The 1,153,433-nt window shown below is 37.1% G+C and overlaps 1 protein-coding gene and 3 long non-coding RNA genes across 16 annotated transcripts; all 4 read left to right on the top strand.

The window, feature by feature from the left end:
- Positions 1 to 171,274: 171,274 nt before the first annotated feature.
- Positions 171,275 to 203,023, top strand: LOC112994839 (uncharacterized). Of its 2 annotated transcripts, XR_003262037.2 has the most exons (4): positions 179,293 to 179,339; positions 181,005 to 181,059; positions 197,615 to 197,832; positions 201,377 to 203,023. It is a non-coding gene; the product is annotated as an uncharacterized LOC112994839 (long non-coding RNA). The 2 variants fall into 2 exon arrangements; XR_010391950.1 differs by lacking the exons at positions 179,293 to 179,339; positions 181,005 to 181,059 and adding an exon at positions 171,275 to 171,398.
- Positions 203,024 to 203,158: 135 nt separating this feature from the next.
- Positions 203,159 to 237,861, top strand: LOC135330122 (uncharacterized). The gene is made up of 3 exons (XR_010391934.1): positions 203,159 to 203,477; positions 214,810 to 214,891; positions 237,240 to 237,861. It is a non-coding gene; the product is annotated as an uncharacterized LOC135330122 (long non-coding RNA).
- Positions 237,862 to 388,329: 150,468 nt separating this feature from the next.
- On the top strand, positions 388,330 to 391,177 carry LOC135330117 (uncharacterized). The gene is made up of 3 exons (XR_010391911.1): positions 388,330 to 388,454; positions 389,831 to 389,911; positions 391,116 to 391,177. It is a non-coding gene; the product is annotated as an uncharacterized LOC135330117 (long non-coding RNA).
- A 22,889-nt stretch (positions 391,178 to 414,066) lies between these two features.
- Positions 414,067 to 1,134,393, top strand: GPC5 (glypican 5). 12 transcript variants are annotated; one of them, XM_064504717.1, is made up of 9 exons: positions 436,854 to 436,974; positions 516,477 to 516,571; positions 523,736 to 523,836; positions 541,795 to 542,489; positions 565,058 to 565,191; positions 569,286 to 569,411; positions 669,654 to 669,774; positions 821,207 to 821,369; positions 1,127,963 to 1,134,393. In XM_064504717.1, the coding sequence occupies exons 4-9, from the start codon at positions 541,806 to 541,808 to the stop codon at positions 1,128,121 to 1,128,123; spliced, it is 1,389 nt and encodes a 462-aa protein (XP_064360787.1). In that variant the 5' UTR covers positions 436,854 to 436,974; positions 516,477 to 516,571; positions 523,736 to 523,836; positions 541,795 to 541,805; the 3' UTR covers positions 1,128,124 to 1,134,393. The 12 variants fall into 12 exon arrangements, with proteins under 12 accessions (XP_064360779.1, XP_064360774.1, XP_064360781.1 ...); XM_064504709.1 differs by lacking the exons at positions 516,477 to 516,571; positions 523,736 to 523,836 and adding an exon at positions 414,067 to 414,350 and having other exon boundaries at positions 436,813 to 436,974; positions 1,127,966 to 1,134,393; XM_064504704.1 differs by lacking the exons at positions 516,477 to 516,571; positions 523,736 to 523,836 and adding an exon at positions 414,067 to 414,350 and having other exon boundaries at positions 436,813 to 436,974.
- The last annotated feature ends 19,040 nt before the right edge of the window (positions 1,134,394 to 1,153,433 follow it).

The raw sequence follows: 1,153,433 nt of genomic DNA, 5'->3' as shown, positions 1-1,153,433 counted from the left end.
CTAATGCCTGCATATGCAACCGTGGAAACAGCACTCAAGAGAAGTCTTCTGATAGCACAAAGATGACATAAAGAGTGTTCAGGGGAGAAGGCATGTTACCTGATGCATTTTCCCTTCACTCACCTTGCCAGTTTCTGAGCACTACATTGATCCCACTTCCTCAGTGAACAGAAACCATTATGTCAGTGTTTGATGATCTACAATGATACAAAAATAAGCTTTATTTTAACTTGAAAGTTAGGAAAATACTTGTGTGTGCAAACTTAGCATGAGTTTATATATTGCTAAGGCAACCAATAGTTAATGCCCTCTCCCCAGTTACTGCTCCTGCTCAGGGATGTTAGCTTCAAACTCGTGTGACTGGCTTTGGAGTTCTTACTCAGAAGGCATATTATCATCTGGGCAAGTAATGATAGCTTAAAAAGACATGCAATGGGGTCAATTTTCACATAGAAAAGAGATTTTATTCAAAGCTATAAAGAGATGCATATTGCCTTGAATATCCGTATCCTGCTCAGTTTGACAACATGTTTGCGGTTGGCAGAAGCCCGTACAGGGGTATTGCCCTGATGTAGATGTCAGTGACAGAAAATAGTCAGTGAACTAAGAATCACCAGAATGGTAGAGGTGTACCAGGAATCTGTTATCTGTTCAAGTAGTAGCAGAATAAAAGCAAGAATAAAATGAGAAGAACATGCTCCCTTGGGAAAGGAGAGCTAAAGGATAATTGTCACTAGAAGACAAACATTCTGATGGGGATCGAGAGAATGGGTTCATGCATTGGCATAAAAGAGTGCAAGAGGCGATAACTGGAATGGGTTCAGAAAAGGAAAAATCCTGCCTAAATAAATAACCTATAGATTTTTGGGGAGCTTATAGGCAAGAGTGATAATAATTTACATGGAATTACAGACATACTATCAGCCATTTCTAGATGACTAGTTTAATACCAAAACTTGGAGGTCTCAAACATAACAGTTATAGGATAAAAAGTGCTATATAAGGAGTTAGGAAATAAGTAAAAGGTAGAGGACATTCACGAAATTAGGCATGTAAAACTATAGGGAAAATATTAATAAAATCTCTCAGAAATGATGGATTAAGATTTTGCTACATAAGTAATGTTATTCAAGCTTAAACCCAAACTTCAGAGCTATGGATAAAGACAGTGTAAAATAGTCTTTCTAAATTGTCACTTAGGGAGTGAAAACGAAGTTAGTGAGATGGTGTTGAAGTGCAGAATTTTCATTCTCAATGGACCAGCAATCCTGGTATTTCTTTTTATTTGACACTAGCTAATATAAAACTGGAATCTAACTAGAAATTAAACTTCAACCAAATAGAATTCCGTCCACATTATTAAAATTGTTTGAGAAATAGCCGATGTTAATTTTTGCAATAAAAACAGAGAGTTGAACTTGTCTACTGTGCATAAAAGAATAAAAGCAAGGGAGGATAGGTGCTACTAAGACTTTTAGTTATTTATGAACAAAATTATTATGGGTCTAACTAAGGTGTTTGGAAGCAGCATGCTCTTGTCTATTTGAGGTACCCTCCCATATCCTCCATGGCCCACCTTTGCTGGCCCAGAAACCATAGGTCTGAAGTCTTGCGTTTTATCTCCCACCCTGTTGAAGTATCTCAGGTATGCCAGCGTGCAACAGCGACACTAGATGCCTGTGTTAAAGCAATGGAATCAATCCCTGAATGTTTTCTTTACCAATTAATGATAGAAAAACATGGGAAACCAAGAACGTTATGTCTGACATGCATAATCATTACCAAGATAAAACACTTTAATTGCTTCAGAAAGTGGAAAACTGACCTTTTCACAAAGGTTAAGTGTCATGTCAGAAGTGCCTCTATCATAGCACAGAGTGCTATTGTAAGTCAGCGTTTTAATTATCTGACTGATACACACTTCCAGTTTATTTACCTCTTCTCAACAGCCAACTCATCTTTCATCTTCTGTGTGCAATCACAAGCTGTATGAAATGTTATTAAAACACTCACCATAACTGATAAAGAGGCTCTTTTCCAGCGTGCTTAAATGACTTTCAGTGGGACTTGTTTCCTTAAGCATTTTTTAATCCAAATAATTTGGGATTTTACAAAGCCTGGCATACAAATTCAAGACATTTGTGGTTTGTTATAGAAGATACTGCTTAGTTCTGTGAATTCACACAGAAGATTATGTCTTGAAAAAAAACCTCAGTACATAGGTCAGGAATGCAGTGCAAGAAGGGCCAGGAGGGAGGAAATAGCCTGATACACTTGCATGAAAGGAAAGAGTCACAGTATATACAGAATTATACTCTTACTTTGTATTGTCCTTATTCCTTTGCATTACAGAAAAAGGCAAAAACTGCCTCCTTAATACTTATTCCAGAAGTGAAGCCCTGTTTTGCTCTGTGCACAGATGTCCCTTCTCAATCAGATGTGGTCCATAGCATTTCTTGATTATCTGAGAATGAAAAAAATAAACTTTCTGATCATTCTTCAGCTACTCTAAAATCATTTTCCCCCAATATTCGTGAAAGTAAATTTGATGTTGCCTTTCCGGGTGATTCTCATTTTAGAGAGCAATAAGGTAGACTTAGAACTAAAGGGGTTTGTCTATATGACCTGTTCTGAGCAGTATTTTTCTTTTAGGCAAAACTGAGGTCCTCTTCAAACAACCTACCATCTAATTACAATGCCCTCCATAAGAGATTCTTTTATTCTTATCAGTACAGTTTTATTAAAAGGAAATTACAATCTTCAGCAAACAAGAAACCTTATCTAAACTCTGCCTTCATCACCTAATCAAAGCAGATTTATAGAAAATTGTGCATGTCTAAGGGCCTGAGTATTTTGTTGAAAAGACAGTATTGCAAGGGAATGACATCTACATCATCAAGGACAAAATGTTATTGCATTTATAAGCTGCCAGGCATCATAAAAGAAATTGCTGGTTGAAGCTATGTAGTTTGCCATGTGATGTCACACTGGATATAATGTAACAGGATCTGGCATATCAGTGATATGATTAAAGGATAATATTAGTCCTGTGCCTTTTTAACTAAGCAATAATTCGGTTCCTAGGTGGATAAATGATGAGACTGAAGAGCTAGTAGCTTATCCCCTGAGGTTACTACAAGTAAAAATAGTCCATGACAATCTCTCCTACTCTCACTCTGTAAATGTGCATCAAAAACTGTTTTGATAATTGATGTTTGCACCCATTCCTGAGTTTGAATTATGTGTTCAGAACTTGCTTTTTAATTAGGTGCAATTAAAAAAAATTCATTAAACCTTGAAACATTAATTTTAAGAGAATCTGTGTTTAGACTGTCACTTGAAGAGATGGCACTTCAGTCTCTATTCACTGAAGAAGTCCAGTTATAAAGGAATGATCTGATTATCCATCTGTGTTTCACCTCTCCAAGCCAATATACTTCTCAAATGTTTCTGAAAGCCTCAGTGGTCTTGAAATAAGTCACACTAGCACTGTGATGCTTCTCATAGGTACTTTCTTACTTCCTATAAGGAGGCAGAAAATTTTATAGGAATTCCAAATAGCCATCAACTTTCAGGGAAAAAATTAGACAGCTATGCTAATTTACCAGAGTTTTGTCATAATTCTTACATTTGTGTTAATGAAATTTTCTGATAGCCTAGAGATCTGCAGAGAGATTCAAGACATACTTCTTGCTGCCTGCTGCCTGTAGGGTTTCCTGAACAAATCCTGAATTATAAGCCCTATAGCAAGAGTCTGGCTACCACTTTGGTAGCCTTCAGATATCTGATGTAACCCTAATTCACCAGCTTTGCCTAGACTGATGTCTGACAACAAACAAACTTAAGGTTAGTCTGTTTTAGGAAAGTTCTTAATTGCAGTGCTAAAAGCAAGATTTCAAAGAGTACATCAAGCAAAATTCAGTTCTAGGTACTGTTTAAAATAAAGGTTTCTTCTTAGCTGAGGACTCTAGGGACTGGGAGTGCTGGTCGTACTTCTTTCCCTAATGAAAGGGATCTAATGAAGACTCTCTCTTTGGTCTCTGTAGGTGCATTTTACTAAATATATAGTTTCTAGCACATGCTCAACATTCTTTAGAGACAGTACATGATGCACCAGTAACACAGATAATAGATTTGAAGTGCTTTGTCCAAAGTAGCCTCTTAATTTTGCTAAAAAATAATCTTTTTCACTTCACACATTCTATTGCCAGTCTCTCTGATTCTAGAAATGATTCAATTACAGAAAATCAAATTGAAGTCGTAATATACTCAGTGACAAAATTGTAATTAACTTCAGTGAATCTAGGAATCCACTTTTTGTCTTTTTAGTTTGCGAATGGCTTCTATGAACAATCAGGCCACTGTTCCGAAGAGCTAACTGCATACAGAATCATGTATCAAAATTAAGTTCATTTCAGAAATATGGCATTTTTTTACCTTCCGCTAATAATAAAAACAACTATGTAGTGACATATATATATATAGGAGTGGCTAGTTATGTGCCAGCCTGCTGACAATGGGGAGAGGACTCATAGGGGAATTTGTGTTGGTTCCAGTCAAGGCTGGCACTTCATTCTCCTCAGTGCACACCCAGCATCAAGCTGTGAAAAGACAGCAGCTCCAGCAACAAAAGCAAGGAGACAATAACCACCCTCAAATGGCCGGTGAGTGAGAAGCTGAAGCTAGCTTTTTCATAAGTGACTTAGCTGTCAAATGACTGAGAGTGAATGACACATGGGAGATACGGCACTGTACTGGGATTTAGGGGACCATCACGTGGATTCTTCTTCAGGTGCTGCTTCTGGTCGTAGAAGTGGTGCCTCTGGCAGAAAAATAAACAGCATCAGGGTGCGACTTAGGCACACAATTCTCCTTTCCGATTAACTTGTATGATTTTGTCTTGGAGTAGTAGCATGTTCTCAGACAACGTAAGGGCACAGTTAAAGGAATAGCGTGTGCCAGGGACTGTTGCTAATAAGCAATTTGAGTAGACTCGCCCTAGTCTGATGGAAAAAAAGAGTCTAGAATGGGAGCTGTGCAGTGCTGTTTGGTCTTAGGGCCACAAAAATGCCCTTGGCCCATTTTATTTACCAGTAGAGAAATAGCCAGGAATTTGCTTTAGTTCTCAGAGCTTCAGTTTTGGGATAACATTACTGAAGTCTTTTGTCATCTGCTCAGAGAAAATTCTTGGTTAAAACTAGATTTTTCATTGTTATGTTCTTTCTACCTAACTAACTTTCACTTTGTATTAAGGAAATTCTCACTCTTTCACTATATTAAGATCTTATTCTCATTTTCAAGACCTTTCCCAGTCCTATTCTTCAATATTTCTCTCTTATCACATTGCCATCAATTCAGTCCCTCTGTTCTGCAGATGCCAGCCTCAGCTGTATTTTTCTTACACCCACCCAAAATATCTCTGTGCTTGCTACTGAGACATCCTACTTGTACTGGCAGATTAGTTTACTACTTTCCTGCTTTCAGTCTTTTCTGAAGTACCACTTTTATGTAACTTTTACAGTAAGTCAGTCTATATATGAGTTAGAAGTGGGCAGCTTGGGAGAACTAATATTTATTATGCAATCACTAAATAAAAAATGAAGAAGCACATGAGATGTATGTGATCTTTTCCTCTTTTAAGTTCTCTGCTTGTAGTTTTTTTTTACTTTAAAAAAAATTCTTTGAGACAGGAACCATATTGATCTTTAGGCCATAAGAACCATACCTATTCTATTTTTAAGCTTATAAGCTGATAGGCTCCAAGCAGAGTGGTACCTCTGGACAAGGAAAATAATCATAAATTACTACATGATTACTTACTATGTCTAAATTATTCGCATCCTACCACACCAGTCTGATCCAGTTATAGATAGATAGAATATATATCCTGGTTTTGTTGTCACTTCTGAGAACAGATGTAACTGCAAACCAACAATTATGCAAATATTGTGGCTTTGCCTTTATTCCAGCTTTTCCAACTAGAGCTTGAACATGTTCATAGCAAACTCGTGATGACTAATGCCTTTTACCACTTGAGAAAAGCAACAGGTGTATTTCTGTCTTCTTTTTCCAAGCACTTGCCTGTGCTTTATTTTTAAAGTTGCAATCTGTTTCTCAGTACTTCTCAAACTGTCTTTTAACCTCCCCATTATATTGCTCCAATAGGTCTTCCTCAATACAAATGTTGGTTATTTTTTTCCTCTCAGATGTAATAGATCTCTATTATCTCCATTTCTCTTTCTTCTAACAGATTTTCTTCCCCAACCTTCTGCTTTCTAATCTACAGTACTGTTCTGCTTTGAAGGTTCTCTGGCATTAAGCAAGAAACAGAAAGTTTCATTTTGGGGGCTAAATATTTTCCTACAACTTCATTGATAATCCAATAGTGCCTCTGTTTGTTAGAGAGATTTTTCACAATTTGATCATTCTTTAACACAGGAAGCCATATCTTGTTGGTATCATGACACAACCCTGGAGTCAATCAGCATTTCCCCTCTCTCTCTCTTTATTTCTGCAAAAAAGGAAATATAAGTTCATAGGCTGGGTTGAAGTACTTTGTCCCCATTCCAAATCTGGACATCAGTGGCACGTATCCGCAGATAAAATTAGATGCAGCCTGTGTACTGCTATACCTTACTCTAGTTTACAGACTGTGAGTAGGGCCTTAGTCTCAGTCCCCTCTCCCTTAGTCTGAATCCACCCTCCTCCAGAGCTGGGAGCAGAATAATAGCTGATGCCTCTCTTTCCAGGGGATGCTGTGCTATTATACTATTACAATAAGGGTAGGCAATGGACCTCTCTTAAAATAGAAGAGGAGATGATGTTCTGTTCCTTGAAAAAAAAGGATATCTCTATTGTCATGAGAGAAACCTGGGGTCTGTTGGAAGAACATTTCTGTCCACATCAATCAATAAACATCTAAAGCTATGAGAAAAGATGGGGTTGCAGGAATATTCAATATTCAGTAGTTCTACAGCCTAGCATTAGATAGCCACCTACTCAGGATGTGACTACTGTGTCTAATTGTTTTCCGAGTTTTGCTGTTTGAGTGAAGAAAGTATTTCTTTTTGATTTTTTTAAAAGATAATTCCTTCAGTTCTCTTGAGAATGTAGGTTATATGTCTTGTTTCATAATGAATGATTATATATTCAGTAACAAGCATGGGTTTAATATCTTAAAATAAAGGACTAGAGAATATTTGCTTAGCTGCTTCTTTGTAAGCCAACGACATGGCAGCCAATGTATAAATACATTAAAAGCTGTGAGCCACTCAAGCACCCATGGTCACATATTTGATAGATGTATATTTAAAAGAGCATAATCCTTATGTATGTATTTATCATTGCCATGCATAACCAGAGTACTTTTGAGCCCTTCTACTTCTTCATTAAAGAAATGCAGGCCAGGATCTGGACAACTGGTTTTAGGCATAACAAAAACAAACAAAAATGTGGCGTGTGTAAAATGCACCACATACATTAACTTCTGGAACTTCCAGATCAATGAAGAAAGAGCAAGGTGTAAAAGCATGTTATCAAATATATAAAATGACCCCAAACGAATCCTCAAAGGAGGAAGAAGAAACCGTGAACACCAACATCATATTCCTCCCAGTGAAGGACTTGGGCGCTCACTGTACCCCCTCCTGAACACACCAGTCTGAGACCGTCGACCTTAGCACCCAGAGAGGCAATGGAATCAGGAAAAGGGGTTGATACTAGGAACTTTTTTTTTCTGTAATAAGTATACGTGGAGTAATAATATTCTTGACTTCACAGGAAAGGTGTGCTTCCTTTAAGCCCATATCAAGATTCTGAGTGTAACACTGTCCTGTCCTTGTTCACTGTATTTGGTAAGGACACTGTACACGTCAGCGGTGTTTAGACCTTAGAATTTGAGACTACTGCCTGCTGCAAGTTGGCATACATTGGTGGCTTCAGAGGTGCTGCGCTGAAACTCAGACCTACAATCTAAAACACCCGGTCCTAACAGCAGATGAGTTAGAAGAAAATCCAGTGTAGGTATGCATGGAGAGTTTTCATGACCAAAGACAAAGATAAGCTATTCATGAAATTTGGGAACTGTTCATTTTAAGCACAAACAGAGATTCATTATACATTTCAATTTTTCTATTATTTGAGTAATTCGCATAAGAAATCATGGGAGCAGTAGTCTTTAAAAGTACTGTGAAGGACTTTGAAAAAGGGGACTACTAACTCCAAACTCAATATTAAGTACACCAATGATTCTTCAACTCTAATTTTTGTTGTTGAATGAGAAAATATTAGAAAAATGTACTCAGAAGGATTCAAATCATACCCACCAAGGAAAGACATGGCATTAAAAAAAACCTATGCTTTCATTTATATGCTGTTTTTTACGGGACTGTGTTTCTCTTGCAACTAGATTGATGGCATAGACTTCAAACATTAGAGCTTCTGTTTAAAGCAAATGAACAAACAATTTATCTTTGCCATATGCAGAGAACAATTCAGGCCATTTTTGGAAATGATATATTCAGAGTGATAAAGCAATCGCAAGAGAAAGCAAAGATTTTTATCCCATGCACAAATACTGTATTTAGCATTCTTGCCTAAATCCCAAAGTTCAATTAGACAAAGGACCCCTTTCTTCACCAGTTTCATATAGTTATATCCTAGAATTTAATTAATGAAGTTTTATATAGCTTTCTTTAGGGTGGGGATTATGTACTGTATGAATCTGCTTTAAATTAACACATTTTTGAAGGATTTTGTTTTCTCCTGACACTAATATAGAGGTCTGAGATATTAGGGAAGTAAACACAAAAGTTATGCAGATAAATTATTTCAGTCATCTACCTTTCTGTGTAGATAACCTTTCACTTAATACTGGAAAAATATGAAATGCTGCAAAGTATTAAACCTCACAGAAAATAAGAATGCAGGCTAGTAGTTACTTCCAGCATAGTTAGATACCCTAATCATACTGAATAGTATGCTCTTTTGAGGATAACATCTCTGGAAGAAATATAACTAATTATTTGAGCTAATTGCTGCTCAGTGTGTATAAAACTTCCACAATGTGGTCCCAACTATTCAAAGTATATATTGATTCTACAAAGATTTAATTAAATTTGTCACATTAGAAACATAAAATACTTTGAATACCAAAAAGTTAACTTTAGGAATTGAACTTCTGAAATGAATGTAATTCTCTTTGTTTGCTTTCCTACATACTGTTTATTATCTTCATCTTACAGGAAAAAAGAGAACAGTGAGATCCTTACAGTTAGTTTAGATCATCCTAATAAAGTAAGTATGTTATCAGCACACATCACTTGGGTTAATTTTTTATTGCAAGTACATATCTGTGCAAAAGGATAAGTTCACACTTGTGACAATTTGTTTTTGACAAAAAAGTTTGGACCAGACTGGTATCTAGGTTAATGCAGTCTTTGAAACCTTTTCTGTATGTTTTGGCAGTTTCTGAGGAGAAGGGGAAAAAAAGTCTTTTCTACATAGCCCTAGCCTGGTTTTGTATAAATCCTTTGAGCTGCAATCTGTCTGCTTCATCTAGAGTGCTCTGTCATTTAGTGCTCAAGTTTCCATCCTCCTTGGCTCCATCCTTTGTTAGAAGCAGGACACGTTTTGGCCACTCTAGAAATGTAGAGGAAGAAGCATTTTGCTGTATAAATAGGAGTTATAAATGTGTGGCAGTAAGGACTCACCACCTCTGCTACTGCCAGTCTTTGGAATGGCATTTAAGCGAAAGGCCTTGAATACAATTATCCATCACACCTGATTTCTATGTCTGCATCTATACTACGAATTAAAAAAAGGCCAAGAATTGTTCTTTGTCCCTGAAAGACAGTGACTTGCATCCATGCCTGCTAAATGTTTTGCCCCCGTCCCCTGCCCAAACAGATGGGCCACGTCTCTGCCCATTGGAGCAGCCTTTCGTGTGTCAGCTGTGGGCCAATATTTGACACCATGCTACAGCTCCATTTTATTAACTAACATAGTATATAGCCTTTGGGTATATCTACACTACTAGATAAAAGAGGGAAAAGGAGTGAATGGATCCAGAATTTTCCTCATTGCTTAGCTGCTAGCTTGTTCTCCAGCTCAGTCTTAGACTGCTCCAGTGTGCTCTTCCCAGCGCTCCAGCTCGACTCTTCTGGGCCTCCCTCCAAGCCTGCTGCCCCTCCATCACTGCAGGCAGGACTGCACCAAGCCTGGCTCTTTCCTCCCTACACAGCCTTCTGGCACTGTACCAGGGTCACCTGCATCCACAAACACTCCCCAAGGTTCATGATGTACTCCAGAGCATACAACATATATCCTCACTTTCATGCTGGAAAACCTTTACTCTGGTAAGCTGCAGCATGCCATCACAGTATTTCAGATATTTGCTGAAAAAACATCCAGAAAAATTATGCCCTAGGGTGACTGAGCCCCAAAGGGCATGGAGAAGGAACACAAGGCCAAATAGACACAGCCAGCCTGCTGTAAAATAGGCTAAGCCTATCTAGCCTAAGTGCTGTGTGCACACACTAGTCTCTACTTCTTGACCTCAGGGTCAGGGTACATCCCCAGTGTTCTTTTATTTAGCAGTATATACAAAGCCACTAGATTATATTTTGTATGCATTATACATTTATATTTAATATAAAAAAATCACCATTCTGTGCAGGGAAAGTAAGTCATAAGTGCTACTGTTTGAAACTAAAATGTTGAGGATAATTGTTGATCTATGCCTGGTGCCCCACATGAAACAAAAAATGACAGAAACAGTAAAACATGTAGCATCTTAAGCAGTCACTACTCACTTCATGAGTGTTTCTTCTGTACCAGTATGTTGAGCTCTGTCAATTTTGCAAGGATTGGATTGAGCTTGGGATGATGAAATAAATTGCAAATGAGCTGATGTGCCTAGCACCTCATTTTTTTCAGTGTGTTAGTCTACTAAAAGATGTTATGGATGAGAATCAGCTCTCCTAATTCTAGGTGTACAAGTGAGCTACAGTCAATAGGATCCAAAGCCCTATCATTTGCGTGAACGTCGGTGTACAGAGCTATTTGAAATGCCCCAGGGTACCCTGCTTGTCCCGCAGCTGTCCTTCCAGAATGGCAGAGGTATTCCCTAAATCCTGTGTTGTATCTGCCAGCGTTATGTGGAGGTCTCAGATACTCCAGCACATCTCAAGTGGCACCAGGTACCTATATGTGGGCAACTGAATTAAGTTACTAGTGGATATTAATCAATCAGATCTGGAGAGCTATCTACCTCATCCAAAAGTAGATACTAAGAATACAGTCCTAAGATAGCCCTATCCCTTGTGCCCTCCAGCTGAGGGTGTAGCTCTGCCTCTATCAGGTCCTCTGTCAGAGCTGCCAGTCTCACATGCAAGTCTTGAGCACACCACTGCATGTCAATTAACACTGAATTCCAGTGTTTCTGCAGATTAATTCAGCTGCCTGCACAGCTCTCTACTTCATGGAGGGCTCAGTTAGAGTGCCCTAAACATTTGATTTACCTATACCCCAGGAAATTCTACCAGATGTTCAAGTGCTACTCCAAAAGGACACAGATTTCCTTTGGGTTATGTGTCAAAGCTGCCAATACACATATCTTCGTTGCTTCTTTGTATGATTTCAAAAGCTGAGTCTAATCCTCAGTCTCCACAGACCACAGTGGAAAATTATAGTGATAGCTCACATGGAGTTACATTACAGAGCAGACTCCAGCTCTAAATCTGGAGCCAAAAACCATCTGTGACTGAAGATAAAACATGACAATATTCATAAAAGCTTCCCTTCCACCATATGTAGTACAGAGGAGAACAAATGTGTCTGAAGAAATCAGTGTTGGACCAGAAAGAAATCATCTTTGCAAGATACTATTTCTCTTATTCTTTTCAGCTGCCTCTGCATGCGATAAAATGTTAGCCCTTCTTTTATGTTCTAACTTAGCATGCAAAAACAGGAAAAATCAGGTAGCACTGACAAGCCTCTCCTACCCCGCAAAACAGTATTTTGTTTCAGAAGGATTATGATAGAAGCTCACCACAGAGAATCACAATCTCAGAGCCCACAGGAGCTTTTGTGAAGCAGAGACTCATCTAGTGGATCATCTTCAGAGCTTCACGATTACACCAGTGCTCTGCTGACTCATACAAGCTGACGGCCTGCTCCAATGTGTCTGATGAGAGACAGCTGTAGGGAATTACCCTGTTCCCTAGCTTCACTGCAATACTTTTGTTCTACTATTACTCCTGCCTTGGAGAAGACTGTAGACAATATAGTCAGATATCATAAAGCTCATTAGCCAAGTAACTCTATGCTTTGATGTAGAGAAGAATAGGGTCATAAGTTTTCTTCACTGCTTTGCCAATTTTACTCCTAAACACTTTGTATTAAATAGTCACAATATTTTTTTTAAGTCCTAAAAGAAAATTTTAGCTCAACAGCTTGGAGTATTCTAGTTAATCAATTTTATGCAAAGCTTTTGGTTTTCATATAGTACACAATAGGATAAATCCACTGAGTCCCTTTTGTTATATTCAAAATGCAAATCTCTGGGATAGTATTAATTTTAGGGGAAAATGGAGGGAAATAAGGACTGGAGTTTCAAAATACTCTGGTACTAAAATACTTACCTACAGTAAAACCTAGTTTAAAAACTATATCAAACATTTATGCATGTTATGAGCAAGCTTACTTATGTTTATCTGTAAGGTTCACATTACAATCTGATCAGTTAAATATAAACAATTTTTGATGGAAGCCATAATTTCTGTAAGAGATACATTCATTCTAATGAGTTTGGTATAAGCATAATCTTCTGGGTTCCTTTCTCTTTAAGCCATAGATACCGTTTAATGGGAAAAAATCTTCAGCATGTTTCAGTTCTTCAAAATTTCTAATATTAAAAAAGGAGTTCCCTTTGGTAAGGCACATTACAGCAGTACAAGTATGTGCACTTTTCATAAATGCAAGGTAACTTAGAACACTAGGTAAAAATTGACATCTTTCTGCCTTATTCAGAGTCTTGGGATTCTGAATTGAACCTTCTGATATTTAACTAACTTGCAGGGCACCCAGCACTTGGAAGACATTCTATGAATTCAGAAACAAGGTGATCCAATATTTGGGTTTTATTTCCAGTACTATCTCAGCTAACATTTACAAAGGTTTAGCCTCTAGGAATTATTTAGCACATTATTTAGAATAAAATGTTTTTGTTATCACTGTTTAAAAATGATGCAGTGAAATTTTGAACATTCTGGCCCTGATTCCACAAGATATTTGTTTAACAACAAGTACATTAATTTTCTTAGACACTTCTCATGCTTGAATGTAAGCATCCTACTAAATAATTACTGAAGTAACATTTCAGCGTTCAGCAACATCCAACAATCATAATCCCATTTCTGTTCTTTTCCCTTTTTTATTCTTTGAAGTACAGGATATCATATGTTTATTACTAACTATTTTAATTACTTAATAGCCAGTTTAAGACAGTTTAAGATCTGGGGTTTTTTTCCTCCCTGCATGCATTGTGGAAGAGAGCTATACACTATAAAGCTCTTTTAAATAAGCAAATACCCTTTTTTCTTCCCCATGGCAATTATCATTTATTCATCTGATGTCATTTTGTCCTACTTGTGTAAACCATCTTAAATACGTCTGTTGTATTTTCTGAGTTGGATTACTTTGATGAATGTTCAGTACCAGGATTTTTAGGAGAAATCATTCCTTCCTGCTTTGGCTGTTCTAGGAAGAATTAATTTTATAATAATTACATTGAACTTGGAATAAATTAAATGTGCTTTATTATTGATCTACCCAGTCCTTTCAAGTTATTTGTGTATACTCTATTGTTACAACAGCTGAGAACAATTAATTTAAATAACAAGGCATTTGTTCACATTATATAACAAAATATAAAAGGTTTTGTATAATTCCCAAACCAATAAATTGAGTTAGCTTACAGTTAAGATTGCCACAATAAATGGTGTAGCATTTAGGGAAAACATAAAATAAAGACATAGTCAATACTCTTCAGTATTTCAGCTAGCCTAGGAAGGCGTTCAGATATTTTGGTGATGGCTGTAGTCTTTAAATATATATAGAAAGCCAGATGATTTTGAAAAACAAAGCTGTGAAGATATGAAATAATAAATGAATGTAATTTGTGTGAATATTCAGGAACTGTGACAACTCATACAATGACTTCATTGGAATAAAGACACAATCAAGAACGTTGCATATCTGGTAAAATCAGATTCTCCAGTTTTAAACTTAATGTAGATGCTGTTAGCGTGAGTACTATGGACAGTTGATGATGAGGTTATAAACCAGATCTGGATGCACACATTTAAAACTCTACATTTGTAAGACAGTAAATTAAAAAAAAGGAAAAAAAAAAGCCTGGAGGTCTGAATCTTCATTACATTAGCAAGTCCAGGCACTATAACTGATTACTGTAAGAGTTTACTATTTATTGCAGTCTCACATAAAGACTCAGAAGTCAAGGAAAGGGCACTTGGCATCGTGCACATAATTAAGAGACAGAACTTGGTGAAGAAGTATCAATAGAAATAGCTTGTCTGAATGTTTAGCAAAATTTCATTTAAAATACACTGTTTTTAATAGGAATTCCTTGACTTCTAGTAAAAAAATACCATTATTGTAGTTGCGGGAACTTCTAGACACTCTACTAAACTATACTGTGACACAATGCAATAGCATAGAGCTCTAAGATTAAAACAGTAGGTAAATGGAAGAAAACAGAGATATGTGGATTCAGGAGGAAGAGGGAGGGAAGAAGATGGTAGTGGAGATAGATGTGATAGCACTGGTGACTGCTCTAATGGTCTCAGGATTACTGAGAGCAGTCAATGGCATAACAGCGAGGATACTCAAAAGCTAAAAATTAGAGAAAAGAAAAAATGTGTGTGCAATGTCTAACAGTTTTGCACAGCTGCTGCAAAGTGCTCACTGCTGATTAGAAGAAAACCACAAACAGTGGTTAGGTTGTTTTGCCTTCAACTGCACTGCCACTGAAGCAGGAAACATGCTTTTCTTTCTCAGCTTGCATCATTTACAGTATGCCTTCCCAGTTGGTGGTTGAGATGTATTACTATACTATTTCTCCAAGCTTACCTCTGACCTTTGATGATTTGTATTCTGTTAATTATCTTGTTCTCTCAGTTGAGTCAAGAAATTGTTAACTAAATTGCCTGACTGAAACAAGAAGGGACAAAATTAATATTGGCAAGATGAGTGCTATCAGTTGTTCACTGGGAACTTGCAGGCATTCTACTTGTACCTGCTCCTCCTTTGCTTTGCTGTATGGTTTTTACCCTGATAAAAATGAGAGGTTTTTCGGAGGACAGAATGTCTTATGGCATCCCAGGTACACTTTGCTGCCTTCTAGCTCCACATGAGTAAGTGGCCTAGTAAGGCTGCCTGATAATTGCTGCTAAACTGAAGATTCAAATACTCAACACTTTGCTTGAAAATTGATTCGTTTTCTTTTAAGTAATCTGAAGAGATGTCTAAGAGTACTTAGTAAAATTTTGCTGCTGTTCAATGTCAAACTTTCAATATAGAGTGATCTTTTCCTTGTATACTCACCTGGTTTCTAGTAAGTAGCATGTTAGGGTCTTCCAGAGTTGGAACTTGTATCTCTTGTATCATGGAAAATATGGTGTTAAATCACATAATCAGAACGAATTAACTATATGCACCATTTAGTGGTAAGGCATGTGAGAAATTATAGAAATTAAATATGCAAAGCCATATAATTCTAATTGTCTTGTAATTTATGTAGCCATCCAATAGCTGAGCAAGACGGTACAAAATGTAAGAGTGGAGAACTCTGACTTGCTAGGTCCTTACACCCATTTGTACAGGCGTAAGCAGCAACACAAGATGAAAAGACAGGCTCATCTGAAATAGATTGTGGCTTGATCTGGGCATTTTGATGGTGATTACACGTAGAAATATGTGTGTTTGTACATGCAGCTCGGTAACTTTCTAAGTTCAAGATATGCACTTGCTAAAATGGAGGATGAAGCCATAGACTTAGTCTTTTGCATGTAAATACGTAATAGTAATAAAGTTGCTTTGATGATACTGCCTCATCAAGGATTAAGTGGCAGCTATAATTCTGCATTTCCAAGCTTTTGTAACATTCAATAGCATCTGTGACTGTTTGCTGATTTTCTTTTGTGATGAAAGCTGCATAGAAGGATTATTTATTGCCTCTGAGTTCTGTGCTGTTATCCCTTTTGCTCTTCAAACCTTGCCAGGCCAATTAATATTCCTTATCTCTAAGAAGAGTAGTTCTTCTTATCCCTGAATAAATGTGGTTTTACAGCAGCTTCCAAAACACCAATTATTCTAGAATACCAGTATGATTCCATTGTATTATGGACAAAGTTGACTTTGCTGCACTTATCAGACTCAAAAACTTCAGAACATGTTATATAAAACCACAATAATACTTTACCATTTTGCTTTTTGCTTTCTGCTCCAGTTTTCCTAATCTTATCTTTTTAAGAAAAATGTCTACTCAACACAGCTGAAAGCAAAAAAGAAAAAAAAAGTTTCTGTATTCAGTTATATTTCTACTACACTAGTGTCACGGCCTGAAGGGAGGCGTTCAGGACGACTTCCCTCCCCTTGGGACCAAACGACCAAGTTTGTGATGCCCTTGGACCAAATTAAGGTGAAACGACACCAGCCAACCAGTTTTAAGATTTATTAGCACAAAGATAAGGCATGTGGTCAAATAGGATCAGCTAGCTAGAGAAGTGCCGTGCCACATGTTTCAAACAGATTCAACAAAGAGAGGGAAAAAGAGAGGGGGGAGAGGGAGAGGGAAGAGGGAAGAGGGAAGAGGGAAGAGGGAAGAGGGAGAGGGAAGAGGGAAGAGGGAGAGGGAAGAGGGAGAGGGAACAGGGAGAGGGAAGAGGGAGAGGGAGAGGGAGAGGGAGAGGGAGAGGGAGAGGGAGAGGGAGAGGGAGAAGATACCACCACCCGTGGATCCAGCGTTGTCCCGTTGGTTCTCTTCCTTTGGCAGTCTCAGCGGTGGGGGCGGCGGGGGGGGGGGGGGGCTCCCGTCTGGTGGTAGGTGGGTCCTCTTCACATGGCTCGAGTTGGGTACCTCCGAAGAGGGACCCCGAACAAAGAAATCCCTGGACAATTATACCTTCCAATCTAAGCTCTCCACCCCTCACGCGGTAGTTTGGACCAATAGTAATTTTTTGGGTCTGGGGTCTCCTGCTCCTTATTGGATCTCATCGTTGTTCCTGGGCAGGCTGTTTTTCTGTTGCAGTTTCTGCCTACAGGTGTGTCTTCATTCCTCGGGTCCCGCCATCATCTCTCAAGGTCTTGACAAAGAGGTGGTAACTCCAGCAATTAGCACTGTTTCAGATGCAAATTGCTGGTAACTCCCTTATCGTTCCCGCCTGCACCAGCTCTGGGGCCCTTTCTCACCGAATGCGGCCCAAGGCTCCAGCAAATTTAGCCTCTCATGCCAAGCAAGTTTCACAGAAGTTGCGCTAAAAACAGACAATAATTTACAGTCCAGATCCCAAAGTCTCTGCCCGATTGTGATCTCGTTCAGTGCAGGCTCGGTGTGTCCCGGGTGGTCGCAGGGAGACCATCTCGGGGGTCGCAGCAGCCCAGTCTTGTTTCCACCGGGGACAGATGGCTTGTTTGGGGTTATGGCCTGCCTGCACCCCATGCGCCAAGAAATGTTTAAGGCAAAAAGATTCATTCATCGGTCCGCCACAACCTGCAAGACTGAAATCTAAATATCTAGTCAAACTATAATGAATATATGTATTTTTCAGAAGAGAGATTGGCACTTTCTGTTCACACTTCATGCCAAAATGACGAGAGTTTATTTAGGGAACTAACTGGTGGAGGAAGGGGGGCCTGCAGAGTTCAGATCACAGGAACAGATACTTATCTTTACACAGATGCTGCTCAACCCAATGACCTGGATTTTCAGCAGAAGTCACATGAGTCTTCTAGACCTATTCTAAAATGGGTCTGTATTAATAATTCATTACAGCTTTTCTTCTCCTCTAAACATTACAGCTGTTTATGTAATATTAAGAAACTCCAGTACAATGCTCCTTACGCCACCATCTTCTTACATAAAGGAAAAGACAAAGAAGTGTACATCTACCCCAGCTCTCCTCTCCAGGTCCTACAAATGTGAATGCTTTCCATAAAGCTAAATGACCTTATCTCCTGTCAATACTGATGAGAAATGAGCTTACTTAGCACCAATGGGCAACAGGGGTACTGAACATGGAATAAAACCAAAAATAGATTACGTTACAATAACATAAAGAATTTGATAAAACAGAGTTTGTAAACTATGCGCGATAGGAGACAAAGATAAAAAATATTTCCTACATGGGCACAGCATAACATTTTGCAGAATGTGCTCTATTTCTTTTTTTAGGCCCTGTTTTACAAGTTACTTGTTTGTGTTATTTGTTCAGAAGGCAACGTGGATCTCACTCACACTCCATGCAACCCACATGACGGCGAAAACATGAAGTGCTGAACTAAGCTCACAAAACATACCAATTTACATACAGATACAGTCTGAATTGCAATTTAATGAACATGACTACATATTAAAATTCACATTGGATCAAAAACTCTTAGAAAGTTTCATGTTCATCAAGCTATAACTATATTTTGGAGTTGTTTCTAATAGCACCAGTCATCACAAAAGGTCAGAACATAACATTCATTGCCCAGTTTTCTAGTCCCCAAATGTTTCAAAGTAATTTATGGTTGTGACCTTTTGCATAACTTCAAGTTTTAGGTATGTGTATAACCAATTAAATTTTTAAAAATCCCTGTAAGTGACTTCGTAAGTTTTGCGACTATTAATGACCATGTAATGGGATGGCAGCCCTGGCTCTTCAATAAAATGAATTTAGTTTTGAGAATCAATGACATTGTCATTTTATTATATTTAAAGCTACAGTTATATATTTTCAATACAGTAGTGATTTCCTTAATCAATTTTAAAAAACAAAAAGTGCTTGCTTTCTTTACCTTTCTATCTTTTTTTTCCCCATCACTATAACTTCATCAATGTATTATTTATTCTGTCTTGATAGAAACTGCCCCAAGAATATTTCCTCATAAGAATCACACAAGGTAGGATCAATCTCACTTAATTTTGGCATATAAATTTAGGCCACTAAATTTACTGATTTCATCAGCCTCCATATATATTCAGTGGAGGGAGATAAGTACCTCTGTAGAATAAGACATGACTTTTCCCTGGATGTCTCTGTCACTCCGCCGATTAAAGTGGGTTGGTTAATATGCCCTCTTCAGAATAATAAGTTCCCAGTTTTTAAATAAAATTTTAAATTTTTCATCCAAAAGCATATCTTTGCCATTAGGGCTTTCTTATAAGAATTTCCATTTACTCAAAAATTAATTTTTCCTTTTGAAAGAAACAACTTGAAAACCTTTCTGTACATATACATGTACATGTATATTTTGTGATCAGATCTGAAAGTACTTCAAAAAAGATGAAGGGAGACTACTCTTTGATGGAAGGACCAATTTCTAAAGAAAAATAAAATGGTTTTGTAATTTTCTGTATCTTTAGTTCATGTAATATATGATTACAGAAAAAAATGTATATCTTTATGTGAGGGATATGAAAACTATCAAAGATATGCATCTATTCCCTTTCATTCTCTGTCTCTTCTGAAATGACTTGTATTACGTTTATCTCAAGTCATTCCACTATTTCAAATATCACACCTAAACCAAACAAAGACGCTCCTTATAACTCTGATCTGTGAAATGGAGCTTCTGTATTTACAGCCTAACATGCCTCTGTCTTCCTTTTTCTCATTCTTTGGCACACATCTCCCATTAGTTACCTATAATGTAATTTTTATTTCAACGTTTCAGTTATTATTCAAGACAGTAGATGTGATGTCTCATGGCTCACGCTGCAGAGACTAGTGCCAGCAGCACTGACATTCTGTATGTCAAACAAAGTCCAAATGTCACTTAACAATATGTGGCTGGTAATTTGGGGAACCTTCCCTTTTTAGCCATAGACCAGGGTGTAAGTTAAAGAATTCTCTCCATCCTCATGGCCGTGGTGTTGGTGGGTCTGGTGTTTAGGAAGTGAGGCTCATGGGGATGGTGCTGTAGGCTGACATGTAATCAAAATAGAAGAAAATTAAATTTCAAATTTCCTCTGAAAACTGGCTCTTCAAGCTGAAGCTGAGAAGACTGACGTAAGTAAAGAAAGGACAGAGTTAATTACTACAGGGTTAGGTTTTTGGTTTTTTGAATTTTGAAGGGAGGCACTCTGGTGGCCTTGTAAGTTCTGAGGTTATCTTGAAAGGAGGGAAGGAGGGGTGACTGTGGCCAGCTGAGACAACAAAACTTTTCCAGTACTTTCCAGTAAAGAAGTACAGCCCAGGCATAGTTTTACTTCAGCGTCATCAGCTGCTTTAAGTTGCCAGGTGTTATTTTACAGTTTTCTGTATTTTCCCAACTCTCAGCAGTGCCAGGTTGGATGGCTGGGATAGATACTTTTCATTAATTGTCAGAACATTATGGATCTAGTGGCAACTGAATGAGCCTGGTGGTGCCTGAGTGAGCAAACCTGTAGTGTGGTACCTGCTGCAAAGAGGACTTAAACAGTAGCAGGCACAGCAGCCTGCGGGTTGGCCTACAGCAAATTATTCTAGAAATATGACAAATTCTAGTCAAGAAACATTACACTACCAAATCCAACTCTATCAAAGAGGTCTTAGAAGTAGTAGGAGGATGATTTTTTGATATAAATCCACTGTTTGACTTCTCTAAATTACATTAAAAATTGAAAGAATAAGGAAGAAATGGGCAATTATAATTGGTTCCATGTGTAAGCCTTTTGCTATAAAAGGAGTGAGATGTTTCAGATGAGTTTAAATTTTTATTTTAATTACTTGTTTAGGAATCAAAATAAGGAAAATGTTGTCACTCACGTGACTAGCTGATGTGTTCCAATGGAGGAAAGGCAGTACAACCCACTGAGCAAATTACAGACTTATCATGTGCTGGTTTGTATTTTATGGCAGCCTGTAATGCTTCCATGGGTGATAAAGCCTATTTTTGTAGTTTTGGAGATGTACTGACTTTTCAAAAGGAAGATTATTTATTTGACAGGGTTGTGGTAGATCCTCTCAATTTCTTGTTCTTCTTTGAAGATAAAAGGTCATGATAGAAAGAAGGAATTTTAAGTAGATTTGATTGTTCGTATAGAAAGAAGTACGTTCACTTTGGTTTGAGCCTTATTTCTAAGGAAAACAACATGCGATAAATTAACTTTTTGAGAAGACTGACTACAGAGGGAGAACACGTTATGTAATCCACTCTAGACAGTCATCTATCCTAGCTAGTTTTACTGCTTCCTAAAATGTTGCAGACAAGTCAGGCCTTTATTCTGGGCGATCCTTTCATTATTTTGACTTCTGCCTCCACATACAGAGCCCTAAATTAATCATGGCTTTCAGGTATCATTCTGGTAACCACATACAAATGGCCTCATCTAAACAACTTATAAGGAAAAGCCTTTGGGGCAATATGCTGTCTTTGTGTGGTGACAGCGTTAACCTAAATTGGCTTGAAGTGCAATAGTTCAGCACGAGATGTCAATATATAATATTATGTGCAGAATGCTTGCTTTCACGTGTGTACAGAGTATTTTTCAATGATGCCATGTATATTTTTCTTTACTGGTTCTTGAAGAGTGATATAAAGCAATAGTTTTTGAGTGCAAAGCTGTTATTTATGTGGATAACAAGGCATCTATATATATATTTATGGTTTGCATAAGCAAAGTATATATAACAGATTGCAGTTATTAATTAAGATAGTGGCTTGAAACGGAATTAAATATGAATTACTGAAGAGGTTTTTTCCTTACCAGGGCACACTTTCAAAATAATAATGAAAATATTCTAACTTCCTTTTAAAGGCATTTTTCATCAGCCATGATGATTTGCATCCACTTTTTGCTTTTAAGAACAGCAGAAAGACAGTCATGCTGTCATTTGAAAATGATGGAAGAATTAAGATTGTTTTGAAGCTAGACTTACAACACTTCTCCTTTCTAAGTAAACAATTTGGTATCCAGACATTTCATAAATTCCAAAATACAAATTCGTATTCCAGAATATGAACTTATTTACGGTATTTTAACTTATTCTATGAACAGTGGCAATATCATTACTCTTGCTGTATTTTGTGCAGGTTTTCATAACCTATATTAAATATAAATTTCTTACCAGTGCTGAAGGATGGATATTTCAGAAATTTTTTGACAAAAGAAAAAAAAAGAAAATGAACACACAAGGAAAATGTTTGTGTGAAAAACATCACTAGGTGATCTGGATAGATTAATCAATTTTTATTCATTCACAATAATTAGACACCACAATAAGGAGAATTATTTATCCAAAACTGCAGTTGTTTGTTAATTATGAGCCATTGAAACATTTTGTATTTCAGCATACATTTTTACATTATCTTCAGTTTGCAAGACTAATGCTAATTACTGTACAGATTAATAGCTGTCAAGTATGTCCTACATTCAGTATAAATGAATATAAATTAGTCTTATATTTAGGAAATAAATGAACCACATCATTGTTTATAGAGTGCTTTTAACTCCTACATATATATGCAGTCATGGCACTTAGAGCAGTCATTATAATGTCTTTCTCATTTATAATGCTAAGAAAATACATATCACATAACGTCATATGCAAAGATGAAGTAAAGTAACTGGCTCAAAGCAAAAAAAATACCAAAACAATAAGCCCTATTAGCAGTGGACAGGCTCTTGCTAGTTTGACTGACAGCTGCATGTATACTGTTTATACTGTCAGTGTTTTGACAAGTACTACTGTCATCCTTAGGAGGGCAGATAGAATACTAACTTCAGTACTAAGCAAACTTATTTATATGTAATAAATGCAGATACCATCCTCGTTAATTCTCCTTTGGCTTCTCTCTCTTTCACTGTGAATTAGGATCTTTTTTTTAAAGTATGCAGGTTCCCATCTGTCATTTGCAGGTATGCTTGGGCATGTGGTATCACACTGTAAAAACACCTCGCATTCCTATAGGAGCAGTAATATATACCAGCCGTCTCCCTTTGGATAGCTGACTGTGGCAGTTAGCACCATCCTTGAATATGAGTTTTCTAATCCATAAGGTAAAGGCCATGATGTGTGTTCGCAGGGAGAGGATGAGCAAAAAGAGGGTATGAGAAGGGACAGGTCTGAGAACTGACTTCAGAATAAATAAAAAGGACAGACAGTATATACATGTGAGAGAGAAATCTTTCTTTCTTTCTTTCTTTTTTTTTTTTTTTTTTGTATTTTTGGATAATTTCACTGTGCTTTTTCATGCCTCAATATTTTTGAAATCTTTAAGTACTCTTTTCTCTTGCTGAATCTGGGGATATTTCAACATTATAACAATCATTTTGGAGGGATAGGCTTGGGGTTTTTTGGAAAAATTAATTACATTCTTTGATACGGGCTCTTAAAATCTGTTACAATAAAGATTATTTTCTCTGGATTTTTTTTTTTCAGTCCGTTCTTTCTCTGAGAACACAGAGGAAGGGATTATTCTTTCTCCAGAGCTTTTTTTTTTTTCTCTTTTCCCATTTTTGCCTGACTTGAACATGTTTTTGCTCCTTTGGGCTTCTGTAACAACAAGCTTACAGGCTTGCTACAGAGCACTTAGCCTCTGAATCTGACCTTTCACACATGGGATGAATTTCTCATAAGAACTCTCTCTTCTAACAGGGATAGTCAGAGTTAGTTACAGAGTTAGAACTTATGCTGAAAAAACATTTTTAATCTACCCTTTTTCATAACTAAAGCAGGCTTCTCTCAATGGGGTTTAATATCAGTGGGGAGAATGCGAGTCTTAACATTTGTGCACCACATACAAATAGATCAGTTGATTTAAAAAAAAAAAACGTTGTATCTGGAGTGCAATCAAAGGATGGTTTGAGTTTAGAAAGAATGATAATATTTTATTCCTACTGGGCATTCATGTTACAAAACATCAGCTGTATGCAATCAGCCAAATTCTTATATACTCACTACTACAGTAATATGTCTTAAGCATCTCTGTATTGCTTGTATAATCAGTTCAGTATGTAAAATGTGGGGGGTTTTGTTTGGGTTTGGGAAGAAAACATTTCTTTCCTCTGAGCCGTAGAGAATAGAATCCATATAAATAAAGCAGAATAGGTTTTATTCTTTAGCCATGAGACAAAGTGGTAGGGCACAAACTAGGGACATGTCCCTAAGGCACTTTCTCCCAAACTAAGGTGACCTCACCCAAACTGCATATGGGAAACAATTTCTGAACACTGAAGCTTATGTACATACTGCAAGATTGCTAGCTGGCAGGAAACAAAACTATGCCAGGGAGCTCACTGATGGTTAAAAATATGTACAATCACAGGACCATGCTTGACCCTATGCTTCCGACTTTGCTTCATTTGCCAGGGTGGGTATCATTCATAAAACTATAAACAGACCCAATCAGGTAAATGAAGGCACAGCTAATACTGGAGCATGGTCCCATGTTAGATTTTCTCAATTGTGTTGTTGTAAGAAGGTTCACACCAACAAGTAAGAAATTTTGAGTAATATTACTATGAATCCGCTGGAATGGGAAGGCTTCTCTTTTCCTGAAGGGAAGCAAGGTTGTACAGCACAGCAGACCAGAAGACAGTAAATGGACTTTTACCAAAGTCCATTTGTTAATTTTGTCATGGTCTGCTTCATATGACACAGTGTGTTTGCACCAACCCTGTCAAGACAGTCCATAGCGCTATATTCTTCTTCAACATCTAGGCATACAGCAGTGCATAACAGCTGCTGCCCAAAAATTAGGAGTATCGTTAAGAAATCTGGCATCCTTTCAAGGAATGTCTGGGGCCTTGACATTGCCTGGGGAGGAAAATCCTTAAGGTTTTAACCAAGACAGAGCTACAGCCAATAGGCTACATCTGAGTAGCCTATTGGGAAGAAGAGTATTACTACTGCAGTAACCAGCTCCTTCAGAGAAAGATCTTTGGTTTCTAATAACATAAGGAGAAAGAATCACAGTAACACTACAGGATCTAAACTGAGGGCTGCACCCTAAAGGGGGAATAGTCAACAAGGAGGCCGACTCCATGGTGTAAGGCGTAGGACCATTAGCTAGGAAGACCTAGATTCCAGTTTTTGCTTCCCTGCAATGTCATTAGACAGTTACTGAAGAAAATACAGAATTACATAAGGGCCAGGGAATATCTTCCATTTCATGCCAATGTGCAAAATATAAGGTAATTTAGCTGTAGTCAGTGGATTTACACAAATTACAACTAAAGATGGCAAGATTAGAAGCAGATCTTATGTTTTTGTCAAGTGCATCTTTTTGTTCTCTTCCTCAGATGATATGTTTTCAGAGTATCTTAACAAACTTCTCTTGAAAAAATCAATACACTTGACTGAGTCTGCTGATAGCTTGAGATCTTATACTCTGTTTCTTCCAGAAAATGTAGGTTTATTGGCTTGAGAAATACTTGTTACAAACATTTTTCTCACCGTAAAAGGAGAAAAAGTTGACATTGTTAAAGCAGAAATATACCACAAAACAGCGATGTCACTGTAATTTACCTAGAAAACGTATGATGTGTTATCACATGCTATATCATAAGTTGTATGAGAGAGATATAGGAAAAAAAAGTTTATTAATAGTTATTATATTTTTTCATGTCTATATATGTCATTGGCAAAATGTATGAATATTAATCAAATAGAAACTTATTATTTTCTCTACAAAGGTTTTCCATCTTTAAGGTAGTAATATATTGGTTTCACTTTTAGGTGAGATGTTTCAAGTGATTCAAAGGATCTTTTCCAACTGAAATTTCCACAATTCTGAAAAGTGTGCAGGCTTCTAAATAGGCAATAGAGTAGAACTTCAAACTTGCTTACCCCTTATTAATATTTCTTAATGCTTGAACAACTTCAGAACTTTGAACTTGCATTTAAAAGAGCCAAAAAAGATCCCTTCATGTCTTGAAATGTTGATTCATTCTGCTTGCGACCGACAAGAACACTGAGGTGGAGATTATTCTAAACAGCCACACTGAGAACGTCAAGCACAGTTTAAACACCACTTATTAGATATTTTTTTCTGGCATGGCTGTATGACTGCTTTCACACTGCAGTTCCCAAGGATGTATTATTGGATCCTCAGGTGGCAAAGGCTCCAATGAAATGGAAGAGCTGACTGCTAATGTACAGTAGTTTAAGATATGACAGTCAATCAAAATGCAGAGTTTCTTTACACGAAACCTAAAACATAAGACTTTCTCTGCAAGATATACCAGAGCTCTGGATTTTTCCTTAAAAGCAAATATATGTATTTTGTAGTGGAAATGTGGTTAGTATTTGTGTAATTTGGTTTTTTTTGTGTTTGTGTAGATTAGGATTCCTACTTGACAGTTGATAAGAAAAAAAAATACTGAAGCTGCATCTGTATAATGCTATAAAGTCGAACACATAGCTTGGCACTTTGCAAATTAGAAATATCAAACATTTACAAACAGATAAACTTTAAGAAAGAGATATTCGTAAAGGTACCAGGAGACACTCTCCATTTAGAGTAAAACCTTCTAAATCAGAGAATAAGATTTTATTATAATCTTTTTATTTAATAGGCTAAATAATCCACATTGTCCATATCCTAGGTGAATGCTTTAATGCCCCAGGCTACAATGTATAAAAGCTGCTCCCGCTTCTGTTTTATCTATTACATTGTGTAGATTGAAAAGTTTTACGTGTTATATTATATATTAAAATTCATGTTTATTCTAAAATCACATACCATCCATTCCCATAGACAAGATTTAGGCAGCTGTGGGCAGTTCGCTAAACAATTTCAGCCTTTAGAAACACATCAGCACCTTCAATATTAAAAGAGCAATTGAGTGAGATTTTTGAAAATCAGCACTTTGAATTTCATACCTACAATGACAATTAGGTTCATATCTCCTTTGGGGCCCTCCTCCTTATACTTATCCATTAACAATTACAAAAATCCTTTTTGATTTCACAGGCAGCATGCTATGAATGGAATATTTGTTTAAATATGTAGCTGGGTGTATTTCTTCTCTAAGAGACATTGGTTGACATTAATATTATTTTTCCAAATGTAATCTAAAGAACACTAGGTATCTCTGGTTCATAAAGTGATTTCAATAAGAAGAAAACTATGTTTCTATGCCATATGTTGCTGGGAGAAATCACTATCATTGCACATCATTGCTGTACTTCCCACCTTTTTTCATTCTTTATGAGAGTCTGGTTTTCAGGTATACAATCTTCTCTTTTCCACAGTCTCATGACATTGTGTGACCTCTACGTGAAAATATATTAATCTGCAGTGCAGTTTCTGATTTATTTAAATAAACTCAAGATCCCTTTATGAAGCTGTTACTGTGCCTTCAGTATTTCTTCTCTGCCTTAAAATCACTCAAGAAAAGTTCTATGATCAAGTATGCCAAAGTTCCTGAAAGCTTTTAAAATGAAAGTTAACAGTCCCAACACTGTATTTTTTCCTCTACAGTCAAATGAAATACTTGAGTATCCTTGAGGAGACCACTTCAAATTCAGACTCCCAAAGCCTTCAACATTATTTTTCACCATCTCCTGTTCTAAACTGCTTAGTAAAATTATTTCTACTTGACACTTTCCGCTCTTGGGAATGATACATTTTTATACAGGGTGAGACTGCTATATGTACTCTTCGTATAGAATTTTTCTTGCAAGAATTATGAAGCACTTTGGGTTGATTGTACATGAAATCCAGAAAATACATAGAAGTAAGTGCTTTTTAGGGGTTTGGAGTCAGTGGACTAAGCACCTTAACTATGAAATCAATTGCATGCCTGATACCACTACTATACATCACTCATTGCCAAAATTTCTTCTTCTGTTTCATTAGATTACAAGATTTTTCTACAACAGTAGAGATGTTAAAGAATTTATTATCAGGAGGAAATAGAAGAAGGTGTAATATCTGCATTATGTTAAAGTTACTTTTTAATGGATTCAGATTTCAATAATTTCACCATAGTCATAAACAAAATACTTTAAAATTATTCCAAAATATGCAAGAAAAAAAAGTATTACTATTTGGGAAGAATAAATGTAAAATGAGAACACTCGAGACTCCTTGAGCAATTTCTTAGCCAGAATCTATCACCTTGATCTAAACCTAGATTCTAGACCTAGCAGTGGTGTAAAATTTTACATCAACTAAGTATTGGTGGTCAACAGCAAAACCAACCCTTGGAGTCTTGTTAGCAGTCCCTATTATTACTATTTTCCCTCCAGGATGCATCTGAAAGTAGTATTTTCTGCTTGAAATAAGGAAATGAAGAACTCACATAAGCTTCAAAGGTGACAAAAACTCTGTAACATAAATAATCCAAATTCATATTTAAATATGGGTTGTAACCTCCTATAAGAACAGAGGATATATCATGTACACTATGCCAAAAATATCATTTAAGCAGTTCATGAGTTGGTTGCATAATAAAAGTCTCCTATCATTATATGAAGATCTTCAAACAAAATATAGAAAATGTACAATGAGTACATGCTTATGTTTTTGCATCTGCAGTATATCCTAGTCAGCAGACATCAGCTGCCATCAAAATACATTATCTGTAAAAATGGTTAGACAAATTTGTAATTGGCATCTACATTTTAAAAGAAAACTAAAAAAAAAAAAAAACCCACACTTTTGCTTGACGTAAAGAACTTTGATGTGACTTTTCTCTCTTAGTTAAGTTTGATCATGCATTCTTAAATACCATTATTTTCCAGATGGGTCAGGAATAATATCAAAGATACAGGATGTGAAGCTATTTAGAGAATTCTTTATTGCACCTGAGAAGATGAGAGAGAAGGCAGCTGACATTTCCACTGCCTTGATAACATCTGGCATTTTCCACATTATCACTTGGCTGGGCTTTCATTTTTTTACTCCACTATTACCAACTTCTCAATTCTTTAAAAAGAAGCATCTGTAATACACATGTCCTGCCTGGATTGTCTGATGCTTTCCTCAATTTCGGCAGTAATTTATCCACTAAGCCCTGTCATTTATTAACCTCTTGTTACTGATGCATTTGTTTAGTTTCTACTCTTTCAGAAAATAGTTTCCATTTCTTTCAGTCCTCTACAGGAATGACAATAAGGCTTTTGTTCTTTAAGGTACACTGTTTCAAGCTTCTGTTCTTTAAACTATTTTGTTACCTTTAAATCATACGTTTATTGAGTAAAGGGCAGTACAGTAGGACCCTTTGTTTCTGTAGAGCACAAAGCGATGGAACAAAGTGTTAGATTTCAAAGTCCTGTTGGTCTTTCCCTTCTTCTGTGCAGTTTTTCACCATCTCTGTATCTAGTTTGGAGTCAGATGATGAAACTCTCCTGGGTTTTCTGCTGTAACTCAGCTCTTTGAAAATGATAGACCCTTAGATGAGGATCCATCTCACCCAGCTTTGGGCACCTAACACCTAGACAGTTTGGAGAGGTAGCTTGGGCTGTGCTAATTACTCTACGCCTTATGTTTAATCTGCTCGGGGGGGAATCTTCTCCACTGAGCTACCATGCTGGACATTTATTTGGGGATGAGAAAAACCCTTTCTAAATGTATACCTTTATCCCTCAGCTAAGAAAAGAATCTGGTATTTCTAGCACAAAAGCAAATGTCTAACTCAAGTTGTCTAAATAGATGGATTCTTCCTCTTCCTAATTTAGTTTTATGCTTCTTTCTTTCAATTCTTTGGCTTAATGTTTTGACATTTTATTTTAATTTCTGATACGCAGTTTGTAATTGCACCTGATACATATTATGCATAGTTCAGGTTTCCACATGTAACTTTTAAGAGCCAAACTGGTTAAAACATGTGAGCATACCTTCACTACCAGTTTGATTGAAAAAAAAAAACACCCTCTGTTCAAAAAGAAAACTTGTAAATGTCTGCTGTGTTTCTGAATTTCCTTATGTGAATTATTTTATCTGCTATTTGAAAAAGGATTTCTCAACTGATGTCCAGTTTTCTTTTTCTTTCTTTCTTTTTTTTTGATACTAGCATAAAAGCATTATCTAAGTTAAGAATTAGTGAATTTGTAGTCTTAATCAGATGGATATCCAAAAATAACTTTCTGCAGTAGTCAACATTTTCTAGTCTCATGTTATTTTAAATAACTAATTCCCACAGTTTTCTTATTTATTAATGGGTCTATTATCCTTCCCTAACATATTAACACTCCCAAAGTATCTTCTATCAGAAGGAGCTATCTGAAGCCCTGAAGATCTACAGGGGCCTTAGTCTGCCCACACTCCCCTGTATTACACATCTTTGAAAGCCTAGAGCCAAGCAATAAAAAAGAAAAATGTTAAGCAAGGATTTAGATGAAATTTAGAAGAGCTGAACTGCACCTCTTCATGAATTTCTACTTGCTAACTTGGTGTTGTTTACTCTTTATCTGCCCTGAGATCTCATGCTTCACCTCTCCACAATCTGTTTGTAATAGGGGAACATGGTACAATTATGTAAACTGCCTACTCTGTTTGCTGTCTTTTTCACTTGTTCCTGAAATGTCTTAAGCAGAAAACTAATCCCAGTCAGAGCAGCCTTTGCATTAAAAACCATTTGGAGATGTCCTCCCATCCTTCCAGCAGTTTTTTTGTTTTTTTTTTTTTTGTTTTTTTTTTTTTTTGCTTTGCATTTCAGAAGTAAGTCGGGAGAAGCAAGGTCTGGTAAACTTGTAATTAACAGAAATAACAAGTTGCAAAGTGAGAGAGCTGGAGGAGAGAACAAGCGAGCAAGAAAAGAGTCCAAAATTTTGGACTATTCCTGCTTTTTTAAACAGTTGACTACAAATCTGAAAATGACTAAAATTATTACACAATAAATAAAGATAAGATGTTCTTGTGTGTCTTGGTCTAGATATTTCATTACTATAGAAATAATTAACTAACCTTACCTAGCGTGAGATTCTTTTTCTGTGCCATAAGGGAAATAATTCAGATACATATGCTGGTTATCATTGTTTCCCAGAGTGTGGCTTGGAAAGGATGACTGTTCTCTTGCTTTTAGGAAGAGGTGTTTTTAAAGGGATGAAACAAATGGTCAATCTGTAGAGGCATACTGAATGTGTAGGAGGCAAGTCAGGAATGAAGGACCTAAAATGATCTTTTTAATCAACAAACTAGACCTAATATTCTGAGTTAAAAGTAGTATCTCTTGAATCACTGTTTCTGACTGACAATACTAAACGAGGCTCATTTTGCAACCAACTCATGAACAAAGAACATGAATACATAAAGGTTTTTTTCATTTAGATGTCATAAATAATTTTAATAAGTCTCTCAGTTGTTTATTCAGGTTTTTTCTGATAGTCAAAACAGAGAAAAATTTCATATTTGTCCCTTTAAAATATAAGAAAACAACAAGAACTCGCTGTGCTTACTTAAGTAGTTTTGTCTTGATAACTTCTGATATAGTGAAGCCATAAGACCTACCAGACTAAGAACTGAATCCATAGTTAGCTAGTTTGCCAAAAACGTCTGATCTGTATCATGTATATGGGAAATACAGTAGAAATGGAAACTAAAGAACAGCAGGTGCAAAGATTTTAGACAATGTGATCTTGCAGTGGTTATTGCCCACCTATAAATCGAAACAGTAAAATACAGATTCCATTTTCCCTTTTGGTTTCGAAAAATGCCCCTCTCTACATTTACATGTGGCCATAAAGTAAACTGAGAAAAGAACAATTATATATTATTTTGCAACTGCATGTATGTACATACATATACAGAGAGAGGGAGAGAAAATCAGACCTTGCTGTGATGAGAATATTTAGAAGACTGATAAATCAGGCCACTTGTAATCTTTAAAATAAAACTTTATTAAATTCATTCATTAACAGCACACTTTGCACTAATGCTTAGGTCTTCCACATTATTAATCATCACTATGTATACGGAATGGCGAGTCTTTTAACACCTGCATTCTGTATTTGCTGTGCAAACACAACAGCACCAACCCGATGACATGTAATTAGCAGTGATGACTGCGGTCCATGGCAGTCCTCCATTGCTGAGGTCAAGGGGATCAGGCTCGAGAGCTCTTTGATAGGGGAGGTCAGAAGCAAACAGACTTGTCTTTCTCTATAATTTTCCTCATTTATGCCTAATGGTTTTGTGCTATTTACCCCCCATCTTGAAAGGGGGGATCTCATTTGCTCCTAATACTGCTTCTCTGGGGTGGGAGGAGTTGTCTCTCCAGTTATCCTTGTGCATTCAGTAGGATGCCTTGCGTATTTGCAGTCCTTAGTGCTTACCTTGTCCTCTGCCTTGCATCTTTTTCTTATGTAAATGCCTCCTATATGCAACTTTTCTGCTCCTGTGGTGGTGACAATACTTCCCATACTTATGTAAAATAGTTACGAATTGTTTCTGGCTACACCTTCAAAATGTTACAAAATGCTTATATACTGTTGTTGGTTATGCTATTTCAGTCTGTTTATATTCGTGTTAGTATTAATTATATCCTAATTAATATATTAATAATTTCTAGGTTTCACACAGGCCTTTGCTTTGGCTACAATTAGTTGCACTACACAGTCTGCTTTCCTACTCCAGAATATATAGACTTCTCAACACACACACACACACAAAAAAAGACTCTCCCTTTTAGCATTCTGGCATATCTTGTCATAATTAAGACAGTTTAACAAGGGCTGTTTATATCTATTTCCTACTTGGGCATCTCCTTATGACCAGATTATTTTCAGAATTTTCTCCAGACCAGAGTGGAAATGGTAATGAAGAAAGGATCATGTGGATAGGGTATGTGCAGTTCAGACACATGCAAAGAGCTCTTTGTGCCCCAGGTTCTCTCTTGCCAGGAAAAGTTGTGTTGCTAGCTTGCTGAAACAAATCTCCATTTATGCTATTGTGACTTGCCTCCCATTTCTCTGAAATAAAAAAGCAGATTATAACATGAGGGCCACTTCAGCATCAAGAGACAAGGTTAATGTCTGTAGTGAAGAGGCTTGGTTAAGCAAAGGTGAGTGCAGAGCGAAAGGGAGGTGGATGTTTGAAAATGGAAAGAGACGGAGACGTCTGTGGAAGCAGAACCAGAGCTACAAATTAAATGTGAGATATTGGCATAGAATACTATTGACACTAATTTTGCTTTCAGTTCTTGACATTGAGCCAGCACATAAAATCCATAAAGCAAATCCAATATCTGTAGGAAACATCAGCTAGACTCATTCTCCTCTAGTTTATGGGAAAAAGCACATGAAATTCCATCCCTTAGGGTCATCAGTTGACCTGTTTATATAAACAACTGAGATCTGCTCTAGGTATCCATTACAAGTAAATCAAGCATTTATCTTTTTTTTTTTTTTTTTTTTCCCTAATTATAAAGAGCCACAGAATGATTCTGGTTTCTCCACAAGTGTTGGTCATTCAAAATTATGCACAAAATAGATTGGATAAGCAAAATTCATCTCTGAAATTCTTCACATATTCTTCACTTCAAGTATTTGCAGTCACAATTACATGTTATTGATATGTGATGGCCAAATTACATTCAATTGTTCCTGCTCCTGGCTCTTTTGTCCTTTTTAGGTGTGAAGTAAATAATAACACCACATGAAAAATGCTATGTACACCTTAGAAAGCAATTTTGCACCATAGGAGAGGATCTACAGATCAGAAGACTTAAGGTAAAGCAACGACAGTGACATTATAGGCGGTTCAGGGTTTTTTCTTTAAATTAAATTTAGCCTGTTCCCCTGGACAAATGTCCCCTTCACCCTTATGACTTGAAGATCCACAGCTCCCAATTTAGTTTCCTCCAAAAATGAAAAGTTTATGCTAATCAAAATAACTTTCAAATTGAGTCAATGCTCAGTAAGTGGGGATGGTCTCATTACTCCTCTTGTCAAAAGTGCTGATGTGGACACAGACAATAATAGATGTTCTTCCTTATAAGTGAATAACCTTTGCCTGTAAAGATAAGGTATTAACAAAGAAAACTGTCCCTCAAACATTAGTGGAAACAAACATCATTTATAGGAACCTCACATACTAAAAGCAGCGTGAACCAGGCTGAGCAGAAGATCCACCTAGATTTTTAAACAAATGTTCACAAATAGTTTATTTTTACAGTTCTCCATCAGGTTTTTTTGCAATAAATGTAAGATTATTACTTGTAGTGTACCAACATCTAATTTAACTTCTGCTGATTAAACGCACCTTTATATCTTGTCAGACTTTTTCTATTTTTAAACACATCATTCTGCTTAGTTTCTTTTAACTTGGAAATAATTGGGGCTGTGTTAAAAGAGTCTTTTCTAACATTGCCTAATAATACTTAATATATAATGATTAGTACATGTAGCAGTAATTTAGTCAAAAATTGTAACTATGCCCTGAAAGATTAAACAAATTACCATCAGAGAATGCATTTCTTTTCAACTAGAGCTGTGATTTATTCAGCTAAAGACAGAGATGCATGCTCCTTTGTGCAGTTTCCCAACACTACTAATGAAATGACATTAGAAAAGCATCAACTACTCAACTATAGCACAGGACATATAGCATACATCTACAACAGAATTAATTTCACACCTCCTAAATTGCTTTATATGTCTAAATTAGCTTCCTATGTAAGTAACACTCCAGTAGCATTGCACACAAGCGTTGTTCCACTGATAATCTCTAAATGAATATATTATGCCCCAGCGCTGAAGAAATCCATAAGTGTAAAATTCTCATCAATAAACAAAATTTTATGTTTGGGTGATTTTCTTAAAAATCAATATGAAGTATAACGTGTGTCATAGTGACGGGGTAATGTAAATATTAAAGATAGAGATGCACTTGAAAAACTTGTAATATGGAAGCTTGTTGAAACTATGTATAAAATGCTTTGCTGTATGAATTTGGTTTTTTTATTATTATTATTATTTCACCTACTCGTTATGGTTATGATCCCTTTGTGATTTTTTTTTCCATTTTCTGGCCATAAGGTTTATGTTAATGGAATATTTTCATGACAAATATTTCACTTATGAGGTGTTTCAGCTTAAGTCTAGAAAACGATTTAGTTGCTAGTGATTTCAATGCCTGTGAAAATAATATTGGCAAATATTATGTAGATTTAGAAGCAAGATATACCTCAGACTTTAGAAATACTTATATCTAGGCTTCCTCCCATGCTGAACTGTGTCACGGATCGTTGGTCGCGCTGTTGTGCAGCAACTTCCTGTGAAGCCTACATGGCGCAGGCTGTTACTCACCTCATTTACTCTGCACCCCACCAGCACAGAATCTAATGTGCAGCCTTTATTCGGGCAAAAGGGCCTGGCCCTCAGAGCACAGGACTTCACTGAAAGTAGATGTTTCCTAAACAGTTAGACTTATCTGAATCATCAGAAAGAATGATTTAGAAATATCTGCATGAAATGCATTCACCTGTTAGTACAATGCTAATTTTGACTTTTAAAAAGTTGTGATATTTTTATGTGTTTTCTTGCACGAATTATGCAAGATGTGAAATACTACGTATTTCAAATAAGGGCAAAGGCTTGGGAGTCAAGGTCATGAGTCAGTTCTTTTGTTATTGATTTCCTGTTACTTAGGAAGCTCTTCATTACTCTTTCTCCTCTTTCCATCTCAAAATTAAATCTACTTTATACTGACAAAAAAAAAAAGGGAAGATAAAAAAGTACAGTCTAAATGCACTTCTGCCTTGGAAGTGCAGAAGTATTCATATAGCCCTAAGACACTGCCTGTTATAAAAAGAAGATTAGCACGCTTTCTTTTTCACCCATTATTGGGTTTTGCTTCCTCATGTTCTTCAAGTTTGGGAAAAGAAGTCATGATAGTGTAAAAGCAGTAATGTAGGAAGAGCACTGAATATACAGACATCATGGCTCATCACTCTTCCAGCTGTTCTTGTCTAGCGCTGCCAGCACTTGCTGCCTCTAGAAGCACGGGAAAAAGTGCTAAGTTACCTGTGTCTACCAAATTGCTTCACTTGCAAATTTGGGTGTAAAATCCCTGATCTGAAAGGGAGGAGGGTGTTTGTGAAGGGAAAACACTGTATTTCCTCGAGGACAAAATCAAATGAAATAAATATACTCTGTATCTTCCTCTGTACTGTGAAAGGCTATTTACAGATTACCAAAATTAACAGCTAACTATAACTCAGTAGTAAGTCAGCTGAAGGCATCAGGCAACTTCTTCTGTTTTTGACTATCAATCAAGCTCACCTGCAAGTGATAAGAAGAATCATTCTTCCATTGATTTTTGCCCCATGTCAGGTTCATGCTAAGTTTATCCTTGACTTTCTCATCTGTGTCAGATTTGATGTCAACCCTGTCTTTCTTGTCCTCCAGGATACACTGTCAAGGTGTAAACCAGTCTTGATACTGAGGGGGCAATTCATCCCTCCTAACTGAAGATGTGTAAAAGTTGGACAGTCAATTTAGTATCTCTTCACAGTCAATGGAGAGAGAGCGAGAAAGAAAAAGAGAGAGAGAATAAAGTATCTCCAGTTCATCCTATTTAATACGAGGTGTCTCTGAGAGAAGACACAAATCAGTCTTTGGAAGAGCTCATCTCCACATGCTATCAAGGGAGCCTAGACGATTACATTAGATCAAATGCCTAACTTACAAAGAATTAAAGCAGATCCACTGAAACTGTCTCTTCATGCCAAAGCTGCCATAACTGTCAATCTTTAACCTTCTCTATTTCTTATCCTAACTCCTTCCATGACTCTTCATTATTTATTTCTTTTCATTCTTAAAATTGTCTCCCCTTCAGCTGACTCAGTGTCTTTCCTTCACCAGCCTTCTTCATTTTCCACTGTTCCAAACTATTTGAACAGGTGATTAACACATGCTGATTTTTGTTTCTATCAAAATATCTTTAGTCCTCTGTCCCCTGAAAAGTTTTCCAAATGCTCAAACAGCTACTCTAGTTCTTACTTCCAATTTCATGATCTGATATCACTGTTATAATTATGTATTATAATTCTGTAATTCCTTATTCATATTACATTACTATTGTAACTGGAAAACATTGAGTCTGTCTGGTCTCAGGAGCTCTTCAATTTGACACAATGGCCTGAATACCATATATATACCATATATTGAAGGTAAGCCAGTAAAAGCTATATGTTTATTGAATAGCATTTTCTCTACAACATTTTCAAAATAAATGATAGTATAAATGCATTGACAACAGCCTATCTCAGAGGATGCAGTATGCATCCCTAATAATCTCTTTACTCATGTTAGAGGAGAGTGAATGACAGGAAGTACAAGATCTTATCTAAAAGGCAAAATACATTACAGTGCACAATAATGCACATAACAGGACTGCTCAGATATGAGCTGTGGAAAAATGCAAGAAATCACTGCAATAATATGTTTGAAGACAGAGCCCTTATTCTATTTATGGGTGAGTGTGCTGTTGAGATCAATTAGATCACGCAGCTCCTGCAGACAATGAGAATAGTAGTAATAAAACCTAAAGCAATGAACATATTGCACAGCGTGCTGACAAGGTCAAATTGATAGTAATGATGTGTGATGGCAGCACTGCAATAAGATTGTCTAATAGTGTATGCATCTGATATTGGTTTTCATTACCTATACCCTGGAGTACAGTCAGAAGTTCACTAAAATGATAGTGATTACCCAAAGGGCAAAGGCAAATAAGACAGGTAGTTCAGTACTTGTACATCCCTGCAAACTGCATGAAGGCAGACAAAATTGAACCTGATGCTAGATCTACAATGCTTAGTGCCACTGGGATCAAGTTGAGTTTATACTGCCTTTTATTCATTTTTAAACTGATGTGGTGCTTTAAAGAGTATGCTTAGTGAGTTTATTAAGACAGTTCATCAGAGACCATAAAGGCTCTCTTCAGAGCAAAGCTACAATCAATATTATAAGTATGTACTGTAAATCAGTCTGTAACATGTATCAGACACAAGATATAATGTGGTTCTGGAAGCTCATGTTTCAGGTTAGTACTGGGTGGACACTTCAAAGCTCAGAGTTGTATCCAGTATGGACAGGCCCCAAATATTCAGGTTAGTATCTAATGCTTTTATGATACAGCTTCTTTGTCACTAATTTTCTGTCGTTATGCTTTACATTCCATCCTTCCCCAAATTTCTTCAGTATTCTTCCTTTACTTCTCTTTTACAATAGAATGGATTGAAATATGAGCAGCCATAGTCTCTACCGAATAAGACCTACTCACAGACAGAAAGGGTTAATGAAAAGTAAAGGGAAGGGTATATATAACCGTGCAAAGAAATGCATCCAGGAAGTTACTTCTGACCTGATCCGGTCTCTTTTCAGCTCATGCAGAATTTGAGTAGTAGAATAAAGCTAAGCAGGGAAGTTTTCAATTGGCCACTTCTCTGGCTCATTTGGACATTTAGACAAGTGGTGGATTTTCTAATGTGATCTTGTACCATGGAGTTTTTTTGTCTGATTTTTATTTGTTTTTCCCAAAAATCATCTCCATTCTGAAAACTCCAAGGTGACTTTTGGAAAATGGAAAATGGGAGCTTGTGAACTTGGCTGCTCTTGACTTTCCTCCTCATTCTGACACTAACATGAAAACCTGCTTTTTTCCTTACTACATGAGATTTCCTGTGTATTGTGACTCTTTTCTTTTGCAGTGTTAAGCATATAGGGAATTGAGGCTGGCATAACTGGATTTCAATTAACTTTGTTAATCAGCTAAGTGCACATACTCTGAATCTTCCTCCCTGTGTACACAATGCTGCTTTGGCTTTTTGTGCGGCTTCTCTGACTCAATTCAGAGGATTTTTGTGGCTGTAGCTTTGTGAGAGCAGCACAGCTCTGGAGAGGTTAGGGGGAAAGAGGTGTCAGGTCTGGGAAACCCTTTTGGGGGGAATGGCTGGGCACTGACCCTGTTTCAGATGTGGTGGAGATGGGTAGGGACAGCGGGGAAATGGTGCCCAAGACAGGCAAGTGTCTTGCGTGGGGATAGTTTCCCAAGGGTGGTAATCCTTGCCCAGTAGAGGAGGAGATGCAGCCATCTGACGTGCTCCGTTGCTGCAGAAGAAAGATATAGCAATCTGGCTTCTGCACATCGCAAAACCTAAGTTAATGTTTTAAGTAAAAGCTTCTCTGTCTGTGAGATGGGTGATGCATGTACAGACTGGAGGTTTCTGGAGAGCTGGTCCTTAAAGCATGGCAAACATATGCCACTTCCCTATGTTCAGTGATGGCTTCATTCCTGCCCCTTGGCCATCTCGCATGGCATCAGCGTGGCTGCAACTATAATGCAGTCTCCTGCTGTTATTTTTATAACTGTGTTCCTGTCAATCTCCTATCCCTTGCCTTCTTCAAAACCTTATTTTAAAAGTGTGTGGGCTCTCTCTCTTCAGTCATTACTTAATTGGGGAATTATAGTGTTTGGAGAATCATTACTGGATATACACTTTCAAGAAACACAGTCTCATTGGCATTATATTGCATCTTCTGGCTTATACATGCTTGATATATGCTTTGAATACTGATTAAGTCCAGATCATTCCTGATAATACCCCTTTTCTTCTTCCAAAGGGCTGGGTTTCTCGCAGAACATGTAGGGGATTAAAAAAAAAAAAGTCTTAGAAAATCCCACACTGACTTGTCCCTGTAAATAAGCGCTTAAGAGTTCACTTTCACATCTGCAAACTCTCAGACAAGTTAATGTAAGCTGATAACACTTCTTAAAAAGTGTTCAAACTCATGGGTGCATAAAAACATCTTTAAAAATTGGTAGCACCACTTTGTCAATATTACCTTTTAATCTACGTGTGATTTCTGTAGAAAATGATATATACTGCACTTTTGTTACTAAGCACAACATTTTTGCTGTAGGTTTTCTTTCTAAAAGAAGAAACTTTCTTAATATACCGCTTTTCTATTTTATTCTTTTTCAGCTTTACTGTAAATAGCCAGCATCATTACCTATGCGGACACAACATTTTGGAAGTTTGCTAATATCTGTTAATAATAAATAGAGTAGTATCCTAACATCTTCTCTTATATATATTATGAACCATCAATCAAACAAAGGCAAGCCTAAATAAGATTTTTCAGTGCTTCATTTATGCCATGCATTTTCCTTGTAAGAGGAGATATGATTATGACTAATGTAGCCTGCATCAAGTTAACTTCCCTAAAATGCTGAGATTAAAAAGAAGAAACAAAAACACATCCATTATGTTGCAGTTATGAGTTTTTGTGCTGAATAAGAAAACATATACATGTATAAGCAGTATTACAATGGTTGTAATTAGTTCCACAATAAGAAATGTATTAAAATTTACTGTTCTCTATCTTCTGGGAAACCCTTTCTTCTGAAACACTGTATGTGCTTCTGTGAAGAACAGAGCAAGAGAGACTCCTGCTGGCTCAAACTCTACAGAAATTAACACTTTTTTATTAACTTTCTTTTTTCCATTCTTTAGATACTATTATTCATTTGTTCTGTAATAATACCTTAAGCCTCTGAAAATGACTGAATTTGCTTGGCGCTGCACCTTAACTCAAAAGACCTGACTATTAGAAGTTTTTAAAAATGTCTGAGACAAATAAGTTGAAGGAAGAGGAAGGGAAGAAATTGAGGATACATTCGTACAATCACACAAACTATTTTCCAGTACAGTTTCTGTGGTCTTAAAATGTCTGGAGTGGGCTACGAGGCTGCTTATTCAGTACATGCAGCTACTAGTGTAGCAAATGATTATTTGGTGTAAATATTCTTGTTATCTATCAAAAAAATGCTATGCCAAGATACACTATATCAAATGATCAAGAAATGCAGAGCTCACAAACTGATCTTGCTCAGGTTAATTCTAGCCTCAGGTTAAATTCTAACTTGTTATGAATAAGTATTAGGGATCACAATTATATTTGTGCATGTAGTAATGTGTTGTTGTGCTAATGTGGTGTTTTTCCCACAGGATCTTTGCTTTGCTCTGTGCACAGGATGATGGTCACCTTGCTGAGAATGAGGCAGCAGCTGCTCAATATTCCTTTTTAATCCTCTGCCTTCAGTATGTGCCTACCTGCTATGCAAACCCTGCACTAAGGAATTATTCATTTCCTCTCGGGCTTTTTTATAGTGCTCATCTCTGTATCTGAGGGCTAGATCCTTAAAAGGATTTAAGGGCTAGATACACAAAGGTATTTAAACATCCAGCTCTAACTTTGTGTAGTGGGAGCTAGACACTGAAAAGAAACACTGCTGTATCTTTGAGGATTGCAGGTCATGGGTCTGAACGTCCCCTAGGGCAACCTGTACTGCACATAGAGGCAGTGCGAAGGGACACCTGCAAGCCCCAAACTCAGGTTGATATTTCTAAATCAAGGAGCAAAATGCCATGAAAATATGGTAGTTGCATCCTCCGAAATAGTATAGCACTCCTCCTGAGCAACTAATTCCTAGTTTTCAGGAGGATGAGTAATCCCAGTAACTCCTGTTTTGGGAGTTAATAAGTGTTTCTGTCACCTGCAGTTTTGTGCACTACAAATGTTTCTTTAGACACACCAAGTCTGAAATTCTCAAATCATCTGTTCAGTTCCCATTCAACCCTTGAGTTGCCTAAACTTCACTTGTAGTGTTTTTTTGGGGGTGCTAAAGTATCCGCTTCTGGACATGCATCAAATTATTGTGTTGTGTCAGCACTGAACAGCATTGCCCTTGCCAACTTCTCAGCCACTATTGGGTTAAAATTAAGGTTTTGACCATTATGTAACCAACAGTGAAAAATACAAAAGGTATTCTCAAAGATAGTTAACCTCACAGAAAATACAGCTGGGAGAATAAGAATATCGTCTTTTAACCAATAATTTTGTAGTTAGAGATTCTTTTGGGAAATGGAACATCCTCATTAAAAACCCTTCTATTTAAGGGGACTTCAACACAGATTTTCAGAGCCATTAAGCACTTCTGGCTCCCACTGATGTAAGATTACAGTTGTCAAGATGAAACATTTTTGAAAATAGATTTTATGTACTTCATTTTGAAAAATGCATTTCTGAGTACTTTAAAGTAAAGTGAGAAACGTCAGTGATTTGCCCAGTATCACTCTTTGTGAAAGGGTTTACTGCAAAATCCATTTTGCAGAATATTTCCAGATCTTCCTTGAGTTTTGAAACATCCTCTCTCTTGTTCTCCTTCTTCCACATCTTCTTCTAGAAATAGGATAGTGACTTCCCTATCACATACATGATATAGGCAAAAAGGCAACAAGCAAAAAGGGAAAGAAGACATGATATCATGCAGTTAAAGCTGGGAATAGAGCACATGAGAGTGTATGACTTCAAATGATGTGTGACAGCCATACCACGAGGCAAGTTGTAGACTCAAGAGAGTGAAATGGGGCTCAAGTAGTCCCTGTGGTCATATGCATTTCGTTGAGATGGCTAGACACCCTTCATCTCAACGGGGGACCTCTGGACACCTCCACACTGCTGCCACTGGAGCTCCCTGGCCACTACATGACATGACCTTGTGGGGGGACATGTGCCCATCCCACCATTGTGCACATCAGGGAGCCCCAGGCCACACGGCACAGATCCCCTAGGTGGCAACAAGATCCCAGCCCAGCCACGGTACCTGGTTGCTCCTCAGCTGAGCTGCCTAGCACTACCATCTGACATCCGCCATAATCATGAACTTACCAAGCTGGAGAAGGATAAATTGGAAAAAGATCCCAGGAGAAGGTGAATGTGCTGAAATATCCTGTGCTTGGGGAAGAGGTTTTGCCCATCCTAGAGCTCATTGATCCTGACTGATGATGAAGGCAGTGGGACAATTTTCTTTCAGTCTGTTGCTGCTGACTTTGTTTTTTCCAGCTGTGTTAACCCAATCGGTAATTTTGCTTTGTAGGCACAACTGCATCTCAATTTACTACACTATATTGTTTCTGAATAATTATTGGCTATTCTATTATTTAATATTGCCAGCTCTTTTAGCAATCAGTTAAGTGTTAACTCACACTGTCTTCTGCATACTTGGGCGAGGCTAATTTTCAGCTACTCAATAAATTATAGAAGGCGTGATGGAGGATCTGTGTTTTCTTACTGCTTGACAACTTGTGAAGAGGGAGCCGAAGACTGAGGGAGGCGGAGAACTCCCATAGCAGAAACAGGAAATCACAAACAGTTTCCTCTGAAGTCTAAAACAGTCAAGAATAAGGGTACTTACAATAGACAGTTGGCACTTACTTGAGCACATTTATATTCCCTTGCCCTGCTGACACTGGAGGGGCAAATGGGTTCAGAGAACTCAAGTCTGTATTTAGGTTCTTAAGAGTATGATATTTAGAGCTTCAGCTTAGTATTCAAAGCAGAACTGAAGCTAAGTTAATTTGGCCAGTTAAAAATTAGGTGGGGCTCTGATGTATTAAGTTGAAAACACAGATTCAGGCAGGAAGAGGAACTCATACTGCTCTTGGGAGCCAGGAACAGGGAGGGGGACAGGATGGCGGAGGGGGGGACGGTCCTTTGTTCCTTTCCCATCGTCAAAAGACAAGAAGAAGAGATGTTTGTGGTCCTCTCTCAGTTGTTTCATTCCTCATTTCCCAGAGGAAGCAAAGAGACAGATGAATCTATTCAGCAGTGAGAAGAAAAGGTTTTTGTGATTTCAGTATTGCCATAAATACTTTAGGACTTACAGGAGCACACTGATACTACATTAGCAGGTAGCAAGAAGCACGCTTGACTTTGCTAAGCCAGGTATCAATAAAGAGCTAAGCTGAATTACCTATAAGTAAAAAATCGTTAAAGTTTCAAAAGCACTGTTTACCTTTTCTCAGTTTCTGGAATTTTCTGTAGTTGCACAATGCAGCCAGGTTCATTAAGTAAAAACCAATTGAGTTTATATTTCAAAAGGGTGACTTTATTTATGGTACTTATTCACGTTATGTTACTTACAAATATTTGGCCACAATTAAAAACAGCTATTCTTGTAATATTTTTTAAATTTTGTACAAGTGCAGGTAATAACAGCAAAAGCTATTGTTACCATTGCTAGAGCTGTTTAAATGTGAAAATAAACCTGAACTACATCTTTTATATAAATGGGAACTAACATCTGCTGTCTGAAGATTTAAAAATAAAAAAAAAATACAAGCACATTTTTCTATTGCAACTGCTGGGCCTGATCCTGAGGCTGTTCATTAGAACAAAAAGGTGTGAAATACGTGTTCATAACTCAGCCTGGATACAGCCAATAATGACTTTATTGAAATGTAATGCTGCATGTGTTTATTAGTCTTTGCCTTGCTCTGTATTAGAACTTTGAACTCTATAAAAGTATCAGACTTGCTTTTCAGTCAGCTGTGAAAGGTAGTAAATGCTATTGCTAAAGAAAATGCAATGATGTATTTGTTTCTGTGCCTGGCCTGGGGGTTTCGGCATGAGTTTTCAGATTAATGTTTTTAACATAAATTAATTGTTGCAACCCTTATGCCAGCATAAATATAGTATTCCTTTGTTTCTGCCTAGAATATTCTGGTTGCAGATTTCTTGCTGATGAGTATCATATTGCATAAAATATGTAAAAATTTCAGTGGAGCATCCATTCTTTTCAGCATACTTCCATACAGAAGACAAGCTCTAAATATATAACTTTAGTATTATTAAGAAAGAAATCATGTATGTTGATTATGTCTAAAAAGGTATTATAATTGCTTTGATTTCTAGTTTCTGAACAAAAAGGTATTCCAACATTATTTTCAATGTGGTTGAAAATATGTAACTCTTGAAAGAACTAGATTCTCCACACTCAGTTGCATATTTGTCTACACATAATAAGGCCAACACTGACAGGACAGCTTGGAGAGAACAGTACTACTGAAGATGACTAAAGTGACAGAATCTAGTTCAACAGGATTGTATTTCAATGCACTTGAAGTATTTTTATGCTGAAGCAAGTATATTAAAGTAAAAACTTAGTTGTAATCATTTTTTCTCACCTCAATTGCTAGGATACTGCAAGCTCCATTCATGCACAGAAATGTCTGTAGTACTGATGTATTTTTTATTTAGAAGAGACTGTACTTCCTTCTGCCTCTGCACATTCACAGCTCATGTTCTCCTGCTTAATCCTGTAAAATGCTAAAATAAATAGGAAAACAAAAGGTCTGTAGTGATCTATTCCATTCCATTTCAAGCACAGCATTAAGGATTTTGATCTGAGAAGTAAGAAGAAAAGTTGGAGAAAGAAGTTAATAAAACTTATTCTTCATAAAGCAAAAAATGACTGGTGTAGCTTTTTGAAGAGTCAGCACAGACTAAATACAAATTTTTAGTGTGCTGTGATGAAGGCACTCAAATCAAGAATAACAAATCCAGTTTTATACCAATCGTTTTGGATTATGAACCTTTGAATTTTGTTTGTATTTTGAAAAAAAAAACAGGTGTGGAAAACAGATGATCACATGATCATTTGCTCTTTGTGCAATGCAACTTTTATGGACAGGATATTAAGATAAAATGATTATTAGAGGAAAGTTTCATTCTACTTATTGTACTGTATTGGTGTATACAGTTCCTTAAAAAGACTGCCCACATCCTGTTGCAGATAAAGAACCATTTGATAAATGAGTTTAACACACAAATGTCTGCCTGAGATAAAACTCTGCCTAAATTTCAGGCAGGCATTTGTGTATGAATTCCTTTTATCACATTGTCTAAGTTAGGATGTGACCAGCTCTTGTAACATGGGAAAAGCAGACTTCCCATTAGTCCTTACAACAAACTGTTTGCGAATTACAGAAACAAAAATAAATATAACTAAAGACTTTATGAATAGTAGTGAGAAACCCAGTGATACTTTTAGGATGAGGCTGTTAACTTCAGCACACAGACATATATACATACATACATATGCAGAAAACAGTGCCTTCCTGGCTACCAAACTATTAATCCATCTCTCGTTTCACAGCAGACCAGAAGAAGTGGGTATGTGATTTCTTTTTAAAGCATCGTTCAAAGCCCACTTCTTCAAAAATAAGAACTTCTTAATAGCTACAAACTAGTGTGTTTTCACATGTGCATGTTATCATTTTGAGGGACACCCCGATGTCACTGTTGTCTGAGAGTAATTCAATGACCAAGACTGCTTGGAATTTGCCAAAATGTTGTTTTTCCAGAATTACTTTTCACATGCAATAGTAATGCCATCCATAACTGTATACTGTATTGCATTCTTATCAAAATTCTGGACAGAGACAAGTTCCATGGGGAAAAAAAAGGCTTCCTGTTTTGGAAGTCATTTCTAAAATATGTCACTATATCCCATACTGGACAAGGGAAGGTGAACATGTTTTGCTTCCAACCTTACCCACAAAAGTATTCCAACAGAGCTGATCTCCAAATCTATGAGTAGTTTCTCTGAGCTAAGACAACCTGGGAGAAGAATGTTTTGCATTTTGTGGTTTTCCTTTGTTAAAGAAAGGTTTGCATATTTCCTGCTTATATATGCTTAATGTAACTACCACCATCATCAAGATTTATTCCATTTTTTCAGTTTTGCTATCCTTACCAAAAGAAAGCAATGCAGTACTTCAGACAAGGCTGTGAATAAAGTCTGATATTTTAGCAGTAGTTATTAAAAAAAAAGAAAAAGAAAAAGCATATAGGTGCAAAATCAGAATATCATCTGCCTCTACTATTGCAGGAGAGTGTCAGATACTCTTTTCAACACCAACAGTGAGGGGAGTACAGAATCAGAGATTATAAAAAGAAATGAATATTATATCTCTTGAAATATTTAAAATAGAACAAGACAACACACTAGAATATATGTTTGCAGAATATACATGCAGTAGCTAGAAGCCAACTTGTTTTTAGAAACTCTGTAATTTAATAATTTAATAGCTATTGACTTCTACGCCTCTCAAATGAGTCCATATTCAATATTTTCTATATAATGGCAATTTGTCTTTGATTGCCAGAATTTTTATTATTTGGTTGGCATAAGACTGACATGAGATATCAGTAACTCAATACTCTTTTGGGTAACCCAGATGACTGTTCCTGGCATGTTAATGCCAACAAAGTATCTCTCAAAATACATTGTCTGTGATTTTTTGTGGTTGTATAATGCCAGTCTTTTGAAACTGAAACTTTTGAAAAAGTTTGCAGCATGTTTTAATGTATCTCTGTACACCACTACATAGTGTGATCTGATTGAAAGGCAACTTTCAGTTAATGAACACAATGCCACCACCTTCAGTGGCCTTAGAACCAGTTCATATATCCTTTTGATGAATGGGGAGAAAATGCACCCAGTATAAGCTACAGGCATTCATGATACCCTCACTAAAAACAGACAATGCACAATTTTATCTGTACAATTTCAAATTTTAACTCTTTGGTTTCTGCTTTCCATGGTAAAGCCAATGCTAATAAAAATTTCTGTGCACAGAAGGAAATAAAAGCTGAGAATCTCTGCAACTGAATTAATGTTAATAAATTAAATTCTTACGGAAATTGGCATTCACAGATTCAGAATATATTTCCCTAGGCTCTTACATCAAATTCTCAGAAGGCATGAGCAGGTTTTTAATTCCTACTTCAGATTAATACTGCCTAATATTTTAGTGATGAAAACAAAACTTTGAATGTGAATGGTTTGTGGGTTACTACTGAAAATACCAACTAGAAATGAAAACTATATTTCTGTCTGCTGTTGTCGTTCCAGTTATACACATGCTTCTTAGGGCTACTTTTCTTCAGAACTTTTAAGGACTGGAAAATGTTATTCAGCTATTGCTGTTTCTGCTTTTTTGCTACATACTTTAAAGCATTCCTCAGTGGACTTCCTCTTGCCCTACAGTTTTATCAACTGTTAGGTGTCCTAATTCCTTCATCAGCTGTTCTGATGTGATTACACTTACTATTTATTCTTCTTCCTCCCTTGGGAAATTTATGTCTGTTACTTACAGGTATCCTTCATCACTCTCTTTACACACTGAAGCAAATCCTCTTTTTAAGTGATATCTACCTCTTTTGACAATAAATTACCCTTGCCGTCTTTCAAAGAGTGTGCTGTTTCTCCTGCTGACCTCTTGTTCCTCATATACTTGAACATTTTCTTCTTAATCATAACCTGTTTTGTAATCTTTTTCCACCTTTGCTTTTCTTATCTTCTTTTACACTCAGCTTCATTCTGGGATCCTTTCTTTTCATTATTGTACTTGCTGTTTTATACCACTTATAAAGCTCTGTTTTGCCCTTGATTGTTTTGCCTACATTAAAAGCTCCTGGTGCTTGGGGTGACGTGGGGTGGGAGGCTATTCTTTTTTTTACTCCTAGATAAATTGCATCTATACTGCTTATATTCACATTTTCAAAAGCTTTCCATTTTCTCTGTGCCCTTTATCCATTACTTTACTCTACTCTCTTTTGATGCTTGTTTTGAAGACTGGACACCTAACCGAGATTTTAGAGATGGTATTTCCTTTCACGTCTTTCTTTCACTTTCACTTCTGTCCCTTTCTTTCACCTTTCACTTCTAACCAGAATCATCATTTTGGCAAAGGAGTAACTTCATAGTTTAAGGTGCAATTGTGCTTCCTTCTTTTAAATTAGCAGATTATATCTGGGTAGAAAAATGGTCAGTTTGATTAATAAATGTCCAAATAGTACTTGCAGTAAAGAAGGGAAAGTAGGAAAATTTACCAAAGTTGGTTTCCTGAGTCCTAGCTGCTGAACTCTGGTGCACATTATTCAAAGTCTTATTTCCAGAAGGTTTACGAATTCCAGTTCAGTGATATTTAAACCAGGAGCACCAGAAACCTTAGGAAAAAAAAACTGACTGTTGAGATTGTTTGGGAATTTTCTCTGAAATATAAAGAGTATTCCAGAAATAATATACCTCCTCTGTACTCTTCCATGCTTGGAAATGAACCTGACACATACAGAAATATTCACATAGAAAAAGTATTCTCAACAATACCGTTCTTATCTGCCTCATCGGACTCTCATATAGTTTTGTAGGACCCACAGACACATACACACATTTACTTTAAAAAATAGCAATTTATTTCAAATAAATTACTTTCTTGCTTGACATAAACACCAGGAAAGATCTCTGATTTTCTGTCAAGATATAATGTAAGTTATATGACAGGAATGTTTCCCAAGAGAGATCTATCCTAATCACAGCTGCTTTCATCCACATCAACCTTCAATTTCACATTCTGCAAGAATCGTAACAAGATGAGTTTGTATTATACCCTTAAGCAGGCAACTTTGTACTTTGCCAAGACACTATAAGAAAAAATTGTACTGCTTCCTGGGAATCTCATTTTAGCTTGGACATCTTAAATTTTAGCAATAGCACTTCAACTCTTCTCTGGTTTCAGACTAAAGAACATGTAGGAATTTCTTAACGTAGACAGGAACTATGTGTACTCATTCATATACAATTCATCTATGTTCTGCTAAAGTTCTTCTACTAAAGAGAAAACAAATATGGTTATCTTTCAAAAAAAGTCCATATAATAAAACAGCCACAGAAGTACTAACATAACTTCTTTTAAAAAATGAGCCTTTCTGACTTAAGGTGTGTTATTTTAGTTGATTTTTTCCACTGAAGTACTAGTGGAAATTTCCACCACTTTGTCAAGATATGTGCACTTATGGGAGCTCTAACCTTCCAACATCCTTTTTTTGGCCTTATATGGCTATTGAGTAAGATGATTTCTATGACAGGCTTTGAAAGCAAAGATGCCAATAAAAGAGGCATAAAGCTTTGAACAGAATTAAAATGCTGACACTCAAAATATAGTTACATAAGGATTAATTTCTTCTTTAAAATTAACTTAAGCACCTATGAGGAACTACAGCATATGGAGTTTTTAAGTTAATTCTTCTGAGTATGGTAATAATTCACAAGAGGTGAAAATGCAAGATATATTAGCTATTTTATTTAGATCTTATCTTTATCCATGTTTAGAGTTACTACAGTTTCTAATCCCACAAAACATTATAGTGTCTTTGTTTGGGTGAAGATTAAAATAAACAATTAATTAATTTTAATTCTATAGAAATCTCTAACAACAAATAATTGCCAGTTGATTATGTAAGAAAAAATAGTTAATTCTCAATATAGAAAAGTTGATCTAATTTTCTGGTGACTGAAAAATCATGCTGTACTCAATTCAGAAAGTATAGATCCATAATGCTATAGTAAATGATTGACTGATACTTTTGTATTTAATAATTCTCTGTTTAGAATTAGGACTGCAAGCTGTTCATTTTCCTGTGTTAAATCTAATGGCCTGATCCTGCAAATACTAACAGAACTGAAAAGTTCCACTGAATGTAATGAGAATGCAAATGTAAGTAAAGTTACTTGCCTGAATATATGTTTGCTGAACTGGGCCCTAACATCTCAATATTCAGAGTAGAGTATGTTCAGTTATATATGTGATATATTCTAATAGGAGTCATGCTGCTAAATCTCTATGAATACCCTTGAAAATTAAGGCATGGAAGAAAAGATATTTGAAGCTTTTACTCATAATAGTACCATAGTTATTATGATGGATAAATGGCTTAAGCTATTTGACTTTCTTTATGAGTAGACCTAAACCTACTTTGTCCCTTTCCTACACAAGAAAAATGACAATTTTGCAAAGGACAGGCTGTTCAATTTTCTAGAAATATGTCTTTGTATAGTGCAAATAAAGTTTATATTTTATAAATCTATACCAAAAATTATTTTAATGTGTTTAGGATTCATGTCAGTATTTGCCAGGCTCTGTACTTTATATGGATCATAGAATTTGGCATCTCATTTAAATTAATCCAGTGTTTATGATTATAAATAAAATAACTTTAAAGATAAAGATTAAAGTGATGGCAAACCAATACAAGATAGCATTACTTTGTCTAGGCTTCTCTATATCCTTCTTAAATAATATCAGTCTGTGATTCCTGTTAAATAAATAAGCGATTTTGAGGAAAAGGTGTTTTTTATGTCATTTTCATGTTTGGAATGGACTCTTACAATTCTTTGGCCTTCCAGTTTTTCCAGCCAGATGGCTCAGCTCAAGTCAGCAATGAAAACTTCTAACAATTGTGGAACATTATTTTGTCATATTGCCACAGTTTTGATATCCTGGTATCTAATGCATTGACTTTGAGTAGTCTCAATAACATTGAAACTATAGCAGTTGACATATTTATCTGGTTTCTCCAGCTATCATTAAATATCAATACTATCTGTTATTCTGCACTATTTTTAACACAGATACTTGAAACTGCCTTTTGGGGGCTGTATTCTATGTTTGATATTGGAGATGCAGGCCTCAATAGCAATGCGTTTGCCTTTTCTTCTTGTGGATCTGATGAACTGCAGATTATTTCAGCAATATTTACCACTTGCGCCATTTCCTTAACTACATCTCAGCTGATGTTATCAATCTCCTTATACCTAAAACAACTTGCTTCTTGGTATTTCTGTACACTAGCACCCATATAAAGACAAATTATAACTATTCTCAAAGACATACAAAATGTACATGCAGAAGTCACATTTTCAGGTACATTGACCACGTTTCTCCTCTTACCCCTTTTGCTGTTTTTATTCTCTCCATTTTGATAACACAGTCCCACTGTTGTTGCTGCAGAAATCTCCTCTGTAGATTTCACCCTCTCAAGCAGATTATTTTTATTTCTCACTCTACTTATGTCTTTACTCCATTCATATTTAAAATCCCATATATCTTCCCCCCTTTAATAAATATAGAATAAATATAGGTCAAATGAAACTTACTCTAGAAGTACTTATTTTTGTCCAATAGCAATAAAGTGGGTCTTCAGTGAGTCACTGAGATATGTGTTCCCAAACTGTAGTGCTCTTATTTAGGTAAAATTAACCTCACCCTAGATGTCTTTTTGAATCCAAAACATAAATTCCACAGGAATAAGAGTAAGTCTTGATCAAGATACATAGTAAAATACACTTCATTCCCTTCTCCCTAGCATATTAATAGTTCAGCTCTGTAAGGATTTTGCCTTAGATGAGTTCATCTCTTGATACTAGTGTTCTAGTAAATGATTGGAGTCTGAGAATGTTTCTCAGCATATTAGAAAATACTGCCAAAACATGGATTTTGAACTCAATAGCATGAATATTTACTACAGAAATATAATCCCAGGAGTTTCTTTAGTTAAAGAATTTAGTTAAGTTTCTTTAGTTAAGGAATTCAAAGAATTACATAACTGAAAACTTTCATTTAACTCCAAGGTATTTATTCTCCTGGGTAAAACCCAGAATAGATCAGTCAACAAAGGGCACACATGCAGTCCATGTGTTTCCTGACTATGTGGTGCTCATTGAGCCAGACAAGATCTGCCCTCATCATCACATACAAATACATATGTGAGGATGTAGAAAGGAACACTGGATATATGATTTTCTGCTCTGTTATTCTCCTCAACAAAATTGCAAGTAAAATGAAAATGCGTGAAATAGAGTCAAAATCTTTGACCCTTGCAAAGACTCATCACAGGCAGCTGGTCCATTGGATGAGAGAGCAGCTTTTGTATGTGCAAAGCCAAGGAAGCCCAAAGATTTTCCATAAGGGGAGCAGCCACAAAGGAGAAAGATGTCTTTTGGGTAAGGCCCTATAGTTCAGGAAGAAAAGTGTGCTCTACACTTTCATATTTCCAGGAGACTTCGGAAAATTAAATCTTTAAAATTGCTTACTTGGCTTGCCATCATTCCTTGAGGGCATCATGAATTACTTCTGTTGAATTTCTTTGAATGTGTTTATGCAGTTCCTTTTTCATAGTCACTGCTGATTGAAAATGTGCACTTACATGTTAAGATAGATATTTCTGTTGCTGCTGTTTAGTATTAATAAATTAATTATTACTTTATCACATGTCTATATTACATTCATATATTGAAATGAAATAGCCACATGAAGACATGAATCACTTGTCAAAAAATGCTCCTAGCAAAGTTAAAACCCTAAAAAGAAGCTTTGAGAAATATAGATGTGAGGAGATACACATGACAAATAAATCTGTTTTCTGTGTAACCTATTTCCTTATGTTTCAGAACAATAGTAGAAAGTTTTCTACATAGTTTTCAAATTATTCACATTCCAAAAGAGAGATGCAGAAAAACAAGTGATGAGTGGGTTATTTTTCAAATGAAGAACACCTTCAAATATTTACTGTGCTAAAGTAATCTGTTAGTAAAGTTTTTGTTCTTTAATTAAAATTCTAGAGAGAAATACTGTTGAAAAGAAACTATAACATTCTAGTGACTAAAATGAATATGAGATTCTACATTTACTGTAATATAACTTCCCTATTTTCATTTAATTAGATCACAGTATACCTCTTCAGATCTTCTGAGTATTTAGACCTATAAAAATAATGGGAAGTCCGGTTCAGCATAATAGTCTAAATCCTCTTCTTCTCAGAGTAGTTTCCTGTTCTGACAGCACAATACCTCTTTAGGGAGTAGTTGCTGATGCAAAGTCAGAACTTTGCAAGTCAGCCTTCTAGAAAAAGCAGAAATCAGTAACTCAGAGAATGAACTTATTTTAAGTATAGCTTGTTTTATTTACATCCTGCAAATTGTGAACTGAGGAGATTCCCTTTTTTAAGAAGACCATCAAAGTGACTGCAGAGAAGAAGGATCATCTTTCCTACTGTCTGTACCTTGCCTTTTACACAAAATCTTTTGTGAAAAAAAATGGCTATGACACAAACATTTATTGCAGAGCCTAGAGACGTTTGCTTATGAGATGAAGAATTTAGAAGCTATATGTGTGCTGTTCTACCACTGTTATGCCCCACCGAAATATGCTGGGCTGAGGTGATGACTACTACTTTTAAGCACAAAGACAAATTTGCATATGAAATGATGAAGCATTAGTGATGAGGAGGGGGAATTGACAAATGAAATATCTGACTCATCAGTAAACTTAGCTGCCTTGATTGTTATGATTAATGCGGGTGTGAGAAATATTCCAACCACCATAATTCAAAGGTAGCGGTATTTTTGTATAGGAATTTTTCCAGCATGGATTCATATTAATGTTTATTCATATTGATATTATCTTATACTCTCTTTGGCTGCACAAAGTATATCCAGTATGCCCCTGGACACTTTCCACACGCTTGTTTCTGATGGATTTCCTCTCCAGAGTTCTCCTGTACGTGGTCCTACTTTGACCCTCCTCTGATACCAGGACTGTGCCCATTCCTCCCCTGTACTCTGACTACTCTCATCCAGCATAGGTGTGCATATGCACTTTTTCACATAAACCTTTCTTATTTGCCTCAACCCCAGGACTGCAGCACAACAATAACAATGACAAAAAGCCTTTGGAGAAGGACAAGATAAAAGAACAATATCCTATGATTTGTGCTACGTAACTGAACTTCCAATATCTGTACCATACCTCTTCCATGGAAAAGGAGGTGGAACAAGGTTGATAATTGAACTAAAATTAAAATTTCTCCAACTCAAAAGAGTTCATATGAATTTTTATACTAAAATGCAAATCTTCAAATGTGTTATAATAATCAGACCTTTTATATGTCACTTAATACACAGTAGCCTTTAATGTAACTCACACATTGTTTTTTCCACCAAAAAAACACCTTAGTCTGTTTTACTGTAACTTCCCAAAATACTTGCTCAGTGCTTTTATCTTTATTGGTTTTGCTTTTAAAACCTTGAGCCATGTGATTCAGCATACAATAAATTCTTGAAGCACAGTGAGGAAACAAAGCAAGAAAGCATTTTATTTAACAGTTTTTTTTTTTAAAGAAGTTTTATCTTGCTTGTTAAAGTAAGATGAGAAGTTTTCTATTAACCAGACTGGGAAGCCTTAGGGGCCACTGAAAGCTTTTTAATTGCATATTTAATTAGAAATGTGCTGGAGAGCTGGTGTTCAGCTTCTCTGAAGCTCATGGCTCCTGACAAAATGTCTGCTTTTAAGCCATTTTGTCTCTTGAAATGTTTTCTAAAAAGTGGGTTAAACAGAAAAAGCTTTAATTTTGGCTATTTTCACTTCAAAGGGATTGTATTGTTTTATCAATCCTACTAGGAAACCAAGCTGAAATGACATCTTCCAAAGTAAGCATTTTCAGGTAAAATAAGACCTCTAAAAGAACAGTCTTTAAAGTGTCTAACAATTTATTGTTGTTCTACCTAGCTCACAAGCAATGCTGGAAGATTGAAGAGAAAAGAAAGAGGAGGATTATGTTTGGTCACTGCAGGTACACAGTTTCCAAAATCTACAGTTTATCCAGCAGGCAGTGGCTGGACCTGAAGGGAAATATATGCATAAATATTTCCTTTATATTCAGGGTAGAACAACGTTGACAGCACTGCCTGCTATTTTCAGGAATCCCTGCATTTGCTCTAAACCTGGACAAAATTTGACAAACCCAGTATGTCTTCTTCCCAGTGCTCAGTCGCACCCCTTTTACCAGAAAGTTGTCTGACAGAAGTTTGCTTGAGATTTAGGTTTCCTTGGAAGTGCTAGCTTCCCCTGAGGTAATTTAATGGATAAAGGAGGGCAGCCCCAACAAAAACTGACAGCACATCAACTCCCAGCATTGCAGGTATGAATACACATTAGTTATGGCTGGATAGAAATGCTCCTGAAGCATAGGCCAAACCAGCAAAGCAAACTGCTGATTTTTTAATGAAACATTTGAATAAATGCAGTCGCTTAGAGGAAGAATGGAAAGCCTTTCTGTTGTTTTATGTGACATGCGTTATTTTCAGGGTAATCTGCAATAAATAAAAGGTTAGAAATACATTAACATTAGTTAATTAAAAGTGTGATTTCGTCCACTGCAAAATAAATATATGCTGAAAAAACAACTAAATAATTTAATTACATGTTATATTACTACAGCTAAATGAAGAGAATGTGCAAATGTCTTGATACGCACAAAAGAGAAATCCACCAAACTTGACATAATATATTAATGGTCACAAAGCTTTATGAGAGCATGAAAGAGCTAATGCATTGCTGTCCTTGTTTCACCTTCATTCAGTAACATAGTTAGAGATTCTGGATTCCCAAGAGTATCTCTACTTGGATAGCTGAATCTATGCCATTCATAACTGGTAAAATCAAGCACATAGTTCCTGGACCCTGTATTAACACCAGAACTGGATTTTTTCTACTTTCTGAGTGAGCCACATCCATAGTCTATGACAGTCCACGTGTTTGGTGACAGAATATGGAGATATGTTTGAAGGGTGGGAAATAAAGTGTCAGAAATAACTTGATTTGAGGAAAGAGCAGGCAGAAATGCCACTTAAACCTAGTTCTTATGATACACTGTCATTTCATTTCTGCTGTCTACTATTAATTTGGTCAGAATTATCCAAAACACAATGCTATTAAAAGTTATCTAAACATTAGGTTTGAACGCTCAAGTTTTGGTCTTCTGCTAGTAATAATATTTCTAAATATCTCCTCCTCTGCAATTTTACTTTTCTTTTTTTTGTGTGTGAAGAAGATCTTTAGTAGGTGTTTACACACAAATTTGAACAGTCAGGACTTGGCTATGGAAAAGAAACAACTCAATTTGGTAGATGTCTTCACACAATGGCCAGAAGTGACAGCTGTACCAATGCTAGTATGTGCAACACTATTCACATTTTCAATCATGCTTCACGTAGCCTGAAGTTACAGATTTGACACAGATTTATGGAATTGTAGTGGGGTGGCTTTATTTGCAGCTTTTCTCACTGAATCAGAGGTGTATATGTTGATTCAGCACCTCTCCACTTTTAGGATTAATACAGGTGTAGCCTTGTGTAGCTTTCAGTCTTGTAACTTACTACACAAATCTGGAAAACACAAGTGGGAAAGATGTGAGGTGCAATGATCTCCATCATCATCAGTATTCCAGTGACACTTAGTTCTCCATTTCTACATCAAAACCAAATAGAGCTGATTCTCTAGTAATTCTGTGCCTGGCATGGACAGAGTCCTGGGGGAAAGTGAGCTGATTTAGGCTAAATCGTGATAAGCAGACACCATGCTTGCGGGCAAGAGAAATCCTTTGAAGTAGTGGCTGATGGCCATGATTGCACCTTCTGTTAAAAGCACCTGCCAATGGGTTGCCAAGGTTATGCATAGTCCTAAACTCTTACTGGATTATTGTTGATCTTGGGTGCATAGACAGACACAGTGACTGAAAAAAAATGTAACTCCAAGTAGCCAAGAGTCATTCAAATAATATTTTCAATAATTTGACACACCTTCCTACACTGTTAAGCTTCTCTAATACTATATGGGTAGGATGACCTTTTTAATTATATATTTGCTTATATAGGGATCAGTATGTACTAGATATTATACAGACAGGAATTGAAAGAAGGCCCAGATGCTTAGGTTTGGCTTAGAGTTCACTGGGAGAGAGCAAAAATCATGGTCTTTGTGGTCCTCCAATTAGGGACATCCAGTGCATCTACCGAAAACACACTTGCAAGCATCCCCAAAGACTCATGAGGTAGCTGGGGATAAGGTATGCAACAAAGCCCAAGTTATCATCTGTCTCTACCCCTTTTACTAAAAGCTATAACGAATGGGTTATATTGCAGAAAAAAAGATCCACTGAGTATTCTGTTGCATAAGAACATCAGATTTAAGAGTCTCCCTGTCTTTATCTCCAGTACTTTTAACCTAGATTGGCATTTTAGAGACAAACAAAGGAGGATGAGCTACAGTTGTAAGCATTATGAATAAATGGCAATGTTTTACTTATGTCATGCCAGTTCCACATTCTTAAAGCTTTTCAGTAGCCAAATTAGTTAACACATCCCCACTGATAGCCTTAGTTCATAGACTTATAAGAAATGTCTAAAATAGAGAAGGATTGAAAAACAGGCTGATTGTATGCCATACTGACTTGGACTACTAACATATGGTATCTAGTGCTGCAATGTTCAGTTTCACCAGTTAGAGATGGACAAACATGTCCTTACTAAAAACCACTCTGCCTTCAAATAAGGCCTTGCTTATTTCCAAGATAAAAACTCAAAATGAGGAAAAATTAGCTTAAAGTATTGAATACAGATCTTCTAAGACTTCCCACATTCAGTCCTTCATTTGCCTTAGAAAGAAATATTGTCTTCAAAGAGATAAACTCCTCAGGCAAAAACTCTGCACCATCTTTAGTGGATTTTACTTTCTAGTTTGACTAGCCTATTTACATGCATTGTTTTTATAATAACAAAGACATAACCCTTTCTATTAAACAGGCAGAGCACAAACACTTCCTATTTTTAGTTCTCCCAAACCAGTCTGGATAAAACCAGGTGAGGTTAACTCCATTTTTTTCTACTATCTCTGAAGAGATATGAAGTCTTGCATCATTTTTATGTGGGCCATACATTTGCTCCAGAGCCTGTGGAGAATGCTTCCAGTTTTAAGGGGCCTCAGGGAAGTGGTAGTTGCCTTTGAATGCCTGCTTATTGCTCAAGGAACAATGTCCTAACATCAGCAAGAATAAAAGACGTTAAGAGGATAGTTAGTTTACAGGTGGGTGGATTCTACAGAGGAATAAAGGGCATCAAAAACATGGTAAAAAAGAAGTGAAAAATCTTACTTGTATATTATATTTAGATATATGAAAAATATCTGAAATTTGATGTGAAAGCCTAAAAAAATCTGAAAGGATTCAGCACAGTGGGTGAAGCAAGGTTATATGTCATTTCACCGCATTATCAAACAAAGGTCTGCATTCTCAATGACAATATCAGTATTTTTCCTTGATTTTGCTTTCTGACAGCACCCAGCTTTGCCTCAAGATGAGAAGGGCAGTCTGCTTCACAGAATCTGCAAGAGCTCAGCAAGACTGGGAAGCCTTTCCTTTTCCAAGCATAGACGACTGTCAATATCTAACAAGGCACCTGCTCCTATCTCACGGTTTCTATAAAGCCCCATTTTGCACGGGCTGACAGCTCATGGTATGAAAAGCAGCAGTTTCCCCATATTCAATAGCTCAGCAGGAGTCCGACAAGGTAGGATACTACCATTAGCTGATCACCAGCCAGCAAGTGCTGGGGATGCTGCTTCACACAAAAAGCCTGACATCATTGTCTTTTTGTAAGACAGCAGATCTTGAGCGAACAGCAGCTCCACGGCATATTACCACCTCCCACATTACCTGAGTCGTTAGGATTGCTAGAGACGTTACAGCAAGGCAAGCATATATGTGGATGTATGTATATTTGTGTGTGTGTGTGTATATCTGTATATACACTTGTGCTTCAGGATGTGTTGTCGTTATTGTCTTTTCAAATTTGCTTAAATTATATCAAAGACTCTGGTTGTAATCTAAGTGATCTTGTTGTCTAATGACTTCCTTGTGCCCCAAAACTATATCTGAATTAGCAAGCATTTGCAAGAGGGAACCCAAAGAAGCAGCCAGTGACTCACTCTCTTTTTCCATCAGTGGGGAGTTCTATCAGGGTTGGATTCCTGGTATCTCTGAGACACTGAAGTGCAATACCTGATTTTCAATTCATTTTGTATCTTCCTGATTTAATTAAAAGAGACACCTTTGCCTCATCAAATGTAAATACTGTATTAAGGTCCACATTTGCAGCTGAAATAAAGGTTTTCTGTTTTGCAGCACCACATTCATTTCTTTATTGTGTCCCTCTGGAGGTGTCCAATTTTGTCTTGACATCTCTACATTTCAAATTAGTAACCCTTTCCAGCTGTGCAATCCCACCTTAATGATCTGATTTTATTGAAAAAGTAGTTATACTTTCCTTACTCAGCAATTATACTATGCTTAGATAATGTGCATTATGTATTGATAGATTGCTTTAACTTATTACATATTTTTGTTGGTAGGAGCTGTGACCTTATAATAGAATTTTTGCTAATATATTATTATTTAGAAATAGGAGAGTTAATTTTGAGCTTTAGGAAAACATTGAGTTAATAGACTACAGAGATTGATAATCACGGTAGCATTCTCATGACTGTAGTTTTTCCACTATATGCTTAAAATGCATGGGAGTTACACATACAACACAATACAGCATGTAACTGACATGGGGGTTGATTACGTTAATACAGATCTTAATCATTTAATTTTATTGACTTTTCATTTGCTACTTCTCTCTCCTCCTTTCTCACACCATGTCATTCCTAGTTCTAGTCTTTACAGCATTTGAGACATACAGAGAATGAAATCAAAATTATGTGCCTATACAAATCTCCTCAAATAGTATATACTCATTATTTATTTGAGGGCAAAGAGTTTCTAGAGGGTTTTTTGATGAAGAGCCAGACACTCTCTCTGCAAAACAAATACTGGCTATTTTGGTAGGACATTCCAAAACAGCAGCTAAAGCCCTGGGACACCTGTTCTTTTACTGAACAGCCAAGAACTGCCACAGATAATTCATGACCCCTTGATTGGCCTCAGTGAGCAAGGAGGGATCACACAGGGAACTATCACTCTTAAATATATCAGCTGTTTAAGTAACTGACTTCTGAAATGTAGTTCAAAGGGAAACACTTCTCCCCCTTCCTCCTGTGACTGAAATTTCTGGAGCAAATGATGCCTGAGCAATTTGGCAGGACTAATTAGGGACGTTATAAAAGAATATGACAAATTACTAATCTGACTTCTAGTAGCACTACACAGTGTACCTGATCATGCTATGACATGTTCCACTTGAGGACTTTGATCCTGCCTGAGAATTCATATAGAGAGTAAAAAATATAATTGTACCCTGAAAAGGAAATAGAGTGATTGCTTATGCAAAATAAGCCTATAAATTTGCTACTTTGACAAGTCTAGAAGCTGTGGTATATTTAGTAGCAATAGTGATATGGTCTTCAGACTCCTCTGAATGTACAGTGGGAAGCGACACCAGTCATTCCCCCTACTTCTTCCCACTCTCTCAGCTGACTCCAAAACATGCATCTAATCCATTTACATCATAATTAATCCTGGCCTCTTTTCTATTTGACATCCTCTGACTCCCAGAAACACATATTATGATGCCTCAGAGCACAATATTTTGACTGCCAAAAGATCACACAAATCTTCATCTGGTCTACATATGAACAAGTCTATGGGAAACAGCATGTGTGATGTGTTGTTTATCTTAGGTAAAAAAAAAAGGGATCATCATTTTATTACCAAAACTACTTTATTTCGGGTGAAAGATCTATAAGTATATAACAGCCAAGCAAAAAGCTTGTATCCAAAAGAAAAGATGGTGAAATAATTAAGCAGTGATTATTATTCTTGAATGACATAAGCAAATGGGTTAGAGAAAAAGCACAGAATGTGGATCTAAGCTTACCCAATAAGGTTCTTTAGAAGCTTCTCTACACTGTCACAGTTTTTCTCAATTACTCTTTCAGACACAGCTCTTTTGCATTCTTGGCATCGTAGTGGCCCCTTTCCAACAGAAAGACTGGAGTCTCGCCAGATATTCCCTATTGATGAGAAGACTACTCAGGAAATGAAAATGTGCAGGTTTTAATCCTATAAAGCATACTAGAAAAAGCATAGATACTGACAGCTGCTTTATTTCTGACTGGTATTTCTGAGCATACTCAGTCAATCAGGTACTTCAAAGACCTAGAAAGGAGAGCCCTTACTTTGTGGTTCCCAAACAGGCTTACACGGAACATGTTTGCCTAGCTATCTCCGTCCATTTCAGAAAGAGGTTATGTTTACTGAAAAGTGATATTTTAAGCTTATGAAGAACTTTCCACCAGAAATTTTCTCAGATGTCAGAACAAGCTGCAGAGGGTTTTTTTTGCCTCACCTAAAATCTTCCTGAATTGAAATGTGTGTGTTCAAATACTATTTGGATCTCATCGTAAGTGCTCAAATGTTCTTAAACACTTAAGATTACTTTCTGTATTCACAGAAATTATGTAATTGTGGATGTTTAGACTGGCCACCAGGATCCGCTGATCAGGCTGAGAAAATAGTCCTGACTGGGAAACCATCACAGACTTGTAGGATATCTTCCTTAATATATATATGAATAAAAAATTGCATGTTTTGAAGTCTGCTTTTCTTATTTTGAAGACTATTTAAAATCTGTGCTTATTTATTTGTCTATAATCTCTATTTCAGGTCTTATTTTTATATTTAATGTATTCTTTCTAAGAGAAAGAAAGAAAAGGATTTCTATTCACTGTGTCAGCCATAGGTCACAGACTCTTGTGATATGGATCCTGTGAGTAAAATTTATTCTTTTTATTGCCTCATTTCTTTTGATTTAACATTTAGTACATACATTGATAGTGATTTCACAATGTCACGAACAATGTCAAAGCACTTTCTAAGCTGAAATGTGAATGTTATGCAAAGCCCATATTAGCCCCTATTAAAATTCAGCCATACTAGCATCAGTATTTGGCTGATGTTTAAGAATTTTCAGATTTCTAATTAAGTTTTAATTTATCCACAAAGAATAGTCTGCAATGCACCCATTCAGTACATTAGGTGATGAATTCAATCATCTTTTGTATGTTCAGAAAGGAAGAAACAAAATGTAATATAGCAGGGATATTACTTCAGTAATCTAGAGCTGGTTGCCATATAGAAACAGAATAGTGATTAAAATACGTATTTAAAGTCCACAAATGACTCAAATATTTTAAATTGAAATAAAGGGTAATTTTTCATGCAAATAAAATGTTATTGGGTAGTAGTCAATTATGAAAGGTGCTGGCTGTTTGTGATGAGATGCTGAGAAACCTCACTACCTCCCCTCAAATTCAGTGTGAACTGAAGGCACTCTGAACCTCAAAAGAGCAAGCCAAAAGCAATTACTTAATAAGAAATTTGTCCAGGTGCCTACCAGAGATGATGATGAGAGAGAAGATTTATTTTTGTAGTGTGAAGAATGTACTTTATGCACAGGCAGAACCAAGAAAAATGTTTGTCCTGAGGATCTCACAGGCTACTTACAAAAGGCTTTCAAGGCTGCATCTTCTGTGTAAGCCCCAGGCAACAGAAACCTTTGAACATTAGGGAAGAGTTAGAAAATATATAAACTATGTCATCAAAAAGGTCAAGAACAGAAGTTTATATTGTAAATACTAGAAACCCTTCTGTTCCCGCCTGGGAAAGGTAATTGAAAGTAGGAGAAAAGCAATATAGAACCCGGTATCACAGAAGAGTAAATAAAAATCTCTCATTGCCTTCCTTGAGCTTTGCACAGGGGCTATAGTTACCTGTGTAATAACTCCTTTTGTTAGTGCCTCTGTCCTCTGTGGAACTGGGAGCAGTTCCACATCTATAAGTAGACAACTTCAAGCTCTTTTGCTTGATCAGTACTCTTCTTGGTGCCCTGGAGATTAAAATGAATATTTCTCCTATCTTTGGTGCCAAATGCTATTTGGTACCCTTCTCTCCCTTCTAGAAAAAAGGAGAATCTTGGAGACACAAGAATATATAGGCTTTCATGTGAATGATATTCACCCACATTACTGAAAACTAGCCTCAACGTTCTTGAGCTCATATAAAAATAGGTTCACATTCTGGTTATGTTAAGGAAGGTTAGTGCCTGTAAAACTGCTTGAGGATTTCACTTTGGTCTAGAAAGCTTTAGAAAAAAGTTCAGATCTACTTCTGCATTTTAACATCCTAAATGTTCTTTCCTTTCTACAAAATAAAGAATTTTACCATAATAGCAACAAAAGCAGCTTAGAAATTGCATAAAGAAAATGACCTCAGTAATACTTTACACTTTATTTTAAAAAATGGTGCAATATCTGTAAGCATCTTCATTTTTTTGGACTGAGTAAAAGGTATCCAACGTTTTGCAAGCTGTCTCTGTTGCTGCTTATGACTGTCATGTTTCTTGGGAAGAAGAAGCTGAGATAACATGCATTGTTTTAATATGGATACAATTCTGATGAAAATATTCTGAATAGTTAGACAGAGCATGACTCATTTTTCCCCTTTGATCTAAAGTGAGGAAATTTTAAAAGTTTTCTAGCTGTCAGTTTTCTCCTAGATAAAACCTTGACAGCTGAGTTCTGTACAAAAATGACATCTTTGTAACTGCTTCATATGATCAGCACTTTTTGGTGGAGTGAGGGAATTGAGAAAGTATGTGAAACTTAAAACTAAAACTCAAGGAGGAATATTGTACATCTAGGTTTACATTATCTTTTCAATAGTGTTCTGAACAAAGAGACTAGTGTTTAATTTCAGTCTTAAGACATGAGAAGTATTTCATAGTATCAGCCTACTAAGCTTATGACACTGAGCCTTTCATCTCTTTTTTGTTTGTTTAAACCTCTCAAAACTGAAGAACTGACATTCAACTTTATGTTTTAGATCAGAAGAAAAGTAACAGAAAATTGTTGATGCCAAAAGCCTTGAATATATTATCATGCTACTAGGCAGTGCTCACATGTTCATAATGATGGTGAGGCATTACCAATCAGTTAAGTAGAAGGAAGGAGATTCTCAAACCATAAGACCTTTCCTACAGGAGAGATTTAACATCATTATTTTTGAAATATGACCTTCCCAGCAGCATTTGTAATTATACTTCCAAATTAGAAGTAATACACTCTCAGAACCAGTCTCTCTGTTACTGAGTGCATCAACTCCATTCTACAGAAAAAGTGAGCTTTCAAAATAATATTGGAAACTGTATACTACAGAGAAATACAGATATTCTTGTTTCCTAAATAATATGAAGAACTATCATCTACTTTGTGAGGGAATAGCAATGAATATTAAATACAAATCCATCTTCCTGTCAGACTTGAAAATAAGATGTACAATGTGATCAAAATAAAATTCACTAATATTAGGAGCATTTTTTATTCCTCTTTCTACTTCTGTATATTAGTATAATAAACAGTGAAATAAAAATATCTATGTTGTTCACAAGCTAGCAGACATCTAAAGTTATTTGTTGCTAGATTCTTTTTTGCAGATAATGTAGCCTGTTTAGCGTTACTTTTATAGTATAGAGCTGAATCCTGAATGATAAGTTAATTGAGACCTTATAGTCACGAAAGGATGGACAATACAGTAAAAAGACAGCAGGATATTCTAGAGATCATTACTGAACCTCCTGTCTCTTGTAATAGTGGATCGAGGACTTCAGAGTAGAAGAAAATCAGTTCATGCTGATAGAAAAAATCTACTTTGTGACACTGAAATGATGGATGACTGCAACATAAGAGGATAGGCATTCCTGAGGGAAGCAAAAATAACTTTCCATCTTCTTTAATATTTATTTCACATTATAAGATATCCCTGGATTCTAAACTTCTTTAAGGAAGAGAACCTCTCTGTAAGTTTTCTCAAATGTTTCCACAATTAAAAGAAGAGTAAAAATAATCTAAATTGCTTTCAGACAGAGATTAGAGGTAAGAGATTTCACCTCCTTCCTCTGTGGCTGATCTGATGCTGATCTTCTGAAAAGAACAGCTCACCTGAGTACCTGCTACAGGTATTGCACACCTAAGGCACTCATCTAGTTTCTGGAGCATGTATCATACAACTGTGGTCCATGAAACAGGAAAAGTTAACCAGGCACTCAGACAATAAAAGCCTAATTCTGCCAGATGTGTGTATACACATGAAGTTACATGCAATGGATACAATGACTTTTTGAACAAATGCATGTACGCCTTTCATATGTGATTCCCCAGAGTCATAGTCACTGACTAGAAAGGGAAATAATCCCAGAAGGAGAACTCGAAACCTTTCCCTCTAGTTGTGCCTTAACTGCTAGAAATATAGGGTCAGTATACCTGATCTCTTGCTCTCCTTTTGATCCTATTGTTCTGATATGTGCAACTCTACAATTATTCACTACAGAAAAAAGGGAGGAGACTATTCTGCAGTGCACAAGACTGGTCTTTTAACTGCCAAAGGGCTTTCTGGGAGGTTGTCAATGATTGATGCAGGGATATTGCCAAGCTGTCCGTCTTCCCAGGAAAACATTCTTACCATTTCCAGAGTCACACAGCATTTCATCTTTGTTTTGCACTGACAGCCAATGCAGTGGCTGTGTGCTGAGCTCACTGCTGCCTGTTGTGGGCACATCTGCATTAGCGTTTTAGTTCCCATCAAGATTATTTTGAAAGAGATCTTGTTGCTCCCACTTAATGAACTTTGTTTCGTACTGCAGAAATGAGTTCCTTTGCAAAATGGAATGAGAAGATACACTCCAGAAGAATACCTAATGTGGTCCAGTTGCTAATAGACATTTGGTTCACGGGACCAGACAAGAGCTATTCCAAAGTAAAGCATTCAAAAACTGTGTAGTGTGGGCATCAGGTCCTCAGCACAAACTGTTTTACTCTACAGGGCTACTCCTACTGGACACAGCTTGCTAATGTAGACATAGCCTGTGTGTTTGGGGCAAAGTCTGAGCAATTCCAATTAATTTGGCTGTTTCAGAGGTCTGAATCATGACAGAGCTCAGGCAGCAGCTAGGTACCCCACTGCTCAAACTGGGTAACTTTCACACATGCACAAATTCTTAAGCATAGATGGTTAAGGGATTCTGAGTGGTTACCATTCAGTGGTTAGCCTGGTTACATCTGTGCTAGCAAATAAAACAGGATAACACCATGGTACTGGTACACCGTCATCTGTACTACTTGATTGTTACCACACTCCGACTTTTTGGTCTGCCAGTTTAACAAACTGCTAGGCAATGGCCAGACACAGTTCAGGGGAGAGCACAGGCCAGGGACTCTTCCAAAGATTGCTGAAGGAGGGGAATTTCTGAGGGAAAAGAGTTTACTTTCACATAAGAAGTGTCAAAGAGATGCAATTATCTTTCTCATGTAATAGTGTTGTGATGCAAAACAGTTCCAGCCCACATTAGGTAGCGCTACTCTAGGGTAAAAGGTTGTAGAGAAGTGGGAGACCTCTACAAGTATGGATCTATAAGAAAAGAGTCCATACAGAGTCTTTACTAAATTCCAGTATATACGGTAAAAAAAAAAATGCAATACATACTGTAAAAAAAATAACTGATTATCTATTGAGAAATTTCAACGATACTAAATACTCAGCTACAAGAACAATGGAATCCAAATTAGCTTCCCAGTACTGTTCATCTTAGCACTGACACAGAGTTAACATCTATCTAAAAGCTAGCTTTAAAAAATAAAGCCAAGACAATGCTAAAAGGTAACAGTGCTCTGATATCACCGGTCTAGCAAAGAATATTATATCTATGTGAGGTAAATGAAAAGAAAAAGGGTAGCAGAAAAGAGATGTTTCCTGCTAGGCAAAGATGAGAAGACAATGGGAAACCTGAAAAATGAGTGAATGGGGAAAAAAGCATTCCAGAAAAAAATATAGAGCAGCATAATAAATCTGAACATTCGGTCACTGCATTTATTTGGCATCTGTGAAAGACATTAATAAGAATATTATTAGGCCCAGTGGGTACAATTTCCAAATGCTTAGCTTATCTGGGGCAAGGAACTCAAGTGTGCTTTGGAAGTGCACTTTGTCCTCCATAGCATGTTTTTGAAAAAAATGGGCTCACCACGTCTACAATCACTATATGTAGAACCAGTGCATTTAATAATAGGATCTTGGTAGTATAGCCCTGAATGGAGACTCACTTTCCTTTTAAGCATTATTTGCTGTTGCTTATAGCTTTTCAAAACAAACCACAAACCCCTTGAGCTAAAGTTTATCGTGCTCATTTTCAACTTAAAGGTGAATTTTTTGAAAGTATAGGAAAATATGAGTTAGCTACTCTGAGTTGTCAAAGCATGAAAATGTGTTTTTCACACTTAAATATGATTGCGCAGGTTTTTTTTGCACTCTGATGATTCAAAAATAGTTTAATTTTCAAACTTGTCATACAGCATGTGCAGTCACCTACAAAAAATGTATGCTTTGAAAAACAGAGTAAGAAATTAAAAAGAAATGCATTTAGATATAAATAATAATTGCTAGATGAACAGTGGTCAGTGCCTGAATTTGCTACTGTTCTCCTTCTGCATGGCAGGAATGATCTCTCTAAAATCTTCATAATTGTAAAATCCTAGTTTGGTGCAATTTATCTGTTGACCATGCACATACTTGGAAGTAAAGCAAGCAGAACAACTGCATCTGTTATTTGGTCTGTGCCAAAATGTAATAACACTGGTATATAAACCAAGAGAAAACAGTATGCACGTGGCAATAAACTAAGCTATAACTTTCAGTACCTTGCCTTATGTATATAATTTTATATTGAAATATTTGATTTTGTTGTAGGGATGCTAGACTTTATAAATCATTTTAATTAAGAAATATCTCACAACAAGCAAACTCTTATTTTGAAAAATGGGCTTGTTATGTAAATTATGCAACTGATTTGATGTTTGGACTTGATTATAATCAATAGGTCAAATTTTAGTAGAGGGAATGGTCACTAGCAAATAGCAATATCTAAAGTCACTGTGAAATACTTCGAACAACCTAAGAACGAATCCATACTGTGCAATAGGTCACTCTCTTGGAAGCATGCTGAACCAAGCTGAAGTGTTTGTCTGGCATCAGGTAGCACTATGAGATCTCGGCACAGATCCTGGAAGCTGAATTTGCTGCAGCACCAATGCTTGAGCCTCAATGAAGAATAGGACAGCACTTGGTTGCAGCCTTACGCTCCCACATGTTGTGCTGATTGCTGTGATAGAGATAGTGTCATTGTTGCCTACTGGGAATGAATGCCATGGGGGAATGGGCCACGTACCACACTCCTTTAGATAGATAAAACGGTTGGTTGAAAGACAGGAAACAGAGGATGGGAATAAAAGATTACTTGTCACAGTGGAGGGGAGTCACCAGAAGAATTCCAAAGCTTTTTAAATAAATAAATAAATACACACGTACACACACACACACACACACATATACAACACCAAGAAAGAGAGTAAAGAGAGAAAAATCTGCTCATTATATAAAGTTATTCAAAGGAGTAAGAACAGGGTCAGATTGTGAAGAACTGCAAAAGGACCTTACAAGACTGACTGACAGCCAATAAAATGTAAGATGAAGTTCACTGTAGATTAATGTAAAATATTGTGCACATGGAACTATTCTAGCTTCATACATTAAAAAGCTGGGCTTGGAGATGACCATTACTATTCATATGCAAGAAAGGAAGTTTCACAAAAACATCAGATAGGGCTTGGCAGAAGTCAAAAGAAAATAAGTGAAGTGTGAAGCAGTATTAGGAAAGAAATAAAGTACATAAAACACAACATTATGCCACTGTGCAAACTCAAGGTCTGCCCACACTCCGTGGAGTTCTTGTCCCCTCAACCCAGTAAAGGATATAGAACTGGGAGAGATTCAAAAGGCAACAGGAGCTAACTTAAGGGTATATTATACAAGTTTGCAAAACCATGAGTGGTTATAGGAGCATGGACAAGAATCAGCTGTTATCTGTCTCTTCCCATATAAATTCTAGGAGTAATGAATGAAGTGTCTGAATACTGTAGAAGACATAAAATTGGTTAGATGGATCCTTGATAAAATAGCCTATATTCTATTTTAATGTTCTTACTGAACAGTACAAAGACATTTTAATTTTACCTAGATTAACTAACCATCATCAAACGTAAACAAAGTAGCTAGTTTAGCCACTAAAATGTAAGTTGAGACTCTTTCTACCAAATGACTATCCTAGAAATACAAATGAAAAAATAGAAAGGCTGTTTATATAGCAGGTCTCTTTCTGGTAACAGTCAAACTTTAGTATGGCAAGGGGTAGGGCTCCTGAATAATGAGGATAGTATATAATTAAGTCTACAAACACAATGATCTGAAAGGAGGTATATTGCCATCATGTACCTCAAATTACCAAAGACATCAGTGTACATTTATTTCCTATTTAATATTAGTCATTTTATGTATGTATTACACTGCAGTAAAAGCCTGCTCTTTCAGTGGCATCCACAATAGTCTTCATTTATGTAGCAAGGGCCAAAAAAGAAAAAAGAAAGAAAGAAAGTGGCAGTACCATTTCCCTAGATGAAAAGGCCTCAGTTCCAGTCACGTAGATATCCAAAAATATTTAGCCATTGCAGGTCTTAACACACCAAAGCTCAAGCAATTTAAAAAACAAGGCCACAGACAAATTTAAATGGAATATAGAGACCTATATTGTGATCCTCAAACCCTGTTCTTTATTGCTGCTGAGTCCTTGGGATACTTACATTGCTCAGGTATCCAAAATTCCACTTAACTGTTTGTCTGAAGACACTTTGATCTTGACAGTAATTTACTGCCTTCTAGGTCGAATCTAACCTCCATAAGAATCCACAAAATATATACTTTTTTCTTTTTCACTGTCAGGGTCAGAGGAGTGAGAAAAGCAAAGACAAGTGGGCATTCACATATACCTGATGGATTGAGAACCATAAAAGAACAGTGTTAACTACTGCTTTCCTCAAAAAGAAGGCCAGAGGAGTTGTCAACATCCTTTAGATAAGGATTTAGTGTTTAGGACACTCTTCCAGGATGTGAGGGAGTCTTGGTTTAATTTTCTCCTCTGCGTGAGGAGACTGAAAACCACTTGTTTCTATTTATGCACTTTACATTTCAAATACTTAACGAATCCTTGCAGCTGAATCCAAACCCCAGATGTCCCAGAAGAAAGTCGTGAGCACTAAATTGCAGCTCTTGTTCACTCACTCTTTCTTTATCTGATCTCCTTTTTTCCAGAGCAGTTAGTCCAGAAATGCTTTAGACAAATGGGAAGAACTTCAACCAATCTAAGAAGTCTCAGATTCTCACTCCTCAGTCCTCAGCCTAACCCAGTGATATTCTGCTCTAGAGGTCCAGCCCATCGCTCCAGATGCAGACAGCTGCAACCCACCAGCTCTATATCCACCTGGCCACCCAGTGGCTCAAGGCTTGTTTGGCCTTGCCTTGTGCCAAGCCAGTTTTAGGTTGTTTTCACAACTGTCTAAAGGTCACGTGACTATTGCCTAAGCTTTTTTAGCCTAAGACCTGTGTTATAAATGGTAAAAGCCCAGCACTGCATAGCAACAATAGCCCTTTGTGCCAAGGGAGGATGGGGGAGATTGTCATGTAACTTTGGCGTTTTCTTTGGGAGTCAATGAGAAGTATGTATAGAGAGAAATCCAAGCAGAACCAAGACTGTAGTGGAAGGGGCCCTCAGGACCAGCACTGGGCTCCTCCCAGCAAAGATATTGGGATGCTGATGACCTGCTGTGATATCTCACTTTTCTTCCTGAGGAACACTGCTGCCATTGACTTTAAAACCCCAAGGGTCTTTGGAAGGGTGAGCTTAATCCCAGGGAAAAGAATAGATACAGTAAATCATTCTGTATAACAGTATTAACAATATAAGCCTCATATATTAATTTGGACTGTTAGTGTTATTGTAACTGGATTAGTACAGTGACTGCTGTATTTTTTATTAGACTGCTAAAACATTAATGAGATTGACAATAAATTCTTGTCTCCATGCATATGTTGTGTTCTCTTTCAACCATTGTAAGGTTTTAGTTATAATGAAAGGAATGATTCTTGTCCAATTTTTAAAGAAAGAGCTTAGTTACAAACAATAATGACACGTGGAAGGAAGTGCAATACATCCTATTGGGTAAAATACTTAATCCAAAAAGAAGGACATGTTTTACAAGACACCATGTACTTAATTCTTTGCCTTTGGTTCCCCACGCCAAGCTCTTGTTCCATTTCTGGCCTTTTGCCAGCCTACCATACCTAGTGCACAGAATCATAGAGGATTTGGGGTTGCAAGGAACTTCTGGAGATCATCTGGTGCAAACCCTCTACTCAAGCAGAGTCACCTACAGCAGATTGCCGAGAACCAGGTCCAGTTGAGTTTTGAATAGCTCCAAGGATGGAGACTCCCCAACTTTTCTGGGCAACCTGTCCCATTGTTCAATCATCCTCACAGTGAAGAACTGCTTTTTTGTGTTCAGGTGAAATTTCCTGTGTTTCAGTTTGTTCTCATCCTGTCACTGGGTGCCACTGAGAAGAGTATGGCTCTATCTTTTTTACGTGACTTCTCAGATATTTATACAGAGTGATAAGATCCCCTCTCAGTCTTCCCCTTTCCAGACTGAATATTCCCAGCTCACCCAGCCTCTCCTGGTATGACAGATACTCTTCTCCCTTCTCATGTTTTTGCCTCTTTTCTGGACTCACTCCAATACATCCATGTTTTTATTGTAGTGGGGAGCCCAGCACTGGACCCCGCACTCCAGATGTGGCCTCACTAGGGCTGAGTACAGGGGAAAGATCATCTCCCTCGACCTGCTGGTGATGCTTTTCCTAATGCAGCTCAGGATGCTGCTGATCATCTTTGCCACAACAGTACACTGCTGGCCCACGTTAAATTTGTCCACCAGGACAAGGATCATTCTCTGCAAAACTGTTCTCCAGCTGGTAAGCTGGAGATCATATGCCTGTACAGGTATATGGGATTTTTCCTCCCCAGCTGCGGGACTTTGCACTTCCCTTTGTTGGACTTCATGAGGTTCCTCTCTACCCATTTCTTCACCCTGTCAAGGCCCCTCTGAATAGCAGCACAACCATCTGGTATATCAGCCACTCAGTTTTATGCCAACTGTGAACTTGCTGAGGGTGCACTCGGTCCCACCACCCACATCATTAGTGAAAATGTTAGACAGCGTTGGCTCATTATCAACCCCTGGGGGACACCACTAGTGACTGATCTTCAGCTGGACTTTGCGCTATGGATCACAACCCTCTAAGCCCATCAGTTCAGCCAGTTTTCAATCCAGCTCACCAACCATTCATCTAGCCTGCACATTTTCAGTTGTCTATGAGGACAGTACAGTGTTAAAAGCCTCACTGAAGTCAAGGTAAACAGCATCCACTGTTCTCTCTTCATCCACCAATCTAGTCTCCTTATTATAGAAGGTTATTAGGTTGTTTACATATGATTTCCCCTTCATGAATGCATGCTGACTACTCCCGATCACCTTAATATTCTTCAGGTGTCTGGAAATAGTATCCACAATGAGTTGCTCCGTCACCTTCCCAGGGACTCAGGTCAGACTGACTTCACCTGTCATTTCCCAGGGCTGTAGTTTCCAGAATCCTCCTTCCTGCTCTTCTTGAAGATAGGAGTGAGATTTCTCTGTGAGAAACCCAATCCAGCAGTCAGGCAATTAATACTTAACTGTGATGCTAAACATTAGATTATTTACATTCCTTTGCAGTTTGGACCTCAATTTCACTATCAAAAGTCAGCTAAAAGTCAGCTACAATCCCATTCTAGATAAATGGAGTTAAAGTTAGATTTTTGCAAAGGAACATGAATACGTGAATACTCAGATAGATTAACTATACCTACATCAACAAAGATACTACGTACTGAAGCTGTTCTGAAATTGGTATGAATTCGACACTTAAATACCCAAATGGTACAAGGTGATCTTGAAAAGATTTCCTAAGCAGCATTTAGGCAGCAATGTAAATACTAAAGTGTCTAATCCAAACACATTACATTAGATACTAAATTATCTTATTCACACACGTAGACACGTTTGATTATTTCATTTGGTGTATATTGTCATATTATGCATGAATGCCTTCCATAAACTTGGAGTGATCATTAAAAAAATAACTCATAGTACGGATTGATCTACTGTGTTAAATATCATTTAATTTGCAATTCAATAGCTCTTAACTTACTCAGAAAAAATCAGAAAAATAGCCCATGAATCCTCAAAGTTTAATACATCCTGGACCCAAAAGAAGTGTGTTTATTGGCAAGTCATTGTTTGATATTAATTACTTTTCTCATTAAAATGTTCCAGCCATTTAATCAGGGTGCACAAAAAATACATAAGTGATCAAACATCATGTGAATTCTAAATGGTGGCAAACCTAATTTAATAGTTTGCAAACAATCTCTATATTAGAAATGATTGACCTAGGCTACCCATTGAATATTGAACAGTGGATTCAGAGAAAATTAGAAACAATTTGCAAGAGATTTGCCAAGAAAATGGACTAATTCTGCAGTAAATTTTATTTGCAAAAATTGTTCAGACAGCCTTGGAAAATGATCTCCTATCTTATGGAATGAAAGAACTACTGAAAAGTATATAAGCCAATTTTGATGTTTTCACTGATCTTTCAATACCTGAAGATCACACTGGAGAATGTGCACAGTCTGAAAAATAAACATGCCTCTAGAATTCTCATCAGGTCCTCTGCTACACAAACAAATGCAATTTAATTACCTCATTTTGTAGCCTAAGATTAAAAGTTGGTGATAATAAACGTCAATATAAAGAGAACATTCAGCTACTTAACAAACATGTAAATTAATTAACTATTAGTTCCCCTCTTAAGAAATTGCTTCTCAAAATCTGTTCCTAGCAGTTAACAGCTGGCATATTAGCTAATGGGTGGAAACAGTTCCAAGGACAAAGACAATAATACAAAAAAGCAACTGACTTTAGCAAAGATGGAATTTTCAGAAGACTGTTGATATTATGCAGGGTGGCAATTTTTTCTTAAATAAGAGCATTTTACAGGCAGTATTGCAGTATGACTACATAGCATCATTAAAAAAAAGCTTCTCAGTAATAGAAATACAAAAATTTTACTAGAGTTGATACAAAAATTTATAGTTAAACTTATTGCAGAATTAGGGTCATTATTTTGATTCCAATAATAATATTCAGCTCTTTTACATAAAAAAGACAATTACTAGTTCCTTGAATGGCAAGTAGTAATTGTATTAATATAGACACTGTCAAAAGGTGAATTTACTGCCAGTGTAGTAATTTCAGCAATGAACTCACAGCATGTTGTATTGAATGAAAAGTGAAGCAAAGTGAATTAAAACTTGGTATATTGAATTCACAATTTGGTGCATCTTTGTGGTTATAAGAAAAGCATTTTATTTAGAATCTGAAATGCAGGAACATTTTTTCAATGTTCACATGAAAAGAAAGATTAGTGGAAGTAAACTTTGAGGGTTTTTTTAAAATCTGGTGCTGTTTTTACTTTTTTTGTTTTGTTATTTTCTATTTAAGAAAACCTGCAAACTGAGCTATTTAAAAAATTCAAAAGCTATGGTATTAAAACAATGTAATGTAGGTTTGTTCGATTGTTTAAGAAAATATAGATTTGTATGCAAAAAATAAGCTTTATATTTCTCTTCATCTTTAAAAAATGGCCAAGGGGAAAGAATGTTATAGCACAAATATCTTCTGGGTACTTAATGAAAGAAAAGATAATTGAGATAACCTCAAAATGTTCCTGCCCAAATATGGTTAACTACTAATCAACTCTACCTTGAATTTTACCCATTGTCACTTAATGGGCTTGCAGACTTTCAATGAAACTGTTTGGAGATAGACTTAATCTGTGGGCCATCACCCCAGCTCTTGTTCTTGGTACCTGACGGTGGCCCCTACTTTAAGAATGTAAGCTATTCAGTGAAGAGGAATAGGTCTGCCCAGACGTCTATTCAAGCTTTCATTAGTTTCATCATTTCATTTTATCATTCACTCAAGTAAATGAAATGCATCAGCATTATCTTTCATTGATTTCAAGGGAAACTACTCTCCTAAGTTACTTGCCTACAGTTAGATAACATGAATCTGGGCCTGGGGGTTTGAAAAGTACAAGAAGTAATTTCAAACCAGTCCAGTTTTCCCAAGCTGAACAACTACAGCCTGGAGACAAAACCCTAAGTCCAGAGCTAGACAAAGAACATAAGCATATATACTGTCATTGACATTTTCTGTGTTGTAGGGCAGCAATCTAACCATAATGCCAAACCAGGACCTTAAAAATCCTATCATACTATGTATAAAGAATCTTCACACCAGTGTCAGCATTGTGAATTCCACTAAATTGCAGCACTGAATCTGGACCAAGTTGCTATGTACTTCCTAAGTTCCTGAAAATATTTTGACTTGCATTTCAAATTAGGTACCAGACTCTATGTGGGCATTTGTCATTTCAGATCATCCTTTCTACATGAATGGTGGTAGTAATGATGAGAAGTTGTAGAAGCTTAACTTTGCTCTGTGTGTATTCTTTTTATATAAGATTGCACCAAATGTCTGACAATCACTAGAAACTTTGCTTCAGATTTATAATATGGTTGTATAATTTTGATTTACTCCAGTGGCCTCAATGGAGTTACTACAACCAAGGGATTGGCAAGTTGCTTTCATGAACATTTGGATTTTCTTTGCAAAAAATAAAAAGACAGCAAAATTTGTTACACTGTCTAATAAGCCAATTGATCTGTAGATTTTTGGCTCATATACATAGTTTGAGTAAGAATCTCCAGTCATTTGTGTAAGTATAAAGTTTGCATTGTGTATCACTATATACCATTCTTTTTTATTTATTCATTGAAGGTCTTACTATAGAATGACAAAATGATGTAGAAGTTCCAGCTGAAGAACTTGAAGTGGTTTACAGGTATAATTCTTCAAAACACCATTAAATGGTGAGCATAATCATTAATAATAATTAGTAACAACAGTGTTAAACAAGGCTAGTGAAAGTTTAAATTCATTAACCCAAGTAAGTGTAATAAATAGAATGCTGAGTCAAAGAAAGCTTGAGATACCCAAAAAAACATTCAATAAAGCAAAGAATGCAAACATTTCCATTACTCAATTTTTATTTCCAAGACAATTTCCAAGATCAGGAATGATTTTTTTTTTTAATATTCAGAATATAACAACATTGAGGGAATGGATTTCATCATGTCCTGAAATAAAAGACAAATTTTCACTATTCACTGGTGGTAGTCATTTTGACCCCCATAACCACACATGCTGCTGTTTCAACAGCATGCAAGAAGCCATGAAAACACTGAGTTCCTTAGTGTGACGTGGAGAGAAAGTTCAAGCAAATCATCTCACTTCAGATTTCACAATTAATATCTCCCCAGTTTCTGCTTCTGACTCATTCCTTGACATGCACAAATTATTAAGGAATGCTTTAAAAATAAAAGTCCAGATATACTGATTATTTCCAGAAATGAATATACAGTTTAAGATGCTTGAATTGAAATCTGACACCAATTAATTCAGTATTCCATCTTGTTACTCGTATCTGGACACATCCAAAGTGTTAAAAATTATGATAAATACTGATATTGACTGCTCTACTTTGAATTCCTCATCTGTGCAGAAGAACCCTTATGGCTTACCTAAGAGCATAGAAAAAATAATCATCATATTTCTGTACTGGACTTGGGTGTTTCTTTGTAGCTTTAAGGAACAGCTCAGCTAGGGGTTGTGGAGATCTTCTGTCATCCTGGCACAGACGGTGTCCCACTTGTGGGGAAGCCAAATGTCTCCAGCAGAGACAGTGGCAGTGGAATATTCTGGTTTGCCATAATCTCAGGGAGAAGTTCTTGTATTTCCATTGCAGCCTTCATCATCTACTCCATTACATCACCAGCTATATACATGAGCATTCAAGCAGACCTCTTACTGAATGGATTGGATATTGCCCTCTGAGGATGTTCATCTGTGCAACCATCCTTTGAGTGCTTTTTCTGTATTACTTCAGCAAATCAGACCTCTTGCAAAACATATTGGCAAAAAATACGTATATACTTGCCCCTGTTTCATCATTCATTATAAGAGAGAAACTGTAAGAATTGTTTCTAGTTGTTATCTTTTGTTATTTGTTAGTTAGGTTTAATAGTCTGGAGAGGATTAAAAATGAAGAATTCATTCCCGAGAAGATTTTTGTCTAATTTCCTTCCTCAGTTCACATTCAGATATGAATTCATTACTGCTTGAGTGAAAAATATATACCCAGACATCTCAAAATCAAGTTCTCATGAGCAGATATATATCAATATAGTCATAAATTCAGTGTTCAAAATGATATATAAAACTCATTCTTGAAATAATGCTGTTACACTAAATTATGCTTCCCTGAGAAGCTTATGTCTTCAGAAAAAAACCCAGACATGATCAATCAAAATGGTTAATAACATATTTACATAACTCTCATACACACATGAACTGAATTTCAAATTCTAACCATTATGGGTGGGATTCTGTTCAAGATTAAGACACCTAAGTTTAAGTATCCACATGACAATTATTATAGACATGACAGTTACTACAGTTATTGGAGAAGATGTCAACATAAACTAGTTACTGAAGCCTGAAGAACAGTTTAGCTCACCAAACTGACTGGACTAACTTTCAATTCAGCTGTCTAAACAAGCATCTAGTGCAATCTGAGAGGCATCAGGTAACCCAGGACATCCACAGTCCTCCTTTCTTCTGGAGCAGCAGCTTGAGTTCAGTCAGGATATCCAACAGCACCTAAAATGAGATTAGGGCATGTCTTCTTTAACAGCTAATGTGAACCAAGAGGAATAGATCTGTAGAGTAAAAAAGTTGGTGCTGAAGATCTAATGTCCATATCATACACATTTCAGAGGAGGGTTTGTTAATTTGCTTGTTTCTTTGCAGAACAGTCCACACTTCAAGTGCAAGTGCAACAACTGGAAGGTTCACTTTAATATATGTACCTTATCCAAACTAAAACTTTAATACAGAAACACACCATTTATCTATGTTTGTGCAACTGAATTAAACCAAAGGTGTCTACTTTAGGGTGAGCTGAATCACTATCTAGAGTCCATTTTCCTTGTTGAATTAGGGCTTGCTTCTGTTGCCTATAGCTAGACTTCTAATGCTATTTGAGATACCCTAGAGTATCCAAAACATACACATAGATAGACATGGTAGAGAAGACAGAAGACCTACTGGAGACTTTCAGTCTTCTGAAATAGCAGCTGGAGACGAAGTAGAATAACCTTATGCATATCAACTAGTCACAAACACCTTTAAGTGCCTGAATTGAGCCCTAGATCATCATGAACTATAAAAGGAATTTGTAGACCATATGTACAGGTAGACATGTCATTTAGACGTCTTATTTGCAGCCAAATCCCATCATATCTCTCTTCAGATGCTTAGATATATCACTCTTTTAACCTTTTAAGGAATATTTTAATGTCAAAATGCTGTAAAAATCTCAATTTCTGTTGACATTAAAATGTAACGCTGAGTTACTTGTAGCATCATAATATATCACCTGCCCGTACATCTGTAGTTAGATAACTTTAAAAAAATAGGCCTAAGACTGAAAAAATGTCAAACACATAGTGGCTTTCACTCAAGCGTCTGAAATAAAAACATAAATTTTGCTCTTTTTTTACACATTATCATAACCTATGTTTTTTGATCACAAATTGTTTACAGTACATCTAAATTACTTTTCAAAAGACTAGAGAGAGTTGCGCTATTCCTTCCAGGATAAGATTTACTGAGAATATCATATAGTAATATTCTTTAATGCTAAAGCTAATTTCTATTAGGCAAACCTCCGCTAAAGGAAGATGGAAGAAATAATATAGTGTCTTCAATTTTCTTGTTGTATTTAATTTCTCTGACACTAGAGGTTACTGTCATATCCATTCTACCTTGACAGTGACAATCGGGCACACAGGAGGCATAAGACAACAGAGAGGTAAATTCTGTATCTAATTACTTCTTCTTCTTCCCTTGGTTATCATTGACCTGTTTCTGTTTCACAGGTGCTAAATTCCCTTGCTTTCATGCCATCTAATTGATTAACATAATTACTTAGACACAGGGAATATTTACACTTTATATTTAATAGAAAGTATTTTCTTTATCAGACCTAGTGAAAAGACTACAAGTGAAAAACGTTACTATTCTTTACAGCTAAATCAATAATTTCTTCAAACTTTTATTCTCTTATATCTTTAGACTATCATGGCTACAACAACTCTGCTAGTCATGTCAAGAGGATTAGTAACTTGTCTTTAGTAGATATCAGTCTGAGGAAGATAACACTAGATTGCTTCTTTAGTGACAACTTAGTTATGAGAAGCTCATGATTAAATTAAAGCATTGATCATTCTTCTGCTAGAAGCTACTCACAAATAAAGAAGAACCCATTGTAGATGTGAAGGTCAAGGGCAGACCTGGCTGTGGTGACTGTAAGATTCTGTGAGAAGTGAGCAAGACAATTAGTGGAATCACAACCCAGGACTTCAGAACAGATTTCAGCTTCTTCAGGGAATCTGCATGGCAGAATCCCCTGGGAGAGTGCCTTTGAGAGCAAAGGAGCCCAGGAGAGCTATTTGATCTCCAAAGACAACCTCCTCAAAGCACAAAAATAGTATATTCCTACCGTAGGAAGGCCAGCAGGGATGAAGAGGGAACTTCTGTCTGAGCTCAAATGCAAAAGAGGAAGCATAAAGAAGGTGGCAGCAGAGACGCTACCCCAGGGGAAAACAGAGTTATTGCCCAAGTATGCAGAGATGGCTGTAGGAAAGAAAAACTCAGCTGGAGTTGAAACTAGTAAGAGATGTGAAGGGCAACAAGAATGGCTTCTGTAATTTCATCAGCAGCACAAAAAAAGGCTAAGAAAGTGGGGGTCTGCTGTTTAATGTGGCAAGAGATATAGTGACTAGGGTCATGGAAGAGGTCAAGGTGCTCGATGGCTTCTTTTCTTCAGTTTTCACTGGCAAGATTTGTCTTCAGGTCTTCCAGGTCCCTCAATCTAATATTGGAGTCTGTGGACATGAAGCAGTACCCATAGTAGAGGAAGAAAAAGTTAGGAACCACTTAAGCAAATGGGAGATACATAAGTCAATGGACCAGGTGGGATACATTTGAGGGTGCTGAGAGAGCTAATGCCAATGTGAGGCTGATCTCTAGCTACTTCGAGATGTCATGGAGATTGAGGAAGGTTCCCACTGGCTGGAAAAAGGCAAATGTCACACTGATCTTCAAGAAGGGCAAGGAGGAAGACCCAGCTAACTATGGGCCAGTCAGCCTCACCTCTGTCCCTGAGAAGACTGGAGCAAATCCTCCTGGAAGCCATTTTCAACTAGATGAAGGACAAGGTGACAACTGGGAACAGCCAGCATGGATTTACCAAAGGCAAATTATGCATGACCAAGCTGATAGCTTTCTTTGATGAGGTGATTGGTGCTGTGAATAAGGGGAGGGCAGTGAATGCTGTGTACCTTGACTTCAGCAAGGCCTTTGATACAGCCTCCTAAGGTATCCATATAGTCAAATTGGGAAGATACAGACTGGATTACTGGACTACAAGGTGGGTGAGGAATTGGCTGGACTGTCAGGTACAAAGACTGTGATTAGTGGAACAGAGTCCATCTGGCAGCTATTTACTAGTGTGTGTGTGGGGTTATTAACACCCTGAACACAATGCCGTGTTCTCCCAGCAAGTCCATCAACAAAACCATATTGTGGGGAACCGCTGATTAGCTGATATGCTGGGGTGCAGGACTCCTCGCTTCAGAGGGACTTTGACAAGCTGAAGAAATAGGCTGACAGAAACCTACTTAAGTTCAGCACAAGCAAATAGGAAGTCTTGTACCTGGGGAGAAATAACCCCAGGCAACAACACAGGCCAGAGGCCAACCTGCTAGAAAGCAACTTTGCTGAAAAAAAGCTGGAGGTCCTGGTGGACAACAAGTTGACCATGAGCCAGCAATGCACCTTTGCAGCATAGAAGGCCAACAGCCTCCTGGGTTGAGTTAGGAAAAGCATTACTAGCAGGTCAAGAGAGGTGATCCTTCCCCTCTGTTCAGCTTCTGGGAGCCCAGACCTGGAGTGCTGAGTCCAGGTCTGAGCTCCCCTGTACAAGGGAGACATGGACAAGGGAGACTCCTACTGGAGCAGGTGCAGCACAGGTCCACCAAGATGGTTGGGGCGGGGGGTGGGGCACAGGACATACGAGGAGAGTCTGAAAGTAGTGGGTTTGTTGCTGGAGAAGCCTGGAGAAGACTTCTCTCAGTAGAGACCTTACTGTTGTTTAAAACTACTCAATGAAAGAGTACAGAGAAGACAGAGCCAGATACTTCTCAGAGGTGTAGAGTGATAGGACAAAAGGCAACAGAAACAAGGTAAATTCCAATTAGAAAAAAGAAAACCCTTTTTCTCCATGAGCATGGTCAAACACTAGAACCAGGTGCCCAGAGAGACTGTAGAATCTCCATCCTTGGAGATACTCAAAACTTCCCTTGACAATTTCCTGAGCAACCCACTATAGCAGGATCTCCTTTGACCAGATGACCTCTAGCATTCACTTCTAACATAAATTATTCTGCGCTTCTGTGAAAATTCTGCTCCTGTATGTTAACTTTGCTGAGCATATGTGTAGGTCACCGAGATTTAACTGTGCTAAGGTCAGCAAAAGGTCCTTTTTCATTACTAGGTTAGATCAGACTATACATTGGAAGCATTAGGAAAAAGTCCGTTCCAAAATTCAAAGTGCCCGTCTAATATGTGGGCATTAAAAGGGCATTATTAGCCCCTTTAAGTGAACACGGAGGGAGACAAACTTTTGTTGTCATCATATTTGTGGATGTATAGTGTACTTAGAATATTCTTAGAATACACTGTCATGCTCAGAAAAAATAAGAAAAAAACATTTATGTTGTTCTAACATATAAACAAATGGTGATTGAAAACTGGAAGAAAATTATTTTTTTGAAGAGCATTTTTGCTGGCACAAATCTGATGGATAAGGCTTCACAGGAATGCTAGAGGCAGCAAAGGTATATTTTAAAACCATAAAAAGTGTCCCTAGGCCACTTCAGCAATTACTGAAGCCTTGATGGTATGTATAAGGGAGTGACTATTAACACTCTGACAGTTTTCTCTGCCCTATATTAACAAAGAATTAAGGTCATGTATCTAATTAGCTCATACTGAACATTGGCCTACATTAGTCTCCAAAAATTTGATACATGATTTCTTGAATACTTCAAAGACACAATTTCCTTCATTTCAACTTCATTTCTGTCAGTAATTTTCTTCATTGTATTTTATCCATCATTACGTTTTTCATAATTATACACAGACACACACACACAAAAACAAAATCTCAGTGTCTTTGATGGGGCCAGAAACCTGAGAAAACTTGAAAGTGAAAGTAAATATACTAACGAAAATGGGAAATAGAGCTTCTAAATCTTAAGTCAATTTAAAGCATTTATATTCGGAGCAAAAGTATAGAACATGAACCATTATAATCATTTTTTTTACTCACAGAATGCTAATATTGCCTATGTTTGGGAGTGGGTTATGGTTTTAATTTGTCAGTCTCACCTAAGTGAGTTCTTAATAAAGCTGAAATCAACAGTCCTACTATTTTAGTTCAGTATGTCCTTATTGCATATCTTTCAGTTTATCCTCAGCTTCTAATGACCTTTTAGCATTAAAAAAATATCCTGAAGATATGTATGAATAGCAAAAATGCTCAGAAAATAGAATATTGAAGAATACTGAAGAACATAATATGATAGGCATTTCTTATATTGTTCAGTGGTTCTTTAAACTTTATTAGATTATTTAACAGTATTGTCATTAAAAACAAAAACTTCTAACAATGGCAAAGTACTCAGCACATATGAATATGAAGAGAGGACTATTTTTGCATAATGTACTTTGTTAATGCAAATCCAAGTTTTTTTCATTGTTGGGAATGTTATGTGTTATTTTACGTTAAAAAAATACACAAAACCAAAATAAACTCTCAAATGTCTTTACAACAGTGAAAGAGTGGAATATTTTTGTGGGGACTGTTTTATTTAGAATTGATTTAGACAAAAGAGACAAAGGGAAAGGATAAAGGCAGTATCAATAGATGTATAACCCTGCATGATATAAACATAAATTATTCTTAAGAAGATGGCATTTGTTACTATAGAAAGTGTACTAAGCTACCAATAGCTCTACTATTCAGTAATGAAAAATTTGGAGAAACAATTCCAAAGCCAGTAGTTCATAAGCAGCATCTCTGGCAATTTAACAAAGAATGCTATGACTTCTCCCATCTCCATTGACTGTTGGGACAAATGCCTAGTTTCTCTCCATAGAGAATTGCAAAGATAGATAGATTCCATTGATAATTGAAACTTAACTGGGGAGTGTGTGAGGAGGCCTGAGAATAAATACATTTTCTTTATCGCTTTTACCTTTAAAACAATTGTAAAACAATGAACTTGTATGAATTGCTTCCATTTTGAGACTTTGTACTACAGAACAAGAAAGCATCGGTTTATATGAGTTCATCTATTTGTGCAGAGAAAAATAAAATAAAAAGATAAACAGTGTAATCTTTCCAACATCGGCAAATTAAGAGACTGAGCTCCAGACAGTAATCTTCACTGGGCTAGACATCTATTTCTCTACAAGATTTTCTTAGTATAGGGTGATAATAATGCAATGTAGTTCTATTTTCTGTGTCATTTTCTTATGTTCTTCTTGGATATCTTCTTAGAGAATTTCATCAGTTTTGACAACCAAAATTACAGTGATTAGTTGGGACCAGATGAACATCCTTTGCACAGATGAAATCAGCTTTTCTGATTTGTATTCAAATTACTGGAAATGCTAAGCTTTGCCCAAGGAGTATTTTAAACAGATAGTGCTGAACAACTTGCTTAACATAAATGTATGGGTTTTGCAACATTTGTTTTTCTTTAGCTAAAATATTCCGCTCCAGCATGGAAAACAGTGCACTGGTTTTGTTTACTTCAGCATTTCCCCCCTCTCCATCTTCCCTGTTTTGCCTCAATAAATGCAATATAATCTCATCGTTATTTCCATAGATCTGTCCACGGCAAGATTAACATGTGGCTGGGCAGGAGACATGACTTTCTCTTGAGCCAGCCCAAGTTGGTAGGGCCAGTTCCTTCAGGAACCAAGGATTGTCTCAATTGCCACCATTTTCTATTTCTATTTCATGACAGGCATATGTCTTTGATCTTGCCTTAAGTAGCAAACGGATGTAGCAATAGCAGCTATGAACAGTTCCTGTCTTTTTCCCACTGAGGAGAAAAGGAACCAAGAAAATCACATTTGACAAATACAAATCACAAAATAGACAAGACTTTCTAGGAGGGAGTTATATAACCCTATGAATACAGTTGGATTCTCTTCTAGATTTTATCAGTTTTCCATAAACAGTGGGGTCAGTGCAATGTGCATCTGACTGTGCTATTGAGCATCTGACAAAGCTATTTTTTCCTGAAGATGATGTGCCTTTCTCAAAATGAACTTTTAGCACATTATGTTACTGCAAGTAGCTTTACGCTTGTCTTTAGGAGACATGTGGAAGAGATTCTGATCACCTTTTCCCATTAAAGGCCTCACATTTTCACTTGTGAAGCAGAAAGCAATTTAATTTTCCCATATGACTATAAATTCCAGCTGGATCATTTCTATTTACAACCCATTCTAACCACTTTAGAGACGAAATTACATGTAATATTATCCTTGAATGTCTTAAACTATGTAAATGCAGATCGTGACACAGTTGCTGAGTTCTACACCATGCTGAGCAAAATGACCCCACTTTAGCACTCATCTATCTCACAGGACAGGTATAATCAATTTCTATTTAGAAAGGATTTTGTGATCTTCAAGTGATACCTATCACAAAATTACAAAGTTCCAACTACTGTTTTAACAATATTCAAAATTCTGAAAATGAAATACAGAAGAGGAATTCACAAGGCTGAAAAATATATAAATTGAAAAGAGAAAATGTGTTTGTGTGATGACACAAGTATCATAACATTGACTAGGAAAGAAAAACTCCATGAGGGTCTATAAATTTACTTTTCATTTTGTTCATCTTTTATGTTCATGATTGAATTACCTGGACATTATTCTTCCAGTTAAAATTGTAACCAGGCATCTCGGTGCCAGTAAACACATCGGTGCTTGTGTGTATGAAGATCTGTTTTCCTTTTCTTTCAGATGATAATGATATTGGTGCCATTATAGATAAAAATAGATTAAAGAAATATTTATTCCAAAGAATGCAAAATCTTGTCTGTGTGACACAGGACTATGGAGCTCTAATCTCTCTAACTAGAAAGCCCATTGAAGAGAAGAGTAGGTTTATGATGAAAAGACGAAAGATAGAATGGAATAATCTGGCAATATGACAGCTGTCCATGGAGTCTGTCATTTAGTAAAACATTTTTGCAAACGTGTAAGACATGGTAATATATAAGTATATACATAAACACATATATATTTGTCTACATATTTTTTCAGTCAAGAACAATGATAATTATCTAGTGAAGTTATGATTTGCCAGATTATACAGCTTTTAAAAACATATCAATGAAACGTAAATAAGTATATTTACAATTTAGTTCTGTATGATACATATTTTCAGCTATTTAGGAAAGTGTGTTTCTATATCTCTTTTCATTGAGATACTGATTTTTTTTTCTTTGAACACCTTAGCCATGATGCACATAATAAAAGAGTAAATGATAAAGTATTAAAGCAGCTCACTAAGCATTCTGTTGTGGAACTCAGCTGAAGAAGTTAACATCTATTCCTGATGATGTTGCTGGGTCAGTTTTACATGCAATGTAAATAGATGCTCTCCTTCTGAACACAAAAGAGTTACAGCTGCTTCTATAGGATGATGTCATCACCTTCTCTTGGCAGAATTTTGGCCCAAGTTCAGCTACTGCATACGTTCATATCTGTTATATAACAGAGGTTATGATATCTTGGTCATTTCCTTGAGTTTCTTTGAGATCCATTAAGTATCCCTCTCCAGAGATTACTGGGCAGGATATAAGGACCAATCTGAACTGATTTTGAAGATACATATTCTTTTCTCTTACCAGAAGAAAGCAAATAAACAGAGAGTTTTTAGGACAATGATGTGAACATTTCCAGTTCTAGTTACAATCTAGCTACATGAATATAAATACAGTATTCAAAAGTTAAAGCTAGCAGTTTGATATCATGCCTGGATTTTGTTTATTTTTCCTTCAAGAACTTCACAATTAAATAGATGGCAGCCTTGAAAGCTGAAGAAAATAAAAGAGTAACCTTATATGAAATTCAGATATTAAGAATTTTTTTGTGTATTTCTTCTCTATTGTCTTTCACTGTAAGAATTATTTTGGGAGCATAAATCTCAAGAGGAAAAGATAGTTCCAAATTTTTAATGTCAATTAAGCCTTAAGTGACTCAGTGCTACATGGTCCAACTTCTTAAAATTGGGGCCAAATGCTGGGAACATACTTTGGCATCATGATAGTCAGATCAGCACAGCCTGAAAGTTGGTCCAAGAGAAGATTTCACAAGTTTGAACTGGACCATAAGTTCTCTAAACATGAAATAGGAGATAGTTAGACTACTAATCCAGGACTGGTAACATCCAGTGAGTGACAACTGAGATGCCTAAACCAGGTAAAACTAGGCACTAAGGAGATGTCTCAAAAACTGTCTTTCACGGACTTACGTGCCATGAGCCTACATATAGGCACTTCTGCAAATGGGGATGTAACACCTGAAACTCACATAAAACACCAATCTGTTTTGCCTGAAAGTTCAATGTTGCAGTACTTCCCCCACTGCACATACTAAACATAGTATCATCCTGAGAGAGTTTGAAGGTACTTATTAAATAATGGAGCACTCCCAGTAAAAAAAAAAATCTGCCCCTCTCTCCTGTGCAATTCTGAAATTGGAAAAAAAAACTCAATTGAAAAGTGTGCTTTCATCAGGATCGGGAAAAGACAGGCATTCCTGCATTAGAGATTCTGTTTTATTTTATTTTATTTTTTTTTTTAATGGAGAGGGCGTTGTCCCACTGTGTTAAGTCTGGGAGACTGGGGCATTCTTCAGACAGATGAGAGATGTGATTTCATCCTCTATGGGCAGAAAAGAGACTTGAACTCTGACTCTGCTCTGTCTTTGGGTTAGCAGGAAAAGAGAAAACATTATTATTATCAGCATCTCCTCAGGCTTAGCTTTTAGGAAGGTTATATATAATTTGACCACATTTATGAGCCTATGTCTCAGGACACGTGAGAATACCTTCTGTTCTAAATATGAATGGGCACAAGGTCAACCCCATTGCCACTGGCAGGACTTTGCAATTCTGCCCTTTTCCAATAGCTGTGTAGGGTTGCATGAACTGTATTATTTTTACAATGCAGAAATTATTCAAACATTTGAAAGCTTAACAAAATCCATAACTTTTTTATTGATTTAACCTGTTGATTATAAAACTTCTGTTTACATTTTATGTTCTCCAAATCATAATGGAAGAGAAAGTGTTATACAATAAGAAGAATAGGAAACATTAATTCATAAATATCATTATTTTTATTTATTCTCCTTAATGCTACAAAAAGAAAGTTGCACAGTTATTTCATGAAATAAAAATATAGACATGATAAAAATCAGTCTGATGGTTTTTAAGTCATTTAAACTGCTACAAATAAAAAGCCTTCTTTATTCACCAACGGCAATCAAACTAAATTATTGTACATCAACTGCAGTACACTGATATGAGACTAAAATAATAAATTGGTGAATAACAGCATTTTAGAAGAATTTTATTCAGACAATGTTTTATGGATGCACTAAACTTTGTTTGAAAAACAGAAGTTTATTAATATGCCTAAATAAATACATACTGATATGCCCAACACAGAAGCAGTTAGCATAATAGCATGCCATTTCTTTAGGAAAAAGTTATGAGATATTGCTGAAATAAGATGACAGAAATATGTATGTACAGAATTTCAAAATAAAATTATAGAGGATATTGTTAAGACTTCATATGCAAGATATGGGGATTGAGCAGATAAACTTGCTTTAAAAACTGTCTTTATCATTTCAGTTCTGCTCTTTTCTCATGCCTATTCAAGTTGAGGATTGTTCTTCTAGCATTTTCTATTCTTCCTGTTCCTTTGCTTCAAGTAAAAGATAACCTTTACTTTCCATCTCTTTTATGGTCTTTCCTTTTTTTGATAAACTGATTTACCTACCATTTAGTTCTTAGAGCAGTCAGGCCATGTTTTTACCAGCGGAATATATTATGAATAATAAACTTCAGCTAGACCCTTGAAAAGTACTGAACTCTATTATCAGCTATTTTTAAAGTTATTACTGCTGTATTTATTAATAGGAATTGTATTTATACAGTTAGAAGTATGGATTGGAAAAGGCTACTCATTTTCCTACTAAAATTAATGAGAGTTACAGTAGATACACTATAAAGCGCTGAATGAATCCAACAGGCTGGACAGTAGGCCTTAGCAAGGTATGAGTATGTATGGGAATATAAATGTTTATGTATATCTTAGTGTGTTTTAAAAATTCCTAACTTGGTATTAATCAACATAACATCATTCATATAATTGGCACCAAGCTAGCTTCCTCCATATCTGGCCTATCAAAATCAAAAAACCTGCCAGACATTTTAATTCCAACAACATCACTGAAGCGCTACATCAGTAGATTTGGAGTCCGAAACCATGCTCTCTCTCTAACGAAGGAGTACACATGCATCTATACTGAAAGCTTTCTCATAATGCTCAAAAACCACTACTGGTTTATTTACACTTTCCCCAGGCTTTTACTTTACAAGGAAGTTCTCAAGGAGTCTGGGAAGTTCTCTCAGCATGGCTGGGATATGACCCAATCCTGCCTTAGGAGCCAGAAGTGAACTAGTCACAAGCTGCATGCTGCGCAAAAGTATACATTGGCCAGTCCTGAAGTACAGGAAAAGAAAGGTTAACTTTTTATTATCGTACTCCTTAGATTATACCAAAATAATTCAGAAGGAGTTTCGTTCTTTATGTGAAAACATTATGCATTCAGTTTTACATATTTCCTTCAGAACTAGTTTATTATTCTAAAAATTATAGCATTATGTTGTGGCCTATTTCTCTTAACCTTCCTAAGATTGTGCAAAACATGGTCCTTATATCACTGAACAACCTGAAGGGTTTCCAAATGTCTATGCTTTTATTGTTTTTTTTAGCCCATACAAATTAAGTATGTTAGTAGAGGGTTTAAATTAAAAAAACAGAGGACAAAAGCTGCTGTAGGTGTACTGCTTAACATGGTGTTAACTGAGAAGCAGGTGAAGAAAAATAAATGTCACAAATGTTACGTATAAGGCTGTGGTGGATAAAAGAACAGCATGAATATGGTGTTTAGGCCCGGTGAAACTCAAGATGAGCTAGACTTTTCTTCTCTATCCTGAAAAATTTATAAGGAAGAAGGCAGCCTGCTAGTCTCAAAGCCATTTAGATTTTGTTTACATATAAACATCAGATAACTTTTTTCTTAATTGGAGACATAAAGTAATTTGGGGGGGTTTCTTTTTGCATTGAAAGTTAGTACTTCTTAACAAATGGAGGAAAAATCTCACTTTATATAGTGAATACAGACATGCTATTTCCTAGAGGTATGTAATATTTACAGTCCTACAAGAGATAAGTAACAATTACTCTGTTGGTAATTCCTCTGATGGCAAGAGAAAATTCCTCTGAGACTAAAGGATATTTATGGGTGTAGAATTAATACCTGAAGGCAATGGATGCCTCCTTTTAATGCTATGTGCAATATGCTGAGGTCAAAGCATCATGTTCCTTCCCTCTCAAAGTGACACTGTGTCAATCCTTCTCTAGGCCAGGTTCTACCACTGTCCTCTGCTACGGTCTTTGCCAGCTTGCTGCATTTCTGATTCCCCTCCCACCCTTTTGAGTGTTTTTGTTTGTTTGTTTGTTTTAGAATTAATATAAGGTCTTCAAGGAAAGGAATTGTGTCACCATGTGTTTCTACAGTTCTTGGCAATAATGCAATTATTATATAACATTAAGTGAAACTTAGTGGGGACTTAGCTGAAAGGAATAGAATTAGAATTTCATATGCTGCTCTTCAAAATCTACTGTCATTTTACAGCAGTTTCTTAGAAGATGTCAAATAACACAATAAAACCAAAAAAACAGTTCAGTAATCCTAATAGCACTTCTCCTCCAGCCCAGCTGGATCCAGGATCCTTTATATTTTCTGTTTTTGGCTTCACAAGGTTCAACAGGAAGGATGAAAAATTATCTGGGAAATAATTTAAAGCCTAATTATGACAGCACCACTTTGGAAAATGAGTTCAATCTCCTTAGGTGGGTAATGCCTCAAACAAAGACTTCCCCTTTCCTCTATTAGTTATATAACTACTAACTAAATTATACCTCTAATTTTTTATGCTTTCAATGGAACTTAGCTGACTTTCAGGTGGCCTCTCTACTTACATTTGTTTCATAATAGCGTTAGAGGCAGGAAGATACAAGTACCTTTCTCCTCAGAATAAATACTTCCAAGTATGCCTGGAAGACAATAGTATATCACCTAGTGAGGAGCCAAGAGAAATATTTATAACCTTTTTGTATTGCATTCAGTAACAATATCACTGGGGCTAAAATAACTACTAAAAACATGTAAGTCCCACAGATATCTTGTGTTAATCATACTATGTGCTGATAAATCTGACTTGGTTGAGTGAGCAAGAACCAAATTTATGAGAAAAGGAAGAAGAAATGAAAGTCATGTGAAACACTGCAGTTAAGTCCTGTAAAGGCTATGAAACTCACACATCCTCTTGTGTGAACATTCACACAAGTAACCCATTTGTTGCACCATAAAGCTGCGCATGTTAAGATATTAAAAGCAGCCTAATCTGGAAAGTCCTAGTTTTATAGAACTGAAAAGTATATGAAAAAGACAGTGGAGGGGCTTAGAATAATGGTGTAGATGATCAACTCATATTTTATATTTCAGTTCTTCAGTCTTAAAAAATTTTGTAAGGGAAGACATTTGTAAATCACTGCATTTTATTACACTGTTCTATAAGGATACGTGAAATGTGAGAGCGTCTGCATTATTAAGATTCAGAGCTTTCCAGTGCAAAAGGATAATAAGTAGAGGGCAAAGCCATAAACCAAACACACAGAGACACAAACCTGGCAGACAAGGGATAAAAGGACAATGTCAAAGAGCAAATCCTTCAGTCACTAATTGGTTGGCCATTAAGAAAGTGCAGACCAACCTGGACTTTGTAATTAATAAAGAGGAGGAAACAAGACAAACATAAGGTTTTTCTGATAAAAGAGGGGTCTCTAGGACTATGCAAAACTTTCTAAAGAATTTTTGGAGGAAGTGGATCCATGAGGGAAAAAAGGTAGAATAGAGAGGAGGAACTATAAAAAGAGCTATTCTCATGTAAGCAGTTGCCAGTCAGTACACTCGTGCGACCAAGCCCTGCACCTGACCACCACAGTCAATCCTATCTTCTTATTAAATCCTTTCTTAACTATCTTCTGTGCACCAGAGAGCGTATCAATCTCTGTCCCATGTGTGAGTGCTGTCAGGTCTAGGTGTCAGCAAGTGGAGAGACACGGGTGAGTGAATTTGGACCAGCAACTGGAGTCAGACTTAAGAAGTGGTGGCCCCCATGTTTGTGGTGCCAGCTGCTAGAGCAAGAGCCTTTAGTGCCAGCCACTGGTGCAGGACGTGGGGTCGTAGATCCCGTGTGTCTTGCATGACAACTATTGGAGGCCGAGTGAGTGAAATGAGGGTCTCAGCATCAGCAGCTGGAGGGGGATGCTGGGTCGCAGGCCATGTGCCTTTGCCACAGCTGCCAGGGGCAGCCGAGTGTTTGCATCTCCCCCTCACCTGGTGTGCCTGGGGAAGCCTGGGCGTAATGTGCCAACAAACTTCAGGCTGGACTGGCTGATGAGTAGGTGCCTCCTATAGCAGGCAAGGATCTGAGCAGGGCTATCAGAGGGACAGAGGGGCCGTGCTGTTAGTCGAGGGACCATGAACATATGTGTGCTCGTGAACCAGAGAGCAAGGGCGTCTGCGCTTTCACAGTGGACTTCCGTCTCTGCCAGCTGGAGAGGAGGAGGGGACTCGGCTCCCTGCGTTTGTGTTTATGTGCGGTCTGCTGGTGTGTGTGGGTGTTGCTGAAGGCAACTGCTCGTCTGTGGCAGTCTGTGTATCTGGCCATGTCAGTGTCTTGTGTGTGTGTGTGTGTGTGTGTGTCTGTCTGTCTGTCTGTCTGTCTCTGGGATACCTATTCAGTCTCACTACTGGATGAACCTGCAAACAGGAGAGCAGCAGTCATGTCCATCAGCCTGAGACAGGAAGACCTCCCAGCTGTGGAGCCTGCTGAAGGTGGTGGTCCTTGAAACCTCCCTTAACATGCTCATTACCATCTTGTTGCCTCTGGGATACCTATTCAGTCTCACTACTGGATGAACCTGCAAACAGGAGAGCAGCAGTCATGTCCATCAGCCTGAGACAGGAAGACCTCCCAGCTGTGGAGCCTGCTGAAGGTGGTGGTCCTTGAAACCTCCCTTAACATGCTCATTACCATCTTGTTGCCTTGATGTATTTTGTAAACTTTCTCCCAAACTTCATTCTTGACAGTAAGGAGAGCTCTGAAACCTGGATGAGTATTATCTTCGTGATCCATTATATAAGAACCAACTGATATGAGAAAAAAGCTGTAGAATCAGGTCCTTAGTGTCTGCCAAATTATGATATTATAGAAATAGCATGTGAAGTAAAAGCAAGAGTGAACACTTGACATACATACTTAATCAAGGATTAGAGCCTTGACAAAGTTTTACTATGTTCCTATTAAATTATTCTATTTCACAATGTAGAAGGATCATCTTACAGTGGCTTAAAACATTCTAATTCAGTTAATAGTGACTTCCAACAATTCCCTGGTTTTCACTCTCTCCATCCCTTAACACAAACCATTCAATTCACATATTGCGTATTACAAAATATAAGATATATGTCAGAAGGTTGTTTTAAATGCTCCAAAGTTTGGATTCTAGCCTTTTCCTTTCAGATTTTATGTTTTTTCAAAAAGTTTGGCCAATGCAATCGTGCTTCAAGTATAGCCTGCTGTTCACAGGGAGCTGGTTGGCCACATAGTCCTAACCCTTTCCCTTCTCTCCTCATTAAATTATGTTTGAGACATAGAAAAACAAATTATTTTTTTCTAATATATATAACTATTTAATTTAACCTTTCAATTTTATCCCTGTCCTGAGTATGTAAATATTTTTCTAATACACTCTTGCATATACCAAATTTACCATTGTTACAGTGGAAGCTTCACATAATTGTAAATAAAATTCTGTAAGTCAATATTTTTTAACAAAATACAGTTTATACTACAATGAAGGTTTGAAAACTTCTGTAGTGGGCAATACTACCAAAACCCATCATCCTTAAAATAAAATGTACAGCTACAATTTTAATACACATATTAGATCTTTTCTTTCTGTTTTTCATTAAGCTTTAAAAGGAGTTTCAGTTCCTTGTGCAGCCCCAATGGCCTATAAAGCAGACACTGTGGATTCAAACCCTCTTTGGGATATACACAGTTCTTTGAGTAGAGTGTTTTCCTTAGGCAATAATGCGAGAGGCAGCATGCTTACATGAGTAAGTCTAGGGTTTACGTGGCCCCAGTGTCTACTCCTCTGTTAAACTGATGTCTGATGTTAAACTTGTCAAACTGTGTCTCTTGGCAAGTATTCAGACACCCTAGAAGTTCCTAATATAGGACTAATTATTATTTTCACTGACTGTACAAGCTCGGGCAGAGGATGGTCTCATGTACCCATTTTGAATTTTGATTTTTAATGTCCAGGTTAGGAACCTTCCTCTTAATTTTTGAGATTGGCTGAATCAGAATATACCCTATACTTTGGTATTTCTCCTTCTGTTTATACTCTTGGTTGTTGAGAAATGATTGTTTTCCATTATGTGTATATAAAACTGAGTCATAATGACCAATCTCAGTCTAAATATTCTTAAATATATGCAAGGAAAAATCAACTTACCTGACATTAGGTGATCGTTTCAGATGATTACTCACTGGTGTCCAGTGCCATTGGAGATGCTCTAAGATATATAGTTTGGCATCTAGGATTCTGTCTAGAAAGATGTCGGGTTCCCCAGGGTCCTACATCATATCTGCCAGACTGTGTGGATATTATCACAGTTGACAGAAGTGGCAAATATGACATGCGACTAGACAGCTATAGCACTAGACACCTATTCTTAGGTAGCTGAATAAAACCCTTAGATTGTCTCCTAAATCAGAGAGAAATAGGCACCTCCATCCCAAGATAATTGTCTATATAGATGAAATGATTGACCTTTTAAAGATGACAGACTCTCTCTACATATTAATTATAGAGGACCGGGCAACTTGTTCAAACTTTATGTTTTTACTCTGAACAGCTAAAAGAAAGTGAGATGAACTGAATCTAAAAGACTTTCCACTAATGAGAACTAAAAAAAAAAAAGTCAAAACGAGAAGCAAGGTTAAGAAAATTAATTTAGAACCAACAAGCCTAATCCCCAGCTGCCAAACTAAAAGCTTCTGAAGGCTACAGAAACATGTGACTAAGATCCCACTTTAAACTGCAGCTCTCTCTAATGGTGACCATTCTCCTGATCTAAATAAATAATTCAGATTTCACCTCTCAATGCACTCTGGCAGATATGGCCTGTTGGGTCACTGAATTACTAAAGAGGTTAAAAGTTTCCAGAGAAATAAAATCACAGCACTCACACTCACAACAGACACTCAGCTAACTAAGTCAATTTGATCTGCTCTGAGGATGAAGGTAATGGAATGAGAGGAACTCTGTACTATAGCAACAGCCAGGTGGATACAGAAATGTACATGCACACCTTCTAGAAATCATGTACTGGGCAAACATCACTGTATAAGGAGAGGTAACAGATGACCTTTCAACCCTAGAGTCTACCTTTCTCAGCTCTTAGTGCATTATTTCTCAATAGCATGGAAGCTATATTTTTTAACAAGGCTCTAAATTAATTTATCAAAATTTTAATGTGAGCAAAGTGTAGATTTTTTTTTAATTTCACATAATTACAAACTATTCTTTAAAGCAAACTGTATGTGACTGCTTTATAACAACATATAACTTTTGAAATGCTAATAAGATTGTCTTATGGAGTTTGGTTGGCTGAATAAAATCAACTACAGAGATTTTTCCTTATTTGCCCATTAACAAATCAGGAACTATATTTAAATCACAGATCCAATAAAAGCAGCAAGTCTTCCTTCTCAATTGATGAAACTAATTTATTGGCAGCAGAGAAACAGCTCACCCAATCTGATATTGTTTTAGAAAGCATATTTTATTGATATTGTTTATTGAAGGATGTAGACGAACAACATGCATCAGATTAGGTCATCCAGTAATACCACTGTGTTATTCTTTGCAAATGGCAAAGAATGTCTAAAGAAAAAGGCATTCAGCAATCTGGGGACAGAATCCAATGCTAAGCGGTAATTGAAAATGATGTGTTGCTTGGAAACTGCTGAGAATACTGCTTTGTTTCAGCTGAATAGAAATATAAAGTAGGCATTTAAATAGTAAAACCTTTTGCTTCCTAGATGCAATTGATGTTAGTTTTAAGGAGTACTAACAGAGAACATTGAGTACAGTACTTCAGCTTTCACAAATGCTTCAAGACAACCCACATACATTAGAAGACTTATCCTAAGGTTAGCTAGATAAGATTAGACAATTCAGATGGAGTTATGAAGTTATGGGTGCATGGACTCAGACTCAGATTAACAGTAATGAAATATGCCTACTAAGAATAATGGCCCTTTCAGAAAAGAGTGCATCTAATCAGAGGTGTTATGCACCATTGAGTTTTTGTTCAAGGGGCCTGCTGTTTAATAGCTGTTTGGTGGCATTTGGAATTGGATGCAGTTATTAAACAATGTACAAAACTAATTTGTTTCTTGGCAGGAAGAGTTAGCCCTTTTACTCTCACTCAGATTCAAATACAATGACCCTCAAGTTAAATAACTACAGAGAAGGTAAAGGATAGGCATGTGATATGAAAAAACTGACAGTCTATTATTTACAGGAAAATTCTGAAATCTTGTGTTGGAAGATTTCACTAAAAAAAAAAGGAGATGTATATGAAAGTACTCTGAATCTGAAAGTACTCTGAATAAAATAAGAATGGGGAAAGAATGAAGAATATTGTTTGCAAAAAATAACCAAACCCAAACCTTCTTTATTTCTGTAATGAAAAACTACCACAGTGCAGAACATAATAAAATCATCATATTATATCACAAATGCATAGGAACTACAGGGTGGCAAGATGTCTGTAGCCATGCAACTCATACAAAATCTTTCTGAAATCAGTTTACTGTGATATAGGAACAGCATTCATAAGGAAGTTTAAAACTATTTCATTAATGAATGTGTTCAGCAATTGTAAGATCTACTCTAATTTTAACTTAGGTTTGCTTTACTGAACTACAGTCCAAACTTTAGATACAATGAAGTTAGTAGAATAATTAGCTGCTTCTGGAGATTGAGAAATAATGGAGTTTTTCCTAGTAGATCTTTCATAACATAATGGAACATTACCACAAAAAATCTGATCACTTTTACTTAGAGATAGTCTCTAAAGACAACTTAGAAAGTTAGGATGGGCACCCCCTTACCAGAATGTAGTTCTACAGAGTTTGCACATGAGTTTAAGCTGTTCTCAGTAGTCAAGAGAGAGAAACAGATTTTAACTACTCCCTACAGATACTTGTTTCTCTCTTTCCTTTGACTATGGAAAAAGCCTCAGTGATTGATTTGGACCAGATGCCTAACTTTTTGATGGCTATAATCATCTGAGATTAATTCTCTGCTAATATTTACTACCTTGGTCCTGTATGCAAAAGATATTTTAGATCATAATTAAGGAATTAGGAGATCACAAACAGCAATAGCTGAAAGGAAGTTTAAGAAGCTGCCACCACACAGCAGTTATTTATCACATTGATTTGAGAGAAATTTGGGTTTCATCTGACTAAGTAGATACAGCTGAACAAGTCACTACAGCCATGTATCATTCTAATATAGATTCTAATCCAGTGGCTAAATTACCATTCTAATCTATATAGATCATATAAATTTTGTGCTGGAAAGGCAATATTCAGCTGCCTAACCTTAGGCATCTGATGCCACTTGAGATATACTAAGATGTTCCATTTCATCACCATCTGCTAATTCAAAAGGTCATAGTTTCTGATGGTGCTCCTGTGACAAATCCACCAGCCTGATGCAGATAGACACCAGAAGGCTCTAAAATGGTCCAAGATGCCTATGTTTAGGCAGCTAAATTGAGTCCACAATGCCTATTCATCTCTACTGATTATAAAAAGACTACAACAATTAGCTCTGATGTTGCCATCCATTTTTGGTTAGATGACGCCCACTCACCTGCTGTGACTGAATACATCTGAACCCTCTAAGAGCCAGGTCAAAAATGGGCAGTTTAAATTGCCACAATTCACCTCCTGGATTTTGCCCTGAAATAGACCAAGAAAATTCACACAAGCCTACATTCATTCTACCTAACTGTAGGTACTTAACTAAAGTGACTAAATTACATCCATCTGTTCTCCCTTTGCAGCAGTTTTTCATTGTATGCCAGCCCATCTGAAGTCTGAATTGACAGTGACCAGTCTCTCTCCACTGTAGATGACCTGAATGTATGTAAGTGACTGAAACTGTGTGCAAAGGCTTAGTGCTCACTAATGTGTAAATCTGGATGCACATATAAGCTGTGGCTGAGCTCAAAACAAGATCTTCATCCAACCATTAAGGTTTTCCCTCGTTTCTATGGATACATTTGTAAACTACACAGGGGCAGACCACTGTCTTTATCAGTGGTATATAATCTCCCTACTGTTAAATTCTTTGCATGGTCCTTCGTTCAATTTTAGCCTGTCGTAATTTGCAGTCTTGAGAGATTGCCCAGATAAAATACGTACCAGCATGTACCAGAGACTGTTCTCAATAGGCTGTTTGGGTATGGCCACCCTGATTTTAGAGGAGTTATCAACATAGACACAAGTTGAGCCCCATAACTTGGTCTCAAGGCCAGAGGACTGTCTCTGGCCTGTTTTATTTAGTAGTATAGGCATATTCTGTATAAATAGCACAGTTCCTGACTCACTTTGGACCACTGCAAGTAATTCTCTCAAAAGATAGTATGGATGAGAGTGCATCGAGTTATGCTCCCTCCATCTCTATACTCCTATAACACTATTCCAGCAAGCTTTAGGCTAAGACACAGACTTTCCATTACTACAGACCTTCTCAACTAAAATAAGCAAATGCAATTATGCCACAGGGCCATCGCATGTGTCTCAGAGGAAACCCATAGTCAACTACTGTTACAGGAACATTCGGACTTGGCTTCAGGGTTCGAGAACAGCAACAGGCTCTGTTTTATGTATCTGTCCTACCCAATTTAGTTATCATTCATCTATGTTGAATTATGTTGTTTCAAGGGTGTGGACTGCAACCTCAGTATGCTTGTAAATCATTGTGATGGGCACCATAAAGAACTCCAGCCAATGAAATTTCTCCCATGCTACAAGATTAATATTTTGACATTTCTTCTCCTCCAGAATTTAAAGAGAAGTCAAAATATCAAAACTGCACAAAATGAAAGGTCCCAGAAACATTCTATTGAACAGAGTCAAAACATTCCAATTTAATTTGTTGAATCAAATTTTTTTTTATTTATTTTGAAATTGGGGAAGGCTTCAGTATGTCTTCAAGGAGTTGCAATGAGATATTTTACACAGATTCTCTTTCATGTGTCAAACACTTTAGTTATACTATCTCTAAGATTACTGTAGCATTACATGTCTAATTTCTTTTGCATAAATCACTTGTCACCTGTATGTGGGAAATGCAGTATAACAACCTACTACTGCTATTGGCTTGGTCAATAGTATTTACAGCATGGTATTTTCTTCCAGAACATTTTAATGAATGTCTCCAACTAAAATTCTGTCTGCGATATATTTGGCACAAAGGAGATGACTTCACCGGATGGCTTCCAGCAATCACCACTGAAGAACTGATAAGGAAAATTGCACAACTCTTGACTCAGAAGGCTCTGGATTAATTCCTATCTAAGTCCACAGGTACGGTTTGACCAAAACTTGACATTGAAGAAACCTGTTGGAGAATAAGTGCCTATGCTATTCAAAAGCACTCCTTCATGGACATAAATCAGAAAGGACAGAGAAGTTTGAAAGGACATGCACAGCAACACGTGTCAGAAGAAATGAAGTGTACATAGCATTCCCTCTATGACTCAACAGGATTTGGCATACAGGCTACTTTTTTTTATTTTCTCAGTCCTTCCTTGTTTTATCTACTGCTTTCTTCCACTTACTACACATAAATATTTTTTTTTCCCTTGAAGAAGGTGTTAATCAATCTCAAAAGTTAAGATTTTCAGAAAGTACAAATATTTTGACTCAAAATTTAGTTGAACCTGAAAAGAATTTGGGATCTGCAATATACATAAATGATACATTTTGGCCTAGGAGTAGAAGTTATGTGATTTCACTGTGATCAGTAATTTACAGAGGTCTCTTAACTGAAAAGCAAGCAGATAAAGACCAGAGGCTAACTCAATACTCATTATGTAGAAAACATAAACACTTGGTTTTGAAATATCATAATACTAGAGGAGAAGAATCCTCAAATTTTAAATGTTTTATTTACACTATTCTTCCTGGAAACATTATTTCTCTTCTTCTTGTGAAATATTATTTACATCATGAGGTATAACCAGATTTTACCTACAGGAAAACAAACAAGACATTTCTAAGCTTATCATCTGTATTTCACTACACAAAGGAATAAAATTGTGAATTTAGTTAACCTGGGAAACAAATTTCTTGTATTTCCAAAAAACTCTTACTGAAAAACATTTTATGATTTACTCAAGTATTCACATATGATATTCTCCTCATTCCAAAGTGCAAGCAGTGAATAAGCAGTTTTAGTCACTCTAAATACTGCAGCATATGGAATTAGATTTCACTTTACTTAGTAGAAAATCTGTGTTTTTTACAACATGAACCTATGTGGAAAATAGTTTTTAGTTCTTGAGGCAAGCAACATCATAATGAATTCATCTGACTGGTTCAGGATACTCACAATACTGGATTCCTTTTATAATTATTTCTAAATAATAAATGAAACTTTCACAGTGAAATATGTTATTTGTCAAAATGCAATTTATTGAAACAAAAGAGGTCATTATTTGGAACAAACAAAGAAACAAACATAAATCTGTTAGTCCCATCAACCTGTCATTTTCTGTGGTACCTACCTCAGGAAGCACTGATCTGTGAACATACATACTGTGTAAATTAAAATATTAAATAGATTAGCCAGTTTTAAGATTCTGATACATTTAGTAGGAATTCAGTGTTGGCAAAAAGTGAAAGAATTTGTAATAATTTTCATTTGTCAATTCTAACATTTTTATGATTCCATTTAGGGACCTTCCTGCTAAATTACAATTTCAAATGAAAGCAAATATATTATCTGATAGAAGTCATATTCATTTAACAGATTACATTAAGAAACAAATTGGCACCAAAAATTAATACTGGATACTGGCAGAGCTCAGCAATAACCTGTTTAAAAATTTCATCCAATGCGTATCCCCATAAAATAAATTAATAATTGAGCTTTTAAAGAACATAATCAGAATACACCTGGGAAGAGAGAGATTTTTTTTTCCCCATACATCACAACATTCCAGACTCTGTTACATCAAATAGCACCTAATAACACATCCAGTTAGAAATACTGGTCTTGACTCTGTGTGAATCTGAATTACATTTTTTTCTACCAGCCACAGTCCTGTTGCAATCCAATTACACCTCTGTTATTCTTTTCTAGGTCACTCCCAAAATTAACCACAGACACGGCTTCTTAGGATGCCTATGTTGAATTGCTTACACATGGTATTTAACTGTCAGCTTGCTCTCTGGATCATTTCTGGAGAGGCAGCCAACAGAGACAACAGTTTATGCAGCAGTTTCTAGGCTCTGCTTGGATGCTAGGCCAGAGCCTTCTGGATTGGTTGGGGATTTTGTTGGAGATCATGGGGGAGCTTCTGGAGAACCCTCTGAGGAACTGGAGGTGCCTGCTGTGGACAGTTAAGGAGAGCCAGGGAAGGACAGATCCAGGAGGCCTTGACTTCTCCTGAGAAGCTCCAGCAGCAGCTAATGAGCTGTTGGCTGCCCTTGATCAAAGGATGTTGGGGACTTCATTCCTGCTGATCCCTGATTGGGGAGGGTCAGGCATCCTTCTAGCCAGTGCTGGTGAGAGTCCTATATAAGAGCACAGCTCCAAGAATGAAGCTAACTGAGGCAGCAGTTTGCATAGCATAGCACAAAGAAGGGCCAGGCAACACTGCTCAGTCCAGCACATGTCCTCAGCTATCATGCTATTGAAGCAACTGTCCATGCAGCATCAGGGGCTTCAACCCAGATGGAGCTTCAGAAGGAGGACACAGTGCTGCAAGTCTTGGGCTGCAGGAAGCACCTGGGGCCCCTCTCTGAGGCTGGGCTGATGCACTCTTTGCCTACAGAAGGTGTGTAGTGGTTGAGGAGCAGTGGGAGGAAGACAGCAGACTGTGCAGCACAGTGTTGTGGAGTTCAGGAGAAGGGGCAAAAAGCAGGAGTACAACCCTGAACTTCAGGAAAGCAGCCTTTGGCCTGCTTAGCGACCTGCTTGGAAGAATTTCATGGGATATAGCCCTGGAGGGAAGAGAGCTTCAGGAGAGCGAATCTAGTAGAGAAATTCCAGAGAGAATTCCAGGAGAGGGTTCCAGGCTCCCCAGTAAAAGACAGACATGGCCCAGCTGGAGCAAGTCCAGTGGAGGGCCACAGAGATGATTAAGGGATGGGAGGACATCTCTGGAAGCAGAAGCTGAGAGCTGGCACTGTTCAGCCCAGAGAAGAGAAGGCTCAGGGTGGATCTTATCGGTGTGTATAAATATCTGATGAGTAGGTATAGAGAAGATAGAGCCATACTTTTCCTAGTGGTGCCCAGCGACAAGATGAGAGGAAATGGTCACAAACTGAAACACAGGCAATTCCACCTGAACACAACAAAGCATTTCTTTACTGTGAAGGTGGTTGAACAGTGGACCAGGTTGCCCGAAGAGGTTGTGGAGTCTCCATCCTTGGAGATATTCAAAACTTGACTGGGCATGGTCTGGGCAACCTGCTCCAGGTCACCCTGCTTGAGCAGAGGGTCCAGATGATCTGCAGAGGTCCCTTCCAACCCTTTCTGTGATTTGGTTGTTTGTTTATTTTTACCATCCCGAAGAGCTCTCTTCAAAACAAATATACCATGGAGTAGTCTACTTCTCAGCAGTGTGGATGCAAGCCAGTTTGTTTCATTTGGGTTCAGACCGAGGATCAGTCAATCAGTAGCCCTCTTCTATTTAGCAGTATAATCATAACCTTAGGGTTCTGCTGTCTCTGAGATATACGTAGCATTATGGTGCTTCAGCACATAACCGCCTCCCTCAACACACATATGCACACACACACACCCTCACCCTCACCTCAGTTACTAGAGGGTGACTCAAGAATTTTTATTTCTCATGGTGTTATATGATCAGTTATTTTTCTTTTTAAACAGTGATATGAAAATGGGATTTATCTGATGGCGAGTTACAGCCAGAATCTAGAATAAAGAATACAAAGATGTTGGAACATGGTGCAAAGTCTAGGTGAACCATGTCAAGAAACATTGATTTTTTTTCCCCCAGGTCTTTAATCATTTCTTGCCTCTTTGTGGATATACTGTCTTTTTCAAAGTTGATAATTTATTGAAGCTGCAGATTTGTTCTTCAAGTCTGGTTACCCTGTTAAAGGCTATATTCTGCCAGCATCCTATTCTTCTATTTCTACTGAAAAAAAGGCAAGCTATTTGCAGAGTAAAAGACTCTTAGCATTTGTAAAGGTGATTGACCTTCATGACCTGCAAAACTAACTGATTTAGAATAATAGAGAGTAAGTAATAACAAAAGTCAGGCAAATGCAGGTGTTGGAATGCTGTTTTAACCCAGTCAGAACACTTCAAGGGCACTGGAAAAACCCCTAAGAAGCTGTTACTACTAGAACTTTTCTTTCATAGTGAAAGCTACTTTGTACCTATCCACCACTCTAGTGATGACTTGTCATATTTTGCTACTGTTCTTTTCCAAATTAATCTTGCCTCATGCCTGTTGCCCTTTTATTCCAGTGAAATCATGTTGAATATCGATTAATATAAATCACTGTGGAATTTAAAGCCTAAACAAAGAAGAGGTTTGGGGGGAGGGTTTTCAAGACAAATGTTAAGCCATTTTGAATTTTTCAAACCCAAGGGATAAGGCCAAATGTGGAACTCCATTTTAAGTGATCCCAGTCATGTGATAAGTGCCCTTTCACTGAATGAAGCATTTTTAAATGTGAACTAAAACAATCTACTCCAGCATTTTACTTGTAGTCTGTGTTCATGGTGCTGCAAATGATTAAAAAGCAATAGATAAGGATGTACGCAGTAATAAGGATAAAAACTTTGTTCAAGAATGCTGTAGAACAGACAAAATTTCATCAGACATGTAAGATTAAAGTTTATCATTTCTATTGCATACATACACTTTCTATCGGACATATTCTATATTTAAAAAGAGGCCTGTGAAACTCACTGCTCTTGGAATAGCCTGTTAACGGCAAAATATTACTGACTAGTATACTCAGAATTCAGTTTTGTGCTCGCCTATCCATCAGGCTCCTTTGCAATGGTGTTTCAAAGGCAAAACATTGTCTTTTCTTTGGTGTGCCCTGAATAGCCTCAGTTGTGAAAATCAGTAAACTGGAGATTTCACAAGCCCCCCTCCTTACCCTCCCCCCCGGATCTTTAAAGTATTTTGCAACTTCTAGCAAGTTGTTTCAGGAAGCTGTCAATCTGACAGTGCTTTACTTTTTCCTAATACTAAGTAAGAAAAGTTTTATCTATAGAAGAAAAAGCTGGTAATAATTGTGCACGTGTGTGTGTGTGTGTGTATATATATATATAAAATACACACACAAACACACATGCGCACACACAAATATGAGAGAGGCCATGGGCAAAATTCTCATGGATTATTGAGATAAATGTAACTTTGTTGCTAGTATTATGGGAAAAAAGTCTTAAATATTTCTTGTTTGTTTTTCTGTACGTTCAGTACTTCACATATACATGTGCCCCTAAGTGAGTGCACTAATACACACACAGTATGTAACAGAATACACTGTTTTGGTTAAGACAAAATTTTGCCTCTGGTGAAATTATTTTCATGTCCCAGCAGTATGGTACAGTACTATATTCACTTCAGCTGAATTGACGTTTTTAATGAAAATTTGGATGAGATTTCATTAACATATCAGCTCATTTTGTCATTGCATTGAAGAGATAATCATTCCTGGTTTTTCTATTTAAAAGCACAATATTATAAAGAAGAATTGGCACTGCTGAATGCTTTTTTTTATTCTTACTGAAAGAATAGAAAAAGAAGAATATACTGTTCTATCATACCATGATGCTTTGTTTTAGAACCCTTCTTCCTACATGCAAATGCAGATGCTCACACAAACACACCTACATACAGGCCTCCTACAGGAATACAGAGCTCCACCTTCAGAGAGCAGGCCCCAAAGGCAATGAAGCATTCTTCATGTCCCAACAATCCCATGTGAGTTTGCATAAAAACTAAAAAGAACACCAAAAGTGAATTTTTGCTTGACATTGAATCCTCCTGGACTGACAAAAAAGTTCTAATCCAATGGCCTAAACTGGAGTCCCTGTTACTCATTGTCTTGAAACTGTGCTTTCAATGAATTCATTGGAAAAATCCTGGCCAAAATTAACTATTTTGATCAGTTTCCCATTACTGGCCATTTTTAAATCAAATAAGATTTTAGGGGATGATGATCTCCCCCCACCCTTCTTCGTACACTGCACTTCAAATAAGAATTAGCCTATGACTATCCTGTGACTCAGTCACAGTGCTCTCTTCTGATCTATTGGTTTAGCAGTACACAAATTTAGAGCAGTGTAAGAGAGGTCCTAACTTTACATTGAAGGACCAACCCAATACATATTTCTAACAGCCTCAGGGAAGTCCACAGCATAATGGCTGGACCATATGTGCTCCAAGTTGCAAATCAGGTAAGATCTGACCTTTTAGATAGAAATATTTGAGCTAAATGCCTTAGTAGTGTCCTTTTCATTTGCTCTAGTAACTTCACACTCAGAATACTATAAACGCACTAGAGGAATGAGAGCTGATGGCTGTCACATCTGAGAGGTGGTAATAGCTCTCATTACATCTGTCACTACAACTAAAAATGCAGATTCAGCTGACAATCCATCTAAATTTGGCTTGAGGATGGAAAAGCAACTTGATAGATCAGAAATTAAAAACACCATGATCCTTCACTCTGTTACTTCAACTTTACACAAGTAAGTAAGTGTTGGACTGAATTCAGCAGATGTATACTTGCAGAAAATCATATAACAGAACAGCAAGTCAGACCTACATATTTTATTATGGGAAAAGAGAACCGAACCTATTAAAATATACCTATGATCATTTCACAGAACTGCAGAGAAGATAGAAGTCCCGAAAAGGGAGGTACTTGGGTGACAACTGTGAGAGTGGAAACAAAACAAATGGAAAGGCCAATGGCTGGGCCTAAAATATGGTTGTTTTGATTATATCGTGTTACTATGTTTGAAAGGCAAAGAGTTTGCATTTTTAACAGTGTGTAGAAGCCAGCTTACTCTGCCTAACTGTACTGAGGTGAGTGTTATCCAGCCTTGAAAAACAGCATGTGATATTGAGGTGTAAAAATTCAAGAGGTAGAGAAAGAAGGCAATAGCTTTTCTGTAAGTCTCTTGTAAGATAAGAGAAAATGGAAGAAGCTGATTAAGCATCTCCTTTGAGATGGATGATAGTACTTATTTTCCAATTCTGTGCATATTCTTCTAAACTGATGTAAAAAAAATGTTAGTACATTTTACTGAGTTCTCTAGAGTGGCTGGAAGACTGGTAGTTGATACAGGCATGGCTAGAAGACATAGAAGCAGTGTAAAGGCAGTGGAAGCAGCTAGGAGAGCAGGGAACTTCTAGTAGTAGGCAGAAGAAGCTAAATGAGTAGAGACAGCTAACAAAAGCAATTCACACTAGCAGGCCCTAAGAATCTTAATATGTAAATGAAGGTTACTGCAGAAAGGGTAAGACAACTGGATGGCCAAGCACTTTCCTCTGCAGAGGAAAGGCTATGAAACTGTTATGATTATAACCTAAGAATTAATTATTATTATCCTATTTATTTATAACTTTGTTACAGTTTTCTTGCATCCTTTTAACAAAAATATTGTTTATTAAGCCATTTAATTTATGTTTGCACATGGGAAAATATCCCAAGCGTGTGGATAGAGGTTTGAGCAGTGTTTTAGAAACAATCCGTTAAATATTTTTCTGGCCCTTGTTGCTGCCTATCAAGTCTTGGCAGAAGGGTTACATGATTCCTTTTTCAGAAAAGGGATTATATCAAATTACAAAATGAATCCAATTATCAGATTGATAATATCCTTTCTAAATTAATCCTTTAAGCTCCATGGGACAAATTTGGATTGCAGCAGTTTTGCTTAGCTATCAGTCCTCCAAATAACAAAGTATCTTCAGTGCAGTGAAATGTGATACAGCAAAGTACCAGCCACACAGTTAATGCAGGACGAATCAGGTCACTCTCAGGCTAAAGCTAATGCTAAGACCATCGTTCTGAGGTAGCCTGCCTGAATTATGTTTTGATTAGGGGTGTCAGAGCATAACCCATTTCCCAGCATGGAACTTTCCTAAACATTTCTAATAAGAAAACTTATAATAGGTAATATTTAAATGACAGATATAAACTAAATAGATAATCTAATGGTATAGTCTGATAAATATCTGCCGTTGAAAGTATGGAGACATTACTGAATGTTAATGTCGAACATTTTCAACAGTTAATGTTGAACTGTTTTAGACATTTGAAAAAGTCTTTCTCTATAAAAAATCATGTTAATCTGTGCCAAACACACTTAAAACTCATGTAGCCTGTCAAAGCAGTAAATAATATGGAAGTAGATAAATTTCTGTACGAACAATGCCTGGGAAACAAAACAAATCCAGAAAGTTTGGTTATTTTACAGAATAGTGGTCACAAGTTGGATGGGAGGGGTATTCAATAACTCTCAGGAGTTTGATAATTAAGAACTTTAGTTAACAATTTTAAAGACTCCAGATTTGAATGCTTGAAGAGTATCCTGACTGGTTAGAGGTTACTTGACTGGTGAGAGGTTATTTGCCTGTCTATGTCTAACCATAGATGCTGCTAAACCCACCAATGGCCCATTGACAGTGCAGAAAAATCACGGGTCTTTGTATAAGGTACAGTGACACTGTGAGGCTAGAGAGTGGAAGACATTGCATGGAAAAACAGAAAGCAAACAAGCTGATGGCAAATTGTATCTCATCTTCCATTTTTTAAGACAATGGTTTAGTTTATTACTCTCCTTGATAATTCTTCAAGAGGCATTTAAGGGAGTGGAGGCACTCTTCTCATATTCATAATTTCTCAGAAGAATATCTCATTATTAAAAAAAACAAACAAACTTCCCATTTCCGTCACTTTGTGTGAGAAACTATGTACATCCAAAGCCAGACTCAATAGGTAAATCAGCTGCCAGAAAGATGTTGAAAGTCATAACTATAGGTTAAGGCTTTATTTCCATTTCTGTGAAAGTCCCAATTCAAATTTCAAAATTAAAAACAATTTTAAAAATGCAATGTTAGCAAAAAAGCTGAAACTAGAAGAATACATCAGTTATGCATTCATTCTGCTATACATAAACAGTCTTTCTGTACAAAAAAGTGCTTCTAACTCTCCTTTATGTTTTGAACTGAGCAGTTCAACTTTGAACAGTATGCTTGACATACAAAACCCAGCAGAAATGTTAGATACTAAATAAATCAGTGTGAAAAGCATTTTTCCCCTAGAATTCTATTTTGAGAGCTTAATCTTTATATGCTTATGTGCTTCAAAGGGATGAGAATCATGTCTGTTATATCTCTTGTAAAAATTTATCTGCAGTCCTCACCAGATGGTTCTGGTGAAGTTCTTTTTCATGTCTCAAAACTTTACTGAAAAATAAATTTTAAGATTCCTTCTTCAGTAATTTTTTATCAGACATCATTATGGTTGTGATCCATGAAGCATAATAAACTTTTAATATTCCCAAAAGAGGAAATGCAAAATATGAATCTAAATTGCTACCATGATGAGCATCTATGAATATATAAACATACAAAGCCATAGTGATGTTATATAGAGAAAGATATTTCCCTAGTGTATATGCTGAAATATGGAAGACTGGACAAAAGAGTTATCTCACAGAAAAGAAGGGAATTGTGAATAGCTTTTGAATTAAATACAGTTTCCCTAATCTGCAGCAATCTAAGTTCCCTGATAAAGTCCATTGTCAAAGACAATCTCGTCTCTGCAAAGCCTGCAAGAAGTAAGTCTAGACTGGAAATAACTGAAGTGATATTTCTTCCTTTAGGGAGAAGTTTTGCCCTTTTCATTCTGCTGTCTTCTATACACATTTTGCAGGCAACTTTTCTACTTCCAGTATTCATCCATAACTTGGCCTTGCATAGTTTTGTGTCTAAAATTTTATCCAGACTTCCCTGGCTTCAGAGGTCAAGTTGCAGAGACTTGTTAAATTAATCAGTCCCATGTAAAGAAGCTGCAGTCAATTTGCTAGTGTAACACATTAAAATTTGGGAAGAAAAGAAGGGAATAGCTTGCTTTCTGCACTCCTCACCCTTTCTTCTAGAACCTCTTTTCTCCTTATCCCTCTTTGCAGCATTAATAGTAGCTCTACCTACAAAGGTCTGTGCATATTTACTCCTGTTTATGGAGCCCTTTCATCCTACTCTTTGCACATCTCTGTCTGGAACTACCTGACAAACATTACTCTGTAATGCATCTAACTACACAAAAGTCTGGGTTTCTATCAGGACACTAGAAACAAGATGTTTTCTTAAAAATCTGGGAAATGTGCTTTCAGAATTTCTTATATTTCTTCAAAAGGCATCCCACTTTAGTAAAATGAAAAACAACGTAAAACCATTGTTTAAACTGTTTCTTTTTTTTCACAGTCATCTTTATTTAACATTTTACTAAAGTGGGATGTCTTTGAAGAAATATAAGAAATTCTGAAAGCACGATCATCTTTATTTAACATATACATTGTCAGAAAATATTTGCTTCACCGTATTTTAGAAAACATGACGATGACACTTGTACCTAAAACACTTTTACCAACTTGAAAAATTTTGCTGCTTTAATAAATATTTCCTGTTGCTTAGTTAATGTTGTCTTTGAGAAATTTTTAATGGTCTTTCCTTTTGCTACTAGCCGCAGCTGTGTTATGCAGAAATCTCTTGTGGTGATTAAATGGGATACAAAGCATATGGAGTTTCAAAGTAAAATATAATCAGAAACAGTTACATGTAAGAATAAACAGGTGGCTGACATACTTCAAAGCTAGTATAAGCTCTACCCATTAAGAAAATGCAAGTCAGCAAACATTTAGAGGCAATCTAGTAATTTTATAATATTAAGCTGTTTCTTGTAGGGGCAGACAGTGAGGGATTGGACAAGATAGAGTTAAGGAGCTGAAAGCCTTGGGAGGAATAAATAGCAGTATGTAGATAAGGTAGTAGCCACACGGAATGAGGAGGAGTGATGATGGGAACATGACCTTCGAGAAAGTACCGATCTGGGCTAGAGTTTATATAAAGGGCTTGCTTGCTTGAATAAAGTTGATTCTGATCCAGCACATTGGAGTCTGTGAATCAGACCGCCACAGTTTCTCATAATTAAATATATGTATGTATTTTTATGCAGGCTGGATATGGAGCAGTCTACATGTAACAGACGCATAGTTACTGGCACGGGGTGGGAAGTAATGAAGAGAACTGTAGAGTTCCCTTTCTTCCATCAGTCCTTCCATGTGTGCCACACACTTCATTTCACATGATGGGAAATGCTGTGACACTGCGTGATCCCCATTACCAGGCACTTCTGCCTCTGGCTCTGGCCAAGTTATCCCTGAAGTTCTTCATGAGACTATCAGGAAACACTCTTTTACATTTAATAACTAGAAGTATTATTTTAATTATCTTTTTGTCAAACATTGAAAACTGGACAGAAACTTCCCTAGTTCCTGTACCTAAAAATATGACTAGTTTCAACAGGTTAAGAAGGGGGAAAGACCATAAAGCTATGAACAAAGATCCTTATATAAGATATATTTGGCACATCAATAATAGATAAAGACTGACAACTGTCGTTGAAATCATGCGGAACTGACTTTTGCTCATCACGTCACTTCTCGAGTGCCTGTAAATGGAACTGTAAGATTCTCTGACAAACTAATTGAATGGTGAATTTCAATTGGAGATTTTCTTTCACATGAATAGAAGTCCATACAATTTGCAGTGGAAGAAACCAGAGCCCTTTTCTTTCACTCTTTAGATCAAATATAATTAATAAATTTTTCAATCAAGCATTTTTTTGAAAGATCTGTAAAATCTTATGATTTAAAAAGCTTGAAAATGTTTACAAAAACTCTCTAAAATTATTGAATGATGCACAGTTAATAAGCCTCACAATGCTTTTAAATATAAAAATCACATATTACATAGTTATAGCTTAACTTCTATCAGCCATCACAGAAGAGAAGCGCACATACAACTAGTTCCTGGTTATGGATATAATGTCAAAGTTATGTGACAATGATCACATTTGCAGTTTGCAGCACTGAAGATTTGGAGATGTTCACCTCCTGACATATTTTTTTTTTCTCTTTGATTTTTATATATGTGAGAAGATTATTAATTACTAGTTGTTAAATATGCTGAGCCAGATTCAAGCCTCAGCTTCGTTACATCTCTCATCACTTGTTCAGGGCAGAGGATAGTCCTATATATCTGAAGTTAAGTCTACAGTTATACTCTGGGCAACCATGTTACTAAAAAACCTACACAAAAGGTAGATTAGTGGGGCTTTTTATAAGTTTTCATGTTGTGTAGTGGAACAAGAGTGACTATACTAGGTTTAATAATTACTCTGTTTAGGAACCTTTTATAAGTGAAGCACTTTCTTCTTCAGTAAACTGTTAGGTTCAGAGTCATTTTTAATTAAAAGGATGTGTTTCCTACCATTCTTTCAAATCCTGTCATTATCTTACCAATCAAGCATAAATAGGCTTCCATAATTTACATTTAAAATTATTAGATGATTTCTTTAGAGAAATTCTGTACAGACTTTCATATAATTTAAGGGCAACTAGTTCTATTAAACTATAAAATCTTCACAGAAAAAAAGACCATTTTCTTGATATTCTTTACAGGCAGTGTATAAAGAAATTCTGTAGGATTTTTACTGTATTTTTCTGAAGAAAAGCTCCATCACTGTGGAAGGCACTAAATAAACACTTGCTTATTACTTTAGGTATTGCTTCTACCTGGCAGTGACCATTATGTTTGCTTCAGGGGAAACAGAGAGGAGAATTGCTGGACTACTGATATAAGACTACCATCAAAGTTATGTAACAGGCTATTGTGGTCAGGACAAAATAACATGTAATTGTCCTTAATTCAGTTTTGGTTTTAATACCAGCTGTTCAACAGGCTCAATAGACTGGGCTTTATAGGTACTATTTTCATCAGTCATATTTTTATTTTAGATGATTTGTAACAATCATTTACACTAGCACCTCTTATATCTGAAGGCATGTAAATACCAGGCACTTGGTTGCTTTCAGATGGAAATAGTTGCATCTCCTACCAACAATATTTAGGCACTTGCGTCAGAAAGTCTACATCCATGCTCATGTTCTTTTCCAGCCAAAGCAGATTTTGAATATTGGCTTTCCATGGTCCAGCTGAAGACTAACCAGAAACATTACCTATATTCATTCTCAATTGCTGTTTATTAATGGGCTATAACTAGCTTTGGCTTTCTTAGGGCATTCATATAGTAAAGAGTTCTGTAACATGAGAAATAAACTCTAGTTTGAGAGTCCTACTTTGGGCTCTGGAATTTACACTAAAGTTGAGTCTCAGATAGCAGTCTTAAGAGCTAGATGATTCGTACATGCTCCCTACCACATACCTAAGGGATTGGCATTTGGACATTTAGGGTGGGATTCACCTAAATCCCACCTGAATTTAAATAAATAGAATATACCTGTCTCTATCTGAGCTAAGCATCTAGGTTTCCACTATAATTAATGGAGCTCACCATTCAGTGTAGTCTAAATTCATGATAAAATAGACACCTCTCTAGACTTCATTAACTTAGATTCTCAGCCTCATACACAGACATATTTTAGACACCTTCAGTACTCTAAAAATTGCTGTCTATGCATTTTATGCACCTTATGATATCCTGCCTGGTCCCCAGCTGCCACTCAGAAAGTTGCAAGTCTTCCCCAAATTCTGTGTTTTATCTTCTGAACACCTGTGTCTCAAAAACTATTAGGGAATCTGTAAGTACTAGACAAGATATGCTCAGGCAGGTGAATCCCTCGTGGGGCTATCTGGTTATGAACTCTATTACTCTGGCAGAAATTCCCATTCCCATTTTCATACTGTTTCAAATCAGATACTAAAGCACGAGTAGTACAGCCATACTTCCTCAGCACAAAGGCTGACAAAGCATAGGTTCTGATGACAGATAACAGTGAAGGCTTATAGAATACTATAGAAAAAAACTATATGATGGAAAGAGTAGTGAAATACTGGCAGAGTCTATCTTAGTCCTCTTTCTAGGACATTTTTAAAGGAAAGATTAGTCAAATGTCTCTGATAGTGACTGTATGGATGCAGCATTAATGCAGGGGCTTGGATTAGATGATCCTTTGTGGTACCTTCCTGTCTTGCAGCTGTATGTTGCTCAAATGGTGGCTTACGGGACACCACAAATAAAGGCTATGGGTTTGGATTTGGATTTGTTGTTTCTTTTCTTTACGCCAGAATGGAAAAGGGCTCATAATCTGCAAATCTATACACATCATTCAGAATATTTAACACTCCTGAATAAAACAACAAATCCAGACATTTACACTATTTTGAATAGGGATAAAATCTGTTCTCCAAGCTACCACATATCCTTACAATTCTGGAGAATCAGTGGAGGGTGATTTGTGTCCCATAATAAGTGAAAAACTCTATGGCAACAGATCTAGTGATAAAGATTACACTCATCACTCTTTGAAGAGGACAGGATATTTACTGTAAACTGATAGGTAAATTTTAGTTTGTTTCAAACTGATACTTAGGACAGTTATTTATTTGCTTATGGAGAAGATTTTAAGACAGCAGACAAGCCCTTTTTTTCTTAATCCTATATTTAATTCAGGTTTCACCAGCAGTATAAAACTTATTTGGTCTCTTAGAGACCATATCATCTAAATAAACTGCCCTTCTGTCCTTGTCTCAGGGTGCCCAGCCCAGTTTTGAACACAATTACACTAATCAAATACCAGCTACAAACAAAATGTCTATTGAAGCTATTTTTAAATATGCACAAAATCAGCTTCCTTTTCTTTCGTTTCTGGTCTGGCCAGTATAAGAAAATTACTCTTTTCATCTTGAAAACCATTTATGGGTAAACATGGAAAATACTTACAAAGGACTACTTTCTTTGTAATTTGAATATTGTTTCACCATATAAAAAGACCAGGATGACATTTGTGCAATTGCTCATATAAATAGGAAATCAATTAAATAATGTTTGGCATCATTTTGGTCACAGACCGATTTGAATTTGTAGCCCACTAACTGTACTGAGTTTCCAAAAATCCAGTTATATGCTCTTCGGTGACCTCAGATATAGCATAGCCATCAGACTACCCTCATCACAGCTGCTTTAAAGAGTTAGAGAGTAAGCTATTAGGAGAGAGTACGTGGGCAGAGATTTCTGTAAGGTTCTGGCCATCACTATTGATTTTCTGTACCAGGAAAGGACCAGCATAGTTTCCTTCTTTCATAGAGTCCCTCTCCTTTTTATGAAGATGAATGACAAAGTGCTTCAATCCATCCTTGAAAAAAAAATGTGTTTCTGTATAGGCCCCAGATTTTCACTCAGAAACTCAATGAACATAATCCAACCTTCACCACTGCAAGCTGGGAAGAGTTATGTCGTGTTCTTTAATCACTTTCTAGCTCAAGGTGCTTGACAGAGATCCCCTTTATCTTTACAGTCAGGCAGTATTAACTGCTTTAAGCGAACACATGCGTCTGCAGTATCGCTTCTTCGGTGACTTTCGCTCTGATGTGAAGCTCTATCAGTTAACAGTGCAATTCCCAGTACGATAGACAGCACCAAATACCGGATAGCTGTATAAATTGTTAAATGAATCCAAATTCCAACAGATTCTTTTTTGGCACTGGTTTTGTAAGGGGTTGAGCTTGAAAGTGAGTAAACTGTTTTAAATTATTACAGAAATATCATTGAGTTTTTCTCCTCCTATGAATGCTGGCTTCATACCTGTCAATAAACAGAGGGAAACTAATTCATAGAATTAGAACATAAACAGGACTACCTTCAGTAATTATCTTTTTCATACAAGGCAGATGAGGCAACCGCCATGTCAGATATCTATATACAAGCCAATTTGCATGATTTCACATCTACACCTACCTAGCTGAGCTGATATTTCTATCTGCGAGTCAAGGGGAGGGAGGCTTTCTTTCCAGCTGCTTGGGATACTGAATTGGTTTAATCTAGAAGTCAGATCTGGCAGCACAGGAAACTTCTGTTCTTCTCTGTCTTCCAGTGATACATCCAAGAAGCACTCTGTACAGAAAGCACTGCCTTTTTTTCAGTGAGAAACAGCTGAATTAACTGCCTGGATCTGAGAAGTTAACACATCCAGCTTCTGATTAACATCCTAATCCTCTCTCTCACAGCCCTTTCTGTGGCCTTCCCCCACTCCATCTTCTCCTAGGAGTTCAGGTGTCTGTGTTTGAAGGGTCCAAGGCCCGGCACTGAAATGGCACAGCTGTACCTTGAGTCTGACTTCTGAGGAAGTTGCTAAGATGTGAGAAAAAGCTGTGAGAAAGTCTGCAGAAAGATAAGAAAGGTAAAATTACAGACAGAGCTAGGATTGCTGAGATAGGAATCATTAGTACCTCAAGGATTCAAAAGGAAAAACATCAAAATGGAAAGATGCAAAATCCTAAAGAAAAAAAAACCCACAGGGTTAGTCAATCATTGATCAGTGTCATCAGTATTATCAGGGCCAACAGATTTAGTTGATGATGCCAAATTGGCAACACTAAGGTTCTATCTAGGTAGCAGTGAAACTGCTCTGGACTTGCCTTGGCAGCAAAGGCTCCTGGGTGTCTGATTGGGGTGATGATCACAGAAATGCTTAGCCTGGTAGCTTGTTAAATCCTACCTATTTTTATGTATGTTAATGAATAAATAATTGTTTTATACTTTTAAGCTATCTAAATCCTTTTGTTGCACACAGATAAAAATGCCCGAACAAAATGACCTAAAAAGGGACAGTTACAACGCTAAGCTTTCCTTCTGTTTTTCTTTAAGCTCAGTTTCTATACAGCATTACGCTATCATAGTAAGGAAATGGAGGAAACAAACTATCAGAAAAACAAACAACTATCCTTAAAGACTTCTGTTTCATAGTCTCTGCTCTGTTACAGAGCTTCTATCTGGAGTCCTGCTGACTAACATCCTCCATTTAAGAAAAGTGTTTGTCCTCTAAAACTTCTGACCTCTCATCCCACCCTATTTCTGAGAAGCAGTTTACTACGAAACTATTTTTTGTCTGCCAACTTTTCTTGTTCTTCTGGAAAGGAGAAAATTTCTCAAAATTCTCCTTCCGAAGAAAGATAACTTCTTTTTCTTCTCTACTTAAGTGACCTAAAGGTTCTGTAATGCTTTGATGAAAAGGAGGATGCAGGATGCTTTCTGGCTGAAGGAAGGAACTGTAGTGCTTGGAAATAGAAAAGGAAACTACCAATCAAAGAAAACACTTTTTAAAAAATAAATATTTAATTTGTTATAGGATTAAAAATGGCTAGTAACTAAATCTAAAAAAATGGTGATCACTAAATAGAGATTAAAAGGCAATACACAAAATAAATAAAGCGTAACAATTGGGTTTTTTAGCAGAGCAAATATTAATATAGAGGAAGAATTTCCAAGAATGTAAGAATATTTTTTTCTGCTGTTTTTTTCAGGGAAACCAGCATCCTCCCTGTTGCGAGAATTTTTGTAAAAAAGAGAAAAATCCAGCCCCAAGTCAGCCTATTGCTTACAGAAACGCTGACTGCTGAAAGCTGTAGCCATGTTACAGCTCAGAGAACTAGGCTGACGTTAGGTAATATCACCCTTACACCAGGCAATAATGTAAATGTCAGCTTCATATTTAGTACCACCCAGACAATCAGGCAATATGTGTCTGTTAAAATAACATCCTTGGTCATTTCTTCATTAAGCTTCTTAACCCTTAGTGCAATGAGGATAACTGTACTCCAGCCCACGGAAGACAAGCAGACAGAACATAAATTTGACAACAGCTGGAAATCAAATCCTTGGAAATAATTAAAAAAGAAAAAGCAGGTAGTATTCATTTTGTGACACTGCTTGCAGTGTGACAAATGCACAGTGCAAACATGTGAAGAAGAATCTAATGAGCCAGTTATCTCCAGTCCTAATGGAGATGATTGATCTTCCTGTAGATAACACCGGGGTAACCCACTAAAGTGCATCCTTAGAGCGAGAGTATTTGCCAAAAAGAACAGTAAGGAAACATGGCTCTCACACAGCATGCACTTTGGTAAGACAAATTCAGGTCCCTTTTATGGAGACAGCGAAGAGGGTCTTGAGGCACCGCAAATACTCCTTTCCTTCTTACAGCTTCTTCATTATATACTTCTTAGGAGTAGAACCACCAGTACCTTATAAGCAGGACTTTTTATCCTCTCCTTTATCCATCTGATTCTCCATGTATTTCTTCAAGGAATCTGTAGAAGAATTAGTAAACTGTCTATGAAAACTCTGTCTTTCTTTTGATAAGAGGTTAATGGGAAGAGTTATGCTGGAGAAGACCTTAAGAACACCAAAGTACTTAGATTCAATTCCTTTAGACTTATATCTTCTGGGAAGATCCAGTATAATTAGGAACCAGATGTTCTGTTTTGTCATGGGGAAACTTACATATTTTTCACATGTAAAAATATACAGAGGAAAGACTTGCAAAAGGAATCACATCCCAGTAAGATTTCTTTCAGTACATATTTCTATAGGTATTGCTATGGGGCCTGTATTGTTACTTCCACTGTTTCAATAAAGTGTCTGTTGTAAGAATTAGCAGGAACAAATTTCACTCAATAGGATATCCAAGAATGTTGTTTCTAATTGAATTGAATACTGACTTGTATGCAAGACTAAGTCTTTAAAAGACCATATGGAATTAAAATCAGCAGCTTTCTATTAACACAAGGATATGATCATTAATCTTACAGTGGTCAAATAATATGGAGTACCACAATATAAACTAATAGTTTTAACAACCCACAAGTAAAAGAAAATGTTGCAAATAGAACCCATCAATACAGTATCTATTATAGCAAATTGTGACAGTAGGTAGTTGTAATTGTGCCTTCTAATTTATGGAGCCTATTGTTTTTCAGACAACATAGTTTTATATGGCTGACATGGCAGCATTTTTTTTAGAAATAATTCTTGGGGAATCAGACCTTCAGTTTGAAACAAGAAAATAACTGCCATTTTGCAGCTGTTGTAACTAAAAAGAACCCAAGCAAATCCCACAAACCCACAGCAATTGTGTAGATGATGTTAAGTAATTCTATGGCTATCATCACCAGTGGTAGTTATGATAATAAAATGTTATCCCAAATCATTTTAAAAAGCACTCGATATAATAAAAACTAAAATAATTATTTCACTACCGTAGAAATTTACTTTTTATTCGTGGAATTAAATACTTTCCCATGCAAACACAAGCCATGTTTCATTTGTCTTCATGCAATAGAAAGCACAAGATTTGGACAAAACATTATAATCTAATGGAACACCTGATGCTGCACTACAGTGCAATTCCTACAGGAATGCCTATTGGCAGTATCTGTGTGTGCATCAAATGAGTTCTTCATGATCCATGTCTCTTCAGCAAACACCAATAGAATGAACTACAGTATAAGTAATAATCTGCATAGATGAAAAAACTTTATTGTCTCACTATATTCATGGTGTTCTTCTGGTAAAACAAACATATCTTGAGCACAAAAATAACTTTGTAGCCTAGACTGGTAATCTGCTTAAATTAAATAACGATACGTAATGACTCATTTGCCTTTAATATCCATGTTTTAAGAGAGCTTGTCTTAAAACACTATGTGTCTCTTTGACTAGGATTTGGTATGAGAAACAGTTCTCTGTACTGGGAAAACACAAAGGCCCCTCTGCTGTCATAACCCTAATGTGCAGACACACAAATGCGCGCGTGCGCGCGTGCACACACACACACACACCCCTTGAAGTGTTGCTGAATATGAACTTAGTGGAGATCCACTCATTGAAGAACCCTTCACCTGAAGAAGGCAGCACAGCTGAATGCCAACGGTAGGCTTCACTGCTTAAAAGATTTTGGGCGAGATGTATCAACTTCCATGCACTAACCTCTGTAGGATGGACCAGTCACCCTGAAAAGCCTTGCCTCTAAATGGCTCATGAAGTCTTACAGCTATATTATCCCCTATTTAGGTTATTTAAGTGGGTGCTAACAACAAAGCTCTTTTCCTAATGTTCAGTGTAGCTAATTTCATCATATGGAATTTAATACACTGACTTGATTAACCCAAGCTATGGAACAAAAATGCAAACTATTTAGCTATCTCTATTATCTACTTACTGTTCTTCTTTCAGTCGCTCCATCTGCCTCTCCTCCTTGTGACAACTGAGTGTGACTATTTGACCCAGGGTAGAGATCTGAAAGATATTAAGGTTCTACAAGTGTCATGAATGTAAGTGATAAGGCAGAAGAGAGATGTCCAAAGTAATGAGCCCGCTGAGAGAAAGGCATGAAAAGTTCAGTCATTACCCATTGCATTTGATAGCAGCCAAGTGCCCAAGTAATATACCTTTGTTCCAGCTGCCCAATTAGCACTTGCAAAGCTGCAAGATAACTAGACTGTATACAGCCTTCTGTCCACCCAAGAGAACAAATCTCTAATTAGGGCATGTGGGATACGGGAGGGGAAGAGTGGGCTTGGAAGAGAGTTTATTGTTATTGCAGGGGGAGGATTAGAAGAGAAGTGAGGAACTGGAGGAATGTGATCAAGGATCAATGGGGCCAGATGTGGTCAAGGGAGCCTGAAAGAGTAGGCAGGAAGGAGAAAGCATTCAAGCAAGACAGGGTGGTAATTGCAGACATGGAAAAAGGACTACTACAAACACAGAGGGACCTGAAGATACTAAGATGTTGGTTTCTAGAGGACAAAGAACAGGAATCTGTAAGAAGCCAGGCTCAGTGGGTTATACTGACCATGACATCATTTGCTTTCTGTTTAATACCATACTGCCTTACCTGTTGTGAGGCTTTATAGCAATTATTTCCTGTTGTCTGCATGACAGTATACTAATTACTCCAGGTATCTAGTATTTTTATCGAAGCGAATTATTGTTACTGTCTTTTATTGTTTAAACTACAATCAGAATGAGTACATTTGGACATTTGCTGTGTCAATTTATTCTATTCTTCTTCTATATCTTCTTCTTCAACTTCTTCCTATATCTGTGCTGAATAATGTCTAATATTGAAGGCTAATTTATTTTTGAAAATGTTACCATAAACGGAGAGAAAATTATGAAAATCACAGTCATCAGAGAGAAAAAAACAAACCAAAATACCTAATGTATCACACTGCCAATGTATGATTGTTTTGTTCAGAGTACTTATAACAGTCTTGAGCAAATCAGCTTCTACAGCTGTCTTAGAAAGTTAAGAGTTCTCTGTCAAGAAATGTTTCATAATATTCACTCTAATTTTTTCTTCCCTTAGTTTTGGTGCATTACTCCTAATTAGCCTTTACTTATCACCTTAAATCATTTCACTTTCTCCTTGGAATTTAGTCTCCTAAATATTTGTACTTGCGATTAAATCTTACTCTTTTCTTATAGTTACCTCCTCAGAAGTCACTGCTTCTTGTCTCCTGATAGTGATTGTTTCCTTGTAATCTGAACTCTGTCTAAATTGTCAGGATTATTCTGGAAAGGGGTTCTAAGGACCAAAAGAAAAAAAAGATCTGCTGGAGGAGAAAATTTTAGTTTTATGATAGAAAATTGTACCTTTATAGTAATCCAAAAGCATGCTATCCTTTTTTTATTACAAATGTGCACCTTACTTGTACTTGTAGTTGTATTCTACTGTACACTTTTTCATGCATTTCTTCTTTCCAATTTTTTTCATTTTTATTTTCATACTGAATATTAATGTTTTAGAATACATAATTACATCCTAAATTCTTGTTTTCACTATGAAATCTCATTTGTTACTTTTGTTACTTTATGTTCAAGCTTCTAATCTTCTAGGCCTTTTTTACTGTGTTGTTGTTTCATTGACATTTACAACATTTCTTTAATTATCATCAACACACTTTCATGAGCATGTTCTATTTCATAATTTAAAAGCTGAGCTCCATTTCTCAGCAATGGATCAGGAGATTTCCTGAGAGAGATGTTACAATAGTTCTCCAAGAACTGTCAGTTTAGACCAGAGGAGGGGAAGGTAGCAATGAGTTTTGAGTCATCTTTTGCACACTCCTGATCTTCAGTTGTCCCCGGACCCAAATGCTGAAGTGCATGCAAAGCAGGATTTAAACTTTTTCCTTGGCAGCTCCAAGAAAGAAAATGGTAATAGATCCATAGCATGAGAGCAGAATATGCTTCTTAACAGAAAAATTTGCTACCTTCTTATTTTGTTAAATGTAAATAGCTAGTTGACAGATCTGCCAGTTCTTTGTCCGCTCTCTAACCATTTTCTTGACATTTATAGCAGGGAAAATATTACATATGCTATTTACTGGGTATATATTCAAAAAAAATTAATACTTGACACACTATATTTTGCAAAGAGGCATTCATTCTTATTCTTTGTGATTTGGTACTGAAACTTTTATTTATTTTTATTTCTGCATTCATCTTCCCCACTAGCATATTCTTTAATTTTTTAGGAGTCTTCAGCTTGATACTACTTTTTCTATTGCTGCTGAACTAAATTGGCCTCTGTTGTCCTTTTATCTCCTCAGACTTCTCTGGATACATTTCAGTTAGGCCCTTTCCAGCTAATTCTTGAACACAAGCTTAAGCCTCCTACAAAATTCTGTAACACATTCTATTCACATTGAGCAACAGTTAAAATATTAATCTTTGGAGACTCCTTCATTAAAAACACCTGCATTAAAATGATTTCTTTCCTTTCTAATGGTTTACTTGTTCATCTTTGCAATATGCATTTGTCTGTTCTTTCCCTAGTTTGCAGAAATAAACATCTCTATCACCAGGAATAGAGGTGTTTTCTAGTTCTTGAGTTTTTGTCCCCTACGCATACTGACGCCACAACAGGAAAAGATGTGGGTCCATGCAAGCACCTTCTGGACCCTAGTTTCCACAGAGGGAAACTTGGACACAATGCCTAGAGAGTAATCATAATATGGTCCAATAAATCCTTTATCTCCTCTTCTTTTTCAAGCTGGTCATACTCCTGTAAGTTCTGTGAAATACACGATAATGAATTTATTTCACACTGAGCCCTGGACAGTATTTGACCTTTTCCTCTCTAGTTGACCATAAAAGATATCACCCTTAGTTTTCAGCCATAGGTTATTCCAGATCCAGACTATCTTTATTGTAAATTATTATTCTGTCTTGCCCTCTTCTTCATAATCATTTCTCTCCCATCTCTAATAATTTTTTAGTATGTATTTTTGCAGGCTCTATCCTGATGTCTCCTTCTTCTTTGGGAGCATCAAAAGAAGCTCACATAAACATAGATACATTTGGGTTTTGTAAGGCATTGGTAAGACTTATTACAAAAGAGTCATATTGATTTAAAATCTCTCCCAATATAAAATGTAGTATATATTATATCAAACAGATTATGAATTGGCTACTGTCTCCCAAAGTCATCAATGAAAAATCATCATCAAATAGTTGGTTTCCCCGGGCTCCAGAGAAGTCAGTACATTTTTAGCAGTGGCCAGGAAAAAAATACAGTAACAAAGAATTTCCATGTGGCAAAAGACTGATAGAAAGGTAAACGACAGTGAGAACAGAAAAGTCAGACTGAGCCAATTGGGACAAATTCATCTATTGAAACAAAATTATTTCTAAAACAACCAGATACAAGTCAGTGCATTTAGGAACAACCAGGGCAAGCTAATGGAGGACATGTTCTGGAAATCCCTAATTAGCCATGTAATGGAACATGAGTTCCTACGGCAATGCCACAGCCATGTAAATAAATGTCATATTTACTTTAAAGCAGTGAGAAAGAGTAAGGATTTTAGAATTATATACATAACTGGTGAGATAGTATGGAAATGATGTTCTGGTGTTGCCCTTTTCAAAAGGATGCTAACAGGAAAAGGGGAAGAAAGGATGGGGGAAAGGCTTTATATTGATATGTATAGGAAATCAGTCTTTCTAATCTATCATAAGGTAATTGATATGAGTTTGCTCACATTGTACAAATAGCTAGAAATCTCTAATACTAAAAGGCTTTTGCTCAAAAGGCATAGTGAAAATAGTAAGCAGACGGGGAAGCACAAGTTATCAGTTTGATAATGGGGAAGCACAAGTTATCAGTTTGATAATACAAGAAAAATGAACATGAAAGGCCCTGGGTTTTGTATACCTGCAAAATCATCCTCAAGCTTTGGGAATAGAGTATTGTAAAGGAGAGTTTAACGGTTCCATGCTTCATTTTGGAGAACACTGAAGTAGCTCTCTGGATGTCCAGAGTCTGCTGCTCTCATACTGAATGGGATGACAGGATGAGAAAGCTCACATCCAGCTTTCACAAAAATTGTTACTATTTTGTTTTCCATATCTTTTTGAAAATCTAGTCTGTCTATCAGCCTGGATGGCTTGAAGACTGGCCCCCAATCTTGTCATCTCCTATCTCTCTTACTGTTCTTTCTCCATCTGTTTTACCTGATACCTCTTGATCCATAGAAAATAAGACAGAGGTTTTCTTAGGTGCCCAGGCAGCCCATTATGACTTTTTTTTTCCTCTAAGTCATTCTGCACAGAACTTAAGCTTTTCTTCCAAATATAAGAAACTACTCCATTTCTATAACAGGAATCATATGAACACATGAAGAGGGTTTTTTTTAAAAAAAGAATATTAGTCCTAAAGGTAGAGCTATTTATCTGCTGCCATGCCAATGGTTGAGAATGGAATGTGGAGAATGAAGCTATTTTTGCTCTCTATTGCCTGAACATCACAAGCAGTTGGAGGGTCTGCAAGATAAAGAGCATCACTGGACCTAGCTTTCTGGTTTACATGAAAAAAAGGAAAACAGCAGCCAGAGCTAGGAGCCAAAAATTACACTGCAAGGAAAATAACAGTGATGAATAAAAGAAAAGAACCTTCATAAAAATCACCTACCAGAAACATACAAAGCTGAATTATTATCCTTGTTAACACCCCAATTCAGAAGCTGATGCATTCATTTTTTTGTGTGTTGGGCGTGTTCTCAGCAGCACTGAGAATTTGGTTATAGTGTTTTGCTTAACAGAGGTGAATTTAGTAATGCTTAAAAAGCCATGCTTAAACTGAGGTCTAAGGCTTGATTCACAAGATTTCCCTAGTGTCTGAAGAGTCTATTAAAAATGGTACGCATTACTCTTTCGCAAAGCACAGGGCACAGAATGCATTCAGGAATGTATATGTGAAGAATGAATACTCGAAAGGTGGTGCCCCCAATATTATATACCAAATTTAGATGCTCTAAAATTTTTCCACATTTTCATCTACCCCACCACTAGAGATATCTTTCTGTCTCCATTGATTAAATATGGAATGAAGTCTTCTAAATTGAATTATCTGAATTGCATCTGATAGATTTTACAACTAAAGTAGACAGAGTACATGTATTATATCTATGAGTAAGTTGAACAGGAAAAAAATCTGAATGCTCTGAGGTGAAAAAATATCAAAGCAATAGAGATTGGGTCAAGATAAAATAATTAAAATATTTTTACTGGAATAAAAGAAAAAGGGAGGTTATAAAAGTAAGACTTCCGCTACATAAATCAGTGGAGACTGGCTTGGAGAATATTGGCTTGGAACACTATCTTTCCATTTTTACTGCACAATTCCTTATTAATCCATGAAAGTGGGAAGTTTGGCTTATTCTCTGCCAAGACTATGAAACAAAAAGGAGAGCTTTTATAACCTGACAGCTAAAACTGTGCGAGGTCCTCAGTTAATTTGGGCGAGATGCAAAAGATGGATTCCCAAGGCAAGCAAGTCTGGGAAAACACTGAAGTATTGCTCATGAATCCAAATGTAACTTACCACACGTGCCCCAGCATCTTTGAGTCTAAATTAGATACCCCGATCAAGCAGAATTCCCAGTTGTCTCAAATGAGTACACTATATTATTACTCTTGCTTCCAGAAAGCACTGATAATTCTGTCAGATTCTTCAAACAAACAATCTTCTGGCTGTTAACTGGAATTGGGCAAATAAAGAGAGAGGGGGAACTTTAAAGAAATGGTTTTCTCTCCCGCTCTTTCGGGTTTGATTTCTGCAAGTATTCTAAAGCTCAAATTTCACTAGTAAAAATGTTTACAGACAACGAATTCTTACATGAGGCTTTTCGCAGGAACTTCATTTTAAATTCACATGAACAGTATTTGTGTCAGAAGAGTGTTATGCTTAACCTGCCATGGCACAAAACTATTTAATTTATCTGCTCAATCACAGTTAAGGAATAGAAATTAAGCTTTGAATTATCACAATCAATCAAAAAAGATAAAACACAAAGTGGAGAGTTAGTTCTCTGGCCTTAGATATGCTAGATAAGGAAAAGAATCTGAAAACTATTTGCATCTGTTATTTCTTGTGAATTCTTAGTGCAAATCTATCAGCTTTAAGTCCTTCTCCAGACACAGTTCTTTTTAATCTTTTTTTTTCCTAGTTAGTTAGTTAGCAAAGATATCAGCAATTAAGTTCCAAGCTGAATGTGTCAGCTAATTAGAAATGCCTGAGAATACAACATAAATTAAGACAATATATACTGTGGGGCAAAGATCCTTGTATTTACTGCTCTTCCAATTGTGTTTTATATATTTGCAATACTAGCTTACAACTACAGCAGTATAGAACTCCTGGTAATAAAAACTTTAGGGCTTACAAAATGTCATAAAAAGCTAATGGACTATTTCTAGAAATTTCATGAATTACTTATGAAGTAACTGTCAGAATTAGGTTTTCTGCCCTGTTTCCATTTAAATTATATGTCTCTGGGTCATCAGTTTCATTTCACTTTCTTTTTAACTTACGAGTGATGACCTTTCACTTTTGCACTGGAAAGTAATAAACTTCAGGCACAGGGTCCAATAAAAGGAAGCCAACCATCTATGGCATATATGTAAGATATGCACATTAATTAAACAGACACATCTAAAAAGAGGAAACTCTTAAGTGTCCAGAGCTTCAAGGCAACTGAAAATTTATGAGAGCTTTACAAAATCATTCATTACAGTTTGCCCTAATAATACATTTGAGTAAACAATTTGCAGCTAATCATTTTTTTTCCTGGCAAATTCACTCTCTTCTGTTTGAAAATTGAATAAAACCACATGGGTTTCCTAATAAGAAAACTAGAAGGTTGTGTGCAGCCACTTCCATGACATCAGTACATCAAGAGAAACAGTAAACCAAACTTTGAAGCAGTATCTTTGCTTTTTCACAAGTTTAATTACTCAGTTTACCTCTGATTTTTTAAGGGGAAGCTGGGATCGGACATCATAAAAGGTGAAAAAATCAGGTAAAAACAGACCTTTAAAAATGATAGTAGGGAAGAAGTCACAGGGTTTTAAAATAGGTCCAAGCTGGATCATGGCAGTTTTGAAACCCTTTTAGGGCATAAAGTCTGATCCTCAGGTCAGGGCGTTGCAGTCAGGATGGGTAAGTTCCACAGCAAAGCGCACAGGTTAGGCAACCAGGTGGGTTTAGGTGTGTCTAAGAATTCTGGTTCAGCAAGGGTTTTTTGAGCACATACTTCATAGAGCCATGAAGTTAAACGTGAGACAACACAAAATCCAATACACCACAGAAAGAGAGAAAATTCTACCAGGTATCCACCACTGGGTAGCCATGGCAAAGCTGGAGGATTTCTGGGTTGGCTTTGTCTTGGAAGAATATACAGGTTCCCAATGTAATGTAACTGTAATGATTTATCTATAATCTAACTGTACCTGAATTCCCTGTCAGACCTTTAACACCACTATGTGGTCATAATCATGTTATAATTGAATCTTGGCATGGTAACACTGAAACCTGTGACAAGAAGCTCTTCTTTATTTTGCTGCGGCAAGTTTAAAGTTAAAATGATTTAGAAACATTGGTCAATCTAACAGAGTTGCTTTTGGATATTTGATCTCACAGATCATAGAAACATGTGTCACATACCTTGTCATTAAGTAAAACTGAGTTCAATAATTTTTGCTGTTGAGATTTGATTTCTTTACTGCATTTGCTCATAGGCTGCACTGGCAAACTGAGTCATTCATTGGACCTCTGAAAAGATTAGCACACCACTTGTTGGGGACCAAGATTGAGTGATGCTGTGTAGGACAGCAGAGGATCTCTCAGGCAGAAAGTAATGATCGGGTAACTATGATTTGTGGCCAGAATGTGTGCACGTGAGTTGCCAGTGATCATGTGTCTTCCTGCCTGTGTCAGCAGTCACAGTGTGCCTTCCTGCCTACGTGTCAGCAGCTGCGGTGGGCCTGTCCTGCTGGACAGTCCTGCCCACCTGCTGGGCATCAGAAGACACCTTCTACCTATCACAGGATGCCACAATGCCAAGGAGATACTTGGAGGAGTGGCTGAGCCTGATGACTATATAACCAGCCATTGTGTTTTCAATAAAGGCTTTCTTGCACCATTCTTCTTGTGGTCTGTGTCGTCGAATGCCACACCACTGAGATAATGACACAGCCTACAGCAAACTTGTCTAGACCATCTCTAAAAATATCATTTAAAAAGGACTGAAAAGTTATGGTGCGTCTTGGAAGACCAATCACGTTATCAAGTTTTTAAGGTTTCTATCCTGGATATGCAATGCTGTCTCCCACTGATGCCACTAATATGAGCAGACAGAACTGTGGATTGGTGAATTTCTGAGAGGAACACATTTTCTTCAATTAGCTGCTAATTAATGACAAAGAATAGCTCCTCACTGCAATCTCACTGAGAGCTGATACAGCGAGAAATCATTCTGCACATAAAAAAAGAGCTGAAGACACCAGCTCCAGCACCACCAGTGCTTCTAAGTGTTTGTGAGTTGAAAGAATAAGTCTGGGAGCTTTGCACTGGGAGGAGAAGGAGGGATTCTGTTTGCTTTTATGTATCATATTGTAGACATGTGCATCTAGTATCATCACTCTAGACTCACAATTACAACTTCTAGGGTGCAATTCATCTAAGGGGAAATCTACATTTGGTCAGATGAACCATGCTATGGATACACGTATTTCTCTCTCTTGAACAGAAATAAGTTGCTTAGGGCAACCACCACAGATGTAGATGCTTAACGCTAGGTGAGATGAATCCTGCCTGAGGTCTTTGCCTTTAGAGCTCTCATAAACTCAGGAGTTTGTCTTTCGGGGTTGGATCAAGACCTTTTTCTAATAAAGTCGCCAACAATTGTACATATGTACATATGTACATATGTAGCATATGGTAAGAAATCATCAGTTGCTGACTTCTGTTGAGTCATTGCACATACGAACAACATACTGGAAACATCAATGCCTAAGATCTATTCAAATAATAATAAAAAAAGTTGGTAACAAAACCATGATGTAGTTAAAAAATGTAAATATTACAGAATGCATGTAAAACATTCTGGGTATAACTTAGCTAATGATAAACCCAACTCTTCAGAATTCCATATAGTTCATCTAATATCACTCAAATGTTTTTGGACCCTTAGAACACTCTGACCTATATTTCTCGGTGAGAAAAAATCAGATTATACAGCACAGAATAGAAGGCAGGAGGAAGCTGAATTGTCTAGCTCAAACACTGAATTCTCTCATTTCTAGTTAATGTTGCAGTAATTTACCTAAATCGAGCTAGGCAATGTAAAGCTATTATGAGAAATGGAAAAAATAAACAATGGGAATTAAAAACCTGTTACTAAGCTTACAGTATTCACCTTTCCTGCTGAACACAGGATTAAATTTCTCAAAGCAAAAATGCATTCTTCAACAAGGAAAGTAAGTCAGACCTGGGGAGCTGGAGGAGGGAGAAAACTTTTTGTTTGACAAATATTATACTTAAATGACAAGAAAAGTAAAACTGTTGGTCCTCTGGTTACAGAAAAAAAAAAAAAGGCAATGCAGCTAATTTATAGATTTAATTATTGGCTACATGCTAATTGCATTTAAAATAATGAATTGGTTGTAATTCACATCTCTAGTTATTTCAGTATATATCTGCATGACCATACATATTCCAGATTAAAAGTAAGTCTTTGTACCACACCATTTCTTTACTACTACAAAGGACAGGATAACCAATGTCATAGGCTCTGTTTCAAACTAAGGTTACCTTGATATATTTATATTTTTACTCCTGAAATGGTAGAGCCTAATAGCATACAGAGCAAGGAAGCCACTCCTCCAGGGATCTCAGGCCAACATGAATAATCAGTTCCCAAGAAACAAATCTCAAAAATTGATTCTAACCAGACAGTAAAATCTTTTTCTTATACTCTCCTTAGTTGTTTTTGCCTCAAAACTTTTAGGTAAACAGCCTTCCAGGAAGAACATCGTTCCAAGCTTAATAACTTGCTCATACACACACTAAAAAAGTTACCTATAATAGTGCTAAATGGTGATACCTACTAGAAATTTGTAGACTGACTACAGCTTGCCAATAAACATTCCAAAGTGTTAAACTGCAACGTCCTTTCAGTGTGATTCATAAAAAGGGTTGTTTGGTCATAAAAATGTGGTAGTACATGTACACACTACAGTCCTCCAAGGACCTGCCATCTGCATTATAGAAAACAAGTTCTAAATTTCATATGGCGATATAAATACTATAATTTTGAAGCAAGTTCTACTTTTTTATATGTCTCTCCTCAGAATTGCAAACTATGTTTTTATCTTGCAACGCTGGTGAATTACAAAAACATACTACATCAAGGAATTACAAGAAAAAAACTGTTCGGATTTGATCAATTTTATTTTTAAAAAAAGTTTGGGTTCCCCCTCACCCCCAAATATGTCTGCAGTATTGAGCCCAGAAAATCAGATGAGGAGTCTACATCATTTTGAACTTTGTATAATGCAGGATCTGTCAAGTTTACTTTGCTCTAACACTCTATTTGATATCCACTGCAACTATGAAATCTGAAATCCACAAAGTGCACAAATTTACTCTGCAATTTTGTAACACCATGTAATTACTTTGGACTATGTCATCAATGTCTGCAAATTAGCTGTCCAAAAAAATTCTTTTCTAAGCTCTGGCAGATGCACAGAAGTTTGTTTGTAGTATAGCAGCTTAGGGTTTAGATAGGGTTTTCCAAAATCTGCACACTGAATCACCATTTCTTCATTCTCTGATATACTGCCAAAATTTCTCTCAGACATCGCTGAAGAATTCTAATGACACTGTCAACCTGTTGCATCTAGCTGTCACTTTTAACCTTTATGTTTTGAGAAGCATTCAATAGTTCTTCCCATGCCACTTCCAAATAATATCTATTTTTGTGTTTCTGGATGATGTGTTTCAGACAGCCTCCCGCATGCGAGGTTATTCAAAGCTGCATATAACCCACAGTTACATTGGGAATTATATGATATAGATCTCACCATCTGGCATAGGAACTTGGGTTGCTGGGGTTTTTTTAGATGTTCTAAAATTATTTGTCAGATCAGAATGTTTCATTAAATTGCTGTTATATAGTCATAATACAATAATAACCATATGAAAGTATATAAAAATATCACTGAAGTTCAGGCATGGCTGTGCAACTGGGTGCAAAGACACTTGCAATAGTTCCAAAATACCTAACATATGTGGCAGCTTAGTCCTGTAAACACTGTATCTGTATTTGAGTAAGTGTGCAGAAGTTGGTAAATCCAATCCAGAGGGAAAGCCTACGAGAGTACAGCACAATCTTGTATTCACTTTAACCACAATCATATTGATTTCAGACAGTTGGTGCAGACATTACTGTGCAATGCAACTAATACTTACCAGCTCTTCCCTAGTTCAGAGCTTTTTCTACTATACTTCACTGTGTAGACATGCCCCATGTCATCATTCTGAGTCGACCAGAGGAATTAGGAGTATAATATGGTCTGATATGCTTGTTAAACCAACGTCCTTAGATCATGTAAATAAAAATAGCTCCTTGGATTTCAGCAGAGCTGTATCAAGTTCTGTCTTTCACTGATTGAAAGAGCAATAAAACATATACACTTGGGGTTTACTTTAATCTGCATAACATTAAATGAGGGACTTTCTTCCCTTAGGAATCCAAAATTAGAAACACACTGCCAATGCTTTTCAGTAGCATTATTTGCTTTACCATAAAACATTCTGCAGAACCACAGACTCTGAAATTAGAATATGATAAGTGCTGAAAAGGTTTTGTGTTTCAGGAACTTAATGCAGATTGAAATATAAGAAAAATGGCCTCTAGTAGCAAGTAATCCATGACCAGCTTTCTAAAATATACATGTGAATAAAGTCATAAAGAGGTGCCTAGTAGGATTTTTCAACAGTATAAACCTCCAAACCCCAATGACACTATAGAAAATCTCAGTGGGTGCCCATCTCCTCCTACAGACAGCTTAATTTCTTTTAACCTGGCTGACAGTTCTTATGAACTCTTCAGATCACGCCTAAGCAAATCATTCACAAACTATTTTTAAAAGTAATTTTTTTAGGTATACCTAGATCCATTCTCTTGATTGAGAACTTATTTTAGCTCCATAATAATAAAATTCAACAGATCAGTCAAGTTTCCTGACACTGACAGACTGGTAGTTCTTCTCAGTAACTATACACCAGTGGCTCCTAGTTCTGGGTAACCAGGGAGGAGGTTGAAACACAAGTCATAAAAAACGAGCAGTGTAATGGGGGAAGGAGAGGAAACTTCAGGCAGCAGGCAGAAAGAAAACAAAGCTAAGCGGGAAGTTTCTTTTGTTCTGAGAATCTTGCATGTCTGATGAGCCATGGGTGCTTAAACAGCTCATGACTGCTTGTGTGCAGAGGAAGCCAAGCCGTTTGAATTATGAGTGGGCCTTGTAGGAGGAAAATCTGAAAACTGATATGCTTGGCTGCTTGACTTCCGTGCATTGGAGCTTCTTCAGCTCACTAAGTATGCAGACTGTAAATAAATGGTACTGAATACAAACAAATGTGAGATATTCTTATTAGCACTTCTAACCTGGGTGATTTCTTCAGCTGGCAGAATCATTAGGTTTCGTCAGAGCCTAAGATCTCAGAGGCAAGCACAGCAACTAAGGACATAAAATCAATCCTCACTGCAATTATTAAATTAGCAGGACACTTAGCCACACTGTCATCTCCCTGTCAAATTATGTAAGTAAATAGCTAGGAAAGCGGAAGCAGGGATCCTTCAATTTTCTTCTTTCCCCACCAGCATGCATATCTTATTTCTATCAGATCATTTACAAAACACTTTCTCATTGTCTACAGATAGCTCAAGATTTTATTATGTATCATTAAAGAATCTGATGACCTCTATAGACCTGTGATGGGCAAGTCCCATGGGCTCAGTCAAAACTCCCATCACTACCTACTTTAACTCTATAAGGCACTTGAACTGAATCTGTTATGCCATTGTTTTTTTTACCATCAGGCATTTGACATGCTCAAATGTATGAATGCAGCAGCTATATGCTGCTTATTTTTTTGGCAGTCATTCTCTGCCAGGACATGTATAGTATTTACTGAACCAAAGAAACTACAGATAAAAGTCATAGACTCTGCTTTAAAAAGAGTAAGTATGGTTTCAGTTACAGCATTTCAGTGCAAACTTACTGTCTTTCTATATTCTAAAACCTTTAAAAAGAAAGTTCTCAATGTCCACGCTAAAGTAATTAACATGAGCAACAGTTTCAGCATTTGGTGCTCAATCCGGATGCAATTTCAAACTGTAAATTTTTACTAATGGACTTTTCAAAATCCATTTGATGCAGAAAAAAGAAAATATGGGCAAGGAGCCTGAACTCCTTCTTATGGCAAAAAGCCTAATGAACCCAGTGAAAATGTCCTGAGGAAAAAGTGCAGTGATGCACCTTTTAGCTACATACAATAGAAAACGAAAATAATACTTTTGAAGAATCTCACTATTGATACGGAAAAAGCAAATCACTAAGCTGTTAATTGATGCATTGGTATGTATAACATGTCTACTTTCTATTGGTAGAATTAACCTTATTTGAGTGGGCAGGGGTGTGTGATAATACAATAGCATACCTTTATTTTAGTAGACCAGCCATATTTTATTCAGAGCTTATTTTCCTTAGCTGAGTCACGGCTTTCCCTAGTAACCATGTTATTAGACTACATTTCTTTTCTCAGTTTCAAATATTTTATCCAGCTCACTATAAGACCCCAGGGGAACCTAAAACTTATAGGAGCTTTTGCAAAAACAGATACCTCAAACCAAACAGCACCTCAACAGGTAAGCTGTTTGAAGCTGGTTTGTTTGAAAGAGAAGTTCATCTTTCAAGGAATGTGAGCATTTTAGAAACAAGTTAGGAGTTCATCATCAAACTCAAATTTATAAATTCTCCAACACCTCTCTAAGGCTTGGATAAATTCAACCTCATTTTTACTTTTTTGGTTTTGATCTGAGCACCTTGCAAGTATTTTTTCTTAATACTGATTTTATCCTTTTCCATTTTGCAAATGTAGGTTCTCTTTTCTGCTTATCTAGTAAACCTAAAATGGATGCAATTGTTTTCACTGCATATATTTCAGAAGCACTTCACCGTGACTCAACATCTTTGTTTTCACTCAGCATCACTGAAAATGTCAGCATTTATCCGGGATAATATCAGTCAACTAATACTTCAAGAGCAGAAGAGGGAAAACATGGTATTTTTTGTTGTTGAGCTGGCACAGTAATTTGCAAATGGCATCTTATTACCTCTTACAGAACTAGAGGTTTTATTTTTAAAACTGTAATTACAATCTATAGAATAATTTCCATCAAAACACAGAAAATATCCTGAATGAAAATCTGTATAATTAAGCTTCTTCCTAAGGAAGAGATAATTTAAAACACTTCTGCAGGAAATTTATTCTACTCTTTCATGGTTACATTAGGGCACAGAGCATTATGACTAATAGATAAATGACATGCTGTGTCCTTTTAAATAAATACAAGTATGAGAGAATTTGAACCAAAAGCAGGCACTGAAGAGCAATTCTGTTTCGTACAAAGGGTCAAAGAAACAAAGGGACTGCATGCTTAAAACAGACTCATGCAAAAAAAAAATCTCTCAACTCATCCTCTTGTGAAGAAGACATCTTCGGTTTGTACACAGGCAATCAGGTGAAGTAGAGGAAGTGGCTGGCTATTTTCCTCTGGCTGAGTAACTATGTCATTCAACAGTGGTGGTTTTATTTCTCTAAAATAAGAGAGGCATCAATCTTGCTCAAGTAATCATGGAATGCTTTATTTAATCCACTATTTTGGTGAAAGCTATTATCATTTTCCAAATGTAGAATTCTACATAATAGGGCAAAGAAGGTCCATACATCTAAGATAACATGCTTGTCAAGATCAGAGTAACCTCACCCATATGGCTAAAAAGATCTGTGAAATGAATGTCTTCAAGCAAATCAGATTATTATTAGTTAGTTATTATATCAGATTATTATTAGTATTAGTTAACAGCATTTCATTTTTGTAATTGTTTTGTGGCAAGATGAACTTAAGAAAAATGATTTCTTTTAAACAAAAGAAATAAATGATGACATTTATCTCCTTCAGAATAGAATAACCGCAGCAATTCCATCAGCATTATATATTAAAAAATGTCCTGAATAATTCCAAGGAAAACTATGTTTTGTAAGATATCAGTAATGTACAATGAAACACAGAAAAATAAAGCAAGGGAGACCCCTTGTGGGCTGATTATTTTCTAATAAATATTCTGTTCAGAGATTTTAACGTAGATTATAATATACCTTGGAAAGAATTATTTTTTATAAAAGAAGTGTGATGAATAGCAGTCAAATAATCCTAAATGCTTTGTAAATTCAAAAGTTTTTTGCATAAATCAGCATAATGGTTTTGCTCTTGGGATATATAGAAATGTGTACTTCCCTTCCTTTCAGTCTTTCTTTAAAAACGAAAGCACTATCTTTCAGATAATTTATTTTCTAAAAATGATTACTCACCTTGTTAATCAAAAATGAAACATTCCATTCCACTTCCAAGGTATTTTTGATGACAAATATAGGCTATTTTAGGTGGATTTTAAAACCAAACTGCTGTTTTGAGGCTGTTAAAAATATCTAAATGAAACTTTTCTGCATTAGCAAATTGCCTTGCCTCTTCCAGATAAAACTGTGTGTAAAATTTTGCTCAGATTCCACAATAAACATGGTCCTTCACAAGTTTCTCTTTACAAAATATGCATTAAAATCGAAAAAAGAAAATCAGTTGCCTGACTACTTGTCTGGTGAAGCAGTCTACCAAAATTGCTTTTCTTATGCAACTGAAGTGAGTTTGCTGAAGAGAAGCAGATAGCCCATAAGCATTTAGACAACCTCAGGCAGAAAGCAAGACTTAAAGAGAATGAAGGGAAAGGGAAAGCGTAAGATTAGAAAAGGACTGTCAGGCCCTCAAGACGAATTCATAAGCAATGGGGAAAGGGAATTCATGACTTTACGAGATAAGGAAGTATCTTCTAGATAAAGGAGTAACTATAATCCTATCTCAGGTTGGTGAAAAATTATAAAAGTGTGGTGGCAGTCACAGATAAATGACAGAAGCTGCCTTACCAGTGCTAGAGCTGCTCTGAACTTCTGATCAATGCAATCTTTTCAATGGGGTCACAAGAGGAACGAGCCACTCTGCTCATAGCTAAAATGGTCAGTCTCTGCTTGTCTTTCCCCTGAGCCTTAACCATACTTAATCCGACACAGACGCATGAACAGCAAGTCATAAGACAGAGAGACCTTTCACAGTGCGCAGATCTCTTCTGTCCATGGTGCCACTCACTGCATTAAACATTCCCCTCAAAGGAACTTGAAGCATTTGGGGTATTTTCAAAGCAAAACACCTCAATAAATCATAGGAAATTAGTAAACAAAGAAACAAAAACACACATTGTGCTTTTTTTCTTGGCTTTACCTAAGTATTCTGATAGGAACTTGACTGTTGTTGCCACACTGACCTCAAGAAGAAACATGTAACTTAAACATGCAGCAGCTATGTTATGTCATCACCAAAGTGCTTACATAGTATCTACAAACATGTCATGAACCAGTTCTACCTCAGGTGCAATAGACTGGCTTGCAAGCGTAAGACCAGATGGAAATGCAAAGGTTTTACGCTGCTGCCTAAAATATAAGCTAAAGTTACTATGCTGCGAGAGCTTGGGATAACGTCAACAGTTACTGCAGAAGAGACTGTTGTGATCATTGCAGAGAGGTATGTATCCAACCCCCCCCCCCCCCCCGGGGTTTATTAAGCACTCAGGTAATATGCTATTTCCTGTTTCAAATGGAATGGAATATAAAAAAGAAACTATTTTGAATTTTTTAGTTGCGTGAAGAATTCTTAAGGTGTGGATTGAAGTTAACGACCGTTTAATTGAGAGGTCTGTAAATTCTGAATTCTTTATTTATACCTATGGCTGTTTGTAGCGGATGGCAAATACATACAAATCTCCTCTCTCCTTATCTGTGATGATCATCTAAAAAGTATTTCATCATAATGATTTACATATAAAATGTCAAACTTCCCTGTCATCTGCTTTTCTAGAAGTCATTTGTTTAAGAAGCTGAAAACTGTATCAGTTACATTTCTGCTAGATGACTATGTAGGTCCACAGGTTTTTTCCAACAGATTTACCACCCCTTTTCCTTCTTCATTAATAGCGAGTAATCAGGGAGCTACTTTGGGGTAATGCTCAACTGCGCACAGCAGTGTGCCGGAGCCAGAGCTGGTCACAGGCAGCGCGGCACCGCGACTGCAACGGAGCCACGGTTCTGGTCTCCATCAGGGCCTTGGTACCGGCAACAGGGACCTCACCATATACACGGACCCCAGAATTTACCCTTAGCCCAACTAGTATTTTAAGGGTCAAACAGTCACATTATTACACAAAGGCACATTAACAATACCCTTAAAATTGTTACAGAGAAAAGCCTTCCTAGTATCTACCCCTTTCCTCTAGCGCCACGCTCACCCTCCCAGCATTTCTCTGGGACACCTACTGTCGAGTTTCGGGGCTGGGCAGAGCACGGACCCCACAGCAGGAGCTGCTTCCCCCCCAGCCCGCGCCCGCTCGGGGCTCTGGGGGCCGCTTTTGCCTTCGGCACCGCCCCCGCCCGCCTCCTGGGGACCTGCCCCGCCCCCGCCCCGCCACACAAAGGGCCATTGTTCCCCGCAGGGAGGGTGGTGCTTGCGGGGCCGCTGCCCCTGGCCGGCGGCAGCGCTCTCCAAGCGAGCGGCAGCTCCCGCTGGGTGGGCGGAGTCACGTGAGCACGGGGGAACCGGCTCTGACCAGTCCCGGCCCCCGCCGTCCCGCTGCAGAGGGACCCCGCCCAGGTGCCAGGATGGGGCCAGGGAGGCCCAGCAGGACACATTTTAGAAACGTTATAACATAAATGGTGCTTAAGTACTTGTACCGACTTTTCAGAGCAAAGAAACTATCAAACCTCAGCCCCGTAGTTGAGCTTTTGTCACCACTTCTTTAGGGAGCAGAAATTAATAAAAGGTACCTTGTTTAATTCTTTCTCCTGTGCCAACACCCTCACACTGTTTTTAATGACTTACCCTTTTACCATCTTGATAGGTGGTATCCCAAGTCTAAGCTGCACAGGATAACGAGCATTCAGCAGAGGAAGCAGTGTCTCCAAGAGCCAGCAGCTCTGCCAGCTTTCAGGAGAAGACATCCCTTCTGTGCAGTGGGAACCCACCTAGTAGAGAGGCCCTTTGTATGAGTTTGAACTCATCCAAACTATGTGAGTTTGAACTCATCCATACTTCAAGAGCACAGAGGTACAAAGCAAGGATGGCTGTGTCCCAAATAACAAAATAAAAAACATGTTTTGTGAATAAGGTTTCAAAAAAATGTGCAAAAAGATAATTAGTCTGTCCTCCTTAAACAGTAGGGGTTTTTTTATGGATTAATGTATGCATCTTTCTTCTAGGAATCATGGCATGCATGATTTCTTGTAACTAATTTGTTTAGTCCTATAATTACACTCATAACCATACTGAATCAACTTAACACTGTATCTCCAGAAGTGGCCCTACATGGGCTCCAAAGAAAAATAAGAATTAGATAAATGTGTAGTACTTCTTCCATTACTTTCCCATGCTCAGACTGTTTTCAACTCTAAACACCAGCCATGGCTTGAGGGATGTCTTAGGCCTGTTATAGTTTTTCAGTCAGCTGCATTTGATCAGTCCTTGCACACTTGTGCAGTTTTCTTGAGCCGTTTAAACTTGAATCCTCAATATCCCTGTGCAGAGCTCCACAGGCTGCTGGCTCTATCCTTTGATACTTTTCGAAGACAAGAACTAGAGAAGACAATCAACAATTAGATTTTATTCCACCTTCTTCATGCTACTTCATGCAACTCATGATTTTGTAGACTGTTATCATATACTTCCTATGATGGGCCAGATTTTAAAGCATTAAAAATCTGGGATTTTAGAAACTGTTGTGCAAGTAAATCATGCCTTAGAAATCCCACTAGATACATTACTGGACTTTCAGGGCAACTTGTTCCAGTGTTCAAGCACCGTCACAGCAAAAAAGTGTTCTTTTATGTTCAGACAATATCCCATATTTAAATTTTTGCCCATTGCCTCTTGTCCTCTCACTGGGCACCACTGAAAAGTCTCTGGCTCTGTTCTCTTTACACCCTCTCATGAGATATTTATAAACATTTATAAGACCCCCCTCTCCCAAGCCTTCTCTTCTACGGGCTAAAAAGTACCAGCTCACTCAGCCTCTCTTTGTATGAAAGATGCTCCATGCCCTTAATTATCTTCATGGGCCTTTGTTGGACTCTCTAATAGGTCCATCTTGTACTGGGGAGCTGAGAATTGGATGCAACACTCGAGATGTGGCCTCACCAGGGCTGAGTGGAGGGGAATGATCACCTCCCTCGACCTGCTGGGAATGCTCTTCCTCATGCAGCCGAGGATGCCATCGGCCTTCTTGACCACAAGGGCACATTGCTGGCTCATGGTCATGCTGTGGCTGTGGTGACCCTCAAGGTGCGTGCCCTTGGCAGCACAGGAGGAGCAGAGTAGCAGGTGCCAGGGCCTGGGAAAACAAACAGATTGGTGGCTGTGGCAGCCAGGGCTAGCAGTGATGCCAAGGAGGCAGCTGAGGACAAAGTGATCTGAGCAAGAGGGTACCTGACAGAGGTTCCTGAGCTGGCCTTGAGGCCTTCCTCCCAGAGCCCTTGCAGAGGTGAAGAGCCTGGCCAGGCCTGGCCCAGGCCAAACCTCAACTGCTTGGTGCACCACTTGGCCACTGCCAGCAGGGGCAGTCCTCCTGCCCTGGCAGCTCAGCATCCCCATAGGAAAGGGCCATCCCTTTCCCATTCTTCCTCCCCTGAAGGGCATCCATCCACCTTCCAAAGACCTTCAGAGATTGCAAGAGACTGGGACTTCTCTTCTGCCTCTTCTCTGCCTTGGACATAAAAGCACTGGCTGGCATCACATTGACTGTGCCTCTCGTACAGCTCCGTGAAGGCACTATCTGCCTCTGACAGATGTCACACAGGCAAGCGTGGGAGTCAGGATGGTGCAGCCCATAGAAGAGGGATTTGCTCTGGGGTGCTCCCCAAGAGTTTAGGAACCCCACGTGCACCACAGCCAGAGCCACCACAGTGTGTGGTTGCGGTAGCCCTCCAATGACACCATGAGTGCTGAGCAAACATAGTCAGCAAAGGAGAAGCAGCACTGCAGACTCACACAGTAAGCATCTAGGTACTGTGCAATTTTGCACTGGCTTATCTGTTGACCATCCTGTTGGTATCCATACTGTTAGCAACTGAGGCATCTGTTCTGTTGTGTAACTGTGGTCCAGCATTGATCAATTGGATAATGAACTAAGCCCAGGAAGGATAAAAGCAAGTAAGCCACATTCCTTGGGGTGGACTGGGACTCACCATCAGCTGGCCTGTGGACCTGACAACCCATTCATAAATGGGGATGCCCCTGATGCCAAATGCCAGGGAGAACCTGAATCACCTTGGCATAGCTCAAGCATGGTGAGAGCAATCCGGGGAAAACTATACTGGAAGGGTGGCCCATAAGGACAAGGAAAAGACAAGAACGGTCACTGTACTGCCATGGCTTAACCATAGAGATCTGATATGTGTATTCTGGTTTTAGTTCTATTTCTAGCTTTACTAAACTTTTTAGCTTTGTTATACTTGTAGATTGTCTGGCGTTAATTGTTTAGCTTTGTCCAGCATGTCATATATGTAGAACTGCTCAGCTCTAATAAATTCTTATACTTGACAAATGGTGATCTCTCAAGTTCAGTGTGACTAAACCCGGAATCTGAAAGAATCCTGGGCACCCCTCTATTGGTGCATCACAGCCTCCCATGAAGGTTGTCTGCAGGTGAAGCAAAGGAAGGTCACGAGCCTCCCCTGACCCTAGCATAAAGCAGATGCAGGACATCCCTGCCCTTCTAGCTCCCCCACCCCCGTGTTACAAACTCCTCAGTGAAGCAAGAGACTAGACTAGCAGGATGCCTGAGATCCAGGACTGCCTTGGGAGCCCCACGCAGCCAGTTCTGTGGCCTCTCCAGGTCCCAGGGTCCCTCTCTGCACAGCAGGAAAAATGACCCTGACCTCTGCTCTCAGTGGCCTTGGGAGTTTGGGGAGAAACCAGGAGGGAAGCAGGGTCTCTCTGCCTGAGGGGAGTGTGGGGGGAAGCTGCCTTCAGTCTGAGAAAAGCACTGGGGCAAGTTCTGGGAAGAACCAATCCCTCTGGAGCTCATCACCACCAGCACCCTGCTTCTTGCTATGCAAGTGGAGTTCCTGGGGCCAGGAGCATCCCAGTGTGACGGCCCATAACCTCCTCTCCTCCTGGCAGCCCTCCTACTTGGTGGCAGAGCTTGGTGAGAAAGACCCTGGGCCGGACTTTCTTTTGCTCAAGCCCTTCTTAACTCTCATGGGCACAGGGAAAGGGCAGAAGAGAGCCAACCTGATGGGGACTTGGATCCCTATGGAAGACATTTCCCACAGGAATTTCTCCCTGTCTTTACTCTGGGGGCACTGGAAGTGGAAGAAGCCAGCACAAAGAGCCTGTTGTTGTAAGACAGTCACAACCAGTGTGAGCAGGACACTGCTCCCTGCTGGGCACCTGCCATGCTGAAGGGGTGTGGGAAAAGCCTTGTACCTGGATGCAGCCCCAATGGAACCATGCGTGGGTACATATGGGGCACACCGGAGTGCGGTGGGAGAGCTTTTCCTCCACAGCTCCAGACAAATAATACAGGATGTTTCCCCAGCCTGCTGTGTCTGCACTGTTTGTTCTGGGCAGTGCTCTGGGCAGAAGGTGGAAAATGTGGGCAAGTTCAGGACATGTAGAGTCCTTCCACTTTGTGGACAAGACTACCCCAAAGGGTGTAGAGGCTGGTTGCTTCCCAGGCATGGTGCACATCTCTCTTCCCATCCCTTTCCTCCCCATGGATCTGCCACCTAAGGGTCCCAGTACATTATGGCTGAAAGCAACATCCATCAGAGGTGGGCCGAGATGGGGGCCTTGCCTGCAGAGTGGAGGCTTGACCAAGACATTAGGTTTCTAGGAACTTCCGGGAAGGCATGCCCTCCTCCCAGGGGTCCAAGAACAAGGGACTGCCAGGGCATGGCTAAGGACAGTCACTCACACTGTGCTCCAGCACCTGGAGGGACAAATGGACATCAAGGAGTCCTCCATGCCCTGGCCCTGGCAGGGCTCTTGGAGGGTCAGCACACAGCAGAGCAAACAGCTTCTTTGTCAACTTGGCCAGTGCTGGCATAAGAGTGACGGAGATAAAGGCAGCCCACCACCAGGGTCATCAGCTCTTACCTGTACTGCCCAAAGAACTGAGACACATCTGTCCTTACAGTTGCAGGGGAAATGGAAGCTGTGCTTGCAGCCCTTCTGCCGGCAGGTAACCATGCTCTGCGCCCCCCCACCCCCACCCCAGACATAACAAAGCTGGAAAGACCACAGCAGCCCCCCAGAGACATGCTCAGGGCCCCCAAGGCCTGCTCCACACCTTTGGGAATGGCTCAGGCATCTGGGCATTGCTTGGTCATGTCCTGCAGAGCTATCTCTGGGACTGAGGTGCTGGCTTATGCTGAAGCCTCTCAGCAGCTCAAGGGGCTTGCAGGAGTGTCGCCTGGAGTTGATGGAAAACACAGGAATTTCCTTCCCATGGCACAGGCTGAGCTCACACAATCCCATCCTGGCAAAAGCTTCCCTATGCCCCTATTAGGTCTTCACCTTCTCGGTTCACCGCCCGCCTGATAACCATTCTGTGATTCTGTGAGTACCTTCCTGAGGGTGAGGTTGGAAAGGAACTCTGCAGATCATTAGTCCAACGCCCCTGCTTGAGCAGGGTCACCTAGAGCATGTAGCCCAGGACCCTATCCAGAGAGCTTTTGAGTATCTCCAAGGAAGAAGACTCCACAGCATCTCTGGGCAACTTGCTTCAGTGCTCAGTCACCCTCACAGTAAAAAAAGGTTTTTCCTCATGTTCAGGTGGAACTTCCAGTGTTTGGTCACATCCTTTTGACACCCTCCCTTCAGATATTTCTACACATTGATAAGATCCCCCCCTCAGTCTTCTCTTCTCCAGGCTGAACAGTCCCAGCTCTCTCAGCCTTTCCTCGTAAGAGAGATGCTCCAGGTCCTTAATCATCTTAGTAACCCTTTGCTGGACTCTCTCCAGTAGCTCCATGTCTCTCTTGCACTGAGGAGCTGAGAATTGGATGCAACACTCCAGATGTGGCCTCACCAGGGCTGAGTAGAGAGGAAGGATCACCTCCCTCGACCTGCTGGGAATGCTCTTCCTCATGCAGCCCAGGATGCCATCGGCCTTCTTGGCCACAAGGGCACATTGCTGGCTCATGGTCAACTTGGTGTCCACATGCAGGTCCTTCTCTGCAGAGCTGCTCTCCAGCAGGTCAGCCCCCAGCCTGCACTGGTGCATGGGGTTATTCCTCCCGAGGTGCAGGACGCTGCAATTGCCTTTGTTGCACTTCCTGAGGTTCCCCTCTGCCCATCTCTCCCACCTGTCCAGGTCCTTCTGAACGGCACCATCAGCAAACTTCCTGAGGGCACACTCTGTCCTTTCATCCAGGTCATTGATGAATCAGTTCAACAGCGTTGGACACAGTATTGACCCCTGGGGAACACCGCTAGCTACAAGCCTCCAACTAGACTTTGCGCCACTGAGCACAACCCTCTGAGCTCTGCCGTTCAGCCAGTTCTCCATCCACCTCACTGTCCACTCATCTAGCCTGTCAATGAGGAAGTCATGGGAGACAGTGTCAAAAACCTTACCGAAGTCAAGGTAGATCACATCCACTGCTCTCCCCTCATCTACCCAGCCAGTAATTCCATCGCCGAAGGCTATCATGTTGGTTAAACATGGTGTCCCCTTGGTGAATCCATGCTGACTACTCCTGATCACCTTCTTATCCCTCACATGCTTAGAGATGGCATCCAGGATGAGCTGTTCCACCACCTATCCAGCAATCAAGGTGAGGCTGACTGGCCTGTAGTTTGCTGGGTCCTTCTTCGTGCCCTTTTTGAAGACCGGAGTGACACTTGCTTTCTTTCAGCCCTCAGGTACCTCTCCTGATCACCATGACCTTTCCAAGATGCTGGAGAGTGGCCTAGTAATGGCATCGGCCAGCTCCCTCAGCACTGGTGGGTGCAGCCCATCAGGGCCCAAGGACTTGTGGATGTCAAGTTTGCCTAAATGGTCTCTAACCCGATCCTCCTCCACCAACGGAAAGTCTTCCTGTCTCCAGACTTTCTCCCTGGCCTCCAGGGTCTGGGATTCCTGAGGGATGGTCTTACCAGTAAAGACTGAGGCCAAGGAGGCATTCAGCATCTCTGCCTTTTCTGTATCCTTTGTCACCAGGGCTCCTGCTCCATTCAACAGTGGGCCCGCATTCTCCCTAGTCTTCCTTTTGTTACTGCTGTATTTAAAGAAGCCCTTCTTGCTGTCCTTGACATCCCTTGCCAGATTAAACTCCAAATGGGCCTTGGCCTTCCTGGCCTCATCCCTGCATACTAGGACAACATCCCTGTGTTCCTCTCAAGTGACCTGTCCCTGCTTCCATCTTCTGTACCCTTCCTTCTTCTGAGTTTTGCCAGGAGCTCCTTCTTCATCCATGCAGGTCTCCTACCCCCTCTGCCTGACTTCTTGCTCATAGGGATGCACCGTTCTTGAGCTTGGAGGAGATGATCCTTGAATATCAACCAGCTCTCTTGGACCCCTCTTCCTTCTAGGGCCCTGTCAATCTCCAACCAGCCCTTCCTTGTTTGTTAGTACAAGGTCCAGCAGCACACCTCTTGTTAGCTCCTCCATCACCTGTGTCAGAAGGGCCTCATCAGTGCTCTCCAGGAACCTCCTGGATTGCTTGTGCCTTTTGCTGTGTTGCCCCTCCAGCAGATATCAGGGTGGTTCAAGTCCCCTCCATGAGGACCAGGGCCTGCAAACATAAGGCTACTTTCAGCTGTCTGTAGAAGGCCTCATGTACTTCTTCCTAATCAGATGGCTGCCTACAACAGTGTCACCCATGCTAGTCTGCCTCTTAATCCTTACCCATAAGCTCTCAGCTAGCTCATCGTCCACCCCTAGGCAGAGCTCAGTACATTCCCTCTGCTCTCTCATGTAAAGGGCGACTCCCCCGCTCACCTTCCTGGCCTGTCCTCCCTAAGGAGCCTGTGTCCATCCATGGTACCACTCCAGTCACATGAGCTATCCCACCACGTCTCTGCAATCACAGTGAGATCAATGCCCTGCAACTGCACACAGATTTCTAATTGCTCCTGTTTATTCCCCATGCTGCATGCAATCATGTACAGGCACTTCAGGGAGGTATTTGAGCATGCCATTTTCCCAGGAGGTGTGCAAGAGGTTTCCCTGTAGTCTTGTAGCCACTTCCTTGCCTGCATAGAAGTGCTTGAGGTACCCCCGCTTGAGCCCTCTTTTGCTGCCTGCGTGGTCCCTATAACTCTCCCCTTCCCCCACCTTTCCTAGTTTAAAGTCCTCCTTAACTGGTTGGCCAGCCTGCTGGCAAACACGTGTGCGCCCTGCTTAGTGAGGTGGATCCCTTCTCTCCCAAGTAGATGTCAATCTGCAAACAGGGTCCCATGTTCATGGAAAACAAAACCCTGTTGCCAACACCAGCTGCCCAGCCAGTTGTTAACTTGCAGATCCCTGCTCTCCCAAGCAGATGTCAATCTGCAAACAGGGTCCCATGTTCATGGAAAACAAAACCCTGTTGCCAACACCAGCTGCCCAGCCAGTTGTTAACTTGCAGATCCCTGCTCTCCCAAGCAGATGTCAATCTGCAAACAGGGTCCCATGTTCATGGAAAACAAAACCCTGTTGCCAACACCAGCTGCCCAGCCAGTTGTTAACTTGCAGTCTCCACCTACTCCTCACATCCTTTCCCCTCACTGGCAACATCAATCAGAAACAAAATGGCAACATCAGATCAGACCACCTGGGTCCCCATACCTCTGCCTACTTCCCCCAGAGCTCTGTAATCACAGTTGATACTTTCCGAGTTCCCCTTGGCAGTACCATTGGCGTCCACGTGGAAGAGCAGCAGGGGGTAATAGTCCAAGGGGTGGACAAGCTTTGGCAGTCTCTTCAAAACATCCCAGCCCAGTGCTCTGCAGCATGCCACAACCATATCTGAGGAAGTATATACTACGATGGCTGGAGACAAAGGCACCTTCTTTGCACCCTTCTGCACAAACTGCTGCCTCTGTTCACTGTGTTCTGGGAGTTGTGTATTAGGCCTGGCTCTTATATAGGCCTCTCCCTAGCACTAACAGAGTGCTTGACCCACCCTAATCAAGCCTCAGCTGGAACAAAATCACCCACTCCCTCTGATTAGGGGCAACTGACAGAGCTTGTTAGGAGTAGTCACACCTAGCTAGAGCTTCACAGGAGAAGGCAAGAGTTGGCTCGTCGTCTCCCATCTAATGGGGCGTCTAATAGGGATCCCGCTGTTAAGATACCCAAAAACAGAAAAGTCCCAGAGCTCATGAGGTCAGGGAGGCACAGTGAATTGCTGGTGGATGGATGGTGCTGAGACACTGGCGAGAGACCCGGGGCAGGCTGTGCTCAGTTCTCTGGGGCTGGGCAAGCTGCAATGCTCCTCAGCCTTTGAGCTCGTCTGCAACAAGCAGCACAAAGGCCTGGAAAGGTGGGAGCCCAAGCTCTTCTGTGGGCTAGGAAGGCAGTGGCAGAGTGCCATGGTGAGGAGCTGATGGACACTCCTGCAGGCACTGCTGGCCTGCTAGGATTTGCTGGGCATGATCACATCCATGCTGGGGTGGACAAGGAGATCCCAAGCAGAGCTCGGCAAAGGAACTCATGGAGCTGGAGGTGTGCTGCAGGTGCTTGGAGGAGAAGTCGGCACTCTCAGAGCTGGGATTTCCCGGAGGCACAGACCCAGGCACACCCCCATTGCCTGATCCTGCCTGGCTGGGCATGGACATCACAGGCTGCTGGGCTGGGGCACCAAGGGAAAGCTGGAGGCAGCCCCAGGGAGACTCACCAGGCAATTGTCATAGATATCTGGGTTTGAATCTGCCTGGTGACACAGCACTCATGCTGCATGGTGGGGAGATCAAATGCCACCACTACTGAGCGCCTCACTGGGGCCTGGGAAAGTGTCCTGGAAGGCTTTCCTGGAAGCGGCCTGCTCTGTCCTTGCCTTGCTGGGAGACAGGGCTGGAGTTGCTGGAGGGGTGCTTGATGGCTTTGGAAAAGATGGGGGCATGGCAGGAGTGCATGGCACAGGAGGTGCTGACATGGGGCACAGCAGTACCCAGATGCGTGGTGGGCAGCAGTCTGAGAGCAGCTGGGGAAGGCTGTCGCTGGGTCTCAGAGGCCAGAGCACCTCCCTGCACTGCTTAGGGCTTCACCTGCACACCCCATCCCCATCTGCCCCACGGCATGGCCTACTGCTGCCCAAATGCCCTCCTGGTGTTGATTGCTGCCCCTATGGTCCCTGACTGCCCCACACTGACTCAAAGAAGGCTCCTTGCCTAGCCTCAGGGGCTCCCACATGCAACCTGCCCTCGCCTTCCCCTCGTCTCTCCTGGACCCTTTTGCCCCTTCCTGTGGGCCTCCTTGCCCCTGGCCAGCCCTTGGCAGCCCCAGCCTTTCCTCCCCACACAGCCCTCCCTCCCAGCACATCTCTCTCCATGCCCCCAGCCTCATGCAGAGGAGAGGATGGGCCCTGCCCCAGGGATGCACAGCTCCTATCTCCTCGCCACCACTCACAGCTGCACGCCGGCTGCCCCACAAGCCCTTCGCCCAGCTGTGGGCTGCAGGGAGCTCTGGGCTCACTTTGCTCTCACCCTCCTCCATCAAGTCAGGGGCCTTGAGCTTTATGGCAGACACAATGCAAGTGCTCCAGAAAAGCCCTGGGCTGGGGTTTCCCCTCCAGACACTGCTGCACCAACCCTGGGGGAGCAGCAGGACCAGGGTGACTTTCCATCCCAGCCCCAGGACCCCAAGGTGTATGGGCCTGCTCCTCCACAGCAGCCCCAGGCAAACCCCTTCTTCCTCTGCCCTGCGGCCCTCCTGCCTCCAGCAAAGGCTGTGGGTCTCCATGTCTCCTGCAGGGTCCAAGAATGGGACAGCCCAAGGGCAGCGGGGCCCTGGAGCTCAGCGGGTCTGGAGCAGTGCGCCGTGCCCAGCCCTGCGCAGGGCAGCAGCACCTCCGCTGTCCTCACCTCTCCTGTGCTTGGAGGCTCTGCCTTCTGCCTGGGTCTGCTCATGCCCTGCAGCCCTTTTTGTACCACCTGGGCCAGCCACATCACTGACCGCCACTGTGACATGACACTGCTGCCAGGGTGACACAGACCAACACTGTGACATGCCACTGCCATCACCACCGTCACCATTAGCTATGGCTAATTTGTTTTATTTGTGTGTATTTTTGCATGGTACAGCCACATTTACACCTCTAGCATGATGGTCTGGTATTGGCTTAGTATCTAGGATCAGCCTGGTATGATAGTAGAGACCTTGAGAGGTAGAGACAAAGGCTGTGACAGAGGAGTCCAGGCTTGGGATGATAAGAGGCAGGGCACAGCCTGTCACGGGAGACCCCACCACTATAAACAACTGACCAATGGACAGGTAAAGACATGGAGACCTGGAGCTGGAAAAAAAAATGTTCTCTGGGTTAACAAAGAGAACAAAGAACAAGTATGTGACAGATATAAAATGCACTACAAACAGTCCATGTTGATGTAACGTGGAGTTGCAGGCCAGTGAAGAAAGAGCAAGGTGTAAAAGGGTGTTAGCAAACATATCAAAGTGACCCAAAGTAGATCCTAGCGTGAGGAAGGAACATCATCGTGAACATCGGAGTTCTATGGTCCAAAGGCTGCAGTTGCTGCCAGCTCACTGTAACGCCCTCCTCCCCACTACCTCCAGAATGAAACCTTAGGAGCCAGAGGAGCAGGGGAGGAGTGAGACAGGAAAGGGGAAGAAAGTGAGCACTGTATGTGGACCAATTTTGAGTGGTATGATTATTCTATTGTCATTATTGGTGCTTTGGTCTTGATGGACCAATACTCGGGCACAGAAGGGCTTCATAGTGCAAAATGGGGAGAGCCCTCTTGACCGGACTGGCTGTTGCCCTATCTCCTAACAGCCCTTTCACTCATCTCTTCTTCCTCTTACCATATGTTCAAGCTTCAACTTGACATTTCCAGTTGAACAAGAAACAATTAAAATAACATAGGAGATGATTTGCAATAGGTTATTCATGTAACCAGAACAATGAGGAGACATAATGTCTGAAATACATAAGGTCTGAAATACCTATGCAGATATTTGCAGAAAACATCAACCTGATAATAAATAATTTGAGGTGTGCAGGCTAAAGCTGTACACTCTTTTGGTCAGGGATGATTATTTTTTTCTATGTTCATTCAAGGATTTGTCCTCAGTTGGGATCATATCTGATGGAAAACCAAATATTTCAGCTGCCTGCTTCTCATCAGTAATTTCTTTTCTGACAAAGTGTGAGCAGTAGGCTTGTAAAGCAGCCCCTAGCTGTGTGTTGGATTTTCAGAAACAGGGCAAAGAATGGTTATTTGTCAAACTTCTATGTTAGCAATATATGGACAGGGTTGAACCAAGGGAAGAAGTGACAGGTACCTCCCCGCTGGATAGCCAAGGGCTTTGGTACCTGCCTTTTATCCTGACTGGCAGTGGTGGTGTGTCACAGTGTTGGTCTGTGTCACCCCGGTGATCATGGCATGTCATAGTGTTGGTCTGTGTCACCCTGGTGGTGCTGGCATGTCACAGTGTCAGTGTGTGACACAGCCAGCCCAAGCGGTACAAAAAGGGCTGTGGGATGCAGGCAGGCCAAGGCTCAAGGCTGTACCTCTGAGTACAGGATAGGTGGGGGAACTCTTCAAGTCTCACACTGCAGGGAGTGTCTGGGGCATCTCCTTGAGGCTGGGGCAGATAGTCACCTTTCCTGCAGAAGGTGTGCTGTTGTTGATGAGTTGGATGCCAGGTAAAGGAGTTATGGGAGGAAGTCAGCAGGCTATGTAGAATCAGAGAGGATGAGCAAAAGATAGACAGGATCTTCTCAGAGACCCTACAGCTTCAAGAGCCCCAACGCCCAACAGTGGTAGAGACGCAGGCACTGTCTGTGCCTTGTGGAACAGTAAGTGGTAACTCCAAGGAAGATGAAGGCTGGAAGCTGGTGACTTCTCTTACAAGGAGGAAGGCTCCTGCTCCTCCTGAAGGCTTGTAGCTAATAAACAGGTACTACAAGACTACAGGGAAACCTCTTGCACACCTCCTGGGAAAATGGCATGCTCAAATACCTCCCTGAAGTGCCTGTACATGATTGCATGCAGCATGGGGAATAAACAGGAGCAATTAGAAATCTGTGTGCAGTTGCAGGGCATTGATCTCACTGTGATTGCAGAGACGTGGTGGGATAGCTCATGTGACTGGAGTGGTACCATGGATGGACACAGGCTCCTTAGGGAGGACAGGCCAGGAAGGTGAGCGGGGGAGTCGCCCTTTACATGAGAGAGCAGAGGGAATGTACTGAGCTCTGCCTAGGGGTGGACGATGAGCTAGCTGAGAGCTTATGGGTAAGGATTAAGAGGCAGACTAGCATGGGTGACACTGTTGTAGGCAGCCATCTGATTAGGAAGAAGTACATGAGGCCTTCTACAGACAGCTGAAAGTAGCCTTATGTTTGCAGGCCCTGGTCCTCATGGAGGGGACTTGAACCACCCTGATATCTGCTGGAGGGGCAACACAGCAAAAGGCACAAGCAATCCAGGAGGTTCCTGGAGAGCACTGATGAGGCCCTTCTGACACAGGTGATGGAGGAGCTAACAAGAGGTGTGCTGCTGGACCTTGTACTAACAAACAAGGAAGGGCTGGTTGGAGATTGACAGGGCCCTAGAAGGAAGAGGGGTCCAAGAGAGCTGGTTGATATTCAAGGATCATCTCCTCCAAGCTCAAGAACGGTGCATCCCTATGAGCAAGAAGTCAGGCAGAGGGGGTAGGAGACCTGCATGGATGAAGAAGGAGCTCCTGGCAAAACTCAGAAGAAGGAAGGGTACAGAAGATGGAAGCAGGGACAGGTCACTTGAGAGGAACACAGGGATGTTGTCCTAGTATGCAGGGATGAGGCCAGGAAGGCCAAGGCCCATTTGGAGTTTAATCTGGCAAGGGATGTCAAGGACAGCAAGAAGGGCTTCTTTAAATACAGCAGTAACAAAAGGAAGACTAGGGAGAATGCGGGCCCACTGTTGAATGGAGCAGGAGCCCTGGTGACAAAGGATACAGAAAAGGCAGAGATGCTGAATGCCTCCTTGGCCTCAGTCTTTACTGGTAAGACCATCCCTCAGGAATCCCAGACCCTGGAGGCCAGGGAGAAAGTCTGGAGACAGGAAGACTTTCCGTTGGTGGAGGAGGATCGGGTTAGAGACCATTTAGGCAAACTTGACATCCACAAGTCCTTGGGCCCTGATGGGCTGCACCCACCAGTGCTGAGGGAGCTGGCCGATGCCATTACTAGGCCACTCTCCAGCATCTTGGAAAGGTCATGGTGATCAGGAGAGGTACCTGAGGGCTGAAAGAAAGCAAGTGTCACTCCGGTCTTCAAAAAGGGCACGAAGAAGGACCCAGCAAACTACAGGCCAGTCAGCCTCACCTTGATTGCTGGATAGGTGGTGGAACAGCTCATCCTGGATGCCATCTCTAAGCATGTGAGGGATAAGAAGGTGATCAGGAGTAGTCAGCATGGATTCACCAAGGGGACACCATGTTTAACCAACATGATAGCCTTCGGCGATGGAATTACTGGCTGGGTAGATGAGGGGAGAGCAGTGGATGTGATCTACCTTGACTTCGGTAAGGTTTTTGACACTGTCTCCCATGACTTCCTCATTGACAGGCTAGATGAGTGGACAGTGAGGTGGATGGAGAACTGGCTGAACGGCAGAGCTCAGAGGGTTGTGCTCAGTGGCGCAAAGTCTAGTTGGAGGCTTGTAGCTAGCGGTGTTCCCCAGGGGTCAATACTGTGTCCAACGCTGTTGAACTGATTCATCAATGACCTGGATGAAAGGACAGAGTGTGCCCTCAGGAAGTTTGCTGATGGTGCCGTTCAGAAGGACCTGGACAGGTGGGAGAGATGGGCAGAGGGGAACCTCAGGAAGTGCAACAAAGGCAATTGCAGCGTCCTGCACCTCGGGAGGAATAACCCCATGCACCAGTGCAGGCTGGGGGCTGACCTGCTGGAGAGCAGCTCTGCAGAGAAGGACCTGCATGTGGACACCAAGTTGACCATGAGCCAGCAATGTGCCCTTGTGGCCAAGAAGGCCGATGGCATCCTGGGCTGCATGAGGAAGAGCATTCCCAGCAGGTCGAGGGAGGTGATCCTTCCTCTCTACTCAGCCCTGGTGAGGCCACATCTGGAGTGTTGCATCCAATTCTCAGCTCCTCAGTGCAAGAGAGACATGGAGCTACTGGAGAGAGTCCAGCAAAGGGTTACTAAGATGATTAAGGACCTGGAGCATCTCTCTTACGAGGAAAGGCTGAGAGAGCTGGGACTGTTCAGCCTGGAGAAGAGAAGACTGAGGGGGGGATCTTATCAATGTGTAGAAATATCTGAAGGGAGGGTGTCAAAAGGATGTGACCAAACACTGGAAGTTCCACCTGAACATGAGGAAAAACCTTTTTTTACTGTGAGGGTGACTGAGCACTGAAGCAAGTTGCCCAGAGATGCTGTGGAGTCTTCTTCCTTGGAGATACTCAAAAGCTCTCTGGATAGGGTCCTGGGCTACATGCTCTAGGTGACCCTGCTCAAGCAGGGGCGTTGGACTAATGATCTGCAGAGTTCCTTTCCAACCTCACCCTCAGGAAGGTACTCACAGAATCACAGAATGGTTATCAGGCGGGCGGTGAACCGAGAAGGTGAAGACCTAATAGGGGCATAGGGAAGCTTTTGCCAGGATGGGATTGTGTGAGCTCAGCCTGTGCCATGGGAAGGAAATTCCTGTGTTTTCCATCAACTCCAGGCGACACTCCTGCAAGCCCCTTGAGCTGCTGAGAGGCTTCAGCATAAGCCAGCACCTCAGTCCCAGAGATAGCTCTGCAGGACATGACCAAGCAATGCCCAGATGCCTGAGCCATTCCCAAAGGTGTGGAGCAGGCCTTGGGGGCCCTGAGCATGTCTCTGGGGGGCTGCTGTGGTCTTTCCAGCTTTGTTATGTCTGGGGTGGGGGTGGGGGGGCGCAGAGCATGGTTACCTGCCGGCAGAAGGGCTGCAAGCACAGCTTCCATTTCCCCTGCAACTGTAAGGACAGATGTGTCTCAGTTCTTTGGGCAGTACAGGTAAGAGCTGATGACCCTGGTGGTGGGCTGCCTTTATCTCCGTCACTCTTATGCCAGCACTGGCCAAGTTGACAAAGAAGCTGTTTGCTCTGCTGTGTGCTGACCCTCCAAGAGCCCTGCCAGGGCCAGGGCATGGAGGACTCCTTGATGTCCATTTGTCCCTCCAGGTGCTGGAGCACAGTGTGAGTGACTGTCCTTAGCCATGCCCTGGCAGTCCCTTGTTCTTGGACCCCTGGGAGGAGGGCATGCCTTCCCGGAAGTTCCTAGAAACCTAATGTCTTGGTCAAGCCTCCACTCTGCAGGCAAGGCCCCCATCTCGGCCCACCTCTGATGGATGTTGCTTTCAGCCATAATGTACTGGGACCCTTAGGTGGCAGATCCATGGGGAGGAAAGGGATGGGAAGAGAGATGTGCACCATGCCTGGGAAGCAACCAGCCTCTACACCCTTTGGGGTAGTCTTGTCCACAAAGTGGAAGGACTCTACATGTCCTGAACTTGCCCACATTTTCCACCTTCTGCCCAGAGCACTGCCCAGAACAAACAGTGCAGACACAGCAGGCTGGGGAAACATCCTGTATTATTTGTCTGGAGCTGTGGAGGAAAAGCTCTCCCACCGCACTCCGGTGTGCCCCATATGTACCCACGCATGGTTCCATTGGGGCTGCATCCAGGTACAAGGCTTTTCCCACACCCCTTCAGCATGGCAGGTGCCCAGCAGGGAGCAGTGTCCTGCTCACACTGGTTGTGACTGTCTTACAACAACAGGCTCTTTGTGCTGGCTTCTTCCACTTCCAGTGCCCCCAGAGTAAAGACAGGGAGAAATTCCTGTGGGAAATGTCTTCCATAGGGATCCAAGTCCCCATCAGGTTGGCTCTCTTCTGCCCTTTCCCTGTGCCCATGAGAGTTAAGAAGGGCTTGAGCAAAAGAAAGTCCGGCCCAGGGTCTTTCTCACCAAGCTCTGCCACCAAGTAGGAGGGCTGCCAGGAGGAGAGGAGGTTATGGGCCGTCACACTGGGATGCTCCTGGCCCCAGGAACTCCACTTGCATAGCAAGAAGCAGGGTGCTGGTGGTGATGAGCTCCAGAGGGATTGGTTCTTCCCAGAACTTGCCCCAGTGCTTTTCTCAGACTGAAGGCAGCTTCCCCCCACACTCCCCTCAGGCAGAGAGACCCTGCTTCCCTCCTGGTTTCTCCCCAAACTCCCAAGGCCACTGAGAGCAGAGGTCAGGGTCATTTTTCCTGCTGTGCAGAGAGGGACCCTGGGACCTGGAGAGGCCACAGAACTGGCTGCGTGGGGCTCCCAAGGCAGTCCTGGATCTCAGGCATCCTGCTAGTCTAGTCTCTTGCTTCACTGAGGAGTTTGTAACACGGGGGTGGGGGAGCTAGAAGGGCAGGGATGTCCTGCATCTGCTTTATGCTAGGGTCAGGGGAGGCTCGTGACCTTCCTTTGCTTCACCTGCAGACAACCTTCATGGGAGGCTGTGATGCACCAATAGAGGGGTGCCCAGGATTCTTTCAGATTCCGGGTTTAGTCACACTGAACTTGAGAGATCACCATTTGTCAAGTATAAGAATTTATTAGAGCTGAGCAGTTCTACATATATGACATGCTGGACAAAGCTAAACAATTAACGCCAGACAATCTACAAGTATAACAAAGCTAAAAAGTTTAGTAAAGCTAGAAATAGAACTAAAACCAGAATACACATATCAGATCTCTATGGTTAAGCCATGGCAGTACAGTGACCGTTCTTGTCTTTTCCTTGTCCTTATGGGCCACCCTTCCAGTATAGTTTTCCCCGGATTGCTCTCACCATGCTTGAGCTATGCCAAGGTGATTCAGGTTCTCCCTGGCATTTGGCATCAGGGGCATCCCCATTTATGAATGGGTTGTCAGGTCCACAGGCCAGCTGATGGTGAGTCCCAGTCCACCCCAAGGAATGTGGCTTACTTGCTTTTATCCTTCCTGGGCTTAGTTCATTATCCAATTGATCAATGCTGGACCACAGTTACACAACAGAACAGATGCCTCAGTTGCTAACAGTATGGATACCAACAGGATGGTCAACAGATAAGCCAGTGCAAAATTGCACAGTACCTAGATGCTTACTGTGTGAGTCTGCAGTGCTGCTTCTCCTTTGCTGACTATGTTTGCTCAGCACTCATGGTGTCATTGGAGGGCTACCGCAACCACACACTGTGGTGGCTCTGGCTGTGGTGCACGTGGGGTTCCTAAACTCTTGGGGAGCACCCCAGAGCAAATCCCTCTTCTATGGGCTGCACCATCCTGACTCCCACGCTTGCCTGTGTGACATCTGTCAGAGGCAGATAGTGCCTTCACGGAGCTGTACGAGAGGCACAGTCAATGTGATGCCAGCCAGTGCTTTTATGTCCAAGGCAGAGAAGAGGCAGAAGAGAAGTCCCAGTCTCTTGCAATCTCTGAAGGTCTTTGGAAGGTGGATGGATGCCCTTCAGGGGAGGAAGAATGGGAAAGGGATGGCCCTTTCCTATGGGGATGCTGAGCTGCCAGGGCAGGAGGACTGCCCCTGCTGGCAGTGGCCAAGTGGTGCACCAAGCAGTTGAGGTTTGGCCTGGGCCAGGCCTGGCCAGGCTCTTCACCTCTGCAAGGGCTCTGGGAGGAAGGCCTCAAGGCCAGCTCAGGAACCTCTGTCAGGTACCCTCTTGCTCAGATCACTTTGTCCTCAGCTGCCTCCTTGGCATCACTGCTAGCCCTGGCTGCCACAGCCACCAATCTGTTTGTTTTCCCAGGCCCTGGCACCTGCTACTCTGCTCCTCCTGTGCTGCCAAGGGCACGCACCTTGAGGGTCACCACAGCCACATGGGAGTGTGATGACTTTGCAGGCCTGGGCACTGGTAGAAGAAGAACCTGGGTTCCAACCAGGTCCCTCCGGGCTAGAGCCAGGGCCAGGCAAGGCCTGCCCATAGGTGCTCAGGGTGGGCTTAACAGAGTCTTTCATCTCCCAGGGGGGCAGCATTCTGGCCTCTCGTGCCATGGGGGCATGGGGCTGAACTGAAGACTGTCCCACCTCTCCTTACAGCCTTCAGCACATAGTCAGAGACAGCCATCTCCAGCACCACCTGCCAAGGAGCACTGTCCCCCAGCTCCCCAGTTCCTGCTAACAGGAGCCAGTCAGGCCAGCCTGGGCCAGACTTAAGTCCAGGCCACTCATACAACACCAGTCACAAAATGCTTACGGCCAGCCCTGAAGAGTCAGCCCTGCCCTAGCCCACTCAGGCTGCTTCTCGGCAGCTCTGCAGGTCTTGTGACAGCGCCAAGGGATGTCACCAGTCCCCAGCCCCTGCCAGAGAGAGTCTTATGGTGCCAGCTATGTGTGCCCAGCCTGTGTCCACCAGTGCCACGATGCACTCGAGGGGGATGCTGTCTTCCTGCCACAGAGAACCAAGCTATGTCTGACTAACAGTAAAAAGAACTCTAGTCTTGTGACAAAAGCTGTGGCATTATTGAAGTTACATGGGAGACATAAGGCTAAAAGTCAACTTTGTCCTAGCATGAAGATTGCTGTAGATGCTGGGTACTGAAGGCATGAAAGCCCTTCATTCCTGGGGTGGCCCAGGAAATTGCCAGCTAGTCTCCGTGCTGAGGAGACGGTGGACCATTTGGTGGCAATGCACCAACTGGAGACTAGGTGCCTGACTGCAGAGGCTGAGAGAGATGGGACAGCTTAGCTGGGAGAAGAAAAGGCTCCAGGGGGCTCCCATCAATGCTTCAAAGTATCTGATGGGAGGATGTAAAGAAGACAGAGCCAAACTCTTCTCAGTGGTGCCCCGTGACAGACAAGAGGCAATGGGCACAAACTGACACACAGGAAATTCCATCTGAATCTACAAAAACACTTCTTCACTGTGAAGGTGGTGGAACACTGCCCAGAGAGGTTGTAGAGTTGAGGACACTCAAAAGCCAACTTGCCATGGTCCCAGGCAACCTGCTGTAGCTGACCCTGTTTGAGCAGGGGAGTTGGACCAGAGGATCTCCAGACGTCCCTTCCTACTGCAACTCTTACATGGTTTTGTGAACTCCTAGCCACCAGCACAACAATGCATTTGACTAATTGTCACCAGAGCTCTCCAAGTGGGAATTTTTAATAGTCCAGAAGATTCCCCTGACATCTCCTGCTTTGCCAGGCTTCATCAATCCGTAGGTACAAGCTGTGTGCTTCATTGTGTTGATTAACAGCCTGCATAGAGGCTGTGGCCATGCCAGAAATTGCATGGTCATCCAGTGGTCCAGAGGTCAGATACAGGGGCCTCTCTGTCCAGCTCACAGGACTGGTCTCTTCTTTACATCTGACAGGGTTTGCAAGGGGCCCATCGGTGGCTTCCTTGGACAGGTCAATAGCCCTCGGGCATGTTCCAGCTTCTTTGTCCCCACCAACAACTTTTTGGTGCACCATGCCTGTGAGAACCTGCCACCTCCCAAACATGGTAGGGCTTGTTCAGCAGCCCTGTAAAATGGGCCGCCTTGAGCCTGCCTTGAGAGGTTAGATATCTATAGAATTGCTTTTGGTGGGCTAAATACTGCTATTGCCTTACAGCCAGAAACGGTTCTAGGAAGAAGTCATCAAGCTTTGCAGGCAGCGAGGTGACATCCCTTCCTATGCTCAGAGCACAGTGTCACAGCACTTTCCTTGCACCAGTATACAAGAGAGAGAAAGATATCCTGAGTTTCCTAAGGAAGTGTCAGTACCACAAGACACTTCTGTTTTACATTCATTCAGCTTCTGGACAATCTCGCGGCTTTTCACAGAATGGTTGAGGTTGGAAGGTACCTCTGGAGATCATCTGGTTCAACACCCCTGCTCAAGCAAGATCAGCTAGAGCATGTTGCCCAGGACCCTATCCAGAGGGCTTCTGAATATCTTCAAGGACGAAGGCTCCACAGCCTTTCTGGGCAACCTGCTCTGGTGCTCTGGAAAACCTCACAGTAAAAAAGTTTTTCTTCATGTTCACACAAAACTTCCCATGGTTTAGTTTATGCCTGTTGCCTCTTGTCCTGTCACTGGGCACCACCAGAAAGGGTCTGGCCCATCTTCTTTACATCCTCCCTTCAGATATTTCTACACACTGAAAAGATCCCCCCTCAGTCTTCTCTTCTCCAGGCTGAACAGTCCCAGCTCTCTCAGCCTTTTCTCGTAAGAGAGATGCTCCAGGCCCTTAATCATCTTAGTAACCCTTCACTGGACTCACTCCAGTAGCTCGATGTCTTCTACTGGGGAGTCCAGAACTGGACCCAGTGCTCCAGATGTGGCCTCACCAGTGCTGAGTAAAGAGGAAGGATCACCTCCCTCATCCCACTGGCAACACCCTTCTTACTGCAGTCGAGGATACCATTGGGTTTCTTTGCCATAAGGGCGAACTGCTGACCCATGTTCAACTTGTCCACCAGGATTCCCAGGTCCTTCTCTGCAGAGCTGCTCTCCAGCAGGTCAGCCCCCAGCCTGTACTGGTGCAGGGGATTATTCCATCTGCGAGCTTGCTGAGCATTCACTCAGTCCTGTCACCCACATCAGTAGTAAAGATGTTAAACAGTATTGGCACGGTATCAACCCCTGGGGGACACCACTAGTGACTGGCTTCCAGCTGGACTTCATGCCAACTTTTGAGGTCAGCCATTCAGCCAGTTTTCAGTCAACTTCACTCACCACTTATCTAGCCCATACTTCATCAGCTTGTCTGTGAGGATAGTATGGGAGACAGTGTGAAAAGCCTTACAAAATCAAGATAAACAACATCAACTGCTCTCCCCTCATCCATCTAGTCATCTCATTATAGGAGGCTATCAGATTGTTTAAACATGATTCGCCCTTTATGAATCCATGCTGACTTCTCCCAATCACCTTTCTGTCCTTCAGATGTGTTGAAATAGTGTCCACAATGAGTTGCTCCATCACCATCCCAGGGATCTAAGTGAGACTGACTGGCCTGTAGTTACCTGCATCCTCCTTCTTGCCCTTCTTAAAGATAAGGGTGACATTTGCATTCTTCCAGTCCTTAGGAACCTCTCCCAATCATCATGACATTTCAAAGATGATTGAGAGTAGCCTCGCAGTGACATCAGCCAGCACCCTCAGTGGGTGCATCCCATCAGGGCGCATGGACTTGTGTATGTGCAGTTTCCTAGGTGATCCCTAATGATCCTCTTCTTTGCTCCAGACTTCCCCTCTGGCCTCAGGGGTTTGGGATTCCTGAGGGCTAGTCTTACCAGTAAAGAATGAGGTGAAGAAGGCATTCAGTCCCTCTCCCTTTTCAGTGTCCTTTGTCACCAGGGCCCCTGCCTCATTTAGCAGTGAGTCCATGTTTTCCCCAGCCTTCCTTATTATGCTGAAATACCTGTAGAAGCTCTTCTTGTTGCCCTTCATGTCCTTAGCCAGATTCAATTCCAGGTGGGCTTTAGCTCTCCTAACTTCATTCCTGCATGTTTGGACATGTCTCTGTATTCCTCCTGGGTCACCTTTCCCTGCTTCCACCTCTTCTACACTTCCTTTTTATGTGTGAATTTAGTCAGCAGCTTCTTGTTCATCCATGCAGGCCTCCTGCTGCCTCTGCTTGATTTCCTGTTTGTTGGGATGGACCATTCTTGAGCTTGGAGGAGGTGATACCTGAATATCAGCCAGCTCTCTTGGACCCCTCTTCAGGGCTCTATCCCATGGGACTCTTCCAAGCAGGTCCCTGAAGAGGCCAAAGTCTGTTCTCCTGAAGTCTAGGGTTGTGATCCTGCTCTTTGTCCTACTCCCTGCTGGAAAAATCCTGAACTACACTATCTCATGGTCACTGCAACCAAGTCTGCCCCCAGCCTTCACATCCCAAATCAGTTCTTTTGTGTTTGCAAATATGGGGTCCAGCAGACAGCCTTTACTCATCGGCACCTAGATCACCTGTTTCAGGAAGTTGTCGTGGATGCAATCCAGAATTCTTTTCAGGAGTCAGGATAGCTACTATTTCTGAGCTCCCTTGCACTGTGGATGCATGTTGGCTCTCCATATCATTTACTAATTACATGGATTTGAAAACAAAACAGAACCTGACCACTGGATTCTGTCATGCCTGGGGTTTTATTGTACATTGCCTTTCCAATTTATCTTGTTTTTCAGACTTCTAAAACACTAACAATATGAACATACATAATCATATGGTGAAGAAATAGTGCAAGCCACACTTGAGATGGAGACTTGTCCAAGCATAGACAGTCTCTAATGTTTTATAAGCAAAATTAAAAATATATGTTACTGTATTTTCCAGTGTTTCTTCATCCTACTTTTGCTTGTCTTTTAAATGGGATCAACTTAATACGTTACAGAAAAACAACTTTTTACCTTTTTGTATTTTCAGATCATCTACGAAAAGGAGGTAGCACTTTGAAGTTTTAAGAAAAGGCAAAGCCATATATGGCAGGAACTGTAGGTATGCACAAAACATAATTCCAAAAATGACTGTTTTTTTATACAATTTTTTATACAATTCCATTTTATAATGCACGTTGAGAAAGCTGAAAAACTGTGCTATAGAAGAACAATGTGACTGACCAAATAAACCAGCTACTGTAAGCAGTCTAGGAATTTCAGTGACTGTGGTGCTGTTATAAAATATAAATGTTACTGCTGTTTTGGGAAGTATTTCCTTTTTCGAATTTTGTTTGGACAGATGTTTAGATCTGCATATTGCCAATGCTGAACCAAGACATTAAATTTATTACACATTTCTTTTCAAGAGTTTAATGGCTTTTGAGCCAGAATGTAACACTCTTTGGGGCATTGCATGTCTAGATTCTGTCTTCTGTTTCTTGTATGCTCCTTTGTGGAGTATAAATTAAGGACTTCATATGACCATTCCTTGTTTTCTTGAGAGTATAATGTACCAAGTACTACATTTTCACGCTCCATGCACATTACCTGTTTGAGTCTCATCCACCTTTTTTTCCCAATAAATTTTTTTTCAGTCATTGCTTTTAAGTTTTTAACACCATGCCAAAATAATAGCATCATTCCCAGTAACAGACTAAAGTAGTTGTCACAACATTCCGCACTACTTAGCTGATTGCACACTGCGGTAGCCCATCGATACATTATATTCTATATCAACATATGTGGCAAAACAAATTTTGAGAATCTGTTTAGTGTTTTAACAAGAGCTTGACTGAAGTGAGTGGAATTGTAATTTCCCTAGTTTAACTGGAGAAAAGTATAGTTACATGTATCTGGCTGGTATGATTTACTTTACTTTTTTTCTCCCACGCTCCCCAAGCTGACTTCTCATCCTATGGTCTGTTTTCAATTTCTGCTTCTACTACCCAAAGCTTTTTGTGCTGAAGCACTTAATTCTGAGATGCCCATGGATTTTATTCATGTAAACAAAGATTTCTTTTCAAGGGAAAAATATGTAAATTCCTCTTCTTTGCTATCCTCACAAGGAGAATTGTTTAACTCCCAAGGCATTTCATCTTTATACACAATGTCCTATCCTATGTATAGAAAAATGCAGAAAATAAACAGAAGCTAGAGAAATCTAGAATGGCTGAATGGATAGTTAGGCATGTGTAAAAACTATGCATTTGTCCTATGCATTTGTTATTCATTCTCCTTTCCCCATTGTCTTGCCACATCTTTATTTCAGATACAACCTCTTTGGAACAGATAACAGGATTTTCTAAAGTCATTTTTTTGGTGTCTCAATTCAATGCATGTTCAAGAGGCTCATACTTCAAAAGAAATATGTTCAGTACTCTGTAGAATTCTGGATCTTTTATTTTCTTATATTTGTCAATCAAAAACTTGGAACCCCAGTAGCCAATCAGTAGCAAATCAGTAGCCAATTTAGAAGCCTTGATACAAGGCATTTTTCCACCAGTATAAGCTTACGACAATTTGAGTATTAGCGTTATAATAACAAAAAAGCAGCACACTTTAAGAAAAAATAAATGATTATAATTTTGTGTATATGTGAATGTGTCATCAGTTCAAGGTGCTTTCAATCTCACCTATATTCAGGAACAGTACATTTTATATTTCTTTCTCTCCATATATATTGTTTATCCAGGTATAGAATACTGTCAAAGGCCCAACTCTCTAAATCACAGCAAAATCCAACAAATTCAGTCTCCAATTGAGTTAGGTACATGGGATGAGATTTCTATGCAGACTGAAGGAGCTAAACACTGATTCCCACTGAAGCTGCCCACAGCACATAACTTGTGTGGAATTCACAGTTGCAGGATGTTGTGAACTCTAAAAGTATATATGAGGTCATATACCAGGATGCCAATTCTTATGCTCTTCAGCTTAATAGACAAAAAAAAAAAAAAATCTTTGAGCAATAGGAACATGAACATTCCTGCTGAATTCAATGAGACTACTCAAATATTACAATTTAAGAATGTGCATAAATACTGTATTGAGCATGAGCATTTTCCTCATATGTTTTTGAAGTACAAGTATTTATGTGTTCAAAAGCTAGTATGTGACAACATTTTTAGGACACCGAAACTGTGTCGCACATAGGCGGTGCTTCCCCCATCATTTTTCAAAGAGAAATACTTCGTTTGCTTTTAAATTAATATCAATTGTAAGTGCAGCTCAAATCATAAATTGACTATTGCATGTCTCTTGACAGTGAAAGAGTTTTTCAAGGACTAGTGCTACAGATGGCTGAACTCTGAGTGGTTTGTACCGCTCTGTTGTGGGAATTTCTGAAACAACCATTACTTCCTGTTAACATTCTGTGACAACATTTTAGGCTACCTTCAAGGTAAAGACTTCACTTCTCAGGAGGTCATTGGGTTTCGTTTAGTGATTCATCTCCATATAATATTCCAATAGAAAGCTCCCTTATGAAAAAAATATTTCCATTTTATTACTGCAATGTGCATTTCCCAAGATTATATGCTAGATAATGTCATGTATTCTGTTATTTAAATGGAAAATTATGAACAGACAATATTTTCTGTTCTATTAGCTATTAATAGATCCCTTAAAGCACCATAGAGCTATATGGATTGAAAAAATAACTGAAACATTAAGTTGTAAGTAATAAAAAAGTTGTAAGAATAAAAGATTGCTTGCAACCAGGCTGAAAAATGCATGAAAAAAAAAGCGTGGAAAAAATAAGGAAACAAGATAACTATGATTCTCTCCTATCCTATAGCTAAAAGCTTTATTAAATGCAATTAATATATATGTTATTTACCTTTAACATATGTATGTAATTTCATTTTTTTTTTTTAATTCTGGCATTTTTGATGCTCCTTACTGATGGTTGTACTTACACATAATGAGTAATGATGAAATAGTAAGACAGATTCTTTACATAGACAGTTTCAGATTATTCACATTCAGTAAGAAATGTAGTTGCATACAGAAGGAGTAAAGGCAACTTCAGGAATACCTTTTCTGCCAGTGAATGCAGTCATCAGAAGCTTATTGTCCTTTTTTTTTTTTAAAAAAAGAAACCATTTCTTACCAATACTGTAGAAATTGTTTAGCATTCTAACACAGACCTGGGACTTCTTTATCTATAGATGCATAATTTATTTTTAGCTGATGATGTTAATAAATGAAATGCAAATAGGACTTGTCTTGCATATGAAACATAAGTTGTCCAAGTTGGGCTCAGGGGAATGCTAAGCCGTTTTCCTCATGAACACTACATTTAAAATCAGATACATTCTGGATTTTTGTGATACTCCTGAACAAGCTGTAATTGGTCATATTCTCCAGTTCCAGAATAGTTGAAACAGTAGGTAAAGGAATGTTTTAAGAGTTGGCAGAAATACAATGGTTTATAAATCCAAAAAATACGTAGCTTTGCAACTGTTTTTGGAGTGAGGAGCATTCTTCACAGTAGTTACTTTTTCTCAAAATACAAGGAAAAATCTAATCATGGACGAGAAAATCTACCCTTCACAGGTATCTCATATGTATGGTTCTTTATTATTTCTTGAAAACAGGTTTATCCTTATTTTCTTCTCAATCTGCAATGCTCAGATGTATTCCAGTTGTATTATTTTTCAAAGGGATGATAATATCTTCTCGTGCATCTAATACATAGCTGTAAATATTTGCCTATTGTTTTTAAACAGAATTAATTGTTAACAGTAAATCAACTTACTCCTTTACATTCTTCTTGACTGGAACTGTCGGCATGTGCTCTGCTTACTTGGGCCTACAGTGCTTGTAATTCTTTCTCTTTAACCTCTCCAGGTCTAAATTAAGTTTTTGCTTGAAAATACATGTATTTGGGCTCCTCTCTTCCAGATGTGTTTTTGATTACATCACCTCGACAAAAAAAGGTCCCAAAACAAAGCCTGCCAGAACTTCACTCTTCTAGTCACTTCTCTAGCCAACAACTGTACACTAGGATGTTTACAGTTGCTTACTGTCATAAAAGTGTAACTTTTGTGGTTTTTTCCTTGACCCAGTAGGTCACCTTTATTTTTCCAGAAGAGTCAAAACTTTGAAAAAACTTTCAAGGCATTATGAAATGGAATGTTACATGGGATTTTCATTTTAAGTATTTTTATTTTGATCTCAATAAGAAACACAAACTGCATTTCTTATTATACAGATAATAAATTAAAAATAAAAAAGAAAACTCCATAGCGCAAATATAAGAACATCCATTTCTCAGGTGAATGTCTTGCCTTATGCAAAGGCTTTTTCTTGTGTTCCCTCTTCATGGACCTATGAATTTTGAATGCTCATCTACAACAGGAGAAGTGTAACCAGTCCTCAGTCTGTTCTTCTGTGCTCTTCTCAGTCTAAACAGAGAGACTTTCGACATGCCCTTGAATCCCCCCCATTTACTAATATATAGCGGAAAAGGGCAATTAATCTAGACCTTGCACTTCCTGCGCACATTGGTACTAGAGAATGAGAAAGAATAGAAGCATGTATAGTGAGGCTGCCTTTTCTGAAAGTGGAGAGAAATCTGTTTGATTCTCTACAAGAAAGTTTGCAAGTGCTTATCCTGGAAAAAAATCAGGACTCTGCATCCCAGATATTTAAATGCCTAACCTCTCAGGAGAGAGAGGATTTCAGACAAACCTGCATGCAAAGCATTTCTTCTCAGCAACTCCTTGGCCATCTAATGTCCAGCTAGGTGAGTCATATGGACACGAGTCTGAGACATTTAACCCTACTCATGCACTGAATATGGCAGGTAGTCAGCAGCATTTAGATTCAGGATTTTATATATTCTTGAGGTGTAAAAAGTGAAGCACTGCTTCACCGACTCAGGGATATCAATTGCCTGTATTGAATACAACCTATGATCGGTCATAAATTTTTAGCCAAATTTGTTTAAATGTGTTGAAGAAAACAAACAAAACCTACAATAGCAGTTTGCATTTAGATCGAATCATTGAATGGGATTGGAATAAAAAACAAAAGACATTTTGAGTTAATTGTCATGTTTTTTCATTACCATCTGTATAACCATTTAGTTGCAATATAAATAATATGCCTCTGAAACTAAATATCTGTTTCCAATTTTAAGTAGCATAAAGCAACTCCAGATTTGATTCTTCCAAATACTGCTTTTTGCTCTTTCTTATTTATTTTCTTGTAATAGCCTTTGTCTCACCATGTTTTATTTCCATTTTGAGTTCCTTGCAGCTAATTAAACAAAGTCAGAATTATTTATGGTTGTGAGTGTCACGCAGTCAGTCTATAATCCTTCTAAAAGGATTTCTTTCACCTGTTTTACAGACACAGAAACGTCTGCACTACTAAACAAAAGGGGCTAGGGAGCTAGTATTCAGTCTGGACTTTTTGACTTTGAGGTCAGGGATTGTTCTCTCTTCTATTCACCAACACAGACCTCGCCTTACTGTGTAATATGATATATTGAGATTAGAACAGACTTTTCGGGCTGAAAATCAAGATATTTGCTGTGATTGGATACAAACACAGAAATGCTATTTTCCCTATAGTTCTCTCGAGTAATTATCTGCCTACCGGTTTTAGTCAAATATAATAGTACAAGAGAAAGCTTAATGGAATTGACAGGTACATACATGCACAGAAGCAACAAAACAGCCTATAGCTGAGCTACAGGAAGCAGAATTTCAAACCTACATTCTGAATTAGGCATTAGCAACTTAGAGGGAATCTGTCTGGCTTTGGTTTGAAACCTAATTCTGAATCTGAGAGCAAGTAACATCTATATTTTCATAAATAGCTTTCCTTGTTTTTTAAGTAAACTATAATTCTGATAGTATGGTAGTCATTAAATTGCCTAAGCAGAAAAAATGAATGTGAAAATTAGCAGCTAAAATGAAACCAACAGCATGCTATAGTATTCATTCTGAAAACACCTAAATGTTACAATTTATGTAGGCATTTTTGAACATAACTTCAAGATGTCCTATCCTTCTTCTGGAAGTTTACCAAGTCTAACTCACTATGCCTCCTTGATTTGTTTGTTCTTGTTCCCTGATTGACAACTTAGGGCAGCCACTAGCCATGGCATTCTCACCAGTCTCCAGTGATTCTGTGATTCCTTCACCACCCTAACCTTCCAGAGAGTTTTGTTATGATTCCTGAAATGTACTCATAGGTATAACAGAAGATCTGTCAGTGCTCTGATGTAGTGTCAAGTAGTTGCATAATTTCAATTAGATATTAATATTTCTAAAATAAAGAAATCCATACCTTCACTTGAAATTGACCCAGATCTTCACAGCAAGAAAATGAGAGGAAGAAAAAACAATAAAATCCACAAAATTCTGCTGGATTATTTCCACCAAGTAGCTTGAAGCAATTTATCTTTTCCTTCAGTTGTCTGTGCTGTGCTTGTTCTTTATCTCTCCATTTCAAAAAACATATTTTCCTCTCCAATTTCTCAGTCTGTTGGGTGAATAGGCAGGGCTTTTGTTAGGTTTAACAGCGTAACTTGGGCAATCTTGGAATAAAGCTTTGATTCTTTGATTCTTTTTCAGGTGTTTTTTTTGCAGTGGTTAATGCCAGTAGGAAAAATGGAAACTTAAATCAACAACTGAGATGGGCTTCTATCCAGTTGGATCTCAGATTGACCTGGGACCCTGCCTATCAAAGAAAAGCCTCAAAACTTTGTCTTGTAGCTGTCACAAATCTTCACATTTACAATCAATCCTTGAAGGAGAGACTCTTCCTCTCTCTCTTTTTTTAACCTATTTTCTTCTGGCCTTTCTTGTTAATGTACATTCTCCGATCATAGCTGACTTTTGAAACTGATTTGTAAAAAAAGGGGGGAAAAAGAAAACATTGCTCTTTGAGTGGGTTAGGGACGATTTACTGTAACCCAATTATCATTCCTACCAATGAAGAAATGGCTAAGAGAAAAATTGTAGGTTTGTAATCTGGACATTTCACTCCTCTGGTAAGATTATATACCAAAAAGTTTGTGGGGAATGGTGATGCTGATACCAACTGATACAGAACAAATAGAAAGGCTTGTTGGGCAGATAGTGGGTGATGGAGATGTGTAAGTACTTATTAATATCTAGCTGCAGAGAGCGTAAAATAACATAGGATACAACAGATAGTTTATTTCTGATTTCTACTATATTTTTAGCAATTTTTTTTTACCTGCCCAGCAGTTCAGACCTGTGGACTGAGTTGAAATGCTCTTTAAACTAGAGTTAACCAACTGGTAGTAGTTCAGAGACTACATGCAGCCACAGAAGAAAATTTATCTGGCCTCAAGGAATGTGTGTGTGTCAGTACATGTAGTCAGCCCAATGCTAGCTCCCAAAAATGGGAATATTAAAATTCAGCATGAGAGTATCTGCGTATGACTAGCTATACTTTTTATTTAAAATGATCGTACCAAGAGATGCCAACGGACATACAATCTCCAAAGCTATGAGATACATAATCCAAATATATATTTATAATAACTAAATATATTTTGTAATTACATATATATTATATAATTATAAAATAATGTCTTTTGTTGAATAGAAATATTAAATTAGAACAAGGTGTTGCAGCTGCATATATGTGTATATATACATATATCAGTTAAGGAATTAGAGATGACTCTGATGGAAGTGTTTTGGATACAATAAACCAGGGAAATTTTAAACTTTAAACCTAAACTTTACTAAATTTATCCATTAAAAATACATTTTTTGCTAATGGTTCATTCTCCCACATTATTAGTTGTCATCTCTACATATACAAAATTGTCAGTCTTTAACAATTACTTCTCAAATTAGAGGTAGCTATACAGTACCCCAGAGCTGATGCCATATAGTTGGCATGGATGGCCAACTCAAGGTGTTCAGCCCTGAAAGCTCCTTAATGAGAGAACTGAGAACTGAAAGGGTCTTGTCTTTGCTCTTCTCCAGCTTTCCTGGGTCATCCTTAGTGTTTTATGCTTCTCACTTCCCCACCCTCAAAAAAGGGGAATCTCAACTGCGCATGGTACTGCTTATCTTGATTTTGGTTTTGCTAGTCATCGTTCATGTGTGTGTCCTGTGTATTTGCCATCCCATGTGCTTATAGTGTCTTCTGTCTTGCAACTTCTGTTACTTGAATGCCTCCCACATGCAACTACATGTTGCATCTTTGAGATCACATTGTTTACATACTTATGTAAAATGCTTATACGTTGTGTCTGGCTATGCCATCACAGTGTTAACAAACATACTTTTGGTGGCTACACTGTTTTAGTATGCTTATATTTAGGTTTAAGGCAAACTAAATTATATACTGATTAGCGTACTTTTAATTTGCAGGTGTCAGAGGCTTATGCTTTGGCTACAAAGGAACTCATCAAAACTGAAACAGCTCAGATCTGGATGAGATAAGATAAAAGATTGGAAAAGAAAGTTCCTCCTCCTGCCGACTATGTCTTCTTGGGAGGGATCTTTCCATTCAATACTGTGCTCAGTCCAGCAGTTTCCATGGTTTCTTTAAGGCTGCATAAACCCCACGTAGTCTTCTCTAGGTCCCTGGATCTTTTTTATTGTCATGTTCAAGACACACTTCTTGGCTCTGGGTCTACTTCCTAATGCAAGTAGGCTACTGGTCACTTTCAAGAGCTATCTGGTCCCTTCTTGTGTTGCAAGCTTCTTGCCTGCTGTCTCTTTTATTGCATTTCAATCTGTTCTGAACTTCAGGAGGTTCCACCAGCCTTACATACACAATTGCTCTCAGTTGAACCAGAAGGGGTTCAGTTAGCTGAAAGTGTAGTTTCATAATCAAGCCAAGCAAAGTCTATGCTGCTGTATATTGCTATCTGCCTCCCCTACATTGCCACCAGCAATTACGTAGCCATGAAATCCAGAAGCAGATCTAGCTGCAAACCAGCCCTCCAAAAAGAAAAAAAAAAGTTTATTTTCCATTCCATGATGCAGCTGCTTTGCAACCACAGAAACATTTAGTGCCAAAAGAAGGGAATGTGGGGCTGAGAAAGGGGAAGAGGAAAGAATCACCTTCTTAGCAACATGGGTGCCAAATGATTGTGAAACAAACGCACAGTGTTATTGCAGGTACAGTGAGACAAAACAGACAGCCTTATTCTCCGCTGCCCAGCTAATCCTGCTGTAAGAAAATGTGCTGTACAATGAGCATATAATAAGCCATGAGCAGAGAATAAAACTATTATACCATCCATCACCATATGGAAGACAATTTCATTACATTCCCAGACCCAAAAGAACTGCAGAGTGGGTACAGAGACATCCCAGCACACATAGTCATCTTCGTTTCAGCAGAGCTTATTAGTTCTGCCTCACTCCCAGCTATGAGGCGCTCAGACAGCTTCTTGCAGAGCAACTCAACTGTTTCTCCTAAGCGCCACAGAGCCAGCAGGGCTCATTACGTGGGACATGGCAAAAATACACAGAGCCAGCTCCTGCCTAGTACTGCAACCGACCTAATGAGCTTGCTCAGAACTTGGTGCTCTGGAGGTCGTGGAGCAGCACGGCTGACCCTGAACCACAGCTAATAAGCTGTGCAGCCTTGAGATGTGTTTGGATCTCTCTCTCTGCTGTTCTCCTTTATGATCCTCGTTCTGGGAATGTAGCAGAGTGGTATGAGAGTGGCTTTTAGACCTGAACTATGTTTAGAAGTAATAAAGTTGCATTCCTATTGTGTTGCACCTCCCTTAGTAAACAGGGTCAGCAGTCATTCCTGCCATTTCCAAATGCATAGACACACTGGCAGAAGTGCTACTGGGTTTGGGGGGTTTTATGCTGACTGCTTCTGTGCCCTTACATCATACTCTGCAGTGCTCACAGCTGCAGTTGCACAGTGCAAGGGTACCTGAGCTGCTTCATCATTGTGCAGCTTAGATAAGGCAGGGATTACGGGCTCAGTGCCATGGTATCTATATTTTCCAGTAACAACAACTTCTACTCTCTTTTTTCCCCTTTTCCCTGCCCACAGAGTGTTTTTTGCTGTTGTTCCTCCCACATTGCTGTCGCCTCTCTCATTTGAGAGGACAGAGAAATAGCTGGATTAACTGGCAACAGAAGAAACATAAGAAGCTTTAGAAGACAGAAAGGGAAGAAAATGAAACAAAACAGAAAATTGAGAAGGTAAGGAACTGTATGCAGAGTGAGAAATCTTGAAACTGCCGTGTAACACAAGCATGAATATGCTAAAAAGACAATAATGCCTGAAAGTGAGAGAGAAATTAATCCCATTTAATACCAGTATTTCAACTAATGCAAAAAGTCCTCAGTAAGTAGATAATGCAGTTAACAACTATTACTAAGTGTATGGCTCCTACTTTCTTTCTTTTTCTTTCCTAATTACTTTGCTTCATATAAAAAACTTTTTTAGAAGTTGCACTTCTTTGTTACAAATAATCCTCCTTTTTTCATTCTCAGAGATTTTTTCCTTTGATTTTCCCTGATCTTTTTGACTTCTTTTTAATCATCATTGATCTTCCTTAGAAATACTCTGTTTTCCACATTTTAGCTGTATCTTTTTTTTATTTCATGCTTTTCTATATTAATTTCTTTTCTTTCCTTTTCTTTCTCTCCAGTAACTTCTCCTGTTCATCTGTATCAACCTTTGCCCTGTTCTTCCTTCAATCTTTCCCTTAAAACTTCTTTTCTCCTACTTCTTTTCATATTGGAAAAGGTTCAGGAATGAACTAGAATGCCTAAAAACAAGGGCTTAGCATTATAGATTAAACAACAGATGGTTGAAACTGGTGTAGACTCCTAAAGTTACAAATAGTTTGCCCTAAAACCTGAAGTCAAAATCCTGAGTTAGATGTCTCAGCATTCAGTATGTCACATGAACAAAGTGGCTAAGGATAGATCCTGAGGAACTGGGAGCAGCAAATGCTGTAAACCAGCCCATGGGGGAGTACGGAGGAAAGGAAGTTATGATTATGGCTGTCTCTCTGCTGTCTTTGGCTTCCACCTCTGAGTCACCGGGCATATTCAGATTGTTTACGGTGTGGAAAGGTCCCATCTGAGTGGGGATCACCTCTGTTCTGCTCTCATGGCTTGTCACCAAAGAAGCCAGCTGATGTGCATGTAGGCAGGGTAACCAAGCAGTTAACAAGTTTTCAAGGGTGAAATTCAGAGAGCTGCAACATGTCTTAAATTAGCCAGAAAGCCTGTGCATCTGAACTAAGTTCAATGAGAGTGGATTTTAAATTTAAGGGTGTCAGTGGCATCTTTCAGAATCTATGCCAAGCTGCCTTGTCAAAAATCTCCCCACCGATCTCTGTGGGCTAAAGTCAGGCCTTATGAAAGTCAGTCTACCTAATTTACTGGAAAAGGCTAACAGGAAAATGATTATTCTCTACAAATACATGCATAAGAAAAAGGAATTTGGTATCTGAGCGTTGTCTGGGAAAAAGGAATTTGGTATCTGAGCGTTGTCTGGTCTAGAAGACAAAAGCATAGCAAGATCCTATGGCCAGGTGTCACTATTAAACACATTTGTACTTGGAATGAGATACTTCTGTCTTAATCAAACTTTGGAGCTGGTTCAGAAAAATTTTCTGTCATCTAGGCAGAAGTATCTGAGTATCTTCCTGGGCAGGGGATGTGCTGCACAGAAGCACCTAATAAGAAAGAATGGGAAGAACCAGTGTAACAGGAAGACTTGGTACATCACTATGCACTAGAGGTTACACCACGTGAGCTAAATTCTGGGTGACAGCAAGTACACTGAATACACTGAAAATACACTGACACACCTGGATCCACACCTGAACAGACCTCTGGTGAACCATTAAATTCCAGGAAGTTTTTTTTTTTTATCAAGGAAATAACTCATAGATAGCATCAAATAATGCCCTGCAGTTGTCTCAATCAACAGGATATATTGTCTCCTTTTAGATTATTATATTCTTCTGGTTACAGATAGCAGATAAAAAAGCAAGCCTAAATCAAAGTTGCTAACTAAAACACTCCATGTAGTTTATAAACATCTGATTATGCTGAATTTAAGTTAAATCATTTTCCATTTTCAAAGGCAGTGTGGTAAAACAATTACATTAAAAAAGCATCAACAGTAAGTTCAGAAAAAAGTGGCTTATCATTAGCATACCATTACCCATAACAAAAATATGAGGAAGTAGGAACGTATATGTAACAAAAATTAAAGTATACAATTTAGATCCATGAAGCAATCCAAAATGAGCTCAGGAAAAAAAAAATACCTACAATAAATAATTAACAGTGATATGGTCAAATTAGATAAAGATATCAGCCAGGCTAAAACAGTTCTAGTGAGACTTACAAGGTACTTAAGATGATGTAAAATGATGCCAGGGTCAATGGTATCTGGAGAAGATGTTAAATTGAGTAAAATGAGCCATGAAAGGACATTGTTAACAGCCTGAAAATGAAGGACATTGCAAACATTTTCAAGGGCAATATTGGTAGAGCACTCCCATTTTAATTTAGCATTATTACTAGGAGATAGTAGGTATGGAAGTGAATCTATAACTATACTGTGAAAACTTTTTTTTCAGCACCTCTGTAGGAAAATGAATCAGTGCAGTTTACTGATTACCCTTGCGAAGTATTAAATAGATGATAATACTCAAATTACAAATGTTAATGTAACTGTAAATCTAAAAGGCATTACCCCTACTAACAGGAGAAAAAAATTAGCACATTACAACATAAATACAAAACAAAATAGAAAAATGATAACATCACAAGCTACTAGTTAGAAATATAGGATACACCTTCTCCATCCATAAAATGGGTTAAAGTAATTGTTTTAGAGTGATGTTACAAGGAAAAAAAACAATTGATTTACATCAGAAATGTAAAAAGTGTCCCAGTAAATTATTGCTTCAGCATTACTGACTGTTTGGAACAGTATAAAAATTTTATGTGCTACAATCCATTTCCTAATGATGAATGAAATAATAAAAAGTGGTATGTACAATTTATAGTAATAAGAATGATTGTTCCACAAAAGCCACAATAACTACCAATGTCCTTGCCAGCTAATTTAAAGCAAGGTCAAGTAACTCTATGCTAAGTACATCATCTTAGACGTATCTTAATTCAAAAGGTTTAAATTCTACCTGTGTTGTCTCTGCTAGTGTTTCCTATTAGGAGCTTCCCTTGGTTTTGAGTCCTCCCAGTGGAAATATGAGGAACTGGGTATCTTCATAGACTTTTAGCTCTCTGAACTGACTATACAGGGAACATAGTACATCTACACAAATTTGTGCATTTCAGTCAGATGCTAAAATTTGGTGTCATGAGCCTAATCTTAAGTGTTGAGAACAGTACTGCACTCTGAAAACCATACTTAAATGAAAATATACTTTGTCTAAAGAACCACTACTGAAATCATATCAATTATACCATTTTTTTCAATTACATATGAACTGATGCCATTAAATGCAGCAAGACTGATGAAGTTTGGAGTTCTAAAGATAATGTATAGATTGGTATAAAAGCAAATATATATATATATATCTTTGAAGAGTTCTTATTTTTGGCACTTCAATTTTTAGGTACTCAACCTGAATTTTTCTTAAAGGACATTGAGAAAAGGTTGATAGCTGGCCTTTGCAAATCAGGTTTCCCTGAGGTTAAGTGATTCAGATACTCAAAATCACCAGTGACTTTTGAATATTTTAATCATTGTGTTTATTTCTAAAACAATGGAACAGAAATGTCTAGAATAAAAATCATCTAGATCTACATGCATAAATCTGAAAACTTCAGTCTTTCTTTAGTTTCATATTCTCCTCTTCAATATTCTGAAGAAAACCTGGGTTTTGATTTTTTTTCTGAAATATAACAAGTTACACTTCCTAAGAAGAATGATTTAATATCACTGTCATACTGACCAAAACATAGTCAAAATGCTAGAGATGTTAGGAGATTTTGTATGAGATAATCAGTGCTATTGCAGCAAAAGTTTATATTGATAAATGGTAATTTGAAAAGTATATTCAATATATAATGGCCCAAACAAACTGATCATACAATGTTTTGCTGCCTTTTTTATATGTGGTGTATTCGCCTAGGTGTATGGATATGATGGTTGTACTTGTATTTTTTGTTTGTTTGTTCTTATTTTCACATTCATATATAACTATTGGGTTTTTTTAGTCCATTTATGAGGGCTCCAGAGTCCACACATTTAAACTTAGTTAAGCAAGAAGCATTGGTATTTAATTAAAATAAAATATTCTCTTTTTAACTGTGTTAATAGATATGAGGCGAAAAATCTGAGGAAATGGTGACCTTCACTTCTTGCTCCTGCAGTCCATACAGACAATGGGAATAAAAATATTAATCTTGGCAATTTCATGTAAATGAATACTTACCATAATAATATTTTTCATATTCTACATTTTCATATATAAATGCTTTATACAACTTCTACTTCGGGACACGATAAAATCTACTTTTAACTGATAAACACCAGCAGTGTTTCCTGTTTTTAATGATGACTAGTTTACAGCACATTCATACTTTGTTTAGGCAGATAGAAATTTGTACATGGTAACTGCGTTTTATATACCTTTCTATTACTGAATCTTCTGTCTTGCAAACTTTTTTTCAGGTACTTAATCTTACTACTGAAAGTAAGCTCACTAGGTAGTAAAGATAAGTACACATGGAAGTAACTACGAGACTGAGCTTACTACACAAATTTTATCTTACAGTAGGCAGAAGTTACTTTCTGCTTCCATAATGGTTTATTTATGACAGTTATAATGATGGGTAACAGTAAGATTAGAACAAGTGTACATTTTGTTTCCATTGCCATTGTTTTCTGAAAGAAACCTTAATGGCATTTTTACTGCGTAAAGATTTAGTTAAAATCATTTTATAATGTTGTTATCACTGAATCTTTAACAGCAGAATCAATTTACCAATTACCATGCTTTTTGTTCTGTTTTAAAGAACTACATCTGAGATGACATCCTCAGTTTCTTGTATCAAGCCGACATTGTAAGGAAAGCATCAAATACAGGATTTATAATAGAAATGCTGAAAGACCATTAAATATAGTGGTGCTGTTGGGCATCTCTCTATTTCTCTTAGAGTTTCTCAGTAATCATTTGCCCTGTGCCAAACAGTATTACAATAGAAAATAAATCTATTGAAACTGAAATGTGCCCGTCTCCATTTCAAAAGAGAATTTGATATCAAGACTGCAAGGGGAGCAAATTAAACCAAAAGATAAAATCACATCAAGGTGACTGGTTTGCTATCCCTTCTATTTTTATACTATTTGATGTTATAGATAAGCCCAAAGCAATATTATAAATTGGAACAAACCAAAAACTTTGCAAGTGTTTAGACTCCAGGAGTCATCTCAACAGTCTGCAGTGATTTTGTTTCTCATTTTGAGATCTGAAAGACTTTTGGAGGTAGAAATTCATTATCCAAACCTTCCTTGAATCAGACAGAGCTGGTAAAGATCTGATACTGGAACAGAACAGACAGAAGTCAGAAAGGTCTGAACAGTTTTGTTAGTTCCCAGGGGTCATAGTTTCTTCAGCTGCACCTTCCTAACTGGTAGCTTCTACATATAACTTTGAACCCCTGTTCATAAACTGATGATGTCCCCATAGTGTGTGCTACGGTTCCTCTTCTCCGTTAGCCTGTCATCGCTCCCAGCCTGCTTCACCTGTTCCTGTTTCCCACAGCTGTTTCGAGAAAAGGCTCAAGCTTGAGTTCCTCCAGCCTTTGCATGCATAATGCGCAAAGCACAACATTGTCCTGGGCACCTGTACAGAAACACCAGGCAACTGAAAAACAAACAAGCAAACAATAAACAGGCTGCATCCCCCCCCCCCCCCGCCCTCCCCTTGGGGAGCCATGTAAAGAGCTAGTGCCAGGCTTTCCAATCTCTCATACATAAAACACTATTAGTAGAAACACCCAGAATGGTATACAAACGTTATTCTAGGAGTTTAAGGAATCCTATTGCACATATAAAGGAAAGCTTGGAAATCCTTGTATTAGCTTGTAATTTGGAAGCATTATCCCTGTGAGTGGAAAGCAGGTTATTAGACTTTTTTGACTGAGCCAGTAGGATTTCACTGATTTAAGAGATTTCCTCCATCTCATTCATTTGAAGAATGGTTTCAAAGAACAATTTATTTATTAAATACATTTTTCTTCCTTAATAATGATGGCAAGTAGATAGATAATAGCTTTACACATACAAGAGCAGTCTTACAGCTTTTGCCTATATTGTGAAAAGTCATGTCCTTATTGTGAATCATGCTACATTTAATTTTTTTTCCTAAAGCCCAACCTCCTTGAATTTTAAAAAAATTCAAAATTCTTCCATATTTTTCTTTTCCTTTTTCTAATGGAATATAATGATATGGCATAACTGCAAAGGAAATATCTGGACTGAAAGAACCGTCAAATGCTTCAAGTGTTACCAATTCATACAAATATTTTGAGATCTCACAAACTGGCCTTTCTTACGATTTGATATTTTCAATTGTATGGTTAAATGCATGTCAACTACAAAATCAAAAATTTTATTTTTGTGTTTGTGCAACATCTAGGAATATTTCTGGAAAGTAAAAATTATGGTCACATGTTGTGAAAATATTTAAAACTTATCTTCTGTATTTAACGTAGTTTGACATGTGCAGCATAAAGTCAGTAAATCCCATGTGTATTAACTGCCACTATGAGGTTTATTCTTGAAATAATCTGTGTTGGTTGCTTCCTTACAGATATGTTAGAGGTTAAATATTTCTTTTGAATCTTTAATGAGGGTTTGATTTTAATTATATTCACTTACTATGTAAATTAGTTCTAAATCACTCAGCTTATTAATAACATATCTAGAGTTGCAAAATAAATGCCATTCAAATTTCATTAAACATGCTTACAGTTTTGAGCTCATAAGGAGTATGCATACTTAATTATGTCACAAATTAACAGATTGTTTTACTAGTTAAAACAATGTTTCTCGTTAGCTGATTTAAAGATTGGCAAATGTGGTACAGATGTACGTACTTTTCTTCTCTCAAAGCTAATAGGAAAAAAAACTCTTTATAATGTTCATTTTCATTTCAAAATGCAGATTAGGCTACACTAATTTCCCCCTTGAATTTGAATCTATAATCATATGAAATTAATGCTCTGTTCCTTCATGCTTTTCTGAACTGTGCATTTTCTGATGGAAACTCCTGTTCCTAGTGTATGAATCAACTGTTTCTAATGAAGTTGTATATTAGATTGACTTTTAAGCATAAGATACATAGGATTGTATATTTTCAGCCCTTCAGGATATCTGAGTCACATTTTAATATTTAAAATGAGAATAAATGATACCTACATGATGTAATACATACAATTCAAAAGGAAAAGTGAATTAATGTAATCTTCTGTTTACTTAATGTAATTACGGAAAGAGGTTTTAACAATAATTCTTCCTATTGCTATTGTAGTTTCTTTTTCAAAATCTGAAAATTCTTGTCAAATATTAATTAATTAAACCTTCTGTTTATATTCCCATTTTCTAAAGCCAGAAAAAAGATACTGAGAGAGGTTCAGAAATTTGTTCAAGGGTTTGCAGCCAACGAGCAGCAGAACTGGAAATAAAATATCCAGGGTCTTTATTCATTAGATCATACCAGTGTTCCCCCAAAAAACAATTTGCCACTGGTATATGCAGACAAGACTGCACTTTACATTTTTGGAACAGTCTCAGCAATAAGTCTAAATCTTTTGCATGCTTTCCTCTAACCCTTTTTCTGTAATGTGGAAGGTATTACTCCTGCAAAGATTTCCACAGGATTCTGTACAGCACGAACAGTTGTACGGAAGTTATTGCTGCAAACTGATAAAAAATAAAGCTAAGCATATACATATCTCTTATAAATAAAAAACATAGTTTCTTTTTATATGCTGCAAATGGGTTCTTTGTGGCTTTTTTATAAACAGGTTTTCAGAAATTAACTATACTGTATTGGAAAGGTAATTAATGTTTAATTCATTTCATTTAATTAGGAATTGAAGCAAAAAGTCTATTATACATATCTGCATTAATATCAGGTAAGTTCATAATGATCAGAACTGTTACAGCACCTGACTAATGAAGGCAGAATTAGAAAACAGAATGAAATTTCAGTGAAAATCTATTTCCACTTTCAAAGCAAATGCATTAGGCCTTAGGAAGCTTTTGTATCTCCATTACTAATGTTAGTACAGAACTGATAAGTATTTAGCTATGATTCTGGGGGCAGCAAAGTAACAGAATAAAGCAGCTTTTCTCCTATCTCACAAAATAGTTACCAGTCCCCAGATCTTTCCATTCCTAAAAACTCTCCAGTGCCCTGAAGCATTTGCAATCCTGTATATATAGGAAGGCTCAGGCAGGATGTGGCTGCCCAAAGCTCCTTTGGTGTCAAGCAGCAGTTCAGACTGCCTGCTTCTCCAGGTTAGCAAACCCTGTTAATTCCCCCACCCTGTTTGGCTAAAAGTTAATTGCTGCGAGCGGCCAGGCTTGGACATGCTTGTTCTGAGGAGATGGATGCCTGTCTCTCAGAGGACCATGCTGAAATTCAGGTGTAGAAAGGGAGACACCTGTGTTCGGCGCCGTGTTTTTGCAAAAAAGAGTCTCGTAGTTGGAACGCTGACCCGCAGTATGGGAAAACACAAGATTTCCCCCTCCCTTTGAGAGTGCTTGAAGGCACACACCTGAGCAGTGGCCTGGGGCTCCAGTCAGTGCTTCCTTGAATGCATTTTGCATTACGTGATCACTGAATGAAAAGCAAAAATGTTCTCAGGAGTGAAGCAGAAGCTCTGGCCTCTTTCACCACCCAGAGGAATGACCTACATGCCACAGTGTAATCATGCTCTCCCATACTTTTTTTTTGTTTTGACTCCATGATACCTGCTTACAGCAGAGGTTTTGGTTTACTGTCACGTTGAAAACAATGCAGGGTTCAGTTTTTTCGCTGTCAGGAGGGAAGTTTCAATGAACCGGACTATTACATAAAAGATGATCAATGCTGCCACTATGCTGCTCCATTTGATGCCCCTCCTCAGAGGAGGACTCATTTAAACACATCTGGGGGAACATCCTGACACATCTGTGTTCCCAGTAGTCAGTGGAGAGTGGATGCCTAAGGAGCTGTTCCTCTCTGCTTTTAGAGATACCTTCTTCCTTCCTTGGACATTACAGGGGGTTGAGGTGGTTGTTTTAAGTAGAATGGGTCACCCCCTCTACGCAATGCATCTAACATTTAGTTAGGCAATGTGTACTTAAATAAGTCGCCTAAAACTGGGTTGCAAGATTTCTCCAAATTACAGCACTATAGATCCGGTTATTTTGGGTCTACACCAGAAGGAGTACAGGTTTAGTAAAACTGTGTTTTAACTAGAATCACACTTTAATTATAGCTACTAAATTACTACAAGATTTAAATTTGAAGAGAGAGAAAATACGTGAGCAACCTAAACAATAATTGGAAGATCTGTATACAGATTCAATAGAATTAGTAGAAAAATAATAGTTTTTTATTGAGCTAATTCTGGAAAATATTTGGATCACAGGTAATATTTAATGAAGTAAAACCGAACTTCAAAATATTGATTCATAATGATTGCCCTATTAATCCATGCTTAAAAAGAGTGTGCTCTAGAAAATTCTTTTTTAATTTTTAAAAATATTATTTGTTTTGCCTCTTCTTCAGTATTTTTGTCTATTCATTACAGAATAATAACACCACATTAAAAAGTCCTTGTGTGAAACCTGTAGATGAAACTAAACGTAAGTGTCAACTCCCTGTATTTCTGTCTAGCTATGTGTTTTGTTTGGTTAATATTGCTAAGCATGTTTCAGTTGCCAGGTGACAACATGCTCAGAAATGGCTGCTATTCTTTTCAAAATAAAATTTCACATAAACATGCCTTTGCTAAACATTCTTCTCTGTCAAATAAAATTTTGCTTTTGTCAATTCTATTTTAGGGAGAGCAAGGTCAAAATAAAAAAACAAAAGTATCTTAACAGATGTGAAATTCTTCCATAAAAGGATTCTGCAAAAATATTTTTGGGAAAAAACCAGGATTTCCTATGATCACTCTTGTTTCTTATTAAATTATATTAAATATACGTATTTACATTCGACCATTTTAAAAATAAGAATAAAGGAACTACATATTCAAATGTCAGTGTTTCAAAACTGACATGCCATGGAAAAAAAGATGTTAGAAATCTGTCAGATATCAATATTAAGCAGAGTACCAAAAATACAGATTTAAAATGAACCAGACAGCTTATTTAAGGAATTAAAGGAGCCATGACTGTTAATATTGCTAGAGCTTTCAGTTCTACACCTGAGAATACTTTTCAAGACATCAATAGAAATAACAGAGTTGGGACACAACACATTATTAGGTGGTCCTTCAGTTCCTAATATACTAATTTGCTGTAGATGCTACTTTTGAAAGAAGTAATCTGTCAGAGCTATTTTTTTTTAATTATTTCAAAAAATGTCTGACCTGCATTGTGGTGAATTTTATGGCAGCAGTAGCTTTCTCTTCGTGGTTTGTGTAGGTTATATTCTTTTATTTATTACTTCAAGGTTAAAAAGAAAACAAAAATAATTTACATCAATATGGATTAATGAGCTCAATCATGTAGATGCAGATACTGACAAAAAATTGTAATCAAATATTTACTTGCCAAACCATTATTCGGCAACCACAATAAATGATCTTTCGAACTATCTTATATCTTATATAATTACACTGATATCAAAGGAACACTATATTCAACAAGTGTGAGACCACAGAAGTTTCTGTGCCTTAGACTGTATTTATTAGGCAGGTAATCAAAATAATTATCTCCCATTGAGAACGGATGATCAGAATCAACACAAGAAAATGCCCTCTGTAGAGTGAAATAGAGTTGCTATTTTCACTTCCAAAATTAATCTTGCTCATTGTTAGACTCCTGATGGATGTGCCCTTAATCACTGCCACACAACCCCTGCACAGTTTTATCACTTGGAAGTGTTAGATGAGAAGCAGGAAGAGAACAGATTTCCTTGAAAGGGTGGCACAGCAGTTTCTTCTGAATAAAAATGTGTGATTTCCAAAAGGGCAAAGCTGTGATCTAAAAATAGCATTAGAAGGAATCGCTTCAGGAAACTCATCTATAATGTCTCAAAATGGACAAACCAAAGAAAAGGCTTGAGGGTCTGGATATTCTGTGGCTTCTCTTGCTTCACTAGTTCAAAATAACCATAAGGATCACATAATAAGTCACAGGAGAAATCCTAATGCCTGTGAATTGCTGGATGATGTAGCTGCTCTTACACTCTTCTCCAAAATGGTGGCATAAGAGACAAAGCTAGAGAGTGGGCCTGGGTTTGAATGTAGCTAACTCCGGTTGGTCTATAATGAGTGAGATATAAAATGATCTTTAACTGACCCCAGAAAACTTAAGGTAATTTAAAAGGTAATTTTAAATCCTCCCCCTGCCCACCGCCTTTTTTTTTTAAACAGTTCTGTTCTAGTTACTGTGGAGGCTCTAGCACTTTGAGTACGTGCTTTGTAACTGGTTTAGTGCAGAGATGAAGACACACTTTTTTGTAATAGCTTCAGCACTTATTTCAAAGTGGTCACTTGCTATAACTCTAGCACAGATGCAGGTTGCACAACCTCACCTGAGATACCGTTCTCCACTATTACAGATTATCCAGGCTGTGCCCTTCATATCCTTTTAAATACTTCCTTCCACTCCCTCATTTTCTCTCTTTATTCCAACGCAAAAGCTCAGTTAGCTCCAGGGACTGGTCCTGAAATATAGAATCATTTATTTTCAGATGGCCTTCTTGCTGTTCAGTGATCTGTGTGAAACAAACTAGTGGCTGAAATTCAATTCCTACAGCACAGTTGCTCCACAAAAAGTAAAACTACCATCAATGTCATCAGGGAGATTAGGGATGAGCAGGCATACCCTTACAGCCAGTGCTAGGACTAAGGTATCTTTGTGTTAAGTAACTTGCAGTACAATCCCTTCAATGTAATTGTTCTATAAATACATGCAGCACTGCAGTCATGGATGTTGCCAGTCTGGGAGTCTACAAAAACACTACATGAAATTTTTAATGTCTCATACTGACCAACAGACAATGCCCGATCAACATTTACTTGCATTGAAAGCGAGAGAGGACATCAAGAAATGCCGCTAGGCTCATTTTCTGTATTCTGTCTGTGTACCGACATTACTCTTAATATTATCCCTGGGAACACTAGCTACTGCAGACACAGAACGTGCTCCTTCCTCCAGGCCGGATTATATGCCTGTGAGCACAACCTGGCTGCTGAACCCATCATTGGGGTTTCGATGGGAACTTTGCTTCTCTGGGGACTCTGCCTTGCACAGGCTCCTCTGGCCCAGCAAAGGTTTACAGGGTCCCCACCACGTAGCCAGGCCCTAAGGACACTCCTGGAGTGATTCAGTGGCCTCACCAGAGTATTTGAGGCGTCCAAAGGTATCTGGCTGCCTTGCTAGCTGTTTCTCCAGGAAGAGTGTGGATCTCCTGTAGGCCCATATCTGTGAGCCCCATATGGACTCCTCCAATGCCTTAGACATTTAGACTAGCATTCAGTGTCTGTCTTTAAGTAGTTGACTCCCATCCCATCTGACTCGTTTAGCTGAAGTTTTTGGAAAATGATTTTTATTCAGTGCTTGCTTGCTGTCTCTCGGCTTTTATGTTAATCTTGAAATTAGGTGTTTTCTTTGGGGTTTGGTTTGGTTTTGGTATCTAAATAGTAAACAAAACTGCTTGCAAAGCTAGGGTAAAAAAGGATGAATAATACACTGGGAAGGGACTATGCATGATAATGTCTGAATTTCAGATGTAATCATTCTCTTTAAATTTGTCTTTCTGCCCAGTTTGAAGTTTGTTGTCTGCACACTTCCTGAAGGCTTATATTACTTAATCTAGAAATATATTAACAGTTCAAAGTTTATTTGGCTTCAGTGATGATATATACATATTGAAGGCAATTTATCATATAAAAGCTTAAAAATTTCTAGCTTTTTTTGTTGATAGGTTATAGAGCATAAAACGTGCAATGAAAAATTGCTTCAATGTGACTTTTGAACCATCCTGTCAAAACGCTTTATCACTGAGCTATTGGGACTAGCTTTGCTGGTGTGAATTAGCCCCTCCTTTCTCTCTTCTCAGCCTTAGAGTCTCATGATGTGAAAGGGTGAATGTTGCCACATTAGTCATCATCAAAGAAAGGATCAAAAGCTCAATATAATATATAACAGGAGATACATTAGGGTGCAAAGTGCTATTTTAGCAACATTAGAAGGAAATCATTTTCAATCACTTAAGTACAGGGTAGGAGCTATTTGGTAACTAGATAGCCTGAAAGCACACAGGTTTGACTTCTGTACTTGCCAGTTTCTAAATTTAGTGGTTGTGTTTGATAGACATGAATGCACTTCTATCTCATTCATTAATTGCATATCTATACAACATGAGTTTTTTGTTATGATTCAGAATACAATTTATTATTTTTCATACGTTATTTTTCTCACATTATTTTTCACACCTCTGTGAATATAATTGAAAGCCAGATATTGAAGGCTGTATTCTGCATGGCCCAAGCACTTTGAATGACTTTCTCAGTTCTGTTTCTGCAAACTAAATACTGATACCCTAATGAAAACAAAGTCTTGTGTTTTTCAGCAGCCTTACAAAAAAGTGCACAAGTTAACAAGGTTGCAGAAATATAGCAGGGTTGTAACCAGGCCTCCTGAGCAAAGTATCTACATTCTGTGATTTGAATGTTTAAGAACTTTTGGAGAAACCAGGCGGAATGTAATAACTGCTCTGCATGTAGAAATCTTGGAGATCCAAATCTATGATAGTTTTCCATGTAGAATTCTCTTTGATGTCAATGTGGTTTTGAACCCTGATCAAGAGCCAGAGTAAGCCGCATTCCTTTGCATTCTTCTCCTACGTTATCATTTTCTTTTTCCTTATTTAGAAGTCTTAAGGGAAAGAGAATTTAAAAGACTTGGTTCCTCTGTAAAGTAAATGCAAATATCATTACATCTGAGTAACAAGATCTTTATTTAGAAATCTAAACACAATCAGAGGAGTTATTCAAAACACTTCCTAGAAACTGAAGCATATTGACTAATGTGAGGAGACAGCTTAAGGGAGCACGCATTCACATTACCTCCTAACAAGGATTGCCTGCCACTGAGACTTAAGTAACTCAATGAAGAGAAGCGCTCACAATATTAGCAAAGCAGGCTTTTGAAACACTGTCACTTTTATTAAACCAAAGTATTTAAAATCTTTAATGTGATCAAGATGATGGGGATGTTATGCAACTTCAATATAATTATTTTCTCAAATAGAAGGCAGTCCAGATAGTTCTCAGATAGAAGCAGTCCTAATAGGTGATATGAATGTACCTGCCCTGTTTGGAGAAGGAAATAAAATGTGAACATGATGCATGTGCATAAGCTAAATGGGTACGAGCTACACTGTGTCAGCTGGCCCCAGAACCGGAGAACAATTCCTAGCTCACATTAATCACTAGAATAGACTTAACCTTTGAGTACTACATGCTAGAAATTATAAAGCATTATTTATATTCATTTGAAAAATAAAAATTAGTTGTCACATAATCTATGATAAATTTCCATGTCAGCATTTTATCGATATTTGCATACTAATTCTTTAAACTATGTTAAATCATTTATTATAAAAGATAATGAATAAAAAGAATGAAAACTATACTTGTGGTATTATTCCTTGCAAAGAAACTATTCAATAATTTCATCTCTTTGTTCTCTTATTAATTTGTTTGCAAACAAATCCTGATTTTCATAAATATATTCACAATTCATTTACTGAACAGCCTGGATGAAACAATGTACAATTTATATCATGACTAGTGTAGTACGCATTAGTACATAAAAATATGACTAGTGGTGTGTATAAAAAATAATCAACCATATATTACTAGAGAAAGATTCTTTCCATTAAGCAGGAGTGTCATTGTGGCAATGGTTTACTGCTGCTATGTTGCTGAACGGTATGCTGATACAAATGCAAATGCACTGATGTGCGTTATGAAGGCCATGCCCTTCTGCCCTTCAGTTAAACCTGTGCTCCTCTTTCCAGTTGATAGCTATGAGCTTGAGGTATCACTAATTTCAGACTCTATGGGCTGAATTTAAAATCTCATTGTAGAAGGGATAAAACTCAAAGAGGCTTTTTATATTTGTCCAGTTGTGATAATCTCTTTACTGTCTAATTGTCATAAAGTTTAAACTTGAATTTAAAATAGATGGGGTTGAACTCGAAAGCAGGACTTGAACACAGAAGGATGAAAGTTTCTGTTTTTAACTTGATAGAATATGATTTTGACCCTTCATTCTGTAAGGAGTGAATGCAGTATTTCACTTGTGCATCTTCAGTTAGAATGTTGCTGGTCATTTAAAGATTATTTTCTGATTCAGCTCTCCTAACTTTAATCAACTAATTGGGGTAAGTCAATGGAGAGAGGGGCATTTCTACGGGACAGCTCAGCCAAGGGGCATTCTTAATAAACGTCTTTATGTTGAATTTCCTCTTTATGAAAATGTTCTGGGTAATGGAATAAAAACCAATAGCATTCTGTATGATTTGGTACTAAGAATGTCCTTTTTTTCTCAAATTCTGTGGATACGTTTAGAAAGAACTGTAAAAGTAAAATATCTGTTACATTCTGTAGCACTCCTGTACCAGAAAAATCCTTATTCCAGCAATTTCTAAACAGCAGGTTATTTTACTAAGCCCAAGTGGTTCCTGTTATTTTTCTGTTTTGACGAGACTCACAAATTGATGCTCATTTTATATACATACAAACAAATGCAAACTGTTTGCATTGCAAATAAACTTATTGTTGTACTACTTTCTCAATATTTCAAATTATTTTGGGGAATGTTTTATAAAGTTGGAAAGTTTACAGTAAGGACTTCCTCCAGTCAGTGTCCAAAGGTATGTATAGTAGGAAAGTTGTGGTTTCCATGCCTGGATTCTGACAAACCACTTGCGCTTAAGCTGATGAGCTGCTTCAGTAGGGACTTAAGACCTAGGAGATTAGCTGCAACTGGAAATGTACATCCTCTTGCTTAACTTTATTTACTTTTCTCCAAGGCTTGTTAAGTAGCCTGAGTCCACACTAATCCTTCAGTATCTACTTTTGACAATTCCTGTCAGGGAAAGGATAAGGATGAACATAATCAGTGGTATCACTGGCACCCCCCTCCAAAAACAATCTGTTGCTCCTCTGCTATTCTGTAGATGAACTTGCTGAAAAACTTAATGAAGTCCGTACTAAACAAGTACTTTGTAACTTGCATTCATTTTCCTGCTTTTAGGTACCACATGGTTCCTGTTAGTTTTCTGTCGTGATGAGATTCACAAATTAATGTTCATTTTATATGCATGCAAACAACTTTGAGAAGTGTTTGGATTTTGACTAAAAAAATCATGGCTCGTCTTTCCTAACCAGAAGTTATTATATCATCTTGCATCTGAGAAGAATTATGACCTTTTCAATTACTATTTTCAAAGTAAATTCTACTTTTTATTTTCCTGTGTGGCATTTTCTTCACATATAAAAATATATGTGGAGAGGGGAAATAAATCTTTTCTTGACTCTACAAAGATATATCATTTCAATAGTTTTGAGACTTTTTAATGAAGTCCAAATTCTGCTGGTAAATATTATACAATAGGAACGATAAAGCAAATAAAACAAGGATTCTTTGAAAACAGATGATGGGGCAGCATACAGTGAATAATGTTCATCTTCCACAGAGAATGGAAGTAGTAATAGTTTCAAGATCCTCTTTATTTTGCACTGAACTATGAAGCAGAGAAATTATCACTCTGCTGAAGAAAAACCCACAGAGACCCAAGGAATTTCACAGCTTGAATAAAGTAAGAGGCTGGAAAGAGACTCAGTGCTGTTCTGCCATAATGCTACATTTTCCCCTCAATATAGTCACTCTCTCAAATAGACACTATCATGGAGACTACATAAATATTAGTAAGTTACGTAAAATGAAAATAAACTATATTCATGGAAGTTTTGTGCATGAGTGTGCCTGGGGAGGACATGCAACAGCCTCTATAAGGAGCTAAATTCTTCATTAAAGTGCAGGTATTAATTGCTGCATTATTATAAAATGACATTGAAAAAAGGAGTATAGAATTAGAAGGGGTTTACAGGATTATCAATTCAGAGCTTTTTACTGCAGGCAGTACATCATATGGCCAGTTCTGTAAACATACCCTGCTCCATATTAACAGCCATTAACTTTCCCCAGCTTTTGTCCTTCTCCCATTGCTTTTGGGAGGCTGTTTTAAAAACTGGCTCCTCTATTACCAATCTCTTTTTCTCTCACTCTCATCTTAATATTTGTCACAAGGTGAAACCTACCCAAAAGCACAGCTCGGATGAATGTTATGTAATTTTTGCTAATTTCACACTTTTTGTAACCCATTTGGGGCAGGAGTTCAAGAGGGTGGCAGAAACTCCAGTGACAGCTGCTAATTGGCCTTAGAGATGGAGAAAGCCCAAGATCTTCACCTGAGGCTACACGATCAGTGAGGCCACTGCGAGTTAACCTGAAAATCTAATCTAGAAGCAATAAATAGTTGAAACAACAGCTCCTCGGTATGGGGTGGAGGTCTCGGTACAGGGACATCTTGATGTGATGGAGAGGCAGAGCCGTGGGGCCAGGTCGTGAGGCCGGTTTGTAACCGTCCTTTTTTTGCCAATGTTATCCTTCAGGCTAACTCCCTGGTTATTACCCTCCTATTACATTTACTGGGAGCGTTTGTTTTTCTTGGGAAACTCAGCCAAGCTCTTTCAGTCTTTTCTTGCAGGACGGGCTGCCTGTTTCTCTGATCTTCCTGTTCCCTGTTCAACTTTAATTTAGTCTATTGCGAACACGTGTGATCAGAACGGCAATGCCTCCCGTCGAGGGAATGACCAGTGCTGTTAGACCACGTGGTGCAGGGTAGCTCATGTCCACGTTTCTCAGGCCTAGCCCCTTCTGGAGCTGCTCTAAATGTCCACACTGCACAGCTCTTCATTGCAGCTCTCCTGGTGCTAACACAATTATTACTTTTCACCGGGATGTTTTCAAGTCGGTGTTCAAATAATGTAATGTCCATCAGAGTAATGTTTTCACATCTCAATGCCATGCACAGCTTCTTTTTTTTTTAAGGGAACTTGCTTGCTTATGCAAAAAAAAAAAAAAAAAAAAAAAAAAAAAAAAAAAAAGAGCCAGAAGTGAGCCAACACTTACTGAATGAGGATAATTAAAGGAGCAGAGCCCAGTAAACTGGGGAGCTATTATCTGGCCATGAAGAGGTATCCTCAGGTGGCCAGGGAGCTGGGACCTCTTAGCAGCTTCCCTGCAGCTTTCAGGAAAGATACAAAGAAGGGAGAGATGACAGTGAGGTGGTGCCAGTTACCCAGCATTTTCACAACCACCTACCAAGAAGGTACAATGCATTATGGCCAAATTTTCCAGAAAGCAAGGCATTATATTGTGCATTTGCTGTGTTTTCCCAACTTCATGATTACCATCCATCTCTAATAAAACTGGACTTGTTTATGCACAATTTCAATTTGCTTGTACCTGGAAGAAGTTCAGTCTGCTAAAGATGCTTTACCAATTATGTATAATTTTCTTCAGTTTCTAAATGGGGATCAAGATGCTGTAGCTATTTGTCAAGATGACCCTAGAGCATACTGAGCCAGAGGAGGTTGCTGGTTGCCAGCAAACATATCTTTGTGCTTCAGTCTGAAGGTAATCTTAGACAAGGTTAAAACCGATAGTTGTTTTGTGGATGCACATGGCTTAAATAGTGACAAAACAATTGGAATATTTTAAGGCAAAATGCTGGAGCTACTTGTCCTGGCGTGATCAAACATTTGGGGACAGAACAGGTCAAGTTTTCATGTAGCTAATTCACTCAGCATGGGGCCGATACATAGCATCAGGCCTGTACGAAAGAGTCTGATATGTGGTAAGAAGGGGACAGGGTACTACAGTCTTAATTTGAGAACAGCAACAACAGTACAGCATATACAACAATATCTGCACAGTCCTGTGCAAGCACTTAAAAAGTAGTAAGAGACTTCCTGCAGTGAAGAGAACTGGAAGATCTAAACTGGGTCAAGCAATATCCAGGAAGGGGATCTGAAGGATCAGAGATGCAGTGACTTGTTCCTGGCATTAGATTTCGAAGGAATGGGTAATGCATGGAGCTCACTTGCAGACGATTGGACTGAGCAACACAGACAGTATAGAACAGATTGCTAATTCTCAAGTGGTTTAATTGGACAGTGGGAGATCTCTTTTGTGCTAACAACTGAATGAGAGATGCAGCATAAGGGCACCGTTCCTGCCTCCTTTGCGGTGTTAGGAACTGTCCTAAGTTAGTAGATCTACTAACATTTTTGCTTCGAAAACAAAATAGAGCCTCAAAATTGGACTAAAAATCAAACTTCTGGGCACCTTTCTGCCAGATAGAAGAAAGAACTGTTAACTTAGTATGCCATGAAATAAATGACAGTCAGCTGGCTCAGAAAACCGTAAGAGAAAACTAAACCATCACTTATTTCTAGAGCTGAGCAGTTTGGCACATTCATGGCAAAAAATTCTGCTAGCTAGTCTTCTCCACACTAGTTATCTGGCAGAGGGTTGTTATGAAGAGAGATTCAAGAGAAATTCAAGTTTTGTACAGAAATTTTTGTATGGATTTTTGGGCCCTAATAATTCAGAAACTGCACAAGCCACATGATAAAACTACAGACAAATTGCCTTTGTATCTAGCTTTGTTTGTACTTTACAGTTCCATTGAAACTATGGCTGTTACAGTTTCACTGAAATGACAAAATAGCATATATAACAGCGATATGCTACACTTCAGCAAGCACTTTGTGAGTAAAATGGAGAAACAGAAGGTATACGACCTATCAAGTAAATACAGAAAAACATATACATATTCATATATATGTGCATGAGTTGCAAAGCATTTATAACAATATATATGCACAGGCCCTCACCTGTGTCTCACAAGTCACACAGTAACTCGTAAGACTGTTGACAAATGTACTTAACCTACCAGAGTATTGAAAAATAAAATATTAATCTATTTGCAGATGCCAAGAATATTTGACAGTTGTCCTTGTTTGAGTGACACTTCTTTCTGAGAAAATTCAAAGAATGCTCGTGGCTAATCATATATTTTATCCACAGGTCTTTCTTCCAGAAGAAATTAGTTGGTTGTTTAAAGGATCAAAGAGCAAACACATGTAGGTGTATCCATGAAATTGCTGATATCCATCTTTTTTTCTAATCTCAGTAGAATAGTAAAGCAAATGATTCAATATTTACTCTGACTTGAGGCTATAGAAAGATACTATTAGAAATATTAAGATTATGATGATGGCTTGTGAGAAGTGTTCACAGTTACTTCTCTGTACTGATGCCTTATGGCAGGGGTTCATTTTATTTCTCTCTGTGAATTTTTATATTTTATGTTTTACTCCTTAATTTCTGGGATGTATGCCTTCATCTAAATTATATTGTTTTGGATAATTAATTGTGGAGTATGTCTTGGGAAAAAGACAGTCAGGAGCTAACCAGGCCTCACATCCCCTTTACTCACCATTCCTTTGTGTAAACATTTCACTTTGTAGTGGAAGTCTACCTTCCCCAGCAAATAAAAGTATGACATGCTTTCCTTAGGTTCATTAATATCATTACCGCTCTCTGTGATACGCATGCAAAATGCATCAGCGATACTTGTGCTGTGATCTCAGAAACAGAACAAATCTTCTTCTGGGCCTTTCTGCAAAAGCCTCCCCATCATTTTGTGAATTACAGTCATGAAAAATGAACAGATAAACAGGTATCTGCACTTTCAGGACAACAAGAAAAAAGGCATAAACAGTATTTCCTAATGAGGAATTAAGTTCTAATTTTTAGTAGGACCAATGATGCATACTAACCTGAAATATATGATAACCAGGTAGTATATAACCCCATCAATCTGAAAGAAATGCATGGTGCATTCTAAAGCACAGCAAAAACTCTTATATGGCATCCATCAAAAGTTACTTTTAATTTATTCAGTAGAATGGCATGGTTAATAAAAAACAAATTATTTTTTAATATCCTACAGCTTTGAGATGTGCCTAAAGCCTCAGCAGAGATACTTGCCTGATAATATAAAGTTCATGGTTTATTCAACCACAGCAGCTGTTGTAAACCCTAGGTTGTCATTTATTTTCCAGCTCTTGAAAAAGATTTATAATCTGATTTAAAATGCAACACATATTTAGCCCTCAGATCTGTAGCAGAAATAGTCACACTGACACTTTACTAGCCCCAGAAAAAGAACGGGAAAATATCTTGACGGTAGTAAAGAAACAAACTGAAAATAACTGATTTTTTTTAACTCCTGCTTTGAAATCTTTAGTAAAAAGGAATAAAAGTGTCTTCCCAATTTATTTTTCCCCAACTAAAATAAATTTTTGGCAATCAAAAGCAGGGAAGTAAAATCAGGAAGGCCCAGATGATACACCAACTTGGAAAAAAAAATAGGAAAATATGCTTCATTCTATTAGATTGGATAAGGATACTCTTTTCTTCAAATACTCTGCTCCCAAATATGAAAACTGCTAGCAAGTGTCACCAGATTTAGTCTTTTGCTGGCTCACCATGTGTCCCGATCCAATATCGGGAGGGTTTCATTACGATCCCAAGGACGAGATTAAGACGCTAAAACCGGTCAAATATCGTACAACCTTTTACCTTTATTTTCCACAAAGTGGGGAGAAAAGGTGTGTGTGGGGGGAAGGCGAAGGGGAGGCGAAGGGAAAAAGGGAACAAGAGTAAGGGGAAAAGATAGAGAAAGTTGGAAAACGAGAGAGGGAGCTAGCTACCACCACTCCAAGCCCGATGATGTTCCGCTGACTCCGCTCGAATCACAGCCCAAGCTGGGTGCCTCTGACGAGGGACGAGGGACGAGGGGGAGCGAGAGAGCGAGAGGGACCAAAGAAATCCCTCGGCAATTATAGCTTTTCAGATTAAGTTTTCCCACCCCTCACGTGGTAGTTCAGACCAATAGTAATATTTGGGTCTGGGGTCTCCTGCTCCTTATTGGGTCTCATCACTGTCCCTAGGTAGGCCGTTTACTGTTGCCGTTTCTGCTGACAGGTGTGTCTCCATTCTTGGGTCCAGCCATTAGCTCTCAAGGTCCTGACAAAGAAGGTGGTAACTCCAGCAATTAGCACTGTTTCAGCAGTGCACAGGAATGCAAATTGCTGGTAACTCCCTTATCATTCCCACCTGCAGCAGCTCTGGGCCCTTTCTCACTGTACTAGGGAGCGCGGCCTAAGGCTTCAGCAAATTTAGCCACTCATGCCAAGCAGGTTTTATAGAAGTTGTGCTAAAAATGGACAATAATTTACAGTCCAGATCCCAAAGTCTCTGCCCGATTGTGGTCTCATTCAGTGCAGGCTTGGTGTGTCCTGCATGGTCGCAGGGAGACCATCTTGGGGGGTTGCAGCAGCCCGGTCCTGTTTCCGCCAGGGACAGATGGCTTGTTTGGGGTTATGGCCTGCCTGCACCCCATGCACCAAGAAATGTTTAAGGCAAAAAATTTATTTATCTGTCCGCCACACCATGTCACTCAGTGAAGGGAGTTATGATCATTTTACTGACATCATTTTCTTCAGCCTGTTAATAAATGTGTATCAAAGTCATTGATTTAAAAAAAAAAAAAAGCAAAAAAAACATGGTATCTGAAGCCAATGAACCACAGGCAATCAAAAATATTCTTTTGCTGCAAGTATTTGTGATGAAATTACTTATTTATCTTCATTTGGATAAATTAAACAGATTGATTTTCTGTCCATCTGTATGAAGCAGGTTTTCTAATGTTCAGAATGTCTATTCCAGATTTTTTCATGTATGCCCCCAGAATAGTTACTCTAGAGCTGGAAACAGTGATGGTGATATGCTCCTAGGATTTTTTTCCTCAGCACTGCTTGTTTACACATTTATAGTTACTCAGAGCACCACACTAAGAGTCCAACAGAAAGGTTTCTATTTAGTAAATGTGATTGACATTCTAAGCTTGGACCTTAGAAATTGCAGGTCAGTCTTTAACAAAGAAGATTAAACCATCTTTTAGAAGGTTAGATTAGGTAAGCATAGTGTTTCTGTCTTGTTGCTAAATCTCTAAATGAAGAAAACAAATGAGTCACAGTGAATTAAAATAAGCTCTGATGGAATCCACCTAAGTAGAGCCACTTCTTTCTGTATGAAATAATGAAAATGCGCTATCAGGCTTGTAGAGATGTTAATAAATCACAGAATCACACAATGGTTGAGGCTGGAAGGGACCTCTGGAGCTCATCTAGTCCAACCCCCCCTGCTCAAGCAGGGTCACCTCCAAGGAAGGAGACTCGACAACCTCTCTGGGCAACCTGCTGCAGTACTCATTCACCCTCACAGTAAAGAAGTTTTTCCTCATGTTCAGGTGGAACTGCCTGTGTTTCAGTTTGTGCCTGTTGCCTCTCATCCTATCGCTGGGCACTGCTGAAAAGAGTCAGGCTCTGTTTTCTTTACACCCTCCCTTCAGATATTTATACATGTTGATAAGATCCTCCTTAGTCTTCTCTTCTCCAATCCTGTTCCAAAGATCACTTCAGAAAAGGTGTCAGCATTGGGATTGCAATGCTGGGTTTGTAATCAGTGTATAACATCCATAGGATCTAAGTTTCCACTGAGCCCATGTGGAAGCCTACAAACTTCATGGGGTCTTGATCTATGCACGTTATCAGGATCTAAAATGTTAAAGTTAGCCGCAGACACAATCAGTTGGTACTTTAGAGACGCCACTATTCCGCAGGCTTTTAAAGTGTCAAAGAAGCCTCTTACACTGGGTCATAAGTTTCCCATCCTCTTTCCTGCTGTACAAAATAATGATGGAAGCAACAATCAAATCAGCCACATTCTACAGTAAAAACGTAAGAGGCATTTTCTGATCAAGTCTATCCTCCTAAGACAACCATGGCCTTAGCTGTTCTGGTAGTTTGAAATCAATATCAAAGCCTAGTGCATATGAGTATCAATTCTTATCTCTTGCTTGTCTGGTTTTGATTATATGACAGTGCTGCACAATACTGTCTTTTTGCTGCCATAATCGGTACAAACCTGTAGTTGGTTTTAGTGCCATCTTTTGTCTTTGACATTTTTCTCTCAAGAGGGCTATTCTACTTTTCTCACACTTTTTTCTGAAGCCTTTTGGATTATCCTCCCATTGTACATATGATCTCCCTCATTTTCAGATGAGTATTTTTAAGTCCATTTTTCCTGACTTCTTTTCCTGCAAACTTGTTACTTCTCTTTTTATATCTGAGTTATACGTTTACTTTTAAGACCCTATCTCCTTTTTTTTCTTCCCCTACAGCACCAAAAGTATTTCTATACTTTTGAAAACTTGCTGAATTTTTCTCAGAATTAATATTTCTTGGCTGCAAGTAAAAAGTTAAATGTAAATGAAAAATTCCAACCTTAAGTTAGTCTTTACATTTCCACTAGATTTTCTCCTCCCATTCCTTTTATAAAAGTCACAATGATAATAGAAATAGACATGTGACACTTGTATTCATCTACCTCATCATTAAAACATTTTTTGATCTTCCTGAATAAAAATTTTAAAAATGGCATGTCAATTAGTTGTAGTATTTACAGTGCCATATGCACAAATTACGATGCTATGTCTGATTATTGTTCCATGTATTATAGACCACTTAGAGAAGATCCACCCAGAATTATAACTGTAAATGTAAAAGAGAGCACCAGTCAGCTTTGTTACCACAGGCAAGGTCTCTTTTTCCCTTGTAATCACTATAAAGTAGCTCATTTCCTTTCTTTTTCATTTTAGATTGGTTCTCGCCTTGCCTTACCTGGCTTTACTCTGTATAAACTTTCTTAGCATACAGTAAAGTCAGTGTTGGTTAACACCTATAGAAATGAGAACTGAAACAAAAACCTGGATACATAAAAGCCTTCTAATTCAGAGTATTTTTTTTATCAGTGAGTTCTTAAAGCCAATGGTGATTTCAGTGTTTAATTATTCACTTTACTGCATAAATAGACAAACACTGATCTTAGCAAGAAAGGGATAGGAAAGTCCATTGATTTTTTTATCTTTAGTAAAAAGATTTTAGATCAGCTTATCTATACAATAATGTATAGTCATGCTTTATGATTGGAGAAATATTTTTAATAATATTTTTCAGAGAAGAAAAAAGAAATTAAGAGAAAGCAATGACCTTTTTTGCTTCTATGTTACCTGTTACATTTTACGTGTAACTTGTGAGATCTAAGCAAGTGCAAGAAATATCTCAGTGCTCAAAAAGGGAACAGCTTAGATGAGATTCTTCATGAGACCAAGGATCCTGACAGAGGACCATAACAAATATTTCAAAGAAACCTGCAAAAAAGCCTTCAATAATCCATTATTGGGTAATATACTCCCATGGAAAAGATTCTGAACGTCTACTGCTACATCAAGGTGCATAGAGGAGTATTTCTTCAGAAATATTAATTTGGTTGCCTTTTTTACTGTTTTTTTACTGTGATTATTTTCATTATCTGTACAATTGCCTAGTTACTATAGAAATTTACTGAACTTTTTGTCTTAGTAATAGTAGAATATACTACAGTCCATGAATACAAAAATATTCTTGTATTGATTTCAAATTTTTCATTTTCAACTTATTTAATTTTCCCTTCCTATTATGAAAAAGGGTGAACAAAATGTCTGGTCTAACTTCTGTATCTGTCCTATGTGATGTAACAACCTGAATCTTTTCCAGTTTTTTGACATAAGAAATTTACCATGCCCCTAATAATTCTCATCTCTAGTATTTTAAGTCTTCTACCTCATATAGTCTATGAGATGTGGTGGACCAAGGACAGGGAGAGATACATTCCTTTCTGCTGCCAAATATTGAGTGTCATTTCTTTTTCTAACCTATTTTTAAAATACAACATCTGAAAAAAACTATATTCCATGTGGGACATTAATTGAAAATATGTATTGTTCTTTTAACATTGTCTCCATTTTTATACTCCATTACTTTTTGATCCCAACATTTTAGTGTCTTTCTTTAATGACTCCTGTGCATTAAAATAGAGATTATCTTTGGGCATGTCTAGTTTGTCAAATAAGTTTGCTCCCTGTTTATTTCAGAATCCTGATCCTCTGGATTGTCATCCCACAATTTTCTATGCTAAAGATTGACCAACTGCCAGCGCCTCTTTTGGAGTAAACTAGTTCCTTCAGAGGTGAAACTAAAGCACATTTTGAAGGAGAATTCACTCTTGAGAATTTTCAATAGGAAGAAGAATAGATGTGGACAAAACTACAGACAATTTCTAACTCTTCATCTCAAACAATCCTAAAAAAAGGTGAGTATGTAAAGAAGACTTGGCATCCTCAGATATCCCCACCTATCCCTTACGCCACACTTCTGCATATGCAAGGAATGCCTTCAGTTTCGTATTGTAAAAATGCAATTTTGATAGGCCAAAAGATAGTCCTACATCATCTCAAACACTTTAGACTGAGAAAAATCATAAACACACACACTGATAATTATGACCTAAGGCCAGAAGGGCACCACATAGAGCCCAGACAAGACCCAGGACCAAATGACGAATCTGGTCTAGACTGTGCTAGCCCTATACAGGGAGTGGGTGAGCCACACTGAACAAATTGGCTTCTGGTAGTTGAAGTCAAAAGTTTCTGAAGTCATGCCCAAGTTCCTTTTGCCCTTAGGAAATCCTATTAATTTGACACTAAGTGACTAGCAAGGTGACTAGGCATTCCCTTCTGTTATTGTTAAGTTGAACTGGGCAACAATGACATTCGCAAATGTTGAAAAATGCTTGCAATGAATAACGAATATGTAGAGGGTGCTTTTGCTTGAGAACTTGTAGTAACTAGCTTAGTAGGATAACTCCAGGAGACAGGATGCGCACTCTTCCAGATGAGATGCAAAACCCAAATTCTTGATATTAGTAAGTTTAATTTCATCAGCCGTTATAGGTACAATTCTGCTCCAGATTATGGGCACCTGAAATTGAATACCCATAGATAGTCAGTTAAATACCTCTCTCAATTTCATCAACAGTATTGACTAGGAACTTGATTTATTTCCTCTCACATGACATTTAGTGCCTGCATATATACTCTGAGGAACTAAAGAAATTTACAGATACAAGCCAGGACCAAGAGAAGACTTACGCTGTTATGCCTATCTGAGTTAGAGAAGGAGTAGAATACCTTGGGGCTTTTCAAACCATATTAGATGCCTAAGTCTGGGAAAGTGAATTAAGCCCTTGATTTCCAATAACTATAAGAACTTAGATACCAAACTCACAAATAGATGCCTGTATACAGTCACCTGAATTAGGTATCTTAATGTGGAACTGAATCTCACTCTGGCCACCTACAATCTGGAACTGAGCTGAAACTCTTAGGGCTTGTTCCAGTTGTGTAAACATAGGCATCTAGATTCATTTTGGATGCCCAAGGTATTGAAGACATCCACACAAGCCCAGCAGGTATGATGTAGGACCTATAGGAGACCAAGGCCCTTCTGGACCAGCAGATAAGCAAGGATGAGTAAGATAGCACCAGACACCTGAATTGCGTTGATTGCCACAATGAGATTTTATAAAAAGTGCTATTATTAGCATAATTGCATTGCTAATAACACCTGGCAGGATTCACCTAAATTTTGGGCAGCTTAAATTCAGTCAATGAACGTTATCCTGGGCGACTGTCACAGATTCTGTAGTGTTTTTCGAGCAATGGCATTGAGCTAACTAAATCCTAATTCAAACAATTGCAACCTATATACAACTAAATTCCCTCTGGGGGTTCTATTAGATGTCACTGTTCTTCAGTTCCTTCCCTGAATTATTAAATAATTATGCTGCTGGCCTTATTTAGTCAGCTGTAGTTATCACATTGCTGAAGGCTGAATTTCAGTAATCAACATTATTTCTACACATTCTTTCTGTATCCCAAAGGGATATCATGAAACATAATCCATGCTTATGAAAAATTTGAAAAAAATCAAATGGAAAACTAGAAAATTTTAAAAGGTTGAGAAGAATAATAGGATATAAAGTGTAACAGATTGGCATGAGTACAGTGGAATAAACAGTCCTACTGTAGATAAGTAGCTTTACCGACTGGAACAACTGTCCAGGTAGACACTTGTTGAAAAGAAGGTTTTATTTTCATTTCATTTAGATTAGGTTAGGAATATGTTTAAGCTAAATGCAGAAAAGGCATTTGTAATTAGAACTGGTGGTGTTCATAAAGTAGTTTCCATCAGTGTAACTAAACTGGTTTTAAAACTCGTCTATGGGAAGCCAGTGTAAATTCCATGTGCAAATAGAGGTCCACAATGTACCACTTCTGAATTGAAAACTATTATGCTCTTTCCATCTTCTTCCATAACTTCCATGTTTCATTATTGCTTTCAATGATATCAAAGCATCATTTTTTAAATTCAATTTTAATTTAATTTGTAAAATTTGAAGTCTAGCAATATTTAATGCCAGTGGAAATGGATGACATTACCAAGTCAAAATAAGATGTCAAAATCAACAGAAAGTACTGAGTGGTTAGAGATACATGCACATAATTAGAATTCCTCACATCCATGTGAGGTTTCAGAATATGCAAGGCTGTAAGAATGAGGGCAAAGAAAGACAGAAGCATTACTATAAGAAGTTAAAGTACTCCCTGACTATTTGAATGACATTGAGAAATCCTTTCTCTTGTAATCCTTTGGATTTCAGAAGCCTGCAGAATTCTAGGGTAAAGTTAACAATACATAGCACCAGAAAACTGTGCAAATAAACACACTGCGGTACAGTGAAAATCAACAAGGGGTGAAAAGCAGTAAATTCTAAACCTGATGCTGGTCTTCATCCATTGCTTTTCCACTTTTGCCTTCCTTCTCTGTAAAATGGATTCTCTTCCTTAGTCTGTTTTCTTCTGTTTCTTTCCTCTCTAATGCCTATCCAAGATGTTTCTCACCACTTAGGTTTGTTCTATATTAATTTTGCCTCGGCTTTGTGCCCAGCCTGTACCACACAGCCTTTGTCCAACTCTCTCAAGGGCTTTCCTCCTATACGCAGATTTGCTTCCATGGATTTCTCTTCCATTTGTTTATCTCCATGGGGATGCTATTGTCATCTAGAACAAGTGGAAATAATAAGAAAGAACAGGAAATTTCTCAGAAAAATGAAAATGGCTCCTTTCTATATCCTCAGTCTATACAGAAAAAGATTCTCAGTACTATAAGATGTCTGAGTGAAAATGAAGCAGAAGTGATACTTGACAGTGTAACTCTTTTAATCAAGGATCTGAGGTACATTATCTATTTTAATTTAAGTGTATAAATTTGCAAAATAACTAATCACTATAGAAGAAAATTTTAAGGAATAGAAAATAAGACTTTGAATGGACCTGTAGCTTTAGCTACCATGGAGTCATGAATAACACCAAATTTCTCCAAAATACTTCATTTCACCACGTTCAAAACATACTGAAGAGTTTTAGGCTCCTATGGGGCTTTTATGTTGTTTGCTTTTTAATATTCTTACTGATTTGACCTTACTGATGCTCTCAAAAGGAAACTTCTTTTTCAGCAGTCATCTTGGAAGTATTTCACTGTAACCGTCGATGTCATTGTTAGAATGTTTTAACTTGCTCTAAGATAAATTCTTTAACAATCATCTTAAAAGCAGGTTTCCATGGCTTCCACTTTCCCAAAACAAAAACAGTTAGTCAAATACCATTCAAAGAGCACTCTCTCTCAAAAATAATTGTTAAGGTGGAAAATTGCTTTCAATAGTTCTAAGCCTCACACTACTGATAAATTCACAAGTATTCTCACATTTAAGTTTGTATTTATTGTTTTTCCTGTAGGCTTAAAGCAAAATGCCAAGAAAAATCAATGGGACAAAATCAATTTAAAGATGCAGATGGACAATTTCTATTGCAGCAAGAAGGCATACGTGCATAGCTGAGAATGAAATTTGAGTCACTGAGAAAACCATTATGAGGTTGCATGGGCAATAGAAAGTAAAGCAGAAGTTCTCATTCCTTTTCCGTATTCTACTCTTAAGGTAATATTCCTAACAAGAGCGCTGTAATAAAATTAACATTTCACAGTAAATACCATATTGCTATACTCTTCCCTAAGCATCTCTTGCTGTCGATTGTCAGAGAGCTAGATAAACTAAGCAGACGTTCGGTCTGAAATAGTAAGGCAATCCTTCTTATAGCTAAGTACTCAGAAGCCAAGAAGTGCACTCCAGTTACTGTGCCACCAGCTTTCATGTTTGAAATGGAAGTGCATTGGCAGATGTTATTATACCAGATTGATGAGGGAATTCATGAGAAAAGTACAAGATATTCTATTGCATTTAAAAGGCAAACAGCATAGAGTATTATTTCTGCTCAAAATAGATATACTGTATTCTGCTATGAATATTAAAAATGGCATAGAATTTTATTAATCCAAGCCACAGACTACACAAAGCAAATATGATTGTTTATAAAGTGCTTTAATTTCTCTGATATCTCATCTACCTTTTCCTTACACTTTGCCATACTTAAGTCTCTACTTACAGACCTCTGGTGTACTTTTCCAGTGAATGATCCTCAACATTATTCCTTTGCTCTATAATTAACCTTTTGTTTAGTAAGAGCAATTACAATTAAATTAGTATGCTGAACTATACAATATTTCATGCTAAGCCTGCAGCTGTTGACTTCATTTCAGTTCAAATATAGCCAAGGTACTGAAATAGATTTTTTCCCATATCACCTTATTAAGGTAATTATAGGAGTCTTTAAAGAAGTACAGTCTTAATAGAACTTAAATTAACTTTTAATTTGGACAACAGATTTTTTGTCAATAACATATTACAGATGTTGCAGCTTGCCATGAAATAGCAAACATTTATGGAATTAAATGGAACATAGTTTTAATTCCTACATACCTAAATGATATGCAATTGATTCTGCTTTAAAACATCTGTAAAATATGGTGTTTACTCAAACTTTTTTTTATCTATCTAATCCCTTATAATTTTTTTTCTCCATCCTGGGCTTCCTGACACTCACCTTTTTGCACAGAATCATTCAAGTGACTATTATTAAGACTGTGTCACTTAACTGTCCAGAAAATTTATCTCGTGAATATTTTGTTCTGCTGCATTATATAACAGTTTTTGCTCTTTACGGGAATCTTTAGTTCCAATCTATTCATTTGTTTTATTTTATGGCACCTCAGCTGCCAGTCACACTCCATATATGATTTCAGCTTCTATCCTCCAGGGTCATCTGCTTCTACCTACAACCTTTTCCTTTTTCAGTTTTATGAATGATGCATCTGGCTTGAATTAGCCCATTAATTCATTCTCAACTGTGTTTATTTTATTTTATTTTATTTTATATCCCACCCACAGGGGGATACCATAATCCTTTCAGGAATCACTCTGGCTGTCACATAACAGGAAACGTTGAAATATATAGGCTTAATGCTAATTATTAAATATGTATTCACAAATGAAACCTTCTGATGTGTAATAATGTTGTCATTTTTTTGGTTCTCCAAGCCAATCCAAGTTATCCAGTCCCACAGTTACCTAGTTTGTTCTTTAAGCCAGGATAAATTTCTTATACTTAAGCTTCTTGCTTAGCTGAACCCTTACTGAATCCAGTCCTCACTTACTGACACAAAGCATGGAATTCATCTGACTAAATGAAAAGAAATGGGTGATTTTGAAAGGGTGATTCATCTCATCTTAATATAGAAATCTAAAACAGGTCAGATGACTCGCATCCTATTTCTTCTGTGGAATACAAAGGGCCTGAGGAGTCCCCGCTCTGATGTAGGCATATCACATACAGATGTCCACAGCTAAATGGCATGAATCTCACTCAAAGCGAAGGAAGATGTATAAAACAGGAGCAACAGCAAACATCTTGGTGGCAGCATATGGAATACTAGATCTATGGGGTAAGTTGGTTTTGAATGAGGAAGGGGATAAGCAAAATGGAAAAAAAATGAATGAGAATGAAATTGAGGAGGATAAGAAACTGGAAAGCAGGTCAAAGATACTGAGAGAAAGTAAGAAGAAAATGTGAGGGAAGTAAAAAAAGAAATGGATCAAACAGCTGATCAAGATGAGCTAATCTAGCATAGACTATACATATTCCTCGAATGTCCAAAGTAACCTATTTTGGCTAATTTTATTTATCTGCTGGAATCTTTTCCACAGCCATCTCCAGCAAACATCACAATTGGCTCTTGTTTCCAGTCACAGTAGTTTACACTGTAGGGAAGGGGATGGAGGGAAGTATTACCCTACAAAGTAGCATTCTGGGTCCATGGGGAAAGCAGGGAACAAGTTTTGCCCTGTCCGTGCCATGTTGTATGCCCTCTCCCACTTCTTTGCTTGAACCTGCCTCTAATAGCAAGAACGGTGTTTTTAAGCGAGGTAGCTATCCTTCTAATCTCTCTACCCCTCCCTGCATCAAACACATCAAAGGCAGTAATGACTAACCAGTTTTGCTACTGAAAAACAAAGCAAGCCTTTAATGCTTCAAATAGAAACAGTCATTACACATTTCTTTTTTAACTTGGCATGCTTTCTATATAAACTCAGCTATAAACTTGGTACAGTTTTATGACTGAGTTATCAACTTTGTAAATTAAGCAGATATAACAGCATGTTCTCTGCCTATAGATGAAACTTTTCAGACTTGTGCTTTCTCTCTCTTTTTTCTGTTCACTGCTCTATGAAGCTGCTCACCAAAGCAGCTGTGCTCCAAAAACAAATCTCTAGTACCAGCGCACGCAAACTGATACTATGCTCCACCGTATTTTTCCAAGAAAAATATAGTCTACTTTGGAGCATGGGAACAGTAGCACTTATTGCATAACACCAAACAGAGCTCTATAACTCCCTGTTCTAGCGCTAAACCTTCAGTGGGATTTGATGGCTAGCCTAGAATCAATGAATTGAAAATGCTTTGCCGGTAGGTGTTCTAGCTCTCTGTGAAAGTTTTAGATCTGTCTGCTTTGGATACAAATCACCTCTTTTTAAGATTTCTTTGGATATATTATCACATGCTGTACTTTTTTTGACTGGTGGACTCTGGAACGTTCAGGTTAGATATTCAGGCTGTGCATCCCATGCGTGAAGAAGGTTAAATGATTAAGGAAGGAATTAACAATAGCCTGCACGCTACGAGAGAGTTGCCTAAAGTGGACAGTGGGGACAGAATTCATCTGCCTTTTTTCAGAGCTAGCTACTGACCCACTGTAATCACTACAGAGAAATAGATATGTTCAGAGGTTAATTCACCTGTCCTATCTCAGGTGTTTATCTTATGAGGCAATGAATCACTTCCTAAAGGTGGCTCTTCCTCTCTTCTGAATACAAACGGGGGAGCTAGAATAATTAGCTAACTTTTAGACACCAGATCAGAATAGGGGACTCTTGCGCTTAACCATATACCTTACAGCACATTCTGTCTGTACTCAGAATTTACAGATTTGAGAAAAGTACCATGCAATTAATATCTCAGTGCCTTCTTTTGTAGTACAAAAGGTGACTTATTTCTTCTAAAATATTGCAGGAGCAGCTAGAAGTAAGATTTTAATTCCAGTCTTTGGTCCTATAAATAGCTTTGTCTTTTTATTTACATAGATAGATAGATAGACACATATATGCACACACACAGAGACACACGTGAACACACACACTCACACACACACATACAGTGATCTTTGATTAAATGTGTAATTTATCATTGATGCAAGGACGCAAAGTGAAGAAATCAGACTGCAATTGCTTCACAAAAAGTAAAACAACTTTGGATTATAATAAAACTATAACAGAATATCCTATAACAATGCACAGAGCACTTCATGGGATAAAGTAGTTCAAACAACCATAGTCCCAACAGGAGACTGGGCTCCAACCTCTGCAATTATTAGTCCAAGTATTCCTTTAGCTATAGCATATTTTGAATGAAACCACTGGCCTATAGTTAAGTCAGAATTTGAATGTGAAAAAGAATGTTTTGAATGCTTCTGTAGCTGCTCATATTACCGGCGTCTCCACTTGGCTCTTTTCACTGGCTCTCTTTCATCAAGAATCCATTTTATTAGGATCTGAGAACACTGAGCTCTGACTTGGCAGACAAGATATACAAAGGAACAGGCTGTAGATAGTACAGTCGAGGCAGATGTATTCTGCATTGCTAAAGGTAAAGTGTTTCTGGCACACAAAGCTTCTGATATTAAAGGTACCTTTGTTCTGAAACAATAAACATTTTCAGTTAGTCAGCATCTAATGTGGCTTTGGATGCAGGCGACAGTAATTTTGGACCAGAAAACCCCGTAGAGACAGTTACATGCTTAAATCTCATTCAAGTCCTTCTGTGGATCTTGCCAGTAGGCTTTTTTTTTAAGATTTAAAACATAGAGGCAATCGGTTTTGGTCTGTATTGACTAACAGTTTATCCATTTCCATCTGAAACATTCTACAGAAGGACTAATTCCTACTGAAATATAATTCAACAGACAAGCGTGAATTACCATTCTGCCAAACTTCGACTGACAGCCACGTTGATGAGGGTCAATTTCCAAGGCCTCTTTCTATAAACATTTAAACAACTCAAGCCTCCACCTAGACATCTAGGAAATTATCAACATGAGTACACAGTCATGTTAGCACAGAAACCTTGGTTGGGAATTATGCTTCATGCATCAAACACTTGAGGAAACTGGAATATTCTGGTTCAAAGCAAAAGCAGATCTTGGAGCTGATGGACGACAGCATGGCATTTTCCCTGCTTACTCCCTTCCCTCCTCACATAGCAGAGTCATTACCTCGGGGGTGTAAGGAGGTGTTCTTCATCCCTGCATCCAAAGACATCACTGGTGAGCCCCTCACAGACAGACCCATACCTTCTAGGCATCATATCATGGGATTTACTTATATCTCACTGAAATACTTTTTGCTACCACTTCTTTCGGTTAATCTGTTCATTAATGCATAACAATGTCATCCTTAAGTCAAACAGATTGCTTCAAATAGACTATTAATTTGCATTTAGAAGTACTATACAGTGGTTCTGTAACTCCAGTGGCTTGATGTAGTTATGTTGTTATACCTGATTTACATCAGAATGACTGCTATCAGAGTCAGTCTAGGGTATACTGTCAGAGTCCACTGTACAGGCCAGGAGGACAAAACCCTGGCGTAAGGAAGTTCTTGAAAAGTCAAATGAACAATATTGTTTAAGGGAAATTCTCTTACTGGCTAGTTTTAGGAATAATTAGGTAATATAAATAATTAGGACTGCTCTTTGCATAAATAATTGAGATTGGTTTAAAATAACATTTCTAATTAATTATCTGTAGTTCAAGCTAAGAAGGATCTTGGAAAAGAAAGTGGGTTAGATTTTTAGCTGGTATAAGTCATCACGGTCCATTAACGTCAGTACAGCTAATGCTGTATAGATTTCCAGATTTATACCAGCTAAGAATTTTAATTCTTTGTTTTATTCATTTACTTTTGCTTCCCTAAGGTGGATGGGTAGTTTGGATAGATTTGAGGTCACTACCTTGAATTGCCTTGTTTTCTCTCTGAAGATGAGTTGCACTATGCAATGAAATTATGCTGATAAAGAAGAGACATCAGATAGTCCTTTGGAAAATTTTTTTGTCATGTCACCCAGCTTTAATTAGACAAAGCTAGAAGAGAAGAGAAAAAAAGAAAACTTAGCTGACATTGAAAACTATTCTTGTATTTTTAAGATTAGAATCCCATGTGACTTGCTACTGAAAAAAATAGGGAATTCATTTTATACATGAATATAAAAAAAAAAATGTTTTCTTAAAATTGAATCTGTGTAATTAACTGAATAATAAAATATATATGAATCAATCCCTTGTGAAAGTTTTTTTGCAACTCTCCTATGAGTCAGACTCTTCTGGTTTTGCAGTATATTTTAGCAGCTGTATTTATCCTTAAGATTATAGTTGGTACATAAAGCATCTGTAGAGATAGTTAGTGTCCTTTTTTGCCCTTATGGAAACAAGGATGTCACTGAGAACGTTATCTCAGTTCAGAACATTTGCACTTGTACTTAACTTTACACTCAGATTGAATTCACATACTTGCACTGAAATTCAGTGTAGATGAACATGTAGTGATGATAGCTATATGCAAAAAATCTTAACTTTACCTATACAATGATGGGCTTTAAATTGGTGATTGCCATTCAGGAACAAAACCCCAGGATTTTAAAGCACAGTTCTCTGAAAAGATCAGCCCAGTGTTCAGTAGTAGTCAAAAATTTAATTGTGTTTTAGGAGTTATTAAGAAAGACACAGCAGATAACAAAGAAAAAAAATGCCACTACAAATTCATGGTGCACATTGATCTTTAATCATAAAGCTCTTGTCCTTCCATTTCAAAAAAAGGATACAGTAAAATGAAAAATGTTCAGAGAGGGACCATAGGATGATCAAAGAAAAATTGGAGGAATGTGGAAATAAGATTCTTTAGACTGGAAAAATGAAAGATAAAGAGAAGGAGAGAGAGACAGAGATGATGAGGGAATCTGTAGTCATGAATGGCAGAAAGACAGTGAAAAATGAGTGTTTGGTCATTATCTTTACACTTCAAGAACTGGAGGCACCTTTGATCTGACTTTGCTATTTTTATGTTCTCGTGCAGAATCTTCAGCCTTTGCACATTAAAAAAGTGCAGGAAAATTATTTCCAAGAAAGCGATCATAATTTCTAAATTGTATCTTCATAAAACACTAGATGATAGCACTCTAGGCACAAGTAATTCTCACAGCAGAGCCACTGGCCTAGTAAATAATGAAATATGACTTTTTTTGAGATGTATGGTTCCCCACCTCTTTCAAACACCTGTGAGAGTCTGACCTTTCCTTAGGAGCCTATGGAATCCAAATCAGAGATTTCAGATAGTACAGGAAAGATGAAAATCTGATACTCTAGGATTAAGTTTTGGTAGAAATTCTTTGCAGGGTACTTATTCTCTACAATCTCTTCCCACACTTCTGAAGGAAAACACATAGTCCTTTTTCACTCAAACATTGTGAATGTAATAAAATTTCTAAATATCTGATTTGGCATTACGTGCCAGGGGTAAGGATATACTAGAAGAATAGTGAGGTAAGGGGCACCCTGTGAGGGTAAACTCTGGAAAAGACATAATGGGATTGTAAGCATGTTTCCTAAAAACACCATTTTTCTTGTATTATTCCTTTTCCAGCAGTACTTGGTGTCATGATTATGATTCCCAGGTCAGTCATCCATGCCACTGTGCCAGATGCTGAGAGTTCAATTTTACTTAAATCACAATAATGTCACAGTTTCATTTTTCAATACTAAAATGTCATTTCAAGAATATGATATATTTCACTTTATATGGCTGCTATATGAGCTGTGAGGCCTTTGAGAAAAGATAATTTTGTTTCATTTAAGTATTTTCAACATGGAAAAAACTAATGAAATAAGACTTACTAATCTAAGTCATTAAACTGAATGGTTTCTACCATAAGCTACAGTAGCTGCTAGACTGATAATGCAGTAACAACTGTTCTCTCAGCTTCAAAATTACCAGTTAAACATTTTGTAGAGGGTTTCCATTACAGAAATTCCCTCACCATGGATGTTCAAACACTCTTGTGCTTTTTTCTGTCAGAGCAAATCGTCTGTGCTGGATATCCCATAGACATAGCATAAATAAATCAAGTTCCTGGATAGCCAAATTGTCATTTAAAATAATATTATTTAAGAATACACCCTTCATCATTTTTCAGTGTAATTTGTTATAATTTCTTTAAAGTCCTATGGGAAACATTTCTTATAGCTAAGCTAAATATGACCATTTTACTTAGCTATTTTTTCTGTTTTATTACATCTTCTTACAGAGAAAAGGCAATAAGGGATGATGAATGGTATGTAAACAATCTATATGTGTTAATTTATACAACAATGTGCATCAACTTTTTAAAAAATGATACCCATATAACAACAGGAGTTTGGCCATTTTTATCACTAAACTACCAATGTTGCTTAATGAATCATTTCTGTTGCTTTTAAAACCTACAGGAATTTAGTAATTTTGCAACTGAACAATGCTGGCCTGAGACTTGCTAAAGTAGGTGGCTCTTCTATAAGCTTTCCTTGCACGTTTTGCCAATACACATCAGTTCAGAGTGGCAGCCCCAAAGACGTTTTTGTTTGTGTACTCAGATCCTAGGCTGTCCTCTCTATTTAAAAACAAAAGCAAGTCAGAGATTTAGACAAAGGCATAGCAAAGAATCTTGTTGACTTGATGTGCCGTTTGAAGGTAAATGCATAATTTGCAGGAATGAGTCATGTGTCAGTTTAACTAAATTTCATTAATCAGGCTTATAGGATAAATTGTATAATGCAATTTTGAATAAAGTCTGTAAAAATCCTTTGTGGCTGAATAGTGACATGTTGTTTTTGAGCTCTTTTGGCATTCTTAGTAGGCTTAGAGATTGATAAAACTTCAGTATTGGGCAATCCAAGGGTCTGTCTCCCAGGTTTATCTCCCTCTGCCCTCCACAGCTCTCCAATGCTATTCCAGAAAGCTTGGTGCCTGCAAATAGCCTGTGTACCTTTATGCCATATTAGATAGCAACATTTAGCAACTGAACCCAGCCCTTCCTAAGTTTGGGGGTAGGATTCAGCTCTCTTAAATGTAGGTAGTTATACTCCTACTATACTCAGTGCATATCTAATAAGTACAGTCAATGGAATTAAGACAGGTATTTATCACATCCTGAAGTCCTGATAGTTGACCACATATAAATCCTTGAAGTCTATATCACAGTCTAAATTAGCTATGAGGTATACATAGCTGTGAGTATACATAGGTACAAAAATAGCATTTCAGTCAATAGAATTAAAGCTATAAAAAATCCGGAAAACTGTTGTACTATCCCCATATTAATATACCAGATTCTCAGACAGAATGTTCAATGGAAGGTCAAAGAGGTTTGCTGAATGTAAGAATAATTTAAGAAATATATAACCAAGATTCCCTGCACATTTATTTTCCATGAACATTAAAGTTACTACAAATTTCAGAGAGAACAAAAAGTAGGTTTTAGACAAAGGTAACTGGAAGCTCCCTAATACAAAAAAAAAAAAAAAAATCTACCCAAGAACAGACTTACAGTGTTCATATGCTTGTGTTAACATAGTATTCAAATTCTAAAGACATTCCTGAGGTGGTGAATGAGTAATTCTATGAGAGCCAAAAAAAATAAATCTTGCTTAGGTGCTCGCAGACATGACAGAGTTAAGCAAGAAGCAATGAATTACAGATTTGACAGAAATACCCACTGTGCATATCTGGAGATAATTTATGTTTTAGAGAATAAATTAGATGAATTTGAAAGGATCTGGAAACCATTTCTAAACAACATGGGAAGGGAGTCACTTAATTCTAGATCCAACTCTTAACTGCTAGCATATGGCTTAACAGCTTGTGTAATATATATGGGTGCTGATTGTCTGAGATACAGCAATTTTTTGAATATTCATCCATTTATGACTTATCATTTCTATTACTTTTCAACATGTATATGGAAAAATGTTTAGCAGAATCCAAAAAAGATAACAATAAAAATTATGACTCTTACCCTGCTAAGACTTACTCATGCAAGTATTTTGTTAGTTTCTAGCTAGACAAAATAAGTACTGAGAACCTGACTTTATAAATTGGAAGTTTAAAAAATTTGGCTTTAGCATGAACTGTTATGGCAGCTATGACTTTATCTGAGCTACAGAACCATTACTTTTATTAGCGCCCTTTGTTTGTGAAAATACTAGTGTAAGTTTTAATAGTGAACATTTTCTATGTTTCTTTCTGTTTGGGAAATGCTGAGGTCATACATTGTCAATTTAATCCATAATGCATGCGCCCACTAACTCTGGAGCACTTGAACTTGATACAGGATTGTATGCATTTTACTTTTACATATTTTGCATTTCATTCAGTAATACTCTTTCATGCTACCTGAAATCATTCTGACATTTCAAAAACTGTCTGGAATGTTAGTTTGAAAAAAATAATCGTGCCATTTGGGCAGAATCACATGCAGCTGCACTGCGCATAGGAAAGCACTGTGCACTTGTGTTATTGTGTCTCATCAGGAGCACAGTCTCTTCCTAGGTCTTATAAGGGAGGGACCCCATTAAATGCGGGGAGGGACTGTAGCTTGTCTTAGTTTTGCTTACTCTTCCATTGCTCTCTTCTATTAGAACTACATAGGCTCTTAAATGCATAAGATTACTTGTGTTTGCTGGAATGAACCATTGTAAAATATGGCAATAGTGAATAAAGATTCAAGCCTTAATCAGTGAGCTGGGAGCTGTGCCAATGAATAATTCTAACTAAACTCTAACTCTTTAGGTAAGGACAAATGAAGTTTGGGCAGTCTCAGCTACTTGGTGGTTAGTGTCTACCAGAACCTGCCTTTTCACATATTAACTCTTTTTATTTCAATTAAATTGATCAAACATAACCCATGTTTTTCCTGTCACCAATGGTAGGGTATTCAATAAGATACTCATTTTAAAAAGGAAGTGAAAACTTAGTTTTCCAGACCTTGGTAGTGCAATGGAAAAGGTTTGTATTGTCAATATTTTTATTTACTTGTCTTCTGCATCTCTTCCATCAACCTGAGTACAGTTTCTCTGATTTTATCAGGTTAACAAGTGATAGATTTTTATATCCCAGAAAACAAACGTTTCTCTTCAGAAACAGCATGTAGTTTAGCTGGGAGCAAAAGTTCAGGATCTGCTGTCTCTTTGAAAAAGCCTCCCTTGAGCTGCTTAAAGTCCCTCCTCCAGCTTTGTGTCCTGAGGTTAAGATCTGCAAAGGAAAAAAAAAAAAACATTTCACCGAAATATTTCTCGCTCACTTCTGACTGCCTCTAAAGCCTCCTGTGGCACTAGTATTGATTAGTGTGTCAATAAATATTTCATTTGAGTACTATTTGCAGCCTAACTGCAGTGATGGCATGTGAAAGCATTTTACAGAGCAAAATAGAATTTCTTCTATATTTATACTTACTTATGAGTATGACATTTCTCTTCATAAGCTGTTGTGTGACCCTAACAATATCAGAAGATTTCTCATGAGCTCAAACTACAAAGATTTGGTGGGTGAAGCCTTACATCCAAATCGTTCAGCTAGCAATTACAGGATATCATTTATAGTAGCATTTTCAGCTAGGAGGAATTAATACATTCAGGAGAAGAAAAAGAAAAAAGAAAAAACCCACAGAATTCTAGCACAGAACCAAATAAATTTTGAACTTATTATAGATGTAAAATCATCACTTTTACTATAGGAATATGGATAAATATTACAGTAATAACTCATATCTGAAATCTAGATTTGATTTTTGAAATCTGAATGGAGTTCTTGTTATGACTTAGTTTCTCTTTACTAACCTAATAGAAATAAACAATCAATCCTTTTGCCACCAGGTTTTACTGGATTTAAAGCATATTTCTAGCACTTTTTCAGCTTTCATGTTTATTGTGTATTACATTTCCAGGTGAGATATTTTTTAAATTATGACATTTTGAGGATTTGAGGGTACCTCTCAAAAACCAGGCTAGAGCTGTAAACCTCAAACTCACTATCACACAAAGATTGTTCGGTTATTGTAGTCTCTAGTTTTGATCAAGAGCTAATAAGGAGGCATTTGAATTAATAACTTTTATATCTTGTAAAATATATGGTAATCAATGAATCAATATAAAGATTTCATGTATAAAGTATGTAAACATCATAAACTGGCAGGAGAGCTTTCCCCTTCCCACCCTGACACTACACTTTATTTACAACGTAATAGCATTTGTTGTAGCCAAGTCAACTACAAGGACAATTATCAACAATTTTTGTCTACAATCTAGATGGCAGATGGATCTACTTACTTATGCCTAAGTGCCATTTACAGTAAAGTGATAATCACAGAATCACAGGAAGTTTGAGGTGGGAAGAGACCTCTGGAGATCATCTAATCAACCCCCCCTGCTCAAATAGGGTCATCTACAGCAAGTTGCCCAGAACCATGTCCAGATGGCTTTTGAATATCTCCGAGGATGGAGACTCCACTTTCTTATGTTCAGATGAAACTGTGTTTCAGTTTTTACCCATTGCCACTTGTCCCGGCACTGGGCACCATCTGGCCTCATCTTCTTTACACCCTCCCTTCAGATATTTCTACACGTTGATAAGATCCCCCCTCAGCCTGCTCTTCTCCAGGCTGAACAGCCCCAGTTCTCTCAGCCTTTCCTCACAGGAGAGATGCTCCAGGCCCTTAATCATCTTAATAGTCTTTCGATGGATTCGTTCTGGTAGCCCGATGTCTCTCTTGTATTGGGGAGCCCAGAACTGGACCCAGTCCTCCAGGTGTGGCCTCACCAGTGCTGAGTAGAGGAGAACTATCACCTCCCTCAACCTGCTGATAATGCTCTTCCTCATGTAGCCCATTAGGCCGTTGAGCTTCTTTGCCACAAGGGTGCACTGCTGGCTCATGGCCAACTTGGTGTCCACCGAGACCCTCAGGGCCTTCTCTGCAGAGTTGCTCACTAGCTGGTCAGCCCTCAGCCTGTCCTGGTGCATGGGGTTATTCCTCCAGGGGCAGGACTTTGCATTTCCCTTTGTTGAACTTCATGAGGTTCCTCTCTGCCCATTTCTCCAGACTGTCGAGGTCCCACTGAATGTCAGCATAGACCTCTGGTGTATTAGCCACTCCTCCCACTTTTGTTTCATCAGCAAACTTGCTGAGGGTGCACTCTGTCCCTTCATCCAGGTCATCAGTGAAGATGCCAAACAGTATTGGCCCAGTATCCACCCCCCGGGGAAACTGATATGGTTTGACTGGGCTTTGTGCTGCTGATCACCGCCCTCTGAACCACTTCAGCCAGTTCTCAATCTACCTCATTGACCACTTACCCGGCTTGTACTTCGCCAGGGTGTCTGTGAGAATGGTATGGGAGATACAGTCAAAAGAGAATGTCACTTCTAAGAGGTAAGCATTGGTTGTCAATAATCTTTCAGAAAGACTGCTAGAGCGAATACTCTGGTTTAGTTATGGAAAGCTGTGGAAACAAGCTTTGAATCTGAGTACGTCCTAAAAATCAAAATAGCATAGAATTATTCATACCATGATACATGAATCTTCAATCAAGATCTTAGTGAAATAGTACTTAAGACAGATTTAAGATTTTTCTTTTTTTATAGGGACTAGGTGCGAGACTCAAGTTTTTGTCATCATTGTGACTGCTTGCTAGCTGAATGAATTTGGAGCTGATATAAGACACAGGTAGCTATAAACTTGAGTCTACTCTGTTCACATCTCTAAATCAGTGACTGTTTTGTTTACACGTAGAATATAGAATGAATTTTTTTCTTTATTTGTACTCATGTTTGTCTGATGCAGAGCATAACTTAAGGTTAAAATAACAAAAAAGTGATACCTTCCATTCCTAAATGTGGAAAAATTCTTAAAAAACAGGCTCTACATCATCTTTTTGGTGCTGAGAACCCACAGTAATCATTAATTATCATTTTTTTGTTCTCCTCTGATAATCACCATGGACTATTTTGTGAGGTACGAATGTAGCATGCTGCTGTTAAAGAGATTTCTCTCAGTGACTAAATTTAAATATAGACTTCTTAACATGTATCTGGACACTACAGAGTATGTCTGAACCTTAAGATTGCCCAGGGAGTTTGTAATATTGGTCCCAAATGAAAAAACACAAAGCTTTTTCTACTGTTTTCTTTAGGAGAGATAGCATTTCTGGAGATTTTTTTTTCTTTTTAAACTGTCAGCTTTGGCAATTTATCCTGGTATATAAAGTTAAAATGGGTTTCTTGTTTTATATGTGACACTACCATTCTTTCATACTGATTTTTCCCTCTTGCTTGTGGAATGTAGTTTGGTAAAAGGCTCTATTGCTAACTTCACTGTGTTGGATTTACCACCATAGCCTAGTGAGTGTACAGTGATGACAAAAATTGCTGAGCATAGCAAAACATTCAAGTATATGTTTCATATTTTGCCAGCACCTGCAACCTGTCCATTCTGTTGGGTTTTTTTTTCCTTTGAACCCTAGATCTTAGTGAGCTGCAAAAATGTAGCCTAGTACTAAACAGCCAAGTTCATTTGTGAATTTAATCATGCTACAGGGCTTCTTTGAACACAACAGAGTAAATGTGGCTGACAATATTTTAAGATACAATGAGTCCTCTCTGAAATTTCTCTGTGATCTTCTGCCTGTATTAGGCTTTAGTGTTTCAGAAACATCATCACCACTGTAGAGTTACACATGTAGTAGTTTTCCTTTTGTCTATATCTGCAGAAATGGATAATTTTCCCATCCATTTATTTTTAAATACTATAATAGTCATCATATTTTGTGTAGCCTTGCAAAGAAAACTGCTTGAATAGCTCATGCAATTTGTCATCTAAAATGATGCCTCTGTGACTGAATTTATGCCATTTAAAGTGCCACGGTTATAAGCTTTTCAACGTACTAGTGCATATGACACAGACAGTACCTTTTAAAGCCCATGTAGGAATATTTGTGGACAGACATACCACACTAACCTTAAAACATGAAAAAACTCAAGTTCAAGGAAACATGATGATTTTACACAAAGATATTTGTTAGAAGTTATGTGATTTTTTTTTTTTTTTTTGTACATCATCCATTACTTAATGTGCCATTACACGTTTGTATATTCAGAACAGTCTGCAGGTTCTTTGTTTACATTATTTGGTGTACCTGATGTTTGGGATAGGCATCGCTTTATGATTTTATGAATTTTAAGAATAAAGTATGCAGCGTTCACTTTGTGCAAAGGGAGCAAAATTTACCCGATTGCGCAAAAGAGATGCTGATAAGACATCATGCTTAGTGAAGTAGATTATTCAGCCACCTATGGGAGGTAATCTGAGAGCATTGATTTATGTTACCGCACACATTTTTCAAGCAAAGGCTTTTGCAAAGCCTTTAAAGACAGCAATACCCAATTAAAGACCTCCAAGTTAGGTGTTTTTTTTCTTTAGTGCAGACTGTCCAACCAATTTGTACATTTTTAAAGGTTTGAAGAAACAAATTTAGATTTCAAGAGAGAGAGATCAGAAATTTCTCTCTGAATTGCCTTTCTGTGAAATCTGAACAAAACATGTCTTTCGTGGCAACATACAACTCCTTTTTTCAGATATACTAAAGAACAAATGATTTACAAGAAAATTTAGTACAGAATGAATGAATTAAATTACTTGTGTACAGGGCACAAAATATTAAAGAGCTTAAAGTAGCTTTGACAATAGTTTCATAATAATCAGGAAATATAGAAGAAAAAGAAAAACATATTAATGAACTTTTAATTGACTGAAAGTAGATGATTAGTGGATATTTTTAAATCAGAAATAATTAAAATATATTGCTACAGATACATCAAAATCTACGGTCCTGTTGGACAGCTAGGACACTGACAAATGTCACAATCTCACTGAGAAAAGTTTCATCATAGATATCAAAATCAGAACAGGAATGTGAACATAAGGTATAAATTTTAGTTCTTTAAACTTGTTATCAGAAACTATAATCTGGGATGGAGGTCAGCTCCAAATTTAAGACATCCACATCAGGTTTCTAAAGGGTAGAGCTGAATCCCATCTTCAGGGTCTTCATTCAAACACAGCTTGACTGGAAGTTTTACTTCAGGAAAGAGAGAGAAAGGAAAGATTTAAGTCAATATTCGAATTACAAGAGGCATAGATAAGCCTCTCAGTCTTCTATAATTTCCACTTAGCATGTACTTTGTCTGTCCTGTTCACATTACTTACATTAAAAAAAGCAGCTCTTTAGGACCTGAAGTTGACAGACGGACTCTTCTGGTCAGCAGGCAGAACTTCATGATTTTAGTTTTTAAAAATTCTAAATAAGTCAATGCTGGCGATACAATTTCAAGTCTTGGATGATACCCAAAGGGGCTTCAGCTGCTGAGGCAAGTTCCCTTTCTTCAGATATAGATGTAGAATTTTTATTTGTATACCTCTCTATAGCTCATCAGAAGGTATGGCTGCAGATCTGATTTCAATCATATGGTTCTTTAGTTTGTGTGACAGAAACCCGTGCTCCCATTTCTGGAAGTCTCCAGCTCAGATTCCCAGTGTCTGAAAAGCTGAAGGCTGATATGTATAAACCTGTGCAGTGAGTGCATATATAAATGTATATGTATACTCTGGCTTTGCAAATATATGAGGTGGCATTCTCTCAGCAAAGCTGAAAAGGTGGGACTGAAGGGAAACAACCTAATCTGGTTTCTATCATGACTGGGAAAGTACTCAAAATCTTTTTCACCAAGATACAGAATTTACTGCCACTTTACCTAATAGCTTTAATCTAGTAAATTAGTTTAAGGAGATAGTATTATTAGAAACAGAGACCAGCATGTCTACAGAAATGACATTCATCCACAGCTGCAGCTTCTCTGCACCCCTGCAAATGAAAGCTTCTATGCAGTTTCATGACATCAAACCAAAACCTCCCTCACCTTCCTAAAACATCCTTGAAAACACCTGCCAGAAACTCCTCTTTCAGAATGGAGGATTGCTAGCTTTCCTAGCTCCACTGATTGATTACAGTAATCTGCTACAGGCTGAGAGCTGTTAGTACATCTCAAGTCATTGACTGAAAAATTATGTTTTATTTATCATGTGGTCTGAATTTTATTTTTGCATTTCTTCTTAGCCATAAACTCATTTGTCAATTTCACCACAAATAAAGAAATGGAGAGTGGGTCAAAAAACATCTGTAGCTTATCTATTGGGAATACATTAAATGAAACATATACTTAGTGTAATTGTAGTTGCAGTAATCTTGGCTAGGCATTCATCAAATTCAAGGAACATCAAGTTCTTAGCTACCCAAAACATTACATGGAGAAGCTGGAACATGCAAACTGCAATTTAAACATATAATTTATTAAACATACTGAAGTGTAATGGTCCTGTTATAAGTCACACAACTGAAGCATGATTTGGATACCTTCATTTTCTTTACATATGTCTTCACTCCATAAATGTCAGTCCAATCAGTGGTATAATGACCTATCAGAACAAGATTATTCAGAAAGTATGGACTCAGCATTAGCAGCCCCTTGACAGATGTAAATGTATATGGCAATGCAAACCCAAGTTACATAGATTTAGAAAATATCCAGTGAAGAGACAGTCCAACAGTATCAAATTTAATTTGATCCCTAATATCTGTGCAGCTTGTGTAAGACTATCAGCATCACTCTGCAGTCTCTTCAGTCCATATTGTACTTGATATGCGTAGTCTGAGTACATCCCAATATAATCATAATGGGATGAGGCTCGGTGTTTATAAGTGGAATGATGACAAAGCTTAATTCATGATAAGTTCTCAAAGTATTAACAAGAAATAATAAAGAGAAATACACAGTTCACAGAAAACTGCTTTTTTCTGCCTACATGTTTTACATTATTTATATTAGACAAAATATGTTTCATTTCAGTAATTTTCCCTTCTTAGCCTAGGATAGACCATCTTGTCCTTGAGATGCCCTCTATTTTAGGTTATTTTTCTCAGCGTGTGCATGTGGAACTCAGATGGAATTTGCTTGAGACACCTAAACATAAATAGCTACATAAAGATATCTAAATATAAGCACTCACCGCGGTCAGTGGAAATCTGTGACTCAATTCAGTTGTTCAGACACAGACCCCTGGCTGTACCTGAGATACCCTGAAACATCCGAGATGTCTGCATGGGCCTGGTGGACACGACAGAGGACTCACAGGAGCTCCCAGCCTGTGCGTCTGCATAGCAGCTGGAGGCCAGGAGGGGTACTTTCTGCATCTCAAATGGCACTAGGTACCTATGTGTAGGCAGCCAAATCCCATCCCCAAAGCAGTTAAAGGGAAGCTGATGGGAGTAACCATTTTGAGAGAAAGGGTCCAAACCAGCTGTGTAAGCTTAGGCCTTCAGTGTCATCTGGAATAATGTAGGGTCCCCTCCTGATTACTGCTTCAGATGAACACAAGTCACCCATAGAGACTTTGTCACATGAAAGCCCCCATGTGTACGTCCCGAAAATTTAGATACCAGTGTGAGACATGGGCATGCACCTCTATTCCTTGCTTTCATAGGAGGGAAACCTGAGCATGCAGAGCAGAGGGAAGCCCAGCATAGTCCTCATGCTGGGATCCTGGGTAGGGTCGGGGGCTAGAGCTTGTCACTCACTCCGGCTAGCACATGCAGACACATCTGAGGCGCTGATAATTTACTGCAGAGAAGCTCCACGTTCCTCATACGCATTTTCTATAGTGTTGGCTATAGTATTTACATGTAAACATAATATGTTCTATAGATTATGAATACAATTTTTACAGACTATTGCTATGAGAGCATTCACAGTACAATTCTAAAATGATCTCCTCACATTTATCCAGGAGAAAAATTAGTTATTTACTGACAATCAGAATGAGACCTAACATATGATGCTGATTTCCACTAAATTTGTATATAACATGAACCACCTTTTTTTGTAAATTCACATGGTGGACATTAGGGAATGACTGCATTCCTGACTAGTGCAGACAGCAGACTGAGCAATAATGTTAAATTCCAGATATGAAATGAAAGCATATGTGTGAAGAATCAAGCAGGATATAAGTAACAAGCTGTTCAAAGTTGTAAGATTTTATATACAAGCAGGAACATGTTGACAGCATGCTCAGAAACAATGATTTTTCTGCCTGACAAAGACATTGTAGAAGGCATTTGTAATGGAAATATTGTTTAAAAAAATTACTTAAGCGTCTGAACATCTAGACTATAGCTGCTATGCAGTGAAAGAGTGAGGAGATAAAACAACAGATAACAAAAGGGATTCAATAGTTCTTAGTAAACACATTTTTGTGTTTAAATGTTGATCTGAGCCTCTTATGAATAATACGAGCATAACCCAAGAGTAACATAAATATCCTTAGTGGAACAATCACTGAAATTACAATTTTTCTTAACTACTTCTCAGCAAAACAGAATTTTCTTCAATATTTTTTTCTTCCTAGCATAGCACAGATCATAACATTCTGTGTTGCCATTAAGAATGAATGGAATAAATACATAATTTGGGCAAACAAGCTAGTGTGGTGTTTAAGTTCTCTATTTTTAGACTCAGTAAGGTAATATATTTGTTTATGATACAGAAAAAAAACCTGTTTAATCATTTCTAAGTTCTGAATGTATGCTTTAAAAAAAAAAGCACAAGTACCCTGTTCTTTCCATATAATCTATAGAGAAACATTGCAGAGACATAATTCAAAGTCTGAATCATTTTGTTCAAAATTATCTTTTTGTAAATTTTAATTCAGTCTTCTAAATAAATAAAGTTTATGGGTTTTTTTTTTCCTTGATAGCTCCGAAATAATGATCAAAGACCATTTTTTCTTCCTTGCACTGTAGCTGGATTGATGGCTTTGCTTTCTATAATTTGTCCAAGTAGAGGTGATCCCATGAAACTCTGCGAAGCTTTCAAACACCATTTAAATTTCCAGTGATTTTCAAAGATTATCTAATATTCAAAACTTTGGAGTTTTGTATTAAACTGTCTGCTGGGAAACTCACCTCAAAGTAACAATCTAGAATTATACAGTTCTCTTTCAATTTTTGTCATTGGTTCACACATATCTGCAAATCTTATTTGAATAAATCTGCAAGCAAGAAAGCTGTAGTCAGTTAAATACATTGTGAATCTAACAGATTAAGCACTGAAATGAAAGAGACAGAGAAAAAAAATTTTTCAAAAATATACACATTTCTTCCTTCCCTATTACTAGGTTTAGTCCAACATCCCCTGAAACCAGAGTAAAATTTTCCATGTCTTCAGAGTCTTTGCAACAAAGCTTATCATGTCTAGCTTTGATATTTACAATAGTCCTATCATGCTAGTATCCAGGACTGACATTTTCATAATCGCATGGAATCTAATTCCATCCTCTACTTTTGAAACCAAGGGAACTAATTAGAAGATGCAGTTGCTTATGAGCACGGATATCAGAGTCTTGTCTGTGGTGCTTTATAATTTAAAACCCTAGAGTTTTTGGTATTTTTTAAATTCTCCTGTGAATAAAACGGAAGAGGGTCTGAGGGTCCCTATTACTTGTAGTAGACAGACAACCATTTATAGCCTGTTCAAAATCTAAGAATGTGAAAATAATGCATAAAATTGTAAACCATCAAAACTAGCTATTTTCTACAGCTAATGTGAACTTGACAAGAACAGAACAGTACTCTATTAGATGAGCGGAACGTTAAACAATATTTAATTCAGACTTTTGCATTAAGAGAAAATAGTTAACTTTTTTTGTCCTTTCATGAACTTCGTATTGCTCTACAAAAATAACCTTCTGCTAAAAATGCTATTTACCTTTTTTAACAATGCGTACTTGTATCAAATTTTAAAGACTTGGGTAGTTCAAACAGTGAATTTTCAGAAGAAAACAGCATAGCGGTTTTATGTGTATTAACTTACTAACATATGTTTACTCTCTCTCATTAGCACTGCTTCTACCAAAGAAGCAAAATGTCAATTAGGCGTTGAGCGCTTACCAATAATGCTAACTTGAGAAAGGAACTAAAATCAAGAATGAAACCAATTTGCCATTTAAATTTCCCATTGCAATGAGATGTAGGGCTCAGAAAAGCTGGGCCACTAATTCGCTCATCTTCTACCCTGTTACTTGCTTGTTAACTAATTGCTCTGAACAACTCTGCTACTGGTAAATGTTAATTACATAATGATGGCTCCATAACTTACTTCCAGCACTAAATACATATTAAAATCCCCACTCTCATGAATATCTCCTGAATCCATTTTTTCAAGAAAATGTATTGCCAGTCCAGTTCATTCTTCTTAACCCATAGATAGACTGCAGTCGTGGGAGTTCTGTGTGCTTTACTGAATTTTAGCTTTAAATGAGTGTTCCACAAATATTAACTAGTTAATCATCATAGGCTTCACATTCTTCAACATGAAGAAACAGTGGAGGCTGTCTTTTGGCTTTCTTTTTGTTTACTCCCTGAAATAATGATGTTCCAGTCTGTAGTGTTACTGTCCATACCCACAAAAGGACTTAGGAGCCTAAACTTTTGGTATGTTTAGCCCCTAGAAATGTATTTAAGTAAGATCATAATGTGATCATAGTGTGATTAAAATTCCCAAGAATCTAGGAAAACCTTCAGGCAGCTAATTCTTCTATATTGAAGATATCAACAACCAAATCTTGTTTCTCTGCAAGCTCACAGTCTTGACATCTGTTTCTTGTCTAAGTTCTGTGATTCTCCACAAATTCAGCCTACTTCTGTTTCCCCAAGAAGCTCAGTCTGGAAGGCTTTCTAAACACCCAATGACCAGATCAGACTCCATCAATAACAAAGATGCCTATCACTTTCCCTTGCCAGAGAAGAAGCTGCTGCCAACCTCTGGTAGCTCAGTGATTCAAATCCAGCATGCAGGGGACAGAGTTTAAGTTGTTTTACCACATCACAGGATTGATGGTTGTGCTTCCCATTTCCTAGGGGCGTATCCTATCAGCCATTCTTGCTTAGCATTATAGCTGATTCAGTCTGAGTAAAAGTGATGATTTACTGAGCTAAAAGAAGACAGAAAGGATATACAAGACTGATAACTTTCACCAACAGCATGGACTATGTGCTTGAGTGGAAAAGTCTGTCCCTTCTCCCAGGACTCTCTATGAAGTCTATGGCCTGAAGTGTTTAGAAGTGGAGAGCTCACTTTTTGTCCTTCTTGCCAAATGGGTAGCAGAATGGAACAGAAGTCCTTAAAGACTCCAGAAAAGAAGGAGCCCTTTGTGAGAACTATTGACTGGATACGTCAGATTGACTGTATATCTGGTCTGTTACAGTTTGGGAGAAACATTTTTAAACTGTAGTGAAGAAAGCAATTGTTTATGTTTGATAGTGGACATCAGAAGAGAATGTGAGGAAGGAAAGATTGCCTTAAATAGTGCCAAAACCTCCAGTGAGGTGTTACAAGTGCCAGAAAGAAAAAATAGAAAGTGTCTCCACCAAATGTCTCTGTTTAGTAATAAAGAGTGAGCTGGGAACTTGCACAGTACTTGTTCCACTCTAGAGAGCTGACACACAACAAATACTCTTTAGGTGGCCATCAGATGAACAGACAAAGGCACGTCGATCTTAGTAACCTAAACAGAATAAGGGACCATTCCTTGGCCCTGAGGCTGTGTGGTGTGGCATAGCTACCTCTGCACAGCATAGCACTTGGCTGCAGATCTGTTCTAGGCCTTATGTGGTGCATTTCTGGCAACAAGACCTGGCTGTTAATTCTTTTCTATTGTTTTCCAGTTCAAAGTCTCTGCAACAATTCTAAAACAGAGGCTATATGATACTGAAGCTCTGCAGCATGGCGTAAAATTATGGGAGGGAGGGGAGGATGGTGTAGTTTGAGGCTGCAAAGTCTGCTGAGATAGTGCTGTAGGACTAAAGAGAGCAGAGGGATCCAAACATGCAGCAGTCTTGTCCATAACGCCTTTTGGGAGGATTCCTTGGCCTCTGCCCTCTCAAGCTGTGCTCAGAAATTTGGAACGATGCTTATTAGTGCTGAAGACCATGCCCTTGTCCTATTTTATTTATTAACATAGACACAGCCATCAAGTGTTTTGTTGAAGCCACAAGAAGCTGGTGAGAACCACCCTATTTCAGGTAAGAAAGACAGCAGAGCCCTTATGCCATTTCCTCTTAAAGCTAAAAAAAAAAAAGAAAAAAAAAGAAAAGAAAAAAGAAATCTTGCCATTCTAGGAAAGATTTCAGGCTAAATCAAAAGTTTGATATTATCTGTGGGACATAATCACAAGGACAGACTGGATACATGGAGGTGGCTGGTGTAGGCACCAGCACTCATGGCTTACAGCATGTAAGCACACAGATGCTTTTGCACTAAGAGGTAATAGAGATCCAAGACAGGTCCAGACTCTTTCCCTTACTCTGAGGAGGATATCCTCAGTCTTGCACCCCTGCATTTATACAGTCTTTATATGAAAGAGTTTGGTCTGGATCACAGGCTTATACCTACCCTCTATAAACATGGTAAACTTAGCCCCTATAGATTGACTGTTTCCATGCAGCAATGAAACAAAACTAAGGCACAGTCTGCAGTCAGACGATAAGCTCCATCTAGATTTAAAATAGCTATGGAGGTTAGCTGGACATTCCCTCTGCTATGAGCCAGGTGGATAGAACTGGATATACCCTCTCTACAGGTTCTAACATGTAGAGTCTGCAAAGACAATAGATCTGAGATTTTATAGCTTTTAGCACTGACAGAACAAATCCAGAAAAAGCTGATCCACACCTCTAATATACGTTGATTCATCAAAAGCTAAGCTGACAGCTGCAGTAGAAACAACCTTTGATTTTAGTTGTGTAGTCGGGTTTTTTGAAAGCAGAGATCTGCTGACACATAGTATCATTACTTAGCTACAAGTCTTTTACCCCTCTTAAAAGTTCACCCTTATTTTTCAAATCTACAGATTCCAACAACATGTAAGAGTCTCAGATTAAAATATCAGAAAATCCTATCTTGAAAATTCAAAGAATTTGGGATTGAAATTCATAGTTTTTGGAAATGTAGTTTTTTATCTATTATCTGCTAACTAGTTGTGGTGATTACCTTCAAGATTAATAAAGCAGTCATTTTTTTTCAGATGACCTTTCTGTGTTATTGTAACTGTGTTTTTACTTTTGCAAGCAATTTTAACCATGCTGATTGTCCTTTCCGTAGAGCTTGTATAAAATACCTTCAGATTTTTCAGATAAGTGGCTTATATGTAGAGAAAAAACAAGATTAAAAAAAGAAAACCCAAGGCCAAGAAAAAGGAATGCATATGCAGTGGCCTTGCATCACACAAGGGAAAGATGAAATCTCCAAAGCTTGCAGTGCAATACTTAAGAGGAATAATAAGGCAAACAATGGTAGGGTGCATAAAGTACATACATATATACAAATAAAGAGAAATTAATAATATAGTCTTCTAAAAGAGGCTGAATCACAAGTGCTATTCATATTTCTAGTAATTTCTGAAGAAAGTTTACTAGAAAGAAAAAGTAACAGTAGGGAACACAAAGGGTAATATAAAAACTCAGAGTCTTATAATAACTATTCTGAAAATTAAGAGAACAGTCTGTATAGGCACATAATGTTGGGTTGGCCTGCTCTAATCCCAGCAAAATTCTGAAAACAATTGAAATTACTCATAATTTTAGTCAGGGCTACTATATACTAACACCAGAAGTAGTTACAGAGAAAACATCTTAAATGTTATAAGATGTTTTCAAAATATTTACACTTATGTTTGAACAACCATTCTGTGATTCTGTGAAATATTTATGGATTTCCCATCACAGAGGAATAAACTGAGGTTTTAGTGTATAGATGCATACAACATACATATTCCTGCCTTCAGATGCATCACATTTCTAGGAGTCCACTTTTAAAAGAGAGAGCTGCTATGTAAAATCTTAAAGAGAAGATACAGAGAATAAGTCCATACTGTATTACATGCATTTGCCTGCCTGCTTGTTTCCCAAACTCAAACTCATTCAATCTCAGGCCCTAAGCAAGCTGTAAGGAGTAGGGTGGGTGACGAGGTGACGAGATACTTGCCCTCAGCTCAGATACCCATTAACTTACAGAATAGAGAAGACAGACTCAGTTATGTCCATGTTGCCCCATGGAGTCCTTCACTGCAAGATGCCTACTGGCCTGTCCTTGTGTCATCCCCTTAGCGCTGGGGAGGCAAGCCAAACAAGCCTTTTCCTGGAAGACCCTCCAGCAGAATGAGATTTGTAAGAAGCAGTGTTTTATGTGAGGATATAAGCACTATATCTACAGTGATAAATAATAAAAGGCCCTAAGCCTGGTGGCACCAGCTGATATCCACATTGCTTAGTTTTAGCTCCCTGTAGACCAGTTCTGTCCTGGAGAGAGCTAGCTGGAGCAGCCCCGAGCAGAGCCAGGGAGCGAGCTAACTTTTATGCTGTAAGGGCAGTCAGGGGTCCACTCCCTGACCCCCTTTTTTTTTAGTAGCATTCACATGTACTGTGGAGGGCAGGTCAGAGAGCTGGCCATTTGCCTTATTTACAGTTCATGCATTTGAAGAGAACTTGTAAACAACTACTTTAATATTTCAGCTGTGTGTTGCAGAAAAGGACCTGGGACTCCTAGCAGATACCAAGTTGACCATGAGCCAGCAATATGTCCTTGTGACCAAGAAGGCCAACAGCCTCTTGGCCTGCATGAGGAAGGGCATTGCCAGCAGGGCAAAGGAGGTGATCCCTCCCCTCTACTCAGCCCTGGTAAGGCCACATCTGGAGTGCTTGGGTCCAGTTCTGGGCTCCCCAATACAAGAGAGACATGGAGCTACCAGAATGAATCCATCGAAAGACTATTAAGATGATTAAGGGCCCGGAGCATCTCTCCTATGAGGAAAAGCTGAGAGAGCTGGGACTGTTCAGCCTGGAGAAGAGAAGGCTGAGGGGGGATCTTATCAATATGTAGAAGTATCTGAAGGGAGGGTGTCAAGAAGATGAGGCCAGATTCTTTTCAGTGGTGCCCAGTGACAGGACAAGAGTGACAGCACTGGAGCAGGTTGCCCAGAGAGGTTGTGGGGACTCCACCCACGGAGATATTCAGAACCCGACTGTACATGGTTCTGGGCAATCTGCTGTGTGTGATCAGCCTTGATCGGGGGGTGGACTAGAAAATCTCCCAAGGTCCCTTCCAACCTCAAATCTTCTGTGACTCTGTGTTTTTGTGCTGTAACACAATGCTTTTCTCTCCTCTTAAAACCACAGGCCTACAACAGCTTTTCTTTTTTGAATTAAACCGTGTGCTTTTCTTCACTTTCTATCTACATCAACAGTTTGCAAGACCAGTTTTCCAGACATGTATCACCTCAGTGAGTTTTTAACTAGCAGAAAAGGAGACCAGAGGAGCTATGTTTGAAGATACTGAAAATTAACTTGATTCAAAATAGAGGAAGATGGAGAACTGGATACACTTAGCATGCTTAATAAGTCAATATGGTCAATATTTAAACAGATTGTTTATTTTTGTGTTATTCTAGGAAAACCCTTTTTGATTTTAACTGTAATTCATTGATATTCTAGACAAAAATATAATTTGAGCTCAGAATCCCCTCTCTATATGTACTTGTGTATATATATATATATATATGTATATATGTATATACTATATATATATACAGAATCCTCTCTATACTGATATATACTTGTGTATTTAGTGGAAAGGGGCTTTTATCTCAAGTCTTTTCTAAGTTCCAATTCTTTTTAATACATGATCACTGATCTAAAGTACTGACCAAGATTCAGAGTTTTGTTTCATAAATTCAACTTGAATATTTTTACATAACACTGCTTATATTTCCAGCACTCAGTAAAAAAGAAATGATGAATTATTAATAATTATTATGAAGACATTATCTTACAAAATTATTTATTTTCCATGAGATTTAACTGTAGTCCCAATTACTGTAGTTAATCACTTCACTGTTGATTGTAGGCAAGCTTGTAATTTTACTCACAGGAATGATCTCATGAACTTCAAAAAGATTATTCTTGTATATAAAAGTATGCATAGGCTTAAGTGCTTTTAGGATGGAAGACTGAGTCTACAGTTTTTCAGTAACGATTCTCCTTTTCTTTTTATTTTACTGTTTGCTTTTTTGCAGCTACTAATCTGATGTTTTAAATGATATCTTTATTAAGCCATATAGCTGCAAAAATAAAAAAGCCAATTTTTCACAGTAACTTGATAAGAAAATGGAATTTCATAATGTCTTAAAAATATCTTGGATTTTACTAGCTATGTGTGGAAAATAAGAAAGAAGCACAATTCAGTTGCATCTCTATCCCAGATGAAAGTTGGGGAAGGGGAGAAGAATGCCATACACATTATTAAATAGATTTCATCACTTCAGATTTAATGAAAGATGGACTACATTGAACCTTGGCATTTCATTACTTACAAAAAAACCCACATGCTTACATGAGGGAAATCAATGAGAGTGAGGCAGCCAATAGCACTGCAGCTTTAAGAAGTCTACAGGAGTAAAATTATTTTCTTTCACTTTAGTCATATGTACACAATAGTGGCTTTTAGAATATTTTATTAAGCTATACTTTAAAAAAGTTAATTTCCCAAAGTGATAAGGATGATACTTGTTTTCTATTAAGAGCAAAAACACAATAAAATGGGAGAGAAGTGCACAGACCAAAAAAGCATCAAAAACCTCAGCTAGTACTCAAAGAACTTACTGCTCAAGAAAGTATATCATTTTCTTGGCTGCAAAGAAGCTTTCTTGAACAGAAAATTCAGTGAAGTATATCTATGAGAGAAGGATTGGATGAGATTTCTCTGTCATGAGGCATCTCATTGTTCTTTTATTCCAAGCCAATATGTAGAAGATAGGACTCTGTCTGTGTTCTATATTCTTTAACAGAGTATTTGGCAAGATTTTTATTATTTCAAATAAAACAATTCACTTTCCATCTGAGGGCTTGAAACTGTTGTTGTCCTCTATGCTTTAGTTGGCTTCTTCTGTAGTAAATATTAACTGATCAATAGAAGACATGTTTTTAAGTTGTTATACAAATCTGTTGAAAATTACATGCCAGGAAAACAATGTGTAGTTAAAATGTTGACACTTAACTAAAACCAAATGCACACATCCAGAGCACAGTAGATCATCAATATTCAAAGAGACAACAGCAATGCTATCATTGATGTATAACAGTATTGGAGAGACATTTAATCTCTTCACATCTGTGCATAAGATATCTAGTATGAATATTCTCAGGGTAACTAACATATAGCACTTACTAAAGGTGCAACACTAATAAAAAAAATAAAACCAACTGAGAGAGCTGAAATGGTGGCAGGACAGAAAAAAAAAAAAGAGGTAAGGTGATTAAATTTAGTGATTTTTCAAGACAGCAACATGAACCATGGCATATCCAAACTAGACTTGCATGGACTACAAAAATACTAGATTGTGCTGGATTGCATTGGCTTATGATTACAAATTATAAATCAAACATTTGAACAGGATTGGTAAATGAATGATAAATTTTATGTAGCTATGGTGAAATAGTAATAAAAATCAAATTTTGGATTAGTGATTTTTGTCAAAACACCTGGAAAGTTGAGGTGTGGCAACCAAATATGCAGTGTAGTTTTTGTCATGGCTGTTACAGAACCTTTTCTTTGGTGAAGTACATCCTCACAAAACATTCATTCAATAACTTGAGAATGAAGATATATAAGAAAATGAGATTCAGGACAAGTACAAGCTAGATATCCATTTGAATAAGCTTAGAAGGAGACTGGTGAACAGTTTTATTACTTCTAAATCTTATCTTGCCCTCAGGGAATCAATAGTATCAGGATTATTGTCACTAAAGCTTTTTAATTACCCTAGGTCACTGAAAGTCTTAACTTACAGTTCTGGCTCAAGTACAACTTGTGTCAGATTAAATATGCCAGATCATATTCTTGTTCAGCAACCTCATTTTTTCACTCTTCTGATTCAAATGCAGAATACAGAATAAATAACTAAAAATAAAAAGAAAGTCTTATGCTGGCTATCTGAAAATTTTATTCCTATTTTCCAACCCTCTGGATTCGTTGTTACACTTGATAATGTATCTGGCTTGACAGTCCAGCCATAGATAATCTGAAGTAAACTGATGAAAGTAGTGAGGACATTCTCTTGTCTTTTGGGAACATGAGAGCACACTCATGCTCAGTTGCACTTTTTCTATCAAAATTATACATGGTGGTTTCGACATAGCGATTCAATTGCAAGATCCCCAGCAACCCTAAAGCTTCCTCCTAAACTACCAGTAGAAGAGAGCATAGGAGTTTGTCCCCTTCTCATTTGCAGTTTCTATAGCCAGAGAACCCACTGCATTTCTATGCATTTTATTCCATGAACCTATGACCTATCCTTCATTATCCCTTGCTTTTTCCTCTCACCTACTCTCTTTCTGGCCTTATCAGTCCTGAATTGTGTTTTGCACAATGTTTCAGCTCATCTGAGATGGCTCCATCCACAGTAATTTCTAACCTAGTACTCAATGCACTGTTAGGAAAGATGTGTCTTCAGATAATTTCATGCTGAGGAGGGCGCTGAATTCAAATCTCCAGTTTTCACCTTTTCCAAATTTCTGACTAAATGGTGTAATTTGGACCATTATAGAACAGCTAACTAAGAACACCATCAGAAACATGTCTTAAAACAGAAGGGTGAATTTATTACTCAGATTCAAAGGAATATGTCCTTGAGTACAACAGACAGTTCCAGATGTGAATCCAGTCTCACATGGTTCTCAGTTCAGCAGTATCTGAAAGAGAGAGATGTTTTTAAATAAGCCTTTATCTTCACTTTCTTGTTGGATGGCATAGCAATCTCTTTTCTATATCCTCTGTCAAAAGGTCAGGAAGGGTGCAGCTGAACATCTATGTTCTTAACTGGGTCCAGGTCTTGAACTTTCTGTTTAAGATGAAGATATCTATTCTTCTGCCTTTTATTTTTCTCATTTATATCCAAAAGTCCTTTAGGGCATGATCTGTTTCTTTAAAAAACACAAAGCTTAGTGAGAACCACAACAACCACCAGGGCTTCTATGTGCTGTTATTCACCATTTACTTAACATTAATTGTAATCAGTAATAGTCCATGAGACACAAGCATTGATTCATGAAAGGAATGGTCTGTTGCTGCTTGGTGCTAAGTGAAGAGGTAAGATTCATATAGCTTTCCAACTACAAAACTAATTAATCATAGAACATGGCTGCATTGTTTTGACATGTTTGACACAAATGAATTGTTGACAGGGAAATGCAGAAATGTAAGGGATGGCTTTTAATATGCATCTCTACATGAAGAATGTCCAGGGTACCTGAAGAGGAGTAATTTGGTCTCTTTCCCGCTTCCACCAAATCCCTTTTTAGCAATGGTTCTTGAAGATAGCTCACTAAACTGATTTCTCAGCTGTGCATCTTCTCTCATCTCCTCCTCTGGTCTCCATTTTGGCAGAGAAATGGCCACAATTTTTCTGGGTGCAGCTCTCCACTCCCTCAGAGATAGGCAGCGGCAGTGCAGTTAACTACAACACTTACTGTACAAATCAAATACATTTCTTATGAAACAAAGAACATTCCTTATTCCCTGATAAAATAATAAAATTGGTAAGAACAAAATGTCTCATTCTCTTAACAGGAAACTAGTATTACTAATATTTCTAATTTGCTCTTTTAAAAAAAAAACATACACAATATCTCAGCTTTCTTCAAGGGTAGGCACTTGCCTGCTTCTTTTACCCTTAGAGTCATACAAGAAGGAAAGACTTTCTGTGTCCACTGGTATTGAAGTTAAACAAATCATACAACCCAGCTGTTAATTTAACCAAGGTCCTCTTAGAAGTAGCCAAGCTTTTGGCTCCTAATACTTTTATTAGAAGGCTATTCCAGCACTTCATTCTTCTCGACTTTTAATTAAAATCTTATCAATCTCCAGTCTAAATATATTAATTGGCAGTTATCAGCTCTGTTCTTGAGCCATTGTATATCTTTAAGTAGGTTTTCTCCTTCCTCAGTAAGCCTCTGATACCTATAAGACAGTAGTCAGCTGTCTTCTCAATCTACGCTAAAAAAGATACGTTCTTTAAATTACTTCTTCAAAGATGAGCTCTTGATTCTCCTCACCATTCTAGTAATCCTTCCCTCCATACCTTCCAGTTTTAATTCAGCTTTCCTAAGTCTTCATGACCAGACTTGTGTAGGTATAATTGAATACTGTTCTCCAAACTTGTTTAGAAATATCATTAATACATCAATTCTATTGGCAATTTTTTCCTGATGGCATTTAGCTCTCCTACAAATGTTAGCATGTTGATAATTGGTCTGACTATTTCTAGACTGTAGATGAGCTCTGGCATCTCCTGTAGTCTTGGATCTCCAAATACAGGGATCGAAGAATCTTTGGGAAAATACCATGGCCCTAATTTGGACTTTGCGGGTAAACTAGTTCATAGATGAGGAGTCATTTTCTGATAATAAATCAGAATATATCTCAGCACATACCAGTATGCAGATTATGTTAAATGCTGGTCTGGACGAACAATAGATATCAAATGATAAACCTAGATCTTTTTCTTTTTTTCTGTTGACAGCTGTGGTCAAACAAAGGATAAACCTGAGTCATGAGTCAGATGAGTCTCTGAAAAGCCAAATGAGATCTTAGGACACGTGAAGAAAAATTTCTAAATAAAGACTGAAAAATTGATGTCATATGACAATGATAAAGTCAATTTGTCAAGGCCCATAAAACTAGTTACTGACAAGGTATTCTGAGTGTTTTCCAAGTGTACTGATATCTGGCAAGGGATTGAAATGCAAAGTTGTAAAGAGTAAAGAACTCTCCAGTAGAGTAAAAGGAATCAGAAAGAGTCTCAGCAACAGTATGAAAAGGCAGCAAAAGTATAATACATATCCTTCTTGTATAGGACGATCCCCATTTCCTGGAAAGATCATATAGGATCACAGCATTAACTAGTGAAGTTAAAGCAATCTTAACTGTTCATACAGTGAGAGTTAACAACATTGCTAAGTTTTTATTGGATATTTCTGGAATTTCTTTTTGAAATTGAAACCATTTCAGGAAAACGTTACTAAACATAAACATGTTTGAATACATTGATGGGTTTTGTTTTCAAAGTTCAGTGAACACAGTTAAAGAAGTAATTATTTCTGCCTAACTCCCTGTCTCCTCAGCATGAACAGTTGGTGGCATTGATTATTTAGTGACTTTCACATTTTTACCTGAGAAAAGATTCCCCGTCTTGATCAAGAAGCAGTCTTGATGGATTGAGCAAGAAGCATGTACACTATAATTTTTTACTGTATTACAATAAAATAAATGTTTTTTTAAATGTCACAGTTTAAATTTCATGGGGCATGAAATCTACTTTTGAAATGAAATTTAAAGCCCTTTTCCAAATAAGAAGTCTAATCTTATAGTCAAAAACACTTTATATTTCCTGACATTATTAACCTTGGAGTGCTGCCTGCAAGATGATAACACTATCTGACATATTAAAACTGAATTTGCTTTTATATAATTATGTTACAGAATATTTAAAATAGATAAGATTCCAAGAAAAATATTAATGTGCACATTTAGCAGTATTTTCATTTACTAATAATAAATCTAACTGCCCTTCATTTTAACATGTTAACACAAATACTAACAGATTACTTCTAAAGAAAACTATTTTTGGACTAATCATGGTGCTTAATGTCAAAAATGAGAACACTTCACAGTAATCTCAAGAAAGCTCAACATTAAGTATACTCACTCTGTTTTGAATCTGTAATATATGTTGCATCTTCTGTTTGCAAAAGATAAGGAGAACAAAGATTTTTATCACATTCTAAATAGCTGTAATATCTGTGATGTTTATATAACAATCCATAATTAATTTATTCATAATTGTTACACTTAAAAACAGGCTTCTTATACAGGCATTTTAAAAGGAACACATAAACAGAACTGAAGATTTCCACAGGCTTCAATCATGAGTTTTTAAAATCCAGACTAGGGGAAAAAAAAAAAAGAAAGAAAGAAAAACAGAAACCCATATACACATACTAAAAAGCTACCTCTCTTTCGAGGCTATTGGATCTGGATAAGAATAAAAAATTATTTTGCCTTTTCTCTATTTTCTACTTTTGAACATCAAACTCAGTGCTATTTCCAACAGTCCGTTGTATAAGCAGAGCATTGAGATAGACAGATTTATAAAAATAAAGATTACTTTTTTTGTCAGCATAGCATTCTCCCTTGATGCAGAACAACTAGTAAAGCCTTTGATCCCATGTTATTTAATGTCTGACTTTACCATAAAGCAGCCATATATTCAAGGATAAGACAACTGGAAAAAAACATGAAACATCAATTGTGTTCACAGTTTTTTCTTAAATGGCAAAGTATTGGAAAGTTACCAACTTTGCTCATTGTTACCAATAAAATATAATTCCAGCTGCAGAAAACAGATGCTTAATTGGAAAGGAAGAATAAGTCTTACAGTTTAGACATTAAGCTGGAATTTAGAAAATGTGGATTTAATTTCTGAATTCAGTTCTGCTCATAGACTTGTTAATTTAATCGTGATCTAGTCTCCAGTGAATTCTGCAAGAGTATTCGAAGAATAAACCCTGGATCAGGTCCTTTATAGTCCAGCTGACATAACATTGCTTCGCTTGTCCTTTTAAATTGCAAACCCTGAGGCCGTGCACCCTTGCTTGTAGGTAATGCATCTACCACAGTGATGTCCAGGATAAAGTTGTAACCAAGTCAGTATTTTGGGAACAGCTGTAGCACTTAAAAATGCTGCCCCAATCATTTGTCAGTCAGGGCAGCTCTTATCTTGGGAGTAGTGGGAGCCATCCCCACCAGAAGTTGAAAACCTTCAGTAAAATCTTTCTAAGTTTCATTTCTTGTGCTGAGAGCAGACGGCACATGCCCGCACCAGCCCCCACAGCACGACTTGTCAGGGCAGGATGCACAGCAGCACAGGGTGCGCAGACCTCCACGGGAATTTCCCTGGCTATCCCCAGAGTTGCAGAGGTGGGTATGAGGCAGCTCAGGCCAAGCATGACAAACAGGGTGTGAAAGAAAGTCGCATGGTCCCAATACCCCAGTTGTCCTGTGATTTCATGCGTGAGGTGCATGGTGAGAATTTAGTCTGTAACTCTGTGCTCTGATCCTCCTTTCTATGATGAAGCTGAATGACATAGATTTCTGGTGCTAAAAAACAAGTTCAGTAAACGCCCTACAGAGCTGTCATGCTTTCGTGCACCTCGCTGTAGACCACAGTGCTGCCTGGTGCTGGCTATCCTCAAGTCTGCAGAAACAGGCATGTGGCAACTAGCTGAGCACAAAAAGAGGCAAGTAGGCAAAAGTAACAAAGTCCTTTAACTTTGATCATGGCCTTTTTGTTGTTGTCTTCCAACATATCACAAATAAGTGTTCACCTTCTGTTAGTATTATCATGATAACTTATGTAAGTTACACTGTTCTTGTTTTGTAAGATGCTATTCTCTTAAATTTCCACTGTGTTATACTCGCACACACACTTCTTTCACAAAATTTTCTTTTGACAACATCTCTAGCTAACAAGCACTAAAGGCATCACCACTTGCACTCACCCATTTGCAGACAGCCCTACAAGAGATGTGGTGAGAGCTCACTCTGAGATCTCCATATCCCACTTCAGCAAAAAAAAATAATAATAACCACAGCAGCAAATCATCCCCATCAACAGTTAAAACTCAGCTGTCTGTGATGTGAGGTAGTCAAGGAGTGTTCACATGATCCCTTGTACCACCTTGAGTTTCTGGTGTCTTCAGCTAGCTAAATCTAGAAGTGCTCCAGGACAGGTTCAGCATAACTGACTCTAGACTTCTAAAAGTTAGACATTGAGGTCTAATGCCAGGGGCTCCCTTTCTGGAAGAAAGACACACATCAAGGTAATTCTTTAAACACTCCTGAGAATGGGATGAATCACCCTTAGGAGGCACCTATCTTCCTTATTTGGCTGTCAGGGGAATCTAGGGTGACAGCTCAGATTTAAGAATCTTTCAGATGCTTCAGTTAAGACAGATGAAGCCAATGCTGTCTGTAGCTTTAATTGACACTATGAATTGCTGCAGTAGAAACAGCTAAGAACAGTGTCATGGAAGAAGCATTATTTTCCTGTCATTAAGAATCTTAGAGGCAAGGGTGATAACATGCTTAAATAATCATTTTATCCAATATCCTCCAAGGTTTATTTTCTGAATCTAAGATTTAAAACCTGTTATATATACAAACACAGAATATCCTTTTCAACTGCCAGATAAAGTGATAAAAGACAGCAAGGCATATGATAAAGCATAATATCTGCCTGAATGCTGTAAAACCTGCAGAAAATATAAAGCTTTTGTGCTTATGATATATACCAAAAATGCATGTGGCATGCTCCAGGATATCTGTAAAGTATGGTAGCTAAATTGCATTGAAGATGTCAGACTGAGAGAAGTACCTTCCCATGTTATCAGAAGCATTTTCAAATTACAGTGCTGAGTTTTCACATAGGGCAGAAAAAAGTATTCATTTGAGCAGCAGTGACTTTTATAATATTTATTACCTGTTGTCTTTTCTACTGCAATCAATAAGGTGAACATCTATGAAAATGAAACATCTGAATGCTGAGTTGAGACATGTATCTTGCTGGCAGTCGGTATACAAGCTTTACCCACACAATCCAGGCTGCAGCATCCTTCTGTTAAAATGAGAGTGTCTCTCAAACTCTTGCTTTTCCACACCATGTTGTTAAATAAAGAAGATGAAAACAACCTGTACTTTGCTGTAGTGCAGAAAATGATCTGAATTTAATCTCAGGAATAATTATTTCTAACCCTATATAAATATAATCACTAAAAACTGCATTTGCTCATTTTCAGAGGTCCGGTGGAAGTGAAAAGAAAAGCAAAGGGATGCAGGCATTGCAAAGGAAGCAGATGAACACCAGATCAAAACTGAGGTTTCTTTAAATCTTCAGAGAAGACTTCTTGAGAAACAGAGAAATGAAACATTTCTTCATTTATGTCTAATAGGACATGGCTCCATTTCCTCTCTCGTATTACAAGGAGGCAGAATAACAACTTATTTAGATCTTCATGACCAATCTGTGATGAAAGATCCTGCTTCCATTAGGCATGGTTTACATTTAGAATCTTAAGTTAGTACTGCTTGATACTACGCTTCTGAGTATAGGTTACTGTATAGGTATTGATATTAGAGGTTTAATCATTTTTTCCATGTTCTTACTTTGTGAACATGAAGACCTGACAAAAGCCACTGACTTGCTAAATAAACATACTGAGCTGGATCCTCCACTGGCTTACTCAGTTCCAATAAATTCATATTACATCACTTCAGGATCTAATCAGAACATTTCAAGACAGATGGTCTTACAGGGTGATGCTTGTCTTTCTTTAGCATCTGATCAATACTTTGACTATTGGAAATTGTTAGATCTTCTACAAGTGGACCATTATAATTTTCAAAATAAAATTATACTACTTTATTTATTTATTTATTTATTTTGGTAAGTAAAACAGTAAAGATGTTAATAGCTATCCCCTATATTCTGGAACAATGCAGAAAAGACAAAATTCTACTGAAGCTGGAGTGACTTGCATTTTTTAAATCATATCCTCAGTCAACTTAAAAAAAAAGAACTAATTTTGTATTACTCAAAAGGCTCCCTCTGCTATTGAGATCAGGCCCGCAATTGTGTTCTATACTCCACATCTGTTTACACCTAAAGAGAGGCATAGTCGGTTGCTGTGTGTTTTTGTAGTACCTGGCAAAATGAGACTATGAGCTCAGCTGGGGACTCCAAATGTTCTTGAAATGTTCAACATATCGTTGACCATAATCATCGACGACAAAAATAATAAACAATAATTGATGCCAATGAGATCTCTAGATACAGAACAACTCAGTAAAGCATTACATCCCATTCTCATAATTAATAATAGTCACATAAAAGTAATAATAACAGCAACAACAACCACAAAGGTGTCTCTGGATGCCACACTTAAAAACCCTATAAATATGTTTTCTGTGACTCAGAATAAAACTGTTTTTAAACCCCAAATAGTTGGACCTAGTGCCTGAGAAGATCTGTGCACCCTAATGTCTGCAGCAGATGCTTAAAAATGAAGGGATGCAAATATCAACAATTAAAGGGTCCTCTTACTGCTATTGCCATAAATTACACAGCAATTGACGGAAAATAGCTGTCTCCTGAAAACTATTATAGAGTACCATTACGGCTTCCAAACTGAAGAATACTCTGCAGTCATAAATATATAGAGCTTTTCCAACTTGTATTTTGCAGTCAGTTGCATCTTGTGCCAAAAGAAACTGATGGCCGCTTCTCTGCAATATTGGGACTTCACTCAGGCATGTTTCTCCCATCTTCGATAAAGTCTGGAATTTAGAACAAATGCATTGAAATTCTAGCTTTACATACCTGCCAAAAGCATAGAAACACTTTTGGTTACTAAGAGAGGCTGCTGCTTCTAGTAATGATGAACCTGGTGTGAGAGCATCAGCAGTCTATAGAAGTTAGCTAAGAGCACTGAGTAAAAGAACTGACTTCTTTCTTTCTCAGACTGTTTTCTCACCTCTGTCTTAGTGGATTAAGGTCTGGTCAAACTAAGACTCAAACCACAACTGGAGGAGTGTTTTGTAACAGTCATGGTTAAAAAAAAAAAAAGAAAGTGTTAATATGTTTGGCTCAGATTCCTTCCACCTAACCTCAGGCTTCTAAATTTAAGTGGGTGATCATTCCACATTTCTTCTATTGTCAGTGGGGAGATATTTCTGTAGGCCAACTCAGATTTTAGTTGTGCTGAGCTGTTCTCTGAAAATGCCTCCCCCTAGAGGGATTATGCACCCCTGATACCCAGAAGTTAGTAGGCTGAACTGGGTCTTATTGAACATAGTTTTCTTAATTAAAGCTTTCCTGTGCCTACTTTTAAACAAACAGGTATCTAGAATACTAAATATACTCACAGGCAAGTAAAAAAAACAACTTCTTAAAATATATTTGCCAAATCCTTGGTGACTCTTAAGTACTCATTTTGATAATTAAGACCTGATTTTCGAAGAGAGTGAAAACCAGTCGAAAGCCCAGGCCAGTCGAGAAGAAATGCTGACAAAAGGGAAGAATCCCCTTTCTCTCCCAGACTGCGCTCCTATTTCTGTTCATGCATTTATCCACTAACTCTTTAATTCAAAGAATATAAAAAGTGCCCAGAACAATACCAGAGCTAGAGCCCAGCTCACCTATCCCAGCAGAGAAAACGGTAACCGTTCAACTACAGGACCACAGCCCTTCTTGCATTCTCTCTGTGTGGCCCATGGTCCACATTTTTTTTCTATTACTGGAATAGCTTCCACCAGGACAGGGAAAAATATCCCCATCTCATCCTTGTGGCATGTTGCATTTTCTACTATGTTTTGAAAAATGTAAGACTCTATCAATCTCTGCATGCGTTCTTCCATTTTTAGAACAGCATTTTTCTCTCAGGGGTTCTGAAAGTCTTCACTGTCCTATCCCCGCTTCTTCCCACCTCCTCCACAGACAAACTTTCAGTAAAACACTTTTACTGTTCATATAGCATTGGAAAGAGTTATCTTCAAAATGTATCTTCATTTTCTATTCTTTTTAGTATAATTATCTTTCACTGCTTCAACCAACCTTTAGTCAAGCATATTTTGTCTTTCTTTAGGTTTTAAAAAATAATGTGTCTTTTTGCAAATACACAAGGCAGGGCTATGACTCAGGCTGGTGGAGAGCTCTTGGGGCTTGCTTGGACTGTGTTTGAATTTGAACTACCCTTGAATTCACTTCACATCCACAACATGTCAGTGCAAGGCCACAGTCCTCTGTGAACTGCAGAGAAACCAAGGAGCTGGGCAATTCGGGCTTACCTGGCCCTCAAATGAAAGTCAAAGACTATTTTTACCTGCAAATTTAGATACCTATATTCAGTCAGATTAGTTGATCATATTGAGTAGACATCTACATTGCAGACACTGAAATCTGGGTGTCTTATTCTACGACCTAACTCCCAGAACTTAACTAAAGACAGTTATAGGGATTCAATTTCTGATGCAATCTTACGTGGTTATTATAAATCTGTTCTTCAGTGTGACTTCCAACAGGCTGATTTACAGAAGAGACACTCTATCTACGGTTTCTCTTACTAGAATAAGATATAGCACAATTTCTAAGAGTATTTGGCTTCACAGCAAACTGGATATTTTCTTCATTCTACAGTAGGGAAATCAAGACACAAATCAAGTCTACTGAGTCTCAAGCTAATATTCCAGCATCATTCTCTTTGACCTATTTTTTTCAATTGGAGGAAATAAATTAAAAAGATAAAAATGCCACAATTGAGTAAGTATTCAAAGCAGAACCTTACATACTGGGAATTTCAGGCATATGTATCAGGATATTCCCTCTGGGTACAGGAGAGATGATGACACAGGAACTATAACCTTCAAATCACAAAGCAGCTCTGAGATGTCTCGAGCAGAAGCCATATATTGCTAACATACTCCAATATTTCAACCACTTGGCTATAAATCGAGAGATCTAGAATCAGATTCTCAGCTGATGGAATACAGTGAAGCTGCAGTGATTTACAATTAAGCACCTAGCCCTTCAGATTTTTCCTAGTTTATTCCTGATAAAATAGACTTAGAGCCTTATGCAGCAGATAATATCAAGTAATAAAGCAACTCTGAGAAGTAAAAGAATTTAAGGTAAGATATGTTTGTCCTCAGTTTGTATGTACACTGAATGTGACCTGTGAACAGACTTAGGTAAAATTTAGACATGAAGCTCTCATGCTGTTGCTATGTCCAACTATTCTGAGCTTGTTCTGAACGCCTAAAAAATTTATAACAATTTTAGATTTCAGTGCCAGATAATCTATTGTTAAAATAATCTACTCTCACTTCCCACGTAGCATGGGCAACAACTTTGCCCAGTTATTCCTAGATATTCCTGGTGTTTTCTAGATGAGCTAGAATACATCTTTAAAGTATCTGAATAGCACATGCAAATTAAGGCATTTATGGAGTGAGGGAGACAGAAAAGTAAGTTTTTGATGTATTGAAGCTATGACTGTCAGAATCACAGGCTACTGTGCCATAGGCCTCTGAACCATAGGACTGTTACATTATTTTCATTCCATACAACAGTCTGGTGATAAAGAATGGGATAAATACAGCAATACGTGATCAACAATGGATGATTTTGCATAAGTTTTGGAGTGAAGAGATAACAGCTAATATCCTACATTAGCGGTTGCCTCTGAAAGTGTATTTAAATATTATCAAACCTAAAGCTAAGACAGCAGGCATATGTTTAGCAAAGCTTTTCACCATAAGATCACTTGTGTTTCTGGTGCAAGTATTAACCGTCCTGCCTGGCAAAACAGTGATGCAAAATATGTATTTACAAAATAAACTTATGTATTTAAAAAATAAACTTATGTAAACATCTGAAGCACTTCCAAAGACCTAATTCAGAATAACAGCCAAAGATGCTTTCAGATTCACAAGACAATTATCTTCTTGCTTGAGGGATGACCATGAACAAAACACATTCATGAATTGAAATACAGTGAGCAAGATTAAATTAGCATTACTCTGTACAGTCACACAGAGATTTCAAACCAAATGGACTAGATCCACAGGAACCTGGATGTTTAATTTAAAATAAATCACATACTTTCAGTTTACTCTAACAATCTTATATTAATGTTGGCAGTAATATTTTAATATATGATACAAATAGTAATGAACACAGGTCCTAACTGGAGTCAGGAAAAATAAAAAATGAGACACCGTTGCAGAGTAACCCAAAGCAAAAAAATTAGAATGCAGTTTTAAATAATGAACCACAATTTTACCATGTATTTTGCCATGTAAATAAAAATAAATCCAGTCCAAGAACTAGGTCAAAACTCTTTCTCTTTGGGGGCAACCATAAATGTATTTGCCATTAGCTGGCCATGAGAAATTTTCCCTGTCTATGACGCATACAGAAACTGAGGTAACTAAAATCTGCAGCCAGTTTTGAAAATGCTGTTATTAACTTTTTCCCCCATATTTTGACTCATCACTGCTGAAAATTGTTAATGACTGAAGACTATATTCAGTTAGCTTAGGGAGAAACCAGAGTAAGTTTCAGTTTTAGTGAAACCTAGAATTCAGAATTCAAAAATCAAGAAAAGCTTTTAAATAAATATTTATTAGTTCTACCCTTTTTCAAGAGAAATCTAAAGCCAACTACTTACAAGTCTCATAAAAGATAATGAGATGGAAATGGTGACTACAATTATTATTTTATTTTCTTATCAAGGCCATTTTATGTATTACAGAAAAGGATCTAGTTATTCCACTACTGCTCATGGAAATTTTTATCTTGTAAAGACTCCAGTACCTGAAAGAGTCAGCAGAGGTGCAAAGAAACAGAGATGAGAGGCAATCTCTCAGCCTTAGTGGCCCATGAAGGAAGTAGGTTTAACATTACTACAGACATCGTTTCCACTATGTGTGTTTCTTTCTGTTCCCTGGATGAATGGAAAGGCAGGATTGCAGTACTTTTGTAGTAATTAAATTTAAAATATGCTTTAAAAGCTATAAATCCCTAACCCAGCCTTCACAGGGCATAAAGACAAGATCATTTGACATTCAGAATGTAACCTTTATTATTCTTTATGCGAATCCACTTCTTGCATCTTATTTTATACACTGATTGGAAGCTCTGAGATGGATTTTTGTTCTGTGTTTTACAGTACGGTGCAGAATGGGAATAGTGGGACTGTGGTGCTTAGTTTCTATGATAATACAAATGATTATCAGTGAGAAAAACAGAAAACAAAAAACCTTGATTTAGCTGTTCCATTTTTCTTAAGAGGGGCAAACAAAAGACTTGTTTCTTTGTTCGTTAGCTGAAGAAACATAATTGGATTGCAAAATGGCCACTAATGGAAATAAGACGTACAAGTAATCACAGAATTTGCTGTTTGTCTATACTTGCTATCGTAAAACATTGGTAATTGATGGATAAGTACATGCAACTAATATTAACTATTATTATCAAAAGTCAAATCAAATGGAATCATTTCTGTTTTGGGAAGGAGGCATGGTGAGGAAACAAATCTATAGAGAGAGGGGAAATGTATTCTTTTTTAATTTTTATTTAATCAGAGTATTACAAGAAACAATTTCAGATACAACCCAGCATTACTATTTTAACAAAATTTGTTGGTTGCAAGAGGAGAGTTCTCATCCATTCCATTCACAGTGGTAATAGTTATATAAAGTGACCAGGCTGTTAGCTAAACAAGAAGAATTTATCATGCGTACATATTTCAGTATACATCCTTGATTCCCAGCAACAGCAATCACACAAATATGTATTGCCCTTGGCTAGTGTGACAATATAACAATCTGATTAGCAAGGACAGAAGGAATGATGAAAGAAAAAAAGACAACAGGATGCATTTTCAAGGTAACATACTCGCTTGTTGCAGTAGAATTTTAAAGAATTCTGTTAAGAATACTGGCACAGCAAGACTGCAACAATTAATGGAATATAAATTGTACAGAGAACGGTATAAAATTTCCTTCCAATTCCCATTATATCCTTACTGATTCTATTGCAAGCTTATTAAATAAGCATGCATGACTTCTGTAATCACATGCATGAGTTAAAATTCCAATAAACATGTTCTCATGAAACAATAGCCCTTCACCTTTTTGCAGCAAAAGCAAATGTACAAAAAACAGACCTAACAGAAAACGAGAATGTCCTACCCTACCACAGGAATTAAAGAATCATCAAATTGCTCTAATTACAAGGCATATTTCTTGGAGTGTGCCCTCTCTAGCACATATCACTGTGTGTCTGTGCATTGTTTTAATTGCCAAAAGAAACTCTCTCACACACACTTGTCTCCTTGGGAGAAGCTGACAGTACAAATATGCAGTGGATGTTAATTATTCAATGCACTACTATAAGGCGCTTAGGTATTATGATGATAAGCCCAGTGTAAGAGCATATATAAAAAATAACAGAGCAACCCACACTGCAAGAGTCTGACAAAGCTGGAATAAATTAAAAGCGGCAGCAGCCAAACGTTAATATATTTACATGAAAATGTTCTTTAACAGAATTAGAAAATCTAATGTCCATACCTCTTGCCTGCCATTCATATTAGCACAAGCCTTTTTTTTTTTTTTTTTTTTGAGTGATTCAATTTTTCTTGTGCTTTTAGCAAGAGCATGTAAGAATTAATGCCTCTATGATGTCCTCCATGGCTCAGCAAGACACCTTCAGGGTCTGCCATAGCTCCATTAGCTATCAGTGAAAATACCTTTGTAATACTTTAATCTATTCTTTAACATTCTTCCCTTGTAACTCTGTTTTGATCAATAGATGTTCTGTAATGTTTTATATAAAGCTACCAGAAGAAATTAAACCAGGTTCAAATAACCTCTTCCATGCTAGATCTAGCATATTGCTTGTTGTATATGAAAGCAACTATTCTTTTACAGAAACGTTTTTGCTCTTGTTTAACTCCAGGAAAATGAAAACATAAGAAACAAACAGGTTTGACTTCAAGGTTAATGCAGCAGAAATGATTTAGTTCCAATCCATTCTCATTCTAACCTGAGCTTTATTATTCTTATTCAGCATTGTAATAGTGTAGTGGTACTTAAAACAGAGCTGTTTAAGAAGAAATAAGATTTTTAACATGCAGATGCTCCTAAACACTAATATAGATTTTTAGAAAATAGGATAACCCTCCTGTTTAGATTTTAACAAAATTAAATTATAAAGGAATGTATAGTCTATGTCTGCCATCTACTGTAAGAAGAAAATACTGCAGAGCTTCTACTTGGACAAAAATTGAAACAAAAAAATATTATCCTGCTTGCATTACTAAATTGTCTTTATCAGTCAGACCCACTTCTGCAATCAGATCACATTTACTTCAATACATATGGATAAAAGAGGGGAAAATGTGAGCCTGGATATAGTTAAAAAATATCTTCAAATCCATTGTTTGAAAAACAGACCAAATTTTCAATTCAGTCATAAATGAATAAATGGAGATTCAAACAGCACAAATAAAATAAGCTTATTGTTTGAAAGTTTTTGGCACTGCTGAGATACCGTGTGAGTAACCACTAGAAGAATCATAAGGAAAGTATGTACCATTGCACCTTTTCTTCAATGCTTGCATACTTCTCTTATTATATACAGTGGTAGCCTGAAACCCCATTAGTACATCCACCTCCCAGAAAGAGTGGGTTAAGATAACCTAAACTTTCTGAGCTGTTTGGTTGTTGGGCAGCCCCAATACATACGTCCGCACTGGAAGGTCCAAGGAGAGGTCTCAGGGACTGATTTCCTTATCATCCACACCACTTCTTAGCTTTCTCCCTGGATCTATGGTGGATCCGTCCAGCTATGTCTCTGCAAGACAGCGGGTTGGCACAGTCCTGAGGCTAGTGTCTTCCAGGAACTTCTCCAAATCAGTTGAGTGGACAAGACGGTGTTTAGTTTGGCTTCTTCATCTTCTATTGCTATCCAAAATTATCCTACTAGGTTTTTCATCCCCAAATACCCTCTGTGTCCCTTTATGCCACACCTTATGAGTGCATTACATTTATCTACTTTTTTGCCATACAGTCTCAGGGAGATACATGCAACACAGCTTTTGCTTTGCTGCAAACACTATGACCTGAAAAAATACAATGGTAATAATAATAACAAAAATAATAATGTCATTATGCACCGCATGATGGCGCTCTACTGGAAGATATCAACAGCCAGGCTCTGTATGCTGTGGATATGGACAGATTGCATTAGAGGGGTTGGCCCAGGCAGTGTGGAGCCAAGCAGGTCTGTAGGCCTTGAGGTTGTGGATCTGGCTCTGACCCTCTTATTTAGCAGTAGAGACACAGCTTGTGTGAATGAAACTGCTCCTAGCATGAACTACCTGCAGTGGCATGCAGTTATCCGCTTCTTTCACCCGGGCAGTCCAGTCATAGCACCAGCGAGGAAAGGAGATGGTGTCAAAGGTGCCTGTGTGCCATGGTATTAGCAGAAGTTTCTTCTGAGCACAAACAAAATTTTAGTGCCCACTTCAGGCAGATCTGGGGCTGTTCCCTGTTGCTTACCCATCAAGGGACACAGATCCTGATCAGTGAAGAAGCACCTTCACAAGTTAGCTCCTCCTGATGATTTCTCTCTGTTGCTTTTGGAGAAAACCAAGATGACTTTCTTAGGCTTCAAAGGCCAATTTTTAGAATCCAACCTGAAGCAGAGCATCAAAATGAAATCAAGTCAACCTGGAATAAGACTGTGACAAGCCCTCTCAGGGATATTACTTCAGTTTCACTTCTCTGAAGCATTCAAAGGTCGACATCTTCATCTTACCACACAACACAAATTTTAAAGCTAGCCTTTCACAGACTGAAAAAGAGCATCTGCTAGTTGAATCAAACTTATTCCAGATTACAGATAATCATAAAATTTAACGAAAACACACAAAAGACACTTCTAATCTACTTCTACCTCAAAGGATATTTTGCATTTTCAAGGTGTATTTCTTATGTAAATAATAATTGCAAGTAATCTGTGGTCTTGAATCTTTTATATTATTCTTTGTGTACACGGATGTCTCATAAATGCTTGGTGAAAAATGAGCCCTTTATCCTGAAAAAGATAATGTGTTTATAAAAAAAGAGCAACTTTTTCCATGGAAGACGTTTCATTTGAAAAATTTCAGCTGTTTCAAGCATATATATAGAATATATATATTTATATATGAGCATTTCAGTTTTATGCTCCTTTTTTTCTTTTTTTAAATATTGCTCAGAAGTGCTTCTAAATGGTGAACATACAATGTGCCAGCTGGGGGGATTACATCAAGCAAAATGTAGTCAGTTCTTTTCCTCTTCTGTTCTTGGTTAAATTTCAGTTCCCACCCTCCAAGTCCAACTATCATGCTGGTCCTTTTTCAGGAAGCAATAAGACCTTCACTAAAACATCAAAATGAACAAAGTTGCTTTCATTATTTACTTCAGTTCACCTGGGAAGGCAAGCGACATTAAAGATTTTACTTATGCTAGCACTATTGGCAACAAGGCAGACCAACGTGACAGGCTGCTTCCAAGGTTATCTGCTGGCACTCCATCCTCCGAGGCCCTTGTTTTCCGCTCATTTGGATCAGGGAGATGCTGCCACTCCTTCCTGGCTTAGATAACCATCCTTTTCTGTTCCATGAAGATTAAGGAACAGGGCAGCAGGGCCTGAGGTGCACAGCACATCATGCCTTCATACAAAGTCAAGACATAGGAGAGGCAGTGACCTGTATTCAAAAAGTAGTCTCAGGCCTGGCAATGCATGTCTGTCCCACTTGCTGCTTCTTCTCAGGTACTCAGTGAAATCCTAACCCTCTTACACCCCACTGCACTCATTTCTGCTGAAAAAAGCTGTGCAGAAAAAAAATCATACTGACGTAAAAAGACCCATCTTTTGCTCAAAGACCCAATATGAGCGGAGAGGCTGAATTAATTTTGCATGTCAAGAATCCTTCCCAAATATGACAGGAAGCTACATTACCCAAATAATTAGGATTCCAGCTGAGGTAAGCCAGGGGAATGCATAGACTAATATATGCATATACAATGCCTCATTTAATATCTATAACATACAGACATGCCCAAGAAGGCTCAGTGTTAATCCAAGTACATTAGAAGATTTTGAAAATATTCATAATTCAATCCTATTTTGCAACAGGCATACCTGTCCTAAAAATCCCCTGTAGACTCAGGGGGATTTACTGTATATTTCTGGGCAGGAGAGCAAGCACAGCATGGTTTATAAAGATTTGCCACCATAAAAATGCAGAAGGCAGTGACCTGTATAACTACATATGAGGCTGTTATCCAAGCTTTGCATTCACAGGAATTTCTTTCTCTCTCCCTCTCTCACTGGGGAATGGCATTTGACTTGCAGATAGCATAACTCATCATAATGGAACACCACTAACGACCTGCGTATTTAAAGTAGTAGACACTAATTTCAACAGAAAACTACTCTACCAGAAGATGTAACACCTAAAAAATATCCCCTCGGTTTTCCTTACTAGGAGTTTGTTTCTATCTGCTCTTTGTATCTCAGAAGAAAACCTTTCTACAGTCTAACCTCTCTTCTAGAACAAGCCTTTAATACTTACAGAGAGCTTTAATACTTACAGAGAGGGTTGCTTTGAAAATCACAGCTGAATGCAGTCGAAACACCTGGTGTCATGGACAAGCAGTTCCTCACACTGTTACTAATGCAAGTGAAGGGAGCATATGGGAGGAATTGCATATGTCCAGACTTTTTCCTCCCTTCACGTACACAAAAACTGAAAAGACATTTGACAACATGAAGTTTTTCACTGCCAGTGTTCTGTGTACAGTGTACCCCTCGTTTTTTCCTCCAAAAAACAGTCCCCTCCCCCCAAAAATAGTTAAAATTGCCAGACTACACAAGGTAACTGAATTTTCTACTGTATTTAGTGCTATAAAGTGACAAGGACTTTGGGGTATTCAGTAGCACAGCTCAGTCTGAATCCCACTTACCATTTGTTTTTTGTATTTGTTGGTCTGCACGGTGTCCCCTTAAAGCAGCCAGCTAGCAGCACTAACTTGCTAACCTAGCTGCTAAAATTCTCAACAACTGAAAGAGTTCAATACTAAAAACACGGACAAATTGATGTACATCTCATAAAATGGAGTGTGGTTTGCTACTTATTTCAATAACTGGCAAAGAGTTCAAAAATATAGAGATAGTTTTAAAAATATAAAAAATGCTATATTTAAGAAATATTCATGAAGTCATAGAAACATAACCCTCATTACATCTATAGCAGGAGGTTGAGAGCTAGCTCTACTTTTTCTTTTCCCGATATTGATGCAGGTCTTGAATTCTCTATTTCTGACACAGAGCTCCAATTGGTATCTTATGTGCATATATAAATTAGACTGTATTCAATCTGGCTATCACCTTCATCCCAGAGATCTATTCTTTATCACAAAAGGGCTAAATTTGGTCCAGTACTCTGTTCCAAATCATGACAATTATTTTCAGAATAGCTGGTAAGCTTGTTGGTGTCTCTGTTCTTGGGGCTTTTCCTTTGGGTTACCACAGCTTTAAAATTGAACATAAAACAAGTTACCTATGCAAGAGAAATAGTACATTATAAATAAATAAGACATGAGAAAATTGATCAGGTCTTTAAAGCCTCACTCCCCGACTGACTTTGATTTTAATATGTCAGTTAAGTTAACCTACAGCTGAGGAAATCACGATAAATATATCAACCCACTGAGTGTCATGGCCTCACAAAGACAGGACTATGTTATGAAAGGACTCTTTGCTAATAAATTATCAGGTCTCAGGGTTACCACTGGGGAATGTAACAAACACACAGATCCCTTGGAAATAAAAATGCCCATTGTAACAATCACAAAGAATAGACTATTTCCCTCCACTCTCCCTTCTCTAGGCCTTGGTCAGTGAAACATTCTTGCTCCTAGTTACAAGGGCAATATAGCAGGATCATTCACCTCATGGTGTAGTATGAGACTATAAAAAAGAAGTTAAAAAGCTGGATGCTTTACTTTATTTTTCACATCTATTGATAAAACAAGCCACATTGGTGTTTTCCCCTAGAATCCATATGTGTATTTTATCATCAGGAGTAAAGGAATTATTCCAGGCAAAACACAGACACACACGAATCACAGTTTCCATCCTGCAAAAAAATAAAGCCAATCTGTGTTACTCCTGTGGAGCAAAATAGATCTTACCAGCCCCTTAAGGATCCCCCCTTCAATAGGAACTGCATGGGTGGCATACACCTACCACCATTACGTTACTCCGGTACCGCAAAACCACCCTCTCTTCTGGCAAGGACAGCACTGTGGGAAGAACCCAGCTGTTTATACATGCTTATTTTAAAACACGAACATTCTCAAAGAGAAGGCTGGTCCTCAAAAGACTGACAGACTCTCACCATCTGGGATGTACTTGCTGTGTTACTAAAGGTTCACATTACTTAAATGGGAAATTTACTGTGAAAATGCACAGTATAGGAAAAACAGAAGAATGTCATTTAAATACTATAGGGCAGGTTTTCCTGAACTCCCCTGAATCTTAAAGCATTTTCATCTGTGAAATATGGATATCAAACACTACCCACTTAGGACCAAGGCCATCTAAAATATGGCCCCAGCGCTTATTTCTGTTAATAACTATCAACCAACAGAGGGGGCAAGACTAGGAAGGGACATTCGAATAAAGACAATTAGTGTGCATTTTTATTTTTTAGGGATGAAAACAACACTGCAGAACTTTTTAAAAATAAGATTGTAAAACTAATTAGTTCATACAACCAATGGAGTCTTCTCCATATACCATTCTGATATACATATGACTTCAAGTTTGCTGTTCTGGACAAGAATATACGCTACTTTCATTGCAAAAAAAGGAGACTAGAGGTGATGGATTCTGCTCTAGATCCAGAAATCCACCACATGAACAAACCAAATTGATAATGGTGTATTAAAAAGAGTTATGCAGTTATATGCAGTCATTTACATGCATTAAAAACCTTTGAAGGATTCTACTTTGCTTGAAGTGATCTTTTTCAGTTGTTTCTACTTTAATGATGAGGATTATGGCATGAAAGAGTATTATTAGTACTAAAATGAACAGCAAGATGATGTTGCTGGATAGAAATACTATGTAAATGGTTCTCTGTTGTAATCAGCAATTCCAAAGGCCAACTCCTTGCATATTGTCATTACTGATTAAAAGTCAGTGATGCAACACCAGCATGTTTTGCTGCCCCACAGAGGCTGTGGCAGGTGAGCATAGATGTAAAAAGCTACACATAAAGAAAATGGTTTTATTTTACTCCACAAATGCAAGAGCAAATCAGTGCAGCTGAAGGACACTCTATGCAGCCTGCAGCAATGGCAACAAATCACAAAGGAAACCATATTTATTACTATTACATATAGTGCTACAACACTGCAGCTACCTCACCCCACCTTACTGAGAGCTGGCCATTCTGCACCTTATGCTCCAGTGTGTGCCAGCACCTAGGATGGGGTTCACCTAACCGGTGAAGCTGGAGAAGCATGAGCCGGGCACTCTGGGCTCCCTATGTAATAATATAGGGAAATATAATATATCCCTATATAATAATCCAGAGAGACAAATAGGCAGTGCCAGAACACAAGCAGGCCATCTGACCTCAAAACTAGGACCTACAAATTAGGACAAGATGAACTGCACTCTAGAGAGGGACTGAGGGTGACTAGATCAGACACAGAAGTCTGCATGTGGTAAATGACTCCCACCCACGCTGTCTGCTCCGGAGGCCTGTCGTCTCGACAGACGAGGCAGGCAAAGGGCGAGAGCTGAAGCACGGACACATTACAGCAGGTCCAGGAATAGATCTGTGGGCTTATGGCTCGCTGCTCTGTATGCTTGTAACACTGGGTGTTTGGGATTTTTTAGTGCCCATAGTGTCCTGCTTATTTTAAGTTAAAGGATTCCAACTTCAATGAGTGAGTTTGTCCCAGCTCCGAAAGTAAAAAAAGAAAACCTAATAAACTGGTATTATCGCTACAACTGTCCTGTGCTCTAAAGCTGTCTTTATGCTTCATCGAAGAGCCTCTGCCTCGAATTTTGCTCCAAGCTGGCTTGTTTCCTGCTGTAGAGACAGATTACAAATATGCTCACAATTTGTACTATCATTACCTCTCTAAAACCGGAACATTAAGGTTGCAATTTATCTGCTATTGTGAGACTCAGAACATCTCAGGAACTATTTCTGAAAACTGCCTTAATCATGAAAGTGATAGAGTGATAACAAATGAAAAAGTCTGGGATTTGGGGATTCTGATGGTCATTTTGAACTCAAACGAAATCAGAGCATGATAGACAGGCAGGGTTAGAGTGCATGGAAGAAAGATATCTATTCCCGTGATTGCAAAATATAGAGCTGCATTCTACACTGAAGGCTTTTTGGAGGATCAGAAGTTATATTTGTTGGTAATGTTGAGATAGTAGTTTTGTTCCAGACAAGTGGAACAGACAGACCCAGTTTTTAATAGGGATTCTGTGGGGGGAATAGAATAGCAGGGTGTATCCTATGTATTTTGCTGACGGCTTCTTCTTTTTTTCCTATTGGTTTTAGAATTTTATTCCATTTTAGACAGTTTATTCCATTTTAATAAGGCTATTTCAAAAGCAGTGGCTAATGTACTTATTAGAAGCAGTAGGTACTATTGCTGTAGGATTGCTTTTTTATGATGATATTAAATAAAACAACATTCCTCTGAGAGCAAAACAGAACACTGTTGCTTTCTATACAATCTTCAGCAGCAAAGTCATTACTGGTATTTTTAACCACATATAAAATGCATATCTGCCTATACAGTATTTTATATTTAGTGCTCCTATGTTCACCACTTTGGGGATGCAGAGGATAGAGGAGTTTTGGTCCAGTACTGAGAAAAGCAAATGAGTCAGGATTGTTGTTGACATGACACGTATCATATAGCAATCAAATTATTTTCTCAGGTCTGCATGATTCAAATACTATGTTTCAATAGTGCTCTAAAGCTGCACAGTGGCGTAAAAGAGGTTAATTAAATAACAAGTCTCTGCAAAAGCAGCTCATATACTAAGGTTCTGATTCACCAGGGAATTTTAGCAAGCAGCTAACTTTAGGCACACACTCTTCAATTTCGGTGGGACTGTTTGTGCATGTTTGAAATAATGTATCTCCTTCAGTATCCTAATGAACTGGGACCTAAATGAATAAAAGGTTATTATACAACTGAATGTGCCAAGGTTATTATGCATTCTCACAGAATTGTTTGGAGTTTTGAAGAAGGGAAATACTGTGCTTTCTCTAAGATCAATTTAGTGGATGTTGCATTCACAAAATAAAAGTGGAACATTACAGTGGAACATTACTCTTCTAAAAAAATCTAGAATCAGAGTTGCTCTAAGGATAGCAATATCCTGTAGTTGAACTTTCACGAGGAAAACTAAATTTTCAGTTTTTCAAACTGTATTCTTAAACTGGTATGTCAGGAGATTTTAGCTTTAATGTACAGCACAGGTATATCAGTATGCATAATGGACAGAATTAACTTTACTGTAAAAGGCTACTTATTTAAATTAGGACAATTGCACTTTAGACATATGTCTATAGACACATGCAACTAGGGCTTTCCTTAGACAAAAACTCAACACTAAGTAAGTTCCTCAGACAACGCACACTGATATAGTATACTAGTACAGTCCAGTAGCTCACATATAAACTCTGGTTTTGTGATACCAGCCATCCCACTGTTAACATGAGTTATTCTGGTACTGTTTTAATATCAGAAAATCCTCACAATAAGCATCAAAGAATTAAGTTAGGTATTCATGGCTTCAAAAACCTATAATCTTACTTTCTGAACTCCTTACCCAGGCCCTACAAAAGCATGTCAGGTTGACCCATAGTAGTCAATTCTTATTGCCCTTATCTAAAAGGATTCCCTGCTGCAGAGCAGTCATGTGCTGCAATGGGAATGGCAGAAAACTGAAAACAGACTCTTTTATAACAACAGGAGCTTCATTTATAGTGCATGCATACTGTAAGAGCAGTCCTGGGTTTTCTATCAGCATGCCTGAGCCTAATTACACCTGCTGCAGTCTTGAATCACCGGCCAAAGGCCTGGAGTAGTACTTCAGTGCCTTGCTGAATTCAAAGAATAGCTGAGATGGAGCCTGCAGACAACTAATGTGCTCTAAGAACAATATGACAGTCATTTCATGGGGCGAACTGAGGGATTTCGAGAGAGCTGCCGCAGAGACTACCCATTGTTGCAGAGCGAGAGGTACTGTTTTGTGTACTGCTCTTCACTCTAACACTCGCACTTGAAAACTAAGCCATTCAAACCTGAATAAAACGCCAAGTCTTTTGGACTAATTTTTAACACCAGGGGGTTGGTTTGTTTGTTTTTCCAGAGGCTGGATTTTTTCTGTATATACATCCATCACTTTTATAGCCTGTAAATAACAGTCTCTTTCAAATTTCTGCTTCTTTCTTTATTTTACTATGTTTTCTTCGCCTTTCTTGTGTTTGTTATGATTCCTAACACACTGCTCTCAGCCCGAGTTGTTCCTGCACAGCGCAAGTGAGAATTGACTGCAGCCCTCTGGTTTGGCCTCCAGAGCTGTTTCCGAAGCATCCGTTTCTTTTGCATCTCACCTTTCTCATAATGCAAGGGTGGAGAGTCTCTGGCCTCTAAGCATCTTCTGACTTTTGGGATGTTCAAGTCACAAGGAAAGTTACTGGCACAAGCCACGTGTCTGCATGGGGGCAGTGACGGCCAGGATCCTCATCTGGCCCAAACATGGGCCAGAGCAGATCCCTTCCTTCAGGTACCTGTCATCGTCTCCGCAGTCCCTCCAGCTCCGTTCAGCACCTGGAATGTGTTTTCAGACTGTCAGCCAAATACAAATATTCCTCTTGGTATTCAGAAGGCTGCAAAATCCTGTTCTGATATATCCTTTTTACAATTCTCCCTTTCAACTGTATTCTAAAGTAAGTAGGATCAGACACATGGATCAAACAAATGATTCATTTCATTCACAGCTTCATTTATATGGTCTGTTAAACTTCTTCCCCACCTTTGTTCTGCATAAAACAACCATAACTATTGACTGAAATCTTTCTTCCACTGAACAAAAAAACTATTGAAAATGCAAGAGGTTAGAAAAAGAGACCACAGTGAAAGTTACTGACAAGCTATGCACAATTCCTGTTCTCACATGCTATTATAGGCAAACTGTAAGGTACTCCAGCCCGTACAGAATATTTCACGTCTGCAAGGCACAGAAAAGAGAGCAGATAGCATGCTAAATAAATTTACAAGGCTTTGCTGGGACAGCAGACTAATAAAATTAAACTTTTGTATTCCAGAGAAGAAGAGACAATGAAGGAGTATGGCTTAGTGGGGAATCCATATAAAAGGATTTAAAAAATCTAGGGCAAAGGATCTCTGAACTAAGCAAAAGACTTGTCCTAGCTCTGAATGTGCTGTGCTAGAGTCATACTGAAGAGATACTATGTTCTTGGGCTGCACATCAGCATTTAAACAAGAGCTGTTCTTTACCATCACTAGCATTTCTTCATTTCTCCCAGAAACTCATGTGCTTCACACCCGCTAGGGAAGGGATAGGGGATGGGAAGGAATTTCCCCTCACAGCACACAAACAGATCCCAAAATGCTTACAGATCAACAAAGCAGTGAAGGTGAGAATCCCATCTCTGTGCTTGCCAATTTCAGAGCGAAGTTGAAAGGAGCTTAATAGCATGATCAGATACTGGTTTGGGCACAAAACTTGCCAGGTGCTGATTTACCAACAGACAGTAAAGGACAAAGGCAACAGCTCAAGCAGTCCATATTCTCCCGTGTAATGTGTTGCTGCAGCTACACAAGGGACCTCTCTGCCAGGATTAGGCAGCATCCTGTTACATCTTCCAGATAACTTCAAAGCAGCACGCAGACTTGAAACAACTTTCAAATAATAACATGCCTTCATGAATAATAGCATGTCCAGCCATCCTTCACTAAACTTAAAAAACTTAAACACAGGGAAAAAACTTATAGACTTCAGAAAAAATTAAGTCCATCTTTTTTTAAGTTACCTTCCCCAGAAATCTGAACAGGACCCATGTTATTACCTTAGTGGGAAAACAAGGCTTCATTTTGTCTATGCCTATAAAATCCCACTAAATAAAAACACACAAGGAAAGGTGTTTGAGCAATGGTCCACTGATCATCTAAACCACTTAACTCGTAGCTATTGGGGGTCGGTTTGGACTATGCCAAGTAGTAGTCGCTGGGACAATGCCTGGGCACAGTTCAGGGCATAGCACATGCCGTCTGCCAGTCCCAATATGTCATCTGAACGAGACTGCTCCAGGTTTGGCTCCTTTCACACCCCAACACTATCTCAACAGGATTTGCAGCCTCAAGCATCCCTGCTGGCCCTCTTGCCACATCCCGGGGCTTGGAAAAGACATTCTGGGTTTTATGCTATGAAAATACCAATCCAGTGGGCTGCCCTGATATTGTTTCAAACACTTTGAACTGAAAAAAAATACACACAAAATGATAACTATGTTCTAGGGATAAAAAAGCATGGCCAGAAGCCCAGAGGAGACCCAGAGCCAAGTGACGTTTAGTTGCAGCCAAGATGTAATACTTGGCCTCAAGGCCAGAGAATAGTCCTTTGCATGTTTTATTCAGCAGTAGAGATGCAGTTATTGCATCCATCTAGCCTGTCATCTTTTCCTCAACAGTAGCCAGTAACAGATGCTTAGGGGAGCAGTGTATGGAAAGCTTCCACAAACATATCCTCCCAGTTTGTGGTAATCCTGTTTTAAGTTTTCCAAGTCCAGATCCAGATCACTATGCTTGATAGCTGAATTTGTTCAGTGCTTTTTTGGACTAACACACACCTTTGGCTTCCAGAATGATTCATCACAGAATGATTCATAGAAAAAAAGGTATCTTTTTACTTGTTTTAACTCTACCGTGCATGGGGTGACACTCTGTATTTTCTTTTCATGAAAGGGACTTTATCTACATAGCTTCTTCTCTCTTTGAAACCCTTCCATACCTTGGACCATACTTCATAATATCTCTTATCTTCACTGTTTCTATTGTGTCATTTTTAAATCCTGGGGACCTTAACTTCCTAACTTCATGCATTTATCAAGGTTTGGGTGCACCATGAATGCAACAAAACACAAGAGTGTTCTCTATTCCTTCTTAATAATTCTAATAATTCCTAACATTGCATTTGCCTTTTTGACTGCTATTGAGCATTGAGTTGATAGTGTCAGAGAACTATCCATAACATCTCCAAGAATTCTTCTGGGAGGTAGTAGCTAAATTATAAGGTCATCCACTGTATACATACTGAAGGGCTTTTTTTTTTTTTTTTTTTTTTTTGTACGTGCACTGCTTTGCATTTATTAACATTTCATTTTATTTTTCATTTATCACTCAGTAGCTCAAGATCCTTCTGAAAGTATTTTATTTTTGAGTATTCTGAATAGTTTTATATCAACAGACTGTCACCTGCTTTTTCTGACCATTTTTCAATAACCTGAATGGCACAGGCCCAGGAAACTAATTATTAGGTTAAATGGAATCTCGAGGTACAAGGAGATTATATACTTATCTCAAAAATATTGATTTTTCTCATCCTACTAACTTCATTTAACAAATACTCGTCTATTAGGAATACAACATGCAGTTTAGTTCATTAAGCAATTGTGCTTCTAACCCTTTCAAGTCTATGATCCCATGTTGCACTGATGCCTCAGCATTGATTCTGCACTATTTTCACCTTCTATAAATCAGAAGCAGATTAACTTAAGGGTGTAAGACTGGTCAGCACAACATACAAGCTTCTAGTTACATGGTACAATGGCAGCTATGTAGAAGCATAATTCTCCATCATTAGTAGTGCAGCTGCAGCTGCACCTGTTTACTTCTCTATATTACTCATAACAAAACAGTAGCATTTTCTTTCCCCTTTGCACTCATGCAAATGACTTCATAAGCAACAAGATAACGATGAAACGCTCCTTTTCTCATTCACTCTTCCTGTATTTCCCCTGGGACTGTTCCAGACAAGCCTTTTGTCACACATAACTTGTTTTTAGATGTCTAAAACCAGCAATATTAACATATTAACATAAAAATAAATATCATATATTAAAGGAGATTGTGTGGAGCAAAGATTTTCATTTTAAACAGGTAGGAACAAAAAAAGAACTGTTGTGTCATTTAATCAGCATCCCCTGGCTTCTTCTTGTTACTTTTCTTTGACTTAGATGTTCATGTAAAAACACTAGTTCAACAGCAGAAAAATAACAAAGTAGTTATGTGTGATGATTTCCCAGACAAAGGACCAAAGAAGTTTCTAAGAACCCCTACAGTGCATTCCTGAGAGACATCAGTACTATAAGATGTACTTAAAGCACCTGAACAGAGAGAACATCCAACTATTACTCAAAACAAATTCATAGTATATTTAATTATTCATTAAATCATTTCCTAATCAAACTTCTATTCTCAACCTATAATTCAAATGTAAAACACGATGAAACTTTTCTAAAAAAAATCATAATTCAGCTTTCATTTTATTTCTTTTCTACTGAATTACATTCCATCAAGCAATAACTATCTTTATCTGTACTTAATAACTCATTTTTCATACTACACAAGTGCTTTCAGGGCCTGTATATTGTGTTTCTGGGGGTTGATTTTATCCAGTTCTAACATAACCATTTTGCATAGTGTCCAAAGACTAATTCAGACATTGAGTTGACACAAAAACGTGGCTAGCATTGAAAAGAGCTGATTTTTGGAGAGGGGGCCACTCTCTGAGATGTGAAAGTTACCATTATCCTTATGGGTTCGATCCAGCTTAAAACTTATAAAATTAGTTAGGCACTTTAAAAGGCCTTACAAAGAACAGAGGGAAGAGTATTTGGAGCTTTCAGAAAATATAGGTGGCATTAACATGAAAAAATACCCACACCTTTCCATAAATTTGTTTCAGCACATTACCATTGTGAAATTAGAATGATTAGTTTCTTTTTAAGAGTAAATTAACACTGTATAAGATCAGGTAGTCAAAGTAACAGCTTTCTATGATTTTCCATGTGACTCTATTAGGCATGAAGATTCTTTCTCAAAAGAGAAAAGATCTAGGCAAAAAAGTTTTTGTAGTTTAGTCTTTCCCCACTCTTGTTTGTATTATACAAAAGGGCTCGTCACTGTCAGTCAGGACCAGTGCTAACTCTTGCAATGCAATGCATAGACTTTTCATTTCTTTATATTTAAAAGAAAATCTATGAAATGGATCAAGGCATAGTGGAATTCAAGTGCTGAGGTCAACCCAGATGTGTCCAATGCATGCTAGGTTTAATTTTAGTTCGCAAAATAGGAGAAAGGAGAAAACTGGAGGTGGAAGTGGAAATTACTTTTCTCTTAAGAAAGACAAAAGAAAAGCTAACATTTGGACTGAAGAGGAAATTTATGGTGGAAGTGCGAAAAGGGATCCAACGTGAAGGATAAAAAGAAGCATGAAGGAGTAGTGCAGGAACTGTGAAGGAGAGGAACACAGGGAGAGACCTGGACAAGCTCCACAAGCAGGCCACAATGTCCAGGTGTTAAATTGTAAAATTATATCCTGCTGACACTCAGGATTAAAAACGTCCACAGCAGAACCCACATACTGGACAGGCCCTGCTGCTCTTGGTGGCTGTTGCAGAGGCTCCTGCTGTTCCTAGGGAGGAAGGTAACTACGGGAGCCCAGCAAGGGCAGCATCTACCTATAGCAGCGAATACGGGTTGTCGGGTCCTAAGGCAGACCATTTCTAAAAAGCCAGTGTGTGTCCTCCTCTGAAGGGAAGATGAGTGCATACATGAGCGCACCATCACAGCCACACAGGCAATGCAGAGCCTGGAGCCTGGGCTGCCACTGTGGACTACGTGTGGAGACTTCCAGGATCCTCAGCTTCTCATCTGGAATAGGAGTTACATGCCGTTGGGTACATGCTATCGCTAGGCTTATGCCAGTTGGATGGAAAGAAAAGTTGCAGTGAATTAAAATTCAGGTTTTTAGCTGATCAGAAAACTTACTTTTTCTTGCCATATGTAACACTGTAAATCTAATTAAGGCAGAATCATGACAGTGAAGTTAAGCAACACAAAGTTCACAAGGTACATAAGAGGAACTTTTCAGCCTGATGATGCATAAGCTATGACAATGCAACATACACCACTACTTGCATTGCCTGCAATGCATTACATGGCTTGGTTGGAAACAAAAAAATAAAATACTTCACACTAGTATTCTCTATATATTTGGCAGATAGAGACCTAATCTAAAGTTCATTAAAACCAGTGGGACGTCCTCCTATTAAGTTCAGCATCCCCTGAGCTTTTCAATCAGTGAAAAGTTACCACTGAGACTGCAGCGATCATGTGCCATGTAGTTAAGAATTAAGATTGATTCTTTAGCTTTGCTACTAGGCTAAATTAAAGGCCTCTTACCAATGTATATTTAAATGTTTTATAGAAAAACATTATACAATGTTCTATACAGTCTCTTCATAAGAGGAAAGACTGTCAGGTGCCATCAGCATTCACCTTCCTTTTCCTTCTAAACACACATACACATCTCTCTAGGATGGTAAATCACACACTGCCTGAGAGATGCAGGCTCAAATCTAAGATCAGGAAGAAACTGACTCTAGTTTGCTACTACCTTGTCATGTAAAGGACACCACATTCTTCTTCATTTGCTGAATCAAGTCCTAAATTTCACAGTTATCCCCAGCTGAAATGATTGAATCATTTGATCCCAGTTTGCAAATTTAGTATTTACATACTGACACCAGGCTTTTCAAGGCCAAAACAGTAATAGCCAGAAAGACTTCTTAGGCATAATTAGTATATTAAAAGACAGCAGGTAACAAGTTTTTCGAGGCATTTGTACTTAGAACTCAGCATAGGGTAAAATTAATTTCTCAATCATCTTTAGTCAACTTGTTATTATAACACATATCTGAGTCACAGGCAAACTTATCAACATCATCGGCTTTTCACTAGATTTACTGCATTTTTTCTATCCCCAAAATGTTAGCTAGGCCTACTGGGGAGCACTAATCGCAGTTAACAATGTGCACTTGTTCAAAGTATACTTTTTCAAAGCCAAACTGTATTACTCAGTAGCAGGAGTGAGAAAATGTATTGAGAGAGTTTTTTTGTAATTTCTTTTCCTCACTCCCTCCTTCTCTCTTCTCCCACTCTCCTATCCAACCCTTCCCCTCCTCTTCCTCCAGGAAAGAATCACTTGCAAAACTCTACATATTCTTAATTAAATGGAATTTTGATTGTTCAAAACTGATGTGAAAATTTATAATTACTGGTAAACTTTCAGACAAATAAATACACCTACTTATGCATTTAGACATTTCTGAAGTTGGTCATTTAAATTTTTCAGAACAAAACCATCCCAGAAGGCAAGATGGCTGAGGTAGTACTCAGTATGTTGGTGACTTATTCAGCCCCTTGTTCATGGTAGTATACTTAATTAGTATTCTTTACAGGATAATGAGTATGGTCAAATGAGCAACTTAAGAGTTGAACCATCCAGTACTTGCTTTGCAATATCTAGAAGTGTAAAACATCTGAACATCTGAACTTGTTACTTTCTGTTTTAGATAAGCAGACTGATGAAGATAATCGTTAAATTAAGCTGGCTTTGCCAATCTTTATTTATGAAGAATTCCCATCCAGTTCATTAGCAGCTGTGTGACCAGTAAAAGCCACAGAAAGAGGTGGAAGAAAACAAACCAAAGTAATCCAAAGAAAAGTATTTTCAGAGTCAACTGTGGGCTGTAGCCTTATGATTTTGCCTAGGATTAAGATTTCAAGTTGTCTACTTTAGCTGTGATATAAAGTCAACTTGCTATCCATAACCATAACAGCATTAAACACTGCAATTTGCAGGTTATTAATAATGAAATCGCTATTAACATCTTATACAGAAAGACAGCAGAAGAGGAACAAATTCACCTCTGGAAGGAATTAACCATTTCTGAAGAAGATTAAAGAAGTTGATGTGAAGCTTTTTATTAAAAATGTTGAGACTGAAGTTTCAATTAATGAAGTACAACTCATGGTTATTAGCTTGACTGATAAAGTCTGTAACTGAACAAAAAAGGTTGCAGTAATGAAGACAAAGTAAAGCTCAAAAACAGGTTGCCAGTAGTAGAAAAGAACATACCAATGTATGTTGTACATTCAATTGGAAATTTAGGGAAGTAGAACATCAATAAAAGCCCTGAAACAATTAGCATTTTCCCCATTTTATTTACTAAAGGTTTTTTTTTTCTTTTCCCTGATCAAGTGTGAAGGCCACCATCTTACTGGCATTTAGTGATGAGAGAGGCAGAAGTAGTTAAGACATGAAACCAGTCCAGTTACTGAACTTAAGCGGGTGAACTCCTGACTCCACTGTAATTCTGCCATTGACAACAGCGACAACACCTGAACACCCTAGTGTGCTGCAGGCGCAGGAGCAGGGCCCAGCGTGATCTTTGACTTGCATGATCTATCTCCACATACGCAGTTCTACAATGCCCATAGGCCAGGAAAGTCCCACATTACTCTCAGCAAAATTCATCTTCTAAGATATATCACCTTAAAAAAATATCTTACGAAAGTAATGTGAAAAAAATGCTGTTAGCTGCTATTACTATAACTCTGTACTGACTGAAACTCCTCTCATGAAAGGCCTCCTTTTTGTGAGACAAAGCAATTGGAGAGAAGATTTTTAAAGTGCTTTGCTAAGGAAGGGTGGCCTATCAGCTTTCACTGTTTTCAAAGCAAAACTTTGTGTTGGGATTCAGGCTGGAAAAGTTTAGATGCTGCTGCTTCAGGAAAATCAAGGAAGGAGGATTTGCAAAAATGGTTTAATGTTAGTTTCATCCTTCAATAAAGACTGAGGTTTGTCTTCTCATTTTACTATTGTGAGGCCTCAGCTGCCTCTCATTCTCCCTGTTAATCTGACCTAGGGTGCTCAGACTAAATATATTTACACATATTAGGATGGGGGAAGGATCAGCGGATTTTCAGAGAAGCTGTGATTTCTCTGAAGGATTTTGCCAGCATTGCTGCCTGCAGTGCAAAGAGGCATTGGTCAAGGTCCAGCAACGGGATGTGGGTGAGACCTCAGACCTAAGTGACCATGTGCATAGCTTCGTGTGACCACATACATAGCTTCTTCATTGCAAAAGCTGGCTCCGCCTTACTTCACCCCTGAGGGCTAGTTCATCCCATATCTCTTGTTGTTGCACAGGGAAAGTGAAACATGACAGGAGAATTCTGGAGTCCTGACACACTTGCAGAGCCAGAGGGCATCAGGGCATGGAGGTTCCAGCAGATACAAATGTGCCTGGAAGTCGGCAGGTGGCAGTTTCCACTCTGCAGGACTTCCAGCAAGGTGTGAATACCAGTGGGGTGGCACAGATGTACGGGCCCACATGGGCTGGCATAGGGACTCCCAAGCCATTGCCAGAAATTTGCTGCTCTCAGCCAGTACTTTGTCTATGCCTTGAGCTGGCACTGGAAGTCTCCTAATTGCAATGAAGACTGTAAATGATTCAGATTAGAGAGCAACACTCTTCTGCCAGTTTTTCCACTTGTCTTAGAGCAATAAGGTTAACATTTTTTTAGCATACCTTTAGCATGTATAATACAAAGGTTATGTCATCCTCTGATAAAACACTTTGAGATGTACTAATGCAAGCAACTATATAAATACATAATGATACGATTTAGGTTAAGTTTAGCAGCACATATCTCAGAGATGTCACTGAGGAAATAAAAGTGCACACAGCACTGAAAATAGTACAGTCTGCCACAGCTGCTACCAATGAGCCTTTGCTATTTTATATTTTAAATTTCCACAGTTATGCAGAGAATAATGGGAGATCCAACAGTCTTTCAACTGAATAGAAATATTACTATTTAACTCTTTTCAACTTGCAAAACTTTAGGTCTGATACAGTATTTTTCTTCACATTGCTGAGGTGTGCATCTTACCATTTAATCATCACATGGTTACCTATATAAAGAAAAAAATCTGTCACTCCTCTTTTTATAGAGTTCTTCCATACATAAACACCTGCATGCATACATACAAACAGCATAAGAGGACACAGTACCACACTCCAAAAAGAAGAAACAAACTGGAGTTATAAAACAGATATCAACTTTGGTTATTCAGGGCATATTCAGGACTGAGGAGAAACTTATGCACACTGTAACTGGTGACTGAAAGATTTCCTGCATCTTCACCTAAGTATCTGGCCAGCTTTCATGGCAGAATAATGACTATATCACAAGTACAACTAAATATGACACTTCCTATGACCCTAATTCTACATCTGGGTAAGGAAGATTTAAATATGGGCAGTTAAGGGGAAGTAACTGATTGGTTTCTTCTGCACATACCAAAGGGCACTCAAGTGGAGCTGAGAAACAGCTGTGTCTTGTAAAATAACGTCCTTCAAAATACCAAAATTGTGTACTGGTGTGATTGGTTTTGATAAAAAAAACAAAAATCACTCCATGGTCTGTCTGTGACAGAAAGTTTATGTAAGTGAGAATAAGATGTTATAGATTCTATTTCACTGCTGCTGTTTATCGAACAAAATGTTCGTCTTACCATGATTTTATTTCTTGTGTGTTGTATTAAATATCCCTTGAAGAAGTTCTAAATTTGTAAATTGTCAATGATATCTTACCGTGGCATTAGTTTCAGGAGAGTTTATCTACATAATAATCTATAGTTATCACTTGGAACTAAGTAAAATGTTAATTCTATGGACACCTTTTTATTTTCTTTTTCTCGTACTCACAAGACTGGAGAGCAAGTATCTGAGTTAAGCTATAAGTGAGAAAAGTTACTTCCCTGCACAATTAATCTCCTAATAATTTTTAGGGTTCTCAAGATTAATTAAATGAAGTAAGGTAATAAACCATGTAAGTGTACATTAGAGAAGTAAAACATTTTAAAAATTAGAAAAGAGACTGGAAATTAAATGAAATTAACAATTTCTATCAAATATAATAAGAGACAGGTGTTTAGCAATTAAAAGGGATGATTGTTGTAACTGGAGCAGCTGAAAATGGTAAGAGAACAGCTGGTCCTTAGCATTACTTCTATATTAGTTCTATGTTAACAGAGAATGCTTGTTTTTCATTTGCTTTCCTGAAAATATTACATTACTGCTAACTCATGAAAGAAATCAGAAACTACTGATAATACTTTAATTAGCATGTCCATGATACTACAAAAATTGTACAATAAAAATAATTTCTGAACATTTGTGCACTGGTTTGAAGCATCAAATGGGTGGCTATAGCCTAGTTATTTACTAGACTGACTGAACATTAAACAATGCTTCTCAGCTCTAACTTCTTAAGAAATCATCATATCATGAAGGAAACAAAAAAGGCCTCCTAGAGAATCAGCTGTAGACTTAACGCATATGCTTTCTTTCCTTTTTCTTTTTGGTCTAAGCAAGCCTTAAAGACACAACATCTCACTTAGTATTATTCTCTCTTTCCAGAAAATATTTTAATGATCTGTTATTTTACATTATTTTCCAACTGGTGAAACATTTAGAAAAACTGTATTGCCACTCTGGCATTCTCATGTTTCGTAGCATTAGACTTATAAGGATGATTCCCATCTTATAAGGGTAGTTTCAGAAAAGTTATCTAATGACTGATGCTGGCATTACATACATTCAAACCTATAGCAGATATAAGGTTAGTTTTTCAGCCTTAGCTTCCTGTTTTTGCAAAGGTCATCTTGCTCACACAGTTTGATTGAAATGCCATTTTTTGTGCCCTTGATTGACCACCCTATCACCAACGAACCTGATCTGAAAAGAAGGACCTCCCATCTCTGTCAAAAGAAAGGTTGACTTATGTCTACATGCAGAATTCATATTGTAGATAATATAGGTATAGATCATGTAGTCTATTTTAAAAAAGAGGTGGAATGTAATGATGAAACATATGCACAAAATAAAATATTCACCTGAAACTTATCTGTACTTTACGAGAATTTCTTTTTTTTTTCTTTTTGTAACCTAATTCTCTTCTGTCTTTCGTGTCCCTGCCCAATCTGCTTTTCAAAAAATGCGTGAACTAGAGTGGTATGATTGAACGGACTGTGAAAAGACCTGTGCTATTCTGTGATAACATGATCTAACACCCAAACATTAAGTGAGAAAGTACAGCTGTCAGCTGTTGATTGCATTGGTAGCTCCAAATAAAAGGCTTCAGGTGGGATTGTAACAGCCACTCATTGTCTCTTCTCTGGGCTGATGTTGCCAAAAGTACACCCCTTAGCAGGACAATACTCACTACCAAATTTCTAGCAACAATTTGCCTCTACACACTGCTCTAGGTGTTCTTATTTGCACCACTGTTGAGAAGTACGAGCATTATTAATGTTATTCTCTCTTTATATAGATACCAATCTAGTCTTTATGCTCTGCTAATGAAGAAGTTGATATTCTTCTCCTCAGAGCTCACTCAACATACTGTAACACTTACTTTTAACAACTGGATCATTTTTATGTTAGTTTCTTGATTTCGAATCAAGATTATTTTCTTAGTTACTGATTTTATGCCTCTTTTGAGCAGCTATTCAGAAATTTAAGAGAAATGTCAGAAAATGGTATCTAGATTTATTTATTTATTTATTTTCATGCAATTGTGGTTTATCATCTGTCAGCCAGTTTGAGAAAAAGAGTACTATTCTTTTTACACAGCATATGAAACATAAAATGTTCAAAAGTAAAATGTCCGCATCTAGTCAGGTCATTGAAGGGGCCTTAAACCAAGTTGAGTTCTGAGACTCTTCTGTCTTCAATGCTAGTAGCTAGATCTAATACAATATCTGGGTGCCTAAAAATCAGAGATTATAAGGCTAAATCTAGGTGCCTCAGGGACAGTTTAAGCTAATATACCACACTAGGAAATTATTGGGTCAAAGAAAATAACTCTTGCATGAATGCTGATTTGTTTTATTTTTTAATTTCCTGAAATGATAAGTTCAATCAACAAATAGTGCCAAACCAACAGTTTCTAGTGTCACTTCTTGGATGGGAGTTAAAAGACAATGATAAGGTAATGGAAGAGAAGAGAAATGCAAGAGAGAGTTCTGAAGCTCTACCAGTTATGAACAACTTAAGGCAGCAAATAAATTTGTCTAATGACTGAAGTGAAACTTTAAAGTCGAACGGCTTTCTCAGTCTGATTAGATGAACATGGTCAAAAAAATGCATAATAAAATTAAGCAGCCTCTTTGCTTTCAATAGTTGATTTAGCTAATACTGAGTTATTCAGAAATGGTTATTTAAAGAGAAACAGCAGTACTGTTTACATCATAATTAACAATCCGAGCTGGGACACCCCTAAATGTGCACAACTTTTTCCAATAGTACTAAAAGTCTTCTGGTATGAAAAGTAGCTTGTCATTGAGATTAAATAGCACTATTGTGTAAGATTTCTATCTTAATAGTGTGACCTAAAAAGAGATAGAGTAGTATATTCCAGGGGTTCTAAACAACGTATGAATGGCAGAACCAGTTTATTTATATGACCATATCTAATGTGTTTAGCATTGTTCTTATAACTGATAATATATTTGAACTTAAAAGGCCTTTCATGTACACTCCAGTGTACTTTGCATTTGTTGATAAAAACAAACTTCATGAAATTATATGAAGGTAGAAATATCCTGAGATTAAACTGTTGTTTCTACTGAATAGTGATTTTTCTGTATATTTACCACTGACTTAATTAGGGACAAGATTTGGCATCTGCTATAATCCATACTTAGGGAATTACAATTTATTCTTATTCAAACTGGATGCCTATCACAGAACCAGGAATTAGTGTGAGCTTTCCCCAAACTATTTTTAAGACATTTTAAAGTCTGAATGCGAAGAGAACAAAGCTTTTTAGCAACCGTATTTCAGCATGGTGAGTTAAATGTTTTAATGATTTCATACTGTTACTTTCTTGCAGTGTACAAAATAAAAGTGAGTATATGCCAGAGCAATATTTATTTTGATCCACCAAGAGCCATTCACTTAACAGCAGGAGAGATGCCTATATGAGGTATTTGGAACAAAACTTACCTCTAGGGTTATGCTTTGTATGGGGAATATCTTAATTAAGTTCCACTGCAATATTGAAACTTGAGAATGAGGTCGTAGCCTGCTGTAGCATGAAAGCCTTTAATCTGCACACTTCTGTTCTATTGAATAATCAAGGAAAGTTTAATTGAGCACTCTAGAGCCCTGGGTGTTCAGAGTTTCTACGTACTTATACCGTGTTCTCTGCTCTATGGTTTAACTCCATATAGTTATTTAGGAGCTCATTTAAGGCAATTAAAATCTACAGCTGGGGTTTTGTTGGACTGGCCGTGCTCAACCTGGCTGAATAATTAGACTCAAATGGATACCTTGCACCCACTTCAGCCTCAGACTGGCAGTGCTTTGTGTGTCAAACAGAAATGCATTTTTTAGTGGTTTGAGTTTTTATTCTTAGAGAACAATCAACTACAACATGTGCTTTACACTAGAGTCAGAAAAAATATTTCCTTGCTGCTGATAGCAATTCACACTAAGGTAACATTTTAAAAAGCACCCAAGGTAGCATATATTCAAAATATTTTGGCATCTCTAGGGATTTTTTAGTAGCAGCCTAAATCCCATTTTAGATTCTTTGAAAAGCTTACTAGCCTCAGACTGCAGTAATTTGAAATGGTATCTGGGGCTCATAAAGCCACATAAGTGTCATTTCTCTGGCAGTAGTTGCCTAGGTCTAAAAGGTTGGTCCTCAGGAGCCCATCTCAGCTGCTGGGCATCCACATCCACGGCACTCTTGCGTTTCTCATGCAAACAGCTTCTGCAAAGCAGGTAGGCTGGCAGTGGTGGGTCTGCTCCTAGGTGTGCCCACAAACACCTAGGCAACAAACGGCTCCTGGTTATTATCCTAGGTCCTGTAGGGATTTACAGACTAGATACTGCTCCTCCTCAGGGGAGTGGGCAGGCACAAGCAGGGAGGCGCTCCAGGGACATCTGTGCTGCCACGCAGGGGGCCGGCTCAAGCATTGCGCCCCAGGGCATCCTGACTGCCTGTTAGCTTACCCTCTGGCCTCTGACCATCCCGCCTAACCACCTTCAGGATAAATCTGCCCTTGCTAGCCTGGAGGCAGTCAGTGCCATCTGTCCTGTAAATCAGAGGTGAATTCTTGACTCAGCATTGACTAGCCATAGCCAGTGAGACCAAATCTATTCTGGGGTTTAACTCCCAGCTCTATCTGAAGAGATACAGAGTGTCCTAAACCCACAGATACAGGTTATTTTAAGGCAGGAATATACAGTCCATCTTGAAATTGCTTGTTAGGAAAAAAAAATAAAGATTCATCCAACAACAAAAAAAGGAAAAGGAAACGTGAAACTGGTTTTACAGTCTTGCAGTTTGTCCTTGAATTGACAAGCTTCAGCTGGAATGTAGGAGAGAGGGCTCAAATCATGTTGTGCTGATACTACGTATTTTATATAAAGTGGAATAAATTTCTTCCAGGGCATGTACTAAGAATAAGCTGCCCCAGAACACCTGATAGCCCAGCAATTGAGGAGCAGTTTTGGAAGGCTGGAGTTGGGGTTCAAGAACCTAATCCAAAAGAGTGAGAACAAAGACTGAAAACCAATTTTCTGATCTTCCAATCTGACTAAACTGGCTAAATACTGTTTGCTGCTGCTTCACTGAGGAAAAGACTGAGGGATGTATCCTTTTCTTTAATATTTTCTGTTGATTAATTTATATCTCTTCCTTCTCACTAGGATGACCTTTGCTAAGCCTGTCCTCATAGTCTGCCTTTCCCCAGGCCTACTCCCAGCCAAATATATACCTCAGAGACTGCAAATGGCAGAGAACCTGCTTCAGTGATTCAATGCACCGCCATGCCTAGCTAAGCTGAGTGCTGGAAGTAAAACTTTTTGTTTTCCATTTGGATTCATAGTTTTCTTCACAGGGTTGGTTAGCCTGCACTATCCACTGCAGCAATGTGACTACACTACTTCTTGAGTAGAGCTCCTTGTGTATCTTTCCATAGCATTGCTATATGTAGAAATTCCTAAAAATAAGGCACCACAATGTCTATATCCTACTGGGGCTTCTATCTTTAGCTTTCCAAAGAGCGTAAATTTAGATCTAATAAATGACTTAGATGCCTATGTACAGCCAGGCAAAGAGCCAAATGTTCAAAGAGATGACAAGGAGAAATACAGTACGAGCAACAGAGGAAGAATCTACTCCTATTTGCAGATCTGATATGTCACGAAGAGAAAGAAGTATTGGGAAGCTGGAGGGAAGGACAAGGCAGTTACAATATTAGGATAGAAAGGGAGAACCTATGCAAAGAATACAGGAGAAGATGCATGAGAGTTCCCATAATTTTTTTTTCCTGAAGTACTGCAGTTATGACTTGCATCAGTAAGAGAATTGACTATTAAAGCTTATTTGCTTTATTGAAGAGGTTGAAACTTTCTGCTCCATTTAGTTTCTCTTTATGATGCCAAACTCTGAAAGAAGAGAGCTCAAACTGATATCCTATTATGCAAGATAATATATGAACAGTACATATCTCCAATAGGAAACTATAATTAAAAAAGCAAATATTTTTAAACATTTCCACTCTGATTTGAAGGAAATACAATGAATTTATTTTTCATCAAATGCACAGAACCAATCCAAGTCCAGTCATATAACTAAGAATGTAGTTTTGATTAATCCTTCTCTTGATGCTTTTTCCAGCTTTCCTTTAAGAGATGGTACAAGTTGCACTGGTTTTGCTTCTTACAGAAAATCAAAGAAAATTGTGATTATAGCTGTCATTTTCATGTTAACAGGTCAAAATGAAGAGAGTTCTGAGTGGAGGATAAATGGGACGTGTATGTATATGTGTGCACATTCATCATTGGGCAGTCAAATAAAAAGGAAACTGTGACCTACTTAGCTATATCAATAGGTCAGAATGTTGCAATAAAGCTGAGGTAACCCTAAAAATCCTCCCAGATAGACTTCAGTAGCAAACATAATTCCTATTACTTCCCTTTATTGTGGAGATGCCTCCTCCAACATCACACAAGTCACTCAGTTTCTTTATTAATTTCACACTTGAATAGCATCAGATGTTTAAGCATTTACTGAAGACAATTGTGGGAGTGCAACTGGAAGTATACACAACCTCTTGGATTTAGTGACAACCAAAGAAAAGGCAATAAGAAACAGAAGATTTCTATGGAAAGTTATCACCAAAGGAAGTGTGACCTTCAGGCCAGCAGATTTGTCATTCAGCAGCATAATAGGACAATGTGCATTTTTTTAATTGACTTCTGATTCATTTCCAATTTCCTGAAATTATTTTGATTGAGACAGTTAAGACAATAATCAAGTTTGCAATAGTAGCTGATAAATGACCTGCACTATTAATATACAACTTTAGGATTAAAATCTTAATTAAACAGACACAATTAAAAGATAGTTCCTGTATGCCCCAGTGTTCCACCAATGAAAAAGGAATTTACCAAATGTGTTCAGTGAAGGAGAACTTGTTTTGAGAAAAGACAATTAGTTCAGAACTTAATTGATACTCTCTACAGTCTAAATTTTTGGGTCTTGCAACTGGGTAAGGTAAAAACCTTAGTGGATTATGGATTCAAAGTCCCTTTAACTAGTAGGTGACTTACTTTTCATTCATGCCTTTCCCCTACACAGTTTAACAGCTCCATTATTTATTCTTGCTCACTTTAGGACCATACTCAGAAATGAACTGCCCATTAAATAAACCTGGGTGTTTTTTTTCATATTTAAGAAAAAATAAGCACTCTATATATTCAGTTGTGCAGCTGTTATACTGGTACAGAATTCATCGATGTGTATTATTTGGTGCACAATGGGGCAACTGGATTGATATACTAAAAACTAAAGCGAAAGCAAGTGTAAACTGCTCAGTTTTATAAAATAAAGTATTTGAGAATACTAGTTCCCATCCAAGTAACTGACATGTTCAGGACAGCAATCAGAGAATTCTTACATGCCGTATAGTGAGTGCTTAGTAGGAACCTAAAAATCAGTGCAAAACTGGACACCAGGGTAATAGCCTTCAGGTTTGCTACTTTTCACATTGTGCTACGATGGCAGTTAGTCCCCATTCCTGCCTCAGCCCTGTGACATCCACTGGTCTGCATTCCCATCCTATCCTTCACTCCCTGTCAGTAGCATTAACTTCAGCAAGGAAATGCAAAAGTGTGACGGTTAATTCAAAAGGTTTAATCTTTCACAGAAGAGTTCAGCACCAACATCATTTTATGGTTTTGAAGGAACCACAGAGTGAAATCCTATGACCTGCTCTGTGCAAGGAGTCAGGGTAGCTGGCCTTAAAATCTATTATTCCTATGAATCTTCTTATCAGGATACATTTGAGACATCATGCACAGTGCAGAGGTCAGATTTTTTTTTTTTTTTATGATCACAGCTTTTCTTTCCTTGAGCAAGAAGAACGTGTTCAGCTGTCATGAGTCAAGTTTTGTACAAGTACAACGTATTTCCAGACTTGTTCACCAAAAGGCCAAAACAGCACAAAGTCCCTAGCTTATCTTGCAAACCTGTTATTTCATAGACTCGAGGGAGCAGAGGGCCAGCCACCTCATGATGTTGTTGGTATATCTACAGGACACACGGCAGTGTGAGATAACCCATCTGTGCAGTGTGCCAGGCGCAGATGTACGGCAGCGCTACCCAAGCTCTGAGCCGATCTGCACTTATTCTTCCCCATTTCCAAACATGTGTGAAGTGAGGCAGCCCCAGTCCAGAGGACCGCGTTAGCAGAAGGCTTATATATGCTGCTTTTCCGGGTGGGATATCAGTGTTGCTGATGTCAGGCTTTTGGTCATCTCAGAATAACCCCGCATCCTCCCCAAACGCACAGCCAGCCTATGTCTGCCCCTCACATGCTACATCACACCTCACCCTGCAGAGTGACTGTGCTGTCCTGAAAGGCTGTATCCTTATTCACTATTTTGAACTACTTTTTTTGGCTACCTAGGGAACGTTGTAATGAATTTCAGCTAATACCGAGAATAATTCTCATGTGTCTGGCCTCATCAATTGCATATGTAAGAAATGCCACAATTAGAAACCTGCAGAATTGGACCAGTACTCATAGGAGGTTGGAATGGTTTAACTGGAAGAAGGATATACAATCAGGAAATAAAGAAAGAAGCAAAGCTTTGAGGTGAATATATAGAAAAAGTCTCTTTGAGGAAGTAAAATATCTAAAAATGAATGAGGAAAAGCCCAAAAATATAGGCAGCAATGCATATTTCTGTAGAGGTACCACAACCTTACAGTAGTAGACTTATTCTTGCCAGGACAGTAGGATTTTTCAAGTTACAGGGGAAAAAAGAATGGGCCCAAATAAGTCAAAAATATAAAGAAAATAGATGCAAATATCTCAGAAGGGTCTGAAACTCACTAGCTGAATAACAATCAAAAGTAATTACTAAAAAATAGAAAAGAAATTTCTACTTAATGCACTATAGCTAAGGGCTGTGAAAGAGAGAGAAAGACTGAACTGCAATCTTCAGATTTTGAAATATAGAGGAAAACAAATTTACATTTTAAAAATATTCCCCAATCATGAGCATAATTCCTATTCCATGTTTTTGTATAATAGTAATGATTACTAAGAAAGTCATAACCCAAAAGAGATACAGTATTTAAGAAGCACATTTTTCAGCTGGTATTGTCTTCTGGAAAGGAACAAGAAAAAGAGCAGTCTTTAGGGAATGACAAAATACAGGGCTCCCTGTGTTTTGTTATGATGAGCAGTCATCAATATTCAGATCTCTAATTACATATGTGACTATGGATGAATATACTGTATTCTTTGACAAGACTAGAGAATGTCAGAAACAATTGCTAAGATGGGAAAAAAGAAGTTAGTGGCTAGCAGCTTTAAATTTTAAGTACAAATATGGGGAAGAAGGCTAAGAAGTAGGATTAGGATGATATGTAGGTATTTAAATTGCTTTATTCTAATAATTTCCTAGGATGCTTCTTTCTGCCTTATGTCTATCGTTTATCTGTCAAAACTTCCTGTGATTTCCACTTTGCCTTTAGAGGACTTTGAGCAGGGGCAGCTCTGAAGTTCAAGCTGGGCATATCAATGCTTGGTTTTCTTCAGCAGTATATTAACAGCTGGAGTATAGAGATGACTCCCCAGAAATAGCAAATCACCAAGGTTTAAATGGCTTTGTTTTTTGGTTTTTTTTTTTTTTCCAAATTGTAAATGAGTTCATGGTGCTCCTTGGAGATGACTGAATTTCTCATCCCAATCTATCGATTCTTACACTTTTCAAATTATTTTTTTAATTTCTGAGATTATTAACCTCTGTCAGATGCCTCTCTGATTAAACATTGCCATAGGGAGAAGATGAGAAATTTGGGAACAGGGTTAGGGAGGGATGGGAGAACAGAAGAGTAACAATCAAAAGCCGGCTTGTACTGCCTGCAAACATCTAGAATGATATCTTTGTTACGATGGTATCTTATCTTATGTGCAATCTGACTGGTTTCCAAGGGCCATACTATGAAAGACTCACTCGACTAGTTCTACTGATCAGCATGTAACTTTTTGCCTATTAAAGTAAAATGAAAGAAACGTTAACAAACTCTTCCTTTGCTTAGCAAGGTTCTCTCTACAATATGGCCCTAAATTAAGATCATCCTCTGGATCTTTCAGTGCTTCCTATCTTCTCTGTGCATTTCTAGCTGTGTGCTGCTCAGCAGGCGGCCCATATTGGACTAGGCGTACTGATCCACTTTGACCAGAAATACTTTAGAGAAGAAACTCTAGTAAAAACCCTGGACCAGCCCTGTAAAACAAATCAAAATAGGTTTTATAAAATGTTATGATTGGGATCATCTGGTAATCTTCTGCGTAATTTGGAGATAGGTGCTTGGTTGCACCCAGGTTTTTATATGCAAGAAGGTTGCAAGAATAGGCAGTGTATATGTAGTTTAACATAGTAGGCTTTCTTTGAAATGGTTCCACTGAAAACTCCTGGTTTTGCATGTTCATATTTAATGCAGTCATAAAGTATATCTAATAAGACCCCACTGTTCAAAAAGAAACTATACTTCATAAGCACTTTGGGGTTCAATGAATAATGCAAATGTATTACCAAAGTGGAAGCTGTATATACTTTCCCCAAACACTATATCTAGAAGAGTAAGAATCACTTGATGTTACCATGTGACATGAGAAATTAAGACTCACTGTCTTTTTTTCAGTCTGTGTAAGGTTCTGTTATACCTCTGCTTAAAGATATTATGATTCTCAGGCTTCTCTACCCCAGTCTCCACTATGCACAACAGTGGACTGCAGAGAAATTGGTTACAAATTACTGACTCTGGAAGCAACCAGTCACTCTGCTCCCTGTGTTCTCCACTGCTTCACTCTTGACGCTCATCTTTAGAGCAGCCTGGGACTGTTCCTATTGTATTCTCACTGGAGCAGCCCCTGTGGAGTTGTGTTGCGTGCTAGCTAGGAGTCTCCATAAATAGTTGAGTCAAGTTGAATGCTAGCATTCAGAGTAATTTTAAAAAGGCACTGATTTAATGAGGTTTGTATCCTGGGATTCATTTTCAGAAAAGGCAAATTTTCTCCAGATTATTTAAAATGGGGTAGAACATACTTACTATAATAGCGCAAAGGAGAAATAGCTGGATTAAGCTTATAGTGCTTAGTAAGACAGTTTTATGTCTGGAAGAAGAGCTGCAGTATTTCATGTCATTGATATATTTCTGTGATCCATGGAGCGAACAATTTATAGCTAAGACATTGAAATACATAGTATAGTTATTTAAAATGTTTAAGAAGACAAGGATTGTGAATAAAGACTATTTTGAATAATATTGCATAGTAGAATGTATTTTTCTGACTGCAAATATGCCTAAACATCATGAAAACAATAAAGCATAATTCCTTTGATTTAGAGTATCAATAACCTGATTCATCAAGTGTATCTAATAGTATGTCTCCTCTCAATTATCACTGCAATTAAGTAAAGATTAAGGGCTCCCTAAAGGTACACAATGTGATAAACTACAATAATTCCTCTAAAATGCATGATCTGGAAATAACCCACTGAACTATGGATAATGATTTATGGTCTGTTGGTAAGAGATGCAATTTAATTGCACTTCAGAACATTCTTAAAGCAACAATCTTCATGTCACATAGTACCTGCAAAATGTCAAACTCTAATTATTTCCATGACAATGTTTCTCAGATTTGACTTTAGTAATCCTTCACCCTGAAGGCTTATTCACAAAAATGAAATGCTCAGCTGTCATCTTTACCATGTGCCGTTTTGTCTAAATTTTGCTTGAAAATAAGGAGGCAACCTGATTTATTATAGTGCTAATCCTAATTCGCTTCATGCCTTTGTAGATTCAGGTAGTTTAGAAAAATGTGCTTGGTAATGGATAGGTAGATAAATAGATAGATATTATATTTATTACAGGAAAACAATGAACTGCTAAACTTCGGCTCTGTGTTCAGATTCCAAGCGAAGTGACTTCCAGTATTTTGGCACCAATGAAATGGTAGTGTTTTTAATAGAAGTAATCCAAGTTTACACCTATGTAAATCAGATCAGAATGAGGTCTACCTTTCTTGATTTCAGCAGAGAAAAGGGTAGGAAACACTGAATCAGCTACTCTGGATTTCTCATCTTCCAATTTCAAAGTCTAAATGTACAAACAAATGAATTCAGTCTATCCTCTTCAAGCAGATTCACTGACTCTCTCCAGGTGCTTCTCTAATGCTTTTGGTGAAGGTGCTTCTGATGCTTTTTTTTTTCCTCTTTGGACATGCCCCTGAGACTCCCCCATACCTGCACCTCACAGTGCTCAGGATCAGCTCTTCATACAGTGCTGAAGGCCCAGGCTGTGATATCTGTGGACACATTGGTCCCATGATATCCATATGGAGATTGTTCTTGCCTGCACTGGAGGCATGTTACTCACACCAGTGCAATTCAGACAGAAGCCTGAAGGTAGATCTTAGAATCAAGAATGACAACCCTGAAAGTCCTACAATCAGAAGAAAAAGTGGAAAATAGGAAATACTGTTTGAAGGTCAGTGATAAAAAGCTGTGGAAGAGAAGTGCTAGGCCTTTGATGAAAGTGATGTTATTTTATGTCTGAACAGTGCAAAGCAGTGCAAAAGTCTCTCAGATCAGACACTGTCCCTGCACATGCATTTTACCCAGGAGTGACTTAAGCATGGATCTCAAAGGAAACACAGAATCAGGCCCCTTCTGTAAAACCCATGACAAGGATGTGTAATTCAGGATTGTAGACTATCTGAATATTACATGAAGAACTGGTGGAAATTAAGATATCTTTACTGTAGAGACATATGCTTACAAATATATAAATTCATATAATTATATATATAATTATAAACATACTTGAAGATCTCCAAGAAATTCCAGAGATGAGTTATGCTGTATTTCTCATTGGATATAATATGACTTCACTGCAAAAGCTTCAAAGCTATTTTACGCATGAAGTCTTTCCAATCAAAGATTAGAAAAATATTCTCTTTGTTCTCTTTTAAGGATCTAAGGCTCAGGTGCCCTTCTACAGTGTAGGACTGCATGGTATAGAAACTTAAGTCAGGCACCCAGATTCTTTGCACAAGGTAGGGATAAGTTAAGTTCTTGAAAATGGGTTCCACAAGATTCATCTTCTGCAGTTCATTCCTTTGGAGAGGAAATGCTGGGGAGAGATGCAGTTCACACTGAGGGAGGTTCCTCACTTCACTAAGGTTTCACAACCATAAGCTCTCTCCTAGAGAGAGAAAGAGGGTGGTAGCAGTAGTGGTGGACACAGGAGATGCAGGCTGAGATCCATACCATGGTCTGTGGGAATGAATTGGCCCTGGACTCTCTATGAAAATGCCTTCAGTACTGACATCACAGAAAAATTTCAACAGGGTCATTCAAAATGGGAAAACCTTATCTCAGAATACCCATACTCAACATGCACAGGTACTCCGGTCTGTGGCTTCAGGTCAGTGCTCCAATTCAGCCACAGAAAAAGAGGAAAGAGGATATTTAACAGATCTCTCACATCAGTTTTTCATGCTCTACCACTGGAAAACTGTGAAGACATGAGGGAGGAAGAACTGGTTTCACTCCAAATTTATCTGAGGGGTGTGTCGAGAATGACCCCAGACTGGGCCTTACAGGTGAGAAGAGTGCAGAAAGTGTCCTGTTGCTGCATCCCACAGTGGTTTAGGCACCGCACTGATCAGTACTGGGTTATGGCTGCACAGCAATAGAAATGCAGGAGCACAGAGAATTTTACTGCTGAGTGCATAGTAGGTTGAATGGGAATTTTGAGAACCTACATTTTGGACATAAGTTGCCTAATTCTCTTCATGGCTCTATCCCTTATTTCTTACTTATGGAACTGTACAATGATTTGTTCTTACTTCCTATATGTTTATGTACAAGGAGAGGGAAAGCAAGTCAACATTATCAGCTATATTAAACAAATTCCTTTCTTATTATCTTATGGACAAGCTACCATTATTACAATTAAAAACAGCTTGAGACAACAGAGGTACGTTGCAAGACAAGAGGATACATCATTTAAAGTGTCCTGTAATGTAATATTAAGCTGCACAATTTATGGCTGTTTTCTTCCTTGTGGTGCTTTTCAATACATTTTATTACAGGCTCCAAATTATACTTTCACAGAAAAGGTCTCTCCTTAAACCTTTAGGTCAGAATTGTTCAGATCTTTTCACACTGAATCAGTCAGTTTTAAAGCTGGCAAAATCCTTGGCAGGCTTGTAAATCTTTCAAAAGATGTTATCCAATTACCCTTCATGGTCCACAGGCTTCTACAGCGTGACTGTTTCCTTCTATGTGAAGAATTAAGTGCTCATGAAAAGTTAGGAACCAATGGAGTAGAAAAGTAAGCCGGCACATTTTTCTGCAGTTCAGATACTACGGCTATTTCTACAGAGATGGTGTAGAGATCTATAAAGAAATTCAGTCTTGACCAAGAACACTGACAGTCCTTTGAGACCTGAAGAACAGGAATACTCAGGAATTTTAGTTTATTTGTTTAAATACAACAATCAGCTATGTTAAAACTGGAAACTTCTGCATATACATCCCAGGTCTTAAATATTGCCTAAGACCACAAGATGTGTTTCATTTTCTCTCTGCCCATCAAACCTTAGGCTTTGTTATATGTAATATATATACTTCTTCAGTAAAGGTGGCAAGAGGTCATGGAGGTCCTAGGGTTTTTAAAAGGAAAAGGAATATGGTGAGGAGTGATCTCTGAAGAAGAAAGTACTTTTCATTTTTTTGGTTATTTTATATACCAGTTTAACAACTTTATTAACTAAGGGAATACAAAAGATAAGTATTTACTAAGGTGTTTACTAGCATCAGAAATAGTTATAGATCTCAGCAGTTTTTAAACTGCAGTATTTATTCCACTGACATATGCACTGCAATTACCAGACTATATCAGAAAAGGAAGAAAATTACTAAATCAGTTTCACATGTAGCACAAAAATATTATTTCATCTCACTTTGTTGGTCATGAATACTTGAAAAATGCCCCTTCAAAAACATTACATGGGTAATAAAATCACAGTTGAGAACAAATGAAAAATGCATGCTCTCTCTTTGAGGGAGAGTTTTAAAAAATTCTTTTATTTGTAATGCAAAAAAGGAGGTTTCAGTGAGAGAAATCCAGCTGCATCTTGCACCTCTGGTACTGACCTGTAACTAAAATTTGACATGCTATGATTTCTCAGATTTATATATACATATATATATGAAAATATGTATAATAATTCTCTTTGTAAAGGTATGTATTTATTATGTTCATTTTGTTTACACTTAATGGTGAGAAGAACTTCCATTTCTCAGCTGAAGATTTGAAGAATTACATAGCAATCAGTACTCCAAGCCCTTTATAGGTCTGATTCTCAACTGTATGTTTTGTAATTGTTCATTTATGTTGGTGCAGGACTGAAGAGTCTTGAAATGTGAAACTTCACACAGTAGAGCTACCTGAAAAGCAATCAAGTCAAGCAGAATTAGGTCCTTGCTTGTTTGGTTATTTCTAATACACTTTAATTCTGAACAGGGAAATGAAACTAAAAGGAATTTTCATGTGCAGCTATTGAAAGCCTTTGATTTTACAGCTTATGCGCTTTATTGTATTGTTACCTCAGCAGAACTTGCACTCATTTCAGATAACAATGTGAAATGGATGAAATTAAAGTTTAATGTGACCCCCAAATCCATAATTGGAGGCTTTATGTGTATAAGGAAAATGGTGTTAGTCATTAAAAATGATTGAGGTGGTGTAGGTTTCTACAGAGCTCAGCCTTTTGGTGACTTTCACAGTTATAGACAAAAGCATTATTTTGTTTAGTGAATTTTTTTCCAGTTCAGATTCCAGAGAGCTTATCGATGTCATGTCTCCCAAGACTAAATTGCATTTATAAAGTCATCTGTCAAATAAATAAAAGGTCACTGCTTAGTTTCCAGCAAGAAATTGCATATTATTTAAAAGGGAGTTTCCAGGTCTAGTGGGAGAATAATGCTGCATTCTGAACAGAGGAGAGTGCATTACTAATTCTGTTGCTCTTGCTTATTTCACAAAATTACAAATTGTGACACACAGCTAGCATGAAGCCGGTAAGATCTTTTTATTTATCTTTATATTGTTGCATTTCTTTACACTTGGAGTAGCCACTGTGAGTTGCTGACACCTGCACAAAAAAGTTTTTTGCATATGGTGTTTAATCATTAACCTTGGAACTTTTCATCCTGACCAAACCAGGGCAAAAACATTAAAAGAAAATGGAATAAAGAAATATGCATGGGAATACTAGGCATAGATTACAAATTCAGTGCTTATCTGCTAGATGAGATATCTAAAACTTCTGGGAAGGACTTCAGCTTCAATGAAATCATTTGCACAAGGATTTCACCTCAATTAGTGATGAATGTTACAGCAGCATCAAGCAGTGTGTGTATGAAAAAAATAATCAAAGCGTGGTAAGATTTGGGATTTGTTAAAAAAAATTTTAAATCATTTTATGAATTCAAGAAGGAACACACTTTTAAAGAAGAAACAAAAATGGAAATATTTCAACTAAGAGAATACATGGATGCTTTTCTTCCTTATTTCCATTACTCCTTTTTCATTAAAAAGAAAAAATAAATCAATACTAGCAAGTGTGTTCTGCAGACATTTCCCCAATATTTTTCATGATTTTGATTTTTGACAGCAGACTATTTGAATGACCATTATTTAGCAGAAGTGATTCAAGTACAAATAATCAGTCTGATTTTATGTGCTGCACACATTATTTCAAAGTATAATATTTTTTCCATCTCCTGTGTTGTGCAGGCCAAATGAAACCACTGTTGTCTCCAGCCTGGCCAGAAATCCTGAGTAATATGAGACAAACAACTTTGTCGAACACTATAACAGAAAGAACCATTCCCATGAATCTGAGATTGGGTCTCTTGCTCTAGTCACTCACTTTACTGTCTACCTTCTTACTGACTCTCTTATTGCTTTTTCAAATTTAGTTGACTTTATCACCAAATTTGAGCAGATCTTTAACTTTTTAGGTAGGCTTTGAACATTATGCTTGAAATCTAAACCAGTGTCACAGGGAAAACTATCAGAATGAAGAGAGCAACAGGAATTTCTAGCCCACATATTTTGCTTTCCAAATTCTCAGATTCTTACCCAACTGATCTGAGTAAATATGGAAACCTCAAGTGTGAAGAAAGCTTAGATTTACATCTTGTCTCCACAGTCCTTCTAGCCTCCCCTTAAAATTGCCTACTACATTTGGACAATTACAATGCTCAGTTGTCTGACTATAGCTAGGCAGATGGCAACATAAAATTATCATATCTTAGATACAGTTTGGGGTAATAGTTTTTATTGTTAGTTCATAGATTTTCCTTGACTTGGTTGGGCATTGTACATTTACTATATGTGCATTTACTACATATATTGCCCGTTCTGGAATGGAGAAAGGTCATTCAGTCTTAAATCACTAATGCTTGCTGTAAGATCATGAGGCTGTTCCAAGGATTAAATAGGTAGGTCAGCTGTAAAAACAGAAGGTGTCTGCTCTTACTGTTAGCTTTTGCAGATTCTGTAGTCATTCAGTAGCTCCTTTTTCTATACCACTGTGGGTTGACAGTCATTGCTGGTTTACATATATATACTGCCAACTCAAGCTACACGCATGAAATGCATGTCATTGGAAATGCTCCACATCTTGAAGGATTAGTCATTATCAGGAAGACATGCACAAAACAAGCAGAGGCAGTACTGGCCAAGCGACCGAGAGTTATTGCAGTCCCCAGGATAATTCAGAATGGTTTATGAGTACTCCAGTCTGTGAGTCATTACTTATGGCTCAACGGGAGCATTCAGCCATTTCTGGGTTTTGGAAAGACCCTCTGTTCAATAATCCCTGGCCCAGAGGAAACAGGAGAGTTTCATTCTTGAATGATTTCTGCAGTGTGAACACTCACTCTGAAAATGAACTGAGATGGTCAGGTTATTTCCCAGATACTGCTTAGGAGGTACGAAAACATTTTATTCACATCTTCTACAATTTCAAATGGAGCTCCTGTCATTTTTTATTGTTAAGTTTGAATGAAATTCAAGTTAAAAAGAACATTCCATATTTTGCTTCTTTTATTTCACAATGCCAAAGTTATGATTGACTTCAGTAATTACTCTGTTGGTTTGTATTGTTTAATTTTGTCTGTCTTTTTGATTTATTAAACTGTGACTAGTAAGAATAGAATAAAATTTATAAAATGTCAAACAGCTTTTAAATAAGATCATTCAGTTAAGTTCAAAATCATTCATCTATTCAGTTCTTCAGAAAACCTGAGCTAACTTATTTTTCATTTAAAAGTGTTCATTTCTTGTGAAGCCCTGTCATTCTATTTGTCATGCTTTTCAGCATATACCATTTCAGTTGCACAGGGTTCCTGTGAGTGAAGAAGAATGTTCACCTCTGTCTCACAGAATCACAGCATAGTTGAGGTTGGAAAGGACCTCTGGAGATTGTCTAGTCCAATATTCTTGCTCAAAGCATGGTCAGCTAAAGCAGATCACTCAGGACCATGTCCAGTCAGATTTTGAAGCTCTTCAAGGATGGAGACTCCACATCTCTAGGCAACCTGCTCCAGAGTTTGACCATCCTCTCAGTAAATATGTTTTTTCTTATATTTAAATATTCTTATACTTAAATGGAATTTCCTGTATTTCAGTTTGCATCCATCACCCCTCATCCTCTCACAGGAGTCTGTCTCCATTGTCTTTACCTCCCCCATCAGATATTTATACACATTGATAAGATTCCCCCTGAGCTTTCTCTTCTCCAGGGTAAACAGTCCCAGCTCTCTCAACCTCTCTTTGTACAAGATGCTCCAATGCCATCATCATCTTCATGGCCCTTCACTGGACTTGCTCCAGCATGTCAATGTTTCTTTCTTGTACTGGAGAGCCCAGGAGTGGACACAGTACTCACCAGTGCTCAGTAGAGGGGAAGGACCACCTCCCTCGACCTGCTGGCAATAATCTTCCTAATGCAGCCCAGGATACCACTGGTCTTCTTTGCCACAAGGGCACATTGCTGGCCCATGTTCACCTTCTTGTCCACCAGGACCCTCAGGTCCCTTTCTGCAGAGCTGCCTTGCAGCTGGTCAGCCCCCAGTATGTACTGGTGCATGGGGTTATTCCTCCCCAAGTGCAGGACTTGGCATTTGCCTTTGTTGAACTTCATAAAATGCCTGTTGGCCCATTTCTCCAGCCTGTGAAAGTCCCTCTGGATGGCAGTACACTCATGTGGTGTATCAAATACTCCTCCTAGTTTTGCATCATCTGTGAACTTGCTGAGGATTCATTTGGGCCCATCATCCAGTCATTAATCAAGACGTTAAAGAGTATTGGCTCCAGTATCAGTCCTTGGAGGACACCAGTAGTGACTGGCCTCCAGCTGGACTTCATGCTGCTGGTCACAACATTTTGAGCATTTCAGTCAGTTTTCAATCCACCTCACTGTACACTTATCTAACCTGTACTTGGTTTGTCAGTAAGGACTAAAGTCAAGAAAAACAACATCCACGTCTCTTCCCTCATCCACCAAGCCAGTTATCTCATCATAGTAGGCTATCAGGTTGGTCAGGCATAATTTCTGCTTAGTGAATTCTTGCTGACTACTCCCAAACAACTTCCTGTCCTTCAGGTGTCTGGAAATAGTATCCAGGATAAGTTGCTCCATCACCTTCCCAGAAATCAAGGTGAGGCTGACCAGTCTATAATTCCCCAGATCCTACTCCTTGCCCTTCTTGAAGATAGGGGTAGCATTTGTTCTCTTCCACTCCTCAGATACCTCCCTTGATCACCACGACCTTTCAAAGATGATCGAGAGTGGCCTTGCAATGACATCAGTCATCTCTGCTGGCACTTCTCACTGCACCCCATCAGGGCCCATGGACTTGTATATGTTCAGTTTGTTTAAATATTCCCTAAACTGATTCTGTTCCACTGAGGGTAAGTCTTCATTGCTCCAGATTTCCCTTCTGGTCTCAGGGGCCTGGGATTTCTGAAGGCTGGTCTTACTCATAAAGACCGAGGAAAAGGCATTGAGTATCTCAGCCTTTTCCATGTCCTTTGTTACCACGTCCCCTGCCCATTCAGCAGTGGGCCTACATTTTCCCTAGTCTTCCTTTTGTTGCTGAAATACCTGTAGATGTCCTTCTTGATGCCCTTCACATTCCTTGCCAGTATCAAGTCCAAGTGGGCTTTGGCTTTTCTAACCCCAACCCTGCATAATCAAAGTGTTTCTCTATTCCTCCTGGACCATCTGACCCTGCTTCCACCTCTTGGATGCTTCCTTTTAGTGTTTGAGTTTTGTCAGCAACTCCTTGTTCATCCATGCAGGCCTCCTGCCACTTCTGCTTGATTTCCTGCTTGTTGGGATGGACCATTCTTGATCTTAGAGGAGATAATCCTTGAAAATCAACCAGCTCTCCTGGACCTCTCTTCTCCCCAGGGCCATAAAAGTATGTCCCAGGCCAAAGTCTGCTCTCCTGAAGTCCAGGGTTGTGATCATGTATTTGTCTCATTCCCTCCTTGCAAGATCCTGATCTCCCCCATGGTCACTGCAGACATGGCTGCCCTCATCATTCACATTCTCAATCAGCTCTTCCTTGTTTGTAAGTATGAGGTGCAGCAGAGAACCTCTCCTCATTGGTTTCTCAATCACCTCTGTAAGAAATTTATCATCAATGAACTCCAGAAAAACTTGCTTGTGCCCTGCTGCGCTGTCCCTTCAGCAGATATTAGGGTGGTTCAAATCCCCCATGAGGGTCAGAGCCTGCAAGTATGAGGCTTCTTCCAGTTGTATGAAGAAGGTCTCAACTACTTCTTCCTCATCAGGTGATCTCTAGCAGACACCCACCATAAAATCACCCACATTGGTCTGCCCTCTAATCCTGATCCATAAGCTCTCAAGTGGCTCATTACCCATTCCTAGACAGAGCTCCATCCACTGGTCTCCAGTCGCTCTCACATAAAGGACAACTCCTCCTTCTTGCCTGCCCTTCCTAAAGAGCTTGCATCCATCCACTATAGCACTCCAGTCATGTGAGCTATCCCTCCACATCTCCATGATTCCAACGAGACCATAACCCTGCAACTGTATGCATACCTCTAATTCCTCTTGCTGGTTCCCCGTGCTGTCTGCATTAGCATACAGGCACTTCAGAGAGGCATCTTGTCATGTTGATTTCCCAGAAAAGGTATGAAAGTTTCCCCCATTGTGCTGTCTTGGAGGCACTTCCTTATTTATTTGCATACGCTTGAAGTGGGCACTGTTCAACCCTGTTTTATTGATCACAAGGTCTCTCTTGTCCACATCACCCTTCATCCTTTGGTAGCCAGCCAGATCCACCACTTCCTCATTTGACTGTGGGTTGTCATCTGCCACCTGCATTGTTCCTAGTTTAAAGCTCTCCTCACCAGATTGACCAGCTTGTTGGCAAAGATGCCTTTGCCCAATCTGGTCAGGTGGGTCCTGTCCTTCCAAAAACCAAATTCCTGTTGTTGCCATACACTGTGCAACCAGCTGTTGACCCACAGGATCCATCCAGTCCTCCTCAAACCTTTCCCCCTCACTGGCAGGATGGAGAAAAACACTGAACTTCCAATTAGCAAATAAAGCACTACTAATATAAAAAGGGCAGAGATTCTAATCTGAGTTGCAAAGCTGTAAATCTAATTTTAATGGAAATGCTTTTGAAATATACTGCTGTAAAGCAGAAATCTGCCCCATGAACTGTTACAGAAAACAAATCAAATAGAATTTCTATTTTTCTATATCTCAGCCTTTTCTTGTGCACTTTCTTCTTGGACTGTGAGCTTGCTATTGATTTTTAACTATCTACACCATTCATTCAATAAACTTATCACTGAACTCAGCCCTAAAAGATGCTCTAAGCAAATGAGAAAGTCCAGGATCTGTTCTTCAGTAATGACTAAATTCTCCTTCATTTCAGACGAGTCCTTATGGAACAAGTCAGACTCTAGTAAAAAGTAAGAAGATCAATTTAAGATTCTTGTTCACTGGCACTAGCAGATTGAAATATAATAATAGTTTGATAATTAAGGTTTAAAGGTTCCCTGAAAGGTTTAAAAGCTGGAAATGCTGGAAATCTCTATCAAATTAAGTGGGCAGATTCTTTATCTCATGAGATAGGTTGGAATCATCCCTTTTTAAATTAAACAACAAAAAAATCTAGAGAAAGACCAAGATCACCTCACAGGGATCCTCTAGAATCACTTGGAATGGGAGATGATATACTGTCTCCTATATTTAAAAAAAAAAAAAAAAGCACACAGGGATGACCCTCACCACTGTCATGATGTGTCACTTCTACTACTTCTTTCTGATAAAGCTAACAACTTTGCCCGAATAGGGCTAAGAATAGGAAAGCATGCTTTTCCTGAAGTTAAGACAGAATTACATGATTGTGCTCCATAACATCTGGGAAACTACAGTTTGATTCCTTGTTTAACAAACACTTTTCATAGTACTATAGGCATCTGGAAACTTTTTGTGTGAATAGAGAAATTTCTTATAAGGAGCAGGAGAAACAGCAGATATTCTAGGTTTGAAATTTGTTTCATGGTAATGTCTTTTAAGTAACTGGTGTGTGGCTTTGAAACGTAGATACTCCTAAACCAATCCTTTTTCTTTTAGAAAGATAATGCAACTGATGAAAAAAAATCCATTTTTGTGTACAAAAGATTTTTTTTTTTAATGGAAAATTTCCATTGTGTAACTGATTGTGTAACCAATTCATACTATAGTATTTTTCAGTGTCTGTAGGATAGCTGAAACAGAATACACTCCAAATTACCTTTCTACATGTCTTGTAATCACCATACAGCCAACTTTTTGGTTTCTTATCTCCAAAATGATACATTTTTAAAATAGCATCTTAAATTGCAAATATACAGTAATATATTGCAAGCCAAAAGTCTAAAAGTACTCTACATAACAGAAAACAAATAGCATTAAAAAGATACCCCTCCAAAATCTAACATCTTTAAAGATTTTTACAAATGAAAATACTGGCAAAAATATCAATATGCTAAAATCTATCTCTGTGATCACTTTCAGATATTTGACAGTGTTATAGAGAACAAGTGAGTGATCTATGTTACTTCATAAGTGAATTATCTATGACTCAGTTTATCTATTTGACAAATTGCACTTTGACTGAAAGGAGCTGTTAAGAAAGAAGCAAGCTGGAAAGAAAACCATGTCAGAGCTGAAAGCCGAGGGGCCCAAGAGCCCATAAGGGATGTAAAGGGTGAAAAATCCTTATTTGAGTTTTGTTAGTAGGATGTTCAACTTATGTTTCCAAAGCCAAAGACTAATACTAGAAAATGAGCCATCAAACAAAAACCATAGTAAGCAGCTAAAATCTCCAGCTCACAAGTAAGAACAAGAGCAGATTTTGAGAAAGAGGTATTGATAAACACAGAGCAAGAAGCAGAGGTGTGGGTGCAATGAGCCACCTGAGACAGTGAGGTCCACCTTCTCTCAGAGCGCTGAGATGAGATGTATGGATGAGATACCCACAGCGTAGACATGGCAGAGATGTTTGTATAAGTCTAGATCACTGGCTGCCGTATCCGCTTTGGGTGAGTGAACAATCAATTTGGAACAAACTATTCTGAATCACTTTTAATCATCTCTTAGGCTTCAGCAGAGAAGTGTCTTAAAGATGATAATTACTGTTAGTAAGCAGATATGGCTATTATCTGAAAAGAGGAGGGTGGCAACGGGATATCTGGCCTTCTTGCCCTGTGACCATGACAAGGCAGCAAAATTAGTGGGTTTGCAGAGATGTGCTCCAGCTTTGACTGACCTACAAAATGTGCAGGAGGAGACTGCGACTTGGAGCAAGAATTCAGGGGAAACTAGACAGAGTTCACATAAGAAGTTTTAAGGTAGGCTGTTACACACACTTAAAAATGTCTTATTTATCTCAGTTTCTAAAAAGCTTTAGAACTCTAAGAATCAGTTCTTGGATATGCTTGATGAAAAGCCTTTCTTATGCAGGCCTTTTTAGAAACTTCTTCCTATTAAATAGCTTTTGGGTTTAATAAAGCATTGAACCTGCAACAAACCCTCTACAGGCAGATTCTATGGGTTTTGCCTATGCTGGGCTTGTTGCAAGATTGATTCTGGCTCCTTTCTGTAACCATTCCTTCAGTTTTTGAACATACCTTTATTCCTAGACACTATCTGATAAAAAAATTAATACTCTCAAAAAATATTTCTCTTTTATTCCCAGGAGCTGAAGGGAAACTCGCTGACAGTTTTAATGCTTGTTTTCATGACATTTAGACTTGGAATTCTTTATGAGTTGTTTATTCTGAGGCTCCTCCTCACAACTTCCTTTCTATCCAGTCTTTACTTCTGGATACAAAGAAAGGGTTTAGACTTGCATATGTATATGTGCACATTTATATAACCAAACTGAAAAAATATGCATTATTAAAACCAGACAGAAGATTATAATTTTGAAGAATTTAGGGAGGCTTTTCTACATAGTACCTGTATTTATTTGATACCATTCTACACATATGCTTCAGTATCAGAAACAGCAAATGTATTAATCCAAAATACTGGTGCAATAAGTTCCTTGATGCTGCAAAGGAGAATCCACATTAGAGGAGTTAAAAACTGCTGCAAAGCTGAAAAGTCCAATAGGGGCAGGTGTTTAGGTAATCATTACTATACCCCACACCTTCACAACTTCCAAAGAGAACTTCTGTAAAATTTAGATAGGAATCTTTTGTGCCATGTGATTCTTTTGACTTCCTCATGTGTAGATACAGCAATTTAAAGAGTTACAGATATATGACCCTCAACCTTTCAGGACTAGCCCTAATTTGACCAGTCCACCACCCAAAAAGAGTAACTCAGAAAAATAGCTCCAGCACATACTCACAGCACAAGTTTAGGGGCTGATCTTAAGATGTGTTAAGGTGCAGAAGCTCCAGCTGAATAACATGGAAGACAGGTGATCAATACCTTTGGAGATAAGGCTATTAGCAGGGCAAATGCTGGCCTATAATCTACTTCTTATTAGTGATTTGCAGCTCTCTCAGTGTTCAGAGATGCACACATGTGAGTATAGATTTGTGCAGGATCAGTTAAACCCTCCAGAAAAGGCAGGGAAATGAAGCAGAGTCAATATTTTTTGTGATATTACAAGCTTTCCGATGGCTATACTTCTGAGTACATAATTAATTATTTGTATTATTGTAGTGTCTAAAATTTCTCTAAGGGGTTATGAAGGATGGAGTCCATTGTGTCAGCAGCAGTCAAATTCAAAACAAATACAAATACCACTCCAGAGAATTTTACACTACAGAGATTAGATTGATAAACTTTAATCTGCTTCTGTTACCTTAATAACTGTTCAAAAATATAGTAAGAGGAACTATGCACTTACAGTACCAGAATTAAACCAGCTGAGCAAAAGTATCCCGTGACATGCCAATCATTTTCTCCCAAAAAAGAAATAACCCACTGCTGGAGTGTCATCTATAAGTCAGGAAACTACTATCAAAAGTTGAAGAACTGAACATAATACATCACAGAGGACAGAAGTTATCCAGAAAAGGATAGCTAAGAAAATGCAGGTGAAGCTCACCAGAGATCATCACCTTCACCTGTTCTGCTGCACTTTCCTCCTCAACCCATTTTAGTCTTGGATAACTTGTTTCATTCCCCACTGGGGATAAAAGAGATCTAGCTGGTGTTAAAAGAGAAATGTGGATTGTTCAGTTACTTGAAAGTTCTGAGGCGACAATGGTCACTTTGGGTGATAAGCAGAAAAAACTTTTTTTCACTGACTACTGCAGTAGGGGACATTTTCCTGTAGGTCTTTCAAGCTCCATCAGCAAACAAAATGTAAACTCTCTGAACTGCTACTTTATACAAACTTTTTCGGATCACCTGAGATCTTCCCTGAACAGTGCAAGACAATAGCCACTACATGCTATATCCTCTTTTTCAGGACAAGGCATAATTACAGCTTAGGTTATTTGGTATTAATTAGCTCTTGTAGTTATTTGTACTTAAGAACATGGCATAAAGTGTGGTAACAGTATTTTACTTGCTTCCTTTGCTTTTTTACTTAGGTCAGCCTAGGCTTTCTCTTAAGGATGCTTGCATTTTCTGACTCGGCATAGGACGCAGGTGAGCTGGAACACTTTCAGATTCACAGCAATAGGTAAATTCCGAGATTTTCAAGAAGGCTATAAAAGTCATATGCAAATTTCATTGAAGTTGACAAGAGTCTTCCATTGACCTTAATGGAAATAGATTAAGCAGAGGAGCAGGTTATTCAGATTAGCAAGACAGATCATATCCTTTCCACACAGGTAAAATAGCACTATTCTGGAGAAATTATTGAAATCTAGAAGATACATGAAATGGGAATGCATTCGACTTTTCAGAGAGAAGCAGTGGCAGAGGCAGTTCATGTATGGTCAAGTATAATCCAGACTTAAATCTCTGGTTACCCCTCACAGCATAATTCTTTTTGCCCATCATTCCTGTGGTAATCCACCCTTACTTCCATTTATGTGACTATTTCAATGCTCCTTAAACATTTTGATTTATCAGAATTGGGTATTGAAAGATTAATGGATTTTAAGCCCATACATTGATGACTTGATACAGCTTTGATCTTAACCATAGACCGCTAATTTTCACATAGTTATTATTGATCCTAATAACTTGTCTTCATTATACCACTTCCTTAGAAGTTTATTCTAGTATTCATCCTCCCTTGCTATTTAAAATCTTCTGCCTGCCCTTTCATTCGAATTCTCCTGGTCATCTCCAGGAAGCAACTGCAGAGTATGGGCTGCCTCGCTTCATGTGCCTGGGTGAACAGTTCCAAGCACGAGCACAGTCAGCGCTGCCAGGGGTCTACTATCACTAATAGTAAAAAGAAAAGCACTCTCTGAGTGTGTGGGCTACTTCCAATATCAGCACCGCAGTCCTTCTGAGGGTTAACAAGAGCCAAAGGCACCTAATTTAAGTCAACAAAATAGTGGATGTGCTCGTTTCACAGTGCCGAGCACCCTCGCTCAGGATATTTCTCTGAAGGCAGGGGTCTGCTCAGGGCTTCGTGTGATCAGGATGGTTGCAGAGAGGTCACGCTCTCCGCTGCCGCATCAGTCTTTCAAATTGAAAGTGCAGGCGAATCCACAGGGAGCTGAGCCTGTCCCACAGCAAAGAAGGCAAGGAGGCCTTTGCTCTTTTTGTGCTACCATTTGAATATCGTCGCTTTTCTTCCTGTGTCAGGATGCCTGGTCCTATACACCTTCCCAAAGGAAAGCAGTTTGAAGTCAAAGAACTTTTTGCTCTTCAGGACCGACAAGTTTGAGCCCAGTCTTTCTTAGTGGAGTGAATAAAATGATCTTGCTTTGCTACACAGTGTGCTGTCTTCTATATCAGAATGTAGTTTTATTTTACTTTCCTTGAGATAATATTAAGGCAGTACTTAAGGAAGAGGTAGAATGACCCAAAATTGTTTGGGTAAGAAGTAGATTCATTTCTTTCAGGAAATGTATGCACCAATAAATATAAAATAGAACAGATTTAAAAATCTTATGTATGCTGACATGTTATAAAAGCATTTTATTGAGTGACAGTCCTTGAACTCAGACTTATTTCTCATTTACTGGAGTTAAATCTTCTGTTACATGTGTAACAACTGACAATAAACACACAATATCTTATCTGATATTTTAAAAAGGATAGTCCTATAGGAAACTAGTAAACTAAATGACAGTGAACCGAACTAATAAACCATATTAAGTGAGAGTGATTCAAAAAGCTAGTTGCAAAATTCCTGTTGATTCGCTGGAAATCCTGAAGATTTTTACTTTTTAGGTTGAACTTCTAAAAAAGGTTATATTCCTCAAGAAAAAAAAATTACATAGAGGGAAGTGGAGGTTATTTTAGAGTAGATCTGAAAATGTTTCATCTACAAAATGAAAAGTTTGCCCTGTGCCTGGAAACAAAGCACCAGTATGGCAGTTCTTGTGTTCCTAAATGTAATGCAAAGAGATTGATAGTAACATTAATGTAATTCAGAAGAGGCAGTATGAATAGAAATGAGAATTAAAAAATGGAAATGTATTCTACCTAAAAGCACTAATAATATGTTTTTGCTTTTAGAATTCTGCTTTGGAGAAGATTAAGAGCATAATTCACTTCTGTTCCTGAGCAGAACTCCATACAGAAAGCAAGGCGAAAATACAAAAGTGAATATATTGCTCGACTATGGAGGCAGTGCTGGAGGCTGAGGAGAGTATTTCAGGACTGTGGGCACTGGGACCGCTCTGGCATACAGAAATAAGTAGGAGATAGGACACCCGAGGAAGTCAGCAAGGCAGTTTCCGAACCTTTTTGTCTTGCTCCTCAATATGGGAGAGTTTCAAAGGAAGCCGCCAGCACAAGCCCTGTTTCCAAAATCAACATGAGAGGGCCACACCATATGGACCCCAAGAGTAAGAGATTTTAGTCTGAGTTGTATGTATGTGAGCCACCAGTACATATCTGGAATTAGATAACTGCACCTGAAAAACCTGGTTGTCACATTTTTAGCAAGTTATAAGCTACCAAGTCCTTAAAAAAAATCACATTGCTTTTGGCCTGAAGTAAATGCATCTTGAAAATGAACTTGATCTTTGAAGAACACAGAAGACCCAATTAGTAAGGTATAAGCAACCTGTTTTTACATGGAAATTTTAAAGTTAAACTTTTACTTCTCAGTTTGTCACCACATGCACCCCTTTTAGCAAATGAGAGAAATAAGCACTTTCTGGATGCATCTGATTTTAAGACAGGTGTGTAAGATAGAAGTGCTGCCTTTTGGAGGTGATTTTTTTCTCTCCATTGATCACTAAGGTAACCTAGGATGAGCTAGCTCAAATTTTGATGTCTGTTTTGTAGACAAGTTGAGAAGAACTGTTTCTCAAGTTAGGTTTTTGCTATTTCTTTCTGAAATAAAGTGTTCTAGTCCCTCCGTTCACAGAGAAGTCATCAGAAATATTTTTCTCTAAGACTTACATCTCTCTTTCCTGGCAATATTTTTACCTGCGCAGTTGTCCTTTAAGAATCAAATTATATAAATTACAAAAATATAATGAAATTGCTTAAAATAATTAAAAATAAAGATGCAACTTTCATCCAAAGATCACAATGTTCTTAGCAATGTTAACAAGCCTTAGCCTATCTTTTTTTCCACAAGCATGTAATTGTTTCAGAAGACCAACCATGATAGGGTCCCAACAGATTGCATTTGTTTTCATCATTCATTTGAGAAAATGTAAATGATTTTTTTCATTATGCTGTAAGTGTCCTCATTTTCTCAAAACATTTAAAAGATAGCAAGTGCCATTGAATAGGTCATTCATTTAAAACTATGGATTAACTAAAAAATCAATTTTTTAGTAAAGAAAAGTATCATTTCCAAAACAAAGAAAATTGAATGTAGAATACACACTATATGCATAAATTTTCCTCCCCTGATTTATTTTCTAAAAAGGTGGTGAAATAGAGCCAAGGGATCTTATTGTTTTTTCTCTTAAATTGCCGAGAGAGAAACTGTAGAAACGAAGTTAATAACCTCCACTGATTTTTCCATGTTAGCATAATCGTTTGTGTAGCCCTGTATGCAACACAGTGGCTTTGATCACATTTTAGGTTTTTCTCCCCTCTGGATTGCATTGTCTTTCTTGTTCTACAAGCAAAGATGAAATGAAAACTAGGTGCAGAATACAATTCTTAATTTTTTTGTTGAAAATGAGACTTTCAGATTCATCCTATCTCTTGTCTGAGACTGCTTCTTTTGAAGCCCTAGCAGCCGGCGCTAGAGCAACTCGCAACCAAGTAAACCATCCATCAGAAAGTCTGAGGAGTTTTTGACCATCTCTTTCAAAACTAATTTTTAGTGACTGAATCTCACAGGCACTTCAAAGTTAAGTGAACTAAAAAGTCACTTTCAGTGCATATAGCACAAACTTACCACTAACTGGGACTACAAAGCCACTTTCCAACATAGTTTTATGCTCTGGAAAGAGGTGCACTAAAAATCAAAACAAAATAAAATAAAGAACCTCATTACCTATCATTATATGAAGAATATGAGCACTTCTTTCCAGAGGCAGACTACCAGACCTCATTCAGTTCCTCTGTGTTCTTTGCTTTCATCCATACCTGACATCTCCATGACAAGTTGTAAGTGACAATGGTGGGAAATCTTCATGGATAACACTGGAAACTTATGGTGTAAATGGTTCACTGGCATAAACTGTCTTATCTATACAATAAGTAAAAAAAACAGTGAGAGTTTACCACTGCAGAAGAGCTGCTTCAAGTAAATATATTGGTAGTGTGGTTGAACCCTGTGTTTCCTTATTCTTCTGAATGGATAGGTTTTCCACTCATTTGAATAATTCATACAGGCCTTTAGGAAGAGAAATGGGTCCTGTCAAGCCCAAAACCCGTGTGGTAGGACTTCAACATGCTTTGGGAGGCTTTAACAACAAAACACATTTCTATGATAAGATTAATGAGATTAATTAATTCTGGAGAACTAAAGAATGTAGCTGGCTGCTTTTTATTTCTTGACTTGGAAGGCTCTTTTAAACATATTTAGTACAGAAGAGTACTTTCTATTCTGATAGATGAAATATCCCGAGGGAAAAAAATGTTAAATGTTTCTCTTCCCTTAGAGGGCTCTAGTATCAGCCAGATGCCTGTGGCATACACCTAATCAGGACTTCTTTTTTAAGAAAATAAAATGAAAAGTCTATTAGTCTGGAGAAGTCTATGCAATTCCTAGTAGTTAATGACATTCAAGTACATTTAAATTACAGGAAATTTTCTTGGCATGACAAGTTATGCAAATATTGCCAAGTGTAAAAAAAAAAACCCAACTCTATATTTGATGGGTGTCTATCTTGACTTTGCATAATCTATTGTGACTGTTCTTTTCAGTGATAGATCATTTATTACTATAATTTTTCTTATGAGTAACTTTGCTTGAATGTTTTCAATTTAATAGTCCAAAACTCTTAACGTTTTTTACTCTAAGAAAGATTGGTGTTCTCCAAAGATTAGCCACTTTTTTAGTGAATTATGATGTAGCAAATGCAGACAAGTTCTTAGATTGACTAAGAGAAGGGAAAAAAATTAAGAAATGGGGGAGTCAGTAGGATGAAAGAAAGGCCTCAATCCTTTTTTTTTTTTTTTTTCTTTCACTGCACTTTCTACCTTTTACTTAGCCAAAGACTAAATAGAGGCAGGTGGTATAAGCAATTAAATGGGTTGTCTTCCTCTTCACAAAGTAATCAAAATTGAATGAAAATGTTAATACTGAATTTAAATTTTAGAATTTAGGTATAAAAGGTGGGGTTCATTAATCTAAATGTGGTAATTTGCCTTGTGGCTATCTATATCTGAGTTAGTCATCTAAAGTCAAAGAAGAGAAATGAGGACTTCTAGACACCATCCTAAGATGATTAACCAAGACATTTACACTGTGGACATCTACATTTAGTCAGAAGAACCCCACAGAGTCAAGAACTGAAACGCCCATATGTTTTAAGACAACATTGATTTGGTTACACAGTGAAGTTATTCGTTTTCTGCTATATACTTCCAATCTATTGTCATGTTTAATGGAGAAAGCTTTACTGCAGTCTTTGGCATTTATAACATAGCTGTTCTAGCAGTTTCTGTTTTAAAATGTTCTACCTCATTTCTGGAATCTAGAGTATTTGCTTTCTCGATGTTTCATAATGTTGCCCTTTTACATAATTCCCTTTTGATCACCATGAAGAGTACTCAAATATTTTCTCCGGAGATACCAATTTTTTTCTACAGTGGTGAATGATCTGGTTCCTTTGAAATCCACAGTCTGAGCCAAAGACAAAATTAATTAAGAAAAATTTTGTCTTCCTGGTAGCAGCCAACTTTCATCATCCTTATAGTTTAACATGACCTCTGACCCAAGATAAAAATCCCTTTCCAGAAGTATCACTGTAACATCCTGACAGCGAAGTCATTGTGAATCCTGATATCAGGGTTATAACATTTTTGGACTTTTCAGCCTGCGTAAAGCAGAAAGAAACAATAAACCAGCCTAATAGAAAACCTTTTACTTTTAACATTAAGAAAAAATCAATGGATTAATAATATGAACCCATTAGAAAATAAATTGTAATCAAAGAATTTAAGAGATGTGGCGAAATTTGATTATTTGCTATTTGCTATCACATTTTTAAAAATGTAAAATAATTCACTGAAAAAATAAGAATATTAAAGCTCAATCACATTGAGATCTAAACATTAAAAATCTACTTTTTATTTTCTAAAATGGTTATTGTGTTTGATTATAACAAATCAGATGAGATGGTGATGTGCTTTTGCCTCGTGCCTCATTAAACAGCTAAGGTGAGCATTAATCTGCACTACCTGATGGTCCCCTGGCCTTGCCCTGATTACTTAAATGAAGGTTTATTAGGGGAACTATAATAATAAAGATTAAACTACATCTGTGAAGCAGTGCGGCAATGGATAACAATACAGGAAGAGGATCTCAGGGTTTTTTATGTGTGATTTCTGTTAGTACTGTAAAAAGATAAGTACAAAATTGATAAAACAGTTACATTTAAAATAAGATATAAATGAATGTGTAGAAATACACAATGCCTTAAAGCTTCCAGCAGTGTTGCAGAGGTACTCTTATGTGAACAGTGCCATCTAATGCTTATTTTGAGATCAACTGGCACAAGCATTTATAAAACTGTCTGTGGAGCATTTTCATTTTGTGGCAGAGCAGCTGTCTGATCATTATTAAGAAGATTGACATTACACTTACTGGTAGAATCCTGCATTGTCATAATTCAGAGAAATTACATTTTTGGTACAATCTTATCCTTTCAAGATCTGTTCATGTTTTTATGTTGAGATTTAAACTTGATTTGTACATGAAACAATCCCATGGAGATATTTGTTTCAAAAATAAATTGCAAGCAATTCAGTACTAAAAGAATAAAATTGTTAAAAATAGTAAAAATATTTTTGATCTCGTAATCAAGAAATAAAATGGAATAGAAGAACGGAGGAGATATGGACAAAGCAGGAAAATGGAAGACTGCTGAATTACAGTGTTTAATCCCATTCTCAGCTAAATGTAAAAACTGAACCATAATAACTGAAGAACTGGTATTTGTTCCCTACTCCCCTCAGTCTCTAGCTTCTTCTTCTGTTTTCCCTTAACATACACATATGCACCAACATTTTCACGATAGTGATTTTCATGGAATTTAATATAGAAAAATAACCTTTATATACAGCACGAAATCAACTGCAGGAATACATCTCTGTTGCACTGTATATGATTGTCAAAAATAAACAGGACAAGAAGCTTCCTTTAAAGTTTTAAGCCATCTTGCAGAATGAAGTATTCCTGCTATTGAACTGTATAAAAACCTATAGGGATGGTAAGATTCTCTTAAACTGCATACCTTTTTTTTCCATAGGGAAAAATAAACTGTAGTCACAAAGAAAACCAAGGATGATCACTGTAATAAAGCTACAGGCCATGTTTTATGAAGCTATAAACACCTGCTTCAGCCTCTAAACAAGCTAGCTGTCTTTAGCCTACCCAACATGCATGTATATTTCCAGGCCCCATAAAATATCTCTGAGCTTCTAATTATTATAATTCCATGCTGTAACCTCTGCGGTTTGCATAATTCAGTGAGTGTCTAATACTGATAGCTACTCAATGCTACTGGTACATATGTTGCAATATCTAGAGGAACTTACACAGCATCTAATGCCTTGAAATTATGGATATCTTGCACTTGAGAGCTTGAGCTGTGCATGCACTGTAAGACAAAATTCCATCATAGGATTTGTATTAAAGGATCTCCAGAGCTCTGCTCTCCTTATCTTTGCAGAACTCCCACTGATGGTTGTGGAATATGAACAAAATATATACATATAAAAAAAGATAGATGTGGTTCAAATCTGTCATATCATAGAAATGAAAGTCTGGAAGACATTTCAAGAGACCAGAGAATTTAAAGGTAAACTTTTCTCTAAACTTATGATAAAAAAAAAATCAGTGAGTTACATTCTACAGCCTCCTCAACATCCTTTTCCAATGTCACACTGTTATTAAAATTAGAAAGATATAGCTAATATTAAATATCAAGTTGCCTTTTCTTTCAATTTAAACTAGTGTCATACTGTTCTTCCCTACACCTACCTACTAAATACAGGGGACAACTGATCTTTTCTTGACTATGACATTCTTAAACATCTCCAAGATCAAATCATGAAAGCCATGCTTTTCCCCACAGTTAATGCTTTCCAAACCTTTTAGTACTTTTTTTTTCCTGTCTTCTGGTTTCTCTCTAAACTGCCCATGTCTTTTTTAATATAGGGTGCCCAAAATGGAAAAAATACTCCATCTGAAGCCTCTCCCATTCTGACTAAAGTGTGATCATGAATTTCTTCCCATGGTTCATGTGCAATATTTCTGCTAATGCAGAATGAGAATTCTCAGAATGAAAATTGCCTATTTTGTGGCACACTCTATTGATGAGTCATTTCTAATTTGTGTTCAAGCATAATTTCAAAATCATTCTCTCTAGTACTGCTTCTGAGCCTGGTTTTTCTCATTCTTTTATTTTTGTATTTGATTTCTTTACTAAAGGTCATTACCGAACTTCACCTTACTCAAATCAAAGTACTCCTCTCCTTATGGTGATCACTTGGACTTCTAATATGACTCTCCAAAGCTTTCTATATCTTGTAGCCTCACAACTTTTAGAAGAGTATTTTTTATTCCATCATCCAAGTTACTAACTAAATCGCTATGGTGGCAACCAGTGGGGCCAGGTGGAGGCATGGCCACGGCGTGGCTTAGGGCCTTGGCTCTGGTGCAGGTCCCATGCGAAGAGGGAGAGCCACCCCTCTCCCTGCTCTGTCACCCCTGTTGTCCCAGTGGTCTGGTCTGAGGCCACAGAAGCACACCACAGCAGAGCTGGCCACCAGCACCAGCCAGAGACCCCTTTCAGGGGAGAAGGGCTCCAGGAGGGCCCCAAGGCAACGTTGACCAGAACTAGGGTCTAGGACATGTTCCGCTGGGATCTGACCTAAACTCTATTCCCAGTTTGACCATAGGTGACCTGAAACTTCTCTCTGTGTATGATTTTTACTACCAAGTTATATACTAACTTTATAATGATTTCATCCAAAAGGTATTCCCTTTTTTGTTGTTGTTGAGAAGAAACAATACAAAGAGCCTTACTAGGTCAAGATAAGCATATTTATTACTTTTCCCTTGTTGAATGACTACTATCACAAAGAAGGTTACACTTGTTTGCTCTCAGAAATTCATGGGGTTTTGATCAGTTTACTGCGCTTTAGTTGCTCAGCAATTAACTGCTTACTGGGTTGTTCCAATGTCTTGCTGGGAAATGAAATCTGATGAAGTTTTATAATTGGTACGTAATTAGGTGGATCTATGGGCATAAGTTTCTTCTGAAGCAAGTTTTGGAAAGATTTGGGAGTGACTCAGCTGGGTAAGTTGTTTTGCCATCAGGCGTCATCATCTCATGAGTCAAGCAAATAAATTGTAATGACTCAGTTTGAAAACCCAGGCACTGGGCAACTACTGCGTAGCTTATGATTTAATCATTGCCAATTATGGAAAAAATATAAAGTTTGAATTCAGAAAAGACTAATAAAGGTTACACAAAGTTGTTTAAAAAGTAGTAAGTAGTAAGTCACTGAAGGTGAGTCAGTTCAGTGATCAGTAGCTCAATAATTCAAATACCAAGTAAGTGAAATCTGCTTTTGTATCCAAATCCTTTACTCAAAACCCTATAATCTCCCATTTTTTTCGCAATCTCCACTGTTTACCTGACATTCCCTGTGACCTCCCCAACTTTATCTCTCATTTTTAAATTTGCACATCCTTTATTCGTTCCACCTCCTGTATCAGGATTTCACCCCTTTTTCTCTCCTTACTCTCACAGTTTTCCATTTACCACCATAACAGAAGTATTTTTTGCCCTTGTCTGCATCCCTTACATGAACAGACACTATTTTATAAAGTCATGCACCCTGGAACCTCCACACCTTATTTACAATAAATATTTAATCTGAATTCTCCTTCAGAATGGCAAAACAAAGCCAATAAATAAATGTTTCACACAATATGCTGGAGGTCTTTTTTTCCTTTGTAAAATGCCATAATGTAATGCAGTCTTGAATATCTTGATTAATGCTGCCATCTAATGTTCACTGGAGAAATTCAAAAAAGTTTCATTTAAATACATCCAGTCTTCCAACCACCTAACACAGAAAGGCCTATTTAACTTTTTCCTAGACTGAATTACTCCAGTGCAGACATTCAGTGAAGTGTGTAAGGAGTTAGCTCCAAAACTCTTATTTAACATTATAGTCTAGTTTCATGACTTTAGTTTTTGTGCCAAATAATAAAATTACTAGAAATATTTGGTTTTTCTCCCATAAAGTAATATATAGATAAAATGAAAATAATAGAAATTAACACTTAGCTATGAAATAGGAATGTGAATGTTTATCCTAATATTTTGTATATACTTGGTTTTCTTGAATATCTGTCCTTCCCACCAACAGTTTATGCAAGAAAGGATTTTTTCTTACAGGCTGTGAAAAGAAATAAAATTACAGACAAATAAATACCATTGATTTCAGGGAACTGACACCAGACTCATCTCAAAAGCTACAAAATTATTCAATTAATGTGTTTTGATTTTAGAATAAATCTAAGTGTTCCAACCTTTTCATGGTAAGTAATCTGTCTTAAAAATTCATGAATCACATTCAAGAGAATAAATCTCCCAGGATTACTTTGTGTGTGTCTACACTCAGAATACTGAATGATACGGATCACTGATCTAATGCAATATTGTAATTCCTGAATTTACTTTGCCCAAATATCTCTCAGGAGTCTTTCAGTGGCATCTGTATTTCTCCACTGATTTTATAGATACTTAGGTATCGGTACTGCATAGGTACTCTAAAAGAACTTGTCCTAAAACTCAAAACACCTTAATCAGGCAGACTGAATTTCCCTACCAATCAGTGGTGCACTGCTTGCATATGCTTTATGTCAGCACATGGGTTGGCAGGCTAAAAGTTTGGTGGAATGAAGAGAGACGGAACTGCTGAACCTCTTCTTGTGCATAAACTGCCTGAGAGACGATAAAAAAAAATATATCACTACATTAATATGAAAAGCCTGAGCAGAATATACTTATTATCCTCCTAAAGAGGTTATAATTTGTTTATTCCAAAACTTTCTCAGCACTAAGGACATTATTGGTCTTCCCCCTATATTTCAGTGATGACTTCCCTAGAAATCCAATCTTTACTCTAGTCACTATATTAGTAAACATAAATGTTGCCAGTGCAGCTGCTTGCCATCAAAAAGTCATCTGTCTCACATGTAATTCATATATGTTTGGAATGTAAAGGGGATTTATTTTCCAAAAGCCTTGATTTCATACACATCTGTAATGTCAATGAAACAGTTTTATAGAGCTATACTATGGGTTAATTTAGCTGTAAGCTTAACTATATTAGATACTTCTAGAGCTATTCACAATACTGTGAATCATTATTACTGTGCTAAACGTCTCCTAGAAAACATAGAGGGTAAAATAGTTCATTACATTTAATAAGAAGGCTTTCATTAAGATATATTGTTTTATTCCTTCCTTCCAGACAACTATCAAAATAAAAGTAGCATCAGGAAAAGATCATAGAAAAGATCTGATGGGGAAAATGGTTGTTTCTGCACTTAATTCCTCTGTTTTAAGTGAAGTAATGAAAATCAGCTGCCAAATGGGAAAATCATGACAAGCTCAGACAGAGGACTGGATGAAAGGGAGGAAATAGATCTCGTCCATCTCAAATTTGATAAAACATTTGATGTGGTGCCACAGTGAAAAATTTATTCATTTGACTAGAAGAGGCTGAGATTAGTAAATGAATTAGTAAATGATTTGAGCTTAATAAATAAGTTAGTTTGTAAATTAACTAAGGGACTGGCAAAAGGGGAGGTAGCAACAGGTTATACAGAAGGGGAAGCTTCCCCCACCAGGCTGAAAATAGGTGACGAATAGATTCCTCCAGATCAATGCTGAGACTTATCTCATTTAATAGTTTAATTTTAAGAGCTTCACACAAAAAGTTGGGCACTACTGGTGGAAGCTGATCATGCTGCAACGGCTACAGGTATTACTGAAACAGAGGCTTTTAAAGGCTGGACTAGTGAAATGGGAAGGAATATAAAAGTAAAAAGTGTTACATAATGGATTTAGAGACCAGTAAAGGAATTTATATTGTGAACTGAAAATTTAGCAGCCTAAAATGACAGAGGAGGAAAAAAACAATTAGATGTTCCTGGATGCTATGAATTGCCAATGTAGTATAGCCAAGGCAAATGTAATCCTTTTCAGCTAGGAAACTATTAGTTCTGCTGTCCGGCTGAGAACTAATTTGGAGTATTGTACGTAAGTCTCATCATCCTGTTGAAGACAGAGGAACAAAAATTCAGACAGATACAGAGGAGATCATCTGTGCTTGGGAAGACAAAGACGACCAAAAGAGCAGGGCTTGCCTAGTTTAGTGAAACAGAGGCTTAGAAAAGATGTAAAGTGTGGTCCTTTACTTCTTCTACTGGCAGAAACAGTGAGCAATGGGAACTGACTCGTGTTAAGTGTCATTCCTTGTGATTAAAACCAGATTTATATTATCTATTCTACATTGTTATCTTCTCCTGGAGAGCAAGTTCAAGGAGAAAAGAAGAAGTAAAAGGCTAGTGATTTTGGCCTGACAGGATGATGCCTCAGCAATTGTTCCAGCTGGCATCACTTTAAAACTAATTGTAGCTTTTCTGTAAAGCCACTTTTTGTGCTGTACTACCAGGATCTTTGGGCTTTCACTCTTCAGTTGTGCCTACCACGAGCTGAATCACAATGCAAATGCCTAATTATATCAACCTATGTCACACGTTCAGATTGCAGGTATCTGAGCTAGACACCTAAGGCCTCCTTTATAGTCAACAGAAAGAAACAGGACTTATAGGCATGATTTATCTGCCTTTCCTTAAATGTCTACTGCAGTAACAGATGAATGGCATCCCAGAAGTGCATATTGAATGATTAGCTGAGAAACAGACTTCTAAAATTTGGTAGGTGAGATGAATCTCCCTCTATGTTTCTAACATACACATGTTAAAATAGAGCTTATGTGGGGTTCTGTAATCCCTGGGTCCAACAAACTCGGGAGAAAATTAAAGGCAATCTGTGGCAGAGATGCAGAATGAACTCCAAACAGCTGTGGTTTGAGCCATTTATTTAGTATGTATTATAGTAAGTACTGCAAATGCTATCTGCAATTCCCATAGGGAAAAAAAAGGAAAAAAAAAAAAAAAAAACCTCCAGAATGAGTGCAAGGACTGAAATTATTCAGGGAGTCCTGTTGTCATCATAAGTTATCATCCTGAGAATACAACTGAAATCACACTTTATATGAATCAGCAAATCCAAAGTAATGAATGTAGCTAGGCATGCACTTTGGGACCATATCATGCCTTTTATAAGTTTTGTTTACAGCTTGGCTTCTGAAGCACCATATAAAACCAATGGCCTTCACCATTCTCTGTACAGGGCTCTGAAATGCCGTGAAACAGTATGAAGAGTGAGAGTGAATACTGCACAATTAACTCCATTGATAGACACATTCTGTCCTTGCAGTCCCATTACATACTGATTGTGCTTTTGTTATTTTCCTTCTTAAAGACTGCAAAGGAATGAACATTCTTCTGGGCATGTAGTTGTGATTGTAAATTATTTTAACCTCCTGTTTGCTGAATGTAAACAACAATGCTAATGGCTGTGGGTTGACAGATGAGGAAATAAATGAAAACTTTTCCTCTGCTATTAAGACCTGTTTCATCAAATCTAAGATGGAAAAAAAAAAGAAAAATCCTGAAAAATATAGCCAGTGTATATTCTACAAACTATCCACAACTAGCAATTGTCTGTTATGCATTTATAGTATGTAGGACACTGGAACTCTTGAACTACTGGAACTCTTGGAATTTTACTTTGATAGTTGAATTCAGTATAAAACAAATAATCACCATTATAACTACAGAATAAGCATATCCAACAAAATATACCCGTAGACAAAACTGATGAAGTGGTTATCTCCCCATTATCTAAGTGTTTTAAGAATTTTTTTCAGATGTAAAGCCAGCTTTTCTAGACCTTGAGTCTTTACCCTCTATTATGAGTGGCACATGGGTATGCCACAGAGGCTTTATTTTGCTGAGTTAATTTCTTGTAATGTCCAGTGCATCTCAGAAAAAACAGTCATTGCTTTGTGGACAATGTTGTATTATGTTGTGGGCGTTGTTGTGTTAAGATGCTGGATGACAGGTTTGGGCAGCTTTTGCTTTTTAATTTTTAAGAGGAATACCATTTTGAGTGTGGGTGGGAGGTTTCCAATAAAATATTTGCTGGTTAATGGAAAGAAATTTAGGAAAATTTTCAATAACCCTCTAATTCTTTTATTAAACAGTAAATAATTCAAGACCCCTATCATTACAGAAAATAAAAACTGAGAAACTTAGATGTCGATGTCCTAAAGTGGCTGTATGAAAGCTATAGACATATCTTAAATCTAATTTTTTCTATTATGCTAATTAATAAAACTGCAATTCATGTAAAAGGTAATGTATTATCTAACTTCCAACATTACTCTGTTGCTTTTGTACTGATGCTGCAAGTTATAATAGTAGGGCAATTCTAAAAAAGAATGAGAAGAAAAAGAAATAAACCATGGATCAAATCAGTTGCTCTCATACTTCCTATGAGAGCAGAACTGAAGCCTAAGCTGAATCCTCTTTGATCTCCTTTCTTGCCCAGGTTGCCCTGTCTAGAAACTACGTAGTTAGGAACAAATACAAGTCAGTGATGTGGCTGATCAAAGAGTATGAGCCATGAGTTAACGTGATTATAAGCAACTTGTGTGAACTTTTTCAGTACTTGGTTTGGAAAAGAGGAAAGACTTGATTTCCTTCCTTTTCTCAGCTGCTTTTCAGTTCTTATTTACAGCTTGCAACAGCTGGAAATTAGGTTTAACACATTCAACTATAACCATCCAATTCAAGCATTAAATTATTGTACTAACCTTTCACACCTGGAAATGTGATTTTAAAGTCCTCTGAGATAAAACATGAAATTGAATTGGTAGATGGATCCAATGTCTATTTTTAGCCACAGCACAAAATCATCTAGCTTTTAAGTATAACTGGGAGTTTTATTAAGCCTGGTGTCAGGAATAAAATAGCAGAATTCAGTGCTCTCAGGACTGTCAGTACACAGTGCCTGCTTACAGCAGAAATGACCATACGCATGAGGACTCTACGGTTTATCTCATGTGAATTAGTTGTTTCTCCTTACAAGATCTGTAATAATATTGTCGAAAGAATATAAAATGTTAAAGAGAAAAGTACTAAGAGGAGAATTGTGCTCCAAAATATTTTTTTCCAATTTCTACCTATTACACTTAGTATCCATATAGAATTATGATAACAGAAAATGCTCAGTGCATAGAATCCATAACCAGCTCCTCTGCTGCTCTGAATAGCGTAAATTCCCTGGCCGGCTGTTAAAAAAATGGACAGTTTATAAAGAAAACAATGTGTTCCTTTTAATTCTCCCAGGAATTTAAACTAACTGCAGGGACTTTGCTCTTTGTACAGAGACCAAGAATGGAAAACTTCAGCTCCGAAGGTAAAGGTGTCAGAAAGTTGTGAGAACGCTGGGATATCATGGAAATTGTTTCCCGACCTTCACAGCAGTGGAGACAAGTAACAGCTGCTGCAATTAAGGAGTCCAGTGGAAGAAAGTGACAAAAATCAAACCGTGTATCCCTTTTGATCTCTGCACAGTTCTGATGTAGAGATAATAAGCATGTGGATTAAATTCTATCACTGTGATGCTGAGTTTTAGGAAGAAACTCTCATCATACATATCTGAAAGAAGATAATTAATGCTGTGGGTCACATTGCCACCATCAGTTCTGACTTTATTTAAGATAACCATTTGGCCCATTACTGTGTGTGTGATGTATCATGTTAACTTCCAAGAAAATGGATTTGTACATTGACAAATCTCTGCACATCAAACTCCCATTTCTGTTAGTTGTTTTAGTTGTATTCTAAACAACATTGAAGGCATCCTTTTGCTTTTTACAAGAGTATATAAATGACATTTTGTTAAAAATTTGCTGGTTAGAAAAACTTTGACAAGTCAGAAAAACATGAAATAGAGTGTAGAAGAGACACAAATTCTAAACAGTTATTTCAGCTTCTGCTTACTAATTATAAACATCCTCTACCTTCAAGTGTCTGACCTGTTCTCTTGATTTGACTTTCAGTAATTTTGATAATTAGGTTCCTTTAATTGATAAAGAATTTAAAATTGAACTATGGCTATATTTTTCAATTCTGTTTAAACTGAATCCTGAGATAACTCCACCTAATGCTTTTTTCTTTAACAAAATCTTTGGTGTTTTTCCTACTACACTTAATGTTTGTTATTTTTTAGTGAAGAAATTTGGCAAGTAACACCTCCAACATAATCAGATCTATCCAGAAGTATTAGGTGTTTTTATTCTTTGAATGATAGCTGGAAAGCTAATATCTCCCTTAACCACATAATTGTCAGTACTGTTCAGCCATCTATCAAAACTAATACCTCTATTGCTATTTAAATATGACCCTGTGACCAACAGCTGAGACTATGCGAGCAGCCTGAATTGCGGTTATTATTGCCATTGTTAATTTCTGACGTGCATCTCCTGATGGAGCCAAGCACACCTCAATAATTCTAGAAAATTGGATCCCTTACCGCATTTTGTAAATACGTCTTTCAAAAAAATCTAAAGACTTGATCTGACAAATCGACTTATCATTAGTGATATTCCAGGATCGACGCCTAAATTTAAAGTCAGGAAAAGGAATGCACCTAACCTGTCTTGAAATATGAAAACTTCAGCAGTTACCCATTTGACATAACAGATTACGTTATTGTGCAATTCGGTGTATTTTCCCTCTGTCTCACTAGGTGGCAGACTCATGTGGCTCTAGTTTGAAAGGCTCCCCATTTCAGGAGTCAGAAAGTTTCATTATTACATACAATATTGTTCAAATACCCAAATGTAAATGATTTTTTAAGACATCTACTTAAGCTGAACCAATTCATGAATACTCAGCCTCAGGTTACTGTGAATTATTCAACAGAGTAACTTCCCAAGACAGTTCCTTACATCTGGTGGATTTTTGGCGTGTGTCCACTTCACAAATCCTGTGCAAAAAGACACATGCTCTACTATGTCTTACACAAAATATTCAGTCTTACCCTTAGAAAGACTGAAGGTACTTTCAGAATTGCGTTAACGGTTTTCAATCTCACGTGTAGAAAGACTGGCCTTGAATGGCACTGAAAGAATAAAACTAACTGTGGCTACTTTCTTAGCTGGAAAAACAAAACAGACCAAACCAGAGCAAAACTTTTTTTGCCCTAATATTATATCCATTTCTAAAACGTTTTCCAGGATTAAAAAATCCTGAAAAGAAAATGCATTCTGGAGTTAAAACAAAAAAAGCACTAATAAATTGTTTCCCTGCAAACACTGTGGGTCTGAAAAGATGTTGTGTTAATTTAGTGCTCCCAGGCTTCCACTCTGGGCCTACAACCATTATCTGATAAACAGATTTTAAACTGAGCGTTTTGTAAGTTGTGAATGTGCCCAAACTCCCACTATTACTAATGGAAGCTACCTACACAGTCCCTAGCTATTTTTTTTATTTCCTTGAAAAGTACATTATCTAAAGCACTTAGCACTGTGGTAGCTAATAGCAAACATGATTTAAACAGAGAAGCACTAATAATGTCTAAAAGGGATCTTAGCCTGTCTGCTCTACGTGATTCCAAACTTCCATCTTCTTCTCATTTTTTTCCATGATGTGAAACATTTTAATTTACACTGAATATATAAATGAATAAGCATCTCAGATACAAAAAGGCAAAATTACCATGAGAGATAGCTTATTGCTCAGTTGAGGAAAAGGACAAAGATTTATGGCCATGCCTCAGATGTTTCATGTTGCCCATTTTAAAAATTATGTAGCTCCACTGATAGCAGAAATTACTTTTGATTTAAAACATTATCAGTGAGATGGGAGTTGACCCAATATGTTTAAGTAGAAAAGAACTGTCCCATCAGTCTCAGCCAGTGTGGTCCAAGCAGCTCTATCCATATGGGAAATATACATGCGTATGCTCCTAGTAATACAGGGAGTTACCCACAAATCTTGTTTAGGACTTTTTTCAGCCAAGCTGCATGACTGGAACTGGGTGAAAAATCTGTGTCATTAACAGGATAATATGCCCAGGTTATGCTTCATCTTTTTATTGAATTGAAGGGAGGACTAGCTTGTTTGGTGTGTACATACATGTAGACATAACAGCAGAGGTGACAAACTGCCACAAGCATCACCCACAAGTGGCCATACCTTCAGAAAACCACATGTCTTCCAGCACTTCTGTGTGAAAATACGTAGTTTACCTCTCTTTACTTCACTCTTTCTATTGCCCAGTTTTATGTCTGATTCTCCCCTTTTCTGAGAGCAGGTAGGAGTCAGCAGTCCCTCCTCCCTAGGTCATCACTAGTGGTCCTTGCATGGCTCAGTGGAAATGGTAAACTTTTATTGTGTGTCATCTTCTCATGTAAATCTTTGTAAGAACTGCAGACAAGCTGGACTGGCATGCTCATATCCCCTCAAAAGGACTATGTCTATCTCTTTAAAGAAGCATGATGTGGAATCTGTATCAGAGTGGAAAGGAAGAAGGTACAGAGACAAAAGACTGTTTATTCAAAGGAATTGTTTATTCCTATATGACAGTCAAGAACATGCTATGATTGAAAGTGCAATGATTAAACATGTGTTGTTTAACATAAATTATTTTCAAGTCATGTTTGTGAAAAGTGCTCTTTTGCATCTTGACTCAAATGTGAGTGGATAATCTCAAGACATGCAAAGCTATTTACAAAGATAACATCTCGGCCAAGCTGCTGTTGTGGCTGGAAATGAACCAATTTTAATTGCCTTGCCAGGCTGTTCCCAACAAAAAAAAATGGGAGAAATGGACAATCTTACTTCAGGTATCTCTTTAGTGCAACTCTGTTTATTTGCAAAGGAAGATTACAGAGTCTCCTTTCTTCAAACAGAATAAACAATAGGAGGCCATCTCTTTATTCAGAAACCCAAGTCTGTTTTTCCAGTCAGTTCTGTGCCTAAAAGAAGCTCTCTCTGTCTCTCTTCTGGCTTCCTCCCAGAGCGACACTCACACTGTTTCCCTCACTGTTGGGTTGTTTTCAGACCCACATAAATATTCCCTGGCTTCATACTTGCTTACACATAGATATGGATGTGTGAGCATGTACATTGCTTTTTCCCTTTGAATTCAAATATTGCAGTTATCATCTTCATATTTGCAAACGGTCACCAGGAAACCTCTTCAGCTACTCAGGTCAGGTTCTGTTCACAACTTCCTATGCTAATCTATGTCAGAACACAAACGTCCTTGCATTTCAGGCACCAGGAAAGAAAGGGCATTTAATTGCACCTTCATATAGTTTGAATAAAACAGGGATTAACAATTTATTCCATGCATGAGACTGGCCGCAGAATCTTTTAACACCATGATTTCCATCTTTCTGTTTACAGGAGACTCTCTCTACAATATCTGTCTGAAGCCATGTATTTAAAATCTTTTATTTATTTTGCAAGGTGCATCAACTGCCTCTGTGTGAAAAGTGTGAAATGCAACCAGCATATAATAAAATAGTTCATCTGATTTTTATCTCATTACTACATTGAAAGGAAAGGAGACCTACTGAAAAAGACAAAGAGGTATTTTCTTGAAAAAAAAAAACCTGTCTTTAAGTTTTGTCTTCTTCATTACTTTCGTGTAATAAAGGTGGAAAGAAGAGTCATAAGGAGTTTGTTACATTGATTAGCTCTCACTTAGTCCTAGTCTTAGTCTTTTATTATGAATTAGTTATTTGCTATGATGATGTGTATGTGTGCCTGGAATGGGACATGGTTCTGGGGGCACCTCTCCCCTGTCCCATCCCTGTTTTCTCCAGCTTCTTTTCAAATGTGGCTGTCATGGTGTCATCTTCATCCCACCTCTAAAGGCCCTGCACCTGCTCAGAAGGCAGTCTCTGGATCTGGGCATATCTGCTGATTTTGGGGTGTTTCTCTCAGCCCAGGTCGGCTGGAGTACTGTCTTTATGATGCTGTATACACTTTTATGCCTTCTGAGGAAGAAAGCGTCTCCATATGGAATAATCTTCTGAGTTGTAGATTAAGGTGGATTGAGACATAGACCCACAAGGGGAAAAAGATAATTTAATGCTATCAATGGGAAAAGGAAAATGGGGAAGAGAGGGAAGAAAAAAAGAGAATACTATTAACTAGAGCCTGAAATTACATAGGCTCTTTTACCTTTTAGGGCTATTTGAATTTTTTTACTCTTCTAAGCCTTTTATCAGCACTCAGTCTTGGTTACAGCATTAAACTATTTCCTTACCAGTGTTCTAGCTCTAGCCCTCTATTTTGATGTTGGTTTTGATTCATGATCAGAGGGTCTGACAACAGTGGAGTTTTCAGATGACCTTCAAGATTCTCTAGCTCAGATGGTACAAACATTGTCTTGGACATCAAACTCCAGAAAATCTCCCTCCCTATACCAAAACTTTCTTATTGCAAAATGCTGTGGGACTCACAGCAAGAGATACAGGTACCTTTTGTTATACCCACTTTCTCATCACACATTTTTCTTCCAATGTTTCACTAGTGCATGCTCAGCTCTCCTCTCCAGGATGTCCGTGAGCACAGCCTCAGATCTATTACCCTACAGTTAAGAACTGTGAAAAATAGTTTAGAGGACATGGATGAGGATTGTGCTATGTCTAGAAGAAGCAACCTGGCAGGGAAAAAAAAAAAGATAAGATAATTGGCAGGTAATCAAGAAGGAGATAGTAATCAGCAACTTGTTTTTATCCTTTTCTGAGCCTTGCGGTATCCTGAAAACATGTGATGTATCGATTTTCCATTCTCAGCAAGTAGACTGCAACACAACACACTTTTGTAATCTATCTACAGGTAATACTATACTTCCTGTGACATCTTGGGCTTCAGAAATTCTAGAAAAATAAGTTCTCTTTCTCAGTGATGGCACCAGCCAAGATCTTTTGGTTACCTCAGGTGACAACAACTTCCTGCTGGAAAGAGAACTCATAGCAATCATTCCTTACAATAGGTTATCTGGCAAGGACCACACTAAATACCTTTATTTTTGTGACCACTGTTGATGTTTATTACATTATCTATAGTATCACTCTGCTGGGGAAATCTAACCAAAGATGAGCACAAATGTAATCTTTCAAACAACTGTTACCATGCAATTTTGAGATCTTAAAATAATTTGTCTTCCAGTTCTTTGAAAATGGCTGTTATTTTACTTTAGTTGTCTTTGAAATCCTTCTTTCTCTTTTTTTAAACATCATTGTAGCCAAAAAAGTCAGTTTGCGAAGTCTACTAATTCATTCAGTTTCCAAGGTCCATCCAGTAATTACCAGATGTCTGGACACGACACCCAGATTTGCACCTGTACTATGTGGTCCTGAGGAGCAGTCCATCTGGGCCCCGAGCTGTTTAGACACCAGTGCACCTGGGCTGCGCATATACAGACATATATTTTCACACATGCTAGTCCCCTGTTAACCCAAAAAGCAGCCGTGGGCATGGGGCCTGTTAGAGCAGCCTTCAGTTCACCTGGAAGGGGGGAATAGTAGGGCAGCGTACATGCAAGACTGAGCCCCACAGAGTACCCTGTACCAACTTGCACACTCAGATTGAGAAAATCAAAAGTGCTCTTGGATTCCTCAGTTTAGAAGTTCAGCCTGCTATGGCCATAGTTTTTATTGTAAGAGTTTTAAAATGAATTATTAACAGAGAATTTAATTGTGAAATAGGTTATCATGAGAGTTAATGAAACCCTTCACATTAAACTGTTAGCCTGTTTCTCAAATACACTTTTCCTAACTGAGTTCCTCTGAAGTGTGTGGCTTTATTGACTTTTCCTATCTAAAATTTCTCATTACAGTAGCCTTTCAGTGCTCCTTTCAGTTTATTTTTACTTCTTATTCTTCTTACTTAAAATATATTTTTCCTGTCTTCCAGAAGCTAGCACTGCTGTTGGAGGATAAGGAATTTCACGAGCAGATCTTCAGAAAATAGGACAGAGCCAGTAAGATAAAAAACACAAATAGTTATTTAACAGAACGTCTAATAGTTGATACTAATTCTATGATGATTATAGTACTCAAGTCACTGAAGACTGTCACATCAGTTCAGGTAATTTTAGCGTGTGAACATTTGGTCCAATTTTCAGTAAAGAAAATTTAAATCCTTCTCTTTACTGGGAATTAGAATTGGCCTACAGATGCATTTTTGGTTAAGAATATTCTGATCTTGCCTTGTCAATCATTTTGTGCATCCTTGGATACATCATTGTGTTCATATATACAGAGAGAGAGTTTCTTCTTTCACTGTGTAGAATAGGAGAAGTAATACCTTCTTAACTCCTGTGCTACTGGGAATTTAGGGCTGCCTCTGTATTTTTATTTTGATTTGAGAGCCACAGACTCCAGAAAAGTAAATGAAATTATTGTGAGCAGCCCTTGTCAACGAGGTCCTTATACTGCTGTCATCAGCCTTTTACCAGTGACATATATATATATATGCACATACATAAAATATGTCTGTCTATAAATAAAAATACATACACAGATGACATGAAGTAGTTTAAAAAACTCCAGCATCTTATTCAGGCTCCCTAGTGTTTTTTAGAACATACAATTGTACTTGTTTTTACAAGTTAAGCTTCTCTTTCTGTTTCTGAACCAACAGCAGTAAGTTATGAAATTTTTCATAGGCTGTCAAAAATTAGCCATTAATTTAGTTTCTTTAACTGTTGGATGCCATATTCATCAAGCGTAATCACTATCTGTTATCCATACTACACTAGTTAATTTTATAGAGTTAGACTAAATATGGTATTGTTTCCTTTCCTATTAACTAAATATACAGGATGTATGAGTTACTCATTTTATAAAAGGAATGAGGAATGCTGGACAAACTAATAATGGCTTGTGCAGTCTTGCTTCATTTTATGCACAGTTAATACAGCACACAGTTCTTAAAAAGTTGCTGGCTAGGTAGTTGCTAGCCACACATGATGACTCAAGTAGAAAAAATTGCTCTTTTGGTTTACTGGGAAAGCAGAGTTCGCTATTCCATTTGGGACTTGTCAACAGAAGGAAAGAAAGAAAAGAGAGTCTCTAAATTCTCCTTAGATTTGTTCAGTTTTTCTTTTAATTTTGCTTTGGCAAAGTTATAGCTAAATTCTTCATTTACGGGATTTTTAAAATCAAATCTTTTTTTTACATTTTGGAAATTTCCAGAGTAAGATTATTTCAATGGAAAAGAATTGAAGTGCTTATTGAAAGAATGTCAAAACAAAACATTTCTTTCTTAATTTAATAGCTCGTGATTTCTTTTTACTTAATGTATCAGTAGAAAGTTCACACTTATGGTCTAATTTTCAAAATACAACAAGAGATACAAAAGGAACATGATATTGGATACTACCCAGAGCCCCCACTTCATTATCATTAACTAATTTGCTTAGCAAAAAAAAACTTCCTAAACTTCTTTCTCTTCATTTTTCTAACTTACAGACTTAAAATATTCTCTCATCTTTCAAGAGATTGTACATATGAACTAACGGCTGTACTTAAAAATACAAATTATTTTTGGTTTGCTGATAGATAATATATAGTTTAGAAAACTAATAATAATCTAATATAGTCTATTCATTCATTCAGCATCTAGAGGTCCACAGACATACACCAGCAGTGGTTTGGAGCATTATAGTAGTAAATTAGTCTTCACAAAATAAGAAAAGTATGATTCTTCAGGATCTGTGCAGCTCAGTGAATGTCTCTGGGAAATTCATTTTGTGTTTCTAGGTGGTTGTCCATACCTCAGTTCCTCCAGCATTAGAAATCAAACAGTGGTTGCTGCTGTGCTATGCTCAGCTCTAAGTTAAAAATCCCAGTTTCTCAAACATTTTCATCACTAGTACTATATTAAAATTTAATTAAGTGACTAAAGTATCTGTCTGTAGGTTGTAAAAGGTTCCTTTCTGAGTCAGTGAGATATGACTTGTATGGAGTACAGTGGAGCTAGAACAACCTGTTCCTGTGGAGACAATGACCATCAGGAATCGGGTGCAGTGGTAATGATCATCTTCTGGTTGTGACTGATATGCCCCCTTCCACATACTCTAATGTTCCCAGGTTATAAAATTGCTTGGTTTTGAGGGTTTCTTTGCTCATTTATTTTATATTACATAGTATATCATATAGGGGGATATATAGTTAAAGTGAAAACATGCGGTATGTAGTATATCATACAAGGGGAGACTGCATATGTCCCCTCCTTCAATTAGGAAATTAAGGCAACAGTCCTATATGTTTAGTTTAGTTGGAGGTGCTAAAGAGACTGTTATTAGCATGACCATAATTAAGAGGACCAAGCAGTTTATGTATACATAAATATATATGCTATATATATGAAATTCAAAAGCAATCTAAACATTGTTGTGGTACCAATAGAGAGGACATGTTTAACAAGACCAATCCAGTATGCTTAGCTTTCATTTATTAAGGAGAATGGAGAGCAGCCCATTAGTGGTTTTTCAACTAGTTCTAATTATACCAACTTGGGGTGGGAGGGGTAGAGAGAAAGAAAGGTAGGAATATAAAGTCTCCGAGGACAGACAGGGAAGTACACCCACTCTTATGGGCAAGTAAACTGATGGAAAACAATACCAAATTGGAAATGAACCGATTTGTTTCATTACAGTCAGTAAACATAACAGCTAAAGGTTCCCATAGTGCTGTTAACTCACCAAATGCACAGACTATTCACCAAAGTACACAGTAGTCCAGTCGACAGTTGCAAACACTGCAGATTTACAATGCTGCTATACTACTATTGCTATGGAAACCTTAATTTGCATTCTCCATTTACTTTTATTTTAGGTTTGCAATGTAAATAGCCTACAATATCATTTTCTACTTCACCTTTCCCTCCCACAAAATAACTTCAATGGAAAAAGAAAAAAATATTAAAAGGTGAAATTTTGGTTCAGTACAGAAAACTGTGCACGTATTGAGTTCCCAAATGCTTTTCTTCTGCAGCCCACAAAATATCTGCTTTTCTCTTCTTTTTGGATCCAATTCTCCCTTTTAAAATGAATGTATTTCTCCTACTTAAAATAAAAAAAGGCAAGATTTAGAAAAAGGGAGGAAATGGGAGGTATTTTTCTAAATGCGAAAGAATCACAGGCCCATGCACATACAACAAATGGTCAGCTGGACTACTAAGAGAGGCCAGAGAAAACCCAACTAGGCCACTCTACCTGAAAGGTAGAAAGATGGGCATGATAGGACTCCAGAGCCAGTGAAGAATGCAAATTTCTGAGATTAGTTACTGCAGATCTTCCCTATGATCTTATTTAGGAAGATTTTGAGGACTTTTTATATTTGAATAGGATTCCAGATATGTTGCAGGAAATGCACAGTAGCTCCAACAGGATATGGCAGACCCAAATGTTTCTAGCAGAGAAGTGTCTCCACTATACAGATCCTCAAAGAATCAAATTTGCTGTGCAGGGGAGTAGGTATACATTACACATTTATTATTACATATATATGGAGGGTCTGATGCTCCAAGGAAGTTCTGAATTAAACTTGTTTTTGAGTAGTTCACAGGTTGTCCATGTATGTACTGGAAGTTCAGCACTTCCAAGAGGTACTGGGTCTACCAGCCCCAAAGAGATGCACCCCTGCGGTGCATATATGCTACCATACATTGAATTAACACTGTCTATAGCTTTCAAACTTATTGCACATGAACTTTATAAAGCATTCACACTATTCCCCTCTTGGAAATCTCACAGGAAATGTTCTAGCCTTAGTCTGTGGCACTCTGTCCTACTCATGGAAACCAAAGTCTATTAAATTATGCACCTGTGGGGACAAATACAGCACTTCTCTGAACTTCCTATATCTCATTAATTAGGGCATATCTTGAATGCATGCTAAAACTCAATGCATCTCATAAGTTGGTAAAATCTGATTTCTTAATTCACTACAGCATAGCACCTTGCCACTACGGCTCAGCTTGAGCCCAAAGCAAAACAAAAAAAAAAAAAAATCAGGTGTCTCTAGTCCCTGTTCCCCAGCACTTTTGGTTTTAGGTTGAGCATAGACAGAGCTTGCACTGGTTTCTCTGGCTCAGTCAGTAATATCTTTTCATTCACTGTCAATTGGTTTCATTGTGTTTAGGTTAACTCATCATTAGTATATGAAGAACAAGTAAATCTACCACCACTACAGAATGACTAAATTAAATCAAGGAATTAAATCCAAAAGTCTTGTGTGAATATACCCTTGTAGGAAAAGGTTTCTTTGTTCCGTTAAATCAAGAGATACCACAATTACAAAACTCTTATTTTATTGCAGCATTTCTTTTTGCAGCCAAACCCAAGAAATACACAATTTGTGAAAGAGAAACTAAAATATTACTAGACTTTTGGTATTTTTGCTTTCTTTATTCTCATTACAACTCACAGCTCAGTAGAATTCAGTTCCCCCTAACTGCCTGTTATTTCTTCTAACCTTTTCACAAGTTTCCTTAACCTGGAATATCATAAACAGGAAATGCCTTGCCACTCTCAGCTAGATGTGTTATCTTATCTGGAGGCAGTGATGTTAGCAGATAATACATCAGAGCAGATGGCAGTTGGTGTTCAGTGCAAACCACAGGTCAATGTGCTATACTGTTAGTAGCAATAATAAATCATTAAGAGGAACTACCTACGACACTTCCAGCATGTGGGTTAGCCCTATATGGAAATTTTATATCACAGTCCATAGGCAACTAATTCTTAATTATGTGCAAAACAACAAAATCTTAAGCATTAGTCTATAGCTGTTTGGATTTTAACTACAAATTAATGAAGGAACAAAAAAGAAAGGCCAGGGGTTTTTTTGGACATTTTAACCTTTCAGGCTGAAACACTTAACGTAGGTGATTAAATTAAACTAACAAAATGAGTTCTTGCTTTATGTGTGAGACATGCTTTCCATCTCTTTATTTCTGCACAAAAACTAATTACAAGCAAATCAATAAGCAAATTGCCAGTAATTCATGTAAAAATCTTGTGTATAAGTTCTTCCAAAGCTGCCATCACATTTCTGATGGAATTAAAAGGGTCTTCTAACACCAGAAAAAGGCATCCCTAGATCTAATATTGTAAGACAAAGCAAAACATATTCAGACATGATATTCTTATGAAATAAAGCTTTGGTTGAGCAGGAGCAAACATTTTGTAGGTTCCAAGACTCTGCACAGCCTAACTTTACCATTGATGCCACACAAAACAGCCGCTATTTCCCCAAGAAAAAGGGCTGCCCAGATACACAGCCACGTGCTGACTCTAGCATTTGGACCCTCTGGCAACATCCCACCTGACTGCTCTGGTCACCCCAGGTGGACTGCATTTGCTCCATGAGGGGCAGGCTGAATCTGTGTGCCTTAAGGGGGCCGACCACTTCCATAAGTTTTGGCCTGAGCTAAAAATTGACTGAATATTTTTGAAAACCAGACAATAGACAGGAGACAGTTTATATTTAGCCTTGGTACTTGCCAGGGCCCCACTGGGCTGGGGTGGCCGCTGCCCCAGCGTGGGGATGGGGTGCTGCAGGCCCCATGCTGGCCACAGCCTCCTCTGGGTTGCCACCTGGGCCCCTGGCAGCAGTTGTGGGAGCCGGGACCAGGCATGGGCCCTCCACCCGCAGCAGCACAGGCCCAGGGTGGGTGCCCTGGGCAGAGCTGGGAGGGGGCTTCCAGGGCCTATGTGGGGCTACAGAGGCGGCGAAGCACCAAGAGTGCTAAGCATTCACAGTTCAAATACTGTGATCAATATCCGAGGTAATATGACTTTTCTGACGTATAAATGAAAAGGCTTGCATGCGTTATAAACAGGCACTATTAGTGCTACCTGATTGAGCATTAAGAAAAAAACAGGAAAGAAAAAAAAACAAAAATGGTTAGAACAGACTGGAAATCTCTATATTTACATCTATATACATCTACATCCACATCTACATCTAGCTATCTTTTTTCTTTCTTTCTTTTTATTTATTTATTTATTTATTTATTTATTTGCAAGCATGAAGTAAGTACTGTGGAATAATGCAGGTTGGAAGGGAGCTCAGGAGATCATTTAGTCTAATGCCCTGCTTCAGACAAGGCTGTTTAGGGCTTTATCCAGTTGGGTCTTGAAAACCCTCAAAGATGGAGATTCTGCAGCCTCTCTGAACAGCCTGTCCCAGTGCTTAATCATCCTCAGAGTGAAAAGGTTTTTTTTTTTTTTTTCCTTATGCCCAGTGGGTGTGTCCCCTATTTCAGTTTTTGACAGCTGTCTCTCCTTTCCCCCCCCTATCCCACTGTGAAGAGCCTGGCTCCATCTCCTTGATGGCATCTCCATAGGTATTGTGGCTGCTGTTACATCCCTTCAGCTGTCTCTTCTCCAGGCTGAACAAGCCCTCGTCCCTCAGCCTCTCCTCAGAGGACAAGTGCTCCAGCCCCAACCATCCTGCTGGCCCTCCACTGGACTCACTCCAGTTTGTCAATGACTTTGTTGAACTGTGGGAGGAATTGCATGCAGCATTTTGTATGCGGCCTGAAAAGGGGAAGGCAAAGGGAAATATTCAGTCTCCTGGCTGCAGTCCTGTTAATACATGCCAGTATGCTGTTCACTTTCACTAGTGCCTGGGCATGCTGCTGGCTCATATTTAGCCTACTGTCCAACAGGACACTCAGAGCTTCCATAGGAACTCACTCCATGATTTTCCCAGAGACCAAAGGGAGGCTGACCAGCCTTTAGCTCCCCAGACTGTCCTTCTTTCTCTTTTTCAAGGTGGGTGAAACAGTTGCCTTTTTCCAGTCATTGGGGACCTGCCCTCATCTCCACATCTTTCAGTGATAACTGAGTGGCCTTACAATGACTTCAGTCAGCTCTCTCAGTGCCCTTGGATACATCCCGTCTGGACCCAAGGGTTTGTGTGGGTCAAGATTCCTCAGGAGATCCCAGACTCAATCCTCCTCCACTAGTGCTAGCTCCTCTCCTACTCAACCCTACTTAAGCAGGCACAGAGCCCTGGAAGACCTTGTCAGTGAAGACTAAGGCAAGGAAGGGACTGAGTACCTCAGCCTCATCTGTGTTCATGGACACTAAATCACCCTGTTTATTCTTTTTATTTCTTACGTGATTATATTATCTTTTATGTTCCTTTGTTCATTCTTTTACTGCTCATGTAGAGGTACAAGCTCTTCTTGTCCTTGATGTCTCTTGCCAGTCTCAACTCTATTTGAACTTTGGCTTTCCTAACACGCCAGGGCAATGTTTCTATATCCTCTCCTGTAACCTGCCCACGTCTCCATCTCCCTATATATCCTTTTTGCACTGAATCTCAGTGATAAGTTCCCTGTTCAGTGCCAAGCCAGCAGTAGGGGAAGAGGATTGAATCTGGGATCTCTTGAGAAATCTTGACCCATTCAAGCCTGTCCATTGGTAAGTCTACTTACTGGAGTATCAGGATGGACTATATATCTCCCTGGACGAGGGATTGTCCTTAAAGATGTGCCAGCTCTCCTGAGCAGCCTTACTCCTCAGAGCTGGTAATCCCTCTATCAGTTGCCTGAATAAGCGGAAGTCTCCTTGCATAAAGTCCAGGGTCTGTACTCCACTACTGTACTCCATCCTTGCTCCCCTCAGATCTCCACTATTTTATGGTCATTGTGTACCTGCACAGAGATCGGTCTGCTTTCAATCTGTTTAATCCTTCCCAAGGGCTCCCTCATTCTAGTCTCCCTACACAGTGTACTTACCACCCTTGACCTCCCTTCCCTCACTTAGTCGTAAACTGTTATCAACATCCCCCAACACAGCTAGTTTAAAGCCCTCCTCACCAGGCTGTCCAACCTGTCAGAAAACTTTATCAAATGGATCCTGTCTCTCACTAGCAATCCTTATTCCTTAAAGAGGGCCCCATGGTCATAAAAGCCATTTTTATGACCCATGGTCATAAAAGCCAAAGCGGTGCCTGGGACACCAGCCATGCAGACTGTTAACTCACAGGAGGCACCCACTCTTCCTTAGGCTTTTCCTCTTTGCCTTAAGAAGGAAGGCAGTATCACTGGGGCTCCCATATCCACCCACATGCTCCATAGTCTCTCCTAGCTTGCTCCAGGCCTCCTTGGCAGCATCAGTAGTGGCCACATGGGTAAGCAACAAGGGCTTGTCCAAGGACTGGACAAGCCTTGGCAGTCTTTTCACAACATCACAGATGTTGTGAAGCCACAAACCTTCAACCTCTCCAACCTCTGTCACTCACCACTTCCTCTTGGAGCTCATGCTCTCAGGCTATCTTGAAAATCCTAACCAATGTGTTAAATCTCTGCATAGAACTTCTTTAAAAGCCTTGAGCTATGGCTTATCAATGCTGCTTTTAAAATCAAATTACAAAACCTACATTGACTACATGGAAAACAGAGTTCGATCAAAACTAGGAGCCCTTTGCAAATTCCACCCTGCATGTGCAAGCCTGTTTTATCACATGAGAAAAATAGTTAACAACCACTTCAAAAAAATTACTATTATAATTTTGTTAGAAAAGTGTTAACTAATTCTCTCTTCAAAGATTTCACTGTAAAAAATGTAAAAATCCCATTTCCCTGCTGTTTGCGAATGCCTGTGTGTTGTGACTAACTAATGTTTCTCCATGTGTTTCATTTTCAAGTAATTTTGAGTCCATAATGATTAGCTTTTCAGACTGCTCTTCTCTCATATTATTGTGATCTATAACTTTTACCGAAAAACCTGTCAGGCTCATAACTTCAATGCACCACAAATTTTCACTTTATGTTCCCCACAACTGGTGCTGAATGGCTTGACTTCAATGGTCTATAGAATCAGCTTGAATTCTCTGTTGGGGAATATAGTATCAATCAAATGCAAACACTTTATCTGCACAGGTTTTCCTAGTGAGGAAATACTGAGCCTATTCACATTATTAAAGGAATTTATCCACAGACCCCGATATAAAACAGAAAACATCTATTTGTATATATTGTACTCTTGTCACATTCTATAAATGCATCATCTAATAATAAATGATACCTATTAATTACTTGGCTGTATTTAAATTATTCCCTCTTTTTTCCACAAATTTTTACATTCAACCCATGCCTATAAATCTCTTAAATTATGAAAGTCTGGTTTTCCTACCCAATGACTGTAAGTTCAGCCATATTACCTATACCTTTCTAAACATCTAGGGCTACATTTTATCTAAATTGTAGGATCTTCAAAATAGAAATTTCCTTCACCGTGTTCATACAGAAGGCCTTACAAATGACTGCCCTAAAAATAGTCTTAATTTCCTCCCCGCTCAAAGAAATCTTCCTGAAAATGAATTCATCCTGCAGATAATGACAGGATATATTTTGTCTTCAGTTTTTACATTTATTGCTCTTTCTTCAAAATAGTATGATACAAATATATTTAAATTGGAGGCAAAGAAAATGTTCCTAAGAGAAACCAATCTTCTTGGCTCTATAAGGAAGCAATTGCACCAGCAAATAAAATAAGCATAAAAAATGCCACAAATTTCAGAACAGTGAAGAAAGATATAACATATAATGCATTTCTTCTTGGTGATAGTTATACAAAGTATTAAAAATGTATATATCCAGAGATGCAGACAGATTAAAAAGTATTCTGAAAAAACAAAGTATGGTAGTTACAATTTTTCTACTTCTTAGCCTTCTCAAGATACCTAGATATATATCATGTGAACTCAATATAGAGTGAATTGAATTGTTCTTCCAAATTAAGATTTTTTCCATTACTTCAGAGATTTTCAGAGATAACCGTATTTCTAAGGTCACACTGTAACATACAACGAGAATTTAAATGGTTTGTCCTTTACTATTTTTATATATCCCATATTACATTTAATACTTGACCTTCAGATCAAGAATTATATTTCTGAGACTTATACCACTTCTGCAGATGTTGTCTCCTGAAACATAAGAGAATATGTCAAAAGGAAATGTGTATTATGTTAAATATCACATAAAAGATCATATTTCCTATTCAATAATTTATCAGCTAGGTAAATTTCATCAGCTAAGTAATGTACTTCCCATTTTAAAATTTTCACTTTCTCTTTCCTAACTATCACAGTTGATGCTAATGATCTGTTACATGCACAAGCTTATCCAGACATTCATATGGAATCTAAATTGACTGTGTATACACCACAAAAAAAATACTACTTTGACACTTCCCTGGAAATCATCATTACTCTTTTGCATCTTACTATTTTATTATTGTGACCCCATACATTTACCTAATGTTTGCTAATAGATATGAAATAAAGCTCTTTGGAAATAAATTTTTAATTATATTTGCCTTTAGCTTAATTTTCTTCAGATGTGAAGTACAGATCTGAAAAGGATAATGACGTAAAAATTACAGTTCTTTCAGAACCGTATGGAATAAGCCCGCGCCGTACCTTCAGTGATTTTAGTCTTTTGTGACTCACAGGGACAGAAGACTCACACAATGCCTGCAGCTAGTGACTGATCGAAGTCCCAAACACATTGTGTTCCTGCAAAGACAGAAATATGTTCTGTATTCCTAGTCACTCCGAGGATAATAAGCACAATAGGACTACTCATGTAGGTTAATACAAGCATTTGCAGAGTTTCTCAGTGCTCTCTCATTATATTAACCCTAACAGCATATTCCTTTATTTTACAGGACTACTTTTGCTGCTCATCCTTGTGACATTCAGATTAGGAATATGGAGCTTTGAGACTGAGTTTGTACACACTTTAGCAAACCTCTAAATCTAGCAAAGAAACCTCACTGATGTCCATGGGCTTTGGATCAGGCCCCTTACTCCCAATCCCACCTAAATTTGGTATCATACACAGCACATTCTTTCCCTGGAATATCCCTGTCCAGTCAGTAAATGCTAGATGCGGTGTTAGACAATGGTATATTTTAACTGAAGGGGTTTTGTTTCTTACTCCATAAGATGGGTTTAAACAAATAAATAAAAAGGACTTGTGCTGAAGAGGCTTTTCAATTTGCTTCAGTTTAGCTGAAGTGGCAGATGGCAGCTATCTCTGTTCTTCTCCCAGCCCTGCTCTCTGTATAGCTTCTCTCTGCTGTTCAAAGGAACTCTACACTCTATAGAAATTATTTCAGAAAAAGGCATATTAAGGTGCTAGCTGAAAGAAGTGCTTTCATGAAAAGCAGGAAGCTGCTTTGAGGAGAAAAAACAAGCTCTTTGTTGACAGAGCAGGATGGGGCAGGGGGCAGAGCAGTGCTGCTCTGAGTGGCAACAGAATGCACCAGAATTTTAATATGACCCTAGAGCACTCATCAGGATTTTGCACTAAAATATTGCAATGCAAATTCAGGCAAACATTTATTAAGTCTTTTACTACATTAAGAACAATTGCTTACCTCACCAAGTGTTTTGATGAAAAGAAATTCAGCACGTTCATTTCTCAGGCACGACTGTATATTAATTTTTGTGCATGTCTATTTGATAAGAAAAAAAATAAGTTCCATGTGCTTCTTTAGTTCTCTGCAATTAGCATCATATATCCCAACTGATGGCATTTCTTTTAAAGCAAGGGTAAAACTTTGATATAAAAATGTGGTGACTTGAAATACTAATGCCTCCAAATTTTTTTAGGTAAAAAAAGATATTTCTATAACTATAATTTATTTCAAGTATTACAGAACTTTTTATATGGACAGTTTCATACATTTTAAATACATAGCTTCCACATTATTATTTCTATCAATTTTGGTCCTCTAGAGAATAATTAAAGATTGTACTTCCTATTGGTGCTTCATTTATTAATTGCTCTCGTCTGGCATAGCCAAGGTTCAAATCATCATCTAGATTCCACTGTGCTGGGTGCTGTATGTATACAATAATAAGACTTCCTGAACTATGATGCTTACACTAAACACAGAAAAAAAGTTAAGAGCAAAATGGGAAAAGATATTTTTCATTTGCAAGGTAATATGGCTGAATAGGAATGATACAAAATGAATTTGTGAAAAATTATGATGTAAGCATGATTTTATTTTTTTTTTAATTTTGAAACAATAGGAGAATGCTTAAAAGGGGATTTCTTTTCTTCCATGTACACTTTCACTTTTCCATTATGAAACTATAAGACAAGTTTAATAAAAATAAAATTAGAGAAAGCAAAACAAAAAAGCTGTAATTACCCATTCCCTTTTTGCTCACTGAAAAAAAAAAAAAGAGAGAGAGAGAGAGAGAGAAAAGTACAAAGCCCAAAGAACAAGGACAAGAACTAAAAGGATGGAAATGGGATTTGAAATGAATATTTTTGAATCAGTTTTCCAGAGTATAGAGAGGAAGATTAAAACATGGAAAGAAGAAGTAAGGGAACATCTAAAATCTCCAATTGTTTCTGTTACTTTCTCCCACAAACACAGCTTCTTCTCTAAGATAACGAAAAATAACCACAAGATACAAAGGAATCAATAGAAAGGGGACAGAGAAGCCCTGAAAACTTACAAGAAATTTCTGATTTAAAAAACAAATACATTTTTAATTCTGTTTCAAAAATGTTGTTTATTTTACCATCTAAACAAAAAAAAATTAAAATTGAAGTTCTGACTGGAATATACTGATGTGATTTACCTTTCTCATCCAGTTTATACTGCTGTACTCATTCCAATACCATTCATCACTGTGACTGGTCAGAATGTATGTATCTGAAGGAACAAACAAAACTGCTTTACCATATAATTAGAAGAACCAGAGGAAAAAAAAAGTATAGAGCTTATTTTATATACTTTTCCCCATATGACATTTGCTGAAATGTAATTTTCAGGAGGCTCTTGATAACAGGGATCAGACAAACAAATTCTGAAATATCAGAGCATCTGTTTTTTTGAAGAAGTTGTCTTATGAAGATAAGTATTATTAGCAGGATCTGAGTCCAAAGCTTTGGCCATAACAAATATTCATCCTTTTTATTACCCAAGATATTAGACAATACCAGGAGTTTTACATGTCTTCTAGCAGAAGAACACGATATTTTTGTGATACAATATTCTTTATTTCTAAATTATCTAAATTATCACTCATTTATCTACATATCAACAGTATAAAACAAGCACCAATGCTTATAATCCCAAATCTCATTTTTGCTAGCACTCTAGTCTCTCGTAGCTAAGCAGTGGGTCAGAGGATGGGGGCTTATGTGTCTGTCTAGTTTCTCATACACATAGCTCCAGCAACTATTGAGACAGTGCCCCATTTGAATCTGTATCTTAAGGAAAACCCTTCTGACAGCACAATTTAATTCCATCTCTGGCAGCTGGTCTGTATTTTGAGTGGCTGTTCCTATTCTTCCATTTATCTAATCCACAAACCAATATATTTACCTTTTACATGTATCCTGAATATATGACAGAAGTTATGTCCGTAAGCTTCTAAAATGTCTCTATTGCCCCTGAGGAAAAACATCAAGTAGAACATATCTCAGGATGTTGTTTCACATTTTGGCCTGAACTGAACTGCCTTTTGGTTCTCAAAAGGGAAATTTTTTGCTTTTCCTTTCTATTTCTACTACTGCACACTCCTACAGCTTACTTTGAACAGACACTGGTGTTAATATGATCACAAAATAAACTGATTCATTCATTAACATGGCAGCAAACTAACTTTGCAGAAAAGACTAGGTATCAGGGTTTGTGGCATGGAGGTTGGCAAGATTTATTGAGTTTAATCTGCTGTAATCATGCAAAATGCTAAAGCAGGCACAAGGGAGGAGTAAATAATGAAGCTGAGAGCAGGAACAAATAAAAGAATGTACCAAATAAAAGATGAACGAAACAAACTGTTAAAAAAGGAAAGAGCTTTTTTTTTATTATTCTATTTTCTTTTTCTGCTGCTGATAGCCACTAATTCAGCACAAACCTAAAGAGAAACCAGTACAGTTTAAACACCTGAGGAAGTATTGTCAACTCATATTTAACTTTGAAGTCCGTTGCTTCTATACCAGAATTAAGAAGGGCTTCTATGCACTTTTTCCAACCATACTGGCTAGTCTAAGAAAATATATTGCCTCTACCCACAAACCTCATCTTTTCCCAGTACAACAGACTGTCTGTTCTGGTAAATATGACAGGACTCCTAAGGCTTCCTGTAATACACCAATGTATGGTTAAGATACTAAAATTTTTAATCTTTGTTGATGCTAATAATAGAGTTTCAACTGAAGGCATTAAGACAGTGGCAGCTATGCCCTCCTTCTTACCAGAAGCAGTTAAACAGGTACCGCTTATGGCTTCCCTCTGAAGTTATGCATGTTGCATTATCCCTGTGTTAGAAAACTCCAGACCGACTGTAGATTGTTAAAAATCCTGTAAGCAAGCTTCGACCCTACCTGAAGTGTAGAAGAGGACATTTTGGGGACGACTAAGAAAAAACAGGCATAAAAAGGTTGACGATGCAATTGAGGTATGGGGTACATTGCAAACAGGGAGCTAGCTGGCAAGCTGCAAAAGTATGTCAAACAATTGCATATGCCTTGGTTAGCTGACAAAGAGCTGCCAGATGAGATCACAGCAGGGCATCTGTTGGTGGTTTTCCATGGGAGAATGTCAGAAAAACTGGGTCTTGGTGAGAGGGAAAAGAAACTGATGGCTGTCCTCTCATGGACAGGGACATAAGCCTCACTGTCGAGAAACAGTGACAGTTTCAAGCCATACCTAAAATTAAATCAAGAAAGAGTACTAACTATTCAACTTATTTATGTAGCAACCCAGCCACAAGAAATCTGTGGCATTGCCCAAAGACTATCTATGTTTTGCTGCCTCTTGGGAGTAGTATGTATCCTGACTCAGTGAAATGAGATTCAACACGGAGAGACTTGTAGGATGACAAGATCGCAGTAAAGGTAGCCAACTTCATTTGATATATCCTGTTGAGGAATGGTCACACAGAAGAGTGTGCTGAAGATAAATCCCATTGCTCTGCCTATGGCATGAGACAAAAAAAAAAGTTGCAGGGTCTTGACTATGAGAATGCCAAGGGTCAGTCTTTGAAATGCATGTTTGAGAAGTGTTTCATAAACGGATTCTCAAAATATCACAGGGACAAGCTCAGGAGAGCAGAAGGAAACCGCAAGGTTGTGGATCTGGGAAAACAAACAAAAAAAAATGATCTGTTCTATGACCCAGAGGGATTGAAAGAAGCAAAACACTGACAGACTCTGCAAGTTTTTTCACATGTATAAAAAGGGTTCTTTGCTTCATTTGATCAGGTGAATTCTGTCTGTGCTGTTTCAAAACCACAGAACTCATCATTGTAGTCTCAGGATTGCATTATTTGCTCTTGGTTGAGCAACAGATATATGCTGGTGCCAGTGTTAACAGAAACCAAATTTCTCAAGCTTATGATATAGCATTTTGGGTGACAGTTATGTAGTCTTTCTGCTTGCCAAAGCAGTATTGTTTGCTATTAACATCTACTAGTATTTGCCAAATCTACTTTTAAATACACCCATGCATTTGAGTTTTCACTGCTTCCCCTGAGAGACTGTTCCACAGTCTACTACATTTAGCTGTCAAGAAGTTAAAGACTAATTTTGAGTATTTTCAGTTTCAAGCTGAATCTTTTGTACAGCTCTGCCTACATTCATACTCAAGCCTACATTAGCTACTTATTATCCTGCAAATTTGTTTCAGAGTTTTGCTATACTAGCATTGAACATCTTAAATAATACATGACTAACCCACATCAGGGACCAACTGGAAGTACTAAGGCTGGAACTGCTGACTGTTTCTAAATATTGTATAATCTTGAGAGAATGAGAGGAAACACATTTTCTTTCAAAGGCCTCTGTGGAGGGAGACCTCTTAGTATGTGTCAGATTACATCTCTGACATCCCTCTGGGTGAGCCTCAACACTGTTTAACTTCCTTCCAGAGCAGTATGTAGTTTGATGTAGATGTTTACCTTTTTTTAATCTGTGTGCACTGTGCATTTTTTTCATAAAATTGTGTACTTTTTTCATAAATTTTGCCATGCTACCTTTTCAGTCTGTTATGTTTTATATACTTATATTTGTTGAGAGTTCTTTGGAAATGAAGACCAGCAAACTTGAATGAATCACAATTTCATAATTTATTTCTCACAGTTATCAAAGTTAATAACCACAACTTTATATTTTCAACACAATTCTCCTTAAGTCATCCTTTAAATCATCCTTTAAGTCATCTTTTAAACTGATGAAATACAGTTAGAATATTTTTTCTCTTTTGTTTTTGATTTATTTTAAATAACTTTGTTCATTCAGTCCATGTTTAATTTGAACTGTCTTGCTTTTTGCAATTTGGCATCACCTTTACTGCCTATCCCTAATCTGATATTCTACCTTAAAACTTCATTCTTTTAATGGAACTTTTTTTAGTACACAGGCAAAAAAGTAAACAAATTACTCTATCATGTGATCCTTTTGACAAGTAAAAACAAGATCATCAGGAAGTAAAGGGAATGATTTGTACCATCTAATTTCTGTATTGCCTTTAGAACTCATGGTTACTACAATCTGAAAATAAAACAGAGGGCTACCTGACACAAAGTACCGATAAAGTACTCCGTCACAGCCAGCTCACTGGAGCCTTGGTGGTATAAGAAGGTTCAAATCTGTGATTTCCTAGCAGCTCATATCTAAAAATGAATACATCCCAGCAGATCAGACTCAGAGTTTCAATTCATCCAATTCTAGAAATAAAGGTCTGCCATGAAGTTCAACTTTGGGTTACCTGAAAGAAGGAGTTGATCCATGAAGTTCAACTTCGGATTACCTGAAAGGAGGAGTTGATCCAAAGAGGAGTATCAGCTGATTAGAGGCCTTTGTTAAATATTTGTTGAACTCTGGTCATTGTCAGTTCAGTAAAGTCATTTTTTTGGTCCCTTTCTTGTAAGGTTCACCGAATGCTCTTTACTTAAAAATTACTATAATATATTTTCTGTGGGTAGTGAGATACCAGTTCTCATACTTCAACAATTTAGAGTGATTTTAAAAAGCTTGAAATGTTAATATTACATAAATCCTTTCAAGGACTTCTATCTTGTTCTAAATTCAGAGAAGATTTTCTTATTACTCTTTGTCGCGACTGAGCTGAACTTGTACCTTCCCAAATCTGTGGGCTTGGACCTATATCTCAGTATTAAATGTAACTGGAATAAACCTAAAATATTCCTGTAGAATAATCTGTCCTAGTACCCTGTGAACAATGGTGATTTAAACTGTTGCCAATAGCTGATATTAAGGTTAACCACCTCCTCAGGAATTACACTAAGCTTGTGGTTAATGGATATAACCAAAACCAATTTGAGTAAAGTAATTTAACAGGCAGCAGATGATATGCACAGATGGGATTTCCCAATTGTATCACTTTGGGGATAGCGCTCGTGTTATGAAAAAAATAAATCATACTATTTCATAGATGCTTTCCATAGGAACTTCCCTAAAGGACACTGGAACTGACAAGAGTTTTGTTTCAATATATTTAATCAATGCTTTTTGACCTGCGGGGAAAAAAAGGTAGAGAACCTTTCCAAACAAATCAGCATTTAATCCAACTTAATTTATACCTTTACTTTTGGACAGTAATAAGTCCAAACTACAGATAAGCAGAGAAAATGCATTGATTTACTTGCCTTCTTTAATTATTTTTTTCAATCAACTTGTTCACCCTTGCCTCACACACTAATGAGCAACTGTTCTACTTAAACTCTTAGCAAATCAGCTAAGTAAAATTAACATCTAAAATTACATAGGTTAGATATAACAATAGAACAATTCTGTTCAAAATACAAACCCACACTTTATTCTAGGTGTATATACATACATGTAGAAAAGTCATACAATTCTTGTTGACTTTCAGTGTTCCTTTTACGTAAGGATGTGAGTGTAAATATAAACTGAGAAGTTACATCATCGAAAGCAAAACAGTACATACTGAAATAAATAAAATTGCTTAAATGAGGTAGTAACAAAAGATCAGTGTCCCACTGTGTTTAGTATTCAATAAATATAGAAGAAAACACAAGGCATATCCTCATTCCCCAGAAGCAAGCACCAGGGCACTCCTCCCAGCTTCCCCATTTTAAGCATTTACAGTTTTGTCAGCAACAGTATTTTTTTAAATCACAAACAAATATAAGACAAAGATCTTGAGAGAGTATAACATTATAATACACTCTAATAGAACGACAGACCACATCCTTATTTAACCTGCTAGCCTGAAGCCTCATGTGAGCTCCTACTGCCAGGAATTTACAGTTTAGGGTTTGTCCACAGGTTGTGCTTGACCAGAGGTCTCACATCAGATGTTCCAGAGAATATGGCTGGAACCCACTTCAAGCCATAGTTGAGATTTACATTGAAAACAGATTACTGTTTTGTTAGCAACAATTTTTTTTTAATCATAAACGCACTGCAATTGACAACAATAATATTGAGAAAACAAATCATGGGAAAACTAGCTTACCATTAGCTTACCATTACATTCAGCCATCTATGGGCAGAAATAGACTTTTCATAACTTTTTAAGGCACTGTTCTTTTGTTAGTATTTCAGATAGAGTCACATTATTGCACCTGATTCGACTGTAAAATTCTACTGCAAGAGTGTATTTTCTCTCTATCTGAAATATACTCAAATGGTGAGACTGCTTTAAAGTCATGTAGTTGTTCTTTTAACATCCTAAAAACTTTACCACCCTATAAAATGTAGTTTGCTTTTCCCCACTTCCATACTCTGTACAGCAAGACAAGTCTTTGAATTTTTCAGTGACAGGATATATTGAGCTTGATTTGCAACTGAATTTCCTCAATTTTATGACAAATAAGGCTTCACTGAAATCAATGAGATCCAACTGCAACTCAAGATTGCTCTTTGCTGGCAGAATGCCAGCTGGAAAACAGAGGTATAAGAAGTAAACGACCCACTCCTAACCATGCTCACCTATGAGGGGAAACAATATGGCTAAATTGTGCCCCCTGAGTGTACATAATTGTGAACTTGAACTGAAAATGGTGTGTTTTATGTTTTACATGCCTGATTGTAAACTGCACCTGCTCAGGAACAACTGCAATTCTGTTTAGTACGATGCCATGAGAATGGCAGACTCTGGGAAAAATGAGTGGGTTACACCCAGCCCAGCTACATCCACCCCCATATTTGAGTCACTGTCCTAGCAGTTACAGCTATGTCTCTAGAACTCAAATTAAATCCCTTCTATTCTCATTTTCTTGCATGGAGCCAGAGGCTTCTTTTTTAAAAGCCTTAATATGCAGATTACCATTCAGTTTAATGACTAAAGTAGAAATCTATCACGGTAAATGTTGGTGCGTGGAGTGTGTAATTGGAGGGTAATGTCTATAAACACTTCTTTTTATCACATTGAATCTTATTATGTTTAAGGTATAAAATGGAGAGGAAAATAGAAAAAGAGTTAAATATGAAAGAAAAAAAGGATGAAAGTGATAATTAAGCACAATAGAAGGACAATGAATTAATAAATGCTCTCACTGTACTGTCTTTATAACAAAGAGAGAAGACGTCCATTTGAGTGAGGGCTTAATTTTGCAGACCAAATGATGCTAGGAATATTCAGTAACCTTTTTGCGCAATGTCATTTAAACTGTCACTAGTAATAGACAGTGCTGCACTGTGCCATTGCAGCTGGGTATGAACCCAAGTGCTAGCTTTTTAAAACTCTAACAAAGCTTCTTTTGGACTCTTTACATTTCAATTTCACTGAATTGAAGTACTGACACATTCCAGTTTATATGCCATCCTTTCTGCCAATGCAGAAGCTTTAACAATAATGGTTATTGCATTTTCCCTGAGTAGTCACTTAGAAAACATTAACATTTTCACTAATTTTGGTCTTTAATAACTACCGTATCAACCAAATATGTTAGAATCAAGCACTGCTTTAAAGAAAATGCAAGTGAAATTCTATGTCTACTAAACACATAAAGAAACAATGATGCTAGAAAATTTCCTCTGCCCCTTAGGTATTTCATAAAGAATTTAATATATACACAAACTGGAAAATTGTTCCTCTGTTCATTTTTCCCAAGATACCAATAAAAAAATAACACAATCTTGTACAAAGACGCTATGGAAAGGACACACATTAAGGACAAGATAGCAACATCCTTACTCGCACTGAATAGTAATGTTCAAGTACAATAGTACTGGTTCCACTGTAATCAAAGAGATTGCTTACAAAAAAGGCAGTTCTTATCTGAGGAAGAATTATCTAGATCTAGGAAAGTAATAAGATTATGTGAGTGAATAAAATACACAAGATAAATACCACAGTGACATTTACTATTCCCTACAACTTGAATCATAAAAAGTTCTTTCTATAAGCAACCAAAAAATATTGTGACCAAAGCAGATATTGAGAGTATATTCATCATTGACAATAGAAAAGCTTTATTTTGCTTTGTAGCATCACAAGAAAAGCACCAAAGTATAACCACAATATGGGGAGAAAAACCCAAAACACAGACGCATGGCCTTAATCTTTTAGTTACAGTAGCCTCCTCATGGCATCTCTTACAAGTCAGCTTGTGTTCATTCTCAAGCTGATGAAAGTCTAAGACTTTGCTCAAACATGATTCCCTCTTGGACTACTCTGTGTCTGGTGCATCCTTAACAGTAAGATGCTGTAATCAAAAAGCTGACAGTAAGTTAGTGCAAAGTCAGTTCTTCTGCAGTGGGAAACTGTAATTCCTGACTACAGATGCAAATGCTCCATTCCCTGAAGTAGCTATACTGATGGTAGCGATTGGCTGTACCCTGACCAGTAGTTACAGATGTTTTTCACTTCCTCACTCTGAACCTAATTCTAGAAATAAATCAGAAAACATTAATTCTATTTTTTGTTTTTATATTTTTATAATTATTTCTTGCCTCTTAAAATGATCTAGAGTTTTCTAGCACTTCGTGACTTCTTGGCACCTTCCTGTAACTGCCTCAGGAGCTGTCATGACCTACTGTTTGAGAAACACTGCCCTTGCTGATCTACAAACAAAAAGAGAAGAACCAACCTAATAAATTCCAGTCTAAACTGCTCACAAATCTGTACTGTCTTGCTGTCAGGATATTTTGCACCACTCGTCAATAACAATCATAAAACATTAAAATCTTCATGGAGTCATTCCTTGACAATGGACTAAGAAGCCCTCCTTGCAACAAGTCCATATGATATGCTTATCAATTTCTGAACAACTATTGACAGAGACAGACTTTTTTTGTTTTTAAGAAAGCCTGTCCTATCTTAGCTAATCTCAGTTCTGTAGCTATGTTTTCAGTCATGCTGACAATCAGTCATTCAGATGGTTCTTATAGATCTGCAGAGTTAGACTCAAGATCCAATCAGTTCTTGTAACATCACTTTACATACTCAGATAGGTAGTGTTTATAGTCCCTTCCAAAGTTTGTTCAGTTAATGGCTGGACTGTCTCCTGTTTTTAAACTTTCTCGTTATCTCTCTCTGAAAGTTTTCCATTATCTTTCTTTAATAGATGAATGGCAATCCCTGGCAAAAGCATGAACTTTTCCAACTGTAAATAGGAGGTTCTTCCAAAGTCCAGATTTCTTTGATCCCTTCAGTACCTCCAGACAGCAGAGTTGACGGGTTTCTTTACTCAAACCTGTGGACTGGCAGTGGAGTCCTACACACTTGGTTTTTTGCTGACTGTATTCTAGAAACACAATGGAAAGGAATGCAGCATGCTGGTCCTAAAACCTTCTGCTGTCTCCAGGAGAAAGGGGTAACCTCAACCCTCCACATCCTGCTGAGCCTTTTTGACCACCATCACACTGTAATGCCAAAATCTCTTCCTGTGACAAAAACCCTAGGGATTTCTAGGTGACTATTTACGAAAACACCTTCAACCACATACAGTTTTGCTAGCAAAGCCCTGCCTTTGGTAAGTGTTAATTGCTCTGAACACCATTGCTGCAACCAGTAAGGTAAACCAGGAAATTTTTAAATTCTGAAATTTTAAGACGAGATCTTTACTGTATCTGAGTAAATATCTCTTTCAGCCTTTTCTTTATCTGAGTAAATATCTCTTTCAGCCTTTTTTTAATCTGCTTTTCTTGCTTATGGCATTATAATTAGTGTCCCAACAATGTTAGCCTTACATCAGGCTTTATGTAATTTTTTTAATCATTAAACTGTATTTTTTCCAGTTTCTTCATGAGCTGCCCTTCTCCTTATTTCTGTATTTAAAGACCCATGCTGAGATGCACAGTTTCCCCTGACCACAAGCTTCCTCTCATGCAGACAGTGAAAACAGTGTTCCTCAGCTTTCAGACCTGCTGAGAACTCTATCTCATAGCATAATAATTTATTTTAGGAGAATTCAGAATTTTGCTATAAAAATTCATCGTTCTTGCAAGTACTCTCAAACCTTAAGTAATAATATGTGTTACCAATACAAATGGCTTCCCACAACACAGGCAAGAGTACTAATGACAGCCTTTTGAAATCTAAAAATGTTACCTTAATCTTTTAAAGGCGTTGTCTCCCACCCACAGGAGACCAACCTATGCAGTAGTTTTGTAACACGGACAAATGCACACAGTCCATTTCCATAACAAGTTCTGCAAAACTCTTCATAACTAGAGTAACTGAGAGTCTTCTTGTTCTGCCCAACCTCCATCTTTTTTTTTTCATGTGTGTCAGTGAAAAAAGACTTTCTCGTGGATTATTCCTCTTCCTGCAGCAGCTTACACTTTGAGGTTTAGCTCCAGGTTAGAAAACTGTCTGTGATTAACAGTAGGGTACTAAAGTGGGCTGCTACTAGCAGTTCTTTTCCCAAATGATCTGATAGGTTGCAACCAATGTTCTTTCTTTAAATAACTGCAACTTGTGAAAATAGTCAGACAAACTAAGAGTTTAACTTTTTCCCCATTTTAGATCTGTTAAGGCTTTGGCAGTTCAGATTCTCAAAGGTTCTTTAAAAAGAAGTTCCTTAAACTAGAATTTCATCATTCCATATACAGAATATATGGTAGCTTCGGTTATCCTGGAGTCAATATAGAAGGGTGGGAGAGTATATATTTCACTTTTTCAACAAAAAAAATTGCTTACTGAACAGTTAAGTTTAGGAGATAACTCTTGCTACTTAAAAGAGAGAAAGAAAGAGTGAAAGAAGCGAAAAAGGGGAGGGAGGAAGGAAGAAAAATAGAGAAGGAAGGAAAAGAAAGGAAAAGAAGGAAGGAAAAGAAAGGAAAAGAAGGAAGGAATGACTGAATTAATGAACGAAAAGAATGTGAGGAGGGAAGGAAGGAAGAAAAGAAAGAAGGAAGGAATGACTGAATTAATGAACGAAAAGAACGTGAGGAGGGAAGGAAGGAAGAAAAGAAAGAGAGATTTACATATCTCCGAAAGGGAAAAGGATCACCTTGACCCACAGTACTCCAGCCTGGACATGGTAAAGAGGCAAACTAGTCTTTCTGCTCAACCAGAGCAATTTCTTTGACAGAATATAAAATGCACATCAAGAAAACAAATAAAGCAGATACCATCCATCACGCTGTTCCAGCAAAGACTTTACTGCACCTTTTCTTGCAATTTTTGGAAAAACTGCCAGATGTACCTTTAATTCATTTTGGTCTCCATTTTGGATATTGTTTTAGCTTCTTTTGCCTGTCTTACCTTTCCCCGAACATTTCCCCTGAATCACCTATCCATCTTGGTTCAGCAGAACTTGCTTCCAGGTCTTCTTTTTTAAAATGAAGTCCAATCTGTGACACTGTTGTTATCACCTCTGTGAACTAAATAGATAGCAAAAATTCACAAAACATAAGCTGTTTCCTTTCAGAAAAGAAACTGATGGTAGAATCAGTCACTTCTTTGCTGTAATCCTATCATTTTCTTATAGGATGTACCAAGTCTTGTTTCCTAGATCACAGGACAAATCAGCTAAGGAGAAAGTTGAGTTGGAAGGTTGGAAATATTAGCATTCAACATAAAAGCGCTCTTTTTTTAGCTTTTGCTCAACGTCAGTTACATTATCAAGGGTTTTATGTCATGCTTTGTTACTTACTTCTTCTTTGGGGATTCTCTCTTTCTAAGGGTGCAGTTCAGTGACAGAGCTGAGCCAGTTGGTGCTAAAGGCGGTGGCTGTGGACAAGTCTTTCTCCTCTACTTCTGCCTGCATATCCAGCTGTGAAGTTTGCATCTCTCTTTTGCCATGTCTCTGGCTCTTCCTGGAAGTGCTCTCTTAGCTGATTCCAGCCTCTAAAGAGCTGAACACTGCTCCCTTTTTTATCCTGTTAATTTTCTGTTAATTTATCAGATTGAATCTGTTCAGCAGAAGGTTTGATAAGTGCTAGAGTGGATTCAGGGTAACCAGTGAGGTAGGAGGAGCAGAACTATTCCATTTTGGTGGAAGCTGGATATTACATTAGCCATACTGTTGAAGTGCATCTGCGCACATGCAGAACTTTCCACTAAAACAATATTCAAAGTCTCTATGTCTGCCTTGTTCGTATTTCTGCAAGTTACTCACATTTGTGTCTGCTCTGGATGCGGACATGCAGATATATTTTAACTGAGGGCTCTTTCTGCTTTATTATCCAGAAGTAATTTATGAGAGATTTAACTGGCTCTTAAAGCTCTGTTAAATGAAGGACAATGGCTTCACGCACACGTCATTCAGTGCAGGTTAACATATTCAAAATTAACTGTGCTCAGATTCATCAGGCCACAAGCAGGAATACCTTACAAATCTTTGCTGATAATTTCCCATTAAAAACGAGTGTAATGGTCAAGGAAAGGAATGCTCTATAAGGAATAGAAAAAAGGTTAAAATAGTACCCCAAGAAAAAGTATGGGAAGAAATATACAATGCCTAAAAAGGGTTAAAAGTAAACAGACAAAGTAGTTTTTGGTGGCAGCACAAAGCATGATCTCTAAAATTCTCATTTGGCCATGTATGAGATATACTGCCTCTCCTGTTTACTTCCACGGGGAATATTTTATCTTTAAGCACATTTTATAACCTATTCTATGTTTTTGGATGTGGTCCCTTCTCTTTTATTCATTTTTGGACCATATTACCCCCTCCTTGTTATTTCTTTGAATACTATTGTTTTTGTTCTTCTGCAGGGCTTAGCTCCTGCTTGCTGCTGAAATTTCACTGTTTGGTTCTTTTTATTTACCAATAAAATTCAGCATTTAGCTAATGTGTTTGTGCCAGACATAGGTGGAATAAGGTAGCTGCAAGCTGCTTTTTGGTTCCCTGAACTTTTGACAAACCACGGGCTCATCTGTGCACTTTTGAACTGTGAGGTGGTACGCCATTATGTATAAAACAATACCAAAAGGAATTTTGGCACAATTTCATGCACTGCTTATATTCTGTCTGGTTCTGTTAATATTTTTACTGGTTTCCTTTGTCGTGAACAGGACAACACTATAAAAATAAAGTAGATCCTCAATAACAGCAAAGACAACGTTATCTTTTCAAATTTTTTTTTCATTCTGTTTTTTTTCTAGTTTTTGTCTCTTGCAAGCAGGTGGAACAGTAAGACTTGTTGCTAATGCTGCTTTATTCTCCTTTAGTAGGTGATATCTTTCAAGAAATAGATTTAGGCAACTAAATGAGGCACCATGTTAGGAATACAATCAAACTAATACACATAGTAGAGAGGAATAGGCAGTTTTAAAGGGTGATTCAGCCCATTTACAATCACCCTTGTCCTGAGGAGATGTTTACTTCTCTTGATTGGGTACCGAGGGAGCTCTGAACAATTACACTCTCAATTAGTGTAGTCTTCTCTTAAATTTAGGTGGGTCAATATGTATTCAAGCAATGTTAGAAACAAAATGTCTGTTTCTTTGCTAATCCAACTAAAACCCTTATTTTACAACTGTGTGTTCAAATCTTGTCCTGCGATGGTCTGCTCTAATAGAAAACATCAGATTTGTCTATTGTGTTCTAAAAGAAAAATCCCTTCTCAACATATTTAGGAAGATTTTTCCTTCACAACAATCACAAATCAGGTAGTTTCTGTTCCACATCAGAAACATTCTATTCCATTTTCTGTTAATGTAATTAGTTTCCATGACCTACACAGTTTCAGTAATTCTGAATTTGCTTTCACTTTCAAAGAGTGATTGATACTTACATATTTGGCAGTAGTGTACTCAATTCTTTGGAGCATTATTCATGTAGCTATACCTTAAAGAATTTTCCATCTATGCATTTCAATGTATTTCTTAAATAGTAATTATTTAAACCTCCTTTTACCTCTGTGAAAAATTATTCTCATTTTACAGCTGAGGAAACTCAAGCCCAGATCCTTGCAAGAAAGTTACAGAAACAAATTCAAGTATCCTAAGTGTGTGTGTTAGAAATAACAGAATTTTATTTTTTTCTCCATTAAGAATGAAAGCAGCATCTGATAGCATTTCAGCAAAAATAAATTGAACTATTCCAATACATTTTATTTATTGTCTCTGTGTGATTGTAGAATAATTTGTATCTTGTTATCTGGCCCTTAGTATTGGAAACAGAACACTTACTTTGACAAATGGTTTCCTAAAAAATATCTGAAGTTATAACATTTTCCATCACTCCTTATAGACAGCCCTAATGATCTGTCATACATAATTACCCTAGCAAAGTAACAGCACTAACCAATATTAGTAGACAGACAGAAGCCCAAATGGGAAAACAGAGGCAGAGGACGCTGTCTGACCCACTGGGTTTGTTCTTTTCTTGAAATTAAAGGTATATTCTCAGAATGTTTCATTAACTGATCTGTCTTCCTTTTAAATGTGTGAATGGACCTTATTCTGAAAGTTTTAACACTTTTTTTCCCACAGGGATTTTCAGTAATATGATGAGAAGAACACATTGGCTATGTGAAACTTTGAACTAAGTTCAGTTCTTTAGAAGAACTAAAGACACAGTTACTTTAATCTAACAAAAGATGACTTTGCTGATGAGAAGGTAGTCCTTCCCTCACTCCTGCTGTCTTCCTTGTGCATACATAAGGATTCATGCAGCTGACAAACTGACAAACTGACAAACTGACAAACTGACAAACTCGGACTGCCAAACTCTTTTACTGTGGTGTTGATTCTCAGCCAGAATACTTGCCTGATCTGATAATGGTCCTGCAAACGTTCGTACCAGGAAAAGCAAGTAGAAGAAAATGTGGCTCAAGCAGGAAAGGACAGACATTAGTTTGGGGGGAGGAAAGCTGTCATGATTAATCACATTTTCACATGAAATATATTAAAGAAGAAATCATTCACAATTCAGCCTAATACTTGCACAAAACAAATTTTAGATTTAAGCATCCAGAACACACACACTTAGCATAAGCTGGGCCACACTGTACCCTATCTGTAATCCTCTGCATCAAAAGCTGGTATGATCTGAAATATTTCAGATAGGAACATTATTCCCCCAGGCTCTCCCTGTGTTTAGTGAAGGGTCTAGGCAAGTTTGTCCCTTCTCAGTTAAGTGACAAGGTCGAATGAGCCTATACCTAAAGTACAGAAGGAAAGGCCTCCTCTTTCCAACCTGGTATTGCAGAAAGCTGTCCATGGATTTTAAGCATTGGTTTGAATCCACAGATGAATATCAGCACAGGGCACAATCCTAATGGCAGCCACCTTCCACAGCATCTGCTCCCCAAAAGCTATACGGAGTTTTGGCTGTTATTTTGTCCTTACTTTACTGTTGCTCTAAATGCTCTGGCATCCATCTTGCTTTCATTTTAAATGAATTAAAGATATTTTGCACTTTTTAGAAACTGTAACAGGTCCCTAAATATGTATAGATGAGGTATAAATATGTATATATGGGATCTTTAAAAATATAAATAAGAGATTCTGAATTTCAAGAATGATACATGCCCTGTTACATCGGCCAGAGGTGAAACAAGAAACATAACAGTACTTGAGAGGGAATCTACAGGATATCATAAAGAGAAAGGATTGTTTCGAGGGGAAAAGAAGGAAGAGACAAGTTTCTCGGGGAATAAGCTCATGATAACTGTTTTAGCACCACATCAAAAATCAGATTTCTTAAAGAACAGTTTATACAAATAGTGTCTTTTCCTCTGAATGTGGAGTACAGAACCAATTCTTTAATGAATTAAATTTTGTACAACCAGTTGCAGATGAATAGTACAAGGTGAGAGCAAGGTAACATCACTATTGTAATCTTTCTTGCCTTTTGCCTAATTTATTACTCCTGTTTGAAACAAGCATTAAGTGAGTAGATACTGCTGTTTTACAGCATTTTACATTCAAACTTAGCACAGATGGAAATGAGTTTAAAAGCTGCAAGGCAGCAGAGTATTATTTTCACCGCATCTAAGGGTCTGTCTTCATTAGAGAAATTTGCATATGAAAGTGCCTACCAAATTCAGTTGCCTTAGTACAAACCCCAATTTATAACAGGTTAGCAGGTATGTATTAAGAACTTGTGCTATTAAAAGTGAAATAGGATGACTTTATGTAACGTGGCAAACATTACAACAACATTGCAAGCCAGCTCTCCCCGCCATTAAACTGCTGTAATTCTGGTGTAAATTCATTACAGTGTTAATAAAAGTCCTTATGTAGAGAGATCTTTGAGTAGTTAGAATTTTGCTTGACGTCACATACCACGTCAGAGTTGGGGTGTTCAGAGCTGACACTGAGTGAAAATCACCTCACCTAACTTTAGACATCTAAAACTAAGCCAGTCAGTGGAGAGAAATGGTCACTTCCAGAAGATGATTCATCAAATCTATCCTAAATGCTTATTTTAGGATGAGATGAATAATTTCTGAAGCTACCTATTTTTCCCTAGTTACTACCAAACAAGTCTGAGGTAAGTAGTTCAGATGACAGATGACTAACTCTTAGAAATCTAGTTTGTCTAGATGAATCCCAATCATTATTTCTATTGCAGCCATCTCTGATTTATAGCTAAATTTTTAAGAATATATATTTTTATAAATACAGATTAACACTTTGGCATAATAGTTCCCTGGTCTAACCCCATTATGCAGCACAAATCCCAAAGATGGGGGTGGCAAAGAGCGTTTCATGCTTTTGTTGCACAGCTCACTAATTCCAGAGACAGAGAAAGGTGTTTGGCTGTCAGTAAGCTCGGAAACGCCTGAGATTTGTAAGTTATCCTACAAGGCTGACCCAGTAGCCAGAGATCACCAAAGCATAGCAGGACTCCAAATACATTTCACTTGGGCTAGAAATGAAGAAAGGCTATGCTGTAAGAGCTCTATCACACCTCAGTATTTGTATTGCACTAAGCCCTGAAGAAAGCAGTCTCTTGAGTCACAAGAGTAAGAAAGAAGCCAGCAGGAAGAACAGGCATCCAGTAGTTACATATTTCTATTCCAGCCCATGGGTTGGACATTTCCTTACTCCTAGCCTTTTTTACCCTCAGCGTCCCTCTCCAATAATATTACACCACCAGAAGTCTTCACCAGATGGATGCTACAGGGCAGAGGCAGAGTGTATGACGTGCCTATACTATTGCAGCCTTGGAGTCATACAAAGAGTGTTATTGTTCTGCCTGTAAATGTGCATCTTTCACCATCATCAAAGATTTGATTAAAAGGCAGATTTGATTAACAAGGGTTAGATCTTAGTTCCTATGAGCAACAGTGAGAACATAGCATTGGCTCCTAATGGCAAGTGCGGTGTTGCTAAAGTTACCCTAGAGTTTTGAGGAGTTTAAGAAAGGACAACTATTGCATGAAGCACATTCAGCTTGCTGGCCAAACTGCCCCCCACCAAGGATGCAACACTGCACCAATGTCACATCACTTTTCATTCCATAGCCCGGTAAGGGTTTCACCACAGAGCTTAGCTCCAGTATTGCCCACACTTGCAATAGTTTGCTGTTGGATACCTCAAACTGGCTTCAGAAGTCTGAGTACACCACACTAACTCATTATATTCCACAGTTCCTCAAACTGCCACCATTCAAAAGTTCTCCATCCTATTTAGCTAAGAGGGAACCTGTAGTTCTGCCCTTTTCAGTTCGTCCAGCACTAACTCCCCTGTTTCTCCACCAGTGTTTTTTTTTCCAGAGAAAGATGTATAACGCTCCCTATGCTACTTATGTTTCATCCTCAACAGCTCAGCCCCTTCACTAATCTTTTAACCTTCAGCTTTTTATCTCAAAGAAACCAGCTAGAAAACTCCTCTACTGCACTCTTAGCTTTCACCTACCTGCAGCTTTTATGTTTGTGACAGTGAAATCAGCTAGCATTTTTTCTACTCTTTTCCTTCCTTAGTCATCTTGAAATCTGGAGAGTGAACAGCCAGGTCCTCACTATCCTTTCGCCATCCCAAAGGAAATACCCACAGCTTTTTCAGTAGCAGTATCCTACCAATGCCCAGCTGTCTCTATCTGTGCCTTCCCTTTCTGTATTTATTAGCCTCAAGTACCAGTCATTTCCCCTAATGAGATCTAACAGGCAAACAATACCTGTTCAGCATAAAGGTTTTAGATGCATCCTTTTCAAGAGGACAGTCATACTGCAATTAGAAATCTAGTCCTAAACCCATATAATTTTCCTGAGGCAAAGTATATGACGAACTTGCATAATTTGCAGACACACTGCCATAAAACTGGTTATTTCATCCACCAGTTCTCGCCCCCTCCTGTTCGTTCTTATTGCCATACTTCACAGCTGGGTAATCTTTCTAACTGCAGAGCTTATCCTTAGTGTCCTCATTATGATCACACTACAACCTGATCTGTTCATTTACCAAAAGTGACAGTTGACATCCATGCTCCCAGTGCAAGAGAAAACATTTCTCTTGAGTAATTCCTCAGGAATTCTCACCAGAAGTTTCAGCGGAAGATAAACTGTGAATAAATCTTCTGAGCTGATTTACTGCTCTGTCCGATTCTACTGAGAAGAGTGAAGGCGAAAATCTTTCAGATAAAGCATCAGTGTTTATTTTTCTTTTTACGGAGAAAAAAACAAACAAACTCGTGCATATAAAGAAAGGATACATCAAATGGATTGGTACAGGTGAATCTAAATGATGTCTCAGTTCACTTCTTTTTCAGTAGGTGCACACACTATTTTCTAAAAGCATACATATAAATATATAAGCTCCAGATCTCTATACAATGATGCATCACTATCATGAAAGCTCTTGAAAAGGTTAAATAGAAACTTCATTATATTATGCTAGACCCGAAAAAGAAATAGTCAGGATTAAAAATGTATGGATAAGGGGAAAGTACAAAATTAATGTTTATGATGAAGACCTGAGGTACCGTAAAACATGTCTATTTTAATTCCCTGCTTATGTCAATTGGTATAAAAAAGATACTATCTCCCCTGATAGATTAGGCCTTGCTATATTCTTTAATCATCGGATCTACAACATCATTACCTATAATTTATTGTGTGACATTTTCCATATAAGTATTGATCACATTTTTTGGAATACTGTGTTGCTATATTGTATTTTATCGGGTCAGTATGAAATTCTGAAGTCTCCATACAGAAATGTAAAAGGGTCATTTCTTACAGCAATGTATATGAAAAATACTGATATGCTTGGGAAATACTTATATGGGATACCTCAGTATAAAAAGTCCATGTGACCATTGGTTTTAGGTAAGTATTTAAGTATTGTAAGTACTATGACTGATGTTTTTATTTAATTTATTTACTTTTTTCTATCTTGTTCATTATTTATTGTGCTATACTTATCAGCCCTCAAAAAATTTTAAGGGAAAACAAAAAGTAGTTTCACTTTAAATACCTTCTTAAGACTGTCAAATTCAATGTTTAAAACTGCTGCAAACAGATTGACAATATTTCTTGCAATATATTGCCATCTAGAGGAAAAAATGTATGTTGCTGCAAAATATATATGAGGGTTTAGGTGTTATTTATAATTCCTGTAGATTTTACACTGAAAAACATTCATTGTATTTCCTAGACAATGTGATGTGCTATATTCACAAAATCAACTGGAAATAAAAAGCCTAAATGTGTAAGCACAAAACAGTGCAATAACACATATGCATGCATATGTTAAATACTGTGTACAACCCAGAATCAGCCAAACAAATGTTATTGGAATTCTCAGTCTCTTGCAAGATATAAAGGAAAAGGGTTTCAAAATAATTCATTTTGTGCATCCAGAAATTAAAACTGAACTTCTAATTTAGGCTAAGTAGCATTCTTTTCAGATAGTGGCACCAATAAATATTAAACTTACTGATTAGAAGAATGGAAATAGGATAGGATAGCTGTATAGTTACAAAGTTGATTATATACAGAAGTAAATAGGCTATACAAGTCTAATCCAGATACCTGAACGTATTAAGTATGAGTATTCTGACTTTCATATAGCATATAGAAGTAATACACACTTGTCTATAGTATTGAAGCAGTTTAGACACGGAATTCATCGGGACTATCAAGGCCTCATAACTAAGTTATGTATTTAAGTATTTTGCTGAGTTGGGACCTCAATTTCCATTGTTGTTCTTGATCATAGATGTGATTACTTGAAGTATATTTAGATATGAACTAATGGTAAACGAATTTTTCTGTGTTTAATTTACAATTTCTTTTGTATTAAAGGTTTCTAGGTACTGTTTTAAATGACTGAAAAATACATTCAGGTATAATAGAATATGTTGAGAAAATATCAAACTTAGTGTAAGAAACCCTAAACCAGCATGAGGTCAATTATTGCAACCTAACTCACTCTGTTCTAAATATTCTTTAATGCAGATTCCTGAAGTACAAGTAAGTACAGGCTGATCTGTATAGGCAAAGCAGTGATCTCATTTTTCCAACACATATTCAAAAATAAAGCAAAAAGTAAGAGTATTAACTATTTCAAAAAAGCAAGAATTTGTATTACTTCTGTACCAATAAAAAATACAGACACTAATATATGAGTACAGACAGCGAGTATTCTGCCACTTCAAGGGGTAAAAAATTACATTGACAACTGCTGCAGACAGCTGGGGAAACCTCTGCCTTCATTGCTTTTTATTATTGTCTTAGTATGTCTCTCAGAGGAGATGGAGAGCTCATTAATTTTCACTCCTGGTCCCCTTTTGAGACATACCTTACAAATTTATGAAATTCTTTTCCACCGAGGCAAAGCAATACAAGCATATGATTTTATATTTTGTCATGAAACAGAGAAAATTATGCATTCACAGCAAGGAGTCTGGTCAGAGGTCATTTTGCTCCTGAAAAACAAAGTAATCAGAACTGGTGTCTTTTCTGGAGTGTTTCCTTGCATTTGAAGCTATTGGACTTCCAAAATTAAAAAAACAGGCCACACAGGAGAGTGGATCTGCGTAGTTTAACAGGAGCTTAACTGAATGATTTTTGAATTAAAACACTTAGAATTATGGGAAAAAAAGACTTTCCTTTGCAAACAGGAGTATAACATTTGGATGGTCTCTGGAAACTAAATTATTCCAATTATACTTTGTTCACTTTTCCTACATTTGCTAAGATATTCCTTACATTTTCCTAAGATATTCGGTATAACTTTGGTAAATTATATAACAATGATATCCATTTTTGACAAATTTTGCCAGTATCTTTCTGTAGTAAATATTAATTTTAATAACGTAAGGGAATTTAATCATAAAGATCTCATCATGTTCTGCTTCTACTTTTAATTAAGTCAGTTAAAACCAAATCTTAAGTTTAATTGTCTTAAAATATCTCAAAAAATAACACTTAATGAGAGTTTTCAGTGAGTGAAAATTGCTGCTAGTAGTATAGCTAGCTGAAAGAACAGAAAAAAAAAGAAAAAAATAAATCAAATAAAAAGTCTACATTTTATTTAGTTCTTGTATTATTAAAGTAAGTGTTGTAAAGTAATTAAGTATAAGACAGAAAAAATAAAATAATACACTTCTAGAAAAATCATAAATATTAACAAATCAGAAGAACTTTTACAAAATTGGAAAACTATTTTTGGACAATATGCACATACTTACTGACTGGTCATTAATATGTATATTAATATTAACAGGCAGGTAAGACTAAGAAAAAGCACTATGTGTTTGAAATATATTCTTCTAACTGTAAGCATTTGCACATATTTAGATATATTGGCTACAGCTTCTGCTACTGTTCTGTGGACATGAATGGACATAGTACGCACCTAAACAGAAGGACAAAAAAATGCATTTTTGTAAATGGTCAGTATTGGTTTGTTATCTTACCTGTATGTGCTTGGACATTGCTAGGAGTTAGCTTAAGCATGCAAAACAGCAGTTCTGAAAATGCTAGAATTGCCATACTTTGTGATTCTTTAAAATTTCCAGTAATATTATGTCCTTGTTTAGAAAATACATATCACATATACTGTGCTGAATCTGAATATTTTATCTGTTCTTGTGGTTGTTATTGCCATATAGCAGTTATATAGTTACATCTAAACTGATGGGCAAGTGCACTCATAATGTGCTCTACTGTCCTGACCTGTCCAGGCCAGGAGGTCTGCTGCAGCATGCTTTCACCCATGTAGTTCTTTCAGGGGTGCTCAGAAGAGAAGCCAGGGGCAATGTACACTCAAGTCCTAGCTGTACACACCATCAACCCACCGAGACTGCTTAACACCAACACAGGATCTGTTGTTTTAATTTGTACACATGAAGAGAAACATGAAGAAAAAAAAATAATTTATATTCCAACAGTGAGTGATGCTAAGAGCAAAGATAGGGTATTGTTTGGTATTTTCCCCAAATTTAATACCACTGATGTTTTATAAAAATCAAATCATAGCCATTCAAAGCTTAACTTAGCTTAAGTTTTTCAGAAGTGATTTTTGGCTGTAGTGACTTGGCTGTTCAATATTGAAACTGAGATGCTGTGACAGGAGCTAATTGACAGAGAATTAATTTTGAAAATCAGGATACTGCCTACAGGCAGGTAACCAAATTTGAGAAAAAAAATCAGTTCACAAGCACTCTGAAAGCACCTCCTACTTCCTCACTGTTTGTTTTAGTAGTCTGAAATAATGTGAGAACTAGCATGTTTTACATCATAAAAAACCCATGCACTGTATTTTATATATTTCTTCTTTCATCATACCACATCTAGATTAGGATGGAGGTAATGTCTTTTTTAAACTCAGCATAAATTATAAGAGTAATTAACCACATGATAATGAATAACTGACTTTCATATAGGGCTCCAAAGAAAGAGGTGGAAGCCAAGAACTTCAGATATTTTCCTAACCCCAGCTGTCTTTCCAAGAGTCCCAAGTAACTCATGAGGTCTTATTCCCTCATAGTCCTGCATGATACTACAAGCAATCTTCCCCTTCTTGCTGTCCCTGAAAGATTTTCTTCAACGTGCTTCATGGCAAACTGTATTTTGTTCTCTGACTTCTTCTCTGTATCCTTCTTACGTTATTCATGCCACCTCCTCTTTGCACCATCAGTCTTCCCCTATGACTATTTGCTGGGAAATTCCAGCTGTCTTGCTCCTTCACTACCCTCACTGTACCTCTGTAATGATGGACAGCCTGTAGCAAACTTACTGGAAACAATTTACTGTAGTGGCCATTTTTCATAATAGAAACCCAAGTTGCTGCTTCTTTGAAGTGGGAAAAAGGTGTCAGTTTTATCTGAAACCTAGTTTCAGTGCAATTGAAGACACTGCAAAAGTACCTGTTTTAGTAAAGGCACACAGGAGAGATCCTGTCACTTCTGTTGCTACAATCAAGTTAAAGAAAAAAAAGCACACACACAAAAACCTTACATAAAACCATGTCACTCACAATAACACCGAAGTGTTGGCTACTTTTCACCTATATTTTATTCTTCTGCTACTGATATTATAAGCATAAGTACTGACAGCATCAGAAAAAATCCACTAAATTTCATACTGAATATGAAAAGACAATTAGAAACATTTCCTAGGTAGACATATATATATTTGAAACTGCTCATTATATTTTTACTGGTGTTTTATTTAATACTATGCCATTTTAACTGCAGTTTTTAAATGAACAATGCAAATTGATTTAAATACTAGAACTGAGCTCATCCCCACTGTTGCTTCAGTAGTTAACTATTATATTTGTATATACCATGAGAAGAACTGGAAGCTGACCAGTGTCATTGTGATGCCACTCAATCATCTTTGAAAGGTCATGGCAAGCAGGAGAGATTTCAGAAGACTGGAAGAAAGCAAATAACACCCTATCTTCAAGAAGGGTAAGGAGGAGGATGTGAGAAACTATAGGCTGGTCTGCCTCACCTCAATCTCTGGCAAGGTGATGAAGCAGCTAATCTTGGATACTATTTCCAGACAACTGAAGAACAGAAGGTTGCTTGGGAGGAGCCAGTATGGATTCACAAAGCAAAAATAACCAATCCTATAGCCTTCTACAATGAGATGACTGGCTTGGTGGATGAGGGGAGAAACATGGATGGATCTCGACTCTAGAGATACACTGACATTTTCACTCATACCATCTTCATAGACAAGCTGATGAAGTATGGGCTAGATAAGTGGACAGTGAAATGGATTGAAAACTGGCTGAACTGGGCTCAGAGGGTTGTGATCAGTGGCACAAAGTCCAGCTGGAGGCCAGCCACTAATGGTGTCCCCCATTATCCGGGTGTTGGATACTGGGTCCAGTACTTTTTAGCATCTTCTTTAATGATTGGGTGGTGGGACCGAATGCACTCTCAGCAAATTTGTCGGTGATACAGAACTGTGAGGAGTGGCTCTGCTGCCTTTCAGAGCAACCTCGACAGGCTGCAGAAATGGGCACACAAGAACTTCACAAAGTTCAACAAAGGGAAGTGCAAAGTCCTGTACCTGGCGTGGAATAACCCCATGCACAGGACACCCACACAAAGGGCCAACCAGCTGTAGAGGAGTTTTGCAGAGAAGGCCCTGGAGGTCCTGGCGGAAAACAAACTGGATATGGGTAAGAAATGTGTCTTCATAGCAAAGAAAGCTAACAGCCTTCTGGGCTACATTAGGAATAGTGTTGCCAGCAGGTCAAGGGAGATGATCCTTCCTCTCTACTCAGCACTGGCAAGGCCACACCTGGAGTGCTGGGTCCAGTTCTGGGTTCTCCAGTACGAGAAAGACACACACCTGCTGGAGCGAGTCCAGCGAAGGTCCACAAAGATGATTAAGGGACTGGAGCATCTGCCATGCAAGGAGAGGCTCAGTTCAGCCTGCAGAAAAGAAGGCTTGAGGGGGATATCATCACTGTGTACAAATATCTGATGGGAGGGTGCAAACAGGACAGGGTCAGACCGCTCTCAGTGGTGCCCAGTGACAGGACAAGAGACAATGAACACAAACTGAAACACTAGCAAGACTAGATTTCCTATGTTTAATAGTTACATATTAAAAAAAAAAAAAAAAGAAGAAGAAAAAAAAAAAAACAGTCCATGACAGGGATGACAGAAAACAGATTCAAAGACACGAAACCAAAAATGACAGTCAACACCTTCCCTTCGAACAAGTTTTAGTAAGTTACACTTCGTGGAAGCTCTTGAGACCTTAAGGAAAATCTAATTTGCCACTTGAAATAGTTTAAGCAGGCCTTCTTTGTCCATAGTTAGTGTATCTGAACACGTGGTCATATGTTCAAGGAAAACTCAGTAAATAGTATGGTAAAACAAATAATTAATATTCTTTTAAGTGTTAAAGTAGTCAAGAGCATTGAGGAATGCAATCCTGTAAATTCTGTAGAAACTTAACCTTAGCTCTTCCAATCCAAAACTCTTCCAGATTGTTATCCAGATCCCAGGTTCCCTGACCTGCACAAGTTAAATGAAATAGCAACAGTGACCAAACCTCAGTAGCTTCTATCCTTATTCCTTTTTGGTCAAGATTAAAATTAGCATATAGGAGAATGAACTGCTGCAGCTGTATAGTACAGATGTTGAGAGACCCAGTCCTTCATGCTTATATTTTTGAGCATTTTACACAAATATAGTGGAGGAAAAGGAGTGCTCTGACATCTTTTTTTTTTTTTAATAATTTCAGGTAAGTCTCAGAAGAATGTATGTTTCTTTACAGCAAAACTCTGTAGTTTAAAGAGTATTAATACCTTACACATCCCTGCATATACATATAGCATGCACAGCTTGGAGACAGCATGCAATCTAACAAACTTTTAAGCCACCAGCAGTGGAGAGTGAAGGATATAGATATGTGTTCCTTTCCCATCTCATACACTTCCTGTATATCTTCCAAAAAAGATTTTGCCTGAAAGAAATGAGCAAAATCAAAATTGACCTTTAAACTTAAGGCAATATTACAGTTTTGACATAGCTGCCATTCTTTAAAATAGCTGCAGAAGACATACTTTCTAAGGGAACTGGAAAACTTTAGGGAAATGATTATGGTCCCAACCTTAAATAGAACCAATCTCCTGGTTTGGAAAAGAATGCACTTTTCTAATATTTGTTTTCATTCCTAACCTGGGTAAGACCAAACTTCTCCAAATTTCCAGTGAACTGAGAATTTGGGGAAAGGGGAGAAGAAGGGGAAGGACAGCTTTTTCCTAAATGTCCATGGCCTCTGGAGAGTCTGCATAGTTTCACTGTCCTGGAGGCATAAGTAAACTGGGACAGCACCATAAAGATCATTTTGTAGGACACTTCAACTGTTGCTTCTTCAGGTCTTAGTCAAACTTAAAGTCCTATGACTCGGGATCCCAAATCTGTCCAGATTTAAATAAAAATTGCCAAAGAGCTGAAAAAGCCAATTTTTAACTATTAGATACTCTGAAAAAAAAATCCAAATGGTAGGACATCTGCGATGCAATTACTTACCATAGCAGATCAAATTTACTTTTATCTTGATTATATTCAGATCAAGAGGTAGAACCCACCCTCCTTTTTCTTCTGGTTTCCTGCTATTGTTGCTGCAGCAGTATATTTCTTCTTCCATTTCACTTTGTGTTTTCAATAAAGAGCTAAGTTGCAGGTCTTGGCTTAAAATTGTGTTAAAATTGCGAATGTTGGATTTGAATGACTTTACTACTTGAAGAACATTGTCAAAGTGACTGTTTCTTCTTAAGAATGGAGGTAAGAATATATCTGTTCTACCTACATCATGTTCAGCTTCTTGAGGTTCCAGGAATTTCTCTTCAATTTGACACATTCATTTTGGAGTGATTGATAAAAAATAAGCTTTACCCACAATTTTTAAAACACCTCTTTTCAAAGTTTTCAGGTTATTATTAGTGCAAGTTAAAGCCTCCTTCAGATTCCTCCTTCTTTCTGATCTTATTGTAGATCCATGAAAATGTGATAGGTTGCTAATATCCATAGAAGATTGCTCTTATTTCTAGCACATTTTACTGGCATTTTTCTTGCAGATAAAAAAAGTTAGCTTTAATGCAAACAAAACATACATGCATAATCTTTTTTTGATATAGTTTTACAAGAAAAAATGGTTATATTTCCCTCTAGATTATTCTTTTTTACTGTATTCTAGATATTTTCATATTCTTCAGATTACAATGCAGATGACTAGAATAGCCAGCAATTTAGAAACATTTTCTCCTTTCACAACATAAATGACATGTCTTTCAGTTGCCACAGTTATAGCGTATATCTGCGAGCACACATGCATGCACAAATACACATGTACATTACACAAATGAAAAGAAATCCTTTTCACAGTAAAAGTTATCATTATGGAAAAGGATTTCTTTCTCTTTTTCTAACCTTTTTGTTTTAATCATTTTCTTCGAGTATTGTCATACATAGAGCTTTTTGTTTACTGTTCTCAAATCAAATTGAAGTCATTTGCTATGGAATAAAACTTCCAGACTGATGACTGGTTGAGAATAGTTTCAAAACAGAAGAAGTATAACTAGATATTTCCTCAATGGTCAGAAATATGGGATCAGAGCAGCAGTAACATTTGGAGTGTAGAGAAAAAAATGTACAGCCTCCTGCTTGCTTACAGTTGAGAACTCTAAATTATTTTTCTCATTCCTTCCACATTTCTAACTTTGTTTCCTTTTGAGATTATTCATCTGAAGGGAAAAATGTTACTCTTTTTAAATGTAATGACTGCTTGGTCTCCTACTTTACGTTCTATCAAGCATACTATGACTTCCCCTAAAGAAGCGAAATCCACTGAAATCCCCATCCCTCTTGTCATTTAACATTAGTCTGGGTCTACATTAACAAGTGTACTGTGAGAAGAAATTTTTTTCTCTCTTAATACTTATTAAAATATTCCAAAATTCAAATTCCACTAATGTGAACCTCAAGTGCAATTTTATGATGAGACTGTTGTGTATAATAACTGTGCAGCTGATATTTTGTTAGATGCATTATCTATGGTACCTATATTTGATACTGACAGAGCTAAGTACAGTATTAAGAATACTGAGCTAGGAGAGGATCTAAATAGGTGGTTCTCTGAGAGGCAGCTGCCACAGGATCAAGTTCAAACTTGCTCATCTAGGCTCTTAATATTCGCTTTGCAGGACAGAAAAGGCAGCCACCTAAACTCAGCCACCTGATTCTTAGCACATAAATTAGAAGTCTATATTCTGTATATAATCAGTAGCAAAAAAACAACATAACTGGTTCCTAAAGAGCTTTGCTTGAAATTTACCACCCACTAGAATAATCTATAACAAATTCTCTGTTGTTTCTTAATGTTAGAAGCCAAGATGATTGAGGCATCCTTCTCCTTCCCTCACAAGCCATTTTTCCTGAACGTTTTTCTCCTACCTGCTGTTCTATGAAACACTCACCAGAGTGCAAAACATTAATTCAAACTTCTTACTCGTCTACCAGTGAAGGAAAATCTACAGACTCCTCTTAAGACATCTCTGAGATCCTACAAAGAGTAATTCAGAGCTCTAAGTTAGGAGAGGGTCTCTCTCTACTCAGCCTTGATGTTTCTGCAGAGTGATACAGTGCTGTCACACTGCACAGTGACTTCCCCAAAACAGGCCAAGAGGAAAGATTAGGAACAGAAGCACAGCTGAGAAAGATCCTGACTCAAGGCTTCCCAGTGCCTCTCTTCACTCAGATGGCAAAACCCACCTCCCAGGAAGGAAAAATCCTCTTTCCCTCTGTAGGAAGACCAGGAGCATGGGTGCTTGCAGCCCTCTCAGGTAGAGCATGTACCCAGGAACAGGGGACCTGGGATGCTGCCAGCCCTACTCAGGGGATGTTTCGGCCAACAACTCTGTTTTCCTGGAAGACACCCTAACAGCACATACGGAAAAGGCTGTGGGGCTGCCACACAGGAAATAGTACAGTAAGCTATAGAGAAAAAGCAAGCAAGAAGGAGCCTCTTTCTTTGGTCTAGTGCTACTCTGTGGGAAAGCGGAAGTCTTGAGGTCTGGTCACAATAACTGAAAACAGCAAGTAGCTTGTGACTTGTAATAAAAACATGATAACTGGCAGCGATGGTAGCTGGTGTGAGAAACGTGAGCTGGTGCAATCAGGGAGGATAGGGCAGATGACAATTCTGATTACAGAGCTTCAGAAGCAGGAGCAGAAGGAAAGTTGGGGCTTCTCTGGGTTACCAGGTGGTGACAGAGCACTGTTTTGCACAAGAAAAAGGATGTTAAGCTGTGTCCCATGGCCAGTGAAAGTTGTGTGAATTCCTGTATCCTGGAGAAGGACTCTGGGAAGAGAAAGGTCAATAGGTTGTTTAGTAGTACATCAGCAACCTACCGAAGCTAACATGGGAAATAAAATAGAGCATGCTGAGCCTTTACTGCATTCATTTTTTTAGGGTTTATGGACAAAAGGGGAAACACGACCCCTAAATCTGTGCATACACACAAGCTAGATTCAGACCAAAATTACACATTTTGCTTATTTTGTTAAAAACTAGCTTTTTCCCTAAATTGCATATATACATTTCTGGATTAAAACCAGATATAAGTGAGTGTAGGTAGTAGGGCAAATCTATGGCTTCCCTATTACAGAGGAATAAGGTATCATAAAACACCTCCTACTCGCCTGCTGGGAGAACAAGAACATGCGAGGCAATTTTCCCCTTTTCCATGCATGTGGGCAGGGGGTGGGTTGGCATAGGGAAAAAATAGGAGAAAGACTGATTGATACATTAGTGAAAAGGCAAGATAGACTAAATAGGGCCGAAAAAACCCAAATTAGACCGATGGTAAAGATAGACCAGTCTGTCTAGTGTACATGATCAGGCATATATAGGAAGAATAGAGATGATCCATTGGCTAATTCTTATCATATAGTCATCACATGCTTTATTTAAAACTTGTGTTTGTTAAATGGTACAAAAACTTCCATCTATTTGAAAACAGTAAATATTTGTTAATAATTATTTGTTACTCAGCCACTCCAAAACTAAAAATGTTTAATAACTGAAGCAATATACCAGATGTGGAGAAATCTGCTCTTGCAAACTTCCTTAAAAATCATTTCAGTGTGCAAAAATAAGGTTAATTTGAGTAAAGTACTATATGATAACACCAATGTTAGGCAGGATCTGTGTTGACTGATTTATGCCATCTGTTCATGACTCAGATGTCTCTTTCTCTAGCTTTCAGACTGGGAAAACAAAAACAAAAATTGCACTTCCCAATCTCGATTAAGTTATTTATTGAACTTATTTGAATTTTCAATATTTACTGAACTGTTTTTTTAAATAGCACTGATATCATAATGTCCAGTTACAGTTAACCAAAAAGCACACTCTGCAAGATACTAACATTTTAACAGAGAATGAAGGAATAAGTATTGCAATTAGCAAATGTTTTCCTAACAGCTAAAAAGCATACATCCATCCTGTAGACTTGCAGGAATATAAACTGCTTTTTTCCCTACATCTGGTATCCATAAAAAATGGGACCTGGCAACCAAACTTTACATATAGCATTTTAAAGAGGCAGTACGCAATAAATTGCACCCCGTTTTTTTAAATAATGGGGGTGGGCTTTTTCTGAAATAAATAAATAAAATAAAATTAATAGACCAGCACTTTCCTCAGTATCAGCCAATTTAGACATAAAACCACTATAGATTTTTATTGTGCTGTCAGTGGTTTGAGTTCTTTTTATCAATAGTCACAATTTGCAGACAAAACTTCTTTTCGGCGTAATTCTTCTGTTTTATTCACGCCCTCCGCTTTTTCTTTCTTTTTTTTTCTTTTTTTTCTTTTGAGAAAAGCCCAGCATCATTTTAGCATTTCACTCGCCGGGGCCGGGGCCGGGGCCGGGGCCGGGGCGGGGAGGTCGGGAGGTCGGGGGGGGGGGGGCCGATTTACTGTTGCATCCCTTAAAACACATTTTAATGTCGCAAGTAGGAGCGCCTGGTCGTTAGGGCACGGAGTAACGGCGCGGATAACGCGCCTAACGGTCGCCCCTCGGTTCGGCGACGAAGCAAGGGGCGCGGACACCGCTCCTAACGCCCTCCCCTCGCGCCGGTCTGGGCAGCTCCCGCTGCGGCCGCGGCAGCCGGCGACGGGGCCGCAGCACCGCCCGGCCTGGCGGGCACCGGCGGCTGCGGCAGGGCGGCGGCGGGCCGCTGGGGGGCAGCACAGGGCGCGGCGCGGCCGGCGCGTGGCCTGGCAGGGCGGCGGGGGAGGCCGGGGCGAGCGGCGGGAGAGGCTTCGGCAGTGGCGGGGGAGGCCGGGGCGAGCGGCGGGAGAGGCTTCGGCAGTGGCGGGAGAGGCCTCGGCGGGAGGCGGCAGCTCCCGGGGGGGCTGGGGACTGCCATTTCACACCCCCTGGGCACGGCACTGATGCTTGTCTCGTCTCATGGAGGTAACAGCGTGCCCTTACGGGGCACTGCTTCATCGCGCCGTCAAAAAGGAGCAAAAGCTGCCGCAGTGCGCTGGTGGGTCTGTTAGGCATACAGAAAAAAACTTGTGCGAGGTCAGCAGTGGGCAGTGTTTTCCAAGTTGTAGCAGGTTAGCTCCTTATGTAAGTGGAAAGTAATTCCTACATCTGCTTCATGATGAAGAGCCTAGGAAATCTGTAAAAATACTACTTGTTGATGCACACCAGTATCCTGACATCATACTACTTTCTTTTTTAAGAACAAAGAACTCTTACTTTCAGACAATAAAAATCATTTAAACATTTTCCATCTGGTAATGCCGCCGGAATAATTAATTCTCCTGTGTTAGGTCATGAACCAGAAAACTTCCAAGAGTGGTGGCGCTGGCAGAAACCTGCGCCTTGGTACGGAAGAGTGCTGCAGTAGGGCCCTGAGATGGTTCAGTCCTCGCCCTGCTGGAAAGCACTGGGGTGTTACAGTGAGTGCCAGGGTGAACATGAGCCAAGCATGTGCTTTCCTTGCGCAGGAGGCAAGCCAGGTGACAATACGAGGCGCATGGCCAACAAATTGAGGGAAGGTGCTATTCCCTTCTACTTGCCTCGGGTAGGCAGCACTTAGAGTACTACCTTCAGTGTTGGGGCCCCTCAGTTAAAGAAGGACAAGGAGAAACTGCTTTAGTGATGGGCTACCAAGATGGTCAGGGGCCTAAATATACCCTCTAAAACAGGGATTGAGGGAGCTGGGCTTTGGTCTGGTGAAGGAGGCTGAGGAGTGACCTAATAGTCGTCTGTGACTACCTGAAGTGCAGTTACAAAGAGGACCACAGTGCCAGATGATATAATGACTGGCAGTGTGCTACAGATTACATCTTGGGAGGTTCAGGTTGGATATTAGGGGGAAAAAATCTTCAGGAAAAAAAATCATAAGGAATAGAAGAGGTTGCTCAGAGAGATCAAGGAATCTGTCCTTGGAGGTTTTCAAACCTCAAAGCCCCAGCTGACCCGAGAGTGGAGTGACAGTCCCATTTCAAGTAGGTGGTTGGTACAGTTGGTCTCCAGGAACCTCTTCCTACTAACATTTCTATTAATCAGTGAATCTATGATTTTTATGCTTTTCATCTTTAACAATTCTGGCTTTCTACACAAAATTGTAGGGGAAAACTGGATTTCACCAATAATTTTTGTGTTTTTCTAGTACAAAGCGTATGTATGGTACTAGGCTTGGTTCATTACTGTTGCATAGTACAGCTTTATGTTACTGCATTTATAAAGCATTTTTAGCTGGGTGAATGAGATTAAGCATTCATTTGTTTCTATGATGGAAGAAAATTCCTTTGGGATAAACCTTGACACAGGAGTTATTGGCTCATAAGCATCCCTTTCCTGCAACTACTTATGAAGTAAATTAGTTGACCTATTTTGAATCTCTTGGCTCGATAGGCATGGGTAGGATTTTTAAAGCACTTTAAATCTTAGCATTAAAAAGATCATAACTTTGCCTCAGACACCACATGCTGTTAAAAGAATAATTCTGTGAAGTAGGTGTTACGTTATGCCTCCTGGCTTCAAGATGTAGATCTCTGAATACAAAATATACTGGGAGTATTCAAATGGCAAATCTGAATCTAGACTACAAGGAGATTTTGCCTCAGTATCACCAAGGGCCAGCAATACCATTGAAAACTGTAACTTAACTCCTAACAGAGCCTAACTTACCAAGATGTCATATAAATCATGAAATCAACTCCATCTGTGATAATACAATTGACTATATTCAAAACGGCCACCTCCAGAAGCAGACATGAGTCTTGAACAAAAAAAAATTAATCTAGAAAATTCCAGCCTAGTCCTGAAAGGCTTTTTTATATACTTCTTCATCTTATGATGCAAAAATGAGTATCAGCTTCCTCAGAAACTATAACCTTCATGAGCAGTAGAAATTTGAAGCTTTACTGGGATGATAAACATGGCAGCTATAATGAAAAATACCCAACTGCAATATTTAACAAGGAGGGAAAGAGTAAGTGCTGAAATCTTACATTTCTGCAACCAGAACGTTAATCACAAATGATTACAGCTCAATAAGGTAATGAAAGGAGCATCCCAGGTTTGCTTCATTTTAGCCAAGGAGAAAGGTATTTTCTGTAAGTTCCAAAAGTGTAAAAGAGTTTATGATTGAAGTAACAAAGATTTGATCTGAAAAGTTATTTCTTTATAATTCAACAGTCATGGATTAAATATACTTTTCAAGAACTTAATAAAAAACCTTATAAATTAAATTTACACCTCAGAATATATTTTTCTCATTCTTCAGAAATCCCATATATATGCGTGATGTAACACAGCTTGCAATACTTGTTTCTTCAACATCAAGATACCCCCTGAAATTTTTAGGATTAGTTTCTCTGCGTCAGTTGAAATGACTGGAAGTAAGAATGAACTCATCCTACATCAGATCTCATGCCAAACATGTAGTGTTTACTATTGCATTCTACATCTTCTCTGTGCTCCAAGCTAGCAGCTGTTTTCCATTATGAGTGCCATGACTTAGTCTATCAGCTTCATCCATGAAAGACCGTGAACATGAAGTTTTCCTTAGAAAGCAAATGTTACCTACGCAACCTCCTTTTTCAATGATGTAACATAGCCAAGCAAGGAACATGTACTAACAGATTTCTGTAAGGTGAAAAATGACCTAAGAGAATTCCTTCCCCATGGAGGTGATGGGAATTCTTAGTCCTCTCTGAAAGCAAAGTAGTAACAGAAAAAAATAGTATGAGTGACAGTTTTCTTCACCTTAATGCTCTTACTACTGTTCTATAGTCCTGTACTGAAGTGTAAAAAATACCTATGAAATTTATTCAAGTGTTATTGGTGACATTAAGTATTTTTGAGGAAGACAGAAGACAAAACTGTTCACATCCCTGACATATATGGAGGTATATGGAAATATTTAAGACCACAGTGCCTGCTGGAGTAGCATCAGAGAAGTACAGGGGGAAGAAAGGTTGTGGCCTCATCCATACTACTTCTGGATTGAACCAGGAGGTGTTTTTAACCTTGGGGATAGTGGGATCATCCACATGAGACCTTCATAAACCTTGGTAAATCTTTCGGAGTCTTATCTTCCTCTTGTGCTAAGTGCAGACAGTGCACATGCTAGGAAGAAGCCCAGCACAGCAACACCAGAATGGGATATATACACCAAAATGCGTGTGTACTGAGTTGTAGTCCTCAGCAGAGGTTTCACTGGCTAGATCCAAAGTCACAGAGACAAGCATGTGGCAACTCAGGCTAAGCATGAAAAGGGGAGCATAGGAGAAAGTTGCAAGGCCCACTACAGGATGAAGGCCATTTTTTATGTTTTCCAACATAAAAATCATCTTGTTAGTATTATCGTGATGATGAATAACCAGTACTGTTAGTGCTTTGTACAGTGTTGTTCTCTTAAATCTCTGTTGTGTGATATGCACGTACATACACAGAAAGTGCCTCATCACTTGAAAAACATTAGAATTGCCACAAGGGGAACTATCCCCAAAACTGTACCTGGTTTTACTTCAGAAGAAACTAGATTTGGGGGGGGGATTTTGAGAGGGGGAGGAGCAAAAGAAAGCCCATAATTGAACTAACATTTACACTTTTTTAATGATAAGGAGATCAGGCCTCAGGAGTGAACTGGGGAGCTATGCCATTTGACAGTGTAGATGTACCTTTTGAGATTTTTAAGATTTCCACAAATATCTGAAATCAAAGTTAAATAAGTTTAATGGTTTATGAGATTTTTGCCAGCTTTTCAGAATGCTAAGAAAACACCACCACATGAATGATCAAGTTAACACTTTTATAATGGAGTATGGACCTGAGCACTTACAGAATTAGATGTAACTGACTTCTGAGTAGCATAGACCAGTGCTTAGCATAGACCAGTGCTTTTAATGACACCTTGACTGAGATCACTTTCACAGTTTCTTCAAATGGGAAGTTTTGCTATTAATAATGTTTGATTCTACTTGTTTTTATGAGAATGTACTTTTGAAGTAAAGTCCATAAAAATATGCAGAGTAGTTTTATCTTAGACATGTTTCAATGATTACTTAATAATTGCAATATCCAGTCATACATTAAACTTGGAACAATTTTCCGATGATCGGAAGGGTTACTTTTCATACTTCAGAATATGCCAAAGGCCTGTTCTGCCAAAGTACCATTTTAGAAGTTTACTAAAAGAAAATATCTACATATAAAGATGCAAGAAATTAGGTTTAATGAAAAGTAAAATATTAGTTTGGATCTTTTTAGAACATAAAGAGAATTATAATAATTTTAAATAGTAGAAATAATTTTCCAGACTATGTTATATATGTCGTTCTTGTGAAAATGAACCAAACAGTCCTTATCCATTATGTGGACAAAGTGGTAATTAAGAAAGGAGTTTTGAAGAAGACACATTTGGAGAAATTGTTCCAGCTAAATTTAACATTGCATTGTTAATGTCTGTGTAAATAAAACAAAGCTAATACTCCCACTTTATCCCAGCCTCACAGAGAGCGTGGTTGCGCTCCATACATTATATGCATTACTTTTAAGACCCAGCTGGAAATAGCATCAGTTCACATTGCTTTTTAAAATTAAAACTGGAACACAAACTATTATTTCCATGAATAGATTACTTTGCATGTTAAATTAATCTCTGAATTAATGATTAAAAGGTTTGAAATTTTTTACACTCAAAACTTCTGTGTATACACAGTAGATGAAGCTTAGTTCCACAGTGACTTTTATGGCAGACTCTAGGCATCAGCTGTGTAATCAATTACATCTGAGCTAGTCATCTTAGGCCCTCTTTACAATCAAAAGAGAGAAGTACTTTTGGGGTACAATTCATCTGACTAGCTTTAGATTTCTTCATTAATATGTGATGAATTACGCCAAAGGAACACCTGTTGCTTTCCACTGATTGCCAAGGGAATGACTAGCACAGATCCCAGCCTTTGTCACGCTAACCGTCCTTCAGATCTTTGTCTTGTATTTAAGTATGATCAGTGGAGTAGATCTTGCCTGCATTCCTAGAAATCTAGGTTTATTGAATTACACATTTTTTAAGTGTCATAGCTTCATCATCATTTGAGTTAAGTCTATCAGAGCCTAAATTATATTCACTGTGAAAATATTCCAGCATTAATTTAATCTACAGTACCATGGATTATTGAATACTAGCCTTTCTAGTATTTCTCTAAATTTTCCTTGATTTGAGTTTTTTCCTCTCTGTGATATTTTACCAGTTGGTTTGTAACATTTACAGATACTGTAAAACCATTTCTATGTCTCTGTCTGTATGTCTCAAATGGAGATCTTCATCAGTTCAAAAGAGTGAATGCATACATGGAAAGCAAAATCCACACAGAGTTAGCTGAACAGGAAGATCTGTGTGTATATAACTGGCATTGTGCTAAGTGAATAAGCATTCGAGTCTGTGTTGTACTGAATATTGGGTTTGGGAAGGTCATAGTGTAATAAGGTAGTGTTCCAAGACTCGATTTACCTAGGGTACCGTAGTGCTTCGAAAATGTCTTCACTACCTCAAAAACATGTATAAAAACAGTACAACACTCACTGTTTGTAGCTGTAAAGTACACACACAGCAGTTTATAGAACATTATTTTATAACTCTATCTTGTAGCCAAAGCTAGAAAATATGAGCCAAGCTATTTCAGACTGTTAAGGTAAAGGGGAGTTAGATATACTTATCAGAGCTTTTGTGAAGAATCGACATTACCTTGTACATCAGCGAAATCTCATTTCTTCTAGAAAAAGAAGCCTGAAGATTAAAAATGTGATAGAAGATGGTTTCTATTTTGTATTAAAATTTTGTATTAAAAAATCTACCAGAAATGGTAGATTAATGTCACTATGGTTAATGTCACTTGACTTTCTTTCTAACCTGACTCATTTTGAACAGATCCTACAGACCCATTTCTGTGTTTCTAGAGCAGTATCAAGGGAATAGAGGAATCCTCAGCAGAGTAAATCTGACTTACAAACTAAACATCCATCTGCCTGATGACAAAGGAAACTCACATTATTCCCTTCCCTGCTCTCCTTCTTCCCTGCTATATCCATGCAGATTCTGGCTGCATTCCCTTTTGCTGCTCTTCTGTTTTATCAGCTTTACATCAGAATTATTTCTACAGAATCTCTATGCCAAGTTTCCAGGCACAAAAGGTTCAGATTAGCATTCATCTTTTGAATGATTTTTCTGGCCCTTCAAATTTGTGGGAGACTCACTGATCATGTTTAACTACCTACTAATCAGCATGAGAAGCTGGTTTGGTCTTCATTTTATAATACATCACATATATTCTATTAATATTTTCCCTAGTGGGAAACCTGCAATATTGGGTCATTATTGACTGAAATCTACTGTAGAGATGGTCATAACAGGTGTGGATCAAATATCAATTTGAAACAATGATTGATACATTATTTATGTCTTCCTCGATAAATAAATACATCTTCCCAAGGCTGAATATTTAATTTCCCATTCTAGTAGTTTTAAAATTCTCAGTAGCGCTATCATCTTCCCTTGACATCTTTATCAAAATATTGCCAATAGAAACTTTCAAAAAATTATTATTTGACTTGCCAGATTTTCTAATTTTAGAAAGTAAAATAATAGAACCATCCAAGTATGTGCAGTACCTGTTTGGAAAAGTCATTTCAGTCTGGCTACGTTTGCACCAACATCATTTACCTTCAGATTTCTTCTTTCTTAAAAAAAATGCTTGTCCAGAAACCAAAAACTAGCTGGATTGGTTTTACTACATTTTAGGCAGCTTGAAATTTACACAGTGACGTAAGAGTTGCTGCTGTTAAGCAGTTGGCTGAGGAGCTGAACTGCCTAATATCACATGCATCTATTAAGGATGTTTGAATTTATTAAAGAAAGTATTGTGTATATGACACTGCAGACAAAGCTTTGCTGTCCAAACTAAATTCCAGTTAGATTGTTTGTTAGCTGTTCCTTTCCAATGAGTAAAAGAGCAATCCCAGATATTACAGACTGACAAAGCTACTAAATGTTTATATAAGTTAATAAGCTGAAACCGTGCTTTGAGCGTTAGTAGAATCTCTCCCTTCAGACAGCATTGACAGTGGCAGCTCATCTGAAGCAGATTCTCTGGAAACCTATGAGGAGCTAAAACTTTTCATTTTTGTTTTGCAGCCAAAAACTGCACTACTGAAAATATATTGTTGAAAACATTGGTCCACTTCCAAACATGTCTGATCTTCTGTGTATTTCATTACTTTTTTCCTCAAGTATAGAATTTGATGAAGGCACCTATTTGTGAATAATGCTACTTTAAAATATTTTATAAATTTTGCAACAAACTCTAGACAAGTAGTATGTTGTACATCAGTAACAAAAGTAATTGATCACTCTGAATAGCTTAAGGAAATAATTCTCTGTAATATAATATAATTTAATGTGTTTTTGAACAATAGTTAATAAAGCTGGTCATATTTTTTTTTAATTTTTTGGGGTGGAAATGCAAGCACTTTCTACATAACTCCATTGCTGTTCTTCTTTGGGGTTTGTTTTATGTGGCTCTAGTCTTAAAGGTCACTGTTATCCTTCATTTTATTTTCTACTATGCCTTTGGAGGAAGGAGATGGAGGAAAAAACAGGGTTGGGAGGAGGGGGTTATTGTTACTTTTTCTTTAGCTCTACTTTTCAGCTTCTAGTAATAAGAAGTTCTATTATACAACAAATAAAAATGCTACAACAACTTAAGGAACAAGAATTGTTAAAAATGCCCTTCCCTGATTCATATCTGGACCCTGCTGCTATGTCTATTAATATTAAACAGGTTGAGGGCACATAGCATATGCTCAAGTGTTACTAACATGATCGCTGATGCAAATTAGTTGCTAGCACCTAACTTCACATGGTTTTGGTCTTTCTTAACTAACGCTCTAACGCTTAACTAACTTTCTTAACTCTAACGCCACTGGACAGACTGTTCTCTCCTAGGCAGTAAGGATGATGCCATTCTGTGTTAGAATGAGAAAAGATTTTAGCTTTATGAGTGTGAACTGTGTTGCCACTGCCATCAGGGCCAGCGGACTGGCCCTGGTCCTTTAATCGTATAGGCATAGCCTCAGGGTGTGCCCTACATTATTGGTAGCCAGACGGTAGCTGCATAAAGCAGCATTGCTTTACTGGGAACGCTTGTGACTTGTGTTTGTTACCTGAGATTCTTCTTAATGCTATAGACAAGCTTAAGGGAGAAAACAAGTTTGTCCTAACAAAGAGAAAGGATAAAGTTCTCAGTAACAGAGTTGGAAACAAAGTTATAAAAAAATAATAAGAACAGTAAAAGGCAAATTTAGACTATGCCTTAAATAACACCTTAAAGTCTTCTCTTGGCTGTTAGTAAAGAATTCCATAATGTGTATCTTACCCATAAAAACTGAGGAGACAATTCAGATACAGTCCATCCAGGAGTATTGCCTTTTAGAATCAATTCCAAACCTGCTTAGGGACTGGGAAAACACTCCCATTTCTCCCAAGCCTCCACAGCGCTGCAGCCTTGAGCAATTTTACTGCCCTTTGCTCCAAATGTATCCTCTCTCTTTTCATCTGCTTTTATTCTCAGCTCGACTCATCCTACTATTCAGAGCTAATTCATCAAATAGACCGTCTTACTTTCAGGGAGGTAGTTTGATTCCCATTGTAATATTTATTAGCACATCATTACCAGCTTAAATGACCTTCTAGTTAACATGTTTTCAAAACTCTTATGTTTTATGAATATATTTGAAGTATTATGTCTATATATATGTCTTACGAAACTCACATTCTTTACCTTTCATTTAAATCCTCACAGCTTAAACTATGAAGTGTGCAAAGCAAGGGTCTTCTGGAATATACCGTAGCTGCTTCCCTACTGCTGCACCCAGATTTTCTTCTGGAGAGCTCTAATTGCTGTCATGCAATTAGGAAGCAGCTGGATTATACACCTGGATCTACTAGCTGGGAAATGTTCCCACGTTTCTCAGTTTAGACAAGTTCATAATGTTAATAATATAGAAGATGTTAATAATATGGGTAAAAAACTGGACACTTAGAATGCTTTGTCTCCTCCAGAATGCTTTTTGTTAGTTTTTGATCTTCTGCCATCATGATAACACATGCTAAAAGGTGACCGTATCAACATAAATTTTAATATCAAATACTACAATTTAATAGCTCTACTGATATTAAAGTTGCTCACTAAGCCCCAGAACTAGTGAAATCTGAAAGAGAACTCTGTCTACCTTTATTAACACACCTTACACCTAAGTTTCATGTGTTTGTTGAAGTCTCAAAACAGGTGCCTAAGTTTCCTGGATAGTCAGTAGTAAGAGTTTGTTTCTTTTGAAGGCCTCAAGAGGGTGATCCTGCCTGCTTAACTTTAACAGCCAAAGTTAGGCTAATTGGATATCCTTATGGATACCTTCAAAAACACCTAGCCTTCCTCATTGACTGTACAAGTAACTCAGGTGCCCTGAGAACAGTTCATTAGCTTATAGGATGGGATTAATTGTACCTAATTTAAGCTGTTTAAAAGCTGATTGTCCAGTCTAAACTTACTGCCTAGATTTCAACTATAATCAACGGTACAGGTAAGTCTTTCCAGAGGATAACTCATCTGATCCTCTGGAGAAGCCCATTAGCTCCACTGACTGTAGGTACCCTGCTGTCAAATAAAAGATGGTCAAGGAAGGAGCTCAGACACTGGATACCTATTTTGTTCATGCTACTTAATTGCTAACTCTCTCTCTAACTGTGCTTCGGATTGCCACATCTTGTTTTCTCCCAGCCAAATCCACTGTGCAAGAGGTTAGCACCAAAGAGTATGGGTGCAGTTAATGATATTAAAGTTTTTTAGTAAGTACTAGAACTAATAAAATCCAAAGTAGAACTCATTCCACCTTTAGTAGACACGTTACACCTAAGTTTCGTGTTTTTCTAGAAGCTGTCCTTCTAAAACAAACACCTCAGTTTCCTGGCTAGTCTATAGTGCCAATTGCTGCTATTCAGCACTGTTCAGTTTCAGAGCCAGGGGCTTGTCCTTATCCCTGTTTCATTTAGCAGTATAGGCAAAACCTATATGACTAGTTTGGGCTAAATAACTAACTTTCAAATAGCTAATGCTGGTGAGGTAATTCTTATCTACGTTGCAGGTGGAAATAAGATGTCTAAGTTAGGTAAATTGAGTCCTGTTACAGATCTTCAGATAATTAACAATCTGTTACAGATAATTTGTGCCTGGCAGTGAATTGGGAGCCCTTGCTGAAGTTTTTTCAGTGTTGCATACATGTCCAATCGTACACCTCTTTCCCCTGTACATTCCCTGGCCTCTGTGAACGGCTGAGTTCATGCTGAAGCCACTTTTTTAATAAGACTAATATGGTCTCTTTCTTCTCCCCAAGTACCTATTTTTATGGAACTCGTAAGAACTTAAGTATTTTTGACACTTCCAGCTCTCTGTCAGACATGACTGAAATTAAGTAGTGGATTTGGAAGTCAGCAGCGTGCACACTACCATACCCACACAGTGAATGTGATCACCTAAGTCTTATTTCCTTAGGAAATCATCTAAAGACTCTTTACGAATAATCAGTAAAGGCAATGGCAATGCTAACTATTGCAACTGTTTAATGTGATGGTATAAATACTCTTGTTCACTTTGGAAATTTAAAAAAATGTTACAGATGTAACTATTAATTGACCATAATTAAGAATTTATGGCCTTTTGTCAACTTTCTTTCTGGCATTGTCTGTTTATTGACAGTATGTTTCAGGTATTTGTGGAGAAACAGTGTTCTTTCAAGATGCCTCCAGGTTTTATGAGAATGAATACACGGTTGGTCTGATATTTGTTACCCTGTGCCATGATCATTTACTTATACCAGCATTTTTATAAACTGGGTTTATTAATAAAGAATTGAAAGAGTAAAATGATTGGAAGAATAAGGCATATAAAAAATACAGAAAGGTATCAAACAAAATGTAATTTGCCAAAAGTGATCATCAGCTATCTCTGCCCTTAGAGTCATAGGACTGGAAAGGTTTTCTACATATATTCATTTAGGCCAAGTATTTGCAAACTAGTGCAAGTGAGAGCCCAACAGGATGATAATTGACCCAAACAGCAGTAAAATTCTTTCAAGTGTTACAGCAAAATGGGAGCTTCAGCTGTAGTTATTTCACATATCACAAAACACACAAAAGCCCTAAAATGTGCTTTTCTCTCAGCTTATCATGCTGTGAGGTTACTGACTCTCTTTGAGACCTTTCAACTTCGGCTAGTTCATTTTTACCATTTCATAAGACCAAAGGCCAAAAATGTTGTAACCAGTGATATCCTAACATAAGCAGAATGGAAAAGAATTTGTTTGTTTCCATTCCCTCCACATAAAACTTCTGTCTGAAACAATTCACTTTGTCCTTCTCTTACCTTCAATTTCATGGTTTCTTCTATGCTGTCCTTTATGTTTGGAAAAAGTGAATATATATCACTGGAACATTTCTTTAACACAAACTTTTCATGCCTTTCAGCAGAAATCCATGCTAGAAACACATCTAAAATACGATATGCACACCAGTTTTAAATTTGGCCTTAACTGGACAGCTGGGAAATTTTCTGTTTGGACTGCATTATCTGTCTAATTGAACTGCTTTCTGAGCAATGCAGATTGTGGTGAAAGGTGCCATCTAGCAAGATCACATTTCTAATTGACTGATTTGAATTGTAGCATTGTTGCTGTCTTTCACTTGATTGGGACATGGTATGTCCATCATGATGTTTACGATCTTTAGGAAGGGTGGTTCACCTCCCTAAAGTTAGGATGTTATGAATTATGAGTTACCAAATTATCATTTACATAAAAACAACCACCAGCTGAATGTCTTCCTGACATGGTTTGTAACTATGAAGACATAAGAGATCCTTTTTAAAGTCACATGTGCAAGCTGCCTGGAGACTATGATCAGGTCGAATAATCAGGTGGCATTACAAATTTGGGCTGTTTTATGGTACATTGAGTCCGCTGCCTTATATTCAACTCAAATATTTTTTACTTATTAAGGAAATAAGACTTCCTTTCTCTTCACTTGCATTTAAATTCAGTGAAGCTGAAAAAGTGGGCATACAGTTGCCCTAAACTCATGTCAGTATGTACAAACCTTAAGACAAACCCTTGTAACTAGAGGCTCTAAAAACATACTCTATCTGTTCTTTTTTCGGAGTCTTGAATAAAGATAGAATGAAGCCTATATTGCTAATGGTTTGTTGGTCTGTGGCTCATTGGCTGGTTCTCCCTCTCCAAAATACTGCTTGCATATTTTGTAGTCCATGATTATGCAGAAGCAAAACCACAGATGTTTATATTACTGAGGTTTTCCTCTTCTAACTACATAGTCTTTTAAGCATGTCCCGCGAAAAATCCTTGTCTCACCCATTCATTTCAAAATCATGGTGGGGATATTCTGAAAGAAGAATTTTATGGGCTTTTTGTGATTCTTCTCAATCTCTTGGTCTTCTGTCCTTCATTTCTTTCTTTCCTTCACTTTTCCTATCTCATTGGCATGTCTGATTGCTGGCAGCACTGTCAAGTCATCCATCCTCCTCTGTTGCTGTGCTTCTAGTTCATTGTCTAGTCACTGTAACTGAGTGCATTATCCAGTCACTGCAACTGAGTGATGATCCAGTGGCCTAACCTTCACTCTGTGTTCCTCACAATGTCAAACTTGTTCCTGATGGCAGGGCCATACCAATGGTAGGTGCTTCAGAACAAAAGAATTTTATTGTCATTCTCCAGAAACAATATGAAGACATAGGAAATTTATTTTACCTTCCATCTATCCAAAATATTTCTGGAGGGAAAGGAGGTTGGGAAGGATAACCAATGGGAGTCTAAATTCTGAGGATGGAATTAGCATAAACCAACTGCAGCAGTCTAAATATGTAGCTGGCCTATACTAGTCATCTAGGCCTGTAAGTGTACAGACACAGGAACATGTAGAGGTGCTGCATGCCAGCTATCCTAAACAGCTGTCTTAGAAGGCAGGAATCATCCATTTGAGAAACCACACATAATATAGAGGCTATATAAAGACTATAAAGGAAACCTAGGTAACTAGTTTTTAGTTCTAGTTGCATCTGCAACCTTAACATGATGTTCTGCTTCAAGAACCAGCAGAAGAAAGGTTCTGGACATCTTCTATGAGTCTTGGGAAAAATAAGTAACAGGCAAGGATTTCAAGCAAAAGGAAGCTTGTTTTACAAAATAATCCCAGGCCTCCTGGATCTCTTACTGAGTTAAAACCATATTTAATTACCATCCAGAAACTGGCCAAAGTGAGAACAAAGAGCGACTGCTATGCTGATGAGAGACTGCTCTGTTATTCAGGTGGCCTGACATAACAGTTTATTTAACCACACTTTTCTTGTAATTTATTGTTTGCTAAGGACATAGCCATATACCCTTTAATTTTTATATAAACATTGTTGCTCTTTCCATTAATGTGTTATTGTTGTCTTCAGTTTCAAAGCAGTCTTCAAATACATTTTTCTTTCTCTAGCCAGAACAGTATGGCTGAAAGAAAGAGAAATGAAAGGAAGCAGAAATGGGGCGGGGAGGAGAAGGATAAGCTTGTTGGTACCACCTCCACCTTCATCTGATGTTAAGATTGCAGGTTAATAATATGCCATTTTTTTTCATAATACTCTTCATGATAATTATAAAGCAAATAGCTTCTTTTTATGAGGATGAGATTCCAAGCCTTGGCTTCTTTTTCACTTTGAACAATTTCTATGAAATTAGGTTGTACTGCATCTTCACAGTCATACAAGTTACAAAGTTATATATTTACTAGCATTATCACTTTAAATGGAGTTCTCTGCTCACATCAGTATACAGAACGTACTCCACAACTGATTGTAAAACTAACAGGGGTAGGGCACCAGATCAGTATTTCCATCTTTGCTCCTTTCTGGTAACATACCTTCAGTTTCTTTATCTTTTTTTTTTCTACAGTAAATCCTGTGTATCTAATCCTAGAATGAAATCCTGAGACTGATCTGCTAAGGTATACTTTGACACAATTCAATATTCCTCTTTGAACTTTTAAAGCTGTACAGTTTTCTAACTTCATTTTGAAGTTCTTCAGACAGCTGACACACCAGTGTAGAGGTAATAATCCTGTTGTTTCAAACTCTGGAGACATAAAACCTGAAGAAAAATCGGGCAAAACAGGAATGTAAACACTAAGAAAAGTTTGGAAGTTGGATCATATTTAGTCACAGTTCAGGTCGCATACAGTGTATTAGATGGTAAAGCATAAAAGGATGTTGTTGAATAAATATGTGGAAGGAGTTTGAAGATCCACGATCTCAATTATTAATGCCTCTATACAGTGTTAACCTTTTGGGAGCAAAGTGTGATAAAAGCTACTTGTGGTTGCAGGGCTGAAAGCTACTTTTTGTTAGATTAGATCTTGGTTGCTGATATGCAGATATATGAACACATATTATTTTTAGTGGAAAACATAACTGAGCATCATGCCAGGATGTGCTAAAGACATCTCATGTAGCTTTAGATATCTACAGTATCTAAACCTGAGCTAGTCAGCATTGACTTCCTTTCTAATCAAAGGAGAGGAATAGGCATTTTTAGGATTTTTTTTTAATCTACTTTAGGATGTAGAAAGTCTACTCTGGAAGAAACTGTTGTTCTCTACTGTCTAAAAGGGAGCCTAGATGACGAGCTCAGGTGTAGACACCTACAGTTTATGTATACATTTAATAAAGTGAATCCCAACAACAGTGTTGGACCTAAGTTCACCTATGGCCAGCAAAAGTATTGACTTATCTTATATTGGTTGACTACTTGATAGTAACTAAACATTGGAATTGTTTCGCAGTTAGTGACTGATGAAGAAATGACCTGGATTTCTCATTAACTCTTTGATTACTTTTTGGTACAGGAGACATCTAGCAATTCTTTTGTCCTAGTTTGCAGTATGAACGTGGGTAGAAAGTCCTTGCAAAAAACCCAGCAAAGCTGGCATCTATACAGCAAATTAACTTCACAATAAGATTAGAGATAAGTTAGAAATAAACTTCATAGGCTTTAGGGAAAACTTCAGGTGAATTCTGCTTAGGGTGGAACAACACCAAGACAAAAAATACGGGAATTTCCCAAAGATTCAGTATGCATTAATCACCTGAAAACAAACCACAGAAATCCACAAACTAGTTCCCAATTTGTGTGGTGAGATAAAACATAAGCAGTGTAGCATTCACTGATTCTATGTCCAAAATGTAACTTTATATGGCAAAACTTAACATCTTCATGTCTAACTTTTGGCTGTGTGGAATAGAATTAACATACCACACTAAGCTGCCTCGATGTTAGGCTCCTAAGACTGACCTCAACTATCAAGCACACTGAGGGGACATTTTGATGAAAGAGGTGGAGGTGTTTCATGCCAGTTCCCTGGTTCAGTTCCAGTATTCAGTTACCTGGTAGTTCTTTTACTTTTTTTTTCTTTTTCTTTTTTCCTCTGTCTCTCCAAAGAGTGGAGGGTTACATTCTTATTAGGCTTAACAAGGAAAATGAACTCAAGTCTCTCTTCCCTAGCTAGTGGTATTATAACTTAGCATTTGCAAAAGGCAGGAACCAGCAACCATTTTGAATGACAGAAGTCATGGCTGCAATGATTAATGTTAAATCAAATGTCATCCACTTAGGTATTCTTCTGGCACATAGCTGTGGAGACACTTTGTCTTAAATAGCTACAGACAAGATAGGTGACTAAATGATCTACCCTGAACTAAAGGTTTTTCAGGCTTCACAACTTCAGCTATATGAGCATGCCTAATAAGAAAAATGAAGACGCATTCTTGGATCTCACCTTTATTGCTGATGGTACTTGCAAGAGCTCTCTTTTACTGTATCTTGTTCCAAGTGAATAAAGGTACAGTCTTCATACTGGCATCTCCAGATTCCCGTCTTTGAAGCTTGGCCGTGAGATGCCCCTTGCTGTCTCTTGTACCAAAAGAAAATGCAGCACTCTGAAAGCTAACCTTGCTAACAGTGCCTGAAAGTAGATTGCACTATCATTTTTTGTTTGTCCAGTTATTTCTCCACAAGTACAGATGACTCTGGTGCTCTTATTTTCAGCTTTTGTTGAACAAATGTTGAACAAATGTCAAGAGAATACAATACATGCTTTGTAAGTGCCATTCTACAATTAAAATGCTACATATGGATTAGAATCTGTTTTGGTTCTTTTATCAAGCACTTTAATAATGATGACTACCTATTAGACAAGGTAAATGTGGACTTATGCTTGCAGATCTAAACTTCTATTTCATATCAAATAATAAAAACAATTAAAATAGTTTTGTCTTTTATTTTCCAGAAAATATACACAAGCAAATGTTTTGAGAGTATTTTTCCTCTATTTTCCACATGGATTCTTTCACCTCTTTTCACTCATATGTTGGCATCTACATTATCTATTTGTAACTACAAAAAAGTCATCTCCATATTCTCAGAGTGAATCAAAGTATTTGATACAGCTTGTTTGGCAATGGCAATAACTTTTTTATGATTAATATCAGTTAATAGCACATGCCTCTCCAGAAATAAAGATAGATTTACATGCATGTATATGCATGAAATAAAATAAAATGAATATCTATGAAATATAACCAAAATTTCCTCTCTATCTGAGCTTACCTGATGCTCAGGTATTGTTAGTATTAATGCATAAGCCATTTTTCTTCTACTTCATCCATACCAAAAGAGGACTCTTTCTAAACATTCCCAGAGTCATCCAGGAGCAACTTTGAGAATTGCATATATTTTCTTATTATATCAGCATCAGTGCATCTAAATTATGCCTTCAGTTTCTCAAACAGCTCTTCATAGCTGAAGATGTGAATCTTACTACTTGCATTTCATCTTCATTGGATATATTTGCACAGTAACAATGTCTGATTGCCAGTTGGGATGCCTATGTTAATAGAACCAATTTTGCTGCATAATCTGACATTGTAAGGATTTGTACGTAGCATCCAAAATCTGATGGCACTCAATGCCTGAAGTGATTGAGGGTGATTTTTTTATTTGCTATCCTGTTCCAGCTAGGGATGCATAAGGACAGAGTATTAAAGCAGCCTGTCCAGCATGTCTGAGAAGCTCAATCCTTAATGACACAGTCCCCAGTATCATCAGTATCAGCCTTCTCCTTCCCCCCTCCCCCATTTTCAGGGTTTATAAAAGTTTTGAGCTATTGTCAAGTTAGATATGCATACCTATTTTTCTTGTCACTTAAATCATCATTTAGCAGAGATGAGACATGAATGTAAATACTAAATAAAAGATACAAGCTCACAGAATTGCAAAGGATAAAACATGAGTCAAAACCTGAAATAATACTGAAAGCCCAAATTGTTAAAAAATTAAAAATCAATTCCCTAAAGAAAACCCACTGATACAAAGTAATAAAAACTATTATTTTCTTATTTACCTTCAGTTCTATAGCCTGTTGGGTTTTAAGTTTTACTGTATATCCAAGAAAGTTAAAACTTTTTAAAATGAAACTTGAGCCATCATCTGACTGAAGAGGCTCCTAAAAAGAACTCCCACAAAAATTGACTGCATTTTGTAAGACTGGGAATCAAATAATGAGATAGGACACTATATAAATTTCATATTAAGCTTTATTTAGTAGCAATTGATAATTTGAAAACTGCTAATTCTCAAAAACATGATCTGAAAACAAAGTCAATCCAGAGACATGCCATAAGCAACAGCTTACATACAGCAATTTCCATACATTTCAGGGAGATACGTTGATGATTATGGAAAAGAAGATGCAAGAACAAAGAAAGCAGATCTTACACTTAGGAAATTAAAATATAGATTTGAAAATTTTGTGTTGAAAAACTTGAAAAGTACAGAGGTGTTCATACTGAAAAATTTGAAGATATCAAAATATGCAAGATGAAGGTATCAGGAAAGGTAGCAGCATCGACAAGAAACACTAAGGAAGATGATACACTAAATGCTTTTTGTTGACATGAGGAAAGATGACAAAAATAACAGACTATAATAGATAACTGTTTACTGACTCTTAAGGTCTGGAACTTGTTTTTAACCTCTGTGCTTGCAATAAATGTAGCACTAATTTGTTCTGTAGAAGATTTGTTATAAAACAATGGGAAAGCAGATGCTGGTTTTGAACTCAAGTGGAATATCAAGCCAGAATGTCAGGAAAATAGGCTTTGTAAAGGTCAGAAAATTTGAATTAAAAAGAAAAAATTATGATTAACTATTTGAATATTAACTTCATTTACAGAAGTTTGTATCAATATATATATGTGGAAGGAATAAAATACTATTAGTACTTTCTAGGGTACAATAACATTAAAGCCAACACTGTCATAATATACTGTCTAATATCTTTAAATCTAAACATATGCATGTGTATGCACATACATAATTTCCTGAATTGATTATATTTTGGGATTTTGGCTTCCATAAACTTACAACATAGTCATTTGAAAAAAATTCTATCCAAATATCACCTTTTTTCAGAGAAGAATGGTAGAGATTAATGTCCTAGTATATGTAAAAGTCTATGTTTGTTGTTAATTTTAATTGTATATATTTGTGTTAGAGATCCATAAATGCTGTCATTCTAGATCATCTGGCTCACCTAGCCCCATCTATTTTCCTTCAATAGCTGACAACAGATGTTGTTACCTCTTGTAACAGATGTTGTATTTCTTATACATTAAAGTACAAGTGGCACTGAAGAAATCATCAAAACAGAAGGAGAAGATAGAGTCTGTCACTCCCAAAGATTTTTTCTTGAGATCCACAGGTATATAACAGTGTAAGGTAACAGCAAATGCCAAGCAAACTGTTTAGCTTTCTGTTGTGGATCTTTATATAACAGAGTCCGCATTTCAGTTCTCGTTTGAGGTTTTTATCTTAGCTTCCTACCTGCTATGCTATTTTAATTATATTGTCCATAGGTGGGTATTTTTGAGGTCATAGATACCATCCTACTCCTTTGTTTTACTACATTCTAATCAGAATCAAAGATTCACTAATGTAATGAAACTTCTGGAAAATCCAGTTTAATTAATTTATTGACCTTCTGCTGAAGTTGGAGGTTTGTGAGTTTTTTTGCTTTCATATGTATAAAGACAAATAATTAATTTTTTTTTAAAAAAGTCTGTAATTAAGGGGGAAATTTCTAGAAGACAGATTTCAAGAGAGTTTTCCAAAGAGCTGTCTCCTCATTCCTCTTCTCCCCCCAAAATCAGCATATTGGAAGTATGCATTTGTTCTGTAGTAATGAGAAGTTAATTTACAGTTTCTTCACTCCTTATTTGGAAAAATCCATATGAAGAGAGGAAACTATTTTTGGTCTAGGAACATATGGAAAGAAATGGGAGAACTTACATCTCACATTAACCACCATCTTCTAAATCAGAGTAAAGACAAAGATATTAAAGATGAACTAACGGAATGTCCTTGTATCTTTTCAAAGTATACTTAAATGTTGTCACATTTCTCCTATTGTTCTCTCTAATTCTCCTTATATTCTGATTGAACCTACAACATTCTCTTATGTTGTTTGTGAGTTGATTCCCCAGTCTGATAGAGCATAAGGACTAGGGTTATAATTCACTTTATATTGTCAATATCAGTTTGACTACACCCTTTCCTACATTCTGCAAAGAATTTGTTTTTCTCTTCAGTCTTGCATTTGTTGGATCAAGTTGTTAGCTACCATAAGGTGACACAAGTCTACTAAATTTATGCTATTGATAAATCTGTCCCATGGTTACTGGCCAGAAAAAGCTATTGAGAAGAATGAGTGTTATATCAAATACTTTGTTTAGATATTGGACTATGGCAAAAAAATACAAGGCTGTGCAACTTTTTTGGTAAAGCGGTATCTTAAAATGGTTTAGATTTTCAACATCAAAAAATTTTGATCATTAGTCTTGGCAGTGACATCTTGTACGAAATCATATTTCATTGTGCTTACGCTACTTATTCACTACAAGAGTTTGAGCCTCAAGTTCTCAGTTCAGAGGTCTGAAAAACTGCTTGTGCACTATGATAAAAAGTAAACTTTCAGGATCTTTGCAGCTGCCACAATGGAACATGTAAACTTCAAAAAACAAATACATCCACTTTGTCCAATACCAAAACCAAGAGTTTAAACTGAATTAACTTTTAAGCTGTAAACATAGCTTCTCGACTCACCAGATACACTTGTCTGGTGATGGCAGTTGTCTAGTGTAACTGACCAAAGCTGAACTCACTTTTTTAGAATAAAAAAGTATGGATATTTTTGTGTGCTGCATTCATCGGGGAAAAAAAGAGACAATCTCTAAAGAAATATTTAGCCTCCTAACCACAGTTATCACTGCAGATCTGTTGTCATGAATATTGCTTAATCAATAGCATGTAACAGGTGCATATGCACATTGTTAAAATAAATTTTTGTATTATTCATTTTGATATTACATTGAAACATCATTTTTGGTCATCAAGATAATATACAATAAGATAAACTGATCATATGATGATATCAGTGTGCAAATAAAACTATATGATAAATATTCTAAGTATATTTCTGACATAGTATGCCATGGTCAAAATGTGCTCGGTAGTAGGATTTATTCTCATTTGGGTGCACTGGGAGGCAATGAGTGTATTTACATCCGTGTGAGCAATCAGGAGCAGGGTGCTCAGCATTTTGCAAGTTACTAGTGTTCAGCACTTTTGAAAAAAATGTGCCTTGCAAGTGTGTCCACAGAGTACTACAATGCAGTGTGATGCTGTGATACCTAAATTAGCTGTTAGTGAGCTTAGTTTATGCACCAGAAACAGTATCATCTTGTTCATTATGCTTGGGCTAATTATAGGGCTATAGCAGAAAAATCTTTTTGAGGAAAACCTAGGGAGTGTGATGCAGATGGAATGAGAGAAGATGATGGAATGAAATAAAATGAGAGAATATTTTGAGAATAAGTAAAGGAAGTATATATTTGAAACTTTTCTTGAAAATGTGTTTTCTGAAATATTTTATCTTACAAGATGAAACAAGACTTACTCGATTAATGTTTTCAAAAAAAAGGATAATTTGGGGCAATTAGCCTTCCATCAGAGTTCATAAAATAGAATAAAATATTGTTTTGCTTATGTTTTGGATCAGTGCAGCTGAGGTCAAAAATAGCTTAACCATTGCTCTAAAATGAACATAACTAAGCCTAATTAATGTAGAATTGTGCAAACTATTTTTATTAAATGTATATCTAACAGTCATAACTGGTACGTGACTTACTGACTACAACAATTTCCTTAGAGAAGGATGAGCTGTTTTTCTTTCTTCTGTTCTTTTTTTTCTCATAAAAAATCTATTTTTGCCCCGCATTTGTCTAGTATTTGTTCTAATTAAATCATAATGTTATGTTAAAATCAAAGTATTTCAAATTATTTGGGCTAAGGCACATTCTTAACTTTTAGTACATCTTCTCATGAGAAAGAGAAAGAGATGTCAGATTTCTTCACTGTCTAATGTCTATAGGGTTTTTTCATTCTAATATTCCTGAATGATCATATTCTACTAATCAAACAACATTATTGTCAGATGTTTTGGCATTATAAAAATGAGCATAAAAACTAATCGAAACTTCAACAGTTCATTCATTTTAAAGCCTCTGCATCTTTCTTTTTATTTCCAAACATACATAATGCTGGTGGTTCGTCACTATTGGCTTTAATTTTTAACTTGTCAGTTAAGATTAACAGTTAAAACACATAAATGTCGTGCAAGTCTCTAACTTTATTCATATACTTCCTTTCATTAAGGCAAATTCATTACTTAAAATATAGGTAGCTGAATTTTGTTAAATGAACAGATCAGCATATCAAATATAATTGGTTGCAGAAGAGATTTTTTTAAATTTTTTTATTATCAACTTATAAATGCAGCCTTATCTTAAGGTAGTGGATTCCGAATGTTGTTAGTTTATGCCTCTGGAGAAGCAAGCAATTTCAACAAAAATAGGGAAAAATACACCACGGTCTTTCTTCGTCCCTCATTGTTTTTGCAGATCTAATGAGTAACTATTATATCAAATATAAATAATGAGTAAACATTATTTTATATAACTGATATATCAATTATATATCTATATCATTGATTATATATCAATATAATGGTAAATTATATCATTATATTTTGTTAATCAAGTGAGTAGATATAATGCAGATTATATGCAGGGAGCAGATCTACTGAATAAGCAGATTCTGTTTTTATAGTAACACGTCACACTATAAAATACCTTGGTCAAATTCAATCCTATTGTAATACGAAGAACTCCCTAAGCTTTAACAGAGTTTTGTTTCCTTCTACTAAACCAAACTACAGACTCTCATTTTCTTTGGAGCCAAGAGTATCATGTCCAAAAGCTAAATTTTAAGCCTATGTTAAAAAGATAAAGTATTTGCCATAGAATTTGAATGAGTCTTTTGAATGAAAATGGTTAACAGTATGCTTGAATAAATGAAAGAATTTTTAAAATAATCAAGTTTTACTATAGCATTTAATAAAGATACCTCTCCTCTTCATGAGTATGAAACTCGTGATTTTTTCAATTTTAATATTTGTTGGATCCTTCATAACAGCATTTGTTTGTAGCATTATTACATCTGTATTTTCATTCACTCAAGAAATTCATATTTATAATTGTTCCTATACTGTGTTATTTTCAGATAAATTTATGAGATGAAAAAATGTGGTTTTATTTTGTTCTGAAAAACCAATAAGATCCAGATTCTTTTTTTTTTTCAAATTTACTCTGATGATAAACACCATATGTAAAGGGAGTGAAAGTGACTTGTAGTATCTGAAAGCTTGTGGAACGTGACATTTGTTTTGCTATAGTTTAATATTTTAAGTTCCACACAACTATTTGGCACAGCCCTTGGAACACAAATATTATATTCAGTTAAAATGATCTCTGTTCAACAAAGAAGCTGGACTAGCTTCAGAGTAGCTCAATGCAGACTGTATTGCAAAACTGTAATTGAGATACAACAGTGACATGCACAACTGGAGAGAGTTTGCTGACAAAAGGTGATATAATTTGCCTAATTTTAGTTGAAAATATATATTGATCTGTTTCTATTACTTATGGGTCTGTCTGCATGAGTAGCCTTAGATTTAACTGCATGTCTAAAATACGTGTCTGTCACAAATGGTAGTCAAACTCATTAATCAAAGGTACTGACACAGTACCATTTTTTTCTCTTTTTTCCCTATTCTACTACTGCTCTGTTAGCCAACCAGATAGCTCTCATCCAAGCCTCAGTCTCTAGCAGTTACTGAATGATGTTTTCTACTGGAGCAATATGAATCATAGAAAAGGAGACATGGAGAATGGATAGTTGTATATTGTCAGCACAAGTGACAGCATCTGGTCCAATATCTCACTTTTAAACCTCTAAGTGGTTGCCATAACAAGAAAGGAATCATCATAGAATTAGGCAAATAGTTGTCCACTTTTACTTGCTACACATTCACCCACAAATACAAGTTCACCCTCTGCCAGGCTCTGCCTTTTACGCTTACTGAGGACCATGGGCTTCTTAAGAATACCTTGCAAACAGCAGAGTACTTGTCAACTAAAGTTAGCTGAACAATATGCAAGAGCAATACAGACAACTTCTTTTTATCAACAGCTAGTGAAAATCATCATTCGAATCACAAAAAAAATGTTAGTTGGTACCCGAAGCCATCTAAAATGGGAGCAAGGCAGAAGAGTTTCTTCTTTTAAAAGGTCCTGTTGCTGTACTTTTCTAGAATCAGTTTGTTCAACACAGCTTGCAACAGTCATAAATTCTCGCAAGTTGCTGATTCAACACAGGATATTCATCTACCTGCACAGATGTCAGCAAGAACTATTAGTCTTATTGACACAAAACTACAGAGAAATCTAAAAACTTAGCCAAATATTCTATGGTAGACTAGGATAACCTGAGTGCTTATGCCATCACTAATAAAAACCACTGTTTTTATTGGTGTATACATGCCTGTAAACATGTGAGTGGTATTTTAAGCACACTCCTACAATGATGAGCAGAGTCACTGTGGTCTCCACTGTATTGATATGAGTAGCCATCCACTTGAATCTACCGAACCACTTTTCATGCTAACAAGAGAAAGTGCTTTTTAAAAGCCTGTACACAGCTAGCACAGCTGCCCAGGGTGACACTGAAAAGGATGAAATTATTATCTTTTTTTATGATAAAGTAGGAAGGTTGAGCATAAGGTTTAATGCTATACAATAACATTAAAAGGGGAGGAAATAAAATACCTGAAGTTTGTTCCCACTTTGACCAATGACATTAATTTTCAAAGGTTTTAGAATGAGAAGAAAATATCATCCTTATCTACATCCTTCTCATAGTTCCCTGCTTGTTACCTAGCAAGGTTTTGTAGCAGCTGAGGATGGCACTGCAGAGGACAAGAAGGACTGAGTGCTCGCAGAAGTGCGAAGTAAGGGCATGGGGTGCGTGAGGCAGAGCCCGCAGCTTGCAGAGACTGAACAGCTTTGTTCTCCCTTGGCATGAGGACATCGTGTATCTGCCCAGCTGCTGAGGCTTCACTGAGGAGATGTCAGAAGGATGCCTTAGATACATGTTTACAAAAGCTGGCAGTAAGCGCAGGTATAGCATTTATTATTGCATATCTTCCACGAACGGGTGTTTCTCAAGTCATTTGGGTCCGTTGTGCAGCCCAAATATTTGGGCCTCTGGTTGGGCAGCAGGGTTATGTTTGGCCAACAAACTTGACAGTGCTTCAAAAAACGTTAACATTGGCTGCTCTGAGACTTGACTTCGGCCCTGGCGCCGTGCTGGTGCTTTATACATTGACTAATTTCAGGATCAAAGGCCCCAGCAGAGCAAGGATCTCAAAACAAGATCTGAGGTACAGCTTAACATTAGTCCTGCGGATTCAGGGGACAGCCCTTGAGGTTACCACAGGTGCAAAATTCTCAAATACAAATATCAAGAGTTTATAGATATTATTACAGGTGTTATTCTAAAAATCAAAAGATCTCACTATGCTTTGCCTTAGAGCTATTGCTCTCACATGAACATACAGAGCCTCTCCAATTCTCATTTTTTTCTGCACTCATAATTTCCTCTTCCCTCTATCTGTTATACAGCAGTATCCTCTTACACACAAATTTTCTCCCTCCGTCCATTAATCATCCTGCTCCCAAATCCCTGCAGTACATTTGTTGTCCTCTGTCCATCCATCTACCATTGTCATCCTTTTGCACTCTTTCATTGTCCATCTTCATTGTCAAGCTAACCCAGGAGATGGGTAGTTGTTATAAAACACTTGCATTAGCTAACCCAGGTACCGGAATCGCTACATGATAACCATGACTCTACAACTGCATCTATTTCCGTAATCATTTTCATGTCCTTGTGAAGGTATATTACATAATTATTTGTGGTCATGTTCCAGGATTCATTTCTATACAACAGTGGAATAAACTGTATCCCAAGAAGTGTGGAGAAGGGATTTTGGGGAAGGCATTTTAAGACTATCAGTACTCCAGTGATTTTATTTTATTTCTCACGGCATGTTCTGGGATTTAGCCTGAATAAAGCATTGCTAGGCTGGAAACCATGCTCTCAGTCATGCAAATGTTCACAAAGCAGAAATAAGTGTATATTTTTTGCATGGATGCAATGGGGAACAGAAGGCAAGAATTACATCTACCAGTACCTAGAAAGACTAAAGTATAGACAGATTTTGCTGGACATTTGTTTAAAGAGTACCTGGACACAACTTTATTCTGGAGAGATTCTGACCCTATCTCTCTCCAGTTTTCCCTCTCCTTTTTTTCAGGGCTTCTTCTTTAGCATCTTGTTCTTACTTTTGAAATCCCTTCTTTTTAAAGACCATTCTTTTACCTGTACTCTTCCCCCCCCCCCCCCACAGTTTTATATCTGCTTGCCCAAAAGTAAATCCTGTGGCTTCTCCTATTTTCCAGCTGTTCAATGCTTTTCCCTGCCATCTCTCTCCAGACTGCCTAGTTAAGAGAGCCCCAGGAAGATGCTTCAGAACTGAGAAAAGGAAAGGCAGCGAGTGACTTGAACAGTATGAAGTGAGAGAGTTTCAACAGCCAAGAAAGTAAAACTGTGAGACAGAGGACAGAACAGCTGAAGATTAGGCAGCTATGACTAACAGTCCTCCTTTTCCCTGCAACATGTCTGCTTCCTGGAGCTGAATTTAGACCACACTAATAGTAACAGCTCTCCAAAGTATTTTAGAATAGCCCAACATCTTAACAAGAAGGCATATTTCCAGCTTCCCATTAGCATTCTTGAGAAGCTCAAGGCTCACCTTGCAGCAAAACTTGGCTCTATAAAAATCACAGAAGCGGACAATTTGGCCAGCCTGACCGAGTGGGGGTAAGATTCCTCCTGCCTATTCCCAGCCACCCCGGCTCAGCGCATGCAAATCTTCAGCCCGGGAGGAGGACAGAGACAATGGAAACAGTGCTTCGGATGTAACACTCGCCAGTTATAAATGTTCCCTCTTTCCATGCTGTTTCAGCTGTTAAGTTTTCATGGGTCCACAGATGCTGAAAATGAACCCTAGCCACTAATTAAAGACTTCTGTACCTCTAATGACACTAGCATCTGAAGGGGAACATTTTTACAAGTGAAATTAATGTCGAGTCTATACCAACAGTGATTTGCAGATAGGATACAAATATGATAACATCATAAACACTGGGAAATAAAATTAATGGCTGACTGATAACAGCACTAAACCCCAAGAATAATCAGATAGAGATGTTTAACTGTCTGTGACTGAGGGTTCCTACATCTTGTTATAACTCACCTCCTTACAGAGTATGTGACTCTTTCTAAATATAAATATTTGAAATTATGATTCATGTGTACTTCGGTATGACAAAATGCATAGGAATTAAAGGCTTGAGTCTAAAAAAATTCTAAAAAAGTATATTTTAGTCCTAAAGCCAGAAAAGCCTCTTTACACCTATTTTGTTTGCTGTTCAGTCAGTTTTAGTTAGTGCTCTCAAAACTCTGAGTGGAATAACAAGTATTAGCTCTGAAAAAACAATGAGCAATTCCAAAACATTTAACTTTAGGCAAGTTCATTTTTGAGTTTTAGCTGACTCATGCATTAGTAGTGATAGGTAAATACAAAAAGGTACTTTTTGATTTTTTTCTCCTTTCATTTTTCTGACAGAAATCCACTAAATTTGTAATCTCTGCAGATTGCAGGTTAATACAGATACAAAAAGATAAACAGTTTGAAAAGTTTGGAAAAATCATATTAATCCAAAAAAGGTGAGTTTTAAAAGTTGGAAGTACAATAGCAAACAAGCGCACCTTCCCTGAGTGTGTCAGTACTTGGTTCATTTATTTTTATTAGAAGCAAATAACGCTAAAATCACCAAAAGGAATGTTGCAAACTTTTTTTGAATAGCTCCCACTTTCTCTAGTTAAGGAACTGCAATTTGACAAGGAAGTGGCATCAGTACCAAACTTTTAATAAGGATGTGTTTGCTGAACCAAGTTATAAATGTTTCAGATTTTTCACTTCACAGATTATAGATATTATATATATATGTGTGTGTATATATATTTAGGGGTAGTGGGTGTTTGCTAAATTCACTGTTTCCTGAGATTTCTTAGTAGTGCGTATTACTTAATATGTTACCTCTAATCTTTTGTGGTGTATAAAGGATACTGATTTATTCTATATTCTTTATATTGATTAAAACAGATAAACTTGTCCATCATTAAGGTGCTAGCCCTGGTTTTAGGTGAGGAAAGTTCTGTTCTTTATTCTGTCAGATTCTTCATCTGTAATATAAGAATAGTAATTGCTGTGTCACAATGTGTTGTGAAGGTAAATATTATGATAAATGTGATGTGCTCAGCTACTATAGTAAGGGAAAAGAAAGATGGGGAGCACTCCATAAAGGACAAAAAGATGAGTTAGTACATGTTAAAAGAAACCCTAGGACCTTCATTTTTGAGCATTTTCTGCAGAAAAAACCCCCAGAACTCTGCTGTTTAACAAATATTTCCACTTTAAGGGATTTCTTAAGTCTTGTCAGTTTTCCTCTGAGGAAACCCATTATAATAGATTCTACTCAAAAGCTACATTCAAAGAAAGTTATGGGTAGAGAAACCACTAGAACTAGGAAACATAAAATAAAAGAGCACATGTGCTGGTGGATGATCTGTGTGCTCAGGAACTTTAAGGAGATCATTCCGCTGGTTTCAGTGGGAGCTGGATTGGATCCCACAGGCATAAACATTTGGATCAGTGAAGTAAGGCATTTCTGTGAGTTCATCAAAGGCATGTTTCTTCCAGGTGTGGTGACAGGGACACAGAAATCTAGTTCCTGAATTCAGTATATCCCCTCTGTTGCAAATGCAGGAACTGCAGAAACCGAAAAAATCTGTCTTGTATTCATCTAATTTTGTGGGTTCTTTTTACCCAGTGGACAGTAAGCTATAATGTGACTTTAACTACGTTATCAGTTCATTTACTTTAGAATCTGAGATGAGACTTGCCCAGCTTCGCAAAAGTGATCCAGAAATCTTTAGATAAAAGATATGGACTGTAATGCTACCTATTCCAATGAGCAGGAATACTGCCACTAACTTTGATAAGGCCTGGATTTCATCCAAAGCAGTAAGAACAAAAATATGTTTATATTTGCATTTGACTGATTACGTTTTGTTGGTCTTTCTGCTAAAAGTAATAGGGGGACAGAAAAAGAAAGGAGCAAGAAAAAAGGGATGATAAAGAAACAAAGGAGATGAGGGGAAGAGTAGGGTTAAGGAGTGGGAAAGGAGCCTGGACATCTCAGCTGGGAAGGAGAGCCACATCAATATCACTAAAATACAATACAAAAACAACTACATTTTATATCATTCTGGTTTTAAAAATCTGCCATGGTTTTCAGTTGAAATGGTCCTTTATCAAATACAATCTTCTAAAATGAATTTGTGTGTGTATCCGTAAATATGTATTTAAGCTAAAAAGATCAGCTGAAGAGCGTGGATGAAAAAACCCCACAGCTAACTTCTCTGATGTTCGACATCCCATATGAACGCTAAAAACATACCCTCTCAATGCTTACTGCTTTCTAAAGGCTCAAACACAGTAAAGCTATCTAAAATATAATGTTGTAGCTTTTATAAAATGTACTAACTAGTCTAGAAACTACACGCGTCCTGTTCTGAACAACTACAAAACTAGACAAAGTGAGCATGAGCACCCTTTTCCTAACATATACTGAAGATAACTAGAAAAAGTGATTAAAATAATTATGTTATTGTCTGTGGAAATCATTGTAGCAGTGTATCAAGCAAATAAACTCAGTGTATTTTGGGAATGGCAAATTTGGTCTACAATTTTCTGAGCTTTTTATTTGGAAGCTAAAGTGATTTCTCCATCTATCTGTAACAACTAGTACGAGGATTTTACTTTAGAATTGTCCGTCTATAGAATGTTTCTTCAGTGTAAAATATGCATAAAGAAACTAAAGGCATTTTGACCTTCTAAAACACTGAACACAACTTGGTAAAATGAGGCAGCGGCTGTGCCATGAAAAAGTATGTTGACCACTGGCCATGATTTTTTTTACCTTGGGTCCACGAGGCTGCTCATGAAAGCAGTGATGGTACAGGGCCACGGGAAAACTTGATGCATTTTTAAAATGCATGCTGGTTTTGAGCACTTTTGCAAGCCACCACGGAGCTCTGCCACAAAGAGCATCCCCGCCAGCCCCGGGCGCTTGGGCTCACACCGCGTAGGGGCGAGAGGCGAGCGGTTTCTACGATTCCCGGCCTCGGGTCCGAGTGTGTGTGTGTGTGTGTGTGTGTGTGTGTGTGTGTGTGTGTGTGTGTGTGTGTGAGTTGGGGGGGACTTCGCCGCTAACGGTGGCTGCAGGAAGAGGTCCAGCTGCGCAGCGGGGCGCGGAGCCGGGGCGGGGGGGCGACCCCAAGCAGCACCGGACACACCGAGTTTCCCATCCCCATCCTTGCTCCCCACCCCCCCCACAAAAAAAAGACCCTTTTCGGGTGCAACGCCAGTGCGGGACAAGTGCAGCCGAGGCGGGACGCCGTTGGGGGGGGGGGGGGGTCCGCGCCGGCCACCCCGCGCCCTCCCGCCCCATGGAGGCCGCCACCCCCACGGCGGGAGGGGGCTCGGCGGCGCAGGGCCACCACACGCGCCCCCCCCTCCGCCCTCGCCGCCACCACCGGCCGCCCCTGCCCTCCCCTTCCCCACCGCCTGCGCAGGCAGGATGCGCGCAGCACCGCCATCCCCCAGCGGGAGCCTTGCGCGGCGCGGCGGGCATCGCGCGCCCGTCCCGTCCCGGCCCCCCCCGCGCATCGCGGCGCGGCTAAAGTTTGTATCGGCGGTGGGGCGGGCGGTGGGGCAGGCCGGGCGGCGGGCGGCCGCCTCGCGGGGCGCCTGGTGTGTGGCTAGCCGGCGGGCGGGGGCGGGGGCTGCGGCGGCGATTGGGCGGCGCGGCGCTCGGAAGCACTTTGTTTTCTATTCTAATGAGGGCGGAGCGGCGCTTGTGGATATTTACGTTGAGGCGGGAGCCGCCGCCCTTCATTCACCCACATGGTCCCCGAGCCCCGCCGCCGCTGGGACCTGCCTTCGCGCCACTTCCCCCCCCCCCCCCCCACTCCCGCCCCAACCGCCGGGCAGCGGCGCGGCGCGGCTCCCCTCCGCCCGCCGCGCGTAGGGCGCCGCGGGAGGAGGGAAGATGGTGGCGGCGGCCGCCTACGGGTGAGTGTCTGACTGCGCGCGCGGCGCCGAGGGGAGACCTGTTGTGAGCGCGGCGCCGGGGCCGCGGGACCCCGGCGCGGGGGGCGGCCGGCGGGCCGCTGTGAGTGGCCGGGGCGGCGGGAGGGGGTGTGGGTGGGTGGCGGGGAGGGGGGGAGCGGGAGCAGGGCGCATGGCAGCCACCGCCGCGGCGGCGGCGCCTCCCGAGCTCGCACACGGGGCGGGAGGGGCCGGAATGAGGGAGATTTGAAAAGCGTGTGCGCTGCTCGCTGCTGCAGTGAGTCCCGCCGCCCCCTTCCCCCCCCTCAACCCCCCGCCCCGCTGCCTCGGCCCGGGCCCGCGCCGACCCGCCGGGCCGCCACGGGGAGCGGCCGTTGGCGGCCTCGAGCCTCCCCCCCCCCCCCCCCCAACCCGGGGCGGGCAGCGCGGCGCGCGGCACAATGGCAGCTGCTGGGGGCTGGGGGTGGGAGCGGGCGGGCGGCCGTTGGTGCCCCCGCGGCCCGCCGAGGAAGGCCCGTCCGGGAAAGTTTGTGCCGCGCCGTGCCCGCCGCGGCGCGGCTCGGCTGAGCGCGGCGCCGGGGGGGTGGGGGGGAGTTGGCGGCACCAGAACAAAGCAGCACATGGGGCAGAGGCCGCGGCGGCTCGGGGGCTCTGCTCGCCGCCCACGCCCAGCGCGGGGAACGGCGGCAGCGGTAAAAGAGGAGGCGGCGGCGGCCGGGGGGGGGACGCTCGGGGAGTTCCCGGCGGAGGCGCTTTGTGCGCGGCCGCACCCCCGCGGGAGGGGGCGCGGGGCCCCGGGGAGGGGGCAGCGCGGCGGCCGCGAACGCGCCCCGGGCCGCTCCGCATGGGCTTTTGTTCGCAGGAGGGGCGGGGGCGGCGGGTCCTCCTCTTCCTCCCCCTGCGGGGCGCGCGCGGTGGGGCGGGGGCGGCGGGCGTCGGCGCTCCCGCCTCGCGCGCCCGGGCGGGCGGGCCCCGCGCTGCCGCCGCCGCTCGGGAGCCGCTGGCTTCATTACGAAATCGGCGCGGCGGCAGCTGCGGGGCCTCGGCGGCGCCATGTTGCTGGGGAGGGGGGAGGAGGCGGGGGACATGGCGGCGGCTGCGTGCTGGGGCCGATTGTTCCCTGTTAGGCCTGGAGCCGCGTGTGGGCAGCGGCGGCGCGGGGAGTCGCTCGCCCTCTCCCCCACCGCCCCCTCCCCGGCCCGGCGACCCTCCGGAGCCGGCCGCCCCGGCCCTCTACCCTGCCGCCGGGGCCGCGGGGCTCGGCGGGCCCGGCCGCGGGGGGGGCGTCACGCCGTAGCCGGGCTGTGACCTCGGCGCTGGTGGTGGTGGCGGCGGCGGCTCCCCCTGGCGGGCGCAGGGCGCGCGGCCGCCCCTGTGTTCTCGCCGGAGCACGTGCTGCTCCATGAGGGGCGCGGGCTCGGCCCGGCGCGGCCCGCGGCACATGGCCCCGCCGCCGGCGCCCTCCGCGGGGCCGCCGGGGCCCTGGCGCGGGCCGGGGGGCGCCTCGCGGCCGTACGGCGGGGGTCCGCGGCGCTGCGCGCCAGCCGCGCGGGCGAGGCGGGGACGGGGGAGCCGCGCGGGTTGGGAACTCGGCTGGCGACTTTGTTCGCTCCGCGGGAGCAGAAAGCGAGTAACTTGGTGATGTTTTCACAGTACCGAGGCGTCCGGCGGAAAACAGCGAAGCTTTCTGTGGATGCTGCGGCAGAATGTTGGTGGAGAAAGCTGCTCTTTATGGTAAGTTTTTTTTCTCTTTTTTTGTTTTTCTTCTTTCCATTCTTGAATTGGGGCAGAGACTGGCCTTTGCTTAGGAGCACAAAATTCCGAAGAGTTTCTTGGGTTTGGAGGCGCGTTTAGCTGTCCACAATTCGACCCATTTGTAGGAGAATAATCAAGTTTTTTCAAGCACTTATTTGTCTAAAGGAGCTGGAAAGTGTGTGGGGAGAGCGTCCCATATGAAACAGTGAAGTAACCTTTGAGGGAGTCTTAGAAATGTTTAAATTGCGTTTCTGAGATTATTTCCTCACCTTCCCCCTTTTTTCTTTTTTTGAGCAAAACTCCTTTTTCAGCCTAACTGAAGTTTCACTTTTCCTGTACTTTCCAAGTATTTTATTTAGCTTGTTGTATGTATTGAGTGAGCTAGACTTTACACTTATATGTTCCTTTAAGATGACATTCATATGAAAGAAGCAATAAAATGTGCTTTCTGATGCTGAATATAGCACTTACTGCATTATTGAACTTTGAGTCTGTAATAAATAGCTATAATTTTGTTGTAGTATGTTCTACAACTGTCATTAGAAACTCCTTTTCATTACAAGATAGGCCAATCTAAATGCAATGAGAGGAACTTTTTTTTTTTTTTTGAGACAGGATGTTTGTTGCAGCAGCAGTGTTACAGTCCGCTACCAATGCGAGTGATGGGAAAACCTAACAAAGCACCTGGCATGTCATAAGATGCTTTCCAGACTTACAAAAAAAAAAAAAAACCCTGATGGTATAATCTGTTGAATGTAACTTTTAAATTTCTAATTATCTTGTATTGAGCTTAAACTGATACCGTTCTTATGTATTTGCCTTCTTTCTGATTGAGAATAGAGGGTGGAAGTTCTTCCCCATCCTACATCAGATTGATCTTTGAAAACTAACAGTTATTTTTACTTGCATAAGTTGTGATGGCATTATGAGAATGATATGGAAGAAGTATTTGACTGATTCTTGTAACTGGGCTTTTTTTGCTGTCATCTTGTCATCAGCATTGATTTAGGTACTCCTAAGACCGTGTGTGAGAGTCCTGCATTGGGCACATGCACTTCTTCACATTATGCTGAAGGAGGTCTTTAGCTTGAAAACAAAGTGTGGATACTTGTACTACAGCAGGGCTGTCAAATGTGTGCAATTCAAAAACTGATCAAATACTCACTTTGTTCTTTTCTTTCAGCAGGTACAAAGTGGACAACGTATCTTGAATTACTAAAAATGCTGTTTGCGTCAGAGTAATGTCAAAGTGCTTACAGTGCAGGTAGTGATATATTGAACCTACTGCAGTGAAGGCACTTGTAGCATTATGTTGACAACTGCCTCAGGAGATGTTGCAGGACTTCAGAAACTGGCAAGGTACAGTGTGGTGGTATCAAGTGCTTTTTGTACTAAGGTGCATCTAGTGCAGATAGTGAAGTAGATTAGCATCTACTGCCCTAAGTGCTCCTTCTGGCATAAGAAGTTATGTCTTCATCCAGTCACTCAGGTTAAGACTATAGATGATCCAGTAGTTTTCTGCTTTGCAGTCTTCTGTTAGTTTTGCATAGTTGCACTACAAGAAGAATGTAGTTGTGCAAATCTATGCAAAACTGATGGTGGCCTGTTATGATCTACATCAAGGAGTTTGAATGCTTTCTGCTGGTTATGGTCTTGTGATCTTTTCTATTTTAACAGCAGTCTAGTGAATGACAGCTCATGTAGCACTAAAGTGCTTATAGTGCAGGTAGTGTTCACTAATCTACTGCATTATGAGCACTTAAAGTACTGCTAGCTGTAGAACTACATATTCAGCATGTCTTATCAATTTATTTGTTGTTTAATTGAACACTGTTCTCTGGTTAGTTTTGCAGGTTTGCATCCAGCTGTATGATACTCCGCTGTGCAAATCCATGCAAAACTGACTGTGGCAGTGACAAGTCAGTCAGTAAGTGTGGAAAATTGTACCCCTTTCTACACAGGTTGGGATCAGTTGCAATGCTGTGTGTGTGTCTGTGGTATTGCACTTGTCCCGGCCTGTTGAGGTTGGTGGGGATAGAGGCTGAAACACCTTCAGTAGTTTTAAGGAATTTATCCTTCACTGATCCAGGAAACTTTTAAGTGTTAATAGGTTTCTTCTTGAAAAATGTCATGTAATTTTATGTATAACTAGACTTTCATTTTCTGTATCTGCTTTATTTTTATGTACTGGATGTTGTTGCTCATAATGTGTTTTTACTGAAATCTTGAGTCTTTTTTGGCTTTTTAAGGATATTCTCTTTAATTTCTATTAAACTGGGGTGAATATTTGCTTGCAATTTCTCCTCCATTAGCTTTGTTGAAGAAATGGGTCAAATGTTGCGTGTCAAATTCTAATTAACTTTGTCACTTGTTCAACTTAAGTTTGCATCTCAGATTACATGAGGGATTCTGCAGCTTTCTTTTATAATGGTTTTTGATTATCTTCAAACTTTGCAATGTTTAATTGGTAATAGAACTAGTCTAATCCTAATTCTTGTGTGCAGAATTCCTCAAACTTGAGTAGTAAATGAGGTTACATGCAGGGCTTTAATCATTTGTCAGCTGTGGAATCTTTAATACTAGTTAGATGTACACTTGTAGAAAATGCAAGAACTTCTTGTAAATTCATGGTGTGTGTAACACTGGTCTACTCAAAAGCTTTGGAGTGGGTCACTTAACACAGCATATGATGTACAGCCATGAAAGTTATTTAGATGGCTCAAGAAATGTAAGTATCTGGGGAAAAGCTCATGCATTTAACTGCCTCAAAAGAAGCTAAGGTTAGTTTGGTAAAACATGGTAACTGGCTTCACAGAAAAATGCAAATGTAAGATCTGCAAGTGGAGTATTCAGCACTTTTTTTTTTTTTTAATTGACTGTTTTTTTAGTAAACCACACCACTTGTGATTCAAACATCAATAGCTTTATGTTGTAAGACATGCTTCCTATGGACTAATGCTGCCAAATTAAAAAAAAAAAAAGTATTTACTTTGTCAGGTATAGCTTCCTACTTTATATCATAGTTTAAAATACCTATGTAGTAGTAAAACTAAGAGCATTTGGGTCAGTGCTGTTCTTGGTGGTCTAAATTGAGCTAAGTGTGCCTTTGTTCCCAGGACTGTTGAACAGTGGTTTTTCAAGTCAATCAATGCATATAGTGATGCTATCTCAGAATGTTATTCTGTCCTCTAGCAAATGAAAGAAATTTTTGAGCTGGATTTAGTATCTCTTTAGGTTGCTTTTCAAAGTAGCCAGAACAACTCTTACTTTTACTGTGTGCTGCTTGATTTCTGTCCCTTTTTTCGTTCTGCTACTCCTCTAAAACGTATTGCTCAGATAGGATTCTTAGCCAAAGTATTCTTTCTCAAGCTCAAAACTTTATTTTTGATCCTCCTTATGAGAAGTATCTTGTCCTTGGAGTCATCAGGTGCAGAGGACAGGTGTTTCTCTGTCCTGGTTTGTGTACAATAAACTTCTGCAATAATCTGCAAATGATAGCAGGTAGACTCCATTTCTGCATAAAAAATCCATGCTCTCAGAAGGTTGAGATGCAGGAAGTGTTTAAATGTGTGATCATGTTTATACTGCCATATAAGGATCACACTTCAAAATACCTGTAAATATGTCTTCCATTATAAAATGAAGCTTGTTCAAGTGAGTGCTTGCGGAAGTGGTTTTTATACCCATGGGGTCCTAAATTGTACATCAGGTATGTTGGAGAGCAACTGGTCTTACAACTTTTGTGTAAAACTGAACTGTATCACAATTATTAGTGTTTGTATTAGCTTCTTGATTGCCCAGACTTAATTAAAAAAAAAAAAAAAAAGACTTGTGGGTTTTTGAGAAGTAATTTTACAACTGTCATACAGCTTTTCAAACACATGGTAAGCTGCACTTTATCAAGGGTCAGTTACAAGTGTGCCTATGTCAACTGTAATAGTAATATTATTCTTTAGATGTGCTCAGTACAGACTTGGCTTTTTAACTGTGTAACTTGCCTTGTCAGAAGTTTCAAGCTAATCAAGCCTACTCTTGCTTTTTGAAAAATTCTGTAATACTTTTAAACAGTTGGTTTGAGCTCATTCTTGCCTGGCAGTAGCTTTCTCAAAGCTGCATGATATGCGGATGTAGTCTTGCCTTGTACATGAAGTTATGTGTAAATAGGTGTATTCTTCTAGTCATTCAGTGTCTTCTAAGAAATTGTCTTTAATTATTCATATGTTAGTTTCAGTGAAGTCAAGACAATGACCTCTAGCTGACAGAAGACAGTAGGGAGAGAAATAATGCTGCTGCTAAGTTCACCTGGTTTTACTGATGTTGGTTGAGCTCTGTCACTGATGTGTTTGTAGTGGTTGACCAAAGAGCGGCTAGATAGCTGAAACAAGTGCCAGTGTAAGAATGCTGCAAAAATACTACGGAGCACTTTCTGCTGATGTGTTCGGCTGTGCCTGTTAAAGCACTCCGGTGTAGATGAGAAGCTGATTTCTGACTGCTGGTTCTGATACAGGTAATCATTTTTCAAGTGAACTCCTGTTATGAATTAGTCTAAACCATATGAACTTGAATGAGCTTAGCAGTAATGAAGGTAAGCTTGCACAGACTTTTAGTAATGATGTCTGAAAGGAGATACTTTTAAATTTATATTATGTAGGAAGAGCATAACTTAGTTCTTTCTAAACAAAAAGCAAGAAATTTCAAGCGGTAGTAATATTTGTCTGATGTTCTAGTATAGCGCAGTTAACCTTATAAGGAAAACCTTGTCTGTTAACCATAGAAAACTTTTCTTTTTATACTCCTAGCATCAGAAAGCGTGCCGGGAAATTGTGCAGTTTTTCACTGATTTGTCACTGGATGATACTGAAGAAACAGCTCAATTCTTTAGAATTGACTTTCTTATGTTGACTTTAAAATATCAAAGCAACTAGTGAGATGACTGTCAGGAGCAGACATTTTGAGTAATAGCTAGTTCATAGGCGTCAAATGAACAGAAAGCTGGAAAGGGACATCCCCTGCTGTGGAAGCACAGAGCTGTATCTCTTGCATAGCTGACAAGTTATCATGAGAAACTCAATGCAACACTTCATGTTCTGCTTTTTGCTACTTCTCATCTTTAAAGTACATCCCTTCTGCTTGCTTAGCTTATAACTGGTCATGTCTCCAAAATCATGTTTAATGACATGCATTTTTTTCAGATTTGGGACTTGTGTTCATTTCTACACCACCATCCTTCCCACCCCCAACAGTGCTGTTAGACTGCAGTCTAATTCCCTACTGCTTTCTCTTCCTTAAATATTTGGTTTTAGAATAAATGATGCAAATACTATTCGGTGTATAAAAGACAAAAATGTCATAGAAACAATTTTTTATACCTATATATGCATACATGTGTTTACATATTTACATTCATTTTGATCAAAGGAGATAAAGCAACTGATCATAAAGTGGTGGACTGCATCATGTCTTGACTTTTCAGCACAGCCTTGCTATAAAGTCTCCAGTTCTATTCTCAGAGAATCTTCATTTCTGGTCATTGGCCTTCCTGTTGCCACCTTTTTTCTTTTTTGATGAGGTGTAGACAAGAAGATAATGAAAAGAATTAAAAATATCGGTGGGATTCTGCTGTAAGCTGTTCACGTATTATTCTCCTTTCCTGATGGATTATCTACTATACTTGTTTCTTCTACTTCTGTGCAGCAGTTCGCAACTGTCTTTCAGTTGGTCTGATCAACAGAAGAGTTGAGATTGTTACTTTTTATCATCATGCATCAGAATTGTCAGTCCAGAAATGGTAAGGCTGAAATGTGTTCCCACTCTAGCATCATTTCATGCTGCCAGTTCTACCAGTTCTTAAAGATGCTTTGAAATGTAGAGGGCAAAGAAAAAATGGTATGTAGGATGTGTAAACTGAGTGAGTTAGGATTTTACCAGCAGATTTAATGTAAGGATGTTAATTGCTACAACCAGTAGGATTCCTGATTGGAGGGAAACTAGTAGCCTTGTAACTAGAGACTGAGATTTGTAAAATGGATCTTCCCTCAGTTACTCTAGATTTTCCACCTTTCTAAGAAAACTGCAGTGTTTCATTCTTACTGTTATGTAAAACTTACAGCTTTGCTGCGTAGCTTCTCAAAAGAGACTTCATGGATGAGCAACTTTGAGCTTATTCTTGTTTCAGTCTCAACTGTGTTTTGTTTTTTGTTTTGTTTGGTTAGCTTTAACTTGCTGACTTACTCCAGAAATATCTTGTCCCTGCATTGCTGAGGGGTACATGACACATGGATAATTCAAGTGTTTGAATACAAATACTTGGTTACAGCCATATACTAACTTCTTAAGGCTTTCTAGAAACTGGATCAAGTTATGTAAATCAGTAGCAAGCTGTATGGAAAAAGCTGTAGGGGTAAATACCTATTATCTGGGTAGCCCCAGATGGATTTTGATTTGAGATTAGCATCTGTTTGTTACTGAGATCACCCCCCCCCCCTCCCCCCAGTATCACAAACTATTGGATTTGGGACCCGACTGAAATTGAAAAGCTGCTACTGTTGAAGGAAGGTATCTCTGTAGTTTAAAAATAATTTTTGTAGCGACTTTCATATATGCTCAACATCCTATGTGTGAAATAGGATTATTGGACAATTGAGAAAACGCTTTTTTGGTTATTTTGGGGGGGGGGGGGATGACAAATGATTTGGTGCTAGTGTTTGTATATTGTAGTCATTGTAAAGTATGTCCTTGCTCTCGAGTTCTGTTGAACAGAGAAGCATGTTTCATGGAATCTGTTCTGCAGATAAGTGCTGGCTGGTCATGTCCTGCTAACTGTAGAAATCTACAGGACTGTTTCCTGCTGGAAAATGTGTGGATACTCCCTGGGAGAAGGAAGGAAATGAAGAATGTACTGAAGGTGGTGAGATCACAGGGTAAAAGATGTGTGCAAGAATAGATGGGGAGAAAGAAAAGAGGAGAAGGCTCAGTTAAGGCAGGAAACTAGTACAGCTTAGATTATTAGATTATTTCATTTGTATTTTCTATGCCTTGTACATTGCTGTGACTGACAAGAATGTTAGAGCAATTGTCCTGCTGCGGGGCATGTCATCAGTTTGGATAGGAATGGTCTGGAATTTACAAATGGACAAGACATATAACAATAAGAACTCCTTTGGGTGACGTTACAGAATTGTTAAGATTCTAGAAACCCATATTTAAATGTGTTTATGGGCAGTACTTTCCTGTTACAGAACAAATATAACTAGTTCCTGCTTAACATGCTCAGCACAGAAGGAAAGCTGTTTCTACTGTTGTAGAGGACTGACACTCTTCTAGTCACTTCTTTAGTTCTTTAACTGTCCTCTCTGCAAAGATGTAAAATATGAGCACTTAGGAAGCACTGAGTCACAGAGTTAAAGTTGTGTCTTGATATTTGTTTTTTGTTTGTTTTTTTTCCACAGTATGTTGGCAAAGGCCCATACTTTATGTGGGAAACCAACCTTAACTCTGTAGCTCTAAAATAGTGCTGTAATACTTAGGAAAGATATGACTGCTTCAACTTAAAATGTCTTTACATTGTAAGCCCTGAAAACCTCTGTAAGCTTAAGTTTTTTTTTGTGTGCTTCTTTTTTTTTGTAAAAAGAAGAAAAATGTCTTGAAAAGAGGCTTCTTTTAAGTATATGGTTCTTTACAGTACACTTGTAGAACTTGGCATTACTGGGTGGCTGATCAGATTTTTTTAATCACTACTCAATTAAAACATTCAAGTGAAGAGTTTCAGAATGAAACGACTAGCTTAGGAGCAACTTTCAAATTGTGAAAGAAAAGATAAAGAACATAGTTAATGGAGTAATGGAATATCAGTGTGTTTAAGTCACTAGTGGGTAGGATGATAACCTTTGCTTTAGGTAAAAACTGTAATTCTCATTTAGTAAAGGCTTTTGAAAACTACAGTGTTTGTAACAGTAATTGATAGTAAAAATTGTGTTACTAGTGGTTAATATATCTGAGGTGGAACTGTGTAGTAGTTTTGCATCAGTATTAGCAAAGGAAAGCCAAGCAAATCATGAGTATGTGTCTGTGTGTCTATCAGGACAGCTGTTCTGCAAGTCGTGTAATCTCTTCAAAATTACACTATGCTATGTTCTCAAGGTCTATGGCAAGCAATGTTCTCTCTTACACAGCACTTTCTTCAAGTGTCAAAAAATGCCCCCTTTCAACCATCCCATAGAAATTCTGCAAGTCCTTACTGTATTGTGATATTACACAGGATGGCTATCTTTCATGAGCAAGCTTTGTCCTCTGACCTGTTGAGATAAGTTGGTTCCACTATGAAGGTCATACAACTATTTTTTTTTTTAGCATTCTTCTGTACATCACCAAATACATGCTCCTTGTATTTGTCAGCATCTTCTAGTAAAGGTTTGGCCCTGATCTTGCAGTAACAGATCACTAGTGTTTTCAAAAGTGCTGAACAGGATTTCTCTACAGACGACTGCAGTGTAGGAACTGTCTAGGTGTTGGAAGGCCCAAATACGCTTATTGACATAGTTGCAATAATGAACACTTGAGTGTATTATGTAGTCACAAGTTACAAACATACCAGAGGTTACTGGAGTATTTTCAACAGTCAAACTGTAAGCTAGGAACACTCCTGACCTTGTGGGGAAACTGGGACTGGAGATAATGATGAAAACTTTAGTGTCTGCAGTTTTACTTTCGTTGTACTTTTAATATCTGAGTGGCTGGGAAAGTCAGGGGAGGTAGTTCTTTCCATTTCTCTCCATTGGATATGTCTGTTTATGTGGGATCACTGGGTCTTCTGCAAAATCGAATGATTGAATTATGAGCACATTCTAGTGGGCAGCATTTGAGAAGCTGCTTTAGCAGGATGGTGAAAGCAATTTTTGTTCAGTGAGACTGGATGAGCAATCTTTAATACGGGTTATCTACACAGATCAATGCAAACAAAAGTGAGGATGTGCTTTCACCAGGCCTGAGTCAGCTCCTGTTTGAAGCTGTATTCTGAATTAGGATGTTTTTTACCTCTGTTTCCTCGCAGCTTATGTCTAAGGATTGTACTGATTGCTTTGACAACAAATGTTAACTTCTTGTTTATATCTACTGTTCAAGTTATTCATGTTCCTTTTTAAGGTCTCTTTTTTTCCCTTAATCAGCTGATAGCTCTGTACCTGGTCAGTAGAAAGCTATTGCTGTACATTGCCTCAAATATATACTGCCCATGTGATTTGGACAGGTTTTGTATTCATACCATACTTGTATGAGTGAAGCATTTCTAAACATGAGAGAAGGTTGAGATGGATGGAGGTTATGAAATTTGCAGCTAGAGCAGGGGAAGGAAGAGGAGAAAAATAATTACTGGAATAGGAGCTTGTTTATGGGGAGGTTACAACTAGGCTTTCTGTAATGTCCAAGTCTGTCAAGCTAGACTGTACTTGGAGTGATAAGCAGTGTTTTGCTGCATTGGGTCATAGTACTGCAACAGTGATAGAGATATATAGATAGAGATATATAGATAGAGATATATAGATAGAGATATATAGATAGAGATATATAGATAGAGATATATAGATAGAGATATATAGATAGAGATATATAGATAGAGATATATAGATATTGCAAGACTATTTGCACTGAGGAAAAAGTGAACTCTGCCCACCTCCCCCCCCCTTTTTTTTACCCTTTCCACTCTCCTCCTCTCCCTTCTCCTCTTCATCAGAAAGCCTACAGAGCTTGATTTGCTGGACCAATGGACTATTCTCAATACTTTACCCATTTTGATATCTCAACATGGATATTGAATGTGCCCCAAAGTATTCTGAATTTAAGGTATCCAGTCCTGCTGTGGTGATATATTATGCATTGAGTGACATAGTACTATTCATTTCAAACTTACAGGAGAAAATATGGAAGTGTTCCTCTTTTGAACTGGAATAGCGAAAAGAGAAAAGTGAGAAGTTCCACTTTCATGTGACATGAGCTGGTTCTACTTTCTTGGATACTGAGAGTCCTTATAGACCATTACTTCAAATTAATGGGCCTTTAAAAACAATACAAAAACCCCAAACCAACAAAAAAAAAATTTTCAGGAGGTCAAAGTATCAATCTTGATAATTTTTCCTTGTGAGGGTGGAGAATAGTGGTTAAAAAGGTCAAAGCTGCATAATGATAATCCATTATGTGGTATCATATAATGATGCATTTAAAACTCCTGGATTCCTGCTGAAGATGCCTTTCCCCCTCCCCTTTTGTGTTAAGACTTCTTCCTCTTTCTCTCTGAATTTAAGGCTTCCTGCCAGTGTAGCTTGGTGTGTCAAAAGGTAACCCTTCATACTGATAGGATGCTATTCTGGATTGCTTTCATGTGGAGATTGTCAAATAGCATGTCTGGATGCAGCCTGGAATTTGAACTATACGCTTCACCTACGAATATAATTCCCATCCAGACTCGAGCAGTATCATTGGCCTTGACAGAAATATTTCTTGTTCTGACATGTGAGTGGTTACCTGGGGAAATGGTTCTTGTCAACAGAACTGTATAGACTGAGGCATCTAGTATTGACAGTTGTAAATGGTATCAGTGTCTTGGTGCCACAGTTGGTTATCAGGCAACTGCATGGAGTTACACTTGAAAATAATCCACTCCTGCTGTGCATATATGTAACTTCACTAGGTAAGTGTCTCTAGTACTAAACCAGAGTTCAAAGTCTAGAGTATGTGTATATATACTGATTTTTTTTAGTCCCTTTCTCTGGGGACAAGGAAGCTACAGCACAGTCGGAATCAGCTACTTCTAGAAGTCTGTAGATTGAGAGGATGTTTAAACAACAACAAAAAAACCCTGTCTAGTATTGAAAAAAGACTTAAAGGATATGCTTTATTCATGAAACATATGGACCATATCTCTAAGAGATATGGTAGTGATAAACTGAGTCTTCCTTCTATAGCCTGAAGGAGTTTGGAAAATCTGCCCTAAATAACAAACATGCCGGGGGGGGGGGGGGGGGGCGGGGAATTGTTTGCCAGTGATCCCCTAGAGAGGTTCTGGAAAAAGTGCAGTGGAACAAAATCTAGATCAAAGCCATACAAAAACGTCTGTATTTAGCCGTCTGCTGAGAGATAGGGAGAGAAGTAAAGACTAAGGGCTAGATGCTGTAGCAGGGCCTACCAGTGTAGTGATGAAGACAGTCTCCCAGCTGGTCTGTGCAGAGCCCAACTCCTGTGTGTGTGTGTGTTTTAAAGGACTCTTCTTGGTAAAGATGAGATTTTGAGAACAGCAAGTGACCTTGAAAATTTGAAAGGAGAAAACTCTTTTAAGAGTTGATGAAATTAAGCTGGGAGTGAAAAAACTGAGGAGGGGCAAATATTTTATATTGGCCTCAAGCAGTGAGCAACAGTGAGGAACCTGGTAAGTTTTGCTTTGTGCCCAGGAAAGAAAACTCTGGATTAATTGTCCTTATAAGATGCCTTTGTTATGGCTTCTACTAGGTTACACTTGTGGCTGACAGTTTTAGATTGGGACAGGTGTTACTGTGGCAGCAACCCTCTTTGGGATTAAGTGGTCCTTGCCATTGTGATAAGACTAGCCCAGTGTCTGGAAGTATGACCTTTCAAATTCTACTGCTCACTGTGATTGTGAACTTCTTGTTTGTAGATGACCATTTTGGCCTGATATCCGAGTTGACTGGTATTCAGAGAGATAAAGGCATTGCTTCAGTATGCGAGAACATGAGGTGGTGTGCAGTGTGTTCAGGATACCTGAGTGCCGCTTCCATAGGGCGGGATCACCACCTTGTATTCTGCTGACAGGCAAGGGCACGTGAGGTGTGCTTTCATGTGGTAGCTCTAACCTGTAGAACTGGTGCATTAATCATTAGATTAACTTTCCATATGATTTGAACATGGTGTGAGAGCAACAGCTAGCTGCTTACTCTTCATTCACTAATGGGAGATGTATCCTGACTTTTCTGAGGGGGGTAATGGACATCCTAACCTATTGGCTTTTGATGGTCCAAACAAAGTCAGAACTTACCCAGTTCCAGGTCTCTCTGGTGTGCTGATCCATAGTTGGGAAGTCAGTATATAACCTTATTCTGAAAGTCTCCTAAATAGTATGGAGGTAGAAATTGGTGATCCTGATTGACCTAGTCAGTCTATTCTAGTATCAGAGTTATGCCTGTGTTTTGCTAAGAGTTCTCAGACTCTTCATTCTTAGATTTGCCAAGTGTGAAAGCACAGTGTTGCTTCACTTCATTCTTTGTTCAGTTTTGTAGTCCACAGAGGCACGTAATGTGAAAAAGACTTTTTGCCTAAAATACTAGAACATTAAACATACTTGGGCAAATGTGAAGGGAAATTAGGGTTTCTTTTTTTGGGGGGGGGGGCGGTGGTTTTGCTTTCTGAAAGTGCTACAGAGTGCTGTAGTGCTGCTGTAAAGACAATTAAAAAAAAAAAAAAAAAAGAAGAAGAATGTGGCAGAGGATCTAGGAAAACACTAATCCAGAAGTTCATAGTTTTCAGCGATGTGGAACTTGGAGGCAATGTGTTAAGCAAGGGGCTGTTGGTAAAGGAGGATATCCAGCCCATTTCAGATCTTGCTGGATAACTTACAGCAAAATGTGCCTATAATGGCAAGATTCCTTCCTTTAGGCAGCCTAATAAACTAGTGCTATGACAGCAGTCTGGTACCATCCACATGTCACTTCAACCCCTGTGCCCTTAGAGCTTGCAGTCTTCCCAACTAATTTGTCCAAAGGGATGGAAGAAATGCAGTATTTAATATGAACTGTCATTTAATTATTTCAATTAAAACACTCAAAATTTTAACAAAACAGATGCCTTTGTTGTGTAGCTAAATAAAACACACCCTGATCCTGATGTGTCATGAAGATGAACCAAAAGCAATGAAAATAGTGTTCATTGTATAGACCTGCTTTTGTTTAATGGAACTCAGTTACGCTGAAGCTGTGAAGAGGCTAATACAGATCATCCTTATTCAGCAACATCTGCCAAATCAGTTAAATTCTAATCAAAGGTGGTCCAGTACTTTGAACAGGTTATTTTGTATTGATCTGTAGAATTAACAGGAGTTAAACTTTTAAGGTTGTAGATTGGAAGACCTTATATCTAGTTCTGGGAGGTGTTGACTACTCTAGTTTTCGGCAATGGTATGTGTCTCTCTCCAGAGTTTGTGACTTTAGGATTCCAGACTTGGGGTTGGGTGTACGTGAGAAATTTTCTCTCTGACATCCTGCTGCTGTTGACAGATACTGGGGATCCTGTTTTTAAATTTGAATACAATGTTGGAAGATCACTTTATCTCTAAGTCAAGTAAAATACTGGATCTAGGCAGTACCAACTTTTCATGCCATGTTTTTGTTCTTCTGATCATACCATGATCACGCTTCTCCAGAGTTAGAATTTGTCTTTGCGAGAAGCAACTAAGTGCTGAAGTTCCCTTTGCCTGCAGTTAACACAGCCTGCTGTTCATGAAAAAATACTTAAGAACCTTTTATACCATTACTTAAAAATTTTTTGTATTTAAGTTTTAACTTGCTGTGTGTTACTTAGAATTTTAATAACTACATGTTACATAAGTTCACATAACTGTGGTTATTCTAGAGAAAATTTTGGGAGGTATTTAAGAAAGCTACAGATATTTACAGTTTCTCTGATAGTCCTGACTTTTTTCAGGGCTAGCCTTTCCCTGAGTGTACAAGGGCAACAACCAACTACATTTACAAATGATGTTACAGCTTTGTCCTTGAGGGGGCTGAAAAATGTGTTATAAACAAACCAAGAGCCTTCCTAGTTTCTTAACTTCAGGAAGTGTTCTTTCTTCACAGCTGCTTCTTGTTTCACTAGTCAGCAGCTTTTCTCTCATACTATGTGTGTAGAGATGTATAGATTATATGTATACACATTCTATATTTGTGTATATGTGCATATGGGAATGCTACTGCTATACAAAAGAGGTGCAAACAGTTATGCCTGTCAATTGGTAGTGAAATGACCTCATCAGTACTCTGGGTTCTGTGTAATACCTGCTAGGAATGATCAGAAAATGGAGAAGGAATCCCTGTAGCCTGACAAAATACCTGTATGTCATGTGTACTCCCTTGTTCTCATTGGTGGTGTCTAGGGAATTGAACTTCTTCAGGAGAAACTGCTTGTTTGTGGGGACAGAGAAACTGTTTTTTGCTTGGGTGTGTTTTTTTGATGATTGAAATCAGCTGTGGATAGAGCAGGTGCTGAACCTGGAGGGTACATAGAGGGTTTTTGCCTTTTTTTTGAAATTGCTTAACCATTGGCAGGCAGAGCTTTCTGCCTAAGTGGGAGTGCAAGCATTGAAAGAAGTGCAGTGGTGTTTGGTGGGGGGCAGGCAGTGCAATTGGATGAACTTGATGAAAAAGAGTCCCTTAAGGGATATTTAAAAAAAAAAAAAAAAAGTGGTTGTTCTGAAATCACAGATAATTAGAAGGACATAGAAGGGAAATACTATGCTATTTCCTAGAGATCCGCTATGGGAGATGGGATACTGAGTGAATAGAGGTGTGGTATGACCCTGGTGCAGACATTGTTATATTTTCACGGGTGAGTGTTATGTTCTCCATCAGGGAATATAGTGATACATTAGTAGTAGAGCTAGGATGGCTTAAATATCTGAAGAAAGGTTTGTGTCCTGAAATTTTTCTATTGATCTAATAAGGTATTACCTCTCCCTGTGAATTCTGCCTCAACTGACATGCAGAATGACACACAGAGAACTGGAAGAGCTTCTGAGTTCTCAAGTTCATGTTGTGTTAATGCAGGTAGCAGTATAGTCATTTGAAATGAATATACTGTTTTCTGTGATCAGATACAAAGTTATCAGAATTTTAATAGGATAAGTATCTTAATATTGTGTTTTAAGTAATGAAGGAAACTCGATGATGACAGAAGTTACTTTGCATGTTGTGTTTTGTATAAACTACACTGGAATAGAAATTAGTTAGCTGTTGCCATGTTTGAACAGTTGGTGGCTCCACTGCTTTGCAGCTGTCACTACACATAATGCCAAAGCAAGTTAATTCAGTTCTAGCTGAATTGAACTAGTCAGAAATTTAAAATCAGAATCACAAACCTATGTAAATAGCCAAACACTCCCAACTAGCATTTTTAGCCACTATGTAAATCACTATCTTGGTATTTAAATAAGTATAAACTTCAATATATTCCTGTCAAGCTTAAGACAAAATACATAGGGCTACTTGCAAAATAGTATTTTAGAATCAGCAATATTCCTAAAACAAGCATACCTCACAGCTTCTTGCTCCATATTGCAGGATTATACAGGCAAGACTGATGACAACTATCCTGACTAAAGGGAGGGAATGGGGGAAAGCAATCAGTTTCAGGGAAAGAGGCAGAGAGGTGAGTGAATACCATGAAGATTATCTTTAAACTGAGAGCTGACTGCTTATATGCTAAAATGGGAAGTGCTTTGGTTTAGACTTTGAAGTAAAGGGTTAGCGGGCAATGGAACTTGGCAAAGTAAGATTATTACTGTTTAACAAAAGAGCAGATGCTGATTAACTGTCAATTTTGGTCACTGCAAGAACATATAAACAGAACTTCAATAAAGTGGACAATTTTGTAGAAGGGGTTAGTCTTAGAAGCCTGGAGAAAGCCTTGGATAAAACTAGAAATGAGACTGGAGATTTTCACTGATATTATTGTCAGTTTTAAACTTTCCGGACCTAGAAAATACAATTGGAGAGATGGAACATTGCTCCCTGAGTTGTCCATGTTCTGGGAAAATGAAAATATAGAATTATTTCTTTCCCGTATTAAAAAAATTCAGTTTGTCTATTTTAACTGAAATATTTCTGTATTATGACAATCTGAACTAATATGGTACCCTGTGTTCCTGTTTTCCTTTGTGCCTTGCTCCTCATCTGGATTGTATTACTGTGTTTCCTTATTCAGACTTCTGTAGCTTATCATGGAAACTGCACTGCAGGACAAAATCATGGAGGACGTAACCTTGCAAATACAGCTTAGCCCTCAGAACTAGTATGAGGCAGAGAGCAGATTGAGAAGACACAGGCCAATGAAATCATGTAGTGACCCAGAACTATATGAGTGCAGTCTGTCATACACTGATCAGATTTTCTTTTGGGAAAGAAAGAAAAACCTTTGCCATGGCAAACAAAATTCCTTGTGAAGGCTCTTCGTTTTCTGTTTCCTCTTTCCTCCTGGAAGAGACAAAATAGCATTGATGAGAATCTGTATACCAGTTTTGGTTGCTGTATATCATCATGCTATCTTTGCAGTACTCCATCAAACAGTACATTCCAGCAAAATAAAGAAAAACATCATTCCAACACCCTCACATACATCTTGATTTTAAAAATCTTGAGATTTTTTTAACTGATTTTTATACTGAAGTAATCTAAGAATGTCATTGGAAGACAAGAAGGGTGGAATGCAATTAGAAATACAGTATTTACAGGAATCTGAAGGAGAGCTGCTTTATCTTCTGGGCTTATAAAACACTTCGAAGATGTTCTTTGTTCATTTTTTGTCTAGTTATTTCTGTACTTTAAGATACTGAATACTCACAAATCCTGCTGAAATCAAAGATTAGGTTTATGTGCTTGTATTGTCTTTACAGTGCTCTGGAACTGTCAGTAGATCACAGCAGGCTGGCCTCTCAGATGTTTACATGCCATAATATCTATTTCTCATGCCTTAGGTGGACTTCTAAGCCCCAAAGTTGGTATTCTCCCTCCCAGTGATACATAGTTTCCATGAAATGCATGCTAATGTTACTGTCAAGCTAGAAAAAAATGCACAGTTCACAAGTCCTCTTCCAAGGTATGCTTTGAACTAGAACTAGTCAGCTTGTTGCTGGGAGCAGTTCCAGATTGTAAAAGACTTTGTTTGGATGTAAAAGCATATAAAGGTTTCTCTGGGTGGCAGTAAGGTGTGGTATGAAAATCAGTAGTGCCTAAGTATCTCCTTAAGCACAAGTGTTTGTGTATGTGTGTACCAGGGCCTAACTACTAAACAAGTAAATGAAATTAATGTATGGAAATAAAGTGAGGAAGTAAAGCTGAAATACAGCTTAACAAGTAGTTCATGAGCAGCAGAATTCATGAAACCTTGCTGTCTTGTGATTGGCTTTGGTATTCAAAATGATCCAAGTTTCAGTCAAGCTTTTCCTGTGACTGGGCCATTTCTGATCTCTTCTATCTCTAACCTTAGAGAAATGCCCATTAAGGAGTTACTCAGGCAGATGAGCATTTACATCACTTCACAGTGTGCTTTTATGAAACATAAGGTTGCAAATTGACTTTTAATACTGTGGATCTCATTAGCAGGTTCATAAAGGATTTGTGTACTGCTGCAAATTGCATCTTGCTGAGTATACAGTGATCTATAAAGAGAGCAACTGATGTAGTTAGAGAGGCTCCAGAGTCTTTCAAGAGGAGGTTACAGCTCTATATTCTGTGTAGTTATAATACAGAAAAAGATCTGTGTTAGCATGTTAAGATGAAACACTTATACATCAGTAGAGAAAGAGCTAGGAGCCCAGTACCCTTTCTAGTACTCCAGTGCGGTAGACTGAAGTTCTGCTCTCCTCCAGACCAGTTGCTACAACTATCATAATACATGTTGGGATAACCTCAAAAAGAGACTGTGTGTAGCTCTACTTTCAAAATACATGAGTATCTCACATGTTCAGCTGAGAGGGGCATAGACGGTTTGACTCTATATCAAGCAGACAAACATATCCAGTCTCTTGAATCCTGAATGTGTTAATGGTATTAAAAATGATTACACTCAATTTCTTCTGATCCTTAGCTACACAAGATGTGACCAAATTATTGAGCCTATTTGTAAATACCTTTTAGATTTTTTTTTTCTAGATTTGGTAGGCATACTTTTACTTGGTTTGTGGATTCAGGTGGGACCTAGCAGTGAAGTGATGCTCACCTGCTCAACAGTGTTACCATTTAGCTGCTGCTGATCTGCTTCTAAACAAAAGTGCCCGAGAGTTGCTACTGATGGAAACTGAAGCCCTTACTGAGTTTAAGCAATGCCCACATTTGCCTTGATTTTGAAGGATTAAATTTTGGATTTAGTATCAGTCAACCACTCTAATTAGAGTGCCTTGATGAAATCTCATGAGTCTGGAACCAGGGCTCAATGGAGAAAAGTTAGGAAAAAATAAAGAATTGATCCTTAAGGGAAAAACTCACTGCAAGATTAAACTTGAGGGCCATGACTGGATCACTTTCAGTTCTGTTTTATAGATAATAAACCACACTTCCTTTTTTTTTTTAAAAAAAAAAAAAAGCTGTATGTAAAATAACAATTAAGGATTGTACCTCTTTGGGTAATCTTTTTTTTTTTTTTTTTTTTTTTTTGAGGGCTGGAATGTCACTATAGGCAAACACTGTCTTTGAACTTGGCTACTTGGGGTAGCAGTATACTAAGCTGCAGAGACTTGCACAAAAGGAGAAAGAACATAAATACTTTTTTTGAGTGTCAGTTTGCAAGACTATTCTATGTGATTAGTGAATGTGGCAGACTTACTGTGAAAATTGTCTCCTTCACACCTTCAGACCCTGTAAGCTGGGGTTTATTACATTGCAGGAGTATTCTGAGAAGCATTTCTTTTACTTATGTTCACTGCTGTTTTAAGTAGAATGAAACTCCAGCTTGTTATTTTGGAGCTTGTGTAGGTAAGAGATTCACCCATGTGATTGCAAGGCTAAACTGAGACATTTATGAGATTTATAGTTGTTAAACTTAGTAAACCAATAAAGGTTTGTTTTCTGTTTTGGGGCTTGTTTTTGGATGTCTTTCCCCTTTTTGGGTGAATTGAAAATTTTAGTACACTTATAAAGACTTTGGTCCCAGCTGGAGAAAGCTGAAATAATCTAGTACATTCCATTCAGATGCTAGGCATCTGGCTTGTACATCTTAGAAAGAATCCTTGTGTGTTCTGCCCACCATCAGAAACTGTTGTTAGAATAGATGCTTCACAAGTTGTGAGGGCATAAGGAATAGTAAATAACAAACAGAAGTTGTGAGTAATACCCACCTACGGTAAGAGCATTTATACATATGCATGTTGACTTATCTGCTGATTTGTTCGTATGGCACCTGGTTCTCCTCTCATACAGAGAGCTTCTGATTGCCAGTTCTCCTGGAACATCCTGGAACATGTTTTGATGAAGTGAAAAAATTTTTGTAAACATCAGATACAGAGTAAAGGAAACCACTTTCTAAGCAGGATTAAACTTCAGTATCACTTTATAAAATACGGGCAAATTAACTCTATGGCATGTAGGGAAAGGAAGAGGGACTCATGTATTGTGTTTAGCGATGACCAAAATATTGCATTAACCTTATTGTTTGAAACATCAGCTTATCTAAATATCAACAGAGGCCTGTATGTTGTTTGTGCTTTTTAATACTGATGGTGCTAAACTGAAACAGTGACACTGAATGTGCTGCCCCCCGCCCCCCCCCCCCCCCCCCCCATACTAGGATCAGGTTGAGGAAGTGTGGTTGCTCCCAACTATATGACAGGCTCTTTGTGCTGCATCCTAGTATTTTGTATAAATTGCAGCCTTACTTTGCAGTCCCCTTTACCAGATTCTCCCTCTTAGGGCATCCCTTTGGATGTTCTTGGCTGATGATGTCCTATTTGTACAGGCCTGAGTTAAATACCTTGAAAGCAAGACAAGTGATACTAATTGAAAGGAAACAAGAGATTAAGAATGTTCACACTAGACTACCTGAGAAAGTCTCCATGGAAACAGCATACCTAGCAGTAAGGAAAAGTACTTTTCAGAAAGTAAATTGACTACTAAACTACACTTCAAGTATAAATTATTTAATAAGTAAAACCTTTTATGGAGAAAATGCATACAATTATGTACAGGATACAATATTCCTAAGTGAATGCTTGAACTTAGAAATAAAGAACTAAAGCTCATTTTACATAAGCAGGTCTCAATCTATGCATTTTTTTAAAGCATTTTCCCTTTTAGTTTAAGGAAAAGGGTAGTAGTGATACAGAGCTTTGAGCAATATAAATTTAGAAATGGAGAGGGGGGAAAAAACTCCCTCACTTGAGCAGAGTTATTGTCTGTCTGTCCTGAAGTTTGGTAGAATATTTGCTTTGGTCTGTCCAATCGGCTGATTTCAGGGAACTGTGTACATAAATTTAGATTAAAGGAAAAGAAGGGGGAGGGGGACAGGTTGTGCCTGACAGCCCCATCTCCCGTCGGTGGAGCCACGCGGGGTGCGCGGCGGCGCGCGGCCGGCAGGGGGCAGCAGAGGGCAGGGCGCGGGGAGGCTCAGCCCGCCCGCCGTGGGCGCAAGTGGTGGGGCTGGCTGCTGCGGGTGATGAGTTGGGGAGCAATCCCTGTTTCGGCAGGGCAGCGGGTCTTTTAACAGCGTGCGGAGCGAGCAGTAAGATTTCTTTAGTTCTGCCAGCCGTTTCTGGCAGATAACGGCTTGCTGATTTCTCGAGGAATATGAAGAATGTGAAAGCACTTATACAGCAATGGGGAAATAGGACACAGGATGCTAGGGACATAATGCACCAGGGGTAAGCAGTGATTAAAGTTTAGGTTGCAATACAGAATAATGGTAGAATAGAATTTGTTACATAATGGAGGGGGGAGCAGGACATACTGATATTCTACAAGGCCACTTTGTGGCCTGCTAATAGCTATCACCCCAGCTTTCTTAATATTTTTTACCAAACCCTTGCAGAGATCTCAGCTGGTAATTCTATGTAGTTGCAAACATTAACAAAAAAATTCTCACTAAGATTTTCATAAATATTTGGGGTTAAAATGCAGTTCTTTTCGAAAAGGAAAGAATTTTGTACTCTTTTAGAACTTGTCTCCAAATACAGGTCAGACTTTCATAATGCTAGTATGAACTCTTTTCCAGTGCTGCAGTTAATGGACCATTAGACAAGATGAGCTTAGAGATGTGTATGAAGTTTTATTTTGGTCTCTGTAAATTTATGGGGTTGTTGATAGCAAGGCATGAGAGCAGTATAAATCCAAATGCTGCACAGATTTTAGTCCTAGTTTACCAGCCTAAGTAAAACCTAAAACAGAGAACATCTTTACTTACTATAATAGATATGGAATAGTTCTGTGTAACTGAAGTAGTTTGGGTTTGTTTCTTCTGCTATTGCTGTAACTGCGAGGAACTCCAAGTGCTAGGATCTATACTCTGTTCGATGTTACATAGAAAGCAAAAGGATAGCATCAGAATTCAAGAGCTTACAATAGATGTATTAGACTAGAAATGGATGGAACTTGCCACAGGGAGTTGATGTGACTATACTAGCCAGCATAGCAGTCTGTGGTCCTAATGAAAAAATTACTTAATTGCTGTGATAGATTAAAAAAAAGTGTCACAATAAAGTGCTTTAAAGAATGACTTAAAAGAGTGAGGCAGCTTGATGGATGTTCACAAGGAACTACTTTCAGGCACAAGAAAGAAAATAGGAGATGGCATGGAAGTATTTGGTAATTACAGAAGCTGGTGATGGAAGGAGGTGCTGCAGTCCACTGGAAGTAGAAACTCATTTTCATCCTGAATGAGATGGAAACTGTAAAAGGACTGGCAACTGAAGCGAAGTGACTTGTGTTTGACATGGCCAAGAATGAAGTGGGGGTGGGGAGTGGATTTGGTCAAAGTGGCCACAAAAATGATTTTTGTAGCATCTCTCTACAGGGATTTGGACAGTGAAGACCATGTTTATCCAGTTAAATAAAGGATCTTCAGTAGTTGCAAATAAGATGATAGTCTGAAGGAGAACTTTAGCTATGTAGATTAGCAGAAAACTTAGTGATACATGTCAAAAATAGTAAAGTTTTATTTTAGCTTGATGTGATTTAGAAGAGAGATCAGTTGAAGGTGGAAACTGTTCTGGCATTAGGCCAGAGTTTCAGGTACTATAGTAGTATTGTCCATGCTGATTTGAAAAAAAGGCAAAGGGAAAATCTGTGGATGTGGTATTCTTAAGTCATCTTGAACTGACAGCTAGACATCCATAAGAGGACACCAGAGACAGGTCAAGACAAAAGGCACCTCTGTTGGCAATGTTAATGTTTTCTCTCACAGAGTTCATCTATATTTTCTACCTTAAAATAAGAGAAATTTCCCTTTTTTCCTGCATATAGCTGCAAATATGCAGAAAGCTTCTCCAGAATACTCCTGATTTGGAAAACTTGGGAGCTAGAATATACTTTCTTTTACACTGACATCAGGGAAGCTTCAAAGCATAAAACCTGAAAGAAAATTAAATTCAGTCTGTTAATTAAGCCGAAGTTAGTAATTTTCCCATCCCAGTTCCTAAGCTAAAGTTACAATTTTTTTATCAGAATCTTCATCTTGAAAGAGTTAGTTAAAGTATGTACATTTAATGGTTCACTAAAAAACTTCCAGTTTTCCCTTGACCTGTAGAGTTGGAGAGTAGAGATTTCTCTGAATTGTTACTAGTAGAAGATGGATGAAGTTTTGATTGAACTTAAAGCCTTGGAACTCTAGAATTTTTTCAAGGTAATGTTCTGTTTGCAAACTTCTGTATGGTTGTCAGATAAACAGGAACTTGCTTTTTTTTAAGTAGGAATATATTTTTTGCATTCCCACAGTTCATTAGAGTTTTTCCCTGTCATCTAATAATTTATTTTTTCATATGTTTACTGTGAGTGCCGCATGTGTCTTGTACTTTTATTGCTTGAAGTTAGTATTTCATGATTCCCAAAACTTCTGTGCCATCTTCAAGTTGCTGAATAAGATCTTACATTTCTGGCTCACATATTGGTATAATTTCCCCAGTGATATTTTTTACTAGTTAAGAATGAGTGTTTCACAAACTGACAAGGAGTTTGCTGTCTATTAACAATTTCCAGACAAGGCATTGTATTTTTAATTATTTCCAATACTAGTTTTTTGAACTAATATATTTTTATTTGCAATGGGACTTTGTACCCCCTTTTCCTCCTCTGTTTCCTCATGAAAGGCCTAAGATCCTTTTTGCTTTAGTTTGCTTTATCAGAAAAGATTTGAATGTGCCATCTGTGTTCACTCTTTTATATAAATTTCATGATTTTGTTTACCAGTAGTGTAACAACAGTAGAAAACATACTTCGTTTGAAGGACATTTCAAATAACGTATGTTGGAACTTGCTGACAGAAGGAAATTGCCAAATTGTGGAGTACAGATGATTCCAAAAAGGAAATACAGAGAAGTGAGAGAACCAGAAACACAGCACTTGTTGCAAATTGAGTTGTCACTCAGTAGACTGGGTGATACTAATATAATGCCATTCCTTTACTGCTTTGCTCAGCAGTAAAATAGTTGATTTCTAATGCAGGTTTTAATAACTGACTTGTCAGTTTGTTACCCTTATTCAAATGGCTGCATAGAATAATTCACACTTCTTAGAACTATTTTCACAGTCTTGTGTTGAAATTGCTGCCATAGATAAAAGTGGATTTTTAAGTGCAAGCTGGGCTAGACTAATACTGTGAATTGCTGAACGACCACATACCAACATATTCAAAACCTGCTTTGCAGAATTTCCAACTGTAGGGGTTAGGGTGTGCCATTTAAATTTGTGCACAGAGGGGATTTTTAACTCTGGTGTCAAGGAGGCTATATAAAAGATAACATAGTGAATCCACGTTGCCACCATGGCTGTCCTGACAGACGCAACTGGACTTTGGTTTCTACGAATCAGCGTTTTGCAAGCCAGCCCTTTGTCACTTTTCGGTATGAAAACGGAAAATTTGTGAAGGTAACTTGTTATCTGGGTTTTTGGAGACCAAGCAAAAGCAAGGCAAGCAAAAGATTGGCATTTGAAGTCAAACCCACCAAATCCAACTGTGGACGTTACTGCCAGTTTTTAAGCCTGTTGTGAACAGTCTTCTCAGAGTACCCCGAATTATTTCAAGTCTTTTCATGCTGATTTGAGATTATTCCTTACCTAGTAGTTTATTACTTAAAGGTTTGTTTCCTGCGTGTTGTTGTTTTTTTTTTTTTTTCTTTTCCTTTTTGGCGGCGTGGAGGGGAGGTGCCCTCTCCTCCCGGAGAGCGGGCGGCGGCGGCGGGCGGCGCTCGCAGCCCCCCCGCGGCGGCGGCGGCGGGCGCGGCCCCGGAGGCGGCTCGGCGGCGGCTCGGCCGCGATCCCTGCGGCAGCGGGCGGCGGGCGCTGCCGGCGGGCCATGGGGACGAGGAGCCTCTGCCTCGGCGCCCTGGTGCTGCTGCTGCTGGCGGCGGCGGGGGCCGGGGAGCTGCGGAGCTGCGAGGATGCCCGGAAAGTTTTCCAGCTGCGGCAGCTCGGCCCCGTCAGGGGCTTCCCGCAGACTCCGCGGGCAGGTAAGGGCGGGCCGCGCTCCGCCGGGCGTCCTTCCGCCGGCGGGCGGTGGAGCGTGCGTGTCTCCGCCGGCGCGGAGGCTGCGTCGCTTCCCGTGGGCAGAGCGGGGCGCAGGGAGCAGGCGGAGGAGGGCGCCCCCCCCCCCCCCCCCCCCCCCCCCCCCCCCGGGGACGGGACGGGACGGGGCAGCCACCCGAGGCGCGCCGGCCCCGCTCGCTCCCCATCTGCTGCCTGGGCAGGGCGCGCTCGCCTCGCCGGTTGTGCTTCACCAAGCCGGGGCCGGGGAGACGAGGGTTTCTCGTGTGTGTCCGCTTAGTCCAGCTGCAACTTCGCTGGACAGCTAATATGAACTTTTTTTTCTTTTTTTTCCCCCTCCTCCTTCCCTCTTAATACTGTGCGCGGTTGTTTTGGAAGGGGAGCGTATAGAAAAACGCACAGTAGTTGCTTCGGGGATTTGTGGACTAGTTGTCCGGGTGCGGGGGGGGCAGTTAAGTTCTGGCCCCTTCCTCAGGAGAGAAGATACTCTCCGTGGGGAATAGCCTCAGCAAAAGATTAGAGTTCAACTCTTGCCCCTCGCACCTTCTTCTGTGCCGTGCTGCTCTTGAAATAGATGGAAGGCAGCAGCTTGAACTGGGAGTTCATCCTAGTTTCAGCTGTCAGTGAACAGATGTAGATATATTGGTGCCAGTGCAAACCCTGGATGTAGATAAAAGGGGAAACTCACGGAACTGTGTCTTGGACGGGTGGAATTACTCTTGTATGAAATGAAAATGATTTACACCAGTGCAAATGGAAGATGTGCACGTTTTCCGTAATGGGTGTCTGCCTATATCTGTAATTAAATAAAACTCCCAGGGAAGTAATGTCTTCATTAATGGGATTTCTGTAATTCTGAGTTCATCCAGGGTTTATATTAACAATGAAACTTTTTCTTAAGTGGATATCAAATGATGTGGTAAATCACATATGTAAATGATGCATCCTTTTTTGTTTTCAGTCTCGTGAGTACTGCAGTTGATTTCAGTGGTGCTACTCCCAAAATTAAAATGCAGTGTATCCCAATATTTCCATGGTTAGAGACCCAGTTTAAAATATCAATTGCCTCTTTTCTTTTTTAAGATCTGTGTATTTTTTTTTAAACTCCAGAAGTTGAGGTAAGACAGACTGTGTTTTTTCCTAAATTAATGCTTCAAAATTTAACATTTTAGTGAAACTGATTTGTAAATTGTGTACTGTAATATTAAGTGTGCTAAGTTTATGATAGCTGTTATGTTTAAAATTAAAGTACTATATTTAGGTTAACAGTACATTTAATGGCATTCATTATATATTGTCCTTACCTAAAGATTTTATTATAATCTTTAATAAAAAGAAAACAAACATGATACTTTGAAGGCCTGATTAAATAGGGTACTATGGAAATTTATTTTGTCTGCAAATTTAGATCTAGGTCAAAGCCTTGTCAGTAGCTTCAATTTTTGGTGTTGATTATTTGTGTGAATAACATCATTTGGAATGAGAGCACATCAGTTGTAGCTATGCTCTTCTCATTCTACCACCAAGTGGAACTTTCTTTGCTATTGGAATTTACTGTGACACCATACAGTCACTTGTGTAATGAGGAGGGGAGGAAACATACTGCTTCAAGAGGAAACAGCTAGTGTTTTGATGTAGGTGTTTCTTCTTCTCCACTGCTGATTTCCCCCCTTCACCTATAATGTTTTTATAACACCACTCTGATTTTCTTCTTTTGACTTTTCTGTATTTCCTGTTCCTGAAGCCCAAGTTGGTTTCAAGTTATAAGGATAATAAAAGAATTCCTTTCTCTGCTGCTGCCCCCACAAACAGGGGTCAGCAGGAGGTGTGTGTTACAGCTGAATGGTCTTCACTCTTCCTAGGAACTGCCTTGCTGTGGGCAGGCCAGAAATCAGCAGCCTGCGATGGGCTGGGTACGGCGTGCCAAAGTTTTCACTTTGAGTATCTTTGCTCTCAGAGGTACATGAAAGAAATAATTGCGAACAGTAAAATCTCTTCAGAATTGGAGATGACAAGAAAATGGGGTTTAAATGAATATTTTAGAAGATTCAGGTGTGATTAAAGATACTCATAGGCTGGAAACATAATATGAAGAGGAAAGAAATGTCACCTTCACTCTTTTCCTATTGAACTTCTATATTAAGCCTTCTTTTGAGGCAAGAAGTGGAAAATGTTTTAAAACCTTTTCTGATGACATCTAGAAGTGTGTGTGTGTGTGTGTGTGTGTGTGTATATATATATATATATATATGTTTTATATATATAAAAACAAACACTTCATATAGGTGTCTACATGTTAAATGGGTGTCAAAGCTGCCTTTATAGGGCTTAATTCAGTTGCCTAAATATCAGAGTCTGGCATAATTTGAGATTTCCTAGAGTCTCTGGGATATCTGACTGGGGCTGGCAGGTACAATGCCAGGCCTCAGGGAGACCTGCATCTTTCTGGAGTGGCAGCAGGATACCAGGCAGGAGATCTTGGCATCTTGGACGCTCAGTGTGGGCAATTGAACTGAGTGATCAGTACAGATGGGGATGCCTAGAAGCTATTCAGCTGATTGAACATCAAGTGTCAACTTCAGAGTGGGCTGAGCCCCTCTTTCACCACTACTGTATTACCTTCATTTCATTTATTGTAGTGGGAGCTAAGAGACCTACCTTGTGTATGGACACTTTCATTTAAATGTCTTGAGCTGAATTACAGAATCACAGCTGTCATGTGGAGGGGAAAGAGGACGGGAATAGTAGTTTGGATTTCTGTGCAGTGGAAGGCTGCCTCTATAGTCAATAAAATTACAGGGAGGAAGTTGGCTTATTTTGTTCTTTTCATTGTGCACATTCAAATGAAAGACTGTAGGATTCTTTTGTATTTTTTCCCTCTCTTTTTAGTGGTAATAAAAACTAAGCAGCATTATATCTACAAATCATGCAAATTGTAATTCTGTTCTATTCAGGGACTGCTACTTGTCCATATTTTGAATATATGCTATCTTGAAAAACTATGTATTATATTTTAATTATTAGTTTTGCAGCCATTGTATAGAATTCCTGTGTCTGTAAAGGAACAAAAATATCTGTATACAAAAATACATGCTCAAGGAAAAGACAGTCCTGAGGGTTACTGGAACCACACATTTGAGTTTGTATTAAATTATCATTCACGTAACACAGGATATTGTGGTATTGGAATTTGCAGTAGATAAATTTCCGTCTCTTTGATTTACAAAAATAAGATTTTTATTGCTTCTGTAGAGAAAAAAACCCACAAATAATGCAAATCTTGACCAAGTGTGCTCAATCTTTTGTAATGATGATTTGTTAATTGTAGTATGTGCCTGTGTTCAGCCATCACATTATGTTGAAATATTTGTAACTTACATCGTGATTTTAAATGATCATTGTCAGAACACTTTTTTTTTTTTCCCCCGTCTGGTTCTGTGCCAGAAGATTTTAGGATTATGCCTAATTTTCTTGGTGGTGGGATTCTACAGGAAACTCAGTAATGATAAATTCCTAAAAGACCCTTGTCATTGTAATGAAGGACCTAGAAATGTATACAGCACAAAATTAAATATAAAAAGATCTCAAAACTAAAAAAGCAGTGATATAGTACTGTCTGACTTTAAAAATACTGTTTGGTTTTTTTTTAATACTTTTTTCCACAAAACACTTACTTCTTGGGCTATATTCCTCTAAGCCATTTCAAGATTTCCACCCTTTTGCCTCGAATAGGCTCATAAAATTAGAACTTTTAGCTGATTTTAGTAGCTTATTTTTTCAGACAAATTAAAAGGGAAGCTCGTGTCTCAGCTCTATTGCAAATAAGATTTCTTCTCTGATTTTCTTCTCTTGGACTCCATGGAACAGTGGAGTGGGATGAATTATAAACTTGTCACCTCACCTTGTTGAGGAAGAGCTCCCAGTAGATACACCAGTGAAAAAATTGTCAGGCTTTTGTTTACACCAAAAAGCTGAATTGCATGGTTTGTTGAGAAATGTCACATTTCCTGGACTTGTGGAATCCATCAGTTCCTGATCAAAAAGAAGATTAAGTGCTGGAGATACTTGTCAAAGTTCAGCAGATTTTTTTTCAGGAATTGTTGTCTTGGCTTATTTTCAGCAACCTTTGGGAGGTCATTTATGCAGTCCTAAGAACAAGCGTAGTAAGAAATGTGAAGACTCTGTGATGAGTATAAACTTTATTGCAAAGCCTTTTTGGATAGAGAACTGTTATGCCTGTGAAATCGGATAAATGAGACAAAAATCTGTACTTGAAGGATGAGATAACCTCTTAAGAAGTTGGTGTGTAATACTCTTTTGCTAATTCAAGTTAAAATATTGTTGCTAATTTAGGTTAAACAATAGAAATTAATTTAGAATCCTTGCCAGATTAATGCAACTCCAAACTCTTCCTTAGATTTCAATTTGAATTTGTAAACTGATTTGAATTCTGATTTTTTAAATTTATTTATTTTTAATTTCAAGTCAAATCAGGTAATTCAGGTAAGGTAAGAATGCAGAACTCATATAAGAATCAAATCTCCAGAAAAAGATTTAACCAGAGGTAGGAGGTGAGTTGCTCTGTTGTATCACTTATTGATGTTCGTTTTATCACATCTGTTTTGTAAGGATTGTTGCCTACTACCTCGTTCATATTATATATGTGTGTTTGTGTGTGTATATTTTGGTTCCTGAATACAAGGAGAATTTCACTTCTGGATTCATGAAACAGAGTGGAAGAAACAATTCTTAAAATATTTTAGTATTTAAAAAAAAGAGAAAAAAATAGTGTGATTAGCTGTGTAGCAACTTCTCCATATCTGCCAACAAGCCTTCCAGATCTTCTAGGAAGTCAGTAGTGCCCAGTAGCTTTAGGACCTGACCAAGCTAGGATGCCCTTATAGGGCTATGTCCATACTGCTCAGTAAGGATAGGGGTCGAATCCCTAGTTCTTGTGCTGCATGGAATAGATTGACTTATGTCTACATTGCTTAAGGCTAGTATCCAGTAGAACGGAATGTGTCCACACTACCTGGGTTTTGCCCCTTAGTCTCCTCCAGATCAGTGGATCTAGAGCAGTAGATCAAGAGCATCTGTGATGTTCTTGTAATGCTATGGCACACCTCTTTTTTTTTTGTTTGTTTCCTTCTCCAACTCGTTTCAAGCAGTCAGGGGGGCTGTTTTGCAGATGGCCAGTGTGGTGGCTTTACAGTGTAAGGTGAAAGCATGTTTTGTGGGCCTTGAGGTGTGGCGTGAGGGCATGTAGAGGTCTATACCCTGTTAGGGTGCCTGTGAGTAGGAGGGGAGTATTGGATGACATTAGGAAGGAGCCAAACCTAATGTAGTCTTGTGTATGGTGTCTTTTGAAAGCAGTGCCTGAAATGTACCATCTCCAGGAGTGCAGCTGGGTACTGTATTGAGAGAAACCGTGGAGCCATCTAAACAGAGCATCAGAAAGAAGTAACAGTGTGGACAGTCAGGGTCAAGTACTTGAGTTTGAGCCCTACCTATCTTTTATTTAGCAGTGCAGACACAGCAGTCTTTTTTATGGTGATTAATCATAAGTCTGGAGTGACAGCTTGTAACAAAGGTGAGTTAAGAAATAGGTATTAAAGGGAAAGCTTGAGAAGGACTCATATCTGATACAGCTTGCAAATCCATTCTGCAATAAACAACTGGTTTGAACAATTGCTTCCAGGACCTGTGGCATTTCAGTGCTGGGTTTTAAAAGGCTAGGCATCTTAACAATCCTAGGTCTGTTTAGGGATTTTTCAGATTCTGGATTTGATCTCATAAAACTATTTGTCTAATAGTGACTGATATTTTCTCTTCCTGTCAGCTAATGTCCTCATCCTGTCAGCACTTGTTTATCTAGAGTTATTGGAAGTACAGGCTTGTAGGACTTAGACCATGAATGAAAAGTCTGGAATCGGTTCCAGATTTTCTGCAATTAACTAAGCCTATACCTCAGAATAATTACATTTTATTCTTGCTGAACTCTTCTTCTACAACCATCTAGATGGTTTTCCATTGCAGAACTTTTCCTAGGCTACAGCTGCATATGTTAGTATGTATTTATTGCAGGCCAAGTCGTTTCAGTTTTTTCTTGTGTTCTTGTAAAAAAAAGAAAAAAAAAAGTTGCAGTGCAAAGCCTTCAGAACTCGGTACTGAAAAGAGCCAATGTTCCTCCTGGAGCTGAAAATGTTTTCCCACAATATTTCAATATAATTGGCTATTGACAAAATTTATTCTTGTGGAGAGTAGGAAGATTTTGAGATGTGAAAACACTGAAAATAAGTTTGTTTTTTTTAATGTTAGTTGTACAGAAATGGAATGACCTGTTGCACATATGCTCTTCTAAAACATTGTCCATAAACTGCTGCTTGTTCTGCAGCACTATAGAGGAACAAGTGCAAAGCCCTGCTGTGGATTTTGAGCAACCACTCCATTTTTAGTCAGTTGGGTTCTTTTACATGTTGCATTCAGTTACTTTTCCCCGACCATTGAAAGCAGCTGTATTTAATGAGCTGGAACAGAAGTAGGTCAATAAAATGTACTTTATATGTACGTGATTAGCAGTCTTAAAGTAAAAACAGTGTTCTCATAGGATTGGGAATGATATCCATGTTAAAAAGATGCTACCTAAAAAAAAAAAAAAAAAGGAATAAGAGAATATTGAAGAGTCAGCTGAAACCATAAACAAATATTTGCTATTATTTTAGAGTTTTGCTGAAAGTCTAAATACTTTCTTGACACTATGCAAGAGCCTGTAACAAGTTTACATAAAATTTTTGATTAGCTCCTGCTTTACCAGAGGGAAAGTGGCTAAGGCTTTGAAAGCTGACTAGAGCCTAACATCTGTTTAAAATATTAAGCACAGTTTGGATAATACAATTAATCTTTGGGTTATTGAAATTTAATACTGAATAAGTATTTTGCATGTGCACACACAACTGCATGTGAGCAGATGCTCTGTACATTACATTTTAGTTATTAACAAATAATACTTGTGAGGTGGGTACTTTACAAATTGGAAAAATAGGACGCAAAGAGGCACAAAAATCCATTGTGCAAGATTTTTTTCCTGAACCTCATAGGAAAAAGGAAATGAATGAAAACTGTGGGTAGTCATTGCTTCTGAAAAATCAGGCTACTGTTTACATGTACAAGAGCTGCATATCAGGTCAGTAGCAGAACCAGGAATAGTGCAAATTCTAATTCTGGCTTGGTTTGACAGCTCAGTTATACACTTCTGATCTCAAAATTATGATGTATTATACAATAATGCTATTGACTAAAACAGTGCTATATGCAACACTTAATGTTGTTTGAGTTCAAGGCAACCTGATAATAGCTTTGTTGAGTTTTCTCTCTCTCTTTGTATTTTCAGTTCCAAGCAGAGAGAGGTCATTTAGATGTAGTTATTACCTGCCAAGATTTGGAGAGTAAGGCAGATCACATACAGGACTGAATAACAGTGAGTGGTATCCTGAAAAATACAATTCACATAACCTGTCATATCTTTTAAAGATATGCAATAGTGGATTTTTAAAAAATATTTTAAGTACTTTGGAGGAGGAAAAAAAAAGACAACTGTATTTTTCACTGGGAATAGTTCCAAATCCCCTGATGACATTCGGGCCGGTATACAATATACATAGTATACATATACTATGCCGAAGTCTGAATATTGAACAGTTATACTGGAGAGACTGCTGTAATGGACAGTATTGGCTTTCTAATGAGTCACTCCTCGGAAAATAGTAAAATTATAGTGACATGAAAAAAGGCATCTAGTATCTAGTTGTGAGTTTCCTTTTCTGGCCTTGTCAGAGCTATTTCTGAAATGATTTAGGATCCAGATTCTGAAATAAAGTTTTGTTGAGGAATTTAGTACTCATCCACTCTATCGTGTGGACTAGCATGGAGTAGAAAAACTATGCTGTGTTGTATAAGGCAAGATTTCCAAACCTAGCTGAATAACTGGCCATATAAAAGTCTAGCAGACCTGCTGTACAGGCACCAGAGCAAGACTGACTGGTCTGTAATTCCCTCAAACATCCTCTTTGCCCTTTTGAAGATAGGTGCAACATTTACTTCATTGGGGACCTCCCCTGTGTCCACAGCCTTTCAAAGATAATAATGGCCTTGCAATGACTTCAGTCAGCTCTCTCAGCACCCTCAGATTCATCCCAGCTGGTTCCATGAGCTGTTTTTTGTCGATTCTTCAAGAAATCCCAGACTCAATCCTATTCCGCTATTGCTGGCTCCTCTCCCTACTTAACCCATCTCTGAGCATGGAGGCCTAGTAGACCTTGTTGGCGAAGACCAAGGCAACAAAGAGATTGAATGCCTCAGCCTTATCTGCATCCATGGTCACTAAATCACTCGCTGCTTTCAGCAGCAAACCCACTATTCCCTTTTTTATTCTTTCACTGTTCACTGCGAATGTACAAACTCTTCTTGTCCTTGATGTCTCTTGTCAGTTTCGACTCCAGTTGAGCTTTGCCTTTGCTAACATCATTCCTGCATGCTTGGGCAACGTTTCTGTATTCTACCTTGTAACCTGCCCATGCCTCTGCTTCCCCTATACATTCTTTTTGCACTGAAGCTCAGTCATGATTTCCCAGTTTATTAAAGGCTGTCTATTGAGAAGTGTACTCATTGGAGCATCAGGATCTGACTGCTTGGATGAGGAATTGTCTTTAAAGACTTGCCAGCTCTCCTGAGCAACCTTATCCTTCAAAGCTGCCTCCCAGATGATCCTGTCTGCCAGTTCCCAGAATAAGTGGAATTTTGCTTGTATGAAGACCAGGATCTGTACTCTGCTACGATCCCTCTTTGTTCCCCTTGGGAATTTGATCTCCACTGTTTCATGGTCAGTACACCCAATGCTGGTATTCATTACAGCCTCCATGACTAGGTCTTCTTTCTCTGTCAATATCAATCCAGAAGAGCACCATACCTACTTGGCACATTTACCATCTGTGATACTTTCAAGAAACCTCCTGGATTGCTTGCATTCCCCCGCCAACTGTCATGGGGATTAAAATCTCCCATAAAAACCAGGGCCTTGCTTAAAGAAGACCCCATCCACTTCCTCATCCTGACCTCATCATGTAACAATTTGCCACCATGCTGTCACCCTCAGTGGTCTCTCCTCTGATCTTGGGCCACTACAAGCTCTTAACTGGCTTATTGTCTGCTCTGTATCTTTAAAGGGCAATCCCTATTTTTTCCTGCCTGTCTTTCCTGATGAGTCTATGTGAGTCCATCAGAGCACTCGAGTCACTCTAGCTGTCCCCCCATGTCTCAGGTATTCCAACAGTGTCACAGTTCTGTGTGCACATGCAGACCTCCAGCTCCTCCTGTTTGTTTCCCAGTGTTAAGGAAGTTAGGAGAGTTGCCAAATCTGGTGGACTCCAGCACCTGGGGACTCTTCCTTCACAGCTTCTGAAGCCCAGCTGGGTGCACTCTCAGATGCCAGAGGTCTGGCTGTCCCAGGCTGATGGATGCAGTTGATGCTGTTCCCATTTGCAGGTTCAGCCAGTAACAAGCATAATCATGTATCCCAGAGGCACACACACATATATGCATACAGAGGACATTAATATGGCTGGATGCACAGACTGCCACAGACTGAGTGCTGCTGTTAGCAGCACCCACATACATCACTACCAGAACCCACTTAGAACATAGGTACAGATAGCCCAGTCTAGTTTTTCCTCTCTGGCTGATCAGGGTTAAAGTTCACTAGTGAAGACACAAAATCCCTCACTGTGAAGATTCACAAGTACATTCACAGATCTGTCAAATATCAACACGACCTCCCAGTTTGTCTAATATCCTTGTCTGGTCCCCTTACCCAGCGTGCTGGTCTCTTCCTACTTGCTGGCTAGTCCAGCTTGATGTTCGCCAGCAAACAGATGCGTGCTCTCACACATTCATCTCACAAACATCCCCCCAGTTGCAGATCACTTGAATATTAGCATAAACTCTCAGTCTGCCTGATTTCCACACTCAGACCCTTGGCCCCTCACCCATCACTGGCTCAGACCTTGAGTCTTTCCAGATGCAGGTCTCCTGCTACTTGCTGGCTAGTCCAGCTTCAAGTTTGCTAGTGAATTACACATACACAGAGGATTAAATTCACCAGGAAAATATAAACACACCAAGGTTTTTCCAGTTGCTGCTGTCTCAGTCTCTCACACTTAATACATACACCCTGATCTCTCCGGTTGCTCGCACACAGACACATGGGCCTCATGACCCATGGCTCTTTCTCCAGTTGCAGCACACACAAATAGAAAAGAGAGTGAGATTACACACAAGAAAAATTGAAGAAAAAAAGATCTAATAAGAAGATAGGATAGACTGTGGTGATCAGGCACAGGGTTTGGTCAGACAGCCCTCTTTACATGTCTTACATGTTACCTCCCTTTTATCTCCTGTTCTCTCTATTTTCCCATGCTTATTCCTCCCTGATCCACCCCAGTCCCTCCCTGTCTCTGCCTTTAGCTCTTTCTCTAAACATTTCCTAATAAGTTTTACATAAGGGCCACAAGCCCCTTCTGATATCCAACAATAAGTTTCACGCAGTCCCGCAAGCCCCTTCAAGTATCCCATACTGCTCGTGTTAGTCTTGTTTCCCCCCTCATTATCAGTTACAAAGTTCAGGTTGACCCTCTCCAAGGCTTTGCTTGTGTCGTTCCTTAATAGCTCGTCAGTCAGAGGCCGAAAAGTTCTGGTCCTCATTACTGTCTTTTATCACTTGCCTGTTAGGTTATGTCTGTTTGTGTTTAATTTATCATTTTCCTTGTTATTTGTTACTTCTTTTATACTGAATAGTCCTTAACCAGCTAACATAATGGACTATGGACTGTTCTTGCACATGGGCTCATGGACTCACACCGGGGATGGGCTCACCTGCGGGGCGTTGTGGGGGACGGGCTGCTTCTGGTGCCCCGTGGGAAGATGGCACTGCCCAGACAGGGCATGGAGGCCACAGGGCCAGCAGCCGCAGACCTGCTGGGATGGCGGTGCCTTCTGCATTGGGGCCTCCTGCTGGTCTAGTACAGCCCCCTTCTCTCATGTCCTTGTGTTGCCCCTGCTGCTTGGCAGTCGCTGTGGATGTGCTCCGGCCCTCCCTGGCAGAGGCTGTAGTGCTCGTGTGTGAGCATCACGGGGAAGTGTCCAACGGCCAGGTGAGCCATGCCGTCTTTCTGTAGCCCCCTGGACCTGGGCTCCCTGTGACCTCCCATGGCCCGACAGCTGGTCAGCAGAAGGGCGCTGTTGTCCCCACAAAAGGGAGTTTTGGGCCACTCTTGCCCCCCGCTTTCCTTTGGTGCTGATGCTCAGTGCCGGCCCAGCTGCTCTGAAATGTGCCATGCTGGAGCTCGTTCCCCTCCCTTGCTGTCAGGGTGCTCTACCAGATAGATAAATGGGGATCTACTCTTAAATAAGAGATGACCAGGCATTGATCCTGGCTCTGAGGCTAAATGACACAAACTGGTCCATACTGCCCAGGGCCAGCACTTTTGAGCTGACTGTTGTTATCTGTGCATGGGTCAAAGCCATGCGCAAAGCATGCCAAGAGTGAAGCTGTACGGATAATCATGGAATCGCCTATTCCCTGGTCTGATTTGTTTAGCTATACAGATTCAGTGTCAAGTGCCAAACATTCATGTCACGGTATTTAGTTTCTCAAAATTGGGTGTAAAGATATTTTGGGAAATCACTTTGCCATTATCCATCAGTGCTAGATCACTGAGTCTTGAGTTTCATTTAGTATGAGATGCATATTCCTAACTTGTCCAAGCTGCTGAGGAGAAACATGTAAATACCACAGCTGTGCTTGGAGAGTCACAGTTGCTTGTCGGTAGACCTAGAGTGTTTTCTGTCTTTAAATCTTGAGTACGTTTCATTGCAGCGTCAGAACTGTCATTCTCTACGTGGGCAATACAAAATTTTTCTAGCGTGTTTCAAACCCAGGTGCTCAGATACGACATCATGACCAAATAGAAGGAACTTTATTTAAAAAATGTGTGCTTCTTAACTGAGATCGAATATGCTAACTACTGGAACTGTTGCAGTGTAATGCTGTTTCTTAATCACTGTAGAAGAAAGTTTCCACCAAAACATCCATGTCAGGAGTCTAGTAAGGAAAAGTTATTTTTGAGTTGAAAGGCTTTCTTCTTTTATTGAGAATAAATACTTATTGACTGGCCAGAGAGAGTTTTATGCTGTTATAGTGTGATAGATTCTTTGAACAAAGTTTGGATCATCTGGATGTTTCATTATGGAATGTAACCTAGCTATTGGTCCTAACTTAAATTTTATTTCAAGGTCAAATAAATTATAATAAATTAAATATTCCCCATTCTTGAAATGGTATCAGAAATCCCTATGACAGCTACCCTCTTGCCATAACTGGTTCAGAAGTTTTGTCTGCCAGCCATATAGGATAAAACTTGTTTATCCTTGTAGTCAGTGGTGGCAACTTAATTTTGGTATTTTTTTGTTTTCAAGAAGTAGGTCCGATACTGATTTGCAGATTTGTGTTTTTGCTTGTGATGGGTAAGAGTATTAATCACAGCTTGAATCTTTGTTCCTAACAGGGTTCCTAACACCTGAACTGCTATATATGATATTGGGAAGTTTGTGAACTCTTCAGCAGAGATAGTGCTAAATAGAAAATGGCCAACAAGTGGCACTGGACTGCTGATTGTTCACACAGCTTAATTACTTAATTGCTACCTGTTTTAAGCATCTCCAACTAACTTTCTTCAAGGCAAACCTGCTAAAAGGGGAACAAACCCCAAGCAGTGTGGATGTGAGCTTAATATGTGTCATTTGGCTTTCAAGCCACAGGTCACTCCCTGTTAGAAGCATTGACATACCTCATGCATTTTGCCATCATCACAGTTTGCTAAATAAAGTATTTATAGCTAATCAATTTTGTCACATTTATATAGATTTTTTTTTATAACTTATGTAAATTCAGAAAATTATTGTAAAAGGCATCACTAACAAAGCTCCATATTTCTCATTACAAAAACCTGAAGTTAAAGGAGGCAGCTATCCTTAATCTTCTTATATACCAGTTATTTACAAAAGCCATGTAAAAGAATTTATTCCATGGAGGAATTGTGAAAGGAAACAAGTAAATTTACAAGAAAAAAAATTAAACCCAATAAGCACTTTGAAGTAGTTATATATGGAAATGTTAGTAATATGGAATTAGTGTGGAGGAAGGGCTGAAAGGCCACTACAATGCTACAGCAAGTGATCACTATCCCTTATTAAGAGGATGAGAAATACTGAAAGAAAAACAGACTAATATGCCACAGTGTTGTAAAATTACATTGATACAGCATTTGGTATAAAAATAAGAGGGAATAATGAAGTCTGAGAAGCAGAAAAAGGAACAGTATCTTCATTTAAAAAAACTTCTGGTCTTCTCTTAGAAAAAAGTTCTAATTGCCACTCACTTTTTTTTGATGATCTTAAAATACAGTGATTTGCTAAAATTAACTGTACCACTTAGAGTTCATGAAAGAGCAGCCACAGAATTTATTTTATTTCTAAGTGGCTGCAAAAAGCAAGTATCTGTAGATTGTGGTTATCAAAAATGAAATGTCTAAGAGGACTTAAGAAGAAGTGAATGGTTTATTGCATTTTGAAATTAATAAACAGATTGTAGGAATAAGAATAAATGAAATCAGTTTTAAATAATTTTAAAATACAATAACTTAAATGAGAGCACATCACATATTGCCTGATTTCTGCACTGCTTGTTCTCTTTTATGTGAGATTTGAGAAAACCTTAGTTTCAACTAATTTGTATGGTTTAATTAAAAGAAAAAAAACCTCTAAAAGTTAACAACTCTGATTCTGCCCTGCAAAATGTGAATGCTTTTCTTTATGTTGCTAGTAAAATAGATTGGTTTATATTATAACTGACGATAGTGTCAGGAAAATATGTCATTTTTTATTTCTCATTTTATTCTGCACCAAGAATAGAACTGAGTTAAAAGTAATGACGTTGCTTTGATAAAAGTAATGTTATTTCAAATGAAGGTTAAAGAGAATTAGAATTAGTTCTGTTAGGAAATCTGGACCCTAAAGCCAAACAAGAGGATATACTCTTTAACATTTAGGGGATGTTAACAGGTTAGGGAAGGGGGAAAAGCATATCTCTGTGTATATTTAATTGTTACTGACTTTAATCAGTGCTGGAAGCTAATGAACTATAGCACTCATCCCTTTTAACATCAGGAAATTAATCTTCGCAACAATAATAACTAAACCAAAGTGTGTAAAATTCCTCAAGTAATACATGGAGAGAGGGGAGATAAGGAGGCTATATGAAACTTGCATGGCAAGATGCTGTAGTCCTGTTCTCCAGGTCACCCACTGGTGAGTGGTCTACCACAGTGCCCTTTTGGCCAGTGTGGCTCAGTCTTCCCTCCACTGGCACCAGAGGAGAGAGCTAAGTGCCCAGGTCTTGCCTCAGTGTGGAGCTGAAACACGGCCAACAGGCATCCGAGGATCCCATGCCTGGGAAGTGCTGCTGCGTCCCACAGGTAAGATATGCCTAGGCCCAGATACAGCATATAGCAGTAATTACATGAGATAACTCTAGTCATACAGCTGAAGAAATCAGGAATGAAATTTTCATGAGATCGCATAACTGTGGCACTGACAAGGGTAAAATTGAGGAATTCCTTTTCTCCGCAGATGTGCTCTGATTACTCTGATTGCCCTTCTGCACACAACTCAGAGCAGAAAAGAAAAAGGCAGCAGGAACATGGCAAGTTTATGAATTACCAGCTTTCAAACGAGTACACTGCATACTTTGGAGAGCTGCTGCCTTGGCTGGGCTTTTGTTATGTTGCCTTTCTTGCCTTGTGGCTGCTACTTGCCCTCAGGCATAGCTGCAGCAATTTAGCTAATTGCCAATCTCATATAGCTGATTTTCCCAGTATGATCAGAAAAAAAAAAAAAAAGAAAAAAAGAACTCCCACAAAACATTTACATATGTCATGGATAATAACACAGAAAAAGAGAAGCCAGGATAAAACCATTTTCTGTGCTCCATTTGGATCAAACTTACTCAGACCACTTACAAACTTTGCTTCTTCAGCTCACAAACCAAATTCTGTCAGCAGATTCAATGGCATATGTTATAAAGAAAGACTGGGTGTTTGCAATACTTAGTCTGAATACCACAGAAGCAGTTATGTTACACTATAAAAAAGATGCACTTGAGTGTATTTCAGACTAGCTTTTAAGAGCATAGACCTACTTCAAAAATATAGTCAGTAAAGGCTGTGATTGATCTCTATGTATGTGCCCCTGGAGAATATCTAGAAAATCTATATTCTTTTCAATGGTGATAGTAGAAAGATGTCTAATTTTTAATTTTTTTAATTACTCGTCTGATTTCTTAATGCTTTGCACTTCAACTACACTAAAACAGCTTGTCTTGCCTTAAAAAATGTAGACTTGAAATGTATTAATTATGTTCCACCTGCAAATTAGTAGTTGAACCTTCAGTGTTTTTCTGCTGTTAAAACTTTATATGCTTCATTAATTCATTAATTGTATTTTTGGCATTGAAAATTTATTCTGTATGGATATACTCATTTTTTTCTTTGAGTGCATCTGAGTAGGGAAATTGTGTCTATCTGATGCTGCATCACTGTGGAGAAAGAAGTTAGGAAAAACATAGTAGAGTGCATGAGTCTTTAGTTTGGTAGTACATAGTTTTGCTACATCTTTTTGTTATTATATTCTCAGCTTGTGAAGAAAAACACAGGAAAGTCCTAGTGTAGACAATGCTTAGTAAAATTAATTTAGATTAATTTCTCCTCTTCTTTATTGTTTAATTCTTGTTCAAGCAACTGCTGTATTTCTTCTGACAAATTTGGCAGACTCATAATCATACTTTAAATATTCTGTATTTCAAAGGGAAATAAAGATAGTTATAAATATTAAACTTCAAAAGTATGAAGTTAAGAAATGTGAAAGTTACTGAGAATTGTTTTAAAGGGCTAGAAAAATCAATATTTATGAAAGAAAGGTAAATGACATGAGTAGACCAGAGTTACTACTCAGTCTGCTTTGTGAATCTGAAGTGAGAAGAATACATTGAGAGTGATTGCTTCCTGCAGCTGATAAAATAGCACATTTTGGAAGTCTAAGCCATTATGAGGAATCTCAGGTCTCATGATAAGCTGGAGGACCCAACTGCTGAGAGAATGGAGACACCTTTCTTAGATCAGTGTAGGAGTAGTAGGTTATCTTCTGTGTATCTAGAAAAAAAATACTTGTTTAGCATTTTTGTCCCCATAAAGTTGGTGCAGCTTCAAGGGAAATCCAAGCTCCAGGCTGTTCTGAGTTGGCTTCTGCGTCAGTCTCTTAAGTAAGTGCTAAGCATATTTCCTGACAAAGACAGATGCCTTATCTGCAGGCTTTGGACAAGGTCGCACATGAATTTAACTCACATTGCATTCTATAATTTCTAATAGCCATAAGTATTTCAGCAACGTAGGGGGTCATAATTTGATCCAGATGTTATTCTGATCAGGTCAATTGATGAAATGATAAATTTGTGCCTGACTTTTCAGCTTTTATTTCTTGGGTCCATCTTGGACAAAAATATTCTTTTAATAGGGTGTTTCCATTGTCAAGTCCTGGTCCAGCTGTACTTAAATAAATGGGTATATTAATTATTAAATATGAGTTTTAGTAGCATTATTATTATTATTATTATTATTATTATTTTATTATGAAGGAAGACTCTTTCCTAGAACAGCAGAAATGGAGTTTTAAGAAAAACCAAATGCTACAAAGTTTTGCAGTAAAATTGCATGGTTTGTCAACAGAAGACCAATAGACCAACACTAATCAATCAGGTTACATGACTTGCTCTTTTTTTTTTGAGCTCTGTGCTCTTTATGTGCAGCTTGGGATAGAGAAAATCTGCACAAATAAAAAAGAATTTTAAATGCAGAATCCATTTCTAAATAAGCAAACATAAATAAAACCCTTCCTTTTTAGAAAAGAACCTAAAGAGCACATATTGGGGAATAAATAAAGAATATAGAAAGTCTGGAATTGTTATGGCATTGAAATGTGTCCAGGCAACTTAATAAAATTTTTCCTGAAGCTCAATTTTCAGGGAGTGTCAGTCACATGATTATGTAACTGTTTGACTTTTTTCAACAATGGTGACTTGTTTTTTGTTACAAACAGAAGATAATATTCAGTAACCAGAAAGAAAAAAAGACTGTTGTAATGTAATAGTGTGAATATTGCTATCAGTATAAACATTCTTTCTCTTGATGTTTGTCAGGTGTATTGCTGCTGGCGTAATGCAGAGTATACCTTGACTTGTCTCCTACTGTGATGTGCACTGTGTGATAATTTCTTTGGGAATAAAAAAATGAAATTGGAGAGAGTGAACTGTGTGTCATACCTGTAGATAGACCTTTCTAGTATGATTAGTAAATATTGCTTCAGGCTTATTATCATTCCTTTAATTTGTTTGCAGGTGGGTGGTATATTAGTCCAGTTTGTTGCTGCAATTTCCACAGTATGTTATTTTAAAATTCTCACTTAACATAGTTAATATTTAAATTAATTAGTATTCAGTATGACAGTAAATGTATCTAATCATAAGCAAGATGTTTTAAAAGGATTATCAGAAATTTGCACTGTTTTATTTCCATAAACAATGTCAACTTAGACATGTTTTGCATAGGGGTTATCGCACATGAAATTATGTATGTTTTATATGCATGCAGCATAACAAAACTCATTTGTGGAAGAGTTTGTGTTAACATAGCTGTAATCCATGAATTTCTTGATTTCCATCATGCATCACTTAACTGTTCTCTTGACCCATTTCCTTGGATAATCTTCTGTCTCTTTCCAGGACTAAAGTTTACTGAAACCATCACCACCACTGTGGTAAAAAAAAAAACAAAAAAACACAGCTTTTTAAGTGGTACCATTTATTTAGAAAGAGTTACAACTATAGGTGAAGAAAAACAGACTTGCCTGCAGTTGAAGTTTCAGCTTTGTCTGCTTTATTTTAAATCCTAGGTGTGGCTAGCCTTAAGCACAAGCATCTCAAGTTGTTGCTTGGGATCCCATGAGTTGGTCCATTCCTGCTGCTTCTCCTTCTTCCACTTTCCATGGAGTTTTAGCTGCTCTGTGGCAATTGGCATCTGGAGAAAGGCCTGTACCCAGAGCAGCTAACTCGCGGCATAGTGTTCGTATATGATGCTGCAGTTGCTACATCTGCTTTGCTGTATCCTGTGCTGGGGCTTGGCCTAGGAGGGAGAACGATATGTGAGGAGAGGAGTCTCCAGTAGTTGTGGGGTGGTCTAGGCATGGGGAGGTGTAGATGCTGTAGGAGGACAGTGGTGATAAGCAGCGTAGGGGACTCAGTTTGGCGAGCTGGAATGGATTAAGAGGTTGAAGTCAGTGGGCTCACAGGGTTGAAAACTAGTTCGGGATGTGAAGGTGTGGGGCACAAAGTAGGAGACGGAGGAGAGGGAGGCTGTATATAGGTAGTTATATGGATTCTGAGGTTGTAGAGCAGGACACTGGTAAATTAGCTTTTTAGTACTTGTAGTAAAAATTATTTTAAGATCCTCTTTAGTGTTGCTGGGGGGCAACTTTGTTTAAGGCTGACTCTGACCCTAACTGTTTTCTTTGGCATGCAGAGCATAGATACTAGAGTAGCTAATAAATAACATAATTTAATAGACCACCTTGATTTCTGCATTTTTATTTTCATTCTTTTGCTGAATTGGAGTGTCTGAAGATGGGATACTTAAGTTTTCACAAGGCAAGAGATTTGTAGAGGCAGCTGCTCAGGAGGACTTACGTAGTTAATAAATTGTAAAAACTTACATACTCAATCATATCTCAGAGTATGGAAATTAGATGTTTAAAATAAATGCTGAAGATAAACAGCCATCCCAAACATGAAAGGATATTGTGGAAAAGATACCTTGTACCAATACTAGAACACTTCAGAAATAATATTTCTTAATATTTGCAGAAGTTCAGGGATTCGTATCTGCATTAGAATAAAATTTTACCTTTTTCTTGTGATAATGAAGGTTTCCAGCTTCTTGGACTGTGGTTTGTGGGTGTACTAATCACTGTGTGTTAACCTTTCACTGAAAACCACTTCAAAGAGATTTACAGGGATGTCATTTGCCTTAGTCTCTTTTCGCACCCAGAGGTAACATTCTTACATTTGCATGCTACCATGAAGGGACTCTCAGATGTGTGAAATCTGTATGAGAGCAGGATTTCTTACAGTATTCAGTGCTCTTCCTATGGCATAATGAGATTTACTTCTGATTATGTCTGTGAAATAGATTTACTTCAAGGCACATTTTATTGCCATGGGCAGCAAACTGTTCTTGTATATATGGAGTCAAACATTTGTCTTCGTAAAGTTATATCAGATTATCAATTTCTGAACAGCAGTCCTCACTAAAGCGAATTAGTTTTGCCTAAAAACTCACATCATATGACCAAAGGCTTGAAGAAGAGTAGATTCTTTATGAATGAAGAGAAACCCTACATTCAATACTGTAGGTTAAAGTGTATCCTCCTTCCACACCTGCATTGGGATGGACAAACAAGGATTTGTAATGATGGAGACTACCCATGCCACAAGGAAATATGCAGCAAATCTGAGATCTGTCTTCCCACATTGTCTGCAATTAACAAAGGAAGTTTATATATTTGTCATGGGAATCAAATTACCTCTGGGTAGTATTGTAGAGACAAGTGTTCATCTAGGACTTTGGATAAACTACTTCTGGTTTATGCCCTATCCTATTTACCTATTTCGTTCAGGCATTGTGCTTTTCTAAATGTAACTTCTGAGGGATTTTATGGAGCTTTATGACCTGTCTAAATATAATGCAAGTGATTCCTGTTTCGGGATTGGCATTGTTGTGTGTAAACAGTAGGAATTTTTCAGTGTAGCTGAAGTGAAAACCCCGGGGCCAGGGAATCCTTCATTAAGGCTGCTTCAGCCAATGCATGGATAAGGAGACAAACCTTGCTTGTCAAGTCTTTTCTACATAGCCTGCACTTTTTGTGTGTGTATGAAATCACTGTAACGGTGATGGAAGCAGATCTGCTTGAGGCTTCACCGTGCTGCACAGTCTCTGCTGTTGGCTTCTGTCTTTCTGGTAGGCATATAGATATGGTGCGGGGGAGGTTATCAGTGAAAGTTTAAACAGGAGGAGTGACGAGCTGTTTGGGAACCAGAAATTATCATGGGTTACTCTGCAGTAGGTGTTTACAGGTGATCCAAAGGTAGCCAGGTTAGACAAGAAGGGTGTTTTTTGTATGCTGAGTGACTGTGAGAAACTGTATGTGTGTAGGCTGTGCTTTAGGAACAACCAAAATTCTGCTCTTCCAGTTAGGAAATAGTTTGGTAATGACATAAGTTGGATCTGATTCATCCTGGAAAAGATACACTTTCTTAGTTTTGAGAGCCCGAATATCTTCAGTTTACTGTTGTAGTGTATTTGACAGGCAGAGAAACAAACAAAATTGTCCTTTGCACCTAGCTGGAACTGTAGTCATGGAAGCTGGTGAATTCTGGTATTACAGGTTTTCCCACATGGATAACATCCATCTTTCTTCTTAGGGGGAATTAAAATAGTTAAGATCCTTTTTTGCATATATCTTTCATCCAGTGTAGTATTGATTTGTGCTAGGGAAGGGGGATAAGAAAACTGGTTTGATTCCATAATATTCAGGGAATGTTTTAATATATGTTGATGCCTACTTAGTTTAAAGCACAGAGGTGCTTTAAAGATGTTGGGTAAAATTTGTTGTTCCACTAATGCACATCCAAAATAAACCTAATGATTTCAGAAGACTTGTTCCTTGATTCATTCTGGTGTAAAGGGAGTACATTTGATATAATGAATTTTAACACTTTTCCATCCTTCCAGAATACTCTCATCCAGTCCTCTGTAACTTAATTTTTCTTTCTCAGCTTTTTGGAACATATTATTTAAAACACTGAATTTACATAAGATAACTAATGGAATATTCAGACAAAATGTGCAAGGCCTCCTTTTCCCCCTAGCTATCTTCATACTACCTTAGAATGATCTATCAGAAGTTTAGAAAAAATGATTTAAAAGGTAGGTAGGAATGTTTAATCTTGTAGACTTAGTGCTAGGGAAATAAAAGGTAAAAATGAGGAGATGGGGTAGTAGCTGAAAGTGAGTATAAGAGCTGAGGGTGAGGCAGATGTAAGTTTTTTCTTCAGAACTTCTTACTTTTTTTCTTGCTGTCATGATCTTCTTTTTTACCTATTAAGAAGAAAGAACCATGTATTATGCACACAGCCACACAATTAGAATTTTGTCCACAGAACAGATAAAAAAATTTCTTACGCTATCTGCTTGTTATTTTCTGACACTCATCAGTGAAACAGTATATCTGAGAACAGAATTCCGACTGCATAGTTAAATTTTAGTATTAATGTGATTTGAATTCTGACTACTTCTTTCTTGCAGTGTTTGTTTCTTCATTTTAGAAAGCAATGTTTAGATATGCTACAAAGAAGATTTTAAACACTACATGATAAAAAGAGGTGGGAAATAAGGTATTTTCATACTTGATTATACTTCAGTTATAAAAAATGAAATTGATAGTTGTCATAACAATCGTGAATTGCCCCTCTTGACTTGTAGCATGCCAAAATTTTGAATAAATGTTCATTTCTATGAATATTTCCCAACCTGTTAGTGACGCAGTGAATCGGCATGTCATCTGATCTATATAGACCTGATCTGATCTGTATAGACAGATGTCTGATCTGTATAGACCTTAGAGAAGGAAACAGTAAGTGGTCATAAAAGAGAGATTAGACACAAATTTAGGGCATATAAAAGTTAATATGAGAGTATTCATTATTACCTATCAGGACTAGGCTTTCCACTATTGTATTTGCAATTTTACATTTTGCAGTAGTTAATTCCATTCAGTCCAAGATTTATAGAGAAATGAGCATGCCAGTCATGAACTAGCCCAGCAGTTCAGTATTCTAGATGATGTACAATATATATCCAATGTATTTTACCCCTATTAGTTAGCAATATTTCCAGTTGGAATGAGATTACAGTGTCAGGAAAATGATATTATATGACACCAATTAACTGTAATAAATTTACTCTTCTCACAGAATTTCAGTTACTACCCCCATCTATTTTTTGTGTAACAAGACAAGATGTCTTGAAAGCTTTGGGTAATTCTTTTATGGATATATACCTATGTGAAAAAAAGGATTCAGCTATTTTATATGTCTTAGTACATTATGTATTTCTATTTTCCTGTTGTAATCATTATAATTTTTCTTTTCTCTAGGGGTTGATCTCCAGGTTTGTTCTTCTAAAAACCCAACATGCTGTACCAAAAAGATGGAAGAAAGATATCAGACCGCAGCAAAGCAGGATATACAGCAAGTCCTGCAAACATCAAGCGCTACATTAAAATTTTTAATATCTCGTAATGCAGCTGCTTTTCAAGGTAAGTCTTTTGCTTTTATTTCAAATTTGTTTATACTTTTCTTAATTTTCATCTTTGATCAGTTTGAGCATGTAATAAAGCTATCTCTTAATTTTTAGTTCCTCCTGATGCTTTTATGCTTTCAAAGAAAGAGTATTAAATCGTGGTTAGTGATTGGCAGCTGAAGTCTTTAGGTCTTGTCATTTGTCCATTAATGTATATTTATGGCCTTAATGATTGCTTAGTTGGGTAGGAAGGGATGTTAACTTCCCCTTACAGACTTAGGACGTTGTCCTTCTGATGGCTCCCTTGTTTTTTAAACTGTGAAGCTCAAATGATTAACTATGAACAACTGTCTAGGGTCATAAAATGGGTAGTGAAGTTGACTCTGAGGTCCTAAACCCCTATGATTCCTCTTTTGAAATTTAGGCTCTGTATTATGCTAAAAACAAGTTTCTCTCTACCTGCTCGGAGAGCTGTGTAGCCTGCCTAACATAGCTGTGAATGAGTGTCGTGGTCAGGAGATCATTGGTAAAATGTGCAAAGCAAGCTCTCCCTCCCTCTTTTCTGCCTCTCTTCCTCCCAATTTATGTATATTAGCTCTCTCTTTTGCACTGTGTTGGTCTAGTATGCTATATTGCTTTGCTGACCTGGAGTTGTAGACTCTGTAGAGCTCAGGAACCAGCTGTACTTGCCTTATGTGAGGGCTGTATTCTCTGCCCTAGGATTTTATCACCTCTTCCTTCCCCTCACCTCCAGAAAAAAAGAAAGGGGGGAAAAAAACCCCTCAGGTATCTAGCTAGTATACTTCTTGAATCCCCAGCATTTTCAGTCTTGATAAGAACTGGACTTAAGCTATGGTTAAGTGAAACCAGGACCCCAAAACTATGTGTTTTCTGTGCTTTTATCATCTGAGGGGCTCAATCTATTGGTTATTTTCAGAGTGTGTGCTTCATGTATACCTACCCCTCTAGGTGGGTTGTTTATGAAAGACAGTGATATGTGTGACTTGAGGAGAAACGCTTATGTGCCTCCTTATGTACAGTCTTAGCAGCTATTAAGGATGTGGTTGAGCTGGGTTCTAGGTCCTTCTTAGCTTATAAAAATTCAGACTGTATCTGCTATCAGTCCAAGAGGATGCCCTGATCACCAAGGTGTTGGCTAACATGGGGAGAATGCACTCTTTACCCTCCCTGTAAAGCCATTTCACAGTGAAGAAGCACTGACCCAAAGAAAGGACCTGACCCTATAGCCTAGTGATTATAGAGCCTCCCAACAGAGGGATGGTTCAAGGAATGCTTAAAGATTACATTTTTTAGTATTTTCAGTGCAACATACATAAACAGTCCTTGGTGCAGGAACCCAAGCTCTCCTTCCCGGATATGTAGCCTAACCTCAAATTACAAATTGCACTGGCTTTCTCTCATCATGTCCCTTTAAACAAATATTTTTCAAAGGATGTACTTTTAAAGTATATATACTTTATATATGCTATATATTTGACATACTTTTAAAGTATATGCTTTAGTACTTGTATCTTGAATTTCCTTTTATCTAAGGAAGGATAACTGAGAGAGAATATTCTGTGGTTTCTGATATTATTTAAAATTAGATTTAAAAGATTACTTGATTAGATGTAAAACTTTACTTGACCTTGAAGTAGTAATATTTGGAAAACATGGCATTAAGCATACCATTCATTTTTGAAGAATTAAGACCATTGCTGACTAAAATTTAAGCTAAGTCATTTCAGATTCAGAAATCATGAAAAGATGTTGCTGGTGTTTGTTTGGGTTTTGAAATCTAGCAACATAGCAGGACATTACATTTCTGACTGGACAAGGCCCTGAGCAACCTGGTCTGAATTCAGTTTTGACCCTGCTGTGAACAGGAGTTTGCTCTAGAGACCTCCTAAGGTCCTTTATAACCTGAATTACTTTATGACTATATGATTATCTCAGCATTCACCACTTAAAGATGAAATCTTTTGGCATTCCCCTTTCACCGTGATGAAGCTGGGCTGTGCGGCCAGGGGTACAATTGCCTCAAAGTGAAAACTTAACCCGGCTCTCCTGCTACTCTAGCAACTGTTCAGGTTTCTCAGCAGTTAGGCAAAAAGTGTGAAGGGGATTGACAGGGTGTGTAGAGAGGGTATCAAATGTCATGGACTCCACACTGCCACTGGACTGCCACTGTTGTCACCTTTTGCTTTTTGAAGTCTGTTGCTGTTGGATGCCTTGGCCTAAAAGAGGAACCAGTGGACTGGATCCAAATGGAGCAAATAGCTAATGTTTTCTCTCAGTTCCTTACAGTAGAGAGAAATAGGCATTAGTCATCTGTCTCTCTCTCTGGAGATCTTCAGAGGTGCTTGTTCTTCCTGTATTAAATTAAGTCTAGAGATCCTAAGTACTTCAGGAAGACTGCATTTGTTCATGTGATGAAGCATCTCTCTATCTCTCTATCTGTGTGTGCATGTGTGTGTGCGTGTGTATGTGTATATTCTTATGTTTATGTCACCTGTATTAGTCATGTGTGTCTGGGCCTCAATGCTTTATGAAGTCATATTCATTTGAAATTAGAGTCTTTGTAACAACTGTTGTTTTATATTCATTATAAAAGCTGCCCCTACTTAATAATTTTATGATTTTAAAAGTTCATGCAAATTGGTCACACTGTGTGCTCTACAAACTGAAGAGCTCTTCCTTTAAAGAGCAATTCATCATGGACAGCAGCCATGTAGAATTACTTAATGCTCTGTGACAGCTGGCCACTCATATAAAGAAAAAGCAACCAAAGAAAAATTTTTATGACTTTTTTGCTATAGTTTTGCTTAGTCCTTCCATATAACAGTGGTAATGACAGCTCTTGCTTGTAAAATACAGGCAGTATAAATCCGCAGTTGTATTAGAGGCAAGTGGAATATTTGTTAGGAAATTGTGGTTGTCCACTAAATATTTTTCAAACTATTTCAGGTAGAAAATCTAAATCACTTTGGTTTAATGCTTGGTCTAAAGAATGCATGATCTAATACTAAAGCATCTTCTTATATTATACTTCAAAATGAGCTCCTTTTCCAAGTTCTGGTATTTAAATAAAGCCATGTTTTTAAATCTGAGCACCCATCATGCGCTTCTGTCCTACCCCCAGTACATGTTATGGTAATAGGCATCATTTCTAGCCTTATGGGGTGCTTTTGTTGTAGGCCTGTGTTCTCTCCAAAAGAGGGAGGAAATACTTGTCCACAGTTGAGCTAAAGAGATGGAAAAAGTTCATGGTTGGTAGCATTTTAATGTTTGTTCGTTATAATCCTGTGGTTCTATACTGTGGTAAGTGTTGCCTGGTAATAAAAATGTTTACTGATAATTTTCAAATGTTGCAAAAAATTTGGAATCTTTTAGAACATGTCGAGTTAAATAGTACAAATCGCACCACTTGTGTACTGCTTCCTAGCAGGTATTCTTATAATGTTTTCCTTACCTTTTAGGGCATAGCAGAGTGTCTTTTTCACTGTGAATCTTGATTCAACACCTTTGAGGAGTGATGAGGCAACAGAAGGCTAGGAGGCAGTGAGATTAAATGAGAACAGGATAACATATAGCAACCTAGATATTAATCTGGTGAGTGGGAGATACATTATGGGGAGCAAGAAATGATTCTTCCCTTGGAGAAGGTGGCTAGAGAACTTAAGCTGTATGATAGTGTTGTTTCAAGTTATTTTGGTAGGATGGCATTCATGCACATCTCTGAATTTTTAGGCTTTTTTAATGTTAATAATGAGTGAGAAAAGTTCTGTGGATGCTGTACAAGGATTGACATAGCATCTCCATTCTAGTGGAAACCATAAGTACAAATAATTGCTTTCTCTAACATTTGTTTTATATGCTCTAGGCTTACGTATGTATACATTGGTTTTGCACAATTCTTAAATGTTAGAAGAGATTCACCTTGATCCGTGTCTATCCCTCCAAAAAGAAGAGGACAAAGAATCTCCGAGGATCAGCTGTCATAGACTGGCTTGTCTGTCCTGCTGAGAACTTGCTGCTGTAAGACAGGTTGCAGCCACACTATGTATTGTGTTGTAGCACTTGGCCAGAGATTTCCTTTGAGCCATGACTTCTTAGTTTCCTCTGGGACAAGTTTTGTGCAGGCAGGTTTTTTACCTTTCTCATTTTTCCATTCAAAGTGTCTATAGCAATGTAAAGCAATATGAAGACTGCCCACCAAAATGGTGCAGAACGAGGTCTTGTGTGGCACACCTGTGAATGTATAAGAGGGAGTATAGACACACCGTAGCTATGCCTGCTGAGATTGTGTGGGATGGAGGGATTCAAAGCTGGAATCGTTGATGCTGTCTTTTGGGGAAAGATCCTGGAACGAACTGTCCCCCTCCAGATGTCTTGGCTTTGTTAAGGCTGAGTGCGACATGGATGTAGCCCAGGCAGGGGAAGACTGTTAGCAAACAGTCACCGTTTGCAGGGTTGCAGATGTATTTTGCATTAAAGAGTTGTTGGATAAACAGTGCTGCAGTTTGGGGCCTAAGAGTGATTTCAGCCACTGCTCTGTTAGAAGTTTCTTGTTGGCTGGTCTCACTATTGCCTGCCATTAACATGAGGGCTATTGAGAGACCTGCCTTCATTCCTTGTAAGGGAAACAGAAGTCTTGAACACAGATTTGTGAATTAGATTTCAGTAATCAGGTACCTAACACTATAGTGGATCCAATCTGAAACTTTCAGTTATTTTATTAGGAACAACCTTTCCATTCCTATAAAGATCAAAGTACTGATTTATTAGTGCTTTCTTCTAATACAACTTGTGTGTGATTTTCTTTTTCTGTATAAGCTTTTCACTGTTACATATTGCAATAGCAAATAGTTCATGAAATAGTGGGAACTAAAGTTAATTTACAAAAAGGTCACTAGTGACCCATAACAGAAAAATTGTTTACTCTGAGAGCAAAGCAAAGATTTTGGAAAATTTTGATTGTCCTGTTTCAGGCCAAATATGTTTTGCAGAATAGAATAGCTTGTGAGGACTAAAATGGGATTTATAGGACAGTTTTGTCAAGGAAACCATCAACTTGAGGCTTCAGAAAGAAAGGTAATCCTTTCTTTTTTCCAGTAAGCCCATTAAAATGAGTATTAAACAATTGACAAACAGTAGTGATGTAATTTCATTATTAGACTAAATAATGAATAGACATATTTATGTGCTTAGTTCATAAAATATATGGCCTAGCCATTGTAAAAACAAACAAAAAAAATTAAAAAAATCCCTTATTTCATGTGAAAATTACTTTCTTCAAGACTTGAGCAGTTCTAGTATTTAAAAGATTTGGGAGTGGAATTTGAATTTTAGCACTGAAGTAGTTCTTAAGGAAGTTAAGAACCTTTTTATTGTTGTGAGGAAAATGCATTTTAATTTCATAATGGTAAGGCTTTAATAAGAGTTCTTTGCATATGAGCACTTGGTTTGAAATACTGGTCTTTGAGAAATACTGGTTACCAAGTGCTAGTAAACTGCAGTGAGTATCACCGAGTCCTCTAAGAGTGATTTCTGAATTACTCTAGGATGACTTTCTGCTATTTTTGACAGCAGGGGAAGGCAGTAAAAGATGTAAATTCCCTGTATTTCAAGCTTTTTTTAATGAGGCAAGGAAAATATCCTGTCCCCCAAATGATACTTACAAATGAGTTCACTGGGGCTTGATTCTAAACAATATTACGAATAGGAAACAGAAACTTAATGTTTCCGTGCTTGATGGTATATCACAGATAAAAACAGGGTCTCATATAATAAAACGCTTTATTGCATAACACCAATGCACACCTAGTAACATTTGAAATAAAAGAGCAGAAGCGACAATTAAAGATAACTGGAAAGAACTTAGGCCAGTGAAAAGGGCTTCCTCTTGATACCCGCCATAGCACATCAGGGACCTACAGCCCTTGTATGGTCACAGTGCAGTGCCAGTTTATGGGCAGGAAAAGAATCCGAAAGGTTTGTAACAACTTGGAAGAAAACTGAATAAGCATCTAGGAAGCTGGTGATTCAGAGTGGGATAGAGGTCCATGTAACAGGATAGTAGATCTTGAGTCACGTCGCTGTTTTTTTTCACACAGGTAGTGCATAACTCTTTTAAAATGGCAATAGATGACATAAAACAAGATAGCAGCTTGTCTTGTTTGAATGGGAAATTTAGAGATAGTGAGAATTATGTTGGAGAGTCTGAAAGCAAATGGACTTTGCTTTGTGCTACTGTATTTGCCAACTCCACTATTGTAAAATTGATTTAAAAAATGGATCTCGGTATGACTTACGAACGTGGCAGCCTGACACCAAATCAGTGGACTTGGCAAGTATGCCTGTGTAAGAAGGCAGTAATAAATCACATTCTTGAATGCAGCATTTCCTGAGACTTTTACTATTATGTATGAAAACTCTAATGCTATTGTGATGTAAGTTCTGGAATTTATTGAAACATGCTGTCCTAATGCAACTTCATGATTTGCTGTAAAGTTATTTCTACACAGTAGATCAATGTCCATTTTAATCTAGACCAGAATTGATTAAGCAAAGTCAGATTGTTACATAATATTGTTTGAGGTCACGGTACAACTACCACATTTAAATATGAAAAAGTTGTAATCAGCAGCTAAAATAAATTATGTGAACTAGAAAATGTGTTGAAATCTTCTGAGCTGCTTTCTCTAGTGGCATACTAAGCCATAACAAATAATGGAATATTTGTTCATCCTTGTAAAACTAAATCTGCTCTGGCACTGATTCAATTGTTTTCCATTTGTGAGGTTTTCTGAAGAGTGATTTGAAGATCAGAAACCTCTTTCAGCAGGAGCTGCTGTATCTCACTTATGGTTTCAAATGATACATTGCCCTCTAGATAATTTGCAATGCAAAGAACTCCTTTGAAGTTCCATCATTTTTTTCTCTCTCTGCTCTGTAATCCTTTATATTTAAGATGTGATATAAATAAGCTGAAATCCAAGTACGTGTGAATCCCAACTTTTGTTAATTAAATGAATGTGAATGATTCCATTAAGAGTCATAACACTGGAAAGACTGAGAGACCAAACTGTCAGTCACTCAGTTATTGTACTGAGGGATGAGGGTCTCAGAAATGTCTTTGGCTCACCAAAGCTATGCTGCTTATTTTCTGTTACTGTGCAGAGACCTCCCCCACAGTTACGATTATGTTCCCCTATGGGCTCTGGAAGTAGGAAATTTTAATAATGCAGTAAACTGATTATACCCACTGGTTGGTCTAGGAAGCAAGGCTGTTACAGATACCTTATTAACTTCAGAAATCCTCTATTCAGATGGTATTTTGATTCTTTTATAGTGCAAAAGCAGCATAAGCAGTATGTTAGTGTAAATTAGAACTGGACGCAGTATGTCTATGTAGACATAAAACAACATTAAGGGACTGTTGTAAGTGCAGAAATCTGGAGATTTAGATTAATACTTAAAATTTCATTATTAATCCTCAGTTTTATTTCTGCATTGCATAGAAGTCTTTTATCATTCTAGAGGGATATACTTCCATTGTATCTCATTCTTATCTTTTAGATACCTATTTGCATAGGTATGTGCTGTGCTACAGGCATTTCTGGAGTATATATAAACAGGGACTAATGGACTTTTATAATAACAATTTTTACTAGGTCAGTCTTTTATTAAATTCAGCCTTTTTTGGTGTGTAATCACACTTGCTGACGCTTATGTCTAAAGCTCTAGTTACTTACAGTCCCTTAATTGTTTATCCTAGTTGCAGTAATACCTGAGTTACAATTAAGCTGACACTGGTACCTATGTTGTCTTGTCATTGTGAAGTGTCTGCCTCAGATACTGGGTAAATTCTAAGATGAACCATATTCTTGTTCATACCCAGCTAACAAGTATTTTGGTTTAAGTCCACGTAACGCAGAGGTCAGTGTAGACATATGCTAATTTAGAATTTTTATACTTTATGTAGTGCTCATTAGAAAAAAACTGTGTGAGTACAAATATAAAGTGTCATTCCTTTCTGAACAATGGCTATATGAAGTTTGTATTTTCACAAAACTGTGGTTGTTTGCTTCCTGCTTATGCTGAAAATTTTAGGAAGCTGTTTTGATGGTAAAATGTAGGAGAGTTTGAAGGAAGACCAAACTCCAACAGAAGAAGGCAGTATGAAGTTGGTAGTTTAGAAACAGATGCTTAGTGTTTTAGAGACAGCATTTTCTGCAGCCTTCTAGATTTGCAAGACAGTAGATCAGATGTGGAAAAATTAAGTTTTCTTTTAGTATTTCTTCTGTTTCTGTTAAGAAACTGAAAATGAAAAAAAGTGGCATTAAGTCAAGTATTGCGGAAGACAATTCAAAATGATCTTGACTAGTTTGAGACAAGGTCTGAAACACATGGTGTTAGTTCAGTGGGAACAAATGCAAGGCACTACACTTAACTAGGGAAAAATACAGTATAGGGAATAACTTGCTATGAATCTGTTTTGCAGGAAAAGATCTGTGAGTAATGACAGATCAAAAGCTGACAAAAGTCAGCAGTTTCATGTTGTTGTGGGAAAGGCAACTATCATCTTAGGATTCTTAAACAGAAAGATAGCGGACAAGATTTGTGAACTAAAACTTCTTTGTTTGGCACTGATAAGATTTCAGCTGGAGTACTGTGTTCATTTTGGGGTAGTTTACTTAAAGAAAAACGTGGACCAATTGGAAAAAAGAGAGCAAAAATATGTTTTTGAGATCTAAAAATATAATTTACAAGATAGACAACACTAATTACTTTAAAATGAGAAACCTGGGGAAGAATTATGCTATGCCTTCAAAACTGCAGGTGATAAGTACATAGAAGAAAGGAATTATCTGTACTCTGTAATACAGTAGATAAAAAGCAGTGGTTTCATACTGTAGTTTCATGCTGTAACAAAGGAATTTTAGGGTTAATATGAGGAAATATTTTCCAATGACAAAAAAAAATTCTTTTGCTTAAACTGTTTGGAGGGGCTCCATATTTGAAGGTCTTTGAAACAAGCTGGACAAGACAACATCTGTCAAGAATTATGCTGTAGATATGAGTGATCCTGCTTTGGGGCAGGAGGATGATCTAGACCATTTGACAGGCTTCTCAGCCTTACAATAGATGTTAGAATATGATTTACAAAGAAATTTGAAAGGAATTGAATGTTTTAACTAGCTTTAAGCTTAGTCAGTGATGCTATGCTCTAACAAAAAAAGTGTTCATTAATTTCTCTGTTAGATGGCAACACTGTTCTCTACCATAACATAATCAGATGGACTGCTTCAGATATAAAGATGCTTGCTTAATTTGAATTTAAATTTAGAATACTAAAATTTACGATAATAAAATTTAAATTTAGAACTCTATATTTCAGTATTAAAAGAACATGATTTTTTTCCAAAATTTACACACAAAAATAATTTCATTATTTCTTATTCTTACAGTGGAACTGTCGTACATAGAACACAGACCAGGAGCTACTAAGTCTATACGGTGTCACTTGAATAGATAGTGAGTAATCATACTATTATGAATTTCGTACTCCACACAGGAAATTTAAGGATTTTTTCAGTTTCTGTAATGTAGGCGGTCTTACTTTTATCCTCAATTTTTCCAAATTGCATTTCAGTGAACCTGGCATACTGCTTAGGAAAAATGGAATCATGTACTGCTTTTTTCAAAGCTCTGTGAGAGTTAAAAACAGTTTTCTCTCACTAGAAAACTAAACTAAAATTGGCTGGTTTTGATGGAATTTTTAGTGAAAAATGATTTTACATCTAAAGCAGATAAATTTAATGATATTTCAAGTGACATCTCTAATTAGAAAGCTATTTTGTCAAAGCAGAAAAAAGAAAAAAGGAAAAAAATGAAGAGTAGAACTGCATCAAATTGGAATTCATCAAATAAATGTTAAAATACATTATTACAAAATTTAAAAGTAATTATTGACTTTATCCTGTAACTAACTGCGTTTGTACTTTAAAATTTACATCATGAGTAATACAGAATTCAACTTGAAAATAAAAAGAACTGAACAACAAATATAAACCTGAGTGGAGAATTTTGCTGCTGTGAAAAAAAAATTGGCTCAAAAAAAATCAGAGTTACTGCTAGATACAATAGGACATTCAGATGGCACTAGAAACCTATGGCTGGTCAACTGAACTCAGCCCTGTGTCACCCTGGACTGTAATGCAAGCTTGGAGACTTAGTTACATATAAGATATTTAGATAAGTACACTGAGATATTTGGAGCTGCACCCCAGTGTTTGTATTGCTTATACTCCAAGATAAGAGCCCTCAGAACTTCCCTTTTTGACTTTTTGAGATCTTACGGACATCTGTCTGTTGTAGCTCAAGGACATGATTGGGGTCTGGGAACGCAAGCAGGTTACTGAGGAATAAGCTAATATTTAATTTTACAGCCTATCAACTACTTTGCTTTTATCCTGAAGTAAATGAAAGGTGGCTTACTGCTCATAGGGTGAACTGTATCTCTTCTGCTGGAGAGGCAAAAATGTGCACCGAGACCATATACCTGGAATATAAAATCTATTGTTCACTGCTTTGCTTATCATCTGGTAACTTGCTTATATGCAAAATAGAAAGTGATTATCTATGTTTATTTCTGCTCTTTTTCTGGAACAAAGCAGGAAGGCATGTCCATCCCATGTAATGAAGGAGGTGGCACAGAGATTTTAACAGTGGTAATGAAGCAAGGCCTTACTAATATTAGACAGTTATTTGTCAGCAGGCCTAGGAAGCTTTACTTGAAGTCTGAAAGGATCTATTGATACAAGTAGTGTCATTTTTTAACAAATCTACAATACACTGTTTGGATTAAGGGCTTGAATTCAGTTTGCACTGACTAGCAGGGTACCATAATAGAGTTCTGCTGCTTTTGAAGGTCCAAAAGAGGACATTTTATATTCACTCTATAAGTGCATTTAAATTGCACAGGCCTAACAGGTCATGGGCCAGAATGGTACAGATTTAGTTTACATGAGCTGCATAACTGTTCAGCAGATGTACTGTAGCCACATCCTGGGATTTTTTGGATAATGTCTAAAAATACAGCAGACTACTGAGGAGAGCAGGCTATTTTCTGGGTTATCATTACACAGAGCAGAACGGCTGCAGCAGGAAAGTCTAAGAGTTGTCCACCACTGAAATCTTACTCTGTGGTGCATGTGTCTTAGACTTTCCTGTTGCAGCTGTTCTGTTCTGTATAACTAGTTAATATTGGGACTAGTTAAATACTGGGACAGAAGCAAAGGGAATAATTAACTCTGTAGTTCAGTGGTTATGGTACTCATCTGTGACACAGGAAAGTTGTGTGCCCCTGCTCCAGTGAATATTTTTAATTATTTATACAATCTATGAATACAGGCTGTACTGGCATGGTTTCATCTGCCAGGCCTGCATCACCTTAGAACAAGAGTTTTTCAAGGCATGTATGAACTCTGGGCTGAATATACTTCTGGTTGTCCAGATCTCATAAATTTTGTTGTTCAGCTTTTCAATGGATTATGCACCATCATCAGGACTTTGGAAAGAAGGAATTATGCTGTGAGTGGGAGCCAGTTAACTAACTTCTCTTCAGGAATGCAGTTAAATTCCAGATGGTCATTCTGTGATAATTGTGCCTGACTGCCTCGTTTGGATGAGATAAACATATGCCAAGTGTAACACAGATGTTCTGCAAGATTATGTTTAGGTGGCTGAAGAAACTCCATTCAAATCAAATTAATTTGTTATTTTTATATTGGAATATACCATGTCCGTGTTCTTTGTTTATGTAAAAATGAGTTACATGTGTATAAATATATTTAATTATTGTTAGATATCTAAAAAATAATTAAACATTGTAATTATTCCGTGTTCTTTATATTGCACTTAAAATGTGTGCAGTCTCTGTGATTCTGAAAATAGGAAAATATCTTCTTATAATTTCCAAAGTTTTGTATATGTACAGAGAAGAGATGGAAATTTTAAGTTATAACATGTCTTTGCCTTGTGCTCCTATTTTATTGGGGCAATTTTAAATTTACTTAGTTTTCTTGCTTTTGCCTTGCTCACATTTTTTTAAACAAAGTGCTGGCAAACATAAAATATCTGATTATCACCAGTGAGTATTTAGTTCCGTCACTCCTGATATATCATTAAAAAGCAGCAAGCAAGAATTCTGTAAGTAAGGTAAGGCCTAGTTTGACCATATTAAATTCTATTTACATTTTAATTTGCTTTCTGCTGTGTGACTGTGTTAGACCAAAGCTATTACCTGGCTCAATGGTCCCCACAGACAATTTCCCTTTCTCATTCTGATTTTATTGTAAATGATTGTGAATGTAGTAGAGAAGACTGCAAATGCAATTTTGATCAGTCCCGTGAGGGACTTGATTCTTCATGACTTATTCTTGTTGTTTTAAAAATAAACTGAAACAGCCATCTAATTTAAGCGTTTCCTTTAGAGTAAAGGATTAAGATCTGTAATTTCTTTCATTTAAGGGCTTTTCCTTTACTATGCTGTTAGGTAGAGGCTAATATTGAAGGAAATTTTCCAGTGATTACCCCTTTGGGAAAGATTTAGTTCTTTGTTTAATATTTCCATTTTATATTTAATAGTGCACTAATCTGGGTTTTTCCCTTCTTCTACACTTAGTGATCATGAGCCTGCTGTTTTCTTTTAAAGATAATGTTTTCTTGGTTATTTATTATAATTTAAGTTTAAGGTTTAAATATAGCCCTTCCTTCGCTCACTGCACTTAGTCCTCACTGTGAAATAGATTAACGATCCCTTTAGTTTAAAGGGCTTTAATTTTCTTTCCTCTCAATTGTTTGCTTTGCTTTGTCATAGAAACTTTCAATGTTTTTTGAATGATGGTTCAAAAACTTAAAGGCAGACTTCCAATGGATGATACTGCGTTATCCAGACTTGCTTTTTGGATTCTGTTCCTGAGTTGCCAGATGTGTGAACAAATAGAAATAATACGATTTCCTCTCCTTTGTGGAGCAGGGTCTTCGCTATAACCCCAGCCCTCTTTATGCTATGTTATTGTGAGAAGAAATGGCCAAAAATGTTCAAGAAGAAAGAAACTTAGAAGGGCCTCCCAGAGACAAAGATGTCAACAACAAATCATTGGGATGAGAGTCAGGCCTTGATTCAGTTGCATTAGCAGGTATCTAGTATTATTTTAGATGTCCTAGGGCCTACTGTCTGTCCTCCTGACCTACCTCTCCAGAAAGATGCTGGCCACCTGTTTGTCCTCTGTCACATCTGCTGATCCTATGGGGGACATCCTGCATAACCTAGGGAATAGCAAATGATACTATTTGCCTGTTCTGGGCAACACATTCAAACCCAGTATTTCAGACTGTATGTGTCCACATCAGGTGTCTATGTGTGAGCTCCCATTATAGTCAAAGGAAGTAAGATCAAATATGTCTGTTTTAAAGGGAGTTAAATAGCTCTATGGACTTCCCTGACTGCAATTGCATTATCTTGATGCTTAGTGTAGTTGCCTGAATTTAGGTATCTTAATCTGAAGCTGAATTTTTCAGTTTTGTAGTGCTGTATTTTGAAAATTGTTTTTGTAAATACTGGGAAACCATCTCTACTAGAACGTTTTTAAATACTGGTAGTAGCTTATGCTTAGTCAGTAAACAGTCTGTCAGAGAAGGCCAGTGCATATTTACATTTTTAGAAGTAAGGGACTCAGTTATATTAGTGCCTTTGACAATGTCAATAATATAGAAAAATCATTGGAGCCTGAGGGGAAAAAGGAAAAAAATTGTCATTCAGATTGCTGCTCATCAGGAACATCCTGCTTTTTTAACTAGATCCAGAACAGACGAGGTAGTAGGGGAAAAAAACATAATCTTAAGTTTGTTCTTACTTCTAACTACAGGTGTGCTTCCGGAGCTGAAATAGTTCTTTGAAACTTAGCTTTCTGCTCTGCAGTTGCTATAGTACCTAATGCAACTGGAACAGAACCATACTGTCAGACAGATTTGGGAAGATGCACCCTGGCTGAAGCTTTTTGTTTCTGTTCTCAAAACTCAGCTCATCTCATAAAACCAATCAAGAGCATTTACACTAGTAACATAAATAATTAAAAATATCCATGTCAATTAAAGATCATTGAAAATATGCAGGCATCAGCCTATGTCAGTGCACCGATCAAGGCAATCAGCCAGGGAACAAATTAAGAAAAAATCAAACCAGAAGTGAGTAAATCCTGTAAACCAAAACCTTATGGAAATGATGAGAGATGTATAGAATTAGGACATCAGGAAGAAAGGAGGAGAACAGGGAAAGGGGGAAGATAGATGTGGTCAGTTTCATTTTTTTCTTTTCTGTAGATCTTTACAGCCTCAGTTCCCTCATGCTGTGCAGTGTACAACCGTAACAAACGGGCCTTTCTTGAAGAGATTATAGCCTAAATTGACTCTAAGTAGCAGAAAGGAAGGAGAAAGTAAAAGACAGTATTAAGAATTCAGTATATTGATTTAATGAGCTGGTTGTCATAGAGAATCCAGAAAGTTTCCCTTCCACCCTTCACATGGTGACATTACTACTTAAATAACTTGAAGAAAATCTGACTGTATTTTAGAGCCTGGGAATCCTGCCTTCTGTGAGTCATCTAGCTTTTAATCCTAGTGAAACACATCATCACTGAAAGCTGCAAGGAATAGTTCCCTGACTTGGGCCATTTATATGTAAATATCCTCTGTAACAGCCAAAGAAGGACAGCTATGGCATCTTCCCCACCGTGGGTGCTGAGGATTCAGAACAGCTGATAGTTTTTGACTTATCATTTGTCTCATACAGTGTGAGAACAGAATTACAGAATTTTCCTGAGAAATTGAAATCAAAATTCATAAGACCAAGAAAATCTAATCTGCTGTTCTAGCAAAATGACACTCTGAATAGACCATGCCAAGTCTAATTCAAGGTCTAAATAATTTCTCCAGAAAGCTGCAAACCTCCTTCTGTTCCCATAAAGGTGAGAGAAGTTACCCAGAGAAAAGGAGGAGAGGTTAATCTGTTTCAAAACTTTACAACACTTATACAAATTCTGGGAAGATATATATTGTTTTGCTGTACAGCACTACACCTGGATTTTCCATTATCTTAAACTTTTGAAGTCCTTAATATCTATTTAATACAGAGATGCAGTGTTAGTGACATTCTTTTGCTCTCACCGTGTGTCTACTTTTCACAGGGTAAATAGTGTTATCTAAAGGACTCAGTTAGCATGTGAAACCTGTTAACATGTGCTATTAAGTATACCTACACTGTTAAATGCATCTTCTCTGGCATAGAGGAGGCACCCAGACAGGTCAAGGTGGCTTGCATATGAAATATGCAGGCTTGTCCTCCTACAGTAGACTAGTCTCATCCATGTGGAGCCCTGGATCTTCTCTGGACTATGTGCTGCCCCTTTGTGACATAACTACTATTTTTGCAGGTTTTCTGTTTGACTTGAGAACGTCTGAAATAGTAGTATTAGACTATCAGAACAGAGTTTTTGTACCATGATGTGATATTTACGTGTTGCGTGCCCTTGGGTGTGGTGCTGGGGAAGATGGTCGTGCTTGAGTGGCAAAGGCTGCTGGAATAATGATGAACTGGGGAGCTAACTTACTTGACAGTATAGGCATAGCTATAGTCTAGTTTTCCAGGAAACTTTTGACTAGGTTCCTCAACAAAGGTGTTTAGTAGACAAGATAAAAGAGAAAGTCCTTGTATGAGTAAATAATGGTTAAAAGAAAGAACAAGTTGATAAAAGAGGATAGGCGGAAATGGTTCGTTCTCACAGTGGAGGAAGATCACCAGAGGTGTTCTTCAAGGATATATGCTATTCAACATATAACAAAAATAACCTTGAAAAGGGAATGAAAACTAAAGTAGTGCTGATGATCATAAGTTTTACAGGGTAATATAGATGAATGCCAATTATGAAAAATTGCAGAAAGGCTTTATGAGACTGCTTACCACTATACTGTTTGAGTTTATAAAAAGTTACTACCTCTATCTACAAACCCTTGCCTTGTCTATGTTGTTAGGTCATCAGAGTTATAAGAACAGTACCACATTAGATAGAGTACTTTGTATATATGAAAATTAATCTGAAGACAAAGTCCTAGTATTCAATACTGTCTCAATTAGTTCTACCTCAGGAGTTTCTTCAAAGAGAGTCTTTGTTTGTCCACTCTCAAATCTATTTCAGTACTGGTATCTAGAAGCCCAATCAAGACCAAGACCTGTTCTACTCTAGTTGCTGTTATCCACATAGTAAAATTGTATCTCTGAGGACCTTTGAGATACGAATTAAGTGAAGAGACTAGCATTTTTACTTGTTATTTACTTTTTTGTCTTGTCGCTTTGATAATTTTTTAAAAAGTTAGATGTGGCAGCTGCTTCTAATTGTATACCTGGTGAGAGCAAATGCAAAAAAATCTTGTTTGGACTTGGAACATGAGGTGGTGGGGTATTTGATGATGCTTTGTTTAATTATGCTACCTCTATGCAAACACACACTTCATCTCTTTGCATTCAAGGAGGGAAAAGGCACCTACCCAGAAATGGGCAGGAGTGGGGCTTGGACCCTGCTCTCTGTAGTATTTATGTATTTTATTTTAGACAGCAACTGAATTCAAAGCAACAGTAGAAACAGGAATGCTTCCAACACTGACATGGCATCCTTGCTCTGTGTCTTGGAGGCAGGGACTAAAACAGTAGGTGTTTCTGCTCTTAACCGAGTTTCTCATCATTAAGCTAGAGCTAGGTTTCTTCTGCCTGCTCTCTTTCTGGCCACAAGAATCTTACATTCCAGGCCAGAGAGTAGCTGAGCCTTCCACCACGGGAGACATGTAAGGTATTTTCTCCGGTAGTGCTTGATAGCCCACATAGGAGCCCCATCTGTCTCTCTCCAAATAGGAGAGAATTTGTGTGTTTTCAGGCTGAATCCAGTGAGAGGAACTTAATTTTTGGATTTATATATGTCAGTATATGTATATTGAGTAGTTTCACCTATTTATATTTATTGCTTATAAGTATATAATAGCTACATAAGCTTAATGCAGTGCAGTTTTTTAAAATTAGCTTGGTGTGGAGATGTGAGACTTGTTCTTTTAAAATTATACCCTATCAGACCAACAACTGTCTTTCAGGATGGTGCTTAAGAACTGGGCCAGTGTCCAATTCTTAATGTTACCCTAGATTTCTGATATAAACTAAGTGATTTAGAGTAACCTTGGGGAAATGCAGTCTGTGCAAGGTCTACCTAAACTTTGAGTTAAGCAACTAAAAGTGTACCTGGATTCCAGGCAGTGATACAGACCATCTACTTTTCAGCACTACTTTAGTGGGTAGGAGCCTAAGCTGATTACGTGTGTCAGTTCTTGTGTTTCTGCTTAGAGAGAAGGAAAGAAAGTAAAGCTGGCTTGATGGAGTAGAGGACAGGAGAACTCAGACAGTGTGCTCTTTAGTCATCTATGGGTGCATTTACATTAGCATTTTAGTTTGGATTAAGAGAACTCTTTTAAAGTGACTCTCCCACTTGTCCTCACAGACCCCACTTTGGATCACATTACAGAGCAATTGTTGCACGGTTCACAAACTTGATGCCTTCCTGATGATTCTAAACAAAAAGATGTGCTTCATCTAGTTTGCTCCAGCCACTAGTGGGCGTGGGACCTGTGGGATCAGGCTAGAACGTTTCTGAAGTAAAACACTCCAAAATTCAAGCAGTGTGAACACTGGATCATCAGCACCAACTGTTTCAATCTATAGCTCCATCTCTGTTTTGCACAGGGCTTGTTATGTGACCTGTGTGAGCCTATGTGACCTTGAGTAGATTACTTATATCCCCATCCAGCAAGCAATTGGCCATCCTTAAAAGTCGAACATGGGCCAGCAATGCGCCCTCCTAGCAAAGGGGGCCAGCAGCCCCCTGGGCTGCATCAGGCAAAGCATTGCCAGCAGCTTCAGGGAGGTGATCCTTCCCCTCTTCTCAGCACTGGTGAGGCCACACCTGGAGTGCTGGGTCCAGTTCTGAGCTCCCCAGTACTGGGGAGACATAGACATGCTGGAGCAAATCCAGTGAAGGGCCACAAAAGTGATTAAGGGACAGGAGCATCTGTCATAGGAGGAGAGTTTGAGAGATCTGGAACTGTTTAGCTTGGAGAAGAGAAGGGGCAGGGGCAATCTTATCAGTTTGTATAAATTTCTGAAAGAAGGGTGTAAAGACGACAGGGCCACACTCTTCTCAGTGGTGCCCAGTGACAGGACGAGAGGCAATGGGCCTACACTGAAACACAGAAAGTTCTATCTGAATCTAAGGAAAAACTTTTTTACTCCGAGGGTAAGAGAGCACTGGAGCATGTTGCCCAGAGAGATTGCGGCGTCTCCATCCTTGGAGATATTCAGAAGCCATCTGGATATGGTCCTGGGCAGTCTGCTGTAGGTGACCCTGCTTAAGCAGCTAGATGATCTCCAGAGGTCCCTTCCAACCCCAACTATTCTGTGATTGTGTGAGTTTTCTTTTAAGAAAAGTGTTGTCTCTGTGTGGGATGGAATCTACCTTTTTACTAGTTTATATGTAACGTTTATTTTGCTAAAATAATATGTGTGACTGACTTGGTTTCTTAAAAACTGTAGGTTGTAAGAAAAATCCATCTGTTGCTTATAACACTACAAGCTATTTTCCTCACTTTTTATGTCATTTCAAATATTAGAGAATTTCATAGCATTTAAATTATTGTATTCTGTTTATTATTTAAAAAGTATTGAAGGTCCTTTTTCATTATTCCTATTATGCAGCCAAATTTTGCAGGCATCTGCAAAAGCCTAATGCAAAGGCAGACAATCAAGCATTTCTTCTAACAGTGTAAAGAAACATTTTAGCAAGGTCTCTGCATATCCCTGTTCTGTGTTAGAGCAGCTCCCACTCCAATTTGTTTGTTGAATTCTACCTGAATCATGGTCTTCTCATCTTCTATTTTAATACAGATATGAACTGACTAATTATAGTGGTTCTGTTTCAGTGGAGGACAGACAGTTAGTTGATGGGAAGCACATTGCCTAGGGAGTGCAGACTTTCATATAAATGGACCGCATATATTGCAACCTCAGTAATCTTCTTCCGAAACTAATACTCCTGTGGTGTTATGTACTTTTAATGATTGAGAATTGGAAGAGGTGAATCCTTTCCATAAAATCATTGCTGATTGTACAAAATCTGAGTGTGCTAGCACACCTAAGCCTAAGGGTGGGATTCAGTTGTCTGAATATTGGTCTCTTGTGTCACTCTCTCTCTGTAACCCACTCGGTAACCTTCTCCACTGCGCATGGGTTCAGCAGGCTGTGCTCTGAGGATCTTCCCCTATGGCACAGCTGCACGTAGCCTTGGCTCTGAATCTTGAGGAAATTTGCTGTGCTGGCAACGGCATCCTGGGGTGCATCGCTGCTGTCGTTGTGCTGGCTCCCCCAGTCCCATGCAGCCTCTTGGCCCCTGTGAGCCCCCTTCCCTACCAGCTGCTGCATGAACTGCCAGATCTGTGTATGGCCAAAGCTCCTGATATCTGGTTCTCCCTAGACATTCATGAAATGGGAAACCAGACACAAGCCTGTTCTCCCTGCCCTGATGAGATTACCAGCCCAGCGGGCAATTTCTTGTACCATATTGTGCCTCCTAACCCAGCTATGATAGACCCACTGTGCGAGTCCCTAGTAGGCCTTATGTTCCTTCACCTTGCCTTGCACAGCCCTGTCTGAGCTCACAGAAAACATGCAGGTCTTCTTAGCTGGGATTCCCTTCAGAATAGGTGTTTCATTTAAGCATAAGGGAGAGACTGGTGGGGTTTTTTGCTTTTGATGCTTGAGAAGTGTCTATCTTTTAAGCACTGTTATAGTTCGACAGTAGTTAGCTGGTGAAGCAGAGCCAGACGTGCATGACTTGGTCTATCCTTATGGTTGAGCCGTCTTCTGACGGACTTTAATATATGGAGGATTTGCAAAATCTAGCAATTCAGCATGGTGAAAAAAGGTAGGTAATGGATTTCAATGATAAGTAAAGTTACTATCTCCATTAAAAAAGAAACAAAATCAGAAATTGACTGTAGTAGTGCTGGAAGAAAGTTATCCTACTGGATTGCCTTTTGAGCACGGATGGTTTCTTAACATGGTGCGTGTGTATGCAAGTCCCTTTAAAAGCAGACCAGCATATTCCTGATCCAAGCACTAGCTCTTCAGAACAGACTTGCAACTAAGTATAGGTTGGGCCTAGTTTAGCGTAAAATAAAGGAATCTTGTAAAATGTAGTTAGTGAGAGAACTTAAGTAATATAAGCTTCAGAAGGCACAGCACAGAGAGCCATAACAACTGCCATTTTGGGAGAACACAAATGTGATGGTGGGTTACTATATCAAAGGTGATAAGAAAAAGGCGTGTGAGGCCTACAGACAGGTGGAAACCTATCAAGGAAGAATAATGTATGAGAAAGAGGTGGCAATAGTCAAAGAAACTGTAAAATACCTACAAGGGGAACAGAGCACTCATCGTTTATTTTGGTTTTCTGAAAAATAAGTTTTTTTAAATCGACGCTATATATGCTTTAATCTTTTTTTATTGCTCTTCTTCTATTTGAGTGATGTGTGCAAAGGGTTAGTTCAGTACCGTTGTTTTTAATATGTCTTCAAGCAAACAGGCAATATTTTAGGTATTTGCTATTTTTGCAATGTGGAGCTCCAGATCTGTTGTTCCTTATTTTCTATCTAAGCACAGCACAAGCATCATTTTCTCCCCTGCCTGAGGAGGCCACAGACAATTGTCTTGGCTAAGGACAAAGCCAGGCCCCTACAAATTGGAGAGCTTGAACAGAGAGCAAAGAAGTAATGGAACAGCCTGTTGCTAAGCTGGAGGGAGAGATATGGTTTGCAGAGAAGGAAATTAAATTTCATTTGCAAATACTGTACTAGGAAGCTTCAGCATATCTAACTCTGTAGAAGAATGCTACAGTGTATGTACAGACCTTTTGTTTTAATAATTTTCCTTTGCATCTATGGATACCATTCTTTTTAAAGAGATTTTGCTCTGTCTGCATCGTCTTTAAACCAATTTCAGAAAGTAAATCTATTGCAGAGATGAACCCTGTTATATTGCCAGAGACATGTTGTAGTCCCTCTCAGGTTAGAGTGAATCCTTGTTGTCCCCTTTGGTAAGATGTGCTGAGTTCCTCACTTGAAAAAATGCCTGCTAAAGGACTCAGGTTCAAAGACATAGCCGATCATGAAGAGATAACAGGTTCATAACCAGCTTATAGAGTGTGAGTCTTAGGTCCTTTTCTTTTCTTTTTTTGGCTTTTTTTTGTATCAGTCAAGCATTTCTTCAAGTTGAATACTTCATTCTCTTGTTCATGAATGTACATTTCCTGTCTGATTTATGTGGTGTGCCTTTTTACAGTCATAATTTTATTTTAATGTTTTTTGTAATTCTTGGTCATTTCTATTTAATACTTTCATTTGACTCTGAGATTAAAATCAATAGTTCTAAAAGCAAAACTATTCCATTCCTGTATATTAGACAAATAAAACATTTGTTGGGATTTAGTTTCCTAAACACAAGCCTCTAATATCATATTTGGTGACGGGAAACATCTTAACTGGGCTCGATAGCTGCTCTGGAAAAGTGAAGGTCTGCCATTGATCCTGTGCCATGTCTTCCTGGCTATTCAGCTACCCTGCAGCTTTTCCAGTGGCACTGTATGTCTGTGTTTGTGTAACTGAATCCCACTCAGAATCCGCTTTAGAGCAGATTCTGTTGACAATAGTTTTGATGGTGGTGGAACTGACAGACAATAACATTGTTAATATTGTTAGTTAAGAATTACATGAAGGCAATGAGACTGGGAAAATAAGCCATTCTCAATTGAGCAGAAATGAAAAGCTTACAATATGCCTATAGTTCACTGGAATGCATGCAGGAGTTTGGCTTCCCATGTAACAGCAAGCAGATATTTGATACAATGGCATCGTTTTAGGGTGTTTGCTGAAATTACACAGCTCTTTGACAGGATAAGAGGCTACCAATCAAAGGCCCGTAATCACCAGAGAGTGTCTTGATTCCTACAAATCTCCATTTGGCATCAGAGGTGGGGCAAAAAAAAAAAAAAAAGAGTGACCTCTGAGTGATGGACTTACGCAGAGCTTGTCAGATGTTTTTAGGAACTTCAATTTTCCTTTTCCGTTTCCAGATACCATTGGTCATTAAAATACTTATGGAACCCAATTCAGACCCTGTCCAGGGTAGTGTTGGACAGTGCTTTGACATGGATCACAGCTTAAAACTTTTAATTCTATTTGACATGCCCTATATAGTGATAGAATCAGATGCTTAATGTTAAGATATGTAAATTTAAAGTATCAGAAACACAAGATAGCACAAGTGTGCATTCTGTGTTTCGGTGTACTCTTGTCTAACTTTATGCTGTTTTGTTACATTGTTTAGACTGATGTGATAGACATACCTATGGTTGCCTTGTTCCTGCAACCTCTCCCCAAAAGTTTTAGAAGTCAAAACAAATAGGATTGTTTTATGAGACTCCCAGACTCTTTAAGGAAAATAAACAGGTCTCTTTTTAGACAGTGACAGCATTTCAGTCAAAACTAACTGGATCAAACATAACAGATGATTGAGATTTTAACTGAGCTTTCAGAAGGCAGCTTTGTAGATAATGTGAAAGTTAAGCAATTAGTTTGCTTTCCAAACTTCTCAGCCATTATTCACAAGGAAGGGATTGTGAGAAAACCTGCCCTTGCCTTTGACCCTTTCCTTCACGCTTATAAATACATGGAAGTGAAAACTGGTGTTCTCTGTTATGTATTAATTTTTCACTTAAAGCTCACTTAACAATAACCATGAAAGATTGCATTTAATGGTTTATTAATATATTTTCTCTAATGCTTTTCTTTTGAGAAGAATAAACAAACATTATGGTTACATTTTGCTTCAAAAGTTAAAAATATTTGCATTGAATGCCTGCAATAATATAAATCTGAAGGAAAAGTAGTATCAGGAGGAATTAATAGCTAAACACTTTTTCTTACTGTAGCTCTGAAACCTACAAGAACCTTGCTACCCAGCAAGTTTTGATTTATGTAGTCTTCCTCAGAACAGAAAAAACAGGAATTTTTACAGCATGCATGATTGTGTTCAGTTTATATTTATATATGTATATGTGTGTGTGTGTATCTTTTTTTAAAAATGTTGAAAGAAAAATAGATATTTATCCCACTTCCATGTTTGTACACTGAATGTGTAAAAACTTTGAAGTCCAGAATTTGTATTGTTTTAGCTGAAAGGTAGAAAGTGAAGGGTACAACTCACTCACATTAGCTTGATAGCATGACATGAAATTGAGTCCCTCAAGACAGCTTAGTGATGGAACCACTGACATATGCTTAAATGCTTTTCTGTGACAAGTCATCTGGCTTTGCTGTTTGAAGGTACCTGTTTCTTACTATTGTCTGTGAGGTAGCTTCCTTCACTTAATGATCTAATTTTTAGAAAGTTAGCTAAAAGCAATTCTGCCCTAAATTAGGTGCATAAGCTCCCTGTGTAGTCTGCAGAGAGAAAGGATAATACAGTGCACCAAAATCAGACTCCTGCTTGTATCAGTTTCTGGAGGTACCTTTCTCCATTAACCACAGAAGGAGCCTAGGACTGCAAGACTCCATGCTTAAATGTCTGTGGTTAAGCAGAGTGCATTTGAGCTGCGAGCCTGAATTCCGCACAGGCTTCAAAACTCAACTTTTTTCCACTTAACTGAGACACCTGAGTTTGGAGTCTATTTTTTCTGTGCGCCTTTTTTTTCAACAGTAAAAGGGATCTGCAGAGGAAGGTTTAGCTTGCTTCTCCTTCTCCATAGACTGCATACTTGGATGCCTCAGTTGACACCTGAAGTTAGACAAGACGAATTGAGGTAATAGGCATCAAGTCCTGTTGATTTCAATAGGAGCTGGTTGCCATTGTCAGTTCAGGTACTAAGAAGGTGTATGTACTCTCTAAATATTTTGGTTTCTTATATCTGTGTTTGGACTGCCTGTGTAAATAGGGGTTCAAATACTTCAATTAGGGATCTGCTTTTCTCTATTGACTATGTGGGGCGCCTTACGTTGCCAACTTACTCATTCAATAGAGCTTCCTACAGTTGGTCAATGTGAGTATCATCATTTTGTGAGCTTGCCTTTAAAATATTTTCAGTTTCCATGCTTGTACCTCCTTACTTCATGAGTACGTGTGGTACTGGAAGGATAAAATACTTTCAAAGGCTTGTGAGGCACTGAAGTAGTGGGGGTGCTCTTAAGAAAAGTAGATAGATTTGTCTGGTTTGACTTACGCCACTCTATTTTCCTTGATTCCTGTCAGAAACTTTTATGTTGAGGAACAGTATTCCATAAAGGCAAGATGGGATAGCTCTGATTGACATTTTTTAGTAAAGTACCAGTTTTATTGCAAAAGCTCTTTTTAGTTAACTGATTAGTTAATTGATTTTTAATATCAATATGAACTTTAAGGTATTCCTCTTCCTTGCTTCTCTGTCCTGCCTCTTTGACATCCTGTGCTGTCTCCTCCACTGGTGACAGCCTAACTGTTTTTGTGGCTGCTTTATGAGTGAGATTGAGAAACTGACGCTAGATAATTTTTTCTTCTAGATTGTTTTTAAATTGGATGCTTTCCCTGATCTGCTTCATGGAGCATCTGCACAAACAGTTGCGTCTGGTACTGCAGCCAAAGATTTGTGAAACTGTAGCCTAAGACACAATGCTTTTGAGCTGCTTCCACTGCTTATAATTAAAAGGCAGCTATGATTACATGCTTGTCATAATTTCTGTTTTCACAGTCTCTCTTAATATATAATATAGCAAGAACAGATATGTTCACCCAGAGATCTAATTATTAATGGGGTTAGTTTTACTGTAAATCAGATGGGTATGTTAAGTTCAAGGAAGGGAAGTAGTGGGTAGTCTTGCCACTTCATGTGCTTTGCGTAACTCACTCTAAAATGTATTTAATTGAAAATTTTAAATAATTCATCCATAATACAGTTTAATTCCTATTGTATGTTTATAATGTAGTAAACGTAAAGTGAAATGCATCAGAAACAGCGTTCTCCTTCATAAGGGTTTCATTGCACATTTATTGCATGAGTTCGGTATGGTAGAGAAGATATATTAATTGAATATGTAAACTTCTTTCAAGACACAGACAGCAACAAGTGAAAATACGCTTTTTTTGACTAGGGATTTCTAGAATAAAATGCAAGTGATCCAAAAATTAGATTGTTAAAAAGCGATATATAGGAAAAAAAAACTAGTCAGTTGCATAAAAGTGGTAGAGGAAAGTGGGTTACAGAGTTTAGATCCTGACTGTCACAGTCATTGTGCAACAGAGGTTTCACAGAATGTGAATCTGGCATGCCCCCCACGAACTGTGCCCAAAAAAATTTGTAACTTAATAATAGAAGCTACAATTAAAATGTACTGCAGAAAGAAAAAAGGAGAGATCAGGAGTTGCCAGTGTATTTGGTTTCTTGCAGCAGCAGGAAAGGCATTTGGTAAAATTTCCATAATGAAGGAGAAGCAAATCGCTGTCCTCATCACAAACAGCAGGGAAAAAGATACCCGTAGGAAGACAGAACAGTCATGACAATCTGACTAAGTGTGAAATACTCTCCTGACCCCAAATGTAGTGATTAGTCTAAACATGAACATTCATAAAAAATACCAGCAAAGCACAGGCAATAATTTAACATGCTTAGGCCTTCATACTCTACATCTTCTTCTCTTTAGCCAAAATCCCATGTTTTGGAGACTGGAGAGGAAGGTGATGAACAGTAAATAATTCAGAAAAGTTATTAATTACAGGAAAAAGCAAATGGTTGCCTTACTCCTTATTACTTTACTTACTATCCATTCTATTTTGTTTAGGCTCTGACTACAAGCTTCTTGGTAATGTCCTACCCTAAGTCTGCTGGGCTTTAGTATCATTTTTTTCATACGGTTGCAAGTCTAATAAATAGTGAGTATGAAAAATGCCTTTTTTTGGCAAGGGAGCAAGTATCTCAACAAATTGTGGGGTAGGCAAACCCTTTTCTAGAGAGATTTTCAAAGAGAAGCAGGTAGGGCAATGTTTTCATTCACTGGTGTCATAAACATTCTCTTTGATCCAGATGTGGCACATCCTCCTAGACATCTTTTGTCCCAGCCAGCAAAAGCCCCTCTTGCTTATAAATAAACCAGTTCTCAGCTGTTTACCAAGACTATAGCAACTGAATAAGACTGGAAATCTACAAGCTCTAAAAATTAAAAAGAAGCATAATTACTCTAGAGAGCACAGGGGTAGGCTTATATTGACAGCTGTCAGTAAGAGAGAGATGTGACTTGAACATGTAGTCACAGAAGTGAAGTCACAGAAATGTGACTCCATACCATGGCCATAACTTCAGCATCTGTGTACTCTCACCCAGGGTGAAAATATGATCTTAGGCTCATATTCTTTCTCCCAACTTTAGGCAACTTTGAGGCTCTCTGTACCGATAACTAACACACAGCCTGGGAGAAAGATTCAAACTATTATTCACCTGTATTGCCTAAGTGTTAGCATGTTCTCTAGCAAGATTTTAGCTTCTGCCAACTTGTACTCTCTGAAACAGTTCATGTCATGGACTAATCCCTAAAGGCAGTTTGGATGAGACTGCAATAAGTTTTGCTGTCTTCACCCTACAAAGTCCTCAGGCATTATTGTCACAAAAGAGATACCCTCTGTTTTATGCCAGGCAAAGCCACTGCCACTGGCTGTAACACACCTTCAGATGCTTTGAGCAGAAAAAAAAGAAAATGAGTTGTTAACGCCATAGAATTTCACAGCTAGTTGGTGGGCAGAGCTTGCCCCTTGGGCACTGGTGCAGGACACCAGAGGGCTGACTTGCTTTCCAAGGTGCCTCTCTCCCTTCATTGATGGCAAGGGCAGCCTGGAGTGGTGATGGTCTTAATTTAGGTACCCCAACCAAGCATCTGGCGTGAGATGAGCTTAGTGTGGATTTTATTATGTCTGAACTTGTTGAGCTCTATGAATACCTTCCTGAGTATACAAAAAGTAGAAGATCAAATGATACTGGCAGGTTTTCCATGTCTGTACTTTCACTCTACCGTGTAAAAGAACTTTTTGGCTTTGCACAGAGGTCTGGACTTCAGGTATCAACTGAAGCAGTGAAAGTATCTTATCATGAATATCTCTGTTTTTCAGGATCTGTGCATGAGACAGTAACAACTGGAACTTGCCAAACACATTAGTTTGACTTCAACAGCAATTATTTACATTTCCAAAAAACAAAAAAGGCTGGGTTCTCTCACCTGCGGTAGAGGTGAGCTAAGGTGCATGCTTATTTCTCTCCTTTGATTCTAAAGGAAGTCTAAAATTACTAGCTTGGATATAGTTGTCTGCATTCAAGGCATCTAAAATCAGGTGAGAGGGATCTCACATGATATGCCTTGACATAAGTTCTTGACATCTCATTGGACATATTGCTGCCAATGTGAGAGAAAAATATTCCATTGTGGATAAGAGGAATTTGCTGTAGTGATTGCAGTTATTATGAGGTTAAATAACTTAGCAATACAGTTGGAAATAGTTATATATTATTTGTCTTTAACTTTGCAGATCAAATCTACTCAAGGGACTCTACATAGCAGCAATGATATGTGGTCTCATAAGTTAATAAATAAATACCCAATTCATGGCAATCTCTGTGCTCTTAAAAAATATAAACACATTGCAAAGTATTGGTAAACCCAGAGCAGTAATGCTGGTGAGGATAAAAGAAAAAAGTAATCAGTGGTAGATATCAGAAACTGTGGGGACCTAGAAATTGCTCGTACACGGTAGTGATGAATATGAATAAATACAGAACCTGATCCAATTGTTTTTATGCTTGCTGCATTTTGTGGCTGGTGTATTCTGAAGTATTCCTTTAAATATGATTTTTTAAAATCAGGATAATACAGCCCCTTGCAGTTGCTATGTACTGTCCTTTTCCCCTTCCATACAGCCATACCAAAAGGAATATATTTTATTTTTGTTTCAGTTAAAGGTGTTTTTTCCCCTATTCAGTTAGCTATATGCAGTCTTTGGTAATGCACATTAAAAATGTGAAATCTAGAATACTAACCTTGGTAGTCTTACTATGTAGTAGGCATATTCACACACACATTGCAGAAATTGATTTTAAATCTGCCCTTCAAATCACAGATTATTCCTAGAATAGTTAAAAATACACCCTCCCTCTTTTTCTTGTGTTAAAATCCTGTAGAAAAAATAAATGAGCCAGTGTTCCAGAGAATGAAATATCAATATATGAGAAAATCAACTTTAAAAGGAACATTATGAGATGGATTAAATGTAATAAGAAGGAGGAAGCACATTTCCTTTTTTTTTTTGTGATAACTGCAGGTGTTCACTCACTTACAGCTGTACTGTTAATATACAACTTCTAGATTGTGAATTTGAAAGGTCGTGCATGATAAATGAGGTCAAGCCTGCAAGGCTGAAGTTGCTCATTTAGTGCTCATTACTGTTTCTACAGAAATCCAGATGTTTTCAGATGCACATTGAAACTGCTCTTTATAAGTCAGTTTGGTTGTATTCCTCCACTACAATACTAGTGCATAAGTCTGCTATGTGTAGCCAATTTTTACTTTTTGATGACCACCTTTAGGTTTAGGACAATCACCATCACTTTCACCAGCTGCATATGAGAAAAAATTATTAGTCTTTCACTGACCTGTTTGTATATATTCCTTACTTGTAGTTTTTGACAGCTGGAGCCCTCTCTGACTTGTCATAAGATCTTTGGCTGAGGGGTATCGGTAGATCATCTAGTCAAACTGTGTATATTTACCTCTATATTTAGCATAATAACTAAAATTCGTCTAAAACCATTTTCCAGAGAGGTATCCAGTTTTGTTTTGAAGACATCAGGAGGAGATGATGAACCTACTGATTTTTTTGATAATTTCACTTCATGTCAACATCTTTTCCAACATCCAGACACTGGCTCTTACTATATTTTTTTATACTAGATTAAAGAGCCCTTTAATATCCAAAATTTTCTCCATATGAATCTAATGAAATGGTAATTGTTTTAGGAAGCTCAGGAATTCTTTAAGTGCCTCACTGTAAAACATTTTATCCAGTCCTCAGATAGTTTTGCTGGGTCTTTCCTTCAATATCTCTAGTTTTAGAATTTAAGAAAAAATTGTTAAAAACTAGATACGTTATTCTGGAATCAGTCACCTTAGTGCCATACATAGAGGTAAGATTATCTCTGTACTTCTACTGCATACTAATTAATACCTGTTTGTATAAGTTTGTACCTCTTTGTAAGCTATGGGATCACCTCCGCTCTTCCTGGTCAAAGATTCATACTGGGAGCTTATGTGTATTGCTTTTCCACTGTTATTGCTACCTGTTTTTTAGCTGCATCCAAAGATCAGCTACATTTAAAGTGAAACTTTTATGCTAGGTTAAATCTGGGAGATAAAAGCCCAGTCACAAGTTTCTTTTATCATCCTATGTGGTCTTTGCTTTCTTTTTTTTCAATTTTGTACTTTGGTAAGAAATATTCCCTTCTGATGGAATAGCTCAATATGGACAGAAAGAACCTGGGCTTTCTCCTGAACCTGCGTGTAATACTTGTTATTATATCTTATATTGCAACTTTTCCTATCAGAATTGGCAGAGTGTGATGAGGCATTACTGTACCTCTTCCTCCACAGAGTTACCTATGGTGTTTTTGTCTCAAAGACTTAAAGCTTTCACCTCCTACCAAGTGAAGCTTCTAGAGAAATTATGAGGAATAATGATCTGAAAAACCTGCAATCTACAGATAATGTCACTCTGCTCCATACCACATTAAAACCGATTCTGAAACCATGCAAGGTAGAATTGATACGGATAGAAAGTCAGAGGAGGAAAGTAGTCTAAAAACTCAGCCTGTCTGAATTATGTATATAAATAAAATGGTCATCATCAGTCCAATACAGACACCTGAAAAAAGGAGACTGTGGGTTTATGGAAAACTGGTCATGAGCTTTGTGTGTTCAGGGTGAGTGCAAGGTGGGATAACAGTGTCTTCTCACTGCCACTGGGCATGATGATTCCCATCATCCCTCCCTGCTGTAAGAAATGAGGAAGCCTGTGCTTGCATTACATCCATCATCTTCTGATGGCAAGAGAGTGAGGAGAATTCCCTCTTTTATTCCAGGATTTCCAGCTTCTTTGAAGAGGAAATATCAGGCCCACATTCTCTTTTCTAATGGGCTTGAGGAGAGAATAATGCCTCCCTATCCCCTGCACAATCAAGAGAGGAAGACAGAGAATGTCTCTGGGATTTTTTGCCTGGAAAATATGAAACAGAATTCTGGCACCTCTGAGATGTAAAGGAAATGTTGGTATCCATATTCCTCTTTTCTTCAGCAAAGATAGTAGGGAGACGGGAAGAAACACCCCTTGTTTTTTACATTTCATTCAAGCAGTGGAGAAGAATATAAACTAGTCTCTGCCACAGGAATTTTGGGAGGAATCTAGTTGGAATCAAGAACTTTGAAATAAAGAAAAAATAGGGCGTGCAGGGAAGGGTGGCCCTGGTGAAAGGCTGTGCAAGCAGTTGCACAACTTTTAGATTGAAGCTAGTTCATGTTGTATATATGTGGGCTCAGTCTGTAAGCAAAGCAAGCTCAGATTGCCCTGCAGGATACTGTGTGGATGTATCCTTTTGCTCAGATTCATTACTCCCAAGTCTAGTCGTGTAAATTTTAAGTACAATCACAGTGACGTTCCTTTTGTAGTCAACAGAGAGAAATACCCAGAAGGAGATACAGCTTATGTAATTGCTTTATTTTTTTTAACTCAGTTGCCGCTATCTCAGTTGACTCTCTAGGGAGCCTATGACAATTGTACTCCTCACGTGCCTGAATTTAGGATGAATTGGGTCCTGTAGTCTGTTAGGGCTGCAGGAAAATAACTAGGCAAAAGACTAGGCCCTGGCCTGAGATTAAGCTAGTCAAACAGTATGTGAGAAACTACTGGACATGACATGAAAAATTGCCGGTTGTGACAAGTAACAGTGTGAGAAGCGGACAAAAATTACACCTGGTGCCATGAAGGATGCCTGGGTTTCTTAGGCAGTTAAGGGGGAGTTATGTGAGAAATGGCTGAACTTTACAGATAATTGGAGGGGAGTATTGGAGACCTTTAGGAGTGTAGAGTCTTGCAAGGCCAGCAATGCATAGGTAACTATATCAGTCAAGATTACCCAGGTAATGATACCAGAAATACCAAATTTGGGTACGGATGTAGCAAAACTGGGACTGAAGGGGAAAAAAATGATTAAGGGTGCGTTGTTTATTTGGGAGGAGAATGAGATGGACAAAGGGAGGTCTAAGGGTGGGAAAAAGAAGGATCAAGGAATGGGAAAAGGGTTAAGAATTTATGCAATTAAGGTGATGGCTGCTGGCCAGCACACCTGTGGGGCAGCCCTGTGCCTGGTCATCACAGCTGGCACAATAAACCAAACCCCTGTCCTCACCATACTGCACAGGGGAAATCTTCTGTGGTAATGAGTGGCCGGGGTGCTTTCCTTGCGTCTGACAGGAGACCATCTGGATGGACAGATCAAGCATTTTAGTATCACCATGTCAGTACTTGTTCCAGACCTGACCGTTTTGGCAGTGACCCACCACTTTCATAGCACAGGTCCATGAAGGGTCTGGTAGCTGTGTTCACGGTATACCTAGTGCAAACTAGCAACACTGAGGACAGCCCAAAATACAGAGAGTGCTTAACTAAAATAATGTTAATGCTTCTGTCATCTAAAGTAGCTGCCCAGGAAGAGACAAATTGTGTTCCGGACGCTCCTAAGCTTGCAGGAGGTTATGCCAAACGTTACATAAAAGGTTGTGAGAGTAGGAAAATGCAGCCTGTAGCATTTTGGATATGACTGGGCCACAGTGCGGAAAATAATGTAAGATGCATAGTTCCAGAAAGGGATCAAGCACAAGAAAACCTGATTATGTAGGACAACACTTCAAATACTTAACCAGGAGCAGAATTCCAGCTCCAGGAGAGTGGACTCCAAGCAGAAGATCCAGAGTTGTTTCCTACATAGCCCTGCCCCCAGTGTTCTCAGCATCAGCTGGAATTCAAACATATGTGTCTGCTTAATATCTTTTGTCTAGCTATAACATACAGATATCTTGGATTGCCTTTTGGAGGCGTGCTTATACATCCCGGAAAGGAAGCCTGAAATCTCACATCTGTCTTTTGATCCTAATCTACAGACTATGTACCCAAATTATAAATGTCACCTTACAAGATGTAAATTGTAAGTATTTGCATCCATTTCTAGACCTGGCCAAATGTTTCACAGATCAGTCAATTTCAACATCTCCAAAGCAAGCAGAACAGTTACTGGCTGCTTATACCTCAGCTTTTTTTAAATAAAGAATTCTACTCAAATACAGCTGTACATAGGAAGGGAATTGAGTACTTGGCAATAATTACAGGGAAGCTTGTAGTCTGCCCCTAAAATGTGCATAACAGGGGGTATATTAAGATTTGTAGAAAGACAATGGAGGAAAAAAGGAAGGATTTAGTCCTGCAGAAATGCGAAATATGAGTTTGCTTGAAAATACGAATTGGCAGTCATGTTACTGTTACCTAGTATTTTTATTGATCAGTTGATCTTCATTATGATCTGGTATAGTTTGTCGTGAGTGACAACATGAACATATTTCTTGGGAAAAGGTTGATATTACTCATGAGGCAGAAAATTAGGGGATTACATCTAGACTAGAAATAAAATGGGGAAGGGCCATTTCTCTGAGGGCAAATGCCACAGCACAGCTTAGAGCCATATGTCTCAGCTCTCCTCCCACAAAACAAGGTAGCCTTACCCCTAGTGTCATCTTGGTACAGTCCTTAGACCATGCTCAAACATTCTCTGGGAGAATAATAGTTTGGCAAGGACAAAAACTGTGCAAAGAATTGTACTCACAGTCAAATGTTATGGACAGTCTTTTTCCAGTTCTTGAGTCTAAGTCTGAGCTTGTTTAATTTGCTAATTTTTTGATAGAGACAGAATGCCTAGAAATAAATTATTTTCAGGTTTGTTGCACCTGAGATTGAGGAATTTGCTGATTCATAATTAAAAAAGTTTTCATTTCTATTTTCTTAAGGTATTACTGCCCCTTGGCAAGTGTTACCTGAATGGTGTGTGCAAAAGGTGTGATGTATCACTGGTTCACTGTGTCAATTTACAGTGGTGGCTTTATAGCCACTGGTATAGTCTCTTCTCTGTAATCATAATTCCCAAATGAATTATCTTGATCCTCATGTGCAGTGAACGCTTCTGAATGCACCATGGAATCACTGCAGCTGACTTCATGCAACCCAGCTCTGCTTTGTCAGAGTACAGTCCTAGGTGATGAACTATACTGTTCCTGGACACAGGCTGACCTTGTGCATTTATGCAGCACTGCCCTAGGGATGGGAAAGATTTTCTGAAACTGGCACATCAAATATCATGGTGTGGAGGCACACAACATAGTGCTCTGTGTATTTGTTTGGGTTCAGAAGCAGGAAAGCTGTGCTTTTCCTCTATGTGGACCACTCCCATTGCTCTAGACAGTAGGGTTATTTGGCTTCCTCCTCTGCTCAGTGACCATAAAGATTTTTATTTACTCAAGGGACACAAGGTAATCAGTCAAATTCTGATCTTGTGTTATATTTCAAATGTGTTATAGCAGTTTTACAGGAGCATAATCAAGGGCAGAATTAGAAACTCCAGTTCCAGGTTCAATTTGTTCATCATTGTTAAAATGCTGAGATATGTTAAGAAAAGTTATTCATTTTTGCGTGACAACAATATGAGCATTAGCCAGTTTTTACAGAAGTGCATTTTAACACTCCTGATGATTTTTTTATTTTGAGAAATTTCATTTTAAGCCAAATCTAGTCATATTCTTTTCCTATATGCTTTTGCTTTATAGTTGCCCATTGATTCCGTTGTGTGACTTGTTTCTAGTAAGTGGGATATGCTATAAAATATGGAACTAATGCCTCTGGACACTTTCTAGCTAAGCTAATGTTTGATTCACGTTATTCTGACTGTTCCTTATCTACTGCCCTTTACATTTTATTGATACGTTAGTATTTTTGACATCATTTACTCCTTGCAGATCAATTGCTTTACATAGGCCAGAAATTACTGATTTATATCCTTTAATTTTTATTTCTCACAAATCTTTCTTAGTGTTTGCAGTCTTTTTATTGATAATTTCCTTCTCTGACTTTGGCACACTGAAATCTGATTTATTCTGTGACTAGAAGTTGTCTGCCCCTGTTAGGACAATTATGAATCTATTGATGTTGCATGGCCATATGTCACTAAGAGCTCTCTTTTTTTGATCTCTATTACAAGTTTTTCTCCAAAGAATGTATTCTATCTTCAACTTCATCTAATACCTTTTTCTAGTTCCCATCTATTTATACTTTGTTTTCATTTGAAAGTACAGCCTTCGCCCTTAACTATTGCTTATCTTCCTTTTAACAATCTGAATAAAAGGCATTTATGCATACATCGTAGTAAAATAAGAAGCCTTTCCTTTGTAGGGGAATGTTAATGTCTTCTATTTATTAATTTACAAAGCTATTCTAATTCCTTTGGGAAAATATAATCTTTTATTTTTATTACAGTCATGCTAGATCAGTTTCTTTTCTGACAGCTTAAACCTCCAAGGAGAGTATTGTATAACAAGCTTACAATTGTCTGTAAAACATTGTCATATCATTTCCTTCTGGATTTTCTAATATTCTATATTCATTTGTCAGTTGCAAGATGGTTTAGAAGCAATTTTAATCATAAGCTAATTGATATCTCTGATAGCTTACTTATTTTTAAGTGTTTTTTACATTTTAGGTTATTTACAGCAAACTAATTGCTTGCACCTCCAAGAATCCTATTCATACAAAGAATAATGGTTTTGCAAGGATCATATGTTAAACAGTGCATTCATGCTTGTGCCTTGAATAACTCAGGAGGAATCTTTAGATATTCAAAGCCATAGACCTTTTATCATTACAAAAGTTAATGAATACTTGTTAATAACTTACAAAATCTTTCTCTAGCATCTAGCGTCTTTCTCTTCCTTCTGAAATACTATGTATGCTTGAAATGACTGTTGTTTGGCTTTTCATGGACGTTTCTTTCATTTGTCAGTTTAAAGTAAACTCAGAGAATAATGATAATTGTTAAAGCTCAACAGGAGGGAAGAATCTAGTCTTACACAGGATATATACGTACAGGATATATGTGTACCCAAACAAGACCTTGCTTGGATTTGGTACATATATATTCTGTAAGTATATATCTTGTTGGATTTGGATACACATAGTGTTGGCAGGTAATAAAAAAGACTGCTTATACAGAAATCTTGACTCTTTACCTTATATCTTTTTTACAAGGTAGAATCTTCAGTATTTCTGTAGATGGATATTTATTATTTTCTCCCTTTCAACAAGTAAAGACTAAGCAAAGTATGCTTTAGCCCAAAGTTTCAGTGTTCATAGAAAACGTTTTTCCTGAGAAGTAAGACAAATTTTATATAATTTCTCACTCTTTTAAAAGAAGTATTTGTGCAAAGTGAAAGAATAGAGTGCTTGAAGCATGGCAAGAAATGTTGCTAGTGGCAATTGGGAATGATCGTTAGTTCAAAATTCATCTGTGCTTGTCCTACTTTTCCTATAGCATAAAGGACCATCGTTCATCTGGAAGTATCATACTATGAATTTTCCTGTTTATAACAGATGATATAAATATGAGTTATGCTGCATCTTGATGAAAATCTACTCAGTGAAGTCTGGCAAATTACAATTATTATAATATTTTCCAATACTGAAGGGATGACTTCGGACAGAAAGACAGGATTTCTGAAACCAGTGGTAGCGTGCCCCAGTTGTCAACATGAGACAGAATATGAGGTAGCTTCCCAGAGGCTATTGCAGAGGGATGTGATGGAGGGAGACAGGTTTTAGCTGAAGATACAGTATGAACTTTGATAAAACATACTGTGATGTTTAGTGTTGAATCAGAACAAAAGGGAACTTTGTTCTTCTGTTAGGGTGTCATCAGGAAGTTACTGTGAGGAATTGTAAAAAAATCTGTGTGAGAACTGAAAACTCTTGTTGATTTCTGTTTTTAATCTTCAACTCACTTGGCTTCTGTTGGATATCCACTGCAATGTTTTTCAGTGATTTATAGGATATTCTTTTTCTGGAAAGCTGGCTGCTATTACCAGTTAATGAAAGTATGATCAAGTGCTGACATATATTTTAGAACTACGTAAAATGACATGTGAAAAATTGTCCGTGTCTTTGTACTGAACCAAGTACTATGATTTTCTGACAAAACTACTGCTGAGAATGTTAGTTTAAAAGATAGAGAGAATACTGAAATTTAAAATCACTGGAGGTTTTTCAGTGTAATATACCATTTTGCTTATAGATTGATTTGCTATTTCAGCCTCTTAGCTTAAGAAGTTTGTCTGTTCTTTTAATAAGAAGGCACAGGTTATAGCTGCCCTAAGGGAATTCATTAAGGGCAACTTATATAACCAGCCTTGCATCAAACAGTGTATAGTGTTATCAGCGCAATGCAGAACACTTTCAAGAAACAAACAGTTTACATCAAAGTGTAAAGAGAATCCTGGATATTTTCAGAGAAAAGCTTGGCACTGTGCTACTACAATGAGTAGCCCACACTACATTTTAATACTTCATGGCTTCCACAGGTTGCTTTTTTTAACAAATAAATACAAGAAGAATGTGTGTCCTTGAATTAATGTGTTATAAATATTTTATATAGTTGTATGAAGGGTACATATAAGAACACGTTGGCTCTATAACAAGGTTTTACTCACACTTTCGGTTTTCAGCTTGTTCTGTATGCCACCAGGGTTAGTATCATTTTTCTTACACAGCAAATCAAGAATCATACTACTGAGCTCTGAAGGTTGTCTGTGTAGTGTTTAGAGACTTCCACAGTCTTTTCCAGTCAGCTGAGGGTTTGCAGATATTTTCCATCTGAGAAAGGATTTTCTGGTCAAATTGGTAGGTGCTGTAATAAAGAATAAAGTTAGTGGATACATGGCTAAGTAAGTAAAACATGCTGGGGAAGAGTCAACGTGGATTTGTAAGGCAAAGTCATTCTTCACGTTTACTGCAGTTTTTGGAAGGAATCAACAAGTAATTGGATAAAGGAGATCTAGTGGATATAATCTCCTTGCATTTCAAAAAGTCTTTTGACAAAGTAACTCAGCCATAAGATGAGGGGCAGGTTCTCATATGGATAAATAATTTGTTAATAGATAAGCAATAGAGGATAAAAGTAAATATTCTATTCTCAGAGTGGAAGGACCTCACTAGTGTTGTTCCACATGAATATGTTTGGGGATCTATACAGTTCATCATATTTATGAATAATCTAGAAGGGGAATAGCAAAGCGATAGAGTTTGCTTATGATACTAAGTGTTTCAGAGTAGTGAAAATAAGGAACAACCATGTAGAGCCGCAGAAAGATCTTACGAGAGGCTGAGCAACAGCAAGTTAGAAAGCCAAAAGACATTCAATGTAAATTTAGTGATATTCATGGAAAAAGGAAAAAAAAAAAACAATTTTATATATAAAATGGTGGCTTTGACTTAACTGTTACCACTCAGAAAAAAGACACTGGGTTTATGATAGATACTTCTACAAATGTCAGTCCAATGCTCAGTAGCAGTTAAAATAGCATGCTAGGAATTAGGAAAAAAATAGAAAAGAAAACAAAGAATATTAGAATACCAGTATAGAAACCCATTGTGGGCTTGCATTTTGAAAGCTGTGCAGTTCTTTTCCATCCAAAGAGGTACTGTAGAGTGGAAAACTGGAAAGGTTCAGAAAAGGGAAACAAGGTGATCACAAGGTAGAGAAAGGATTCTATATGAGAAATGACAAAACAGTCCTGGAATAGTCTTTAATAATATCTCTTTGGCCTGGAAAATGGATTACCGAGGAAGAAAATGATAGAGAGCTCTAAAATCCTGACTGGCATGGAGAAGATGAACAGAGATCCGTTCTTTACTCTCTCTTCTGGTGGAAGAACTGGTGGGCATCAAATGGACTTACTAGAAAGTAGGTCTCACCACACATAATTAAGCTGTGACACTAATTACATGGAGTGGCTGAAAAATTTTACAACAGTTCAAGTTCACAGAGTAGTCCACTAGTGAATGCAAAATTACCAGCTCTGGCTAAGGAATTCTCCAAGTCTCAAATGATTGGAAGGTGGGAATATATTATGCAAGATGTTTGCTCTATTTTTATACTTTTCAGTATGCATTTATTGTACCACTTCAGGATATTGATTTAGATGGATCTTTGTTCTGATCTGGTATACCTGTCCATGTAGTATTATAAGCTAATGTCGTTATTTTCTTTATTTGGTAAGGATCATAAAATAACACAAAGTTTAAGTAGATTAAAGGTAATATTAAGGTAGTGACATCATAATTTTAAACTCCACTATTTAAAGACAGAAAAATAAAAGAAAATCCTAATTTATATTAATACATCACAGTTATTCTTTGCTTTTGCATTTACTACTATTTATCAAAATTTACTGATGCTTTTTATTTTTTGCTATTATATTAGAGATTCTACTTTTTTGTTTAGTCATTTTGGATAAAAATTTAATTGTCATTAAGTACAAAAGTAAACTTTGTATATTTATTTTCCAATCCTTTACTGGCTGTAAAAACTGTGTATTTTACGGCAGGGCTTTATAATCTTTATACCCAACAGAATAACCTTTTTTTAGTTATCAGCACCATTGCTTTTTCTCCAAAACCAGATATTTTTGTTGCTTTCTGTTTTGAAAGACAAGTACACAAAATTGTCTAACCTCTAGCCTGGTCTGGTCTATTCCAGTAACAAGGTATGTAACATCTTGCAGAGGCATGTTGCCAGTATCTGTTAAAAAGAACTGGTTCTATAATGTGTGAAATATATTTTATATCCTTACAGTTCCTATGTCCTGACTAGAAATTTGGATGTTTTCAGAATGGTAGTGCCTCTTTGTGCTCAATTATGTTCAATTTAATATAGTTAAAATAATTATTTTGAGCCATATCATCCTATTGCATTCAAAAATACCTGTATAAATTCAAGATCACTTGGAAGAAGGTACTTAGGGTAGTTATGGCATGCATACAGGGAGACTGAGTCATGCCATTTTAATGTGAATTAGTTCAGCTGCTGCTGATTTATGCTAATATATTCCAAAAGGATTCTGTTCTGTAGTGAGAAAGATCAAACTTTTGACAATGTCCAAGATTTGAGTCTACTAATTCTATAGTAGTCCTATATTCTGTAGAAATTTTGAAACTCTCCACCATATATCTTGAAATTTTTATACAGTTTTGTAGAAAATTATAAAACTAAGCATAGGTGTCACAGTATGAAAAGTCCTTTCTGTAAAAGAAATAGAATTGTTCTACCTGCACAGACATGGTTATAAGTTACTGAGCTCTAAGTGTTGGCTTGGTATGGGATCAAGCAACATAAGTCACATCTGGACCTCCTTCTTCATCACCCTGTAAGACCACTAAGATGGCAGTTTGGAATTGTAACTCATTCACTTGCCTCATCCAGATGGGAGTTTATTCCTTGCAAGCACTTTCATGCAAGTCTTATTTGTTCTGGGCTTGGGAAACAGGGCTAGTGCTGTTTGCAATCACTGTCATTCCCTGCCTGTAACGGCTCATTGCTGATATTCGTGTAAGAAAAACATCAGAAAATAACTATGCTTTTGCTATTAGTGTTGCCACTTTGTAGCGTGTGAGGCCCCTGGCCTTGAATCTGCATCTAGTATTTGTAGAGGGACAGACATCAAGTACTAACTGCAAGTTTCAAATGAACTAGAGATCCTAAAACATAGAAGTTTGTGTAGTCATTTTTTTGAGTTTGAGTACAGCCTAATGTGTTCGTACAACTCTAGACATTAAGTTTATTTTTAATACATACTCAGAGCATTTGCAGGTATACCTTTCAACAACAAATATTAAATAGCTACAAATCTGATATAATTAATATTAATATATTAACAATAAAGCTGACATTTTCATGTTGGCTGAAGAGTTGCATATTCCAGTGTTTTCTTGCTCACAGCAAACATAAAGAGTATGACCCAATTCCTATTTAAATCAATAAGATTTTCATAGATTGTTGCTTCTGAATCTTAATAGATAGATTTAAGACACTATCATCGCCTTCAGCTGTCAGTTCAGCCTTTTGCTAAAGATTACTATCCTTAATAGCAGAAGAGAAAAAAAAATGGATGTTTGACCTTCAACCACATTGTTTGACAGCCTGATTTCTTAAAGGAAACCAATCTTCAGCAGTTTAAGCTAATGCTCAAGTCTATGAAAGGGGTAGCATGCAGCAGAAGAATGAGATGAACTGCTGGGATTTCTAACATCTTTAATTGCTCCCAAGCTTGAACAGACCATGTATGTTAGAGCCTTTGGTCACTAAGTCACTCTGTTTGCCCGGAAGCAGATCTCTACTGAGCCGTAACAGTTTGGAGTCAGAGCCACAGTAACTCCAGATATGAAGATATTTGGTATTTATTGTTATTTCCATTTTAGTGCAAGGGTGAAACTCCTTGTCATGCATGAATAACATAAACTCCATCAACTTGCAACACACTGAAATTTTAGTAAATTATAGTCATGATATGAAGGATTTGCTAATACTTATTTTGCATGGACATGATTTAATACTACTGAATTTTCATATGAAAATGTTGATTGAGGTATGAGTTGTAGAAAAATTAATTTAAATTTGTGGAGTCAGATCAAATACTATGTGCAGTACCTACTCGCAAATCAGGTACTGCAGTTCATAAATTTTTCATCTCTGGTCCTTAAAGTAGACTCTTACATGAAGATTGCTTTAGGGGTCTGAGAAGGTTAATTCTGAAAGTGCATGTACAGTCTGGGGGCTGCCTGGTATTTTTTACTGTGATGGGTGTAAGATACCAAAAATACAAAAGAGGTATAGCTGATCCCCTGCTCTTTCATAGTGTGTTTGCTAGAGTCAAAGCAGAAAGGAGAAGTTTCAGTCTACTCAAAATATAGTTTAGACTTATCTCTTGACAGTGGGAATGTTTATCTTGTTTTTTTAAAAAAACTCATTATTCTTTTTAAAGAACAATAAAAAAAATTGAGGGAGGGAGACTCAGTACTCTGGTTTATGGCTGAGTGCCCTAACCATTAGACAGCAGATCTCCCTTATATTTTTACTTTTTGGTCCGTGAGACTCTCATTCCTTTCTGAAGCTCCATCCAAAAAGGTGAAGTGCTTTTCACTTTTCCCCCTCACCTTTTCCTTCCCCCCAATAAAGGAAAGTTAGGCATGAGAAATTACTGTAGATTTTGTCATCAGCTTTAGTGGGATGAAGATTGTAACTGGTGTATCAAATATAATGTGGCTTTCTAATAGACTTGTTGAGAATCAAAAAGCAGTAGCTTCATAAGCTGGGGCTGGCCTTTCATCATAATGTGACTTTTAGCTTATACATTGAAATACAGTGGTTTTAAATATCAACGCTATTAACTGCTTTTCTGCTGATGGTTTTAACAGGGATAACGTGTTTTCAAAATCATGTAGGAATCTTTTTGATCCATATCCTTGCCTTAAATTACTGTAAAGTAGCCAGCCTGATATAGATCTCATATATATTTTTCTTGCTAAACAAAACTTAATAAACAAAAGTCCCCATTAGCTTCTTGCTGGGAAGTGTTAATTTATTCTTGGAGAAGGATCATTCTTGTCAGCACAGATTTATGGGAAGGATCACATGCCAGATGTTGAGCTTATTCTTGGTGATCTGGGCAATATCCTTTAAAGCTCATAAAACTCTTTCCTTGGAAAACCTGGATAGTCTAATTATTCTATTTGACCTCTACAGCAGCAGCAAGGGGAGCATTTCAACAAAGCTTTTTGCTCAGCGAAAAAGCACATGCCAGAGCACAAAGCAGAGTCAGAGCACAAAGTCCCCACCAGCATCTTTGTATGAGTATCTTAAGATGGAAAAACATTTTAGCGGCAAATGTACAAAAGAGAAAGAAAGACAGAAGTGTTGCATTTTTATTAGTAAATTAGGTATTCCACAATCCCCTTGATTATGATAGAAAAGTACTGGAGCCAGCCAGACTGTTATGAGATGAAATAGAGTCAAGATGCCATTTATGGTACTCTGAATGGAAAAATCTTTTTTTTTTTTCGTTAACTGTCACACTTGTGAGAACTGCGCTGAAAAATGCTTAATGCTGCTGTGTTCTGTTGGGGAATAATTTCGCGAATTCACGTGGAACTTGATAGAGTGGACATTTGCCATAATTTATACTTCATACATTACACTGAAGATTTTAAAAGCCAAATATGGTAGTGATAAGTCATGTTGCTAAGACTTTGGATTTACAAATATAGTATGAGAACTTTACCTTTTATTATTAATACTTAAAACCAAATTCCAGTTTTCAAAAATTTTCAAAGGACAATTGTGATGAATTATACTTGCTGTGACATTTATGTGCTAGTTTGAACAGTTCTAGGTATTCGTAACTAGTAAGGTAGATATTATTGTGAGTTATGAAGATGCTGTTTTGTAACACAATCTGTCAAAGCATGACTTCTCTCTTTATTGCATCAGAGGTTCTGTCTTTATTATATCAGAGGCCAGTGGATGCCTATTAATGAAAAAAAAAACAAATTGGCAAATTAGAATGCATCTGGATTGTTAATCTCATTTTTTAGCCTTATTATTTCCTTATTTTTTATTTACTAAATGAATTGTGTTTTACCTTACTGCCAATATCCTGCGTGTGTACTGTGAATAACTCATTTTCTTGAGTTGAACACAGGTGTTTTATTTTATTCTTAGTGATATGCAGCGACCTGCTTCTTTTTTGGTAAATTTCAATTATTTTATTAAAAGTTAACCTCTATGCTTTAAGCTTCAAACTTCTCTGAAATGAAGCTTAGAAATATAACACGTCTCTCAAATAAGAAATGGCCAGTCATCACAAATTTAATTTGTTTTCGTGTTAAAACTTTCTCCTTTTTCCTTGAAAATTAAAGCTAAGAATTTGAAGACATAAGCTTTTTACTTTCTTGAGCACAGGGAGTAAATGCCATGTGGTGTCTTTCCTAAAAAACACAAAAGTGTTGTACACTGCCACAGCCAGCACTAGTGACCTTTCAAGGCTTAGTCCGTTTGATTTAGACTTTCAGAAAGTGATTTTTGATTATGGACCACAAGAAAGTGCACACAGTTAATATTAAGTCCTGAGTCAGGCATCTGAACTCCACAGAAGGATGGGAATGCAGAAATACTTTTGCTTTCAGGATTTTCCAGTGTTTACTGAAGGTAGCTCATCACTTTTTGTGGGTCACCCAACAGATGAACCCATATAATCATTGCTATTTTCCCTTCAGAAGTGTACACCTAACCTGCTGTTTGTGTGGACTCTTAGACACCTAATTCTGTTTCCATGTGACTCACCTTTCCAAAGTCAGGGACCTAACTTATAAGTATTGTGTGGTCTAAGTTAAAGATGTCAGAGTGGTTTCTTTGGATTCTTCATCACTGTATATTTACCACCTGTTTTCTAGTTGTGTCCTGTTCTCCATCAAAGTCCCAACTAAGAGTTTTAAAGTCTTTGAATGAAGCAGTGTTTTTGTGAATTAATCCAAGAATGTCAGGGCACATGCCTATGTGCCAGAACAGATTGTCTGTGCTGTTCAGTTGTCAGAACAGTCCTTTGATTGCTTGTGAGTCACATCACCTAGCACACTAGGAAAAATTTCCTGTGCATAGTTCTGCAATTAATATGGGTCAAGAACATTCCCTGCTTTGGGATGGGTGTGGGTCATTCCATGAAAATTGGCTTCAGTGGCAAAGGACAGTCACAGCCACGTTTAATTTATTTGGGCAGATGCAACTAAAGTGACACAGATACCTGTAGATGGTGAATATAGACCTCAAGTTCTGGCAATTACTCTTGCATCTGATCAGTGTGTTCATAGTCTGCTTTTAATAAAATACTGTTATGCCAGCACATAATAATTAAAATTCTTAGAAAGTTTAACTATAAGCATTTGCATTTTGGGGTTTTTTTTTGAACCACAGGAGATTTGAAGTCATATTTTAATATTGTGCTGAACTATGCTTTCTTCTTCCCTGTGATATATAAAGCAAAAAGCTTTCATGTGGGATTTTTTTATCAGAACCTGCATCTGATTAGCAATTGTGCTAATGTGAATTTCAGATTAGATCTTTTCTTCATCGCCCTTGCTCCCGTGACTCACTGTGGTAGAAATTAACTACAGTGATGAAATACTATAGTTTTAATCTTCCTGGTAAAAAATCTAACTATGAAACTGCTACCAAGCCATATCTTGGTCTGTTGAAGCAATCTCCTAGACTTTGCAAAAGAATGTTCTCAGCAAACATGAAGGGTTCACAAAGTTATTTAACAGCAAACTCCTTGCAGAGTTGTTCATTATTGTTTGAAGGAATCACTGCTGAAATATAGTGGATCATATGCTTGTTATTTCCTAAAGGCTTTTGAAATTATCCTCCATCCAAAAGTGAATCTGACGTTGTTCGGAAAAGATTTGCCAAGTAGTGTGTGATAAACCATAGCACAGAGTTGATATAACTTAAGTAGAATCCTCCTATCATTTCTAACATAAAAGCAGCTAAGTCTTAAACTTAACCCTAATAAAAAAGTAGTGTACTAGACTGTATATGCTTCAGAAGTGAAAAGTCAGTCGTGACTGAGAAAAGTAGAGGGACATTTGGCATGTTTTTTTGGTAAGTTCTTGGAAGTCCACTAGCTTGATTTATTTAATAAATAATTATTAAATTATTATTAATTATTTAATTGTTTCTTGATGATTAAATGATGACGTAGGTGACATGAGCCTCCTGAGAAGCCGGTATCTGTATAATGATAAAGAAGTTACTCTGCAGTCTTGCCGCACAGCTGGAAAAATCAGAAGTATGAGAGGTCCTTGGCTTTCCATCACTTCTATAATGTGCATAAAGAGAAAGCATATATCAGTGTATAGTGAGTCTTCTAAAGTTTAGCATACATAGGATCCACAATGGTTGCTTTTGCATATATTCATTGAAGTTAGTTGATGCACCGGAAATGACTGAAGTAAGATAAAACTCTACATTTTATTTAAAATCAAAATATATGATCTCTGAAATACTTCCCTAGAACAAAGAAAACTGTGGAACTGAAAATATTTGCACTCACATGAGAGATTCTTAAAATGTCTCATGGAATGTTAATAACTTGTCTAAATGTATAATAAGAACAAGTACTTTATGCATTCTTATATATATTCATATATATATTATATATAATGTATAACTAGTCTCAAGAATGCCTGAAGTACGAATGCCTAAAGTACTTGTTCTTATTATAAAATTTATTGCCTGTAAGGCCTAGCTGATTTGGTCTTTCTGTTTATTAGCTTCTTTATAACATACTTTCTTTGTTGCATCCGAACATCTGAACTTTTACATTTCATTAGCAATATTTCTACGTAATTTACAATTAATATTAGAATATGAAGTATAGTGCTCAGAAAATACACTCTGACCAACTAGTAAAAGGTCAAGCCAAATCGGTTATGTTCGTAAAACAATAGCTACACCCACAAATTGATCCTGATTATCTCACTTACTGAATAAAAACTGACTTTTCAGGAGATTTTCATAAAGTTTGTTTTTATGGGATATATTTACACTGTTGAAAAAAATCAACCCTGCTGTTAAATTAACAGTTTGGCAATAATAAAAAGTAGAGAGAAAATAATCTTGTTTCTTTAACCTGGGAAGAGATTAGAAAGAAAAAAGTATGAATAAAATTAGATTAATCAGGTATTATTACCTCAGTCCTTGCATGCCTGTCAATACTACATGTAGAAAGAGTGATGACTTAAAATGTCTTGATTGTTTTCTTTGTACTTGAGATATTGAGATGATGTGTTACTGTCATCTTCACAGAGTAATCTCTGCCCGATTGATCTCTTGTCTTATTTCTGTATGTCTTTGACAACGGTGGCCACAGAGGTTGCTGTCACTGTTAAACACTGCAAAGAAAATACGGAACTTTGCAGGAGGGAACGTCAGAGACCTCAATTATACCTATTTCACCTCTCAACCTTGAACCGACAATTTATTTGTAAGCTTTGTGATTACTCGCACAACTTTAAGTACCCAATATCAGGATATATGTGATTCATTGCATTGTAAATGACATTTCCGGAATTGATGATTTAGGTTACCTAACTGTACTCATTTTATCGTGACAGGTCTATTCTTGTGTTTGCATATAAAATCTCTCATAGGTTACCAACATTATATACAGCCTCTAAGAGATGACATTTCACAAATTATTTTGGCAGGTGTTACTATACTTGTCATTGTCCTTATACAGGAAGAGTCATGTTTTTTCCTTCCTCTCATTTTCTTACAAAGAATCATTACTCTCTTTGCTTGGGAGAAAGTGAGTTTCTCTTTGTGTCATAGCCTCATTCATATCACTATTCAGAACTCCCAAATTCTTATTTTTCCAATCTCATGGCAAACATATAGCACAAAACTAGAAACAGAAATAAGACACAAATGCACCTACTAGCATGATACAGTCTTCTTGTATTAAAAAGTAATCCTCCTCCTCCATTTAAAACACCTGTTGTTTTTACCTTCTGCTTTTTCTTCAGTCTCATTTAAAAATCTTCTTTTCACAGAAATTGCTCCATGTAAGGGATTGTCTTAAGATTCCGAAAGTTGGCTCATATTTGCATAATTGTTTAATTAGTTTTCTGCATGTGTTATAGTATCCATTTCCTGCAATAAGTGGCTAGAGTATGTATTTGATATTTCTGCTTTCCTTTCATATGTTACTCTGCTCTTCAGTATTAAGTTTGATAAGAGTTTATGCCCGCAATACTGTTGGTTTAGGTACTTCCTGTTGTTTGTTATAGAGGGGTTTAAAAATCTTCAAGAGCTAGGCTAATTCTGGTTGGCAGAATAAGATTTTTGGTAATGTTACAACCGTTACCACAACCAATTAACTATGAGCATATGACAACAATAGTCCCTTTTTATGTTTTGTGAAAAGCAATCAATCAGCCACAGTTACATACAAGAGTGTATAAATACTCAAATAGATTTAAAATACTATAGCAAAATTTTAAAAAGAGGATGAAGAATGATTGATTCTACTTTGATATTACTTAATCTAAAGGATTTATACATAAAGATTTTAAAAGTCGGTGGTCACCTAGTGTTAATAGCTGCATTATACTTGGCATCAAATTTCTCCTGGTAATTTTTGCATATCTTATATGATAATAATAATCTACAGCATACCGTACAAAGAAATTTCCTTTCTTGAGAAAAGAAGTTCTAGTGATGAAGTATAGCATTCTTTAGGTGAGCTACTCCAGTGATTAATATCCTCAGTAGTGAAAAATGTTACCTTACTTCTAATGAACAAAATGAAACTAACACTGAACCTTCTAATCTACAGTAGCCAAGTATTAGCGTCTATTCACTTGATCTTGTTATGTTGCTACTTACTGCCAGGCATTTCTTACCTGTGCAGGTTGTAGTATCAGATATCCGGGGCATATTTTTGCCGGAAATTTTGTGCAAACAGTTTTCAGTATGCTGTACTGAAAACTGTACCACAGTTTTCAGGTGTCTGGAATTCTGTAACACGTCCATTATGCAAGAACAAAAAACTATTTGTAATGTTCTGGCAGTGAATGTGTTTACTCTGTAATGGATTACTGTGACAACTTATTACAAATGTCCTGCACATGACGTGTATGCTCATTAAATCTGATGAATTCAGGAGGCATAGGAGTAACTAACTATTCATGTGCAGATAAATGTGCAAAAATATGGAAACTCCTATGGAAATATATCACTCATGATCATGTTTTTTCTTCTCTTTCTTAATTTAGGCTGAGCTTTTTAAATATCTCAGTATAAAGCATGGGTTGTGGATCTGATTTTATCTTGTTGCTCTTTTCTGAATCCTTTCTAACTTTCTTGAAATCCTTTCAAACCTCTTTAAAAAAGAGACACATGGTTTTAATACTCGTTTAACTGATTTTATGTATGGGTGCATCAATTCTGACTTGATGTATTAGCAAGCTCTGTGTTGTCCCTTGTAATTGCACTGTCATAAAAGGAATCTAAGTTCAAATCACTGTGTGCCAGTATTCCTAGGTCCTTCTCAGTGTATTCCAAGATGCTCATTACTTCTCTTGCAAACCTATGGCCTTGCATTTGGCACCTATATTTTGTCTTAGGTTGCGCAAATAGCTGTGTATTATCAAATGATCCAGATTTAGCTGCGTGATTGGCCTGACCACATCATCATTGTATTTCCACCAATTTTATGTAATCTGCAAATTATGTCAGCAATGATTTTATATATTTTTTCTAATAAACAGTCACAATGCAGGATCCTAGAGGACCTCACAGCTAATTTTAGTAATCCAGCAACGACATTTATTTTGTTTTGACTTTAAATAGTACTGTTTTTTGTCTGAATTAATAATGTAAAGAATTTTAGGTTGTCATCTCATTTACCATTATCAACTAAAAGGTCATCTGATCTCATTAAAAAATAGCAAGCTTTCCCAAAAGACATATTTTCCACAAAGTCATGCTGACTGGGATTAATTAGGGTTTTATTCTATACATTTTCAAAACATTCTAAATCTGCTTTTTCCAGAAGTACTGCATCATTTTGCCTGGAATCAATATCAAGGTAGCATAACTTATATGACTGAGCTATTTATCTTTTTTCATTATTTTTATTATCACAGTATTAGTTTTTTCAATCTTTCAGAAATTCTCCAGAATCAAATATTTTTAAAAATCAAACTAATTTGGTCCACGGGCAGTTTAGAATAACCTTGGATGAATACTGTGTAGTTCTGTTTATTTAATAAAATGTAATGTTGCTACTCAGCATAGCTATCATATAGAATAAAATGTCTTTATCACAATAGGGTTTTAATTTCTAGCTCTATAACAGAACTTTTCCTTTCAGTTTTTCTGGAAGGTTTTCAGTATTGTTCTTTAACTGATGAAGGTAAACCAGTTTGGTGTTCCTCCCACAGAGGGTCAGACCATCACAATGGGTCTGAGTTGGGTGGGATTTAATTTTGTCCAAATTTGGATATCAGCAATTCACAGGTCTGCATCTAAGCTAGGTGTCCTAACTTCATATAAAGTCACTGGAGAAAAAGAGGCGCTTACACAGCATTATTCAGATGATATGCTTTGATATATATTTTAAGGGGAGATTGTGCTTTAAAATGTTGAATTCTCCATATTGATTCTACAAGGATAATCTAGTATGATTAGTTCAGATGTAGACATTTACGTCAGGACAGGTAAATCTTACCACCTCTCACAGTTTCCATATTTCTGGTGAAGGCTCTTTTTGGACTTATGAAATAACTAGAGCTCTCCAATAAGCAAATCGTTTAATCTATTTAGATATTTCTGTCAGGACTGAATGAAATGTCTTCTGGAGGTATCTCTTTCCCTTTATTTACTGTAAGGGGAATGTACACGACCATTTTAGTTTGAAATAACTTCAGATGTACGAAACAAGATGAGATGAAAATCATCCTGACCCTCTGATTTCCATCAAGGTTGGACATAGTTTGTGCATTCTTTGCTTAAGAAAGAGCTACTTCAAATGCGTGGAATGCAGGTTCTTCTTCCTCAAAAACCTAAGAATCCCACCCTGTTCAACTAAAATTACATCTAATGGTAAAATGCAGCACACCACACTACAGCATCCAGATCCAGAGATGCCAGAAAGAGGAGAAATAAGTGAACAGCATCCTGCAAGTTGCTATCACAGTTCATGCTGTGGGATACAAGAATATCATTCTCTTCACTGATGTTTAAGCTTAAAGACTACTATTTTCTGTAATCAGGTGTTTTTTATTACACTCTTTTAATCAAAACACTCAAAGGTAACAGGGATAAGGTAGAAGAAATCATCAGAGAGGGGCAGAAGTTGTCTGGAACATCATTACAAGTAACTATGACAAGTAACTTCTTATGTGCGGTGGTTGAAAGATAGTGATATGGTTGTTACAAAGAGGAGAACCACACAGTTTCACTTATCTAGCATACATGAAAAGATACAAACATCCACAGGAGATACTGCGTAGGATTCAGTAGCAAGCACAGGCATACTGCCATTTGGAAGGTCCCACAGTGTTCTGTCTGGCTGCTAGTTGCTAGTCCAGAAAGGCATGGCTCTCCTATCGGTCGTGTCATATGTGGCAGTCCCAGGTGGCAGCCTTGAATACTCTAGAGCACATTTTAGAGGTGAATCCCATCTTAGGCTTCAAGGGGCTAGAGTTCTTTTACCAAAGAGTTAACAAAGTGCTAAATCCACTGAAATGAATGGAGTCATGATTCATTTAACGAGTCATGCTTCAAACCTAGGGAGTTGTATACTATCTCAATACTGGAGACTGAACGAGAGCTAATTTCAGCAGATACAGAATGCACCATCTGCCATGCAACTGCTCGAAGCCAGGGAATAAGATTCACTCCTAAAACAACTTCTGGTGTCACTTCTGATACTTTAGAGAATTGTACATGTCATCTTGGGACATTTGTTAGACATGCAGTTTCTTTTCCGCAGGACAGAGTCAAATTCAGCTGAAATAAATCCAGAGGTTGGCATGTAACTACACAGCTTGGTAGACTTCACTTGTGGGTGCTGTAGTTCTGGTCTCACTTATTTTCCCTTTCTGTGGAAGAGTTGAACTCCAGATCTGGTATCCTTGGGATCCCTAGCATGGGATGACCATGATAACTCTTTATCTACTAGAAAAATAAATTTCTGAACAGTCTATCAGTCACCTGTTAGGAATGGCTATTGCATCTGTCCTTCATGGCATAGTAAGCAAAACTACTTAAGTGGTGGATGCCTATTAAGGATCGTGATACCATATTTCAGAGACTGGTTAGGGGTGGGAAATGAAACTGTTTATTGATTACACTGCTTTGCAAGGTGATATTGATAATTAAAAGTTAGAATAAAAATTAATCTTACTATTTCCTACTTTTCATGATTGTTTCTGCTAGCTTTTTGGGACCTAAATTTGCAAAACATCATTTGATAGACAAAACAGTTATTTCTGGCAGGATGTTAATTTGTTTGGTATCATGGACAGAAATTTCTATGTCAGTCAAGACAGTCATAACAAACAGAAAAAAATCACTGACCAGAATAACTCACTTTTCCAACTAGAAGTCTCCAAATAATTCGCCAGGCTGGATCTGGACTGGATGCTGTCATTGCTGCCAAAGATCCATGAAGTTCTTTCTTCACTTAAAACAGGCCTGACTCTTCATTAAGTACTGATAAATTTCTTCCTGTGTGCCATTTACGCTTCTAGTTTGAAGTATACCATTTTTTATTTATTAGAGAATGTATGTGGGTGTCTTGGAGAAATAATAATCTTAATAGCTTATTAGAAGTAATCACTAACTTCTCATTAAATTAATATGTTCTTTACTAAAAAATCCTATGTTCAAAATCTGCTATTGTATGTGATTTAAATCATCACCTCTAATACAAAGCTGTGAAAAAATTCTGTGTTACTTTGTGAAGAGTGGAAATATGAAAAGTGCATTGGCAGTATGCAATAGCTGTGAGATTTAACCCTGGAGTGTTTAAGTGACATTCATCTCACTGTATTTCTTTAATCAGACCTGAGACATGTTGGCAATGTAGCATGCCTAGATTTTAAAAAAACGGAATATACTCTAGCAAGAACCGATTCTTACATCTTAAAGATACCTTTACCTGCTTCGTAATGCACTATTTGAGGTAGGAGACTACTTAGGATTTAGATTAAAAGGGAATGGACTTTTCCCAAGGCACTTTAATCAGTCCACAAATGGATCTTCTGTCTCATTCTTACTAATTAATCTAAAAACTCATTTCTTTGTTCAATTTTGAAATGTGTCAAAAATTTTGAGAGAAGGTAATTTCAGGTGAGAAATTTGCAGGTCCTTTGGCTTCCACATTAAGTTTCAGGTTCTTGACACCAATGGTGTTTTGTCTTTTCTTATCTAATGATACTGAAGTTTTCTAAAGGATTCTTACATTCTATGTGCAAATCAGAGTCCACTTTTGCAGGAAATCTTGATATGAATATTCATGAGGTTTATAGCTCATTACATTGTTTGCAATATTCCATGTATCATTTCACAGTTTTCTTAACTGGCACTACTTCAACCAAAGATTAGAGGCACTGAGATCTGCCCTACACAAAAGTTCACATAGATGAGAGAGTGCTGACAACTAATCTAAAATTAATTGCCAAAATAGTCTCCAAGTTTCATCTGAAGCATTGCGTTTCTGTACGTTGTTTCTGAAGCTATGCTGTCTGTGTAGACAGAAGTTGTTTGTCCTGGTAATTTATAGATTTTTATGGTACAAGGTCAAAGGATCCAAACTGTTCAATAGTTCATACTCCAGATTTTAGCTGTAGGTTGACATTTTGAAGGTCAGATCATTGCACTGCAGATTGCGAAAGCGGCAATTACAGTATAACTTACAATGTAGCTTATCTTGCTTGCTCTCTTCCCTCAAGTAGGAACTCAGATTGGACTCAACTGTGATGTCAATTGCGAGTGTAAAAACTCTGTAAAGAAATCTGAAATTTACTGTTCAAACTGCTGCAGCTTCATTTTATTGTTTAACGGGTATGATCTGCCAATAGCTTACAGTCAATTTACACTTTCTGAGTACATCCCAAAGAAAATAAAATTATCACCTATTCTGTCACAATGCGGATCCTCTGTTCATGTTTTTCAATGATGTCCATCATTACCAGGACTTTGAATAGTGAAATAGCTAAGGGACAGTCATAATTAATCTGTTCTGTATGCCTTCACACAGGCGCACGAGGATGCAAAAAGTGCATGCGTGTTACCAAGAGACACTGCTATTCAGAAAACTCTGATCATGTTATTTAGAATCCACATGAGATGGTAAATAATAATTTATCAGAACAGTGACTCCCTATAGGCATAATTAGTGTTGAGATCACAGTAAATCAATTGCTGTCAGCTGCTGACAAAGATAATTGCTCTCAACTGGAAGCTCAGGGAAAATGTTTACTGTATTTACATGCTCTTGCCGTACTTCTTGGTGTTAAAGGGACCTCTGCTGCATGTTCATTGACTTAAGAAATATTAAGGACTCTGTTTTCACCTGGTAGCTATAAATAGAGGTAATTATACTAAAGCTCTGGCTGAGAACCTGGCTCATGCAGTTCTTTAGAAAACTAACTTACCTTAGAAAGCATACATATGGAAAAGATAAGTAACATCGCTTTTTACTTGGTAAGAATTAGTCAACAAAGTCACCTTTTAATTCACATTGTTGGTCTTATCCTCTCATTTGTGTAATGAAGTAAGGTTTTCCAGTGCTATATGGAGGTAAATAAACACAAGGATTTGACCTGGAGAAGATAAAAGTTCAAATGAACTCAAAATCAAGTAATTAAAGGAATTTATAGTGTTTCATGTCACTCTTATCTGACTACAATTCATTCGCAGATAGCAAAAACAAACTTTGAAACTAATGAGATTTTTTAGTGGAGACTGCAAAAAACCAAAAGTACATCTTATAGGAACTTTGATTTTATAGATATTTGTAGTACAGAATATCTAGGAAATGCTTTGATCCACTTAAAAAAAAATCTTATGAGAGTTAAGAACACTAAATATCACTCAGATATGTGTTGTCATTTCATTCCCCTATGCTTTTTTTTCTTTGTTACAGATGGTTTACGAATTTTGCAATGTGGGAGTTTTAGGATATCCACATAAAATAAAACTCCTGCATATATCAAATGATTAAAATGAGAAAAAATCCAAACTGAGAATATCATTTCTTTTACTCCTCATTCCTTTATTCATTTCAATAGAAAGGTAAAAGAAAGTAAAAGAAAAAAGAATGATTTCAAACAAAAGTAGCAAACTATTACATCTTTGAAACTATTTAAAATTTGTATTTAAAATTTGTATTTGACGTTACTTCAAGTTTGCTTTGTTTTTGTGATCCTCAAAACTTTCAGTGAATGTCAAATGCATTATTTTCAATAGAATTGTAGTGCCCCAGTATATTTATGGGTTTAAATTATGCAGTAGCATACCTACTGGTTTAGTTTTGGCTTTCTCATTTGGCTTTGGAGAAATACTTTATGAACATGACTGTCGCAAGCATGAATTAAAATCTTGTTTGACTAAAACTCATCATTTGTTAACATGTATTGTAATTTTTATTAGTTCTAGTGATTAGCTTGAGATAGTATTAATTTATTATAGAGTTTCTTATTGTCATAATAGGACTATGCTGTGTTGTGTAACTTTGAGGAGAATCCAAATTTTTAAGATCCTTCCCTAAATTTTTTGAGGTCAGCGTGTGTTTGTCTGCTTAATAGGGCTTAATTCAGATTTGTAGAAGATACTCTGTTTGCTCTTTAGAAAACTAAAGAGAACAGAAACCTTTTAACTATTTGAGCTTTTTTTTTTTTTTTTTAACCAACAATCCATTTAAGCCCAATTTGATTGCGCTTCTTTCCTTCCTAAGTCATATTACAAAATAAAATAAAAGAATTTCTGAGTGCTTTGTATCAGGTCAGGCTGAATCTCCTGGAACATGCTTGGAGATTACTCCTGCCCTGAGAGCAACTGAGCATATCAACTGGGGCAGTTTTCCAGGATACAGGAGAGGCCAGGCTGCAAAGAAGATACTTAGAAAGCAATGAATATTCAGAAAGCATAGGATGAGGAGACTTGCAGAAGCGAGGAGTGGAGACCTAGCTGAAAAAAAAGATGAAAAGACACTTTTATTGAGGAATCATAGGGGCAGCATTTTTTTTACAAATCCTTTCTTGCCCTTCAAGTTTGTTTGAAAAAGTTTGTTTGAAAAAGCTCTCTTTTAATAAAACAGAGGTATTGAGATTTTAATGTCTTTGGGGTTTGCTTTATGGAAAAAGGGCAGGCAGTTCCCTCGCAAAACTTTTGCTAACCATGGGTCATCTCACTTCCTTAGAAATCAAGTAGAATTTGCCTAGTGGGGGACGGGGAACTAGATTATCCCACATTGGGTCACTTGTCTCCCTCTAAAAGAAAAGTTCTTGGTCAATAGAGAGGCTTATGCTATGTTGTTGCAAAATTGGTTGTTGTCCCTACTGAATTTTCATCTATCAGTTATGAGCTAGATTAGATATGCAGTACTAAATTTGACAGTAGAATAATGTCAGTATCTTTCTTTGTCCAAATTTGTAGCCTTGTTATGTGTGTGTTCTCTGGCTTCCCTGTTTTCAAATTTAATTCTTACTGTCTGCCTTCTGTCATCTCCCATGTCACTCTTAGAGAAGGTAGGGGTTAATTCAAGATTTTAAAAGGCTGCTTGCTGGTTGTACTCTGACCTGTGTAGCAAGAACTTTTACAGATATAGTGTGTTTTTGTAAAACAAAATAAAAGCAAATGTTAAAATCTCTATGTTTACCTTATTTATGTAGTCTTTAGCTTTGCTAGGAAAAGATGTGGTATTTGCCTAATGTTCTTCTCCTGCTAACACTGAATTATTGAACTATTGGTTCACTCCTAGGATAATAAAATGAGCTTGAATCCCTTCAACTCCTATAAGGCCAACCAGCACACAGCTTGAAGTTTTAATTAATAAAATAACCTTGTGGAAAAGAAAAGAAAAAAGGTCACAAAAGAAATATAGATTGGAATACAGTTTGCCTAATTTAAGATACTAATCCAGGCATTGTCTCACCTCATGTTTAGGCTACTGGGCCCTAGGGACAGGATAATCCAGTCTGTTGTGCAAAATTGTGTATGTTTCCTATACAGTTAATGGAGACGGTGGCCTTGGGCAAACAGTCCAATCTGCCTCATTTAGGTTCTTTCTTTGACCAAAAATAGTAGGTTCCTCTAAGTGTTCAGGGTCCAAAAAGATTCCGTTTCCTTCAGTCTGTATAGCAGTTAGATCCTATTTCTGACCTCAAAAATACTACGCAAAATGTAGGTAATAGCAGTACCCATCCTGCTGCAGATGGCTTAAATGTTTTGGATTTCCCTAGGGAAATCCAAGGGATCTTTGGATCCCTAGGGATCTTAGGCATAGTTCAGATGCCTACATGTTGAAAAGTCCTTCTAGGTAAGAGACAAGCACAAATCTGTCTGGAACGAGCAAGTGCAGCTGATTGCAATTAAATGGCAAATGAATTTCCAGAGCAAAGAGGAAGTCCCATGAATTAGGCACCCACAAAGTTAAGCAGACCTAGAAATTCTCCTAGAAAAGGGATGAATCAGTGTCCTGGGACATTTTTAGTAACTTTGTAGAAACATAAACATCCCCATTTTCTACCATAAAATGAAAGAAAAATTTTTACAAAAACAGTGAATGAATCCACATATTGTGAGCTTTTTGCTCTCATTTCAGGACTGGTCACTTGGCTGATGTAAGCAATAGTTGGTATTCATGGCCATCCTTTTAGTAAGTGACAATGTTTTAGTTTCCAAAGACGACAGTACCGTGGAAAACAACATCCCTCACACTCTTTTTGCCCTCCATCCTCCTTTCCAATTTTTCAAGTATTGAAAATGTATCAAGCAGCAAACAATAAATTCTGCTATGGAGAGAATTTGATGAAAAATTCCTTATAATGAGAACAAGCTACAATTTCCGTTTTTGTTACTCAGACTGATCTGCAGTTTTCTGTGGCAACCATTATGCTTCATCATCACTTGGCTCACAATGCTCTTACAATAAAAGTTTACAGTGCCAGTATTTATATTTCCTGTACCCTGCCTAAAGCTAAATGTAACGGAGAGAAAAGCCACGATTATATTAGAATGATCTATGTAAAGGATTTCCCTTCTTGGTAGAGTTTCATATATATCTTTTTAAAAGTTTTTGATGATAAATCTTGTTTTATTTAGTAGCACTTTCACTCAGTTTTCATTTTTCAGTATGCAATGTGCCGTTTTTTAAGTTACAACGAGTACACTCCAAATGTCAGTGATGACAAAAGGCTTTCAACTTGCTGCATTGTAAAAATAGTTGGTTAGGCAGCAATATAAATACTGTGCTCTCAGAATTTGGTACCAGCTCATAGGTTTACTTGTTTGTTATTAACAGGCCTAATATTTTTGTATCACTTTCTTGCTGACCTCAGACCCCATCGAAGCTGAAGGTTGTCAGGTTTTGTGACTAATGCCACTGGAAGACATTAATATAAAGTTTCCTTAATCCTAGAAACTGAAAACATCTGCTTGAATTCTGCAGCATACCATCTGTGTTCAGCATCAAGGCAGCTTTCAAAGGATCAACTGATTCTGCTCCCAGCGGTGGGTTTTGCTTCAACCAGTGGGAAGTTATTTCAGAAGGATTTAGATGGTGCAGAAATAATTTGTTTAATAAAAAAATAAGGATAAAGTCAAAAAAGTCTAGTACTTTTTCACCGAAGTAGTATACCACTTCTTACATCTAGTGTTTGTTAATAGGCAACTATCTCCCCTTATTTCTTCCTATTTTCTGCTAATTTAATGGCAGCAATAAAGAAGGAAATAATATGGATTGAATCATAATAGGCCTTTCAGTTATTACAATATCATAATTTTGATAACATTTTTACCGGTGCACATTCTATACTATTTTCTTGGTCATTAATTTCACAATAAGAAAGACTGTTTCACCTTTCCGTTTCCCCTATCCTTCTGCAAAAGGAAAGTACATAATTTATTTATTTATTTTTATTTTGTGGGAAATTGGTCTTAAGAAGTGTTTTTAAAACTTTTTAAACTGTTTGAAAAAATGAGATTATAATAAAAGCATAATATTCTAGAATAAAAACTTGAAAATACAATATGCTGGTGAGACAAAGAGACATGGACATATGTATGAGCAATAAGGACAGTAGTAGCAGCTGCTTTAGTTAAGGAGAAGTTGCGGCTCTCCATGTGTAATTTCAAACAAAAATCTCTGGACAAAAATTCCTCATGTCTAAATTTACGGGTTAATTCTTTAAGATGAGAAACAGCCTGTTAATCCATTTTTATATATGTGAGAATACAAAAGATGTATTTTCTGCATTTATTCCAATTGGGAATTTCAGGTTTAAAAACATTTGATGTTTTAATGTTCATGTTCCTAGTCTTGTTCATCTGGAATTCTTACAAAGGAAAAACTGAAGAGATGATTATAAATTTCTCCAGAATAGTATTGGAACTTTCATAGAGCTGGGAAGCTGCAGTCAGTATCTCAACTCAGGACAGACGTGCTTGTCCATGGCTCCTTTCTTGCCTGTGTGCTAGTGATTTCTTGCAGTGGAAACCAGGCAGTGGCAGTGAGGGCAGCCAGGGAGTGCACATCCAGCTCTCATCACAACATGCACCGAGGACGCAGCCAGAGCACACATCACTGGAGAGCTGGGTATGCTCTTGGGTTTACCCACAGTTTACCCATAGCTATAGAGTCTGATATCACTGTCTTCTAAACAGCATCTTCTCTATTTCCCGAGTGGCCCACATGCTATTAACATGTACATAATTGAGTTTTGATTTGAAAACTTTGACTGATTTCAGCTGTTCTTCCAAAAAGGCACATTATGAGCTGTTCAGTCACTGTTTGATCAGAAGGACATAGGAAATTGAATAGTTCATATTTTATCGCTGAATAAATTCTAACCAGTTGCCAGATGTATTTTGTGTTAGTATACATATATGAGTGTGTGTATGTATATATGTTATGCTCCTGAGATGGTTTTTTACTGATATAACACTTTGAAATAAAAAAAACCTTATTGCATCCAAATTGAGATGTGTTTTCACTGCAGTGTCAGTTATACTGAACAACAAGTTAATTTCTGCTTTAATATTTGTGGCAATTTGCAAAGTTCTTCAGGAAATTATTCTCTCCAATGTGGATGCCAAGCCTTGTGGCATATTCGTGGAATATATAAAAAGTGTACTGCTTTGTGGAAGGGATATAATATAGCCTTTTCCAATCATGAATGATTAAGGCATGCAGATATTTGTAGCTGGCTTCCAGTATTAATTGAACCTTCTCTTTCTTTAATTAGCCATCTAAAAGTTAGTGTATTATGTGGATAAAAGCAATAATAACGTTTTGTTTCAAAGTAGCTTCCTAGGACTGTTAAATGGACTATGCACATCTGTCTGCTACTTACTATGGAAGTATTGTTTGTTGTCTGGGGTTGGTGTAAGGATCATTTTTGGTGTGTAGAACAGTCACTGCAGTGCACTACAGATGGCGTGACAGCAGTGGTTCCTCGTCAGGCTGCTTGCTTTAGCTTTCTTTTTGTGAAAAATAACTATTTCATTAATTTCTATAATAATACTATAATAAAAAATTATGGTAATTTGGCCTTAAAGAAAATTAAGAATGGGATCCCTGACATTTGTGTAAGAATGTTAATGTGTATCCATAGTATATGGATTTATCGCTCCGTCATATACATTACTCTAAGTATATTTCATCAAACTTGATGGTCTTGTTTCATTGACCAGGAATGTCGTAAGAGAAGCTTAGAGCTTGACTAGGCCTGTTACTTTTGTTTCCTGTGTGCTAGGTTCAAAGTGGGTCATCATTATAAGGAAAAGTGGCTACAAACCAAATACAAACAAACAAAACAGTGAAACTTGTTTCTGTTGTCATATCCATTTTCTACTCAGTGCTCTGCCATTATCTCTAAGGATTAGCTCTAGAGGATGGGTTGGAATGGAAGACACCCTAAAGGCAAATTCACTTCTGATGGTGACTCCATAGTCAGGTATTTGACCTTCATGTAACAGACTCTTCTTACCTGAGTCACACTTGTTTCATTTTTAGAGCTGTTACAGGAAAGCACAAAGTGACAGGAGCTATTGTTTAAGATGAGTCAATTATAATAGGAAATGAAATAAAATGACAGCAGAATGTAAAATATGGATAATATAATGGATAAAAAATTACACACATCTACATAATTATGCTTTGCCTATCAAAACTAGGCTATTGTAATTCTTATCCCACCAGCAATAACCTTTAGGTTCTTTTCCATTTTCAAGAATTTTTGTTTGACTTTGGCATTTTTTTCACCCTATATTCATTAATGGTATTTCTTGATTGCAAGGTGTGCCTTATCCTTATATCTTTAATTTTGAATATGAGCAAGCAAGTATGATAGACACGCGTTACCTCACAAAAGCTTAGCAGTATCATGCTCAGGAGCTCATCTGTGACACTGCAAGGGATGTGCATCAGTATTCTACTTTTTCTCATTTCATGGACAGTTTCATTTCCTGCACAATATTCAATACAATGATTCACAATCATTCTAATTGGCTTTATTTAACCCTTTTGTGACAAAAATTACAGAATATCTTAATAGCCCATCCCATGATCCTGCAGTAAATGAGATTTACAACAATAAAGCTCATAACAGTCACAGAAAGCCTAGTTTTCAGTTCCACAGATGCAGATCCTTTATTTTAGGTGTAAATGTATTCAGTTTATTTAAATATATAGACTAAATGCTTGAATAACAGTAGAGTAATGTGCAGTCTATTAACTGTACAGAAAGTTCTGTGATAGCAGGATTTTCCAGGTTTTTAAGAAGACTTGCTAGTAGGACTCTGAAATACAACATTCCACAAGATTCAGGTATATTCCAGTTTGCCTATACCTTGTTTATCTGGGACTTCAGCACCTAAACTCTTCTTAAATCCCACATGGCAGTTCAGTCTGCCTACTTTCCAACATTATGTAACTTGACCAATTCACTAGGTACCTTTTGATTGAGCCTGAAAATCACCTGGTAGCTTAAATTTAGTCTGTTACTTAATAAGTGACTGTTCCCGGGAAAGAAGGCACCTGTCTTGTTCCCTAGAACAGGCACTGTTCAAGTGCCCCACTATTACTGTCTTTTTGTGCAGCCTGAGGCAGAGACATATGAATTCTACCAATTCTTATCTGAGAAGGCTAGAAGTTAGATGAAGTCAAGCATATCAACATTTTCAGTTTATTATCTTTACATCCTAGAAGAGTTCTCTGACCCCAGGTCTGCCTTACACTGAAGGGAGTGTTTTTCATCCTTTGCCATGAAGCTGGGCTATTATCCAGCCAGGCGTACAAATCTCATGGGACCAAATGTGGTATAGATAGGTGAGAATCTGATTTTACTGTAAATACATGTGTTTTGTTTGGAAAGGGAAGCATAGGGTTCTGCTCCAAGTAATACTTCTGTTTTCACTCAAAGTGTATGCATTCAAAGAGCAAAAATGCAAACCCAGCTCTGTTCTGTCTTGAACGCTCTAAACTTGAAATTATTGTGCAAAAGAAGTGCTTTGGATTATGAAAAAATTATTATGAGGGAAATATTATTATTACTATGCAAAAGATGTCTATGTCCCTTTTTCCCTAACCTCCCATAAGGATGAGGGGGAGACAGATTTTGCCGCAAGAGAATGAGGGTGTACGATGTTTCCTGTTTGTTCCCTATAGTCTTAGTGGAACAAGTAACACCTCACTTAAGCAGAGTGATTGATCTCTTGGCAGTAAGCAGAGGGAGGGAATTCAGGAGGAAAGGAGATGGGCACAGATGTCACCTCTGTACTGCAGAAAAACATCTGAAGGCACCAGGATACAGGACACCACTGGGACAATGCCTCTCCAATTTGTGGCAGTTGTGTAGAGTGGATCCTGGGGAAATACGTATCACAGCGTGCCTTATATATGCTTGTTTTGGGGAAATTTCTGCTTAATGTATTCCAGGAAGAGAAGGTGAGTATTTAAAATACTGCAAAACCCGTAAATTGTGCTAAAAAGTATGAGAACTTCTGAAGAGACAATTTCTCTGTATTATTCACTTAGCTCTTTTAGCAATATCTGGATTATGTTTTTCATGGCAATTTCTATCTAATCATTGTGGAAAGAGGCAAAATAGTGCATTTAATATGTGACTTAGCGAGGTAAATGGAGATGGGCTACATTTGCTGCTAGTTTGGGAGCATTTGTTTGACTTGGTTTTCTTCTAAGCATTTTTTTTATAGTCAAACAGACAATGATATTACTAAACAAATAAAAGATGTCAAAAAAAGCCACCAGTGATACTGTGGATTTATCACTGTGTTTTTGAATCTTTTTAGGCTAAGTCCTGAAGAGGGCTAAACTGTGAAAGGAGAGAGCCTCTTGGTTTGGATGGAGAGCTGCACATTTACATGTTTTTGTCCTGATAGAGCTTTGCAAAATCTGACACTTAGTTAACTTCTTTAGAACATTATATCTTCTTGATTGGGAAAGCTAAACAACCAGTGATACTAATGCAACAATTTGTTAGCATATGTGACTTTGGAAATATATAGAAGAGCTTGTAGCATAAAAATGACACAATAGTTTGGGCTTGTAAAGATTATAGCATGACACACCAACCACTTAACCATGTGCTTAAATCCATTCCTGGGAAGCAATATATACAAACCTGTATTTAAATGCTCAGTTGAATTGTAGCCTAAATTTTACAAACTCAATGACCTTAGTAGGCTAATGTAAGACTTAATGCAAGAAAGAAAGCTAATAGAGCTAATGTACCTGAGCATTATTAAAGGAAGTTTCTACACACAGTTCAGAAAGTCCTGAGTATCAGTGATCTTCAAAGTGTGATTCTGCTCTCTGTTCTGACTGGGGATATGGTTAATGAGCCTCCTTTGCCTGGTATCTCTCAATCACTTTTAAGTCAAATTGTTCAACAAAATAAAGTAAAAGGACTATATTTTTAACTACTGTCAGTTAAAACCAGTGGACTTCTAACACCAGCTGAAGACCAGCTTAGCATGTGTCTAATTCACTTTTTCTCTTTGTTTTCTGTTGCTTTATTTGGTTTCATCCAAGTCACTATCAGACATAGTAGGATCTTAAGCACAGTGAACCAAATTAAAAATGACTGTATTATCAAACTAGACATGATATTTTATAGTTATCTCAAATATAAACTGTTCCTTTCAAGGTTTCCAGGATGATAAATGGTAGAGCTTCAGCAATTTCTTTTCTGAGATTGAAACGAACCTTTTTTTCTAAAGCATTGAATATTTGAGGAAACTGAAAATAGCAGCATTAAACTTTGTAAAGGAAAAATCTTAATTTTATATATGCAGATTTTAATTTTTGGCTCTAAGATGGACTTGGCCTTCCTTACTTAGCTTTTAGCAATATATCATATATAACATGAACTTTCACAGCAATATACAAGGTGTAACAGAATGTTATGTTTTAAAAATATATTGTTAGACTATAGTTTGCATGAGTTTTCTTTGATATTTTTTGAAACATTCTTTAAATACTGGGGGTTCAGTTGCCAACCATCATCTATCTTTATCTGAATTAGATACATCATTTTGCATTTACATATGATTTGTTTTATTCTGTATATGCTAAAAAGATAAATCAGTATTTTCCTTCCCTCCTCCAGCAAATTTTAAGCGGCTACAAATACACTTTGTGCAAGTTGTAACTTTTAACTTACAGAGGCTTTGTTTATTAAATTTGTTTCAGCTTTTGTCATGAACAATCATTAACTTCTATAATAATATGCAATTAACTTTAATTGGAAATGAAAATGTGAAAATCTAAAATTTAAAACTGCTGCCAAAAAAAAGAGAAAGAACATTTAAGATATGGATTACTGTTAACTACCTTTTATTCCAGTCTCTATGGAAGAATTAGTGTAGTAATAGCTTGCAAAATACTTTTATATCATGCAGTCAGAAAAGAAATGAAGACAGAGGCAGAACAAGCAAGTAAGTTCCTGACTCATGCCTATGCATCAGTTTCTTTCCATGGCATGCACAGGTGTTTTACATCTATCTTTGGACAGAAGGTAACCCAGAGTTCTAGTTTTCTCCCTTTCACCTTAGTGCCCGAACTGCAAAGCTATTGTCAGATTTCCTTTTTCTTGCTCTCCTTTGCCACAATGATTCTTGCATTTCTGCCTTTACTTCCAATGTCAAAATGAGGGTTGAAGATTCGTCTTAATCAGTATCATGTGTGAATCAGCAGTTAGGTCATCCACCTGCTATGGAAAGTGTTCATTCAAACTTTATCAAGCTGAGGATTTAGATTACAGTTGTCTTACTTCTGGAAAAATGGTCTAACAACTTTCCTGTTATTCAAAATGATGTCTATCTCGCCTGTCCTTGCAGGTGATGTATGCAGGCAGTGGTGGTCAAGACCACCTTTAACTTTTGGTGTTCTTTCAGGCTTTTAGGTGGAAGGAGAGAGTCATTTGAATTGTCGTTAGATTATGCTGGAGTTTAAGAGAGAAATAGCTAACTGTGATCTTGGCTCAAGACACTTCTGACTTAGAATATGTGAATATCAAAATTTGCTATCCAGAAAACTTTTAGGACAACCAAAGAAGCACCTAAAAGAGTATGTGGACCTGTAAGATTAGGCAGTGCTGGAAGATAAATGGCATGGCTCGTTACGAAGGACTAAAATGGGTACTGAGTCACTTGGAAGTAAACTTTTCTCAAAGACTCCTCTGCTTCTGGTTCTGTACTGACAAGTAATAAGGAAAGTTTCAAACATAAAAGGTTCACAATGTAAATAAACAAGAAAGAAGCAGAAACACAAAGCAGTAAAGTGATTTCCTTAAAGTCCCACACATTGTCAGTGGGCAAATTAAAGAACAAAACCCATCTTTTTTCTGAATTTTTAATGTCCATTCCTTAGATTTCATTGCATATACTGTGTTGTTATTATTCTGTTCTACAGCTCATATTATTAAAGAACAATGTAATATTGCAAGAAATGCAGTAGAGTTCCCCCCTAGTGATACTGAGTCATTTACTTCCTTTGAAATGTGATTGCATGCATATTAAAAGGTGATGTTGTAATAGCAGCATAGCTTGGTATTTTGCATGTCTTTGTGGTAGGATTTTTGCTAATCTTTCCTGTCGAAGCTAGGATTATACCTGTCACGCTTCATGTAGATCAGCAAAGACATCCTTGTAATATTGCAGAATCCCTGAGCATTTCTTTCCATCTTTTGAACTGTGTCAGGCTGGGTTTTTTTATTCTTTTGTTCTTGAGACTTTCTATTTAGCATGGAATTCCTTGAGTAAGCAAGAACTTTTGTTCAATACCCAGGAATAGTAGAAAAATACACATCACCATAAGTAATCGTGAGAATTTCCAGTAACAGTTTGTGACTAGGTCAGTACAAAAAAATCTTGCTGTGAAATGGTGGTATTAGCAACTTGTAAAACAAGAGGCTTATTACAAAGTTGTCCTTTACGTCCTGACACAGCGCATATCCTTCTTTCATTGGAAGGGAACCTGCAGTGCTGGCCAGTCCTGTCTCCTGCAAGACAGCAGACTTTCACCCACTGAGACTGCAAAGTTACAGAAATTCAGATTAAAGCAAAAATATAGTTAAAAAAATTATTTAACCAGGTATGAATTGATAGACTGTAAGATCTAGCTGACTTATCTAGACTGCTATAGGCTATTTGCATTTGACAAACAAAGGAAATACACTGTGACCATGAAAATAATTAGCTTTTTACCTGTTTTCAGTTTTTATTTTTAATGTGCAAGTAGATTGCTGGAAATAAAATTTCATGGAGTTTTCATAATAGAAATATGAGGGAAGAATAGCATCATTTGTCACTTGCTGGTAAAATTTTGGGTGTGTGTGTTACAAAACTATTATCCCTCTTCTGCTGTTGAATTCTCATCAGCCATGAAATATCAGTAATCTAGTATTGAAACTGAAATTAAAGTAGATGTTAGAATGAATTGCAAAAAATATTTGAAGTGATAAAGAAATCATGTCAAGACTGTTCTAGAGAGTCTGACCAAAAATACAGTGAGCCCTGTAACCTGTCTCTGTTCCTGTATGCTTGGGAAAAGAGTATGAGAAGCAAAATTATTCTACAGTCTTCTCATATTGTAGCCTCAGGCCATCTGGTAAATGAGTCAAAGGCAGCATTCAGAGATTTCCACTGCTGGACCTATCCTCCCTGAATTTGTCTAACAGCTTGGGAAGCATGGGACAGCATCAGTTATTCCTGAAATATTTATGTGAACGTAGGATGGCTGTTGTTCTTCATTGCTGTTTTGGTTTTCTGTCAGTTGTTAGAAGAGATTAACAACAGTCTCATTGTTATGAGTTTAATTGCTGATCTCACTGCAGTCAAGTTTCAAGTCCAAATTTCAGGCCAAGATTGCGTGCAGCACCAAAATGTCTCTCCCTTCCCTTTCACATTAGGCAGGCTCTGTCTATTGAAGACGACTGTGTTTTTCACAATGCTGTTATGATAGTCCTGTTTCTAGAAATTAGAATCATTTTTTCTAGTAGGATTATTTTTTAGAAGAGCTGTAATTTCAGAAGCTGTATGTGAATCTTTTATGCCCCTGTTTCTGCACGTAAAATGTCATGTTCTTTTTTGCTCTTTTCTTGTTCAAGGTTTACATGGCAGTATTATTCTGGGGTTGTCCCAGGTGAGGGCCATTGGGAACCATAAGGCCTGATGATGCACTCAGGGATGACATAAAGATCCTGAAACAGTTTAAAATGAAGATAATGTGAATATATTGAATGAAATTAATGTGAATGTGTGTACATAAATATTTATATGTGTGTGTTTGTGTATACATATAATTTCAAAACAAAACTAACCCAATAAACTGAGCAGGACTTTCAATTAAGTGCTTTTTGCGCCTTAATGCATTTAAAGTTCAATGCTGAGGTCTTTTTTTCAAAGAGAAAATAGTGATTTATTGTCTTATTTGTATGAAAGCAATCTTTTGCGAGAATGCCTTGAAGAAAAAAATATTTGGGGGAAGAAAAAAAATGTAATCTTACATGAAAATGTGGATTCAGTGCCCAAAATATTCTAGATGTAAGAATACACTTCAAAGAACTACTGTGGAAATTGTATCTTAATTCCTAGAACCAGCATACTTTTACACCTGCAGAGCTGAAATCTGCATGAATTTAATGTTACTTTTCATCATTTTTATAGTTTATTGTACCTGTGAGGTTTTAAAAATCACAATGATTTCACATTTTGTATGTTAAAAGATGTTACCTGTTCATTTATAGCTTGCTTGAAGGATGAGGCATAATTGAATCAGGAGTGAAACTGCAGTAACTGAACGCATCTTTCGTTGATTCAGTTGTGTATGTCTCAGCCTTAATTAATCTTAATTTTTTAAAAATTCTACTTCTCCAAAACAAGCTTGTTGAACATAATCCTTTTTATCTCCTATATCTGCTGTTTTCAGCCAGCCAGGCTGCAGGTAGGTCAGCAGTCACCTTGTTGGGTGGATAATGGGGTTTGGTGCAGAATGTGTATAACACTACAATAATTATAATGCAGTCTTTCGCCCTTTTACATAACATGGAAGCATGAGTCTATGCAAAAAGAAATGGCATTTGCTTATTCCAATCACTTGCTTGGGGTACCTCTGAATGGACCAGTCAGCCTCAAATACTCATTAGCTAGAATAATGTTCTTCTGAGATGTAATGAAGTTATTCCTAGCTGGTTCTGTAGTTAGCCAGATGTGCTTTTCTGGCCAATGATAATACCCAGACTAAGCCAACTGCTTACACTGGTTTTACTGATGCTTGCTCTGGCTTACAGGTCTTACATTATCACTGGGTTGTCTGAGTGGGAAAGACAGTTAAACAATTCTGCCCTTCCTGATGACCCTGAAGTCGGTGGAATTACCTTAGATTTTTAATGAAAGTTTTGAGAATATAACATGGACCCTGTATTCCCGTGGCGTGATATTAGTGTGATATTGTCTATTATGACTGTCCTGTAGCATATGAACATCTTGTTCTTTTCTCAAAACTTTTGTTTTCTTTTTTAACTGTCACATTGAAAAATTTTTTGCAACTTTTTACCATATCCTCTAACAGGAGTGTCTCTTTTTCTTTTCTTTTCTGTTTTTCTTCATAGTATATTTATTTGTAATTTCAGGGATAAAGTAATATTTTATTGTTTACAAAAGAAAGGTGAACAAACTAGTGAGATTTCATAACATATGTGGATATAGGATCATGTAAAATTCAGGGAGAAGGTAAGGGTAACAAAACATGAGAGTAAATGTCAATCAAAGCATTAGGGTCAATAAAAAAAGATTTTTGCAAGAATATCAAGGGAAAATGAAGGACTTGAGAGCAAGTAAGCTTATTAATAAATGAGAAGGTAGATTAAATTAATTATTTATGGCTCTAAATGGCCAAGTGCCTAAGTGATTTTTAAAAATCCATCTTGGGAAAAAAAAAGAAAGAGTCAGAAGCCAACAGGAGCAGGTTGTTTCACTGGAATCCACTGAGTCTTAGGCGTGACACAGTTGTACCATCCCAGGTCAAAAGCAGGTACCAAATTGGAAGGTTGAGATCACAGTTTGGCCTTTGCTTTCTTTTTGTTCTTAAATCATTCTCTCGTGGTTTATTTCCCAGTCCACACTGTTTTAGCTGCACTGTTTTGCACCCTGGGTAGCTGATGAGGAACTGGTGGCTCAGAGGCAACAGACTGCAGTTGGATACCTGTTTGTCCGTGATCAGGAGAACTTACCCTGCTTTACTCCCTGATATAGCCAGGATTGTGATCTGGCCATTAGTAAATAGGAGGGATAAACAATAGTTGGATTTAAAGCAAGTCAGACGAAAAGAAATTTGCAAATTGTCTAAATATAAAAGGCCCCTGTGCATTTATACACAGTTGATTACAAGTATAATTTATTCTAAAAAGTAAAGACCTCTGAAGGTCCCCAGAGGATTAAGACAGAAAGCTAAGGTGGCTTCAAAAAGAGAAGGAGGTAGAGGGGAAATGATCTTCATAAATCCTGCCTTGTCAGTCTAAATTAAAACAGTAAGGAGAGGAAAAAAACCTTTAAAAAGCAAATGCTAAATTGAAAGTGTGGTGTGCACCTCGTTTAAAAAAGATGCGTGTGCAGTAAGTAGCGTGATATTATAAGTAATGAATCATGCTCCCTGAATGTTATTGCTATCAGTGTTTAAAAAGGAAGAGACTTAAGAGGGAGAGGAGAGTTTGGGTATAATGTACTTTTACAATTCTTTTCACTCTTCGATGGCATACATAGGACTGCTCATTCCCTTCAAAGTCCTAAGCAGTCCATAACCAAATAACCAGAAGACATCTCTCACCCTGTAGTCAGTCAAAGCAGTTCTTTTCAATACTAGTAAGTTTTGCATATATGTATATATATATATTTGCATTTACATATATAAGATATATCTGTATATTTATATTTTTTTCTCTTTGCCTCTGTATGTGTATGTATGTGTGTATATATATCTTTTCTTCAAAATATTTCCCAAGCTATGCCATTGAAATGACACAGTCAGACTGGTAGGTGTTACTAAGAGGTAATAAATAACCTACTCATGTAGTGAGGAAGAGGACTGGATAAGAGAAATGGGTTTGTGTTAGGTCAAGTTTTATCTGACATATTTAATAATATTTAGGATCAGAGTGTGTTAGGATTGTAATAGTGCAGTGGGACTAAAAGAGATTATTTTGGAAAGATAGAAAAGAAAAAATCTTAAACACAGCAGGAGTGAGAAAACTGGAAAGCAAAATAGTTTTTTTGGAATTGGCATAGGAACTGTGCCTTTCCTTCAACATAAACTCCTCTACAGTTATGTCATATGATTTGGTGTTTTAAAAAACTTAAACTTTTCTTTCTATAATGTTTTCACTGCTCTTTAAAAATGTTTAAATGGACACTACTTTTCTAGCAAATTCTGTTAAAGGACATCTCTTTGCAGACTTCATTAATATTGAGGAATGTTTATAGGAGTGGCAAATATACCGGAAATCAGTGTTATAAATTCAAATGTCAGTCTGAAATTTCCAGAATGCTTTGCAGTGCCAAGTTTTACAAGAATGCACTGCTAGTTTTCTAGCTGAGCCAGCCAAACATATGACACACTAGAGAAAATGCTAACTACAGTAACTAGCCAGTCACTTAAGGGTCAGTCCTGCTGTATGAATAATACTATTTTTCTTTGTGTTTTGTCTTTGAATAGCAAAGATAAAAGTAGAAATTAGACTTACACTATCCAGTTACTTCCTTTGCTTTTTGTGGGAAGTTCTCTCATAATAAATAGCAAGTGCGTGTACTAATGAAGCTAGCAGTATTATAGACTTACTTCGCCTCAAAGTACAACATAATATACTTAGTGCTTAGACTATTATAAATATGTACTTAATGACTGAAAAGCCTTCAGGCACTTTGTTCTTGTTACCTTTCTTAATTACTATCAGTTTGCTATATCTGTAGTTACTTCTGTGTTTTACTTGGTGGTCTATGGTCACTACCTTATAATATGCATTCCCAGTGATTTAAAAATGAAAATAGAGAACAAGCATCAGAGGTTAAAATAAACAGGCTTTGTATTTAATGTACTTAAAACGCAATTTTTAGAAACTGCAGTAATTGGGTAATTAGCTGTTAAAGAAGCACAATGAAGTAACCTTAAATTAGATAATTAGGTATCAAAGAAGCACAATGAAGTAACTTCAGAAAGAATATACCATTTGTTTTCCATACTGAAAACTGCTTCTAGATACTAATTTTCCTGTAAACCAGTAATCAGTAAATTCAGTAATCAGAATGAGTAAAAAAAAATGTTTTTCCATAAAACCCAGTGTTCTTTGAGAAAAGGCATGCTGGGATACCAGGTTGAGGTAGAGTTTATGCAGATATTCTACAAATCGCAGTCTGGCCAGTGTAGGATATTATAAACATAAACACTACTGTGTTAAAACTTTTCCCTATGCTATCGTATTAATTTATTGTACTGAGCAGGAAGTATGTAATTTAGATCAGCTATTGCTCTAGACATCTTACAGTTCTCAAACAGAGGAAAAAAAGGATACTCTAAGAATTGGTGGTATTTCTTTTCCCATTACTCACTGTACATTCTGTCTTTTTTTTTCACAAATGTAAATCACATTACATTTATATAAAGCTCCCCATCACTCTGTCCCATTTTGCTGGGCCCAGTGAGTTCAGAGTTTCTTACACTTTGGGGCCATAGCAAGGAATGCCCATCTGGTTCAGCGCTGTACTTAAAACAGGAACATCCAGGGTCATGCTCAATTTCACTGGCTACATGGAGGACTTGGACACCTGGCTCATTATGTAGGCACCTACAGGCAGACACATAAATTTAGCTGTCGAGATCCTGGAGCAGAATTGTGAGGATACAATTTCATTTTCCACAAAAAATCTGAAAAGAAGCTTCTGATGTTTCTTCTTTTAGTTTCTGTTTGTGGCTGCCATTGAGAAGTAGTAATAGGATACAGCTAGTGGAAAACCATAGCTCGCTCTTCTAGAGATGTGTTATTAAAGTGGAGAAGAGCAAGGAGGATAGAAACCTAAGACAGTGTTGAATTGCTTAACCACAGGCATCCATATTGTTTCAGATGATAGTTCAGGCATCCATGTGGGATGACAAGTATAATACCAAACCTAGGGAAGCTGTTTGTCTTTCTGAAGAGTAGAAATTCAGAGCTTTTTATATCCGATGTGATAAGAGGGGAAACAATGAAGTTATTGTATTCTTAACTCCAGTGGTTCAAAAAGCATAAGCAAAAGACCCTAATACTATGTGACTCTTTAGTTATATCTATAGTACAGATATACTATCTATAAAGATTACCTAAAATAAATATGATGTTTAACATAAATATATATAGTGTCTATAGACCCTTGTGAAATAACCTTAATATTCCTCGTAATTTAAAACTACATTCTATCCATATTTTCACACGAATCTAGGTTTCTGCATATCAAAACATATACAGCAAACACATGCTTTATATATATAGCATGAACATGCATATATACCATATACATGCTATAATGGGAATATTAACAGCAACTTCCATTGGGGCCAATAAACAAAGAAAATTAACTGTAATGAAATGTTGTAAGTATATTATAATACCATTATCTTCATACAAACAACTTCTTTCATGGTAATTGATAACATTTTCCAAAAGTAATTAGTTTCTTACCTTTAACTTTTATCTTAATATATTATTAAGTATGTTTTACTTTATGAATTAAGTTTACTTTGCTTAAAGTCCATGAACTCCATTCAGAACACACAAATTCTATGTTTATGTGCCATTGACTTCAATGAGGTTTTGTAGAGAAGCATAGAATTGCTTGATACATTTAGATTGTATAGCGCACAATATTTGGGCAATGAACCGTATCTAATGTATATTTAGTATTGCTTAGCACGGTAAGACTCTTGTTCTGATTGGAATGAATGAGTGCTATTGTAATTGAATAAAATAAGATTTACTTAGTTAGGAGAAGATTACCAATGATATGAATTTTGAGTGAGAAAGATGAACTATGTTTAATCTTGAATATTGAAGAAGAAAATAAATTGATATAACAGAAGTAAAAATCAATTTTTTGTTTCAAATTGTGCCTCAATGCTCTTATTAAATCACAGTTGTCAAAGCTTGAAGTTCATATTCTTTTTAATAAACTTTAGCCTATTCATGTTAATGGATTTAAACTCGTTTACATTATAATAATGTTATTAAGTTTATTATAAAGCTGCTAATTATCTTAAGTTATTACAGGTATTTCTTTAGAGCTATTGTATACAAAAATATCACTAAGTCAGTATGTCTGATTTATTTGCTGCATGTTACTGGAATTTAAAATGAAAAATTGAAGAAACCTGCCTGTATAATTTTTATTTCTGTTTATAAGTTTGTTTGCTAAATTTCGGTCTCCAAAAGATTTTTTATGGATCATATTTGGGGGAAGCGGACATTATGCAATTTTGCCATAACATTACAATCAACATCAGAAGACAAACCTTCAGAAATCAAGTTGCAAAACGTGACAAAATAAGTTTTTCTACTCTTTAAAATATAATGTACTTTCAATATATAATTTTGTAAGTATCAGCGTCACTTTTAGGGGTCGCTCTGTAGGCAACAAAATAATTTTATTTTCCCTGTTAATTAAAGGAGTGAACAACTCTTGAGTTTATGCATCATACATGTGCTATATAAATCTTGCAGGACCCTAGTTTATGAGAGAAACTTCATAGAACATACAAAAATTCAAGAGACTCATTTTTGCACTGGAAGATAAACTAAACTCTCTTTTACTTGCTCAAACATCTGAATCTTTTTAGACCTAACACTCACTTAATTCTTCTCTGAGAAAATCTGTGTTGGCCTAAGTAACTAGAAAAAGATGTAAAACAACTTCAAGCTAAAGCACAATGAAAATAATTTCATTTTCTTCAGTAAAATAACTTCTTTTACATTTTGACTTTTCAGTCTGTAAGTTAGGTTACTATAGCCTTCTTGAGTAGCAGCTTGAAAGAGCGCAAGTAAATCCAGGGAGCTATGGACCTAATGGAGCCTCTTGTATATATTTGCATTTATTTGAATTTTGTCCCAGCTCTCTATCCAAAACAGTTCAAATGCTAAATCTGAAGCACTACCTAAGTAATGTAATGTTAAACAAAAAGGGCTGCAACAACAATATAATCTAGAAAGTTATACAGCTAAAGGCGATGCAGTAGTCTAAATACAGAACAATAGAGGTGAGGTATTTAAACCTTTTCCATAAAAAGATAGCTATCAAGTGAACTTGAGAAGTATAGTCCCATGCAGAAGCAAAGAATCTGAATCTATACTTAGAGTTATATATTACTTTTTCATCTTTTAAGCTTCTAATCTTGCAATAAATTCATGCAAAGAACTGTGCTGAAGTTAATAGTATGACTCAAGTATGTTCAGGATTGGGCCCATAATCAGCATTTTCCTGCTTTCCCACTCTTGCAGCATGCATACAGCTAATGGGTGTTTCAGTTGAGTCAACAAAAGAATGGTGGCACCAATGAATCAAAGGAAATTGTTCTCATTAGAATGTGAAGCTAGAAAAGTACCGCTTTCCAGAACAAATATTATTCTGAAAAAATATTCTCATTAAAACAAATTGCCCTCTATGGAATAATAAAATTCTTGTAAAGAGAAACATCTGGCAGGATCATATAACTTAGTGTAGCGTAACATTTGGAATGAATTAATTTACTTTATTGTCACCAACTGCTTTTAGGGCTTCTCCACATTTTACCCACATTTAAATTTATCAGTATCTCAGTGTATGTCATTTACTCATACTTTACATGAATTTCCTTTAAAGTCATTTTGTTCTACACATAACAAACCCTGGAAGGTGGAATATGTTGGAATTTCAGAAAGTTCAGATTAGACTTGTGGAACTTTGTGTACGGTAGCACATTTCATCTCCAAGTGTTCTACAAACCTTCCAACATACGGAGGCACTAAAGTGCAGTTGTTTGAGTGTGGAGAAGAAAGTTTGCCTTAGAGCAAGCAATAGGAAGAATAATGCTCAAGAACTTAATCTAGAATTTCTCACATCTAGCTTTTCCTGCTTGTAAAGTAAACAGCTACATTTGAGTTAGTAGTCCCAGCTCCTTCTGTAGTTAATGGGAAAAATAAGGCATGTTATTGGCATACTCCATTTGAACTTCTTTAGATGCTACTGTAAGAAAAATCTAGAATTGGTAGCTTGGATACAGGTGTCTACACTGCAGATGTCTCTGTTTGCTTAGATTAATCCCACCGTGAGTGGTATACTTTGAATTTGATAAAGACATGACATTGATTTTTAACATTGTTGAGAAATGCGCTCAAAATGCTCACAAATTTGGTGTCATGTGCCTACAGATACTGGCCATCTAAAAATACTTGGCTCCTATGGATTTTAAGATATCAGAACATACTCTGAGTAGAGATCTGAAGTACTTACACGCTATAAATAATATGGAACATGAATAATGTAGAATAATGTGGATACCACAGAGGTGCTAGATTGACCCACTGAATTTTATACCTGATCTTCTCAGTATTACAAACTTGAGACTGCAATGATCAGGCTACCCCTTTAGTAGCAGGGGATTAGGACATACATTGTTTGTCCATCTGCAGTGTGTGAGCCATTGGTTTTATGAATTAAGACATTTGGGGCTATGATACTGTATACTGATAGAAGAAATTCTGTTTGGTTAAAAGAAAGATTGATGGGGTTTTAAACAAAGGAGAGAAATCAAGAAAGTTTTCAATTAAAGATAAACTAGAAAGCTGAACAAAGAAACACCATCTAAACCCACCCCCTCAAAACCCAAAGGCTAGAAATGTTAGCTGCCTCTGTTAACTAGAGGTGAATGGGAATTATTCAGAGCAATAGCATTGCAAGCTAATAGAATTTCTCAGTATGAAAAATACATTATGCATAGTGAAGCCTTTCATATAAGCATTTATAACATGGAAATGAAAAAGTTGGCATATACCAAGACATTCCTCAAACGAAAATTAATTTCAGTTCTCTGAAACTCTTGAATATGTTTTTAGTTTTTGCCTCATAGCTTCTTTTTCTAGACTATTTGAAACCTGAAACCACTGTTGAAAGTGTGAACAAAATATTAAGATTCACAAAAATATATTCTTAACTATACTTTGTAAAAGTTAATGTGCTCATCACATTGATGGTGCTTTAGTTCAGTTAATAAAGTATTACAAAATGTGTTTCCACTGAGTTTGTGTACAGTAATATCTCCAGTTGTACAAGTTAGACTTACAAAACTATTTCTTGGGAGGAAGGAAAGGGAGTAAAATAACATTATTACACTATATGAAATAGAACTCTTTATTTCTTGCACTTTCTAACAATCAAAGTAAGAGCAGACAGTCCACCACTTATCTTCTCTATTAAATTGGTCATCTATTTTCAAGTATGTTAAATAAAATCCCTTCCTTGTGAACAAATCTTCAAGAAGCTTAAAAAGTTTCTTGTCATTCAAAAGATTCATATAACAAACCATTTCCTCAAAATAATCATACATGCCCAGATTCTAAATTACTTTTCATCTGATAAATCCCTTTTGCTTGCTGCAGCTAGGTGAGAAGAAAGTGAATGTATATTTTCTCATAGTTGCTGTCTGTCAGGCTGCTCTGGGCTCTTCAGCCAGTCATGCAAGAAAATGAATAAGCATGACTTTGATGAAGCAGCTGTGATATGTGAATTTAAGGGTAAAAGAATCTTTGCTACATGACTCACATAGTGAAGACATTTCCAGTGATAACATGGTTCAAGGACATGTCAGTAGTGTAAATCTTAAATTATGTATTTTTATGTTTCTTTCCTGAACATGAAAATGAGTTTAATGCATGAAATTTCTGCTTTGCACTTGGAAAAGGATTTAGAAGTATGTTCTTAAAAGAAAATTCAGTCTTCTAGTAGTATTCCTCAATGTGATATATACATATTATATATTCAGTGTATATACGAGCAGTTTTAACGGCTGATCCAAAGTCCGTTTAGGTCAGTAGAAAAACTGCCATTAACTTTCTTCGTCTCCAGAGGCAGATCTTCCTGCACATATGTTTTGTAAGCTGACTATCTAGCCTACAGGAACCCTACTCAGATCATTCTTCCTAGCGAACATGAGTTATTTCCCTAGGGATTTGTGCAGGGCTTTTGTCAATTCATAATAATCTGACCTTAAAATCCGATACAATATGCATCCCATTCCCCATCTTGGAAGACCTAAGGAATGTTTTGAAGCAGCTGGAAGTAGTGTGAGTACCTCTGTTATTGGCATCTTTGGTAACTGTAAATGAGTCTGGCAGTATTGGGTTTTAGGTTCAAGCACATTATATCAACTAATGGAATTATATGCAAGTTTGAAAGAAAACATTTTAATGGATGTTACTTCTGAAGCAAATTGGAATCCGTGAGACACATACACATTTACAAAGTCAGGTTATGATGTTTTTAATAGTTTGTTATATTATTCTTACTTGTGAGTACTTGTTATATCTTGGCATCAAGAACATGATAGCATGACACACAGAAATAAAGGATTTTTCAATATGAGAAAAATCTGAGTATGATGTCACAAATGTTATCTAAAAACAGCAGCTATGCTTTATGCCTGTTGTATAGAAGTTCTAGGAGTACAATTTTGTGAATCCAAGATGTTTCCTTTCAAAATGTAGAGCAGTGATTTCACATGAAAGATATTGTCTTGGATTTTTAAAGTACAAGGTAAGTAATAAATAGAAAATGTCTAGTTAAAAATGTAAATAAATATGGCTGAGGGTCTTCAGAAACAATGCTGATAATTGCTTTTGACATTTTCTGACAAGAAAAAGGAACAGGTGTAGAAGAACTGTAGAAATCGAGCATTACAAAATAGTTGCCACCCATTGATTAACTGTTTACACACATGACTGATTCTACAAAGCACAGCAGAGCAGTACTTCAACATGACAATAATAAAACAAACAACATAATGTTATTATTTAATGAGAGGATTTTCAATCTAGTATTGAAATAACAAATGCATGAGGGAGCACTGACAGCTGCTGTTAGAATGCAAAACAGAACAGCTTCTGAAGCATGATCTACTTACTGTCATTAGGCTTTTTTTTTTTTTGCAATATGCAGAAGTTGTGCTGTACTCTAGACATCTCAGAGGGATTCATTTTTTGGCAATGTGAATGAAAACGGATTGTACTGGATGACAAATGGCTTGTATGATGAGGAGTAGCATTAAAAAAATTTACAAATCAACTTTTGTAATATGAATTGTGGATATCTAAGGCTGAAGGCAAGCACTTGTTTGAGCAAAAATGGCCTCCAAAAGATCGGTATGGACTCTGATGAAGGTAGCAGTGCAGTTATCCCTAGTATTCACTAGTCTATGGACAATACTGAACAAAAAATGTTTTTCTTACTGTCACAGTTTGCTTTCCTTTTCAAAGAAGGGGAGAATAGAGCTGAGGAATTAGTGATTTTTATAATTATTCAGGACATATGCTAATAGGTGAAAGTGATTTATGTTCAAAAGCAGTACTTTATGACCTTCCTATTAAATATCGTGTTCTTATATAATGTATTTAATTTGTGCTGCACTTGTTTCTAGGGGGTCCACAGTTCTAATCTTTGGACAAACATTACAGAACATGATCTGTAGTGTAAAAAGAAGAAACAATACCTACAAGAAGGAGTTTATTTTAAAACAGGGAAAACAAAACCAAAAGAAACAAAGCATTGTTACAGGTTCTTTCATAACAGCTCCATTCAAAACATTTAACCAAATAGTTATGTTTATTTAAGGAATAGAGAGGAAATGCATAAATATAAGCTTGCTAAGTTGAAAAAAGCAATGGCACAGTAGATGATGGTTTCATCTGCAATTTTAGCAGCTATCAGTGGAAAGACCTTACAGGCTCTGGGTCTATGTTCCCCAGGCCCTGCCCATTCCTTGCATGAAGCTCATCATCATTCCATGGGAGTGCAAACACTCATTCTCAGATGTGTAAAGTATATTTAGTTTAGTAGTTATCTAGACACACCTATTTGATTGGTTTTAGAGTCAAATTTCAAAATGCCATTATTGTATTAAATTTGACATCATCTTCAATTCATTCATTAGCATTTTTGCTAATGCCAGAAATAGTTTGTATACACGAACCTGTATGTTCTGTTTATGTGTGCGTGCACACACATGCCCCACTGTTATCCATTTATCAGGACATGTTAGAAAGGAGATGACCTTGTCTTTCCCTGAGTGACTTTGAATAAATATTTTGTCTGTTCAGACCATTGATATTTTTCTCAGCCCTAGTCATTTAATTGGTCTGTGTTCACATGTTTCCCAATCTTAAATATACCCAATTTAATAGAATAATCATCACATAGAGCATATGTTCAGTTGTTTGTTATAGCTTGTCTTTTCTATCTTTTCCTATAATTTTTCTCAGCTATATCATGTTTTTACAATTATGAACTGTGGTTGCACAATTAAGAGGAAAATATATGTTCTTTGTCCTCATCATTGCAAAGGTGTCTCAGAATTTGTACTATATACATGTACTAATGCTACATAATGTGCTAATGATCAGAACTCATGAAGACTTATAAATAGTGTTGATTAATATTTCTTACTATTAAAAAGTTATTAATACTTACCTCATTATGTCTATAAAACTGAGATTGTGACTGTGACTGAAAATTTATCTGTTATTTTCAGCTGGCCTAATAGAAGATACTAACTGTCTGTACAAACCTTGCTGTCATAAGTTTTTTGCACCCAAAGATATTTACATATCTAGCTGCAAAGTACAAGTAAGTATACACATTTTAGACAGAAAATTCACACATAGTACGGAAGACCAGATGGAGATGACTTTGAAAATATTGCCACTAATATCTGCTCTTAAACTTTAAAGTAAGCCGAAGAGACAAAACGTCTCAAACACTTGCTTATTAACTTATTTGAAACTTTTCATTGAATCCATGTTGCGTGAAATATGCTATATTCCCTTTTCAAGAGGTGCACAATAGTTTCATGTTTCTTTAGATTCTCTTACTATGAAAAAACTGTGTATGAAGTCAGGTTTATCTTAATACTTCTTTCTTATTGTAATTCTGCAGGTTTAGTGAAAAACGATTAAACAGTTTGAAGACACAGGAAACTTAATAGTGTTCTTAGTTATTGAAATGATGAATAAAAAGAACAGGGTATATTTCTTCTTCATACCAAAACTAGCAAGTTCATCTGTACTAAAATTGCATTCTGCCTTTATTACCCATTTACTTACTCCAGTAAGTCTTCTTTTTCTGTTGAAGTTTTGTTAAATGAGTAATTCTGAATGTTTAGAGATCACACTCCTCACGTGTTTCTGAGGTCCAGCTTAGCCACTACAGGGAGGTGTTTTATGCTTGACTGTAAAATGCCCGCTGTGGCTGTTCTGCAACCCTGAAGGAATCAAGGTCTGGAGCAAAAGTCTCTATCCTGTTCTTGCTGATAGCAAGCTCAGGAAGTCAGAACACCATAGAATCCAGGAAGCAAAAACTGAGTGATATTTTCAAGACAGAATTTTTCAGAATTTCAGTGGCAACAGAAAACAAGAGACAAAAATAGACAGCTTTTGTCTAACTTATTTGTTAAAATCCTCGCTGATGGATACTCTGCAACCTCATAAGGCAATCTGTTTCAGAGCTTAGACATCACTTTTAGTAAGCTTATTTTTATGTCTAAATTAATCTCCTTTGCCACAGTTAAAGCTTGTTATTACTTGTCCTATCCACAGTGGACATGAAGAATACTTTATTCTATTCCTCTCTGCAGTTACCTTTTATCATGTCTTTCCACATGAATTCAACATAGGCTGGATTCAACAATCCAGTTACTTGCATTTTTCATAGCAAGTCATGTTTAAATCATCATCTCTGATGATTTTTGTTGCTCTGTCCTCTACTCCTTCTAGATAACCCACATCCCTTTTCAATTCTGGTGCTCAAAATCAAATATAATATTCCAACCAAAGACTTCTTAGAGCCAGCTACAGCAGAAGGATAATTCACATATTTTTATAGGCTACACTCTTTTTTTATACATCATAGTATACTCTTTGCCTTTCCTACATGACATGACAGACTTGTGCTCAGCTTGATATGCAGTAAAGCCCCCAGATTTTTTTTCCAGCAGATTGTTATTCCAGAGCTTGTATTTATCCCATCGATTACTTTTGCCTGACTGTAGTATTTTTCACTTCTCTTTCTTGAATTTCATCCTGCTTTTAATGAGTATGTATTCAATATACTGAGGTCACTGTGAATTTTAGTTCTGTCAGTAACATTGCTTACAGCTATCTCTAGCTCAGCAACACCTTGAGTTTTCATAAGCATACTTCTATTTTGTCTTACTATTCATTAAGGAAAATATTGATTAGTACTAGGCCCACAATAGATCCTCAGGGAGCTCAAATCAGTATATTCTTCTTGTTTGGCCTATAAGAGTAAGTTAATTTAGACCATCTTCCTAATCAATTTACGCGAATGTTATATTAATATCAGATACTTCACTACGGGCCTTTATATATGAGATCTTCAGCCTTCACAAATCTTGTTACACTAGCTCTCTCACACACACCCCAAACTGACACAGATTTTTCTTGAAAATTTGTTCAGGCTCTTAGTCATCATGTCTTTTGCTGAGGGTTGCTGGCTTTTCATTTGATAATATGTTACAGTATTTTTCTGGAAACAAGTATTAGTGTCAGGGTCCCAAGCGTGCCGCCAGTGCCCCCATCCCTGCCCACCCCTGGGCTTCCCCTGTGCAGCCCTGACCCCTGCCCTGCTGCGGGACCCCCAGTCCTGGCCCCAGGGAGCCCCCGCCCCCTGCGGCACTGTGACAGTTAGCCTGACTGGTATATAATTGTCCAGCTCCTTTTATTTTCTGTTGTAGGGATAGATAGGTTTGATTTTTTTCCAGTCTTCTGAAATCTCATTCGTCATCCATGAGTTTTCAAAGTGCTTCTGAAATTGCTTCAGCAAATTCTCTAAAACTATCTGAATTTCATCAAGCCTGTCTGATGTAAAATAACTGCCTTGCATTTGTAATCTCTAACCTGTTTCCTTTTTCTATCTTAAATTCATACTGCTTTATTGCTCATGTTAATTGCATTATCTGCCTGATTGCATCTAACCTTTTTAGTGAAGACTGAAGCAGAAAATGCATTAAACATTTAGGTTTTTGTTGGTGCCATCTTATGATAGTTTGTTTCTCTGTTGAGTAGTGGACCAGCTCTTTCCTTTGTCTTCCTCTTGCAACTTGTGCTTAATGATTTTTTTTTATCTTGCATGTTCCTTGCTTGTTATTTCACATTTTGTGCCTCCACTTTTCTGATTTTGTCTTTACATGTTCTTAGTACTTGTTATTTTGCCCTTCATTTCTCATTTTAGTGATTTGGTTAGTACTCATTTTCTTTACATGTTCTTATTGTGTATGAAATAATTCAAGACTTTGATTTTACAAGTTGGAAGTTTACATCTTCTGGCTCTCCTGTTAGGTAATTTACAATCACATTATTAATACAATTTTTTTAAGGAAGTTCTTTGTAGAATGTTTTCCCAGGGGACTTTACTTGTCATTTCAGAGTTTCCTGAGGTCTCTTGTTTTTCTGAATTTATTTTATTGTTCTTCCTCCTTCCCATTCTAAGAATTGGAAATATTACGATTGCAGGGATGTTGACCTGAATCTCTTGCTATCTTTTTTCTTTCCTAAGGCTTAGGTCCTTCTTCTTGCTTTGTCTTTTGTGTAACAAATCATAATCAGCATATCCCAAGAAATTGTTGGATAGTCTGTACTTCACTATCTTCCTTTCCCAAATGATGTTTAGTTATTTTCAGTTTTGAATTATCTGTGTTCCTGTGTTTCAGGCAGTTTCTCTTAGATGCTCACAAGAAGTAGCACTATCTCTTCAGTGTTTTCAGTTTGGCACTAGTGCAATAGCCCTCCCCCCCCCCCCCTTCCTTTCCTCATTATCGTAGGAGATAACAGATAGTAGAATAATCAGTCAATAACAGCAAATGTAATAATAACATATGAAAGGTCATATACCTTTATTGTGCAATATGAAAACAAAGTTGTAATATCAGTGATGTTTCAAACAGACTTAGTGGCCTAGTATAATCTCAGTAATGGCTGGAATATTTATAGTATTTAAGGTATGGAACGTGATCATCAAATAATAAATAATTCTCATAGCATCCTTCTCATGCAGGTACATATATCATTCCAACATTATGGAGGAGAAGGAATGGAGGGAGTTAGAGGACTTGTCCAAGTCTTTACAGCCAGTCCTCCAATCCGTTTTGACTGCCTGGAATTTGAGACTTCCTGATTCACAATATTATTTATCAGTCCAAACTACCCTGCAGGTTACTGTGGAAAATATTTGGTATTTTATTTTATTTCCATATCCTCATCTGGTTCTGTATGGCCCTCAATGCTCATTCCTAAATGACGTATCATACATTGCAATCTATTATCTCAGAAGTTTGCTTCCCACTATAACTCAATTATTTTGCAGAACTCTTAAACAGATTCTTTACAATATTCTGTCATAAGAGCATATATGATATGAATATCTACTAGTTTTGTACAGAATCTGCTAGTATTTCTGATATTTAAACTCATTTGAAACGTACAGTAAAACTTTACCTTGTAACAAAACCAGTTTTACATGATCCAGAAGCCTCCCTGTTTTGTTGTAGATACTTTTTACAAAGTACCGTTAACTGCTGTTAACCCAAATAAGGGTTCATTAGTTCAGTCTTACACGGGATAGCTTTTAATAATATAAGCATTCTAACTTGTTAACTCAATAAAATACACAGTTCAAAGTGCCATTTAATAACTCACTATGTAACTATGTAACTATGAATGACAAGTGATTGATGTATTGGATTGTTTATTATCCCGAAGTAAGAAAAATGGAATTTCAAATAGAGTTTTTGTTCCGATTTGACCTCAGATTTTAGTACTTGACATTCAGTGAAAGTAAGACCTCTAAGTCTGTAAATCATATTTAAAAATTGGGGTCAGGACATTAAGTCCAGAGAAGCAAGTAAACACCAAACATAGCAGCTAAAAAATAGCAGCTAAAAATCCACCTCTCTGGGTTCACGCATCTTTCCCATATTAAGATCAGATGCACAAATTTCAGTGTGATGTGTGTCAGTCTAGTAAAGCTTATATTCTGTATTAACCTTTAAACTGGCAAACATTCTTGATACAAGCACATGAATTGGATTAATGCATACAGCTGATAACTACTTTTATGTGATGCCAGGAATAAATCAAGTCATATTGAAGAGTAACATTTTTGGATGACTCATTCACGAGCTTATCTTTGACCGATAGTGAATAGCAGAAGCTAGACAAAATTTGGTTATCTACATCCAGAACCGTAATCTGAAAAACTCCCATTTAGCTGGCAGCTAACTCTGAAGGTGCTGCAGTTTCTAAATTTCTGAAGGTGCTCAGAAAGTCTACTTCTGAAAATATGTAGAAACACCTAATTTCTAACAAGTTTTAAAAGCTTTTAGCCTTGTTTGTGCCCAGCTCTAGTGTCATATAGAAATTAGGGGTTCCCATGCCTAAATCACCCCAGATACTGGATCTCATAGGTGTTCACAGAGTGTGCAGGATTAGGCTCACTACAAAACACTGTAGCAACCTTGGGGTTTTTTGGAGGCCCCTACAGTACTTGCAGTCCATTGTATGCAGTAATCTATAATACTGCACAACATATAGGAGGTCCGTGTACAGTTGCTTTCTGCCTGAGGGAATTAAAAACATTCCTTACACTATTTTTGACTAATCCAGTATGAAAATTCAGGCTGAATCTCGAACAGCTTTGAAAAGTTTTCAAACTCCACTCTCTGAAATAGGTTTCTTTCCTGCCTGCTAAGTAAGAGAACAACAATGTATTCACTATTAATCCAAATAATTGTTGCTTCCTTCAAGGAAACATTTAAACACATTCTTTGAAAATGCAATAGTTTTGCTTGTCAGCATTTGGTCCAAGATCTCTCCAGCTACCATCCCATCTTTAGTTTTTCATTCCTGGGCAGAACAATTGAGGAGGAAGTAATCCCTGGCTTCCGACAACATACAGCAGGAATGAATTTCCTGTGTGTTTCAAGGATCAGACCGCAGCACAGCACAAAGAAAGAGCAAGGGCCAGTAGCATCAATAAATAATGATTTCATTATCAATATGAACAGTATGTGATTTCCAAGTTTGTTCTCCCCTACGGCCTTTGAGATCAAGGATCAGAAAGTGACTACATGATGAAGCAGAAATAGATGCCCTAACCCAACTGTGGCTTGCAAAATTTTTCTCCAGATGAACTCAGAAACTGTTACTGGGTAATTTTTCTTCTGGGTGAAGACCATTATCTGTGGAGCGCTACTGGAACCAGGCTATCTATCCTGTCCCACGCTGTGTAGGAGACCACTGTGTGAGATAAATGGATGCCACAACCTTGGCTACACTTGCACATGAACGATACATTATATTGTGCCTTACTGTCAACTGAGGCAACATAACTAACTGTCAGAATATCTTTGGGATATTGGCTTTTAAATAAAAAAAGTTCACTCAAGCAAGTGATGATCAGAAAAGGAAATGCTTTGAAGAATTAGACGAGCTGTTTTTTTCCATCTTCCAAGGAAGATAAAAGCCTCTGCTGGCCAAAGTATTAGTAAAACTTGCAATCTTCTTGCAAAGTTAGAAGAAGCAGATAGCATCAGTTTACAAAAAAAGGCTTTCTTTCACCTTCTAGGACACTGTTTAGAAATCTGTCTGTATAGCCAGCTCTCTCAGCATACAAACATCCCTGAAAAATTGAGGTGTTACTATTTAATAATCAGTGGCTGCTACCTTCATGTCTTGATCCCGCGGATGTTATGATCATGGATATTGTTAGAGACATGAATTTAAGTTTATTTTCTGGGATAGGGAATTTCTACATGCCTGGATTTTGTCCCACACAGATTTAGGATATGAGCAGGTGTAATAAGGCCACACAGCCAGACCCAAGGGAAAGTACTTTTGCATCTGTAATATACATGGAGACAAAATCTAGTCAGAATGCTTTATTTGGGGTGTTTTTTTAGAAGCAAAACATAGTTCAGAAAGTCATTTCATACTGGACTGCAATGGAAATGATTGATTACTGGAAAAATTAGTTTAAATAAAGTGAGCACAGTACAGACTGTTGCCACTGAAGTATTTGTTTTCCAGTTACTGAGTGCTTTGGGATGAACTGGAGAAAATCATATCATTATGGTACAAGTATTCTTTAGGAAAAAATAAAATAACAATATGTTCTGCATCTTTACCTTTGGGATTGAAAATGGGTATTTTAAAATCACTTCTGAAATAAACAATAACTGATATGTATATCAAGCAACACAGTCACTGAAGTTAGATATAAATATATTAATGATAAATATATACTAAATGATTACAAAATTCCAAACCTTTATTTGATAGTATATCACTGACTTAATAGGATACATTTAATAGGATATCCATAAAAGCTTCCTCCAATGGTATCCAGTGTTTCAGAATTTGACTGAACAAAATTATCAGTGGCAGGCCATCTCATTAGTGCTTGACAAAATCAGTGCAGCCAGTAGGAGCAGATTTTATCAGGGTTTTTTCCACAGGATTCCTGAATTTTGGGAACCTTTGCTGCAAGATATTCCATATTTTTATTTCATTTATAAATTTAAAGAAAATCCCTTTGAAGCAATTTGAAAACCCACGAGGTAGGTAAACTTAGTATTAAATTTACCTAGCACTAAACATGATTGAATTTACATGCCCTGTGAGTGGGATTCATATTTTCTAATTTTAGCTACCTAAAAGTTGTTAAATTTGCATCTGATCTATCTTCTCATTTAGGTTCATCTATGGTCTTGTATCTTAGGTTCATCTTCATCTATGAAGAAAGAAAAGCAACTCTGGAGTGTAATTCACCCCATCTGAATGTGGATGACTGCCATAATCTGGATGAATTGCCCTTTGAAGGTGTCTGTCTGAGTGGGAACTGTGGCTTGTTCAGCTAAAGCATCTTTTTAATTAATCAGTGATCCTAGATTTGCTTCATGGATAAAATCTGAGGAGGTGGCTATCTGAACCCACTGATTATCCAAATAGCTAGGGTAGACTAAGCATTTAATTTTTAGATGGCTAAAGTTAGGTGAAATGAATCCTGATTTAGAAAAGATGACACTGTGGCAGAATTTGTCTCATTACTATAATACAATAAATTGTTATTCTTAAGCAAATAGAAAAGACAAAATATTATCCACTTTATTTTTTCCCTCTATCTCAAAACATCATTAGTGGAAAATTCAGATTGCAGCATTGTCTTACATACTTATATAAACTAAGTCATCCAGCAGAAATTTAAAACTGAGACTTTTTTTTTTATGGAAGACTACAGATTTTATTGGATTGTAGCAGCAAGTTATTAATGATGCATGAAATACAAAGTACTGCATCAACAGCTAAAAGACACAATGAAGTCAGGACTTTTCAATTTTTAAATTGTGTTGTTATTGGTTGTAAATTTAGAAAAGATAAAACCAGCAAAGCCTAACAAGCAGCAAACATTCTGTGTGGAAGAAAAAATAAAAATACATCATTGCTTTTTGTATAGTTTTTTTAACCTTTTTTTCATTATTCCTCTGAGTCCTTTTTTGTGTGTGCCATCTATAAAGACATATGACTATAATACAAGTGTTCACAGACCTGTGTCTGCTTAGTGGAATGGTTTATGTTATGGTTCATTTTTCCACAAAAAGTAGTTATGGGTGTCATTTTTTCTCTCTGTAGATGAAAATTTTCTAAGTCCCATTTTTCCAGTTGATCCATGATGGTTCATGCAATGATACTTTTTTCTGTGATTCCTAAACAACCAATGATTATTGCTCATGCCGTACAGAAAGTCAATTAATTTATACAGCTGAAACAAACAATGCAGAAAGATGTCAAGTAAAAAATAAAATAAAAAGAAATCCTTATGATAGGAATAAGTCATAAAATCCAAGAATTAGTCGTTTAAAGAACAGTCTGATACTACAGCTTCAGAAGCACACTTCAATAGCTGCTTATTGCACACATACTCTGTTCTTGAACTTCCTCGCATGTGACTGGCCACGTATTTATTATAGAATAGCATTATGTATATTAATTTGTATTAGCTGCCAGCTAGAGCAGAAAGGAGTCTTTTCCATGTCATTTGCCCCCTAGTCAAATGACAGCTTCTGGACACAGATCCCTTCCTCAAGGAGAGTCCTGCACCAGCAATGATGGTGGCCTGGGGCTCTTCTTGTACTGATAACAGCACACAGGAATCTTAAGAAAGAGGAAGATGTTCCTGTATCTAAACCATAAATGTCATCCCAATAAGGTCCACAAATGAAGGGAGAAAGAAAATTATTTCTCACAAGAAAATTATTTCTCACAGCAGAACATTCCTGTAACATTTAATATGCACAGACTTCTGATATGACCTTCTGCTCACAGAATAGAAGGGAGTGAGTGCCCCTAAGAGTGATGCAAGTGCCCCTGTGAGTCTCAAGAGAATAAGTTTCCAAGACAGAGTGTCACTGCAGACTGAGAAGTTGCCTGGTTGTTCCCCTTTTCTTGTTTTTGCTGTACTTTATTTGCTACTTTGGTAACAAACAGTTTCAGCATACTTGGGATATGAGGAGAGAGGGTTTTTTTTTTTTGTTTTCTAGACATGGCATGGAGCGGGCTTCTACGTCTTTTGAACGTCCTTTGTTCAGAGTAGCATTCTGTGTTCAAGAGCTGCAGTTATCACTGATACCTTAGGATTAAAGTAGGACTAATTTATGTGACCTTCGTATAAGAAACATACCATTGGAACTGAAACAGAATGTTTCTTTTCTTGGATGGTCACAGCAGATTAGTGGGTTTAGTTTTCTTTTTTTTCCCCTCTTGTTCTCAGTGGACTACATTCTGGAGAAGAGTTGTGGTCACATCCATTTTGTAACTGCTAGACAAGTGCCCAGTTCAGGAAATAGGTTAATATGTGATCTTGTCCTTGAGAAACTGTACCTGGCAGTGAGTTAAAAGACATCTGCTAACTTAAGTGGAGAATAGAGCTGCCACTCTTAATGGCTTGTAGAGGACATGCAACCTTTGTTACTTTTCCACCCTGTACCTCTTTATGTTCTTGATCTCCATTCAGAGAGGGTAAGGGAGCCCCATCAGTGGTTCTGAAACCAAGCAGAAAACTTAGAAGTGAGAGGAAAGGAGCAAAAGGGGGACAGAGCATCACCGCACTATCACCCAAATTACAGAAGGAAAGTTGACCAGAACTGGACATATTAGCTATACTGGCATTGCTAACCGTAGAGGTCTAGGGAGGCAATATCAGTCCGTAGGCCAAATAGTACAGTATGGCTCATGTCCACATCACTTTGGGCTAGCTCCTTCTAGAGCAGACTGGCCACATCCTTATCATGTGGCATGTGGCTCTGCATCTGCTCTTGATACTTTTAAAATACTTTTTAATGCTTATTTATGCTTTGTTTTAGTCTGAAATAATATGAAGGATGCACTGCACCCACCAAAATTTTGTTCTTAATGCCATGAAGCTAAGGTTATACGCTATATACCCAGTGGTGTGTCAGAAGGCTGTAGGTGATGGAGAGCTTCCTGGAGCAATATTGGAAGACTATGGAGGGAGCCAAAATTTGTGCAGTTTCATATATGCTGTGTTTTAGGAGTGGTCTCTGTAATGACCCAGCTGTGGAACCACACAGGTTTTCTTGGAAAGAGCTAGTAGAAGTGATCCAAAAAGCGAGCCTGGGAGTAAGCTATCAGTTATGGCTCCAGTGGTCAAATTCTTTCCCTGGACCTATTTTCTTCAGTGGTCTTGTTATCCGTTATTATTGGGTAGCTTTATGAGTGTGTTAAATGCTAATAGTGCAGTTTATTTGAATCATACAAATACTTTGCCTTTCTTCAGTGTCTCAGAAAATACAGTTTTTTTCAAGGAGAGAGATTCTGCATGCATCTTCTGCAACTACTTCCAGCATGTGATCCTTTCAGGATTCTGGCTCAGTTGTTTCTTCATCTTATTATTGCATTCATGTATTGACATTTAGAATATGTAATTAATACATGTGCATTTTGTGGTGTTGTTCTGGAAGACAGTCATACTCAGAGATGAGAGTGCATAGAAGATAGATTTCAAAAAAGGAGACTACATTTTGAAGACTCATTTTATGTAGGAAGAGTGGTTGAAAATATGGGATTCTCTCCTGGTTGAGTCACTGATATTCAGAAGACATTGAAATTCATCCATCTACAAAGGCAAAAAAATAGCCTCCATTATGTCTTACACCCCTTTTCATTTGATATTTTTCAGTTACTAACGCAGAATCAAAATAGTTTGACAGAGACACAAATGAAAGGTTAAAAAAAATTTGTTCACTACATTTTTTCAATATGGAATAGCATATAAGTATTTCAGGTATATAAGCCTTTGTATGTAAAATATGTATATATAAAAGGAGATGCACACATATTTTTGTGGCTATTTGGCCAACATTAAACTGACTGTAGACATAATAAAGAAGTGGAACATCAGTTCCAATTTTCTGACGTATTTTGTTCAGCTCCTGTACAGGACGTATATTTTTTGTAAGAGTTCATTCCTATCATCAGAAGTTTGTTCTATGTTAACTCACATTGCATTCATGCAATTGAAGTTAGATGAATATAACATTTTAAAAGCAGATATAATTACAAGGGAGTAATCTCGGCACAAATAAATCTCTGGAGGAGACAGAGTTCAATCTCATATTCTATAGTGCAAATTGAGATACAGATATTACAGGTCAGTAACACAGACATTATAGGTAAATATGTAACTAAGGTAACCAAGCTCAGGTGAAAAAGTGAAACTAATGATGATTGGAATAATAGAGTAGATTGCTGAGCTAGTCACCATCATCTCCCTTTATTGTAAATGAAGTGAGAGAGACACTTTTTTGGCGTGATTCATCTCTTTATAAGCATCTAAAACAGGTCACATGAATCATGCTGTAAAAGTCCCTATTACTTTTTACTGTTAAAAATGAGAGAATATGATATTTAGCTGAGGTGGTAGCTGAGATGAATCCTGTATGCTTGTTTGATAGAGCAATGTGATGTTTTGCTCCCCTCTTCCTTGTGGGTTTTGGGTTTGGCATTGTCATCATTTCTGAACATCACTGTTTTCATTAGTATTGGCATGCATACAGTCAAGATGATATATGTATTAAACAGTATAAAGTGGATGTCACTATTATGAGCCTTATACTTGGTACTGCAGAGACAAAATATGTAGTAATATGTAATATGTAGTATGTAGTATGTAATATGTAGTAATATGTAATATGTACCTGACATCACAATATATGTTACTCTAGAATTTTAATAATATAAATCAGATTCTGAGGCAGAGTCATTCAAAAATGTAGACAAGAACAAAATGTTCTCACATATCCTTCCAGATTCCAGTGGAAATAGTTACCTCTGCACAAGCCCAAATATCACCAATGTTGATCAGACTATGAATAGATGGAGGACGTCTTTGCAGAGCTGTGATCTTCATTTCCAAATTATTTCTGTTGTCTGCAGTGTCTTTGCTGGTTGCTGTCTTTGTCAATTTACATTCTCTGAAGTGCTTTTAGTAGTTGTCTTTGAATATATGAGGTAGCAAATGACAGAAAAGTACTGCTGTTTTTTTAAACAGAAAAGGGGCAAGGTAGAGCATTTTAGACCGGTGAGTTTACCTTTAGTTCTGGGGGAAAAAAGGCTGAAATACATAGAAACCACATACAAGGACACATCAGGATGGTAGGTAACAATGAAACGATATTTACTGAGGACAAGTTGGGTCAAGCTGCTCTAATTTCTCTGTATGTCAGGTAATCAAACTGTGGGTGTGGAAGGAGTGTAGCTATTAGGTAACTTTTCTTCACTAAGCCTTTTTACGCTAATCTCATATGTAAGTAGTAATTGATTAAATTATCACTAGCCAGATGCAAAACTTTTTGGAAACCTGCATTTGATTAGTTAGCCAGAGTTCACAGTCCAAATAGGCACTTTAACTGGTGTTCCTGGGTAAGTATACAGGCACTGTGTTCATTATTGTGTTGAATGATGAAATAAACAGTGCACTCCCAGCAAATGAGAGAGGGCAATAAGGGCCAGTGTGCAGGCTAGAAAATAGAACAAGAATTCAAAATAATGGGATGCCATTTGATGAGGACTTGTGAAGATTCTACAATTAGGTAGAAATAACCAACTGCAGAGTTTAAGACTGGAGGAGGACTGTCTCAGTAGTGTTTCTGTTGAAATGATGTAGAGACCTTAATGCTTACCAAGGTGAACATGAGTTAGAAAAGCCATGCTATTACAAAATAGGTTAAAAAAAACATTTTGAACTACCTAGTCAGTAGAGCTATATGTGAATTTGGGACCCCTGAGCAGATACCATATTCATGTAAGCACAAAATTTAGACAATTCAGGCAATTTAGACTTCCCTTTGGAAGTGGTTAAAATTAACTTTGACTACATATAGGCAGATTGGACCCTATTTACAATTGAAGGGAGTGGAAATATTCATTTTAAAAAAGGAGGGAAAGGAAATTTTAACAGTTTTCATGAGTGGGATTCATTGCCTAACTTTACATATCTTCTCTGAGGTAATCACCCTCTTCCCCTCTATGATTAGAGGAGAGAAGCAGTATAATTCATCTTATTCCATGTGTACATCTTAATGAGGTCAGGTGAATCATCCCCATTCCTCTCCACTGATTAGCTGAGGTGCAGACATCTGCTTAGGAGTTGCATTTGGGCTTTGGAGATGTCTACAGTCAGGTGAGCAGGATCCCATCTGAAATACCTGAAGGAAGGAAGAAGTAAATAAATTTTCCTCCTTATGAGGCTAGAAAAACACTGGAACCATTTTCCTGGAAGTTGCAGTCCGTCTATTATTTTTTTTTAAGAATAGGTTAGACAAAACTTATATTGAAATATGAGATCATAGACATAGTTGAAACTGCTCTAGATGTAAAGGATGGACTAGAGGACATCTCAAATCCCTCCTAGCCCTGTGTTTCTATATAATTTCATTATTTAGTGAGAGATATTGCAGTGCTACATAATCTGGGATGCACAGCTGTAATGAAAGTGGGCAGGAAACCACGCAGTTTTGAGTCATGCAAGAGAAGCATACTCCTGTCACATTGCATGATGGGGCAGAATCACATGATGGGATGATAATAACTATGAGGTTATCGTTTGGAAGAGGCACACGTTCCCAGCAGCGATTATCTCCAGTTCCTTCCTGGAAACCATGACATGCCTTGAGAATATACGAGTTGAGAGTGCTGCAGCAGGAGCTGTGAAACAAGGATGTAGCAGGGCATCTGCAAATAGTCATAGGGTGAAAGTCTGAGTTTCTCCAGTAAATCTGTATAGTAAAATTAGATAATGTATTGTTATACAGATGATCTCTCTAAATATAAAAAATGTAGCATTTGAAAAAAAGAGAAATTACCTTTTGTATATTTAGAAACAATTTGATGAAGGTTAAGGAACATTAAGATAAAAAGCTCAATGTAATAATTTCATAAACCCATATTTTATATAATTATTTACACTTTGGTAAACAGAATTGATTTGCATTTATATTTAACATCTCTTGTTCTTGGGTCCATCAAATGAGCTCTAAATAAACTTTAATAATCATTAAAAAGCATTTTGCCAAACATCAGATAATAATTCATGAGGTAATCTCATGGAAATTGATACTAAAGAGGATTGCTACTAAAAAGGAGGCCTTCCTAAATTTTCATAGGATAGACTGCATCTTGACCAGATACATGAACTGCATGCAGAAATCTGGATCTTGACTCCTTGTCCTCTGGTGCCATGATGCCAGAGAGCTGGTCTGAAAAGTCAGCTGGGGATTTTCCCGTGGCCATGACCATTCCAGCTGATGCGAGTTAGAAGATGCTTGGAAATGCAGTAGGGTCTTAACTCACTCCTTGCTCCCACAGAAGGTATAGGGAGAAACATCCCTTTGCCAGCTTTTTTTTGACTTCTGCAGGTATGCTCAGTAATCTTAATGGACTGCATGGGAACATCACAGTAGAAGGTTATGTAGTGTGTTTTTACCTTTTTTCATGGTAAAAGGCATTCTGTTTAAATAGCTTCAACATTATGGACCATATCCAGAACTTACAGTTCTTCACCTCAAGGGCTTCTGTTGCAGGCCTGAATAACTGCACCAAAAAAACATAGAAAAGTGTCAGTAGTAGGGAACAAACAGAATGCAAGTGAAGGGGATTCATCTGTTTTTGTCCTCAGCTGCATCTACCTTCAAAGCATATATGAATTTAAAGTAGAGCAAGTGCCAAAACTACTAGCAACCAAGGATCATCTAAAATGTATTGTTTAGTTTCTAAAGAACAGATTTTGAGTTACTGTGGAAATGAGTTTTGTTTAAATCAGGAGTAGTACTTGGTAAAAAACAGTAAGTCAAAGTAGAATGGACTATTCAAATCCATATAAATATTTGCTCCTAAGTTCTTATCATGAAGGACAGCTACACAAAGTTTTCTGTGCAAATGAGATAATAAAGCCCTTCTGCAAACAGTTTCTCTTTCCTGAGAGTTCCTTAGTGTTGAAATGTTCTTCTTAACTTCACTTAAATCTGATAAAATTATATAATAAAACTGAATTTTTTGTATGTCTTTTTCTAACCAGTTTAGAGAATAGAGGTTTTTTTCTTTTTGCTGACAAGTGCTATTTTTCTCTTGTAATTGGGAAAGGGAGTATTTGTCTTCTTGATTATCCACCTCCTGAGAGGTTCTGACTTGTCAAGTTAGAAATCACATTTATTAACCTGTCTGAAACTTGAAAGCGCATATTTCAAATGCATTTCTTACTGTTCACAGCATTCTGTAAAGCAGATACTGAAATATATGGCATAAAACAAAATGCTTTTGCCATCATCTACACTAAGCAGAATTTTGCACATATCACTCATAATAATGTTTATACCAGAGCTGATTTTTCTTCTTTATGTCTAGTAGTTAAATAGGAACATAAGACTAATGTCAACATGTTATTATAATACAGATCCAGAATTAAACTTCCTTGTTCCTATATCTTCCAGGGAAAACATGAAAGCTTTGAATAATAAATTACTTTCTTGCTTTTTTCTCAGTAAAAATGAAGTGACCTGAAAGATAGTAAATGCATCTAATCTTTTGCCAAACTGTTTTGGAGGCTCTTTGAAATCCATGACATCTGGTCATATTTTGAGTAACAAAACTCCTCAGATTTCTTTGGCTAATGTGACAGTTGTTAGTATCATCTTGGAATTCCTCAGCTTCTCAGATGCAGAAGTTCATACTTAAAAGGAAAGCTGTCAAAATAAATTTTCAGTGATACAAAATGAATATATTTACTTGTTTGATGTACAAGAAATATCGATCATTAATGTTGCATCTGATAGAACCTGATTATCATTTCACTTGTACCGGTTTAAATCAAAAAACAGTTGACTGAAGTTGAGCATAAAATTGGGATAAGTGAGAGAAAAGTCAGGTTCTAAGCTTTCAAGTATAAAGGCCTATCTTCATCTGATGTTAATGATCATAGTTTTATGGTAATCTTCCTAAGTTGTTCTTTCTTTTCATGTGTGATTCCTCTGTGATTCCCTGATAATTACTTTTTAAAAGGCTATCATGCAAAGTCCTGATGCTCCTGCGATCCTCTAGAACCAAGGATATACTTTATTTCATTCTAAGGAAAATATGTTCCCAGCCGTGCAGAAGGAAAGAAGGTTTGCATAAATATATCAGATGTTTGTCATTTTATCTGCCATTAAGATTATTTTGTAAAAGCATGATCATCTTGGCTCTTTATTCATATAAATCACAGTATCATACTATGTTTGATGACACTTTTTCTTAATACTTATTCCTTATAAAAATCTCAGTGATTCACCCTAACTAAATGTAGATGTCTACATCTGAGCTATTCGTTCTAACATCCCTTTGTAGTCAAGGGAGAGGAACAGGCACTGCCAGAGAACAATTCATCTCAACCAAAAGTAGACATCTAAAGTCAGACAGATGAATCACGCCTCAGAAGTGCTTATTTCTCTCCTTTCACTTAAAGGGAGCTTTGGGTGACTAACTCAGATATAGATGTCTAAAGTTATGTGAGATGAATTTTACCCTACTAATTCACTCATTTTATGGCCTTCCTATCTCAACATCATCTTGCTCTACATTCAAAGTTTCCCTTTCAAAAAATGCCCTCCTTGTGAGATAACCTGCTTTCTCTATTTACTACTTTCTCTATTTGTTACAGCAAATGTGTAAAAATCGATATCATAAATCATTATCAATTTAACAATCTTTTGTAAATGATGCACAACATTTTATGTCTAGAGATTTTCAAACAACTTCATTATGTGATGTTGTTTTTAAAGAAAGCTGAAGTAACATTTTAAACTTTGTTACCATAATTCCTTCATGAATTCATTAGGTATTTAAAAAAACAGCTTCGTCCACTAGTTTCAGTTATGTTAGTAAAAGTAGTAAGATGTTGATAAATATTTCAATTTTCTTAGGAGCTATTTTTCTCTACTGGGATTTTTCAATAAACTGTATTTAATCTTCAGACCCAGAGGAAAAAATTGCCTGGGGTACTTTTTCATGATAAAATAATATAAAGAATATAGACGTGGTATTTAGCTGATCGGTGCATTGCCAAATTTTGGCCAGTTGCTGTTGGAGGTTCAATTTCTTTTCTTATTTTGTGAAATGCAAACATGCAAGTATAAGAAAGTTATCAGGAACAGTTCAAATAAAAAAAGGAGGTCAGATATGTGATTCCCTGGAGTGTTCTGCTTGCTTCTCCAAGCATATTTCACATCCTGCTAATACATGATATATACAGAATTTAGAAACATTTTACTCACAAAAGAAAGATTTGCCTATATAGTAGAGAGAGTGATATGAAATCAGAGAGAAGCTAAGCAGAATCCCAGAGGACAAAAAGGTTTTGGTAGAGCTCTAAGTGTATGGGCACAGACAGACAGGGTATCACTATGAAAGAGAATTTCAGAAGGAATATGAGAAACCTAAATGTTTCCAATTATGCACAGATTTGCATTGTGGAAACTTCAGCAAATGATCATGAAATACCTCACAGCTTACAAACAACTTTCTGGAAGGATATGTGAAAGGAGAGCTGGGTGGACATAAAAATTCTTCCCCTACTGAAAATGAAGTCAGACAAAAAAATAATAATAATATTGAAAATAAGCTATTGGCTAAGGAAGTGGTATGAAATAGAGGGGTTTGTTTCTTGTGTGGAGAAGAAAACCAGAAGAATAGAAATGGTAATTTGGAAGTGTTTAAAAAAATACTGCTGTTTTTTCCTGGCCCTGGCACCATACAAAACCTGTCCACTCTTGTCGTTTTCAAAAATGGCAAGATCCATGCTTCCACAGTCATCACTATTGAAAGGAAAACAACAAAGACCAAAGAAAAAGCCCCAAAACTAGCTTGGAAAAGTAGTGGAATCACTGATTTTAACTATATAAAATAGTAACTATGTGATATTGCCATTCAATATGAAAATATCATCTATTAAGGTTTGATTAATTACTTCAAAATCCAGTTACAACTTAAAAGCATGTTAAATAGCATTTTCTATACCTACATATTTTAAAATACACAGTGATGAATAAGCTTCACTGAAGGGTTCAAAAAGAAATGCCTGAATTTTCTGAGCCATTGGTGATGATTTTTACCAAGTTATAAATTTAGTGAAGTTCTGGAGAATTAGAAAAAGATAATCCTATTCTAACATTTAAAAAAGAAATCAATATAGGACTTGGGATTTCACAGTGCCAGATCAGCTGAATATGAATCCTGTGGCAGAGTGGGTCTGTTGTTGATATATAAATAGGAAGATGGAGAAGAAATAGAAAAATTAGATTTGTTTGCTTGGAAAACAAATTCTGCATGGTGAAATAGCTATCTCAGTCTAAGTTACTAAGAAAAGGTTAGCTGTCAGGGATAATATTAAGTAGATTATGAAATAAGAATGAGAAATATGATTCTTGATTCAGACTCGTGAAAATATACAATGCAATCATGAGTGGAATTCATCTCACCTGAGTTTGGGACATGTAAGTTTGAGCTAGGCATACTAAAGCTGTCCATTTATTGTGAATGGAGGAAAACAGACCTCTTCATTCATATGTCATACCTTCTGCTAGGATGCAGGTGATCAGCCCTGATTTAGAGTTTTAACTTTCAAAAGCATATTAAATTTGCAAAAAAAAGTTATATGATTTTTTTAAAAGAAACACTCTAGTTCAAACAGGAACGAGTTATGAGTTCATTCAATCTCAGTGTGGGTAAAAAGAGGAACACACCTTACATATGGATTCAAGGGAATTTACTGTTTGTGTGATTAATATTTAACAGCCTAATCAAAGTACAAAATTTATTTTTAGCCTAATTACAATGACACTAATGCTTATAGCCCAAATTACCTGATTATTGCTAATCCCCGTTAATATTACAACTGAAACTGGCATGCACCAACTTCCTAGTATCTTATCGATCCTATGCACTTGTATGATGAATCATCTGTGCCCTAAGTTCTTCACTGGGAGTAGTATGAGTAGTATGATGTTGATGGTGGAGGATCATTGGGCCCTCTTGGGGTTAATTTTACATATTTTTTATACATATATATGTATATGTATGTCAGTCCTGTATTTGTTAATGGGGTACACTCTTACCTCTCCTCTTGGTCCATGGGCTTCATTACATCATGATTGCTTAGGTCTGTGGGTACTCCTTGTAGTATTTTTAAGGGGTAGAGCCACAAAAGTACACAAAGCTAAACAAAAGCTTAAAAAAAGTTAGATGATAATATAACTAACTGAAAATCACAGAATAAGTAAGAAACTCCTGAAAACTGGGTAATTTGCCATTGGAGGCAGGACAAGCTAGGCAACGGTCAACTAATCCTAATGCTAGTTTCTTAAATAATACTGGAATTAAACAGAGCAAAAATGAAGCTAAAATAAATTCAGGAACAGACAAGTCCAGGCAAGACCTGACAAATTCTGTAGTTGGTTATGAGTAATTATGGCTGTAAATCCTGAGGCATATCCCTACCACTTGGCAACGCAAAATTCGTTGGGCCACACAGGGCTGCAAGTTTGGTCTATTCTACCTATTGTCATACTGACTTCAGTGGTGACTGTATAATCGATTAATCTGTGAGGTGGATTAATTTGAAATATGTGTTAATGAGGAGTAGTTTTAGAGAGCTTCAAATATTTTCTGCCGGCACTTATCGTTTAGATCTGTCTCCCATATAACCTTCACAGACGATGCCGTAGTGAGTTCATCACTTATCATTCATTTATATGTCTCGGAGACTTGATTCTTCCAGCTCATTTTTGCTGCTATGATAAATGATCAGGGGATTTTACAGTCTATCTGGTATTCTGTACTATTCTGTGTACCCCAAGTTTCCCACCTTTATTTATTTCTTTATTGTATATATTTTAAATAGATAAAATTGGACAGACTGATTTATTTTAGCATTTTTTGCAATTTTGGAATGACTTTTGTTTTCTAGGCTGTAAACTTGACCTGAGACCTGTACTTTAAAAATTCCCTTTGACTACAGTAGGACTCTGCATATGCAAGAAACACTTGATTGGACTATAAATCTTTAGGAGAGAGTTTGATGCTTCAGGATTGTTTGGGCTGCCCATAAACAGGAGGAAAACATATTAGGTCATCAAACAGCAACAGCAACTGGCAACAGGCGAAGGCCAGCCTAGTACAATTCTGTAGGATTTTTCAAATTGGAATTAAATTCCTAATATTATTTAGGTTTTTCAGTTTTTGCTTGAATTTAGTCATTTGGTTTGTTGTTTCTTATAGGCTGATACCTTTGGTAATTCTGACTGGTCATTTCTGGATTCACTGTGGAGTGTGAAGTGTTCTTGTAAAATATGTTCTTTCTTCCAGGAGGGATTTTAAGCTGTCTGGTTATAATGTATTAAAGTTCTGTATCTTAGTCTGACTAATTGTGAATTAATTCATTATACATAATACAGGCTGTTGAATTGCTGCTGAATTATAAGACTTCGCAACTTGTTAGCCCACTAGTAATACTGTAATTTTAATATATTAGACTATCTTTGTGGTAAGTAGTATAAATGTTTCAAAAGTTAATAATAGTTAATAAGTTAATTTACACCATACAACTTCTCATGTAGTAGCTTCTACAGTGCATTTATCTGTGGGAAGAGTAAACTTCAGAAAACACAGTCAGTTTTATGACAATATGATTCCATAGAAATTTGTTTTAAATTAACGCTCTAAGATGAATTAGAAATATACTAGAAAGATAAGCTATATTAGAAAGATACTTCCCCAAAAGTATTAAGGATGAGAATTCCAGGGCTGGTTTAAAATCCAATCCAGATTCCATTTCACTCAGTATAAGATTTCCCTCAAATTTGCTTAGTATCCAGGAATAAATCAGAGACATCTTTATGCTCTCTTTGTAAGTTATTACTGTAAACAAGACATGTGTGTAGTTACGTACCCACTTTTAAAGCCAATAAACCACTGGGCTGATAACTACATTATGGTATCTATATAACTTTAGAATGATCCATGGCTCTCAGCAATATAAAGATTAAGGGAAGTAAATGAAAGATTGCAATTCTTTTAAAACAATACCCTGATAATTATTTTACATCTCTTCATGATCACTTTTTTAAATGTATTGTTATCAACAAAAAAGGATTAATATGAAGAATCAGCTGAGTAAATACAACATGTAATAAAATAAAGAAGTGCTCATATATATTTTTTTCTAGACTTGTGTTTTGATGCTTCTTAGCATCAGCAAGAAAGATTACTGTTCTTTAAAAAAATCAGTTAATATGTTGACAGCTCTGATTTTTGACTTAGGAGTGTGCAAATCATAATTTTAAGTACAGCCAAAGAAAAATAATGTTGACATGTCACCGACAATAAACGCTTGTCTTTACCCACAGTAGTGCTGCAAAAGATATTCCTAGGATTCTGTATATTTCTTACCACACAAATCTCATGAAAGATGGAGATAATAGGCACTGAGCATCTGTGTGCATGCAAATTAAAATATCAGTTAAAAAACAAGTGGCCATTTGAAAACAATAAAAAGAGCTTGTCGGGCTCATCGTTGTTGTATTTAAAATGTCTTTGGTGTGTACTGGATTTATACTGATTGAAAACTCACGATTTATTTTATGCGGTTGAATAATTTAAGATTGGTGCTGTTAGGGCCTATGGCCTTATAAGATACAGAAATCCCATGTTAAACCTATGATGTGCTCCCAGTATTGAACCAGCATCACTTGATTTGTCACTGAAGTTGCTGAAAGTGTTGTAAATGACAGATAGATTGCCGTTGTAAGATGTTCACAGGAGCTGTTCAATATTCCAAGTAAACATAGGTCTGCTTTGCTGCCTGTCATTCCTCAAGCTGTCTGAGGGCAAAACAAATCTCTGAGATAGTTTTGGTAGTAATTAGCAACAAAGGTGCCAGTAGAATAAACCTGATTAGCAAATTAGATTTTGTAAAAAATCCTACATTGACAGTTAAACAGCGTGACGCAGAGTTACAAGCACTAGTGCCCAATATTATCATATGCTGTTTAGAAAAGCACAAATAGTCAATAAATCATGCAGTGGATTATTGTACTCATTCATCTGTGGGTTGCTGGGCACCAGCAACGTAATTCAATCTTGAAGGTTTCTTATTGTTTAGACTCCATTGTAAAATCTATTGATTATCCATGTGCAGCATGATTTGTTCTTTCATCTAATATTTGCGCTCCTGGTAATAGGATACTGCAGCCATGGATTGTAACAGAATTTTAGATCACATACTTTATTGTTATTATCTATGAAAAAGTAATAATAAAAAATTGTAAGGGGTCATAAACCTCCTATTTGTGTCATTCTAAAGAGATTATTATAACATCATTGTTTTACTAACATTGCCTACTTTAATAAATTTCATCTGAAGCATTCACAAAATTCCATGTAAAGAATGGAAACTACAGTTTTAAAAATAATCACTTTCCTAGAAGGCTTTAAAATTTTTGCACTTTATTATTTTAAACCATCTAATACAAGAATCAATTTAGCTTTTTTTTTGTTTTGTTTTGTTTTTTTGTTATTCTGGCTGTTCCAAGCTTTAAAATGAAGGGTTATTTAGTCAGTGATAAGTGTTCATATCTAGGATTTGATTCAGTTTTCTAAACACAGTCACCTAGTACCATTTGCAATGCAAAACATCCACATGAAGCTGACAGATGTGACACAGGTCCTGCAGGATACCCATACCCTTCTGGACAGGCAGCTAAATGGCATCTAAAATGGTACTAAACACTGGTGAGGCAACTAGATCAAGCTCCTACAGCAGATTGTGCTTTCTTTGCATTCCTTGTTTCCTCTAACAAAAATGAGACACGTTCTTATAATTTACAGTAAGATATTAAAAGCTGAATTTTAGCTGTCTGCATGTTGGTGTCTCCATGTGAGCTAGTGTCCAAACTGCCATTTCAGCCAGTGGAGATCTCAGCCCGGTTTAGCTGCCTTAATGTGGGCATCTTGGCCAATCAGATATGTGCTATCTCATCTACAGCTCCAGAAAGACACGGGTCTCCTGTACACATCTGCACACCTGCAAACATGGGATGCTGTGCAGATGGCTCAGATCTGAGGAGGCATCTCAAACAGCATGAGGTGCTGAGGTTCAGACAACTGACAGAGCCAACGCAGGCAGTTGTAGCCTACAGAACTCGTCCACTGGCATGTCTATGGGTCAACTTACAGGATAAACTGAGCACCCTTTATAGTATCAGTTAGGTCTCTGTTGAGTAAGATCGGAGCCTAGTTCTACGCAGAATCCTAACTTTAGGAATCTGGCTTTTGAAACAAATCAAATCATTTGCTGAATCACTATGGTGCTGAGCACATATGAATGCTGTAGTGAAATTCATTTTAAGAGTGGTGTGCATTTGTATCTACCAGAATAAATGGAAAAAAAAAGTCAGACTGATTGCACTTTTCTTTGCTGTAAGCAGTCAACAGACTCTTTTTTATTTATGTGAATAATAGGAGAATGAAAAAGAGAAAGATAGGAAAATCCTTCCACAGTCTTCAGGGTGATGTGAAATATGAACCTTAGAGTTAGTAGATAATAGATAACAGAGAAATAGAGGCAGTGACATAATCTCACTCTGAATTATAAGCATGTGTCTCATTTTATTGGAGGAAACAAAGCCGTAGAAAGTATAAGATCAGTTTAGTATGTCTTTGTGATCTTTTCACAAAAGTGCAATTTCAAACTGACCAAAGTCAGTGAGAATCATTTCACTGACCTTAACAAGCTTTTTATCACAATATAAGACATCTATTCTTATGCATAGATATATATGAAAGATGTGGTTGTCAGTCTTGCTCATTAGATGAAAATAATTCCGAGTGTTCTGCTATTCCTTGCAGTTAGTGAGTTAATATCTGACTTCAAATTGCTTCAATAATCGGCCGACATAGATTAACACAATTTGATTCTTGCTGTTTTTACCAATGATATTTGGACAATATTGACTGCTTCAGGCTTTCCTTTGCTTTACTGTTAGAGAGAGTCCTGTTTAAAAAACAAATGTGAAAAATAAATAAATGAGGACTTGCAAAAACTACAGGACAGCAGATGTATTAAGTTGCCTTCTTTTTGTTTTTATGTAGAGTTTTAAAACAAAGACATTAGCTTTCATATTGCATGAATAAAAGAAAGTTACCAAATCATGGTCGTCCAGTGAGTAAAATGGGTTAATATGTTTAAAATGTGTTTCTCTGCATTTTCATTGTCAGTTCCTTTTGATCTATATGTTGCTGCTTTGCCTTCCCTGGTGTGCAAGCTTCTCAGGCAGATCTAGGAAATACTTCAATGCAGAGAATTTTGTTCTGTTTTGAACATCAGCATTTTTTCTTACCTGTAAATAGCAGATCAGTCAGGACAGAATACTTCACCAGTATATTTAAAATCATGATAAAAGCTACTTAGTGTACTTAAGCATTGCTTAAACATTGCCTGACACATAAAACTACATATAAGCCTGTCCATTCAGTCTTTACAGGTAATTCAGATGTTGAGGCTTGGAGAGGGTGTATCCAAGCACAGTGCTTGATGAGAGCAGTTCTACAAGTCCCATCACTTTGACCATAGCAATTGCCAGTGTAACCAACATCATTTAAAAGCAAGTTCCCACCTGTGTTTAATACATCTCTTTCCTTTGGAAGACAAGAAGACAAACTGCTCTTTAAAAGTTCAGGTTTAATGAAACAGAAGAGTTGTTTCAGCTGTTTAACGTCATTTTTACCCATCCATTTAAGGTGGTAAGAGAGAAAAGGAATGAGTTGAAGTAGAGTGACTATGAGCATGTCACTTTTTATTATGAGCTGCAAAATGAGTTAAGAGATGAGAGCTAATGTGTATATGTATATACAGGTACAGCTACAAACAGGTACAGTAAAGATCTGTTATTTTGTAACTTAATGGCGTACAATTCATTTCCTTTTATATTACCAAGAAAATACGTGGATTATTAATTGTCTTGTAACATAACTTGTAAGGTATTAGATATTGTCTCCATAAGAAAGACAATTGTTGCAGTTTGTGACTACTTTATCGCTTCATACATTCCAAGTAATAATCCTTGCAAAAATGCATTCAGGATAAATGTAAGATATCCTTATATGATTGGTTTAAATTCTTACTCTAATTTCTAATGGTTTTAATCTTAAAAATAATGAACTTCTTTTTTATTACAGAAATCTTTGAAATGCTTATCAAACTGGCTGAGAATTACACAAGCACACTTTTCTGCAACACGTATAGAAACATGGCTATTGACGCTGCTACACATGTTCAGGAGTTTTTCACTGATGTTGGGCTTTTCATATTTGGCACAGACATTAGCACAGAGGAATTTGTCAACAGATTTTTTGACACCCTGTTCCCAATAGTCTACAGTCACATGATTAACCCCGGTCTGACGGACGTTTCACTGGAGTATGCCGAGTGCCTCCGAATGGCAACAAGAGAGATCAGGCCCTTTGGTAGCGTTCCCAAAATAGTCACAAGACAAATGGGAAGATCCCTTTTGCCCAGCCGGACTTTCTTGCAGGCTCTGAATTTGGGGATCGAAGTGATCAATACAACAGATCATCTGCATTTCTCTAAAGACTGCAGCAGAGCTCTGTTACGGATGCAGTACTGCCCCCATTGCCAAGGGCTGACTCTAAGTAAGCCGTGTATGGGCTACTGCCTTAACGTCGTCCGAGGCTGCTTGGCTAACATGGCAGAAGTCGATCTGCACTGGCAGGGATATATTCAGTCCCTGGAGGAGCTCTCAAGTGCCATGCATGGGACATATGACATTGAGCATGTGCTTTTAAACTTTCATTCACTTGTTAATGACGCTCTCATACAAGCCCATATCAATGGACCAGAATTATCTGAGCAGGTAAGAAACTATTTTTAATCTGTGCTCGGTGCAAGCATGTAACACTAGAAGAGTAACAGTGATAACTAATACCAGTTGTTTGGCTGTTTCTATGCTGATGAACGCATTTGTGTTCAGCTGCATTTAGCAATGCATTTCTCCAGCATAGTCAGTTTTTATTTTAATCATGCACATGAATTGCTAATTTTTCATATTCTATTCACAAGTTTAACAACAAGTGGGGAGTCAACATTCTGGTAGCATTTGCAGAAAAGGCATTTCAAAATGAAAAGCTATTTTTCATGTGTGTAAATTTTTTATGTGAATCATCTAAACATTTGAAGTAACATTGAAAAATGTTTCCTATTTGACATGAAACCACAGCTTTTTCAAAATTTTGATGAGTGAAAATTTTGTTGCACAAACCAATGGAGACTTCTGCTCCTTCACCCTTTTGGTTTACAAGTTTAGAGTTGCTACTTTTAAGTTTTATTGAATAAGAGCAGTGAACAGTGGAATGTGTCAGTAAGTTTGGAAGTTTAAAATATTAACAAGAGGAAAGTAAATTTTCTGGTGAAAAACTAGTTCCACAAGTATTCTTTAAAAACAGAACAATAGTCAGAGGTTTAGGTAAATGTGAGTGCTAAGTCTAATACTCAAATTCAAAATTAATATCTGTTTAGAGATTGGAAACTTCTTATATGACATATTGGGTATAACTTTTAGAAGCATACAAGTCTGATTTGCATGAACTCCTCATAGGAAAATTGTTTAATCATTTAATTGTTATCTTATATGCACCTAAAGATAACAAGTCATAGGCAAGCCTCTTTTTGATACCAATGGGCTGCTTTAAAGGATGTGCAGCTTTAGGTATATTATTTGAATAATTTTGTAGGTTTCAGAGGAAGTGTTGTACATTTCATTTGCAACATGAAGCGGATCTTTTCTTATCCACACTTCAGGGAAAAAACAAGTCTTGTGAGAGCTAGCTATCTTAGCTGTGAATGCATGAAGTGAAGAATTTTTAGATACAGTTTGGGAAAATACACATGGTGTTTAGCTACACATTAGAAAGAAAGCTAGTATATCTGCAAATTTATGAAGGTTGTGTAAGTGGCAAGATTTGAATTCTTCCTATGTTATATTTAATCCACAGTGTGTTTTGCAAGTATGTTTTTCTCTGTATTCTTATATGCAGACTTCACTGACAGTGACATATTCTGCACTTAAAGCTGGGTCAGATATATATGGTCTAAGGAGATGCCTTTATATTTAGAGGGTGCACAGGTCAGTTTGTGGCTGGGTATCACTGTGGTGTGGCATTACCGGACGTTCCAGCAACACTTTAGGAGCTCCACAGCTTTCCTCTTTACTTAGCTGCAGCTAAAATAGCTTCTGTAAGCACCTGATAGGACCTCTGATGATAAACAGCCTAACCTAATATAATAAATAGAGAATTATTCATTTCTTACTGTGCTAAGACCCATAGTCCACTAAAATGAGTTCTTCTTGCTGCCTGTAGTCAGTCAGTAATAGGGAAATTGCCCCTTTCCATGAAATTCCTGTTTCATCTGCTTTATACCAGTCAGTTGGTTTAACCAGAATCTCCTGCTGCTGAGTATTCCTGAGAAAAAATGTGATTTTTTTTAAAACAGTTTTTCGACTAACAGTTTGGCTCAAAGGTGTCTCACAGATGTCTGTCCAATTCCTAATGTATTTTTCAGAGTCCCATACTCTCTGACCAGGTTCTTTTAGATATTCCACATATGAAGGGTGCACTAGCTAATATCAAAATTTACTTCTTTGGAGACATTTGATGTTATATGGGATTTTTGATTTAGCAGTGTGATACAGCAGTATACTGAAATCACAATATAAGTATATACACTTAGCAAAATATAGCAATGGCAATATACAGTTCAATCACAATACCAGTATGATTGCCATTGCTGGTCTCTATAACATGCTTGCTGTCACAATGCTGGGCGTCCCCATTCGCTGGGAAGGAGTATGTGGGTTGAAGCCACCTCAAGCCCGTTGCTCTCTTTGAAATTCTTTTCTTCGTTGTTCAGTTTTTATACTCTGTGTTGGGCTGAACCATGTATACACTCCCTACATGTTGGTCTGGCTAACTCAGGGAGATATTCACACTCTTTTGATGAACTCAGGGAGAAACATTTACACACACATAGCTGATCCACTCAACTGGGGTGTAGTCAGCTGATCCTCTCAGCTGACATAGCTGTTTATCTAAAACAAAGGCCACCCTCTGGTCACCTCTGTGTTGAGATAAAGTCAGCTTTCTGTGCAACAGCTGAGGTCAGTCACACCCTAGGTTTTTCCTGAGCTTCACAGGACACCTCGCCCTTGACCATCTCCTCTGAGCCTTCTTCCATTGTTGGTGTTTAGTGGTCGGTCACAGTGTTCCAGAGCTACATTTGCCTTTTAGAGATATTCCCTCTTCCTTCTCAGATTTTTTTGGTCATTTCCCCTATGGTTTTCTGGAACAAGCTAGGATAAGCAAGTAAAGGCATAAGGAAGGGCCTTCTGTTTCATCCTGGATCACCTGGTGTGAAAAGAGATCCCCTCCCAAGTTCTAGACCTTTGGACTTTGAAGAGTGTACAGGCATTGCCCCAGGCATCCAGTCTCTCAGTCTCTCATTTTGGTGTTTTCAAAACAAAAAATTGTATTTTCCGACATAGTATCTTTCATTCAATTTTAACAAAAAGTTAAATGAGTGAAGAAGACTCCCCTCCCCATCATTTTAGTTTAATAAAAATTTTAGATTGATTTAGATTGATTTGACTGATGCTTTATTTTGATATTCCTGAAAACTCTTTGCCTTTGTTCGCCGCCTCCCTCAATTTTTTAGATTATGTAACAAAAAACCGCAGTTTTTTTCTAACCTTGTACACAATGCCACTGAATATGCTTACCCTCATTTTCATGAATGTAAAAGAAGTTTTGAAAATGTGATTTGAGGATAGCTTTCGAAGTTGAAAATAAAGATATGAAGAACACTAAATTTTTTTATCTGTGATATTTGGAGCAAATATGTTTGTTTTAAGATCAAGTGTTTACAATACTCCTTTGGGGTTAAGATCTTCTCATATAGAAACACTTTCAAACCATAAAAGTTAACAAGAAAATTTCATTCTCCACTGAATCTAAGTCAGGCCTATGTATTTAGGATGTTCATTAACCCTATGGCATATTTCACATAATCTCTGTGTTATAGCCGATCAGTCTTTTTTCTCTTTGATCTGTAATTCTGTCAGATAAGACAATGATGCATTGATCCCTTGAAATATAGTGATCTAGTTGGTCAGTTCTGATCTGCTGAGTGTGGCTTGAGTGCGTTTCAAATTTGCCAAGATATTTGATATCAAGAGTTAATTCTGACATGCAATAAGTAGTCTTTCAGCTTTTAGAGGAAGAGGACCTGAATTCTCTTGAAATTGGCTCATTAATATTTCTTTATTTTATCTTCAGAGTGACTCATGAACTGTTTTAAATTTTGATAAGCAATTAGTGCATCAGTGATTCTAACAGATATAGAAGAAATGATTATGAGCCAGCAAATAATGGCTCTCTTAGCCACTAAGCAATCTCTGCAGTTTTAAAACTGAATTTCATCATGGTAATTACTGGAGTTTTAAAGAAGCAGACAGAGAAAAAAAATCTTAAGATGTATGGAAATACGCATATGCAAATGTTCACGTAGAAGTCAACTGTGTATCCTTCTTAACGGTATATATATTTGTATATGTCTCTCTATAATATGTATGTTTGCATATAGAAGTATACTTAAAGGATCTTGTCTAATATGTTGTTGGGATATCTATATTCAAATTTAATATATATTAACACATTAGGCTGATCTGTATGGTGTGGAAAGATCACCAATGCCTACATAACATGATTTCCCAGTACAAGACTCTTTTCCCAGTAAGTTACAACTTGTTCACTTTACTCTAGCTCCTTGGGTCAACAGAGCAGTTCCTCACTGTCTCAAGTTGCAATTTCTCTTTGCCTTTGTTCTTGATGTTTCAGATTCACCCCCTTTAATTCCTACCTACCATGACTCCATTGACTGACTGATAAGCGTAGCACCAGTTCTCATCTCTATACCAGGATGTTATTCTGCACTATTCTGCAGAATTTACTGGAGATACGTGGGTTGTGCAACTATTCACATATTTATATACATCCACAAATATATATGTAGACATACATGCCAGCTCTGTTCTGTGCTCCTGAACTTTGTATATGTCCATTTATGTATCTTCTGTGCTCAGTGCAGTAGCAGGCCTGATACTTTTTTAGAAATCAAAAGAGAAGATTTTTTAGCAGACTTCCATGTGTGTGCTCATTCATTTGTAATACAGTAGAGGCTTAAGAGAACAGCATCGTACAAAACAAGAACAGTATAAGCTATTGATAATTAAGATAATCCAAAGAAGATTAGATTATGTAATTGATATGCATTGGATAACAGGTAAAAATGCCCATTACTTTGTAAAAGACCTTGTAACTCCATCCTATGTTTCTCTTTGCACTCAGCCTGTATTGCCACGTGCCCATCGCTCCGAGCTTCATATAGCAAGGAAACTCTCCACTGAGGGCTACTATGCAGGCTAATGAATGCACAAAAATGTTGTAACATTTTTGAAAAAAAGCAAATATGGTGACTTTTGACAAGTGGTAATAAATTGTTACCTGTTACCTCCATTGCGTCGTGCTGCCACTGCTTGACAGTAATAAGACGGAAGGACAAGGAAAGATTTTAGCAAGATTTATAAAGCTCTGGTGTGGATGAACCCTACAATCCCCAGTGTAGGAGTATTTTTTTGTTCCCTTTAAGCGTGGGTGAATGGCAGGGTCCTGTGCCCCAGCAGGGCAAACTCCTGTGTCACTCAACGTGGTTTGGTGATGGCTCACACCCGTCTCAGACAGGGTTGCCCAAGTCCTGCTCTGGGACCACCCTTAGCTGCATGTGTCCACCCCTTTCCTGGTGTGACCACTGCATCCTGGTGTGAATGGGACGCTGGCTCAGGGAGCTGCTTGGAGGGAGCCTCTTTTAGTTGTGTTTTTTCTCGGCATGTGAAGACTTACTGCTTTGGGCAGTGTAACGTTGAGAGGTCTGGAGTGGAGGACATGAGTGGAGGTGAGATGGGCCCCAGGCAGGAGCTGAGGAAAAACAGGGAAGAGAATAGGAAAGAAAAGAAAGGGCAAAGGTTTTGTAATTAAAATCTTCCTTCCAGACTTTACATGGAGCTATTGTTCTTGAATCACAGAAGATCAGTGGTGTTTGCGATTAATACTGAATAAAAGACAGGAAAAGGAATATTGATTAGTTGCTCATTGTATATTCTGGGCACTGATGATTTGGAGATCTGGATGAAAAAGGAGTATGTGACCACGATATTAAAAGCTATGTATGTCTATAAACATACTGGAATTAGAAACACAACAAAAAAGGATTAAAATTGCTCAGACAAATTCTGGCATTTCCTAATTTTGTTAAGAAGTGATGCATTTTATTACCGTATGAATTTTTGCAACTAATATAATCATGCAGTAATTTGGAATGGGATATTCAGAAACACTGTCTTAATTATGTTCTAACTCATGCTCATTTTAATTGAATCAGTTTTCCAAACAGTTGGAGATACTGAAAATATCAAACTTCTGGAAGTTCTCAAGTGCTTTCACTGATTTTAGCCTAATCCTGGAAGAAGATCTAAGCTGTGCATCTTCTATAAAAATATGCTTAATTATATTGTATGGAAAGAGAATTTTGCCTTGCTGTTTTTCTTAACTGTCATTAATATTTGAAAAAAACAGCATCTTTCTTGTGCTGTAGAATGCTAGCAGTGAGGAGGAGTTAATGGGCTATACTTAAAGCTCTATTTCCTTCTTGATTATTTTTGCATGAAAGGACTAGCTATAAACACTTAAATAGTTTGAACTGCTGTAATACAATGACTTGTAAACTTTAATATTTACATAAAGGGTCATAAATAATACACAATATTCACACAGAGATAATGTTATAAATAGAATATTCTGTTATTTTGTTTACTCTTTTTGGGATCTCTTTTGTGCAGTTACTTTTTATTGGGGCTTCTCTAGCTTAAAATCACACAGCCCTTATAGATATTCTATGCCATTTCAGAAAGCGAAGTGTAATAGAAGTCCATTAAACCAAGTAATTCTCTACACAGAAAGAGATATGGAAAGAAGGTGATGAAAAACATATTTTGAGTATCCCAAATATTTCATATACCTGCAAGCTATGGTAGAATGGCATTTTTATTTTGAGGAAGGAGGATTGTCAACAGAAGGCCAGATAGGCAGTATTTCTAATTGTAGAGAGTGCCATGCCAAGATATTTAGCAACTTCCATAGCGTTATAGGTTGAGGCACTTAAAGAGATCTGAGAGACCAGCATCCTTTGAAGAAAGTATCCTGTGAGCCCAATTCCATAGTGTCTAAAATATGTTTTGTTTCCATCCATGATTATATGTCTATAAATAACTGCTTCATAACTACTGCTTTTTGTTTACTTGCTTTTGAGTGGATTAGTCAGTTGTGTGAAGTAAATTCACAAGCTATTTGAACTAATCTTAAAAAAAAGTCTCTGTCATTCTGTTTTAAAGAAATTTTAATATTAGAAAATGCTAACTATAAATCTTTTGGATAAATCAGGTGATAAACGAGATCTGAAATTGAGCACTTAAAAGCATAGTTATCCTATCACATATAGTTGTATTCAGACCAGTTGCTGTGATACCTAAAGTGGACTTCTGTGTCTGGTGCCTGGAAGAATATACAATGTAGTGTTTATCAAAAATGATTTTTGATTTGAAAAATAATAAGGAACATACAATTTTTAATTACAATGTTTTTTCTATGAGGAAACTATTAGACTGAACTTCCAAGCAGTATTTATAATGCCTGCCCTGACTTTGCTTGAAAAACTTGGGAGTTCTCCATCTAAAATAAAACATTCAGGAAAACAGAAGAAAGGAAGAAAAAATCAGCATTTTCATTAAAACAAATCAGGCTTTCTAAACAACAATGGCATGTGAATGTCTTCTAAATTTATTGCCATGTGCTTCAGTGCACCTAACACACTGTACACAGACGAGACATATATTTAGTATCAAATTTAGTGACAATTTTACTAATCTATTTTTCCTCACCACTGGAGGAACCTTCCATCAGTGCCTCATTTTGAGGACTATGTACAAGAATGCTGCATATCCTTTAGCAAAATGGATAAGGTCTTTAACCTTAATTTTGCTTCTTTGGATTTTGCTTCATAGTTCTAGCATCATTCAAACCCTCCCTACTTTTGGATTTTCAAATTTTTACAATGGAATAATGTACATTTTTCCTTGCCACCTCAATTTTCTAATGGATTTAACCAGAATGACAGGAGAAACATATCATCTGGAAATGATATATTTAAGATTTTGCTATTTGTTAAAGTAAATATTGAATAAATATTGTTCAAACACTTACCTGAAATGGCACAGACTGAAAATCAATCACCTGGTTAAAAAAAAACAAAAGCTGTGCACAAAAGAAAAATTAATTATGTAAAAGCATAATTTCACAACCTAATTTCTTGTGTATACTAAACTGGTCATTATTGTACATTAAGCTGATCACTTATTATTTTACAAATTAAGCAGATTATACAGCATTTCAAAATTTATGACTGCTTTGGTTTATGATCCAATATTGTTTGCATTTAAACACCACAGTAAATTCCTCTATTGCACATATTCTAGGTGTGCTTTATCTGATTGAAAATAGATTAATTTAGACAAATATCTAACTAGCTCTTCCAAATAGCTGGCTGCATTTATTTGTAACTCATCTGCTGCTATGTAGACATCCCATTCCAGCATTTGCACAATAGGAGACATGCAGACAACTTTGTTCTGATTGAGTTTTCCAATGCTGTAGCAAAAGACAGATGGGTTGAGGGCAAGGTAAGCTTACCATATTAAGATCCCACATCTAATGCAAGGCTCCAATTGCCTTTGGCATGGACAGAAAGGTGCAGTGTTGTCAGTGCTGGAAGCAGAGGCACAGTTTTGTATCTCAGGGTGGCTTCACTAAGGACAACTGGCATAGATCACTATTATTCTCCCAAACTTCTGTCCTATTGCCACTAGCAGTCAGGGAGACATCAGAGAAACAGGATGATCAGCAACACACTCACCTTTGGCACTAGACAGCCAAACTATGCTCTGTATATATAAATATGGATGTATGACTATGTAGTATGTAGCCATCCTATATATATAGTCGGTTGCTACTTCTTGCTGAAAAGAAAAACAAGCACATTTAACCCCAAAGAAGGATTTTCTCAGAAATTAGATACAGGAACTGGGGAGAAGGGGCATATGGGTAGGGGTAAGGGAAAAGGGTATGGAGAAGATATGCAGGTCCCCCACATCCTGTCAACAGGCTTTGGTTACAGCAAAGGCACAGGAGCCAGGGCAGTGCCAGGTTTCACTCTCAACAACTCACAATGTATTGAGGATGCACTGCACAATGCAACTGGGGGAAGTTATAGCTGTTCTTAAGGACCTCACTGACATCAGCCAAGGAGAATCTGCCACTGGCAAGATGGCTTTTGACTTCTCTCTCTGCCTGTGCTGTTTCCTTCAAAAGCAGTCATCTTCTGGTTGTTTTCATGTCCAGTTTCCATGACAAAGTGTGTGACACTGTTCTCATCCAGCGTACCAGCTTTTGAGTAGCGCTGGGTTGCTGTTACTACCAGTGCTGCAGGATCTATTAGGGCTGGCAGGAACAAATGTCACTATTCAACCTATCCTGGGTCTTACTCCATTCTCTCTGTCCTTTTTCACCTAGGGGCTCTTTCTCTAGAGATAATGCTTCTTCCTTTTCTTGCTGGGACCAGATGTGCAGGATGCTTAACCACTGAAGATGCCATTGTGCCTTTCCAGAGCATTTTTCAGGGCACTACCAGACTGATGGACCCAGTGTCACTGTATTCTCAGGGTGCCAAAGGTCTTCATTATTATGGGGATGAGTGGGCAAGGTCGTCATCTCGTTTTGCACTGGGCAAAGAGGGTGAAAAATCTCTGCTGGAGGGAATAGATGCAATCTCCTATGGGGAGAAGAAAAGAAGAAAAAATATGAGAGAACTTGTCTATAGAGGGCACTGTATCCTGACAGAGGTAGTGAAGGTAGGTGTGCTGCCTGGCAGTCTGTTTTTGCTGCGAACGTTGATTTGGAAGGGGCATTTACAAGTGGGGTGCATCAGGGGAATATGGCCAAGGAACTGGCTATCTCTGAATCAGTAGCTGAAGTGGGATAGGAACTACATAGCAGCATCATGGACGAGGCAAGCACCTATTGTGTTCATGGCGTTGTTCTTCTAGTGGGGGATATAGGCAGTGGCTTCATCTGGTGGCTGATGAATATTGCCATGCAAGGTGTCCTCTACCACAGTGTTCTGGGAAAACTGACTCTGCAGAAGACAGTATATCCTTATTCTCAAGCGAAGTGGAGGTATTGGTGATCAGCTCTGGAGGGGAAATAAGCCTTGTTTCAGAGACTGCACAGTTACAACCTAAACTTGATGTTACGGCAAAATTAATTATATTATTCCATGTCAAAATGAATTACATTATTCCTATTATCGAACTGTCTAAATGTACACCATTAAATGTAAGCAAGTGTATATTCCCAAAACCAGTTTGTAAAACAGTTCCCAAGTAAGCTACATACCATATAGTTCTTTCATACTTCTTGAAAAAACAGTAAAAAAATGAAATACATGATTGTCAGCAGAGCAGACTGGAATAAAACTTTAGAGTTCTGCTTGAAGCCTATGGCATATGTCTTTGCTGTCATTACTTTGTTGAATTTAAATTACTTGATAAATTGATGAATTTAAATTACTTCAGAAGATCAATATAAACTGATTTGTGGAAGCTGCTAAACAGTAAGTGGATTTAAAGTCCTCTTCTTATGCACTGTTATATTCTAATCTCATTGTGTTGTAAAAGAAGGTTTGATAGCTAACATAATATGCAGTTGAACACCCTCACTTCCCGGTTCCCTCCTCCTTTCCATTCACAGATGCACATCCAACTGTAGTTGCAAAAAAACCTGTGGTGCTTATAATAAAGTACGGCATCTTTTTATACATCAGTCATTTTTTGAATGTAGCATGGAGTAAGTGCACTGTGGTCATGCCCTCTATCTAATTCACATTCTAGTGATGTTATATTTCATTTCTCTATTTTTTCAAATTGTAAAAGCTCCTTGCTTCTGTGAAAAAGTTTCCTTCTGAGGCTAAACTGTGTTTCAATCATCAGAAAAGAGAATGGAAAATTTTGAAAACAAAGAGAAAATCAGCAAAGTGAAGGTTTATGGCCTGTTTGTAGCTAGTGAAAAGTTGTTTCCATTAAAGAGTAGGTTTATCTTCTCACCTAACCCTACCTAGTGGTTTGACCGCTCTTCCCATCTTTCCCGTTTTGATCTGTCATTGCCGTGTATTTCACTGGCCTGCACTTGCTGAGGTCTGAAGTCCAAGCACATGGAAAAGGGGCAAGGACAGTGTTTGGCGTTTATGAAATTAGATGCTCCAGCTAGCGCCCCAGACAAGGTCACTCATCGTTATGCTCCATTTCAGTCTGGAGGAAATGGAGGTTTAATTTACAGGAGAGAGCAAAAGCAGTAACTAAGCACACCCCTTACATCGTATCGGGAAACCTCTGACTCTCACATCTGATCTATCCCCTGCACTGCTTGTTCACAAGGACTGATGTAGGCAGCTATGGCTTTGCCCCAGAGTCTCTAAGGCAGGGTGATATTTCACAGCTCAGTCAGCAAACAGCCCCAAAACATGAGAAACAGGGAGTTACTGGGAATACGGGCTGTGTGCTGAGAAACATGGTGGAGTCGCTGCAGCAGCTCCATGCCTTCCTGTGATTTTTGGAGAGATTAAGTCCCATTACCACACACCCAAACAGAAGAAGGCACAACAGGGTGCTGTAAAGAAGCTCATATTCGTGAGCATCATGGAGGTTTAGCGAGATTAGCAGAGGATGCGAAGGGCAGGCGCACTGGCAGCACCAGTGCTGCAGAGAGCCCCAGCTGCTGCCGCCGCCGCTGCAGCTCGCAGGCAGCCGGTGAGCAGCACGGGGTGGGGTTTAAGTGATGTTTCATGTTTGACATAAAAGCAGGGGAAGTCATCAGCCAGCCGAGTGATCACAGGCTTTATTTCTCACCATTGCGTTCACAGTGGTGCTTGAAGTACATAAACTCTTTTCAACTAGCCCCAGATGAAGAGAATTTTGAAGCAAGTTTTGAAGCATATTGAATTTTCCTGGGAAAGAAAGGGAATAAAACTTGTGATCAGGATTCCAGCTGAATATTAAAAAAAGAAAAACCCATGAAGCAGCAGAGGAGTGTGTCAACTGATCTTAAGAAAAATGGTCTCATATTTGATTTTGAAACTTCGTGAATTGGTTTGCATGCTGCTTTGTAAATACTTAGTGTGCACAGGTTTCCCATTAAAAGTCTCTGTCTTCCCAGGCAATATCGTGACCTGGCACTGTTCATCACCGAACACCACAGTCAGCTTCTGCAGGTATGAAGGAAAATTAATACAGTTACAACATGGATACGTCTGATAGGAATGTTACAGAAAATCAGTGTTTAAGAGGAAAATAAATTACAAGCAAAGAAACACAAGCCTCTTCAGGGTGGCAGTCTTTGACAGACATTTTTGCAGAAAATGTAAGGATTATGGAAAATTATGTAGGTTAATAATATATACATATATATATATTTAATAAATCTGTGTATGGAAAAATATAAGTAGTCCGGTTACTATACACAAATAAATTGATTGCAGCAGCATTAGGGATTGCTATATTGAAACATAATATGCTTGAAAAGGACTCGTATTTTATTTTTGATGCTCTGGATAGCTTATAGTCACCTAACAAATCAGTTGATTATGTGTCAAGAAATCAGCTCCTGAAAGTCCTTTTCAAGCATGTTATGTTCCAATATAGCAATCAGTTTTTATACCAATGAGACTGTCAGTATTACCGATTTACACAACACCTTTACATGCCTCCACACTGACTTCCAGCTTTTAACTTGTATTATATTTTTGATGCTCTGGATAGCTTATGGACACCTAACAAATCAGTTGGTTATATGTCAAGAAATCAGCTCCTGAAAAAGCTGGAAGTCAGTGTGAAGGCATATAAAGGTGTTGTGTAAACGTGTAATACTGAGAGTCTAATTGGTATAAAAACTGATTTACAGGGCTTTTCCACTTCTAAAGTGAAATACAGAGGAAACCAGAGTTACGTTCTAATACCTCTAATGCTCTGTTGTCTAACATAAGACATTTTAAAGGTATACTCTAAAGTTTATTCTTTGATCATATGAAATGATTAACAAGAAGTTGTATGTCAGACATTAATTGAAAGATTTTTGTATAAAGTTGAGTAACCCAGTAGATTCATGCAATTTCATTTTACAGGGAAAGTAATTCCCAGAGACTCTGTCCACTTCCCCATTTGCTCTTTCTTGCCGTATCACCCTTATTTCTGTAGCCTTACCCTCTGCATAATACACTACATACATACTACCACTATAAATGTCCATGCTGTTTTACAGATTTTGTTGTTCTTCTGTTAGCAATTGTTAACAGTGTTAACACTGTTAACAGTTGTAACAATTCTAGTTACAAAATCTGTAAAACAGCAGACATTTATAGTGCTATAATATTTAATAATAAAATAGTAATAAATATATCCTTCAACATCTCAAGTATGTCAGAATCCCTGTTGTATGTTCTGCCCTGTAAAATTCTCCTTAAAATATGTGTTCTTTTTCAGTGTAATTGGTTTATTTGATTTTGATATGTAGAAAAAAGTATTCAAAGCATGGATGGAATATTAACAGAGGCCTTAAGTATGCAGATGTCCTGGAAAGATATAAGTGTGTGATTTGGTCCTTTCATTTAGCAGGACGTTACCTCTCAAGTGCACATTGGAAAGAAAAAAAAAAAACCTGATGACTGTTGCTGGCCATCTCCTTATTAACACTCTGTTAGTTTCTTTATTGTGAGGTTTACGATACAGTGACAGATTTTTTGCCTCAGACAGCAGAGACACTAATTTCTGCCAAGAACATCTTAAGTATAATAGTAGGACATGAAGCTCCATGTCTATCTTAAATAAAGTTTATTAATGCATTCCTTTCTCAGCATCTCAGTATTTCAAAGAATGGTGGCACAAGTGTTCAGCACCCATTTCAAGATACATCATTTCCAGTTCCTCTTCTTCTTTCAGCCAATTTCCCTTTCATTTGTGCAAATAAGAGAGGACATATTTCTCACCTGTGGTGAGAAGCAGTTCAAATTCAAGTCAATGTCCCACACCTTTCTGAATTCTAAGCACACTGCTTTTTTCAATTCAATCGTCTCATTGCCCAGGTTCCTCTCTTAAAACTCTGACAATGGAGCTGCTTGTCAACCAGACATTGCTTTGGCAATGTGTGGTCTGTGTAAGGTAAGTTCTATTTAGACTGCCAAGTAAATAAGGTAGGAATGTATCACAGTGTGCATTATGCGATCCTATTCAATGTGTTTAAAGCAAATCCACTTCACAATTTGAAATAAGCTGAATTTCTCTTAAGCCTTGCAGTTTGACACACTTTCTTCCCAAAATTGAGGTCTGTTTTGTCAGGAAAGAGAACAGAGTCTTTAAAACACCTTCCTAAATTTTTTTTTGCAATGAACAGAATTGTTGTAGGCAAAATACACAGATCCAAATGGCCACCTTCTTGCCATTGACTGCATAAGGACTCCAAGGTCTGATAAATTTGGTATAAGCAGTCTGGGCTGCCATCACATCCTGGATTTAGATGACATACTAGATGTCTAATTCTGCTTTGGCACTGTGGCAGACTGTCTGAATGTGTCCACTGGGGAACTGAGCTGAAGGTAAGGAAGATGCTCCAAGAGACTGAAAATGGTGCGGTCTGATTCTGCGTATTTACAGAAGGAGAAGAAAGGAGGCTTTGCACACATTCCCGGCAGCCAAGTAAGGAGGAACAAACAAGTGTAATGGAAAAAGACAGCTGAGATTCCTTTCTGTAGTCTGTGTCTGCATATTCTTTTTTCTTTGCTCCTTGTTTTTCCTTGTGAAACAGCAAGAGAGAGAGCAACAGAGCTAAGCAGACTTCTGATGTCTCAGCCAGCCCTTAAATCACTAACAACCCTTTGTACTGGAAGTGAAGAACTAGGTGAGGGCAAATACAGAAGTCTTGAAGCAAATGAGTTTTTCAGATTATTTTCTTCCCTGAAATGATAGATACCTATGAATAAGTGACTGTCTTGTACATTGCAGATCTTCATAGAAAACTAGTTTGTCTGGGTTCAACTAAGAAGAGAGACACTAAAAGAATTTGCATACAGATGCACGAAGCAAAAATACCAGTCTCATAAGATGTAGTCTGGAATGGGGAAGAAAATTCCACGTTCTCTGAAGTGTTGGCTATCTAGATAGTGGCTTTTTTCCTCATCTTTTTTTTTTTTTCCAGATGGTTTTCAATTCTTTATTATCATGAAAAGTTGACCCTCCAGTTATCTAAAGAGTTGTTGACAGTGTCCTACAGTAAATGAAATAATGCATTATGACCGTCAATGTAAGTGGGCATGATTTTATTGACTTACATGCTTTCAGCACAGTCCTTGCCTACAAAACTGCTGTCTCCTTCACAGTTTTGGAACATAAATTGCAGGCTGCCAGAAAGTGTAAGCATGTCATGCAGATATGCTGACACAGTCAACCTATTTTGCTTCTACAAACTCTATTGATTGTAACTTACGGTAAGTTCCATGTTTTAAGTGGGTAACATACATGCCTGATAAAGATTATATAGCGCTGTTTCTGCTTTCATTGGCAGTCACACAACCCTACTGAATTTCATTTGGTTTACACAGGTGATGCTGGATAGACTTATATTTAGATTTAATGAGCAATTCTGCCAGTGGCAGACAAGAAGGCATAATGTTAGCCCTCTAACTCAGAGCTGCACTTGCAGGGCACACAGAAGTAAGAAGCAGTAAAGTATATTTTAACCACTAGAGAGCATAGCTACATCAGTCCAGCTATACAGAGGGAGATGATCTTTGGAATAGGAATGCTGCCGGTTTTATATAATTGCTTTTCAAAGTAGAACCACAGAGTGTTTTCACTGAACATAAATGAAACACCTTGGCATCCACTGAAGCAGATTAGGATTGGGAGAGCTGGCAGCCTCTCACAAGAAGCAGTTTTGTTGAGCTGCCTTTGAAGAGTTTGAACTGGCAGTGCTGTATTCTGGCTGCAGGGTGACTTGGCCGAGAACGCTAGGATTTCCCCTAACATAAAGTCATTAAAAAAAAAATTGTTTCCTTCCTTCCCACCCCCATTCAGAAGAAGAAACTAGTTTTACTGCCAGACTTGCAGAGTGTTAGTGCCTCCTGAAAGGAGCAGCAGAATTAAAAACATTGAAGATTTTGGTAATTAAAGAGCAGAAGACACAAAATTATATTAAGTAACTCATATTTAATGGGCTATTAGGTTTTATTTTACAAGCAGAATGAGCAGAACGATGAAGGAAATCAGAGATAATTAGATTGACAAGATAAGAGAACGGTCTCAAGAACTCAGGCTGGAGCCCTGGCTTTGGTAGATATAAGGGAAGGAATAGGATCTGGGTCTCAGTGACATCACAGTCGTGGACAGTGGCTCCCAGAATACAAGGGCTTGGATGCTGTGCTTTGCAAACCCTCCTCAAAAATACTTTGGTTAAAAAAACTTTGTTTTGCAGCCTCTTAGTATTTTTCGTCTTGGGTCCTAAGTCTCGACTGTAGGTTGGTCCCCCAAAAGGTACCTGGCAGTCTGATGCCTCACTAGTGCCAAGCAGAGTGGAATAATTAATTTAAGTATCTCCAGTATGGTGCTTTTCTTTATACATCACAGAAAAGGATTTGCTTTTCTTTGCAACATTCTTTTTTTCTGATGAGGCTACGCCTGCATTTCTGGCAGGTCTTCCTTTTGTACTTTTTCATTGTGCATTTATCTTTGTTGAATTTCATCTGTTTGGGTGTGGGAAAATTTATTAAATGTAATAAGATTGTTTTGAATTCAATCAGTTCTCCCATATGCTTGAAACTGCTTCCAGCTCCATCCCACGTGAAAAATTTATAAATGTACTTTTCAATGTATCAGCCAAGCTTTTAATTATAATTTTGAAAAAAAAATGGGTTGGAGTGATCATTATTTGGCAACTCAGTTTAAGATTTGTCTTGCAGGTGATTATAAATAGTGTTAAATAATTTGTGCAAATATCATCCTAAGTAGCAACCTTAGTCTGTAAATCTCTAGGCTGCTGTTTTACAATCTTTTTCCCTTTTCAAGTTGTCTTGGACTTCTAAGTTTTGTAAAATGATGAAACCTATGTATGAAACTTGTAAAATTATATTCTGCTATTGCTATAGAACTTCGAGTTCTGGAAATCTAAAGCTTATTGCCAGGAATCGTGAGACAACAGTGGAGAAAAAGAAACAGCTAGTTTAGCAACAATAAAGCACATGACATTTACAAAGGAAACAAAGACAATACACTGTTTTTGCACTACTCCCCTGTGCTGTCAGCATTGGTGATACTCCATTGTTCTTTCATAAAACAATCCCATTCCCCTATCTTCTTTCCAAAGAAGAAACAGCACATTGCAGCAAATTCTTGTCCCTGTATTCAAAAACTTGAATTTTGTCTCATTCTAAGTTCTTCTGTCTTTCATACACATGTGCATACTCTCACATATCAGAATACATTTTGATTTTCAACGAAAGTTTCATATTAAATATTCTGTTATAAGCAACAAACTACAGAAGCCCGCTCAAGTACTTGGAAATGATACTGAAATGTTGGTGCTCCCTCTTGTGGTTTGACGGAAGAAAAAAAGTCAGCTGAACCAGAGCTAAGTGTGGGGATGTATTGCCTTCTGTAGCAGTAGTGCAGCTGGAGATTATTAGAAGGTAAAAAGAGAAGCAAATCTTACTTTGAGAAATCTTCATTTTCACCTGCTTAGATAATCAAAAACTGCCAAGACCCTATGATGCCTGGTAACGGAGAAATGATGCTTTCCTGTGCTACTCTCAAAGATTGCCTGTTAGAATAAAGTGCTGAAAAGAGTGTGGTGTATTTCTCTTTTTCTCCTCTGTTCGACACACTCCCATCTACCTGAAAATATTAAATATCCACTTGCAAGGATTATATATGTATCAAGGAAACATTCATAAACATTTAATACACTGTTTTTCTGGATAAATATTTTGTGTTGTTTGGTTAGTAACTCATTACTGGAAATACTTGTAGCTAACGAAGAATACATCTCTTGAAGAAAATACTCATTTTTTGTATTCCTAGAAAGCCAAATAAAATTCACTTATTCACAAATTTACATATATATATATATAATGTGTGCTCCCCTGCCATCGCTAGTCTTGTTTTAGAACTGCTGGACTTCAGCTGTCCAGTTGTTCATAAATATTTGAATATTTGAGGGGCTTTGGAGATGCTGAAAAATTTGTGATGCGATTGCTGGAACCGAGGGCCACCAAACTAAACACTAAATGAAAGCCTGCATTAAATAAAAACAGTTTTAAACGCTTATATAGACTGATGTCTGTCACACTGATGTCTTGCAGGTTTGAGACACGGTGTCCTAATCTAGCAAATACTTGCATATATTCTATTTATGGGAGAGCTGAGAGACGCAAGTGTCAACAACTTCCAAAGCTTACTAAGCTCATGAAAAAAAGCATGAACAATTAAAATTCAGGAATGTTTAATTAAGAAATGGCAGTGTGTGGAATTCAGGTTCTGGTTCCTCGCTTGGGCTGAGTCTAAGCCCAAGAGTTTTTGTTTTCAGACCACTGTTTCTTTCCACATTATTGTAAGTATGGAAACAAGAGCAGTGAAAGGTGACTACAAACATACTGCAAGACTAGGAGATGTTCATTTTTTCAGTGTAGTTCCCAACAGCTCACGACCCAAACCGGAGCAGTGAGTCTTGGGATTCCTGAGATTCATTTCTGGCACAGTGGCAGAGTTTAAAGATAACGGCATAGTTAATCACAGAGACTTGGCGAATCTAGTTTGAAGTGTGCCGTAGCACAGTGCATCCAGTTTGCTTCAATCGTTTTCCAACCAGGCTTCTCAGCTTCACTAAAGTTAGTCTAAACTCTCGAGGTATGGGGTGAGACCGCTTCTGGTACGTGACCTAGACTGCTTGTAGCTCCTTTGTGTATCTCTATGCTGTAGATACGAACCTAACCAGTGGAAAAGATGTATTTCTGTGAACATATGTCTCTTCATACATACATACACACACATAAATACACATGCATGTATATCAATGTATGTGCACCTGTATATATGTATATTTTTTCTTCTGTTCTTGCCTTCTTAAAGAAGAAATGCCACTTTTATTTTCATTCTTTAAATTAAATGTAGGAGTGATCATCATAGTTCAGAATGGAAAAAATGTTCAGAATGGAAATGATCTTTCATTTCAGTGCTAACGCTGAGGTCAGAAAGAACCATTTCTGTAGCAGGAAAAAATACCATAAAATGTAACAGATTTTTCCTATTGAACATATGAACTTAGAGGATAATATCCCACCATTATTGATGTGATGCTTACATCATTATCCAGCCCTCTGTAAATGTAAAGGTTTATGATGCTCCAGTTTTCCAAACTGTAAGTAACCATAGACATTCAATAGAATTGCACCAAGCAAAATCAAACTACCATAAAGTTCATGTGTGGCACTAATTGCAATTTAAGTGCATGGTTATTACAAGAGATTTTAATTAACCCAGTCATCATACTGTGGCATACAAATTGTGCGTAATAACAGCATGCTGAGTATAATGACAATAGGTTTGTCTGAACTGTGGAAATGAAGAGTTTTATCGTTTTCTGAGGTTTCCCTTTATGCCCCTAAATATTGGGTAGTATTTGTTTAAGAACAGTCAGTCAGGAAAACACTAGCAAGTTTCTTAGGCTTGTCTGTTTTAAAACTTTATAGTCATCTCTAACTCTTCCTGAGATCTAATTCTCTCCTATATAATTTTTTGGTGATTTTTCAGTCTCTCTTTTTTCAGGGAATTTTCAGTCCCCTTAAAGCATCATTTTGTACTCTCTTTTAGGGTTTTATGTTTGAGGCCAATAAAAATGCTCTGTTTGTGAAAACGTTCAGTGGGAATACCCTTTCAGTGTAACTGGAGGAGGGTAAGAATGCATTATGATTGGAAATTATGGCAAAATGATCAATTGTCAGCTCATAAGCATAGTGAGAGTATTCCCCTTCTTTCAAAGTTATCATACCAGTCTACATCTCTGAAGACTGATACTGATAGCTCTGACTGAATTTTTACTAGGAAGGCTGAATTTGCAGCCCACAGGCTAAAAATAAAGAAACAATGTGGCTAATGAATGTTATAGTCCTTATGAAAACATTGGAAGTTCAGCTAAGTGACATTACATTTATGCCATATACTTATTCCCAGAGACCTAAATAGTTTATCAGAAAAGCAGAAGCTTTTAGGGAAAAGTGTGTTTGTCTATTTTTTAGAACATAGCCAGCTCTGTCCTGGAAAGTGAAATTCAGACATTTTGCCTTTAAAATGATTTTGCTCACAGGCAGAACAGGCACCTGAGGCAAGATAAGACTATATGACCTTTTTATGTGCACAACAGTTTAATGGCAAAACTGGGTGACAATGAAGACTGAGCCAGTGAGGGAGGCCTTTGACATACATATACATTTAATGATTTAAACATGACATAAAAGTGATGGCCACCAGTGAACTGTTGAAAAAATGGACAGACTGGGTTCAGCTGGGTGAATGACAGAAGTGTGATGTATCAAAACATAAAAAGAACTAGCATCACACAAAGCCAGTCAGTCAAATAGTGGTCCCAGGATTTTAAATATAAGAGAGTTGAGAAAGGACAGAGATGAAGATGCCATCAGAGTGCATGCTTGTATGTGCTGAAGTAGCTCATCCTGCAGAAACCATGTCTGAAGAAGTAAGTGACTTTGCTAAAGGTTAGTGAGCTTACTTTCAGCTGTGAGAGCTGAAAGCACTCACATATCATTAATATATCACATCTCACATATATCATTAATAGAACTGAGTTCTCAGCCATATAATTGCTATCAGGTACTTCATTATGGGGATGACAGACGTGTACATGGTGCTGTACAGACACCTTTTATGGTTTACCTGTTGTGGGTTTCAGCAGCTCTGCTTTAAGAATTTTCTATAGATGGCTTTTAAAAGAAAGATAGTTCTTAAAAAGATATTTTAGATAATGAGCAGATTCTCATGGTATTTATTTATGTAAAATTTATCTGAGATTATGTTTAAAGAAAAAAATTGTACTTGAAACAAAGGTTTCCTTCTAAAAGTGTCACTGAATGCAAAATTCCCAATATTGCATACTGCCTTTCCTGACACTTTCACTCAAATAAAATAAACAGATGAAAAAGGGCATTAGACAGTAATTTTGAAACAAATATGTAATATATAGAATAAAACTTTCCATACTTCAAACCATGATGCCTGTAAAAGTTACTGATTTCCTTTGTTTTTTCCTTCTAGCCAAAGTAAAATATACTGAGATTTTATTGTAAATTCAAGAAGTATAGATAGCTGTCAATACTACTGCATTGTTAGTAGATCTAAATATATATGTTTTTTCAGTTTATTATAACCGGCGCCAAATCTTTCTCTCTTTTTTTTTTCCCTTATTTCTTTTCCTGACCCAAAGGACTGGTATTCATCTGCTTAGGGCAGAGTAAGGCTGTATTAGCTAGTGAAGCATCTGCATCATGTTGATCCATCTCTCACGGTCTCCTACTCTGCAGTCAATCCCTGAGAGTGCTTGGACAAGGCACATAAGTCTTTACAGTCTATACAACTAACCCATGTCTGCCATGAGACAAAGATCCTCCTTCCCAAACATCTGGATCTGACTGTCACTGTCTATTAAATCCTTATTTTTAATCATGACAAGACAAAGACTAACCCCCTATGGCAAGCCCGAATGAAAGCAACCTAACCTTCCTTGTCATTAAAGCTGATCATATGTGTCATGCTCCCAGTGTTGCTTGTTCTGTATGAACTAAAAATGCTGATCCTTTCTTCCTTCATCCAGCCTAAGTGAGCGCATTGAACAAGTTTTTGGTTACCACCACTTACACCACCGTGCATACCAACAAAAAAAGTCATCGAATTGGATATATTCCTTTTATCTTATATTTGAAATGCATTTCTGAGCCAACACTATAGCATTTCTAGGTATATTGTCTAAGACTTTAATGTGAGTGATGATAAGCTGAAACTGATTTATTTGCTTTCTCTGTTCTTCTATATGAGGACGTAAAAAGCAACGGGAAACAATAATCTTTGTTGCAAAACACACATACCCTTTCCTCTTTTTTCATGGGAGCATTTTGAACATGTCTCTGCTTCAAAAATTGGATCCCTGTCTTGGTTCCAATATGTAGTCTTAAAAGTAAAAGGGAGAGAGAAGAGCATTTTTGGCTCTAAGTTTTAATAATTCACATACAGTAGTAGTTTTTCAGTAATGCACGTGTACTAGCTTATACAAGGTATATGCTGTTCGCTCTGCTTAATATCTGGTCAGACATGATCCTTAGCAAGAAGTATCTGTTATTTAATAAATATGTATGGCTTTAATTATTTTTATTCAGTGACTGGGAAGAATAATGAGCTATGATCATGAATTGATATCCTCTATAGTATAAAATGTGATACTGAGCATTTTGTAAAGAAGAAAATGGGAGCTCACGTGAATTCTTATCTATTGATACTGAGATCAGAAAGCCAGACATATAAAATCCCTTGGTATTTTCAACATCTATGGTCTGAATCATTAAACTTACATCTTGGATCATTAAATTTACATCTTGCAAAGTTGTAATGCAAGTTTCTACCATGCTAAGTGTTCACTATACGCTCTGGGTAACTATGCTGAACATGCCATAATAATTCATCAACCCTGAAAGAAATCAGAAAGTTCAATGCATATTAAAAATGTGATTGGGGTACATTACAGAAAAATGGAAATAAGCTGTTATTCACAACACTTTCGGATCTCTGAGGTTGCTGTTACTGTCTGCATAATAATACAGTTTCCTGGTAGGAAGAAAAATATGCATCATCAATAAAATACATGTTGTGGCTTATACACTTTGTATTTCTTTAAAGCAGGAGGTATTTTTCATTGTTTGTTTCTTCTGTATAAAGACTAATTATGTGTTTAATGCATTCATTGTGGACATCAGTGTTGACAAATATCATACTTAATGAAACTTTTTAAAGCTAATCTTCATGTTGTGTCCACAGGCTTCCTTTCTTATTAAAGCGCACTTAAACTGAATTGAGAACTAGAGAATTATGTCTTGTTTTCCTTTTAGGTTAACAAGATATGTGGTCCTCCTGTAAGAAGGCCTACACGGTCACCAGGTTGCTCCTTTGATCAGAACAAAGATAATCGAGGATTGAAGATGGTCTCAAGAGACAGTGAAGAAACCCTTGCCGACAGAAGAAAGTAAGACATTAGTTTTACAACCAGAAAGAAAGAATAAAGTAAGCCATTAATTTTACAACAGAATAGATTATATTCAATGCAATGGCATGCATTAGTGGAGAATAAATAGAGACTGAAAGGAATAAAGCATTTCAACAACAAAATCTATTCTATTACATTTCTGAAAGAGTCGTTTTATGACTAGATTAAGTTTTCTGAAATAATGGACCCATGAGCAGGGTCATTTAGTGTGGTTTAAAAAGAGTGGATAATGTTGCTAAAATATGAATGTTAGCTGTATCTGTGTGTGTTAGTCTTCAGATTATACTTTAATCAGCATGTCAGTAGGCTCTGTTAGATCTGTCAAGAAGTGATTGCCACTGTTATCAGAAGACTATTTGTACAAATTGATCAGACATAAAAGAATGAATGATTTTGTTCTTATATACTCACCTTTCTGTTGAAAATGAGACAACTAAGTATTTAGGGCTAAATCTTGAAATCCTGCTTCAAGCAGGTCCTTTTGATTTGTCACTGGTTCTTTTGACAATATGTTTAATTCAGGTGACAGCAAAGATTTTGGGATTTGATTTATACGTGGTTCAGCATCACAAGATAAAATTTGCCTAAAGATGCAGATGCCTGCATATGATCTGGGTGTTTAAGCTGCGTTGTAGTCAATGGAGAGGAAGACTCAGTTCAGCTGCCCATACAGAAGCAAGCATTCAGGGCTATTTGGAGACATCCTAGTGTCCCCAACTGATCTGCTGCTGCTAGGCAGGATGCATTTGTCCTGTAAGTTGTATTTTGCGCTTTGGCATTGGGCAGACATCCTGGATACCTGAGAGCATCTCAAAGGGCACCAGATATCTACGTTTAGGAAAATGAATCAAGTCTTTAATGACTGTTAGGAGTAATTGGCCTGTAAGGTGTAAGGATAGTATTACAGTTGAGACTAAAGGCACTAATTATTATTGTTATCATTTGCTAAAATATAGAGAGGGTCTCTGTCCTGTTTTTCCTTTCACTTCAGTTTGTAATGCAGAAGGAAGTATAAGTCAGACAATTGCAGGGAATAATTGCTCAGCACTGATTTTTGGAGAAGAGTGCCCATATGCTTAAAGGCCAGACCAATCTAGCTAGTGCAAGGTCCTTCATATTCCAAACAGCCGTGAAAGAAAGAGGATTTAGAGGAACATTGTGGGGAGGGAAAGATGCAAAACAGGAGTCTGTTTTAGCCAGCACAGACGCTCATCAGGCAACATCCATTAAACAGACACAATTTCCTCTATCCATTTTGTGCAAGTAATTTCTTGATGTCCTCCTCTTGCCAAGACTCTGCAAATATAGAACCATATTCTAAAATCTCTCTTAATCCAGGACTGTAGCATGATTCCAAATAATTGGTGCACAGATTGACTTCGCCAGTGCTCAGAGAGACCTCAGGAGACCTGGCAGCTGGTGGCAGCACAAAGCAGTTGTTTTTGTCCCTTTGCCTGAGGTGCTGGGACCACCTTATGGCGTATGGCAGGCCCTATACCAAAGGGATGGGGTGAGGAAGAGTTTGAGATCCCCTGGCACAGATTTCATTTTCGCAACTTTATTGTTCACACCATCTTTGTGTTCATTACCTCCTGGATCACCTCCTTCCCTTTTAGTCACAATCACTTTCTATTCTGCCATTCCCATGGCAACCGTAACAATTCCTCAGATGGAAGAGTAACTTCAAGAAATGGTTATAGCCTGCTTTTAAGGAAGCGCTAGTCTCTGAGTGAAACTCCATGTTATTTATCGCCCGTGGACTTCTGGCAGCAGCTGGTTCTTGGCAACTTTCATGAGCTTTAGCAGAAAAGAGGAGGCTTCTCCCAAACTGTGTAGGACTTGATCAATGGCACTTATCCTTAAAAAACATTGCATACCTGACTCTTAAGAGTTCCATAATTTCCTGATTTTTTTCAAATGTATCTGCAGTTGAAATCTTACATTTTATAGTACATGTTGGACTACTTATGCCTAAGCTTTTCCTAAATTATTTTCACAATCAGCTTAAACAGTGCTGCCCTAGGCTGTTGTTTTCTAGTGCCATGTGGCACAAGAAGAAAAGGAAATGTCACTATACTTTTGAAACTAAAGTTTGTGAGATGAATTAAAAAAAATGCTAACTAGAACCTTCCACAATAGTATACAATCTTAAAAAATTATAATGTTTTTTCATCCAGAACTGAACATTGCAGAAAGCTTTCCGCAAGTAGAATAAAATTGTAAAAAGCGAACATTTCCAAATAAGCAGATAAGAAATATCTGTAGCTTCTGCTGACTGTAATTGCACATTTGTGCTCAGCTGCCTATAATTATATGCTATTTGGTCTAGAAGATGATGATGTGAAAATTGACATTCAAACCATCTGCCCTTTTAACTACTTTGGTCAGATATCTACAGGGGTTGAAATCAGTTATTACTTCTATATTAACTTCTGCTTTGCCTCAGGATATATTTACTAATAAACTGAATGACTGACCTTTCTGTTATAATGTAGTTTGTCACAAGATATTACAGAAGCTGTATTTATTTCCATTTCTGTGTTATGCACGGATTGATTGTGCGAAAGAAGAAATTCCTGCTATTTACTATGAGAAGAGCCTCTAATCACTAGTTTTCATCCACTATGTAAACCCAAAGGATATCAGGCACAGTCAAAATAAAATCAGTCCCACTTGATGGGAAATGGAGGAAAATTGCAAACATACTGTGCACACTGGATGCAGTTTGGGGCTGGAATAATACAGGATTCATGGCTGGAAGATTGCATATGTATCATACTCGTGTATTTAAAATATATTGTGCATATGCAATATATGACACTACTTGAGATTTTCAGAACTACTGTTTTAGATTTAGTAGTGCATTCATATCACATTTAATAGCTTTTAATAGGCATAGTAAATCTAAATCACTGTACTTTGTGCAAAAATATTTGCTCTAGAATACCAAGAAACAACATGTGGATTTTAAATAACAGACTGTATATAGTTACTCATATTTTTTCTGTTCTAATTTCAAGTCAACAATACTTAATTTAATTTCTTGTGCTACCTCAGACTAATGTTAACCACACATTGGGAAATGGATAGAATATTTGTAGCATATTTTTTCCAATTCTAGACACTAGACAAGAAGTTAAACATAACATGAAGCCTTCTGGCTTACAGAGCAATGACTACACCGTTTGCTGATATCTTTCTTCTTTGTGCCTGTGGGTCATAGATAACTCAGTATAATGTGATGTTTTAGACCAGAATAAATAAATATATATATTTTTCACAGCAGGAATGGGTCTCTCAGGATTTTCAATACATTAGCAAACAGTTTATAAAACATAATTATCGCAGTCCAGTTAAAAACATACTAATTGAAAATGCATTCATTTCTTTTGATTTAAATATAAAAATTTATCATTAGCTCTGGGCACCTTAAGACTTATTTAAAATAGCAACATATAAATAAAAGTATACCCTACCAGCACAGCACATGATAAAATTGATGTCATTTTTCAGATGGTAATTTAAATATCCATTAAATATTTAGCATCTACACCTTAAACCATCCTACCTAAATCTTGAATTGTTCCATAACTCTAACAAATACTCCTTGTAGTATTCGTAACACTCTGCAGGGATCTAGTTGATAGCACTTTTGAAAAACAGACAACTTACTGTATACCTAATTACTGGCATATGAAGCCTCTTTTCGTAATTGCTATGCTTTATTTGGAAATACTGGTATATTTGTACAAAAGTAGCGTTGCAAGCTATATCAGAACTAAGCAAGAAAATTTCAGGGTGGAGGAAAACAATTCCTCTTCCAGAGCATGAGTAAATTATTTTGTTTGACTTTGACCAAGGATAGTATCAGGTTCATAAACTCCTGAAATATATCTGAGAGAATCAAGTTGATCTAAACGCAAAATTGACAAACTGATGAATAAATTCATTGGAACCGATAGTGAATATTAGAAATGGCACATTCTTTATCTTCTTGTAGCAACGCATGGCAGCTGTACTTCTTAATGTTATTGACTGACACTGTCAATTATTTCCTGTGTTCCTCTGTACAGAGAATTTATCAGCCACCTCCGGCTCTACAGAGCTTTTTATGGTGGCCTGGCTGATCAGCTGTGTGCCAATGAGTTAGCAGCCGCTGATGGACTCCCATGCTGGAATGGAGAAGATATTGTAAGAAGGTACCTTTTTCCACTCCTTTTTATGTTTTTTCTTGTCTTCCTTGTTTCTTAAAAATGACTTTTTACCTATAAGCAATAAAAAAAAAATCTCCCTGTATCTCTCTTCCTCAGAGATTCCTCCTTTAAACTTACGAAGCTTAACCGTGCATTGGTTAGGGAAAAAAGCAAGTTTGACATTTACAAAATATGGTTGAAAAAGGAGAATGTGGGTTTTTGTTCAAATTTGGTATTTGTAAAAATGCTTCTTTTAATACAAACTGTGTGATAACAAACTCAAGGTTTTTGCTTGAAACTTTCTCTGGCTCTGAAGAGTGAACTAATCTCTTAAAATATATGGTTTCTCAGGGGAGGGCTAAAAGTTAAAACATGAAGATAAACTGCTTTAAAGGTGAAACAAATGTATTTTATGTATGCAGTGGTTTGGGAGCCATCATTCAGTAGCACTGGCAAAGTGGTGATTATTATAAACTGCCATGCTCCTGGATGTGTATCTCTGGAATCAATATACTTCATAGTTTACAAAACACTAGCATTTCTTGATGTCAGAAAGACTTTCAGAGAGCGGATACCTGTATTTCTTGTTTTATTGTTCTCATCACCAAAGCAAATATTTGAACAGGAAGTCCTCGTGATGAGAGAGACTGAAATATTAAGAGGTTCATTTTAATTATTTTTTTTTATGAAGATAATGCTGTTAATACCAAGCTTAGGTAGAGAAGGTGGCTAAAGGCTGTAAGGTGAGCAGGAGATAGCTGGTACTCTGTAGAAGGTAGGGTGACAACCTGCATTCTCAGGTGTCCCTACATATGCTATATATGAATTAATTCATCGATAATGATATTTAAAGAAATGTTAATAAATGCCCATTCAGCAAGCATCTGCAGGCCTGCTTTTCTCTATGTGCCTGGGTAGTCCAATGCTTTGGCAGCACTGAGGCCCAACGAGCAGTTGACTCACTTAATAGAGTCAATGGGAAATTTTGTCCCGAGTTTTCAACAGTCTTCTCAAGATGATATGTCTTTAGGTATCCATATTTCACATTTCATCTCACCCTTGCCTCCTACCTTTTGTTTTCCTGCCAATCCCCAGATGAGTTACAAGTTACTCCTGCCAATATTTCACTAAGAATTTGAAATAAGATATCTTATAATTATGGACTTCCTAAGAGTGAATTTCTTGTATCATTACTTTTGACTGCTTACTTTCTTACTATCAATAGGTTACATCTTCTCAAAACTATATTCTTACACTATATGATACTATTGTATTTTAGTTATATTATAGTACTATGCTTTACTATTATAGTACTATGTGATCATATTACAGTACTATTACTATTATAATAGTGTAGTCCTATGCTATAATAATAGTATATTTTAAGAAAAAATATGATTAGAAGCTTAAGTCCTGATACAGCAATGGAATGTTCTACTAAATTCTAGACCATGGTGTTTTTGAAAAATAATATAATTTGACTAACAGTGTTTAATTAGTGCAATTTATTTATTTTGGGCTCAACCTAAAGATATAAATGGTGACAAAAGTTCCATATCTTAAATATAGGATCTCTTTGATGTTAATTTAATGTCTAAACTTCCTTATTAAACTATTTTATTTTTAAATTAAGTTTGTAAGTTTTAGTTTAACTTTCTGGAAAAAAAATAGACAGTACTATGTAGATAATATAATATCTAGAAATACAAAGAGTGGTGATTAAAAACTGAGGAGCAGGGTATTTTGAGTCGCTCTAGTTTATCGCCTGCAGCTGAGATGTGTGGTTAATTCTTACATCTTAATACCTCTGTTTGTACATGAAATACGTCTTGGTGCATATCCTCTTACTTCAGTAGCTGTGTGCATGTGCTCACATCTATTCTCTCCTTCCTTTTCATTTTGTCTTTTTACTCAGTCAAAATGTCCTTTGCTCATTTTTATTCTTTGACGTTTGCTCTTTTGTAACTTTAAATCGCTGAATAGGAAAAGTTGCTTCCTGCACTTGGACTAAAATCAGTTACTTTTTTACTCCTTAAAAATTGTTAAGCTAAGAAAAAATGGGCATGTTTTTCTTTTTGTGCTTAGGAGCCTGTGTGTGCCTGCTCTGAAAGTAAGGCATGGGTGACACAAGAATGCAGGCCAGGAACGCACACATTGGTTGTGTGGTGCCTGGAGCCTGGTTTCAGATTATGAAAAGTCAGACTCAGTCACAGAAACACATATACAGATTCTGAAAATTTAAAAACAAGAAGATTATGTTTGAGCAAGAAAATCTACTGATCAGTCAACTAGAAAGGAGATCTCTCTAGTTGAAAAACTAAATTAGATCTCATTTAGATTTAATCTAAGTTTAGAACTAAATTAGATCTAGTTTTTCAAATAGAAAAGAGACCTAATGGGAGACGAGTAGCCTCAGAGTTGATTGTGTTTGGGGATGTTTTGAAAGGGCAATCAAGATATCAAGCTTTGGGAATGTGGACTGGAGGGATGATCCTAACCACTCTGCAGACAAACCAAGTTAAAAGGGACTGGAAATGTGCAAAAAGTATGATAAATGGTTCAAAATTATCTTGACAGAACTCAGACTGAACCCACTTTTAAGCATTTTCAAGAAAAATGTGGCAAACTTGAAGAGTATTCCCAGAATAATAATGAAATCAGGAAACAAAAAAGGACTGAAATAACTGGAATTGCTTAACTTAAAGAAGGATGACTGAGGGAAGAGAAGGATAACAGTCTTCTGAAGTTCAAACAGGCTGTTGCTAAAGGGAAGGAAAGCATCACCTATCTGTGTCTATAATGGCTAACATATGTAGTAAACATTTACGTAAGATTCTGATTAAACATTAGGGAGAGCTTTCTAGTGGTTAAGACAGTAAAGAACTGCAATAGATAGTCTGGGGGCCTGACATGTTCCTGCTGGAAGATGTTTGAGAACAGGCAAGGTAACTCCCTGGGAGAAAGGATGTAGCAAAAACTGATCTTACCTGAAGACACAGAGATGACCTGGGTGATTTGTTAAGATCTCCTCCAGCCCTCTGATTTCAAATCTAGGATTTTCTACATTCTGTGTTGCTCAGCCTGTATTGTCATGATCCCAGGATACTGTAGCATTTTAGAAACAAGTAATCAACATTTTAGAAACAAGTAATTTGAAGATAAATGGATTTTATCCAGTTCGAGATTCTTCACCATCTCTCTCTCTTTCTGCCTTCTGTTTAAAAACAATATGCCCTAGCTGTCTGTAACTGTAATTTTGGGCCTGACATGGGAGAGAGTGCTGAAAGCAATACCATAAGCTACATAATGCTGGTGCAGGTATACCAGGGCCTGAAGAGATTGATGTTTGCTGTGTCTCTATTTCAAGCTGAAAGCAGCAATACACCCTAGAGACAGAAGATAGATACATTTTAAAAAAATCTTCTCTGTTCTGCTTTCTCCTTTTCTGCGCATTTTTCTTAAAGGAGGTAGTTTAAGGCTTTAACAGCAGTAATACCATGTATCATATACATCCTATAGTCTCTGCCATCTTTAATACCACCTGAAAGATTATCAGCCCTGGATGGGAAAAGGTCAGAAAAAGAGAAAAGAGGATGTTTTTGAAATGAAATCTTACTTAATTGTTTATATTTCACATGCTTCATCTTCAACTGTTTCCTTTCTGGCTTAAAAGTTTTGGCTTTGCTTTTTTTTTCTTTTTTTAAGCATACTGACATGGCAATACAGTCCTTGCTTCTGAAACTAGTATTGTTTTGAACCTAGCCTGTTATATGGTGTAGGCTCACACTTCATTTTATCAACACTAAGACATGAATCCCTGAATTATTGTATTCATGTGAGACAAGATTTGTAGGAGGCAGGACTTGCAGGAGCCAGATCACCCTCCCAAGGTCCACATCACTGTAGAATGAGGCAGAGGATGTCTTAAAGGGGGAGATACCTTCTACCTTCAGCCCTTCCAACTATTTTGCCCAGTTGGCAGACTACAGGGGCTGAACATTAAATTAAAACTTTAGTTTTAAAGGCATAATTGAAAGTCATAATGAAGGACCCAGACTTTAGTGTTATAGGATTTATTAGGCTCATAGGAAAAAGAGGAATTGCAATTAATCGGCAATGCACTATCAGAGCATTAGGAAAAAAATTGCATGCAGCAGTTCAGAATTTCAGTAGTATCTTAACATTAAAGCTAAAATAACAAGAATGGTGCAAATAGAATGAAACGTTCTCATGCATTAACATAAAGTGGTTTAATCAACATTTATACAGATTTGGTAGTCCAAAGCACATGACTGGAATGTGAAGAGAGATGGATTAAAAATCCACAGAGGAGAGCAGAATGTGTACTCCACATCTTGAGACCAGTGATTCCACTGAAATAAAAATAGATGTGAGAGAAGGAAATGGTAAAATTGTATGTTGAAGGATTCAAAAGTAATGGGGATTATTAAAGGCAGCTAATCAAGTTTGGAAGGAAGAATTTCTTACGAAACACATATCAAAAGTATCCAAATTAAGAGGAATTAAACAGCATGATTGATTTTAATTGCTGAGCAAGCTGTTAGAAAGTGATTATAATAAGCATCTATCATCAAATAAATGCTTAGCTTTAGTACAGCTCTTAAGGTAGGAAAGGAATTTTTCTCTTTTGATTCTTAAATATTTTGGACCAGGAGTACAATCCTGAATCGGTTCTTAACCGACAAAAGAAGATAAATAGTAATATAAGGAGATACAATGAATTCCTCTCAGTTTTCTTCTGTTTGAGCTAATCCTCACTTTATAATGACACAGAGCTTAAACTGTCTTCAAAGGCACCGCTTTCCACCTATGCAATAGATTTACCTGAGCAGCTTAAAATGTAAGAATAGCCCATTCTGGCTGTTAGTGCTTTGCCCAATATGCTGTTGCCAGCAAGGACCAACAACAGATGCTTGGAGAAGAGCAATCGTAAACACATTTCCTCACAATAATCTGTGTCCGGTAATTCACAAATTAGGAAATTCCTGAGACCAAACTGCAATCTTTACAGTTAGTAGTCCTCAAAGGGTTTATCTTCCATGAATGCTCAGTCTTCCCTTGAACTCATAAAATTTTAGCACCCATAACATTCTGCAGCAAACTAACGAGAAGCTTTAAATGTTGGATAAAGATATTTGCAGGCTTATATTTTGCTAAGAAAATGAAACTTAAATTACTAAAAAGTTTCTACATATAGATCAATTTACTTTTCAAGATTTTTTATAATAAAATGGTGTGTGAAAACAATCCACTGTCCAGAGTTTGTTTTGATCTTCCATTAAAAAAAATTAAGTGCCTGAAATCTGAAATATTTCTGTTTTGAACTGCTGCTGCCTCTTTAGGGGTGCTTGGAAAAGAGGTCACCTGCATATGGCACCTGGACCATAATGAAGAATCAGGACATCTGAGCTACAGGAGCATTTGGCTCCAGAAGTCATCTCTGAATGCAGGAGGATTTTTCATTAAAATTTATACACTTTCATGTAGAAAAATGCTGATGTCAGAATACATTCAATGGCCAGTTGGCACCACTATTAGTTTTATCTGAAAAAAAATTAACTTCAAATAAATTGGTATTGATCCTAGTCTGGTTGTCAGAAACATGGGAGAGGCATATGATAGATGTTTCTGTGTTAATGTATAAAACAAAAGGCATTTTTACTTCCGTCATCATAATACACTTCAATAATAAAAAACAGTGATATTGATCTAGTTCCTACTTTTTTGGAAGTAATTTTCTATCATCTTTTATTTTTATTTTCAGAAATACTAGACATTATTTTTTGTTAGGTTAATGAATTTGGGAACTATATTGGGGGACATCATCCAAAGAATTTATTCCAGAGGAAGACAAAAATTAGAAGGAAGAAAAATACCAGGCTGAAGATAGATTGCATAAAAAATGTGCAGTATATAAAAGCTCTGGCTTTCCTTTTGATTGTTTGAGCATATGTATAATTTCCTGTAGTGTTTGTCCTTTTGTAATGTTTATTCTTTCATTTTACACAACCATAGAAAAATAATTTTGCTCTAGAATTTACTGCTAATGATCTGATGACTCTTAAAAGTTTTCCAAAGGAATTCAGGTCCATTTTGCCATAGCTGATGACATGAAACAAAATGGAGGCAAAAAATAATCTGTTGTCTGCTTCTTACATAGTAAGGTTTCACATTAGAACCAAAGAAAACTCAGGCAAGAGAACTTGCTGCATAGTTCAAAAACAAGCTTAACATAAAATAAATAACTATGAATCATCACAGATTGTACTAGACAGAAGATCTGTGTATTTGTGCCTCACTGAAGTTCTTATAAAATAAATAAGACCTAATCAGATTCAGCTTTGATATACAGGATACCTGTCAAATAATGTGTTTCCTAATATTTTACAGTGAGACTCCTTGCACACAGTGCGGTTCTGAAACATTTCACATTTCTAAAAGAAAAATATTTATCACCTCCAGCCACAGAAATTTAATACACAGGCTCTCAGTAAATTATTTAAACAATATTTGGGGTTGTAAAAGTCCTTCTCAGGGGTCCTCTTTCTCTGTAATGTTCACAGCAGTCCTGTATAAGCACTGCAAGCTTATCAGCCCTGACAGGAAACTTCTGCGTTCTGATAATTGCACAGATGTTCAGCACTGCAGCATTTACAAGCATTTACATCCCTTCGTATTGCCACATTACATCTGCTGAAGATTTGGCTCTTGACAGAAGTATCGGTCAGATTTTCACTGAGCTTCTTGTAATGACTAGATCTATAGTAGTGAATTTCACGTTCTGCTGGGAAGTTGTTTTGTTTCTGCATCTTCCCAACAAGCTCAGATACTTCCATTACACTCAAGTATGTTTTTAGAGATCTGGAAATGGGTTGGGAGTCTTATGTGCAAGCCACCAATTTTCCTGCGGTTCTGATTGTGAAAGTTTGCGGTAAGTTGTTCTTTATATAGGAACAATTTGCTTTTATGTAGTCCTGTTGTGGTGGATATTCTGCTAATTATTATGTGTACAGTATAGTAGTCTGATTTTGTTAAAGTGGTTTCTGTAATACAGCTGATGAATTGTTATTCATATATATTATTAATGTATTCAAAGAATGACAGTTCACTCATTTTTCTAGAAATCACTGTTATTCTTTCCAATTATATCAAGTTCTTCTTGCTTCCCTTGTAGTTAAAACAATGATTATTTCATCTTTAATGAAGTAAAACTAATCTGTCATTCACAGGTTGTGAATCTACTGGCATCTACTTCAAAATACAGTATCGTCTGTTCTTTTTAATAAAAGTAGGAGTTTCTTATCTTTTTTGGCAGCTCAGCTTCTTCTTACATTCCTTTAGAGTTATATAATGGGAGGCACACATTGGCTTATATTCGTTAAAATGATTGCTTTGTTCTAACTGCTCCTATTCTAACATTACATTCACAAGGTCCAAATTTTTTAGCACTTAGCCACATGAGGGCACTCAGGAAAATTAGACTGAATTAACGAAGACTGTGAATGTAGAAATTAGTAATGTTAGTTCATTTTGACTTAGCTGAATGAATGAATGAATGAATGAAGTAAATTGAAGTCACTTTAATTCAGAAAATTTTAATTATGAGAATATGATATCCCACACAAATTTAATGGTGTTTTGCTAGCCCACTTAATACAATTATGTCTTTAGTATCTTCTAACTGACTTTTTGAGTTAGCCCATGTAGACAAGTTTATATCTGCTAAGAGTGCTTCGGTGAGAACTATTTCTGAAAAAGACTCAGTAAAGGAGCCTAAACATGAATGAACATGCTTAGATATGCTGAACTGCAGGTTTAGTAACTGACCCAGTCAAGCACTAGTGTAAATAGTTATGTCCAAATCTGAAAGGTGTTCCTCACACGTTCAGCTAGCACCTAAGATGCCATATGAAATGTTATTGTGAAGAACAAAGCAAGTAGCAGAATTAAAGTGTTACACTCGTGCAACAGGAGAATGTGTAGATTCTTCCCAAATACAGATTTGGTAGCCATAAGGCAAAGAAAGAAAATAGGAAGCATAAAACACAGTCCATACTCAGAACACATTGTATTTCCATAGTAACAGAGGTGAGTTTGAGAGTTGTCTCTCTTGCGTGGTTTGCAATAGGCAACAGTACCAGCAAGCCCTTCCTTCAGATTTTTAGGAATTGTTATGTGTATTTGAGGAAAGCCCATGCCTAATCTTTCAGGAGAAAGGATTGCATTATACGTAGCATCCTGCTATGTAATAAGATCTGTCAAAGGAGTCTGAGACTTGGATCTCTTTCATGTTAGTTTTCAAACACATGCTTTGTCAATATTAACGTAGTAAGAGCTTACAGTACTGAAACTTGAGATAGTCTTCATCTTACCTACCTGCACATTTCTGTGTGAAGAAATGCATGTCTGAGCTTGGCCTCTTTTTCAGTGAAGGAGGTAAATGGGCCCTTGTAGGGTGCAACTCATCCAATCCTAAAGTACTTGGACTTTTCTAGGACAACTTGTTTCTCTCTCCTTTGGCTGTAGAGAGCATCAATGCAGATGTCTAAAGGTAGTGGTAGAATTTATCTTCTCTCTAGAAACTCTGATGTATTTAAACAACCACACCAGGGTATTTACACTGATATTAAAAACCAAAATGCCCAAAACACTAAGTATTAAACCTGAGAGATTGATCCAAAAACCTTATGCCTAAGTGTCTGAGTCATTTCACCAGAAAACTACTTGAGCATGTTGATTCATATGCTAGAAGTAATATCAGATAGCAGTGCTGATCAATTTTTTACTAGTGGTGGTCTTCTTGTCGAAGTGATGTATGAAGGTAAACATGGGATAAATGGTATAAAGGACCATGCAGGACCAGCTACCACTTTAGCACTTCCTGAGTGTCTTTGGTCAAAGATAGAATGTATTCTTGAATAAGGTATTAAAGTTTGTTTTGCATAGTTTCTTAAAGATGGTTATAAAAGTTAGATAAAATTGGGAATGGATCTGAAGAGACTTAGGGTTGTTATGGGAAGAATATGAAGTTTTCCTTTAATTTCCCATCTTTTTCCTGAGTTTATTTTCACTGTAAGAGAGGCTATTACATCTAAAACTCTAGGTATTAAATCCCGAGGTCTTACAGAGTGTTGTAAAAATCGGTGTGTTTGCATTCTTTTTGCAAATTTGATAACAAAATTTAAGGGAAACTTATGTTCCTGTGCACAAGTATGTTCCTACTCATCCTCCTTTGACTATGCCTCAATTTTATATCCTGATGTCTTTAAAACCTTCTCTGAATCACACATAAGGATAGCAGTAATAGAGGAAGTAATAAGCTCATCCTATGTTACTGTCTAATAAAACTGCTTTTTTTAATGAAATACTTCTGGAAGCTGCAAAGATAGCGTGGCAAATACTTAAGATTATTGCTTTCAGTTCAGCAAAAACATCAAAGCGATATACTGTATTCTACTTAGGGGAGAAGAATATCTATATTATTAGTGCCTACTGAAGTCCTTGTACAGAGGCTGTTTAAAATAAATAAACAATAATTAAACCATCCTAACAGAGAAACATTTTGATATAAAGATGTTTTGGTTTTGGTTGAAAAGTACTGGAAATGTGGTCAGTTAACATGCTGCAGTATTGAATGGTAGATGGGTTGTAGGGGGCAACTACAGGAAAAAGACTGCATAAACCATTATAATTATTTTGTGAACAAAGGTCTCTTGCATTCACAGATTATCACTTCATTTTCCTCAGCTCCTTGAATAGGAGTCCCAAGATCAGGGCAACTGGCTTTTGACTGCATATATATATGTAGCACAGGAAAGATTTGACTGTGGTCCAAACCAATGAAAGCTCATTCTGGAGTACTGCCCTTCAGCCTTTCGACAGCACAGATTGTATTTACAGAGATCTTGGCAGTAATCATTTCATTTCAAGCCCATATTTTTGTGTCTAGAGAATTAGTTATTCAAAGAAGAATTTTTACCAGCCAGTTCAAGAATTGATAGCTATACTCTGCCACCGCTTCTGCACTTTTAGATTCTTAGTAAGCTAGTTCATCTGAAAAAAAAAAAAAAAAAAAAAAAAAAAACAAACCCTGGTAGAACAGCCAAAAGTTGTTTGCTTAGACACCTGTGAAAGATTTTAAATAAAAATTAATTTCAGCTTATGTTTCAGTCAACACTGTTGATTCTTTTGGATTCATGTATTTATAATGCCATATGTGAGTCTACAAGGAAGACTTCATCTGAGGCGGAGATTCAATTGACCTATCTTTAGCTATACAGAGCTTAGGCATCTAGTCTGTACTACTTGAGTCTGTATAGTTGATGGAGAGTGACACATCCTAGTTAGTGCTGGCAGACTTGCTGTTTCTATCCGCTGATTATGGAGTAAGCCAAGATGAGAAGTGCCATATAAATGCCTAGCTTAAATGATCTGAATTTTACCCTCAAGGAAGTGCACGTATGCTGGAAGAAGATTTGCACCCTACGAGGACAAGTACAAGACAATTCCAAAAATATGCCACGACTATTTTAAAGAGAGTAAAGAAATGTCCCACCTATCTCCTGTGCCTCAGGGAGCTGTAGTCACAGTGCACCACTCTGCACCATCCATAGGTAACTGTCACTAGAAGACAACCACTGAAGACTGAAGAAAAATGAGTTTTCTGAACATCAGCTGAAGCTCACTGAATTGCACTTCCCTGCTTCCTTCTTTCAGATTCCTCTAGACTTTGAACTCTGCTGTAGAGAGAGAGCCTACATGGCAGATGCTTCAACACTGCCCTTGGAACAGTTCGGTGGTAGATACAGCACATATCTAGATTGAAGATGCTCATGACTGGAAAATTTCTCATCTCAGTTGTGTACACAAATTGTAGTGGGGTACAGGAAGAGAAGCCATATGTAAAAAGATCCTACAGTTGCTGTTCAGATGAGCGGTTTTTCTCTAATACCTCCATCACCTCCAGAAAGCATGTAACAAATTTTAAACTCTTTAGGCTTTACATTGCTCATTTTACTTTTTGCATGAACAGGAAAAGTACCTTGAAAGTAGAAGAGTTAGCATTTAACATTGTTGTGCATAAGCAAGATTATCATTTTGCAGGGAGAGAACAAATTCTCTCTCTAGGGACAGGAAAATGATTTCCTAGGAAATTTCATCCTCTGATAAATAGGCAGTGTAATAATGTACCATATTCACTTTTCTTATTTATATGTGCATATAAAATAGTCCTGAGCTTATGCATTTAAACCTGTGGGCATTTGGAAGTAATGCAACTTCACTTTCACCTGTCTGCTTGCAACCAAGAGTTTCATATACATGCTGCAGTCAGGTTATTTTCTGTCAGGTAGGTGTTGAACATAGTTAAATGCACCCCCTACAGAGGAGCTTTTTCACAGATGTCTTATTAGGCCACCTGTGAAGCTAGAGCAGAATGAATTCCCAAAGTTTAGAATATGGGAGCTGAGAGACAATTTAGTGCCCTAATTGAATTAATTATTGAGAGATTGCAGGAAACCTTGGAGACAAGTGAAATTTGTCAACTGAAATCCACTGAGATAGTGGGGAAGTCAAGCCTGAGGATAGACACTGTCAAATCAATAGATCCCAGCTATGGAAAATTGTGTTAAAAGTCTTGAGGTCAGTTGGTAATTGAAGGGATCAGAGAAGTACTTGGAAAGTAATCCAGAATTCCTGTAAGGCACAATATTTTTATTACCCACATTGTTATCTAAATATAATTGCTGTTCTATAAAACTTCACATTTAATAAAATTAAAATGCATTTTTACTACCTTAATATTTGTCTTGACTTAAAATTAACTATAATACTTGATAATGTCAGAAATCTTAGGGAAAAGCTAAACTTTCTGCTGTAACATTTTTTCTCAAAAAAAAAAAAAAAAAATTCAGCACCAGAATAATCAGAATGAAAATAACCCATGACAAATCCACATTACAAAGTGTTATGTTATATCACGTTAAAACTGTCATTTCTATTGTCCTGGGACACTTTTTTCATCTCCGCAAAATGGTATAGCAAGAGAACAGAGACAATGATATGTGCTGCTGTGACTATGGTTTTCTGTTTAAACGAGATGTCACTTTCCTGGAACAGCTGGAGATCTAATACCAAAAAAGATTTCCAGCTCATAAGCAGGAGAAAGTGAATTGGCAATAATCATTTACAATTACCAACAATAAAAGATTTCTGGCTAGCTAACTAAGAGAAATAAAAGTACTTATTCACATGGTGTATAATTAAATCACTATCCCAAGATGTTGTGGAAGCCAGAAGTATACCTACGTTCAAAGACTGGCTGGACAAATTCATGGAAGAATTCATCAAAGATGCTCAATAGTCAGGATATAATTCTGCCTTCTGTAATTTGACAGAAAGTGGTGGACTGTACCTGAGGAAGAGAAAGGAGAATGTATAGTATTGCATGCTTTTCCAAGTCCCTGCTGGCTAACCCTAGAGAGTAGTTGCTGATATTGGATTGGTGCTTACTGAGTGGAGACATTTCTCTGTGAATTAGTGTCACTTCTTGTCCATGATACTGGACGTGGTGTTTCTGAACCATTTTCTTCTCACAGAAAGAAAAAGAGATCTTGATGGACACCCAAATAAACAGAAAACAGGTATAATCTAATGATCACTCACGCTGGCAGGTTAACTTCTAGGCCTCTGTACTAGGGATCCCAGATGTCCTACTTTTCAGTCATCACTTACAATTAGGAGGTGAGAGCCAGAGATTATAGCAGGAATGCTTTGAAATCTTATGGGCTTGTCCAGTGTATGAATAGATTAGATTTTCTTCTTATTTTATTCAGTATGAAGAGTTCTAAGTTGTAAATAATTTCCTGCTGTTTCTCTGGAAAAAAATACTAGTGTGATCTTTTTTTCTCTCCTATAATATGATAACTTCCTCTCTTTTTTCCTGACTTTTTTCAGTTTACCTCATTTTTGCACATCTTTCCCATCCAATAGTTTTTACACCTTTTTTTTTCCTGTTGTTTTCCATATTCTCTTTTCTCTTTTCCCTCTCACTTCAAGCCTTTCCTCTTTGCACTTCATTTCTTTATTTTCACTTCATTGGAGCCCCATTAATCATAATACAACAATGACAAAATGGAATTTGTCATTTTATTAAGCCTGATTTTTTTGTTCTGGTAGCCTCAGAATAACTTAAGTGTGTCTATTTACAAGTATTCTGGAAAAGAGCCTTCTTGTTTTAGTAAATGTTGAAAAGGAAAGTGCAGTCTGCATTTTAAACAAATCAGACACCTAAGTTTTTATTTTTCCTTTTCAGATCTTATATTTTATTAATATAAATTCAAATGACTGTTAAAATTATTCCTTCTGAAAAATAGCAGAACTTTTGTCATGATGCATGCAAGAAAACACTTATCTGAAAACACCATTAGTTTCAAACATTTCTCACTGCAACTGTGGTTCATGTTTCATGGTCCTATTAAGAAAGATTGAAGAAAAACAGTTAAACAAAAATGGGATTTCTTTAGGGCTCTGTTAATACTTGTTTGAAGAACATCCAATCTGATTAGACCATAATTATTCACCTTGCTTCCAAGTTTCTTTTTTTCCTCATGTTCATAATTACAACAATTACAACACCAGCAGAAGCAAAAACTTTAGGTAAACATTAACAGTGAAGGATTCCTTTATTTTGTGGTGGCTCTCTGGAGAAGCTGTTCCCTCTGTTGCTGCATCCTAGGTTGCCACCCAGTGGAGAAGACTATAAATTCTAGCTGTTGCATACTCGAAAAGAGAAGCCTTGTCACTCACCAGCAGGCAGCACTTTATTTTACAAGGTAAAACCTGTGGGTGGCCTTTTTGTAAATACAGTGCTCACTTTGATTGTTTTCATTAGCTTTAATTCAGATTAAAATGATCAACTAGCAGTAGTACAGAATCTTAAAGTATAAGCTTCTGGGGTTTACCCGTATTCTCTAGAAGGTTATCGTTTTTGACCAGTGTTATATGACATAGAAAAGTCTAATGTAACAGTGTAACTCCATTTTATTTTATTATTAAAACTGATTAATGTGGCAGCGAATCAGAACTGTGATTTGCAATAGTGTCTTGAATTCTACAAAAAGATTATGTTAATATTGACCTCTGATTAGTTATGGCATGTGCTGTTAAAATCACTTTAGCACAAATGCTAAGTGATCTTAGCTATGTTTAAAGAAGCAGTTCACAGCTTTGAGGAAAAAAAAATAGTTTCCAGTTGATATTACTGAATTATCTGACTGATCCTATACTTATTTTATCTATGTATTTGCAATAGCTATAGAAAGCTAATGTAGACAAAGTGTTGGCAATCTCTTTCTTCTGGAAGTCTCTGGTAGGTCCTTGTCTTTACCAAAACCAAGTTCCAAGGCATGATCTCAAAGAACTTTTTCTTTCTTTAGAAAGATTAAAAGCAAAAGGGAATCAAACTCTCTTCAAGTTTTTCCTCACAGATTTGCAGCTGAAAGGCAGCCTCCTTTTCTAGTATGTCACCAGACGGCGGGTATTTCCGTTTTTCCAGTTCTTCCACCAAATTCTTCCTCTTTGTTGGGAGGGAGAAGGAGAGAAGGGCAAGGCTGATTCAGACTGAAATGGCTTGTGTTGGGTTTCCAAATTGTCCTAAGAGGTTTTGTTTCTTTAAAGCCTTTGGTATACTTTTGAATCTTACTGCTGGAACTCAGGTACAGTAGATAAAGTAGAAAATTTGGAGGAAATAAGCTCTGTGCTTCAGTATCATTCTCACTGTTCGCAGTGTGTCCCAAAAAATACATACTGCTATTTAGCCTTTTTAAAATAAAAACACGCATGAACTGAAGCAGTCTTGGATTCTGAAGGAAAAAAAAAGTCTTTTTCACCTTGTATGTAGAGCTTCTGTTGTTATTCAGGACTTAGAATCACAGAAAAGTCTGGGTTAGGAAGGGACCTCTGGAGCCAATCTTCAGTTGAAGACAGGGAGTTGGTCAAGCTGAGTCTTGAATATTTTCAGTGGGGCAGATTCCACCACTTCTCTGGGCAACTTATTCCAATGCTTGACTGTTCTCATGGTGAAGAATTTCTTCTTATCACCAGATACTATTTCCTCTAAGTAACTTGTGTCCATTGCCTTTTGTCCTGTGTCTGTGCATCCTAGTAAAGAGAGTATCCCCACCTTCTTTGTAACGACCATTTAGGTCCAGAAGATTGTGATAAAACACCTTCCCTCCCCCCGCCGCCCCCAGCAGCCTTTCTTCTTCAGCTAGGCTGAACAAACACAGTCCTTTGGCCTTTCTTCATATGTCAAGTTCTCCAACTCTCTAATCATCTTGGTGGCATCTTGATGTGATCGCCTTGCTTTTCAGGCCTGTAAAGGTCTGCATGGTACGATGGCTTTTGCAATTAGTCTGTTGTCCTTAGATGTGCTAACTATTTTGAGAGTAATTTGAGAAAGCTGACAAAAGTACATTCTGAAACCTTTAACATGACCTCTATTTCAGGTTGGCCATAGATCCAGATATTTTTGTAAGACTTTTTATTAGTCTATTTTATAAATTGTCAGAAGTATTTATCTCATTATTCAGCCTTCAGACAAATTTTTTTCATATATGTTCTTGAAAGTTGTAATACAAGACAAGATAGCAGGATTTGGACTTAGTATTTTGTTTTGTTTTTCCCCTGCATGCTTATAATCACATCTATGTGAAGTGCAGGCAGATATTACCAAGTTTGATATATAAAATGTATATAGTAAATCATTAGTAGGATGCAACAGAGAAATTAAACAGTCAACAGCTAAGAGGTGGGAGAGTTCTAAAAAACCCTCCCATCTCATATCCTGCCCAGATGTGCAGAAACTGGTGAGGAATTCTTTCCTCCTAAATTATGGAGAAGTTACCAACCTGCTTTCTACTTGAAGATGCAGATACGGGTGTAGCTCCACTAGCATTTTTGTTTGGAGCAGGACTGTGCTTTTGAAGCAAATCTCTCAATCATCCCCAGTTGCCACACTTCAGCTCATGCTGTGGAGCTGTCTTAGAACAAATAAACTGCATTTATTTCAGATGAAATTAGACTGGAAGACGTGGCTGAGGATTGCACCCAACACACCCTAACTACTAATGGACTTCCTAGTCCCCAGAAAACCCTTCCCTCCAAATACATGTTGTGTAGATATCGGGTCCTGAGCTCCAAGTTTTTCCTTCTCTAAATATGTCTCTGTGAACTTAACTATCTTGTCATAACTGACCACGCAGGGTAGTGCATGTGTGTGGCAGGGGGAATTGCCAGTAGAATGAATTAGATGGAAGGTAGAATTGTACTAGTTCCACAGGAGGAAACTGCTGTGCAAAACCTGGACAACCCAGGCACGTGGCTGGATTTAGTTAAAGAAAAATGGGAAATATCTGTCCTAAATATGTTTGTATTTGGAATATTGACTGTTCATTACCTTAAGAATCATTATTTGAATGGATTATATATAACAATTAACATTTTTTAGCATCTTGATATTCCAATTGAAAAAGGAATTGTTAAATTATGTACTTAATATAAAGACTTGGGATTGTTTGAAATAATCATGTGTATAGCAACAGAAGCCTTTTAATGGGACATGATAAACTGGGACATGTACTTCAATGGAGGAAAATAAAGTGAAACAGTTTTTCTCCAAATTGAATACATGATCTCTTGTTTCAGTGGGACAATCATCATGTACAAACCACTGTATTGGGATGTTTTTCAGCCTTAATTGCCCTGTCAGTTACAATTAGAGGTGTTAATGTAAATGTGAAATGCTACAAATTACTTGTGGCTTTTGCTCCTTGCTTATTCTCAGCCTGTCTTGCACAGAAAGATATCAGGATGACTGAGATTTCTTGCTGAGTCTGTTATTAAGGTTTACTTGTTATACTCCCCGGGTACACTTATTCACTCAGTGTGGATTCGGTATTACGGGTGTAAAGATTCCTGCAGCAGAAGGGTTTATTCCTTTAAACTATAGTGGAAAAGTCTTCCTATATTAAGCATCTTCTCTGAAATAGCTGCAGCCATAATGGGTGCTATATTGGTACAGTTGTACTGGTTAAAAAAAATTACTGTTATTACCAAAGTTGTTACTAGTATGAAAACCTGTGGTTTTTACAATCTTATCAGTGCTTACCACTGTCTAGAGGTTTGCCCTTGTTTTTTCTACTACAATAAAAGAGCTGAGATTTTTTGAAATCCTACCACTATGATCATCTAGAACAAACAGATCATCCTAGCAGAGGGACAGACAAACTCTTGACTGGAATTGGAGGAAACATGAACTTGAAAGTGGGACACTGAGGATAGTAATTTCTAGTCCTTTCATTTCACTAAATGGTATCAAAAGGTTGCCTGGTTTAATAAAAATAAATAAACAACTAATAAATATATAATAATATACAAATAAATAAAAGGAGAAAAAGCAGCTGAACAAATAAACATGATGATGCTATACTCTGTTACAGATTGATAAAAAGATGAAATGCAGGAGATTTACAGAAGGGTGGCCAAATGGGCCATATGGGCTATGTGGGTAGGTTAGATCTGGCTTTCTGCCACTACCGAAAAGACACTTATTGCAGTCGTTCAGTTGACAAATAAACTTAGCCTTGTTTTGAAGCAGCTGTTCTGCATTTCTGCAGACTTACTGATTACATTGCTCTTTGAAAGGGAAAACCTCTCTGACTGTGGATTAAACTCTACAGTGTTTGCTTCAGCGCTGAAAAAAAACCTCAGCCTGTGGGACAGCTTTGTCCAGTTGCCCCCAGTCTTAGAGCAGTAAATAAGTTGTATGCCGTGAGGGGCACTTTGGTAAAATCTCCAAGTAACAGACTACTAGAAGTATCACTGTTCATTCAGTTTCAAACTACATAAATTTCTTAGTGAAGCAATGTAAAGCATCAGTCACTGTTGTGATTGTTTTTTTTTTCTTTGAATTAACAACCGATCACTAAAAGCCATCATTCATGAGGCTACATTTTCAATGGGATTAATATGAATTGAGCAGTTTCTCCTTTAGATCTTTTTTATTTTACTTGTTCAGTGCAAGTATCTTGCTAAAATAAATGCAAATTTAATGACTGTAAAGCCTGAGCAATAAGATCCTTTCTTTCAGGCTGTGCTTGCAAGGGGAAGATGTCAAGGTTTGAAAATAATTTGAAAACATGAAAAAAGAAATGAATTGGTAGGTAGTTTTCAAAGAGGTAAAAAAATTCTAATTTTAAAGGCAAGTGCATTTGTGTATGGGGATTTTTTTGTTGAGATAAAAATATGTAAGACACAAAAAGTGAGTAATAATCAAATTTATGTCATTATTATAAAATTGTTAAGACAAAAAATGTGTAAAACAGTTATTTAAACCATAAGAAGTATGCAGTAAAGACTATAAAGTGTTTGTTTTTTAATAACAAAAAATATGCACTATTTTAGAGCTGGAATGACACTGAGGTATGTACATGTATTCTTTGTGTGCCTTTTGACACATCAGAGGTAGGAAATAAGAAAAGGCTGGAAACAGAAAGCATTAATATGTTTACCAAGTAGACTAAAAGGAAGATTACATCATGGGTATCTGGCATAGTATATAAATGAGATCTAACATGACACTTACCAACAAAAACCTTACTAGATGAATATTACATCTGCATATGTGTGTGTGTGTCTACTTAGGATAGTACTAAAGACTAAGTAGTAAATTTGCCTGTCCCACGATATGCAGGAACTACAATTGCCTAACACTGTAACTTTTAAAAATTAATAGTTTGATTTGCAATATTTCTTAGATATAGAAAGTGTTTTGAGAGCTAGACTGCACCAATAATAGCATCACTGTAAATATATATTACAACTTCTGAAAGAATGAAAGAATGAACTCTCATTCTGAAAGAAAGCATTTCACCATCTAGCATTTCTCCATGCCCAGCCTAGAGAGAAAAAGAAAGCAGACCTCTTTTTCTTTTTTTTTTCTTTTTTCTTTTCAGATATCTTGGGGTGAATTTTTTTTTGTATTTGCTTCTCTAAGATAGTACATCTCTAGTCTAGTCAGTGAAGTTAACTAAGAGTCTGAAAAGCAACATTTTTAGAGCTGCCACAATGTGGTTGTTTACGTGCTTCAGTTCCTAGCCTGCAAACGCTGGGGAGAACAGTTTCAGCCTGTGCTTTAGGTCTCCAGCTTTGGTGTGGTTCCTTGGCTATTCCTCTTCAGCTCCCTGAATAGCAAATGAAGCTGGACAGACCCTTCTGGAAGGAAATTAGGAAACCCTGAGTTGAGCTTTTTCTCTAAACGGCTCTTTTGATGAAGCACCTACCTCTCTGTCATGATAATAGTAGGAAGCCTTGCCCAAATCCCCCTGTTTTGCCTTTCTCGCCTCGCAGGCTTCCTTTCCCTTGACTTTGGCATCTGCTTAAACTCGAGGACCATGAAAAGTCATTTTGGAAGGTAAATGCAGTCAGGGGAATACTGCTGAAATCAAAGGAACTACTTATGTGTGTAAGCACATACAGAAAATACTTGCAAAGCTGGGGTGGTAGATAATGAAGTCTTTGAGGAAGAAGCTCTCTGTTTGGCAGAGTTATCTGTTAAATAAATAGTAACTAGCAGGCTCTACTTTTGCAATCAATAACTGTAGTATTTCTTTTCATGTTTATGTTTAGATAAAAATGTATTTATGCTGAAGCTCTTCCAAAGATGGATTGAAATTTTAAAAGCGACACAGTGACTCAAATATTTTACATGTGCTTTCCACCAGAGGATTATGGTTTTACTTTTGTGCAAAGGGTCTTATGATAAATAGAGAAATATGCTACTGCATTTCATAGATACAGCTGTATCTGTAAAGAATTTTCAACTATATTGCCACATCCACATGCATATAGCTAGAGACATTATTTCTGTTTTTTAACTGTACTCTTTCAGATATTGGACAGTTACGCTTGACCTATTTCTGATCTCTAGAGCAGAAGGTGAATAACTGCAGGTTTTGCCCTCCTTCTTGCTTATGGATGTCTAGAAGAAAGCTATAAAAAGGCCTATTCAAGAGAGAGAGAGAAGGTCAGGCACTCAATCAGAATGTACGAGCTGGGATTACTGTCAAACTGGAAAATCTTTTCTATAAAATAATAGTTGTTTTTATTATAGTTTTCCTGTTATTCAGGTAAAATTAGCATAGGTTCGGTTCTGTGCCTTTGTTTTTTTTTTTCTCTTTTGAATGTGTAACTTGGCTATTAACCTGCTGACAGAAACCACAGGTTAAGCTGTATAATAACTAATGGTCAATGGCACCCTGGAACAGGATAGCACTGGCACATTTCTGGGCAAGAGCCCTGTGTCAAAACTTGCCTTCTATGGAGGTTTTGCTAGTGCAAGGACTGTAGAAGTGGATCCATGCAAAAAAACCCCCAAAATTATATATATATATATTTAACAGTTGTACTTTCTTATTCCAGACTGATTTACTTACTCTTCAATGTGTTAGATGTGCTCATTGGAACCAGTGGGTGCTGCAAGCAGGCTGTAAAACAACTGAGAATTAAATCTTAATGTGACACGATACAAAAGTATTTTCCCCTTGAAAAGTAGAGAGAAAGAAAATGGTTTATTGTTAATGCATTTTTTTTTTCTAAATACTTTTACTTTCCTGAAGTGAAATGAGTAGTCACAAAAGGAGCCATATTCATAACCCTGGGGACTGAAGTTCTGGTATTTACCCACAAAATGCATACAGAAATTCATTCTCTATCCCGTGCTATTGGTGTGTGCTTCATCCAGGAAGCTGAATTTAGGATTGAGATTTTCTAGGCCTAGTCAATATTTGGGTTGTTTGTTGAGGCAAAAGATAGGAAGAAAAATCTAAGTCATCATAGTGAAATAGGAAGTCTATGGAGACCTGGACTGCATGCACTTTTATTTCTCAAAAATAACATGTATTACATCAATTAATGACTGTTGGTCACAATACAAATCAAACAGATAATATAGAATGACATCCTTTCGCAGTCCCAATTACTACACTCTGAGCCATTCTTTCTTTCACCTGATCTCATCTCTCTCTTCAGATGGGAATTTAATAGCTAGTATCTTCTTACTTTATTTTTCATATGCTACTTTCTTCACAGGTAAGGTGGTGTCTCCAAATCTTCAGGCTTTATTTGATGCAGCTAATTTTTTTCTGGTATTAACTTGCAGTGTCCATACTTTGGATAATTGTATAGGATCCATACTAGCCCATGCAGTAGAGAACAGGGCTAGAACTCAAAATTGTTTTTGACATACTGGAGAAATAGTCTGTAAATAAAGGATGAAATTTAATAGAGAAAAGTCCAAGGAACTGTAAGTAGGCAGAAATCAACAACTGTGCATTTACAGGATGAATAGCTTTTTACTAGGAAAAGTAAAGAGGTTTCATTGTATCAGTCAAAATAAGTGTCAACAGTGGCATGCTGTTGTGAAAAATGGCAAGCATATCAGTATGATAAATACTATTGTATGCTCCTCCCTATTCAGCATTAGGTTGTGTGGCCAGCCTTAGGTACTGGATTTTAAGCCTAAAGGAGAGAAGACTGGGCAACATAAAAACAACCATTTAGAATGGGGAAGGAAATTGCTCTCTGTGTCAGTGGTAAATAGAGCAGGAAGCTTAAACTCTAAAAAGAAAAGTGAGTTCCTGTTGAAATCCAGAAGAAGTAGTGTTTGTACAACAATGGCAAGATGTGGCATGCTGATAGAGATTTGGGTCTGCTTAATATTCAGTTAGGTCTCTTATGTCATTTCATTATGATATTGCCACTGTAGATACTAACAACAAGCTAAACAGGGAAGGGAAAGAGTGGGAAAGATACAGGAATAAATAACATTAGTTATTTCTTAGATAGATAATACCAGTTATGTCTGAGAAAAAATAGTGATTTATGGAGGCTTCAGATATCTTAGTTTCATGTTTGTTTGTTTGTTTTGCAGCATTTCATAGTAAATTAAGTCTCTATAATAGAACCAATAGGTATAATGCCACTCTAAATAAGTAAGAAATCTTTTCTGAGCTGTCTGGTGTTCAAAACATTAGAGGTACAATTTGCCCTCTTCTGGAAGTCAGTTATTATTCCACAGGCATTTGGGCAGGTCAGAAAGGTCTTTAGCTAATTTAGGATGAAAATCATTGTTCTGTTTCTTCACATTTTCCTTGCAACAGAAAGTGTATTTCTTTTAGAGGGATTAGTGTTACTGTTCAGAAATAATATGGAGCCAGCAGGAACCCTGCACTGTCAGCAGCTCCTGGGGAGGTGACCAAGAAGTTCTTTGGCATCTGGAATGACTCATGGAGCTCACAGCATGGTTTGCACCTTGGGATGGTCACAGAATCACAGAACAGTGGAGGTGGGAAGGGACCTCTGGAGATCATCTAGTCCAACTGCCTTGCTCACACAGGGTCAGGTAGAGTAGGTTCCTCAGGACTGTGTCAAGTCCAAGTTCCGATTATCTCCAAGGACAGTCTCCACGATCTCCCTGGTGAACATGTTCCAGTGTTTGCCCACCCTCACAGCGAAAATGTTTTTTCTTATTTTTAAATGTATTTTAGTTTGCACCCATTGCCTCTTGTCTTGTCACTGGGCACCACTGAGAAGAGCCTGCCTCTGTTGTCTTTACTGCTTCCCGTCAGGTATTTATACATTCTGATAAGATCCCTCCTGAGCCTTCTATTCTCCAGGCTGAACAGTCCCTCTCAGCCTCTCCTGCTATGAGAGATGCTTCAGTCCCTTCCTTGTGGCCTTTCGATGCACTCATTCCAGTATTTCCATGTCTCCCTTTTACTGGAGAGCCCAGTGCTGGACACAATACTCCAGGTGTGGCCTCACCAGTGCTGAGTAGAGAGAAAGGATCATTTCCCCTGCTGGAAATGCTCTCCTAACACAGCCCGGGGGTCTGTTGGCCGTCTTTGCTGCAAGGGGACATTGCTGGCTGATATCCAACTTTTTGTCCACCAGGAGCACCAGGGCCTTCTCTGAACAGCTGCTCTCCAGCAGGTCAGCCCCCAGCCTGTCCTGGTGCATGGGGTTATTCCTCCCCAGGAAGGAGAGAAAGCAGGACTTTGCACTTCCCTTTCTTGAACTTAATGAAGTTCTTGTTAGCCCGAAGTCCAAGGTGGCATTTCTGCCCTGCGCTGTTTGGAGACATCAGTCTCTGGAAGCTCCCTTTATACAGTATTCCTCTTAAATTAAGTCATGCCTAGCAGTGTTCTATCTACTGTTATGTCTGAAGATCATATTTTCCTGGTCATGACATTTTGTAGTTTATAGTGATGGTGTGCTCAAGTACACTTGATAGGGACCTAAATAGAATATTATTAAGAATATTGTTAAGTACATGAGCCTAATTTTGGGAAAAATAGAAATAACATCAAATATAATGATGCGGAGCTACATTACTCAATTGCTGACACCTTCTACTCTACCCATATTAATCACCTGTGATTATCTCTGGTAGAAATATCTGACACAGTACAGGCAAACTAGGTAGAATAAAACTAATGTTTATTTTTCCAATATGAAATAATATTTATGTGACATGATCTGATTGAGATTATGTAAGTAAATACCTGTCTGGCTTTCTGTCAAAACAATTTTAGACCACTTCAAAGATTTTTGTTTATATTGTAGATTAAATATCCCTTGAAGGACTCCAGTACCCATTTATTCCTCACAAACTCTTTAACTACAATGCAAATTCATTTCACAAGAGCAATTACTTTTTATTATATTGATACACTTGTCATATGTAAAATTGAGATCAGAATTTTGTTCTGAAAGCATGTCCTCTATATTTTGTAAGGCATGTAGGAGATAGATAGCTGATATTTGGAAGTGATGAAAGTGATAAAGGACCAACAACTTTTTTTTTTTTTTTCCATAGGAGAATGAATATCTTTCTCTTAAGATTCTTTGCTATTTATTCCTGGCATCACAGAAAGCAACGTGAGTTTTTCTCACCACCTTTACTGGTAGTCGGATGAGTTCCATGTAGTAAAGAATGTTTCACTTGACTTTTGGAATTAGTTTGCTAAAAAAATATTAAGAGACCAAGCATCTTTGAAGACAAATGAAGTCAACACAAAAAATTATGGAATTAAAATGTCATTCTCCTTTAGAATGAAACACTAAAGATACTAACTCATGTGAAGATGAAGTTACACTCTTGAAGTGGTTCTAAGTACTTGTTATGCAGTTACAGGGATTGAGGTTTGCAGAGTAGAAAAGCAATACCTGACAAATTGCTAGCAGTGGGAAATTATACTCAAACCCACATGCTTCAGAATATTAATATTCAAGAGGATGATTTGTCAACCAATGGACAACAGTTTTTATTTAAAATTTTCTGCATGAGTTATTAAAATGTGCTCAAAGGATTACTATTAAAATATTTTGTGTGTTCAAAATCTTTAGTGGCTTTGAAAATTTTAAACTCTGTTGTTCAGTATATATATTTTTATGTGTTTAAAGTCTTTTTGTGCTGAGTTGCAGTACATTGCTTTTTATATTTTGCCATTAAGTTTTCAGCTATAGGTTTGCCTTCATTCTAGGAAGAAATATCAAACACTAATTTAATAAAGCCAGCTAAGGCAAACATTAAGTCATAAATTCAGTTCTTAAACCCGTTTCCCTTCTCTTCATCCCATTCTTCTTGCCAATTGAATCTATCCCTTACCTAGAGAAAAGTATGTACTAATATTTCCTGTTTGTTTACCAAAAAATGCTAATTATTGTTTCAAATAATAAAGAACAGAAAATTTTAAAAATCAAAATAGAATCAAACACCTGCAAATTATAAATCTCTACAATGTTGATACTTGTATTCAAGTGTGTAAGAACATTATGAGTGTATGTAAGAGCATTAAGAAACAGTGTTTACAGCTGAAATAGCTGAGCATGTAAATTTAATTGTTTATGCAAAAATGTAATTATTTATGCATTTATACCTGTATGTAAATTATCTACATAGTCTTTTTAGTTAAGCTCATAATTGTCAAACATGCAGAATGGGGACCTATAGTGGGTTGCCTAAGTTATTGGATGAACTCTGGTTTAAATTAATCAATTGAAACAATAAATGAATAAAAATGTCTTCTAGGTCCACATGTAGACATCAGCTGTTTCCTACCTGCTTGACAATAAAATGCCATAAAGTGCCAATATAATTACCCGTGCTGTATAGCTGTAGCACAGCACAGCAACAAAACTATCCTTGTATCTATCTACAGTAATTCAGGCCTTGAATCATTGAAGTTTTTTGGACAGAGTACAGCTAGACATTTCATCACATGAGTTTATTCAAATTGTGTTTATATGTACAATCTTTAATTACTCTTACAGAAATCTCCATAATTGCTGAATATCTTACTTTCTGATTATCTTACCAGACGCTACATCTTTTTGGAAAAGTCTGATACAAAACAAGCTGTTAAAAATGGACTGAACAAATCTAGGCTTTTCCTCATAAGAGCAATGGATAGAGAATATCAGATTATGTCAGAGGGAAAGAGTCAGGTGGTGACTGATCATCAATCATTCCATGTAAATGCACAACTGAAAAGAAACTGGAATTACCTTGGTTAATCTATAATATGTCATAGATCCTTGAAGATCTTTTTACCTCTTTTTAAGTGTTTTCTTTACTGGGCCTAGGAAAGGATTGCAGTTAGAGGAACACAGTGAATGGTATATAATCAGACCCTGACTATATGGTCTTGTGTCCTGTCTGTGCAGAAACATCACCAGACGGAAGAATGTCTTAGCACGCTGTTAAGGAATCATTTGTCTGGAGTCCCTGTAAGAGGCTGTTTTATGTTCAGATTTGCTTTTTAGGCACAAACCTTCTCATTTGTGTTTACTATTATAATTTTGGGTGTTTGTGGGACATCACGAAACAATGCTGATTAGTGGAAGGTTAAGTAATAATCCCACGAGATTTACAAACTGACAGTGTAAAAGAGAGATGAAATTGATAGCTATCTATGTGTGAGTAACCAGAAGAAATATCTGAACTCAGACACCGCTGGTTCACTGCCAAAATCCTTGGCATGGGGTCAGGTGCACAATGCAGTACAGTTGCCTGATAAAATCCCAGCCCAGCAAAGGAATCCAGCACCCAGGATCTGATCAGTGGGATCAGCCGTGATCCATCCTAGCTCGAGGCATTGGATGGAAATGGAAAAAAGCATCATCTGATACTCAGGTTGTATGGGATAATTACAGATCAGGAGTTTTAGCAAAGAAAAACTGAAGATTATGGTCATGTTGTAGCAGGCGGGAAAAATACCACGTCTTTTTTTTCACTGCAGCTCTAATAGGGGTACAAAACATAAAAGTTACAGTGAGGCGAACTGTTAAAAGGGCAGATGGTTAAACCATATGGAATGTGGAAAGAGAAGGAGAGCAAGTGAATTTGAAAAGGGCCCAGAAAGTCAGCCTGTGTGTTGATGGCCACTATATAGCCATAGTGGCAACAATTCTTGAAATCAGTTGAGTTTTATAAATATGGCATTCTTTCACAGTTGTAACTGGCCTGAAACATGAAACAAGAGATCACATCCATGTTTTTAAGATTACAGCAGGCTCTAAGAAATTGTCAATTTTTAACATCTGGTAGACTTACAAATACATAATTTATATGTTATTGCTTCCCAGTGGGTATCACAGAAAAAAGAAATGCAGAAAATGCAGAGGTTCTTGAGCAAACTCCCTGAATGACCATTCAGTGGTGCCTATAATGTACAGACAACCAAATACATACACCTTTCCTTAAATGTTTGCATGAGCTAATATTTCATAACTATTGTTTTTATTTCTTGCTGTGATCAGACAGAGTCATAAAAAGCAGGAACATATGTCTCAGAATATATTTAAATATGCATTTAGTACCTTAACTGTTTTATGTTAGGTCAGTGAATGCAGACTTGTGCATTATTTTCAAATATGAGGGCGTTCGTTTGCTTACTGACTTCAGTTTTATTAATTTCTATGCCAGTTTATATATTTAAGAAGTTGCCTTCCTGACAGTCATACCAGCATTGTATGTGCCTGTCTGTTTCACTTGGTAGCATCCTTTTTTATCCTAGACCTTCGTGAATACTTGAGGATAATCTTTCAATCAGCTTTTAAAAACATATATTGTCAGAAGTTTTTAAGGACATATATATTAAGCAGTTCTGACTATTGCACCAAATACAGCAAGACACATTCTGTAGAGCAGTTTAAATGACAATGGGTTAAAACACGTTTTTTGTGGATTTTCGGAGATGGATTTAGGACACATTCTTGGTACATTTTTCATAAACAGCTGTTGATCGCTAGAATGCTTAAGGAAGTCTGTGCTTGTTAAAAAAAAAAAGTATTGGAAGCCCAGTTTTTAGTGCATGTCTACCCACTTGAGTAGGTAGGTAGTCTCGAAGTTTATCTTCACTGATTTGTTTGTCAGTTCCTTCAAAAGACTTAGAACATCTAGTTCTTTCCACAACACATTAATTTTTTTTGTGTTGTTTGGGTTTTTGCTAAGCATAATTTTTTTACTTTTATAAAAAAATCATTTTTTTTTCTCTTGTATTATTTTTCACTTGTTACCTGAAAGGTACCACCATGTGAATATTAATTCTTATAATATACTACACATGTGGTGGAAGTACACTTTTGGGGAAATACGCATACTGAACAGATGATGTGCAGCTGTCCCAGTGAGACAGAGGCTGACTTCAGCCCTGGATATCAAATTTAGTCTTATCTCATTTTGTTTTGATTTGAAGCAGTCTTTGATAATCCCAGTAAAGAGATGGTAGGAGGAAAAGAAAAAGATACAATCCTGGAAAGGGAAAATTAATTTCATGATTTGTATTTTTTCATCTGTACAAGAACTTTGTTTTCCTATAAGACCCTTCTCTAATATTTCTTTCATATCTGAAGTAATATGTTAATGATGATGCCCTAAATTGCAATGTGGATATCTCGAGTATGTAATCTCAGAAGAGTCCACCTTTTCCCTCTCTCTGTACTGTAACAAATGCCCAAGAGAATTGGAACAAGGTTCTCAGAACCTGTCTCAGCTTTCAGTAACATTATCTCCAAGGTGCTTTTATTAGTAATGTAGTGTAGTTACACGGATCAGTGTTTTTATGGTTTGTTTTCAAACAAATCTGGCTATTTCTATCACACCTGTCATTCTGCTCTCCAATTACTGAACAGTATTGAATACTACCAGGTCACAGTGAAAGCAGAATTTTCATCTTTTCTTCCTTCTTCATAAACAGGGAATGGTTGTGCCTATAGTTTGCTTAGTCTCATTTTTTAAAATAGCAGCATTACTCTCAGAGAGGAAAGCTGGCTTGAAAAAGTTTGTTAAGGATATATAGTTAGGCCATTCTCAATGAGGATTTAGTGGGGAAAAGTATGGTGCAACAGGCCTTTCTATGAACCTAGATATTTCTCAGCCTTCCCTTTACCCAAGAAGAGAACTCATTAGTTTACTGAGAAAAGTTGCAGTTTGCTGATGTCTTCTCTACAGTGTAGATCATTTATAGAAGCATGGCAAGTAAATCTGAATAGCGAGAGTTCAGTGTCAGCCTTCCCGGAAGGGATGAATGAGTAGGTACTGTGAAATTCTTGGGAATTTTGATGTAGCAATGCCTCGAAACTAAGTAACTTCCTATTTTCTTCCAGTGAATTCAATATGTATAAGTTAATAACAAGTAAACACTATGCAAAAATACAAAACCAAAACCAAAAAAGGTAAAATTTCTTAAAAAACTTCTGGGAACCCTTTAATCGTGTAGACAGTGGTTTTAAGTCACCTTTTTTTCTTGTCCCAGTTCATGAAATCAAGTGATTAAAACTGAAGCTGGCACGCCTCTGGTTTCATAGCTACCTGTAATCCACATGTGCTATTTAATCATGCTGGATCATCCCTAAGGTTTCTGTCAGTCAGCTTTGACTGTGGTTACTTTAGGGTGGTAGGGTACTACTCGTATGTCATGTGTGATTCTTAAAGAAATGAAAATGTTTAAAGTTATCATCCATATTAACACATAATAACATCATGAGATTCGTCAAAATGTTGTGTATTTCATAAAATAATATTTGGGACCTGCCTTTCAAAACTGAATGTGATTTTTTCCTAACATCTAAAATAATATTTCTTGTAATCAAAGTACAGCCCCACACTATTATTATTAATGAGCACACTCACACACATCTATATAGAAATGCAATCGTAACAGTAAATATTTTAGACAGAGTTAAAAAATAAATGTATCAACACTTAGAATGAGGTAAAAGGGTTTGATTTAAAAATTATTTGTGACTTGTTATGGTTTCACAGACACATGAAAAGATAAATTGATGAAAGAGAATAGGCTTGCAGTAGCAGAAAACTAATCAAGATAACCTACTAAAGTCTTTATTTATTATATTGCTTTTTATTTTTTTCTTTTGAGCTATCCATCCTCTCTCTTAAAATAAAACATTTGGTTTGAATATTAAGTGATACTTGTATTCATTTCTTCAGAGTTGCTTGCAAAATAAATGTACTAAATCATTTTTATCTCAAAGGCTGTCAAATTAAAATCTACATTAAAAAAATTCATTGCACAAAGAAAAGTGTTTGAGATACACTGCAATTTACACGTTTCCCAGTTAAGATTCTGTTATAGTGGAGATCTGTGCAAAAATGCTTTTGTAGTTAAGTTATTTACCTTTCTGGTTGTCAAGTACCAGTCAGTTTTATGATAACCTTTCCACAGTTAATCTTCTGTGATCACAGTGGCATCTGGAATTGTTTTCCTACGTTTTCAGCTGTCCATCCTAAAATGTGTACTAGAATTTTCTGTTCATTATATAGTTCCTTATCAAAACACTCAAGAATTACAGTATTTCATGCATGTGAAAGCCTTAATTAGAGAATTTTTTATTACAAAAAGACGGTGAGCCCCTGCAGTCTGTGTAGTGGTCCAGGGAAAGCTTCTCCCCCGACTCATGGTGGCGGGTGTCCCCCTGGCCCACGGGGCTGATGCCCTCCTGGGACCGCCTTTGTGGGGGGGCAGCGCAGGGGCTAGTGCCTCTGGCCGGGTTTTGGGGTCCCCCTGCCTCCCGCTGTGCCTCTGTGCTCCTTTGCGTTGGTGGAGATGAACCTTTAATCACATAAGCTAACATGAACCATGGAACTTTCCTTGCGTTTTCTTAAATTTGTACTGCTGGGCTCTAGTCTCAGAATTTATAGTTTGTAGGATTTTTGTTCTGCCTCACTTTCATGTCCTAAAATAGTGGGGATGGGGTGGAGGCTTTGTATACAGAAGTATAACACTTGCAGCGCTTACTCAGATTCAATGCTTTTTTTTAGCTTCAGAAATTTGAGCCCTATTTTTTCTACATTACAAGGAGAGTTACCCTAAATCAGCAGGCTGGAGATTTACTAGATTACAAATACTGTCCATCCTTGTGTTGTGCACAAAAAACAAAACAAAGCAAAGCAAAACAATACAAACAAACAAAACAGAAAAAAAAAAAAAACGGAAGAGATGGAGGAAATCACCATAACTGTATTATAGGTATGTTCGTTTAGGAATGGGGGGACAAGGACCCTGCCATTTTGGCTTATTTTTTGTTTGGTTTCTTGTTTTAACAAATAGCTGTTATTGTAGAATGCCTACGGAGTGATCTCTTAGCTGGCATTCAGCTGCTTTTTCTGTTTGCTTGTTCATCTGACTTCAGGTGCATTAATTTCACTGTGCCTCAGGAATGCTCTGCAGAAATGGGTAGTTTAGGGGCTTTGAGGTTTCGCTGTTGACTTGCTGGCTCTTGGTGGGGGCAAAGCACTGCTGAGGCAGTTCTGGCCACCCTCAGAAGCACACCCCTTGTAGTCTTTGAGGTCAAATACCATATTAGAGGTACTTTATTAGAGCCTCAGAGAGGACTTCTCACATAAGAAAAACAAAACAAAACACCCTCCCCCCCCAAAAAAAATACCACTATAAGGAGCTAGTGGTGTTAAGCAGAATAAAATAATCTCTTGAAAATAAAAACACAACCTTCCAAAAACTGCTCCTTTTTCCAAAAAAGGAAAGCAGAAAAGAGCATAAACTCAGGCAAGCTAAACGTGAAACTTTAATATGGCAGGCTAAAGCCAGGTGTTGAGGAGCAATTTGCAAAGAACAAGAGAGATATTAATAAAACGTCTTTCAAAAACTTCAGGAGATATGAAATGTTGAGAGAAACAGGAGGGCACAAAAGTTACCACCCTCTGAAGAAGCTCCCAAGAAAATTAGAGAAAGAGCAGAAAATCTGAATTTTTCCTTTGTGTTGGTGTTCCTTATGGAGCAGCCCAGGCAGACAGCATCTACTCAGACCTTCTAATGAAACTCCAGTATGAAACTGCTGAGTTGCTCATGGTGAGATATTACCTGTTGCTTAAATCTGTCTTTGTGCCAGATGAATGGAATGTGGCAAATGTAGGTTTAAAAATGCCTGTAAGGAGGATCCAGGGCCACTTCTGTGAGAAGTGAATGCAAGTCTGTACAAATAGCTCTGTACAAATAATGGAAAACAAATGTCATACTACAGTTATGCCTTGCAGAGAAGCACGGAGTTTCTCAGTCTTTTGTAACCTGTTGAGATTTATCTACAAATTGTTGACATTCATCTGCCGTTAGTAGCAGAAATTTATCTCTCTATTTATTTATAGATCTGTAAATTTATTTATTTCTATATCTACTTAGCTATTGAAGCCAATGGGGAAACTGTTTTTCTCAGTTCAACAAACACCTTTCTGTTCGGAGGCAAGATCTATGTTTCTGTGTAGTAAGTTTTATTATGTTGTAAATGACATATCTTTGATTTCAAAATAAATAAAATCTGTTAGAACTGACACTAAGGGTAGGATTAATCTCATGTAACTTTAGACCCATACAGTGTGTGTCTCAGGCCAGTACTGACTAGGGTCCCTTAAGAGTCAGTGGAGAAAAATGGATATTATTGTACTTGATTCACCATATCTGCTTTAGAGGTGGGATTTACTTCCCTAAATATAGACATCTAGTGTGCCATTTTAGATGCCCAAGGTGTCTTGCTTGGCTTCCTAGGTGCTGCTCAGGTGTTTCATTACTTCTGTGTAATGTTAGCCAGTCCCGTGACAGTATTTCAGATACTGTATGGCATCTGGAATGGCTTCATAAATACTTTTGTTTAGGGAACTGAATCCTGTCCTAGGTATCAGTTTCAGGATAAACAGCACCCTTTAAGTTCCCCTCGCTATTAAGAAAGTCTAGGCGACCAGTTTACTTGTAGATGTCCAAATGGTAGACACCTGGATGTGGTAAGATGAATCTGTTTTTAAAACAATCATTTCTACAACTGTCTTTCTTTGCTAGTAATTCCTGAATTTTTTGACCACCTCTTGTGCATAAAATGTGGGATGGGATTAAATTCTGATATAAATGCATTCATGGTTCAGCTCTGCTGAATTTGTATTTCTTTATAGAGGCTAACTATCATTTTTATTCCAGACTGTCATTTTCTACTTACCCAACTGGTGCATTCAGTAAGACATACTTTCAGTGGTTTTGTAGTATGTAAGTCCAATACTACAGAGAAGCAATTATCCTTTTTGTTATTGCATCTGAATCACACCTCTTTTTATCTATTTATTTATTTATGTGTATAAAGATGAGGATGTTGAATAAGAAAAATATAGGAAGTTAATATTCAAAAACTGGTTAATGATACCATAAGGTATATTCTGAAATCAGCTTTGAAGTGTATTCAGACTTTTACTGACATGAGCTTTACATTTCCAAAAGTTAATACTGAGAAGCTCAACACTCCTAGAGGCCAGAAAGAAAAATATCAGTACTGATATTTAATCTTATACTTTTTTGGTTAAATATTCTAAAAATGGAAAGGTACCGTTATGTTTTAAATAGCCTGTTGTTATTAAAATATCATCTTAAAATTAAAAACCTATACCATAGTATCATTAAGACAGTTCAGGGCATTTTTAACGGGTTATTTAAACCATCCTTGGATGGTTGAAGGCAGCTGTTTTGTTGCCTTACGCCTCTGAACCTACCCAAGGCATATATTAATGGACTAACATAACATGCCCTGAGGCATCCTAAAGAATATATAAATGGCATATTAAACTGTTGTTCGGGGAACAAATGCAATATTGAGTCTCAATCCAGATGCTGCTCAGAAATTTGTGTTGTTTCCTCATAGTCCAACATGTGCTGATCAGTGCTGATGGAGCCATATTTACTCTGTAGGAAATGGATGTGACAGTGCACATGCATGATAGGAAACGTTCATCTATGTGAACTTTCCTCACTAGGTAATGTAATTTGCTGCACGAAAAATACCTGATATGACTTGCCCTTATATGAGTTCCCCAGCAAACAACTATTATGTTACTTTTTATCAGTTTCCAAAAACTTCATGTTCCTCCTATAATATGATATATAGTTCAGCAAACTCGGGTGACTAGAAGTATAGAAAATACTTATTTTGGAGAGGATATATTTTTACTTTGAGGGATCAGGGGAAATAGAAGCTATGTTTATCCTATGCTGTTCATATTGAATTTTACCAAATTATTTTTATTGGTGAAAGCTGTTATTTATTTGACATAGCATAACTGAAATCAGGAAGCAGGATGTGGAATTCCAATTAATTTCATTTGGTCACTTTAAATCCACATTCTGTTTGTAAAAATGTAAACTTCCAGTGAAGAAAGAGTTTGTGAAGGCTTTGGTGGAAAAATGTGAGGACTGAACAGAAATATTCCAAAGACACCTCCAAACCTGAAGATGCCCAAAACTGATACATCTCAAAAAGTAACACAAGGCTATAAACTTAGATTTTTCATTACCCCATACATAATGCAGTACAAGACAGAAGTAAAATAAATGCACAGAATGAGTAACAGAAGAAAGTCAAGCTTTAATTTGCTTATATTCATAAACAGAGTCTAATTTTATACAGTTTTTTGATACCTTCAGCTTCAGGTAAGTCAGTGGAAGTTTCATATGATCGGTACCACTGCAGAGCAGACATTGAAAGTCAGGTGGTGAAGTTCTTGAAATGTGAATTTTATCCATGAGCAGATAATTTTGAAGTCAATTGGAATTAAACCTCTAAGTGCATTTGAAGTCAGGTGAATCCACAATGGGGAAAAATCACAGAGACTGAGAAGAATCTAAACTAACTAAGAAAATCAGAGCTAGAGACTTTTTAAGAAAAGGTAGGAAAAGGAAAAATCACAAAGGAGGAAAAAAAAGTCCGAGGTAACCACTGTACGATATGTAATGAGATGGATGAGCTGAAATTTATAAGAGCTGAGCATATGAGAACAGAGAATAACGCTACAAAATAAACATAGAGAAGAAAAGGCTAATCTGTTAAAAAGAGCAAACATTAGATGTCCTACAAGTGACAGTTTTTTGCTATTTGGAAAATAATATTTCTCTACATTAACCAGAAGACAGTTTGCTCCAATACACCTCTCCGCTGGCCCTACTAGTATCCGCAAACATATACAGACATCTCAGCCTTGCTAATTCTGCTGAAAACGTTTTTCACAGTTCAGGCAAGGATGTCATTTCTATCCCCCTGCCAGCTGGCCCTCTGCTGATATATTGAAATAACCTGTCATCTGAATGACAGCTGGCAGTAAGAGGACTTCTGGTGATGGAGTTGATTACTAAGCTTCATTGACAGAAATAAGTGTTTTTGCTCAGTCTTTCTCCAGCTTCCCTTCTGGGCAGGAGAACAAAGATAAATATTCATTGACAGATTTTCAGTTTAATGAGAATACTCAGCCATGTAGGGTATTTCCTTTCTTCCCTTCTCCTCTCTCATTCATCATTTTTTATTGGGGGGATTTTGGGGCACAGCCATTAAATGCGTTAGAGAGATTTCCTCTGATGCTGTTTTTGTGCTATTATTAGTATGATATAATCAAGGTTCTCTCCTCTTTTTCTCTGTGATATTTAGAATTTTTTTCCATAATGTCTGAACTTTAAAGACACAAACAAATTCTGAACTGATTTTTTTTCTTCTTTTCAGAAAAAAGGAATGCTAAGTTATACAAACTAAAATACAAGGTACATTCACAACCTTTGAAGGCATGAAGTGACAATGGAAAATTAAAAGAAATGATCCACTCTTTGCCACTGAAAGATAGTCTCAAAAATATTGTGAATGCAGAGTGCTTAATAATGAAGTGTGTGGCTTTAAGAGTGTGTAGGACTTTAAAAAAGTTAGATGCTCTTTCTTCAGTGACTTCAGTAACTGATCTTGGATAAGGAAATCCACAATACGTAGATAATAATTTAAAAACTCAGGAAGGCTGCATGTACCTTTGGCTAAATATCATATTGGCAACCATTAAATCCCAAAAGATTATTAATACATAATTCTGAGGGGTTTCTTCCTCTAAAGCAATGTCCAATACATTTTTTTAAAGCTGATTCTCTCTCACATTCTCCTCTTCCTTCAAAAAATTATTTTTTTTGTCCTTTTAGCTATACTAAGTTTTCTTAAAGATCTTTCTAAAAGAAGCGACCAACAAATTCTTCTAAATGAAGCAGGAGGGAGATGGGCCTATGTCCCTTAAATCATGCTGGTTTGCAGAGTGAGCAAGGAACACACTGCAACACAGAGGACAACAGTTCTCTATAAAGCTTAACTCCAAGGCAGTGCATATTTTGTCTGTGTGGAATAATTTAAACTGAATTGAATAGTAGTCTGTTACTGCATCTGTGTAGTCTGTACTGTACTGACAGCTGGATGTTTCTTATTCATATTTTTAAATGGATCTGACAGGCTTGGACACATTTAAGGAAGAGTTAATGTTTTAGGATCTCAGATGTCATTTCCAGTATAAAATACAACATAATAACAAAAATAGAAGAAAAAGAGACATCTTGTTACCATACTCTTACTAATGGCATTTTCAGTCTTTGAAAGGACGTGAGCAGATTCAGTAACAATAGCTGAGCTTTTGGTACCCAAAACGCTCTCAGAATGAGAAGTCAGAGAAACTGACTTAGAAGATCAATGTTATTAATTAAACTAATAACCAATAATACCAATAAATAATACCAGTAAACCAATGGTATTCATTTAACTGTCTTTTTTAGAGAGAGTTATTTGAGATACTTGATGATAGGATGGAGTGTATTTTTTTAAGTTGCCAGTGAGCCTTTAAAAGGTGTATCAAAAGCTGTAGTTCATGCCCAATTTTTTGTTGACTGATATGGATTGTAGAACTAAATATGAACAAAAGGGTACCATGATCTCAGCAATAATGCTTATATGCTTATGCGTTGTGTAAATATTATTCCTAATTTTGAAAGGCTTTAATACAAAAGAATTGTATTACATTATAAAAGAGCCAGAAGGTCAAATTTACTGTTCTGCATAATTTCATTAATGTGCAAAAAGTTAATAGCATAAATAACAAAAGTAAATTTGCTTTGTAAAATTATTTTCATGTTAATAAAATGGTATTAAAAGGTTATGAATTAAAAATGTGATTGACTAAGGAATGTGGGAGGAAGTAAAATCTAGAAAAATGGGCATAGGACTATGTCAAGAAAACCCTAACCTTAATCTTGACTTAACATTAATTCATTATACAGCCTTTTGCAAGTCATTTTGCCTTTCTCCATTTCCCTAAATAGGGATAATAACACTTACCTATCTGCCTCATAGGGTTATAATGAATATTAATTAAATCATGTTTGCAGAGTATTCTGACAAACTATTAATACTGTTATAATTATCACAAAGACAATCAAAGCTGTGTGATCAAAATTTTATAGAACACTGACAACTGATATAAGAAAAGACAGGATAAAGTCTGTCATTGAATCCTTAACTTCATACCCTTGTCAGATTTTGCAAGCAGACTCAGAATAACGTGAAATATTTCTTATCTGGACATAGCAAGCTGAATAAAGAACAGATTGTCAGCCTAATACATATCACAGCGGCCCCAGGCCAGAGCAGATCTTTATGGTCAATTTATGAGTGCTTGAAAAATTTAACTAGGAATAAAATAATGCAAACTGGCAACCTTAACTGTATTGTAATTTGCCAATTTAAAAAATTCCTTGCTTGAATGAATCAATTCAGCAATAGTGGCACAGAATTAGCTGTATTCCTAAACCCACAAAACGTTCATCACTTTTGCAGTTAACAGTGAAGGAACTTTTAATGTGTTTATCCTAGTAGTTCATTTCAACAATTACTTATATTGAATGAACAATGAATCTGTATTGTCTTCAAGCACCCTCAGGGAATATTTGAATCTAGATCCATGGTCCAACTTTAAATTAAACAAGCTTGTGCACACACACACACACACTACAACAAATAATCTCAATGGATTTACCCTTAAGCTTCTCAAAGAAATACCTTACTGTAACAAGATAATTGTTTTTAAGAGAATTTAATGATCAATGACATGTAATTCAAAGTAATATATTTATCTTGCCTAGCAGATTGTTTCAGAGGAAAAAGCAGTTGTGTTTACTGTCTTTAAAATATCTACAATTTCTCTTCTTATCACTCCATGAATTTATGTAAAAAATGAAAAGCTTTTCTGTTAGGCATATATACCTTTTGCCTTGGTCAGTACTGTATTAATTATATTTCTTTATTTAGAGCTGTATCGTGTATTATAAAGAAATCATCATCTTACAGGGTATAAAGAGACATTAAGCTTCCTGAAGTTAATAAGGTTAAGTTCCTGAAATTAATATTGAAAAAAGGCCCGTTAGTATGTTACATCAGCCTGTAATCTTTCCTGGTGGGAGAGGTGGCTATTGATGCCAAAGTGGGGAATTCATGCATGTAACAACTGGAAATTCATTGGAAATCTCTCTCCTTCCTTCAACATATTCTCAGATTGGCCACATTGTGGAGCTACAACTAAATGAGTCAGAAACTTTTAGAGACACCTTGCCAGGTTCACTGAAAAAGCAGCATCTGAACCAGTGCATGAAATAGTGTGATGCCTGCGCAAATGCATTTTAGACTGATTAGGAGAGCTTTTGTTTCTTTAAAACCATACGATAATATAAACATCATCTATTTATTCTGAATATACAAAACTGTGAGAATGTTTCCTCCTGAAAAATAAGGTCCCCTACAACTTCTCTCCTGACATGCAGTAGTAACAGAGAGGTCAAGCATAATGCATGTTGCCTTGAGCAGACAGTATTATAATACCAGAGAAAATCTTCCTTTTCGTCATCAGTTTATGTCCAGAGAAGCAGAATTAACAGCCTTTGTCATAATTGCTATAGGTATTGGAACTGCAGCTGCTGCTCTTAGTCTTATTTAGAGAAGAATTAGGAAATTTTTCTGAGATAATGTCTTAGACAATGTTCCAGAATCACTTGCTTTTTTTGTTGCTTGAACTTCATTTCAATATATGGGCATTATTGATTTTTGTAGTATGTACTTAGGGTCCTTAAACATCTGCTTCAGTTTCCAATAAAAGCCACTTTAACCTGAGAGGCCCTGGCTCAGTGGGCAGGTTGTTGGCTGAAGGGGTAGAAGCTTGGAGAAAATCAGGTCTTTCAATAAATGCCAGGTGTTTGTTTTCAGAAGGTTCTGGGTTTTGACTGCAGGAGAAAAAACAATTTTGACTTATCTGACAGGTTTTCTCAAGTCTTTGCCATACAAACTGGTTTCTCCCTAGGCTGACCACTTCAAACCAGCCTGTTGCCTAAGCAAGCCCCGCTTGGCTTGAAGTCACCTATTTTTTAAAAGTTGCTACTGATGTAACGCTCCCAAAGTACACAGGTTATATATTTTCCATTGAAATAAATAAGAGGGCATACTTTTTTTTTCTGTGATAGGGCACAGTAACTTCTTTATGCTTTTTCTCTCCTCCGGGAGTCTAGATTCTTCTCAGAAGTGAGCAAAGCGGTTAAAAGCTGTGAAAACAAAGGGGGGAGCTCTTGCTGCACCAGCTGTGCCGCAGAGGCGGCTGTGGGATAGATACCTTGTGCTGCTTATTTAAGTCATCCAGCTGGGAGAGGGGTGGAATTTAGGAAGGGTGCCACTTCTGTTCTAATCCTTGCTTTGCCCGTGCGACTCTTGGTGAAGTTACGAGGAGATTCATACTCGAAAAGACATTTTAGACCAGAGTGAAGCACGCCATACAGAATTGAGTTTTCTCTCTGCACTGAGTTCCTTCCTTCGTCTCACTAGTTGTATAAATATCATATAAAACATACCTATGTGCACAGAACTGAAAGCACTGGTTTTGATTTTGTTTCTGATTTGTCATTTCCTTTTCAAAATGATAAACTGGGCTAGCATCGTAAACCTTGAGACATGTTGTTGTTTTCGGTATAGCATTTTTTGTACAAAATACAGTATATGTAATACAAACTCAGTTTCTTAAGCACATTCAAGTCTGGATCTCTTATGTTAACAAACTAAAAAATATAAAATCATCATGAAAAATCAATTCACAGCTGGATGGAAATTCGTAATATTTTAAGGTAATTTTTCTGAACAGAACATGGGAAAATTCAAAAATACAATACATTACATAAGCATGTGTTGTGTCCAATTCCTTTTGTGTCTGCAGGTGAAGATATACCCCCCTTTCATAAGACCAGACTGTGAAACAGATAAATGTCTGCGGTCTCGGAGGCATTTACACTGCGTGGCACAGAATGCCATCCATGTTTGTATGTTTACTTTTCAGGCCTGACAGGATCTTAAATGTTTAATTTGAGAGGTATTTCTTCTGCCCTTAGAAAAAAATTCACGTTGCATCCTTTACCAGTTTCTTTAACAGCAGCCACCTCCTGAGCATTGGGAAGGCCTTTCTTATTTTAAAATACATATACAGCATTGGTAAACCTGGCTTCTAGTTGGAAAAAAGGCTTTTTTTATTGGTGTTGTTTTCCATCTTACTTAGATGCTCTGGTTATGATTCCGCTGACAACCCTGTCACTTTCTGCAGCTCCAGGAAGAGCCTTGTACCTTTGAAATTTTCATTAGTTTTTGTCTGGCTGCCAGGATTTCTGCCACTGTAGTCTGGTGATGCTAAAGCAGTATCTTGTACGGCCAGCTCTGAGACTCCAGATCACAGGGAGAGAAGCTCCAGAACGGAGCAACGATATCAGCACTCTTTAAGTATATTTCCCCTGGTTGATTGGTCTTAGGAGCTAGTGGCAGAGTGGGAACTAATGGGTTATTATAGGAGTAGAGCTAGCTACCAAACCACTCCCCCACCCCCCCAAGCCCCATTGGATTTAACAGTGACTGAAACCATTTTTATTCTATCAGAGGTCAAAGGAGGGCAAAAGTGGAAGGGATTATGTCCAAAAATAGGGAAGGATGCGGTATATAGCACTGAATTAGTTTTATATTTAAACATCTTCTTGAAATGGATGAATGAATAATGCCAATAAGGTTATTAAGGAGTATATCTATCTTGCAATGAAAGATATGACTGCAATTCAGAATATACATATGCATATATATATATATATATGTATGTATGTAGGTAGGTAGGTAGGTATATATACTGAACTAGTATAAAACTACATAGCATGGAGTCCTAGCTGCATAGCTATATTCCTGTCAGGATCTCAGTCATCTTAGTCTGTATGAGCTCTGGGCGTGTCTTTGCTTACACTGAAGAAGTGTCATTAGATTAGATAGTTACCTGCTAAAAAACAACACATGCAGGTTTCCCTCCCTCTAACCTCATTAACTAGTTGTTTGGGGGTACTCTGTCATTCAGAGCAAACACAACCACCCTTCAGAGCAGAGCTGTGTTCCTGCTTGAACAGGACAGCATGTACAAGAGGAAATGAAGTGTGCAAGGCCAGTGTCTTCATCTCTAGATTAGAAGGATTAACAATATTGATAATAATTACCTTGCATATGGTATATACAGTGCAAACTTGGGGAAATGGCTGTTATTAAGAACGCTATCAAGAAAGGCATCTTTATTTTTCTGCATTTTTTAAAAACTTTTTATTTTTTAGTTTTTAAAATTCATCTCTAAAGATTGCCAGTCCAGGGCTTTGTGTATGTCCATTTTCAAAACACAAGAAAAAGCAGGTACAAAACAAAATTGATCAAGCCAGCAGCTTTCTGATTGCCTTCCAGTCACAGAAGGTGCTCATCAGCTGTCTTTAAAAAACTCCTCTTGCATCCCTTCTTTTTTACCCAAAAGGAATTTCATCCCTGTGCTGGCTTGAGAATATGGACTGTGCGGCATGTTTGAAAGATTACAGAGTGGATTAAAGGGATAATTTTAAAGGGAAGGGGATCTTGTGTAAGATGCTGCCTAATCTTTTACATATACAGGGAGTCTGTTATGTCCATTGCTTAGCATAACAGTACTGCCTTAAGAGGGGAGAAGTGCAGTCTGTCAGGTAAATTGCAGGCCATTAGGAGATCTACAGATCAAAAATGAAATTCTGTGTTCTACCTCAAAATGCAACTAGTGTACGTCTAAATATTCTCATAGAAGATGATATGAACCTCCTCTGTAGATAGTTCTTTCCTTTATTCCCAGTGATTGCTCATTTGGTATTTAAAATCCAGAAACAAAAGAGTTTAAATTATTGTTATGTTCTATACCAGGCACTCAGTTCTACAAGCAGATGAACTATGCTTCTATAATGAGTGTTTCTAGTTAAAAGGCAGGCTATACCTGCATCCATTCCTTGTTGTCCTACTTCTGCACTGGGAATTCCCAGTGCAGTCTGAGAGGAGAAGGCAGGTAAAGGTCTAAGCATTAGAATCTGGAGCACAATAATGTTTTAAAGATTTTCTCTGGGTTTCCTGGACAATGAGGAGCCAAGCAGAATTTTTTGTCACACAGGCAATGCCAGGAAAGCAAATAGTGTTTGAGAATGTTCCTGGGCATTGAAATGTGATTATCTCTCCTGTCGAGTTGTTAGAACAGTTCCTGGAAGCGTTTTGCTTTTTGTTAGCTGGCACTTTCCCAAACAATTCCCAGGCATAATTTGGAAGTTAGAAGGTTCTAGGCACTGTCCCCAGTAAGCAATATGCTGCGTCTACCCTGTTTTGAAGGCTAAGAGATTTTACTAGCACAGGTAAGGGCTGCTCCACACCTGTTGATCTTGATGCTAGGGAACATTCATAGCACACAAATGTCAATTAATATTATAGAGATAGATCAGGTATGCAGGACAATGGCTTGAAATATTCAGGTTCTGTGTGGACTAGATATTGAGCATTTAAGAATAATTCACTTTCCTTCAGTTGTCTCCATCTCCCGAACTCACATTGCCTTCACTCATACCATGGTAATTTAGCATTTAGATATCCTGGTTTTTGCATTAAATTATTGCAATGCATTCCAAATAGAAAATTCAGACATGGCCACACTGTGTTGTAACAGCAACTGTGGCATTAGAAAAGACAAAATCTTTATATTTCTTTGCTTTTATTTTATGACACAGAATACAATCGCATGCTAACAAATTTACGTATTATGTTTAGAATAATAAGCAACTTCTACTTTCAGAGTTTTTATATGGCACCCATTGTTTCAGCTGCTGAGCTACATTGACCTGCAGAATAATTGTTCACATCTGGAATTTGCTGGAAAATGCCATGGCTGCTATCTCGGGGCATGTTCCTGCTTTGGGAATGATCAGGCAGGGGATCAAGAAGGTGGACAACGTGCACTTTTGTCTTCCCTTGTAAACATTTGTGATCCAGGCAAATACTCAACTGCACTCAAGAATTTACCAGTGTTCATGGCTTTTGTGGTCAGTCTAAGTGTACTTGGACAGCCATATATCCACCAGCTGATTTGTCTCGCCAACATTTCAGTAAGAGAAATAGCAATATTACTGCCATTCTACTGATGCAAAACAAACATCAAGAACTGAAGACGTTTTCCCAAATCCATACAGCTGTGCTATACATGAGAATATGCTTCTGGAATTTTAACGAGAATTTAAATGAAAGTGTCTGGTATGTAAATTCTCTTCAATTACAAAATCCCCATCCTCCATCCAAATATTAAGCTCTGGTCTAACGCCCTGCTTGAGCCTCAGCTGCACCTGTGTTGGCACATCTTGCAGTACAATCTTAGTGGATTTAGGGCAGGTACTCAGTGCGGACTATTTGCAGTGGAGGCACACAGCTGAGCCTTGCATTTATAGTCCTACTCCTTAATCGGATATTCTTGACTTTCAACTCCTCAGTTTCCTCTTTTAGTTTTTTCTCTAAATTCTTTCTCTGTTGTCTTTAACAGATTAATCAAACTGTCCTAATCGAATTTGCCATAAACTCTATGCTGCAACAACCTTAATATCCAGCTGAGATGGCTTCAGTTTAGTGCTGTCCAGGCAGATTATAAATGCCTTACCTGTTTCTCTTGATGTTTCTTCATCCGTAAGTTTCCTGCTTCCACGGACACTATTCCCTCTGGATAACCCATTCTCCTAACCTATCTTTCAGGAACAAAAATGTCACGTTTTCTTCTAGCTAGTGAGTGGTCACTCTCATACATAGGTTGTGGTCCTCAGCTATACCTACAGTCTCAAAAAAACACTCTATAACATGTACCAAAATTCCTTAAACTCCTGCTAACCTTCTTCCACAGACTCTGCCTTGCAATCTGAATGACCTAGGCTGCCCACATTTTCCATCAGTTTTGTAAACCTCAAGTCTTTGGGTCTCATTTATTTGGACATCAGTCACAATGAAATCCAGTGTCACTGATGTTTGACATTTTTAAATCTGGGTCCTTCAGTGTTACATTTTCATAACACACAGGCAGCTTGAATATTCAAGGTTGTGTTGAGGTATATCATCACTGAAAGGATTCCATGGAAATTTACTTTTCGATCCCCATTTCAATGTAACGAGCAAATGTTTGACATGAATATTTACAGGCCAGATTTTCAAGATGTCTAAGATGAAGCAAAGTATCTGTTAGGGCTGCAGGCAGTTGACTGGGCTCGTCTCAGGGCAGTGGCCTGGGGTTTGGCTAACTGAACAGGACATGGAAAACTGCTGGACATGACATTGAAATTACTGGATGTGGCAGAAAACAGTGTGAGAAGCTGATGAATATATAGATTGCATCATGAGGAGTGGTTGTTTCTCACAGGTGGTTATGGGGGAGTTACGTGAGAAATGGTCAAACTTCACAGAGAGTTGGTGTGGATAATTGGGGCTGTTTAGGGGAGCAGCATCTTGCAAGGACAGCAGTGCCTAGGTAATAGTATCAGTAATACCATATAAAACCTAGATTACCTAGATAAAGGTGTGAGAAATACTAAATGGGGGTACAGATGTAGCAAAACTGGGACTAACCGGGGAAAAGTAATTATGGATGAGGATGACTGAGCACTGGAACAGATTGTCAAGAGAGTCTGTGGAGTCTCCGTCCTTGGAGATATTCAAAAGCCGTCTGGACAGGGTCCTGGGCAATGTGCTTTTGGTGACCCCACTTGAGCAGGGGGGGTTGGACTAGATGATCTCCAGAGGTCCCTTCCAACCTTAACCCTTCTGTGATTCTGTGATGCACAGTGATTGTCCTGGCTAGCAAGTGAGCACCTGAGACAGACTGATCCAGCGTCCTGGTATCACAGTGCTGGTGCCTGGCTTCTTTCCAAACACTTACTGATAGCACCTAGTAAGGATACCCAGAAGTTTTAAACATCTTATTTGTTACTACTTATTGAATTCAAATCAGGGGACTAAAAATCTATGGAAAAACCCCAATAGTATTTGTCTCTGATTTTAGAAGTCAGATTCACCTGACATTGGATGTCTACCATGTAAAAGTTACATGAGGAGACTAGTTCATATGTAGGTGTTTTATAGTCACTGAAAAGATATAGGCATTTCTAGACTGCATATATACTGAAAAATACAGATGCTACTATAGAGCTGAATTTTTTTTGTTTTTACTGTTAAATTATGGAACAGTCCTTGGCACACTTTTGAGCTGTGCGTCTCACCAGTGTCCCAAGCCATGGTCGGGTGTAGTTCTGATAGCTTGGAGTTAGCATGGGTGGAAAGACGATTCAGAATAGACAGTTTCATTCATTCAATAGACATTTTCATTCAGAATGACCACTCTTGTTTTGGAGGTTAAAATAACTTGATTGTATGGATATAAGTGGTTCCATGCTAGAGAGCTATTTTGATAGTCTCAGCGCTTCCCAAGAATGTTTAATGTTCTTGTATGGATGCAATTCTGCAGTACCGTTAGAAGTACCTATTTGAGATGTCTATCTTAGGCTAAGTTAAATTGTGCTTTAAAACTACATATATTTAAATACTTTGCTGATGTGAGGTCACATATATCATCTTTGAAAAAGTTATATGAATGCAAAACTATATAATATACAATGTCCTTGAATTTATTAAGAAGGAAATATTTAATGCTTAAATTTACCCTGAAATATATAATGTAGAAGTAGATTAAACACTTTTATTTCATGAATTCACTTGTGTTGCATGTTTTTTGGATGGTAGTTAGGACAGTGTCTCTTCATACTCGTGCTAATTTTTCTTCAGAGTATGCCAATATTTTCTCAGTATTTTAGGTACTCCTGATAACACTGATTGAGTCATCAGGATTAATATTTTGTATTATAGAACAATATTTGTGTAGTAATCAGCCATTAGTTTGATTTTCTTGCTCCTGGAGTTTAGAAAGCTAAAGTTTGGATGATTTTTTAGAGACTGGATTCAAAATCATGTGACTACTATTTGAATTTTTACCTGCAATTATATGCAGGAAACATTTTATCTATAAATGATAAATAAAACCATTGACAATCTTACTAAATTGGTGCTAAGGTTGTATTGCATGAGATTTATAGAATGTTCCTAAGCTTATCAATATGGTTGCATAAAAATAAATGAGGATAATATGAGTTAAGATTATTTTTTCCAAGGACAGAAATTACTAAGGCCATTAGTGGGCACTAATGTATGTTTATGTTTATAAATATAAAACTTTTCTCTCAGAAATCATCTTAGCAAATTGCAATTTATCTGTAGATGACTTTAGAAAGAATGGTTAAGGGAATTATTTTATTTTATTTTATTTCAAATAATAGTTTTAGGGGGTACACAAAAAGTTTTTAAAAGCATATTTCTTCCACTATTTTACAAATCTGAAATCCTATTGAAGCTCTTTGGTTTCTAAAGAGTTTACAACCAAGAAATTGAACAGAGAATTTGGTAAATACTTGTTGAACTTTTAGCATTTTATTCCGTGTTCTTCCGAATGGCTTAAAATGACTTTCAGACCCTGGTAGTGTTTGCATGATTTTTCTAAACATTATTCAGTCTCTATAACATCCAGCTTCAAGACGTTGCTGAATCATGTTTGCTAAAGATTGAAAATAGCTGGTGCCAAAGCTGTACTTATGCAAGTAATCTCTTAAAGAATTTTAAATATAATTGAATGTTTAGAGTAAAAGGATCCCATATAATAACATGGTTGTGAGAAGTCCAACTTTAGAGATATGTCTTCCATTTGAATGTATAAATATTTTGATTTTGATAGAATATGCTGGTTATGGTCAATTCTTGGCAGGCATATATATATCTGTGGTTATTTAGAGATTTGTGAATTACTCAATTGCTGTAGACTTTTTCAATTCATCATCTGTTCTTGTAACATACATGCTTTTCTGTACTTCCAGCTCTTCTGCTGTATCTTTTTCTTTCTTTAGCAAATTAGTTGTCAGACAAATTTGAATAGAAAATTTTCTCAGTCACCTTTCATAATTAACTGATCAAGGAAGTTTCTGCCTAAAAGAAGGTGATCCTAGTCACTGGTTTCAATATTATATAGCAATTTTGATCATTTGAGTTTCATAAATCATACTTGCTTCTGCTTGCAGATTTTTGCTTGAATATTGCATGAATATTCAGAATATTGCTTGACCAATTGAAGTGTCAGTTTGAAATCTGGGTCTATCCAATTTAGTAACTTCAACCTTTCACTTCATAGTTCTGGAGGTCACAAGATTATGTTGCCCGTTTGTCCAGTTCTTAAATCGAAAGCTGACTCCTTTTTAAGTTCAGCCATGGTTTCTTGGATTCTTTTCCTTTTTACAGACTTCACGATACGAATGGGAACTTCAGTGTTCTCCTGTTAATATGTTTCCCTACCAAGATTTTGTCCGAAATGCCCAATTAAAAATAATAATTTTTGTATGCTTTTTAGTAAACTGACTAGCTGGTGTATTTAGGAGTTATTTTTCTTTTTTGAATGTGCAGTTAATGAAACCAGCCACCTGACATTTGTGCGATACTAAATTTTTATACACACATGCACCAGCTGAGCCTCCCTGTCTGTCTCAGCAAAAAACATCCTAGCTGCTTTGAATCATATGAACTGGAGCTCTGCACTTTTTCTCTCTGCTGCTTGTTTGTCTGCAGTTTTGCACCTGACAGCTATGTTCACACCTTCTTTCACAGTGTAAAGTTTACATATACTAGTACCTTTTATACACACACACACACACACACACACACACACACACACACACACATATATATTCCAATTGCATATACACATCTACTCAGAAAATCTTCACCAAAAGCTATTCAAACTGGGAAAATTTCACTATTTTTTTCTTTGCTCTGCCAAAGGAAAGAAAAGTCTTGTTTCATATCTCAATCATTAAGCAGCTATAAAAGAGAGGTGCATTAAGAAAGCATTATGTTTTCATAATAGCATGATATACAGCATTAGGATAATATTAATTTGCTTCATAACAGTCTAAGTATTGACTCTTTCACTTAGTTACCCTTAAAGATGAGGGCTGCAAGAACTTTTTTCCTTTCCAACAATTCCTGACAAAGTATTTGTCATCATCATCACCCTGTGAGGGAGCACAGGGCAGAGGTGGAACAGCTAGTGCCTCTAGCAATGGTGAGACGTAGATAGCTCCTACCTTAGACTGGACCTGTAGGTACAAATTGTTTGTGTTCTATAAAGTTTATTTAAAGAAAAGCATTACCTTCACCTACTTATTAGTTGTGGACATTTCTCTCTAATTCCTTATATTCCTTCTCTTTTAAAGGCTTTTTTTGTTTAAGAAAATTCTTGCTCTGCCTCACAGATTCCATCCTTAGATCTCACTGCATAGTGGTTGAGGTTTGTAAGAGCCTTTAATAATTCCTAAAAAACACATCCTTGCAAAGCCAATCTGTGTATGTGGTTCTGTTCCAGGGAGGACTCCTCAGCCAGGTGTAGCAATGGTAACCCTTCTGCCTTTTTGAAGAAATAGAATAAAATAAGGGTTCAGTTTTGGAGCCATTGTGACAAGCCAAAATAAGAAGCATAGGACTAGAAGAGATCATTTGGACCACATTAACTATGATTTTTTTTTCACAATATCTAATTGTAATTTCCTTCATTGGAATTTATGCTTGTTGCCTGTTGGCCTTAAACTGTGCAGTTTGCAGAAGAGACTGAATTTGTCTTCTCTACACTCTCCCATTAGGTAGCTGTAGACAGCAATAAAATCCCTTGAAGTTCTTCTTGGATCCAGAAGATCCCTCCATTTCTTCTCCAGGCTGAACAAACCCAGCCCTCTCAGCCTCTCCTCGTACGTGCTGTGCCCCAACCATCTTGGTGGCCCTCTGCTGGATTCGCTACAGTATGTCCTTGTCTCTCTTGTACTGAGGAGCCCCAAACTGGATGCAGCACTCTAGATGTGATCTTGCAACTGCTGAATAGAGAGGATCAGTCACTTTCCTTGCTGTAGTGATTATAGTCTCGCCAACACAGCCCAGGATACTGCTGGCCTTTTTTACTGTAAAGGCACACTGCTGGCTCATGTTCAGGTTGTTGATTTTGTCCACCAGGACCCACAGGTCCTTTTCTGTAAAGCCGCTTTGGAACCAGTTGTCCACCAGCCTGTATTGTTACATGGGGTTGTTCCATCCCAGGTGCAGGACTTTGCATTTGCCTTTCTTGAACTTCAAGAGGTTCCTGTCAGTCCATTTCTCCAGCCTGTCAAGATACCTCTGAATAACAGCCCTGCTCCCCAGCAGACTGACTGCTCTCCCACAGTTTTGCATGATTTTGGCAATAAGGATAGCCAAGAGACACCATTTCAAAGGCTTTGCTAAAGTCAAGGTGTACAACATTCACTGCTCTCCCCTCATCCACAGATCCAGTCATCTCATCTTGGATGACTAACAGGATGGTCAGGCACAGTCTGCCCTTGGTACATCCGTGCTGACTGTTCCCAGTGCTGCTGCTTCTTTCTCATGTTTCTACCCATGCAGAAAGAGAGGTTGTGAATACAAGGACTTCTGAAGATTTGGCTTGGTTTAAACAGCTCATATCATGATTAGTAATAAAGAATGCCAAGTTTACTTATAATCTTTTATTTAAGAATGCACAGTCTTAAAGGAAACACTGCAGTTATGTTCATACCATCCTTTCAGATATCTCAGCTAGACACTCCCTCTGCCATCTGACACTGTACAATAGACAGTGCATTTCCAATGCAAAGTTCACTAAAAATGCAAATAAAGAATATCTGCTGAGAACAAACTGCTGGCTATGTCTGTATTCAGGATGATATTTCCAGAAACAAACAGTAGCAGTTTTTGCAGTACAAAGTATATCTTGAACAAAACGTTAGTGACAGGTGAGCACATAATTCTCCAAAGGATGTAATGAAGGCTAAGAGGGCCTTACTTATTCTCCGTTTGAGCAATATAAAGGAAAAGAAAAAGCAGTAAAACAAAATCCAAACCAGATCAAACTGCCTTTGTTTAATCTTAAAATAGAGATAAGTGAGTGTTAGGGGAACCTTTCAAAGGGCTGGATGATCCATGAATATGAAAGAAAGGCAGGGCCATGCCCTAGGGTAGACATTACAATGCTAGTCTTTTCTTGGAACTTGTCAGGTAACACTGTTTTGTTGGGATAATTGCAAGTAAGTGACAGTTTGCTGAAATGATATATAAGATGTAACAGAATAGTTTACCCTGCAGAAGGCTTTGGTCAGTCTGTCAGAATCAAATGAAATGAAACATCTGCACATGAGGGAACAATTTGTCTTCTGCAGTATAATTAGAGGAAATAACTTGTTTTTTGCAGAGGATGGGGGTGTTATTGTACAGTTGAAGTACTGATTCAGGGCCTGATTCAGGTTCAGCTGAAGTGGTGAGAGCCTTTTATGTGATTTCATTCAAGGTGGATCTGATCTCCAGTGGCTAAGCTGTTAATATGCTAGTCATAGGCAGTGAAATAAACATATTAATTAATATTCAGGAGAGAAGCTTCATGGATTGAATTGGATACATTTAGGAATGCTCTTACTCATGTCTGTAGATGGCGCCAGTGTACTGTATGCAAGGCAAAAATAATTAATTATGCTGATAAATCTTGCTTTCCTGACTTCTGTTACCAAGTAATCAACCTGAAGAGTTGAGAAAGTGCTCTAGCATCCAGGGTACCAATTTTCTGAAACTGAATGCAAAGCAACAGGAAAAATAATGTTTTTTTCTTCCTTTTTCTTATAGATAAACATTGACTCCCTCCATATTGTTGGTGTCAGCATTTTTCATAAATGTTGTCTAGCAAGCACCCAGAGAGAGAAGTTTAATATTTATTGATTTTTTCGTGTTGGGTTATAGTAGTAAATTCTTCCTGGACTCTGATTTACAAAAGCTGAAAGTGGACTTATTGCTCTAAACTAGAAACTATACAAGTGTGTTTATAAATTCAAAGGGAAGAAGAAATGTTGCTCTTGCTCTTCTCACCCTCCCCAAAGTGAACATCTTTTAAAATGAGTAAAATACCAGTGAATAATATTTTTAAATGACATTTTTAAGAGTAGAGGTTATGTGGTAGTGCAGCCTATAGTACCCATCTAAGTGGGCTCCAGGCATTAGTCTTTTTCAGTGGTAGGTGTGAAATCTCTTATGGAATGCAAGCTATAGCTTCCCACCAGGTGGGAACTAGTGACCAGTCAGGCTCCACTTTTGACCTGCAGTGCAACAACAAAAAGATTAGCAAGCTTTAAAATATGCTGAAACATGCTGCTTAACCTCTTAAGGGCATTGAACATGACCCCTAAAATTGTATGTGGAAAAAATATACACAGATGTGCAGCTTGTCTTAAATACTTCTCACAGCATGGTAGACATAGTGAGACATACAGTCCCATTTTTCTTAGGAAAATAAGGTATTTTTGAGAATCTGGGAATCGTTTTTCTTAAGAACAGAAGTTTGCTGTTCTCTTTAACCCATATAGCTAATGGACAAGAAGGAATTGTTAGCAATCTGTTGTATGTTGGGATGAGCAAGGACTTGGGAGAGGACAGGTACTGCAAAATGCTGGAAGAAATTATCAGTCCCTTTATACTGATTGGCGTATTTGAAGAGTCTTCTTAAACAATGCTTTTCAGATCGGAATTCACAGTATCATCATTATTCTGTATTAGACTGAATACACTTAAAGCACACACAATTTTAATAGGTAGGATCAAGGCCATTTCCAGGCTAGTATAGCATGCTACTTCCACCTAGTTTAGCAATAGCAAGGGGCCAAGAAGTGCCAAGAGAAATTCTCTGAACTCTGTGCCAGCACTGCCAGCCTGTTACTCCTTTCCCTCTTTTCCATTGGCCCTGGCCCTTCCTTGGTGCAGTAATGATTAGAGTTCCCATGCTGAACCAATGGTATGCATGGGGAGGGTGAGCAGAAGCTGCCCTTTGGTTCGGGTTTGCTACATACCCAACCAGGACACATCTTTACCAGGCAACTGTGCAGGGCAGGTGCACTGGCATACGATCCTTATTACTGCTTAACTTTTAGCAGGAGAGAGATAGACAAGATGACTGGAGCTTCTGTATGCCATGAACAGCATCAAGGAGCATGTACTTTCCTCTTAAATCCTTTAAAGTCATTCAGTAAGTCAAGCTGCTGTAATTAGGATAAAGTCTAAAAGGTACAAAGGTAGGTATCTTTAATAAGACTAAACTCTTGGTTGTTTAGGCAGCTTAATCAGACCCCTACTAGCCAGACATGCAAACATAGGATTGAAAGAGGTCCACTCTGTAATGAACCTCAGTGAGCTCTGCGCTGTCACACAGAGCAAAATCATGTAATCACTGTTGTATGTTTATCAAGCTCTGTGTTATGGGTGGATAGGCTGCTTATTCCCTCTGCACTCTTGAGAAATATTTTTCTTTTTATTTTCTCAGTGAAGTTTTTACAAAGAATTTACCCTCAGCCCACCCAATATACTAAAACACACCATGACTGATGTTCATTTGACTGATCAGAAGTACTCACATTTATAGCTTTTCTTGCTTCTTGGACACTAAGCTTTCCTAGGCACCCACCATTTTGATTAACCTCCTTTGCAAACATGGACTTTACAGTTTCTCTGCAATAATGAATAGTCAGTGTTGTAGTATGACACAAGTCATAAAAATGCCTTTAGTTTATGTGGCATCACTCATTCTCAATAGGTTAAGATGACATTTTGTGCTATTTCAGCTGGTGATATTTAAAATAGCTCCCTCAAGTAGTAGACCCATAACTTCTGCTAGGCTTACCATTTCTTGGTATACTGGATGGTGTTAGTTCCTTTTTCTATCCCAAGATGGACAATATTGTCTAGTGCCAGAATTTCCTATTTATACTTTCATATAGTTTTTACCATCCTGAAATGCCTGGATTGCTGGGGCAACTTTAATCTGCTTTTGCTTTTCCCTTACCTGACAGTTAAGATAAATGGCTATAATCTATCAGGGGCATAGTAGAAGGTAAATTAATTCCTAATAGTCAGCATTTGCTGATTGAAATGAGGTGGTGTAGACTTTATTTATTTTTTCATTGTACCTTGCAGATGTTTTAGGAGTTTTTGAAAATAAATACCATACCACTTGCTCTTGAGAACTGTAACTATATCTGTTCAGTGTAGTGTCAACAAAAGCCCAGTGGCTTATATAGAACACCAGCTGTGCTATATAAATTTATAGCAAGTAATTGGGACAAAGATTGCCGCAATCTTTACAGAAAAAAACAAACAGCTTCTGTATAATCCCTGTACACACTCCAGCATAATGGAAACACAAGTATTCTAGTCACAAGTTTCAGAACATTAGGAGGAAAAATAAATTACATAAGTGTGTTAATTTCTTTTCTTTTACGGTTTGTCTCAGCCTTAACCTCCTAGCCACTATCAAAATACTGCTCTCCTAGAAGCTGCCTGCTTTATTCAATACACTCAGGATTTTAAGAATGTCACCGGTACAGAGAAAGAGGGCTTTCAGTCACACCTGCCAGTCGTGAAGCTCATAGGGGATTTCCTAATGCGCTACTTCCACATTTTCCATGTAGCACTCTTTTGCTCAGGTTTCCATTTAGCAGCTTTATTCACATCACACACTTCTTTTCTATATCCTGAGAGAAAGGATTGTTTTCACAGGAAAATAGCCAAGGTCATAGATCTTCTTTTTCTTGTTAATAAATGGAATAGAATACACTCAGTAGAACAAACTGGGTTAGCTAAGTAGAAAGGTTTTGCTTTAACTAGTGGACCAAGTTCTCATCTGGCATAAACTGGCAATGTGAATTTACAGCAGGTAAAAAACTGGCCTAAGTACTGCAAGATTCTCTCTCTCTCTCTCAAAAAAAAAAAAAAAAAAAAAAAAAAAAAAAGAAAGAAAGAAAGAAAAAAAGCTCCAGAGTGATAATGACACACTCAAATTAATAAAATAGCTACACTAACTAGGGCCACTGGGCTGACAAGACTAATTTTGCCTCAGTCATTCATTCTGAAAAGTCTGATCATTTTCTTAGTTCATTCATTTGGCCTGGTCACTCTCTCTTGGTCCTCTGCCTTGGCGTCGGATCCACCGTCTCCATCATATCTCAGATAATACGTGTGTTCATTAGTGCTGCTGTGGAATTTTGTAGCAATATAGAACATGCCAATTTCAGCAGAATACCAAAATATTTAAATAAAACATATCTGGCAAGCTGCTTGAAATAATCTAAGCTTCCAAGGTACCTCTCTTGATTGTCCATGGCACTGTTGGTTTTGACCATAGCAATGGTGCAGAATGCCTTTGGGTGCCCTTGCTGTCACTGCTGGCACCACTTGTCTCCTGGGCTCAGGTGCACATTGAGGCTGCATCCTGATTCAGTCTTGTGAGAGACACCAATGCAACCAGTTCTCCCAGAAATTAAACCTGGGGTTGCTACCCAATTAGGCACAGTGGTATGCTTTATCACATAGGTGATCTGGATAGCCAGTGCCCTGGACAGCAGATAGCAGGTAGGTATAGACACATCCTCGTGTAGTTATCTGGGGGGGCTCTAAGATAACCTGAGTAACTTGACTTTATTAGATTTATGTGCAGTCTCAGAGTGAAGCAAAAAAGGATTAGAATTAGGATTAAGGACCCTTATGACTCACTCACTGTTTGAAGCCCGTGCTGCTGGCCCCCATTGGTGTGGTCTTGCTATGCCCAAGTCATGTAGCAGAAACACAGCAGTTCTGTTGCCATCCACTTTCTTTCTGGTTGTAGGACTAAGGGAAACAGCATTTAATTTTGCTTGCGTCTTGATTGCTCGTGCTTTAAAATCCACATTCATATTGACTTGTATGCATTTGGGGTTTTTTCTTCAGCTCTGTCTCTATCATTTTGTAATATTGATGACATGACTCTGTTTTAAGAAAAAAGTATGAGTGGATCTAAAAAGTGGGTACTATGAATATTTGAGTGTTTGTCATTAGCAGTGAATGGATTGTTTGGGCTCTGTAGAAAAACTCTGTATTTAGGTGCACTGTTTTAATAAGGCTCTATGATGAGTTAATGTTTTATCTTAAAAATGACAGGGAAAAAAATCTCTATTTTTTCATCTATTATTCTAAAGTAAATATTTTTTCTGGTTTCTGAGCAGTTTTGCTTTGATTTATCGAAGTAGGTCAAAAGCTATAAAGATAATGCTAAACGGAAGATATCAGAGTTATTTAGCAAACAGACAAATTGCACCTGTTCATTTTTTACTCAGCAATATTTGCAATATATAATGGATTTTTTAGCCCTGCTTCAAGTTGCCAGTAAAGATAATTTTGAGACATGAAAAAGGTCCGGATCAATCTCACTGTACATGTTTCAGCTTCTTCATGCTTTTTCACACTTTTGAAAATTTAGTCAAGGGAAACCTGGAGTAAAATATAAAAGTATCAAAGTGGATCAAACTAGTGAATTCTCTATTCAAAACTGACTGAGGCTACTAAAGTATGAATTTGCAAAGGTCTTCAGGCAGCTTCTCTTAAGCATTCCTGGTCATTTTCCAAACTAGGATTTATGGTTGTGTGTCACTTAGGCACGTCTGAAAATTATTCTTGAATTTCCATGTCTCCTGGGGTTTTTTTGTTTGTTTTTTACAAAACTTTCTGTCCTAGCTTTTGTTCTCTCAGTTCAACAATCAGGTCTCTAAGGAATGAGCAAGGCATACAAATGTGTGCACATGCATATACCTTGCTTGGAGCTGTGATTTAGAAAGGAGACCAAAGCTGAGGCCTACCCTACCAATGACAAAAAAATGACTTCATAATTTACATTGATTTATTTATTTATGTTTATATTTTTATATATTACTCCATTGAATAACTGATGTGATTATTCTTAACTGTCAGCATCCTCTTTCAGTAATAAGTTAATTTTTTTTTTTCAGTCTTCAGATGTTGAGCTTAACTGATTTAAGAAAATATGGCAAGGTAATGATAACATAAGAAAGTTCTCGAGTGTACCAGTCTGGTTTAGCTAGTATTGTGGTTAGTATGATCTATTATCAGGCTGTTTTCTCTTCTGAGATACTTGCTACAGGACTGGATCAAGTTAAAAAAAAAAAATTGGTGTTAATGCTAGGTACTGATGAAACGTAATCTTGTTGCATTTTGAGAAAAGAAGAAGCTTTACAGGTATGCCTGTCAGGAAGGCACTCATCCTTTGAACATCTTCCCTGGCATGAACAGCTTTTTAATTTAATTGACAGATCAAACTGCAGATTTACCAGTGGAAAAGGTTACTGTACATCATATAAATTAGAGGCCATCTAGCAACTGGTTTAAGGGTGAAGTTTGATACTGAGTTTGTATAGGATTTTGAAAATTAATTGTTTCATCTGACCTTAATGTTTCAGCTATACGTAAATTTTGCATTAGAATGTAACTGCAGAACAGGGAGACATCAACTCTTCAATTTTAGCTGAACATAAATTACATTTGCACTCACTTTAAGTCCCCTTAACCCTGCCAGAAATGTGTAAATGGCCTTCAGTGTAAATGAGAAACAGGCTCACTATAGAATTTTGTCCTAAGGAAGTCAAAGCTTTGCTTTTTTTTTTTTTTTTTTTTTTTTAGTTTAGAACCTTAAAGGTAAATATTTCAAATTAGGATCTGCATGTACAAACACTGTTACTTCTTAAGAGGGAGTTCTGCTTACACACAGTAAAGATATTTTAAAAATCCTTTAAATGTTGTTTTTCACTGATAACAAAATCCTTTCCCTTTCCCTTTCCCTCTCCCTCTCCCCTTTGCTATCCATTTCCTTTTTCCTTTCCCTTTTTCTTTTTCTCTTGTTAAATTATGAAATTTAATGTTATTACGGAAAGAGTATTTTAAGAAAGTCTTTCTCTTCTGTGGACCTCATATTATACAGTACTCTGAAGATGTTTGTTTGGAAACTGAGAAAGCCAAACTGAGTAATACTGTACTGCATTATAATATGTAATAATGAAATATGAAACTTCCTGTGTACTCTATCAAGCCATTATTGAAATCTGTTAATAGTTATTTTTCTTATGCAGTTTTAATGGATGAGAATGCAAAGATTAGAGCAATTTAAAGTCTGTTTGGTTCAGGTTTGTGCTCTAGGGACCACGATCTTTGTTTCGTTTCTTTTTTCTACAATGCAGATTATGAAATGGCAGAGTAAATTGTGAGGAACTTTCTATGTAGGAAAAAGGTTACTAAGAAATACATCTATTTGTTATATAACTTCAAGAGAAAAAGTGTTTCTGTTGGCCTCTGGGGTAAAAAGACTCAGAGAATTCATCTTAATAATTGCAGTCCATGTACTGTAATAGAATAAATATATGCACTCAGAAGAAGGCCAAATGTTTCAGAAACTCTCGTCAGAGTTGTGTGTGAACCAGAACCTACTGGGCTAATAATTTAAAATGACTGTTCTAGGGAGACTCTAGTTTGGCTGACTCTTCTTTTTAGTGTCAATCAGAAGATTTAAGGTTTAATGCTCACTATACTGCATACGGCATCTTACAAATTAAAACTATCCTCTCACATGAACAGGTAAAAATATCATTCAAGATAATTCTAAGACAAAGTTTGTGGACAGAAATAATATGCTTTATTAAATCAAATTATATCCTGGGAAACACAGACAGGTTTTTTGGCATAGATCTGAAACAGCAGGTCAAATAGAAATTGTGACTTCTCTCACAGAACAAATATGGCTGATACTCCTCTGGCTGTTTTGGCCTTTGCCAGGCTACTACTGCAATATGGAAGATATGATCTATTTTTTTTCAAGTGTGTACACTACCCAACCTGTGAAAACACTCTCCTAGATAAAATAAAGTACTCAGTGTTAAATCTTCAATGATCACCCATTGTATATATATAAAAATTTTAATAGTCTTTTATTTTTAAGAGTTACTTGTGTTGCAAAACAGCCAGCAATACTCTGAAAGTGCACAAAATTTTCTCCAAAATGTCAACAAAATTCTTGATATAGTTATATTGCCAGCACTTTCTCTTTCCAACTTTTGGTGCAGTAGGAATGGATTTAACACTTGGAGACAAATACTGTGAAATAACTGCACATATTTAAAATAGGTGCACACGCCATACTTCTTTTAAGTCAAATACTCACACATTTTTATTTTTTATTGTGGCTACTTTTGTAAGAAAAATGAACAACATGGAATTCATCACCTGCTAGCAGGGGAACTAAAAAATATTTCAATTTTCCAGCTAGGTTTGAGGAACATGATTATGCATGCAGAATGATCCATACAGGTAGTCTGAACCAACATATGCATGGGACTTCTCACAGAAATAGATGAATTAAAATACTGTTTGACAGGATTGTTGCTATACTTTTGATCAGAAAAGTGGATTTTTACTGAAGAGTTGGAAAATACATATTTTTTAAAATCACAAATTAGGCTGTAGATTTCAATGAATCTTGTAATAAATTGCATGCAAAGCACATCTAACCATGCCTTGCAATAGGTGAAATGGAAATATGGTTCTGCAACAGTAAGCAGAGTAGGTAAAGAAAAATGTGTTATATTTAGCAGAGAGGACTTTGGAATTCATATAGAAAATTCAATGGATATGTTACACTCTGCTGTAAGTGTCATGAAATTTAATTCATTAATACTGCACAAAAGCTTTTAGATCCTGAACTGGAGGGAACTATGTGGCATGTTTACATTACATGTATGGACATACTTGGTTCTTGGTTCTGCCAGGTAAAACCAATAAAAAGAAGTACTTGGGACCCCTGAGGTTACAGGTACTGCCAAAAAACCCCATGTTAAGTACTTCAGATCTAACGTGCTCCCAATGGCATTATCTTTTGCCATAACTAGTTTAAAACCTTATTAGCTGACTGGCAGCAGCATATTGCTCCGAGCATATCTGTACAAGACAAACAGAAGAGGAAGTGTACTTTTATAACAGTCCAGTGGGTGAAGCCCATGTGAAGTGGAAGATCTTCACCATCTTGTATGAGTTTGATTCCAGTGCTCACACTTCCCAGGAAAGTACAGCAAAAACAAGCCATGCGATTATTTTGTCAACTGATGTTAGGAGGGCAAGTTTCCTACTGAAGCTGGACCATGGGGAAAAGGGAGTGTTACCCAGAGAACAAGAGAAAAAGCAAGCAAGAAACAGCCCTGATGTGTAACCAGCGCAACAAGGGTTGTCCTATGGAAGGGAGTCTAAAACCTTTCTTGTATTTTGACTGAAGAGCTTTCCTTCTCATCAGTTGTTCTTATATATTACATTTTGGGGTGTATGGCTTTTCTGTAGCTGACTAAATGGTGATCCAGCTGAAAGAGAAATGGTGTTTCACACTTTCCTGGAGTCCTTTGCATTCTCTAGGTAAGATATGCTCTGAGATCTGTGGGTTCAAGTCCCTTATGTTGAAACAAGACCAGAAATCTGGTTTCCCATAACATGAATAAGGGATCTGACACATCTGCTATTTAATGTTTGGCAGACACCATGATATATTTTCCTCCACTGCCTATTTTTAACTGAATGCACTGAAGCGTGAATGAATACAATTGCTCATAATTACACTTAAATTTGGGGTTACTTACTGTTGTTTAGAAACCCCTACAAATATTGCAGAAGCAGAAGAGATCCAGCACAAAGAGAGAGGATGATTAATTTAGGAACTTTTAGAATGGCAAAAGATACTGTGTGAAATGTCGATGTCTAATGTCTGCCTAAACTGGGACTTCGGCAGAATTTAGATGGGGAAAATGTCTTAGTCAAGGCTGTAGGCTAAAGTAATGTCATACAAATTTAAGAAAAGGAGTCTCCTAATCCCCATAGAATAACGGGCTGGAAAGGACCTCTGGAGGTCACCTAAACCAGACTACTCCTCACAGCACAGCCAGCTCCAGAGTTAGATTAGGTTGCTCGGGGCCTTGCTCAGGTGAGTTTTGAAAGTCACCAAGGATGGACATTTTCCAGTCTCTCTGACAACCTGTTCCAATACTTAACTATTCTCATTGTAATTATCTTTTTTTCCTTTATATCCAATTGGAAGTTCCCTTGTTTGCTGTAGGGACTCTTAAGAGTGCAGTCATTGGGTATTAACAGAAGCCTTTGAAGTACAGTCACGTGATGATAACAACTGTGCAAATGCCAGTCACAAATAGTCCATTACTGGTCACTAAGCAAAAGCAGCCTCGCAAACTGGGCGGAACCAGTTTTAAGGCATAGTAAAGAACATGTATCCAAGATATATAAAAAAATCTTATGTATGGTAAAAATGCAAAGCAGATAAAAGAAATTAGAAAACATAGCTTGCCTTCAAGAATGAGAACAAAGGAAGAACAGAAGAAAAGGGTTTGTTCCAGCAGTGTCTTCTCTGGCTAAGGATAACAATCCTGTTCAATGCTTCTACTTCAGCACAGCATATCCTTCCTCACCTTTGGTGGAGAAAAGCACTGCTTTTTGAGTTACCTTTCACCACAATTTACTACTCAGCAATTGCATGCAAAATGTTATCTTTTATTATTTAATTGGGTTAAGAAAACTGGAGTTATAAGGAATGGTCTATGTATGTCTGTGTCTTCTGCTCCAACCTTTCCAAATGAGTGATACCACAGTACCAAGCCAGAGGAAATGCAGATACAGCAGATGTGGGTGTGACTGCTACCTCTTGTGTTTCCACTGTGCACCTCTGAGAATGGCCTGGCTCCGTCTTCGCTATAACTCCCCTTTAGGCAGTGGAAGTGGCACTGTACTTACAGAATGGCAGTAACAATGAGGTTAAGACAGCTAAGCGATTTAATCCTGGGCTAGTGAACAGGATGCCTATATTTCATCAAAAGCTAACAGGTGTATCCACCAGAAACATATGGTACTTTATGGAGAAGGGTATACAAGTGAGGGATGTTTAAATATGCTACTTCAAGATAAACAACATGAGCTGCATGTATGGTGTTACTACTCAAGGTTGTGGCATACTTAAATTTGTGGATAATTTAACTAATCAATTGGAAAATGATTGACTTTCAAATGAGCATAATAACCAATAAAATACTATAAGGAACTGATTACATATATATATAAAGAATAGCCATATATTAGTTTCTTTGCTTTGAGGTTTTCTCTCACCACCTACCCTTTGCATTTTAGTACACAGTGGTGTGCTTGCTATCTTCCACGTGGCCCTAAATAAGGAATTTTGTGGCTGGGGTGCCATTTGATATGACACTTAATTTAGGTGTCTATATACATGTGTCTGTATAAATTCAGGACCTGGACTTTTGTTGTAGTTAATGGATTGTCAGCCCAGTCAGTGGTACCTAGATTCAGCTGGTCAGACACTCATCGCTCTGCTGAGTTGTCCAAGCAGAGAAGTTTTGTGCTGTTGGAGGTATCATCAGGTTTCCTGCCTAGCCCCTAGGTTTCATTTAGGTTCTGGGTCACATTTGCTAGTAGATGTATTGGATATTCTAGGTATCAGACGATACTCAGTGCTTTTATTTAGGCAAATGAATAGAGCTCCCATTATCTATAACATACCTTAGATATAGACAATTAAATTTAGGTGTCCTAATCTGAGGCTGAATCCTACTCTTGTGACAGATCTAATGAGTTATGTTCCTGAGCTAAGTGAATCTGCTCCCTAAAAGTGGTGGGATTAAAAATATGCATCGGAGCAGTTAGTGTTGAAAATGGCTAAAAAGGCACATCCTGGAGTACAAACGTGGCACTGCTCACAGAGTCAGTAGGCCCTGTAGTGCTGATAGTGTCTGACAATCAACATATCCCTCAGAGAGCTGGAAAAATCAAGATCTTGGAATTTAGGTTTTAATAGCAAGTCAACAAAGAGTGTTATTAAATCTAATCAGTAGATCATTCAGAGATATGCTTATCATACAGTAATTCATTTTCATTTATTCAGCAGAGGTTCAACCTTTAAAAATATCCTTAAGAAGTCTTTCATACACCACATATACACATGCACAGCTTTGGTGGTCAAGTAAGACTCCAGATTCTGAACTATGAAGAATTTTGTCTTTTAGTTAGAATAGAACTGTCTCAGAAAAGTCTGATTTTCTTCAAAATTAAACATCATTTATCTATATTGATTTCAAATGAGGTTGTTCAATGCCTCATTTCTCTCACTACTGAGGGCATGATCCTGCTTTCCTTAGGAGGACACCTTGCTATTGATTTAATAGAACAAGACAGTCTTGCCTTTACTTTGAATTGAATCTAATATAAGTTTAAAGATTACAACCTATAGCTATATTTAAAAGGTATTAATGTATTTATGTTCTTTCATTCATTCATTCATTCGTTCATTCTTCTTTACCTGTGTAGCAAACATAATGCAGGCTGGAATTTAAATCCATGTTTTTCCATAATGCAGAATGACCTTGCTGGGTTTTGATGACCACAGTTTTTACGTGGAAGTGGAGAGATAAAAATCATATTCTATTGGATTACAAGAATTATATTCGTGACGGAGAGCAAATTTTTTTTTGGATGTGGGAAAATATGTCAAGACCAATGTGCACATGTATCCTGTATAAACAGAATGATTTAATACTGTATGTATTCACAAAAAACTTTTCATTTGTAAATATAAAATGATGAACACATCACATATAACGAGTTTGCATTGTAAAGAGTTATAATTAATTCATGTATATTTAAACTCTATAGATATGCATATCATGGCTCATGGAAAGTAATATGCAATAGATCATTACTAATGAAGTCAAATTTTCTTTACAAGTTTATTTCATTTTAAACTACCAATCTTTTTTTTGAAAATTGAAACCTTCCTCAGGAACTCACCATTTCTTGCCAAATTCAATTAAAAGTGCTAAAATGTTTTTATAAATAAGAAAATTTATTTTTTTTATTTACAGAAAGGAGTAGCTTTTATTTTCATTTTAAAGTGACTTTTTGTTTTAAATTTTAAAACTTGTTTCTTATTTTTCTTACTGCTTATTTGTTTTTCTTTAGTTGTAGTTTTTCTTATTGCTTATTACAAAATTAAATAGAGCAAAATAGAACAAAGCTTATAATGGCCTTACTTCTGTTTCATGATCTATAGTATCTTGATTTTCAGCTGGCTGTTCATTTATTGTGGTGATTTTATTTGCAGCCCACAGTGCAATAAACACTACTGTATTTCATGGTTTGTATGTAGAATATAAATCCTACATTTATTGATTATGTAAGATATTATGCAGGGCCTAAAGCTGTGTCCCAGAATGCTCAGAAAAATAAAAACATAACCATTGTTCCACAAAGCTTAAATTTTAAAAGTTGTATATTGTATAACGAATACTCTTTTTAAACTCTAGGTGGAATCTGGGGTGACAAAGGATCATAATCAGAAAGAGGCAGTTCTGTGTTTCTGTGGCTTTGATGATAAGAATGATATTTTAGGTAGAAGGTACTTTTATGCATATAAAATTATGGTGATAAAACTATCACTCAACATTCTTCAAAGAATATATATTTTTTATAAGCAGAATAATGCAAAAGGTTCGCAAGGCAAAGATCGGTAGCAGAATGTGGGGCCTTAAGGTTTAGGAATATAATAGAGAAAAATGAAGTTCAGAGAGATCATTCAACTACAATAGGGATATAAAGAAAACCTTAGGGGAGGGGGTTGAAAATGGATCATCTAGGCAGGAAACTACTGTTATCCTCTATGACCATATTTCTTTCCCATGTGGTCAGAAATTCAGAAGGAGTTCCAAAGGCTGCTTGTGTGATATCTCATTTAATGAATAGGTCAGAGAAGGACAGAAGAAGCCTTTACAATTCTGCACCTCATTGTAGTCAATGCACCATCAAAGACTCCTGATGAAAGACAGAAAGTTTCAATTGTTCTCTAAAGACTAAAAAAGGTCTCTGCAGGCATTTGAAATGAATAGAACTAGGGAAAATTAGAAGTCTGCTAAAGAGAAGATTGCAAACTCAAGGTCCTTGCTAAGGAACAGTTCAAAATGTGATTTGACCCTGCAGGATATAAATATTCTCTTTTCTGTTACATTTCCTACCTAGCTAATTATGCATTTGCTTGCAGTTTGACATGGCAGGTGGAAAAATCTATTGTGATTGTCTAAAATGCACATGAAGAGAATATGATCATCAGGCAGACAGGTTGCACCCCTCTTTATAAAATCTAGTGATATTGTGTTCAGTTTGCAATGCTCAGACACCGGAAAGATCTGACCAATGTACAGGAAATTCAATGTAGTTTTCACTAATTGGATGTGATAACAAATTTTTTGTATCTAAAGATAAAAGATTTTTTTTTCAGTGTATTGCAAGAAATATAAAGGTGATGAAATTAAGAAAATGAAATATATCCCTATTGGAGAGATATATCTTGTTATAATTTATAACAAAACTGAGAAATTTCATCAAGTACTATACTATTAACTAGAGTCAAAACAGAAGAAGAAACTGTATAAAAGAGAGTGTTCTTACAATAAATAGGAAATAAACTGAATGTTATGGTAGACCTAGCCTGTTGGTTGCACTTTGATTCCCTTTTTCTCTTTAAACATGATTTTGTGTTTTGTTTTTAAAAAATTATTTATTTCAGGTCAAGTTAATCCACAAAGGTTCTTTCAGCTAAGATTTATTAAACCAGAGCTGGTGTAATTCATTATGAACTTGGCTCTAAACAGCTGCCCATTTAGATTTCTGCTTGAGTTATGAATGCAGAATAAAAGATGAGGCAAAAGCCAAATACCTGCATAACCAAAAAAGAGCATGGCCTCTTTTAAGAAAACATACTTTCTTCTGAGTATCTAAATGGAAAGCATGTGATAAATGTCATTCAGGTAAAGATACAGTTGCTTTACAAATGAGGCATTTTAAGAGAGAGGTACTACCTTTAGTTCTGGCAATGCTCCAAACAGTTGTTTCAGCTCTTAAAGATTTTATTGCCAGTTGGATTCATTTTGTTAATCTTTCAAGTACTGGAAATAAAGAGCAGATGACTCCATGATGTGCCCAATTATCTACCGCCTTAAATAGCTCTATTAGTTGAAATAATAGCAAGAATACTAGATGGCTGTTCTGTGGAAATTGTTGTTTTATGAGGAAAAGGTGGCACATTAGGTAGGACAAATTCTCTTTCTCAAATGTATTTCCCAAACTTAAATTTGGGTGTAAAGGGATATCCAGTTGCTATGGCTTTTGCATAATAAAGAGGATAACATGGGCCTTTTGATTATATTGGATGAAACAACAGTAATTTTTTCTTCCCAAAATGTAAGAATTTAAGATAAGATAAACACTTTAAACTTCTGTCCCATGCATAAATGTACATGTTGCCATGGTTCCTATGTGAAATTCAACTACAAACAAAAAAATGACGCAAAGTTATTGTTGGCAACTTGTATGACTTTACAGTGGCAAAATAATGCCAAAAAACCCTCCATAGAGTGTTTAGTACTAAATTGGCTACCAGATTGGAAATTATTATGGAAATTACTAAACAAGTATCATGGAAAATGGAATTCTTAAAGGCTGGCACTCTTTTTCAAAAATACTTGTTAACAGATGAGTCTGCAAAATTCATATTATCACTTTTGTTCTGTAAAATGGCAAAATAGCAGCAGCAAAAGAAGCAGATGTAAGAAGAGCAACAACAGCACGAGGCATCATAAAAGCACCAGTTTAGGGGGTGTTTTACACCATGCGTATAGGCTCCAACCATTAGTAACTGCAGTGAGGACCTGAAAGGAGAACATGAGCTTGAGAAGAGCAACAGGAAACACGAAATCATGACTGTCTGTGGAGATGTTTTGAAATGACAGGTGATGCAGAAACACCGTTTTATAATTATCTTCCTAGGTGTCTATTCTTAGCCTTATCTTTTCACAACATATCTTAACTGTTCTTGGTTTGCACTGTAAGGCTGGTGTATATGCAAATGAAGCCTTATTGTAATTAGAAGTCATAATTATTTGGAGCAAGGAAATCTCCACAATTCATGATTAAGTTTGGAACTCAGGGAATCCATATGTACCTTGTAGCCTATTAATTCTGGAAATAGAGATATCCTTGCATCATATAGGACGTGCTGTTCTTTTGGCTTAAAAACAAAAATAAGGATGATTTGTAGGATGTTGGGTTTGTGCTTGCATATGATGGTACCTTTCCTTACCTCGCCTTTGTTTTACTTTACTTTTTTTAAACATAGAACGCATTACAAGATAGAGATAGTAGCAAGAGCTTACTACCTTAATGTATTATACTAGAGAATACTGAAGATAAGCTTTCTTAGTTAGCCAGTGTTTGCTTTTAGGGACACTGCCATCTGGGAGAGCTGTGAGGATGAGTCTAGGTGGCTGCCAGGCCTGCTCAGGTTTGCCATCTTCACAGAAAAGCCTGCATCAAAAAGTACTGGCTTAGGATCAATGTCATCCACTAGATACAAGCTTTCTATGGAAAAGCTTGGTCTCAGCTTAGATGACCTAGCTATCCTCTAAGGACCTTCTCTTTGAAGTTTCTTTCAAAACTTGACTGCTCAGACCCTAGAGTCAGCCCAACTGCAACGTCAAGGATTCTGGGAAGATGTGTAGAGCCATTCTGTACCTGCATGGAGATCTTAATGATGATGATGATGATGGTAAAATAATGTGAGGCTGAACTGGACAATGAGAGAATTCTGCAGGAGAGGCAGAATTCACAGAATAGGAACAGCTGACAAGGCATACGCAAATACTAAAAAGTTGTCCCATAACACCTCCACCTCATCAGCTTACAGGAGATCTATACAGTAAATTGTTCTGTCTAATGTCTTGGTCTGAGGTAAGCACCTTATGACCTCCATCTTCTTCCTTCTAATGCTCATACCTGCCTTAAAGAAAAAAGAGCATTTATTCTTGTAGATACTATGCTCTACTAACAGAACTGACAGAAAAATTGCCTCCTATTTTTGTCTGTATTTCTCTTCTCTCTTAATGAAGGATACTGCCTGTCCCTTCTGCCCTGCTTACCACCCTCTTCAAAGTGCACCCAGATCATTGCCAAAACCCATGCCACTCAGGTTAGCCATGTGGGCACACCACAATGATGCAGATGTCTGAGCTTCTCAAACTCTGCTGGCAGTACCTCTACTGGTCCTTGAGTGTTCTGCAATATAATTTAAAAAATGTCAACCGTACTTATGGGTCAGGTTGTATCACACAGCCTTCTGCTTCAGAAGTATGTAAGGTCCTAAGGAGGGTCCTGCTAGGAGGAGGAAGTGATGATAAGATGAAGGATGGGAAGACCATTTGGACTATGCATACAGTGCAAGGAAAGGACCCACATATATTGGAGACTGCATCTCAGACAGATGAGAGGAAAACACCATAGAAAGCAGTCAGCTTGACTAATTGGAAAAACATGTCAAAATACTTGTTTCCATGTCCTGAAGTCAAATAATCTTCTGGCACATTGCTAAAGTATAAGGTTCAATAGGCCTTTAGATAACATGCAAATATAATTTCATTATTGCAAACAGCAAGAAAAGAAAGAAGGGTGAAAAGCAAAAATATACAAACAGACAGACTGAGCTATGTTATAGCCTGAAATGTTCATCTGAAGGAAATAAGGAAGAATAAACAAATCAGACTAGAAAGTTACAGGAGTATCTGCCTTTTTTGGCAGCCAGTACTTCTACTGAGGGATGTGGAGGTAGTAAATGAGAAGCAAACCAGATTCACTCACCAATAGATCCATGCTTGGGCACCAGCAATTTCTTCTAGCTGTTATATGGCTGTAGAGAGAGAGGTGGAGTGTGAGGTATCTGGGAACAGTCTGATAAATGCATTTTTCTAAAAATACTAGAAGAAATAAGAAAAAATAATTGTCAAGTCTTCTTATAGATGGGCACTTTACTGGAGAAGTAGCTTACAAAACCATTTATCTAGTCTGGGCATGGATGTAACCTGGGAACCAATCTTCAAATGGCTGCAGAACAGAGATATTCATGTGAATATAGGTTGTGGGGATGGCACAAGTGATGGGAGAGAGTGAAGGAATATGCGGGAGAATTGCCATGCCTTATGACCCTGAGCTGGTTTTGATTGTGAAATTTAGGCAGAATCAGGCCAAACAGAATAGCAGGTCATGATGGGGATTCACATATTCCATTTACGCAAACCTACTTTTGTCAATTCAGACAAAAACATGTATAGAAGAAGGAAAACAACAGTTCTGGGGTTTCTGATCTCCAGTTCATTTTTTTCCACACAGGAAATGAGGAGTGCAATCCTGAATGCTTGACCACCGTTCTGTGCTTTATCAAACAGGTGAGCAGCCTGAGGTGGAGTACTGCTCCTTTACCTGTTTAACTATTCTTTACAAATATCCCATGAAAGTCTTCCTTGTCCCGCAGTGTCATGTGCAGCCTCCCTGGATACAAGGGGCACTGTTTGGACTGACCATGAAAAGAAAAAGGCAACTGAGTAATTTGCAAACCATTGACTGGACTGACTTAGGAGTGCTTTTTTCTGGGCCCAAGCCAAACATCCCATTTCAAAGCATCCATCCTAATGATGTTTATGCTCTATAAACAATTTTATTCTCTTCTTTATTATACACTTATTTTGTTCTTGGTGTCATTAAAGCAAGTTTTACGCAATGAAAAGAGACTCTCTAACTTCAATAGGCTTTGGTTCACCTCCAATGGTGAAAGAGCACAGGAAACAGAAAATGAGGTAAAGTCACATTCTTGGATTTACCAGAGCAGTCATGAGGTTTCTCAGTAGAGTAATCCATGCCATAGTGCTCGGAATTTGCATTGACCCATTCATTAGATCTAAGATCCAAGACCAAGCATTTGCTTGAAAATCAATAATCTTCTCATTTAGTCTGAATTTGAAGTAAGGTTGAGTAATACCTAAGATACCTTATCCCATATTTTTGCAATCACTTTTATGTTTTTAATATATAAAATAATTTTTATCACTACCAAATAATATATTTTATAATGACTCAAAAACAATTAAACTTGTAGTAAATTTAAATGGAAAAATGACATCTTATTTATTTATACTTGAACTAAATAATATGCTTTTGTTCAGCAGGAATGAATGTATTATGTAGAACTTTGTTCTTTGGAGCTGTGGACATTGCATTCACAGTGTGTCCCACTAGTCAGAATGAGCTACAATACAGCTCTGACATACACTGATTTTTTTACAGCAACAGCTGAGATAGAGTAGGCCATTTTTGCTTGTGAATTTAACTGATATGCCTCTGAATAGAAGTGGTTGTTCCCCTCCCGCCACTTGTTGGCTTGAAGTTAATTACTGGCATGGTGACATGTATGAATAGGCTGTGACAGCCAATAATGTCTTCAACCACTAATGAATGAACAGAAGAGTTTAGTTAGGTACTTTTTTTAAAGAGTTTTACATGGCATTCAAGTGCCTTTTAACAAAATACAATTTTCCTTGAAATATCACTCTTCTCTTTCGCCTTTGTAATGTCTGTGCTCTTCAGCCTACAATATTTTATGGATTTTTTTTTATATTTAACATTTTATGTTATATGAGTTTTATAATTCTCTGGAATACATTTCAAATGGTCAGTATTCAGCTGATCCATGTTGGAGTCAAACACATTAAGATGTTCAAAGGCCTCAGCTGTAGAGAGCTATTTCTAGGTCATAACACTTTATTGTGTACAATCAGAAAATGTGGTGTAGTTGGCAAACCCTACATTAGTTTTTGAAATTACTGTGCTACCAGTACGTTCCAATCAATGAGAACCTCTGAGCCATGAACTTTTATTGATTTGTATTCTCCTGGGTAACATAAGTGGCCTTCCTTAAGTCTTCCAATTTCACTATCATGATTTTTTTTCTGAAAACACAGCTGAAAAGAATGACAGGTTTATTTATGCAGTTGCTTTGCTGTCCAACTCTTCTAGAGCCTGAAACAAAAGTAGATGCTACAGTAGGAAAAGAAATGCTATGATAATCTTATTCTTTATTTTAAGACCTTTGATTAGGACACCCATGCAATAGTGTCTTACTTCTGAAAATCTGCAATTTCTCATTAAATCTGTTCAGCTTTTTTTGAAATGTTTAATTTGTCATTCTTTCAATTGCAATGTAACAGTTTTCATTACTTTAAATGGTAGAAGTGACAAAATCAAATTGTAGTCATACTACTGCATTAATTTTATTAAAAGATATTAGAACAGCAGCTTGACAGATCAATCCTATTCAGTTACGCTAAAGACCACAGGAGCCATGGCTATCTACTACGGGAACAAACAACCTACTTTTTTGATGCATGAGATTCAGTGAAGGTATCATCCAATATCCCATTTGCTAGACATCATACTTAAAATGCTGAAGTTACTGCTCTGTAAAAAGTAAAATATAACAGGAAAGACCATCTGGATTGTGTTTCTGAATCAGAACGATGGAAGTTTCTTCAAATAATTATTTGGTTCATGTTGAGCAGAAAAGAAGCTAATTGAATAGCTTCTTTTTTTCATATGCATTGAGAAAGATCTCATAGCTACCGGAATTTAATTATTTTAGGTATTTTCACTCCTGCAATCTGGCTGATAAGGAAATTTTGGAAGAGAAATGGAGCGAATTAGCTTCCACAGGGCTTTGCGCTTCACAGGTTTGTCTGTGTGTATGTAACTGCACTGCCTCAGAGGTTCACACTTACTCATTTAAAAGAAAGCTGGATATTTCAACACAAATAACTAGGTGTATCCAACAGGACTTCGTCAAGGTCACAGAAAGTCTGTGCCAGAGCAGGGAATCAAACCAAGCATTCCCTTAATTCCAGATCAGGTCTGTAAGCGTGGACTACCTTTGCCTCCAGATACCCAGTCAATCCCGATTTGCTGCATCACAGGTCTGTTAATAAATTTGGCTCTGCTCCACAAAAGAATTTATAGGCACAGATAAGAAACTGTAATCATCAAAATACTTACCTTGGCACCGACAGTCATCAGAAAATTTAAATAGGATCCTGAAGTTCTGCTTCTATACCTAGGCAAAATTATCTTGGGCAATTTCAGGCTGAGCAGCAAAGTGATTATGTCATGTCAAATCCTGACAATGATCCTTAAATTAGGTTTTTCTTCTTACTAAATCCTCTAATGGCCCTATCTGAAGGCATGTTCTCAACACCTCTATCAGACACTTTCTGGATGAGATCCATATCTAACATAATAGTAATAGTCACTTTTATTTTTAAAAATGGCGGTAACTGCCACTTCCCTGGTTAATTTTGTTCTCTAAAATAGTTGCTGAATAGCTTAGCACTGTACTGAAAACCCCATTTCTAGTTCAGGAATAAAAGTTATTGTATTTTACCTACAATTTTTGGTGATGGCTTAGAGCATCTTTAAGCAAAGTTTATTCTTGCTTTATTTTTGTTAGATGTTGTATTTAACAGAACAAAGATCCAATTTACATTGAATTATTTATGGTATTCTAAGTGGTTTGCTGGAACAAATTATGATAGTCTGAAAATATCTGGAATATATGTATTATGTCATCGGGGGAAGCCCCAAATGAGAAAAAGAGACTTTTTTTTTTCCCACTTAGACTTTTTAGACTTCATTTACTGTTTACTAAAAGATGTTCATACATATAACATCATACAGTTCCAAAATATGGCAGTGTACCCAGTGCAGAGGAAGATATCCATTTGGAAAAATACTGCTAAATATGTAATTTTGCCATACTCTTTCCTAAATGAATGTACTGTACTGAACAAATCTGGATACACATAGGTCCCTGAAAACGTATTAGGCACCATGCTAACTCGAAATACAGTGACCTTGATTTCCTGAATGTCTCATTTGATCCTCTTTCATCTAAACTCAATTAAGAATCTTACCTGTCTCTCAAAATAGGGATTTGATCAATTGTCATACTTGCACTTTGTCAGACATAGGTGTGTGTTTTTTAGTATATGTATTCCCTGAATATGTACATGTTCACCCTGTGTGTATGTGTTGATGAATTTTTGTATATGCTAGATAGTGAAAATATCATAAGATATCACAAGATATCACAAGCTTCACTGTGCAAAGTAAGAGTAACAAAAGGCATTTTAGTATCTCCCTGTATATTTGTATTTTATATCTCACCTGTTAGAATAGACACACGTCTTAGTTCACTATATTTTCTGGGATTATTCATTTAAGGGATTTTTTTTTTTTTTTTTTTTTTTTTTGCCTTCTAAGTATTAGGCAGTTGATTGGCATAAGCTTACATAATTTTGTTGTAAATATAAGGAGCTCTACTTAACTGGTTTGTGAGAATATAAAAGCCAGAAGTGCTGTAATTAGTGAAAAGTAAATACAGTTGATGATTGTTTATCATGTTCTTTGCCATTATTACAGTGAGTTGTGGCAGAAGTAGCTCATAATATTTTCTACACAGATAAATTTTGAAATACCTTTTCAAAACTCTCTTATCTCAGGCTAGTTTTGTTCTTGTTGCTTAAAAGAAGTATAAGAAAGAACACAGTTTGAGGGCACATTTTTTAGAACTTTTATTTTTCCTTCTCTGCTATAAGGAAAAAAAATCTTGTGTCATTTATTTCTACTACCCACACACATATACTGTCAAACCAACAGCGAAGAGCAAAACTGCCGTTCTCTGTGTTACCCAAGTGTCAGCATCAATAGAAGTAATATTGATGAAGTTTTGGGCTGATTCAGATTAGTTTAGCTAGAACTGAAAACTTTTGCTGGATTCATCATTTTATCAGTCACTCTAAAATTACTGCAAGAAATCACAGGTTCCTTTTTTCAGAAATCAGAAGTCATGAGTTAACACTATTTTATTTACGCTGTCAAACTGGTATCTTCCATCAAAGAACAATTAACAGCAATGGACAAAAACCTCTCCAGTCCTGTTATTTATGCTTATACTCAACATCTTGTTTTCTCCTTTAATGTAGTTTGACAAACTGTGTTGTCATGATGGTAATAAATAAAATTTCTAAGAACTTCCCATGCCATATTTTATCTGCTGAAATTTTTTTCACTTGCCAAATATTTGTAAACCATATTGTTACTACATTAGAGTACATTTACTACATTCTCCTTAGTTACACGGGTCACTCATTGATATTTTTTGTCAAATCTGTATAAAATTTTGTCTAATCCCATTGCATCATTATTTCAATTTAACTAAATGGCATATCAAAATGCCAGCTTTCAAAATAGTCCGGAAGTCAGGTCTACATGTTTTAATAGCAAGCATTTTTATCTTTGTACCTTATCCCCAGTAAACATCCCCCATCTCTCTGAGTGAAAAAGCTATATGTATAATTCTTATACCTATACCAAATAGACCATTTCTAGTTTCCTAGATCTCACAGGGACTTAATTTTTCCTTCTTGCGTTTCTGTAAAGTTAAAAGTTTTATCATGCCAAAACAAAACTCTCTGGATTTACACCATGTTTATTCAAACATTAGCCATAGATGTTTTGGGAAAGTTTGCCCCTCAACACCTGGCTATGCCGATTAGCTGATCATTCTATGAAGTGCTGGGAATCTGCTTTATTGCAAGTCACAGCATATTTTCCTGGTCTTGCGCAGACAAACCTACACTCATTTTACGTGTGCTCAGAGCTGGCTAAAAGCCAGCAAGCTTCAATCCAAAAGCTGTGCATCTTTGTTAGCATGATACTGTGCTCTCATTAGGATTACTATATTAGCTTGAGCTCATAACCTTCAGATCAGGGCTGGCTGGCAAACCTCCAACTTGGAGCACAGGCAAAGAAGGTGCGAAAGACCCAGAATGTAATATTTAAAATTAGTGAAGTTCACATATGGAGTTTACACAGGCATTAAAACCCAAATCCGAGGGTTAAATTTATGCCTCTTCGCCTCATATTGTTATGAGTGTGACCTTTATTTAAGTAAATAGGTAAAAATCAACTACCTGTTCAATACAGATGTTAAAAACAGCTGAATGAAGTAATGTTAATATTAGTTTATAACTATGATTAAGTATGTTAGCTTTCCCAACTATAGTTCAGGGATTTATAATACCGGCTTTTAGTTTAGTAAGACACAATGCTTCTAGTGTGCCATTTGATATATCCCAGAGTATCTAAGAGATGGGAGATTTGCACAGTTCTGGAGCAGCAGCTGTTGACCAGGTGTGATACCTGATGGCATCTCAAATAGCACTAGACAACTATGTTTAGACAATTCAATCAAGTCCCTAATCAATACAATTAATGATGTTTACAAAGTGACTCAGCTGATAAAATGTAGTTTTCTGCTTTTCAGACTCCACTGACAGTGTCACTAGATCTGCAGAGTGTGATTCAGTTCCCCAACGATATGATACTGGAGATATGCACAGGCTACCACATATGGCACTGGAGCTACAGGGTACTTGTATGTGCCTGGAGCAGCAGCTGGGAGATATTATACATATCTAAATTTGGGTGTTTTAAGGGCTGACTCTACCCAAATATTTTAAAATTGCATTTTAACCATTATATTAGCAAATAATGCTTAGTTCATACAGATATTTTATATTATAACCTATGTTTTCAGTGCAAATCCTTTGGTCCTAGTTCAAAAGGGTAACTAAACTGATTATCTGAGGAAAATTTTGGATTAACTTGAAATGAACTGACTTCTTTGGCTCACTGCTATATGTTAGGTCAGCTCACCTTCAGGCACTTCAATGTAAGTGTGTGGAGGGCAGGAGTTCAGTTCAGACATGTGTGTATGGCACAGCACCTGCACAGTATTAAAGTAAGGTGCCTGGTGCCTTTTGTGATACCTTCTAGAAGTCAAATATCTGCCCAGCTGTGGCACAGGAGCCAGGGGAGACCTATGCCCATCTGGAGTGGCTTTTGGAGGCCAGGTGGGATACCTACAACATCTCAAATGGCACTAGATGCCTATCTTTAGGCAAGTGAATGAAGCCTCTGATGTCTAAATCTGAGGTGGTCATCAAAGCTCCTATTACAGTCAGGGGAGACCTGATCTACAGAGCTGTTTGTCTCTAATCTAAGCTTTAGAGAGCTGTTTCTCTCATCCTAATGTAGACACCTCCATATGGCCAGCTGAATAGTACATTAGACTTCATTGTCTATATTGGCGAGAGCTACATGGCTTGCACGAGGCAGGGGTTGCTTGAGGAGCCTAACCATTGGTGCCTAGTACCACTGGGGACACACTGGGTATCCTGCCTCCATGTGTCATGCCAGAAGGGTGCAGATTGGAATGTGTCCTGTCTATCTAAGTTATCCTAAGCTTTTAAATAACACTAGGCACTTATGTATGAGGATTTGAACTGTACCCTAGATATACGCCTACTCACCCTAAGTCACTCTGGATTGTCCCTATAGCTGAGGAAGAGAAATAACACTTCTGGACATAGTCGATCTCTTTCTTAATAAAGAAGTGCCTCTTCCTCTCTTTTGATTACAAAAGAAGGCTAAACAATTAGCTCAGGTATGGTTAAGTGAAAAGATCTAAAGGCTTTTCAGAAGGAATTTAGCTGTTTAGATGCCAGTCCGGTGTGCAGCCAAGATTATGACTGAATGGCCCTGCTATTTACAAGCTAAACTTATGAGTGTAAACTTTGAAGAGACTGTGTAGCTATCAATACTTTTCCATTACTTTTTATTTCCCATAGATCTCAGTGTGGGCTGTAATAGCATAAGGCAACACAGGTGGCAGAAACCATTCCAGAAGCAATTAAAAACTAATTAATAACCACAGATTAGAGAAATGCAAGTGGAAGTCCACAATCAGTGGCTGGGAAGAAAGGTTTATGCTAGTAAGCACTTTATCATTACAGGTTTCTCAAGTCAGTCCCTCAATAAACAAACTTTTCAAAATACACTTCTCAGAGAGAAATACAGTCAATCTGACCTCGCCATGCTATCAGTTTCCATCTTTCTAGATATTTGCTCCCAAGGCAGATCTCCTTCACATACAAACCTTGCTGTTGTGGTGACCCTTCACAATTTTGCAAAAAAATTTCTCCCACTACTATTTATTGATCACAGTTTATGATTTGTAGCTAACTAGAAGGAGGCCCAAACTGAAAAAAGATCAAAATATCATGCCAAGTATGAAGTATAAATTACATTCATTAAGCAGATGTCTTCCCCACGAGGAGAGAACCAACAAAGAAAAATTAATATATATTTGACATATTATATATATGAAGTATTCCTGCAATTTAATACATAACTTGACCTAGTTAAAATGTATTTAGAAATTGTGCCAGAAATTGCAGCCAAGAAACATTGTTAAAATCTTGATTCATGGTTTTTATTTTCTCAGAGATTAATTACATTACCTTCAGGTTAAAAACGAGAAAGAAATGACAAAGTTCCTTGAAGACAGAAGAAAGAAAGCTTGGAGACCCATTTATTGGTGATAGATTCTGTTTTCATTTACAAAAATAAAGTCAGATCCAAGCGAAAAGTAAATTTAGTGTAGCTATAACAGAGAACAAAATCTTGACCATATACCTAACTTTTATTGAGGATTCAGTTTTATCTGAATGTTTGATAAATATTTGTTGTAATTTTTTTTTGAGGGGGGAGTTCCTGTTGATGTTCATGTTTCTGTCATCTCATATCAGTTTAAAAATTACAATTGCACTTTTTCCTCTAGAGAAAAACATTAAATTTGATTGAATTGGTGCACTAACAAATGATAGTTTTAATCTTATTTATTTATTGATTTATTCAATAGTTTAATGAAAATACACATAAAAAAGGGAATAATGGTCCGATGATTAGGTGACAGTTTCAGAACTGAGAAATTTGGCTTCAATTCTTTGCTTCATACAGACTCCCTTTGTTGCATTGGAAATATTTGTTCAGAAAAAAAGAAATTTTTTTGTTTCTGAAAAAATATTACCAAAGTGATCCAGAGTGTTCAAAGATGTTGATAATACCCTTTCTACCTGCCACTCCTAAAAGGTAGTAAAGTTCTTGGAAACATAGTTCAGGTAGAACATCTAAACCAAGATGTCCAGAGCAGTCTGAAAAAACTGCTTGTCATCTGAACAATGGTTTTGATTTCAAAAACCTGAGTTGATAGAAATGAACCTAAGAAAAGGAAGCGGGAACTTGGGGTCCTAGGCAGGACATACATATACCTATCTTTGTAAGCAAGACACTCATTTATACTATGAGACTGCTTAGACAATCTCTGCTATATCTTCTTTTTTATAATGTTGCTGTTATATTTTAAAAACACTCCAACAAATCAATGAAAAATCAGGATATATCTGGCACATGTTTATTTGAATATTTGTCTAAGATCTCCAAAGCAATGATATTGAAAAAAGAGTCTCATTTGCAACAGAGACCTGCATTTTCCACTGTCTGCATGGAGAGGGCCGTCTTTGAACAGACTCATTGAAAGATCTGGGCCTTAAAGTGAACATACCTTTGAATGAGGAGCACAAGACTGGGTCTTGATTGTGTCAGAAAATATAGATTGCATTAATACTGATCTCTGTGAGAGCTACAATCTGAGAAATTATTCAGTGCCATTTGGTTGCTCACTTCCATTCTGAAAACAAAGTATCAGAATCAAAGAGCTGAATAATGAATATTCCTGGGATGTGTCCTGAATACTTTGACCTTAGTTGTTCTTTCTGTGAAATATTCACTGTGTTCCTTCTACATTGATTGAAAAGATAGATAGTGCAAGAAATATATCCTAACAGTCACTGAAAATTATTTATGAAGTGGTCAGAAAGGTCAAAATAATAAACCGCATTACTGTAATTCTTATAATATGGGGCACAGTAGAATTTTGCCTTGTTGTCCTTAACTAGAGTTCAGTAGCCATGCATTCAGATGAAATTGCTGCTTGCAGGCCTTGTAGCAGCATCTATTGCAGACCCATCGCAGTACAAGACTGCAAGCAAAAAATCACAGATGGGAACTCCACAACTTTTCCAGAACCTATTCCAGTGCTTCACAGTACTTGTTATAACAGGTCCCTAGTGACTCATGTTGGTGTTGGAATCAGCGGAATCAGTGGAATCAGGTCTTACACTACAAGGAAGATGCTCATGAAAAACACCTTATTTCTTCATTTGCGTACACACATTTTTAAATGGTCTGAATACTGTTGTTTCAACAGGCATTTTACTGGCAAAGGAAAAGGAAGGGAAGGAAAGGGTAGGAAAAGGAAAAGGAAAATATAAATGAAATGGAGAAACCTCAAAGTCTGAAAATGGCCTTAAGATTGTGGAACTAAGAGCATATTATCCTACAATGGTTCTAGTCTTGAGAGAGAGGAGAAAATTTTCGGTAGTACTGCATCAAAAAAGGAAAGCACATCAGTAGATGGATGTAATCAGACAGATAAAAGGACATCCGAAACAGAAGAATAAGCTTGGAAACCTAACCCAGTAATCTAAAAAAAAAAGCAAAAAAAAAAAAAAAGCTCCACTTTCTTTCCTTCTCATGTGCCATGACTACAGTATGGCCCTTGCCTGAAAAGCCTACATTGGTGCAGATGTACAAGTGGGTAGTGGGCCGAAGTTACGAGAGAGGAAAAGAAATGACAGATAAACTATCAGTCTGCAGAGGCCACCAGAAAAATAAGCAGGAGTACATTTACACCATTAAGTAAAAGATGTCTAGGCAGCAAGCTTGGGTACTCTCCGCTTTTCATTCATTTTCATTTTCATTGTCACTGGTTATTTGTTTAGCCCACTGTCTGACTTTATTTTGAACCACTCAATGCTAGGCACAGTTTGTGACAAAATTCACTCCAGGAACTATTTCCAAAAGATAATATGTCTCACTGTGTCCGTACTACACACCCCTCCAGAATTATCTCAGGAAGCGCTGCATCTTTAAATGCCTCCGTATCCCCTCATGGTCCATCCCAGTGCACACCTTCAGTTTCATGCCATAAAAACACGTCTCTGCCAGGTTACCACCTAGCTCTCACAGTATTTCAGTCTTATTTCAAAAATCATATAAAATTATAATTATACCTGAGGACCACAGGACCTTAACAGGGCAAAATGAGACTCCAGGATCAAGTTCAGTGTAATGTGGACCTAGCCAACCTGCACTACAGAGAGTTAGTCTTTAGCACTGTGGTCACAAATCTAGTAAGTGCCATTGGGCTCACGGCCATCAATGAGTCCTGACCTTCTTTTATTTAGCAAGATGAGACAGCCAACTAAACTCCTGAAGGAGTCAGAAGAAATGCCCTCTGGGTATAAGAAAAGGCTAAAAGGCTAGTTTTCTTTGAGTACATCAACCAAAAGGAAAAGTGTACCATCAGTTTGGGAAAGAACAATGCTAGCAGGACTTTCAGTAAAGAGCGAAAATCTGATCTCAGAAGTGAAAGCCTTCCGTGAGCTTTCAGGACTACAGGTAGGAATTTTGGCAACAAGGTTAGATTTTTCCTTCGGTTACTACTAGGAACTAAAAATAAGACAAGATTGCTATCATGATTTTTGGCTGTCTGTGGAGATACAAGTGTTACCATGCTATTCAGAAAATATGAGAAAATATCTCATGGGAAGATTTCAAGGCTATGCCAGTAAGATTGGTAAATATTCACACACTGAAAGAAAAACCAGGTGGCCTGAAATAAACAAAAAATAACTATTTCCAAGGATGAGAATACAGAACACACTCATGAGCAGGAATGAGGATAACATGCTTGTAAAAAAGTGGAGTTAGACACATGGGACAAATTAACAAAAGACTGAACAGAACTAGCAATTACAATTCAGATCTCTATGAAGCATATTCAAAAGTATCAAAAATAAGTAATAACCAGAACTTTTGGGAGATTTTTGAGGAAGAAATATAGAATTCAAGGCTATGCTTTTTCTGAGGGACACATTTTCTTTCTGAAGCAGTCTTGAAGTCCCAGTGACTTTCAGAGAATGAATCAGAAATGAGCCTTTCTTATTCTATATTTACCTTCTGAAAATTATTGCATCAATATTATGAAATTTTCTGACAAGCTATTAGTCACTCTGAAAGTTATTCAGAAGATTTATTTACAGTGAGTACCTTGAATACAAGTAGAAATTATTCACTGTTAACTTATTTTCTTGGGAAAATATTAATGGGTTTGAGACAGGGACCATTTTACTAACACACACATGTGGATATTTTCCCCAAAATATGCACTCTGCAGTTCTGAGAACAAGCTTGAGATTAAAGGATTCCAGCGGTTCTGAAAAGAAATCTCATTTGAATATGATTTTTTAGTGAATTTATTCTAATTCACTCTCTGCAGTAGCTATAAAGTTATATCCTCAGGATATTGACAAAGCAACCTGTAATGTATCAGGGATACTTTGGGGTTCTGAGATTTTTTTTGTCTTGTGTATACAGCACTTGCTGTCAGTCTCTATTGCCACCAGGGAAGCTGCTTTCAGCTTGGATGGACTGAATCAAGCCTCCTGTCTGCTGTGCTGGAGGACTTAGAGTAGTTTTTCACAGCATAAAGGAAAACTTAAGATAATTTAAGGAGAATTTAAGACTTATGCTTAACATTGAGCTTCAGGTGTTTGAATATGTGGTTAACCTGCAGCCACAGAAACTATTCTTATTTCATCCACAAGGTCTGACCCACTTAATAGCCAACTTTGGAGGCATACTGGAGAGGTGGCACTATAATTTTCTCCTCTCTGTGACCTATCCACCAAGATCTTCATGCACCTAAATTATTATCCATAATCTGTTTGGTTTTGTTATAAATAGATATGTAGATGTGAACAAAAGTTGCATGATGAAATAGTTTTCTATAGGAAATAGATGGTTTGACAGAAATTAAACATTCACAGGATCCTATGTCTCATATATATCATATATTTCTATATGCTGTAGTCCATTGGAAACTCGGTTGCCCTGCACAGCTTTCTGCTGTCTCTTACAATTCATGGGGCTGTGGGTTGTTCTTCTTAGTAGCTACGTGACTTGATTGGCCATTTTTCTAGGCTGTTGACCTCCCATCTACAAAGAAGTCGTCACTCTACTCCAGCAGGGAAGTCACTCTATGAAGCAATTCAGTCAGTTGTAGGGAGGTCCAGAAATATTTTCTAACAACAAGGCATGTATTCCTGAATATTTGTATATTCTAAACAGATTCTGAAGTGCTGCTGAAAGCACCGGTGGTAAATCTAGGTTATTAAAACATACTGAATGTCTGCCTTAGCGTTTCTTGTTTATCTTAGTGGCTTCTCTAGACAACTGATTTACTCATGTCAAACTGTTTCAAAAAAATGAAGATAGAGTGCTTCTTGAGATTATTATCATTTAGATTCATAGACAAATGATATCAAGTTCATTTTAAGCATCATAAAAATAGAAATAGAGAAATGCGACGTTTAAATTGTGGTGACGTGTTATTTGAAAAGGGTTGAGTGGTACTTAACAAAATTCTAGAACAATAACGTCATCTCCTTTAGCAATCTTATTTTTACTATCAAAACAATTGCTTCTGAGTCACATGCTACCACTGAGCCAAATGTGGCTTCTGAATCAACAACTGGATGGAACTACTTATCTAATAGTGTAAGATGCAAGAGACGAGGAGGGGTGGAAAAGGTACTTGCTACGAATATAAACAAAATTGTGCTTTGATAACCTAAATGCCTTACATTAAGGACTCAGTGGAGTCACATCCTTTTACTTTTACTCTTTAGATCCAGCTCCATGCTGTTAGGATGTACTATCCTATTTTTCAAAATTTTCCATGAACTTTGTCTCACTTCTTTGATACAACCTGATTGTTCAGAGTTACTCTGTTCTCTCCCTCAGTTTCCATCCATCCATGTATTCAATCCTCCATCCATGAGAGGTTTGCACTGCTATCTGTGCTGCTCCATCTCTCTGTTGTTTGCACCACTTCCTCTTTAAATTATTTGCCAAATTGAGTTTCCTTCTTGGCTATTAAAAACCTGTTTTAGGGCAGAGTGTGGAACAACCCAATTCCAGCTCAAGGCTCACAACTTAGAAGTCTCTGTCTTTGTCTTATGTGCAATATGCACTTTGTTAAGTATTATCAGATCACATGTTCTGGGATGCGTCGGGATGCATTAAAAAAATCCAGAGGAGGATTTGGCACTGTTAAAAAGTGAGTTCCCTCTCCCTTTAATTTAAGAGTTAAAAGCATGCCACCAAGGTAGGCAACACTGGTCAGCTCTAGTCTCTGAGGGGTCAGGCCCACTGCTGTTGTCTCAAAATCTACTGGGCTATGGGCCATTCTGGGAGTCAGAAAAGGTAGCTCTCACTTTGTCCTATTGCAGTTTCTCCTGTTCGCGTGGAATTATTTCAGATTCATGGGCCGAAAAAACATTGCAGGAGTGACTATGGGCTTCTAACCTAATGATTAGAAAGACTTTCTAGGAATAGACATCAAAGTCACAGTTTGTGATATCACAAATAATTAATCGTTTTATCCAGTAACTGTATAACATACATAAATACATGCATATAAAGATATGGAAATCTTTATTGTTCTCCATTTCCTCCCTAACTATTAACAATAAAACCATGGTCCTTTTTCTTTCTGGCCAAATTAGTCTGTATATGAATAACCTACTGATGTGACTCACTGTCTTACCTTCTGTCAACAGAAGGTAGTTTCTTGTGTTCAGCTGTTTCTAGTGTTGGAATGTGCATGGAATAAATCAGAGGCACATCAATCACCTGAATCATCATGTTTAACCATCTCAGTAGACTGTAAAGTACAGAGTAAATTCCATAGAATCAATAAAATTTATATAAAAAACTCACCGAATCGAAATAATCCTTAGATAGTTTGAAATTTGTAACTGTAAAGATAAAATGATGTTCAGCTCAAGATACTTATTAATTCCTGTTTACCCAAACTGACTGAAATTAGGCTGTGGCTTTCCTGATGTCAGCCAATGACCTAAAAGCTATGGCTGAAATACCACTGCAACAGTTTTGTGGTGTTGAGGACCTAGTTTCCAGTTGATTGGTCAATGTTAAACCAAGAATATGTACAGACACAAGGGAAAGCCTGCTTTCTAAAGTCCCATGGTATTGAACTATGTTTTTTCTCTCAGTGAATGTCTTTTCATTATCACAATGTTTTTGAAATCTAGCTGTTGTTCATAAACACTTTGATGATTTCATTAGGGTCTGTGATACTGGACAGAGATAGTGAAATCTAACAGTTGTAGATCATAACAAAAATGTTTGTGTGTCTGTACATATATATACTCATACATACATATATGTGTAAATATATATATATAGAGAGAGGAATTATATATTTTTGCAACACGAAATGCATTAAATATTTTCAGACATGTAATACTTGCTGCAGGGTGCTTCTCCCTGAAGCAAGAACTGTTTTGGCAAACTTTGACCCCATTTTCTTCTCTTCTTTTGACAGCTTTTCCCATAGGGAAGAAGGACTGTTTGACTTACATTATCCTTGAACCACTTGTTACTTAATTGACATTAATTTCTATAACCAAGGCAATATCACAAGTGAAGTCAAAAATCAAATCTCTGAGAACAGCATTGTCTAGATTGATTCACCCTTTAGACTGCATACTAAGCAGTCACACAGAGCTTCACTGCAGACGTTTCCAAACTTACTATAGAATACAGACTTCCCCTTCTTTTGATCCTAAAGGATGAAGGTGGAACCTTTCTTTTATTAGGAAGAGTTTTTGCTTCCAACAGTCCATTATAATCTGCATAAATTGCTCATAAGTTTTCTCCTTCAATTCATCAGTATCTACCAAATATTTCAGTAACTGAAATACTTTGAGCTTCTTTTGGAACAAAAAGAAAGATAAACTTGTCATTAGCTACACTGTTTTCTAGCATGCACTGAACTGCATGTTCCAGAAAAAATTCAAAGTTCTTTGACATGCAACTGATGTTCAGCTAAATAGTTTCCACTGTGATAATATCTAGATGCATTATAATATTTAACTTGTCTTTTCACTGTACTTGCTGTGATGTAGGCATGTAACAGTTATGATTTTACAAACAGATAACTGAAAGAGAGAATAATAGGCTTGTTGCAGTGATCTCATGGCTTGAATGTGAGTCCCCCAAGACTAATCCAATTTCCTTTCAGTGTAGTAATTTAAAAGTTTGGTATCATGTCTAGCCTAGTTGTCTAGGTTCTTTCTATAGTTGGTGAAGATGGAGAGCCATCATTTCATCCTGCAGTAGAGGCTGAATTTCTCTCAAGAGGCTCTTGTTTCTCTGAGTTGACTGTAGGGAAAACTTAGGCAACAGACTCCTTATTTTTAAATAGCTAAAGATAGGTCAGAAGAATCCCAGTGATAATCATTTTATCATCTTTCTTCTCCTGAAAGGGGGAATTCTCAGGGGAAAGCTAAGTCACATTTGTCTAAAGTCTCTGTTTTGTTAAACTTTGGGGGAACACGAAGGGGAGGGTGAAACTGAGTCACTGCCACATTTTCATTTTAATATCATTGCAGCAGAGTGAAACAAAGAACAATTAATGAGGTTAATATGACATTCAAACTGAATCATTGTTTTTATTAGGAGTTGGAGATGTGATCTTCTTTGTTCTTCTGTACAAATTACTTTTACTACTGTTGTCCACTAAGTTTTTATCCACTGAAAAGAAAATGCATTCAACTACAGTCACTCACATCTAAAAGAAAATAATAACTCCATGTGTTGAGTGAAATGTATAAAGAAAAAGACATGAAAAGTGGAGGCTGTGAAGAAAGGGAAGACAAAAATTTTATTAAAGCTCTTAAGCCTCCCATATAATCCTTATCTTTAAAGAATGTAATATTAGCTATGAAAGAATTCTTAGCTCATACTTATGTTAATTATGTCTACAAAAGGCAAAGAATGAGTTATCCGTTTTAAGAAACATTAAAAGATGGTACCACAATACACACATGTGCAAGAACAATGTGCCCTGTTGGCTGGAAATATTGCAGGAAACACTCAAAGATTCTCAAATGTTTTTTTATGCCTTCTTACGTCCCCTGTACTGTGATGCACTGTGTACATAGTGGCTACATCTTTCCTATGCTGACTGATACTGAGAAAATATAATCTAAAAATATGTTTTCCCCATGCATGTTTAATAAAATTTGAGATGAAAGATACATGTCTTAATAGGCCAGTTCAAATACCTTGGTACTGACTTCACACACAACCCTTCAGCCTCCTCCAGACACCTCAGCTGATTACTCTGCTGTGAGTGGCTTCTGAAATTAGAGCTCTTCATATGTACGCCACTATCCTTGAGAATAACTTTATTCAAAGTGCTTATTCTTTGTGTCCAGTTCTGAAACACTTTAAAAATTAACTATCATGCCTATCAGGTAGGGTGGAAAGTGTCAAAAGTTAAGGCAGCCATATTTGTGTTTTGTATAAGGCTAGTTAAGGATCAGTACAGAGTAGAACATTCACACAAATGTAATTAATAAAATATGCTAAAAAGTGCTTAATTCCCCATAAAGGTTAAGTAACACTAACACATAACTGGCATTATACTGTAATGCTCTTCTTCCTGTTATTTGCTAGAGTACAGACTGCTGTAGAGTTTCTGACCCATAACTCCATATTTGTTCTTCACACGTGCTACCTACCCTGCTCTGCGAAGTGGTAACGCAGCACTTGTTATGCAAATGCAATCTGTGGAGGTGTGGTGAATAACAAAGCTATGAAACCAGAAAACAGTTAAAGGTTGGTATCTGAACAAATCTGTATTTGCTGAGAAAACTCTTTTTCAGCAAAATGCCTGGTATCCACTCAGAAAAATAAAGCTGACCCAAACTGTGAAATAATATAGCTGGGGACTGATTTTCCTGCCATATACATGTACATGAAGTCAGCATGCTTACATACGTGTAAAACTGGTTTAAATGAGAACCCTGTATCTCCTGAAGATGACGTTACATTCTGTGGGATTTTAAAGTATGGAAAGCGGATATAGTTCAGATAAAAATGTTTTATTTATAAAAAAATCATATTAAGAATTAATATTAGTTATCATAAGCATTCATATCAATTCATATTCAAAATTCATATTAAGCACATAGGAATCATAAAATATTTTAGACCAAAAGAATTATGTGTTGGATATATTTCATCAGCTCCCAGTTTGCAGCATCTTCATTCATGTGCATTTAAATAAACTAGTATGATACAATGAATCAAATGCCATAGGGATGAATGGGCCACTTATTAATTAATTAATGTATTTATTTTTAATCCACCAATCTCTTGCTAACTCTGAGTGTTACCGAAAGGGTCAGTAAAAAGCAGCTTCACCACCATGGGGAATTTCACTGCTGAGAATAAACAAGAAAAGGTTTACGAAATGGCTCATGTCAGTGCGTTTGCTGAAATTGCATTTCACACTTGGCATTACACAGCAACTTAGACCGATTCCTTCATTTGACCTTTATTTGCTGAATGACCTTCTTTTCTTTTGTGGGTAATGATATTCAAGTTTATTATCTGCTTGATAGTCCTTCACCATAACTTAACTGTCATTTTGTGCTAATTTTCCATAAATTATCTCAGAAAAAACAAACCACTCAATAACAAAGAATGGTTTGCGAGAGTGCACCTTTGACATGTGATTTGAAAGGCGGTAGCTCCCACATGGCTGCGAGACAAATATTGACCATGTCAGCACTGTGCCAGGCTTCAGTCCCCAGGCTATCAGGTAAATTCCAAGTCTACAGGGGATACCTTACCTTGGATTATAGGCTGAAGCCTCAGGCTGGAAAAAATATGAAATGTCAGACGTCTGTCTCCAAGGTTTGGTGTCCTAAATAGTGCCATAGTTACCTAAGACTTTGGCCAATTTCAAGCAGAAATATTTTAGTGTCCGATACGGGATGCAGATTTCTCTATTCGAAACTAATTAGGCTTGACAGCTTTGTATTTTCAAGTTGTTTGTGTTGTTTCCAAGACAATTCCTTTTGTTTTGCCAGCTATCTCCAATAAACATTTATGTGCTTGTTTATGATAGCTAATATCTCTCATTTCATTGCTCCATTAAATAGAGGTACAGTAGAATTGTTAGGGCTGTAGGAAGATTTCAAGAATACTGCAAGAAGAAGGAAATGTTGTTGTCCTTAGTTATCTAGATTTAGTGCACTTGCATTTGTTTGTGGTTTAGTTTTTTTCTAATGTAATAAGAATTTATTTTCTCAATTTTAAACATGACTTACCCAAGGCACCTAGTTTAAATGAAATATTTGTCTCAAAGCTCACCTTCAGTTCTTTTCTCTTCAGTGGAGCTTGCAATTACTAGAGCACATTTATTTGTTAAGGAGCATTGCAGATTGATAGCAGTTCCCTCTCTGATGCCTTTTCTCTTGCCTCTGTGGAGAACTGGGAGATTGGAGTGAGGCAGTCTCCCATTTTCCTACAGTGATTTTGGGTGTGTGCTGCTTGACAAACTCTGTTTTCTTAGTTTAAGTCTTTGTTTGGCAGAATATTGCTGCTATTTGGGGTGTTTTGTCTTGCTCCTTGTGGAGTTCCTTTTGATTCATGTATAAAGAATAGTATCTCTGCCCAAAATTTAGAAACATAATGCTGAGAGATGTAGACAGAGATAACTAATAAATTATTATAGTCATTATCATTAATTGACATGATGCCTATTTATCATGGTATCTTTCCAGTGAGAATCCTTCCAGTTATTGGACTTTTGAAACAGTGTAAAGATTAAATTTGGAAACAACAACAACAAAAAATCCCTGAGATTGAAAACATTATACAGATATTGTTTTTACAACTGGAAATAACAGCAGCTATAATGAAATATATTTAAGCTTTCTTAGTATTTGGGCAGAATTATTCAAGAATTCTTTGAGTTAATGTGGACTACTTCATTCAGATGATGTCCAAGAAAAGGAGGAAGGAAAATCATCAGTAAAGGATACTATTTTTAAAACATTTTATATACACTTAGTTTGAAATAGATTACCTTAACGAGTTGTGCAGATCCAGTCAAATTTGGTATATTTGAAAAGTGTCACAACTGTGATACTGCATCAATATTAAATGTGATCAGAATTTGTTTATTGTGCTAAAAGAAAGCCTCAAAACATGAATTTTCAGTGTGTGGAATATATTATTCTGATGAAGAAAATTTAGCTTTAGTAGTTTCTGCTTTAATAGAAGTTGCATAGTCTTTCTGAGAAGGATGCAGTCTTACCTAATTTAGACACACAACTTGCACTGAATTTCAGGTGCCTAGTAAAACACTCCTTTTAAACACATATTCCGTATATAATGACAGGAGAAAAACTGGTGCTTTTGGGATTCTCCAAGTGGAGACCAGTGTGCCTAATGAAGCCCTCAGCGGCATCTATTTATGTCCATTAGCACTTATTATTGACTATTAAGAATTTATTTTTAGAGGACACAACTAAGCATCCAAATTATGATGAACTGGCTTCTAATCACTAAAAATCTCAGAAATTTTTGGTGGTTAAGCTCAGGTAGGGATTTTTTTTTCTGAACCCTTAGAAGAACAAATCTAGGATTAGAACAGAAAGGAAATTACATGCAGTGCAAAAAAAAAAAAAATCATGCAGTACAAAATACTAAGGTCTAGATTATGCTTGGAAATTCATTAAGAGACATATTCTGAAAGATTCTGCAAGTTACTTTATTATATTTCCTGGTGTGATTTCTCTTATTCCGGTTCCAAATAAACAAGTTTTTAATAAAATATAGATTTTAAAAGGAGTATTCCAAAGACACAACACTTAGTTTTCAAGTACAGACAAGCTTTAGGGCTGACCCACATTCTTTCCTTTAACAAGGCAGTTATAGTCACTGAAAAAAAATGCATAGATGCCTTTTAAAAGACACATTTTAACCCAAAAGATTACAAGAAAATATTTCTTGTCTAAAGTACAAATAAGATAATTTTTAGTAAGTTGTTTTGCATATTTAATATTTTCTGTAAATTTAATGTGTGTATGCAATCTTTTTTTAAAATATCTGCCAAATTTCAGATCTAAAAAAAATGCTCATTCAAAAATGCAAAGCCATTTTATTTTATTTTAAAACTGAAAAAGTATTTGAAATGTTTATTTCTGTGCTAAATGGAATCTGTGTTAGAAATAGTACAATTACTCTGGTAAATAAGTGTAAAATATTTTTGATGGAGTTTAGAATTTTATTTATTTTATTTAGGCTTATTTTGCAATTGTATCTACTCTTATGGATCTTAGTCTATATACTAAACAGAAACAGCCAACACCCTTGTCCAGATTGCAAGTGTTTTTGATGATTGCAGTGATTCTTTGATTTGTTCAGCTCTGTTAGTTAAAATTTGCTCCATTAAACACCCTGACTCATTTGTTGCTGCACATATTTACTTTGTACCAGTATTCAGGTAATTGTGAATTTCTTAATTGACAGTTACTTGGATTTTTAAAGTGTCCAGCAGTAATGAAGATGCTAGCAATAGCAGGTGTGAAACAGCAGTTATCAGCAATCATAAAGCAAACAGTATGGGAAACAGTTATTAAAAAAAATCCCAACTTTGAAATAAAGTAAAATGAAGTAGGAACACTGCTATCATACCATTCTTAAGCACAGTGCAAATATATACATGCAGGTGTTTGCTTGTACCTTGTGAGTGCCAGCAGTCTAAGCTGTGAAGTAATTGAGAATTCAATTAAATTGAGAAGCTGAACAAAATAAGTCCCTTAGCAATGCTTGTACATGAATGCCTGGTTTTCTAAACTAGAATATGAAAGCAAAAAAAATCCCATTCATGAAGGAGCACATTGCAAAAGTTGTATGTTGGTTACTGTATCAGTGCCAGTAAAGGAGACAAGATAAGAGCAATAAAAGTTTTTACCATGAGGGCAAATACACTAAATACATTATTTTTAAAATTGCATTGTTTGATCTCTTGCATATTATATTCTCTCTGACTGGAACTTTCAAAAGAACCCACAAGAGATAAGCAACTAATTCCAAACAGCTTCACTAGGATTTCAGTGCTTACCTAATTTTTTCTCCTGCTTGATTTTTCAATGAAGGTAGTGCCAAATGGTTAGCTGATGAATATCAGCATTGCTCCATTTACACGAAATTAATTCCAAATGCAGAAAATCAAGTCAATGGAGAGATTTCTGCATTGTCAGCAGACAAAGATTTAGTGTTTGGTGTCTGCTTGTTGTCATGGAGTTGACTGTAATGTGATCAGTCCAGATTTCACTTTGAGATGAAATATTGCAAATGGAGGTGAGAATCCTGTTGCCACAAAATGACCAAAAAACCCTCCCGTTCCTCAAACAGTGTCTCTGTACAGTCATGGCAGCTATGAGATACCTAAGTTGCCCAATGCTCCTTCTTATATCAATTTTGATGTATATCAATGTCAATATATTGAGATGATTGCTCAGGTTCTGAAGGGCTTACCACTGGGTTGCATTGCCTTACATCTGATATGCTCATGTGTAAGAGGTCACTGCTGTAGGAGATTCAGGTTGCTTTTGATTCAGTAGCTTTTGATAAGGTCAACCAGGCCAAGCATTGTCCAAGCCCAAGAAGGAGGTGGTAGAGGTGATGGTAACAGCTGGTAGAGAGACTTCAGGATGAGGGGAACAGCTGAACTTTCTTAAGTGCAGAAGATCACCAGTTTTCTCAGGAAATGCTTGACTGCCAAGATACTTGGGACTGTGCTGGAGAATAGCAGTGATAACACACCTTTTGCTACCTTAATGTCTCTTGGAATGTGTTCCAAATGTCTAAAAGAAGCTCACCATCATTTCTTCCAAACAGTGGAGGAAGCAGCAAGTTTGAATCCTACTCTGTATCCTCAGGTCTTCTTTTGCTGGACTTGCTTGCTTGGGTGTCCCTGAGCCCATGCTCAGGGAACCCAAGAACATTAAAGGCAGAGCTAGCCCATCTGTCGTTCAGTTCTTCTTCAGCATCATCAGGAAGAATGCAGTTCTCACCTGCTTCTTTGTGCAGGGTTTCAAGCTTGGATGTATAAAAAATGAATTTTATTATTATAAACTGATTTTCTTAAATTGATCTTCTGCCAGTAAGTGGAAAAAACTGACTCTCTTAACCAATGCCTACATTTTTGACTGGAGATTCCCAGGAGTATGAGCACATGCAGAAACGCAATTTTCTGGAAAGGTAGGTAGGTATTTCCCAAGTTCTCCTGCAGTCTGATTAAGAGAAACTTCAAGTCTGTGTTGGATCTGAGCTTGGTTGTTTGTATTAAAATAAATCATTTTCACTAAAAAAGAAAATAGGAAACCACGGAGTTTGGTGGTATGCAGTTCCCTGCAAACATCATTGATAGCACTCTGTCTTTCTCCTGGTGAAGCTGGGCCCTTGTACAAAGAGGAATATGAAAGACACAGAATAGGAAATTTAGACAAAGAAGAGCTTGAGTGCTAGGGCCTCGTTCAGATTCTATAAAACCATGTCAGCATAGTGAGAGACTTCTGAATTTCAAAGACTGAACTTCCCAACTTTTGGAACTGCCTAGAGAGTATTTCTCTTTTTTTGGATAGGCTCTGTAGGTTTGTTCTGTAGGTTTAAATCCTCTCAAACCTACAGACAATCAGCATAACGAGACAGTCCTGAGAAAGAAAATAAACTTGATATTCAAACTTTTTACATATATACATCTGAATGCAATTTTTACCAATAAAACTGTGCCTTGTATTCCAGCCAAAGTCAAAACATTTTCCTTTAAATGCTTCAGTGCTGTGAATATTCTTCACGATTATTTGAGTATCTTGGTCCTCATTACCATGCCTAGACAGTCCTTACTATTCTGTACTAACAATATATATTTGTCATCAACATTTGGAAGGTATTTATCAGTTTAAGATTTTCCTGTATTTTAAAGATGCAACTTTTCCATAGTGGAGAGGGTCCTGCTGCTGCAATTATTAGGAAGTATCAAACTGTCTGAGACATCGTCTGGGCTTGTTCGTGACTGTGTAATCTTTTTCTTGACACTAAGAACATATAGGTCACCATCATGAGTTCTTATTACGTAGGAGAAGGAAAATCACAAGATTCGCATTTAAGGATTGGTTTAGGTTTTCTTTAGTCAGGTTTTCTTTGTTTTAGAACACTGAGGTACACATTTACTTTATGTCACATTCTTAGAAATCAGTGTATCTTAACTGTATCCCCCCTCCCTTTACTGACATCTCTGCTTTCCATCCCTAGTGAATTACTGCACTGTCTGAATGTCCCTAACACTCAGTTAAGTCTAAGGGCTGTGTGACCTCATTTTACTTGTATACTACAGTGGCTGGGCTATGCTGTGCTGCTGTGATCCAGGAGCCGTGTTGCTGTGGCTCTACAACCAAATTGGAAAGCCCAGCTCCTTGCTTCAGTATTTATCTTCAGGTTGTAATCAGACAAAAAAACGCAACAAATCAATAAAACAAACCAAAAAAAGGACACAGTTTAGGAAAAAGAGTTCAGAATCCCAGAAGGAGTACTTGGGATTGGATGTTTAAGATATCTCCACTGGTGGTGCACAATGAACTATCTGCACTGCACATCTGGGTCATGCCAGTCCTGGGCCCATCCTCACCACCTATTAAAACTATTGACTCTCCAAGCTCAGGCTAGGGTCTTGAAACATCTAGAGAGCTCAGTCAGCACCCGTTCCTAGTAGGTCCAGCTCTAGGTGGTTCCACAGGCAACAAGTACACATCTGTGATCGCTTTTCTAAAGCATTTCCTTTTTCTGCGTAGAAGAATTGCTCAGGATTTAGAAGGATTTTTCTTCTAGGGTCAGCCAGACTGTTTCTTGACATTGTAAGGTCTAAGTATATAGTCTGGATCCTTGTCTTAGATACTTTGCAATTTTTTAGAAGGATTATATGTCTGGATTTTCTATAGCTTGAGTAGCTCCCCTTCTGTGGGTAAAGGAAGGATGGTTCTAAAGCTGGAAATCTGCCTTTGCAGCAGTCATTCACTGACATTTTTGATAGAAGATATTATCTGTTATTATTAAATGTTTGAAGATACACATATTCAACAGCAACCAAATGATTCTTTGTCTTTAATTTTTCCTAAAATGTTTGGCGTTGCAAGGCAGCCTTATGCTGCCTACATCCTCCACCAGTCTGTCACAGTGCGGCCATGGAGCTGGACCACAAGGACCGATCTGCAGCTCTCCCTACCTTCAGTGCCTTCTGCCCGCACACCATGTACCAGATTTCATTATGGGGGGCTGTGATAGTTTATCACTTAATGTGAGTGTGATTATGGCAGGGAAATAGATGAGCCCATGCTTAATTCAAATACTTATTTTATTATCTAAGATTAATAAGGTAATAATAACTAAAAACATCAAAGCAATACTACTGAGCAGAACACTAAACTGGAACAATGACAAATGATAACATTTACGACACACACCTCACTCACACGTGACCTGCCTGCACTGGGGCTGCCCAGGGGAGACTTGCTCCCACGCCCCCGTCCCGACGGGTGGCTGGGGAGGTACCTGTGTTGGCTCAGATCGCTGGCAAGGATGGGGTCCGCTTGCCACGATCCAGGGCAGGGCACATCGTGTAGCTCTGTTCCAGGTTCAGCAACAAGGCAAAGGCTCCAGTGCTTCCCTCTGTGAAGCCCCAATGCTGCTGCACAGCAGTTGAAGCTGCTGGTGGCTGTTCCTCCAGGTCTTCAGAGGAACCCCTCCCACCACATGCATATCTCATATGCATCTCACTCACCTCCCCACCACCAAGTGTGCCTTACCAGTCCAGGTTTAATACTGCCAATTTTATGGTCTGAGCATTACAGAGGTTGCCTAATCAAGTAATACTTTAGATGATGTCATCTAAACATTACTTCTTTTTTCTACTCTTCTTGGTTACTTGTTTATGTTACTTTTGGCTACTGATCTCCAGACAGGTTTGTTTACTTTTTCATGTTGTTTTCAGGACAGTACCGTCACTAATCTCCAGGCAAACACTGTTTACTTCTTTCTACCAGACACACCTAGTTCCCCTTTCCTACATCAAAAAGCTATAAACATTACTAATACACATTTGTCTCTGGCAAGTCCTGGTGCCGAGGAAGGGCCATGCAAACTCTTTCACACTTGGGAGTACTTATTTTGAAATATTTTGTGTTTTTTGTTTATTTGCCTTTCCATGCTGAACTATTAGTACAATGAGATTCAATTGAAATGATTATACTGTTCCTAAGTATTAGTACGGGTGAAGCTCAGAAATTTAATGTATTTCCATTTCTGCTTGAGCTCTGGTTCTAATGCACATCTGTATAGCAGAGTTCCACTTTCATAAATAAAACCACAAATTTCTATCTGAAAGCCTCAAAATCTGTCCTGATTTCCATAATTCCTATATTCCTTCCTTTCATAGTTACATAACTGTTTTTTTGAAAGACTCCTTTATTATCTCTACCTATGGAAAGGTTGCCCTAAATAAAGCTGGCTTTACTTGAAACTTTTGTTACTAAAGTACTACTAAAGTAATGTGGAGATATGTAGTGCCAAATTTAAAGAGTGACAGGTCTGAAGCAAAACACTACCACCACTGGGAGTTGAACACTGGATCCGGATCAAAACTTTTTGGGTCAGACCCATTTTTAACATTGATTTTATACTCTACTATGTCCCCACTGTATCCATTCTACATTGATATAACTCCATGAATCTAGCATAAAGGAGTGGAAAATCATGCTCAGTTGTTGACGATAAATATGATGTATCAGTATCTTGCTGTCTTCACAATATAACATAGATTATTAATGTTGAAGTGGTATAGAGACACAGATCTGCCTTAAGCGCTATATCAAAAAATGGCTGATTCTTAAGAGAATTCATATATTTATTACTTCTAATAGCTTTTCAAATTGCATGAACCAAGAAATCAGCGATCGCCAGTAGAATATGACCTTCTCTTTTAACGGAGATATTGATACAATAGAATGAAAATACCAACTGTGTTCACAGATACAATAGAAAATAATAATAAGTTTATATGAATATTCATATATTGAACTCAGAGAATAGGAAACTTGTTAATCATCATTTAAAACATGTTTATAGAATACAAATATATCAGTGCTTGCTCTTTTTCCAGTGTTGATGAAAATGAATAGTACTTGGGGACCAAGACTGACTATTAAAGTGATGTGATACATTACCATGCTTGCACAGAAGAAATGAGCACAGATGGCGGGTCTATTACTTCTCTAACAAGAAATTTGTCATCCCCCCCCCCCCGGATTCAAATCTGAGCAACACTTGCTCAAGTCAGCCTACCTCTGTGGGGATCCTTAAAATGTTTTTTCCATTACTTGTACATTAGGAGTAAAAGAAGCAGAAAGTGATTAATGCTCTATTAAAACTTTATAATGAACGAAGTCTCTCAAACCACAGGTCTGAGATTTTTACATTTTTCCACAACTTAGAGGAAACATATTTTGCATATAAATGAAAGTCTACAGGGATGAAGTTTTATGTATCATGCTCAGATTCCCAATAGCTCATTTAATTCTGACAGATCATTTAGTCCACATTAGAATGTCTTAAGATGTTATATTTATAGACATTTCTTAATTAAACACAATGAAATTTGGAAAATAAAAGAACAACATATAAGTAAGGTTAGAATTTTTGTATGCAAAAAAATTACCTTATTTCAATCAGCAGAGAAATAGATTAAGCAGGAAGAGTTAACTTTCATAAACTTATTTTTATGGTAAGAATCAATAACACAATGCTTCATAAGGCTTTGTGAATGCCTTATTTATACACCTGAAGAAAAAAACAAGTGTTTTCAACCTGCCTGGTGACTTGTCAGCACCTATAATTACAAAAGACTCAAAATTAAATGACAGTTTTTAATGTAAATTGCTCAAAGTCAGAGCACTTTTCAGTGAAAGCAAATTTAATATGAGTTAGGATTTCTAATGCCAGGAAAAAATGCAATCAGGTGTGTTCATCTACTGCAGTATGTTGAATGTATTAACAACTGCAGTATGTTGAATGTATTAACACTTGGGGGTTCTATACCGAGACCTGTATCATTTAGCAATGCAGCATTGCATGAAAAGGGTTGTTCAAAATCTATGCTGTGAACTGATACACAAAATCAGTATTTTGAAATTTGAGGAAAAGCATTTTTGCTTCCAAATTCCAATGCAATTGTATTGCATTCCTTTTCTTTCCGCATGCAAATGAGTGTTAGGTTTTATTTGTCATTTACCCTTTCACTTTCCATATGTGATGCTTTATAAGAGATGCTCCTGAGAGAAAACTGGCATCCAGAACCTAGAGAATTAATTCCAAGGTCAGATGCTCCCTGACACAAAATTAAACTCTTGAAGGAGTAAAAGTCTTGCAAAGCTTAAATAATCCAGTACCTGAAAAGCATGAGGATTTTGTTTAAACTGGAGAAAGACATAATAACGACTGTAAGAGTCAAGCTTGGAAACCAGAAATGATTGTATCAATCCTGGACCCAAAGCTTTCTCTACTATGGACGCAGTCTTGTGTGTCATTTGGGGTCTGCAGGGGCCCAATGAAGAAAAATGTCAGGAGGACAGACTGAAATGCATCATCATAAAAGTTTGAGCTGTTTTGGGGGTAGCCAGTCCACTTGTGAAGGTTTGGGGTGGGGGGAGCAGTGTTTTCCCGAATTGTTCACACTCAAGGCAGCAGACCACAGAAAGCCATGGGGAATCACTGATTTGCTTCTCCGTCTCAGAGATGGAAAGGATCACCCCAGCTGTGGGTGAGAGATGGGCCAGGAGCAAGAGAGAGAGTGGAAAGGGGCTATGCAGTGCAGAGCAAGTAAGACCAAATAATAAGAAGGCTGTTTTACCACCTGTACCTATGATCTACGCATTCTTCAGTGCTGATGCACTTAAAGTTGTGGTGTTATCCAGCATTAGTACATTGCTTGTCACTGCTTCATTGCACTTGCCATCTTGACTTCAGCTTCTTCCCCTTCCCTGCTCTCAATGGGAAAAAGCCAACCCCACCTCTGAGCAATCAGCGAGGGTGCAATTTGAGTAACTAATGTGAGTAGCTTCTGTGATGGACAAGTGACTGAGTGGATTTCCTTCCTGACAGGAAGGAAAACTAGCCTGGCAGTGACTGTAAAAGAAGAAAACGTTACTAAACCTTTGTTTTCTTTAGAAAGCTGTGAGGGCAGTTAGAATGGGAGAAAGGACGGGGATAGTCCCAGACTCTACTATAGAGCAGAGTCCCTAGACTCTATTTGCACTTACCATGTGGAAATAACTGAGAAAGGGAATGATGACCAACCTTGAATGAGTGCCAGCCAGTTCCCCAATGAGTTAAATTAATAAAATTGTGGCCTAGTTAAATCTCAAATTTTAAATTTTGTATGATTTACTTTTGTATGGTTTATTGCTTCCAGCATGGTTAGAGAAATGGTTATGGTCAACTGAATCACAAAAAGAAAAATGGTATTATTTTCCAAAGAGTTCTGCAGATCACGGGCAAGTGTGCAAAAGCTGGTTTTGCAGCATTTGAGAAAAGATATTAATCTAGGAGTTCTGAGTGACAGGAAGTGAGAATATTGGTTTTACATGCTATGAAATAGAAAGTGGGAGAAGTGTATGCAATGAACATCCATAATCTTTTAAGATTTCTTTTATATTGTTGTGGTATGAAGAGGAATTGCTGTATGAAACCATACCAGTCATCTTTCTAGTGCTGTATTCTTCATCTGAAAAGGGTAAGGAAAGAAGGAATTCCGTATCAAATTATCTATTTTGATTTAGACAAATGACTGTGAAAGATGGATTTTTGGGGAAAAGTGCTGGGGAAAGGTTTTTTTTTTTTTCCTTAGAAGCTATCAGAAGATTTGTTGATTCTACTGAAATAGCTTTGTTAAATGTTCTCTTAAGTCTAGCAGATAGGCTGCAGATTTTGCACACACCCCAACAAAAGGTTTTATTCCCTCACTGACATGGGCACAAAAAGCTGTCTGATATAAACCACAATACCTCTTTGTGGAGTGCATCAACTGTTCATGTATTCAGTATATTCAATACTGCTATGAAGATTCTTTCTAAAATCATTTCAGCTGCCACATTCTAATGAACTACATTAACTACATTAAGCTTTGCTTTCCTGATTGTGCAGCATGAACATCTATTTCAAGAAATAGTATGGCTAGTGAATCAGTAATGGGCTCAGTAATGGCCTTAGTAATAGGCTTATTATTTTTAGTATTTACCTTTAGCTGATATAGTGTGTCCTGAATATTGAATACAGCTGACAATATATTTTCTCTAATGAAGAATGAATAAAGCTTGGGCCTTTCAACTTTAACTTGTGACTATTCCTAGGTGATCACTGCTGCAATATCTTGATACATAATTGAGTTTAAATTTGATATTTTATTTACTTCCAGTGAACTTGTCTGAGTGCAGAAGGAATAGAGAGTGCAGCTGCCCTAAATAGTCTAGAGTTTTAGTACTTTCTGTGCAAAATGGAATGTTTAAAAGACCTAAGCAATGAAAGACTGTTGGATTTTTATCTGTTTAAAGTCAGCAAAAGCCTTGCTGGGCCTTAGAATTAGTTCACTTTTTAAGCATTTTGTAAAACTTGTAGTCAAAATGAAGTATCTTATTATAATGCCTAAAGAAGCTAATAATTTTTGTCACATGTGTAGAAGGCAAGTTGTAATTTCTGAGACCTACAAAGAACTTAGAGTCATTTTGTATGAAGGAGTTAATATCTTTCTATGAAGATGGCCAATGTCATTTTAGGAATGGTATCTGGGTCCTTGTATGCATCCTTTGGAAGATCCTCAATATTACTTAAGTCAAGGTGATACTTAAGCAGATATTAAAGATAATATGTTGTTGCTATGAGGCAACATCTGTTTAATGAATTTCGTTATTGTTAAGTATTCTCTTAAGTACTATGAAGTGGGGAAAACATGTTCATTCTTTTCTAATGCTATTTCTCCTTTTTTTCTTTTTTTCTATCCTTTTTTTCCTTTCTTTTCTTCTTTTCTGTCTTTGTATGTTTTTTCTGATTTTCTCTCTGTACTTCTTTCTTGATGCTAATTCCCACCAGCTGTAATTCTTCTCATTGACCCCTCCCTCTTTTTCCCTATTCCACCTGCCAGAAGGATCAGTGATAAAATAAGCAATGTTGTCATTAAAGTATCCTCTTTAGCATTTGATATATGATGGCCTAAGGAAGAGGAGTCCGTGCCCCTTAGAGACATTTTTTCCAGGTGTCTGCAAATGCAGGAAGCAAACAACATTAATTTTCTTCTGGTTGTTTCACGCACGGAAGGTTTTCTGTGGTGCTAAGAGGACTAGCAAAATTTTTCTTAAAACTCAGATTCTGCAGAATTTCGAACATGCCATGTTGCCTGTGCACATAGAAACATCTCATAGGCAGGAATTAGACATTTCTGTACTCCATTCTCGATATGGTTCTTTCTTTCTTTTCTTTTTCTTACAGAGCAACAGCTGGCAAAATATTTTTGAGACAGAGATATATAGAGCTATCCTCTTGTAAAGTACGTGGACAAAACCTAACATATGGAGGGTATTTGCATAACGTATAGTATCTGTGATGAGCGTGTAGACATCCCAATTTTCTTGCATAACTTGAGTGTTACATATAAGATAGGAAGGTGAATAAAGAATTACATTTTAATAAACCACAGAATTCTGCGAAGTGGTTAGTTTTAGTCTCGGTATTTCAAGCTTTGATAGAGTAGCATGTTAGGAGTAATGTTCTACTTACTCCTTCAGTCCTCTCTTGAGCAAGCATATATCTGGTTTCTATTAATTCTTTTCCAAAATTCTGTCTATTAAATTAATTTTGGTCTGCTCTGTACTTATATCAGCCATGTAATGCCAAATAATCTATGCACGGTTTTACTGTTGTCCTGCAATAATTATTCTATTTGCATGTACATTCACAAAAAATGTGAAGAAATTTCAGATCTTGTTCTGAACATACAGTGTTTGTAGAATCTGGAGTTTGTTTTTAAAATCTAAAATGTCATACATTTAGGCAATCACTGTGCAGTTTGTATTTATCAAAGATAACCTTCACACAAAAAGTATAGAGCATAGAGCTAAATGTTTATCCCTTCAAAATTTATATACCTACTTTCTTGTTAAATTTTGTAGTAAACTTAAAGCTACAATAAATAATACTACCTCATGGAATATACTAATTATACTGTGCTATAATTCTTTTCTATTAAAAATACATGCACAAAATGAATGTATCTCATTAAAATGGAATGTTTGTGCCATGAGGGTTGAATTAATTCAAACTAGAAGATGATTCTTTGAGAGCAGAATAATCATTTGATAAACCATTTTTGTGTGTGTTTGTGTGTTAAACTAGCTACACTCATCGTGTGGTTGGCAGTGGAATCAAAGCTCAGTCTGGGAATCCAGAAGTAAAAGTGAAAGGAACAGATCCTCTAATAAGTCAGATTATTGACAAGCTGAAACATATTATTCAGGTAAGCTGCTTCTACCTATGGATATATGCTATTTACTATAGTTATAGCACTAAAGACCAACCTGGTAGTGAAAGTATGAATTTACTGTTCATTAAAGGTTAATTGTTAATTCAAATTATTGTTCAATGCATTCTCACACCAAAAAACTATTATTTTCTGCAAAAAATATTCCAGCTCCAATTATTAATAATGATTTAGTTAAAACATTTGTGTACGTTAGATGAATGTTGGAAGTAAGTCTCTGGCAGCTGGGCCATCTGTACCTGTGAGTACAGCTCAGCATTGCAATAAGTGGAAGTGCAATCAGTATAATTTAGGGGTGTTAACATGGTGTGTATGTTTGCAAACAGATAAAACGTAATTTTCCCCCATGCCTTTTTGCTAAATCTGGCTTCTTTCTAAACAAGACTTGCAGTGAAAGGTTTGTTGTATAGATGACAAGCAGAAATACTAGAAAGTCTGAACAAGAGCAGCATGCTTGCTATACAAGTTGGTGTGCCTGACTTGATGTATTTGTGTGTGATGTACTAAATTTACGGCTTGCAAGGCAGCCGGTTCCAATATGTTTCTACATAACTGTAGTATTGTAATATATCTAAGGGGTGTTACAACTACCTTTTGCTGTATAGTTAAAGTGTATGGTAGTGTATATGTGTAGGTAGCCAGAACTCCAGGACAAAAACGTGACCCTATTGAAATCAGCAGGAGTTTTGCTGGTAATTCCATATTTCAGTCAGAAAATACAGGTTTATACTTTGATCTGAAGACTCAGCTGCCTTAAGGATATAAGAAATGCTCTAATGGCATTGATCTACTTGGCAATAATCCCTCTAGCCCCATATCTTGTATTGAGCACTGGTAAAAGGAAAGGCTATTTAGGAAGGGCATGCAAGCTTGGCAGCTTTCTCCTCTCTACCACATTCCCCAGCCTTGAGAATTAGGGATATTAGAGGGTTATTCCTTCCTTAGTTCACTTAGTTCCATTTGAGGACCTACTTTAATTTTATTTTTCCATCTTCTTGACAGCTTTTAAATGCACTTTCCCAAGCAGCTTCTGGAGTTGAAATAAGAAAGTCATTCTAACAGTAATGATAGCTTCATGTTGGTTCTCTGTTGGTTCTTATTTCTCTGTTTTTGAAAAATAAGTTTTCTCTGACAACAAAAGAAAGAATGAAGTAGGCAAGACAGAGAATTTTTTTTTCCTTTAGTCAGGGTGTTTTCTAGGAGAAGTGGCATCCAGATTTGAACTCAAAAGCAATCATTCTTTCTTCCAGTTAGAAACAAACATCTTTTCTCAGCCTTCCAATTTCAGCATGCTTCTGTCTCTACTTTCTTAAAATGATATGTGAGTGAGCACAGTTTTGCCTCCAAAGGGATGCTAGGGCTTAATTAAGAACTACAAATTATTCTCCAAAGGGGAAAGAAAAAGCCTGCAAATCCTGGTGGGTAATCCTCAAGGTCTTTCATCTGTCAGGAATGCCATGCTTTGATATTAAAACTGCATTGTATAGTTTATTGTGTTGTTTTCCCCCAGAGACTGGGAGTTGTGCTGTTTCCTCCTCAGGTGAGGATCTAAAAGAGTGCAACAGAACAACTCCATTATAAGGTATTCCATTTTGAGAGCTTATTCACCTTGTCCCAAAAGACTAGACCAAATCTTGGTCAGAAGGACTTAAAAATTACATACTGCAAGTCTTACTAACCTGCAAATATAATATCTTTCTATGAGATAGTTTCCTTTCTTTCAGATCTGAGTATTGAAATAGGGTTAGAGAATAAAGAGAGTGTCAAATACCTTAGAGACTTAATATATAAACATTTTTTATCAGATAAAAAGGCTGATGAAATGGCAGAAAAAGCTTTTTTCTCTACCATTTACTGCTTGGAGAAGGAGTCTGGGGAGGGTAAATTAGAGATTCAAATTCAAAAGATCACCTTTTTGTCCTTTGTGATACGAAAAGGATGAATCACATGTTAAGCTTACCATGGACCAGCCTGAGAGATTAAATAAAGGAAGTTTAATGTATTGTGGATCCCTCACAGGTAGAAGTCATATCTCTACAAATTGAAGGCCAGCACTCTAGGCAAGCAGTATTAATGCATTGCAAGAGTCTAAATAGCTGATTTAGTAGCAAAATTATATTTGCTATGATTTTCAGAACTAATCATTCATGAAATCTATGGAGGTTTTTATGCTTTAATCAAGTTTTAAGGTAACACAAATTAGCAGTGGTATGTAACCTGCCATTTTTGTAGGCAACTGTATATTTCACAGAATCAAAGAATCACAAAATTGGTGAGGATGTTAGGACCTTTGGAGATCATCTAATCCAACACCTCTGCTCAAGCAGGGTCATGTACAGCAGGCTGCCCGGGACCATGTCCAGATGGCTTTTGAATATCTCCAAGGATGGAGACTCCACAATCTTTCTGGGCAACCTGCTCCAGTGCTTGACCATCCTCACAGTTTTTCCTTATATTCAGACAGAACTTCCTGTGGTTCAGTTTGTGCCTGTTGCCTCTCGTCCTGTCACTGGGCACCACTGAGAAGAGTCTGGCCCTGTCCTCTTTACACCCTCCCTTGAGATATTTGTGCACACTGATAAGATCCCCCCTTAGTCTTCTCTTCTCCAGGCTGAACAGCCCCAGCTCTCTCAGCCTTTCCTCATGTGACAGACGATTTGTACTATTTTTATGTAAACTCCATGTATATGTAATTGCTGTAACCTTGCTTGCAAAACAAGTTAATTTATGTTATTTAGTTGTGTTTCATATGGAGCATGGAACACTGCCACTTGCTCTGTGTTAGCAGAAAGGAAGAGAGTGATGATTCAGGTTTATGTGACTTTTCACATCAGCCTTTAAACATTTGAAGATACAGAGTGTTGAAGCAGCATTGCTTTCTCTGTCATGATGCCATCATAGGATATAGCCCTTCCTTCTCAACCACACCAGAGCTCTGAATCAGCAGTAAGTATAGCCTGATTTTCTTTTGCTTGTGTAGCCTGTCATTGTACTAAGGTCTTCCAGACTGAAGTGTGCGTACCACTTAAAAACATCCTACCACAGAATCAGAAACTTTTTTTCTGGCTCCCCTGACAAAAAACACCATGAAAAGCACTGAAATGTAATGTAATCAATGATAAGCTTGTGATATTTGTTTACTGTAGGGGTGGGAATCATTTCTGTATTCAGACACCTTCAGGTAGACATTTAAGCTTCCCTTATATGTCAATCTAGTCCATGGAGCCTAGACAGCTGTTCATTTGACAAAATGTAAGCGCCTGCTTCAGGATGGGAAGAGTAGTTCTTTAGGCACACAGAATATAAAGGGAGCTGATGATATATTGCCCACATGCTGGCATCTACATTGTAGACCCCTGCAGTGAGGTGTCTGAACTGAAGGATTTCACCCTTGTGTCATTTTCTAAAGAGAAATATATAGCAGATATACTGGATCTTCTCATACTGCTACCTTCTGCTTTTTCAAAGAGTTAGGTTGGATCATAGGATCATCAAACCATAAGCAAAACTGAAGTCTCTACTTTAAAATGAAGCTTTTTCCTTTTGCAGGTATCTGAGCTGGGCTGAAATACATAGAATTTTTTTTTGTTTTTTATTTCTTTGAAATTACCCTTTCCATTTCAGAGATCTTGAGTATAGTTCAGACAGCCAGGAATTTGTAAAGACTCATCCAAATATTTGGGGAGCTTTTAAAAAAATTCTCATTTCGTAGTTAAATGTTTCTTTCCAGCGATTAAAAAAAAAGATGGTCAAGCTATAAAAGGATGAGTCCAATGTGGATGACCAGTCTGGCATTGAGACTACAGAAATGTTGTCAGACAGAAATATGTCCTGATTAAATTTTGCTTTTCCAGAATAGAAATAATAATTATCTCTACTATGTCCAGAGCTAGAAAAGCTAGAAAGTTAGAAAGCTTCTTTATTCTCTAAAACTTTCCTTTCCCTTTGTCCTCTAATGGAGATATCTTTTATCACTTTTCTCACCAACTGCAATAAATTTTACTTCTTACTTTCAAGAATTCAGGCAGGAGGGCAGGAAAATGAATATGCTGAGATAAAAGGGAGGGCCCATTTAACCCTAGTGAGCTCCCAGAAAATCAGACTGCACATATTTATTGTACACGTGACTAAATATCATCAAGTAGCAAAAGACAGATGCATTAAAAATCCATTTTTGGTTATCTTTAATGTGCACATGAGAAAATGGAATAGAGACTCTTCTGCCTGCAGAAAAGAACAGGTCTCTGAGCATTTCCTCTTTTCTTGCTAGGTATGTAAAGATGCATAAAGATCTCTAGCAAAGAATCTGCTCTAAAATATTTAAACATACAATGTTTAAACATATTCTTAATTTTCTAGGTTCTAGTCTATAAAAACTTTAAACCACTGAAATAAAACTTGTTGCATAATGAAAAGTGTCTCTTCCCACTAGGCTGTGTTTTCTGGGCTATTGTGCTAGGGTTAAGCTAGCACAATAGTTCACGGACTTTACAAGAGAGACTTTTTTATTATATGCCTCAGTGGCCCATATGACACTTCTCCTTTTTGAGAGCCTCACAGTAATCCTTCTTTTTCTGTAAGTAGTGGATTTACCAAAAATCAATAGAACTTTCTGATTCTGTTGGACCCTGACTGCTATAATCTGTGCTGTTGACTCCACAGGTTCGTATTCCCAGCAACAGAATGCAATTAGAGGAACTAACCTGAACTCTGCTGAATGGCAGTCAGTGGTGAAAATGGGTTGACAAAGTCACCTTCTTTTGTAAAAAATCCTTACTTGTACAGACTGGTGTTTTGGAGAGCTTTTTAAATGGTGGGCTCTTCCTCATTCATTTATCTTCACGGTAGGCAAATAACAGTTTCAGTGCATATTCTCATATGTACTCTAATCTGCAACTGTCACTCTTGTTTAATAGGCAATCATGATAAGCAAAGTCAGTTGCATATGGCAACAATAATAATGGTAATTATTTTTCCTTCTTCCCTAATAATTTAAAAACATGATTCATTTATCATTCCGGCAAGTACAGATACTAAGGTTATGAAGTAAATATGAATTTTTGGTACTGTGATTACAGGAGATGTAGAGCTTGATCCTTTCAATGTATTTCAGAAGACAATCCCAAAGAATGCTTTTGAAAATAATAGACATTTCTTGGAGCTGGAATTTATAGGTGAAGTAAAGTCTTCTTCATTTTAGAAAATCCTGCCATAGTAGAAAATTCCTCTATGTCTCTCTGTTTAAATTAGTCAGACAGAATCTCCCTCTGGAGATCTCCAGAGGCACCTGCCACTCTTCACTGACCATATGGGAAACTTAAACTATCAGGATAAGCAATTTCCTAGTTCTAGGTGCAACAGAAGATGTGCCTGAACTTATCTGGAAGAGCTCCCATCCTATACTGCTATGTCTCTGGTCTGGTATTTGGCATAGTATTTGTTTTCACTGCAAAGGGCTGAAAAATGTCACTAATGGAAATGCTATCTAATTATAATTAGTCAGATCTATATCAAAATGAGAATCCAATATAATATTTTTGTTATTGATACAAATTCTGAAAGCCAAAGATAAACTAAAACCAGTATCCAACTGCTAATTTATAACTGTATAAAAGCTGAATGTGTTTATGGAACGATTTATGCCAGATTAAAGAATTTTTAAAATTACGTTTCAGTAATTGAACCCTAAGTTTTGGGTCAATTTCAGGTCATAATTTGCTGTGCCAAATGGATAAGTATTGCAGCATGGAATTATAAGAATATACACTTTTTATGTGGATCAGATCTATGGACAATTAAGCCTAATATCATGTTCAGTTGGTACCTATTGTCAGAGGGTTTCTAGGTACATCTCAGAAATTTTGAGTGACAGAGATGAGGTTAATTTGCCCTCCTTAAATAATTTTGTCCATTTTTTCCACTATGTGTCTTAACATTTGTTAAGTTTCTTCTGACTACATGCGCACATTAAGCATGAGTCTTGGCTGAACAAAGTGATGTCTAAATCCTTTAACTGAATAGATGCCATTAATTCATAAAACGTTTCATGTGGGTGACAAACTAATTTTTCCTTTTCTAGTGTTCATTACTACAGCACTTTAAGTACTGTGTTTCACCATACCATCATTTGCCCATTTGCCTATCTCAAAAAGGTTACAAAACTAGTGAGAGGGGATTTTGTTTTGACACTCATTTGTCATACTACAAACTAGACTTCCCAGCTGTGCTTTTAAAAGCTTCTATCAATGCACCACAGCATAGGCAAATTAATGCATATTTTCATAAGAGCTGTTCAAGTACATATTGGAGCTGGTGATGGAATACATTACTTGAGTTCTCAACTGCACATACAAAGAACTGTGTTCTTAAATTATTCATATGCAAGATGTTGTACTTGCAGTTGCATTTTCCTTTGATCACTGATATCATGTTTGTGCCTTCTTTAGTGTTATGAGAATTATCTAATACCTAAAATCTTTCTTCTTCTCGTAAGAGTTCAAACTGCTGTATAAATTTAAGAAATTATACATTCTGATGACTCTATTTATGATTGAAATGCAGTTCTTTCTATTGGAACGGGTGGATTCTTAAGAGTACGGCATTTAACAGTCTCAGACACATAGGGCCTTAGTTTGATACTGCCTTCAGTAACAGGGACAAGCTGCTGAGACTCACTTTGAAAAAGTTTTTTTCTTTCTGTTCTCAAATGTATTTTGTTGATATACTGTATCCGGCACTTTGCCGCAGTTAAATAACAGGTCCCCCATAGAGGTAATTGGGAAGTAAAATTCCAGTGCATATTGTGCAACAGCCATTCAACGTTCACCTGTGTTAGATTTCCTATCAGCTGTGTTTGCTCCTAAACCACCTATTTATTATTTCTGTTTATTTTTAAATAGGAAAGACTGTCTCACAAGTTTTGGAGGTTTTTTAATGTATTATAAATGTATATCTATCAATGTTAATTTTACTTCATTTTTTTCTTTTCTTTTTTTTTTTTTTTTTTTTTGACTGTCTGTCTTTTTCACTTACTTTCCTCTGGAAGTAGATTAAACAATCCTGCAGATAAAGGACAGCTCCATATCTTAATTATGTTAAACTGTTTCCAGTGATTTGTTGGCTCTACCTTTCATTTTTGATTCATTGGCTCCTCCTTTTGTTTTACTTCCAGAATTAACACAATGCCATTGTCATTTTGAACTCCAATCCTGGGACAAATTCCGTGCATGAAAGGCATAATAGCAGAGTATTCTAGTCACTTTGAGGACATTCCTCCTTGACAGACAAGTCTATCTTATATTTGTTGTGTGAGCTATTCCTCTTTTTAGGTACACATGTGGACAACTGGCTTATCACACAGTATTGACCTCAGCTCCTGATTGCTAGCTAGTGCCGAAGATATGTTAAACACTTTGAGTGCTAGTATTGTATGTAAGATAATGATGTAATTTCTGTAGAGATATTAAACAGCTAGGAATGAGAGGGGAAATTCTTTTCTGAGCTTCATTCTCCACATCCTACACTTCCAGCCTCAAAAATACAGATCAGAATGCAGCATTGCTGATTCTTTTGTATCTCTCTGGAGTGAAAAGGTTTTCTTAACGGTTCTGTGATGATAATGAAGGTATATGCCCTTTTCGTTGCTCACAGAGGTGGTCTTTCTCTGCTTGAAAGTCAAAACAGTGAAAGTTATATGAACTTTCTGAAATGACTGTATGTCCTGGAAGAGTTATGTGTAAACTCAAACCTATGTGGTCTGCAGGGGGAAGGCAGAGGAGGAACAAATTTAAGCCCGTTGTGTCCCTGTGTTCATCTTCCTTAGGAGGTATATTGAGCACAGCAGGTTGCCAGACGCATAGTCCTTTTTGTCAGTATCTTTAATGAAATCCCAGTAGTCTTTGTTCTGTTTGGTTTTGCTTTTCACTAACTAGTTATCAAAGTTATTAAAGGTCAATCAGAGTCCCAGGCATTAGCGCAAATGATCCTTACTTTGTGTAATATTTTTTAAATAGTATTTATGCTTAAATGAAAAGCTTTTGATTTCTCTAAATCTGAATAAGAAAAGAAAAACTCTTTACTTTATATAGAGCTATCTGGACCTAAGGCTAAGGTCCAAACTTGACTAAAACTCTAAATGATGAGCTAATTACCAAAAGAGATTAACATTTGTATTTTTCCTTCCCCCCCACCCCTTCTTCTTCCTTCAGTTATAAAACAGCACACAGTTCATATTGAGAAAGCATACACATTGATGTGACAGGGAGATACTACCAATTTTTATCAACTTAGTGCAGACAACAGCAATACAGAAAACAAGACAGCCTTTTCTAGCTACTTAGGTGGATAGTGGCACTAACCAAACTATTCATTATGGTGCAGATGCTCTTTGCACAAGCCTATTTTGTACCTGAATTGCTTGCTGCTATAGTTGGTGCAAAATGCTTGTGTTAGGGCTTGTCAGCGAACGAGAAACATTGTTGTAGCTTCTCATTTTTAAGTACTGTATTAAATGAAGGAAGGGTTTTGAGATTTCAGATGAGTTATGGCTATGACAGTATAATCTGGAACACAGTTTTTTTGATGCCTACTTTAGAAAATCTGAGCTACTTTATTATTTGCACTACTATGGAAGCTATGGAGAGGAAATTATTTTTCTTATCTATAGTTTATTATTTATGTTCCTTGGCTTTCTTAAAAATGGATTTTTGATACTTTTTCTTTCAAACTTCCCATAACTGTGGCCATAGATCTATCATTCTATTTTAAGAGAGCAAGAAGAGGTTTCTCTCCCTACCTCATGGAAAGTAGTGGCAACTCTGAAAGTGAAAAGGAGCATCTGGTGCCCTTAATTCCCAATCCCAATTTAGGAAAGAAGGGAATATATAGATATAGATATAGATATATAATTGAGACAGAATGGAGAGTTCAAAAGTGCCTCAGAGCCCTGATCTGGTAGTCACAATGATATTCATTCAAACTCGCCTTAATTTTGATGGAGCTCCCCAGAAGCTTAGGGGTCAGTCTGTGAGGGGTGGAGATTTCTGCTTCCTTCTATAATTTCATCAGAGAATAGGAAAGCCCTTCTTTTGGCAAGGAAGCAGAACCCCATTAGTTGTACAAATGGATGTGACTTATACTGCATAATGTATGACAGTGGTTACATTGCCAGATTTTTAACTAGCTACTTGGATTGGGAGAATCTGTCATCCAAAACATCATGGGATTTCTTTTGGCACGTGTGCTTTCCATAGATATAAAAAAGGCAAAAACCTCCTTAAATTTCTTGTCTATTTAAATCATCTTACAGGTTAAAGAAGCTGTTACTGCCTAATTTCATATTTTAATTGGATAATATCTTGTATTTAACCTTGGTGATGTCTTGTGAGGAGGAGAAGGCAAAGTAGTATAGGAAATGCACTTAATTTTGAGTGAAAGCCAATCTAACAATTGACTCGTCTCAGAACACTTTCAATAGAAGGTTGTTTTAGGGAGCATGCGGTATTGTGGATTACTTTTGCTGCTGGCCTTTCCATTTAGAGAATCAATTGTCATGCAAAGCCAACCATGCCAATCAGCATATAATCAACTGGAAATGAATTTAGGAATTTAGCTTGAAAGTGACCTGACTAATGGGATCTGGATTTGTGTAAAGAGTCTTTCTTCTTATGACTGAAGAACCATATCTGTTTTTTCTCATGTGGAACACTAATTGGACTTTACAGAGATACATACACACCTCAGCTGCATACAGGGCAAACAACGTTATGCATTCTGTCTTCTGCATTCACAGATCAGGTTGACAATGAACCAAAATGTAAGTGATATAACAATAAAGCAAGAAAAAACATATCCTATTAATAGGGTTTTTTTGATATTCATATTCACTGGTATTATCACATTAGCAGTGATAAGAATATCATTAATCTAATAAGGCTTAAATATGGTACAGTGAATATCACTTAAACAAGCAAGTTTTGGGACTGCCCTAGCTCATTTTGCCACAAACTGCTAACTATACTGGAATACATACATGTCCAGTAAAGGTGAATATCTGTTTGGCTATTACATTGTATTCATACTGGCTTGTGTTAGTCCTCTAAAACAGTAGATTACTATTTAGTTAGTTTCTGTATAAAATGTATTTTGCAGGGGGATGCAATTTGCTATAAAATGCATTTATCCTAAATATCTTCTGAAGTATTACACAAGTTTGTTTTGGAAATATTTTATATGAAGTTTTGAATAAGCTTGATTACTATTAAAAAGGTTGGATTAATCTTATGATGATTTTACGCATAAGATTTCAATCAGTCCTTGCATTTGAAATGGTATTTTAGATTTGCATTGCAAATTATTTTCTTAACAGTAGTGTTTTTAGCGGAAGCTGAATTAAATGAAGCTGTTATTTGCATCCAAGCAAAGACCATTACAGTATCTACTTCTGAAAACCAATAATTACAGTTATTATGTTAAAGTAATAAAAGATGGAGGAATTTTCCCAAACTGACATATTCAGAACAACATATGTGGTAGAAATGGAAGAGATGTGCAGACTTCAGCATGTGGACTTTGATATCAAAAGAGACTTGAAAAGATTTAAGTAAAGCAAGAAATCAACTCTCTAATCAGGATTAAAAATTATATTGGGGGTTCTAATTTACTGAAATCTGACACAAAATGATCATATGATTCATTGACAGTCTCTTCTGAGTAGAGGCCCAGATATTAAATACCGCATCAGGACGGAGGAGTATCAACAAAAATTTGAGAAGCTTAATTTCAGGCATATAAGCCTGTAAATATCATAAAAACATTAACAGAATACTCTGTATGCAAACAAACTTACTAAAAAGGAAAAAAGAGTGGAGCAGTAACTGGAAGGTACCATGGTACAGTAGGTACCATTAAGACTTAGAAATGCTGGTCTCACCAGCACTGTGGGAATTCCTGAGTGAGCGGTTCCTCTTGGCTGATGTAGTAAAGGAATAAGCAAGAAAACTATGCTCTGTGTACATTTGTACGTTAGTGCTTGTTGATCTGTACCTTCCCCACTTTAATTTACTCAGTGCGGATTCTGTATAGCAGCAAAGATCATTTCAAAGATAATCAAATTTCTGTAAGTGTTGATAAAATGGAAATATATTACCTCTTGTCTGTCTAGGTGCCACAGCTGAGGAAAATGCTACTGTGTGAACTCCTACTTTATTAACAACAGATAACACACATGGGAACAGTCCTCATAAATACTGTGACCATGAGCAAAGGTTGTCATCAACTGCAAAACAGAAAGCAGTAGGAATCAGGCTTCTTTATCATCAGTGCTCATAAAACTATTTTTTGAAATATGTATAATGCTCACTGGGGAAAACTATGACATCTAAAACAAAACAGGTACCACTGCAGTGCAAAAGACTGCAAAAAGGAATTGCAGCAGTATGTCATCCTGTAGTCAACTGCTGTGAGAGAAAAGTTGATATCCCCAGACTTTCTGGCCTGAAAAGTAATACATCCTTTTTGTGCACATTGAATGTATCCTGTCTGAGCCAGGTAATTTCCTTCTGATCAGCTCTGGGAGATCCTCTGAGTAAGTGGAGTGTGGAGAGCAATACAGAGCAAGTCATTAGCTGTAGGCATCATGATAATTTGGTCTCCTTGTCAGTCTTGCTTTCTGTAGGAACAAGAAATATCAGTCTGGAAAACAATCCGTTGGCCTGAAATCATGTAAATGAATACCCTGTGTTATCTATGAGGGCTGCTTTTTGCCCCACAGAACTCACCTGCCCAGTTCTTTTCTCTCTGTCACTGCAAGAAACTACAGAAAATAGCAGTATAGTAAATACTAGGGTGGATTAAACTGCGTTTCACTCCTATAGTGTGCATTTAAAATCTACATGGATAATACAATCCATATATGAAACTGTAGCACATATTTTAAGGGTACACTTTTTGCTTATCACAACCCTGGTGTTATCTTGAGGGAGCTGGCCAGCAAGTGGTTGAAGGTTTGAAGCCAACGTGAAGTACTTGCACTAAGTCTTGGCAAAATTATTCAGCATCAGTTATGGATTAAAGTGAAATGTCAGAAACAAGCTGTGCTATGCAATTTTGTTGGTGGTGTTGTTTGTTTTAAGAGTTAATACAGGAGAATACAAATATTTCCTGGCAAAGCAGGGATATTTTTTAGGTTTGTGGTGAAACAACTATAAGAAGCTCCCTGTAGTAACACTGCTTTTTATTTGACTGATACACAATTAAAAAAAAAAAAAAGTACTAAACATGCTGATTCAAAGTTTCTTCTAAAATGAGCACATGAAAATAATAAAAAAATCCATTCACAGAGGAAAACTAGTCCAGATTCATTACTTATATGACAAATCATGACTTTGATAGTAACATGATTGAAAAGACCTTTATTTATTTCTTTACATGACAGGTTAGTTACTACTTTTGAAAGATCTTTTTCAAATTTTATGTCTGAAAACATTTTATCAAATGAGCCCTGATACACTTTATTAAACAGATCTCATATAATTTTACTTTGATGCATACATAGCTTTAAGTGAGTTTCCAAGACCTTACATCCTAAGTTAATTTTAACTTACTTGTTGGCATGAAGACAGCTTGTTTGGCAGTTCCTTAATGTTCATAAATTTTCCTATCTTTTACCCTGCTTGACCTTTGCCTGTTGCTGGTGGGCCTTTTCTTTACAAGCAGAAAGATGTAAGGTCTTGGAGTGATCTAGTCATTCTCATGCTGCCAAGGAACCACCTTCATTTGTTTGCAAGGTTTGTTATCTCCCTCCCTGTAGGTCACACTTTCTAGAGAATATGGATGCAGCTCTTCCTCCTTCCTTCCCTCCAGCTGTTCTGGTAGTGGGACACTATGCTGATGAGACACCTTTTCTTCCTCTTTTCCCTCAACATTTTTTTTTTGTCTTGGGGAGCAGTTCAGCTTGATCTGTGGACTACGTCACTGCACTGACTTAAAAAGCTGTAGGAAAAACCCATGAAGTGGATTTGTAAAACACTTATACAGAAAGCCTAAGACACTGCTGTTATCTATCATTTCTGAAACACAATACATAGAGTGCAGTTTTGTACGTATGATAATGTTTAGGTCAGAAGTTTCACTTTCTGTCACATGTGACTTCAATAGACTAAAATAGTTAAAAGTAATCACTGTCCATATCTAGTGTTACTTAACATCTGATTACTGTATAATTCTGCTCATATATATACTGGCCCCATGGTCCAGGCTGTGCAAATCAAAGTTTTGTGTGGTTTAAAGGCTTTTACAGCTACAAATACTTTAAGTTAATTTTAGATAAGAGTCTTTCTTTCCTCTCTTTTCAACCTGTCCCTGGGATGTATGATAGGAATAAAGAGTGAAGTGCCCTGTCCTTCCTCCATATTCCTTAAAGTATTATTTTCCTAGGACCAGTCTCCCCTTGTTCAGCTTCTTGTTTCCTGACCCTCTTAACTGCCCTCCCAGTTCCTCATCCTGACTTTCTAAAGGATTTCATGGTTTTCACCCCATTCCGTATCACGTTTCATTATCTTACTCAGCATGTCTTTTAATGGATTTCTGCCCTTCTGTGTTTCCCATTGGTACAAAGGTCGGGACAGTGACTGCTCAGCTTGGACACAGAAATGTTGCTTCCGAGTCAGTCATGGCTATAACAGAAAGAACTAGGATTAAATATCTGACTTAAGGTGTTGCTGTCAGACAATAACTATTCATATATGAACATAAGAAAGAAAGTGTGTTACAGTCTCTGTCAAAACTTCTGTTTTAATTGTGGTGAGAGATGTGGAGGCATTTTAAAGTGCAAATAATGAATGACTACGATAAAAACATAGTGGTAAGGCTGAAAGAGATCTAAGTTCAAATTCCTGCTACTAGCATTCTAGCTAGCTTCTAGCAAGATCTTTTGCTGTTTGAATACGTGGAATCTCACCCTAAAGACATAGACAGATAAACTGTCATTTCCTTGTTAACTTAGCTGTTTTGCTCTGACTTAGTCTTGCCATAGAACTATTTGCTAAAATCTATGCTAAATTTGTTCTGAACTTTAATGTCAAAGCACACAGATCTGTGCAAACACAAAAATTGCAGCACAATATAGATATACCTAACAATGTTACTTTTCAATGAAAATTTACAAGCTGCCATGTCAGACCTGAAATGCAGTAGCCTGTTCAAAATAGTAGCCATCACTACTTTCTTCACTTCTTCATCGTCTGATTTTAGACCCTTGTAATAGGCAGCGAGGTAGTAATCTGCTTTCCAAATAAGTCTCGTGATGATCTTGAGTAGTGAGGTATTGGCATAACCTTGGAATGTGACATTCGATATTGATTCAGAAAATGCTTTTATGCATTAGAATAATTCAATCCATTCTGTCTGTTCTTCTCCACTTTCTGTTTGACTGTTGCCATCCTCTATCTTATCCTTCACTAGAGGTCCTCCTCTCTGTCTCTCTTTTCCACTCTCAGACACTTTGCATCGACTATATACTTTATCCCAGCTGTCAGCTTTACCCTGTTCTGTTAAGAACTCCTTTACAACCTATTTGAAGTCCTGTTTGAAGTGCCAGCCATCTGGTTCCCTCACGGTTCAGTTGCAGTTAGTCCCTACTGTACCTGCTCTCTTTATTTCTGAAGTGTCTCCTGTTCTTGATTAATCTGTTTTTTTTTTGAATTGCACTTTTTTTTTCAACTGTGGATTAAAGCTTTGCCTCTCTACTTGTGTGATACAAGAAGTATGTCAGTAAATGCTGTTGTGGAGGGCCTGGTCTTTAACTTTCATCCTAACAGCCTAACTGTTGTCCCCAGAGCCTTTATTTCTTTTTTGTATCTACATGGACCATTTATACCAATTCCCCTCCAGAAATTTTCAGACATCTTGTCTAGGCATCAGGTCCAGAAAATCCATAGGGTTCACCGCAACCAGGTAATTTTACTGGAAGTTCTTCTCTAGCATCACATGCTGACCTGTCTGTCTGCCCACCGTTTCAGCTTACATGTAGTTGCAGTAGGAATCCCTTCTCTCAGGGAGAGAATCAATGTGAGAGGATGAGTGTCTGTCACTGGGATTATTTCTGCCTTTAACAGTTCATTGCCTTCCTAGCTGATTTTTGGGGCTGCTAGCTCAGAGATGAGATTGCTGCACCTAGGTCTCCACTATGGATCTCCTATAAGACCCTGCCCCTCAACAGCACTGGAGATGCTACCTTGAATATTCAAAGAGTGCTCTTGATTAACCTCTCTGTCTTCCTGAAATACTTCAGTTCAGAATCTTGGTTTCTGGAGTCAAAACTTTGTCTATTAGGGTTATGGGCTGCTTATGCAATGCATATGCAGCTGGTACCTGCCCCAAAGCAGGTAATCAGATTGAGAAATGATGTTGTATTAATAAACATAGTAAAAAATAAAAATAACAGTTTTGGGATATTTTGAGGAAGCTCTTATTGAGAAGTTTTCAAAAGAGAAAGATATTGATCTTAAATGAGACTTCCAATTGAAAAGATTTTTTTTCACATAATCAATTTTCCACTACCTTCTTTTGTTTCCTATTTCATTCCCTTCCTTATTTTCTCCAACACTGTTTTTCAACAGGGAGGAAAAAAACCCTGGAAGATAAATGATTGAATTGAAAGAAAAAGTATATTTAATATTTTTCTTGAAAAAAATTGTAAGTGAATATGTTAATAATTGAAAAATTCAAACAAATAAGAAGTTGTGAATAATTACAATTCTATTTTAACTTTTATTTGATGTTTGTATAACAGGTTCTCTTCAAAATTTTTTTCTGTCAGACATTCTTTTGATCTTTGATTCAGTATCCAGTTTTAAAAGGGACTTTAATTGAAGATTCTTAATTTTTACACATTTGCATATCTAGGCCCCATCTTATGATAAATTGCATGTGGGTGTCATTCTTTATTTTTCTGTGTTTTGGTCGTTACTTTCAAAATAACAGTCACTTACAATTTCTTGAATATTCCAGAATTTTCACTTGAAGAAAATGTGAAAAAAAGCTTTCTATAACTTTTCCAGGAAAGATTTCGAGTATTTGTATTATTTTGTTGTAGCTAACATTTACGAGAAAAATACTACTGCTCCCTACTGTGACACTGTATTTGATGCTGAGACTATACTAACGCATTGTGTGCAGTTCACAGAATGTCTGTCAGGTATCTTCTGGCGCTTTTGAAATTCTGATTTCTACTTTTATGTGCTGTGAATTATTCATTTCCAATTTTTTTTTCAGTTTGTGCATAGCTTAATGATCCGTCTTTTGTGTTCTGCCAATTTGTCTATCTATTCCATTCCTCCTCAAAATTTTCTAAACTGCCCAGCCTGCAGAGATGCCAGTATGTTATACTACATACTACAGTATGTTAACCATGCTTTCCAGGTCCCTCGAATGTAGCAATGTTTACTCCTCTCTTTATGCCCCAGATATAAAATCTTCCACCTTAAGCTTTAGCTCAGTCTACTGTGAAAACTGATAGCATTACCTCCTGGGGAGATTCCTTATACTTTTTTACTGCTTCATCAGCTCTCGCAAATGCTATTCAGAATTTGTTCCAAATCCTCTGCACACCAGTTGTCACCAGGTTCTTCAGTACCGCCAGTTACTCTCCCTTCCTTTCCATAGGCTTTTGTGGGAAGAGCATAATCAGCAGGACGAAATGCGGTGGGAGGAAACACAGCTTTCCCCATGGTACTGACAGGCATCTCCTACAGAGCATTCTCCTGGCTGAGCTAATTTTGCAATTGCAGGGGATGGAGAAGAAAGGGGACAGAAGTGTTTCTCTTAAGAACCTAGAGGGAATGTGTCTGGGTGCAAAGGGCTGTGAAATTTAAAAAGGAAAAAAACAAAAGTTGAGAAAGTGGAATATATTCTTTTTCATCCATAGTGGTCTAGATATTATTTGTAACAAAAGCCCTCAAATAATTTTCAGAAAATGTTTTAGTAGTTTTAAATTGCTGATGTTCCATGCTGGGCCAAAAAGAAGTTGTTCATTTTTGTCACTCTTGTTGCTACTAAATAAGTTACTGTTTAATTTTGCTGTCCTTTGTCCAAATGAACCTGGCTGTAAATATTCTGAGATAATGGAAGAGTCCTTTTTCAAGACCAAAGTTCATGGGAGTGTGTATATTTTGTGGATTCTGATTGCAGTCATGAGATTTAGAGCATGGGTCTTGTAATACATTTTTAAAATGTTTTAGACAGTTTTTCTAATATAGAGGTCTTGAGTCTGTTTATAGGAATCAATACCACAAATCACAGGAAATTATTTTCATTACTATAATTTATTTCTAGAATTTATAGCTAAAAACTCATCTGATTACATTCAAGGCTACTGTCCATAAGACATTCCAGTTTTGTAGAACATATAATGTCATCTGTGAACCCCAAGATCGTTTTCTTTACCTCTGTATTTCTGTACTGTACAGGGATGGTGTACAGGCTCAGGTGAAAGGCTGAAGTTTATGAAATTCTTTTTAATGCTGCTCAACTTCTCTCCCTCTTCCTCTCTCTTTTGTCTGCCAATGCAGTTAATGTAATAAAAAAATTCATGCACTACAATAATTATTTTTGAGTCCTACCTTTATTGCCTTCTAGCTTGTATGACAGTTCCATTATTCAGGATGTGAAATATGCAAGTTCTCAAGGATAGGAAAATAGGATATTTGTTTTGTGTGTATTTCTAGAAGAAAAAAATGTCATGAGTAGATATTCCTTTGATATTGAAAGCAATGATCTAGCCTGGGCTCAAACCATCTTGAGTCATATAATAGAGTGCTGAGACTTTCCCTATAAGACTCCTGAGAGTTTACCTGTAACAAAGGGGAATTGCCTCTAGAGGCAATTCAGACTTGAGACAGCCTGACTCACACTCTAGGATATCTTGGTTTTCTTTTTTGAGATTCTAGAATAACCATAGTCCGAACTTAGACATCAGGATTTATTTTACCAAAGAAATACAATTGGTAGCACAAATCTCACTTGCTGCGGACAATGCCAAATTCTGTTTGCATCTCATTTAGGTGGACCTTAGGCAGCTATCTTGTAAGAACAGATTGACCACTTACTTTTCCACATAAACCTTGTAGGTTCTAAAAACCTATCAGCAGCTCTGCAGGCACCTAAACTTCATTAAAGCCCCCTGAAGGGCTGATTCCTTAGGAGTAATTTGAGAGTACTTAATTAATGCAGGATATATTTTCATGACACAAAGCTTCAGCAGAAATACTAGTCTAAGGAGTACCATCTGCCAGACACCTCAGTGCTCTTTTTTTCTCATTCTTATATGGAGAGTTTTTTAGTTAGATTTTTTATGAATTTTGGTAGGAGGATAGGGAGGAGAGGATTGCTTTTACCTAGCTGTGCTCTGCTGCACAGTAGAGCTCCCCAAACAGTTATTGCAGGACTGCCAAGATGAGGACACATTTATTTTAAGCCAATCATGTTGCATATTATGTCCTGTGATTGCACTGAAGTAATTCCAAAGCAAAGAAGAGGAGAAGGAATTGAGATCACATTAGATGGCTTGCCAATAATTTAGTAGCTGTAGTGCTTGCCCAGGAAGTGTAAAACCTCAGTTCTAGGCTATTGTAAAATAGAGAAAGAATGAACCCCAACCTAAATCCATAAAGGCTTGGGATTCTGTAATTCCCAAGTGGAATTGATGGAAAGACTGAGTTATAAAAAAATTATAAAATGTATAGCAACAGAAGTTTACAATAGCAGTCCAATAATGTATTTATTCCTTATTTAGAGTTGGATGTGTCATCTATTTCTCAGGAAAAATACTTTCACTATAGACAGTGAGTAAGCAAAGGGAAAATATTGCCTTACTCTCCTAAGATTTCTGTACAATCTAAACCTTATTCACCTAAAGAGATGGCACTCTAAATGGACTCTTCTTTGTTAGAAGGGACTAAATGTAGTCCTGTGTGCTTTGCTGGCAATGACATCAGGTGATCGTTTCCCATGTTACTGAAGTGCTTTAGTCATCTTAAGCTTTCTGACATTTTAAATTAACATACTGCTAAAAAGATAGGAGACATTCATGGACAAAGGCTTTGCAGCTAACATTCTTCTATCTCAAAGGGCAAACTTGGAAAAACTAGGGGATATGAAAGCAACTGTTCTGAGAAGTTCATGATTTTGAACACAGAATGTATCAAAATCATAGCAACTATCTCTAATTGGAATGTCAAAAAACAGGAGGAAAAATAAAATAACAGAGTGGGTATTCAAATCCAAATGGATAAATGAAAATGCAGAAGTCTGTACGAAACAAGGTTTGGGAAGGAAGACTGAAGACAAGAAAAACATGCATCTTTTTTTGTTAGAAAATGCAGGGATGACATGGAATTGCCAAAAGTCAAGCTGACTTAAACTTGCAGAATGTAGTAAATAACTAGTAAATAATAGTAGAATAGCCACAAATAGTGACTAAAGTCTTCAGCAAGATTAATAAAAAGCAAATTAGAGAGAACTGAACTTCTCTACAAACAATAATAAAGGTGATGCTGAATAAGGAATGCAAGGGAGGGTGAATTATGGGAATGAGGTCATGGAAATAACTTCTGGATAATCAAGGTGAAAGGAAAAAATTTAAGTTTCAATTCAGACTTCTATGCACCTAGTAAACTGACCACAATAATATAAATCAATTTAGGGAAAAAATGGGAGGGAAGGGAGAAAACAGAAAAAGTGTTAAGAGACAACATGAATTTACAGAGCATTCATTGTGACAGAGCAATGTAATATCTTGTCAATATTCCAAGCAAACAAAATGCAGAAGCTTTGCTTGACATAGCATAAAATAAATGCTTATCTGTGTGTCAGTAAGACAGTTGTTATAGTGTTATATGAAATACATTTGATGGGCATGGAAGGATAGGGATTAAAGAGCTTGTAGTTAATGAATTATCTCAAAAGAAAAAAGTCACCAGTGTGTGTTTAAAGAGCAGTTATTAGGCTGGAGGAAGACTACTAACAGAGTTCTTCAAAGAGTGATGCTGCAACCACTCATATTACATACTTTGACCAAGTACTTTTAAGCCAATGACCTGGGCTTAAAAACATAATGTGTTAAATATTTGGAAATGATATGAAGATGGGAGATATGGTAATAAGAAACAAGTCAGATCATACAGGAGCAACAAAGTCACTGTGAGGCTTGCACCAATAGAAATGGGATGAAATATAAAATGTGAAACCTAAACTTGTGCATAAGGGAGAGCCTTCCAGTTAGTAGTAAGAATTTCTACGAGGCTGAAGCTCATCTGCTGGAAAAAAATGAGAAAGATAAGACCTGGGTCTGGTAACTAATCACAAAATGAATTATAGCCACCTACACTCCCCAGTAATTGGGATTCATGGGAGGCTTATTATTGTTGGTACAGCTATAGATCCAGGTGATTGTTACCATGCGTTCATTTCCTTCCCAGTTATTTTCTATACACTATTCAAATATGATGACATATGCGCTTAAGGTAAGCAGTGGCTTTTTGATTTGGAGAATAACTAAAATAACTAGATAGAAGTAACATCACTGCTGTTTCTAAAGCTACTGCAAGCTTAAATAGTCCAATAGAATTACAAATCATATAAAAATCAAATTTCCTAAATTTTCTCTGCAAATTCAATATGCTATTCTCTATTGCTTTTTATTTTTATAATTTATTTTATAAATATTTAGATAGCATTATTATTGATATGGTAGGGTCTACCAGTGTGACAGGTGAACCTTCAGATAAAAATGTTAGCTCTGATTGTATCATGAACCCAGCTGAACTAAAGAACTCCTTTCAGTTGTTCCTAATTGTTTTTCAGATTCCATGTTTAATTTTAGTGATTCATATTATTAAGAGGAAAAGATGCTGGTGTAAATTTATACATTCACATTTTTGAGTTTCACTTAAATATGTAAGCAATTCTAATCAACATATAAATACTAAACTGTTTGGTCTGTTCAAAAGTTGGTTGTGATAGCCTGCTTCCTGAAAGCTGGGGATTACAAATCTTTTATGTGCTTTCCAGTACTAATGATGAAAAAAAATTCTTGCTTATTTTTTGCAGCTCAGGAAATGATGGTTGTGTTATTTTGAGGGGCTTTTCACGAAATCAAAATGATAATAATGGTTGGGACTTAAAAAAAAATCAATGATAACTACTTTAAAAAATTACTGTAATAGTATCTTCCTCATTCTACTGAATGTTTTTGAAATGCTATTGATGAACTGATTTTATTTCAGAGTTTATTGCCTTGACAGAGTCAATAATCATATTACTAGTAAATTCAGTAAAATACAAATCCCCAAACTCTCCCCCAAGATATTAGAAAAATCTTTATGAAAACTCAGTATCTGCTGTTCCTTCAGTACATGTGTAGATTCATTTCAATCATTTTCCACATAATTATCAACTGTCTGTGTTATTCATCAGAATAATCAGAAACACTTTAGAGATGTAATTTCACAATTATATTGGTAAAGAAAAATAGGATTAAACTATAATTGGTCTTCTATCTCCATTGAACTTCTCACTGGTAAATTTTTCAATCAAAACCTCTTATCAAAGATTTTTGCATACATACCATTTCTTTTGCTATATTGATGGGCACGAACATTTTAAGCTATAGAAGCGGTGAATTTTGAGCCATGTTTCCTGTAAAAGTCTTATAAATCATATGAGACTTTGCAAAATGGCAAAAATTTCATCTTGCTTTTGCACCATTTCTTGGTAAGCCTATATGCAGTTTTTCCTAACTGAATACTGTTTAAAAGCTTCAAATAAAAATCCTATTTTTCTTCTCAGAAATACAATGATGATCCAAAAAAATCATGTAAAACTCCCAAAGCACTTTCCAGCACTTAGTTGTGTGATTAAGCAGTTTTGGATGGAAAAAAGTGCAAACAGGCATTCAATAAGATGATGAAGTGTTAATTTCTCTCTTGTGCCTTTTGCATTCAAATCAGACCTGATCAGAGAGTTGCATTTCTCTCCCCTTCTTAAGTGTAAAACTTGGTAAGAATGGAAAGAATTAATTATATCTACTTAGCTAGGGCACTCAATGATTGTTTTATTTTTCAAAGGAGTATGCTTAATGTAAATCTGTTTCAATTATTTTTTTCCAAAAGCCTGGATAGCTCTACTAAATATGAATTTACTTCTACTGACAATAATATATAAATAAATACTGAAACTGGAATTCTGAAATAATTGTTTTGGGTGATGGATTTTTCAACTGTTGGAGGTTCATTCAAATACTCTTATGAATACTGGAATTAAAAGTATTGATTTTGTAGTACTCACTCCTTAGGGACAGATTTACACAATATGGAATATCAGCAGTCATTGAATGCCAACCGTTCCTACTAAAACTAATTTTCATTGTTTCTCTTTTTTTCCTTTTTCAAACTGCTGGTGATGTTTTGGTTATAAAATTTATGTGAACTTCATTTAGAAATCTCTTTGCCACTGAGGGTCTCCAAACTACTGCGTGGTAAAATCGGCATGGTTGAAAATGGCTGGGTTTGCAAGCTATTTTCAAGAATGCCCCTAAATGAAATAAAAGAAGGAAAGTCAAAAACTCTTTCTTTCTGTAATATTTATTTTAATAAGTGCAGACCATCTTGTGTATATTTGCATCATCCATGTGGAATTAAGAATGATTCATATGGATAAATCTAATCACCGTACCTTCATCAGATTTTTTGTTCTCTTGAGAAATAATACTTGAACTGATAGTTCACTTTAACAGAAGTCATTTATTATTAGAAAGTTCAGTGCTTTTAATGATTGTTTTCATTTTTATAAACAGGAGCAGAAACCCATTATTTATGAAAAGGTGTGCAATTTCTTGCCTCTTTATCACAATTAGGTGTTTGTTGTCAAGAACAGATTCAGTGACTGTCTTGCTTTTCAGACTTTAATGGAAGTTTGAGGTCAAATGTATTCAGTAAGACAAGGTGATGTGGATGTGATGAAAAGAGGCTATTAAAGGACAGTAGTCTTAAGAAGGTTTGGAAGACAGGGGAACTTATGGGTTCTTAATGGCTTCTGGAATCTTCTGCGTGTAGCATTTTGATCTCTTTTGCCATATGTTTTCATTTCAGTTTAGTTGTGTATGACCTAAATGTATGCAGCCTTTACTTCAAAATGATTTATATTAACATTTCTTTCATGTTCTTTTCGTTGGTTTGTTGTTGTGTTTTTTGTATTAAATCTCTTTGGACGATGGATTATGTGTTTCTGCAGTTTGAATTTCTGCTGGGGTTTTGGATAGTATTACAGTTTGGAAAACAATTACTTCATTAACGTATGAGCAAAGGAAGTGAGGCAAATGTTGATTGGAAGAGAGACAAACCTTGACTTGTGTTTAAGGTGGGCATGTGCACACTAATGAGATTGTATTAGACAAGACTCAGAAAAGTAACAAGAAAGGACAACATACTACAAAATAAGTGAAATGCTAAAAATGTGCTCTTAGATACAACCACCATCCTTCAAACTGCATAGCAGTGTGCAATATGCACAATGCTAGTGGAACTTAGATTAAAAAAAAATTGGGACCTGAAGACAAATTATCATTGACTACAGTCCTCAGCTAGTGTGGGTCTCCCCTTGCTCTAATGAAACCCCTCTGCTTAAGTGTAAAATGTTCTCACCAAAAATCATTGACTTTTACTATTGCCTTTCTTAGATATTTTCGGGACTGTAACTTTCGCACATGTTTTGGAGCAGTGTGTTGCTGTAAGTTCAGCGAGTTCATCCAGTCATTTTTTGGAAACATATTTAATTGCACTTCATTATCAGAAAAGCATCCATATACTTAGATAGACAATAAGTACATATACTTTAACATCGACTATAAGTCAAGTAAGAATATACATTAAAATGTTTTGGAAATGGTGAACATAGATGTTGCACCTTTAAAGAAGAAAATATCTAGGTCAGTCTTCAATCCTTTGAGCTCCAAAACTAATAACAGCAGTTCAGAACAATTGGAGCTGCACCTCTCCAACCCACTGCCCCCCTATCTCTCTGAGAAAAAAAAAAAACCCCAAAACTATCTTTCTTCCAGTGCAGCAGTAATAGAAAATACTGAGAAGTGTCCTTAAGAAGTGTTTAGTAAAACAGTTGTCTCTGTGATATGCTGTCAGGCATGAAGAGGGAAAAAATGCATGCCCAAGTGTTTATAACATAGCTATTTCCTAGAAATAACCAGATAAAATTATAACCTTAAGAAGACCTTTATTAGAAGGGTCACCAAGAACAGCCTTTTGTTACCAAGAAAAAAAAAAGTCAGAATAAATTGAAGAGTAGAAAACAAACAAGAGAGCAGAGCTACTTTTACAAAGATCTTTGAAAGTATTCCATCTGAAAAATCGCTAATTCAATACCTTGTGTATCTAGAAAAATGTTCATAAAATGTAGGTCTGCTTCAGCAAAAAAGGTATTTGCTTCTGGTCATGCCAACTTTCTATGATTATAGCACTGTTTTTATGCTTTTTTGATAACATATCTGAAAGCACTTTCCCAAAATATCAGTTTCATTTTTCACATCTTGCTCTTTGGGAAACTAAGCTACAGTGAACATTGAGGTGGTACCTAAGCAAAGCAAGACATAATTATCAGCGGCAGATTGGAGAGCCGTCTGCAAGGACAAGCCATGACTTTCCCAATGCAGCCTGCTCTCTGCAAAGCGCTGCACAGCACAACGTCACGTCCTGGGGAACAGAGGTGACAGAATACTGAGAAGTGGGAAAAGGACTCCTGTCCAAACAGCGTGCTCCGATGTTTCCCAACAACACACTTTGATCTATGGTTTGGAAGATCTCCTAAATGTTGAAGGACTGTTTCTCAGCAGTCATACTCAGCATACTCTGACAGAGTAGCAGGGATCTGCAGGTAGATGGAGGGAAACCTGCTGGATGCTTAAATCACTCCTCTGCCTCATCCAGGAGCTCTTGATTGCCACTTTATATTGCCACTCATAATGTAGCTGATATATAATTTTTCCTAACTAGCTCAGCTGACTAAAACAAGAGCTGTAAGACACACTGACAGCATAGAAAGAACCATACCATAGTCCTCATGTAGACCTTGACTTTATTTGAGAAAATAGTTACAATAATTTTATTGCTGGATATATCTGTATTCCAGTGCATTTAGAAACACAGACTGATCTAAGATTTATCTTAGTGTTTTGTAATAATTAATACTGTCTCTTATGTTACCTTTCAGGAAAACAAATATATTGACACTTTTTAAATAGAACTTTTAAAGATTTCTCTTTTTTATATGCATCTGCAAGTGATTCTCTTGTATTAACCCACTACTCCTTTTATATTGGTCAGCTGTGCTGCCAAATATAAGTAATGCTAATCCAGAAGATAAAATCAGCAATTATTTAACATACAGAAAAATATCAGGGGAAAAATGAATCATTATCATTTTCATTTGTGCGATTACTTACAAGAATACTTTCTTTTAGAGCGTGAAGAATTGCACAGGATTTTTTTTGTTTCTTCCTGCAGTCTTCCCATGATAATTATTGAGAGTGCTATTCATGATTTTTCCCATCTTTGGAACACAGGAAACAGCATTATGCAGTCCAGCAAATACTTATGCCAATGTTTCTTTTGCTTGTGTATGAACTCTGTATATCTGCCTTGTTTCATATATATCCAGCTGATCTGGAAGGCGTCAGCCAACATAAACAAGTTGACTTCCTCTCAGCAGCCTAACCACGATTTTTTTTAATAGAAAGTAGTAAATAAAACTTGCAGTAACTATACAGTAATCTGGAAAAACAAAACAAAACAAAAAATTCCAAACAACCCCCCTCCCCCAGAGGAAATATTTACTCCATCCATCACAACAAAAGAAAGAGTTTTATCATCCATCTTTCTTGCTATTTTACTCTGTGGCTGAACTATCCCCATTACAATATAGACACAATGGGTGGTTTCTCTATGCGATGCAGGCTGTTTGTCAGGATCAAGTTTTCTGTTCAGATGATCTGATGTCACCATATCACAACAGCTCCAGATCTTGATGCTGTATTTTACTGTTTTTCTTAGGATATGTTGGTTTAAAGGAGACTGACCTCTAAAAGGGCCTGGCTGTTAATCACCAACTCCTGGAAACAGAGCTTTTGCAATTTCTGTACAAATATCACTCATACATTGCAAACTACAGTGGGTTTGTCTGATACTTTGCAAATATGTGCACATACATGCACACAATATGTGCAGGTACACGCACACATACATATATACTTGAATAAGTATATATCTAGTCAAATCACGCATGCTAAGTGCATGCTTGAAGTTGATTAAGCCTAATCATTGCCAGAAAGAAAGAATATACTTTGCCTGAATCTCAGGGTCTCATGGTTCGCACAGTGCTTCCCTCATACCCTTAAAAAAATTGCCCCCAAATTACTTATGGAACCTTTGAACAATTTAAATTCAGTTGAGAGTTTTTCTTGTTTCTTATTACTTAGACTGTTGTCACTACATTCTCCATGTATGTGTTCTGCACTGTTCTTTTTTATCATGTAGTTTGTTTAGTGAAATTCAAATTCCCCTATTGTAATTTGCTATTATTCTTTTACTCTGAAATATTAGCAGTTATGCCTAATAAATCCCTATAATAATCTACTTATTAAAATAATATCATTTCCCTGATTTAATAATATAACTCAAGTTCTTCTAATTAGAAGGGAATGTATGCAAAGAACTAGTACAAATGCACTAAATGTGGGGTACAAATAACTTGTCTTTCTTAATCCTTTTTTGTGACAAAGAATCTTTTGTCATGCTATTTTTTTTCTGATAGTGCACATATGTAAATAACAGTATTCTGAAATACCACAGTTTGAAGGCCATACGTTCAAGAGTTATTACAATATGTGCTATTATTAAGCATGTCTTGCGACACAAAATTTGTTGTATGGTTGTTATATTTTCTTTCATTTAAACTAGTTTCACAAACGCTTTTATGGTACCAGAATGTGTGGCAGTGTATGAATGCATAAAAAAATCCTAGTTAATGTCTGTTTCTGTAAAGGTTATCTTCCTATCAAGTTACATCTTTTTATCAAGTTATGTATATTTAGCCATAGCTATAATTTTCTTTAAATATGAGAAGAAAGAAAAGAAAAGAACCCCTCTTCTTCTTATTTGCTTTGCCACCAAAATTTAGAAGAATGCCTCAGGACTTCAGCGAGTTTCTGCAATTGCTTATCGCGGGTTGGGTTGCTGCAGCTCTCCTTTGAAACAGCCAATGCTGATTTTTAGTGGGTGCATAACGTTGTATTCGATAGACCATGTCTCTGGTCCACCATATTAATTTCTACATTAATCTCAGCAAGTATTTCTGTTAGTAAGTAGCAGAAACTGTTTTATGAGAAACTGAGAAAAAAAGATTAAATAGTTCTAATCAATGATAAATCAGTGAATGAGTCAGCAGCAAAGTGGAGTGTGCCATCTGAAGTATCCTCCCGCTACTTCTGCCTGTATTCCTGCCTATGACTTTGAGGGCTTGACAAACAGTGCTACACCGAAGGAAATGGTGAAGTACATTCTACAATGTATTTTATTAAAAGTAAAAAGAAAGACTTTAAAACGTTGTTCTAACAAAATTTTCCCTCAGATTTTGAGAAGAAAGCAGTGGAAGGCTGGGGGATAACTACAGTTGCATCACTTCTTTATCTCTCACCACCAAAATCTCTGTGCTGCTTCCTTATACATTACTTAAATTAGAAGCTACTGGTTAGAGGGATAAGAGTCCACCCTTCCAGCTCTGTATTTAGTAATGATAATAGTAAGATGGAAATTAGTTCACTTTTATGGTATGCGCGCTCTCTCTCTCACTCTCTCTGTGGGTGTGCACATGTATGTATAGTATATACTATGTGTGTATACATATACATATGGATGTATAGGTGTTTATAGATGTATGTATGTATATCAATATTTACCCATACACATACATATATAATATACAGTCTGTCTCCCTTTTTGGCTATAGATATTTAGCTATGGTGGTATCGTCCTCTGCTCAAAGGTAGCAGATAACAGGCCTCTCTATTTCGAAGGAAAGAGAAATCAGCATTATTTGTAGTACTTATATAGGCTGCTCTCCTGTGACAGAGCTAATCAAATAAAATAAGAGGGAAATTGTTTTCAGGAATTTTGGTCTAAAACCAGTATCCAGTTCCTATAGTTCAACTTTTCCTGAATAATTAATTCTAATAAGAAGAGATGAAGAAAAAACCTCTTTGTCTATTTGTTCTGCTCAGCATCCAACAACCTCTGTTTCAGCCATAGGTTTGCTTAGCAAGCCTAATACCAATATTTTGTGTCTTGCCAAGATAGCATTTATCTACATCAGGAGGAAAAAAAGAAACTCAAATGCCAATATGGAACAACTTTATATGGTGATTCTTGTCAAAATAGTATTATGTACCCTGGATGTGTGTTACTTGTTAGAATGCCTGTCACAATTCCTCAATACATTTCTTTATGTATTGCCTCCTAACAATTCTTTCTCTCTCTGTAGGTTGATTTCTGAATCTATTCTGCCTCTTTTCTGAGCTTTTTTGCTGAGATGGAAAATGTTTCCATTTCTGGTGCATATACAGGTGCCTGCAGACTTTCAGAGTAGGTTTGATTATTGCATTTAATTTCAGGAAGGCTTTAATTCTTGAGAGATGGCCTCCCTTTTCAGTCACTCTCAGTTACAGTCATTTAATCATTCACCTCAGTGCAAACAGTCCATCAGGTCTTTAACAACAGAACAATGACAAAAAAAAATGGAAATCCATATTATGAAAGAGGTCCTAAATCAACCCTTACTGATTAATTCCCCCTTTATTCACAAAGTCTAACTCATCCTGCCTGAATCAATCAAAAAGCTATTACCTTCATACTTGCAAGTGTTGCTTTTGAAATCAATAAAAACTGAGTTCATTTTTAAGATGCAATATATTACCAAAATAAAAGTTCCCATTTACTTGGGCTAGAGATTTATCAAAAAGTGTTGTAGCTGGCAAAATCCTGTTTGTTGACCCTGTATATTTTTTTAGTGTTTTGTAATTTTCAACTTTGTCCCCTCTTTTTTTCCCAGTTTCATTTGCTTCAATAACTGGATTACTATTAGTTCTGTGAATGTGCTTTTCTATTCCTGTAGCTGAGAGAACTTCCTTTATGACTGATGTTTTTACAGAAACTCTTTCTGCCCCATATGCCATGTTTTCATTCATTTTTTTTAACAAAGCCATAGTAAAGGTGGTCAGACTTGAGGACTGCTGAGGAAAGACAGGCTCCACCTGACAAAGTGGGGCAAGAGCATCTTTGTCAACAAGATAGCCAACCCGGTGAGGAGAGCTTTAAACGAGGAACTATGGAGGAGGGAGATTACAGCCCACAGTTAAGTATGGAAGCAGTGGACAGGGGTTGGAAGCAAAAGGTGCAGGGCAACTGGAACGAGCGACACCTCAGGAATTACAGAACAGGGCAAAAAGAGGCCCTTCTCAAAAATGTATTCGGCCTGGGAAACAACCAGGAGGAATTAGAGCTCTACATGCAGATACAGAACTGTGGCACTGTTGGAACAACTGAGATGTGGTGGGACCACTCACCCAACTGGAGTGCTGCAATGTATGGATATGGGCTCTTCAGGAAAAACAGGCAGGGAATAAATGGAGGAGAAGTTGTCATTTATGTGGAGGAGCAGCTTGCAAGTATGGAGCTCATGTATGCAGCAAACAAGCTGATTGGGTGCTTGTGGTGACCCAGTATTAGGGAAGAGGCCAGTGAGAGTGACATCATGGTGGGAAATTGTTACAGGCCACCTGATGAGGGTCAAGAAGCAGACAAATTCTTCTTTAAATAAGTAGAGCAAGTCTATCACAGACCCAGGCTCTTATGAGGGACTTTAGACTCCCTGCCAGCTACTGAAAGGGCAACATGGCAAGACACAAACAGTAAAAAAGATTTATAGAGGGTGTTAGGGATAACTTCTTCATACAGGTGTATTGAGCAACTAGGTGTGACTCACAGCTAGATCTGATATTCACTAACAAGAACTGTCTGGGGTTATGGCAATCAGTGGTAGCCTTGCCTGCAGTCACCATGAAATAGTGGAGTTCAGGATCCTGAGAGGAGTAAGGAAGGAAAGTAGCAGACCCCAGACTTCAAGCAAGCAAACTTCTGCTTATTCAGGAAACTGTTCGGTGGGATCCCATGGGAGGCAGCTCTGAAGGGCAAAGAAGCTCAGGAACGCTGGCAGGTGTTTAAGGACAGGATCCTCTTAGCACAAAAACAGTTCATAATGATACTCAGGAAAACAAATAGAAAAATCAGGAGATTGTATTGGCTATCCTAAACAGGAGACTCATGACAGTGCTCCAATGAAGAAAGACAGCATAGAGGGGGTGGGAACAAGCACAAGCCAAAAGGAGGAATTATTCAGAAACATTACCCTTAGGAAAGCCAAAGCTCCACTGGAGTTGAGCCTTGAAAGGGATATCAAGGACAACGGGAGAAGTTTCTACTGCTACATTATTAGTAAAAGGCTGAACAAGTAAAATCTGGGGCCAGTGCTGAATGGGGAAGGTGATTTAGTGACAGCAGACACAGATAAGACTGAGCTACTCAATGCCTTCCCTGCCTTAACTTTCACTGAAAAGGTCTCCCAGGCATTGAAGGAGGAGCACTATGCACAGAGGACGAGGACTGGTATTACTTGAGAGAACATGATCCATTCAGGTCTGTGGGATGTGATGGGCTGCACACAAGAGTGTTGAGAGAGTTGGCTGATGTCCTTGCAGGGCTGCTCTCTAACATCTTTGGATGGTTGGGGATATCAGAACATGTACACAGTAACTGTAAAAAAAAAAAAAAAAAAAAAAAAAAAAGACAAAAGCTCAACTCAAGGAACTACAGGTTGGTCAACTTCACTTCAGTCTCTGGGAAAATCATGGAACAAGTCATCTTTACCGAGGGTAAACCATGCCTGAAAAACCTGACTGCCTTCTATAATAAAATAACTGGGTATGAGAGCAGTGGATGTCATTTACCTTGACTTTAGCAAAGCTTTTAACACTGTCTCCCATAATACTCTTGTATCCAAGTTAAGATGATACAGTCTGGATGAGTAGATGAGTAAAAAACTGGTTGGATACTATAAAATATTAGATAGGCTTCATAGGTATTGTTCTGGGCTGAAATAAAAAAGAAGTATCAGGGAATACTAGAACTGAAAAAAAAAACTTGAAACAAAATGTTTAGATGTTACATTTATATGCAGCCACAATTATATATATATATTTTTTTTTTGCAAAAAGTGCTGTTTATTTTTTCTCCAATGTTAATGGCAAAAACATTCACAGAATAGAAGAACTTCCTGCTGAGGAGAAGCTTTATACTTTTAGCAGTTTTAATCTAAGTTCAGGATTCTAATTATTTTATCCTTAACTTACTAGTCGCATTTAAAAACATCCACAAATCTAGTCCCTTGACTTCCAGGCCACTAATTTTAAAAACAGATTTGTTTTTTGTTTTCCTGCCTTATCATATCTGTGTCATTCCCTACATGTAGCCTCATGTATAATGTTCTCCATATGATATTCTGACTTTCTTACGACACATGGAAACTCTGGATTGCAGAGAGTCAAGGTAGCGGTTGCTATTTTCTCCACTGAAAAAATCAGAAGAGATGGAAATTTATTTGGTAGTTCAACAGCAATAGAATTCATTATAAAACAGAGAAGGATTTGACTGGTTTGAGGTGAAAAATGTGTTCATTTTAGAAGTGTTCCAGTTTGTCCCTGTAGTGAGTTTGACCTACAGTCTTTAATACTACAGTATATTAGAGCATTCCTCAAGTGAGACACTGTAATGCAGATGTCTGTGTCCTAAATTCATGTGTATATGTGGCATAGCATATTACATGATCCCACATGTAAGATTATGAGCTATTATGATTTCATGAGGAATTAAAATTCTATATTCAGTCATAAATTGTTTACATAATTTGAATGTCATATTTTACAATCTTATTATTGCATTAGCATTAATATATTTTACTTGTTTATTATGATTCTTTACAAGGAAAAAGCTAAGAATTAAAAGTAAAACCCAGGATATTTTCTATTAGCTTACTGCTGGATTTACTAGCACAGTAGCACAGTTTAGAGATATCCTGAAGTCCCAGAGATATTTTTTTTTCAAGTATATTCTCTTTTCTCTCACAGTAATACTGAAAGCAATGCTTTACTCTTACATTATTTCAGGAGGATATGGGGACAAGCAATCCAGAGTAGAATATGAGGAGAGCCTATCATAAGGATCATCTCATTGCTAGCCCCATGTAAGCCCCATGTAAGCCCCATGCTTTCTGTTGGGCTAAGATAAGGTGTTATAGACTACTTTTTCCACCAAATACACATATAGAGGTAATTACTGTCCTCATAGGCCTATACTGCTGTTAAAGTTGGAATACTCTAGAGTACTCTGGCCTAATGATATGTGACTATTTAACAATACTTACAATACTATGTTTTGCCTTATATTATGGTAATAATTTATTTTTAGGGTAAAATTAATGTCTTGGCTTTTTCAGGGAATGCATATACGTTTTCTACTTGTCTACTGTGAACACTTCAGATCTCTAGTCATATTGCTTACAAATGGCCAGGAAATGTCAGTTTCAAATAAAATGAAATTCCTCTCCCCAGGATGTAAACGGATCACTTCTGCTGTGTTTCTAGGCCTTTCTAGTTTGAGGAACGAGAAATACAGTTTAGCATCCAAAATTAGTTTTCCTGCAGTGTGCTATGAAATGAAACCACAATTAATGGATCCTGCACATTTAAAAAAAAATCTCTCAGTGAAGGTGGTAGGGGATTTCAGTGTATGTTTTTTGTCACAAAGACATCAAAAAGGCTAGAAAGCCAAAATCTGTATCTTTTGACCAGTTCTAAAAGGACATGTTTAGAAAACTTTTCTTTTAATGACGGTAAAAATTCTTTTGTAGCTGATTGTTAATATTTCTTTTAACTGGAATTTTGAAATGCATGGCCTTACCAAAGTTTCAGAAATCACTGGGTGCAATTGTATGGACCTTGTATCTTCTTATTTCTCTTTTTCTACAAAAAATGAGCAAAAAGCATACAATGAAAGTATAGTTCTGACTGTTGTCTTTATTCCTTAGACAGCAACTGGATTCTGTTTCTTCTATTTCTATCCTCATGGAATCTTAGGACTCTTAAATTTGTTTAGAAAAGAAAATAGCTGCTTTCCAGTATTCAGGAACTACTATCCTTGAACACTCCTGTGGGTTTATTGGGAATGACTGAGGAAGAGAGAGTATGACAAATGTGTTCTATTTTCTTAAATGGTACTATGTATTTCTTTCTCTCTCTATGTATATGTGTATATAAGTATACATATAGGTAGGTATATATATCTTTATGTCTCTATATACGTGCACCCCAACTACCTTTTCCCATATTTGAAACAGCAAAAATTTATGTCTCCATCATGATAAGCAGTAAACCATACCAGAAGTTATGGTATTATCAACAGCATTATTAGCCTGTAAGAACCTGCTTCTACACACAGCCTTTTTCCAGCACAGTAATCCTATAAAGCTAAAATGTGAAGGCCTTACTTAATTCTCAGTCAATAAAACTTGCATTAAAATCAGTTGGAGTCTGCCCAGTACAAACTGATAAGAACCTAAGAATCTTTTGACCTATGATAAGAGCATTTGCAAGATCAGAGATTTGTGCAAATAGATGCAAAGTTAATTCCCTATTTATTGGCTGGTGCAATGAAGGTATGTAGGAAGGAACACTTGTTTGCTTTTTCCTCTTTTCATTTTCACTTTCATTTTGTATTATCAATTGTAATTGTAATTCCAAAAAAGTACATTTATTTTTCGGTCAATATGTTCAAATACAGATGAATCACAGGAGCACTGTCAGCGTTATACATGAGCTTGCTGTCTTCTGCATCCAAATGACTTTATATAGCTTATGCAATACAGAAACCATGTAGAGGAGAAACAAATCTGTAACCTAGGAACAAGTGTATGTGCTATTGATGACACAGCTTATTGTAGTGTTAAAGGAGGAAGTGACAGAAATATATTCCAGATGTCCCTTTGCTCTGTGAGGGCACAAATGAATCCTATGTTGCAGCAATTAGTCTGTCACCTAGCTGCACTCCTGAATACAATTGATGAGCAAGACCATACCTCCTATGTTTTCAAAACACTTCAGGAAAGTGCTATTCAGGTAAACAAAACTATCTATTCTGTTCACTGAGTGAAAAGCATGTCTGTTTTCCAAATTCCAGGCAGCTCAAAACCCAGATTTTTTTATGTACCTTTGTTCAAACATCTCTACATTTTCTACCAAACAGTTCCCTTCCTGCATGTAGTATGGTAGATTTGTAAAGTTATCAGTATTATTATTGCTTTTGCAATTGTGCACATTCAAATTAAAAAAGAGGAAAATGAAGAAAAGAGGGGTAATTTAGATAGAATTTTGCTTTTTTCACACAGCCAATAGTATTGTGTGGTGTGATGGTGCTAAGCATGGAGTAATGCTTTATTAGAAGGGGTTCCGGGAATCGTCTGCAGCATGGGGTGGTAAAAAGTGCTATGATAGCAGAGCATTTATGGCATTCTGGGAATGAAGGACTGTGGGTAATGTACCTGGTAACATGTGGTCCACAAAAAAGTATTTAAAAACTCTATTAATTTCCTCAGAAAGGAGGCAAAAAATAAAGAGAAGGAAACAATCTTACTGCCTTAAACTGTGGAAAAAACAAGCAGGAAATATTTTACCATTTGCTTTCCAAGAATGAAAATATTTGAAGGGTTTTTCTTTGTTTTTTAAATCTTTTAGCTTAATAAGATTTGTGAAGCATTATAACCTCTGTACATTCCAGCTTATTGATGTTTCCTGAAGGAGCCTCTGTCAGATGGCAGAATTTATAATCTTCCTTTGGAATGTCACCATTTCAATGAAATGTTGTTATTTCAAAAACACCTTGCTTGAGTTGATGCCTGATACAGTACCTTTCCATATTGTTTCAAGTGTATATAAAAAATGTGAGCTATCACACAATGGTTAATACAGATGTTCCATATGATTACTATGCTTTAAAGAGAAAATATCTCCAAAATTCAGTGCAGAATTTCTCCATGAGAATTTTTTCTTATTAAGAATATTTGCCAAGGGGCTTCTGAAAAGTTTCTTACCAAGAAAATATTTTTCTCTGAGAAATATATTCTCCTTACAAAATTTTCCATACCCCCCTAACTGTTCTGTGCTTATTCCTAACAAAGCAGACTTTAGACTACTGATCTCTCACATTTCTACAATGATATATATCCCCAAATTGAATTACATAATAAAAGTGTTTTTTTAACAAATTCAAGAGAAAGCTATCTTGGATATTATGTTTTCCACATGGCCCTCAAGAGAAAATATTGTGCCAATAGAGAAAAAAAAAAAGTTTCATTTTTCCATACATCCAAACCAAAAGCATTTTTGGCGAGCTCTCCATAGCCTTCATGGAACAATTAACAGGATTTTTTTTTTTTTTTACAGTCATTGGAGACTCCTAGTCAAAGTAAAGTTTAGCCAGAACTTTGGAGGATACATGTAGTATATGTTTGTGGAATAATTATATCTTTTTCCTGAAGAAGAAATTGGCTTACTTTAACGTACCCCATTTTTAAAAAGAGTAGTACAGTCTTGTGTGTTTGTGTATGTGTCTGAGGCACTTTATGAATCTGCTATATCTTTTCAGCTAACACAGCTTCTTTTAGCTTTGGCAGTAGAGTTCTTTCCAGTGTGCTAAACCCAAGCTTTTTAGATTTAGCTCTGCACATCCAACATCCTCAGCTAACATTGTAAAAAATCACAGCTAGCTGGTTTTATTGCCAGAGTGTGGGGAAGGACAATTATAAGAAAACAGTGTCTCTCTCTTTCTTTGAAAAGATCACTTCTAGGGTAAGTGAAAGAAATTACTGTGATGAAAGCACTGAAATAGAGCAAACTGCTGTAGAACCTGAATTTCAAACTCATCAGGCACAGATCAACTGATGCTGTTGTTCCCTCCTTTTTGAGTAGCAGACACTGGTGTGGTTCTCTCTCCTGCTACACTGGACTTGGTCATTGCCACTCCCAGATGCTGGTGATATCACCTGGCAGGTGTTTAGAAATTCGTATATAGGTCTAGATTTTCAACTATCCCTCTCAACTGGTATTGTTCCAGTGAGGATGGCAGTTTCTCTCCCCTATCCACAAGATATTGTATAGAATTATTCCCCACAGGAAGGAACCTGGAGGCCTCACAGCTGCTTCTCCATTTATTCCAAGGTTCATTGTGTAGCACTGAGCAGAGCATTCGCTACAGGTTTGGCAGTGCCATAAAGGCATCTGTGTTCACATCTGCATTCATACTCAAGGCAGCAGCAATACAGGTAGCACTTAACGCACGTTTTGAAGGAAACTTTTTATTTTAAATAGGATGTATAGAATTTGGTGGAGTTATTCATGCTTATTCAGGAAAGCTACCCAGAATACTTTTTCTTATTTATTTTGCACAATGTTCCGCCTCCCAGTCTCTTATACCTCTAGTTCTTTGTCTTTCCCAGTTTCTTGTTTATTATGACTGCTTTATACCTCCCACTACATTTTTTTCAGTCAAGATTTCACTGTATGTAGAGGGAATATAGAAGATGATATGGTGACAGTATACAGAGATAAGCATTCAGGTCAGCTGCGTAAGAAAAACTGGGCGAAAATCAGAGCTGCTTTAGAGAACAATGCTGTTCTCATATTAGTGTGTCTGCTATTACTGTGGAAACTTTTAATTTCAGAAAAAAATTACAGACAGACCGTATTCAATTTATTTTCATGCTGGGTGTCTTTTGAAAGGCAGCATTGTAGTGGAGCTACTTCTGAGAGGAATTAAATGGATGTTGCTATTAAGTAGAGGAAATCTCATCCCATCCCAAGAGTGCGCCGGTTAACTTTAGTAAACTATGCTGGCATGGTTTACTGATCCTGCCTCAACAGAGACTGCTCATTGCTTTGCAGACCTTTGGTATACTTCAGGTAGCATTATTCTAACGGTAATATATTAGTGTCTATTATCAATATTATATCATGTTTATCAACATTATACCACCATCCCTAAAACAGATTTGCATTTATATCAAGAGTCAACAAAGTTTTGGTCACATTTTATCAAAGGAATGAGTTTCGGCTATAAAATGACATTGGCCACCCCTATGTACAATAATGTTTGAGTTTCTTGGCTCCTGTTACAAGCCTCTGCACAAGAATTATGGCATATGCAACAAGCAGATATATTCTCAGATAGTCATATGTTTCTACCAATGAATTAGCAGAAGCAAAAACATACATTTAGTTTGTGCATAAGGGATTTTAGCCAGAGTAAATGAATCAGAGTTTTAATTCACTTGGGTTCAAATTCATTTAGACCTGTCATATTGAACAAAAGAAAATTGTCAACCATAAAGGAGCAGTCAGGCATGATATTAAACAGCTGAACTTGCCAAAATAATCAGCATGTAGTTATGAAGTTGCATTCAGTACATAACTGCTTTACAGTTATTGCTATTATGTTTGATTTTTATATGCTTTAGATAAATTGATGTAGGCTGTTTTGTTTTGTTTTACCTTTAGTTGTACAATCATCATGAAATGTAACCTTTACTTAGACAGCTTTTGCCAAGCAAGTTAGAGTATTGTTAATTGTTTGAAATTTTTCCTGTTTTAATAGTTCCCCCTTTTCCCCCAAAGGCATACTGATAGAAGGATGCCCTTTTGTTATTTTTTGATGAATAAGGCCAGTAGATAACATGTTTATAACCACTTTTTCTGGGCTTTGCACTTGCTTGTCATAAAGCTGTATTTCTTTGTTGAATTTTCCAACAAACTAAAATGTACAAGTCCTACAAGTGCATGTGCAACTCAAAATGAGCACAGTATTCTATGTAGCTGTATCAAAAAGAGTTCAGTTCTAGGTTGTTTATTACTGTTCTTTTTTGATCTTAGTGCCCTGCTAAAACCTTAACCTTAGAGTTTTCATTTTAGTATCATACTGAGAATTCCATGAACAGGCAAATATTAATAGTAGATTACTTCATGAATGGTGAAAGACTTCAGTTCCAGGCCATGTATCTTCCTGTCAATACTGTTTACAGCATGTTGTGCTCTGCCTCATCAGAATAAAGGACAGCTTATGTAATATTAATAAGCAGCCCATTTATAGATAGGAAGTTGGTAATCTTTGAATATTAATTGGAATCATTCTAAAGGAACAGTTATAAAACAGACAAATAGAAAAGATTCCTTCCTGAGTGTGTTGAATAGCACATTATTTTTGGACTATAAATTATTTACATAGAATTGCTACTTAGAACCCAGGAATCTTTTATCTTTCAGTCCTTGTTTTAAACCTAATCCACAAAATGACATCTAACTTCACATTTTCCCTGGAGCTTGACAGTCATGAAAGCACAGCCATTTTTAGGCAGATGTTTGCAGCTGATAAGATGCGTTACAGCATGGACCATTAGCTGAACTGTTGTGTAAGTCGTTAAAGATTCGGGTTGTTTAACAAATTGATATCTATGCAGAAAACAAAATACAGAGAAGGTCTATGGAATGCTGCAGTAGTTCTTATTGACAGTCTCAGAGATCAAAAAGAAGCGGTACACTGGGCAGGGTATGAACAGAATGACAATGGGGCATGTTTCAAACTGAGCTTGAAACTGAATGAAGTAGATCATACATTCGAGTAATACACCCCCCACTACAACTCCCAAGTATGCTGAAGCTGAATTTTTTCTGCCCTGTCTCATCTATTGCTGTCATATTTAAATGAATTAAAGTGTAACTTAAGCTTTGCAGGGAAGCCTGTTCTAAAATCATCATGTGATCCTTGTGTGTGTGTGTTACAGGTAATTCACAACCACCCAGGAAGAACTGCATGACTCAAAAAAAAAAAGAAAAAAAGCCTTAAATATAACTATTACAAGTGGAAGGATGGATAAAAATAATTAAAGAACTAAGCGGAGGAGAAAGACAGAGAATAGAGGGTCCGGAAAAATAAAAAGATGAACAGAGGTGAAAAAGATTCAGTAAAACATAGATAAAAAGTGTGGCAAGACAGAACAGAAGATCTAAAGAAAAGAGCAAGGGAAATATGAAATAAATGCTAGTAAATATTTAATGGGATAAACAAACAGGAAGAAAAAAATGGAAGATACTATATGCCTCAGAAAGAAAGAAAGAAAGGGATGGGGCTCAAAAAGAAACTGTCAAGAGAGGAAGGAAATAAAACAAAGGAATACATAATACGTTTGTGTGTGTGCATGCCTAAAGAGATGAGAAATTTCCTAGTAAAATGCAGGCTGTGCATATGCATATCACTTCATGCCCTCAGCTGTGCCTGTATATAGTTTTAAGCTTTTAATGTCCTCATTCGTGCGTCTATCAGACCTCAGCGATAAATTTGTTCTGCCAAATGTTTTGCCAGATCAAGTTCTCTTCCGATACTGGCATTTTTAGATTAGCAATGGTATTGAAAAGTATATCTTAAAGTATAGTTGCAAGATGACACGTGTATGTATATACATATTTTCAATAGCAATCAAACTTGTGCAGAATGTGACTGGTTAGGAAATTAAAAAATAGCAGCATTTGGACAAGGGAACAAATGGAAATTATTTCCTTGCAATTGTAGATTAGTGAGGTCATTATGGAAGTCATTCAAAGCTCAGCAAAATCAATCTGAACCTTCCTGTTTATTCTTCCGGGCTTTGGACTGGAGCCTGTGTCTGGTAAATAATATATGTTAGCTCTGGACTTACTCTTTTCTTATCTTTTAACATTGTATAGTTTTGCTTCCTTGTCTTTTTGCTACTAGAGTCAATTATTATAGATAAGGGCATAGATATATACCTTATATTACCTTATGTTGGTTAAACATTCTTTAATGCTGACAGCATTCATTAAAAACACTGCAAATTTTACTACTACTTTCCATGGGAGCAGAACTAAACCCTTATGCTAGTGCTATGAAGACTATTTACTGTAAAAGAAAAGTATTTTTTAAATGATATATGTTTAGCAGGTTGTTTTGTTGTTACTTAGAAGCAATCAAAATACTAATTCTAGAGAGCAAACATGAGTAACGCACAGGCAGGTGTGGGGCTAAGGACAGAGTTCAGTTCAGGGTTGCAGAACAGTATTAATTTTTTTCCCTGTCTTTTCAAAACTGGCTATTCTGACTGGTGCAAACATATAAGTTTCATCCAACCTTACATTCTCCTCCTCCCCACACTGTTTTTATTCTACATGACATGGCAAACCTCCTTTAGGCTGCCTTCTGGCTGCCTGCCTGCCTCACTATCTTTTCTGAGGGAATTCTTCCTCAGTTAAAAATGATACTCACATTTTATACCCTTCACATTGCTGCAGTTCATTTACCCAACATAAAAGTTTATCAGTCAGGCAATCTAGTTAAAGAAGTGTGCTGTGTTTGCTGATTCTCTCCTAGCTCCCAGATTTCTCCGAACGTCTTTTCTGGCTTTCACTGATGTCAAAGGCAAAACTATTAATCTCAGTCATGCAACACTCAGTTCTAAATAACTGCATTAATGAGTAATTAAGTGGTTGGGGAAGTTCCCTATACATTTTTAAAGATTTTTAATATAATTTGCTGTTTTAAAGTAATTTGGTAGCTCAAATAGCTTTCAAACAAGTGGTCGTGTTAGACAGCTAATTTCTGTAGCAAGCCTCTTAAGGAAGTGCACACATGAACTTTTCGTCTAAAACATCATTCTTCTTGAAAATTTCAAAAGAAGAAAATGAAGCATCATTATCAGATGCAGAGTAATATAGTTGTGAATGCAGTTCATAAAAACTGCCTTTCACTAGATAATACATAAGCCTATATGGCTGCATTAATTTTATTTGCATTTAAAAAAACTTACACAAGTTTTAGTATATTTTCCTACAGATTTCAAGATTGATGACTGAGCATTTCATTGTGTAACTGACAGGGGCTGTACACTAGAGGCTATATGTCAGGAATTAATTGTCACTTTGCAAGCAAATGAGATAACAGTCGGGCTTGCACAAAAATTACACTGTCTTAAAAAAATAAATGATTCCTTGGAAAGCAGAAATGAACTGATAACCAGGCAGCTAGACATTAGTGTAAAGAAATAAGCTTCTTGAAATCTCTCTGCACACCCAAAGAGAATTTTAATAAGATATCACTAGGTTCAGTAACAGAAAATCAGCCACCAAAAGAATATAATCTGCCAGGGTGATCATCTTAGTCCTGATCATGTCTAGAGAAAAGCTGTGGGAATTTTTCACAGCTTTTCTTGTCCCCTCTTTTAAAAACATAATTGAAAAGAGAGTATGTCGCTTAGCTATACTAGAGCAAGACTATTTACAAGTTTCCATTCATTGGAATTTTTATCACTCTAGCAAAGGGGATACTGGCAAAAAGTCACAAGCATTGCTAGTAGTAGGAAAACGGATCTTTCAGAAGAAAGTTAGAAATGTTTGAAAAAAGGTTGTTTGTAGATAAAAGAAAATTTGCTTTGGTTAACATCTGCAATGTCAGCATGTAAACCAGCTTAGAAATCAGTATGACTCCATGACTACAGGAGCTATTATGGGCCAGAGTTAGTCTCACTGGTTGTGGAAATATAAACCTTTCCCCTTATTTGATATAGTTTTAAGAAGACCTTCAGCTAGTTGTACAGCTAGTTGACTGAAACAATAGCAGCCTTTCCCTCAAACCCAGGATGGTGTCACCAACCAAAATAAAGGCATATGCTTGCACTTGTGGAGGAAAATTTTCATTGACCATTGTTTTATGAAACTTAATATTTCCCATGAAAGAACAAAAGGACTGCAGAAAAGGAGAGAAAAGGTAGTGAGACGGTAATACAGAGAAAGCTCGAGAAGAAAGATTTTGGACCAAGTGTTCGCTGAAAGAGATTTGATACTAAATAGAGAGATTGTCTCCTTTCGGTCCTGTTTTGTCCAGGGAAAAAGAGCTCTGTATATTCTTTGTAAATAAATGTGTTTCAATAGGAACGATTTGACTCCACACAGTCCCAAACTTTGGCTAATCAGTTAGGTCAAAAAGGAGAGTGCTGATGACGACATTAGGATTCAGTTTCCACAAAGACAGTGCATGAACTTATACATTCCTGACCACAGTGAAACAGAAAATGGAGATGCTCACAGAATTCACATATGTTCAATAAAATCTAAATAAGACTTAAAGTGAGCAGGAGGTCTTAAAAAAGGAATTTAAACAGGATCTGGATATTTTCCAAGAAGGCGGCAATGACTCCCAACAAACTCTTGCTTGTCATGCTGGTGCAATTTAAGAGGTTATTTCTCCCATCTCTCCTCTTCTTTTTCCAGAAATTACCACACTGAAACCAGAGTTGCCAGAAGCAAATGTGTGCCAGCAACTGCCAGTTTATGGCCTGCTATATATATTTAAAGTAAAATCAGTGGCATAAGAAATGAATGGGGCAGGCTATGAATTTGAATGGCTGAGGAACCAGCACATGCTCCTCTGCTATCCGTAAGTTAGGAGTGGTAATCTCTTGTACAAGAATAGACAGGAACTGGAAAGAAGCTTCCCCAATCTAATAAATCAAAACTGACTGGAAGCATTCTAGTAGATCACTTATAGTCAGAGATTAAATCTTTGTTGAGGTAGCAGTTATGAAATTCTAGATGTTTATGGACATTCCAGCTGCAACAATTTCAGTATAAAATAACAAGAAAATTGAAGAGGTTATCAATATCTAGACTGCCATGAATCTGAACACTTCCATATAGTAAAGGAAGCCAAGGAACTATTGGGTATTTGTAGCAGGGACTTACAGAACTGAGAAATCATGCAGAAAAGAAAACCTAGAGTCAAAGGCCAACATGGAAGTCAGCTTTTAAGACGAGAAGTTGAGTCAGATAGAAGATCTGGGTAGGAGGACTATTTACAGCAATTTGTTATCTTCATAGTCCTAGAAAGAGATTGGCCTAATCCCCTAACTTTTGAGAGAGAAAAAAATCAAATACTTGGAATATTTCATTGATAAAACCCAAAACTGATAAAATGAGGGTTTCATGTTCCATGAAGCAAGCTTTTTGTGTTGTAGACATTACCCTAAAAAAACAGACTGAGCTAGCTTGTTCACACATAGGTTCTTGAAATATGATATTGAGCTAACCATCAATCTGAGCTGCTTAATGCACTGATGACTGGTAGAGAAAAGGTAGGAAAAAAGAATCTTGAATTGTGGAGGCCTATATTACTCATACATCCTGATAATAATGGGGTCTTATTAGCTATAGACAGTTAACTGACCTTGGATATACAGTCTAAGATAATGAAAGAAATATCAAGAATGCTGCAAGTTTTTTGTCGCATACAGAACGAGCAACAAAGCAGCAATGAATGAAGAATATGAAAACTGATGTCCAAGAATTTTATGGGTACAGCTGTGAGTCTGATATTATGGAAGAGGAGGAAGCCATTTACATTGTTCCAAGCTATCCTAAGGACAAGTAATACATTTAATTTATGAAATAAGGGAAATAGGCATTAATCCAAATGCTGACAAGCTGTTCAGTAATTGAACTGAAAATTCAGCAATTCAATTGATACTGTGAGAAGAATTCCACAGAAAGCAGGACCACTGTGAGTACAAGACTGCTCAGTTAGCAGAGATTAATGACAATTCCTCTCCTACCATGAAAAAAACAGGAGAAGGAAAGCCAAAGGGGCAACCTTGGTGGTTGTAGAATAAGTTTCAGAGCTCTTGTAATGATCAACAGGATTAAGGAGCAATAAAGGCAATTTTGCTTTTGAATATGTAAAGTAATGCTGGAATTGGTTCGAACGTAAGTCATTTGAATAGCTATGCTGCAAAAAGAAGGGATCAAGAGATCACAAACTGAATCACTCATCTGATACACAACATAAACAATGACTGGAGAAATTTTGCTCACCCTAAAATTAAAAAATACATGTTGGACCTCTGACATTTCAGTAAGAAATCAAATAGCTGAAACAGTTGTATACAAAGTCAAAATTGGCCCTGAGTTTTGGCTAACAAATTGAATCAAAAAAGTGCTTAGCAGAAAGCAAATATATTCTAATTAAACGAGATGATAGTATTTTCACAAATCATTCAGGCTACAGCCAAATTGTCTGGAATCAACAGTGGGATTCACCTCCAGATTCAGATATCTATGTGTGAGTATCTACACTGAAGGTGTCTATGTGTAGGATAAATACTGAAGCTCATATTATAGTCAATGGAAATGTAGTTAGTACAGGCAGTGGAATCTAGGAAGCGGGTCATCACATCCTAAAGTAGATACCTATATTTGTTCAATGAAACAGCTTTTTTGACTGCAATGGGCAGGATGGAGTTACCTGAAAATACATACCTACTGATGTTTTGAATGCCTTCGTTATATGATATCGACATGGAGCTGACACACCTTGCAAAAGGAGAACCTACAAGAGATTCTTACCCTTCTATAATGGCAGCTGGAGCCTGCATAATCTGGAGCAGCTAAGGAGGCAGTGGACACCAACGTTTAGGCCTTGAGTGGGGCTTGAGTAAGCCCTAAGTCCCTAAAGTTCAATTCAGTTTACTGCATATGGTCTTGTGCCATCTGAAAGGCCTGGCTTCTAGCTACCACAGAAGCAGCTCATGGGTCTGTCATATATGCCACAGCATGTCTGCCAGCTCTGTACAGATGTCATCACATCCTAGGGCATTCTTGGCTGTCCTAGGGCATCTGAGAAACTCAGATACTTTCTCAGTAACTTCCATTGTAACAGTGCATGGTGTTATCATTCATTGCAATTTAGCAATAAATAAATAAATAAATGTGTTACATAACTTAGTATATTTTGTGTTCCTTTCTCAAGAGCTAAACATGACATTTATGTTAAATTTCCATTTCTTCCCACATATTCTTAAATATATTCTTAATGCTTCAATTTGGGTAATGCTGAATATTCAAACCTAATTCAAACAAACTCCCCACCACCCTGTTAGAATGCATATAACAATGTATAGCTTATTTTATTGGTATCAGTAGAAATACAACTGCTTACGTTTCAAAAATTGAGTTTCTAAATTCTTTCCAGACTCTGCCTCTGCTTTTATAAGGTCAAATATGAAATTAGAAAAAATTACTAACCTCTAATTGTTAGTGCAATTTATACTAAAATCCAGCTTTTGCATGAAAAAAATACAGTTTCAGAGGTCCCAAAGTCAAAACACTCCCATATTTATTCTAATTCCATTTTGCAGTTGGAACAGTGAGGCACAGAGCTAATAATTAGAAGACTCAAATATATATAACCAAAAATAAAACTGACTAGTTTAGTTTATTTTCATTGTCAGAAATAAGTGAATCACAAATTGCATTAACACTGAAAAAATGAATAAGGCTTCTGAAGTTCTTTAAGCTTTAATAATCTAAAGTGCCTATTATACTGTTTTGTTTTTTTATGTTAGATTTTGTAAAATAAAATGAATTTTTATTTTATTTCTAATGGATGTTTGGGAGAGCAGATAAAGTTAGTCCTGTTAAGCTGTTTTTAGAAGTAGAGGTTGAATACTCAAAGCACAACTAAAACTTAGATGCTTAAAGTCATGAAATTTATAACAGGAGGCTGCTTTTCCAAAACGCTCCAAATGAAAATTTGTTCTCATTTTTTATATCTTTCACTTAGAAGAAATTTTTTCTTAATTTACCCAAGCTTCTCAACTGTTAATGCTTAACAGCTGCCTCATATAGTGTGTACATTATAATTGACAACAGCTAAATAGCTAATAAAATACTTCTGTATGTTCCAAACCATACTGCACAGAGTAAAACTAATTGAACTACCTGATTTACTTAACTGAATAGTTACCACTGCAAAGACACACAATTTTGATAGTGACGTAAGTTAGTCTTGTCTTTTGTTATGACTACTTAACTGCCCATAGTGACTATTTCTGCATCCTAAATACATTATTAGCATGCTAAGAGAATGCTCAGACTAAATAGAGGCAAATATGAATAGCATCACTGACCTTGCTTTCTAAGGCTATGTCTAAATAAAGGTACTTAGAAAATGTTTCAGTTTCATACCTCAGAAGTATGTGTTGGGACGGTAACCTGAATACAAATCATTCTCTTTGTCTTCCAGCCCCTGATTCCATGGCAGTACTTGATAATGGAAGAACTGCGCTGTGTCCCAAAATCTTCTGGTCTGGATGACTGGGGAGGGGAGAGGAAAAGAGTGAGGAGAGGCTGGAAATCTGGGTGTGCCATGCGATTCACCCACTTCACAGTTTAAATGCTCACTGAAGGGTTGATTCAGTTGCCCACACACAGGCTTCTGAGATGACTTAGAATATCTCAGACACCTGCATGTGGTGGGCAGATACGACACAGGACCTATGAGTTTTATAACAACGCAACAGCTGGGGGCCAGGCAGGACACACTTTGCCATCTCAAATGACAGTAGATCCATACCTGCGGTCAACTGAACTGAGACCCTTGTCAGAACAGACAGTACTGTCTAGGGAAGTAGCTGATCAAATGTCAGTGTCTGGTTTTACACTGACACAAATCTCTCTTTAGACTCTATTGACTATATTGAATGGATCTTCATTGTCTAAAATGATAGTCTAGGTACTTAGCTCAGAGGTAAACATGTGCTTGTAGACACATCAATTTAGGTATTTCTAGCTGGATCTGAAATCTCCTACAATTGAATTTCCTTATGTGGATAATGGAGTGAAGAATAACTGCTCTAGCTGGGGGAATGCATTGGTCTCTCATGTCAGTCCATATCTCTTGCTCTCATGCTGTAGCACAAGCAGGGCTTCTTTTTAAAATAGAGTTTTACAAATTCTCAGTGGCACCCAAATCTTGTAGATCAAGTTGAGTGCCCTGAGAAAAATTCTGATTTCTGACCTGGGAGAGGGAATGGTGCTGTGGCAAGGAACTGGGAGATGCAGATTAATAGTTCCTTCCATCTCTTCCTTCTCCTTCCTTTGCCTAGGAAACACAGACAGAAAATCTTTGCATACTAATTTGCAAGTAGGGTTTTTGTTTGTCTTTTAAATGCCATAGTGACCTAAGCGATAGTTTATCCAGCCACCAATACCCTCAAACTTACTGAACCAAAGCATTAAATTCAGCTTCTTAAACTCACCTGCAAAAAGGTTAGTTATTAGGCCATTAGCCTTAAATCATGTGCCTTTATGTATTACTGCTACAGGTATCCATAAATGAAAATGGAATTCAGTCTTGCAACTAGCTGAAGTTGATTTATTCATTGCTAACATGCAGAAAACTCCAAAACTGTTCCCTGGTGTGTCTTAATTTCAGTGATATGAAACAAATGATAAGCCAGTGTCTCATTTTGGTGTTACCTAAACATTATAAAAAAATAGAGCTAAACATAAAGCTATATGTGTATGTTCACAGAATGTAGACCATGTTCAGAGAACAGATAATTGTGCTTTTTTGAGTGGTACCCCTGAAAAATGTTTAAAAGTCTTAGATTACAAATAACTGTACAAGAGCTCTCAGAGTGATGCTGTGAACAGGTTTAATGCCATTCTTGAAAGAATACACAAAAGCATGTGTAGTATAGATAGGAAACAGTGTCTTCATCTTAATGTGGCATTAAAGAGACCAATTCTACAATGCAAAGCTGAAGTCAGCATTTAAAAGGAGCATTGAAGAGTACAGAAAAATACAGAATAAATCATTATGTTTAGAAAAGATCACCCTCATCGAGAGACCTATATATTGAATCTACTATTTAAAACAAGTAGAGATGAGGATAGTTTGGAATTGACTCATTCACAATTATTTTCGGAAGGAAAACCTGAAAATTAATCTTTAGTCTAGAAATTTCTGAAAAAAAGAAAGTGTAAAAAAATAGAGCTAGAAAAGTTTGAGGGGAAAATGCTTATTAGTGAAGGTGACTGACCAATGCAATAAAGTGAAAGTTAATTCTTCATCCTGTAAGATTGGCAAGTCAAGAGGAAATGCCTTTCTGCACTGTATGCTTAAGTCACACCATGGATTCAGTTCAAGCTTAAGTGGTTGCACTTGAAAGCCTGATGAGATCAAGCTTTTTATCTACCAACCTATGCATTACAATGCTGTAACGACTGGTTGCCAGATACTGTGGAGATGACAGTGTAAAATAACTTCTCCAGAGAGATCTGCTCTATCTTGGTTTTACTAAAGTTTTCTGTTCTTGGAATTTTATTCTTTCCAGCAGTGTTGGTTCACTATCCAACAGCCTTCTTTGTCCTATTGAGAAAACATTCAGAGTTCTTAAACTTTTAAATGGAATCGTTCATTCTGAGATCAGTGATCCCTGAGTTGGAGCTTACTCATGTATTTCTCTGTATTTAGCTGAGGAATAAAAAATGTGGGATGTGAAAGGTTAATCTAATAGCCCAGGCAGAGGAGATCAGTAGTATTGCTATCTGAGCTCTAAGTCACTATTATTTTTATCCCCAAACTTTTTCACAACCCTTTCCTGCTTCTGAAAACTGTTTATTGTGCTTAATTTTAAATATGAAACACTTTTTTTCCCCAAAAAAGTGCATCACAGAACTCTATAAAATGAAATTAGCATTGGCAGAACCTCTGAAAAATTTTGTAGTAATTCTCTTTTTGGTAATTTCAGAGATCAGCAATTGTTTTGCCTATAATTACCATAATATGTAATTTTTTCAAGGTCTATGTTTTCTACTTTCTAAGTTACCTTCTTTAAACTAACTAGATTTTTTTTTTCCACTCCTACCTCATAGCCATCTTACTTTGGAATGGTTTACCTATTTTCTTTGCAGGTTTATATGCAAAGAGGTACATCTCTGAAACACCACTATTGATAAATCTGAGACTTCTAGCATTCCCATATCTCTTAGACATTGCAATTTTTTCACATATTCAGTTTCACTGAAATACGTGAAATACGTGAGCTTGCACTTATACTCAGATAGGGTGGCCAGAATGAGTGTCTTTCAAATGTCTACTGTCTTCTCTTCTTCCCTGCAAGTCTGCAAAATGCACTATAAGAATTCTGTCTTGAAAATTATTAAAAAATAGAGGTGAAAAAATAATAAGAGTACATGGAAAAAATATTTAAACTTGCAAAAGTAATTTAAACGAGGTAGAGCTGTGCTTGCTCCAGGAGACACTGAAAACATATGAAAACTTAAGTCATAGAAACAGCTATGGAAAATCCAAGGACCAGGCAACTTTACAAAACACCACCTGTGTATTCAGCAAGCACAGAAGATTAAATTTGATCAGATCAGAAAGTGTGCTCAGGATGACACATGGGCGATGCCCTCATGAGTTCACTCTGGATACAAGAGAAAAGGGTTTTCATTAGAGCTAATGTTTGCAAAGCTAAGTGCACACCACGACAAAAACAGTCGCTGAGTTCTGACATAGAGCTAGATAATGCATTTTACTAAAATAGTCATATCAAGCCATTTGATTTTTTTAAAGGATCTCCTGATTTTTGAAAAACTATGGAATTAGGTAAATGAAAGAGAGAGAGAGGAACATTCCAGGTGGATGGTGTCTGTTACCTTTTGAAGATGACTGACACTCTTAAGTTCAAAGTTATTTTCGTGAACTCTACAATATATTAGATTATATTGTATTTTATTAAAATGGTTTCAATCAACTAAAGTGCATACTTGTTTTAATTTTACTCTTTTCTATTATGTAATCCATTGCATTCTGATTGCAAAGTCTGTTTGGTAATTTATCATTCATCCAGTGTACCGACTGTTTTTAACCTAACTAAAGCAGACAGATCTTTGTAATTGTTATATGAGTGTTTATTATTTGTACTTGAACTTGTTAATTCTTCTACTATAGTTATTCAAAATAAAATCTTTTTCTGGAAGAAGAGAGATTTTTTTTTGAGGAAATCTTTCTTTTTCCACTCACAGCTATCAAGTTACTTGCTAAATACAAAGAGCTAGTTTTACATGCCCTTTTCTGCCAAGCGTAAAAAGCAAAATCTTCCAATTTTTCATTGCTTAATCAAATTCAGCTTACAGTTAAAGAAGAAGTGACTAAATCCCACAAGAACAGAAGTTGTAGAGATAGGTTAAATTCTCTAGACAATTGATTTTGATAGAGTTTGGACATTTTCCACCAGTTAAATTTCTACCCTTCTTTTCCCCCTTCTTTATCATGTTAACCATGATTGATTTTACCTAATTTTTCAGGTTGTTTTATTGATCTACAGGTCTGCGATTCCTCTAGACCCCTCAGAGTAAATGTATGCCTAAGGAGCCAGATTAAAAGGAACATGCTGTTTTCCTTTGCTATTACTATATGTATTATGCATTCTGGCTGGCCTAACTATGTATATATAGTTAGCTTAATCGGGTGGTTTCAGCCTGTACAACATAAAACACAGCGAGAGGGTTCATAAATTACTAAAATGAATGCACCTCAATACACTATACAAGCAATAAAAGTACATTTTTATTCATTTTTTTCCTATTAGGAGTATGAAATTATGAGAAAAGTTAAATTTCTTATGCTACAGACCAGATTTAATAGAAATAGTCCTGTGGAGTTCACTAGGACCTAGATCAGGGCATTTGGGAATATATGAACATGTGTATTGTGTTTGTGTAATATGCATTCTGAACTTAATAGAAAGTTTTATTCTATATTATATCATCTATCAGCTCTTATTTATCCATCCAAGTATTACAGGGAAATTATTCCCTTCCATGTTATAACCTTGGGGAATTTCTAGTTGTAAAATAAGTGGGAATTTTTTTGTAAAGTAAATTGAACCAGAACATCGTAGTGTTTTATTTTAAATTACAGTGATTTAATAAACATCCCTTGGTGATCCAGCACAAAAGACATCTGAAAATTTCCTTTCTCATTCACTATGATTCAATATAAAAACAGAAGTAAACACAGTAATTGCTTTTGAGTGATGTACTTTCATTTTTTGTACCTTGTCTTATGGGGCAAATTATGGCTTAGAGATCAGGCACCTGTTAGAGGAAATTTCAGCTTTATTATGGGATACAAGACATTTTCCCTCTGTGGAAATGAAAGAATGGGAGGAGACAGTGACAGAGAAGGAAGGCAGAATAGTCTGGATCTCATTTTGACATGAGTCAGGATGCAGTCTAAATCTTTACTCTTATTTAAGATACTGGGAAAAAAAGTTCAGATTAATTCTATCACCAGGTTTGTGTGGTATATATGCATATGCACTATCACATCACCTCATTTACCTTTATACAGCTACATCTCAGCTAATTACTCTAAGACTGCTTTACAGTCAATGGGAAGAAATAGCCGTATTTTAGGACATAACTCATCTGACTTCTCTAGCATTAGCTAAAACAGATGCCCAAAGAAGAGTAAGAAAAAGAGAGAGACACTCCTTTAACACTCATTCAACTGTAATTTTTTAAAAAATGTATTCAGTAACCATTAACTCCATTAACTGGTCAAGTCTCCCCCTGTAAACCCATGTAACTTTTAGCATTCACAACATCATATGTCAAGTAGCCCTACAGGTCTCTCCTTCATTCTTGGAAGTGCTTTCCTTTGCTTGTTAGGAATCTAGCTCCACCTAACTTAATTTGATAGTCCCGATTCTGGCTTTGGAAGAGATGATGAAGAGTCATTTCTATCACATCTCCTATACCAGACATCTAAGTCTCTATTCTATCTCTTCCCCTGCCAGTATTTCTTTACCTTCTTGAAAACGTCTAGTTTAAGTAATCATCCATAGTACTGAAGTCTTTCTGTACTTTTGATCATGCCATTACCCTCTACGAATCTCTTACAGTTCTAGTTTTTTCTTTTTTGAGTTGGAGTTACAAGAACTGCATGCAGCATTCAAGATGAGTGACTCATGAATTCGTAAGCGTTGAACAATATTTTTAAGGCTTTTTTTGTTTTTTAAGCCTTTCCTAATGATTTCTAGCATTTGATTTGTACTTTTAATTTATACTACTTACTGATCTGATGTTCTGATGGAACTATTTATCATAATTCTAAAATCCTGAGTGGAAATGATCCTGTTGTCTTATATGTGCCTATTATCCTATACGTTGCTAGGATTCTTTTTTCTATCCTATGAATCAATTTACATCTGTCCACACTAAGTGCCACCTTTCATTCTATTGCCAAATCACTCACAAGATACTTATATAGATCATCATAGCTGACCCTTGACCTTATTACTCTGAATAACTTCTTAACATACATTATCCTTTTTTCATTGCTTGTACCCTTTTCATGGTACGTTTTCATGAATACACTGAAAAGTATAAGTCACAGAATCATAATGTAGATTGGAAGAGACCTCCAGAGGTCATCTAGTCCAACTGCCTGCTCAAAGAGGGTCTAATTAGATCAGTTTGTTCAGGGGCATGGTCTTGAACACCTCCAAGGATGGACACACCCCAACCTTTATGGGCAGCCTACACCAGTATCTCACCACACTTATGATAATTTTTTTTTCTAATTTCTGAGTAAAATTTCCCATGTTCCAACTTGTGACTGGTGCCTCTTAACCTATCACCGTGCTCTCCTGAGAAAAGTCTGGCTCCACTTTCTCTGTATCCTCTGATCAGGTATTTCTAAATAGCAGTAAGATTTCCCTAAGCCTTCTCTTCTCCGGGCTGAACAGGCCCAGCTCTCTCAGCTTTTTCTCATATGTCATGTGCTGTAGCCCCTTAACCATGTTAGTGGTCCTCTGGTGGACTTACTCCAGTATATCCATGTCCTTCCTGTATTCCATAGCCCAAAACTGGACACAGCATTCCAGACACAGTCTGACAAGTGCTGAATAAAGTGGAATTATCACCTCCCTGGACCTGCTGGCTACACTCTCACTAATACCGCTCGGGATGCATTTAGCCTTGTTTTCTGCAAGGGAGCACTGTTGAGTCCCAACAAGTCCCCCCCCAAGTCCTTTTCTGCATATTGCCTCCTAGAGCCTCCCACCAGCCTGCACTGTTGCATGGGTTTACTCCATTCCACATGCAAGAACTTGTACTTGCTTTTGTTGAACTTCATGAGACTCCCATCGACCAATTTCTCCAGCCTGTTGAGGTCACTCTGAATAGCTGCCCTGTCCTCTAGCATTTTGTCTGCTTCCACCAATTTGGGATCAACCGCAAACTTGCTGAGAGTAGACTCCACCCCAACTTCCAGGTCATTAAAGCAGACATTAAACAGTAATGGCCCCCATTACTGATCCATGAGGGACCTCACTTGTTACTGGCTGCCACCTGGACTTTGCACCTCTGGTTGGTCACAACTCTTTGAACCTGGCAGTCCAGCCAAATTTACGCCCACTTATTGTCCATTCACCCAGCCCATATCTCACAAATTTGATGAGGAGGAGACTCTGAGAGACTGTGTCAAAGGTCTTGCTAACCTCAAGGTATACAACATTCACTGCCCTTCCCTTGTCTACAGGTCTAGCCATCTTATCATAAAAAGTAATGAGGCTGGTCAGGCATGACTTGCTCTTGATAAACCCATGCTGGCTGCTCCCAATCACCTTCTTGTCTTCCAGGTGTTTTGAAATGGCTTCTAAGCCAGCTTTGTATTTGCTGCAGCCTAGGCTACCCTTGACTTTGACCTTCACATCTTCAGTCAGTTCTTCCTTGTTTGTGGTTAGCAGGTCCAGCTGAGCATCTCGCCTAGTTGGTTCGTTGATCACCTGCATCAAGAAATTGTCTTCAGTATGTTTTACCCCATATTACCTTTCCAGTGGTTAATGCCACCCATGAGTATCAGGGCTTGTGACCAGGAGGCTTTCTTCATCTGTCTAAGGAAGGGTTCATCTGCCTCCTCCCCTTAATCAGGTCTGCAGCAGACACCTACTAGCAGATATCACCTGGGCTGGTCTGCCCTCTAATCCTTACCAGTAGACTCTCAACTGCTTTGTCACCTGCCCTGAAGCAAAGGTCCATGCATTCAAGCCACCCCCTTGCATAAAGTACAACCCTTTGACCCCACCTGCCCACCCTAAAGAGCCTAAAGCTCCACTGCAACACACCAGTCATGGGACCTCTACCCCTGTGCCTCCGTAATATTGATGAGGTCACAGCACTGTGACTGTGCATAGCCTGGACTTCCGATTTCTCAAGTGTGTTCCCCACGCTACGTGCATTGTGTACAGGCATTTGAGATGGGCGCCAGATCGTACTACTTTTCCTGTAAAAATGCCATGTAAAAGTGCCCCAGACACATCTACGCTGCCCCTTGTGCTCTCATTTCCCCTCAGGTTATGGTTTAAAGCCCTCCTCACTAGACTAGCAAACCTGTTTGAAAAGACAGTCTTGCCCGTGTCAGATGTTTCCCATCCCTGCTCAGTATCCCCTGTTCCTCAAAGAGGATTCCATCATCATAGAAGCCGAAGCCCTGCCTGCAAAACAACCACACAGCCAGGTGCTGACTGGCTGCATTAGTCCACTTCTGCTCAAGACTTTCCCCCTCACTGGGAGGTTTGAGACCACCACCTGGGCCCTTTCATCCTCACCACTAGCTATCTGTAGTCACTCCAGGTTATCCCCAGCAGTATTGTTGGTGCCAGTGATAAGCAAAGGGTGATAGTCCAAGGGCCTGATAAGCCTTGGCAGTCCCTCTGCTACATCACGGATCCTGGCAAGCAACAAACATTTCTCACAACATCATATCAGATTAGCAGACTAGTGCCTCTGTCCCCTGGAGGAGGGAGTCTCCAGTAACTACTGCTCACCTTTTCTTTTTTGTGCGGACATGAGGTTTGGCTCAGCTGTCTCTGAAGAATCCTGTGACAGCTCATTTGTCCTCCCCAGTGCTCAGAGCACTGAACATATTTTTCAGTTGCAGATCTGCAGGTGGAGTAGCAACATTCATCCTCTTGCCAGAAGTCACAAGCCTTCCCCATCCTGACAGCCATTCTCTACCACCTGTGTGACCATGGCCTCCAGCTGCCCTCTCCCCCTGCTTTGTGTGGCTGGGGCTTTTGCCTCTGCAGGTTTTCTGCAAGGATCTTGTCAGTTTTCTTTTCAGTTTCCCTCAGGGTGTGCAGCCTGCTCATCTCTTCCTCACCTCCTTCACCTGGTATCTCAGCTCCTCTGTTGGAGCACATCTTTCACAGCAGAAGCCACTGCTTCAGAGAGAGGCACCAGGCCCTTTCTGTAGTCCCAGACAGCGGTCATCTCCCCTGGAGCTATGTCAGGCCACTCTTGACGGCTGTGCGTGTGCCTGCTCGCTGTGCGCCTGACCCTCCCCAGGAGCAGCTGGTATCCGGAGACACCAGCAGCAGCTCACAGGAGAACCAGGAGTAAAGCCCAAGGCTACTTACTGCACACAGCAAGAACAAATAGCAACCACCAACCCCTCCGCCAATGGCCGAGCGCCTGTTTGAACTGCCCCGCCAACGGCTGCCCTGCGTCTCCTCTCGCGAAAGGACGCGCCCGCCAAAACGCCTCGCGGGCCGGTTCACAGGAGCGGCGGTGGCAGTGAGGGTTCACTGCTTCCCTGTCTTGTAACGTGCTCTTTCTCAGGACGTGGCTAGCATACCTGTTGTCCCATTACTGCTGAATTTCCTTAAAAGCCTTTGGGAAATCAGCGTTATCTACATGCTTGTTGACCCCTTTGAAGTGAACTCTAGTAAGGTTTAAGATATAACTTCCATGTAAAAAAGCCAAAGTGACTGCTCTGTGTAGATTATTCTTATCCGGCTACCTACCAACTCATTTCTGTTTTATGGTTTCCACAGGCTGGAGAAAAATCAGAATTACAGGCCGCAAGTTCCCAGGCACCCCCAGAGTCTTGTTTTCTCAACATTAGCATCACACTTGCCACCCTACAGTCCTCAGGTACTGGGGCTGTTTTAGGTAACAGATTACATATGATTGTTGTTAATTCAACCGTATTACCCTTGTATTCTTCTAGATCTCTTCAGTAAATACCATCTGGTGCTGGCGGTTTGCTCCTGTGCCCTAAAGGCACCTCTTTTTCTTCACTCAAATATAAAGACAACTTTGATGTCTAGCAGAGGTGTCGATGAACATTCAGTCAGATCAGTCTGTCCTGGTGTTTTTAACTCAGTTTGCTGTATAATGTAAATACAGTTTATTGCAGAATACAATTTCAGCTGTGTAGTTAAATTTGCTTTTTGAAAGCTCTAGTTTTGGTGGTCCTGGTCTTGACATAGTTATACAATTTAATGAGTGTAGTTTAAGGAGTAAATCATGAGATATTTCAACACTATTATGCATGCATGTAAGTATAAGCTCTAGCACTCTGTAGACATCGTCATTTACTGTAGTAAAACTATTGTGATCCAGAAATAGACCACTTCAAAGTTCATGGAGAAAGTGTGCATGTTTGAGTAAAAAGGAATGAAATAAAGACTTTTTTTGCTTCTTTTTTTACAAAAAGGTTTCTGACATGTTTCAACTACAGCTTATGGTTATTTATTGATTTTTACAGTACTATTCCTCAGTAGAACAAATGCTTTATAATATACTAGCACAAACAATGTGTATTAAATGAACACAGCATAAACACATCTAATAAGGAAAAGAACAACTGATAACCTGTCATAAACAGGTTTTGAACTGAAATCTGGAGAAAAAAAGATCTTGCTCTATGTTTGCTAGCCAGGTGATAGTTTCTATCTAATACGGAGCTGTTGATTCTGGCATAGACAGAAAAAGCATCTGTTGTTGACACTTTAAGGATTGTGAGAATGGGGAAAAAAGTCTGCCGAAGACATGGCAGAAATGTCATAGATGAACAGTACAGGTAGAACAGTATACTCAGTAAAATAGGAAATTTAAACACAATATTTTTCTTTGGTTCCCATCCTAATATGTGGGTGTTTTCTCTTTTGGAAGTGTTCATAATAACCCCATTTAAATAACCAAATAAAAACAGCTGAAGGAACAAGTTCAAAGAATATTTGGATGCTCGTTTGAGAATTATGATCACATGATTACATAAAGCTTGAATCAGATCATTTCAGGATAATTTGTATTTGTCCAATGCCCTAGAAGCAGTCATGATTTACTAAGGGCTTCATTGGCTATATAAAAGAGAGATGTGTGCTATAACACATTAACCTATCATGAAAGTTAAAAAGAAAATGGCTAAAATAAAGGAGAATGGCTAGGATGAAGTCAGTCATGTATCAAGAGCTAATATGGTCTTGACCATTAAATAAATTAGCATTTGAAACAAAAATCATGGTTAGTTTTATCCCATTTAAACAGATTCAGAAAAGTCTGTGCTATCGGGCTTCTCCCTTGAGTATGTTAATCACTGGGAAACAGTCATGGTCATTTTAGGGGGTGTGCACGCGCGTGCGTGTGTGATGAACTTCAACCGCGGAAGCACAAACTACCTTTCCCCAGCCTCCCCCACCTCAAATACTTACACCTGATAATTACAGCATCATTAGAAGAAATTTGGAATTAAAACCCTGAGGTGGGGGGGAACTGAGTCAACATTTCACACAGGATGGAGGAGTTCTTTAATCACGTAACTTCTGGATTTAGGATAAAAATTGGCAGTGGAATTTCATACAAGCAATCATCCTGTGTTATCAGTTTGCTCTGGATGCAAAGAACATTTCTTTTAGTTTTGTGAAATAAAAGGCTTAACCTAAATCCATCTAAGGTCTTTGGATTGAATCCTTCATGTAGGAAAAGAGCATCTTCTGGAGCCTTGGGGAATAGGCCTTTGTTCAAGGACAATACTGAAGATGAGCAAGAGGTCAGGATGAGTGAGCCAGAGAGTTTTAAGATAAGAAATTGTGTTCTCTGGTGTTGCAGGATACAGAATAGGAAACCTGTATAGTGAGGGTATCTTCTTGCCTATGCAATGGGCTTTCATTTTAATTTTGGTAAGATGATCATAATGTGTGCTAAGAAACTGAATTAATTCAACATGACAGCCTTAATTCTGGTTGATTTTGCAACTGTAACATTTAAATAAGGTTTCTGATATGTAATTTTATATACAAGACTGGTTATAAGAGAAGGTGAAATACCTGGCTGCTAATTCCGGAGAGGAGCTAGGTAGTAAAAATGTTAATTTGTAAATGTGAAATATTTATTAAACTCTGCAGTGGAGGCAGTCTTGAAAGAACTGATGAATTGGCAAGAGTGATGCATCAAATTCTCTTAGTATTTTCCTGAGGAGTTTGGAAGTTTTCCAGGAGAAAAGCTGAGAAGTATTAATTCCTCTCTCAAAAATAGGCTAAAAATGTGTATATATATTGCAACAATAGGTACACTGTGCTCTGCAAATGTATTAGAAAACACAGACTTCACCTGAATGAGTTGACATAAATTATATGGAGGCCAAGAGCCTGGCTATCGTTTTTCATTGAAACTTTTTGAAATGAAAAATAACCTTTTTCAAAAATGAACTTTTCTGGGGGGTTTTTTATTATTTTTTTTATCTTCTGGTTTTCATGTTTAAATTCCACTTGATGGAAAACAGTTCTTGTGCTACTGAAAGCCAAGGCCAGTGCTTGGAGGCTAGAGTAATAGTAAAAAAGGCTCTCCAATGCAGTATATTTTGCAATATAGAATGATGTGGTGTGTATTGATAGAGGTGCCCTTGGCAAGTGTATATTGTGTCTGAGAGATTAGACTATTGGAATTCTGCCCTTGTTCCTTCCACAGATTAATTTTATTTTAAACTGGTGTCATCTCACCAATAAAAAATTATTGTTTTGATGGGCCAAGCCTGTCCATTACAAGTATAACATTTATTACAGACTATTAAAAGGATTTAAAGTATAATTAACTTTAAATTAATTTGATATTTAAGATAACTTTAAATTCAAATTACATTTTACAAATAGCATGATTTGCTACAAAAACAGTTATTTACAGCTATTTACAAATAGCATTGATTTCAGCAGTAGAAAACATCCTGTTTTCAAGGTTTTTTCCCTCTTAATTTTGGGCTGACATCAAAGTAGACTGTAGAACACTATCTCCTTGCTTAGTAAAGCTGTTGGAGTTGCATCAGAATTGAGTATGATCCAAAGAATTTAATACTTAGATGCTAATGCAGTCACAGTATCTTAATAGCTGTGTCAGGCAGAGATATCATCATTGTCTATCAAGGAATGCTCAGCATTGCATGTTCATAAACACAAACTGAAGTGTAACAAACTCTAAGAAGGCATGCTTGGTTAAAATACTCTCACTACAGATTTCAATCAATCAGCTGTTATCTTTCCTGAGAGTAAGTTCTTTTCCAAACAGCATGACTGACTGTATATACAAAACATCGTCTGAAGAGGTGATTGTGAAGTGCAAGATGGTTTCAGTAATTGCCTCATTGTTCCGTCTGTGTCACAAAATTATGCTAATTGTGCACAATAGGAGTTTCTGTGCGTATCGTGTGTGCACAACACTTCGGTATTTTATTCTTTATTTCTGACACTGAATTATGACACTGAATATATTTTTAAAGGCAGATTGGTGAAACAGGTTTTTTAATATGCAAAAGAGTCATCTGGGATAAAACAGTGACTGGAAGAACACTGCTGAAATGATAACAGCTTAGTTTGGGTATAGGGCCAGAAAAGTGGGATGCTGTTTCATATCAGCCTGTCACTGTATCGACTCACCTCTGGTTTTCCCAGAAAAGAAGGTATATAGGTAATAACTAGTTGTGCTTCAAAAATTGTTAGTTTCCACAACAGCATCTAGGGAATTATTATTGGGGGTGGTAAATCTGAAGACCTTTAGCTTCTCAAGTTGACGCTAGGCTGAACTGACTTCAGGTAGCCTCAGAATTTAGGGGAACATAAGCATACTTTAAATCCATTTATTCCCTTGGATGTGCCAAGTGGAATAAGTCACTTTTGTTTTTTCCGATTCCCTCCCTATCATTCTCTACATCATAGCACAATAGAGACCATGCTGTATGGGCTACTACACTATAAATAGTAAAAAAAGGACTGGGTGAAGTCCTTCACTACTGACAAACTACTGACTGTTTTGTGGCTTGTCCTTGTCTTGCTGCTTTTCGTTCTGTTCTGTATTATAAGACTTCAAAGACAAAGCAGTTATTGAAGAAAACAATCCAGGATATCTGATAGTGGCCTGGATCATTCATAATATCTTCTTGTGCATGTAGTTTGGAAGTTCTGGTCATCTTTGCTTAACACTTTGATATATGATTGTTGTGGACAGCAGCAGTGTGGGGATAGTTTAGATGCTCTTATGGCATCTTCTGGATTTAACCTCTAGTTCATTCTCGGTTTCAGAGAACTGCTGATGTTTGTTCCGGACAGACTCAGCTCAAATAAAAGTGGGCAGAACTGTACAACTTTGTGGCTGTGCCTAGGACGGGTGCTGTTTGGACAGCAGAGCAGCAGGTGCTACAGGGTAACATGACCAATAGGGTATCCTCTTCCCACTTTCCCCAAAATTTGTATTTGACGCCTTCCTGTCTTACATTGCTAAGTAAAAGCAGAACAGAATTCTCAGTTTAGCAGCCCATTTTGTGTTGTAGAATCCTATTTTTAAGTTGAGCATTTCAAGTTAGGTGGTCATACTCTGTTCCAGAACTATATAGCTCTTTAACTTTTATGCCTCTGTTGGTCAATACAAATCCAACTAGGTTTAGTGTGGGCCGTGTTATTTAACATTAGGCTACTGAAACTGTGAGCAATGTCCAGAAATCCAGAAATATTAATAGTAATTCTTCAAGCAGAAGAAGTGTTAATTGTGCAGTGCAAATTAAGGAAACATGTTCCCATCAGTTATTTCACCTCCTGATAGTCATCTCTCAGCTGCACCTGGAAACCAATCAAAATGTTCTACCAGAATTTCAGCTCACTTTAATCTCAGATTTATCAGCCCCCCACGTTTTGACTACCACTTAAGGATTCCATACCAGAAAGAAGTTTTTTTCCATCTGTTTTTTTCCTCCTTGTAAATCTTGCTTTTGGGATTTCAAACACTGTATCTGGATATCTATTCTGGGTCCAGCTGGCTAATTCCTAGTCTGCTATGACATTTTGATTTATGAAATAAAAGTATATAGAAGTGCTCAATTATCATTTAATGTATTAATTAACTAGGCTGCATAAGGGTTAATCTTTTCAAGTGTTAGTGAGCTTCTGGTTAGGGAACTATTTTTATCATATAAGATATTATAACTTTATTTTGTGGATTAAGTTACAAAATTTTCATTATAAAGAGAAATTGAATAATACTGTCTAATGAAGCATTAACCATACTTTAAGAATTTATGTCATTATCTACTTCCGAAGAATATAAATGTACCAAGGTATATTTATACTTAAAATGCTGGACTATTCTAAGCAAATGTACCTGCCAAATCATAGGCACTGACTTTCTCATATATGTAATGCGTGTTTAGTCTTGCCCTCATTCAGTAAATATAATTTCTGTAACCACAGTTCATTTCTGTAATGGGCTGTCTTTCACTTTCGTGTGCACTCTCTCTATTTTTCTTTCAACATGAGAAAGCAAAGGCCCCTTTTCCTATAATCAGGTTGTTAATGGGTTTGCAGTTGTGGTCAACTGAAATCAATAAAACAAATGTGTTTAAGTCTCTTTTTGCCCTTGTATTCCCAGACTCCCTGCTATCCCTCACTTCTACCTGAAATCGATGACACATTTCCCATTGATTTGCTATAATAGGTAAAAGATCTAGCTGCCTGTTAACAAACTGTGGCATAATGAAACTAAGGGGAATGAGAGACACTATCCGAAACAATGTTTGTTTTTTTTTTTTTCCTGACACATTTTTATTAAGGAAAATAATTATCATCATAGTTTTATGTCTGTATCAAAATACTTTTTTTTCTAAATTTTTGAATGTTTTGAGAAAAATGTGATATGTTGCCTGGGCTCTTATCCATGGTCTCATTCAAGCTCGCTCAGATCAGTTAAGTTTTTCTTTTTGGTTTTAATGGTTCCAGATCAATCAAACTCATGGAGTTTTAAGAGATTGTTAAAAGCCTTGTAAATACCAGAAGGAATATACAAAGGAAGAGGGTGATATTTTCAAAATAACAGTCTTGATTTGCATAATTTAAGACAGTACCTGCTGAATGCCTGCTGTAAGCCACACTATAGCTAGCTGTGCTCAGTGAGGTGAGCCCAAAATCAGAATACAATGACATGATTAAGTAGCATCTCCATTAAATGGTGTCATTGCTTGAGTTACTGATAAACCATTGAGGTTAGTCTTGCATGCGTATTTCTTGTCTTCGTATTTTCAAGGTGAATTGGAAATAGTATATGCATTCAAAATGAAAAATGAATCATTAATGGATAAAGTGGTTGAATGCAATATGCAAGTGAATAAAATATTACATTATTTAACATAAATATTATAGTCCTTAATTAGGCTGATTTTTCCTTCTATCAGTAGAAAGAAATGACAAATTCATAGTGTACAATGCCACAATGAATTTCCATTGTTATTCACAATTGTTTATATTCAAAAAAGGGGGGGGGGGGGCAGGGAGTAAAAGCAGCCCTGAAAAGGTATAGTCGTTTCACAAATCATTTTACATTCTATGTATTGAAAATACAAATTCCCTTTTCCAGTAAAGATCTTTTATCACTTACTATGCTAGCAATGAAGATTTGTTTTTCCTTGTAACATGATAATTATGAACATTTACTTATAGGTGAGGAGAATTCCCTTGAGAATATATAAATATTTTTATTGCATTACCCCTTCCTAGTGTCTGTCCACAGTCAGTACAATACAGAAATTGTGCTGGAGTGTGGACCATTTACCATATTTACAATTTTATGGATTTATGATGCTTTTATTCCCTGTCATTGGCCTACCAGCTTTTCCTCCATTCTTCTGAAAAAGAATAAAAAAGATGTGGGAGAAAAGAATGTTTTTGTCATATGTGAAAAAATTACAAATTATTACATTTTGAAGTTGTTTGGTATACCAAGCTAAGAGTTTGAGTTCTTTATATCAAGTCCTAATAATATTTTGGGCAAAACTTAGAGGTTTCTGATATTTTGATGATGATAGACTATTGTAATATGACCATTTTTATTATATATTTTGACTGCCGTGTTTTGTAACTGCTATGTTTTTGGAGAAACTGCTATGTGGGCTTCTTATAATGATACAGCATTGCTGTTTCAGGAATATTGGCATTAAACTGTGTCATTTCATTTCAAGTCTTTGGTATTCCATATCCCTTCACAATATGAAACAGATTTGCAAAAGCTGAACTGACATTATCAAAATCACCTTTTTACAACAGTGTCTTTATCAAATCAAATTAAGTAGCTCTGCCTATGAAATTATGTGCAGAAACAAAATCCACTGATACAGTCACTAGGATTTTAATTATCTCCTTTATAAATCTTATATAAATGAACATTTTAATAAGCCATCTAATTGTTTCTTACAATATGATATTCCTAAGGATAAACTCTTGTTCTCTGCCTTCTCACCTGGATGCCTGATGATCTGACTTCATGCTAAAGAAATACAGACATAGCAAAGATATAGAAAAGAGATAAGGGGCCAGGCAAAATAATCTGCAGATGACACAAATGGGAAGAATCAGTAAGTACATACAGTACCTTATGCTGTATATAAGTGAAACTGAAGCCAGAAGCTAGTATCTTTTTCCTTATGTTTTCTGAGGACCTAATATAGTAGGAATGCTAAAATACACCTAACATACACATACCTAGCCCCTCCCCCAAGCTTTTTCCATCGTTTATTTTTAATGATGAAGAGTATTGCCCATATTATCATAACTATCAAAGGGCTTCACAGACTGATGAAGAGGGAGGTCATCAATTCAGTTTTTCCTCTGTCTGAAGAAGTTCAAAACCACCTATTTCATCAATCACTAGATTAAGGAAAAGTCTCAGGGTTAGGGCTGAGGGAGGGAAAGCCTTGAGCTGCAGTTCAAGTGGGCTAGATAGCTGGAAAGAGGCAAGTGTAGGCTGACAAGAGGACTCTGTTGTGAGAAGGTTTTCCTCTGAGCACTGGCTAGGAGGCCTTGTCAAGGGATTAGTCTGTTTCTTAATGCAGTCATTTGATTTTAGTGATCTCTGACTATATTGTTTAGTGTCCTGCAAAAAAGAGTAATACAAAATGACTGGCTGAGCAAAAGAGAGCATCTTTCTTTCTCCTAATGTTTTTACCTAGAAATGGATATGGCTTGGTTCCTGTCCCAGTTTCCATTTCAGTTTCGTTTTATGTTAGATATCTTTTTGATAGTATAATGACTCCTCCATTTGAAAGTGGTTCTACACATCTGACTCTGAGTTGGATGGCTCCATCTTTTTGCAGCTCCAAATTATATATGCAGGGTGACTTTGAAGGGAAAGCAACACATTTTGAATAGGGGAAGTAAAGCATTTGTACTTCTTCAAAGTTTGCAGTTAGCTGAGGACTTTGACTCAGGGTTTGTTAGCAGTCCAAATAACATATTCAGTTATGCCTAAGATATGAGTTAAAAAATAAAACAGAATCCTCTGTCCTCTAACACCCAACATTATCCCAATACTAAGCCTTGTGAAATCCCATGCTTTCATATAAATCTCAGCACATCTATACTATGTTGTATAAGAACAAATGTGCTAGGTTGTTTAATAATAACAGCTATTAAAATAGCTTAAAAATTCTTAAAATGTCTCAGGCCTAGAAAGGGTGATCACGGGTTCTCAGTTGCTGCAGCTCAGCAACTCACAGCTGCAAGAATCTCCTTTTACATCTGCAGAAGCTGGTGCTGACTCATGTGAGCAATGCAGCTGGAAATGAAAATGAAAATGAAATACAAGTACTGGCACATTTTGTTGCATGTGTGGAACAGGAATGTATCGTGCATGGCATGCAGAAGGCACTGGGGAGCTTGTAGATGAGTAGGTATGAAGGTCTGTAAGATGGATGTGGTATGAAGCCAAGAATAATTCCAAGTCCTAGAGTGAGTCTAGTCAGTCTACCCTAGGGAAGTCTAACAGTGGGTAGTATGGAAGCAGTCTGTACCAAACGAACTGGAAAGATGAGATCGTTCTATGGAGATCACAATGAAAATAGAGATAGAGTCAAAGAAGCTAAAAATTAGCGCAAGCCAAAAACAAAATTAATATTTATTTAAGCAAAGTGAGTTTAATAAAGATTTTCTGAAGTTCTACTTAACCAGATACTTGGGAATTTCATCTTACCTCTAATGATACTGACAGGAAGAGGAGGAATTTACTTCTCACCCATTTAATAGTGGACAGACCTAAAGAGAGTTTATTAGACTAAATAGGCCTATTCTATAAATTTAAGCACTACTCTATATTACTGAATGAGTTGAAGAACTGAACTTGTTTTTTATTCAGTCTTAATAAGAAGTTTCAAAATATATGGCATGTGAGATTAACCTTTAACATGTTTGATTGAAAAAATGCTTTGAACTCTGTCAGTCCTCTGTCAGTCCTCTGTCAGTCCTTGACATCTTAGCCTTTCCTCCAAAAATTGTGAAGCAGAATACTGAGGTGTGGATTGCAGGGGGGGCAACTCCACTATGCATGACTTGGTATGTTGTTCAGTAGACGCATTTACTTTGTTAGTCGTATTGTGAAGGGCTGTAGGAGTAATCTCTACCTTTTATCTAAAAAAGATAAAATTTGAAATCCATGTACATGGTATGAATAAGCCTTTCTGCTTTCTATAAATATCTGTTGGCTGTAAAGGGAAAATTGGAAAAGATTATCTGTCCTCTTGCTATTATGAGTGAGTGTAATCTCATTAAGGGCCTTCAAAGATCAGTTTCTCAACTCCATAAAAAAAGTTTAAATTGCCTTTTGAGACTTAGACTGTTCCATTATGCAAGACACTTGTTCAGAGGTGAGCAAACTACAGCACTCCACATGGTATTTGCAGGCATAAAAAGAACCTTGCAATGTATGTGACTGCAGTTTTTTGCAGGCTTGTGTCATATTGCTACATTTGTCCTCAGGTACATCACAAACTTTAAATATGGATTTATACTTTATGCTTTCTAAATATTGGCTTTTTTAAAAGTTGAACAACTAGTGAACCAAAACCTATTAAGAGCATATAATAGTAAAGATCACTAAATCAATCTCTACATTTTTTCAGCTGTGTTCCCTCTCAACCTCCAAACTTTATTGATCAAATCTTGTTCTGAATGAAACAGTGATTTAATACCTACTTTAATGAGACCTGATTTTGGGGTCTATGTGAGATGTTAGGTAAGGAGGAAAAATAAGCAAGTTAACTTTCCTCTTAATTCCATATGCAAATAGTAAGTAATCTGAAGGAATGTTGCAAATATTTAAGTAATCCATTGATTAATCCCTTTTTTCAAATCATTTCTTCAAAAGCCTGAATTGAAGGAATTTAGAATCTTCCTTCTTATTGCATTAACTTACCCGTGGAGAATCTCTGCTTGGTGAGTCACCGTATGTCTATTTCCCCTGGGCTGATAATCTTTCTTCTTATCTTGTGAAGAGTTTTAATTCACATATTTCATATTTTAAAAATCAGACCTAAAGCAGTTACCAGCTGTCACAAATGACGGTGGAATTTCTGTGGCAATTATGATGATCACTTTGTTCCCCCAGAGGAAGGGTGGGGGAGGGAAAATAGAATTCTTCAAAAAGTTTCCTCACTTTCTTTTGCATTCTTCTAGGGTAACAGTTGGAAGAACCAGCATGCCTGTATATACAATGTATACCTGTATCTTTTGAGCATTCAGTTCTGCAAACCTTGTCTATGCTTCTATTGTCTTCCAGTCAAACTAAGTTAGCTAGATGCTTCATACAATCTGGAAGGTTTTCACCTGTGTGTACAGTGTTGATGTTTATTCCCTGTTCCTGCTTCACCTGGGCGTGCACCGGTAATTACCATAATAGCTGCAGTGCTGGCTATTTAGCAGATAAGTCAGGTCTGGCCTTTACAGAGATGTCTTGAAGTTATGTGTTGCTAGCAGCAAACAGCTAAAGCATAAATTTATCATTTATCAGTGTATGTTATTGTTTTATGAAAGCAAATAGGAAAAAGATGGAAACAAAAGCCAGTAACCCCTTTCCCTCCCAGGAAAGGAGAAAAGCTCCACTTAACCATCACAAAGAAAGTTTTTTCTTGGTCCTGTTAGACAGCTGAGACACTTTCCCCCTTAAGAGATCAACATAAGCATTGTAATAATATATTGGTTTTTTTGAACTGATGGCTCATAGATTTTAAGACCACAAAAGAATGATGATAATTTAGTCTAACCTGTGTATTAGATAGTCATGCAAGGCTGAAATGAATGACAGGTAGTTTACTAAATATCTTTAAAGCCTAAGTGGTTTATTCTATGGAAGTCTGCTTATTTTACTAGTAAAGTTATCTTTATCTTGTAAGATGATTATGCATATAAATATATGCACCTATTAGATGATCATGCATGCATAAATACATCGCTGCATATACATGCATATATGTGTAAGTCTTACCTGACAAGAATTCTTCCTTATAGAAACCATCCTCAATTGGTAGTGACTGTACTGCCATCTGGTAAGTATTTATAGATTATATCCCATATCAAAATTTTGTTTATTTTTATAAGATTGATGTGAGGCTAAAAGACCCACTTATTGCCTTAGTCAACCAGTTTGCTGTTTAAAATGTTGGGGAGAATGTTAACTTCTTCAGATTCCCCAGACTTTACACTGTAGTCTGAAGTTTGTTTAAAAAAATCAACACCAGTCATCCAAATTGCTCTTTTAGTGTTCTTGCCTGCAAGTTATTCTGATTAGCCTATGTGTGTGTGTGTATTTTATATATATATATATACATACATATATAATACACACACATATATACTTACCTATACAGTTTTTCAATTTATTCTGTGGTGAAATTCAGTGCCTATATTTTAAAAATAGGATCCAAACTGGATTTAAAACATTTAACAGCTGTAGTTTAACATTTTATTTAGTGATGGGATAGAAAGTATTTTCTTATCATTTTAAGGCAGGAAGACTGCACCTGGCTTTGTTCCAAACACAGAAATAATGGTATACTGTTTCAACATGTGGCATTAAGACTGACTGGTGACACTTTGCTGTCAGCTTCTCCTTTTTTTCATTGATGATGTATGTTGTTGGCAGTTCCTTGTCATTAAGCTAACACTGACTGCAACTTCTGGACAAATATTTATTGTGTATTTCTCTGATCATGTCTTCCCTACAGAAATCCTGGGCAACAAATATTTGTTCCTTTCTCTCTATGGTTTTGATAACTTACCAGGTTTCCATAAAAACAAAGTATTGGAGTGCATGAATGGCTTGCATGCTGAAGGAACTTGCAAAATAGTTGGAAGCAGGATTGGTGTGGAAAATTTTGGGTTTAGAGAGCAATGTAGTAATTCATCTTCTCCTGCCTGCTAAGCTATCACTATTCTACATTTTTATAGTTTCTTTTTCATTGTGATCCCTTGAATGTTTTTATAGAAAGAGGTAAGATAAAATCGGATATTTTTGTTATTATTACATTTAGAACTGTTGTTGCTGTGGCAAGTGTATGCAATGAATAGTGAACTATAAAAAAAGATTACTTGTGATCTCATAACCTAAGTTAAATTCTACTGCCAATATAGACTAATGTACAATTTCCCAATTAATTATCTCTACACAATTTTATGAGAGAAAATTGGATTAGATACTTGTATGCCTACTTATTCCAGACAGAACTTGACTCTGGAAGAATTTCCACTGAAATACATGGGCAAAAAGATGCAAATAATGCAAAAGGTTGCTACTAAATTATGATTGCTCATATTGCAGTCTTGTTTTTTTTGTTTCAATTTGCTCATTTTTATGAAAGAAATCACTTTAAAATACAGTTAAACTTGTCAAAATATTATGAGAACTCTTCAGATTTAAGTGTCTTACAATGTCATTAGTTTATTCTATATTCATACATCTATAAGGAGATTTAAACTGAATGTGATAATTAGATATGAATCATAGATATTAAAATTATGATCTAATTTGTCTAATATTTGTGATAGGAAAAGAGGGAGCAAAAAAAATCTGGATCCAGTCATGCTAGAGTTTTGTGTACTGAACTTGTATTGAACTAAATGTAAGCTCAGCATGAGAGTTTGAAGAATTAACGGAAGCTCTAGCTGTTAGGAATAGCATGCATTGCTATTATTTATTTATTTGAATGTTTGTCCCATTGATTAGTGATGGATTCCTATAATTTGGCTGGGTTTTTTTGGTAACAAGTAAAAAAGTTCAATAGCCAGACAGCATCATATTATTGCCTGAGAATTAGTTTGTTATTGTTCTTTCCATTTGAAATCATAGTTGTGCCATAAATCATGGAGAGCAAAGCAGTTTAGAATGAGTTAGCAAACAAAGTGGGAAATGAACAGGGCAAATTAAGAATTTAAAATATTTCTGAATTCTGGAATACTACCAGAAGTATTTTAGACAATGTAAAGCACATTAGCAGTGCAAAAACAATTGCAGTAGTAGCAGTGGATATAGAATGGAAAGGCAATGGATTTTAACATATTTTCTTGTAAATGAAGTGTTATATTCTGCTCAGTGATGTTCTCCATTGGGATTGATTTGGTTGCCCTAACAAAGACATCCAGTGCCATCTGGGATACTTCAGAGTACTCTACTTGGCCTCCATCTACAATAGGGTTAAAGTCTCCTGTGGCTTCTGTGTCACAGCTGCCATCTCAAGGTATATGTCTTGGATACACTGGGACTTCTTGAATAGCACTGGTCACTTACTTACATTTGGATAGCTGAACTGAGCCCAAAGTGCTGGACTGGACAACACAACTGGTTTATACCTTTTTAGAGATTTTTTTTAATGAAAGATGTTATTCAAAAAGGACTAAAAATTTTTCCAAGAGATTAACCATCACATTTTATGGAAAAAACTAATAGTACAACGGAAGTTGTATTCTTTTCCTCCCCTCCTATTGTGTATAGATGTATGAAACATTTTAAAATGTTTAATTCCATGTGTACAAGCATCTGTCACAGTCTACTCTCTGTTGTCATTCTTCTGAGGTAAAATAACCACTTTCAGCATCACAACTTGAGTCCTGAAGCTCTTATATGCTAATTATAATTTGCTTTCAATTTATCCAGTAGCAAGAGGGTTCTGCATAGGAATACTTGCTTGTCCCTGAAACTTGAGACTGTTCCTTTGTAAAAATACTGTTCTTTGCTGTTATAAACTATACTTTGTTCCTGCGTATGCTGAAAGTGCAATTGCTAGTAAGGGCCAGGGCTGTGGTTTTTTTCCCCAGTCACAACAGCACAACTATACACAGCCACTCCAGAGGCGAATCCTCTTCTGTGATACTTAGGCCCAGTCAGAACTACAGTTAGATTCTGCTCTGTGTTTTTCCCCTTATCCCTTGGCTTGCTTGAGCTCCCAGTTGCAGTCCTGCCTCTTCTTGAGCCCCAGCTCATCACCTTGTGCTAGGGCCAGTTCTGCTTGCAATTCTAATAACGGAAACTGATATTTTGCAAACTGAATGATAACATTTGTGCAATGTTGTTTCAAGATCTCTGACTTAGCTGGTAAATCTATATAGCAGGGGGCTGTGCAGAGTCCCATAGAAATTCTAGGTTAGATCCCCAAATCAGTATATCTATATTGATAGTTAATAGCATGCCAAATAACTGAGTCAAAGCTTATATAAAACATAGATAAGCCCACAGTAGCATTCTCGGTCTGTACATTTTCTTAGATTCCTTATTAGTGGGGTTTAATCCAGTAGGAATTCTGAAAGCAAAGAATGATTTCTTTTCATGCTTGGCCAGAAATTATGTGAGTACATTTATGTGTATGTAATGTATGTGATATATGTAATGTCCTGTTTACATACATTGGGTCAGAGAGGGAGAAAAAGATTCTGGCATGCTGAAGTTAGATGATTTGCCTAGCCAGTGTGCAAATCAACTGTGTGTCCCTCTTCCAGCAGAGGCAGGAAACATTGAAAAGAAAAGACAGAGCTCAATGACTAAGGGTCTAGGCTATTCTTCTGGAGATGGAAAATACTGGTTCATATTCTTGGTTCAATTTAAACAGAAAGGGTATATCCAAACAGGCATTTTGAAAGAAAGGATTCACTTTCTTTTTGTTTGGGAGAGGCATCCTGAGGTGATGCTGCAACTCGTAAATTTTACATCATGGGACAAAATATATTGCCCATGATAGTTAAGTGTGTCCGAATAAGCTCTTTCATGTGCAGCATAGAGACAGCAGAACTGCCACAAACTACCTAGATTAGAACATGTGGGCTGACAGAACTGTGGTTTCAGTCTGCTCTTTTGCACAGTCTGGGGATCCATATTCACAGTTTCAAAATCTGCCCTGGAGATGATGTTTATCCTGTCTTTCAGGTCAAGAAAGAGAAATGGTCCTTCCTTTCTTTTAAAGGACAGCTCATCCTCTGCACAGCTCACCTATGGGGTTCTGTAGGCAAAGTTCTTATTCAGTCCTCTGGTTCACAAAGCTCACTGCAGTCTGCAAAGATGAAAAGTTACATTTTGCTTTATCTGCATTTTAATCAGCTGTGTTTTGGTGGAATTACTCATTTTTGCATGCTGCGGCATGCAGACTCCAGTCTGTAACTGTACTTTGACTGTACTTCTGCAGCTGTGAATATTCTTTTGTCCAGAGAAATGTGTATTCTTTTCAGAGCTAGTGGGTAATAAATAACTATTGAAGCTTCTTTATATCTTGAGTCCTAGAGTTTTTCAGAATTTCAAGACATAGGAACTCCTGATACGTAAAGGTGGTCTTGAGAAGTATTCTTTGTACCCTTCATGACTAAGTTTGCAAGAAGTTGGTATTTAAGTTCCTAAAAAATAGTTAAATTATACATGAACTACCAAAACTTCATGATACAACCTCAGCATTATTGTATACTTTTCTACAGTAACTGTGAAATACTATGGGAAGTAAGATCCCTAAACAAAAGTAAAGCCAATGCATATATAGCTGATCTGAAAATGAATGATGATGGATGTCAGTACATGGCTGTAACTAAATCTAAAATATGTTGTGACTCGGAATATAAATTTCACTTGCCATAGTTATGAGATGATATATTTCTGATATAGACCAGTTAATTAAGTGACATTTGTCAGGAATGGATGTTGTCCTCTTTCGTAAATCTTCTCTGGGTTCTGTTACGTAGCTTTTGGACAGCTTTCAACTCTCTGGCTAGAATCTTAGTTTCAGTGAAGGCATTAATTCACCATTACTGTGGAAGAATATTATTCGAGAATAGGAGTATTTAATATTTTGAATGTTGTGGAAGGTGGGGACTCTGGAAACTTCTGGTAAAGCAAATATCTTTCTCTGAACCAGAAGATATTTTGGTATCATAGAAACATAGCAAGCCTTACTGTTTTCTTGCTTCTCCTATTTGGAATCCCACAAATGTTCTTCAAGTGAAGATTTCTTTTTTTTTTTTTTTTAATTCCTAATTATGGAAGGGCTGATAATATTTGGGATATTAAAGATGCTCAGTAATGTGGGAGATGTACTTATTACTTACTAGGGTTCAGTTCCAAGTAATAGGAGCCCTTTAGTTTTATCAGCCTTGTCTGATATTTTAAAACATACCTCATGAGAGTGAGATGTAGCCTATTGTGGTAGGAGATTTAATTTGCTGAGAAAATGAGGAGTATTCTTAAAAAGAAGTTTTAACACTCATTCAGTTGTGCTGCTAGCTCTATTTGATAACACTATTTTCAGAATTCTCGACCTGAAAGACAATAAATGAGCATTGCCATTCAGTGTCCTGGTTAATGAAGAAAAAGAGATCCTTGATATTTTATACAGGGTAAGGGAAAAGTGTACTCTGCAGTTTGCTTTCTTTGTTGGTTTGCTTTAATTTCGCATACTTTTTTCCATGTTAGGAATATAAGCGATATAAATGTTGTTGTTTTATTTTTAGTAGCATGTAATTTTGTAGCACTGTTTTTCCTTGTAGCACTGTTTCCTAGTGCATTTCAACCTTAAATTTAAGCTCTAAATTTACCTTAAACACTTCAAACAACTGAATGCTTTAGGTCATTAAACAAGAGCAAAAGGAATGACAGCCCTGAGGGTTCTGTTTCCAGACATTGTAAGAAAATGAGCCAGGTAGCAGGAGTGGGAGGCCAGAATGAGAGGTGTCCTGCCAATAAGAGAAAGATAATATCTGGCCAGTCAATCAAACTCTCTTCAGAGATGTTGCAATTATCTTTATCTCTTCATGTCACTGTGAGTACAGCCCTCATTCTGGCCTACTATTTCACAATAGCTTTCACAAACTACTAGGGCTATAGGTCTTGTTTTCAGGTGGCAGAATGGATTTCTTCCAATGCATATAGAGCCTTCATTTTGAGTAGCGAATTAAGCTCAGGAAGGAAAAATGGAGCCTTATTTGGTTCTGCTCTGATTCAGTGAAAACTGTTCCACTGAGACAGTTGCAAGTCTGATCAGGTGTATAAGAAACTCTTTTCAGCAGGAAGAGAAGTCTCGAATGTAATCTGTTTTGTTTTTCACTTAAATATCTGGATTAACACTCTGGCTGCCTTATTGCCTTTTATTCAAAGAATCGTAGAATGGTTGAGATGAAGAGATACCTGTGGAAGTCATCTAGTCCAACACTCCTGCTCAAAGCAGAATCAACTAGAGCAGGTTGCCCAGGACTGGTATTCCACAACCTCTCTGGGCAACCTGTTCCAGTGTTTGACCACCGTCACTGTAAAAAAGTTTTATTTATTTATTTATTTTTTTTAAGTCTAAGTGGAATTTCTTGTATTTCAGTCTGTGCCTATTGCCTCTTGTCCTTCTCTTAAGTGGGAAACATTTAAAATGTTTTCCCTCTTTGGATGTAGCTATTGAAAGCTTATGCATAAGAACTTTCATGCCCTCCCAGAACCTCATTTACTGTATTCTCCTTGGCATAATTCACATTCTAGTACTCAACGAGGACCTTCTCTAATTCTGCAGTAGTGCCGTATTTTCCCAAATAAAGAAGTGTCTGTCATTTATTTAAACAGTTTAAGGCTGGTCCCATGTTATATTGCAAGTGCATGATTTGATATTGAATTCCTACCTTACTTCACAAGAATTAACCTTATACCTTGTGCATATATTATGAATTTGCTGCAACAGAGGAGAAGTTAATGCCTTTATATATTTCATGTCTGTGGGTGTAAAAAGTACAACTGCACACATTAGCATTTAATTTTCTCCAAATGTCTGCCAGTTAAAGATCCCTGAGGATTTTGTTTAATTTGTAAGTGAAAGCTGGAAGCCATTCTGCTTTCCCATGTCTGTCCTCCACACCAGAGTTCAATTAAACATCTCCCCTATGGTTTTCTTCACCAGCAAAAACAAAGCAAATGTACTAACAGAAAAAGGGCATGCATCTGAATTAGACAGGCGCATGTCAGCTAGATGGATATATATGCAAGTGGATAGCCAAACTGTCATTCCTCACCCTTGCCTCCAGTGCAGATGAATCTCCTTTATTTACTTTCACTCATTGAATCATCCAAAATGGCATTATTCTGTTGATTAAAACAGCTAAATCTTTCCTCTTTGAGTGCTGGAAGGTCATGACCAGTTTTTTTTTTCTTTTGTGTTTGTCAACTGCTTTATTAATCAATAGAAAAACAGGCATTTTCAGCAAGAAAATACAGCATTTTCATGGATTAGCCTTTTGTCTTCTCCGATATTGAGACACAAGTTAAAGTTGGTATGACAAATGACAAGGGAGAAGACAAAAAATATATACCACAAAAATTTAAGTGCTTTAAGAGTGCCAAGAATGATGATCAAAATTGAGCAAGGAAAGATATATCATGAAAATATTTTAAAATTAAGTTAAGAAAGCTTTATTATGTAACAGCAAATCTCAGTTCTGCAGGTAAGAAAGCTTCTTCAGCTAAAAAGTGACTCTAAGCCAGTAAGAAGCAAAAATAAAAAATTGTAAGATGATCACAAATAGATTTATATGATCTAATGTGCCATGTAGCCCTGCAGTTATGTACACTGACATATTGCCATAAAATGATGCAGAATTGCTGACTATCTCAACTGGTTTTCCTTGTGTTAGTACTACTATCTGTCATACCCAACATTTAAAAGTTTGAGTTCAACAGCTCTGTATGTGTGTACAAGAACAGACGTATGTGTGTAGATGTAGACAGGACGAAAGGGAGAAAGGAATGGAAATTGTGAGTTGAAAAGTATGGTTAATGAGGCTGGATGTTCTTAAGAAAGATGCAGTCAGTATGATGAGATGTAAGAAGAAGGCACTCTGAAACAGCAAAAGGAAGAAAGGAATATTAATGGCATACCTTTTGTATTAGAAGAGGATGGTACATTGATAATGTTGTACCAATATTTTTCAAAAACATAAATTAGATGATATAGGCAACTGTCTGGTTACTGAGCTTGGACAAAAAACTTGAAAGACTGAAATCAGAAACAGTAAAAAATTAATGAGTGATTTTAATTATTTATACCAATTAGTAGGGATTGAGTAAAAATTGGTCTTCCAAAGATGCTTGACCTATATTAGAAGATCAGTATCATTGCTGAAGAAGGTAACTATGGTACATATCCCAAAGATTGCTTTCTGGTACTAGGTTAGGGTGGTGATACTCTTTCACAAGAATTTTCAGAAGTGTGGCCTGAGCAAAGACCATTTCCCAGATTCTCAGAGATGGAGATGGTATCCAAAATATGTGAGGGCAAAACAAAAGGAATCCAAGGCAAAGAGCAAATTTTCCTTCTGCTGATTGTTCATTCCTCACTGCTAAACGGATACCTTATTACAGCGCTCACCTTCCTGACCAGTCTTACTGTCTCAACCCTTCAGCTTTCCCTAGCCACCCCTGCTTTTCTTTTGGGTATCAGAATCACAAGCAGATTCTTATTTGGACTGAAAGAAGAGGAAAAGATGCCATCTCTTTCCTGTCTTTTTATTTTCCAGCAAACAAGTGCTTCAAAGGATCTTAGCCTCAACTATTATTTGTTTGCTATATCCCTACAAAGCCAGATAATCCTGTGCCAAATAATTGAGTCTTCCCACCAGTTTGGCTTCGGTCATTTGTATGTTTGATGGAGATTTACTATCAAGTTTGCTGACCAGCCTTGACTAGAGGTGCTAGATCTGTTTCTTCACCTCCGATCCAAAGGATGAAGGGATCTCATGCAGATCCCTTTGCAGCTTCTTTTGTGATCTTTTGCATAAGAATCTGGTAAGACCATTCAGAAAGCGATGTGATCAGCTCTAGCATTACTGACCTATTCTAGCATTACTCATCAACTGTGGGTATTACTGACCTCAGCGTGAGCTCCTTTCAGTGTTGTGCTGTTTCCTTACTAACAGTGCCCCATGACAATTTCCTGCTTTTTATGCATTATAATTTTCCTTGCTAACTCAGGCACATGTTAGCAATCAGCATTGGATATATCCCCAAAGCTGGGTCTGTTTGTATCTGAGGGGAGGAATCAGACTGTCCAGTACAAATAAGGTATGTCCTCTATAGAGAAATTAATTAAGTGGCACCACAAATTCACTTGCTTATTTCTCCTACTTGAAAAATTCATCAGTTTCAAATCCTGCTATGGAGAAAATGAAATACTTTCTAACAGAAAAAAGTCCTATCAAAAGAGGCATCCAATACCCTCTAAAATATAATAGATGCACACTGGGAAGTAAGGCAAGATTCAGCCAGAATGTGGATGTAGGTCTGCATAATCACAGAATAAGGATCAGGAGATATTATCTAGAGCATGCACAACTCACTCAGTATTAGCAGAGGAGATTGGAGGAGGGCAAGATTTCAGCTTGATTTCCTGACAGATATGTTCCTGAGGAGAAATTATGCGTATCTTTTAGCTTTAAGCCTGACAAAAATATCTATTGTCTTGCTTTTTATTCACATTTGCATCCAAACAAACTGGCATGTTAAATCCCATGTTTGCAGACACCAATTTTTACTACAGCACTTGGGCAGGCTATGTTGCTGTCAATTAAGGTGTCAGTCTTAAATCTGACTTCTCTTGCCTTTTCAGTTCTTGACAAAGTGTTTTGTAGCATGGTTATTTTCAAAAAAAGAAAATAGAATCATACAGCTTGATTTGCTGTCTCTTTAGCAATGTCCTAAGTTTAACAACATTGGATTCTCTCAGCCTACATTACTGAGCTCTGTCATGCAGTGCACTGAGTAGGTGACAGCAATAGGCTATCCTCTTCTCTGTAGCGCACCTGCGTTTAAGACAGGCTTTGCTAAACGATTTCACAGATAATGAGTGAGCTGGCAAGTTATGGCCAGGAATCCTGCTTTCAGTTGAGGTTTGTGGGGGAGAAACAGGGTCTCAGATACTGCAGCTTGGGAAGAGGAAGCTGTGTAGTTGCATGGTTGCAAGTGTATCTATGCCTATGATAGAAGTATGGCTGCTCTAGGTCCCTCTTTACTCAGGACAAATATGGAACTGATCAGAGCCTCAAATGCATCCAGTCATCAAATTTCAGTTGAATTTAGAAATTTGAACATGATCTTTAGACTGTCAGGAGGAAACCGTCTTTGAACTGCCTTTCTTTTTTAACCTCACAGAAAGGAACAGGCATCCTGTAAAGTGAAACTCTTCTTTTGGGAACCATACAGCTTTTGGACAAGGAGGTATGCAGGCTGAGCAACTGAAAACCATTTTCTTAGAAAAAGAGCAGCAGCAAGGTCCCAGCATAGCAGTATGGCTCTTCCTCTTATCCTGACCATCTTTTGAAAAAGGATTCAATTACTTGATGTTCTTTCCACCTTCCTCTTTTTTGTCCTAATCACCAACCTGTCATTTGTACCATGGGAGAATGAAGAAACCTTCTGAGCTGTGGAAAGAGAGGAAGTATGAAGAAAGGCCAGGAGAAGACGTAATGCTGAATGGGATGTAGGATTTATAAAATCGGTGAACTGATGGACGCCCTATTCATGTATCATGGAAGAGGTTGCAGAATGAATTGACAGGGAAGAGCAGAAGAAAATACTACATTATTCATTCTCATGTGGCAGAAGTACATGGGAGAGTGAGCTGAAAATAAGAAGACGGATGAATATTCATGATTTAAACTTTAAAATAGCTCAAGTTTTGTAAGCATTACTATGATATGCTGAGATTTAACTTGGGCATTTTTTATGATAGGCATTGACAATATTGTGTCTAGTCTGGGAATTTTTAGTCTGAAGGATTAATATTTGCCAAAGTTATGGCCACTGGAAAAACATGATATAAAACCAAACAGGAGCATCTGATGAGGTGAAATCTTACTTTGATAATATAGAATAGGTGTAATCCAGATACCTAAACAGAAAAATTCTTTGGTTGTGGGAATAGTTAGCCTGTATTGAATACAACATATATGCCCACTGCATACATATTTGCCTGCTGCTTTGAAGACCATTCATTCTGTCCAGCTAAATGAGAAACATAGGTTTTACACTGCAGACACATCTGCTTATTTCCTTCAGGAGAATCCTGCTCAAACAGGATGGTTTACCCACTCTGAAGACCTAACCCAGGAAGTGAAATCTCAGTAAATAAGTATTTGTCTGCCAACACCCTAATGAAATTGAGAAGGAGCTAAATAGGATTATTGAATTAATGTGCAAATGCTACACAAGGTAAATAAGAATGGGAGGATTTTTGTTTTCTTTTTTTACTGTATCAAACATATAAAGGTGCTATATGTGACAAATGCCATACTAGAAAGGGATCCAAGCCTCCAATACTAAAGAGCCAAAGTTGAGAAAACTGCAGCACTTTTCTGATGGGATACCTATCACTTTTGGATTTCTCACAGTTCTTTATTTTGACACTTAATGCAAGCTTTCAGCATCTTGCCTAAGTTTGCCAGTTGGAAAAGTTCTTTGTGTAGCATGCGTTAGTTGTCTACACTCCTGCAATAATTAGTGGGGAGACACAGGCATCTTCAGGGGACTGTTTTTTGTTCTGAAATAGATGTGATGAGCTGCCTCTGGCAAAGCCTTTTTTCTGCTGAGATGATGACGCAAAATTGGGAGGAGTGGCTGATACACCATACGGTTGTGCTGCCATTCAGAGGGGCCTCAGCAGACTGAAGAAAAGGCCATCAGGAATCTCATGAAGTTCAAGAAAGGCAGATGCAAACTCCTGCATCCGGGGAACAAGTAACACCACACACCAGTACAGGCTTGAGACTAAGGGCCTGGAAAGCAGCTCTGCAGAGAAGGAGCTGGGAGGTCAACAGCAAGTTGACCATGAGCCAGCAATGTGCCCTTGCAGCAAAGGTGGCAGCAGCATCCTGGGCTGCATTAGGAAATCGTTGTCAGAAGTTTGAGGGAGGTGATCCTTCCCCTCCACTCAGCCCCGGTGAGACCACACCTGGAATACCTGAATATACTGTAGCGAGCCCAGCGAAAAACTGTGAAGATGGTTAAGGGATTGGAGCATCTCTCATATGAGGAGAGGCTGAGAGAGCTAGGATTGTTTAGCCTGGAGAAGAGAGAACTCAGGGGGGACCTTGCTGGTTTGTATAAATCCCTGGTGGAATGGAGTAAAGAAGATGGAAACAGACTCATCTCATTGGTATTCAGTGGAAAGACAAGAGATAATAGGCACAAATTAAAATACAAGAAATTCTATCAAAACATAAGAAAAACAATTTCATGGTGAAAGTGATCAAACAGTGGAGCAGGTTGCCCAGAGAGGTTGTGGAGTCTCCATCCTTGGATATATTCAAAACCAGAATGGACATGGTCCAGAGCAACCTGCTCCAGTTGAACCTGCTTTGAGGAGGGACTAAAAGATTCCCAGATCTTCCAACATGAACAAAAATTAAGTGCTTTTTAATAGCAAACATGAGATAAACTCCTCCTTCAAAGGCTGAGTTATGGAATTTATGTGAAAAAATATAATCAATAAGTAAAACAAAATATATTCATTTTATGATGATTTAGGTAAATCGTACATATATATATACAATCTCTATATAAAATTTTGTTTGATTTGTTTATAAAATTATATTTTATTTAATAAATGAAAAATTATTATTTAAATAATACTTACAGATAATTAATACTCTCCCAAATTATTCTCATTTCTTATGGAAAAAAATGTAATGTTTCATTAAAACATGTCCTTGAGTCAAAGCTCATGTCTGGGCCAAGAGTTTTACAGGAACTGTAACATGCCCCATACTGGCAGGATTTCTTGCCGCTTCTCCAAGGCTGTTATGAGTGGAGATTTCGCTGGACTCTCGTGGCTCTCATTTGAATAGGAGTGAAAGTCTTGTGAGATTTTAAATGCCTATAGTAAATAACCCAATTCAGCTTTCAGAAAGCCATGAAAGCTAGCCTTTTGTGACACTGGTACACGTATGACTTGTCAAGGCATATTTCATTCTGTCTTTACTACTGACACAGCAGTAGACATGATAAGTTGTCAGCAGCATGAGTCACAGCATAGCAAAACGTTTTGTACTTTCCCCCGTTTTGGCAAAATATAAAAATGGAAAATCTTTGTACTTTAATTGTACACTTCAGAAAAAAAGATTCTTAAGGTATTTAGTAAACTGATTTTCATGGATAACTTTTCTTTAAAATATGGTATCCTTTATTTGTCAAGATTAAAATTAATAATGATAACTGTCAATAAATGTTTATACCTGTTATTTTGGAAGAGATTTTACTGCTGTCAAAGAGGAACAAAATAGATCTTTGTCTTTCAATTTCCAAATCAGTATTTTTCCTATGATAATAAATAGGTAAGTAGAGTGATAAATTCATACCTATGATTACCTCCTCAGAAAATAATGTTTTTTTATGGCTCACTAGTTCAAAAAAACTACAATGAATCATAAATCAACAATAGAGATATAGGTATATTTGGAAAGGACAAGGGCCAGCTGGTTAAACAATATTTAGTGCGTGGAGCTCAGTAATTGGACTTAATGATGTCTATTCAGAGAAGTCATTTATATTTACAATATAGAATTTCTGTTTGCCTAAAAGCCTCATGTAAAATTCCCAAACACTAAAAATCAGTATAGAATGCCCCTTGGGCATAATTTTATTTTACATAATTTTACTATGGTAGTTCTAAGCGAATATTTCCATAAACATTAATATATTCATTGCCTTTTACTTGTAGTATCCTTTCAATGTGAAGTTTCATCTTGATGCACATTGCCTTTACAGTGACCTCTTAACTGTACAACAACATAAAGGGAGTATATTGCAAAAATAGCAAGGGGAAAATCAGAAAGTCTTATTTACGTAGATCCTGTAGCTCCTCATCATTCTGAATTTATGCAAAGGATTTTCTAGCTCAAACTCTCACATAAATATTGATAAGGCTTCAGCTGGAGTATCGTGACAAGTTTTGAGTACCACACTGCAAAGTACACATCAAAAAGAGTATGCAGAGTTCATGAAAATGCAATCTAAAGATGAAGTGGATGTGTTTGGATTAAACAAGGGAAAGTGAAGGGGAATAAAACAGTCTTCAATTTATAGAAAGATTATTGTAAAGTGGAAGGGAGTAATTTGGTCTTTATTGCCCTGATGGATAGAAAAAGAAATAATAATTTAAAATTCTTACAAAGAAGGTTCATATTACACATTAGGAAAAAGATCTTAATGGTGAAGATAATCAAGTTCTGGAACTGATTGCCTGAAAGAGCTGGAGGTCTATATGGTTAAACAGCTCACAATAGTAAATTCCATGTGTATAATCATATTGCAGTGTCATTATACCCAACACACAGATCTTCACAGGGGACAGTAAAACATTACAAATTGGAACACTGTTAAAAATCCTCCTCTTGCATATATTGACATTCTAATAAAAAATTGCATGCATTTTAGAAGACTACTATGTTTTTCAGAAGAAAATGCTTAAAAATGAAGCTGTCTGGAACTTACATGAGGTTTGTATTAGAATAATTCAATAATTTCTCATTATTTTATATTAAAAATAAAACTTGCATTCCAGAACTGGACAGTGTACAATAGATAGTTTAGCTCCAAATCATGTGAAAAATCATGAATTGTAGTATGCAACAAATATATCAACAAGCTTGTCACCAGGCTGATCACTTCACACAGTTTCAGGTTCCTCATTGTATTCCTTTCTTTTTCAAGGTAAATATATTCTCTCCCTTTTCAGTAATTCCTTTAAGAGAGGAGAAGGCAGGGCACAAATCACCAGCTGACTGGGCAGCACAGATATGTCACTGAGAAGGGCTTACTTAATTAGGAGGACACGCTGTCTGACATAAATACAGAACTACAGCTCCTATAAAATAGCAACACTCCTATGCTTTCCTACTGCTTCTTGCCTCTATGCATGAGTCAAAAGGAAATGAGAATTGGAGAGTTAATTAAAAAGTGTGTTGTAACTGTAAACTATAAAATGAAGTATGTACATAATGTCAATCTGTATGTTGTCCTTTCGAATAGGAAGTTAGCTGGAGCTGAGGAAACATCTTAAGCTCTGTCATAAACTCTGTCATACATATGTGACGTATTTTGTTTTCCATTCTGCTTTTTAGATTTTGAATTTAATCCTTTATCATCTTGAAGGCAGTGAAATCTCATTTCAGAGGCAAAATGTTCATGTTTCCAACTTACTCATTTCAAATTTAAGTAGACAGAAAAAGAACTCATCAGGAGCTCTGAATTTTGCTCACTGTCTTCATGTTAATGATTTAGCAGTTATAATTCTCCAGTAGCATTTTCTTAATTGGTTAATATGTTAATTTCAAAAACTACAACACTCATGGCAATTTCTCTTATCCCCAAAAAATTATTTTGCTTTCTTGAAACTCTCTTTTCAACCAGAGAAATTAATTAGGGCCTGATCCAGCACCCACTGAGTTCACTAGTCACTGCTGCAATCAGCCATTTAATAGTCATTTGATATTGTTGAAAAATACTCTGTGCAGCATTGATGAAAAACAAGTTTGAATGAACACAGATCCTGGGTGGGGTTAATATGAAAGATTTGTCATAGAACTAAGATACCGAATTTATAAAGCCTTCACTAGATAATTTCAATGTTAAAATGTCAGGATTATAGAATTGTTACAGAATCAAACTGAGGGATTTTAATCACATCTAACTACCATTTTGTGTGCTGGAATTGTCTCCTACCTGAGCAGTTTGAATTAATTTTATCTTAACTTTTTAGTAAGTCTAAAGATCGGATCAGATTATTTCCTGCTTCTCATTGTGTGGCTTCTGGTAAGGTCTTGAAAGATTAAGGGAGGTGGTACTTCCTTTGAAAACTTCAAGATCTGGTGTCACAAGAGTGCTGCACTTCTGCACTGGTAGAAAAACAGGTAGCATTGAAATTATTAGAACACCCTTAAAATCTTACATACTGTTCTGTATTTTACCTAGTAATAGTTTAAGGTCCTAGCAAACCTAACTGCAAGATCAACCTAAGAGACTATTTTAATGGCAAATACAGAACTCAGCTGTTTTCTTGGATTTGTGTAGGAGGGAAAAAAAAAGAATTAGATTTCTCTTCAGCTTGATTTTATCTTATAGATTTAGTGGTGCTTCTTATAGTCCTGGTTGTTTGAACTCACTCTAGGCTTTGTTTGAAAGGAAACACAGACATGCAGGAGAAATGTGTGTAGCCCAGTCTCTCCAAAAGCATTATCTCTGGGAATAAAACTTCAGGGAGCACCATGTAGCAGATAATCTACTTGTCCTGTAATGTAGACTGTCGTGATTAGATTTTTTGAATGCCTAAAAAAAAAAAGGAAAAATACAGTTCTGTTTTGATTGACTTCTCATATAATTTTTCAGAGTTTTCCTTGATCTGCTCAGAAGTATTTGTTGATAATGCAAATACAGTGCGTAGTAATTATATCTCATAATCATCATTTTAACATCAGCTCTACTGTGCAGGCATCATATGGAAAAATTGCCCCGGAAGAACAGTGCTGAGTTTCCATCTGTTAGACTGGGTGTTTTTTGGTGTCTTGTAAGCTTTGACTATGTTTAAGAGAGGCTAAGCCATCCATTAGATATTAATTGCACTTATTCTGCCTATTTCTTTAGATGACTGAAGGAATCGTTTACTTCTATTGGATTGTTTTGACTTTTGCTTTTTTTCAATGTTACTTTTCCACTTGAATTTAGGAATTGATTATTCTCACATGGGGTTCTAATATTGCAGACCCTTTTCTCTGTCGGCATCATAAGCTGAAAGCAGAGAGAAATGTGGATATGGTCACTCCACTGTGTAGATGTGGCCGATAATTAACCATCTGTGTTTAACCCCAAAATGTCAAACTCTGCCTTAGTTTATCTGCGAAACAATTTTGCTAATGTTTTTCAATATCAATGAGCAAAATGAAAAAAAAATGTCAATTTTGATAAGGTTGATCTAAATCTAAACCTCCTGTTTTGTCAAAAGAACTGAAAATATTCTGCCATTTACAGGAAACTTTGTATTTTAAGGTACAAATTGACAGATAAACACTGCTAATACTTACTAGTTTCTCTATTTGGTAGATTTCTTTCCCATCTGGTCACCAAAAGAATCAAGAATCACAGATGATTCTCTTTGTTTTTCTGCTCAGAGAAATAAACTGCCCTGTCAGGTTTTCTAACTGTCTCCTCAGTTGGACATGACTTTAAGAAATAAATAAAAATAGGGCAAAATTAGCATTTAATTAAATGACAGTAAGAGACTCCTCCAAGCAGATTTATAATTATGTAAGAGCAGAAGAACTGACCTGATGACAGGAGGTCCTTTCCCGTCTAGTGTTTTGTGTTCCCATGATTTAAGTGGACTTGATTTGATTTTTCCACTGAGCTCTTACGACATATGTCATATCATGTCATTGTGCTTTGAATTCTTTGTGTCTTTTGTGCAATCTAACCTTTTTGTTTAATTATATCACTTCTGAATTCTTCACATCTTTTGTGCAAGCTAATCTTCTTGTTTAATTGTATCACTTCTGATACATCGTACTGCTCTGATTGTACCACCATACTGTATCACAGGGTCCTATGACTTAGATGTATTGTGAAATAAATGGTTTTGTCAGCGTGCAGAACTTACAGAGGTAAGTGGGGTGAGGAATACCTGAACAACAATTTCCACTGGCCACTGAGAAGACCAGAAAGATAATTTTGACAATGAACTGAACAATGAACATGGGGTGCTACTCAACTTGAGATTAAACTGATTAATTCAGATTTCTACAGATAAACTAGGTATCTAAGTTCCTATTATAGTCAGTGGTGATCTAGGACTTAATGCAGTTACTCACACATAAGCACCTAGTGCTACCTGAGACACTCCAGTGTATCCAAGACATCTACGCAGGCCTGGCAGATATGGTACAAGTTCTGTGAAAGCCTGGTATTATTCCGTAGCCTCAGCTGGAGGCCAGAGGGATACTCTCAAGCAGCAAAACGAGCATTAAGCTTTTACAATGTATGAGGAACTAAATGAAGCCCCTAATCAAAGCAGTCAGTGGAATAAAGAGGGAGAGTCAGATGTCATTAAAGGCTTATTTTAAATGAGGTCCTAAATCTCTGTTCAGGGTAATGGGAGCACAGTCACAAAGCTCACATGTTGACAACAGATTTCACTACTGTGGGGCGGAAAATAATTAAAAATTTTCTTGTTACAAAAATTAATCCCTGGTTATAAGATTATTTAATTCAGAATGATAAAAAGGAAAATTTTAGCACTGCGTGCCTGACGGTTCTGTATCAAAAGAGTACGTGCCTGATTTTTTGAGGTACCACAGCTCCTACTGACTCCTGTGGGAGATGTAATCACCTAGTCCTTCAAATCTGTCCAGTGACTACTTGCAATTTTTCCCACAGTATAAGATGTTTTAAAGTACTTTTTAAAGGGATTTTTTGATTCCTTTGAGATTTATCTAGTCTTGTAGGACTTTTGGATGGGAGAGTGCAGTGAGAGAGATCATTTGTCTGTTCTGGGGAAGATGAATGCTCTCTGGACTCCACTGTACTGATGCACTGATTAAGAGTTCAGACCAGCTGCTTAAGTGTAGGCATTCAATGCCATTTGAGATGTTCTAGGGTACAAGTTCTAGTTTATGGTTGCTGAGGAAGAAGTGCAGGGCCCTTTTGTCCTGTGTTATATTTTAAGCCCTACGTGGATGTCCTAATTGAGGGTATTTCAGATACCATATTCACAAAGATTACATGCTGACACCTGAATTTGAGTGTCTTAATCTGCCCCAAATGGTTGATTCAGTTGCCTAAAAATAAGCATCTTTCTTCCTCTCAGATGCCCTAGGGTATTCTTCCTCATCTCCAACTGCCTCTTCAGAAAGTCTTGAGTCTCTAGGGTATCAGCCACTCCTACTAATTTTGCGCCATCAGCTTGCTGAGGGTGCACTCTATCCCTTCATCCAGGTCATTGATGAATCAATTGAACAGCATTGGACAAAGTATTGACCCCTGGGAGAGACCGCTAGCTACAGGCCTCCCACTAGACTTTGCGCCACTGAGCACAGCCCTCTGAGCTCTGCTATTCGGCTAGTTTCAGTCTACCTCACTGTCCGCTCATTTAACCTGCACTTCCTGAGCTTGCCTATGAGGATGTTATGGGAGACAGTGTCAAAAGCCCTGCTGAAGTCAAGGTAGACAACATCCACTGCTCTCCGCTCATCTACCCAGCCAGTCATTCCATCATAGAGGCCTAGGTTGGCTAAGCGTGATTTCCCCTTTGTGACTCCATGCTGACTACTCCTGATCATCTTCTCATTCATGTGCTTGGAAATGATTTCCAGGATGAGCTGTTCCACCACCTTCCCAGGGATCAAGGTGAGGCTAACTGGCCTGTAGTTCCCTGGATCTTCCTTCTTACCCTTTCGCATATAGAAGCACAATTTTTAAGCATTAGTAATAATACTAAATGCCCTTCTTCTGTCTGTACAAGTTTAGCCAAGGAGCAGTTGCATATTTAAAAAATTATTAATAATTTGAATTGAGCAAAGATTATTCTTTCTCTTTTCTTTTTGGGTAAACATTGAATTTTAAAAACTCCAGACATCCCTACATTTCAAAGAAGGAAAACTCCATTATTCTTCCAAGTACAAAAATAGAATCAGCTAAATCCTGAATGCTTAGGCAACATCCACTTGCGCTACCTTTTGTATATTAAGAAAATAATCAGTACTGTGGATTTTTTTTGTTTATTTTTAATCCAGACTTGAATAATAGTTGAATTTGCTAATGAGGTCTGCTGTTATCTAATTAAATGCAATAGAGTTAACTGATTTCATAGCATTTATTTTAATTTCTTCTCCTAGCACAGATGGAATTTATTCCCAACAATCACATTTAACAGAGCGATTCTATGGATTATTGCAATTTTCTTTTTAATTCTGAGATACAGTTATTATAGGGACATGGTATGAGAAGAAGGTAAAAGTAAGTAGGATAATCAGTACACAGTTAAAGTAATTTGGGAATTCAGGAAGGGTGGGTCACCAAAGTTAAAATTTGCATTGAAAATGGACAGAAGAGATTAAAAATAACTTAGATGCAGTTTAGACACCTAAATCTATGTATTTATTCCTCAAATCCATGTCTAACCTAAACTACTTTTTCTGTCAATGCCAAAACTATATAGATTTTAGATGGACTGGCAGAAGCCTCATGCTAAATGCCTCAATATGCTCTTGTGATAATTATCCTTAGAACATGCCTGTCATGTATGTACAGGTCTGAGTTCAGCAGGAAGCTGGTTATATGGTCTTTGGAGGAAGCAAATAGCCTACTCCCTGAGCACAGAATAAACCCAAGCCTTCTTTTACACAGCTGAGAGCTTCTGTCAGTGTATTATAGTGTAAAATAACCATATCCACTAAAAGAAAGGAATGACTTGATCCAGAATATAGCTCCAGGCTTTCAAGTTAAAGCATCACTGAGTACCACACATTGTATGTGCCACGGATGAAATTGAAAATCTGTATTTCAGAATACTTCTTATCTACCTGGTCTCTACCACTTTCTGTAATGCCTCACACTGGGGTGAGTGAATTTTAATTACACTAATAGGAATTCAGAGCATGCTTTAAAGAGTCTGCTTATTGTGTGTTATGTTAATCAGGACAGTTTTATTTATTTTTCTGAGGGGGGAAAAATAGAAGCAGATTATTGTGTAATTGCAAGGAGGTACTTCAGAGGGTGTTTTGTGTTGCTGTTAATGAGTATTTCAAGGTTGAAGCTTGACCCTGTGCCTCATCAGGCAGCCAAAAAGTGTAATAGTGACCTCTTAAACTATGCTCTGTTATGCTTTCTGTATAATAAGTTTTAAGACCCAAGTCTACATTTTGTTCTTTGTATTCTAATGAAAACTGTGATTTCCTTTTAAAGTGTGGATACTTTTTTTTAGTCTGGACTTTATAGACAATGAAACACAGCACCCAATTAAGCACATTTGTAATGTGTTTTTCTTCTATTTTTTCTTTCATGGTATCACAGTCTTCAAGAGGAAAAAACATTAGAGTGTTTTGCTATAAATTCTAGTTATATGCTGAGGCCTCTAAAAGGAGCATGCTGTGTAGAAGAGGTCTCTGCAGAAAACTGAAATACCCTGAGGTTAGAACATGAATCATTAGAAGATATGGTATGATTCATTGACATTTCTATGAGATGGATTTACAGGAGTATCATCCTGTCTCTGAGTTTACAGGGACTGCTACAATTCATAGACAGAAAAAAAACCCCATGAAGTTACTTACGGATCTCAGGAGCGAAAGAGGTACCCTGCACATTGTATAACTGTCCTTTTAAAAAGATTGACTTTTCGTTCTCTCTGGCCAGGAAGGAGAGAGTAGTGCTTCTTTCCCCAGCCTCATTTACCTTCAGGAAATGATATGGTGATTGCAGGTCTGTTTTAGCAACATGCATGGAGATCATCTGCAGGAACTGTCTTTCATATCCTTAAAATATGTTATATATTTATGAAACCTGGGTTTTCCTTTTTCTTTTTAAGTAATTTCAATAAATGCAGAATATGAAAATCTGAAATAAAACAAGAACACTGCCTTTTACTGATAAAGGCGAGGTTTAAATTTGCTTTAGGACTATGAACATTTTTGCTGTTGATCAACAACTGCAGCATATTGAATGGTGAGAGTGCTGGCCAAAACTCCTTTATATGTTCAATTTCACAAGCTGTTGGTAACAGCAGGTGATATATGTATTGCTGTGGAATAAGAGCCCTAATGTTTTTTTGTTACGCAGCAAGTCAGTGAAAAAGAGGAAATAGCTCTTGTTATGGGCCACCTAGATATATAGCTGTAACTAGTATTTTGTGAGAATTTACTCTGTACTTATGAAACTGTGCACCTTCATTATGGAGCTCGGAAACAAAACATATGTTGAATAAACCTTTTCTTTAACTTTCTTTGAAGATAGAAACTGCATTTCTGTTACAGTTTGCTAATATAAAATTTACTTTTTGATGGAAAGTGGTGGAGAAGGGCTGGAAATGTTTGTGGTCACTGAATTTCCAAGCTAACTAAATAAAAACTATCCAGTTTGACAGATGAAGATACCTGACCTAAATTTACTTTACTTTCAGAAGGATGTTAAAATTCGAAAGGACTGTCTTTTTTATATACACAAATCAGTTGCAACTTTTATAAGAGAAAAGTTGAACTAAATGCTGTTTGAATTGGCTCTCTTTGGAGTGATAACTTTGAGTATAATGTGAATATAATCTTTTGGAGTTTAGGTCATAGATGAAAACTCAATTTAAGCAACTGGATTTTAGGATTTGGGGTGTGTGCAGTGTAAAAGTAAATGTTTAAAAATACCATTCATGACTGAATTTTGCTTTAGTCTGGAGTGAATGCACTATATTAGTGTGGAGATAAAAATACAATGCCACAAATCCATAATCTAGATTATTTTTCATTTCTCAAGTGAGCTTTTTCTACAATTCACTGTGGAAAAGTATAGATATGGCAGAAGACATATTACAGGAACACAGTTCCCACAGGACTGGAGAAGACTTACTAAAATCTGGGTGACTAAAAAGCTCAGGTCCCATTGACTTCCAGTGGGACTTAAAGTCCTGTAGGCTGACTTAAAGTCCTGTAGGCTGATTTTGAAAACTCCATTTACTATCTATTTTTGTAAGTTTGTCAAAATTAGTCATTTTAGGGTGAAACAGGCAAAACCACTTATTGGGAGATTCGCTACTGACTTCAGGAGAGGGGAAGAATTAGATGAACTACCTTTGAAAAATCCACTTTTAAACTATTTTAGTTATCTTTCTAGTTGTTCCTCTTGTACCTCTTTTAAAAGATTTTTTATGAAGTACATTAAGTATATTAATCTGGTAATAGCAAGAAAGTAGTTGTAGGTCACAATCAAATAAAAACGTGTCTCTGAAGTGTTTTTCAGTATTTTTTCTACTGTAGTAGACAGTTTATTGGTTTTGCCAAACTTAACACTTCCTTTTTTCTTAATTGCAATACAGGAACTAGAATCCTGAACTGATGTAAGTTAGGTAAACTCCCTACAGTCAAGAAACAGTGATTTTACAGCAACTCAAACTTTCTTCTTGAGGCAGAGGAATGTTTATATGACAAGTCTTCCTATATAATGTGTAGGCATCACTTTAATTTGAAATCATCTCATATATTGAGAGGTTGCTCTCTTACTGTTAGCATCCTTGTGTGAGATGGAGCTTTAGACAAAATTATTTCCTCATTAGGACAAGTAACAACCCTTGGAGGTAACAGAAATATTATTCAGGGCTCAGTTTGTATCTTTTGCTTTTGGCCTCTGAACAATCCTGGGCCTGCAGAGGATGTCTTATATATCTGTCTTATGATCAGTGCAGTGGTTGCATGTCTGCTATCCTCATCTGCTCAGATCTACCATGGCATTTCCTCATTCCCAGGACATCCAAAGAAAATAGCTGATGATATCTGGCAGATCACTGTGGCTTCAGGCTGGCAACAGGATGGCAAGCTGTGCTGTAGAGGCTTCTGCTGATACAGAGTTTGAATGTACGCGGAACATGATCCTGGACCTAGGAACTCAAGAGTTTCCTTCTGTACATGCAACCTGCATGGGTCTAGGGTCTTTGGTGTAACAAATTTTCGAAGCCTCTTGCTATTTGTGGAGTAGACGGAATTGTTTCAGCTGAAGATGTTTTTAAAAGGCCTCCAAAGAGCAGAGCTGGCTGCTGGGTCTGATATATATCTTACAACTCAAGTAAAGATATGTTTTTTTAAGGAAATCAAAGGTGGACTTACAGGATAAACAGAAGAGGGGGTATGCTGTATCACACTGTGCAAAAGCTTAGCAATATCTAAGTTTTACATGAAATTGGCTGCTCTGCTGGAAGCCATCCAGTCTTATTAGCATGATGCTCTGTCTCAGCCAATATACTGTTTCTTAACAGTACTATTTATATTGCATAAAGCACTATGCTAGCATAACTGTTTTGCTTTCAGCACCAGAGACAACAGGTACCTATGCATTCTATCATACAGGACCTGCATAAGATTGTTGTATATTCTAAGGCCTATTCCACTTACCCTTGAATAATTAACCAAAACACCTAAATTAGAAATGTTCCTATACAAGCTCCCTAGGTAGGCAAATATAGTTGCCTATACAGAGAGACAGACCTCTTCAGAAGGCAGTTCAGTACGCCATCTTGATTTGCTTTTGAACGTTTCTCACCTGTGATTGATTTTTGAGGGAAACCATGATAAAGGTCACCTCAGCTGGATCCTTTGTGTTAACTAGTGGTTCAGGTTAATGAACCTGACATAATGGCCAAAGGGCTTCTTACCACTGTCATAAGGATGGGATCAAGAAATATGAAAGATAAAGCGGGGATCTTACCCAATGAGCTCCCTTAAAATATCTCTGTGTCTCCCATTTTTTAAGAGGTACTTTTTCTTGACATCTCTTGGCGCTCTCGGCCTCTTTTTGAGAGCTTGGCATGGCTCTGTTAGAAATACAGAGGTAACTGTTCCTTATTCCTAAATAACCCATGATCTGGCTTCTTGTTAGTACCTTAGTTAGGTTTTTTTCTCTAGTCAAATGGGACATAGTGTTGTAGAAGCATGTATTTATTTCTTCCACATACACAAAACTAAATAACTCTTAAGTATTATCTCTTCTGGACAGTCTTTTATGCCTGAAAATTTGCTAGGGGTAGCTGGGGATCTCTTCTTGTAATCATTTAAAAAGCTCTTATATGCTACTTTAATTTCTTTCTTATAAGTAAAGCTGATTTGTGCAAATAGCTACTGAAAGTGAATTGGGCAGATGATTGTTTTTCATGATGTCTAACATTGTTAGTGTTGATGATAACCTCTTTAGTGTACTGACTTTAAAACATCCCTCTAACAGCTAAGGATAAATATGTATCTTTTGCCTCTGAATAAAAGCAATTACTTTTAATTGTGGGATGTCTTTTTTAATGTGTTTTACATGACATTTGCTAATTTATTAATTAAAACTGCAGAGCCTGAGTCTCAGCTGTCTTTAGCTAAGGGGTTGTTACAGCTAACTGCTTCACTGCACAAATTGTTTTTAAGGGAAATGTTTTGTAAAGATTTATTAGTTGTTAACTATCATTTAAAGAAAGTACAAAAATGTTTTGTAACCTAAAGAAAAAACTGAGATTTCTGTGGTATTTTTGCTTTTGTTTTCCAAATTGAGACTTTAGTCAAGTCTAAGTCAAGGGAAGAGGATTCTGCATTAGAAATAAGTGTCAGTTTATCCTTCAACATACATCTAACATATAAACCCTATTTAGCTTGCAAGGTATCCTACAGGTCAGCTTCGACCTCTAGTGCCTTCCATGCGATGGCCTCTGACTATCTTTCCTTTCATCACAGATGCAAAGCCCATGGAGACTATGAGTACCAGTGTGTGGTATTCTAAACTGAACTTTAAACCACTAGGAAGTCTTTGAGAATAAAGCACAGAACCATAGTGAAGTTAGAAAATAATTAGTGAAGAGACAAGAGTAAGAATTCAGCAGCTTAGCTGTGACATTTCTCTTTGGCCCCAAGCAAACCCATTGCTGCTCTGTAATGTCAGTCTGCTTTTAGCTTCTTTGTGATTAAGGAATTTTACATTTTTCATACGTTTAGGCTGATATATTGTAGGCCAGTTTTGAAGGCTGAGGGTTATAAGTGCTCTGTTCAAATTATGCTATAAGTAACTAGCTTTCATCTTGAAAAGTCACATCATCAATTGCTAGATGCTTCCCTAGGTTTTCCTTTTTTCTCATTGAAAAGAGAGTTGTAATATTGGTCTGAAATTTGGCATTATGGAAATAAAACTTAGTATAAAAATCATTATTAATAGCTATAAACCAAGTAAGTGATACTTACAATTTATCAGTTTAGCTTCATTTTCCTATTATTCAGTATAGCTTTCATTAACCTATTGCATGTAAATAGAACTTTACTTCATTGAGTACACAGTGCTTCATGCTTGCACTTAAAGATGTTTAGATAGTGAATATTTATTCGTTATTTTAATTTAATTAATGGTCATTCCCTGGTTTGGTAACAGATGACAAGTGAAATGTAGCCCTAATTTATTAAGAATTTATTTCTCCTTGTAAAGCCAAATGTATGTTTTTAGAGTAGCAGTGGATTCAGACAAAGATCAAGAACGGAATTGGTTATTATTCATGATGATGTCTAAATTGAGGGCAGGGTATTCCTTACAGAGTGGCCAATAGTACTAGTAATAAAGTTATGCACACCATGGCTCCCTTCTAGCCAGTCTCCCTGGGTTTCATGTTGAAGGAAATGAGAGTGTACAGGTGTATGTTTCACATGCAGATACAGTTAGCACATACAGTTTAGATACACCCACAAAGTCCTCAAAAATTTCTGTTATGGCTTTGTTCTGATTTGCCCAGTGGACAATAAGGTAAATTTATTTTTTCTTAAACATATTGGACTTTTTGATCTGCATAGTTCAGTCTCTCTTTTGGATTTGGTTAGCCAAACCCTTCATGTGGAATTCCATGAGATTGTTTTTCCAAAAGCATATCAAGCGGACATCAAAAAGCATGCATCCTTCCCTTTAAAGATAGTGTGTATTAGATCACAAAATAATTTACTGAAAAAGTAAGTCTTACATCTACTTGAGAAAGATTTAATCAGAATACCTACCCACACCTACCATTGCCTTGCATGGGGAACCTTTTTGTTTAACCTTGCCTTCCAAGTCCTTGTGTGTTACTTCAGCTGCTGGTGTTTTCTTGCATTGCAACATCCTATAATACAAATTTCCTTGAACTTTCTCTGCCAGTAATTCCACTTCTGGTTGCATTTCCTTGACAGTACCTGTATTTTCAGTTGCAAGCTCGCTTCTGTAATTGAATTGTTAGGAGAAATGTGACTTGGCACTCACAACTGTGAATGCCAAGAACACCACTTCAGTTCCCCTGTGGAGGCCTCTGTGTTAGACTTCTCAGAGTTTACTCGTCAAGAAAATAAAGCTTGCCTTTCTATCTCTTTTTCTTTGCCAGAACAAATATTAAATATATTGCCTTTTTTAAATTGAAAATGTGGACTCACTGATGTCACATGAATGTCTATTAGACATCAGGGCTTAACTAACAGAGTTATAAATAAATGTGTAAATCAACTTCTGTATCCTACTTTCATGTCTCATAGTCAAATTTTTACAGTGTTTTTCAAATAAAGCTGAGCTGATATGAATACCTCCAATTACTTCATCAGAAGGACTGTGATTCCTTATAAGTGTTACATTTTAATTGTTGTGTCCATTCACATTGAATTATATTTATTATTTTGTTCATTATGACTATGTCTCTAATAGAAATCATTTTTGTATACTAATGTAGATGAAAATTGGGTATTCTATTAAATGATGCAGCAGCGCTGACTTCTAATTTTCTTTCAGTGTTCCAGAAACCATAATGCAAAATATGTGATTAAGTATCTTTATAGACCTTTACATTAATCTCTTTGTGGTGGTAAAAGGCCAGTAATAAGGAAAAAAACTGATGGAAAGAATTTGTTATGAGATGTTTGATTTCATCTCTTGTGACAAGCATCTAAAACTTCTGTATTGCACATATATAACACAAAGGCTGACAGAACAGATGTACTATTTCTTTATTCACAAGTGACTCTTTCTCATATGTGCTCATTTAAAGTGTTTCATATCTTTCCAGTGTGAACTTTATGCCATTCCCTATTGATAGCCAAATTTACATAAATTGCATCTTTTTGGCAGGAACAGAAACTTCAGTGCTATTACTTACAAATGATATTTGCACAATATTTGAATGTGTGAGTATATTTCATCCACCACATCCAAATTGTGGATGAAGACATAGGATGGGAAGGAATTACATTGATCAGAGTCCTGTTCTCCAACCATGCAACAGATACCTGCATTAGAAGGATCTCACAGAGCACCTGTTCCACCCGCCACAGAACAGCAACACCCTGTATGAATATTTTCTTCCCTAAAACTCTGAGGAGAGCTATTATTATTATATCATTAAAAACAAAAACCTATTTCTGGCACCTGGAAGTGGAAGTGGGTTTCTTATGATTGACTGAAAACTTCTAGCATCTCAGGAAATTTACTTTTCAGCTCTTGTGATGCTTGTCTTCCTTATCATTAACTGTGTAACTATGTGTAATATAAAACATACAGCTTTATGCTATACAGGAATTGTTAGCACAAATGTCATACCCCAATAATACCAATGGTGGGGTATACCAAAATGGCTTTAACAAAGCGTTTTTCAAAGTGTTTTTTTCCTTTTTTTCATTTTCAAAGAGGAATTTAATAAAAGCTAAGTAGAAATTTCTAGCTTCCACTCTGAGTATGTGAGTCCGTGGATTTTTTGCCGAAGTTTTTTACGATCTGAAATATTCAATATGTTTAGTAGTGATCTTTTCAGGCAACAGCTGGTAATATCTGTCATTTAATATATTTTTCTTCACTTGACATCATTATCAGAAGTTTGGAGACTGAGAATTTGATACTAAATACAATACTAACATACTGAATGCTCTGAAATGAGACTTCGTAAAAAGATTATATTTTTTATTATATTATTTATTTATTATATTTATAGTTATCTTTCAAGTTGGAAATTCCTTCAATCATTTTCAGTAACGTGTTTGAGCGGATTTCCTACTAATTGCCATAATAGGAATATTTGAAATCAGAAGATCACTTCAACCCCAAGGTTTTAGTGGTTTCCTTTCGTTGTTACCAATGAATCTGTTGTCATACTGTTGCTGCATGCCTTTTGGCACCAGGCTTTTAGAAAGTCATCACTCCGGTGGTGTAGGCAAGGAGTTTTAAGTTGCAGTACATTAGCTAAAAACTCTTTAATAATGCATGAATTTCACTAACAATAGGAAATTCAAAGAATAAGAAACTATTTTGTATCAGATAAGAATATCAAGAGACATCTGGAAAATGAAGTTCATTTGGATGAGATGTGTTGCATGTCTAGGATGTGTCATGGAAGGGGCTGCACTAATGTCTGCCTCATGATTTTGAACATGTCCTGGCACTCAGTGTCAGGTATGATAGAAATTTTATTTATCTTTTCAAACATTTTTGGACCCCTGAGTCCACACACATCATGTTATTCAAGTAGCAATATTAAAGCAACCTGTTTCCTCTCTTCTTTTTTTTTCTCCATTCACTACTTGGAATCAGAAGCTTTTAAGATTTCACCCATCCTCATGAGCCAAATAGACATGCTGAATGACATCTGTAAAGTTCATTGTCATCCTGAGATCTTCCTATTCTATCTCTTGATTTCTCTCTAGTTTCCCCCCTTCCACTGTAATTGCAAGATTTACTGTACCAGTATAAATTCAGAACCTCAGAAAAATTGCCCATATTTGTAGCTAATGCTATTTCAAAATCTCTGAAATTGAGCATTCTGTATAAGGTTGTTCTCTGCTTTATTTTATTTTCTATCTTCATGTGTCTAGTCGGTTGCCCCTTTCAGTATAATCGTACCGTTTATGGAAAATTACTGATTCACTTTTTGGTATATAAATAAGTTCATCACTTGGAACACAGTGTATACTGACACTTTACATCTCAGTTTTACTGACATCTTTCTTTCACAGAGGATTGAGGTGTACAAAATTGTCATTTGTACTTAATGGCTTCATTACAGCAGACTATTAAAAGCAAATGCAATTTTTGTACCAAACTTTTTCTGATAAAATATAAAAAGTTATCAGTAGTCAGTTTCATGAATTTTACCAAACTTCTATTTTTTTCATTCTATGATGACTTTATTTTCCAGATTACCAAAAAAAGCACATTAAAAATTTTACCCAGCTCTATAGATTATATTTCTGTAAAATTATATATAACATATTTCCACAAAAAAAAGAGCTTCACAGCTACACAGTGAGTGCTTCTTTTCTGTGAACTTACTATCTGAGGATCTGATTCATTAGACTTGTCTGCACACTAGAACATGCACTGATTTCAAATGAGAGCTATGTGTGAACTGTTTAAAGGCAAGGTCTTCTGGTAGACATTTCGCCATACAAGAAAGTGTATTTGAAAGGATGCAGAATTGCATTTGGTGGATGTTGGATGAAAAAGTTATTGAGAGAACTTCCAGAAGAAATGATTTCAAGAAGGGATTGAGAGCTTTTTAGTTATATTTTACAACAAAATATTGCCAGTCATCTGTAGAAAATCTAATTTTACCACAAAAAAGCAGGAGGAAGGGTAGTATTCTAAACATCTTTTTGTTGCTGTTACTGTCAAAGCCCAGTGTTTCAAAATCTGAGTCAGTGGAGCAAAAGCAGTCAAATGAGTATAAAAGGTTGTCTGCCTTCCATCACCATTTCAAGTAGCATCTTGTCAGTATAGTTTAGAGGTTTTCCAACGCCCATAACACCCTTTATTACATACTCAGTGAATGAAGTAACACACACTTGAGCTTATTAATATTACTGTGATGTCAGAGCAATCAAGTATTATTTTCAGCAGACTGTACATCTTTTCACACTTGAAATTTATACTTGCCACTTCCTGTCTTGGCCCTTCTCTTGTAATGAGATGCAGCTATCTAGCCCCATTTTCCTAAACCCTCTGGATGTGGATCCTTCCACTTGGTCTTTAAAAGTACTTGGATAGTACTCTTCTTATCCTACCTTTCATTGGGTTGTCACATTTTAAGTCAATATGAACTGACATAGCTTCTGAAGGGGACAATTCTTCCTTTCCCTTGCCCAACATAGCTGCATGTTTCGTATCAGCATATACATTTGTATGGCCATGCAGTGAGCTTAATCAGGCAACTGATGCAAGTTAAAACTGACATATTTGGAGGGTTTCCTTTAGTGCTAGTTAATTTTCAGATTCATCTCTCTGCCTGGCTGCACAAGCTTTTGTGAGGGCAAAAAAGTGGGCACAGGGACAAAGGAAAGACAACTCTGCATCTTTTAGTAGCAGTGCAAGTTAATAATGCTTCAGGTGTTTGTGAAACTGGTATCAGCATGAAAACCTACAAGATCTCGATTAATCTTGCCTTCCTTCCTCCTGCATTTACTGATCAGAGTAGAGAATTATATCAATTTGTATAGGGACAGAATCAACAGGAAGTAGGTGAAACAAGTAGCCAAAAGCATACAGAAAGGCTCTGACAGGTTCTGTTGGATGAGCCGATTGAGTTAATTTACTCTTCAGCTTCATGGTAGCTAGATCTGACACAGGATGGCAGTGGGAACCTGCATGAGAGGAGTGGATGGGAGGAGGGGCTCCCCTTTTGGCCACAGCACTTAGTGTAGCTTGAAGATCAATCTCCTGAGAGCTCAATTCTTTGGCAGCTCTAAATCCAACCTGCCAGAATCCCACCTACCCTTCTCAAAGCGCATCCCATGTCATCATTTTTGCCATGCTAGTGTGTGTTCAGCCATGAACGTATTTTGAAATATGATTAGATTTTGTGAAGAGGTCAACCAAACTTGTAATTTCTTCCCAGAAAGGAAGAAGAAAAGAATCACAGTGTGATTTTGTCGTTGAAATACCACCTGGATTCTTCAGTTCTAAAAGGCTGAGAATTGCCATAATATCACAAGAAAGAAGGAAGTAAAAAATGATGTCAGGAGCAATAAGCATCTGTTTTTTTAACAATAAAATGAAAATTATAATAATGATATGGAAAGTAAAGGATTTTATTTGTTTAAAGTCCTATATATGAATATACTTTAACCTCCAGTATGTGCAATCTGTTTCAGTACATATTTGCTCTTTGCTATTTGAGATTTTTAACATCTCCTGTAGACAAGAGAAAAAAAATCATGTAATTTTCTTTAAGTTATATCAGAATTTTAACACGCTATATGTTTGGTCTCATTATGATCAGAAAGGAATTTCGAAGTTGTCACGTGACGTTGTACTATCACAACCAAGAGACTGACTTTGTGTTGTGATCAGTCATACAAAAAGAGACTGTTTCTCATTTTTCACACGTTTGAAGAATACATGAAAACGAGCACAGCAAATCAAAATCAACCTCTTCTCATACTAATAATGAAACAGCTGAGTATGGTGTCAGTTATCAAACTGCACGTGTAGCTTTTATTCTGTGCTGAATAAAGCAGTGGTAGGGCTTGAAGCTATCCAGTATGAAACAAAACTGACCCATCCAAGTTTGTTTGTAAAAAACTTGGTAATCATAGCACAGAAATATAATTAGTACATTTTGTAAAGAACTGATAAAAATCTTAAAAAGAGCTATAGTTAGACTTTAGTAGTTTCATTTTTATTGAGGTAGAATAGCCAGTATCTTTGTTTCATACAAACATTTGATTGATAGGCATATCTGTAGCACTATGACAACACAGCATCTTTCTGTGTTACTTTAATTACACCTATCCACATGCAGTGAATGCATACAAAAAATCTTAGGTTAATGGTTGTTAAATTCCAAAGTAGAAGTTTTATCTATTTTGTAGAGAAAACCTAAATGACTTATCAGTTACTTGCCATGTACGGCTTCAGGGATTTTGACAGAATGACTTTTTATATGGTGTCTGCTTATGGTTGCTATTGAATTCTGCTCTTGAGGTAGCATACAAGATCTTGGTGAAGAAAACCTATTGCTTTGGGGATGTGATTTCTCTGAGAAATGGGTGATAAATAATAATTATAGAAAGCAAAGAAGGCTGCAGCATATAGGCTGTATGATCATAATCCCCAGTGCAGCATGGCCCTATTGCATTTGTGAGATTAGAACTGGTCTGGTTTTATTGTAAAGAGTGCAATAAATCAATTTTGAAAATGTCAGGCCAAATCATCTGTGCCAACTATTAAACATCAATTACTTTGCAAAGAACCAGAACCAGAATTACAATATTTATTTTAGACACCGTCATTTGAAACTTCATAAAAAAGAAAAAAGAACCAGCAATAAGTTCAGAAGATCTAGCTATACTGGAAAAGAAGAAGAGTGTGAATGAGAAGGAAAGATAAAGCTGCACTGAATAATACCTTTTTTTCTGTTAGTCATCACAGCTCAGGGAATTTGGGGGGACAGACTTAGCTGAAGTCCTAAATATGGGCTTTTCCCATCATCTTTCCAGTATATTTTCAGGTTAAGTGGTTGATGATTTGATTGAGTATATTGATAATATAAAGCTGGGTCATCTTCTGTGTTACCTTTTGATGTGGGGCTCAAACCATTCGCTCTACAGATATTTTAGTTTTCTTCCCTGGCTCCAGTTTGGAGTGGTTCTTTAATTCCCCTGGGAAGAAAACCTGAGCACAGAAGAAAACTTAGTTCACTCAATAGTGTCATGCTTGGGAGAAACTACTGGAAGCCAGAAGGGACCAAGGCACTGATTTCTGCTCGATGAAATCTCACCCTTTCCCAATCTTCATGGCATGGGAATTTTCCTGGCAGCCAGTAGCTCAGCCGTGATGGTCATTATCCAAATGATGAGCTGGTGCACTTCCAATCTATAAAAAAGTTGAAGGCTGCAGAAAAAAAGTCTCTAAAACATTCCCATTTGGGAATATAGGTTTATATGCTATATCAAGCATATATACATGCTAGGTATATATGCTATGAAGCTATACCAGATATTTGACTGTAAAATCATTGCCAAGACCCTAGCAAGGCCTACAGATCAACAGTTTTCATATCAGGCTGCCCTGAACCACCTAATCTTGATGGATCAACCTCTGGGAGCAGTGCAGAGGGGTAATAATATTGCCCTTTTCAAATAAGAACATTAGCTAAACGTAAAAGACAGACAGTGCTTATGAGGTTTTTAGTGTTTGGGAGAGGGCCCAGCTTACACTGCACATGTTTGGGGGGATTACAGGGACCTTGCTTATATCATCTGTCTATGTACATGCACATGTGTGCATTGATGAAAAACTACCTTATGGCAATTTTGGAGATGTGGGGCCCTGTTAATAGATAGCCTGTTTTTTTCTGTGTAAGTGGGAAAAGCAGGGAGGACCTTCTGTTCTGGGGAAGCAGGGCAGAAGATAAAGTGTGAGGGCTATTGGTGGTAGCTGTAGTGGTGCTGTCTCCAGACTATGTGTGCACATGCACTTGTTACATGGTGTCATTCACCTGTCTTCCTTCATGAATACCAGGGTCACTGGCAGCAGTTGCCCTGAGCTTTATTCCAATGAGCTTGAAGTTTCGATTTCATGCAGTCCTGCCTATGGTATGGTTCTCCAGACTCCTCTCACAAAAAATGCATGGTGCAATAAGCCACGATGTTGGTTACAGGGATATAGGCATCTTAAGTCTTCCTGAGACTCCTTCAGTGTCCAGTCCATTGCCTGAAGGCCTACATTCATTTTCAGCTTTACATGAGTTTAGTGCTGGCTGAAAACTGCAGGTATCCAGACACATCTGTATGCACAGAACAGCAGGAAGATATTGTTGACAATGTGCACTGGTACTCTGATAACACGGAGGCTGATGTTTTTTGAGGGAAATGGAAGCTAATGTGTCTCTGCTAGAAGACCCAGGAGTTGAAAGAAACTCAGGTATCTTGAATCTGGTAGTAGATGGTGTCCATTATGCAAATTGATTTGAGTGTCCTACCTGGAGTTTTGGAATTCCATCTGAGTTGAGGCCTCCCTGATGCTGCTGGGGATGTGATTGATGCAGACCATGTAAGTATAAAGGCATGAAGACCAATGTTTTTAGACTTCAGGCACCACCAGGACCAGGTTGAATTTGGTCACCCCAAAAGGCTGTTCATTGAGTGCTAAGAATCAAAGTTTGACAGATTGTAATAGTGGCATCATTTTCTCAATAGACAAGGGTTTCTGGAAAGCAGAAAGTTCAGGCTGAAGAGTGTGGTCCAAGAAAAGGACCTTGAATGTTGCCATTTCTGTAACTGTAATTACGGAATTGTTATGTCTTGTAATTACCGCTGTTCTTCTCAGCTGTGCAGAATAAGATCCTGCATATAGGTACAGATCACCCTTGCACCAAATGTCATGTCAATCATAGAGGGACTCCCTCATCAGGAAGGTAATGTGAAATGTCCCCAGCAGATATTCCTTTATTTCTTGTCAGGTCTTAGAGCACTTGTTGCTTCAGGATGCAAGATCCATCCTTTCTGTGAAGGCTTGTCCTGGACTGCTACTATTGGAAGCTCTGGTTCCATGGCAAACATAAATATGAATAGTAGAAAACAGCAGAAAAAGCGGAGCAGAAATAGCAAGATGTGTTCAGAGTGTGTATTGAACAGCAGCATTGTATGATGCATGCGGTTGAGATCATATGTGTGTGAAGTAGATGAATAATGACATTGTGATATAGTAGAAATGCCTATGCTATGTCAGTGTGAAGTGTTACTAGATTCTTTGTTGTGCCAGCATGTGCCCAATGCCTACTCTCCAAAATACAGTATGGATATAGAGAGGCCAGGTCTGTGGAACCAGTCTTAGATGGCCTCTAGGCTTGGGGGCGAAGGCATGCTCCCTAGCACAAATAATGAAGCCAGTATAAATGTAGCATTTCTCTGTTCTGGGGACCATAACCATCTATCTCTCATTTCAAATGTGGGGTCTCCTTCATCCAGGTATTATGGGACTATGCCTCCTGCGAGGTGAAGACTCTATATAAAAAAGTACTGCTACATTTGTAGCTGCATGCCAAGTGTCAACTGATCTTCAAAGACCACAAGATATCTATTCTGCACACTGTAGCTCATAGATATCAGCTGCCCTGCGTTTCTCTTTTCCATAGACTATTGCTGACCAAGAGTGCAGCTACCACAGGTTTCAGGCTCAGTCTAGCAACCAAACTACTCACCTGTGCAAAAGGGAATCTTGTGCCTTGCTCTTTCTCAGGGAAAGCTTGGGATGTAGATGACATGAGTTTAGGAGATGGATGTGAGGTAGGACAGTGGAGGTGGTAGGGTAGACATCAAGCTTTATTATGTTTTGGTAAAATAATGATAGGTGAAAATGGGAGAGACAATGTGAGGATCCAGATGGGGTTTAGATGTGGGGTTTTAGATTTTGAAAGGAAAAGGGGAAGATAAGTATTTCAGAAGGAAAAATGTAGAGCTTCATGTCAGTCTTGTGTGTGGTCTCACGTTGTCTAATGTTTGTCCTGAACATCATGGTCATTTTTCCTGTTTATGTGGCCCAGAGTACTTTTTCTGCAGGAGGCTATCATCATATGTCATCAGGAGTGTCATTTTTCTTTTTTATAGACCACAGAGGGAAAAAAAATTAAACATTTCAGATTTGAGACTATAGACTCATATCATTTTATCAGAGTGGGATCTATTAATGTCAGGAAAATCATATTTATTTTTGGAAGCAGAGTTTCAAAAACCCTGGTGTGATAGAATAAACTGTATCAATAACAAAATGTTAGTTGTTTCAAACATAAAACATTTTAAGATCATTATTTGTTCTTTACAAACAATTGTGCCTCTGTTGTGTTTCTTTGAGATGATTACATGGTGATTTTTTTAGATCAGACCTGCAGTTTCATTTTGCTTCATGTTGAGAGGTTGAAATCAAACATATAATATGTATGTTCAGGTGATCCAGCAAACTGAATTATTTTACTCTGTTATTTACTCGTGTTTTGTGGTTAAATTGAAGCCCTAATTATTTGGTAAGATAATCATTTCAAAGCTTTCCTCAGGATTTATGTCTGTTGCCAGTAATCTTCACTTGATGAATTGATAAGCAGTGGTTAAAACAAATATCTTCAGCTCTAAAATTATTTAATAATAATTTATATTATATTTAGAAATCTATATTTATTCAGTTATTTATTTTTATGCACAGTGAGCTAGTAAGAAAGGTGTTCTTAGAACTGTCATCACAAAAAATTACTTTTTCAAGATTAGTAAAAGGAACTGAAGGGCGAACATAACTTTAATTTGCTGAATAATGATCTTGGGATACAATAATGTCTTCCCTTTGCTGTTCTGGTAACATGAATGGGAGTTATTTACATGTATTTGGAGGCCTATTTTCCCCAACCAGATCGAACATTTTGTATTCGTTTCTGCTTAAATAGGCATCTTAGAATAGTGCCTTTTCCTTATTTAGATATGGGAAGGCAGAGAGGAGAATTAATTTCAGATGGCTTTAAGCAAATGTTAGAAAGGTTAACATTCACAGACTTCCAAATATATTTTGGGCAGCTGACATTTCCAAATACTAAGCTTTTTACTTTAGTTGAATTACAGTGCTGGGCAGAAAGCAAGGGATGGATGAAATGAAATATGCCATTCAGATACAGAAAAGAAGGGGAAACCTGCTTGTAACTATTACAGAGAATAAAAGGTAAAATTGAAAGCCTCTGCTACAAGCTGAATGTTCTGTTTGAGACATTTCACATGGACCTGATATATTTTATGTATGAGAAATGCTTGGAAACTTTTTCTCTCACCAGAATATCTCCAAGAATAATTTATTTTCAGATGAAGAAACTGCCTATTTAAATGACAGAAAGATGTAGGTTAAACTTCCACAAAACCATGTTGCAAGCTGAACCCGAACAGCAGGCAGTGTTAATAACTGGACTAACATGTCTGAGTACCACTTTGGAATTAAGTTAGAGCCAATCTGTTAATTTTTTTGTTTTAATATGGATATGCCTGTATCATGCATACCTATTGTGTGGAAAGTGAGTATGCATCACCTACATGCATATGATACATGTGGGTATATATAAGATAAATATGGTAATGGCTGAGATACAAAAAATTAGCAGATATTTCTCACTACAGTACAGATACATGTCAATCTTTGACCTAATTAAATACAATGTAATGAAGAGTTCCTCAGCAGAACTGCATCTAAATGTGTAAATAAGTTCATTTTTACAACAAAAGGTAGATTTTGCCTGAATAAATGTGTATTACAAATGTTGATTCCTTCAGTAACATGGATTTGCTAATCAGTCATGACCAATGTTTTTGGCCTTCTAAGAAACTGGAGCTTATGCAGTGACACTGTATGTCTGCCAGTACTTTGGATAACTCCTGACCTATTAGCCTTCTTCAATCATATTTAATAAAGGAATAGATGTCATTCAGCCATGGGACATTGTGAAGATTATTTTACTTATGTACCAAAAAGAAAGAGAGGGAGTTAGAGGTATTGAAGCAGGAGGACCTACTGCTATAGGGAGCTGGTGGTATTGTAAGGAGGATTTGATGATGGAAAAGTACTACAGTTATGTCAAGCAGGAGATGGGGATATGGGGAGAACCTGACATTATTGTTGTGAGATGGGGAACTGGCAGAGGGGACTAGAAGAGTTGAAGTGTGGTTGGATAAGGATAGGGTGGAGGGAAAATCTGGTTTTACTCCAGTGAACACTAGCAAATAGGAAGGTGGACATAAGTTCATGGAAGACCAGGCTTGCTTAGTTTAATGGACCAACGTAGAAGCCTTTCATTTGTAAGATAGAGATAACAATGGCATGAGCAGTAAAATTTCCAGCATTAAGATACTGCCTTCTACAAACAAAATTAAAGAGTGCTTCTGTCCTACATTCATAGAATTTGGCTATGAGTTTGGGGGGGTGGGTCAAGCCTAAGAACCATGGACAGTTGCATCATATCACAAGGCACTTAAATAATTCAACATTTCAAAATACAAATATTTGGCATTTTCTTTCAGGAATAATTAGTCTTTGTTTAAACATCACTGCATAAGAATATATAAGCAGCCCATGAACCAAGAACTCATGTGAGGTATCTGCTTAGCCAAGTAACGGCTGAAACCACTCGGCTACCAAAGCAACCTTCTCATGTGTTTACTATCCCCATTCCTATGAATCTTACATTCTTTGCTGAGCTGTGAAAAAAGTTCAAAAAGTAGAATGAAGAGTACTGTGCAAATATAATGTGATACAGTAGTCAGAGTCCTACGAGTGAGTGCATGTTTTAATTAACTGTTTATCTGGAGGAATACTGATAGGTTTATAAAAGGTGATTCCTGGTGATAGAATCTCCAGTGGACAATTAAACTTTGGAGAAAATGATGGGATTTTACACTCCCTTTCTCTACACAACATTTCCTATGAACTATTCTAGACAGCTGTAAGCTTAGTATACTGATACCAAATTATTGCCGTGTGCTGCCTACAGAGCTCAGTTACCTAACTTTGTTCTGCTGGAGGTGGGTTCTGGCTTTAAGGGACCTGCATTTGGTTTGGCCCTGTATGTCTTTTGCAGAACTCCACTTATGGTACAATCAGAAGAACGCTATGAGAAGAATATTGTTCTCTTATTAATTCACAAATGCTTCCAATTACTTTTTACAGGAAGCTGTTTAGACTGTTAAGCTTATGGAACCAGAGACTTCTTCCTTCCTTCTTTCCTTGCTATATGTGTCACAACGAAAGATAAATCTTGGAATGTATAGGCATAAATGGAATACAATTAGTAGTTCTCCAGCTTAATCTTCACTAGTTTTTACATCCATTCTTCTTATGGCTGATTGAGATTCAGGGTTTGTCTTTTTTGAGATAAAAAAATCCAGATTTTGGCGGTAATGTTGCAGTGTGTCAGCTAGTATTTCCTTGCATGCTTTGTTTTCAGCAGTGCTGAGAGCACAAGATTTGATGAATACGTTTGTTTAAACAAACATATTTCTTATAAAAGGTGAAAAATACTGTCCATATAAAAGCCGAGAAATACTCTAAAGCTCAGATCTTCTAAGGTAGTTAAGTACATAATTCATAGAGATAGATTTGAAGCATAGGCTTAAATATTTTGTTGAATTATGGTCTAAATACGGCTGAACATATGTCTGCTTCTTAGGAGCAGGAGCACTACAGAATGGTAGAGAGGGCTAGGCTAACGGTTGGGTGCTAACTTTCTGAACAGCATAGCTCAAAGAGAACAACATACATGTAATATCAAAGCAGGGTGGAAACTTGTGACAAGAGCCTCCAAGCCCACTGTTGGGGACTGAAAAAGAGAAGTCATTCTGCAGTATATTTTTGCTTCTATGGCAAATGGAGGCGTTGTTGTACTACTGAAGTTTAAATATTTAATGAAGACATGTCCAAGATGTGAGCGAAGGTTACTATCAGCTTACTCTTCAGTAAAAAATAATCATGGGTACAACCTCTGTCTGCATTCTTTCTAAATACCGTAATTAGCAGCGCGTTGACTTTTATAACATACATTCTGAAATTCCACAATGAAACGTTAAGGACATCATTGCTGTAAATGATATGCTTATTTTCCTTTTTCAAAAAGGTACTTACTTGATACAACAATGAACAAAAGGAGTTGCCAGTTAAGTGTCATGTTCTTTTTTGGCTCAGTTGTGTGATAAGACTTCATTTTCACTTCTGGTCTCAGTTGTTGCTGATGAAATAGGGTGTGAATGATGGTCTTGGCTATTTCCATTTGGGAAATGAGATTTATGCCAGATGATGGAAATAAGAGCAATCAAACTATATTTCTGATAAGACAATGCAATGGTGTAATCAAACTGAAATGTTTAAATTCTTCATTTTGGTTGATGTTCTTTGTCTTCTACATGAAAATCTTTTTTTCTTTGAAAATCTTTTAGTCAAAATACAATTTTCTGTTAAACTGTGTATTGAAAGAAAAATCCGAAGATAAGAAACAGGAGCAGAATGAGATGTGAAATGACATAAAAACACAGGAGAGATTAAGATCATCTAAAATGGACACTTGTATAATATACTATTTTATATATAGTATATATGTAATATATTCATAACATGTATATATATACATTTATATATACATGTATACTATTCAAGTCATGAATCTTATCTGATCAAAAGGATCAGTTTTGCTCTTTAGGAAATAGATTATGCCATGTTAATGTTATGTATTGTTACAGCTGGCCATTGGGAGAAAGCTGTAGATTCATCTTCCTGAAAGAAATCTTAAAGCAAGCTAGCGACAGCTACCTTGTGAAAGGGCTGATGAAAGAAATAGCTATTCTCTAGTCCCTGCTATCCAGGTTTGCTTATGCAGGTAAGTATATACAGTGAGGGCCTGAAGCAGGCATATGACCACTGAAAGCAAACTGTCAATTTATGTTTGTTCCTTTATGATCTTTTTACCGGATATTTATCTTGGTTGTTATAGAGAGAGCTAATACCATGTGCAATGTGTCAGTAACATTATAAAGTATTAATTAACATAAGTATCTTCTACAGTGAATGAAGCTTGTGACTATAAGCTTTCCCTCCAAAGCACAATACACAAACATTGATACGAAAAGGAGAGGGAAGGTATACATGAGAGATAAAGCTGATATAGAAAATGGGGAAAGGAAGGATGGCAGGAAGGAAGGAAGAATGGGGAGTCAAATGGGAGATCAAAAAGAGAAAAAATGCAGAAAAGTACAAATAGGAAAAGAGGAGAAGAACAGAAGATGCCAAAGACTTAGGAACGTTAGAAGGCTTCAGGGTGACTGGACTGTTCTGGTTGGTACTTTAGGAAAGAAGAGTGCTAAGGAGCCAGAGGAAAGGAAATGAATGAGCGTTGATGTCCAGTTGGAGCATATGTATGTTCTTGTGCAGGCTAAGGGCAAGAGAAAGCACTAAGAGCAAGTTACTCTTGCCAAAATGTTTTATTCTGGTGTTAGTAAATGCACGTTTACTAACTGTTGGGGAGTTACAGTGAGGTCACGAGCCGCACTTAGTAATGTTAATTAGGATGGGGAAAGATGGCAAGGAGCACTACAGTTCTGTGAAATCCTCTAATAAATCAGGTTGCCTCATTTTAGTAGTTATTTTGTCCCACTATCTTTATATTGAAAAACATTAGAAGGTTTGTTACTAATTTTATTATGAAGAGTTGTATGTACAGTTTATAAAGTTCAAGGATAGGAAAGTGTTTGTTGATGGGGGAAGACTAAGTTTTTGAACTTACTGGCTGAGGCTTGAGAGCAGGGAGCTGCCAATTTTTCCTGGTCCAACAGTTGCATTTTTGTTTCTGTTTTTTTGAAATTTTCCTTTCCCTCTTTCCTTTTGCACAGCTATTTGTTTGCTTGGATTTCCTGAACTACAGTGACCTTACTTTATGCCTCAGAGCATCCCCTATGTTCAGTGGTACTTGTACTTTGTCAGACCTGCTCTGTTCATCTGTAATACTTGAAAACATTGTATAAGGAAACATGGGGCTTGACTCTGCAGCACTCATGTTTCTAAAATTCTTTCTGCACAGAGAATGCAGCCTTGGAGAGAAAAGAAAAAGACTTTCACTCTGCACTTTCGGTAAAGCTGTTCCACTACTGCTGTAGCAATGCTAAGATTCTGGTGATTCCTGTGCCTCTTTGGTCTGTTCTGTTCTTCTAGCAAGAATGCACTTTGACTACATATATGAGATCAATTAATCATTATGAAAGATATTCTGCATAGTTTTAGGACCAGACTTCTTGTTTTTACACTTTCTGTTCTGCACATATCTGCCTTACATAACGCTTCAAAAGGCTTGTTCTTGTGCAATACTTGCTGGAGTCTGCTTACAGCTTAGTAGGATCCTATCATGCTCCAGATCTTACCCCTACATTTTACTGCTACCTTTGCCAAAGGCACTGTGGAAATGCTGGAATTTTATGAGACTAAGGGAGTAGGAGTTCTCTTCAGAACTAGGCTTTATTTTTTGAAACATTTACTGTATAAAATTGATAAAAGCCCTGTCTGATAAGAATCCTCTAGATGAATCTATTAAGGCATTGATGTGCAGTGGATATTCTTTAATATTAACATTTGAATTGTGGTGCATTATTAAAAGAAATGTAACTCTCAATTGATTAAGCATCTGATACAGGATTTGTTCCTGTCAGGTTTTACTTTGTTCACTTTTCAGAATTTTATGTTCTACTTGAGCTGTTGCAGCAAGTTTACACAGCCTAAGTCTTTTCTTGCTTCTTGCCATTCCTGTTGCTGTTTAGAGTACTCAATTTGTGTGTGTTGTCTGTAACAGCCTGGAGTGACTAGAAGAATTGAGACACTAAGAACCAAGGAAGACCATTGAGTTTTATTTTTATTACAGAATGCAATATGCAAAAATATACATTATTTTAGCAAAAGGACTGACTCTGAATAGGTTGTCTTTAAGAATATCCAAAATCATTTTATTCCATTATAATCTGTACTTTCATACTTCGCTCAGTCATTAAATATTGGTCTGATGTTTGCCAGGCAGGATATGAATGGCCTTAATTATTGGACTATTTCATGATTGTAGGATGCCTGGAATGTAACTGGCTTCCTAAACACTTTGAACTGTCACAAGGTATATATGTCTAAAATGCTGTGTGTTTGTGTGTGTGTGTAAAATTTATCTGTGAGAGGAAGAAAGAAGAAATGACATTAATGGTTTGAGTGGGATTAGAACCCTTTTGTTCTAGAACATGAATTGTTGATTATGTGCCTATACTAGCTGCCATTCAAGTCAATAAATAATGTTCAAAGAGATTTGAGTTTGGCTCTAATTGCTGCTTAGGGATAGGCTAACAAAACTACTACCTACGTTCTCAGTATAATGTTGTGACTTCATTTTACACAGTCCGCTGCAGTGTATCTTATGTTATTACAGAAGGACATTAAGTTATGTCTGAGCTAACGTGTGTGTGCTGGTTTATTCACCAAATGTGTTTGGCACGTCTATTTCAACCCTCACCAAAGAAAATTTCTTTGCTCCTGGCCTAGGGCTATAAGGAAACTTCTGTGGTCACATTTTTTGTATTGTTGTCCTTTGGAGAGAAATGCTTAGCGCTTCTGCGAATATGATATCCAGTTTTTTGAACCACCAGCCTGGTCAGAATCCTGTGAGCCCTGATCATGGTTGCTGTCATTTGGTTTAGAGTTCGAAGTTGGGAGTTGACAGATTTGTTTGCTGTGGTTATGTATGCTGTTGTGAGCATTCTCCTACGTCACTGATTTAGGTAGGATCATGTTTTTAATTTTTAGCAGTGTTTGCACTTATGTTGACCACAGGCTTGTACATTTGGAGATTATACATGACAGTAATTCACTCCTTTTCTCTTTAGGTATATAAGCACTGACTGCACAGATTTGCGATGTCTCATTTTTTTTTCCTTTTTGATTTCCAGTACGTGGCATCCATGCATAATAAAGCTCTGCGAGTCTTTTCTAGTCGGAGTGGTTTTATATTTCATTCAAGAGAAAATGGTATCTCAGTACTAATCTAGATTATTAAATAAAAAAAATGATAATATTTTGAATTCCAGCTGCTCAATATACTTCTTATATTCCTCTTCCTTCTAGCATCTGACAATCTTTTAACAAAGCAATTTAAAAAAATCCCTATAATTTTTCTGGATTTGTAGAAACCGATTTGCCCATTCTCAAAGTATATTTGAGCTCTCACTTCACATTTTCCAGGTCTTATACTAGACACTAAATTTGAAGGAGAAAGCAAAACAAAATGGATAGAGGTAAACAAATTTGTAGTTTCTAGTTTGAAATTAAAGTTATCGAAGGAATAAAATAGATTAATTAGTATATCTAGTTTGTTAGGCTGGCTAAAGTTTCTAACTATTTCTAGACATTTAATTTGGTCCATGAGAACTTTTTACCGTTAATGCAGACAAGTTCTAATCCATGACCATCACGAGCCTGTTAATAGTGTGTAGTGCAAATCACAGTACCTGTCCTCTGAACACTCCCACTCCTCTCAGCTCACTCCTGTGTTGTTAAGTGTCAGCTTCCCCAGCTGACTAGCTGACTGCAGCCAAACAAAACTAAACTCTCCTTTCTGCCTTTTGGAATGTCCTTCTCAGTCACCGGTTTCCAAAGACTTCCACAGAAATGTAGCAAAGGTTAAACTCCCGTGTCTCTATCAAATTTCTCTGAAACTCACAGTTGCGTTTAAAATTATTGGGGGAGTACTGGCAGACAGATAATGAGACTGCAAGATCTTCTTTTTTGCTCCTGAAAAGGACAGCAATTTTCTAGCTCTCATGTCTTTGAAGAAAAGTTGAAATGTGCAAGTGCAATATCAACCCCCCCATTAAAAAACTTGTTATTTTCACTACTCTTATCCAGCCCTGAGTCTCAAAGATAATCTCCTGATTACGTTTGGGAGTTCTGGGGCATGACAGGCACGTACACCAGCACTGATTTATAAATCATTTGTGAAAGGTTTGGTGACCATATGGACTACTCAGCCCATTTTTGCCCTGACATGGTGTATTACAAGAAACATGTCCACATGACCCCATTGCCTATGTAAAGAAGCTCAGCTGAGTTGCAGGGTCGATCCCATAGATAATAGAGAGGCTGGTGGTCAATAACTGCCTTTGTGGAGATCTTAAACCTGAAGCTCTGAGGCTCAGTGACCTAGGAGTAATAACTGACTGGGTGTAGGTGATGACTTTAGCTGTAAGATTAGGTACCTTTCCATACATGAGTATAACTGATTAGTGACAAGGATGTAGGTAGGAAGTTAATGGGATGAAGAGGGTACCAATTTGAAGAAATGGGTGGAAAAACTGGGGCTCTGGGTTTAAACTCCTACTGCACACTTGAGGAATATAAAATGGAGGCATGGGTAGGGTCCCAGTGTAGGAATGGGAGTGCACAGGGTAGGAAGGTGAAGGTTTCCTTGTGTGTGTGCGGAGGCACAGATCTGGGACTCACGCACTCCATTCCTGCCAGTACCAACAGCTGTTAGCATCAGTATGACCTAGTAATAGTGTGTCTAGTTTGGTTTTATAATTTAGAGGAAAGCTTGAAAACATTCATTGAAATTATTTAATCTAACAAGCTCTGTTTTTTATCATTTTTCTGATTACCTCATGGACTGGCATCAGAAATAATTTTGACATGCTGAAATTTGAGCCTTTCAGTTTTCAGTTTTGCTAACGAAGGAGAATAAGCTAAATGTATGTAAAGCTGCTGGTTACTTGATAAAAGCTATTTTAAAATCAACTATTTCAAATGCTATTCATGGAATAAGCGGAAGTTTAGGAAAACTGTGCTAGTGGTAGGTAGACTAGCACAGGCTGTTTCTTGTCCTGAATCAAGAGTAATGCAGCAAAGATGTCATAGGGAGTAAGATTCAGTATATGACATGAACAAAGGATTTCAAAGGGTGTTATTATATTCCCATATGTATATGCAGTGTACTGTGCAACTACCTTGTAAATTGTGAGTGCTTACAAGATAAATTACTGTTGAACAATGAAAATCCAACCTCAGCTGCATGCAAAGTATAGAGGGCAATTAGGAATAGTGCTGCACTGGTCAGTGAATAAGCTAAAATAAGTACATAAAAAAGAAAAAAATGATGGGTAGACATTGTATTATATATGTAATGCAGAAGCTAGCAGAAAAGGCACAATAATTCTGCCTACTCCCCTTATGTGACAATGATTCCATTTCAAAATCAGTCAAATGGGTAAATGCAAAGTGAATATGATAATCCAGAGATTAATTACATTATTCAGAGAAAAAGGTGTAAGCAGGGGAGCTTCAGTGAAGAATCTACTCATTCTCTTCTCTCTCCTTCAACAGGAAGGGATTTCAGTTTCTATTTCATATTTTATATTTTAGTTTTATCATTTTGTTCAAGAGGAGTTGTAACCATGCTTTAATTTAGAAATGCAGAAGTGCTGGTGCTGCTGGGGAAAGGTTCCAGAGCTCAACTGCTGCTGTCTCAGAGCACTGATTGATTGATTGCTCTTTGAAATACCAGTATAATAGTGTTAGTCTTCAGGTAGTACAGCAGACTAAATCAATTAAAATTCACAGGAGTGCTGTCAGTTGCACATGGCAGTTTTCTGCATAAGCTGAACTAACAGTCCAGACCTGTTCTTCCATGTCTTTGAAGTCACTGGTATTAAAATAATAATAAAAAAAATCTACCTATTTTGGTGCAGAAAAGGTTATGGTAGTGGTTAATGGATCATTTTAGAGTTTTTAAGATGTTAGGCTTACTGGTTTTCTGAACGGTGAGCAACATATGATCATATTAAGGTCTTTATTGAGCTATAATTTATAAACCTGGAGAACCCCAAGGAAGAAATATACAATCAGAGACGCATTGTCAGAAGTCAGTGGTTTAATCATAGGGATTATCTGAAGTTTAAAATGAGCTGTAATATATAAAAATAAAATCTCGATATATGGTTGCTTGGCAGATCCCTGAACAAAATCCACATACCATGAGGATTAAATTTGTAATCTGCCAATGAAATACGGAAACTGTTCTCATCTGAAATTGATTATGTATGCAGTTTCAAGAAGGGTATCTGGAAGAAATAGTTAGGATATTAAAGTAAATGCATGTTCAATACAATTTCTGAATATACCTTGCTAAAATTTTGACATTTAGAAGGCTATAAGCACACGTGAGTACACTGAAACCAAGTCCAAGTGTATTGTTATTATGTACAAACAGCAGCAGTATCAGCTGTATCAAGTCAGAGTCTGGTGTCTAAAGCCAAAATAAAATTAAGGCTATAGCTACATTTATATTTTGAGACAAGCTCAAGCAGGCCAGGTCTTTGTTATCAGATGGTCCCAACTGAGAGCCTTTTGGAAAATAGCACAGGTCAATCTGGACTGTATGCCTGCATTTGTTTTCTTTGAAAAGGTTTTCCCTCGTATGTGGCCCTTTTTCATCCCCAAGGATGGAGCCAGTATGGCCAATGTTAATGCCTAAATCCAGGAAATCAGAAGTGCTCCCATGTTATATAATCTAGATGTCTGTGGAATATGCTGAGGAGATAAGATAACATAAACAAAACAATTTTACTCTTCAATTTACTTGTCCGGTAAGTGTAAGGGATTAAAAAAATGAGTTACAGGGTTGAACTGTCAAGATAGTGCATCATGTTATTTCTTAAAGATGAGTATATATGACATGTGGATGTGCTTTAATTTTTGCATATAAACAAGCATCTGAACCTCCTTGTTGGAATCAGCTGTGCAGCATTGTTAAGACACAGTCATGCAATAACCATAATTCTGTCAGTGGTTTTAACACGGCTTAGTTGTTGCTCCATTAGTTTTAGTATGAGGGTATACCTCAGAGCATGCTCCTGTACTCCCACTTCAGAGATCACTTCTCTGTGCTTTGATGTCAGAAGTGTGTCCTTTTTATCCCCAGCGTGGGATGCGTGGCAACCCCTTAGCTTTCCTCAAAGCTGTTGTAAGGCGCTTTCATGCTCGCTATGTGTCTCCCAGGGTGGTTCCTCCTCTTTGGTTGCCTTTCACCTGTTGCTTTCTTCACCTCCAACTTCTGCTCACTACTCAGTTCCCTTTTTGGCGAACAGAAACATCACTTACCACCACTCTCAGGTTGTGGGTAGAGGAGTCAAAAGAAAATTATTTTTTCCCCATTGCTGCTCTCCCTTTTTTAGATGAAAAAGAAAAAAAAAAAAAAAACAGTTGACTCAGGAGAACCATAAAATCACCCCTGCTAAACATGATAATTGTGATGATTATGGAACTCAGTTCTACATACTAACAGATCTGCCTCAAGACTTTATTTGCACCTTCCATCAGCTCATTTAAGATTTTATGTAGCACTTTATTTATAAAGAACAGAATACTTTCCTAACTGTAATGATAGCATTGCACATAAAGGTACTTTGTCCTTTTTTCTTTCATGGGTTAGAGATTTTGGCTCCAAGTCTGCTACAATTCTATTATGGCAGGTGCCAGCAAGGGCTTTTAATAAATTACACCGCAAAAGAGTCTGTCCTTGAACTCTTCAGGAGGGGACTGCAATGGGGGCAGCATGCTTTTCCTGGTTAGACCACAGGTTGCATGAGTATATTCTCTGTTTACCTTGATGCCAGAAGATGCTGAGTTATGTATGGCTTTAGAAGAAAACACGTTCTCTTTAATGTTTTGAACGGGTAAAGTATCCAAACCACTCTAACTAGCTGCTCTTTCTCCCAGGCTTGTGAACTCAAATAGCTAAATCAATGACAGTGAGGTTTTAGGCTTTCCTTTACACATTCTTTCTAGCTCTTCTCTTTGCCAACATAGTATTTTCGTTTTATTGATCATCTAATTTTCATCATTGTTTTCACATAAGAAAGTAGCCTATTTAGAAAAAAAAAAGAGGGTCAATTCTCAGATCCCCAAAGCTGAGAGAGAATGAAGATGAAAGTTGTATTAAAATTACTAGTATTATTTATATAGTAGAAGTGCCTACATTTTTACTTGGTCATTTCTATATGTACAGCAAGGACAGCTGCGGTTCTTAAAAGTATTGAAATCTACAGATACAACTAAGACACCAAATTAATACATTAGGCAGAAAGTGGGAGCAAAAATTTATAACTAAGATAACAAAAATGAATCGCTCTGTGTTAATCAGCCACCCACTGACCCTCTGTTTTGTAGGTTTCACATCAAAGTGAGCTTTAAGAATAAATTTACAGATTTTAAAGACTGCTCACAGAGGTAGTGATATAAGGAAAATGTTGAAATGCTGTATTTTCTCTGGGTTATAGTTCTTGATTTTGTTTTTCCCGTGTTCATTTTATAAATTACTATAAAGCAGTATGTGATGAAAATAGAGAAATAGAAAGAATTTTAAATCTGTGTTTGACTATACGAAGTTTTAGTGTTCTCCTTTTGGATGAATTTTCTATTTTAGAGCATTAGTTTGTTCTCTGAGAGATAATTGGTATAAGAGCTTTATGTGGGGTTTTGTGGTGGAACTGGAACTGATGTCACATTAAGCTTTCTCTCAAATTGCATACTGAAATGCAGAATTTGAACCACATTCAAGTGTTTTGTTTAATCATAAGCTTTTGGAATTTTCAAAGCTTACACATCCAGTATTGGATACCATTAATTAGGATTTTGCTTGCATTCTTGTATTTGATCACAGTAAATGAGATTCTCTGTTTGAAGTGTATGTTCATGATACCTAGGGGGGAACGTGTTATCCCATAATTGCTAACACAAATCAAGAAACACTTTTCTTTTCCTTTAGTCTAAACAACAATAATTATTGCAAACTAAATGTTAAATTTGTTTATTAAGCTAATTTTTGGAATTCTCATTACTGAAAACCACTACAGGTGCCATACATAAAGTAATCCAGTCATTTACCCAGACCCAGGAGCACAGCTGGTGACACAGAACATTCCTGTGCCTTCGTACCCATCTGGCAGTGAAATAAATCAGATAAATTGGTCATGAATCAATTCAGTCAAACTAGAATAATTTAAAGCATGGCATGACTCTAAAAGTAGTTTTTTAGAATGTCGGTAGAGGCCAGTTCATATATTTAATCAGAAAACAAGAAAGAAAGAAATTCAGAAGGGATTATATTCTCAGCTGTGGCTGCTGCACATGATTTATTTTAGTGCTTAAGTAATATCATTTTCAAATCCCTTTGATTTTCATATCCTGTTAACTCATTGAATGTCTTCAAATCTCTGAGACATTTTGGAAATAGTTAAACTATTTTTTCTTGATTTTACTACATGATAAGATTAACAGCATCTAATAGCTCAATTTTAAATAATTGAGATACCCTGTACACTGTAAGTGAATGAAATATTATCACAAAGCAGTTTGTAACCTTGACCTTGTTAAGTACTTTGTGAATAATCTTTCTGCTTTCTTAGAGAGAAAATAATAATTGAATGGTTGCACTTCTTCCATGTCTTGTGTTTAGACAGTTTTAGGGCCCTGTTTCTTCAACTGCTGTAAATCTGCGTAGTCACAATAAAGCCACACAGTAATAGCAATTTACACTTATGGAGGATCAGGGTCAAAATGTTTAGACTATTCATTACACTAAATGATTGTCCAGTGTTCAAAATGTTCAACACGCTCTTTTCTCTCCTTAAAGAATTTGAATTATCCCATTAATTTTAATGGAATATTCAAAAATTAACATATGTTTTTTAGGTGTTTTGCTATAGTAGGATATATATTTGGCATGTTCAAAATCAAGTCATTATAAGATTTATAGCATGTGTCTGATTTCTTCTGGACTTGTTTCTTTTTCTGCCTGGAAGGAAGGGTTTTGGCCTTTTGGTTGTGTTGTAACTACAGCAAAGTATCACATTAGACCATTTATTTATTTAAATTAAAGACTCTTACTGGATGAATGACTTCTGTGCTAAATTCTGCATAAGCTACTACTACATTTGTACTACTGCGTTAGTACCTGAATGTTGTATGACCCAAGTTATATTAAGAATTAAAGCTTACAGTACAAACACATTTTAATGGAAGCATTTTCCCTCAGATGGCCATTTCATTGTGTGGTTTCTGTCAAAATGAAATTAGGTCATAGGTCTTTTTCATAAAAACTACTATGCATGAAGAACTTCGTTTAATTTAAGGTGACTCAAGGTAAATGGGCTCATCATACTACACAGAAATATGGCCTTTTTTCTGTGACTGAGGGCCCCATTTATTCATCATTAAAAACACTGAGAGCTTTGTCATAGAATTCAGAACATCATTTATTTGGATTGTTCTGGAGAAAAGCAGGTGTTTGTTCTTAATGTTTTTTTTCTTTATAATAGTAGCATTACTAGTCCCACTACTACTACCACTGCAATGTTACCAGTATGGTATTTATTAGGCAATATATGCTCATTTATAAATGCTATACATTTTTTTAGAGAAAACAAAAATCTATTTTCTGCCTCGCATATCAGGTGCTATAGCCAAGCAGACGATTTGAAATGTCTGCTTGAACTTAGAACAGTACTTCAGCATAAACAGTAACAATGTGGTCTATTTTCATGTTTAATATTACTATCAATATCAGAGGTTATCTTCTGCCTTTAAAAAGACTTTAATCAGCCCTTAAAGATACCACCATAGTGGATATAAGTCTTAGACTGCAAAGGTTTTGGTTTTATATGTTGTTCTGTGAGTAGCTGTATGTTTACTGTTATCTGAAGACAGTGAGCAGAGGCAAGCTAAGAGATGCCAAGGTCAAGGTTTAAAATATTTCCAACCATATTGTTAGCTTTTAATTTTGTTGAAGCATATCTATGCTGCACTTAGGAAGAGTAAAACACAGGACTGGCTGTAGTGTGCTTGGCCTTGCAGCCAAAAGCCTGACTCATCCAGAGGAAGGAGTGTGTTGTAGCATGTTGTGCTTGAATCTTCGTTATGCCAAATACAAGGGAAGGGAGAAAATGGTAATTCCTGATTACTGTGCCATGACAACTGTTTCTATATGGGAAAATTCTTGCAGGGATTTTCTATTATTCATTGTTGTATTATATAAATTCATGGCATATCTATGGGAGAATAAGAATTTTTTTTGAGTTTAAGTAGTCAGATATTCTGTAGAATAATACTACGGAATCTGGCCCTATTTAAAAATTACAGGCAGTTTGAACTTTATCTTGTTACTTCTTTTGGCCTTTAATTCAGACTTTTTGTGTGATGTAAATGTCCAAAGAGGTAAATGAATGGTGCTTTCTTAAAGACATTTCTGCTAATTAGTGTAGTTGTGACTGGTGTACAGTAATGACATTACTTTTTTTTATATCAGATTAAAAACTGGAGATGATAGAAAAATTAGTGCGAGGAAAAACGTGAAGGATTCACAGAAAGGAATTCTGGAGATCTGATCTTTTCTTTCAATCTTCTCAAGAGCAAATGTCTTAAGTGTGAATTATGCTTGCAATTCACAAATGTTAGGGTTATGCATCTCAGGACACATTGCTCTAAAACAGCTGCCTCTGATCTAATCTACCTTCATCCCTCCCACTCAGTTTTTGTTCTTAATCCAGAGTCTCAAAAGATGATTCAAATGCAAATGTTCTAATTGAGTCACTTCTATGTAAATGTTTGTCCTATACAGGTGTCCCCATCTGCCTTAATTCAAATGTCTGCAGTTCAGTAACATGCTTATGCATAAGGATATCTATGTCATCAGATGTTCTTTGCATTTGGAGAAACACAGTATAGCAAGGATGTTTATGTCCGTACTCCCAGGCTGGGAACCAGGATGAGATGTTACTCAGTCATAGACAAATTACACTGACAACTTTCAAATATGAAAATATATGAAAATATATGAAAATATACGAAAATATATGAAAATATAGCATCACCTGTATTCTCACCCTCAACCAGAGCTGCTCTTTTGCCTTTCAGTGATTATCTTGTCCACTTTTTTTCTGCCACAAGGTAATATATTGTTAATTCATCCTATGTATAGGATTTTCTATTCTGTCACTTTCCTCCAAATGGCTATTGCTTCAATGTCAAATGATTAAGAACATAACAAATATCTTTCCATTCAGACCAGTGGTCCACTGAGTCGAGTACTCTCTCCCTGACAGTAGCAACAGGAGATGCTATTTAGGGAGAATATGATCCTGGTCACTGCCAGTGCTCCACTCGTCTTGTACTCTTCCAACATCCACAGCTGTTTTACCAGAGCTGTTAGAAGATAAATTCCTGCCTGTTCCTTTTTGTTTGTGTTCATGGACATGCTGTCCATTTCATGTCATCCATGAATTTATCTAATTCCTCTGTGAAGCCTTCATGATCTCCTATGGCAAAAAGTTCCACAAATTCAGTACCTGCTGTAGGCAAAGTACTTTCTTTTATTTGTCTGAAATTATCTCTTATTCATTCCTTTGATTGCATTTTTGCGCAACTTCAGTGTTGCAGGATTTGGTGAGTAACATCTCAGCATTCAGCTTATCTACCTCCCTTATGTTTCTGTCACCTCAGTACACCTCAATCATGTCCCTGCTCAGCCTTCTTTCTGAACTGTAGAGCACCAGCCTATTCAGTGTCTCCTGATGTGGCAGTTGCCCTTCTCTGTACCTTCTTTAACTCTATAACTTTTTTCTAGAGATACGGAGACCAGAACTGCACACATACAAGATGTCAGAGAGCCAAATTTGATATAGCAACAACATGTCTCCTTGGTCTCAAGACCTTTCCTAATGACATTCAATTCTGCTTGCGTTTCTGAGGCAGCAGGTCTTCAAGAATTGTCAATATTAACTTCAAAATCTTCTTCCTGAATAGTAACTACCAGTTCTGAGTATCATGTAGGCTACATTTAGATGATTCTTTTCTAGAGACATTACTTCCTTTTACCCACATTAAATCTCCTATGCCACTCACTCAGTCTTGTAAAGCCATTCTGGAGTGCCTTGCTATTGACGCTGCATTTGAATACCAGAAAGAGCTTATTATTGTCTACAGACTTGGAGATTAAGTAGCCCTTACGTTATTTGTTTTTTCTAGGTATCAACTGAATGAAAAAACAAACCTCCAAAATCCTGTTTTTCTGTAGTAAGATGACACCTGTAAAGTTTCATGCTTTGTTGAAGCAATATGATTCTTAAATACATAAATGCTGGATTCTGTTTCATTTTACATGCTGGCAAATCTCAAATGCACACTTCTGGCTTTTTATTTCAGGCATGAGTATATACTTCCAATGAGTTGTTATGGCACTTGGTGAATTTTAATTTTGAAAGGACCATATTCTTTAGCAGTTTTCACAAGGATTGTTGTAGCTAGGATTCTGATTGCATTTTCCTTCAAAAATACTTTTTTAGGATTTTTTTCATATTATTTCAATTATTTCATATTATTTCAATTTATTTCATATTATGCCTGCTGGGTACGATAAAAAATAGGACAGTTCTCCTGTCATAAATGAATCCTCACAAGATGTACAATCATCTCAGTTCAGTTCTCATACACAATGAATAGCAGCTGTTTTATTCTCCACTCAAAGCATTCATGATCTGTAGAAACTGAGAAGTCAAAAGATACTCTTTCTTATTAAAAAATGATGTAGCATAGTATGTTATGTATATCCCATGTACGAGTGTGCTGCCTAATAAGACCAAATCCTGTTAATTGCTATACCGAGCTAGGCAGCCGAGTGTACTAAAGTTTACACTGATTTATTATTATAGTTGTCTATGAGGACTGCTAATCATAGCAAATACGTGTGTAGATGACATTTGTGTGAATGATTAATTCACTCTAGGGAGTGCAATATTTAGGTAGTACTGATCGTTCACTGCAGTCTGCCTCCTTGGGCCTCTGCAGTCCTTCAGCAATGCCTCAGCAGTCTTTGCACCCTCCAACACCAGCTCATACTCACATGCCACAGCCAGAAGCTTGCCACACATATTCTCTCTTAAATGCATTAAAAACAAACCTGATGGGCTACCACAACTCCCTCCCTTCATGTTATTCTAGATGCTGACTAAAATGAAGTCCCATGAAAGAACTGTTATGTCTTGGGATGAAAGGTGAGCTTGCTGAAAGCCATGTGAAGCTCAGAGGAAAGATTGGCGCTTGGTCCTCATTTATTTAGCAGTAACGTGGACACAGACAAATCCCTTTTAAGATTATTTTCCAGACTGTTCCATCTCCATGGGAGATTCCTTCTCCTTTCATCTTTTTACATGTCATACGGAAGGACATACCTCAGCGTAATCTCAAGTGAAATGCGGAAGTGCTCTCAGTCTTGTCTCTTGATACAATAAAATAGGATAGAAAGGGAGAGCATTGTAGCTGAGATGCCAGCAAGGCAAGTTATCTCATGAGAGTTGCCCACATTGTACTTCACTGTCTGTGCCATATGGCCACCTGAGCCAAGGCAATTCAGAATGGGGGAAAGAAAGTGATTCTGTTTGCCTTGACAAACAGCCTCTGCCTTCTACTCATGCCATTGGTATTATACAGTCATTTTAGCTAGGGATTCCTGAAGCATGGTAAACCAAGAAATGGTAAAAGTAGCAGTGACAGAGGTTAAGTTAAAGGTTTGCCTCTTCATTAAACCATAGTGTTAATTGCCAGATCTGTTTCCCAGGGTTTTTATTCTGAATATGTCTGAGGACACTCAGATAATTGTTTGAGGTCCCAGCATGTGAATTTGTGTGTGATCACTTTGAAACATGCACATATATACACATTGTAAAAAAGTTTTAGATTGCAGAATGTTTTCTGTCATTCCCCCACACACCCAAATGCTACCAGACATGTAGAAAAAAATGAATATCTTGGAAGGCAATCCAGAATATTCGGAGCTCTGGAGGAATAACCATAGAGCCTGTTCTCACATTTTAAATGTTTGCCTCTTTGCACTCAGCAGGCAAATTGCCATTGGAACATATGTTTCTCCTCTAAATGTTTTTCCAGTAGTAACATCACCAGTTGTCCATACTTCTTCCTTAACTGAAGCAGATGGTTTAAAGGCCCTGGCATTAGCTGCATTGATTAAAATAAATAAATAAATGCATTCTACTCTGCTGATCTCTTTGGCTTCGTGCCTATAGGCAATAATGGCTCATTAGGAATATTGCCCTGAGAACAATATGAATCATGAATTCCAAGCTGAGTTTGTGTTCTAGCTTACCTAGAGCTCGAACAATGAATTTGAAAATGGAAAAAAAAAAAATGATTGCCTAGCTATCACTGGCATTTCCTTGTGTTTTGCATAAAAAAGTTTCACATAATTCAGTTTTCAACTCCTCTTCATGGAGACTGTTGCATATTTTTAATATAATGTACGTCAGAAACTGGAATGTCTGTCTGTGGTTCCTCTGTGATCTATTGATTTTTATTTCTGACAATAACTTCTAGTTTGAGTCCTGCATGCTAAATTGTTCATTTGCCTTTATTGTTTCAAGCCTCCAGATAGACTTAAAACAATTATGTTTTTCTACTTATAACTCTGTCAGACTACACCTATTTCACACTTTTGGAGTCTGATTCATAAGCTTCTCTAATCAGCTAAATTCTTTTCATTGATTTCAACAAGCTTTGTATCAAGCGTTTTGCTTGTAATGTTTTGGGATTAAATCCTCAATGAGACTTAAATATTGCAGTGAAGACCAGCAAGGTTTACAAGTGTAGACTTTGCTAATCAGTTTTACCAAATCCTCTTTTGTATGAATTTGAGGTTTGATACTTTTGGGGATCTAATCCTGGATATCTACAGCTACGTGATACTGATTGACTATCTCATGCTCCTGTTTGTCAGTATCCTTTTTGTGATATAGTACTTCATGTTGAAAAATGAAATATTGAAATTTTAATAAAGCAAAAACTATGATTTTGTTTTTATTAAAGTTGCACTCTAAAACTGCATATGCTGTTACTAATTCCATGCTTTTGCCATACTGCTACCATACCTGCCTGTGTCATGCTTAAGTCTTTCTCAGTATCTGTATATATATGTTTATGTAGAGAAATGTTGCATTTACTAGGAATTAGGTTAGCTAATTCTGATCTCTGGGAAGCTGTATTTTTATCATTAAAGGGCAATGCTAATATACCCTTGAAGTATTAAAGCATGCAGCCTTGATCAATCAAATGAAAATTAAATACAATAGTTATCGACATTAAAAGTGATGGCTCTCTTTCTTTACAGTAATGACTTCTAAGGTCTCACCAGAATTAAAAGCATAGCTGTGCAATAAGAAATGAAAACAATAGTAATAATAATAATAATAATAATAATAATAATGCTCTATTTGCCTGTGCTCCTCTCAAGACCAAACGTGCCAAAAGCTCATGTGAAACCCTGGAGAAAGATGGGTAGAAACAAGCTTGCTCTGTGTATGACTGCTCTGAACATCACCTTGCTAAACTGGATGACTATATCTATGCTAGGAGTTTGCAGAGGGCCAGCCTCTGGCGTAAGATCAGCCATCGTGTTTAAATGAGAACATGCTCTTTGGAAGTTATTGTCCTTGCCAACTGATACTGTCTGAAGGACAGTGAAGGTAGAGGTATGTCCCTACAAGCAGCATTCTGGAGGGAGAGAAGAAGATCATGGCTGCAAACCCAGTGATAGCTATGGCCCGTGTAATTAACTGTTACAGACACTGTTGCATGGACTCTTTAAAATACACAAATACATCTTTGCAAGACAGTGACTTGAAAGAACGTCCCTAAACTCAGAAGTGAAATAAATGTCAAACCAACAGCTATTTTCCAGTCTTCCAAATATTTCTTTGTTAAATCACAGAAGTTCTTCATGTTTTACTGAAATCAGGAACCCATATCTTCTTTATAAGTGCTTGGCAGTCTTCGAAAGTGTTCTGATTATTATCCATTCCAGCTAATACCTGTGTCCTCTTATGTGTAGACTATTTAATATATCCTTGATACAGCTAAAATTCAGCTTTGTGTGTATGTGGAGACTTTTATTCTATATGTAGAATAACAAATAGTGTACTTGCTTAGTATCAGTTATCAAATACTAACTTTTCATAACATTCTAGACATGCTATCATTTTCTGCATCTCCTACTTTTGTCTCATACAAAAATTTGATAACTCCCTTGCATGCCCTGCATTCAAAACAGAGAAAATAAAGTGACTCAGACTTTGGCCGCAGTCTGTAATGATTTCCCATGATTTCCAGTGACAGCGAAACAGTAAAATTAGTCATGTACTTATTGTTTTCAGTGACTCTTTCAGCATGCTAATTGTTTTGCAGAAAGACTTTGAAGTGAGTGTGGGTCATTTTCCAGAACAGTGAGGTTACGCTGTAGAGTTTAAATGTGAAGGTAAAGATTTTTGGTAAAATCTAAAAACTGTTCTTAGTTTATGCATTTCATTTGTTTTCTGGAGTTTATGAACTGTGAAACTGCCTGGAAGGAATGCAGCCAGCTGTTTTGTCTTCTGTGTTGTTTGCCAAGATTTTATTCTGTTGTTAAACCAGGACTTCTGAAATAAACAGAGCATCCCAAAGAGGTATTCGCAAGGGTTAAGCCAAGGTTCTCTGTATGTTTGGTTCTAATAGCATGTTACACTGGTATACCTGGCTTTGTTTTATAATCCTTATGTTGCAGGAGGAGAAATCTGAATTGCATGGTAGTAATTTGGCATAGAGATATTACAGAAGAAAATTGATGGTATTTTAAAATTAGATAATTAACTAGAAATACTTGAATATAATTAAAATATATATTTGTCCATGTTTTGGACGGCATTTGCCCTTTTAATAATAGTATTGCTGCTGAAAGAATTACTCCACTGATGACTTTGGCTGCTATTTAGGCTTTTTTCCTGTTTGCTTAGATTTCCTTTTGTTTTGCTTTGAATGCTGAAGATTAACAATTCAGAGCTAATATGCTAGACCTATTTCTGCTAATCTATTCATGTCAGGGGACATTTTGTTGTCCTTACTGATGAAAGGTGGCTCTGATTTCACGCTGCAACCCTGGGGAGGTAACTAATTGTCCTTTCTATATCTATTGTGCTTGAAAGTAAATGTACGTAATTTCTGTATCTTTCTCTCAATTGTCCACATCTATTGTGGACTCCTAGGGTACTAGTATGCATTTATTACTCTTCCTAAAGCACTCTCCAGCAATCATTTAATGAAGCAGCCAAACAAACTGCTGTGTAATCTGTTAATATCGGCATTTACAATGTAATTAAGATAAAGTGTTTGAAAATGAATGTCTTATAGTTTTATGTCTAATTAGTTTCTGCTGATTACCACAAAACACTTAAAACTGTAATAGCTAAACAGAATAATTAAAATCATAAAATGAAGCCCTGGTGTCTAAACTACATAGGTGAAATTATGTCCTCCCAGATCATCCGTCGCTCTGAGGTCTCTTGATAGAAAATACGTCTGCTGTAATATCTGGCCTTCATTTTGATTTTCCTGACTTCTGCTACTTGCAGGTTGTGAATCAGAGAAAAATGGTCTGATAAAAGAAAACAAGGCTATGACTCAATTAAATAATAGAAGTGATAATATTGTAGAAGCAGATGTTTTTTATTATGCCAGAATAAATTGTATCTCAAATTTGGTGGGCTGCTGCAAGCTGCATTCTTTGCCACATGTCTGATTACTTTATTGGAGCTGAGTATTTAAAACACTTTGCTTGAGTATTTTATCATATGTATCCTTATTGTCTTCTGTGACTGCAGATTGGAAAGTAAAGGCTTTTTGTTTGAAAAAAAACAAAAAAAGAAGAGTAAATAAAATTTCATTCCTTCCATTCTGTACCTTTTTTTTTGGAAGATAGGTAAGAGTTGGAAAATTGTATTGTCATGTCATTCTCCTCCTCCTCTTGCCTTCCTCATCATCATTCAGTCAATATTACAATACCACCCTCTTCCAGCATGGATAGCCTTCTGTAAAAATCTACAAATATCTATTTGATAGCTCCTACTGTTATTTTTACAAACAGGCGTACACTCAGTGCTATAGTAAGTCTTTTAGAAGTGAGTGTTTTACATTGGTGTTTTAGTTGACATCAGGAGTGCACTTAATTGTCACCTCTTGTTGTGCTCAATCTCATACTGCAGAGCGGTCTTGGAACATATGAACTTGATTCCTTTTAGATGAAATAAAACTGAAAAACAGACGTCTGGAGCAAACCTAATGCACTGCCACCATAAGGGGATACGTAGTTGAAGGGACTACACTGGGGCAGAAAACAAAAATTATAGAGTGAGGATCGGGTCCTCTGCACTAAATGTTTTGCTATATAGGTCTAGTTCTGTTGATGCACACAACTTGCTAATGTAGACATAGCCTTACAGCAGCATCTGGAATCAAAGTTAGGGACCTAGGGCTCAAACACAGGAACAAATTGCTATATGTCAGCTGAACTAGTTACTGTATACAGTGACTATCAGCATACACACTCTTGATTCATGGCAAGAGGAAGATAAAATGTGTTGGTATAGCCATGAGTGATATAAAGCTAATGTAAGTCAAGTAATATTCTTCTGGCTAAAATCATTCACATAGACACTTACCACAGATCTGCTGATAGTTAGGGTGGGATTCATCTCAATTCACTACATTGCAGTTTTTCTAAGATGGAGGCCTTGATTACAGCAGCAGTTACCATTTCAGAAAAACAGATGCAATCTCTACATTTGCTGCAGCTCATGGTCTACTACTGCTATAATGTGCGTAATAAGGATACAAATCTACAAAATTCAGGTATTACCACTTTGCTGATCTCAATATGATAATTGCTCATTTTCCCCCCCTCTATTATTGCACCTGTGATAAGAAGGATAACTTTAAGAAGCTGTTTTATTATGTATGTGCTTGTTTATCAGGAAGTAAGCTGACATTAACTCAGTCTAAGGAAAGTGGGATTTAATGTTGTTTATTCTTACTATATTGATGACATTTGAAATGAAAGAAGCTTGTGAGCAGCTTAAAGAGATCTTGTGTTAATATTGAAACCTGGGGAGGTAGGTCAGAGTTTTCAAATCTAAGAAACTTTTGGGAAGAGGATGCTGTCATCTGAGTTCTGCAGAAGAGAAGCTGGCGGGAAAGGCACTCAGGCTGTATCTATACCAATAAAATAAACATGCGTGGGCCTGTTCTCTGGTGCTGAGGCTAACTGCCATGGAACAACTTGGTTTCACACAGATATTCTTGCACTCCCAAAACAAGGAAGCTGCACCCAAACTGACTATTGGGATTTGGCTTCTGACTTTTTTTAACTTCTGAATCCACCTCCGGGTTGATTCAAGCTCTTACCAGAAAGGATATTTGGTAATTTCATGGGCCAAATCAATGCTAACAATTAGTATATATAAGATGATTGCATTCCAGTGCCTAGGAATGTGTCCTGGACTGATAAAGTTGTATACTTAGATGTATACTACAGATGACCACTAGCAGAGGTGAAGCCTTAGTGTTGCACTATTTACTTCTACTGGATACTGGTTGTAAATTCAAAATGTGTTGTAGGTTACTGGCAGTCAGTGATTATATATTAATACCTCAAACTGCTTAGACTTAATGTCAAAGGAATTCCCTCCATATATAATGCCAAGCCTGAATCATCTGTGAGGACATTAGATGTAGAATTAGATTCCTTAATGGTCGCAAAATAGTTTGTGTAAAAGGAGAGGAGTTGCAATGATGTTAATAGAAAGAGATGTATGAGTAGCAGAGAGTTTAGGTCAGGTAGTGTTTTTAGCTTTGCTCTGTTTTTAAGGCCCACTTAATAGGCAAATTCCCTGTTTCCATATGTGTTCATGTAACAAAGAGTATTTGACTGAGTCCAAATACTTCCCCGTGTGATAGACGTGACTGTAGAGTACAGGTGAACCACAGCTAATTGAGAGTTTGGAGCTGGCGTCTGATGCTGATGTAGAATTATTGAAAAAATCTGGCTTGCTAGAAAAGAAAAAAATTGCTAGCACCTGAAATATCTAAAATGTTGCAGTAGGTGCACAACAGAATCCTGACATGTCTGGTGACTATCTTGCTTTCTGAAAAGAGACTTTATTGCAAAGTTTCCACATTACTTGGCCGATGAAGATGCTTTGGGTTATTAATAATTATGATGATCAGAGTAACGTTCTAGGAATCCACAGAGAAAGATACTCTTCTGTAGAGCATTAGGCCTATGATCTCTCTCCGTATTTTGCAGGTTTCTGTAGCCTTGAAGTGCTGCCTGATAACTTCTTTGGCCCCTGCTCCCTATGCAGGATAACAAATGCAGGCTTACCTGGATTCTTCTCTGGCAGGCATTCAGCTGACTAGTGTAGTGGACTCTTTCACGTTACAAAAGCCTCTAGGAAGAGGACTGATTTGGACTCTAATAAGGAACATTTGTTGGATAAGAGGCCTTTATTAAATAATTTAAAAAAATGTATTAGTGAGGTACTAAGAATATGGCTTTTTGAAACTGATTTATACCTTCAGATCTAGAGAAGGCTTTCTAGATTCACCCATCACATTCACATTCTTGATATCCATGGACCACATTTCAGGATGAAACTTGGGTGCTCAACTTCTTCTTATATGTCTTCCCTGCATTCTGATTTCAGTTCTGAAAAAACTTTGCCATATAGGCAGAGGAGAGACTGTGGTGCACCGTGTTGTTGCCCTGACCTGGACAATCATGGCTCCAGGACTGTAAAATGCATCGTGAAGTATGTTTACCTTGCAGATTAGAAGCAGCTCCTGGGATGAAAGTCCTGCTTTACTTGCAGTAGTAACGTGTCTTTCAGAGCTTGTGAGAGTTTATAAGGTGTTGTCAACATTTGTTAGAATCCATTGTGTGATGCTACTGCCCTTCTAAATTAAAAAAAAAAAAAAAAAAAAAAAAAACCTGACTCAGGTCTACTCTGTGAAATACCTTTTCTCCATATGTCTTTAGGTTTGAAAATTTACCATGCCCTTTATCCATTTATTGGCATCTACAGAGTCCTTTTTTCAATGTCTTACTGATGATTAAGGGAAAGTAGCATTATTTTAAGCTTTCTAATGCTTTATTAAAAATAAGTTTATTACTAAATCACATCTTAGTGTAGTCATTATTTTAATGTTGATATTATTTATTTTTTGTTTACTTGTTCAAGAAACAAAGTCTGGGTATTTATGTAAGGGATGGATGAAAGGTAGGTTATGGAGCCTGTTAGTTGGATGGTTGTTAAAAAGATGTGGTGGTGAAATGAGAATTTTGCTGTTTAGGCTTCTTCCCTTTGCAGACTTTGTCTTTATTTGGAGGAATCTGTCTTTTTATGTCAGGATCCACTGCTATTAATTCTTCATATTTGTATAATCAAAGAACTCTCCAAAGCAGAAGCAACACCAAATTACTGTATATTAAATTACTTCAGATTACTAATATAGAACAGTGACTGAACTGAACTATAGACACTAGCAAAATCATAGGACTAGAAAGCTTCTGCTGAGCAATGCTGCTTCACATCTCAATATGTCCTTTTATAATTAATTAGACAGCAAATACAAATACATTGCCTCTGGAGCCCTTGGTAATTGTTTTGCTTTTCATTTTCTTGATTTAGAAATTGAATACATATTTCAGTCATGGGCAGTGAAGTGAATCTGTGCACTTCACTATGTCATCTCTAAATCTCTAAATTAAAATGTGTACCATTTTATCGAACCAGGGCTTTCTTTGATCACACCAGTAACTATTATTTAATGACTTTTTATTGTATATGTGCCATTATGTATGAAAGAACTTACCATTTAATACTTTGATAAATGCATTTTATTTTCTTTATTGCAAATTTATGATTTAACTATCAAACTTATGAAATATATTTAAAGCTATAACTTACAGTTAATTGATGGGCAAGCTTTTAAGACCTGTGAGCACTCCAGAGGTTTAGGAAACATTTACCTTAAGCTACATCTGTTAAATCCCTGTGTGGGAGGGAAGGAAAAGAATTTGTGGTAGTTGTTAGGAACCCAACTGTGAGGCAAATTGTCCAATTTGTAGACAGAAGAATAGAAGTGTAGCTACTACGCACAAAGAAGAATGTGGAGTAGACTTTATTGTATAATACCATATTTCCAAAATTGTCTGAGTACATCTTGGTGCTTAAAGAAATTGCTCAAACTATTTAGGAATCGTGCAGCAGAAACTGTAAGTGTATCCTGTCACATAGCTTTTCCTGGGAGTAGTGTAATACACTTGGGGAGGGGATTGCATGCCCGTAGCAACAATGGGTTAATGGTCTGCCCTGAAGACAGGGACCGCCTTACTTTACAACCTCTGCCAGAAATATTTAACCTGGAGGATGCCCTCCAGCTAAAATGAATACAAAGAAAAGTAAAGTGAAAAGGGTACAGCATTCTTCTTCCAGCTGTTGATGGGGCTGGAATCATGACACTCATAGCAGAAAAGTAGAGGATCCATTAGAAAAGCCGGGAAGGGCGAAAGTTATACCTTTAGAAGCATGTAAAATCTGTTATCTTTAGCTTTTATGCCAGTGATGGGCTGATTCTGGAGCTACTGTCCATATTTTCTCAGGAAAGGAATGTGAAGAGCTAGATATGGAAGAAAAGGATTTAACGTCCCCCCCCCTTTATCTGAACACTGTCATCCACTACTTAATGAGAGCTCAGTTTCATTAATACTGGAGGGGGATGATAATGAAATCCTACTTCACAAAGAACTGTATCTTTTTTTTATTTTATTCCAGTTGCTAACTGCTGGCTTTCTACGGAAGTCACACCCTCACAGGAATTTTGTACAAGCAAAGTTAAGCTTACAGAACTGATTTTTCTTACATAAGGAAGAAATCTGCCAGGCTGCTTATGCCAAGAATATTTTGCAGCAAACCAGAGAAATGAGATTTTAAACAAAAATCCATTATACACCAAATTTTGATAACTATGACTTGGCCTATACAGCCAGAAACAGAGGTGTGATACTATGTCAAGTTTAAGTTACATTCTTTCTGGAAAGTATAGCTAGGCAAATACTTTAAGATATTTTGTGAATCTTCATTTGAAATATTTGAATGAATTTGTGCTGAATATGTGTAGGCATGTCTGTCTTGTATTTGTTTTGGTAAGACTCTGTCCAGTAAACTTACTGAAAAGAATGTTAGGAATAACAGAAAACTATTGCTATATTTTCATTTCATTTCCATTCTATCGCATTGAGAATCACACAGTTGTTCTGGTCTATGCATCATGAAGGAGAGTGTCTCAAATTAGCTGGCTAAGGCAAATGAACTTGGATGTTCTATTAGCCTTCATCACTAGCAATACTGTAAATGGACCAATGTGACATTAAGGTAAAGATCTTCAGAGTTAAATATCATTATGTATATAACAACTCTCTGATCTCATGATTAGTTCAGCTGTCTTCAGGTATTTTAAAGTTTATGATGAAATGATTTGTGAAGCTGGTCCAAATCTATACATAAATGATAACTGACAACAACGTTATATCTTTGGGCAACAATATTTTATCTTTGCTGTAAATGAGTGCTAGGGGAATAGCCCTTTTGCAAAATCATAGATCAAGGTTTGATTTCAATTTGATTATACAGAGTTTATTTTTTCCCCATAATTAACAGCTCATTTTTAGTGAAGAATAGATTAGCTGGATGTTCTACAGTACAGAATACAGACAAAAATCAGGAAATTCTCAGTAATAAAATTGATTGTTTAAGATTAAAAAGAGCTATGAGAAGTTGAACTTCAAATAATTAAGGCTGAAATTCAGACATGTCCTTGGGACCTGTGTAGTAAATATAGTCAGTTCCGCCAATATTTACATTTTTAAGTTTAATTAGAAATATACCCAATAAATTATTAATTCTAGGTCTTAATTGGCCACAGACTAACCCTAATTTGTGTTGAGCTAGTGATCTGTACCAAATAGCATGTAGTCTAGATATTGCTTGGGAACTAGGAAGGAAATGCTGAGCATATGCCCAGGCAAAAGGAAACAGAAAAACTCTTTTAAAACTACAGCATTACTTTATGCTGTATGTTTCGGTGTTCTTTATATAAAGAGGGGGTAACGATGCCCTTATACACTGAGTTACAGTATGAGTGTGATGGCTTATATCAGAACTGATTTAAACCAGTAAAGCAATATCAAAGTATATGGGGGGCCAGCCAACATGTTGCCGTTGACATACAATGGACTAGCTAACACTTTGTATGAACCCTTCAGAAATACACTTTTGCATGCAGATTTCATCTTGAGGTTGATGTGTTTATATTATGTGTTTATATTAATTGAAAAAAAGGAGGAAAACTTTCAGAATTTGAATTTCAGCATGGACTTTGATATGCCAGACTACAATATAATAAAAAGATGAAAAAGTGGTTGTTCTGTGGAACCAGTTCTGACAAAACCTTTAGAGGTCAAGCCAGGGGAAAGTTTAGGTTTGAATGGCTATGTTTTTGAGGTTGATTTTGTACAGTCACGTTATGCTCAGACCTACACGAGGCTCTAATAGAATCACAGAACTTGCATCGTCTGCTGATCAAATAAGTGTATCTGCTGTGGTCAGGGTTCTGCTCGTCATTGGTAGGTGGTAGACCCAAAAAAGAGTGAAACAGGAGATAGCAATCAATATAAAACATTTTCCCCATATTCAGTTCCTGTTTGCCTCAGAAGCACCTAGGCTGTGTTGACACTTCAAAGTTCCCCAGGTTTCCAAGATTATTTTTTAGGCATTTTTGAAATTGCCTTGCTCTAAAGAACTTTGTGGCTACTGCAGCTCTAATTTTGCTATGGATGAGGATACAGAAACAAGACTCTATTCTGCACGACTGTCCTGGAAAGCTAAATTTAAAAAGCATTCTCAGAGATTACTGAACACAAACAGACTGAGAGTCGGGTGCCCTGAAGAACATGAATGCGGCTGCTGCATGTCAGAGGTTGCTGAATCTGGTAGTCCAACAGAGGTGAGGTGGCTGCAGCTGCATGTCCCCGGGTCCAGCCAGTAGCAAGGCTGAGGGTGTATTGCCAGTAAACCAATATGTGCATGTATATACAGTACGTATACCATAACACAGATACCACAGATACTGGCTGACCCTGGATCTTTGGTCTCCCAGTTGCTGGCATTTGGGCATGTGAGTCCCCCAGGCCCATAGTCACACTCCAATTGCTAGCACAGACCTCCTTTGCCCACACGAGCACGCGCGCACTGACACACACCCTGTGGATCCCTCTGGGCTCTCCAGTGTCCAGCCTAGTCTTATGGCTGCTTTGATAACTGGCTCCCAAGCTTCACGTCTGCCTCACTGGCTAGTCTGGTTCGGTGTTCGCTGGCAATCACACGCTGACAGGCGTACCCACACAATACTCAAGGATGCCTGTCTCCTGCTGTGGGCACTACAGACCCACATGCCACTACGACTCAGGGCCCCACTCCAGTGCATGGCACTTAGATCTCTATGCACACACACGTATGCAGGGTAGAGTCCCCTCACCGAGGAAGATGGTTACATGTGCAGTTTAGTGAGAAGACAGGACAGACTGCATGGTTCAGGCACAGGGCATGACCAGACAACCATACTGACCAGCAACCTGTTTACGTGTGACCGGCCCCTTTTATGCCTTTTTGCCTCTATTTTCCAACTCTTGTTCACCCCCAAACTCTTGATCCTTCCTTTCCTTTTCTTTAGTCCTTCTCATGAACATTCCCTAGTAAGGCTTGTATGATCCCCAAATGTCCTTCCTCTGTATCCCATAGTCTGCCCCATACCCCCATGCAGTAGCCCCCCTCAGTCTGTGAGGTGCCGCAGGGAGACCCTCTCCGTCTGACTCAGGGTGCTGGGTGCCAGCCTGGTGAGTGCTCCCAGTGCTGCACAACAGAGTACTAGCTCAAATGAGAGCTGTTTGGTTTCTTTTCATTGTAATTTATGGACTGGTGTAACCCTGCACTGGATGTAAAAGAACAATACAATAAAACCCATAAAAAGATCAAATTTTACTATATCTGATGGGTCAGGTGATCTATTAGTGAGTTTTAGTTTATAAATGCAAATGTATTCTGTGCTAACATTTATAGTTTGCGCATCCAAGTGTTGTATTATTAAAATGATTGTGTGTATTAATGAACTGACTTGAACAGCTTTTAGGCTTATAATTTATTAAACATTCTATTTTTAAGATATTTTTAAGATATAAAGAGAAATGGGAACACTGAACTCTAGAAACTAAACTCCAGAGTTAACCTATATATTTTAGACTCATACTGTATCAAACGTATTCCATATTTTCCTGTGGACTTGATCTCTTAATGATTCTCATTTCTATAGAAATTTACACTTCAGAACTATGCTGAAATGAATACATTGCAATAATGAAATCCTCAGCAGGTTAAATGCAAAATATAAATTCTACCAGCATTTGAAACAAAATTCCATTTGTCATATATTATCCCCAGAGCAGCTACGACATGCACATATGTAATTGGATTATGACAAACTGAAAAAAAAACCAAAATGCCTTACAGAAAGTCCTATTATATTTCTTCTAGGCTTTAACAATATTTTCTTAATTTTGTATTAAAGTCTAATGCTAGAAATTCATACTTCCAATAAAAAGGAAAAATATGTAACTACATTAAATAGGAGTTTCTAGTATTTTCCACATTAGATGCTGTATGTGAGAGAAAATATAATGCAATAAACATAGCTCATCTCAAAGGAATTAAAGATTTTTATGTTTCATAAAAGCTTTAGAATGCTGACTCATCTATTTCTGATCTTTACTTGTTAGCATGCTTTGTGTGAAATATTTCCCAGATGAGGAAAAGAGTTCAAACCTTACTGTTGCTGTGCTAGTGCAATGCATAAAACTTGCTATAAAAATCTATTTTAATTGTTAGGCAAATGAATAAAATAAATTCTTTTATAATTTACACTCAGATAGAACCTTTAAACCATTTTTTTCTCCAGCTTTGAGACTGTAGGAAGTCTGCTATCATAAGGCTGACATTTTCTTTCCTTCCTTCCTGACTGATCCCTTCAGCAGACTTTCAAAGAAGAAAGTATTCCACTCGGCTGGAATTAGTATTCTATCATTCTGTGATTATAGCTGTTCTAGAAAAGTGCTAGGGTTTCTCATTTTGGCTTTCTTATTTGAAATGGTCAATTCTCCCTCTCCCATTCTCTCTCCCTCCCTCCCCCCACGTTTTTCAAGAGAGAGTCACTTTTGGCAGAATAAGCTTCTAGTGTAAGAATTCAGGAAACAAATTAATCCTCTTTGGAATACATAGCTAATATTCTTCCAAAATCAGTAATATGTATGTCCACACTTTTTAATTGGAGCTTATTTTAGGATGAGATTGATTTTCTTCTGAAGATGCTGGTTGCTTCCCATTGACTATAAAAGGTCTAGTGACTCTTCAAGGTGACTAGTACACACTTAACTAACCTGCAGATGTCTAAACTGGGTAGACAAATTCTACAGTGACGAAATGTTAGATCTCATTCCTGCACAAATGCTTGTTTTTGCAAAACTGAGGATAGAGCAGGGAATCTGACTGTTAGCTTTGGTAAACATCTTTTTAGTATACTTTAGGTTGAGGTGAATTACTCCCTTGAGGGGCCTGTCTTTCTGCAAAGACAGATACCTAAGTTTGGACTGCTAAAGTTACATGAAGTGACACACACCCTAACAGATGAAAGAATACTTCAACAGTTTTTGTGGCTTGTGAGGCCGCCTCAAAAACTTTATCTTTTAGTTTAAGCCTACCCTAGGACAACTTCGAAAAACTCAGGTACAACTTTTGAATCAATTACTTAATATGGAACTTTTGTAAATGTTGCCCATTTGTTAGTTGGTTTTTTTAATGCACAAATAAAATAACCAACTGTATTATACTATATATATAAAAAATATATACTATATTATATATATATTATATATGTACTATATAACTATATGCTATATGTATACTATATAACTTACTATATATGGCTTAAACTAGGATTTTTAAGTTCTAACAAAAGAAGAACCAGTGCATTAAATATGTATGTCAATTAACAGTGTTGCTGGATTTATCCTATTTGCTTTCTGAACTGTACTTGGACATAGAAAGGTTTCTGGTGATGTCACCTGTATAGGTGATCAGTGAAGCCAGGGCTAATTAAGAATAAACAGCACAATGGAAATAGTTAATAACTGAGTGCACATGGGCTAACGCAATACAATGTACTACTGAAAAAGTTCTCTGATTTCCAAAGTAATCAAAACTGTCTGTAATCTACATACTGTTCATTTCACTCTTAAAAAGGAGGCAGTCCTTTTAGAGACTTCAAATAATCTAAACAATAAAATGGTTATGATAACCGAAATCCTGAGCTTGCATGTGTGTATAAAAAGGATTCAGAAAAGACAGACTAATATACCTGGGATTTTGTGTGTGCTAGCTATAGTAATACATATGACCTTATAAATATTTATGCGAGGTTCAAAGCCATCTGTCAACAATTAAAGTATATGTCACATTTAATAACATAGTCTGCATAGATTAAGATTACTATAATTAGAGTATTGCTCACATATTACAGCTGCAGGGTGGATGATCCAGGCTTTCTCAGGATTTTCAAAAAAGGCTTCTTCTATTTGATAATATTCTGCATGATATTTGATTGCATCTGAATAAGTAATGTTGCAGACAAATAGCATAGACTGCTACTTGAACTAGAAGCCAGCTTCTCTGAGAAAAGTTATAATCTTATCGCACGTCGAAAGGGCCTATGTGATCTAAAGAATAGTTCTATCAAACCATTCTGAGAAGGCTATGATTGTAAATGGTCCACTTCTTTATATACAAAAAAACCTGTTCTCAACGAATATACAATGTCCCCTCCTCCACACCTTCCATACTTGAAGAATACCTTAGTTCTCTTGAAGTTTTTGAAAAACAGGCATGATGTGACTTGCAACTAGGCAATTGCAACTATTTTAAGAATAGTTTAGAGGCAAAGAGGATTTAAAAATATAGCCTTTCATACATGATAAGTCTCAATTTATGCAAAGCAGCCTTACTACACAATGAACATAACCAGCAGAGTATAGTCATGCAGAAGACAGGAAAATTAATGGCAGCTCAAGAAGAGGGGAGGTAAACTCTGTGACAGAAAGGCCTTGTTGAGAATTCTCCCACCTTCTGAAGAAGGCCAGCACAGGATCTTTGCAACTCACGCACCTTCAGTGTAAGATTTAAGTGCGACAAAAGTGATGTACTAGATTTTGTACTAATTTTCTATCTAAAAGATATATCCTGGAAATGGAAAGATAATATATAGGATCTTAAGAAAAACTTGGTAAATAATGCAGATCTCTTTTTGCTATGGCGTTGTATGGAAGACAAATGCTGCACTCTTATCATAAGGCTGGGCCAGACCCAGTCACAGATAAATGCTGGTGGTACGCTTTTATAATTGATACCTGATCTCAGTAACCTAAGGAGGTTGCTGCTTATTAATTATTTTATAGTTCTGCTTGATTTCCTTTGTATTAGAGGGGGAAATTACATTTGTATAGACAATAGCTCCCCACCAGAACAGTATTATTGTTAACCTTGTTATAGTTCATTGTGAGATAAATGAATATTAAAGGGTTTTGTTCCATAGTAATTGAGTTCCATGTTAAATTTTATAGGTGTGTACTCCCACATCATCCTGTAGATCAATTTAAAATGCTTCCACCTAAAGAAAAAAGCACATGTGCAGCTGCTGATAAGGGAAATTTATTTTTAATGCTTACCTTTTGTTAAGTCTGAATGACCATTTTTAATGTATATTATCTAAAAAGCAATATCTAATGCAAAAGGATGGTTTCCTTCTGTTTCCTTCTCCTTTTTTATTTTGATGTTTAACTTAGTTTCATATATTTCTGGGAATCTACCAATTATATAAAGGTACAAAGTTTGAAATATTTATTTTTTTCTTCTTGATGAAAGACTATCACCATTTTCTTAGAAATCTATAAAATTCTGTAATAATGGGATGAGATGAAGTTGTGTGTTTGTTGTTACTAGTTCGGTGGTAAGTGTCCATAGGAATCTCTCTGTTCTCTTGAGTTCATAAATCACTCACGATAACACTGACTGTTGTCTATACATGCCTCAATTTCACTGGAGATAGCGGAAGTCAACGTAACCCTTTATCATTCTGGAATCCCTCTTCTAGACGTAGAGACTGCAAAGATCAATGCTTCACATGCATATAGGTTAGAAAAATCCTGTATTCCTAATTGAGTGCAGGCCACAAGTCCTTTTTGGACCTCCTGGCCTGCAGCACTTGCTTGTTGGTAGAAGTCTTTCAGGCACACAGTGTCATTTGTGCAGAGATTTCTGAAATGTTAAGAAACTCTACAAAGAAGGCTTATGGCCCAGCTCATTGTCATTCTGAGCTACTCACTTTCACTGTTCTACTGAGGATATCAGTGGTAGGTAGGTATATGAAGTATGCCTTCCATATGTCACTTGCCATGGTTACTTATTTCCAATTTGCGTTACCCAGGGCTAGAAGAAAGATACTTTACTCTCCTTGAGGAATGAAAAAGATTTACTGATGTTCCTTTTGACCATAATTTGTTGACTACTCTGCATTATATGGTACAAACGGCACAAATGACAATGGTTCTTATCATCTGTCATGCTGATAAACCAGGGATAAATTATTTCATGATGTCATCATCAGCTGGCAGAGAGCAGCTATATGACCATTCATTAGCTTCATGGCTTTTTCTTAGAACTGAACTGTGGCACACAGAATCCCCGTCAGAGTAACTCACCTGCATACAGCCTGCATATTGGCATGATATTAGTTTGGTACGATACATCAACAGAAGCAAACTTCTTTACTACTTTCTGACTTTCTTTTTTCCTTCTACAGTATTATTTTAGTAGTCTTGTTTTCAGAAAGTTTTTAATAGTTGGAGAGATACAAAGTGGACATGATTGCCCTGTGAGGTCCTCCTATTTGACTGATACAGGATTATGGAGTCTTTTCCTGAACTGTTTCTTAGGAGGAGTTAGTGTTCCTCATGCCTGTGTCCTTCATATTCTGTTCTGTTAACGGTCAGGGTTCCAGTGAAAACATCCACATTTTAGCATCAGAGAAGTTGCTTTCAGATGACTGATCTTATTCTGTTACTGGAGGATCAGCTTCCATTTCTTTTAGACAAAAATATTTGTTTCCCTTGCTTCTTGATTTCCTATTTCTGTCACAAAAATCTGGATAATTTTTATCTCTGAAGATATCTCATAAAACTATAGAAAGAACCTCTACTTTGGAAAGTGGCAAAATCCATCCTGTGACTGCCTCCTTAACATAATTGTATTATTTTCCAGGTTTTGCTTCTCTTTCCAGGCTCCAAGTGGCTTCATCACTGCTGTGTGCTAAACACAGAGAGTGTCTCAGCAGAGTGGAACATACCTTTGGTCTGTCTCAAGAGCCTATTCACTTTATAAAATAGTGAATGTGAAGGTCAATTATAATGTCAAAATAGATAGAAATGACTTAATCCCCCAAGCTATATACAATAATTAAGTAGAATTTAATAAGTTAGTCAATGGCCTAAATTAAGGTGCAAAGCCCTCAATTTGACTGAAATTCAGTCAGTTCTTTGAGGGAAACTGAATAATTCTGTTGCCCTACATTTATTTGCACATTTATCATATAACCAAATAATGGTACAGAAAGAACAGATTCTTGAGGATTTTTTGCTCCAAGGCAAAGTTCTATGCAGTGCAGCAGAAAGAGGGAAGAGCTAAGTCGGTGCATAGGACTTTCAATGAGTTTCTAAAGCCAGGAACAAAAGAATAGTACCTCATGACCAAGTTCAATGTCTTTGACTCTCCAAGTCAAACGATCAGAACTAATTTCCAGCTAGATCAGCTGTGGCCAGCTTTTGGCATGATTCTACAGAAAGGCAGAATCCTTTGTGAGATGCTTTGATTGCACTGCACCTCTTCTCAGCAGTGTTCAGTTTTAGGATTTAGGTAGCCAAACATAGACTTTTAAATTTGAACTAGTCTTTCTAACCAAAGGAGAGAATACAAAGTTCTAGGATGCACTCTGTCTCATCTGAAGGATAGCCTAAAGCAAGTCAAAGAAGAGGGACCCTAAAGATTTGTATTTATCTCTGCTGGCTACAGGGGATATCTGGTTGAGTAGCTCAGTTACAAATATCTAAAATTTGCTTGACATGAATGCTACTCTAACTATCACTAAGTTCTTTTCATCTCTAAATTTGTATTTGGATGATAGAGCAGAAATAGTTAGAGACATGGTTATTAACATTCTGACATCTCCTTAAATGCAATATTAGCTCTGCTTGCAACTTACTTTTCATGGATTTAAAACATCAGCTATTGTTTCTCCTTATTTGTTGCAAAATCCACTCACATGGGGGTTGGAAATGTTGTCAAGAGAGAGAATAAAGTAGCTTTCATCATGCTGCTGGTGGATAAAAGCAGTGTGTGAATCAGTACCACTGATTAGCCACCTCTACTGATCGATCCCTCAGGTGACATTTTACATAGACTGTGGTCTTTCAATGCTTTGTTGCCTTGAAGAAAAAAAGTAACTATGGCATCATAAAGAAAGTGGGTTAAAATACATTCTGCAGATTCTTCTGAACAAGTGATGGATTTGGCTAATATCAGAACCAATAATGTGTACTAGATTAGTTAGCTTACATCTCTCTTCATTTGTGTATTATTATTTTCGTATTTATGTATTTTTATCATGCACATAAAAAACACTAGGAGTAATCAGACAGACTCTGAAGCCAGAAAGTAGAAAAGAAAGAAGAATAATGAGGATGCAGGTGCTGGAAAGTGAGGAGCAGGAATGAAGGAAGATTGAGATAGTGGGATAAATAAAGTGCTACAGTGGAATAGAACAAGGATCAATAGTGTTATCAGACTGTTTGAAAAACTTCAGATATAATTTGAAAGCTTTGAATATGTTGATAGCCTATAAAGTAAATCTTTTGCTCTAATTGATGGTGATAAGGTTTCAGGTGGAGTACTGTCTCCAATTTTGGACAGCACACTTCATGAAAGATGCAAACTAGTGATGAACGCCTGAAAGAAAACAGCAAATAGTCTGCAGTTCTAAAATGTGGTCTAGAAAAGGAATCATGAAGAAAAAATGGATGATTTGAGAATCTAGTCCTATCTCGATGAAGACATTTCAACTGCCTTCTAGTACATAAAAGATGGCTTTAAAGTGGAAAATAATAAATTCCATGTTTGCTATACACTGAACAAGAAATAAATGAAGTCATTCATTTCAGAAAAAAAAAAATTAGAGTAAATCTTGAAATGAAATCTTTCTAACTAAAAAAAGTTAAGTTTTGAAATGGGATGGCTAAGCTGGATTTGGAATATGCAGCACTGGAGAATCTTAAGGAAAAGTTAAAAACTGACAAAGAAAAAAAATCTTAGGAAATGGAAGTATGTTAAGGATTCAGTGAATTCCACTCACTGAAATCAGTTCTTTAGACAAATCATCAGTTTCCTCACTCATAATAGGGTAGCAATAGGGAATGTAATGAGAATGCAGATCCATTGCTCCTCTAATAATCTGGTAATAATTTCGCTCATGATGGCACCTCTCATTTTTGTAATACTGTTTTTTTTTTTTTTTTTAGAATATATTCTGAATTGCTTTCCAGATAAAATATCAAGTAATATGTTATTCTTTTAAAGTGCAAAGCAATCCAGAAGGTATTGATATTTTTTAAATTCTTCCTGGCTTAATTCTTAACTGGCTTAATATCATGCCCTTTCACCTGAAGCTCTATGAATTATTCGGAGAAGTAAGACACCAAAATAGTTTGTCTGCAATTTTCATTATCTCTTATGAAGTTTAATTCACTTCAGCTGTGACTTTAGCCTTATGCTTTCACCAAGTGATACTGAGAGGAATTTACAGATCATTAACTCTTCTTAAGTAACAATCCATGTCATAAAGGTGAGGGAGCTTCTGCTTTAGTGGGTATAACCTTTCTCAGAGTTGCCAAAAGGTGAGAATACAAAGATGGACAAGTGGTTTAGCATGGATAATTTGTTGTAGAACCCCATTCTAACTTATTTTGCAGTAACATACTTATATAACCATGCCTGGTAAAGCATTAAATGCATATTTTATTCTTGACAGCATAAAATAAATATTTATCGTCTTTTTCCTGTCATGACTTTTATTTCTAAGAAACAGCCAAACTGATATTAATATCAATCAACATGTGATCATGAAATAATGTTCATGTACTTATATTAATACATATATTCTTGCAGGCTTGTAAGTTCTTTTCCATTCTGCAGGTTTCTTTATATGCTTTGGTTTCTTATTTGAAACAGTATCCTGTGTAATGTGAGTCATCAGATTAATTGAAAGTGTCTGACTTCAATATTTGTAATTGTGATTAATTCTCCATTAGGTTCCATAAATTCTAGTAGTTAGCAATAAAGATGTTTGGTCTGAAACTTGTTTTAAGATCTCCAGAAAATTTTATACTTATGTCTTAATTAGCATTTGTTCTCACAATTAATTTGAACTTTATTATTGTTAGCAGAATATAGTGAACAAGAGAAAAAGGCATATAGAAAAGAAAGAACACTTCCATTTTATAGCTGTAGTCACTACTTAGTGGTTGGAGTCCAATTGTGCTTTTGTCCGCTTGGCCCTATTGTACAAGACGCTGTCTTGTTATGAAAAAACAAACAAAAAACATGATACCTGGCTAAAAGAACTAAGAATTCACTTGGAAAACATTTTTGAAATCTATTTATTTGCTGTAAATCTCATTTTAGATACCTAAAGAGCTCCCTCCTTTCTATTGACTGTGTTGACAAGATTATGGTTCTGTTGCCTGCACATAGATATTTGAAGCCATTTCATTTGCCCAGTGTCCGTTGGCCTCCAGCTGCTGCTCCAGAAGGTCTCCTAGAGATTCTGATCTCTCAGCCTGTATAATGTCCCAGATAACCTAGGCCATCTCAAGTGGCCATAGACACATAGTCTACACAACTGGATCAAACTTCTAATATCCAATTCATCCTGACTGTTGAGCACCTTGGACACTTCACTTACAGGTGGCCACCCGAAGTTTAGATATCTGCATTGAGGTGTCTGAACCTGGAGATGAAAGCTCCCCAAAATGCTGGGAGAGCTTGTTCAACTGAGCTTTGTCTGATCACACTAAGTATGTCCTGTTGTTTAAATCAATTCTTTTTTTTTTTTTTTTTTTTTTTTTGTTAGAACTAAATTTTTCATTAAACCATTTGATATTAGGCTTTCTAGTGTTTCGCATAATTACTTCTGGAAAGACAGAAATTCACCTTCTGAAGAGAGATGCTACTGTAATCTACTATTATGTTTGAAGAAAATATTCTAATACATGTCTTGTCTATTAGTATCCACTCTTGTCAAGGGAGCAAGGTCTAAAGACCTTACATAAGGTTAAGGTAAAGGATGAAATCTGACAACCAAAATTATTTGGAATGTCTAATGGGGGGTATGCCAGTAACTTCAGAGGAAAACAGTGAAAACAGATGAACAGAAATGAACAATGAAGTAAAGAATCCAAGTGGATCTATGTCCATACAGAACAGATACTAAATATGCTCATAGTATAGCTTCAGAAATATTTTAAATGAAATTTTGCTGATGATGCTTTTTGCATTGAAATTTGTATGTTTCTCTTTCATTATTGATATTTTATCATCTTTTCTTTTGCAGGTAGCTATGCTCTCTTCATGAATGCATAAAATGGGCAAAGAATATTAATTTCTAAACATTAATCGTATATAATGTCACTGTGTTCTGTTATTTCACTTACCTAGACAGAAAGAGGAGTACAAGTTATTATTCTGGGGTTTAATTCTGCTCTCATTTGTTATCACAGAAATGCCTGACATTTACTTCATTTTTCTAAGCATGATTTAAATCTACAATGTGATGTTAGCAGAACAGGCATTTTTTTTAAGAAAAAAAATTAAATATTCTGTGAGCAATTCAAGTTAACAGCATGCATAACTGTGTTTGTGGGGATTGTACCAAGGGACAAGAGCCAAGCTTTTGCTTCTCTACTCAGAATCAGTAATGACTGGGAAGACAAGACCGCTTATGACAGAACTGATCTGAGAACACGAGTTGAGGATTTTTTGCTGTAGAATGTACTCCCAGATATGAGGCAAGATTTTTATACTAGAGAAGATTTTGCTGTTAATAATGTAACAAAAAAGTGAAAGAGTATTTTGCTGAGGGACAGATACTTATATGGGCTGTATCGTATTGCTAAATAAGAAGAGGATCAAGGATGAGAGCACACACTGCCTGATGTCCACATTGCTTATAATTAGCTGCTTTAATAACAGATTTACCTTAGGGAGAGCTGATTGGAATAATCTAAAATGGATATCGAGATATAGGTGTAGAGATACAGGTCTAGAGATTGAGAAATGTAGATATTCAGTGTCTCATGCTGTATGATGTAGCTCATTCCCTAGCCCTCTTTTATTTAGCACTGTAGACATACCCTAAAGTTGTCTCTCTTGTAAGAAAAAAAATGGGATCAGGGTCTGTAGCTGGCCTACTTCCCAGACTGCTGATTGGGAAGAGTCCCTAGCTCATGCTAATACTCAAACTGGGGTCAAGGAGAGTGCTGTTTGGGCCAATACAAATCTGTGGTAGCCAGGAAGCATGGGGCTAATTAAGCAATATGGACAAGTGTATGCCAATGCTTGGGCTCTGCTGAACTTCAGAGAAAATCATTAGTCATTTTTACCTAATTCACTAGTTAGCTTTCCATTAAAATTTTGTTTGCTTATTAAGTGGTTTTGAATGGTATATAAATAACTACTTAGAAGAAATTTCTGGATTGTGGAGTAGAAATTAAAAAAGAAGTAGCCAGACAAATAAAGCTGGGGTTATTCCTATTCCTGCTGTGCTAGCAGCAACTGTTCTGATGCTGTGGTAATAAAGGTATAACCACAAAGAGTAAGAGAGAACTGTGTGATGCAGCCCAGGCTCACAACCATTTCGTAGATTCTTGCTTATATTCAGAATGAATGCCGATTTCTTTTTGTGTTCAGGTGGGCTGACTTAGTCTGGAGAGAAGAGTTGTTTCCCTTCCCTCAGAACTGCAAATTGCTGGTGATTTTCTGGAGTGGAATGAAACTGCAGGTTTAAAACCCAGAGTTTTAGCCATGGATCCAGAGAGAGAAAGCAGTGGGTTTGACACAGCATTTGTGTATTATTGGTACTTTCTATGTCAAGAAATGTCATTTTCCCTTTGAAAATTTGAGCGAAAAAGCAGAAGAGAAAGAAGTCACTGCTGTACTTTCACAAAACTTCACCTTTTTATTTAAAAAACAGAAAATGCTATAATGAGGTCCTAGAAGAGTTGTAATACTAGTTATCTAAATATCAGTCTTCAGTATAAGGTGGACTTTTAATTTAGAATACATATTTTTGTTGAAGGATGTGATGCATTATTGGAGTTGAAACCCTGCAGGAGACTGGCTTATAGAGGCATGAGTAGTCTAAGTATTTTTTTAATGAGACCACTAAAGTGAAATGCTCTCCTTTTAGGTATTCAGGAATGTAATGCTAGGCAGAGGAATAAATTTAAGCATGGTTTATTCTTCTGGTGTGAAAGGGTTCTAAAGAGTGGTACTCTTAGATATGAATGTTTTAAGTTTGATTTGATTAGGTAAATTGGATTCACTGCTGGGCTCCTTGGGGATTCCTTCCGCAAATACTTGTGATACGCACATAAATGAAAGAGAGGAAATATTATGACTCTGAGCTTAGTTCACATTGCCTGTGACAGAGGATCATCAAGATATTATTATTGAAAAAGAATAAAATAGAAGTTATAAAAAATCAATGTTTCCCCTGAAGGTATATGAAGTGTAAGATAAGTAAATGGGATATTAGAGTTTTGCTGAAAAGGAACAAATAACACATCCGTTTCAACAGTGTAAACCTAAGTTCTTTCGCCTTTCAGTGTTCATCACTCATGAGGGATGAAATCATTTTTATCTTTCTGCAAGCACAGAAGTTGAAAAGAATCCCATTTTCTCATTTAAACCCAATTTACTTACACGGATTCATAGGTTTTTTAGAGCCAGAAGGGACCATTTTGATCATTTAGTCTGATCTCCTGCATATGATGGCCTTGAACCTATAAATTAATTTCTGCTTTAAGACCAAAAACTATGATGGAACAAGAACATTTAATTTGTTTTTTTTAAAGAATATGACCACAGCTATTAATAAATTATTATCGATACAGAAAAACCCTTCCTATTTTTTTTCTGTTGTTTTAATGTGTGATCTTGATAACATGGATTTGTGTGATGTGTAAATGAGTAAATCAAAATGTGTAAATCAAAAATGTTAATTCATTTTGTTTTTCATATGCCTTTGTCTGTTACACAGATCTATCAAATCTCTCTTTTCCATGTAATCAGTTACAGAACTAGTTAAATAGTATCTTGAGGGTTTTTTCAGTATGCTAAAGGATGAACTCCTTGGTTTAAAACAAGAGTATAGTCTTACTTTTTAACCACTCTAATAGAACTACTTCTGTGCACTCCATCCTTTCTGAACTGAGGGAACAAGAAGTAGACTTGGGAGTAATATAACTTGGGAGTAATACAGTATTTCTGTTTCTCTCTCCAAAAATTTCCCATTAAAATCTTTTGCCAGAACACTAGTCTTGATAATTCATAGTCTGCTGGCTATCCAGGACACCCACGATTATTTTACAGAATAGAATATTTTATCTTCTAATACACATGTAATGCAATATTTAGACTTGCAAATTTATATTTGTCTGTATTTTATTACAGTATGTGCTTAAAAATTAATTCTGTTGTCTGGCTCACCAGATAAGGTATCTTATTAGACAGCTTGTCTATCCTCTTTGTTACTTAGTAGTTCTCCAATTCTTGTAGCAGTGGAAGGTTTATCACAACTGTTTTATATTGCTTTCCAGGTCATTGATGAAAATCTTAAATAGTCTGGAGACAATTACCAGTTTTTATAGGACTGTACAAGACACACATGGTCTTAGTGATTATTTTCCTAATTATACTTACACTGAGCTTTTTCAGATTTCAAATCCTCCTATAGATGCCTATGTAGCTGCCATAAACAGTTCTTGCTTTTTAACTGACATAGTGCCAAGTCATAAATTGACAGAATCCTTTAATAAGTACTTGATTACAGCAACGTAATTTTTATCAGTCAAACCTCTACTTTCATCCTAAAAGGTGAAATTTGACAAGTTATTAATGTTACTGTTCAGTACTGTAGCCTTTTTTTCAGAATTCCTGTTCATATTAAAGAAAACATTTCGCTAGACCATCAGTGAGAATCCCAAACTGCTTTTAGGCATTTAGGCAATGAGAAATTTAAGCTGCAGGCCCAGCTTCCTTGGGCTTTGTAGACAGGTAACAGAATAGGATCCCTATGAGGACCTTTCCATTCATTTTTGACCAGATCATTCACATGTATATATGCTCAACTTAAAAAAAAAATACATTAGTGGTAAGAAGACATAACATTTTCTCCAGAAACAAAATGCCACCGGAAGAAAATGTATTTTTGATGCTGAAATATTAGTTCAACAAACTTTCACTGTAGTTAAGGAAAAGATCCAGCAAATCTAGGCTGGATTTCCAGCATGTCTACTGCATTCCTGAACACTGGAGCTGCACCCCCTGCTATAACTCAGGGAAACTAACATGGTTGTCAATAATATTATTGCAGTTGCCATTGAAACTGGATGACAGCAGTTCTTTTAGCATGATTAAACCTGCAACTTTTCTTTTTTTAAGAAGACATTTTATAGAACCAAAAATCTTTTTGGACAGCTGAAAGAAAGAGAGATTGTTTTATCCTGCAATATGAAGGAAAGAGTGTTTCTTGTGTGAACTTTTCTGGTACACAGTATTGAGATAATAATCCTCCTTATCCAGCTAGAATGTGTATGCAACAAAAAATCTCCAGGAGTAACCTTTATTTCCTCTCCTCTTAAATAAAAGCTTAATAAAATTTGCAACAACACAAGAGAATAATCATTTAAAATACCTCTTGTCTTTGTTTCTAGTCTGAATCAATCTAGATTTGACAAATTACCCAGATTGTGTAAATTTAATAAAGAATTTATATAAGAGCTAAGCCATACTTTGTAGTGAACCAACGGTGAGATTTGTGAACTTATATGCAGATAGTATCTCTTTTTCTTGTACAATTCAGGAGACTTGAAAAGAATAACAAAACCCAAATTACAAAAGAATTTATTCATTTTTTAATATTTACTCTTTCAAGTAAAATGAAGTCAAAAATTTGAAGGACACTTTTCAGTGCTGAACCTACATTTAAAGCAATTTAATGGGAGCTCCTGAGTTTTTAGGCTTCTAATCATAACCGAATACTGCAAAAGAGGTGGAAAGGAGAAAAAAGGAAAAGAGGAATGAAGAGGTAACTCATTTGGGCTAATATTTAGGGAAGAAGCAAAATACAAAGAACTTATTAAATCAGTACATTTTTAAATCAGTACATTTTAAAGACTAAGGCAGAGATACAGGATGTAAAGGGGGATGCATGTTCTTAAGCTGGAAAAATGTATTTGTATATAAATGGCTCCATACTAAGGAAACTTTGGCAGCAACACTTGTGTAAAAACTCTTGCCTCACTAGAGAGTCACTTCCACACTTATGCCTCTGAGCTCAGGGATAGAGGATACCCTAGCACACAGTTAATTGTGGGGCTGCATTGTGATTTGAACTGGGCAAAAAAAAGAAAATGATTCTATTTAATTGGTTGTAGTTCATTAAACTGGCTATATTTTTTTCTCCACAAGTACTGTGTTGGCAGAAGTATGGCATGGATAAGACTATGAGCAGGTAATAGGAGAACTATACAAAGGAACTTTTTCTCTTAGGTAGGTTGTCTTTCAGGTGGCCTAAAACACAGTGTAGAAAAGAACCAGGGCCAGTTGCTATGTAGCATGGATGCAGTCTGTCTGCTCTAAAGGGGACTGGTCCTAAGCAGGAAATGTCTCAATCCATGGCGCTTGGTCTCTGGGCCAGGAATTGGTGCTTGGTCTTCTTTTATTTAGCCGTATAAACATGGTAATTATGTATTTTTTTTTAAATTAAAAATTAAGTATATGTCTCCATGCACCACTCCTTTTGCTAATACTGGTAAACTGATCATTGCTAGAAATACAAGCAAAAAAAATCTTCAGATATCTGAAAAAAAAATCAGAATTCTCTTTCTCTGGATCCTTAAGATTTCCTTTTAAATCAGATAAGTACTAAAGAGACATATATGAAATTGCAAGTGTTCAATGAAGTTCTCCCATCTGTATTGCTAACTTGCATAACATACCTTATCTTCAGCTGTTGCAGGGAAAATCATTTCCTAAATATGATAAATGGGATCTACGACAAACAGGCAGTGGTGGAAGTGTGGATGAACAGATCAGTGGAGATTGTGATGATGAAGATGGCTGCGAAGGATCAGGAAGTGGAGAAGTAAAAAGAGTCCTGAAAATTACAGACTGTAAGTCCATGATTCTATTTCCTTCATGCGTTTAAGAGTGAATTGTCATATTTTCCATTAAGAAATAACACTGAATTTTCTTGGAAAAGATGTGGAAAAGCTGTCTGTCTAATATTTCCAAGATTTACAGGAATAGGACTGCAATAGTAGGATTTCTATGAATATGGTATGGTATTAACATTGACACATGTTAATACATATTTGGCATATTGTAGACTGACCTCAACACAGTATTTCAATCAATTAAAAGATAACACAGGGACAATACCATGTCCCTGTGAGTTACTGGTTTAACATGAGAGCTAATGTTTGGCAGTTAGGCAGAGAAATTGTTTCTGATTTGTGATGTAACTATGGGAAAAATGTAGCGTTAAGTTGTGGTAGCTGAATTTGGTAAAGAGCAATTGGAACCAATGTACTGTAACCCACTAAGCATTAATGCCACTATTACTTGCTATATTTCCTTCTGTTTTTCTTAGCATTTTTTTTTCCTGAAGTCACCACTGAAGCATGTTTGTAGGGATTTCCTTCAAAAAACCCTTTGTTTATGCACTTCAGTGACATGGAACTGTGAGCATGAGCAATTGGATTGAAGCACAAGTAATTTCCCTGCTTCTCTGAATCAGGACATCATTCTGCCTCTCTTACTTCTCTTCCCAGTGTAGAATAAAAGGCAGAGATCATAAGAACAGAGATACTTGGTATCACCAAAATTACATTTCTAAACATTCAGTGCTGATAGAAAAGAAGTCATGGTTGGTGTTAATCCCTGAATTTACTTATATTTACTGACTTATGGTGTGCTACAAGTTTCCAAGCATAGCTGAGCACCCCAGATCCATCTTGACTAGATAGTGAAGAGGCAACCTAGAAATTTGACCATACAGAAACTGTAGTACGTGGTTACACAGTTCCTATGTAAACAATTGGAGGATTGAGACCCTGAGCATGCTGAGACATGCCTTAGCAGGTCGGTTTGGATGCAACCTGAGATGCTGTTGTGCTGCTGCCTAGTCTATACATTTTCAAGTCTGGTTGTAGCTTACTTAAATGAGATATTAAAAGACTGAGATCTGCAAAGACATTTGGACACTTATTTCCTGAGAGCGCATTTGGACATTTAACCTTGAAAAAAGAAACTGGAGATCAAATATTTAAAAAGAGAAGTACTTTGGAATATTGGACATATTATATCTAGGCCATAATGACAATCTATGGTATGGAGAGACTGTAAAATAGTCTTAGGAAATGACTAAAACTATTAAGCAAGTATTAAATGATAAAGGAATTGTGAGAATAATAGATTTTGTTTTACCCTCTTCCACTGCATTAGATTTTTCTTCATACTGATATATTTAGTGTAATCTTTCTAGACTGTCAAAAAGATAGCTAATTAGCCTTCATATTCTCTTTATACTGCATCTATTATAAATCTCTAGGATTACGAGCTATGTATTAAGCATATTGAAGTTTCCACATAATGCTGTTTCTTTCAAACCTTTTCCAAGATACTACTGAACAAAAGTCTGAGTCTAGACTGTTCAGTATTATGTCTTGTATATATGTCTTACTACTACCTTGGGTGATCTGTAGTGATTTTATGGATTGATGGTGGCATGTTTGTAATATCTAGAATGCATCTTAAAATGCATCTTAAGCATATCCCAGCAGTCCTAAACTTAAAGTGTGTGCAACAGGAGCTTGAGCAATTCTTTTGCATCTGTTCAATATACAAGCAGAGCTTTAAGAACAAAGTGTCACCCATTTCCCTGAAAGTACAAATATCTATTATATATATATATATTATTATTACAGAAACAGATCTTAAAAATTATGATTTTACATGAGGAACTAAATTAAACATTAAAAAATCAATATCATCCTAATCTAAGCTGGTGAAATTTTAGCTTCAGGTGATTGGTACCAATTACAAGCTAATTCAGATCCTGAATTCAGCATTGAAATTGCCTCATATTTCTTACTAAAAGAAGAAAATCTACAGGATCTATTTGTAAACTGAAATACTGGATTTACTCTGGTGATGTTTCTTACTGCCCTTTGAAAAGGATGACTGAACATCAGCCATAGCCTGGAAATTGACTGCAGTCTGTTTGGTACTCATTATAGCTTCATATTTCTGAGGGTTTTATGCACATGCCAACTTCTTTAAAATAGCATACAGATAGCTAGAAATGTTATCTGACCACTCTTCAAACTGTGCTTAGACCTAGTTTGGGTTTTATCACGTATGTCATGGAAAGCCAGTCAGATTTGATATTTGATATAGCAAAGTGCATTGGTAGTCCTAAGTTAACTAATACAAAAAGAAGAAAATCACACTTGCAATGTGGACAGGACTGAAATTTAGACTTGTTCATATCCAGCCCTTTCTGAGCTTCAGATCTGCAAACCACTGCAATCTCACTCTGAAGTCAAACTCAAGAATCACTGGACATCTGTATAATATTACTCTGTTCCTTCTGGTGTATAACAGATCCTTGTTTAGATTTTCACTTGTTCACTATTATGTGCTGCTTGTATGTATTATAAAACATGAGCTTATCGGTGTAACATGACCATATTTTCAAACAGAAAAAAGCAGACCTCAGCTGTGGTAGAATCAGGCAGGTGGAAAAAGAACTAATTGAATTCGACATTGTCCACACAGCAATTTAGGAATCACAGCAAAATATAAGAAAAATGACATATATTAGAAATATCCATGGCCTACTTATTAGCTATCTGGTGTTTCATTGTTGTTAACTTTTAATTTGTGAAAAAAAGTAAGGAAGCCACAAAGGCAGAACACAGATATGATGTAGGACAAACAAAATGTAAGTGTGGATCACATTCCTCTTTCTCTTCTCTCATTCCTCTTCTTTTTCTCTTTTTATAGTACAGAGATGTAGTCTTCATCTATGTTGATAAATGAGTGAAAGTAACTAGATATTTAAAAGATTTAAATGACACCAAGATTGAACTGAAGCCCCAAATAGTTTGAATATAAGAATATGAAGTCAACCTTTACTGTTGCAGTTTTAAGCACATGCTCTTGTTACAGATTCATTTTGTCTAAAAAGAACTTAATAAACTCCAGGAACTAGAAACTCATTTTCTTGCCATAGATAAGCATTGTTATAAGACCTTACAATGCTTTTATGATTTTTGAAGCTTGAAAAAAACTATGATGTAAATTGAAGAGGTTATTTCATACTTATTTCCTTTAAATGTGTCATATTAAAATGGGTGGAAAAGATTATTTACAGGATTTAGTAATATACACGTTTTAACTGGATTCATTATGCACGTGATCAGTTCACATTACGTTATATTCTTTTGATACATGGAGGCATACAGACAGCATTATTTTCTCCTCACCAAAGAAACTTTTTACGGTCTTTTTTCTGGGCAACTTTCTCTTCTCTCATAACCAGCCAGGAAAGGAAGGGGAATTGCTACCTACTTTGTATTGTAGTAGGGTCTGAAGTCCTAACCAAAACCAAGGCTGCTTTTTTAATAGCTATTCTGCATACATACTGTAAGGAAATGGTCCTGCTCCCAGCAAGTTTGTAATCTAAAAAAGACTGGTGAAGTGTGAGGACAAAGAATTATCCCTTTTGAACACATTGCTTTGTATAAAAATAAAAAATATAAAGACACATCTCTTTCTTCTGACACCATGTCACTTTCTTCTGAGCAGGTGTATGATCCTGAGGCCTGGAAGGAACAGAGGGGAAGGAAGGAGCTATGTTTCTTCCAAGATAAAACTCTAGCAATTTTCTGTGAACATATAGCCTCAGAATCTGGAGTTGGCTTATTTTTCCACTCAACGTTACAGATGTAAGAAGTGTTTTCACTAAGTGTTGGAGATAACAAACGTGTGGTGACAGGCTTTAGGCTTTGCAAAGCCAATGAAGAGATTCAGAGGAAGAAGAAGGGTATTTCTGACTCAGAAATGAGGACACTAACATTACACTAGTGCTTGCAATATTTAGTATTCTGAAAAATTCTTCTTAAGTTTTCATATTAAACATTCAATCCTTAAATTACATTTAGTGTTTCTAAGTCCTACAATTGTTCTGACAGCCTTGCTCTTCATAAGTACCTTTAAAATATAGCAAATTGATACAGTTCTTTCAAGGAATGATACTAGAAAGGATAGTATAGTTTAAATGTATAAAATAAACAGTAGTATAAAGTCTTGACACTTCATTTTCTAGTTTTATTCAACACTAGGCCAGCAGTTCCCACAGGGCTATTTCATGCATCACAATGAATTACTGCCTCAAAAAAAAAAAAAAAAAAAAAAAAAAAACTTGGAGAATTCAAGAGGTAATAAAAACAAATACTTATCACCTATATATTGATTTGAATCTGTTTTCAAATAGCTGTGCAAGGAAGAGCTAATCCTGATATCAGTCCTCTGAGGTACTTAATGCCATCTATTAAAATTCTCATAAGACTTTTAGCAGGATCACAAATTTTCTGAAAAGTACTGTACCCACTGCTTTGTCTGTCTTTTGCTTTTCTCGTGTTATCATGCAGTGCAGATGTCTCTTTACTATAGATCTAGTTCGGGGCTCACATATGTAGAATTATCAAGGACGTCTTTGTGCTTATGGTATGTACAGGCAAACCCTGTCTCTCACTTGTTTGTTTAATTGTTATCTCACCTGATCTTCACCCTTTCTGAAGGAAAAAAGTCTCCAAAGTGTTTTATTTCTAGGATGACTTAACATCTGCATGTTATTACTTTCCTGTTTGGACTATGTAGTAGTAGGTGAATAATTTGGAAAAGGCTTCTTATTGTCACTGCCATATAAAAAGAAGATACTATGATTCAGATAAACTGTAGTCTGTGTGTCTTACTTACCTCATTTTATGCTGCATTCACAAGTCCCAAACTTCCTCTCGCTTCTTTCTGTTCCTTCACCCACTTCAGTATGTATGCTTTTTTCTGCTTTTTTATAAATCTCATTCTAATGGCATCTTCAGTGAAAAACGTGATTCATCCTCATCTTCAAAACTACTTAGCACGCATGTGAAGCATCATTTGCATTAACACAAGGAAAACAAAATTCAGTAACTATATTATATTTTGAAATGTGCAAACTCCATAGAGGCTTTGCCATTTTGCATCTTACCATTGGCAAGCCTTCGCAGGGCAGGGCACAATCTTTTCCTAAATCAGAGTAAGAATGGTAATATCAGTTCATGATAGAAAGTAGAGTTGGAAGAAAATGTAATGGCAACAGGCATCGTGGTATCACTGGTTTGTACAGCTGCTTCTCTCAGTTTTTGGATCAGCCATTCCTACCCTAGAAATATTGGAACTGAACAATTGCTGTTCACTGAAAAAAGTAACCAGGCTGAGTATAAATCTTAGCTACATTATAACACACAACTTCACTGAAGTAATGTTCATTCAAAAAAAAAAAAAGAAAAAAAAAAGAAAAGAAAAGAAAAGAAAAGTATTTGACTGGGAAACAAGAGGAAAGACTGTTTGAGGCAGTAAAAAGTAAATATAACAAAATGACTGCACTTATCTTGAATTGGGTTTATTTTATAAATTCCATCTACCATTAACTGGGTAGGATTTTAACGAAGGATCACAAGACTGAATTGAGATAGATTCCCTAAAGGAGCTGAATATGAAGAACAAGGATTTACAGTTGGAATTGGAATTGATATACAACCTCATAGAATGTCAATAATAGAAATAAAATAGACTAAAACAGGATTAGCGGTAATTGTAATGATCTGATATTCTCCAAAAGTATTTTTTAGATTTTTCTGCTTGCAAAGTCCAGTCTGGATCTGCTAACTTTAAAATGTTTCAGTGCTTCTACCATAGCTGTTTAATAGCAGACTTCTTACTGACTGTATCTTTATCCCAGTGTAGCAGAGAGCAATATCTTTGTCTCAGAAAATATATTAAATTAAAGTAGTAGAAATATGGACCACGACTAGAGTCTTCTCGACAGTTCACAGCCTCTTTCCTTAAATGTCTGCAGTCTAATTAAACATTGAATACAAAGACTAATAGGTAGACAAATATGAAAGTAACTCTTTCAGTCTTATAAATTATGACTTGGTTTCAGTTAACACATCTAATCCATTCCCTAGTTCTCTGGGCAATACTATTTCTACTCTGTTGACTTTGCCATTCTCAACTCCAAAATGAAAGCAGGAGTGCAGCAGTGAAGGGCTTCTCAGTAGATTACTGCTATCTGTGTGTATCTTGGGATTCAAAGACTTCAGAAGACTAGTGGAACATGCCAGAAGATAGTGAAGGCATGAAGATCTCTGTTACAGAGATAGTGTTTGTCATATTTTATATTATCTTACGCTCTAATCTGCATTCTATTTTTCCTTAGTAAAGGGAGAAATCCCTTGCATCTGACTAGTATTTCAGGTTTTATTTATTTACATTCAACAGTATTCTTCTTTATCCCCCATTGCTAATGACATAAAGTGACTTTCAAAGGGTTACATGTATTCACCATTTATATGTTCACTAAGCTCAGAATGTCTCAATCTTACTAAAAATAAGTAAAAATATAGATGTTCTTGCTGTGAAACCAAAACTTGGTCTAAAGATTGACAATTCACTTTTAACACTTGCTTTTACACTCAGATTTCATACTGGATTTTGTGGAATGAACACCATTAGCCATTTATAGTTCAGCTAGAAGAAGCTCCTGAAGAACTCTAACCTTCAAAAGAGAATCCATGACAAAGAAAGGTCCCGACCAAAGTGTATCCATTGTGCTGTAGTTCAGGACGCATAAAGCAGTAAGCAGGGGTTTTTTGGAAAGTTGCTAAAAATTGAGGTGGTGTACACTAAGACTTCTGTAAGAACAGCATTTGCCTACTTCCTTTCTGCTGCTCTGGAAATAAGAAAGCTCTCAAGCCATTCTTGGTCCATATGAATAGCTATAGTATCTATTGTATCTATATAGTATCTATATAGTATCTATATAGTATCCATTCATTTTCCTCAGAAAATCTAAAAAAAGAATGAAGAGCATACATTGCTGTTTTGCTGAAAAGTTTCTCTCTTCACTGGTATGGTAATATTTAGGCACTGGTTGCAATGAAATAGTATATATAGTAAAAAGCTTCAGCTGTTTGGTAACTTCAGAATTAGTGGTGTTATTATAAGATAATTCCCATTAATACTTAAACCTCATATTATTAATTAAGGTAATTTGTAATAATTACACTGGTCTGCTACGCTGTGTTTTAGGCCAATGAGAATGCTTGTTAAAACTTTTGAAGAGTAATTGTGCTTTTTTGTTTGCCTCCATGGTAGAATCTATCATAGCTCAAGCTACATGTTGCCTGTAGCACACGTTAAAAATAAGTGGCAGCGTACTGTTGAAACGTACAATATTTTACATTAGCTGACTTTATTTCTGCCTCTGAACTAAATCCCTCAGCACATTCTATGTCAACCTTATTTGTTTTTAAATTAATGCTCCAACCTGAGAGAACAGCTTTAATCCATTACTCAAGCTAAATACATTACTCACGAACTACAAATGTTGACTCCTGACAAGAGATTGTGTTCAAGAAGGCAAATGGCTACTATTTAAATAGGAAACTGAGCTAAAAATTAAAATGTCATCGTTAATTTTTCCCAATGTATAATATGAATATGCAAGTCCAACCTTTCTTCTAAAATAAGATACCAGCCAACTTTGAAAATGCACTAAGTTTTTACTTATCACTTCAGTAATTTCTATCCATATGTATTTCTGTACCAACACTTGATCATGCTTACAGAAAAATCTTTGAACTTCATATGTGTTGACAATATGTATCCACTTTATAAAAGAAAATGCTGATTTATTGAAATGTAAATTTTCCACAGAAAAGTGCTGATTACAGTAAATCTTTCTCTTCAAAAGATTTTCAGTTCCCAAAAAGACAAGAGGAAGGAGAGAGAAGAGCTTAGATTTATGACGTTTCCTGTGGAAAGGAAGAGTGGGATAAATGTAGCCTCCCAATTAGTATTAGCCTATGAGGACTTTATTGATATGTTATGCAGTTTAAGCATGATCACAGTTGTGTGGTTTACTAGTCCAAACTTTTCAAATAAGCGAATGGGAAATTGGTTAGGTTACTCCTTCAAAAAGCATCAGATTATGCCCAAATACCTTGCTTTCCATCTTTACTTATCATAATAAGTCAGTCTCTCTCTGGTCCAATGAGCCTTTAACTATTTGGATGGAGTAGTAAAAAGTAGAGGGAGATAATAATCAGGCAAAATCTCCAGCGCTGTGCTTAAGCCATTTGGCTAGTATGTAGGGGAAGAACAGAACCTACGTGAGTAGCTACTTAACTGGTGTTTGACATGAATTTATGTCTTTGCTTTTTTTTTCCAAATGCAACTTTTAAAAAGTTTATATTTCATCCCAATAAGAAATAAGAATTTTTAAAATTTTATCAAAAGAATAGAAAAAGTCTTGTCCAACTGTTTAAAAAAAAGTGCACCTTTATGCATTTTTGCATGCAAAATATAAAAAAAATCCTCATCTTCCAAGGCTAAATTATGTACTATTTATTTTTGCATGTGCATCTAAAATATGCAAAAACAAGTCAAAATACACTGTTTGCTCATGTGAAGTCTGCCTAATTGCAAAATATTATGGTATTAAAGCTAAAAAAATGTTATATTTTAAATGAGTTGTGATGAAATTCTTTCTGAAGTCAGTAGGCATCCTTTCATTGAATTAATGGGAGTTTGGTTTTCCTTGGGAGAATACATAATGACTTTAGTAGGAGTTACAAAGCTCTAATAATTTTTCAATGAATGAATGCTTGTCATTATTTTTAACCTGTTGTTTAAAATGTGTTTTATAATAAAATATTTGGGATCTGGAAAGAAGATTTTTTTATAATTCCTTATAATTCCTTCCATGAATTCAATGAAGAAAAATTTATTTTGCTTTCCTTTATACAAAAGAACAATGAGCACAAACTTTCCCACAAAAATGTGTTCCTTTCAGGCAGTTGTATTTAAATCAGACCCTTTCTCTGAGTGGTGATGTCTTATCCACAAAAGGCTATGAGGTTTTCCTTTAGATAAGCATCTGAAAGTCAAGGTGTTTCTGAAGAAGTGACCTGCTGAAGAGTCACTCTGATCTCTAGTCACCCTCTTGTGTGATTATATCATTTCTAAGAAATCTTCCTTAAATTCACAGTTTTGAATTTTATCTTTAAAGACTACCACAATTGATCTTTAAACTCTTATTCATGGTTCAGAGAGACTGAGATTGGACAGAAAATTAGCAAAGATCTGAACATTTGCTTTGGGAGGTTTGCTGTTCTGTAGTTTTATTCTATAGTTTAATTTAATTTTATTTGAAAATAAACTGAGCAGTGTCCCACAGCTGATGTCACATTTCTCATATTTTACGTGATAGCTTTTATGATCCATTTTTGATCTCACTATTCTAGTGTCTCTCTCCTGTACAGCCTCAAAGAAAATATATCCAGAAAAAAGGGGGGTTGTTTTGTAGATGACTCCCCTTATTAGTTTGAAGAAAAAAAATAAAAAGCTATCCTCTGTGCAGTTTGAAAGGGTCATCATATTCTAGCAACATTTCCCTAAACTGTGGAGGTTAGCTATTTTAATGTTACAATAAAAACCTAACATTTTCACCTCTTGAAATCTAAATATAAATGTTGGAAGATAGCTACACACTACTGCTCATTTCTCTATTTTCCTCAGAGTGTAATTTACTTTAATAGCTATAGATGATAGGGACAGGATTTTTCTTACTTTGTGTCAGGCATTTATAACATAAACACCCGTGCCTGAACTAATAAATTTAGGCTCCTTTTATAGTCATTGGAAAGAAATAAACTCAATGAGGACACAATTCATTAGGACTATATTAAGCCACTCTGTTAGGATGAGCAGAACTGCACTGTAGAATCCTTATTTCTCTTGACTGTAAAAGGACTCAAGCTTCACCAGTGCAAGTGCAGATATCTAAACTTAACAGACAAGTCTTTCCCAAAGTTATGTTATTTTTCTTTTGCTTTGGTTTTGATTTGTTTTTGCTTGCTTTTAGGTAAAGATTCAATATTTTTCAGTATATTTTACAGGCTTATCATTAAGGTTACTAATGATTTGTTACAACAATGTAAAATAATAGAGTTACTTGAAAACACAGTCAATAAAGTCTGTAAAATGGAATTCACACTATCTGAAAAGCCTCGTTTGTTATGAGAATAAACTAATCCATTTTCCATCATCTGGAGTGGAGAAAATGGTTACTGGTGCAAAAGGATGTAGAAGTGGTTGCGAATCCTGTAGTGTGTTTTGTAATCAGACTCTCTTCATAGCTGTTTTATCAGTTACTGTTTTTAGATTAGGAACACAGAAAAAAAAAAGTTAAAACTACACCAACCCAAAACTTTCATGACTGCTATATTTAAAAGGAATGATTTCACTGAATTAAAAAGGAAGCGTAAAATATTTTTTATCAGCTTATGAAACAGTCTGTGTTTTTCTCAAAACTGTGAACGGTATCAGATCTTTATCTTTGAGTCTATTCTCTTTTAAAACAGATTATGACTGTGATCAACGTCACATTTCTGTATACTCAAAGGTGGTTTATACTCAAAGATATTTCCTCTACCTGCCTTGTATGTCTCCAGTCTTTATTGTATCTTTTAAAAAATCATCTCTTTGGAGTTCCCTTTGCAAGCTGTGCAGAGACTAGATTAATTTCACATTCATGTCTTCCACTATTAATGATTTTAATTGTAATACCTTGAATAATCTCCTTCTTGGTAATTCATATCCAGATTATTTTTCAGCTTTTTAAATAAAACAGAATCAACCAATTTCTGTTTATTACAGAAATTTACTACTTTTTTTCTAGAAAATAATCTGTGTGGGAGCTGTGAGTATGCAAGAGCTATTTCTTAAGATCTGTTAGAAGTGTGTCATTATCAAACAAAAATTCTGCAAAAGATCCCCAAAGGAGGGTGAACCTACTCTGAAATATTCATTTATAACTTATATGCTCTGAAACAAGGCATCTGCAGGGCAGCAACTGAGTTTTCCTCTCCCACTGTTGTTCTAAGGGGAAGTGGTTAGATGTCTGCATAATTCAAATCTGGCCTGCAATTTTGGGCTGCTTGCTATAATTAGCCTGGTTTTAGGCAGGAGTATGATTTTGTGCTTTCTGGAAGATACGCATAGCAAAGAGTGCATGGGAAAAGGGATTCTCTATCCGTTGGTCTTCTTAGAAGGATCAGACATCTAATTGTATGGGTCGGACTCAGTTGCCTAAACATGCTGTCATTTCAGAGGATCATTTTAGGAGTCTGTTTTAGTGTGTGCTGAATAGCTCTCTAGTTTCTTTTGACTGTACTAACTGTATCTCTGGTGATTATAACAGGAGCTAGTTCACATTAAAGATTTTATTGGAGGCACCTACATTTAGATACTTCAATCTGGAGCTAAATTACACTCCTTGTGTTTTCAAAGTAGTTGGCTAACTAGAACAACCCTTTGCCAGATATTGGCCAGTAGCAGTGAGATTACGGCTGTTGAATGTGAGCCATTTCTCTTGCTTCATGCCTTAATATATGGAATCTGCTCAGGGCCGATAGTGATGACTAAAGAAGGGAAAACCTCCTGCTTTGTTGTGATGTAGCCAGTTGCAGGCATAGAAGGTTATGCAATAGCAGAATAGACACAGACTTCATCAAAGTCATCTTTTGTGGCACCGTATAATCAGTAGTGCTTTTAATGCTGAATCCATTAGTTCCCTGTGACATTGATCTTTTCTCCCATTTGGCTTCCTTTCTCCAGTATATGCTGTATGCAGTCATCCCCAGGTAACTGCTTTTACTGTGCAGCCTTAATCTAGAGGTAAAGTCTTGCTTTGGCTCCCTAAGCAGCTGGTATATTTTTCATTCAGACATATGATTTGGACTTGTTGTTGCAAATATTCTAAACATGGATGGAACATGTAAAAAGGTGTGCCAGGCTTCAGGGAAGGACATGAAGCCCTTGGCTTTATTTTATAATTAATAGTGAATAAATATTTTTGCGTTGGAAAGATTATTCACCTGAGAGTCCTACAGCAAATGAAAAATATACTAATTTTTTCTTAGTTCAAATATTAGAATCTCTATAGCAGCTGGCTACTTTAGGAGCAGTAATAACAATAACAAATAAAAATAAAAGATAAAAATACATTGAATGTGCTTGTAAAATAATTTCAGTCATGAAATGAAAAACAATACTAGTTCATTCTTTTGCTGGGATGAATGCTTACAATTAAAAAGGAAAACTACAATATAACTTTGAAAAGTTTTGCTTTTATTAAAAAGCTCTTCATTATTTCAATAAATACTGTTGATGTTATTAACCTTGATCTGATGATTAGACAAAAATCACATTTTCTTAAGTCAGGGCTACTAATACCACACTACTGTAGAGAGAACAGTTAAGAATTTATTCACATTTTACAGAATGCATAGTTTTAGCATAAACGTATGGACGGGTTTAATTCATATCATCATGTTTTTCTGTGAGAACACTAGCGGGAAATCCAAAACAAAGACTGGAGATGTATTTCTCTAGCTGGTTGCTAGGTAGAAGAACGCCAATGAACCCTGATTCTCCAGATAGCTGGAGAGTGAGCTGTTAGCTCACTCCCTGGTTTTACTTGAAAGAACAGCTCTACCTCCCTCCCTCAAAATCAGTGTACTGCAGAGGTAGTTAGCCCAAATCATTATGGACCTAAGTCAGTCAGTGCCATTTTAATTCAGAAAATGTCTCTGAGATCAAACCTGGAGGAGGGGAAGTATGGCCTGGATAAAAGGTGGTAGACTGAAATGAAATGCCTAAGAACAAGAAATTGGGCCTGAGAAATGGAATTTTTTTGAGGGACAGGTCTAACTGGGACGTCTGAATGGGAAAAAGTCTGAATAGAGGGAGGTATATGAGAAATAGGCAGGCACTTAATATCAGGCCAAAATTTCCGTGTTCATGACATTTATTGTGTCTGTTCCACCATTTCCATAACTCTTAAGAGAAGTTTATAGGCCTCACTAGTGTATTACATTCCAGTTACCGGACCAAAGGGTGAATCCTTTAGGCTGTGAGACACCCAGTATGTGAAACTTACACAGGACATAGCGGTATAGAAAGTGTAACACCCTGAGGACTGTCTTATGGGTTATAAGAATGACATTTGGAAAATATGCCCGTCTTTACACAGAATGGAGACAGCTGGTTGTTTTCTGTCTTAGATACCAGGAAGTAAAATCAGAATATGACAGTTGTTCTTAAAGTAAGAAGTTAAGAACAATTTAAATAATTGCAAAATAATCACTATTGTGTGATATATGTGCCTATTGTGTTGATACCTTATCTAGAAAAATTGAGTCATTACCAAAATAAGAAGCAGTTACTAATTAAGGTGAAGGGTTTTTTTTCCAGCAAAAGCTAGATATGGGCAAAACTTGATCATACATTGCAAAAGTATTTGAGATTTATTAAAGTATTTAATTTGTGTTAGATGTTGGCTAGTTAAAAGTGTACAGCAGGAAATTTATATTCCATAATTAAACATATGTTTCTATATTTAAATGAAGATAATAAGAAACATTAATAGGTTTCCAGTTTACAATGCATTAGTCTCTGATCCTGCAGAGATTTAGTCACGTAGGACACTTTAACATAAACTGAACTTGATTCTGGTATATGTTAATATAGCACATTAGGCACTGGTGGGTCATGAGACTCTTCTGTCCTTATGCCACATGAGACTACTCTGTCTTTGTCAAGAGGGAATCACATTTGGAAGTGGGGCCAAGAACACAGTTTGAGGAAGTACTGAGTTCCTCACTCAGTGCTTAATTCAACTGTATTCCCGAGCCAACACTGAATAGTCCTGTGGACTCAAATGCAAGTCTGCGCTTGCATTCATATTGCGTAAAGGCAACATTTTGAAGATTGGCATGTCAGATGGCAAAATCTGTTAACGTTTTGAGAGGCCTTTCACTAACTGTCTGTAGTAAGTTAATGGCTATATTGGTCCATGAATTTTAATTTATTTTGAATTTGGTCAGATTTTTAGAAGTAGAAATCAGAGAGAACGTTTTACTCGTAGCTCATCTTATGTACAGTCAGGGCTTCAGCTGCTCCTGTTCCTATGTGAACTGTTTTTGACAAGTTCAGGCAGAACTGGTTCTCTTGAGACAGTCCTCAACTACTACAACCACTAGTTTCACATTGTGAAAAATGGTCCCATAATTGATGCCTTTTTTAACAACTTCCACGGGAAGGGCAAAAATTCAATAGAAGCTAGACTGAAATACATGGTAAGTTCTCTTGACCTATGCTGAGGAGCAATGGTTCATAATTGTGCTCCCACTGATCTCACTTTAAAGCCTTATTCAGTGGGCTGAGGAATTTAGTACTTCTGCTTCTCACGATTCACTTGTTAATTGAAAACAGTGAGCAAAATGTGCGATGTGTAATGTCATAGTATATTTTATAAAAAAAGAAATGTGTGATTAAAGGCATTGTGATAAAATCTGTGAACTCAATAACATTTTAATGAAGATATAAAGCACTTTTCTAGTAAAATATCAGATATAATATTCAGTTCATTAACAACTCTCATTAACTTTATCCCCAGATCCATAAACATTAACAATGTGCAGCAATTTCTATGAAATGTAAGTCATAAAATGTAAAAAAAAAGTGTTTAGAGAGATGCATTCAAAAAAAAGAGTAATCAGATTTTTTTCTCTTTTAGTCAGTCCCATTCATTCATTGCCTTTTTTTCCTCCTTTTTTTTGCGACTCCTTTTCTAATTAACTACCATTTCTCATCTTATGTCAACTCATACAATTATAAGTTATTGTTTAGAATACTAAAATCCTCAGTAGCTGTCACCTCACACATTTCAGTTCCTTAAGCTTGTTTTTTAGCTCACCCATTTAATGGCAATGTTCTTTCACAGTGTGAAGGTAATTAATTCTTCTGTATGCCAGAAGATGCCACTGTAGCACTCGCTGACAAACAGCAAAGACTGATGGCAGGTGAAGGGGTACGAAGATTATTAGATATAGCATCTGATTGATTACTCCTGAGCAGGTATTACTGTGAGTATCCTAAAAGTAAAGACTTTTAATTTTGTAAGAGGATGAGACTCTGAAGTACTTTTAATTTTTGCAAAAAAGAAATAAAAGCAACTGGATATTGAGAATTAAAGGAAATAATTATTTTATGGCATAATTTCATTAGCAAAAATCCTAGTACAGTATTTGCTAACTTGGATATTTATGGGAACAACACTGCAGGAAACATCAATATGAGTACATATTCTGTCCCAGAAGGGTTTTTCTGGAAAGGATTTCCCTACTGTTTAATATACTGTATAAATCACTTAAAAAAATACTCTCCTTAGGTTACTATTTCATTTTCTTCTACATACCGTTAGTCACAGAGAGGTCTAACATCATCTATCTATCTACTGCAGTGTCATGGTTTCTTTTTTTTTTTTCTTTAAAAAACATACTGGTGGTGAGCAGTCCATCACTGGCTTTAGAAACTAGGCTTTTCCCCAGGTAATAAAGAAACAGGACATCCAAAAATTATTTCCTCCAAAAATCTATCTAAAAAGATGCTTTATTATATTTTATTATGGGAACAAGTTGAACATTTTACCTCTTGGCAGCAATGTTACTTGCTGGTGATGGGAGAAGAGAGAGGAAGGTGACTCTGGAGCCTCATTGACAGTCAAAAAAGCTCAAATTGATTATCCATAAAGAAATACAATGGGAGGAAGAAGCCTCTTTAAAAGCACATCCTTTCAACAAGCTCTCTATTAATTAATCACTTGTCCTAAAAAATAAAGTGACGCCTAAATAAGAAGGAAAGCAAATATTTTCAAGACTAAAAGTGTATGTACATATGTGCATGCGTATGTGTATGTGTATGACATCTGCTTGGGAGAGACGGGAGGCACCTCACTAAGTGGAGTAAAAGTATTTTTGCTAAAAGGTTGGCCAACCTGGTAAGGAAGGTTTAAACTGGGAACAACAGGGGAGAGAGAGAGTTACCAGTGGCCATGTGAGGGAGCAATGGATAGGGTTGACAAGCAAAAACCCCGGAGTGATGTGAACAAAAGGAAACACATAATCAACAGAACAAGGCTTAAGTGGGGACATTTGAAGCATTTGCATGTAAGCAAGGAAGTGCCTACAAGGCAGCATTATGGGGAAACCTCTCACATCCTTTGTGGGAAATCAGCATGCTCGGGTGCCTTTCTGAAGTGCCTGTACACTGATGCACCTGACATGGGGAATAAACAGGAAAATATATAGATCTGTGAGTAGTTGCGGACCTGTGATCTCATTGTGATTACGGAGACATGGTGAGATAGCTCACATGACTGGAGTGCTGCAAGAGAGGCCCTTTAGGAAGGGCAGGCCAGGAAGGTGAGGAGGGGGAGTTACCCTTTATATCAGAGAGCAACTGGAATGTATGAAGCTCTGCCTCGGGGTGGACAATGAACCAGCTGAGAGCTTATGGGTAAGGAGTAAGGGGCAGACCCATGTAGGTGACATTGTTGTGAGTGTTTGCTATAGGCTGCCTGGTCAGGAAGAAGAAGTATATGAGGTCTTCTACAGACAGCTGGAAGTAGCCTCATATTTGCAGGTCCTGGTCCTCATGGGAGACTTCAACCACCCTGATACCTGCTGGAGGAACAACACAGCATGACACAAGCAATCCAGGAGGTTCCTGTAGAGCGTCAATGACAACTTCGTGATACAGGTGATTGAGGAACCAGCGAGAGAAGATGCTCTGCTGGACCTTATACTTATGAATAAGGAAGGGCTGGTTGGGGACATGAAGGTCAGGCTCAGCCTCAGGATCTTGAGAGGAGGGAGCAGGGCAAAAAGCAGAATCACATCCCTGGACTTCAGGAGAGCAGACTTTGGCTTCTTCAGGGATCTGCTTGAAAGAATCCCATGAGATGGGGCCCTGGAGGGAAGAGGAGTTCAAGAAAGCTGGTCGATATTCAAGAATCACCCCCTCCAAGCTCAAGAATGGTCCATCCCAATGAGCAGGAAGTCTAGCAAGGGTGGCTGGAGACCTGCATGGATGAACAAGGAGCCCTTGGCAAAAGTCAGACATGAAAAGCAAGTATATAGAAGGTGGAAAGAGGGAAAGGTAACCTTGGAGAAATATAGGGACTTTGTCCAAGCATGCAGGGGTGGGGACAGGAAAACCAAAGCCTATCTGGAGTTTAATCTGGTGACGGATGTCAAGGACAACAAGAAGGGCTTCTTTAAGTACATCAGCAGCAAAAGGAAGACTAGGGGAAATGTGGGCCTGCTGCAGGGGCCCTGGTGACAAAGGACATGGAAGAGGCAGAGGTACTGAATGCCTTTTTCATCTCAGTCTTTACTTGTGAGATGGCCCTTCTGCAATTGCAGGTGCTGGAGACAGGGAGAAAGTCCGGAGAAAGGAAGACCTTCCTTTGCTAGAGCAGGATCAGGTTAGGGAACATTTAAACAAACTGGACATATACAAGTCCATGGGCCCTAACAGAATTCAGCCACGAGTGCTGAGGGAACTAACTGATATCACTGCCAGGCCACTCTCAATCATCTTTGAAAGGACATGGAGAACAGGAGAGGTGCCGGAGGACTGGACGAAAGCAGATGTCACTCCAGTGTTCAAAAGGGTGAGAAGGAGGAACCAGGGAACCACAGGCTGGTCAGCCTCATCTCAATCCCTGAGAAGGTGATGGAACAGCTAATCCTGGAAATCATTTCCAGACACATGAAGGACAAGAAGGTGATCAGGAGTAGTCAGCATGGATTCACAAAGCATAAATCATGCTTAAACAACCTGATAGGCTTATATGATGAAATGACTGTCTTGGTAGGTGAAGAGGCAGCAGTGAATGTTGTCTACCTTAGCTTAGTAAGACTTCTGACACTGTGTCCCATAACATCTTCATAGACAAGCTGATGAAGTATGGGCTAGATGAGCAGACAGTAAGGTGAATTGAAAACTGGTTGAATGGTAGAGCTCAGAAGGTTGTGCTCAGTGGCACAAAGTCTAGTCGGAGGACAGCCAATGGTGGTGTCCTTCAGAGGTCAATATTGGGTCCAGTACTGTTGAACTTTTTCATTCATGACTGGATGATGGGACAGAGTGTACCCTTGGCAAGTCTGCTGATGATACAAAACTGGGAAGAGTGAAGAGTGGCTGATACATGAGAGAGTTGTGCTGCCATTTGGAGGGACCTCGACAGCCTGGAGAAATGGGCAGAGAGGAACCTGACAAACTCCAACAAAGGGAAATGCCAAGTCTTGCACCTGGGGAAGAATAAATCCATGCACCAGTGTGTGCTGGAGGCTGACCTGCTGGAGAGCAGCTTTGCAGAAAAGGACCTGGGGGTTCTGGTGGACTGCAGGCTGATCATGAGCCAGCAACGTGCCCTCTTGGCAAAGGCGGCCAGTGGTATCCTGGGCTGCATTAGGTAGAGGATTGCCAGCAGATTGAGGGAGGAGTTCTCGTCTTTACAATACAAGACAGAGAGGGAGCTACTGGAGTGAGTCCAGGGAAGGGATATTAAGATGGTTACAGGATTAGAGTATCTCTCATATGAAAAAAGGGACTGTTTAGCCTGGAGAAGAAAAGGCTCAGGGGCGATCTTATCAATGCGTATAAATATCTGAAGGGAAGATGTAAAGAAGACAGAGCCAGCCTCTTTTTGGTGGTGCCCAGTAAAATGGTTGAGAGGTGATGGGCATAAACTGAAACTCAGGAAGTTCAGTCTAAACCTAAGAAAAAACTTTTTTACTTTGGGAGTGATAGAGCACTAGAGCAGGTTGCCCAGAGAGGTGGTAGAGTCTCCACCCTTGGAGATACTCAAAAGCCATCTAGATATGGTCCTGGGCAATGTGCTCTGGGCAGGCGACCCTGCTGGAGCAGGGTGGTTGGACTAGATAATCTTCAGAGGTGCTTTCTAACCTCGACCATTCTGTGATTCAGTGATTCTATATATTTTCCATTGTGTCACTGTGTCACTAAATGGGCTACCAAAATGAATTCTTAAAATTTATTTTGTGCAGGCTTTTCTGCTATGAAATGTTTAAAAAATAGTCACAAAAAGTTATTAATCACAAGCAGCATGTAATACAAATTCTATGTCTTCATGTATTATCAGGGAGAAAGATGTCTTCTTCAGTTATTATGTGTAGACTTTATGTCTTGAGGTTAAACAAGTTTGTCTGCTAAAGTTTAGTGTTTATTATGCTTCTGCCTGATTAGAGGTAGTCACAAATTAGCTCCTAGGGTTAGGGAAAGAGGAAGGGTTGCTTTCAGTCAGTTGATTCAGTCATCTTTCACCTCGTTAGCTGTAAAAGTAAAATTTGTCGTCAGAAATCAGAAGCTACCATGTGGAATAAAAGCCTGGTCATTGTGCCATGGTTTTGAAAGGCACACTGAGCACTATCAGGTATTGTGCAAATTGGGGGTGCCTTTCACATGATTGAAAATTATGCCTTCTTAGCTGGTCTTCATAAAACACTAGCTGATGACTCTATACTTTCTTGCAAATTAGTGTGGTAGTAAGTAGGGAGGAACCAGAAAAAATATTTAATCAACTGAGAGAATATTGAACAGTTGATTAATATGAAACACAACTACAATTCACGTATTATGTGCCCATTATAATTTTGATAAAATATTCTTATACCCAGTATTTTTGGTGGAACAGTCAAATAGCAATACTTGAATACATTATGGAACTGGTCTAGTAGAAAATGGTCTTATATGTTGGCAGTCCTACCGGACTCAACCTCAGCCGCCTTATTAGACTCACTATGTTGTACAGTAATTACACGCTGAGATTTTTTATTCTGCTTGCTAGCTGGGTAACTCTCTTTTTTACCTGTCCGTAGCCTCTCCTCTTCAGTTTTTTGGGGTGTTTGTCATAAAAGTGACTTCTAAGCACATACTTCTGAAGCTAAAGCTATAAAATATAGTTACAGAATTAAATTATATTTATATATAAAAGGCAAAAATTATGGCTTAAATGCACCAGCAGAAATTAGTTTTGATGCACAAACTTTAGTTCATCCCAATTTCTGTGCATTTTGGCAAAGATGATACAGTAAATAAATCACACAACCCATCCGTTCCAAAAATAGGGTCCTTTTACCAGTATCTGCAACAACTTTGTCTGTAAAACAGGATTAATTTGAAAGATATCTACGTTATATACAGCTAATATTGTATAGAAACAAGGGTAGAAACTTTGGAAATACAATAGAAACCAAAGTGAATCTTGATGCTAATAACACATAACACCAAGTGTTTCCATCTTAGTATATGGTTCCGTGTTCATTGGTGTTCAGTGTTCAATGAAATGTGATCCATATATTATGCAGAAATACCCAATGTTAGGCACCTATAAGTCAGAGTACTGTGTGGCTGAGGAATTTAGCATGCAACAGATAATTTTTTCATGGTCCACATGAAGGGCAAGTGAGATGGCCAGTGAGTATTATGCTGCTATGCACATCAATTTTGCGATGATAAACTGCCTATTTCTACTTTTGCTGCATGGTTTTCATCTTTATGCTTATTATCCATAAAAAAAGTACAATGGAACCAGAATCATTTGTGATGAAGTGTTTAGTCATAATTGTGCCCATTTCCCAATCTTTTTTTGTTCTGGAAAACGGCACTACTAGGTATTCTGAGAAAACATTGGAAGCAATTAAAAATGAAACACTTTGATGGATCACTTCAGAATATTCCTTTTTAAGAAATTATCCACACTTCACTAGCATCAGTATTTCATTAAATTTCAATAGAGATACAAAGCAGAAAGAAAAAGAACATACATGCATAAATATAATTATATATTTAGTTCATTTTCCAATTTGAGTATTTCCTATCACAGTTTTTGATTTTGATGGTTTTTAGAGGTCATTCAAGCCGCTGAGAGAGGGAAAAAGAAAGAGTCAAAAGTGGCATAGAAAGTAGAACACCTGAAGACCCAGGAAGTGAGGTTAATGTGGTTGAATACTTGCAGCAAAGAAAAGATAATTTGCCTTATTTTATCAAACCTTCATGCATTCTTATTCCAAATTACAGCTATTCCCTCATGAAAGGTAATAGAGATGCAGGAAATAGGAAGCAGGTTATTGTCGTGACCTCTTCAACTTCCAGGTGTAGCTAGGTGTTCTGTTTTTAAACAAGTAGCTACATTAATCTAATCACAGTTCCCAAAGGCATAGAGTAATACAAATGAACAGTCTTTTTTGCACATTCTTTTTTTCACTCATTCGATTTTTTGCCAAAATGCTTTGGAATCAAACTACAACCTATAACACTCATATAAGACATTTAACAGCTAAACCAGTAGCTTACGTAGAGGTTGCATACTGAAAGATATACCTATTATATTCTCTGGAGAACAGTTTTTCAACACATCAGTAAGACAGTCACATAAAGAGAAAAGAAGCATATAGCCTATTTTCTTAAGGTTGTGTGTAGTCAATATTTCATGGCATTACCTAGGAAACCATACTGTTTGTTCAGGTTGTGTCCCTGTTCTTTCTTTTGACTGTTGGTTTCTAAAGGGTTAAGTTCTCACCAAGAATGTCCTTTTCCTTGCAAAACAATCTGATTTGCTTTTTTATGGAAAGATATCCTACTCACATATCCTGAGATTGAATCCAGTATTCTGAACTGGAACAAACTAGAGCGACATTAAGAATCATAAATATCACAGGAGTGAATAAATAGTACATTTAGCATACTAGCAGATTTAGTAATTAGTAAGTCATGTGATCTTCAGTCTTAAGAATGGCTATTTTTATATTAAAATATGCAAAAATATGCTTTCCCTAGTTCTCTATCCTTGCCTGTAATGTTGATCTTTTATGTTTTTCTCTAACTGTGGAAAACTGGAAAATTTTGTCTTGAAAATTTTGACTTGTTGATTTTCATTTTCTGTTCTGTGCTTCATTTCTCACTGGGACCTACATGTTTAGTGATTTGTCAGATTTGTGTTAGTTCATTTTCATTAGGAAGACAAACTGATATTGCTATCAACTCTTTTTTTTTGTGATTAGCAGAACTATATATATCCTATTGTTTCCCTGAATATAGTAGGAACCAAATAGCAGATTTATTTGTTTGCTTTGTTCATAGTTTGCTGTGCTCTACCTCTTGGCTCTTTTTCTGGAACATATTAGCATTATTTTTTCTAACCTTATCTTTTGCTTTCCTGCTGCCTTCCTTGACGATTCTTATCACAGAACGTTTCAGTTTCACTAATCTGTGGCCAGCTACTAGCTTTCCTTTGCTTCAGACATGATCTCTCTGGTCTCCTGTTTAGAACAAGAGCTCTTTTTTATTTATTTGCTGCAGTCCAGGTTTATTATTTCTGTATGTTTTTTCTAATTAAAGGGAGGCTCTCATGTTGCTTTAACAAGGTTTTACTGAATACCCATTGCAAAAGTGAACAGCTTAAAATTGAACTTCTAAGGTTTGAATTTCCTTCTTAAGTTTTATACCAGTTATACTGCCTGACAACAACTTTTTAGGAGTTATTAGTAACTTTAACTCCTTTTGCCTGATGGTATTTGGCGCAATAGTAAGACTGCTGTTATAAATTTGGTCATTTCCACTTGTAAGAATAAATTTGTGGCATAGGAACGACTTTTGTCTCCATTCTGCTACTGAGTCTAGTTTCTCCTTACTACCACAAAGTATAGCTTTTTACAAAATTACCCTTTCAGGGGGTTTCCTCCTTGTGCTCACATAAGGTCAGTGCCAAGCATTTAGATATCATGTTAGTCTGCAAAGATGCTATGATTTTTTTTAATTGGAATATTTTAATGCATTTTGTTTCTTTTTATTCCCCTATTATTGTTTTAATTTATTAATTTTTCCACATTTTCTCCACAGTTGAGAGGAATGTTAAAAATGTATTAAAGGCCATTTTCGTGTAATCCCATGACTCATGGAGCTTTGTCTTTAACAAGGCAACAAGCACCCAGAAACTGCGGTAAAAAACAGACAGCTGAAACAACCTCACCTACCCTAATTCTTTGAACAGATTTCAAGCTTTGGAATCATAGAAAAATATAGTCCTTGACATAATCCTCACTTTATTTCATCCCATTTGCTGGCTTTCTTTTACAAGATGTGAGAAGATGGGCAAGAAAAGAGGAAGGGGAAATCACATACTTCTATGTCGTATCAGGAGGTGTCATTAGCATGCACTAGGTTCTGGAAAAGAAGTCCCATTCCTTCCTCAGCCAAGGAGACCACTCGCAGCTTCAGTAAACATTGGTTTAAAGAGTTCAGTTGTGTTGATTATATTGATGAATTCAGTGACTATACAACACACAAATCCACTCTCTTCCTTCTCTTCATGTATTTAAACGAAATAACAGGTAGCTGTCAAGAGATCAAGAAATGAAGAAACAGCAAATGGTCTGTTAGTCCTTTTTTTGATACTGTGTTGAGGCATTGAAGAGGGAAAGAGGAGTCAGAGGTCTGACTCCATCTTTGTAAAGACAGACAGTTCTTGTCATTCCCTGTTATTATTAGAGTATTTGGCTCTGAGCCATATAATATGGAGAAAGAACACAGTAACTTTAGCTCATTTGGTCTGAATACTCTTAGTTATATAAAAAGCAACCCAATGAAGTTTTTTAGCATACTTAATACCAAATACTGATTTCTGCATTAAATTTATTCCGGCTACCAGGTTTTGGTTCTTTAATAACAAAGCCCAGTAAAAATATAACTAAGCTACTAAAGAATTTATTGAATAAACTGTATTTATTGGAATTATTTTATTTTTACATCAAAATTTATGTCCTATTTATAGTAGTGTTTTTGACTTGGGGCATTTACAGCATATATGCAATAGCATACACTGACAAACCATATACACCCTTCTTTTTGCTTTATTTAGCTTAGGTAAACATACAGAGGCAATTGGTATGATATTAACTATATATGCGTAAGATATATTATGAAATATAATATCTGTAATGGAAAGCAGTCAAAGGTTGAAAATGACAGTTTCTTATTCTGTACTGAAAAATACTAAATGCATTAGATTTGACAGCCTAGGATTGCAGTGTCTCAAGGATCTGTATGAGAGGAAACTGACTCTAAAGACAGATAAATGGCAGTTCTGTTCTACTAGCTGATCATAGAAAGGAGACCTTGCTATGATTTTCTGTTCTACAAAGATTTCTACATCATAGTTATTACCACATGATCACTAGTTATGTGAAGCAACATGGGTAGTAGTGAGTCACATCATGTTTGTTTTTACCTCCTCTCCTCGTGGAAGAGGAAGTATGTGTGGTGGAATTTTTAATTTTCTACAAATCAAGGTCAAAAAATTATATCCCATACCTGAAGTTCAGGAAGCTGTGTTTCTGATGATCTTTATCTGGTTTGGCTAAGGACTTCAGTAATGTCCGTGCTGCTCAAGGATCAAACTAAAACTATGTATTTCTCTCTAATATCTCGTGCCTCTGACCAAAATAAAAGATATTACCTATATAAATTCTTACCTGTTTACTCATTTAGTGAATATAATGATCTCCTTTTATTTTCCACAGTTAGTTACAGAATTTATATGGGTAATTTGAAAGCATAAAGATTCATAAGAATGAAGGCCTGCTTTGTAATTTTCTTTCAAAACCTGGGCTGTCATTAAAGAGAACTTCCAGTATCCATTGAAGAGAATGGAAAGGTGTGCTTAATCCAGGTCTCTCCAATGGAGATAAAATTGTACTTCTCCTCAGTGCAGGTATGTGGCCCTTAAAATATATATGTTTGAAGTATACTAAGGCATGCTATCCACCAGCTCTTCACAAAAAGCCGAGTATTTGGTTTTGCTTCCAAACAGAAGGTGCCCATATGTTTTTAAGCTCTCCCATGGCAGAAAGATGATTAGAGAAAAAATGGCATTTAGATGAGATCATTAGAAATGGAGAGGGGTAAAAATGGGCATGAGGAAATAGTAAGGCCATACCATTTTTTATTTTAATGAAATGACTGTTTCTGCCACGGAGTTTCCTACTCCAAACCAAACCAAACCAAAACACTCAAATGCAGACTGGTATGTACTTGTCTAACTTACGTATTTGAAGAACAGTTTTGAATAATATATTTTACATTTATTTTTATCGTTTCTGTGCAGATCTGGAGAGGTTTTTGAATCCTCACTTGCTCAAATGTTAGCTTAACATTCATTGCATATAAAATTAAGAACTGATCTTTCCTTAGTGAATAATTTAAATAAAATGCTTATTAAGGAGAATGCAGAAACAGAAGAGGTTAATTAAACAAGCTAATACTCAGTGGATTTTTACCTAATCACTGTACATCTTTTCCTTTACTGGAGATTGTAAGCCACATAATTGAATTCTGGGAGCTTGACAAGTTATCACTTCTCAATTGAGTCGCAGTAGTTACTTGTTAGTTTGGGCTCTAAGCCTTTCCTAATTACAAGATATTACAACTTGGTTTGAACCTGCCTTATTCTCTCAGAATACTAGATGCTAAATAATAAATCATAAATAAATAATAAATAACAAATAATAAAACTTCTTTTCTCTGGCATATCACCTTCTATCAGTCAAGAAGTCATCCAGTTGGATCTGCTACCAGTGATGATTGGTTCCAAAGACTAGAAATTCCAGCTTTTCAGGAGGAATAGGCAATCTTTACTTTTTCTAGAGAGGGCAATAACCTCTCTCTGCTCCCCCACATAAGAAGGTGCCTCCAGAAATAAACCAACCAGTGTCATCAGATCTCTTAGTCTTTCTTTCAGTTTCACTTATTTATTGCTTTTATTTGTTTATTTATTCCATCTTTTGTAGTTCATTTTTTTACCTCAGTTTTTGCAACAATGAAAAGCTGTCACTAGTGAAAGTGAAGTGATACACTTCAGCCATGTGTCAACATCCTAGTAAGAACAGAGGGTGTTGCCACTACTACATCACTTCTGCAGATCTCACCCTCTCGTTTGTCCTTCCAGTATTCCTGAATATAATCACATTGGTCCTTCAGAGATGGTTAGAGACTGTTGTGCATAATCCTATGAACACAGTCACACTAAAAATGAAGAAAAATAACTTCTTTCTCTCTTATCTTGTCTTTTCAAGTACAATAAATCAGTGTGAGCTTTGTACTCTCACTGTATTAAATTGTATTTTCTACATTAAACTTGTGTATCATCTAATCCTTCAAACTCCTGCATCTTTTACATTGTCTTACTCTGCCTTATCCTTAATCAATTATTCTCTGTTCTTCCAAACTTTTTCCTTATCTATCTTCCTTGTCTGTAAACCTCCTTTTCTATGTCAAAGTTTACTCTTAACAAAACAGTCCTTATTCTTAAATCCAACTGAAAGACTTTTCCTGAATCTAAATTCCTAGTCGTTTCATCCATGGCTTCTCTCTTGGACTGAAGCTGACTAGTGTGCTTTTGGCTTTCTATCATTTGTATTTTGCTAAAGCATGGCTAATTAAAGAACTCTAAGAAGGAAGTAAACTTTTACTGATGAATCAGAAGTAACATCTAAAGGAATGGACACACTGCTAAGAAACATCCTGTCTTTCAAATTTACCTGATCAGTTAAACTGACTTGTAACACTCTGAAAGAAACATATGGTGAATTTAAATAGTATCAGTACACTTCTGTAAATCTCTAAAGTATAGATATAACATTGTTGTACCTCCTTAAAGTGCTTCATAGTCTAAAAGTGTAAAGATGGTTGTTTCACAGAAGCTTATAGAAAGTGTATTTGGCAACAAAGATCAAGTGAGTTTAAAAATGTATTTTTCCCTATACCAGACCTTTGGAATTATTTCTCAAATATTCAGCAGGTGTAGGATTGACTATCCTTTTCTATGATGGTAAAGTCCTCTTGCCCATCACCAAGCAAATGGGGTATTAAACAGAAAGATCATTTTGAGAGGCAGCAGAAGCCTCCTAAATATGTATAGTTACATGGGTGAAAAAGAATTCCATTTCTCCTATTTTTGTATATTTCTTTATAGCTTTATCCCTGAAGAAATTTTACTATATATCCATATCACCTCAGATATATGAAGTTATTGAAGTCCTGAATTATATCCTGGACTAGACAGTGTCACTGACATGTCTTTCTAAAGTAATGGAACTTCAGAGAAAAAACATATACATTGGCATCTGTACTAAGAAGTATGAAAACTTATTTTTAGAAAGAAATAATTGACCCCAGATAAGCTGAAAGGACTCATGAAGTCCTATGGATATGAAACAACTTACATCAGTTGAAAATAACCTTCATTACTTTTGGAATCAGACATAATAGTCCAATTGCTCACTATATAACTTTAAAACCAGAGCTATATACTCCATCTTCCTCTCTCTCTCTCTCTCTCTTTTTTTTAATTGAGCATAGAATTACATCAGAAAAAAGCAGGAGAGAAAACCATGAATAAACAAATTCTTTTAAATTATAAAAGTATAAAAATAAGTACATAGAAATCTATAAATAAACATATAAATATAAATATATAAGGATTTGGTATCTGGTTATCAAAAAGAAAAATTTGTCATTGGTAAATTTGTTTATTTTCTTTTACAGATTTAATTTTTCCTATCCTATTTTTTAGATGCAGTGTATTACATTATAAAATGTGGTGTGTCAAATGCCACTCTCAACCTCTTGTTTTTGTACAAGGCTGTATAAAGTCTGTGTTTTAGTCCTAAACCTCTCAGCACAAGCAAAAGTTTTATAGGCTTTTTGGAGAAATGCCATCTTCTTCTTTATATTTGTTCACATTCTGCCTGGAGAATAGCATAATGTGTATGCAGCTTTGCTACTTCAAAGGAAATGTTATATAATAACAAACTTGGAAATGTTCGATAAACTGTATGAAGTCAATGTATGAATCATATTTTCACTTAAAAGTTTGGTATAGTAAATTGCTTGTCTTTTGGACTCATGCTGATCTGACTTAGTAGATTTAAGGACAGTAATGTAACAAGTAATTTGCAGACATTAAATAAGAAGTTAATTTTGATTCCTCAGTGGTTGTTATGAACCCATATAATTTAAATATGAATGAGATGGAGCATTTGCTATAGAACATTTTGGAGCCTGGAAGGACAGATCTCAGCTTAATATACGTCATTTAATATCTGAAAGTGTTCAGCTTGGAAAATTCCTTTCTTTCTATTTTATCCCTTAAAAGAGTAAATGGATAGGTTATTCAATCACTAGTACAGTAATTGTATCAGATTCTATTATAGGAAGTTTTCTATTTGCTATTTAACATCTATCAGGTTTCTTTTCTAAATCCTTGTCTTTGAAAAAAGTTTTGGCTTGGAGTTGAAAGGTAATGGTGAAATTTTCTGAAGGATTTACCAAACTTGTAAAGCACCATTAGCTTGCAAAAAAGCCAAAATAATGTTAATATATTTGAAATTCTACTTGCTATATATAGGAAACATAGCTACATAAAATAAAAATAAATTCCTCCTAGAAGAATAGAATTTTCTGACTGTCAAATATCTTCAAATCTGCCATTGCATTCTATTCGTCCTCCTTGAAGCCATTGCAGATTAGTTTCTGTCGTTTGTGTTAATAATGAGTGGTGCTGCTTTGAACTCGAAGTGAGAAAACATAATTATACTGATTAGATACTCACCTAGACTTTTGTTGAGATATTTGTCGAGATTCTTGTCAAAGAAGAAAATGTGGTGTTAGAGCAGTGTAAAGCTATAGACTGGTTAGAAAGCTCATGAAGGATATGATAGACAAAACCAAAAACCACGAATCAGAAAGTGGTCTTTAAAAACTGCACGTACAAAGGGACCCCCGAATCTGTTTTTATGTTAAATGTGGCCAATCCTATGGAAGTTATGAATAAGAATGTGATTTCTCTTATCACTAGAAGGTATAGAATCTATCCAAAATATTTCTAAATTCTTTCCTGAAAAGCTGTGTGGTATTAAATACTTTTATAGTAGCTATTTTGATAGTAATGAAAATACTCATTTGCAACTATTCATTTATATTTTAGTTTTGATTACCAAATATGTACCTATGCATTCTAAGTATTTTCTAAGGAAACTAGGTGTGTGGTTGATAGTAAAATATAATGCAGTGTGCTTAATTTGAAATACTATCTATACAAACTCGAATACTTCCAAGAACTATATTAGTTATAACTAAAAGAAGAATCTATTATGACAATTGGAAAAGATAGCCAAGTCATCAGAGGGAGGAAAAAGTAAGAAGGGAGGGAGGAAGGAAGGAAGGAGAAAGAGAAGCTCAGGCAAGGAATATGGTGTTAGGGATCTGCTGCCTCCCAGGCGAGGGGCTGCCACAGCGGGACCCGGTTGCCTAATTCCTATGCTCCCCACACTCTGGAGAAGGAAGAGGCAACCTGGCTAGACAGCATTTTAAATGCTAGGGTTGTGGGATTCATTTCACTTCACTTTAAACTTTCATTGAAGCTAGTTACCTGCAACATCTATAGGGTCTGTGGAGAGAAAGATGCACTTACAGAATGTGATTCATCTGAGCAAATGTAGATATTGTCTCTGTTTTTAAGAAGGGAGGGAGGAAGGAAGGAAGGAGAAAGAGAAGCTCAGGCAAGGAGTATGGTGTTAGGGATCTGCTGCCTCCCAGGCGAGGGGCTGCCACAGCGGGACCCGGTTGCCTAATTCCTATGCTCCCCACACTCTGGAGAAGGAAGAGGCAACCTGACTAGACAGCATTTTAAATGCTAGGGTTGTGGGATTCATTTCACTTCACTTTAAACTTTCATTGAAGCTAGTTACCTGCAACATCTATAGGGTCTGTGGAGAGAAAGATGCACTTACAGAATGTGATTCATCTGAGCAAATGTAGATATTGTCTCTGTTTTTAAGAGGACATGAATTGCCCTCTGAAAGTGCCTATTGCTTTTTGTCAAATACAAAAGGAATTCAGGGTGACTCGCTTGGATGTAATTGTACGTTACAGCCATCTACATTTGCTCAGATTAATACAACTCATGGCATAAATGATCAATAAATCTATCCACTCTTAAATCTGTACCAAATGTACATCTCAGAAACGTACACTTCAGTAACATTGTTACAGCAGCATTCTTCTTATCTTTAAGATCATATCTGTGCATATTGTAAAATAGGAGATGCAAGGACCTTCATCAAATCCAATTTTTCTCATGACACAAACAACCATATCATAGTATGCTAAAGTGTCTTAAAATACATTACTTTAAAAGTGAATGTGATTTTACTTTATCGCTGGATGGAATTAACTGAATTTTAGAATTGCATATTTTGAATATGACATCATTTGATATGTGAGAGATAGTGGTTGCAAAAAACTAATTTTTCAGCAAATAAAATCACAAAGGAAAAGAAATTGCTGCATTTTTTACCCAAGTTAATGTGTTAACAAGAAAGTATATATTTTGCCAAAATTCCATTTTCCAGTGGGAAATTGTTTTGATATAAATTTCATATGCTTAGCCCAAGCATGTATATGCCCATTTATACATATATATACGTATATACACAGTACGTATATATGCATACTATACATAAATAATGCATATTTAATATAGAAAAACCAATCTGATGGTATTTCTGATCAAAAATTTTTTTAGCTAATATTTATCTCACAAACGCGGTTTTCCCACAAGAAAGCCACAGAAATTCTGACCTGCTTTGCATAAAACCTCAACACACGGCATTATTTTTAGTATTAAGAAAGAAGCATGAGTTATTTAAGAGTGGCGTAAGATCCTATCTAATGTTATGCTATGGCCTTGGGTACATGAAAAAGATAAATTTTTTGCAGTTTTTATTTGGTTTACTAAAAAAAGTAAATAAGGCAGTGTGCTATATTATTTTTGCAGTTAATTCTCAGTGTATCCACAGAAGGGGATGACAATTTAAGAGACTATGCCCTTATGAATAAGTATACAAAACAGAAGAAACCTTTTCCTTGTGGGGTAGAAATAATGTCCATAGTGGCGACACATCCCACTGTAAACAATCCGAAGTATTTATGCTCAGAGATAAATTTGAATTATTTCATTTACCAACCTTTTCTGTTATTGTTTTCCCAAAGAAGTAGTTGAAATATATCCTCTAAGTCTTATTGTTAATCAGCTTATATATAATTAACCTTCAGCTCAAGTATGAAAGATTTACAGATATAACTTTTTTATACTATTCATGTTCGAACAATGAATGTAAGTGATAAAAAGTAGGATTTGTCTCACTTTAAGGGTTAGCTCTTAAATCCAAAGCCATCGATATTCACTTTATATTCTATCAGGAGAATGGGGCAACCCCAGATTAAGTTTTCTTGATCATAAGCTAGGTAATAAAGACAGCTGGGATGAATTGCCCTGCATATGTAGCTATCAGTCTATGATGACAAGAGAGAGAATCTAGATGGTTTAGACAGATAAATTTGGTCAGATGAATCTCCAGTCTCAAGAATAAACCTAATTTCAAAAAACTTAAGAACTTTAACCAAAGTTCTCTTGATTCCTAAGTGCCCAAGTTACTTTTTTTTTTGATGGAAATTAGGGTTCTTACAGCCCACATCCTCAAAAGATAATTATGTGCCTAAAAGACATTTACCTTTCGGGACTGGAATTAAACTTATTTCTGAAATCTTTTATATGAATCAACACATAGTGTATAGTGAAACAACAGAAAGCAAGAGAATTTTTTTCTTTTAATTTCTGATGAAAATCAAAAGGAGTCTAGAAAGAATCTAATAAAAGTTTAGGAGGGAAAAAGGCTGTGTGCAAAAGAGCATGCACAGCAATTAACAGTGATTAGAGATATATCACATAGAAAAGCGTTTTTAGAAAAGACTTGGGAAATTTGGACTTCTGAATGTATGATGAGGTTAACTATATATATATATGACTCTTTTTTCTCCTGTGTTTAATCAAAGGAGTTTGTGCTAGTGAAAGCTACCTGTGTTTACTGCACTATGTACTATATCTGTAAAGATGGTAAGGCTAGTAATAGCCTATACTTTTTGGTCTAAGGCCTTTTTTTTTTTTTAAAATAATGACTCATACTTTGCATGCAGTGCATCATATAACTTTGCACATAGCTTTTCATTTTGTATTTCTTTTTGAAAACAACTCTATATGTATTTAATTTACCAAACTGTGGTAGTAGCTATGCTTGCCAAGTTCTCATTATTAATATCTGAGAATTCCCTTGAGAACCCACTCTTTATATAAATTCTCATAGCAAAACTGGAGAGTTGATTCTCTGGTATATTCATGATGAAAATTCTAAGAGCCTAAGTAAACAGATGGAAAATTATTAATATCTGGAGACTGTCTCATGTAATACAATAATTAATGCATGTCATTTTCTTCATACTTTTAGTATAAATTTTCATAACTGAATTTACAGCCTCAAGTTGCATAGACTCTGTCTGTTCCAGTAAGTACAACTATTACAAGAACCTAATAAATCAAGTTAAGTGTGTTCCATTTCTTATTCTGGACAATGCCAGTCCATGCTCAGCGCTCAAAGTATTTGCATAATTGATCCAAAATGAGATTTCTAATTTAAATAGGAAAGATACTCTTTGTTTCTTTGCAAGCATAAACTAGGCATTGATACTACAAATACAGAAGGATGTTTTCAACCTCTGAGGGGCTCCCATACAATTGACCTGTCAATTACCTGCAGGCTATTTACTATCTAAAACAGTTCCTCAAAGAAAACAGTTGTCTGATACGTAAGAGTTAGGATGCCTAAGGGAGACAATGAAAAGAAACTTCCATCTTGTGAGTAAAATGAATTGATTGATCTATGAAAGAAATAATAAATTAAAACACATTTATTTTCCCATAGTATTTAGTTTACTTCCATATATACTTTAACTTAATTTTTGTTGAATGCAGAACTTGGCCTGTAGTGAAATTCTGTTCCTCTGGTTACATAGACACAATAAACTCTTAGCATCTAGATAAAATTTCGTATTAACAACTAGTTTTGCAAAGTAGCACTGTATTTTGCTTTTCTGTTTAGATATGACTTTCCTGTTGAAACCTCTACATAAGGGCAGCATCTCAGAGAATAATTTCTTTTGATGACAGCAGGAAATAGAGACCATGTATGGGTGTGATTTATGCTATAGTCAGATTTCTGTTCTGTAACCAGCAGTTACACTCTCAGTTTAGAAAAAGAGAGTGTCTGTATGGATGTAAACATTAATATTATTGTATTTTTAAAGGCTTGTTATATTTTCTTTATCTGGATGGGCAAAGCATACACTTTTATAAGCCACTGCTTGGAGGGTATTGTTCTAAGGCCTTTGTTCTTTTGTATTTTTTTTCTATTCAAGAGTAAGTGAAGTCAGAGCGTATAACCTATTCCCCTGCTGTCCTTGTAACCAAGATTTTCAGATCCTGAAACAGCAGTTTTTGCACGTTAACTCAAAGGGTTTTGAAGTATTGGGAAGACTGGAACAACGTCATTACAGGATAAATATTGTATTTGCTGATATAGTGGGCTACCTCTTATTGTTAACCTCTGTAAACAGGTAGCATTAAGCAAAATTCATTAACTTGGCAAGAGGTTATTCATGGAAACCTTTTATTTTTGTGTCATTCTCTAGATAGTTGAAACTAATAGGCTTTTGGAAAAACCTGAAATTGCTGGAAAAGTTCCAACAGCCGACCTACCAGGTTTACTGACAGCTCGCCTGCCTGGGTCCTTGGCAGCTGAGCTGTACAAGGTAGCCTGTCCCAGCGCCAGACACGCGTATCCGCAGAGCTGGGGGATAGGCAGGTGCACCCTGATAATGGCTAGCTGTTTGCCAGGCAGGCTAAGACATGAAAATGTCCTTGGCACCTTCCTTTTGTGTTCTACCACTGTGTTTAAAGTAAAGTGTGGGCTAAGATGCTATTTAACGTCAGAGCACTTGCCAGAGGAGTCCTTCAACCCCAGCTCCCTGGGAACAGTCACAGAATTCCTTGATAATCCTATTGAACAGCTAAAGGCATAAAGCCTGTCATCCCTCCTGTGTGACTCTATAGCATTGCTACAGGTCAAAATATCTTCAGTTACTGGCAACCCACAGGAAGTTGATAAGTTTTTATATAAAGGATGTGCAGAGAGAGAGAGTATTACAACTCTGTGATGTGTATTGTGGAGTGAAGCACTCCTGCTGTTGTTTTTAAGTCTAGCCAGCAATCAGCCTGGGTATCTACTTCTTTATCCTGAATAATATTTTCTAGCCACCTATAAAAAGAAAGCTCATTAACTTAAGAAAAAAATATATATTATTTGGAATTTTAAGTGTTTTCTTCATAAAACTCTGTTTGGATTTATTGATGTGATTCCACCTCTAGAATCCACGTTGCTCCTCTTGAAACCTTTTCTAGCTAGCAGATTGTTGGTATATCATTCTAAGGACAAGGTTGATAACATCTAATGAAGTTCTAAAATTCTGATAATGTTTTAAGTGTATTAATCTATGGGTCTGTTCAACCAAAAAGGAATGTGCAAGTTTCCAACAGTGTCCTATAGTAGAGATATTTATTACTAGAGGTATTAATGCTCTATACAAGTGTCAAGAAAGTATTAAGAGCACACCCTTTTAGCTTGGCACCTGGTTGGTGCAGTGCCTCTGCTTCTGTATTCCTGTATTAGCATTTGCTCTGTTCTGCTGCTTCTGATTCTGACAAGTTAGCTATGCTTTGCTACCAATTTGTAAACAGCTTTGATCTCTCTGCGCAATACTTCTGTACTCACGCTGCACTCCAGCAGCATTGGTCTGCTTTGTTTGTGCTTTCCGTTTTGTAGCCAAGTGCACCTGCTGCCAAGAGCTCTCACTACTCTGTTGTCGTGCTGTCATCTTTCCTGCTCCTTGTAGTGAATGCCTTAATTTGTCAGTGGAGAAAGGAATGTTTAATACTATAGTAGCTTGATATTCTGGACAATGGTATGTGAGGCATTTGTTGGTTGCTATAATGGATGTTAGTTACTGTCCTTGGGACACTCCTTAAGCACTGGAAGTAATCTCTTTTTTTTTTTTATTAAGATAGTGCCACCTACATCATCATCATCATCATCATCATAATAACACTAGTAAACTACTAATAATAATTAGCCAGCTAGGAACAAGACTTCCTTCAGCCCCAGATGTATTTCTTATAACTGGAACAGATAGTCTAGAGTGAATGTATAGTCCTTAATCCAGGGTTTCAAAACTATCTGGAGACCTCCAGCTGCTGTGTGAAAAAGCAAGAGTTCTTTTTCTTTAATAGCCCTGCTGAGATGGAAAATTTGGCAATTTGAGTTATTTTGTCATTACTAAATGCATAACTGGTTCTCGTTCGGTATGGATATGTGTCCTGTAATCAGTGTTTGCTTAGCATCACTCCAAAGTTCAGTGCTTTACAGAACTGTGGCTCTGCTATCACTTATTAATTATATCATTAATTTTTTTTAGCGCCATCTTTCTTTCTTTATTTTGATGGGGCTGGCTGTGAGCTGATTCACATGCTATCAGATGCAGGTATGGAGGCTGCACTGCAAAGAAACTGACCTTTGCCAACAGACAACACGAATGGTGAAAATTAAATTACCTTTTCCTTTTTCAGCCTTATAAATCTAATGTTATTAGTAGCAAAGGAAATGACATCCACTTTAAAAATATGACATTTATTCTGCCAGTGTCCTTTTAACTTTGTATTTTACAACTTCTTTTGTCTGTGTTGCCACCTGAAAGGAAGTCTTGTGGCATTTCTTTTTGGTGACTTTTGGACAGTTAGTTTAATGCAGTATTTTGCACAGAAACTTACAAAGTAGCCTTAAATTAAAAGTACCTCTAAGCAATGTCTCTTCTTCTACATTTGTGAGGTGCTTAAAATATTCTTTGCTCTTATACTATGAATAAAATAAAATTGAAAGGAGCCAAGTTATAATTGTGAAGCCCCATATTTCTTTGGAGACAGAATTATACATTTTGATTTGGCAGATTATGTCCTTTGCCACATATAAATTCCCTTAACAGTAGTTGTCAAAGAGCATGGCATAGAAGCAGGCCCTTTATCTTCACCTCCTGCCCAGTGGAGGACTTGTACTGCAGTCAAGTCAGCCACTCCTTGTACTCGGTGAGTGTTCAAGGCCACATCTTATTCTTTTTAAGGTAATTAGTCACTTTATTTATGTTGAATTCTCATCTGTATTTTGATAGATGGTATGGTTATTATCTGGTGAAGGTGGAGCAGCTCTGTGAGGATCAATATGGCGAAACAATAGTATTCATTTTGAAAGGCCATTATTTCTTCTATACAGAATTACATCTTTATCTTTGCCTTTACTTACTGTTATTCATCTTATTTCATGGATAGCTGAACAAACAATACAATAGAGACTTCAAGCTGCTGTATTCAACCTTGACAAAATAACATTTGTACACATGGGCATTTATTTGTATGCAAAAAATCACTGCAAAATATTTGCTGACACAAACGAATGGACATGTATGAATACTCACAGTACTTCTGAAAATTTTCAGAATACAGACAGTACATCATGATGAACATATTTTCATTAAAAAACAGGAAAAAAACACAGAAAACAGACCCACTGAAGTTTAAGTTATCTTTTGGTTTTAAAAGTACCAAATAATGTTGACATTATTATATTTATTCTAACTCCTCTTCTTTCAAAACTTGCAACTGAACAAACATATATTTCTTCATACTTAAACTAGTGTTTACATGACTGAACTTTGGTATGCCAACTTCCAGTCTGGAGTACATATTTACCATAGAGTTATGAACCCTCGATACCAAGGGTTACAGTAAAATTGTTGATGCAACCTTGACTACAGCAGAGTGAACAATTTCATTGTAATGGTATTCATGATAAAAATCCTTTAAAAGAATTCCTAAGACATTTGTAAAGGTAATAGACCAAGGATTGTGGGCCAAGGCTATGAATTTATACTCTTGCAAACTTCAAGGTGATGACCTTCCTTATATTGTTTTCTAATAATTACTTTTCCTAATCATTAACCTTCTTCTATGTTTTTGCCATAAATAAATTGCTATCCTATATAAAGTATTTTCTCAGAAGTCCTTAAATTTGCTTGCTTGGTCAGAACAACACAGCATATGTTGGCAGTTCTTGTTTCTCTGGGACATACAAAAAAAAAGTTTCATACCTAGTGACTTGGCTAATTCAAGGCATCTATGTCGTAGTAGGAAAGAATATCAGCATGATACATGCACTTAAATCATCCTGGATGACCTATTATCCAAATTTGACTGATCTTTTTATTTGGAAAAAGGGTGAAAAAGAAAACATGACAAGGAAGGGGTGATTTGTATTCTCAATGCCTAAATGCACAAGGCTATCCTATCACCACCTCTGCTTAGTACTTCAGGATTATACAAATCATTTTATTAAGTTACAGAGTTAATCATCTGTTTGAGTTCTAGAGCATGGTACATACGATTTATACACTGTCAGATGTCTCCAACCCTACTTCTGTCCTAACTACTCTGACTCTTGTTTCCTCCTAAATATCTTACTGGTTTTATTTCTCTTACTGTTTCTGGAAGGCACGTTCTTATATTAATCAATCTGTACTCATTCAAAATAGGTACTCTAAGGGCAAATAAAGCTAAAATTAGGAAGAAAAGAAAACCGAAAATAATATTTGTTCTGGAGGGACCTGTGTGGTTGGTAAGGTGTTTGACTGGGGAGGAAAGGAAGATGAGAAGAAATGAGACGTAAAGACACAAATGTGTCTCAATATATCCTATTAATCAGTATTAGAAGTAAAAACAGAACTAATTTCCTTTAATTTTTCCGTATCTCCATACCATATGCATATCAGTAAAAGCACTGGGTCTGGGAAACCTCACTGCTGGCGGGCGATCTGAGCCTACTGCGATATAAACGTTCAGGGCCATACAGAGCTGGTGTGGCACATACACTCCTCTCAGTAATACTTCAGTACCTTTCCTGGCCACATATTTCAAAGTACAATCCAAGGGACACTGATAATCAGTGACAATACACAAAGATATGGGTGTGTAGAAAAAGATGCATATAAGTTATAGATAATAAACATCTGTTTAGTGACTCCCCTTGCATTTTTGAACCTTGACTTCTCCCCAGTTTCTGCCTTGCTTCTGCAAAGTTCTTTTTTTCCTTTTACTTATCCTTCATCTTGCCAGGGTGGTAGCTCTATCTTGTTTATTCCCAAATACATGTATCTGTTTCTTGTCCGTACTTTTTGCTGGACGTCTGTTGTTGATTTCCCTTCCCTTGTTTCTGCTTTCCTCATGTAACTTATCCTACTCTTTGCTGAGGTTATTTGGCTGCCTCCTTCCCCTCATAACCACTGTGCTCTCTTCAAAGGTTTTTACTTACCCTAAAATAAATTACTAAATGCTGTGAGTTTCCCATACCTGTAGGCTGTTCACTTTAGGCTTTTCACTCCTGTGCTTAGAACAGACATCTCATTAAAAGAAAACTTAGTTTTACTTTACCACCATTGTGAACTAGGGAAGTAGCAAAGGAAGGGAAACAACTAGTGGGAATGCTCTGACTCCTCTAAATTCCACACTGGAGGAAGAATTTCAGTGGAATAATCTGATACTGATACACAGTCAAGAAGGAAAGTGATTGTATGCTTGGTTTGTCTTGCAAACCTTCGATCTGGACAGCGGATGCGCTCCGTGTCAGGATACAAATACTTTGAACAGTAAATTAAAACAATGCACATCAACCCAGCCTAGAAAGGAACTTGGAACTATTTTTTTCATTCTGATTCACTGGTGTCTATGCCAGCCATTATGACTGGAAACCTGTTTTCTAAATAATTGCTTCTTTTTCTTTTCCAGGCCCTCATTTAAAAAGAAAATCAGAAAAAGCCTAATATTATTCTATCTGCAATCTGTTGCTATGCTTTTCTTTTTCAAACTAAATTAAACAAACTGTCCCTAAAATACTTTTGCATAGGGTAATGAACTACAAATAAGTGCAAAATAGCTTAAATTGTACTTTATCATATCAGTATTTCAACAGTAAAATTAAATGCTCCGTGCTTATTAGAAGCACAATCACTCATAATTGTAAACATGAAATTTAGGGATTTAATTAAAACTGAAAATTTCTATCAAGTTTATTGAAATTAAAGTTAATTTAACAAGCAAGTCAAGTTTATTAAACAATTTTTTTCTTATCAAAAGCTTCTTACTTTAAAAATGGATTTGATGGAGCATGGTCTGTTTTTTCTGGAAATTCTTGTAGTCTACTTTTAATGCAATGTTAAAACCAGCAAAGTTAATTTTGAAGATAGTCTCTAAACACATATACGTCAGTAAAACAACTATTAGCTTTTCTTTGTATTGCAGCCTCAGAAATAGATTAATTAACCTTACGAAAAAAAACCCACTAAAATTGTGATAAACCTTTACTGGTGCAGTCAGGGCCTCTCTATGCATAGGCATAATGTTCTCAAGCTTATACAGGAAAAGGTGGATCCGGGTAAAGGTAGCAATGACCCTAATGCGTGTTTTGGTGACTTTGTCCAAAGGGATGCGGAAAGAGCGTTCATTGTCCAAAAACAAGACCTGCACCTTCTATGTGCACAGTTAAACAGATGGGTGGTTGGTGACTGATTGTTGCTACTACCATGACAGTTTCTCAGCCCCATATGGGTTTTGTAGATGATTCCACAAGGTCTTTGATCCAGGCTATTCTTCCTTCTCATTTCCGTGAGTGAATAGCCTGAAACCAGATCCTTCCTCTGTGTTGACCCCATTTGAGAAGCTGTGTGCCAGAAAACTGAATATTGTCGATAAAGACTATTGGGTGGAGGAGGAGGGCAGCTTTTGGAGAAGAGCAGACACTTCTGTAAGGCAGTGGATCTCAGGAGAAGGCATGAGAATCACATACCTCAGAGGGCAGTAGGAGATGGAAAAAATCTTGGGAGGATGGCAGCCTGGGGAAAGAGCTCTTATAGCCTGAGATCTGACTAGTTGAGGCTGGTATTTGTAAGAAATAGATTGAGAGAGAAAGAGTGCATCTGCAGCACCTCTGAAACAGCCACATGATATCCAACTTGCTTCAAGCAAGGCTTAATGGAAAGTGGGAAGTGCAATCAGCAGAAGCTACAGTGGATGGCAGAGCTCTTAGAAAGGAGCTGCAAAAATAAATAGAAAACAAAAAAGAAATAGAAAAAATAAAAAGAAACAAGAAGAGAAAAATGAAAGCCAGAAAAAGAAATCTAAAATATGAGTATAAATAAAGATCAGTGAGAATAAAATCAATAAATGCAGGGGCTGTAAAAAGAAAGGAAGAGGTCTCTAAAGAAGGTCAGAGATTCAAGCAGGTGCACAAATCCTGTTTGCATAAAAAAAAAAAAAATTGCCGTGTATGTTTGAGACCCAAGTTCTTCCATGCAAATGAGGTAATTGCATACTCAAGAGGGTGTTTATGTGGTAATGACTGATTTGCATGCAGTAACAGTGATTCTGAACACATACCAGGTGGCATACGCTTGTTATTATAGGCTATATTTTACCTATATTACTAGCTGGATTAAATACTGACTCTTCAGTTTTTCCAAAGATTTCCCTTTTTTTGCAAGAGGAAGTGATTACATACATTGTGTTTTATATCTGCATTAAACTAATCTCCTTTAGTTAGATATAATTATTTCAATTGTTTGGAAAACAGAGCTGGAACAAGGTGAATATAGGAAATGAAACAAAAAGAAAAACTGATTTGAGCATCTTTGTGCTTCTTCGCTGTCACATCATTTATCGAAGAAACGTCTGCCATGAAATGTGCCAGTCCTGCTAGCTCCTCATAGACACATATTCCACTTCTTCAGTCATACTCTTGAACTCTGCTATAAGTAATAAATGCCCTTTGGTTCATAGTAGTTCCAGAAATGCTGCCCTTCAACACTGATTTACATTTAAGTGTAGTTTAAGTAGGTTGTTATAGATTATGCAGGTTTTAACACATTACGTTAGCTACACCCAGAGATACAAAAGCATAAGTCACAAAGACTAATAAACTGATTTGGACAACGACAACAAAAATTCCAAAACAAAACAAAAGCAGTAGCATAAAGGAAAAATAAGGGAGAAAATACAAGAATGCAGGAATTTTAGGTTACCTAGGTTTGTACACTTACTATTTGCACATATCTTGGTTGCAACATGTATTTTATTCTGTCTTTTAACCATAAACATGAAGAAATATGAATGAAATCAGGAAGCACAGACAGTTTGGTAGAACAGTTATAGTTTCAAAGGTCTCTACAATGTTCTTGGTGTACACTTACAATGCTTTACTTGTTCTCCTAAAGAATCTTACAGAGAGCGTTTTAAATAACTTTTGAATGCTGTAATATTTCAGTGAGAAATATGTATATATTCATATTCCAGAGGCGGGTAAGTTATAAGGAAATGCAAATTACTGAACAATGAAAATATTCATAGTGGATGGGTTATCAAGTTATTTCTTTTGGTATTTCTTTACAGGTGTGAAGTATTAGGGAAATTCACGTTGTTCAGTGTCTCAAATGTCTCATTTTCAGTGTACAATAAGGTGGTATAATTGCTTTTCCCAAAATAAATCACAGTATAACTTTCCTCTTCGTATTTTTTCCCCATCATATGTTCCATGGTTTTATCCTCCTCCCCTCCCCCTAAAAGAAAACCCTACTTAAAACTAAAAGGATAACCCTTATAAATAAATAAGTTTACGGTATGAGACAATAATTTTAATATATTCCAGTGACGGAAAGAATTATACTTCCTTTGGTATGAAAATAAAATTGAACAGCAATACTTTTGACAAGGATCAAGTTAAAAGTTTTACATTAATTAGACAGTGGAAAAATGCATAGTTTTAAGTTATATTCTCTGTCCCCATGCCAATATGGTAGTGTTTCTTAAGGTATATATTAAATGATAAATCCTGTTTAGCTTTAAGTAACGTTAATAGTGGATCTCCTATACCTCGTCAGGGATAACAGCACAGCACAGGAAATCTCATAGGACCTAATTCTGTCAGTTTTACCCTGAACAGTCATCTAATCCTCCATATTCCCATGGAAATCAGTTTAAGGATTTCCAGAGGAAGGTGTTACTCAAAAAAAAAAATCTCTTCCATAGAAACAAGTTGTGATCATTGTTTTTAACTTTCTAAACCATTTGTTGCTCCTAATGTATACTCTTAATTCAGAACTTACTTGGGGGGTAAAAGGGAAGGATGAAGGTTTATTAACCTTTAAAGTTTACAGATCTTCCATAATCTTCACTTGAGCAAATTGTAGGTAATCAAGGTTATGTAATAATTTCTCTTATAAATCATTGTTCATATCAGCTTTTAACTTTGCCAGACCTTTTACTTCTCTAATTGAGGTTTATTTTTTCTGTGTGTGAAAATTTTAAGGAAGAGGAAAAACCCCTTCTCAGCCATTTCCAAGAAAGTAAAAATAACTGAGATGAATTTTCCCTCATTTATTCCTTAAAGAGGTCTTTGAAGACTCTCCGCAATTTGGAGCAGCTCATGTGTTGATTATCAGAAGATTCTGTTTGTCAACTCATCCAGACCAGACTTACTTAAAATCTTAAACTCTTAAAGCTTGTTAAGTCCTTCACAGTGCATTTACACACATTAGCTGTAGTTTTCTGGTGGCTTCTTGCTAAAATATATGTAGACACAAAGCTAACTGTCCACACAGGGCATAATGAAACATGAGTAGAAATACTTTTTATATATTTTGGCCTGGGAAATATTTGTTGGATTATAAGCAGGAGACTGGAACAGGGCAGAAGATTAGAAAATTATATTCACATTTCTCCCTTTTACTACTCATCAAGATCTCATCTTCTCTCATTTTAAGAGGCAGGCAAGTAGCAGTCTCCCATTTTATAGATTGTCAGAGATGGCAGAAAGTAATTTCTGGCAGAATAGAAATAGAACCCTATTTCTAATGCAGTAGAGACAATCATTTATTTAGCCATACTGCCTTTAAAATGAAGATACCAGTTCAGGAACTTCTACAGTAGTAAATATAACCCAGCTAACACCTGATCACATTAGTAACAAAAAATATTCTTGAATATTTTTCAAGGATTTTTTTCCTCCTAGAGTTTTTTGGTCCCAGATGATAACCTACTTACAGAGCTGTCATTCAGACTTTACTGAAGGAAAACATACCTCTCTAGGTATAGTTTTGTGACAACTGTGATGATCTGTGGACTTGTGGGAATGACTTGTGGGTAGATATAATGTCTTTAATTAGACCTTTTTTGTAGGATATGAATTAGTTTGGATATGGGTGATAACATAAAAGCAAGGACTTGCTGAACTAGTGACCTACTGTGTTTCTAGGGAGTAGCACTATCAGATCTGTTGAAGCTAATATGTAGGCAGACCTTGGTGCTGTCCCTTCTTTGGCATACCTGCAGTGACATAAGGGTCCATCTTCATAAATTCTAGCTGTAGATTTAGTTTGCTCAGCTTGCGAGAGCCTATCTTGCATTAAGATACCAGGGTGAGCAAAGTGAGGACAGCATGGTGAACATGTGGGTCTAGTAAAAACCTTATTTTGCTCATTGGTCCACCTGTGCTGGATCAGTGTCCATCAAGGACTCCTGTTATTATTGTGTTTTCTCTCAGAGAAACAGCTAATTGCTGAAACTGTGTCTAAAAAGCTTGCTAGTCTACCACTGATGAAGACCTGTCATTGTTTTTTATTTTATCTCGCAGTTTTTTGGTGCTTTCTTAGTGTCCATCTGCTAAGGATACTTGGGAACCTCAGTTTTCATTTAAAGCAAGAGGGAAGTAAAGCTTTAACGTTTATGAGGAAAACCGAGAAAAATTAATCCTTTAAGTATTAAAAATAGAAGACAGCTAATAAAGGAAACATTATTTAATTCAAATTTCAAGATTTTTGAATGCTTGCCAGATTATTCTATCAATTAAATTGTTCATTAATACTGGGCTTCTTTGAGTAATAGGATAAGCTGTCCCAGATGCTCTAATGAAAAAAGAAACATTTAAACTAAACTACTTCCACTGTTACTTGTGAAGAGTGCCTAGGAGCAAACAAGTTGCAGGGATGTAGTTATTAACTCCTTTCTGATCCAGTTATTTGCTCCAAAATGTATTGTATACAAAAAGACATTAAAAGAATTTAATTTAGCTTTGCAAAGTCAAGCATCTGGAAGTTTGGAAACAGATTTTAAGTTATATGTGAACCTATTTTTCCCTGGTGCTTGAATGACCTTGAATGTTCTGGGATCCTGTGGAAGTGCTCATAAAATGGAAGCTTACTACGCTGTACTGCATGGCTCTTATAACAGTATATTTTTAAGACAATATCTTAACACTTATACTTTCAGGAAAAAAAGTAATCATTTCCTACCTGTAATTTAAGTAGCCCCTTGCCCTCCACACAACAGTAGCTTTTGCATATAAAACAGTAATATGGCATCTACCATTTGAGTATCAGAACCAAGTGAATATCTAAGCACCAAGGTGGCCAAAAGAAAGTTTTGGTCTGGCAGTTCCTTCTCTGCTCTTGGATTTAGAGCTCTAGCTTCCCCAGATCCAGAGGTTAGGCTTATTGCTGTTCATGGGGAAAGCAAATTCTGGTCCTGCCTACAATGTCTGGCAAGAACATGGTTTTCCTTTTTCACCGTGCTATCCTCCCTCTCAGTTTCTACTATATGAGGCTCTGCTGCTGTTGTTATAATGGAAAAACAAACTGAACCCCCACATCTTAACATATGTTGTTGTTTTCTGGCAAACAGATAGCTTTTTCTAATGGAACAAGGATTAGGAAATAAAACAGCAATTTACTGTTTACATCTTAGTAGGAGTTAAACATAACATCGTGGAGGAAAAGGCACCTCTGTAACCTAAGAGGCCCTTCATGCAAAACATGCAAGACTTTTACAGTAGAGATGTGAGATGCTCTTGAACAAAGAAAAGTCACAAAAGTTTTTTGTAGTGAGAAGTGTTTGTAACCCTAAATAGACGGCTTACTGCTATTTCCCTGAGCAACGCTGCAGCAAACTGAAGATAACGTTGCTATGTTCTTATTTCTTTTTTACTTTTCCCTGGAAGGAAACCGCAAAATAAGCTCCATCATTAAAAAGAGTGAAAAAGAGAGAGAGAAGGATCTTTTATTCTTATTCCTGCTGGTAGATACACTTGAAAACATTTATGTGTTTGGTTTCTCTAGAATGCTTCTTAGACATAAAACTGTAAAACTTTTACTTTATCTGGACAGTGAGATTTTTACATTATTTACTCATTGACTTCTACTCTGTTTAACTATGTTAAATTTATACTTCGGGAAGTAGGACAGTTGACACTATATGTCCTAAGTACCTTAATTAAGAGCCTAGTTTTCTTATAATGTAGATGGAGCTTTCAGGTGTTTCCAGTTGTGACTCTTCATTAATTTCTTCCGGTGACTGTGTCATGTTGTGAATGCCCATCCTCCCCCAGCTGCTTGCTCCTGCCCCTGCACCAGTTCTGTGATAGCACAGGCGTTTTCGCATCTATGCAGAGGTATAGATTTGGAAACTGATCTAGCTGAAATGAAAACCCTGCAAAAAATGAATTTTCTATGCAGTCACGTGAACATCTGTTCCAGGTGAACACAGGGGATTCCACCCAAGTAAATAGATGGGTGTAGAGGAAGGACTATTTAAATGGACACTGAATGTAAATCTACCTCTTTGGAGCCTCTAAGATACTTCTAGAGACTTCTAAATTCCTAGATTTGTAAAGTTAGAATGTGCCAATAACCTGATAAGTGTTTGTAATTAGCACTTACTGTATACATCATTGTTCCTTTTCATATCACTTCTATAAGTTCAGTAGTCTGTTAAATTTTTTACACCAGCAGAAAGTTTGGATTACTTGTATTTTTGTTAGCTCCTAGTAGGACATATTGCATAAATCTTCATTCATTTCAGAAATCTAAAAAATACTAATTTGTCTTCTTAAATTGAGATCAACATTTTGTTGTTACATACAGTCTTTAAACTCCCTTAAACAATTTTTTGTTAATTGTTCAGAAAATGCTAATTTATATAACCTCTAGTTAGAAAAAGCTATTTTTGACCACATTTCAAGTTTATTACATTAGTTTTTATCACTGATTTTTAAATTAAATCATCTTAATTGTAGGAGATTTGGTACACTAATTCTTATCTTTTCATTAACTGTCAACACTAAAATTCTTAAATTGGCTGGTGTATAGTTTATTCTCTGTGATAATGGTCTGATGTGAGTATCTTTTTTGTAAGTATATTTTACTGAATAGAAATTAAATTGTCTTGCTTCAGTTTAATTCATATGTATCAAGAATATTTAAAACAGTAATACTTGTGATTTTTCATGGTAGATATATATCAATGCAACCAGCACAACAAATATAATTATCTCTGAGCTATATATGTTCTTGCCTCTGTGCTCTAATTTTATGATTAGTAAAAAAAAAAGCATACCTGTTCAATGATTACTTTAAGGATCTCAGAAATTCACTTAAACAATAAGGTGTTATGAGGAAGGATAAAAAGACATATCTTTCTTATTTGGGTTTGAATTACTTTGCTGTTACTAAGAAAAACTGCGTTGTACAAAGAAGCAAAAATAATAAGGTAAATATTACTGTACATCCTGGAAAAGAAATTGAAATAAGTAGCAATTCAGAATGTTAAATATCATTAGCAGTTTATATTTATTGCTATTACCTATTAGAAACAGGTCAGAATATTTATCAAGCCAAACACCACTAAAGCAATGTGTTTCAGTTTATAAAATGTTGTTGCATTCTGTATAGACAGCTATATGCAGATGAGATCATTGAAAATCTAGTCCAGCTGTTATAAATGTCCAATTCAAATGCATATAGTTCTATCTATTATATTACACTGTATTGAGATACTTTGTGTAACTTTCAGGTTCTAGAGAACATGAGATCAGTGTGTTTAGTACCCTGAAAATATAAATGTACAGACACAGAGAGGGAAACAGGTAAAGGGAAGGAAATTCAATATTTTATTACTATAATACGTGCATCTTTTTCTAGTGATACCATTTAAAAAAATATATATATAAAAGGGGTAATAAAAGTACTCCAAAGTTTCTAGATTGTAGCCTGTGATCTGCAGTCGATACTGTATAATTAAACTTTAACTCAGAAAATAGCTCCTGATTAAATGGATTTAAGCCTTGAAATGGTATATTCTGCTCTCGCGCTTCTTTGGCTGTATGAAACTGTACCTTTCAAAAATAATCTTCTCTGTGTTGATGCAGCAAACTAATAAAAACAAATAAAAGTGTGACTAGTTCTGTTTATGAAGGCATATGGCAATCCTTTTTTTTTTAAGTTAACAAAACTTGCTAGGAGGCTCATATATAAATAAAAACTTAATTCCAAGAAAAGATGAACATTTGAGCAGAAATAAAATGTGGAACAGTTTAGATTTATAAAATCTGATAAAGTATTATCTATATTGAAAATGTGGAAATGGAAACTATCTCCCTTCCTTCCTTCTTGATTCATACACATTTATACGTTCCTGAATAAATGATGAGCATATATTTTGTAATAACTGCTCACTTATTAATAAGCCAGATATACTGTGCAAGTTGAAATTAGAAAAAATTATTTTCCATCACACTGAATCTTTTTATACATTTCCATTAAATTAATGAGGCATATTAGCCCTCAAATACTGGAAAATAGAAATTGGATAAGCAAAAGCTAGGAAGAAAAAAGAGCTGCTGAGATTAAATGCAACATAAATCTTAGCACATATTTCTGTCCACCTGTGCAATATTGATGATTTAGTTTAAAGAACAAGCAAAACTCACATACCTAATGGTGCAAATGCCAGCATTAAATGGTGTGTTCGTTAGTATGATTTCATAGCATATTCAGCTTCAATTCTGCAAGCTGACTTTACTTGCTCAACAGACGCCAGTGACTATTTTGGCACAGAAGAGTGTAGTACAGGAATAAGATAGGCCAGTGAAATTTCAGGATTACAACCTGTATTTAAAGTTTTGATATATCCCTTACAGATTTTAGTAAAAATATACCACCATTAATGTCTCTTCTTGAAAAAACAATGAAAATCAGTAACCATCATGCTTCCAGGAGATTTACAGAAGCATTTAACTTTGTTTATCTTAGCTTACTCAAAAAAAAAACCCAATTATTTTAGTTGTGAGATTTATTTTGATTAAACCACATGGAGGCCCACATAAATCATTGCGTATTAAAAATTTATATTTAGTAGTAGAAGTGACTTGCCTTCATGTATGGAAAAGATGGTTCAGGTTTTTTGGTACATTAGCAATACCGGATGGACTTTTGATATTCCAGTTATTTGGAACTTAGATGCTCTTGCAAAAATCTGTGTGATTTAGATATGAAGATAGCCTAGACATCTACTCTGTAGTGTAATATTATCATAGATTCTGGCTATTTATGTATTGTACTACTTTATTTCTATCTGAAAGTATGTAAGTGATTTTTTGAGTAGGGAGATCTAAAGCGAATCTGTTGTCTCGCGAATCAGGAAGTTGACGTGGTTGGTTTTTGCCTGAATGGATGATGAGTTAAGCTTTTATCTTCTCTGCAGAATTTGAGCTCATTTTAGAGCCATCTACTTTCAAAGAAGGTGCAAATCAGTAGGGCTGCTGGCAGCTGCTGACAGTCTTCCTATGTGTTTTTGAGAGTCCTCCTCTACTCTTCTCCTGTAGGATAGACAGTTTATCTTGCAAGTAATCTTTCTGTCTGGGGAGAAAAATCCTGGAAAATCTTAGAAGAAACAACCATGGGTTATACTCCCTAAACACACATACAAACTCTGAAATAATATATATTCAGGGAGTATATCAATATTGCTAAAACAGGGCTGGTAAGCAAGCCGTAAGGCCCATAGGCCATGTGAACAATACACAGTATGGGCAAGACTGGCAGGACCGTCTGGGAGCCTGGCTTCATCCTACTCAGTTGCTTAATCCTATGCCAGCAGGCTTTGCGCCTTGAAGCATCCCTACAAGTGTTCATGCATATTGTGGTTCTTGCTATGAAAAAACTATGCTGATAGGCCTCAACACAGCCTTCAAATTATTTCTGTCAATTGAGAGAAAGTCATAATTATGTAATAAATCCAATGGGGACACACAGGACAGAGAGGATCAAGCAGTGTACAGTGTGGACATGGCCTGATTACATCCTTCAGTTTCAGAGCTAGAAAACAGACCATGTCCCTGTTTCACTTAGCAATATAAGCATAGCCAGTAAGATGGGTAAGGTTTTTGCAGTACCTCACGTTCAAGGTAGCCCAGCTAGGTAGATGGGCAGAAGTAACCTCAGTTGACCTGAGAGAGAATGAGCTAATTCAGGAAGCATGTTACAGAATTTAGAACCGGAAAACTATTGTTTTTTTAGGAGGGAAAGCACATATGAAAATATTAAACATTACAAAAATGTTAGGAGAAAAAATGACAGTGAAAAAATGGATAAAAATAAATATCAGCACATTTACTTTAATGGCTAAAAGTTAGAAACAACTCATCCTGTGAATTTTTTTTTCAATAGACGTCTATTACAAAATTCATTCACATTAATTTCTTTATAGCAGTCACAGGTGTGATTTACAGTATTTTGAAAATAAATTCAATTTGTCATGTTCTTCTACTAGAATAGTAACACTGCGGTATGGATTTACCCATATATTCTTAAGTTATTGATGCTGCAAAATGTGGTGGGGTATGGAATGGAAGGAAGGATATCAAACATACTTTATGCATCATTTTTCGGCTTGCATTTTATCTAAGTCAGTTTGTTCATTATTTCACACTACTTTTAATAGGGATCTTTATTATTTTCAGCCTCTCAAATGATTATTGGGAGCACTTGCCCTTGGCAGAAAAAGGGCAAACAATAACGCAGGTAGAATTCATAGGCTGCAATAAATTAAAGGGAGATTTGTTCTTTGCTTTACAACAGTAGTAACCTCATCTATAATAGAAGAAGCTGAAGTAGTTCGTGTTCTCTGGAATGGGAAGTTCATCACAACTGAGTGATTTCTGCACTGTTCAACCTGTATTCCTTAAATAAGAGCTCCCTTTAAAATCCACTGTCAACTGAGCTTCACAATGTCTGACTACCACATTAAAGTGTGGATGGATGTATCCCAGTCTTGTGTCCAGCATGGGTCTGGTGACAGAGGAACACAGGTTATTATATTTTCCTTTTCAATGTTAACGGCCCATCAGCCCGTATCACTCATAGGCTTTCCTGACTTACCAGATACATATGGTTAATTGTCTGGTCTGATCTCTCCAGCATCTTCATCTAAACTGTCTCAGCAGTTTTTATCACATGAAATTAACACTTTAACTAAAATTTAATATGAAGCAACTTCATATTATATTTAACAATAGCAATATTGTAAAATTGAAGGTATAGACAGAGAAATGATCTCTGGCTGAGCTCTGCACTGTGCCTACCATTTACTTTTTGCACATTTCTTGGTAAAATCTTGGGTGATCTTGTCACGTTAGTATGTGACACATTCCAGGTGATCTGAGGATGCTCTTCATAGTTATACAAACAGAACAGAACCTGGATCTTGCTTTAGACTAAGCTGCAAATCTGCAGAAGCTCTGATGCAACAAGAATCTGCAAACACATTCAGGCCCTCCTGTTTCCTATATACCAGCATTCCTCAGCTTTGCCTCATTCACTCTGCTACAGAATCATTAATTCCTGGGACCTAGTTTAGACATCTGTATAAGAACTGTGCTCCAGCAATACCTGTTTCTGCCCAGGAACTGTAAAGGGGACTGTCTCAAAGTGTGGTCATTTTTGCTCAGATGAAGCATGTTCAAAGTGATGACATAAAAAATGGGACTGCTCTTCCACCCATTTTTAATTAGAATAGATTAATAATTATAGATCAGATTTTATTCTCTTCCTTTATCATATATTTTCTATGAAAAGCTGCAGTTCATCTTTTTCTTATTTATGGCTGAGAATTTTTTTGTACCAGAAGTTTCTGGAGCGAGTACAAAGACAGAATTGCATTATTTAAGAGAATTTTGTTTATTGGTGCTGTTTGCATCATCTTATCCAGATATATAGCTTCCTCAGAGTTGATGTGTCCATATATGTGTATGTATCAGCAGTATATGTTTTTTCTCTTTACATTGGGAAAAATATCGCCTTCATTTCTTGTTGGAAGTTTTCCAATTGAGGCATTGGAGGAAAAAAAAAACCCCAAAACTTGGAAAGAGGCCGAATGCACGTTAGCAGTAGCCTCACTCTCTTTCCTTCCCCATTGAAAAATGTAAGGTACAAAATCCAGAATATGAATAAGTGATAGGTGTATTATGAACAAATCTGAACAAATCTGAACAAAACAAACAAATAAGATGAACAAATAATAGGTAGTGCAGGATGTGAAGCTTATTTTAACAAAACAAAAATAGCCTGTGAGTTTTATGAGACAATAAACATCCCATTCATTAAAAAAGTAGGACTGGAAGGATCTCTATTGCATCCTAAAAAATATTTTAAACCATGGTTAGATGATTAACGAAAGGTCTACAGCAGAGATATTATCAGTTATTTAATTAGTGATAAATGAGTGATAATATAACTGAATGTATCCCTGAAAGTCAGCAGCTGTGTGTGATTCCTAATGTATCCACGTAAGTTACTGCTGACCATTATGTACAGTACATCGCTGCTTCTTTATTAAACATGGGAGTCGCACAAAGTTGATAAAATGCAATATATTTTGTCTAGAAGAATCTGTTGTCGAAATACCCTTGGGAAAAACTCAACAGCATATTTTTCAGTACATTTTACAGAACTATAAACCAGATGACCAACTACAAGCAGGTCTCTGAAAAGTACTGAAATTATGCCAAGGAGGATACATGTATGGTTTCAGGAACTGCTTGGGGAATATCCGACTGTTAACTGGACAGTTAACTCAAATCAAAATAAGATGGAAACCTTTGACTAAATAAAACTCACTACCTAAGAAAATAGATTATAATTTAATATCTCTAAGCTAATACTTGCAATATAGATATCTACATTTTAAGCAAATCACCCTCAACTCTCTTTGCAATCTGTAGACATAAATAAGCAATTTTAAAGAATGATTCCTCTGACCTATTTAACATCTTGAGAGAAAGACAGAGTTTTAGATATAACTTGAAAACATACAAGTTCCAAAATTCTCTTCATCACCTCCTATACACACTATGTGTGATACAGGACAAATTAATTGATTAACCTTAGTTTGTCTCCTGCAAAATATAGTATGTATCACTACTTGCCATTTAATATTTTTGCAAAGTGTGGTATGTATTACAATTTACCATTTAATGCTTTAGAAAAATACAGGCTTGTTATTAGGATTAGTTTTTAAAATGCCACTGTTTATCATAATCTTGAATTTATATTTACTTTCTGTTCACCTTGCTTTGTCAGCACCTTTGTATGGGCTTTGTAGAAAATATTTAGCTTACAAAACTGTTCAGCTATGACACCATTCAGCTTCAATTCAACTATAATGCTAGTGTCTGTGATCTGAATAACAGAGAAGTGTTAACGATGAAAATAAATATTCAAACCACCCCCCCTTCCCCACACTATTGATCTGTTCATTACAAAGTAGATTTTCTACATGTGCAGTTCCACAAACTGTCCCAACTGAATTAAAAACTATCAGATACTTTATCTTTCAGATTTTGTAATTTACTATTGTTATTAACTGGTAGCTTTGGATAAAAATGTTAAGTTTGCCCAACTTAGCTACTCCTCTTAAAGTTTTCCTGTAATTATGCTTATGCATATAGTAATGCAAGTATTAATGATATATTCTGAACTTTTGTATATAATTGCCTGAGAAAACAAGTGAGAAAAGAGGAAGATTCCTCTGACATTCAAAGTTAACAAATTAATTAAAAAGGAAATGTTATGGCTGATCTTCTTTGATTGTTGCTGTATTATATCCAGTGTTGCAGAAAAGCTCCTGAAGAGGTTGGCTATAAAAGTTAACATGTTATTGAACAGCCACATTCTACTGTTTAATGAACTGTTAAAACCCAAGGAACTGGTACCGATAGAATGGAAACTAACCCCTGAGCATTGTGGCATTGCCTGCCCTTATGCAATTTCAGATAAAAACAATATCAGGTTCAGAATCAGAGAAGCTCATGTCTAGTCCCTTGATTGTCTGTGCTTCTAAAATCTGCAGCTGTGACTAGAAGCTAATCTGTTTTGGAATTGTGTGGCAGCTGAATGGTTCTCTTTTGTAAATGTTGTCTGTGACTGAAGAGCTTAAAAGAAATCACTGCAGAGGGCACAATTTTTATGGTAACACCAAAATAACGTGAAATTTAATTTAATTTCTGAATGAATATTAATAACATTGTTAGCTAGAACACTTCTGACAAACACCTTTAAAAAAGAGTATCCCTGGGGTCCAACACAATTATAAATTCCTCTTGTAGCTATAGTTTACTCAAAACATAACTCTTAGACATTTAGACAATTCTTAGACAATTCTAAACATTTATTTGAATTGACTACTATTTCAGAACTAGAAAAGATATCATTTTGGTTTTCTTTCTCCAAAGCTTAATTATTACTACACTGTCTTTTGCCTCAATGGGAGATAGTTTGTTTAATGTTTGAAATTATATATACATTAAAATGTTAAAACTTTATATATATTTTAAGAAAATATTTATGAATTACTTTTGATTTTGAAGTATGAACTTCTCCTATTTTGAAGAAAGATAGGCTACTGATATTTTTTCAATGGCTGATAATTGAAAATAATTTGTTTTGTTCCAATAAAAATGTTTTCACTGTATTTAAATGTTTATTAGGTAAATCTACAGGTATTTTGTTTTCTGAAAGAAGAAACAACAAAAGTGATGGAACAATTTTGTGTTTTCTTCAATAGAGCTGAAAAGTTCAAATGGAATTCTTTGTATAGACATGAAGTATTTGCATCATATGCAACAATATAGGCCTTCATAGCCATTTTACTGACATGAACCATTTAGCTGGATTTCATTTTTTAGAAATTGTATTTGACAGGTACTACTGATGCACAGGATGTTGTGTATTCCAACTGTATGTTTGCACAGAATGTGCCAGAATGACACTTTTAAATATTAATTAGTTGTTCAAACATGTTGTGTATCAAAGCACATCTGGCCTGTGGCAAAATGTGAAAACAAATGGCACATCAGCTGATAAGATAGGTTGATAGGGTCACACAGATCAGCTTGCTCTTATCTCCACTCTGGGAGTTTCATCAGCATCTCATGTTTTAAGACATAATTTGCATTTTAGGAGCTATAACGTATGCTGACATACCAAAACTTTCTGAAGAAACAGTTGTTGTTTGAACGGTGGAGTGAAGCTTCAGGACTGGCATATCGGGAACCTTCTTCTTATCCTCAGGGAGTTTAAACTCACGTTCTCTCAAGAATCTGACAGCAGTCAAGGTGCAGACTACACGGGTATGTGGCATCTTTCTGTTAAAGTCATGTCACAGCCAATAATGATAGGCAGAGGGGGCCAAAGGGTAATCAAGAAATGCAAGGCCTGACAGTTCACCCAGCTAAGGTAGGTGTTCCTATTAGAGAAGGAAAAGCTAGGATTTTGTCCTGTTCCGTGGACAACTTCTTCGTCTTACTCATCAAAAGGCTCCCCAATAAAACAAAAGCAAATGTAGACACCTTGATTGCAGACCTTAGTATCTAATGACATCCTCATGGTCTGAGAGGTTAGATGAAGCTGAAGAATGACACTCTTGGAGTCTACTCTAATGCATTTTACACAAACTCATTTTCAATTTAAGACCATGGTGCCCTTTAGGTCCTTTAGAGCCAAATCAATTTTCATAATCCTCTAACTTCCTTAGGTCTTGGATAAAATTCAGGATAGAAAAACTTCTACTCCTGAGTGAAGTCAGAGATTTTCATGTAAGGTGGAATTGCTGTTTTGTAGTGATTTTTTCAATTCAGGAAATCCCACTATGATACTGAACTTCACACCTCATACAACTTGAGTAAAGACATGTTTCAAATAAATGTATTTTCCTGCTTTTTGAGTGCACTAAAGTTCTGCTTCTTCATCTATAACCAGTCAATGTATAAATCAAATAAATCAAATAAAAAGAAAAAAAAATATGTGAAGGGAGGAGTATACCTACTAGGGTAAGCACTGATGGACAATTTTTATACATTCTTCTGTCTTTTTATAAATTCTTCTCTCTATAAGAAATAGTAACAACGATGTCTATGCAGGACAACCTGAAGTTTTCACTGATTCCTATGCAATGTCCTTCCCCAAATCTGTGAAAACTTCATGTGTACTTGGAAACAAATGGCTAAATACTTGATAAAATTTTTATTAAAACCTTTGAGAATACTGTTCTTAATACATTTCCTTCATTAGAAGGATACTTTGAAATGAATCCCACTTCTTTTTTATAGTACTATAATTTTCTTTCCAGTGAATTCTAAGAAATTCTAGTCAGACTTCATGGTTTTTGAAGCTAAGATCAGTCTTCAGTCAAGTAATTGATTAAGTGATGCCACAAGTAAGACTCAATTCCAGGTAGTAAGACACTTACCATCAGGTATCTAAATGTGGGGCCTTGATCTGGTTGTCCCAAGATAATCATGTTGTGGCCACACATAGTGTCTGAGTGTGGTCAACAGAACTGAGCTTTGGGGATCCACTGACTGTAACAGAAGTACCTAACTCACCTGTAGACAGCTAGGACGTTGGTTCAACTGCCATAATTAAGTGTCTAATGCATTTTGAAATACCTCTGGGTTTCCTGGGGTATCTCCAGCTGCTGGTCCAGAGGTAGATATTGTAAGACTTATGCAATATTTGCCAACCCCAATGGATGCTTCTAGGCTTCTCAAATGACGCTAGGTGCTTGTGTCTAGGCAACTGAATTGTGTCTACAAATGAATTAGGTTTATAAACTTTGATGAACATCAATGGAGATGAAGAGCTTAGTCCACCCACCAGCTTGGAATGAATTTTGCCCCTAAAATTAGGATATTAATGTAGTACCATATTAGCTTTCAGATTTTAAGGCTTTTCGGGTAGGTGATAGATAAGTTTTGAAGCTTATGCTTGCTTGTCATCTTTTCTAAAAAAAATTGAATGTGGTCAGTGAACAAGCAGTCTGTTATCCTTGGGCAAGCAACCTCCCAACAGGCATCTTTTTATTTTCTAATGGATTTCTCAGAGCTTCCACCATCATATGCCTGAATCTATAGCTGACATTAGAAGAAAAGAGATATACTTGGCAGTTGGGAGCAGGCTGTTGCCAACTGAGCAATTTATATGGTCTGTATGCCATTTGTATGAGGAACTGTAAAAGAAACCTTCACCTCCATGCACAGGTGATGGGCCCCACATAGGTCGCACACTACTAATTTCCTGATGTACTAATTTACTAATATACTTTTTCTTTGGGTGTGCCTTTCTGCAAAGACCGTTTTTTTCCTTGTCTGTAACCTCATTTTTCTTTCCATTACTGAAAGGTATGGCAATGGGTAGTGAAAAATAGCAGCTCAGTATGTCTAAAATGATTTGACAAAGGCAACATGTTTTGGGGAGATACAAAATAATGATACAAATACTTATTCTGATAATCATTTAAAAGATGTTTAGAACTATAACAATTTGTCAGTTCAGGTGAAATCTTTGAGAATTGATCAGGACAGATGATTTAGTTTCAGTAGCCCAGCAGTTTTATTAACTGTATACATTTTGTGCCACTTCTGGGGGTCATGTGCTTACAAACAGAGAAAGTAATATTCAGAGTGGTAATTTACTATTACAGCAGTATAATAACTCCTATTTGAGGAAGGTTATTTTTGATTATTAAAAGTCTGAATGCAGTGCAATACAGCCGAGTATAAAAGCTAGTTATGGTGTTGTTACTCTAAGGAACTGATTTAATTCATCAGTCACATTTCTCAGTGATGGTAAATCACTCTTGTATTTTTTTGAAAACAGATGTAGTGACACATTTATTTTATTAACTGCTTTTTTAATGAATAAGCTCCCTTTTTAAAAAAGTAAGTTATTCTTAGCACACTTTCTGAATGGCTACAAATTGCACTTAGAGTATGACACTCAAATGATTCATGCAATATTTTCTGCATATTTTCACTAAATATTTTGAAATGGGTGTTCCCAGTGAGAAATGTGAAAGAAAAACACATTTACACTACCAGACAGAACTTCAGAGCTCGTTCCAAGGCTGAGAAACTGAAGAGCACTGTGAGTTTCTTTAAGGCATTAGTATATTTTCTGTTCCCACAAGGAATAATATTTTGAGGGCAGGTAGTAACTTTAAAAGAATTTTTTGACGTCTACTATGCTGAATGTTCCAAAAACAGTCTAGGTACTTTCTGAACAAAAATATTTAATATTCCATATTATTTCCCACTTACCTTGGTGTTAATGCTTCCCCCCGCCCCCCTTAGCTGTTTGGTTTGAGGAACTATGGTTGAAATGAATAGTTTTTCTTCTCACTTTTTTCTACTTTTTTCTTCTACTCGAGCAACTATGTTGCAATATATCACAGCTGTCATTATGATGAGAGAAAACATCATGATGCAGCAGAACTTAGTCAATTCAATTATATAGAAGATACAGTGAAATTATTTTTGATAGAAATGCACCTGCTGAGGCTGCCTGCTAGGCTAGTCCACAATTAGGTACTGTGTAAAAAGTTATTAAAAAGTTCATTTAAACAATTTCTCTCTCAAGTGTGGCAGGAAAATATTTCCCTGAAGGAAGGGTCAAAACTTTGGAGAAACACTAACTTCAAAAGTAAGGCAGATTATGCAGCCATATCCTAGTAAAGGTCAAGTAAAGACTGACTGTCTTTAAAGAAAATTGAAAGGTCTAAAAGCTTTCATAGATGGTGTAGGATCAAACCACCAATGAACTGTATGATCCTCAGGAGCACAAAGGTCCAAGGCCAACAAAAAAACATGATGGTCTCTTGAAGAAGGAAAACAGTTCAAATATCGGAGTCTCTGTCATTAGCACTCCACTGCCACTGGATCCCTACCAGAGGTAGCAATAACACGATAATGAAAAGCAGAGGAAGCTGCCTGCAGCAGCTGCCCCAGAAAAACAAGCAGTGTCTGCCTTCTGTGAAAAGCCATACTGCATGCGTTTGAAGAAAACTTGTCCACCCTAATCCAAGCAGGAGGAATAATATATTTTACCAGATGAATGACCATCTGATAGAGATCCTGAATACCTCTAGCTACTCCTGGTTGTTTCTGTCACATCCAGCAGTTGAGGCAAGAGCTTATTGGGCGGGCATGAAATAAAAGCTTCCCATAAAAATATTCATATACAAAATTAGTTTATTACATGTTACCCATTCACTCTCCAAGGAGGCAAATAACTTGCTTCTGGAGTTCAAATCTTCCTGATTTCTACAGTCATTATTGTGTGATTTTTTTTACAGCTTATTTTGCTTTTGAGGTATGATACTTTCATGTCATTTTTCTCATAAATGAGAATGATTACTGTAGTTGTACTGTAACTGTGTGCAGTTCATAGTTTGAGAACTGCTTGATTAGTTTAACCATTAGTTTGTAAAACTGCTCTTTTATGTCGTTCTGTCTGTGGAGATTTTGCTTCAGTTGTGGTTTTCTGTACTGTGAGAGAGATACACAAGCCATTCTCTCTAGCATGTTATTTTCAACTGCATGTCTTAAGTTGATTTGAATATGTATATCATTGTAAAAGTGTATTGTGGCTCTGGGGGTTGTTTTAAGTTTTTGAGAGCATTTGTCCGTGATTAGTGATATATCAAAAAAAGAGTGATATCTTCTTAGTATTGAAGAATGACAATTCAGTTCTTAAAGCTGGACAGCAGATGGCCAGCATGCCATTGGTATTATTCATCTATAAAAGCATCTGTAAAAAAAGTAGTAAAAAATACGTGTTATGTAGGATTCTTCAGGAACTTCCTAAAAATGATTATACTAGTCAGGTTCTCATAGAAGATTTTCTAAATGACCTTTTTTCATCAATTTATTGAATGAACAAATAAGAATGTTTATTAACGTATTTAAGGTATACATTTAGAAAACTCTTATTTTCTGTATATGGTTTACATGAGATTTATTTCAATATGATACCTCGAAAAAGGCACCTGATAACTCATATTAATATGTTCTCTGCAGAAATCATAGACTCCTATGGTATGTGGTCAAAAAATTAAAAGAATATTCCTGAAGCGATTCATTTAGAGAATCTGATTTGGAGTATCTGAGTAGAAGATGGAGTCTGGGTTCATAAACTCTCGGTTCTGAATGGCTTCCCAGAATAATTTTGATACCATTTCAAGCCAAACATGGCAGCTATTTGACCCCCCACCCCCGCTTTTTTTCCAGCTGTTGACACAAAGTGCTGTTCGTCTTGCAAAAACCAATGAACTTTTGAGATATCCATCTTCTGGGACTGAGGCTGTATAAGAAAATATCACAGTTTTTGGCATCTTAGCATGCCTCTCTGATATATGATCAGTTTCAGACATTAGCTGAGATTTGCAGTTAATTCATATCTGCAAATATCATTCTGGCCTGTTTTCATATATACAGTACGTTGAATTTTTTTGAATCTTCTTTAGCACTGTTTCATAACAAATATAAAGGTGTGCATAATTGATAAGATGCAAATTATGCGACTGATAGGCAGGAAAGCCCTATTTGCTTATAGAAAAAACAGCGGCATTTATATTTGTGAAATTTATATTTGCAGAATATGTATATGGAAAAGATTTGAATAATTCTTTGTGCATACATACAGATCAAAGTTTTTCCTTCAAAATAATGAGGGAATCTCAAATTGGCCAGTGAAAATAATTATGTAAATATTATTAATGATTAAGTCATAGTTTATTCAGTATAACATATATATTTTCATGGCATTATTTCTAGTGCAATATATATGCCCTTGTATTCCTGAATAAATAGCGTTAGCAAAACAATAAGAGCAGTAACAAAAAACAACAAAGAAAGACAAATAAACCTGTAATATATATTGGTTAACTCCTGAAAAGGTTAAGAACATCAAATTTTCAAATATCATGACCTGACTGTAATGACCCAGTAATAGGCTGACATTTGCAGTATTGTTTTTATGTAATAACACATCACATGCAAAGATCAGCAAGTGCAATGTAACTGGTTATCTCAAAGGAGAAAAATAAGTAATAATGGTACAAGAGAGGTTAATAACAGGTACAGGTCCAGCCTGGCTTTTATCAGTCTCTTTAGTAAATGAACTGGGAATCTCTGTCAATTTGACTGGAAAATGGAGAGGGGAAATAGATACATATGGGAGACATCAGTCAGAGTGGAGAGGACTGGTCTGTGTAAAGGTTCTTTGCAAGGTTACCTGCTCTGACGCAATGTAAAGCTGGAATTTGCATCTCAAAGCTTTGTTCCTTTCTCAGCGTAGTGTCACATAAATTGTTGGCCCTGAGGTTTTAATTTCACAGATGTCTAAGCTCATTTAGAAATTAAAGCGCAATAATCTGTGATCCACACTGTATCTCATCATTCTGATTTTTCTGAGCAAATGCTACATGGTGATTGTTTTGTTTACACATCAAAAATTTTGCTCAAAGTTTAGGGTTTTCTGTTAGTACATCTGTGCATTCATGTGAAGGTTAGAATGTTGTCTATTTTTTTTTCTCTAAAGTTTCTATTTTATTTTTAGAAGTGAACTTATGATTTTCTTATTCTTATAATCTGTGGTCTTTTTTAATCCCTAGTCAATATAGCTGGCTGACATATTCTTTGTAAAGATTTTAATTATCTTTCCTTTTTTTCTTAACAGAGCTATTATCCCCTAAGGTACTAGGTCTCTGTGAAAAAAAATTGTTTTACCATTCAAGAGGCATTTCAGTGCTTTACATTGCCACGTGAATCCTCATAAAATAGGGTATTATTGATTTAATAGAATAATTTTTTTCATGAATTTCATGAATTTTTTTCATGAATAATATCGTGTTTAGATTTACATAAATATATAAACTCACTTGTTCTGGACTTTGATTGGCAGGACTGAATATAGTAACAGCAAGAAATTCATCAGTGATATTTGATTCAGGGTTAGCATGCAAGAATATTATGTCAACCAAGAAAAGATTAGAGGGAAAATTTAAAAAATATTTATAGTCTTTATTCGTGGATGCCCCAGTTCCATTAAGTCCAAAGAAGTAAATGGGCTTTGGAAATTTCTTCTGAAAGTACCTTGATTCTGTACTTGTGGATTAAATAGAACAGTACTGGAGCTCCAGAAACTCTCGTACCAAACATCAGCCTCACTATGTTTAAACCTAGCTTGAAAACCTTATCTCTTGCAGCTGCAGCAACATTTCATGGAGCAGGAATGACCTGTCCAGTAAACTACCCTGCCATTCAAACTTTGCAACATGAAATTATATCCAAAAACATAATACAGATTATGGAACTCCATTACAGTGCTCAGTTGACATGCTTCAGTTTCTGAAGTGCGTGTATTGTGGATTTCTATATTGTACAGCTGCACAGACATAGCTGACAAACATACCACTCCTGGCCACCCTCTACTGTTTTTCTATACACCAGGGCCACTTTTTATATTATTATATTATCTTAAAAATAGTAGAAAGCCAAAAATTCCTCCATTATCTGCAAGTACCATAATTAGCCCCATCAAACTGGGAGTATTTGAATTAATTTCCTTTTTTCCTCCTGTCTATATTGTTTGTTGCTGGGCAGTCAGATAATCTTATTAGATCATCAGAATTGCATTAAAATACAGTATTGATTCAAAGGAACAGTGAGAAGCATTGTATTTGCTGCTGATTTGCAGTTAAAGTAAAGAAGGGAAGGAAGAGGGAGCAAAACAAGAAGGCATCTTCTGACTGAAATTTTTCTAGCTTTGTTATTGTTAATAAAACATTTGCTCCATTCTTGCATGTCTGCAAATACAGTTTACATAAGGAAGCCCTTAAAAAAGAAAAAAAAAATGGTAGTTACATGTCTTATAGTATCTTTATCATAAAAATATACCATCTCAGAAGCAAATTACCCCAAAAACAATTTATTCAGACTACCCATGATTTTCTCAATATAAAGACTTGGAGGTTCTGCAGTTTCATTCTCCAGGGTGTAGCTGTAGCCAAGGTAAAAGAGTAATACTGGAGGTGTTCCTACACCTATTTTGGTCAAAATTTTTCAAAGTAGTATCTGACTATCACCAAGAGTAGCACTTAATGTCACTTAATTACGGACATCTGTGTCTGATCTAGTCACCCTTGAATATCTTTGCTGAAGGGAAGGAATAGGCCTTTCTAGGATACTATATATCTTCTTCTGACATAGACATCTAGGACTCAGTTCGGTTGCCTAAATACAAGGACTTAATACCATTTGAGACGCTTTAAGATTTCCGAAATCTGGGGGCTCACAGATGTGTGAAACAGCTTTCCTGACATTGGAAAAAAATATGATATTCTATGATCTTTGATGGACTTGTGCCTTTCTGCTGCATCAGCAGCAGAAGGCCAGGTGGGATACCCCAGATCACCTCAAATGTCACTGTGTAGACAACTTACGTGAGTCCCTGCCATTAAGTGAGATGAATCATTCCCTGGGAGGGCCAGTTTCTCTTCATTGTCTGTAAAAAGATTTTCAGCTCAGATGTACATTTGATCAGATGAATCCTTCCTCAAAGTTACAAAATGTCCTTCCTCACCTCTGTAAAACCTGAGTTATTGCCAAACTGGAAAATGCAGCCTCTCAATTATATGCCTTGTAGTCCTCAGAGTTACCATGGTATTTCTCCCTGACAGATGAGCTGGACTGTAAGAATACCAGTAGCTGGTCTATAAGGGGAACCTGATGAGAACCAAGTACAAGAAGACATCTTCAGTGATGACATGGCTGTTGATCAGAAGGATAGTGACAGGGACGGGGGTAGAAAATGATGATCTTATTCTATGTAAAAGATAACATGTGAGGGCCCAGTCTGATAACAAATGCATTGAAGACTTTATTTTGAACACCTCAGGTTTTTCTTGACTGTACTGAGAGCTGTAAGACTACCCAGCGCACAGTGTTGCATTGAGCAGGCCTTTAATGAGCACTACAGCAATGGCAATGATTCCTGCAAGCTGTAGTGCTCCTGACTACCACTGGAGTTAGTGAAAGCAGAAGGTCTCTCTGTTCTGTGAGAAACGAGCCTAACATATCGTAGGATCCTCCTACAAGCTGAAGGATCATTCTTCTATTTTCTTCCAAAGGATTTATGGCATTTTAAAAAGGAGGATGTGTGGGTATTAACGAAATATTAAGTTGGATTTTTGTGTACTAGAGGTTTTTAATTTATAGGGAATAAAAATAATGAAATCTACAGTAAAGTGAATAATTTAAAAAAAAAAAAGAAAGATGGGATCACATGTATAGCATAGGAAAATACTGAAAATTTGCTTCCATTCTTACTGATTTCAGCAGGAATTGGATAAAGATCCAACACAGCATGCTGGTATATATATTTTTTATACATTTTATTCAGTAAATGAACAAGCAGACATTACTGTGACAGAAATGTACGCACTATGGCACCACAGTTAAAATAGATACATTCACCGTAAATATCTGATGGTTGAATGAAGAATTTGCTAGGCTGCCCATGGAGTTAAACAATGATTGTTTTTCATATTTTTGAAGAATTACTGAAATGAATGTAAAAAAAAAATTTGAAAATAAAAACATGCACGCACATATACACACATATATATACGTGCTTCAGAGATAGCTCCAGCCATGGAGCTGATACTAGGGGAACATTTGTCTATGTTTGCAATGGATAAAACTTGCATAAACCAAAGAAGACTTTCTCTTTAAAGTGAAGCATTCCCTTGTATCTGCATGCATGTGTGCGCATCAGCTCTTGTCCCCACACGCTGTTCTAGGACAGATCCCAGCAGCATGACAAGTTTTCTAGTTTGTTAACAGGAGTTCTTTGTTAGTAAGGAAAACAAGCATGGAAAGTGCTAATTATAATTATCTGCATATTTCCGTATGCTCTACTCTTTCCTGGTCTCCAGATTTAAATTAATATATGAGAGCATAAAAACTTTCTCCAAATACATTATGTTGGCAATGTTCCCTTCTTTTCTTTGCATACACTGAAATAGACATCTCTGCAAAGATACATTTTAAATGATAAATATCAGCACTTCAAAGCCATCTATAGCATGGTAAACTTACATTTAGCTTAATCAATGCTTGATGTAAAGAAAATCTCTTGACAGAAGTGGATATGCTTAGAAATAAGTCTCTGATGCTTTATTATGTATTCACAGAAAGGTGAAATGTGTGGTGATTATCCACACCTCTGAAATGTGTCTCGTTGGATTAGCAGCTAAAATTAGCATTCACATTTATGAAAGTCAACTTAATAATATTACTTCTTCTACCAAAGATAATACTCTTATTGTTAATAATATTCTATTCCATGAGCAAAAGTGAAGAAAATACTATTATTGTGCAGAATAGCAATTACTATACTTTATTTACCACTGATTGTAAAAGTCAGGTTTCTCGATCAGTCTGGAAGCCTTTGATGAGCTAAATTATCTATGTATAGAAACACTATTACTTTCCCCACCACCATCCCTAAAATGTTAGGGAAGCAATTTTGAAGAGAGACTCCCTAAACAGGCCCTGGAATTAGGGACAGTCACAGTAAATTTCCCTCACCAAATCTGAAATAGTGTGTACTTCACATTATTTTAGCTAACAAAAGAAACTCTACCCATGATAAACTTCAAGTAATGACTACTGAAGAGCACAGGTCAAATGTCTATGTAATGCATTCAGGAGGCCTGCAGTGGCATAACATTACTTCACCCTGGTGTGGATTTGATGTTATTGTAATGGCTGGAGATCACAGATGCCATTTGAAAGTAATTCAGTAGTGAAGTATTTTCTTTGATAAACATCTGTATAAATAAACTATGTCTGTGTGGCCTATTGTAGCACTTTTTTAAAAGGCATGAAAGACAGTAAAAAATAGTAATGCTTAATTCCTTGTATAAAACTATAAGACTTTTGTCCAAGATGATTTGTTTGTATACAAACTGTATAGGGTATGTACACATATATAAACATATACACTTTTAAACATTTGTAATCGCTGTGGATTATTCCATACAGAGGATTTTTCAGGTGATTTGGCTAACCTAGAATACTTTCTTGTTCTTGGTCACTTAGGTAGCTAGCAATTTTTGATTTTCACAGTCTCTAAGGAGATGTGATCTAGAAAATAGATATGTTTCTGCTGCTAATAGTTATATAAGAAAGTTACTGGAAAAGTGGATAAAAACAAAGCTTTACATTTATTTCAGATTTTTTTTTTAACAAATCAAGTTATTTTATTGTAACAGTGCTATACTTAAGTCTAAGAAAAAAAATCCTTTCCTTAAATTATTTTTTCACATACTCACAGTTTTGCTGAAAATGATCTCCAACCCTTTCAGGGAAAACTGATGTCATGCTTGGCTTTAATTTGAAAATTACTGTTTGACAAATCTGCCAGATTCTTACTTTGGCTACTCTAAGTTACCAAAAATAAGATAAAAAATGTTCTATATCTTAAAAAAAAACCCTTTCATTTGGTCGTAAGCCACTCATGAGTCAGGTAAAGATATTTTGAAGATATAGATCCATAAATTTAGTGGTTTATATATGCAAATACTGTGTGTTTTGGCTTGTTTTGCTATCATATTAAAGCCTGGAAGTTTCATGAATGAAATGGTTTAACTGAAAGGCTTAACTGAAAAGATTTTATAAGAGTTTCTTAACAGATATATAGGGTCTTACAATCCCTGTACTGAGAAGGTCACTGATGGACTAACACCTCCTTTCTGTGTAGCAGTGCTAGCTACAAACCTTGCTGTCTCTACTCGTTGCGTCTACGTTAGTACAATAAATGGAGTCAAAGCTCAGGTCTGGGCACTGACACTAGACTGTCTATAATATTAAATTGCTAGCATGGGGCTGGCACACTTTTGGCCTGAGCCAGATAATACTCTCCCAAACAACACTTGGGCATGATTTTGGTGTTAGCACAGATGCAGAGTAACCAAATAGGCTGCCTGCACGTAAGCATTTTATTTACTACCAAACACATAAGTAGGGTTTCAGTTCAAGATGCTGGGGGAAGTCACAAACTAATTCTACTCATGATATGTTGGCTTGATAATGCAACTTTGCCTCCGCCATCTGTAGCGGAAGGCGATAGCCGCATTTTTTTCATTGCTAGAAGCCTTCAATTACCAGACTAAATAGACTTATGGTCAGTTACGACTGACCTGTTCTTGTAAGAAGGTGTTTTTCAGCTTAACTAGACCTTTGCCTTTACTTGTTTTTATCCACTAGATGTATTTACAGAAAACAATGATATTTCATATAAGCCTGTCTGTTACCTGACTAAAGAAGCCAAACTCTTTTAAACTCTTTACGTAAAATAAGCTCTTTAATTCTCTCCTCAATGAAGTACTTTTTCCTTACCAAGCCCAGTCTGAAGTAACGAGTTTTAGATTGCCAGATGTGGTTTTACAGAAGCCCTGTACAACTGTACTAAAAATACCTCATGTGATGCATACAGATTAATGCTTGCTATTCTCCACAGTTGCCTTATGCTGGTGGATCACAGTCATCTTGCAATTAACTAATACATGCAGGGATTTTTTTATGGTTTCTTTTCAATCCCTAAGTATTTCAGTCAGTCTATACTGACTGATGATTTTCATCCAATTACTGTTTTTCAGTCCTGAGAAACATCCAGTTATTCCTGTAAGATGTTCCAATCCTTCTCTGTACTGATGAGAAGAATGTCATCAGCAGATTTCAGGAATACGTTCCTACACTTTGTGCCAAAGTCATTTAATCAGAAATGCTTAATATCTTTAATCCTAAGAATGATTGCTGAGAAATATAACCAAACACTCCCCTTACGGGCAAAGTTTTGCATACATAAAACACCCAGTTGTCTTCATGATGTGTTTAGACAGATGAGATGGAGAGAAGATAAACAAAACTGATATGGACTCATACTATATTTGTAATAAGCCATGGATAATGGAGTTTTAATTAACTTCAGCTAGAGGATGAAAATTGGAGGCTGTAGTAAAGATGCACTTTAAAGAGCATATTTTAGGATCAAAAGCTCAGTGTGTCACAAACAGGAGATGAAAACTCAGAGAAACGCTGGAGTGCCGCATATAGATGTTTCTACCTCTATTGTTGGAATATAGTGGGGAACCAGAAGTTCAGATATAGAGCACTTAATTGCTGTCACAAATAAGCTGTGTGATTATTATAGCTTAGTATTAGCCACATTCATTTCAATGTGAAAAGAGTTTACTGTCTTTCTCCAGTGATCTCATCAAATAAGTTTATAAGCAAGTCAACACCCTGAGAATGTTTCATAAAATTTTGACTGTTCTGATTCATGTTTGACCCCTTACCAAAGTCTTTGCTAAAATAAAGGTGAATTACATCTATTGTGGTACTTTTAGTTTAATCTTTCTTGTGCGGCACTGTCATAAAAACTCCATCAGAACGGTTTTTCCTACTCCCCCTTTAGGCTTTCCTCTTCTAGGAGATCTTATTCCTAATATAATTTTATAATGTTGTTTCAACAATTAGCACCTTTTTGTTCTTTTTTTTTTAATATTGTGTTTTGGCCTTTTTTTTGGCAATGATATAAAAGCCAGAGGATTTGTTACTTCCCACAAAAATATTTGCAGGATTTTTGTATAAATGCCACTGAGCTCAGTGAGTTTCCTACTATTTATCTTTAATACATCCTGTATTGTTCTGTCTATAAGTCAGATATCACTCCAATGTACTGTGTTTTGGCCTACAATTGCATCACCTGTGTTTAATGTAATAGTCATTGTATATGGATACATAGCTAATATGTAAGCAGTTTAAAAGTCAGCACCAAAAAAACAGTCTTGAAAGGGTAAACTTGTTGTGAAATAGCATATTTGTGACGGTGTTTGTCACATTAGCTCAAAATATAAAGATGCCCATGCTCTGTGAACCATAAAACACTTACAGATGTTTAATCATACTGAACTGGGAAAGACTACTCTCTCTCTTCGTAAGGAGTTTCTGGCTCCATGGGAACACCATGTTCTAGCGAGGTGTATTTGGATTGTTACCGTATGGAAAAGCTCAACTCTCATGATCTCTGTGAACTGCTTGTGGTACTCATCTCATTAGAAGCAAACTATTCCAAGATGGCTGATTTGTGAAAACACTGGTTATAGTTTTAGGACCAGTTAAAGTGGGATCTGAATTGCAGTGCTTAATTCTTGCTATTGCTTATTTAATTTCAATGTCTTCATAAAGTGGCCATAGGCTAAGGAGTAGGTTTAAGTTTTTTATCTTGCATCATTTGGAATCCATTAATATAATATGCTAGATAATTAGATGACCATCTCATATAACAGCTTCTCTTTGCACCACACACATGCATGTTCAATTAAAATAATTGAGCTACTGGAAATACATTGAGCTCACATTAATCTCAGTGCAGTAAAAATTGTGAAATCTGTATGGTATTTTCATTTTTCAGAGTACAAAATGTCCTGTTTTCTGCATTTTTGCATTCTTAACACATTAATTTGCACATTTTTTGCTGTCTTCAGGAATGCTTCCATGATATTTTTTTCTCCCTCTAATATAATTTATTTCATTTACTCTTGTAAGTATCCAGTAATTTACTGGCATGACAGAAGATCTGGGCTGCCCCTTGTTGTCAGTTCCTTCCAAACGCCTCTTTAGTAGCAATGACTATAATATGATTTCACATTCTCCTCACATGGCTTTAGGAGTTTCAGAAATCATACCCCCATCAGTCACATCTGGCAATTGAAAATACTTGACCTGCTTGACTTCAGAAGATCATTGAGCTTGGAAGTCAGTGAACTCCTTCTAGCTAGTGCATCCTACCAATATATATACTTTTTCATTTTATGTACAACTTATTCATTAATGTCTATCAGGACTTATTTCCAATTAAAAGGTAAAATGAAATCTACTGAAAGTGTGAACTGAATGTCCATCTTTTTCTTCTTTCTTTTTTAAATCCTGGCATATCTTTTACTGTTACTTTCTCGTACAAAACAAGTTATGGTGAAATTGACTTTCTGTCAGCTTAATAAATATTGATGTATTGGATGCAGCCAAGCATTACCTTGCATGATCCATCTTTAAAGGTAAAGTCATTTTGCAGGAAGGTCACAATTTATTTATTGTACATACGTTCTTTCATCTTTGGAGAGGAATCATTATGTAAATATTGAGCACATTCATGAACTGATAAAAACAAAAAAAATGTTGTGGGTTCTCTCCTTACAAGCTTAAAGTGGTAAAATCCATAAAGCTGCCAGCAATATTGTGAGGCAAATTTTTTCATATTTTCTCTCTAGTAATTGATACTTTATAATATTTCTTTCAGCACTGCAGTGATTCAATTCCATTAAATGAATCTGGAGCATCTAATGATGTGCTTATTGAAATCTTTATCTTTTTTTGTAACAATTCTATTTAATATCTGTAGATATGCACCAGTGTAAAAGTGGTCTGAGATCTATTCTGGAGCAACACTATTAAATTGTCAATGTAGTAATATTTTTAAGAATGATTCAGTTATAAATTCTCAACATTTTGGAGCATTTTAAGAAACAAAACCTTCAGTAGGCCTTCAAGCTGAATGGAAGCCAAATATATTCCAAATATATTCCAATATATACCAAAGTAAGGTTCATTCACCTTTGCGCTCTTCATAGGTCTGGTGAAGTCTAAGTGATGGAAGAAGAATGACTATGACAGAAGATGTTTATAATATACTCTTTAATTTAATTTTTCAAGTGCCTACATTAATCCAAATCAGAATTAATCAAAATCAAGTTAATCCAAAGAGTCAGAAACAAACATCAAATTGGAAAAAAAAAAATCATATTGCCTTTGGCCAGCAGCCTTTAAATAAAATTTCCTGCAAGCTTGTATTAAAAATGACCACTATAGCTTAAATTTTTTGTTTTGATTTAATCATAAGCTATCAGTATTCTAGGATGCAAACATATGTAAAATTGTTTGAGAAGAGTAAAAAGTCTAATTCACCCTTGCTGAGCTGAGTTGAGCTATTTTCATTAGTTGACTAGTTTGGGGCAAATAATTACAATTTGTGTTTACATCTTTCCACCAAGAACATGGTGGTATACTTTTCTATTTTCGGCATTCAGAATGCAGTAATTTTGTATATCTGGTTTTAAATCCATCTCAGTTTTCCAATGCAGCTCAAGTTATTGTAGACTTAATGGGTCATTTATTTTAGCTAGTATACAAGAAGTTTATTTAAAAGTGCTTTGCAGTAGCAAACAGATTTTTCAAATTAAAAATTTTATACAAAACTAGAGTTCCTTTAAGTCCCATTTAATAACCAAGGAGAATCTTCACACAATTTAGAGATGTATTTTCGCCACTGAAATAACTTCCTGGGAATGGCCAGCAATAACTACCTTAGAAAGAAACACTTATCCTCTATCTGGTCTCACATCTCTGTCTTTGAATGGTATGTGCCTACTCTGGATCAAAGTTTAACTGATAGAAAATCACTTTCACCCACTCATGCAAACTAAAATGGTGCAGCAGTTACAGTTTAGCTTGTGTCCTTGGAAATTGTTAGAATAAGATTAGCAGTATCCAGTAGTGACCAGTGAGCTGCTGAGACTAGTTTAATAGAAATGGTGAGGATGATGACAGAGGTGTTTGCAGCACCTCTCCAAGGATCTGAGTCAGCAAAGGACATTTAACCATTATTCCTTGCCTTAACTTAAGTGTCTGAGCCCTTTCAGAGGAGGAGAGCAACGTTTTATTTAAACAGAGACCCTCAAAAGAGTAGGTGAAGGAGGCAGCAGTCGAAGCACCCTTGTAGACAAGGCAGGCACTAAGCTGTGAGACACCAAGGGCGCTACAGCTATGTCTTCCAGCTTTCAGGATAATGTGCTAACCGCAGTCTTTTGCCCTTTCTATTCTGCTTTCATTAGTTTTAACTAAGAAATTTCCTCCCAGGCCTTAGAAACCCAGCCCTCTCCTTCTAGAGGCAGATTTGTTGGATATTCCCAACCAGCTCTTCTTACTAGGATGTTTCTTATACTGACCACTGTCTATTTTTCTTTCTCTGAGAAATAGGACTTCAGTATTTACAGCTGAGTTTAAAAAGCAAATATTCCATAAAACCTTGATTTTCTCATTAAATGCCAAGATGTATGATTTAATAGCTTTTTAGTATTTTTAGGACTTTTTTTCTTAGTTGCCTCAGTAAAAAGAAATGGTCCACAACAGTTCGATTAGGCAGACTTTTTCCAGTAATCGTTGTTCACTGTAATTCATTATAGTATATCAGTGCATGTGTAAAAAACTAAGTGAAAAAAGTTTGATTATAATATCTTATTTTGATTGGTTTAAACCTAGTTTCTGACTTGCTCTATGCAAAGCTAGGCTGCAGAAGCCAGAGGTGGAAAAGAGATCTAATCCTAATTAATCCATCATTTACCAGAGAAAAATTGGTACCCATTCAATTTTCTCAAGTTGACAAGTTGGCCAAGCTAAAATTTTTCAGATTTTGCATTGTGCAAAAATCTACTTTTTAATACTTCATACAATGTAGCCATTTGTTGCAAATTCATGTGGTAATTGCTATTCGTTATCATATCTGGATTTCTTAGCATATATAGCCTCACTATAACTTAATTTTTTTCCTTGAATATTTAGTCTTATTTTGCAAATATTGTGTGCTGAATTTCTTCAGGGTTTTTTTTCTTTCTAATACAGAGAGATTTTCTGCCAACATGTTAATCTGTTAAATTTTATTGTAGCTTTCTTTCCTTTTGAGAATTTTCAATTTAGCAAGGTATGACTTCCATAACCTCACCATTTACTTCCATTTGCAGATAGCTTTAGCATGCCAGAAATAGTAAAAATAAAGTCCCAGAAATTCAACCAAATTAGATTTCTGTTAAAATCCACAGATTTTGGACACTGTTTCAGTTCATGAAATTAGGCTTCATTTTGAAAGGGCGGGCAGGAATAATATTTCTCATCTTTTAGTTTGTAGACTTAGAACATCTGTAGATTCTACTAAAAATTATCAAACTTAAAGAAAAAGTAGTATGTGTGTGTGTTTATGTGAAAGAAAGAGAACATACACCACTTAACAATGTTTGAACAAACACACCAGTTTAAATGTGAATTCAGAGTAAATCACTAAAATGAAATCTGGGGAAGTGATAAATTTATAAACAGTTTCTTTTTTTTCTTAAATAGTGATTTAAAAAAAATATTATGTGGAAGTTCAAGTATAGACTTTCTTAAATGTATGAAGTTAAAATATTTTGGAAAGAAATTCCATTCAACCTGAAGTCTAACTAGATATTTATAACTTGCCAACTAAATGGCCAGAAAAAATTGTTTCTTCTCAAGGCCTTTCCTCCTTTTTTATTGTCTGATTTACCTTTATTTTATATTCCAAATAATGAAATAGTATATTATACATGGTGAAAGAATGGCAAAGATTCCCACATCACAATATCCTTTACATGAGATACAGTTCCCCTGTGGGTTAAGACCAAATACATAATAAACAAATTAAAGGCATTATGTCCTTAGTTAAAATTGCAAGATATCTGTTAAGGGTACTCTTTGCTAAACTATCATTGTAAAAAAGGGGGTTTCTCTTCTCATTTAACAATCTTTCCACATCTTTACAGACATCACAACAATTAACAATGTCCTGCATATAACTAATGTAGATTCTCTTTGGTTTTCCTACTTTTTGAAACCCTATGAATGCTTATAGATCAATATTGCTCATTTTGCCCTAAAATAATCTTTTTCAAGTTCAGAGCAATGTTTGTGTTCTGTGTAGTTGCGTAATGAGATATTAAGGATTACCCTTCTTAAAATGAATGTCCATGTATTAAAAGGTGACCCTAGCTGCCTCTAGATGTTTTGCTGTCCAGCCCAGAGTACCATACCTGCTCCATTTTACTTACCCTGCCAGTTTCTCTCACATTAATTTGAGTTACAGTTCTCCTCTAGCAGATGAGAACACACAGCTTTCATTCCAATCTAATTAGCTGTGTTCTGCTCTTCAGGAGAAAAACATTCCTCCAAGACAAGATTGCAGAGACTGAGTGAATTTGATTATACATAGATTAGAGTCAGAATCATTTAGACTTTCCTTTGCTGGGACTCAAAGTGATTACTTTCAGGTATGCGGTAAATGCAAAGCTGACATGTCATGGTATTATTTTCTTTCTTCATACTGCTAACAGGAAAAGAGCTTTTAAAGACCTTCTTTTCTAATACAGTGAGCAATTTAACATGTTTCTCTTCTATGTAGTTTCTATGGAAGAAGAAATATTTATTGGTATATGGAAAGCCCCAAATACATAAACTAAGTATGATCATGCCGCTAATTATGTTACTTGTCCAAGCTCACATTTTAGTTCCCTGAATCTTTGTGGATATGCTTCCAATACAGGTAAATTTTATATATGTAGTTTTCCCAGCTAATTTTCCTTCTTTAATATTTCTTCCATATTATTTTTAAATTGTACTGCTTGTGTTAGTTTAGTTATTGAAAAGACTATGGAACTATAGTCTTTATTTGAATATATTTCTTTCCTCATAAGTATTTTATTAGAGTTGTAATGAGTTCCAGCTTGAGTGCCATAAGGAGCCTTTTTCTCATATATTGACCCCTGACATGCACAAAACCACATTGTCTTGAATCTCTCTTTAATCAGAGCAGAGGCCTCCTCATTCAGTTATTCGCCAAATAATTGTATGTGATCAGCAGCCAGATCAGCCTGAAGCCAGTGAATTAGACAGATTCTCTTAAATGTTTGACCCCCATCAAAGAACTTACTACTCACCAAAAAATAAAAAAAAAAATTTAAAAAAGCCCCAAACCAGCCAGAATTAATTTTAAGTGTTGAAAATAAAGTGAGAAATTTAAGTTGTGGGATGTTCTCATTGTTTACAGGAAGGAAGGACTAAATCTGATTCTCTTAAATCCTGCCTAAATTGTACACTGGGTAGCTAAGTTTCCATCCAAGTCGCAGACACTGCTTCATCCTATTTACTTTCCAGCAACTATGCCCTTTTACCTGCAGATCGAGAGGCACATACTTTGTTGGCCTGGAAGTTTTCTAGGAACCAATTTCTAAACACTACCTGGAATCTCAGTTGTAACCTGGTCCTTTGCAACCCATGTTTAGGCAAGGGTCAACCTATACTATATTTTAGTCTCTGCAAAACACATGGAAATGCTACTTGTCTGCCCCGGTGGAAGCCTGTGTGTATAGTCTGCCTGCCTTCTACATGACCACCTCCTGGCAAGAGAGCTCAGGCAGAAAGTCAAAGAACAGGGTTTTAAGAATAAGTGCCTCCAGTGGGCCAAGATAGCTATTACTGTAATTACAGCTGTGACAAGAGTCCATGGCTTGAGTGGCTGGAATATGAATGAGCGCAAAGAAGCCTGGCTCAAATCAGCAATTTCCTTCTCCCAGGATCACATCCACATTCTAGGACTGGAAGGACCAGAATAACACTTCTGTCCATTCCCTTGTAAAAACTCACAAATGCCTTTTCATTTCTCTGCTTCTGGTCCCTTGACTGGCCATGTTAACAAGAGCAGTGTGAGGAGAGCGCCCCTTGGCAGGAGTTTCTTCAGAGGTCAGTTGCAGCTTCATGAGGGTAAGGAGGACCTGGTGGTCTTCTACTTCTAGAGTGAATGTGTTGACTAATAAATATTTGTGCAACTGTGGTGGAGAGGGAACATTGCTGCTCTCTCCTCTTTCTAAAGGAAAACCCTGATTAAATTGGTTGCCTATTCTCAGTTAAAGATTTAAATTTTGAGCAAAGGTACACATTTCCTATTGTTACTTATACATCTAATAGGAAGAGGTACATTCTGAACTTAAGCTGACTGTATTGTCCTCCAGAGATCTAAGTGGCTCTTTCTCTTTACTAACTGTACAGAAAATTGAGATCCTCACTATAGTGAGATTTCTTATGCTCACAATGGGCCAACATCAATAATTTAGGCACATCTTAAGTTAGAATTCTAAGTTGGTGAAAATGAATCTGGGCAGGTGTCAGACCATGCTCTTAGTTCTTTTTTATGACAGCTCATTGCTAGTGCACTAATTTGTATCTCTATTTAATATGTTGGTGTTTGCTAAAACCATTTATGCTGCTATATTCAGGCACTGCACTTCAGCTATGAGTTGATAACTAATAGCTGAGAGGCAGTGAGGAACTTTTTCTGAAAACATCTCTCCTCTGTAGCTGTCTGTATGAGCTCTTCTTGTTCATGTGAAAGCAAAATTGATTTAGCTGGTTTAAATGAATGTACTTTTTTTAATCCTGCAGCACAAATTAAAAGTACTTACGTAGCCATTTACCTCCTCTAGACCGAGAGACTGTAACTAACAGCAGCTCTCATGCCCAGAGAAGAGCTTTTTATCTATTTCCCAGATAAGTCAAATAGGGTTAACCTAAATATTCTTTTGCTATAGCTGGTTTTGCCCTGACACAGGCTGGCGACACTCAAATATCCCGGTTTCAAATTTCTGCTGGGGAAGAATAAATGCAGCTAAACATTGGGCTTTAAGTGACCACTTATAGGACTAGGGCTTGGTTTTCTGCTATTTTTCCTATGCTAAAGGTTTGGGCTTCTCATGTGCTAAAGCAATGAACTTTTAGGTGGAAGGTGTCATAAGCATTCATCTACTTTAAGGTTTTAGTTTGTATCAGGAATGCACTTTTAAAACATATCTCCTAATTGCCCCAGTCACTGCTGTTTTTTTCATATGGTGGAGCTGTTTTAGAGGACAAAATCTCCTCTCATCCTTTCAAATGAAATTGAATTGAAAGTTGTTCTTCAGGAGCACAACTAGCACACTTCAGCAGCTATTGAGAAAACAGGACAAACCAGACCTACTCCAAAATAAAACATTCTAAAATATGTTTGCTGTGGACTTTGGATACACAGCACCAGTTCTTCAAACCTACACTCTAGAAATCCCACTCCTAATGGGCTACACTGTTTGCTAATGTTGATTTGCCTTAAAATGTTATCCTGGGTTTGATATTCTGCTAAACTGACAATGTAAATATAACCAGGGAACACCTTAAATCAGCATATGTGTTCTTATAAATCCACCTGACAATTATGATAGTTTAGATCACAAAGGGCTCCGTGATCTCCTTCATACCTTGCTGTCAGTAACCAAGCTCAATATTTTATTATTAGCTGAAGTGACACCATAAGACACAGCTATGCCTTCTGTTATTGCAATGTGGTTCATATACTTAGAATAAATGTATGGTAATTTATGGTGATTTCAGTTGATCATTTTCTGCTTTGATTATATCAGTATAACACCATAAGAGCAACTATGTAGTAAATGATACTTCAAATCCCTTCTAGCAGACTATTAGTGCCTGGAGATGGAGAGCAAATCTGGTTTGTGGGTGTTTGTTTCAGCGCTACATAGCTTACAATTCACACCAAACTAAATGATAATTGAACATAGATAGTTAAACAAGAAGGGCTGAAACCAGTGAATTATGCCTGCTTAGGGTACTTGTAGCTACCTTTAAAAGATTCTGTAATGGATAAGCAGGTTTCTTATTCTTGAGTTCTTTAAAAAAAAGATAGAAGCAGTATCCCAAACAAAATTAGTACCTTCAGCAAAAAATCCAATAAAGTACTCAAGTGCCTTTTCTTCTCTTACAGTAATAAATTGCTCAATGCTGACGATAACTTGCTATCTAATTCTCTAGTGCAACAGGAATTTTTTAAAACACATTTTATGCTAGCTCCACTGTCCTCTTTGAAATCAGCATTTTTTCCTGTAACACTACTTCCTGTGCCTTAAGTATTTCTCATGAAAATTCTGTTGAGTTCATCATTGTTTTGGGATACCGTGTAATTTCAGTTCCATTAATATACCCTGATTCAAGGCTATAGTTTCAGTAAATAGTGATTGATGCATAAGACATTTCAGCAAAAAGTGAGCTCTTCCCATTGTAGCTATTATACCATTTTAAAAAGCTCTTCGATCCTGTTCCTACAAAGTGCTGAAACTCTACAAATTTACTGATATTATCATTCCCTAACAAGGGAAAATGGAACCTTCCACTCTTGTACCATGAGCTAACTGCATTAGGGGACTGATTTTCAAAATCTATAGCTTGGGGCTGGAGGCCTAATTTGTCAGTAACAGGATAGACAGGTGGGTGTGGGTATGTTCAGATGGCTGCTATGACAATAATTGATGCTTTGATGCTATAGGCACATCACTAAAATGCTTGAATTTAAGCAATCTGAGTCAGCAGACGAGTTGCATTGATGCACTGAATGACAGTCCATTCATAATTATTCTTATTAAAGGAACCAATACTTATTATTGCACTTATCTATAAAACGGTTTACAACTATATATTACTATTTACATTTCACATCTAAATCTAGTAGGGAGTCAAATAATTAAGTATAATTTGCTGACCAGGTATTCTGCACTGATTAACTTGCAGATAAAGAATTGGAACAACAGCCTGCTATCACATAGAAAGAAAATGCTTCTTATTTCTAAAGAACACTATTTATTGAATTACATTTATTTATTGAGAAACCCACATGACATTTTAAAATGGATTGTGTATTTGAACTACATATGAGTGCCATATATTGGATAAGTATTTTTGCAGTACAGCTATTGTGCTTGTACCTTCTGTCCATTTTGCAAAACTGTGACTTAATCTAGTATTATTTAGATTCTCTCCAATACAGTAACTCCTATGGCGATAGGCAAGTCAACGTTAATGTGCAGAGATACTGCTCTGTCTTTGCACATTAGCTGCCACACACACAATCATGCACATTTGAAGCAAGAATATGAAGTGGTGATTTCTGAGAAATTTCCATTAACAAATTTGAACTAGCTACACATATAGATATATAAGCATACTCAATATTGGGGATTTTTTAAGGGTTGGCAGTACTCAATTGTTTTTATTTTGGAGAAATAGAAATGTGAAAAGAATTGTTTCTGTACTACTTTTTAGTTATATATATATTATGCAACAGTTTGCATAATACAAGAGAGTGTTTATTAGATATAGAAATTGATATTGGAGGTGGAAGTCCTAGGTTGTCGAAGTTGCTAAAAATCAACAGATTCACATTTCATTACATATGTGCTACTCTGAGCAACAAAGTTATATGAAAAAATGATAGCAACAGCTAATAGTCTCTATTAGCAGAAAAATATGGCATGCTGAGGAAGCAAGGCACACTGAAATAGTGCTGCTTAAAAAAATAGAATTTCTTCTTGACATTTTTGTTTGAAAAAGTCTTCTAGTTTTATTAAAAGAAATTGAAATATAACATTTTTAACTATCTTTAAAACAATTTCTCATTGTGGCAGAGTGTATCTCTGCATTTGCATCTTCAGCAAAAAAAATATGCAGTACTACTACACCTTTGCTAAAAACAAACAGCATTATTTTCTGCAGAGTCAACCTATTTAAAGACAAGTTATATTTTAGATTTTCCACTCTGTATTGTGAAAAGGTGTATCTGAAGCAGACAGTGCTCTATCTGTATTTTTTTGCAGCCTTTTATTTTGTTGTTTCTCTTCTTCAGTTTAAAAAGAAAAATACATTTCAAAATCTGATCGAAGGGGTAAGTTTCATGAGCAATGTGTTTGCTTGTAAAAGGCATTTTATTCTCCTTTTTTTTTTTCTTTTAGTCTCTTTAGATTAGTATTTTAGACATGTCTGTACTAAATAAAAAAGCTCAGGAGACAATATTAAGAGGTGAAGCCCTGATCATCTTCATTGCTTAATTGTTAGGTTATTCCCTGATGCTGTTTTGAGCAGCTTCAGTGGCTCCCTAGAAGGGACTAGCTGCAAAGGCTAACTCTGAACAGTTTGGACACCAGCCAGTTCATGCCATTCTGTCTAAGGGTCAGATACAGACCTTACTATGGACGTAGCTATAATAGAGCACGCCTGTCTGCTTTCTGATTATTTACTCTTCTTCTTTATGATATGTGCTTCTTTAGTTAATTCTTACAATGTTTAGGATTTTGTTTCTCACTAGTCTACACAATGCAATCTTTTATGTATTTTTACTTCATTTTGGGGGGTTCAGTCTTTCTATGTATTTTTTTCTGAGAACTTTATTTTATGGGAGAATTAATGTAATGAAATACTCTGAAGTGATTCTAACTAGATTCTAGACTCTAACTTCTTCCTTTTCAAGCTGTGGAAACGTTATAACCCTTTCAAAGTCTAAGTAAAGAGTAATATATGATTTTCACTGATGATAGAAGTCTACTAAAACTGCTATTCACACTACAAAAATGAATATTCAGCAAAGAAGTGAAATAATACTTGTCTTTACTAATGAGACAGGAATGTTAATTGCCAAGCTGTTTGGCTTGTTAGCCAAATGGTCATTGAGAAAGAGTAAAGCAGTCAAATATTTTTTTGTTTTCAAAATTGTAAATAGTTTGGATATTCAAAAATGATTTGGGAGTGAGTTTTAGGGACTAAAACAGTGGAACTTCTGTAAAGCAGTCTTTGGTTAGGATCTCAGACCTTTAGTCATCTTTGAACATTTAATCCATTTTTTTTCCCCAACCCATTAATGTTGGCCTTATTTGGATAATCTTTGTTGACTGTGACTGTATTAACCCTTAGAATTAGTAAGCAGATAACTAGTGTAAAGTAACATGCTGGATAGCTTTTTGGCAAGAGTTCTTAAACAGCTGCATTTGGGGATTGTTTCCATTCCATGTGGGTTTTGGACCTGTACACAGTGCTGGCTATTTCACCAACTCTCTTGGCTTGATTTTATTTAAAATGGATCTCCTTTGGAGCATTGCTCTGTGATACTTGATTTCAGTAGGAATCCAGACTCACTAGGTGGGCAGAGAGATACGCAGCCTGAGAGTGTAAATGTGTCACATAAGAATATATGGTTTGTAAGGTTCGGTTGTGAATGGCTACTCACACCAGGGCAAGAGGCATGAGAAGTAATAAATTAAGCACACAGATACACAAATGTAAGAAACAGGAGATAAGGGAGACAAAACCAAAGGCCAGAGCTCTGAGGTCACTGACCAATGGTCCTCTGAAGAAACTACTCAAAGCCCTCAGGATGTTCAGCCAGAACTTTGTAACTGATAGAAAGGGGGAAACAACATAATTGTGCATCTCTTTGGAAAGGTCAAGTTTATGATGAGATATTTGAAGGACCTGTTGGTTTGTGAAAGACTTATTATGGGATGTTTAGCAGAATGACCAAAGGCAGGGAAAGGGAGAGATGAGTTTAGACTAGTGAGGAACGAATGTAGGGAGATAGAGAGGAGAAGGGTAAAGGGGACTGGTTGCCTGTAATAATTGATGATCACAGTATGTCAAGGAACCAGCTACTGGAGAGACTATAGGTCTGGAGGCCAGCTACCAGAGAAATGGGGTCTGAGAGCTGGCTACTGGGGAGACCATAGGTCTGGTCCCATTTGTGTTTGTGTGTGAATGGGTGTGAGATCTGCTAGCAAGCTTTGAGCCTCATTAGAGAGCAAGTAAGAACAGGATCAGGCCATATGTATTCCTCATGCTGGTGAGTGTGGGTTTTGTATATACAGTACTTGTAAAGGCACCATTCTCATATTTGTGTCGATCTGTTGACCACGGTTGGCCATGTCTGCATATTGTTTGTGTGTGTATATGTGCATGTATTACAGATACCACCTCAGCCTTCATGTTGGCTGGACCTAGGGCTGGGCGACGGCAGCAGCCTGGCTGTAGCACGCTGGGAAGGAGAACAGCCCTGGGTCCCAAAGCTCACCATACTCAACTTCCCTTTAACTGGGAGTTTAAGAAAAGCCTCTTTTTTATTTGCTGTTATTTCTGTCAAATGCCAAGGAATCTATGCCAGTCTTGAGTAACCTTGATTTTTTTACAGATCTTTAAGCTATGATGGGTAAATGAAGTCTCAAAAAATAACTTACCCAGTCCGTGAGAGTGCTGCATGTGAATCTTCTTGAAAGTAAAGCCTTTAGTATGTACTTTCTTAAAGTGTCTGTTAGGAAAGCTGAGTCTAGCACAGGGTAAGACAGAGTAATGGTTCTTTTTTATGAATGGATCTAATTTATGAAATACTTTCTAATATGCCCAGCACCATTTATACTACAGGAGCAATTTCTCAGATTCACTATGGATTGGATTAGTCTCTTGGAATGTAAGGTACTTAAAGTGTAGACATCTACACTTGACAGAAGGGACTTGGGCTTCCTTTCCAGGCAATGACTTTTTAAAGCATCTGATCTTTTTAGGTACCTCCATTATAAGAAGAAGCACTCTTTGGAAGGCCTTGTCTCTTCTAGGGACTAGAAAGGAAACCTAGCTCAGATAGTGATCCACAATATAAAATCTTCGTTTGAGCAGATAAATCGCCGGGAAGTTTACAACCCAAAGATGTCTATTCATATGCAATTACATTTATTTATTGCCCCATCTTCCTCCTACTACATGATCCAATTTTATTAGTGTTTAGGTTTTCTTTTGTATGCCAAGACTTTTAGTGCACAAACTGTTCTTTTTTTGTACAACACTTAGCACTTCATCACACAATGTAACCATGCTCTGCTCTAAAACTGCTCTTATCATGGTTTTGGCAAATGGGAGTGAAGCACTCAATATGCTTCTTGAGTCAGATCTCATTATCTCTTCAGAATAATTGAGATAATTATTTGATGGAAGGAGTCTCAAAATTATTTCTAAAGCTGGGCAGTGATCAGAATGATTTTTTGTATGGCTTAATTCTCAAGAACATTAAAAACCCTTTACACTGTTTTAATACCTGTAAGAGAAACAGGCCTGTCGTGCCTGGAACTGTTTCACAAGAATGTCAATTCCTTTCCTCCCCCTTCTGATTGCCTTCCTTTTGTGATATCTAAATCTAGATAAAACTCCGATATTTGGCTCTCATAGTGAAAATTATGAAGTGAAGTTAAAACGTTATAATAAATTCAACATATAGAATGGAATCAGGCCACTTGAGTATCAGAGAGTGGTATTCATAACACTCAACACACAGAGCTAGCGTGCAAAAGGGACTGAAGGGAGGAGTATTTCTGAAACTGTGGCTAGCCTGGACTCAGCCTCTGAACTTGCAAGTGCAAATATGTGAAACACACTCCTATATTCAGACAACCATACTCTCTATTTACCATTTCTGACATATTATTTCTCTTTGAAAATGCAGCTTGTGGTCTTGATGCTGTCAAAATGTTGTGGAGTAGCTTTGTGGCTAGAGATTTTCTCAGGAGCAGAGACCTGGGTTTTGGCTCTCCTTAGCCTAAATCAGGATCGAGTCCACAACTCCTGGTATAGATTAGGATGCAGTGGATGGGAGTAGTCTCTGTATTTCCTGTTGAAGGCAGACCTCTTTGCATCCAGGAATTTCAGATTTACAAAATCATGGAGAAATCTCCATGAAGCAGCATGTTTCAATAACTAGTAAATAGGACTCTTAGCTGAGACAGACAGGATCCCACATTTTCACCACTATTCTTCTGTTTATGCATTTATGTAATTTTCATATTGAGTGAAAGATCAGTATGTAAAACCCAGAAATAATCCTGGGTCATGAATTTAGGGCCATGATCCCTACTTGAGGCTTTTCTATAACGTTAATGAAAAATAAAAAGATAAAAACATAGTGCATGGATAGAACAACTTGCAATAATTATCAACTCTGTCTGGGTGAATGATGATAACACATCTCATTAACATCCAGTACATTTCAGCATAATACTAAGCTAAAGAATGCAGTACATCTTAAGCTGAATTCCAGAAGGGATAAATATATGTAATATATTATCAAGCACAGCAAGGGAAAGTTAGCAAGGTAAAAATAATAATTGCTTTCTGTGCAGAGATGGGGAATGAGTCTTTTTCTTAGCTTTACAATTAGACACAGTTTGCAAAATCCCACTTCTTACTTCACTTGTGCAGTTTGTCCTGCCAGCCAAATAAAAAAAAAAAAAATGCCTAAGGAAACATGTAAACTATTTCATGAAAAAATGCATTGTTCTGAAGAATCCTCTTTGCTATTCAATTCCCTTTTATTGTGGTAACCTCAAGGTCTTTGGACCTATACATCAGTGAATATTTCAAGTCCTTAGGGTTAAAATAAGCCCATTAGCTGCACATTTTGGTTTTTAAAATGGTCATTCTGAATTAAATTGAAAATATCTCTTGATACTGTGAATTGTAGAAGTAAAATAATCCTTTCTTTTTGCAAAGGACTTATACTCTTTCCCTGTTAAAGTACCTGAAGAATATCAAAGGCTAGATGCAGCCACAAAGATGAACTTTGCAGCAATCTCCTGTATAATCCTAAGCACTGTAAGGAAAAGTAGAGTGGAGGACTGCCAGTCTGTGTGCCACCTGCCTTCTTCGCCTTCAGTCCCACAGTAAATCCCCTGTTCTTGCAGTGTTTTTAGCTTCCCACTATTAGAGACACCACTAAATGGAGCAACCCTGAAAACTAATCTCAGGTCTAGGCAGTCATCATGCACCTTCATGGCACATTGCATTTGTCATTTAATATCTTATAATACCATTCTTTTGCCTGACAGTGCTTCATGATAGCTCACTTATGAGTGTCCCACTAACCCTTCTTTACACAGGTCATGAAATCTTTCAACTCCTTCATTCTTCACAATTAGCATGAGACTAAGTGAGACTTAATCTTTTGGTGTGCACAGCTTACTATTCTCATTTTCTTCTTCTCTTTGGAACCGAAAACATCACTTCTACCAGTACAAGAAAAATTCCTGCAGAACTCCTCAGAGTGGGACTCCACTCCTACCAGCCTCACAAACACCATGAGTGCTAGACTCTGTCCAAAAGACTTTGTTCAAGTCCTTTTTTTTTTGTAAAATAAATTTTTCAAAACATACCATTCTTTACAGTTATCCATTTTGGGTGTTATATTTGAGTAAAAAAAAAAAAAAAAACCATAGGCACATACCTGTTAATATTCATTGCCTGTGGATGGCCTATTCTAAAACTGCAATTCTCCCAGCTCTGCAGGGCCCTCCAAAGGACTGGGAAAAGACTGATCATCACAGAGATGATCAACAATGCACTGGTAAATGGAGGTAAATCTATTCCACTGGAGTTTCATCCTAAGACATGATGCCACTAGCATTGCTTAAGAGAGGAAAATGATGACAAGACAAAAAACAGATTCAGAAAGTGGTTTTTTTTATGTTCCCCTATTTTGCAGATTTTTTAGAATTAGTTCTGGGAGTCTTTCTTGAGATTTAGCAAAAGCACTTGCCATAGGACACAGATTCTCCCTTATGGCACAGAGAGAGAAAGTCTCATATTGTATTTATTCCAATAGACAGAACAAGATTGTGACAATGATGATGATAGAAATCTGACATCATTCATTTTTCACCCAAAACTGGGGACACACTTTTTTTCTGATTTTCTGAGAATAAAGAGGAAAACACAAATGAGATGATAACAGGAATGCTTAGGAGGCTGAACACTTAAATGAAGCATTTGCTGCAGTTACTTGTTCCTTGAAAGTAATCTTGCTATGAATGAAAAGTGTGATATTTGTAATTTAGTTATCACCTAGAAAGAATAATGAGGTACATTTTTTGAATAAAAGGAACTATATATACTGTATATACAAGAACTTCAGTATGATTTTTTATTTAGAGGATAAATTTCTTTTATGTTGACATAAAACTTAAAGAGATTAAATAAGAGGAGGTAAAATGATCAAAAAAATGGTCAATGTATTTTTAGTTCTAAATCAAAGTAGAGTTCATAGTAACCACTAGACTGCAAGTACAAAGGGAACTCATCTTTCTAGAATAAAACCTGAAAAATTCTCTCTTTTATAATTGTTATAAAGTGGATTGACCGCATAACGTTAAGCCCTAGTCGTAAACCTGAATGTATACCTAAATACCAGACATTCAGAAAGTATTATAAAATAATTATAAAACATATAATAAAAGTTAAAGAGTTTACTTACAAGCCATGGCATTTTTTATATATATATGTGTATGTGTGTGTGTGTGTGTGTACATGTATGTACGTAGGTGTACTATAAGACCTTAAGAATTTTGGACATATAGTAACTTAATATTGTTAAATTTATCATAAAACATGAATTTTGAAGTCAAGTTCCTTAATTTGCAATACACTGTAGTCATGGAAAACATTCTAAAAGATTAAGAAGAAGAAGTAAAAATATATTTTGAACCACTATTTTAAAATGTACAGACATAGAGAAATGTGGGTGGTCTTGTTTGTTTTTTTCTTCTCTAGACACTTACATTTGTGTACAAGTTTCACAAGTGTTTTGCATTCTTTAGAGACCAAGAAGACATAATCTCACTAGAAGATTACACAGTCAGTTTTAGAAGTGACACCATAAAAATGGGCAAGAGACAATTGGAAATATAAGACATACTTTGTGATTTATCTTTGGAATGTGTACAATTATCCCACATATTTTCTGTCACGTATGCCAGAAATGAGAGTTTGGAAGGGATGTGAACTCTGAAAGAGGAATGTCTTCATCAATAAATACATGAGAGAAAGAGTAGGAGAAAGCCTGAAGTTCTAAATCTAGGAGGTGGAAACTTAGTGTACAGTTGAGCAAGCTGGGGAGCACGATAAATCAGAGATGTAAATGAGATGAGGTAGTAAAATATTGAAAGCTTTGATTATATTCTGTATTTGAGACATAGAGATGTGAGATGTTACTGAATCTTGAGATGTAGAATAGTATAAAAGAGGGGCTCAGATGGATTTCAGTAGTAGAGATGACATCAAAATGCAGGAAAAAAATATCTTCCAAATTTCTAATTATGTTTGCTGTTTAATATGACTGACAGAAGAGATTTGCAATAAAAGGAATTTGTGAAAGTTTTATAGCTAAAGTCTTCAGATTAAATTAGTGTAGACACAAAATATTGTTTCATTGATACCTGTGAAAAAGATGAATTTTTTTCATTTTTCACTGATGCTATCACCATGTGACTGTGTAGAGTATGTGGAGTCACATTCAGCTACATATAGAATTCTTGCATAATTAGTCTGTGCATTTTAAATTTTGCTCAGGCCATATAATTCATTATTATTTCAGCTTTGACCTGTATTCTATACAGCACCTTGTCATGTAGAAACAGCGTGTCATAAATGAGATAAGTCTCTCAATGGGAAAACACTAGGGGTCTTCCTATAATGTTTACTTTAGCTTGTTTTAAAATAAAAGGTTCTCTGGGGTAAATTGGATCACTATATTTTCACAGATGAGTTCAAGTGTATGCTCAAGTAATTGGTATGGTTAAAAATACCCCATATGAAAATAAATAGATGCATGATAATCTTATTATGAAATGACTATCTGTTTCCAAAGGAAACATATTATTTATTTACAAAATATGTAAAATTGTATTAGATGATCTTTTGAATTATCATGGTTTAAAAGGAATAGAATCAGGAATAGAGGCCAGCAATGGGAAAACGTACCGTCACTGTGTAGGGCTCTGCATGAAATCAAGTCCAGGGCAGCAGTGCTTATGAATGTAAATTTATGTAAAAAGAGAATGAACTTCAACCTTCAATTCTCAAATTGAAATATAAAGCATGTTTATTTAGGAGCTCTTACAAAGCGGGCAAATAACCTGCCCTTTTATTCTCAGATGATTGAGAGTCATGAGCCATCTAACCTTTCCTCTGAGCCCAGCAGCAACAACTCATTTGACCTTTGTGGAGAACGGAGGCTACGTAGTGAGAAACGTGGCCTCATAAGGGGAGATTTGTAGAGGGAAACACTGCATTCTGAGGACTCAACAGTGCCTGTGTTTGTGGGGCTTTTGTGCCATCTGGTTCCAGTCTGGTCCTGCAGGTTGTATGCCCACTAGCAGCTGGAGTGCATTAGGTGCACTCCTGGAGTGAGTCTTCCAGCTTAGTTTCATCCAAAAAAGTTTGTTTTTCTGTTCTCCAAAACTGTTCTGCCATGGAAACTAAACCATGGCAATGATTGGCAAATATGGTTTTTGCTTGGCAGAAGTGCATTCCAGGTTTGGAATAAATTGCTAATGGAGATCTACCCTTCCACTCCCTAGGGTATCATCTCACCCACCAAAAAAGGAAGAATGAGAAGGAAGAATTGCATTCTAAAACAGTATTGACTAGAAGTCAAAACTTTTCTGCTAACCCTTAACTGGAAGGAGTAGGAAGACTAGCCAATTTCTGAAAAAGCAGTGGTAAAAATGGATAGATCTGAATAAGAGGAAGACTTCTAAATGCACTTTGTGATCTGAGCACCCTGTATTCTTGCCAAACACACTTGCATCAATAGAAAAATTAATGGACTGGAATAGGGCTGAGCAGAACACGGCTATCAGCTGAGTGGAGAGAGGTAAATGAATATAAGCAGAGTTCTCCCACTTCTAGACTGGACAGCATTATTTTACTGACTTTTCATTACTCCATGTGGAATAGGAAAGTGGTGAGTTTATTCACATCAATTTTTTTTATTTACTGTTGCACTGATGAAGAAGAACCCACTAATCAGCTGCTCAGCCTTGGTATATTCAGGAACTGAGATGGATAGTCATCCAGATTTCTAGGCCCTGAGATGACTGTACCTCCCAGTTTTTTTATTGAGGTGCACTTCTCAGGAGTAGTGACAACTGTTTTATAGTTGATGCTGAGTAAGTTAACTGCCTTAATACATATGCCTAGTGGACAGAATTCCGTAAATAAGTGTGCCAAGATGAATGATCCATCATTTAGTATATTGATTAATTAATATTACTTTTTCGGCAGTTTTAAGAAAAGGCCTAAACCTGGTATTCTTCAGTCAGGTTTAGGACCTGCTGCTGAATGGTAAATGAGAAAAAAAAGCATTATAGGTATGCCAGCCTTCATTCCCATTTTGCATATTATCTTTTAGATAACTAATATCTTCAAATTTTCCAGGAGGATACTTCTCAAGTACACTGTTTTGTTTAAATACAGTAGAAATCACCAGGATGGTTAAATTGAACTTTTCTTGTCTCTAAACTGGATAATACAAAACTAACTAGGAGAAAATGCTTCATATCATGCAGCTCACTGATGTCCAATAACATACAGGATATATTCTGAGTTTATTGAGTTAGGTGATAAAACTTGTAAGTCATTGCAACTGAGGGAATATTTTTATTCATCTTGTTTGAATCTGATCAGCAGAATATCTGCCAGATATTGGAAGAATTGTTTCTAAAATAGCAGAAGTAAAAGACTGTCTAATCCTTAAGGTGCTGTAAAAAGAGTTCTGAATGCATCTGTAAATGTTCTGGACACATAATACAAAGGGGATTACTTTTTCTATGGCATAATAAAAAAGAGAAGAGAAATAGAATGAAATGAGAAAGAAACAGGTGAGGTAATAAAATGAAGATACACAAAATTATTTTCATACCTCTGGGGAAAGCACTAGAACCCCAAAGAATTCCAGTATTATTGTGTAACAACAGTGTATTTTGATTCCGTACATATTTTCCATATGTACTCTCCAAAATAGAAGAGAAATTACTTTGAAAAGGTCTCCTTTTGTAATCTATGATTTTTAAATGCATATTATTTTTAAAAATATGTTGGTAAATGAAGAAATGTTTATTGAGGACATATTTTATTGCCTGAAAATTATATATTTGCTGCAACTTATTACTGTTAAAAATATTTTGTCTAAACTAAATGAATAAGTTGAAAAAAGAAAAAAACACTAGAGAGGGGAAAAGAGAATGAAATTTAATAGAATTAGTATGCATAATCTCTAACGTTTTAATAATTTTAGTATTTCCTTAATAATGTAACAAGTATCTTTCAGTCAGTCAGTCATTCCTTTTCTGTACTGGTGAGAAGTTCTGATATGAATCTGTCAGAATATGAAATTAAATACAAGAGTGTATTGGCTTTTTTAAACTATAGTCTAGCCATTTTTGTGAAATCAAATCTTTGCTTGCTTATGAATGCTTAGAATTAAAAAAAAAAAAAAAGCCAGTTTGAGCTTAGTAGGTCAAAGTAATGGGAAGAAAATTGCCTTATTGTATTTTCCTATTCTTTGGTTTGAAGTGTCCTCTGATAGAGTGCTTAATAGTGAAAATGAAATAATATGCACACAGCTTTTTCTTCTGTGGACTAAGAACTAAATCTTCCCCATTTCTTTTGGTAATGTGTTTCACATATTTATAATTACTTTCTCTTAATAAGCTTCCGTCTTGTGCCCTCTTATTTCTTATGTTAAAAACTCATATAAAGCGTTTGTTAAACACATTAAAATGTAATTTATATTACAGCTGCATGAAGGTTTGTGGAAAAAATAAAAAAGGTCCAAATGAAGAAAAGATGTATGGTACTTTAATTAAAAAACAACTAATTCTGATATGTGATGATTTTAGGAGCATTCATTGGATAGCAAAGTTTTTGAACAATAAGAAATCCTCTGAATATTGAAGATACAGATATAATTTTGTGTGAGATGGTATCTTAATACCATGAATTTGACTTTATATTTCCTACCAAATGATAGACAGATGAGTAGATTCTGCCCGATCCTGCTATTTTTGTTTTTTTCAGTGTTTTATGCAAAGCAATTTCAGCTTTCCTAATGCTTCTATATTGATCATACTGTTATTGAGGATGGAGGTGGGACTGTCCTGGAAGATTGTATCAGAACCTTTTGAACACTGGGAAGATCAAGACTCTGATTTAAACTTAGTAACTCAGGCATTTTTTACTTAAGTGTGAATTAACTGAAATAAGACATGCAAAAATGAGTTGCATGGTGCATTGCCTGTAATAAGTTCAAATGCTTACAGAATCAGAACTGCAAAATCTGTTGTTCCAGAGCAATATAAGAAATTCTGTGGGGAAAAAGAAAAAAAAAAAGATATCTTGCTCAGAGAAACACATCTATAAACTCAGTGTTCAGGTCTGTCAAAATAGTAATAAGAAAGTCACAAAGATCTCTGAACTAAAAGCTATATTCTACCCTATGTCTACAGAGAAAAGCATATAGGTGTTACTAATACAGGTGGTAAAATTAAAAGTTAGCCAGCTTTGCAAAAACAATTTGGTTTGTTTAAAATGCTCGAATAAAATGAGCTCAGTTGTACTCAAAAGCACTCAGCGCTCTGCAACACCTGTCATTTATGAAGGGGAAAGCTGACTGCTGAATGCTCTTGTTTATGGGTTGAATATTTCTCACATGACTTTAATAATCGGAAAGCTCAGCTACTTGTGTAGGTCCCTGTATAATCAATGAGAGGAACAGACAAATCTTAGGAGAGGATGAACTGGTCTCTGAATTGTTTCTCTCTGTCTTATTATGGAGAAGTCTATGCAGCTAAAGCTGAGTTGATTCCCCTATAATCAGGCACTTTAATAAAGTACCTGACAAATAGCAGGTACTCAGCACATTGAAAATTAAAGTACTTACAGGGAATGATTTTAGTGACGTCTGTATGATCAGGCTTTTTCTATTTAGTGCTTGTTATATGTGTGTTGTGTAAACAAACAGCTGGGATCGAATACTGCTTTGTTGCCAGGGGACACTAAATGTGCCCCATCAGGATGCTCAAAGTACATCATCAATATCCCAGGCAAAACAGACCAGGAGATTTACCTTAGTAGCTGTCCTCAAGACAACAGCTTGCTATGCAAAATGTGGGATGCATATCATGATAGACAGAGTCTGTTAAGTCAGATAGCTGGGGCCAGCTGTTTTGGGGAGCTGTTGCCTTACAACTTCTGCAGTTGATGGGGTTATTACTACACAGAATAACTAGTGGTTTTTTACAGTCTATTAGTTACAGAAATTCACCAAAGTTCTTGTAGCAAAAAACGTTACACCACATAATCGCAGAAAGCTAAGGTAAAGCTAAACCAGGTTCAGTAATAGTCGTCTTTGCCAGTTCTTCAAGTAGACCAAGAAAAGCCCAGACAAAGCCCAGGAAGTCTGGAGTCCTAGCTATTCACAATGACAAGACCATATTTCCCAGACTACAGGGCTACAGAGTCTTGTATTATCAGAAGGCTGAGTTACATGTTTTGCTTGGCTCCTGGCTCTACAGTCAGAAGCAAGGAAAAAGTCACAGGATGTTTTCCCCTCTGGTTAATCATTGTAACATGTATCTATAAAACTACACTATATTTCTTAAAATTTTGAAGTACAAAATCTTGCAAAATGCAGTTTAAAATTTCTCATGTTATATATCATATACCTCATAAAAAATTTAAATATAATAATGAATAGATTTTAGTCTAGTAAACTAAAACACTTACTTTCTGGCTTACTTATGAGGGAGAAAAAATTGGTTAATTTTAATAAAATGACAGTCTGGCAGAAAACTCCTTTTCTTCCCACCTCCCCCTCCATTTGATGAAAAGGGCAGAGTGTTGAAATACCACTCAGATGTCTCTTGCCAAGTGATGCTTTACTAACGTTTTGATCAATATGTCTGCCTCTTCATCCCAGGAGCCATGGAAGGTAGGAAATTGCTAATTGGTGATGCAGTTCAGAAGATCACATGAAATTCTCTGCTGTAGGGAAATGAGCACTCTGTGTTTCATTATTGGTGTGGACTTGAGAATTGCTTTCTCAAACTAGACGGTAAAAGGATTTCTTTTTATTTCTAATTCTAGCTAGAAGTTTTTCATGTGCTTGTCCTTTCTTTCTGTTGTTCTGTCTGTGATACAAAGGAAAGCTTGTTTTTCTGGCCCTGCCACGTGAGAAGCTGGATGTTTTTCTGATACTGAAGCTCCATGGCTACACATTAATCCATAGATCTTAATTTACAGGCATTTTCCTTAGAAGTGCTGCTGTTTTTTATTTGTTAGTGACACAGCATAGCTGGTTTTGTTATAAACAATTAATATAGCAAATGTTCAAGTACTGCACATATTTTTTCAGTTATTTCTTTCTTCTCTTAGATTTCACATTTTCCTTTAATACTATTGTTCTTATAGAGGCCCTATGTAGGCTTATATTTTATTGCTGTGTTGTATTCAACACAAACGGTACTTTTAAAAATTAAATTTGGAGATGTCTGGTGACCTGAAATATTGTCACAAAAATTACATTAAATTGTGATGTATGAAACAATCATTTTTATTTATTATAACGATATATCAAAATATATCAAATCCAGTGAAAAGCACATTGTTTCTCAGTTTTAGATCATATTTCATTGGTTTTTAAATTATGTTTCTGAGATTTCCTGAAAATCAACTCTGAAAATGAAAACTGAAAATCAGCCTGCCCAATTTTATCTGAGTTTGCACAGAGACAATCAAATTATTGGATGATCTGAATACTTCATTGTCCACTGAGTAAAAGAAGGTTTCACTGTGATAAGTAAATTGATTCAGCTATTTCTCCAGCGCTTATCCCAGAGCTCTGTCTTGATGCACAGTGGCTACAATTCAGATCTGAACCAGAAACACTGGGCTGAATCTGGATCTCTTTTCTTGTGCAAGTAATGCAGGGAATTCATTAGGCTAAATAAAATCAATAAAAATAGACCTGTACATGAAAATGCTTTTTCTAAACTCCTGTGTGCAGAGTGAATAAGACTACAGAATCAAGTAAAATCATGTAAATTTACCTGTCATTAATGTTATGAATTTTTCGCTCTCTTTACATTGCTGTGTGATCTAGCTCCTAGGTGGATGCCACACTACATAAGCTTAAACTTATGACCTAGTCATGCTTCTCTTAGACAAGCAATTTTCCTTAACCCATAACTAAATACTGACTTCATGCTTTCTCCTCTTGTTTAGCGATTTTCCTAAGTATGAGGATTATAGATATAGCACTTAGCCTGCTTTGTTACTCTTAATGTTTTGTCCTATTGCCTGGAATTAAAAATAGATAGTAAATCCTTCATTAATTAGCATGATTTCCCAGCCCTGATTATATAAACAGCCCTGACTATATAGACTTATACAATTCTGAGACTTCATTTTGCATTACAGTCAGCTGACTAATTACAGAAATTAGTTTAGCTAATGTTCATTTTAAAATGAATCAGAAGAATAGTTAGTTCAGATTTCTAAGAAAAACTAAGAAAGTTAGTTCAGATTTCTTTAGAGACTGGGTGGTGGTGGTGGTGGGTGTTTTAGCAAATGTCTTAGGCTTCAAAAATCTAGTACAGAAGGTGTTCACATGAACAGCTTTCTAATATTCAGGTCCCAGTTCAAGAAAATATTGAATTGGGTCTTGAATACTGAGTGAGTGTATATGTAAAATTACATATTTACCAAAACACGAGAAACAGAATGAAAAGCCTTACATGCCTATACTTATATCTACACCTGTACTTATTCCTAGGCCTATATATATTTTAACCTGGAAAATTACATAACTGATTAATTTTTCACTGTTTTGTTTGGAAAGTATAATAAAGAAGAACTGATTTAATGCTCCTTAAGTAACTGAAAGATAACGTCAATGTAGGTAATAATTGACTCAAATTCCTTAGAATTCTGCACCACCGATATGTTGTCTTATTCTATTCACTTTTTCTCAGAGCCAAAAGAAAAAAGGTGTGTTTCAATCCAGTTAAGCTCAGATTGTTATAGACTTAGGGGAGGAGAAAATTGATACGTGACAAGAACATCTTACTGTTGTTCCTCTTCACACACTAGTTAGACTTCAGCTGTGTATTCTGGAAGAGGAACCAGTCCCCTATGTATTTAGGTCCTAACAAGTGTGATTTGGTATAACCATATTTTGAAATTAATTCGAGACCATCATTGGTTTTAATATTTTCACATCAGGAAACATAACCTCAGAACTGAGACACCAAAAGCAGTAGTGGCTTTGCCTACAGAAGAAACCTGGATGACTAATTTAGAGAAGATGCTTTAATCTTGACACAAAACCCGTGTAGTGCTGCTCAGGTATTTCAGCATCTTCTGCATGGAGTTATGTCTTATTGTTGTACTTGGGTGTAAATGGCTAGCATTTCTTTCTCTAATTGTAAGCATTTAAAAGCTGAGCATCTTATCTAAAGTGGTCATACAGGTTTGCTATATAGCAACTGAGAGAGAAATAGATCCTTTCAGAGGCTGATTCATCTCTTTCAGATGTCTATCTTCAGATGGGATGGATCGCCCTCTGGAGGTGCTTCCTTTTTTATAAAAGAAAAAAATAGTATGTTTAGAGTATATTACTAACTTCAGCAGCTAAATATAGGTGAGATTAATCCCACCCAAGGTGAAATAGGCCTGGATCAGGGTCAATATCGAAAATCTGGATGCAAACTTCTTGTTACATGTAGATGGAAAAGACTACTTGGGTTGCCACATGACAGTCAGAAGCCAAAATGGATTCACATGTTGCAACAATGTGTTAAAAAACTCATACGTATCAATGAATGTTTTTCTTAAACTTGAGGTCGTAATTAAAACATACAGCTTTTGCCAGCTTCATCAGGTGAAAAGATGTAGTTGGTATCTTTCTGTTAAGAATGGAAGATAAATTCCTTGCTAAGAAGCATAAAGTATTGCTTCAAAAATACTGTATTTAGTTGCAAATTGTATTGTATCACAGAATCCTATAATGACACTGTCTGATTCCTTTTGATTTCCAATTTCTCATCTTGTCACAACAGCTTTATAGTAGTCTTAAAAATTTACAGTCACCAGTTATTGCTTGAGATCTGTCAAAAAGTGGCAAAAGCTGTAGTTTCATGACCCAGGCCTCTTCATTGCAGCATTTATAAGCTTTTGAGTATTCATTGTGTGCATATTGCTTTTGCTTCATTCTCCTATGAATTACATGTTTATTTTTTCTTATGTACTTTTTCTTTTAACATGAAACAAGAATGTTTATATCCTGACATTTCTCTGTGTAACAGTGAGAATATTGAAGTATGTATATATGCCTTTAAAAGTACATGGTAAAACCCAGACATGTTGGGGAAACGCCCCTCAAGTTTCCTAACCCGTGTAGTTCTGCTTGATCATTTACCTATTTACTGTAGACTAGAATGCATGTTAGGCCATCTGAGAGCTTTGTCACAAAACTAAGATATGAGATAGAAGGTGAGCTGAAATCACATTGCCACCTTCTTCAGGAAATTAATATGCAAAAACATGGCATTTAGTTTAGATTAAACAACTACTTAGTTTAAAGTAGTTCCTGGAGGTTGAGGGGGTCCTTACCAAGAAAAAAAATGTAAAAGGCATCCAAAAGAGACAGAAATGTAAGCTGTTCTCTCAAAGAGCTAATTGTATGAATTTTGAAAGCCATATATGATGCAGAGTTTGAATTTGATTGAGATCCTCATCAGTCAGTTAGTCTCCTTCAGCTGGAAACACTCGCATTTTCTACTGAGGCTACAAGGAACCTAAGATGAGTGCTGAAGCAATGACTAACTTTTTAGACAGCTAAAGTTAGCTGAGATGAGCCCCACCAAAGATAGGTAACTTCCAATGTGTTCTGGAGGTGAAAAGAACTAATAAATGTGTTCATATGTTTCACTTATATATAAATAATGACTTTCTCTTCCCACTTCATCCTCTTCTTCACTTCAGTATCACTGCTCATTTTTTAAAATCTCTTGGAATGTCTCAGGAAGACTAAATTTTGATTAATGGCTCTGTGACATGGTTTTCTTACATCCACCATTGAAATGGAGCAGTTCAGATTTGCTCAGCAAGCTCTTGTCTCTCATCTTTAACCAGATAAAAGAGCAAGATAATTTGGAGTAGTGTCATGAATGTCCCATGTCCAGAGTCAAAGAAAAGTACCATGAGACAAGGATATAAAAGTTGCTAGATAAATGGGTTAAATCCTTAACATTTTTCATTCTTGTTATGGTCTTTACAACAGGTCTTTTTAACAAGGCTTCCTTTTGCATAGAGTACTCATGCTATTAGAGTTACAAGGACAAATAAAGGTTGTGTTTTTCTCTGTTCGTATTGAAGTCATTTTTTTGTCAGCAGTACAGATCAGTTTGTGCCATTTGTCAGTCTAACTGTACTCTTAGCCGTATGATAAAATTCAGTTTTTACAGTACAGAAAAACGACACAGAAGAATCTGAAGTTTTCTGATAACAGAATGTTTCTCTCCTGAGAATCTCTTTTTCTTCCCAGTTATCTCACTCCTGTTTGCAGTGTGAACAATTATGTAATTGTATCTGCTATGGCCACACTCTGACAAAGACCTGGAATTAAAGGACTTACTTCCCTTTTAAAATTTAATGTTGATTATTATTCTTTTGATCTAGTAATCAGAAACTGATGATGTGTACGGCAGATGCAGCTTTCTTGTCTCTCTCTTCCCAACTCACTTGGCTAGTTTACTCAGTTTTTCAGTCTTATCATTTTACTCATTTACTGCATATATGGATATCTTTAATTAGGACAGATTACTGCTAAGACAGCTAAATGTTTATTTCTCTCTCTTCTTTTTTTTTCCTCTGATGAAAGCACCAGTAAAAACATATTTTAAATAGATTTCATTTGATATGGACTGGAGAAGCATCAGAGAAACATTTCTCCTACTGACACAGTACATATCACCATTTTTTTTCCAAAGAGGTCCACAGTTCAGTTTTCTTTACCAAAACTTAGTGAAATTTCTTACTTAGTAAGAGCTGAAAAAAAATTAGATTATATGGGAGGAATTTAGCTCCAGATATTTGACATCGGCTTTTGTCTGATCTTCTGCTATGGTAAATGATCAAAACAGTAGGATGGTATTATTTAGCTGCCTAAATGTAGGTGCTCAGTGCCATATGAGACATCCTCAGGCATCCTGCCAAGGCTCCAGCTGTCTCTCCAGGATAGAGGCATCCCACACCTTCTGTGTCCTATCTGTCACACCCTTCTCTACTTAACCCTTCTCCCTCTCCTCAGGGCTTTTTGTATAGCCAGAGTAAATAGTACCAGATGGAATGAGCAGAGCTTGGAGAGTTTTCATCCAACCCTATGTCCCGATCCAATATCAGGAGGGTTTCGTTACGATCCCAAGGACGAGATTAAGACGCTAAAACCGGTCAAATATCGTACAACCTTTTAACTTTATTTTCCACGAAGTGAGGAGAAAAGGTGGGGAAAGGCGGGGGGGGGGAGGGGGGAGAGAGGGGGAGAGAGGGAGGGAGGGAGGGAGGGAGGGAGAGAGAGAGATCACCACCCGTGGATCCAGCGGCGTCCCGTTGGCCCTCTTCACCCTGGGTGTAAATTTTAGTGATGCGCGTGCAGTAATTACAACTCGAGAAGGGTCCGATCCTAGGTTCCCGCTGAAAAGTTCGGAGTCAAATCAAGGCAAATTAAATAAATAGATTGTAATGACACGCGTGCAGTAGTTACAGCTCAAGCTGGGTGCCTCTGAAGAGGGACCCTGAACAAAGAAAACCCCTGGGCAATTATAGCTTTTTCAAATTAAGTTTCCCACCCCTCACATGGTAGTTCAGACCAATAGTAATACTTAGGTCTGGGGTCTCCCACTCCTTATTGGGTCTCATCGCTGTCCCTAGGTAGGCTGCTTGTTGTTGCGGTTTCTGCTGACAGGTGTGTCTCCATTCCTCGGGTCCCGCCATCGTCTCTCAAGGTCCTGACAAAGAGGTGGTAACTCCAGCAATTAACACTGTTTCGGCAGTGCACAGGAATGCAAACTGCTGGTAACTCCCTTATCATTCCAGTTTGAACCAGCTCTCAGGTCCCTTTTCTTACTAAACTAGGTAAAAGTTCATTATTTTATCTAACTGCGGCCTAAGGCTTCAACAAATTTAGCTACTCATGCTAAGCAAGTTTTATAAAAGCTGTGCTAAGCGGCAATAATTTGCAGTCCAGGTCCCAAAGTCTCTGCCCGATCGTGATCTGGTTCAGCGCAGGCTCGGTGTGTCCTGGGTGGTCGCAGGGAGACCATTTCGGGGGTCACAGCAGCTTAGTCCTGTTTCCGCCGGGGACAGATGGCTTGTTTGGGGTTATGGTTTGCTTGCACCTTATGTACCAAGAAATGTTCAAGGCAAAAGTTCACTCATCTGTCAGCCACATCCTAGGATGGAAACCTACATGTGGTCACCTGAATAACGGAGTCTTTGGAATCCATTGAGCCACTGAGCTGGAATATTGTTGTCCAGTGCCTCATATTAGATTTGAAACAGAAGCTATAGTGAATGGTGGCCAAGTATCTCAAATTACACTGTATGCCTATATTTAAGAAATCTTTTGATTGTAATAGATGCATAGATAATTTGCATGTAGTCAATCTCCAAACATTTAAGACAGCTAAAATAGAATAGAATCTCACCCTGTATGTCATTGTCATTCATTGTCAAAGCCTTAGAATAGGCTTTGTATTGCTTTTATTAATATAATAATATTTTTATGGAGGCAACAGGTAGAATTCGTAGTAAGGTCTAAAATCTACTTTGCTAAGGCCTTTACAAGCAGAACCCTGTATGGCACTTTCTTTCTTGATTACAAGCTGATAGATGACAATATTTGCAGGACAATAAATTAGAGAAAAAAGCTGCAGAGACATAATAACCACACATATATTATGTGCATTAACTATGCCTGTTCTCTGTGCTGCAGAGTGGTATTAAATTAACATGTTATGTTTTACTAATAAGATTAAAAATGGAAGAATATCCAAGACATCTACCCTCTTTTTATCTGTGCGCTAAAATCTATTAATTTAATACATGTGAACAAGATAAAAAGTCTTAGAAAGGGAGGTGAGAAGCAGTGGCATCAGTAATAGGTGAAGGGTTATAATGGGAATGTAAATTTGCTGGATATATTCATGACCTTTTCCTAGAGAAAGTCAACGATAAATGTATAGGCAGGACAATATAACAACAGGCAATGCTATCAGAGAAGGTGAGGAAGTGGTTAGAGGGAATAAACTCAGTCATGAAATGATCACAGTCATATACTTTAATAAAGAGTGAAAAAGTGGCTGTTTTGTCACATGGCAGAGTTAGCTCATTTCTTCAAGCCAAATAAAGCAAGTGAGAGTGAGACGGCAGGAGCCTAAAGCTTTTTTGTCACCTAATTAGTCCAGTCTGTACATAGCTAGTATGATGGTGACATCCTTAAACCTCTTTTAACCTAGGCTAAAGGTGACAAGAACTAACTAAGACGTGGGTTTATCATCTATTAAATAGCAGGCTGGAGAAATCACCATGAAAATGAAATGCATTAAAAAGGGCACATGGTTTGGACACAGATTAGCCAGGAAGGAGGAGGAAGAGAGTGTTGCTGATAAGGTTCTACAGAAGAAAAGTTAAAGCTCAGATGAAGAGTGAAGTGGTATGATAGATAACAGAAAGTGAAGTAAGCTGTACAGCACATGAGTGTGTACATATTAAATGTACATGTTAATTACCAGAGGAACAATGAGTTAATGAAAAAAGCAGAAATTAAGAAGTTAATAACTGCATATGCAGGAGAGTGAATTGGGCAAGCAACTAACCAGGGAGATCGGTTGTGGAAACAGAAGCAAAAGCACAAGAGAGCAATTATGTGTCTGTTATTACCCAGCTGAATGAATAGATGGGCTCCCACACACACTTGCCTGTGGGACAGATTTGCTGCTATGGAGTCTGTTCACAGACTGGACTCTGATGTGCTGCATTGTGGATAAGACCTTGCTCTCTTGGTCTGTGCAGGCAAGTGGAGCCATATGCTTAACCCTGAAGCTGGACTTCAAAGAGAAAAATGTGACTGGCCTTAAAGACAAAAATCACAAGCAGGAAGCAAAATGATACTAAAATGACTTCTGCTTGTTTAGAATGCTTTCTTTTGCCATGACTTGCAAAAATTTAAATAGTATCTTTTCTGTTTTGTTTTTTTTTTTCTGAAAAATGAAGCAGAATTCATTATCATGTTCATCCATAATGTAATTACCGACTTTCTGGAATATAGACTTTGTCATAGGAGGGACAAAGTTTCTGTGATTAAAAAATGCTTCAATTTGGTTAATGTGTGGTAGCATCTTGCCATCTGTAATTCTGTGTTCAGTATGTATAACTTTTTGACCTTTGAAAATGTAGCTAATAACATATTGCAAAATCTCTTGCAATAATTCAAATATTTTTGTTACATTAGAGTTTCTTTGCTGTGTCCCTGGGTGCATTGATAAATGTTAAAGTGTCTTGTTATAAGGATAGTGCTCAGATTTTATTCTCTGAAGTGTCTGAACAGATAGACGCTGCATTATAGTGCTACTGCTGACATTTCAATTCAGAGCCAAGGCCACCAACATTTACAGCTACTGCTGTTCTATTAAATATTTGTCCGCGAAAGAGACAGAGGATTGCTTCTTTCATATTTCTTGTACATGCTGAGCTACACCAAAGATGAAATGTCAGGTAAAAATCAGCACAGACTTTCTTTCCGGTACCAAAACTCTTAGCTTGCATATACAGACTGGCCTTTCAAGAATATGCTATCATGACACATACTGTGATCCTTTAATCGAAAAGCAGTGTAGGTAGATAATTGTGTAGATTAGAGACATATCCATGATGTGTGCCAATTACTTATGGAAAATATGGAGACTTCATATGATGGGGGGGGGGGGTAAAATCAGTCTGATAAAATGAGAGTAGACTCGAACTTTCCCCCTAACTGCCACATGAAATCAGAACTTGTAACTTTTAAGTGACGCTGCGGGGGTTGGTTTATTGCTAATGCTTTGGAATAGGCCCTGCAGGGCTTGTTCCCTTTTAGTTTCTTGATAACTACTTTGTGCATAAATGGAGCTAAAATGAATGGGCACAATGGACTCTCATTTCTGTAACACCTGTAAATTTCCATCGCAGTCATCCTATGCTCTGTCTTATCCCTTCACTTGATTGCACTGTGCATGACAGTGTAAAATTCAAATACAGGGTTTAAATTTGTTTATTTCTTCTAAAATGTGGAGGGATGAGGAGAAAGGGAGTTTCAGAAAATAAGTTATTTGTAAGTGGTAACCATAATCTGCGCAGTGTACTGATAGCCTTCTAGTGAATAGCTCTGCTTTCACCTGTGCAGAACATTTCAACTAATGCTGAGTGCTATAATCACTGCAGTCAGCCATAAAAATCAAGCTCCAAGACAGTTAAGTTTATCATCTGTGGTATTGATGGTTTGTGCCACGACTAATACTGGTGTTTTTTCTAGACATAAATTATTATTTTTATATTATTTTCATTTTTAACTTATTTTATATTTTGCATTCTTTTCTAAAACAGCTTTTTCTCTCTCCACCTCCCATTCAAATATGTTTTTTCCTCTGTCTTAGGGAGAGAAGTCTGAATTTTAGTGTCTTCTCTGTCAGGGAAGGATTGAGTGAGAAGGAAGTTAAGAGTCTCACTGGGACAATTGGGGAAGAAGCTGTGTGCAAAATAAGTTTGGGTGGATTTGGAACTCTGGAGAGGCTAAGAGATTTGTTACATTTCTCTGTCAGTACAGTTTTCAGTGTGTAGTGCTCTGACTAGATGGGTAAAAAATAATTTTGCTCTTAACCTTATGCTATAATGTTTGGGAGAAAGTTGGAGAGTTTTCAGAAGCCAACAGCTGTAAATTTTGGAATACTCTGAATTTGTCTTTACCATTAATCATAGAGAACCTGAGATATGGACTTGTAGCTCTGTGAAAGTTCCTACTCTGTGATTCAAGCTTCTGCAGAATGCTTATTACATAGTATGAGATATTTTGCGTTAGGGGGCCATATAGAGCTGGGATATCCTTTAGAAGATTAATGCTAATTTAACACCATGGAATATGAAGTTTTGTTAAAGTTATTAATATGGTAACTTCATAATTTGAAATAATATTTACAATATACAGTGTATGTTGTAAGTCGTTGACATAAATACAACCACTGCAACAGAGAACTAAGGCAATGACTGAGTGATTACAAATAATGAGGAATATTTTGCAAAAAACCTACTACATAAAATATTTTTATTTTCCATATAAAAAGACTTTGAAAAGTTATTAGAAATAAGTTAAGATGTTTTTGTGTGGATCCAAAGCAACTGAAATGTGGTATGAAATTACAATTTTTGAAATCTAACAGAATGTGACTAATACTTGTATCATGCTGTCATTCATGTGACTTTCATTTATGCCCATCAGCAGATTATCTACCCTTTCTTCATGAAAAAAGAGTTAATTTATTATTCACATGTAAAATTCTGCAAATCATGTAGGCTTAGTTTCATCTCAGCTAGCTTCAGATAGTGATGAGGCAATAGTTATATCAAAAGAAAATAGCCTGGCTTCCTACTCTTCTTGGTTGCTCTCTCCTGTCCCACACTCTACCATGTGTTTCAATGACATAGTCAGATCAAAGAACCAATCCAGTTCAAAACCTTGTTGTGCTGGGCTTTTCTTGTCTGTTTTGGTGGGGTTAGTTGTAGCATGGATCAGTTCTGCAGAGAACTCAGGGTGGGCCCAGAGATCAGATTTTATATGTATCAGGAATATTTATCCTCAAAGGATCTTGTCTGTACATATGTCTTATTAAAAAAGAAAAAAAAAAAGATCTTTTTAAAAGTAGATTATTGTACATTTTTCACAGCCCATAAATCACATCTATATGCTACAAAGCACATTAACCAGCCGTGTGGGATTCTAGTAGGAGCTTGCTACCAAAGGTGAAGCTGCTGCAGTATTGCATTTTCTGTTAATGCTCTGACTGTGTGATTTCAGTGCCTAGGATTAGAAATATCAACCTCTGTAATATAGACTAAACCACAACAGAACCTGATAGAACAAAAATAACTTACAAACACTTTGTGTATATACACTGTATATTGTTTGGAATTCACCCATGAAAAACCTCAATGGACCACATCACCAAATGAATTGTATGTTATTGCAATTTGTCAAGTAAGAGCAGGCTTTAGGGTTTTAATCTAGACATTTTGCTTTGTTTTTACAACAATACACAGGGGTTTACTAGCTTATCTATAAGATGGGCATCTATTCCCATGTTTATTTATGCTAGCCATCCAATTTTTACATGTACTGGAGAACACTGGGGAAAAGTATTTGGAAAGAACAAAGAAAGATATGCAAGATCCACTAATCTTAGTAATTTTTAATGGAGGCAAGAACTTATTTTCTGTCCCATGCATTGCAAAATTTGTAGAGAAGATACTGTAGTGATCTCTTATGAAGCACAGTAGGAAGTACTGAAAAATAGTTGTCAACATAAAAATATAAGATTTTCTTTTGTTTTTAATGTTGACATTCAGTCTGTGTAAAAATTCAGTAGCATGCTATGATGTTCTAATTATTATTTATTTTAAATTCTTCTGTATATTTTTTACAGCTTATTCACATTCATTGTCCTGGCTTTGTGCTTATATACATAATGTTTATTAAGACATGTACACAGAGCCTCTTGTGGTATCTTGCCATTGTAAGTGGATGAGTTGTTAAATAAATAAATGGCAAAAAAGGCTCCAAACACACATACAATTTTTACGTTAACGGCAACCTTAAAATTCAATGTAGGTAGAAAACTGACATATCAAAAATACATGTTCTTCTTTGTATACATGCATAATTCCCCAAAATTTTGTGCTTAAAGATTGAGTGGCCTATACGTGCATCTGTGATTCAAGATTTCGGTGGTTTTGCTGCTGTTAGTAATTCAGGCACAGTCACATACATGCAAGCACAGACACACGTATACATGAACAAAAATGACAGGACCAGCCACATTTACTTTTTTGCTTGAAAACATGAATTGTAGTATTTGTTCTTTATTTTATGTATTATTTACTGTATTATGTCTTATGTCCTGTCTTAAATGACAGTATTTTACTCTGCTTTAGTATATTTTACTCTCATTTCTCCAACTTATAAACTACAGGTATGAAACAAACATGTAATTAAAGCATATTTGCCAGAGGATTGTGATAGCCCTTGGCTCCTGTTCACATACATCGTTTATCACTCATTTCCATCAGAGGTAGTTATTTCAAATGAATAGACATAATTAATTATTGCCTAGCAGGGGGAATTTTTTTCATATAGTGCACCACACTGTTCTGTACACAGGCCTTCATTTAAACAGACATTATGAGATTTTAATGTGTCTTCTGAGAACTGAAATAATACACATTAGTAGGTAGCAGCACAATAGCAGCACCTGAATCAAAAGCTGATTGCCATATTTCTAGTCAGTGAACTAAATATTTTTAGATATTTTCTAATTACTTCATAAATAATCTTTAGAAGATTTACCTCATTTTCAGTATTTAAGTGGCATAACTGTTTTCACAATGAAGGGCAATTTCAACTGCAGAATATATAGATAGGAAAAATGCATGAAAACCTCTGACCGTTTACCAACTATTTCACCCCAGACTCTTCCCATTCTGCTCTCAGGGATTGTTTCCATTATACTCAGTGCTGTGACTACATACAGTGCATTAACACTAGTTTTAAATGAGGCACCTTACAGACTAGTATTCATGTGGCTGTGGTGCAATAGGACCAGACTGAAGCTGAAAAATCCAACCAGAAGCATAATAAACATCAAAGTGGAATACGAAATCTCACATAATGTGGTTTTGGACTATCATTATTCTCTTTTATCAGAATTATAGGATAATTCTGGTTGGAAGGACCGCAGGGGGTCTCTAGTCCAACTGCTCAAAGCAGGGCCAGCCGTGAGGTCAGACCAGGTTGCTCAGGGCTTTGCGTTTGGCATCTAGATGAAGACAAAAGGTCAAAGTCTCTCTGCAATCAATGAAGAAAGGTAGGCTACTCCACAAAGAAATCCAGATATTACTTAAATGTTCAAGATTTGGTTGGATAAACTTCAGATATTGGCACACTTTGAATTACTGGCTTAAAGCACTAGCAAAGTTGCTCTCATACTGTAAATTTGTCTGCTTGCTTACAAAACACTCATCTGTCAGTGTAAAACCTGCTTCAGCAGTTATCAGGAATCTTAAGAAAAAAAAGATTTGGTCTTCAGGATTTTTTTTTTACTGAGTTTGAAAATTAGCTAAATATGTTGCTGCTTTATTGAGCACATCACATCTCAGTGTTCTACTGTATTCTGTACTATTTTCTGTTTGATCTCATCAAGTTGTAGCACTGTTCAAAGTTATAATGATGTGTAGCAGAATTACTGTAATCTCTGAGGAAAAATCATGAAGGTGAAAAATTGACTTCCCACTCCCACACCATAACCAATCAAATTTTAATTAGAATTGTTTTAAATTAATTGGCTTCCAGTAACATCTTTAAAATCTCATTTGAATTAAAAAAATCTCATACATCTGTGTCATAGATCTGTGAATTAAAGATGGTCTTGTGTTGTAGTCACAAATAATACTTTCAAAATACAGTAAAAGCTCTGTTTTTATCAATTTATTTTCTACTGCCATGGGTAGAAAGAAGTATTTCTGTGAAGATGCTCATTAGTCTGAATGCAGTGAAAAATTCCTGTGGGAAATTGTTTTTGAACTGTAATGCGTCTGTTGTCAGAAATCACACATTCACAATTTATCTTTGATAAATAAATATTTACTTAATTCAGATAAGTAGGCCTGTCAAATTCTGCAATTCTAAGGGCTAACACTTCTGAAAATTGGCTGATGCATATACAGGTTTACTGGAGACTGCACGTTCTTTTTTCCATTACGTTATTAAAAATAGCAACGTTTGACACATTTGTGCATAGAGATTTATATGTACCCCAGCAAGATAAAAGAGCTGACACATATTTGCTGCTGGAATCTAGTCTCAGCTTTGCTCACAGTGTGAAAGGGGCAAAATGACTAGAAAAGTCATTTTTACAACAATAAACAGAAGTGAGGAGGTTCTTCCTATTACCTTGAGGAGCCTGAATATTAAAACAGCACCAGAACAGTTTTTTAGCTGAAATAAAAATATCTTTATCATGGTTGGAAAATATATACATATTTACATATTTAGAGAATATACTACACAAGAAGGAAAAGTAACAGTGATATTGAAAGAAAGCATCCTGTTTACCCAAGTGAAGCTTATTCAGAATAGAATTTTCGATGTTTTGACCTATATCAGCTCTTGTTCACACTGAGCAGGACCCGATGTGGGTCACAATGTCACAGGGCCTGCTCTGATGTTTTATTTTCTTTGAATACTCCTGTGAATTTTCCTGTCTAGGAATGTGCTCTTAATGCATTTTTGACTGATTTCAGCTTGGAATGTTCTTTGGGGATGCATATGATATGTTGAGAGGTACATTTTCTTCCTCTCCACCAAAACTCTTTGAATCACAAAATGCTGGTTTGTGTGTACTGGACCAGAATGTTAACAAAACAGGGGAAACCCTTCACATAGTTCAGTAGAAAATGTCCCATTTTAAACTTTTATAATACAAGTACATACCTTATGAAACATTTATATTATTTCAGGTTGCCAATATCTTACATTTGTTTTGTAAAAAAATAATTCTGACCCTCATTTTCGTATTTTTTTTAATCTGTTCTGAACGAAGCAAAATTCACTTACTTACAAATTCAATTACAAAATTCACTTGTGAATAACTTTTGGTTACTCTAATTACATCTGAAAGTCTTTAGGATCAATATACAATTAAAATACGAAGGAGCACTCAGATAATCCAAGGCCATAGCAGAAAAAATGTATGTTATTTTTCTATCTTTGTTCAGCACAAAGCAGCTTGGGGAGAGTCCCCAGATGAGAACCTTTCTTAATGTGGAAAGCATTAGAGATTCTTTGAAATTGAAAAATATTGCCAGAAGACATTGCAGAACAGATCAACAAAAAGCGCTAGAACAAATTACTAGGACCACATGGTACTCACCTAAGAGTTTTTAAGCATTTCAAGGATGAAATAGGCATGGACACTTTTGCTGAAGTCTGTCTTGGCAGTAAAGACAAAGGTGGCAAATGTGATGCCAATTTGTAAAGAGAGTTTCAAAGCATATCCAGAGACCTACAAGCAAAAAGGCCTGACACCTGCGATGACAAACATGCAGAAAGTGTTCAGAAGAATGGATGAGCTAGCACATGGACTGATGTGATACATTGGAAATTGTAAATATAATGTACAATTGCTTTTGTAAAAGGAAGCAATGACTCACAACATCTATCAAGCTCTTTGAGGGCGTCAACAGCTCTGTGCTCTTGGATTTTCAAACACACTTGACCATGTCTCCAGTAAATACTTGTAAAAAATATAAGAGTGATGATACAAGAATAAAAATAATAAAAAAGAGGAAATAAATGTTTAGTTCTTCAAGAGGAGGAGGAGGTCATTAGGGATCTGGTCTATATATCTTGTGTTGTTCATTCATAAAAGTTTTGGAGAAAATGCATGGGTTTTAAAGTGAGCAGATTTATTAATAACACAATATTATTCTCACATCTGAGAGATGCAAAAGGACCACACGATATTAAATGACTGGTGAAAATGTGGTGGATGATATCACTCAGCAATTACATTTTAGGATTTTAATATATGGTTCTGGGACACTAGCAATGCTTGGTTGCAATGAACAAAAAGTAAACCAAGTGCTAAGAATAATTAGGAAATGAATGGAGAACAAAGCAGAAAAATTCCTGAAAGTTATTGTATAAACCCACTGGCATCTTGATTACTGAGTGCAGTTATAGAGCTTCTCCCCACCTTCCCATTGCAAAAAGACTAGAACAGGCAGTTAGCACAACGCTACAGTGTGCCTTCTGCACAGGCGATCAGTAAATGAACTAGAATTTTCAGCCGGAAAAGGAGGGGAGGGAGGGGAGAGAAAAAGAAGACTAAAATAGATCTCTAAAATCATGAGTAGTACTGAAAATAGGGGAAGAGAATGACTGCTCATTTTCTCTTCTAAAATAAGAAATAGGAGACATCTAATGAAACTAGCAGAAATCAGGTTTAAAACCAAAAAGACGATCTTTCTTCACACAATATTCTGTGGAATTCCTCACCACAGGATACAATAAATGATAGTAAGTTCACATGAGTTTATAAAGCAGCTAGGCAAATCCCATGGAAGAAAATAATCACTTAGGATGTTAAATGCAAAGACAGTATCTCCAACACAGTAATGCACTGAATTACGATTCTAGAGACTACGAGACAGTTCTGAAGTGTTATTTTATGCTAGTCTTGTTCTTGTACTCTCTCCCCCACATATGTTCCCAGGCAAGGTACTGGAATAAGCTGGTCTGTATGAATACTCTAATGTTCAAGTTTGTCTACCAAAAGTTTTGAACTGTAATTTGCATATAAAAATTATGAATGACACTCAATACTGCATGGTAGCAAGGTTGGAAAATATTCATGGTATCACAGGATACTCAAAGATTCATAGTTTTTCAATATATTGAGTTCTGGAATTTCCTTCTCTTATATATACAATGTATATTAACTGTTAACTATTACCAGTAATTAACATACGAGCTATTGCCTGTATTTGACTAAGACATACATTCCAAGAAGGCTTGAAATCATAATCTGAAGATTTCAAGGAAAGGAGAATCTACTAGTTCTCTTCATAGTTTGTGCTAATAGTTAATCACCAACACGTTAAAAACGATACTTGTCTCTCCTTGATCAAATAATCTTTTACCACTTGTTACTTTCTCTATGTGAAGTACCTATGCATTATCAAGTTCTCTTTTTGGCAAGTTTTTTGGCATGATTCCCCATGAGACTGTTACCTTATGCCGAGACTCCAATAAATTGGTTTTCCTCTTTAGCAAAAACTTTAAATGTGGGCACCCAAAGTTGATTGCAGTATCCCAAAATTATTCTGTGCTGCTACAAACTTTTTATTTAGTGGCAATCCTAAATTTAGATATCTTTAAATCTTGTGTCTGATTATTGTCCCTTGAGTTTTGCAGTGCAATCATTTCTACAATCACATGGTAACTAAGTCAGGGAGATGATCTTTTTTAGAAAGAACTCTGCTAAAATGCTTATTTTAATATGATTATTTTATAGATTTAGTTTATAGAATGGACTCAAAAGCCACTTCACTAGCATTACCAAATGGACAGACTGCAACGTGGGAGAGTGTAGAAGTGGTTGGAGGCAGAAGAAACATGAACTTCTTAAGCTGACTTTACCACCAAAATAATCTCCCCTTCTCTTTTTCCTTTCCCTTCCTCTTCCCCTTCATCTTCCCCATCATCTTCCCCTTCCTTGTACCTCTTCCTGTTCCTTTCCCTTATCCTTCCCCTTTAATATATTTATTACAAACCAATCATAGATCATAAAGTAAAGAAAATCTTCGTCCTGAATGCTTCATTTAATGAGGTTGGGCCTCAGACAGAAATTGGGAGACAGCAACCTAAAGACTGAAATTACTTTTAATTTCTAAAACTCTTCTGATTCTATTTCTCTGAAGTATGATGAAAGACTATAAAGCAAGACCATAAAGACTACCATTATGAATATATTGTGTCCATTGCATACTCTGTAATATTGTTGACAGGCCTGTGGGAGTTTATCTGAAACTGGTATTTTTCTTCTTTTAGCAGAAACATATCAGAGATAAAACATGTAGCTGACCTATAGTAAAACTAAGGGTTTCTCAGTGGGAAAATGTGCTATGTATGCCTTAAAGCTAGTTCCTTTGCTCTTCTTTTCCAAGTATGACAGCTATTATTTTGCAGCGTGTGCTTTCCTCTGTGATGCCAACATTCTGTAAGGAATCAGTTTTAAAGACTCAAGTGATAAATATGACTCTTGCTTACACAGCTAATGAAATAATTTCAGCTAATAAGCTTGTTCATTTGTGGAAGGTCACTTTTCTTAGCTTCTTATTAAGCTCCGAAGAGATCTCAACCTAGATCTTAGCATTTACGCAAATAATGTCCTTGGTCCTAAGTCCTAGATTGTCAAAGGCTTGATTGGCTAAATCTATCCAAAAGCAAAACAGTTGATGAGCCAGCTCCTATACTTGAAAGTAAAAAGATTTGTGCCAAATGTTTTTGACTTGATTTTTTTCTTCTTGCATAATTTTATGTCGGTTCCAAGTTGGAATATAAAACCTCTCAATATAGTTTCAGAATAGCTGTCTCACAGTCCTTTCAGGGCTTTGTCAGATCATTTTGTTTTAAGGGAAGGCTAAAACATTATCAGAAGGTAAACATTAAGTATAAAATAATTACTAAATAACATAGCTTACGTATGAACCGCATTAGTTCTTGAATTATTGCCTACTTTGGTTCTTTTACTTCATTGTCATGTACTAAATTTCTCTAATGACAACTGTGCACAGTTGTAGCCTTTCAGAGTTTCAGCCTTTGTCTTCATGAATGCAAAGTACAAATGGTACAGGCACCAAAGCCAACCTTTTCCTCAGTTATATTTCCTCATTCCACATATGAAGGATATTAACAGTTTTGTGAAAAGATTAACCCTCCAGAAATCACATAGTAACAGTTAGAAAAATGATAGCATTGATAACAATATGAGAAACAAGAAGTAGAAATTCAGGAATCTTCAAGTAACTTCATGAGTAGATGGACAGGAAACTGACCTTTAACAAAGCCGTGCTTCAACTCAGACTCGAGGATATTAAAACCTGAGAGAATTTTAACAAAAGTCTCCTTCCTGTAGTCATAACTAGTTTAATACAGGAAATGTTTTTAAAGAATTCAATACACAGCTTTTTCATTCAGTATAAATCAATGGAATGTGAGCACCTTAAGATATTCACCTTAAGACCTTAATAACAAAGAGCCTGTGCTTTTCTAAATAAGGCGGCTAATGATTTACTACTCACAGAGTACTCTCAGCTAGAAAAAGCATGAACGTAAAAGTTAAGAAAAACCTCAAAAAAGATATCTTCTGCTTACGATATAGTCTGTAGCTGATAACTATATCAACTAGTAGATGATGGAATCTGTTAAAAGGACATAAAAACTTACATTCATCCAAACTTTCTGCACATTTACTTCAATATACAGAAATATTATCCTTTGGTGCTGCCAAGACTGGGATTTTACTGTTATTCATTTTAGTAATTGAAGTCAAATGGAAGATTTGACTTTCAATCAGACATTACATGATTTAGATTTACATGATTTAGATTCACTAGAACTGAAAAGTCTGGCCTCTGATGATATGGGGTGTTTGGCTAAAAACATAGCACTTACCTAACGGTTGTGAGTCTGTGTGACTTACAGCCCAGCTTTGTGTTTCCTTGCTTGTTGGTCGAGACTAGTTTTGTACCTTATGCTTGCTTAAGGCTCTTGCTAGACCTGAAGTGCTACGTTTGTAAAACGGTAGGTTCATATATCAGGAAATCATACGGCTGTGTCGTGCTGAGCCTTCTTACATGGAAAGAAAGGCAAAATATTTACCTCAGAATCATTCCTGTGCAAACATTGCGTCTGTTGTATAGTAGATGTGAATGATGATCCCCAACTGGCCAAATATATATGTCTACAAAGTAGTCATTTACCTGTGAGCTAATCATCCAGACAACCTTTACAGTCAATGAAAAGAAACAGGTTCTTTAGGGCATGATTCATCTTATTCTAAAGCAGACTTCTTAAAAGTCTGAGGGTAGATATATGAGAGGTATCTTAATCAAGCTTATTACAGGAAATTGCCTAGTACACTTTAACACTGTAAGATAACTACAATTAAATTACTATAATTGCTGGAGAATATGTCAAACTTCTTGCCAAGAGCTATTAAACTTCAAATGATCTTAAATTTAGCAGCAGTCCAGTTGTTGCAAGGGTGGAAAGAGCCATTTTGTCTGTTCAGTGCCTTTCCTAAGATTTTTCTGAGGCAGTTTTAGAACTCACTCCGTCAGCCTGTATTCAAAGGGCTGATTCTGCATCCGCAGTAATCACCAATATTACTATAACTATTTAAAGTTGAAATTAGCTTTGTGGTATGCAATAGTACCTGTTGTCCCAGGTGGAATAAGAAACATATTCTGTTCCCCAGAAAAGTTAGAATACAAAGTTATTCCAAGTCAAGTGAAAGCAGGGAAGGCCATCAAGGAAACGGAGTCATTCATTTCAGATTTACATGCATGTAAATCGAGGATGCCAAATTGTATAAAGCTGAAATTTACTGGGAGGAAAAGGAAAGGATTTTAGCGTTCCTTCTGATCCTTTGCACTGAACAGTGATGATCTCCTGTATTTATGTATGTATGTGTGTGTGTGTATATATATATATAAAGCAGAGTCATACAAAGCAATCACATATAAAAAAAGCAGAGATGTGGAGCCCCTTCTTCAATCCTTACTTATATTGGGGTTGCATTCTCCTTTAGAAAATAGGCTTTTGCTATGAAGTGAAGATATAAAGTGTAATTTTAAGAATAAGGCTGTGGACACTTCTTCAATGTATTCTTTAAAAGGTGTTAAGCTAAACATCTCAAAATCATAGCTCCCAAATATCTTAAATTATTTCGGAAATTTAGGCCATAAGGATCTTAAATAATAATAATAATGATTTCCTAAGGGCCCTTCATTATCATTTGGCAATTTGTAATGCTTGAGTACCCTTGCTACATTTTATGCTTGAGAGCGAATTCTGAAACAACCACTTTTTATTGCAGCACTGGATGCAGTTTAGATGCAAGTCAAACTGATCTTCTCATGAAGTTTGCAGTTCTTCACCTTGCCTACCTCATATCCGTTCTCTGTAGCTGCTTCCTCCTTCTAAGAACATTACCTATCAGATATCTCACTCTTTGAATACACTATGGAGTTTTTCAGAACGAAAGGAGCAGGAGAGAATTGTTCTGTTCTTATTTCTCAGATTTCTTTTTCTCATCCCAGTACGTCAGCCTGGTGTATCCCAATTTTAAGTGTTTTCTTTTTTCCTAATGAAACTAGGTCCCTTCCCGGTTCCTTATATCTCTCAGAATCCTGCATGTGTCTGTGTGCTACTTGTTCTTGCTGGCATCACAGGACAACACTGTGATTGTAAATGGTTATAAACAAAATTAAATCACTGAGGAAGGAACAGAGCAGTTGTCAAGTATTTCTGTTACAAGGGAGATATGCACAAATAAATAAATAAACCTGACTTAATTAACTTGTATAGAGGAGAAAAAGGATTAAACAGTGTCAGCCAAGTAGTCACCATAGCAATAAACTACAATTTAAAAATTACGATTCATACTAACATAGTTTAATACTTCTTGTCAGAGACAGGTGATGCCATTGTATGTTCTATAGGTATGTATTTTCTTGTGCCAGCCTTGTTAGTAAGGTCAACTGTAGTTCTGCCTTTTTGTAGAAATGCAGCTTTCTCCCTCTCATAATGTCTTTGGATCCAAAAAGTTTATCTTACCTTGCTGTAAAATCTTTTTTTGATTATGTGTATAAAAACAGGTTTCAGGATAAAATCTCTATCTTGGCAAGTACATACACTGAAGTTTTGTGTGGTCTATTTTCAGAATGATTAAAAAGACAATTTGAAGACCATTAATGTTGCATTTTCTTGGGGGAATTTTTTTTTTCTTATCCCATCCTTCCAGAATAATTTATACCTCCTATTTATTCAAGTACTGTCCAATCCTGTAGTCCTTACACAGCAAAACTCCTATTGACTGTTCAAAACTTTAATGTGAGTGAGAACTGTAGATCTGGTACTCGCAGAATTTACAAGCTGTTTGACATTGTCTTATAATAATTAAATTAGTGTTGGCTTTTTTATAAACACAATTAACCTCTTTCAAAATGTAATGGGTTTGGTGTGGGGGAGGGGTTAGAAGGTGAGTGTGCTTTCACTTCTTGATTAATTGGTGTCATTACTGGTTAACTGCCCTGATTAAATATCTATTTAAATACTTCATTTTAGAGCTGGAATATCTTTTCTTTTTATATACCAGGCTAACTATTTGACTTGCTCACTCCACAGTGCCATAGCTTAAATTTGCACATTACTTTAAGTGGACAGTCTTTAGTGCAAAAGTCATTTTTGCAGGCTATATTAAAGACAAATCTATATTTTAAATAAGCATGTGTCTCTCTGCATCATGATACCCAGAGCACAGACTTATTCCGTCTCACTTGAGGCACTAAATAGAAGAAACCTATGTGTGTTTGTACCTTCCTTATACTTCTGAACCTTTCAGAGGGGTGTTCATTTTTATCAAGAGTGCCTGTCTCCAAAAAGAAAGCTTAGATAACTTGTCTCCTCAAATAGTCATCTGAATCATATACCTAAAAGTAGGAAGAATGATTCTGGGCCTAATGCCTATCAAAATATAACCCCTCTTCTGTGGGATTCAGCTCCAGATTGAGACATGTAAATGTCTTGACAACACTTCGAAGTATTCATGGTTCTTCCACAGGTTCCTGTTGTATCTAAGGGTACCTATTTGTGACCATTGTATAGAGTTTGATCTTAGCTCAGTGCTGTATTTTTAATGATTTGTTATTGTTTGTAACCAAGTGCTGTGAGTTTTTTGAATTCATTTCACTTCAAAAAGGGCAAATTTGCAACATGACTTTAACGATGGTATTCAATCTATTTTGGAAAGTAGTCACTGGTGCAAAGCAGCCCCTTCTACATGAACTCCAACACCTGAGCAGCATTTCCAAGTCAAAAGGCACAGATTAAGGAGCTCAAAATATAATGGATGCAGGAAATCTCTAAGGGGAAAAAAAAGCATCCATCACCTCTATTAAATTACAAATTGCTTAGGGAATAGATAAGTGCTGAAAAGAAGTCCTCAAGTTTTGGAAAGGCTGGGAATACAGATGGGATTTTGACAGGCATAGACATACAAATGTATAAGAAGATCAGAGTCATTAGGAAGAGAGGGTTATAAAAACAACTGAAGGGCACTGGAACACAGTGAGCTGGTCTATAATGAACCAGCAAAAGGGTAGAATGAGGAAGGCTGACAGTCTGAGGAGGTTCCTGTGCCTTTCGCAAAGTATATGACTGTTAATGAACCTTCTGGGTCTGTTGCAGGCTAAATTATCTAGTTACACTAATGTATGTCACAATGAACATTGACTTCTAACTGATCATTACAGAAAATGCATATGATCTGTCCAGCCACAGAAAAAGCAAAAGCTTAAAAAAAAATGATTCATTGAATACTAAAGCCATTTATAAGTCAGCTAAAATCAAGTAATTTGTTCAGCTTTGAACATGGGGTGAGGGGGAAGAATGCAAAAGGTTGTGCTTTTCCTCCAAATACCCTCAGGCTATGTTAAAATTTCTTCCTGATAATCTTTTAGTCAAGCCTCTTGATAATGGAAAAAGCTAAAATACGCTACACACATTTTACTGTGGCAAGTAACGCACATTATCAACCCCTATCATCTGATTTTCTTTTCACAGTGAAAGTCTTGTTTATAAATGCAGTAGAAGTGAGAGATTATCTTGGTATATATTTCTGGATGAAATGATACATATTTCAAGCAAGATAAGCGTTTTCTAATCAACATCTTGACAGTGAACTACCAAATATATCAAGTGCTGAGCAGCAAGTTCCATGAACAATGTGAAATATTTTTGTAGTCTGTTCCTTGCTATATACTTTCTGTGGTGAAGCTTAATGTGAAGGACAGGGAACACTATAAAAACACCATCCAAAAATGGCAATGTTGTTCTGAAATGCACTAAAGGGTAGTTATGCATATAAATTGTTGTGATTAATTCAGTTTGTGAAAACAATACAATTTCCCCCTCCTGGAACACCAGAGGTCAAGAGAATTGTATTTATTAAAGTAAATTGGTCTTTTCTATCAGAAAAAAGCTCACAGTTAAGAGCAAAGTAAAGGGGAGCAGTAGTTTTGTTCGGTGGGGAAATGTCCTGATCACCAATGTGGGTCTTGCATAATTTCTGCTATTATAAGTTCCCTCATGTGTTTAATTTCCTCCTCTATTTTTTACAGTTTTTATACAATCTTATAAATTATTATCATTTTGGCAAATAAAATAAATATCTGAAAGGTTGGAGAGGTACCTGCATGTCATTTATGAACTTTATATGTTTAGTTATTCTTCTGTTAATGCTTTTTTGGACAACTTACACTACTTCTGAAAACACCCAGATCTAATCTACAATGTGCTGTTACCTAAGACGATGCAGGAACATACCAATCTCTTTACATTGGTGATGTATTGGAGCACTTTTTGCTGGCATCTCTTAACCTTATGCAAAGTGTATTTTACCTGTCTTTTAGAATGTCCCTCTTCTGATACCAGAGACGTATAAAAAATATGTTTCATTGTTTCATTCTTTTTCCTCAGTTCCCGAAGAAGTGGTAAAATGGGGTGTCATGATCCTGGGGAATTGCTTCTAGGAGCTCTGCAGTTATTTTGCTTTTCTATAACCATGAAATTATTTTCAGTGCGAACATGCCCTTATTTCAAAAAGATTGTATCATCTCTCAAGATGGTATGAATGTATTTAGCCCCAAATGAAAAGAAATGAAATAACTTGATTTTATTTTTAAAGTATAAGATATACTCGCTATTCTAAATACATATCCTTTTTTCTTAATCCTATTTTCCAAGAACCCTATTTCTTTCTCAGTATTTCTCATATATATGTGAGAAATGAAATTGTATCATCCTTTGGTGTTAGATTCTTTTTGTTGTATTAATTCACACCTCAAGGTTCCTGTCTCATATAGGGCCAAATGCACTTCTTATGTAATCCCTATATAGGTTAAACTTCTATGGCCTTTGCTGAGAATATCTGTTTGACTATTATTAAATGATTTTGTCCTAGCGGAATGTTTCCTCTACTAAAAAAAAAAATAAATCTTGGAGTCAGTAGCCTTCATTTACACCCTTCTAATGTTGCTTTGCTCTTGTTTCTAGAAGAGTTAACTATGAATTGCTTATACGTCTGATTTTAACATTCTATTTGTATTTTAAAAAGGTGAATATAACTTTAAACTAAGATAATCTGCCCATCTTTCTAAGAACATGTACTTGAAAATAGGTTCTTCAGTAGCCCAGACAAAATCAGATGGTGAGAGTTACTGGAGTACACAGGATGAAAAGGTACTAAGACAGGGATACACACAGGGAACGAATGCTGTGGAGAGCAGAGGTAATAATGCTAAGTGGGAAAGAAAGCTCTTCAAGTAATATTCCCTTCTATAATCAAACATAAAATAACCCACCCTGCTGTTAAATCTCATTTTTATTACATAAAACTTGGGAGCCAAATGCATGAGGAGATAATACTTAAATTGAAAATAATGCTAGAAGCTCTTAATTTATTTGTTTTTTATTGGAAGAAACTTAAGACAGTAGAAAGTGATTCCAGAATCTGCGCCTTGATCCACATTTTTGTGCTATTTTTTGCTTCACTCACCAGAGCCTGATCATAGCAGTGGAGAAGGGTATGCGCAAAAATTAAAATGACAGATTGCCTGCTTTAAGTGTGTAAGGAGACAGAGATCACCTGTGCTACTTGGTATCCCACTACCCTCCCACTCCCTGCTAACAAAGCACATTTACCTAACACCACAGAAATTAACCACTGATTTTTATCTCTTGCTAACATGTTTTTCTGCTGCATTGGTGAAGAGGAAGTTGGGTAAGCAAGGTGACAGGTACTGCTGCAAGACATAGTCCCTCAAGCAGCATGCCCCATTGTTCAGGTCTCTGTTACATTTATCTAACTTTATTTAACTTAAGAGAACTTCCTTCTTTTCCATTATTTGTCCATGAAGTGTCCTGACAATAAGTGCTTCTTCTTTCCTGTCCAAGGAGCTCACATAGGTGAATGGGGGCTACTGTGGGGTAGAAGGAGAGTGATGGGAAAGGAAACGTCTTATTAAAAGGTGTATGGGATGAGGTAACCCTTCAGGACTGGGATGGGGAGTCATTCCAATACCTACAGAGTGAGCTGGTGAAAGGCATGTTGAGGAAGGGTAGGTTGAAGGAGATGCACATCCAGAGTCCCCAAGAAGCAGGTGTTATTCCACGATTACAATAATGTATCCCAGTCCCCTATTTCTACTCTTCCCGAACTCTGCTAGCATCGTACAACTTCTTCCCCCACTGAAGGCCCCCATACTCTTTTCCAGCTCTCCAAAACTTCTCACTGCATCCCCATCCTCAACCCCTCAAAGGAGTCGTATATGCCTCCTATTTCTCCTATTCATTTCCAGCCTACTTCGCTTTTGATGTTTCTCGTGATGTTCCTGACCTTCCTTACTGACTTCGTTCACTTAGCACCCCATTGATCATTCCTACATCCATCCGTATTACCAGAACCTAATCTTCCAGTTTAAAAGAACTGATTTTAATCAATGTGACTGAGGAACTCTAAGCTATTTTGGTCAATCCAGATACGCAGTCCACATTTTTCCATTTAGAGGATAAAAATAAATATTAGGCTTTGTAAGGCTTGTCACTGACACTAAGGATTTATCATGGATACTCCACACACTTTAACCTACTGGTAGTATTATTTCATTTTCCACTCCTGTCTTGTTATTTCTGCAACAAATTGACGTGAACATGACTAGAGAAAATTATGCAATGAAACAAAACAATGATTCGATTCTACATGAAGGCACCTGATTGGCTATACTTGACCATGAGAGTCATTTATGTTCAAGTTCTGCTCCAGATTATGAATACATGTGCATCTCAGCCCAAAGTTTGAGCAAAAGTAGAAGTTATTCACTTCATCCTGGAGTAGACACCTAGATTCTGTCAGCTGAATACCTTACCGGGCTCCATTGACCTCCTTGGCTAAATCTCTGTTTATTGGAATGGAAGATTGGACATCTAGTCCACACGAAAACCCTGCATGTGAACTTGAACTGAAGTGTTCAAAATATGGGACTGAATTCCACCCCTGTGTTCTCTAGCGTATAGAAAGATATAAGCAATTTGTCTTAGCCAACACAGGGTATCTGAGAGGTGTCAGGTAAGTGGAGCTCTAAAATGCATGCTTCCCTCATAGAAAAGGCTTCTTACGGAACTAGCTCAGGTACAAACACTCTCCCTGATGATGAGATGAATTGAATGGCTGTTGTTTGATACTTAGATGGAATCATGTAACTGGTGATTGACCAGGAAGCACATACTATATAAAATATACTTGTCAGTGCTTAAAGTGTGATATTATGACTAGACAAAGAAAAAACAATCAAGGAAAAGAAACACCTGCAGTGTATGATAGACTCCAATCATTCAATTTCTGAAATAAATACACTTCAGGATAAATATTTACATCAGAAAATAATTTTTCAAGCTATTGTTCAGAGAGTGCAATGTATCAAATATTGTTAAGAATTAAAGAAAGTAAAAATTGAAAGTAATTTATGTGTACTATTGTTAGTAGATGCTAACACCTGTGGACATTATCTTTTCTTTCAGAGTAATGTGTTTCATATTATTTCTGCTATTTCCTTTTAAAACGTTTCATCTAAACTGAGCGCTTATCGCTATATGGCTATTTGTGCTACCCAAGGTCAAACCTAGAAATAGGTCTTTGCAAGATTTGGCTTAGTGTCTGAAATTCTCTCCTCCTTGTATCAGCAAAGGATAACTGTCTTTGATGTTCTTCTTTACACCCACCAAACTGGCTCCATTTTTCCTATATGCTTGGTTGTTTATGCTTTCTCTCCTCCTCTTTTCTTCCTTCCCTCATGCTCTCCCCCGGTCAGTGCCTCAAATCCTTCAGGATTCTCCACTTCTCATTTATGCAATTTCATTTTTTTCTTATCATTTTGGTGACTCTTGGATCTGTTAAACACTGTGTAACCTGGAAATCAATGCCCAGTTTTTTCCGCCTCAGATTTGTCCCAGTTCTCAATAAGGAATTGGTATTACATGTGGGGGACAAAGGCAGTAAAACTAAGAGGAATACATTTATGCAATCAAAAACTACTGCTACCAACACAGAAATAAAACTAAGAGTCCAGTGCGCTAAAAGAGATGAAAATGAATAATGTCTTACTGAGCACTCTGAAACAACTGGCATTGGACATTGAAAGGAGTTTGAATATATGTTTTAAAAATCTGGGGTATTATATGTCTGCAGTATAGTAAATGTTTAAGAAGCTTGGATAGAACATCCAGGCAAGCTCTCTAGGATGTCCCTCATAAGCTTTAGATTGCTTCAGGAAAGACAAAATAATCAAAGACCTGTAAACAAAAAAAAGGATAAAATACTGCCTTGGTTTACCAAAGAAAAATAATTCCAGAATAATCTAATGCTTTTCTTTGATAAGTCAGTGGACTCTCTGGAGCAAGAAACCAAACTTAATCTTCTGGATTTCAGCAAAGATTTGGTGCCACATGAGAATTCATACCTCAAGGTGGAAAAATGGGGATTAATTTAAGTATTATAAAATGGGCGAAGAGTTGATAAAATGGGCGATAACAACTTGTCCAGCAGGAGAAATACTGGGCTGGAAAGCTGGTGGTGTTTCTTATGATTAGTATTGGGACTAATCTTACTTAGTATTTTCAATAAGAATTTAAACACAAGAAATGGGGGGAGCGGGGGGGGGAGGAAAGAAATTTGCTGATGACCAAATTGGAAGCATCATTTATATAGGAGGCAATAGGAGTATCACAGTCCTTGAGGACTATACAGTGGCAACGTTATGAAAACTAATGATGTTGAACATAGAACTAAGACTTATCTACTAACAAGATGGTCTGTTATAAGCTGAGAGTTTGTCAACTGGAAATGACAGAATCAGAGAAAGATTTGATATGATGATTAATCTGAGGTTTATGACCAATATGATGCATGTGAGGAAAAGCAAAGTCCAGTCCTAAAGGTAGTAGATGACGTGTTTGCACCAGAAACATCAATGTTGTGATACAAGGCATTGTACTAATAAGACCTCATCTGGAGTCCCGTGTCTACGTCTGGTCATTCACCTTCAAAAAAGGTTGATTTAAGAAGGAATAGATGCAAAAAATGACTCTTAACCCAACCATGAAGAGCATTTTATTTTATGGGCAGAGCACAAAAGAATTTAATTTACTTAGCCTACCGAAATTAAGGTAAGAAGAGGAGATATAGTTACATTATAAAGACATCAGGGGAGTAAACACTGGGGAGAGAAGAATGTGTTAAGCTGAAGGATGGTGTTGAATGAGAAGAAGCATTTATAACTAGTCATGAATAAATTTAGCCTGGAATTTAAGATGTTTTGTCAGTGGTGTGTAAGTAAAATTCTGGTATTATGTCCTTCCAATAGAAACAGTAGCAACCAGAAATCTAATCTGTTTTTCATGTAAGGTTTGGAAAATTTATGATAGGGGACCTGTGACACAGAGAGATTGGATTCAGTAATTCGTGAGATCGTTTAAAATCCTACGATCATAATTTTATATCATATTTCCTTAAAAGTGTAGTCTAATAAACATGGATGTTAGTAGTACCACAATGATTTGACCACAATTCAGATACTGGAAGATAAAACATTTGCTGAGTGCAGTGTTGCATTTTGACCCAAATAATGACCATTTTAATCTTTTATGAAAGCTTCTTTGATTTCTTATTCTAAGAAGATAGTAAACCTTAATATTTATTTTATAATATTCCAGTATCTTTTCAGTTCTTGCCTCATCAACATTTAAATTAACGTGGATTATGCTAAAATGTTCTTAATATATGCTGCTTATGGGAATTTAGCTTTTCAGAGTGAAGGGTTAATTTTTAAATACTGATTATTGTCATGAGCCCTGTAAACTGATTTTCTTAACTAAATTGCCAAGGTTGCTCTTTGAAGGCCGAGTCACAAAACTATATTGATAGTAAACTGTGAATGAAAAATAATTTCATGCAGTGCTGTGGAAAAAGAATCTGGTATTCATTATTCTGTGGGCAGAGGAAATTGGGAAGGACAAATGAATGTGTTAAATACAATACCAGTTGGCAGAAAAGGATATATTCACCTATTCAAAGCAAATCTGTACTAATATTAAACTCATTTACAGTCAAATTATTCTGGAAATTGTTATGAATATATTCTTTCATTATGCAAGTTGAACATTTATAACTGATATTTGCTGCTTCTTTTCTTCCATACTTAAAAGAATGGTTTCATTTTGCACAAGACAACAAAAAGGAGTTTTTGAGTTATTTGCTTTTGTCAAAACAAAATTACCAGTTTCTGGTGATGAAGGGGCTACTTAAAAACATATCAAAGTCAGGAGGTCTCTACTGCTTGACATACATGACGTTCAGTTCATCCTATCCAGCTTTTGATCCTTTAGTGACCACCTGCTTTAGGAGCTCAGACTCCTTCTGTGCTATCCATATTTGACAGAAAGAGAATTAAGCTTACTCAAAGTCAGAATCACCTTATTATTTCTTTCCTTGAAGTGCCAAAAGAATAATGGGAAAAATTCAGACTTTAGGCCTCGATTCAGCAAAGCACTGAAGTACATCCTTAAACGCTTTACCAAGTAAGGCCTAGATGCCTGAAATCACTCAGGACCCTATATGCCCTTAAAATCGCTGGGAATTACACAGTCACATTCCTTTATGGACCTCAGCACTATGACAGATCTTACAAGGAGATAAAGTACTTTAACAGAAGGCTGAAGTGCCTTAGAGTTATGTGGCTCCCTAATGGAGCAGGTCTATAAAGCTTCTTAACACAGATGGGTTAAGAACATTGCTGAATGAACTTCTTTTACATAAAAAACTAAGGATGCAGGAACACCCAGGGAGCTAGGCAGGTCCTGTGGATTTCTTAATAGTATTTAGACACCTGAAAAATATTAAATGCCTTTGCAGATGCAATCCTTAGAGCTGAGAGCACACATTTTAAAGCATTTTGAAGACTACCTTTTGTAATCAGTTAAGCCTCAGACTTCTGAGCATGCATCTAATATATTTTTTGCAATATAGTTTTAAGCAAAAAGAACCATATTCAGTAAACCAACTTGGAAATCTTTAACCAAGAGACTAGGCCGCTGTTACCCAACCATAATTTAATGAACTCCTTTCATAGTTATACTTAGTAATGACACCCAGCATGTGTAACAGAAGTATAAATACTGTTAATAAAATCAGTTTAGAGCAGAGCTGATAGCTGGAAGCAGCTGCTTTTTACCAGCTGCAATATTATTTTTAATTATACTTGAGAAGTAGTTGTGTTATTTTCTGGTTTCTAAGAACAGGTAAGTCATAAGAAAAAAATCAAAATGTAATTAAATAAAATACTAAACTAACCCAGCTTTTCAGTATTGAGAACAGACATAATTGTATATTAAATATATGGAAAACCTGAAAACACAATTCAGACTTTCTATAAAACAAAATATTGAAAGCTGATCAAACAGCAGATGAAGTAGATCTAAACACTGATATAAAGTAGCATTAGACATATTATTTTAGGATATGTGGTACTGTAAGGAGAATATCCGTCAACCAACTGACCATTCAATATTTTGGTCAGGCATCCGTTCCAAAAGAAACATCTTTCTTTTAGTTGCTGAAAGGCAGCATTATATGCATATGTAGTACATTAAGAACAAAGCCAATCAGTTTTATAGCATGAAGTGGCAAGGTGAGATAGATGCCACAACTTCATATAATGCCTGTGAATAGTAGACATAGTTTTGTGGGAGCAATTATACTCAGATTTGCCTTGTAAAGGGATAAGGCTAGTCTCTTTATGTTTTTTCCTATTGTTCCTCCCACTGGAATATTTCATTGTTTGATATCTGCACACACCCAGAATGAGGTAAAACAGAGTGGGACTGAAAACTATTGGATGCTTTCCATTTGTATTATTCAGTCTTGGAAGTCCAATGTACTGATTGCTTTAAACCAAAGAAAATTTACTGCTCAAGGAATTGTCATAGATATTCCCTTATTCCTGTGGCAATGCCCAGAAGGAGCCAAATGGGACTGAATCTCCAGTTTACATCCTAATGTATGTGCTTCCCTAGCTTACGCTGTGGTCGGATTACTACTTACTGTTGTGTTAATAAGATTTAATACCATCATCTGTTTATTACTATTCCTGAAAGCACAGTAATGGAATATGGGCTTCTTACTGGTCTATTGCTTTGCAAAGCAAAATGCATTTATTCAAACTACCTTGGTAGTGCTCTGATCATGCCTTAGCCTTATTCTAAACTACACAGAGAAGAGCAGTCTCACTGATAATATTCTAAAGATCACTTTCTGTTGTGACAGCAAGGCTACTGAAAAATTCATGGGGGATTCAGACCAGGTTTGAGGTATAAGCCATTACCTCTTTGGATAACTTGCATGTATTCATTTGCATCTTAACACAGAGAAGTGTACCCATCGTCTGAGCTGCTCACCCTGAAAGCATTTTTGCTACATTGCCTGCCACACGGACCCCAATCATGGTATACAAAATATTTCCTAATCTCAAAGAAAGAGGATAAAATCCAGAAATCCAGTCTTGCTTTGAAAGTGCATTCTTTAAAAGGTTTCTCATTTTTCTTTTTGGAGAACCATCTTTCTTAATGCTTTTTTTGCAAAGTGGTATAATCTTTTGGTCAGAAGAAAAAGAATGCCAGTTCTCACCTTACAAACAGAAAAAAATACTTAAAGCATTGTATACAAGGTATAAAAAAGTTGAAATAGCTAAAATTATCTCTGAGTTTTTCTCTGAAATGTAAAGTGTGTTCTGCAAAGTAGTTCAATTCAAAACCTGCATTTGTATTCAGCAGTAAGATGCACATTGTTCTGCAAAATAGCATAGAAGAGGAAAAGCATTGGGATTTTGCTGCCAGATCAGATATATCTGTTTCTACAAATGGAGATAGAATTAATCTGTCCTAATTTAGGCATCCAAAAGTTAGATCTCAAAATCTGAGTCTTCAAAAATATCTTTATATGCTCAGTATAAAGATAAAGCCATTTCCAGGATATATTTTCCCTTATTCCAAAGTAGATCAGATGAGTCATCTGCTGCAGATTCCTCTCCATTCTTAACTAGCTCAGACTTAGACATCTAACTACTAGACATCTAATAGTTAGCAAATTTCTAATAGATATAAATATAATTCTTCTATTAAAAAAAACAAATAAACTTTCTTTATGGAAGAAAACAACAGAAGACTATTGCAAATGTGATTTCTTAAGTCTCTTTTCTTTAACAAAGATCGAATTTAGCTGTCTGGGAATATAAACTGTTGGATCAAAAACCACCTTAAGGAGATAAGTATGAAAGATTCTGGGAAGCAAGAGTGCTGGTGGCTATTCCAAAGGTTTTTCCATTAAAATGTTCTCTCCTTTTTCTATTAGAAGGCATATGGTGCTACACACATTCCAAATAATCAGCTATGTTGCATTAATGACACACAGCAATATTAAAAGTATTTCTGCTTGGACTAAACATCTAAGAAAAGATGAATACATCTGACACTGACTTCCTTTATAACAAAGAAAATGTTGTTCTGCTTTTCAAGTTGTGGAAACTCTTGATGAGCTGTAAATAAGGTTGCATAATTATCACTTCATGCCATAGAGTGTTGCTTGAAATGGCAACTAAAAAGGGAGTCTGCAAGGAAATTTATGAGGATAGTCTTACCAGGAAGACATTGGGCTGGGACTTAGAGTCTTTGGTTCAGTTCCAGGGTCTTATGTAGCCTCAACTGTGTGGTCTTTGGCCACATCTGTAGAAATGGAGATGATACCTTCCTGTCTCCATGGGAATTTGTAATAATAAATGGGCTAATGTTTGTGAAGCATGGAAACACTGCATTGATGGTGACCACGCAAGCTACTAAATGGAATTTCAGAGTTAGTTGGAAAGTGATTCAGCTCTATTCAAAATAAATATCCAGGTGAAGGCCAGGAAGTAAAAATTCAAAGTGTTTTGTGTATGTTCTAAAGAATACAGACAATATATGTGCAGATAATCTGGTTTTATATTGTTATCACATATTCTATAGCTATTACTATCTTTTGTTATATCTATTTCCTCTTTCCAATAAGCCTGAACAGACTTCTGTTTCATACACCCTTCTACTCTCTTTGAAGACTACATGGAGCAGGGACTGAAAATTTAATATAAGAGGGCTTGTTTGAAGGAGAACTATGGAACATAGCTCCATCCAGAAAGCTGGTTGTATAACTGACCAACACAACGAAATGGAGTTAAATGGAACAAGTGGATTAAACTTGATTTCATTCCTGTAGTAGGAATGGAAATATGGAGTATGGAAATATACTTATCTATGACCTTGAATTTTTCTGCAGGAAGAGTTGAGTCTAGAGATAGATTTTAATCACATTTATTAAAAAATCAACTCAAAAATCTACTTGGTTCAGCTGATATTGTGTTATTGATGGATAAAATTGATCTTAAGCTTTGTAACAGTTACAAAGACTATAAGGGATACAGTTGATTGATAGTATTTAAAGCACAGATGTTTATTACATTTACTGCAGTGGTGGACTGCATATTGCAGATATTTACTCTGTTTCACCACTCATTACTTAGATGAAGATCCTTCTTTTCAAGAGGAGAGCTGTGATTCCTAAATCAAATGTTCCAATAAATAGACGTCAGTTCTTCAGCGAAAGACAAGTTCTAGAGCAATGCAATTCTATGCAAGAAGGACGGAGTGTTTACAAGCATCTGTTGACATTGCTGAAACTACAGCGGTCATATGTTTGTCACAGATGCCTGTCAATGAGACAAGAATTTCCTGCAGGTTCATAATTCCCAGGAAGGAATATGCCACTTGTGTCCACACAAACTTTCTTTTTCTTTTTGACTTCAGCTCTCAAGAAGATAGGCAAGCAAAATGTAAGACTTCCTCCTCACTGTACACCAATACTAGAAAAGATTCATGATGATATATTGTAAATGTTTGTGGGCAAAAGAGGATTAGGAGTGAGCTCTCTGAGGAAGTGCACATCTGGAGTTCCACATACAGATTCTGCTGGTTTGGCTCTTGTCCTGATATTTAGTTCTCTCCCTGGTGAATATAGTTAGGTTTTATTACTGTCAAAGTGAGGTTTTGACAGGAATATTTGACCCTAGAACTAGGGTTTGGTCCACATAATTTAAGCAGAGTATAAAGTGGAAGAATAGCAGACAGTTCAAAAGTGAGATTTCAAAAGTGTTCTTCATTCTCTGAATCTAACAAACTTTGCTAAATTCTAATTAACTCTGGTGGGAAGAGAGGTGGTGAAATGCCAAAGACATAAAATGTTGTGTTAAAAATGCATTAACACTGTTTTCAGTGTTTTTTCCATATTTCCATTTCTGCTAGGGGAACAAGAGTATAGGTCTATGGTAGGAAAGCCAGTTTTTTTCCTCAGCAAACCATTAAACTCCTTCTCAAAAAAAAAAAAAAAGTGAAAATGAAAATGAAATGTTTTAATACCCATGAAAATAAGGAAAATATTTCTTTATCTGGACTGGGCTATAGATCGTCACAGCCCAGTTCTCACCAAATTTTTATAGTTAACCTTGAGAAAAAGACAGGAAATGTGTCTGAATAAATCATGATGCATTCATTTCACTCAAAGGACAGTGCGAAAGCTGAGTTAGGAAAAGCATGGGGAATAGAAATCCTAACTAATTTTATAGAAAGCCTCTATGATGATACTGTTTGTTACTAAAAGGAGAAAGCATTTGCCAAGGCCACGTATTTTAGAGGTAGCTTTTCCACCTACAGTTATACTTTGTGATTGTCCAGCTTGTTTGCATTGTTTTCTTAATGAATTCAAACAACTTGTGTGGCCCTAGGCTAAGTATAGTTAAGCATCAATAAATTCCAATGCAGTTCATGGGATGTGATTTTTTGGCCTAGGTAATATCTCCCCCCAAAAAAGCTATAGATGTATCTAGCCTTTTTAACATAGTTTTCTCTGTGTTACTTGTGTCTGCAAATTAATTGCTCTTTTCATTTTCTGTAATACTCCCCCCAGGTTTTTTGTTTAGACTAATCTATTGATGGTGTGTGAGAAGGGTGTGGATGCTTTTATAAAGACTGACCTTAGAAAGGGATGGTATTTTGGATCAAATTTACAATCACAAATATGTACCTTAAAGTTCTAACTGTCCCCTGTACAGGAACACTGTCACACTGCAGGCACTGGAGGCAAGTCAAATATTGTCACTACTTACAAATCCATGGTTCTTATAAGATGATAAAATGTACCTCAATACAGAAGCAGAATTACATTTCTTTTCACTGATCGTGCATGAAATTTAAACACTTACTTTAATAATTGTCCTCAATAGATGCCTAAAATTAAAACACAAGTTAGGCAGCATCCTACTCTCATTGCTGCATCTCAATGGAACCCATTCAAGGCTTTTAAATTTGCACAGATCAAGGCATGTTCAGAAGCATAGCTCCAAGTTTCTGAGGAAATTAAGTGATACAGGGAGGTATTTAGTAAGTAGAGAGGTTTCCATGTGATTTGGTTTTGGATACAGTTTTGGACTTTAGTTTTGGACTTAATTTTCTTCAAGTCCTTTATTAACTCTATCTCCTTGTTCCCTCAATGCACTATACAGGGAGTCTAGTGCAGGATTCTGATTTTAGGCACAGATATCCATGACAGGCTCTACTTGAAGTATCAGGAGACTGATATGAAAAGTCTTAGCCAGTAAGGAAAAAAAATAAGACTATTATGTACAAGTGAAACAGGGGGCTTGTATAAAAGATGAGCTTTAACTATTTTTTTAATTAGCACATTATCTAGGGTGTTTTGTCCTCTAAAAATGCAAGAAAAGGTGTCATTTTGTTTCTCTGGCAATCATTCAAGGGTTTGATGATATGACAGTCGTTGGTTACACATAAGCTGCTTTTAGACTCAGTTGCTTTTTGGGGTACCAGGACTCAGAGTGAATTATAGTTGTCAGAAGCCGAATGCTCACCGTGGCAGTCTGTGTCTGTGGTCATATGCCTTGGCATTACTGTGTTGTGTGTATACCCTTTTGCAACAAGCTGAACCCTACATAATTTCTCTGCATGTTGTATTTTAATAATCATTATAAACTGAGTGTACTGAATATACTTGAGGCTGCTATTGGTGAAAGTTGGCTATTTCTGCAGTAAAATGTACCATGTGGAGCAGCTGATGATCAATTAATATTATCTGTGTATATTAGAACCTCCCAACTACTCTAGATTACTAAAGCAAGCCTTGGCTTGTTTCATTTTACTCTGCAAACAGTGCATCTCATTTTCTAAAATGCCAACCACAATCTTACAAAAGCTGGGAAAGAAACCATTTTCCCAACTTGGAAGTGTATTAAAATAATACACTGGACTCTTTTTGGTTTTGGGTCATGTTTAGAATTTTTTTTCTCCAAGTAATTTTGTTGTTAGATGGCTCTTTGTAGTAGTCTATCCCTTTCGTAAGGAGTCCCATACCTTAGATCCACCTACTTTTCTCTGAACTCTTCAACAACACAAAATTGATACATTAACTTTGCCTACATGTTGGCCTATAATTCCTTGTGTACCCTTGAGGAAATATCTTTTCTGGTGGCAAGAATGAAAACTGCAACTTCTAAAACAGCCAGACCTAAGCATCTGTCCAAGTAATAGGAAATTATCTGTCTCATCTTGTTTTGCGTAGCTCTGGGTAAATTCCTAAGATGAATTTTCCCTCTAACACCTGGAGTGAATTTGTAACATTAGATATGGCTCTGTTCCAACAGTACAACTACATCATCTTAGAGAAGTTCATGCAGCTAAATGTAACTGCTTCTGATAATAAAAAAATGCCTTCACATTTTTATTGGAACCATTTGTGTATACAACATTCAATTCTGTTGATGTTCAGATTAACTATACCATTATTTAGAAGCCTTGGAAATGTTTCCATTCACACTGTGTAATAACATTTTGGTTGATTTGGCCCCAATGGAAGATATAGCCCAAAGTGTATATTTGGAAAAGATAACATCTGTGCCTGTAAAAACCTTGCAGAATTACTTTGAGAAAAAGGCAATTAAATAATGTGGAACATTTGTGACTATGTAAATTCCATGAGGGATTCCTGACAGAATCGGGACCTTTGTGACATAATGTTAATGGCCATATATATCCTTTAACCAGCAATTTCACTAAAGAGCATGAGTCTCAGTAAAGAGGGAACACTTCAAAGGAGCATTCATCCAAACAACTAGAATGTTAGAGGACTGTTTAGTTAGAGAAATAAGTAAGAATTTAAATAACATTGTAGGAAGAGAGATTATTATTCATTTTACATCATAAAAATAGTACATGATGCTTTACAAAGAACATCAGATCCTCCTGACAAACCAATACGTGAGTGTCTAAATTATTAAGAAACTGATATATGTCTTTAAACTATGGAGAAAATTTAAAAATGTCTTAGCTTTTAAGCTTACTTCACATAATTACAGAACATACAAAATTAAAATTTATGTTAAGGAATAGAAGAGGAGACTGTTTTTGCCTCATGTGGAATTTATACTGATACTCAGTTGCTAACATGAGTTAAATTTTAGTATATCAGAAAGGACTTTGACCCCTATCGTTTAACATGATGACATTTATACAAAAAATGGCCTTTAAGAGCTATGGTTCAAGCTGATAGTTTCCTTATCCTAATTTAGATATGAGCAAAACAGAGTCTGAGATGATAGTGCCTATTAGCCAAGATCTTGATCTTGCAAAGTAATGCACACATGATTAGCTTCAAGTATATAAATACTCAGTTCACATATAAATACACAAATGTGTGTACGTGGGATCAAGACCTAAATCAGTACAGGGGCCAGATTCAGAACTATAAATCGTCACAAGAAATATGTACATATTTTTATATTTTTATATACTTGTATGTGCATATATTTACACATTATTATATATACATATATATTTATATCTATTCACAAAACTATGTCTTTAGCTGACAGTTTTCCCAGCTAGTGGAAAATACTCTGCAGCATAGGTAAAAAAGTGTATTCAAGAATCAGGGCCACGTGGCATCTCTTCCGCTATTTGCTGTTTAATTCAGTCCTGTTTGTAAGGAATTGATAATAATTTAATTAAATAAAATAAGAATTTCTAAAATGAGAGTCCAGTCCAAATTGGGTGCAGTGGGTGGGCTTCAGTTGTTACAGCATAAGTCTCTAGTACCATTTTTGGAGCCTTAAAATATGTGCACATGTCTTCTGTAGTTCCTGGGTGATGTGTGCCAATCTGTGAACGTTTCAAACGCCCTGTAGCACTGAATCATCATCTGAAACTGTAGTAGAGACCTATGATTGGCTGGCTGAACACAGCTCACTGGTTTAGGTAGGCACCTACATTGTGGATATCTAAATTTAAGCAGGCCAGATCTCACCCACAGAAGACAGTGAGTAATAATCTGAGTAATAACTTAGAAGAAAGACAGTGAAGAATAATCACCTCAAATTGGTTATGGGCAATCTTAATCAAGAGTCAGTTAAGTTTATATATATATATATATATATATATATATATATATGTATATGTATATGTATATATGTATATATGTGTGTGTGTGTATATATATATATATGTATATATGTATATATATGTATATATATGTAGTATATGCTTATCCCACTTGGATGTTTATATGACATACAAACATGTCATGTCCAGATGATATAGAAAGCAAGATTTGGTGTAAAAGCCACTTCCCCCTGAAATAGGCACATTAAAGCTGTGTTTCCATGGGTCAGTGTAACAGCTTGCTGCTGCCAAAAGCAGAAGTCTTGTTCCCCCTCTCTCCTTTATTGCTCTTCTGTCTTTCCACTTCTGCTTCTTGCTGTGCAGTTTCACCTCTTCCTCCTTGCCAGGTATGGCCAGAAACTGCCATGATTTGATTCAAATTATTAATCTATCTGAAAATGATCCAATTTTGTTTTTACAATTATTTTTCCATTGGTTTAGTGAGCTGAACCAGCTTACAGAGGAGTCGAACAAGAGTCAGATCCTCTAGTGGAAGTGGAGATAAAGGAGAGGAAAGGAGAAGCTAAACCATTCTGTTTCAGTAATGGCAAGCTTTCAAAGTCTAGTCTCATTCATCAAGGAGATCTGACTTACCAGTTCACCACCAGTACCAAAAGGAAGAGGTTTTGCTCTTCCCTTTCATGCTCCCCATCTTCACTTTCTGGCTGGACCACGTTATGAGCTGATCTAATTTACTAAAACTATCCCAGCAGTTTTCTACTGTCTTAGTGGGTTAAATCAGCTCAGTAAGAGTTCTGACAAGGGCCAGTGTAGGATAAAGGGAGGAAGAGAATTGCTTGGTAGGAAACAAGGGTGAGAGGTTATAAAGGGAGAGAAAAGGATGGGGGCTAGAGAGAAGGAGGGAGGTGGGATATGAAGAGGGGCAGGACTTCCTCCTTTTGGCATCAGTAACTCATGTGACTGGATGAGATGCACATGAAATCATAGACTTCTCTTCTCTCACCCTATCTTGGAGAACTTCACCTTGAATGGCAAAGAGGGAAGAGAAGAATGAGGTTTTTTACTATTAACTGAAGAAAAAAAATATTAATTGGTCACTACAGTACAGGAGATGATGTCTTATCTAACAAAGGGCTATTTATATCTCTAAGGAAGTGAAATAATGCTTACCTTAATCAAGCAGAATAAGCAAACTGTCTCCTGGATAAGGGGAAATAAACAGTTCAGGGAGAAAGATTAAATCTGTCTGGACGCCTTGGAGGATTTCAAATGGCAGATTGGTGACCACTATTCAGCAAGAAAGGGTTGTCTGTAGTTGATCCAAAGCATGCAGAAAGAGGTAATGCCTCAAAGCCACTTTGTCATGAAAACTGGCAGAAAGTCAGATAGATAAGGGGGAAATGGATATTCCAATTTAATTTCCATGTAAGCAGGTCAACTTTATTTGTCTTCCATTTTATCATCTATGCCTTTTATAGATATTTGTAACACCATTGTGTATTTTTGATGTTGCAAATAGTTACTTTTATTTTCATTTTACATCAATTTTGTTTGAATTAACAACGATTTTACTGTAATTACATAGCAGAGTATTTCTAACGCAAGAATGGGACAAATTTATAAACAAGAATCCTGGGACATTTTAACAAGTATCTGATGTAAAAGTCACTTTAACAAGTAACCTTATCTAGTCTATTTTCCAGAGAACTCAAAAAGTAATAGAGTATTCTCTCCTTTCCCTTGCATTGACCAGATGGATAGCTGCCATTACACAAATCCAGAGGATCAGAAGACCAGCAATAACTGAAAAAGCTGAGTGGCATGTAAGAAGATGCTGTGGTGTCTGGAGTAGAAATATGACATAGAATATAGAAATACTAGGTTAAGGAATAATACACTAGATCTGATTGTCGTTCAGCTTAGTGCTCAATATTTAATATACCACAGCTTAGATGCTGTCTTGACCCCTGAAGAGAGGTCTTCCAGTTCTCAGGCTCCTGGGATCCTCATTTTGCTATGAAAGCCTATAATTCTACCAGTTCCCAAGAACTGCACTCCACCCACAGTGAGAGAAGCCAACAACTTTATAATCATTATTCTTTTTCACTAACTGCAGAATGATATATCTTCACAGGGCTTATTACCTGGATACATGTATTGTATGTGGATTACAGGACATCAGATGTATCTTTTCCTTCCTAAAAAAATTTTCTATTAAAAATATTGAATGATATTCAAAATCTGTGCAATGCATCAAGCCAATAGTATCAAAGAGTTTCAGGTGAAAATTGTGGTTGACATTTCCGTAATTCTGGCATGCAGAAACCATTCAAAAGGGAAATCATTTCTGCTGAATATAAAACTTTCAGAGGTTCTTGAATTAACACCTGATGGAGCTAGGATTCATCACAAACCTTAAGTCCTTTCCTGTAAATGAAAAGCACCTGTTTCCCCCTGTGACCTCTCCATTGTAAAAGTGTGTTTGTGAGCTGATTTTAGAACAAAACAAAACTAGAAAGACTCAGAATGAAACAGCATGTGTGTTCTCCTTAAAGAGGGGATGAGAGACCACATCTGCGAAGAGCACATTTGTGACAGATGTTAGTATTATTACTTAGAATACTATTGAACACACTCTAATACAACATAAATCACTACAATATAGCAATTTCTAGAGTATAAAAGAAAACACTGTTATTATTATTACTGTTCAGTAACATTCTTTACACTCAGTGGCCACATATTTAAAATTTTTACATTTTTACATACCTTTTTACATTAGGATTATATTTTGATCTCATACAGTGAAACAGGTTAAATCTGAAAATGTTTCCACCTATTATGGAAGTAGTGGTGTGTTTTCATTCTTTTTTATTCCTTAATCTTTTATTTTATTCATTTTCTGATGAATTTCTGCACCAATTATCATTTGTGCACTGTGCCAAGAGCTAGTGTTCTTATAGATTTTAGGTGAACCCAATATGTTTAAAACACATTTAAATTAATCAGTTAGTTATATCATGTTTCTTGGTAGTTAAATGTTACATCAGTGGATACTTGAATTCTCCAGCTCTTTATTCAGAAGCTGAAAAAACTAGCTCATCCTATTTTGTAATTTTACAACCCAGGTAATTATTTCTGTTGTTTTATAATTTGTTATAATTGGTTGATTTGTTTCATATTATGGCTCATCTCAGATAAATTTCTTAAATTTCTGTAATAGTTTAATTTTTATTTTGATCTAAAATAGCATGTATATACATACACATTTACATACATATACTTTTTCATTTTATTTGCTTTAAAACTTTTCAAGATAGTCTTAGTTTTTCTTCAAGTTGTGAAAAAAAATTTCTTAACTTTAAAAAGGCTTTATCCTCAGTAAATCAAAGCCTTTCGAAGTGGCTGAAATGAAAAGGCAAGAACCACTTCTCCATGGGGAAGACCTGAGTTCCTGGCCCTGATCTGTGGACTGCTTCTCTCTTTTACTCTAAACAGTCGCTTGATAGAAAGCAAAAATAAACCCAAGCACAAGGGTTTTAATACTGTGCTGCCTTATTCTAGAGGAATTGGTTAAATATTAGGTTATTAAGCCCATGTTTCCATGGCAGCCTATGCAGATGTAAATGCTGACTGCTGCAGTCCCACCCTTTCCTGCATCTCTCATTCATGTGTTCCCACCTCCTGTGTTGGGCTCCTATTGGAGTTCACTGGACCCTTGGTTCACCTTTTCAGCATTCGATGCAAGAAGGAAATGATGTTTGACTCACAGGAGGGACTACCAATAACTGAACTGAGTACCAAGCAAGAAGCAGGAACAAATGGCTGAGATCTGGGTTAGTGCAAAGTCACAACAGCCAGCAGCTATAGAAGCATCAGGCTCATACTTCCTTATTTTTCTTTTGTCCCCTTGAAATTTCTGACCCCATGGGGATCCAAATTCAGCCAAAAAGGCAATCTGCTGTGTGACTGGAGAGAGGTATTTGAATGTCCCCAGGTGAGGTAAGAATTAAGCCTGGGTTTTTCTCTTGGCAATGACTCCTCTGACTAGTTTATAATGTAAAAAGCTGATGGCGTCTTGTCCCACCAAAGTTTTTAAGTGAAATGGGCTGTGCTGAAAGCAGTGCTGTCAGATTTGTTAAGCATTTTCAAAGCATGCTAAATGGACTGCGTCCCTTCAGAGACATTGATCTCTCCCCACACTTTGGGCCTGAACATCATTGCTGTTCACATGAGAACACCTTTCTTCTTAAACATTTTTGGGCTTATTTAAATGCCCAATGCTAAGTTTTCCTGCCAAAGGAAATTAGCACCAGCTGGAAATAATCTCCTCCAGGACCACATGAAACTAGAAAGTAAATTTTCTGAATGTCCTTCTTGGACTTAGATACCTAATTCTGCAGTCTGAATCTTCCCTATATTTTCTTAAAACAAACAAATGGCAGTCCTGGGTTTGGGACAGGATGTAGTTACTTCTCAAGAGACCCTTTGGCCATAAGCTGCGTGAATGCTTTGCACAATGCTGCTCTGCACTCTGGTTGAAAACATTGGTCTCCAAAACTTAGTGTTTTGCTCTTCTGAGTGATCTAAACACAGTTTCTTGAGGAAATTATAGTAGAGATTAAAGTAAATACTATATTAAAAACTGTATTAAAGGCTAAAGTGAATTCCTGAAAGAATAGTTCTCTGAATGACCATTAGTTTCCTGTTTCATTGCTGTAAAGAAACAATATTTATATAGGATATCAGTACTAGATGACCCTATTTGCATAATGTTAATATCCTAATTAATATTTTTGTACAAGGAGCTATCAACTGACTCTCTACTGTATCTATCTTTCTATATTATCTATAGTTTGAACCGCAAGTTTTGTTGTTTTTTTAAAGTACTATCCATATTAATATAGGAAAAAGAAAGCAGTGTGGGACAATTTCATTGAATTATCCCAGTAATTATATTTAGTGAATTAAGGAAATTAAACAGTGGTTTATACAACAGGATGTATAACTTAGTGTTGACGAGCAGACAACTTCATTTAATTCTAACGAGGTAACTCACTATCTTGCTATCTCACTGATATTTATTTTACCACTTTATTGTGACATACTGTAACAATTGTACAAGCTCACCAAGCTGCTCATGTAAGTGAAATGGCCTGGAAAGAAGAGTGCCAGAGAGATGAATCCACTGCCGAAAAGCCCACCATATATATAGATATATAAAACCACAAGCACACCCACAACCACCAACAGACACACATATTAGTGTGAGAGACTGTAGCTGTTGTAGTGCCTGCTGCATCTGAACTCCATCTGAACTGTGTCTCTGCTTGAGGACAAAGACAGCAATTGCTCACAGTGTATTGGGTTTGCCTTTGAAATAGTACCACAAAACTATTGACAAAAGGCTCACCTCGCAGCAGAGCTGAGATTAGGTGCTGAGGGTTATTGCCTTCCTCTAGTCTCAAAGCTATGTGAAATGTCAGTTAATTGAAAATGGTAATTGTTCCACGTAACAGCATCAACTGTTTCATTCCAGGAAATGTGCTGCTCTTAAATTAATAGCCATCGATCCAGAAGCTTTTCATGATTCTTCTCCATCCTTTTCTCAAATTACCCAGCTATCAGTCCTTCAGACAAAACCTATTGCACTATTTTTATTGACCATACTTTACTGAGGGACCTGGCTTCCTGTCCAGATAGACTAAAATAGGTCTATCCATCTGAATGTATGTCAAGCAGCCTGAGCCACCTAACTTTCCATACACCTGCTGCTTCTTTCTATAAATACTTGAAATGAAAACAGTTAAGTAATAGTACATAGAAATTATATGGTTATTACAGGTTAATATGGTGAACAAGTCCTTCCAGCTGGCAAATTGCTTTTGTGCTAGTAAAAATTGTTAGATTTTCTTTCCATAGTGCACTTCAGTCACATTTAAACCTCTTTTTTGATTTCTTATGAAGAAATGTAGGGGGTTTTCCATTTGTTTTTGTTTGTCAAAGGAATATATTATTAGTACAACCTATCTGCGTAGCAAACAGCAATGTATCTGACCTTCATTATTACATAGAGAGCAATTACAAAGTTTCTGCATTACTCAGCAGTTATTTTGTTGGCTTAATAGAGAAATTTACTGATGCAGAGATGTTCTTTTGTTCTATTTTAGAACAAAAGTTTAGTTTTCCTTCCTTGCACATTAATAAAGTGGTCATTAAAAAAAATGCAAATCTATCATTTGAATAAGCTGTTAGAAACATTTGTAGAGATACAACAAAATTGTATTAATCTAATCAACTTTTGGGGAATCAAATAATGATGCTTTGGCATATCTGGCAGTACTGAGTAGGAAAGAAGGCTGACATTTATTCAGAGCTTACATTTTTGTTCTAAGATGGAATAGTTTCACCCTCAGTACTACACTGAAAAACAATGTTGTCTATATATTTATAAGTGATCAAATTCCAGAGTGAAATATATATATATTTCATCATTCATATGAATGATGAAAAAGTAGACAGAAATATAATGGTTTTTAATTAATTTATATTAGTAAGTGGTCATGTAGTGACCTAGAAAATGTGTCCTCTAATCTCAGAAGAAAATACCCTACATTTCCGTGCTCAAGGGCTTTTGCTTACAGTGGGTTGCAATTTAATGTATATTACAACAATTGCCAGCAGAAAAAAAGAAGTGCTATATAATATAAGGTACCTTTCTATTCTTTTAAAAAATAATTTGTTGTTCATAAAGAAGAGCTTCCACATATGATCTTAAGTTGGTATATTTTTGGTGTTCATTTATTTATTAATGGACACTTTTATATTCCAAATAGAAGAGAGAAATCTGATTAAAGTTTCTAGGACAACTACAGTATAAAATCAATAGAAATTACATTGCAACATAGCATACATAATCCATTTAGTTGTTATATACCAGGTTAATTCTCAATCTGTTTTATAGCTAATCTAATAAAAAGGTAAGGAGCCAGGGAATATTTTAAGAAAAAACTCAGCCGCTCAGAGGGGATGGAAAAGATCTCCAGACATATGGTGTTAAGTAAATGAAAGTGAAACTGGCTATTGTAAGGAATCATTAAGGAGTCAAAAGAATTAGTTACAAAAGGCAAGCACCTTTTTGTGTCATTTATGCCTGTGAGCATATGCACAGTTCCAGTTTCTTGTCATTTTGTCTGAACAAATTTCCACTGCGTAGCTAAAAAAGTAAGTGCGAATCAGGTATAAACGAATGAGGAAAGCAGGTTGATGATTACAGGAGGCAGGGCCGTTTTGCATTGGTTATGGTGGGGAAAGAGTTTCCAAAAGCAAAAGTTAACTTTTAATACTTTGTGCAGATCCTGGGTCAGCTATTTGATTCCATACTCTGTTTCAGAATATAAGCTTGCCCATGTTTCATTCATTTTACTGGTTAAAAATAATCAGCTGCCAACTGTTGTTTCAAATTCTTAAAACTTCAGCATCATCCCTCATGTGTCACTTTAAGTTCAAGTTAGGCCGTCAGGATGCTGGTTTATGGCAAGCTTTTGGAAATTCGAACCATTTATGCAAATTTGCACCATCCTGAGACACAATTCGGATTATCTGAAAATATTTGAGTATGTAAGCCCAGCGCTAAGTATGTTGCTCTCATTAATAAGCCTTGAAGATCAAAGTCATTTCCAGCCTGTGAAGCTTTATCTCTTTAAAGCTTATATTAGCAGCTAAAGGATGTCTTTCTTAAACTGTCTGATATCACATTAAAATATCATTAAAATAACATTAATTATAGAGATGACGATTACAGATGTAGATTACAGTTGAACATTGAAAATGCTAAGCAAATACACAAGATAGCAGTAATGACTTAATTAAAACAAAATGCAGCTGTATTGAAGCACAGCAATAAAGGAAAAGTGGCAATCCACAACAAATAGTGCCAAAAGCATGAACCATTCAGGCAAAGTATGTAAGAGCAGCATGAAATAGATTGGCTTGGGTAAGTAAAATTTATGCCAATCTTAAACATTATCACTCTAACAGCTGCCAGAAATTTAGAATACGTTGCCTTTTGAGTGCCAGGTAGTTTAGAGGGTAACTACCAATTACCCCAAAAATGAGTCATATCAGAAATGACTTAATATTCTATTTCTTCCCATGGCCAAGTTGGCTACCCTTCGATATCTATCTGATACTTTTGCAGTAGACTTCATTAACTATCCTGCCTGATGTGAAAGGAAGCTGCCCTTGCCCAGTTATCAAATGGACTAAAATGAACTCACCAGGGATCACTGTGAAGTGGGTGCCAAGACACAGAGTTACATCCAGGCCTATTCACACAGGGTGACAGTCTCCCTAGTGCATACAGCCCATAACTGGTCCATGCTCAGCTTCTCTCCCATTCAAATCTATTTGGAAGAAACCTCTTTATTTTATTCTGAATACTTTGAAATTTCAGTCTCTGATAATTGGTAACTGACAGTATTAATGTTTCAAATTACATATGAGATTGCTGTAACAAAGATTAAAGAGAGTAGTATTTTCTCTCCATGGTGTGTGTGTGTGTTTGTGTGTGTGGCAGGGGATAAAACCCATCCTCCCCTCCAGTTCTGTACAGTATTTAGATGTAAAGATGGCACTGAACAATACTCACTGAGGTAAATATAGGAATAATAACTATAATATATATAATATATACAATATATTATACATATAATAAATATAATATAATAAATATAATATAATATTATTAATTATAATAAATAAACTACAATAACTACCACTTTGGCTGCTCTGCTCCTGTCATAGAGCATATAGAAAAGACCTTGAGACCTGATTCAAGAAAATACATAATAAGCCTGTCCTAATGAATATCTGTACATGTGCTTAACTTCCTGTTAATGTCAGAGAGATGGAGTAATAGCCTGACACTCAATGAATGATGGCAGTAGAAGGCTCGCACTGTGTCAGTCTACACTGTATGTTGTCTTCTACAGACACCAGCTCCTGTTCACTGATATCTGTCACACTGCAACATCCTTGTTTCATGTTTCATGCTGATACTCATTAAGTATCCAAAATGTCTGATTCTGCATGAATATACATCATTTTTACCTAGACATTACTGTTATTACTTGAAATCATGGAAATTAAATTAAGATCAGGGGTTTATTGTTGGTGGAGCTTGAACGACTTTGGTGGTACTCTGGAGTTGGTTAATAATGAAAGACAGAAGAAAGAGGGACTTTAATTTAGACATAGTGTATATGTTACATTTATATCTGTTAATTAGGACACCCATATTGAATATTAATGTAAAAATCTGTATTGAGCAAGATTGCATATATTTTGAAGAAAAGCAAAGAAATTATACACTGTACCCCAATGCACAAATGAACATCACAGTGCTAATTAATACTCTCCCTTCAATGAATCATTTAGATCTCTTGGTCTGAGAAAAATTAGTCATTTTTGCTTACGCATGTGTCTGTCTATTCATATTTGCATAGTGTATTTTTTTCCTGTTATTTCCTAAAAATTATCTTTTGTGGGAACTATCTAATTACCTTTACCATAGATAGTGTGATTTGTTCCAATGCTATAAAAACATCGTATTCATATTTGAAAAATTCTTCTCCAGAAATCATCAGTTTAAAATTTAGGAAGAGTCCAGCTGGAGACCAGTCACTAGTGGTGTCCCTCAGAGGTGGATATTGGGGCCCATACTGTTTAACACCTTCATTGATGACCAGGGTGATGGGACTGAATGTACCCTCAGCAAGGTCACTGATGACACAAAACTGGGAGGAGTGGCTGATACACCAGGGGGCTGTGCTTCCACTCAGAGGGACCTCGATAGGCTGGAGAGATGGGCAGAGGGGAACCTCATGAAGTTCAACGAAGGGGAATGCAGGGTCCTGCACCTAGGGAGAAATAACCCCACGCACCAGGACAGGCTGGGGGCTGACCTCCTGGAGAGCAGCTTTACAGAGAAGGATCTGGGGGTCCTGGTGGACAAGTTGACCGTGGGGCAGCAATGTGCCCTTGTGGCCAAGAAGGCCAATGATATCCTGAGTTGCATTAGGAAGAGCATTGCCATCAGATTGAGGGAGATAATCCTCCCCCTCTACTCAGCCCTGGTGAGACCACACCTGGAGTACTGTGTCAAGTTCTGAACTCCCCAATAGAAGACAGACATGGAGCTACTAGGGCGAGTCCAGTAAAGGGCCACAAAGATGTTGAAGGGACTGGAGCATCTCTCATACAAGGAGAGGCTGAGAGAGCCAGAACTGTTCTGCCTGGAGAAGAGAAGACAGAGAGGATCTTATCTTTGTGTATAAATATCTGAAGGGAGGGTGTAAAGAGGACAGGGCCAGACTCTTCTCAGTGGTATCCAGTGACAGGATGAGAGGCGACAGGCACAAAGTGAAACTCAGGAAATTCCACTTAGACATAAAAAAACACTTCTTTACTGTGACGGTGGAGAACATTGGCACAGGTTGCCTGGAGAGGTGGAGTCTTCATCCCTGGAGATATTCAAAATGCAACTACATATGGTATTGGGCAGCCTGCTCTAGGTGACTCTGCTTGAGGATGGGGGTTGGGCCAGATTATTTCCAGAGGTCCCTTCCAACCTCAACTGTTCTGTGATTCTGTGAATGTGTTTCATGAAATACAGGAGTTACTTTTCCTTAAAAAAAAGGGGGGGGGGACTTATAAAAGTTGATTCTGCAGTCATTATCTAGAATCTTACACACTTGTATGTAAAGTCATAGAAAAGTTCCATATGACTTCACTGGATGAAAGAAAAGGAAGATCGTAACCAATGGAAATAGAGCAGGTACAGCCTGTACAACTAAGCCTAAGCTTAGAGAAGTAAAATAGAGCAAATCATGAAGAAATACGAAAACTGAGAAGAATATTCTGAATCGTGTCTGTAGATGGACAAGAAGGCAATCAAATTAGCTGTTGAACATGTGCCAAGGAATGATGAGAATTAATCAATTCAGAGCAAGGCTGAATATGCAAAATATGCAGCGTTGCCACTGGCACTGAAAGCACCCTTTATGGAAGCCACTACTCTCAAGCAAACTTTAGTTTTTCATCAGTTTTTATTGTTAAGCACAATTAATTGGGTATCTGAACTGCATGTGCTTTTTCACACCAAGTAAAAAAGTCTGCTTTTCCTACCTGTTTATTTTCCAAGTTGTCCCGATCCAATATCGGGGGGGGGGGGGTTTCGTTACGATCCCAAGGACGAGATTAAGGTGCTAAAACCAGTCACATATCGTACAACCTTTTAACTTCATTTTCCACAAAGTGGGGAGAAAAGGTGGGGAAAGGCGAAGGGGAGGAGAGAGAGAAAAAGAGAGAGAGAGGGAGAGAAAGGGATATCACCACCCGTGGATCCAGCGGTGTCCTGTTGGTCCTCTTCACCCTGGGTGTAAATTTTAGTGAAGCGCGTGCAGTAATTACAACTCGAGCAGGGTCCGACCCTGGGTTCCCGCTGAAAAGTTCAGAGCCAAATCAAGGCAAATTAAATAAATAAATTGTAATGACACGCGTGCAGTAGTTACAGCTCGAGTTGGGTGCCTCCGAAGAGGGACCCCGAACAAAGAAATCCCTGGGCAATTATACTTTCCAATCTTAAGCTCTCCGCCCTTCACGCAGTAGTTTGGACCAATAGTAATATTTAGGTCTGGGGTCTCCTGCTCCTTATTGGGTCCCTAGGTAGGTTGTTTACCGTTGTGGTTTCTGCTGACAGATGCGTTTTCATTCTTCGGGTCTTGCCCTTATCTCTCAAAGCCCTGACAATTTATTACTTCCCCAGCAGTGACAGTAGGTGTTATTTCCCAAGGTCCAGACAAAGGGAATATGATCTGGACCCCAAGATAGCCCAGACCCCCCAATCAGCATTGTTTCCGCAGCAAGAGGAGGCCCTGCTCCCCAGGGTCCCGGTGCCCAGGCAGGCCTCACTTCAATGCCTTGACATCCTTCCTCCCAGAGCGTGAAGCATGGAAATGCAAACTGCTGGTAACCCCCTTGTCTTTCCTGCCTGCACCAGCTCTGGGGCCCTTTCTCACTGAACTAGGGAGTGCGGCCTAAGGCTTTAGCAAATTTAGCTACTCATGCTAAGCAAGCTTTATAGAAGTTGTGCTAAGCAGCAGTAATTTATAGTCCAGGTCCCAAAGTCTCTGCCCGATTGTGGTCTGGTTCAGCGCAGGCTCGGTGTGTTCCGGGTGGTCGCAGGGAGACCATTTTGGGGGTCACAGCAGCTCAGTCCTGTTCCCGCCGGGAACAGATGGCTTGTTTGGGGTTATGGTTTGCTTGCACCTTATGTACCAAGAAATATTTAAGGCAAAAGTTCACTCATCTGTCCGCCACACAAGTGTCATCTTATGGAGAGGATTAGGTTTATGCTACAGTACGCTGTGATGGAATATTAAGTAGCTTCCATTCAATGCCTACTTCAGAGCAACTTCATTTCCAAAATATCACTGAGGCATAAGTTAATTAAATTATATAAATTTCAGTCAGTGACAGAAGAAGGAATATCTGATATAAATAGCTGTAAGTTTTTACTGAGTCCCTATTAGAAGAAAAAAAATTGTGGTGATATATCATCAATGTAATTAACAGTCTTTTTATAAGTCTAGGCAGAAGACATATCAAAAGGTTAGCTTTCCTGGGTTGGTAAAGCAGGATCGTTGTTGTTTCTTCTTCCCACTCCTGTAGGGCAGAACTCATTCATAAGTCAGACAGGAAAATTTAATGATGTATAATCTAATATTAATTGTACATACACTCATGGTTCACAGTAAAGAGTTTGTCAGAGGTGGCAATTGGCCACAGGTGTTTAATGTCACATCGTTCATAGTAATAACTTTAAGCTCCCAAAGATCAGCAACTCAAACAGTTGTGCTGTCTGTACAACTCCAGGGCAGTGTGACTGTGTGTCAGCACAAGACAGCGTGTAGCAATTGACCCTGGTTAGCACCATCTATGAGCCACTTCTCAAGAATGAAAAAGTGATAATGGCAAACTTCATCATCAGAAAGCAAGTTCTTTACACTGAGTTGATTTTTAATGATATTTTTCCTTAGTAACTATATAAAAACAGCATTTATCTCTAACAGAAAATTGAAAAGGTCCCACAGGCCAGACTTTAAACACACTAGCAATTTTTTTAAGCTTCTTTGTCCATATTTTCAAAGGACAGAAGCTCCCATCGTTTTCCCATTTAGTCACTTAATTGAAATGGGCAGTCTTCCCTATAGCTTCGATACACAACCGTGCCCAAAGAGAACAATGGAATGAGGGACACAGGAGATTCTGCCTACCCAACAGTGCTGAGCACATTTGAAAATCCAGCCCTTTGAGATTTCATGATTGACCTACAGCTCTCATGACAACAGTCTTGCTTGTAAAATCTTTAGTACAACTTCTTGCTTCCAGTACTGCCTAGAATTTAGAAAAGCCGAAAGTAATGGAAGACAAAAATAAGGGAAGAAAGAGGTTAAACGTCTACAAATTTGAAAAATATTCATTCTTTGCTACTTCATTTTCTTAATTGCAAGTAGGGCAAAAAATATTCTTATTTCACATGAGCCAGTTTGCTCAGCCTGCCAGAGAACTTAGAATAATTTTTGAACATATTCTAAGATCCCATTCTGTGAATTCATAATATTGAATTATAAAGACAGTCTTCTGGGTGTATAGTAAACTTGAACTGCTGTATCCTCAGCAATCAGACTCAGTGCCTGTGCAATACAGTAAACCCAGAAGACCCTATTGCAAGACTGTATATCATGTGTGCAATGAAGTTGCACGTCAGAGTCCCTGAAGTATATGAGGTATCACGTGCATATGTGCACTGTGTTCACTCACTTGAGGCTGTTAGAAACCTGCTTGCCTGAACTCTGGGCATCTAGAAATCTGGCAGGTCTCTGCCCAGAGCAGCAGGGCCACATGCCACTGTGGAAAGCACTAGCAGCATCAGTAAAGCTGACGTTCTCACTCAGCACTAGGTTAGGCATTTAAATACATGTCTCAGAAGCTGAATCCCACTGCACATGTCTCAGTCACAAGAGCTATATCTGTACTCGCCAGTCAATGGGAAAAGAAAGAAGTACCACTACAAGGTAATTTGGAAGTCTAGCTTAAATACCCTGAACTGCTCTGTTCCAGCTCTCTTGAGCAATGCTTTAGCAGTTACTATAGTAAGAATGAAGAGGAAGATTATTGGCAACAGAAAGCTGTCTTTCTTCAGCTGGGAAGGAAAAATATAAGGTAAACATTGTACTGCAAAGTTCTTCTAAGCAGAGCACACAAATACATTCCTATTTTCCTTCAGTATGAAAGCACAAATTCATGCTACTCTTTGTATGCTTAAATACTTACATGAGGCATGTAATTCAGAAAGGTTTCCTCTTTTGGATACCTCAATAGTCAATTGGAAGCAATAAACTACTCCAAAAATTTTAGGTGGGCTAAATTATTCTCTGGAGGGGTGACAGACTATAGAAAGAACATTTGGTGATTAAGAACCGCAATTAGACACTTCTGTTAAGAAGATTACACACAGGCTAAGGAGCTTAAAAAAAAGAGCACGAAACATTACAGCTAACAGAAGATATAGTAATTTATAGGAAAAAATGCACATCAATTGGAAATTCTTTAATCTTTAATAATTTATTTTTTTCTAAAATAAGTATAATGCATGTATTTCAGAGAACTTTCAGGCTGCCAAAAGTTTTGAAATTTTATCTGTATGTGTAACCGATTTTTCATCTTATTAGCGAAATACTTGTTATTGATTATTCTATGAATAATCTACCACTGTAAGTTAGGTCACACAGACCATGAAATCAGTCTTAAAAGGGTTGTGGTCTGAAAGAGAATGGAAAGGTAAGCAAGTGCTGCTTGGTCCTTGCTAGCAAAGTTGATGACATGAACCATGTTACTTACAAACTTTGACAAATTTATATATAAAATTAATATATATATACTTTTTATATATATATATATATTTAAGAAAGGGTCTTTTTTGATCTTAAACTGAATGTGACCTTTAAGAAAAAGAGGGGAGATGGGAGAAATGATTAATGGTCTTAATGAATATCTAGAGCAGGAGAGCTGGAAAGGTTACAAGTTAAATCATTTTTTTCCCCTGTAAATGCAAATAGCTCCTCATACTGTTGGTTATGCAACACCGATGCAGGAATATTTGCAAATATTTTCACAAATCCTGTTTGAAAGCCACAAAATGCCAGCACATACTGTTGGACAGTAAACAGATGAGAAGACACAGAGGGCAGTGTGCAGTTACAGAGGCAGCGAGAGAGCCAGAAGGCAGCTGAATTCTGTTAGCTGCTGTTAGGACAGCGAGGAGGCAGAACAGAGCCAAAGAACTGAAGAAAACTTATAGGCTAGCGCATTAGAGATCAGCGGAGAAAAATCTTGACAAGGTCTGCTTTCACAGCTTCTACATGCTAAAATGTGTCCCAGCCACAGGACTGCTAGCTGCTGGAGAGCTTGCTCCTTATTATAAAATCTCAGATATAGTCTGACGGTGAAAGCCTTCCCTTTTTAATGAAACACTTAAAGTAGTTTTTGATAAGAACAATATGGTGAAATAAGCTAGTATATTTTGCCTGGATCTACTTTTTTCTCCTTACATTGTCTGTAAAGTTTATAGACAGTCTTTGCAAACATGCTAGTAATTTCAAATGAAAACAGAAGCAAAAAAATATGCAGACTAGCTGTACATTAAAAATTTATACAAAGCATGAGTGGCTATGTTAGCATCTGGAGAGGTTTATGACAATTTCAGATATATTCTGAAGGAAGGAGGTAGGAAATAGTCTTTTAAGGCACATTGCAGAAGCTGCCATCTTGTCCTACTCTTCTGCATGCACAAAATATGGAAAACGTTAAAAGATTTTTTGACAGATTGTCTTTAAGGGTGCATACATTTGAATGATTTAATTTGAAGAGATATTGGGGATGCAAAGTTCTGCACTGGAAATGAGCTATATCTTCCATGAATGTACTCAATCTTTTTGGAACTTGCATAGTTCTAACTACAGGCATAGTTCAGTACACCTGCATTTAATAGCTGGGAGAGGAGCAGATCCTTCCAAAAGATCATTCATACCACCTAAGTCTAGTGTTTATCCTTACCGTGACTGTTTTCAGACATCTTGTGGGCAGTTTTTCTTCTGAAGAGGAGATCCTACAGTCACCTATTCTATCATTTACCTAGCATTGGAAGGAAATATGTGAACCTACTCTGGGTGCAGATCAGCAAGCAAGAAAATATTAGCTGGATGCAGGTGTGTACAGATGGGAAAAGTAAAGACAGAAAGCAGAAGGCAGCAAACTCTATGTTTTTATCAGATACTTCTAACATTTCCTTTCATGGCTTTTGATCATGTTTGGTACATCTTTACCCAACCCACCTCTTTGAATGGTAATACCGCTTCATCCTAGTACAGTAGCCTAAAGGCTATTAATGATTATTATTGATGTATAAAGGCCAATATTCACAGGCTATTTATGGTGATGTTGGACAATAAAAGCTTTTTCACTTCTGGACCAAAATTTCATAGAGCAGTGTGAACACCACCTCGACCTTGATAATCCTCCTTGATAACAGTTTTGACTTCACAGTTACTGATCATTTCTCTGGGTGTAACTATTCTAACCCTGCATTTCTAAAACTAAATGTTACCTGCTCTGTGGAATAGCATGCATGTGGACAGCACAGCTTACTCTTTCGATGTCCTGCTACCAAAGTTACATTGCCATGATGATTTACCGACGTTAGGAACCCTTCGCCTCACACTTATTTTGCAGGGGAAGTAGATAGTTAAGTCATTGTACCTGTAGTAGCTACCTACACTCCATTAATTATTGTATTACACATTCTTATCTTACCCTGCAGATAGAACACTTAAGTTTGCACTTCAGAATAACTGTGTGGGGGAGTTATAGAAATCACAATTACATGACGTAAGAACTACACAAGGAATAACATTTTCTATTGATTATTCCTAGTTACATAAACATATAGTAAATGTCTCAAATATAATTCATGGAGAGCACCCTAAAGGGAAACATTGATTTCTGTAGCTCAGGGAATGTTACAGTAATATAAAACGGGTTTATTATGCACTGTCTTTGGCTTAACCTAATTGTGTAGTGATGGTTGCACAAAATCTCTGAAATTTCAGTGTAAGAAAAAAAGTTTTACATTAAGGCAGATTGTGTGACAAGGCTGAAAAAGTTAATTCTGAGGGCCTTAGATAACTGTCCATTATGATGCTCATATAAACTTTTTTCTTTAAATTAATTTTCTGATTAACAGAACTGTAAATTATTTGAATGGATGTTACATATTTAGCCTGATAGATTCAAACTGTACTGTTTCAACAATTTTCTTCCCATTGCAGATATTGTAACTGACTACAAGCTGTTCATGCTGTCATTAGGCATCCAGAGGTTTGGCTACAATGCATTTTCAAAGTCTTCAGGAAGAAAATCAATCTAAGATGATCCTCCATTATGATGACAAGTAGCAATACTGTTCTTTTCACTATACTGAGCTTATACATGCTTTTGCAGCTTGTGAAGGATTTATTATGCTTGGCTGAAATTATATGGATAAAGTAGGAATCAGTCTGAATTTTAGCTGATACCTGAACTGAGCCTGGATCTTTCACTTTTCTTTTTTTTTAGATTAGCTCAGATAAGACTTCCTGCTGTGTACATATTCCTGAGGGTCTGTATTTGGTTTGGAATCTGTGCTTTTGTGCTGGCTGCCATTACGTGTTTTAAACAGCTACTCAGCATGTTTGCCAGTTGAGGTCTGATGTTTCAAATTTGCTTACATCCTGGTTTTAAAAATACTGGAAAAGCCCTCATATGTGTAGTGAGGCACTAATAGGGAGTCTTAGCATGTGTAAAACTTTCTACTTTGGCTCTGTATGTCATCTTGTGACCTGGGGCACAAGTCACAGGAAATCCCTTGAATGCCATCAGATTTGCCATGTGTTTCACGTTGTGCCAAACAGATAGAGAGCAAACGCACTGTACTTCCTTCCTGAAAGAAGCAGAGGCAAAGGGCCTAATAATGAACATATAAATGAATGGGATTTCTGCTTGAAACATTTTCCAGAGAGCACTATAGACAAGCAACACGCTGGTATAACTGACTGCAGGTCTGTAATTTAAAGAAATTAATACATCATAAAGTAGATCTGTCTTCCTTTCTAAAACTGAATAAGGAGATCACTAATTTGATTTTCTCTAATGAAGTCTGTGTCATTTATCTGTGACAGAGAGCGAGTAATACGATCAAACTCAAATATTAACATTTAAGAGATTAGCCTAAATCACCAAAGTTTTTTTTTTTTCTTTTCTTAAAGTAGGGTTCTGTTTCTTGTAATTTTTTTTCAGGCAATCAGGAGAAAACTATTATGTGAAGATACATGATCTACTCCCATTTATGTTTCTTTTTAGTAGGATAACATTAAGGTAGTCATTTCACCATTTAACACGTCAGGCATTTATTCTGCTGACCATCTTCTTGGCAGCTGCACTGGCTTACATAGTTCTTGCTCCCTCCACCGTTCTTAGGTACCCTTTCCCAGCTCCATTTGAACCAGCACAAATGTGTGGGGCTTTTGAAAGTTAGTGAAACTAACCTTTTTTTCTCCAGAGCAAATTTAAATTAAATCACTTCACTGATCTGCTGAAAGGCATGTTCTCATGAACAGTTATGCCTACAAAATTGAGGTGGCCTCTCTAGGGCAGTAGTAGGTAGCCAGGATCAAGGAGTAAGAACTCCATAAAATGGCATTACTACTGAAGGAACCAAATGTGAAATTATGGCTGCAGTTTCCCTGGCTGGAGATAACACAGCTGCTTTTGTGTAATGCTTTTAGATCTACTGATGAAAAGCTCTTGGAATTGGGATGTGTTTTTAGAAGATTATCGGTAGGTAATTATCAGAAGATTTTATGTTATATTCGAGTTCTTCTCTCTGTAGTGAAATTCTGAAACAGCATCTAAATCTTTAATATTACTATTATTATTACATAAATGAAAGCAGATAACGGTATTCCATATTCATTTAACTTCAGGAGTTGGGGCTTTTAAGAAAATTCAGATATTGCCGTAGTCATATTATCATTGTATGAGGTATAAACACTGAATAGGAATTAAAGGTTGAGAATATTCCTTACCAGTAACTTTGGAGTTAATATTTATTGATTATTGAGATTGCAACTAGCTAGCCACAGCATAGTGAAGTTCAGGTAGGGAGCTCAAAGAAATGTATCTCTATTGCTGCCCCACTTGACCAAGGGTTAAGCAAAATCATGATCAAGACCCTGAGATCATGGTCCTACCTTATCAGATGATGCAAGGACACTGCCCGCTGAGTCCTTCCAGTCCATCCCCGCTGCTCTGCACTTCATGTTGCACCTTCCACACATGGTGTCTTCAGACACTGTGCTTGTGCTTTGCATCAGACTTTTAATTTAAACAGAGTGTTCCCCGAACTATCTTCTCTGCTGACTGCAGCCTGCACACTCTGCTAGCTGTGGTGTTCAGCCTGTGTCAGTCTGTGTAAGATTTAGCTAACCGGTCAGTGATTGCAGTCAATTATTATTAGTGATGATCATCCTAATTACACAGTAATATGTGGCTAGTATGTTCTACAAGATTTAATCTTTATTTTGTTTATTTTCACTGTTTATTTTCTGCTACATAATTGTATTCTATTAGAAGATGTCTGCTTCCCAGAGATCCCTCCTGTGTGTAAAGCACTGCAGTTGAAACCTCTTTTAAAATCATGAACCATGTGAGGATAGTGCTTATTTCAGTGCTATAACTCACAGTTGAGAGGATTCAGGGTGGGCAAGGAGGACTGGGCGCTGCAATGCCTTTGGTCATTTGGGGCTCCACTACATTTTTTGTGTGTGCAAGACCTGTTTTAAAGTTCTGGTTTATTTATTCTTATTCCTGACTGAACATATTGGTTACCTATATTCATCTTTTTCTGTGCATGTGTGCGTGCGTGCCTGCGTGCGTGTGTGTGTGTTCCCACTGACTTTGATAGCTATGTCTGTCACAAAAAAGGGCACAGGAAATATTATCATAAAAGGGTAAAGGTGTCTGATACATATATTGCATGTGTGTGTACATACATATATGTGTGTGTGTGTGTATATGTATATACACACACAGAGATGTATCTGCTATATCTCCCATGACTGGGAAGTATACAGCTATGTGATAATTTCTGTATTGAATAGAACTAAATGGAAATTTTCTGAGACAGCTTTTGTCAGAAAATCAATTTGCTGAGCCTCAAATTCATGTTTATTTCTATATTTTATTTCCGTATTTACCCACCACATTTCTAGACTTTGGAGATGTCTGCTTACCACAAATCCAAGATTTGTGCACCTTGAAAACTTTGGACCTAAGACTTTAGGACAGAGCATCTAGCAAGGCAGTTTGGGATAAACATGCCAAGGGAACTGCTCATAAGATGCCAGAAGCAAATTGGTCTAGTATATCCAGGAATACTAGAGCATTTTTTGTCACAGATATGGGACCCTGAAGTTCCTGAGACGTAAGCTTGGCTCCCAGTTCTGTCACAGGGAGTTTGGTCACCTGAAGTTTCCTCTGATTTTCAGCACTCTACAGAAGATTTCTTTTTATGCTCTCCATATGGGCCTACAACAATACAACAATAAGAAAAGTGACCAGCAACTATATGGAAAATGCATAATCGAGTAATGCTAATGCTCCAATTAAACAGTATTGTTGGATTTGTGTAAACCGTGTGGATATGATTAGGACCAGAAATGACTGAAAAGGTAGAAAGTGCCAAGAACTTTGTTTTGACCTACAAGGTCTGTACATAATGCAATCCTTGGAGTCAGGCAGCAGAATGCCTTTACTAAATAGAGCAAGATTAGAGGATGGACAGCTCTTTGTAAAATAGATTAACAGGGCGGTAGCAAACATCTTCACATTATCAGGATCGCCTTGACAATGGAAAGGACAAATAGCACTTTGTGAATTTGAAATTACTTTCCTAATGCTACTTTCCAAATGTACCTGTTTATCTCTTTCTTGACTGTAGGAATTAACACCACACCACTTAATGGCAAAGGCTGGCCTGTTGATTTCTTTGGGGGATTAAGGCCAATGTCAGCATGTCTTTTGCCATAAAAGCAGGCGGTGGGGGAGCAGAGGAAAGTTGCCATCCTGAAAGTCATAATGAAGTAATCTTAAGGCTGCTTGTAGACATTGCCATAATAGTTGCTGTGGTCCAGGTTTACAGGAAAAAAATAATCATTCCAGAGTTGGCAATTCTCTAAGAATTCAGGACTTTTTCCTCTCTCTAATTTTCATGGATAAGCTATCTACTTTGTTTGCTCTAAGTCTTTTTTCAATGTGTAAAGAAATGAAAACTCAGTCTCTCTTATGCACATGGTCCCAGCAAAAATCTCTGTAATTCCCAGTGTGATCAGGGAGAATATCTCCCATGCAGTCATAGAAAAAGGAGTCCTTCAATCCACAGAAGACATAAGTATAGCAAAATAGTGTCCCCAAATGTAATTTTTATACTCCTGAAGTGGAATTCACAAAACCAGGTAAGCTCCCTAAAATCCTTGTCCGGAAAGATTCATAACAGCTAGTAAACTCAGGCACCGAATGATATATTAGAAAGGAGGCACAGGCATGACACATGGTTTCCACCTACGCTTTGAGATGGCAGGACATAAGATAGATCCAGTCCAAAAATCAGCTATATATACCACCAAAGTCTGTGCCTGCACATAAATCAGTCAGCCTGACCTTAATAGGTCACTCCTGTGGCTATCGCCTGCAGGAATGCACCTGCATAGTTTTCAGAGTGATGTTGGTTTGTCTTCTACCAGTTTGGGCAACTGTCAGCTTAACTAACTCAACTCATATTGATGTACTTCAAATCATTCCTTTGGGTGCTGGCAGTTGACTCCCTTCCTTTACTGTATGGCCAGAGAGGAGAAGGCAGAGGCCAACTGTTTCTCACCTTTTATATTCCCACTCTTGCTGAGGATTGAAAGGTCTGGGTCCAATGCCTTCCTCAGCCCAAACACATGCATTTCCTACCGCTCCAGCCGAAATGCATGGTGGGACAGATGCACAGCTCGGCCTGAAGCCAGACCACACTGCACAGTCAGGAATGACAGGACTGTCTGGGCCAGTGAGAAAAGGAAAAAAGCATAAATATAACTTTGTAGACAGGTCTTGTGCGCATAGCTGAGGCAGGAAAAGAACCTGTGTTGTGACTGGTTCTCTAGATCTGTTTATAAATTTTATCTAGGGGCTCTTTTGTGCAAACTATGTAAGTAACTTGATGTCCTAGGAATTTAGGCACCTGCAAAAACTTGAAACAAAATATAAGGTGAGGGAGTCTGGACCACATTCTTAAGTGTTGAATCTTGAATAAGCTGCACTTCATGACTATGGTGCACTTCTGAATCTAGCCCTAAAAGTCTCTGAAGAAAATTGTGCTAAGGAATTGTTTTCATTTATGACTTTCTGGGTACTGTTCCCCTCTTTCTTCTTCTCTCCACCACGTAATGCCCCTTAATTAGAATTCTTCCTTTTAGAAATGACAACTTCCATTTGGTTTGGCCTAGGGTTTGGATTTTTAAAGGAAAAAGTAGATGTCCAAAGTTATTATTCAATAATGCATAAAGAATTGTTTTGTAATTTGGTGCTGCTGCATTTTTTTAATAAAAATTCTTGTCATTCCTTGAAAGTTACTGTAATATTTTTGGTACATATAACTTAAAGGCCTTAAGTCTGCAATGATTTATAGTCATGATTAATTTTAAACATTTGCTTAGCCCATTGATTTTTATGAGGTTACTTGTGCTCAGAGTTAAGCATGTGAATATTTCATGTAAGAACAAGGCCATGACTTACTGCTGCCTAACAGGGTTAAATAATCCAAGAAAATGTAAAATAAAACAAAATACGACAACAGTTGTAAAAGAGGCATGTACAAAGTCCCCAGTACATCAAACTACCATAGTGTTTGAAGTAATATCAATTTTTAGAACTAGAAAGCCAATTTTTTCCCTTTAAGAACTTAAGTAAGAAATAAAAATATATTAATTAAACAATCAGTCTTAACATGGTAAAGACAATACAGGCAAACAAATGATGCTATCAAACAATGCTGAGACCTCAAAGGCCTTCTCAAACATTGTTTATGTCAAAATAAGGTTTTTCATAATACATATCACTCTATATATTTATATGTATATTTCTATATATACATATACACACATATGTAGATACGTCATAAAAGTGAACATCTTGTTTACTTTTACTGCCTTTTTGTCACTATACTAAATCTAAAACTCTGTCAGTGAATCCTACTTTAAGGGCGCAAACGTGAAAAGCATGATATAAAATATAAACTCTCAGTAGGATTATAATGCACTGTTGGAGGAGAGTCCATTAACACAAATTTGAGTATCAGTCAACTACAATTCTGGACTTTTCTTTCCATAGTATTTTAATGGTTTTTGTTCTGTGAACCTCTTGTGACTCCCCATGAACCCAACCTAGCTCCTCTTCAGAGGGGCACTGCAGAGGTGGCACCTGGGCGGTGTGGCTGGGACATGGGGGCCCCAGCAGGGTGGTAACACATGCACAGGCCAGGGGTGGCTGCAGGGCAGTGGCACTGCAATTGCACTTGTTGGCCCCTTGGTGCAGCTCCGCAGCGTACCACAGAGGAATGAGGGAGGCGCACGCCCCTGGAGAGAGTTTTCATTTCGTCTTTTGTGGTACCATGCAAATCCAGCTGCGTTGTTAAAAATAAATAAATAAATAAAGGCAAACTCATAATAAGATAGTGACACTGCCAAGGGTTTACAAGTCACTAAAGTGACACAAAGAAAGGGCAAGAGAAAGGAGTGATAGTGTATGGATAGTGGCAGGTAACTAATGGCATGTTGCTTCCATTCCCTCATGCTTGTTACTTATTTATTGTGTGGGTGAGTCTTCGTGTATGTACACACACACACACACACACACACACACACACACACACACACACGCATTTATTTGAGAATAAATAGGAAGGGATGGGATGAAAAAGTAGTTTTTACACTGGCAGAAAGAAAAAACCTAAGAGTGGGTTTCCATTTCTGTAGGTATTCACTGTGGAATTGCTAGTGGGATGAAGTAGTCTAGTATATTATAAGGGATTATTAAAAGATGCTTTCATAATTGCTCTTTATTGGACTCATTGCTATACTACTGAGTATACAGAAATTTCTTTTTTGATCCAAAAAAATACTGGGTCAGCAGAGCTGATTATTTATGAGAGTCTGTACTGTATCAGGGTATGGATTTGTTTATAGGCTCTCTTTGCAGACTAAACAAATTAACTTTCTTCCTTTGGTAGCAAAATTACAACCTTTAAGACTTTTTGTCAAACTCACCATTTCTTTTGGCAAGGGTCTATGACAGCATTTGGTGTCAGCCAAGAAGTGCCCTTCCCCCTTTTGTAACTGAACTATCAAAACTTGTTCAGCTTGTTGTGGCCAAATTCTACATTTGTCTTTACTTGAGTGGGGGAAGACTTTCAAGAATGAGTCATTGAAAGCACAAGAAAATAAATAATTTAGGCAAGAAGCTGAACTTTTAAGATGAAAGCTTTTAATTTATTTTTTTTTTTAAACCCAAGCTATGTTGTCCAAAAGTAATAATGAACTGTATGTTTTTTTGGTCCATGATTCATTTAAAGACAACTGGAAGTGTCTTCTAGTGCATTACTAAAAGATTTATTCTTGTTTTTAGAAATAGCTCATATGCTAAATATTTTTGGAGTAGGAATCTTCCCTTCTCAATTGCCCATTATAATATTGGTGGAAGAATTTAACTAAACCGTAATAAAAAAGAGAATTTTATCTGCAAATTGTAGATTAATAGGTCGGTCGCACAGACACTTATGGACAGAATGTTTGCTGAAAGAAAATTAATTTATTGGGATCTTTTGCAGAGGGTAATGTTCATATGGGGCATCTAATCTTCCAGACAGGATGGTCAGTTGCTGCTATGGGGTGTGACAGGAGTCTCCATTGCAAGGGTCCTTGCAGCTGTGCTTTTAGTCAGATTGGATGAGACTCCTTAAACCTCTGTTCTGAGGAATGATTATAATCTAGCTGTAATCTTAATTATGTACAAAGGACTGCCCTACATGAACAATTCTGCATCTGCAGGAAAAAATTCTACTATTTAGAAGTATCAGTTACCTTGTCCATGTACAGCTGGTCAGTTCTGCAGCAGGAACTGCCTGGGGGAGTCCTTGGGAGTGCTCAACTCACTACCTGCGATGTTAATCAATATATTTATGCAGACAAAGGGTGCCTATCAATTGGTCCAGGCCCAGCAGGAGCTGCCCGGACTGTCTGAAATCCCACCTGGTGAGGCCCTGTGACAATTAGTCGAATGTGTTGCTGTGAAGTCAGGTAGAAGCTCAGGCAGTCACCTTGTCCCAAGTCAGTCCCAAGTCACATGTCTCCACTAACGTGCGGTTCCTGGACCAGCCAGGGAATTAATGGCGGGGTGTGCTGGGTACACTCATGGGCACAGCCCTAATACCCTGCTACTCTGTGATCATTATAGCACAAGTAGATCTTACATTCCATAGATTTTGCCACAGGGTCAGCTTGTTTACAAGTTGTTGGCTGACTTATTTTCAAAGAGAACTGACTGTTGTGTAAATGAGATAAATAGGTAAGCCCCATGTAAGCATGTCTGGCAGCATTTGAGCATTAATGTCTTTCAAGAAGTATTTAACATGATTTTTGCAGTTGCTTGATGGGCATGTGCAAGAGTTATAGTAGTTGGAAGGGTATCTAGGTAATCCTTCCACTTCATAAAGTTGACCTTTATCAACTCTAGCAAGGTCATCCCTGGCAGATTATTAAATCTGTTTTTAAAGGCTGTCAGTGTTTGAGTCTGCACAGTCTTTCCAGGATAACATCTTTCTTAAAGCCTGCCTAAATTTTTCTTGCTTTACTTTTTAAGCCTGGTATTTTTTGCCTTCTCCACCATGGACATGAAGAACAGAATATTTTATTCTTCCTTTCAGTAGCTTTTTACCTACATTAAGACTGCATCATGTCCTCAGTTTTCTCGTGTTTAGGCTAAAATATCCAACTTACTAAATCTCTCTAAAATATATGTGCTACAACTCTGGCCACCGTCATGTGTTTGTCCTAGACTATCCCAAATTGTTCCATATCTTGGATCTGCAAATTTCATGAACAGGAACACGCTATCTTTGCAGTATAGGACATACATTTTTAGAATGAAAAATAAATTCCTACTTGCAGCAAGGTTAAATTGCTAGTATGAAACTCAAGTGTAAAATTTACGGAGTTTCATGTGCAGAATTGTCATATGGATATAGATTGTGTTAATCTGTGTGGTTTCTGCCAAATTTCGCTTTGTGTACTCACAGTAATCATGTACATCAGAAGTCTTGTGGGAAAGAAGCTTATTTCTCACTAGGACTGATGAGCTGGTTCAGAAAAAAATAGGCCAATGGCTCCTGGGTTGCATGTTCTGATGGATCCCAGGCCATTAGTTTCTCCTCGTACCTTCACCATCCTTGCCAGCATAATGCTTTCATAACACCTTTGATTCATTCTCCCACAGCCTGTTGCCTGCTCCACTTTCTGGTTCAGAATTCAGTTCCTGGCAGCAGCAGTTCCATAGAAGGAATGTATAGCAGCTATAGAAGGAATAAAAGTTAAAGGAGCAGATTTACAATGTCCCCTTCTGCTGGTCACTCTCTATTCATTGTTTGGGATCACCAAAGCAGCAGCATTTTGCACAGCAGTGATGTCAGAGGTATAGTTTATTGCACAGAACTCTTGTACATCTTCTGTCCAGCAAGTTCTTAAACAACTCTTTGTTAGATGTTGGGGGTTACTCTGGAGAAAGATTGATTTATACATGCCCTGTTTCTTATATTCTTTAGCTACATGTCTGCAACTGGCCAAAGAAATATTTTTTACTCTGATCCAGTATCACAGTTCTTGTATCCTTACATATTTGTTTTAATGGTTGCTTTATTGCTTATATGACTTAGCGTCACTCATTTTGTTTCATGTGGTTTCTCCATGGCAAAAACGAAAACCTTTATCTGTTGGATCCCTTAGCATCTCCTTATCTTCCCTTGCATCATTCATTCCCTTTCCTTCATTCTTTGCTTTTTTTTCCCATTCTCTACAAACTCATGATATTCTGCAGTTTCCCTGTTTCTGTCACCTCTCCTCTGTTTTCTTTCGCGGATAAAGTGAAATAAGACTGTCCTTATTCTTCACCTGTTTATTTTTTTCTTGTGTTTTTAGGACAGTGACTCTGCTCTGTTTCCTAAAAGCTGTTAATAGCTATAACAACATGCTTGAAATTTTACTTTCCCATTTGCAGCTTTTGTATTAGCAAAACCACACCAGTTAAAAAAAAAAAAAGAGAGAGAGAGAGAGAGAGAGAGGTACTGCCCTCCCTGTCTGGTATGTCACTGACATTCCACTCAGATGATGACACTTAGGAAAAGTATTGTCACAACACAAAGTTCAGCAAGAATCAGTAATAATGAGGTTAATATGGATTGGCTTGTAGTTTATTTCTCTGATTACAGTAGATCTGTACGGACTAACAATGATCACTCCTGCTCAGTGATATGTGGGATTCCTATTGTGTTTTATTGTATTGCCATGGCTGTCTTTGCACGTTACTCGGTGAAGCAGTTTCCTTTTTTATTGTGCTGTCAGTGTTGTGATTATTTCTCATTCATGTGTTCAGCCTCTCTACTAAGATGATCTTAAGTAATTGAGAGAGTAATTCTGAATGTACAAAATTAGATGGGAACTTTTGTTCTTTTTTTCTGTCTTTTCATAATTAGCTACTGCAAATGTAATGTTCCTCATTTTATTTGGAAGTTTGTCCTTGAAAAAATTCCAGCCATCTTCTTTTCTCATTGTGTTTTGTTATGATCTTTGCCTTTTCATTGATTCAGCACTTACCTTTGAGCCTTATGATTCAAATATGTTGAATTTGCCTTTTATCAGCTTAAAAATGTGGATCTCATGCATATTTACATTGCAAGCTGTGACAGCTCTAAAAGAGGTCAGTAGTGTCAACTTTTCTGTACGTCCACAAGAAACTCTATTAACAGTTGAACAGACACAGTTTTACAGTATATAAAATGGAGCATACTACTCTAATAATATTAATTCCTTATTTTGAGAGGCTATATTTTGGGGGTTAGTTATACAATTTTAAATAAAATTGACCTCAAATTAGTATTGAGAAGAAAGAAAAATAAAATTTGAATTACATACCTTTATTTCATTATTGTTTTGTGGCTGTCACCAAGAAACAGTGATAGTTTTCAAATGACGGGAGTGACGTCCTTGTCATTGTAATGTCAGCTTTTCTGATTATGGGAAGAGAAGGGCAAAGGATTTTGACAAAAAAATCAGACATTCTGAGTGTTGGCTGATAAGGCTGTTGAAACTGGTATTTCATAAGCTAGAATCTGATTCAAAACTGTTGTTTGCAGTAAAAGGAGAACATAAAACACTTGCTTGTCTTTCCTTTGAGTTTTATTTCTCTTTTTTATGTATCTCAACTGAGTCTGTGATCTCATTTAAAAACATGCGTCTGTTGATGATGATCAACACTAGTTTCCATTGTTGGTGAGGCTGTTTTTTGGCTTGAACTGTATTTAAAACTCATGGGGAAAGTCTGGGAAAAGGAAAAATTACACTAGTACAGTAGGTGAACCCAGCCCTGACCCTTGACATGTCAGAGTGAGAACTGCCTGGAAGAGGAAGAGGTGAGGCTAAGACAGCTGCAAAGTTGCAAGGAGTAAGATTTTACAAAAAATAAATAGTAAAACTGACTCCTGGTGGAAACTGCTTTTCTTGTGTTTCAGGAACCCTAACCTATCCACGGGGATGTTTTTAAAGCAGTTGCAGAGTACTGCCTGAATTGCTGCCTTTAGCTTGACTTGAAGCTTAGTTCTTGTCCTTTATATTTGCACTGGCGCTACCACTGCTGCTACTCTGCCGGTTCCTGTGATCACTCTGGTGATATCAGTCTCTCACTCTAATATGTACATTTCTGTATTTTCAATATTTCAATATTTTTGTAACCTTATGGTGCTCTGATGATGACAGGGTGAAATTATGCAGAAGAATTCTTTAACATCCAGTGAAACAGAAGCTACAGAGCTCCCCAGTGCTAAAAAAAAAGTAGAAATAACTGTAATTTATCACTTCTGCCAGCGTCTGACAAACACTTTAAACCCTGTTGTGTAGCTTTAAATGTTATAAATAAATTAGTAATAAAAAAGTAGAAGTTGCTTTCTTAAGAAAGAGGATAAATTGAGATATTTTTTATGCAAAAGTATAGAAAAAAGGGCAGTGCTTGACACTTATTTTTTCCTTGACTGAGAACAGACTTAGGACAATTCCATGCAATATTTTGATAGAAGAGGGATCTCTTTTATCAGAATTGTTTATTTTGTGAGTTCTTTTTAATACATTCCTCCGTATCTAGTTAGACTATGCAATACATTGTTACAGGAGAATACAGTAAGATTCAGAAAGGAGTTGTATGGATCTTAAGACTGTCATATTTAATGCCACTTAATTTGGGAGGGAGTATATAAAATTCATGTTTTGGGGATTATGTCTACATTTAATTATTAGAAACTAGAATGTTCTTTAATATAGGAAGAAAACTCTTCTTCTTCTTCATGCAATGGACTCTTAAGCTGTCCTTTCAAGCATCTCATTTTGCTCACTGATAGAGACTTGTGGTACCATTAAAAGCCATAGTGCTAGCAACAATTTTTTTTGCACAATAATGCTGTTAGAGCACTCAGCTAGGGAGACAGCATTGCTGAACCCTGTTTTGGCTGTGGGAATCATGATCTTGTGTTTTCTATCCCTCAGGAAAATGCCCTAACAACTAAATCACAGGTGTAGGTAAATAATAATTCAAATTATATTTGAATGATATTCACCTACATATCTTGCAAGGACAAGACAGTGTTTAACCAAGATTGCAGGAGCTCTAGGCTATAATAAAAGTCACTTTGTAGGTATCTTAACCCTGCCTCGTAACAAAGGCATTTGATTGTGAGGGAAGAGAAATGGTGCTGTGGTCCAGGACTGTTTTGGTTTCAGTTGTCAATAGATAACAATGGAAGTGTAGAGGGTAGGATACATACCACAAAACTGAATGACCAGACCACTAACTTTGCACTCTGTATGGCTCTATGACTCTTTTCCTGTATTTTTAGGTAGGATATCTGTGATCAGATTGCTTTCCTCAAATGTGAAACGCATGAGTTTGAAGCCCATAATGTTGCTTTAAAGGGAAGTACAGCTTCATCACCAGTGAACGTGCTTAATTTACAGGCTTCCTCATGAAACTTTAGCTGCTTGCCTGTGCTGTGAAACTTGTGTTTGGATAAGATACTGAGCAGGAGATAGTAGTGCCTCCCTCCAAAATAGGTACATATAAGCATGCACAGCAGACTCTGAAGTGCCTGGGGAACTTTCAGGGTAAGTAGAAAAAGAATTAATGAATCTAGGCACGTGCAAAATTAGTCAGTTCTGGAAAGGTAAACATCAGACTGGGTTATTGTCTGAGAGTTAGGTGAATAGTAGGGAGCTGAGAAAATTCATGGCAAAAAGTAACCAGTGATAATGAGGTACTTAAAATTAGATTTGTTTCTTCTAACTGTGTGAGAGCCAAAAACAGGTCTTGGTCTGCTGTTCCTGCGGACTTTAAAACCTTGGATTGGAAAATCCAGGGGCAGGTGTTGGTACTGTATCTGTCTAAGCATATGCCAGGCTGAGATAGCCTCAGAATACTGTTCAGTGTGACTATCCATCACAAAAAATCCTGATTCTCAGGAATTGAAACAAAATCTAAATGGTTAGTTATTTTGGAATATTGAGTGTAATGAATAATTAAACAATGAATAGAAAAAATATCATTATCCTTTTCAATAATCTTGAAGATTTCATCAGACATTTTTCTCATGTCACAGAACCTACATTTTTAGCAAATTCTCAGAGTCACAGCCTACATTTCTCCAGTCAAAAAAAAAGAGAAGAAAGGATTTCACCCATGCTTTAGACTAAAAAGATTGTTGTGCTTTGCAATACATTTTCTCTCCTCAGATTTCCATTAGGAATCTTCTCATTCCAGAAGTGAGGAAAGAAGGTGATTAGAACTGAATATAAGCTTTTTTTTTTTCCCCCCCCCGGGACTTACCAGAGCACAGGGTCATTTCTTTTACAGTCATTTATATTCCTGCAGTTTCACCACAGATTCTTACAGTGACAAGGAAAGCATTCATACTGCAGCCAGAAATATATCAGTTTGTTGTTCCTGCTGCATACCTCCTAAGGCTTCTTCCTGTCACCTTCTGGCCCTTTCAGCTTTCTTCAATTAATAAAAGATAACTAGTTTTTGTTTTTGACTCCTGTCACTACATTAATTCCTATTAAACCCTGGGGCACAGGGTTTAATAAGTATAGAAAGAATCAGAAATACTGAAAAAAAATTTTTTTTCTGTTTATTTATACACATGATTTATACACATTTATGGACTGACTTTTAGCCTCTTTCATATTGCATAACATAATCCTTGGTAAAGAATGTTAGTGAAATGACGAATGAAGTAAAGATGTTACTCACCATCAGTAAGAATATGTAAATCTGGTCCTTACACATCTGGCAGTTGTTTTAAACTATTTGGTACCGTTGATTGGGATAAGTAAAAAAAAAAAAACTTTAACCATTTTTGTAACCTTTTCACTTTTCTGAATGGTCAGAAAGCATAAGGGGTGCTGTCATTGCCAATCATAATTGCACCGTACAGGATAACAGATACAGTGAGCCAACTGTTGCTAAAGAAGGACACTTTCCTGAAAGTGATTTTCTTAGTGCTTTAATGTTTTCATATTGAGATAGAAATTTTTATAAACACCCCCACTAAACTGCCTATTTAAAAAAAAAAAGTCAGCTTTTTTGTTTCTATGCTGGGGGGAAAAGTGGAGATGGTGTTGAAAATTTTATAAATCTCCAATAAGGGCCCCTTTTGGCCACTGCAACTTTTCATTCTGTCTCTTTTTATATTTCTCATTTGTATTTTTTTTTCATTTTTCAAGCACTCTGAAATTAGTATTCAATATGAGCTTATTCTTCTGCTGGAGTTTCCACATTAAGACTACCGTGAATATTGTTTGTAGCAAAAGCTCTATCACAAGGGGAGGGACTCATTTCTTTTTTCATGTGTCAACTGAAACAATTTATTTGAAGACTTTGAGAGTGAAAGATAAAGCTAAAAGCAAGAAGAGGCTAATGAAAGTCAATATCTCCCCTTTGAGCAGTGTCAATCAATTTGAGTGAAATAGATTCTCTGTCTGTTCGATAAGAGAAGTAGTTTGTGTCACAAATGACCTGAACAATTCTTCTCGGGTGTCCTCATTATCAAGAAATACATGGTATTTTAGTCTAGTATTACCTATTTAATTGGTATAGTCGTATTAAGCTATCTGTTTCTGTTAGACAATTTAGAAGAAAATATCGTTTTATTAAATTATGATATATTACAAGATAAGTAGAAGTTCCCATGATAAAAAGTGCTATGGTAAGTCTTCTTCTGCCAATTCCCTTGGCATGTGAACAACATGGTAAGTTGAAAATGTATACTGGATGTTTACTGAACTCAGGTAACAACATAGGATTTAAATTTTTATAAGTCTTTGTTCTAGCCAAATATAGATTCTATTATTTTCTTATTCTCTTTTATCTGGCCCATATATTAACAGTAATTGTAGCAGTAAAAACTAAATAGGGAAAAGTAAATTAACTATTAAGATCTTTCCCAGTTAAATGGTATCAAACATTCAGGTTATATATTGAATACAGTTTTCCTGAGAAGATTCAGCATGTAATTCACACTGAGCCTTTAAAAAAAAAATCTAGAAATGTCAGTTTTTAATGAATTATCTAATGAATAATTTATGTTTAGGTGCCTGATCTATGTTTAGATACCTAACAAAACTCTTGAGCACATCTTGTAGTGACTATATAGTTAGCACGTCATGCTACCATGGACTTAAATTGTGAAATACTAAGGACTACTTTGTTTGAACTTTCATTAAAATCTTGTTTTATACAGCTTTTGGCTCTATACTTTTTCCTCATTTTGTGTTTTCAATTTCCAGTATTTAAATTTAGGCTTACATTTCACCTTCTTTATTTTATTGATAAGTAAAAGCATATAATCTCTATGCAAAACTGTTAGACATCTGTGAGGCATCTACTGAGATTTTTTTGTGTGTTTAAGAATATTCAGAATGATTTTTACTCCTCATTCACAGTGTTATGAAAGCTCATATGCTGTGCACACTGATCTTATTGAGGGAATCAGATGTTAAAAACCTACACCTGGTTTTTCACCCTTAGCACAACTACTGTACAATACACATACTGACACACAACTTCACTGTAATTTGGTCCCTTGCTGATGACAGGCTCCCAACAGCTTGCTCTGCCCACAACCCTTCAGCAAATCATCCTCTTCCTACATAGCCAACTGCTCTGCTAAAAACTGTATTGCTAATATTGAGGTTGAGGGGAGGAGGAAATGAGAATCTGATAAAATTTCCATATAGAAAGTTGAAAAAAGGCAGTATGACTACTTTCAGGAATGGGTAACTTTTATGTATGGTAATTGCAGACCAGATTTGAATTATGAAGAAATATCTGTGTCTGTTGGTAAAACACTAAGAAACTTAACATTCTTAGATGACTTGACACTTTCTTTTCCTTTCTTGTGGGTCTGTATCAAGGATGTTGTATTGCAGACTACTTAACTACCATTGACCTTCTCCTTTGTTTTTTCCCACACCATTAAAGACAAAGGAAGACAACCTACAGAAACTCTTTTTCCACAGACCAAACCTTGATTAAATATCTTCAACTTGAAAGTTTGTCATCCTTAATTGACAAGGCTCCAGCTGCTCTTCTTATGATCATACCTGTAACCAATAGAGGTAGATTAATAAGAAATTCCTATTTTCTCAAGCACTCCCCATTTGAGGAAAATGCCGAGGTGACATTTCAAACTCATCACTCTCTTCAGTTCTCTTCAGCTTTGACATTGCTTTTCAGAAGATCCGTACTCTGTCATTAGCTTCTTCACTGAGAAATATGGGTATTCTGCCACATATATGTAGAAGGCAAGTTTTAATTTATCCTTCTCCATTTGTGATAACTAAAAATATCATTTGATGCCTCCATAAGTTAAATGAACTTTCAGGATGTAAATTTTTTTTTAATTCAGTTCAAATATCCTACAGTGGATTCAACAATGAGTGTCTAGCCATTATTAAATCATTTAGTATTTCTTGTGATAACATTACTCTTGATGTGTTCATTTGGTATTACCATAATTGTCATAAGTACTTTGATATGATTTCTAGTGTAATTCACTGTTAATTAAGTGGATACGTGTTGTTATGAATCTCCCAATATGCTCAATATTTCAGTATATTGCAAAACATCAAAATCTTCCACAGAGTGAACAAATGCCTTATTGTTCAGCAAATTGGCTATGCAGGATGGGGCATAAAAGATTTGGTGCAGAGTAAGCCTTCATCTCTTCTCTCCCCTGTTTCAATCAGTTCTTTGGAGTAGGTATTACATTCGTTGTTTCCAGTGACAGTAACATGGTCTTCATGGTTGAATTATAAAGGTATATCTAGTTCAACTCTGTTGTCATAGTGTGTTCTAGCAGTGCTCCTAGGCCTTACTGGCAGACAAGGGACTGTTCAATAAGAAAGGGAATAGCAGGATCAGGTGTTTTATTCAGTACAACTTTCTCTCTTCTTGTGCCTAGATATAAAACAAGGGACATTTATTTTTCCTTTCATGTGGTGAATTATATAATAATGCACCCCACTCCTTTCAAAGCTGGCAGCCAGAAGCTTATGGGCCGTTGAAAAAGAGTCAGGATTAAACTTGAAAGAGTTCCACTGTTGTTTGGAAAATGTTGTCCAGTAATTGAGGAGACAAATAAGGAATCATAAAGGAGGCAATCTTGCCCACTTTTAATGCGAGTGTCCCGATCCAATATCGGGGGGGGGTTCGTTATGATCCCAAGGACAAGATTAAGACGCTAAAACTGGTCAAATATCGTACAACCTTTTAACTTTATTTTCCACGGAGTGGGGAGAAAAGGTGGGGGGAGAAGGCGAAGGGGAGGAGAGAGAGAAAGAGAGAGAGAGAAAAGGGGAGAGAGAAAGAGATATCACCACCCGTGGATCCAGCGGCGTCCCGTTGGTCCTCTTCACCCTGGGTGTAAATTTTAGCGATGCGCGTGCAGTAATTACAACTCGAGCAGGGTCCGACCCTAGGTTCCCGCTGAAAAGTTTGGAATGACATGCGTGCGGTAGTTACAGCTCGAGTTGGGTGCCTCCAAAGAGGGACCCTGAACAAAGAAATCCCTGGGCAATTATAGCTTTTTCAAATTAAGTTTCCCACCCCTCACGCGGTAGTTCAGACCAATAGTAATTTTTGGGTCTGGGGTCTCCTGCTCCCTATTGGGTCTCACTGAACTAGGGAGTGCGGCTAAGCAAGTTTTATAAAAGTTGTGTTAAGCAGCAGTAATTTGCAGTCCAGGTCCCAAAGTCTCTGTCCAATCGTGGTCCGGTTCAGCGCAGGCTCGGTGTGTCCCGCATGGTCGCGGGAGGGGTCGCAGCAGCTCAGTCCTGTTTCCGCTGGGAACAGATGGCTTGTTTGGGGTTTTGGTTTGCTTGCACCTTATGTACCAAGAAATGTTTAAGGCAAAAGTTCACTCATCGTCCGCCACAGTGAGTTACAGGTATATTTCAATGGAATAAGGAGCTATTAATATGCAGAAATAAAGCTCCCTCAATGTTCTAGTTTTCTTTAGGAAAAAAAAAAAAGCTAGAAAACCTAAAGAACTCTGTGCAAAAACTGTGGAGGAGAAAGAGGAAATGTGTCTCTTATAGCTTACACTGACATTTCCTCAGGGAACAGAGACATGTTTTGTTCTTGAGAAAAATCTCTTCAAATAAGACATCTCTTCTTGTGGCTATTTGTACTAGCATGTCTCAAACTATCTTCCAAAGCAAACACAAAAGTATGGCATGCCATCAAACTTAAATTTCGATTTTAATATTTATTATTGCCTTTTTCAGCTATATGCTTTGCTTTAGTTCTTTAAATTAACTTTTGTAACAAGGGATTAATAATATGTTACTCTGTTGTATTGACTCCATTTCACAATACAAAATGACTAGCAACTGAATATATAAAATAAAATGATTCAGTTTGTATGAGAAATTGAAAGGTGACCCTGAAAAGTGATAAAAAGTAAAATGCTTTTCTTCTATTCCTGTTGTTAAGACACTTTTGACATGGCTTTTAAAAGAATGTCTGAGTTGCAGGATAATATTTACAGTCTCTCCAGCAGTAGCTTGAGAAGATAGTATGCATTATGATTTCAGAATACATGTGTATCAATACACTCTGCTTAAAGAAAATAACTAAACTACTTGACAAAGGAACCATGGTATAATGCAGAAGGACGTGTGTGCAACTCATGGGTGTTTGATAGGTAGATACAAATAAATTGAGATCAGGATCTACAAATTAAGAAATAGATGAGAAATTAAGAAAGGCTCCGGAGACAAGTCACTTGTTTCTGTGGATGGGCCTGAGATGCATGGGAATAACTATGAAATTTTTGAGGGTGATTGCAGTGCAGATAAATGGAGGTAGATGACCATATATCCCTATCTTGTTGATAACACAGCTCAAGAAATAGAAGAAATATACTGGAGGATGAGGGAAAGAGAGTGAGTCTTGATCTGAAAGGCTGTCGAACAACTAAATCAGAAAAATATAATCTGCTTTCTAGGTAAAGAATACATTGCCTAATACTGGAGAGAATAGGGGATAATGGCAAGTGGATCTGAGAGTTCACAGGATGATGGTAAGCAGAAAGAACAAAGATTTGAATATTTTACCAGTGCTTGAAGAGATTACAGGCTAGGCAGCTGATTTTTCCTTAAAGGGACATTTCCATAATCATTCAGCTAATTTAGTGAAGAATGCTGGTGAGGCATAGCTGCTAATTCGTATTCTTTTCTGAGTTGGCTTCCTCCCAGAGAGTCTATTGAAGACACGTGGAGAAATCTCTCCATTTGATGGAGTTTAAAGCTTCCATTTTGCAACTATTACAGTGTATTTCTCTTCTATCTCTCCTTTAGAAAGCATTGCATGACCCTGGGGGTTGTATAACAGTGTGTTATAAATCATAGAGGTGAATAAGGAATGTTATCATTATATCATGCAATATGAGAACCTGGAAGAATCTAAAGAAATTCTCAGCTAATAGGTTTAAAATAAGCAACTTGAATATATTTTCCCTCAGCACAAGATATTATGGCTGCCGAAGAAGCCACGAAAGGATTCAGCAAATTCACAGAGGAATGGTCTATCCGTGGCCATTGGACATGACAAGTCAGATGCAAGTTCTGGCTCTCGAAGTCCCACACTACTGATTGCTGGAAGATGGAAGAGCAAGGACGGCCATATACACATCCTGCTCTTACATTCTTCCATACATATCAGTTATTGCCTGCTATTAGAGGCAGCATACTTAGCTTACCATGGCTGCTCTCATGACTTTATACTCTTAACTTGGTAAAGATTGGATAGCCCAGAGTCTAAGAAATCATTTATTCTGGAAATATCCCATCTTTGTTTCCCAGATGACATTTTTCTGGTACAACTTTTTCTAATGCGGGAAGTTTTTGTTGTTAGCTTCTGCTTATTTCTGTTCCTGTTTTGAGTTAAAATGAGCTCTGTTTCAGAAATGACTGGTCTCATGTTTAAACCCTTTTTATAAATACCTGTGTGTCTGGAGTGATTCTCAGCAGATGGTTTTGGAAAGGAAAAGCCTAATGTCTTTCACAGGTAATATCTGAAATCTCTAAAGGAAGAGCCAGATCAGGGCAAGCTATAAAACACAGGCAGAAGCAGGCTTCATAAAATAATATTTATAGTTCTAGTATTAGAGGAATTTATAACATACAGTTCCTATCATTCCTAGGAAGATTTAAATCTGCATTTGTGAATATTCCAAGGACTGTGAAATACTTAAGCACTCAGTAGAGGTTATTCCTGTCTTATGAGTTACCATGTTGCAGTTTAAAAAAGTGTTTCTGAAAGATTCATGTCAAGAATGAGTCCCTAAAATAAAAGAGAGAGAGAGAGAGAGAGAGAGAGAGAGGGAGAGAGAGAGCGCGCGCGCGCGCGCGCGTACCTAAAGAACCCAGGTTATATTTTCTGAGTTCAGATGGTCTTTGTATAACCAGTGAGTAAAGTAAGTTTCCCTTGGTGCTAAAGAATAATGGAGTACGTATCCTATAATGTAAATGAAAAATTATAACTATCTGTGTATGTAGTTTTAACTAAGGGGCAGCAAAAAGTTTTTATTTCCATACTAAACCCATGGTCATGCAAAGCTAAAGTCAAGAGAGTGAAAAAATAGTCTGAAAAATAACAGAGCATTTTATTTTGCAGCCGTATTGCTAAACTAGCAAGGAGAGGATCATTACCTTCTAAAAGAATGCATCTTTGATTAGATCATGCTTTTTAGTATGTTTTAAAAAGATCAGTTTGAACATAAATCTTAGCAGGAAAATAAGGCACCTGACTATACATTTTTAAATGCCTTTAAAAGACCTACATGTTCCCAAGCAACATCTATTTCCCTAAACTTTTTACATTAAGCAACTCCTCCTAATACCTTTCCTTATGCCAACAAGATGAATGGTTATGTTAATAACAATAATTCAAGGAGCTGAGAAAATACAGTGGCATTCTATAAAAGGTGAAGCAAAATGATATAGAATATAACTGTGAATGGTATCTTAATTTATGCATGTACAAACTTTTGAATTTTTGGATGATGAGACTTTTACGTCCATTACTGCTTTGTCCTTGAGAGCTAAAAGCTATCATTTTTTAATGACAATGTGTTTGTAAATGTCTAGGAAAGATTATAGCATATTTTGAGTTATTTTCTGAATTCAAAAGAGCCTTATATATCTGAATTTAAAAAAAACAAACAGTATTTGGGCAGGGAACAGACATAAAATTTATATTAACTGTTTTTCTACACTGTCTCATGATGAGATCAGTCTCTGGCTGAAGTACGTTTGTTCTGATATCCCTAATGACAATAGCCAGCAAAATTCAAAATGCCTGACTGCAGTTCTGGATGTAGAAATTCTCTGGTATCCCAAGTTGCAGACTGAACCATATGTTGGGTTCAGGAACGTTTTGGGGACTTGGTGCATTGTGAATCTGAGAAATATGGGAAATAATCTATTTGTAGATGTCTTTCAGCAGTCTAGTCCTTCCTTTCCAGAAAATGCCATGTACTTGTGCATGGCCAATGTTTAAACAAATAGTGCTGGAGACACCACAATGTCAGTGTTTGCCTTCCTGGGACTCTGCCTGCCCATATGTACTGTAGGAGCTGGACCATATTATATAGTATATTAGGATCAGTGTATATAGGACCATATATTATGAGAAACATAAAGTGACAAGAAGCCAGGAGACATGGAAATGCTGCAGTACCCATTACAGGAGGTAGAATTCACACAGCAGTTCCTCTGACCTGGAGATGGTGACCTGAAATGACATAGAACTAGCTTAGATCAGTCTTTAAAATTAATTCTTGACTAGAAGGGCAGACTGGTTATCCCACTTCCTATGGCTTTTACTTACCTGCATATTGAAGCTGACACACTTCCAGCGTTGAGCTCTCCCACCTTTCCATTTATTATGTGTAACATAGTCTTATTATTTATAAGCCTAGATGAATCACTATAGTAACTTCAGCCCCACTCTCAAATACAGCTAGAAATCTCACACACAAAAAAAATTCAATAAAAAGGGGTAAGTCCCCACTGTAAGGTTAATTTTAAATATTGATCCCTCTGGATGAGATCTACATGTTTTCTGACAGTGCTCTTTTCAAGTTTCTCCACCACCACCCCTGCAGTTAATACAGACTAGCATTATATTTCTGCCAGTAAAGGATTAGGCTGGTAAATCAACAAGTTTTATTTGAAAGCAGGAGCTATCCAGGGACAGAGAGACTGATAACAGAACCTATTTTTTATTAAGAGACTTTTAGGTTTAGCCTTCAGTAAGAGCCTTATTTAAATAGAAAGATTTTTGGTTGCTTCCTATGGGAGTCATAAGCAGCCCATAAATGGACAGAGTTTTACAAATGAGAATATGTGGGAACTTCAGAATTACCAAGGCAGTTTTCTACAAAAGGTGCAGAATATTCCTTTTATATTTTCTTTGAAGTTAAAAACTGCAAATTAGGCATTAAAAATGAATAAAATTCACACTGTAAGAAAAATGATGGTAAGTGAAATATAAAATTTCATTCTAGTTTAAATAATTTCATTGCTAGATCTGGATTAATAAAACGTTCTTCCTTCCTCACCAGCCACATTCAAAGCAACATGAAGTAGACAGATTAGTTAGCTATGCTATAACCTGTACTTCTTTCTGCTTGTGGGTATTTTTTTGCTTGAATATGTGTTTGTTGGCTGCAGGAGGATGCTAAGGGGAAGGGGGTGTGGACAAAGGCTAAAGGCAAGGACATTAGCTAGGCTGCCAAATGACCTGTTCAGCAGCCAGGCCAACACATGGCACCAGGGGCAGATCAGCATATGCCTAAAAGCCTCAAAGCACTAATTCAACTCCTTCCAAATTTTTGTTGTTTTCTCTGTGCTGTGAGGACAGCACAGTCTTTCTGCAGTGTTGAACTCATTTCAGACGTCAGGAAGACAGCCGTGCACAGGAAGAATTAAGCTCATCCTTCCTCCCTGCCTCTGCTCCTCCTCCATGCTGTATCTGGGGTGGGAATTAGTTTTCATGTTCTCACAGCAGCTAGCATGTGGCCACATCTTTTCTCATCCTATCTTCGACATTCTGCCAGCAGTGCTCTGCATTAAACATTAAAGCTTTCCTACATGATTTAGCAGAGGTTTTACATGCTATGGATCTTCTCTAATGTTAGAAAGGCTATAGGGGGCTGTTACTATGGTTTCACACTATCCTTTTACTGCCAGAGTCAGTATAATGGTACTGCATTGCTCTAATTTTTACCCATCTGTCCCTCCTTATAACATGGTCAAGAATTACTATTCACCTGAAGCTATAATAGTTCTGACTACCTATCACCAAGAAGGCAAGATTGATCTTTCTTGCCTCTTTTTGTGTATAAAGTCAATTCTTTTATTTGCAGGAGGATCATAGGGAAAACCCAAAACAGACCCAAGAGCAGGGATCCCAAATGCCCATCACTCCTGCCTGCCTAAAGCAGGCAACAAAACCAAGCATCCTCCTAAAATTGAGCAAGTTTCTTTTCAGATTTGAAAGGGAAATTTAAGCCTTATGTCCATTTCACTCTGTTCTAAGTGGTAGGGATGAGGAGACAGGCATCTTGTTTTGCAGAGGGGGAGATATTCGGGGAAATTCCTTTAGCTGTGTCAGGAGTGCTCAATTCTATCCAAATTGGCTGAATTTGTGAAAGGAAATCTAAAGAGAGGGAGAAAATCTTCTTTCCATATCGCAGCTTTTATATTTCTTAATTACAGTCTTTAGCATTATAAGCATTCCAGCTATACCCTTTGAAAATATCCTTCGTTAAATAGATATTAATCAGCCTACAATTTTCTATGTCTTCTTGTTTCTGTCTCTGTTGTCCATTTCCAGCCTATTAGACCATCAGGAGATGTATTCGTTGCTGTGCTATTTGAATTGCTTTTACTAGGCAACATCTATGATTCTGAAGAAAGGCCAGATTCATAATGCGACTTTCTAGTTGCTATGTGAAAAGCAACCACTTAGAATCAGGTGGATATTTTGGCTGCAGCTCAATTCTTATTAATGTATGCTTCCTTTTAAGTACGGTTAAATTACTAACCCTGGAATTTATAATAATGAGCAAAATGTTGTGAAATACAGAATTTTTTACATAATAAATGTCTCATCTAGCAGCTCTGTAACACATTAATCTCTGAATAACCTTCAATTCATACTATAACATGGATTTTAATAGTAGATATTAGAGCTGAAAATACCTATTTGGTCTTCTATTTCATGTATTCACTTGATTGTTCCCTGAAGAATATTTTCCAGTGCTTTGTCTCATCTAGATTTAAATGTACCTAGCAATAAAGCTTCTATTACTTCCCTTTGGAGACTGTGTCACCAAGTAATAGATTTCACTATTGGGCATTTTTACCCTGTTCAGTCTTGGAAAGATATTTCACCTTCATAGAAATACAAAAAAGGGGAAAACTTAATAAAAGCAAAAATATTTACTGGCTAGAAGAGAAGCAAGCAAGAGAGCTCGCTACAAACCAGGGATCTTACTATTCTTAAAAGCTCATTCTTCCCATGATGCTGTTGTCACTTCCTGTGATGTAAAATCTGCTGTTGCATTTTTCAGCACCCTTCCCCTAGGTAGAGGCAAATTCTGCCCTTGCTCTTTGGCAGTGTCATTTAGCTCTCCTTTGGCATTTCTTCTTCGTAGTTGCAAGTTTGCTTTGCCCTTGAAAATGAACTACTGAAATACCCAGCTAACAGTCAAAGCCCTTTAAGTCAGATTTCTTAAAAAACAGAGAAAAATGGATTAAAAACAAAGGGATTTGTTAAACTTATCAAGATTTCTTAAGCTTAATGAGGCATTATCTTAGTCCCATAAAAGGGGGGGAGATGTGGGGGCAACCTCCCATATGTGACAGAGAAAGTCCTGGCTCTGGCTGACCCATGATTTGCAAGGCGGGATTATGAAGATAGGCTATTTTTCAAAGTAGTTCATCAGGGACAGACATGGCATAACAGCAGCTACGCAGGTTACTAGATCACTGGCTAGAAAATACTGACAGAGGGGTCTATAGTCACCCATTCTCAGTAATTCCTGGCACAGGGCGTGCTGAACATTTCAACTGGAGAGAGTTTGTATTCTGGGATGTAAAATAGCCTAGTCACTGTCAAACTGTGTATTATAAGGCTACATGGAGAGAACAGAGTGATGTAGAGTCAGGTAAAGGGCAAGGGAGGAAACAAAAAAACATATCTGGGCTTGTGCACAATAAGGCTTTACTGACAGCCTGGAGTGTTAGAGAAGAGGAAAAAATAAAAAACAGAATTTGTGGGGAAAAGACACACATGTGCACACAGCTCCATACACAGCCCTAGGCAATTTCCTAGCAGGTGAAAAGGTGCGGAGGAGTTAAGGGCTGCTGGAGTTAGGGCAGAGGGAGTGAGGGCTGCAGCTTGTGGAGCACCCTTGCACCCCACCAACACCATGCTGACTCTCCAAAGGCAATCCCTGTGGCAGTGTGAGCTTTTAGGCAGTTTTAGCCTCTGCGCCCTGGACTGCATGCTGCACCATGAGGGTGTTACTCTCCCAGGCTGTAGCAGGTGCCTTATCCTGTTGCTCAGCTGTTTTTTCTTGCTTACCTGCTTCCTTTCTTTAGTATGCTGAAAGCAGTCTTTTCCCCCACTCTCAAGGTTGTGCTTCTTCAGTGACCAGTAATTAATTGACCATTTGTGAGTTGCTTACAGCCCTGGGTCCTCTGTTTTCAACTATAATTTCAAGGCACTTGCTATTATTCCATGCTTAAACTCTACAGCATAACACAAGACACCTGGTACCAAGCTCCAGTTCACACAGACAGTTCTCATAACAAGTTGATAACAAGCTTAATAGGTCAGGACAGGGGATTTGCACAGTTAGCATAAGTTAGCATTTTTTACTGGTCCACTGTGTAATATCCCTGTTCTCTAACACTTCTTTCTTGGATATGTACATGGGGAGGGTGAAAGACTGAGAAGATCCCAGAGGTACTGAACTAAATCCAGGATACTAGTAGCCCCTTTTTCCCCTCCCCAGATTGTCCTGTGATCTACCAATAGTTATTTTTGCTGAATTTTTTTGAAATTTTCATGATGGTGATTTAAAACATGTAACCACAGTGTTTTTGATCCTGTATGGGAAAATGTACAGCTCTTTTAGTGCTACATCAATCCAAAATTCTGAAACAGTAGCAGACTGTTTTTTATGCTACTGTGAGCTAAGTGATCCTAGCTAGTCTCTTGCCAAGGAGTGCGTATGTATTTGTAAAATTTAATTAGATGCTGCATCTACTTGCTTAATCAAGTCAAAATATTTTGGGTTGAGAGAATTCTACCTTTATACTTGGAGAAGACGGTTTCTTCAGTCTGAATATTTTTTCTGTTATATATAGGTCTTGTACTTTGATTAAGAAATTAAGACAGACTATGGTATTTCATAAAAATGTATGGATTACATTTTCAGCTTTCTAGCCATTAAACAGAAAGGCAGGTTGAGGTCTTCAGAGAGCAAGTTTCATATTTTGGTGATAGCCCTTTGTTCTTCCATTATAGAGGAATTTTGCTTTCAAGTATGGATCAGACTATGGATCAGAAACTTAGCCAAGATAATTCTATTCCAGCTTTGATATTTTTGTACCTATTGATCCAAACTCCTTGGCATAATGCTATGCACATCAGTGAAGTTACAGCAAAGATAAATGTGTGCATTTTCTTCTCCTACCTAATAATTAGGTATTCATGAGTTGATACAAAATATATAAATGTATCCGTGGAATATAATTCCAAAGCATCACTTTCTTTACTTTATATTCAAGTTAAGAAAAGTTTCCTCTAGAAATATGATTACAGCAAGTTTTAGTAACTTCAGCTGCTTCAGTGTGCTGCTAAATGCAGGAGAAATTCTCATATCTTCAGATTACATTTCCAATGCATATTTACCTAATTAAATTAGTCTTTTTAAATGTCACATCTGTTGGAGAATTCTGTTGTTAAATTAGCTTCACAGTTGCATTTCCAGTGTATTTAGATATTTGTGACACTTTAATGCTCTAAATAATGCTTTTTTACATATGTATATATATAGCCAAACTGCAAAATGCTAACATAAATTCTGAAAATGTGATAAACATGATTTGCCTTTTCAGATTTTTTTTTACTATGCTTAATAAGTACACTGCTATTTTTAAATTGCTACCTAAATACTTAGGTAAATTGATTTCATCTACATTGTTACTTTTAAAATACAGACAAACTCGTTAGAAGCAGCCAGACCTGACTTATACCAACTGGTGACTTTTTTGTAGGAAAAGTTGGTTATTGAACAGTTAAGTAAGAATAGAAGAATCAGGTGTTTCTTTGTATGGACATAGTTGCTGTAACTTTTAGGGCCGTTTTATTTTTTGAAAAAATGTATGCTGCTGAAAAGGAAGTAAGAATTTGTCATATAGTAGGATACGACTTATTTTTTCTGTTTTCTAAGGGAGAAATTTACAATCTATGCAGTAAAAAACAGTACAGGTAGTGACAGCTTAGTTGTGGCCTTGAATGCCTAACACTGTTCTCAAATGGAAACAGAATTGCTAAGCACATTAACCTGGTAACTATGCAAGACTGCAAGAAGATATCCTAGGGCCCCAAGCCTACCACATTTGAAAGCGTGTTTGGTGTAGACAGGGCATGATTCCATGGGAGTAAGACTGAATGTGCCTTTTAAGCATAGTGCAATTATGTGCCATGCCTGCACAGGCACAGCCTCTAGGATTTAGGATCATGTATCAACTCCCTTTATAACTCAACTTTATGCTCAATTCTAGGCTGTTCTGGCAAAATTGGATGTGTCAGATAACTAGGTCCCCAGAACAATCTCTGGAGTAGAGCAGCTAATTTTCTCTCTGATTCAAAGCACCAAAACGATTCTAGGATACTTTGTTCCTGGGTAGCATTTATAGTCAATATGAATGAGACAACATTAAGACTGCTTTCCTTCATTTTCCAACATATCCCTCTAGGCCTTCAAAAAGCACTGTATGACTTTGTGCCATATCTCAAATATACCACACATGACCTCTATTTCATGCTGTAAAACCCAGTTTGGCAGGCTGCAGCAACACAATCCTCCTAGAGTGACAGATAATGCAGAAAAGTACACAAAATAGTTGTTACATCTTGGGCTCACAAGAGATCCGGAAGCACTGGGCAATGGAGATATGGCCAGACTGTCTTACATGTAGCTAGTCCCAAGTGGTGTGATATGATGCTTTGTGCAAGTTTGGGCTTGTGGACTGACAACCCCTTTGCAGCCCAGGTGAGGGTAAGAAGCCTAGATATCTAGAGGGCTGCTCAAGTGAGAGCAGCCTCCCACGCTGCTTTCATGAGCGTGTAGCTTTGCATGCTGCCACTCTGTCCCAGTCTCTCTTTCTCTTCCTCTGAAGCAGATCATAGGATCAGAGGCTCTCAGGAACTTTATGGCCGTGTTTTGCAGTGTAACAGGGGACAAAAACATCTTGGACTGTTATTTATATAAACTCCTTTCTGATTCAGCTCAGTCCCTCCTGCAACATCTTTCTTGAGGAAAAAATGAAAGCAGAAATCTGTTTGTTGCTGTCCAAGACCCAGTCACAGTGTGGAGGCTAAACAGGTTCGGGTACCAAAACACTGAATCACAGATATTTGCAATTTTATAAATTACATGACTTCCCTGTCCCATAGGAGAGACGACGCAATCCGGGAGAGAAATCGAGCAGGTCAGGGCAGCGGTCCCAGCTGTGGGATACCCCAGGGGTCTTTCCAGGTCTCTCGGGGTTGCTGGATTTGGAGAGATGGTCAAAAATCCTGGTGCAGCATCATGGGGTCCCCTTAGGTTCTCCTCTCAGGTTCAGGAGTCTCTCAGGTTCTCCTTTTTCTGGGTCTTCTCTGGAGTCTCTCCCCTCAGCATCCCTCAGGTATGCTGGGTTGCCTCCAGTATGCTTCAGTGTCCTCAGTTATAGGACTGGCTAGAAAATGCCTTGCTGATGACTTGTTCGTGCAAATTGTGCAGTCGTTTCCTGATTTGGTGTTGCTGTTGCTGGCGCTCACACTGCTGGTTTTGGGCAGTCCTGGACATGTTTGCACTTCTTGATGATCAGCAGGTGGTTTTTACAGCTTGAGCATGCAAAAACTAGTCAAGGTTCATTCTATTGTTTGGGACTTGTAGCTGATCATATTTCGTCCACTCCTACTACAGCAAGAAGTTGGTTCAAGTTCCCAGGCTTACGCTAACAGCTATGGTAACTAGACCTTACTCAGGCTAACTGCTACACCATTGCACTATGAACAGTGAGATATAACACTGGGAGGCAGGGGAAAGGGGAAGCTGTTTCTGCCTGAAACAGCTTGAAGAGGAAAGATTTTTCTTCTTTTTCAATAGCAAATATATGCATGGCTTTCTCGCTCTGTCTTCTGCCTGCGAGCCATTGACAGATCTCTCAATAAAGAGGAAGATTTGCTGTAAATAAATCTGCCCACGAAATACTCGCTGAATACAAAGCTTTCTGACATTCAGAGCTCTTTTTGTTGTGGAATGTACTATTGAAGGTACTGTTGCATATCACAATGAGATGTGTTCCCAGTCATTTAATACTCTAGCTGCAAATGCACTTTGTGATCAAATATCAATAAAATGTGAAATTGAACAGCTTTTCTTTTAATGTTTAAAGAACAAACCTTTATAACACCTTTTTCTTTATTAGATCCACAGCTTTTGAAATGTAGTTCTTTTCTTCAACTTTAATCATGCAGGGCATTGTTTTGGACTCCCTTCCCTTTATCTGTGTAGCATATCTAGCATGGTAGACTCATATCTTTGCCTCAAGAAGGCTGCATTAAAATCAAAAAATAGAAAAGTTTGTGAAACTGGGTCGGAAAGCATACCTTTCTCCATTGACTTAACTGAGTTCCCAAACTTAAAAAGAGGATGCTGATGTTAACTCATGCATATTTAGATCTGAAATCAGAAATTTGCAAACAGAAGTGGTGTTTAGCAACTGTAAAAAGAATCTTTACCAGTTTGGAACAAGGATTATCTTACATGTTTCATGTTTGCTTTTAAAAACAAGGAATTGAACTTGGTTATATGGGCGGCCTTTTCTGTGCACATAAATACCCTTCGTATAAACAGCTTTTGCATAACTGTCCAATTTGCTCTAGTATTTCTATAATAGATATGTACTATTAGTTAGATCATTGGGTAAATCTTTCACACTTTTTTTCCCCATTTGCACTCTCAGATACTACTTTATGATCTATAGGGTTAGAATTCAGAGAGAAATTCTTTCATTGCATCATTATATTAAATCCAATATGCTTTTTATCAAACTGTAAATAGACCCACCAGCTGTTACTTAGTCTAGAACTCTCATAGTGTCTTTTTTTCTCTCTCTCACTTAAACCCATGGTACATGATGCCATCTTTTTAGGGTGCAAGGTATGCAAAAGTGCATGGAAAAATAATTGAAGTATGGACAAAATTTCAGTGCAAACTGTGTATGGTTTGTGAAAAACATAGTATCTATGAATCCCAAACAATGAACATTTCTCCAGATATAAAATGCAGTCATATTATAGTCCGTGTTCAATTTTATCCCAGTGATATGAAGTATCCTATCTGGACTATTGGGAGTTAATAAAACGTGGCCATTAGCGTGAAATAGCTGGAACTAAAGAACAGTCCAAGTAGAGTTATGATTTAATCTTCCTGAAAGCTAGAAGATTTTCTATTCATCATTTCTATACTTATGTGAAATATGACAGCATTACTTGCCAAATCAATAGGAATTACAGTACCATGGCAGAAGCACTATAGGTGGACTGCATGGTAAATATCTTACATCCTTCAATTTTTGTGAGATAAAAGACTAATCATTGATTCTAAAAACAAAACAACAGCAAAACATTTAAAAACCCACTTTTCCCAGAGCACTAGTTCTAATACATTTCAATGTTATTTCTATTAAAAGACTGATTTCCAGAGAATACCTGTCACCCAAGTTTAAGATAAATATTTAATGATCTTTTATATCCAGCTTTTTTAAACCTAGATTCCTACCACTTAGAACAAACTTAAAAAAAAAAAAAGGGGGAGGGGGAAATCTAAAATCTTCTAAAATGCCTGATCATGAGGAGAAGGGAAAGAGTAGGATTGTTTCCTCTCTCTCAAAAGGAAAGAGAAAAGGTAAATTTTAAAAGCTTTATTACAAGAATGGACCTTATAGTTAATATAAATCCCAGCAGTATATATATATATATATTTTTTCATTTCAGAAACAAGTGTCTTGACACAAATTCTGCTATGTCTGCTGTATCGTATGATGGAAGGTGCACTTCCACCATGAAACTGCCCACTCTCTGGAAGGAGATGGAACGTGGCAACTTAGTATGTCTTCTTATAGACTCCTATTTCAAATAAGGGCAGCTGACAGCACTGGAGGGCCTCTGGCAGCATTATCAGAGATGAATTCTCAGCTGCTTTTCAGGAGCTCTGGTGCTGATGGTCCTGGCTGTTTAGGTTTGCACCGTATCTGAGCTTTTAACAAGGTGGAATCATTTTTGACATAGATACTACCAAGAATGCCATTACCTCTAAAGTACCCCATTTGTCTGTGAAAAGCAAGGGAATAATATCACATATTGTGCTCTTGGAGAACCCAGTTAAAGTTAAATACCTCTATAATTTCAACACTGATGAACACTGATACTACCTGTCTTCACAAAGGCAAAATGGTTTAAATATCTACTGTTATGCCTGAAGCTGGCAATTCTGCCTAATGATAGGACGATCTGTGCTATATTACACCTACCTTATCTTTTTTTCTTCTGTAGTCTCTCCTTCTGAAAAGACAGTAATATAGTTGAAAAATGCAGTCAGGAATAGAGGACAACCTTGTAACTATACAAATTGACAGTTCCTTTGTTACGATATTCACAGGAAATGTGAATGAAACAGTGAAAGACAAAAAAAATAAGGTGATGAGAAAGAATAAAAAATTTACTATAATATGGGAGAAAGCATGCATTTTCTACTGCTTATATTCATTCTAAGCAGCTATGACTTTCAAAATTCTAAATGCTTTGTTATTTAGGTGCTCGTGGAAAAATACATGAAGAATACATGAGGAAATGAGAGCAGTAGTTTTTAAAGGTTTTTTTTAACACAATCAGGAGAAAACAAGTACTTCTTTCTGTTGTTTTACTCTTGCAAAAACCCCAGCATTTATTTTCATAAAACCACATCCTATAGTTTTGGTGCAAATGGTCATCTTTCTCTTCAATATTTGAAAACATTTTTAAAATTTCATTTTATTTTTATGTTTTCTGAAAATTGTGACGCTGCCTCCCATGAAAAGTTAGACTATGAAGAGCTCAGTGACATTCTTGTGCAAAACATTAACTGAAGCTTGGCCAGATTATATATATTCTTAATATGCAGTTGAATAGAACAGAATATTATTGCAGTTGCTTTTCCAATGTGATCACACCCTGCACCATCACTGTCTAAAACCTCCTTTAAACTCAATGGGCAGGAATGTGCTTTGAGCTCATAGACTTCATTTATCTTAACAAAACATCTAGATAAAGATCTCATACAATTACAGTTCAATTCCTTATTTTATTTAAGACCCCTAGTGATTTCTTGGCAATTTTTGTGTGTGCTCTCTGACGGATTTTTTTTTTTCAAATCCTTCATTAGCTTTAGAAATTATAATGTGTTTTAAATTAAATTATGTAGCATATAACTTATTGCAGACATACAATGCAGAAATATAGTACATAAATAAGTAGCTCCTGTAACCTTGACATATAAGCACATATCATGCTGGGTTTTTCACTTGTTTTCTCTAACAGTTTTTTAACATTTGCATGCAGTTTGGGGATTTTAATATAAACATTTAAACAGCATACTGATAACACTTCTGTTGATAATGCCTGTCTGACAGGGTCTAAATTTTATTAGTGCTTTATTTCTGCTGAGTTTAAGATTGACTCTGAATTACGTATCTTAGTTATTTTGAATCCTTATTGATTCTATAAATAGCATTAGAATCCCTATGCATTACAGATGTGTGTTTTACTCCTGTTAAAAATGTGGCAAAATTTATTTCTGCCACAATGCAGGGAAATAACACTAAGGACCAAATTCCTTTCCGTAATTGTAAATTATACAAAAATACATGAAAGTATACAATGACACAATGACTCATTACACTTTTAAACTTTGCAGAAGATTGAGAATATAAAAAAAGTAGGGCACAAGAACTCTCCTCAGATTTCATGTTCTGCACTAGAAACTCTTTAAAAGAAACTGAACTTCAATCACATTGTGTTACTGCTCGCGTACTGTTCAAGAGGCATATATTTTAAAAATATTTTTGTGTTCTCTTGGTGAAGAAGATTGCCTGTCTGATTCTTGCAAAAAGGAATTACCTGCTGGATTTTATTAATTTATCTGCCGACATGTCAGAAGCTGAATATTTATAACGGATTTTGACATAGTTCCCTGAGGAAAAAATGACTTGCAAACATCAGGCATCAGGCTTCATATGCATGTAAGGTAGATTTTCTATTCCTTAAAAAGTCTGTTCTGATACATAACGTTCTGTGGCTGTGAAGAATATGTCACTGGTTTATCAGTGGAGAATTTACATGAAGTTTCCTCTTCTCTCATCTTTCAGTCTTAAGATGCTGAGGTATTCTAACTCATGTTAGACATTTCTAATGAACCAAACAGATAATTAAGGTAATCAGCAAATTAGTTGGAACACTTTGTCTTTAGCTGTGTGTGTACCTCTTCTGAGGAAAGCTTTAGCTACAGTACTGTCATTTCCTCGGGTTTCTTCATTTGCCAGTGTATGTAGTGGCAGTTTGGGCTACAACACTCTTTGTTTCTTTTCCAATAAATTGTGAAAGAACTTGTCTAACTTTTCGAAAGAATCACTGGAAGCGCATAAGAGGACTGTAATCATGCATATAGTACTTGCCTGCCTTTGTACTGAACAGAGCATAAACTGCAACAAAACTGAGAGACAATCTATCTGGAAGATTTCCCTAAATTTAAAATACCTCCAAATCTAAATCAGCAATTGTCTGTGTGGATTAATGGGAAAGGAGAAGGACTGGAGGGAAAGCAGGAGGTGCCTGCCATGGTAGAGTCCTTGGCTTAGAAAGAGCCTTTATGATAACCAAAGAGGTGCACACTAGGGGAAAAGTCTATAAGTGTTTTCCTATAAAACCGCTGGTGTGCTTTTTCAGGCTTGCTCCTCAGCTGTACCGTAGGCTGTACCCTCTTGAAAAGGGCATGCGTTCCTCTGGGAGAAGACTGAGTGGGCATTAAAGTAGACACATCACTGTCTTGTTTCTTGGAGGCTACAGAAATAATATGATTTGCCTCGTTGTCTGACAGGCCAATGAGACTTGGACAGACCTTCGGCCTTAAAAACCTTTAATCACAATACTGCAGGATTTTGTGGCCAGGACACATTTCCCTATCTTGCTCCTGTTTTCTTGTCACTAGGGAGGGAGGGTGGTAAAGAGGATTGTATGCCATGCTCTGTGCCTCCGGCATGAATTGGAATGCCCTTCCTGAGGCTGCCAATTATGGCTTTATAGCCCAAAGCCCTCTGGCCACTTTGTTCAAAAGTAGTCATACAAAAACTTGGTCCTAGGAGCCGCTGGTAGAACAAACATGACATTTTGCTAATTAGTAAAATATTTGGCAATTGAATTTGCAAGTGTCTTTAACAATGGAAGAGATACGCAGTTTAATAAACTCAATCCGTTCTTGGGCATATTTGAGTTTTTTGGAATTTGAAATTATTTTTGCTGAAGTGAGTCTCAAGACTGCATACATAGAATGAACTAAATTCACATTAAGACCATGAGCAACAATACATCTCCCACATGGGTCTCTAAATTATTGAACACAAGGAAGAATGTTTTGCAACCTTGATTAGGGAATTGTTAATCAGGCCCATAATAGTATGTAGGTCAAAAACCAATTAAAAGAGTCTGACTAGAATTTATGATTAGGCTGCTATTAGAAACATTGCTTATTAAACAAAATAAAAAGATGGAATAGATGCATAAATATGAATTCTTTTTTTCTGTGCTCTGGATACAGTATGACAGTTTGAGCAGCAATAAAGCGATAAGTTTGCTATCAATTACTAACTTCAGGAATCTAGAAATCGTTTGGCTGATAAAAAGCTTATTCAGCCCTTGACAAATACTTGGCTGTCACAATAGTTTATTTAAAATACCATTGCAGCAGGCCTAGCTCTGGCTTTTATTTTTGTATCTTCCAAACAAATAAACTATGTGTAGTGTTTTTAGTCAGACTTTGAAGTTCAATCTGTTCTGGCAAGGCAGTGGTACTTCACAAATAGTAAAAATACAATACCTGCTGTTACTTATCCCACAGAACCATTTTCTTATCAGAAAGGCTTGCAAAACAAATGAGCAGCTGGATCTCTGCTAACTGTAAAGTTTTATAAAACTACACCATTGAGACAGTAAAGGAACACAGCAACAACTCCAGCATTTAAAAATGCACAAAAAAATCCCAAAGATAAATATGAGGTATCATATCAGCTTTTTTAATCAGCAGAGAAAGATGGTTAGCACATCACTTCATCCCATCTTCACATTTTGTCTCCCATAAACATAATTTCACTGTATCAGAAACTTGTAGAAAATAAGGCTTTGTTAATTAAACATGCCTGTATGTGCATAAAGCACTTACAAATCATTGAAATTAGTAAAAACAATACATTCCACTTTATAAAAGAGACCACATTTTTTCCTTCAATCCAAAAATATTTTTGAAAAACATTTTAATTTCCAAGCAGAAAAGTGATGTTTGGTGTTAGGTGAAGGATGCTAAAGATGAAACATCCTCATGAGCTACAAGCTGAAACTGAGTTTCAGATAAATCCAAATTAATAAATCCCAAAGGGGAGAGGGACACTGAAGAGCCTGCCATGGAAGAAGAATACTCAAGTAAACAGGATTATCAGTAATGATGTGCTAAAACTGTGAAGAGAAGATTTCAGAGGATAGTAAGGGAACCAAGTATGTATTGGAGGAATTATAGGGTGCAGCTTGTGTCTTGTCTCTTTCCGGGGCGGTATGTTTATTTTTTCATAAAAATCCAATAAGGACCGGTGACAATGTTGTCTCCTGATAGATCCATTGTAACAATAAATATATCAAACCTCAAAAAAGATTTTTGTGCTTTACAGTTAAATGTGCTATCAGGAAAAAGAATTTTATGAGGGGAAAAAATGGAACTGTATGTCTGTCGTGCTTTTTTAAATTATATTGATAAGTGACTTCTGTCCCTGTTTTTAATGGATACTTATATATTTATTCTCAGAATGTAGGCCTAAGAGATTTTACAAATATACATTTTCATAGCTCTAAATTTGAAATAGTTTGTGGACCAAATCAAACCTTCAGAACAAAGTAGCTTCAGCTGAATAATTTAGGAAGAATTGAAAGTAGTATTTTTGGGCATGGCCCTACAAACATCTTCACAAGACCTGAAATCAGTTCCACAGAGGTGTTTTAAATTGTATTATAAATAGGGCTGGCACAAGCATGATATAAATAACAATGTTTGGTCAAGAATAGAGCAGACTGAAAGCTAAAGGAGAGGCTCAACAGCATAGAGACTATCCAGCTAACGAGTAAGGCCCATGGACTGTTTCCTGGCACTGAAGCTGAAGGTTAAACAGACTTGCTGTGCTCTGACTTCAGGGGATTTAGCCCTGGACCTGCTCTGGCTCTACAAAAACAATGATTATCTTTTGTGTGCATCTTCATTTCATAGTGCCTGATGCTGTGCGTGGACTGCCCTGTAGCCAGCCATGGTGGTATTTTCATGGTGTGAAACTGAGGGTAGGGATATGCAGGACACCATGGATGTGGCAGGAGGCACGCGGGAATCCTGGAAGGCACAAAGCCTGCCAGAACAGTGGTAGAAGACTGGAAAGGGTGGCAGGATCCCAGCCTAGACCAGTCTTGACCAAAACTGTCTACTGACAGTAACTCCTTGGAGGTAGTTTCCCTTGAACTGTTCCTGGACATTGCCCGGGAGCATATTGGAAGGGTCAAATGATGCCAGCCAGCTTGTATGGACATTGCCAGAGAGGCTGGGCTTAGTCTCAAGGGACTAACCACTTAGGCTCCTTCTCTGGTTAAATAAGAAAGAATTCAGAACTCTTAAAATAGGCTCCTCTTCTGAATTTCCGCAAGTGTCTGTCTTTGTTGTCTGTAAGAAATAGCATATGCATATATTTTTCCACTTCTCTGAAATGGCCTCAAGGCATCCATATATAATGAATGTAAAAACAATATCATACATCCAATTATGATATTAAATAAACTTAAATTAGTTTAACTTTGCAGCAACAATCAAAGGATATAGGTAGGCTTTATAATATCCCCTTTTTTATTACTAGGGAAGCAAATGCAGAAAGGACCATATCTACACTTCCTACTATTTCAGTCATTGTAACTAGTAGTATAAAATTCAAGGGGACAATGAATTTTTTATGCCATATTGCAAGAACCCTTTCAGTATTGTCACTGGAGCCATGATGCCTAAAGCAGTTCTATATAGGAGATAGCCTGCCTCACTAGGCCTGGTCTTGCTGAATTTAGATGTTACGATTCCAGCAATTTCTGTGATGTTAAGTTAGACATGTAGAAATAGAATATGCTCCATACAGTTTAAAGATGATAAATATATGTGCATATGTGGTAACCTCATGGTTATTGATCTCTTTTTTAAATGTTAAATAATGTTATATATGCTTGAAAATAGGTGGTTTTCATTTCAATGCTCTCTCATGGTGATTCTACCCTTTCTTTGATGTCCTTCCAGAGGCAGGTAAGTGGAGGCCATGTGGGTATCCCATTGCATCTAAAATGGTACTCAAACCTGTTCCTAGCCTAATGAACCCACTCTCGGATTCACTTTATTCACAATTAGAAATTTACAGGCAGCGCTAAGCTGACCATAACAAGGACCAGCTCAGAAAATGATCTGTACTTCTCTATTGGCCCTTCTTCACGTGCATGCATTTTCGCAGATAAATGTTTTGATTGCAGCCTCTTGACTATGCTTTCCAAACCAGATTTTGGCTGTCATTGTCTTCACAGTAAAATGAGAGCTGTCAAATCACACACAACTTTATTGTTTTACTTTTTATATTACCAGAGGAAATCTTTTTGCCCCATTCCATTCCTTTCCACTTTAACTTATTTAATTTACTTTTGACTATACCTTTCTCTAGCTTTCTCAACAACTGCTTTTTTTTTGCTCATTACCTATGGCTCTTTACCTCTAAGAATCTGCAAATGACCTTTCTACTATTACTAACCGGCTTTGAAAGTCAACTTGAAGTTTTTCTACAATAGCCCCTGAAATTGTGTGTAACTATTTCAGAAACAATAATGTTCCCTTTTCTATGACTATTTGGACAGCATGGTCTGCATAGGTAGATGGGTAGTGTGACCTCTAACTGTCACAAAATGCATAGACTAAGAGGAAGGACATGGAGAATAGATCAGCTGATTAAGTGGGACTGAATTATTTAATTCTTAGTAAGGTCACATGCATGCCTGTCAATTCAGCCAGCCATTAGTCAGAAAAATATCAAACTAAGACACAAGCCATTGAACTTCGTATGTCTTCAATGAAGTAAATGATAACATTTCTGTTCTTCACCAAGCACTTATTCTTAAAAAATCAACTTACAATTAAAAACTGACCGTGACAAATCCATCAGTGTAATGTGTTTTACATTAAAAACAGAACATATAAACTCTGCAACATTTCTGGTGCAATAAATTAGAGCAGAAAATTTTGATTTAAGATTTGATTATCTGTTGCTATTTGCACTTTAATTTTCAGAGATAGATGTTAATATAGATGCAAAGACACTTTTTAAAAGCAATTTAATTTACAGATCATCTTCATATCTCTTTTGAAGGCTGCATGTACCAGGACTGTATGCTCAGTCAAATGGTGCACAATGAACCTACCTTATGCTGCTTGCATTGTCTTCTTGAAACAGGGGAGAGAGATGGGCCAATATGTAGGGTGTATCAAGATTTCTTAATGTGAAAAGGATGGAACTGAGCCAGAAAATTTTTCTCATGCCCAAGAGTGAGCCCAGAGAGACAGTGCCTCTCTTGCTTCTGGTACATGCTTAGAAAATTCATATTTTTGAAGGTAGCATATGCATGTGTACAAACCCAAAAGGTCAAGTATGCATCTGGCAAATGGCAGTGATGTAAATCTGGCAGCTTGGATCCATCTAAATAATATGTATCTTGGGGATACTCTGCAAAAAATTTCCTTTCTGCTCAGTATTATGCAAACTCCCAAGACTCAGTATGGTGCTATTCTTCTGAAGCCTTTTATTTTAGAGTTAGAAAAACAGGTAGGCACCTGTAAGGCTTGGTATTATTGCAGAGTTATTATGGAATGAAATTTTGTTTTAATAACAATGAAAGAAGCACAGGTAGGAGCAAGTCATAGTTTTGCCTGTCTGCTTTAATACAGTGTTATTCTTATGTATCCAAAAGTTGTTATTTATCATATTATACTTAAGAATAATGCGCTGTTAAAATAATGATTCTGGGTGTAGTGGACATACTGTATGCTTCATGTGTGCTTCAACAATACACACACTAGAGCAAACTATAATATTATGAATATACTATGAACAGTTATGATCCTTGTCTGAAGCCAGTAGGATTTGGCACTGACACAAAGCCCAGCTGCAGGCAGTCAGGGTGGAACCAGGATTTTGACTAATAAAATAGGAGTAAGAAATACTTCCTATTTGTAACATTGCAGAGTTAATATTGATATGCAAATTGCTTTCTGTTCATACTCACTCATACATCCATCCTGAGTCACTCTCCTCATATGTTTTTTGTTTCTAGATTTGCGTTACATGTTCTTGCAACATTGTTACACCTCCCACTCCCATCCAAATATATATTTATATATGTTTTTACTTGTAAGTTTCCCTGTGTTTTTACATAGATATATACCCTCGCACGAACACCTACAAACACAAGAGTGCATGTGAGCCATGGTACATAAAAGGGGTGAATGCAAAAGTATGAAGAAGCCACACATCCATAGAAAATATATAGTGTGTAAAGCCAGAGAAACAAAGTGGAAATTGTTCTATAGACTAAATTTTGCATACCATCTTGCAGACTGCTTAACTAACTAACCATTTTCAATATATATAAAAATGGGTAATTATTGTCTGCATGAGAGAAAATAGTGAACCTTAGAATAAGTAGCTTCCAGGTCTCAGTTTTTTAAGTGCTTAAGACATGGTTAATGTTATTTTTTGGTCTGTTCCTTGCATTTTTACAAGAAAGCTGCAGTGACTTGCATCTAACAACTGTAGGATTTTGTTTCTATATCATGTAGCACTAACAGAGTAAAAAGCAGAGCAATCCGTTCATTGCAGCCCGAAGTATACACATAGTTGATTGCTCTGCTGTCCAGACATTGATGTCAACGGCAGATCATGTCTTTTTGGTTTAGATTCAGCTTAAATTCATTAATCTAGTGACATTTTTAGATTCTGTGGCTGGGTTGCTGGCAGCCGTGTCAGGGGAGTGTGGCCCTGCTGTAAGACCTGTGCAATACCTCCCAGCTTTGTGCAGATGTCTTGGGTGCTGCAGGGTTAACTGCCTATGTTTAGGTGCATAGGTCTTCCACTTCTGCAGTTAGACCCATTGCCCTGTTCAGCCAGAATCCAAGAGATCCCTTGGACAAAGTATTTCACAGAAGTTAGCTGCAGTGTCTCCAGTTTGTACAGTTATACATGAACATGTCTTGTCTTAGAAAGTGATTGAGCTTATGACCTTGAGCTCGTAGGCAAATTTTATATACCTTTAGGTGTTCTTCAGTGTAATGTCTTACTGGCTTGCAAGGTTTTATCTGACAATTTAAGTCTTTCTTCTTTTCTGGAAAATTTTCTTGTACAGTTTTAGTGTTTTCATGGACAACAAATGGAAGAGTATTTTCATCTCAAGCCTTCTTTCTGTATATTAGTCTGACCGTAATTCATCATTTTTTCAATTAAGACAAAAAGGACCCCCAGATTAGGGTTCTTCAGTGCACAGCCCACAGATAGTCACAGCTGATCTGCACCACGGGGCCCAGTGATAGCAAGGTCAGAGTCCCACACTGATGTGGCAAAGAAGCAGAGGGGCATATTGTTGAGAAAAGGTAACATAGGGAAGGTTAGTGAGTGCTGAAAAGTCCTCAAAGACCACTGATGTGCAGCCCCTGCAGAGACAGCCCTTCCACATCTCCAGGCTCCAAGCCAGCTAAATGCCTTGCAAGGAGAATCCCCTCGGCATCCTTCCTCTCTGCTGCTGCTGCAAATTTAGCTCCTAACAACATACTTGAAGGGACTGTGATTGTTTTTTTGTAAACATGAGTATATTTGTTTTTCAAAGAGGTTGGGGAAGGAAATCAAATGATCTTTTCTTTTGTCAGTGTACCTGGTATCATAGCAGAATGTTCTAGTTTCTTGCTTAATAATCTAATGCTGGGTCTGGGGCTGAGGAAATATGTGCTCTGCATGGCTTTAAAGAAATAAAACATAAATCTGAGTGTGGTACACACCGACACTAAAATACTACAAAGTTTAATGTTCTGTAGGCATGATTTTGTCATAAGTGAATTTTTTCATTTGGTGTGCTAATTTGCATTTCAATGCTCCTCATATCCCTATATTTCCAAATTATCAGACTTCTTTTCTGACTCATTCAATGTGTTACTGAATGCATTATCAGAAATATTGAAAATAAGTAGATACAAATTTTCAAAAAGAGCAATAATGTTTTAGTATCTGTGAAAAGCATACTGCAGTTATTAAATATTTTTGTGTTTAAAATTGAGCACATATATAGTCCTTACACAGCAGTATGAGCCAAGACTTTTTCTTGCAAACATTTGCGTGCATGTTTAACAAAACTGGCATGAGAACAAATACTTAATAACTACTCAGGATTAATTTTATTGGTAAATTAGATTCCTTTTTGAGCAAAGAAATTCTGAAACAGCATTCTGATCACAAGAGCAGAGACAAGATAGTAGGTATGAAGAAGAATCTAGATGCTTTCCAAACTGACTTATGAAATGAGATACAGTCATGTAAGGTACAGAACTCAGTGATGCAGGAGATTCATCTGGTCTCTTGTACCTAGACTTATGCAGAGATGTGGCCAATAGCCTTTATCTTTGGATGTCAGTGTTTGCAGGATAAAACAGCTGTTTAGCTATTTTATAATAATAACTACTGGATTGCCTATTTTGTAGAAAGCCTGCTGCCTTAACATTAGGAATAAATGGATAAATATGTCCTTGCTTGTATATGTAAAGATTATCTCTCATTATATTTTGTAAAGTACTTTCTAAGCTACTTCCAAAATGAGAATACATAAAAGGTTAACACAATACTTATTTTTAGCTTCACATTTCTATGAAAAAAATGGCAATTTTACTGTATTCATTGTGATTTGAAAGCAGATAAATAATGAATAGTTCAAGTGATAATTACCTTATTTCAGTATTTACAGAAAACTGGCACTTCATCATCATCAAAGCACATTGAGAATTTTCTTATTATCTACACAAGTGCCTGGTTTCTATAAATATTGAAATTTGGTAATTATCTCTAGCACTATTTCTTCCTTATCTACTTTTCAGAATTGAACAAATAGAAATATCATTTAGTCATTAACATTTTCCAAATACATATCTGGTTTCTTTTTAATGAGACTGCATAAGTAAGGAAGGTAAGTTGCAAAATAAGGTCAATGAAATAGAATGAAATATGTAGGATCAGAGAAATCCAAAAGAATGAGTTAAGACCACATTATTTAAATATCTGAATTTATCCTGAGTCCGTTCCTAAAAGGAAGGTCCACTTTACTAAAAATAAGAGTCTAACTCACCAAAAGAAGCCATTGGCATTTATATATCATGAAATCAAGATCTCTAATTTAACACAGATTTGAGCCAGTCCATTCATGTGGCAGCACCATGTGGCCTTCTTAATTTGGTTAGGAAACAATACAGTGTTTCCCAAGGGTATTATCCCTAGTAAGTCCATTTGGGAGGTGGTAGACAGGGCCCAAGTGGATTTTTCTGAATTTATCATTGTTGCAATTGTATTTCCATCATGACAGTCTATAATCACACCTATCTGTAGCTCAGATAACTGAGAAGAATTAATCTGTAATATAGAGCTTATGGAGATCTTTTAACTCTAATCCTGCGCAATATACTGTGCAAACCCAAGTAATGGGACACTGCAAAAGGAAATTCATATGGACTTTAGGGATGGAAGAATCATCTATACTCTAGAGAAAGGGAACAGGTTACTCCATGTAGGTATAGACTGCAGTTTGTTTCTTTCAAAGAAATGTATAACTTCAAAATCTCTTGTTCTATCAATGTATTTTGATATGCTCTGAAGTTTAGCTCTAGCTTGGAGGAATCTTTAGCTATGTCTGTTCTAGCAAATAAAAGAGGGCCAACGAATGGGTTCAAGCACTGTCCAGTGATAGTCCATATAATTTAATCATTTGTATGCACCCCAACAGGCTTGTCCCATGCCAGCTTGCACTCTCCCAGACATGCAGAAGCAGCACGTTCCTGAGACTAATTCAGATGTTTTCCGGAGAAGGAGAATTAACGGGTGCAGATGCATCAGCCTCAGGGCCAGAAAATGGCCTTGATCTATTTTACTTACTTTTTTATTTATTTATTCTCTACAATCACTTGTCTTCCTCTTTAATAAGATGCATTGATCACTAACATTTTTTACCAGACAGCTTGGATGGGATTTGTCTCATCTGTCCTGAGGTATCAAGGGACTAGCCTCTCTTCACCGGTGAACAGAGAGAAAAGAGCACTCCTAGGACACAATTTTCAGCTGAGCTATATTACACATTTATCTTAGCAGGAGATGAACTGTGACCAGAAATGTTTCTTTCACTCAGTATAGATGGAACCTAAGCAACTAACTCAGATGTAGATGTCTATAATGTGCCCATGATGTACATTACGAGCATAGCTCAAATGACATCTACCCCTTACCCCTTTCTTGGTTTGTCCTTTTATAATGTAAGACCCAGTACAGCACATACACTTCATAGAGATGAGCACCATCCACATGCTTCAGATAACTCCTGATCATCTTCATTAAATAGGAGCTCAAGTAATCTGAGCTCTCTTTAGATGCTTCCTTCCTTAAGAAAAAAATCACGTGAAATAAAAGAAAGAAGTACCTGATTTTTTTCCACCTCCTGCCACATATATATAGTAAAAGGACTATAATGTGGTCACAACAGTGCCTGATGCTAAAGGAGTTCAGTAGGAAATTATGCCATAATTAAGGTCTTACTAATTAACATTGACTCCCCCTCATCTCTAGGATTCAAGTAGCTGCAAACTAAGCCAAGGCAAATGTGTATTTTCAGCACTTATTATATCTTCCTGTTAGAAAGAGCAATGAAAGTAAAAATGCCATTATTCATAACTTGGAGACACATAGCCAGTCCAAGCTGTCTAGAGTGAGGCAAAAGTATGGTGTTCTTTTCCCAAATTGCTGTCACAATGAAAATTAATGAGAGGTCCTTATGCAAGTACTGTACTGGTGAAACTGGTAATAAAATTCTTGGCTATCTGCTTGCTGTCATTTGATTTTGATTGTTCTGCTGAAAGACTGCTAAAAGGAAAGTTACTTCCCTGATCATTCCATATACTACAGAAGATAACTACTAGTGACAGTCCCTGTGCACTTATCGGAAGGCAAAAAGAAAGCTATGAACCCCCCATGTCTTGTTCAGTGGTCTTTTAAGGTAGGCAGAGGAAAATCAGGAAGACATAATTTTGACAGGATATGTTGAGAGCAAGATCAGAAGTGCAATTTATTAAAGGAAGTTAGAAATGTATAACATAAAGGATGTTCATCCTACAAAGAATAAATCATGTTATTAAAAATGGCTTAAATGTATAAAACCAATAACAGAGCAGAGCTGGGTCACGACAGTTTAACAAAGAGTAGGGCTGAAAGTATCAGCACTATGAAAAAAATCCTCTTTCTTATTATTTTAATTTAGGAATCTGTGGCTGTTATTCTACAAAGAAAAGTCTTTCCCACAATATATAAACCTTAATTCCATTCCTTCAGTCATCTTTGTCTTACCGCATTGGAAGAAAATGTTCTTTATCTCACAGCCCCAGGGACAAGAAAAGGAATCCAGAAAGAAAGGGGAAGATGGAAAATAACATGAAAAAGCAACTCACTGGGTGATAGGCTATTTTACGTGCAATAAGCTTTTGGTAGCATAAGGTATAATGGTTGTCTCAGCCCCTCTTGCAAGTTTGTCTGTCTTAATTCCAAGATGCTTGCCTCTGTGAGAGGCTGGCTGCTGCTCTGGCAAGCAAACCTTTTTTTTCTGCAGAGCCACGTAAGTATGGTCTCGCAAACAGCACCTCAAGACACAAGGCTTTAAGGGCTGAGTCAGAGCAGAGACCGATGTCCCACAGCAGGCAGCCATACCATAGAAGTGTCCTGAAGTGTTCGCACAGCGTCCAGTTCCTGAAATTCTGCAACCACCATCATCCACAAAACACTTCTCCAGTCCTACTAATATGAAATACCTATAGCATAGAAGTGCAAAAACATAAATTATAATGTGTCATAAAGAGCAAACAGCAACTTGGGGGCATATTCAGCAAAGTCACCTAATAAAACGTGAAATATTCCAGATTTCTGTATCATCATTTTCCAAGGTTCTCAAGGCAGCTTTGCAAATACTGTGTTTTTATTGCTTTGGCAAGGGGAGATGATATGTTCAAATAAAGAACTTTCCAAACATTCTGTATTTTATAGGGAATCAGAAGGAGGTATTCCCAAGTTTCTAGAGATCAGGATCCCCAAATTTACCATCATTCTATGCCTCCTTCCAAACTGGAAAATTTGATTCATACCATGAAAATTACAACAGAAGAATTATTTGTTGTTAAATTACAACTACATTATCTTCCTGTTTACAACTAATTAAAAATAGTGTTCCGAGTTTCACATTTCACAGATTTCTTAAATAAAGTGGGGTTTTTTTCCAAATAATGATGCCATTTAGAAATGTTAGACCAGAAACAATCTTGCTTTAACTCCAGAAGACAATACACTTAAATCAGAAATATATTTCTCCAAGTATTTTAAATGGTTGTCTGTCAATGAGTTATGAAAAGTTAATACATTTATAAACATGCATAACTTACAACAGATTTACAGAAAGGAATAATTTTAACATATTAACTATGGCTAATGCATTCCCTTTATTTAAGAGATGCATATTTCATTACAAATGGCTTACTGAATTATGAGATGGCTTTTATATCTGTCTTTATTTCATTTTGAATGTGTTATGGTTTATTCTAACCTGCCAGCAACCACTTTGACTCTTCTTACTTCATTTTCAGAAAATGCCATTTTCATTACATGTATCTTTTAAATATATTCAAGCTATTTATGATGAATTATGAAAAATGAAAATACATTTTATGTTATCACAGTGGAATTGTTTGTCAACCATAAGTGCACTGTAGATGTTTAGAATTATAATTTTTAGCTTTTTGTCTGCTTTTAAATTTAATTGCAAATGTTCACGTTACCAATACTATTTGTCTTTTCCAATCACCTTACAAAAAGCATGCCAGAAGGGAGACTTTGCTGCATACACTATAGCTGATGCAGAGAAATGACCCAGTGACTGGAATTTAGAATCACAAAAAAAGAGGTCATGTTAGTAGGTAAATTTGCTCTGTGAGTGTCCTTTGTTCTGAAAATTCAAAATGGAATGCAGCTTGCCTTAATTTGAGGCATATTAATGTAGGTATATACACATCCACTAGATGTATAAGGTTTGATTATAATAAATAAAGATGTAGTTGATGCTGCCAATTCAGTGTAGGGAATGATCACCTCAAGCAGAGGTGCTCATGCACTTCAAGTAGACGCGTGGGATATGACTCAGTTGCATATACATTTGAGATGCCTTAGTACATGCTTCCAGGCCTCCAGCTGTAAATTCAGAAGAATATTGGTCTGTTGTCTGTTGTAGGTCTTGCATGGTATCTGGTCATCTCTGTGCAGGTACTATTGGGCACACCAAATGGCTCGAGATGCTTTTGCTTAAGTGTCTGAAGGAAACTCCCTCTGGTTGAATCATTCTCTAACTCCTCAAGGGTGTATTGAGTGAGTCTCTGTTGACTATAATGATAGCTTACACAACTATAGCTCACATGTAAACACCTACACTCTTAACATTGGGGCAGGTTGAGCCTCAGTGCTTTCTACTGAGTTATTTTTCTAGGAATGTGTCCTCCCATGTCATCTACAGTTGAGGTTAGAAGATGTTTGATTTCTTTGTTCCATGGACACTGTGCTATCATTAATGTCCCATATTCCTACAGGACAATGTAGCTGATTGGAAAATTTGGCTGGGTGATAGTAAAGTTACCTACCTTACAGCACAAACGTTAAGGCGATACTATAGGAATAAAGTGGTTTGAAGGTAACCTTAAGTGAACCACTTTACCCAGAGTAGTTTAGAGTTTTGTTTTGTTTTATTTTCAGTAAATCCCTCCATTGTCTTCTTCATTCTTTGCTGGTAGATGCATTGTTAGATGTAGATTTTGGCATCATTGGGCCAACTGGTACTAAGTCATAAAACAAGAAATGAGTCTGATCAAAGGTGAATCTAGTACAAGAGCTTGTCTCCAACAGCAATTAAAAGTAAATGTCTAGACAAAAACATGAAAACAGCATATGGTAATGCCTCTCCTAGCCTCTAAGATTACCTGAGGCATAAATGGTTTCTGTGGATTTTTCTGACATGAATTTGTCTAGTCTTCCTACAAGCCCATTTACATTTTTATGATCCACAACACTCTATGTCAGAGATGCACTGTCTGACTGTAACTGTGTTTTGAACCTGACAGCTGACAGCTTCATTTGATGCCTACCAGTTCTTTTGCTGTCAAGGGCAGAGAACAATAGATCAGTTCTCTCCATGCTCTAACATTTCGCCCTCAGTCATTTCTTTTCCAAGCTGAAGAGTCCTAGCCTACTTATTTAAAAACTATTTCATACTTTTCATATTCTTTGTCAAACATCTCTTAATGTTTTCCAGTTTCTCTATATCATTCTGTTTTCTGGGGAGCTACACCACTACTAGTAAGCAAAATGATTTATATAGCTGTATAATGACATTATCCAACTTCTGTATTTCTTTCTTAATAACTCAGTAGTTATTCCTAATAAGTAATTCCTAATAATTAGCTCACCTAATATCTTCATGGTATTCTCCATTATAACTTCAAGATCTTTGCTCTGAGAGGTAGTGGTCAACTCTTTGAAAACGATTCTTTCGCATTAACATCACTTTACGTTTATCCACATTGCACTTCATTAGCCATTTTCTTCTCCAATCTTTTGGCAGACCTTCATAGTTGGCCCTGGTCTTTGTTACCCCAAATGGCTTAGTATTGTTGGCAGCATTTTCACTTCACTTGTCACCCTCTTTTCTAGGTCATTTATAAATATTTTGAACCAACTGGGTCCCAGTACAAGTTCTTGTGGCACTTCATTGGCGACCTCCATCCACAGTGACAACTGGCCATTTACTCCCATGTTCTGTTACTCTTTTGTAACCATCTACAAATTGACCTCTTATTCAAAGTTTACCTAATAGCCTCTGGTGAGAGACCTAGTCCCCCAGATCTTCTTTAGCACTTGCTTGTCATAACTAACAAGTTAGTCATGACAAGGTGGGAGTGAAACTGAGAGGCTGTCTACCTACAAGGAGTGAGCATGGGTGATATAAGAGCTTCTTATAATACTCTGAAGCCAGCTGCCATCTGAGAATGAATAAGAGTGTGAAGGGCATGAACATAAGTGATTCAGTCGCTGAGGCTTGAGAAAGGGAGGATCGTATTTATAAACTAACAAGCTCATAAAAGTATTACAACTAGTACATTTTATTATTAAAATGCAATAAAATCATACTGAATCTTCACATTTTTCCCCACATGTCCCAGTGGGCATTCTACAGGATGAATACAAGAACAGCTATGAATCAAATATAATTCTGGCTGCAATAAATAAGATCAACAAGCAGCCCTAAGGGTAGCTCCAGCACAGCAGTTTACCATCTTTTTATTAGTTATATAAACAGCCTCAAGATATTTTGTCATATGATATTCCCATGGTATCTTTAAAAAAAAAAAAAAAAACCTTTTAATCTGCCTCTAAAAGTTTGTAATATGTAGCTCAGCCTTGCAGCCTTTTGCCTTATCTCCATGCACAGCAAAAGCTAATTTGTCCCCTTTAAGCCCTTCACTGCAACCTGATGCTCTCTTAATCACCCCCTGAAACTCTGCTCTGTTTATCCTGTTTTACAGAGACAGGTGCAAGGGATTTTATTAATGCAATACCTTCTTAAGTGGTTTAGTTTTATCCTTTACTATTGATCCAAAGGTTTAAATCAATTAAGAGGGTGCGAACAGACACTTTATTCTTTGCTTAGTAAAATCTACTCTAGAAAGGATAGACCGTAGTGTCCTCTCCTTTTCTACACCTGTATTTTGTCCTGTGATACCTTAGGCCAATAAAAGGTTACAGGAAATTTTCACCTAACTGCTGTGTAATTTTGGTTTGTGTGTTTGTTTGTCTGCCTGATAATCTTGAAGTGATTTCTTCAGCTTTTTTAATTGATATATTTTATTTTTGTAATGATTTAAATATTCTGACCATATACTCAAAACCCACACTATATTTTTCATATATGCTATATGTTGCATTGTGTCGTTACGGATCCAGCCAATAATGCAACAGTGATAACTTCTACAGTAATCCTACAATAGTGCTTTTCAAATACAGAGCATATTGTTTATGAGGATATTTAGGAGTTGATGAAAGTTCAATATTGCATAATCTGAATTTGTATTACTAGTCACTTTTTGGATAAAGCCCAGAGGTCCCCTTTCTGCAAGATGGTACTGATTTTTATCAAACCAGGGAAGTTTTTAATGCATACTGTCCACATGAGTTATGATACATAGCAGAATCAGTCCCAGCTTATAGTGCATACTGCCCTAGAGACAAATGCAGTGATGGGTTCGTGTCACAAGCGTTTCAGCAGCTAAAGCAAACAAGCATAGGAAGAGAAGGCATAGGAAGAGGAGACAGTAAACAAGACAGGAGTGATTTTTCCTCTGATTTTTTAATAGCAATAAATAAAAGTAATGGAGTTTGGGGGCAGTATCTAAGTACTTTCTTGCTTAGCCATGGAATACACCAGGTGTTTATGACAATGGCACTGGTACCAGCTAAGCACTTTGTCCCCATTGCACTGTCTCACTACCTTCCTACGTAAGGCATGCTAGGGCAGCAGCCTACTGCTCCATGCCTCTGATGAATAGCAAAGAGGTAATATTCACATGATTTCAATGATGCAGGGTACTTCACCTGTTTTCTTGAGGTTTTTTTAAACACTTGCTCTAGCATTACTGTCAAAGTGTGTGATACATGTATATATCTAAAGGAAGGTTTTACATAACAGCCCAGGCTGAGCATCTAATGAAAAACAATGTTCAATAGCAGCAAAGAAAAATACTAATGCATTATTTGCACATTTGGTGGAGATGTATGGGGGTGTGTAGTTGTTGGCATGACAGACATACATCTATTAAAGCAGTCTGCATACATAGCAGTAGGGAAATAGTTCTACAGTGAAATATGTATAGATTGAAAGCTATCCATTTTTAAAAAATGTAAACTTGCTATGTGAAGGGGAAAATCTTGGTCTTTACTCAAGTGGCCTATTTATCTATGTTTTCCACGAGCTTTAAAATTCCACTTGTTCTATAAGGAATTTAACGTCCTCCAGGTTATGCTAGCCATAAAAAAAATGTAGTTACTCTGCTGAAAGAGTAGTACTCCTTTCCTGTAGGACAAGAGGAAGTTTGCAGTCTCTTGCACTTTAGTGCATACTCTCAATGAGGTTATTATTCTGCCATTGGCTCTGAGACAGGCTAAACCCGGATAAGTATTAAATAGTCCACTTTATGTTGGGTTATGGAGCTAGATTTCCAAAAGATAATTTGGTGGTATTTCACTTCCCTGCTGTCTGCAAAAGGTCTGTTCTTTCTTTAAAATCCCCTCAACATCTTAGAGCCCTGCAGATGAAATAGCCATATATTTAAACAGGTGTTCTTGATACCAGAGCACACAATGACCTACCAATATGCAGACAGAAGAAGTGGAGCAGGGTGACAGACACAGCTATAACAAATATGCTACAGTAATTAAGGGAGTTATTTTGGTTTTTTTTTCCCCCCTTCTGTCTTCTCACCTTGCCGTCTGGTTATTGTCAGTGTAAGCTGACAAGACACGAGTGACACACAGAAATTGTCACAGAGTCTGTCCTGTGCCAACTGAATACAGCTTGTTCCAGCTTGCACTGAAGATAGCAGAAGGATTCCTTCAAGACTTTTTACTCTTTAAAGTCAGGGCTTCCTGTCGTGTGAGGAGTCATGCACTTAAGCAATGTCCATAATGTTCCAAAGAAATGGACTTATGAGGATCCTGCAAATCTGAGCTGTTAATAGATGCAGAATATAATCAGTGGAAGCTTATGGGTAGAGCAGCTAGTGAAAAGGATTAAGGAGAAAGTGCAGCTTTTTTTTCCTCAGTGTTTCCACTTTTTACTCCTGCAGGATTGGTGTATGGTGCAGATGATGCAGTGCTGGTCAAGCTGCATGCCATCTTTCTAGCTAGTTCAGGAACCAAGCACTGTAGCAGCACTTTTTTATCAGGTGTCAAGCGTATTTGGTTATGCCTCTACCTATTTGGAATTGGAGGGGTTACTGCCTATTGTAACTGCAGCTTTCCTCCATTCTGTTATTGCTGCCAGTTTCCACTGAGCCAAATCAATCCTGATAGCTGGCCAGATGCTTCTTGTGCCAGTCAGCAGGACTTTGGTCTCTAAAGAGCGTCTGGTTATAAGGACGTTTTGTAGCAAACTGTATAGACGATCTTGTTTTCTAAAAATACTTTCACAAACCACTGAAGGAAAGTTATTTAGTTGCTTCACTAATAAACCTTTTCATTTTTGAGGAGAGTGTGTGTGTGCGTTTGACTTTTTACACTACAAAATTCAGTTTATATTGGGTTATTGGGGACTTATACAAAGCTTTATAAATAGATAGACTGTATGTATCATATCTTTATTACAGCCTGTGGAACCCACTGACTCAAGAGCAGCTGCTTCGGGTGTAAGCCAACAGCACAGAATGCATTTGTCCCAGTATTAGTTTAGTGAGGTCACAACATTAATTTTAACCTGGAAGTTCTTTGGGGCATGGACACTTTAGCTGCCTGGAACATTTTGGCTTTTACTACAATATAATTAACAAATAACAGTATTCCTCTTTTTACTGACCAAAGCAGTTAGTATAGTACAACACTTTCCATAGTAGATAACACTGTTTTTATGCAGTTTCTTTAAATAAGTCTGGCCTTGTTTTTCTTGTTTTACTATTTATTTTCACTTTGCTCGGAGAACATTAATTTTTAGGGAACAATTAAAAAAAGGGGCCAGGGAAAAAGAGTTCTCCGTTTTAAAAGTTATCTTCACTGCTTCTGCTTCACAAAATACACTTACATACTTCTGCTATATAACACATGTAAAACAGGACAGGCTGTCTATTCTTTCATTTAATCTTTTTCTTTCCTCAACTAGAATTATTGGGAGTTTAATCTGAAAATATCTCTATTCATCCAAAGAGTGAAGAGTTTTTGAAGAGCAATAAAAGTCCTGTACTTGACAAAGGCTACTTTGGTAGCCACATTAAGGCTATTGGGTTTTCATATTCTATTGTTCCATATATAAGTATATAAACTTTGGATGCCTCTGCATATGTTGAAATATATGTGTTCTCGTGAAATTACAAAGCAGGTACAACTGGTGAAACCCCACTAAGCCCTCAAAGAGACTTCCCACTGCCTGCTTGTCTCATCTGCTTTGTACTCAATTTTGCTAGCAGTACCACATAAAGTGGCTTGTTCTGCTGTCATTTTCTGCATGAAAACAAGCTGATATTGTCTATATATAGGCTCTAACATCTCAACTCTGCATGCTGGATGTAGTTGTTTCATTTTTGATGAGCATATTTCTATGAGAAAAAAAAAAGAGAGATGCCACGAAGTCAGAGTACTTCTAGTGTGATTGAATTAATTTGATCCTTTTTCTGTCAACAAGGGTATTTACAGATTGCAGCCTCCTTCCTGTGGAAGCTTCACATTTTCAGCTTTTCTCTCTGTTTTGGGACTCTCTTGTTTTGGCTGTATAGGAAAGTCCTTGAAAGTCATTGTGCTGCAGGAACTCCCATAGAGTTCATGCATAAGACTTCACTGTGCACTTCAGGTCAAAGTAATAGGGAGTGAAGAGGGATAAAACCGGGAATGAAAATTTTGGTTTCTTATTGTGCTTCGGAATAAGCACAAATATCACTGGAAAAAATATGACTTTTGTCATCACCTTAGTCCTAAATTTTCATAACTTATTTTTACTATATTCAAAAGACATATGTCCTCATCTTTTTTCTCTGTTGTCACAGGGCCTGAACTGTGAGCGTATGTTAAGTGAAAATTTTCCAGGCTTGCATTATTGTTATAAATGCTTTCTGATATTAAATTTTATGTCACCATACAATAGATTCCCCCAAACTGAGAACAAATGATCATTCTGCTTGTTTTCCCAGTGAATGGAGTGTCCTGATTTGCAAAGTTTAAATAAATCTTGCATTGAAATCACTGCCAAAATAAAGGCACAGGAGTAAAAATCCTATTCACAGAACTTCATCTTTATATCTCCATTTTCATTTTCCAATTGAAAGGCTGGAAATTTACATCTGTTTACCAATGGCCACACACCATTTAAAACCCTAACACCAGCCAAATTCATCTCTGTTAAGTGTAATGTTGCTATGTATGTCAGAGCTGAGTAGTAGTTATTATTACCCTTAGTTTAAAGGTAGTGAAATTAGTTCCTGGGGATAAATTCCAGTTGAGCACCAATTAGTTTATGGCTCTTTTCTTTGCCATCGCCAGTGCAATCTAGTGTGACTAGTGGACAGTGATTCAGAAGACCTGTGTTTAAGTCTTGTTTTCCAACACGGTGCCTTGTTCCTGTTGTGCTGGGAAATAGTAATTAGTCTTTTCACCTTCCATCTCCTTTTCTGCAAAATGATACTGAACTTTCATGAAAATCATTTCATACAAACTACGTATCCTCATTATTCATTATTAGGAGCTATTTCCTTTTAAATATTTTGTTTAAAATGCATGTCCTTGCTTGGTCTTTTTTATGCCCAAACTCTGTACCGTCCTCTCCATTTCACAGGCGGATTCCCTGCCCATTCCAGGATTAATCTAGGTCACTGCCCACAGTGCTGAGAGCCACACCAGCTGATTGAAAGGGTTGAAATTTGCTGCTGCAGAGACCCATGTGAGAAAAGGATACTGGTGTTTTGAGTTCACTCTGGGCACGAGGGCCATCTATGTGGATAGACTAATGGGAAAACCAGCAGAGGGAAAAAGAGCATCTATGGCTTGATCCTGCTTGTAATGAGGCTAGAAAGCATGGACAGACTTGTAGGAATGTTGTGCCAATACCTGAGAAAGTAAGCAATGTTTGGGAGGAGAACTTGTAGCCTTGAAGAAATCTGAGGGATCCTGAGTAAACAGAGGATGAGCAGAAGGTGTGTCAGTACTGTTGTAAACAGCTGAGTATGAGTGATATTTTTTTCTACCTTGCTGAATATTTTCTGGGCTATTCTCACCACCTACATTAATCATCACTATTTCACAGAGTATGTTCAGTGAGGTAGCTGGGCTCCCTGCATGTTTCTGTCCCTTGTTTCCCCAGGGTTTTATGCTTCTGGTGGAGCATCACGCTTTCTTCCCTCCTGTGTTTGGCTGATTGGCCTGAGTGCGGCAGCAGATTTCACTGCAGCTATCACAGATTCCTTGTATGGTAGCAGACAGGCCTGCTAATTTTCTTTCAGTTTGTGTCTTTACCCTGCTGCTTTCTAGAAGTGCAGTAACGATCTCTGCTTTATGGAGCATTGTCAGCAATGAAGTAGCACCTACCAAGCACTATTGCATATTATAATAACCGTTACTACTAGAGACTTTTAGCACCTGTGTAAGACTTGCCCATGCGTATCAAAAGTGTGTATCTGATATACTGGTATACAGGTGATTACCTATTTTGTATGAGAAAGACAAGGTGAAGTGCCTTATGCAAAGACCTATGACAATTTTATGACAGCTCAAAGACTAAAAAAACTCTGTTTTTCCCTTTTGCTCAGCAAAAAAACTTTCCTGAATAGCAGAAACTGAGGGATAAACTACCAATACGCTTAGTCCTAAGATGATTCAGTATGTATAATGCAAAGGTTTGTTTGTTCATCTTGATGTTCATATCCCTAAAAGTGAGGATCACTTAGAAAGATCAGTTTATTTCAACTCAAATCCCAGTTGAAGGGCCAGTGAAAATATGGAAATGTTAAAATGGCCACATTTGTGAATAGTGGGTTTTATTTTAGTTGTTTTAAAAGGCCAATCCAAATCCCACTAAATAACTGTTGGCATATTGTGATATTTATTTGGATATTCTTGTATTAAGTTACAATACATAAGAGAAATTGAAATGACAAGACAATAAAGATTTTTTATTATCCTTAAATATAACATTTAAAAGTAGCAGTCTTCAATTAGACACTGAAATATTTTTGACATAGATGATTTCATCCAGAAAAAGCTTTTTGGTTATACATCTTGAATGGCTTTTATATTCAGTCCTTATGTGAGTTCATGAGGTTTATGCTATGTATACCAACATTAATAAACCCACAACATCACTGCTTTTGATTCTGCCTGCTGATGAAAGAAATCTCATAGAAAATATTATGGAAAATATGGCTAAAACAGCTGAATAAGCAGAAGCCAAATGAGAATAAATCATTAAAAAAAATAAATTAACTGTTTTCAGTTGTTTTTTGTACTAAATCAACTTAGAAAAGTTAAGCACATTGTTTATAAAACTGGTTAGTTACAGTCCTGCTTAGAGCCGTATATATAATTTTGTATTACCCTAATATTTTGAGTTTGTTTTATCTGAAAATATAATTTAGCTTTAAACTGGATTAAGATCTGTTGACAACAAAAAATGAATCTAGGTGTTGACTCTGCAGAAAGTATACTATGATGAACTATTTCATGGAGTATTTTAAAAACAAAGGTTGTAGGAAAATTAAACTATGTGACTCAAAGTCTTACCTATGATAGACTCAAGACAGTCCATTGAAATGAATGGTGATTGACTGCCACAGATGACAAGCTTTGGCTTTCTATATCTGAGAAGAAGAAAGTGATGGGGCATAGAGAGGATTGCTGATGTTCATCCAGATTTTTGTTAATGGATCTTTTTTCTCCATGTCCTGCTGGTTTATGTCCATCTCTCCTCTACTTTTATTTCAGATTTTCCCAGGATATGGCTTATGTGTGGCATACTCAACTCAAGTGTGGGACTGGAAAAAAAAAAAAATCTAGCCCTGAAATTATCCATGCAATCATATGGCCTTAACCACATTGTCAACTAGAAGTGACTTGTTAAGGGTCTTAGTGCCCATAAATGGTAGGATCTAGCCTACTACCAGGACGCAAAACTGTTGTCACTGTATGGTTAATCGGCATCTTTAAAAAGTGGTTCTATATGGCCAGTGTGAGTTTAGCGATAGAAAATAGTAAAAAATGGAACGTATCTGACCAGGTAAGTGCCTGAGGACGATGCCTGCTGCCATCCATTTGGGACTCCCTGAGCTGAGTCTCCTTCGGCAGGTGCTTAATTATCTGGTGGAGCCAGAAATTAAAGCTTCTCTTCGTGCAAAGCCTCTATGGCGAGCTCATTGATTCAGGAAAAGGAAACTGGATTTTTGAATCCTCCAGGAGGATGCTGTAACCCCTGGCTAAGTAGAAGCTGAATCACAAAGAATTAAAAAGCTATGGAGGCAAAAAGAGAGAATAAGAGCAGCAGTCACCCAGTGTTTTCTTTGTAGCACCTAAGAGTCAAGCTGTGTTTGTTCTCATGAGCCACATATGCTGGACTATAGACTATTTCTTTTCTGCTACTTTTTTTCCTGCTAAAACAGGAATTTTATTGTTAGGAAAAGGAAACCTAGTAAATCACACACTTTTAATTTCCCTTGTTATTTTTTTCTGTAAGTACATTCTGTTTTGAAGAACAAAATTTTACATATTTCAGGAGGTTACTGGCTTATGCTTCTACAGTCATTGGAGTGTTCCAGGGCATTTAGGGCATCTAAGCAGAGATTAATTGTCTCAGGAGACACTTTTCTCTGGATTGAGATAAAGGGCATTAAGAGCCTGGAATGTAACTTGTAGATACCAGAGTTAAATTTCTCAGTTGCAGTTTAAATGCGTCCCTGTGAAATTCATGAAAAACTTTTTCTTTATTCTGCACAAAGGTGTAACACGGTCTCATTTTTTTGGAGAGAGAGCAAGAGTAGGACCAGTAGTATCCATGCTGTGTTTGATTCTTCTTCCCTTTCCCAATCCCCATAATAGATTTGATCATCTTATTTTTCTGCCTTGACCACTCTTCAGGAGAATTCATCTACATTCAGCTGTGAGGTCAGTTTGTATATTGCTGCAGTACAGATAGCTCCTGCAGCAGGGCTTTCATATAGCTTTAACAGAAGCTGTGCTATTCAGGAGTGCTAGGGAGAAAGACAAATGTGTAGTCCAAAGGCTATGTATCTTCCTAAATTGTAGGAGATGGATAATTTTAGGAAACTAAATGGGAGAAAAAAGCAGTCTTTCAGTCCTAAATATGGACTTGGTCTAAAGCCTTGGGATACTAATAGAATCTTTTAATATGAGTTTAATGAAGGTCCAGGCATAATGAAAGAAAATTCTTTCAGCTGGAACTCAGCTTCCATTTTCCTGCACAGCAAGAACTTACAGAGGAGATAAAAGGTCTGAGGTATAAATTTGTCTTAACTGAAAGCATTGTATGAAGTTATCAGTTTTTAGTCCTCATTTTATTTGTTTTAAGTTTTTCTAATTTAATTGAAAAAGTAATAAACATTACAAAAATGAATTTAGGAAATTCTCATGGAAAAAGGGATGGAGGCTCTCTTTCTGCCTTTGCACACTGAGTGCTTTCTTTACTGAGCTTCTTACAGTTTCTGAAATAACGATGATCTCTGAAACGAAACAAATGAGCCTCCAAGCAATCGGAAATCCTTATTCATGTTGATACTATATCTATTTATTGAAAATTCAATTAAGAGACAAAATTAGATAAGACCCAATTTCCTGTTTTCCAAAAGTTTAATACATTGCAAGACCATAAGAGTAAATGGCAACACTTAATTCCAGACATATTTTCTAGTGTCTCTGCTGCTGTTGTACCCACTGGAGATAGATTTACATTCCATTTGGAATAGTAACTGAGACTATTTTTTTATAGACTTAATTAAAAAAAAGTGTTCACTGAGGTTTGTATATCCACAGACATTTGACAATATATAACTTTATTTTTTAAATACTAACTAACCCAAATTATCCAATGCTGTTTTATGGAACAGGGTCTGTTGATCCACACTGGCCTAACGTACTGTTTGGATTTTATGAAAGGTTCAGCAATGGTTGTTGTGAGATTTACAGGGTAGTTATTATGTTTTGTAGTATTTAATCGTCTTTCTGGATATGATTCTCCAATTGTTCTGTTTTCTAAAACTGAACCAATGGCTATGTAGCTAGCTACTTCCATTGCTAGTAAGATGAACAACACAGAACATCACTCTAGGTTTATGCAAATGTATCCTCACTGCTGTCAGTGAAATTATATCAGTATAAATCTGGTTTATCACCAGCATGAATTATGCTCACATCTGTAATTTAGCTCTTCAGGGACAGTATTCATAGCTGAAAGTGCATCATCTCCTGTTAATGGTAAGCCTCTGTGTATCTGTGCTGAACTGATTTTGGTTCTAGTTAGCAATGCTTAAGATTCACTGAACACTCTCCCAAGTTTTGTTTTGTTTGCTTGTTCTAAATTTTAATATTTAACATCACCTGAGTTATTTTTATAGTCTCATTATAGTGGGATATTAATTGTTTGTGCTGAGAAGTATGTGAAAAGATTAATGGGTTGTGACTCAGTACCTGCTGAGGCTTCGAGCAAAATCATTTATGCATTCTTAACACACTTATCTTTGAATTTACTCCCCAGCAAAAACTATTATCTAAGGTGAAGGCTTTCATTGACTTGTAATGGTAATAATGCTATCTGGATTTCCAGGTAATATTATGCATATTATTGGTGTTGAGGGTAAGATAAAGGTAGCAAAAAATCAGAATGTGCTGAGGCTAACTGTAGAGGTCAAGGTGAAAGAGGCAGTCTTATACAAATATATCAATGGCAAATGAATTACTGGGGAGAAAGTAGATCTATTAAAAGGATAAAATAGTGCAGGCAATGAAACAAATGGTAATTTAAAAATAGCTGACACCCTATTTCCATTTGAAAATTTTCTTCAGAAAAGAAGTAATATGAATAATTAGCAAGTAAAGAAAACCCTGTAAAGGTAAGATTGAACATGCGCAAATCAGCCTGCTGAGATGCTGTGCTTCCTAAGATATTAATGAAACTGTTTAATAGATAGAAGAGATTTTCAAGGGTGTGAAGGACAAATGGTGTCCCACTCTTTGCAAGTCAGCGATAATCAAGAGCCCAATGACTGCATATTTTGGAATACTTACTAGACAAATACACTATTTCTAAGCAGTCATGGATAATGAGAAGCAGTAGCAGGAAAATAATGCAGATCTAGGTAGTTTTGTTTTCCCTTTTTCCTTTTAAAAAGAAGAAGTGAACATGGCAGGCAGAGTCCCACAGGCATGATTTCCATCCCAGCAACGCTAGAACAGCTGCTCTAGGACGAGAGTCACAGACCAGATCCAAGGTAATAAAGTCCTGGCACACAAGCAGCATGGGCTTTTAAAGAATCATTTTGTTTGGCAAGCTAGATCCATTACGGGTGTTTCTCATACCAGATTTGCAGAGAAAGCACTCTTTTTTTAGAAAATTATGGTGTCCAGAGAAGACTAGCTGAAAACCAAACCAAACAAAACCCAGTCACACAAAAAGGAAGAAGCGTGGGGTGAGCAGCGAGGATGCTGTATAGCATACTAGATTTAAGAGCTTGATTTAATGTATCTTTTAATAAATTAGCTTTCATGAGTAGAATATGTGCGACCAGGATCTTATCACCGATCGCGGTATATGAGTTGGTGTCCACATTTTAGTTTCAAGAGAGTATTTGTTGGTCTTTCCTGTGACTTGTGATAGTAGTATGCATACATCACACTTATAGCAATGCTGTGGATGTGGGTCTACCAGGGGATATTTGTGAGGAGAGAAGAGGAATTTTCACACAAATCATCCCCTATCACACCCAAAAGCCTCATTCTAAATGGGTCCAGAAACCGTTGCAACCCTCAAGATACATTAAAGATGTATTTTCTACTCATTCTCAGGCTGTTCACAACCTCTCCACTGAAATGGTTGTCCTAGCAATCAGGGAGAAAATTGCAGACCCCTGGGTCCAAATGACACTGCTGAGAACTAGAGTGTTCTTAGTAGCCCGTTCTGATAAACAAGGTCCCTGTCTGTGCAAATCTGGCTTCCTGCAGTTCTCTGGAGAACATGCATCCAAAAAGGATCTCTAGAAATGTTTAAAATATGCAAAGGATTCCAAAGGAGGAAAGATTTAACATATTTGAACTGTTCAATTTAGGAGAAGCAGACAAAACTTGACAGATCTGTGAACTACAAGGAAGGTAATTCTTAAGCTATAATTCACCCTTTTTCATGATAATAGAACAAAGAGCTAGGTATTTGCACATACAGTGACGCTAACACCCAGCCTAAATGAGAAGAACTGGTGTAACCACATCAGATGGTATGGGATGCATCTCTTGCATTGCTGGGAATGCTGCTTTTTTTCAGGAAATCTGGGTTGTATGTGATGTACAAGGCAGATACCATTCCTGACACATCAGGATGGGCTTGAGCAATTGCACATGAGCTGCACAGATGGCCAGCATGTGCACAGTCTGCTCCATGTGTTCTGGGTGCATTGTGCTGATGGCATATGCTCAGCGATCTGATGTTCAGAACATTTAAATATTTGGCAGCTGATCAGAGTTGAAGCTACTTCTCTGGCGAGGTCACTGGTGTTTGTAAATTCTGGAGAAACGTTCTGCACTTACTGGTTTTAAAGGAAGGGTTAAACCAACCCACCCACCTTTCCCTTAGGTGTAGTATGACGTCATTTTGCACAGTTATAACCTGTGGAACGCATCACTTTGAGTCATAAGGGCACAAAGAACAAATGCTTATGGAGATTCAAAACAAATGTAAATGCTAAACACGGTCACCTAGACTCATTTCACTTTACTCTACATCCTGACTGGGACACTGATATTATTAGATATGTATCTCTACAGGGAAATGCAAGAGGATACTCAAAATTATACCCTAGAGACACATACTTCTCTCAGTGACCACAGGAGTACCCTAAGACAACTCTGGGCTCCAAATATAGTTTTCTTAGTGAACTGCTAAGTGATAAGGGTAAATCTGATAATGTATTAATAATAAAGCCATTCATAGTTATAGTACAAGAAATGGAATTTTGAAAAAAAATGTTCAGCAAAAACCAAGTCTTTTGTTCTCTGTGTAATTCAGGAATAAGCAGAAAGTATTCCATACATAAGCATATATGTTTCTCTTTTATGTTGCTCTAAAGCTCTTAGTAGTGGCCCCAGTTGGGTATGGGACACTGATCTAGGACAACCACTCCTACCCCTGTAGAAGTTTAGGGGTTAATGCAGTCTAAAATAATGAATGTTGTAAGTCAGTTGACTAAGTAAATTTGTTCCTGATTTATTTACAGTGAATAGAAAATGAGGATTAAAATGCCTAGCTCTGTAATTGAACTCAACTCCTTTTCAAAATCCCAGGGAGAAAAGCACGGCTGTACCTTTTGTCTATTGTGGTATAATCTTTTATTATATCTGAGCTGCACTTCACAGTTCTTTATTAACTCCCTGTACAACTATTTACTGTTCAGAATTACTTCAGGAGCCTTTCTGAATACAAGTATCTTTGCTCTAATGAAAAAAAAGTCAAAGAAGTTGGTTGTTCATGTAATGCACTATAAAGAAAGATACTGAGGCAACTGACACATCAAATATATTGGTAGAGATATATAAGTCATTCAAAACAAGCATTTAAGCATTCCTAAGCAAAGAATAAGGCTGACTAAAACAAGAAAAGGAAGAATAAAAATATTATGGTATACCATTTTCATTATTTCTGATTGTCTCCATTTGGGGTTCATTAGCATTTTAATGATAAACCTCTATTTCATTTTTTTTCCTTTGTAAGTCTGAACAACACTATTGATTTTGAAGATCAGTGATTAAAGGAATTATGAGTTTTGTCACGAGGCCCAGTTGTTCAACTACTCCAGTAATTATAAGACTGAAGGTTTGGCCACGGTAATTTTCATAAAGGTCAGAGTAATTTGCAACCTAAGAGCACCTAGATTATATTAATGCTTTACTAGATATCTTCACTTACCATTCTTCAAATCAGCCTCGTTGCAAAAGTCACTGGCCTTTTTTCCCTGTTTGATGTACCATGTAGAATGCTTACAAAGGGCAAATTAAAAGCCTGATTTAAAAAGCTAAAATTATAATAAAAGTAAAACTACTGACTGAAAAACCTTGTCCCAAGGTAGATTTTGCCTCATCTAGCCTTAATTAAAAGTTGGGCATTTGTTTTAATATGATACGTGATTCCCATCCTCTGTTGTAGACACCTTGCTGATTTTATTTAACAGTTTACAGTCATCCAGCCGTATTTTAAGAAACAAAAGTATCTGGTGTTTTGAACATTGTCTTTTGCCGAATCATATTCTCCAGGCTGGCCTGATCAAACACATTTCTGGTCAGTTCCCCTCTTCTCACCTCCTCCCTGGGACTATCACGGCTGAATTTTCATGGCAGTACCAGCACTTCTTTCTTTTGCCCAGCTTTCTTTCTTTACTATGTGTAGAAGACTAGTAAAATTATTTTAATCTCTGGTTTCCTTGTATGATGCTGAGTATAATTTGAAACCTGAGAAAGTTATTCATTGTATTTAAGATCCACTCCTGCACAGAGCTGTGCATAGCTTACAAACTGATTGCTCCTTTAATGCCTGTTGACAGTGGTGCTTAGGGTGTTTGACATCTGATAGGAAACACTTAGCTTTTTACAGATGGGGAAGGAAGGCTTCACATAATAATATCCCATAGGACAGTTCTTAATTGCTATCTCTACTTTTATGTCTTTACTGCATATATATAAATCCCTGTGCATAGATAAATCTATTAAAAGGTGACCTGCTAAGTTTTTAATTTAAGAAATAAAATTCTGCTGTCCCCCACTCTCCCCTTTTTATGTTCTTCAACTGAGAGAAAATAATGCATCTGGGATTAGGAATATCATAATTACCTTTTAAATACAAAATTAACACCTGAAGAGATTGAGAACAGAAGAGGTCCTTATATAAGCTCAAGTGAATGACTACATAAATGTCTCATTCTAAGGCCAGCACTGGGAAAAAGAGCGAAGTCATGCATTTATATATGTAGAACAGCAAAATTACCTGTTTTTTTACCTACACTGCAATATCTTGCAATCTGAAGACTGAGAAAGAACCATGCAATATCTGAGATGCTAAATACGCAGAATCTGAAACCTTTTTGGTGTCTTACTCAAAATCTCAGAAAGATCAGCGGAATAAAGATTCACTGACATCATTAAGCTTTTGATCCAGCCTTTTAGTATCTTTCTTTCTATCCCGTGCATGCTGCTCTGTGCTGTAAGTACTGTTTATATATTTACCATTTGTTACCAGAAAAAATTTGTAGAGAGTTTTTGGAGCATAGGCCATAGAATGGTTCTTTTTATTATTTTTTTAACTCAGATGCAGAAGCAAATCTTCCCTTATTTATTGTATCCCTGGATTAGTGCATATTGCATTTATTTCTGTACAGTCATCCAGCTGCAGTGGAAGAGTTAAGAATGGTCTCATTTGACACGTCATCTTGCTCTAGTCTTTTAGACTTCATCATACCAAAGTATTGTGGACTTGAGCCTTTTTAAGATGAGAAAAACCCAGAGCACAGGTTTCCCCACTCATAGATTAGTGCTAAACATCTACTTTCTCCTTCTTCTCCTCAGACCTACTTATGCATCTATGAGGATTTTTGAGGGAGCTTAGAAACCTGTCTTTATTGGTCCGAACTACTCAGGCCAGTCAAGTACTCTTAGGTGTTGCATAGATTCAATGGCCTGATAGAAGCAGATGTCAAAAGCTAGCCCAAAATGCTTTGGCTGATAGTCACAGAGAGAACTGAACCAAGATTTCTCATATCCCAGACAAAGGCCAGTAGAAAATAGAAAACCTTGTTATTTAATCTCCCTTTCTTTATATTATATATGGCTCATTTTATTTTGTCTCTTTGTGAGTGACATGTTGGAGTCTTATTATATTCAAGCAGCAAGATATACTGCCTTCATCTGGAAAGTCTGCAGAGACTAACTTTTTCCCCCCTAGTATGCAAATCTCTTTTATTTCTGTTTGCACTGACTTTGCATATTTAAGTATCTGTCCCTACAAAGTGATCCTAAACTTTTCAAGATCACTAATTTTTTTGTGGGGGGAGGCAGAAAGAGAGGAGGAGGAAGAGGAAATTTAAAACTTACTCCCTTTCTTTTAATTACATGTTAGGTATAAGAAATGCACAATTAGGCATATAGTATATCATCTCATATATGCATATAGTATCACTATATCATATATGCATATAGTATCACTAAATCAAGTCACAAATCAAGTAATAAAACAGAAATCCCTAATCACCTTGTTTAACTCTTGACTCCTGCTTCCTTTTAACTTATCTTTCTGGGTTTTTTTCCTGCTTTTCTTTTCTTTCTTTCTTTTTCCTGTTCTTCTTTTCTTTTTTTTTTTTTTTAAACAGTATGCTGCATAAGACCCAGTGCTATCTCCAGCCAAATAAAAATAACAATATTTCAAGATACTGGAACTTTGATGGAATCTTCTAGTTTACTTGGAAAATATATTACGTTAGTGGAAGTCCCTGTGACAGCGAGCTGCTGTGTGTGTGTGTGCAAGTTTTATGAGGGAGGAAAGGGCGGCAGCCAAGTAGCAGGATTCTGGCTTCATTCCATGGTAGAGCAGGAGGTAATTCTGGTACTGTCCAATTGATTTGCTCAAGGTGTTTGCTGGAAATGGCTGCTGTCTTACCCATATATTGTATAGCGTGAACATTTACCGTATGTATTTGTCAGAAAGATTATTCTGGGTTTTCACAGTACAGCATGAGTTCTTTCATAAAACAATTACCCTAGGTCTCCAAAGCAGATGGTGCCATTTTATTCAAAGTTTTGTTTTTGGACCGTCACTAGTTTTGTTTTGCATTAGATAATAAATATTATTTCAAAACAGATGTTTGAAAAGGGGAGGGAAAAAGATCCATGTCAAAATGTTATCAGTCTAGCTAACTGTAACTAAACTCTTTGGGCCAGGAAAGTGATCAAATAAATAAATCCGTAGTATTCCAGGCATAATTTGATCCACTCCTTGGATCCAAAACAATTGAGAACATATTCAGTTAATGCTCTTTCTCTCTTTTTCTTTCTTAGTGTAATTCAAAGAATTCATCCTAACCCCAGCAGTAATGTGGTGGTGTATTTTGAATGTCATGCAAATTAGACAGAAGCTGGATACATATTTGGAAGTTTCTGCAGAGAAAATTCTGCAGCTGTAGTGAACTTGTTTTTTTTTCTATTGGAGGCAATGATTGCTTAAAAGAAGTAAAATGAAGTTTCAAAAGAACCACAACTTGCTTAAGAGTTTGGAAGAAATGGATATCGAACAAAACATTAAAATGTCTTAATGTGTTTAGCTTCTCCAGATGCAAATTAGAAGTGGATATAAAATACATACATACAGGTATTTGAAATGACTGGAAGTATTATCATACAACAGTTTAAGCTGACCTAAAGTAGTGCTACTGCAATTACACCTTCCCTCCTATACTTGGCTGGGAGTTTCCAGCTCTTCCTTTGCACTAGCTCTGGCACTTTTCTGCCCTCAATACTGGTTATTTTAGAGAACTAAACCAGCAGAAAGCTAGTCACTCAAGGCAGCAACAGGACATACTCTGAAAGGCCAAAAAGATAGAGTGTTGGGAGGGAGGAAGATCATCTTGGAATAAACTAATGAAACAAATTATGGTTTAGTATTAATTTTTAGACAACTGGGACTTAAGTACTGATACAGATTCTTTTCAGGAAGTCTCCTCATCCAGGATACAATAAACTTAACAAATAAGAGAAAGTAGCATGATATAGGGAAAAATCCTGCACTGCTTGCAGATAAAAATCATACTTGTCACCATTTTATTATGTTTCGTTATTTGAAAATTTAAAAAACAGTAAGCAAGAAAAAGAAGGCAATATTTAAATAGATATTTCCCACCACTAGAAAACTGGTGGATGAACTGAAAGTGAAAAGAATTGTTCTATTGTTCCTTTTTAAAATTTGTTATTAACTTTGTATTTTTATTAGAAATAAAGAAAAAAAAGATTTAAGTGAAATCCTGAGGGAAAAAAAGCTTACAAAACATTCTGCAATATATCCATTCTGGAGCTTATTATTAATTTTTATAATTGTTACTATTTTCCTTGATATAGAGATCAGAATTTTAATTATTTAATTAAAATAAGTTTCTCCAGTTCCATGCACTAATGTATTTTTATTCATGTGAACAGCTTGCATGTTTCTGTATTAGTAGAAATGTAACACAGCAATGAGTTTTAAAAGCACTCAGTGAAAAGTAGTCAGAGAGCTGAATGAAGTTATTCTGAATGTATACTGATAGAAGGGATTGCCAATGAACATAATGAGCTTGGAATCCGGCCACTAAAATGCATCTGCAAAGCATTAATTTAGATCCTAAAGGGGAAACCTGGGAAATCCTACCAAGAGGAAGTCAGATGTTTCCTGTGTGAATGAGGACAACTGAGAAATGATAGAGTATGCTGTCCTTAAAAGGAGGGACTTACACCTCTATTAGAAAGCTTTGAGAAAGCAAGAACAACATATTTTTGTTGTGACTGAAATCTGAGCATTTCTTTAGTTGCAAGTACATGCACAGAACAGCTGGCAAGATCAGATAATGTAGAGTTTGGAAAATGGAAGATCTGCCATTTCTGGCTCCTCTTTTTCTGTCCCTATTCCTTTGGCTACCTAAGTACCTGCAGGGTCGTGCTGCTGCTGACTGCTCCTTGCTATTGCATGCCCATTGCCTCCAAGGGTCCCTTCAGTGGGGCTTCAACATCAGCCTCCAGGCAGCTTCCCAGCGGGAGTTATTCAGGATAGTAGCATGCCCGTATGATAGACTGCAGTAGCCCTCGTGCAGAACCCTCATTTCTCTTAAGACTCAGGAAATTGGAAGGGAAAAGGCCATTAGTTTAAGAGAAGTCATTTGTTTCACTTTCTTAGAAACTCTGGAGATCGCTTGTTATATTCCAGATACCTACACTTGCCTATTGTTTGCATGACACAGGCATGTGTCTGTTTTTTGTTTTTAGCTCCTTCCTTTGGTTTCTAAGATTTATTTTTTTATTTGGGTTACATCAACGGCCTCAAAATATGATCCCGTAAGAAATGGAGCATATTCCATATTGAGTAAATATTTTCTTTGATAGACTTTGAGCAGACCTGTCTAGAGCATATGTTTAACTCTGCACAGAGCTTTAACTACCCAAAAGTTATCAGTAGCAATGAAGAGTAGCTACATATCATGACTGCAGGTTAAAATGTGTTTTCATGTGGTGAGATTCAGCTCCTTCGTTGTGGCTTTTGAATATACCATCTTACTGATACTGAGAGGTTTGAATCATTAGTCATCAAGGCTGATTCAGTAGATAGTGAAAAAATTTTCATAAGCTGTAATATTCACAGATTGATCACATTATCATAGGTTGTTTGAGAGAGTGACTAAGTTTTATTAACCATAAATTAGCTTGAGTTGCTATTAAATAGTTCTCTTGGGCATGACACTGATAATGCCATATGTTGTTTCTTTGTGCCCCTCTCCCTTTCCTGCTTTTTAATTAAGGATGCATGGGTGAAAGTAGTGAAGTCTCATTAATTTAATTAATGTATTGAAAGGCCACGTGACCATGAATTAACATGACTTACTCTATGGAGACATTATTTTTTTGAGGAAAGCAACATTTCAATGACCTCTAGTCACCTGAATAGAATGAGCAGAGAGAAACAACAACCCGGATCTACCAAGTAGAAATTCAAATACACCTTTAGACAATACTTAAACCTGAATTTCTTCTAAAGTAGATACTTCAGAATATGGATGTTTGAAGAGATCTGTCATTTCATTTCACCTATGATTTACTATTCAGCAAATATTTACAAAGGAGAGAGAAAGATTGGTTTTTAATTGGTCTAGGAGACCAAGGATCAAGAAGTCTGAGGGAAATTTTATTTCACTTCTACTGCTAATAAGCTATGAGACTTGATGAGAGGTTTTTTTTTTTCCTATGCTTTAGCTTTCCCATCTGAAAAATGTAGTTGTTAATTCTTAAGCACATACAAATGGAGAATGCTATACATATGGGAAAAAAAGAACACTTTTATAAATAATAAGTTAATAAACAAGTGCTAAAGCCAAAAAGTGGACTGAAATTTTGAAGGAAAGGACTTACAGAATTTTAAGAAGCTCTAGGGTATCTACTTCCACTAGTTGGTACGAGCATTTGACCAAATGAAGACTACTTTAAAATACTCACTGGACAACTTAGAGACAGAAGTAGCCCGCTTTCCTTAGAAATGGGAACTCACCACCAGCAAGATGTAGCACACTGATATCACAGTATAGTAAAACTGCTTTTCTTGTGCCAAGCTTTAGAAGTTTAGCGAGTAAATGGGGGATTTAATGCTCCATGACTTCAACCAATCAATCAATACACAAATTACATCCTCCTTTGAGCTACTAAACTGGAAGGCTATGGAAAGTAAATTTTTCATTTAAGTAAATAATCCAGGGCTAAAGTTAGGAAAGGGGAGATCATCTCTTTTTAACCAGGGGCTTTGGTTCAGCTCAACACTTTTGCCTGCATGACAGTAATACGGTGATAGGCTACAGCAGCAGATATGCCATTGAGCTTCAGCAGCTTCTGGGGTTCCATAATTGTATAAAAGTAATCACTTGTTATTATGGCTTAGGATAATATATGTTGAATATATCAGATAATGGTGAGTTTGTTCTAAAACAAAAACAGAATTCAGAGATGTTCTACCAGCTGGTTAACTAGTTTTATTTAAATCTTTTTAAAGTGGAGAATGTGGTTCCAGAAAAACAAACAACTTTTATAACAGATGAATTTATACTGAATTCTAGTAAAGTAGACTTTTTGAATTCTTTAAAAAAAGAAGTATTGAAGCTTATCACCCATAAATGATAATGATGTTTGGGATATACAGTACAAAATATTGAAGGACTTATTGAAGCTTATGCATTTGCTTTTTCTTTGATTGATTTTTGAAATAACTAGTTTCACAGGATTTAGAATATTTTGTTACATGTGTATAGCATTTATCTTGTAGATTTCAGAGAACTGAATGGAGACGCATTCCTCTGAATGTTTGTACAGCCAGCATTTTTTGCACATCTGGTCACTCATATCGGAACATGAGACTGTGTCTGAAATAATCCCAATATATTAGTTGAAGTATCTTCAATGTTTGAATAAACTTTTGTTCAGAATGAACATAGTCTTGATGTAAGTACTTTTTTCCATTACAAAATGCAGCTAGATTCATTTGTGGACCACTTATAGATGTGTACAATTGAAGCTGAATCTGCACCTGACAACCACACAGAGAGTATATTTAAGAAAAAATACAGTTGCTCTCCTACTAGAAGTGTTTTATAAGCAAGGAATTATTGCACCAGTCCTGCAATATTTTCTCTGTCTTCCCAGTCTTTTTCAAGTACAGTTCAAGGTTCTGTGTTTTGCTCATAAAACCTTTTAATGTTTGATTCGTAGGTATCTTAGAGACCTCTTCTGTCTCTTTGCGTTATATCAGCAGTTGAGATCAGCTGGGACATTTAAACTGACAGCCTCTATATTTAATTTAAATGTCATGGGCTGGTGACACATTTTTCTTAGAGCAAAGCCACAGATTTCTACAATTCACTTCTCTTGTTGTTACATCAGAGTTAATTTCAGGCAGACTTCAGTGTCTGTATTTTCACAAGGTGTGTTCAAATGCAGCATGTTGCTTAGGAAGATTTCTAATGGGCTGGGAGTATCTTTCATGTCATTTTCCTTTCCTAGTGTCAGTCTGTATGGTTATGAGACATGTCTTTAAGTAGTTCTGTGCCTAGGCAGTTTTATCTGGAAGCAGAAGAAAAGCAACTGTATTTGGAATTGGCCAGGAAGGCAAGAATGGCCTCCCCGGTGGGGATGCAGAATATTTTTTGAAATTTTTGCTCAACAGAAAATAGTATTGAAAAGCACTTTATATTAATAAAGGTGTAGAATTACTCAAAATGTTGTCTTCAGTAGATACAGAATATGCCTCACAACAATGAACCTGTCACTGCTATTTTGATCAGGCTTCTTTATCTGTAATACATTCTGTTCTCTCTCTTGTACCTTCAGTTAGGCATAGGCATATGTGAAGCTCACCAGAGTGTGAAATGCTGTTCATGATACCCACTGAGCTATTTTAGCTACACAATTCCACTTTCAGGTAAAATACAAGAAGCCGGCATCTCGCAAAGGCTTCTGAACGTTCCCTGTGCAGTCTGTCTCTTACCGCTGTCTGCAGGGTGTCTGTTGGCTTTGGCTGCACAACTCCCATTAAAGTAAATGGAACTGGTTAAAATGGGTGATCAGAAGCTCATGGATTGCTTTGAAAGTTTACCCCTGACTGTATTTCTGACCTGGCAATTCAGGCATGGGTATATGTTTTGTGAATATGGCGTTAAAAAAACAGCAATTTTGTATTTTGTCCTCTTGTGTAAGTCAGCTCAGTTCCACTTAGTGCTATTTAGTATAATGACAGACTACACCAGGTCTGCTTTATATTGCTAAACAAAGTTTAATGTATTGATAAGAATTCTCCCCAGTCATTTCCTCTTTGAAAGATTATGACACTCTAACTTCTTAATAGTTAAAAGGGAACGAAGTTGGACTGGGCCAAAACTGAAGTTTATAAATCTGGCTGAAGATCTAGCAAGCCACTGGAGACACACAATATCAACAAATGCTTCAAACACTTCAACTTGTAAGCGCTAATTTGGTTAATTAATTTTTTTAATTATTTTTTGGTCGCTTTTGACATAATTCATTCTGTCCCTTCATCTTAACAGTTGCATTGTTTACCCTGCATTATAAACTTCCACTTGCCCTTGGTCCCTCAGAGAAGATTATAAATTCCTGCTGGTACACAAGAATAGTAGAGCTCCTTGAGAACTGCTTGAAAAACCTTTCACAGTAAACTAGATCTTCTCTCTCGAGTCTCTTCTCCTCTCCAATAATCAGTTTTATCTCCTGCTTTTCCAGTTGTTCTGATATATTTTGGCAAGAAAAATAAGAGGAATAACAGAGAAAGAAAAGTTGATTAATTTTGTTATGCTGATGTCATGGTCTAAAATTAAGGAAACTGAAATGAGGAAAGTTGTTATATCATAAATATAATATTTTTAATATGTTTCCATATATAAATGCAATGTATTATAGATACACAGACAGATACACAGCTATAGCCTAGTGACTGTAGTTTAAGTCATAAATTAATTTGCCAGTGGAAAAAACTGCATTTGTTTTGTTAAATAGCTAGTGTAACACGTGATACAGTTTTTTGGATTATAGGGCAGATGATTGATAGTACTGAATTTGTGCCACAAGAATGCATATGTGGCTCTAAGTATGGTTACCTGAATGCACTTCTCCTCTGAAAGACAATACAAGGTTTAAGTACAAGGTTTTTGGAAAGTCTAACATAATCCCAGTACTCTAAAGGTTAAAAGGCTTTTTCTAATTTCTTGTTTAAATTTATTTTACTCGCAGTCCAGTTTTTATGTTCTTCAACTGAAGTAAATCTTCTTTATCTGAAGTGTTTACCTCTTTCATATTCCAAAATATTTATAGACAAAAAATGTGTCTATCTTTTCTTAGCCTGAATAAACCAAATTCTTTAGTCTGTTTAAAGAGATTCTTCATTCAGACCTTCAGTTCTCTAGATCATCCAAATTGTCTTTCTCTGCACCTATTATGAGTTTAAATGTATTTGTCATTAGCAGAGGTATCTACCGGTGTACCAGTATAGCTGTTGAGTACATTAGTACTCAGAAATGCTTAGTACAGCCCTGTTACTTCTGCTGGAAGTAATGATATCTCTTTCTGCAGCCAATGGAGGGAAATAGTCCAAATAAGTTCTAAATCACTCAGTTAAAGCTGCCTGTCTCTCTGCATTGACAACAGAGAGATCTTAAGGCAACTACAGTACTAAATTAGGCGCATCCATTAGGTTCATCAAGTTAGGAAGAATCAGGAGCTGAGCACCTACATTTAAGGTACTGAAAACTGACTCATGCAGGCATAAGCTGACATGTTTGTCAAAACTTGGGTTTTAATGAGGCTACAGATGGACAAAAGGTACCTTGCTCCTATATCAGGCTGCAGGTTTGGATCCTAGATTTTATCTCTCAGAGGCAGAATAAAAACCTTAAACACATCACTATGCCAAAATAATAATAATAATAATAATAATAATAATAATAATAATAAACAGCAAATGCACTGGGCATCGTCTAAGACAAATTTTGCTGCTTACCACCCAGTCCTGTTTGCTGGATTCCATATTTTGAAAAATCCATTTTTACTACACAGGACATTTTAAATTTGTTGTTATTCTGAGCAGGAAGGATAATGAATTTCTCAAAATGGAGGAGAAAGCATCATTATAAATGATGTAAAATCTAAGCAAACATGCCTTTCTATGAAAGGCTGATATGTTCACCTCCCATGCAGGGTTTTGGCTTTCATTTCAAAGAATGTGTTGATTGCTGTATCAAGCACAGTGCTAGGAGTAACAATTCCCAGGTTCTCAGTTTTGCTTTTCGTTTATTGCCTAAACTACAGGAAGGTTTCTAAGCTCTTTGCTTCTCAGACTCCATACCTATACAAATTACTCTATCCTATTTAATTAACCAGCTTTTTCATGCAATGTGCAAAGTAAGAAAAAGTGTGGCATTTCAGTATTTTACTTGAGAGTAAAATAAAGAACTGCAGGACTTGGCATCAAATAAATTCCGAGATTCTACAATTTCTAGTAGTGTAAGTCAACTTGCAAATAAATTCTCTTGGAAACCTCCAAAGCAGTTCCAGCCCTAAATCATTAGACTTACTGTCATGAAATACATTTCATTCATCATAGTTTGTAAAACAAGAAGACAGCAGATCTAAGCTAGCTCAGCAGCATTCAGATGACAATCACTAATGGGATGACTCCAGTTCAGAGAGGGAATGACTCCTAGAAGATAAATGAGTCTCTAGAAAGAAAAATGAGCATCAGCGACACTCCCTAAGCCAAAATGATTCTCTGACCTACGCAGCACAACAGGCATAGTCCTTCAAAAAACTTTCCATTCACTGCCACCTCCCAAAATAGAAAGCCTTAGAGAATAATAATGAAGTGTATTTTACGACACAATTCTTAACTCTACCAGTGGGATTCACTAGCAGGACCATGAAAATCAGATACCTGAAATGGGCTTAAAACTGTGGAAGTAGAGTAAAGCTGTCTTGAACATTATCCCTGAACCTCAAGGTTGTCTGAACTGGCTGACGGTATATATACTACAAGAACTTTAACCTGATGTTTCCATGTGTCTACTGCTGAGTCTGTTCTCAGTATCTGGAAAAAACATAAGAAAAAGAGTGAAATTTTGTATTCAATAAAAGTGACAGAACAGTCTAGTCAACACACATTCAGCATGATAAAAATGTTAGGCCAGATGGAGCAGTTACCACCCAAGCTGCTCAACCCCACACACGGGGTGACTTTTGTGGTAGGGACAACCGAATGGCAGGTGAAAATGCACCTGCTACAGCAGCTTACATAAGCCTGCACCAGTTTTCGTCCTTGTTACAGGATTTCAGCTTCCAAAGAGGTGAGGAACATGCCTTGCAGTGACCACTTGTGATATCCCAGTTTAATATGATATCAATGAATGTCAAACAACCAAAGTCTCATAGCTTTTCACGGAGAAGAAATTATCATCATTTTATTCAAGTGAAATAGGCACATACCCTCATACCCAATAACTATACAACCCCAAGTTGCTTTCTCATGGTCATATACAACATCTACGGCAGAATCTGGAGCAGAGCACACGAGGGAAATCTTGACACATTTTAAAATAGTGCCCAAAATAAACTGTCTTTAATAGCATTATTAGTAGTATTTCATAATAGACCTCCTTCAGTCCAGTCCTGGGTCTTAATTTTAGAACATATATAACATAACAAATAAAATTATTCAGCAAAAAGAAAAAAACAGTATACCTAACAATAAAATTAATCTCCATTCTGGAATTATTCCCATAGCAAATGTGGAAATGCCAAAGTTGTCAAAACCTGCTGATGGAATATGAAGAAATCTTTCATCTCATATTTCCATGCTAGCATTGCTGAGTCTCTTCTAAGTGTCTGGGGAAACCATAAACATATGCAGTACAATTTTATATAGCATAAGAGTGACAAAGAGTACCTACAGCATTTAATTAACTGTGAAGGCGTGTTTTGTGCATTTTCTAGATGTTACCAAGTACAACCTTGAATGTCAGTACCTTAGAAATCATTAATTATGCCCTATGCTAAATTATCATCTAACGCCCAGAAAAAATGTTAAATTGGACTGTATGAATTATTCATTATCGCCAGCTTAATATGAACACTGTTCTAGCTGAGTGTTAAGCACTTTTAAATAGTATCATAGAAGGTGAACAGTTTTCTGACAATAGAAAACTAGAAACTGTGACCTGACATTTATGAAATATGGATCCTGAAGAATCAAAAAGATATACTTCAGAGGAAAAAATGAAAGTACATGTAAAGATAGACTTTGTTAATAAGGTCATATAAATATTTGCATAATATTTTTCAGCTCAAATCGATTCATCAGAGATTAAGACTGTTAAAAATAATGTTGTATACCTCTCTATATATAAGCCTTACAAATTTTGTAGTAGTATCTTCAGAGTTAATGTACATTGCCTGTTTTGTCTGTGCCCCTTAGAGGATTAGCTAAGCTCTTCTTTCTGTGAATATTTGTAGAGCATTAGTTGCTATTGCTCTGGTTTGGTGGCATTTTGCCTGAACTTTGCTGAGGATGAATATGGTGTGGAGAAAGAATGATGAAGTGGGCCACTGCTCTTTATATTTGTGTGCACGTTTGTGCCGTATCCACATCTCCCAGAGTTGTATGTTTAATAAGAGCATTTCACTGCTCTTCTGACTCCAGATTGGTAGACTCCAGTCACTTAATGAAGGTGTTTTTTTTGGATAAAGCGTTATGGTCACATGACTACCCTATTAACTTTCTCATTTCATACCAAACACCTCACAAGCTCCTATACTGACACAAGGAGATTCCAGTCTCACACATCTCGTTTTCTAGACTGGAAGAAGAAAGTCAATAATGTAATAGTGAGTGTTGGCATGAGGTGGGGGAGGGGGAGACCCAAGATGGGAGAAAAGGGAAGAGGTGAGTCGCTGTTGTCAAAATGCCATGTTTTTGGATTATGAAGTGAAAAATGGAATTAAAAAAGCCCACAGTGACTTGATGGCCAGTTTGTAGGCTTGAGGTTTCCTATCTGGACTGCCTTTCTTAAACATATTTTAATATATTTATTTTATATTTAGTTTAGTTCATATTTGCATTTAATATAGATGGCTTAATGTGTAGTAAAATTATTAGATGTCCTTAATACACCATAGTAAAAACTGTCTCACAGAAACTGCTTTATGTACTGTGTAGAAAGTGACTAGCTTCCAGAGGATCTTCAAGTCTGCCAGCTAGGAGGAAAAACTATACAGGAAAGGAAGGTTATACAACAACCATGAGAAGTAAGGCAAGAATCTTTAGCCCAGTAAAAGCAACAATAACCCCTTAATACAGATTCACTGAATGGTTGAGGTGGGAAAGGGCCTTTGGAGATCATCTGGTCCAACTCCACTCCTCAAGCAGAGTCACCTAAAACAGGTTGCCCAGGACTGTGTTCAGATGGCTTCTGCATGTGTCCAAGGATGGAGACTCCACAACCTCTATGTGCCAATACTTGTGTTTTTTCTCTGTTGAACTATGCATTACTGAAGATACATTTTTAACGTTTCCTTCTAGTTATTATTTATTTTTTCACTGAGAAGTTGATCATACTATCAGTGTGATAGAGTTCTTCCCCCATGTCTTCAGATACAATGTCCAGCACATAGTCAGTGCTTAACACTACACAAGGGAACTTTACTGTGAACTTTAAATTTAGAATAATAGCACTATAGAAGTTAGGAGTGGACAAGAACCCAAGAGGTTCCCTAAATCATTGCTTTCCACAGAAATATCTACAATCAGCTATTCCCAACAGTTAATTTTCTGGTAGAAAAATTTGAAAAGAAATTTATTAGGAGAGGTATATACAAAGAAACAAAATAAAACTTTTTTTTTCCCCACTTAAAGAATTGACATACCTTTTCAGTACAAATCTGTGATGCCTTCAGCTTCTTCTTAGCCTTCATGGATGGATGCACCTTTAATGCTAAGTAGAAGAGAATAAGGGAGTGAGCGCAAGCACTGGCTGCTTCACAGAACTTGCTGCTTAACACAGCTCCCTTTCTGTCTTGACTCTGACTAGCTCTTTTAAGAGAAGCTGTTTTTACGATGGCCCTTAACAGTATGAATATCAGATAGTAGTATGGGTGGGTCAAGTCTGTCCCACTTGAATCTGAGCCCTATGGTAAATGCCTGGCTCATTTTTTATTTAGCAGGCTAGACATAATCAACCTCTCTATCTAGATTTCTAAGTGACTACCAGCTTGAAACCAGCACTTTGAAAGCTAACTATGGGAAAGTCTTAGTCACTTGTTCTCAGAGAGACAAGAACCTGCAGAAGGCAATATATTACCTGAAGATAGGTCTGTGGTTGAGAGAAGTCTGTGTCTAATTTATTGCCTAAAAGGAGATCAGATTGATCTCATCCATCTGTAAGTAATATCTGAAAAATAAACAGTGGTAGTGCTAGCCCTTCAAATAAGCTCAAATTATAAGGAAGAGGAGAAAGGAGTCAGATTGGCTAAATCTTTAAAATAAGAAAGTTTAAAAAAATTAAATGAAAAATAGATGTGTTCAAAAATGATAATTCATTTGCTTTTATTTTATCATAATTTTTCCAGAATTTATTCAATGGAATGGTATTTTGTGAAAAGCTTCCTAAAATATTTTAAATAAATCAATTAAAAATAAAGAAACAGACATGTAAAATGAGGGACTGTCATTTAGACAATAACCAGGCACTGCATGATGTATAACAGTAGGTTATTGAAGAAAATCTGTTTTAGGTGATTGTATGAGACCAGGGTTATGCATCATAGACTAATAGCACATCTGCTATGGTTTATAGCTATATGGATAAATATTTATCTACAACTAAATTATGCTACACTCTGAAACTTGAACAGTTTGGAATTAAGAGTTTTGTGTTAAAAAGAAAGTGCCAGAAACTACATTAATGAGAAAATGTATAGTTATTTTTTGCTTTAAATGGTCAAGGGTTTAAAACAGCAGGTATATATGAAGTAAAGCCTTTATGGCACTTCAAGTATGTCCTGAAAATAGATATATGTATACACTGATGTTTAAATGATAGTGCAGCACTTGTGGTTATCCTGCTAGCATTTTTGTACAGTAGACTAATAAAAATGTTCAGTTAAGAAGAAGCCTGTAAGTTCCAGCATCATGGGAAATGAATACAATATCCTACAGCTACCATTGTTCAAGAATGATTCAGACTGGTAGAGAATATCTTCATATACAATGTTGAAAGTGTTTACCTATATCTTCACAGTTCTTACTTTCTTTATAGCAGACAGGCTTATTGATAGATACATACAGAAGCTTCAAGCAGCTGCCCACACATCAGCATCTAGTATTACCTGAGATGCTCGAGAGCAGTTGAGACAGCTGAGCATGTGTGACACAGGACCCCCCCGGCCAGAACCACCAGATGAGCATGTGGCGGTCAGGCAGGATACCTCTGGGAATATCAACTTTTACAAACACTTGTACAGAGCCCAGGGTTATACCCATGAAATAACTACAGTAAAGAAAAGGAAAACTTTGGGGAGAGCAATTCAGTTTCCTGAGTGTAAATGTCTAGTCTATTTTTACATAATGAGAATTTTGCTACCTGGCCTCCAGCTCTAGAAAACTGTAGCCCTTCTCTAATTCTTGACTCAAATCTGTACCTGTTTTAGACATCCAAACAGCTTCCTCTGATGAGCTAAGACCATAGATGCTGTAAGCTGACTGTGCTCACACAACTGAACACAACGCTTAAAAACTCATAGCATAATTTGATGACAGATCCTCTCTCATGGCCCTTATTTCCACTACCATTTTTTTGCAAGTTGTCAGTTCCATATCTGTGTCTATAAGGCATCTTTTCTAAACTGAGTCTAAAGATGAAACCTATAGAAGAGACTGCTGGCTCATTTTTTTTTAAAATCATAACACAAAATCAAAGACATCTCATCAAAGAGACCTGGAGTTGATAGTGAGATATCCAAATCATTACAAAGACTTTAAATCTTTCTGTGATTCAAGAATAAAAATAATTGTATCAAAGACAGCAAGAACTAGAAAAGTGAACCTAAAAAACAAATTAATCTGTTTCTTTTCTATTTCAATATCGAAAGGATTTTTATAAATAAGTTGATCATAAAATGAAATAAAAATGTCTGTTTCCCATATCAAATGGTGCTTGTTATTCTGTTCTTGAAGCTGCCCCAGCAACCAGTGACCTGCTTGAGAACCTATGCTGACAAGCTCCACAGGTGTCCAAGCTTAATGTAGCTCTGGAGTGCTTTTAATAGATAAGCATACTCTATCTGCTCTGGCAGAGAAAAATAGGGCAGGCAATCAGACAACCATCTTGCCTAACCTGAGCAGAATACTTAACATAAGTCAAGGGTAAAGAAGACAATCTTCCCAGTGTAGTGCCTGGAAATACCGTTGAAAGAAGATATCTGTGTTTATACATGTATGTATATATGTATGTATGCATACATGCATTTATAGCAACAGGAACAGAAAATGGAGAGATTACTCCTCTATTTGTTTGGATATATTATTTGACAAAGTGGAAGCCCCTTTTGTGTAGTAATCTGGATATTGTATCTAATAAAATGACTAGAAGAATTCATATAACAAATAAATATGTAATGACAAAAAGGTATTAATACAGAAAAAATAAAATTTTCTTTAGTCATACTTGTTGTCTAAAAATGAAAATTCTAATGATAGCAGATCAGATATTACAGAAGGAAAGACCTCAAAAGATTTTTCTTTTTTATCACACTTTCCCTTTTATTGAGAGTTTTATTCCCTTTTTATTGCCAATAACAATCTACAGTAAGATGATTCTGTTATAGTACAGTGCATTGCAAATTCCCTGTGACTGAATAGCTTTTTCTTTTTGTTGATTTATACACAAACACATTTCAGAATAGAGTACAACAGATTTTTTCTCTTAAATTGTTAGATTTTTTACTATTATTGTAATGAGCTTTAAGATCTAAGTTCTAGAGAGTTACCTGTTCATCTCTAAAATTTCCAAAGTTTCAAATAATTTTCTATAGAGGACAAAACCTATTATTATCAATTCAAAAGAAGGGAAGACAGCTTATTAGCCTATTAGCTTATTAGCCTTAAAGCACTTTTGAAGTACAATGTAACCTGTGCATTAAAAAAAAAAAAAAAAAAAAAAAAAAAAAAAAAAAAAAACCTCTTTTGCCCAATGGAGTTTGAGTACCAATAAGCTGATGCAAAGACAGGGAGGGATGAGTTGTTTGGGTGTTCCCACTCTCTGTGAACTGCCATCTCCTAAGACATAATCCATATCTTAGTAAGACCAGTGCAAATGGAAGATGAATAATTCTGTGGAATTAAGTGGATTCATTGTAATACTGGCACCCAGTCAAGTTTTTTGAAGTGTTGCTGTATGCTGAAGCAAAATTGTATAAGGAAAAAAAAAAAGAATTATAGGCAGGAAAAGAAGGCATTCAGAAATGAAGAATTAAGTAACAGAGTCCTAATCAAATAGATCTTGTGGCATAGAGGGAGATTGCCCAAATATTCAGCATTACCAATCCCAAATGTCTAAAAGTTGTGAGATTTTTCTGTGAGCAAAACACTCTTATTTTTTCTTGTGAGGTGGGCCTATTTAGATCTTTAGAGCTGTAAAGGTTAGACATATTAGACATGCTTTTTTCTCTTTAGTGGAATCTGAAATATTTACATAATCATCTCTTTCAAGAGTTACATATTTATGTAAAACATTAGCTGTTAAGAGATTAGTGACAAGAGTATGAGAGCTGTCAATATTGTGTGTGTATGTTTATCAAAAACATTGAACAAAAGGAAAATTGTAGGTACAAGTTGCAGGGTCCCTTTGCCGTAGTAATAGAAAATCAAGTGTTATGGAATAGAGTTCCTTATACCCCCAGTCATTCACACTTATTTACTCCTACTTCAGAAGTTATCAGCATAAAACAATCTATGCTATCACAACCAGAGATGGAAGACAGAGAAAGAGGTGTGAATAGGATTATGTTGAAGAAATCAGTATCTCTTTTTTCCCAATATTACTTTTCTCTCGAACATTTGCTGTTATGATTCATCCAATATTTTAGACTGCTTTTTAGTGCTACATTCAGTGAAACATATTCTGAGATGATAAAACAAGGGTAGGTTAAATATTGATAAGTAAATGCAAGTCTGAAGCCCGCATCTGTAAAGAGTAAAAGATGTGTTTAATGTAATGCACTTCAGTTATAACATTAAAGCAGTGGGGAAATTCCCATTCCACTGAAATGAGGCAGAGCTTTACCATTCTTTTGCATGATGCCAGCATTTCACTCAAAGATTCAACCACACAGTATTTCAGACAGAAGGTGTTGGAGCATCAATACTTCCCTTCACTGTCTGCCCCGTCTTCCAGAGACTGCTATCCTCGTCAAAGGACTCATGGAACTGGAAGTGAAGCCAATCCTGACCAACAAAGTTTTCATTCTAGCAAATAGCATAAGGACACCATAATTTCAGTTTATTCTTGGACACACTTACATTTTTGATGGATATGGGCTTAAGACCTCCATATTTTTCTAAAGACATTCGAGCACAGTACATTAGATGGAAAAAGTAGTAGAGCTAGTAAAACTTGTAGCAAAAATAAGATGCAGTATAAACGATGAATAAAAATTATCAATAATAATTCATTAAAAGAATTGATTTTTCAAACAGGAGAATTTTTTTTTCCTGTTTCTCTTTACCAGCATCACTTTTTATTGTTTCAGTGGCAAAAAGAACAGGGAAAAAACAGATAAAGGGAGAATAGGAAACTAAGAAGAAAGAAGAAAAGAAAAAGTAGAGGTGAAAATATCCAAAATAAATAGATAAGGAAATAAATAATTCAAACATTGAAGAAGTTCAGTTTTAAAAAGGAAAAAGAAAAACCTGAATCTCAAGGAAACTTTCTGACGTGTTTTACGCTGTAACTGTGAGGTACATCTAGACATTCAGACACCACTCCATAGTTCACCAAATTGTCTTGGTCCACAATCTGTTATACACTAAAATCCAACAGTAAAAATATTCTCATCATGGTTTTCTTAGCCATGATGTATATTTCAAGCATAGAGATCCTGAAAATGTAATCACTGTTCTTCTGTGAGACTTTCAAGAAGTTGTCATATATTCGTACTCACTTGTCACTGGCGACGACGACAGGTAGCTAATCCCATGCCAGCACTGTGCGGTATTCCAGGAGAGCAGTCGGATCGTGTTTAAGGTACAGTGTATATACTCTGGGTAAATATCATACTGAGTTTCTATCGGTAAAAACCCTGAAACATTTCAAGAGCTCATTTGCTTACAAGCACAACGTCTGCAGGAGCAAGGAAAGTTTATATGGCTTGTTGAAAGGGGAGGGAAAGATGCCATCAGTTTGCTCCCTGAGAGAGGTTTATTCAGCCAGCTTATTTCTACTGTATGTGTTACCAGGCTCTTTATCTCCCTGCACGGAATATGGCTAGTTTTAAGCTGTCGCTTGCTGCCTATCTGTTCCTATAACAGTTTAATCTTAGGTCATCCAGAGGTCTAACTGGTGTATATGTTCTTGAGATAAGGCTATAAACCATATGGATGAAATAATGTGCTGGTTGATAATTATGGGAAAAAACAGTATACTTTCCTCCTCTTATTCTTTCTTTCAGCTTTAATGAAGGTGAGGGAGCTAGATTGATATGAGCTACATTTTAGGCTTCTCCTGGGGGAAAAAGAGGGAAAAAGTGAGATTTTATGCATGAACAAGGGAATTCATCTAAAATCAGCTAAGCAAAATTTTTCATTGACTTCTATGGCAGTCAAATAGTAATGTTTAAGTGTAATGGCTTAGTGCTTTTAGAGCATGTAAGGTTAAGAATTTGAAGTTCCCCATTAAAAAAATATATACAATCATTAGCAATGCATATAATGTATGAAAAAAATGAATTGAAAAGATTATTTCATGATTTTTTAGATGATTCTGTAAATTACATGTAAACAGTGAACAAATACCATTTTATTTCCATAAGAACTTAAAGTTATTGATATTTTGGTATTGATATTCCTTATTAGTCAGGAAATTTTATTATGACTCTCTATAAAAAAGAAGCTGTATGTCATTACCAATTTATCTTTCAATTAAGTTGTACAGCAACTGCAAATTCTTTTTTGATGTTCTTTCTCTGCTGGGCTAAACCGGAACAGATATTGCTATTTATTTTGCTGGCATTAGTGTCCTGTCTGATAAAATGCAATACATCTTTCTTTGGGCAATGAAACCAACATAAAGCATGTTCCACCGCCATGGCATCCTGACATTTGAAATTATACATTCCAAGTCACATTGTCTAAGACCACTACGTTCAGAAACAGAAAAATCTTTTTTTTTTAATATCCTATTTTCCTTCTTTTTTAAAAGGAAATACCAAGATAGTTAGATCACATGCACTGCTCAATTAGTTCATTCTTAACCATGATAGCAACATTTATTTTCTTGTCAATAAACTCCTACTAAACAGTCAAGTCACTCACTTGGAATAAATGATTGCTTGACCTCTGACAGTTGTGGCAGAAAAATCTATCAACGCAAAGATATTACTTACGCTTGAGGAAGTCCCTGAACTGAAGATTGTTTAGAGCAGGGAAAATAATCTGAAAAGTATCACTCTCTTCCCATACTTTTCCATAAACATCAGCTACTAGCCATTATTAGACAGAAGATCCTATGCTACATGGACTTTGGTCTGACCTCCTTCATACATGTTGTTCTGCTAAGTGATTTGCTCTATATTCAAGCCTCTGTTCCTTTATTATTGATTTAATAATGGATATTAATAAATATCAATATGTGGAAAAAAATTCAGATTCAGTCCAAGAAGAATAAATTCAAGTTTTCTATGATATGAAAAAAGACTAAGAAATATAAATATAAACTGCAGAAAGTAAAATATACACTGAATGATGGAAGTGTCAATACAGCTGACCACTTAGGCAGTTAGTGCTATTTGTCATGTATCAGGGTACCTAGGACACTACAAGGGCTGGCAGATATAATACAGTTATTTCAACAAGAGTACCACATTTTGCTGATCTTGTTCTCCATGTGCAGCACAATATCCTGCAAATACAGGAAATGCACGATATGGATACAAGAATCTGAAAACAGGAGCATTTTTATCAGTAGGCATTGTAAGAAGGACTGTCTTTGCTGGAGCTGTGTGTGTTAGAGGAGACCTCACAGTCGTGGAATTAATAAATCTTGACTGACCTCTGATTGCACGGTTTTAGTATCTCTTAAAAGATGAAAATTCTGACATTATTATACTGCCTAAGCTAAGCATGTTTTCAGTGACCTCTGCTAGTCTCAGGTAGTTCTGTATAAAATAAGACTCTCGCAATGCACATGCAAGTCTTTCCAGAGAGGAACTTCAGCACATTGTGTAAATGTTTTGGGTAGCTTACTCTATTCTCCTAAAGAGAACAGTGATCTCCATTATGAATCTGATAGGTAGGACTCTACATTGCTTTTGACTCTTGTGTTAGATTTCCCTATGGTTTCCTTTACTACTTTATGGGTTTTAATTGCCTATTCACTTGGCTCAAAACACCGTGAGCTTTACTGCAGACAGCATCCTTTTGTCACCGTGTTGTTTTCAGTTTTGCTTCCCTAAAAGGTGGCATCTATGTTCTACTGAAAGGAAAAGGCCAGAGGATGAAAGGAGGTTTCGTTTGCTTGTTTGCTGTGCTTACATTTGCCAGAATCCATCTGAGGATGCAAAATACAGAACACAGTAGTAGAGACTGCACTATCACTATGCGGTGCATTACGAAAACCTTTTCTCACATTAAGAAATAAGCTAAGAAGATTGTGTTGAAGTTTAACGGTCATAAGACGGTCGGGCATCTCACTGTGATTAGCGTTATACAGTTTAAAGGGCAAGTTCTTCCAGTTCTGTATGCCATACTCTCTGCTGGAGCTTCTTGTGAGCTGGGAAGGATAATTCACCCTTTGAAGAAGCCTGATATCCTGTGGACTAAGGAGAAATACAGGGCCATGAGCTGATTTCCTTCTCCCATTACCTCCTTTCATAGAATCTTCTTCTCTTTCAGCAAATAAGCGATAATATACTGCACAAAGACACTGCCACTCTAAATATCTCCTGCACAACCAGGCAGTGAGAGGCTATAATTATGTTTACTCATCATTCTGCTGCTCATATATGGGTAAGGTCAATGATGAATCAGATTTGGGCATAGTTCTATTTAAATCCTTTTTTCTAATGCCAGCTTACTTAATTCTTTGCTGGAAGACATGCCAAAATTCTGTTTTTCTTCAGGGCTTATCAGAAGCATTACATGAAGTTAACCTGAAGAGCTATTATATGTAAAACTCTGATAAGTGTGTTTTAATAGTTCACAGCACAAAGTAAGCCACAGAAATTAAGGCAGTCACTGGAAAAACACTATATTATTTCTCAATAAATTAATGTCCATTATGAATAGAAGGCATTGTACAGTCTGAAAAAGAATAGAACATGGAATTCACTAGTTGCTCTTTAACAGGAGTTAGGTACAATCCTCCTTGAAAGAGCATTAGGCGCAAAGTTTATTGGTACTTTCATTCACACTTCTACCTGCTTTTATTGGTCCAATATAGGGCATCACTGCATGCTGTCACATGATTGAAAGAGGGAACAGCTTTATACATTTATATTTTGCTCCAAAAAATGACGATTTTTGATACAGCTCTTTTTGTTGCAGTAGAGTGACAACATTTGATGGTGGAAAAGTGGAAACTTATTTTCAACCCTCAAAGCTTTAAGTTGCTTTCTATATGAAAATTTAAAATGGAGAGACATACAGCTTACTTTCTGATGATTAAATTTAATTTGAAAATTTCATTAGTGAAGCTGCTTGTATTTCAATTAAAAATAAAAAGAAATATTTTGTAAAAATTCTACTTTTACAACTGACACTACAGTGAGAAGAAAGGAAATTTGTTGTTTAAAAGCTTTATTAGAGAATTTGACAAGTTATAGGTATTTGCCATCTACTGCATTTTTGATTCAAAGACACACTAAAGCAGTAACAGCAGTAAGATCATTGTCTCGGTTTTAGTCCCTTGTTCACAAAAAATGCCCATTCTTTTTTATGAAGAATGACCTATCCCTTTCCTTTCTAGGTCTGAAGTAATAATTGTCTGACTATTCAACAGCTTTATGAGCCACTGGAATATCTACAATTTAGTGGGAACACTAGCTTGCAACCAGAAGTCTTCCACATTATTAAATTAAATTATTTTTGGCACAACATTATCCTTTTATTTTCCAGTTCTTCCAACTTTTATTAAGAGTGTACCATTCTAGTTCTGCTAAAAATTATTATTTGAGAGCTTTACAAGCAACTCAGCCGTTAAATTTCTCTTGAGGCTAAGTCTGGCTTGCAAAGACTGAATTTGTGCAGGGGTATTCAAATTAAAACACAGCAAAAGCTTTTGTTTCTAATGACTAATAACAAAATAAAAAAAATAAAGAAAGTGAGAACAAAAGAAATATACAGGAACTGGTAACCTGAGAGAATGCAATAATCATGAGTTAGGTTCTCACAGACTCTGAGAATGAAAACAATTCTCAATAAAGAATCCCTCTGATGTTGGAGACCATGTTACATGAAGGTTAGGGATTTGTTTTAGTGAAAGGTGAGATTTTCATATGATTATAGAACCTGAGGCTTTAGGGAGATCAGCAAATATCAGCCCTTTGAGATTTGGACCCACTGTTGTTCTCCTTAGAAGAGGGACTGTATACCGTCATGTTCCTCATCCTGCCTTATAGGCATACCAGATTGCTCATTTCAGAGTGGAAGTGTTTGTGAAATATGAGGCATAAAAGATGAGATCTTCTGCCCTTTTCTGGACTTCATTGTTAGTCAGAAATCTGTAATACTATCCAAACATATTTAACATTATAGAAAAGCAGAGATAAAGGATTTACTATGCTTTCCTCTAATTATCAGGTTCAAATGTTGGTTCAAATATTGTTTTCCTTCTTAACTTTTAAGTAATAAGTCCCTTTCTCTTTGATGCCATGACGTAAACTTTTCCCTGTAGTTTATTTGAAGAGTGTTCTTGTGTTATATTCTATAGAGTGTTTGTGGTTTGCTACTTAAATATCAAGAAAGAGATTTAATTACAGAAATATTGCATACATAGATGAACTAAGAGTATATTAAATGTAGAATATCTGACTGTCTCAGTTTTATATGGTAACATTTAAAAACCTAAACAAAATAAAACCCTATTCTATTATGCGGGCATCATCAATGATGTATAAACAAGGAATTTGGTGCATAAAAATGGTTCACAACGCAAATAAGGTTTATGGCAGCACATAAAGTAGGAATATAAACATAAATGCAAGATGGTGCAAAAAAACCAAGGATGTGAAAGTACATTACCTTTGATTTTAAAAGCAAGTAATTCTTGTTTGTTGGGAAGAGACACCAGCCAGGCCTGCCTTGCATTATAGAGTCGAGTACAACACCACCTGAGCTGAGACCTGATCCAAATTGTTGTGCCAGGCAGACTTAGCAGCAAGGGCCTAAATGCACCCTGGGTGTACCAGCCCTATTGCTGCACCCTAGCAAGTACACCGATTACATTATTACCTGGGCACTACACCAGGCCACTATCATGTTAATGAGTACCATGCGTGTACAGCTTATATTTGGATGAGAGCTGGCTCACACAGCTACAGTGGGGATTTTACACATCCAGATTTATACTTCCAGTCTGGGGTGTCGTTCTCTCCTTTTGCCAGTAAGGCTGTAAGCAGATTGATCCAAACTGAAACGTCATGTGAAAGCTTTGCACCAAGCCTCAGTTCAAAATTACTGCAAGGTCAGAGGATCTAGTCCCTAAGGAACTACTTGTCCTGAAAGAGCATAAATCTTGAGCTGCAGCAAAGGTTTTCAGCTACCAAAGTAGATGTAGCTCAAAGAAAGGGATTTTTCAGGTACTTTCCTAGCAATTGCCGTCTGTGGAATAGTCAAGTAGTAGAATTTAGTCTCCAAATTCAGCTCAGATGAGTATCGTAAGGCCAACCCTCTGCCACCACTCTTCTGCACAAGTATGCCAAAGTGGAGCATTTATACAATGTGAGAATGGATTCTCTATCTGGAGCTTGACTTGCTTGTGTTTGTTTTACATATCCATGTATTTATTTCAACAATCAAACATCCAGGAAAAAAATCCTAAAATGGAAAAGTAGGAAAATGGAACATCATTAACTTTGAAGTAAAACAGTGTTTGTAAAATAAACATAACATGATTGAGTCAATGAAACAGAGGAATTAATTGGCAGATTTAAAACAGAAGCAAGGGTAAGGCTTCCTGCTCTGGCTTCTGCCTGCAATAGGTACAGCTAAAACAATTTTCAATTAAGATATTTTTCCATTTTAAATTAAAGCAAAAAAGAAAAGCCGTCAGTTATTCTCATGAAGCAGGAAAGGCTGCTCTTATCCGTCAATTCCTGGACTGTAGGGTGACAACATATTACACAACAGCAGGTACCACCTCTCAGTTAATAACGTGAGAAGACTCGATCTTTCTATGAGGTAACTGGCTTTTTATTTAAAAGAACAAACTCTGCAACCACAAGCAGCTTCTCACTGTGTTTGCAGTCTGCTTTTTGTTGTGTTTGCTCCAAAATCTTTGCTCCCCTAGTTTGGCTGCTTCGACCATGCAGGCCCTTACTGACTGCCTTTCTGCAAATCATGTCATTCTTCGAAGAAGGAAGAGAGGTCATCACATACAATCTCTAATAAGGGTTCTGATATCGTTCCTAAGAGGAAGAAAATATCATAGCCAAAGCACTTTATTACTTTTCTTTGTTTTCACAACGAGGGCTAGTGAAGGCCTCTAACCAGGGAACTGCTCCCATGGCACGTGGCCAGCAGCGTGAGGCTGCACAATCCTCCAAGCCTCAGCACTGGTGCTGGAGGGGATCCTAATGCTCTGCAGCTGCTCTCAGATGTGCGAGTTTATGCTTTAAGATCAGGGCACTGGGGTATGAAGGCAGCTTAAATCACTTGTGCACTCCTCCTTTCCCTGTTTTGAGTGCAGCTCTGATTTGGTCTGGGATGTGGATGTATTTACAGCAGGAAAATCTGTCAGGGCTATTAAACAGAAAGATACTACTTTGGCTCAGAAGTCCTGGAGACCAAAATTGCTTCAGGCTGAGAGGGTATTCCAGGGAAATATTATCATTAGATACTTTCCCTGTTATTTGCTTCTTCCTCAGGCATCTGCTTTTGACTAACATCTTTTTGCTTCTTCTTCCTCTTCTGGGAGCTGGGGAGAGTGGTGAAAGGCGGAAGGAAACCCGCATCCCCTTCATCTGCAGCAATTAGAAGGCACCAGGCCAAAATGGCCCCTTCATCACCAGCATCCTCCCCCTCCCCTGAAGCTTCCTTCTCAAAGAGAGGATGCTGTGGTGGACAGATCTTCGGTCCAACCCTACTATTGCCAACATTTAATTATTTTCTGAGTATAGATATGAGAACAGAGGAGCAGCTACATTGGTTCCACCTAGTTTGTAACCTGACATGTCTAATGTAGTAACCCATCTTTTAGCAAGGTCGTGTATGCAATGCTTAGGGAGATGTAGAGGACTAGAAAAGTACAGTGATACAAGCCTGCAAGTAACACTCCCTGATTCTGGTAATCTGCAGCTGAGTCCAGCATTGTATATTTATACGTAATAGCTGTTGATGGATTTATTTTTCATGACTTTAATCATTTTTTGAACATCTGGTTTAATGTATGCCATACTTTAATTGTGTACAATTTCTTTTTTTGTTGTTTTTTCTGTGTGTGTGTTTTTTTAAAATACCTGCTACCCAAATGACCCATAATTCTTGCACTACAACTGCCTGAATAAGAACTCCTATTCCATTTCTCATTCAGGTAATTCTTTTTCATATTATTTTTCAGCTGTCTTTTTGAAAGAGTTCTAATATATTCAATTTATCCTGATATAGAAATCATCATGTAGAAATCTTCAACAATACTCATCTACTTTCTTTGTACCTCTTCTGTTTCTATGATTTTTTTTTCACAGAGGGAAATCAGAAGTCCATACATCATTCAAGATTCAGCTCTTCATGACATAATGATCCGTTCTGTTTTGTTTCCATTCATTTTCTAATAATTTCTGAAATTTGCTTTTTGTAATTGATGAACATTAAATCGAAATGGTCATAGAACTATCTTTAGTAATTCTTAGATCTCATCTCTCTGTGGCAATAGCTATTTAGAAGCAGTCATTGTATAGTTTGGCTTGTTTTCGTATGTGTAGTAATTTGCACTAATCAACACTGAATTTAATTTGCCATTTTATTGCCTAGTCAGTCAATATTTTGACATCCTTCTGCACATCTTCACAGTCATCTTTTACTTTTATTACCCTGAATAATTTAAGGTGATCAGCAAATTTTATTCTCACTACTAACCCTCTCCTCTAGATAATTAATGAGTATACTGAACAACAAATACTAGGAGAAAGAGGGACCTAATTTGAATGCCTCCTACTGTGAAAATAGACTGTTTATTTTACTGTTTCCTAACCTTTGATCTGCTATGACTCCCATTGCATTTTTTTCTTTTTTACTGGTCTTTTATAGGAGACCCAGGAGTGTCTCTTTGAAAATTTAAAATATATGATGCCAGTCAAAATATGCTTGTTCATGTGATTTTTAATGAGAGATATCCTGCTTCTACAAAGCAGGACTTATCTGTGTGCATACTTAGCTTTTACTGTGATTTTTTTTTAATATGCTAGAAGAATATTCAGTTTTACTGAATTTATAACTGTGAATCATCTAAAAAAAAGTGGATACATTTGCCACTTTCTATTCTTCTAATCCTAATGGTAGTTTCAAGTATTAGGTTACATACTGTAATTAGTATGTGGGTTAATATTCTGAGATCCTAGTTATTTTTTATTATTAATTTTGTCATTTTTTTCTAAATTTTTTCCCTTGGTTCTCCAGTTCAGCCGACTTCTGCCTTTCCCCATTTAAAAAAGAAAAAAAAAAGCAAATGTGGGCATTTGCCTTACTTCCATAATGGTGAATATCAATGTAATGTATTCACTTAACTTCACAGCTATTGCCTTATTTCCTCTGAGCATTATCTTTACATCTTCATCATCTATTGGCCCTCCAAACCCTACTTCCTGGTTTCATTGTGCTTTAAAGGAATAAATTCTGTATATGGAAAAGACAAATTTGTAGGTTCAGGATTTTTTAGCAGGTTGCTCTTCTAAGTCATTTTTGGCTTGCCTTAATTTGTTTTTTAGTTTAGCTTGGTGTTTAGTTTAGCTTTTGTTACATCTTTCCATGAACTCCATGGAGAACCTAGTAACAAGTTCAGATACTGATATTCATCCTGTAGAGGTAGGATGCAGCTCCAAATTGGGGACACTTGAATGTAGGTTCCTACATATGAATGAGATATCTAAATGCTCATTATAGTTAATGGACATCTAATTAATACAGGCAATACATCTGGATAATTAGTCAGCTGAACAAATGCAGATTTCAGATTTGGGTACGCTGAAGAACACCCAGACTGATTCAGTAGCTCACATAATACCGCTGCAGAGCTGAATCCCACCCTGGATACTTGGCTTCAAATAATACTTTATGTTCTGGGGCAATGATGTTTTGGTCATACAAGGTCCTGCTGTTACAGCAACTTTTCAAGATAGCTTTCATTTTCAAGAAAAAATGTTGTGCAGTAATAGCAATAATAATAATTACATAACAGCCAAGGTGTACTGGCAAGCAGAATATGCTTTATGATGCTCAGGAGTAATGGACCTTGTACAGGCTCCTAATTAGCAAAGAAGAATTCCTTGCCACAGCAATGAAGCAGGTTCTTCAGAATGAATAAATATTTCCAGGAGGTTTCTGTGTATGTTTTGGGGCCACTACACCTTTTATTCCCACTGCATTCCAGAGAATCACCAAACTAAGTTCCATCTGAGCAGGCTGTGGCAGCCATTCTTGCATGATCCCCATGCCCTGTTTTGTTCTATTAAGCTGACAAAGGTGTCAAATCAATGGGCCGCAACGGGTTTTAGAAATATATACATTCACTCATTTAATTTCAAGACTACTGTTTGCTACAACAATACAGCAATCTGTAAGTGCATGCATTTCTTTCAAAATTTTCTCATCAAATTTGAAGGGTGGTGACTTAAGCAAAGGTCATTTAATATAGATCTCCACTGGTACAACTACTGAATACCAACGACCATCTCACACAATTACACGAAATTATGATTTACTTACTAACTAATATCACAATATAGTTCCTGAAGACAGTTCTTAGGTATAGACAGTCCTGCACCCTAGTAAAGTATCAGTCCTAAATTTATCTGTGCCTATTCTAGTTGCCTAACATACTTTAGCTGGTGAAATAAGTGGTTAATGTGACAGTGTTTGGAGTGAGGAGAAAACTGAACGTGTGTAAAGACAGTCAGAGTGTGCTTCTATGCTAGGTGAATGGTAATCTTCGCTTGAGAAACACACTCAGAACATTGAAGTATTGGGAAAAAATCCTCTTCCCCATGAGAAGGGAACAAGCCACAGGGAAGGGAAGATTCTGTTTCCATATAATTGGCAAATCAAACAGGAAAGAAGAAAGATACATTAAAAAAACAACCAAAATTTTTTTTGAATGGTAAGAATAATGAAGTGCCAGACTAGACAGTTGGGGAGGATGTGTAGACTCCATCATTAGGAAGCAGGCTCAGCAAGTCTGCCAGGAGGGATTTAAGTATAAATGAGCCTACTTTAGGGAGATGGGATGGACTATATGATTTCCCACAGTACTGCCAACTCAGTTTTCTCTGATTCTAACATTAAGTTTGAGTCACCACCACTGAGCTCCATTTTTTGATGTTAAAAGTAGAATTACCACATTGTAATGAACAATTTAGTTGTATCTTAAGAGAGACTATTTGCGTGTCGCTGCTTCTGCTTTTATCTGTAAGATAGCTGTTATTATATTAGATCATCTATTTGTTTTGAAGCTTACTCTTTTAGCATTTGTTTCAAACTGCATACACCAAGACTTTAGAGTCTCGTTCTGTGCGTGCATTAAGCAAACCAAACAAAAATTTTCTCACACAGCTGGAAACTCATAGATTCATTTTAGGTTTTCATGTCTTTGCAGTATTTGGTCACCATAACACACTGTAGGCTCTTGGACTGTTTCCACAGACCAGACAATCCCAAATCTGAATCAGGTCCTTTTGCTGAGGGCTGATTTGTCACTCATAAAACATTCCCAAAGGTTAGACCCTTGACAGAATCAGCAGTTCAGAAGTCTTTTACTTTGCATTTCTCCCTCCTGGTTTTATCCAGTATTTCTCCCTGGCAGAGGCATTTGGGTGGAATTCAGCTCCAGGTTCAGATATCTAAACTCAGTTTTCTAACTGGAATATACTGAGTACTTTTGTGGATGTCTTGGTGTTTCTAAGCTACCTAAACAAGGCTGGCAAAAATGACACAGGACCCATGGGAGATCTGCACCCTTATGGGGCAGCAGCTGAATGCCAGGCAGGATATGCTAGGGCATCCCAAGTAGTTAGACATCTGTGGTTAGATGTCAGCTATCTGAAGATAACTGAACCATGTCCTTCAGGTTTTCATGTTACCATTGAGTTGGCTGCAGCAGGCAAACAGCATATTCAATTTCTGACAGAAGATCAATCACTGATTTTTGCTTTTCCTACTCATGATATCACACTCCTTGTGCTAGCTGTTTTTGCTATTTAGCTGCTGCTGAAAGCACTTTTGCATTTGTTCCAAGTAAACCTTGTTCTCTGCCTCTTACACTCTGTTTTCTTGACTTGATATACATTTGTGACCAGACGCATTTTCACCAGAAGTTCTCCCTGAGGATCCAAATATCCATACTGATTTGCAAGACCCAGTCCACTTTCACAGTAGCTTTGTGGTGATGTGAGTATTAATTATATGTAGACATAAATAAATTAATTTGCCCTATAACTAGTCCTCCCACTAAGCGCTTACATGACTTCTCAATATGTCAGGGCACAAGCAGAAATGCTCTTATGTCTCTAGCTGAAATAGTTTATGAAATTATCCCTCTCAGCTGCCTGTTACCAGCCTCACAGCTGAGATGCCATAACTGATCATGTTAATTTCCAGTCCATTTCTGTGCAAAGTGAAATAGATTAGTTTAATCTACCACTGAAGCTGTTTTAAATAGATTTACTTCTTTGTATTGAAATGCAGTAGGTTTTTCCACTGAAACAGCTGTGACTCAAATCACTATTGTTAAATGGAAAGAAATAAGACTAAAGGGAGAGGAGACATTTGGATAAGCAATACTCTTCAAATTGATATTTGGTTAAAAAAAAAACTAATGAAAAGCATTCATTTGCCTTAGGAAAAAACTCTGATTTCTTGTATTGTTTGCCACCAACTCTGTATTATCTAAACCCCGTTTTCTTTGATTAAATAAATTGATCATTTTATTCAGTCAAAATTATCTAAGACTACTTCTCAGACATGCTCCTAACACCAACAGTTCCTTAACACAACTGACATTTGTAAAGTCACAGAATAATTATGTCAGAAATTTTTGCAGAGCTGTAAAAAATTGCCTGTGTCATTGAGATTAGCCAATAGGTGGCCAGAATGGCTAAAGTCCACCAGTTGGCCTGAAAGCATGTAGTGGAACAAATAAATCCCCAAGGAAGAAGCTGATAGGTATTGTTCTACATTTCTCTTACTTTTCCTTTCCCTCAGGCTGGCTTAAATCATATTTCATATATTGAGGCTCTATATTCAATTGCTGAACTCCTTCATCTAAGATCCTTCAGGTTAAGGGAAGTGAGTTCCCTGCCTTCTTTCCCCCCCAGCCTATTTAGTATGCTCAGTGACTTCTCTTTGGAAGCTGAAATTCAAACCTTTTCCTGCTGAGAAAGCATCAGGAATAGCACAGATTTTTCTTCCTCCTAAAGATTATCTGTAGTTGTGAACAGCTATATTCACAGACGTGAGTTCATATGGAGTGGCAGCAGAGATGAGACTGTTGGGCACTGTGCAGGTCTGGTCCTATTATAACACGTAACATAATTCACATATAAGCTTGTAAAGCGATATAGGCTCCAGAGCCAGCAACATCCACATACCACTGATACCACTCAGTCTGTTTTTCAGCACACATAACCAATACCGCCAAAATAAACCAGCCCTTACCTGAGACTAGCTCACAAGTGAAAAAGTCTGGCACCTGATACTGAAGCCAGACAGGAGAGGTTGAGTTCAGAAAATACTCGATGTGTTTGCAACTACAGCTGGACATTTCATGTACACAATTAATTTGGAGGGCTTCTGGACTGCTCTCTGATAGATATCATCAGCTATAAGAACATCACTGCATCCAGTTGCTATGAGACAGCCTCAAAGCCCAGCAGACAATGGCCTGGTCCCAGGCATATGTGTTTTACCATCTGCACAAAAACAATGCAAAACGCCTGGGCAGGAACCCATCAGCCTGCAGAAAACTCCAGCTGCTTCACAATTTATGGCACATCTTCTCTCCAGACAAATCAGCAACCGCAAGAAAACCCAAACTATTTTCTTCCACCTATATTAGCTTTCTCAGAATATTGAAATAAGCCTAAGGGTCAGCTATGTATGCAGTAACTCCTAACACTGCACCTGAAGAATTGTTTTTTGGGGAACCTAGTGTGACTAATCCTGGCTAGAGCAAAGTGATAGCTGTCTTTGTGGGTGCAAAGCTGTGGGTCTTAATCTATGTATTTGTGATTCACACAACATTTCTGAGAGTCTGGAAATTTTGCAAATAAGAACACCAGGTCAAGCAGGCTGTGATCTGCATAACCATATGCATTTATATACTTTGGATCTTGAGCATTTATTTTTCTGAAATTTTATTTACCCATTTCATTTTTATATTAAGAAAAAGAAATTTTCTTTTTCTTGTTCATTAGGACTGTCTAGCAAGGAAGGAATAGCAATAAAGGTGAGTGGTTAGGGTTATCTAAATACTGATTTAATCATGATATGGATCAGTGAGGTGAAAAGGGCGTACTGGAGCTCCCTTACCTTTCCCTTTCCCGAAAATGCATTTCTCTTTTCTATTTTATTTTGCTAAAGACTTGGAATAGAAAATAATGATAGACTGAAACTGAGCCTAATAAAATGCTTTTTTTAAATAGAACCCCTTTTAGCATCATTAGGCCTGGTCTCCTAATGACCCTTGGCAGAGAGATTACAGAGACAACGCTAATATATTAAAGTACAAGAGATATAAATATCTTCCTTTGAAGTTTACATCTGTGACCTCAGGAATGGGCAAGCAAAAGGTTTTTCTGAGCATGGCTATTTTTCTCCTCTAATCTAGTTTTTTACTTTCAGGATGCATTCACTCTACACTAGCCGAAGGATAAAGAGAATCTGTCTCTAAAATCAAACATCCACTTTTGATAAACCTTTGAATAAAAGCACCCTAACCATTGTATTCTGTTTCTGAGGCTTGTAAAAGATTCTGTGATGGAGCTTTGATCCTGAAATTTTACTTTCCCAATTTGTCTGTCTACTTTCATTCTAAAATCAAATGCAGTTATCAGGCAAGTCCAAGGCTGCTTTTCATCTTGGATATAGAAAAGAGCTCAATCTGCATCTAAAAGCGCGCTCAAACCATACAGTTTGTTCCTATTATTGAGACAGATACTGAATTATGCAACAAGTTCCCAGTGAGCAATTACATTTTAATCACTGTAAAGATTTTTTCTGCAAAGGCACTCCTATAGATGATTTATTTCAAAAGATAGGAATTGCGCCCATATAGCTTAACTGGGAAAGTGTTCAGCTTCCCCAGACAAATTTCCTGGCAGGCAGAATGTATGAGGAGACCAGTAACTGATATTTAAACCACTTTTTTTTTCTCCTGCCTCCCCCCTCTTTTTTTACAGTAAATTTTTAACACAGCATGACCTATAGTAGCTGAACTCTCAGTGTGCAGTTCCATTTGGTCACTCACAGCTTGCTTTCTTAGATTAGAAACTCTATAACTTATTTTTACTTTTCCTATATGGATTGTGGTGTTTACAGTAGTTGCCTTCTGTGCTGCTAAGTTGGATATAACCATAGAGTACTACAAAGAATGGCTGAAAGTAGAGGTAAATCATAGAAGAATGATCCACTGAAGTTAATGTTAAAATGAAGGTTTTACTATAGGTGAATGTATGTAATATTGTTCAGAATTAGTGATTTACTTCTCATTCTTATATAAGATATAAATTGTATAAGCTAAGCTGTACCTTCAAAAGTATATTCAAGATGCTTATAAACCACATGCATTCCTCTGGGTTCTGGCTTCAGACAAATTTCGAAGTGTGCAACCACAGTGCTACCACCAACAGTTGGTTCTTCTGCATAGGAAAGCTAAAAGATACGAATGTATTAAAAAAGAGATGAGAACACTTCTTTTGTTGACCTTTCCACTGAGAATTTGAGCATAGTTTAGAAGTGTCTTTTGTGTTTCCCTAGTAAACAGAAATTCCTACATTCGCTTGCCTCTATGGTCACTCAAACTCAAAAGCTTTTTAGTTTTTGGCTGGAAAAAATTGCAGACTGTGGTAACAAGCATCCCAAATGAAGCAGTCCTTCACACAGAACGTGCTTTTACAGCAAGTAGAACCAAGCTTGACTATGATTGCTTAATCCATCTCTGACAATTTCTCTAGTACAAAGAAGCAAGTTATGAAACAGCAAGAGCCAATCCACTTGGGGATTTACATAGCAAAACTAGAAATTTAAACTGTTCAGGAAACCACTGTCCGGTGAGCATCGTTTGTGGAATGCAGATTTCCCGCCAGGCTGTTCCAGTCTGTGCACCCGGAGGCTCCAGATAGACTTTTGTTAAGTATTCCATAGACACCCATCTGGTTGTGTAACTAGTTGCCTATTTAAATGAAGAAATAAATAAGTGTTTAAGATGGATCAATGTTATGCATTGCATATCTATGCAGTTTTCATCACAGCAGGATTCAGGGCTTCTGTTTTACAACCTGCAACCAGTTTTATTAAACTCTATAAAATGTAAATGGATAAAGAAATTTTATAATCTGGACTGCAGGATGACTTCTAATCTTCTCCAAAAGCTCAATATTTCTAGTGCTTTTGTATTGAGGAAAAAAAAGAAAAAAGAAAAGCCTTGATTGTTGTAAAGTCTAGCTATAAACAAACAGTGCACCAAGACATTGGGGAAATTACTAAATCACTTAGCATAGTGTGTTCCAATTCTTTTGCATTCTGGGAGAGGTAGTTAGAAAGTACAACTCAATAGACAATATTTTAGTATTTCTTTCTAAAATAATCAGTGTCTTTATATAATTGGCAAGTGTAAAACGTAGTAGATTAATATTCTATAATAACTGCAAATTAGCTCAAGAACAGTGCATCCCAATGAGTAAGAAGTCAAGTGAATGGGGCAGGAGATCTGCATGGATGAACAAGGAGCTCCTGGCAAAACTCAAACAGAAGAGAAGGGGGAAGCAGGGACATGCCACTTCAGAGCAATATAGGAATGTTGTCTGAGTATGCAGGAAGGACTAAGAAGACCAAGGCCCATTTGGAGTTTAATCTGGCAAGGGATATCAAAGACAACAAGAAGGGCTTCCTTAAATACATCAGTAACAAAAAGAAGACTAGGGAGAATGGGGGCCCAGTGCTGAATGGGGACAGGGGCCCTGGTGACAAAGGATACAGAAAAGGCAGAGATGCTGAATGCCTTCTTGGCCCCAGTCTTTACTGGCGAGACCAGCCCTCAGGAATCCCAGGCCACAGAGACCAGGGATAAAGTCTGGACAAAGTCGTGACCTCCCGTGGTCAAGCAGGATTGGGTTAGAGATCATTTAAACAAACTTGACATCCACAAGTCTTTGGGCCCTGATGGGATGCACCCACGAGTGCTGAGAGAGCTGGTGGACATCATTGCTAGGCCACCCTTAATCATCTTTGAAAGGTCATGGCAATCAGGAGAGGTGCCTGAGGACTGGAAGAAAGCAAACATCACTCCAGTCTTCAAGAACGACATGGAGGAGGACCCAGGGAACTACAGGCCAGTCAGCCTCACCTCAATCCCTGGAAAAGTGATGGAGCAGCTCAGCCTGGATGCCATCTCCAGGCACATGAATGAGAAGATGGTGATCAGGAGTACTCAACATGGAGTCACAAAGGGGAAAACATGCTTAAGCAATCTGATGATGGAATGACTGGCTAGATAGATGTGGGGAGAGCAGTGGAGGTTGTCTATCTTGACTTTGGTAAGGCTTTGTCTCCCATGACATCCTCATAGCCAAGCTCAGGAAATGTGTGCCGGATGAGCAGACAGTGAGGTGAATTGAGAACTGGCTGAAGAGCAGAGCTCAGAGGGTTGCCCTCAGTGGCACGGTCTCTAGTTGGAGGCCTGTAGCTAGTGGTGTCCCCCAAGGGTCAGTACTGGGTCCAGTCTTGTTCAACTTACTCATCAATGACGTGGATGAAGTGACAGAGTGCACCCTCAGCAAGTTTGCTGATGATACAAAACTGGGAGGAGTGGCTGATACACCAGAGGGTTGTGCTGCCATTCAGAGGCACCTTGACAGGCTGGAGAAATGGGCAGAGAGGAACCTCATGAAGTTCAAAAAAGACAAGTTCAGGGTCCTGCATCTAGGGAGGAGTAACCCCCTGCACCAGTGCAGGCTGGGGGCTGACCTGCTGGAGAGCAGCTTTGCAGAGAAGGACCTGGGGGTCCTGGTGGACTGCAGGCTGACCATGGGGCAGCAATGTGCCCTTGTGGCCAAGAAGGCCAATGGTATCCTGGGGTACATTAGGAAGAGCATGCCCAGCAAGTCGAGGGAGGAGATCCTGACCCTCTGCTCAGCCCTGGTGAGGCCACATCTGGAGTGCTGGGTCCAACTCTGGGCTCACCAATACAAGAGAGATACAAGGAGCTACTGAAGCGAGTCCAGCGAAGGGCCACAGAGATGATTAAGGGACTGGAGCATCTCTTCTATGAGGAAAGGCTCAGAGAGCTGGGGCTGTTCTGCCTGGAGAAGAGAAGACTGAGGGGGGATCTTATCTTTGTGTATAAATATCTGAAGGGAGGGTGTAAAGAAGACAGAGCCAGCCTCTTTTTAGTGATGCCAGTGACAAGACAAGAGATAATAGGCACAAACTGAAACACAGGAAGTTCTGACTCAATATGAGGAAACACTTCTTTACTGTCAGAGTGACAGAGCACTGGAACAAATTGCCCAGAGAGGTGATAGAATCTCCATCCTTGGAGATATTCAAAAGTTGTCTGGACACGCTCCTGGGCAACGAGTTCTAGGTGACCCTGCTTGAGCAGGGGGAACTGGACTAGATGATCTCCAAAGGTGCATTCCAACCTCAGCCATTCTGTAATTCTGTCATTCAAATTAATTATACACAGATGTACAATAACTTCAGGATGAGAAGCTTTTAGCAATATGTGTCGAACTCCATTCTTTGAAACCAATAAGCTTAGCCAACTGTTAGCCAAGTCTTCACAATTGATCTTTAAAAATTTTCAAGCACTTAAAAAAATAACATAAAAGTAAAGATTATTCTTTCAGCAAGCAAATTATCAGCACTTGCAATTTTAATATCTCAATAAAGTCTTAAACTCTGGCTGCTGACTTAATAAGAGTCTCATGTTTTATCTATTTATTTATTTTTCAAAAACATTTATAGCTGGTATGATTATGGGAAAAAGCCTACTGTAAAAAGCAAGTGTAAAATAGTAGCTCAGAAATGAGAAGGCAGCTGACACAGAGATCCCATATGTATTTATTTCATTTCATGATTTTTTAAAGACAATTTTATGATCTTTGTGCCAGACTGGAGTGCTGGAGTTTGTCAATATGAAGCAGGTCTAAAACTGTGATTAAAGATTTTCCAGATGAGGCCCATGACATTTGCTGTGTCAAATAAAAGCTAAACAAAACAAGCAAACACAGATTAGAAGGTAGGAGTGTAAATGAAGCAGGGGAAGTGGAGACTAATACATCCAGGTATTTAGCAGGGTTTGTTACAAGTATAAGTGTTGAAATTCTAAACAGTAATTTTTTCCCCTGTTTGCTCAGACTGCTACTCTTGCACTTGTTTATCCGCTAATTTTACACTGCTTCACAAACTCTATTCTAGCTGAAAAGCATAGTCCTCTTGGAATTTTTTTATTTCCCTTTCTACAGTCAACTTCTCTGTCTTACTTTTTTTACAGGCTCTATTTTTGATCCTCATGTAGCTCAAGATATCATGGCGGTGATCCTTCCTAGTCATTGCCAAAAAACCCTATTCCTTCACTTATTGCAAATTTATCAGCATATGTAGTGTACTTTGTCAGTATTTGTTCAACACTTTGAAGGCAGAAAGTGGTATGTAAAGGCTTAGCACACTGTTATACAGTCAGATACAGTTTAAATCGGGTACCTACTGTATTTATAGAAAAATTAAAATCTATGAAATATATTTGAAATTAAGCCTTAAACTTCTTGTATTGTGACAAGGAAAGAGAATCAGAGAGATCCGGGCTTTCCTAAGGCTGAGTGTTGATCTTTATAAAAGCCAGGAAGGCCTTTTTTTCCCGGTTGGTTGCATCTGTATGGCACTCAGTGAATAATATCCAGTAATTTTAGGTCAATTATTATAGTTTTGAATTTGTGATTTTTAAATAGAAAAGGTTAAGAGGAAAAGCTGTGAAGAAATCAGTACTTGAATATTTTTACATCCCCAAGTGGAAACTTTGCCTCCTCTGTTCTACCTGCATTGTGGTCTTGTAAATATAACCAAGACAGATCTGGATAACATCAGAACTTTGACAGAGACCTTTCCAAATCCCTACTTTTTCTAAGCATTTTTGTAATTCAGTAGATAACATCTCTTCAGTTGCAGTGATTAGTTAGAATGAAGTAACTGTGTCATTAGATACAGCAGCTTTCAAACACATAAAACTTATGAGAATGACTATACACAAAAATGAGGGATTTCATTTAAATTACAAAAACTATAACTAAACTGACAAAACTCCAAACTACATAAAAATAGCTCTTTTGAATCCCATAGATATAGAGAGGTATAAAACCAGTGTCAGAATAACATGTGATAAGAGATAGAATAACCATTTAAATTAATTTACGTACAAAGTTCCATTATGAAGTCTCCTTCTTATGTTAAAGTTAAGTGCCTTTACTTAACTTTGGTCATTGTCTTAGAAAGAAATAGTATATAGCACAATTTTCTCAGCCACTGCCAAGATGTGGAATGAAGTTGTTTGCTTTAGAGATGGTGGAGTGATTATACAATTAAAATTGGAAAAAAATGTATAATGCTAGGTCATGAAAATGCTGTTCTTTTTCAAGATTGAAAATAACATTTTTCAAATGAATTTTCAAACTACTCTAAGCCCTGGAAATGATAGAAAGAAGTTCGTCAATTAATTGATTCACCTGCCTATAAATTCTAAAGCATCATTTTCTCATAACTGGAAAGGCTTAAAAATACACACTGTTAAAAACTTTCTCAGAAGACTTTTGCTGGGCCAGCATTTTGGCATCCCATTGACGTAGAATTATTTTTCAAGACTGTGTATAGCATTTGACAGTTCCTGAGGCGGTTTATTTCTTGCACATTTTCCTTTCTTAATATTGCTGACCTTGTCAGAAGTTTTAATTTCAGGGCCACCAGTTAACTTCCAAAATTTGCTTCTGTGCTTTCATTATGAGATTAGCAAGAAATTTACAGTTTGCTAAAGATGCAAATATATATCACGTATAGATAATATTATGCTAATGAATCACCGTGTTTTCAGCGGTGTTTGTTTTCTGATAAGCTGAGATTTTTTTTTTCTTTCACTGAAATAGGAGGTATTCTGCTTGTGTCACACAGAAATAGTAATATTTCCTAGTGGAATAAAGGGAATGGATATCACATTTCTCATTCCTGTCCCCAGTCCCATTTACCTATTAGTGGCAATGGAAAATGCAAAGCAGTACCTGAAGCAAGGACCAGGACCCAATACTGTTCTCTTCCAAGTAGCGTGTCTTAATCATAAGGTGACAGAATCAGACTCCTTATTTATGATCACTGATGCATCCCGAGCTGAAATGGGGTCTACTTAGAATAAGAAAAGGAAAGCATTCTAGCTGTGTGCCTTGAGTTTAAAGTGTTCTCAGTCAATGTGAATACATAGTCTCCTAAGCTATAAAAGAAGATGGGTCCAGAACCCAGATTTTCCACTTCTGGAGTGAGCACCTTAACAGATTGGTCCAAAGGTAACTGTAACTAGTGGTTTGTACATTTTGAGTGGTGATGCTTGAAAAATAAATAGTTTGAATTGCCCTCTGCAACTCTGAATATGGTTACTCACATGCAGATAAACTGCAATTTACTGTTTTCCAAGCAGGTTTGACTTAAACTGGGTCTGGTTTATGCTTCACACACATTAAAAGAGTGCTGTAATGGAGTGAATATTCTCTACTAAGAGGCGAGATACGTTATTTCAGGTGCAGGATAAATGCAGTTGTACGACTCCTGGGCCGGACCGTGGTTGCCCAGGACAGAATGCACAGAGGGAAGCTTGTGTCTGTCCTAACCCATCTAGAGCTGTGGACAAATGTGTCCAATGTTTGTCTGTCCTAGTCTTGGATGAAATAGATATAGTCTGAATGTCACCAGCTGAGTTTTAGGATGAAATCCATCCCTTCATCAGAATTAATATATGATGCCCATGGCCTCATTTAAACTCTTAAAATATGGGATTTGGAATGGGATAAATGGGTTTTATGTGGAATAGTGTGAGAATAAATTAGGTCAGAAATCATATGAGTTATGTTGTACAAAAGGAAAAAAGTACTGAACTATTTCAGATTTAGCTACAGTGCAAGAAAAGTAAATATATGTAACTGACAGAAGCCAGAATCACACAGAGTATGTATGAGTTTTACGTAATAATTGTCAATCTGGAAAGTGCTGTTCTATGACCTCTCACAGAAGTCCATTCTGGGTCTAGTACTATTCAATATTTTCATTAACAGATTTTGGGGTGAAACACAGAGAAAAGTAATCTAATCCAAAGAGGGATGAAGCTGAGAGGAAATGTAAATACTTTTGAAGCAAATGATTTTGATGATAGAGCTTTTAAAAAAGCATTATCTTGGTAAACTGGAACAATTGCTAATGTGGTTCAACCTAGATTCAGTTATAATCTTCTATGGGTGTTTTACAATATTTATTTTTCTCTTTAAGAAAAAGAGGAAAACTCCATTGCAGGCTAACTCAGGAAGCAAGGAATGATAAATAATCTGATTTTTCCTCCTTCACTCATATTTAGTGAACTCTTCCTGTAATTGTGACCAAGATTCTATTTTCTGAGTAATAGTAAAGTACTATGTACTTTATAATACATAATAAAGTACTATGCAGGCAAAGGATGTCAAAATGGCAAAATCACGCACTGATAAAATGTATATAATACCCACTATTTCTAAAGCAAGCATTTGTTCTGCACTGCTCCTCTGTTTAAGGTAGAGCACCCATGCACATGTAACTATCATAAATGTTGCCTAAAGGATAGATTATATTTTTTTTGCTTTTCATCTTCCAAAAAAATAAAAATCCCTAACAAACTTTTGAGGTACTATGACTCTACTCACTCCTCCAGAACTAATCTTGCTACATCGTGTTAGAAATAGTGAACTATTTCATTATATTTTAACACAGCACTCTATTTTGTTTACTGATAAGAAATCTCATATGTTTTTTCAAAACAGAAAAAAGAAACAAACTTGTAGACTTTGTAAATGAGGGCATTTTTATGGCTAAAAGCATTAACCTGTTTATAAACCTGTGGCAAAAGCTTGATGTTATAATGGCAGTGATTACATATTCTTAACTATGGCATTTTGTGGATTCCTTAAACTTACTGTAGCACTAAATACCTAATCAATAAAAGCTCATTAAACAAACAAAAAAAATCAGTTTAATCAGTGAAATCTGCATATTTTAAACAGCAAGTTGAAGGTCTTGCCCATCAATGTCTGTTTCAATTCTTAGGGCATCACTGACAAGCAACACTGTTTTCCATTAAAAGACATTGGTGTGTGAACTGATCTGGAGGTCACCTGTCATTTTGAAAACATGATCAATACAATCCAGAAACAGTGCTCAGATTCACTTAATAAGTGAGAAAGGAATAGGTCAGTGATGCCCCAGTGAATTGCATGTTATTTTCTACAATGCTTTATTTTTTATTAGTGTAAAACAGGGTCTTTTTGTGCTTTTAAAAATAATGGAATTTACATATTTTCACACTGAGCAATGCCCTAAAGACGGTATATTAACACATTCGTTAACAAAATAGGGGTGAGACTTCCCATATTTTCACATTCATGAACCTGTTTTTTCTTCTAAAGTACCTCTAAACCCTTTTCTTGTAAGTGATTGCCAAACTATTTGTCAATTTTACACCAGAGAAAATAACATGAAATGAAAATGAGGAGGCAATGAGAACTTTAGCAGTACTTCTGATTTTAGATTTGAAACCACTAACCTCTATAGGTAATAGCTGGTGTTTAACATAAAGAAAAAAAATATCTTGCTTGACCTATTTTCAAAAAACATTGTTTTCTGTTAAATGTACCTGATAAAAATAATTCTTTTTTCTTCCTGCTGAAAAAGTTAATTGAAGCTTTTTGCAATAAAATATCTTTACTGCTGCTCTGTGACAGGAGAAAATAGAAGTTGACACAATAGAGATGAAAAGCAACTTTCCACCCGTGACGCCCAACCATTAAGTTGATTGCTCCATGCATCTGTGCCTGCAGGTGGAGGTTTTAAAATTGCATATGTTTTCTTGGAAACACTGAGATTATTTTGGGGAGTACTGCTAGAAAATAGCTGCAGCACTGCCTAAGTCAGGGTCATTGAACCTCACTGAGGACTGGGTCTCAGCTGGACCACCGACCTTGTGCTGCGGCATCAGCAGCACAGATATTTCCAGGTGAGGGCATGTGAGCATCCTCCATCCCCATGTGCACTGGGAGGTGTACAGGGTGTTAAGGTGTAAAGGGGTTGGGAACAAGAGGGGAAGCCAAAGGAAGGAGGAGCCCAGCCCAGGGAACTTGAGAACTAGCTCTTTTCCAAAATCCATAGGGACAGACTAATGGAAGATGACTGCAGTAGCTGGGCATAGTTTAGGCTCTTTATTTCTTCCTGCCTTGCCCCTTTCAAAAATAAATGACTGCTAAAACCCCCTTACCAAAGCTCATGCTCCTCTAATCCTGGCAGATGCCAAAACACCTCACTCACAGCTAGCCATTAGAAGCAGCCTGCCTTCATCCTCAAATGTAGCTGTCTCCTCTTAACGCTGATGGGATTTCTCCTTAGCAACTTCTAAGCAAAATCCGATCTTGTACACATCCATCATCCCTCATCTCTTGTGGCACTTGCTCCCAGCAGTTTGACCAACCTTGAACTCTGCGGCATTCAGGCTTGCTAGACGCTTTGCTGGATTGCCTGTCTCCTCTCAGTGACCGGAAGTTATTGTGGCACTTTGACAGACCTCTCTCCCATTCGACAGCTTAATGCTGTGGAAGAAATTAAGGCACGCACAACATGTCTGCTACCAGGGCTGACTTTCCTGGCCTTTATCCTCAGATCACAGGACTCTGGCCCCAGTGACAAGCACTAAAGCGGCTCACGTGCATGCAGTAGCAGCTTCATGCTGATGTTTTTTCTAAGGGCTTTTGCTGAGCCTGTACGTCAACGCAGCACCTGCGGAGGGGCTGGTGGAACTATTCCCTGTCAATGAGGGCAGCACGTGGTACTTGCTGGATTCTCTTCACATTCCTTAGGTTTTGCTGTTCCCTACTGATTTTTTACTATTTTGAAATCCAGCTGGAGACTCTACCAAATAACATACCTTGTTTCTCCTCTGCTTTTTGTTTTGTGCTTTCAGCCTACACTTCTGCTTCTGACAGCTGTGTTCGAGTTGCTGCAGCTTGTTCTCCTCCTCATTGCCTTTTCCTCACCATCTCCTCTGCCTAAAACAATTTTGAGAGGCCTAGATGCCTGAGGCTGGAGCCTTTATTGCCTCTACTACAATACTGATGTAGTCAGGCTGATAGTGTAGGAATTCTTTGCTGTATCATTTGGGGTTCCAGCCAAAAGTCTGTCATGTGACTGAAAGGCTCATCTCAGCCAGTAAACCAGAACTTCTCTGTGATATAACATTAATGAACCCTTGCCCTAAATATTATCAGATACTAAGTCTTCAATAACACGTAATGAAGCAATACTTCTTCATTGCTCTACAGAGTGATCTTGAATCAGTGCACATCTTTTGTTCCCCTGTGAAGCTGCATACCCTTTCTAGGCTTCCAGGTGCACTGTGTTGATTTCTAATAGGTGAAGTAGTGTTTCTTCTCACGTTTGCCAGCTAATCATCTACACAGATGATGTTAAGTGTCATGGGACATTTCTTGTGCTCTATGTCTAACTCTTCTCTCTTGCAGCCTATGCTCATCTTTATGATTTCCATTTAGATTGCTCCAATGGCAATTAAAATAAAATGAACACAAATATGAAAGAAAAGCAAACCTTCATATTTACAGAAAATTCAATTATTTAAAAAATTTTGCTGAGTTCATCTATCCACACATTGTCTTAAGTATTTCCACAAGACTAAGGTTGCCTTGTGAGAAGAAACTGGTGCTATCACCAATATGCCTGTACTTCAAGAAATGTGATGGGATACAAACTATTGACTATCTTTGCTTTGCTACACCAGCTCATTCTGGGCCACAGACCGAAAAAGCCTGACATGGATTCATAGCCAGGAACTGGAACCACCAAGTACTGAACAAAAAGAATATCTCCAATAAAGAATTTGTATATTGAATACAGCATTATTTGTTCTTTATGTGCATGTCAGTGAAACTCCATATGGCAACCCATAGAGCAGACTCACTGGTCTCATTTATTACTGTGCCATATTGCAACCAGGTACTAGTCCTCAAAAATTTTGTCTATATGCAGCAACATGTGATTTGGCTAGTCCATTTAATGGTAGTTGTACTTCGGGAACCTTCCATATTTAAAAATCATGGTTGTGAATATAAGTTCTGATCTCTTCTACTTTCACGTAAATTATCACACTACTTTAGTAGGAAGAAATGAAAATCATTTTAGTATGGGGTTTTAACATCTCTCCCGAAATTAGCAGTACTGGTAGTAATTTCACTCTCACAAGGAAAAGAAGGAATAGAATGTAAAAATTGGCAGTTCAAGTGAGAGGTTTTGATTCTCACAGCGTTGGCAAGAATATATTGCTTTATAGTTGTAGATCCCCTCTGCATGAGTAGTTCCTTTTCTTTGTTTAATAGACAGGCAAAGCTGAAAGCCATATTTATTTTCTGAATAGATGGATTTCTTCCAGGTTCAGCTGGAAACATTCTCATCTTGGAAAGCCTTTATCAATTATCAGTTCATATTGCTCAAGTAGGCATCTTTCTTCAAGTGACTAAAATGGCAATATTCTTTTTGTTATTAAGAAAATGAATATGATTTATATTGACATTTTTGTACTTGTTACATTTCTATGTTGTAAAAGTACAACTATTTTAACTGACAAAATAGCTGTAGCAATTAGCTTGTGCTATATTTCATTATTCTGAATTTCTCTGCAGTGATAGTTCTAATGATTCCTATCCACAATATTAGCATTCTAAAATATTCAGGAACACCCACTTCTTTAATACTCTTGCACCCATCTCTATCTCATTTTTTTCTCCTTTCTCCGGCCTCCAAAATATACTGACAAATTACACAGTTAATAGCGCTTTCTGGATAGCTGATGAGCCTTCCCGAAAACACTTACAAACCTATTCATGAATTCTGTATCCATGATTCATGGAAGTAAAGTCATTCTCAAAATCTGAATACTTTATTCATAAATAAAATGATATGAGATAGAGAGAAAATAATTTGTTTTGTTTTATTAAAACTCCAGGTGGCACAGTGTAGCTGTCTACAAATACATTTCAGAAATTTGTCACACAGTGTAATATGTGCTATATGCATGAGAGAGACAGACTTACTCTATAAACAGCATGTGTTAATTCAGCATGGATTTTACAGTATGAAGCATGAGTTTTTATTATTGTTATGGAAACCTGCAGCCTCTTCTCCCATCCCTTATTCTAGCTTCATCCATCTTTGTTTTCACTGCACTGAAACTACAAAAGTATAGAGAGTAGGGACCATATTTTAGCTAAGTGCCATGGCCTGTCTCACATCCCATGTAACTGAATTCTTTTCCTACCAAAGCAGGATGCTTTGAGCTGCTCCCACACTGCTATCAGGAACTGCTAGCTTGGGCTTTCGCCATGTCTAACCACTTTTTGAGACACAGCTAATTTCATGGTCAAAAACTGTGCCAAAAATTTGCCAACAATTAATGGAAGATGCACCAATAATTTGTAATTTATAAGATTAATAAAGATATAATAATTAATGAAGATTTACCAATAAATAATAATGAATAGGGATGATCACATTCCCATACTCAAGCCCATGCGCTGGTTCAGTTTTATGCACTGGTACAGGCAGCAAGCGTAGGTCCTTCACTAATCAAGAACCAGGATACTGGTATATTGCCCCTACGGAGAAAGGGGCTGCAGGTGTGTAACAGCAGAAGGGTCACTGCTTCGGGCATAATCAGGATGTAGAGCAACCTCCGATACCACTGATGAGGTAGATAGTGTGTACTTCCGCCAGTGCCCATAGGCACGTCCGCAGCAGAACGGACACAGCTCGTTAGGAACTGGAAACTCGGGTGCCGAGTGAGCAAGAGGCGGTCAGCAAGCTGCAGACCTGGCAGGGGCTGGAAGTGTCTGAGGAACGGGAGCTTCCCACTCTGCTGGTATGACAATCTCATGTTAAGGCTCTGCTGAGGACTCCTTTTGCCCAAGCCCTTAACAATGAAAAACGATATTCAGTTGGTGAGATTGCACCAGTTCCTGTTGTTTTCTGCTGCCTAACTAGCATACAACAGGGAGAATCTGAATAACTTTTCTGTCAAAATAGTATTTTCTAATAATAGTGTTGTTTTAGCTGTGATAATACAAACATAAGCTCAAGAAAGGCTGTAGGGCAAATGTCTATTATTAAGCCAGCTGTTACAATTGAAAAATATAGCCAAATACAAACACCTCCTTCAATCGGTGCTTTTTAAAACTGTTTTACACAATCCTCATGAATCTGTAGGTGCAAACAGTGTTGCAGGTCCATTATACTAATTTTAAGTTACTATAACTAATACAGAAGGAAAGTACCCCACACTTTTCCTCTCAGAAAAGAGATTTTTTAAATGACATTCTTCAGTTTGAAACTCCTACTGAAACACCTGTCCAAAATAAACAAACCGACAAACACCTGGCTTGAAACAAACCCAGTATGAGTAATCCCCAATTAAAACAATTCTTTTGTTATTTGTTTTGAAAAAGGTCAAAGGGGCTGGGAATCAACAACAGTGCTAAAAATGAAAAAGATCTTGCAATTAGCAAGTAAATTAACTTTTTCAAGGCATTTTGCCTTTTTTCCACTCTTTCAATATTGGGTCTGCTTTTAGCTGTGTTCTTGACCCATTGTGTCTTTTTTAACTGTATTGTGCTTTACATCTAATGTGTGACATCTAGCACTATGTGAAGATTTCCCAACTTCCCAAAGCAATTTCCTCTTTAAGCATATTTCATGAACATTAATGTTATTTTACAAAACTACTTTAATGTTTTGTCTTTGATTATCAAGGCAGTTTTTTTTCTTTTGCAGTTATTTCTTTGCTGCTTTTAAGCCCTAATGAAGTATCACCCTGGCATTTTTTTAAAAATTGGAGGATTAAGAGATTGGCAAAAGGATCAGAAGTAATTAGTTTATACATTTTTGAAAACACTTACTCCTTTGTGGTGCTGACTTATTAATTAAACTGGGATTGTTCTCTGCTTTTTTGGAAGCTCATTTGAGGGGTACCTAGTAACAAACAATCTTAGTACAAGTAAAATGGGTCACCAATATCAGTGCAAATTCCTCCATTTGCATTTATATATCGTGTGTTGAATATTGTTTAGTGATCTGGTAGCTCCATTTCCCACTGAATTCGAAAGGAAGATGCTCCATATTTTGCTGTACTGATCATTTCTTTAAAACTGCCACTCTCACTGAACAGCATTTATAATGTTATGAACAGGGATTTGAACTAACTTTTGCCAACTATTTTCTATTAACGAGATATTTCTGGGCTACTTATAACTTACAAAACGTATCTCTTTAGAAAAAGGAACAGCTGCACTGGGAGCCTTTCTCACACTTATTCCCCTCTCCTTTGATAAATAATTTCTGTTCTTTTCACCTGTTACTGTAAGGAAAAGATCTAAGAGTAATTGTACTAAGCAGTCATAATGTTTACATAAACTCAGTATAACATCAATCCATTTGACAGCTGAGTTGTCTTAATGAGATATTTTCACTGACCGTGTTACATCCGTATGAAGGTAAAGGAGAAGCCGAACAGGTGTAGCAGCTGAGAAGAGCAGAAAGCAGAATAAGAATAGGAGGAATGACACATGGGCTGTGGACGAGGGAGAAAAACAGGTGGACTGATGCAAAAGGATTGAAGTCCTTATCTAGAAAAGTGACTATGCATGACCAAAGAATCTGTCAGCATAAACATGCTAGTTTAAGCTAGCTAGAAGGGGACAGGAACTGCAAGGCTATGACAATATAGGCTTCGGCATATTTAGACCAATACAAAGGGGAGACAGAAAGGCACACTGTGCGGACTAGCAGCTCATGATAGTTACCCCCTTACACCACAGGATACTGGCGATGGGATTTAGAAATCCAAGTCCTTCCTCAGCAAGTCAGTCTTATCATCTGGCTTGAGGCCAGGTCCAAGCCTTTCTTGCCCTGCTACTCCCCAACCCCCTTTCCCAAACACAGAGGGGTATTAAGGATGGTGAGAGGTCGTAGCTCAGCTATAGACCTGGTGGCTGGCCCTTCAGCTGTTCTGCTGCGCCAGGAATTAAAGCAAGGCTTCCAGAAAGTACTGCAAAAACCCCCTTCCTCTGTCCTCCTCTCTTCCTCAAACTAAATAATATAACTTCATTTTTTTTGCTCATTTTCTCGTATTTTGACAGAAGCATGCAACTTACCTCATAAATGTCTGAGATGATTCATATACTTGCTCACATCACGTACTTGTTCACACATCAGTGCTTTGGATAAGACAGTATGGGCTTCAACACAGGCTGACAACCAGACAATATGCCTCTGATGAGACAAAAGAGAAATCCAGTCACTGAAGTTTATGGTGGCTATCCTGCCTTTAACAAAATAAAATATAAATTAATAAATGGAATAAAAAATGGAAATGAGTCAAAGCATATCCCTTAGCATATATATACATTTATTCATAGGCATGTGTAGAGTATATAGCGTGAGTCTTTCTGTGGATATGAACCAGGAAACACATTTTCTTCTTCTGTTTGCCCAGTCTCTTTATTTTGAGGAACAGTGCCAGTACACGTTGTTAAATACATCTCATAGATTTAGGTGTTTGAGTATATTCACATACAATCAAAATATAATAATACTGAGATTGTTTTAGGAAATACATATTCAAGGAAATTCTTCCGGGGTCTTCAAGAAGGTACAGTTTCAACAAAATCTCTACTAGGAATATTGTATAAACTATTGTGACTTTCATATCTGGCATTAGTGTACCTGAAAATATTATACTTTAGATTGAATCAGCTTCTGCTAAGATAGATTTGTAGTACAAAAATATAACATAAACCCACAATAGTGTGTTTTCCTTCCATTATGTAACAACATAAAAATCCCATGTTTTATTTGTATTTTTTTAAACAGAACAGTGCTAATACAAATAGGAGTATAAATATTAATACTGCTGAGGTAGGATCAAGTAGTATATACATGGATATACTATTATGTATTTTATGCTGTTATGCACAAGGCATTGTATACTCCCAGTATTCTTTGGCATATGGGATGACATCTGCAAACAAAATTGTTGACAGCCAAATTAACATAGTCCACAGTCATGGATATAGCTTAGCTCAAAAAACCAAAATCAAACAGGAACTCGAGTGTTCATGCCACTTTTATATAAAACATTTCAGTTAGGACTGCAGTCAGGTTCTTAGACAGGCAATGGAGAGAGAAGTGCACCATTACTTTTTTTAAAAATGTTTTTCTTACAGCATTCTAATTTGCAGTGGTGAGATCTTTACTGCCTCCCATGGATTAGAAGTGGAGCCTTGGGTGACTGCATTCCTGCCCTAGGGATATCTGTTAGGTGCCTAGAAACAAGTAGCATGAATCAGATCAAAATAGTCACCTACTGTAACCTCAGATCATGACACACATTTCCTTTGTCAAGGACATTGAACAGGTAGTGTGTGTTGAGATTTCTGAGAATACTACAAATCTAAAGCACTGATTCATCAAAGTTTGAGAGCATCAAAAAAATTGTCAAACACATTAATCCATGGGGTCATATAAGGTTTTGGCAAGTGTTAGAGAATAAGGCAGAGACCAAAGCACTGGGATGAGTGAGAGTCACAAAACTGAACTTGTCCGGTGGATGCTGGAGTGGCAGGGCAAGTACTGAGGCAGTGGAACTGACGTCAATATGTGAGGAAGAAAAATACCAAAACACTGCAGAACGTTCCTGAACACCCAGGGAAATGTTTAGTACGATTACTTTAATTAATTCTGAACTGGTCAGAAGTTATAAATTTAGAGAGGGGACACAGCACGCATTGATAGCAGACCATGAGCAGTGCAGAAGCACAATCTGCAACAGAGGACTCCTTCACCAGCTGCAGTCAGGAAGGAACTGGCAGGAACCTTCAGAGGAGATGCCAGCAGTGACTGGCAAGTGATTGCATGCTCTAACCTTTTAGCACTGTCCTCAATGGTCAATAGATGTAAATAGCAAAGGCAGCTTTTCAAGTCTCATGTTAAGGAAATAACACCTAGGAGTGAGCTTCCTACACAAGTGGCATATTTATAGAAACAGTATTTTTACCAGTACAATCGGCAGACTATGTTGTGCAAATCACTTAGGCAAACAGCATTACTTGTAATATAACATACTTAATTCAAAGTCACAGTTTCTTTTTAAATTAACAGTTCTGTGATACAACGTGCAATTAAGAACACTATGACTGGATTCACTTTGAGACTGTGAAGAGTTAACTCCTTCTGTTGACTTTGGACCTGATTTCTTGCTTCATTCTCCTGGTATTGATTGCCTTGGTATATGTTTTTCATGCTTTCAAAAACTTTGTTGTTTGCATTAAAACAGGCAATATTTCCCCCTTCCTCACAACCCTCCCAGTAGCAAAGTAAGAAGATGCTGATTAGGAAAGCACTGTTTACAGAAAATATGGGTATAAATCTTCTACCTTTAGAGTAATATCCTCAGAACAACAAGCAAAATACATATAAAAGTGTTTCTACTATCAATCAATTAAATGAGCTACCACTAAAACTAAGCTGTTGAGCATTTTTTTTTAATGTTCTGAGTCCATTCTTTCCTGCTGCCAACCTCTCTTTCAAATATACACACTGGAAATAAAAATATTTTGTAAGTGATGGCTTTACCCTAGTTACATTCATTTAATTGAAACCAAGACATGTGTACTGTCAATGACAGTAAATTGTGCCCTAAAGCTGCTTTTTTTGCCTTTGCCACAAGAGCCGGGCATCAGATGTTTTAGCAGCATGCGCTGCCTAAAGAGCTGCTCTCCATTTCCCATAGGCATGGCGTACTTTGCTTTTGCTGCTGCCGCCAAGAGCAATAAAAGAGTGTCTTGGTGGTAGCCAGAGTGAGGACTGGAAGGACTGGGTACCCCGGCTGGAGCTTAAATGGAGCCCCTGGGCAGGGCTGTGGGTGGGAGTCCCAGGGTGGCCAGGGCCATAAAGGCCTCTTGGTGCCCTCAGGCACCCAAGTCCCTCTTTCCCTACCATCAACAACCTCCAAAACCCCCAGGGACATCCTCGGCTGCAGCTTTCCAACATGGCCAAACCTCTCTAGAAAGCTGACTAATTTGTCTCAGCCATCCTTCACCATTGTCTCCTCCCTTCAACTCTAATCCCATTCTGCCACAGCTTTGTATTTTGTGTCCAAAAAGAGGAGGAAAAAGCTTATTTTACCTTCATGTTGGGGACAGCAAAACCCAATTTTTGTCTCATGGTGCTGAAAGAAGCCTCATACTGGTTCTGAAATTAAAAGGAATTGATTTGAACCTTGAGTAATCACTTCAAGGTTTAGCATAAAATAAACAGTTTTCAGCAGACTAGAGAAAGGAGTAGAGGATGGAAGGTTAAAAAAGGATAATTCAGCTTGATTGAACAAAACATGTATAATTTTTAAATGACTCAGAATGATTAAAGCTGTTTCTTGCCTGTTTCAGATGCCATTTGGCAGTTAAATGATAAATACAAGCTTCAGGGGTATTAAATTTGCCAAAGGATCATTCGCTATTAAAAAATATGTAAGCAGGCTTTGCTGAAACATCAAGGGTACAGCTCTTCACATCCCAAGCAGTTCTCTAGAGCAAAAACAAGTACATCTCAAAAGGAAAATCTGAGCCTCCAAAATATGCCTATGGCCTCCCTTTTACAATTCCTAGGTTCATGGATTAAATTGATCATTTTATACAATTTGACCTAACAGTTCTTTCAATGTTCTGTTAGTGTGGAAAGGTAGTTCTGGGACTGAAATCCAGAGAAATCAATGGAAAAATCACAAACTGTTTCAAAGGGGCAAACTCTTCCTCTGAGTAATCTGTCTTCTTGAAAGTTCTTGTAACTCATTTTTTGGGAGCAAGTATTAATTTCCAAGACAGCGCTGGCCCACAGAGCTCTTTGTTAACTCCAAAATATGCTATAATTTTGAGAGATACATGAAGCTGAAAATTCTAATAGCATAGAAAGAAAATGAGCAGTCTGACAATATTGGCTTAGGTCTCAAGTAAATAAAAACTGATTTAGCTAAATCAAGTTACTGTGTGCTGTGAACTTTTCTGGAATTATCCTGTGCTTATGCTTGTGTAAGTGGGATCACAATTCAAACCTTGGTTGCACAGTGTCCTTCATGTTGATAACCTTCAAGACCACCCACTTGGCATCTTTCATGTTGCATCTGCCTACAAGGAACAACGGAAGTTTAGCCTGTCTTTTAAATGGAAATGGGGGTGATACTTACACTATATGTGTTGTTCTACCTTTCCTAACCTTTTCATCCATGAGGAAGTTTTCCCACAGTATTGAGCCCGATTTATCCTGACACCTCATTGACAATAATCTTGTGTCTTTGTACTTTACTAAATAACCTCCTTTTTAGTGTTGAGATATTTGTAGAAGTCTAACAGTTTCACTTATAAATGTCACCAAAATAGCTTTTTTTTCCTGATTACTTATAACACCTATTAGATCTTTCAGTTTTTCCTTATAAACCATCACCTGCAATCTATTCCTCACTTTATTGTTCTTTTTCTGGTCTATATCAGATGTTTTTTCAAAACAGTCTCTTTCTTATGTCCTTCAAATGATGCAGGTGAATATAGTATCACTCCAGGTGTAGGAAGTTTCTGGAGGGATAACAGGATTTGGCCTTATTACTGCATTTGCATTTCTGTGTTTCGTGTGTGTGTGCCATAGCTAACATGTTTTTAAACAGAAATGAGTAACAATGTAGATTTTACAAGTAATGTTATTAAAAATAAAACAGTCTATACTATTTAAATCATGTTTAACTGGCTGATTAAAACACTAAGCCCGCAGAGTGAGCTCCACAAAGAAGAGTGGCCACTGTGACACTGAGACACCTCACCCACTGTTAGCCTTCTAACATTAGTAACCTCAGTCTAAACTAAAGAGCCACTGACTGCAGAAGCAACCTAGATGGAGGTGTGATTCATCCCACTTAGCTAAGATGTCATCTAAGGATGTTTCATTCTTTCCTTGTCTGTCCTGGATGATGCTTCTGGCTCATACTTAAGTGTATAACTTTCATTCAGCTAAAAGCAAATGCAGTGCTGTTCTAAATATCCTGTCTTTTCATCATCTGGCTACTTTTAGGCTTGTTTTGGGAACCAGGGTTCCTAATGAAAGAAATGGGATGAATTACGTGTTTTTCAGTAGATTTGCAGCAACTATGTTTCTGCAAAAGAAGTTGCCAATGACAGCAGCAAGAGCAATGAGGAGAAGAATGTGTCTTAAAAGCTTGTGACACAGTCATTTCCTAATACAGGCACCAGAACTCAAGTTGCATATGTATTTACTGCAAAAAAAATTTCACTCATTCAGCTGGTTTGGAGTTGCTATTTAAAAGGTGTCCAATGGCATGATGTTAGAAGCATTAGTAGCCGTACCTCTGCACCCTCTCTAGACTAACCTGGAGGGGTGACCACTGAATGGGAGCCCAGGCAGACATTCCCTCTTCAGGCTGTAGGGAGTCAAAAAGACAAGTCCTCATGATTTTCTACCACTAGTCTGCTGAAGCTATATAAGCAGCGCACAGAGGAATACAAGATTCACAGCAGCAGATGGAGAGTTCAGGGGTGACTCTGTTTAGCAGTATGGACAGTCAACTGGAATGGAGAAGATTTCCCTTCTCCCAGTACAATATTAAAATTTATCCAGTGACTTGTGGAAACAGGGTCTGTGTTGCATGGCCTTTTTTCCACCTCTAACTAACACTGGAATCCAGGAAAATGATCAAGGCATGTTCATTTCTTATTGCATTCTTGGAGCATGTCTATGACATCACGTTAGCTTTATTTAAGCTCAAATCAAACTAGAATTTCTGGATCAGTTACATTCTCTATGTCTGGTGTGAGCCAGCTAGCTCTTTCAGTAAGGACACTGAGGTATGGGATGGACTGCCTATAGCACCTGTATTGTGCCAGGTGGTTCTGAAAATTTTAATCTGAACTTTAAAACAGTTACCAAAAGCACTATATAGTGTTACATGGTGCCATAACATTAGTATTTTTTTGCTAAGGAACTTCCTTTGCCTGTCCTCTGGGAGGAGGGTGGCTCAGGAGGCAGCAGGCAGCGCTGTGTTTGCCTGAGAACCTTAGCTGTAAATGAGGTACCTATGGAACAAATGCACAGAAACACCAGATCATTGAATGGATGGATCTCATTTCAGATCTTGACTTAGATTTCAGAGGGTTTCCAGTTACTGAGGTATCAGGAACAGAGAAGGAACAGGGAAGGGAGGAACATGGAAGGGTAAGGAGTGTCACTGTGGTCCCCCGAACAACTAGGGAAAATTCAGTGGCATGCTTTTGCATGTCCTGACCTTTTCAAACAGACTTACAGAAGTGCTTAATTTGGGCCTGACTAATTATTTCCAAGGAACATGATCAAATGCTCACAGCTGTTGCAGCTGGTCAGTAAAGTCCTAACAAAGATGAAATGGCAGCACTCTCCATTTTCTTGTTAATAGGCACATTGAACAGTATGAAGCAAAAGATCTGTAACTCTATCTCTTTTTTTCACTTTACACTGAGAACAGGGTTTTAATTGTTGCTCATAGTAATTCTCCCTTTGTTTCCTGAATCTATCATTGTCTCTACCAGTGACAAGATTTTAAAAAACATCTGTCATTAACTATATGTCTATGGGTGTCAGCGCCCTTTGTGTGAATCCTGAGCTGTAAAAGGCATCCAATGGGCACCAGAAAGGTACATTCTTTCGGGTACCTTTGCCCTTGCTACCCATCTTGTTCAGATTCATGTATTTTGCACTGTGAGACTGAGACCCCTGGGGCATGCATTGACCTCTTCCTAGTGAGGCATAAGCAAGCCATTCATTGAAAATGAAGCGAAAGGAGCATCTTTTCCCTTTCTTGAGGAATCGCTTTTACTTAGGAGGAAGCAAACACAGAAGCATCTACTTTCTTTGAATGAAAAAAAGGTCTTTGTAGATCTGTGCTTGCCAACTCTTAAACAGAAACAGATTGAAAATAAGAAGAAAAATTAAATTGTTCTCTCCACATGTTTTTTTTTTAACACTCTCCCAAAATAAGCCATTCATTTTGGTATTTTTATCAGGAGAACTCCCAGCATGCATCTAAAAATGCTTATGCTAGGGTGCGGCCTCTCTTTTTCATTACCATAGGGAAAAGTCATGTCCCAATGGCAAATCTGGGAAATCCTGCATTGTCAGATGAGGTAGGTTACCATCAGTCACAAAGTGTTTCTTCTATCCTGACTTTTTCACCCTGTCCTTTCTATGATGACAGTTTTCCCTCAGAAAGTCTTTCTGAATGCACTAAATTCATCAGCATCTGAAACTCTAGCAAAAGAGGGGAGAGCACAGCTCTGGTAAGCTATAGATGCTCCAGCAGAACTGGAACTCTGAGAGAACATGCTGGTATTGTGGCTGGACCATAGTTTTTGTGGCTGACGAGGTTGGCTCATTATAACGTCTTCGTCTGGAAACATAGCGTTTGACTGTAGGCATACTTCAGAGAGCAGATTCCCTTAGATCCCTACTGAAGGAACATGTGGCAGGCCAGGGAAGAATGGGAATAAATGCCAGGGAATAACCACATTCTGTTCCTTCTTCACCTTGATTTACTCTGACAGTAAGTGGCTTCCTTCTGTCTTTCCCATGCCAAAGTCTCAAGAGAAAAAAAAAGTCTCCAAAAAGTTCTCTGAAGCATAGTTCAGTCAGTAAGGATGCCATTTGCTCACTGTCCATGGCTCTGTCTAGAGTCACCGCCTGACTTTCCAGTATCTGCTCTTTGTTCTTTAAAGATTATGGATTTGTTCTAGCAAAACGTTCTTCCGAGTTGCAGCTGGCTGCCTTTTCTCTGTTCTTAGTGATGTTGTGGGAATAGTTCAAGTAAAAGACTGAAGGCATACTCGTGCTCTTCCTTCCAGCTGCATTTGAGCAAGAATTGGCATTATAGCTTATAGTGTGAATGCACAGCGAATGTTACGACATGCAGTATCTTTGAATCTTCAGGAAAATGAATGTAGCTGGATAAAATGGCACATAGGAGATCACTGATAGAATATGACATTGCATTGTATTATAAAATAATTGAGGCCTTACTATAACAGAAGGAAGATGTTTCAGGCCTTTAGCCAAAGATTCTGCAGTTAAATGACTTTATGGGAAGTGTGTCTTTTGTATTTTCACTTTTCTTAGAATATTGAATGTAAACAGTAACTTCTCATTTGGACACTGATATCATCTCAGAGTCAGTAGAAATTACTGATATTCTTTACTTCCAATACTCTGCACAACCAAACTTTTTCACTACTGAGAAAAGCATATATTGTAGCAAAGACAGCACTCACTTTGAGTTACATTTCAGCACCGATTCATAGAACATAATGTTAAATTGAAGGTATGTTATAGAGCAAAATCCAGTTAGTTGCAAGTGAAAACTGAATATGAAGTGAATTAAGGTGGTGTCAGCACTCCATACTGCTAAACTGCCTTTAATTCAAAGAGACAGGCAGTACTTTCAATTAATCTTTACCATATCAAATAATGGAGGAATTTAGAATTCCATTAAATACCTCCAGGAAGAAATACTGAACCCTGTCACTCTGTAATTGGCAACAATATATATACAGATAGAAAATAGAAATATACAACTAAATATCAATTACATTTTAATGTATCCTGTGGATAGATGGAGAGTAGTGTTGTGATATATCTTTATTTTAGAAGGGCTTTGGAAGTCATCACATGATATTCCTAAAAACAATCAAGGGAAATACTGTTTAGATTAAACAAGTATAATATGGTTGCAAAACTTGTGGAAAACTATTTCAAGGAGGAATTATCCATGGCTTATTGTCAGACTGAAAAGATGTATAATGCGTGATAACACAGAAGTCTATTCAAGGCTTCATAATATTTTTCACTCATGACAGTGGAAGAAAGAACATCTTTATTAAGTTTCCAGATGTTATGAAACTCTAGGTCTGCAAGTACTTTGGAAGCTTTGGAAGATAAAATTAAAAAAAAAAAAAAAACGATCAGTCATAGTATTAAGCTTAAGTAAAATATAACTTAATAGGAAGAAAGTACTCTACTTAGGCAGGCACAAACTATGGTATGAATGCAAAATGGGAAATAACCAGCTAGCCAGCAAGTTCTGCAGAAAAGGCCCTGGAGGTTATTATGGACTGCCAAACGAACATTCACCAACATTCATTACACATGATAAAGAAACAGCTTCTCTGTTGGGACATACACCACAAGAGCATACATAATGCTTTTAGAAGAGTTTTTCCCTTCCTTCCTGCCCTTGTTAAGTTTTCACTTTGAGCACTGAGTCACAGAATCCCAGGACAATTTTGACTAGAAAGTCCAACCTAGTCCAACCTCCTGCTCAAAGCAGGATCCCTGCGGTACATGTACCCTGTGGCCCCCAGGTAGAGTATGACCTGTTAGCCACTGCCTTCTAAGCCCAATCATCCAACCATCTGTTTATCAATCTAGTCGTCCACCCTGCTGAGCCAAGTGTGGTGAGATTTCAGAAAGGGATATGAACAGGACAGGACACAGATGTATTGAAGATAGTCCAAAAGAAATCAGGCTCTAGAAAACACTAGACGAAGGTGATTTTTTTTTGCAAAATCTCCGAATAAATTGATTTTTCACACCCATTCTCTCATAGCTTTCATTCACTTACACACTCACATGCTCACAAGCACCTAGACATGTGTCCAAATGATCTGTCCAGAATCACTTCTGTGTGAGACAGAGGACAACAGACAAGTCCTTGTCATGTCTCTGGGTTTATTCTTGACTGATGGCAATAACCTAGTCTTTGGACACATCTTTGATACTCTTTAGGAGACATCAGCTGTTCTGGGGTGATCCTTTGCCTCAGAATCTTGCTAACTTCAGCTTTCTTAAATCTTAGGCTGTGTCTGTTTTCTTCTTCTTTGGAATATATCTGTTTTCCTGATGGGCTAGAAAGAAAAGGACTGACATACGGGATAAACTGCAGCCCTGTTACCCTCTTTTTGGTGTTTATCGATGTAAGGTTTTCACTGAGAAGTCATCTGTGCTGTGGTGCTATCAGAGCACAAGCCATTTGGTCTTAACATAAGCAACACAGTCTTACTGCTGGGGTTGGTGTCCTGAGAACGGTGTCCTTTGTTATCAATACAGGCCATTTTTATAACTTCAAGGAGCTCCAAGTTCTGCTATTTCTTTTGGTGCTTTCACACACATTTCCATTCATACCAAGCTTTAGAGTTCTGTTACAGAAATCTCTTCAGCAGGCAACAATATATTTTTAATTTATTTATGTTCACTGTGGATAGGGCAAGAGCTGATGAAGAGTTGCAGCAGGAAGAGTTAAAATAGATATCAGAAAAAAAACCTTCCTAAAAATCCAGCCCTAATCAAGATTGCTATAGAGTTTGTACAATTCTGTCATTAGAGAGCCTAAAAAAGTTTAAACAATTGTATATAGATGGGATTTCTTTGGGGTATAAAGATGGATGAGACAATCTTTCTAGTTATACTTACAATATAAATTGAAAGAGACTTAGAACAAGGTATAAAGTCACATTGCACAGCCTGGCTCATATCCACACAGCTGAACTCTTGCACCCAAAAAGGATGATGACTGTGCCCAAACTTTTGGGAAATGTTCCTGGCATGGCCTATCTCATGATGCCCAGGCATCATCTGGGACTGTAGTAGTTGGCATGGACCAAAACTACTAATAGGAACCACGTTGGGAATTACACAGAATGAACGGTCATAACCTAGGCCTCAAGCCCATGCCTTGGCCTTATTTTATTTATTGGCATGGACACAGTTTCAAAGTTCCTCCCAGCCGTATTTTACATAAACACTGTAAATCGAAATAAGGATTCACATATTATGACCCAAGTCCTCTTTTGAGAAAAATTAGGTGGGTGGACTAGTTGTTTACCTTACTATTATTCTAGATTGTCCAGTGGTGACACACAGATTAAAACTGTATTCCAGAAGCAATCACTCTGCTCATTCTGAAAAAAAAAAAAAAAATATTCCTTTCACTGATGTGGGAGACAAAGTATAAATAATCTTATGTGTCCCTGAAAAATGAAACAGAAAGCACATCCTGGACTTCCTTATAATGGCATGTGTCTGTGTCTATGTGTACTCTGCAAGAAATATGCAGAGATATTTCTGGGGATGGTGAGGAAGGGGTCTGTTCTTCATGACATATAACGTAAGATGATGATTATATGATGCTTTTCTAAATATACTTTTTTATGTTTAGTCATTTACAGTTTTAACTTTTGGAGAGAATACTATTTAAATCAGTTCAGATACCTTATCCACTGTGCACATATTTATTTTCAGACAGTTCTGTTTGACAGCAAAGGATCAGAAAGTTAATCTTTCTGAAATATCCTAACTCCCTACACTGAAAGATGCAATCAGTACATCATATAGATGAAAAAATATGCAGTAGAACTTAAAATTAGGTCTTTCCTCCTTTAGCAAATTAAGTAAATACATTTCAAGTTGAATACAATTTTTAACTGTGGTACGTTTAGGGTATTTAAATGAAATTCACTTATCTAAAAGAAAAAGGACTCTGTGTTTTAGCCTTACAGTCACCTACTACAATAATACAACAGAATGCTAAGAGCAATATTCCTTACCTGTACATTTCCTGTTAGTTTATCTTGGACTTGATATTGTCTAGAGACAATACCATTTAGCTACTTTTCTGTACTGATTCTCCTTTTTTTTTTTTCTTTTTATCTTTTTCTGTAACTCTGTGACTTGCAAAGAGGAAGAAATGTTAGCCCTCTCTGAAAATGTTTGATTCCTTGAAAGTAGAAGTAACCCAAGTTCCCTGTGGATCTAAAAATGCATTTAATTAGTCAGACCACATAATTTCTCAAAGAAAATCATTATTTTTGTAGTGTAAATGAAAGTCATCTTGCAATTCACCAAGATTTTCTGCCAGCACAGCATTTCACAGTCATATCTGCTTGCTCCTTTTCCATAGGCTTCTAGACTTTGCTGGGTTAGAAAGTGCATGTGGTTCAAACAGGTATCAGCAAAAATAAAAGAAACCATTGGAGTACAGTACATTCTAAAATGTTTGTGGCATGCAATCACATGAAATTCAGTTCAAATCATTTAGCATGCAGGGTCATTCACAGGCCATGTTAGCTTTCCTCCTTTAGGGCACAGAAGGCCACAGAAACCATTGCATATAGTTCAGAACTTTTGAAAAGCAATTTATACGAAAATGAAATGATCACATAATAGGTCCCTAGGTGTGAATTTAAATATGGATGTCATAGTTCTTACAATCACAAATTCCCAAGTTTCTCGAGTGAACAGCCTGTGACTTCTGACAGAGTTCTTAGAAGCAATCTGAGAAATTAGTTCCGTTATGGCAGTTTTGGGAGTTTTAAACTCATTTTTGCACTTTTAAAACTTGTTGTAAAAGCAAAACTTTCTCTCTTCTGGTCAGATATGTCCACGATAACTGCTACAACATAAATATTCACAGGAAATGGCAATTCATTTAAGCAGCTAATAATCAGATCTATGGCTGTAGCACACATATTAGTACATAGAACCTACTGCACATGTTGCAATCCAGTCACTGTATTGATTTGTTTCTTCTCCATTCCAGTGGACATCAGTGTGTTAGGCAATTTATAAAAAAAGGAATAAAAAGAAATTATTTCCTCAAAGAGTTTTTTACTTTATCTTTTTACTTCTAGAGATAAAGCTGTAACTTTTTTGGTGCACGCACTTCTGAGAATCTATGCATTATTTACATGAAGTGCCTTGTTTTTGTACTGCATCATGATGCAGCTGTTAATAAAACCCATCTGCCTTCATGGGAAGGCAGAATTACGGTAACAGAATTCATACGATCCACATTTGAACTTGATGCTTCACAGAAAACACAGTGGGCTTTTGTAAGAGCACTGAGATTGACCTAACCACCTGAAGCTCATAGTAGGATCCAGCATAAAGGATAGTTAAAACGTAAATGTGAAAATAAGCACAAAGAAACCACAAAGATAAGAAAAGAATTAAAAAAAAAAAAAACTGTGATATGTGCTGGTGCCCCAGGACAGTCTGAAGCCTTGCTTGAAAAGTGTTTTAAATGGTTTCTGGAAAAACACCTCAATTACATCTTTATTAGTAAATGAGAGAGACTGGTAAGACAAGTGTCAAGGCACTTTAAAGTCAGGTGGGTGAACACCTCCTTGTCTTCCTCCTCAAAGGAAAAAGTATGGTTCACACTCCCTATTGGGAACAGTCTATGGCGTGTTCTGTTCTTCAAACAATGCATAGGCTTTCTCTAGAAAAGTAGATGAAAATTTTGCCAGGGAGTGAGCTAATCATTAACAAGGATGGATAGGCATATGCCAGCAATCAAACCTAAGCTCCTTGTCTGTTCAAATTATTGCTATAAATGTAGTACTAGGGAAGATGTAAAGAGAGTGTTGGAAATGGTTGCAAGGAGAGGACACAAAGGTTTTCGTCACAGTGGTAATTTAGATGATACAACGATGTAAAGGGGAAAATAATCTGTTTCTGAAATGTAAAGCTGGTAAACTCTTGATATTTTGAAGATGTTCATGACTTCACATGAAGTGGATCAGATAAACCAATACCCTACCTAAAGCGAAGAAGTCCTCAATTTTAAAAAGCCCCCAACCCTTTCAAGAGGAACAATTTGTTTCATACAGCTCACATTTACCAGTTTCTCTCCTTTACTTGTCTCACATGATCTTCATCTGATTGCTTTACTGTTCTGCTTTTTGCCATGCTAACTTGATCTTAGCTCCTAACAATACACAACACCCTCTGTTCCCTGAGAACAACATAAGGGCATCCCATCCTGCAACGGTTCAAGGTCCATTAGTTTCATCTGTATCACCTGTCCTCTGTCTCCTGTAGCTGCTTAGGTAATGATTTACAGAAAGGGGAAATACATGGTGATCATTGATAATTTCCTGGAATATTTTCTCAGTTCTTGTCAGTCTGCAACTCAAGAATTTTCTGAGCCAGAACTAGTTGCTTTTGCTTGTATTTAGCTAAACAGTAATACACTTTCATTTAGATGTCTCCATATAACTGCTTATGTGTGTGTTAGTTGTTTAAGCATTAATTATAGGTAACGGACTTACATATAGTTAATGAACTGTCTAGTTAAGACAATCAATAGCACCTCAAGAGAAATTAAGTTCATCCTAAAGTGAACACTTACGGTTTGGATGCTTAAGCATAAATGGCTAGTGCAGCGGTGAAATACCCAAGTGTATCTCACCAGCTCTGTCCAGAAAGGAAAGGTCTCTTTCAGCTTCCAGGTCATATATAATAGCCACATGCACGTGTGTAGGGTGTCTGAAATGACACTAAATGCCTATGTTCAAGCAATTGAGTAGAGCCAGTTGTATTTAGTAGTTACTGATGGATTTTCCTGGAGCAATTTTACCTAACTGCTTCTTGAACTTTTGTCTTACTGTGCTTTGTAGCTAACAATTGCTAACTTCATTGAGTTCCCTTTAATTCTTTTGTTAGCAAGAACAGTGAACAATCATTTTCTAGTCAATTAATCATGATTTTGTAGACTACCTCATTATCTAGTGGCCTCTTTAACCACTAGGACTCCACACTAATTACCACATCTAAAATATTCCAGGCATAATTTTTTGATAAACTTTGAAACACATCTCCGAGGTTCAATTACAATCTTCCAAACAACTTAGTTGCCTAAAAACTCTGCTCATTCATTCTTGGCCAATTTCCATCCACTTGATTTTCATGGCTTTATTCTGTTGCCAAATCCATCTCTCTTGGGACCTTTTATTTTCTGAGACAGTCTTCTACATTGTCTCATGCACTGTCTACTGTCTGTCTTGAATGAAGTTATTTTGCTTTTAAGTACACATTTAAGTGCTTTCCTGAAATGATGCCCAAACTGCTAGTGTTCCCAAACACCCTGGTTTTCTTTTCTAATTTTATTCTACTAGCATATGTATTTCAATAAGATCATCATTACAATCACAAATATTAAACCTAGTTAAGGCATTTGAAATGAAACTGGAAATCATTTAAAGCGTAACTTGCTTCAGCTAAGATACAGGTTCCTTATTGGGCATACTTTCTACAAAGCTTTTGGGGGGTCTGTACATCTTTTTTGGAAAATCAAACTAAGCAAAATATTTTTTCTGCCTCTTTAAAGGAGCATCTATTTTGAAAACAAGAGATCGCCTTTTCCAAAAAAACCCAAAACCCACACATGAAGATGGGAAAAGCTGTCTGTTCAGATAGTTGTAAAAGTTTAAGAAAAAGTTGAGTTTGATACAAACTCAGACACATACAAAAAAATCTCATTGCCAAGAGAGACAGAGAGGCTTTGTCCATTAAATCTGTTTACATTTTCAATCACCTTTCCCTGTAACATACAAATCTGGGGAATTCTCAGGGAACTTTATAAGAAGCAGCCTTTAACATGAAGAGACAGAAAATGCAGCTATCCCTAAATCCAGAGAGACCTATGATAGTTGACACTTTGTACCAAAACATTTCAGAGAAAAAAAAATATTTCAGAAATAAATAGATGTTATAGTTTGGAAGGAAATTTTCTGATGACAGATGTTCAAGATATTCCTTACCTAACATTTTGGGTTTTGTAGCGCTGAAATTAATGGAAACAATATTCTTTCACATAAATGTCTTAATTTACCTAGAGAAATGTACTTGTCTTCAACTATAAATATTTTGCTTTAATTTTCCAACATGGAAGCTGGATTCTTTCTGATGAGTAAAATGAATTGAACTTAAATGTTGTTTTCATGTCTAATAAAATAGGAAAAGTTAATAAATCGTAGATGCTTTACACAGCTGCAAAAGGGAAGTAGTGCTCTCCATTACTGTGTATAAAAACCTGTGTTCAATGTTCATCTTTCATAGTTTTCTCTTACATGACATAGAATTCTGGTTGGCCATATTTTTGTAGAGTACTCTCTGTAAATGAGCAGAGCAAGATGACAGCCACAGCTTGAGATATTTGATAAATACTGGAGACTTTCCACTATTCAAGAATATGACTGGGGCAGAATGAGAAGTATTAGAGCCTCTCAGAACAGAAAAGATTAATTCAGAAAATAAAATACTCAACCAAAACACTTACAAAGTATTGTAGCCGCAGAGCACATAAAAAGCTTAAATTAAGAGTTCTTGCAGTCGCCTGTAGCCTCCTATTTCACCTCCCGAATAATAAACAATAACAAGAAAACCCACATAAACTTTAAGAAGCTTCCATTATGAGTACACAAGTTTCCTTTTATGAAAGTGAAGTGGTGTGTACTTTTCATTCTCACCAGAGATCAAGTTATTTTATTGAGAACAATGCATCAAACTGCACTAAATCTTCAAACACTTTTTACTGCTGTTCCGTGATGATGGACTAGAGCACAGAGAAAGAAGTTCTGTTCAGCACTTTTTTTTTTTCCACTTCCTATCTGTGAAAATCTTTGTTTTTGTTTTGGGGCTTTTTTTATTGTTATCCCTGTGGCCTTACAGGGAGGGATAAGTATGCTTCCATCATTCTAAAAGCAATGCAAAAGAAAACTGCATTGATTAACTTACCTCAGTGGCTGATAATGAAAGAAGACATTTACATGATGATTCTGGCTTTTGTGTTGAGGGTATAGGCTTGTGAATGGTGTCATCTACTGTTGTCCTGATTGTTGCCTAAAATATCTGTATTAAAATATGGTCTAGATTCCAGCACACCTGCTTCCACTTAATATTAACTTTAAGAAAGTCATCAATTTCAAATGGAATTTTATTAAATTTATGAACTTGCTCAGAAATAGTGAGATTAACAGAATCGGTCCTTCTACATTAATTATGATTTTTAAGCTGTCACAGTCATGGTTGTCAGTCCCTCTATAGGGAGCAACTTTAGTTTCAACGGTGTTGTTCTGTTTCACCGCTCTGTTTCTGAGGGAACTGCATTAGTAATCTAGTTCCTTCTAGACATGCTGCGACTTCAGGCTGTGATATTGCTTATAAGAATGACCGACCATGTAGGAAGATGAAAAATTATTTTTTTTTTCCAGAACAATATCTTTCAGGGTGACGTAGGAAATGGCAGCTTGCACATGAGAAATTAGACTTTTTTTTTTTTTTTTTTTTTTTTTGCATTAAGGCAGGTGTTACAACACCACTTTTCAAGAGATATGTAAAGAAGTACAACAAGTAAAATGGCCATGAAGAACATTCCTTAATTTTCTGAAATATACTCATCCAAAAGGTTTTTTTTACATGTATACATAGAAGAAATGAAGTATTCCTCCAGTTGCAATGAAATGAAGAATCATGTGATTTATTCATAGTAACTTTTTGCCAGTAACTTAACCATCTTACTAGGAGATTTAGGCCTGTCATCCCTATTACTTTCTGAGAAAGTGATTTAAGATTGTTTGTGTTGTTTTGGTTGTGATAAAGTAATTTTCCCTGGAAAATGATATTGTTATAAATAAAACAATTGTAGAAATTGTATTACTGGAGATTTTTTAGAGTCATAGTGGCTTAGAAGAGAAAGAAAAATAGGGAGTACAATAGCCTACAGATTAGGGTTTTGTATGGGCTGACAGATGCTAAGATTCAAGTCTCTGTTGTATTTGATTTGGGGCAGATATGTGAACTAGGGCTTCCTCCTTTCCAAGTAATCTACTTATCTATATTCATCCTGGGACTGGCACCTTTGCTATTTCCTTTTGTGGGAAAAAACAAAGACTTCAGATTTATTTCATAGCATAGTGCGAAGACAATGTCAAACTTGGATTTTTTTAAATGAAATGAGATTCTTCTTGTAGAGGCAACCCTACATTTATTTTCTTCACCTTGAGCTTATGGCCAGATTTTTAAAGACATTTAGATACCTAAACTCTGTTATACCTGTAGAGAAGACTTATTGCATGTTTTTTAAACCTATTCTTAGAGTTGTTTCCTTCTAGAGTAACTGACTCAGCTGGATAGCTATGAGCAATTATTCCTTGCTGGGTTTAGAAAAAGGCTCTCTTCCAATTTCTGCTGTTTGCAGAGCATCCAGTCCATGCTATTTTTTACCACTGAAGGTGTATTCCAACTGGATGCATTTTTTCAAGCAGAGTGGTGTCACTGATTGTCACCTTGTAATGGTTTACAGAAAACTGTTACAAAAGGCACATGATGGAGGAATGGATTTATTCCAAGTGCCATAATGAATTCTAAATCTGAGCCTACATCTGAGTCTTTAAGACACTTCATACACTTCATATACATCTGACAAACTAGTCTGACCTATACGATGATTATTACAAATATACTTTCCCTTACTTTTATGAGTATGTTTCATAATTAAAAATCAACTTGAATTAGTTGGTTAACAATGAAAACTCTAGAAGTATTTTCATGGTAAATTATATATGCAATTGACTGCTTATTCAATATCTCATTGCATATTATCTTCATATGCAATGTGATGATTCTAACTATGAATGTGGACTGCAAAAAATAAACTATGTGAATTTGTAATTAAAAGACTCTTTGGGTAGACAATAAGGCTTTGTCTATATCACTAAACTAAATGTGTATAGGACTCTTTTATGGCCCTACAGGCAATTGGCATGAAAAATTTAAACCCTCTGACCATCCAAAAGGAAGTGTTCACACTTAAAATACCTGTTGCTAATGGTCTCTGCTTCATGCTGTCTTCCAAACTATTACTGGAAGTGGTTTTGGAGAGTCTTGGTTAGCCCAGGCCAAAAATTGCCAGGAGCTATTCTGACAGTGTAGAATGATAAATGATCAGTTTTTAGGAGCTCATAACATTCCCTAGCACTGTTTAATTTAGTAAAAAAGATATAATAAAAATTCAAATTAAGTCTGCAGAAATAATTTTAATTCTTACATTTGATGATTTTAACTGACTTTTCAGTCAAGTGATAATGTTCTAAAATGGCTTTGGTCTGGATTTTGTTTTTCCTTGCTTTTTTTGATCTAAAAATCAAACTGTAAAGAATAAACCAACCCAAAATAAAATTAAAGAAAAAAAACCATCATTTTTTCATATTGATGCTTACATCAACTATTGGTGTGACCTGAAGATTCAGATCCATTGCAAAAACTCTACTGCTTGAGCCAAAAGCAGATGACAACAGTAGAGGCAGATCGACAAATTTGCTGTCCCACAACTGTGGTTAGGCAATCCCACCTTCCCACTGCTTCCAGATAAAAATCCACCTTTCCTGTGCTAGCTTGAGTGCTTATTTGGCCCAATAGTAATTAATTTTGCTTGATCTCTCTTTCATTCATTCCCAGTTGGCTTCAAAAATTAATGCTTTTCATGTATTCGCCTTCCGGGTTTCACACAGTCCCAATTCCTTCCCCTTTTCCTTTCTAGTTTCATGTCCAAATCTACTTGCCCCACCAGCTGATCTTCTCCCTTTCATCAGATTTTGCTCTGTCACTGTTCATTCAGCTACTGTCCTCACTCTGAAGTCTGATTTTCCTTTCAGTCCCAATATCTCTCTTTTCATTTTCTTCTTTTGATCAGAATGTCTTTTCCTCCAGGTTTCAAGTCCTTCCTTCTCCTTTCCCAATTTCACAGTCTTGGTAATTCCTTTAACCAGTGTATTCCCTTCTCATTGGGATATTTGTTTCCCCTACGTTTGAATTAGACTGTTCCTCTGCCACAAACCTGTACTGTCTGATGCCAGCACTGGCACAGTGAGAAGACCAACCTTGTTTTCTTCTCCAGTACCCAGACTGTGCTACGAGTTCTGCCTCTGCAGAGGATCTAAGAATAGCTATTTTGGAAAAAGTCTAGAGGAAAGTTTTGAACTTACACTCATGTTATGTAGGAAACATTATCAGTTATCTGACTTTAATAGTGTATGCACAGTTTAGTGACAACAAGGAGAAACCGAGAATGATTCTTCAGAAATTTTAAGTGACAAAAAAAATTTCTAATGAGTAAGTGTACTCCAAACTGTATAACTGGGCACAGTCGCAGATTTGCAGTGGAAAGAAAAGACATCACAAGTCACTGAAGGCATACTTAAAAAGCATAGTCACTAAAGGCATACTTTCAACCAGTGGAACCCCTTCATTACACAACTTGATTGATGACCCCAGAAAAGAAAAATCTGCAAAAGACGTAAGTATTTGGGAGTGAATGTACATTTTCTCGTAGTCTCTCTTTCAGAGAAGGTTGAATTTTTATAACTGAAAATTTCCAAATAAATAGTTGACTTGGGATTCATTTTACAGCAGATACTCAGATAGAGATTTTGAGTCTAAATAATTAAATTTTGGCAAGAATGAAACCAGCCACCATTAATGGAAGGCCCAGGAAGCCTTAATTACAGGAGATATTGCCAACACCAATGATCATTTGATGGCAGGAAATATTAAGGTCCTTTCAGGACATGTCATTCAGGAATTATTTGGAATAGATGCTCTTATTCAGCATCTGTTCAGGAAAGATATTTTTATTCTGTTTTAATAAATATGTGAAATTTGATATGTCAATAAAGAAGTTCTGTTAAACTTGAGATGCCATATCACTTAAAAAAAGCCTACAATTCTAGAAAGAACAGTGTGCAAGACAGTGGAAAATGGAGTAACTTTTACCCCCTGCAGAGATTAAATTTACAGGAAATATTAAAGAAAATACTAGAGAGGCTTTGAACGGAGATTTGACCTGTATATGGAAGCAATTGGAGCAGAAATGAGACACTTCGATGCCTGCCTTGCTCCTACAGTAGTACCATCCACTGTTTTTGCATGCATTATAGAGGGAGAAAGCAGGAAATAAATCAGTTACGATAATACATGCATCACAATGTACATCAAAAAAAGAAGAAACAGATGTTTCTTGTGCAGGTATAAAATTCAAAAGGTTTATAAAACTATCAAAGAATGTGTAACAAAGTGTAGATTAAAAAGAGCAGTCTTGTCATTACAACATATGTTCTGAACTTTCATAAGACAGCAATGTATAACACTATACGTGTGTTCATGAAAACAAGAAGATTGAAAGCATTTGCAAAAGAAGTGCTCTCTTTTATGTTCTGAAAGGTACAATCTGCAGAAGGCTATGAATTTAGCTTTAAGGTGCTGTATGAGTTGTACAGTTGGACTGACGCACAAGCAACCATTTTCCACCTCTGAAGGTCTCTTTGGCAGAAAGTCATTAGGACTGATACAGGTCTCAACAGTCTTTGAAATTTCTTTTAGTGGAAGCAGTGCCAATTCCTTCATATATCACATATTTTGATTAAAGGGAAAAAGGGGAAGGATGCATTGCAGCTATTTCCTTCCTTTCCAGCCTGTTTTGGGTAGGATTCATTTCATTTGTAGATGTAAGTATCTTCCAGTCCTTTTTTATTGTGCCTAAATGCATGCCCTCACATAAAGCTGTGTTTACTAGACACGGTATAGTTGTCTAGAAAAATTTAGATTTACTTAACAAGTTATGGGTGTTGGGATAAAATCCAACTGCTGATAACATATGTACATCAGAACACCATTCTTTTCATCATCACCATATACCACTTAGGAAGAAGCAACAAAGCTTCAGTTTCTAACATCAGTGTTTTATCCATAGTTACACGATAGTAACTGTAAGCATGCAATGTGTGATTTATAGCAATTGACCATAAACTATAGATACAGAAAGTAATATAAACATGCATTGCAATCCAACAATAAGAAAAGTTTGAGCTAAAAAGATACGAGAGATAATAGCTTTGTTATCTCTCAAACGTGCTATTCAGAGTGCCCTTGTACACACTTCCCTATGGAACAAGTATCTTCAAATTAATATTCGTGATTTGTGAAACTAAGAAAAATATGAATCTGCTTTAACTCTTTCAGACAATCAGTCATTACTCTCTCTTATGATTTAGTAGGTGTTTCACCAGCATCCATCATCATCCAATTAACGGAAGTCAAGGACTGCAGTCAGTCAAATAGTCCAAAGTGCACATTCCCCCAGATGCTGGATCTGATAGTCAGACTTGGAAGGAATTCAGATACATTCTGCTTCTAATAAATGTTCATTTGGATATTCATCTGGATGAGACATCTCTTCCTCTCAACTGAATAGTCATTTGGTGAAATTGCTTTGTCTACAGGCAAAGAAAGAGTTAATTATAAACTCATGTCACGAGCGGAAAGATCTATGGTACCCATAAACGTTGGTAACTAGAGATGAGCCACACAGAAAACACACGTTAAATACAAAAAATTATGCTGCCAATTCAAACTGCTAGCCACACAAAGCTAACTGTGGTTAGCACCAGAGTGGAAGGCAACCGGAGTAGGATACCTGTATAACTATGTTGCAGGTATCTAGTACCATCTGAGAGATATGAGGGTATCCAAGATACAAGGCTGATAGATATGACACAGTTCTAATGGGAAGTCCTCATTTTTCTGGAGTGACAATGAGCAGCTAAACATGATAGTTGATGATGCCTAAAATAGCTTTTAATAGGCAACTGAATCACATTCTATGTCTATGTCAGGAAATAAGTACCACTCCAATTTTTCTCCTTCAAACCACTGATTCCCCATCTGGGATTCATAGAACACCAAAATTTTACATTGTCCTGTTGCACTGTTCATTCCACCAATGGATATGTGCCTCACTCTTATTTTTTCCACTGCTGTGTGATTGAAAATGCCAGATACTTCCTACAGTAATATGTGAAAGGCCTTCCTCTGTAGCTTGCTCGTACATGCAGCAAGGCCTCTATTGTAACACACATAAGAAATTTGGGAAATAGTTAATACACAATTCTTTCTAACAATAATAGACTTTTTGAAAATGCAAGAAGCTTGTTATGAAATTAGAGTACTGACCACAGAAACAACACAAAATGAGTGCACAGGCAGATGCACTATAAAAAGCCATCTAGCAATGAATTGCAAGGAAATTAAGCTGGAGCAGATACAAAAGCATATATAAATCTCATGATGGTATCATGACCAGGTTCAAATGGCCAAAACACCAGGAGGATTGTTTAAAAGCACTAAGTCTAGTATCTTTGTTCAGGAATTTCACAATGAATTCAAGACCTGAATGCTTCCACTGCTAGAGAGATCTGGCAGAAAGGCACAGAATATTTTTGGTGTCTAGCGTTAGAACAGCCAGACAGGTTAAAAAAAAAAAAAAAAGCTTAAAATAATTTCTGAAGGTACTATTCATTCCCATCCTAAAGCAACGCCGCTTAGCAATAGCCAGTGGCTCTAATCTATTATTTCCCACTTTTCAGCTCCAGATGTACTCACAAGCAGACGTTTCCTCAAATGAGGCTTTCCTTCTTATCTAAGTACCTCACTTACTTCCTGCATATATTAACACCTTATCTGTTCTTATTACATTCATTGATCATTGTTCTTGACTGTAAAGGTGCCTTCGATGCCCAGGAACTCCAGTTACAATTGATTACACTATTCAGGGTATCTTTGTGCATCTGAAGTTTTGAACTTGTAGGCTGTTCAGGTGGCTCCCGAGTTTTCACAGCTCTGTGGAGTGGGTGTACTCCTGTCCCCATGATTAGCCTGGCACAGGCAGTAGGTAGCACTGCCTAGCTACCCAGTTCCCCGCAGTGTAGTCTGACTGCTGGCACCTATACATAGCTGGCTGGCAGTAAACTCACCAGAAATTTATCAGTTTCTGTCTACAAGAATTTGAAAGCTTATCTTCCTCCAGGAAAAAAAAAAAAGTGTTTCTAGAAGTGAAAAATCATGAAGTTTGAATTTTAGTTGAAGGGGTTTTTACATTCAGTTTCACTTAGTGTTGAAACAAATGTAAAAAAACTTTCCCCAAATAAATTAATCTTTCAAACAGGAAAATAACCTGCCTGATGTACATGTATGTGTCCCAGAAGATATACACACACCTCGGAAGTAAAATTAAGATTACCTCAATGAAATATTAGAAATCTCTCTTGTTTCCATAATTTTTCTCCAGATGCTCTGACATAATTACATTCGGCTGAAAGTATTCATAGTTGTTCTATTGGCTAAATTGGTTTATTGCATACTTTGAAATGATTGAATATTATTCCTGTTTCTTCCTCTGTGTGAAGCTCTGATTTTGACTTACTCTGTGCCAGAAACAAATTGAAATAGATGTGCTGAACACATGGATATGAAGCAGTTTGCCCAGTAATAATTGCTTCACGACAGTTTTCTAGTCTTCCAGTTCTTCTGCCTTTGGGATAGTTTAGTGGTTTGAATAGCATTAGTAACACAGATACAAAGTACTGTCTCAAGCTAGATATTATTACTGCAGACTTGATAACATCTAAGCATTTTTGAAACAATGGTTCTCTGAATATTTAAGTGGATTCTGAAAGCTTCTAAACATTACTGGTATTTGCTACACTTCATATTTTTTAAAAGATCATAGAAGAATTCCACTTTTGGAAAGAAGTCAGTGTTGTATCTCCGTTGAAATTATTTAGAGAACTGCCACTATTTAGAGCAAAAGTTCATTTTAATACATTACATTTCAACATTGTCAATTCATAAATAATTACATAAAGGATACCAGCACAAAGAAAACTTTTCTTCAAAATGACTTTCCAGCTTTTGTTGGCATCCAGCTTAGAAATATTGTAGTCAGGAAATTCTCATTTAGATTCAATAAAAGACAAAGAGCAATCACTCAGTTTCAAAATAAATAAAAAAATAAAGACCAGCTGTTAATAATTCTTGCACAGCAGCTAGTCATTGCTGGGTAAACCAAAAATAAATTTTGTCAGGAAACTATGAAATCTATTTAATATGGAAATATTTAAAAAACCTTACTTTAAAAAAGTTTTCTATTTCACTGAACTGCATTTTGGCAGCTTCTCAGCAAGTCTGTCTAGAAAACTGGAGAGAAATCCTGAAGTGTCATGTTTGCTCTAGGTTAAGGTCTCCATATAAACCTTGTTCTGTAGATGAAGGGGTCATTTTAACAAAAAAATGTCTTTACAAACAACTCTGAAATACTTCTGGTGTAAAGTTTCCACCAGCAGTATTTGTATTGTAATTCGGCATGGAAAGAAAGAACCCGGTTCGAGTAGGTGATGTGAGAAATTCATTATCCCTAACAGATTTAAATTACTCAGATTTAATGCAAATTAAAGTTATATGTAACATTATGGCATATTTTAATTATAATGAATCCTACAATGAGAGATGTTGATTTTAACATTACTTTGGTTTACTAAAAATTCTTCCAAAGCCAAAAATATTTCAAGAAAAGTGCCCATCTCATTATATTTTATGATACTTTACATGTATTTTTGAACTGACTATTTTCTCTTTGTAGCTTTCTTCTAGTGCCAGTTAAGAACTGACATAGAACATTAGTTTCGTAATGCTGAAATGTAGCCATACAGAAAAAGAAACATCTCAGGTGGGACCCCAAAGGAATATTACACACATGATACTATGTGTATTGGAAGAACATAAATCAGAAAAGATCATACAATATATCATAGTGCAATGTTTTTAGAGAGGAGAATTACTATTTCTATGGGTAAAGAAACAGTCAAAATAGTAAAATGTTTTATATTTAAGTAATTTGTAACAACAATACCTATGATGCTGATTTTCTAGCCCATTTTTATTTTGAAAAGAATATATAACTCTTTCAATTAATTGTTTTTTTTTTTTTTTTTGGAGAGTATATAAGAAAATTAATCAAATAGAGATACATAGAAATCTGCACTGTGGTACAGAAAGAGCTCTGTAATTAAGAGTTATTTTAATGTTATTATTAATATTACTTACAAAAGGGGAGAAATTGAAACCATATATCCTGGCACAGGAATAAATTTGCTACTGATACATCTTTGACTAAACCTGTGCTTTAAAAAAACTGTAAATTTACTGAATTTCTGTCCCACGGCAAATTTACAATTTTGTTCAGGGATGGAATGCCAGTGCACCCCGCCAGAGAGTAATTACACATTTCTCTTAAAAGCAAGTTTTGCTAAAATATCAGCATTTTCACACTTAATGTTTGGAGGCAGCCCATGTATCATGGCCTTGTAAATCCAGTCTTGCCAACACCAGCAGACTCAAAAACAGTGCATGCAGAGGGACCACTGGGTTAGAAATCTGGGGATTTCAGTCCCTTAAATGTCATTCAAAGTGGTAGAGGCAGCATGTCTGTAAATGTCTGTACTATTTCTCTTTGGGGACAATGTAGAAACAATATGTGGGGTACCAAATTAAACTAAGTAATGTGAACATGAGCAAACTAGGTAAGCATGCAACCCTTGCCCATTTCTGTCACATTCATCTTGACTTTACATCAACATTTTGACAGCTGTAGGGGAGGTTTTTTTGAATAAGGAAGATGATTCCTTCCTTCTCCTACAAAGTATCTGGAAATACCTCTGGGAACTCTAAAATAGTTATGTATTTACAATAATGAAACTCCTAAAGACAGATGATCACCTTTTGCTTCATTTCAAATTTCAGCTAAAGTCAGGCATATTTTCAAATCTGCCAGAAAACCATGGCCAGATTCTAAGTCACACTGACATGCTGAGACCATAGTAAAATGCCACATGTTGAGGGGAAAAAATTACATACCTTCTGTTGTAAGAAACTGAAAGTTTGGTCTAGGAGATGAAGATTTAGGAAAGCTTTTCTTCCTTCTTATTCATGCCACAGGGTGAAAATGCTGAGCACATCATAGCTACAGTTTTAATAATGTTGGTGAAAACTTAGACCGTGAACTATTTTAAAATACTTCTTTAAAAGTAGAGACAAAGATATAGGACAGTTACACTATAGGCATGGAGGAAGGCTACTCATATTTAATCATTTGTTTCTCAGCTTCTCAGCACCAATAACGAACGCATAAAAATCACCTTCGCTCCCAGGAGTACAATATCTTTCGGGGGGAAGTATTTGCACAGAGGAACACTTTGGAAAATGTCATCTGAATATGAAGCATTAGGAAGAGACATTGGAAAGAGGTGTGGAATTTCTAGTGCCTAGATTATGCTTGGGGACTTAATTATAATAGTGCCAAGTGCAGTGCTTCAGTTAAGCATCTGTCAATGTTCAGCTGGTAAAGCCCTATTTTAAAGAATTTATAACTTCACAACTTACAAATTCATTCTGATTCAAAAGTGTTCCTGACATAAAGTGTCTCATTATAGGAATTACTTTATTTTAAATTTTACGTGGTTTTAAAAAATGATTTTCATTTGCAAATTATAAAAGTTCAACAAAATACAACAGTGAATAAATATAAGAATTGTATAGTCAAAATTAAGTATTTGAAATGTCTGTATTGCTTTCAATTTATAATACGTTACACCTGAATTTATATAATTAGAGAATTTTCACTTGGAGAGCTAATGGCTGGCTAATAAGCACTAATTCCAGTTCAAGAGGATTTCAATCTGCACATAGATTAGCAGGTCTACAGCCAAAAGGATTCCATTTTTATCATTTAATCTGACCTCGTGCATAATGCAAACCACAGAATTTCACCAGTTTCATGTTGTGTTAAGATATCTGCACATATGACAAATGTGTCATCTAAGAGCATCCTTGGAAATGTATAAATTATTTAGGTCTTTGTGTATTCATTTTTCTGTTTATAATTTGTGTTTATATTAGGCAAATTTTGAATGAGGTTGACAACCTGTCCCTAACTTACGGTATTTTGGCTATTGCATTTCAAGTGAAAAACAATTGATGATATTAAATACCACATAGGTTTCTTATAAAAATCAACATAGAATGCATCTATCATATTTTTTCTTGAAATTTCCATGTGCCAATAAAAAAAAAAAATCTGTTTTATTTATGCATTTTAAATGAATAGTAAGGTTGCAATTCATTGAATACAAAAGTGAATGGAAACTTTTTTTCATTCAGAATTGAATCGTTCCTTAATATTCCAATTTTATAGCATCTAATCATACTTTCTTAGGATTTTTCTTAGGCTAAGACATAAAATGTGTAAGTTATCCGCTGCATATTTACAGATCAGACCACCATGTGGAGAAAACTGTTGTATCTTTCTAAAATCCATCTCCATTATTTATGTTTTCACAGTCCGTATTCAGGAAAAGCAGCTAAAAATAGTTTGCATCTGGAGGGTTGATTACAGTGGCAATAAAGGAATGAAACACTAAGATATCTCTCTGCTTCCTGTAATGTCTAGCGATATAGAGGATCTATTTTGTTCATTCATTGTACATCACTCAATACTTTCTGGCTTCATAAATGCCATACCTTTTTTTTTCTGCCTTTGAAAAGCAACTCTATTATTACTAAATTTTTCAGAGATAATACTCAATGGGAAGCAAAAAAACAGCACCGAGAATGGAGAAAATTTACAGATTTTGCTTAAAATAGTCAATTTAGACATAATTTCTTTCAAGAACTGTCAGGATTCCTTAAAGCTACGTAGTTCAATATGAGATTTTTATCGTATTGCTAAAAAATATTTTTATTTTCATAAATTAGAATACTGTAACAGTGAGATAATTCTTTAATTTCTTAGGTTTAAAATAATGCTGAGGTTTTTTGCTTTCTTTTGCTTACAGGAGCTTTCTGCATGACAGTAGCATAGGTAACACAATGTTTGTCAAGGCCTACACAGTCTTGGCTGATCTCAAACCCTTATGTTTTAATATGAAATTCAAGGTTTAGTTTGAACAAACAAATATATTCCCATAGAAAAGACTGTGCTTAATCAAGCAAGAAGTATTATATTATACATATATTAAACATTCCTTTGCAGTATCTTCATCTGCCTTTAATCTCAACTAAGGATAAATTATACTGTAAATTAGATCTAGACTGCACAGCTTAAAGAGAGACACTGGGAATGGGAAGACTACAGCATGGTACCACTGGATCAAGTGGCAAGTAGATGCTTCAGTGATGGTATCAGTGCACATTTGGCTAAACAGGCTACTGAAATAGTGAAATTCCTCCAGGTTAATGCCGAATAAGACTGGTTTTGGTCAGACAGACTAGCATCTTCTGGTAGAACTCTATTCTCCTGCCCATTTGATGCAACCAGCAAGTCAGTGCAGGACTCTGAGAGGCAGAAGGTCATGTTCAGGTCCCTCCTTCACTCCTCATTCCTCAGTACGAGGCACCCTGGGGGAACTTGTTCATCCTCTCATGCAGGAGATTGCTTTATTGAGTCTGGCAACTCTGTGTTCCTGTCAGTAGGCAGCCAACTCTCCCAGGAAGGCAGCTAGTACTTCTCTGCATTTACTCCATCCCCACATGCATGTGATCTCCAGACATGGTCCTCTCCAGTAGCTAACATCTGTCATCCTTTCCTTCATACACCCACTCTATACAGCAGAGAACAGAACCACAGACAAATTACTGTACCATTCACATAAAGGAAAAGAGTTATGCATCCTTTAAATTGCTAGTTTATTTTCCTTGGGAAGACTGTGTTCTTCAGAGTCATCTACTGAATGCTGGCTGGGAATGTAGATGCAGTCTGGGGACAGCTGGAGGCAGGATCTCCCCTTCAGATGTATCCAAAGAATTAAAAACAGCACGTCAATCCTCCATAATGACTGGAGACACTACTGTACCGTTGTCCCCAGCTGCTTTCTCACTTTCCTCACGGTATCTTCATCTGGAGGACAAAGTTCACAGCTGTATGTGATAACTCCAGGGCTGCAGCCCTTCATCGGCAAATTCTGTTCTAGAAAAACTGGTTGGAGACAATCCTCAATAGGACGACCCACCAGCTACTGGTACGTACCCTGATGATAGCAGGAACTCTCCAGGGCTAGCCCTAATGACCTATCCTTCTCGTCAGAAGCCTGTAGTTGTACTGTAGCAGGAGAGGTAGGTGCAGACAGGGGGAGCAATGAGGAAAGACTGTGTTTTGTGAGGAACACTGTACCAATTGCTCTTCCATACTGTGTGCCTGTGCCATACTCAAAGCAATAAGGAGAACAAGAACCTTGCACAGCACCCCTTTGGAGAATTGATGAGGGTTGAGGTGCTGCTTGGGAGCCCAGGGGTGCTGGGCTTAAACAAGTTTGAAACTACTCTCAGACTCCTGCCACAGAGATATGCCCACATGCCCTATTCTAAGCAGGATGCACCTTGGATGTGAAGGACCTGACCAGATGCACCTGGTGTCTCCACTCACACTCCCTTGACCACGGACATGTAACCGACGATGTGGTCCAGGAGATGCCAGAGGTACCAGATAACCCTAAAAGCAACCCCCAGGAGAGTTCTCCATGTCTCATCCTTCCTCTGTAGCCCTGCTTCCAGATTTAGAGTTGTCTTTCTTAAGGAAATGAACAGAGACATCATCTTGATCTGGTGTCCAGGAGGATGTTGGATGTTTAGACTCTTCCCCTGTGATAAACATACAGCATCTCTGCTGTTCCCTAATTCCCCCAGGAGTGTGAAAATTGCTGGAACATGACCAGCCTGTTCTGGGACTGTGTGGAGATGGAGGATGGCATTACACAACTCACCAATGATCCTGGAGAAAACAGAGGGCACACAAGGATAGGGCACACCACAAGGAAGGAGAGAGGTGTCATGACTGCTTCATGCTTACATGATACTATCAGACTTACAGTTTTACTGACTTATTAAAAACATAGACTGAGCCTTTTCAGCAGTTTGATTCACCCATTTATTCTGCTGAACTATTTTTGGAGACAGTTTCCTTTGTCGTTTAACTTACATCAGTTTCTGAATGCATTCATTCATTCAACTGCGTTCTGCTCCAGCTCTGCTTTTTCAGTTGGCTGAGAATTTCCATCTTCACATGCCCACTTTTTAGTTTGCATAACTTCAGTCTTAGTATTCTAACCCTGCTTGTAGATTTTGATGCTACTCACTAATGTCTGTGTTACTGCCTTACCTTAATGTGTGATCTCATTTGTCAGTTTTGCCATAAACCTTTAAAAATATGCACATCAGTGGTAAAATAAAAATAAACCCAACTTAGAGACAGTTCCCAAAATCAAATGTTTTCAAGTTGACAAGATGTTATTTTAACATTCAGTATGTAATAGAAGATCTAAGCAAATACTTCACTTTTTCCTAGAACATAGGCTTTTTTCATTGTATAGTCAACTAATTTTTTACATTAAGATACTTTCTTGAATTCCTATGGAGTTAACCTTCAAACAGTACATCTAATTTTTCAGTCTGGTTACTTGTTAATTTACTGTGTGGCTCTGGCACCCTGATCTTCTGCACTGCATACATGCTAACTGGAGTTCTCCCAAAGGAAAAAGCTCCACTGGCTCAAGATAACTTGCTTCAGGAACCACTGAATTGCTAGATATTGATATAATTTGCACCAGATTTTGCTTTCTCCATGCTGGACAATTACTCAATGCTATTCAAGTGACTTTACAGCTTCAAACCTCTCTGTTCACCCTCACTCATCCAGTGAATGTATCACAGATCCTTGGTGTCGGCTGAAAACCAAATTGCTGGGGTTTGTGCAGCAGTCCTCTCCTTATTCAGCTTGCTGTTTCTGGAAGAGGACTTTTAAAAACAAGCAGTCTCAGGGCACAGAGAGCTATCATATGCCTAAAACTGTCTCACATCCAGGCTCTACTCCACTGGAACTACTAATGTCTAGAGGAGTACTAATCCTCCTAACTACTAATCTGCTCCACTAACATTCAAGAAATGACAGCCCTATTGAGCTCAACCACTTCAACTTAAAGCTGTAAAAAACATACTTCAAGGACTGAGATAGGAATTATTTTTCTCATGTAATCTGACATACATTCTTATGCTATGGTTTGGTGCCATAAGCTTTTCCATGTAAACTTCTTGCAAAGCTTGCTCTGCTACACTGCCTCTGGGATCTGAGACCAACCTCTACCTTAACAGTTCCTCTAAAAGAAGAACAAAATGGGGTGCTGCATTCTCTGCCAAGATCACTCTGTTATCAACTCCCTCTTCTCCTGCCATGACTTCAAAAAATGCTGATTTTCCAACAGAGAACAGGCGTCTGGTGGCGGAGGTGGTCTTGGTCTGTTTATACTTTGTTGGATTCAAGAAGACTAATTATGTTTAAGGGACACACACTGTGACATTATGCAGAAAATGACAATTAGGGAATGGTCAGAATAAGGGTATGGTGGCCTGAAGTGGAGGAAAAAAAAATACTTACAGAATGACTCCAGTCAGAATGACTCCTCCTCACCTTCCACTACCCACCCACACATTAAAAACCGGTTTCACATGCCTTCATGTTTTAATATGCCTTTTCCCTGACAATGTTACAGTTCAGCTCACTGTACCCCACTGGAAGCAGCTTTAGGGCAAAAATTAGTGCTTCCCAGCCAAACAACAGTATCCTTGCAGATACGGTGCAAGGAGACTGCAGCCTTACAGTGTCCTTAGTTCACAGATCTATATAGAGGTCAAAGTTCTCTTTTCTCTTCTCTTTGCTTCTCAAACCTAATTCATTGATTACTCAATTCCTTCTCTCTTGGATTAACATCTTTAGGCTAAAGAGCTTAATTGTGAGGCTTTAGCTATTTCTCTTCCATCTATACTTTGTTTTCTAAGAAGAGCTGCATTCTAAGAACCTGTTTTGAAAACATGTATACATTATCAAATATTAACTAAAAAAAATGTTGGGGAAAAAGTTATTCAAAATAATAGAGCGCCTATACGCCAGGTTAGTTTCTTTCTTTAAGCTAGACATAAGAAAGAGACATAACTTACGTTTTTTAAGACAAGCTCCTGAAACCACACCAGCTGTCTTTTTTCTTTTGGCTTTCCTGATACCCACACTACCTCTCTGCACATGTTATGCTGAGGCCTGTTATTGTATATCTTGGTGGGTTTTGTTACAAGCCCAGAGACTAATGTCTTTCTTTTGTTAGAAACTGCTTTTCCCCAGCCAGTCAACCAGAGCTGATCAAGATGATGGTCACCCCTGTTAGGCTGTGGGAACACGAAGGGGAAAACAGCTTTATTTTTATGCCTCTCCAGATTCTTGCAAGCCAAACAAAAGCAGCAATAGGTACTGTATGTTTATGTGAAATCTGCATATTGATAAGAAAGCTGCAAGGCCAGAATTCCCAGGGAGAGAGAAAATTGCCACAAGTACCGTGTTTAATCATTGAATTGCCTGATGGTGATCTCTGAACTTAAGGCAGTTGTTTTGATGTTTCACTGTTAGTTTTTAGTGTCTATAAATCAAAGATCTTATACTTGTGGCCAGCACTGAGACACAAAACTTTCTATGGCATTTCATAACATCACTACCAAACACACTCAGGGGTACAGATCAATATTCATCAATAAGTACCACAATGCTTATCACAGATTTTTATCTGTCACAAAAAAAAAAATCAAAACTCTCTGCTAGGAAGGCTATCTCTGAACTGAAAATTCGAAAGCAAAAACTTTTATGAAGAAGTACTTTTTTTAAGCCTCATAATCTGATTATAAAATGCTCTTCTAAAAGGACATCAAGAACTAGAATCCTTTGACACTTGTGCTATTGATACCTTTTCAATGTAATAGCTGGGAACTGAAAGTTGTTCCAGGAAGGCAGAGAAATCAGTGACTGAATTGAATCTCTATGTTGCATTCTTATTTATAAGGAGAGAAGTTGCGCTTTTATTTACAGGGAAGAAATGGAAACAAAGATAGCTACATTCTTTATTGCTCCACACTTCCTTTTTGTCAGTAACCCAGGCTTTGATGTGGGTTCAGGCAAGAAATCAACAGTGGATTATGTGTTTTTCTCAGTCCGTTTCTGGGTGCTTTATGATGTTATGGTTAGCTGACAGTTTAAGTCCTTCTCCAGATCATAACAGCGTGATCCTTCTTCCTCTCACCAGCAATTATCTGATCCCACAGTGAGCTAGCTCTAAAAGTAAGCTTAAGCTGAAATAAAATGCACCTGGCAAGAAAAATCGTAGTTCTGATCACTCACCTCTCTGAAACTGGTTCACTATGGGATCTTACACAAGCCAGCATGCTCCATCACCTGATTATCTCCTTGCTGTCACCTGAATGTGCCCTTTAACTATACCCTCATTAAGCCCATACAGACTGAACAGAGGGCATTCCACTCAAGAGCATTCGAATTCTTGAGCAACTTTTTATTTAACTCATTTTGGTTGGATTCATGTCATTAAGCATGCTTTATAGCAAAAATTAAGAACAGCAGTTTAACTTATCATTTTTTAGGAGGATTAATCTAATCTACATACTACATATGCTTTAAAATAAAATTGGATTACTAGGTAGACTGACCTGAATAAATTGCAAAAGTTACTTCAGCACCTTAACATCAGTAATTGATTTAGTTCTGATTGATTTCTCTTCTGGAAAAGTTTAGTTCTCTACCTTTGTTTTAAAAAGCACATCAAGACAAGTGCAAAATAATGAATTGGTGCCTTGAAATTGGATCATAAATCTGGATTTAAAAAACCAACTTCATTTTCTTCATTTTCTTAATGGGCCTAGCATTCTACCTCAACCCAAACTTTCTCAAATTTGTGTATTACTTCCAGGAGTTTCAGTTTAAATGCATCTCTCTATTCTAGATGATATTATTATATAAATCAGAATTGTTACTAATAAACCTCCTACAGAAAGTTGAAAAAAAGATTAAAAATCAGTCATATGGGTAAATCATTTCAAAGGACAGTAATTTATATGGGTTTCCTGACTCATAGGATAGGATAGGATAGTAATTAGTACTGATCAGATGAAAATTCAGAGAATGAAGAATTTGATTACTTCTAGCTAGTCTGATTTATAGGACTTTAGTCCTATTATCATTTTGTATTGATTACAAGACCTTTGCATAGGTTAATGATAATGGTTAAAAGTTCCTCCACCGTGAAAAAGATTGAAAAGATGGATTCCTCCAATTAAAACAGGTATTATTGACAATGTTGATTCCAGAGCTCTAGAGCATTGAAGGTATCTTTATAATGAACATGGCTATCAGGTTAGAAAGCAATAGCAGTAGATCTAATTAAGGTTACTGTGGTTCTCTCTAGCTCAGAGAAGAAAATAGTTAAGTTTTAGTCTCCATATGCAAAATAAAGCCATGTATTTTTGACACATAATACTTTGCTATATGATAAAATTGACTTACAAATTAATCTAAAAGTATACATTAACCATTTTGACAAATAATATTATCTATTTTTGATTCTTGAAAGAGTGAAATAAATTGAATTTTTGTGGTTTGTGACACCATTTGTTTGTGTTGCATTAACTAATAAAAGCTTTGTTTTCTAAATGGAAATACTGACTTCATTAATCTATAATGTGAAACAAATGCCACTGTAAACTTGGAAAGAAAACTTTAAATATTAGACTAGAGTCTTAATGTCTGTTGCTCTTGTAATTAAAATGACTTGCCAGACTCATGTTAAGATCATTGCTTACACTATTTCTCATATATACAGCTTTCAGAAAGTATGTGCAGTTAAACATGACATGCTGGATTCATTTCCTAATATATGTTTAGTCATACAGAATTCTCTTAGCTAAGGTCATTAGGCAAACTGCTTATTTGCTTTCTAACAATTACAGTAACACTATTCCTTTGTTTTTAGGTGAGATTACTTGCATCCAGAGATCCTTCGTGCATTTATAGTTGTTCTTTGTGTTGATTTGTATATTAATGCAATGATTATTAAAATATATAAAGTTAAAAAGAGGGTTTTAGATCAAACTATTTCCTCCAAATAAGTACCAATTATCCATTTCAGAAACTTTCTGCATCACAATACCTAAGTATGCAGACAGACAGCACAAACTGACAACAGTTCAGTACACTATTTCAAAGAGGTCTTAGCTGCATCATGCTAAGGAATACTATAGTATATGGACAGTGGCATATCTTTATCTGAGGAAACTGGTGAAAGATCTGTCGCTTAATAAGCTGGATAAAGTACAAAAAGGATACCCTAAAGGGGAAAAAAATCTATTTCTAACTTCCAAAACTCAATTTGTTCAATAACTACTCAGGAGTATTAGAAGTCCTAGAAATAGCAAAGGTTGCTTTGAAGGGGAAAAGGAAGTCATCTGGAAAAAAAAATCATCACTGGCATAATGCAGACTGTAAATCTAGTGAAAGGTAGCAGACCATTCTGTTAGGGCCTCCTTGAGTCCTTCCCCTTTGTATATGGAAATAGTTTCACCTACTGAAAACAGCTCTTCTTGCTCTGGGTATGAAGACTGTATTTTTCCTTTTACGTTCTGTCCTGACTGTAGTGATCAGTTAATTCATAATGGCTTGGTTATCACCATATGTTATATATAGAATCAAAAATCTCAGTTACTGATGATCTCCCTTTGTGGAGGCGCCCTGAGTATGAATCTTCAGCTGACTTGGCTGCTAAGTGAACATCTTCTCATTGCTCCACATTGCCTTGTGGCATAGAGGTCAGATTCAGTGCTTTGGTACTCATACTCAAGGTCCTTTGTAGGGTTTGATACAGGTTGTCTGAACTACTTTTTTCCTTAAGAAGAGCCATAAAATGCACATGACTGTGTTTCACTGAAAGAAATGACTGGCCAATGCAAGAGGTGAGATTCAAGAGAAGGTTAAGAATTTTGCTTCTAAAATTTCTATCACAGTACAGATCTTTCCTATGATAACAAGCATTTCTCAGAATTTCAGTGATTTCCCTGGCTATATCTACACTGTCAAGTAACTTAGCTTGCAAGTTGTCTCCTGGTCCACATTGCATAAACGTTAGTTCACTCCGTGGCTCAGCATTAAGGAAAACCATTTCCACCCCTCCAAAACAAACCTGAAGTTCTGTGGTAATTCATTCCATCGACTGCTCCCAAAAGGCAATACAAACCAGATGGCCAAAGGCTTAGGTTTCTCTGCCCTACAGAGTCCTTCAACATCAGACTTTTCATTTTCAAAACACTTTCCCATGCCTGGATATCATAACCCAGAGCATGTAATACGCTCCCTCGGTTTCATGTTATAAAAACAACACCTGGTGGGTTGCAGCACAGCCCTCATGTTATTTCAGACACTTGGAAGTAAAAGCAAACAAACAAAGTAATAATTGCATTTTGAGCCAAGAAGACCACCACGTGTGGCTTAGAAGAGATCCAGGACATTGTACTGTGTAGCAGAGATTTGTTCAGCAGTTTGTTCTAGGTATTGCTAGCTCTGAGCGAGGTAGACGCAAGCCACTCTGCACCACTTTGCCTGAAGGCTCTCTTTCCGGGATGTGTATTTAGCTATGTAAATACAGCTACATTGACTCCTGTTGTATTTTGGCAGGAAACACTTTCTTGGAGTACTGGCTCCTCAGAAATGTCTGCACACATCAGACCGATTCACTGCTTTCATGGCAATGTAGCTGCCTAAATTCATCATTTTTGCCCTGATACATCATGCCCTTCAACACCAGGCAATCTCAATGCTGAAAGTGAGAAATGCTTACAGTCAAGGTTTTAGGCATAAAACTGAAAACATAAGGCTACAGGTGAAGCAAATATGAACCTAAATAGTACCCTACCATTTTTTTTTAACTTTCCTATCTAGAAATCCTTAAATGTAACCCATTTGTCCATGCTACAGGATTAAATATTTTGCTGTTTTTCCACCAAATATATACAGCAGAATGGCAGGAATATGTCAGAAAATATTCACTGCTTATTCAGTGATGAACCTATTCTGTGAATAAGTATAGGATTCATCTGGTCAAAAGCACACTGTAAATATCTATATTTGAGTACTCCACTCCTTTTTATAGAAATACACATTTCTGTAATTACCTATTTCTCTACATTCACTATAATGGGAGACGAAGTAACCAGCTCAGCTGTAGGGCAGGATTCAGTTGTCTAAGCACAAGACATCTTCACAGCGCTTTGTAAGAAACAGGCTTCTTTTGAAAGGGCAGCCATATGTCAAATGCAATACCCCCCCAAGTGTCTAAAATGTCAGTAGACAGCAATGTTTAGGCAACTGAATTGCATTCGTATATGTAGACTTTACAGATATCTATAATTCAGTGGAATGAATCTTACCCTAAGTATCATCTGGGATTATCTTCTTAAGCACATCACTTTTGACTTTAGTGTCGGCATACCGCTACCTTACACTGCGTTGGGGATGGCACATCATACTGAAGCTTATCATTTCAGACACAAACTGACCCATATAACCACTATCACAAAGTAGATGGAATTCTGCTCTGACAAAATATGAGCTCATCTGTGATTTTAAAAGACCTATATTGACTTTTTAATGGATGTATTTTAAGGATTCTGGCCTCTGTATTTGAACATGATCTCAGGCAGCTGAAAAGGTGCAAGCATATTTTCAGTTTGTTGTTCTCTTTTATTTTGGCTTTTCATTCCTTTTGGTTTGGTTTGGTTTCTTGTGTAAGGCAAATTAGCATTAATTTATGTGAATTATGAAAATCATCCACTCTACTTTACAAGCATAGTAAACGTATCCCTATGCTCCAGAGCACCCATGAATTCTGGCATTCTGGCACTGAATGCCAGAAGTTAGGGGTCCTAATGGTCTGGTTGTCTGAATAGTTCACTGTCTCTTATTGTTTCTCCCACCTTTAAAGCATCAGGCAGATAAAGTCACAGGCAGAATCAAACAGTGAAACAGAGACATTGCTGTTGTGGCAAGATTTGTTATTTTGATTTTGAACCTTCTTTCCTCCTTCACCTTGCCATTACTGTCAGCATATTGGGATTGACACAACCAGATATAATAATATATTGCACTCAAATTACACAGGAAGACAAAAGGGTCAGGAATTAAAACTATATTGCAACAAACAATTTTAGTATCACTGAGGCCTGTTTTCTGTGCTAATCCACTAATTTCATTGATTATATATGATCATGTAGACAACAGTCTTTATTATAATGCAAAAGTCTTTATTCATTCTATGTCAGTCATATAGATTCATTCTTTCTCCCTAGTGCATTTTCTTTTTGTCATTGCTTTTTCTTATGAACCTTCTAGCAAACAGAACTTCACTGAAAAAGAACAGGCTGGAAGTACTAAGAAATTCAGCTGAGCAAACTGATTTATAATTCAGATACGGAAAACTCAAGTGCAATGCCAGATAATTGATTTTTCTTTAATATTAAGGCCTAAAAAATCCCCAAAGCCTCATATGACAAATGCTTGAAAATTTTGACATTTCTTTAGGCTCCCTGGATTAACTGTTAATTTCTCCTTCATTAAATGAAAACTAAACAAAATAAAGCAGAGACATATTTTTCACTAGATTAATTTCTGACTTCATTGTCAGCACAGACATCTCTCATATCACTGTTTTCTTGACATTACATAGTTTGCAGCAAAACCTGGCAGAAGACACCCACCATAAGATTAAAAGTTTCAGCTGGCAAAAGACTGGTCAAATCAAAAGACTGTTTGATAACTGCTGTCATTTTAATTTATGGAATAACAATGCACAGTAATTCCTTTTTGGGTTTTGTCTTTTGTAGTGAAATCAACTAATGCAATTTTTCAAATTTAACTGTATAAAGATGTTATTGACACCTCATTATTCTGAACAGAAAGAATTAAACTAATATTATATCTTCCCTAATACTACAAAAAATGCGTTCATATTGGTCAGTGTTGATATTTCCTTAAGGAGATTGTCTTAGCATTGTTGCCATCTGCAATTTCCTGGGATGATTGCTCTGATATGACTCACCCTTCATTCTTCTTAATCATTATGATATTCTTCTCCTTTTTGCCTTTGCCTCTAAATGCTTCCATTTACTTTATGCAATTATATCCAAACCTCTAACTTGTTCTACTTCCCAAAATATTCTTATGGCCCCTTACTGACATCTATAAATGCATGACCCACCACCTATAACATGTCATCCTTTTTCAGGTATCTCCTCATTATTGTAAATTCCATTTCCAACTTCATATTTAGACATTATTCTACAAGTACATCAGTTATTTTCCTTCTGTTTGTCTAATCTCTATGTATTTCTTTAACCTCACATAAAGTTTATTTGTAATTTTTCTTGTGAATTTTGGGATGTAACTTCCACCAGTTATTGGTGCTTTTCTTTACAGCTCATGTGTTATCAGAGTCCGGGACTCTCATATCCTGGAGTATAGCTTACATATAATGACTGAAATAATTATTTGCCCTGCTAAGAATTTTGCATACAACTTCATAAGAAAAAAAGGCGTGTTAAAAAGTGTTGTCTTGTAAAAGCCACATCCCATCATTTTTTCCTGTCTGAAACACTACCCTCTCCTCACTCAAATTAATACTCTTATCTGAGGTTCATAAAAATGATTGTGGCATAAAAACTGTATTTTGGATCTTCCAGAATGTCTTAAGAAGAATGATGCACGCAGAGAAATCAAGTTCTCTCCCTTCTCTAAAATTGTGATAGGCTTTGTATGCAGCTGGGTTCCCACAGAAACTCATTTGGCAGCTTCCTTTCCCTTGAAGAGCCATTTCATTTGTGATATATGCTACTGGGTAGACAGCAGACAATGCAGCAAGGTGTTTGTGCTGAGACTTCAGATACGCAAACATTTTGTCATCTAGTTCAAACCAAGCCATTGTTGCAGGATCTTCTGTGTAAAATCAACTGGATATTCTCAGGGTGGTTCTTTGTAGGCAAATGTGTAGCTCCTTTTTGCAATTCTTTGACAATCTCAATAGGAAAGGTCCAGACCAAATGAAAATGTTCCAGGTCTTTAGGTCTGACCTTTCAAATCAAGGTTAGGGTTTGTTGTTTGATATTCAAAGGAAATGGTGATGTTGCTGCAGCTTTTCTGGAGAATAACACAGGCCAGCTTTCTAGGCTGCTAGTACTCTTACCTTTCATAGGCTTTAAATATCTTCAAAAGATGCTAAAGAATGTTAGAATTTACTCTGCAGCTGTTATACTATAATGAGACACTGTAATACCCATCACACAGTTTGGAAAAATTCTTTTACTGATTAATCTTTTCTAAAACAGAGCAAGTCAATATTTTAAATTGCAGTCACTGACTGGATTTCACAGCTGATGTTGGGCACAGAGATATGATACTTGGCAGCTTTGCTTAATATAAGTTCATGCAAACATTATATTTGGATTCTAATTCCCCCCCAAAAGTATCTGCTGCTCTGCCTTGCAATTTTAGCTTTCCTTCAGAAAAAAAGCCCTGTATCTTAGCTGAAACTTCTGAACTTCAGCATTTTCCAGTCAAAATATTAGCTCTAGCATGACTTTCATATTAAACCAGACACTTATCACAGATCATTTAAAGGATGTGGGAAACTTTAATGGCTTTTCATTAACAAAATTTCAGTTTCTAGTATGTGAGGGAACTAAACCCAACCAAGTTCACTTTAGATTTTGTTCTGTTTTGCTGCAAATATTTGTATAGCTCTCATTGTGAGTTTTCTGTGAACCATGGAAGTTAAAATCATTTAGAGAAAAGGATCACTTCTATGACTGATTATGATACATGAAGGATGGCATATATGTTTAAACTGAGATAAATAACACACAGCAGAACCTACTTATTTAAATAGAAAATGTAGCCTAGATATAGGAACTAAATTTATGGTTGTTAGTACTGATTAAAAAATAGCATTCTGTGCAAAAATGCAGCTCTGTTTTTTTTAGGATTGTTTTTTGATTCAGTGATTTTTTATAGTAAAATATATTAGTATAGTAATATTAGTATTAGTATAGTATAGTAATGGTAAGTATATTTTTTGAACTACCTATTTGAATAAAGTCAAAGTTGTGGCATAGTTCTACGGGGATTAATAGGTCAAAGGTTTGCTATATGTTTACATTGCAGTCCTAACAGTATATACATTTAACATCAGAGATTATATTCAATACATTATAGTGTTTTGACTTCATTAAAAGAAAAATATATTGCTAGGTTTGAACATTTTTTAAAAAACACTCTGTTCATGGGAATTTTCAAAGTTTGTTGTTTTCATTTCAGGTTGGAAAGAAAATAAATTTTGAGATAGCTTTTCCCATAAAAATAAAATTTACTCTTTTTCTATTTTCCATAATATTGTCAATGAAAGCGTCACTAGATGTTAAAGTTGACCCTCCAGTGAATAATTAATATCTAGGCAGATTGCTTTCAGACTTAGGTCACATACTTTAATTGAAGCCTGACAATCAGGTTATCAGCTGTAAGATCTAGGAACATATTCCTTTTTTACGATTATCTTTCATAATAAATGAGATACTGGATATTTAAGGTAAGGCCATATATTTCACTCTATCACTGCTGTGACTGAGTTTTTCTAAATACACTGAGAAAAATCTGCTTTGTGATATCTATTGCACTTGGTTAACTGCATTGTTGCACAGGTTCAGCAACAGAACTGCATTTTTCATGGTGTTGAAATTAATCTTTTTAAATAGGGGAATTCTTCACTAAAACTCTGGATGAATAATCTGGTTCTACTTCCGATACTCGCTAGAAAAAACCCTGTAATCTACCCTCTTTGGTGATCCACCAAACATTCCTTCCATGCAGTGCTGAGTGTCTAGTCTTTTTCTGGAGAGGTGGTTACTCAATGTGCATGATAAGGAGTTGTATTCCCTCCTTCTCAGCAGATATTGTTGCTCTTCTTCCTTGTCTGTCCACTTGCATTGTACTAATTTTCACAAATGCAAGGCAAGAGCACTGGATCAATAAATCCACACAAAAGAGCAGCCAATTTTGCTAACTACAGCAGCCAAGAAGACAAATTAATTCTAGCAAGTAAGTTTTTCAGGCAACATGATTGACTTTCACTGATTCTTCCCTTAATGCCTTTTTTTGAAGGAGATTTGTGTACATACAGTAAGTTCATGAAGAGCAGTTTTCAACCTGCTTGTAGGGAAAAGCACCAAAATAGTTGTTCCTTTCAAAAACAAGGAACAAAAACAAGGAGCAATGATTCTCTGTGGCTTCTCATTAAACTCTTGCTTAACAAAGAGGATATCACCATGACTAAATGTCCATCCTCCATCACAGTCCCTTTGAAAAGAAAAAAAAAAAAAAAAGAATCACTAGTTTATTCATCTTTGCTAATGATACAGAGAGGAAAGAAGTACCTAAACAATGAATAATAATGCACATACTCAGACTGTAAAATCAATATGTCAGCTCAGTAGAGCTGAGTTTCTTTCTAATGCTGCTGTTCCAACGCAGTAGAGCTTACCTTCTGAATTATATATGTATTGACCTAATTACATAAATATTGACTTTCCTTTACATAAAGCCTTTTTCAGTCTCAGTGTAATTACAATGTCAATATTTGTTGCATGTAATAACATTGAATTTAGACTTGTTAATTTTGATTGATAATGGCTTGCCACAAGTTATTATATGGGATAAGACAGTTAGTCTAGAAGTATGCATAGAAAATACAAGCAACTGACAATGCTACCAAAGCTGTGTGTATCTCCAAGACCTTCTGTTTCCAATTGTTTAACAAGACACAGGAATTAAAATGGGTGATTACCTCCTTAATCCATACAAAGCACTGTTCTGAGATGGAGGAACATTTATCCTGGTCCATAAATGTACAAATATTCAGCTGGGAACTCGATAAAAGAGCTCCTGTTTAAAGTTTGTCCTACATTTTTGCTATCATGTTGTTAACTCTGTTTAAGTAGTGCCAAAACAGATGTTTTATACAGTAACAAGTACACTTTGCTGCATACTTTATATCAGGTACTCATTGTTTTTGAATAATATCAGGAGCCAGACACAAGCAATTTCACATTAAATTACTTTCTTTTTCCTTCAGATCCAAGAAAGATGTGAGTAGTGGACATTTAGGTACAACTGGGACTTGCAAAACTGTTCACTTCAGTCTGCAAATGTTTGCTGAGATATATTTCTACAAGAACTGCTTTGTTCAGAGCTGGCAGGCCTCTGAATTACTTTCAGCGATGAATAGCCATATAGTGTGTGTTTCTAGATGCAATTATAAAGGATTTTGAATTTGGCAGTAACATGAGAATCAGACACCAAAGTGTGTCAGTCTGTGTGCTGACGATATTTAAATTTGTTCTAGCTATAGCATGTTGCCAGTAGTGACAAGGCATGTATCATACTGTATTTTCTTATTTGTCTCAGCAGGGATGCCAGACAAGACGAACCTCAGTGACGTAAAGCAAATCCATCAAACCAGTGATGGCAGCATTTTAGACACAACTGGAGCAGGATGTATGACAATGGCTGATTATATGACATTTATGCTGATTAGTTTGGTAACACTACTTCTCAGTCTTTGGTAACTGTGCAGCTCTGTCTTGATATATGTGTCTCATTGTCATCTCTTTGTCCCCACTCACAAGCCTGGAATAAGGGATCTGGTGGATATAGCAATATTTATGAATGCTTGTGTAATATCAGCCTCTCTGATCTTAGGCCTGAATATTAACAAAATTGTTTGTGTAATTGTCTGCTGTGCCCAGTCAAGTTCTGAATAGCTCCAAGGACTGAGATTCCAATCTGTCTGGAGTGTTTAACCATCCTCACAGCAAATTTTTTTTTCTCATTTTTAAATAGAATTTCCTTCATTTGAATTTGTGCCTATGGCTTCTTGTCCCTTAACTGAGCACCACTGAGAAGAGTCTGGCTCCATCTTCTTTACACCCTCCCTTCAGATATTTATACACACTAATAAGTTCCCTCTGAGCCTTCTCTACTCCATGTTGAACAGTCCCAGTTCTCTCAGCCTCTTCTTGTATGAGAGATGCTCCAGTTCCTTAATCATCTTTGTGACACTTCGCTGGACTTGTTCCATTATGGCCATGTCTTTCTTGTACTGGGGAGCCCAGAAATGGACCCAGCGCTCCAGGTGTGGCCTCATCAGGGCTGAGTAGAGGGGATAGATCACCTCCCTCAACCTGTTGGCAATGTTCTGCTATAAGGGCAATTGCTTGCTCATGGTCAACTTGTTGTCCATTAGAACCCCCAGGTCTTTTTCTGCCAAACTGCTTTCCAGCTGGTTGGCCTCCAGCTTGTACTGGTGCATGGTGTTATTCCTGCCCAGGTGCAGGACTCTGCACTTCCTATTATTGAACTTCACAAGGTTCCTCCCTGCCTGTTTCCCCAGCCTGTCAAAGTCCCTCTGAATGGCAGCACAGCCCGCTGGTGTATCAGCCACTCCTCCCAGTTCGTGTCATCACTGAACTTGCTGAGGGTGCATTCGGTCCCATCATCCAAATCGTTAATGAAGACATTAAACAGTACTGGCCCCAGTATGAATCCCTGGGTTATACCACAAGTGACTGGCCTCCAGCTGGACTATTGCTGCTGTCCATAACCCTACATATAATTGATATCAACTGTGGACACAATTGCTCTACCCTTTGTGCGCCTATCTTCAGATAAGTGACCCCTGTAAAACAGAAAGTGTTGAATTTGCCCTTCTCCCTTTCTCCAGGAGGGGGCGGGGGGGGGGAAGTCTACAGGGTAAACTGAGTTAATTTTAGTAGAGATTACTTTCCTAGTTTGGAAAAACTACATATTAAACACTACTTATGTATATGCAGATATGCAGATATAACTGCACTTCATTTAGAGATAACAGCAAGGGTAGGATTCAATTCTGGATTAAGATACCTCAATCTATGTATCTACATAGATCAGACATTTACATATGTGCTAGATGTCTAGGCTGTTGTTGCAGTCAGTAGAAATACAGGGTAACATTCAGTTGCCAAAACACAAGCAACTGGTTGAGTAAGGAAACCCACCTAGTCTCTAGCTACTGCAACAAAAAGGCTTAGTCTTCCTGTGGGCCACTGTACTGAGACCCTTGTCAACACAGTCAATGAAGCCTAGTGAGTTATTCAGCTAATATTAAAGCAAACATCTATGAACTCACTTGCCCAAAATAAATGTCTTGTGCTATCAGAGATTTCCTGGATCCAAGACATACTCATGACACTGGCATATACGATGCAGAACTTATGGGAAATTCCGGAAAGCTACTTAAAAGGGAGTCATCTGGAGTGGCAGCTGGTGACTAGGTGGGATATCCTTGTGTATATCAAATGGCACTAGACACATATGTGTGGGCAAGTGAACCATACCACAGATCTCCATCAGTAATACTGAGAGCTTGAAAACTTAGCCCACATGTTGATACATAAATACAACATGAATCCCAACTCAAGTGCTTACACTTTGTAAGCTGATCCAAGCAAAAACGTTGCACAGTACTAATGGGACATTATATATTGCTGTTATAAGATATTATGATCAGATTTGATTGTTCTGCTGTGACTAATTCCCATGACATTTTAACTAGGAAGTATTTAAGAGTTTTGTGTGGTTATTTCCCCTTTACAGTCCATTGTAAGAGAACAAAGGAATACACAACATAATACTGTGTATACTCATACTGTACCTAGAACTCTTCTTGGACTCCAGAAGCAATTTTATATGAGACTAACATCAAGAAGCATATGTAAATATTTTTATTCCTGAATGCATGCATTAGTCAGTAGTGCACACAGTATAAGATAGAGGTAAACAGCAATAATGTTTAAAAAAGCAACTAAACATTCGTAAGAGCAATCCTATGCCCAGATAAACATCATTAATAGCCATATGTGCCAGTGCGTACATTTTACTTGACCTCTTTTTTCTTTTGGAGGTTTTGTAAATCAGTTCTTCATATTCACTTATGTTGCTATTCCAACATACACTGAAATTATGATGAAATTCAGAGAAAGAAAATCTGATTTTATCCTTTTCCTTTTTCATACCAGCTCAAACCAGCAATCCATCTAGTCCACCCCCTTTTTTTCTAACAGTGATGAGTCCCAGTCATTTCATGGGTAACTGAAAAATGCTTTGAATAGGAGCTTCATAAATGGAACAAATTTTCCCCTAATACCCTTTACTTAGAATTCGAGTTATATCCTGAAGCACTTTGCTTCCATTCCACAGTTTTCTGAGTTCTTTAAGCTGTTACTGATGGAACCAGGTGTTCACAGTGAGTATGGTTTAGTCTATAGCACCTTGGAAACACAAGCTCTATTTTCAAATAATGATAGTAATTAGGTCCCAAGGCCTCTTCACACATATACACGTTATTAGTCTGTGTTGCACCTCAGTTTTTTCATGGACTGCTTCCCTTATTTTCTGTACCAAATCTACAAAAGATCTGTGACCCTTCTGCAGTGGAAAACTAGGTCTCTCCTTCTCAGACACTAGACATGAATAATCTAGGTGTTGGGACACTTCAACAGGCAATATAAATACAATGAAAGCAAGTCTGGAGCTCCCACAGCCCCAGAAGCTGTGTGCCCTCATTGACCCTCATGTCTTATCTATCTCTATGCAACATCATGGTCTAGACTTGTGGGTCTGCCAGGCTGCACCACAGGTCTTTCATAACTTTGGACATGTTATAAAGAATTACTCTTGATTCTTAAAGAATCGTAAGAAATTGTTAAATATGCCTCAGAGCAAAGACAGGAATTCACAGAGTTCAAGGATGTTGTGGCAACTTGTGTCAGGCTAACCTTGGGGAGCTAGCATTGCAAAAATCTGTTGGGAATCTGGCAGGATGCTCAAGTGTAGCTCCAGGTATGGCAATGGAGAAAAAAAATCCCTGAAACATTGCCTGTCTTAAAGCCAACAATAAAGTGAGGAATAGTCGTTGGCAAGCACTGAGTAGGAAAATGTTGAGCATAGTATGTAGAGTATATTAGAGAAGCTAGGAGCTGAGAAAGAAAAAAGGGCTGAACTGGAGATCATGACAGTACAGTGTATACTCATCCTTATCATACTAAAATGGTGGGCCATATGCAGTAAAGATGTGAGCCACACTGGGCCAGTTGCCTTGGGATGCAGATGTTACTCCCTGCATACAGGCAGCACAGGACAGTCACTGAGCTCCAAAGATCCCTAGGTAACCTGAGAAATGGCCTCTGCGTTTAGGTCACTCTAAGTATTTTCAATTATTTCAACTTAGTCCAAGACTTTTCTGTAACTCACAAAACTTTTGCTGAGTGACATTTTCAATTTGTTGTTTTCTTAAGCCCTTTATATAATACCGCTGTTAGCGTTTAAAGTAGGGATGCTAAAAATCATTTCTCACATAGACAGCTTCTTCAAATGCTAAACTTGGAATGGATATCAACATTACAGCTGTGTATCTGGTCTCAGCACCATAGAAAAGCTGTGAGCAGAAGGTAAGAAAGCCTTGTAGGGCATAACTTTCTAGAGGAAAGTATAGTTATTTACTTGGAAAAAAGTATTTTTCATAAATCCCTGATACTTTTAGTTGATAATATTGACCCATTCTTCTTGGATATTCATTTTAATTTTCTTTAGATGCACTTTTATGTTTAAATGTACTTGATTACAAAAGAAGTATTGAAGTACACTTTGGATCATAAATCGTGTCAAAGCAATTTAAATAAATATTTTAAGGTGACAGCTTTCCTGAGTGTAGTTGGTGAAAGAGGACAAAAAGCATTTATCTCCTTAGGAAGCAAGTATCATTGTTACTTTACTGACTAATAAGAGGTAAAGCATAAGTGTGGTCATATATCAGATTCTCTCTGATCAGATTCTATAACTATAGAAAAAATATATTTTTTTCTATATTTTCTATAACTATAGAAAAAAACTATATTTTTACATATTTAATAAAATAATATTCCTTTTCAGATTATAACCAGTTTCTGATGAACCTATTTAAGGTTTCAGATTAATCTTAGTGTTTCCATACATCTGATCAGAAGCACAATTAAAATAGAAGAAAAAACTTTTAAGGGGCTGATGCTGTCTGTGCTTAATTTTTTTAAGTTCATTTCTACTCTGAAGTCATTGTCTAAGCATCAATCTTATTCAGCAAATGTTGCCATTTATGTGTGTTCTGAGTCATAACTGATGATAACAGAAAAAAAAAAAAAGTTCTTTTTAACTCCATTAGGCGAAAAAGCTAATGCAGCCCTAGGAAAAGCCAGATTCTGCTCTTGCAAAGCTGAGCAAGTTACTAAAAAAGTTCTAGCTACTGATTCCTTCTTTCTGGTGATGTGTGAATAAAAGAATATGGCTTGACTTTCAGATCCAGACAAAACTTGCATATCTGGCAGTTGGAATTGTATCCTTTACTTTATTTGGGAACTTGTAAATATGAAATGCCAGAGATAATACAGCTGGTACCCCCTGAACCTGTTTTTACCAGCTCATGTTGAAGAGAAATAACATGCTGAGCTTCTGTGGTCAGGAGGTCTTGGTCGATGCATCTCATCACTGCTGATAGCATGCAGTGCTGGGCCAGGATTTCCCACTGTGCATGCCTAATTTAGGAGTGACATCTATTTTGCTCCAGGTTAGTCAGACAGCCTAAATCTATTGGTAGTCTCTTGAACTGAAGCCACATGAACATTTTTCTCAGAGGCAGTTTCTGGCTTCCCTGCTTTCCTCCATGCCACCCACTCTCCTGCTTGTGTCGCTGGTGCAAGAGTACCAACCGCATCAGGACCACACAGGGAAATGTGCTGGGGTACTCCTGATGCAGAGGACTTTGGGGATCCAGTTCACCTTGCATCTCTGCAAACAACAGCACTAGGAGAGCTGAGCAGGTGGCCGCAGCGCTCATGGCAGTTCAGTCCCACATTCAGTAGAAGGTGGGTGCAATGTTAGTTACAGCAAAACATTTTAACCACATAACCATATAGTGCAAAAAATTGCCTTCACAGTTGCACCTGTGCAAGGATTCATACTTCAGCATCTAAAATATGACCATTAAAAAGATCAAAACATAGTCTGATTTTATTTGTATCACTCAACTTAACATAGCAACACATATAATCCATACATAAAGTATTATGACCAGTCTTTTTAGTGTCCTGGCAAAAGTGTACTGCCCAATAAATACATTAGTATACCTTACCGTGAGCCATTTTCCCTTCTTTGAACCCTAGAGCTATGTCTGTAGGGGACTGGTATCATAGAGTAGGAGAAAGCACTTTCCTGTTTACTTGTACGGTCTTTCATTTATTTCTACGTGCAGCCACCACCTTTGTACTGGCTGTTAAAAATATTTTTCATGTCTGTTGCACATTCCTGCTTTTTGGCAGCCAGAAGTGTTTGTGAAATCCTTGTTGTTCACTTCTCATTTTTAAAAAGATCAGAGGTTTAGTCAAATAAAGCAAAATATTTGATACTAGTTCTTTGATAAAGGTAAAGAGCAACATGATCCTGAATAATAAATGCTGCTTGTCATGTATATCTATATCTTTAGTAAGCTATAAAAAATACTTTATCTGTACTTTCAAAGCATCAGTAGGACTGATAATTAGTGCATGGGCCAGGTCCTTCTTTTTTACATTTGTGATACTATTGAATTCCATGGATATAGCTGAAAGCATAGCTTGGCTTTGTATTATCTATATGCAAAACTGAATTGATATGTTTATTACAATAAGATTATTTTTAGATAGGTATCACATCATTACAGATAATAACAATTTGTATTTCTCTGTTCTAAAATGGTTATATGTATACCATGACAAATAAAACTATAAAATTTATATTGTGAACTCTCACCTACATGACTCTTAGAGAAAGAAAGAAAAATTTATTTTCCTATTAAATATGCAATTTAGTGTTAAAATTTTCAGCAGAAAATTTTCAGCATAGGAAGGAGAAGAGAAGACTACATCTTTGTTCAAATTTGTAAGTAGATTTACATACTAATATTTAGTTAAAACAAATATTTTGAAATAATGTCTTAATTTGCTTGATTTCCATCTCTTGCCCTGAAAATCCTATTTCTCTATAACAATTTGTAAAACCACTAAGATCGAGCAAAGCTGTAGCCATTGGGACTTCTACAAGAAAGCTGAGGTATCCTCTTGATAGACAAAAAGGTTTCCATACTACATCAAATTTAGTTACAGTGTTCTATGAATAAAACACAAAAAAGATCAGCTTTATGAAAGACTGTAAGTATCTACCAGATTTCAGATCCTAGGAGACACCACAAACACATGGATTAAAACAAATAATCTAAAATAAAGTTGCTATAGACCTATATGGCACAGGGGAAAAGTCATCTGTTTTAACTTGTACATCTAAACCTTAAATTCTGACTGATGGACCCTTTTCTGTATTCCAGACTCAGTCCAGTTGCTTAAACATAGGTGACTAGTGCTATGCTCAAAATCTTGTTTATGGGTAAAGGAGAAACACACCTTTATATAAAACCAAGTATGTGTTGTTAGTATAATTGAAATCTTAGGAGTCTAATTCAAGAATCCTTATTGCTCTAGATCTAATTATTAAATAATATAGTTAGGACACTTTTAAAGTCTCAATAAGAGTAATAAAACAATTAACTTCTTAGTTTCTAGCCCTTTTTCCTGGCTCACCCTTCCACTGCTCCTCTGGGTCTCAGCATTGGTAACTGCAGCCTGCTGGAGAGGGTTATTTCAGTGAGCCTCCAGCCTCGAGAGTCTGTTGTCAGAAGGAATTTGATGTTGGTGTTTCTGGCTTCTTCTTCCTCAGTCCAGCATTCACTTTGGGTCATTTTTATATGTTTGCTAACATGTTTTTACACTTTGCTCTTTCTTCATTACTCTGCAGCTCTACACTACATCCGAATTTAGTATATATGCTGCCCTTTTCATGATACTATGTCTTTGTCCTCTTTGTTACCCATGAAAACCAGCTCCAGGTCTGCATGTTTTTACTGACCATGGGTGAGTTGTTTCCAGCAGTGGGCTCTCCAGAGGCCCCATCTCTTACCATCTCAGACCCATGTCGCTGTCCCTGTCCCCACCTCTCGAGGCCTCTGCTGTCCGAGCGGGCCTGTGTTTCTTTGCATTACGGCATTGCGGTATAGTCATAAATATCTCAGTCTACAGAGCTTAACTGCTTGTTACTGCTATCTCTGTAAAACTATGGTTGTACCACAGAGAAAAATGAAAATGAAGCAAATTTGTCATAGCCACCTGATCAATTAGAAAAATTGCTGTTACAGCTAAACCAAGCAAAATAAAGCCACAGGCCGATCAAGTTCAGACAGAGCAAGCCAGACAAGCCTCAGTCCTGAGGCCTTGAAAACTCAGTGCAAAGCTTTTGGTCTGTCATTAGCAATGGCAATAACATATTTTAGGGCTACCTGGTTACACTAGGACCACCTGAGCTGCCTGCCCCCTTCTGCAGGAGTCTTTGCAGCATGTGTCCCATGGCACTTCTGCCTGCTCTGGCTGCCTAGTTCCTTCTGGCTTCTTTTCCTAGAAGAAAAATACCTTCTAACACATTTACCTCTCTTCATTCGCTGCACAGACAATTTAGATACTTTAGCAGGACTGGTCTCCTACATCACCTGAAATTTAGGCACAGTTAGTCAGTCTGGATCCTACATCCTACCTCCAAAATTGGTTCCACAAAAGATCGTGTTGCAGTATACATCCCTAGACTACTATCCACTTAAATCAAATACCAATTAAAGAAGTATGTCACCATATCTAACTCTGATGTGAGTTAAATCTTGCATTCTAACCTGAGAAGTGTGAAAAGATGTTTGCATGCTTCTGCAACTCCCGATAGTGTGAAGAGTTCAGAAATTATCAGAATGAGGTGAGACTGTAGATAGGGAAATCATATAGTTTAAACCATTAGCAATTCCAGTGTGCTTTTAGATCTGCCGGGGAAGGGCTTTGTAGAAGTGTAAAATATTAACATAATTATTATTGATATTCCAAAGTTATTTTTCATTTTTCTCTTTTACCTTGGAGATTCTTAGAAATAGATGTTAGCAAACACTATTAGTCTGTCCAATTGCTTTTGTTTCACTGATTTACAGTAAGATGTTTTATAACTTCCTATGAATTTTATGCATATCTGTGCAATAATCCCATCTGAATATACTTCACAGGAAGTTGATGCAAATGCAAAAGATCATCTTTATTGGGAAGAACTGGTTATAAGTTCTGCTCAGGCCCCATTATCCTCAACTTTTTCTTTGTTTTTCTCTCATCTCTCAAAAAGCATATGCCAATAATGGCTCTCTATATGTTATTACAAAGACTTGAGGAAATAGATTGGCTGTTGTAATCATTAGATGCCCACTTCTTCCTCTCCTTTAAAATGTTTTATTACTACTAAAATCCTTTTCTTTCCTTAATTTGTTTTTAGACTTAAGTTATAAATACTTCCTTAAAACAGGACTGAATCTTTGGGGATTTACTGATTATTCTTACAGGAAAATAAGTTTTACTGTGCACATACTTAGTGGTCTGACCCGGAGACAGAAGAGTCTCTTTATCCTGCCTGGATGTGACCCTCAGAGATAGGCTTTTTGCAAATCTTGAAGAAAGAACCGTCCCCAAAGTGCTAAATAGCTAAGAAGAGACAGGTTTAATCAACTTTCATAGTTCATAGTATTTGGGGACATTTCTGTTTAGAATAAATAAGCTGTGAAGATGGAGAAATAACCTTTATAACCATACTGGGGGGGGGGGGGGGGGGGGGAACCACACCGTGAAAAACCACAGTAGCATGCAATATGCCTGAGACAAAGGACTTTACTAAAACTATGCAACTTGTAGCCTTGAAGCGGAGGGAAAAGAGTTATGAGAGTTTTTATTTCTTTTTAATTTTTTTTTGTGTAAGCCATGGAGAAGCACCATTTTTTGTCAATAAAACATGTAAATCTGTTAACCCTTCCTACCAGAACTGAAGCATGCAAGAGACTGAGTGAGCAGAGTGGAGCTAGAACAGAGTAGAAGACATTGTTGCAGGAGCAAGCAAAACTGAAGGCATGCACAGGCATGACTAGCTAAACATGGGGCCAGAGGGGAGCTGAGTTAGGTGGAAAGACCATTACAGAATTCATTTAGTGAAAATACCTAACGGACACGCAACTCATGAAAGAAGCAAGTGAAGGCAACAAGTGGCAAACATGAGTAGGGAGAACAGCTAGCACTGATCACGCTAGTGAGCGGGGCATGGACTCCAGGATGAGCAGTTCAGACAGCTACCACCCAGGAGGGCTCCCTGCTCAGCAGGAAGACAGGCACTGTTTAAGCTGAGATTGGTAGGAAAGCCCTGTAAACTACCTCTTTTAGAGGTAACCGTTGGACTCTGTCTGATGGGTGGACTTTGCTGGGGGTTGGATTGATAAACTGTGGAAAAGACATTACTGGCTGGAGAGACTAGTGGCTAGCTCCCTTAGCCACCACTCACTGCTGTTGGAGGAGAATTGAGTCAGGACTATGCATGTTTCCTTTGAAGAAAAGCAGCTTTGTCTTTGGAAGATTTCTCGGGTTTGCCAAACCGACAGGTTATTTACATTTTATTTCTGCCTCAACCTTGTTAAAATCCTATTTATGTGTAAACTATTTTATGTCACTTATTGCTTCCTAGCAGGGAAATATTGTTCACTGAGCACACAGACAGTATGACTGAATTTTCCATTCTTCTGGGTGGGTTTTTAGACACACTTGTCTGTGAGTTTAATGAGGAGTACAAGAAATTGAATCTGGCCTTTGTTGCTTGGGATCCGTTTTTGGAACAAGAATTACATATTGCTATAAGCAACATGAATGCTAAAATCAATTCTTCCTCTCTCACCACTAAATTTCATCTTTACTCCAGTTTCCCGAGTATTGTCCTCAACTAGTTTCGGATTTTGATGACCAATGAAAGCCAAGGAAACCGTATATGAGGTTTCACAACTCTTGGTATAGTTCAGTTCTCACACAAAATGCTTTCCAATATGTTTTTCTTAGATGTTTTCCCTCCTTCCAGCAGTGATGCATCCCACACATACAGAGATAAAATACAGCTAATCCCAGGGATTTACTGTATCAAAAATGAAACTTTTCAGCTACCACATACATGACCGCAGGAGGTAGGAAAGCTAACAACCATATCAGTGAGAAATGGAGAGCAAGAGAAAGCACGCCAGATCTTTTCATTCTCTTTTCAGCCCAAATTTTAAATTTAAGGTGAAGATAAGAAAAGTTAGGAAAATAAACGTACTATATGGAGGAAACTGTCATTTAGCTCTCCAAAATCTTTTGAATTTTAGAGAAAATTTGAGCAGGAAACCAAGACTCTCCCAGTAACAAATCTGCACAAGATACTTACGACAAAGCTGAAAATCACCTACTTCCATGGAAATGTTACTTGAAATTCAGATTGTGCTATTTGAGAGATTTATAATCCCATAATTTGATCTATTTTCATGAACCTACTTGCTAATTTGAGCAATGATTATTCCTGTTTCAAATTTAGATGGATTGTGTAAGAGTGAAGAAAACAAACCATGTCAAATTCTGTGGTTTACCAAGAAAATGCAGATGAAATTTGTTTGTGTCAACTGAGATTTTCTTTTCATTTTGCAGTTAATTTAATGCCAAAAATCGAACGTAAATTCACTGCTGCTCACTTGATGAAAACAAAGCCAAAAAGAAAGAAGAGAAAAAAAAATGAGGGAAAATAGGATGTAAGCCTAATAATTAGAAACCTGTGATGAAAGCCCTGGGAAGATCTGATTGCTATTCCCTAAATGGTTTGTGCATTTTATGTGTGATTGTTCCTGGATAAAATACTGACACTGTCCAGAGAGCAGACCATAAAATTTCAGACTGTCTGTGACTAAACCACATTGTCTGTGAGCTATGATGGGATAGCTGAAGCAGCTTTTTATTATCTGCCTCTAAGAGAATCTGTCCCTCAGAAGGTAGTGAGTTTGTTCCTGAGTTGCCTTAGCTTGAAAACTAGCAGTTTACAGAAACACATTAGGATCTAAATTGCTGCAGCAAGGATAAACACTCGTATCACTACTAAAAAGGCAGCAATCTCCAGGAAAGAAAAGCCAGGACTAGCAGTACTTTCCCTGGTCCTAGCTGAAACTCATTGCTAATGGAAACCAAAATTCTGAGTGCTCAAATTCTAAGTACCGTTTTGGGCTGAAAGCAGAAAAGGAAAACTGTTTTAACTTACATTAATATGTATAAACATGTATATATACATATAAACAAACGTGCTAATATATCAGCTAAGGATCGCCAGCACCATCTTTTCTTTTTTTTCCAGATACTGAATTTCTCCTCCTTTAAATAACAACAGAATTTTGGACGAGCATCTTTCTGTATTAAAAAAGTACAAAATACAACAGACTGAACTCTCAGGAAAGAAAGACTGCATAAGCACTTACTCTTCTCACTGTGCTCTCTCACTTTCTAAAGAAATAAGTACGTTTCCTAGCTGTCTCAATCAATTGTCCAGATACCAATAGTCAATAAGAAACACCAATAATTTGTGCACTGAAACGTCTGGTTTCAAAGTGCGGACATCATTTGATACTGAAAGATGTGATATCATTAATATCAGTTGGTTTTATTTTCCCAAGTTGCACCTAAACTGCACTGGGCAAAAGTAGTAATTAACATGTAAAACAACATTACCATTAATGTTTACTAAATCACTACATAAATAAAACTTCTGTCTAGTTCTCTGGCAATCCAGGTAAAAGCACAGATGTGTGACTACTGACTAGTTCATCCCTGCAATCACATAATCTTTTTGTTGTCTCTCTCTTATACATTTGCTTATGCCTCCTTTTGCATGTTAGCTTTATTTAGCATTTTGTGTATTTCTCAATGTTAGTACTTTAGTTCAAATGAGGCTGTTGTTCCTTTGAGCAGATCTGTTTCTTTGTATGTTTGTTTATGGCCTAATGAGGTAGAATCCCCTGTTATTCAGGTCTGTAGAGCTTCCTTCACTAATTACTTATGGCTAACAAAATGATTAATATGAGGGAAAGCAAATCAAGACCTCAGGTACAGGATCTTCCTGCTGCTAAGCAAATTCAGCTGTTGCTTCCAGAAGCATACTTTTCCTTTGGCATCTGCTGGTAATTTTAATAAACTTCAGATTGTAAATTAGAAGAATGTTCTTAATTCATAAAACAGTGAATTTCTTCACTTTCCTGATGAGAATAGTGGGTAAAAAATTAAAAACCGAAACCCAAACTCTTGCTTTTCAGATAGGCCTAGGTGAGTTTAGGAAAGTAATTATACAAGTCCATTGCCTGAGCTAGTGGATGACCATGTTTCAAGAATTGAGAGATTCCCCCCAGTGCTATGTTCTCAAGAGCAGTATCATCCCTGGCAGCTTCTAACCCCGTGATGCAACATACATTTTGCAATTTCTATTCTTCTACAATGCCTGTCACATATTTTATTTTATTACTTGTAAGTGGTAAAAAAAAACAAAAAGAAGTAGGTATCAAACTCTGCAGGGTAGATCAGGTGAGGATGGGGAATTCCAATAAGTTCAGACACTTTTCGGTCTTCAAGGAAGACAGCATTTGTTTAACCACTTCTACATGGCTGCTAATTAGGTTACACTGTGCTTATATCCATCAAAAATATCTTTGTAGGCAATAATATTTGGTATTCCCGTTTATATATACTATCTTCACTATATACTATACTTCACCACAATCCTCTCTCCTCTTTGCCCTGCTGTTTATTAGGCTGATAAGACATGTATTAGCAGAGAGCCTGAAGTCCAGACAGAGTAATTTACCTGTATGGTATGCCAGCCTTTTCCAGGGACTTTAGCCTAATTATCACAGGAACTGCATGCGCCAAGGAACTGATAAGCTGGTTATGAGATGTTTCAGCTTCAGGTTGTTTATACAATTTTAACCAAATTAGTAACAGCATCATTGCTTTATATGCTAGATTTTTGCCAAATTATATTGAACAACACTGCAGTCCTAGGCATGTTGAAACTAGTATGTTTGATTGGCAGTTTCAGCAGAGAGGCTGAGGATTGAACAATTAGAAGCTGAAATGCAGCAACCTCTATCACTGATTCTTCCAAAATGGAGCTGAAGACAGTACTTCAACAGGGCAATGTCAGGAAGCCCAGAGTGCTGCTGCGGGTGTTGTTTGTTCAGTGGCTAGATAAAAGACGTTAGACTCATGCACTGTCACTCTGACACTACACAACTTCACAAACACTAAAATGGCTTATATAAAAGACCCATAAAGCTATCAAATGTTAAGACAAAATTAAATCTAAATTTCATGAAGGTTTGTAATTATCACTCCTCAAACACTGTAGGCTGGTTTAAATAAAATGTTCTTGAGGATTTGTGATCTACAGTGCATTGTATTGAAATAGCTTTACATCAAAGTCTGACACTGGCTTTTCCACCAAATTACATCTTTGCTACATGATGTGTATGCATGGAGTGTCTCTCAGATTGTGAGGTTAAAAACAAAACTGTTGCTGGCTGACCTAACTCTGCCCTTTATTTCTCTACCCTTCAGGGTGTATCTCGTTTATTCCATACTACTACCAAACCTTCAAAACAATGAGTCTCTGAATGAAATTGAAGTTTCCAAATCCGAGTATCCCATCTAAATGTTGACCTACCCTTTACGACACAGCAAATGTATTAGGAGATCTTACATTCTTTCTTTCGCAGTAGGACTCAAATAACTTGAAGTAGAAAATCCATCGGCAGTGTAAGCAATGGCCTGTTTCTTGCCAGAGAACGTCTAGTACATAAAACCTCCTGATAAGATGCCACCTTATTCCATCTAAGGGAAGAGACTATTAGCAGTTCACTCTGTGATGCCATAGAGGCACATGCCTAGGTTTAGAAGAAGAAAAACAGTTAAATGGGAAATTACTCCAATTAAGGGTCCAGAAGGCCACACAGAATATTATAGCAGATATTTTGTTCAAAGATTGAGAACAGTTGGGCCAATGACTCGCAACACCCTGTATTAGGACCTCTTAATTTCAGGAAGTATGAAGTCACTGAAATCTTATGTGTGGGATCTAAGATTTTACTTCACTGGTTAAATTTTTAGACATAAGCACACAATACTTGGTGGTTCATCCCCTGAAAAGATTGAAAACATGTCATTTGTTCTTCTACGGGAAGACCGTATTTAATCCTTAACACTGATTGTATGTAGTCAGGACTCAGAATTTGTACCTTTTCTCCTGATCTGTTTTATATTTCATGTTTTTTTAATTAAAAATTTGAAATTATGCTGAGGAGTCTCTCTACCTTCATATAGTAATTTACATTTATGTCAGGACATTGTGAATGAGTGTCCATTCGAGAATTTGAGAATATTCCCTTTCTCCCAGCTACAATTTAAAGTTAAAAAAACTTTTATCCATTGCATCCTTTGAAAATAGCTTTATAAATAACTTACCGTAATAGGATCACTGTCAAAAGTTTCTGGTTTTTAGGCCCATGTGCACTAGATCATACTGCTCTAAATCTTTCCAGATGTTGTTATATCCAGACAACCTTAAATGCAGAGTGTGCAGCCCAGCTCATTCTGAACTTTCTCCCTATTCTATTACCAGTGTTTAAAAACTATCAAATTCCACCAGAGCACCTAAAGAATGAATGAATGAAAAGATCCATAGTCACAAATAAGAAATGTCAAGCTAAATGTTAACTGGGGGCTTCTTCTGACTTCTTTCTTTTTTCTCAAAGAGAAAGAAAAGAAATACCACAGCATAAAATTCTTGCTAAAGTAAAGTTAAAAATACTCTTAATTCTGTGATCCTAGAATAAATAAAAATATTTTCTCAGCCTCTAGGATTGAAGAAACCTTTCAATACAGAATAATATTTTCAAAAAAAAAAGAGGAAAAAAATTGGCAAGTGATTTTAATGCTTCTGGATAATCTTCATGTTCAAAAAAAAAGAAAATATCTATGAATGAAAGTGTATGTACCTCCAACTCCATGCAGGAGGAAACTTCTATGAACTTGAGCCTGTCATGTTCACAAGCCAATCTCTTAAGACTACACCAGATGAGATCAGCATAGATGTAGACATTTTCCTAATGTGTTTTCTCCAGTTACTAAATCTTAATTTAAAAGATGTACTCTTAATTCAGCAGGAATTATCTAATGAATTTAAGATACAAATCTGAGAGGAGCCAATATTCTACTATAAGCTTAAGGACTCATTTGTTGCACTTCGTAAGATGTTGACAGCTATAAATTCCCACATAATGAAAATAATGATTTGCTCTGAATGACACTTCTTCCCCAAGACTGTACAGACATATTAGCATCATTCAGAATAAAATTATGCATTTTGTCATTAATTCCAGAAGCAACAGTAGTCTCTGCCTCCTTTGCTCATGAAGCTCTACTGTAGAGATATAAACCCTTGTCATCCATTCTCTCAAAGAAACATCTGCAAGAAAACAAACCTGACTAAATTGTATGAGGTTTTCATCCAAAAACTAAGTAGAATATTGAAGTCTATTGGCATCTTGGTGACAGAGTGCCATTCACTGAGCAAAAACTTCGAGCCATTGAACAAAAGCTTTGAGAAAGCAATTCAAAAAGAGAAAGCCGTAGGTCTTTTCTACTGAATATCAAGAAGGCTGTTTTGGTTTATTTTAGAACACATGCGTGCTCAAAGGAAGCAGATTTGTTCACAGAAAACTACCCCAAATTTTAAATTTTGAAACCCTTGAATGAACTTCCGGGCAAAGACAACAACATTTCTGTAAATGTAAAATAAAGTAAGCCTGTAGACAGAAGAGGTAGAATTCATTTCACCAAAGCTCAGTCTTCTAAAAGGAAGGTGTTTTGTTCAAGCTTGTCATCCAGGCTCTCTCTTAGTCAGCTGTGAGAAATATGCAGTACATCTCATTTTAAGATAGGCTTCTATGACAGAAAAAATCAACTGCCTCTGGAGATGCATGTCTTCCTTGACTGACTGTAAAGAGAGGCTAGATGACTAAATTACTCTAGGTGCCAAAGTTTTCATATAGCAAATAGTGAGATGCATCCCCACCACTGATGTCCAGCAGGAATGAGAGAAGTAATGTCTTAATCAATTCTTTCCTTCAAGCAAAGGAATTATAAATATAGTTATGATTATGAAAAACTTAGTTAGGAGGATGATTATTATCATGTAAAGAAATCAATCTGATGTTAAAAAAATTGCTGCCTTTCCAAGGTCTAGGGACTAAGAATTTTTCATATTTGACAGCCAGGCACACCCCTTAAAGAAAAAGCACAGGCTTAGCTGAATCTATAAATATAGGCATTTTTCTAATGTGTTTATCCCAACGAACGAATGCTGCAGCTAGATCAGCACTGTCACAAGAAAGAACTGGCAACAGGGTTTGAGATTGGTTATATTCATAGCGCCATGATTTGACCAGGCAAGGTAAAAATTGTCTTAGACAACAGAAAGTATCATAACTTAGCCTTCCATAATAATAATTAGCATTGCTACAAACTCAATTTGACAGGAGCACTCATAAATTCAGCTTTCTGCTACTAGCTGCTAAACTTCAAGGACCACTAAGTCATTTCCAAGTGATATTGATGGAGATGGTCTGGACCTAAAGGGGAAAGTTGGTGCATTTCAGATCTTTGCTAATGAAATTAATGAACAAAGCCATCATATCTAATGGATTAAATATTACGCTAACAAACCATTTGTAAAGGATTGATGAGTTCCTTGCTTCTTTCAGAGAGTATTTAAAACAGGTATGTAAGACTGACTAGCAATCTGAAGATCTGAACATCTACAGTCGCCAGTCTTTCTTTCTTTGTCTCTATTTACCAAAACACAATACAAAAAGCATCAAACGCACCACATACAACAGAACAGTTGGCAAAAAGAAAAGGCTTTTTTGTTTGTAAAGCAAGTCTTGAAGGCAAGACTACAGAGTAGTGCTGCTTCAGGGTCTGACTCAATACTGCAGATGTGCTATACATAGGCTAATAAGCCTGTTGCTACTACTGAAAACGCTATTTGCCAGTGGCAAAACTAACAGTAAGTCTACATTACCACTAATTTCCTGGTTATTTTTCTTCATTCTCTTTCTCATGAACTCCAACAGCGTTGCTTCTAGGGAAATATCAATTGCTGTGGAAAAGGCATGCAAATGTGTTATAATTCTAAGTATTACTGTGATAGGATTACTAATATTTTCAATTCATATATATCACTGAATATATGGAACATTCTAAAATATAGAATCAAAGAAATCTTTTTTAAAAAATGAACAGTAAAGAGGACTAAATAGCAATAAAAAAATCTAAACTGTAAGATCTTCAAGTGATTGCTAGTTTAGCTTGAGAGGAAGAACAGCTAATGTCTTGTCAACTTGTAAACACAACAAACTTCCAGCAAATACTGATATATATAATAATACTGATATAGGATATACAAATATCCTATAATAATGCTTAAATGGTAAATAAAATATTTATTTTTGTGGGCCATGTTTTTGTCAACTATTATCTTTGTTGATGGAGGAGGCTTCTTAAAAAATAGAAAAGTTAATGGCAGAAAGTTTTGAACCCATTGAACAATTCTTGTTTTGCTATGGCAGAGTAAAAGTGAGCAAAGTGTTTCCTTGTAGTTCTTTGCATTAGCTTGTATTTTATCTCCCCAAAGCTTTTTCTGAGAGCAGTCAAGATCAGCTTGGATGACAAACATTGTGTGAGTTTAAAATAACTCACAGAAACAGCTTTTTACCGAAATGGCTTGTTTTAAGTCTAAATTTAGGAAAGCATAACTGCTAAAGAACACACTTGGGAATGTGTTTTTATTCTTACCATAAGAGTTACTGTATCTTCAGGGAAATTTTTCTTTGTAACATGTATTAACAGCTCTTGACAAATGAAAGAGAGATAGAAGGAGGGAGAGAGGCAAGGAAGGAGGGAGGGAGGGAGAGAAGGAAGGAAGGAAGGACTAGAAGAAAGAAAAAGACATTTCTCTTTCTCTCAGCCATTTATTTGAGAATTGTGAATATTCTTGGTTACGTAAATGTCGAGCTCTCTTTCTGGATTTTGCTAAATCTTGGCTTGGTGGTATTATAGACAGTAAATTCCATTGGCTGCAAGTACATGCAATTAACACAATTTTTTTTTTTTACATTGTTGCACTGTCAGAAAAGGGATTTAAAGCTCCATTTTCATTTTGCTGTTGCCTTCACAGCCAGGATCAGGCTCTTAATGAACATATGGTGGCATCTTTTAAAAATTTCCCCTTTGTATCTTCACTGTCTGTTTAATGTTGCAACATGTCAAGTAATATGACATTGAGAGAAAATGTCATAATAAAAAAGGCTTTTAAATAACACAAAATAAGCTCTAGCAGTTTGAAGAGAGAGAGTAAGCCTATATTTAATATTTTTGAGGATGCATTTAGCATGTGTATTACAGCACATATTCCAAACTCCTCTAAAAACAACTATACAATCCTATATTGATGTAATGAAAGGGAAGCACAAAGCTCTGCCAGAAATCACTTCAATAAAAGCATTTATCCCTGGATGATAGAAAATTTTAATAGGTAAAAGCCAACTATGTTCACTTATTTTCAGGTAAAAGAAAAATTTCTGTTCCCCAGTAGTTTAAAAAACGTGTGCTGTGCCTTTTTTCTGTCTACTTGAATAATGGCTTTTAAAACCTTTGAAAATCTTTTTGTTTGGATTTCCTTCATGAAGAATTCTGATAAAAGCAAGCTGTGTTAGATAACATGATGAATCTGATAAATGTCCTCTATTTCTTCTAACCAAGATGTCTAGAGATTCCTCTAAACAGCAGGCTAAATGGAGATCACTGGTTTGATTGAAAGCATACTGGGGCAAAATGGACTAACTGGAAATGCATCACCAGTGACACTTGTGAAAAATTCTGCTGAAAGCACTTCTTTCCCTTGGGTGGCATCAATTTTTCCACTAGTGTGCTGGTCAGCACACTTCAGTACATTCCTCCACTGATCTGTGCTTCTTGGAAGAGTCAAACCATCATATGGCATATTAAGGATCTTGCTTAATAAATCTAGGTAAACAGACCTTTCTGTCAAGCTGTTTGTTTGTTTGCTTCCTTGCTTTATAATACAGTTTCCTGGGTGTTGCAAACATCTGGGCCTGACAATGAGGACAGTGTACATTTTGCAAAGAGATTCTGATTCTCTCTTTTCTGTGTCATTGACTTTCAGTGTTAGGAACTACATTTTTCTGCTGATACATATCTGTCTTTATAAGTTCCTAAAAAATTAAAATGTAAAACAAGATGTGGCACTGGCAAACAATGAAGTTTTGTAGAGTTTGTTTGTTTTTCTTCCTTTTTGCTTTTTTTTCTATTTCAAGTGTCATTCAGAAGGAAAATTTGCATTCTGATTATAAAGTTAAAAGCAAGTGGCAAATTAAAAAGAAAAGGAGTATTAGACAGCATATACACTGTCTTCCATCAAAAATAAACAGACATCATACTTAGGATTTCCAAGACAGCTGCCCTTTTATATAGCAACTGAAAAATCCATTTTTTAAATGACTTCCAATTTGTCATACATTTAAATGATGTTTATGCACCTGTTTCATAAAGACTAAGTAGCCTTTAGTGCAGTCATATAATGTTCATCTTATGCATAGAAATTAGGGCCTTATAGATAGATTTCTTCTAAATACTGGTAGCCTTTGCTTCTACAAGTAAATTTTTATTCATTTGGGATTTTTTAAAAAAATCTATCATAGTATGATATGCTCAATGACCTATATGTGATTTTATGCTTTAGTAATAGATTAAAAAAATGAAGCACAGTAACTCAAAATTGATTTTCAAATAATAATGAAAGAGAAAGATCTCAGGTAGTCAGAGTTCATGGGCCCAGTACAAATGCTGATGCAAACTTGCATGTGTTCACATTCATACATTTCCCTGTACACTGACTAGTTCTGTATGTCTTTATTATACCCTAAGAGGAAATCTCTGTTCTTTAGCTGTTTTTTAATACACCCATCAGAATACAGCAATGGGTATAGTTCTTCTGCCCTTATTTTTCAATTTCTGATACACAAGCATAAGAATCTCTATTTTTTTACTCCTTTTTTCTGTGTTAGGCTTCTTTATGAAACATTTCAAGCTGTGTGACACTATCTTTCTCTGAGATTGCCTCTACTTGCAGTTGCACCAGTTATTCCTGATAACTATACACTCACCCCACCTGTTCATCCTCATGTAATTCTATTACTCTTCAATAAAATAGAACACAAAATATTTTTGTTTAAAATGTCCTTTTTAAAATAGTTCAGCTTCTACTATTTGCTTTTTGTTTCATTTCTCTGTTTTATCTATTTAGCTTCTTGTTTTCTCTTTTCTGTTTTCCTTTTCCTACTTGTTCAGCATGACAAAATGCAATGAGAGGAAGGAATCTGATCTCTCTTTGGCACTGCTGGCAGTAAGGTTTCTGGAGTGACTCAAGCCCATGTGGGACAGTGTGACACTGATGGGGGCACAGCCGTTCTCCCTCTGGCCATAGCTGCTTGTTCGCACTGCCTCCCTCCTGTCATCTCACCACACAGTGAGGAAGATCAACTTGTTGATCCTGCTGGCAATTTACCCAGCAAAAATCAACATTTGTTTTCAGCCTCTGTGCTGCTGGCTCTGGCAGCAGCTGCTTGCAGGAGCACAGCTTCAGCCTGAAGAATGCACAGTGTCCCCATCTTAGAAGCTGCTGTAGCTTGAAAATGAGGGTGGTGAGGATACGCTCCTAGGTGAGAGATGTGAATTTGAACCTTCTTGGCCAGTAACGGTAATGAACTTTGACTGACCACTTATTCTAACCTCTTCACTGTCACATGAGAGTGAACAGGTCTGCCATCACCACAATGTAGAAAGGAGGTGCACAAAAAGCACCTATCATCTGTGCTTTGTGAGGCCATGCACCTACAGCCCTCTAGGATAGCAGGACCTCTGATATATCTCCACCACTGTCCCTACCAGGCAGTCCTCTGCAGTGTGTGTGGGATCTGAGGTCTCCCTGTACGCTGCACAGAGAAATTAGTTATTCAACAAAACTCGCTTTCTTAAATGTCAGGCCTTGTAGGGAACTTTGAAATCCTTAATTGATTATTTTACCCCCACATTCAAGAACTTGGTTTTATCTCTGACTCATTACTTTCTATTATTCCTCATATCAATTTCTTGCTCAAATCAGATGCCATTTTCTTTTAGAATTACTTCAAAAACTAAACAACATATCACAGCTGACGCTCTCATTGATGCTCTAGCTATTTTCTGCTGCAGGAACTGTGATCTTCTCATCAGCATCTCTCTTCCTCTCGAGTTCTGACATGCTGCCACCAAAATTATCTTCTATTTTATCAGTCTGAGCATGTTTTCCATCCTTCTGCAATCTGGTCACTGACTCCTCTAATATAATTTCGTATTCATCCTCTTTAAAGCACTCCACTGCTCCACCTTCCCAGCTATCTCTCATTTTGTTCCTTTCTATTACCAGTAAAGAATCTTTCCTACTGAAACAATCTGCCATGCACTTTCTATCAAATAATCCTCTGTGCTTGCAAGAGCAAGCTGATAATCATCTGCTATATGACCTTCTTCTTTGTCAAATTGCTCCCTCAACTCCACTTAGACTGTGAGAACTGTGCTCACTGCTAAGTACGTTGTTATGGGTTTCCATTGTCCAGTACTTGCATTCATTGCAATGAATGTACCTTAATGTTGTATACAGCAGTACTGCAAGGAACACATTTTTTGCATTTCTTGCCTCACTCCATGGTCACTGAAATCAGTACTTTTTTTTTCCCCAGGAATTCAAATGCTTCAGTGGGCTTTGAATTAGACCCCTATATTGAGCTTTCATGAACAGAGACTTTGCCTTTCGGGTATGACATTTGCACTTTATGTGCTTTCAAACACTGGGCATGTCACCAGTGTAATAGATTTAGGTCATCTCAATAGGAGAGAAGGAAAATAAATGATTCTCCTCATATTTTGAATGAAACCCTGTTAAAGAAATGGCTGTACTTGCAGGGAGTTTGTAAGGGTCTTTTAGAATATGAAAAAGTGCTGTATGGTTGGTAAGAATGATTGATGATAAAATTTAAGATCAGACAAGTTAACAGCAGCCACTTTAGATGATAATAATTTCTGTAATAGTTTAGCATCTTCTTGACATACCAGCCCAGTGCCACTGGGTTTTATCAACTGCTCATTGAATTAGTGGCATTTTTTTAAGCGTTGGTACTGATGGTATTACTGTAAGCACTACTGTTTGTTACCTTACACCATGAAAAAGAGACATGTTTGTGGAGCAAGCTGAAAGGACAGAAAACAGGAAGGGAAAAGAAGAGTTATTTAGTGAGAATATTAATAAATATTCAATAATTGAATAATCCATTAAATGAATAATTTTGTCATCATCATGACTTTTAGCTGTAACAATTTCTGCTTATGTCATCTAAAACTGTCCACAAAATACAGAGTTGTGCCTGTTATCTATTCGTAGCATATGCCCATCAATTTTTAATATCTACAAACTATTTTAAAATGTATTTTGGGGAAGAGTTTATCTTAATATTACTGTTTTGTTTGTTGTCATACATACATTTTAACAAGGTTTGGATTGCTAGCTTATAAACCTTCCTTCCTAGAAACCTTTCTTCCTAGAATGAATAATTTTATTTTATATTTTGCTGGGATACAATTTAAAGTAATTTCCAAAGTAAACTATACTTAACTTCCGAACACTTTAAGATCAGGCTTAAACATTAGGTCAGTAAAGAAGGCTCTTTATTGCTCTTTTACTACAGTAAACATTTATTTAAATTTAGTGTAACATAAAATTTCTCATACTATGTATGCCTATACACAATCTCTAGTGACTATGACTGTTTATCCAAGTCACTGTGATTTTCTTGTCCATTTATTTTCCATTATTTTGGAACACTGTAGTGGAACAGTTTTCTCGTAGAGAGAGCTAGTTAACATTTTATGAGACAGACAAGCTTTTAGAATTCCTTTTGAGCTTTGCTAAATTGAACACATGAAAATAAAGTTGTCAGGTGTAAGAGCAGTAGAGCATTTTGTGAGTCTGGCTGGGAGGATGAAATCACATAGTGCTGCCCTGGGAACAGTGATTTTAGTCGCTGTGAAGTGCATCAATATTATTCAGTCTGATTGATCAAGGAAAGTGTTCATTTCATTTGGATCAAGCAAAGTCACCACCAAATGTCACTGCTTGATTATTCTGTACACAGTCAGGTGCATGCCATCTATCTAATCTAAGCCAATTTAATACACTTTTTCATTTTGTTATAAAAAGTAGACTGATTCCAGCAACTGAAAAGTAGTAAGTGAATGATAGATAACTCAGTGGTTGTCAGGCTATATGAGCAGAATAGAGTAAAATAATAAAAAAGAAATACAAATTTTAAATCTTAAAAGTTACATGGAAGGAAGGACACAACTGAGGTGATTTGATTTGAAATAGTGTTGATATCAGATAAATTAGATATACATTTTGCCAAATTGTTCACTCAGTTTTGGAAACAGATGGAATATTTTTATATTTTCAGAACCACTAGGTAAGAAATATTCTATGGTCTCTGGCTATTTGTAACAACTCTAATTCATTCCATTATTTTAGTAGACAACTGTCAAGAGACTTAACATGTCACGTGATTCATTTTAGAATGTGAAGGGCAAATTTCTGAGCTCCTGGAATGTTGAAACAAGATACAGATTAACTTGCAAATTTTGATTTTATGCAATTTTATTTTTTACAGACTTATTGGCAAGACTCTAGACCTATTGGTACAAAAAATATGCATTCTGAGGTCTATCATGCACTATCAAGCCTCACAAGAAAGTCTAATTTTCATTTAGATTATTTAAAACAAGTTTAAAGTATGATGATGCCAGTGAGACTACACACGTTGCACCTAAATATGCATTTTTCTGAACTTTTATATTTTCAAAGTATCAAGTTTTAAGCTAAAAGTGTGGAACATAAATAAAATACTGTTATTTGTTACAAACTGATTCTGTCCTTAGCTGCATATGAAAGAGAGCACGATCCATGCTTTAAGCTTACAACCAAAGAACTAAACTAGATCCTGTCCAGAGCCCTGATCTCCAGAAAGAACAGATCTACAGATCAATGTGAGACTTGAACCCCTACTTTCAGCCATCTACTGAAAGAGCAGTATTTGCACCATTTTATTGGATTATGCCATTTTTGCTTTTCTGCATCAACAGATATTGCTACATAGTATGAGGAAGCAGGAGCACAACCTCACTTCTTCTTGCACCTCTTCAGGGTTCATCATGGATATTCACATACATGGACACTACTGTCCCCCAGCCAACATTTTTCAGTTCTGCGTTTGAAGACACAGATTATAATATCGAATCATCTGGCAGGGTAATTGTTAAAATAGACTAATAATGAATCCATCATAGGCAAAATTCTACAGGAAAATAATTGTTCTGTTTTCAGAACAAGGTTGAATAATAAGTAAATGAGGTATGGGACACACCTTGAACAGCAGTGACAGTAAGATAAATTATCATATGGTCATTGGTGTTTTGTGGAAAGTTTGTTGCTGCTGTGGTAATACAATATTAGAATGACTCTGACAGGCAAGAGGAAATGCAAAGTAGGGTGAAACCTCTGTAGATACTTAACCACAGTGCAGGGATAAAAACCTTTGTAAAAATGAGATTCATATCCTAATTTATTGATTTTCTCTGATGTAAAGTGAAGAAAGTGAAGGCATAGT

Source organism: Dromaius novaehollandiae, chromosome 1 (genome assembly GCF_036370855.1).
Source record: "Dromaius novaehollandiae isolate bDroNov1 chromosome 1, bDroNov1.hap1, whole genome shotgun sequence".
Lineage (NCBI taxonomy): Eukaryota > Metazoa > Chordata > Aves > Casuariiformes > Dromaiidae > Dromaius > Dromaius novaehollandiae.
The sequence above is the reverse complement of the archived record's forward strand: the minus strand, read 5'-3'. Positions and strand labels throughout refer to the sequence as shown.

Bases quoted from the DNA above. Each gene is read 5' to 3' on its own strand.
- GPC5 (XM_064504704.1), top strand. From the start codon at position 414,197: ATGGGGACGAGGAGCCTCTGCCTCGGCGCCCTGGTGCTGCTGCTGCTG. The intron at 414,351-436,812 runs GTAAGGGCGGGC...TCTTTTCTCTAG, and splicing joins CCCGCAGACTCCGCGGGCAG to GGGTTGATCTCCAGGTTTGT. The intron at 542,490-565,057 runs GTAAGAAACTAT...TTTTCCTTTTAG, and splicing joins GACCAGAATTATCTGAGCAG to GTTAACAAGATATGTGGTCC.